This window comes from Solenopsis invicta, chromosome 9 (assembly GCF_016802725.1).
Source record: "Solenopsis invicta isolate M01_SB chromosome 9, UNIL_Sinv_3.0, whole genome shotgun sequence".
Taxonomy (NCBI): domain Eukaryota; kingdom Metazoa; phylum Arthropoda; class Insecta; order Hymenoptera; family Formicidae; genus Solenopsis; species Solenopsis invicta.
The window spans coordinates 16,206,255-17,328,947 of NC_052672.1; the positions used below are offsets into that span (position 1 = coordinate 16,206,255).

General features: G+C 37.7%; 61 protein-coding genes, 1 long non-coding RNA gene, 1 other non-coding gene and 1 pseudogene across 163 annotated transcripts; 27 read left to right on the top strand and 37 right to left on the bottom strand.

Moving 5' to 3' along the window:
• The first annotated feature begins 18,763 nt into the window (after positions 1-18,763).
• On the top strand, positions 18,764-22,245 carry LOC113002655 (annotated as a pseudogene).
• A 914-nt stretch (positions 22,246-23,159) lies between these two features.
• Positions 23,160-189,408, bottom strand: LOC105201908 (protein Shroom2). Of its 2 annotated transcripts, XM_039453302.1 has the most exons (14): positions 187,650-189,408; positions 160,007-160,501; positions 70,700-71,077; positions 69,687-69,999; positions 68,113-68,352; positions 67,831-67,985; positions 66,899-67,750; positions 65,053-66,810; positions 31,581-32,169; positions 30,131-31,142; positions 29,394-29,541; positions 26,920-27,130; positions 26,266-26,532; positions 23,160-26,089 (listed from the first exon to the last, which is right to left on the bottom strand). In XM_039453302.1, the coding sequence occupies exons 1-14, from the start codon at positions 188,231-188,233 to the stop codon at positions 25,838-25,840; spliced, it is 7,254 nt and encodes a 2,417-aa protein (XP_039309236.1). In that variant the 5' UTR covers positions 188,234-189,408; the 3' UTR covers positions 23,160-25,837. The 2 variants fall into 2 exon arrangements, with proteins under 2 accessions (XP_039309236.1, XP_025989068.2); XM_026133283.2 differs by lacking the exons at positions 160,007-160,501; positions 187,650-189,408 and adding an exon at positions 138,641-139,066.
• Positions 150,533-449,807, top strand: LOC105201861 (midnolin homolog). 3 transcript variants are annotated; one of them, XM_039453304.1, is made up of 9 exons: positions 150,533-156,036; positions 156,118-156,313; positions 156,584-156,632; positions 408,283-408,568; positions 429,544-429,646; positions 430,545-430,567; positions 439,719-439,877; positions 440,447-440,795; positions 441,457-449,807. In XM_039453304.1, exons 4-9 carry the CDS (start codon positions 408,343-408,345, stop codon positions 441,881-441,883), a joined length of 1,287 nt encoding a protein of 428 aa, XP_039309238.1. In that variant the 5' UTR covers positions 150,533-156,036; positions 156,118-156,313; positions 156,584-156,632; positions 408,283-408,342; the 3' UTR covers positions 441,884-449,807. The 3 variants fall into 3 exon arrangements, with proteins under 3 accessions (XP_039309238.1, XP_039309239.1, XP_025989070.1); XM_026133285.2 differs by lacking the exons at positions 150,533-156,036; positions 156,118-156,313; positions 156,584-156,632 and adding an exon at positions 364,527-364,589; XM_039453305.1 differs by lacking the exons at positions 150,533-156,036; positions 156,118-156,313; positions 156,584-156,632; positions 439,719-439,877 and adding an exon at positions 363,090-364,589.
• Positions 204,764-253,760, bottom strand: LOC105201856. The gene is made up of 10 exons (XM_026133284.2): positions 253,690-253,760; positions 232,333-232,443; positions 229,455-229,626; positions 226,076-226,205; positions 213,610-213,848; positions 210,828-210,953; positions 210,601-210,708; positions 210,125-210,385; positions 209,623-209,884; positions 204,764-208,831 (listed from the first exon to the last, which is right to left on the bottom strand). Exons 1-10 carry the CDS (start codon positions 253,758-253,760, stop codon positions 207,783-207,785), a joined length of 2,529 nt encoding a protein of 842 aa, XP_025989069.1. The 3' UTR covers positions 204,764-207,782.
• Positions 255,916-259,347, bottom strand: LOC105201857 (L-lactate dehydrogenase B chain). Its single transcript, XM_039453273.1, has 8 exons — positions 259,309-259,347; positions 258,582-258,734; positions 258,177-258,294; positions 257,809-257,982; positions 257,227-257,400; positions 257,019-257,136; positions 256,560-256,683; positions 255,916-256,086 (listed from the first exon to the last, which is right to left on the bottom strand). Exons 1-8 carry the CDS (start codon positions 259,345-259,347, stop codon positions 255,916-255,918), a joined length of 1,071 nt encoding a protein of 356 aa, XP_039309207.1.
• Positions 259,745-264,282, bottom strand: LOC105201858 (L-lactate dehydrogenase). 3 transcript variants are annotated; one of them, XM_011170119.3, is made up of 5 exons: positions 263,968-264,282; positions 262,666-262,794; positions 261,916-262,381; positions 261,413-261,654; positions 259,745-260,151 (listed from the first exon to the last, which is right to left on the bottom strand). In XM_011170119.3, exons 2-5 carry the CDS (start codon positions 262,789-262,791, stop codon positions 259,987-259,989), a joined length of 999 nt encoding a protein of 332 aa, XP_011168421.1. In that variant the 5' UTR covers positions 262,792-262,794; positions 263,968-264,282; the 3' UTR covers positions 259,745-259,986. The 3 variants fall into 3 exon arrangements, with proteins under 3 accessions (XP_011168421.1, XP_011168422.1, XP_039309251.1); XM_011170120.3 differs by lacking the exon at positions 263,968-264,282 and adding an exon at positions 262,977-263,204; XM_039453317.1 differs by lacking the exon at positions 263,968-264,282 and having other exon boundaries at positions 261,916-262,426; positions 262,666-262,796.
• LOC105201860 (L-lactate dehydrogenase B chain) lies at positions 280,429-452,264 on the bottom strand. 5 transcript variants are annotated; one of them, XM_039453309.1, is made up of 14 exons: positions 452,142-452,262; positions 451,892-451,952; positions 451,467-451,529; positions 450,833-450,931; positions 450,242-450,289; positions 404,867-404,952; positions 285,437-285,632; positions 285,233-285,360; positions 284,757-284,906; positions 284,565-284,682; positions 282,685-283,023; positions 281,970-282,087; positions 281,763-281,895; positions 280,429-281,303 (listed from the first exon to the last, which is right to left on the bottom strand). In XM_039453309.1, the coding sequence occupies exons 8-14, from the start codon at positions 285,326-285,328 to the stop codon at positions 281,109-281,111; spliced, it is 1,149 nt and encodes a 382-aa protein (XP_039309243.1). In that variant the 5' UTR covers positions 285,329-285,360; positions 285,437-285,632; positions 404,867-404,952; positions 450,242-450,289; positions 450,833-450,931; positions 451,467-451,529; positions 451,892-451,952; positions 452,142-452,262; the 3' UTR covers positions 280,429-281,108. The 5 variants fall into 5 exon arrangements, with proteins under 5 accessions (XP_039309243.1, XP_039309242.1, XP_039309240.1 ...); XM_039453308.1 differs by lacking the exon at positions 451,467-451,529 and having other exon boundaries at positions 285,503-285,632; XM_039453306.1 differs by lacking the exon at positions 451,467-451,529.
• Positions 452,265-452,284: 20 nt separating this feature from the next.
• LOC105201862 (selenoprotein F) lies at positions 452,285-453,747 on the top strand. Its single transcript, XM_011170126.3, has 5 exons — positions 452,285-452,538; positions 452,644-452,859; positions 453,049-453,167; positions 453,247-453,368; positions 453,473-453,747. The coding sequence occupies exons 2-5, from the start codon at positions 452,815-452,817 to the stop codon at positions 453,652-453,654; spliced, it is 468 nt and encodes a 155-aa protein (XP_011168428.1). The 5' UTR covers positions 452,285-452,538; positions 452,644-452,814; the 3' UTR covers positions 453,655-453,747.
• A 251-nt stretch (positions 453,748-453,998) lies between these two features.
• LOC105201855 (zinc finger protein on ecdysone puffs) lies at positions 453,999-460,644 on the bottom strand. Of its 2 annotated transcripts, none has more exons than XM_039453303.1 (10): positions 460,476-460,644; positions 459,468-459,777; positions 459,246-459,392; positions 458,056-458,285; positions 457,150-457,441; positions 456,910-457,068; positions 456,582-456,822; positions 456,307-456,510; positions 455,976-456,175; positions 453,999-455,892 (listed from the first exon to the last, which is right to left on the bottom strand). In XM_039453303.1, exons 1-10 carry the CDS (start codon positions 460,619-460,621, stop codon positions 455,398-455,400), a joined length of 2,424 nt encoding a protein of 807 aa, XP_039309237.1. In that variant the 5' UTR covers positions 460,622-460,644; the 3' UTR covers positions 453,999-455,397. The 2 variants fall into 2 exon arrangements, with proteins under 2 accessions (XP_039309237.1, XP_011168417.2); XM_011170115.3 differs by having other exon boundaries at positions 455,398-455,892; positions 459,246-459,389.
• Positions 460,645-461,472: 828 nt separating this feature from the next.
• On the bottom strand, positions 461,473-464,109 carry LOC105201853 (inositol polyphosphate 1-phosphatase). Of its 4 annotated transcripts, none has more exons than XM_039453316.1 (5): positions 464,088-464,109; positions 463,206-463,459; positions 462,843-463,113; positions 462,420-462,588; positions 461,473-462,188 (listed from the first exon to the last, which is right to left on the bottom strand). In XM_039453316.1, exons 2-5 carry the CDS (start codon positions 463,416-463,418, stop codon positions 461,732-461,734), a joined length of 1,110 nt encoding a protein of 369 aa, XP_039309250.1. In that variant the 5' UTR covers positions 463,419-463,459; positions 464,088-464,109; the 3' UTR covers positions 461,473-461,731. The 4 variants fall into 4 exon arrangements, with proteins under 4 accessions (XP_039309250.1, XP_011168416.1, XP_025989066.1 ...); XM_011170114.3 differs by lacking the exon at positions 464,088-464,109 and adding an exon at positions 463,949-464,077 and having other exon boundaries at positions 463,206-463,450; XM_026133281.2 differs by lacking the exon at positions 464,088-464,109 and adding an exon at positions 463,949-464,077 and having other exon boundaries at positions 462,420-462,579.
• Positions 464,110-464,344: 235 nt separating this feature from the next.
• On the top strand, positions 464,345-468,803 carry LOC105201851 (pyruvate dehydrogenase phosphatase regulatory subunit, mitochondrial). Of its 3 annotated transcripts, none has more exons than XM_011170104.3 (15): positions 464,346-464,601; positions 464,748-464,957; positions 465,118-465,330; positions 465,398-465,561; positions 465,639-465,802; positions 465,880-466,063; positions 466,194-466,399; positions 466,475-466,790; positions 466,865-467,022; positions 467,116-467,264; positions 467,503-467,710; positions 467,772-467,861; positions 467,960-468,139; positions 468,219-468,419; positions 468,504-468,803. In XM_011170104.3, exons 2-15 carry the CDS (start codon positions 464,884-464,886, stop codon positions 468,711-468,713), a joined length of 2,517 nt encoding a protein of 838 aa, XP_011168406.1. In that variant the 5' UTR covers positions 464,346-464,601; positions 464,748-464,883; the 3' UTR covers positions 468,714-468,803. The 3 variants fall into 3 exon arrangements, with proteins under 3 accessions (XP_011168405.1, XP_011168406.1, XP_011168408.1); XM_011170106.3 differs by having other exon boundaries at positions 464,346-464,538; XM_011170103.3 differs by having other exon boundaries at positions 464,345-464,957.
• Positions 468,804-469,101: 298 nt separating this feature from the next.
• On the bottom strand, positions 469,102-480,658 carry LOC105201852 (CCR4-NOT transcription complex subunit 1). 4 transcript variants are annotated; one of them, XM_026133229.2, is made up of 19 exons: positions 480,487-480,658; positions 479,489-479,701; positions 478,964-479,398; positions 478,578-478,874; positions 477,508-478,451; positions 477,265-477,418; positions 475,408-476,400; positions 474,984-475,316; positions 474,759-474,872; positions 474,429-474,677; positions 474,055-474,348; positions 473,682-473,924; positions 472,933-473,349; positions 472,564-472,830; positions 472,274-472,494; positions 471,997-472,203; positions 471,787-471,892; positions 469,933-471,461; positions 469,102-469,582 (listed from the first exon to the last, which is right to left on the bottom strand). In XM_026133229.2, the coding sequence occupies exons 1-19, from the start codon at positions 480,586-480,588 to the stop codon at positions 469,507-469,509; spliced, it is 7,194 nt and encodes a 2,397-aa protein (XP_025989014.1). In that variant the 5' UTR covers positions 480,589-480,658; the 3' UTR covers positions 469,102-469,506. The 4 variants fall into 4 exon arrangements, with proteins under 4 accessions (XP_025989014.1, XP_025989013.1, XP_025989012.1 ...); XM_026133228.2 differs by having other exon boundaries at positions 471,781-471,892; XM_026133227.2 differs by having other exon boundaries at positions 471,787-471,907.
• A 1,555-nt stretch (positions 480,659-482,213) lies between these two features.
• On the top strand, positions 482,214-483,871 carry LOC105201850 (mitochondrial ribonuclease P protein 1 homolog). Its single transcript, XM_011170102.3, has 3 exons — positions 482,214-482,737; positions 482,848-483,418; positions 483,495-483,871. Exons 1-3 carry the CDS (start codon positions 482,349-482,351, stop codon positions 483,810-483,812), a joined length of 1,278 nt encoding a protein of 425 aa, XP_011168404.1. The 5' UTR covers positions 482,214-482,348; the 3' UTR covers positions 483,813-483,871.
• A 1,882-nt stretch (positions 483,872-485,753) lies between these two features.
• LOC105206207 (prefoldin subunit 4) lies at positions 485,754-486,906 on the top strand. Its single transcript, XM_011175717.3, has 4 exons — positions 485,754-485,941; positions 486,019-486,123; positions 486,248-486,364; positions 486,507-486,906. The coding sequence occupies exons 1-4, from the start codon at positions 485,903-485,905 to the stop codon at positions 486,660-486,662; spliced, it is 417 nt and encodes a 138-aa protein (XP_011174019.1). The 5' UTR covers positions 485,754-485,902; the 3' UTR covers positions 486,663-486,906.
• A 1,049-nt stretch (positions 486,907-487,955) lies between these two features.
• LOC105201848 (SET and MYND domain-containing protein 4) lies at positions 487,956-493,298 on the top strand. 3 transcript variants are annotated; one of them, XM_039453811.1, is made up of 6 exons: positions 487,956-488,563; positions 488,728-488,931; positions 489,022-489,676; positions 490,301-490,587; positions 490,664-490,947; positions 491,025-491,693. In XM_039453811.1, exons 2-6 carry the CDS (start codon positions 488,745-488,747, stop codon positions 491,517-491,519), a joined length of 1,908 nt encoding a protein of 635 aa, XP_039309745.1. In that variant the 5' UTR covers positions 487,956-488,563; positions 488,728-488,744; the 3' UTR covers positions 491,520-491,693. The 3 variants fall into 3 exon arrangements, with proteins under 3 accessions (XP_039309745.1, XP_025989037.1, XP_025989036.1); XM_026133252.2 differs by lacking the exon at positions 487,956-488,563 and adding an exon at positions 491,864-493,298 and having other exon boundaries at positions 488,720-488,931; positions 491,025-491,505; XM_026133251.2 differs by lacking the exon at positions 487,956-488,563 and having other exon boundaries at positions 488,720-488,931.
• Positions 488,656-515,668, bottom strand: LOC105201847 (lethal(2) giant larvae protein homolog 1). 7 transcript variants are annotated; one of them, XM_011170097.3, is made up of 16 exons: positions 515,450-515,668; positions 505,496-505,593; positions 502,374-502,464; positions 500,262-500,503; positions 499,796-499,934; positions 498,947-499,134; positions 498,585-498,873; positions 497,740-498,499; positions 497,331-497,487; positions 497,130-497,269; positions 496,550-497,066; positions 496,193-496,473; positions 495,627-495,762; positions 495,182-495,399; positions 494,701-494,783; positions 493,446-494,384 (listed from the first exon to the last, which is right to left on the bottom strand). In XM_011170097.3, exons 1-16 carry the CDS (start codon positions 515,531-515,533, stop codon positions 494,277-494,279), a joined length of 3,531 nt encoding a protein of 1,176 aa, XP_011168399.1. In that variant the 5' UTR covers positions 515,534-515,668; the 3' UTR covers positions 493,446-494,276. The 7 variants fall into 7 exon arrangements, 6 of the variants coding, with proteins under 6 accessions (XP_025989035.1, XP_011168399.1, XP_011168398.1 ...); XM_011170096.3 differs by having other exon boundaries at positions 495,182-495,381; positions 498,947-499,161; XM_011170095.3 differs by having other exon boundaries at positions 498,947-499,161.
• LOC105201842 (protein C10) lies at positions 515,525-556,143 on the top strand. Of its 8 annotated transcripts, none has more exons than XM_039453820.1 (4): positions 516,702-516,865; positions 554,628-554,673; positions 554,842-555,018; positions 555,095-556,143. In XM_039453820.1, the coding sequence occupies exons 2-4, from the start codon at positions 554,634-554,636 to the stop codon at positions 555,229-555,231; spliced, it is 354 nt and encodes a 117-aa protein (XP_039309754.1). In that variant the 5' UTR covers positions 516,702-516,865; positions 554,628-554,633; the 3' UTR covers positions 555,232-556,143. The 8 variants fall into 8 exon arrangements, 7 of the variants coding, with proteins under 7 accessions (XP_039309754.1, XP_025989004.2, XP_011168384.2 ...); XM_026133219.2 differs by lacking the exon at positions 516,702-516,865 and adding an exon at positions 554,219-554,329; XM_011170082.3 differs by lacking the exon at positions 516,702-516,865 and adding an exon at positions 554,219-554,329 and having other exon boundaries at positions 555,098-556,143.
• Positions 518,271-521,477, bottom strand: LOC105201846 (glutaminyl-peptide cyclotransferase). 2 transcript variants are annotated; one of them, XM_039453817.1, is made up of 6 exons: positions 520,996-521,477; positions 520,388-520,531; positions 519,649-519,912; positions 519,410-519,568; positions 519,043-519,268; positions 518,271-518,965 (listed from the first exon to the last, which is right to left on the bottom strand). In XM_039453817.1, the coding sequence occupies exons 1-6, from the start codon at positions 521,110-521,112 to the stop codon at positions 518,811-518,813; spliced, it is 1,065 nt and encodes a 354-aa protein (XP_039309751.1). In that variant the 5' UTR covers positions 521,113-521,477; the 3' UTR covers positions 518,271-518,810. The 2 variants fall into 2 exon arrangements, with proteins under 2 accessions (XP_039309751.1, XP_039309752.1); XM_039453818.1 differs by lacking the exon at positions 520,996-521,477 and adding an exon at positions 520,721-520,975.
• On the bottom strand, positions 522,409-550,155 carry LOC105201845. Of its 2 annotated transcripts, none has more exons than XM_011170092.3 (7): positions 548,538-550,155; positions 538,074-538,197; positions 529,829-529,939; positions 528,966-529,103; positions 528,584-528,681; positions 527,554-527,719; positions 522,409-524,333 (listed from the first exon to the last, which is right to left on the bottom strand). In XM_011170092.3, the coding sequence occupies exons 1-7, from the start codon at positions 548,661-548,663 to the stop codon at positions 524,230-524,232; spliced, it is 867 nt and encodes a 288-aa protein (XP_011168394.1). In that variant the 5' UTR covers positions 548,664-550,155; the 3' UTR covers positions 522,409-524,229. The 2 variants fall into 2 exon arrangements, with proteins under 2 accessions (XP_011168394.1, XP_011168395.1); XM_011170093.3 differs by lacking the exon at positions 527,554-527,719 and adding an exon at positions 527,836-528,001.
• Positions 550,460-552,704, bottom strand: LOC105201843 (nudC domain-containing protein 3). Of its 4 annotated transcripts, XM_011170086.3 has the most exons (5): positions 552,545-552,704; positions 552,204-552,464; positions 551,550-552,129; positions 551,269-551,457; positions 550,460-551,185 (listed from the first exon to the last, which is right to left on the bottom strand). In XM_011170086.3, the coding sequence occupies exons 2-5, from the start codon at positions 552,299-552,301 to the stop codon at positions 551,093-551,095; spliced, it is 960 nt and encodes a 319-aa protein (XP_011168388.1). In that variant the 5' UTR covers positions 552,302-552,464; positions 552,545-552,704; the 3' UTR covers positions 550,460-551,092. The 4 variants fall into 4 exon arrangements, with proteins under 4 accessions (XP_011168388.1, XP_039309753.1, XP_011168391.1 ...); XM_039453819.1 differs by having other exon boundaries at positions 551,550-552,076; positions 552,204-552,703; XM_011170089.3 differs by having other exon boundaries at positions 551,550-552,124; positions 552,204-552,702.
• On the bottom strand, positions 555,719-566,070 carry LOC105201840 (epsin-1). 14 transcript variants are annotated; one of them, XM_011170081.3, is made up of 16 exons: positions 565,861-566,070; positions 564,267-564,317; positions 563,370-563,486; positions 561,867-561,959; positions 561,435-561,693; positions 561,003-561,202; positions 560,886-560,937; positions 560,570-560,732; positions 560,342-560,471; positions 560,032-560,119; positions 559,905-559,913; positions 559,560-559,717; positions 559,184-559,481; positions 558,914-559,096; positions 558,676-558,696; positions 555,719-558,110 (listed from the first exon to the last, which is right to left on the bottom strand). In XM_011170081.3, exons 3-15 carry the CDS (start codon positions 563,382-563,384, stop codon positions 558,680-558,682), a joined length of 1,665 nt encoding a protein of 554 aa, XP_011168383.1. In that variant the 5' UTR covers positions 563,385-563,486; positions 564,267-564,317; positions 565,861-566,070; the 3' UTR covers positions 555,719-558,110; positions 558,676-558,679. The 14 variants fall into 14 exon arrangements, with proteins under 14 accessions (XP_011168383.1, XP_011168367.1, XP_039309747.1 ...); XM_011170065.3 differs by lacking the exon at positions 558,676-558,696 and having other exon boundaries at positions 563,370-563,424; XM_039453813.1 differs by lacking the exon at positions 558,676-558,696 and having other exon boundaries at positions 563,370-563,481; positions 565,861-566,069.
• A 614-nt stretch (positions 566,071-566,684) lies between these two features.
• Positions 566,685-572,206, bottom strand: LOC105201839 (cell cycle control protein 50A). Of its 2 annotated transcripts, none has more exons than XM_011170062.3 (5): positions 572,030-572,206; positions 571,686-571,816; positions 570,152-570,985; positions 569,776-569,941; positions 566,685-568,439 (listed from the first exon to the last, which is right to left on the bottom strand). In XM_011170062.3, exons 2-5 carry the CDS (start codon positions 571,735-571,737, stop codon positions 568,391-568,393), a joined length of 1,101 nt encoding a protein of 366 aa, XP_011168364.1. In that variant the 5' UTR covers positions 571,738-571,816; positions 572,030-572,206; the 3' UTR covers positions 566,685-568,390. The 2 variants fall into 2 exon arrangements, with proteins under 2 accessions (XP_011168364.1, XP_011168365.1); XM_011170063.3 differs by lacking the exon at positions 572,030-572,206 and adding an exon at positions 569,367-569,424 and having other exon boundaries at positions 571,686-571,979.
• A 2,036-nt stretch (positions 572,207-574,242) lies between these two features.
• Positions 574,243-580,040, top strand: LOC105207111 (transcriptional protein SWT1). 2 transcript variants are annotated; one of them, XM_039453332.1, is made up of 13 exons: positions 574,243-574,359; positions 574,789-575,260; positions 575,824-575,985; positions 576,084-576,334; positions 576,505-576,747; positions 576,834-577,055; positions 577,142-577,375; positions 577,455-577,650; positions 577,730-577,848; positions 577,917-578,074; positions 578,291-578,431; positions 578,541-578,762; positions 579,236-580,040. In XM_039453332.1, exons 2-12 carry the CDS (start codon positions 574,903-574,905, stop codon positions 578,758-578,760), a joined length of 2,304 nt encoding a protein of 767 aa, XP_039309266.1. In that variant the 5' UTR covers positions 574,243-574,359; positions 574,789-574,902; the 3' UTR covers positions 578,761-578,762; positions 579,236-580,040. The 2 variants fall into 2 exon arrangements, with proteins under 2 accessions (XP_039309266.1, XP_039309265.1); XM_039453331.1 differs by having other exon boundaries at positions 574,248-574,678.
• On the bottom strand, positions 578,986-587,090 carry LOC105205010 (phytanoyl-CoA dioxygenase-like). Its single transcript, XM_039453274.1, is given in 8 exon segments — positions 578,986-579,639; positions 579,795-579,945; positions 580,051-580,145; positions 580,148-580,163; positions 580,410-580,553; positions 582,664-582,801; positions 582,882-583,166; positions 586,977-587,090. Coding segments are annotated over 8 exon segments (1,362 nt in total). The 3' UTR covers positions 578,986-579,220.
• Positions 587,091-588,480: 1,390 nt separating this feature from the next.
• On the top strand, positions 588,481-592,032 carry LOC105207321 (transcriptional protein SWT1-like; the record flags this gene model as incomplete). Its single annotated transcript, XM_039453363.1, has 11 exons — positions 588,481-588,634; positions 588,729-588,979; positions 589,150-589,392; positions 589,479-589,700; positions 589,787-590,020; positions 590,100-590,295; positions 590,375-590,493; positions 590,562-590,719; positions 590,948-591,088; positions 591,198-591,419; positions 591,892-592,032. Coding segments are annotated over 10 exons (1,938 nt in total), but the record flags the coding sequence as incomplete, so codon positions are not given.
• On the bottom strand, positions 591,684-723,675 carry LOC105206848 (phytanoyl-CoA dioxygenase). Of its 2 annotated transcripts, XM_039453365.1 has the most exons (7): positions 723,280-723,675; positions 683,685-683,781; positions 641,524-641,568; positions 593,067-593,210; positions 592,707-592,820; positions 592,452-592,602; positions 591,684-592,295 (listed from the first exon to the last, which is right to left on the bottom strand). In XM_039453365.1, exons 2-7 carry the CDS (start codon positions 683,685-683,687, stop codon positions 591,877-591,879), a joined length of 876 nt encoding a protein of 291 aa, XP_039309299.1. In that variant the 5' UTR covers positions 683,688-683,781; positions 723,280-723,675; the 3' UTR covers positions 591,684-591,876. The 2 variants fall into 2 exon arrangements, with proteins under 2 accessions (XP_039309299.1, XP_039309300.1); XM_039453366.1 differs by lacking the exons at positions 641,524-641,568; positions 683,685-683,781; positions 723,280-723,675 and adding an exon at positions 600,360-600,786.
• On the top strand, positions 607,149-614,479 carry LOC105201838. 3 transcript variants are annotated; one of them, XM_039453369.1, is made up of 7 exons: positions 607,210-607,232; positions 607,448-607,644; positions 608,045-608,144; positions 612,015-612,262; positions 612,738-612,947; positions 613,108-613,189; positions 613,450-613,649. In XM_039453369.1, exons 4-7 carry the CDS (start codon positions 612,057-612,059, stop codon positions 613,531-613,533), a joined length of 582 nt encoding a protein of 193 aa, XP_039309303.1. In that variant the 5' UTR covers positions 607,210-607,232; positions 607,448-607,644; positions 608,045-608,144; positions 612,015-612,056; the 3' UTR covers positions 613,534-613,649. The 3 variants fall into 3 exon arrangements, with proteins under 3 accessions (XP_039309302.1, XP_011168361.1, XP_039309303.1); XM_039453368.1 differs by having other exon boundaries at positions 607,149-607,644; XM_011170059.3 differs by lacking the exon at positions 613,450-613,649 and adding an exon at positions 613,984-614,479 and having other exon boundaries at positions 607,151-607,644.
• On the top strand, positions 619,419-638,150 carry LOC105201836. The gene is made up of 9 exons (XM_011170055.3): positions 619,419-619,630; positions 627,505-627,566; positions 632,795-632,997; positions 633,674-633,954; positions 634,517-634,960; positions 635,357-635,560; positions 635,865-636,112; positions 636,201-636,337; positions 636,859-638,150. Exons 1-9 carry the CDS (start codon positions 619,541-619,543, stop codon positions 637,980-637,982), a joined length of 2,793 nt encoding a protein of 930 aa, XP_011168357.1. The 5' UTR covers positions 619,419-619,540; the 3' UTR covers positions 637,983-638,150.
• Positions 667,476-765,892, top strand: LOC120358628. Its single transcript, XR_005575527.1, has 3 exons — positions 667,476-668,300; positions 704,046-704,100; positions 761,161-765,892. It is a non-coding gene; the product is annotated as an uncharacterized LOC120358628 (long non-coding RNA).
• Positions 765,874-832,480, bottom strand: LOC105201834 (ubiquitin-related modifier 1). Of its 5 annotated transcripts, none has more exons than XM_039453371.1 (6): positions 832,108-832,479; positions 831,935-831,999; positions 831,781-831,862; positions 829,014-829,062; positions 825,521-825,603; positions 765,874-767,251 (listed from the first exon to the last, which is right to left on the bottom strand). In XM_039453371.1, the coding sequence occupies exons 1-6, from the start codon at positions 832,143-832,145 to the stop codon at positions 767,248-767,250; spliced, it is 321 nt and encodes a 106-aa protein (XP_039309305.1). In that variant the 5' UTR covers positions 832,146-832,479; the 3' UTR covers positions 765,874-767,247. The 5 variants fall into 5 exon arrangements, with proteins under 5 accessions (XP_039309305.1, XP_025989032.1, XP_039309306.1 ...); XM_026133247.2 differs by having other exon boundaries at positions 825,521-825,592; positions 832,108-832,475; XM_039453372.1 differs by lacking the exon at positions 765,874-767,251 and adding an exon at positions 815,791-816,156.
• LOC105201835 (kinesin-related protein 4) lies at positions 831,629-837,618 on the top strand. Of its 3 annotated transcripts, none has more exons than XM_011170051.3 (6): positions 831,629-831,946; positions 833,058-833,430; positions 833,702-835,983; positions 836,069-836,842; positions 836,924-837,135; positions 837,295-837,618. In XM_011170051.3, exons 2-6 carry the CDS (start codon positions 833,067-833,069, stop codon positions 837,425-837,427), a joined length of 3,765 nt encoding a protein of 1,254 aa, XP_011168353.1. In that variant the 5' UTR covers positions 831,629-831,946; positions 833,058-833,066; the 3' UTR covers positions 837,428-837,618. The 3 variants fall into 3 exon arrangements, with proteins under 3 accessions (XP_011168353.1, XP_025989018.1, XP_011168354.1); XM_026133233.2 differs by lacking the exon at positions 831,629-831,946 and adding an exon at positions 832,503-832,525; XM_011170052.3 differs by lacking the exon at positions 831,629-831,946 and adding an exon at positions 832,548-832,682.
• Positions 837,619-837,812: 194 nt separating this feature from the next.
• Positions 837,813-845,925, bottom strand: LOC105201905. Of its 6 annotated transcripts, none has more exons than XM_026133234.2 (20): positions 844,696-845,513; positions 843,918-844,295; positions 843,569-843,720; positions 843,317-843,480; positions 843,071-843,214; positions 842,799-842,956; positions 842,608-842,712; positions 842,340-842,455; positions 842,093-842,266; positions 841,086-841,417; positions 840,743-840,930; positions 840,138-840,368; positions 839,821-839,880; positions 839,527-839,758; positions 839,292-839,440; positions 839,091-839,192; positions 838,789-838,998; positions 838,497-838,673; positions 838,292-838,441; positions 837,813-838,211 (listed from the first exon to the last, which is right to left on the bottom strand). In XM_026133234.2, exons 1-20 carry the CDS (start codon positions 844,699-844,701, stop codon positions 838,023-838,025), a joined length of 3,417 nt encoding a protein of 1,138 aa, XP_025989019.1. In that variant the 5' UTR covers positions 844,702-845,513; the 3' UTR covers positions 837,813-838,022. The 6 variants fall into 6 exon arrangements, with proteins under 6 accessions (XP_025989019.1, XP_039309291.1, XP_039309292.1 ...); XM_039453357.1 differs by having other exon boundaries at positions 843,071-843,247; XM_039453358.1 differs by having other exon boundaries at positions 843,071-843,480; positions 844,710-845,513.
• An 83-nt stretch (positions 845,926-846,008) lies between these two features.
• On the top strand, positions 846,009-848,229 carry LOC105201832 (E3 ubiquitin-protein ligase RFWD3). Of its 2 annotated transcripts, XM_011170047.3 has the most exons (3): positions 846,009-846,094; positions 846,307-846,450; positions 846,545-848,229. In XM_011170047.3, exons 1-3 carry the CDS (start codon positions 846,085-846,087, stop codon positions 848,023-848,025), a joined length of 1,635 nt encoding a protein of 544 aa, XP_011168349.1. In that variant the 5' UTR covers positions 846,009-846,084; the 3' UTR covers positions 848,026-848,229. The 2 variants fall into 2 exon arrangements, with proteins under 2 accessions (XP_011168349.1, XP_025989021.1); XM_026133236.2 differs by lacking the exon at positions 846,009-846,094 and having other exon boundaries at positions 846,127-846,450; positions 846,526-848,229.
• Positions 848,230-848,920: 691 nt separating this feature from the next.
• LOC105201833 (ubiquitin-conjugating enzyme E2-22 kDa) lies at positions 848,921-853,603 on the bottom strand. Its single transcript, XM_011170049.3, has 5 exons — positions 853,358-853,603; positions 851,699-851,851; positions 851,361-851,443; positions 850,974-851,137; positions 848,921-850,859 (listed from the first exon to the last, which is right to left on the bottom strand). Exons 1-5 carry the CDS (start codon positions 853,418-853,420, stop codon positions 850,720-850,722), a joined length of 603 nt encoding a protein of 200 aa, XP_011168351.1. The 5' UTR covers positions 853,421-853,603; the 3' UTR covers positions 848,921-850,719.
• LOC105193399 (ribose-phosphate pyrophosphokinase 1) lies at positions 852,635-861,955 on the top strand. Of its 7 annotated transcripts, none has more exons than XM_039453364.1 (7): positions 852,635-852,821; positions 854,813-855,020; positions 855,945-856,128; positions 858,952-858,975; positions 860,228-860,451; positions 860,527-860,860; positions 860,975-861,955. In XM_039453364.1, the coding sequence occupies exons 1-7, from the start codon at positions 852,743-852,745 to the stop codon at positions 861,065-861,067; spliced, it is 1,146 nt and encodes a 381-aa protein (XP_039309298.1). In that variant the 5' UTR covers positions 852,635-852,742; the 3' UTR covers positions 861,068-861,955. The 7 variants fall into 7 exon arrangements, with proteins under 7 accessions (XP_039309298.1, XP_025989022.1, XP_025989023.1 ...); XM_026133237.2 differs by lacking the exon at positions 858,952-858,975 and adding an exon at positions 857,409-857,471 and having other exon boundaries at positions 852,636-852,821; XM_026133241.2 differs by lacking the exons at positions 852,635-852,821; positions 858,952-858,975 and adding exons at positions 853,653-853,789; positions 857,409-857,471.
• A 140-nt stretch (positions 861,956-862,095) lies between these two features.
• Positions 862,096-864,486, bottom strand: LOC105201831 (metallophosphoesterase domain-containing protein 1). 2 transcript variants are annotated; one of them, XM_011170045.3, is made up of 5 exons: positions 863,990-864,486; positions 863,634-863,778; positions 863,137-863,413; positions 862,588-862,814; positions 862,096-862,511 (listed from the first exon to the last, which is right to left on the bottom strand). In XM_011170045.3, the coding sequence occupies exons 1-5, from the start codon at positions 864,110-864,112 to the stop codon at positions 862,384-862,386; spliced, it is 900 nt and encodes a 299-aa protein (XP_011168347.1). In that variant the 5' UTR covers positions 864,113-864,486; the 3' UTR covers positions 862,096-862,383. The 2 variants fall into 2 exon arrangements, with proteins under 2 accessions (XP_011168347.1, XP_011168348.1); XM_011170046.3 differs by having other exon boundaries at positions 863,881-864,002.
• Positions 864,487-867,122: 2,636 nt separating this feature from the next.
• On the bottom strand, positions 867,123-869,055 carry LOC105201829 (putative odorant-binding protein A10). The gene is made up of 2 exons (XM_011170044.3): positions 868,811-869,055; positions 867,123-867,472 (listed from the first exon to the last, which is right to left on the bottom strand). The coding sequence occupies exons 1-2, from the start codon at positions 869,007-869,009 to the stop codon at positions 867,312-867,314; spliced, it is 360 nt and encodes a 119-aa protein (XP_011168346.1). The 5' UTR covers positions 869,010-869,055; the 3' UTR covers positions 867,123-867,311.
• A 4,948-nt stretch (positions 869,056-874,003) lies between these two features.
• On the top strand, positions 874,004-878,538 carry LOC105201828 (probable medium-chain specific acyl-CoA dehydrogenase, mitochondrial). Its single transcript, XM_011170043.3, has 10 exons — positions 874,004-874,325; positions 874,527-874,605; positions 876,152-876,319; positions 876,466-876,566; positions 876,758-876,838; positions 876,918-877,048; positions 877,129-877,237; positions 877,575-877,715; positions 877,793-878,068; positions 878,192-878,538. Exons 1-10 carry the CDS (start codon positions 874,311-874,313, stop codon positions 878,342-878,344), a joined length of 1,254 nt encoding a protein of 417 aa, XP_011168345.1. The 5' UTR covers positions 874,004-874,310; the 3' UTR covers positions 878,345-878,538.
• A 1,090-nt stretch (positions 878,539-879,628) lies between these two features.
• Positions 879,629-883,036, top strand: LOC105205968 (UPF0619 GPI-anchored membrane protein C1322.10-like). Its single transcript, XM_011175502.3, has one exon. It carries the CDS (start codon positions 881,268-881,270, stop codon positions 881,682-881,684), a length of 417 nt encoding a protein of 138 aa, XP_011173804.3. The 5' UTR covers positions 879,629-881,267; the 3' UTR covers positions 881,685-883,036.
• A 51,460-nt stretch (positions 883,037-934,496) lies between these two features.
• Positions 934,497-967,515, top strand: LOC105201903 (nuclear hormone receptor FTZ-F1). Its single transcript, XM_039453360.1, has 5 exons — positions 934,497-939,186; positions 963,437-964,263; positions 965,283-965,541; positions 966,031-966,131; positions 966,221-967,515. The coding sequence occupies exons 1-5, from the start codon at positions 937,905-937,907 to the stop codon at positions 966,365-966,367; spliced, it is 2,616 nt and encodes an 871-aa protein (XP_039309294.1). The 5' UTR covers positions 934,497-937,904; the 3' UTR covers positions 966,368-967,515.
• A 3,203-nt stretch (positions 967,516-970,718) lies between these two features.
• Positions 970,719-978,483, bottom strand: LOC105201826 (protein arginine N-methyltransferase 5). Of its 4 annotated transcripts, none has more exons than XR_005575525.1 (13): positions 978,333-978,483; positions 978,019-978,209; positions 977,805-977,923; positions 977,460-977,686; positions 976,836-977,015; positions 976,535-976,744; positions 976,237-976,442; positions 976,052-976,174; positions 975,590-975,765; positions 975,297-975,500; positions 975,048-975,229; positions 972,540-974,967; positions 970,719-971,145 (listed from the first exon to the last, which is right to left on the bottom strand). XR_005575525.1 is itself a non-coding variant. In XM_011170041.3 (13 exons), the coding sequence occupies exons 2-12, from the start codon at positions 978,105-978,107 to the stop codon at positions 974,815-974,817; spliced, it is 1,869 nt and encodes a 622-aa protein (XP_011168343.1). In that variant the 5' UTR covers positions 978,108-978,209; positions 978,333-978,483; the 3' UTR covers positions 971,016-971,145; position 974,814. The 4 variants fall into 4 exon arrangements, 2 of the variants coding, with proteins under 2 accessions (XP_011168343.1, XP_039309295.1); XM_011170041.3 differs by having other exon boundaries at positions 971,016-971,145; positions 974,814-974,967; XM_039453361.1 differs by lacking the exon at positions 970,719-971,145 and adding an exon at positions 971,748-971,885 and having other exon boundaries at positions 974,814-974,967.
• On the bottom strand, positions 970,916-972,684 carry LOC105201827 (glycine cleavage system H protein, mitochondrial). Its single transcript, XM_011170042.2, has 3 exons — positions 972,540-972,684; positions 971,742-971,885; positions 970,916-971,145 (listed from the first exon to the last, which is right to left on the bottom strand). Exons 1-3 carry the CDS (start codon positions 972,682-972,684, stop codon positions 970,916-970,918), a joined length of 519 nt encoding a protein of 172 aa, XP_011168344.1.
• A 227-nt stretch (positions 978,484-978,710) lies between the features above and the next one.
• Positions 978,711-981,852, top strand: LOC105195942 (twinkle protein, mitochondrial). Its single transcript, XM_026133282.2, has 7 exons — positions 978,711-979,554; positions 979,655-979,896; positions 979,984-980,665; positions 980,772-981,016; positions 981,090-981,187; positions 981,256-981,472; positions 981,547-981,852. The coding sequence occupies exons 1-7, from the start codon at positions 979,302-979,304 to the stop codon at positions 981,691-981,693; spliced, it is 1,884 nt and encodes a 627-aa protein (XP_025989067.1). The 5' UTR covers positions 978,711-979,301; the 3' UTR covers positions 981,694-981,852.
• Positions 981,853-981,961: 109 nt separating this feature from the next.
• LOC105201825 (glycosyltransferase 25 family member) lies at positions 981,962-1,005,600 on the top strand. The gene is made up of 10 exons (XM_011170040.3): positions 981,962-982,304; positions 983,388-983,616; positions 983,912-984,254; positions 984,499-984,618; positions 984,871-985,060; positions 1,003,658-1,003,732; positions 1,003,942-1,003,999; positions 1,004,060-1,004,187; positions 1,004,463-1,004,663; positions 1,004,902-1,005,600. The coding sequence occupies exons 1-10, from the start codon at positions 982,090-982,092 to the stop codon at positions 1,005,077-1,005,079; spliced, it is 1,737 nt and encodes a 578-aa protein (XP_011168342.2). The 5' UTR covers positions 981,962-982,089; the 3' UTR covers positions 1,005,080-1,005,600.
• Positions 985,519-1,001,786, bottom strand: LOC105201824 (trace amine-associated receptor 4). Of its 3 annotated transcripts, XM_026133225.2 has the most exons (9): positions 1,000,848-1,001,786; positions 990,243-990,365; positions 989,831-990,079; positions 989,016-989,123; positions 988,524-988,665; positions 988,338-988,451; positions 986,987-987,225; positions 986,644-986,831; positions 985,519-986,174 (listed from the first exon to the last, which is right to left on the bottom strand). In XM_026133225.2, exons 2-9 carry the CDS (start codon positions 990,268-990,270, stop codon positions 985,950-985,952), a joined length of 1,293 nt encoding a protein of 430 aa, XP_025989010.1. In that variant the 5' UTR covers positions 990,271-990,365; positions 1,000,848-1,001,786; the 3' UTR covers positions 985,519-985,949. The 3 variants fall into 3 exon arrangements, with proteins under 3 accessions (XP_025989010.1, XP_011168340.2, XP_039309296.1); XM_011170038.3 differs by lacking the exon at positions 1,000,848-1,001,786 and having other exon boundaries at positions 989,016-989,102; positions 989,831-990,359; XM_039453362.1 differs by lacking the exon at positions 1,000,848-1,001,786 and having other exon boundaries at positions 989,831-990,359.
• A 619-nt stretch (positions 1,005,601-1,006,219) lies between the features above and the next one.
• LOC105201823 (L-xylulose reductase) lies at positions 1,006,220-1,009,987 on the top strand. Its single transcript, XM_011170036.3, has 4 exons — positions 1,006,220-1,006,741; positions 1,007,000-1,007,429; positions 1,007,803-1,007,951; positions 1,009,284-1,009,987. The coding sequence occupies exons 1-4, from the start codon at positions 1,006,690-1,006,692 to the stop codon at positions 1,009,385-1,009,387; spliced, it is 735 nt and encodes a 244-aa protein (XP_011168338.1). The 5' UTR covers positions 1,006,220-1,006,689; the 3' UTR covers positions 1,009,388-1,009,987.
• A 6,452-nt stretch (positions 1,009,988-1,016,439) lies between these two features.
• LOC105201902 (casein kinase I) lies at positions 1,016,440-1,034,604 on the bottom strand. 5 transcript variants are annotated; one of them, XM_039453602.1, is made up of 10 exons: positions 1,034,046-1,034,604; positions 1,032,099-1,032,703; positions 1,031,591-1,031,701; positions 1,030,883-1,031,031; positions 1,029,726-1,029,922; positions 1,029,429-1,029,631; positions 1,027,811-1,028,072; positions 1,027,143-1,027,291; positions 1,020,730-1,020,826; positions 1,016,440-1,017,335 (listed from the first exon to the last, which is right to left on the bottom strand). In XM_039453602.1, exons 2-10 carry the CDS (start codon positions 1,032,172-1,032,174, stop codon positions 1,017,266-1,017,268), a joined length of 1,314 nt encoding a protein of 437 aa, XP_039309536.1. In that variant the 5' UTR covers positions 1,032,175-1,032,703; positions 1,034,046-1,034,604; the 3' UTR covers positions 1,016,440-1,017,265. The 5 variants fall into 5 exon arrangements, with proteins under 5 accessions (XP_039309536.1, XP_039309535.1, XP_039309537.1 ...); XM_039453601.1 differs by having other exon boundaries at positions 1,016,440-1,017,339; XM_039453603.1 differs by lacking the exon at positions 1,016,440-1,017,335 and adding an exon at positions 1,017,434-1,017,566 and having other exon boundaries at positions 1,034,046-1,034,602.
• A 298-nt stretch (positions 1,034,605-1,034,902) lies between these two features.
• Positions 1,034,903-1,039,609, top strand: LOC105201822 (HBS1-like protein). Its single transcript, XM_011170035.3, has 9 exons — positions 1,034,903-1,035,160; positions 1,035,422-1,035,487; positions 1,035,567-1,035,866; positions 1,035,949-1,035,987; positions 1,037,629-1,038,175; positions 1,038,247-1,038,476; positions 1,038,576-1,038,771; positions 1,038,831-1,039,036; positions 1,039,112-1,039,609. Exons 1-9 carry the CDS (start codon positions 1,035,118-1,035,120, stop codon positions 1,039,564-1,039,566), a joined length of 2,082 nt encoding a protein of 693 aa, XP_011168337.1. The 5' UTR covers positions 1,034,903-1,035,117; the 3' UTR covers positions 1,039,567-1,039,609.
• Positions 1,039,610-1,040,200: 591 nt separating this feature from the next.
• Positions 1,040,201-1,041,199, bottom strand: LOC105201821. The gene is made up of 4 exons (XM_011170034.3): positions 1,040,966-1,041,199; positions 1,040,804-1,040,888; positions 1,040,603-1,040,677; positions 1,040,201-1,040,522 (listed from the first exon to the last, which is right to left on the bottom strand). The coding sequence occupies exons 1-4, from the start codon at positions 1,040,982-1,040,984 to the stop codon at positions 1,040,429-1,040,431; spliced, it is 273 nt and encodes a 90-aa protein (XP_011168336.1). The 5' UTR covers positions 1,040,985-1,041,199; the 3' UTR covers positions 1,040,201-1,040,428.
• A 231-nt stretch (positions 1,041,200-1,041,430) lies between these two features.
• LOC105201901 (probable cytochrome P450 4aa1) lies at positions 1,041,431-1,052,531 on the bottom strand. Of its 3 annotated transcripts, none has more exons than XM_026133296.2 (7): positions 1,052,380-1,052,531; positions 1,045,433-1,045,615; positions 1,044,507-1,044,884; positions 1,043,717-1,043,783; positions 1,042,793-1,043,325; positions 1,042,289-1,042,468; positions 1,041,431-1,042,078 (listed from the first exon to the last, which is right to left on the bottom strand). In XM_026133296.2, exons 2-7 carry the CDS (start codon positions 1,045,578-1,045,580, stop codon positions 1,041,912-1,041,914), a joined length of 1,473 nt encoding a protein of 490 aa, XP_025989081.1. In that variant the 5' UTR covers positions 1,045,581-1,045,615; positions 1,052,380-1,052,531; the 3' UTR covers positions 1,041,431-1,041,911. The 3 variants fall into 3 exon arrangements, with proteins under 3 accessions (XP_025989081.1, XP_025989079.1, XP_025989080.1); XM_026133294.2 differs by lacking the exon at positions 1,052,380-1,052,531 and adding an exon at positions 1,048,208-1,048,376; XM_026133295.2 differs by lacking the exon at positions 1,052,380-1,052,531 and adding an exon at positions 1,048,113-1,048,251.
• Positions 1,052,532-1,052,960: 429 nt separating this feature from the next.
• Positions 1,052,961-1,073,718, top strand: LOC105201818 (alpha-tubulin N-acetyltransferase). 3 transcript variants are annotated; one of them, XM_026133302.2, is made up of 9 exons: positions 1,052,961-1,053,347; positions 1,053,592-1,054,130; positions 1,059,381-1,059,530; positions 1,060,446-1,060,617; positions 1,063,470-1,063,611; positions 1,065,368-1,065,470; positions 1,065,571-1,065,658; positions 1,066,510-1,066,556; positions 1,070,634-1,073,718. In XM_026133302.2, the coding sequence occupies exons 2-9, from the start codon at positions 1,054,027-1,054,029 to the stop codon at positions 1,070,926-1,070,928; spliced, it is 1,101 nt and encodes a 366-aa protein (XP_025989087.1). In that variant the 5' UTR covers positions 1,052,961-1,053,347; positions 1,053,592-1,054,026; the 3' UTR covers positions 1,070,929-1,073,718. The 3 variants fall into 3 exon arrangements, with proteins under 3 accessions (XP_025989087.1, XP_039309540.1, XP_039309539.1); XM_039453606.1 differs by having other exon boundaries at positions 1,052,961-1,053,186; XM_039453605.1 differs by lacking the exon at positions 1,052,961-1,053,347 and having other exon boundaries at positions 1,053,382-1,054,130.
• On the bottom strand, positions 1,073,708-1,075,960 carry LOC105201900 (phospholipid phosphatase 6). Its single transcript, XM_039453608.1, has 4 exons — positions 1,075,273-1,075,960; positions 1,074,639-1,074,773; positions 1,074,448-1,074,547; positions 1,073,708-1,074,375 (listed from the first exon to the last, which is right to left on the bottom strand). The coding sequence occupies exons 1-4, from the start codon at positions 1,075,273-1,075,275 to the stop codon at positions 1,073,987-1,073,989; spliced, it is 627 nt and encodes a 208-aa protein (XP_039309542.1). The 5' UTR covers positions 1,075,276-1,075,960; the 3' UTR covers positions 1,073,708-1,073,986.
• Positions 1,075,961-1,077,577: 1,617 nt separating this feature from the next.
• LOC105201819 (chromosome transmission fidelity protein 18 homolog) lies at positions 1,077,578-1,082,019 on the bottom strand. Its single transcript, XM_011170032.3, has 12 exons — positions 1,081,723-1,082,019; positions 1,081,545-1,081,634; positions 1,081,125-1,081,388; positions 1,080,870-1,081,011; positions 1,080,583-1,080,772; positions 1,080,085-1,080,509; positions 1,079,764-1,080,009; positions 1,079,325-1,079,665; positions 1,078,958-1,079,199; positions 1,078,362-1,078,624; positions 1,078,015-1,078,285; positions 1,077,578-1,077,960 (listed from the first exon to the last, which is right to left on the bottom strand). The coding sequence occupies exons 2-12, from the start codon at positions 1,081,624-1,081,626 to the stop codon at positions 1,077,754-1,077,756; spliced, it is 2,673 nt and encodes an 890-aa protein (XP_011168334.2). The 5' UTR covers positions 1,081,627-1,081,634; positions 1,081,723-1,082,019; the 3' UTR covers positions 1,077,578-1,077,753.
• A 1,858-nt stretch (positions 1,082,020-1,083,877) lies between these two features.
• Positions 1,083,878-1,086,122, bottom strand: LOC105201816 (LITAF domain-containing protein). 6 transcript variants are annotated; one of them, XM_011170024.3, is made up of 4 exons: positions 1,085,636-1,086,122; positions 1,084,906-1,085,047; positions 1,084,639-1,084,795; positions 1,083,878-1,084,564 (listed from the first exon to the last, which is right to left on the bottom strand). In XM_011170024.3, exons 1-4 carry the CDS (start codon positions 1,085,705-1,085,707, stop codon positions 1,084,459-1,084,461), a joined length of 477 nt encoding a protein of 158 aa, XP_011168326.1. In that variant the 5' UTR covers positions 1,085,708-1,086,122; the 3' UTR covers positions 1,083,878-1,084,458. The 6 variants fall into 6 exon arrangements, with proteins under 6 accessions (XP_011168326.1, XP_011168327.1, XP_011168328.1 ...); XM_011170025.3 differs by having other exon boundaries at positions 1,084,906-1,085,030; positions 1,085,636-1,086,102; XM_011170026.3 differs by having other exon boundaries at positions 1,084,906-1,085,030; positions 1,085,608-1,085,708.
• Positions 1,086,123-1,086,376: 254 nt separating this feature from the next.
• On the top strand, positions 1,086,377-1,089,618 carry LOC105201814 (cyclin-L1). 3 transcript variants are annotated; one of them, XM_011170021.3, is made up of 5 exons: positions 1,086,381-1,086,776; positions 1,087,603-1,087,744; positions 1,087,837-1,088,021; positions 1,088,132-1,088,716; positions 1,089,079-1,089,618. In XM_011170021.3, the coding sequence occupies exons 2-5, from the start codon at positions 1,087,676-1,087,678 to the stop codon at positions 1,089,335-1,089,337; spliced, it is 1,098 nt and encodes a 365-aa protein (XP_011168323.1). In that variant the 5' UTR covers positions 1,086,381-1,086,776; positions 1,087,603-1,087,675; the 3' UTR covers positions 1,089,338-1,089,618. The 3 variants fall into 3 exon arrangements, with proteins under 3 accessions (XP_011168322.1, XP_011168323.1, XP_025989074.1); XM_011170020.3 differs by lacking the exon at positions 1,087,603-1,087,744 and having other exon boundaries at positions 1,086,377-1,086,776; XM_026133289.2 differs by lacking the exon at positions 1,086,381-1,086,776 and having other exon boundaries at positions 1,087,603-1,087,737.
• A 329-nt stretch (positions 1,089,619-1,089,947) lies between these two features.
• On the bottom strand, positions 1,089,948-1,091,029 carry LOC105201815 (leucine-rich repeat-containing protein 51). Its single transcript, XM_011170022.2, has 2 exons — positions 1,090,762-1,091,029; positions 1,089,948-1,090,575 (listed from the first exon to the last, which is right to left on the bottom strand). Exons 1-2 carry the CDS (start codon positions 1,090,877-1,090,879, stop codon positions 1,090,094-1,090,096), a joined length of 600 nt encoding a protein of 199 aa, XP_011168324.1. The 5' UTR covers positions 1,090,880-1,091,029; the 3' UTR covers positions 1,089,948-1,090,093.
• A 68-nt stretch (positions 1,091,030-1,091,097) lies between these two features.
• On the top strand, positions 1,091,098-1,092,268 carry LOC105201812 (borealin). Its single transcript, XM_011170019.3, has 2 exons — positions 1,091,098-1,091,728; positions 1,091,799-1,092,268. The coding sequence occupies exons 1-2, from the start codon at positions 1,091,240-1,091,242 to the stop codon at positions 1,092,123-1,092,125; spliced, it is 816 nt and encodes a 271-aa protein (XP_011168321.2). The 5' UTR covers positions 1,091,098-1,091,239; the 3' UTR covers positions 1,092,126-1,092,268.
• A 304-nt stretch (positions 1,092,269-1,092,572) lies between these two features.
• On the top strand, positions 1,092,573-1,097,754 carry LOC105201811 (caspase-1). 2 transcript variants are annotated; one of them, XM_026133290.2, is made up of 6 exons: positions 1,092,573-1,093,246; positions 1,094,459-1,094,625; positions 1,094,815-1,095,100; positions 1,095,302-1,095,558; positions 1,096,094-1,096,352; positions 1,096,419-1,097,754. In XM_026133290.2, exons 1-6 carry the CDS (start codon positions 1,093,031-1,093,033, stop codon positions 1,096,533-1,096,535), a joined length of 1,302 nt encoding a protein of 433 aa, XP_025989075.1. In that variant the 5' UTR covers positions 1,092,573-1,093,030; the 3' UTR covers positions 1,096,536-1,097,754. The 2 variants fall into 2 exon arrangements, with proteins under 2 accessions (XP_025989075.1, XP_011168320.1); XM_011170018.3 differs by having other exon boundaries at positions 1,092,584-1,093,168.
• A 266-nt stretch (positions 1,097,755-1,098,020) lies between these two features.
• Positions 1,098,021-1,102,673, bottom strand: LOC105201810 (proteasome activator complex subunit 3). Of its 4 annotated transcripts, none has more exons than XM_011170017.3 (5): positions 1,102,542-1,102,673; positions 1,100,580-1,100,612; positions 1,099,722-1,100,042; positions 1,099,335-1,099,471; positions 1,098,021-1,099,198 (listed from the first exon to the last, which is right to left on the bottom strand). In XM_011170017.3, the coding sequence occupies exons 1-5, from the start codon at positions 1,102,671-1,102,673 to the stop codon at positions 1,098,976-1,098,978; spliced, it is 846 nt and encodes a 281-aa protein (XP_011168319.1). In that variant the 3' UTR covers positions 1,098,021-1,098,975. The 4 variants fall into 4 exon arrangements, with proteins under 4 accessions (XP_011168319.1, XP_011168318.2, XP_039309543.1 ...); XM_011170016.3 differs by having other exon boundaries at positions 1,100,580-1,100,624; positions 1,102,542-1,102,663; XM_039453609.1 differs by lacking the exon at positions 1,102,542-1,102,673 and adding an exon at positions 1,100,882-1,101,064.
• A 756-nt stretch (positions 1,102,674-1,103,429) lies between these two features.
• On the bottom strand, positions 1,103,430-1,106,470 carry LOC105201809 (26S proteasome non-ATPase regulatory subunit 11). The gene is made up of 5 exons (XM_011170015.3): positions 1,106,323-1,106,470; positions 1,105,674-1,106,078; positions 1,104,804-1,105,198; positions 1,104,385-1,104,709; positions 1,103,430-1,104,024 (listed from the first exon to the last, which is right to left on the bottom strand). Exons 2-5 carry the CDS (start codon positions 1,105,992-1,105,994, stop codon positions 1,103,794-1,103,796), a joined length of 1,272 nt encoding a protein of 423 aa, XP_011168317.1. The 5' UTR covers positions 1,105,995-1,106,078; positions 1,106,323-1,106,470; the 3' UTR covers positions 1,103,430-1,103,793.
• A 395-nt stretch (positions 1,106,471-1,106,865) lies between these two features.
• LOC105201808 lies at positions 1,106,866-1,108,494 on the bottom strand. The gene is made up of 5 exons (XM_011170013.3): positions 1,108,237-1,108,494; positions 1,107,982-1,108,103; positions 1,107,544-1,107,885; positions 1,107,206-1,107,473; positions 1,106,866-1,107,127 (listed from the first exon to the last, which is right to left on the bottom strand). Exons 1-5 carry the CDS (start codon positions 1,108,281-1,108,283, stop codon positions 1,107,046-1,107,048), a joined length of 861 nt encoding a protein of 286 aa, XP_011168315.2. The 5' UTR covers positions 1,108,284-1,108,494; the 3' UTR covers positions 1,106,866-1,107,045.
• Positions 1,108,495-1,109,334: 840 nt separating this feature from the next.
• Trnaq-cug lies at positions 1,109,335-1,109,406 on the bottom strand. The gene has a single exon. It is a non-coding gene; the product is annotated as a tRNA-Gln (tRNA).
• A 208-nt stretch (positions 1,109,407-1,109,614) lies between these two features.
• Positions 1,109,615-1,111,617, bottom strand: LOC105201807 (THUMP domain-containing protein 1 homolog). 2 transcript variants are annotated; one of them, XM_026133292.2, is made up of 6 exons: positions 1,111,457-1,111,617; positions 1,111,012-1,111,260; positions 1,110,773-1,110,934; positions 1,110,432-1,110,676; positions 1,110,138-1,110,357; positions 1,109,615-1,109,904 (listed from the first exon to the last, which is right to left on the bottom strand). In XM_026133292.2, exons 2-6 carry the CDS (start codon positions 1,111,219-1,111,221, stop codon positions 1,109,755-1,109,757), a joined length of 987 nt encoding a protein of 328 aa, XP_025989077.1. In that variant the 5' UTR covers positions 1,111,222-1,111,260; positions 1,111,457-1,111,617; the 3' UTR covers positions 1,109,615-1,109,754. The 2 variants fall into 2 exon arrangements, with proteins under 2 accessions (XP_025989077.1, XP_011168314.1); XM_011170012.3 differs by lacking the exon at positions 1,111,457-1,111,617 and having other exon boundaries at positions 1,111,012-1,111,342.
• Positions 1,111,618-1,112,712: 1,095 nt separating this feature from the next.
• On the bottom strand, positions 1,112,713-1,117,631 carry LOC105196268 (hybrid signal transduction histidine kinase L). Its single transcript, XM_026133280.2, has 7 exons — positions 1,117,474-1,117,631; positions 1,116,987-1,117,222; positions 1,114,811-1,115,645; positions 1,114,579-1,114,662; positions 1,114,147-1,114,346; positions 1,113,611-1,114,039; positions 1,112,713-1,113,217 (listed from the first exon to the last, which is right to left on the bottom strand). The coding sequence occupies exons 2-7, from the start codon at positions 1,117,219-1,117,221 to the stop codon at positions 1,113,012-1,113,014; spliced, it is 1,989 nt and encodes a 662-aa protein (XP_025989065.2). The 5' UTR covers position 1,117,222; positions 1,117,474-1,117,631; the 3' UTR covers positions 1,112,713-1,113,011.
• Positions 1,117,632-1,122,693: the final 5,062 nt, after the last annotated feature.

Sequence of the window (1,122,693 nt, forward strand, 5' to 3'; positions counted from 1 at the left end):
GGTACGCATTTGCTGAATGACCTACTGGTAGTACGTGCTAAAAATAACCTGGCGTGTATCGTACAACGTATAGTGCGTGATGACAAATTTCTTTTCTTTTTTCTTTTTTTTGATCACACGATGATATCATCGGTTTCACGATTTATCCGTCGTATTACCATCTTAAATAATTTCCCCTAGCATTGCGTAATTTCAACGATCCATCTAATTGCGTAATTTGAACCTCTATCGCGATATGTGTTTACTGTCAACATTGGAAATAAAGCAAATATTATTGGATAGTTTTTCGAAAATTTCAATTATACACTGCGTGATGCAGGACATATAATTTTCGATAATCTCGTTTCATTGACAGTGCCTCGTATAATTTTTCTTGATGATACCTTACACGTTCTCGTATTCTCAGAAATAATCTGGATGAATGGATATTAGTTCCGAGACGAGAAATGAATGTCTTTATGTAACGCCCCGAGTCATTCCGTTCATAAAAATACTCTTGTAATGGCTATTGCGGCGATGATTCATAACTCGCACAATATCGTATGATCGACATTGATATTTCCGGTGTAAGATGAATCAATCTGCTCGTCATTTCACAAAAGAGATCGGTAAAATGTTAATTTTTGTTATCAATGATTAAACATCGCGTTTACGTTACATGATTGCTATACATGATCCGCATCGTCCCTACTCCCGTAATTGCATATTTCAAAATAATTCCAATTTTAGAGCTATAAATGTTATAATTGGAATTAGCATGGTAAATGAATGGCATGTGATTGTTTACATGGATGCATGTTATTAACTACTAACATGTAATCAACAACGCTTCGAAATTATCATCGTTCTGAGGCATAATTACTAAAATTACATGTAACTCGTAATGATTCAACATTGCAAAAGAATCCAGTAAATCATTCTTTTTTATTACTTTTGCGGATTTTTATGTTTGTGTGAAGTTTGTACTTTGGAAAGAAGAAAAGATCTACATTATGCAATTATGCATTAAAGGTTTCATAATCTCTCTATAAACAACTAAATTCATTCCGTGATATATTAGCGATTTTAAATAAAGCATATCTGACACCTATAAAAAAAACTCAATCACCTTTTCTCACGTTCTCGTTCGATCAAGGATAGATCTATTTAGCGGAAACAAGCGAGTGATAAACATTTTTATGCGATAGACAGTAAAGATAATGTGCGAGACAAGCAAGTTATATAACGATCTGCATGATTATAATTATTTAAAGCGGAATATATTCAAATGGATTAGAAAAGTTTATGCAAATAGACTAAAGCGTTGAGAACAGCTTTATCAATAATGCAGGTAACTTCCAGATATATAAAAGTTCTCTCCGTCATCCTCAGTAGCCAGAAATTCCGCATTGAAAAGGGCAATTTCGCAAATTGTCTCATGTCGTGTCTGACATACATAAACGGCCGTAGTCGCGTATCAAACGCGATACATTTCCATCTGGGTTTCATTGGATTTGTCGCGCGCCGATGCGTCCCCCGGTGCGCTCGACTGCTTATTATACCGTTCCTCCCAGGTGGAGCTCTTTTACGGTCTTCGGGATACGGGCATCGGTAGTCGGTCGGCGGAACAAATGCAATCAAGACTAGGCAACCATTCAGAGACGTGACTCGAGCGCGTTTCAATGGAGTCGACAGTCGTCGGCTACGTGTCGGATGACGGTGATGCCGACGCTGTCGCCGTCGGCCGCCGCGACCGCCGTCGCCGCCGTCGCCGTCGCCGTCGCCGCCACCGCGGGGAAATAAATTCGCGGGACGGACATCGTCGTCTTCCTTCATCATCAATTCCATTTTGTGCGCGCGCGCGCCCGATACCCGCAGTTCCAATCAAGCAAACGCACGTCGTTCATCCGTCGAACGCGTATCCGCGTTTATCGCCGGGACAACTCGACCACGTCGAGGGAAAACCAATTTGCAAATAGGTCCGTTAGGATATGCGTAGGGTTAACCGGCGTCGGATCGGATTCGCGTCCGTCGTGACACGCGGAACCCTATCGCGCAATATAACGGTATCCGGATGAGAATCCACCCGTCGCATCGTTCACGTCGAAGTACTAATTAGCCGTCCGTACGTCGCACCCTTTTCGTGCTCGCGACTGCGATGACGCATGACTTATCGATCGATCGCGAAACTTTAGTAGAATGTTGGAGCATTAATGAATAAATAATATCGGCAATCTTTAAAAACCAGTCGGTATAACTTTGACAATTTTAATTTTTCATATTACATGAAATAATTATAAAATTATATATAGTAATTAGATAATACAAGTAATTTTTATTTAAAAAAGATACTTGGAAAGATATACATTTATTAAATATTTACATACGCGTGTCACAATTCCTTACATTTACAAAAATTTCACATGGAAAAATTGTAATTCTTTTGGTACATTATACGCGCATGAGCGAAATAGAACTCGGTTGTAATTAGGAACGTACAAGTAAGTACGTTTCTATCGTTTAATCGTGAAAAGATGAGGTAACGGCATCCTTTGTCAGTTTATCAACAATAACATCTAGTCTATTATACGGTCGCGACCGGAAGATTATCCGTAATTGCTGAGATGCACGGTCGTGATAAGTAAGCAAACCTACATTTATGTGGTCGCCAACACGTCGATGTTACTGATATTACTCTGATAATTTTTGAGTGTTATTTTTAGTATCGAAATGTGTTTGGTCGGATCGGCATCCGAAGAATTTCTACGTTGTACGTGCTCGCATATTTTTTACACGATTTAACTGGCGAAAGCAATTTCTTATCGTAACTTTGTAGCTGGTGATAAAGCGCTTGAGAGGTATTCGCAATGCGCGTGCAATAAATTAGACGCGTTGGAATACTAATGAGCTTGCGAAAGGCTCGTATTATACCCGTCAGAAAGAAATTGACACGTTTTATCCCGCCCGGTTTATCCGTAGATGGTTTCTTTCGCCGTCTTCTGCCTTCCGTCTCTCTCCGCTGTTAACCAACACCCCTTAATTGCACGACTCGACACACTTCTTACAAATTGCACAACATGCACAATGCTACGGCCGCAGTTTGCATTTACGTAACTGCAGTTTCATTCATGCCTCTTGACCCGGGCACGAACACAGAAAGAAATCCGTGTCTCGTAAATCGACGTAACCGCGGTAGCTACGTGAAGAATTCTCTTAAGGCGGATCTCGCTGTGTCTGTACGAATAGACGAACGAACGAACGAACGAACGAACGAACGTACGAACGAGGAAGGGAATTCGGTTAGTATGTATCGAAGAACGAACGAGCGAATGGGTTCAATTTGGTACACACATTAGTCGTGTTTCCTTCGTTCAGCCATTTGTTCGACGAAATGGTATAGGTCTACCTTCGCATTTGAACTGTACGAATAGTTTTTATTACTCTCGAGCGATATCGCGTTTCGTTTTCAGCCCCTTTATCCGCACGAGCAAAATCACTCGTCCCTTTCGTGCCACATGGATTTCCACACAAATGCGGAAACGCGGTTTCCTCCTCTGGTCAAAGCGATATCGCGATGCGTGTTGACATCTGCATCCGCCCTTGCATACCGCGTTTAAATACATCGTATGACGTAAACATCCACCAGAACTAAATATGAATCGGATGAAACCGTTCTCTTTTTCTGTAATATCTTTCGGTGCATTATATTTAAATATATTACTAGATTTAAAAAGAAACGTCACTTGTGTATATTTTTGAAAACTTGTATAATTCTAATGTATATTGCGATTGAATTTTGCACAACAAATTCTATACTTTTAATTGTAAGTTAAAAAAATATTTATTTTATTTGACATTATGTTATATTTAATTTTAATGTTGTTACTTTGTGTTTTTGTGTGTTTAAATATTACATTTTTATTTTTTCCTTTTTTTCCATTTTGTTTAAATTTCTGTAGAGACTTTAATATTTTATATGAAAAACAATTCATTTCTATTCTACAATATTTTTTGAGCAAAAAGGCGCGCTGAAACATTGGCAAACGTATGACAAACAACAAACAGATTAATGTTTTTGTACATGCATATTTTCTTAATCTTATGCGCAAAAAGGATTGCGGTTTGATCGATTTGTGCAGATCGAACAGCGACGTAGGTTGGCTCGGGTTGCTTCGGTTTCCTCCAGGATGACATAACCGTTGCGAATCAATTATGCTGGGAGCTCGGTGAAATCGCTCCTGGCGTAATACGGTTCAAATCGACTGTGGACATTCGGCGTTCTGACATGAAGGCGCCAAAAGCCGATCGCATAATGCGTACACAAGCATGCGAACCTATCCAACGCATACAAGCGCATTGTGCACACACGCACCATGCACTCGCGTGATATCCTTGAGCCAAGTGGGACCCGGGTATAGTCACCAAATATTTACCGGCATATTTCGGAGATCGTTAATATTGGCTCTTGCATGCCCCGTATTGATCTCGCGTGAATTATGTAACCTAAAGGCCGCCGCCGCTGCCGCCGCGCGCCGTATCACTTGATGGGATTATCGGCAGTCAGAACGAACTGGCGTTATCCCCAAAACTGGGTCGGAAAGAAACGTAACGATCGACTCGATCGAATATTAGATTAGACCGCGCGCGAGGCCCTACTAATGAATTGCGCTATTTACCGTCCATAAACAAATGTTTATTGCAACGATATGATTTCGCGTACTATCTCTGAGCGTTCAATTTACAATCGGCGACATTTCCTTAATTGCCGATGTGGTAATGACGCGATGTAATTAGATCTTTAATAATACACATGATATCGAGGATGGTAAATATTTAGAGGCAGGAAGCGTGCAGTGTATGCAGTGGAAATGGTAGAAGCTCGCAGCGTGCGATAACGATCGAGCGAGAGACGCATTTTTAGATGGGATTGCGGGTCTGAATATTTAAGTGAAGTTAATTAAATACGTTGAAATTGCTTCATTAAACGGGAGTAATCTACGATATAATAATCCACTCCTCTTTTAAGGGGTAGGAGAGCGCAAAACTTTCCGTCACTGCCAAGTCGCTCGTCGGGATTCATCTTGAGAATATCTCCGACGTCGGTCCTCTCAGAATTTAATAACGTTTCCTCAGAAAGTTCTTTAATCGCGCACGCGCGGCATTGAAACGGCGCGATTAGCAATTACGAAGGGATTTTTCTCTCTGTCACGTTTCTCAGCTCCCATGTACTTATTTTTAGTTCCATCTGAGTAAATTTGTTTCGTTGCGCGAATCCTTTGTTTCCAAGTCTTCTTTTTGCCGCTGCTATTCACAATGATACCGTAATGAAAGTTTATTTCCTCCCTTTACATGCTATTTCGAGAGAGGGGTGGGGGTGAGGGGAGAGGAAGTTTGCTATTCGTAATTCAGCATATCAAAAGATATAAATACACCAGCGTTAGAGAATGTTTAAACGCAATTTTTTGCGCATGAATGAAAAAGTTGAGAATCCGTGTTCGCACCTGCAAAGAGCGCTGTTCTTGTTGAGCCGAGGATGCACATGCACGGTCCGGCCACCCAGTTAAGCCACGGAGTGTTTTTAATTAGGAGCACTATGCTAATTGCCCGGAGGACATTAACGGGACCATGCAGACGGTTAACGTGCTACTACGCGCTCGTACCGATCCCGCTACAGTCTTGTAACCGACGCGAAATGAGGAAGAGCGGGACGTGCAGGGTGGAAAAGGGGGATGGAACAAGAAGATGAAACGAGAAACCCCGCATGGCGAACGCGGGGAAACGAGTCCGTGCTTGACGTTGCTTTATCAACGTTAAACCAACATTTATTATTACGAGCATTGGAAAGCTCACAGACAAAAACAGAGAGAATTTGAAAATAAGCAGTGCAAATAATATGAGAGACATCGGCACGGTCTCTGGATTGCAGTTTTGTTTTTTGCGATTTGCAGTTGTGATTTTGCGATACGCTCGAATACAACTCTGTTTCAACTTGAAAATAATCCAGACGTAATTTTAACCCTGTGAATTTGAAAATCTCTCCGAGTTTTCGGCTGGACCTTATCATCCGCGACTTTCCTTAGGCAATAAGAGACAAAACTTCATACAGCTTAGTCTTTTGTTGTGGCCGGCCAAGGATAATTCATTAATGAGTAATCGCGTTGCGCTGTTAAGAGAGCATGCTTGATATATGCGGCTGATTGCAAATTTATGTAGATGTAATTAAACAAATGTCGCAATCACGGGGTATAAAGGTCGACATAAAGCGTCGGCATAAATTACGCAGTGGAGACGCAAAAGTAAAGAAAAAGATGAATTAATGCGGTACGTTAAGTTTGCGCCGCCGTGCCGAACAACGGGCAGAATGCGAGTGTGTGAGCAAATGTATGTGGTACACTTCACGGGGCAGTAACTAACTCGTGACATTTATTTCAGTGGCTGTACAGTAACTTTATCCGTCTTTTTACTGTTCTCGTTCCGCCCCGCTCTTTTCCGTATTCTCCCCCAGGAGTGGGCTCTCATTTTTCGTCGCGCATGGCGCGGCATAAATATTGACAAAAATATGTTCCGTCTCCCCCGAGCATATTTAATTACGTGATAAACACTCGCTAGTGGTCACTTTCTTTGCAGAACATTTGCGCTGTTGACTCGTCCGGTATATGAAAATATTAAGCTTTAATGTAATTGCTGCAAACACCGCGTATATACAGTATACTTCCCTCAACGTAATCTGTCCCTGCTATTTAATTTGGAAGATTAAATACCTATGACACTTGCGACGCTATAATAAAAGCAAAATTCGTACACGGTAGACACATTTGCACTCGCAAAATCTTTGGTAGAATTAATATTTAATGCAGTTTACACACAGTGCATATAGTAAATATATACTTTAAAGTCGCTATACTTTCATTACAATTAAAAATTATTTCTGCAAACGATATTATTATAATCAAATCTTACAAAATCTTAAATTGAAACTTTAAATTCTCTTTTACAAAATATAATTTTATTCACTATGTTCCATATTCTTAACTCACTTTTATCGATAAATGCACTCTTAAGCATAAGATTTACGTTACATATACTACAGAATTTCAAAACTAAATGTCTCATATTTATCGAAAAGTGAACTAAGAAAATGGGCCAATAAATTTACAAATAAATTTATTCATACATTAGACCGAATCATTTGTGCTAATTTTAACCGACAAAAAACGACCGAAACGTCTCATGAATTTTACGATCAAATCGCGCGATAAGCTTATTGCAAAAAAATACGGCTTCAACCGGTTTCACCATTTTATCTTGGCAATCAATAAAAATTAGTATTTTTAAAAATCAGAGTTACACAGATAATATAAAAAGAATGTTGTTCTACCTGCTCCTTCTCATCAAGTTCGTTAATAATCGTCCGCATCCTCTGCCATCCGTCCGATTCGTGTTTCGACAGCCTACATATCCCGCATTCCGACATTTTTTTTTATAATTACGGATTTGCGGGTTTCATAACCCGATTAATACCATTCGTTAGAGATCGTGTCGTGCGGAAAGTGGCGGAAGCTGCATAATGCAGGTAATCGAGTCGGTCTGATGAACGACGGCCACCGAAGTAACTGTACTCATCGGCGTTCGCTAATGACACTCAATCAGCGCGCATAAGTATGCGCCGTCACGAAGTGCGCCTTGATTATTTCCCGCCTATTTGCACGCACCTATCTAGGAAAGCACGGATGTAGTTAGATAAGTAGACACCCTGTACTTTGTCGCGGAGACAGTGCACGCGCGTGTTAATTAATTGCGAACGAATGCACGCGCGAGGACGCGCGTTCGCCGAGTTGTCGCGTGCAGCAGCGACGCATTGTGTACCGCTGGATCTGGTTTCTCCGTAATGAGATGAATCATGGGAACTGCGCGTACTCGCGCGCGTATTTCTACGTAGATATGTAGGATACGTACGTAACTTTGTAATACCCAAAACTGGACAGAATCGCGCGAGTTAGCGGCGGCGGCGGCGGCGGCGGCGGCGGCGGCAGCAATGGCGATGGCAGCGGCAGCAGCAGCAGTAGCAGCAGGTTCTGGCGCGATGCGAATTGTTTCCACAGAACGATTCGACGCGGAAACTCTCCTTTCGCTCCGTAACTTCGTCTCGTTAATTAACGTAATCCAAATCGCTCAAGGCAAGCAGCCACGCTTTAGCCATTTCGCGATACGTGAAGATTGGTATCGCGCTACGAGCAGGCAAAGAACACGGTTCCGGTTCTGCAGCCTTTAATTCCGCGACACAACGGTACGTCAACGCATTTGTCAAGTGACGCGAAATGATATACGTTAAAAGTTGATATTGTAGAGACTTTTCAATTAATCACTAATTAATTGTACGGCGCAGCACATTTAACAATCGCAGCTCCCTAAATTCAAATTAAAGTCCACTTTGATTCGTTATCTATAGACGATATAAAAACGAGTCAAAACAAAGATAAATGATTAGTGTTTATTTCCATCAGTGGAGATTAATTTTAATCTTGGTTTAACTCATTTTTTATCTTTTTCTAATTCTTAGAAACTTTAAAAAATTCTGGCATCTTTAGCGACGCACCGTGTATTTTTAGAATAAGGTAAAACGTACTTTGTCACGCAATTTCGTATTTTTTAAGTAAACTTTAATTTTACTTATATAAGAGGGTAATTTAATCTGTCTTATCTTTTATATAACTTTCTTTTTTCCTTTTGTCTATAAATGAACTAAAAATATAATTTTTTAAGTGACTTTCTTTTAAGATATGATATATGTAATGTAATATAGGAAATAGAATTAGCATCGTGCTGAAAGGTTAAAACTAAAAACAAGCATTTCGAAGAAAGATCTTTGACGCGACGGTATTTTCACGGAATCCTCAAGAGAACGTCGAAGTCTTCTCGTTCAATCAAATTAAATTAATTAAGGAAAGAGTAAGACGAGTAACGCGGTTAATACGAGAACTCCTTTTCCTTTTGCATTCATCTCGGGCAGCCTTGAGCAAGTAACACACTCCGAGTTAGGTAACACGTTCCTCCACTTTCCGAGCATCTCGCTCGTCGGTGTCGTTCTCTTTATCGCGACGGCGCTTTTGCGAAGCGACTGCGCGCGCTTCATTATATCGACGCAGAATGATAGCGGAATAATAACGTAAAGAGCGAAACGCGCGCGGATTTCCGAGTGGCGAAGCCCTGCATGGCGGCCCCGGGGGAAAACGCCGAGACCGATAATTGCTTTAATTCACGCAAATATGCGAACCGTGCATGGCCGCGTCGCCAGCTGACTGCAGCGACCGCCAGGCAAACGGTTGCGCGTGTATAGACGATATTAACTGCATTCTTTTTTCGGTTTATATAGTATAATGTCTCTCTTTCAAATCGACGCGCGACATTTTTGCATCGCAAATTTAAAGCCGACACTAGGATTCTATTATTAATTTTGTTCACCGTGCTTAACGAGTTTAGCTGCTGCAAATGGCTCGCTAAATATGCAATTAGTTCATTCTTTAACTTTCCCTCCTCAATCTGTTTTTTTTTTTTTTTTACATTGAGCTTTTTGCTGAATAAACGTGACTGTATAACAATCCCAAAGATATAACTGATTGTGGCACCGATAAAACAAATTTGTTTCTTTTTTTTTTTTGTAAATTGTTAAATACGTGGATAATTTACTTTTCATTTTTTTACGATTTTGCGAGTGTAATAAATTTATTTATCTGTTGATAACAATTTTTTAACAATTGCGCTATTATATGTTCCATGCGAAAAATGTATCCATGGTTATTTTTTCACGTTATACATAGACATATGTATATTTAGTTTATTATTTCTACATTGATATCGTAAATATCCATAGCAGGAAATTTTAACGCAAACACATAACGATGCATATATTTTAATTATTTTTCGTAATTTTATATAGTTTATTTATCGTTATTCATCCTTAATCTAACTGATATATTATCTCGATTTGTGAAATTCTCAATACGCCAACGCGACAATCCGGCTTTTCTTGATTTTTCATGAATGCAGCGAGACGGTGAGGCAGACCGCCGTGGCACTTGTGATGCTTATTTCCCAGCCACTCTCGCGAACCGTCTCCCGAAGATTCAATCCAAATGCGCATCCCCGAGATTCTCCTCGACTGCTCGCAGGGAATGCCCGCGTTCTACGTGTGCGCGGGCTCGTTCCGGCATGTGCGACCGCAGCCTTCCGGCAGCTGAAGTAGCACCGTACTCTGCATTTTTATGGACGCATTACATTATCCGCGCTGCCCGCCGCGCCGCGATGGTAGAGCGAAACTGTCCCCAAAAGAAACGTACGTGACGCGCGCGCACGTTGAGCTCAGCATCTTAGGAATCCACCGAAAGCGAACCGAAGGAGTGCCTCGAATCTCTTATTGGAAATTTCGCCGATAACCGATGCTCCATTAAGGTACCACCGCGAAGAACGTGCTCGTGCGCGCGAGTACCTGCGTCCCATGCATAAATTAATGGTGCCCTCATGCTTTCTCACGTCTCGCGGATTCGGTCGTCAGATCGCAAGAACGCTGCTCGAGTAACCGACGACGATGAGGGGGAAGTTCATTCGGGCGCATCGTCAACGCGCCTGCTTCGTCTCGAACTGCTGACACGTTTCTTCAGACACGTTACAGCCGAGTGATTAAAGTTTCTTTGACCGAAGACAGCGACGAAGTCCATCGTACGATAATCTCGGTGTATCCGGGAGCGTTCTCATTTATCGCGAGATGACTGCTGAAGTCTAATAAGGGAGCCGCGCGCGGTCTTTGCCGTCGCCAGACCCTTGATGAGCTTTAATTTACTCCCGTAGCTTACGGAATATAATAAATGCCGCTTCCTTTCTGGGAGTAGTTAACTGTGCCAGGTAGATCGCATATACTGCTGGATAGATGTGCATTCTGCAAACGACAGCCATTATCCTTTCATTTTAGAAACTTAATGAGATGGATCCATTCGCAATGCAATTATAGACAAATATAAGACAGTTTGCGTTACAATCAAAATTATTATCGCAGATTAATCGAAGCCACGATACTTTGGATTTTGACAAAGAGTTATAGCAATTGCTTTTTCTTCGCGCAAGAGAATTTTATATGCGTATACAAGCTTATTTAATATCTTGAGTTGTTTTTTTTGCGTTTTTGTAAAATATTATGCAATGCAACGAGCAATTACGGCAATTTTACGTAGTTTGATCAACATACATATGTTAATACTCTGCCGTTGGAAAGTTTCCGGACATCTAAAAATATAGTAAATAAAAATTTTTAATAACAGAATGTTATTTCTATTTCTATTTCTATTTTTATTATGAAATTTTAATCAGAAACGATTTAGTTAAACAGTGCGATCAATTTATTACTTTATGTAACGATGCTCACACAATCGAAAGTCTAAAGTTACTAACGGACTTTTGAAAAGAAAATATAATAACACACTTTGTGTGAATTATTTATTTATAAATTCAACTTTATGTTTGTATACATGAATACCCTTATTTAAATTGTCGGTTTGTATAGATGACCCAGTGAGAATAAATCACTTTCATAGTAAGCTACTTTTGTTAAACTCTTTCATTCTTCATTTTAAACTCCTTCCGTCCGTTTTTCTTTCTTTCTTTTTCCTCTTGCATTCTTTGTTTGAAACTTCTTTTTTCTTTCCTTTTATCTTCGTTTCTTTGTTATTTTATTTCTTTTCTTTTTTGTCAATTTTTTAAATGTTGCACATTGTTGATCGCATATTATGCATATTATTTACTGAAATAGAAAAAGATAATAAAGTTTTGTTAAAGAAATTTTAATTTTGATAACAAAATAATCATTAAAATAAAAGTATTTTATTTTCTTCCGTACTTATTTTCTCGTTTATTTTTTTGTCTTTAAAAATCGTAAAATATCTTTAAATTTTGTAACTTTTTATAAATAGAGTCAGTCTTATCAATAAGCAATACATTACAAAGAGCCTCATACATTTCTTCCATTCTATCACCGATCTTCTTCATTTCAATATGAGATTCGAAATGCTTTCTATCTTAGGCGGCACATAATCTTCCATGCCATAGTTCTTATGTCACATTTGAATAGTTTGGATAACTCATTCACTCAATCTAGTCTTCTCTAGCTATACTACTAACACTTGAAATTCTTAAGAGCTTTGACGTTGTGCACAATGGAATGGAATTCATCATGGTGCATGTACGGTATAGCGTTTTGTACTTTTTATCTTTGTATATATATTTGATCATTATGTTAACACTCACTCGTTTATCGGAATAAGTTTCACAAAGTCTAGCAATTCTTCCTCCACGTTCCTAATAAACAGAAATGCTGTTTGGTATATTGATGTCTAGAACATGATATTCGTTACGATTAGCATATTTACTTCACTATGAGTCCATTTTTGAGTCCATTCACGATGATCAGTAAAGATTTACTTTGGAAGGCTTTGTTTACGGCTTGTTAGAAGTTATCAGATTTGAGTTGGTTGATAAGATCGACGAAATCTAAGGAGGTTCTCATCTTTAGCACGTAGTTGCGAATGAACTTGTCGAAAGGGATTACTTTCGTGATGTCTTGGTAAAGTCCTGTAAGCTCACCGATTTTCTGCATACGAATGAGAAAAAGGTGCGAGTTCAATATCGAGAGCTTTATTAACGTTATTTACTATAAAATAAATATCGCTTTCTTTTTTTTGCACTTAATTATTCATTATTAAGAATATTACAATAATAACACAAAAATATATTACTATAATTATTAATTGTAATTGATTCATTTATGATTAAATTGCAAAGTAAATAATGAAAAAAATTATTATTTAGTTCTGATATGTTGTTATTTATTTTTACTTTATTTAAGATTTTTATTTACTTACTATGACAGCTGTGGATGAGCACACACAGTGACATTTTTATAAATAGTTACTGCAGAATTATATATCTTAAAGCAGTTATTTTGTTCTCTGTCTAGACAAACCAGTCTTATTATAGGATTAGATAAGATAACTTTGATGTTGGAAAAATATAGATTACTTGATAAATCACACAATGAACATAACAGTTGTAATTAAATACTATATTGTTTACTTTGATACATATCATTTTTTACTTAAAAGAGCAGAACGTTTTATAAGATTAATATAATATAAAGTATAAAGAAGTATGAGAGTTATTATTTCTCGGTGAAAACTTGTATGATTTTAAAATGTAGATTAATAAATAAAAATGTCTTACAGTTATTAAATTTAATCATAATCTTAACGAATTACTCATATACCAGTTGTATATCACTTTCACAAATAGTAAATTACGAGTAAATTACGAAATAAAAATAATAATTCATGAACACGTAACAAAAACAATGTTTACAAATAATAGAATTCTAAATGAAGCAAGTATCTAGAAACTTTCCGCTGGTAAGAGTATGTATGTATAAACGGATGCATTATGCACAAAATGTACGACAGAGAAGAGTTAAGAGCGGCTACACAAGAACTTCTTGAGTGCAACGCGATACTTATCGATCGGCCACGATATTTGTGAAATAATTGAAATAACGCCGGAATAACATATGCACTTTTATCCAGCCTCCGTTTACGTTGTCGATACTTATAAAATATGTCGTCGACTTAGCTTGGAATTTTTATAGTTTTGTAAGATGCAAGAAAAGCGCAGACCTTGGGATGTATATAAATTCATGGAGCTCGTAACATGGAGCTCGCCAGATAAGCACGGATACGTAGATTTATTTATCGATCATTTCATTAAGAAAAAATGCCAATCGTTAGTGCCCCGTATTTCTTTAGAATAGTCGAGTAAAAAGTTAGCGGTCATGAATATCAGATGAGAAGTTTTTAAGAGGTGCGCATAGGTATGCCTCATTGCCGCGCGGCAATAATTTTACCGTGAAGATGTAATTTGAGACGTTGTAGTATCCAGTTAAATCCAAGTTCCTTCTGAATCGCGAAGAATAGAAAAAGAAGAGAAGAAATATATGATAGGAAAGAAAGAGAGAGAGAGAGAGAGAGAGATGTGTAAATTCGTTCTCGCGTATACGCTCACGGCTTTTGGCCATATTTCAAAACATGAGCCATCTCATTGAAAGCCACGTAGGATTTCATGAATATCGTATTAGGCGTGCTATCCTATACGTCGTTTTAAAGGCCGACACTTGATTCGAACGCACGATATAGCGAGGCATTACGTCAACTTGGCTTATTTCGGGAACCAAAAGTTACATTTCCACGGAGAATACGGCGTTGAAAGTGGGATAGATCCGGTGAATGTATTCGCAGTTTTGTGTCGGGAAAATCATGCTGTATCCGCTTTATCTTGCCGCGACTTTCAGTCGATTTTCTTTACGTAGAAACGGCGGGGCTGGTAAAGACCGCTACTATCGAACAGCGCGTCGCACCGTCGCGTCGCGCCTAAAACCCGTTATAAAAGCCATGGACCGATTTCATTTTATCGCAACGTTGTCATCGGCGAATTACCGCGTAAACCGCCTGGACAGTGTTCGAGTGGATATTACGTTGGATCTGCAATAACTGTAAGCGTTTCAGGATTTATATTCGGTCTCGAACCACCATATTGGACACAATGTGTGTGCGCGCACGATTTGCTAAACCCCTTAACGCGCCGAGCATTGCGCCGACCAACTCGTTTTTGAAAGTGTTGAGTCGTTGCTTTTTCTGCTTTTATTATAATTTAATTGAAAGTTATTAATTTAGTTTGTACACAAACAATATTCTTGTTTTGAGAATCTATTTGAAGAAAGATGTATTACGTAATAAATCTAGAAAAATTGTATATCGTACAGGAAAAATTTTGTAGTTTTATCAAGAAAAATATATTCTCATTATTTAATATTTTATATCAGTTGAGAGAAAAAATATCGGAAATAGAAAATAACAATATTTTTTATGTTTTATATTTATAAAATAAAGTCGTAAAATAATAACGCTATACAATCTCTTATTAAGTTGTTTCAACTTATTTTGAGATATTTATATTTTAAGCAGTCATTGCGAAATGTCTGAGCTATTCGAACGGAATCGATGCGCTGAATAGTCTCTAATCACTGCATGTTACGTGCGTTTGTATCGGAAACTGTTTGATGATTGCTAGCTGGAGTCGAAAGCACCTATAGTTACGATCGCGCCCAGAAACGAGCATCGCGGACTGTGAAATTGGTAACCGGGCTCATATTCCGGAGATCAGTCGTTGAATCGCGGCCAGAAATCGGAGGGAGAAACTAGATTCGAGAGACGCCTGGTTTTGAATCGCACCAGAGCATTTCGCTCTCCTCTATATTTCTGCTCTTTCTCTCTATCTTTCCTCTATTCCTCCACGTTCACTTCCGCCTCCTCTCACCGACACACACCTCCCCCCTCTTCTCCGTATCATCCCTTTCGTCGCTTCTGTCCGCCTCCTCGCGGAACGATAAATTTTCTAGACTTAAATCCCGGTTTGCGCGCGACCACAACCACGACCCACGACCATCGACCGCTTCCGCTTCTATGGTGCGTATATGTACGTATCGCACGCCAAGCGTGGAAATGCGGCTTGTACCGGCTTCATGCGCCCTTGTTTACCGGTCCGACGACATATTTACGAGGTCTCGGGGCCCCTCGATCCAATCTCGATATTCGGCTCAATTCTCTTCGTCACTCTCGATGTATTCCTCACACGTCTATCTCGCGTCTTGCGTCGTTTCCGTGGGGCGAAACTTATCAGACACTTTCACCATTCCTTCCTTTTCTCTTCTTATTTCCTTATCTCTCGCGTCGCGCGTAGTTTCGTCCGCGTTTCGTACGCTGACGTCGCCGCGTCGCGTCGCGTCGGAGTAAGCGAATTATTAAGAGCGCACGACACTCCGTGAAGCCATTCATTGTTTTCCACGTAGCTGGATTTATCGTCCTGGCGGGCGTCTCGTTTAAACCCCTTCCGTGCCGGCGGCAGACCAGTTTAGGGCGGATCTCTTGGCGTACGCGTTCGTGTACCCGTATTCTGAACGTAAGCACGATACACGTTCCCGAATTAACTCGGTTTAAGCGATAATCGATCGGCTGTGCTCTACAGCTTGGCGTTCAAGGTAAGAAGGTTGAAGTAACGAAGACGCAAAGCTACACGTCGATTCTCCCGTTCTCGCCATCATTATTCGCGTTCCACTAACTCTTGATGCTCTTATGAAAAAACGAATATATCTTTACAAAGAATGGTTCAATTTTAATTCTCGTAAAGTACTTTTCGATTGTGTCGGGATATAAATTACTCTGTTATCTAATAATCAGAATTTTAAGCTCTTTCTCCTAATTAATATTTTAATGAAAACATAATTCTTCAAAGTTAAAAAGTTATGATTTCATTAAGATTATAAAAAGAATTCTATCGCGAATTTCACAAGAGTGATCTGTTTAATAGATTTCGCAGAAGACTGTTTGAATATCGTATATTTATGAAAGAAATTAATATATGCCAATTTCTCGGCATTTTTGTATTCAACTTCGTGTTTCGCGTTTGAACCAAAAAAAGTCACAGCGATCAATAACGAAGAGAGGAAGAGAAAGAAGTAGATGATAAAAAGAAAGAGACCATAATATCTCGCCATCACCGAGAGTGAAAGAAAAAGTTGTGCCATATCGGAACTTTATTATGACGTCATAAAAGGGGTAGGCTGCAAGATCGTCGCCCTTCGTTCGTCATTCGGTTCACGACGCAACGCTGGTCACGAACGTATTCGACCCTCTTCAGATTATACGATAGCGAGGGAGTCAACGTGTCACGTGTCGAATTTACGTATGATTCACATCAAATCTTCTGGCCGCTTTCAAAATTGTCATGCGGGACAGGATTTTAAGATGTGCAGATTGCGCAAAATTACATTTATCTTGTGCACGTGCTTTCCTATCGCGCCTCACTTTCTGCCACAAAGCACCATGTAATTGGTCCTCGGCATTGCAATCAACATTTTAATCAACCCTCTGTGTCTGTCGTATTAATTGTTAATCGAATATATAATTAAAATATTGTTAGCAATCAACGTGTTGTGTGGATCGCAATAACGCGAGCAGATCGGCAAGACTGATACATTGTAATGATATTGAACGTTTGATAGAAAATGCCAAACCGGATAATGATTAGAAGATACGCATTTCTTTCCATAAATAACAAATAAGAGTTTTTAGAGTTTTTATTCATCATGTAGATAGAAAATTTATCAAACTGATAAGTGTTAATGCTGGGGTAAGGACGCAATCGGCCCTCAATTTCTACATAATTCATCGCTGTAATTATGATGGTCGGAACGGCGAAGGTCCGAAATTGACAGGACAATAGACAACGCCGGGGACGTTTCGAAACAACGGAACCGCGATTCAATGATCAAGTCCACATCGCTGCTTCCCAAAATTTCAGGTACGCAATGACAGCACCGACCGCTGGCATTGATCCGGGTACGATCTATTCCTACGTCGGAATATTTCATTATCATACAAAGTGGAGATTATCGGTCACTGATCAAGGAACTCGCATTATGTCTCGCATTACGCTATCGTGTTCACAGAGATTAAACGGTTAATCGACGGCGCAGCAAAGAATTTAATCATGAATCTCACCAACACGAGATTTTTTATTAACTTTCTTAGCACAGATCTGTGCCAGATAGATTTGTCCCCGATTTATGTCTTTTGCGCGAGAGCCGCACAAGCATACTATTTCGATAGAATTCGCGCGATTAGTCACGTCGCAACAACCGTGGATAAAATTTTAACAGTAACGCCGAGATCAAGCGATTTGGCAAGGTTGCTAGCGAGCGCGTAGTTTACCCAATGTATCCGTTGTTTTTGCTCCTGTTTCTGCTCGCAGCTGCGGTATTTCACCATTGTTAGAACAAGGGAAGAAGGATATCGCCGGAACTACCGCCGAAGTCGGTAATGCGCTCGTTTCGGCGCCGCCAAATCGACTCGCTGCTTCGAAATCTACTATCGCTCGTATACGGTCTTGGGATACGGCTAGTCCGCCGTAACAGACCGTGTTTATGATGCTGATAATAGCTGCAACCGCTTCCTTTCAGAGTGGTTGTCTTAGCTGGACTCACGTCCGCCTCCAATTAGGGCTACATCTCGACACAATTTAGTCGACCAACGGTGCGATAAAACCGTATATTTAATCCTGAAATAGAGCATAGCAAAGAAAGAGAGAAAAAGACGAGATTTTATCTTTAGTCTTGGTCTACAATTTAATGTTTTAATTTCTATTTTATAAATATCGAATAAATTATATAATTAAATTTAATAAAATAGTCCTAAAAACAGTTTTTTATTGTAATTCTATATACATATAGAAATTTCTTTGCATCGTTGTGCATATATAATTTCACTTGTTATTAGGATTAAACGAATTGAATACAAATGCAAGAAGAACCTAAACCAACTAAATCATTTCTCAGACACTAAAAGTTTATACGATTCGAGGACTTATCGATGCAATTTGATATGAAGAATTAGTCTCTTACAGTTATCAACAAAAATGATTAAAAATTCGTCTGCAATATAAAGTGAGCTTATTAATTACGTATATAAATGGCGGGAAAAGACCCTTCTGATGTAGGCGTTTAATAAAAGAGGAAAAAATACCTGTGCCGCGTGAAGAATCAGGTCGATCGTACTGACTAAGCACGTTCTTCCTTCATAAGTTTCATCCTGGTGAATGTTTTTCATCCTCGTGCCGTGCTCCATTAATTACACGTTGCGTATTATTACAAGGGCGAAGGGAAATCTTTTTTCCCCAAAGAGATCTTCTTGATGGTTTTCATCAAGATGAAGGAAATTGCGGAAGTTTACTTGGGCACAACCATCACGAACGCTGTGATCACGATGCCCGATGCGCTTAGACGACTCTCAACGTCAAGCTACGAAGGACGCGGGCACTATCATTCTGAACGTTCTGAGGATCATTAATGAGCCGACCGCTGTCGTCATTGCTCGACAAAAAGTCGTGGTGAAAGGAATGTTCTGATCTTCGAACTCAGCGGTGGTATTTTCGACGTATTGATAGTGACTATTGATGGTATATTTGAAGTAAGCTCATGTTTCTAACTCGGGCACATCGAGAAGAAAATAATTCACACTGTAATTCATGTGTATAAGCATATATTTAAAGATGACAATTAAATTATTGTAGCAATCAAAATGGAAAATTTAATTCATGTTATTATTAAATTACATTCAATAATGACACAAACATTGATATTATTTATTTTAAGATTATTAATTTTTGTAAAATAATGTCATTTCTATTGAAAATAATGTAAAAAAGTTTTTAAATATAACGTTTTTAAATAAAAATATTCTAATGAGATGTAATAAAGCTTATTACATTTCATATTTGCCAAGGGTTAAAGCAACATTTGGTGATACTCTTTAGGGTGGAGATTTTGATAACTGTATGGTCACACGTTTCGTGCAAGAATTTGTGAGAAAATACAAGAAGAATCTGATAAAGAGTAAGCGAATTGTTCCTTGGTTGAAAATTGCCTATAAGTACATTGAAAGGACTCTGTCTTCTTCTACGCAAATCAGCCTTGAAATCGATGCTTCGCTAGATGGTATCGATTTTTATACTTTGAACTTACACGCCTATTAAGGAATTAAATCTCTAGGATCTCGTTAAAAGCATTTTCTGAAAGTTGTAGAAGAGACGCTATATGATGCTAAAATGGATAAGGTAAAGATCCAAGATATAGTTTTCGTTGATGGATCAACGAGGATACGGTCCAAAGTTTCTACAAGTTTATATTTAATCTTATGTCATCGCTTTGCTAACTGAGGCGTGTATTTCAAAGACGTGCGGCTGTTAAAACAGCTCGCCCGTTTAATCAAGCAAATTAACATTTGTTGACTTAATTTTCTGTGATAAAAGCCAAGATAATGCTGAGTGTTTACGTTCGGTGACAAAACACATTAAAATGCGATTCAATTTCTACGCACCGCCATTTGCCCCGACGAGAAGGAAAGGTAGGGGTGGTACACGTAAAGAAAACACAAGGGTCGTTCCCAAGTATTTGTTACGGTATTAATGAACTAAATGACAAAATCAACAGACACTCCTGCTACTCCCGTCGTAACTGTAGAAACAGGATATGGATTCCGTGAGAATTTGACAGAACCAATCTTTGGCAATTTTCTTAGGATTACTTCAAAGATGAGGAATTAAATAAGTCTATAAACTTGAATGAGACTATTGCCTCTGGCGCGGCGGTTCCAAGTACCATTTTACACGGCGATAAATCCGTGGCCGTGGAGAATCTGTGCTGTTGCTCTTCTTTCGCTTGAGACGATCGACAAAATGTGATGACTGCTCTCATCAAACGCTCCCAATACGACGAAATCTCGACAAAACAAACGCAAACGTTCACCACATATCACCAACAATCAATCGAACGTGCTGATACAAGTTTACGAAGGGAAAAGGGTGATGGCCACACAAAGACTATAACATTTAGGAAAGTTCAAAATTTTTACTATCCCGTTGATACTACAGATCGAAGAAGAATTTACAAAATATGATAAAATGGAATAAATTAGATAAAATAAAATTTTAAAGAAGCGATCGAGAATCTATTAGATAGAAAAACAGTTCTGTATTAACTTGAGTATTTTTAGGAAAAGCTATTTTTTTATTTAATTTCAAATTTATTGAATTTTTGTGATAAATATTAGTTTTAACGAATCAGAAAAAATAAAGAGATTATTAAATATGTAGATAAATATCTTTAGTTACACACAAACTAGATTAATTTTATATAGAGACACTATTATAAAGTAAGTAAAACTATAAAAATCATATTATATAAAAAAAGTAAACTTCTTTCAATATTTATTTTTGTAAATGGATATTGAATCTTATTGTAATTAATTTATGTTTTATACTATTAATGGTTAATATATAAGTATTGAGAAGTAAAGTTTTAAAGAAAATAAAACAAAGAATGGCTATATACAATATTTAATTAAATGACACTTTAGATGCCATAATTAGTGTTCTCCATTGGCGTCATTTTTTTCCCAAACTTGTTTCACTTTCTTCTCAAGACTCATTACAGCATCTCCTTTACCGCGCTTTAATGATCATCGATCAGTAATTAAATAAAAAGCCTTCAGGGCTTAAATGGTTAATAAATGTTTCCAACAATTGATATAGGAGATAAGAAAACAATCTTACAAGGCAATAGGCCCGAGATTGTACCGAGACGCGAATATTGCAATAAAAAAAAAAGGAAGAATTCTTGAGAGAGAATGGTTAGGTCGGCTCAAAGGATAAGAGCGGAAGCAGAGGGCGATTCTCGCGTCCCGAGATTCTTTTTCTGCTCGTTGCCATCGACGCACGAATCGGAAGGGACTCTATTGGAATTGTCAGACCGTTCGGATAAGCATCCGGATGCTAGTCGGCGCACGGAACAAAATCGCAAAAGAGAATAAAAGAAATTGAAAGCAGACGGTCGGCCCAGTTAAAAGGGGGGGGGGGGAAGCCAAGCGAAAAAGGGCTTGTCGTGTTTTTTTCTTCTATGAAATTTATTTTCGCCTTCAGGTTATATAAGGTTGCGATGTCGACGCCAACGGCATCCTGAATATCTCGAAGAAAAATCAACGAACAAGAAGAACAAAATAATGATTACCAATGACAAGGGACGCTTCAATAGAGAAGACATCGAGCGAATGGTGAACGAAGCGGAAAGATATCACACCGAGAATGAGAAACAAAGGGAAAGGGTCGTAGCTAAGAACAACCTCGAGTCATATTGCTTTAACAATGCTGCTTATGAAAAGTACAGCGGAGGAGAAAGTCAAAGAGAAAATATCGGAAGCTGATCGAAAGAGTATTATTATCAAAAAGAGAGACTGTAACGAGATTATCAAGTGGGCACCAATATTCTAACGGCAGAAAAGGAATCTCAAACAAATCGAGAAAATACTATTGTATTTTTTATTTAGTTCTTATATTTACAATAATGATATAGCCGAACGAAGAGTAGCTAATGCGATATTATGTGTTCTATTACACTTCTTAGCTTTTATTAGAATAAAATTATTTATATTGTGATACAGAACTATTAAAGGCAGTTGAAAGATATATTATGTATATTTAAAAAAAATTATAACTAAATTATTTTTATGATATTGGTAGTCACTATAATAATTAATTTTGAAAATATCGATTTTATTTAATATTCTGCAAACATATAAGTACCCAGAAAATGAAAAAAAGAAAAAATGCAAATATTATTTATATAATAATTTATTAAATAATTTTATATATTTGACACTATAATAAAAAATAAAAATGATTGAAGACATATACATTTTTTCTCAAAAATTTTAATACTTTTTTGAAAATAATTATTTTATTTATTTTTTCTTAATTGTACGATATTTTGGAATAAATTGAGAGACCTCACTTAAATACATCTTGAAATTCTATGTGAATTTTCGTGTGATAATATTTGTCTTGTGTTACCTACCATCACCAAAGAATATTCCGGAGTTTCTACATTCGCCACTATAGATAAGGAAAATAAATCATCAAAATGTTTTAAAGCGTTATTATAAATTTAATGATCCTTAGATATGCAATTCTATGAAAAAAATCTACGAAATGCTTGTACTGCATTAGAATTTCGAAAATACAGCAAGCAAACTGCTGCTGGTAACATTAGCGATCCGACCACCGAAGAAATAGTAGTTTATTACAGAAGCTGGAAGCAGAGTATATCATTGAATGATAACATAATTTAATGATCTCTGTTTAGCAAATATTTTTGGTAATGGTTCTGTTTTGAAATTTATATGTGCAATTTAATATTCACTAAAAATTTTTTTTACTTTATTAATTATAATTGAGTCAAAAATTTGCTCCAATTTTTTCATAAAGAAGCTATAAATTAAATTCATGACAAAAAGAAATAAATGAGCTTTTATAATATTTATTAGATCAATTGTTTTGGCTTATTGCTACTTAGCAAGATCAAACGCATTTTAGCATACAGTAAATTTTTCAAGCAGTAGTTCAAACCTGGAATTAAAATCTTAACTACATAAAAAGCTCGAGATCGGAATATGGTGGATTATTATAAAGAAGTAATCATTTCGTTTGAATTTCAACATGTTATTTATTGCAAGCGAGCTTGAGAAATGTAATAATCGTATTGATTTCGTAGTACATTTATATGGGATAATATTATCAGATTAACAACGACCTAGCGTTGTCGCTTACAAGTGACACGCGAATGTGTATGTATAATTATTATGTTGCCTTCGCATCACATACAATTATATGTGGTAATATGTACACAGCGAGAACGTTAAATATTAATGTCTTTAGCTATAGTGATAGCTTACGAATTAATGGAACGTTTCTTCTCGTAAAAAATAGATATCCAGAGCACCATGATTTCATTAATTTGTTATGTACAACAGCTGCGCCTTATTCATGGCGGAAGGGGAGTACAGATGACAATCGCATTCGATGACATTTCGCCGCCGCGTGATGTCTTGCTGCGCGCAAACACATTATAACGGTGGCTGCTATTTTCGAGATTAAAGGCAAGATTGCAGTACCCATCGCCGCAGCCAATTCGCGAACGTCAAGAAAATAAACGAGGAACAGAAACTGACTATTACGCCGCAAAATTTTATGCCCTGTACTCAGTCTTTCTCACAATCATTATTATCGCGGCCGTCCGGGTCCCGGCTTGTGAGACACGCTTATCTCTGGCGCCGTGCTGTCTGTGATCCGAGTTATACGTCGTCTGAGATCAAACGCGTTTGCTTTGCGAATGGGTGTCGCAAAGAAGATTTGCGTTTAATAACATAATGTACAAAGTTGAACAAGGTCTGACATTTTTTTTGTTTTTTTAGATACGATCTTTCTTTATAAAAATGGATTCCGTCTCGAGATCCATGGGTCCTCAGTAAGTGTTCCATTACCGAGCCCAAAGATTCTCGGAGGTCCCATTTTTCAGTGTAATTTCGCTTGTAGTCTCTTCTCCGCCCTCGGTAGAGTAGCGATGAGCGGGGAGGGAGTATTAATCGGTATAAAAAGAAACGCGTGATTTACAAACGGGGACGTAAAACGGGACAGAGAAAAAAGAACGAAATGAGAATTTGTCGAAATGACCGTGGCATAAAATTTCTCGCTGGACCACCACGGAGGCTCGAATACGACGTGCGCGGTTTTGCGGTACTTTCGAGAGTCCTTGGTGGGATCGTATAGAGTAAATAAGATCACAAGCATCAGAGGCCCACGAGGACCTCCGGGGGTTAGAATAATACGTAAAAATAGTATTCGTTGTTTATGTGTACGTGTATGTATGTACGTGTATACATGAAATATGTATGTCAGAGTGTAAATTATATGCACTTACAATATTATTTATTATTATATACACATGTAAAATGTCGCTTCGGTTGTCTGCGTCGCTTAGTTGTTTGGACGCCGCGCAATTGTTTAGACACAGAACGTGAACTCTTCTTACTCTCATATCACACGTATCGTATATAGGAAGGCACCAATGAATCTTGGATCGAGAATCTATCTGGATTCGCGCGTTCTCGAATCTTCATCGGCATTGCTCGACAATGGATTTTTTCTTTTTTTTTAACGAAGAGTTTTATTAACGTGAAAAATTGTTGGCATCTTCGAGCATCCATTAGTTGCATACGTAGAGGCGAGTACCGTTTCGGATTTATACTGCACGGCGTTACCGACGCATTTCTAAATACAACTCGCGTATGAAAATACACACACACATACATATATCTATGGAATATAGATATATTTAGGAAATATATTAAAATTTTGATTTTTCAATAATTTTCAAATACGTTCCACGCAAAATAATTATTAACGTCGATCGACACGTACACAAAAATAATACATACATATATATATATGATTTACATATATATATATCACTAGCCGTATTACTTCTTACGCAATGTTATCATTTTCAATCGACCATTCTCATTTTTTGCCTATGCACATTCTGGACAAGGTTTTCTTTATTTAAGACTGCGCATTGCTTCTGCTATTTATATGTACAAATGCATTTCTGTAATTGATGATATTGTCCTAGCGCGTATTTTTAATTTTCTTCAAAAAGAAATTTGGGAAATAATATTTATTCTTTTATATCGTCTTGTAACTTTTTTTTAGCATGTCACATGATGTATAAGCGATATATTGTTTTTTCCTCTGTAGATTACCGGCAGAAACATGACAAAATTGATGCAAGCTTAACAAAGACTAGGCACTTAAGGTTTCGGGATCACACCTTGATTGTAAAAACATTAATATCAACTTGTTTTTTTATAAGCCAAGAAAATTTCACGCATTCAATTTTCATAATTATTTCGATCACGTTTTAAATTACTCAAATTGTATTGTTATCTCAAAAATATTTATTTAGATGGAATATGATTTTGTATCCGATTTTGATGCTTTTTAATTAAATTTTAAAAAATGTATGATTAATCCTAAATTATTTTGAAATAATTCAAGAAAAATTAATAAAAAATGTAATTTTTGTATAGTTTTAAACAATATATACAATAATTAAAAATTTATTCATTAAGATATAAAATGTACATATTTCTTTCTATATGCATTTTACTTTTGTGTGTTCCCGTAACTTTTCACCCCTATTAACTTATACTTTCGAGTTAACTTGACTCATTATGCGGAACATACAATTGTTCACGCCTTGAAATGCAGCCATTATTTACGAATCGATTTCATAATAACTTAGCATGTAAGTCCCTCGTTACGACTAGTCAATTGCCTCTTTCAACGCAGTTAATTGCTCCTCGCCAAGCTTCACCTTGTCCTGTATCTCGCGACCGTCCACTATCAGCTTCGCCTTCATGTTGATGAAATGCTGGTAATCAGCAAATTCTTCTTCATTCAGGTACTTTGCTAGGATCGCCGACATATTCACGCTACGTTTATCGATATTACTCTTCAAAATCTTCGCTTCTTCTAATTGATCCATTAGCTTGTCCCGTTTGCTCTCTAAAATTTTCTGCACAGAGAATAACAAAATTAATATAAATGAAAGTTTGCAATAATTACATCGAATGTAAATAACACAAAAAATAAGAATGCGATATACTGTATCTTACATATGATTACTTTTAATTGGCAACGGAAGAGCGTTTATGCCGAGCATGCTCAGAAAACAACGAGTTTCATACTTACTCTCTCCGCATGGTCGGCCGGCATTCCATAAAGGGCATTCTCGGCGCGAGCCAACCTGCCACTAAGGCCGAGAAGAAGGCTCGTAATCTTGCCGACTTCCTCTACGTGATTCCGATACTTGGACGCTTCCGGCGGGCGAGCCACAGCGGAAATGCGAGCGGCGACTCGCGCACCCAGAGTCTCGTTCACCTCACCTTCCTCTTTTACGGCCTCCTGCTCGGCTCTAAGAACCTCCAACTTCCTGTCGAGGCGCATCATTAGTTCCTCCTGAAAAATTATTCATAGTTTTAGAATACGTGGTGTAGTCGGTACGATACTGGAAGCGCCTGTAGTTTTTGCCGCGAGATTCGACAGACCAAGAAAACACGGGGATGTCTAATGATTTGCTATGCGAACAACTAGTTAGGTAACAGTCCAGCCTTAAAGATATATGATAAGTAGAAATTCCAAAGCGCGGTAATTACATTTTACGTAAGACCAGATTTTACTCGAAGGCCAGATGAAACGATACTTATTATCATCTTATCTCCGCGGAATCATTATTATCCCGCCATCTAGCATACCGATCAAATTTTAGTCGCAAGCAACCGTAGAGTTAATTATAGCACATCCAACAAATACGTTTAATTATGCTCCCGATTTGTAGAATAGTACCTTTTTCTGCCTAAGGTCAAGGCTGTTCGTTGGTACAACTGCCGGCGCATCCTCTTGATGTGTTAATCCCTCCGCCGTGACGTCCCGCGAGTATCTCGTCAGGAACCTCGCCTTTCCCTCGGATGTCGTGAAATAAGCCGAAGTGAGGGATAGGGGGCTGGTAGAATCGGCCGACAGTGGTGTGACGGGAGCTGAGGGTATCGTTTCGTGTCTGAAAAGAATTTATTACGATGATTACACCTCCGGTTAGTTAATGCGGACTAAACCGGACCGTCTTTCTCTCTCTATCTCTCTCTCTTGCGGCATTTATGCAGAGATATTCCTATAATTGTCATCGTTGCGAGAGGGCGAGGAATTGCGTCAATGAACGTGAGTCACGATTGAATTAATCTCCACGTTTCCGAGCTGAGGCAAGGGAAACAGAATGATTTGTAAGTGGAGATGCAGAGGAATGTTTTGCGGCGTAGAATTCGCAGTTTATTTTCGTAATCAACGTCCGTGATGAGTAATAAAGTCATGCACGTGATATTGGATAGATTCTCAAGTTATAAATATAGGAAACGCTCAATGGCGGTCCAACGCAATACATAATCCGTTTATGATTGTTATCAATTAAACGAGCATACGCGATCTTATACGACTAGACGTCTACAAAAAGAGGAGAAAGTGATAAAGAAAGGAAAGCGACTTTGTATCAAATCGCGTATTATAAAAAAAAAGAATTGTTCAATTGTGTGCGATTTGCCGAGTGCTTACATTCGAGATAAGTTAAAAACGAAATACCGCGGCTAAGAAGCGGAAGTATAATCCAATATAATTGTCTCTTCAATCATTATTTGCATATATATACCGGCTACGTCCATACGAAATTATCACGACTTTATTATCTAAAATTGCTTTCGAAAGTACAGATTTTTATTTCTTTCCGCCGTAAAATATGGTAGAAAGTTTGCGCGTACGGTTAAAAACTAATTTAACGTAATACGTCGATCTTTCTCTCTTTCTTGTGTGTAATTTTCGACCGATTCTTAAATCATCGGTAGAGATTTTAACACGTCCTTGAATACACTTTATTCACACGTGAAATTTTAATTTACAAGTTGTTGCATAGCCCACGGATTTTCGATGTCACTTAACGCCGACCGCTTTAACGTCTGAACGAAAAGAAAAACGAAAGGCTGCATCTACTTTTCCGGAGGACTCGCTTCCATTTCCCGTTCGAGACTTGTCGCAAGCACACCGAGCACTTTGCTAGTACGATGCGTCACTTTCAGCCATATGTTGGAGACTGGCAAATAATATGATGCGTAGAGAACAAGCAGTGAGTAGTGCTTGACAATATCATTTATGGCGGATTACGCAAGAGCTACGGTGCTTCGGCACTTTCTCTTTGAGGACGGAGGAAGTATTGTCCGTGAATGCGCAAGACAGACCGGATCGACGGAAAAGGGAAGAGCCGCAACGCCATAAAAAATAAATAACAATAGACAGTAACCCCCGTGAGATGCATTGGATACGAATGTATTAAAAAGAACTCGACTGTGTCTATAAATACCGAGTGCGCGAGATACGAGGAGACGTTTTAATTATTTGCGATACGACACTCGTGCGTGAGACATTTGAGTCGACAAAGGAGAAAACGGAAGCAAAAATAAAAGCGGCAACGTTATAAAGTAAAGAAAAAACCATCTGCACTTGTTTGTACAAGACATTCCCGACTGCTGCTGCTATCGATTTGTTAAATTCCGAACGTTTATATCATTAAAAAAGAAAAAACAATTAGATCCAGACGGCAATGGAGGTTCATTAATGACGTCTGTCGGGAATACGCCCACATAAACACCGATCGTCAGATAATAAAGAATCCTTCTACGCGCGTCTGGCTAAACAAGATATTTTTGGACGCGTGCCACCTTTTTTTCGCACGAAATATCGTGTGTACGGCACACACGTACATCTGGCGTCCTTCCAAAAAGATCCGCGCAGGTTTATTTTACCTGCAGTAGCGACCACACAGAGCGCGAATGTGCGATCGAAGAAATTTAAATAACAGTCGGCAAAATTGAGTAAAAGAAGCTTCCACTTGTTTATTAAAATTATACACTGCCTCCTAGACGTACGCGTCGACCAATTAAGTCGAGTAAAGAGAATCGCGAATTTGCACTTGTAATGAACGCCTTCGGATTCCGAGGCATTCGAGTTGATTAATAGCACGTAATCCAATGCTCACGAGTACGTGAAAACTATCAATTATCGCGTTTGGTCTATATTTACGCTGTCTTATCTGCCTCGCTCGTAACAACAATCTTTGCTGACCCTTGCCGATGCAGCCGGATGAAGACAACGCGCGTGATATCGGCGGCGCGGCGTGAGCTGCCTCATAAATACGCCTTAATTAAGTGAACTTCAGCCCCCTCCCAAAAAAAAGAGAAGAAGAAGAAAGAAAAAAAGAAAAGAGAATAAGAAGAGCTCACTTTTTATCGTCCACGTCCGTGTCCTCGTTGCAGGAGGCCGTTGACTCTTCCAGGGAGAGCCGTCGCCTTGTTCGCGGCTGCAAGGTCGCCTCCACCCTGAACAGGCCGGAAACGTAGTCGGTGGGTTTCTTGTGCTCCGGCGCTGGAACTGATAAGAAGCAAAAAAAAGGACATCATCAGGCGTTCTCGGTACGCGCGTTTCCCTCCTCGCACACTTCGTTTCACGCTCCAGGGATCTCCGCGTCTTTATGGAAGCCATAACGCGACAAGGGATTGCATCGAATATCGCGGCGACGGCATATAATTGAATAAGGCAGTGTCGTGTCGTTGATTAAATTAGCGCTTATTAAAACAGAAGGTTATTGCCCTCGAATGCTTGACTCTGCCGTGTCCCAGATGATAATTGCGCGCGCGCGTGCTCACTCGCGACTGTACATATATACATTATTCGTACATTCGAGCGAGGCTAACGTACACACGCGTACGCGAAATGAGCGTGCGACGGCGTAAGCGTAACAGCGACTGGATAGATCGTATATATGTCAGCGTGAGTTCTGCGTTAGCAAACCGTCATTTAAAAATTGAAGAACATATCTAATTGAATCAATTCTATTGGCATGTATTAATGGTAGACGTGGAGCAAATAATAAAATCACCAGATGAACGACGCTCTTCAAAAACCATTACTCACTCAATAGAGACAGAACGATGAAGATAACGATAAAGAAAATACTCACCCATACTACCGAGTATAGGCACCAGCTTGTCGTTAGGGCTGAGTTGACTGGCTAAATCCTTGCTGAGCTCCTCGCACTCGATCTCCTCCGGCAATTTCTTCCTAGATTCCGGAAGCGGCCGCTGAATCTTGCTGACGTCTTGCTCCATGTCTTCCAAGATATCGGTTTGCGAGGCAGCGTCGCTGGTGGCCGCGTTCACCCGGAGCACGACCTCGGTACGTTGTACTAACGTCAGACCCTCTATGCCCGGCTGAGGCGATACGCAGAGCGACGATCTTGGTGACGACTTGTCCTCCTCGACCGGCGAGTTCCTCGGTGAGGAGGAAGAGGATGCTTTGGAAACGCTTGAAATCGAAGACGTGGACGACCTGCCGCCAATCCTAAATTTCGAAGCCGCGAAAATTCTCTCGACTCGCGATTCCGTATCGCTCGTCTGACTCAGCCTGCTCGGCGAGTTGGATCTGTTCCAGGAACCTGTATTATCCGTTTGAGTCGGACTGGAGACTTTTCTGTTGTTAGAGGCATATTCTATCCGAGCTTCGTTCCGCGTGAGAGAGTCGAGAGAACTCTTGGGAGACGATCTGGACAGCAAAGCTCGAGGCGATACGCGAGCGTCTATCGATCTTCCCGAGGAAGAAGTGCTCGAGCAACTTCCCGATCGTCTCGGAACAGCTCCCCGTGGACTTGTAGTCTCGACGTTATTCGGTGATCTCGGCGGTGAACTCGTCGGTGGTGGTGGTCGATCCGAAAAGATGGTAGCTTCTATCGAACTCTGTGTTTCGTGTCTTCTGGCCCAACTATTATCGTAATTTGTAGCTACTGATGACGTTGTGGTGCTGATGGAATACGTGGATATCGTGCTATTTGACGTTGATACACTACTCAATCTCTTCTCATTACGACGATTTAGTAATTCAATATTCTGCGAGGTCATCTCGATCGTAGCGCTTCTCTCGCGGAAGATGTCATCGCCGGCGATTGGAAGCGGTCCATTGATTTCTCGTAACTGTTTCTAGAAGTAAACGTCCGAGGCTGATAAATTATTTCACGGAAATTGCAGAAATAATAATACAGCAACGTAAGGTCTCGCACTAATGAAAACACAATGAATAAAATTAAATTAAATAAAACATTTTTTGTAAATTTTAAATTAAACTTTTTTAAATTTTAATTTAACAAAAAAATTTAATTTAACAAACTTTAGTTTAAAGCACGTAAAACTGGAGAGATGGAAAAATATTAAATTATCAGAATAACGAAATAACGAAATAAATATCGAGGTAAGTGTTGAACACACGCGAGCTCGGCAAGAGATTGAATGCCAGAGAAGCGTAGACTGAAAATTCACGTGTCCTTGATATCTCTATATTTACAAGTGTAAAAATAGGTAGACGCGAAAAAACATGTAAATATCACTATTACGTGCAAGTAAATACGAAGGTAATCTCACCTCTCTATTTTGAGATAGAGGTTCACAGCTCGCTGCCAACTTCCGACGTTCCCGCTCTAGCTGTCTGTTCCTGTCATTAAGGACCTCCACGCTCTGCGGCGATAGTCTTTCTCTACGTTGCTCGTAGTCGTGTCTTTTTTCCGGATGCCTCTTTTCTTGATAATGATGATGATGGTGTTGATGCCGATCCTCGAGATTATCGTTATTGTTGTTTTCATTAGTGCGAGACCTTACGTCGCTAGCCTGGAGTTTTTTGTTGAGATCGTGCGAGAGTTTATTGACCACCTCTGCCGAATGTTGTTGCTGTTGGGGACATCTCTCCTCCAGTCGATGATGAAGAGCGTCCACGCTGTATGACTTGGCGAGATCAGAATGTTGCTGTTGATGATGGTTATTGTGATGATGATGATGCTGTTGTTGTAACGGATGATGCGGTGTGACACGTAAAAGTACGGGATCGTCATGATCCCTAGGAGGCGGCCAATCGTCCATTCGTGAGGTTGGAGACATAGTTCTCTTGTAGCTGCCCTCGCTATCGGGAGCACCACGCTCTCGTCTGTAGGCCAAGTAAGAAGCCTTAGACTGGCTCCTGAAACAAAACAATATTTTTTATGCAGGTGCGTACGCAATTCAAGTGCCTGATAATGCTATGCGTAATTTAAAAAAAAAAATAGAAATCTTATCTGTTTTGATAAGATATTGAAAAGAAAGACTTGATTAGATATTTATCGAATTCTCGAATTTGTCGATAATCTAATTTTGATAAATTATATTTATCATAGTAGACCTATTTATTTTTTGAACCATGTATTAACATGTTCCTGTTTACATATGCTTTTTTATTTTATTATAATCCAAAGTGCATCGACGTATGGTGTTTTCCTAACTAATTCTCATGCACAGCTGCGTCAAGTAGAAACGCATTTAAGCGAAGTAGACACGCGTGTACATGTCACGTGGATGTTAGACAGTCTCACGTACATTTGGATCTTCTCTAAAATGTTAGACACGATATAATGATTCGAGCAAAGCTATTCACTTATGTATTGCCAGAATATTAATTCTTGGATCGAAGGAATAACGACGACCGTTATATCGATCGCTAACAAAATATTAAATACGAGATATTTTGTATCTAACGCGTACCTAACACATTTTCATTAAAATATCATTAATTTAACGCAAAGTCTTTTTGTATATGTATGCCTTGCGATTCAAGATATATAAACGAAGATAAACGAGTTAGAGGCTTAACCAACCATACAAAAAGAATTTCCGAGAGATATCTGACATGAAATCGCTCTATTGTCCGTATAGATTTGTGCAATTATAGCAATACATCCTCAGTGATTAATTGTGCGGTAACGTTGATTAATCGTCGAGCAAAGTCATAAATGTGACTACATTCGAAACTCATAGAACTCGGTGGCGATGAAAACAGTTTAATCGAGACCGGATACGTCTACTATTATGTTACATGAATTTTAATTTCTCAGCATACCTTTACGGTTCTATTAGTTTCTCACGGGCTTCTGTATCTTTCATAAGCAACCGCAAGAATTCTTACTGGAATACCTTGAAACGGTTGCAACGTTGCGTAGAAGCATAACTATTTCAACAAGGCATCCTCGCGTTAATCGTGCGATTTAATCGTAATGATGCTCTTTACACATAAATATTTAAATATGATATTATTTGTATATATGTATATGCGCAAAGAAAAAAATACTGTTGAATCAACAGCATTAGTCATTGTAATTAAAAACATTTTATTAATTCGATAACAGTATTAATGAAACAAAATTTGTTAGATTAAAGACAATAACAAATATATAAGTTGAATCAATTACGTATATTATGGCAGCCCGTGATTTGACGTTTAATTGAATCAAACTACATTTTAATCTATATTATAGCATTTTTTTCTCAATGTACATATATATAAATTAATATATAGATAACTCCAACATACATTGCTTTAGAATCAACTCGGTCATGCCTTGATACGATTTTCTTCAAGGCGCGACAATGCAGTTGTAAAATATGGAATATAAAGAATGCTCTTTCTCTTTCTCACTCTCGAGCGAATCTATTTTCCTGTGCTGCCTTGTGTAAGTAGAAGTTAGCACGCGAGACGCGATCTACCCTGACGAGCATTTTGTTCTTGCTACGGAAGATAGAGATCATCGGAGCGAGACTAACATTCGCGACACTGACATTGCTGAACCGTTCCGACGTTTATCATTTTTGAGCACACGATCGAAGGTCCCCTCGGCTTAATCCGAGGCATGAGCGGTTGTGTGGCACTGATTTTTCTTCTTTAATCGGATCACGACATTGAAATGCCGTCACTGTCGCGATATCGCTCTTACATTCATTGTGCTCGATTTAAGCCCGTCCATATTTATGACAACGTACGTAACACATAATGTCAGATCCCGTCCATGGGACACAACGCTTACAAAGTCGTGTCACTAAAACGTCGAAATTATTATTCTTAACAGACAGCTTTAGGTGTTCTCGATTTGTTGCGCTATCTCGGTCGAAAAGAAAAAAAAAATACTAAATGGTGGAATAATCTTCCATAATGATCGTTGCGCACACACATTAATTTTTTCTCGATCGAGTAGATGGAAGGGCGACACTTAAAGATTTGTGGCACGGAGGAACTCATTCCAACTCGGTCGCCCAACTTTAAAAGCGCCCTGCTTTCAGCCTTGAAGATTGACGTGATGGCTTTTGCACAAATTGCTCCGCCTTACATCGCTTAAATTTTATTCTTTCTTGTCGCGCATGTCTAAGGGGGAAACGAAAGTTTTTACCGTAACGAAAACGGTTAGGAGAGAAAGGCCGAAAGTATAAAAATCATGTTCGAATTCTAATCACGCGGGGAATCCACACCGCAAAATTCTAGCGCATACTCTCGGTGCAATAAAAGAAAAACCGTTTTTACGTCTGTGATAAGACTAATCTGACATGTGTACACATTGTAATTCTTGTATTCATAAAATGGCATACGTGTAATCTATTGATTCAAATAATCGCAACTCGCAAAGTGTAAAGAGAGACGCTTTTACAACGTCAAGATACGAGCAAAATAGGCTTTTATCAACGTTAACTGAGCAATGTAGTTTTTACAATACGTTTGAAATGAATACTACAATGAATGATTATACAAAGGAATATGCATGAATTACACAAATTAGACAATATCATATATTTAATAAAAAAAGCATGAGCAATTGCACAAGATAAAAAACGTTTGAATAAAAATCGTTATTATAAATCTTCCATTATGGTCGTTTGATGCCATAATTTACGGCATTATATATATCCAAATAAATACAAATATTAATGCGATGTTATTCGCGCGATGCTTTTGTGAAATCAATCGAAGAACGTACGTATATCTCAGAAATGCTCGCCTCACCGAATTATATATACCCCGTAATTTTAAGCTGTCGGTAGTAATGAGGCTCATTCGTAAAATAAGTAACGATCCTGTCCGACGAAGAGCAATGAGTAGCGCACGCGAACACGAGACCTTAAAAGTTACATCGAATAACGCCCATATGTAACCATGTACACGCACCGAACGCCCTTCGCGATTTGTGCTTCTCTTTTTCGTGGACGATTGAACACGGAGATAGTCATTGGTCAAAGATAAAATGCGCGCACAAACAACGGAAGAGGAAAATAAAACACGCGCGTCGTGTGTGAATATTGTACTTTACAACTTTCCCGACAATAAAAAATGTACATGTCCCTCCCTTGAGATCGTCGTTGTTCTTCACGTTTTTTATTACCCACTTCGTGGATTGCATCTATGATTCATGTTAACGCACACCTAGATAAATACAATGAGCGATTGCATCAGCGGCAGATTTTGCATTTGACGAGAATACTATGAGTATGCGAATGACAAAAGCACACTTGCACGTCTAACAATTTTTAAAAAAACTAAAAATATTACTGTGATAAATAAAACCCAAGTGACACTAAAATTTTTTCATTTTGTACTGTTTCCTTTTTGATTCTTTAAAATTAAATGTTATTTCTATTAAATTTTTTTTTAATTAAATACATCCACTTGGGTTAGAACAGAAAGATTTTTCAGTGGGAATACAAATATAGTACTTGGGCTTTGTAGAAAATACTATGAGTACGCGAATGATAAAAGCACACTTGCGCGTCTAACGACGGCGCAGCCGCAAGACGAACGTGACGTGAGTAATTTATTATGCTGGGATGAGAGACTATACCGGCTGACCGGTAGCCAGTTTACGTACTAGTATATCACGATAATTAATGGCTGGCGTTGCATTCGTGCTCTAGCACTCCGCGCCGTCTCATATCAATGACTTTGTGCACCGAATAAATGGCAAGGCCAGTTTATCAGTACAGTCACTCGGCTTTCCCGGAGAACTCGATAAGAAGCTCTCGCCCATCTGAATGTTCTTAAAAATAATCCCGCATCTCCAAGTGCCATCGTCTAAGCAGTATATTCGCCAAGGTAATATCGCAAAACGCGATAAGGTTTTTTTCTCTCTTTCGTTTACTATGATTCACAAATAACAGTCTGTTTACCCGTACATTTACGCGTACATCACGATTAAACATTTTGTAACATCGTTCTTCGTTTAGCAATTTCTATAGAAATTTTATATCGGATATATATTTATATTCTTCGGTGCGGAAATCAATTACACCACGTGTTGATATCCTCACAGAAATATGCGTCAATATTTTACGAAGCTCGATAGGAGTGTTTTTCGTCTGCGATATTGATGTGATTCACGCGAGCGTATGGTATGTGCAGCGCTATAACATTTATAGATATGTTCGACGACGTGCATACCGCCACCATAAATAAAACGCTGTACACTTTGTTCGGCATCTTAATTATGTAAATGAATCATGTCGTTTTAATTAGGATCGAGAAACAAGATGCAGGCTTCCCCTCGGTGTCGCACGCGCATAAAAAGGTTCATATTATTTATAGATTTCTAGCTACGCACACGACAGCCACATATCACGGTCGCGAACGGAGCATCATGTTCTTTCCTTTGTCCGACAACTTAATTATGCGACGACTAATGTCGTTGGCTTTCGTTGATATTAAGAAACAAGGCGCCGATCCCCCGTCGATCTCGCGGTACGCGAGCGAGTGTGCACGAGCGTCGTCGTGCTGTATCGCCCGTAAATACACGTCTTTGCTTCGATAGACTACACAGCGAACATCGATACGTCGATACGGTTGCATGCTCGGTGTCTCGTATTCATTACGGGCAGATCTACGATCGGTAGACACCGATCGGTCGGGAAAGGCGATCGGTCATTACGACACCCTGGTAATTAACTCGAGGCCGAGTTCGACTACGCGCACGTATATTCTTGCCCGCCGGTATACGTGCGCGAATTAATCGCGAGGGATAGGGAAGAAAAGGGGGGGGGGAGGGAGGAACGCTACGTGTTCGTAGAAATCGTACAATTTACATATTCGGCCGTATTTATACGGCAATGATAGTTTATTCGCTCGAGCGAATCGTCTCGCGCCCGGCGGAACGAAAGGCAGCCGCTTAAGGCGACCGCGAGCGACGTGTTCGCCGATTCCAACTAATTTTATAGAACGCGCATTTGTACGTCACAACGTCGAAAGATACTTATCGGCGACGATAAATTATAAATTCAGGCGTTTCTTCTGATCGTTCGACTATAACGTTGAAATTAGCGGTGCACCGGAAAAATCAATCCAACATTTGATATTATCTTCGTAATTAAGCGCCACCTTGATTAAACTCCGATTGCGTCGTGCTTGATGTTTAATAATTTCCTTTGGATTAAAAAGAACTTGGTAAGGAGAGCGTCAATTTTGTATCTTAAATCATTGGGCAGAAGAAAGTTGCGACCTACAAAACCGAGGTGCTAGAAGAACTCCAACGCATGATATTTCCCTCCGTCGAACAATTCGCTTTCCGTAACTGAAAATCGCACATAGAATAGTATCATTAGACGGTGTGGTATAATCGATCTCACGTGGTCTATTGTTTTCATACGGCATAGTATTGCGTACAGCGCGGCAGATGTTATGCAAACATATATCGATATCTGTTAGACTGAATCTTGGGCCGCAATTGCACACCTACGCGTGTATCATACATAATATATCCGTACGAGCGCACAGTATGAAACTTACGCTTCTCAAGTTAATGCCAGACTTCTGAAAGGCGTGGGACAGTCGATCCGAGTGTGCATCAAAGTGTGCGAGACACGAAAAGCTAATTAGTCGGCATGGACGAAATTGTTCCACGTGGAAATGTTCGACGTAGATGCGAAAAGTGAAAGCTGTTTCGCTTGTCATTTACATTCATTTGCAGCACTTCGCGATGATACTTCTCCGCGAATAACATTGCTCCTTTTTTTTTTCCTTTTGCATCGGAGTACTCCAAACGCGCAATTTTGTTTTATCCGTGGCGGAGAGGACGTGACGAAACCGTGACTACGGGAAGACACAAGGCTGACGACGCTCTTTTCGAAGACGGGCAAAAAAACGACGTGGTCGCTTCTTGTCGTTTTCTGCCCGTGGCAGAAATGGAACTTTTCCGCTGAATCTATTATAAGTCCATTAAGCAACGTTTGCGGTAGTAACGGAGGTGGCCTAGCGCCGACGTCTGACAACATGCGTCTTTACTCTACTGCAAGAACAAGCACGATTTGCGTAAATACGATGAGCGAAATCTCGTGTCATTCAGTGTGTCGGAGTAACCTTGGTTCACTTGCGATTTCGAAAATCACTTTGTGATCTTATGAATAGCGTGCAAAAGCCGATGAAACATGTATGCATTACCCGTATACATTGTTAAGTTCTTTTAAATGCAAAGTTCAAAGAGGATCGGTGAGAAAACGGCCAGTTGCGTATCTTGAATAATTTTTGGCGAAACGGTGAAGGTTGAAAGAACTCTAACGTATATTTTTCTTTATTAGAAAATTGATTTTCTATCCCTGAAAATCTTATGCGCGCTACCACCCGATACGATACCAAATAACGGACACTTTTTCAAAAATTTTACAAATATATGATAAAATCCGATTTTGACGTAATTTCTTCAAATTCGCAAATCTTGGTCTTACATGGCTAGTTACGGTTTTCAACCTCATCTTTGAACAAACCACTTCTGCGGCCAATGTACCTCCGCCTACTCAACGTCGAAGAATGAAGAGTACTGTTATGAGCGGCCGGTAGCTGCCCAACGGATTGCTATAAGCAGGAACGGTCGAGTATCTCACCATTTTCCCATGGCACTTAACATGCAGCCATTGTAGATGAATCATGATGTAGCCCACGAATTTTAATGCAGTTAAATCCTCCATGGAAATAAAATTACATGACCGCTATTGTGTTTAAGAGACAAATCAACTTTTGCGAATAATACTAATAGCTATTAGCGATAAAATATCTTCTACGCGGTTGCATACTTAAAGAATAGAATATAAAATAGCTGCTAATATTTATGTATGTAAAAATATGTTTATTTTGTGTATGTCCCGAAAGAGATATTTGCATGCGTGCTGTAATTTCAAGCCATAATGTAATTTCAAGACATCTCTGTCTATGTGCTTCCTGTTGACACAAGATTCTCATAACCCACTGCACGCGCACAATCTAAATGACAGTTGCCCTCATCGCGAACGTCACTTACGAAATCAGAATGCGTAGTATGAGTAACGTGTGAGAGCGTAAACACCACCTTCATGGGTATAAGACAGGTGCCTGCCCTCGCGACGGATGAAATTCGGGTCGAGTACTCGATTCCTCAGTCATCCGCGTTTCCTGCCAAGGGAAAACTGGCACTTCTCGGGCAGACAAAACTTTCCTCGCGGTTTAGCGAAGCAAAAAAAAAAAAACGCGCTGTCGCGCGAGAAGAGCGCGGAAGAACTCGTAACGATGATCTCGATGCAAATGAAAGCGTCGAAGAGGAGATGAAGCGTCGAAAGTGGTGAGTTACGTCGCCTTTACAGCACACTCTGGTTTCATTTTAATTACAAATGAACATGTACTATAATATTACTAGGAACAGTACATACGTATAGAGTATATGTACGTTTTACATGATTTACGGACGGTTACATAAAAATTGTTAGAATATATGAATATATGAATAGTTTAAATATATGAATATTACTTCGAATGGATAGGAGAATAATTTCAATTAATTCCGATATAATATATGGTCAGCAATGACATACTTTAACAGGACATTTTGTGAGAGAGCGGATCTATATCAAATCACTGTCAGAATGCTACGGCCAAAGAATGATACTCGAGTGTTTCTCATCAATATTTGTGAACTGTCATGCCCGCAGAGGTATGTCACATTTTCAAGGCTTCGTACGTGGAAGCCGTACTTCGTCAACTTCGTGTTGGAAACCTGTCGAGTCTTCCCTTGTTTTTTTCCAGAACAAAGGACAAACTTCAAGTTGCATAAACGTTTAAATAATGTACCTCAAATGCAAACATATGTTTTTATATTAAAAAAAGATTAATATAATTAATTTTAAAATAGAGACAGTAAGTTGTCAGAAATTAGACTTAGGACTCTCATTGGATTTTAAAAGATTTATTTTTACATTCTAAACATGCAAAGGACAATTATGAAGCATAATTTTAGGCGTAAAAATTTTACTAGATCTTTTTGATTATCTGGGCCAGGCGGATGATAATCGCGCGCGACGCGAAGCGAATAATCGGACCGAGATAGCCGAGATATCCGCGACCGAAATAGAGTCGAAAGCGAAACGTGACGTTTTGCGCTCCGTTGCGATAAATGTCGTGAAATTAATCGCTCGAACTTTGTACCATCGTTTCATATAACGCATTTAGTCATTTTGATGTTTTCCGATAAGTGCACTTGGGTGCATTAGCAAGGAATATTATCGTTTCAAATTAAGATTATCATATTGTATCATTGGCGTTAGATAAAATGGATATACATAAATATCTTTGCAAGTTGAAACACGCCGTAGTATCGGGCAATAGTAATAATCAGAGTTCGTTTACATAATAAATTATGACGTTGCGAAAACATGAATGCACGAACGTATTTCTTCGTTTCGTCTCACAGGCAATTCTCATATGGTGAAAGCAATTTGTAGCGGTAGCATCTAACGCTACGTAAGCGAGCAGCTCGAGATCGTTCTGATTTCTATTAAGATTATAATATCAAGAGCTGTACCGTACGCAGACGGTACAGACGAAATATTGTCGATACTCGAAAACATTGACATTTTTAAATACGTGAGATGTCGACGAAATCGTGTATCGACAAATGGCAATGAGCACATTTTGCTTAACTTTAGTCGTTTTTGTTCCTGCGGAAAATCGCAGGTTGATACAAAATGTCGGTGCGTGGGAAGAGAGGGTCGCTTATCGGTTTATCGTACCCGCATGGCAACGTTAACGCAAGCGTTATCGCGCATACGCACGTTCGCATGGATAATATATTCCTGATGTGCTCGACTATTCACCGTCATCAAGCTCCGTTCACCTGTTTGTTGATTCATAAAAAAATTTAATGAAAGCCGCGATTTTGATTAATGTCCGCGCGAAATCAGGTTTCGACACTTTCTTCGAGTCTTTTCTAGTTGCGGATCACCTCGACATTAAGTGAGCTGCATACTTATGCAGAATATTTAATCTTTCGTTGTGAAAAAGTGAATTCTTCTATCATCATTAATTATAGAAATAAATTTCTGTAATTATTTAATACTTTTATAAAAGGATTATTAAATTATTGCTAAAGAAAACCTACATAAAAGTTAATTATAAGAGGAAATTATACAAAATATGTATTTACATAAAATTTTTTATTAAATAATGGCACCGATGATTAGATCGATTAATCCACTTTTGCGAAACGGAAAAATAACTATTTAAGTTGATGTAATAAAAACAGTCTGATTAACAAAGCAGCGCATGAAACGTAGAAATAAAGCGCGCAATTATTCAGAATTATTATGATTATTATGTCAAATGTTGCGTGACAAACGGCATAGGCAAATAAATTTGTTAGCCATTTTACATAATTTTACGTTTCTTTGGAAAATAAACCGTGACGGGATAAAAGATTTTACGAGCAAAGAATTATCTGTACAATATAGAAGTACGCCAACCTACTTTCACACTTAGCAACGGGCTGTACTCGGAATGGCAATTTAAAAGCGCTCATGTAGTGAAGCTCGACTCGGTCGCTCGTACGTTACTTGAACTCCTTGTGCTAATCGCAGTAGGTTAATCTTGAAAAGAGCGGAAGAAGCGTTTAGAATAACACGCGATTAGAATAATACGTGGTGAAACTATGAAAAATAGACATTACGCTTACAACAAATGAACATTATGGAATAGGTATCATTTATAAATGTAGTAAATAACAATAAGACGGATAAAGAATTGAAGAACATAAACGAACACAATGTAAAAAAATTAAGAAAGAGTTCAAATGCATTATGCAAATCAATTATATATATAAAATTCATTTATGTAGATGTGATCGATTAATAGTTTTTTTATTTTGATATATGTATATAGGCAAAATATTTCTGCGGGAAATCTTGTGACACATTTTTTACGAAATACCTTGCTTCAATGATTTTATAGGTATGTGATTTTATACGTATCAGTCGATAATTCTCGATGTAGCAAGCAATCAAACGTGTAGTACTCTCGAAGAAGATATTATATGAAGACGATGTAATGATGACCCTCTCGAAATTAATAGCATAACTGTATACTCTATTATTTGTATCCATGTATAAGCTCATTCTCAAAGCCGGTAAACACAAAGATGACGTTCGATAGTCTTGCTGAACAAGGTGCGAACGACCGTGAAGAGGTAGCTCTCCAACTTGCGATACGTGCGCTGTTTAAATAATGATATTTGGTGATTCATACTCTTTAATTCTCATCAACCAATCCATCAAACGTCAGTAACGTGCTCGAAAACGTCAATTAATATGTAATCAATTCCGTAAATGGCAAACGACGCCATTATCTTATAAATCGCCAAACATTTTCTCACGGAAGGCTTCTTGTTTTAGGCAACGTTGATTTAATCGTATCGCAAATGGCAACGTATTGTAAGCACGTGAATGACGACACAAAGAATCACGATTTCATTATAATCGTCACGGTGTCTTTGCAATTGTTTGTACTTTAAAAACCTTTACAAAACAATGAGTCACAAATCAGACGAGTTGAGATTAAACATAAATTTTATTTAAAAAAAAATTGATGTGGAAGATAAGTTAAAATATGTTTTAAAAACAATTAGAGGTGTACATTATACAACACATGCAGTTATTGTATGATTGTTTAGTTTGATAATAGCTGATTAATCGCAAATTAAACTCCTGAAAATGTGTGTGCAGGAAATTGCATAACAAAAATGATTTCATCATTAGGTACATCTGTTCAAGAAGAAACAGATTTCTTTTACGTATATTTACAATTCGTCTTTATATACATGTATATATATTAACATATATATGTTGATTATTATATTTCTGGAGATACAGATCTTCTATAGTTGACCAAACAAAATTAAATCGATTACCCTCGTAAAATTTATGCCGTCGTAAATGCTTTCTTAAGAAGGCGGAAAACGTTTAACGCTTTTTAAGTGTCAGCGGGGGAGTAGCAAACCCGCCCGACGCGTATTCACCTCGCGAATCGCCAGACGGAATCACCCACGCGTATCTGCCTCCGGAGGTGAAACAGCAGGAAACCGTTGCAGTGGAATAGCCATCAAAATGAGACGTTGCTCGACATGCACATCGCGTCGACACCCACCGTCGCACTACGCTTTACGCGCGGCATGCGAGCGCATTCATGCGTCGCGCGATTTTGACACGAGGCTTTAGCGGGACGTTTTTGGCGCGGCGTGCTTTCTACTTTTCGCGCACGAGCAATCGGGTCAACACACCTGGTCGATTCTCGACAACGACAATGACTCAGGCGTGATCGCGCGACGGACTCGCTCTGACACTTGCGCTTCACGCGAAAAGACGAAGCGTCGCCGTGTCGGCCGAGGAAATTCAACGTTGCCTAGAAGAACGGAGCGTAGAGAATGCGTAGAAAGTATCTGTCACGGGGCAGGGCACGTAGATACGAATCGCCAGGAGGGCTCCGGCAAGAAGTACTCTCATTTTCCACGCTCCGGTGAACGGCGACAAGGTCTCGAGATGGGGTCCGGGAGATGGAAATGGGCGCGCGTACGGGGGGAAGCGGCCGAGGCGCTAGGACAAAGGGTAAGGATAAGGACGCGTGAACCAGCGGGGGCCGAGGAATGTGATAATAGCGCAGGTAACTAATTGCTGTACAGTAACACACGCCGGGGCCACGAGACACGCGTTAGCGACGCACTCGACGAAACGGCGTTCGCGCCGGAAGAGCACAGCCGCTCGCACTCGCGCTCGTTCCATCTCGGCTGTGCTGCCGCGTTTTCGCCTGGTATGTTGCCGAGAACGTTGCATTTCGTTTCTTTGTTCACATTCCTTGTCACTCGATAATGTGCAAACCTCCCGCGCTATGCGTGTGAAATCGTCATTTTTATGGGATAATGTGCATTGCGAATTTTGCTCGATCAAAATATCAGTTTGAAAAATTAAAATCTTTATTTGATTCTCTGAGATTTGAAATTATTTTAGTAATATAAAAAAATATTGCATTATTTTTTTAAATATTTTTTCAGTATGCTATATAAATTCTATCTAAATGAAAGAATTTGTGTTAAGGTTACATTAATTTTCATAGATTTGTAGAATTTAAACATACTTCATCGATGTATTTATAAAATTATTTTATGAAACGTTGACTTTCTCTTTAGATGTTCTTTTGAAAAATTTTAATGTGTTAGCATTACAAGTAATGAAGGAAAAGAGAATATGTTTAGAAAATTTGAATATAAAAGAGAAAAGAATTTATTAAAAAATATAGAAATCTTTTCTCCCAATCCAACCTTTTTTTTATTATAAAAAAAGCAAATTGGAAAAGAAAGGACTAAGAGCGCCAGTCTTCGTAGGGAAATCGACATCTAAACGATGATAGTCGGCAATTTAGTGACCTCGCATACCAGACATACCCGCGCTTAAAGCAGCGGCGTTCCAGTTTTAGTTTTCTCGCAATTCGTTTTATATCTTGCGACTTCTGCTTCCAATTCCATTCCCATGACTGACTTTGTGCATCGCGATGCGCTGCATGTGCATATGGAATGTTATTTGAAGTAGAGTAGAAATCTTATAGGAAGTAAAATATTAATCGCGAAGGAAGGAGGCACGCAGCTGCGGCAGCAGATGTTTAATCGTCGTCTGACAACAAGATCGGCTACCGACTATATTGCGGCAAACGACAACCAATTCAGTAACGCCATTTCAAACACACGATTGCGGTACACGTCTGTCTAAAAAAAAAAAGAGAAAAGAAAAACAAGCCTCCAGTAAACCTAACGATAAAAATCAGCGCGTTGCGTAATTTACATATTACTGTTAGCAAATACTGTGCTTAAGAGCGATGGAAGGAGATGGGTGCATTATACCACGTAATCACGAGCTTACGCGAGTGGAATAATGGCGGGTTTCGGAGATATACTGCCTTTTAATTAAGTGCGCAAACTACACTCTCTTTTACCGTCTTTGATATTATGTTAATATCGAAAACAGTCCTTATTATCTCAGTCACGGAAGAGTCTCGCGTTTGTCAGAGGTGCAGGCGGAGCGTAAACCTGTAAAGCCGGGGCATACACTACCGCGATATCACGTTAGATCTTAGGTAGATAATAATCTGTTAACGATGTCTGGAAAATTGAAGAAAAGGGGACTGTTACGTTTCCCTGCCCCGGTGTCACGTCGTGAAATTACGACGTCACTTTGAAGTGACGAGCACGAAAAACCGCAGTGAGTCTTTCCAGCACGAAACACTCTGCCGCGCACTCGTTTCGAGAAATTAATGTTGCACTAGATGATGGAGGCTAATTGTAAATGATTCTGCCAATCGTGGGAATCCGTGCTGATTACATCGCAGACGTCCAAGCACAACTTGAAAGATGTAACTGATTAACTCGTGGCCGGCTCGTTATATTAATCATTTCCTTGGAAAGAAATTCTTACGAATCAATGATGATGATCCGAAGAAAAGCAAAGAACCTTATATTCGCTTATAGACGTTTATCACAATTGCCTCATTACGTGCTTAGAGAGAGAGATTCCGTTTAATTTAATAATTCGAGTTCGAAGTTAAAACGATCAGCGTGTACTGAACGACGATACGGTTATTAGTAACTGTCAACAAGTTGTTGAGAATCAGAGATCGCATGGGAGGAAAGAGGAACTCGTGAAACGCTGGAATGTAATGAATGAAAAGATGTGATGATGCTGATAACGCGACGCGCTCGGTTAAAGGAAGATAACTGAATAGACGAAATAGAAAAGAGATTGGAAGGAGGGAGAAAAGAACGGATAGGAGAAAGGGAGAAGGAGGAAGGGGGAGGGGGCTCGCCACGGATAGAAAAGTAATGAAGCAAAATGTAAAAACGCTAAATGGTGGGAACTAAACAGTCATTTCGGAGCGTCGGAAGACAAAGGCTAACGGAAAAGACGATTTGTAAGGTAGCTAATGGAGGCGGTGGAGCGAATATAAAGAAGTCGAAGCGAGCAGTGCCGGACTGGAAAGAGAATCGGTCGCAGTTAACGGTTGTAATACGAAAGGGCACGCTATACCGGCTACCTTAAGAGACCATTTTGCTTATTGCCTTAAGAGACGCTGCCTCACAACGCGGCGACATTATTGGAGGTGTACTCGGAAGCGATCGTTCGCAGAGAGCGGTGTTAGATGTCGATCGTGCGTATACCGGTTGTTCGCAAGCGAGTAACAGAGATCCAACCGCGGAATAAAATACAAGATAGCTTCATTCAATACTCGGAAGGCGGAAAATGAACCAACGCGACGAAGCAGCTGCATAATGATGCAATTCACGGCCTGCGTCCCGGATGCATGCGTCAGTTTAATGTGAGAAACGAGTAAGATCGATCGTTGAGCGGACTGATAATTTTTATTAGCGAATCGATCGCGAAATTGTTCAGTGATAAAAGACACCGAGACATCAGTCAAGTACGCTTTATCGGCTATTCCTTAAATCCAGATATGAAACTGAAACAATACTAATTGATATGGCAGACATGCCACCTCATTACGACAGATAAAAGGGTTCGGCGGTTATATCGTTGACAAGAAAGAGTAAGATAAAAATAGACGGAAGGAATTTGTAAAACATACAAGTGTTACTGTTGTGAAATCGTCAAGTCGCGCCGACTTGACTTCGACTAATTCCGTCTCGTCTAAGAACTCAATTTTGCCGGAGCAATTACCGCGTGGCAAATGATTCCTGTCCCCTTCTCTCCCCGTAACATTCCACGGTAATGACGAGGATACGGGGTGGCGCAGAGAGAGAAGAGCACTCTGGCATCGGTTCAGAACACACAAGAGAGACCGAATTCCCAGAAGACGATAGAGGAGCGTCTCCAAACAAAGAGAGCCTTGTTCTATCGTCTACGCGAATGTGTGTGCTATCACACGCGAGAGAAGAATTTCATGGCGAGCACCTTTGACTTACGATAAGGTTCATGGCAACGTGGCGCCTCCTTTGATAACGGATAATCAGCAAATATTATTAATTTCACTGAAATATGTGCAAGTATGCAAATTTATTAAATATGTGTTGTCTACATTTGCATCAAATTATTTAGACTTAGATAATTGCATTTGTAGATTATTATTACATTACCTACTACTTTAGGTTTTATATTACTAAAAAATTTATACTGAGGGAAAAATTACTAAATTTTAATAAACATTTATTCGAATAGTACTAATGAAATATTTGCTAAATGTAAATGTATATGTTTATTTAGTACAAGAATCACCACTTTAAGTATCATTTTTTATAGAGTAAATATTTATGTACAGTAAGTAAATATTACATTAGTACTATCCTTAAAACAAAACTGATAAAATGTTTCAATAAACTGATTATTATATCAGTAGGTAATGATTATTATTCAGGTAACTGATAAAATATTATCATTTATTGATATAGTAATCAGTTTATTGAAATACTTATCAGTTGTTTTTTTCAATAAATATTTATTAAAATTTAAGAATTTTTTCTTTCAGTATAAGACTTTGAAAATTATCTTGACTTTTTAATACCAGATGTTATTACTCTTAATAATTTTTCTTAAGCTATTTAAGGTGGAGGAATTAATTTTCTGAATGCATTTAAATTTCTTACAAATGAGAAAATAAGTTGTCGACGAATTATGTGTGTTTGTTTATTACCGTTTATTATTTTAAAGAGAAAATTAGAGTAAATATCTCGTGGCCATTAAGAAACATGCGATGTTTACGGAAAAGATCGCCTCGCGTGCAATCGACCATTAAAAATAAAAATGCACGCCCGCGTTAATAGGTGGCCCGCAAACCCGAATCCGGGAGCAGTTTTGTTTTTGTTTTTAAGTTCGGCCGCTCAAGCGTAGGCAACGAGATTAATAAGTCGCTATTAATTAATATTGAAACAAATACTCGACCGAAAATCTGAAAATAACGGGAACTCGCGGCTGTGTGCCGTTATGAAGGCGCACGAAGGCCGTCGTTCACGCCAAAGGACTAATGAATTTCATAATTAATATCATTATAATTAATCACGGAGTCTCATGACGCTCGTCGTTTGTCGACGGTGATGCCTCCTCGGCGCGAGATGGGATTTGACGCGGTCGGGCTTTTCCGGTACAATCGATCTTGGGCGCCGAATCGATTATCTTCTCCCGCTGCGCTGGTTCGCTCATCGCGTACGCTTGCTCGGCCATAAATCAAGCGGCAAGTCGTAGGACCCCGTTGAAACGAGGCCCCGGGCCGTAAATCGCGAAACGTCTCCATCGTTCGTCTCGATCGTTCGCCGCGGCCGCCGCGCTGCAATAATCAGTCCGAGTGCAATATCGCGCGGATCCGCCCGTCGCGGTTTTACTTGACGCGCGTTCCGAGGAGAGAACCCGCGGAAGAATTGCCCACCCAGCGATTCTTCGCGCTGCGCCGCGCCGCGTCGTGCCGTGTTCTTCCATCGTAGCGAAACGTGCCCACGCGTTCCGAGGCGGAACGGCGAACAGAACCCTTGAAACGACATCGAGTCTATGCGTCCGCTCGTCTCGCGTTTTGTTTCGCGCACCTGGATACCTCGGGATAGGCCGTCTCGCAATGTTGGCTCAGATAACGCGATCAGCTGGTTTTGCAACTGTTCCTCCGCGTGTCGTCGATGAACCGTTCTCTCATTGTTGTTGCCTTCACTCGCGCGATTGATCGCTCTAATCCGAATCAGATCGCATATCGAAACGGTTGAACCGTAAACCAGATTTCATGGGCTAATACATCGTAGATGAGCCGATATTGCCAGCGCGTTGAGAACACGGGAAATTAAAATTGACAAGCTGCCTGACTGGCATAGAGAGGTGCCGTAATAGGCGTTAGTGAACGTTAACGCGTTCGAATATTTATTCGCTAAGTCTTATGCTAAGTCTTGTGCACCCACTGTAACTTACTTGGCTAGAATGTACAAAGTGGACATTATCTTGAAAATAGTCCAATGTATCAGTTTACGTATTCTTTGAGATATGTGTGAAAATTACGTCAAGGTTGTATGCAAATATTTCTTAACATTCCAAACGTGTGTAATGAGGTGAATTGATCATTTACATAAAATGCTTATTAATGATGTTAAATTACAATTATTTTAAGATTTGATCAAATAACGTAATATTTGCAAAAGTTTCCGCACAAGTGAATTTGGAGCAGTATTTATACATGCGCTCAAAGAAAGAGAGACATAGCGGTGACATATTGCAACTAAAGGTTAGTTGCAATCGTTAAAAAAATAATTCTACCTACATTAATTTTACATATCAAAACTTGTGTAGTTGTCACTTTTAACTGTCATTATTGTTTTCTTGTTTGAGTGTGTACAACGATTTTTTAATCATTTTAAATGGAGGAATGCAATATGCAAATCTACACAAAGCATTTTCTCATCAAGCCGATCGTTCGAGTAAAATTCTCGGGTCAAAGGTGCGCGCATAAGAACTCAGCTTTGACATGACAGAGAAAACTGCATCGAAGGTCTCGAGTATCGTTAATGATTGAACAACAGTATCGGAAGAACAAGCATCCGTTGGAAGCACTATGTTAAAGCCGCGTAATGAGCCGTCACTCATTTTCTGCGTAGATTATCGTACCGGCTCATTACCCTTCACCCCGGGACCAATCTAAAAGTGTTTGAGTGGTTCGAATATATTTCACAGCTGAGAACTTGATGGCGCTAGCTAGCAAACTTCCAGATCGATCTGCGATCGTATCTGACGCTATTAACGATGTCGTAACAACGACGGCGAGCGGAAAGCATGGCAACGGTACGTCCGAGCGGTGATTCCTAAAGAGAGACAGCGATCACCTAGTGCAATCTAATTGTTATTAATTAGTACGACCGCCGCGACCGTTCGTCTCTCGTTTGAGTGAGACTACATCGATAAGCGGCAACTTATTAACCTGCTACAAGGTGAACACAATTAGAGACCGTGATCTTCTAATTGAGTGTCTATAGTTTAGGTACCCATTCGAGTAACGAAGTAAGCGATCATTGTTAATATTATTGCAGTCGAAAGACTCATAAACGCAGGTAAACGAAACGGACTATGAGCGACGCACTGGAATGCGGGATCTGGAATCGCCGCTTTACGCGTTTCTTCGAGAAAGGAGAAACATACGCGGCCGCGCTGAAGTAATCTGGACCGCGTGTGTTGCAATTTGAGTGGTAAGAAGTTGGCCTGATGCGAACCTCGCCTTAATACATCATCGCCGCGCGCATGATAAGACGAAACCACGAGAGAGGCCGTATAAATTTCTCTTAATTGGCGGTCGCAATCCGATGAACGGATTTAAAAAGGACCGATACAGATCCGCTTAATCCGCGTGGCGTAAATATGCAGGCGCGCGGATGATATGGTGCAGAAGATGCGGGGAAATATGCACGCTATATTTATAATACCGTCACGTAACGCGCGAGCCTTAAATTAACCGGTTAAACGTCCGAGCGCTCCGAAAGTTAAGTAACGACCAGGCACGGCATTATAGATGTTTCGAGCACCGTACCGATGCCCGCCAAGTGCTGACGCTGCATCGGCGAGTAGAGAATGCCGGTGCGTGTCGGGATGCGCTCGCGGCGCGTTCGCGAATCGTCGACTTGACAATGAATTCAAACGTGGTACGATAAGTAGCGAGATGCCCTTGCGGCCCAAAGGGGAATCCGAGCTCACGTTCGCGAGAAAGGGAAGACGAGCGCGGAGCGTATTCGAGGCTCTGGAGGGAGACCCCAGACGGAGAAAGACCCGATCGCTTCGCTTAGCTGTTCTTTCTGCTTCTTACGGCCGTATCGAGCGAATAGTTCCCAGGCTTCGCTCGGTTACTTCTAAGACCAGTCAGACCGATTCCTGTCGAAGTAGTAACCGACTTACACGTTTAAATTCGTGCACGTTATCGCGGATCATTAATTAAGACGAAGTAAAAGGCAAAAATAAATTTACGGATTAGTGCACGCTACTGCGCTCGTTTTAGGATTCAACTCAAAAATTGATTTGAAATGCTAATTTTGCAATGTCGCAATTACGAAATGTTTTCAGATATATTTTAAATATTGACATTAAATATACATGCAGCGAACGAAAACAACAAATTTAATTGCAAAAATAGCATAACGTAACAATACATTTTTTCTTCGTGTCATTTCAAAAATGTAATTTCGAAATGTTGCAAGAATAAATCCGTTTGATCAAATTACTTACGCAACCGCTGTTTGTATCAATGATAGCCATAAAAATTAATTGTTTTTGTCATATCTCAAATATAATCGAAATTGATAAAAATATCGACCGGTATTACTGCGATCATGTTGATATAACAACAGTCTCGATTGTTCTAAACGGATCTTCAAGTTTGCGCGACGCCAATTTTCAAGTCGGACGCTCGTTCGATTGCGGATTACTCTTCAATGAACTGGAACTCGCTTCCTGCGGGGACGCGGCTCCGTTTTATCGTCCAATTCAGAACCGTTTTGAGATTTAATTTTACTACGCTGTGTCACGGCGACATTTCATAAATCCGCGACTGCAGACCGATTTAGTGGTATCGTGGAACAAAGACGCGGATCGTGCGCGTGTAAGGATGAATCGCGAGACATCACAAATGGAGTGTGAAATTTTGGGTTGCCGTGGCGGAACGATCGATTGTCGAGGGGGAGCTCGGTATTATCGATTAGCCATGACGTCGGAACCACTGAAGTGCGTGAAACTCGGAGCGAATTTACAGGCACAAAGCAGGAAATTGCAAATAGTTATTTCGTTATCAATTGATTAAAACCTGATAAATTGATTTCCGTCTCTGCGGCAAAGATTTCTCTCTTTTTCCTATGGCGCACGTGCTTGCAAATAAATTATCTCAAGATTGTTTAGAAATCTTTCTCTTTTTGTCCATCAAGTTTTTTTTATGTTAAATTGCAAATATAAAATAAAATGTATATACCTAAAAGAAATCGGTACAATTGAAATGACTAAATTGAAAATATGTTTACAAATTCGTATTGATAGCAATATATTATTCTGAACGTATATAGTCTTAATATTTGTAAACATATACCAGAAATATATAACGTAAATCTAACAATTTAAATTTAACAACAATAATATTTACAACTCATTAGTTTTTGGCAGTTCGCTATTTCAGATTATCGCGCCTCGCAAATATCGCGTAGAATCGTATCGAGCAACACAGCGTGACGCTTTAAATTTGAAAATCAGCCACGAAAAGCGACTCGTACCTCCGTATCCGAAACTTATTGCTCCCAAAGACCATCGTGCTGATACTGCCCACTAGATTGTAAACACTCAGATTCAACATCTGCCCGATGAGCGAGCCGCGATTCCCCGCCGTAGGAAGCTCAGGTCATTGTACACTGGTTCTGGCAACGGGCGTCTCCTTCGCCCCCGCACTGTCTGGCACTGCGGCGATCGATGCCGAATCACGCATCTGTTGTCATTTCTCGTTCGCATTTATTTCGCCGATGACCATTAATCGCGAGTGACGGAAACAATAAAGGATGCGACGCACTTTTTCGCAGGACTATCGATTGCGCACGTATTTTCCGACAGCTGTCCACGAACGCTGCGGGTGAACGCGAACGACACGGTACGTACTCCGCGAGCGCTGTCAACGGAATGAGTCGGAGCACGGCTCGTGTAGCGTTGGTGGAGGGATGTCAGTAGGGGGAAACCCAAGAGTGGGAGGTTGAACCAGAGAAAGAGAGAGAGAGAGAGAGATAAAGTACTGCATTTACTTCTGTTCTAGGGCGAGCCTCCTAAGGACAGATGTACAAGCACACGATCAGAATTTGCACACGCGACAAACGTGTAGGAAAGCTGAAAGCTGAGGATCGTATATTTCGCGAGTCTTAAAAATAAACTGCGCGCACAACGAGAAAGAACATGATTTCTCATTCTGAGATGCACATGAGCAGCACGAGCACCAAAAGTGACTCGTACGTTTGATCGCAGTGACAGGTTAACGGGTCGCATTGTCGTCCACTGAGGTAGCGCGGATCGTATGCAGATAAAAGCGGCGAATGCTCGTACTCTGAATCATGTTAACGCCGCTGACAGTTTCACCGTATCGCCACTACCGTGCTACGTCGGTGGAACCGATGGCGAGATGCACCTCCCGCGGAAACCGGTTTAATCCGACGGCGACGTCTAGGGCACCGCTAATAGACCTCGCGGGAGTCCACGCGGTTCAGCCGTGTCGGCGATGATTCTAAGAATAATTGGTTTTGTTGTCTCGGATGTGGAGACGTGGCGACAGAGGATTGGCCTTTAAGCCATCGAACGTTTGCCATTTCAGCGATAATGCGTGGCATACGCATAAAGATAAAACGCATATGTCGGCGAAATTGTCGTCCACCTACCACGACGCACACGTTTCCCTCGTCGTCGTCGTCGATCTTGCCGCGACCCGCGCGCTCGCAGGTCGCGAGAAAGAGGATTAATATCCCCGGCGGACGATTCTTTAAGTTAATACACGTTCTTTGACACCGGCGCGGCCGAGCTATGATTCCGCGGCAACATCTGCACAGTCGTAACTCGCTCTTCTAGGAGGACAACGCTCGTAAGTTACGATCGCGGCGGGTGAGCCGCGCGAACGCTGTAATTTATATGTTACAACTGCCGAAGTTACGAAGCGAGACTTTATGGCCGCGGAGACTCCCTCGAAGTGCGCTACGAAGAGTTCGCGGAGACGCGGTAAAACGTCACTCCGCACCGATCCGCTTCAGCTCTGTGATCATCGGCCGCGCGCGCTCAAGAAAGATCCACGATAGCCGGTTGAGAGGAGAAAACGCACAGGTCGCCGATATAAGCTGTAAATTAGCGCGCGAGACAACGACCTCAGGCAGGATATCCCGCGGAAAAACGCGTTTCCCGTGTCGCTCGCGCCGTTAATTCGATTCCCATCGAAGACGTCGCGCGTCGCGAATAATCGATGTCTCCGAGCTTATAACGCGCGTGTAGAAGGCCAGGCACGTATGTGCCATCCTCTCTTCTTCTTCTTCTTCTTCTTCTTCTTCTTCTTCTTCTTCTTCTTCTTCTTCTTCTTCTTCTTCTTCTTCTTCTTCTTCTCCTCACTACGCCGGACAAATGTTTATTAGAAGCGAAGGGCGATCTCGTCGCGGGGATACGGCTCGGACATTTTTAACAGTTTCCTCGATCCGCGAAGAGCTCCGGTCCTCCTTTTTCGCATTCTCGTGTAATAACAGGTCTCCGCTCTCGCTGGGGATCGACCGGGCGGCGCGGCTCGCTCGCTCGTCCCGAGACAGAAAACCGGCACAGCCGCCGGCGATTGTCGTAGGTAAGTGAGTTTGACGTACACCGACATCGTGTACACTGTACCATATGTGTTCCATGGTTCCAAATACCTCTCTGCCTATACTTTCCTCGGACTCTCACTTCACACACAAAATTTATATGCGCTAGTCTTTCCCTTTCTTGACCATCTCTTCGTCCATTTTCGGTCATCCGGCGACTGGCCGCCGATCCCAGGGAGATTTTCGGATATTATTAGGAATGGACGATTAAAATATTCGAAGAAGAAGAGGGGAAAAGAGAGCTATCATTATCGAGACGATCGTGAGATCTCGATTTATGGAAGGAAACGTGACCGTCTTGTAAAACATCTGATTCGAGATCGTGCGCGATCGTTCGTATATGAAACTCGATTGCGCCGAACTTTCGAGTGACAAATAGCATTCACGATTTACCGTGACGTTTACTCATCGATATGCTGACCAGGAATAAAAGCAGGGATACTTTTGATCGTACAGATAAATATGACAATACGATAAATAATGCTCTTAATATCTGAAAATTTTATTATTTCCGTGCGTCTGTGAAAAGTACCATTTGAAATATATTTCAATGGTAGCGTTAGAGAAGTGATGAAACTATATAGAACGACAACGGTCATCGCGAGGTTATTGCCGTTCCGCATCTATTCTTACTTCTCAGGCTTGTCTTTCGAGGAAGAAAGTACGGAAGGCGAGTAAGTTTAGATAGGCAACTTTCCAAAATCTTGACTTACAACGATCAAAAATTCATAGCTTTTGGATTCATCATGGAAATATAAAACAAATAGAATAATATCGTAGCTTTTCAGTAGTAAGCAAAAATTCCAAGACAAAAGTAACATCAAGAAGCTATTCCATTTGATATCTAAATTTTTATGAAAATAAACGGCTATATTAATATCTGATCAATAAAGCAATAATCATTGTCACGATATCGCAAAAAGATGCGTTGGTTGTACATTTACTTTAGTGCATTCAGGATAGTCGATATACTATCGATATAAGCAGATATGCCGATAGGTGTGGCATGAAAAAGTAACGTTGATCATTTCTAAATCTTAATCTAGATATCGTTCGTACAATATAGCCGTCGTTCGATTTATTATCGACGATATATAAAAGCCAGAATATTTTAGCGCCAGAATTTCTAAAAGCAGTTCATCGCTCTGAAGCAACCGAGTTGCGTTGTATTTTATCAACGCGCACCAAGCGCAAGGCGGTTATCAATGCACTTCCGTGGCAAAAAATGAGACAACGCGCACTGTGGAAAGTGCTTTTACACTTCGCTCTCGTTCCTGCGAACGAAATGAGAGATTGCGAAAACGAGGACGACGGTAAGCCTTCGTAGATATTTTTCTTATCGTAATAGCCGAAGCCGCGCTAGGGGGAAAGCCCGTGTTTCGCGAATCGACCACTAATAGATACCCGCACCGTACACTCTGCGGTAAAGAAATGAAAGAATTTTTTAACGCCTCTCTATGAGGCCAGGCGATTAGCTAAGGGTATACTTGGGCAATATTTAGATTAAGCGAGCGGTGGAATGTATACGAACGTGTTTGTCACTCGTTTCAGATATTTGTTTAGCTTTAGTTTCAATCTAGTTCGTATTGGAACTGAATTGATTAGCATTATCAACACGTAGCAGTACTATATCTAGCATCTGCTGTCAAACAAGAATTCGTGTTATAATATCACGTTACAAATATTATATTGTAACGAATATCTGATATGTGTGCTCTTTCCAGTATGCTTGTCCCACTCAACCACGACAAAATTATGCATGCTTCAACATGATTTATATTATTCTTGATTTCTAAACTTATAACTCGTTTTATTGTGAAGTCGTTAAAATAGCCGGTCGCGGTGCGCACGGAACGGTGTAAGGAGTTGTAAAAATAAACAGCTCGCATAATCTTGCGAAACTTTACTTTAAAAGTAAAGCTCTTAGAAATAAGAAAAATAATGATCTAAAGCCTATAAAAAAGTAACTCTATGTTAAAAATTCAGAAAAAGTTTGTAAAATCATATACCTATTTAAAAAAAAAAAATTATACGCAGAAAAATATTTCTTACATTTATTCATATAGAATAGAGTATATTTTATATTAATTTTTGCCGTGAGCAAGAGCATGAAAACTATTTGATGTGTCGATATTCTCGGATCCTTGAAATATAGCGGTTGCAACCTTTTTATAGGCCAAGTTTCCGTAGTGCGAGCGCCAGACCAACGTGGTGATCAGGTCTGCAACGGAACACGCACTTGTACATTAGCTATATGTTTGCACGAGCACCGCTGATGTCATTCGCTATTCCGGTGATCGGTGATGCTTCCGATATATGTATGTATGTATGTACACGCGATCTGCGCGTTGTCCGCTATTCCGGTCGACGCTTGACCCTGGATCGTTTCGCGAGGTTGATTATTCATCCCGTACCAAACGTTCGTACACTTTGAAAGCCTCCATCTTTCGCTACGGCACGCGTGGATAAACAATCGTAAAATAACGGAGCGCTTCAGGATCTCGTTCGCTACTTTGATAGCGTTCCCTTTCGTTGCCCGATAACGCTCAATAAATTCGACGTTCCGCTAGCTTTCAACGCGCGGCTCGTAATTTCGACGATATTAGCCTCCGTGCGTGATCGTTCGACGGTGTCGACGGTATCAAGATATACGATTTACGGTTTCGGTTCGAAACTTTATTAGAGGCGGAATATGTATCTCTCAGTTTTCTAGATTCACCCGCACGCATGCGGCGCGCGGCGCGGCGCCGAAAGTCGATTGCAACACGGATTTTATTGCCATTCACAGTTACGCTCTCGTTCGATCGTAAAAGGAATTTGTGTTAGGATACTCCATCGCCTTATCGGGCGTATTAAGCGGGATCGATCGCGCCCGGATAAAAGTAGGTCGCCGGGCGATTATTTCCCTCGTCTCTCATAAGCCGTCGTGATTTATGACGGTTTTTATCTCGAAATATCTGTTCTATATCTTCCAATTTGGATAAATATCGCGGAACGGCCAGAGCAAACCGGGCGCCCACACGTCGCCTATTTATAACTCCACTGACGGCGATCGCTATATATCTGCACCCGCCGACCGCTGTTTTATTCGTTTAAGAAGAAGAGGATCCGTTGTAGGGTCGCTATCTGCGGTTTGCTGCGTCTACATCGCGTCTTCCTGCAGGTGCGGGAACAGCCACGATTATCCCGGCAAATGTCAGCGACCTCACCAAGCAAACCAGGCGTCAACCAGAGGCGATCGGTATTTCGCTCTTGGCCGAGTGGCGTGTGGCCGCTGACTCGACTCGACTCGAGGAAGTGCAGGAAGTACGCAGCGCGCTCGGCACGGTCGTTCACGTTGGATGGTTCATCGTCGGATCGGCCGTTCTTACGAGCCGTTCGGTTTACGGTAGGAACCGCGAACACGCCGTGCCACGAAACTTTACGAGCACAGCGGAACTTCTTATTGCAGATCACGGCATTGCGCGCAGCCGCATCGCTCGCACGTGACGACCCCCGCGATCGTCCGGTAAACCTTCAGAAAGCACGTGCGAGCATAACGCATCTTTCGCCGTTGCCGCGTCTGCTGCTGATGCTGATGCTGCCGCTGTTCTGAGACCACCCGCCGTAATAATAAAGTCGACTGAGATTGTCTCATATGTGGCTGACATCTGATGTTTCACGTGCGTTTGCTCCGCAATGGCAATCCCATTTGCGAAATTGCGATCGAAGCGCGATAATCAAGCGCGATTTGCTAGTGCCTTTAGAATTTCTCTAATCTGGGTAAAAATAGAAAAATGAAATATAGAATAAAAATTTTTAGTGAATTTTCTAATAAAGTATAATTCCGGGCTATTTGTAAAAATTGGAGTTAACGTTTCATAAGTACTTGTTCGTAATTATTTTTTTTGGGGTCTATCTTTACTTTATTTGAATGAAATTAAATACGCTCTTTCTTGGTTGTGTTTTAGATCTTACGTTAGTTCTTACGTTAATTCTTGATTGTTAATTGCTTTAACAATGCGAGACAAAAAATGCTAAAGATTTTTACCTCCGGTTTGAATTATTGCGCAACTTTGATGTTAATTCGTTGTTAAAGATCCATAATCAAAGATTAGGGGAAAGTACATTGCTACAAGATGACGACCAGGTCTCATGTTAATCTTATAACAGTGAGTAGAAAACTGGCAGCATCCGTTCTACCAGATTGTTGGGCGCGCTTAATTGATCGGAGAGAGCCAATTTGAAACGAAATACCCGATAAAAGATTCTCGACGTGGAAAAGTTGCGCGACGAGTCGAGAGTTACGCGTGCTTGTCCAGGTACAAGTGGGCTAGATCGTTTTCTAACCTGCGGACTGATAATTGTGTCCAATGCTTGCTTGAGAACGTAGGAGAAAGACGAGTAAGACTTGATGGAATTTGACAGAATTCGGACCATCTTGCCGTACCACGCTCTGACACGTACATCCTAACGGTACATCGCTCGGTTAAAATCTAATGCCGGACAATTTAACACAAATTAGACTTTTTTACTCCTGGAAATTTTTACGTTGCGCAATTTTATCGTACGTTCAACTTACTCGTGGAAAAACTTCCGTTATTTCCTTTCTCTGAGACACTAGGTTTAATATTAGTCGAATAGAAAATTCTTAGATAAGAATTGTCTGTATAGTGTCAATATGATAGAAGTTTTATCTAAAAAAATTGATATAAATTCTGAAACATTTCCAAATGCAATTTGTACAAAAATTTTACAACATGAGCTGTCATATATTTGCGTTGCATCATAATTAAAAATAATTAACTTTGAGATGTAATTAAATATTATTTCAAGTTACAGCAAACATGAAAATCAAGAACAGTTTATGAGAATTAAATTTTTTTCTTTTCTTTTATAATAATATAAGTAATATAATTGAAATTTTTCTTTTTTTAAATAATGAAATGTTCATTATGACAGTATGTGTACGAATGAAGTGTAACTCTTACTTACACGAAAGCTTCTTGTAAACTTCTGAACAATTTGTGTTAATCATTTAATCGTAAGGTAGGCCGTCGTCGAGAAGATACCGTTTCTCGAGACGGTTCCGTGACTTCGTGTCCGGTGTCCAGTCCAGTCTCGAGTCGCTGGCTATTGTCTTTGTGGCCGTTTCGTTTGTCGCTCGTCTCTGTCACGTCGTCGTTGCACTTCTATTTCCTTAGTGCGACCGTTTCTCCGATGGAAAGGATTAAGTCACAAGCAGGACGACATGCTTGGTAGCTCGTCGAAGTCGAGCGTAATAAACTTCGTCCGAATGAAAGAACGACAATGTTTAAGTAATTACACATATATTGTCGTAATTTATACATTATCTGCAAATAGTTTTGCGTTTTTAAATAATTTATAATAATTACATCTTTTTTACGTGTGAAACGTATACGCGTAAAAAATAATTTTTTAACGAAACATACGACATAGAACTTCGTCGGCGATTATTCATTGTCTTTCCTAATAATCGGATACTCTCAATAATAAAAGTCTGTGTACTATTACTAAAAAACAGTGTAAATGTCACTAATTGATGTAATTACAAATATCAGTAAGATTTCACTGATTCCGATTTAGACCAAACGTATGAAAAGTAGGTATACGTATTCTCATTCATACACACGTGAACTCTTGTTATGTTTATCACAGTCATTCATTTCTAATACAGAAGAAAGCCTTGTTTTCATTGTAAGTTACGCGGAAGTTTCATTCTGAGATACGAGAGTAAATGTTGCCAAAGTGTTTCACTATTTCAGTGGAGATATTTACAATAACAGTCACAAGAGCTTTCTGAATCGTAACAATATGTAACGGACATTGTAATGCTGCGTATGATTATTTCGTTCTGCGGAATATCTTTCAGTTATAAATTCTACGAAATTGTTTATGCACAATTTATAAATGAAATGTTTCAGTATTTTAAGTCTCTACAAAACCACTCCTTCCTTTCGAATCCCGATCTCGTTAATGTATGTGGATACTACTAGTGTTACCACTATCACTGCTAAACGCGCTTAGAATTAAACTACGATTGCACACCATTAACCCAGTTTTAAACTAGTCATCAAACGGGTCTCGTCGTTGTACGAAGGAGGATGTTACAAAGTATGGAAAGTTTTCTGTCTTAATGCACTTGCGCCTCTTTTATGTTAATGCAGAACAAGAACGTTAGCGTAACTATACTGTTTGCTTATGTTTAATGATAGTAAAATTATCTCGTCGTAATAAACGGATACACGCAGAATGACGTAAGTACGTCGATAATGCGTTATAACGTGTATATCCAATCCACTCTAATTTTATAACATTATGGGAAATTATAGTCTAATAATATTTTCCTTTGCTCTGGCGAAATAATGCAACGGGCGGTCCGCAAAAATTAAGTTTCACTACTTTTATACTCCGAACTGGTGAAACGAAACGATTTATCGCATCCCCGCGATAATTATCCCGATAAACGCAGCGCGAAGTTTTACCGCTTTACTCTCTTATTCCCTTTCCATATCCAAGGAATGATATATTACATAATGTCAAGCGTACATTTTTACGACCACACCTAGGAAAATATCTGCCAGTTGCAGATAAGGGTAATCGATAAAAACGTACAACGCGTGACGTTTCACCAATACTTGTTCTAATGCTCTTATTATTATTTTTCTTTTCACGAGGATACGTTCCCAGTCCTTGAGAGCAACAGCAGCTTGCTCTGAATCGAGTGAAATATCGATGTATTTAATTGAGGCGAGACATTACATTAGTGACTCGAGCTACGACACACGATACGCGCGCACTTTTCTTGACGAGCGCCAGTTTTACTCGATATCATCGGATGCAGGATAGTGGAAGATGTCGACGAACGGCAAGAACGACCGGTGTAAGCGATACTCCACGTGTTGTCATCGCCAGTGTCGACTACGCCGAGGAATTACTGCGCGTATATATAGCTGCAGGAATTGACATGAGATAAAACGAAAGTTACAGTGTGGCGATGACAGATTTAGAACTAGATTTAGAACTTTAGCGATCTTCTCAAGCACAATTTAAAACCATCTCTATAAAATCAGTGAAATTTTGGATACAATGTAATCTATGAACAAAACGGACATTTTTTTAATATGATCTATAATTTATTTTTAAATAAATACTTAATAATACAGATAAAACGGTTTCGCAAACTGAGAGATACTTACTTAGTCAGAGAATGCAATTGTCTTTATTTGCGATAATTTTAACGGTGGCGGCTGAAGAATCGTTAAATGAAAAATGTCGCTTTATTTACGATTTTCGATATATCAAATGACTGGCGAATAAGCGTTTCTCCTTCCTTGCCATTACCCCTTAGCATAACCTTCCGAATCAATTTAATTTTCTGGCGAAGGAAACATCGCGCCGCGGCTACGAGTCCCATAATACTCGAGCAGGAATTCAGGGGCCAATTATCGCGCCGCAGGTGCAATGACGGCCGCGACGCGACGAAAAGTGAAAACGACTCGGCGACTCGTGTTTCGCGTAACGACGATTAGCGATAACGCTGCGGGTAGCCACGTAACTCTCGATCATCGGCCGAAGAACAGAGAGAAAGAGAGGACGTCCGCCTCTCGCATAAATCTGAATCGCAATGAAAGGAACGCGAGAGCGTTTTAACAAGCGACGCATTCCTGTCGACTTTTGTAGACGCGAGCGAAAAAAAGGCATTTATCGTCACTCAGTTTCGTATCAGGCTTACGAATTGCCATCGCGGCGTTCTGCGCAAAGATACGCGTGATTTTGAAACCCTTGTTATGCGGCAAGGCATGCAAAATTTGCGCAATTTGTGAAAATTGCAAGATTTATCATTTAGATGCTAACAATAAATAATGAGATCACTCTCTGTCAGGGTTTGTTATTAATTTATCGTGAGACGTATTTGTGACGCCGCGTCGCCGCACCTCGTCATCTCCACCGTCGCGATGGAGAACATGATCGAGCATCAACGAACAGGCCAACACGCCCGTAGTGGCACACGGTAACCTTTTTTCTGACATTTCTACCTCATAGGTTGGTTTATTCGAAAGGTTAAACCGTTGCGCTCTCGAATATCCTAACGCGGTCGCGAGAGGGAGAAAGAAAGTGCAGCGTAGGAGAAAGAGAGAAACGTCTGCAACGGTTCTGGTACTCTTCTGCCAGATAATCTCCTCTTCCTGTCGAAGGTCGGGCGCAAGTCAAATGCCCGTTCGTCGAACCGTGTCGTGGGTTCGGAACATCTTGGCTGGCGAGTGCGTATCGGGTAGTTGGTCGACCGCTCGTGCGTTGCAGGTAGTCACCCAATCAGAGCGAGAAGAGAACAAAAGAAAGGTGAAAAGAGTTATCGCCCCGTGAGATCGAACCTACATTCTGTATCCCAACTGGAAAAGCGGGCAGAACTTTCGGCCCGGCGTATAATAATTATCAACCGATTGTTTGGACCTCGGTCTCTCTTTTCTCTACTCTTCTGCCGGCGCCAATGTTCCTCCATTCTCCAGCGCGAATCTCATCTCAGATTCTCGATAGTCTCTCTCTCTCTCTCTCTCTCTCTCTCTCTCTCTCTCTCTTTCGCGTGTTTCGTGGCCCGAAAAATCATGGATCGATGAATAAAGAGGTGCCGGGTCACAGAGCGCGCTTCGCCATTATCATCGCTCCTCCGTTGGCTCGCGAAACGTCTTGTACTGCTTTTCATACAATTACTCGCGTCGCGCGAGGTCGTCCTTGCCCGACTTCTCGCCTTTCAAGAACGCGTTCGACGTCGTCGCGCCTGTTGGAATTTAATAACGTATCTTTGCATACATTGATACGCTTAACGAGCGTGATTCTTCTGCGTTTCTATGGGTTTGCGACCTTACCCTGCATAGCACGATTCTCTCCTTCACCGAGATGCCGCGCGCCATCCTCTCGGCGGATCAACATACCGATCCCGCGCGAACTCTGATGGTTATATACAACTTGACAAGTAAATCCTATGCGCGCTCAATGCATGCCTCCACGCCGTTCGGGAGGTATGGAGAGGATTGCTCGTAACGTGTCTCCGTGTCATTTAAGAGCCGCGCTGCACGTAATTCAGGGAAAGTCACACGCTCGTAAATCAGTCTGGATATGGGTACCGTTAGATTTGCAATGATAATCTCATGGTAATGTATGCGATTCGCTCGAGCGAACGAACGAGAAAATAATTAATAACCCCGGGTAATCCGAGTTCGCCGAACTGTCAGTGGCGGATATTGCGATCCTTAGGGGTTTACGAGTTTGCGACACCGGCGGGAGAGCTTACAAAAACGGTCTCTCTTTCGTTCGGTGTCTCGTTAGACTTCTTCCTTTTGATTTTCATACCGGTGATAGACATCGTTTTACAACTCTATGAGAACGTGGATGTGGCTATTAAATTTTCTAATGACATAATTCACGTTGCGATGGCGCTTATGGTTATAAATGTTGTTCAGGATTTTATACGGCTTTGAAATAACTACGAAGCGTGCTTTCGGTTTGTAAGCTAGTCGTATAGTAGAGAAAGAAATTATACTGTAGGAATATAAATGTAATTTCATCGATTCAATTGAAATACTTGGTGCATTAATATACATGGATTAACGCGTTTGCATTGCTCTCTTTGATATAATACTTTGACGTACCGTTCGGCCAATTATATGTCTTGTTTTCATTCGAAAGAAACGGTAATTACGGAAAATTATATGGGATACCTATCTATGTCAAGGAAGCGAGACGAGCCAACGAGTCACAAATTATGTTGGCGATACGAACAATTTCAGATTGTGCGTGGTTGTCGTTGATTGATACGCGTGAGAGACTCTCCACGAGTTTCAGATCAGTTGCGCGCGGTGCGCTTCGAATTTCCGGACGATCTCACAAGCTCGTACCGATCACGCAAAGTAAGGTGTACTTACAGTTACCTCTAATTCAATTGATCGATCGTGGGATAAGCGCGATGTATCACGGGCACATGGTTATAATGATGATACTGTATCTGGCAACGGAGGCGGCTATTTACTATTCAATTACTTAGCAATTACGGGATCGCATGTGCCCGTATTTTAAATTACGCGATGCTATTTCAGCAACAAAAGCTTTAACCCGCTCAAGACCTTTAATAATTGATAATCATAGAATGAGCGACACAGGAAAAAATCATAGGCTCGTGTCTCCAAAGACTAACGAGTTCTGGGAGTAAAAATAAACCTTGACGATACCATTAATGGCGATCGTTATCATTAATGATCTCAAGAAATTAAAATAACGAGAAGTTTCGTTTACCGTTATGCACAACCCACTGCTCATAACTGATTAACTAACCGTGACAATTATCAATGTGACATGTAATTAATTAATAACGATGTTGAGTGAACGCGGAAAGATTATTATATTGCAATCAAACTTACCCTTGGTGCGAGTGCGGAGGTGCGGGTCTCGGTGGAGGCGGCAAGGACTTCCTACCAGACATATTCTGCCGTGGTGCTAAAGGCGGTGGAGGCGAACTAGGAGAATCCGTGCCGTATTTCTCCGCCGGACATTGAGGCTGAGGTTTCTGCTTAGGTATATCCACATATTTCGGTGGCAATGCAAAGTAACCATGCGTCGTCCTCTGCGTTACGTCGCTAGAACGTTGATGGTGATTAGGAACGTATTTCGGAGGTTCGTGATATTTCTGCGGGCTTGACTCCGAGGGGAATAGCTTCGAGCTAGCTTCGTATCCCGTTTTCACTGGGCTGCCGATAGAGAAACCGTGATTTCCGTTCTTCAAGTATTTGGACGGACTCTTCGCGACTTCTGTCACAGACAAATAATTCGGTCTCGAGGATGGACTTATAGTAGTATTCTTATCCGCGTTTTTAGGCACTTGAGGTGACGGTCTCTGACCCGAAGAAGATTCTAATCTCTGGCTGGAATCATTTCGCAGTAAACCAGACGCGTCGACGCGCGTCCCGTCAACTCGCATCGATTCCTGCCGAATGATCCTCGGTTCCACCGGAACTTGCGGCGCGGGTCTCTGATTCCCGGAATCGCTGTATCTTTGCGATATGAGATCAGGCAGTTGCGCCGGAGGTCTGGTTGAAAAAGATCTCTCGTCAGATATTCTTCTTGTTGGCGGTATTCTCCCGTTCACCATAAGTTTCTGAGTAGAAGGATATCTCAAACTGGAACGTCCCGTGACCATTCTATGCGTGGCGAAGCCGGCTGAGACTCCGTTTTCCAGCACCATTTCGGAATCCACGTGTGTCAGCCCCACGGCAGATCTCACAAATTGATGCTGTTCCTGTTCTTGAACGCCTGTTTTCGTCGAATTTGGTGAGGATTTGCCGGAGGGCTTATCGTGATCTCTTTTAGCACTGTGTTTCGATCTTTTCATGGAATGTCTTTCCGACTTGTGTCGTTCGCATGACTTTTCACGACTGTTCTTTGCCGTTTCCTCCGTCTGGTGGTGAATGTTGTTAGATTTACGCTCCGTGAAACAATCGTCGCTGAGCTCGGGTGGTGGGGGCGGCAATGGATCGTCGCAATCATGGACCTCGCTCTCCGTGACCGTCGGTGGCGACGGTGGTGGCAAGTCGGGGCTGGGTATGCGTTCGTTGTAAGCATTTCTCAGATGTGGTTTTTTAGGTGGTCTCTCGGGCACCCAGTCATCTATCGATATGGCTGGTCCGACTATCACGGGACCCAATAAATCCGTGGAGAGACTACTGCAACTGTTGCTGTGTTGATGCTTTGGGGTCGGCAAGTCACCGTTTCCTTGATTCTGAGCTCTGCTAACATTTTCTCTCCACGCACCACTAGCGTAATCCGACGCTGAACTGGCTCTTCGGGATGAGGATGGCCTCGGTCGAGGAGGAGGCTGCGGCGGTGGACTCTGAGGATTCTGAGGACTCTGAGGATTCTGAGGATTCTGAAGATTTTGAGGAGCTAGCGCAGGACCTTGTGCCAACTGAGGCTCTGACCGCCAAGACGCTTGATGATGTCTTTCGTAGAAAGACCACAGCGCTTTCTTTTGAATTGCTTTCAGAGTAGGATCGGACACTCTGTGACGTTTGTCGGGATCCAAATATGTATAACGCATTTGTTGCTGTTGTTGTTGCTTTTCTAATTCGTTGATACGTTCAGCTACTGAAAGCTGCGGTTGTGGCGGTGAATTCACAGTTATTCTGAAAAAAAAATATTGCATATGCAGTTACAATTGAATTTATTAGAAAAATGTACAATAATTGTAGAAAAATGTATTCGTTAATATACCTTGAAGACTGCATGGATTCTTGCGGCTGCGTCGTACTGACTGGATAAAGTTTTCGTTTGCTACGTTCGCGATCCAAATAGAGCACACTTTCCGAATGGTGCCGTTGAGGAGTCTGCACCCTAGCGCTGTGAGCGATCAGTTGCTTGCTACACTGGATTCCATTAGTTTGGCTCACGTCGGACATCGATCCATGTATAGGATTCCAATTTTCGGAACTCTGCGGACTCGCCGCTCCGACTTGCTGGCGCGTGGGGCTTTGTGGCATAGGTTGAGCGTACTTATCGCTTTCGAGTCTGCTCGAGTTGTCCCACTGATTCGCCTGTGGCCTATCGTTTAGCGAATCATCGTCAAGGTTGGATTCCTGCCATTTACCGTCTCGAATCGCCGATGTTTGACAGATATCATTGATCGACGCGGATGTCGTGCAATGGCTGATCACCGCTGGCAAGCTGGGCCTACCTTGACCCTGCTTGTTTCGGTCGTTCATCGAAGACTGCCATTTATCAAGGCTATGCCTTCCTTTTGCCGACGGCGGGCCCATTCCGGACGTACTGACATCGCTCATGGAACTCTGCCACTTCTCGTGACAACCATTGTTCGGTTTTAAAATTCCTCCGTTTACGCTGCTAACGTCCGACATGGATCCATGGTGCCATCGATCCGATGTCACTTGGCGAGGCGGCATACCACTCGATACGCTGACGTCCGACATCGAGCCGTGCCATTTTAAAGTTTCGCTGCTAGAAGCGCTACCACTAGACGTAGTCACCACGCTGTCTCTGCCCTCTCGGGAGGTATCTTCCCAAGATGCCGCGGGCCTTTGTGCTACTGCCTCGCTGTCTCGCCTCAATCTGATAAGAGGAGCAATCTCTCATTACAAAGATATCGTGGTGTTGGATGTTAACAAGACGATGTGTAAAGACAATCTCACCTGTCGAGAAATGGTGTGTTCGTCGTAGAATCCACACTGGATACATAACTGTGATATCCCTCGGATTGGGCATAGCTGGCCTGTTGCGAATGCTGCACTCTCGTGTATTCTTCAAGACCCGCTTGCGTTAAGGTAGTTTCGCGATAGAGGTCCACCTATAAATAAATTCAGACATCACAGTAGGAAGAAATAATATCCGCAGCTATTAAACATTGTTTTTTTCGCGTTGCATTCTCGGGATATTTATTTAGATCGAGATATTATTCGACTGAATCCTCTTACCTGAGGAACCTGAGAATCCTGGTAGCCTCTTACATAAGCTTCCAGATCTACGTGACTCAAAGTCTGAGATTGCTGTTCCCGTTCCGGTGGCGATGGAACCACATATTCCGCATCTCCCAAAGCTTTACCTTCGCGATCCACACGCGGCCACAGTCTCGACTCGTCTTCAACGCTACTTCTGTTGCGTGACTCGTAAGTCTCGGCTGGGATCTTCTCGCAACGCTCCATTACCGTCTTCAACTGCAACATTCAATTTTTGCAGTGTAATAGAAAATCACAAACGTACTCAGAAAATAGCACTTACCAAAGTAATTTCTATTTCAAAGTTTATATTCATAATGTGAATAAAATTAAAAGTGAGATGCCTAATTAAAAAAGTATATTTTTGCGTTAAAAAAATTGAGAAACATTTATGCACTAGCAACGGATATATACGAGTTATACGCTTAACGATTTGCTTTCAGCTAAAGTATTTCGTGACTTGCGATCTTATATGTAATTCGCTGTCGCGTTTCCTCGATGAGAAAAAGAGAAACTGTAATATAAAAAGATCTTGATCTTAAAATACAGCAGGGAGTTAATTGCATGCGTTCTAAAATAGAAATTGCATCAGTCTAATAAAATTCTGCGGTCGGCAATAAAAAGGGCACTTGGATTAACTTTAGCATCGTCCTCTGTTTTTTTTTGTCCACTGTTTTCTGCCTGCCTGACACCGGGAGCTGCTGGTACATACCAAAATTTACGGCGCCGCGGCGAGATGCGGGTCGGGCCATCGAAATACCACGGCCTACTTCTGAGAAAGCCAGTAGCACGCTGGCGATTATGTCACTGAGAGAAAGGAGGGTGCGGGTGTGGGAGATTAATTGCGTATGCCGTTTTAGGGCGCAGCACAATATGGACACCAAGGTCTTGCCCCGAGGTGATCCCGATTCTTAACACGGCATGCTCTCCCGGATAAGTCGCCTTAATTGTTAAACACGTTGATGGTGTCGACGTGAAACTTTGTAATTCGTTTGAAAGCATGAGGAAAGTGTTCCGATAAGCTCCGTTGCCTCGTGACTTGTTTATACCGTCGAGATACTTTGGTGTCATGTAAACGAGATTCGATTTTGCAACCGGCAAGACAATCGAGAATGCCTGACACGGCAAATTCTGAGCTATAGCAGGAAGGATCGATGCAAATAAAGAAATCGGACTGATGCAAATCGCGTGAATGGCAAAAGTTAAAAATATAAATGTAATTTAATCGTTAAGAGCTGTAATAAGACATTTTTATTTATCCATTCGTATTATACGTTATCCGTTCCTATTAATCGTGGTGGTTAATTCTTATATAATAAAACTCATTTTCTTTATAATGCGTAGCAAATGGGTATTAACGTTTAATAATAAAGCCTACAAAAGTAACAGAAATTGAAATCGCGTATACTTGCGTGTGATATCTTTTATGTATCCAATTAATAGTAAATCACGACATTACGTCGCTATGCAAATGCACGTTCTACGTTCAGGTTATACAAGCGATGCGGCGTAACGAGCGTTTTGCGGAAAACGAAGAGGGCTGTACAAGTTACCTGCTGCGTGAACGCGGGATTGGGCCTCTTCGTGTGTGGTCTGGTGTACTGGGCCGGCTTCTCCTTCGGATAGTTGGTGTGATCGGTCCAGGACTTGGAGCGGTGAGAACCGCTGTGCCCCGAGCTGTGGATATCCTCGTCGGAGTGTCGTTCGGGCGCGCTCGGCCACGAAGGATACTTCTCGTGTCCCGGGCCGTAACACACGCCCTTGAGGCTAGAGGCATCCCTAACTGGCGGCGTCGGTGGTGGCGAAGCTTCGTCTCTCTCATTAAGAGGGAGCGTGAAGCTGTTGAATCCGAGGTTCTCGCTGTACCTAATGGGACAGACGGATATGGAAACGTCGCGGTTAAAGTGGCCGGTGCACTCCGCGATAGCCGGGGAGAGTAAAAATAGCACGCGTGACGCAACGTCCTCTCTACGTGGAAACAATTACGCACGGATGCAAAATCGTCTGTTTATTAGCGCCTCGCCCAATGAATCACTCGTAATACGGCACTCTCGACCGCGCGGTGCTTCTACGCGCGGTGTCATTGAACCACTTTATTACCAGGATGTGTGCGGACTGCATAGTTTATGGTACTGTCAACCCGCTCGGCTTAGCTCGCACGGTAATCGGGGTATTTCCCTGATGTTGCGTTCCATGGTTATTTTCTCGACAATATACCGTTCGCGTTGGAAAAACTAAGACACGTCATTCTGCTTCAGCGTACACTGAATCGTTTACATCGAATAATCTTTCGTGACGGAAGTCTTAGCCTATTATTCTATAAGTAATCTTATTATTACAGTACTCGAATCGAATCGCTTTATATCAATAATCTGTTTTATACAGATTGCCGGATAATCATCGCGCGCGATAATTCTCATCGGGAAGGATTGAAAGAGAGAGAGAGAGAGAGAGAGAGAGAGAGAGAGAGAGAGAGAGAAAGCGCACGCAGAAAAAGAAACAGAGAAAGAACGTTGCGTGAGCGAACGCCGAGAAAAGAAGCGAGCACGTAATCGCGAGCACGTACCCGCAGTCGTTCTTATAGCCCGGAGTATTCTTCTTGTGACCGTCGTTGTAACCGGTAACCGCGGCGGCCTTCTTGCCGCCGTTACCACCCTCGTGATCGTTTTCCGCGCTGGACCTCCGCCCGTCGTTTCTGCGACGGTAATATTCGTTAGGAGCCACCGACCGAGGCGGACTCTGCTTAAGGCCATAGCCTTCCTGAGAATACGACGTGGCACTCTTGAAATTGGTAGCCTCGCTCCCGTGGCCGTGGCTCGCGTATTTGTAGGACCCCGGGGGACAGGAAGGTGGGCCTGGGGCCTCATCCTGGACGCGATATCCTGGCGGCGACGGTTGCAACTCCGTCATCGTGTAACCGACGTCCCCGCCATCCGGGATACACCTAAGTGAGCAGAAAATTAAAATCGTGAGCTTCGACGTCCCATGAGATAAACTCTCGTGATTAGAGTAGTCGCATATAGTAGATTAAGCGATTACGCTTAAGTATAACAGAATTGGACGCAGCGTTTTCACATATTTATGAGGTAGCACGCGTGCATGCAAATTAAATGTTACGTGAATATTTTATCAATCGAACGATTTAATCTCCCGTTCTAGTACTAAATCATAATGCGCGCAACGTTTCCTCCTTTTTGATTTCGGAATTTACCTGGATATAGCATTGAGACGCGCGTCTAAATTACAAAACAAAAACGTACAATTATACTTTTGCACAAAATGCAAATGTAATGTGATTAGCGTACGGCAAGACATATTTCTCGGCAGTTAATTGAACTTCATGGAAATTATACCGGTTTCAACCCTTGCTTTGAACGCTCGGAACTTAACGTAAATTTTTTGACATCGTGTAACACATCGTCGTGGATGTTTTCTAACAGCGTAAACGATCGCGATTAACATAGATGTACGAGCAGCGTCATACTAATCTTCACTTTGTTTGCAAGGAAAATTACATTAGTAGGTGTCAAATTAGGTAGAAGAACTGGATGCTAGGTGTATCGGTTACGAGATAAAATCCGAGGAAAATGTCTTACGACTGGTTATTTAACCTTTGGGCGAATTTAGAGACACGTGTACGCGTACGTTAACTCTCTCGGACGACAGAGGAGTAATGAGTCGCGTTAATAGAGGCACACTCAACAGCATGACTGATGAGACTGATAGATAACGCTATTTCCGAGTCAAGGGTCTCCGGAGTGTGTGAATGATGACAGCTTTTAACGAGGAACACGGATGCCAAAAAGTAAAATAGAAACGGTTGCATATCTCCAATGCGGAAGATATCGCCAGGTATAGGTTCGTTTAACTTTTCACTGAGCAGGTTTTATCTGTTCAGAGATTAATTTAAATCGTCGTGGATTAATCATAAATTACGCGCGGAGAGCACTTTGGCTCATTTAAATTGTAAAATGACCCCGTGAGTATCTCTCCCCTGGACGATTGCGATAGCGCTCTGTAAAAACAACGAGTTTGGCAGTGCGCTTTTAAATTAACATAAAAAAAACACGGACGGTTAATATTAATTACCAAAATACTGAAATTTTTTCGTAAACACTTAATAAAACTTAGTGTCATCAATTTGAATCGTTCAAGCGAGATTGTTGATCGAGTAAGAATCTTTCGGAGTCGAAAGACCATGAGTATTGATATTCTCTACGATATAGATAACTCCACTTTCAAAAGATAGATATTAACGATTTTATGCATCACGGAGATTCGAATTCTCGTTGCTTCGTTTCACGATCGAAACATTTCCGCGTCGTTTTTCCTCACGAGAGGTACAAGAAGTGAAGGAAAAAAGATGCGAGTGGCGAGCATGAAAACGGTCTTACGAAGCCGAGAGCGCCATTTCGCAAACGGTAAAATTCTGCAATCTTACGTGCGGCGAGACGTCCTGGAATTGACTGCCCCCGAGGCACTCGGCATTGCCGATTTTTACCCACGCGACCTACGAAATTTCCAACTTCACCCAGTGATGATGCCTAATTGCAAGAAGCCTCAACGGCACGCAACGCGTACTCGGAGCACGCACCACAAACGCTAGGTAGCCCGCTACACCGCCCGCACCTAGACAATCCTGAAATACTCGAGCGATTTCGTAATAAGCGAAAGTACACCGTGATATATGAATAATATCGACATTTCTTTAAATATCTGGCAGGTAGTTGCTAATAAGCGGCGGGGAAATATCGAAATTACGATCGCTCTGAATACAATAGCGCGCAAGTAGCGGATTTATTAACTGCGCTGCACCAACCGTACCCACAATCAGGCACAACGAACCAGAGACGGTTGTAATTCTTGCGCGTAATTCTGCAACTCGAGCCGTATCTCGATATCCGCTTGATGATAATGCATACGTCGCGTAACAGCCTGATTAGCGCGAAATCGATTTTCCCACTAATCAATTGGACGTGGAGCCATCAATAGCCGCGTATTAGGAATTCACGATTAGCTAGCGTGCGTTAAATTGGGTTTGTAACGGCGTGGGCGTGTCGCCGTCGCGATTTTGCATAATGAAACGGGACAGACGCGTGAGAGACAAAGTCGCGATTTTTTAAGACACTCCGAACGCAATCGGCACGATAATGACGTACGACGAACACCACTACTGCAATACTTTCCCGAATCGAAGAGTTTGCGCGAGTACGTTTCTCTCGCAAGGAATTGTAGGCTAGTGTGCCACGTTCGATGTACTGGATTTCATAACAAATGAATCGCGATAGTGACTTCCGCGATAGGAAGCTGCGCGATTCAATTACCACTTCGCCGGAGCAGGGAGTACCGCATCCAATAACCATGCACGCCTACGTCGACTACCTTTTTCTTTACATCCCGTACGAGTTATCGGCTGCTGCCGATGCGCGACTGCCGCATTATTCTTTTCGTGCACGCAACACCGGCGCAGCGTATAATTTCCGACATCGACTGCCAGCGGGAATACGCCGCGTGAGTGATCATTACTGCAAATTGCAACAATGTGGCGAAGGAACGACTCGCCGATTTCGGTGATTCCGCAAATGCTTGCGGACCGAAGGCAAAAAAGAAAAACCATAGAAGAGCATAGACAAAAATGACCGTACAAATTACAAGGATCCTCACGGACCGAGGTGACGTGTCTCTTCAATCCACTTTGATCTTTCGATTTCTTCGAGCTCCAACGCGTCGGTGGACGTACGCCGACGTTCGTTCACGTGCGTCCATTCACTGACGCGCTTACGCGCGTTCTACGCGCCTGTTTTCCGCGGTCGTGAGGCGCATTCGCACGCGCGTCGCGCGATTCGTATAAGCGAACGGAACGAAGGAGGAACAGAGAAACGGAGACGATGGCGCAAGGCGCATGCCAACGCCGCCGCGCTCTCACGTTATGCACGTATAGAAGTCGGATAGAGGCGGGCGCAACTCTCGCGCGTATTAAAGCGTTACGGACCGCGTGCCCCTAAATCACGCCTCGTAAATTGCCGACCGTCCGACGGTATCATCGCGGCGTCGAGTTGCGCCGTGATAAATTTGCTGAAATTCATTTCTCGCGAGCGCGCGAGTAAAGACTGCCGTTTACGGAGGAGGTAAGATTGTCACCTCGATGTTCCCTCTAATTTCTCGCCGACACGCACGAGAGCAAGAGTCTCACGCGTGACAATTACCAGCGAGGAGATCGTAATGTGTTCTTTAAGATTAGCGATGGTCTACGTTCGCGTAGTGGGAACGCATCTCGGGAAACGTTGCAAGATGTAATTCAATAATTACAACTGCAAATTAGAAAGTCAAAATAATTTTCATCTACAATTCTTATTATGCACGTCGTCTCGTAGTTGGAATATGTACAATGTATCAGCTTATAATCTAATTTATTGATGAAATAAATTAATTTAATTAGTTTTTAATTAGAAATAGTTTTATTTAAAATATTAATAAATTTGAAACTATGAGTTCAGAGTAGATAACTTCTTACCCTAAACACACACGTGTTTGATTTTCTCAACATAAATAATTGTGCTCTATCAGCCAGTTATCATGTTACTAGTAGTGAGTAGATACGTATACAGAGTATCTTGTTACTTAACTCGTAATACGTACTTTTATGCTCAGTAAAACTTAATGGCCAGATGCTGTAGTACACAAAGTGTATTATTTGTTGTTTTCATTCTGACGAGTATGCGTGTGTGTGCACGAAAGTATGTTACATTGTAATGTTCCGCTTTGATGACGTTCAATTGCTTATGCGGTCTCGATGAGAAAAAAAAACGAATTGCGGTGTAATGCCAAAATCAAAGGAAGAAGCTGCACTCTCCTGGCTTTCAGCCAAGAATAGAAAGAGAAATATATATATGAGAGTGGATTCACAGTGGGGCAAAAGCGTTGCGTCACGTAATTAATGCGCGTTGAGTTCGTTGACTGGTACCCGAATACACGTAATTCCGCAGACCGATCAGAGCCATACGAGGAAGACTCTTAGAAATCGAGTTGGACCTCATCCAATATGATTCAGAGATGTAAATTTATCACGATGCATTCTGATGATGTGTTACCACGTAACTTCGTCATGAATCATTAATTAACAAAAAATATAAGCATGGAAAATTTTACTTCTTACATGTAAATGCACGTACGTGTATATATGTGTATATATATTTTATCTTTTTCAATATTTAAGGAAGTATGATCAATACAATCTCAGCAAAATGTGATTTATATTATTAAGAACGCAACATTTGTTGAAATTATCATGTATTTGTATTCTATCACATTATATTGATTTTAACGCCGTAAAATGAATGCAATAATATTTTTTTTTTTCATGGGGCTAGATAAATATAATTGATAGACACACTTTTATTTTGTTAGGGTTTAAGAAATCCAATTTATAAAATTTTAGACTATGACAATGTCTGATTTAAAGTACAGAATTTTTAGTAAGAAATTGGCACAAGAAGATTCACGAGAATATCAGTAACGGAAGCTGTGGCCAACGGTCGCTCGAGACAATAAAGGTCAGCAAAACCCGCGTAGGTCGCGTTCTTGATATTTGCTCCAGGAGAAATAAAAAGAAATTGATAGGGAATGCAGAAGAATCTCAAGCGTAGAATGTGGAGGAGACACACGACACTGTGCGTGGCTTATCGCCGAACCGTCTGGTTTTCTCAAGGCAGCTTGAAGCGGTAAATTCAATGCTGGCGGCCTGTGCACACGCGAGCGGACGATCGAGTGCGCGAGACCGGCAAATGGAAGGTGGAAGGCCGGAGGATGTATAAAGGAAGGTAGATGAGGGCAAGGGGACAAGAGAAGGTAGAGCGCGCTACGTGGAAGGTGTGAACCAGGGCGGGACAACAGAAGCGACTCGCCGGCATCTCGTGGGTCGCTCGTGGAAATCCGGACTCGACTTTTTTCCTCCGGCGCGCGGCGCGGGCGAGCAGAATTATGATATGACTCTTGCGTTGGCGGCGAATTCGCATCTCTCGCGTGGGCCCCTCGCTATTCGCCACTCGCCACTCGCCACTCGCCACTCGCCACACGTCGTGTCTCTCTCGCCGTCTCTCGTTTCGAACGGTAGCCATCCAAGCCGGTATCCAAGCCGAGACGTGTCGCGCTGAAAATACAGGCCGTACGGGCGTCTCTTTCTCGGAGCACGCCTTCAGAAGTGGTGCAGCCTCATTGGCGTAGGACGTATGGATGAGAAATCCGCTTCTCATCCCATGGCTGTGCTCGCGCTTTCCACACGTCTCGGCACTAGCAAATCTCTCTTCTTCCTATATTCTCCCCTCCCGATCTCATGATAAATGCCCTAATACTTTATGTGCTGCTTAATTACCGGTCTATGTCTATAGAGTCATAATTTATTTTTGCCAGCTTGAAAGTATGTCGAATATGGATACCCCTTGAGGAGCGTCTGATTTGCGGCCGGTGAGCAAGCGGAGGATGTACGAAATTGATCGTTACGTCGCAGCCTCGTTTAGCGCCGCAGTGTAAATCGTTATTCGTACAACGTTCGCGCGTGTCGTATATCTTCTATTCGATGCCGCGCGGTATCCAAGTACGGCGTTGCATCGCGTGTCATGTATCAGGCTGCTCGCGCCAGTGAATACCCAGACGATGTCCTGCCTCGTGTTCTTCGTGGTAGATGAGTAGGCAGTCGATTGGCCGTAGATGAGGCCACGGTGAAAGAATCCTCGCTACTAATTCACAATCTATATGGCAGCGGAGGACAGATCCAGCTGCGTGAGATATGGCTTATCCTCGCTTTGAGGAATGCCACGGGAATGCCCTCCGGGTAACGGCGGATTTACAAGAAAATTATCCCCGCGAATCTTGATGTATCGGGACTTTCGCGTACACTTGTAGTACTTACTCCCAATGTTGCCGCCGCCTGATACAGATATCAAACCTCGTGTTCGTGGACACGTCGTGGACACGAAAATGTTACATTCTATTCGCTGATGAATATCGATATTAATAACGTCGATAATTGACATTGACATATTACGATTCTTATGGAAGATGATATATATATTCTGCTGATATAGATGCTGATACTCATTACGTGAATTCAATATCGATTCAATGTCAATCGTATGTTCACGGAGATCCCGGATATCACGTGACGTGATAGCGCACGATATAATCGCACGGTAATCGATTATGCTTTTCGTTTTCGTCCCTTCGTTCAATTAATTCAATACTGCTATAGAGTTGGTATTGTCGGTCGTAATACCGCTAACAAAACTAACATAATAATCGGAGAAACATTATTCATTCAAAGAGGTAGGAAAACAACCGTCACGGTACAAGCCTGGCACGCGCTTCGACATGTCTGCGCCAATCAATTTTCCCATCCGTCACATCGTCATTTTATGGTAATGAGGCGAATCCAATTCCCTCTTTCGCTGCAATCATCTTGGCAGTCGATTTGAATTAGCATAACCGAATGCGTTAGCCTATCGCACATTCACGACAGGAGTCAGTCAACGATAGTTGATCTACATGCTAGATTTGATGGGCCAAAAGTCAGTGAAGGAAGTCACTTTCGCTTGTTTTGCGCAACGTGCTATATAGACAGGAGATGGATAAAATTATTTTGAACGAGACTATCGCCTACGGAAAAGTCCGCATCCCGGCGACAATAATGAGAGCCTGCGTCCGTGAGATTCTCCGTTTATAACTTTCTCAAACTTTTTCTCTCTCTCTCACTTTATTTCGAATCTTTGCAATTTAGTAAATTTTGAGATTACCGGTATATGCAGTCATGAAATAAATTGTCCAGACACATATTAGTTTATTTTATTAAAAGTGCATTTTTTATGGGAATGGCAAGAGTTTTCACTTCCAATTGAGTATTTTTTAAAATATCTACTTATAATATTAGCTGAATTTGTAGCATAAAATGAATTTCTACATCCTGTACCTGAATAATTAATTTCATAACTGTACATACATGTTAGATATTATTTATTTATAGAAAATTGTCATGATATTATCAAGTATCAACGTCAATCATCGTATCTGACAATAAAAAGTTGATCGTTGTCACTGATTGATAATCAATAATCCATAAATTGCAAAATTGAGTAACAGTCTTCCGTTGAAATCCATATGACGCAACCGTTAAAAATATCCTTTTCCCATCCGCGTGTAAAAGGCATTCGTCCGAAAAGGGAGAAGGCATAAAGCACGAAGTAGAAAGGCGAGGCATGAGAAAAAGATAAATTGGTGAAATACGGCGGATCACGCACTCGTATCCACAAGCGAAGGGGCTCGTAATTTCCGTCGCTTTAGCCCACGACGCGGTCGAGAGTTCATGTTCCTTTTTGAAAGTGCAGGCCATAACTCGACAGCACGATATGGACGTTACGCGTGAAACATTAAGCCCGTATTACGCCGCCTGATTAACGTGTACTTTCACGTACCTTACAGCCTCGATCGAAGGCAATTAATATCAAACATTGACGGCAACGATCAATCAATCACCCGCCTGTAATTATGCAAGCCCGTTAAAACGTGCGACCGTTAGGATAGCAGAAGTCATCTCCGCGTAGACAATGTGAAATACCTTACACCTTGCGATCGTAAATATCAGTGAAGATCGTGACACTAGAGACGATTCTCTAGGAGTTGGACAGGGTCCTCGATCTTATCAATCGATTTCACGAACCTGTGTAAAACGCTGTGCCCGTGCCCATGCCCGGATTCACCGTGTGAAATGCGATCGGTGTCGATCGTGATTCAATCCCCGCGCGATTTTTGTGCCCGTTTGGATTCCACCGCAGTCGCGCCGTTACCTCTACAGCGGGAGATCAAAAGGTGCGCGCGCGATCGGCGAAAAAGCAAAGACTGGCTAAAAGAACGACGTGCCGTAAATGCGCAATTTATTCTTACCGATTACGGTAGTAATTATCGTGAGTAATCGACAAGTAATACACAACGCAGGCCCCAGCGCAGGTGGGCTATCATGGCTCGCACTTCTATTTGTTGGACTAGAGATTATCTATCTACATATTTCTCTACTCTTTTCTCTCTCTCCTCTCTCTCTCCCCCCCTCCCTCCCTCCCCTGCCCCCTTGAGATGTCGTAGATATTTCAGGAGACCAGCAGGATTCTATATCTCCGGCGCGCGGCGCCCGAAAGAAGAAAAAGGAACATGAGACGCGTTCGCTCGTTGGATCGATCGATACCAAGATAATCCATTGTATTTCTCTAATTCGTTTCTCGAATCACGCCGCCGGTAATCGCGATCTCGTCGGCGAGATCGTTGACCCTGCTCCATGGATGTGGAATCAATAACTTGGAAGGACTTGATTCGTGCGATCGCAACCGAGAGCCTGGCCGGCGCGGCGCGCGCATCATGTTGGCTTTCGTCAGACGCGAATGGCGCAACTTCTATGCTAATGGAGCGGAATCGCACCGTAATTATATCGAACGAATGACGGGAAAGGGGGCACCGGAGAGTGGCTCGATTCGATACGCCGATTCTACGGTATCTGTAAATTTCATTACGACATACGATAGATTGCGGCGGTTCTTTTGGTCTTCGTTACAGTTATATGGAGAGTAGCTCATAGAGGAGACACTGATCTACGCCTTCCGCCCACTGTATGCTAAAAGCGGGGTGAAATACGTGCTCGTGCCCGTGCAGATGCAGAGCACATTATCGTAAAGTAGAAAAAAACGCTATTTAAATACTGTTGCGTTGCGCGCTCTCGCGCACTCTTTGCCTTATCGTTCACGTTCCATTCCACGTGAGTCACCTTCGCATCCGCAGTTCTTTATGCGACTCCACGCGTTAACCCTTGCGGTGTGCAGGCGTTACATAGTAACACTCATTGCATGCGAATTTTATGCGATCGCATAAAATATACGCGAATGACAACTTAACGTGGGAACGTAATATTTGTCTAACGCAAAGAAAAATAATATTAAATAATACAAAATTTATGTGAATTATACTATTTAATATAAACAAGTCGTAGATGTTATCATTCGTACAAGAGAGAAAATCTGATTGCATAAACCTGGTTACAAATCTGATAGGTTTAGAAAAGTGCAAATTGAATTCTTATAGTTTAATCTGTCAAACGTGCTAACTATGAAATATCGAAATAATCACAAATTCAATCGTGATAATCCTACAAATTGATAAGATAGGAATGCATTTTGCATGTACTTCTTATCGTTACGATTGCCAAAACATTTTTCTCAGTACTACAGAGGATAGAAACATCCTCTTGTTAAAAGAGAACTTCTCTTCGTTCATATAATTAACGTAAAATGTAAAACGTGTCGAGTCTGAGACACACGAGACTTGCGTAGGTAAAGGAATCTTTTGTGCAGTTAAAGGATTAAGTAATCCGGCTTTCGCAATGACTACCGCGAGCGGCGCGCGGCGACGCATCCGGAAGAGGTCGGGCCCGCGTGTTGCGACTTGGTCGAAAACGAGCGGCTTGTCGCTCGCGGGATAGGCCGCTCGCAGAAACGTGGAAAGGCTCTCAAGCGGGAAGAATCTCGGCCCGTTCGTTCCTCCCACGGTTGCATCGCGCTCGCCTTATCTGCCCCCTGCGCGCTCGCGAGCGCGCGCACGCCGGAAAGAATCGGCGCAAACACGCTACGGGAGACTCGCGCGCCGCTACGCAGTGTACGTAACGTTTGCGCGTTGCAAATGCGTAGTAACCACATGCGATTTCCTGGAGTAACGGCCCCTGGAGCCGAGGCGCGAGTTCTTCCTGCTCTCGTACCGATAAGAAAACACGAAAAGAATCGAACGATTATCGAGACGGCGAATCGGTTCCGCGCGCGGCTGCGCGACGGCGGAAACATCGAAACGAGTAAACGCATGCACGCGCGCGCGTATAACACACGTCGCGTCGCAATTCGCAACTCCATACTTTTGTGCAACCACCGTAAAAAGATTGAGCGCTGTTAAACTGAAAATATCTTCATCATCGTTTGCCCGCTATGTCAATGTAATTACTGACTTCATCTACATCGGTTAAAACTAACATTAAGCACTGCCTTAATTATTGTGTTTTATCTCTTTCCAATTTTCGTTCTACGACTTTGTAACGTAATAGATCTTAATTTTATGCGGAATGAGAGAAGGAAAAAAAAATTAAATTTGCTTGTATTTATTAAGATACCGAAGGCCGAATATATGCACATATATATTTTCTTATCCAAAATGATACGCGTGTAATGTTAGAGTAGAGGATTTTTTGATAAATCGTGTGAAGAGACAGAACGCTTATTAACGAGCGGGCAAATCGATTTGCCTCTTCTCGAGGAGGAACGTGCATAATACCTGTTCTTGGTCGTCAGTTATCTGCATCGGGCGGTAAATCGTGGCAGGAATAATATCATTATGCCTCAGGCATGCGTCGAGCGTATAAGCCGAGTTACGCCATTGGCAACGCTCCCGGCATATAATCGAGAAACGAGGGGAATTGATTAATTAACGCGGAAAGAAGTCTTCCTGGGAGCACGGCTAGCTCGACCTTGTCGGCATCCGCTTTCCGGCCAGGCGGTTAATAGCTATACCTAAAGAGTATCGCCACGAGGGTGCAACCGCCTAGGCGCAGCGCGGCGCACGGCAGTTCGCTGTTACGATGCATATGAATCGTGAAAAAACGCGTCAGCTGCTTTGCCGAGTTTTTCGCGTCGGAGTATATCGCGGGCGCGCGTTAACATTTCGGTCCGGACTCATTAATCGACACGCAACAACGCGACTCGAGAAATCGATCGACTCCACCGGGCCGCGCCGCACCGCGCCGCGCCGTGGGACTTCCGGACGACTTGAGAAAACTCAGAGTCACGCAACCATACGCGTGTCTAGAGTAAGGTCGCTATTACGCTGCGTCGTCGTCCCGCTGCGCGTCGCGGTTTAAATTACGCCGCGTTCGGCACGAAGAGAAGACACACGCGGAGACGCGTGCGGGGAAGGGATAGGATACGCAGACGCAAGGTGAATTTATTAATTGGAAGTATGGCCTCGCCTCTCCGTCCTCGAGGGATCCTCACTTCCCCATCGAGAGGAAAAGAGAGAGAGAGAGAGAGAGAGAGAGAGAGAGAGACCGAAAGAAAGAGCGAGTTATCGAGGATGACGTATCGACTGATCGGTATCGCCCCGCTGCGTAACTATGGTTGGGAGTTATCGAACCACTTGCGTGCTCCATCGCGTCAAGTCGGACGGGCTTGGGAAAAAAAGGTACGGAAGGGTACCTCCTACGGAGAGCGGGCGCGCTTCTATATGGCGAACGGGGGCAATCAAAGAAAGCCGATTCACCCTGATGCAAGGAGAGTCGCCGCGGGCACGCTCTATCCGGAGGAGTGAATTACGCGATACGTCGGCGATCGCGACGAATCATTTATAAACTATCTCGCGCGGGAGACGATCGGCGCGGGAGAGTCTTATCGCGTCGGGCATCGATTGCCAACGTTCTTTTACCCGCGACACACAGGCTGCTTGCCTTGCAACGCGCGACGGAATTTTCTTTATACTTGGTATTTAACGGTGCATTACGGTTTCCAATCGGCGCAATTAGCTAATTGCGTAAACAAGCTGTATGTAATTAGACGCAGAACTAGTGTGACCTCGACTTCGTCCTAGCTTACTCTCATGTTACCGTAAAAGTCATATGTTTGCAAGAGACCTAATCATTTACTTTTTCTTTCTTTTATTCTTTTATTATTTTTTTATATTCAAGCATTTTTGTTCATAAGCTTATGTAAAAGAGTTTTTTCTTTTTCAAATTCTTACGTGGAATAAAGTCATTTCACGGGGACTCAAATTTTCCATGTCTTAAAGTTACATAGATATTAGTTTTAAATTATTTATTTTGAAAAGAAGAGAGTTGAGATGCTCCATCTTTTTTATCATTGCTGTGGAATTATTCGCGCATTTTATTGTTCTTAGTGAATGCATCTCTTTCTTGGTACCAAATTAAAACGAGTCCTACATTGCAATGTCTCAAGGACATAGAAGTGTTTTTCGCACGACCAATTTAGCGGGCATCTCACGAGCTGCGCGGTAATGAGCATCTCGTGGTGCCTATTCGCAGCAAACCTCTCGAGATCGCCAAGTTAGTTTGCTTGCCCGAGAGGATCAAGCGAACGAGTCGGTGCAGCGGGGCCCAGGGGGCCACGTGAGGCCCCGCGGATCGGGGTCCGATGGGTAGTAGAAGGGACCTCGCACGACCGGAGAGAGAACCGGTCCTTCCTCGGCCCTCGTTCGACTTGACCGCCATTGGCGTAGACGCTCCAAGTGTGGGTGCTAAATCAGTTTACTGAAAACATTCGAGGCCGCGTTGTCTTCTTCAGCGAGCAACTCCTCGTAACGCGAGATCGTCAACTGAATATTAATGTATTATAAATAATAATAAAAAAATTGTTTTATGCGCGACCAAGTTTCTTTGGCCGCCGCAATGCCATTGGCGTGGATAACGCGACGAGAAGAGAGTCACGCCGGCCTGCATTCTGCATTCGGTAGAGAAAGAAACTTTATTGTCGTGATCTTGATATCTAGGAATGCTAACGTAGGTATCTCATTATCGTCGAGCGGCTCCTTCGATTTTACTCTCATCGACAAGAAACAATAATGAAAATATAAGATATATATATATTGTCATTTGATATCCCCAGCGTCGCGAGTTCACGTTCGTACAGAAGTGAAGCAATCCATCTTTACTCGATTGCAATCTGGAGCCGGGTTCCAGGCGGAATACGCCTAATGCATGCATAATCGTGCGCAACAAGTGCAGGTTTGTAAGCGCGGAATCGAGGCACTTTTTCGCCGGTGGCCTTCCTTCCTGTCTCTCCCTCTCCGTCCGGGTCATTAACCTCGAGCTGTTTCGCGGGATATTCCTTGTGTGTGCGACGAAAAAAAAAAAGAAAAAAGGAAAAGAGGAAGTTGTGTGCGGTCCTCGTTCTCCTCCCTGTAAATGTCATTACGTTCGTGCATAGCGAAAGCGCAATCAATACGACACGCGGCACATTTCTTTCGTTTCGGGCTATCAGCCTCTATAAAGCACGAGCCGTTGGAGCGTTGGAGCGTTCGAGCGAGGTTTACAATCGCAGAAATACGCCGTGGAAAAAAGGTCGCGGAACGAGCGCTCGCACAAATTACGGTCCACCCGATTGCATGCGTCTCCGGCTCGGCGCGGCGCGCCGTCTGGCGCACAATGTCGCGAATAAATAAGGCGGTTGCATTTGCATCCGCGCGAAAACAGCGGAACGCGGCATCGCGCGGTACCGTGCCGGTCTCGCGTGTTAACTCGAGTTATCGCGAGTCCGCGATCCAAGTCCGGGGGACCAAGAGTTCAAACGGGTGACCACGGTAATTGAACCCGCCTACACACGCCACGCGGAGGAGATCGCGTCCAAAGTGTTTCTTGAGTAAGATGAACGTTCGCGGACCCAAGTGCCGTTAGGCCGCCACCCCGTCGTCGTTGTCAACGGCTGTCACGCGGCGGCGAACGCGACGGACCGTTCTCGTGCGTGTATGTACAATGTACACACATGTGTACGTAATATACGCACGTGAATACGAGCGACGCGCGCGATCGGCAAGTGAATGCTCGCGCGAGCTCCACGTACACCCACCTGCGCGTCGGCGTCGCGGAGGTGAATCGCTGCTCGCCCTGCTCGTATATAATTCACACGGGGTGGGGGCCGGATACTGTTAACCGTCTGCGTTTGCTGTCAGCCGTTCTCGGGGAAGACACGGGAAAGGCGCGAGGATATGTTCTCTTTTTGTGCTTTTTTAACGCCTAGATTTCATCAGGTCATGTCGGAGACGTCCCGAGACGTCAACGAAGAGTAATTCTCTATGCGAGGAAAATTTTAGGATAGAGATACCGTATATCGTTAGCAACAGAGTCTCTGACGTCTCTTTTCTGACACGGATCGTACACGGATAGTAGGTCATCGATAATCCGCGCCTTCACCGAGTATGCACGTCCCCCGGAGCTGATACGCTGAGGCTCTTGACTTCGCGCTCGCTGCTGCCTTTTCACGGTACGCCCGAATAAATATTCGTAACTGACGTCGTACTCGGAGGTACGTGTCACTTTTCGTCCCATACATCTCGCGCTACATACTGTTTACAGTAAGAGAGATAAACAGCGGTGCTTTTCGCGTCTGTTTATGGGAAGATTGAAATCCGCGAAGGAAGTCCACGACGCGGCGACGCGACGTACCGGAATGCGAGGACGTCGCGCCGCGCGCTGCGCTTTGTTGAATGCGCTTAAAGAAACGTCCGTGGGACAAGCAAGGGCCGTGGCAACCCTTTGTCCATTCGCGAATAAGAGAAAGGGGGCGACCCTTTGTCTCCACGTCGGCGCGAAGGGCAAGAAATTTACCCACGATACGCCGTGAAGCGTTAACGGGCTACTTAGCTGCGAGCAATTAATAACTCGAGAGAACGATAATAAATATCACTTACACTCGTGACAAATTAACGTGCATCCCGAGTCGTTCGAACTCCCGTGGCGTTCGTCGGATTTAAACAGCCAATTACTAATTACAGATATCCAGTGATCCGAGTAACGGTAACGTGGGACCTAGCATTGCCTGTTGTACGTTGTAATTTAATTAACGGCGATTAAATCGCTTAATGCGCTGATTTATACAATTCGCGGTAGAATCGCGGTCGGCGAAATGAGACGCCGCGGCGCCGCGCCGCGCCGCGCCTCGCGGTTCGTTTACACTGTGACGCCTTCCTCACGCATCCGCCACTTTCTCTGCGGGCGTAACGCACCGAGCGCGACGCGCTTAAATCTTCTAGGCCACGACTCTAATCATCATTACTCGCGCGAGCACGTAAGGAAGGCGACAGCGACGACGGTCGCCATGGAGTTATTTCTCTGTGAGGTGGCACGGCATGACACGATACGCACTCTGCGCTGCCAATCAAGGTGTCAACGCTATCTAGTCACTACTTGGAAGAGCATCGCCCTTTGCATCTCTGTCTCTTTTCCTCTCTTGCTCTCGGTGAGCTAAGTAGACGTTGTAAAGAGCGGCGTACCGTGATTCGCAAACGACTACTTCGCGCCCCGAGGTTCGGACGTTAACTGAATAATTTGCATCCCACCTGTCCGCTTCCGGGAGGAACGCAGGTGTGACGACAGGAGGTCAGGGAGAGTCCCGCTCTTTATGCTCCAAGGGAAACTCTAATCTTTTGACCTAAAGCGAAGCAACATAAACAACGCCAAGCCGTATCTCGGAGAGGCAAAGCGGATGTTAAGGTAACCGCATGACTGTAAACAGGACGGGAAAGAAAGGGTAAATTACACCTTTTGCCTTGTAAACCGCTGAAATTCTGTACACGAAACAAACGATCTTGATTGTTGGAACGAGGCAGTAGTTACGTACGCGCGTCTTATCGGTCGCGAATGATCGCTAGTTCCAATCGCCCCCGTAATGATGATGCTTGTGGAAGAGCTTTGACCATTTCTAGGGATGAAATAATCACAAGTACGGTTTATAACAAGTGCCAAATATGAGATCCGCGCGAGATCGACGCGGAACGTGCGCTCGTTGTTCGAGAACCTAGGCAGAAATACCGTCTTGCAGGAATCGAGAAGGACCGGTTATTGCTCGGCATTCCTGGCCGTCCGCCAGATGTCATCGGCTACGGCAGTCTTATGGAAAAAGGCAGAATACGTCGACTTTAATAGGACTGTATCGGTTTTAGCTGCCAAATACCAATTGTTGGTGTACTATCTGTCTATCGGATCTTTCAAACATTTACGATCTGCTTACGAACAAACAATCGACATTGCAAAAAAGAAAAGCTAATCTGGTATGAAAATACTTTGAAAATGAAAATATGAAATGATGAAATATGATAATAAATGATAGAAAGGGTGTAGAAAGATACGATAAAAGTAATAAAATAGTAGTAATTATATTGGATAAACTTTTATATTACAATTGTAATTATTTGTCAAAAATGGATATTTTATGATGCAGAAAATATTTTGAATAACTTTTGACACACATAGAGCTGTTCCGTGTTTGAAATTTGCAATTCATCAATTAGAGGTCAAGTGAATTAAGAAGTGATTTGTAAGTCCAAAAAGCTGCTGTCGCCATGCAGGGACAGGAATGTGATTGTGCGTATATCTCTTTCTCGATTTAGCTCGAAGCCTTTCGGACCTTGTACGGCCAGAACCATCAGAAGAAACAGTCCATCAAAGGGTGGCGACGACGACGACGTTCGGACCGTATGAGGCGGCGACACTTCGTCTCAACAAGATGACACGTGCTGCTCCAGAAATCCAATCCAATCATTATTATTCTCAACATGCACTGTAGAAACGACACTTTCGGTTCAAGTTCAATGATAATATATTTAATAATGATAGATTACTAAATTGTAAAGCCCACACTTTTCAATGATGATAGATGATCAAACATATGCTCGTATAATAATAATTATTATTATTTTAAGATGTGCTTATATATTTTGTCGATATATATATATATATATATATTTAATTCTCGTTAAAATTATCTTTCGTAAATATATTAAAAATAACTAAATAATAATATAGATGATATCATATATAGTGTATAATCAAGTTTAGCATTTGCATGCTCCAGTTTCCAATTATCAGATACGTGGAATTAGTCTGGTTTTTCACGAAGGAACGTGCGCGAATACTTCCACTCTCGTCCGACATCTAGTTCATCCATCGTAACTGGATGCATAGGCAATTGGCGGGCTTCATTAACCGCTATCCGTTTCCGTCCGTCACGAAAATGAAAAAAGCGCGCAGAGAAATCACCACTATCTCTCATTCCGCAAGGGACAAAACGCGTAGAAGAAAGGAATCCATGAGTGATTCGGTTCCTGTCGCGGATGTAAGAGAAACAAGCAGACCAGCGGAATACCTGGACTGCGCACCTGCGCGACGCAGGCTTGGCATAATCGATGCGCGAGAAGCCAGGCCGGTTTTAGTAGCCACCGGTACAACGCGCCGGTCCGATTAATCGAGCGTTTCCATCGTCCTTCCTGCGACAATGAACTTGTACTTTTACCGAAGGCGATCGAGAGCGTGTGTTTGTGTATAATCGGCACGGCAAATTCACGCGCATACGAGAGGATTGCAAATAGGAAGGCGCGAGGGTGCGTAAAAAGTGCCGCATGCCGCATACGTAGCTTATTTGTTGCGGCACAGCGCAAAAACTTGATCTCGATGGATCAAGATGATCGAAGCTTAAACCATGTTCCGTCATAATTTATTTCCGAAGGCTCGTCCCGCGATCGGTCAGTCGATAAGCTCAGACTAATTTGTTTGAGGGGCGCATCCGGCGCATGGAAATTCGTAATTAGGAGATTACCGCCGCGGTAGGGATGGAAGAGGAGGAGGAGGAAGAGGAGGAGAGTTTAGCAGGTCCTCGGCGATGCTAAAATAACGATTAGCGCTTAAAAGAACGCTATCGAGCCCGCGTCCGGGAGCTTTCCATTAAAATCACCGCAAAGAGTCTCTCGCCGTAATTTCACGTCGTTTCTTGCAGCTATCGTCGGATCTACCCGAGTAGTGTGTACGCCACTACTTCAAGGTCCGCGGTGTAAAGGCGGGTTTTGCGCTCCTTTACGACGGTATACGCCATACACTAATAACTCACGGTCGAACTATCAGATACGTATACACTCGCGGTGCGTTTTCTCTCTTTGTTCCCCATTTGTTCCCTCTCCTTTTCCCTATCTTCCCGGGGAAGTTGCCGGGCTCATTGTTGCTCGCTCGACGATTCGCTCGCGCGAGAATGAACGGCGATTTATCGCGGCGATGGGAGCGAGTCTGTGCAGCCCGTAGGACCTTCTTTCTCGCGGCAGGACGCCGACCGAAAGGAGAAATGGGGAGAAAAGAGAGAGAAAGAGAGAGAGAGAGAGAGAGAGAGAGAGAGAGAGGGGGGTGCTTTAGCACGAAGATAAATACTTATTCCTGCGACTTTATCACCGACGGATACGTACGATCGATGGCCGTACGTTCATAGCCGCGTAACGTGCACGACAGCGCGCGGGCATAACTCGCGTTACACCGACGAAGAGAGGGAGAGAGGTGTGGGCTGAGATGCGAGGAGGCATCAGGGTGACCCAGCAGAAATATTTGGCAGAAGGGTTTGACCCGAGGCGAGATCCGTCCAATAAGTCCTCGTCGCAGGATGAATTGGGGTTTGATTGCGTGTAAAGTTACTTTAAACGAAGCGTACGGAATTTTAGCGCGGCCGGACACGAACGACCGTTTATGTTACTGACGAAGCGGGTCATTGGCACGGTGCATGTGCCATTTAATGCTCCGGGTGTTATTGCATTTTGTACTCCGGATACATAAAGGAACTGCCAACATGTACTGTTAATTATGAGGATTGATTCGCCCTGACGAATGAAAAAGGAAAATAACAAGTGGTACATGTTACAAGATTCGCAAATCTTTTTCTCATTCTACCCACGCTTCTATATGGTACATTAATATTACAAGATATTGTTACTTCGCTCTTCTTCTTCTCACCCTTGCACACTTGCGTGTCACGTTTCTCGTAGCTGTGCGACTTATACCGCTTCTTCGTTTGACAACCGGAGAAACTCCGGCTACAGTGCATTCGCGTAGCGCATCGTCGTTAATCGATTAATCGCCCATTCACTAGGCTGCATCAAGATCTGCGTATCGCACTTTCTCTCTGATAGCATTCTGATATATACCATCTCGCAAGTTCGTATTACAAGATTCATCAAAAGTTACGACCAACGACCAAGTTGCAACACGTCGCATATTAATTATATTAACACATAAATGTAACTAATGTGATTAATGTAACATACACGAATGTCGTACAAGTGCTTGGAATTGGTTATTACCCTTATTGATGTAGTGTGACTTTCTTTTATAAGATATACGAAAGAGTCGTTCTCGAGGGTTTTCAGTTGCTTGCTTTAATTATCAGAGAACTACAAGACGATTTATGCAGACATTTACGAGCAGGCGAGATAACTTTTAAAACAGAATAGAAAGTGTAATGCTAATCAAAAGTACTCTGTTCATTCTATAATTTTTAAATTTAAATAACGTGTACATTCGAATAAAGCATTTGAAAAAAATATTACGTAAAACGAGTTAACGAGATCTACAGTAACTAACTGATACAACAAAAAATTCGATAATGGTGGAATAGAGAAGAACTGAACGCGCGCGATATTCCGTAGAACAAGCAGCTGACATTCCTTGGAATGACATCTGTTCTTGGCTGTGTTCCGCGTTCTCTTCACGAGAGAACCGCGGCTCGTTTTGTCTGCGCGCCAGTAATTGCGATCGATACCATCTTGTCCTCGGCTTCGTCTTCGTTGTCGTCTTCGAAATTAAACGACCGAGCGTTTCTTTCATCGAGGACGAGGCAGACCAGTGCAGAGTGTAACTGTAAGGACGTTTGAAAAACCTGGCCCCGGTATGCACGCAGTTTGTGGCATGCAGCGGACGAACCGAATAGCTAAAGATTAACCGTACGTGCAACGAACACAGTACAAGAGCAAGAGCATGGTACATATTATTTCAAGAAACATCGGACATTAGTATTAAAAATATTTCGTTTTTTATCAGCGTCGACAAATTCTTGCAAACAATTAAATTGATACGTCTCTTTCAGTTCAATTGATATCGAAGCGAAATAATTAAGTATATTTTACGTTTTACTGTTTTACAGTTTTTCGATATTGCCAAGTATCTGCAAAGATAGAAAGCCGTTATAATATAAATTGTTATAATAGATTTTCTCTGGTAAATGTACATTCCTAATTTTTAAACGTGAGATATTAACATATAATTTATAGAATCAGATATGTAAAATATCTAACGATAGGGTAAACGTTTTTTTACATTTATTTATTCAGTCTTTTAATAACATTTGATTCTCCGAGTAACGGAAATGCATATTTCTATCTGATATGGTATACAAGGTTCTTAAGACGTCTCCTTCATCTGCCTTGGAGGGAGTCGTGCGACGAAGCTTACAATCACGTAAGCGAACATGGGAACGAACTCGGATATAAACGCGCAGGTGTGGCCAAACATTCACAACGAGTAATCATGTGCTATTAAATGAGTAAAAGAGAGACTACGAGGATACGGCGTTGCATAAAGAAGTTCCGCGGATTTATATTTAGTTCTGTTATTTGCCGGACAAAAATTTGTACGTTCGCATAAAGGATCATCTTTGTCACGGTGTAGGTTTTTGCAAGTTTGCACTGATACAGCACGTTAAAGTCGTTAGAAAACTTGTTGATAATAATCGCGCGTCCAACGTTTGGATTATGACGGAAAATTGGCTATGAAATTTCACGAGTGCGCTCGCATTTACGAAGGCAAGGCAATTTGTCTCGGAAATACGATTTCGTGACGCAATATTCGTAGTTAAGCGAATTAGGTGGGCGTGAAAGCGCACTGCACCGACTGCACGAGATGGTCGGCGCGGAATATTAACAATTCCATCTGTCCCGTTAGTTGGGCACTAATTAGTACGCTGTAAATAAACGCGTGGAGAATGCGCCGGCTGATTGCTGACAAAAATTGCATTCTTCCCATCGAAGTTAGGGGCTTGCCGCGTCCGTCGACTGGCGATTGGCATTGACCTTTAACCATCGCGCTTCCCCCGCGCGTGAGGAGGGAACGATGAATGAAATGATCCCAGCCATTAATCGTCGCGTCGTCGTTTCGCACGGAGGAACGCGCGCCTCGGCGCCGAGTTATGCTGATTTCAATTAATTCCGAGACATTCCCGCGTTTTTCCCTTCGCAGGAGGAGTAGGACGTGCGAGATGAGCGTCAGAATTCGAAGTCGCGTCGGAATCTTTCGCGCGATGAGCCCATCATCTTTATGCAGCGAACGAAGAGCGAGCGAATTAAAGTCTTTACACGATTGATAGCCTCGAGGCGTCGAATCGAGGTTATTCTCGTGTAGTAGCCCCGGGACAATTCGTGATAGAACGGGAGTAGAGAGATAGCGCTATATATAAAACACTTTATAATTAAAGACTTCCACATAGGAGTAATGATAATCGACGTAATAGCCCGAAGAAATATGGTACTGAGATGTGTGCCACGGATTTCTTCGGGCTGTGCGCTCTGCGCTCTGCGCAACATATTAATGCTGCAAGCTGCGTCTGGCTTAATGAGCGATAATTACGCAAACAAGAGAATAAACGTTTATGCTGATAAGAAACTCGAGATCGAGTTAGCGCAGGCGCCGTGGCTTATTAACATTCATCGGGCGTGCTCTTGTAATTGTTGCGGCGATTCAAGCAAGAAGTGTAATGTATGCGAATAAGCGTACGCTTTTCTCGATTCAGTAATATCGGAGGATGAAAACTGTTAAACGAAAAAACCGTTAACCCCCGAGTCATAAACCCGAAGTAGCGGCGGTCTCTTTCAGTAGTTGATTGTAGGGATTACCGATATAACGTACTCGTGAAATTTCATCACGCTGCTCTCACAGAGTATACGCCTCTATGATGGAAAGACGCCGCTAAGTCGGCATATTTCATAAGAAATCATTTTCGAAATTAAGTGGAGCGCGGTTGGAATCTAATCTCCGACGTGCATGGTTTGCAGCATCGTGATTCTCGATTTTATCTCATAAGTGCAATTCCATATTTAGATTCCAGCAATAACCGTTTATCGGTCGTATCGCAGTCTCATGAATCGCTGCGCGATCGAGCGAGAACAATCCCGCATGACTGGAACGAATTATGATTGCACTAAAGACAATTTTGGTTGGTTTGCGATCGCGACAGGTCTCATAAAAATGACGACCGTGTCAAACAATCCGATAGAACAATCCTACGGCTTAAAAATACAGATTCGGATTGCAATTGTGTCGTCGATATCTGAACGTTCGTTTTCAACGTGTATACAACGAGAATAACTTCCGAAGCCCTAAAATATTTATTTCATTGTTCGCTTTTCAGTTCCGATCAAATGAAAACCAGTTGGCTTTGAGCTTTCTAGCGTAGGCGCGTACTCTATGCTGATCGCATGCTCGTCGATACGCCATGTAGGCTCATATTTATGTGACTCAACGGCCAAATGCAATGCATCGGTTTTATTATTTAGTTGGAACTATGATGGCTTGATTCGCTATTCAAGATTCCGCGAATGTAACGCGTAAATCGCCAACATTCCGCGAGAAATATAACGTGAGAGATATTTATAATCGCGAGCTCTTTGTCAAGGCGCTGCGACAGAATCGTATGCTGCAATAACGGCAAAAGCGACTCCCGGCTTTCTGTGTAGGCCTGCGTGTTATCACAAAGAAGAACCTCGGACCCAATCTCTCTTTCTCCTTTCCACGCACGATTGAGGAAAAGAAAAACATCGGCCATAAACTTTCCAGTGGTTGATACAACCTCGATATCTTCTGTCGTTACAAGTACGGCCTATAACTTGTGAACTACGTCGTAATTAAGATGGCAAGGAAATATACTGGCCGGTAAAATGTTAAAGATACAGGGAGGTACCCGTGGAAACGTTATATCGCGCGGAGAGAATCGTACGCGTAAGCAGCGCCTTACTCTTCAGCGGTGTGAAAGATTTAAATGAGAGTCGATTCAATATTTTGCTCATGTAAAAAATCGTCGAAAAAATTCGTTAAGAGCACAAGAAATGACGATTCTTCTATAAATTCTGAATATTAATAATAATGAATAATTAATAATAATGAAAATATTTTAATTCATATTTATGTTATAGTAACGAATATACGCATTTACTAATGAATGTGGCATTTATAGATATATATGCTTTACCATCTCTGTTGCAAAATTAAACACTACATGATGCGTTACGTACAATTTTATACGCGAGAACGCTACATTGCGTTCATTGAAGTCTCCCGGGATGGAGAGTTCAACGAATGGAACGTACTATATTTCCGAGAACTTTCCACGAAATCCCAGGAGATTTCAATGAGCGCAATGTTAATATCCGCATGCAAAATCTATGTAATGTGATGTTTAATTTTGCAATGAAGATAATATATATATATATATATATATGATGATCGAGGACTTATCGCCAATAATGATATTAATCGTAGCATAAAATCGAATATGTTGCAATATTATAAGAGTTCTAAGACATTAATGATGTAACAACGCTGAAAACTAATATAATTATGTTGTCATGACCACGATTACAATCGCGTTTACCGTCACTTATGGATCATATAAGCATACTTCATGAATTTGCATTTAATTTTGTTAATAATATCTTTTCTATTATCTTTTAAAATTCTTTATAAATAATTATAGTTAGGTACCTAATTATAGTAAATAATTATAGTTAGGTACCTAAACCCAGTCTACTTATCTGTCTATCAATCAAGTCACTAATCACCAATATTCAGAACTTCAGAAAGTAATTAAAAAAAACACAGGCTAAAAACACAAGATGTTTTAATAAAATTTTACATTAACAAAGATTATTCTTTGTTACTTGAAAAGTTCTTGAATTGATTTTTTTCTGAAAAAATAAATGGATCCACAGCTGATAGTCAAAATAGTATGCTCGTGTCTTAAATATTTAAGTAGAATTCACATAAACTCGAACGTATTAGTTGAAATAGTAACAAAGCTTGGAAATTTTTCAGGCATATGGGCAGATAGATTGCACAATCAAGTATGTACAATAGAACAATCGAAAATGGTTCATTAATTTTTATGAAAAGACCAAAAGGTTCATGATCATTGATTTTTACAATGGATTTGATTATACATATACAAAATGTTAACCCGCTACACCAAATTTTTTTAGCGGTAACGATAAAATTTTTATGAAGAAAGATTCATCTATCTTTAACAAAAGGAGAAAGGATAGTACATCTAATACAAATAAAGTACATTTATATTACCAAGATTTCGTTGCTGAAAACGTTACTATGAAAGTGGGAAGCCAGCTCCCAGTATTATCTAAAAGAAAGTGAAAATGAAATTCGCCACACAGTTCACTTTCCTTCATTCCGCTTTCTTCTGCACGACTTATGTTTTGTACGCAACTAAAGAATAAAGGAAGATGTTTACATTTTATCTTTGTCATCAAAAGAGAAATGTAGATTATAGGGTCGTGCGGGCGGTAAATGAGCCTCAAGGCCAGTTCCATGAACGCATTCAAATGTTAAGTGTACACTACTCTTTCTTTCTGTGAAGCACAAAAGGAACTGGCACGCGGTGATGATGTTGAAATATTAAAACAAACCGGATCAGACCTTGTCGGCGATTCATTGTACCGGTTTATTCCATCTTAAGCCAGTTTTTAAGGAAGCGCAATGAGAATTAGCTTCTTTGCTACCTAGTGACACCAATTTTACGGCCGTGTTTTTTTAAGGACAGGTGTCGTTTACAACACCATGATCTTCTTAGAATTTCAGAAGAACTAGACTGTGTACTATATGCTTGCAACAAGCGGATAACAGATGACGATACCGTATACCGTACTAAATCCCACGGCAAGAAAACGAAGAGAAACTATAGTTAGAGAGCTAATCTTGCTCGCTAATCTTGATTTTATAATCAGTTCCAGAATTAACGGAGTTTGCTTCATCAATAGAACAGATCCGGCTTGCAAACATAACGATGATAATAATATATGTGATGTAAATATATGAATTCTAATTTCAAATTATGACAAATCAAATTAAAAACGCATAATTTTTATGTAATATTACAATTAAGTGTAGGTCAAAATTGAGACAAAATTATAATTATAATAGATATTTAACAAAGTATTACCTTTTTATTTAATATTTTACATAATATTGCACGTTTTGACATATAACAACGTCGCACAGATATTTTGTTTAAAAAAATCAATTTTTGTAAAAAAAAACATATAGAAATTTATTGTATCACTAGGTGTGTGATGAACGTTGTTTCCACATTCTTTTCACTTTTCCATTCCTCGGCACCGTTGTGTAGACACAGAGAAGCCGCGAAGAGCGCTGTGCAGTTAGCAAATTCCTCGGAGCCTGCAAGTGATATTACCATTGGTCTCACACGCGGAAGCAGAGAATGTGGAACGTCGCGATAAATCGACGCGAAGCGCCAGGGACGTCTACATGCGAGAACTCCTCTTTCCGGGAGGTCAGCGAAACCGTAAAGAAGCCGGAAATGCGGGTTTCTTGCGCGGAACATGGACGTGTACTTATACCCGTTGTGACGGCGGTAGCGGAGGCGGTGGCGGCGACGGCGATGGCACAGGGACGACCAGGGTCGCGTCGACCACCTTCAGAATTGCCGAGTCGGCCGATCAATCGAGCACGATCGTAACGTTCGATCGATTAAGGCATGCCTCGCGTGCTTGAATGCTCGCTGCACGCGACGTTCATTGCTCTTCGGGTTCATTCGGAGCGACGTTCGAAGCATCTTACCGAGTCTCGAGAAAAGACGCGAAGATATCCGGCATATTCCGACCTTTGAGTAACCGCTCGATCTCGGCTCTTAACGATACATCGATGTTCCCCCTGGTGACGTTATGGCACTGATATCTTGCACGCGCCGCCGGGAACGTTCGAGTGAGAAATAATTTAAATAATCTCGTGAAAAGAAAGAGACTTGTGCCGAATGCAGAATTTTTTTTTAATTTTACTTACAACCGGATTATCTTATCCATGATTGTAAAGTAATTATAAGGTTTGCCCTGAAATTTGATATATATAAATTTTGTTTCTTCATGTAAAAAATTATGACTGTTTAAGATTATCAAATTCTTCTCAACGAGAAGATTTTATATTCTTGCTTATATATAAAACATGAATTTGTTGATTTGATACTAATTTTTTTCCTGCGTACTTTGTGCTCGTTTCACACACGTCGCAGTGGTATATTCTTTATGGTGTTTGCCGTTTTGTTATCAAAACTCCGTACTCTAATGAAGATCACTACGTGTGAATCGTGAGGAATCTACGAGTACATCAATGCTAGCCGGGATAGGAATCCGTAGGTACACGGACTCGTAATTGCTATAAACAACCGCGTCCAGTCAGATGTTTTCCACGTTTCTGGAATGCCGGGTTGTGTAGCGCGGGAGATAAGTGAATAGCGTGGAGGCAAGTAAATTAGCTCTCTCATAATGGAGCCACTATGCGTGTACGTTGTGCGCGAGCTCTGGTTAATAATGTATTTGCGTCGCCCTGGGCTGTTCCGATGCTCCGCTTTTCGTAGCACCGCTGCCGGGAAGAAAACCTTTCCCGTTAATTAGTCTGCCGTTAATTTCACTGCCGGAGATTCCGCCCATCCGATAGAGTAGGCGATCGCTCTAATGAACGCCGCTACACCGGATTTCGATTCGTCGTGTTGTACGGCATTCGCGTTTCGTCCAAGTATTATATTTTATAAGCTGCAAAAAAGTTTATATCTGTCTAGTATAATAATATAAAATTATTGTCCAAATTTATCTTTTTTCCTTCTAGCTTCTATTAAAAATAATTTAAGCAATTCAAAATTAAGAAAATTATTTTTTATATTCTTTCAATTTTCAACATTACGACACAAATGACGTACAGGCATGTAACAATGATATTGCCACATAATATTTATGCAACATGTATTTCGAAATAAGATTGAATTAACTATGCATTAATTAGGCAAACAAAGGAGCGCATATGAATACTCTACCCCGGCGATACAACGGAAGGCATGTAACGACTGTGAAATCCTGGAAATCATTGCTACATTCTGTCACGGTAACGTCCGCCGCACAAAGAAACATTAGATGCATCCAAGAACGAGTCTGGCTCGCATCGCTTCGCCTAAGCGTTCCCACGTGTTACTAGGTCACTATACTTTTTAAAAGCTAGTACCGTATATTCACCTCAACGGATAATCTGAAATCTTCTTCGGGACTGCGCGCGGGCACGATAGAGTCGCTAACGTGTTAGCGCCTAGCTTAGTCCTCTTCCGAAGCAAACTGGGAATTAGTAGCGTAACCGGTTGTACGCGGCGAAACGTAACCGGTGGAAAAAGAAGAAAAAAACAAAAAGAAATGCCGCGAAGTTCGAACGCACACTCCGACGAACGCGCTAATCGACAACGGTGAGAGTAATATCCATTAGTAGTCCCCTACAATTCAAAGGCTACCGACAGTCTCTCGACGCTTTTATTCCCGCGAAAAAATTCACGCCTTTACACACCGTGCAATTATCTACTTACGGGCATTACACTTGCAACCGGCAACACTTGCATCTACTTGCCAGATGTAATTACACGGCTGAAAGGCAATTCGCCGCTAAGAGGCGACGCGCAGCAGCGTTTTACGGGTAATTAACATTCGTCTCTCAATCGGGGCGGATTGTGCTCGTCGGTCGTCGGTTGTCGCTCGACGCGAGATGCGAGACTGCAGGCCTCTCATCGAGGCAATGCGTCTCCCGAACGGTGTGGACCCGCAACACCCCGCGATGCTTTGCACTCCGCGTGATTTCTAGGAAACCCATCGCCGCGCTGTTATCGAGGCGAATTGGCGCTCGTAAATCCTGGCACTTACCATTACCGTTACCGCGCTAGAGGAAAGCGCAGAAGCGCGGCTTCACAGCCCGTCTCTGCCCTTGAAGCGCAGAAATAATCGGCGCGGCGGTGGTGTAACCCGTGCGAACCTGGCGCCCGGGATGGCCTAGAAGAGTCCGAGTTTCAGCCATATTCTCGCGGGGGTGGGGAAGAGAAAGAGACGGTCGGCCGACTCTATTACGGTTTAGTTATTCCGCAGGAGTTCATCGGGATTCCTGGCCCACGAAGACATTTGGCGGAACGAGCAAGAATGTGTGCTCTATGTATTGGAACTGACCTCATCGCCGCTCGGACCTAAGCGTCGCCTTCGCGGCGCCTGGCGGAAAACCTTGAGGTACCGGCGAACAAAGGCCGGTGTCTCGTCTGAGCGAATTAAGTCCTTTCCTAATCGCGGAAGATCTACCTTCCCAAGACTAAATGCTATTATTCCTTAATTTTCGCAATGCAATTTTATTTAATTTTTTTTCGTAAACGCCTAAAAACCTTCAGGTAAATATTGAATGAAAGTTAGAGTCGTTTATTTATTCCGTATATTCGTATATTAATTTAGATATAGATAGCAAGATATTTGTAGCTCATCTTTTGCTTGTTGCAATGTTGATTTAAAATTTACTGTTGTAAGATTTGGCGATATTACTTCAATGATAAGTGATAACTTTTTAAATGTTTTTTATTGGTCCATTCGTGTTGATAATGACAGAGATAATGTTATCGAGCAAATATCTTTTACACCAAGAAAACTATTACTCCCATAGTTAACCTGAACAAACCTGATATAGCTGAAAAACAGACACTCGATCGTTCGACGATTTGCGGGCCACCCGTTGCAACATACGAGAGGATCGATCCGTAGACATAATCGAGCAATCATTTTCAAGATGATTTACGATATCATGGCTGCGCCAGGTTGCGGTTGGTTTGCTCAGCAAGCGTGTATTATTCTAGCTCGCATAAGCGAAGTTAAGCAAAGTCTCTTGCCTATGTCTTTTACGCCTTACGCTATAACAAATAGTTTATGAAATGTAACCATCTTGCGCATTCAATTTGTGTAAATATAATTATTTTTTTTAATATATTGCTATCAATTATTTTTATTTTAAAACAATTATTCAAAATTATGATTAAAACACTGTAACAAATTTAATTTCTTTGCGATACAATACTCTTAAAATTGAAAAGGATAATTTTAATAAGACAATAAAAGAAATACAGTTCTCACATCGAAACTATGTCGCCATTGCATAATGAATGACCCAATACTGTTTTACGCAACTTATTGTTACTGTGCATGATGGAATACTGACTATATATGTAATGACTATCTAAATATACGCATAGAGTTATACAACGCATTTCTGATGTATTAAGATTGTATCTCCATGATACGATTAAAGCTATTACGTATTAGCGTTCTCTTTTTGGATCCAGACTACGTTCTAAAGTCGATTCCGGCTGGCCAAAGTATTACTGTCATTATGCAGTCCGCAGGATACATATCATAAAATATAACGGTTGACGGCAGACTGCGATGTTGCATGTAATTTTAGCTCGCGCTGCGTTGTAAATGGTGAGATTCAGTATTACGACTCCGCAAAAAGAAAAAAAAGACAAAGTATCTGAAATTATACTTTTACATGGAAACATAAAAATCTTGGACTTTCACACGTAACTTTGGAGTGCACCGTATCGCAGGACGCAGATAAATAATCGTAGCAATAATCACACCGATGCGAGAGTCGCTGGAATTTACATCGTGACTTGCACTTGTACTTTACGATTTCTAAGTTTTTACTGCACATTGAATGTGAGTATGTGCTAATTTCGCGCGAACGGACGCTCGCTACGCGATGCGTAGGCAGTCGTCGAACGTACTAATTTTTACAATCGCGATGACAACAACGCGGTGCTATAAAATCACGATGTCACAGCGACTTTCTCGACGACGGAGCGCGGACTTTACGAGCGAACGATTTGCCACTGTGGCGATGATGACCGTGACGACGCGGTCGGCGTTAAAAGGTACTCGGTGCGGTGGCGCGTTTTACCCGCTTGAACCCCGTGCGAAAGGTTCAAGGCGACGAGCATCGGAACCTGCTGAACGCACTAACTATGCCGCTCACTCGCCTCACCGCGGGCGGACGATCCTCGAACCGTGTGGAGTTCAGCGCGTACCAATCGCAGGGAAGACGCGTGTGCTGCATACGCGCGTCCCGGTGCTGGAGGTTAGATAACGGTGTAACAGCCAGGTAGCAGACACGAAGACGACCTAACCCGCAGGGCCGAAGAGAGCGGGAGGACGAGAGGACGGCTGAGCGAAGAGATGGAGAGATGGAGAGAAGAGGCGGAAGAATCGCGCGCGATTCCAGAAAGAGAGGGATGCACCAACGTTGTACGTCATCTCAGACGCGCGCACACACATATAATAGCCTGAGAACAAGGATGACACGGAGGTGTAGGAAGGAAAGGGGTGATACTTTGCCAACCTTCCGCATCATCTCCGCCTAGCCCAGATTTCGAATCGTCTTTTCCAGAACTGTCGGCAAAATGCCGGGGCGACGTCGATCGTGACCGGTATCGTGACCGGTCTCGTTTCAACTCAAACTACCAGATTTCTTGTATCTGCGATCATCGATCCTTCGCAAGAGGATCTTGAGAAGGTAAGGGGAGGGAGCATCGCTCCCGAGATAATGCTCCTCTCTGCGAGAAACTCGACGGGAGCTTCTCGTCGTTGAATCGGACCTATCTGGCGGAGAAATGCGGGACATCGATCTTCCTCCAGATTTTCTCCGGTCGCGAGAGGAGGAAGAGAGAAAGCGAAAGCACACCGGGGCAACCCCCGCGCGCCGCGCCGCGCCGTGCCGTCGGAAGTTTCTCGTCGGGGGGAGAATTCCGGAGTGGCAGATGAAATCGAGAGACGGGCGACCCGGGTTAACCCGACGTGACGAAAAGTATCGAGATGTGCAGCTCGTTGTAATCGAGCGTCGAGCGTCGGGCGGACAGGCGCCCAATTAAGTAGAGAAAGACGAACGTGGCACGGCGGGAGATTTTCGCGGAGTCTGGCCACCGGTATCTCGTGCAGGCGTACGTATACTCTCTAATGCTTTTCTAACGACCGTCTGCGTCGTTATGACGGGACCGTGTGTCTGCTGATCTCTACGTGTTCCCTGTAGCGGGGGCCGGGAGATCAGCACAACTCGGCACAAATCCGATTCACGAAGTAACGGGGTACCATCTCACCGGCACCATCTCTCTCTCTCTCTCTCTCTCTCTCTCTCTCTCTCTCTCTCTCTCTCTCTCTCTCTCTCTCTCTCTCTCTCTCTCTCTTTCGCTGCACGACTTTGATGAAACTCGACGCCACGTAGTCGCGTTATTCGACTGGGCCCGGTGCTCGCGCGCGTAAACTTCTTTATTTAATGAAACACGAAGTTGACGTCAAACTCGTACATCGAGATATTCGAGCGGGCGGGTGGCCGGCGTGGATGTACGCTGTAAATCGAGAAGGATCGGTTGTTCGGAACCTTCGAATATGGATTCGTCGTGACTACGGACCACCTGGCAGCCAGAAGTTACGTACATTCCTCGAGATTCCTGCGTCTTTCAAGCAGAAAGATTCCACGCGCAGCTGCCTTCGAGAAACAGAACCGTGCGTGAAAAGAAGCAGCTGTCAAACGTACGATTGCGTGCTATTAATTGCCGTTACAATAATTTCGCACGGTAATGAAACGAATGTCGTAACTCTGCATATAACATTGATACTAATCTTGAGAATTTATTGCCAGGATCCGCAGGTATATAAAAGTAACACGCGTGCACGTGGGTTGCGTTTCAGTATCGAGAATAATTCTCGCCTCGTACCCTCGCGCAAGACATTACACGCGATAATTGTAAAGGCAATCCGAGGTAACGTCCTCGTCACTCGCGATATGATTTATATCGCGTTTACGCTTTAGCGTCGGCGCGGCAACCGACATTTATCGGCCGTAATGGCGAATGCCGGTCGAGGAATGAAATCATCGCTCGAAATTGGACTAGTCCTTTGTTGCCCAACCGAAAAGGGCTGCATTCCCGTCGGTCGGTTCGCTGGAACGCCATTGCCACACCGCGCTGCGCGGGTCGGCAATAAATTATGAAGATTGATGTTTCGCAAATCAAAGCCGGTCTCTCTCGCGAAAGCAGTACTTCAGAAACGGTCGCCGCGTGCACGCGCGCGCGCGCAAGAGACGCGCTTAAGCGACGCAGAATGTCGGGTGATCTCTCAAAGAAATCGTCTCGCCACCTACGACGACCTCACGATTCTCCTCTGGATTCGGATTTACGTACCGCTCCGTTCGCCGGATTCGCCCGCGGATCGACACGGCTCGGCTCCTCGGCGTGCGAGTTTTACGATGTCGTGTCGATTTGCAGATCTCTCGGCGTGGTTGACCCGTTTCTTCAGTCAGTCGGACACGGCGCGGCTAAGCGACTTTTAAGGTCTTCGAAAAGACCGCTTCGCCTTTACGCTCGTATCAAGAGTTTACGGTTCACACGACCCCGACGCCGCCGCCGATCTTAGAGGCCATCACGACGATTTGCATGGTTCTGATGCCGCCTCGCCAGGCGTGTCGTTTCGGTACTACGGCGCGCGGCGGGACCGGTACAGGGTACAGGTATACGCGCGTTTTCCTACCGTTCGTCGACAATCGACGAGAAGCCGAGTAATTGACTCGACGGCAACGTCTCGGAGCCGTTGTTAGCAACGCGAAAAACGGCACACCCCGAGGCTCGTCGCTGTTATGATTGAAAACCGAGAAGCACGGTCGCGCGAATATCTTCCAGCTGTGGCTCGAGCGTCAAGTCGACCCATCGAGATGGATGACATTAAGTACATTTGTGGTACATGGTACCTTTCCCGTTGAGATATCACGTCGAGAGGCGAACTCTGACATTTCTGACATCGCGAGAATTTTGTTTGAGAACGCGCGAGTAAGACTGTTTATTTTATGATTAACAGATCGAGCGATCGCTAATTGCTATGGCACGTAAAGAAAAGGTTACCCGTACAAAAAATCCTGCACAATAAATATTGATTCGATTGTAGGGTAAAAAGATTGCAAGTTAAATCTTAAAAGCGATACAGTCATTAAGGTTTAACTTATGTCCAAGTGTTTCAATAAACATTAATTAAAGTCGATTGAAATCGACGATTTAACTATCACTGCTGATTTGACTGTCTTTCTAGAAATAAAATACTTGAAAAGGTTTGAGAATCAGCTGAACTTTAATTAATTTGATATCTACTAGAACAAATGTGTTGTTACAACAACCGTTGTTGATATGTTCATTTCTGAACACCTCAAAGTGTAAAACTATTATCCAAGATAAAAATAGTAATATGTACACGTTAACAATATTATACAAATTGTAAATGGAAATGTGCAACTGTGATCGCGAAACGGACAAATTCGCGAAAAATAACGGGCAGAAATGTTGAGAATACTTGAAGGGAAAGAAAGGTAAAGATGAAATGGCATAAAGCGAGTCGATCATGAGGTCGATTATCGCTGTAACGGCACTTCTTACAATAATTGACGGATCGTGCAACGTTTCGGCCCAGAGCAAAATTGCCAGGTACATCAGGCTGCGACTACAATATGCGTGCCTTATGCACAGATACGTCCATCATCTTAATTGCGAAAGATACACATCTTAATTCGGATCAAGGACAGTCGCGTCACGGGCTCGCGCCTCGAGCAACTGATACGACAATTTATTGTTTATGGCTGGCCGCGATCGGACCTGTCGCGCGGCAGCACGCGCGTGAACAATAAGCACTTGGAAACTCTACGTCAATTTAACGTACCCCATTGACCCGCGTATAAACGTTAACTGTATCCGCGACGAGTCATTCGAATAATCGTCCGGCTCTCTGACGTCTATCGCCGTAATATCTATCCGAAATAAATTATTTATACGTCGTAACTCATGTAGACTGACAGAACCATAAGCGATCGCTCGTGGTTGCGAATAGCACCTGCGCGCTTAAATTACCCCTTTGCAGGCCGATCTACGCGAGTGGGACGTAACTACGCTACTGTGACATAAGTGGATGCAAGGCAACGACGCACGGCCATCCTCGATATACGATCCCGGGATCAAGCGCGCGCCTTATTTTTCCCACAAAAATCACCGGGTAACTGTAAAACGGCGGGTAGGTAAACGAACGCACGCGGACGCGAGCGTGCTGCGCGGGAGCGCGCCGCACGCCCGAGGGCATCGCCGCGTCGCGCCGCACCGCGCCGCGCAACACACACCCACTCCTCTCGTCCGCTAATGGAATTACCTGTTCGAGTTTACAGAAACCCATAAGCGGAGTTTGTGTGTCCTAAGAACACAGGGCGTGCGAACGTATGTGCCGTGCGCGCGCGCGCGTGCGTGCGTGCGAGCCCAAGCAACGGCCCGCGTACGTGTGCGTACGTACGTATACATAGCGCTCACGTTGAACGCGAGCTTATAGCATCAGTCCGCGCCTGCATACGGGTTCACACGCGTGTAGGTGCACACGCGATGGAGCAGACGCAAGTGGAAATTATCAGCGCCTTTGCCTTCCATCGCCCGCGGCGAGCGACGACCTCCGCGCGATCCTCCCACCTTCCGTGCGCGCGAGCATTTTCCATTCGGACTTGGTGCCGCCTCGCATTGAGACTTCAATTCCATTTAGACGAGTTACACGCGACCGATTTTGTATCGCGCGTGTTACATCATAAAACGAGACGTGTCGAATCGATGTATAATGTATGTGTGTGTGTGTGTGTGTGTGCGGGTGCGCTCGCGTGCCTGTATGATTAGAATATTGTTCCTTCATTGAGAGTTACGCGCCGGAAAGGCGTTCAACCGCGCAAGATTGCGTAACTTCTCATAATAGCTAATTATCGTCGCGCACGTGGAGAAGGCACGTCTAGACGCTGACATTCCTCCTGAGGTGTTGCGGCGTATATTATTAATGATGCCGCGCGAGATACATCCGTACGGCATTCCTACGCTCTTGAGCATCCGAAAACGACCGTTCGCGCTACGTCGCGTCGCGGTCGCATAATTGGACGAAGAGTTCGCACTACGTCCCGTCGGCTCGTAATTACTCGGACAATTACGGCTGCCACAATTACGGCTGCCGCGCCTTTTCGTCGCTAATCGCCGTTTTAAACACAAATCTGCCCAGTTTTATTTATCCGGTCTAGCGGTATACTTCCAAGAGGAAGTGCTCTGTGCGTTGCATGACTGCACAACTTGCCGTATTCGCGATTTCTCGCGGATTCCTCGTCCCAGGTAGCAAATCTCACATCTCCAATCCATTCGATCATGTCCAATCTATTCGATGCGATCTATTCGATCCACGCAAAATCGAATCACGTTGCCACGACTTGTGTCCAAGATTGACGACTAGGCTTTCAGCTTTTTTCATTACGCGCGTCTAATCCCTCTAAACCACAACGGATCAGTAAATGGTGGAAGATACATTTGCATCCACGCTACTCGTGCCTACGCGCGCACGATCATTTGTCAGAGCGTGCGGTTGACCGGAAATGGCCGTATTATCGTCTGTGTAGTTGGACAGAAAACTCGTTTCTATGGGCCGGCACCCTACTACTCCCACACTCTCAGACATTCGGACTGCATCCGACGCGGAAGAGACGGCTGAACGTCAAACAATGGCCGTCGTTCGGTCTGTGTGTATGTATTTTCTTTTGTCGTTTAATGGCGACCGAGAGCAGAAGAGATGAGAACCTGGCGAGAAAGATGTAACACCGTGGGAGCCAACGGCCTCGTTTCACGGTTTCTGCCCCGTGAAAGTGATCCGATATTATAACGAAAACATGCTATTAGATCTCCGCCGCTATCCGAGATTCGCTCGAGATCGTGAACTGATGGATCGCGGTCATTTGTTCGGCACGACCGCGTTGTCCCGCGTTTGTCGCTCGTTCGTTCAGGCCGTTACGCAATCACGTTTCGCGTCACAAAGGTCAATACTTGAAATATTTCATCTTGAAGCTCTGACAAAGGCGCGATCGAAATGTCGCGGAGAAACTTGACAAAGGAAGAGACGCACGTTTCTTTAGTGAGACACGATTAATTGTCGATGTAATTTTTATATTCCTTTGAAAATTTCTTCAACAACTATGCTATGTAACAAAAAGTATTTTAAAAACACATTATTTGTTCCAAATATTCCAAATATTTGCAATATTTTGATCTATTTATTTTTTTTATTTTGGAAAAATTGCTTTATTCTTTAAATCTCATAGAATGAAACTGTCACTGTAAAAGAGTGAGAATTAAGCTTATTTGCAATTTTTGAGTGACTTTTTAAGATTTAATTGATAAAGATGTTACTCAAAACTTTTAGGTTTATTCAAAGAACATACGTGTAAAGAAATAACTCTGGCTAAAAATGATCAAATTGTTAGATATGTCTAACTAATTGTAAGCATATCTACTAACATATACTGCCACTGGATTTAACAGTCAATATACATATTCCACAAGTAATTAAACCTCTTCTTGAAATCAGACGCGCTTGACGGAGCGCGTATCACTCGAGGCATCGCTGGAGGCTCACTGAAGAAAGAAATAATCAATGACGCCGCGCGTCGGTTCGTTGTCATTCAAGACGCCCCGCTTGCCGCGTGCCTTTACCGTTAAATCGCCAAAGCGGTTTTCACAATTTCTCGGCAAATAATCCGATCTGTGCGAGTGACTCGAGCGTAGAAGCGCAAAGTTACGCAGAGCGCAGTCCCCGAGGCGGTGTTCGCGCCAATGGAGCAATGAATCATCTGGTAACGCAGCCTGTCTCGTCATTACTTTCCTCACTGATCGGTTCGCGGTTCGAAGATCGACTCGTTCGTAAGGTCAAAAGCATTTTCGCGTCCGAGACTCGTTATCGAGAGAGTTCCCAGGAACGATGCTCCTTATTCGAGTAATTCAATTAAGAGTACCATTCGGTTTAGCAACGAGCGACGAGCGACCAGCGTATCAGCAACGCTCATCCTCGGTGGTCATCCTCACTGAAGGAGAGCCGCGCGTGTTTCGTTGCGACTCATTTCGCAGTCGGCACGAGATTGTTCTTGGCCGCGCGTTTCAACGGATGACGATGACTTTGCACGAACAATGTGTTGCGAGAGCAGCTGCCCGGTCTGTCCAGTCGCGACCACACACGTACTCTCCCTTTCCATCGTGAAATCAAAGCTATAGAACGTGCTCATTCCGGTGAGATTCCAGCGGGGCACTCTCGCGCGATCACGTAACCCCGCGATTGCTATCGATAGATTCCTCAGGAATCTCGCGGTCGTAACGTACTTCACGAGCGGCGAAACCGGCGCGGCGTGGCGGACGGACCCGATGATGATGTACGTGTGCGTAAAGAATTTGTTCTTTGACATGCGCGTCTTAGAGGTTTGTGAAAGAGACGAGTTTTGTGGTATCGACAACTCGCTCGATTTGCCGGATGTGAGACGACGAGCAAATCGATGTGGTCTGTCGTGTAATGAGAATAGGCTCTGAATAGCGAGCATTCTCAATAGTGAGCATTCCTGAGGCGCATAATCGTGTCGATGAGCACGGGGAATTATAAATTACAATAGTAATTGCGCTTAATTGCCAAAGGATCATTAATCTATGAATGGCACGATAGACTGCAAGAAAGGAAAGGAAATGTGAATGCGCCTAAACCACGTAGGATCGCGCTACGAACAGTGAAATAAATTGTTATAGAGATGCACGTACGTTACCTCTACCCCTGTACAAAGGAAGATTTAATAATCTTGATAGCTTAACGAGCAGTGGTAGATTTAAATGCCTAAATCAATTCCGCGCCTTTGAATAGATATACGCGTATCTACGACGTATCGTAGATACGCGAAATCAGTTATCGCGCGATTCCACCATGTTTCCCTTTCGTCGCGTGCAAAATTTCACGCCTCGTTTATCACGCACGGCGGCATGCGAGATACGACCGATTAATCTTAACGAGGTTTTTTGACAGCTAAACAAACGCTCGCGGTTTCGTCTGAAAGCACAACAAATCTCCCTTCGTGTCTTATTGATATGCAGATCGTCTTCTGCATGCCGTTCTCTGGGCCCGGAACAACTGTCGTTCGCTCAAGACGAGTCGCTGCTCCGAGACGTTCCAAATATTCCAGGATAAAACTCCTTTGGTCGGCGAAAAAAGGAGAGAAAGGGAGAAAAAAGCCCGAGGGCAAGACTCGCAGCCAAGGGCAGCCAAGTGGGTCCGCTAGACACGCCTCTGCGTTTCTCTCGACTCTTTTCTCTCTTCTCCGACAATATCCGAGGCGCTGACAAATAAAGCAGAAATTTCGAAGTGAACGTAAGCGGGCGTGTCCGTCGTTTTACCTGTCCGTAATCGATCGCGCGCGGGAACGCCGCGCGCCGAGCCGCGACTATCTCCGGGTCTCGCACGGTGAGACGTCAGGCGTCCGTGAAGGCATCGCGTAGGGCACGCGACCTGCACGAGTACGTGGACAGGCCCTTTCAAGGTCGGCCGCTGTCCGGGATTATCCCGTGGAATCCTCGATCACGCGCCTGTTGCTACTTAAAGCGTGTCGGAGCAAAACATCTCCCCTCGGCTCTTACCGTGACTGCATCGAGGTCGACCGGATGGACGAGCGAAAGACTTGAGAAGAATTTACGCCGGTTGGCTTGAAATTGGTCTCGTCCACCATTTTCAAATAGATATTATATATCGTGTCGATAATTCGTCTCATCGGCAAAGAGATGGTCGAAACAGGCTGTACCTTCAAGCTCGCCAGATTGGGTCTTTAAAGTTACGTTGCAGCAGACGTAATAGAGAATATCTATTAGCTGTAATCTATAATTATGTCTCGAGTGTTTACGTCGGAACATTCAGCAATTTCATGATCCATCTAGCGACGAAATCATTAAGGATCACCCTCGACGCGTTCCCACTCTCGTCTGCCCGATGAATTTGGATAAATGTTATTAAACGTGTCCGACACGACTCTCTAACTCTTAAACATCGAGTTTGCACGTTGTTGCAATTAATGATTCATCTGGATATATTGCAGAATTATAAAATAAACTCGTTGAATCACGAAACTCGTCAGGTCTGGAAAATGTTGTATACGGGATATGCCGTAGTATCGCCGCGGAACGACGTGCAGTATTGCTATATGCACAGAACGTTGCTGCCAAATAGTGACCGCGACTACTAAAGCAACGCGCTGTAAATTCGACGACGTGGTAATCTTTAGCCTCGAAGGATTTCCGCAAGTGAGTTCTGTGGTACAAGTATAGCATGCCGCGAGCACAAGTGAAACATCGTGCATAATAGGCACGAGCTCGTTGCTCTTGACAAGGCGCGTTCAGAGCGATGCGCAACCCGATGAGTACTTTGTTATTAATCCCGCGGCTCGCGGCGAGGCACGATTCCGCTTTCGAAACTCAAACTTATCCCATAATTAACGACGGCGGCCGCGGTATTACTTTCGACCGCCCGTCAACCGCGTCACGCTTAGCCTCTTCCAACGGCGCTATCCGCGCGGTTTCTCAGGAAGAGACACGGAGCCCAGGGTTAACGAGATCTCCGGGGCCCTCCGACTCTCTCGCCGCCGGCCGCGGTGATTCAGAATCCGCGATTGCTCACTCGGAAGTCGCGAGAGTGTACGGGGCATAATAAGCAGCTATTGTACGCCGAGCGCACGGCGATGCAGCGGGTGTAATACAGGAATGAAACGTGTCTCTTGGGCGGACGAGAGAAAAACGAAAGATGATAACGTTGTCGTCGTCGGCCGTCGTATCTCGCATGCCGGCTGTTAGCGGTAAACCTCACGTACGAAACCTTCGCTCGGCATTGTGTACTTGGCTCGATACCTCCATTTTCTGGCTCGCTCTTCTCCCCGATTGTCGCACGGACGTGTACCGTGACGTCAATCGCGATTTCCTCACGCTCGCACGAAAAGATGAAACAATCTGTTGAGATAAACGCGCAATCGTCGCAAGTCTTTCACTGTAGGCAATAATAAAATTCAGAGATTTGTTTTAAAAAGGTCATCTTTATGCAATTCTAGTAAACGTAGAACGAATTGTAAAAAGCGAAACTTGATCTTCTTATTGCAAGCTGTTTCTTCAATTTGAAGAAAGATAGACGAACAACGAGAAAATGACAGACGGGAAAAGATCTGTCATTATGTCGTTTCGTTTAATCGTCTTCTTTCGTCTTGAAACGGTGCGATTTGATGACAGCGTTTAGAGGCACGTAATCGATAGTTTGGGCAACTTGCTCGGTACTATGTCGAAACGAGAATAAAAAAGGGACAGTAAAGATCCGTCGGACGAAAGAAAGATCAAACCCGCTTTCGCGAAAACGATTTTACCAGGCTTGATGGAGAATCGTCCAGCCGCAGGATAACGAAAGAGAATAAATTGAAGGAGCAAGAGTAGCGGAACGCAAGGCGCATTAATGACGAAATCGTTACTCACGAAAAAAGAATCCGCTCTCGCAATCCGTCATAAACGAATTATCATCTTTATTAACGAGCGACTCGCGAGCTCGCGTTTTATGAAGCGAACCATCGGGGAAGCGATTAATCCGCTTTTATCTGAAAAGACAATGGAGCCGTTCTAAATTCCTGCCTACCCAGGTCCCACACGCTTCGACCGTCGCCGCCGCCGCCGCCGCCGCCGTTGCACCGGGCACGCGCGAGCGGGAGAGAGAATCTCGTTGCCTACACGAACTGAAAACTGTTGCCTAGCCAGACACGTCACCAGACACAACGTCGCTTGTGAAATGTAACCTACATACTCTAGGAGCGCGTTGCACCTAACGCGCGCAATGGCCAGTCGCATAAGCGATATACGATATTGCGCCGTTCAATCGACACATAATGCGCCGATACAATCCGCGACGAGAAGCGATTTGCCAACCTTCGAGAGCCGCATATTTTGAATATAGATATACGTAGCTGCTGAAATTTTCATACAGCTATCAAGTCGCGATCAATTTGAATCGATACACGTAGATTTTATTAGCTAAAGAAATATGGCATCGTAAATAAATGTTCCTTACGTAAAATTCCGAATCGTAAATTTGCCTGAACAACATAAAATTTGGGCCTTAAAATTTCTTTGCCAAAGCACCCTGACGACGTGTTGTTTTTATTCGTAATATTTATGATAGCTCTTACATTTTTTTTATGCGAAACAATTTCGGTACCGAGAATTATCGAGTAGTACAAGAAAAGTGGAATATCACGGAGAACAGAAAAGTCTCCTCGATAAAACTGGTTCTCGCTCTCAAAGCCACGATAGGCGACCTTTCTACGCTCCTCGACGTCGAGGATATTTACGCGTAAGTACGAACCTTCGTTCCGCGGCACGCAATGATAATTAAAGTCCGCGGCGTATCTGTCGCGCGCCTTAATCATGCGGCGCCGCGTATGATAGACGCACCGCGCCGCGTGTTTCCGATACCTAAGTGCATACTTTCACTGCTCGCGCGGCACGTGTTCGCTTAATGCAACCAGCGCGTTTCTACCGGCGCGATTATTACACAGCGCGGACTCGATACTGCGCGCAGCGCACTGCGAAATCAGAGCCATGACGGGTGCATCTGCGCTCTGCAATATGCCCCCTGCAATATGCTGCATTATCCGCTCGTTTGATCCGCGTGTCGCAGGTTCGATAGCCACGTGCGCTCCCGCCGGTTGTGCCACTTTCGCAGGTCGAGCCGGGTGTGTTACGAAATTTTCTATTATACCGCGGTTACTCGTTCCCCATAATAATCGCGAATGTCATCGCCGATTAAGGACTTACGTACGAAGGGGAAACCTTGCCTCGCGCGAGTTCGAATGAGCATTTTGCAAGGCCGACTATAGTGCATGCATTCCAACGAGTTTCGATCCGAATTGACGACGGTCCTCGCGTTATAAAGTTAAAGAGGGACTCGAGCGCGCGTTATCAATATTCGCTCATCTCGCATGCCGAGAGGCCGGCAGCGAATCGGAAATGTCGTTCGACTATTCACACATCGCACACTCTTTCTGCGTAGTAGCCCAAAAGAGAGAGAGAGAGAGAAAGAGAGAGAGAGAGGGCTTGAAATAGTCTATTAACTAGCGGTGGATTCCGAGCTTCGATCGACCGCTGCAAACGGCGCGCTCGCACGCGATTTCTTTATATCCTCTCGCAGTGCGCACTGTAAGAACATGAAAAACGAGCATAGCCAACGGCATCAAAGACGAATAATCGTTTGCGTTAAATGATCCAATATACAGATATGTGTATTGAACTTAACGACGAGGCGCGCGTTAATCTCAGACACGTGTAAAGGCGGACGTGATTTAGAAAGCGAGGAGGAGCAGCTTCTTCAGGTTGAAAAGTTGGCGAAGATGGCTAGTAGATTTTATAGATTAAATAATGCTGGACGCAAGAGAGCCGGTGCCGGTCTAGAGATTCCCCTACGTTTCTCATTTAAATGCACTGTTGCGCCGCGCTTCCGCTTAGGGAGTTTTCCCCCGAGAAAACTGATCGACCGATAGGATATACCGCGAGTATAGCAATTATGAATGCTATTAAGCGCGGCTGAAAACTCCGAGCTAATTGATTCCGCCCATGAACGTAAACTTTACCTGCGATGCGTGCAATCGTCGGAATCTATCGTATGAGCCGCGTATTAGCGCGATACTTTGAAATGGAAATTTATAATTGTAGCCTCGGGCAAAAAGAAAGTACATTCGCAATGAGTTCACCTAACGTAATGCATTCACTTACGGAATATTTCAATTTTTAATGTACGCTTCTTAAGATACGCTAAACGTTACAAACTTTACTTTTAAATATTCTGAAAGAGAAAAAAAAGTACAAGCTGGAAAATCAGGTACAAGCTGCGATTATTTTATCTCTTAAACTTCATAAAGTGTGCGTAAAAGTTTTATTATGTCAGAAACTGCTTAAAATTCAAAATCTTTCCTCATTCTTGCAATATTCATTGACGTACGTATCGATATGTTATCTTTTGATATCCGTTAATGAATTATATCAAATATGTTGTATCAGTCGATATCTTTAGAAATACCAAAGCCGTGACGAGGGATTGCGACAGACGGCTATGCGTCAATTTTGTCACCGCCCGATGATATATTTATCTGGAGCATCGAACGCTGATAGCATTAATTAATCGTAGCATTCATAAATGTTTACGCGAGAACGCGAAAAAGCCGAATGAAAAGAAGAATACGCGATCCGCGCGAAGATAAAGTTAGGATTCTCAGTCAGCGTGACATAAGTGTGAGCACGCAACGGCGGCGGGCAGAAGAGACGCTCGCTCACTCGCGTGCACGCACCATCGTAACGTCGGCAGACACGAGAAAGGGGGAAAAAAACATAACGCACACAAAGTCAGAAAGAAACGTAGAACAGGCTCGAGCAGTGCGAGACGAAGACACGCCTACGGACGTGCGTACACGGACTGCTGCTCGCGTGTCTACAAGCTTCACGTGAGGAGGTGACAGTGAAAGTCCTGAATCACATTCCGATTCCGAGAGAGTACTATTAATAGTCTTGGAGTACGGCGGACTGGTGGAAACTCGATAAGACCGATAGCTTGCGAGTGGTGCACGTATGATTCCCAAAATAATTTGCGCTTCCGGTGCTTTCGTCATCAAAAGTTCCATGTAAGAACGTAGATAGCGATCTATCGAAGAGCTACACTGATAAAATCGTTATAATCGCGCACATTATTTGTTCAATGATTTTATCGTCTACATTATAATTTTATATTTAATTATTTTAAGCTCTAAATATTTAATTTTATATTTCTTTGTTTTTACGTTTTGTAAATAAAATTAAGTGCGCGTGTGATCCTATTTAAAAGACTAATCAGCGTAGATATGTGCATATTGTACGAGGAAATATTTCCACAAGAAAGAATAACTTACGATACTTCGTAGTACCTTTCGCACGCTTCTTTCGCCATTGTTAGTACGTACCTGGAAAAGACAAAATTCAAATAATTAATCGCTCGTATAATACTTAATAAATATTTGAAATTGTAAGCTGTATTAATCTAAAAAACAGTTCCGGGTTAAACATACGCATATGTAAATGCAAGTGATTTATCATATCCGTTAGTAACACGTTCTATAATTTCAGTAGATAGATGCAACTCGTATTAGCAAAAGCTAAACGTTGTGAAAAACGATAGTCCGTTAACTGCCTCGCATGGTTACTGACAATCTTCCATATTACTGCAACTTCTTGCCTGCTTCTGCGAAAGAAGTGTATAGGCACAACGGTAAATGGCAAACGCGAAACAACTTGCGCGTCGGAAATGCGAAATCTGTCAGCTCTATTTAAGAATTAAGTAGCGTTACGTATTTTTCTCAATATTCGAGTCTTTCATAAACGCGGGCAACGAACTCTCCTCGTGGCCAAGCGCGACTAGGCTGGATGACGACCCGGGTAGCGTGAATCGAGAAGAGGCCTTCTTTGTCACCTCGCAACTCGTACACGAGCAAACATTTATGAGATGAACTCGTCTTTCCTGCAACATTCCCGACGGCGGAGATCCCGGTCGTGAGAGTCCGATGGTTATCGAGACGGTAAACTTAAACATACGTAAGTGCCGTAATACCATGCCTAATGACACAGATAGCCACGTTACATGTTTCTATATGCACGATATGCTAGTATATTTCAAAGAACCGAGTATTCTTCGAATTTATTTAATTTTATTTTTGTAGACATTCTGATAATATCTTATAATATAATCGTCTCAATTTTTAATTGTTAAAAACATTATTTAAAATGTTAAATTTAAAAAATGTTTTAACATCAGTTTATATACTTTAATACATATATTTAAATTATGTGTTTCTATATTTATCACGTCTTTCTGAATTTTCACATCATTTATTGTACTGAAAACCGTGACCATGAAATGCATGTTTCTTTGGCGCGCACGACAAGTTGACGCAATAAAATATCTTCGCTTTTGCTGCACGGATTAACCACTGACAGAGGTGAGTGCTGCTTCCCTTGATCGTATGATAAACGCAAGGCGGTTTGCGTGCGAACAAACTACATGATGTGCCACCGTCGACATTAAGCGACGACATAAGTAGAGGCGATAAGAAGGCTAACGACAAAGGTACATCGCGGCTTCGTGAACAATGAGGTGACGACGCCGCCGCGCCAGTAGATGCGGCGAGCGCGCGCGACGCGCGAGCGACAATAAGACCGGCTGCAAGGTCGCACGAAGCCGATGCGTCGCGCGGACTGGATGACTAAACCCTTCTCGAGACATCGCCGTGACCAATGATTCACTAGAGAAGCATTCGAGCAAATCGGAAGTTGCGTTCACGGTTGAATGATCAGCTTCCTTCTCGATCCCCGCGTTACTATAGACCGTAGTAACTCAAAACTTGCTTCTCGATCGGATCGTCAATTTCGCCAATTGGATCACGATGGAACTTCCGTGAACTTTTGACGCATCGCTCGGGCTCTAAATTGAATCGTATACGTGTAACAATCGTGACGTATATTCCTCGGGAAAAGATGCTCGTTATGCATTAGGGTTCTCAGAATCGAAGCGGTGAGAGTCTCGGCAGAAGTGAAACTCTGTACATCGTTTATGATAATATGAACGAAAATGATTGAAATTTTCTAAACATATTCTGATTGTTGTTAATAAAAAATATTAAACTATTCAGAAAAAAATGTTGTTAGGAGAGTTAGGAGCGATTTACATATTATATTACAGAAAATGCATGATATTTGCTTTGATTCAACACAGTGCACTACCGTACTATTAACATAGGGGACTACGGTAACATTTTTCACATTGCGACGAACTAGAGCGAGCAATCAAAGAATTTAAATGCAGGCAGTGCGCTATGTAACAATGACGAGGTCGTCGCTCTGCGCTCGCTCAAAATAACAGTGAAAACGCAACACTAGCACAATTTTCTTTGGTACGTAGCCTCGAGTCCTGACTCGAGTTTGACTCGAAAAGCGAGTCGATCGCGTGGGTCGTCGAGTGAGTTCAGTGTCAGATCCGAGACGAGTACTCTCATCTGGCATGCATAAAATACTTTGGTGGCGCCAACGTGTCGGACAGCTCTTGGTCGGTACCAAGTCGGTATAAGCCTGCACACACGGCTCTCCGGCCATCCTTTCGTCTCCTTTCCTCCCTGATTCTCGATCGTGCCTCCGCATGGCCTAACTCTCTTTCTCTCCGCGACTTTCTCTCTCTTTCTAGCCGCTGCCGATCCGGAGGCAAGCGAACGAGCTGGCAGGTATGTGCATTTTTATGCGCTCATTTATGCCCACGCGTACACTAAAAATAATCCGGTATCGAAGCTGAAGGATAATAAACGCTCGGCTGGCGATGTTGCAGACACCCTTCCTCCTCGACTGATCTCTTTCCATATCCTGATCCACTTTGCGCGTGTATCCTTCTTTCTTCCCGCGGATCTCATTATTTATTATAGAGTTGGCAAGTTGGGCTATTTCTCGAGAGGGCTTATACCTCTCCACGTGTTACAACCGAGAGAATAATAAATAATTAATGATTAGGAGGATTATGATGCAATTTTCCCGCCGGGCTTTCGCAATGTTGTAACATACGAGGGCGAAAAATAAGAGAGATCCTGGCTCTTTGATAAGGGGCTGCCTGCGTTAAGTTGCCGGCATGTAGACTCGTAATTGAAGATTAGATATTAATTGCATCGCTCGCGGCAATTCCGCGATTCCTCGTCCTTCGGATACGACGCGAGAACAATGCACTCCGTGCATAATAGTGGCGAACATGGTGATTATGCCCGAGTATATCATGACTACGTTAGACTCTGTATATCACGTCGAGAATAACGAGTCGATCGGGGTATCGTTCGGCTTTTATCCGCCGGTCTAACGCCGTTTTGATGATCTTACTACAGCGAGCTCTTCATTGTGCCGTGCCGCGAGGCCGTAGGAATCGCGCCGGCTGCGTCTCTGCGCGCGCGAGAGATGCGCGAGATTGCACTTGCGTGCGCGCCGATAATTTAAGAACAAGTCAGCTGCAATTGTGTGGTCGCGACGAGATTGTATCCAGTTCATATTATAATTTTCGATGTTGTAAGATAAAATCCGATAAAAGCGCTCGTGTTAATTCTCCCCTGCCGCGATGGTTGTCCATCCAAGATTACGCGTTTACGCCATACAATTACTAACGTGTACGCATGTGTAAAAGAGAGAGAGAGAGAGAGAGATTTTAATTGGCACCAATTATTCTTCGATTTAATTGACAGCGGTAAATAATTTCGTGCATAAAACATTGCGCCTTTACCTTAGCTCGAATTAAAGTTGCATCCGTGGGCCGGGGAGTGAGTACATATACGCTCACGCCCGTGCGCGCTAATGATCGTTGCGCGATAGCGCGCGAGACATACGTACATAGACAGCCGTAAATAAATGGCGCATCGTGCCCTCCGACTCTCGTATCCATATATGCAGAGGGTCTTGTCGATGCTTTCGCCCACGCAGCGATCGTGCGCGCATCGCGCGGCGAATTCTTCATGGTGATCGCCTCGGCCACCCCGGCCAGCGGCCTTCGACGTGAGGACGATGGATTTTATTGGATGTGGAAAGAGGGGGTTCAGGGGTCGTGGTATGCGGCCGTGTAAAAGGCACGTTACGTAACGTAGCGGTGCGGAGCAAACGATGGCCATCGCCATCGAGCGCGAACTCGGGGAAAACTCGGCGTGGATTGTTCGACGCTACTTCCATTTATCATCGTTCGAAATTCTTTTGTGAATTCATCCGCGTCGCCGCGGAGCAAGCTCGATCGGCTGACGCGACGCGACGCGCGAGAAGAATCGGTGTCGTTGAATAGCTTGTCGCAAGGATACGCGCGCGTGCGTGTCGAGTCAATCAGCATGCATAGAGCAACGTATGTCCGATCGCGGAGTGTGCACTTTGCACACGCGCGCATTATCCGTCTCGGTGCATTGTCTTCGGGAGACGATGCGATTTATCGTAATCGCCCGCGACGCGTGACTGTTTGGTAGGACGTACGTCGATGAATGAACGCGTTGCCACTCCGTTCATCTCGCCGTGAAATTGCCACAGTTATGTACGTAACATTGTTTTATCCGTTGAATCAGAATTAATAACGTGTCGAAGAGAGAGTGTCTCGCATTAAGAGACGAATTACCTCGCGCTCACCTAGCGCCGGGAGAGAAAGAGAAAGAGAAAGAGAGAGATGAGAATGCGCGTCAACGGCCAGGAAGCGGGAGAAAGGAAAGAGGAAAAAGGAACAGGGGGAGGAAAACGAAGCCAAGAACAGGATACTCAAGCGAATAAATAAGAGACTATCGGCGCAAAGTTGCGGGCGAGGGACGACATTCCAATCTCCGGATACCGAGCAGCGCCTTCACCTCCTATTTTCCACATTCTCCTGCCCTCGCATCCTCCTCTCCTTGAACTTAGCACTACCTCAAACTGCATCGGTACTTTTGACGCTATACGCGCGTAGCGTGTACATACGCGCAAACTAGGAAAAATTAGCGCAGTTGGATACGCGAGCAAATTCAAGGACGGAAATTCCATCCCGTTCGCTCGCCGCTAATAATTGTAGAAAGGGGGGACTTGGAATTTCTGCGGATAAGATCCGCGCGAGGAATTAGAAGAGAACTTCTTACGTGGACAGGAGCTCTCGCGTAAGAAGCCACGATTAAATGAGATGCCGATGATGCTTAATTTTACGCGCGGCTATAGTATATATACGCGATATTTAATACGTTACAATAAAACAGTAAACTAGTTCGTTAAACCGTTCGCAAAAATGGCCTGCGCCGCGTAAAGAACCAAGCGATGCTTTCCATATAATTCGAAAGCAATGACGGCGAGGAATGCCGTCAAGGTCCGCGGATATGTAATCAACTCTCGCGTGTATAACGAAGGATAGTGAAAAGGAGGAGACGTAAACTTCCGAAGGCAGGAGAGAGATCCTCTCTTTCTAGCGCGTGGCAATCGGTGGGAACTTTCCTTCTCTCGTTCGCGTTCTCTTTCAACTAGTCGGATTATATCGCTAGAGAGATAACGAATATGACGAGCCTGCGTTCGGCCCCTGCAACGCGGGGACAACGCTCGTCGCGTATTAAGATATGGCAAGTCCGTTTAATTTCAGGCAAGTAACAAAAATATGCGAGGACTGCAAAAGCCTCCTCGGTGGAGAGACTGGAGAGCACGACTCTCCGGACGCGAACGTGATGTTCTTTTCCCTTTTAGAGAGGGATTCCAACCGAAGACCGGCGACATACGAGATTGCGTGCGCGTTTCGTGAAATTCTTAACAAGGAACCGAAAGGGGAAAGCCGAGATCGCCGCAAGAGCGGCGGCCGGGCGACCAAAAGTGCTGCGTCGTCGTCAGCGATGAGATAACCGGCCGGCAGATTAGAGGTCCTCTTACCACGGTGAATTTATCACCGAGATGCGCGTGCAAAAATGCGCTTTGTCGGCGGCACGAACGCGACGAAACGCCGCCAATGCGCCGCAGCGACCAACTTGCGCGGGCAGGTGCTCGCTAGACGTACGAACGTAAAAAAGACTCTTATTGAATTTCGATTGATGAGTAATCGAATCGGTACGGCAGATGGTGGGCTGGCTAATGGAACGTTGATTCGCAAATAGTTAACACAGATTTTATCGTAAATCTCGAATATTTGCGTAACGCGGATATTGGAAAAAGCCAATGTATTTTTTTATCACTTCACAGTCACAAGGACATATTAATCGATGTGATTTTTATGCATTCATATGCTTGCATGGTAAATTTTATGCGAAATCAGTTTTAATCAGGGTTGGGTAGTAATTAGTTAAAAAGATAAAAGTTAATAACTTTTAACTTAAACTTAGTTAATTTTAAATGATTTAATTTTTAACTTTAACTAATTATTTTTTAAACACACACTTTAATTTACTAAGTTAAATTACTAAAAAATTTAAAATTTATTTGTGTAAAAGAAAAAGATTATGACAAGAAACACACTTCCACATAAAAAACAATATTTCTTTGTTATTTCTTATAAACTTAATTTACAAATAAAATATTAAATTTGTTTGATGACTCATTATGCTTTGAGTAATTTAATTTTATGTAAATGTCACAAATTTTTAATTTAATATGAATAATGTTTTTCGAAACTTTTAATTTAACTTAATTTAATCTTACCTTAACTTTTAATTAAGTTAGTTTCTTGTTCATGCAACTTTACACGTAACTAAATTGATTTTATAAGCCATTAACTTTAACTTAATTTAATTTAAAAACTATGTTAACTTAACCAACCCTGGTTTTCGTGTTTATTCGTAAGGAATAGCATAGGGTATTTCAATTTCAGTGTACTTTGTACTACTTTGCAAACAAACACGAAATTAATTATCAAGTCTTATTAAAGATAAAAAAATGAGTAAAATGAAACGAGAGGAAGTTTGAATTGTAAACAATGAGACATTAAACTTGGACTAAAGTGCCATGGGAGAAAAGATATCTCTTTACGAAACCTGATTTTCGCATTTTTTAGTGCTTAACCTTGGAAGTCGTTCTGCCTATATTCACTTACTTACGTAATCGCTGAACATCGAGAATCGACTATAAGAGATCTTCACGCCATCGCTCTTGCTAAAATTCTCGTCAACGTACTTAAAAGAAAGAAAAAAGAAAGAAGCGTCAAGTTTCACTCTATAATGTCATTAACCTGGACACGGTCGATCGATCATCACTGTCGCAAAAAATAAAAAAAAATACTTTACCTAATGCGTAAAATCTAATTATGAACGCATGGTAACAAAAATCGTTACAATCTCTTGCATTTGATAAAATACATCAAGGTTGCGAGATAATTTGGTTTCTGGCGTTAAAAAGAGTTGGAACAATAAAATATATCTAAGATATGCAGTCAATATTTATACAGCAAGTATATATCACGACGCTGATACTGTGCGGAGTATGTTTATCTCTGATACATTCCAGCACTTCACAAACTCAAGTCGGCGGCGTCCTCTCCACGCCGTCAGTGAGTAGGAATATCTAGCGGCATAGATATTTGAGCGGCGATGCTACGACATTGAACGTCAGAAACCATGCTGGGAGCTGGTAGGTGCCAGTCAGTTCACTAACTATCGGATGTCGGTTTTGTCAAGCGAGCGTTGCCGTGTCTGACGTCATGTAGAGACACGAAGCCTTACACTTTGATGCGAGCACCTTGATGTCGAAAACATCAAGAGACACGTGCTTGTAAAAATATATACATAGTGCTACGAAATGCTCGGACCATTTTATGATAATGAAATATAAATACGGATTTATTTAGTATCCTCCTCAACTGCAGTTATCATGGAGATTGTATGTAACAATGTATCATTACGAATAATAAAATACAGTATGCGATTGAAGTGCGAAAGGATTGCCCATGTTAGATGACGCGGAGTTTTCTTGAAACTTTGAATAATATTGAATAAATGTATGCTTTGTTTATTTATTCTTCGCATTCATTATTTGTGGAAAATTCTAACATTTCTCGGGTTCGGCACCTTGCGTAGGCACAAATACTAAGAAATATTTTACTATCTACTTTTGATAGCAAAAATGAAATTCAGTTTGCCCATTCTTATACCCATTCTACTCACAATCACAACAATACTAACACAACGACTTATAATCGTCTCGCGTGAATTCAATGAAAAATGTGATTGAAGAAATATTTTGATTACATTACGATACGAATGTATAAAATTGTTTGAATAATAAGTTGTAATAATCCTTATGGAACTGTATTTTTAAGATTAATAAGATATTCTTGTTTTGTACAAATTTGCATTGCATTCAAACCGATTTCTCAATGGACGACCTACCGTGAGAGGCAAATAGAGAGTCGCACGCGAGAACATTTCGCCCGTCGATCGGGTTGACCTAAAGAGTCATCGCTACGTGACATTGTTACTTCGCAAAGGTTATCGTCGCGAATTATCCGCGCGAGTCGGGAGAGCGCGCGAAATCCTCGTCGCGAGAGCTCGTCATGCCGGAACCGTGCTCGATAACACGGGAGGCACGTTCCCGAGCGTGCGCCCGTCTTTACGGCACTATGTCGCGCAAGTCGTTAACTGCCTGGGGCCCGCGGGGCTCAGGAAACGCGGGACTGCCTCCACGACGAGATCTCCACCTCGTGACCTATGTCATGGAGCGGTATTTACGCTGCCAGTAAATGCCGGCGAGCAGAGAATCGTCTCACGTCACGCTCCGGATGTGTAAAGAGCAAAATGGAGCAAGCATCGACACGACAACGGCGTGTCTTACACGGGAGATGAATTTGACCGATATGCACGTTCCATATTCTAGGTATAGTCGTGGACTATGCCGTGGACTGGAACGTAGCTTCCAGGCAATCGTGGCGCTTTGCACCTAATTACGTGTAATTATACATGCGCTACGTAAAATTGTAAAATACTGAAATATTAAGGAAAAGATTGGAGGGAGTTTCACGCAAGAAGTCAAGATGGATAGCTAGAATAAATCTTGTGAATCGCTTTCTCAGACAGCAAATTTTCTCGTAACAATTTAACGTTATCTAGACGCAAATAAAATTTGCCATTTTGTTTTATTCTATTTATGTATCATGCAACGCGCGGAAAGTCGTGCACATGACATGCTCGTAAACGTCAACATCAACAAGTTTAATAGTAATATCGCGCAACATGTAGCTAGAGTATTTCTAAAGATGGGATCGGATTCTCAATCGTATAACAATCTCTGTCAAGGAGTCATTTTTTTAACCCTTTCGTGCCTGACTTTTTTAGGAATAATTAGCATTAATTTATACCTTACTAGAGGTTTTTAGGATTACTGATTAAAAATCTGTAATTAAAATTTTAAAATTTCTAAGGATGTTGATTTTTTTGCGAAGAGTCTTGTTTTTTATTTTTAAAATAAGTCCAGGAAGAAGTTATCTTCATTTTTGTGAAAAATATAAATTTTTGAAGGTTTTGCACATATATGTGTCACCAGAAAGAGTTAAAGCATAACTGAAATTAAAGTAATACTATGAAGCTTGTAGAACAGTAATTCAAATAACTTCTTCTGTAAATATTATACTTCGGTACGAAGTACAATATTTACAGATGTATAATAGTTAATCATTAAACGCATTACTAAATGAGCTCATATTGTACGAATGACGATAAGGCCAATTATTTGATCCTTACGGGCACGACTTCTATGACGATTATCATCGTAAGGTTTCTCAAATTGCAATCGCAACGATCATGGATTATAATCGAAATTGAAGAAAGAATTCTGATAAGATATACGATCGATTTGCATACGTTTATGTTCATTTGCCGCTCCTCGTAAACGGGCGAAAATAACATCCATACTTGGAGTGACGGAATCGCATCGGCAGCCGTGCTTTAAAGACACTTGGAGCCGAGTCGAGAACGATATCGACGCGCAATCGGCATTTCTCGGCCGAAGTTTATGAACGTGCTCGGGGGGCCGTTGACACCACCGGCCCGATCCAACCCCGGAGGTAAGCGGCACTCGCACCGCGAGAATTCGCATAATTGCTGACGGATGCTAATGCGCCCCGCCGTGCCGCGCCGCTCAGGAAGAAAAACCAGATTCGCAAGTTTCGCAAGCGTGGCCGCGCCGAGAGGTCCTGAGATTATCGGAGTGGACCTTGGAGATGACCACGAAAAGTAGTTTAGGCGGTACCTCGGATACCGGATGACTTCTGGAAATTATTCGACTCTTTTTACCACCACCAACTGCGAGCGGATCGTCGACACGTGTATATCTCCGATTATTTACGGTTTCTACCTGACGGTTGAGTTCGCGACGGGTGTCTACGAGAACGAAATCATTCAATTCGTTGGTATTAATCGTATATTAATGCGCGTTGTCGAAACGAGTAGATATAGTACATCTCATCGAGTGACATCAGCGCGTGGCTACTCGAACGCGATAAACGATTTAATGATATAACGAAGCGCGGTGTGAGTCATAGTATAAATGGAATGAAAGAATCATTCTTTATGTACTGAACCATTATTTTATTGCTGTATCTTAGAACGTGGCGTAGATGCGACAGATGTGCAAGTAATAATTCTGTATCAATTTTTTTAATAATAACCTGCAAGGTTGCGCGGTTATTCCAATTTGCAAGACTGTATTTGCATGATATAACACATATTTTATTTTTTCATAAATCGATATTTACGCTATGGCAAATGCAATCACAAGTCTCGAGTTATAAACACAATATATATGTTTGTAACTGTGCAAATATTCATATCATATAATATTAAGATATCGTATGATTTTTATTTCTGCAATCTTGGCCGCGCGATAATACTGGACAATGTTCAGATATCTGCACCGATACACCGCGATGGATGTAATCTTGATACATCTAATGAATCATTGGATGCATTAAATTGACCGCGATACCCGCGATTCGATGATATTCTTTTTTCCAAGGTTTTTCCAAGGAGCCAGGGATCCAACTTATCCGGCGCGCCTCTACATATAAATACCTTTGTTTACATATTCACATATGTATTAGGTACACGCAAGTTATACATTTACCGCACGTACTTCGAGATATAACTTCTTCGAACATGAAACTACCGTCAGGGGCACACGCTTGGGCATCGTGTACGAATAAAGTGTTCAAACGCGTTTTACGGAGCCAAGAGTATCGTATGTAACAACGACAGGGCAGAGTATTTGCTCGTGCACCAGTCCGCACACCAAGAGCGCAAAACTGTCTGGCGGGTTAGTCGGCTGTGCGTGGATAGGATATATCTATCCGGCATCCGTGCAGACGTGGAATTACACGCGAGCTCTTTGCAGTTCGTCGTAAATGCGCCCGGCATATCCCGGCGTCCCCTTCTTTCTCGCTATGTATCGAGATAAATTGCGGCTTCTGCTTAGCGAACGAGATGTACCCTTTCGTCGAGCATCCGTAGAAACGAGAACGTTGGTCAGCTTGGAAAATACCGCGTTGCGGTGTAACGTGAGAAATTTCTATAGAGATATCATACATGAATCACGGTTTTGCGGCTACCGATCACTTTTTTTGTATCAATTCCTCTTAAAATTATCGTGCCACGCTTACATCCAGCGGAAGATACATATTTTTTTCAACGAGAATTTTTCCCTCATATTTTTTATTTTAGAAAAATTTACAGAATTTTTACCCAAATTTTGTAAAAAAAAAAGAATTCCTGTAATTACTGTTCTTCAATAGAGGTTTTTCTTAAAATCAATTGACAGGATTAAATTCTTCCGTAAAAGTGATTATAATTTTCATGTTTACATCAGACGGCGGAAGCGGAATCTTATTGGTAGAAGGCGGCCTTTTTGAGAGATACTTTTATATGCGCAATACAATATGTACATATGCAATTTGGTCTAAATAATGCTTGGGTTGGAACGGTAAACATCAATATTATTATCGTTGTTGTTGCTGTATTTCGTAGCATGCTGCTATTAACGGGTTCTTTGAAAGCCCACCAAGGGACAGGTAAGGCAGGCCAAACCGCGACAAGAGCCATCAAGACCAAAGTGAGAAAATCAAGAGAGAACTTATCGGTTAGGTGTATTATTATAGCGTTTCCTCAGATCGTCATGGTCACCGAGTCGGTTGGTGGGTCGGCCAATCAACCGTCGTGATCGCGGTGCACAAAAGGAGTTTTCCGTCCCCGAGCTCAAGGCTGGAAGCCATTCGATCCTCGTCGAAAAGAGGCAAAATCAGCTGTAAAAATCGTATCCGGAGATACGGAATTTGTTGGCTTGCGCTCTCTTCTGCAAGAAAACGAATCTTCTTTGGGAACCGAATGATCCGTAATAACTGTCTGCGGCCAGCTGTGTTCCCTCGACTTTACGATATCTTTGCCCGAGGATGTTTACCTCAACTTCTCCTCCGTGTGTATGTCTGTGCTGCTTTTAGCATATTCCACGTATAAAAATATTCAAATTAACATCTGCCGATGCGCCGCATATAAAAATATGTTGCGAACGCGTCTTCTAAAATCAATAACATTACGTAAACCGCGGACGACGAATGCGACGCGACGGAGGAACCGTTGACGCATGTAGAAAGGCTGGAGAATGTCAAAACCGTCGGGAAGCATATCATTATGGGTTTGTAATTACCGTTGCGCGTTAGAGCGACTGCCATCTTCGTGAGGCATGAGGTGCATTGTGTCTTACTTTCACTTCCGTCGCGGTTTCTAATAAAATTACTGCGGTACGGCTGTACGCCAAAAATCATTTGCAGCTCGTGCAGTTGCAAACGATCGCTGCAAGAGCGCAAAAGCGAGGTGGATTCTAAATTACGTTGCACATTGATGTCATCGCTACTCAATACTTGTAAGCCCTCGGGTGGAGGTTATCAGCCGTGCCTACGTCTTCCGGTTACAAATTAATTCTGGAGCTCGCTCGCAAGGCCCTGAACTGTTATGACACCTGAAGGCGGCGAAACGTAGATCCCATTAGGATCTAGACGTGACGTGTAGGTGCTGCACAATATTAATATCCTTTCACGAGACCTATATTCGTGCACGTGCATAAAGTTCGTCCTGCGTAAGCGACGTAAGTCACGTTTCCAACTTGCACCAAAACACCAATTACAATGTGATTCACATCAGCGCTCTTTTACTCACACTCGTTTTCTTCTCTTTCTTCAAGCCGGCTAATTAAATGAATAAGCGGACAGTCGCGAAACACAGCGATTACGACTCGTATAAATTTATTACACATTAGGGGTGAAACGGAACCCGGCGCGCTGCGCGCGCGCGCTCGTGCCATGCGCTCGACTACGAACGATCTTCAGTGCACAAATTCCCCATAATTCGCAGTTCTCCGGCCATATTTTCCTCACACAGTGTACGCTTGAAGAGACCCTGTAATGAGCGGAATAAACCCCCACGTCGCCGCGCATAATACCCGGATCGCAGAAAGCAGCGACGTGTTTCAAGGCAGCATTATCTGCAAATAACAACGCGGGGAACGGAGCCCTTTTCCACGATTCGTCTTCTCTTTCTCTTTTTATATTATATACGCCTCTCGTCAGGATACGCGTGTGCTTAGTGGTTTCGCGCGCCACGCACCGCGACAGTGTAGATATTCCGCTAACCGACATTAGCATTCCAAATGTCAACGCCGATACGCCGAGTGCGTGCGTGCGTGCGTACGCATGCCTGTCGCGGCGGTGCACGGTGTAACGCTGTCGAAGCCAAATCGTACGTATCGAAAGAAAGTTTACGAGCCTCGTGGAGGCGTAGATATATAATGCACGTGAATTGTGTCTGTGAAACTATGACAGTGCTAAATGGTTTTAAGTGCGCTAACAATATGTCGGTTTGATTTTGCCGTTCACCAATCGAACCGTACCCTTCTACAATCTTGCGACGGCTTTAACTATCTACTTACAATCGTATTACATCAATTACGTCAGAAACTTTAGAAAAACTACGAAGAGTATCACGGAAAGAATCAGTGGTGTTGCGACGTTAAGTTAAATAATATATCAAATGACACTTTGTCAGATTATCGAGAAAAGGGAGAAAATTTACTTTCAAATTATACTACACGAGGTTTGCGTTTATAAATTGATAATACATACTTTATGTAACTCTAGAATCGCGCAGACGATAGATCTAAATTACTTTCTTTAAATAAGATGTTCGGAGATGATGACTCGATCCTTTGAATTGAGTAAAAATGCCTTTACATAAAAATGCAGAACGCTTGTTGATAGGCGTCGAGATGATTCATACTTGCTTAGCGGACAATGACAAACTCGCTAAGGGATGCTAATTAAATTACAGCGCAGTTGAACAAGCTCGTACATTGCACCGTCACGATAACACGAAGCATTAAAACGAGTTTGTGCGAGATAGCTAAACCCTACCACAGCAATCCTCGTTGCAACATAAAATGATCCTCAGACTATCTGCCCGATTATATAATATTATATAACAAAACGTGAAAGTATTAATATTTTAATATCTTAGTTATATATTTTTTTAGAAATTTTAAAAGCTACTATTTTTTTTAAACGAAAAATAAATAATGAAAATTTCGTCAGCAGAAAAATGATGTAAGATTTTTAAAAAATGGATTATTACAATTATTATAATTAATTTTCATCACATTATTAATTATATACGATATATTTTTCCAAATTTTTGGAATCGAAGCAATTCGGGCATTTTTATTCGTTAAATAGAAAAGTCGCAAAACGCTTTCGTTTCCTTAGAAATCGAGACCGCCGGGGTGTTCCATCGCGCCAGGAATACCGGTTACCAGTGAATGCAAGTCTGCAAAAAGTTATCGAAGAAACGCAAAGTGCACGCAAAGGTGCGATATGAAAAAAACGAAGTGTCGTATACTTCGAGACGTTCTCCGACATTCTTGCTCGTCGTATTCCTGGCGTCGATATGATTTTCCCGTTTACGACGGCGTAAAATAAAACCGCGTGTCCGCGTCTCCGTTCGTCCATCTGTGTCCGCGTCTCTCACGTCGCCGCACATATGCAATGGAATGCAGTTATATCGCATCTCAACCGACTCGAAAGCGCGACGATCGAGCGGCGCGATGTCGGATAAAGCGTTCCACGTCGGATATCGGCGAGAGGCGTATATCCGTGGCGCATAACTCGACCGGGCTTCGCCGCGGTTTCGCATTCAGATATGAAAAAACGAGAGCGTGAGTAGAGGAACGTCGACGGAATCGTGTTAGGTGCAACACCGTGAAATCAGCTCTCGATTATACGTGGAAGCGCTCGGCTTAAGCGCTCTACACTTAAAGCGTTTTTTTTTTATGGGACGCCTCGACCCGGTTACGTCAGGTAAGGACGAGCACACTTGACGGATGCTACCGTGTACATTATCCTGCGAGAAGGTACCGTTGTACCCCGTTGATATTAGCGGAATAATACGCTCACGCAGACACGTGTGGCATTAACAGAGTGTTGATGCTTTTTTAAACTGGCGAACGTACAGTATTAGCAGATTCATTAAGATGAAAACTGGATTCTCTGGACTTTCATCGGCATTATTAACATAAATTTCTATAAAACAACTTAGAAAATGAAATTTTTAATTGTACGTACTATAATGTATTATATGTATATTAAATTATCATTTCTTTTCAGAGAATTATTATAATGTGACCAAGTTTTTAAAGCACGAAATTAATAGTGACCAAAGTAAAGGGAAAGTTGCACATACGTATTAAAATAAATTATCATTTCTTTTTCGAGGGAAAGAAACGAAAGACGAAGAAACGATGTGACGAAGTGTTTAAAGCACGAAATTAATAATGACCGAAGTAAGAGGAAAGTTGTAGAGAACTGACTTTTGTGAATGAGTTTATATATAAATTACTTGAATTTATATCGATATCGATACCCGCGCGATACAAAGTCACTTCTCCTTTACGAGTGACGTTCGATTTCAACCGGTTTTAACGTTTGCTTTTTTACGATTTTACCCGCGTATTGTCCGCAAAATGCGACGGTAGTTAACGCGGACCGCAAAGATTTTCGGACGTCATAAATGTCGCGAATTATCATAATCGTAAATCGTACTATGCGAAAGCGCGTTCATTCGTGCAGTAATAACCGGCCAACAATATTTGACACTGAGATCGAAATCACGAAACGACTGGCGTGCAGTCCCGCAGTTCCAGCCGCTCTACGTTCCGCGGCCGGCATTTATTTACGCTGCTCTCGATCCTAAGTCAACAATCGTCGAATATACTCGCGGCGATGCAACAATGCCTGCTCCGGTACGCGGACGTTAGGATGCAGCGGAGTAGAAATATTTCTCATGGATGTTTCGTCACTTCTAGCGGGCGTGAATTGGAGGACGCAACCCTTTGAGGAGAGTGCTTTCTTTCATTAAAATTACAATGCAGACGAGATCCAGCGCAAACAAACGGGACCGCACCCCTCCCACCGAAAAAAAGGAAAAATTAGATCCGTTTATATAACGAATTCTAATGGATTATTGTGGCGGCCGTATTGTAACGACGTAGCTTAATGCCTTTACGGTACATCGTGGCATAATGAGACCCGGTAATAAAGCAGCTGAATATAGTGCGTCGCTCTCCAAGTAGTTTTCCCAGCCCATTGTGCTGGCGTATCAAGCTCCGGCCGCGCGACGTTTAACCTGACATTCAAGAAACCGTTTGTGGCGCAGTTTTGCGCAGCTTTGCGCAATTTCTTGGAAAACAGTCGGGAAACTTTGCCTTTCGGTATACGGGTCGATTCCACCGTTTTATTGGTGTTATCAGTCACGGCGATAAGATCGGTAAACGTGACTAGCGTAGATAAATGCCGTATCTTACGATAATGCATCAACAATCAAGTAAGTGTGCAAACAAAAACTTGGCAGTCTGCAAAACGAATGTGTTTCTTGTCGATTCCTAACAATTAACATTCGGCGTCGCTAATGATTGAAACGGAGAGCAAAATGCGGAACGAGTCGATCGTAAGATATTCGAATGAATCGACGCGAAAACAGCTGTTCGATCGTTATCGTTCTTCGAGGCCTTCAACGAAAGCTAGCTCTCAATGAGCCTAATAACAATATAATTGAGAGCATCTGCGAGTCGCATGCTCCGTCAATTACTAATTAGGGTAATAATGAGACAATACTTGAATTGAATAGTGGAATCGACGTAACGGTCTCCACGCATCATCAATCAGTTATGAAATGATCTAGATCTTGTAATGAGAGAGAGAGAGAGAGAGAGAGAGAAGTAAAGCAAAAGGATTACACGCTAAAGGAATAATCGCCTAGAGAGACGAGAAATAGTTTCGAAGCACATGGCGAAGAAATTCAAGGAAAACGAAAAACGTCTGGCCGCATTATTGTGTTGTGTTTATCGAAGATGTATGGCTACGGGTTCTCAATTAATTAGTGCGCGCAGGGTTATTGTGTTGATTAAAACCATGCCTGTCTTAACTGTCAAAGCGACATGACTCTGCTGTGAATAAATAGCGCTTTATCATCCCGGAGGAACCGTTATCTTGAGAAGAGAGTACGGAACTTTGTTACGCAATGGGCAATAAAGGGGGGATTAATTAATAGAAGGTTGCAAACATACAGCTGCTCTCGTCATTAATCCGGTCTTCTTGAAGAAATATAAAAAGATATTTAAATAAATGCGGAAACAAAGACGAGCGCGATGTCGCGAGATAAGAGACGATCGTAAATAATTACGCGAGGATGTAAATCGCGTGCGTTGACGGGACTGTTGGAATTTCGAGATAACGTCGAGTACATTTTTATGTAGATTCGTTTGACTCGAGTTGACCGACGAAAAAAACATAATGCAGGTTAACTAACGTAATGTGTGATCGAAACTCTCTAACACACGGCCTCATTTCAGTCAAGGACTATTAGCTTTTTACGAGATCACTGCAACCGATAGCTCGATTTTCTGCAATGACACCAGTCGGATTTGCTGAACCGAGGAACGAAAGAAAGGAACCGGACTCACAGTGCTAAATATAACGTGAACGCGTGCGCGTGTTATCAAACGTTAGCCTATCATATGAAAATTATGCCGATACAATAATGCATCTGATCGAATATGTATGTGCTGAAAGTATAAAAATAGTGCTGTAAAAAAAAACTCGGTATCCATTTTGTGTTGTACTACAACGTAATACAAACTATACTATAATAAAGGTTGACTGCTTTTTGAGGTCAACCATCTATTTCTGGACTTATGATATTTCTCGATTTATGAGTAACATGATATTTAAAATCTCAACCGGAACGTTAGATGCTACGAATGTTTGCTTTTACTGAATACAAAAATTCTCGATTTGTACGTTCATGCGATTTATATTGTGACATTTTGTTTGATTTGACTTCCATCAATTAATTGTAAGACCAGCTTACAAAATGTAATGAGTTTAAAACGTAAAGTAGTAGAATGAAAACTTCGGTACCATAATTAAATTTCTCTTAGCAGACTTTTTTGACGTCGGCCAAGCTTCAACAAAGTTTCTAGAAACAAATAATTTACCACGATCTAAATATAAACCATACGTTTTTAGATACATAATATTCTTTTAAAGAAAAATGCTTAATTGAATGTTTATAAAAAATATATAAGAATAGAAATATGTTCTTATAAATGTATTCAAGAATTATATTATACTCAAATTCAAATAATAAGTTCCATGTCTTCTTACAACATTTCTGTTAATACCATCGCCTGTCCATTTAAATGGACAGAATGTCAAATGTCATCCTCTACTGCACGAACAAACTCTCGTTTGAAAACTGGAACTTATGTTGCAATCGGAAACGCTGCACGACAAGAGCGTGGCCGCTCGCGCCCGGAACGATAATTTTCCAGCGATCGTTCACGGTTCGCGAGTGTACCGACCGTAATGACCGCTCTGTTCTCTGTGGCGTGTCATCGACATTTGCAGAATCGCTCATTGTCACAAATGACTTGAGTGCCATGGCACGCATCGTGGTCGTTCACGATGCGAAAGGCCACACGCGCGAGTTCATAAAATCTCGGGTCGTGATCGAGCGTTCCTTATTATTAGTGCATTGCGAACCATGTAGTTTAAACTGGTCCTGCGCTGCGAACCATCGACATGACAATCGTTCACTTTCACGCGACAAATATGGTCCTGTTCGCATATTATGCAACATCCATTTCGATGACTAGTAATAAGAGCAGAGCAGTAATCTGCAACGCAAAATTGGATCAGCGTGCTTCTTATCTTATGAAATATGAATTTTATGTGCCGTTGGTGTCGTGTCGCCTTTTTCGAATAATTACGAATAATTTTGAGAAACCCGAGAATATCTATCTACGGTAACCAGAAGAAAGTTACAACCATCGCTATACTGAGATTAGCCTCAAGAGATGTTAACATAAATGTTGCCGGACAGTGAAAAATGCTTGTTTCCAGTAATCTTTTATAGAAAATTGCTCAGAACAAAATTGCTTAGGACAGGTCCTACAAACGAAAGTTCCGTTCCGCAACTCTCTCTCATCCTAGTCATCGCGCTGTACGATAAAATATGGATTAGAGCGTCGATCGCGTGTTCACATTCCGAAACAGATAAATGATCGGATTAGCGAGACATCAGGTAGCTGGTTGATCGGAGATCAGAGAAGGTCAAATGGACGTTATTTGGAACGATATTCGATGTTATTGATCAATGGATTGATCTGGAATTACGGGGATGTGCTTCGGAATTGTACGGTGTAGCTTATGAAGCGCAACGAACAAAAAAAAGAGTAAAACTGGAAGCTCTACTTCCGCGTACGTAATAAATACACCACAGATCCCAGCCTGCTGTCTGATCATCATACGAAAGAATGGCTTTACTCCTGAAATAGCAACTGCGATCCGGTAATAACGCCTTTCCAACATTTACCCCGATCGCTCATTACCGCCGCGAGGTACGTGCGTTTCTCCAGGGATTTACATGCGTCCGCTTTTCACGATTTACAATGTTTAGAGGCGCACGCGGCCGATATCCCGCGGCTGTATGCCGCTTCCATCGTCCTTCCGCTTCTTGAACTCTATGCTCATTCCCCGTTTAACCCCCTCCCCCTTCCCTTGTTGATTCCCAAGATTATGGGCCAATCGTCGATTATGTCCGCTCTGGAAGCTCGCAATTTCAATGCCTATTGCCTGCCAACAGGAATATTAATGCAAAATAGATTACGACGGACCCTTGCTCCCTTTTCACCGCCTCGCGACGCCACCTATTATTCTTTCTCTTTATTCTTTTTCTTTCTTAATCCGAAGGACATCCGGTTGCAATGTCCACCGGCATATTACCACAGTACGCACGAAACAGAAGGAAGAGGGTGATCAGATAGAGCAAAGCGATGGGGAAAATATTCAAGATGCGCGGAGATAAACGGCCTAGACAGTCATTCGCTATTCTCGAATGCATAATGCCAACCGAATCGATTTAATGTGCTGCTTTTTGTCCTAACCCTTCGGAATACAGCGAACGAACGACGTCGAATACCTAATCGATGAATTTTGTTGACTGGGATGGTCGGCAGATGAAATTTCCATACGCGAGTCCTCAATTTAAAAATGTTAGAAAAATATGTTGTTGAAATGTATGTTTCAACGTTTTCTGTTGTTTAGCCGAATGAATGTCACGTGTAACCAAAAGTCATTAGTGCGAACCAATCTATTCACAATTGGTAATCATTTTTCAAAGTAACCTTCTCTCAGCTGGGGCAGAGGCTGCATTATCATCGGGATAGATCACGTTATTCCGCATGGTCGACTTGGAAAGCGACTACTAATCTTCGCAAGGGAAATGGAATGTGTTCCAGCCCAAGTAGTTATTCTATCTAATAATCGAAGAGATGCAACTAGGAGAGCTGAAAGCCTACATTCGTTAAACGCGAATGAGTACGGCAAGTTCACATAATTTGAGGAGCCTCCCGCGGAACGTTCTTGAGCAATACGTGCACGATTTCAAGGCAATTTCAAGCACTTCACCTATGTTCGTTTCGTACATTTCCTTTCACCTCTTTATCCTTCTCCATTTCACACGACGTCGAAATCTTGAAATTTCGTAAGATCATTATAAGATTAGCTGTTGGAAATCTTTGACTACACACGGTGGTTATTTTAAAAATCCTATAAAAATAGCAATCGATTTTGTAAAAAAAGAAAAAACAAATAAATCTCGTCGAAACTGACTTTTCGCAAGAAATGTGTAGCTGGAAAACCTTTTGCCCTTCAAAAGAAACAAAATCAGGTTTAGTTAAGCCGACTAAGCAGGTATAAGGTACTCAAGATGACCCATAAATATCGTAAATCTTGGATTTCCAGATTCTTAAACCTGTATTTTCTACTTTAAAAATTAGTTTATCATAACTAATCAGTTTATAGCGCAACACTAATGAATAGATTGATATTTCAATTCTTGATTCACAATATTCCTTGAAAATTATCGCCATAGAAAATAAAATAATTAAAATTTAATTTAAATGTAACGTGATGATAGTTTTATCAATTATTGCTCCTTTTTACCGTAAAATTAATATAAACTCAATTAATATCGCTATTAGTTGTTTTATTGTGTAATTTTCCGGCTTTATACATAAATCCACGTACGTTACTTCATCGTTCTAAGGTTAATAGTTCCAATGCACCATTACGTAATAGTAATGTGCCCATGGTCAAAGGGCACGATAGCTCGTACGTAGCAACTTTCACTGTAGCCCCTTCACGAGGGATCACGACCGCGATCGAAGCGTATAATGATGGTATTTTAATAAGCGTTACGTTTGGAGGTCTCTTCGGGTGTGTTTGGTATGTGTCGGAACGGCCGGCCAGTCATAATTATTACAGGTAGCTACCCACATCAGTGTCTGACACGCCAAACAATCTATAAGGCAGAATTGTTAAAAATGGCTACATAAAAGTCGCTCCATTCACACACAAGAGCGACGTTTCTATTGTGTTTATGAATACCTGTGAAATATATTTTTACTTTCCGGTATCGGCTCCGTAAAGATTTTTTTGCATGTTGCTAAAAAATCGCTTATCAAAGCTGTACTACATTACTCGACAGGTTTGCTACCAGACGTGCAAACATTACCATTGGCAATTGCGCAATCACTTCTATAATTATCAATTGTCGCGTAAACATGAATAACTGGCTAAAGATATATCGAAAGTGACATTTTCATTTTTGTGTAAAATTTCCTCGAAGTGACTCTTATATGTCGCAGTATGCATAATCGATACATCACCAATATGAGCATCTCAATAAAACTTCATATTTTTATCACTCTTTCTAAATCTGTGTTTTCTAATTCTACGTACAAATTATAAATAAGTTTATTTTTTTTAATGAAATTAACAGTGTTAAATTTAATATTTAATAATGAAATTTAATAATGAATACACAAATCTCTCTTTTATTAATTATATATTTATTATGTAAATCGCGTAATTTAAATTATTCGTAATATGATCTCGTATGCTGAGATTTTCTCTCAAAGATTAACTTAATTAGTTAATTTTTTCTTCGCTCCAATTCGCGACAGAGTGGACTCGTAAACCTAAATAACGAAATTATTGTATCTCAAATTTCGGACTACTTTTAGAATCATTAATATAAAACAAGGATACTTATTGTCATATTTTATCGACAAAAATTATATTTTCGTATTATCAGTATGTTTAACATTTCTAATCTACATTCCTGTGTTTTTAATATAATATAAAAATTATAATTAATCTTTCTTCCCTTCTTGAGTTATAATGAAAACATGCAAATAACCAGAGCCGAAATTTTATTTTACGAGATAAAAACGTACGTCTTAATGTGTGAATTAGCATATAATGGAGTAATACCTCTCCTACCCGATCGCACATTCGCTAAGATCAACTGTCTGCCCGCGACTACTTTCACACAATTATATTCGCACATTGTATTAACACCCGCAATTTAATCCTACAGCGGACGCGCGCACACCTATTCGAATTTAATAAATCCTCTCTCGCTCCGATTCGCGCGGTTGCACGGCGTGGCGCGCTGCTATCACGCTTATCCACGCTATTCGCCGCGCTGAAGAAGCAACTTACGAACACGCCACGGAAAAGGTCAAGGCACCAGCCTTGGTATCGACCTGATGTCAAGGCCATCGCCGCGCTGCAGCGCGCGCGCGCGCAAACAACGCTGGCGTATATGTGTTTTATAAAAAAAAAAATTGACGCGACTCTCGAGAAGAGAGTCCGACGAGTCAACAACCTACTCCTGGCGAAGTGGTGACTCGTTGATGATTATACCTGCGAACATGCAAACTCGCCTTCTCCGGCTGCGAGCGATCGTCTCCTTTGAAAGAAAGTTACGCCGAGGTCGTAGACGAAACAATGAACCTGACCGGAAAATCGGTTGAACGCACCAGGCGGCCGGTGCCGAGGAAGATTCCTTGGGAATGTCGAGGTTCGCCATTAATGGCGGTCCGATACGTCCTCCGTGCGAGAACGTGCACGCTACACGGCGCTGCTTTCCCGTTCAGGATTCGCGATCGCGAGCACCGACAATCGTATCAATGATTTTTGGGAGCGTGTGTATCGCGCGTGGAGAACGAGAATCCGCGAGCCAGAATTCCGGTGTAAGGATCGCTATCTGGAGTTTGCTCAGGTAGAAGAACGCTTTCTTAAAATTCACATCGCCCCGTTTCCCTCTCGCAAAAGAAAAGAAACCGAAAATCGAGGCCGTTATACGCGTTTGGGAAGCTTCCAGTTATCTCGAATGCCCAGAAGATCTCGCACATCGGGCGCGTCGAATTTTAATCGTTGGCATTGAACTCACCGATGTTGGCGTGATATTAAACTTGCAAGCATAACATTCGTCATAATATTCGTACGAACATTACGCACTTCTTTATGCTAAAACTAAATTAAACATGTACGCGCAGGCGAAGATTTAGCGAAGACGGCCAGAGATTTATATACAATTCTCGTTGCGCGCACAGACAATTCTCGTTACGCGAATGGAAAATCAGCTTTACGAATTGAAGCGTAAAACATGGAACAGATGGGGCCAGGTCGCGCGCAAGTATCCGTTATGCAATGATCGCGTCTCAAGCACGTGGTATTGGCTCATCGCGCTTCTAGAAAAACATGGCGAGGAAACCCGTAGCAATGGGCAGGTGCGAATGCGTTTGCGAGCAGCGGGCTTCTTTAAGGTATCGCCTAGAAACCCTTGCAATTAAAGACGACCGTCGAGCCCTCGCCGCCACCTGGCGCGAGGTGCGCAGGTGTCGGCGAGAGAGAGACAGAGGAAGAGAAACGAAGAGACATAGAAGCTGATATTGTAGCCCGCGATCCCCACCTGTTGATGCACGAAGACGGCTGCAGCTCCGCTCCGCTTCGCTCTGCTCCGCTCGATCTCGGCTGGTCGTTGCTATGCCGCTACTGTCGCAGGGAAAGGCCCGTCCTCCAGGTCGATCGCGGCGTCCTTAAGATCCGAGGAAGATGATGACGCGGGAAGAAAACGATGGAATCAGCAATACACCCACTGTACATTAACACCACGTCACACGCTGAAGAACGCTGGCTCTCGCGTGAGAAAGAATTTTTGCCCGATTTACCTTCTCTTTCGCGATTAAATGCCCGGGAGCAATGATTCACCACGTAATGCCGTCGACCGGTGCGTTATCAGTCTACGTCTCTAACGTCTCGCGACGACGTCGACGAAGACACCGTCATTCTATCGGCGTGTTCGTAATAAAAGACACGGCCCGCGATCCATTCCGCGCGAGCGCCGTTGCACGACTGTTGCCGATGTTAACCGACCACAATGCCGCGCGAGGTAACCGAGAATGTCCGACGACGACCGAGGACTCGCGTACGAGACCGAGCGCGGCCGATTCGACTGGATGGAATGCGCGCGGCGGAAACCAGCCGGGATCGGAATCGGGATCGGGCGCTCCGCCGTCGCCGCCGCCGGTGCTCCGCCGCGCCGGTTCGAAGGCAATCCAAGGCAAACGACCGCGCTGCCCGCTCTTCGTTCCTCCGCGCCGTAGAGGCCCTTAAGACTGCTATAATCTATGTCTATTATCCCTCTTCTCCGTTCGCTTCTCGGCCGCGTTATCCCGCCCGTATTTTGCGATACGTGGCGCGCTAAATTCGCGCCGATTCGAATCGAGCCTTAATCGAGCATCGCTCTTAGGTATAATACCTTTCTTAAGTTTACGAATCGGCGATTAGGATTAAGAATTTTTATTCAATTAACAGACATGTACGTCGTATCGAATTCTTGCGTCAGAATTTAATTAAAGAGACTCTCGCGACGTTAAAAATTATCAAACAAGAATTAATTTGTATAAATCAAAATTTGCTAGAGTTATAAATGTAATATGAGAGAGAATAAGTTTTTTGTGCTCACATATATGAAAGATTTACAAAGAAAAAAAAAACGTACAAATTTTGATCTGTATAATAATTTTGATCTGTATATAAAAGCAAGATAATATTTTTCTTCACGGAATTACAAATTCAACATCAATCATAACGAAATCCGTAGAAAGTGATAAAAGCGACATCGTGAATGATTCACAACGCTTACTGGACGTCGGGATACATTATTTAATAGCCAGAGGGCATCTTTAGCTAATACTAAATAATATTTAATTAAACCGCGCATCGAATATTTTGCAGTATTAACATCATTTTCTCCAGATAAATTTTTTAATAATAAAAAGTCTTTTCGGAGTAAACATGTAAGTAACTGTCACAAAATTGAAACATAAAAAATAATTTGAGTGGCGCGATTAACAAAAAATTTTGCACCTTTTGCTTTTAAATCATAAAAGATAATGAAACGCGTTTTTGCTATTTATCGCGATTCCCTAGCTGTGATCGTCGAGAAAATTTGTTGGGTTCCTTAAATTTCTCAAGTTTATTCAAGTACTGCTTGGGAAGAAAGTTATATTACGCTTAACGATAACTGATTATCGTTTCAGCAGAAATTTATGTGGATGCTTATCTATTGCCACACAGCGCCGAACACACGCGCGTTCCTCTTCCTAAAAATTATTCCGGGTTCTTACAGCGCGTGACACCCACGCAGACATCGCCTCGTAAAGTCCTACTAAAATATCGTATTGGTTTACACTTATTACATGCTTATGCAGTACTTACATAATTTCACATTTATGCGTAACGCTGAAATGCGTCGCCATGCAGGATAAACGTTCGTGTAGTGTGCACGCACAGCATGCTTGCGCAACGATCCACGGAGAGTGCGATCACAATGGCATTATTTACAATCGTGGATCGGGAATAATTTTCGCGGGGCGCATAAAGTACCAGTTAATGCGTCCCGACCTTTCTGGGCGGATGTAATATCGAAAATGAAAACGCTGAGGGAAAAAGGAGAGAAAAGGAAAAAGAGGAGCAGGCGAGGCGTTCCGTCCGGTGCGAGAAGTCGCGACAATATCCTCGAGGAAATTCTCGGTCGTCGAGGCACTCAAGGCGCCCGGTATCTTCTTGCTCTTGTTCGCGGCCAGTTCGAAAGAAACGAGATGTTGCCTCGTAAGTTAGATCGTACGGGCACGAATGCACATACCAGCATTGGTGTGCACCGTGAGCCGGATTGCACCGACCAACGTCTTGCCGACCATCTGCCGGTTGTGGCCAAGGACGTCGAGTCCTTCGATGCTGTTGACCCGGAGAGGTGAGGTCGATTCAATTAAAGGCACAATTAAAGCATTCTCGCCGAATGTTTGATAACACCGCTCGCAACGGCGAGCACGTTCGAGCGGAAATGAACGCGTACGAACGTCGCGGCGGCGTCGCTGAAACATTATTGTTTCGCAGCAAGACCGTGATAGTTGCTCTTACGCGTCGACAATTGTATTATATGTATGTACACAGTGTGACGTATCCACATATTCATTTGCGTTTAAGCACGCAAGCATTCATGCGGAGTTTCACGTTTCGACCCAAATGTGTTACCTCGCTGCGCGCTCGCCGATACGTGCGCGGTGACCGCAGTCTCTCGAACGCCGACGTGTTCCAATTAGAGGCTCAGCGACGAAAGAGAACGACGAGGACGACGACATGGTTTCCTCGTTAATCACGATGATTACGCCATTTTCGTGAGCGCAATCAGCCCCGAAAGAAACCGTTGTGTCGCGATAACTGGTTTAAGGAAGGGCAGAACGTCCGACCTTCTTCGTGAGCGGTATCAACGGAATTTTTTCGACAAGTTAGTTCCGTCCGCCGCACGTTGGACGAGACAGCGAAATCGAGTTTTGCAAATGACGATTCCGATAGATTTCCGCTTTATCAGCGTCAGGAGAAATCGAGAGCAAAACTCTCCCAAAAGTCGGAAATCAATTTGTCGCGATTAAAATGTCTAATACGTAACTTGTCATTCTTCTAGAACCATTGAAACAAAACCATTGAGACAAACAGAACTCTTTAAAGATGCGGATAAAATAGGAAAGAGGATGGAGGACAAATGTGCGCGATACGGAGCACGTGTAGACCGAGAGCCACTGATTGCGAGAGACACGCAACAATCGCTGCAATTGACCGCGTAATAGAAACGCGTTATGCAGGCCGCGGCAGGAGCCGGTAGGATACCGGTCGACCTTGAGAATGAACACGATTCCTTAACGTGTGTTTTCCCTTTTATGGAAGGGTTCCGCGTTCGCGTAATTGCCGCGTTACGCTCGACTTTTACAAAATTCGTGAGCGCTCGGAAAGATGGACAGGGTACCTCGTACCGGACAGCAGAAATCACACCTGTCGATTTTTCTGAGCAGAACGACTCGCACTTTGTGAAGGGAGAGGTAGGTTACAATTTATCGTGTAGCCTTTGTAACGTATTTTAGATACAGCATCATATTAATTGCAGACTAAGATTCAGACCGTTATTTTCTTCTTGTAGGCTTTTAGATCTTTCATTATTCGCAACCGGTTTAAATTGAAGGCATCGATCATTTGCTAAACATCGAAACATTCTCTAGTTTGCAATTGTGAGTTTTGAATTGTATCACGAGAATGCATTGCATTATCGAGAAATCGGCATTAATGCGGAAAAATTCACTTAAGTTAATTCGGAGAGAGTAAAGCGCCGTGAGATCGACAGATCGACTTTGGGAAAGGGCGAGGGCGTGTGAGAGACCAACTGCCCGGATCCATTGGGCTTAGATACCTCTAATTTTTTTTTATGGTAACCACATGAGAAAGTCCATAGTAGGGTCGTGTAACAACCGGGGTGTATGCTAAGCAAATGCAAATGTACCCGATCTGCATAATTCGCCAGGAGATTTCTCTTTGTTTTGCACGGTTTCGCCTTGGACCAGCCACTCGGTTTACGCGATACCGATCGAGGTGTCGTTGTTTATTACCCAAGGTGTTGAACTCTGACGCTTGGCGTTTTGATAAAACGAATAAAATGGAAAAAAAATGAGATAACTTTTGTTGTATAATAACGTTTACAAGATATTGCTGCGGATGCAAGATAATATTAAAAGAAGCGAAAATTTTGAAACGGAAATTTATTGAAATCTGTTTTTTACGCAGAAAAATTACTGAATTTCATATATAAACGTTAGTACGAAATTACATAATATTTATTAATAGTTTTTAGTTTTAAGATAGATTTTTTTTAAGGCAAAGAGAGTACAGAAAGAATTAAACAATACGAAATACATTAATTATCATTAATGAAAAAATATAAAGGAGAAAAAGCAAAAAAAAAGAGAAGAATTGGATTTGGACAATGAAAAGTTTAAACTAGAAAAAAGGTAAAAGGAGGAAAAAGATACCACACAGAAAAAGGATAGAAAAATAAAAAGGAGACGCTGGAATTCTCTACAGATAAAGAGCAGTTTTCCGAGGGTATACATTTGACGGGGTTCTCAGACTCGCAGGTAGAAACTCGTACAATCGCAATATGGATTTTGTACCTGACGGTTCTCTACAGAACCGTAAAGGATATAGTCAAACAAGAAGCAGTGAGTTGGGACGAAATTTCTTGAAAAATATTTAGAAATGCAAATTTCTATAGCAGTTCTAAATCGCGGTTCTCTTATTAGCCTTGCAGATATGATTTAAATATACGATCAAAACGTCGAAGCGACTTAGACATTTTGCAAAATATTTGACAACGAGTTTGAGCAACGCGATTAAACTGATCGAACGTTTTGACGATCGAGCAATATCACGATACGATTATCGACATGCATAAATAATCAAATCAAAAACCATTTGAGAAACCGGACATGATTTATCGTACCACGTGTGTATCGTAGCCTCTGTACATAATTTTCCGGTGAATTGTAGGGTAGCTTAATTGACACGTCACCTCTTCTCGTAGTCTACACAGAGCCATTCGTCTTACCTTCGATCCACGTGTCGGCCTTAAATCAATTCCGGGTACGAACAAATTACCAAAAGGGATTAATGGCTTCAACGCCGGCCCTAATTGGTCCCAAATCATGCGAAGGAGCCTCGCCCGATCGTTTGCCTCGCCCTTATGATACGAACAGCGGGAGATACACCCTCGCTTGATGTTATCTTGTCACTGAAGTCAATTCTACGCCTACATGAAATTAATGAACATCCTTTTTCGATCGATTACTCGTGATTCTGGGATCGTGTACGCCCGTATGCGAATATATATATGTACGGATAACCTTTAGTATCTTTTAAATTACACCGTGCCTCGGTGGGTGGATGAATGAATGGAACTACCCACACGCTGACAATGAAACGCATTTGCTAATCTAACGCCATTCCACTAACTCATCCGAGCCTGTAATAAGAATTACGAAACTTTAGCTCGTTTGTGCGATTAGAGACCTGCCTCAAAACCGGTGCGAGAAGTCATGGAATTCGAGGGAAATGGATAGATTGCCTTAATGTAATAATCATTAGGAATCCCTGAACATGTGTCGGGTCTATAAAGAGTAAGGCATTCGTTGTCGACGTTTAAAAAAAAAGATATCTAAAAGATTCAGTCTATTAATCTACTCAGCGGTACACAAAAGTCGTTATTTATTTGTTACAAGTTCCACTTTGTGCTTTGCGCAATTCTCAAGAGAACAATTTAGTAAAAATCTTGATACAAGATGATTACGTAGGAACAGCCGGAAACGAGAGAGAAAAAAAATTGAATGTAGAACGTAGAAAAATCATACGTTCGAGTTAAAGACATTAACTTTTGGTCAATGGTTGATTTTACGGTTATAATGTGTTGCTCGAGTGATTCGTCTCGGTAGATAAAAAAATCTTCGTCAGATGTTATTTTAAATTTATAGCTCGGGACGACTTTCACACATAGAAGAGATAACGAACAGAAAACGAAATCTTTACACGGAAAGAACAGTTTACAGTTTTGTTGAAGTATTTAAAAGTTTAGTTAGATAGAAATCTCAAAACAATTTTCTTGGGCCATTAAAATAATTATAAAGGAAGTTTAAGCATGATGAGCGATGCTGTAAAAAATTTTGACATTCTAGCAATTAGCTTAAACATCTTATATATTTATTTTGATGATCCGACAAAATTATTTTCAGATCTGTAACAAGATAAATTTTTAAATTTTTTAGCAGAAACATTTTTTTCCATACAAGATAGTTATAGGTAGTATAAAATTAATAGCGACAGCCTCGCAAATTTTTTTTCACAATTTCAGAAGTTTAAGACGTTAATCCCGGAAAAATTCATTAGAAAATATAACTGTAATGCAACTGTTCAATTCACTGCCGCACCTATACGCGATGATTTCTAAAATAATATTAATCTGTGTTATTAACATAAAATGTATGTACTTTTTTCTCGAATGTTTGAAATAGTGGAAAAATCACAGAAACTCAAGCGAGACTTTCGCATGTAATTAGCGAGGAAAAAAAAAGCAAGAAGTTGATCGAGAGAATTAATGTTTGCAAGCGTGGTCAATTTATTCCGCCTCGTACGGATTCACTCTATATGCATGGAAAGTTGAGAGAACGCACGTTGGACTTTACACGTATGCACTCGCTCTAATGCAGTAATCGAGTTAAGAACGCACTAACGTCATGCGTGTGACACGAGGCAGACTCAGTGAAAACCTGCATGAAGATTTGTTTCTTTTTTTGTTCGAATTTATAATTAATACATTTCTAACTAACACAGTTGGATCTGCAGCGACAAAAACGTGCCTGTACCGCTCGAATCATACGAATAAATCGTCCAATAATATACGCAACGTATAATCAACGAATCGACATAAAGGCACCCGTAGGCGGATTAACACGATTGGACGAATTAATTTGATTTCGAAAGGTTCGATCGTACGCCGCGCCGTTTAATATAAATCAATTGAATCGACAGTTACACGCTTGCGTTTTGCACGTAGAAAATATTTTTTAAATTACATTCTCTTCTGCCTTAATTTCTACAAACGAACCTATCGTTTTAATTAGTATACCGTTGAATATACCGTAACGTTACAATTACAAGGCCTCTGAATGAATAATGCAAAATCATCATTGCGGAATGACGAGTCTGTCTTAAATCGCGATAACGTAATTGTGATTACGGTGCGAACAGCGATTTGCACGCAACAATGTAAGAAATTTGCGATTGTTCGATCGTGGATAACTCACGCTATCGCTCTATGGTATTCGCTGCTATGATATTAAGCTGTCACACAGAAGGCGATAACGCGAACGACTTATCGCACTCACGTGCAAAGCCGAGTGCAATGGCGTACGTAGGCGTATTTGTGATTTACGTCAGTGCGGTTTGTTTCTCATATAATGTCCGCGCGCGAAATCAATCATTCGGCGATTAATCCGCGAGATTCGCTAATTATCGTACCAGCTGCGCTAGTCTCGACCGGTTGTAAATCTCACTTGGAAAGAACACTGCTTAAAGGTAAAAGGTGCGATGTTTATTTACGTCCGTCAAGTCCCGTACAAATTTTTGCAAATGGTACAGTCGGTAAATAAATCCTCGTGGAAGAGACGTTAGAGAGGAGTTCGTTTATTAGAAACGACCTGGTTTATCCTGCGTCATCGTCGGCATTGCCGATGTCTCGCTGCTCGTCTTCTTTCTCCCGTTCGCAGGGCCGTACTGGTGAATCTCGCGCTTGATTATCTCAATGTCGTTCCTCACGGCGTCCAGCAACTTCATCATCCTCTCCATCTCACGCAGCACCGGTCTGGGTCGATGAACCGTGAATGACATTGACCGAAATCGCTACACACGAAATTAACAGATCTTACGGAGCCATCAGCAGCCCGCCTTCGAACCTCTTCTCCTCGTGAGCCCATCGTAAATCTCTCAGAATTAAATGGAGCTTATTGACATCCTCTCGAACTTTGGCTGTCTGCTCGCGATACTCGTTCAATTCGCGTTCTTCAAACTCGATATCCTCCGCGAGGCATGTCTCCTTCTCCTTGTAATGAGCGACTCCGTTAACCATTTCAGCGATTCTAATTTCGATTTGCCAACAAGCGGTTAATAAAGCCCTTGTTCAGACAGACGGTTAGACAGATACACCAGTAGTAATTCATTCGTCGCCTTAAGTCAAAGATTTTTCATATTAAACCTGCGACACCGTAGATATCTCGTCGGATAGCTCTACGTACGTAAATCAGTAATGCAAACCATGAAATATCGTCAGCGCAAAAGTTAAAGCGCCGAACACGATCTTTATCGGTGATTTCGAAACAACCAAAAGAACATTCAAAAAGCAATTATGCAACCTAAATAACTATGTCAGTATAGCCACAGAGGCAATACCGCTTGTTTTAACGTACTTGTTGCGCAATTTTTCTAATTCTCTGTCACGTTCGTCCAATTTATCTTTATAAAGCGCATGAGCCATGTGTAAAGCCTCGTAATCCATAGTGGTCATTCCTTCCCCGAGAGTTTCCAGATTTCGCAGCTGGATTTTTATCTTTTCGAGACGGTGCTGCAGGAGAATGTAGTCGTAACGAGTGCGAGTGAGAATCTCGCGTCGTGACACCTGGCAATGAAGAAGTTCTCACGTGAGCCCCGCGACTAACGTGTATGCACGTCGGGCGGATTTAATTGGTACGTCGCATAATTGCTGTAATAGACAAGTGATGATTCACGGTCATTAAGTTACACCTGCCGACGGGTTATCTCGTTGACAGCCTTCTCCGTAAGCATTCGTCCGGTCTTCGCGTAAATGAGACCCGTCGCCACTTCCCTCTCGCGAGCCAGGAGTTCGTCGAACACTCGCACGTTTTCGTCGTGCGCCTTTTGCACTCTGTCTTCGTAGCTTTGCATGTCGGCTATTATCTGCGTCTTCCGCTCCGTTATGTCGTCGAGATGCTGCTTATACGTATGCAATGTTTGTCTATAGATCTGTTCCATTTGCTCGGATTCCTTCGTTGTATCCACGGGTGTCGCTTTCTCTTGCATCTGCATGCATAAATGTATCGCTTCGAGAATCATTTCTATTGAAGACAGTGGGTATTTCTAAGCTGCACTTTCACATGCATCAGTTTAGTCGGAATCCAATTGAAACATTAAAAAAGAAGTAAAATAAATAAATAAATAAATAAATAAAACTTGCAGTTAACTGTAGTGCAATATAGAAATTGAATTAGATGTATATATAAAATTTACTGTTGGTTTAAATATCTAACCTTTCTCATATGCTTGATAATCCACACCTCGAGAAGCCTATTTTTCTTTCGTAATTCTGTTTGCTCAGCTAAAAGTTCTTTTAATTTTCTGAGCATTGCCTCGCGACTGGCAAAAATCTGCACTGGCAATCACATAAAATCTCAGTGCAAATAATAGTATTTAACTTATTACGTTCTTTTTAATATCGCTATTCGCATTGCAATTACGATCATTGTAATTTCATGAAAACACGTCAGGATGCTTGGAGAAGCCTTTTATTATTACCATTTCAATCGATCACAATAGCGATGGAACACGTATACAATGCGGAAACACATTTGTGCGGGGGCGCGTGATGAGAAGGGAGACTTAAGTCCTTAGAATATTACGAAGGTCGTGAGGCACAGTAATTCCACGGGCAGAATGACGCAGAATGACAAGTTTATGCGAACCTCGACTGGTATCTCAGCGAGCACGTGATCAGGCCCCACCACATCTTGCTGCACTTCCTCTTCGGGCTTCTCTGCCGTTGAGATTGTCGCAGTATCATCGTATGGTGCCTCTACCTCTTCTTTTGCTTCCTCATCTTCGCGGCTCCGCTCTACGTATCTTTCCTCCTCGTATTCGAATTCCCCCGGTTCCTCGTCCAAAATAAAAAACTCATCCATTTTGTAAATGTCTTCCTCGTCTTCTGCTCGCTCCAGTTGCTCCTCTTTCCTCTCTTCTTCGTACTCTTCATTCTCCAGTGTTAGATTTTCATCATCGTCGCTGACCACAGTATTCAAATATAACCTTTTCCCGTTGTCCTATAAAAGAAATGACGCGTTATCGAATTCCCGGGGACGTCCACAAGTTACCGCAGGCGATACCTCGTCGGCGACTCCGTCCGCGTCGTTCTCCGTCCGCGTCGTTCTCCGCCATTTGCTCCACGTATCGAGACTTGATTTGAATCGATAAATGTAAGCAGTCGCGCCCCGGGACGCGGTACGGAGCAGCGAATGCTATGGGGAAACGGGGCTGGATAACAGCTGCCAGACGATGAAAACAGTCGAACGAATTCACCGCGGTTGGATCGACGTCTTCGCGAGGAGGCCTCGAGCCGCATGCGGTCGACCTTGAAGATCGAAGATGATCTTTTCTCTCGTATATGCTGCCACTGCCGCGTTGGTTTAACCGCGCTCACGCAGACACCGCGCTGGGAGGAAAAGTTCCTCGCAGGACGTCGATTAAACTGCTGCGAGCTACCGGACACCGTTGGTGTGGATGCACGGTGCATCCTGCGGCGCGCAGGGTATGATTTCATCTTCGTGTGCTTTATTCTGCGCTGGCCACTCTTCTCGCTGATGTATGAAAAGTTTATTTATGGGGGACGTGCCTCGTTCGATCACGCGAGAGCCGCATGACGGCAGTAACATAGTGAGTTGAAACCCGAGTATCTTTCGTTTACCGGACGTTAAAGCGAAGGGAATTAACAACGACACGGTATGTACATAATTCGTCAGGACTGGGGAGCGACACAACATAATATTTTGTCCCCTCCTCTCCTCCCCCCTTCGTCTTCTTTTTTTTCGTCGCGATAAAAAGTGCTGCATTTTTATTTTTAATTTATAAACTACAAACATAATTTGAATGTTTGCTGAATGCAAACAATTTAATTTTAACTGTTTTTAGACAAGTTTATATTTTATTTAAAAATTTAGCTAAGTTCAATTAAAAATGTAATAAACATATTTTTGGCTAGGAAATAAAATACATTTACGAAATATATTTATTAATGTAATATACGTTAAAACTGATTGCATCTTTCTGCACAATACGTTTAAAAATATATGTCGTTTTTTATTTAACATCACGATGTATCTAATATTATAATTTAAATATTACTTTCTGAATACTTTATTTGTCCATCGTTAATTTTGGAACGCAGTTATTCAAAAGTCAAGGAAAGTCAGTATTTCAATATTTCTTATTTAATAACGTGTCGCGTTTATTTTTAGGCATCACGTAGCGACGACGCAGAGAGACACGATATATGCCAACGAAGATGACGCTACAGAATGACGAGAACATGCGTGCTGCCGATGGTGCCTCGCACTTTACGCCTGGTCCTACCGGGATTAGATGCCGTGGAGAAACAAAGAAAGAAGTAGGGACAATGTGAGGGTCGGAGAAAAAGAGACGAAGAAGTACTTGAGGCAGCGTGGGCAGCCGCTAGCGCTGCATTCCTGTAGGATCAAGGATCCCTACTTGCTTCGTGTGTGCATTTACATATGCGAACGGAGTGTGAGGAGCTTTGACTTGCGACACGAACGCGTGTTCACGCACATGCGGCCACTGCCAACTACAGACGTAAACGTATCACTCATACATGTGCGGTGACATAAAGCTGTTCGCCTCTCACATCCCGATCGTCAGTATCATATATGTATTTTTTTTTCATTGCGCGAGTTTCATGCGCGCAGAGAACAAAGGGTCGTAGGCTCCACTGGATGTGAACACGAAAATAATCAACTTGCATGAGTAAAATTTTTAAAGTAAGGCAAGTACGCGACGGGGCTTCTTTATCTTTCCTTTTATAATAAAAATACTTTTAAATGTAATTACAGTAGCAAAATATAACATTTTGTATCGAACTTACAGTTTTCTATCAATCTTACGCTTCTTGATCCAAAGGAAATGAAGGAACGGATGTGATTTATTATTCCGCGGCAGAGAGAGGCTGTACGTAAAGCGTTTCCAGACTGTGCAGGGAAAGACATTTGTTCATCACGGTCGCGCCGAGTAAGGAATCAGGATAGCGTAAGAAAGCAGTTTATGCGGCGTGACGAGTGACGAGCCGAAGACAGACGTGTCACGCGGAAGAGCCGAGAGGACGCATCGCGTTCGCGCGAACGTTCGAAGAATTCATCGACAAGGACCAGTGGCCAATGATGTGTTTTTTCATCTGGTTTTACGTATGTACATAGGCACCAATGTTATGTATATGCCGGGCGTGTCCAGGCCGTTCGTTGGCCTTTCCTCGGATTTGATTTCCTTTCGAATCGCCGCGTATATTCCCGACTCGTCCGTGCAGGCTGCAGCGATGGAAACTGGACTGACTGGCTTTAACGGCGCGTCTCAGGCTCGCGTCCGTGATGGCCGTACGTGCGACCGTGCGACCCACGTGAACGTATACGAGAGGCTCCTACATTTGCGACCACTGTCGCACGCTGCGTTCGTGTGCAGCGTGCACACGCACGTACGCCGCGCGCCCGTTCGCGAGAGGGAGAGAATCCCTCGAGAATGCAAGCGCGTTGAATCGTCGTGCGTCAAATAGAACGTGACGAGGAGCGCGGCGGCAGCCTGCAGATACCATTGTGACCGGTTGCATAAACCCGCCATCTTGGTATCCTCAAGGACGCGCATCGAATCCTAAGGTCAACGCACTCGACTCACATCGACCGCCCTCCGCCTCCTCCGCCGCTTCGTCGTTGACTTCTTTTTCTGGACCTTTCCCTCCTACCCCTCCGCTTGCCACATACTTCTTTCTTTCTCGCTTCCATCGTTGCTCGCTGGTATCGCGTTTCTCTTGCTCTTGCTCGCGGGTGAGATGGAGAATCTCATCTGGCCACGAGCGGGATGTCACTGCCATTAATCCCGCCGATACGGCCCTGGCCAGAGTCGGTCGAGCCTCGGGCCGTCTTCCTCATTTTCTTCTTCTCCTTCTCTCTCTCCTACCTCTTTCTCTTTCCAGCTCTTTCTCCACCTTTTGCTTCTTCTTCTTCTCTACTCTTTCGATCTTACGACCTCCGCTTCTCGTACAGAATGATAAACGCAGGATATTCCGCGAGCACCATCGACCGCATCCCCGTATAAAGTACTGGGTCGTTAGAGACGGCATTTAATCTTGCGCAAAAAGCACAACTGTGAACTGAACTGATTAGAGACGCTTCGGTGAGCAGTCTTTCAATCGGCCATACCCTTGTAACTTTCTAACCGAGAGTGTCAGGATCCGACGAGAATCAGATCGATACCGGTAGCACGCGATATCATGATGATAAAGGCAAACGTCTGTTGCGTTTGAGAATGCGGCTAGCCGATGTTATAGCTGTGTTTCGCGTTTAATTATCTATATATATATATAGCGGCGAAAGGGGATCGGGAAATAACCGGGACTTTGCACGAGAATGTCTATTGCTGGCAAAACATTAAAATACGCGAAACACGCTAGGTAGAAACGCGTTCCAGCGTTAAATAATTGCGCGAGGGTACAAACGTGAAAGAATCAAGTCGGTGAACTTCTATCGAGGGAATCGACCTTTCTCACGTAAGATCGATCACAAGAATCAACCAAGAGAGACAAAAGTGTTAAGATCTTTGGAGTAATCGTATGGTGAAGTAAGAGACAAGTAAATCGCCGGTGACCAGAGAGCCGAGGTAAAGCGGAAAGAAAAAGAAGAAGGATCGGGAGCCGAAGAAGAAGCGAAGGAAGCAAAGGGAGAAGAAGAAAAAGAAGGAGGCGAGGCCTGACCCCGGCCATCTTGGCCTGCAGGGTTGTTCTATTTATATCACGAACTTAGCTATATTTAGCTTACAGGGCCCCGCAGGAAAGCGAGCGAAGAAGAGAGTTTAAGGGCGCGGCGGAGTAGAGTGTGGAGGAGAACCGAGAAGGGCTGCAGGTATGTGGTGACGCGAAGGGAGTAGAACGAGACAAGTGGGCCCCGAACGATCGCCCAACGACAGAGGAAGAAGAGGGGCAGAGGTACGCCCAACACGGTCGCCTCGGTAATCCGCCTGACGAATACATTAACACTCTCGAGTCTCGCTATCTCGCGCGATTTCCGCCATACCTGGGCCCACTCAATACCTCGTACTCATACTTTAACCCGTTCTATACATGCGTGTAATGTATTGACTAGCACTTCAAGTTCAGGTCAACGCAGCTTCGATCACTTCTTGAACGCGTGAGAGTTCGATGTTATTCAAAGATCCACGAAGTACCGGATAATCATGCTATGCTTAGTTGCCTATTTGTATTTTCCTAAATGTAAATGCGTTGAAATAGAAATTGAAATAAAAGAGATAGCAACCTTAATTAGCGACAGACCTAAAACTATAATAAATATGAATTCTCGAGAAAAATGACGAAAATGAAGTAACAATTGAATTCCGATATATATATCACTCATTTTTAATAGTTTTTTCATTTGCAATTATATATTGCAAATGAAAAAACGGAGGTTTAGATTGATACAAAATAGGATAATGATACGATGTTCAATGGAATTTGAAAATTTATCGAGTTACGATATCTTCTCGAAACCATAGAAATTACCTTTTTTGTAAACTTAATAGTAACCTTCTGAAATTGCTGCTTCGCTTTGTTCAAGTCTTCATTACGTTCCCCAGAACAATCGCGATATCTCAGAACGTGTAAAATTCATGGCGCGAAAAGGGGGAGTCACGATAGACGCTTCACCGACTTCAGGGCGGCTATATGCTCGTGTCGGCCTATCGAGGTTATCGCGGTCCCCGCCGTAAATTCAAGCCCCAACAACCCCGATTACTCCCGCTCTTCCTCTTTCTTTCTTTCTCTTTCTTTCTTCCTTCCTTCCACCTTACTCTCACTCTTCTTCTTCGAGGCCCGATGAACTCGCGTTGCTATTTCGAGTACGCGAAAAGATCCGTAGCTTCCACCGGGTATGTATTATGAAGAAAGCTATACGAGGAATGAGTACGAAGACAGCCATATATCCCAGTCGTACGTACTGACCACATACCAGACGTGAACACTTACAATCGACATAAGGTCCAAACCTTCGTGCCACGACCGAGCATTCGCGGTTGCTGTCGCGAACTGCCGTGCTAAATCATCCTAGTTGAGGAAGAAGTGGTCTTATACCGAAGAAGTGCCACGTATATCTACGCGAAGGAAGAGAGAAGAGAGCCCTTCCGCTAGAAATTCTCAAGGAGATCGAGCACTGGGAAGTGAAGAAATAAAAGCAAGAAAGAATAATATTCTGATAAGTCATTATACAAACAAGAAGTCTATGACACAACGTTAAATATAATACGTGTAGTAATATATTCAGTTTTTTCATTTATGAGAATGATTACATTCTCATAAATTATTTATTAATGGCGCAAAATTTCGTATATTTTAACAAAACAATATTTTTGGAGAACACACCTTTTGATTTTTATTTAATTATGATGATACGGACTAAATTCATAAGTTGGATATGTTCTTTCGTTTTCCTATGAGGAATTATAAGATAATTTTAAGTTATCTAAACGGACAAACATCCGTCATTGAGAACGCAGAATTTTACGATTTTAACCCTTTCTGAGTATTTCGTGTTCAAAAGATTCTTGTTCGTCCAAATTTCTTGCAAGTTCAATGGATTATTATTTAATTATTTTCTAAAGTAAAGTTTTAACACTTGTTCTAGAAAGTTTTAGAAAGCTGAAAATATGTTACTAAATTTTTATAAATTTTTTGAACCATTTTGAGTAAGTGAAAACAAATGAACAGATTTGAAATACCCAAAATCGTATCGTAAAGGTTAGAATTCTTACCTGCGATTGACCCATCCGCCTCTCGTGACTACGTCCTTCTACACGTTCCAGACTGGGAAGTTCAATTTATCGTGTTGTAATTTTCGCGGAGACGATAATTATTTTCTTCCGCGACGTGCGGATTTGCGTTTCACGTTCTTCGCCGCAAACGACAGTATCGTCCTTTCTGGATTCGAGTGGAGTGACGTGCGAACAGTAATCGAACGATAGCGATTTTTCATTGAGCGTCACCGAGACCGCGCAATTTTCATTGAAACCGACACTGTTTATTAAAGTTTGTGCCAAATTTCTACATTTGATGCGCACTGTGTATTTACCAGTTTAGCTAATGAAATACGCTTGTTTAATTCGAGCAACCAGGGGTAGAGCGGATCCGCGGTAGGCAGTTCCACAACAGGCACACGCGGAGTGAAGTACGCCGCTAATCTGCTCGCTCGAATCTCGAATGTCGCGGGACGCGAGTGATAACACGTTGACTTTGCCGACAGCGCACGTCGCGCGCGCAAGGTTACACGCCCCGTCAGCTGTTATGAAAAGCAACAAAGGGTAGAGTGGATCGTTCGTTCTTTTCGTACGTTTCGCGGAATCACGCATCGTGGCTGTGGCTATAACTGATCGGCGGGGGTATCGTGCGACATAATGCGTAATCGTCTCTCACTCCATCGCTTTCGACAATTGGCATACTTGACGCGTTCCCGCGAGAGTCGCGAGTGCGTACCTAACCAAGAAACGTGAAGTGCCGGACGGACGCTTTACCTCCGAATTACCTAATTGTCGAAGGGGAGTCGTATCACGAGAAGCAGTACCGCGACCGGCATACGCAGAGTGAAGGGCACCCACGCAGTCGCGGGTAATCGCTGGGCGCGAGTGATAACGCGGTGATCTTGTCGGCGGCGTGCCTCGCGTACACAAGCTAGGTTACGCACGCCGTCGTTCGTTCTCTTCGTGTACGTTTCGCGGAATCTCGCGTTGTATACGTGGCTGTAACTAATCGAGGGAAATGTCGTGCGAAGTATCGCGTAATCATCTCTTTCTCCATCATTTTCGATGATTGGCACAACCGATACGTTTCCGCGAACGCCGCGAGTGTGAGCCTAACCCTAACCAAGAATTCTGAAGTACCGGGCGGAGGCTTTAACAATCATCTAATTGTCGAGGGGGAGTCGCGTTATGAGAGGCAGTATCGCAACGGGTAGACGCGGAGTGAAGTACGTCGCAGTCGCGGGTGGTCGCGGGGTGCGAGTGATAGCGCGATGATCTTCCCAACGGCACGCGTCGCGCGCGCAAGGTTACGCGTGCCTTCGATTGCTATCGAGCAAAATGAAGGGCAGAGCGGATCGTTTATGCTTTGCATACGTTTCACGGAATTACACATTCATGTGCGTGGCTATAACTGATCGGCGAAAGTATCATGCAAAGTATCGCGTAATCGTTTCTTCATCATTTTCCACGATTGGCATAACCGACGCTTTCCGCTAATGCCGCGAGTGTGAACCTAACCAAAAAATTTGGAGTGCCGAGCGGAGACCTGGGGAATCGGCGTCAAACGACGGCGGAGCTGCGCCACCAGTGAGTAATTACATGGTATTGTGTCGATTAGCGGCTTCGTTACCTCGTTATATGTTATATTTATTTCGCATTATTTTTCAGGGTAAATATGCCGATAGGCTTCATAAACGCGAGTGTCGTTCAGTATCGCGCGAAAGACATTTAGTGATAATTAATCTGTGCGCGTAATTACCAGCGATGTTTCGCGAGTGTTGTGTAATTTGAGGAAAGGACCTGACAACCTGAGAGGAGGAGGAGGCTTGGGAGAAGCCGCAGGCGCCGGCGGAGCAACATTGCGGTAATTTATTATTTATTAGTTATACATTACTAGTTATTAATCGTTTGCTTAATTTATTTGGATATATAAATAAGAATGGGAGGAAAGACATTTTATAAATAAAATCTTAAGAGAATTTGTATTTAAGAGGTAGAGTTCTCGGAAAAATTGTATAATTGTTTCATTAAATATTTGTTTAAAGAAAGAATATAAAATTCAACAAGCATAATTAATCTTTTAATTATCTTTTAAGCACTGCTATAATTTAAATTTTATATTTGTGTGTTACAGAATCAACGTAGTCATCGTAGCCAATAACTCCGCTGTTGCGCATCAGTCGGTGAGTGATAATTTTTTTACATTAAGGTAACATATCTATGAGAAAAATTAATTACATCTATCTTTAATTACATACATATATATGGACATACACACAATAATATACATCTGGATGTATATTGATCGACCCATTTAATAACAATATAATATTAAAATGAAATATATAACATCTCATAGAATTGTTGCCTTAAAATTCATAGATATGCTGGAACAAATTAGAATGAACATTTAACTCTGGATTATTTGTTGATTTATTGAATATGACGATGTAAATGCAGAAAAGATGTTAGAACTTATTATATTGCTTATCTATTTATTAACATAATTTAATATTTTATATGTTTTATTTATTACTTATTTTTATTCGTATATTTATGTCATTTATTTTTTATCATTTTTTATGTAATTATTCAGATCTTATTACTTGTATCTCATTCTTAACTTTATTCTTGTTTAATTTTGTTAAAAGTAATTAAGACTTGTGGAAGACAAATAATTCAAATAAACCGAAATGTTCTTATTCTCATGTTATCTAATTGAGATATATATATATAGTTTAGTTATTTTTTATCACATTCAAGTATTGCTTATTGATTGACCATTCTCTTATTTTGTTTGGTTTGTATCATACAGATGTTTTATATCATCTGTATGTTTTATATCATACAGATACATTTATGCACTCCATTAGAGGATTTCATAATTAATTAGAAAAAAATCAAACACGGTAAGAAAGGGAATGATCAGTTTATGTACACGTGTAAAACGAACCTCTATTAGAGGTTTGCGTAATCAATTACTAATATTAAATAATATCAGCGTTCTTATTGGATCGCTGACGGAGTGTTTTATTGAGATAAGTGCCACCATCCTAATAAAAGTATACGTCTAGACATTGATAAAATAGGGGGGAGCTGAGAGGAAGTTATAATTTGTTCACATCACGAGTTTACTTCATTATTTGCGAAAGATGGGAAATAAATTGCCGCGTGAAGTGCTGAAGTGCCAAGGGCATTACTTCTTTTTAATTTAGTGCATCCTTCGCGTATGTCGAGGCTCTCTCACCCAGTACGAGCACAACCGAGTGTTCGTGGGTCACGCGTTGCAGTGATAAATCATCCTAGATAATGGGATACCACCATTCCATTTCCAACGTGCTGTCAGCGGATAAGAACCGATACGTATGCGAAGTATTTTCCGCCGAGAATTCGTAGCTCTTACGCGTCCTGTGTCGATGTACTGAATCATTTCAGACAGGTTTACAATTTATTATTCGGAGAGAATAGACGACAGGGACAAACGGTACGAAGACAAGGAAGACGCCTCGCCGGCGCGTGTACGCATAGATAAAAAATACAATTCCATTGAAGAAAACGCATAAACATGAATAGAACAACACTCTTCCGGTTTTCCAAACCCGATCGCCGCGCCGTGCGCCGGTTCTGCATTTATGGATTTCCCCATGTGCGTTCTGCGTTCGTTCGCGAGCCGCACAATAAGGACATATTTATGAACGTGCGTTGCCCGGGCATCGCGTCGTCGTGTTGTACAGTACGGCTATACTTGTAGATCATGCATTGCGTCGCTAAATCATGTCCGAGCGCGAATAAGTAATCGAAGAAAAACGCACCGAAGCGCACGTACGCCGCGCGAGGGAAGAGGTACGAAGGTCTTCCTCACTAGGAATACCCGCGGTGAAAATTGCACAACGCCGAAGTCGCGCGTCCCACGCTGTCGCTATACTGCAACATCGACGTTTGCGACGGGTCCCAAGGGTAAAAGGACGTAATCGAAAGAGAGGGAGAGACGAACGCGTGTACGCGTATCGCGCATTTTATAATTTCGCTGGATGAATCGGCATTAAGCGCTGCTCGTGCGCGCTGAGTGACTTCACGATAAATCAAACGAACGTGAATCAAGAGACGAGCTAACAGCATCGCGAAACAAAGGCGCGGCCTTCTGTGATTCGGCATTTCCCTTCAATCTAAAGAGAGACGTATACGTATACGTATACTACATTTCGCAGTAAATAACTGACGCTAATGGAGATAGCGCGATCTGATTTTCTATTATTACGGAAGTCGTCTATTCAGATATACGTGACTCTCTTCCTCTCTCTCTATCTTCATCGCGAGTAACGATAATGGGCCTCCTCCTACGTGGCTTTCAACGGGGCTTTATGCAATAAATTCGCAGGAAATAATTTAACACATGTAGTTAAGAGAGATTCTCGACATAAATGGAATAGAACGAAACGTATGCCATACATCTGTACCGTGCGCTTCCTCGTATATCTTGCATTCAAATACGATTAACCTTTTGAATTGCATCAGCAATACTGTAATACTGTAAATGTACCTGCACTAATGCGTGGAGAGTTTCCTTGCCACGTAATATATTATGGATATATCATTGCACAAAAGAAATTTTTTATTTACATTTTTCGCTCATTTTACATGTGCAGCATGAAATTAATATAATTTGTATAAAGTTAATGCTTGCTTAAACATATTTAAAACCTTATACTTTTTAAAAATATTGAACAAAAGTTTTGAAAATTACTGCATAAATGAATATATTCATTAATAATAGGTTTTTGTTTCATTAATTTATCAATTTATAACATTGAATTTAATTTCTCTGTAATATATTAATCTAATAATATATTAATGTCTCTCGTTCCTAATAAATTATTAGTTTAGCGATAAATATCTTCAATCGTTTTCATCATCTCACACAAGTGAAAGCGTTTATTGTTTCGTATGTTCAGCATTTCATCGTTGTTATTTCCTACGCAAGGAAACGATATGTTTCCTGCATCGACTTTCTGCGAACTCCTCTCCGACAACTAAGGAGCGCGCGAACAAAAACGGTTCGTTACCCAACCACATTTCGAAAATCAGCGCGAGTTCTCGGCGCGTTGAAATCCCCATTAAGATGGTACCGTAGGAAAAAGACTGTATGCTAGAATACCTAACATTGTTCTCTTTGTCAAAATGCTGACTCAGCTAACCAGAGTTGGGGACAAGCATTTTGCTGCCCCAGGTAGAATGGTAATCTTGGGTATCTCTACTAACAATTGATAAATATATTGACTGAGATATTTTGACGTTTCTTATAAATATGATGAATGGTTTGTTATCTAAGTAAACGAAAAGAAATATGCAAACGTGAAAAAATCTATTAACAAAAATTACTTTTGATACAGACATCGTATCTATTATTTAAGAATAAGCCCACATAAAAAGTTTATAGTATAGAATTTCATATACCGATACATTTAATTGCGCATATGGAGGCAGTTTTATCATTGATGATTCTATACTTAAATCTGCTGAGCAAACACGCCATTATATTTCATAAAACAATTCTTACCTTCTTCGACGGTTACGGCCTTGATCGTGTGTCTCGTAAAGCGAATGTCGACGACGATCGCGATTTCGTTTCTTCAGACTTCTGCCTTCGCTACCGTAGATCGGTCCGCCTCGCGTCAAGGTCCCAAGGTCGCTTGACATGGACTTCTCATGATGGTTCATGCTGTTCGATCGCGGCCGATCGTAACCATGAGACTTCGCGGAATTACCATGGTTGATGATCTTTCGGGGGCCGTTATGCATGTAACGTCCATGTTCTCTCGGTAGACTGCAGTAGAGATTTTGCGACGTGTAAATCGTCTTGCCCAAGGATTTATTGTCACGGCCGTTATCGCCAGTATTTACATTTCCCTTCGAAGAAAACGTGGAGTTGGCGTCGTGACTTCCTTTCGAACCACCACCACCCAGATGTTCGCGCAGCCACTTTCCTATGCCACCACCTCCGCCGCTTCCAGTGTGGTTGTCTTGACCACCGTAAGAATCGCCGGTCTTGCTTCTGTAATAGAAAGGCGAAAACAATATTTTATAATAATACTGCGACTGCTTTAAGAATTTAAACTACGCTCAATTGCTTTTTTTTTTAACAGACACGATCTTTCTTCCCACGCGTGTTCACAAAATACTTAGAGATAGAAAATGGTAATGTGATCGTCACGTGGCAACGATGAAAGAAACCGCAGCGCGTGTTGCAAGAAGAAAAGACAATAGAGTACAATATAATTCAATGAAGAGAGGAAGAAATGGAGCGATTGCGTTTACGGTATTCGAGAAGAGTGGCATAATAGTCACGCCATGACGGTCTCGCTTCAGCGATTTCAATTTCAGTATTCAGACAGATTAATAGAAAGAAATACCATGCATGTAACGAGGTTAAAAAAGATAAAAACTAACAAAAGTACGCGCGGTTAAAAAAGAAGGGTCGGGAGTTAGAAAAGAAAAATGAGACAGAAAGACGAACGAGTGGCGAATGAATGGTACACGCCCACGAAGAAATCAGGGCGAATGTTTTATTGTATAAAGGGCCACGTGGGACAAAACAGAGAGAAGGATGGGGAAAGAAGGGCCGGTAGTTAGGACGTGATGACCTTGGCAAGGTCATCGATACTTCTGGCCATCGCCAGTAGAAGCCGCCACCTCCTCAGCTCGTACCTATGGCTTCGAGGGCTCTTCTTTATCGATAATTCTACACTTCTCAGTAACTGGCACTTTCTCAATGTCAATTAATTCTTCTTACTACATAAGCTCGCACTCGTTACGAGCTGCGATACGCCGCTTATATCGACGCGTTAAACCAACAAACTTTATAACGATGCCATTCCGGCGTGTATCACGGTCGGCATGGCAAACGGCGCGGCAGCGCATCGAATTAACGATCGGCATTATAATTTAAATCAATGCCAAACGCGCGCGATTTATATTTAATCGGAGGGAGCCGAAGGGGACGCCTAAAGACTCAATATGAGTGAGAGTCGCGCTTTGCGATTCGCCGAGATGCACCTAATTAATTGCAACGAAATTAATTAACCGCATAACGCAAGTTACTTAATTGACCGGCAAAGAACGAGTCTTAGACTTCCTGATAAGGGGACAGTCTACCTCGACGAAAGTCTAATCGGCAACGAGATCTCGGGCCCAACATTTAAGGGCGGGGAGAAGGAAGTCGGTAAGGGGAAACCGGGTAGCAGTCTTGATGCAGTTTCGTGATTCTCGGCGTATTATCCGGCGTGTTACGCCACTGTATGAAATTCCGGTTTTGCCGCCCCCTCCGGCCGTTCGGGTACCCGTTCACCCCCCTGTGCTGTTATCTCTTCAGCTTTTTTCGCAATGCTCCTTTTTGCCTACCGCCTCGTGAGCCGCGCCCGAACCCGAAAGCAAACGCATTATCACGGAGCAATCGTCTTCTTCTCGGCCAATCAACGACCTCTTTAGGGATCGCACTTTTGGTGGTAACCGGTTGCATTCTCGAATCAAATAAAAACAGCTCGCATTTCTTCGCTTAAACGGGAAACAATATTGCGAAGAGTATCATGCGGCGTTTCAAACTGAACTCGTGAATATCATTATTAATCGGTACAAATGATTGTGAAAATTTGTTGACATTTTACACATGAAATATCCTGTTTTCTACAGTAATAAAATTATAAAATATATAAATTTAATTATGTTTCAATACATTTGTTATTTTAACGATAACTTTAGTAACAAGCCACGCGGAAAAGGAAACTACTACAATATATTTTAAAAATTCTATTATTTACATAAAGCAAAATTTAAATTATACTTATACGAACATGATATTTTTATCCTAATTTTTACTGAATTATATCAATTTCTTATATTTAATTACAACTTAATGATTCATAGCACCAGCGTCACTCTTGTGATCGTTGAAGCTTGAATTCAGCGTACTAAGCAATGCATTTGTATGCATTCTGCTCGCTCCAGAGGTTCGAGTCCCCTTTTTGTCGCATTCGTTCTCTCAGCCTTGTGCCATTTTATTCGATGACGTTGACTATGACGCAAACCGCGGATGCAGCGTGATTCGTCGATGAAGACCATTGTTTCGAAACGATTGCGCAGCCATAACGAAACGTGTACTAAATTATTTCTTATAACAGTTTTGTCTTTCACTAACAATTATAAAAGCTTCAGTCAATTAAATAAATAAGTAAAAACGGAACAACGTTACATTTAATCGTTTATTATGAGAAATGTAAAATTCTCTTGATTTTAACTATGTAATAGAATCTCTGTTCCAAATCTTAATTATGATTAAGAGCTATAGCAGAGAGATTACTCGAAATAATTTGAAAAATCTAGGACGACAAAAAATTTCTATTAAAAATAAATTAATTAAAGCTTTAAGATTTATTCTTGATCCATCGAACGCATATAATATGTGTAGTGTCAAATATAATTTGAGTTATATATTTCGCAGACAAATCAGAAATGGCGCGATACGTGTTAAGCAAAAACATGCATGCTCGATTTCATGGAACATCCTGCCAACATTCACTCTACACCTTTTCGTACTTGAATGACCTGAACTCGAACTGATTCCCTTCCTTTTTACTCTTCGTTTCGCCAGTTCTTCGGGTTTTGCGCGGCTCGTTTCGCGAGTTGCTCGTTCTCTTTTTATTTTTTCCGCCTTGCTCCTCTCTTTCCCTCCGTTCTGCCGGCGGTTCGTTTCTTCCTTTCATACGCCTTTTTCCTTCCAATAACTTTTCTTCCTTCTTCTCTTTCTTTATTGGTATAAACATTTATTTTTTTCTTGATCGCAATGTATTTCTATTTTATCACTTCGCGTCTGTTATTGCGTAGAGATTCGCGATGATGTTGAAGCTAGCAGCGGATTCGCAGCAGCAGATTCGTCAAAGCAGGGATTCTCATTCAAAATAAAATACATAAGAAACTTTGACATATAAAGGCAAACTAGCAAGTAACTGCACAACATACACTTATACGCTTCTAAATAGATCAGACTATCGAGAACAATTAACAAAAATGCGCAGGTCTACTAAATTGTTTAAATTATATAACGAGTTATTGCAGAAACAAGGGAAGGAAGCCTCGGTCGGGGCTGTAAATTTTTTTAGAACATCATTGTAGGCTTCTAAATAAATCCCGACTAGCAAGAAAAATTAAAAAAAATGCGCACGCCTACGAAAAATTATTTAAACAATATAAAGTTTATTGCAAAAACAGGAAAACGAAGTCGCGGTCGGGGCTGCAAATTTTTTTAGAACATTATTGTAAGCTTCTAAATCAATCCCGACTAGCAAGAAAAATTAAAAAAAATGCGCACGCCTACAAAAAATTATTTAAACAATATAAAGTTTATTGCAAAAACAGGAAAACGAAGTCGCGGTCGGGGCTGCAAATTTTTTTAGAACATTATTGTAGGCTTCTAAATCAATCCCGACTAGCAAGAAAAATTGAAAAAAATGCGCACGCCTACAAAAAATTATTTAAACAATATAAAGTTTATTGCAAAAACAGGAAAACGAAGTCGCGGTCGGGGCTGCAAATTTTTTTAGAACATCATTATAACCTTCTAAATCAATCCCGACTAGCAAGAAAAATTAAAAAAAATGCGCACGCCTACGAAAAATTATTTAAACAATATAAAGTTTATTGCAAAAACAGGAAAACGAAGTCGCGGTCGGGGCTGCAAATTTTTTTAGAACATTATTGTAAGCTTCTAAATCAATCCCGACTAGCAAGAAAAATTAAAAAAAATGCGCACGCCTACGAAAAATTATTTAAACAATATAAAGTTTATTGCAAAAACAGGAAAACGAAGTCGCGGTCGGGGCTGCAAATTTTTTTAGAACATCATTATAACCTTCTAAATCAATCCCGACTAGCAAGAAAAATTAAAAAAAATGCGCACGCCTACGAAAAATTATTTAAACAATATAAAGTTTATTGCAAAAACAGGAAAACGAAGTCGCGGTCGGGGCTGCAAATTTTTTTAGAACATTATTGTAAGCTTCTAAATCAATCCCGACTAGCAAGAAAAATTAAAAAAAATGCGCACGCCTACGAAAAATTATTTAAACAATATAAAGTTTATTGCAAAAACAGGAAAACGAAGTCGCGGTCGGGGCTGCAAATTTTTTTAGAACATCATTATAACCTTCTAAATCAATCCCGACTAGCAAGAAAAATTAAAAAAAATGCGCACGCCTACGAAAAATTATTTAAACAATATAAAGTTTATTGCAAAAACAGGAAAACGAAGTCGCGGTCGGGGCTGCAAATTTTTTTAGAACATCATTATAACCTTCTAAATCAATCCCGACTAGCAAGAAAAATTAAAAAAAATGCGCACGCCTACGAAAAATTATTTAAACAATATAAAGTTTATTGCAAAAACAGGAAAACGAAGTCGCGGTCGGGGCTGCAAATTTTTTTAGAACATCATTGTAGGCTTCTAAATAAATCCCAACTAGCTAGAAAAATTAAAAAAAATGCGCACGCCTACGAAAAATTATTTAAACAATATAAAGTTTATTGCAAAAACAGGAAAACGAAGTCGCGGTCGGGGCTGCAAATTTTTTTAGAACATTATTGTAAGCTTCTAAATCAATCCCGACTAGCAAGAAAAATTAAAAAAAATGCGCACGCCTACGAAAAATTATTTAAACAATATAAAGTTTATTGCAAAAACAGGAAAACGAAGTCGCGGTCGGGGCTGCAAATTTTTTTAGAACATTATTGTAAGCTTCTAAATCAATCCCGACTAGCAAGAAAAATTAAAAAAAATGCGCACGCCTACGAAAAATTATTTAAACAATATAAAGTTTATTGCAAAAACAGGAAAACGAAGTCGCGGTCGGGGCTGCAAATTTTTTAGAACATCATTATAACCTTCTAAATCAATCCCGACTAGCAAGAAAAATTAAAAAAAATGCGCACGCCTACGAAAAATTATTTAAACAATATAAAGTTTATTGCAAAAACAGGAAAACGAAGTCGCGGTCGGGGCTGCAAATTTTTTTAGAACATCATTATAACCTTCTAAATCAATCCCGACTAGCAAGAAAAATTAAAAAAAATGCGCACGCCTACGAAAAATTATTTAAACAATATAAAGTTTATTGCAAAAACAGGAAAACGAAGTCGCGGTCGGGGCTGCAAATTTTTTTAGAACATCATTGTAGGCTTCTAAATAAATCCCAACTAGCAAGAAAAATTAAAAAAAATGCGCACGCCTACGAAAAATTATTTAAACAATATAAAGTTTATTGCAAAAACAGGAAAACGAAGTCGCGGTCGGGGCTGCAAATTTTTTTAGAACATTATTGTAAGCTTCTAAATCAATCCCGACTAGCAAGAAAAATTAAAAAAAATGCGCACGCCTACGAAAAATTATTTAAACAATATAAAGTTTATTGCAAAAACAGGAAAACGAAGTCGCGGTCGGGGCTGCAAATTTTTTTAGAACATTATTGTAAGCTTCTAAATCAATCCCGACTAGCAAGAAAAATTAAAAAAAATGCGCACGCCTATGAAAAATTATTTAAACAATATAAAGTTTATTGCAAAAACAGGAAAACGAAGTCGCGGTCGGGGCTGCAAATTTTTTTAGAACATCATTGTAGGCTTCTAAATCAATCCCGACTAGCAAGAAAAATTAAAAAAAATGCGCACGCCTACAAAAAATTATTTAAACAATGTAAAGTTTATTGCAAAAACAGGAAAACGAAGTCGCGGTCGGGGCTGCAAATTTTTTTAGAACATCATTGTAGGCTTCTAAATAAATCCCGACTAGCAAGAAAAATTAAAAAAAATGCGCACGGCTACTAAATTGTTTTAATTATATAACGAGTTATTGCAGAAACAAGGGCTTGGTCGGCGCTGGAAATTTATTAGCAATCATATTAAGGTTGGCTGCTTGCGCCGTATAGGAATAATATTGTCATTATAGAAAAGAAATAGTATGATTTCCCAATTTTCTACTTTGATGTAAATTATAGATCAGAAATATAATTTGACTGCTAAACATACATATTGTTCTCTCTCTTTGCGCTACCCAAGACCAACCAACGAGGAGGTGGCGAGAATATGGTCTCTTTTTTTGTTATGTTCTTACTGTTTGTGAATGTTAAAATTTTTTTTACTTTTTTATATTAAAATTTATTTGCGTTTTTGGTATTAGAATTTTTTTATTTTTTAGTTTTTGCAATAAATTTTATATTGTTTAAATAATTTTTCATTGCCGTGCGCATTTTTTTAAATTTTTCTTACTAGTCGGGATTGATTTAGAAGCCTACAATAATGTTCTAAAAAAATTTGCAGCCCCGACCGCGACTTCGTTTCCCTGTTTTTGCAATAAACTTTATATTGTTTAAATAATTTTTCGTAGGCGTGCGCATTTTTTTAATTTTTCTTGCTAGTCGGGATTGATTTAGAAGGTTATAATGATGTTCTAAAAAAATTTGCAGCCCCGACCGCGACTTCGTTTTCCTGTTTTTGCAATAAACTTTATATTGTTTAAATAATTTTTCGTAGGCGTGCGCATTTTTTTAATTTTTCTTGCTAGTCGGGATTGATTTAGAAGGTTATAATGATGTTCTAAAAAAATTTGCAGCCCCGACCGCGACTTCGTTTTCCTGTTTTTGCAATAAACTTTATATTGTTTAAATAATTTTTCGTAGGCGTGCGCATTTTTTTTAATTTTTCTTGCTAGTCGGGATTGATTTAGAAGCTTACAATAATGTTCTAAAAAAATTTGCAGCCCCGACCGCGACTTCGTTTTCCTGTTTTTGCAATAAACTTTATATTGTTTAAATAATTTTTCGTAGGCGTGCGCATTTTTTTTAATTTTTCTTGCTAGTCGGGATTTATTTAGAAGCCTACAATGATGTTCTAAAAAAATTTACAGCCCCGACCGAGGCTTCCTTCCCTTGTTTCTGCAATAACTCGTTATATAATTTAAACAATTTAGTAGACCTGCGCATTTTTGTTAATTGTTCTCGATAGTCTGATCTATTTAGAAGCGTATAAGTGTATGTTGTGCAGTTACTTGCTAGTTTGCCTTTATATGTCAAAGTTTCTTATGTATTTTATTTTGAATGAGAATCCCTGCTTTGACGAATCTGCTGCTGCGAATCCGCTGCTAGCTTCAACATCATGAGATTCGCGTTCTGTTCTGTGAATACTCGTGTCTCTTTTAAGACAGCGAATGAATAATTTATCGCGCAGTTAATTAGTAATCCCACGCATAGACGACGTATATATTATACGTTATTAGTGTTTTCTTGTGACTAGAAATACATAACTGTAAAATATGTCATGTGAGAGAGAAATGATGTCCATCACATGTTTAGATCTGATAATATAAAGCGTATCCGCATACTTATTGAAATGGAGATTTTCATAAAAATATCTCGTTTATATAGTAATAATGTAAAATATTGATATTTTAAGTTACAATTTTTATGTGAATTTAAAAGATTTGCTGGATGCATAAAGTTGTAAATGAAATTCTCAGGTACATAATGGAAAAATGTCATATTTCCAAAGATTGTTCATTAAAATATCTACAAACTGCTGCTTCTACCTTGACAGAGAAGCTACATATTGATTACTACTAGATGATGTTGCAGTACTTGTAAGTAGAGATGAACGTTGCAGTACATGGGATTAACATTTAGACGAACGGAATGCTTGCGTCGACTTATGTTGCGCTGTTGCTCCCTGAAGTACAAAGGATTAACATGCCTACAAGCACCCATACGTGTTTTTATGCCGCATCCAACTGAATCATCCTTATACTCATAAACGTCACCGGTTTCTTCCAGCGCGAGGTTTCTTCCAGCGCGAGCCTCTCGACGGAAGTCGGCTTCTCTTGTAGCGAGTTCCGAAACGCGTTGGCCGACTGGTTTCGGCGAAACGATAGCGAAAATCCCCGTCAATATTGATCGTCGTTCTTGTCTCTCGGAGTCAAAGGTCCTTGCGAGACAACGAGCCCCGGAGCAAACGCTGCGCCGCGCTGCGCGGCCGTTCTTCTTGCCGGATCTTTTGCGCGCGCGGCGGACGCCGCGCCGAACGGTCGGAGTGGTCGAACGCGAGAGAGCCAGAGAGCGCGCGAGGAGCGTCGTGAAAAAGCAAACGCGCCGCGCATCGCGAGGGTGCTCAAATACGTGCCGCTCGGTGCCCTCGAAGCATAATGCGCGTATTATACGCCGGCGTGCCTGCTTCGGCTAAATTCATCTACGGTCCGAGGATCGGAGTCGGCGTCTTTGAGCTTGCTGCTGTTGCTGGACGCCGTATCGCGGAAGGGCAAGGTATCTCGCGGGAGGGAGATACGTTTATGCGTGTATAAGCAGGACAACGATCCCGGTTGCGGGAAAGAGGATGCCCCTTTTCCACGTACGGGATACTCCCAATCGTTTCGGACGGTTATCGATCGTGATCGACGCATACACCTTCATGACTCGGCTTTAACGCGCGACGCGCATAACAGCGCGCCACGGAATCGTGCGTGCGATGCAGCACAGCCAGCGCGACCTGCAGGGCCCCGATCGTGCAGTGTCTGTTGCTGAAGATGAGAGAGAGAGAGCGAGGGAGAATAGAAGATCCCTTATCTCTTAAGGTGGAGTCGAGGCTCTGCATCGGCGTTACTAATGTTGTGCCTGTTGTGACAGCCACCGTACGGTGAAACGGCAATTTCAAGCACGACACGCCGGAATGCCTGATGATAATATTAAGTACTCCTCGGATTCGTAATTACGGCGGGGGACGGGTCACGAACTGTCGCTGTAGCCGGGCGGGCCGGGGCCGGGACCGGAGCCGGGAACGGTTTCGATGTCACCCCGCTGATTATCTCCGAGGGTCCGGTCATAGTTTATCGTCGTATACGGGAGCGTTTATTCAATACCGCCGAACGGTATGCTGCGATACCCCAGTGTGTGCGTATAGCGTCACACGTGTGGGGCCGAGTCGCTATCGAGATTGTCGAGGATCTCGGCGTTATTAACCCATTACCGCCCACCGAATACCGCGTCGTGATTGCGGTATGTAATTCACTAAGCAGGGAAATAGTAATGGAATTACGTACATTAATAAGCTTAAATCTTCACAAGGCGGTATCTTATGACGAACTGTTATTGCGCCGTCTGACGATTAATCAAAGCTTATTTTACGTGTCTCTTCTTCACTCATCTTGCTACAACTTTTTACACTCGACCTACTCGACTATTATATGGCATATAAGATGGATCGTGCAACGTAACTCTATTAATAAATAATCAACACAATTTTCTTTTAAATACCTTGAGTAATATTGTCTTTGAGTAGTTTGATGTTGTAATAAAATTAGGTTAAATAAAATAAAACACGATAAAATTTAAAATCAGACATACAAAAAAGCATATTATACTTTGAAGAGAGAAAGAAGTTGGTAAGAAGACGTTTCTAGAATGAGGGCATCCTTGAAAAACAGAAAATCAGTCTAGTCACTCTGTCATCATAATAGAGCTATGTCTCAACCAGTAACGTCCATTCCTCTTCATCATAGATCCTTCACCGTAAGATAAAACGCTTTGAAGAACGACGCGCGGGATTACGATGATTGCGTTCAGTTGGCCGCCGTAGCTACGTTTCTTGCGCTCGCCAAGTCATAGGTCACCGGGCTGGTTCCATAGCGATTCCGTTGTTCTCCAGTCCGCGTCTGCCTTAGTCTAGACTCTGGACAGTAGAACGTAGCGCGCGCGCGCGGTCGCAAAAAACACGTACGATCCGGATGGAAGACGGTTGTGCGACTCGACAAGATCGTCCTCGTCATCGACCGAGTCCCCCGCGATTCTTTCAGGCAAAGGTCACGAGGCAAGGTTTTGTTTAACGGTATCGACCGTTCGTCCACGATGCTAATACCTCTCGCTACACGATCATTACTCCGGCGGTCGAGACACTGATTGGCTCGTTACGTCACACGATCTCACACTAATGATCCCAACAAGGCACCGGATATCTTCGATCGACCGGATCGTTTCGGTGGAATGTGAACGGGCCTGTGTGTGTGTGTGTGTGTGTGTGTGTGCGTGTGTGCGCGCGCGCGCGCGCGTGTGTGTATGCGCGTTATCGATCACTCTCGAACGTGGATTATACGAGAAAATCGATCTGATTCGCGAGCGCAGATATCGATATATTTGGCGCGAAAAACAAGGTGTCTGTGTCAAGTAAAGCGGTGTCTACGGCGATGTCTTAAAGTTATTTATGGATTAGAAGGCAGAGATGATCGGTAGAGATATAATTTTGCCCCGAGTGGATCTAATATAAATCTCGAAATTGATTATAAGGCAGGTTTGCGCAGTGAGTAACTAGTGGCGTCGGTATATCGGCCGTGTCTAGCCTTTCGCTTTGTACGCTCGCGCAGGATTTGCGAGCATCCTAAGAACGTTAAATAAGTTGCTCCCATTTGTCGATCGTAATACACTTACGAAGGGCCGCTTATTTCCCTTTGGAAAAATCAGGTGGCATGGGTCTACATTACGAGGGCAGTTCGCTTTGAGCGAAATGCCACATGCATCGCTCGCGGAGCGAGCGAGCCAGCGAGGAATCTCGCAGACCGGTTTGGTAAAACGAAGAGTCTCGAGCAAGATAAACTCTTATTGCTTGTATAATTACAACAAAGTCCGGCGTACGTTCCGCAATCAAGAGGAGTGACGATTTAAAGAGGCTAATAATTATTTCTCGGCGACATCCCATTAGTCGTGATTAATCATCCATTTTTTTTGAATCATTAGTCATAAAGTCATACACTAAAGATTCCTGAATCCCATGATGGATGGGCGCGGATCGTTAGAAGACATTTTCACGCTGACGATAAAGTACATGAGGTACGTCTTTAAAACGCCGTAACATTCGAAATAATCTTCCAGCCTGTCGTTGCGGTTTTGTATTCGCAATATAAGTGCAGCCCGCGAATCTCATTTAAGGATCGAGCGAGGAGTCCGTCACGAGAATTTGCCGCGTGTCACTGTGCTACTATATTTTATAACAATGAGTAATAAACCTCGGTGATATACGACTGTAGAGCGACCCTTTTTACGTGCGAAAGTCAGTTCGCGAGGAGGACGATGTTCAAGGAGGCGGCGGCGGCAACGAAACGAGAACGAAGAAGGCGGCGGTGCAAGAAGAAGGAGGGTTAATGCAGAAAGGGACGGGGTACTTGTGCGCCTGCGAAGGTGGAAAAAAATGACGGTTGTCCTGCAGCCATGGTAGTCTGCAAAAATGTTTCGCTGTGCAGGCAGCGGCAGCAGCGACGATCGCATTTGAATACCGCCTGTCCTTGGCAAGTATTGTCTGCCTTCCTTCTTTTTCTACTTCTTCTACCGTTCCTTCGCCCTCTACAATCACCCTTCCTCTTCACTCTCCTTTCTCTTACCTCATTACACATATTCACTGCGTAATATGTGTACCTATATAGCACGGCCGCGTCGGACTCACCACGTGCTCGCGCTTACTAAATTGCAACCTAAGACCTTCGTTTTGCACATTAGCGTGGAATGGTCATCTAACCACGGCGCTTGAAGCCGAGATATCCTAGATCCTTTCGTTGAAACGGCGAAAGGATGAAAGGAATTTCAATACTTTGGTGTGATCATATATATCAGCTTGCACGTAACAAAAAATTGGACGTTGAGATCTAACGGGAAGAATAGAATTTCTCAAGAAAAACGTATGTTTAACCATTTTGGATTCTTTCGGAAATCTAAAGGAATCTATTACAATATAAGGACTGATTACGAGTGTATGATATTACCAGAATAGAATTTTTTGGATCTAACTTTTTTCATGATCTTGAAAAATTGTATAGTTTATTATAAATCAGTAAGATAGTCGAAAAAGAAAGAGAGATAGGATAAATCCATCTGACAGATGAGAATAGATGAGATATCTTTGAAATTACGTATCTTTTATGAGCCATAAATATTCGAAATAAAAAAACAAATGACATTTGATATTTATAGGTATATTAATATTTTTCAAATTGTATCTTATTATGAAACAGCTAATAGTATTTAGTTACTCAAGTTTTGAAGATGTTAATAAAAAATTTATTTTTTCATTAATTTTGAATATTAAGTAAGTGCAAAAATTTTGGTTCTTTTTGTAGAGATAATGTTACTCTTGTTGCAATATATCAACAGCAAGAGATACTACGACGAATTTTATATTGGAAAAATGACATCTAGGATTATCTATAAAAAAAAGTTGGTGTTATTGAAGTTATTTATAGCGCTATTTTGTAGCGATAAAAATGAGTCTAAAAAAAATATTTGCATACGTTTATAATACATTAATTTTGAAAAAAAAACAAAATTGATAAATGCTGTAAAAGCATTGGAAATTTCTAAAATACATCACAAATGCTTTCTACAGCATTTACCATTTTTGTTTTCTTTCCTCATATATTAAATATAATTATGCAAAAATATTATTTTTTAAAACTTATTTTCGATACTATAAAACAGCACTGTAAATAACTCAAATGGCACCAACTTTTTGTTACAGACAGTTCTCGACGTTACCTTTCCAATATATAATTTGCTGTAATATCTGTCAGTGTTGACACACTGCAACGCCAGAAAGGGCCAAGACTTTTTAACTGACCTTCCTTATTTAAAAATTAAATGTTCGAAAAATAATGTAATGTGTTACGTAATATAAAAGTTGTGTTAAATGTTAAAAAAAGAAAGGAGCTACGCAAAAAAATGCTGGATTAAAAATGAAAATAATAAAACATCAGTTTCGTATTTATGAAGAAAACGTTTTATTACGTTTGTTACGTCTTGCGTAAAATACGGGAACAATGTCCACTTAACGTTTACAAGTTCAGATTTCTCGCACGCTCTCGACCCTTCAACGTGATGGAGGTCACTCACGGGATTCGCCATGAGACCGCACGATAATTTATGGACGCGCCCGCGAGGACAAAAGTCGCGGCGAGAGAGCGTCACCGCGAGACGGCAACGTGCAATTAGCGCAAATGTAAATAAGAGAACCACAATTTAACACGGGCCGCGCGGATCATCGCGAGTACGCTCTCGGCCTATGCGGTGCTCCTCCTGCTCCTCCTCCTTAACAACTTGGCGCTCGCGAACTTTATGCGGCATTGCGGCCGCGAGTTTTTACGTCGTCCAGTTGTAGGAGGGGCACGCGAGAGATGGGGCAAGGTGGGCGTGCATACATTTACTGTCAAACTATGAATCCGAGGGCCCCTCTTATCGCCGCGTCCTGTAATTACACAGTCGAGGTCGCACTAGTATAAAGCACGAACTTAACGCTTCCGATCTTTCGCGCGCGAGCGCCGTGCACTTTTGAACGATACGACGGGCGTACAAAGCCGGCGAGATTATAGGTACGTGACGTTTCGAAAACCGGCTTGCGAGCCTCCCCAAGATTATGGCCCCCTTATGTGCCAGAGGTTGCGACAATCTCGCGCATAGGAAAGGGTTCATCCGCGGGAGAAGCGAACAAAGTTTCGCTCGAGGCGTTGTGAAATTACGTCGACAGGCAAAAATCGCGTATTAAATAAATTGTCGTAACAGTATCCGTAAGTTCTTACGTTTACGATTCGCGTAATTTTGCAATCAGATTCCGCAAAGTCGGATTGTCTCGGTAATTTTACGCGGGACACATGAACTGTATTATTTACTGAATAGGGGAAAGTAGAATTTTTTTTCCTATTTTTCTTTTATCAAAATGGTAATTGTACAAGTCAGTAATTGTTAATAAACGTTTGACGGAAGTATTAAAGCATGCGTCATTGCGACATAAATTTTAACATTTTACTTCAATAACAATAATTAAACTTCACGACTCTTGAATGTCTGAAAGAAGCTTATTAAAACACGGAAATTTTAAAAATTTCTCTTGGAAAATGTCAGTTCTTACAGTACGATTATCTGTACTTCGCATAATACCTCCTAGTTGCCTTAAAGCACCGCCATCGTTTCATAAAAGCACCGCCATCGGAGTCGCCGCCAGATCCGACGATAATGATAACGACATGCGGCCTATAGTGAAAGCGTAATCGCGCAAATACAATGCTCGCTTATATATATATATATATTAGTAATGATAAAATGAACGAGATCATTCTATGATTTGGGAGCAGCGACAGGAAAATTTATCTACGTGAAAGAGAGGGAAAGAGAGAGAGAATATGGGGTGTATCTCTTTTCTAAAAATAACATTGGTGGCTCTTGTTCGAAGGGATATTCTTTAACAATATACATGCGCATACACAGGTGAGGCAAGTAGGCATTTACAGCAGAGTCTGGACGACTATGTGCGTATATACCGAGATACTACTCTTAAGGAGACCTGGCAACACAACACTGCATCGGACTGCGTATATAAACGTATGTGTCTTATGGCGCTGCAGTTTACTGGCGCTGCATAAGTATATAAGTGCGGGAACACATTCAGACGTGCTTATGAATGTTTTTACAAGATACGCGTATATGAATATATTCATATACATATCTTTATATATGTATGTTTATATATGTATATATATATATATATATATATATATATATATATATATATATATATATATATATATATATATATATATGCACACAATTGCGCACGAAACCCCGCGCGCGGGCGCAACTTGGCCATTGCTGATTGCTGGCCACGTTGCTCCGGGGTAACCGTGGGTAACTCTACGTGGGCTCGTTATGGTTTCTTCAGCTCGATAATGTTCGATTGAAATGATCCCGCCGTAAACCGTGAAATACGTACCAATCATACTCGTGGGGCACATACGGCGGTATATACATCGTGAGGGGGACCTAGGAACGCGTCTACAAGCACGTCGACGGAACCTTACGACGAGGAATTGAGACTTCAGGCGGTCTACGACGAGGTGGAGATATCTCCACGATGATCGCTCCACCGGGCATACAATTTGACGTTTAAGCCTCGCTTACTGGATATAACGCAGCCCTTCCGATTGAGCCTCGCGGAAAGATAAGCCCTTCGTACAGCTGCTACGGGGGAGTAGAGACCCTCCTCCTCACGGAGAACGGAACGTCTTCGTGACTCGGATACGATGCTTATCGTGCCCTTTTGCGATATGCGCTAGGGTAATGTTTAATAACGTACGTTTGCGTTTCTGAAAACATGCTTTCTTTCTAGATGCAAATAGAAATTGCTATTTTAGCTTATTAACCACTTGACACGATTGCAAATAGCATTAAAATGTATTGTTAATCATTAATTTGTCATATTATATATAATACAATAAGAAATTGAAAGATAAAATCAGCTGATTTTATCTTTAAAATAAAAATTGATTTCTAAATTATAAAAACCAATAACAAGTGGCAAATCAGTATGCGCAAACGCAAAGTACCAGTCTACGAGTATAATCTAGAGATACTATTTCTACGCGATTTTCACTGTTTATATCTAAAATTATTATAATTTCAAACATTAGAATTTTTGACTTTAATTATAATTTCTCGAATACGATTAAAATATTGTACGTGATTAAAATAACATGATTATGGGATACCTTATATTTGTAGATTATTAAAAATTTTATTTTAATTTTGAAAAGAGAAAATTACATTCGCGTATTTTAGTAGAGAATTTTCATTAGGTTTCATATTCGTACTTTTCTCCTCTCCTGCTGTAATGTATATTTAGAGAATCTACGAGAGTAACATAGGTTCCGACGTGAATTATTCAAGTGAAAAGAGAGAAACTGTTATTTTTAATCTACCTGAGAGTGAAGTCGGTAAATTGAAATCGCAAATAAAGGGACTTCGTGCCAAGCCAAACTGCTCCCGTCCGAGAAAAGGACTAGTTCCCGTTCCTTATAAAATATTCATTATTCAAGCTCGCTTCCAGGTCACTAGCGCTTAGTGCCCAAGATGTGAGCTACCTACGTCGCGGCTTCACGGCTTCGTCGGCGGATTTCGACCTGGCAGTGGCAGGTTGATTAAGTATATGACAAGTGGGACGTAAAGAAACGGAGACTCACGCCCGGCGCCGTCTTGCCGGAATAACTCGGACTCGGTCGTGATTTCGCATAGATGCGGCAAACACGATTCAGGAAGCGTCGGATTCGGTGTCGGCAAAAACGTTCGAAGGCGCGACACGATCGCAAAGGTGAAATTGCGGTATATACAATGCAAACGCGCTGGATTTTGCGCCTGAAAAGTCAGTCTTCCATGCGAATCTTGGTTGATTCTTCTTGAAACCACCTTCTCGTGATGTGCATCTTACACGAGGTGCTGATAAAAAAATACGCGTGAAAGTGAAGCGACGGACGCGATCGCGTTCTTATCGCGACTGTGAGGTTTCAGCGATTCGAGGTGAGCATCGTGAACGCGCATCTGCTTAAAGGTGACAGGAAGCGACCGATTTTCTGCAGCAACGATACTGAAGAAGACAAAACCGTGATCAGGAAGTGAAACTACGTGCTCAAATAAACACACTGCATGGAATAATGATCTATATACTTCATCGAGATAAATAGCATTTATCGCTCTTTCGCCATAACAACGACATAACTAAAAAATCGTTATTTGTAAATTGCTACAAAAAAATTCTTATAAGAATTCGATACACTGAATGAAGAACTAACGATACTTTCATTCCTCTATCAATCAGTAGATGAAATCGTCACATCAAAATCGCATTAAAAAATGTTATTACAATGTTTTAATAACAATAATTTCAAATTTTGTTTTTTGAAATTATGTTGTTGTAGAAAATGAGCGTTATGTGCATGCGCGTTGAGACGTAAAAAAGAAATCATGGAAAAAAATGGAATGATGAGAGCTATATTTGATTATGAGGCAGTTATCTATTTAATCTGAGAATAGTTACCTGAGGTGTTTTTACACCTCAGCAGCGAGAGAATAAAACTCAGTTTTTGTTGTTGATCTAGCATCCGCACTTATTTTTGTCATTTTTTTTTAGTTTTTTTAAAAGTATTAATTTAAATGCATTAATTCACGTAAATAATGATCTCAAATAAATTATAAAACAGGAAATCGTTTACGCGAAAAAATTAAATGATTAAATCTCGGGTTAAACGGATCGAATCGCTACCGCAATCTCGAGCAAGGATCGAACCAGAAACATAATGAGGTGTGCTATCTATCTTCAAACAACTACCTTCTAATACCGAATCCTTTTATCAAAGCTATACAGACATAACTGACTCTCATCTCTTTCTCAGAAGAAATTTTATTTGCTTCTCATAATGCGTTGTTATATTATATATTTGCAACAGTAAGTCCTCAATAACAGAATAATGGCTTAATTAAGCCAGCGTAATCTACTTCGACAACATGTGTTGCGTGGATTGAGCACTTGGAGGATCATCGCCGTAAGGCGCATACGTCCCGCAAGTCCATTTCGTACCGTGAATCACGTCATAATTGGCTGTGATGTAACATGATTTAAGAGTCACTGCCTTCTCTCGATATATAACTCGGTTAAAGTACATTTATATCAGATGTACAATGTTCATTGGCGGTTTGATTAGTTTTTGCTGGCATGCACATCTCTGGTGTTAAACGAACCAGGTATCTTATGATACGATGCCGTATCAGTTGAGGCGAGTTCACCTAAGTTCAGCATCGATAGAATATAATCGAGTGCTGCTCTATTTCCCGCGCCGGTGGAAGCCGACGGAGACGAAGGGAAAGGAGGCGCGATGGCGGCAAGAGCGTGGAAGAGCTGGAGAAGTAAGAGGAGGAGATGCGAAGGTGGGATCCTTTTACACGAGTCGGCTTGCACGAGTTGTACCGGGTGGTATGGGTGGAGCGAAGTTCACGAGGTCGGGTCGCACGGACAAGCCTAATGCAACGATTATCGGTGCTGAGTTATTAGGCTTAGGCTGAAAGGGGAGTCGGAGAACGGAGTAGAAACGATTCGTCAAGACCTATCGCGTTGTAAAACTGCGTGGGCGATTACAGTGACACGCGATAAGCCGCTCCCCCGCCTTCTACCCCTCCCCGTGATTAGGGGGAGACCTAAAGCAACGTGTCTCAGATCGCAAATCTCTCGCGGTTGCAGCTCTTTTGTTAGCTAATCCCATATACAATTTCACTTTCGCATTCTGAACGCTGCCATACAGAGCTGGCATATACGGTAGCGTGCAATGTCCGGTATCCCGCTGGAAGAAAGGACGAAAAGGAGAAACGTACGCGACTTTATGTACTACGACATTAAACTTATGCCACGAGGTCTGCGTGAATTGGACACGCGGCGCGGATGCGGATGATACCTCGAAGATGTTTAGGTAGGTGGGTGTTAGAAAGTTTCTGAACGTGCCAGCAATTTGTTCTACGCGTAACACTTGAGTTCGAACGCGTCTCGTCTTATTCGCGTTAGACGAATTACCGACGGTCCTTACGTAAGTGTAGACAGTAACACACCTGTGTGTACTGGTTGAAAAAATACACCCACTGCGATTAATTATACTGTACGATCTATAATAGTCGTCGGCTTCCTTCTCACTTCATTTTCGAAAGTATCTAATCAGACACTTCAATCGAATATAAAAATTTGCATTTCTACTGGTATCATTAAGCGTACAAATACGATTTAGTCTAAAATTGTATTAAAAAACATTTGTAGCTAGAAAATTCCTGCTTTTTAGACTTTAAGTTTTTTCTTTTAGATATTTTTAACTTAATTTTAATCTTAGAAAGTTGAGTGTTATTCATCTTATTTTTCTGATTAATAGCGGGATTGTGTCGTACATTTTAAGATTATGCACATTTATATGGATTATTTATATATTGTTTACATTATGTTTACGTGGATCTTCTTCATGTAGACAGGGCTTAATCAAAATTATTAAATCGCAAGTGATCTAGGAATAAAAGAATTTTTTTCCAAAAATCTAATCGGCGATGGGATATGATATATGGAAAAAAAAAGATTAAATAAGTTTATGTAATTATTATTTGCACGCTCTATAATTATTATATGTGTATCGATTTATTTTACTCAATTTTATATTTTAACAGATCCTTATTTTTATTATCAGAAAACTTATCGCAAGGTTTATTCAAAATTGTTGAAATAGCTTTTTTGTAAGAATTTCTCTTTTCATATTCGTTTTTTAATGTATAAAAACAAACTCACGTCTGCGGACGTACTAAGGAAAAGGAGATGGAATTACAAGCTCCTAGCAATTTAATGGCAAATACTTGAATTAACCCATGGGTGAAAATTCACCTACAGTAGCACTCTAGGCTTAATTGAGCTCGTAGAAAAAATGGGCAGTATTAGAGACGATGTGTGCCTGAGAGAGTCGAAAGTCGGACGAAGAATCTAGTAAATAAATTGAGGGAGAAGAAACACGTGGAAGAATTAAGAAAAAAAAACTTGCGCGAGAGAAGATTATTCAGTGAAGGGAAATGTGAAGCATACTTAAGATCCGGCTCATTTGCCTCCCACGCGGTAGACGAGGATTAAATCTGACTTATTTCATCTCCGACTAATTTGAACGTTTTCAAGCGGCGAAGAGAATAAAAACCTCTTTATGTAATCCTCGCAAGGCTGACCAATCAATCCCACGCAATAAAATCGAGGACGTTAGGAACTGTCCTGTCGAGGGGGCCCCAAGACTGTAACCGTGCGATATACCGCGGGATTCGCCACATCAGTCCGAGGATTGGTGTTACGTCAGCGACTTGCACGCTCGTTCGTGCAATTTATAACTCCCACTTGTGCTTTCCGAGAGTACGAGATCAAGACGAATCGCACCTCATCCTCTCCTCCGCTTAACCTCCAGCCGTGGCGCCGCGGTTGACCGTGCTTAATAGTTTCTACTTTGCAAGAGAAAGAAGAAACGAAGAGAAGAAAAGAGAAGAGAAGAGAGAGAGAGAGAGAGAGAGAGAGAGAGAGTTTCTGTCTTGAGGCTAGGCTATAAATCGCATCGCGGAGCTTATCAGAGTGGGATATTTGTCCGGGAGGAAGGAGGGAGGGGGGGAGGGAGTACCGAGCCCCTTCCTCTCCCCTGGGAATAAAAGAAGCACGGCGAAGACGAAAAAAGGAACAGAAGGAAGAAGAAGAAAACGATCGAGAATTCAGACCCGGAGTTTGCCGACCGGAGCGCTCACTGACCCCTGACGGCTCCAACCGAAGCGGACGTCACGAGAAACCTTTACCTTCGTTACCTTGGTAGTATTTAAGGATCTTCCTCAGCGCGCCGTATATACAGCTATGCAGGTACTTAGATCTTTATCCGACATTGCCCGTCATGAAGGGATACTCCACTGAACCTGAAACCTCCTCGAGAGCCATTATCGGTTTGCGAGATACCTCCTCCGTGGCGAATCGCCTGTGAAATTGTACCTTGCGCCCTAAGTATGGCGTAATAGGAGACGAGCCGATATTAGAATATTCGATCCGCCGGTGTGTCCTGCACGCGTCATTGAAAATTCGATTGTCACGCGTTGCGATAATCGCCGGCGCGGCGCGGCGCAGCGGTGCGATCAAATCGTTGAACTTCACGCTCGCTTATTTCCAACCCGACTCTCGGCGATCGTTAAACGCTATTTTGCGTAATAAATACGTGAGTAGATCCGAAGAACCGAAACGACCAGCCGCATTAAATCGATGTCTCGTAACGCTCGAGTGACATTCAAAGGTTCCGAATGCGGCCACGTCGGCAGCGCCGGTTTTAATCGAGATTTCAGTACCGAGAGCTCGTTTACCCGCCATTCGGTCTCGTCACTTTCCTTTAAAGACCACCGAAACCGTAACCGAGAACAGGGGACTGGGGTGGGGATCCTTTCGCGCTGCTATTTATCACGGTGTTCTCTTCCTTGACGTCTCTCGCGATCTCCGATCGGTACTGATAACGGTACATCACGACAGAGCACGCACGTAAAAATACCTGTGCGCATTATTTAAACGCGCGTCGTCGGTGCACTCGCTACATTTACCAGCGGGGCACTTTAGCATACGCGAACTAATTAATTTCTGGAACTGGCAGAAAGTTAATTACGTTATCGGTCATTACTATACATTGTTACGAAACGCGCTCGGAGCGAGCCTCGGGCCTCGGGCCGTAAAAGCCGTTTACAAACGGCCAATGGTGGACGGAGATGATAATTCTAATTGTACAATATAGCATGCAAGTCACGAATATTGTTGCACGATGTCTATTCGTGTTGCACGAGCTTACGAAGCGTTTCCTCGGCATTCTCGCTGACTGGAAAGACATAGCGACGAAATGCTGTCGGTACTGAGTCTTACCCTATTCCTTGGTATCATCAGCAGCTCCATTGTACGTGCCTCACGCACTGATATAGGATATTTCATTGCTAGAGAGAGAATTTTTAGCAGGAGAGAAATATCTCTCGATTAAAGTTTCGTGAGAACACAAAAGAGATGTTACGTCATGTTACTCAGGCTCTCGCTGAGTACACCTAACCACCAACAATTGTCGACGAATCATGGACGGCGCTTTTTAAGAATCCTCTTTCTCTTCTTCTGTGAAGAGGACTAGACAACGATGGAGTAGTTTATTTCAAAATCACGCGAAGCAAAGTGCAAATATTGACGAGTTATGTATAAGTAAAAAATATTAATTATACATGTATACTGAAACAGTAAAATATGACAATTTTAAAGTTACACAGTTATCAAAAATGACTGTAGAATGTTAATTATGTCAAAAAATTCTATCTCTATATTTATTAAGCAACGTAAATGATACAAAACTTTTTTTTTAATATCAGATAAACACTAAGATCTTCAGTTTTTTATTTTAATAGATTTCATATTACTGTGCAAGCTTCTTGAAGAATCTACGATTCAAGATAGCAAATTACAGTTTGATACGTTTTCAATATAAAAGAAATGCGCTATTCCGTACTGTTGTAAATTGGAAGCCGAAGGTTATCAAAGTAACATCAAATTTATCGACGAGTAAAAGGAAGAAGATGATTGATGCGTATATTTCCGCGGTATGTAATATTGCGCAAAGGTATAACTGCAAATTAATTACCAAAGAAACTATAAAAACTTGAGACGAAGAAAGGCGACAAAATTGCGCTATAGTATATCAATAATCTCTGTGGATACAATCATAAATCTGTAAACGGAACAATAGTCTAAAATTTTAGTTTAAATATATTTTAAGTTATTGAAGCAGTACCGACAGAACATTTTTCATAATATTCAATGATAATTCTGTAAATACACTTGTTGGCTTTATACACAATGTAATTGTATAATGTAATATTGTATAATCCTAGCGTAAATTGATTTTTTTCTCACACTGAAGTTGTTGTCTATCACTTGATGTATAGTCAGATCATGAAATGGCTAGTCGTGTAGACTCGTATAGACTTTTCGCGAGGATTTATAACTTGATTACATAAGAGAGCTCGCGATAGACAATATCACACCGTTTATGAATTTTTCGTGCCTTTCGAGATCTCGAAGATGGATAACGAGGTGCCAAGTTTCATAAGCACATCCTTGCTTATCGACTGCCTGCATCATTGACACAATGTGTGTTGGTGTATACATACGGATACGTATACAGGGTAGTACGAATAGCTCACGAGAAACCGTCTAAACGTCTTATCAACCTTCATCGGATAATATCGGTACCTGAACCTGAACGTAATGTTTATGAGTAATGGTTCGAGATCGTGGCAGTAAGGTCGACTCCGGTGAACCGTGTACCGGAGAATTTGAGATTTAGATACAAGAATCGAACTTGCCCCGAACAACCTGTATTGTCGTTACGCATTATGCGCCTGGCCGATTTGGTCTCGTCCGTTATTATTCCGTTTGGTATCGGCTATTCAATTGTCACATTATGCAAATTCTATTTTCTCGACGCAGTACTATTATCTTGTCCAAGCTCTATGTGTATTTTAGGCAAATATATAATCGTTTTAACGTAACCGTTAAGCTTAATAATACTTCAGTGTTATATGTGAAAAATGTTTATTGCTCACATACATTGTTTTCGAACAATGCGACATAGATGTCACATTTAATATCTTGCAAAACTTGATCGCAGATGTAAAAAGCGTCATCGCGATAGCGATGCACATAGAAGAAAATGCAGACTTGACCTGCGATTAATAAATGTGCAAATAAATATGTCATTCTCTAATTAAAACGTTATATTATAAACTCATGCGTTAAATTATCAAGATTATTGTTTCGAGCACAACGTAACGGTTTACGCATCTCTCCTCATCCGTAATTAATAACGCTGCGAGCATTAATTAGTCGCGAGCGTATTACACGTGCGATTGCAAAACGGTCGTGCGAACGTTGGCGTTGATAAAAGTACGATAACATGAGCCTCTTTTATGGCGCAAATATATTCGTCCTACGTGGCGGATAACGTAGAGGATAACGAGTGCATGACACACTATGCAATAAATATCACGGATGAGAGAGGAAAAAGTTGGCATCGGCAGTGAAACCCAGCGATACGCACAGCACGCGCGCGTCGCCCGAGAGAAGAGCGCGAATATTTGTTGGCCGTTTAAATCGGGCGAACGCCGCGCGTCGCGCGCCGGAGCTAGCGGAATTCGCATGCTCGCGGAGCGCACATATAAAATTTTCTCACTTTTGCCCGACGCTATCCTACGTGTGTATCTGCACGCAGGATCTGCATCTCGCGCAGGCATGGAGTCTCGCAATAACGACAGCAGGGTTTATCGAAAGAACAAATAATCTTAATAATCGCGCGCAGAGGTGAGTTCGCCGCGGCCGATCGGGGCCCTGGCGTTGTCGAAAGCCGGTCGAGAGGTGTCGATAAGGTCAGACCTTATCGCGAATTCCAATACGGCCGATAAACGTTCGAGCGCGAGAGGAGCCTGATTGCGAGAGAGGAAACCTGCATCGAAAGGCTCGTACGTGCGGGGATGAGAAGGCGGAGTACCGGGGGAGGGTGGAAGGGCTCGAAGCCAGCGAAGGTGATTCATTAGTCGTACAACACGGAAGTGTTTGGTCCATGGGGATTCTCGACATGCTCCCGCCCGTGTATGTATGTACGCGTGTGCGCGTGTGCGCGTGTGCGTGCCAGGACCTCCGAGGCCAAAGCGGGCTCTCTTCATGGGCCTCCGCGCCTTATTATGCGCGACGGGGGCCTCTCGAACGAGCCGGACGTTTCGGCTCCGATTCACCGTTCCCGGTTTTAAAAGACAGAATATATTGCGATAATTCTTTCCGCGGACCAGCCTCTGCCTTAAAACGCGGAGTTGTTGCTCCTCTTTCCACGACCGGAGTCATCCACCTCTCGCCGCCGCGCCGTGCTACGCCGCGCCAGGCCGCGCGACGAGTTACCCTACAGGTGAAACGGATGTGAGGGGAATAGAATGGTGGAGGCTTCTCTCAATACTATATCGCGACCCGTTACCCCCTGTAGCTAATCTAGAATTTATGTCGCCCGTAAGTTACCGAGGTGCACTTTATTACGTCCGGAGTACGAGAATTTCATCCGAGAATTTCATCTGCCGCGTGACCCTACGACGACGTTGAACGGATAACTTGATACGTCTCGTAACGTAAATTCATGCTCGCCTTAGAATCCCATCCGGTTCCATTAAATTGCTCGCGATATCGAGTTTTACTTTATATTTGCCACTGAATAGCTCGTTAAATTGACGTAAATTTCCCCGTAAACGATTATAATATATTACGAGCTCCTTCTGATAGCAAGTGTCGGAAAAAGAAATTATTTTAACTAAAAGCACAACGGTGTACACAGTAATACAAATTTTAATGGTTCGGTCTAAAGTCAAGGACTTGGTGTACAAGAAAACTAAATTTTTACTTATTCGCACTCATACCTTCTCTTTCTCTTTCTCTTTCTTACATTCTTCCATTAATTTTCTTATCTCGCTCATTCATCCCATTATCTCTTTTTTATTACTCTTCTTTCTTGTCTAGCATATCTTTTACCTTTATTCTAATCTCGTCTTGTACATGTGTTAATATGCGTCCAATTGATTATTTTGCTTTCTCACGTACAGTCACGAAGTTAATTGTCCGCACACAAGATATGGAACCTTATTTTATGCTATAAATTCACTACGAATATTATAATTTTTTAGAAAAAAACTTTTTTGAAAGTGTTGAAACATCTTGCTAGTGATGTTCAGCTTTCTATTAAAACTTTTTTTATATATTTTAAATTTGAAATAAAAACGCGTAAAAACAGAGACAAAGTATAATCGCCTGTTGCAATTTTATTTAAATACATTTCAATCTAATCTTTGTTATTTAAATACGTTTTAATCTAATTTTATTAAATAGAAGAGTAGAGAATTTTTTCGGTTTGAACACAAATTTGCTTTCGATGGAAATGTATCACTGGCAAGGGCTTTTCACTTCTAATCGAGTTTTTCTTAATAAGTAAAAGTTTAAATTTGCAATTGGCAACATTACTGAGAGGCACTTGTATAAAATACGTTCAAGCTCGTTGAGTTGAAATGAAAAGATGATATTATTCGCAATTTTTGCAAACTCATACTTTTAATTGGAAGCATTATAGCGTGCCTGTAGCTATTACTCGCTTCGATATTAATACCGCGAAATTGTTTCTCAAATTGTAAATGATAATTATTTGGCCGGAGTGTGAGCGAAGTCACCGTCGCATTGTTGGCAGAATGGAATAAACCTGTCCGCCTGTAGAGACCACCGTTGTCTCAGATTCAGTCGGAGTGGCTATTACTAATCGCGCGGAGTCTTCTCACGCACCGCAAGGACCGCGAATTCTGCAGATTGCCTCCGCTTCCTGGTTCATCTCGGCTCATTCTCCACTTGCCGATCAAACGGTATTCCGTCGGTATAATCCGGAGAATCCGCCGACCTTCCACTAGCAGATTACGCGATGACGGCGGGTGTAATAGGTCCCCGGGATTATCTTGGCGAGTGAAACATCTTTCGACCGAAGGCATCCACCAGTTTTCATGTCGCGCGGTCCCGTCGTTCGGCGCGACTCGCCGGATAATAATCGGCTGATTAGTCTTATCGCACGCGGAAATATAACTTTGATTTGTAAATAATCTAATTGCTTACATCGTTAGTGAAGCGCGAATAAGTCGTCGATTATTTACGTATATCCTCTATGTACGAATTGACATGCTTTGGCAGCGTTATCATTTCCACCAACGTAAGACGTTTGTGGCGCGTTATCTTTTATTATGCTTGGCGATACCATCGATCGTCAATCATGCTGTCGCGAGTGCTACGCCGCCAATTACGTTCAGGGGACGCTCTCGGGTAGAGGTTTCCTGCGTGTCGATTAATTATAACGATACCCGGCGTAGACGAGTGAAATATCGGCGGTATTAGCGCATTCGTATGCGACGTGTAAAGTCGGATAAAGTCGCGGAGATTATATACGCGGACCTTCGCGCGCCAGCGAACTTGCTGGCAGCGTGACGACTCGCAAGTCATTCAGCATTCCTGTTACGGCGGACGCGCGGACGACGGATGGAGTCGGTTCTCCGCGCGGTCCTTTTAGCCGGCAGCCAGCGTTGGTCCCAAAAGGACCGAAACGCGAAGCCGGTCCCAGCCAGCGTACAGCTCGCGCACAGACGCTCTCACGTACGGCTTGGAGAGCTCGGCCATGAAGAGTAAACGCGAAACGAAATACGGAGAACACGTTCATTCGCGTCACGAAACCAGCAATATCGTGACAGTTATTGCCGCTTGGAACAATGCAAGTAGAAAAACGGCGATATGAAATGCTTTCTGTTCAGCACGTACCGGAGCGAATAGGATAGTAAAAAGAAGCTTGATAGAGCTTTTTTAACTGTTTAACCATTTAGGTTACTCGAAATCTGTTATTACTATTGGTAATGACATGAAACATATATTAGTCTTGTAATACGTTAAATATATAGTCTCCATCACATATAAATTTATTTTTTGAATAGCCTGAGAATGATATAAATATATAATTCTTATGCTGTTTAAAAACTAATTTATTATGTGTAATTAACGATTTTTTTTAAAATTATGATAGAGCAAAATTGCCAATACCGGTACCTCACTTTGTCTTCTTTCTATTAACAATCTACCTTCGTTATCTTTCAAAAACAAGTTTCAATGGATAAAAATGACTAATTGGTCTTATTTGGATAATTGTAATCCCTTACCGATAGCACTGTCGCTTGAGTTCTCGCCGAATGCTGCTACGCGTACGAATGAAGCGCAATGCACCGCTGCCGAGGGAACTCGTTCGTTTCTCCCCCTTGTCGACGGTTGACAACCACTGGTCCGGCTGCAGGCCGTTCTGCACACCGTCATCCATATCTGTCGCACCCTGGATCCGACCGCGTCGGAAGCCTACACCGAGATTGTTCTGCCACGGTCTGCGAGCCTCACGGTCTCTCGGAATTCGCTGCGCCGCATGCGGTATCGCGCGTACCGCCGAGCGCGAAGAAGCATTCGCGTCAGCACCACAACGCAAGGTGATCGTCGTTGACCAGCTACACGACGGTGTGTAGCAGCCTTTAACCTCTAACGGATCGAACCAAGCTTCCCGCGACGTCGTTGATCGTCTCTTCCGATTAAACGCTGCCGCCGCGCCGCGCCGGTTCCTTCTCGAGAAAAGTAAAACGTCGATCGTTGCCGCTTGATAATGTCCTCTTCCCGTTTCACCGCGAGCGTTAATCAATTCATTGCCCCTCTCGAAAAAGCGCCGTATCGGAGCGCCCCTTTCATCAACAATTATACGCATTTAATGGTTCTTTTCGTCGAGATGGGCACGCAGCGTTGCGTACTCGACCGGGATGCGCGGAGCCTCCAGCGCTCTCAGTGTAGCGCACTGCACCGCCGGGAATACCGATGTTCGACGGGAAAACGCTACACACGCACATACACACACTCTCACACACACACACGTTCAAGACATTATCGTAAATACGGAAAAAGAGTGTCCGTTAAACAACCGGTCCTTACATTGTTTACGAGCGCGATCAACTCCACCGTCGATTACATAACGGCCGTCGTCGTACGCGCGCATGCACGCTCCAAGATTCTCGTGAACGTGTGAGTCGAACTGGTCCTCCTCGCTGGTTCCACCGGTTAACTTCGGCCGAGGAGACCTTACCTCCAACGCGTCCTCGCTTCCAATTTCGATGAACCATAGATGGAAAATTAATTTTTCATCGTTCGGAGCCGATTGAACCTTCAGTCCGTTTAAACTACTTTCGCGTTATAAAAAAATTTTTGTTCTTTCGTTTAAACAATCGTCCAACTAAATGCTTATTTAATTTGGAAACTGTAACATTTTTGCATAATTCTTCTCATTTAATTTTTGATTTTTAATGCACTCAAAGTTCAGGTTGGCACTATTTTTGTCACAATCCCGATATAAATTGTTTAATGCGGTTATTTACAAAGAAATGATCGCAAAGTTCTCTCGAGGTTCACAATTTCGCGTCGAGGCGTGCTTCACGGTGTTTTCAATAAACACAGAAGGGTGTCGAGGAGGAAGCTCACGCACTTTCCTGAAACCGGTGCCTCTAGTCAGCCGAGCAACCGGTCCACTTGACGCTCGAGAGCGGGAATTTCGCGCCGATTCTTCATAGTCTTTGTAGTCGTCTCTCTTTCATGTGAAATTCATACACGCGGCACTGTAATATACCCGTCGATTACCACCGTATAATCAAACTGAGATCCCGCTCAAGGATGTTCAAAGTGACGCAACTGGCCGGCTGAAGTCGAGTACCGGCGTCGAAGCGCCGGTTTACCGTTCGCGTACGCGGTACCAGGAGCAAATGTGGCCTCCAGTGGTAGCGCTCTGAAGCGACACCTGTGAAGAGACGCTACCCTCTTCTTCTTCTTCTCGAGCCTTCGTTCGCGGGCGCCCTCCGAGCCGAGCTCGCTTTCTTCCTCCTCCTTTTCTTCTTCTTCTTCTTCTTCCTCCTTCTCCTCCTCCTCCTCCTCCTCCTCCTCCTTCTCCTCTTCTTCTTCCTTCGTCTCGATCCCACTTCTCGTGATAACAATGAGGTTACGAGTACCCTGTCGATATAATGGCGGCGATAGAAGAACACACCGTGCGATTAAGAATATCCGTAAAGGATCGAGTCGAGCGATTAGAGGACGGAAAATTAATAGCACGACTTGTCTTCCCGCAAGTCTTAATTCGCGTCTTGTCCATTTGCCGCAGGTACACTCACGTCGCGCATAAGCGTGTTAATAACAACGATGTAACAAACTCACTGACAATCAGCATCGCCGGGTCTCGGGCCCCGCACCGAAATGTACGTTTCGTTAGTAATTGCATCTTACGTATTTGGAGAGATGTCGTTAAGCCGAGAAGTATTATGAAAAAAAGCACAAAGGGGAAAAAGAAACGTAATGGCTCTGAGTTGGTTCGAGACATCGAGTCACGGCCACGTAATAAAAGCACGTAGGGCCTGTGCGGCGCGCCGAGAGAAACTGCTCGGTATTCTCTCTTCTCTCCGGCTCTCCTAACCGATCTCGGGCTCGAGTCGCTTCGGGTTGGCTTTCTTGTTCTCCGGTCCTCTACCCGTCGCCTCTAGAGTCGCCAGATACCACCGCGGGTTCCTGTACTCTCTCTCTACGTATCCGATGATCACGTCTGCTCGACAATAACAACAACGCAGGTAACGAGCTCTGCTCTCAGTCTCAACTACACATCCTAGACTTCCTCGACTCGAAGCTACAACTCTTTCGACTATCCTAAAGAGTATCTAAAATAAATCCCGGAAGTGTCAAGACGAGCTCTAATTTTTACACTCCAGATATCTTCAATTTGGTTTTGTCAGACCTTTATAATATTCAAATTCTTAAACGCCATTTGTACATCCGGATAACTTGGTCATAATTACTGAAAAATACGGTTTACACTCCTTAGACGACTATAAAAAACAGTTCTTTATTAATTGCCTCGATTATTCATTGATTTCGAAAGAATCGCGCTTATTTATTATTGTTATTTATTGTAACCGATCGTTCCGAGAGGAACGGGAGTGCGCAACATCGATCATTGTACGTTTTATCTGATTTTTGCGCTTTTGTATTATGACGTGGAAGACTTACGGCTGGTTTATATACAATTTGCATCATGATAATATCAACCGAGGGGCCGGAAACGATAATTCGTTGGGCGGATGAGCTACGTCGGCTCGTATCTCTTCGCTCTCGCGCTCACCCGCGTTTTCCTTTTCGACGTGATCCAGCGGGATACACCTGCGTAATTACTAGCCCCGTGGTAATAACATAATGGCAACAATGCAGTGGCAAACAGTGCCAAATCGTAAGTTATGTTAGTGGCTGAAAAGATTCCGCAGCGTTGTGGCACTTTTATGCAAAATTAAATGCAAGTAGAAATATCTCATTGTCATTCGTGATTAATAAGAGTTTATGTTTTTTGCTATCATTACCAAATGATAAAATACCCTGGGCAAATCGTAATCATTTTTTTTATCTAATAGAAGTAGAATAATTATCGATTTCTAGTAATTCATTTTGAGCTGACGTCATCTGCATCAGATTTGACAGTTATTAGTTTCCATTTTCATCTATATTGTCATTATCTCAGCATGCGCACTATTGCGCATTGAAAATGATTGAAACTATCTGAACACGGGAGCAATCTTGGAAATGGTAATCATCTAGTCTGGCTAATCTTCCGTAAAGCCAAAACTGTTTTTCTGCATACCACAAAATAAATTGGAACATAGAGAATAAATTATTCTGTACATACATATATTCGTGCAAGAATATAAATGCAATTCAAGATGCTTCTTCGTTAACGTTAATTTTACTGCATTTGACTGCAATAACGTATCAAGTTGCTTTTTTTAAACTGCATTATTTTTTAATGCATTATTTTTTAATCGCGAACCAAAAGTTAACTTTATCATTTACATGCACATATATTGATAAAATTTTGTTTTGGAAAGTTTGAATTTATTTACAAACGTTACTTGAATCTTGAAATAAAACATTTCACAGAAGGGATAATTAAAGTTTCTTCTCTGGCCGTCTCTTTTATGAATTTTTCCTGAATAAAGGTGCGTCTTTAGCTACGCAGTGTTGTCGTTGCGCGCCTTAGCAATCTCTCACGCGCGAGAAGTAAGAAGCGGCGACCAAAGGGAGAGCGGACGCATTCGACGGTGAAAACGGATGAGTAACGGCCGACAGCCCCCAAGACTGCAAGCACATTGCAAGTCGATCTCTCAGGGCCAGCGAGTGTGGCGAACCACTCGGCGCTGCACACGGATGGATCCCGCGTCCACGGGGATAGGGTCATGGTCACGAGCAAGGTCGTGCTCGCGATTGTGCGCACGATACTTAATGCGTAGTGCTCGTGAACGAGGATAATGGGGCCTACGAATTTCTCGGCGCTGTCTTACCGGGTCTCGCTTCGTTCGCTTCGAAGTGCACACTCCCCGGGGATGCAATTACGCCCGGCTCCACCGCGGTCGGTTGCCTATCGGACGCGAACAAATTGAAAGAAAACATCGTTATCCGGTATTATTTTCATCGGGCAGCGCGCGGCTACCCGGCACAGACGAAGCGATATCGGATATCGCCGCGAAAAATCATCATCGTGATTGCATATGTATATAGAAGCGCCGATCGGAGCGATGCCCAGCTTCGGCTATATAAGGTTCGCCGGGTGAAATTACCTATTTGATGATAATATCAACTAAATAGCTATCGGGGCCTTAGCAGGGCTCGATGTGGGATGGCCGAGCTTTAGTGGTCCCCTTTTCGCGCAAAGTAGCATCGCCGTAGAAAGAAACGATCATTTGTTAAACGGCATCGTACTGTGCTATTAAGTAAGAGCGCGCTGTTATTACCGAACCCGGTATCTCAAAATTCCAACTGTGCTTATCTCTCTCTGGAATAACTATATACTAATAATATAATGGCGAAAGTAATAATGCATTGTGAGCGTAACAGTGTGTTACCTAGTACGGATCCATAATCTCACTGTGCAATCAACGATAAATGTATCAAATTATAAATTTTTATCACAAGGGGATATTTATATATACTTTCAATTTTTATATAAAGAAGACATACACATATTACAGCGAATTCGTAGTGATCGAATTGTGTTAATCAGTTCAAAATTATTTAATGGTATCTGTTATAATGTAAGTAGACTATAGATTTATTTTACATTGTGTATGTTTGAATAAGTGATATAAATTTATATTTGGATGTTTATAGCGGATGTAAGTAAAATGAACTAATTTTTATCTCCCTCCCTCCCGGAGTAGCAAATACAAATTTTTTTTTTATTATTTTTGAGCTATAAAATCTGATTCTAATTTTAAAAAATATTGATTTGTGTGGCAAGTGTTAAAATCATGAAGCTATTAAATATATAAGAAGGTATTATGAGAACGGTATATTAAATAGGATGGGGAGAAGGAAAACTATAGAAAAATAAATAATTAATTGAAAATCAATCAATGTATAAGCAACAAGAATTAATAAGTGACGGTTTATGCAATCAAAGCGGATTAATGATTAAAAATATTTTTTGCACAATTCTTCCAATTTTTAGTAATAAAATATTACAATAGAATAAAATATTCTGGAAGAAAATCTTTGAAAGACGCGAACAACAATGGTCTCAAGTGCCATAATCAAGATTTAAAATCGTTCCTTTTGATGCCATCTTTGGGGCAACTCCGGGGGGGCGGGGGGAGGGGGATAAAAATCGGCCCATTTTACCCCAACATTGCATCCAACATATATGAAATGAGAATACAGAATTGTCAGGTAATATCTCCAAGATCGTTAAAGTGGGATTCTTAACGCAGCGCGGTTATAATATTTTGTTATCTGCTCGCTTCAACGTCACAATGATTATGTCGTCACTCCGCACGTCATTATTTCCGCGAGCATTATAATAGCGGACTCCGTTTACTTTTTGTTACAAAACGACGTGGACGCGAGGAGGATAAGGCCAAGTGCATCGCGCATGCTTTCTCAAGAGAAGACCCGGGTTAAAAAGGGTCGCGCCGGTGCTTTTGTCCGAGAGTGAATCGTCTATATAGCAGCGCGGAGAGCTCAGCTCTAGCTCTGCTCCATTGAATCACCTGGCGTAATTATGCGGAGTCGTGGAGAGAGCGCGTATCGATCACTTGGTGGTGCACGGCTGACAATGGGCGAGCGAGCGGCCCGGCGGTTCATTAACCGTTCGATTAAAGCAGCATGTGCGCGCATCCGCTGTATCCATCCAGATATCCATCGGATGGGAACGGCTGTCATCGAGAATCACTCCCGGTGTACACACGACGGGGCACTTAAATCGATGATCATCGCCAACCTCGCGCGCATTTTTACGTTTCTGCGTTACTGCGCCACGAGAAACGGCCGCGAAAATATATATCGATCAATAGCGAGCACAATGACGATGCAAAAGCTTCCTCCTACTGACGCCTTGTGCGATCCCAGAACAGTTACAATTCATTATCTCTATCCCCCTTACTCTCGTGTCAAAAGATCGATTCGAGTCTATTTGAAAGTCTCACGATGACCTTCGTATTTTTTCCAAATAATTTCTTTAATAAGAAGAGGACACGTCATCGTAGCCAAGAGTAGCCACAATTGGCGCGCGTAATGTCAGACATAACGGACATAAGTCGTGCTGTAGCTATTACGGAGCGCATCATCTCGCGCGCGAGAAACGCAGGTGTGGAAACTCATAACCCAATTATGATTTAGATACGTAAGCGTACACGCCGCGCCGGGGGGTAACTACGATCGACCGGCCAATTGGCCTCGCGAACGCCACTTTCCGGCCGCTGGGAAGTTTAATCTATACGGCATTAGTCGAGTGATTGCGTGCGCTTTCCAAGCCAAGACTTCGCACCGGACGAATCATCGGCGTGAAAGTGTCGATGAGTAGAAAAAGACAGGCAGGGAAGAGATGAAGGAGCTACCGCGCTTTACGCTACCGATGTATCGTGCTCGAGTGGCGTTCACACGATCGCCGTCTTTCAAGTCGAGAGAAGAAGCCCTCTCTCTCTCTCTTATCGTCTTCCTTTAATGCGAGAATACGCGCGCGACGCGCGCCCAGTAAGGGGTATGTAGGTCAGGAGGTCTAATTCGAATGGATGTTGAAGCAGGATAATTTGTATCCTCCGTCGACATTATATCGTGGGTGTGACAATTTTCTCCGATCGTCTAAATCCGTTGTGCGTACGTACAGCGCCTCCTTCTCAAAGAAAAGCGATAGCCGTGACCGCATGCTTCTTCTCTTCGCGTCCCGGGAAATAAATCGCGGTGATATATAACACGTATAAAACGCGCGCGAGGGATAAACGAGAATACAGGGACGCGTAGTAAATTAAAGGTGCGTTTACCGCGTTAAGCGCCGCGCGGTAGATCGCTCCCGCGAGCTCTCGTTCGTAAACCTGTTTTCTTTTCACCCATGTCCATCGATAAGACCGGCGGTATATGAGGTGTGGCGGGTCGCGAAAACATCGAAAGCTTTCATATCGCCTAGTGTGTTGGCGTCTCCTTCCGTACAGTTCGTATTTTATTGCCGTTTGATAAATTTCTTGCTGAAGAGAGTCGGACAGTGCTAGATAGCGCGATATACTTTAGTATGCATCAACGAGTTCTTTAGAGCGAATTCGGTCTTCATTACGTCCGCAGACAAGTTAAACGACACGTGCAACCATTTTCCGTTAATACTAGTCGTCTACGAGACACGATCCTTTGAAGGAAACAGGAGTCGCTAATAAAATACTGACAACTGACATTGTCAGTCGTATTACCAACGCTCCAGCCAGGCGTGAAATGAGATTATTCAATAAGGCGATCCATTTGTTTTTGATTTACACGTCGTGATCCTCTCGCCGATCTTTCCGCTATCGCAGCAGCTTTATCGCGCGACTGCCATTCGCCTATCGCGCCGGTCCTCGCGCATAATTAACAATCGATAGCGCGTGACGAATTATTCTGCCACATTAACTGCGCTGAGAATCATTACGTAGCTCGTGTATTAGTTCCGCTACGTGCGTATGGACTTTTGGCACGCTTTCGCTTTGTTTGACAAAGAAAGACTCGATTGTACACTTCACCATTTAACAAATTTAATAGAAAATTTTCTAGTTTAAATGACGAATTCTAAGCATCGATCCGTTATAAATAGCTGTGATCAATTGCAAACGGGACTCATTCTTTGACAAAGACACGAGTGATTGTATTATTTCACAAGGATTCGTTTTTATCAACAAATAAAAAACTGATCGATTTAGATGCAATGATCATTGTGTAATAATGACGATTTTTATGAGAAAGAATATAATCTCAATAGTTAAATCTTTCGAGAGGTAGTTGCGTCAAAGTAATTCTTGCCCAGTATTGCTTTCAATCTAGCAGTTTCATAAAAATGATGAGCGCATGAACACTGAAATTATTCGAACAACTTTCAATATGCTGATAGATAAAGCAGCGGCTGAGTGGTTTTTAATTTCGATCAACCATCTGCGAAGCTATACAAAACACATCAAATGACATATAAGAGGTAACCGCGCGCTTAAGTGCAGGTAAATAACTTCGAAGAGCCATTAGATGGTACAACGAGAAGGAGCCTCTTCGCGCGTCATTCCAGGGGAATGTGATTTCGAAATAAATGTCCGTCAGCGTGGTCTTCGCCATTGATGCTGCAATAATCCTCGGATGACGAAGTCGTCGCCGTTCGGTCGCACGTGCCTGCATTCACGATCAACTCTTTCACTATTTAGATGATGTTTTCATTTTCCTTTACCGCTATCTTCCGAGGATGGTGTCTGTATGATGGATGATGCGACATCAAATGTAATTGCGTTATGCTAATTAGGTTTATTTAATCCTAGAATATGTGGTAATGTACGTAAATTTTACATACAACTCCCACATATTTTATTCCTTTACTTTAACTTACTCTAATAAGCGCCGTTTTTGAACGCTGAACCATGTCCAGCAATAGCTTCAAGCTGAAATAGAGCAGGGACGGGGAAGCAACGTACATACACAAGAGTTTTGATTATAATCACAATTGTGACATAATATACACATTTGTAAATGTGCATTAAATAATTCTCTCTCTCTTTCTCTTTCTCTCTCTCTCAATATAAATTTTTCTGAGCGTATCTCAAGAAGGAGTGTTAGCTTAGTGCTATTGTTATATCGCTTTACGTGCGATGGATAGGACAAATGCTTTACGTGCATGGGATAGGACAAATCCCATAGAAAACCAGCGTCTGTTATCTGAGTTCCGCGGCAATGGCGACATAGCGGCATCTCGAATCTCTGAATGTGCCTAAAGTCATTCATCAGATTGCATCGGGTCTAATGTGGAAAATATAGATGTAACCGGTAAAAAGCTTAAAAGGATCTGTAAAACCTGTTTCTCTTACGGCGGTACCAGGTGCGACAAGAGTAGGATACATTCCACACACGAGAACACCCCGTAGACCAATACGGTCCCTGATTCTGGTATGCTTGTACGTTCTTGATGGTCGTGGCAATTTTGTGTAAGCGAATCGGCGAAGCCATTCAACTAAACGTGAAACGAAAGGATACATTATTTAAAAGTCACATTCAAAGCTTTGAAGCTAAACTAAAATTAAAAAATTAATATTTTATATACTTTTCAAAATTATGTAAATTGTATATACCTACAAAAATTTCTATCTGCGAAAATTGAAATTCAGTTTCTTTCATAAAAACGCATCGAACATTAATGACTAATAACCTACGATTAGTCCTACAATGTTTAAGTAGACTTTAACAAAACAATTTTAATTTCTCTTAGAATTCAACTCGAATTACATGAGATATCAAAAGCTTTAAATATACATGATTTAAATTTACATAGTACATGATGTACTTCATATGTGTATGCAGCGCAGTGTTGCATGTATATATAATAATATAGGAATCCAATAATATCTTTATCGAGCTTATAGCATTTTTGCATTTATGTAAGATTTAACCTTGGGCGTCCTAGTCCTTGGAAGGAACGACGAACCGTTCGTAAGCTCGCCGTGAGATACATCACACCTTCTTGCATCCAATTCCATTCGTGCGCCACGATGCGTGTCGATTGGCTGATTATGCCCGCCGCCGCGGGATCGCTGAAAATTAGTACACAAGTATTTCTACGCACGTGCGTACGAATAAGGAGTTTCATTTGGTACATCGCGCAGAGACAATTAATTCAGTCGACGATTTGGAAGTATAAAAGAAAGGATGTGATCAAATCGCGAAGAGATAGCTCTGCTGACGTTTCGTTGCGTTGGCTGCGTTTAAACGATAACATTCGCGATATTCTTGTACTTGTATTCACAGGTGCTGTTAGAGTATGAAATCTGCACTGCTCATTCGGCATTTTCTGCCTGATCATTTACTTTTGGCAAATTTTTTAAGAGAAATCTTGACTTCAATCAATTTATTGGATTGTTAAATACATAAATCCATTTGTAGAAATCTAGGTTATAGCATTAAAGCATTTTATTAATAGCGTCGTATCGTAAACTTTTATTACGTCAAGAACCGAACAAAAAACTGGAAATATGTAAATATAAATAAGTAGTAAATATAAAATTTATGCAAGAACCATATAAATAAGTCCACATGTTTTATTTTATTTTTTTTCTTTTAAATGGGTCCTCAAAATATTAATCAAAGCCTATAACTTTATTTTTACATTTATTATGTATCTAGAGAAAAATTATCATATTTATATTATACAATAAACGCGATTTGAAGATGAGACCTTTTTTAGTTTTCTGAAAATTTAATCTTTTGGACTTGTTTGATTTTTGTCAGAAATTCTTCAATTGTGATTGAACTATTGCTTATTCGCACTTTTTAATTCAAGCACGAGTTGTTCGCGGTTCCTAGAAACCGAATGCGATGCGTTTCTTTCGCGTAGTTCTTCAATGAGCGAAATAACACCTTACTCTCATAACATGCGAAACGGGATGGGTACTTGTAAGTCGAACGTACGAGTTACGAGAATTTCGCTTCCAACGTCTTCGCTCCGTGTACCATTGTGAGCGAATGCTCGCTGTCGAAGCAGTTGTACAGCTTTTGCAGATGGAAATAGCGTGGAGGGATGCGTTTCTATCATAATGATTTAAAAGTAGCATGACATAACGCGTCTCTCGCTACATTGTTGCGTTGCTCCGAGGCAAGATTTACGCTGTACGTGGTCGCGACAACGGTCGCCGAATCGGACGTCGTGCTCTATCAGGTTTCTCGAAGGGCAGGATCGAACGCGGTGAATTGCATTCCCGTAATACATGCAGCGGGACTGAAGGGAAACGGAATAACGAAAGGGAGTGGACGTGTCACTAATAAAGGAATGAGATGCGACGAGGTCTTCGAAACCCTCGAAAGCTCCTCGCATAAAGGTCGCGGGAGGAAGGATGTAATATTCGAATACGGGTGAACAATCGCTTTGTTGGCAGTGATTTATGGATCCTTATAGGGGCGACGGCGACGACGACTGTCTAGTGTCACGACGTGTTTCGTATCGTAGTCACTTTACTTCCGGGGTGTCGTGAATCAACGAACACGTCGCGCTTGACGCGACTGTACGAGCTCTGGCACACCGGATTTGTAAAATTGTAGGTGTTCCTTGCGAACTTTATGATGGACATGTATTCGTAAAAAATCTATGCGCCAGAAGCGATATGGCATTCCCAATGTTCTAAAAATGTTTAACACACGATTGGATACGTTTTGCAAGTAAAATTGGCAATATATAAAAGAAATAAGCCATTTGATCTTGTCATCTTTACTCTAAAATGTCTTTCTTCGAATTCAATTTTTTTCTTATTTTTATACATCTCTACATTTTAATCGTCTCATTAACATAAGACATTTATTACTTGATTAGGGTAGAGTTGCCAAACGCGTACCACATTCAAGTTATTTTTTATTATATTTCCTATTTGGCATAACGGTTTGTACACAAATAAATGTTGGAAATTGCAGTTTAATGTTTCGAGTTCTTACTATTACACAATATTTAACCTTTTACTAATAAATTAATTTATTATTAAATCTTTTTTGTAAAACGCTACAAAAGGTACGATTTAGGCAACTTGTCTTCTAAATCACCTTTGAAAACATTAAATTTATAAATTAAAATAATTAAAAATGTAAGAAATCATTAATTAATATTTATTTTATTGGTAACGTATTAAGCAGAAAGATCAATTTCTTAATAATTAATGAATAACAATGAATAAGAATGAAAAGGACATTTTAAAAGTTACATATGTAATATTAGATGTTGACCAAACATATATTTATGAAAACTTTCAGGTATTTTCTTCCTTATTTACCTGGAGACAATCGACTGGAGTCAATAAACAGTGAGAATTTAATCAAATAACCGGTTGTGTAAACTAAACACAGAAAAAAAACCGGTTTGAAACATCTCTTTATAATCACGAAATTCGAAAGAACGTTTCGTTTGTAGGCGACGCGACTGTGACGTGCGAATGTACGTTTTGTCTTGTCACGTTTGTGCCGGGGACTCATCGAAAATAGGGGACGGATTAGGCAGCAGGATAGTTTACGAGTTATCATAATGCGGCTTAAAACGGCCAAACGCGCTTATTGTTAGCTATTACGATACGGATTTATTCCGGCTACCTGCCCGCCAGGCGGCGACCGATTACTTCCACCGTTCATTTCGTCACACGAGACTAGTCCCCGGAATTTCAGCCTCGACCCTTTTACGTTCGCTTCGAAGACTATAAAACTTCAATCGCACCGCCGTCGATCAGTATATCTCGCATTACATTCGCATAGCAAGCGCGCGGGAGACAAATAAAAGCAATCGTTCGCACAACTGCCGATCGGGCAGTGTGCACGTGGGAGGTCGGGAGGCTGAGCTCAAAAGTTGATAGCCGGAAACACCACGGTCTTGTTAGCCGCTGATCTGAGCGATCCAAGTGTGGGCGCTAGATCATAGGCCAGTCAATTCTTCAAAGCGAGTAAATATGGCGAAAGAGAGTATCCGTGATCGCGGGAGCGATAGGCGAAGGCGATAGATCTTTGTTCGATATACTTTTCGCCTCGTCGATTTCCTCATATCGCGATGTACCATTTCTCCCATTTTTCGCGCTGGCACCTCCATACATCCATGGCGCGCGCGAGAGACATTCCACGGATGTATCGCAATGCGACGGACGCAGAAAATTAGAACCGCGTCGGCCGTGGGCGTCGATCGTGCCACGAGCGATCGCACGGCGATCTTCTGGATCAGCCGCTCCAAGACGCGACCTGGAATAGATGAACCGCCGCTCTCCGATGGGGTACGAGGTGGGGTACGTGGAAGCGTGCGCTCACGGTTTCTATTATTCCCACGCCCATCCTCCCCGTCACCGGGACGGGCACGAGACCGCAGAATGGTCCCTAACCGTAGCCGACGCTAACCACTGACATTACGCCTGAAAAAACTGGCCATGAGCCGATTCCATCGTCTTTACCGCGACCTCGAGAATCGCCGGGATCACTCCGACGGCACTAAAGTCCTTCGTTATACGGTGACCTCCGCCAATACGGTGATCTTTGCGCCATCACCATCGAATTCGGAGAATCGGTTTGTGATCGGCCAATGATTTCTGCGCTAGAGTCCCCTCGTGAAAGCGACTCCCCGGCGCATTGTAATTGAAACCGCGCACCGGCAATCTCGGTAGGAGCGTCAGATTATCGGCCGCTCGTGTCGAAGGGAAATGATTTATTCGACAGCGATCGCACGAGCTTGCGTAAACTTGCAATAGCTGTAGGGAGTATCCGCGTGAGAACCCGCCGGCCACTTAACTTGTGCCACGAGATTAAGTCACGCGTGCATCGTGGCGCGCGCTCGCCGTAAAACTTCCGGCTGTATATTCCGCCGGAGTATATAAATGTCTATGTCATAATGATAAGATTATCTTTATTACCTAATACCGCATCGTCGTTTTGCTTACTTTGACGCGCCGTTGACGAGGAACCGTCATCGACATTCACTGGCTTATGTATTCGCTCGTTCCTTCGCGAGAGAAGGCGAGCTGCGAGCTTTAAGCTCACGCTTACTTTGCTTTCTACGTTACACCCACTTGTTTCGCGACATTCTTGTCGAAGCCGAAGCAGCGAGTTTGCCGCTGGTAATCGTTAAGTTGAGGGACCAGCTACAGTCGTCGTCCCACGCACGGAAGACGCGGTGACACGAATCTGGCATACCACGAGACTATCGTTTCGAAATTGGCGAGTCTTCGGATTGTCTTATCAGAATTTACGTCGAAAATGATCGGAGCGAGATTAATTATTAATCTCCTAAATGTCACATTATTTATTGCAGTTTTAGCGCTCTTTCGAATAGAAAATAAATAATTTTTTTTATATGCATAAGTTTTTAGGCTCGAAAAGCATAAATTACATGTGTATAATAATGCTATTAAAAGCTGATATGGGATAAATGTTTATGTAAAAAATTATTAATTAGTTAACAAGAATGTGTTTTACATTGTTAATTAATTAATGAATTTAATAATGCCTTTAAGATTTATAAAAACCGTAATGTACTTAAATATATTTCTTTCTCTTGTAAAATATATAACATAAATACGTAAATTTATAAAATTATGTTATGTTTGTATTAAGTGTGTAAATTAATTCGATGATTTTATATTTGATGTTTATTCAATTTAAAATAAAACATTTTCTTGTCTTCCTGCGGTTTGAAAGTGTGGATCTTTACATTTTAAAACACTATACACTTTGACGAAGTAGACGGTATAACTTCACAAAACCGCAGTGAACACTGTGTAGGCATTCGAAGAGCAACGTTTGAGGTACTACATTTTTCTTTTATTTTATTAAAAAATAGTGCTACTGAAACCACAGAAATGATTTGTTCTACTCGGAATAAAGGTGCTGATGACTCATAAAACGTGCAAAAAAACGATATTAGAGGTTTCGAAGTGGAGATTTTATTCTCGCAGCATGACAAGATTCGGCCACATGCTGCAAAATAAACGAACGATATCGTCTAAGGACTGGAAAATTCTTCTTTAGATGGATTTTTTCCCAGATCTGCCCTGTGGTAATCTGACGTGATAATTATCACCTGCTTCGATTGCATCATCACCTGACTGGTACACATTTTAAGTCAGTGGAAAAAGTTCGGAAAAGTTTTCTAAATTTTATCATCTCAAAATTCTAAGTATTTTTCCGTCAAGATATTTGTCAATTGTTCGATAGTTGGAACAAAGTCATAGAAAATAATGAATATTATTTCAAACGTTAAATCTCTATTTAAATTTTGGTTAATCAGATTTAAATTTTGTGAAAAATGATATCGAATTAATTGCCTAAAAAATAAAACCTAAATTAAGAACCGTCACTGAATTAGCCTATATATAAACATAAATTTATTAACTAATTAACAACAATATAAAACACGTTCATAAACTTATGTATTTTACAAAAGGAAAACATTTTGAAACAGTATATTACAGTTTTGATACATTATGTATGTTGGATTTATCATGTATTAAATCTATATTTTATCTATATGCATTTTACGGAACAAAGATATTTCTTGTTAATAATCGTGATTTAGTGAATTTTAATCGTCAATTAAAACAGATTGTCTCGTTTTATATCTACACTTCCGTCACGTCTCAAATGATAATCTTAATTCTTTATTACTGATAAGTGTTATTACTCTTAGCTAAGCATTACTGTTCGATCTTTTGATTGTGGGATTTCATGATGAGCATTCAGTCGTTATGACATGGTATGATCGCGTCCGTTACGTTTGCACGCGATATCGATCCGTATCAATGCATCTCTGGCGCCGCACCTGTATATCGACGTTGTTATTACCTGCATCATTATCTTTATCAAAACAGTCAATCTTCATTAAAATCTTGTACAATGTTGCTCGAAGCACTGGTGAGGACCAACCGGATCTCGAATCCAGTTCGTCGACTACATTTCGGTGTGAATGTAGTCTACTCTCGTGAACAATTCGATATGTATTCGCATATAGTCGCGTATGATGACAGTTAGATCATTTAGGATGTAACGGAGAATGGAGGCAGAAATTACGTACAAGGAGAAGAATAAAGGAAGAATGGAGTACACGACAGCGCCAGAAAAGTGGATCCATAAAAGCGAAGACTGCTCGGTATTGCTGAGTGCAAACGCATGCTGTTACTGATAAGGCGTCGTCTCGCACTCATCACATAAGCAACCGCGGTCTACCTGATAATCCGTAAAATGCATAATGATTTATTATTACATCGCTTGGCGACGGGAAGCATGCAGATACAACATCTACCTTCGCGACTCCGAAAGTAAATTAGCGCGATAATGGTCGTTGGTACTTGTTTTGTCACAGAAATAAATGAATCGTGTATATATACGTATGTGAAAGTAAACACATTACGGTCTTGAAAAAATGTAAGCGCCTTCGACATTTTATGATCTCCTACATTCGAACAGTTATTACATTGTCTGAAGTGCTTGAGTAAAAGAAGTAATAGCAAGTTAGTATTTGAAAACTAAAAACTGTTGTGCAGAGAAGTATTAGTGCTTGTGTTCAATATAAAAGTGTGTGCCTTTTTAAAAATAATCCTTTTTTTTAATAATAAAGATTTTTAAATTGAGCGAGGAAAATATTGCCTGATGATTTTACATATTATTACTTCACGCTCGATCTATCGTAAATTTAATTAAGCTTAATGTCTGAAGATTAAATAGATAGTTACCTGTTGTAGATAACTCTAATCAATGATGTATCTTTTTATTTTAACTATGTTAGTTTGTATTTGTTATGTTTATAAATTTTTTTATTTACGTTTTTATTCTCTTTTAATTTTTCGATTACCGATTTTACTCTTTATGTAATAGCTTCAAATATTTTTTTAACATATTTTTTAACATATATATATATACATACATACATATAATTATACTATTAAAAGATCTTTTTTTAAATACAATACAGAGAAACTTGATAAATGTTACTTTCAAGTTTTATATTTAATGTTAAATATCAAGTTTACTTTGATATGGAAAGAAAATCTGTTTTTCCTTTATATTATTTTTAAATTCTCTTTTAGTCAGGGATATACTTACAAGATTTGAATTTAATAAGAATTGTTTGCAATTACTATATTTTATTATACATATTATCATATTATATATGATAATTTAAAAATAATTTTGGCAAAGATGTACGAAAAAAAATTAAATAACACTTGCTGTGATATTTTTTCTAAAGTATTTATTCCAACGTGGGTTATAGATAATAAGAGATAATATGAAACGTCGCTAATATAACTAATTATAGTATGTGTGACTGGGCACCGAGAAATTTAAACAAGTCGCTTATGTAGATTCGATTGTTCATGATAATAATTAGAAGTTTAAGAGAGGTAACAAAAGAAGGAAAGAGAGATAAGGATGTATTTATATATACAATTATTCTAAATTAAATATCTTTAAAATGGGTTTTTTTTTCTTGCTTACGTCGCCAAACATAAAGAGTTAAAAACAAGTTATTGCACAAAAAATTGCTCGATTTGATTATAATTGCTAATTAAAATATATTCAATTGTATTATAAATAAGTATTAATATTGGGCGCGCAATATTTTTTTCCTATTCTTTTCTGTTCATCACAGGCCGATATATGCATAAATCGGCTATTAAATAATATATAGTTAATTTATAACTATTATATAACATAAACGTATAATTTATATATATATATATACGTTTTGTCTCTTATTAACACTTGTATGATAATAGTCTTTACAATGGAAGCACAATATACGGTATGTGGAGCCATTTGATCTATGTATCAATTTAATCTCTTAGAACTAACCATTTCATACAATTTGCCAAATTAAAATCAAGATGTAGCTTTTAATTATAATCAAAGACCAAACATTTTAAAAATATCTAAAGACATACTAATAATAATATTACTAATTTTATAACTAAGAGATATATGTATGTGTGTAGTCTCTGATTATAATTACGACTAATATTTTTGATGGATATGCCAATTCAATCAAATTTTATATAATCATTTAATTATACGAAAAATTTAGCAAAATGATTACTGTTCCTGTCATAAAAATTGAGATATAATTTTTACGTATTGTGCAATAAAATAATAATATTTAATCAATATATAATAATATATAATTGCAATACATATAGCACATTGTCATTTACGGGTTAGGTTTATGCACACATTGTCATTGAGCATATTATAATTCGATAAAAATATTAATTTAATAATTGTAAGTTATATACATAAACTTGTCATTCGATGAGATTACGACGCATTTGCTCTTGATACGATTGAGTTAATACATTCGTGATAACAATACACGCTAATTGACATTACTATTAAAAACATCTTGAGCTGTAATACACATCAATCATTGAGGTGTACAAATGAAAAGCGTTTTGTCCTAAACCGTTTCCCACTGATTAAGAATGATAGTAATATTAAAATCTTATAATTTCTTAACAAAATATTTCTTTATATATATTCCATTATAGTCATACTGTCAGTATCAATTGTATTTTGACTAATTAATCAGTTTAACTTATTGATCATTATTAAATAAAATTAAAAATAATGGAATATTAGTGAAATATCGGAAGAAATTAGACAGTGCGATATTACGGAGTCACTACAAAATTCTTGATAAATATTTTAATAACATATCATCAATAATATGTGATATATCTACAAAAATGGCAAATAAAATGTCGATATATGTATGCAAATGCATATTGCCATCAGATACTTAATGTGAAGAACGAACGATATTTCACATGTGCATAGAATCCATGGCAATACGAATTTATAAGTAATTTATAATGTAATAAGAAGGCAAAGGAACTATATACAAAAGCACATGGATATTACGTGACTAATAGCTTTGATTTCTCTCGGCATCTTTAATTCACGATTATCGTAAAGTTACAGATATCCTACAAAACGTCATATTAGATATCTATAAAAAAGTGGTATCACAATATCATGACGTATGCGAACGAACGAATTCGTAACAAAATTAAATTATATAACTGAAAATTACAAATTAACTAGTGTAGCAACAATGTGCAATTTAATATTAATTGGCGCTTTCTTATAGTATTACCTTATTGCACGATGATACAAAAATATTTCCAATATTTCCCATTAAATTGTAAAAGCATTTTGCTTTAAATATTATATTTATATTTTTTTCTTGCAAGTGTAAATAATCGATATAATTGATTGGCAATAAGTTATTTGATTTTTTCCACGTGACCTTTTTTCACGAGAATCAATTTTTACACTCGAATCGAGAGAGACAGAAAATTTATAATTATATACATATAAAAAATATATATTTAAAATATATTCTCCTATGAAATTGATCGTCATATAGTCTTTAATATATAACTTACTATTTACAACATAATGGCAAAAAACCTACTAATCATTCCCCTTCGTTGATCGCTAAAAAATACCCTCGTAAATACGATCAATGCAATTTACAATAAATTGTTTAGGGAGAACATTCTCTCACATCTTTTTATCTTAAGTACAAAATATTTCAATAGATACGTAAAAACAACAAAATTAATATAAATAATAAGACTATAGAAGATAGAAGAGCACGCGCTATCTCTTATATTTATCAAGAGATATTTATAATCGCGCTATTTTTATAGACAATCAAGATATTAATATAATTAATCAGGAATCCTAAAAAAGAGTTCGGGATACTTCATTCCGTGTGAGCAATCGACTTGTAATCCGCGGATTCTCTGGGTTTGATCCCATATAACAGCATACCTCGGTTTCATAAAAGATTAGCGAATAAAAGATTGTAAATAAAAGGAATATGAAGCAAATAGTAATCGCAAATAGTTTTCGAGAATTTATTTTTTGAGAATATTTTACCTGGATAATCGCTCGAAATAAAAATTCTAATTTAAAAAACGTAAGATAAAATAGACTTTTCCTTGTGTTGGTTTGGAAAGATCTGTTAGTGGAAACACGAGATATCTTCAGGGAAATTCGCAGACACTAATAATCTCGCTGATACGAAAAAGAACTAAATAATCGAGGAATGAATATATCCACTATATAAAGTGCATCACAATAACGGACAAAGATGAATCTCAGGATTCTCAGGAAACATCAACAAGATCTTCTAATTAATTGTATCTTCTAATTAATTGAATAAGTAAAGTCCGCGTTATTAATATCCTCCATCAAACATAAACTTCGCCTCTCTTGCTACCGGCGACGGTCGTTGTGGCGGGTACGCTTGTAGATAACGTCGGGGTCGTCGTACCTAAATTACTCGAAAGCGATGTATTTGTGCACGAGGTGCTACTGATTTTTCTCATTGCATCCTGGACCTTTTGACTGGGTCTAGAGAGATCGTGACCAAAACTGCTGGTCCTCGGTCGAACGCTTTGATTGTTGGACACGGTAAGATTGTCCTGTCTATTTGACGTAGAGACTATGCGAGTTTCTCTCGACTGCAATCCTGGAGATTGCGGCAACGACATGCTTCTGTCGTCCTGATCTGGTTGCGCTGGTGGCGGACCGGGCAGCGAGGCTGATCGTCTACCTCGAGCGTCTATCGCCATTGTTCTATTAACTTGAATTCCGGGCACAGCGGCAGTGACCACGTAGCCCAGTTTCTCAGGACTCATTAAGATTGGTGAGCGATCGTTGTAGCCATCGAAAATAGGCGAACTGCCGTTGCTACCTATCGGACTGTTGTTGTTATCGATCAACGGCGTCGAACGATCTTCCTGTCCGGTGATACTTCCGCTCCTACTGCTACCGCTTCCACTACCTTCCTCTTCACTTGTGACCTCCGTCAACGTCGCCTGAACGATCGGGCCCTGATTATTAACATGCGGCATCGTTGTTGTCGCCGTTGTCATTAGACCCAACTGCGTCAGATGGCCCATGGTGACTGGCGTTAAAGTCACCGGAGTCATTAGACCAGCGCTGGTCAATGTTGGTGAAAGCACAGCCTGCGCCAAAGCCGCCGCTCCGGATTTTCCTGAAGCGGGCGTACTTTCAGTTTCTTGTATCGGTGACAACACCACCACCGACAAATCAGTTGGATAATGGCCGTTCGCTGGTATCACGCCCACCACACCTGCACCGATATTCGCCGCATTAGTGGCGGACAAAGCCAACCTCTGTTCACGGTCGATCACTTCCTTCGTCACATCCGGAGTCGGTATGCGTGGCCTGTTCTTCAAAGATACCGGTACCGAGTTCAGCTTTGTCATAGTACCTATAATTAAAAAAGAATTGTCATGACCGTTAGAGTGACGTTAACTCGGTCGACTGATTCCGGATTATTTCGAGGACGTACGCAGAAAATATGAAGTGATGCCGTTTAAACTAACGACTGTAACGTTTCTCGGTGTTCACGCGACGAGCGAGCATGAAAATTAATTTTAGACTATTACTTTGGCGCCAGGAAGCACAATTACACTGACGAGAATATAATTATGCGGATATGATATTTTTGCGCGATACTGTCTTTCTCCTTACGAAAAAGAAAAATGGATAAAAAGAAATACAAGGACTTTAGAGAGTTTTCTCGTTGGATGCGAGAAATAACTACGGAAATTGCAGAGGTCACGCAAGATCAAACATTGCATAATCTTACGTGGAAACAATGAAGGAAAAAGCTTGCAATTCTCTGAGACTTTCTTTCAAATCGAGCTCGTGACTCAGAGGAAAAAATCTTTCGTTAGAAACGCCCAGGTCTTTTCCGAAAACATATTGACGAAACAAAGAACATTTTCATCGTGAAAATAATAATATAGAATAAATTAAAAAGTTTTGCACGCTTAATTTATTTCGAGACAGTTTTGCGCAAGAAAAAGAATAAGTTATTACTTTTGAACGTTTATTTTTATTTATTGGAGAATTTATTTTTATATGCTTTAAAATCCGAGCAAATATACGTAGGAAAGGACAATTTTGCTGAAATACAGATCTGAAGATACTTATGCTAGATTATTAAAATAATTATACTGAATTTAACTTGATTGTAATAGAAAAGTTTCTACGCACCTTGGCGACCCATGCGCTGGCCTCGAATGCTTTTTCGTCCGACGAGACGATCGTAGAACGACATTTTGAGATTAGGATTATTCGTTTGCGGGAGACCACCGGTCTCAGGGCTGCTGTACACGCTGTTGTGACGGTTTCGTGTGAAGAAACCACCGCCGCTGCTGTACGTAGTCGAGGAACTACGTACCGAACCCACTCGGGTAATCTGCCGTTGAAACCAACCATTCTTCTTCCGTTCCACTAACGGTGTGTCCACGCTCTCCTGATGAACATGCGAAATTTAGTATTGAATGCATCACAAAATTGTGACAGGAAACAAATTCGTATTCGTAATTCTCAGATCAGATCAGATCTCTGATCAGACTATTCATAGTTGACAAAGTATAAAAGATTGAAATGCTAAATAATTGTTTTATCGGTAAATCTATGATTGTATAAGAGAGCGTAAATTGAAGTTCATATGAAATAATTACGTTATCGTACTTGTAAACAATTCACTTACGTAATCGGCGTAGACATCATCCTGATGAGCTTTACGATGCTGGCCGTGACTGTGAATCTGTGTGCCCAGCATAACGTTCGCGTAAAGAGCGTCGCTATCTTTCACTTTATAATGCTCCGCAGAACCTTTTGGCTCTTCTTTTCGATATTGTTCGCTGGCGACTGTATACGGCAAGTCCTTAGGCACAACTTCATCCCAGTATTGATCTTTCAAAAGTTCCGGATGCTCTTCGTGCATCTCGTCAACGATCATGTAACCTGCCTGTTATACGATAACGCGTGATGATACGATGAGAAAAAATATATCAACATGTGATTTTAAAAGATTTGAAGTGCGTAGCAAAAGCACATTTTCAAATATTTTGCGAATTTTATTTCTAATATCCACCCGATGTTACGTCGTGTAAGGAAAAACATTTATAAATGATTTGTGGATTTGTTCAAACTATAATTTTCTATAATCTTACTCTCATGTACCTTGATGTGTCTGTCTATCAACCAATTCAACTCGATGTCATCGTCGTCTTCGCCGAAAGGATTAATCAACACCTCGGCGACTTTCAGCCATCCGACGTAGAAACAAAACTACAAGAAAACATCAATTTTATAAAAAAAAGAAAAACAATCTTCAACGTTATGCAGGAAAACTTCTACGCAACATTCCACAGTCAGTGTTTGAAGATAGTATCGTTCATGTTAATCACCTGCAGCACCGTGAAAAACGGGAAATACATGTCCGGCTGCTCATACTTTCCGCTGTTGGCATGTTCGACGAATTGTCTGCCGAGTAAAGCCGAGAAAAAGTAGGCATACAGCGATAAAGTTACCACCTGAAAATATATTAAGAGCTTCGTGACAAAGTTCTTATTATACTATCGCGATAAAAAGAAAAACGTGGCGCGAATAAAAACTTTTAACAGGAAGCTCGCCTTCGTCATAATAGGAAAGATTAGCGTGTGCTATAATTTATGCTGTTTAAAGAGCAGTTGTCTTAAACGTAAAATTGCGACAGAAAATTACTCCCACCGGAAGTTTCGAACTTCGTTAGACTTCGTCTTGTCGCTTCTTTTTCTGTGTCGCGTAAGTACAACAAGCAAACAGGTTTAATGAATGAATATCAAGGTCGTCCGCGCACGCTGCCTTTCTCACTGAAGGTTACCAGGAAATGGTAGTTTACATGTGAAAATATAGCGTGACTTGTGCATAAAAAGGACAACAGATAATTTCGAATATGAACTTTGAACACACACATTTCGGAACCGTCATGAAGATCCGAAAGATTTCTCTTGAATGTGAACGCGAAATCATTACCGAAGGCGTGACGTATCGCAAAAAAATTACTGTTCAACTCTCTTGTCGACCTTGACCATGCAACATGTATCAGCTTCGTGTTTCATGCACGTTTTATTATTCGCGCTGCATCCGTTGGTTAAAGTTTTAAAACGATCAAAGAAATTCCCTTTAATTAAACTTATTGTAATATATATGCACTGCATGCACACATATAAGCTATAATAACCATGCTCTCTCGTAAGCAAGTATTAATATCTCATATTAAAATAAGACGTGCTAAATTACACATTCTTTTAATTTGTATTTTAATCGAGTCTCAATTGCATAAAATAAGTTACATATTTGAAAGTGCATCTTTTAATAATACCACTTTTTTTTCAAATATTTATAAATGCAAGAAATGTATATTACAATATTAAGAAATATTATTTATTAAATATTATATACGTAAAATGGAGATATACGTCGAGTTTGAATTAAGCATTTATTATCGTCATGACGCGTCGCGCATCGTGATAAAGCAACGTCTTAAAATCGTTTGTTACAAGGCTAGGCAAAGACGTTTGCAGTGTAAACGCAGGCGAATGCAATAACAGCGAGCATCCAAAACGGGTATTAATCTTCGACGGATGTATCATTACGCGGTGAATACTCTGCGGTCGTTACGCGTTCTTGCGATTTCACGGAGTCGAATCGCGCTATTATCTTGGTAGAGATTTATATTGTAATTTATACATATGTGTGTATGTGTGTGAGCAGTACTATACAATGCATCGTTGCTTTGCTGGTTTTTTTTTTTCAAATTAATAACAAACTTGGATGATTTTAAATTTTTATATTATTGATTGTTCCTTTGACATATTAACATATTAAATTAGCGTAATTGCTGAAAAAGGAATGAATAAAGAAAAGCGTTTGAAAATTCGAAAGTAATCTAATACGAAACGTTCTACAACACAAAAATTTAAGCTGAGCTTCTTGCATCACGTACGCTCAGATTTGAAAAATAACAGTCTTTAATTCCTTGAAAACAGCTTTTGAAGATGATTAGAAAAATTAGTTGATGAGCAATTACAATTGCCTAACACGTACATGTTAATTGCAAATACGAAATACATCTTTCGAGAAGAGATCTTTTGGGAAGAAATCCACTGTCAACACATGTATTGTCCTAAATCCTAGATAGGAAGGAAAGTTTAACAGATTTGCGATGAAATGAAGAAAAAGATTAATAATTGCTATATAATTAATGCTAATAGTTTAGCGTGTACCGTTATTAATAAGTAGGTCAGAAAAATTGTGCGCTAAAGAGTCATGTTTTCCGGACAATTTAATTGGTTAATAACAGCCACGTTAATAAACAGTTGTGGTATAATTATTGCTAGAATCATGTTCCAATAAATAATTTTGACAATTACACTTCTGTGTTATTAAAAATTTAGACACATAATTAATATTTATCTACCAAATAAAGAAACAATAATATATCTAATTAACATGCATTGCTTTAAAAGGCAGCTTGTTTCAAGTAACGCTGGAAATATTTATGGCTAATATGTAGCAATGACAAACTTTTCTATTTGTCTATGTCTCAGTTTGATGTCACACATTGTAAGTAAAATGTAAATAATGTATTGAATACAGTTGTGTCGAAGAATTACATAATAATGCGTCACGTTCCTGGCGCTTAAAGCATGATAATGGTACGACCACTAGAGAATGATGAAGACATTCACGTAACATATTCGACATCTGCCAATGAGCGATACTATCGACATGTAATTTTTCCACGGCGCCAAGAGTGTACACGTGAGATGAACAGAAAAGCCTTCAAAAATAATGTTATCTTTCCTCCTTCTCTCTTGTATGTGAAAGAGAATGAATAAAACACAAAATGAATAAAACAAAATTACTAATTTCATTATTCTCGTAATCATCAAAATTTATGAGCAACGTTTATGAATATTGTTATCTTATAGATTTATTTCTTTAAATTTACTTGTTGTTTCAATATATTTTACCAATCAGTCAAGTCCTATTAATCAAATATATCCAACAGCTTGATAATTCATTAAATTTATCAATACCTGTTACACATGAATGCTTATAACAAAGCGAGAACTAAAGTGATATCTGAAATATAACTAACGCATTTGATCGTAACGCTTTTCGATTTCACGTGAGAATACTCACCTGAGTGTAGACTAGAGGAACACAGACAGTATCGTAACCAATCAATGCACCAAGCCTCTTTCGGATGTCGCTGAGCTCAACAAGGAGGGTTTGTACTACGTGATCGCTAGTAATCAGAGCCTCTTTCCTTGCCCTATTGATGATATTGGTCGCCCAGACCAGCGGCATCCAATACTTAGACATGGCCGCCTTCTTGTTCATCATTTCAAAGATTTTCTTCTCCGATTCCATCATGAGACCTGAGAAAATTGGCGAGATTAAGCACGAGCTGTTTCGTTGCTTGCCCGACTTAAGCGAAAAACATTTCCGGACGTCCCAGCGAACTATGTAATTACACAGAGAACTTTCCCCACGTGAGACGCTTGAAAAATTTCCTCAACGAGATACAGTGCTTGTATATTGTAAATCGCGATCGATATCACAGGGCAGTAAGTCAGCTAGCTTACACCTCGCAATGTTCTGCGATCCTGCGTTAATTAACAAATCCATCAGCACGGTTCGTTAATCGGCAGCGAATTATCAAGCAATCAGCTTCTCTCTCTTTCGCCGACTTTCGCGTGCGCAAAGTTCTATGTAGAATAGTTATATGTTTGTTTGAACTACGTTGTAGACTTGTGGGTGCGTACAAACTACTAACGTAAAACATGTCCATTGTCTGCATAATAGTTCTCAGTTTCCTCGAAATCAAAGTGAAATCGCTGGTCAGATAAACATTCTATTTCATTTCCTGTTTGCAGAGATGTGCAGTATAGTTATACAGACAATATCCTAAAGTTTTACTAAACGTTGCTATATTTTATACAAATAACCTTTTTTAAATGTCGAAAACTGTGTCTTACATTTTAGCAGATCATATGTACATTATTTTTTTTATAAATCAGTTTTACTTTATGTACCATGAGTAATCTTTTTTATTTTATTATTACAAATTTTATTTATAAATTTAAATATTAAAAAGAGCAGTTATTTACATTACCATATATTTATTTATTAGATTTTATATTGCTGCAACCTGTGACAATGTTGAAAAAAGTGTATCTCCGCGTTACATCACGAAAGAATGCTTTCAGCAAAAAGCGTTGTAAATGATTAATAGAGTTAATAAGAATTGTGCATAGAAAAATTAAATATTTATCTGACAGAATAACAATTGCGTAATCGTTTTTTATAGTAACATGAGTCTGCAAATGTTGGACGTGTGCGATGACACGACGGAGGTGGGAAAGATTGTAAAAAAAATATGAGCATTTAACCAATAAATCACTTATCGATGCTAGATAGATAAGAAGATAGTGACTTTCATGTGTAGATTTACGTTTGAACGAAAATCGAGAGATCATGATCTGTGGAAATTACTTAAACCGAGAGTATATGATGTTATACGGTACGTCCAATTTCTCCCGCACCAAATCTTAACAAGGAATCTTTCGCGAATTACCAGTTGACACATCTTCCTAGTGAAAGTCAGTGTAACAGATTATTTATATGCCTGTTTGTAATTTGTATATCTTTTTATATGCAAATAAATTTTCAAAAAAAATATTTTTACTTATCTATAACTTGGACTAATATTTTATATATATATAAGCATAAAATAATTATCAGAATCATTGAAAATATGGAAATAGTTTTCTTGTTTATTGAGATAAACTAGTTTGTATAATATAATAATTTTCAAAGTCGATAATGTATTTTAAAATTGATACAAGCTCGAAACAAGGAAAGCGTGCGATAATAAAAAAATTCTCTTATCGCAATGGTCACAGTCTTCTGTCATTGCATATTCTATAAATGTAGATCTGCGATCAAACAAGTATAATAGATTAGGCTTCTATCTGGGAATGACCGTACTCGAAACAAAAACTATTTTAAAAGTCACGGCAACCGCAAAGAGCAGCTACTGGCTCGATTGGTTACTCGGATCGAGTAACGGGAATGTTATTTTTCTTGGAGATATCTTTTTATTGTTAGAGCAGAAAGGGTCGCGTTCGCACGAACGTACATCCGTACAGCCGCAAGCTGGAGCGATGGCCGAAAAAATGAGGCAGCCTTGCTGCGGGCTGCTATCGAAATAACTCGCGGCGTCACTCTGACAAGTCGTTGATCGAAGAAACCGTCTGTGCGAGATGAAAGGCAGTGCGGTGGAAACGTGTAGATTACTAATGACGGTACACACACGCTCTTTTATTCAGCAGGTGTACTTGAATCGGATACACACCTTAATAGTAAAAACTGACATAGAAGCAACTGCAGGCATTCAATTTAGCGCTTTACAAGATTTATAAGCCTTAAACGCACAGCATTAAAATCTTTTTTTATTTACGGGATAGATTTTATTCTTCCATTCATCTCTTCTGCGAGATGTACGCTCATATGCATAGCACGTATGTATGCTCGTACGTGCTTAGCATACGTGTTTCACCGTCGTTCCTTTGATACGGTCTGTTTTAAGGACCGCACGTCATCCCGTTTTTCTTTCTTAAACATATGTATACTTGTGTATATAGCGTATCCTTTGATGTACCGTTTTAGCTATTGCATCTTATATTTTTTGGGTATGTAATTTGCATGTATATAAATATATAAATACGTCGATAGAGTCTAATTTCTATAAAACAAACTTAAATAATTCTATCTGTATAAAAGATTCATATAACACTCACAGAAGAAAGAAATATAGAGTACAAAATACAATATTTCAAGAGTTAGTAAATGCAAGTAAAACCTTAGTGTTATTAAAAACTTGAAGTTTCTTAAGTTTTAGATGCAAGATACTATAATAAAAACTGGAGTAGATGATCTTAAAATTTTTATAACTAACTTCTAATTCTTTAATTTTAATGCATGACAAGGCATGTTTTTAATTTGCGGTTTACTAGTCCTAAAAGTGATAGTCAAATAAAATTCGATGTTTCTGATGATCAGATTTGATTTCGAGTGCAACGAGCACACTCACAACTCTCTGCGCTACGATCACCATACAATTAATTCACATAATATTTAACATGGACAAAAATAAAATTAAAACGATTAAAAATTCTTTTATGTGTATGTCGGATTTTTAATAAAAAATCTTGCGTGTACGACACTTTTAATAAATATCAGTAAACATCGTAGAATGTTTGAACTGGAATAATTTCTGAGTGATCGATCGGCTTGATATGCGATCAGTTCGCCCCATTCATCACACGACCTTGCTATACCGATACCGATGTCGCACAATCACATGGTATCGTGCACAATGAGCTCGAGAATTCACAGGCTGCTACTAAAAGTAACGGCCGATAATTCATCGAGTGACTCATTCGATGCCGTGATACATTACTGGTAGTGAAGATCAAATATGTCGAAACAGATATTATCAGGCTTTTGCATAACATATCGTTTATTAAAACAGGATTAAATGGAATAATTAAACAAATTGGAACACGTCGTTTGCAATAATAAAAAAATATTTGATATTTAAATAAAATCATAAAATATGTGTTTCTATTTATGCATACGCGTGTGTGCTTTCACGTATTACACTTAGATTTACGATTTCAGTAAAAAATGCGTGGCGCCATGGCGCCTCAAAAATTTCGAAAGCGCCCGCAGCCATAAAGGTGATTTATATTCACTTTCACGGGTTTCAACAGTCGTACAAATTTGTAAGATGACGTCTGCTTAATTCGCGCGTTGGTGTAAAATTTACCGCTCTAAACGGAACGCCACGTACCCGACGACATAGCGCCGCTATTACTACTGTCTCTAGGAGAAGAAGGAAGAATTACTTAATGCCGTTAGCGTCTATTAATAGAAGCAAATTGATGCTTATTAGGAAAGCGCCCGGTAGTTCTCCGACCCCATAGTTGTTTACATTAAACCGTAGCTCGTAAATCATAATCATCGTATCGAGAACGGTAGAGCAGTTCATGGTGTTCGATATAAAACTCAATGTGCGCGTGTAATGAGTTTAAATCCGTGATCATTAAATCTGGATTAGCAACCAGCTTTCTTCGCCGCACTTATGCTTCGACCAATATAAATAGATGATGCTGTTGTAGAAAATAAAATTAAAATATACTCTGATGCATAATTAAGCAAAAAGAAAAAATAGTCTTGAGAGAGGTCTAAATATAGATAAATATTTATATAATTTTCTAAAAATAGGAAGAATAGAGAAAATGAAAGAGAAATGAAAATAATAAGGAAAAGTAATAGCTCTTACTTAAATATCTAAGAATCAAAAATGCATAATAGATTAAATGCAATTAATTATCTATTATTTCTATATGTTATTATCCATTATCTCTTTCCAACTGTTCACAAAGTGTTTTCTTTATTTTAAAAATAATTCCTAAGTCAATTTAGGAATATAGTCGGCAAGTTATACTGACGCAAAATTTATAGCACAGCATTGCACTTTCGGAATGAGACAAAGAATTTATTTTTCAATGATTACGCGGTGGTGCGAATAGGATCCCAGAAAATTGCATTGGATCACAGTCAACTTTCGCAAGTCTCATCAAATAAAACGATTTCGAGAAGTGGTTTCCTCCCCATCCGTTCCTGGCAGGATGTTTAACTCCCGGGACCCATTGGCTACAGACGTGCAGATGAGCAAGATGAGGTACGAGTACAACAGATCAGGGGAGGAGAATGCACGGTAGGGGTCAACAAACGCAAGGATCCTTGCTCTGCTGACAAGGTCGCGATAAAAAAAAATAAACCGAGCTCCCTCGGTCCGATCCCCCGTTCTTCTCGTATTCTTGCCAGCGCGCCATGACGACGCTGAAAAGCATTCTTCGGAGAAAACCAGTCTGCCGTCCGGTCCGTAACTTCTTAAGCATAGTTTACAACGTACGAGCTGGCGAATGCGGATGTATCGCGTAAAAATATGACATCGCGACACTGGGACATTCAAATTGATATGGTGGTATCTGGGGTTTGTATCGGGCTTTTCTTCGCAGGATAACTATCGGCAGCAGTAAAAGGTCTGGTGCTTTGAAATGAGAAGTCATTTCTGCTATATTATTAATATAGGATTGAAGAAGAGTTGTCAGATGTGTTCTTTAAAATATTTTAATCCATATTATTCAAAAAGTGCTACTTAAAGAGAATAATTGTCTTCAATAACAGAATTGTCTGTCAAGATACCAAAAAGATTGAAGAATAATGTGATCAAAACGAAACATTTGTTAGGAATATTTTTTTATGCTTTTTAATTATAAATTAAATTTAATTCTATTCAAATATTATTTCACGTCGATGCACCTAATATGGTGCAGTCAGAAAGTAAGCTGTAAAAAATATTATCACTAGGTACTAAAGAATAAATTAAATTACCTCTACAGGTATTACAGAATAAATTTTCTCGAATCCCTACAATTTTTATTGTGAAGAAAAATAAAAAGTTAAAGAAAGGGCTAAACCAGTAATTATTAAAATTATCCCAGAAGATACGTCAATATGTTGGAACCTCTTGCGCGTAATAAACTTCTTGTATGTACGTGAATAATAGTACTTTCCGTTGCACCGACGATACCGTGCATGCATATGAGGGAGGTGTAGCCGAGCTCGGCGCTCGCAGACTTGGCGCCGGTGAAAATGCACTGATTAGGAAATATTCTCGCGTAATTAAAGGCAAGCAGCTTTGGAGCCACTCGGCGTGTGCGTTGCGACGGATGCGTGCTGGATGTCAATAGACCGTGTCTGCCAAAGAGAAAATCGACTATGCCCCGAGTTAAGACGCGCGTGCATTATGCGTTCACGTGCATTGCCGATACCCGCAAATCGCACAACACATGACGCGACCATTAACGATTTCACTATCATCTGAACGACAAGCGCTTCCGTCGCTAAGTGTGAAGCTCCTATGCCCGCAGGAGAAATTTATAAGATTTTCCATGGTCAAGCGAATCGTAATACTCAATCTGACATTACTTATACTTTCTGAAATAGAATAGTAATTTATTGATGTAGTGAACCGTTAGGCAAAGCAGTGGTAAATAATTTATTTATAAAAAGAAGAAGAAAAGATATTTTTTAAGCTATTTGATTGCTTATAATTGTTTTCACTTGGTATATAACTTTAGATTTATACATAGATTTATAAAATTATAAAAAATTGTTGTACCGAAGAAATGATTTTGATTCAATATTTTGGCATTGTATTTTATAGAAGATCAAGCACGAAGAATTTCAACTAACTTTTGAATGAAACCTTTTCTAAAAGATTATTTAACAGTAATAAACGTAATTATCTCTGACTAGTAACGCATGTAAATGTTTCAATCTCACTTTCAGAATAGAAAGACTCTCTGTTCGAATCAGTTTAAATTCTATAGATCAGTGACCGAAGTGACTCGCATTTCTAATTATTCTGTTTCATGGAAAACGGAGCTTCTGTGCAAAGCACGTTAATCAAATGTCATGTTCCGATGCCTATGAATTAAGAATGCGAATGAACACTGCATCCGTAATTGTTTGGGTAGATGCAACGACACTGCATAGGAACGTCAAATTAACTGTAAAGTCTATGCAAAAGAATTAATTTTGAACTCGGTAAATATTTATGAACGAAGGAAACTTACTGTCGAACTATCGCTTAACGACATTACAATTACAAATATAAAAAAATTATAAAATAATTATAAATATATGAAACATTTCGTTTAAAGTGAGAGAGTTAAAAAATTTTACCATTTTACCATATCAATACTTTCATTATTTTTACGTTGCAAATAAAATTTAGTAAATGCATTGTCCACGTTTATATATTAAATTCACATAACGTGACATGTACACACGCATACATAACGAGCATCAAACGACTAAGAAATTTTATATTCCGGTAGTCCAGCGCGTTTCTCCTCGTTCTCTCGTTTCCTTCATTTAGGTGAGCACGGTCAAGGACCGACCTTCTCCAAGGCCAATATCTACGTAACGTTACGTCCAGCTAAAGTTCACGGATTTTCCGCTCTTTTGAGGATAGTGACACATTCACGTGACCCAGACGCGCTCTATAACTGTTTCTCGAGGGACTTGAGAATGTCGGAGAGTTCCACGAATAAATCGCGAAGGAATCCGTTATCTGCGAAACGTTAATTACAAGAGTTCGATTGTTTCCTTTCTAAAAGCCCAGTCGCCGGTCTGACGATATCCGCGCGCCGGCGCTGGTGAGAAAACGCCAATTGTGTCGTGCGCATAATCGCGCATAAAGTCGGCCTTATCGCGGGATTAATTAATATCGTAGATTTCCTCCATCTCACCTTGACTACCATGAAATTCCTTTAAAACTCACGACTACTGTGCAATCTTATCTGCCGATCTACGATCCAACAGAGTGTGTGCTCTCGAAGCTGCTATATCCGGACGCAATTATTTTCTTGCGAATCGTGTGCCCGCGCCACCGATCGTCCGGCATAATCGTAGAGAAATTCTACCTGGGACAATAATTTGTGCTAAATATAGGTAGCGCGTGCTGCGCGCACATTGGCATATTACGATCGTTCAGCGATCTTATAGCCGAGGATGGAAGGAGAAAAGGAAGGAGAAGAAAAAAATGGAAGAAACGGAGTTTCTCGAGTTTCTTTCTTTGCTCTCGCTGATGCGGACTTGAAGATGCGACCGATGACGATGATGATGATGATGATGATGATGATAATGATGATGACGACGACGGCTAGCAGTGTGATTCCTGAAGTCTTCTCGCGACTGCCGATGAAGCTGCCGAAGAAGGCGAAACGGCAGCGCACGTATCGCCAGCGTGATACCGAGAAGTCTAACCGATTACCACCTGCAGTCGCGGCGCTAGATTATGGCTCTCATTACCCTGGCTATATTTAACATCTAGTCCCGACTTAACTACAAGGAATCTTACAGATTCCAAGATAACTTCCACAATCACTAGCCCATCTCGCATCATCTCGCGTCCGACGAAATAACACGACGATCGTTCTAAGCGAACCTAATACATTACTTGCCTCGCATGAATTGATGGACGGGCATGTCGGCAGAAGAAAAATTGTAATTCTATCTGAGAGCCATTAATCTGATAGCAAGTGCATTTGGCGTACTCTTGGCCAATGCACAGCCATTAATAAAGCAATGGATCACGGTCTTGAAACGGAAAGAGATTCTGCATTTGAAATAGTTAAGTGATATCTGTGACGGAGCCGGAGGGAAAAGCGTATGACGCGTTAACGGTGAAAATCAATAGATGATTGGAAGGAGGTCTGCGGAAAAGAGAGAAGCAAGGACAGTAGGAAGACCAAGGAACTAATCTCGAGAAAATCGCAAAGACGTGACCGATGATTATCGAGCGACGCACGGCATTAGCGCGTCGAATCGGCCGCAATCGCGGCATCGGGTTATTTCTGTATGCACCAGGAGGAAGGAGCGGCACGCAAGAAGGAGAACAGGACGAGGAGCGTGTGGCAAAGGCAGAAGAAGCCCGCGATGTGTCTGCTCGGCTCAGGGAATAGAAGCGTCGAGATGCTTCTGTGAGCTTGCTCCAGCCGTGCGGCTGTAAAAGAAGAAACCCAACGGGAGAAGGAAAAGGAAAAGGACGAGGAACTGGCGCCGGCGCTCCGCGTTTCTAAGCGGTCTACTCGGCGCGTTCGTTGAAAATTACCCGGACGCACGTGAAAATTGCCTGCCGGCGGCGCGGAGCGCGAGAGGCAGCCGCGACCGACAGTGTAGACGAGCACGACCGCCGTCGCGGCGCCTGACGATTTCCAGATCGTAATTCGCCGGGGGAATCGGGTACACACGGATAATTTCGACTACTTTCAAGACTCGAGTTTCGAGATTTCTTCTCGTCGCACTGTAATCTCGCGCGATCGTTCGCGATCGCAGACATGCAACGGAACGACTTTCTGCTCCTACAGGGATCCTCAGCGGCGCTGAGGTCCGTCTGGTTATTGAGCGCACTCGCGAAACGCTCGTTTCAAATATAATGCGAATATTTGTGAGGCCGTTTGTAGCTCTCGAGTTTCAAAATCAAGATGAGAGTAAAACGACAAGTTTATTTTATTCGGAGTTATTTGACTTTGTTGAAGAAAGAAATGTGGAATGAAATTCGTTCCTTCCCATTTCTTACTGGGATTGAATTTCGAGCTTACGTGATTTCTTGACAAATATACACGTAAATACTGACACGAGTCATAGCGGCAAATTTATCCCGCATCTTTTGCAATAATTCATCGATGTCAACGACCAGTCGTCGGACACGCGCATGCATGAAATCATTTTGAATGACATCCGTTGCAATTGGACATCGGCATATACACGCAAACACCTACGTAAATGTCGTCTTGAAATAGATATCTGTTGAGTGCGGTCAGTTGCCTATGAAGTTTATTAACCGTGACTTTGTCACATTGAATATTGTATTGTGCAGCTTCGGGTATTTACCACGTCTTTTAATTAAAGACGCAATAAGGTAAAAAACGACCGATTAAAATCTTTATTCTTTGTTTGTACGTTTCTACATATGTACAAAGCATATTTTCTAATCTTGAATGCGAGATCTATTTTTCACAATACATGTTTCTCTAATCAAAAATGTAGTGTTTGTTTAGAACTTGACATATGTAGAATTGCATACATATTTATGCAAATGCAAATCAATATACATATAAGCTGGACCAATAATGAGCAATTTAATTTAGGTGTAATATTTATAAATAAAATTGACTATCAACTTACGAAGTAAAGTACATAATGAATGATGTTAATGATGGACTTACTTGTCCTTGTTCAGCATCTATGTTATATTTAATTAATAATAAAACAAACGTGACAGTTCGTAAAAAAATTGTTGAAAGAAGATTGTTGACTCCGAAATTGCAATTATAACTGTAAACAGCTCGATCATGATCACAAAACTTTTGTATACTCGTGACATTTGTTTTATTATTGAATAGATATAACATGGATGCTGAAGGACAAGTATTTTGAAAGGTCCATCATTAACATTATTAATTATGTACTTCACTTTGTAAGTTAATAGTCAATTATATTTATATTATATCTAAGATAAATTGTTTATTATTGATCTGAAAAATATGATATCATGCTCTTCTTCAATATACAGTTGTTTCTCCATGATTTTTAAATCAAATCAGTAATAATTTTTGTAGAAAACATCTTCTTTTTGCTTCATCAAAGTTGCAAAATGTATAATGTGCGAACACCTTTTGCGTGTACTTCCTCATTTTTTCTTCAAAAAAACGACGATTGTAATGTTCTGTTTGCACAACGTAAGAATTGTTACATTTCTAATGCGCGTGCCGTAAAAATTATATCAGCATTCCGTTGACATTCCTTCGGTCATTATTTAGCGATTATTTCATTACACGAACGCGACTGTTTTCTAGTAAAAACGAGATAAAACTGGCATCGCTTTATTTATAGAAATGCAATGCACTTTTCACACATGCATTATTAATGGGACTGCCATACGGAGCACGCTATTGTCGAGCAGATTTTGTTTCCATGATAGTAAAAACCTATTTAGATCCTGTTTGTCTTCTGAGAGCCAAGCTTCTCCGTTGTGCCGGCGCGTTTCTTTCGCGACGTCGCGCCGGTACGAAGTCAGTCGTTTCCACGGAAGAGTGGTTTCTTACCGTAGATTCCATCACTTATTCCCCGATCTAAGGATGAATAGTATCCTCATGTTCATGGAGCATTCGCGGGATCCTCATTGGAGAAATGCGAGCTATTTCTGGAGTAACATCCGCTCTGGCAATCGGATAGTAAAAAGCTGAACATAGATGTGCAGGTTTCTTTGTAGACGATAGAATTACAGGATGCAGCAGAGATAATGTAACAATTGAGAAACTAACTTTCACATCTGGATAATAAAGTTTGATAACTTAAAAGAGAATTGCTTGGATAAGACATCATATTATTTGTTTTATCTTTTTTTACTAGATTATTACTTCTAACGATGAAGTTAATAAATTTCTGTTTATTGAAATTTAATATTCATACTTTGAAAGCCAAATTAATTTACTCGATTAATAATATGATTAACAAATGCAAATTAGTATAAAAACAGTCGGAATATTGTAATATTTTTCATAAAAAATATTCTATTTTAATTGCTTTGTCCCACTAGTCATGTTCATATCTAAAATCGTCAAATTTGATAATTATTTTTAAATCTACATATCGATAAAATCAAGCTAAAAGTGAATTGTCGTCTACGTACTGCAACGGTTAGTAAGTGCGTATTGTTCAACGTTGCGCTGTTGAGTAGTTTAACGCGCTAACTGCTGAAACACACAAGTTGTTTCCGCCGTCATCTATTATTTCGCGTAACGACTAACACGCGAGAAAAACTTCACAGAGAGTTGTCGGGCGTTCAATGGTCACGATACCGGTTGCGATTGCTGGCTCAGTTCGAAGAGCGGCGAAAAAAGTCGGAATTACCAGATTGTCCTTGCGCCGTCACGACACACGCGGCGAAGCTACATTATATTATATGGATGACGTGGTGAACGGCTTTGCCCAGCCGATATACACCGATTAATGGAAAGGTGGCTTGTAACGTGATAAAAGAGCCGTGGGCACCAGCACAAAGAGGAAAGCGACCTCTGCTCAATGCGAGTAGGATATTATCTTCATTCGTTGCATTTGGTTGTAAGAAAATGGCTTGACGAATTAACAAAAGTTTGAGCAACGGTACTATTGTCGATATCGTAATTATTGACGATATTTTTATCCATATTATGGATTATTACAGGCGCTTTAGCAATCGTAAGTAGGAAGAAATATCAATAATAACATTGATTATACCAACGGCAATATTGCGAATATTATTAAAATAATGTCGAAATAATATCGAAAAAGTTTCGAGATCTTTTAAAAACTTTAAATACAATTTCTTTTTGATGTATATCATTTATAAACTGAAGATAATTACAGAGAGAATTTACATCAAAAATTTATACGAATTGATTAAGTTCTGGAGATTAACAAATTGCGTGGAAAAAATATTACGTAAAAAGACTTGACAGTAACGTTTATTGAAAATGCGGATAATAATAGAGATTATAAAAAAGCACTTGATCGCAACGATCCATGGAAGTCAAGGCCAAGAATAATGCCCCTCATCGACAAAATAATAATTCACGATAACGACATATTAGAATCTTTTCAATTACAATTATCTTTGACGAGCTATTTTGCGGGTCCGTTATTATAATCCTATTTAGGAAGGACGAATGTTTCGTCGAGATAATTTCGCTATCCTAAATGAATATCAAAATGACAAATATATTTGATCTGTGTTCTATCTTCATAGATTAAGTACGATCACGGCGATAAACGCTTTTGCGAATATTTCATGAGATCAAATTCGATTTTTATATGCTTCAATTATCGACTAGAAAGCGGGTTTAAGACATCGTCCGTACCGCATTTTGCATGGTAGTTTTACTTAAACATATATATTTCGAAAATGTAACTTACTGACCTACATCCACCATATGCTGAAGAGTCGGGAAACGCCTTTTAACGCGGAGCGAAATCCTTTGCAGCGTAATGACGTACGAGAGCACGGCGTACCTCACGATGTTGCGTCTCATCAATCGCCCCCGTTCATCCTGAAACAGACGAGCAAATACATGTAAATTATACTTCATATGTATTAATATATTAAACATGCTTTTTTTTCTTTTTACATAAACTACAATTTAAAATTATAAATAGAATTCTGTCTTAAATTATAGATCGTGTAAAGCTGACTTAAGCCACCACGTACGCGACTAGATGCCCGCGCTAATAATATAAATTTAAAAACTGTTCGATTCGCCGTAAAATACACAACTTTGATAAAATTTAAGTTTGCGATAAATCGGTAGCGAAAATGGTGCCGACTTTAAAATTTGTTTCGACAAATGCCAGACACGTTTCTACGTCTCGTGCATACTTTCCCTTTGTTCTCTTGGCCTGATATTACGAGCTTTTCCTTGTTCATACTCACTGTTAAATTATTTTTAACTAAAACTATTCTAGTATCAATCGAAGAATACCCGGTGACACCTGCTTTTTCCTTGCTTTCTTGGACATTGATGCGCACTTTTGTAATCGATCGCGGCTTTTGCAATCCGTTGACGGCCGCAACCGCTTGGAGGAATATCAATTTAATCGGAAATGATCGACGATGTCGACATTTAGATTTTCCGTATGCTCGAATTGTCGCAACTTTGAAGAGAGTCAAAGGTTGGAAATATTTGAGATTTTTTTTTTTTTTTAATAAATTTCCAGAGGAAATCTCAAAGTTAGTTCATGTTACTAAAGTATCTTTTCTCTCTTTGTGTCTGTCGATACCTTATATACATCGTACATTAATTAACTTCGCCTCCACGGAGGTTCCTTGCATTCCTTGCGTACAGCGACGATGAGCTATAAACCTTCTCAAGCACGTAGAGTTGTCATAAGAAATAACATGAAGCTCTATTGCTCACCATTACAGCCGCGTTGAAAAATCTTATGAAAAAAAAAGAAAAAAAGAAAGAAAAACGGTAACAGTCTTCTTTTTCTCCCATCTCTTCCATTCTTAAAACGATTCTTTTCTTCTTCCGTATTTCTAGTTTTTTTTTCGGATTGTTCCGACATTCGGTGATGATCACCGTTATCTCTTCGATGGCCTTTCGTCATCTTTCACTCGCACGTACGAAAAACGAGACGGCTCCTTCCTCGGAATTCTGCGACTTACCTGTCGTGCATGTAAAAATGCTCGATTTGGCAGCTTGCGAACGACCCTCCTCGCGGGGAAAGGTAGCAGAGCCGAACACCGATCGTCTCGCGAGGTTTGCATTTCAATTAGATTTCAATGAAAGGCGTAGCTCAGAAGCTCACTGTTGACCACTCTGGTGTCGCTCATTCACAAATCCGACACTCTGTATTATGCGATTACATGACCGCGAGTGTGTGTATATAACCGTGGGTTCGTTCCATGGTTAAGGACCTTGTCCCCTACCTACGTGCAAAAATTCCATCGGAACTCGTTGTTCCTAGAGATCCACTGCACCGTACGGACGCAATTGCATGCACGCTGCGCTTTGAATCGAAAATTCGCGACAGAACCTAACAACTGATTACGGTGATTTCAAATGTAGTTAATACGTTTGAAACACATCTAGTGCAATTTTATTTTTAGTTGAAGTTTCCATCAAAAGGAATTTTAACAGTTCAAAATTGTAATTTACTATTTTATGTTTGATGTAAATGCTTACCTACACACTTTTGTTTTATATAAAGGCAAATGTATTAAACTCTGCTTATAATATAAATGGAATATTTTACATTGCGCAAATTTATTAATGAAGTCGAGATCGTTACCACATTGCAAATTGAAAGACCACAATGAATCATCGGCCAAGAGTTATTGTACATAAATGTGATAGTGCTTCTCGCGCTGGTGGAAGGCAGACAAGTGGAATGCTGCGAAATTTATGCGGTAGCACAGGTACTTGTACCTTTCTTTGATATTGCAATAATAATAAACGTCAGAAAACCAATTAAATCAATGCTCTTTCGTGCGGCGTAACGCGACACCTTGGTTAGCTTTAGGTTTAAAGATCCATAACGATATTTTTAGCAGAAATAACCGTACGCACGGCGGGACATCAAACCGCAATCAAACCGCTTTTTCTCGGAACTTTCTCGAAAATAGTTGCATTCTGGACGTGCGTTTCGTGCGGTTTAATATATGAAATTAGTGCTGCAGCTAAGGCAAAGAGGGCGATTGCATAAGGCAACGATTAAATTGTTTAGTGGCGATCGGTCAGCTCTCGCTCTATTAGTATAATGCCGGTAGCAATCGAGGGTTGCAAGTCGATCGCATGTAGCACAGGTTTAGCACTCGATGACCGACGGACATATATTTTATTAAAAACTGATTGAAGTAACGGTATGTGTAAAGAAGAGAATATATATGTTTAAAAAAAATTTCTCGTTTGCGTTTGTGTCAGGTGCGCATGACGCGCGCGCATAAGTTCGTCCTTCTTTTTCGTTACGGTACGTTGCACTTTCACTCCGACACTGATTATGAGTCATTGACCAGAGGTGGAAGCTTGCACCGAACTCGTCGTCATTGTCTAAATTAAAGCTCTCCGTCTCACGACGGGGATTGTCTCCAAATAATTTAAGAAAATAATTAAGATGCACTCTTAGAAAATTGATTTAGTATCAGTATTTAGGAAAATAATGATCGAAATAGAGACATCGTGGATAATATACACATTTTCACAACATAGCAAAATAAAGAAAATTATTTCTAAATTACGCACAAATTGTGTTTTGATTTAAGGAAGAATAAATTTATTTTTATCGCTAAACGAGCCTACTTATCAAACTAATTACAAATGCGAACGGGATATTTATTTGTGTCAAGGTCCTGGCAAATAATACACCATGTCCCGTTTCTCGCGTTATATTAACTATGTGAAAGAGTAAAAAAGCGAATTTTCCACCAGCTGCGAAATTATAGGATCATCATCCCGTACATTTTTTGCTTCTGGGCGTGGCATGACTGGATAGGTACCTACTTAGGTTAACGACACCAAAACGTGTCACGGCAATTCATTAGCGTAATAAGACCAAACGTAACACGAGCGACTACCCAAAGCAAGGTTGCATCTATTAACACTATCTATCTTCACAGGAAAAGATCATTATTTCGTTAAAAGGATCGCTTAACGTTTCCTCTATACCTATAAAATGGTTTCGTTTCTCGCAATACTTTTACGAATAAAAATAGCATTTGTCCTTCCAAGAAGAACGCTTTGTTACCACTGTATTTTTAATCAGCAAAGGAAACCTTTTCTCGATGGGCAGGTTCTACTTACGTTTCCAGGAATGGCCGCGCTGATGAAGAGGGCCAGATTATCCGGCCAGGGCAAAAGCTTGTACTGCTCCCACCATCTTTTCACAACGAGGCTTACGTAGAATCCCAGAACGAACGACATGGGTATGGAATCGCTTGAGTTGCCGAAGTAATAACGAATTTTTTCAAAAATTCTGAAAGAAAAAATACAAATTTTGATATATAATTTTAAACATAATTATTAGATAATTGCTGAAACTTTCATCTGATACTCTATGTTAAAATAAAATCTCATGTGCGTATATTTTAACTATATAATATTTTATTACATTATTGTTATAATTAATGGGATATGGAAGAGTAAAGAGGACTAATAACCAACGTAATAAGCAGAGACTAAGGACGTCTTAAGGCAAACTTAAAATAAAACATTCTTTGGATAAAGCGTCTGTGCGAGAATATGAATAAAGAAACATTTTGTGAGAGAATGCAGAAGGCAAATCCATATTTGCACTTATTCGAATAAAGTCTATTACACGTTAAATGGAATTTTCTATACGCAAACTTGCGTATAAGCAAGGTTGAGGTGATACTGTCACAGTGCGCTTGAAGACAGGACTATCGGTATCCTACATGCTAATCAGTATTGATAAATGCGAATTCTATTTCATTTTGATTGCAAGCGAAAGCGCAAATCGGCTTTATCGAAAGCATCTTTCAGGCGAGTTTGATTCCTCGCTTCGCTCGTCTATACCGGTTATTGCCTCGCAACGGGTCATTTTAACAAGAGCGCCATCACCACGCATAAAAGTAGCAGTCTTCATTTTTACGACTTCACACATCAATTCTGAACGATTAACGTCGCGATTCCAGGATTTTTCAGTAAGTAGGTTTATGTTGGAATTTCCGTGAATGACTGCGGCACCGCATTCGCACTCTTCAAGTAATATTGACTTACCGTTATCTGAACGTACAATATCATGGCCACAAGAAACCGATATCAAACGTATAATAGTCATTCGAATAACAACTCAGCAGTATTTTTAAAATACTATCTCCAAAATGCAAAACATACTCAAAAATGTAATCTGATAATTTGAAAAAGTTCTTTTTATGAGATCTCGTAAAAAGTATTTTACGTATATCGAGACACGAACGGAATATTTTACATCTTCAAAACACAAAACACGCTTAACAAAATAATCTGATAATTTGAAACAATTCTTTTTACGAGATCGTAAAAAGATATTTTACGTGTATCGAGACATGGAGTATATCTTACATTTGTGTCTAAAAAAAGAAGCTGGTTTTTGGATAAATCTGAGTGCAAAAGAAATCTTGGAATCTTAACGAAGGATGCTTAATCTTGCAAACCACCATATGCAGTCCGCTTAATCTTATACAGTATATATATAATACCGAATCGCTTATTGTATTCTTTATGCTGGATCCCAAATCAGCTTTAAACCATCTCTACAGTTCTAAATTTAGCACGAACGAATCGAAGCGATTTAAAAAAGAAATTTTTTTACATTCTTATGCTTTCTTCTGGCACTTTTTCATCCCCCTTTCTCAACCTACCATAAATAACGGGTTACGTTTTTATGCCCTTTTTTTAATGCCGGACGCTTGTCCAACACATTCCAAGATGTATCGTGATGTAGTCTCTCTTATACGGAACGCATTAAAAGAATCCTGGTAGAAATCGCACCTTGCGATCGATGAATTTAATTACATTGATGTCTAAATGATTTAAACAAATTTTGGAAAAACTATCATATCTATATTTATATTATACATAGTAATAAGTTTTAATTTTTTTAATATAAATATATCACACTATAACAATAATATCACTTGTATGCAAATGTCACGATTTTTTAAGCGTAAGCTTATTGTCATACTACTTGAATATGCGCTGTAATTATACTTGCAGTTAAATAATCATGCATTTGCATCCACTGTAGGAGTTCACTTGTCCTTGAGTACGAGTCACCCACAGCGATTGTTTAATGATTTTGCGATAAAAATACAAATAATGCATGTTGTTTTGCCAAAAATAGAATTCATTATTTAATTTTATAAACAATACAATGAAATAGTTTACAGAATTAATATACTCATAACAACAATGTTTAAAAACTCAGAGACACAATTGCATGCTTTTGATAATATTAGTATTTTTTACTTGTAAATTCTCTCATATTTGCAACCGATTGAACGTCATGAAGGTAAACGAAGGAAAGGTTATCGAGTGTCCTGCGTAGCAAAAATACAACAATGTATAAAGCACTAATAAAAAGAAGATATTGTAAATTCTTCGATGATTCGCGTGACCGTGATCAAAGTGTTGGAACCTTCAGATTTGTTGGCGGGCCAAGGTTGATATTGCGAGTTTATCTACATCCATAAAATGCAGTTATAGCAGGTACGCTCACGCACCAGCTGGGTGATCGTTGGATTCGGCGTTATTCATGATAAGAACGCGACAAACGAATTGATAATCAGCGGAAAATGCGGAATTGAATCGCTGTTTCTCTTGCACGATCAAGAGACAAATATTGTGTGCTTAAATTAGTCGTACGATATATTGAGCTATTTTCCACCCCGCATTACCTATAGTTCAATCCACTCAATTCAGTATTATGCTTCCCGCGTTACCTCCGAGGCGATTGTATTAAAGAAAATTCAAGTTATAGCCGGGAATAATTGTCATTGGATACGAGAAAAAATTTAATAAAAAAATGTGCGCTGTCTCCCTAATATCAATGTACGAGGATGCATTTTATTCTGTATCATTTCTTTTTCTGTTTAAAATTTTTTTGGCCTTTTGCTTTCTCGTAAAGAATGGAATTTAAGGGAATTCTTTTCTTAAATTCTCAGAATATTCCTGTACTCACATCCGCTGGTGTTCATTGAGCACGTATCGATATGTAAAGTTGATGAGGTAGTAGAAGAACAGGTACGCCAGTAATTCCCGCCAGATTAACTTGTAAACGGAACCACGCCATCTGCAAAAAAAAAGCGAAGAACTTACTTTTTATTGAATAAATAAATAAAATAATAATTCTGGCTTAGCTATGAAAACCAAATTTGAATATAAAATCTTTAATTTTTTTTTAAATTATTTTTATGATACTTTGATTGTGATTGAAAATTTACAAATAAAATATTCTATGTCATATAGTACAGTGGTGCATTAGATTTAAAAAAAGTATCTACCTTATTTCTATGCTAAATAAAATAAATATGTATGCTAAAAAGTATCTATTTCTTCGGTTATCTTCCTTTTGCATTATAATAAATCCACATTGAACGCATGACATTACGTTAACTAAAACATAAATATCCATTTAGATGCCTTGTATTCTAAACTAAGAATGAATTATTAATGGTAAATATCCATGATACAGTTTGTTTAATAAGTTATAGTAGTGATGTAAGGATTTTATTTTCGAGCCATAAAAACGAGCAAAATCCATCTTTCATTTCCGAGTATCGTCCGGACTTCCTCATGGTGTGAATGAACTTCGGTCGACCATCATGTGAGCTCTTTTCTCTTTTCAAGCATCCTTTTTAAAACGAGTTTGGGAAATATCAGCGCTTCCTCGACTCTATAATGCTAATGCTTTGAACGTCTCTACACTACACGCATGATCGCTCGCCTGAGAAGTATTGTACAATTTATTAATTTCGAAGTCATGGATATTAATAAATCGATGATGCGTCGTTTTGCACGGAAACGCACGTGAAACAGGTTTTGTTTGAAAGAGAAAAAGGGAAGACCATTATAGTCGAATTATCGCACAATTTCGCTTTCAACGAGTTATTCTCGCTTCGTCAGTTCAATACGATTCAGTACGAGCGTACAATCGGTAACAGCTAGACCACTCTACAAAATCGTAAACGGCATGTGCGCTTCGAAACCGGCTAGGGAATTAGCGAAAAGTGTGTCACGGCTAAATCGATTTTATGAGTTTCGAAGATATGCTACTTGTGCCTTATGTTTCCCGAACATAAATTCACTACGAATATTTTATGGTGAAATGAGATGTCGGTCATTCGCACTACTAATGACGTAATAGGAAACACAAGAAGCGACGTTTATTCCATAATTTTATCTTCTGCACCCTTTCTTTCCAAACGTAAACTCACATTAAAGAAATAAACGATCAAATTAGAATTATTTTAAAATTTTTGACATTTAGGAATAACTTAGCCGTTTCAGAAACAATAACTTTAAAATGAATTTCTACTTATGCAACGGATGCAGTATAAATAGGGTCAGAGAGAAAAGCAGTTTATAGATGTTGTAAAGTGGATATGTCAACCATTGTTTAATAATGGTGCTATGAACTGCGTCATTTATCTCTATTCATATGGAAGATGAATGATTCATTTATTGGAATTTGACGTCGTGATTTACGATAAGGTTTCATGTCACAAGCTACGCTAATATGACAAAACTATGCTTTGCGGGTGTTTATTCGTGTAAAATGTCAATGTACATTCTGATTGTGATGTTTTCAAATATGTCAGTCATTCGAAATAAGACGTTCGATTTTTCACGCATACAACAAATGATACACATGTCACGAACTGTCAACTTACAGAAATAGCATATTGAGTTGGAATGTAAAAATAAAAAAGCACAACAAATATCACGCCTCTCCAGTGGGAGAAAGATATGAAAAGTTGTACCGGACATCCGCCGCATTCAGAGTGACGAACTTGCTGTGCTCACAAGACCGTAACGGTACCGGTGGCGATTGTTGTGTACGATAAATTCACTCGCAGTTGATATGACAAAGATCGAAAGAGTGAAAATCTCGAGAGAGTAATTGAGGTGATGCGTAAGATGAAATAATAAATTGCGTTAACCGCTTAGATCAAATAAATTCATCTCCGACGCGATCTCGGTGATTGTATTCCAATCGCTGGAATTGCGTAAACAAGATTATTTCCTTTCGATAATGATTCTCCTGCTCATCAGCCAATCCGCAATTATGGGAAGCTGCGGCACCGTTGTTAACCATATTTTTTTAACGCGCAGTACATACTAATCGAGCATCATGCTCATACGATTGCAAATTGCTATTTTACGAAAATAACTATAAAATTGACGCACACATGTTTACCTGGGGTACAATTATGCGCTTTCAGCCGACAATTAAACTGTTTGCCTAACATACATTAAACACTTGTTACCGTTGATATTCATTCGACAACTTAACCGGGCTATTATGCGGAAATAAACGTAAATGTGTTTCTTTTTAAATGCTAATAATAAATGTTTTTAAGCTCTTTTGCAAAATAAACTTATATAAAATGCATTTAAATTATTTATCAACTTGCAAGTTAAAAACACAATTTTGTTTTTACTAATCAGATTTTATAAACGTTTATTACCTTCTTGTCATATTCCATCATTGTATTAATAATTGTCGTTTAAGATTTTCTTTTATAGTTACGCGGTTAATAGAGAGACATCTTTTCAGAGAAATATATGTATTACCAAGTCAAATCCAATAACTAAAGGATTGAAAAATTTAGAAATTATAAGTTTCTTAGGTATTTGAACTTTTATAATAAAACTTTTATACTACAAATTCAAAAATTGTTAAGAGCTAATACATTTTTTTTTTAATGTAGTTTACGTACGAAATACATAAAAATTAGATTTGTCCTTTACAAAAATCTAAAAAAATATTGAAATATTCAATCTTTAATAAATATTCAACAATTTGCTTCGAGGAATAAATTGTTTCTTTCTTATGAGTCACCAAACCACGAAGTTATTTTTGCACAATGATAAAATGTTTCCAGAGAACCTATTACAGTTTATTCTTTAAATATAGCTATAAAAGAAGTTTCTAGATTTTAACAAAAGTAAGACAATATCTCATACATTTGTCAATTTATTTCGAATTTTGGCACTCTTTTAAAACGCGTTCCGAAACCACCTAAACAAAATAGACAAATATTAGAAATGGAGTTGGATCTTGACATCGCATTTTTTTTACATTTATCTATTATATAACATTGCAGAGAGACATACGAGATTTCGCTTGCCAGCAAGGAAGGTGCAACTGCACCGATCGCTTTTAGACTTGGGTAATATATGGGTAAATATATGAGGAGGAACCTGTTACAATATATTGAATAACGATGGAAGAGCGTTTGGTTATTTCGCTATTTGTGTGTCAGTGGGTCATGGTAGGAAGCAATGTCCCACGTTTTTCATACGTTTACGACGACACGCCCGCGAATCCTTCCACGTGTCCCATGCGTGCGTATACGCACATGTACGTAGATGGGTAACGTAAGAGCCATTACATCGGCGTGACTGCGATCGAGAGAAGCCATTATTGTATCGTTAATCAATTCACGAAGCTTGTTCGCCAACCTTTGTCTGGTTTATGAATTATTTTCAAGGGTAAAGAACATTAGTATAAAATTAAAAAAACTATCGCTACAACACAGATGTCTCTTTATCGAAATTTCAAATCGCATGCAAAATCATTGAATAAGCAATCAATTGTCAACTTGGCATACGTATATTGCATTTATCGTTGGATGCAACAATATCAATTATTTGTAAATTATCAAAATATCTTAATCAATTTGTAATATACTAATTAAGTTTAACTAATTAAGGATAATTAAATTGTCGATATGTTAGCCTTGCAATAAATTGTGCTGAGAAAGATAATACGTTACTTATTGGCTGTAGTATGAGCATTAGTAATAATTTAATATTGAAAAATATTGAAAAATAAAACGATGAAAAAGTTGGTACAATATTTTGTATACTAAGGAAGTGACATTTAATATTTATTTTTAGATACGAATGTCTTAAAATCCGATAGCAGACTGATGCGATTCCATTTCAAAATCCGTATCCATTTACAAGAGCGAAAGCCGGTTCTCTAAAATGCTAAAGTTGATGAGCCGTGATAGATATTTGCATATAAAATATTTCATTCTTATTCAAATAGCTTAGCGAATCATTTTCGTGACATGACAAGTTACATATCGCTCTCTTCTCTTTTTTATTAAAACAATTCCAAAAAAAAAAGTTTTCAATGATTATTCTGCGTGATAGCTCTCATTCAGTATAAGTGATTGCGAGAAATATCATCAATTTTCAATAGAAAAATCTGTTTTGCTAATGTTAAACAATAATAATGACACTCTGTAGATCTATTTTTACAACAATTTTTTTCAGTAAGAAATTATAGTGCAAACTCATGAGACTCTTTTATTTCGCGCGCTGTCGATCCTTCATTTCGCTGACAATGAGCGACGTAAAGGAGCGTTGGAAAAGAAGCGCATACCAGAGCGTTCTAGCGCGACGGATAACGCTGTCGCTCGTAAAGTATAATGTTTTAAGGATAATAAATTAGCGCATTCTCAACAAGACGCGGCATTTTTTATGATCGATCAGACGTCGTCTCTTCCCAATGCGGAGATGTCGAGGAAGACGTTGACGCGGAACGTAAAGGTTGACGCGCGAGTGAACGTCAATGACGGGCACTCGGCGCGCGGCGCGCGGCGGTCCCCGAGTGAATGGGCGAGCGTTGTGCGATGGCCGCGTGTAGCCAGCCAGATGTCGAGCGTTTATGCAAGATCGTTATAACATAATGCGGCAATTTAACCCCGGTGCAGAAGCGTTTCCATTTTAGTCCTTTCTCCGCGCGTTTCACGGTTTCAGCGCGAAATCGGGCACGTGGATTTATGTGGTCGCTTAGATGCAGCGACCAATTTCTAAGTATTTCTAACTAGTACGTCGCGCGTCGGAGCGTCTGAGTACTGCACGGATAAATGCAATTGCATACAGTTATGCCGAGTGCTCTCCGAGTGACGCTCAAAGACGACTGATGCTGAAAGGAGCGTTTTGTAATCGTTAAGTGATAACATCGCAGACAACACAACTCGTAAAGCCATCGTAAAGACGTCTGTAAAACATTTTAATCTTTTAAACGTGTTTCAAATGCTTTTCAGACGATCTCTTTCCAGAGATATACTGCAACGCATATGGTTCTGTAAACTTTAGGTGTGCGAAACACAAATAAAAATGCTTGCGAAACATAAGAGAATCGTCCAAAAATGGAGATATATCCAGAGATACGTTTTATCTAACGTTCCGAACGTGATACAGGTTTCGCAATACGGACTGAAGAATTATATATAGGAAGTAACTGATTCGCCGCACTCACTTTGGTATCACAAACGGAATGCTAAATATTACTGAAACGTGAGTCATTGCCGCGATGTCTTGCAAACTAGGCAACGATAATCTATGTTCTGTTACGTAGGTATTAAAGGCTTTGCCACTTCGCCTGGATGCAAAGCTGCGCGGAGATATTTTGCGAGATAGAAAATTCTGCAAAGAGTATCACGTTAATTGTAAATGAATGAATAATAATCGCACATGTGTTTTTTTCATGTTTTGCTAATGTTCACTAGAGATTTACAAAATGTTATGAGCGTAGGAGGATAAATTGAAAGAATGTAATATTACTCAATCATTTTATTAGCTATTGTATGTAAAAAATTTAATATTTGTAGTCAGTGACTAAGCGTTTGTTGAAAAATTGAAGATCTGATGTGTTGTGACATAAAATAAAATAATTTCAATCACGCTGACAGAAATAGTATAAAGATACGATATATTGTTGAAAAATTTAAGATATGCAACATAAAATTTAAATTACGTTGAGAGAAATAGTATGAAGAAAGATGTAACGATTATAATTATTAGCTACACGTAATATCACGCTCCTATTAGTCTGCGGTCAAAAGTAGTAATGAACCATCGTAGATTTGTATGAATGAAAACTATTACGCAAGGTGGCTCATAATCGTAATTCACATCGACACATATCGTATTCCAGTCTGCGGAAATAGTATCTGTACTATCTTATCAATCATTAAGGAAAACTTCAAAGACTCTTCTATTTCCTTTTGCGGTATATAACGTAACGCGTTGCGGTTAGCATTTATTTTCCGCTACAAAAGGATTATATTTTCTATGAATAATCAATGCATTATTAAAGAAAGAAGTTAGAAGACGAGTTTATTGAAAATCCGGAATGGATGAGGTGGCCTTACAAACGTAGCTGTATTGGTAAAAGGAAAATAGGGAACCCAAGTCGCTGTGGATAACGTAAAGTAACGGTCCACCGGTCAAGGCTCGCCAAGGCCTTTTATCGCTCTTGCCGGCCAGACAACCGCGCTATGTTGCAATTTTGTTTCTTCAATTCCCACTATGCCCGTCCTTCTCCATTTCTCCGCGCGATTTCAATTTATAGTCACGCTCGATAACCGTACAGTTTCTTTCGACGCTGGCAAAACGTTAAAAAGGTACGAATCGTTTTAAGATAAAGACGGAAGCGACTGTCTTGTAATTTAAAATAATCTATGTAACATATTTTGATGATAACATAACTTTCTTTTCTAGTTTATCTCAAAATAACATATTAACGCCTTGTATTACGTATTTCAATGCAAATGTATAAATGCATATTATTCAGATGACGTACTTCCTTTGTGCTCCAAGATAAATCGCGTGAGTTACGTGCATGCTTTGAAAGATGAGATGAGTTGAATACAAGGTTTTGGGTGGGCTGATATATGAGAACAATGAGACGGATCGGGTGAAAGCGATTGCAAAAAGACACTTTCGAAAATCTCTCGATATAATGCATAGGCGGCGAAGTTACGCATTGCGAAATGACAAAAAAAAAATAATATAGTGCTAATAATCGTAAATTATTGAGATGGATAAAATTTTTATATTTAATATTATATTTCTAATTCTTGTTAAATTTTATTAATGTATTATTTTATTTGTAATTCTTTGTTTTAACTGATGTGCTTCTAAAGAGGTTGTATATTTATTTTACATTTGAGATAAATTGGCAGTAAACTATCTTTATCATCTGTATTCGCTAATTGCATTAGATGCCATGAATAAAGTCCATTAAATAAAGATTTTCCTTCATTATGTACATGATGTTGTCAGCATTGATGGCTTCGCTAGCGATGAGTAACGGTAATTAAGACGTCTGCACAACAAATATCTTTGCTAGATACGCTCGGTGGATATGCTCGTTAATTTTAAATGAATGATCGTGTATTGATCGTATTAGTTTTTTACTAACTACAAAATTGGAGCATTTATTTTCTTTATATGTATGTTTAGGAATGAACAGGAAGAATAGAAAGACATCAAATTGGGTAAGAAATTAACGTAATTTATTAATATGTCATTAATTTTATTTTTTAATACATTATTATTTTTATCACACATTAATGAAACAAAGATTACTTGAAATCAATAAAATATGTTATTAGCACTATTCAAATAACATTTTTATTCTTATCTATTTTTTATTAAAAAAATAAATGTTAAGAATAAAGAATTATATAAATATATTGTGAAAAATCTATTGTAGAAATAGATTACATTTTTGTTAGGGGAAATTGGAGAAGTTTCTTTTATATAGAACGATTTCTTAGGCGATTTTATAATTGCTAAATTTACGCTTACTTTATTCTGACGTCAAATACTGTATTTATTACACAAAACATTCATTATATCTGTAGATTTATTATTTTTTATATTATTATGAATCTTACATGTCCACGTTCATAAGTAATCGATTGAATGAGGAAGACATTAACGGATCGTCATCCGTAAACAGAATGTCTGATGTGACGCATTTGCTTACGTTAGCGCCGTTCTAAGTTCCTAGCCATGCTATCTTCTAGTCATGCGTACTAAGCAGTTCCTGCATCGATGCCTCTGTTCATCGAACTCGACTTATTTATTATCGGCCGATTTTAGCCGATTAGATCGTATTTGGAGATCGACGTAACGACTCCATGATCAAGTCATTGCCAAGGTATATGTGTTTCCTCAGTAGCTACCGTGGTCATGGTCATTGTGCCCAGATGCATTCGATACAGCTTCCATGACTTGAATACGCAAGTACTATAGATGGAATGAAAGAATAGTTTGTCGATGATAGATCTTATTACAGCGATGATTACTTATAATAAATTAATTTGGTATGAAACACATGCAGCATTTTTTATAGATAAGAATTAAAAATAGTATATTTTTAAAATATAAAAAGTCTCGCGCCGCTTTATTGCATATTGCATTAGCTTGATTTCAAACTGCAGTAATTTTTTACGAGTTAAAAATTTTTTACACTAGAAAGTACATAGCATGAAAACGTTATTTTTATATCGATATAAATACAACGGAATCATTAGAACTGTTTTGTTCACCTTTGCTGTGAATTGTAATTTCTGCAATAAACTCTAAAAAAGCTCGCTTTGATTATTTCTTACTAGCAGTATCAAGAGTTAGTTTAGCAGAAAGTCTTAGGTAAGTCCGACAACTAGAAATAACGACTGAGATTCCCATGACGGCGTTTTACGCCGTTCACTATTTTTCTGCGATTTCTTACGTATCCTCTTATATATGATCTGACATTGAAACATTGTTTCCGGATGGAATTGCGTTAGCTGTATTCTCTCGCGTTAGAATGATAATAGCCAGTATATTGATATTTCTCTTTTCTCCTCCGTTTCGTGCCAGGTAAAGGCAGTAATTTCTCGGTACCTTCCTTCGAAGACGTTCTTCGCAAGAAGTACGAAGCTTCGACGAAAAAGAAACGAATGGAAAATAAGACTACACCCTCTCGGGATGAATAGAACTGCCCGTGTAAGGTTTGCGCCGAGAAGGAATGCGATAACTTGAGCCTCGGCGGTGTTCTCTTTTTCGTCTGTCTCTCGTATTGCGACTAAGACAATACGCAGCATAGACCTCGTACGAGTCGTAGCGTACGATAGAGACTTTTCTTCGACTCAATTTATGTGTAATGGCGAAGGCACCAATCCTTTTACCGCGCAAGATCAATACCTTATTCATGGTATGCCCGCCTCGCGCGATAATCGAGCTGAATTCCACAGCGATCGAAGAGAAGAGTCACGTGCGAGCGCAAGAAAGATCCTTTTCTCTACAGTTTATCTCTTCGCATCGTAATATATTACTCGTATATATACCGCACACCGAAAAGATTTGCTAATTGGCGTTACACGATTGCGTCAATATTGATTTGTGGTGAGTAAATAACTGCTAGTATTAAGTCCGCGGTGTTTGCGGTCAATTCGAAGAATCCGTTTCAACTTGTTATCATTGTATTGTGTTTATATCACATCTTACAATTATCGTGTAATATAAAAGATACTTCGTCTAAATTGCTATAAAACATTTTATTTTCTAACTTTCTCAAATTTCGCAATATGCAAATTACACTGACGCTGTAAAAAGCAACTTGGATTCTTTTCTATGGCTGGAGAACCGGGAAGAAAACCAGCGATCATTCACCCACGCGCATAGAGCAACATGCTGGAGGCACATAACATGATCCCACGAATCGCGATAAGCATTGATGCAAGGACGAAATCGAAACAGGTGTTCGAAATGTTAAAGCCGATGTGAAAATACGAAATTTGTTTACGTGGGTTGAATCCGCATTTTTTTTCGGACATTGGCGTTGAACTTCTATGTTTGAGTTGTCTTTAAGATACCAGCACAATTTCGCTAGGATAAAATATGAAATTCTTAAAACATCTTTGTTTTTTAAGCAAAAAATTAAAACTGTTAATCAGTATACATTTTTATAACTTAACGAAATTTTGCAATATACTTTATAAACTTTAATAGCGTGTTTATTGAACGAGTAGGTGTGCATTAAATGCAGAAATTTGGCACGAACTTTAACAATGTCAGTTTTAGTGTTAAACGCACAAGTGATGCACAATGAAAAACGCTATAAGCTTATTGAATAAACCATAAACAAATGTGATTCACAATTAAATTGTGTTGTAACCACGCCTTAAATCTTTTCAACGCGAAGTTAATACAAGAAAGAGTAGCCATGCGTCATTATGCCCTGCAGAATTAATTAAGAAATGTTACTTAAAATTATAAATTGGTTTGCAATAAGAAAGCATGACGTAAAGCTCAATAGAATAATTAATAGAATAATAGAATGTGCATTGTTCGTTTGATTTTACCAAGAAAATGGTAATTAGTACAATAGATGGATGTGTTCTCTAGAAAAGTAGCCGCGTGCGTCAGTTTCGACGATTTTGCCGCTTCCGTACTTCTAAGAACATGGCGATGACTCGCGTCTCGCTGTTACGAAGGGATAGCATCATTCGAGTCATTCGATAATTATCGTGTTCCTGGGCGCAGGATACAATTTGACTGTGTTACAAATTTATTGATTCACGAGAGCTGCAAAATATAAGTAACATTGCCTGCGGCAAATGATACATTTTCTTCTTACGCCATTAGACGCAAGTACGCTACGCACGTACAACCTTAACACTCATTACATCATATATAATATATTATATACTTTACAGATATTATATCATATATTCTTAGATACTGAGATTTCTACACTTGCATGCAGCATTTATTCGCTGTGCTTATGAGATTAGTGCATTTTAAAGCCATTCGTACTTCACACCACTTTCAAACTTATAATAAGAATGCTTAAGCAAAATGTAATGGCCCGTTATTTAACGTACTTAGATTTTTTGTCCTACATGTAATCTGTCGCGTATAGGCTGCTGGGGAATTCCAGGAGAAAAAAAATAAGCGCATTTTTCGTCACGTAGTCGCAAGGCGCGCCGATTAATGGCACGAAAGCGATTCTCGACGCGACTCCACGCGTGGTACGGAAGTGTACGAAACGCCCGAGCGCTACGAGCAAGAGTCAGCTTCCTCCGCGTTTACATAAGGCCAGCGAATGATTAACATCAATCGCGGCCGCTAACGAATTAATTACGCTGCGTGATAGGCCGGCACCCATCTCGGCGCTGAAAATTACACTCGAACGTATAGCAAGGCCGAGCTTCACTCGCAGCTGCGGCAAAAACGTTCGACTGTTTGGATTACTAATGAGTCAATGCTGCGTCAATGATTTTATTATTTTATACCAATTAGTTGAGAAAAATTGACGAGTCTAACGCTACATGATAATATTTAATCGGTAAGGTCACGTGCGTGAATACGAGAAGATTACGGTTATTTAAATCAAACAATCGTCCATGTACGAACATTCGCAGATATTTACACAATTGATATTGATTGTTAAATAAATTGATATTATTGTTATTATTATTAAAATATTATTATTATAAGAAAATAATCGCGTTATTAAAGTTATTTTTTATTTTAGCATTATTTTCTACTTGAAATTTGTTAAAAATGACTTTAGCAGAATATTTACATAACGTTAAGCAAACATACAGGCTCTTTAACATATCTTAAACTCTTGCTATTTTCATTTGCATGACATTTTAATATGATATACGAAATATTGCGATGGACAATCTTTTACAAATAAAGGCATCTTGAAATTACGAGTATAATCGTAAAGCGATGTTCTTTATCGCTTAAAAACATATTTTACCAGGAAGTCTTGATCTTTATCGCCAAGAAATACATATCAAACATATTTTTGTGACATCATTGGTACGCAAACGTTCCCCCGTCGGTTAAGTGGTCGATTAATTGGCAATCGAATCCAGAAACGATGTGGTAAGGTCTTTTTCCCGATCACGGACCCTGAAGATAATTAAGTATCCTGGCACAACAACTACGTTTGGAAAGCGTTATACATACCGATGAGTCTGATTGACAGTGACATAGTTACGGGCAGCCTTGTATTTTAAGTCGCGAAAGAAGTGCGACGATTATGCGTGAACAGTAAACGCTGTTGCGTGTTTCTCACATTGCGTTATCAACTCGCCAAACTGTCCCATTTTTTATGCTATCATTAAACATGCAGCGCAGACATGTTTCAAAGAACGTGTAATAATTCGATCATGTGATCGAGAAGTGATTTCTGTCTGGAAATTTTTATATGCCATAATTTATAAATAAATTTATGTATTTATAAGCTATAAAAAAAGTAATGTAAGTAATAATTCGATCATGTGATTGAGTAGTGAAAACTTTTATATACTATGGCTTATAAACATATATAAACATATATAAATAAGGAATTCTTTTACTTGTGAGATAAAAGGCGAACTCCTCAATATGAATAATTTCAATATTTCGTTACTTGAGAAATTGGCAAAAGATTTAGCCAAGAACAACTAAATTCGTTATTTATTATAGGTATACAATACTTGACAAATTATTGTCGATAAGAAAAGTAAAATGTTATCCATCCAATTTCTCTACTCAAATGTACAATTAATAAGTATAATTTCAAAATTCTATAATTTTAAAATTATAATTACAAAAATTTAAGGAATAAACTTATGTTGATTGAGAAAGTTACTCAACAACTTTCCTTTTCTTTTAAAACATCTAGTAATATCGCAAATATTCTGTAGTATTGAGTAGTAATATCGCAAATATTATGTAGTTATGAGAGTAGCGAGAGAATTTTACAAACATTTACAAAATACTAAAAATAGTTGCCGGCTGATTTATGATTGTACAACACTTAAATTAATTTTAATAGTCGTTGCAGGATATCTTAAAAAATCGCTCATGAATAATAGACGCATCTGCCACGGATTGTGGTTGAACTATGTCAGCGAATAAATCAAGCTGATGATTTTTCAAGTTTGTCTCGTCTCTAGCAAATCGAAAATTTTGCGGCTCTTTCCAAAAGTCGCGATGGCATACCAATTGGCCGGGATCGCCAAGGGTCTTTCTCTTCTTCTTCTCCACCTTTTGGAAAGATATCATCGTCAAGGCAACAAATTGTAATTGATTCTTCGCTCTAAGCAAGATAATACCAATGCGAGCAACAAGGACGCAAGACAACAAAACGTTGCATAACTAACGCCGGTCACGCTTCACGGCGTGAAGCTCCACGTTTGCCCTCTCTTTGGCAGATCTCCGAGACTCTTCCTCGAGAACCATTTTTCCACGGTCATCAAGTTGATGTGCTAAATCGAAGGCTCAGTACGATATCGGAATTCGGGACATTTATAGTTCGACTTTTGGCATATCAGAGAGGATATTATCGGTTCGTCAATGTCAACTGGAAAAACATTGGAAAGTCACGTGCGTGATGTGGCTTCACATTTTAATTAGAAATTGAGTAAAATCAAATGCGCAACACGTCAATCAGACGATTATACGAAACGCCCGCTTCATCGTCGCCTCTTGCGAGATAAGCGTCCCTGTGGCATGCCGTTTAACTCACGTACGGACATTCGCCGGGCCAATCAAGGACTAATGGAAATTTTCAACGAGACTTTACGGAAGAAAGAACAAGTTCCTCTCTGCCCTCGAGAGTAACCGGACGAAGGCATTTTGTGAAATGTAGACACGGAAGCAATTCTCAATGACAAATTTCAAAATGTTTGTTGGAATATTGTCAAAATAATCAAATAAAATTAATTATATTTATTTTATAGCTTGACAATTGAATCGAAAATAATATATATATTTAAAAAAGAATAATTTTGATTATTTCATACAAATCTTGCTTTAATTGCTTTAATCTGAAAATTAAAAGCGATATCTGGATTTGTCTAATTTTGGTCAGATATTTTTTAGAAATTTTATTTTGATAAAACTATTACTCATGATGAATCATCTTAGTCCAATTATTTCAAAACTTTTATTAATTGTAATGCTACTATTAAGCAGTGTTTCCGCTTTATTTATTGGGGTAGATAATATCAAACAATTTAAAATAGAAAAAATACACAATTTGCAATTTTTATAATTATGTGAAAATTATTGCATATATTATCACGAAGGCACTTGTTTGTAAACAATGCTCCCATTACCACGTTAATGATAGCGAACGCGACGCCGACGTTTCGAATTGTTCTAATATGGTTGCCAAGTAGATAAAGACACCGCTTGTCAGCCATGACTAGCGCGATTAAAGCGCATCACGATGAGTCTTACTGTCCTGCGGCGCTTTTATTACTCACATCTATTAAATCATTAAAACCAATTCCTGAACGATATCCTGTTTTGCACATTTTAATTTCATCAAAAATACATGCAAATAATAAATCTATCTTTATTTTTAATGTACGTCACATAATTTCTGAAATTTTTTGATCGATTGTTTCGTTTTACTATATATAAATATTTCTTGCCGCTTTCTACAATATTCTTTCTTAATTAAAAGTTTTATCTATCGGATGAAAAGAGAAAACATTTTTTTTAATCACAATGATCCAAGAACACGTAAGTTCGCGGCAGTGCTAGAATCTGTGCGCATATTGAAGATGATGTCGATGGTGGAAGACACTGGGTCAGTTCTGGTTTCCCCAGACGGTTCAGCAGGCCGAACAACGCGAGGCGTCGTGAAAAGCGTACTCCGATGCGTGCTTATGCGCGAAAGGTCGACGAAAGACAGGTGAGGTGAGCGAAATGTATGTCACGCGATCGAAGTGCAGCGCGCAACGAAGTGCGAACCGTCGCCAACGCTCGCTCGTCTTCTCATTGTCATTCGGCGTGGTGCGAAGCGACCAGCGACGGATGCGAGAGGACGATGCGATAGAACTCGTTCATCGCGACGCATAAGCTGAAACGTGACTAATCGTTGTGCTCGTCTCGATGCGAATAAACCGCAGAAAGTGCTTCGCGGTTTTGATAAGACAAGCGCTGCGCGAGATAAACTCTGGCCTAGTTTTCTGCGGAATTAGAAGAGCGGTATGTAAAGGTAACGATGGAGACACATACTGACGTTGACGCGTCGAGAAAATAATTTGGGAGCTTGAAAAAGAAAATAAAAGCTGTTACTAAAAAAAATGTGTAAAGAAATGCGGGAGTGAAGGATGGTTAGATGAATGAATTAATATGATACGATAAAATAGATAATGATCCATGAAATCATAAATAAAGTACAAAAAATACTAAACATGGACGAAGTACACAAGCGTATCTTGCTTCAAAATAATCGCGATTACGGTCGAATATTTTGAAAAAAAGATAAATGAAACAATAAACAACAGCTGTACCGTAATACAAAAATAGTTATTTTTAACTCCAGGCGATATGGTCAGGTTATTTTAAATCGTCTCAAACACGAGCAATTTTACATGATTAAAATTTGTCAGTCATGATTCAGACTACTAAAAAATTTCATCGATCGTTTTAACCATCAGAGAATCATATATCAAAAGGATGTGATGTGAAGATTTCGACATTCCTTTCACTAAAATGTTATTTCCGTCCCTGAAGTCAAATAAAACAAGTTCTTATCGCTACTTCCTTACATCGAAATCGAGATTATTCATTCAAATATGAGCTTTTACAGAATATGTATTTCTAATTTTGTTAGTATAAAATTAAAACAAAATTAATACTCTACTTTTTTATTCTTTCTCTCTTTTTCCATTAAACTGGTTCTAATATTTTTTTGCAAAAAACTATTTTTCTTTTATTTTACAAAACATTTTTTAATAAATTTCCTAATTAATACAAAAGATAATTCAAAATTATTTACGGCGAGACTAAATAATATATATGCAACGTTTTTATGGCTACAGCTATGAATAATAAATTTTCTAATGGTGTCTGCACTAAAAACGTACAAAATTATATGCACGTAAAAAAAACGCTGACAGTTTTTCTTGTTTCATAATTAATTTTTTGTTTCTCTCTCTCTCTCTCTCTCTCTCTCTTTCTCTCTCTCTTATAACTAAATTTACTTTGCATAATTTACTGCATATGATAAATATAAATATATCAATGATTTTTAAAAATTATAAATTTCTTTCCCATTTTAATAATCATATCAACAATCTGTGTTTGTGCACCAAGAAAAAAAATTTACTAAAATTAAGAAAGGCGTTCACAGTCGTATACAAATACTTTACTAAAGTTAAGAGCAAATTTTTTTTAGCATATTTTTCAATTTTTGTAAATTGAATTTGATTTTAATGAACGGTGTTTGCATACGACTGTGAAGGCATTTTTTAAAATTTCACAAAATTTTTTTTTTGGTGTGGTAATTCCATTCAGCTGCATTTTCCTTGTTTTAGAACGACATTTTCAACACACGCGAGTCTTATTTCGCGTCCTACATAAAGTACGTGACGATTCATCATGATTGGCCTATCGTTCAGCGACACGCGCTTTTTCATTTCACAACGAACTGCTTGTAATTCTGCAAACATCTGCACAAATTTTGCCCGCCTTGCCAGGTCGGCCTTGCGCATCGTCTGCGTGCCCGTTTGAAGGCGACGTTGTTTTGCCAATGTATCGATCCGAAACCGATTTGTCGTCTGCCTCCTCGATAAATCTACGGAGGCAAACGTACGGCAATGCGTACGGCAACTCCACGGCGGCGGCGTGAAACCGTTCTTGCTTTCACGCGTGCGATTCGCCGCCATGGTTCTTCCGTTCATGCGCTGCGAGTATTTCGCGCGCGTGATCGGGGCAGCTGTAACCAGCGCGTATGCAGGCACTTGTTGCAACAAACGTCATGCCTGAGGCGATAATCGTGAAGCATGAAAAATACTTTAGGCCCTTGTTTCGCTTTTGTACATCGCTGACATGTGTCATATTCACGAAGTATTTCCTACATTCCGCATGGTCGTTCATTATGAAATTCTAAGCGGAACCACAGACAGAAATATTTCTTTCGCGTCTAATTACAAAGGTCATAAATATAACTGCCAAATAAGAAAGAAGCCGTTGCATAAGAATATTAGCAATAAGGGAAAGTGATGGAAAAAATATTTAGAGAGCATAAATCGACGATGGGCTTTATGCGTGTGTCGATTTAACCTTTGGAAGTATAATAGTTGAGCGTTTTGGCCCTTAGCCATAAACGTACGTGCACCAGCGTCTCTCCGCGGCAGTGCAGCAGAAATCTCTTCTAACGATCGCATCATTAACCTCGTAACAGATCTGCTCTACGTGTTAGAATTCGCCGGCGCGATCGTTATCAGCGTACTGGAAAATCAGGTAGTAAAGAGGGTTTTCTATTCCTGGATATTAACTATGTATTTATAGTGTGTTCCGGGGACTCTCCCGGGTATTTATAGATCGGCGATTGCGTGCCGATTCCTTTTGCCAGCAGCATCGATAGGCGGATAAGAAAGCTGGTATGGGTCACCGCGGAAGACTTGCAATGAGAAAAAGAAGAGCCACTTAGTGGCTCTTTTACTACGTCTAAAGAAACAAAACGTTGGCAATGTAGCATCTCAAGATTACTTCGTTTTGCACGACTAGCGTGGGCAGTAAATTATTTTTTTCGTGCAAACGGCGCTTATTGCACGCAGCAGCGAATCATCGTTCGCAATTTTTCAGAATCGAAATAACTCGGTCATGTACAGAGGGGATAGGGGAAAGGGGTAATCGAAGTCGAGAACTAGACGATTCTCTAAGAATTGCAGGGAAATATATGAGAGCTAGACATTCCTTTCTTTGTAGATCGTAACGACTAATCATAATTTGTTAGGAGAACCGACTTACAAGGTACGCGCTCTCGTTTGCACGCTACCGCGAAAGATTTTCTATTCCTGGACATTCCTGTGTATTTATAGACTAGCCGCTGTCGTCTTTCCTTTAACTACTGTGGTGTTGTGGTATAACGCACGCATAGGAAAGCGAGATCTTACGTGAAAGCCGTTAAGGCCGTTTCCACCGAGGCGTATGGAGAGAAACTAAGACTAGGGAGCATCCACCAATACCATAGTGTATAAAGGTCGTAGAAATGTCAACAAACGGGCTTGCACAAGGACACCGCGAATGGCAATAGGATGGTGCTATTAGAGATGCATTTTTGTGGCCACTGTAAAACGTGCGCGCGAAATTGCAATGTATCAATCTTTATACACCACTATATCATTTAAATTGACAAACGTTTTTAAAATACATATTTATTAGCTCTGTCGAATTAGCATACCGAAAAAAGTTGATTTGTATAATCGTATAATTTAAAAATCTATCGTTTTTGATTGGCTTTTATTTGTAACAATTATAACCTCATGGCGAATTTTGAGAAGAATGCTTTTTAGCCATATGTATTAAGTATCATTAGTATCATTAGTAATAAAAGTAATTTTGCATAAATTTCCTGCATTTGATTCAGCAATATTAATAAAGGAATAATTTAATTTGTAAGTTTGTTGACACACACGTTTCTCTACGAATTATTCATATAGTCGGCAGTAATTAATGTCATACGAATGACTTGGAACAATTAACACATTCGTTTTATGGTTATTGTCCAGACAAACAAAAGGAAAAGCTGCGTGTATCGCGTGTGTCATGTTCCTCATTTCTTTATTTTAAAGTAATATAACTTTTGTGTGTATGTGTATTTATACTTTTCTTCTTTCTTTCCATTTGTTATTTTAGCAAATACAATGAGACAGGTATTTTGCGTTTTACGTTTCAATTTGCAATTATTTAAAAAAATGATCATATACGTAGCGAGTAATTATTGACGTATCCATGTTATCGAAAGAATTCTATTTAATCAAGTGATTCTGTCTGCCGCTTCTTCGAAATTTTTTTTAGTAATTAATCATTGTATTCATATAGCTCGGATTACTTCCATTTAACATTGTATATTATCACATATTACTTTCATATCTACATCATATTCTTAAAAATTTCCACGTTGCATAACGTTTAATTTCATACGTAATTGTCGACACTGAATCGCATAGACGCTCTCGACAAGCATTGATGTCACCGATTACACCGATTTACGAGAAGGATTATATAACTGCTTAAAACGAATAAAAAAAAAAAAAAAGGAAAAACTTTGAAGTAATGAATTTCATCTACATGCTTAATCGAATGATGTGTTATCCAAATAAAAATAAAATATAAAGTTTTTTCAAAACATTCACTGTTATCACTAATGAAACATGTCGCGGAACGTGTTTAAAAATATTATGTGTCAAAAGAATAATCTAAACTTTATATATTTAATAATTATGAGTAAATACATAATTAGCGATAATATTTAATATCTGTTGCTGTCATTTTTATCATTTTAAGTGGCGTATGTCAGCAGAATACAATGTAAATCTAAAATCATTAATTAATTTTATTTATCGCATTCTCTTTAAATTAAATAAAAACACCTGCGAGAGAGATTTCACAATCCATGTGATCACACTTATTTGGAAGACGAGGCTTCAATGATACCACGCTGTACTCTGAACATACGATAGGTTTACATATGCATACGAGTGGCTCGATTAAACACGTGTCCGGCCGATGTTGTCATGTCAATCCCTCTAGCATAAACATTACCATTGTTATCCATTGCGTGGCAGATAAGCGACGCGCGGGCGTCGGCGCGTGTGGTAGTGCAATAATTTTCATTGGCGATATATTCTGGGCACAGTGATCGTGCGCGCCGTTACGTTTTAAAATCGACGTATCGGCGACCTTATTTCCTTAAAACGCGTGAGCAAGCATTGACCGAGCGCCATTTCTGTGCTAGCGGGTTTTACGTGATTCGCTGTTGTGATTCGAGCGACTCGCGTTTTCTGTACGACTAAAAAATTTGGGACACTTCCGATGTTTCGGTTTAGCTAAAGACGGGCAATGCTAATTCTTCGATGACTTTCAAAACACGATAATTAATTATAGGATTGCGTAGAGCATTCGTGATTAATATTTAAATGTTAATATACTTAACGGTTATCGTTCTATTTGTGGTACGATTTAAAGAATTCTTATTTTAGAAAAGATTCAAAATAGTTAAAATTTAAATATATAATCAATTTGATTACAGATGAGATTGTAAGAATCAATGGAAATTTACAAAGTTATTTTTAGCGCACAGCACATTAAAAATAAAGAAGAAACGAGTTTTGTATCTCACACTACAAATATTATTGAAGGAAATTTCTTCAAGTTGCTAAAATATCCAAAAGTTCCACATTGGAAAAGTTGGCAAAAGTTTGTAAACGTAAGAAAGAATAAAAGTATACATCGTGGTATTGTAAATAAAAAATTTGGTTAGTCTGACAACAATTAGATTTATTCTTGTTGTTTTTAATTAATGATAAAAAATTGAATACCCGGATTTAGCTCTAAATCAGCTGAAAAGAATAAAATAAGGAAAATTTTGATTTACAATAGTTTGTACAGTAAAAATAATAATATTTTGCTGTAAATTGAAGTAGATAACATTTAAGCGAATAAATGGCAAACTGAACTTTTGCATAAATATTTATTAGGTTTTTATGAGTACATATAAAAAAGATGTGATTTAATCCGTAATGCTACTTTTTCATCAGAATTGCAAATAAGTGCTACAAAATAATTTTGCATAAGAATCAAGAGCAAACAAAAAATTAAAAAACTTTTGAACCAATAAGAGAATTATCAAATTTAACAGAGATACTTAAACGTGATAATAGAACAATCTATATAAAATTTTTTAATTTTTTGTATTACTTTGAGATAGGTCACACATGTTCTTAAAATGATGTTAATCAACTGCTTATATACAAAGCCGGAAGAGTAAATGACATTTCTTATTTAAGAATGTTTGGCCTTTCGTTCATAGTGCAAGTTAAATCGAGAGCGTGGCACATTGAGTCGAAAGTTAAACGTTGCACAACGATCAGCCGGTCGTTGTAGCGCAATGTCTTCATCTTACTCGACAATAGTCTAGACCGTCTAATTTTGTGGATCATTTTGCACTGAAAATATGTGACGAAATCGTGATCCTCTGATACATTTCGATGTCCTTGGACAAATTCATATCACGAAACGTTTTGCAATAATCATTTTGCGTAATTGCGATGCTAACAGTCGATCGCATGCGTTCGGATTACAATTTAAAATACTATCATCATAATTTATGCAACTTGGCGAAAGTAAAAGTAGATCTTGCAATCTTTAGGGAGCGATTACAAATGATAAAAAATTTAGGAAAGCAAACCGCTTTTAGCAGCAAATAAAACATTAAGGTATTTCTAAGCTGAATCAATCATGAATAGATTATTGCCTAAAAACGAAATTAATGTATCTGCATTCGACAAACGACTGGAATCGAGAGATACGCGGAAAACTACTCTTGCCAAGGCGCTCCACGCGCCTGTTACCGGTCTCACCTATCAGCTGCCAGCGAGTTGACAGCTCCGATGCCTACGTCAAGCGCAGACCGCAAAAAAAACGCATACATTCAGTTAGCATATTGAAACGAGCTGAAGCTAGGCCTCGCTAAGAACTAAATGACGAGACTCACTTGATCAGAATTCTCCAGAAGCAGCCAAAACTGGAGCCGTTTGGCACTTCGCTTGCGTACGATATGGTCATCTCCTATTTGATTGCGCGCACGCAATCCTTCCTGAGTTGCTACCCTCTTCTTCTTTCTTCAACGCGATCTCTTCTTCTGTAGACAATCTGGTCCCCCGTACCGTATCGATGATGTTTCCGGTAAAGATGCTGCACACTCGCGCACATGCGGCGCGCGAGCCGCTGACGTTCTGTCCAGTGCTCAGATAATTTGATTTGAAGATAATTCGTAGATATCGGTATTTCGGCACTGAGATCTACCTAGTCGCTTGCGGTAAGTTTACCATCAGGAAGATCTAATACGCGAATGGTTAAAACCAGCTGACCAGGCAGATCGACTGTCTACTGACTGAGCTCCACTAAGGCCGGCGGGACCAACGGAGAATGGGGGCCCGGCTGTGCCACCTCCACCTGGGAGCCAGGGATGTGTTCATCACCTGCAGTACCCATTTCGCACTGAAGCTGCTGGTAACAAGTGTTTTGAATAGTGCTAAACTTAAACTGAATATTCTTGCAAAATATTTTGAAGACACTTTTGTTAATAGAATAATTTCGAAATAGCGAAGCATAACTTTGATAATCACGCAATCTTCGAATTTGCATTGAACGCAAGGACATTAGACATCGAGCATATACATGTAACTTCTTAAACTTTCTTTGGTGTTTGCGTTACTTCTCCAAATATTTATCTTTCTAATTTTTCAATTTTTGGAGGGGAATGCACAATGTAAGCATCTAAATTTAATAGTAATACGAGCATTCGAAAAGACGCAAAGAGAGATATTTGAAGTACCGCAGGAAAATCATATGAAATATCATGTAAGATCGACACTTTCTTTATCTTGAAGATTTCGTGATTGATAAATAAGAATAAAATGAAGACTGCATGGATAAACTATCGATTTAACCAGGAATCTTGAGTAATATTAAACACAATTTAGTAAGTAAGCAGTAAACATCAAGTGGCAATTCCATTTCTATGCTTGTACTCATCGAACAGCGCGCCGCCGATCGAATCAGATGCTGGTTTCAGATCAACCTTAGGTCACGTTTGCTGTTCAGAGTCAGCTAGGAATTTATGTAACTCTGTCGCAAACACCTGTGACATATGGTTTACGCGGAATTCCTCTTTCAAAATCAACGACACACCTGGCCTTTCAAGTGGATCTGCGGCGAGTAAAAGGGGAACGGTTCAAAGTGCCGCTCTCGCCTTCTCGACAATATTAATATCGCTAGGAATTTCCACGTTTCATTACACTTTGCGTGCGCTGGCTCTGACTCACCTTTTATCCAATAGGTCCTTTCCTTCATGTCGTCATCGACCGTATCGTTATCATTAACGCACCTAATTATAGTATATCTGACGATAAATCAGGATGTGCGACCATCTCATTACGTTATGCTTCGTCCGTCCGCGCGAGGATAGATCGAACTCTCTTACGGCCCTGCCGCCGTTCAAACGCAAGTGGATACAAGCATATTCGCAGATATCACGCACTTCTAAAACGCCATCTTGCGCATGGTTTTCATATCCTTCTCTCACCTTGCCGTGGCCTAGCCTGCGGCATAATCATGGCCTTCTGATACCATCCACCGGTCACCTTTCGCTCGTTTACGCGTCCAGAAAACGATGACGTGCGCTTTTCTATCGTTTTTTGGAGGTGCCAATAATATTTATGCAACGGGTAAAACCCGAAAATGTATAGCCGCATTTCACCGAAAGGTTTTACTCGGAAGTAATAAGAGATTCAAGTTGCGCAAACATAACGTAGTGTGTGCCAGATATGGTCAGATGTTATAAAATGGGTCATTGACGTCATAAACTCGGTTAGGCCCGATTTCAGAATTTCCTGATCGTTAGCGACAGGATATCGCTATTCCCGAGGACCATTCCATCGACTCAAATTATCATGGAATTCAAGGGGACATGATTCGAAAAATTCATTGGTTAGGTTCTGTCCCGATTTGCATAAATTAGCAATCGGAGCATTCGTGGTTGCCGCGTGTCCCCCTGCACGAGTCGGGAAAGGATTCGATTGTGCGGTAAATGGTTTTGCGGTGGCGATTGTAACGGGACGAAACGCGCGTTAGGACAAGCCACGTATAATTTATTACACTTGCATTTTTTTACAAGAAATTAAACACGTTCGTACGATCCCTTTTCACGAACCACTACTCAAGACCCGACTTTGATGTCCTTCTGCACCTTGTATACGACGTTCGCCGAAGCCTGGAACAGCTTTTTTTCCTGTTCGGTCATGTGCATTCGTATTATCTGAGTAATACCATTTTCGCCAATCGCACAAGGTAAGGACAGGAATATTTCATGGCACACATCGTGATGACCCTAGGAAAATAATCTTGATATAGAACGATATTACAATTCTGCGTACCAATGTAATTTTTTTTAATGTCAACTATTTATAACTTTTTAAATGTCTCAGATTAAGCTTAAGCAAAATCGCGCGAATTACCTTTCATTGCTGACAATATAACAGCAACAGCATAAATTTTGATGATAACGATTTTAAAATTGCCGGCATGTTACTGGCTACATAAAGTTGTGATTTTGTAAAGGTAACAATTTGTTAACAAATGCGGATTTAGTTGCTGCAATTCTGATAGCAGTACGATTGCGAGCAACGTGCCAGCAACAATACAGACAAGTTGTTGTCTGAGATATTTTTTTACTTTTGAAAATACACAAAAAATTTATAATGTTAAATGTTAATTCTACGATACTAAATATGATTCTTTTATCGTGAATAAAACATTTTCGAGATGATTGACAAACGCGATAACACGCATACTAATTTATACCTGCACTAGAGTAGAAACTGGTATAACAGTTTGTGTATTGCGTAATATGGCTATTATGATATCGGCTGCAGAAAGTCCAATGGCTGTATTTGAATATCCTTTTAGACATCGTACCATAGCACCTCTAAAGAAATATAAAAATATTATATTTCTATAAGTTACTAAAAAGAAGTGCTATAAAAATTTATAATAAAATAAAAATACTTGCTTAATTATATTTACAACTATAATTATTTCTTGATTACATCAGAACATAATTTAATTAAATTTAATATTGAATGCTATTAAATTGAATATTATTTTGTAGAATATAAATCCACATAAGTTTAATTTTCACGGGAGAAATTCAAGCTTTTAGAAGTATGCTATCAAATAAATGTACAAGTCAACTGATATTGATATAATATTTTCGCGTAAAGACTAATAATTTCTTTAGTTATTCAAAATTATTAAACTTACAACTTCACTACATGTTTTGATATTTCGTACCACTTTTCATCATCTGTCTCTAGACCGATATTCGGGATAATATCGCGGAACTGTACTCCCGCAACATTCACTCCGGACCAGAGCGGAACTAGGAAACATCGAATGATAAATCGGGCTTAATGCGTAACGTTGCCTTTCTCTCTATGTCAAATATAAAAGATCGATCAATATAGCTCACCCATACTGTCCCCATGTTCACCAATGATGTACGCTCCGACCGAACTCGGCGCTATTCCTAATCGATCAGCAATCATGTAGCGAAATCTTGCGCTATCCAAATGAGTTCCGCTGCCGATCACCTGATGGACCGGAAGTCCGCTTATTTTCCAAGTGATCCATGCTAAGATATCCACTATATAGAGAAATCGTGTTTATATTGCATAAAAAAAATTTCTCCTTCCCGATATAATTTATGCAATATGTTCAATGTTTCATAAGCTAACGACATACTTGGATGAAAAATAGACTAAATTAGAAGAAATTACTAGAATTACAATTATTTATTAAAATAATTATTCCTTTAATAATATTTAATCTAATTTTGAACAACTTTCGTAAATTAAAATGTGAATATCTTAATAATTATCCCTCTTTTTTTCTCTTTAAATAAAGATTAACAAAAAATTTAAATAATAATAAGTTTTTATTGTGTATTCAAGTAAAAAAAATTATTTTAGTTTTTTATTACTAATACATATTATTACATACTTCTATTGTATGTTAATTAATAAAATTGTTCATTAAATTAATTAATTTTAACCTGGATTACTGATGACGATAAATACCGCATTCGGACTGTAATTTACTAGAGGTGGTATTATGAGTTTCAATATTTCTGCATTTCTTTTCACCAAGTCAAGTCGAGTTTCACCCTTTATTGGTCGTACGCCCGCGCAAATAGCTACGACTTTCGAATTACTCGTCACACAAAAATCTACAAAAGAAATATTTTTGCTACTTTAAATGTAAGTAAGAAAATTGTTGCAAATGAGAAAATAATTAGATGTATATATATTCTTGTAAATTATAAAATTACTATTACGATCGCCAATTGGCATACAGCTAATTGTATATGAGCAAATAAATTCATGATTTTTGGAATTAATACATATTCAATGAGTCCATTACCTGTATCATACTCGATCTTTGGATCTCCTATGAATACAGAACTGTGACTATAATCCATTCCTTCACCTTCTAGCTTTTTTGGAAAGACATCTACCATTGCGATGTGCGAAGTGATTCGCTAATATTTAATAAAGCAATAATAAAAATTAATAAAATGTGACAAAGAATTTAAAATTCAATATTTCTATTCTTTATTCAAAACGCACGATGGACTATATATAATATCATTATCTCGAAATAATAATGGTATGATGTTTGTACATTTTTTAACTATTTTGTAGTATAATATACATTTATATAATATAATGCATATTTATAATACACAATTTTTATTTTTATTTAAAATAAATTAAGTTCAGTAAATAATCATAATTTAATTAAAAAGGATTTAAAAAAATAGGTCACCTGAAAAAGAAGTGAATTGGCGAGGGCAACGCCGACCATACCAGCACCGACAATAGTGACTTTATGGCAACAATCTCTAACTGGTTCTGACGTCTTACATAAGAGTTCTTCTCGTAAGCACGGTGAACTAAAATTCGAATAATTCGCTTTCCTCTAGTATTTCGACGAAATATTGCATCGTAATCATTTATAAATTTCTTAGAAGCTATACTTAAATTTATTAACCATTTCAAAAAAGCTTATGACAGTTTCTTCGATAAGTACTATTATTATATTACAAATTAATTATGAAAACAATTTAAATATAAATAAAAATTATAACACTCTACTCTATTTAAAATTACAAATTATCATGTAACAATAAAATTCTTACACGAAATTAACCATTCTTTGTATATCTGAACCAGAAGTTGCATCTTTCCCGAAACTTTTTCCTTTATTATTTCCAAAGATTTTTGTCAAAATTGTTGGCGGTAAAGTGTGAGTATATTGGTTCCTGACAAAGTTTCTTGTTAATGTCACGCGTACAAGATTTTTCAGACATATTGATAGCGATGAATTTGACAGTAGAAGTATAGAGCTTAAAACCATTGCTTCTGTCACTCATCGATTTTGTAAACGTCGCACAGTCGTTTTCACGCCTGTCACATTGCATGAAACCGTTTTTTTCTTTAAAAGAGAGAGTACACTGTAACTATAATCGGTCGACATAACATTCTTGGCATACGGCCATCACGTCAGTTCGCCAATTGTTAAACGCATCCATGGTTACTAAAGTTTATTATAATAGGCGTTCATAAAAACAGATACTTATATGAAAGGAAGTACAAAATTGGAAGTACAAAATTCATAAATAAAAATATATTTTATTATTTGCTTCTCTTTACTTTATTAATTATATATTAAAAATATTTGGTTATATATTAAAAGTAATTTTTGCACTATATTAATTACAGTTTAGATTAATAATATTAAAATTGTTTAATAAAATCACACATTTTTATTCACACACCAATATAAAATCAGCACAGTATACATTTGATATATTCAAAAATAATGACACAAATAGTATTATAATCGCAGAATATAATATCAAAATGAATTATAATGAGAGATATTTCTGTTACGGACAAAATAAATATAATAATAACAAAAATATCGCATGAGAAATATACTTTATATATTTCTAGTTTTTTCACATACATATACATTCACGAGCAATATATTGATTATATATAGTTGCAAATATTAAAAAAAATTATTTTACTAAACTTTTATAAAATTTGTGTATAATACTGCGTTTGAATCGAATACTATATTTAAAGACATATAAATTGTATATGGAATAGCATCGAAAGCACACACATATAAGCTCAAAAATAAAATAAATAAAGATAATATATTCCTAAAATTTGAGGCCTTCTTGCACAGTGTGCATCATCACTGAAGATTTGTGCAATGATGCAAGTTCATCATCTGTTAACTTCTGTTGAACGATGTGCGTGACGCCATCTTCACCCAGTGTGCAAGGTAGAGATAAGAACACTTCTTCGTTAATTCCATGATGACCCTTAAAAATTATTGAATATTATTTTCAAATGATTAAGTTTTTGGCACATCAAATATAAAAATAATTGATATACTTAAATAAAAAAATTAATATGTAATACCTAGGGAGAAATGATAAGCCGGACCGACATCAAATCGACATCATTTTGACGATTGAAATAAGATCAGATCTGTCGTCTACATCGATGTTAAAATATTCGAATTTTAATACGATGTTAATATCGACATCGAATTGTTATCGACTCGGCCTCAATTCTGTTATTTCTCGGGAGTCTTTTAGACTAAAAGGACGGAAAAATCATACCAGAAATTAAAACATTTTATTTAAAAATATATAATGTATACCTTCTTTTAAAAATATAACATATCCTATAATATTTAAATCTGTCTATAATACTTTAACATATTCCTAAAATCAAACCAGTAATATAATACTTTGCAAATTGTACATAATTTATAAATTATTAAAAATTATACAATTTTTGCATATGCGTGTGAATTTTAAACAAACGAGTGAAGTTTCACGATCTACATACTAAAAAAAAATAGAATATAGAATATTTTATGCAGATGATCTTATGTATGGAGGCTTTGCTTTCAAGATTGAGAATTTTTTTTTAAACTTACGTCATAATGTGAAGAGAATATTCCTCAGAGAAAATCACGTTGTGACTTTGTTTTTTGCTTGACTTTTATTTCTATCTTTTTTAAATCCGTTTAAAAAAACACTAACAACTTCGAAAATAACACTCATTTTCCTCAGAGGCAACTTTTAATTAATTTAGCTTTTTGTGCAACTTTTAAATTTTTTATTTAATTACAGAGGTTCATTAATTAAAGCTATTAAAAATTGTAAATGCTATCGACGTCTGATCGACTTCGATCTGATTGATATTTCTCGACTTGGAAAAGTTATCGACGTCGAATCAATGTCAATCCGACTTATCATTTCTCCCTGGGTAATTATTAATATATAACACATTAATTATATTTAAATATATAATAAAATTTTAATAGGTATGTACATAGTTAATGTACATTTTTATTTATTACTAAACTTTTATTACTAAAAAATATAAAATAATTAAAAATTGTATTAAAAGATAAGTATGAATTAAGGAGTTTATTGAAAAGAAAAAAACACACAAAATTTTAATTTTGTTTTGATAATCCCAAGATTAAAGTTATGTTTATTGCAGAATATGTAAAATATATTGTAAGTTCTGTAAGTAATGTAGTAGAAATCGATATTGTCGACTTACAGTAACCATAGTAGACACAGCATGTACTTGGTTGGAATTTCTTAGTATAGCTGACGCAAGTTGCGACACACTGAGACCTATAGCCCATGAGGTATAACCTTTTAGCTTGATTACTTCGTACGCGCTTTGTATCACTTGCTTGTGCAATTCATTCCAATGTTCCTTGTCCTTATCGGTACCCACGTGCTCGTTTAAATCACGTAAACGTACTCCGGCAACATTAACTCCGGACCATACAGGCACTATAAATAAAGAAATAAATATCTTGCATAATTATAATACACTAAAAATTTTTTGTTATATTTTATTAATATATACACGCATTTTTTTATAATGTAACCATTAAATTTTTTGCTAAGAAATGGCTAAAGAAAGCTATATTTTATTTTTTAACTTTTAGACTTTAATTTTTAAGGATATGATTACTAATTATATTTTTACTTTATCTTCTTCATTTGTTATAAAAATATTATAAAAATATTTTAAAAAAGGATGTTACGTACCACTGGTATCGCCATGTTCTCCAATAATCCAGCCGTGACAAGACGTAGGTGCGACATTGAGTTTTTGCGATAACAGAAAGCGGAAGCGGGCAGAATCCAAATTTGTACCGCTGCCAATAACTCTGTTCTTTGGCAAGCCGGAGAGTTTCCACGCCACATAAGTCAAAATGTCCACCGGGTTGGAAACAATGAGCAAGATCGTGTTCGGGCTATATTTGACTAACTGAGGTATAATGCCTTTGAAGATGTCGGTATTACGTTGAACCAGATTCAATCTAGTTTCCCCTTCGCGTTGACGAGCACCCGCTGTCACGATGCAGAGACTCGAGTTTGCAGTCACCGCGTAATCTGTGCTGGCGCTTACTTTTGCATTCTTCAGAAACGCACTGCCATGTTGCAAATCTAACATTTCTCCTTTTAGTTTGTCCGCCATCACATCGACCAATACTACGTCGCTGGAAACATGCTGCAATAATTTATCGAGTGACGTAATTTTGCATATCACGTGTCACTACGATTACGTAAATATAATGTATTATACATATATATACGATTCTTTAAGATGTAAAATTTTATTTTTTATGTTATTATTTGCAAAGAAGCTTTTGCTTTTGTTAGCCTCTGAGGAAAATGAGTGATTGGTCGATATAATGACGGACAAACAAAAATTTGCAAGAAGCACTTTTCATAGTAAGACTCAACTCATACATAAAATATTGTTTTACATTGCTGATAATAAAATCAACTTACGTCCGTTAAAATGCTAAACGCACAGGCCATTCCAACTTGACCGACACCGACCACTGTGATTTTATTTCTACCGGTTGATACCGGTTCTGTCACAGTACTTAAAAGTTGATCCTTCAGTGTTGCCATTTTCTGCAAATATTTATCAGAATAATTTTATGACGCATTAATATCATCACACCTATAAAATCTTAATTTACATTTTAACATATATGTTAACATTTACATTATTTTTTATTACATTTTTTTTTATTAATTACGTATAAAAAAACTAAATTGAAAATAGTAATAATTGATAAAAATTAGTACTAAACCACTGTATCACTGGTCACAGAAAATTTTTAATCTTTTTATCCGTCACCATTTAACAAAATTTCTTCTTTATAACAGTTGTTTTTTTTCGATTGTGATCGTTAACACGTGCTTATAAATCTCTTTAACATCAATTTCAGTTCACATCTACGTATTTTTTTTCAAAAACATTGTGTCGCGTGTCAGCAAATGATTCGAGCAACGCGAGTGTTAGACGTATCATGCAGTCTCTACTTGTTGCACCTGCATGAATGAAACGATTGGTGCATACAGTTGTTAGATGGCAGTACCGGTATAATCCGCGTACCGGTATAATCATGTGTAGCTTTCCTCGAAATATTACCGGCATTTTTCTTTTATCTGACAATGAGTGCAAACGTGTGAATTGTGAAGCGGAAAAACACATGGAGAATATGTTGAAGTTACGTTGAACTACCTACGCATCGGCACGCGGTCAAATCGTTAATCATAGTTCGTTAATGACGCTTAACCGACAAGATATAATCGACGAAAGACTTGTACAGCGTTCTGTATTATTAACTTACTATACTTCGTACAGGAAGTCAGAAAACGATAAATTGCAGTATACCGGTAACGGTACGTAGTGTAACAAGCGCGTGCTTTATCGGCATGCACATGTTTTATCGCAGATAAAACGAGGCATTGGTTGATATAGCGTGTAATGTAATCAAGTAACGGAAATACAACTAGAAACCTGGATTATATTATGTTAAAAAAAATTTCTAAATATTAACGAATTAGCGATTCTGGATAATTAAATCTAATAAATTTATTGAACTGTATGATGAATTAAAATGTAATTTTTCGCTAAACAATCTTAAATTTATTTATGTGTCACACGTAATTAAAGCTAATTACGAAATTTATTTTAAATATGTTTTTATTTAAGCGTTATTATTTTTTCATTAGCATACAATGAGACTAATTAAAAATAATTTTTAATAATATGATTAAGAGATTGTTTTCACTGACCTCAATGAGTATTCTTTCCACAATACTATTCTTCGACACTGTCGAACACAGACTGAACGCGTTACGACTGACTCACTGCTCCTCTAGTGGACTGACAGTTCAGGGATGTGGATTTGTGAAGGTGACCTTGCCCCCACTTTATACAGCTTTCACAAGTATAAAGACAATGACAAAATATATAAAATGACCATGAATAACTGTGCAATAAAGCTCTAAAAATCTTGTATAAATTTTTTTTTAATTCCAACGAAGAATCACGTGGATTCTGATTGAAATGTTGTATCAAATAAAGAATATTTCGAATCGCCTAGCGGTTTCGAAGAAGGAGACGTGACGTTGCGCACGCGTAAAATGGTGCAACTCACGTACGTGACGACGAGCCTCATCATCGATCCAGCTCGATGAGACTTTCTTCTCTTGAAGAATCTACCAGCTACCGCCAATCGTAAGGTACTAGGGAACGTTGAGAGTGGGGCAAAAGTATTTCTGGAAGCAATACCCAAGTCTTGACTCCCTCTGGTTTTATAACATTTTTTATAGCGATCAGCAAAGTTAAATTTGTCACGACAGTTTTGAAGTACATATAGAAAACACTAGCTTTTTTAACATTTTAGTAAAAATGAGCAATTTTAAAGCTTGCAACATTAATTAACATTAAAAATTAAAAAATTGCAATTTTATTTCCTGAATAATAAAAATGTTAATAAGTTTCAGCAGATATTTGAGATAAGTCTCCATTATTCTAATATTTATTAACTACTATAAACAACATTGAAAAACTACAATGTTAAAAAAAACAATTATATTTAATTTTTTTTTCTACTTAAAAGAAATCGATTTCAGTGTTGAACACTGTTATCGAAAAGCGACACATTTGGCAACAGTCTGTATAAAATGTTATCGTTATCTAAAATGATTAACGAGGAGATTAATACGAGTATTTAGGATGATTAAAATAGGAATACAGGTAAAGTTAGACTTTATCGTCGATATGTGATTTATATTAAATACACGACGATTTTTGCGTGAATACTGCGAGTGGAGATGAGTCAGATTGACACCAGTTGCATGCGCTCTGACGCAACCTTCCTCGTACGGCTGTAACGCTGCACGTGAGAGCGGTCATCGATCTATTTCGGGGTTTATAGAGCATATTCAAATGACTCTAATATGACGCACCCTTTTCCTCTTACATCCTGTACATTCTCTGTATCTCATACATATCTCTCTTTTGCTCTGCTCACAATTGTATCCGCTCCCCCACTTCGAAACGGTTGTAGCTATACTTAGCAGAGCGAGTAAAGGCACCTCTTTCATCCAATTTCATTACACAAAACGTTGTGTCGCGTGACATACCAAATTTACAGCCAAGCACGAGACTCAACACTTTATAAATAAGCTCTCACTGTTTAGAAAATAGTTGCGATCGATGTTAAAAGAAAAATTCGCCGAAATGCAAGGACTGTAACAATCTAAATAATTTCAAAGTAGTTTTATAATATAGAATATTTTACTACGGCTTTATTAAAAACATCAGCACTTGAGGTTACTTCCTCGGAAACCATGTTGTTAATCAAGGTCTTTCCTGGTTGCACATTCAATTATTGAATATTGTAAACGGTTATTAACACGTGCGGAATATACGTCGCGGAAATATACAAAAACTTGAATTGCGTGTTTCATTCTTTCACAGTTGTTGAAGGTTGAAGTCGCCAGTTGTATACTCGTGACAATGTCGTTGAGCGATATGACTACGGCACCAATATGAAGATGGCACACACATAATTACAAGTCCGACAGCTCAAAGAATCAACGTTGCGGAATTAGCATAGCTGTATAAACGTATGTACAAGAGGCAACCGACGCGGTCCTTTTTGCCTCACCTGCGCGTACACGTTATGGTTATCACTTCTGCGAAACAAATGACCTGTTCATCGTCGCCGCTATGCCGCGGGGTTCGTCTCCACTAAAGAGAAAGTGGCCGTAAGACTTCAGACATTCGGACATTAGTACTGGGTGATGTAAACGGCATTGTCACTGCAATAATGCGGTTCTAGCATCATTTTAACGAACGCACGGACATCTGCCGTTTGCGCGTATGATGAATTTAACAATGATAACATCTTGTTGCGCACGCACGGACAACGCGTGACGTGTGTAAACTGACAAAGAAATATTATGTTTTACGTGGAAATAGTTTTTTTTTCTTATAATTGCTTTTTCTCGTGCATAGATAATTTTTTAATTAAAAAAAAAAAAATTAATAAGCTAAAATATTTGTATTTTAAAAATAACTAGTTGAAGTTAAAAATTAAATCATTTAAAAATGAACCGAATCAAATTTAAAGTTATTAACTTTTTTACTAATTACTAGCCAATTCTGCTAAAAACAAAATGACATGCCGATATCGGTGATACTTTCCTCTAACTCAACATACATATATAATATATACATGTGCATACATAAACATATATAATAGAAATAATATTAATTTACCTTATTAGAAGTTTGAATGTCTACATCTATCGTTGTACTATATTCATGAACAGATTAAACGTATTTTCAAAAGTGAAATATATATGCTAAAACTTTCCGAGTATAAAATATATATTTCCTTATAATTGTATAATCATATACGTATGTATTATCATGTATTATCACACGCTGTGAAAATCTTTGTCGCAAATGAAACTTCATGAAGATCGGTGCCCGTATTTTTGAGCTAATATTATTTCCTGTTAGCGCAGCATTTTCACGCAGACACGCGCTCATTCTGCATCGCCTGATGATGCAATATCGAGGCGCATCGCGTTCTCCAAATTGTGACCAGTCGACTAAAGAGTGCTATATGTAAAACGGCACAATCATCAGCATAGTAATCATCTTTTAAAATATGCGGAATGAGGCGCATTGCAACGTCCTGCTGCGATTTCCATAAACAACGTGCACAAAGTGCCCGCACGATTTGCTTCGTAGTCGACGAAATCGCGCCGAAGGGAAAGGGTGTGAATCCTTTTTAAAGCCTCGAGTGAGACGGACGAAAGGAGAAAGGGTGGGAAGGACAGGACCTCATAATAGAGCAATTTAATAAATTGTCGAGCGTGGCAATTAGGACGGTGTTAGGGATCAACGAGACCTTGATATGGTAATTACCGCCGGATAATGCATGTGCATTCGTTAGCGACCGCCGTATGGCATGTATGTCTGTACCGTACATTCGGCTACGTTTGTACGTCAGACTTAAGAATATTTTGGTTCTTTTCGCGCGACGTGATTGTAAATTATAGCTCGTAAGAAAACGCGCTCGCCTTCGCTCGCAGGAATCGCTCGCGGACACGAGCGTACGTTAGCCATTGTGTCTCACGTTGAAAAAGACTCGTGAAATTGTCCGAATACCTCGCGCAAATTATCCCGTTCGTTTACGTTTCTGAATAAATTAACAAGTGTTGCAACAGCACCTGCAATCGTGACGTAAGATTACGAGAAGACCAATATTTCTAGAAATAATATTATCAGCGTTTAATGGCACTGTGGGCACGATTGTTACCTAACTTGCATCATACGGTTGAAAGCTTGACAGCAGGAAATTAGAGATGTGCGAATCGTTTTGTGAATCGAATTGAAATGAACCTTTGCTAACGTGTTCGAAATCAAATTGCATTAAATCTGAAATTTTTATGTCTAATCGAATATCGAATCGAATCGAATCTCTTTGATTCTCCATCTTCATAATTTTCCATCAAAATTGTAAGTACTGCAAAACGTGATTTTACATAAGAATCATTAATAAACAAAAAATTAAATAACTTTTAAACCAATAAGTGAATTGTGCTCCAATTTTATACTCAAACGAACGTAATACTAAAATATTCAATAAAATTTTTGATAACGTTTTGAAATATAACTCATATATCTTTAAGAATTTTGGAAAATAATTAAAAAAATGTAATGTGTTAGCTAAAAATTTATAATAAATACTAAAGAATAAATGTGATGGTATTGTCAATTAAGATAAAATTTTGAACATATCTATCTAAAATTTATAATAACTGACGTCTCTCATAAATGTTCGTATTTAAAAGATTTTTTAAAGCTGCAATTCTGCCAGTGCACTGAAATTGTCTGATGCTCGCTGCAGCTGCATTCCCATATCCGATATCGCGGGTGGTCGTCTTCGACAAGTGCGTTAAAAGCGCGCTCACGTGCAGCCGAAGAGGAGGGCCAGAAGAAAGGCCAGAAAGAGAAAGAGAGGAAAGAGAGAGCGAGCGAATGAGCGATTGCAATAAGTAATTCCCCGAAACTATAAATAAACGTCGATACGTTCTGAACGACTTCACTTGCCCGTAAATCTCGATTCGGAGCATAATCGCCAAAGCAATCTGGAATCTGCCGCGGATCACGGCGAATCTCCCAGCGTGTCCGGATCTCTCGCCGGATCTTCCTGGTGAGGCTCGCCGTTGCCTCACGGATGACGGTAAGGTAGAATCTATCCATTCTCATCGGTAACTCAGAATTCTGTTATAAATCAGGCCACGATGTCGATCCCAGACCTGTTTCGCGGCAGCGAAATTATCGTTTCACAATATGCAAGTGCTAAGATTATTATCCCTTCTCGTGACTGTATCCTTGATATGACTCGTACAACCGGAACTAGAAAGTGATGCTTATAAAAAAAATCTTTTTCTTGCAAAAATGCTGTCGCGGTACCTGAAAAGATACAATTCATTTTGACGCTTGTTTTATGGAAGTGGAGCAATGTTACGGTATTTATTTCCGCTTAGTTAATCACGATACTGCATTGTACCACGCGCGCAGTCTATTAGAAGCTATTTGTTATTATCTAGGAAATGTACTCTAAAAAATCTTCAGCTGCAGTCTTTCATTGATTGTCGGATAAATGAAATTGAGATGAGACGGAGTTATTGCGCAATCACGTATCATATTAACAGATTGCAATCACGCTCAAAGTACGTATACACACTTTCGTGATGTATCGCAGCCAGGCTAAATTGTATCTACGATCACGTATATCTGGATTTGATTAACTTTTGCGTATGGTGGGGAAAGTGCGTTTACAGAAACGCTAGGGTTCATTGCTTGTGAAACTTAAAATTAGGATTGCGCGTTTACGTGTAATAATATTATAAATAATTTATATTAGATGTAGTTTATACAACGTAAAATAATCAAAGATTCAGATTTCCAGAAAAAAAGGGATAAATTATAATTATATTATGTTTTTTTTATTTTTAATATTTGTAGTTTATTAAAAGTCAGATATATTAATAATTTTAACTCAATTATTTTCTTTTGTATTATTATCCAATCCTATCTGAAAAAGTGTATTGCATTTGAGTTTTCGAAGTTTATTTTTCACTTTTCCGATGTACTGATTGGTTCTTATTCAGCGCTTACTTTGTGAACGACTGTCATCGCGAAGATCGCGTATTCTGACTATGTGTATTGAAGGATTAACAGTGTAATAATAAATTTGTAATTTGTATAAAATGATGTAATATCAGAAACTCTATAGCGCACACTTGTTTTGTCTAGTTTCTTTATAAAACTCAAGTGACACTATATTTGAGTTCTCATTGAAAAATCTTATTTTAACACAAGTGATATTTACTTAAAAATAAATAATACTTAAAAATTGTGTAATCTAATTCAACCTAAATGATATGTATTTTTCAAAGAAAGAAACGTATGAAACTATTAAATTGTTCCAATTAGAAAGGGAATATGTTGCTGTTAGAAATAACTGCTGTACTACTTTTAATAAATAAAAGTTTAGTAGTGGTATGTTTATTTTTTTAATAAAACTAAAGCGACGTTACTTTAAAGTTTTTTTTTAAATAAGTCCAAGTGATACTATCTTTAGGTTCTCAATGAAAAATCTTTCTGTTCCAAGTGGATGTACTTAATTTAAAAGCGTTTCAATGAAATATATATTGTAGTATTTAATCGCAAAGAATTAAAAGTGAAAATAGAAATAAGAAAATTTTATTGAAATAGCCATATGTAATAAGCATGTAATAAGCATATAATTATATTTATTTTAAATAAGTGTCATTTAAACTGATTTTTGCTTTATTTCAAATTATATCAACTTTTAATCATGCTATAATACTAAATATTTTATTTAAATATCTTATTACGCGAGTAAGTATATCATTTCCTTCCAAAAAAATTCTACAAAAATTGATGAAGATGCGCATCAACTGATATAAAAATTGATGTCAGACAATCTACTGCTAGTGGCGTGATTTCGCGCCATTAATCTTTCCTCGACAATTAATCGACCGTAACGCAGCCGGCGGCTATTAATTGCAATCAAAACGTTATATCACACAACCAACTGATACGGAATTTAATCTCGTACACATTCGGGGGAAGCATTCATCTTTAAAAATCATAACAGAGAACTGCCTATTACTATATAAACAATAAATATATAAATGTATACTGTCGACTCAGTATTAAAAAGAAAAATTGTTAGCATGCATAAAATTTATGCAATCCCACCTATGGACTTGCATATTAAACAGGTTTGGTAAAAGAAAGTAATTAAAGAAATGTGATCATTTATCAAGCATGTCTTCGATCGTGTGTTCTGTCTTTTTCCGGCAGATGCCGGGAATATTCAGTATTTTTCTCATTGAGGTGAAACCAAACATTACGGACACAATCCTCTGATTCCTTTTAATACACTGAGGAAAAAATTACTAAATTTTAATAAACATTTATTTGAATAGTACAAATAAAATATTTACTAAATATAAATATATATTTATTTAATACAAAAAAAACATTAATTTAATTAACATTTTTTCTTACAAAGTAAATATTAATGTACCGTAAGTAAACATTTTATTGGTACTATTTGAATAAATCTTTATTAAAATTTAGGAATTTTTTTTTCAGTGTAGAAAAAAGTAAAATACTAAGCATGGAACTTAATGAATGAGACATAACATGAAGCTAATCTTTTTAACGATATAGAAATATCTAATCAATAGAATTTAATAAATCTTTTATTTAGTTAAATACAGTTGAGACACATTATCGTATAGTAATTGCAAACGTAATAATAAATTGTAATTATTAAAAAGAAATTGAATAAATTAAGCGCTATATCAAATACATATGGAAACAGTATTTTTGAGAAAAGAGGGAGAGAGAAAGAACATGGCAAAAGTTGTGCAGCGCAGCGAACCCGCGGAGAAGAAAGAGAGATCGAAGAAGAACCGCGCCCGTTGATTAGCGGATATCTTAATTACTGATTGGCTGCGCGGACTAATTAAATCGTAACTCAATCAGGAGTCCGACCTGCCTCCTGCGCCATGGCGATTTTACGAGCGTGTACGCGCGGTTTGGGGCCTCCACATACATACGCGGATCGCTGATGGCGTATAGATGACTTTAAAGCTTTGAGTAACGCACTCCAACTACATCCTGCCCCTTTTACATATTCCTTCCACCGATCTTTCTCGCGCGGCAGTGTCTCTTTTTTACTGCACCTTCTCTCTTTGCACGCCTTCCTTTTTTCCATCGGCGACCTCCTCGCTCCAAGGCTGCTTCGACAGCATTATATTCGCCTGGAATAAAAAGTATAAGTAATTAGTAGTACCTACCGCCGCGTCTCCTGTCGGTTGAGCAATGTCCTCCGGTTCCCCATACTTTTCATTTGTATAAACCATTCGGGATATGAATTTTCAATAGCAGATCATGCAGATGCGTTTTCATACTGGTGTAGTAAGTTTATCTTTCATCTCTTTGCAAATGTGTGATGCGGGCCCGTGAATTTTGTAACGTGAGGATCAACAGCCCGTATATTCGTTGTTCTCATTTAACAGCAAAATTTAACAAAATTAATTCTTATTTCATATTTACATTTCTAAATTGCAATATTCTTGTTATAGAGAAATAAATTTTGCTATCAGATGGCCATCTGATAAATACTGGGCATGCGGGTAAGAAATTTTACACACGAGTACAATAACTCATACTTCTTCTTTCCGTAATACTTGAGTAGGATAGCAATTAACTTGTAAGTCAATTATAACTATAATTACGGTGGATCTCAAGAATTATGTTGAATCCGACGGACTTGTGGTGTGTCATATTTTGCACATACGTAAAAATACCTATTACTTAGAAATATTAAAATAATTTAAATTTTCAGACTTAAAATACAGTATGAATAATATGAAGAATAAATTATAAGAAAAGAATGTTTGTAATATAAAATACTTGAGGAGTTTTTAAGGATGTATCATTATTTAACATTTTAAATTACTGTTTGCTTGATTCATGCGATATGAAAAAGTAAAGTAAATTTGGATAAAATTTATTATACGATAAAAAGAATAAAATCATATAATGTATACTTATGAGAACGCTCGATTGTGGAAGAATATTTTTTTATTTCGTGACAAATTGTTGGCGACAATACGACGACAATCAATAACAAAATTATAAATGTCTTAAATTTTTTATTTTTATAAAGAAATTTTATCAGATCAGAAATAAATTCGGTAAGTTGTCTTGAAAAATAAATTTGCATTTTTAACTAACGTTCAACGATTCCTTGACGATTAGTATATACTTATTCTAGTAGATACCCCGTATATATTAGCTATTTATAATCATGCCTAGACGATTACGTAAACTACTTAACACAATTCATCAATATTTTTATTACCAACCGCACTCAAGGCCAGCCATAAAAAAAGGTGTATAATTGACCAATTTCTATAGAATTATAAAAAGTTATAGTTTTTAATTTAAGGATATTATCAACATCACTGCATGCAACAAGAATATACAATACACAAATATTTTGTGAAATAATGGAATTAATGTTTTATATTGTCCAGTTTTTTATTTTTTTCATTAAAACTTATTAAATTTAAGTTGAAATTAAATTTAATAGTAAAAAATATCTCTTGTACGCATAAATTATACAGATACAATAAAAGATATATCATTCTAATGTTTTAAAAATTTAAAGGTAGTAAATGTGAAGAATACTTTAATAAAGTAAAAGTATAGTACTACAGCAGAGAAAGAATATTTACAAGTTTTTTATGATTTAATTTACAGATATTATAAAAAATAAAAAACCGACAACGAAGAAAACACAATTAAAGAAAAAAAATCGTAAAGACAAAAAATTTTCAGTGCAGAAATGCAACTATAAATACGAGCCTAGATCTGGTAAATTCAAAACATTTTGTTACTCCGATATCTGAGCAACAGTAACAGTAACAGTGGGCAGGAAACGAACGTCTTAACTAATGTAAAGGATGGCAGAGACAAAAAGGGTGATATCAGCATATGCGAATTTTGTAACAAATTGGTGGGTATCGTTGACCACTAGAGCCGCCCGAAACCGCCTCTCTTTATATTTATAATAGCGATCGTTTCATCATCCCGATCGCCTTTAGCAGGGCGGTTAACTGCTCCATACACGGAGCAATTAATTACGCGTAGTCTGCATTAATCTTTGCAAATTGGGACCGAAATCTTCAGAGTACGCCCTACAATTTATAGTACTCTCTGCGCATCTGATCACTCAATAAAACCAAATCATCCTATACAACAAATGCAAATTTCTCTTTTTAACTTTCTGACTCGGCTTTATAAGTCCAACGATAGAAAGATAAGATATTTTGTTACAGATTCATTATGTACATATAGTGTTTCAATGTGATTCTTTAACTGATGTATAATTCGCGATAAGAGCCGTGATTTTATTTATACGTTTTTGTAACATATGAAAATAAATAAATACATGTAAATATAAATTTTTGCTTCTCTCAAATATAAAATTAACATACAATTGACTCTTACATTAATTGTTGAGAGTATTTAATATTTTAGATTACAATCGAATAAAGTGATTAGAAAATTGTGACAAATACTTTAATTGCGTTACTTATTTATTCAATCTTGTCGATAATCAATTTTTGCGCTTCATAGATTCTTCGGCAAGATGCCGTTATCAATTCTTGCTCCTTAGATGTATACAACAAACGAATAAAGGACTGTACGCCGTTTCTTCCTACTACACACGGTAATGACATAAAGATATCCTTTTCTAGTCCATGTTGGCAACCCTAAAATATTCGACGTTTATAGTCAACGAAGAACAGGTGCTAGTCACAGAAATATATTTGTAATTTATTATTGTAAATAAAAAAATTAGATATATTTCCATATTCGAATATTTCTTTATATTTATCTTTATATTATTTTTTATTATTTATTATAATCATATAATGCAAGATAAAAGCATTAAACAAAACAGTTTTCAAGGTATATCAGTAGTATTTTCTGACAGAAGTTTGATAGTTATAATAAAACTTATCGATAATAAACCTTCACGAACGTAGAAACAGTAAAACAGGCGCAAGTATTGCGCACGATAGCATCGACAATTTCGCTTGCACAGATTCCGACTCCCCAACTGTGATAGCCTTTCTTGTCGATCAATTCGTTATCAGTATTGACGACTTTTATATGCAAATCCCCCCAAGATTCTGGATCCGTTCTTGTGCCGATCTCTTTGTTTATATCTTTTAAAGGCATGCCCATTACCGCAACGGCAGACCAGACCGGTACTAACATGCATTAAAATAAGGAAAATAAGAGAGGACAGAAATATTAAAGAAGAAATTGACTAGATTAAACAAAAGAAAGGACAGAAATGTTTATTACGATTTATAATACTTTAATAACTAATTACCAGATGCTGGTCCGCTCTCGCCAATGATTAATGCTTGAATTGCGCTTGCTGAAATTCCGAGTTTTTGAGCAATAAAATACTGAAACCTGCAGCTGTCTAGAAAGGTTCCTAGTCCTACAACACGATTCGGTGGAAACCCAGACAGTTTCATAGCAACGTACGACAGAATGTCGACTAAATAAAAAGATTGAAATAATTAATTGAAGCATCATACCGAGTATATATGCAACTTTCAATCACAATTTATCTATTATGAATTATAATGCTTAATTTACATTAATTTAAAAGTTATAAAATGTCTTGGTAGAGAAGCGAGAGATATTATGTATTTGCGATACATCACCATTTGTCAAATGTATCAAATGCCAATTAGAAAAGCCAGATGACATATATGTACGTAATTCTGATATGGCAAACACTTTAAATATATTAATAAGACATGTACCTGGCTTTGAAAGAATGAGAAGAACGCTGTTCGGCGCGTACTTGGAGACGTTCGGAATGACGTCCTTGAAAATTTTCAGATTACGCTCTAGATAATCGGCCGGCTGCTGATCTTCGCGAGACTGGCTTCCAACTGTGATCACGCATACCGCTGCGTCTCTGGCACAAGCATAATCTATCGGAGCGTAATACACGCTGGATGATTTATCGTTTATCACAGGGTTTTATTTGTTTCCACGTTGCTTTTGCACGAGGGATATTTTTGTAAGAAAAATTGCATGAAAAGGATAGATCTATCCGAGAAAAGATAAATCTGTTCTCTCTACTTTCAAAGATCGCGAAAGAAATTAAAATACTTTCTCGCGTTTACCTTATTAATGTTATTATCGTTTATTATCATTATCGCTAATTAATTTCTAGGTATGCGCGTCGCTCGTACGTCACTTATTGCATGTCGTCGAGTGAAATTACCGCGCGGCTTATCTTAATTTTATTAACATCTCAAGATGTCTCAATGCGGGCAATAACGCGCACGAACGTCACCTCTGGCGACCTTATCGCTAATCGCACGATTTACTTATCCGAACGTTAAAGCGCGGTTGTTTTGAGATAATTGCTCGTTACTCGCGGACAGTGTAATGACGGTCTCGCTATTTTGCCGCAGCCTCCTCCCATCATCGGGCTTCACCTTTGGTACCGACAATCCTGGGATTGCCGAGGTACGCGGCCGCATGGCTGATGTCTTCTGCTTCCGCCTTGGCGAGATCCTCGTTTGCATCTATGAGGACGAGCTCGGAGGCGAGACGCTGCGAAAAATCACAGGGGGATGAACGGGGGTAGAATGGGGTAGCAAGATAGAGAGAAGCTATAGTGAGTAATTAACGGCAACCGATCGCTGCCCGCCGGCGGGCAGCGTTATTACGCGCCTCGAATCGTTACGTAACGGGAGCACATCAGCATTCCCTTCCGCCGGGAATCGCATTAAGATACGTGCGAGCGCGCGATCAATCGCCGTTTGTAAAGTCCCCTAATGCGAGGAATCGTTAAGATCCGATCAAGAAGCGCGTTATTTTCGGGAGGATCCGCTACGTCGGGCCGCCTCGCTGCCTCGCCGCTTCGTCGTGGTCGTCGTAGTCGTTGTTGCTGCTGGTACCTGGTGACGCAAACGACATCTTACGCAGAGCAATAACTCATTCACGAATAATTATGGAACCGGTACGGCTTCTTCTCGTCGGTTCCTCTCTTCTCGGAGATTACTACCTTCCGTCCCACCTCCGGCAGCCGCTGCGCTACAAAATTTTCGACCGCAACCCGTTCCACGTAAAATGTCAAACGAGCATGAAGAATGCTTCTACGACCCCCTGTCCGCACGTGCTTCATTTTTCTCCCGCAATCATGGCTTCCTCGTAAATGCTGTCTATTTGTTTCTCCATGAATTTTTTAGTTTCATTAACGTAGCGTATACCGAAGATATCGTAAATATAACGTTATACGAGTCCGTGAAGTGTGGCAAATGGCGCGGCAAACGAGCGGTATAAGGGACCGCTGGTAATCTATATTCGTTTTTGAACGACGGATCATTAAGCTTCGAGCGGTTCTAATTTGTGCAGGCTAATTTGTGGTATAATGAGATATTCGAACAATCATGTAAATCACCCCGTAAAAGTTAATGAGCATTATTCTCCTAGGTTCGTATCGTATACAAACGCGTTTTTGTGGTAACAGCGACGGACACGGTGCGTGCCAAGCGTACCACTTTACCAAGACGCTTGCGTCCGAACAGACAGACGTATTTTCCTCAAACAGATGATGCTTTAACACTTTCACGTTACAAGATAAACGCCGGGCTAAATACAAAATGACTTTTTAATATATTTATGTTACGCTCTCCCGCTTCCGATCTGCTATTGTGTACACCACTCAATTATTATACTTCATCAAGAGAGCATGAATTCCAAACAAGTATCATAGAGTATCATAAGGTACTAATTTTTTACTTAGTTCCATTGTCATGTTTTAATAACGATAGCTTAATTCTCCCTATCATTTTTACTAAATCACTTTTAAACGTATGCAAAATAATTTCTCATTACCTGACATCTCACAATTTCTCCGTAAAAGGATATAATTACTTTCATATTGAGTACCGACGTAGATATAGATGGCCTGGGATATACGAACGACGTATCTTTTGCCGAAGGTTTTGTCGGATGTAATTTGCGCAGCTTGATACGGTCCATTCAACACGGCGTGTCGCAATGGGACAAGAAGCAGACGTAACAAGAAGAAAAAAGAAATCTGGCGCGTATAGTTGTGAAGAATTTGGGTAGGTTCGTAAGGTGGACGGTAGGCCGTAGCGGTTATATTTTCGTACCTCGCGATGATCTCGTTGATGCGATCTGCCATGCTGCGACGCGAGATGCAGCAGCACGACTTGTATCTTTCGCTTCTTGCTCTTCTTCTTCATGCTCTTCTTCCTGTTTTTTTCCGCAACGTCTTCGGCCACCGAACATTTCAGTAATCAAGGGATCTCCGTGATCATGTCGGACAAGTGCCACCGAAATTTCGAGCTCCATACTTAACTTGAAAGAAGTACACATTTTCTAATTTTTATAAAGACTACGGAAGTCATTTGTCACTGTCAAAGAAGCCAACGAAGTGGTTTTGAAAAAATTCGTGGTATTAATTTGAAATGGAACGCTGGTAATTTTCCTCAAAAGCTGTCATCATACGCGGTAACGGATTTCCTAATATCCTTATGCTCGGTACTGTATTAACCTTCTCGATAATATACACGATAAACTTCACTATATATTAGTTTCTCTATATATGCACCGTAGTCCATCGAGAAGTCTATCGTCCGTCAGTAACGCCCTCCGCGTCCCACCACGTGCGCACGCCATTGTTTGCCCTCGTAAATTTGCGGAAACTGAAACCTAGAATTAGTCGCCCACATTTATTATCCTCTACCGGAATGTACTCAGCATATGGATACAACACTGTTGCACCTCGTAACGTCGCAGCCCACAATGTGTTCCGTCTAACTGTTAATTTTCCCTCCTTGATACAACAGATACGGAATTATGCCTAAACAATTCAATGGCAATATGCGGTTTCATTTAGCACGTTACAAACAATTTTATGTTTCTCGTATTTCCCATTATTACACAATTCAGAGCTTGTTAAGACCAAAGGAAGAAAATAAGTGCGTCTATGCGCAACTGTCCCACAAAATTTCTGAGAAGCTTCTAAACGTGTCCTTAATAAAATCTTCAATTGACTACTATTATGTAGTAATACTACCTGCGTGTGTTTCGCGGAGATTTCAGGCGGACCGTATTATAAATTGCAGTCTCTCTCCATAGTTACTAACATAAATCAGCTGGTTAGAGCCGTCCTGCGGGGGCGCATTGGCCGACGTGTAAATGCTCGCGTTACGATCCGATAACGAGCGAAAGGTTCGGCCCACTTCTCTACAGCTTCTATCGTCTTCTTCCTGCCATCTCCCTCCCTCTTTCATCGTCTCGTCCTGCTCCTTCCTACAGCCGAATTCCCTCTTCTGGTCTTCCGTGGATCATTTGCATAATAGCCTTTTTGAGCCGGCACACATGTACACACTAACGAGCCTACATTCAGGATTCGTCTCCGTAAACCTGCACATCTACTCGTGCATAAATCTACACACACGTCGGCCAGAGCATTCCTTGGCCCCGTCGTCCTTTGTTGGGCGCAACTTGAGTATCTCCCAAGGTCCAGCGTGGAACATTATATCTCTGATCCTCGACGAACAAATACGAATTACGTGCTCGAGCCGTGCGGATATCGACGCTATGTCTCATTCACCCATTATCATTGTCGACATGTTTAGATTGACGTATCGAGTACATTATCGTATCATCTGATGGAATGAGGCACAGATCGATTACGCACGCGTGCATTAATCAATGTTGATACACCTTTCTCGATGTATATAAATGTGCATCAATGAAGTATATTAGTATTGACGTTGACTTATACGCATCAAAATTTTTACCAAGTTATCAATAATTTACGAGATGTAATGTTATAGTGTTGCACTATTTAAAAAATAAATAATAAATTGAAAAAGCGTGTACTTAACTTTATTGCGCTGAAAGCAAATTAATTTGTAATTAAATGTTTACACTTGCATAATATTTATCATTATGAAGGTTATAAAAATAATGTAACAATTTTTGTCCATCATCTACTACATGTGCAATAGTTAATAAAAAATATATGTGCTGCTGTAATTTACGTGATAATAAAATAATTTAATCATTATTATAAAAAAATATCACATACGCGCAAAAAAGTTAAAGATCGAAATGACTTGAAAGGTTAGAAACTAGAAAGAAGTGAAAAATACACCAACTTTGAATAGAATCGCTATAGCGACCGCGACACCCTTGGGCGCACTGCCAACAACGACGACCTTGACACGATGGCCATCCACAAGATGTTCTGCCTGTTTGGCCAGTAAAGCAGTTACCGTGTTGCCACAGACCTCAGGTGATTTCCTTCTTCTTTCGGTCATATCCGATACACCGATTTTTTCCCACTTTGCGATATAACATCAAATAATTTAGACAAACCAAAAATCGCTTGACATCGTGAATATCTCTAATTCAAACCACGAAATTTGACGCTCCGTCATTAAAATTTACATAAAATAGGATGCGTCTAGAAAAGCAGACAGTCGAAAAATATATTTTTGACAGGAGGCCAATGAAGTTGACGACAGCTACGTAACAAGTAGATTTACAAATCGATTTGGAACAGCTGCGTAAAATGAAATATGCAATAAGGAAGTTGTACTGATTCCGTATGATCGAACGTGAGAGAAGACCGCTCTCTTCGCCTCTCGTGTCTGACGTGTTTCGTGCACTCATAATGTACTATATGTACCAGATGTGAACCTTGAGTTATCTTGTAGCAGAAGATATACAATCCGATTAACACGTTCGATCACGGACGAAAAGATGCTATCGATAAATTCAATCGCGCCGTACAGAATCAATTATAGTCGGAAAGAATGTTCGATATATACAAAAAGGTAAGCGCTCGCAGCAGATGTAGAGACGATTCGCCAATTGGACGCATCGTTCCTGTAGTTTTTCGTTTTTCTGGGGATAGAAGGTCGTAAAATTGATCGACAGCTGCTGCGAAGCCGCACAGGTGGGATGCGCTCCTAGAGAGATACTGCCAATTTATGTTTTATAGGATATTTGAGAAGGGATCGAGAAGAGATTCTTAGGACTCTTTTATTCCATCCTTATAGACCTACTAATTTAGTACTCACTATTTTTTTTTCTTTTTTCTTATTACAATGGCTGTTTCATCATAACAATCTTTGCATTTTCACTTAAAAAAAAAATATATATATATAATATATACGTGTAACACAACGACTTCGGTACATAACAAGACCTAAGGTTAATATATAAAAGAGTTGTAGTTTAAATTATCCAATCTCCTTTAGCCGCAACCCTCAACCGTATACTCGCTTCGCATGCAATGGAGAGTGCATTTTCTTCCGCCCTTTCACCTTTCCACCGTACATCGCTTGGCTGCGTAAATCAAAATTCGATCGAGCAAAAAAGAAAGGGTAATAAGCTCCGCACGCGTGCAACATTGTAGCGCGAGTTGCATGTACCGTTCGCAGGCAATCTTAGGAGAACGCGGCTGATTTAATTTTCCAGGAAGTCGCGTTTCACTCATATATCGTTTATTACGGCGATCGAATGTACGCACGCGGTAACCGGTTGCCAGGTGCAGCATCGCCTTTATTGATGAAGATGCATTCTAGGATCGTCGCTTCTCCCCCTGTCCCCTTTCTCTTCCCATTCGCCATTTCCGCACCACGTATCCGTTCTCAAGTCCTCTGCGCTTCTCGCTCTCCTCCTTTCCTCGATCCGCCGCCGATCGTCACTCTTCAATGTCGCTCGACTCGCGAAGAATGCCGCACTCACGCAACACATCGCGGATACTGTCGGCGCTCTGTTGTACCGCCGTCTTTTCCTGATCGTTCAGCTTCTGTCGCAACCTGGCGTACACACCCTCCCGGCCGAGAACACAGGGTACCGACATATACACGTCTTTATCGGTTCCGTGGACGCAACTCTGCAAACACAGAAATTCCTCGAGCTTGTTTCCCCCAGTCGCGCCAATCGACATGGCGCGTTTCAACAATGCTTTTGTCTAAAGTACGGATTGTCAGAATAGTTATAAAGTCAACAAGATAAAAAAGAATGGATTGAAATTTGTTATTCTCTTATTATTATTATTGTATGCAAGTTTTAATTTTCTTTCACACTTGATTGCTAATTAATTATCCTACGTTGCAATTGATATAAAAAAAAATAAATATAAATAAAATTAAGTTAAATTAAATTGAAATATTAAAATTAAATTAAAAATTTAATTAATCAATTGAATTTTTATCAAACTCAAATTTGTCTTTAGAATTAAGTTAATACGTTTGGTTTCTTTGACTTTGAAGTAACGTCATCGTTACGACAAGTTATTAAAACCCTAAAGTTATTCAGTAATTTTACAGAACGTTAACTCGATATCTCTCACATGTATGTGCGTCGACACTGGCAATACGGCTTTAGTATTTCTGACGATGGCGTCGATGATTTCAGCGGTGCAGAAGCCGAGTGCCCAACAACTCGGTCCTCTCTCGCCCTTCTTCCGATTAAGCTCCGTGTCGCTGTAAACACAACGCAAAAATTTTATTACTTCCTTAAATTCTCTCGAGAATGTCCCGTGATCTTAACCACTGACGTTTTATTTACAGCTTCGGAAATGTCACGCCACTTCTCGGGATCATCCGCCTCACCCATTCGTGGGTTTATGTCGCGTAACTTTGTACCCGCCACGTGAACGCTCGACCATATGGGAACTGTGTAAAACGGCAGATGTTGGAGGGAAAGAGACGCGGTTAAATGCTAGGTCGTTTCAATTTAACTAAAGTATGTGTGATATTTTTGAGCACGAATTATTTATTTGCAAGAGGTGTGCGAATAATTTAAATTCACATCAAATCGAATCAAATGCCCTCACATTTATTGTCAAATATAAACTTTATTATAAATTCTTACTTAGCACATCATTTTTTAATTTCTTTCTAAAATTTTTGCGATTAATCTTCTTAAAAAATTTAAAATATTATTAAAAATACTTTATTACATTTAAATTAGTGTTTAATGGGAAAATTTAACTTAAATTCAGTTTATAATATATTCGAATTAAAGAGATTTGATTGGTGAAAATTTTAGGTTTGATTCGATTCGATCTTACAAAACTTGATTCGCACATCTTTAGTACTTGCATTTAAAAATTATGCCCGTATATTTACATTGTTTGAAAATATTTTGACAGAATATTAGTGCAGAGGTAGTGTTCGACAAAATCTTATTATTAAATATTATTGCACTAACAAAAAGAGAATGACCGATCGTAAATCTGTGTAAAATTAGTCAGAATGTCAATCAAGTACCAGATGTGTCGCCCTGCGCGCCGATACTCATGCAGTTGATCGATGTGCGCGCCAGTCCCAACTTCCGACTCAGTAAATCCTGAAACCTGCAGCTATCGAGCAAAGTCCCCGTGCCAAGGACTCTGCTTGAGGGAAACTTGGACAACTTCCAGGTGATGTACGACATCACGTCGATCGGTTGAGTTACAACTAGTAACACCGCCTTACAGGCCAACTTTGCAATTGTTGGGACGATCTTCTTGTACACCTCGATGTTGCGCTTCACATTCAACTCCTCCTCGGATTTCTTTTCACAAACCGCGATTACTACTACTGTCGAATCTTTTACCTTGTAGACATCTAAAATATAATCAATTGCTGATCGTAGATTATCGTAGAACGGTGGTTTCTAGGTAAGGATGTATCTTGATGTGTTAGGCACATTTTCCCCTGAGAGAGTTAAGGTATAAATCGTTCCGAATCTTTGGAGAAGACACTTGGATATTCACGCGAAAGAAGTCGTAACGGGAAATAGCTTCGTTAAGAATCAGATATGCCTTTCCGGAGAATCTCTTTCGCCGGGGAATGTCTTATTCAACCGCGCAATCAACAGCCCCTAGGAAGTGCGTGGAATACAAAACGACGAGAGCGGATAAGAAATTTTCTCCCCTTTCGAGAAAGAAAGAGAAAGAGAGAGAGAATCGGAAGAGATGCGCCGATAACGACGGTGAGAGAAGACAATCCGGCGTGGTCGGAAAAATAAAGAGTACAGATCCGTGGCAACACCTTCACAAAATGCTTGTAGTAACACGCAGCGGTACCGCAACTATACGGAAGATACATTTACGACGGAGAGAGATGTTGTTACAGATAACTTGGCAAGCCCGTAAAAAAGTCGTCCCACTTGTTCCAGTAATTGCTACCTCGCACGAGACAAGATCAGGAGGAATCATTCCGCCTATCCTATATAGGTATAAATACGAACGCTACGCGTTGTACGCAACGCCGAGGAAAGTCGAACAAACCGAAATCATTTCCGAGATCAAAGCATGGAGCAACTCGATGAAACTATCCACGAGATCAAGCCGGACCCGTACTACACACTTTCCGTTACTGTCCTTCTGGATTCCCACGAAGGATACGGCGCTTTTACAACCGGCCGACTTGCCGGACGGGGTAACCGCGCGCTGTACGCATGTTGGAAACAGAAACAGAAAACCGCGTCGTGGAGTCGATCACGGCCGAGATAAATAAGAGTGGACGAGATTTACGAGAGTGTTGGTGAAAAGCTCGGGGGAAACGTTCGCTCGGTTCACCGGCGTATAAGCGCTCGGCGATGTAGATGAGAATCGAGATTAAAGGACAGGTCCGAGGGAATTCTGGCCCCCGAAACTCGCCGCTAACTCAAAAGCCTCACCTATGTGAGAGCGTTGTTTCTGAATCGCTGCACGTTGACAGGGGGAGGACCCTTGACGGCTAACCTAACGGATCGTCGATTTTAAATGGGTGTTGATCGGAGCCGATGATCGTGACACAACGGTGACGCTCGGCAGACTCATCACTTCGGACGTATCAATCTGAAATTTCTGGAATTCATGCTGTCGTAAGCTGCCTCGCACCTAACGCGCGGAAGATCCTACACAGATCCGTAGGTGTTCACGACTCGTTGATTCCGTGACTGTGACTAGAGTACGACGACGGGATCGTCCCAAGTGTTAACCGCTGTGACAACTCTAACACTGGCTTTATCTGACACGGATAATGCGACGAGGCTTTTCTCGTAAGAATGATGTATGGTTAGAAAGCAAGAGGGAGAGAAAAGTACAGTTGAATAGGTATATCGTGTAATTGTTATTTTAGTTTTCATTTAGCGTTAAGTATATGTATCGTTAGCAAAATACCTGATGTGCCAATTACCAGCGGGCATCCGAGAAAAATACCGGCTTGCTGAATGTCTTCGGCTTCGGCAGAAGCCTTGTTCGAGTTTTGATCGATCAGACATACCTCGCTTGCTATGCGCTGAAGATTACGTGAAATGAAACGATCAATCAAATGTTGTGAGCTACATATGATTGCTCTATACATATACTGACTCTCATGAGAATTGCGATAGCGCAAGCCATTCCAACTTTTCTTGTACCCACGATCGAAATTTTGACAGGATGCGGATAGGTCTCGCACGGTCCCAGCTGCGTCGTTATTAAAGCGTTCTTTGTCGTTGTCGTGATCGGAGTTTTAGCGATCTATTAAAAACGTTTGTCGATTGACGATTTAAAATTAATTTTGCTGAATTATTAAAATAATTGTATAGAATCCTTAAGAATAATGAGCAAGGCTGTAAAAGATTTTGAGTGTCCTGCGCGATTATTTTGATAATAAAATTATTTTCAGTTGTATATCCTGATAAATTTTTAGGTACTCGAGCAAAAAGATTGTTCTTTCCGTGTAAAAACCTAGATTTGATATTAACAGAGATATCTCTAATATCACACGAGCAAACGTTATTTCTATCTCTAGATTTGAATTCATTTATTCGACGGGATACGAAAGAGCCTTATCTCCGACTTACGTCGTCGCGTTCGATTTCATCTGGCACTTCGCCGTCGACATCGCTGTCCCCTAGGGTATCGCCCTTTTTAGATGTGTCAGATCCTTCATCAGCCATGCTTCAGTCGTTGCTGTTAGCTCACTGAGCAGCTGCATGAGCAGTACATTTAATGAGAACACGATCTCATCCGTCCGTGTACTTAAGTAAATATATGTGTACTCGCACCCTGCTCGTTCGAGACGTATTAACGCTTTAGGTGTATCAGCCGCGTCGTTTCATCATCCTCATTACCTCAGTCGCGTGACTTCCTTTTCCCCGTGTTATTAACTCCGGACGCTCGTCGCGGTGGTCGCAGCTTCTCAGGAAGGGGCTTATAAATGAACAGCGGTCACTGCTTACGCTTATGCAGATCCGGATCGACCTACGCAGAAACGAAAGGCATCGAGGTTTTTGAGGTGAATCGGGTATACCGCCGTTATGAGGAAGAGAAAACGTCCGCGAAGAAGAGGTAACCGCGCGAGGGAAGACTCCGACTGGAAGAATAACGGCGGAACTTATCCGCGCGCTTTGCTGTAAATTAGCCGCAGGTAGTCGTTGCAGAAACGCCAGTTACCCCTCTCGTGCCTCCCGTCGCGGCGTCGCTCCGGTGTTCCGCCGGCTACGCTCCCGCGGCATATATACGCTATACGCTCGCGAATATATACCCACGCGCGCGGTTACGTGTGCGTACACGAGCGTAAAACGCTCGGCTCTGCTGTGCCGAGACCTATTAGTTGATCATGGCGAACGAATATGATTTTAATGACTGTTCCGAATGAAATAATTAACCTCGTGGCACATGTTAAATCATATATGAGCTTTCCCAGCCGTTTCCGCACTAGGAATTTCTATTAAAATCCCGAGATTAAATTTTTCCATGAAATGAAATACTACCGCCGACGGAGACAAATCTTCAATAACTAATAATTGATACGAAAGCTCTGCGTAGTATATTTTATTGTATATATCTAATACACACACGTTAAGTTGCGCGTGAAAATAACCGAAAAATTTTATCTTTTCATCTTTAATTTGCATCGACGTTTAATAACTTCATAATTATGCCTCTCGATGGAAATTTATGTGAAGAAAAAAATTTATACGCACAAGTGGCAAAGTCTCGCCCAAATTAAAAAAAAAGTAATATATCATACGTGTTCAAACGGAAGTTTATTAACGTCACCTTGTTATATTATCTTCGAGACAGCTCTAAAGACTCTCTGGGCAAACCATAGTAAAAAGAAAAGGAAGCACGTGATGCCATATATTCTTCCGAATGCACGCGTTGAAAGTAACTCCTCGTACCTGCGATATAATGTTCGAGCGACAATCTTAACCATCTGAAAAGGGACCAGTTAAAAAAAGTAAAACTTTTCCATTTACTTTGGTGCCCGCAGATAAATCATGCCCGATGCATTTAGGAGTAGCGAACGAGGCGTTCCCGGTAGTTTGGACGCATCGCGAGGTTTTAACACACATTCGAAGATGGATCTGCCTCTCGAGAGAGGTCTCGTTTTTCGCGCGTGGTCCATACTACTGGCCCGATCCGCGCTCACGGACACATTCAATTTTAGCGTTAATAATCGCCGGGAAAAATGACGACCTTAAACGCGGCCATTCATCAGGACCGATCGATATTGCGAATGCACCTTAACGACGGAGAGATACCATCGACCGTCCCGCTACAAACTTATTGAATCGCGTCAAATAATATACGAGCCAATAATGTATGAATAGTCCTGCAATTATGGCCCGCCGATCGTATCTAAGGGCGCGTTGTAATTTAGTAATCGTTCATTCTCACCGCGCCGGGTCGAGAGAGTCGACGAATATCGCTGAATTGGCCGCGGTAGTGCGCGATTATTTTTTTTTGTGTTTTTAACACGATGTCCAAAGTTTTGGCAATTGCTATAATTTGCACACAACCCCAAGCCGATAAAGCGATTCCCACTCTCTAAGATTACGTTTCTCGCTACCTCATCCGATTCTCTCGCAGCGGTTATCTCGCTAGGTTGCCGCAGGTTTGTAATAGGATAATATGTTTCCTATCTTTTTAATGACCCCGTGACACTTGTAACCATTCATAACACCAGTTAAAATCAGTATCTACCAATTAAACGATTTCCTAATAACATCCACGCCGGATCGGGAAGATGGTGGGATCGGAGGTGAGGAAGTAATTTCGAATCTGACATTTATAGTTAAGCGCCGTGAGTGGGAACGAAGTGCGCCCTGCTTCCAGATAATTAATTCTCTACCTTAATTAATCACGTGAATTTTATCAAACGTCGAGGCGGAGAAATCGCCATACGAATCGATAGCGTATCGTTGCAAGAATTTTTTTATATCTATGGCAAAGTCTACCGACTGACGCCAGTATATCTCGTCGATTCTCGCGTCTCCAATCGCTATTGTAATTCAGCGATGGTCAAACGTACGGATGCGAAAGAGGCCCTAGCATGAGGACACGAATCGGGCGCGATAAAGGCGTGATTCGACGATAACGATGTCTCGTGAGGTAAGATTTAGTCGAGTGGACGGTGCAAACGAGCCTCCGCTTACCGCGGAGATAATCCTCGAAGGTTGGTCGTAAGCAACCGATCTTCTGGTACCCAGTCAACCGATCCAGACACCGGCTTGCGCATGCCTTCGATGCACAATGGTAGTATTGCAGCTGATACAAGTATGTTCGCCGTGCAACCGGAATTTTAATTGGCTATTTGTTTGTCCGCTACACTTCGCGGAGCTGCTATTGTCCGCCCTGCCGCAGGAGAACGACCATCACCTTTCCTCTCTCTCTCACTCTCTCTCTCTCTTTCCTTGCCTCGTCCCTTCTTCCATTGCTCGCAGTTGCTTCATCGCCCGGTATTAATCTACTTTTAAGAAAGGAAGCGCTTCGCGTACATACATACATATAACACCATCACAAAGTCGCGCTCCTTTAATAACACACGTGATAGAATTGTTTGATTTCATCCCTGAAATTGGGAATCTTTTTTCGAAACATCAAACCGATGTCAAAAAAAAGAAGATTAAAGACCAATTAAATCAAAGGCTTTTCTAACTTTATGTATTATATGGACTGTGTTTGTGAAACAACTTCTAGCAAGTATCTTATAACGTTATATTAATTGATATATTAGCAGATACAACTGCATTATTTTAATATAATGTATACTTTTTACTAAGATCATTAATGTGACACACACACACACACACATTAGATAAGAAATATTAATTTTATTGCTTTCAGAACACATTCCGAGTAATTTTGTTGGAATAAATTACTAATTCCTTATCTCTTTATATTCATTAAAAATTTTTTAATTGATAAATCATTTATGCTTTTATTTGCATTGTACTATATATTTTGAAACCATCTTATATTTCCATGTTATATTGTTTATTCTAATGATGTTACTTTCATTTTTAATGGAAATTTTTATTTTTCTTGAATGTAGTGGAATCAAGAGGAATAAATTAGCAAGTAACAGATTTGCAATTTAATCGACAAAAAAATACTGTTTAGTTGTTGAAAAACGGAGCAAGAATCGCTCACGGTAGGCTCAAAACTTTGGCACACTCCGTGAGCGCTAAAAGTCATTCCAATTAAAATGCTACCTCTACTTTAAAACCAGACCCGCGTTTGAGATAAAAAGACCGAACGCTGAAGGAGGCTATAAGGCTTCTAAGAGATAGTGCCATCGATACTGTCGGAAACAAAGGTCACGAACGTAAAATCGGCAGCCTGAAAAATATTTTATTGGTTTTTTCTGTGTATCTGTTGCATTGATTAATCGCAACGTTATTTACAAGAGCTTCGAGATTCATTTTCGCCACGGTAATTATGGACCATTTGAATGGGCTCCGCGCGAGGGGGTTTTCCTTTTTGGAGGTGTGCGTGCGCACCAGCGTAATCTCACCAATGATCACGTACGATATTAAAAATTTGCCAGCTCTCGGCTTTTAATCGAACACCGGAGATCTCGGAGCACGGTCGTAGGAGGTCGGGGCTTACGTTACGTACTCGGCCACGTACGTACGACCCCCGTGGCTCGCTGAAATATCGCGCGGACGCCGGTTCATTTCGATATTCTTGGCCCTGGGGCCCCGATGAGGAGAACTTCTCTCGCGGGATCAGGGTGGCGGAGGAGGGCCGGCAAGAGACCTCTCGTTTTATTACATTGCATCGGGAAGGGGCGAGGCTGACGCGCAATTGTTTATGCTCGTGTCCCGCCCTATCGGACGCATCGGACACATTCGAACATACCTACCACGTACACGCCGAGCGTGATGCGTGATGGTGGTGGTGGTGGTGGTGGTGAACAAACGTGGTGCGCGCGAGCTGCGTGCTCGTACCCTCTCCGTCCGCAACTCTTTGCCGCACTCCTCTCCGTGCTCCTCCTCTTTGTTTCTTCGTTCGGGCTAAGATTATTAATGGCCAGACCGAGGTCCGATACCCCGAAGTGTCAGCCTCATGACAATGACGAAGCTCGCACCTCGAATCCACCCTCTCCATCTTCCTCCTTCCACCTCTCTCTTCGTCTGATGACGAGTACTCTGCGTTATCGCGTGTGACTTCGATTGACGTTGTGGGTTATTGTAATGGAAACGGCATAACGACACGATTTGCAACGCGAGATTGTACAATCGACTTTTTGTGCAATATACCTACTTTTTGCTATTGCGAATTCTCTCATAATTTTAATAGTCCTCTTGAAATGTCTTAGATAATAGTGCAATTCTCTAAAGTGTAATAAAATAATTAATAATAGTAAATAGGATTTTTAAATTTGGAAAAACAAGATAGGACAAAAGGTCTGCGGAGAGTCAAACGTGCCAAATAAATTTTTTTATATTATTCATTTATTTGGTGCATCAAGATTTGCATTTGACTTTTATTAACCTTCTGTTATTATTAAGATTATTACTTCTTGCATTTAAAAAAAAAATTATATGAAATTGTCAAATATTGTAAGAAAATTATGTTCGCGAAAATATTTAAATATATTCACTCCAATCAAGGTGCAAACCCAAACAGGAGGAAAAAAAGAATAAAATACGTGTGCCTTTAAATTATAGTTTAGGCAAAACACCCAAAAGAGAGAATGCAAAAAAGGAACTGGCGCGACGATCAGCTAGCAGATGTTCCCAAATGATATCTATATGAGCGAGTAGAGTATTTTGAATGACATCAATGGCAGCAGGTGTTGGCTATCAGATCGGCAAACGGTCCGATTTAAAGCGGATATATAGATCATGTGAATACAAAATTGCTTTATTTTCTCTTCAAACAAGCGAATTTAATCTCGCATGGAATCACATTTCTAGGACCTCCCAGAATACACGTCAGGTGGAAAAAAATACACCTCCGAAATGGCACAAAATTAAGTCCTAACGCATCACCATCTTGCTCAATTAAACGCGAAATAACGTCAAATTTAAAAATTGCTCGGCGACACGAAACAATCAATTCATCTCTAGCGAGGAGAGAAATGCAGACGTCGAACCTGTGGCCTCCGTCCAGCTATAATTAATATCGAAATTTGGCAGTGTACCGCGTACACGGATGGAAGCCCGAAAGAGAAGGTGAGGAGAGAAGGTAAAAAGGTAGTTGGAAGCGACGCCGAGACGAACGATTCGCGCGGGCGACAAAATGGCGCGGACGGAATCGGGGGGGCTCGACGAGCGATAAAATCACACAAGCGGGAAACGTGCTGCGTTATCTCGGCATTCGTGCCGCTGTGCAACGCGACTCCGCAAAACCTGTCTCCTTTCCTCCGAGCAGAATATCGTTCGCTTTCTCTGCCGATCTCTGTCTGCCTCGAGCAGGTCCATTTCTCCGACTCGTTTTCCGTCTCCATCCCGATGTTGGGCCCATTCGAATGAAAGAGAAAGAGAGAGAGAGAGAGAGAGAGAGAGAGAGAGAAAATTAATACTCGCCAAGTGTGCACGCGGTCATAAAGCTTCCCCGCGACGCGGTAATTATGTGGGGGTCCCGCGTGCATTATGCACCCTCGTCCGCACGCCGCACCACGTTTCGTTGTGGCGAAACGCCGCCGTCTGCTTTACGAGCTCCTGCTTGTAATAACAAAGCACCGCTGTATGATGACACGTTAAAAACCGCGTCCGCACCCTCGTAAGTCAAGGCCACACCGGCTTCGTCGAGCAAACCGCTTCTCTTTGCGCTCGGTAGCGTGGGCCTGGTTGACCCACTTTGATCTCATATCGTGTCTTTCTGGTCTGACGTTTCTCTGAAACGCTTCGACGCGTCGTCGAGCTGATGTAGAGAAAAAGATCGTATTGTGTCGACAACCGTGACAATCTCTGATACGATATAGTATTTGGTTTAATTAAATTTTCCATATCTATATTGAGAAAAAAAATTGTAATATGAATTAAAACGTGGTTTGATTTAATTAAACGTCGAATCACGGGCTGTCATTAATATTATGTAGTTGATTCAACTAAATTTTATTCATTCAACTGTATTTATTATTGTCTTTACTTTTAATCTTTTCGTTTCATTAATACTGTTATTGCATCAACAATATATTTCTAATTATATTTGATTCGACAGCATTTTTTTCTCTTCTGTAACTAATAACATAATCAAGGTTTATATTATAATGTTATAAGAAATAGTTAAAAAGTCGTACACGGAAATAATTTTTTTCTTAGCATTTACCCTTAAAATGATAGAACGACATGATACCTAGAAAAATTTTACTATAATTTTAATAAATTTTAATAATTTTAGTAAATTTCAAGTATTTTATATTTTATATTTTGCGATATATTTTAATAATAAATCAGAGCGAATATATAAAATTCTTCGAAATACCACGTTATCTCACGACTATCATGATTTTGTGGGTAAATTCTGTTCGTGTAAAAAGATTTATTGTGTAGATATAAATCTATATGACTTTTTTATCAAAAGACATTTAATAATTGCCCGCAAAAGATTGTAGCAATGATGTATTAGATAGGAAATTTGAAATTAGGCTTGGCCGTCGTAGCAACGGGTGTTAATATTCTACAGTGATCTATCGCCTCGTCTTGGCGTGTCCGAAGAGTTTAAATCGTGATTAGGATATGGATGTGGTGAGGGTTGTAACGGTGTGTGACTTCCTGGCCACTGTTACCAGCCACGTTGAATCACCGTGGAAATGTTTCTTTGTGGACATAGACGAATCGCCTCGGCTCTCCGGTAACGAGGCAACGGCACGCCAACCGTTTTGTAATGTTCGTATGTTAATGACTAAGTATGAATCTCGTTACGGAGTGTGCCTGTGCTGATATAAACCATAATGCATCAGAGAACCGATACTTCACGCGGAGCGCGCATTTCGCCTAAGGATACTTCATGAAGACGTTAACGCGGCTGGAATTTGGCGTATACATGCCCTTGCATATAAATACATTCTTTGAAGTACTCTCGAGTAAGAAGATTACAAGTTGCTATTTTTATTATAACTTTTGTGAACGCTTTCACAAAGAAACAAAAAAAATAAAAAGTCTTCTACATGAAGAAAAATGCATTAGTATATACATAAATGTCTTAATGTATGTATAAAGATGCTTTTCACGAGTAAATAAAATATCCCGTTTGTCATCGCTTCATCTACTTTCAGAGATAATTAGCTCATTCGTACGAACAACTCCGTGAACACTTTTATTTCCGTCCACAAGAAGCACAACGTTTCATTCTGCAATTTGCTTGCGTCGCGCTCAACTATTCCCTAAGCCACTTTGCATTTATATGAGCACACCTCGTCCTCTCTCGGCGCGAATGCGTTCCGTATGACGAGGCGCATATATGGAGAACTGAGCGCACAATTTACCTAGCCAGAAGAAGGGAGAAGAAGAAAGGGAAAGAACGCGAACGGAAGAGGACACGGCAGTGGCGGAAGGAAAGAACACGGCGCATATGCCGGGTGCAACGCAACGGCCACGGCGACGGCGACGCAACGCTGAGCGCAACGTGATCGTAGAAAGTCCCAAGTCCGCGCTGCATTCGCAGAGCAAAGAGAGATGCAGAGAAGGTGCAGACGAAAGAGTCGAGGGAGCCGAGGTGGAACAAGGATGGCGCGGCGCGCCGACAAGAAAGCGAGACCGCGAGAGAACCCGGAGTAGATGAATTATGTTAAACGCCTGTTTAAATACATGTACGCCTAGGGATACACACAGTGCGCGCGAGTCAAGGAGGCACCGCGCGCCATTCGTCTTCTCGATTTATATTAAATCGCCTCTCGAATGACCCGACAACGGCTCCGGCCGAACCCGCGCCAGTTCGGCGTTCGCTCTTTGTCTTCGGTTTCAGAGAGCGCAACAAATATTTAAGGCACAGATGTTTTAGGTCCAATTTAAGCAACGTTTATGCACCGTATCGTTTGAAGCAGCTTCAATAATTCGCGACTGTCGTCGTAAAACGCATATTTACTTGTTACGTCACATTTAAACGACTTTTATTTATGAATTCGATAACAAGATTTTTATTTTTATATTACATATTTATGTAAATTCTCAAATAGATGTAATATATTTGCGAGAATTAATCGTAAATTATTTTGCAGCGAATAATATTTATTAAATGCCCGTAGTAACGCATCGCGGAGATAAAATTAAAAAATATCTGTTTATTTTATATACGTCTGATATATATCTTGAAATATTCTTACTGGAATGTTCTTGCGCGTGTGGGTGTCTACGAACGTTTTAAAGGTTACATTCCTAGTGGACGGCTTGGCCTTCAAGAAAATTGTAGAATGGTTATGTGGCCTTGAGCTCTCATCGTGAACTATGAACCGCTCTTCCAACTCTGGCGAATGCTCTGGCCACAACAACCTTCGTTTCGTAGTTTAAAGCCGCGAGAACGCGACGCGCGATACGCAGTACGCGTAACGTGAACTCTATGTTTTCCAGGGTAACAATAAGGTCGCATCATTATCGCCGCGCAACGAAGACAACGTTAATATCGCGCGAAAGCGAATCTTGATAAAATAGAGCTGATCGTAGAACGATTTCAAGCCGAGCACGTTTCTATTTATTCTCCATTTGGACGATCGCCTATCATTTATCGATAGATCGTAACTCCCGGTTCGATACTGGTATCCTCCTAGCATACCAGTATCGAGAGCCGTGTAGAGGGATCTCGTTGGATCCCTCTAAACGTACCTTATATCGAATCATTCGTTTAGAACTAGCTCGCTCAGGCGGCAACTATCGTCGTATCGTACCTGCCCTGGTCGTAACTGATTTACTTTACGATTCGTGCTGAATAGCTCCAGTATATATAAGTTTCATTCTCATAAGCGGTCACCGCGGCGCGCCGGTGCGGCGATATATACCGTCAGGTGTAAAACGCGCTTTCGCACTCTCTTGGGGCGACCCTCGCGGAAGAGGAAGCCTGAAACGCGATCCCCGCAGAACGGGCTCGCCTATATCCGTCGGTTTCGTGCGCAGGTGCACAACCGTGATAATATGTATTAAAACCGGCTCTTCCGCGCGCGGAAATTGTTGCTTAGCACGGAAATTCTTAATCTAGTTTCATTATAAAGACACTGCACCCGACAACGCTCGAGAACGCCATGCAGAGAATTCGCGTTGAGGCCTAACGTTGCGTATATACGCACGAAACGCGAGAAGGTCACCGCGAATCGGCTTCGCTTCCTGAAACACGCGCGATAAATCAAGATTAAAATCGTAAGTTCGTTTTATATTTCGCGATCGAACCTGAAGCGATACCGGTTCGTGATATCGGGCCGCCATTACCCGTTCTATTAAGCGGGGTATCTCTCTCCCGGCTTTATCTAGATATATGTACGGACATACCTTCCAGGAGATACTAATCAACAGCACTCAGCGATGCCGATTCACGCAATCCGTCTCCGACAAATCAAACGCGGGTGCGGTGAGAGGAGAGGGCGAGCCGTGCCGACCCGGGAGGAGATAATAAATAGACTCTGGTGTTCATGGCGTGGTAAGGTAAGGTTCGCTGCGTATGTAACGGGGTGGCCCATTATCTTCCAGATATCGTTGGCCAGGCAAATAGACGATAAATATTAATTGGAATCGGCGAGATAAAACAAATGAATCCCTTTGCCACCGGTACGAGCGCCGGTCACGCGCCTCGAAGGAGCGACGGAGAGCGCACGAGGGAGCGTGAACGCGCCGAGCATCGTGGGTCGAATCGCGAAGATGAGAGAAGACAGAGAGGAGGGAAGACAACGCGCATGGAGATATACGCGCGGATCCGATGAAGGGAAAGAAGGAGGCGAGAGAGAGAAAAAGAGGAAGCGAGGGGAGACAGAAAAGTGGTCAGGCAGAAACGGCGCGGCGACGGCCCCGGCTGGTGATTTATATAGAATCATATCTCCATCTGAATGTCTTCATTTTTAACGCACGGCCGCGCAATGGTCTCTCCTCTGCGCTGCTCTGGGCGCGCGGCGGCGGCTTCGTTCGTTTCGGCTCCTCATCTTTTGCGCCCTCTCACCAACCTTTCACGTGCTTCTGTCTCGCTCCGTTTCGTCTCCTCTTAAAAGCCGCCTCGTGACGAACGGTACGAACGAAAGCTCGCGCGAATGTCTTTCGAAGACTGTGACGCATTTCTTCGGCGCGTCTCCGGTGGTCCGAAGAATGATTTAATTTCTTCGTGCACGCCGTCCCTTTTCCCACCCTTTGACCCAAAAGATACGCGCTGAATTCCCAGGTCACGTTATACGTAGGTGCGACCACGTTCGAGACGCACGAATGAGGAAACGCCTGCGAGGGCTGAACGCAACCACGATGATCTGGTAATTTTGTATGGAGCGCCGATCGACCGGCGACCGGTCGATACGCTTGCACCGCTCGATTTCGTTCCATTCGCGCGTGCATAATCGAAGAAGCCCGGTTTTCGGCACACCGTTGCGTTCGGTCTGTTGTAAAAGGAAGTCGAGCACTTTCCGATTGTCGCGGTTCATCGAATTTGAAAGTTGAAAAGAAGCGATGTATGATTGTAGACAACGATTACGGACTCAAAATATTTAGCAATAATTCTGTCCAATTTTTTCAATTGATTTCATTATTTTAGTACATAATTTTTACGTGTTAAGTAAAGTTTTTTTTTGTTTTTTTGTTTTTTTACAATATCTTTTTTTCTCAGTGCACCCTTTCGAACGGTAAAAGAAAAGCCAACGGTAGGATCTATCGCGCGACACGTAATTATTCATAGATATCTGCGTGAGCGTTGAGCACAAAGTACGATTACGGAGAGACGCGTACAGGACGTTTCCAGGGGAAATCGCGCTATTATACGCGGCGCGATAACGTAATAGCACGCGTACAAAGAAGAAGACGGAGATGGGCGCACTTAGGAAGCGATTTGTACGCGCCTTGTAAGCGATGATCATTACGAATGGTAATCGTTACGAGAATTCATGGGCCGGCTCGATAGCCGCGCCGCGGCTGGTATGAATAATCCAACTCGATAGCCGCCTATGCGCCGCGTTATTCGCTACCAAACGTCAACCATCCTCTCGACGCGTCGTTGGAGAAGGAAAAGAAAAGTAGCCGGAGCGAAACAATCCATTAGACGGCCGCGAGGTGGTCCGCCTCCGAGTCCTCGAATGGTTAGGTACGATGATGATGACGAAGATGACCAAGTGCCCGACGCCTCAAGGTGACACGGGCTACCAGGGAGAAAGGGTTCACAACACCCGCGCGCCTTTTCATGCCCGTATTATATCCTCCGAGGATGCTTGTAACGGGCCCTGAAACGTCGACGCGTCACGCCGCGCTCCGTGACGACTTCTTTCTCGAGCGATGACCGGCGATTCACCGAGCGCTGACCGTACGCTGACGATCACCTCGGATCCCCATTTCCGACACTCCCTCGCAATCGTTACGGAACGATACGCTTCTCGATGATACTTCTCTGGACCCCGACAAGGAGACGTTGCACCCCGAGGCTGCCGACGATTGAACGTGCCGGAGCAACGGTGCATCGACGCGCTATAGAGAAATATGTCGAAAGAAAAATACCAAGGAGTTCAATTACGTGACGATCGATTTATACGCGACTTACGTGGAATCGTTTTGACGAATGCCCTTTGATGGATGAAATTGACTACGGACAATTGCCTCGATACAAAATTATTTGGGATATATTATTGAAGAAATAAATGATTATATTAGATGAGTACACAAGTTTTAATAAACTTTTAATTTTATTTATAATAGATCGTATTCAGGTATTATGTACCAATAAAGAAAGAACATTGTTAGAAAAGGAATTAGTTAAATTCAAGTAAGCTATGGTGTTTAAATAAAAATGAGAATGAGTGAAAATGTGAAGAAAGACTTAATATATTGTGTATATGTATTTTCAGATATATATTTAGCTGAATTTTTCGATGCTGCAATAAATAATTTCTACACTCACTCAAATACCATAAAATAATCAGGGATGAGAAACAATTTTATCCTTCTCTATAAATAATGTAATAAACATTAACAGTCATGTTTTTCCATCAATTAAAAAGAAATTATCATAACTCTATTATATTTATTAAATGGCACGTCAATTAGATCTTAGATTACATCCATATTAGTCGCGAGCATCGCAATAATATTTTTCTGCGGTTTCATTGCCTATTAAACTTTCTGCGAGTTTTTATTGGCATCGTGCATCGAATGAACGATAAATTTGCCTAGTCAGAGACACGAAGAATTCGCGATATATCATATCTCTAACTAACTCTAACTGACAACGAGAGAATAAAGAGCCTCGTTCAATATGGGTGCACAAGTCGCGGCAGCGTTCGATAATCGATTCGCGTTTTTCACCGGGGCAAGAACAGGTGCAATTAAACTTTGCACCCGAGAAAGGCGAAGGGAATTCGCTCTCGAGCCGCATGCGAACGAAGGATATTCCCCCCTTCCTCCACATAACCCTTAACTCGCTCGCGTCCTCGCGATATCACGTGGCCGGCAATAATGCATCTCGGAACGGGCAACGGTGAGGTGTAGAACTCAGGGCCGTTGACTGGACGAGCTGCAGTTTTGCTTTACGACGAGGTTGAGTGACATTTAATACTGAACAGCGCCCTTTAGCGCCCTTTACCGCCCGTGAGTGCCTCGCTCTCCGGGTCGTACCAGGGACCATCGGGTAATTCTCCGTGAATTTCGCCATAAGTCTTCGGCGCGCATGCATTTCGACATTTCGTCGTTTCGCTCGTCGCGATTGTCTTGCAATCATAATTCCACGAACGAAATCACATGGGAATAGCGTGAAATACTGTTCTTTGAGTTATTCGCTCTGGTCGTCACCGATGTAGTAGTCGGTAATACGATTCCAAATGTTCAAATAAAGTTTTTATGCATAACCAAATTATTTCTTTAATTCTTATAAAAGCAACAATCAAAACATTTCTTCAAATCAAAGAAACTTTTCTTTATCCGTATAGCAATGCACAAATTTCTTTGATTTAAACAACGATTTTTTTAATCGAAGAAACTTTTCTCTGGGCGTATTCTCAATGTATTGTTACTGAAAAACAATGCATATATCACTGATTGATACAGTTATATCACTAAAATCAGACTATTTTTTCAGTAAATAATATTATGCACTGATACCAATTTAGAGATTACGGTCGCGCAAATAATCATTATGGCTAAGAGTATTTTTCTGATTTATCGGCTTCTTTTTTGTATAAAAACACTAACAATGTTAAGATACAGGCTGAATAAAATTGTTGTTTATTTAACGGGATTTTCAAGTGTAAATCACCGTGGCGCAACAAGCGCGAATCAAAATTCTGCACAGAAGTGCGTTAAATTACTTTATGTCTAACAAATCGCGTCAGGAAAGGTCTTACGCTATAGCGATAGAATGATTTCGCCCGTGACATGAAATATAACCACGCCTCTACGTTATACTGCGCGTACGATCATCGTGCGCGATTTCTCGCGCCTCAAGGCTCGCTATTACCGAGTGGCGGCATTTTTGCGCGAAGGGGGCAGCGAGTAGTATCAGGGCGATATCTAAGCGCGCAATAGAGCAGCCCCGCAGCGCGATTAATACGCGAGTGATCGAACGTGAAGAGAAACAATAAACGATTTTGCGAGCGAAACGCTGTCCTTCTGTGCGCGCCTACTGTCCACCGGAAGAAATACCACGCCCGTTTTACCGGACGTTTACGGCGCTATGAACGCAGTGAACATCGACGGGTGTGGTAAACACGACCGACCGACTATGAATTGCCACACTCTCGCGGAATACCGAAGAGTTCCGCTCGCGTTTTACTGTACGTCTCGGGAAGACGTAAATAAGGCAAACCATGAGAAACCAGTTAACCGCCGCGGCACGAAGAATATTTTCCACGTCTGACAGTTTCCCGTAAAGACCCCTTAGCGTGGTTGATTCGACCATGTTTACTAGAGATTAAGGATTATTTATTTGACGATTAAAAGCGCAAAAATACGCGCGCATACGTCGAAGTCGAGAAAATTTATAGAAAAAATCATTTTAGGAAGAGTCTTAAATTACAATTAGAAGGATTACTGTGTCGCGCTTATGCCTATTTCCATCAACATAGATTAACTTTGATCTCAGTTTAATTTACTCTTCATCTTTCTTCAGTTCTAAGAATTAAAGAAAGGTAAGTTAAACTGAGATTAAAGTTAATCTACGTTAATGGAAATGGGCATTAGTGTTCGAAAAATTTTTCAAGCTCAAAAAAGTATTTTGTTGATGTAGACAAAATTATACCGCGATGTCAACCAAAATTTACCGCAATTTTTTTGTACCTGCTAAAATATTCTTTGTTACATATAAAATTTATAGCAGCGACATTTTAGCAATTTTAAAAAATTTAGATCTTATTGCCAATTATATAGTCAAATTTTATAACAATTACGATTGGCTGGCTCTAAAATGAATAGGTGCCACAGAAAAATTTTCTTTCTAAATTTCACAAACAATCTAGATATAAATTCTGTCTGTTATATAGATTGGTTAAGTACCAAACATATGCGATATTATAAAATTTGCTAATTATTTATCTAGCAAAAAATTGTGGTTGTATTTGTAAGATCATTTTTCTGAGTGTAGACAAATAAAGTTGAGAAAAAAAGCCAAATTTTTGCCGTTTTCTTAAAAAAAATTTAAAATCATTGAGGATATTAAAGATGACATTATCTTGAAAAAAAATCAAGGAAAAATTGTTTTTTTTTCCCAAAATTTTCGAGAATTTTTCTGGGCTAAAAACACTAATTGCGTTCTCCAAGAGCATACGCGAGATCGTACACAAATATCCCGTAAACACATACGGAAGCACTTTCCAGTATTAATTCCTTACGTAATTTAAGATTAACAGAAACGTAATTGCACAGCGCAAAAAGGGGCTGTCTTGTGGATTCCGAAGAATCGCTCGCGGCGTCGCGTCGGATCGCGGAATTATTAGAAGCGGTTTACGTAGGATCGGCGGAGATGTCTTGCCCGTTACGAGTTAAACGTCCGTCTCGCGCACAGGAGGTTGTCAGGAGGAGAGCCGGGCCCGACTACAACGCGCTGCCACATCGGACCATCCACTTCCGGACAATTTATACCTAGTCAACTCGATTTCACGGTATGCGCCGCGCGCAACCAGCACAGCTTTTTCCAGTTCTTCTAAGTGCGCGCCAATACGCAAGAAATCGCGCCGTACGAGGTGCACAAGGCGAATACGTCATGGGGTCTTCTCAGCCAATGAATATATTGACCTACGCGAGAGTCGATCTCCCTCCGACGGTCCCCAGACTTTCTTTCGTCGTTTAAATGGCCTCTCACGACGCGCTCATTCGCATTTTCGCGCCCGAAGCGAATGCCATTCCCGTTCTTCTTCCTCGCTCCGCTTTGAAAGTGTAATTGACGAACGTGATGTATTGACTCCCCTCGCGCATTAACGTTTCCGCGCTTTGGCCAGGAATGTATGACCAATGTACGCGCGACCATCCGTGAACTTTTAGTTTTCGACGCTCTCTTCCCCTCGTGACATTGCGCTTTGCGCGTTTTATCGAAGCTACGATCGCACGCCGTAAAGTAATCATAATCGACTTTAATCACGACGACGTCCGTGGCGCTTTAGCCGCACGTTTTCGCGATACCGCACGCTGAATTATCGGACGTTTATGAATGTATCCGTTATTCGATTTCATGCTAGCAACGGGTGGTAATCGCGAATACGATGCTGAAATTTGTTGCCCCGCGTCGCTATCGGTCGTCCCATAACGCCTCGTAGCTAACATTTAAGTGTGTTTTCTGATGTGAAGACAAATATGTTTGCGTCCCATGGTTTGCGATGCGCTACGAGTATCCATGTTACGAGAAAAGCGACTCACATGGTAAAATGAAAATACAGTAAACTGAGTTCGAATCAACAGATGTCGATGTGTAAACATGCTCTCTAAATCGGAATCAGTGTATTATTCACTGAAAGACAGTGAACAGCTTGATTTCAGTCGTATACTTGTAACTATATCAATCAGTGACATATGCAGTTGTCTTTCAGTGATATTACACTGAATCTGATCAGTGAGATGAGTGATAATACATTGATTCCGATCAGAGGGAGTGCTCCCTCCTCTTAAGCGGAATCATCGAAGGACAGTGATTAATCACCGATGATCACAGTTACAAGTATAGCACTGTAAATCAGTAAAACTTCACTGATTCAAACTTAGAGAATAATAATTCAAAATTTACATGACAAAATAACGAGCATGTAGACATGGTTGCATGCATCCACATAAAAACGCGCGTTTATAATATCTTGCGAGTCTAACTCGTTCTAACTCAATCTTCATTTTCTAACGCAGAGTAATTTTATAAAAACATGTTAGAGAAAGAAAAAATTCTTATGCGTGTTATTTGAATATTAGATATCTTATCCGTATTAGACATCTTATCCGTTACGGTATTATAAAGTCCTGAGACTTTCTTATGGTCCGGCGCTCATTAAACTGAAACATCTCTCGGCGGCTGAGCAAATCCGCGTTTCGAGTGACAACGAAATTGTTTCCATGAACACACGATTATACGCCAGGTGTAACGGCCGCGGCCACGCAAACCAACCAGCGATATCGTTCTTGCCAGCGATATGCTAAAAATTACGCTAGACAGTTGAAATGAGCTACTCGAATCGCGATTCTCTCTCTCTCTCTCTCTTTCTCTTTTTCTTTCTTTAACTTTCATCTCGCGGTACGTTCGCGTCGGCGTTTATCGCGGCATATAAGCCTCATCCCGCGGATAACTCATAAAGCAGACTTGTTTATTTTATTAAAGCCCTTTTACCGAGCCGCCTTCTGCTCACGCCGCTTTTGCCTAGACTCCGTTTGCGTTTGCTGAGTAACGACATTTTCGAAATATGTACATCCTCGTCGTTTTTCTGGGCATAACGACGGGAAGAGGAGGAGGGGGGGGTACCACCAGGCCCCGAGGAACGCCGCCGGCGGAGCCTTTTCGAGAGCGCGACGGCGACAGCGGATCGCGAGGAACCCGGTATAGGAGTAGAGCGCACCTGCAGCCCTGACAAGGGAATCCGTGGAATTCCTCGATCGAGCAGCCGATGCGTGTACATCGAGACGATGGATGCAAAGCGAGACTCTTTTATGCGGCGCAACGACACCGCCGAGAAGCGCCGTTCGTTCGGTTCCTCTACAACGCAACTGACATCGCGAGGTAAACGTTTAAACATGCGTTTAAATTGTATTTTAGGAATTAATCAAAATCACAAGAGTTTTTTCACAAAAGTAAAATAAAAAAATAAAAATAGGATTACGCATATGGCCGCATAAAATAACTCTCACGTTGACAAAGTGGTAGTATTTACGATTTCTATCTTAAAGAGATATTTTTTCAATTCAACTCTTCACTTCTGTATACCGGTGACTGTGCGAATAGACATTAATAAAACGACTCGCTGTACAATCCATCTTATCTGCCTATTAAAGAAATGCTTGAAATTCCTTTTCGAGCAATGCTTTGATATGAGAATTCTCTAAATAATTTATTAGACAAAGATATTATTTTTTAATTTCTAATTTATATCTTGTGAATTTAAATGTTTAAAAATATTTCAATAAAAATTACAGCAATGCGATTTTATTTTATTATATTAATACATAAAATAAAATATATTTTTGTCAGAAATTTAATAATATACTCAAATTATATGTTTCAAATGAAATTGATAAAGTGTAATCATCAATATAACGTAAAAGAATCTTTTTTCGATAGAATAAAATATTTTCAAGAAAACAGTATCTTGACGGTAAAATAGATAAATTAAGGTACTACATTGCTTGTTCATTTAGTTTTTACGCTATAACGGAGTTTATAAGTTTAAATAAGCCAAGATGTTGGTGTGGTTTCCGTTTAATACGAATGATCGGATATCGCTGTTTGAAGGGTCGACCACCTTGCAGAACAAGCAGCCGTTCTGTATAGCTAGGGAAATAGTGTCCACCGAGCGTACAAGTTGAATCTCTAAGATAAGATAAAATACGGACCCGGATAATCTAACACGGGCCTTCTCAGATTCCGATGGTTTAATTTCAATCGTGCGTTAGTAATGGGGCTAGTTTATAGCTAAGTAACACTCGAAGTTCATCAACGAGAAATAGTATCCTATAATCTTACGCTTGGACAAGATTGGTTAATCATTAATTAGATAATAGTAGTAGCATAAACTTTTGAAAGTTGATAATAAATAACTTTAACTAGAATTTAAGTTTCGGTAAAAATTTACTTTTATCATATAGTATTAAATAAATTAACGACAGTGTAAGATCACAGCGAATACAAGATACTCTTATAAATTCTTTCAAAATAACTTATAAGATAACAAACATTTGACATGCAATTAAAAAATTGCATAATTTCAAAAGATAAAGATATTAGAGAGAATCGCATTTGAAGACGTAATTGTAAATGTCATTTAGTTAAACCGTTGGTAATTTTGCTTGTGGAGATGTAATTGTAAATGTTTTCAATGTGTAATTTAGTCGAACTATTCGTTGTGAATATAAGTATGCAGACTACTACCTTTCAGATTTATGAGATTACACGTGGGTGGTGTCACGACTGCCACCGATAACATACAATCATAGTAGCGTTACTCACTATACCGTAGTGGCCCATAATAGCCCTAATATAAGGAGTGAATAGACCTCATCGCTTGCGTAACTACACCAAGGCCTTTTCTTCTCCGTACAGATATGCTCCCATAACTCGTTGCTTCACTACCATCTCGAGTTTTGGTCTTCCTCTCATCGTACATACTCAATCCTCGAATTGACCGAGCCATCCAACACTTCATCTCGATCTTCTCTTCCTCCTTGTTCTCTATATCTTTTCTTTCCCTTTCTTTCCTTCTTCTTTTCTCTCTTTCTCTTCTTTCATCTCCTTCGTAGTCTCTCTACACTTTCTCGTCGCACTCCAGCAGTATATATCTTGAGAGAGAGAGAGAGAGAGAGAAAGTGTGTGTGTGTGTATGTTTGTGTGTGTGTGTTTGTGTGTGTGTAGGTGTGTGTGTGGGTGTGTATACATGTAGTTAGGTTGATTGTTCGATGCGGCCGCGGATCGCACCATTGTCGGGTTGCGCATTTTTGTTTCTCGTAATGAACTATTGATCGCGAGCTGGTGATCCTTTCACGCCGCGGCGCGGTGGTTACCATGGCGAGGAGGAGTCGCGATGAGAGCTCCGCCGATGGTTAAGGCCATCGACAACTGCCGTGTGGCCCTTCAATGGCAATGGCAGGAAGGGCAGAAAGAACGCGTATAAGAGTGGACGCACACATTCACGGATCATTACGCGACAGTGACGAATTATAACGACGTGGCCGATAATGCGTCTCCGTGTACCAGCCGCCATCCGTTTTTGCTGCCGAAGGATAGCGGGGATCGATAGGAGATCGAAAGCGGAGGAAGAACGACAGTGGTAAGCAAGGACGATGGAAAGATGGCGAGGGTGGAAGAGAGAAGAGAGAAGGCCGCCACAGTAGTGCATCCTGCCTCGTAAACCTGTTCCTCTTTTCGCCGCCCGGGAACCGCTCTTATTTACGAGGGCTTCGCGTGCCGCCGAATTTCAGATTCACCCGCGGCGTCCGCAAGGCGAAAAATCAGATGGCCGCGTTATTTACTACCGCGATTCTGCGTACGCGATCGACCCAATGTACATCCTTCGCGCTCTCGTTTAAAGCACCCCCGGAAAGTTTCCATATTACGAGTCGATCGTAGTAATTTGCTGCCGGAGAACACGATGAGGCGATAAATATCGACGATGGTGCGATGCGAAGCACGCTTCGTGCGATGATATAGTGGCCAGAGATCGAATCGAACACAATCGGGGAAGATAAGAGGATTGAAAATACGAGGCAATATCGTAATATCCCTGATATTCAGAATACAATACTATTACGTTGTGCGCGGTAGCTAGACCTGTCTGAAGAATTTGTTGTTATATTTCCAATCACGATTCGCGCACATGCGCTATATTCTTAGAGTCTGATATGTCTTGTTGTTTCCTAGTTTCATTGACTCTCTTTTTACGTCGCTCTCCTCCAAGTTGATCCTTTCGATCATAAAGTAAAGCGGCGTTACGTGATCGATAGCACTCGGGGTCGTAGACGGTCATAAATTATCATTGCTTACCCGTTGTGTTCGGCCCTAAGGTTCCCACACGTCGTAATGAGACCTTCCACCCTTCAACAGAGCCGTAATTCTCCCTCCCCCATCCGCCCCCGTTCTCCCCACTGCCTACCTAATTTTTTCTCTCAAGACCACGTTACAAGCGCAACGATTCCATCCTAGACTCGAGCAGCGGTTGCTGAAACGAGCGGTAATATATTACCCCCTGATCCGATCGTTCCTGTCATTTGTGCCAGACGGCTCTGGGATTAATTAGCCTGACCGATACTCGGAGATCTCGTTCGAAACGACTTCCATCGCTCGATACTTTCTTCTTCTTGCACGACCCGCCCCACTGTCACTCCTGCGTCTCTCGCCTTCCTTTCCTTTCCCTTCCCTTCTCCCGTCTTCTCCTCCTCCGCTCCCGCTCCCGTGCTTCTGGCTTTCCTTCTGTTTCTCCTTCTTCCGTTCCTCGCTTCCTCGACACTCGCGTCGTCGTTTCTTTCACGCACGACGAGCTGCTCCGATCTCGTCCGGACATATCGAAACGTCGGCACAGTGGAACGCGCGTGCCTGGTCGTCGTTTAGATCCGCCATCGATCCCCTTCGTCGGCAAGCCACTGCACCATTTCTGCACCGATGACAAAGAGAGGAGTGAAACCGTGGAAACCGAGACGCTCGTAACTCAGTTTACTTGCGATCGTGGCGGCGTGATTTGCGACCGACCGCCAGACCCCAAAGGAACGTGTGTATCGGAGGATCTACGTGGAGAACGATACGCTGCCAATTGTTTGACGCAGCAAGCTTTTCACAAAGTTGAATGACATTTTTTTTTAACGCTCCATCAAGATACCTTTTTTTTGAGATGCTTTTGGAACTTTGTGCACCAAATGGAACTTTGTTATAGAATATATTTTTTTTTTAATTCAACTTCTCTTTTGCAAATCTTTGATTTATACTTGCGGCATAAGACAGATTTTCTATAATCGTTAATACATTATTTAATCTACAGTATATGTATCATTTTTGTAAAAATTTGTTTGCGAGATTTTTTCGTATTCCATTTTTCATATTTCGTACTTTTTGACAATTTATTTCCGATGCCTCCAACGGTGCCGTTTCGACACTACAATCCAATCGCGACGTCGATTCTCACGCCGTCGTTGAATAATCGCGATCTCGTCTGTCGCTCGTACCTTCGGCCTGGAGAAAGCCGCAATTGGTAGAGCTCTGGTATAACGACGGTCCACCCATCCCTTTCGACTGCCAGGATTCGAGGGGGTCTCGGCGACAAACGCGCCGGCTTAAGTTACCGGCTCCCGAGCCGTTAATTCGTCTCGATCGAGTGCCTAGATAAATCGACACGTCCTCTTTGGGATGCGCTCGAGCATGGCGTTGGCCAAGAAGACTGGTCTCTTACTCGCGCTCCTTGGACATTCCGCCGCCTCTTCGCACCTACCCGCACGCCTGTCCGACAAGTCGGCGACCGGCGAATGAGGCGAGCCGTTCCGATGGCGGATAAGCCATCCGATATCCGGCTAATGTCGAAGATAAATAACAATTATTTTATAATTAAGCGACTGAACGTGGGCAGTAAATACACGTCCACCGTCGCCGGAACAGGAACGCTCCTCGACGTAGGCACGGCTACCCGGCAATCTGACACCGCCTCTTACCGCTCATTCATAAGACACGGGGCCGTCATCGATCAACCTCGCGTTGACCGCGTCAGAAATGAGATGCGCATTGGTGAGATCAACTCGAGTGAAATATTGCCGGTATTTCTGCACGTGACTCTAAGTGCTCGAATATCTAAATTGTAGAAGAATGAGATGATGCCTTTCATATAATGAGGCGATGTCAACATAAATTTTTAATTTCAATGTATTTCCGTCATTGAAGATGACTGAAAAATTACTTTGTTCGCCGCCAAAGCGGTAAAAGTATGCAAATGAAGCATTTATCAAATCGAATCAAATCAAATCTTTAATAACATATTCGAAATCAAGTTGAATCGAATCTCTTTAATTTGAATATAAATTTACATTACATGCTAATTTAAATGTAATTTTAATGTATTATAAGTATTTTCAATGATATAACAGATCCTTTTTAGTAGATAAGAAAATTAGTCGCAAAAATTTTAGAAAATAATTTTAAGCAATAATATGTTAAGTAATAATTTATAATAAATACTAGATAATAAATATGATTACACTGATAAATAAGCGTTGAATACATATCATACAAATTAATGTTATCGAAGTGATAGTACTTTGACGTACGTCATTAAGAAAATATAATACAGCGAATTTTCTGTGTTCCAAATTCTATAAAATCATGATACAAATTTGTGAAATATTGAAACAAATTTACAAAGACAATTGTCTGTCGTGTATATAAATTTTTGAATAGTTTATAAAATTTAAAAACAATAGAAAATAATTTTGGAAATCAACAATCAAAATTGTTAAGCACATATAGAATGATCTCGCCGAAGATATAAATCAAAATAGACGATCAACTTGAAATAGAATCATAGAGGATTCAAAATTCTCGAACTATTCGCACACCTCTACAAAGTTGCTATAACAATAAGTAGCTAATATTACTTCGCTTTCAAAGTTTTCAGAGAAGTGACTCTACATAGGTATACATTTATACGATATCTTCACGATCATCCACGGTTACATCTTACACGTTCTTAGGACACTAATAAGAAACTATCAAGAAGATATACATTAGCGGCTGCACATTAAGAGGCTATAATTGTGCATCCAAGTCCTTCGTGACGAGACTCTGCGACTACCTCGCGTACTTTGCAAACACATTTTCGCTCTATGCGGTCAAACCGCGGTAAAGTTCGTGAATAGTAATGACCGAGAATCGATTTGATATGACACATTCTTAAATTTCTCAACGCTTTCTCTTTGGCCCAATAATCGTTTCTCTTTCTTCGAGAATGTCTGCAATGCGCGTTCGCACATAAAATAAGACTCAAGGAGGTCGTAAAGCGGTTCTACTGCCGTAAGTTACGTACGCATAAAGCCATTATATACCTTATACCGACCTGTAATACGCCATAAAATCTCGCGTTATATATCTAGGCGCGATATCATCTGGGTTAGGAGCACCCGTAGAGCTTGGTTAGCCTCCCTGTGCCTTCACCTCGGCGGTCAACATCGCGACGGTAGTGGAATGACCTTCATCGCGCGGGATACATCGTGAAACTACGTTCTTACCGCTGCTGTCTCTTTTAACTCGATCAGACCAGCCATTATTTTCACCATACGCGGTAAGACACTCTCGTGGATGACCGTTCCTCTCAAACGGTTCGTCTAACTACAACGCGAGAGAAGAATACCGTCGTTTTTCTTTCTCGCCGTTTAATATTAATGTCGGGCAAACAGAACGCTGGCGTTTTGCTCACATTTTATTACTGAATAGATTTAAGAATTTATTAGATACAAAATTAAAGGATACACATACGTAGACCAGAATAATATATAATCTTAAGATACACAACTTCGTTGTTAGGTGATTTTAATATTTGTGAACTTTTTTGTCTTTGATACTTGAGAAACAGGAAATGTTTTCAGAAATAAAAATGCCTCCGACTTAATACCCAACGTTTCGTCACTTTAGTCTGTCGCGTTATATATCATTTATGTAAATCCAACAGAGGTAGAACAGAGTAACTCATGGGAATTCATTTACCCAACATAAATTAGACATGAAGAATGGTTGTTGAAAAATATATTAAAATCAATCGAATTACAGTATTCCACCGACTATATTTTTTGTTCATTTGTGGATTTAGTTACTTCTAGAACAGACGTGCATATATATATATATATATATATATATATATATATATATATATATATATATATATATATAATACGGACAATACTTCGAATGATATGGCATATGTATCAGTGCTTCTCTGCCACAATGAGATACGACAGAGTGCAGAGATGGCGAAGGAGGTGTAACATTACAGAACTCCTGTGTGTCGTTGAGTTTACGGGATACGGAAGCCACATAGTTGCTGGCTACTGAAACCTCTCTACGTCTTTTTCCCGTCATTGTGCACGAGGAAATATAAAGCACTTTCCTTATTATCCAAAATCGATGACGCGAGTAAATTATTACGCAAAAATTTGATATATTATTTTATCGCTAAATCGATGCAGCGTAATAGAATTTATTTGTATAAACATTATATTGCTTAGCATCTCCATTATAAATAGAAAAAGACAATATTAAATTATTTTTTCTATAATTTTATATGTATCATAATCAATTTCTTCAATGGCAATTAATTAATTTTACCTTTAAAATCGTGGAACAACATGGACTTTGAAGAATTTTACTACATTTTTAATAAAATTTGGTTAAATTTAATAATGAAAAATAGTTTGGTTAAATTATGAAGTTTGCTAAATTTTATTAAAATTGTAGTAACATTCTTCGAGGTCTATGTTGTCCCACGGCTCCTATGATTTTTGAAAGAGCAAATCTTAAGAGAAACCTCTCTTCGTGTACTCTATAAAACTTTTCACGTGAGATCATCTTTCTGATAATCGACTTTTGGATAACGCGGACGTATTGTGCAGACACGTGTGTGCTTGTGCGGAGTGAGGTGTACGATTACACAGTATAACACGGCTCGATGAGCCTCTCCCAGCGCGTTCAGGTATCACCACGACGTGCAACGCGAAGCGTCGCGCCTTGGCTGTGTTTACACGCGCATTGCCGCGCGCGAATCGCGGACTTTGAATAGGGGTGGATGGTTGATCGCCAACGAGCCGGAGAATACATATATTCTGGTGTACGTGTGTGTTCCTGGGAGACGTGCGGTAATCACTCGTCGGCGGCGTAGACCACCGTGACTCTCGATGTACACGGTGTACATCCCAGAGGAGCCGCGAGTGCCTAGAGGCGATGCAAACCTTATCAGAGAGGAGTACATATGCTGTACGTAACTGTCCGGATATAAGCGGATGGTGTATTAATTTATCGGATTAATGCAGTTCAAATCTGTGATTCCTAAGATGCGTTATTGCGTTAGTAGAATTTATGATTACCGCATATATATGTTATTATACAGCTAGCATCTTCTCACGTTAGACTTAATATTTAATTATAGAGAATTGCATATTGCACTCCTTGCATTTTACAATTGTGTGTGACAAATGTGAGATAATTCCATTAAGAAAGTAGACCCTTTTGTCTGTTTAATATGGGAAAAAAGTATTTGCATTAATTAGAAATCTGTTAGATTTATTTAAAAAGGTAGAAATAAATACTTTTATTGTACACGTTTTTACATTTATCAAACATTTCAAATAAGAAATCCAATAACCAGAATTCCGATTGGTAACACCAAAATGTATTTGAACGAATATCAATCACTGAGAAAAATGTTTTTGCGATAGAACGCTTTTTAATTATCATCACTGAATGATATTTTATAATTGAAAAAATATTTTGTAATTAGAAAGTTTGATAGACTTATTAACTATAAGTATTCGATTAGCATTTTTCAATTTAATCTATAAAAATTTTGGTTGTATTCACTAAAAAAATTAAGTTAACCTAAATAATAAAATTTAATCATTACCAAGAAATTGTAATATTTTTAATGGAAAAGAATTAATCGTGTTCTTCTGGTAATTTCTGAAAGAATTTTGACTCGTTTATTTTCCAAGACATACTGTTTGAATCTTTTCAGTTCGCGCAATTATATTTTTTTCCATTGATTGGAAATAATTGTATTCAAAACGTGACATTTTCCCAAGCAAAAGTTCCCATCGCGGCTAGCGTTAAAAATGAATTCCTTGGCTCGTAGCGACTATTTTGAAAAGTTCAAGTTTCGCATGCGGCAAGCAATTACTATGTTTGCAATTACTATGTTTGCACCGTTGTATCGTTTAATTTGTAATAATGTTGCCATACGTTAAATCCTCCGCGGAGCCAAAGATGTGAATCCGCGAGTGCGCGCATGAAGGTCCGAGTAATTACGGATGACAGTTGTTCATTAACTACTCATTAACAGGCTGCGAAGTGCGTGCACTTTGAAAATATGTAATTACTGCCTTTTCCACGGTTATTACGATCCCGTATGGACTTCTAAAGTGCGCAATGCTGCGCACGTAGTGATGTATGTTTTCAAAGATATTACTGTAGGCGCTAATGTACGATGGTGACCCGTTAGTACGACTTATAATAACTCGTTAGGGTAAGCTTTACATCGCGCCGCTCGTGCACATTCAAAAGTGATGTGGCCACAAATAGAGTCGATAATTTTCTAATGTGATTCAGCATACACGTTACTTCCCATAAAATATACGTAAGCGTTAATAGCAGGATTACATCTTGCAATTTGTACCTATATGGCTAATATTCAAGACTAACGACAAAAAGAATTTTACATTACAAAATCAGCATCGGGAATATCATCATTCTTTTTTTACCTTTACGATCGTAGACTTTCGTGCATATATGCATTTTAATGATCGACGAAATCAACCGACGATTCTCGGATGTACATGTGGATGCATGTGAAAAGTGCGTAAAATATACGTAAAAATATACGTACAGGTATATGCAAAGCGAGATTTTACGTAGAGTTCTCTCACAATATTGCTGATACACGATATCGATCGTATATAAACACATATATTAATCCGATAGTAATAGTTCGGTCCGTACATACGTACGTACTAACGACTCCTATACTCAACAACAGACGGTGGCATGCCGCGACACCAGTCGCGCGCGATCGTTTTATTCGCCGCTACCTCCGCGCGTACGCCGAGTAATAACAATGCACGTGACGTTCCACCGCCGCCGGATTTACATTCGCGCCCCGGCAAATGGAAGGTCAGGGATAGACACGGAATGGTTGATTGCCAACAACCGGAGAACGTATAGTTACATCGCGAATAGTACACGTTGCTGCGGCGTGTAGCGATCGCTCATGGTGGCCGTGGGGACCACCGCGTGTCATGACGAGGGTGCGCGCGCGAGTCCGCGCGAGCCCGCGCGAGCCCGCGCGACCGCGGGCCCCGCGGCCACGACTGTCCGGAATTTCTCGGCCGCGCCGCGCCGCGCCGTCGATGCGTCGCGACGTTTTGCGCGCGCGGACAAATTGCCCGATCTATCATACGCCCGGGCTACAAGGCTAATCCAATTTGTATGCGGCGCGATAGCTCAGCGGGGCATCGTCCATTGACGTGACACTCGTATTGCCGGAACGCGACGTCTCCGTTGACGGATGGAGAAACGTGACTGACTGGAAGCGCATAGAACAGAATAGGGCGGGATACGTTACACGTTTGGGATCCAATATCTCTCCCGTACGCTATACATTTAACATTACAAGTACCAACGTTTCTTCTTCACCGATCTGTATCTATAACATCTCAATTTTTAGATACTTGAGCAAAATTCTTCTTTCTGTGTAGTGTTAAGAAATAATCATACAAGCGGTATATAATCGATTTATATGTACCAAGTCTTTTCTTATAATCACTTATATAAATGAGAAACGAAATAGATACAGGTACATAGGTAGGTGATTTTTTTTAATTTGAAGCAGAAGATTGAACGTCATGGAATCATGTAACTCGTCACGCATGACGACAACACAGTAAAAAGAATTGCTTGGCTTGCGAGAGCTATCGCGATATGTACCGTAAATAACCGAGTAATCCACGCGATATTCGTTATCCTCTTATATCGATTCCTCATCCGTCAGACATACGTTACGTTTGGATAACGTTGCATCGAGTCTCAGCGGGTATTCCAAGACTAGCGGTAGCGTATCGGTAGAAGAATCGATTTACTTATGTTTACCTACGGTGCCGATACGTTCATTACGAACTTCCAACGAGCCAGAATCATTAATATTCATTTGAAGGTCCTTCCTAGGTCAAATTCAACGATTCGCTCGATGCAGAGATTCGATAATCTTCGCGCGAACCGTTAATCCGCCGTGTCAAACATTCTATGTTAACTTATTTAACGAGACTAAGCTTGCATTTGTACATATTTCCCGTTAAAATAATTGTGACGTGAATTTTTTAACTAGTGTATCGTGATGATTTCATGAGCGCGAATTGGACGTGTCCGTAACGAAGAATTAAAAAAAAAAAATATATATATATAACTCAGCGATGTGATACAATAAAGCCACCGTGCGCTGTAACCATCTCGAAACAGAGGAGCCATGTATGGTAAACGATGGTGTAGCAGCCAGGTACTTTGCCTTGGCAAACCCCCCATAGAGAAAGAGAGAATGGCAAAAGAATCCAGGCATCATCGAGGAAGACAGAGAGAAAGAGACAGAAAGAGAGCTTGCGGTGTTGCGACGGACAAAGCAACAATCGAACCTACCTGACGAAAAACATCTGAGTCATCTTCGGCTTAATAGCTAATTATCAATTAATTAAGAGAGCCGACGCTCTGATTCCGGCGCAACACTTGCTCCGCGCCGCAACGCTCCGCGGATTCCTTTTACAGAAAATTTGCATCTCATGAACATTATCGAGTCGTTATAAGGCGGGACGTACGCAACAATATATTACATCAGCGAACAGCCGCCCGTGTACCGTAATGAGTTTTTCGATGCATCCTACGCAATAAAGGAAGATAGATGATACGATCTCCGATCGCGAGACCTTGACATAGGTACTTAATCGTTGCGCAAATGGAATTGTTAAATTGATTCTTCGAATGTGTTAAAGTCGAGATCGTAGGGCTTGGTGTGGAAACGAGGTGAAGCGGATATTACAAGACTCTTTACACAATCATACGCGATTGCTCCAGATTACAACATGATGTTCGCACGCACAGCATGGCCCATATTTGAGACACACATTCATCATCTGCCGTCTTGTTTATGTAAGAGTATATATTGTACATCGATCGCTAGAGTAATGTTCGTGTTTTTAAACGCTCCTTTCGGAGATCATCGATAGAATGTTTGAAAGTATGATCGAATCTATTAAGATAATAATTAAATTAGAGCCTGCTATTTTATCTCTTTTGTACAAAAGCACGTTGCGCATCAAAATTCTCTGAATTCTCACTTTGCATTTTTTTTTATTTCCTAAAGTTTTATCGATTGTTATTAGTTTCTATTGCTCTTTGAAATTTTTTCATGTACTTTTGACAGTATTTTACAAAAAGAAATTTTTTAATATTTTGTTATCGTTACGATCGATATTAAAGACAGAAGCTAAGCATCATAATGTGATAAATATGTTCACTCTGTTAATGATGATAAACGCGAATTCATTGAGCATTTCCCGTATGCTCTCTTCTTGCATTAGATCGCAAATCTCATTATCTTTTTCAAGACATGGAGCAACATCATGGAAATAAATGGATCTACTTCAGTGGATTAAGCGAACATAGCGTGCGCTAACAATGTTATAAGAAAGCGCCGCGGTGATCATTAACGATGTTGATAATTTCGCTCGCGGCGCAGAATTCATTCTGTCTCGAGACTAGAATACGTGACCGGCACCAGAGCAACGATTTGCACAAAGCTGCGGAACGAGGGGCACGCCTTTAATGCATAGGGATACCCCCTCTCGGATCCGAGGCGCGATGTACCGCGCGCTGACTATAATATCGAATATATTGGATAATGATAAAGCCGCGAGCACACACCTATACCAGCCGCACGGGTGATTGGTTATTAGTTTTGGCCGTGCGATACGATCTTAATGGGAATACTTAGGTGGGAGGCTCCGAGACATTGAGGATGATCTATACTGCGGACCGTGTACGCGCATCAGGCCCGACTGGTAGATCGACCGAGCCTATTCGTGGGACCTACCGTACTCCGTATCCCTCCGCAACCCCTCGATCTTCTCCCTCCTCCACATCTCTACCATTACCTAACCTGCGCGTGTGTGTGCGCGTGAACGCACATCATCGCGATATACCCCAACGTACAGCACCCCGGCGACAACACAATGCAGCTAACACGAAGACCCTGATAAGATCGGAACCCAAACTGCTGTGTCGAAGAACGCCTGCTGGGACCCACGCCTTTTTTGCACACGACCATCCGACTCGCAGGGTATACGTGGAGCTGCTTCTTTTTCCTCCCCCCGTCCGCCGCTCATTGTTATTATTAGGATGAACAAGGTCTCCCCTCTACCCTTTATCTACGGAAGAGCGATTCGTGATACCGAGTCGTAGCCAAAGTCACTTCCTACCGGACAGCTGCTCTGCCCCCAATATTTCCTGATGCTTCCCCCCAGGGTTTCGCTAACCCCTTTTTCGCACGCCTCAGAGCACACGGTACAGTCCCGGCTATTAGAATTGGCTGAATGAGACATTAAATGAGGACGGAAAAATTGGTATAGCATTAAAAAATCTTGAAAATATGTATCATATTCATTAGCAATAATGACTAATGTAACGCACACATAATTATTCTGTAGCTTTCTAAATTAATCCTTTGCGATCTAATTTACGTCAGACGGACAATTTTTTCTATTTTACTGATCCAAGATAATTTTTCCCATTTTACCGATCTTGTCTCAATTTCAAACATCAAAAAGAAAAATAAAAACCATTTTGAGTTAGATAATTATACAATCGTAAGTCTAAATATTAAAAGAATATACCAATATTTTTTCAGATTCTTTTAGAGCTTGAAAACACTTTGAAAAATAAAATCGTTTACTAATGATAATAGTCTGACCAAGCATGAAAAATAGGATCGCGTACGAAGGAGTTAATACAATATTTACGTGTAGTTTATTTTATACGTTCATTGTCAAGCTGTAACAATTCGTACATAACTACGTTATGTACGATTTTACTGTGTCTATAATCGTCTTCTTCTTAATAATTATTATGAATTATTTGAAAAAATGTCTATTCCTTGCCCTCTTTTTATAATAAATTAAGGTTTACGCCGAATTTCGGTACGTTTGCGCTATATAGCAAACGCACCGAATCGCATTCCACGCGCGCACTTCTTTCGTATCGTTCTTTCGTATCGTAGCTTCGGGGTACATCGCTCTCCCATAAACGGTGGCCGGCAAACCAGTTACTCTTGCTTTAGTGGTACATTAACTGACGCGCAAGTGACGTGATCATATTTCCGTCAGCAATCAAAAACCAAACGAAACATGATAAAGTATCGATTCGCGCTCTGTACAGTTTTCAAATCTTCGAAGTTTTGTACGTCCGAGAATACCTTTCATCTAATCATTTTTTCCTTCAGGAATATAAATAAGAAACAAGTTTTTTGTTCTGCTCTATTTAAATATATCAAAAACACGTATATAAATCCCTTTCTTATTCTTGTTAGATTAAGTTATATATTACTTCCGCATTTCTTTAAAATGTTTATAGAACCATCAATCAAAAAAATCACGTCTTATAAAATGTATAATATATAATGTATAAATGTATGTGAATGTCCGTATTCAGCTCGGGCTCGCTAAGCCCAAATGACTGTGCGGATTAGTCACCCCTGCGGGAAATCTTAACAGTCTCTCGCGGATAGAATGGAGCGTCACCGTACGTTCACGCGTCACTGTACCAGCACGCGTTTACGATGACGACGTATCTGCGTGCGCGTGTGTACGAGGATTGATATCGCCGTGACGGAGGTCGCCGCAACGTCAGGCTATGCAGATTGACGATTATCATATTTTTCACGGCTGACGTTTATAGTTCGTGAGCGGCTTCAATGTATCATACGTTCGTGTGGATTATCTTCGCCGCTCTACGAGAATTTCTCCGCCACCGCAATCGCCGCCAGCTCGAGAATAATGCACGAACACGATCCACGCGTACGAATGGCTCACCCACGAAGTGCCTTTGCTAAAGGCATTAAAGACGCGTTATGTCTCTCTCTCTTTCTTTCTCTCTGTCTCTTTACGATCCACGGAAGCCTCGCTTGAATCGTCAAATCATCCAGCCGAATGGCTTTATAATTGTACAACTGAAACGAGATATTTGCCGAGATCCTATAAGGCTTCTTCAAAGAGGGTAGAACGTATCTTGGTCATATAAAGCAAAAAGTACCACTACGTGAGCTGAACTTGTTTTTATAGAGACTCTTTTATCATTATATAAATAAAGGACTTTTATCATTATATAAATAAAAAAAAAAGTTGCTATATTTCTAATGAGGATTACACCGTGACATTTGTAAATTCGATAAAATTTGGAACGCAGGACCCTAACTCGTCGAGGAGGTGAAAAAGCAGACGGGATTCAAGGCCGCGGGTAGATTCGCAGAATGAAGCAGGTGGGCGAGAGGAATACGACGGGAAACGAACGGGAAAGAAGAAGGTGATGAATCCTCGCGATTAACACGTCACCGTAGAAGAGCGTGTTTAATCAGTGTGCGGAGAAGACGCTGCGGGGCGTCCGCATTCGGACTGTCGGTCCTGTCGTTGCACCCCTTTTCAAAACGGCCTGAACACCCCGTAATAAATAACGGGGCGTTCTGGAGCCTCCAAGTCACGGGGGGATGACCACGGTGGTAATTGTGAGTTACGCCGGGCCCCGGGGCCCGTATGAGAGCACAGGCCTGCCGGACATGTCCCGAAATTAACGATGATAACGATGATCAGAGAAGTGGCTCCAACGACGAATTCCATCTTCAACTTTTAATCCGCAGAGCAAACTTTACATCTTTTATATAATAGATAATAATTATTTATCGTCGATTGCACTTGTAAATATCTGTAAAATATAATGCTTAGAATAATTATTGTTTTATCGTAAGAAGAAAATTAAGTATCAAGTGTTTAGAAAGTTGTTGTTTTATCCTGATTGTTAATAAGATTGCGTTCAACACATCGAAAATTATAATCGTGGAAGATAAATAGGTAAAAAGTGCATAAAATAAATTAGCGATAAATTACAAGTACCCTTGCTTAAATAGAAATTAACGCTACGTCTATTACGTCGTGAAGATTCAGTGAACATTATCGTTTCTTTTTGGCGCTCGGATCAAGTCAAAAACGGGGAAACAACTACCTGGAACGAAAGGAGAGAAGCGCGAAAGATGGAACGACGGGCGGTGAATCAATCCATGTAATGCGGCTCTTTCGAAAAAAAGAAGAACGTACCGAAAGGAAGACAGAGAGCGATACAGACGAGTCTCGCACTTGTGAAAAAAGCTTAGATGTCGGGCCGGCTGCTGAATCATGAAATAATACCATGAATGAGTTTCCAATCAGCGTGACGTTACACGAGGTAATAACTCTGTAACTCTCATCGTCTTATTGAATTGTTTTTGTCTCGTATTGTCCATCCCTGTTTAACTACAGCTTAAAGTGTTTTTCATTCCAGAAAATACATTATTTTATGCGTCTACATTTTTGCCACTTAATTGTCTGCAAAGCATGATGCGCACGATGCACAGATTTAAATAACTATTTTTTTATAATAATAAACTCTTTAAAAAAAATTAAAATTAGAAAATTTCTATTATGTAAAAAAACACAAAAAATGTAACATTTTGAAAACAAGCATTTTTTTAACAAAATTAACATTTATAATATTTTGACACATTTTATTTACTTATCTTGGAAATAAAGTTTTAAAACTTCCTGTGTATAAATCTACTATTATAAATACACTTATTCTTTGTTTTTATTTGAAAATAAGAAATTGAAAATCGATAAGAACGTGATGCGAGTGTTTTACTGAGCAATATATGAACGGAAATTTAGATTCAGGTAGTTATACGAAAGTTATTTCATCGTCAAGTACTTTCATCGATGCAATATCAACTTGTAATTATTTAACGTCGTGATATTTACTTGATGCGCAATTGAGAGGTTTTCCCATTAAAGGCGTCGCCAATCTCGATGCTACATGCCTCAAACTCATTAATTAATCTCGCGGAATTCTCAATTGCGTAAGAAACGGGATCTACGAGAGCGATGGGAGGGCCAACTAACGGAACGATATCTCGACTCCAATCTCGCGCTGCTCCCCCGCTACCGTTGGGAGGACGAGCCCTCTTCTTGCCAAATGAAAATGGCACCGACATTATTAATTAATCGCGCGTCGCCCGCTTTCTTCTCATCTCCCGTCCTCCCGCGCCGCTCCGCACCGCGCCGCGTCGGGCCGGACCGACCACCACCGATCGACCGGACAATATCTTTTCGATTAAACGCGGTGGCCCTTCGGGACCACCGATCATCTCGGGTCTGGCACCCCTCCACGGCTCCGGGGTCTCACGGCAAAAACCGGACGCTGCGCAACGCCGGGCCCATAAACAGCTTTTTAACCGATGCGTGCACTTGAATATTCAACGAGCGCGAACCGCGCGGGCGAGCGCGGTCGACGCGGCATCGAAACTTCTCTCCTCCGACTCGCCATGAACGCGGCAATTAATATTGATTATATTAAATTCGATTTCTTGCGTGGCACCGCAGCCCCGCCAACTGTCACGTCGCGTCACGCACGGTTCTAACCACGAGCGATTCAGCGCGCCGGCATCCACCAAACATACCATCCAGCATGTTGGCACTGCTTTTTCGGTTATGCCAGATATGGCTCGCACTTGCTCTGATCACGCGAACTCTAGAGCGTTTTAAAATCATTTAAAAAGATTACTTATTGTCAGTATTAGCTATAATCGTGCAATTAATTCAACGCCTAGTTTTACAGAAACTACTTCTTTAACGATTCAACTCGGTTTTGCTTCTCACAATTAGTATTAAAAAATAAAAAATGCTAAAACGCCAGTCAGTTAAATGTTTAAGAGATTGTTAATCGAGCTTCGATTCGACGCAAACAAGATAGCATTAACCGAATAACCAGGCTTTTATTACGTAGTTGTTGTAGCGCCTACATTATCATGATAAAGAACATAACGTGGTGTTTAGAGAGTTATAAATCAACCTCGTTAGTAGGTAGTATCTGACAGTATAGGCGAGGCGCGAACTATCTTACGGACTGACCTAATTATGTTTAAAAAATGGGGAAACTGGACAAGCGGGAATGATCGAAAGTTCTAAATGACATAATAAATCTTTTGTGCCACTTTTACAATCATCATCTATGTTTCGCAATCCGTACTTTCTTTTCTCTTCTTTTTTTCTATATTATAATTCCAGAATGTAAAGATATTAATCTACATTCTCACTATACATATAATAAGTAATGACATAAAATCCAATAGCATAAAATGCTGACATTAAACACAATCGATTATGTTGTTAACCGAAATCAAAAATTAAAAACCGATAATCAGCATTAAGTGACAGAATAGAAACTTGAATTTCTAAAAAATATCATTTGGATAATAAATGAAGATTTATATAGACCTACTGCCAGTGTGAGATGCATATAAAGATGTGATAGAGTCTTCTCATTGTCATCGCCGGTCGCGCGATGGAATTTATTCCGCGATTCAGCCCGACCTCCTTGACGCAAACTGGATGAGAAACCGGAGGGGGTTGGATTAGCTCGAGGGGGGAAAAGGGGTGGATCGGTGCCAGATGCCGTGCTCCCAGTGGGACGCCAGGCGCCCCGGGAGTGAAGACGTTGGAGTAATTGGCCCTCTGCTTCGATTCCGACTGCTGCGGCCGCGGGGCACCCGATTCGGCGGCCTAACCGAACCAGTCCTCTCGTTACAGTGGAAGCGCCCGTCCTGGTGTCGGCGGGGAGCTACTGATTACAGACTCGCCTGCAGGAGCCCTTCTCCGCGTCCTTCCCCGCTCCGTGCCGCGCCGTTCGCTCCACCATCGAGCTTCTCGCGGTCCAGCGACTCGCCATCACCTTGTACTCGGTACACGTGTTGCCTGCCGTGCATAATAAGGCCATCCTCCTGCTCGGACGCCCCCAGGTCCGTCGCCGTCGTCGCCGTCGATACATCGAGTTTCTCGGAAGCTACTGATCGAGTATCCCGTACCCGAACGTTGACAAGTCCTTATTGTGAAACGACAGTGAAGGAAAGTGGCCGTAATGTACGCGCGACAATCGGAAGGTGCAGGTCCTGTATGATCGATGCGATCGCCGCGCGCCGCTTTGAAACACGGGCAAAACGGAAATACACAAGGCAACATTTTTTGCTGTCGACATTTCCGTTTGGACTTTATTAGCTTCTTCCTGTATTATTAGCGTGCCGCTAACAATAAGAGCGTGAGCGTAAGCAAAAAGCGTTTCTCCCCTTTTCTTCCATTTTCGTTCCCGGTATTTGTCAATCGACTACCATGTAGGACACGCGAGATCATTATGCTAGGACGCGAAGCGGATAATGACGAAGTTGGAAGACGAGAAGATTTGGATCTTATCGGCGCTGGCGGCTTTTGGTGAAAGGCACATTGGGGAGAACATGCTAAAATACGTTACTGCAGTTTCACTACCGTCGTTTTGCTCAGCACGCGACGCATGTCACGAGGGAGACGTCTCTGTTTTCGTGTTTGCTATGTTCCTCTATTATGCGTATTTTTAAAAAAAAGGACCCGTTCTGATGAAGAGATTACGACGTTATCTCGAAGCGGCGAACGCAACAAGAAACTAAATCAAGCGCAATCATCTCTGAAGAGAAGCCGGAGAGAAGCGTGGTTAGCGTTAATACCCGCATGCTCTCGAGTGTGTTGTGTCACGCGCACGATCATCGCGCGCGCGCATATATACACTTACACGTTCGCCTTTCGCGTGGTGCACGTCACCCAAATCGAATCGAAATGCCGAGGGATGCGTCGCGTAGGCGGATAGCACTAGGCGCCTTTGTGCCGCTCGTTAGCGTACAATGCAAGGAGATTAGGTACGTAGGTGGAATGACATACTTAAATGTTTTTAGAATAAGCATTTAGTTAATTATCCGGTTACGTTTGTCCCCGTTTCACCGTACGCGCAGACCTGCCTGCCTCGAGGGATGTATAGACTCCATGATTATTCAATAACACACGCCGACGTGAACTTTGATCGCCGATGGTGAGACAGCACCAGGGGAGAATTTCGTCTGTATGTACGACGTTCGACGAATCCTCCCGAAATGATGACGCGTCAAACAATATTCGATTCGACTCTATCACATGCGGCGAAGGAACGTAGATTCTATTGTTGCGTATCGCTCATTATACTCGTTTAATTCTATATTATATCTTGACGTGTGTATTTTTTTTCCCTTCACTTGGAATCTACTTTATTCTCTTGTTACATCTTAATGCTAACATGTATCCCATTCTAGTACATCTTTTCCATTTTCAAAGAAGTTAATGGCGATACACACAAATCTTGGAAACAATAGGCAATAATAGAATCCTGGCGTTGCCAAATCATCTATTGTCTTCGTAAGAATGCATCACACGTTATTTTCTTCCAGTCTCATCACAATACCAACGTAAAATAGCGAAGAAGAAGGTTTTCTCCTCGAAGCGCCAAATATAGTAAGCTTTATAATTATTTACCTATTTTCCTCTCTTACAATAGTGAATGATTAACAAGTGTGTCTTGGTTAAAACGCTCCTTCACGAGTGAGAAAATATACACAACTGTACAATATTATCGCTCGTTTAATCACATTTACGCTTAGCTGACGGTACATCGTCGTAGAATTTTATCGATGCGAGCAATGCATTCTAACGATATGCGAGTTACTTTGTTTCTTTCACACTCTTCTGATCATTTTCTCAGAAGAGACGACGAACGACTCGTTCTGGGCATGCTTCGTTTGGACCTATCGCAAAAAGCGCCTGTCCTTACCGAGATGCTAATTGCCCCGCGTGATTAGCCGGATGCACCGTCGCCGTCACCGTCACTGTCGCATCATGGCCGCTGAACCCGTCGACTGCCGAGGTCGATCGTGCAAGAGGCGGCAAAAGAAGGTAACGTAAATCAATCAACGAGTCTACGACCGTTTCGACGACGAGGTCGGGGGATAATTGGAGCAGCGACAAGTTGATCAGCGAAGCTGGCGCGGCTTCTTTCACGGCGCGGCGCGGAATGGAGCGGACTTGCCCCGACTTCCAATCGTCTACTCGACTATCCAGCGGGCCCCGTCGGAGCCCTTAGTCATCGAGGGCCCCGCATCGCAGGCATGCCTCACGGACGCAACAAGAAGAGGGAATGACGAAGTTCTGCAACCGTAAGGACGTCATTGCTTATTCAGGCGCAATGACCTGATTGTCAGCAGCGTTAATAATCGTGCGTCACTCGATTCCAGAGAATCTCCGGCGCGCGTCATGCACGTCCTCGATCTCGTTTGAGTCTCTCCTACAGGGAGCGTTGGGAAAAATGTCATACGTGCATGACTGAATTCTCCCGAAGCAGCGCGCCGTGAACAGGTCCGACCGATCCTATTGAATACGCGCAATAAGTTGTGAGAATAGATCGCGCGACAATAGATTTTAATATAAGGTATTAATGTATTCTTAATCTTCCATCGACTATAACTCTCTTATCGCATCATCTTACCACATTCTTGCCACATCACAAGAAGCTTTACGAACGAAGAAGTATAAACCTGATAAGACGTATAAAGATCAAAGATTCTCTTTGAAACTTTTTTCCGTCGAATCAACTACTACACTGACGAAGGACATAGAGATACGTTGAGAAAAATCTGTCATTAAGATGCACTCTCGACTTTTACGATAATTCGCTGATGTTGATCTTTAAGAGAAAGAAAATGCATACGCCGGCAAGAATTATGCAAAATTAATCACGCGCATTGTGTCACATTATCAACTTGGGAATTCGAAAAGAGTGTCGTAAGAAGAGACTTAAGTGAAGACAAGGTGGAAAGGATGCCTCTTTCGGTACGTCGACGCTATGGAGGTAATGTTGATTGCGAGGAATCTTGTATCGGCTACTCTCTCCCCTCTTTCCTCGGATTCTTCAGTCATGCGTTTCTTATTGTCACGGTACGTCCTATCACTCGACTTCTTCCGCGTACTCCGCTCTTTGTGCACGCTTATTGCGCGAATTCAATCAGATCTATCGTCGTCTCTTACGATCTCAATTAATTTTACTTCCGTCCTAGATGATTGAAATTATAATATTTTCTCATCTGTATATAACTAAATTCTTAGACATTACAGTAAAATTGTTCCTTCTGTGTGTGAATAAATAAATACGAATAAGAAAAATATAATTGTGATTTTTACATTTACTTCAAATTTTTAAGTAAATATAACAATCATTTTCCAGGTCGTTTCAAGGCGGTTCTGTTCATTCATCGGCTCTGGTGATGCCAACAACGGCAAACTTTTGCCGTTCGCCGTATGGTAGCTGAAGAGCCGCGTGCTATCTTGATGCAGATAACTCTTCCTGCGTGCCCCCTTGTCTCGCTCTTCCTCTTCTGTTACATCACATGTGCACTCTCTGTTACTTTCCTTGTCTCCTGCTCTTTCGCGTATTTCTTCCTTTTTTTTCCTTTCTCCGTAGAACAGCGACCGTTTCGCACACGGCTTTGCCGCGCCTGGACGATTTCGGCGCGATGCACGCGCGTGTGCGCCTGTATTTTATTACCGTGAACCACCGGCATTCTTTCTTTCCGTCCTTCTTTTCTTTCCTGCCGCAGCTCCACGGTTGACCACACTCGGCCGACACGTGCATGATTTTCGTCTTCCTTTAGTCGTGGTCGCTTCCTTCCTTCCTTCACCATATTTTTATTTAGAGTTCGTTTCAGTTGCATAGTTGGAATAATTCCAAGTATTCTAATTAATTCAACAGTTTATCGTTAGAAGTAACAAATTTCTCTTGCAAATTTTTAGAAACAAATCAAGTAATACTCGTGAAATTAGTTTTTAGATATTCAGTTTTTAGATTCATTGTAAAAGTATATCGTGATATTTGGTCAGAAAAACACATCTGCAATTTGTAAGTCGTAAATTGCGAATTTTTTGAATTACGCTGACGTGATAGCGATACAACGCCGAAAGTTACTGCCGCAATCGTGAGAAAGCTGCTTCTTTAATAGCCGGTAGTATCCGACGCATTCAGATCTCTCACGTAGATACTTAAAATCTTCTACGATACGTCCTAGTCCAATGGTGTCGGCGTGAATCGCCGGAAAGCATCGGTGTTCAATGTAGATCAGTATCGATCGTGACGATAATGCGGTGATTGGCCGGAGGTGCGATATCGCGGCTTAACTAGAAGAAGCAGAAAGGATCGCATGCAGGCGAACTCGAAAGACGCGCGGTGTCACGTCGCGTCGGTGAAACCGTGCTGTTTCAGAAAGAGGCGTGCGAAGATAACAGTGCGAAGGAGCAGGCGAAGCGTTTGACGGTTCTCGTTACTCGAACTGATTGCCGACTCGCGAGTAACGAGTCGAGATATCCACGGGGATTCGTATATCTCGAATTACGGATCTTACTGAAGACGGCTGTTGGCTCTCGGTCTGTCTGTCGGGAAAACCCTTTCGTAGTATCCGCGTGGAAGCGGGATGTGAAACCTCCTGTCTCTAACGGGAGGAATACTTGGCAACTGGTGAACGAACAGTCTGAGATGACAAGAAAAGGAGCGTGGCTCTCTTCCGCTCTTCGCCGTGATACAACGCGCGCTCGCACGAGCGTGAACGCGAATCTCGGAACGTATTATACTTAGACATGAAGGCGCGCGCGAGTGCACGTGTATATCTACACGGTGAAGATCGTGGCATGGAGCTAAGAGATTCGATGGGCCAGCGTCTTTGGAGTTCCTCTTGATTCTTCAGCGCCTGGTGGGCCCTGTGAGCAACGGCAGGCTCAACTGCCTTTCCTTTCGCTCTTCCTATTCTTTCTCTCTGCTCCTCTTATGCAAACCGGCTCCTCACCTTCGTGAAAACAAAACGACGAGAGAGGAGAGAGAGAGAGAGAGAGAGAGAGAGAGAGAGAGAGAGAGAGAGCGAGGGAGATAAAACGGGCCTCCGAGCCGCCAGGAAACAATCCTCTTCTTTCCTCTTTCTTCTTCGTTGCCGGTTGTCCTCAGCTTTTTCTTCTTCTTCTTCTTCTCCTTCTTCTTCATCTCTCCTTTCTTTTTGTTTTCCCTTCGCCTTTTCATTTCTGTACGACATTGCAATTTTGTGCAATTTTGACAAAATTGTCGATTTCAATGAGAAATCGAAGTTTCAAATTTATTTGTATGAAAACTTTTCAATCTATTAATTCAAAAGATTATGATATCGATTTTAAAAAGACAAAAATATTCAATTAAAATATTTTCAATAAAAAATTGTCGCACATATTTATAATAAGATTTCTACATCTTAATTGTGTATTTTAATCTAAAGTAGTTTTATTATTAGAGGTTCCACTCTCATTAACTCATTTTACGCAAATAAATCTCGTAATCATCAATTATACCCTTCATTATAGAATAAAAAAATATTTTGATTAACGTGTAATTGCGCTCCAATTTTTTCTTCATTCATAATACGGGGATAACGAAGCGGTTTTCCGCATGAGCATAGAATAAGCGGCCTATTGTGTATTGTACCAAGTCATTAGCCACGCGTGGTTCAATGTGATTATCCACTTTCCGTCGTTTATATTTTTGACCGTTCCGTTATTTGAAAGAAAAAAAAAATGTCGATGGCTAATCTACGGGCACCGCGTAATGACTCTCCGTAAGGCTGACAATTTAATTCCTCGCTCTCGTGCTCGATATCCGGTACCGTGGGCCGAAGTAGTTTATTTAATTAGTCTCGTCGATTAACTTTTACAGATACGGCACGCATACGTGCACGCGCGCACACCAACACACAGGCTCCTACCGTGTTGCCCGTAATATCGTCGCCAGCCGCACGCTTAATCTCGACTGACAGTAATGATTAACGACGCGCGAGCGATTCTGTCCGGCTCACCTGCCTTCCACATTCGTGAGGTTAAGTGGAAAAGCCGCGGCGGCAAGAATGTGGCATTCCGGCAGACCTCGGAGAGAGAGACGCCGAAGATAAATAGACCTAAGACAATGGGGTCCCCGACGAGTGTTTCTCGAGTGCGACGTAGGCCTGGGCGGAACAGCAAGTTCACGTGGCTTGAAATTTGCATTCGTCCCACCCCCCTCGTCCCGATCCGTTTATAAATCACTCGACGGGCTCTCACGGGGTCTCCGCGCCTCCGCGCCTCTGCGCCTCTGCGCCTCTGCGCCTCTGCGCCTCTGTCCACGAACCGCGACGCTACGCTCCGGAGAGGAGCCAGATATTGTCACGGGTATAAGATATATGTGTACTACCGTAGGTGCTCTATTATTCCATGGTCCTCCCGGTCCTTTCAATGGCGAGAGGCAACCAGGACTAATGTCTTCTCCAAATTGCACAAGTTAAAAGATCATGGCGCGCGAACTGTAACTTTCAAAGTTCCCATCTTGCGTCCAACTTTCGTTGTTTCACTTAACCTACATCGCAATAATTTCTACACACACCGTTCTATATTTTTTTCAAGTTCTAATCGGTGTTGGATCGCTCGTCAGTAGCCTTTGTAGTGCGATATTTTTCTTCGACGTTTCAACTCGATGGACATACACATCTATTTTGATAGATTTATTATTCAAGATTCCTACGGGTAGACATTTTGTTGCACGTGCTGACTTTCACTTCGAGCCAGCTTCCTCACTTTTTCACCGCGACATTCCACGGCGACAGTTACACGAGGGAGAACCGCGTAAAATCTGACGCCATGTGTAATCGACTTTCATCCCATATTGTTAAAAAATATCGCTAGAATCTCAAGTGTGTGCCTATGCGGATAGGACGAACATCCTATTCGCGTCCAACAAATATCGTTTATACGTAGCAAGACCAGGGGGGGAAGCTTTACGGCCATAATTTTGATGCAGCAGTTATCGTTACATCATACAGCCTACGCTGTGAGCGCGTCGATATTACTCAGGAAATAGGCGAAATTAAACCGTTTACGATCGACCGCGCGCATTAATAAGAGCATCCTCTTTCGCGTTACCTCGGCATCTCTTCCTTTCCTACTTCCTCGTCTCGAGAGGGCGTTTTAGAAATATTTAAGTGAGACACGCCTCGATGCGTTCGTTGCATTAACGCGAAATGTTAACGTGAACCGCATGCTTGCGGCGCGGCGCGGGAGCGATTGCATTAAAACGCCGAACGATAGAACATCGATGCGCATAGTAGAAAGAGAGAAAAAGAGAGATGCCGGCTACGCCGGACTGTTCTACAATTTTATAGCGTTCACTTTTATCCGCTTCCTAATTAATGGCCCATAAATTACGCGGGCGACGAGTCGTTAATGGCGAGAACGCGCGCGCGCGTGCGACGCGGTTCAGCCTCTTTGCGTACAATCGTATGCAACTCGGTTGCAACGCGGCTCCGCCGCTTATCGCGCGTCCGCCGTGTTCGTTTGTGTTTCACCGTGGTAACAGGCGCGCGCGTTACAGGTGTTTAACGCTCGTAAACAATGCGTCTCTACCGATTTGGTCGCCGGCCACCATTAAAAAGCTCGCTCGGGACGCCACCCGATTTTTCAGCGATACGAGAGACTCGCGTAGATGGTACCGATATCTAACCGCACAATAGGTGATTATTTTCAGGCAGCGACGTTGCATAGAGAAGCACACGCTCGTTTGCGGTGCCGTTCGCTTCTGCATACGGTGTTATATTGTATATCATTATACGTTTCGAAAAAATGTCTAGCACTTGCCCAACGTGAATTTTGTAAGCATATTACGAGACTAAACACATTGATTTTTAATTCTCATTAATTTTAATTTTATCTCATTATCGCGATAACATTTATCTACCGCATACGTTATTACATTGCATATTATTATACGTTTCGAAGAAATGTCTAGCACTTGCCCAACATGAATTTTATAAATATGTTATGAGACTAAATACATTGATTTTTAATTCTCATTAATTTCAATTTTATCTCATTATCGCGATAACATTTATCTGCTGCATACGTTATTACATTGCATATCGTTATACGTTTCGAAAAAATGTCTAGCACTTGTTAAACATGAATTTTATATATTGTTAGACTAAACACGTTGACTTTTAATTCTCATTAATTTTAATTTTATTTCATTGCCGCGATAACATATTTATCGTTTCTCATTATACGCTACATTTTCTAAATGGCTAAAGAGACTAAAGAGACTGAATCATCTCTATGTACCATTAACTAAATAAACGTCGTACATCTTCTGGTATATACCTATTTAGCTCGCAAGAGTATCAGCATGCTTCTAACAACTCACAAATAGCGAAATTAATTTAATTTCTGCAATTGCGCGTGTAACGGTGTTCGATATATCCGACAGCTTTGTATGATGTATTAATATCGCGTGTGCGAGGCAATCGTCATACGAATCTTCGATGGACGGTCCAGAATTCAGCACTGACGACAGCTCAAGTTATCGTAATCGAAAGATCCGAAAAAGATTTCGAAGAAACAAAGTGTACGAACGGTCCAGGCGGACGAGAAACGGGCTCAGATTTACACGAACGTGTACGCGCTCCGATACGTACGTACGTAGAGTACTCTTTTACAAAGAGAGAGGCTCATTGCCGAAGCATGCAGCCTTGTCTTGTACAATTTGCTCGAACATGTCCGTCGCGGTCGGAGCGCTCGTTTGAACCGGTCGCAGCGTTTCCTCTCCTCGCCGAGGAGATGAAGAGGATACACGATGCCGTTCCTCGGTCCCGTGGGATCGAGAGAGGAGCGACGAAATTCACGGTGTGAATTCCCCGAGTCACCTTCTCCTTCCCTTCCCTTCCCTTTCCTTTCCTTTCACTCCTGTCTCCTCTTCTTCTTCTCTTTCTTCCCTCCCTCGTCCCTTGCTCTCGCACCCTCTTTAATCGCGCCCTCGCTCTTCTTTGAGAGCTGCTCCTTCTTTTTACCTTTGAAGAATCGTTGAATGTATGTGCATGTATCTCTCTCTTTTTCTGTTCCTCCCTCTCTCTACGTATGTACGTGTGTGTGTATATATGTGTGCTCAACGGGCCTACCGCGATAAATCTAAGGGGCCTTCCGCCGCAGACTCGAGAACCCAATCGGGACAAGTCCACCAAGCGTAATCCGGTGTCAACGACGGGGATCAGTGCCAGGTCCCGTCGTCGAGCTTTTCGATATCACAGATTAGACCCCGCTTCTTCCTCAAGTCCCTAGGACACCACATACGCTCGCCACGCGCATGTTTACGCTTTTATGTTCATATCTTCCTTTTACACTTTAAGAGTTAATGCATATACACACAGTAAAACGTATGTAAAAATGTTTTACGAAACTCTACCATTCACATTAGTCTTTTTACGAAGACACGTAGTCTAGGTGCTGTTGTCTCACTTTTATTTCATTGCCGCGAAAAAAAATAAATAGAAAAAAAAATAGGAAGGATTGATTTAATCGTAAACGATTTAATCGTAAATGTGACTAGTCTAAAAAAACGAGGTTCTTCCTTGGTCCCACCTGTATTTCTTTCTAGGCACCTTATCGCGTTTTCGTGTTACTATTCGCCGTGTACGCGTGAAGACGAATGCCCGCAGCAAGGTTCACGGAATTGATTACCGCAGTCAATAACACGAGTGTGTATATTGATGAGAGCGCGGAATGAGAGAACGTTAACAGGTCAATGAAATTATACTGTTACAAAGATTGATGCCGTTGTGATTGATGATTGATGATACGCTCGGCACTGAGGTGGCAGAAAGTGGTTTTCACCTGATCACTGACCACTCGCTTGAATTTGTTCGACTATCGTTACGATTTGTATTCTATGTTACATAATGCTGAGACTGCGCACCGCGTGCAGTCGGGTTCTCGCTAAGCGATTATAGATTTCATATATAATCGAAGAAATTCAATTACAGTAATTCCAGCTTCGCGTATGAAAGACTTTATTCTACTTTACCTTTTAGACGCACAAGTCTTTCTACAAATTTTCCTTTGCACAGAGAAAATAAAATATTGTAATTTTTATATTATTTTGCATATCACAAACACATTTAATTTATGTTTTAACTATCGCGAAGAGTCTCTCATTCTCTCAAATATATTAACACTATTAGAAACAGGCTTAATGAGTGCCTACACTCGACGCACAATTAAAATATGTTACTGAGAAAATTAGAATTCCAGCTACTGTTAAAGCATAAAACTTTAATGCTCTCAGCAGGCGGTCTTAAAATAAATTTGAAATTAAAATTTCATTTCTGTTTGTTCACCAAACTTAGCGAAACATAAATCAGCACTGGGAAAAATCGGTGACGTGACCAGTAGGCTGTTAACGGCTCGATAAATTGTTACAACCGAAGTCTGCGAAGATTACATCGACCATTACAGACTCCCGTCGTTTTCCTAAAGATGTTCAACAGTTATCTCGCTAAATATTTAATTACAGTATGCAAATTAACTCCATGAATCGCCGTAGTCGGGTAAAGTAAAGTGGTTTATGGATAGCAGAAATTACACCGTATAGAATCAATTTAGTAATTGAACGTAATTGAAAAAGATAAAACTCAATAAGGGCGGACTCTGCGCTTTAAGGAGATCGCGATACAATCTTGGCGAATCTTGGTGATTTATCCTACTCTAGCTGCACTATCGATAGATAATTCTTCGTAGAGAACCGTGTGACATGAAAAATTTTCCACCGAAAGTTTCCCGCAGTGGAACGAGTTAAAGTGAAATCTAACTGAGAAAAAGAGGCCAGCATCTCGAGTGAATCCATCGGCATTCACTTTGTATGTTTTTGCTCGCACGCGTAAAAGACGGTTCGCGCGATAGTAATAAAAATAATTACGGTATCCGTCGATGCTGGTCGGCGCCCAAATCGAAATCTGATAAGGCCCCTAATAAATGCCGCGGACCGATCGCCTTAACGGTGGAGACAAGCTGTTTCGAGGGCCACCAGATGATCCGAGAGACGATCGTGCTCTCAACGAGCGCCGCTGCGGAATGCGTCGTCTTCGAGCCCTAATGATTCCCGAAGCCGGACCCACCGGGGACCCTGATGATATCTAGGCCGGACGAACGTCGTCCGGACCTGTAGCCGCTGTCTCGTCCTTGCTACTGTCGCTGGTAAGATTGTACCTCCTCCGCGACGTATTCACGGAGGCTGCATTGCATTCTTCGACAGTTAAGTATTAGTAATTTACTAATTGCCTCACGATAGGATTGACATGATCGAACTGTCCGACGTTGATGTCGTGGAGAGTAACGGAGTACTAATTTGATGAATAGCAGAGTGTATAACGTAAGCCGACATAAGATCGATAATATTTTTGGGATGCGTGGAATGTCGAGATAACAGAAGCTCGCTGCTCAATTGCTTCATAAGTCATTGCTGCATAAAACTGACTAATAGGTACACATTGTACGGAAATCAATTTATGATTCCTGCCAACTGCTCGACCAAACATTTGATGAATGGAGCTGAATTCTAAAATATGTCAAAACATCTGTGTCATTTATTCATTGTGAGAGTTTTCATTTTTTATTGTATAAATTAAATATTTATGTATAAAACATTTTTCATGATGTTACGATGAAATTTTAATAATATACTAATTCATCTCAAATTCAAGTTTATAAGCGTTTGACTCTTATTTTTCCATCTTCATTCTCGCGTTATATGGTTAAACGCAATCCCAATCGATCGATCTAAATCTTGAGGAGTAACGGCGAACCAACGTAATCGCGATAGCGGCGAGAAATGGCATCTCTCCTGTCTTAATGCCCTAGGGAGAATAGGTGTTGGCATTTTGCCACGCATTCGACCTCAATATCTTGTGTTCTTCCGCAACGTTATGCACGCCACTTCCTTTTCACGAGTACGTGTGAATGCGCTCTAAGAACAAGCGTGACTCGAGCTTGCTGGTATTGTCGCGGACGGACCCTCGTCGACGACGTCGCCCGTCCTGCTTCCCTCGAATAAGAGACGAATGTTCGAATCTGCTCACCGCATGAATAGCGGAGCGATGTTTGTTTTGAGTACAGGTTCTCGCCTTTTGTCTCAGCGGGGGCCGCAGTCGCCTCCAGTCGATGCCCTTCCTTTTGTCAAATCAGTTTTTCACTCCCTTTTTTCTATCGTTTCTTCTTGTCGCGTTTGTTTCGAACGCAAAAATTTACAAATAATTAAAATTGAAAAATGATTTTAGGATTAATCCTAACACAGAATGCGATAAAATTAGTGGGATAATAAGACAATGAGATGAAAAATGGAATAATATTAATATACGGATAGAAAAAGATCATCAACGGCATGAGAAAAAGAGAAATAAGTGATAATAATAAAAAGTGAAAACCGTGCCTAATGTTACGTCGAATTTTCGTCTCCTTCCTCTTTGACTTCCTTTAGAAGTCGAACGATTCTGATGCGTGAACTCGACAGATTCCGGGCTCGATAAAGACATTAGATGCGCTTCTTGTTCTTGTATACGGCGGCTTTTGTATTTTTCTCGGTTGAAAAAGAACCATCGAGATGGGGGAGGTGAAAGAGTAGCGCGAAGGTGGAATAAAAATCTCAGGCATGACGGCGATTCTGTCACGGTGCAACTGAGTATGGCAGTTTCGGGTGTATATGAGTTGAGAAGAAGTTAAATACTGAAAAGAGAAGACGACAACAGCAGAGGGAATGAATGTAAAAAGTGCAATTGAATCTACAATGTGACTTCTGTATTAATCATCAATCAATTAATCGCCAATCATTGTCGGCAAGATTTGCAATATTTTACTATATTCGCATTCATGCCACATGTAATTACTATATGTTGGAAATTCTATTACTATCTAAATAGTGATGCAATCACTATTTAGAGTATGAAGAGAGAATTGTTCTAAACATACTCTTCTAAACATACATCTTCCGCAAGCACGTATATGACATCAGTTTGTAATTCAATTCACGAGGTAAATACACACAGCGTGATGTGCATTCCTACCTACCAATTGCATTATAAATTTTCGGGACCTTTGTATGCCCATCCATTCACACGTTTATCACATGTTCCGTTCATTCACACGATGTCTCTAATTCGCTCCCGTAAGCAACGCACCGCCTTTCATCTGCTTCCTGTACACGACCCCCAACTTTCGAAGGTGTGGCTATTGTTTATCTTTCATTATACCTTTTACTCATCTAAAATTTATTCCGTTATTTTCTTGCATTCGCTGCTATAAAAAAAATGTTGCGTTAAAAGTCTCTAATCTCCCTTAACGTATCGTCAATCAATAATTAGGACTACGTCTTTTTTTAGAAGAGAAAATAGGAAGATATGAAAGGGAGAAAGAGAAAGAGAGAGAGAGATGAAAAATTTTGAGACAGATGATACTTTTATCTGCTCAAAACACTGTAATAGTTTCTCAATACATAATATATGCAAATATTAAAATATACAATTATATAAAGTTTATGAGTAATATGAAATTGAAATATTTAATAAAATATCATTAGTACATATGCCTAATTTAAAACAAAAATTATACTATATTTTATCTTTTCGATCTACTTAGAATGCAAAAAAAACTTTTCTTTTGTTTTTTTTTTACTTTTTATTTTAAGATTTTTTTTTATTTGTATTTTATCGTAACATTATTTCCTCTATTTAATCTAACACCTATAATTAATTTGACAGCTCTCTAACAGTGTCTTGCATATTATTAAATGATTTCTAATCAAGGCGCAGCTGGTCTTTTCGCTTGGCAGGTGTTTAGGAAACGAGAACAGCTTGGTCAGAAAATTTGCACGTTGAAGAGATTGAATTGTCACAACGTTGCGATCATGCTTTGATAAGGCGCTTAATAAAATCCATAGTTAATAGCAACGTTAATAGTTTCATTCTTAGTATTACGCATAGATGATACTCTCGCTTTATATCGCTTAGTGGATCTATCGTTCTCCACTTTACACGGATATAGCATTGTATTGCGTATTCTGTAGGAAAGTCTTTCAAAGGATCAAAAGGTTTAGGCTAATACCTGAAATGGTGTTGATACATTTCTATGCAAAGTGCTTTAAGCAGTACGAGTTTGTCCGAGCGATTAAGATTTCCGCTTGTCTCTAAGGATTATGTCTGGAGCGAGTATCCGTCGCGCTTAACTGTTTTACGGCGAGCCGTAAAGGAGGCTGGTTGTGCAGGTGCAAGGTCTGGACATTTTTTGCTTATCTCGTTGAAATTGTTACGACTGCGGTAGCGATAGCGCAAAGATTAAGTTAGTTGCTTCCAAGAGCAGGAGCAACTACACAAAATGTATACAACACTTCTAAACAATACACTTTCGAATTATAGATAATACATCCAAAAATTAAATATGAAATAAATTTAAATCAATTTTAAACGAGCACAGGAATTAAAATTTTATACCAAATTAATTTTCTAAAATACAAACAAACACGCAATTTTGTTTCTCAATCAAGCTAATTTCATCGAAAGAAGATTGCATGAATTATATTATTTCGCACACAGAGAAAAGTTAGGTTCTGAAGAGTTTCTCTGTGACTCCCGCTAAGACCTCTTTTCCTTACAGGCTTAATACAGAGTGCCTGCGCCCTTAAGCCTAACACAGCCACCAGATCTTTTTTAGGCTTGACATAGTCCCAAGCTTATGGCCTTGGTTCCTTAGGTCTTAATATAGCCTTAGTCTCATGGGGCTGATATAATATCAAGTTTCCTTAACGTAGCCTTTGGAAAATACATGTAAGATGATATTTGCAAAGGTACTCTCGATGGTTTGTTTTCCATGCGCGAGAAACGTGACAATCAATTTAAAAATCTGATGTGTTCTGAGTGAATACGAATCTGGATCTTTGACACAGAGAGCAGAAGCGCAAAACTCTTTACGTCCTAATCACTACTAAGTATCGATAATTAAGAAACAGATACTCGTGATATGCATGATCTCATCTAAAAATCTAATCAATGTAACGCTACGACGCCGCCGGTCTGCAACAAAAACGCATGCGGAATCTTCATGTAATCTTAAAAACTCAAGCTTAAAAAAGAAAGTAATGTCTCCACACGAGACAGCAATTTTGTTTCTCCTTGTTCCTTGATAGACCGCCCCTCTCGTATATTCGTGAGTAAATGATTCCAGAGCAATATTGGGGATCGCGTTAGTAAAAACTCACTCCGCCGAGAACTAATGACATATCCTTCGTTACAAAGACGGTAATCTGCCTCACAATTTCGCTAATATGGCATCGCCATAATACACGTGAGTTTATAAGAGACACCTGTCAATTCCACGCATTCGGCAAAAAACATTCCGTCACGCTGTATCCACCTGTTCCCAGACTTACTCTTAACATTAGTTCCTAGTGATTAGTGGAATTTAATGCAAAAAGAGATACGGACACAGCTGCTACAAAATGAGAATGAAAAGTAGAGAAACATTCACGAAAATTACCTTTAATAAATATATAAAAATACTTTAGATATGTTTTCTGATAATTATAAATGCACGATATAAATAAAAGGTCTTATTGATAAAATGCATTTAATATCCTGTAATACTGTAAATATTAAGAATATATAACAATTTAAATTTTTAAACGTGTAGATCTCTTTAAAAATTATGTACACATAAAAATGCAATTATTTATTAATCGCATATCGAATTAACATCAAAAACTTTATAATGTTTAAAAAAACAGTATATTCACGAAAATATAAAGCAGCCAGATAAAGTTTGATGTTACGTGAAACTAGTATTAGTGAAATAAACTGTGATCGCGGAAAGAGGCACAAAATGGAGGTAAAAGAAAAATAAATGGCGCGAGGGGATGGTGCTACCTTCAAAGAACTGAAATGAAAGCTGTACACAGACTGGCGTGCAGGAGCACGCGAAAAAACAAACAACGAGCCCGTTGATTGCCCACGTAAGGGAATGAAAATTAACGCGGTTGGGAAACAGGGCGGAAGACCGGGAAAAAAAATAAACGTGCCAGAGGGATGAGGGAGGAGGGGAACGGGAGGCGGAGAGGACGACGGGGGCTCGCGTCGACGTCCTCGGCGGCGTGACATGACGCCGAGCCGCGCGCGGTAAATTACTGGCGTACGCTGAAGAATCCGAGCGCGCCGAGGGTAATTCCTCGGGCGGGCGAGGCGGTATCGGTGGGTCGCATCTCCATGACAAATACTGGCAGGACCTCGCGCGGACGCAGCAGATCCTATCTGGATTTTATCCCCGCAGATAAATGGACCCGCGTATAATGCCGCCTCACGGTGGTTACGTATACACGTGTACGTACGCGCGTGGATGTAAGGCCACCGCGCCCCGATACTCGAGCATTTCTCGCGTGCGAGTGCGGCCGGCGGAAACGCTTCCCTCGCGCTCGCCGACGCGGAAGAGGACCGCCCCCATGATATTATTCTTCGCTTCTAGCACGCGCGGGGTGAGAAAACGCGCTGCGCTGGGGACGATCAAAAGCCAAGGGCTCTTCAAGAATCTACGCACCTCACTTCTAAGATACGTATCGTCTCGAATGATCATATATTTATAACGAATGAAAATAGCATTCCTCCGCTTCTCTATTGTTGATCGCGAATGATCGCGATTTTTACGAAAATATCTTACACATAGTACTTACGTAATAAATAAATAACAAAAGTTTTTAAAGGATTAAATAAATGATAATTAGCTGAAAGATATTATTGACATTCCGCGTTATTTGTAATATATGTTTCTTATGTATTTCACAACATTAAGATAAAATTTATTGAATACTTTAATTTAAAAAGGTTTATAAAAATTTTGCACGCACCCGTGAGCTGTATACGCGTACGCAACACAACGTTGGCTCTCATTATCGCACCCTACAAATGTCAACATCGTCAGTCTCCATAATAGTCTCGAATACCGCCGCGTAATTAAGACATTTGTATCGTGAGTTCGTGTATAGAGCGACTCCTTTCCCTCGGCAATTTAAACTCACTCCCCGTAAACCAGGTCGCGACAGTTAAAAAGAGATACGATCGAGACGGCACCGGGTCTCCCTCCACAATTGAATCGGCGACCAATCCGTTGCCGTGGGCCTTAATTAATTCCGCCTCTTGCCGGAGTCACGGTGGGTCCTTATCGAGGCCCGATTAATACGAAACGCGGCCTTATCGTAAGGAATTAGCTTGTTTGGCGAGAATCGAATGGTTGGTCCGTCGGGTGTGTGTGTGTGTGTGTGTCTGTGTGTGTGTGCGTGCGGCTTATCTCAAGCACGCGTGCTGAGGCAGGCACGCTCGTGTATGTACGTGGGCACGTCGTGAAAAAAATCCGAACAGTGTTGATCAGGAATTTCACGTTATCGTCGAAGATGAGCTACGCACGTCGATTACCGGTCGTACTTAATGATGTTTTGACTATACAGGAGCTAAAAGTTATCGAAATTTAAAAATTGAAGGTAGGTTTGTTCATTTTTAAGATCTTACGTCCTTTAAAATAAGTCTAGAAAAAATTCGCTATCTTAATTTTTGTGGAAGGTACATACATTTTTCACCTTTATCCCATTTTACAAATTGTTTACGAAATACGCAGATCAAAGGGAAGAGGGCGAAGAAAACTCTCTACCAAGGGTGTTGATTTTTTCTGAAGAATTCTATCTTTTATTTTAAAATAAACCTAGGAAGAAGTTGCTATCCTAATTTTTGTTGAAGATATGAATTTTTGGAATATATATGTGCTACAGGACACAAAAGGGTCAAAGTTTTTTTGCAGATTCCAGGCGTACCCTTTTCTTTTCCTCGCGTCTTCCATGTGAAATTACAAGACACTAATTTCAAATGCGAAACCTTCGTAGATTACGCGATAGCATCACGAAAGGATACGATGGAGGGCCGGGCAAAGATCTTAATGAAATCGAAGGAAAAATTATGATGACAGAGTTTTACGGTTTGCGAGACATAAAATGTAATTGCGAGATGCCCCGCAGAGTAAAATCGAAGCAGTAATGTGGTCATTCGAAATATAGCGAGCTATTCGAACACTAAATACAGTCGCGCGACTCGAAATCCGGTTTATAATGTACTCGCGCGGGCGCATTAGGACGATCCCTCGCGTTACTTCGCGCCCACATAAAGTCCATAGAATAACGCAATTAGCTGTCTGAATCAAACGCCCGATCATCGTTATTCGCGCCATCGTCCTCTCGGAATCCTACGCGGTGCCTTTTACACGTTTAACGTCCCGATCGTGTTTTCTTTTTTTGCACGCCGCCGTTAACGCCACGACTTTCTTCCAATAGGAACGATTACATCGTTACGCCGATTACCCATGGCTCCCGGCATGATATTACAAAGTCGGAATACGGAACGTTTTCGTCGATGTGCGCGCTGCCGCTTTGATCGCAAAGAGGATTATATCCATAAAAGTCACCGCGCCGTATTTAACCTTATATAGTATTGGCCAATCATTAATTATGTTTGCGGTCTTGTATTTAAGTTATTAATTATTTTCTTAGATTATTGTGCAAATTATTATACGGGAATACGTTTTCTCTTTTTCTCCCTTTTTTCATCGATTATTGACTGTAAAGTGTTAATAAGCACGTGTAGAATTTTCATATTAATATATTTATATTAACATAAAATATTCAAACAACACAATTCATATTACGTTAAATGCTAAAAACAAGAGTATGCTAAAATTCCACACAGATTTAAACAAGGATAAATTTTAACAAAATGTTTTTTACTGTACGTGAACCGTGCATTGACGTGTAGCATGAACATTCTTGCCTTCTATCCAGTCTAATCTCTCTTTGGGCAAACACGATCTTGATGCGCGTAATCAATCGACGTGCTTCGTGCGATCGCGATTGTAAATTCGGCATTCCTAACGGGTGATTCTTGGCGCGTCGAGAAGACAAATCACGACCGCTGTAATTTCCGACGATCAAGGCCGCGACGCGTCCGTAATATACGATCGAGGGATTGGCGATCTTACCGAGAATCGATTTGAATTAAACATCCGGCTTCGCCGTGTCCTAGAGGCAGCTGGTTCGCGAGGGCCCAATTAGGTCTTATAAGCGGTACAGTGCAGCATAGCGGGGATTTTCAACCGCGGGCACACCGTCACACCGCGAAGGAACACCTGAACCCGGAGGATGCCGAACACGGAGACAAGAGCAGGGCCCTTAGTAAACGTACCGACAATCTACTCACCGACTTCACACGTTATTTATCTGCATCTCTCCCGCGGCGTGCATCCGCGTTGCATCTACCAACATATATGGTGCATCGCGCTGTGGAAATTGAACTACGGCGAGCACGATTCTCGCGTTCCGAACACATTCCTTTATTCGTTGAAAGATTTAACGCGCGAGGATCCATAAAATTTTATCAGCCAATAAAGAATATTGATGAAACAAATAAATCGTGCTATAAACCGACTACAAATTGAATTGGCCGATGCCGCTGATGAATGAATGCTATGGCAATACACGATAGCAAAATGTAAAGAATTTTCAATAAATTCTTTATATGTTTGAAGAGACGATCAAATCTAACGGCTAACGCGTAATAAGGCTAAAGTATTACGTTACAATATTGCGAAAGCACATTCCGACACCTTAGGGAAACATCGGTCGTCGTATTAATAATTATAGCAAGCACGACTGGTGCGGCGCGGCCAGCTGATTGAGAGATATATAATACCATTGCAAAACACGCGCGGTGGACTTCGATTCAATATCTAAGTAGTCGCAAAGGGAGTTGCGTTGTATCACCATCAGCAATTCCAACGCGCGGTTGAGAAAGCAGACATTCCGAGATGGCAGCCTACTCTACATTGAATGAGCGCTCGGCAAATTTCGAGGAGGGAAGCCTCGACTTACGTGTTTCTCTCTCTCTCTCTCTCTCTCTCTCTCTCGGGCCTGCCGGCGCAAGGAATTCGAGCCGTTTCGTGTACGATAACAAACCTATAGTATATATTCTAAGCTAAGCAAATCCGCGTCTCTTTTAAGATCGCCGACGGGAAGAGAGAAAAAGAGAAGCTAGTGAAGAGAATAGCGAGAAAACGGGCCGAACATTTAACGCGACTGTGACATAAATCTGCATGCGATCAATGCACCATATGCAATCGTTTCCACTCTCTTCCTACTTCCTTTGCCGCAAGCACTTCTGCATGTGCGCGTATATTACACACAATCCCGCAGGATACCACGGGGAACAAACGCGATTGCGACAGAGTCCTCGGCTTCTCGAGGGGCGGTAAGCTCATAGTTTAGAAGAGCTAGACGTGTGTATGTGCACTCCGAATGAGGCAGATCTAACATCGAAGTGTGCGTACGTAATTTAGCGCATATTCTACAAATGCACGTGCGCGCACGGTCGCAATCGTAAATATTACCCACAGCCAACGGTACATCAAATAATCATAGGAAATATAAACAGAAGGAGATAAGAATGTGAGATAAAACAGTAATTTTGCGCGTCAAAACGTAATTCTGACATTGATCAGTGAGGAATAAAAATCTCAGATGCGTGTGGTGGGTCTGTATAATTTGTCTTCACGCGTCTCTCTGGAATGTACATAAAAATCAAATTATGGAGATAATAGATTAATGATCATAAAATAAAATGTTTAATTTCATGAATCACGAAGAAAACATAGCGACTACCTCATAATTTTATTTTTTTTTTATCTTTATTTAATGACCAAGATATCTATCTTTATTCGAAAAAATATTTCCTAGATTTGTATTAAAGAATACGGTCTTTCTACAGAGAGAAAAAATGCTGTTGAATCAACGGCACCAGCTTAATTGGAAATATCTCATTAATTCAATGAAACAAAAAAATTTTAAGTAAAGACAGTGACAAATATAGTTGAAATAAAATTTAGTTGAATCAATTACATATTAGTGACAGCACGTTATTCTATGTTTAATTAAATCAAATTACATTTTTATTCATATTACAGCATTTTTTCTCAAAGTACTGTAAATCTGAGAGATCCGATCTTTACTAAGAGAGAACTGTAGGAATTTTAAAAAGATGTAATATATATTTTTGCGTATAACATATTTCAAGATAGCTGCTTCAACTTGATTTGTAATAGCAGTCACGTCGCTACAATAACCGATTTTCTACGATTAATTCGTCGCCACTAGATCGCCGTCGTGTCCGCGGATGTCATCTCGTGGCTGTCGTCGTATCTTACATTTCTCGACGCACATTTCGCGGTGCGAGGCTCTTCAAAGCGTCGTGGGAACGGCATGGGAGGAGACGTTCCGGTGGCGCGCGGGCGCGCGCGATCAAATTTATGAAACGCACCTAAAACCTCCGAAAGATGTTTATCAAACTTCCCGCTTCTTCGCAATAAGACGAGGACAGGGAGCGTGTAAGTTCCCGACAGCCGTATGTATCTTGAAAGTACTCGACTCGGCACAACTACGCCGGTGAACGTCAGGGACGAGATTTAGAGGCAGCGACGGCGGACAATGCACGACACCTGCGGCACCTCGAGAGGGACGAAGAGGCGAACGAGAAGAAGAGAGGAAAATGGAACAAGAGAGAAAGAGGAACAAGTAGACGGAAAGCGAAATAAGGAGAAAAGGAAGCGATGGTGGAGAGGTGGGTTCATCTGGCCGTATATGCCGTAACGTGGTTTATCTAAATATATTACATAGGACGAAAGCGCTTTTGGTAACACAATGGAATGAAACTGTTAAGACATAATCTTGCGAAAATTTATGATGTTAATAATATAGGAAACAGGAATCAATAAGCAATGAATACTCGCTGCATTCTTTTAAACTTTCGTGCTTGATTTACACGATTAAGCATCCTAATTTGTTTCATTAAAGAAATTTTTGTTCTCAGCATATGTGTAACATTTTCGAAAGATGAATTATTATATATATTATATAGATATATGAAAATGAAGTCACACATTATAATAAACTATATTGGTTGCCACTGTGAGACATGCTCTCGCTGGAATATCAATTGCCGGTTGTTCTCGCGATCATTCTGCTCTCGAAACAGTGCATGGAAGGATTTTCGGTAGTTCGAGACCCCTGATGGTGCACGCGGTGAAGGGAGGGAAACGAAGGGAGATGCAGAGGAGGCGACAGCCGCGTCGCGCAACCCGGGGTTTTTTATCGAGATATTAATTGGACAACCAATTATATCTTACGTGGCGAAGCATAAATTCATAACCTTTAAGCTCGCAGTTAAAACGAACCAATTACCGAAGCGGGGGCCGCTGCGTGCCTTTCCAGGCCGCGACCGAAAAGCCGTGTAGCCGGGAGAATATCCGTTCGAGGGTCGAAACTGCCCACAAGAACTCGATGGGACTGAGCAGTACGATTCCATCGCCGTTAACCATCGACATCGCCCACTCGCGAGAATGCCTCTTACAAACTGGCAAATTCATTTCGTTCCTTCGAAGTACTCGCGCACTTAGGTACTTATTACCGAGAGTTAACAAACGACGGAAAGAAAAGATTCCTCGGAAATATCGTTTTTAAAAAAAAAAGAAAATGAGATTCTTTAAATCCGGATGTTGAAACTGCTGACGTGTGACAACAGTTTCGCTGTACACTGTAAGTGTTTCATTATATTTATCATCAAAAGTTTCACATTATTCGCAGAAATTTCTTCCTATTAATTACGCAATTTGACGTGCAAATTCTTACAACATTTTGTAACGTGTAATATATGTTTACGGAATGCTACATGATCGGCGAGATATTGGTATAACAACATACTAGTAACGGATAAAAATATAATTCCATGTATTGTAAATTATTATACCATCTTGCAATGTAGCATCGCGTGTTTCATAGCAGTTAGCGCAATATTGGACACTGGCGCGATAACGTTAATATTAGGATAACGTATTATTGCAACATTGTAGCGGAAATATATTGGTGGAACATCGCGTGCTACATGGACATTAACACTAATTATCGTAGATAACGTTAAGACGTGTTAAAATGCGATTCGTGTAGAACACAATTTTAACAATGCACTTGCTCGTGCAATTAAACATTATATACCTCACACTTAATTAATATTATTGCCGACGATCAATCCGAGAACGAGCTGCAGCTGCTGCTGTTGCGGAATTTGGGTTCCGTGATTCTTTGGGCGATCGCGGTGGTCGTGGAGGGCGCGAATACATAAGTGGAGTACGGAGTCCTTTTGATTCTACCTACTGCAATCCCGGCCTTAAGAATCTCGACGATCAAGTACCGCGCGCGCGCGTCCGTGAGCCTCGTGTGCTTCAACACGTACTTGACGATGTCCTCCAGACTGGCACCTTCCACGAGACGATCCATTCGTCTTCGCGCGGCGACGTGGCAACAACCTATGCGGACACGATCGTTCCATATTTTCACATAACGAAACGCTCGCTTTTAAGTTTATTTACAATAACGTATCGCGGATCGCGGACCGGTATCCCGCGCCTCTCTTCTCTAATTGGACCATAAACGCGATCGGAAAAATGCATATTTCTCGATTAGGTGAGAACGCGTTCGTTATCACGCATTATACGTCGAAGCAGAAGCGACGTTTGTGGCCGTTCCGACATAAACGAACGATCTATTGGCAGGAACGAATCGTGGCAGTATACCGAGCAATTGGATTATGCACTCCCGTCAACGGAATGCGTGCTATGGGAAGAAATTACGAGCGGCGTGAAAGGAAGCGACGAAAGAGCGAATACGAGAAAGGAGGCACAGCGGTATCGCTTTTATGGGTCATATATTAATCCTATAATTGAGATATGGTTCCCGTCGTGCGGCCGAACACGCAACGTTTCTTTACGAAAAAAAAGTCAATCATTACCTAAGATGGACTTCGTAACGACGCGATGAAGAAGCTGCTGCTGAAATGCCGAACAAAATAATTCTAGGAAAAAAGAGAGGCTAATGAAATAATTCTTGAACGCAAGTCTCTCTCCCGAGAGAAACATTGTATACGTGATATTTTAAGAAAAATCGCAATTGAAAAAATGAAGATTGTTTGTAATTTGTATATAATTAAATAGAACTGATGATGCTATTAATATATTTTGAGATGTAAAGGTTTCTTATAAACTCGATAAAAGTTCTAACAATTTTCAGAAATATTTCTGTAATAATTTTAGTTAAAATTTATGTTAATCTAATGTGCATTCAATTACAAAATTACAACTATTTAATTCACGATATATATCTTAAGTATTAAACTCATCTATCCTGACTAACAAATATTTGTTCCTTCTTCGATTATCACGCTTATTATCATGGCGTTGACAAGAGAGACAGACCCAACGGGTACAAAAGCGACTCTACTCAAAGGTAGTGAGTCTGGTCGCATGAGAAGTAGCGCAGTCTTGTGTTACGAATCGAGCTCATGAATTCACGACTGAGGAACGTCACCGGATATGTACCGGTCGATGCGCGCGGCCGTCGAAGAAGAGTTTTTCATCGGTCACTGTGGAAGCAGGTGATTCCGCGGCGCTTAATGGAAGGGCTCAGTGTGCTTCGTGTAACGTATAATTATTGGGTAGAACGAGCTCGAGAATGTGGCAGTTCAAACGAGAATAGAGACATTATTCCACTAGCGTCTCGCCTTTCCTTTTCTCTTCTCGACTTCTCGAAGTGGTTAAAAGGCAGAGACACGGAATAGCTTGCCGCACTTGAGCGACGCCTCTCTGAAACTCGAATCTTCGTCAGGTTTTGTTTTTTTCCTGAACACGGGACGAAAATGCTCGTCGATGCGTTGATGTCTACTTAAAAATCGGTGGCGGTACCTCCGACGTGATTGAGAAGCGGCAAATCTGCAGATGAAACGGATCGTGCGGACAAGAGAACGCGATTAATTGCCGGTCTCGCGATGAAATCGTTATTAATTAGAATGCGTGTCCACTGGAGTGTTCATCGCACTGATTAAATGGTAATACGTCGGAATATTAATTAATATTGTAAGTGATTGGGGCTTGGAGGTTGCTCGTTTTGCATAGTTGCATAAAGCTTCTGCTGGCTTGTGTAATTGATTCACAGTCTTGGAATTCCTTTTTAGCCTTACTTACTTCTCACAATCGCCACCATTCAAGAAGCACTGAAAGAGATTCTTTCCGGTCTATTCTTGGCAAACTACACGTCCACGATCATCTTCTCTCCGCGAGGCACTCAAGGACGTTCTTCGCGAGCGCGGGCGAGATTGCTACAGTTCGTCCGGTTTTCACACCTTTTTTATTCTTCTATGTCCTCGTTAATATCAATCAATCTAGTGCCCGATGGTAGCAAAAAGTTACAGTAAATTTTTTTTATGTGTCACAGTGAAGAAAAGAGGTATGATCGTGAGGTACAAAAACCAAGGACTACGAAAAGATTGTTTCTTTTTATGTTTGCATCGATAATCAATCACTAGATGTAGCTCGTTGTCGATATTTTTATCTGTTATAAAATCAATCAAAAAGCGTTTAAAAGTTCTCAATAAAATTATTGTACATTGTTATTGAAATCGCAAAAGAGTCGGACTTGGTGCATCGCCGAAGGCATATAACGCACCATTAATGTCGGTCAATGTTACAATACGATTAAAAGCGATTGGCGATTTGCGGAGGCGCGGGCACATCGAGATAGGGTCGGAGATAAGATCGTCGATCGTGGGCGGGTGCAGTCACTCGATGAAAGACGGAGAAAAGGCGAGAGGCGCGAGGCGCGAGGCGCGCGTCTCTTTTCTTTTATGCGCCCTTTTTTCGGCTTTGTAACGCGCGAGAGAGACGCGCCAAAGCGTGTCTCTTCTTTCGAGAGGAGAAGAGAACTCGTCGTATCGATCGTGCATTTTATTGGCGGGCGGGCCTTGTACTTTGGAAGCGGCATAATTTTCTTCATCCTACATCGAACGTCGTACACACGCTAACGCTTTTATGTGCACGAAGGAACGCGACGTACACGACCCAGAGTCAGAGCCCGTGCAATCTGACTTTACTTTATATACAAACAGCCCATCGGTTTCTCCGTTACGAATCATGCGTTATGACATTCCTTGCACATTTCGTTCCGTTTCTTTAATAATCCCGTACACGCCTCGAACCCGTACACCCCTATCATCAAGTGTGCAACGAACTTGGAGAGGCCTTAAATACCCGCGTCTTTGATTCTTTTTTTTTCTCTACGCGAACTGCCTAGTCCGCAGGAATCTCTCCATCTCCGAGAGCCGTCACGCGACGAAAACGAGTCCAATTAACTCGTCACCGCCGCTAATTGTAGCAATGTGGAGGAAGTCTGTATTACAGATAACTAGATTATCACGATTATGATGCGCCTTTACAGCTCAATCCAGAAGATTCACGTTCATTCTCACAGATATGTAAATATTATTTATATAAAGTTAACTAATATTAAAACAATCCAAGTGTTTTATTGCTAATCAAAATTCCTCTAATGAGTATTTAACGGGTACTTTGTAAATCAGAACGTAATGTGTCGTTAAATGTCTGAAAAAGGAACGTTAAACCGACACCGCGAAGGTAAGGAAGTAAGAACGGACGCTAAGAAATAGATACTTGTAGAAAAGCAGAACGCACACGACAATTTACCGAAAGCCGCAACGTAAAGCGCACTGGCTATATATCATCTTAACGTTTGGCCGTACGTGCGAAATAATCCATGGCGGAGAAGGGTCGGGCCTCTTGATCCTTACCGAGTACACGATAGTCGCGGTCAACCATATAGTCATGGGCTATTACCGTAGCACCACCGGTTCTTTGTGGCGAGGTCGTCAAGAGGAACGTTCAAGCTTGAGATAGAGTCATTACACTGGATAGATAAGTTCCCACCTGTGCCGTTCAACCTGTCTACGTAGACGTCTGCGTGAACTATTTCAAACCACTATCTCACGTGTTACGAGAATCGAATTAAATGGCGAAAATAGAGCGATGAAACGAAGAGAGTATTCCAGCTTTTCTGGAGAAAAAATGAGACATAGAGAAATATTTAATCGTTCATTTCCAAATCGTTGATATTATTTTAAAATCGTTAAAGAAAGAAAAAATTATTTGACTTTGATTACACTTAACGAAACAGAGAAAAGATAAGAGATCTATTTTATCAAATAAAATTATCCAACTTTTATTAATTATGAAATTATTTCATTAGCACCGTTTCGCAAAATTTTAAATATTTTTAAGACGTACAAGAAATATAAGAAATATAATATGGTGTAAATTATGTATTGCGTAAGTATCTTCAACAGGAGAAATTATCCGTCCTCGATAGGCATGGAAGAAAAGTGGCATTTATGATCTTACCAATTTACGAGATTCGAAGGCCTTTATCACGTCGCACGGCATAATTTTGCTGTCGTGTTGAGTTTTAAGACTCGTAATTACAATCATAAAATACGCGCGAAAGTCGTGAAATTTGGGCCTGGCAATAGGTCCAGAAAGTTTTGTGAGAGACGGCAGATAACCATTACATTGTATTCAGCTAATAAATGTCATCTCGCATGCAGGTGTATGGCTGTTCGGAGCTGAAATAACATTGTACTCGAATTTTTAGGTCCTTAAAACATTAAGTTTTACGATCGAAAAGACAGCCAGTGACTTCTTACTCTGTGTTCTTTAATTCTGTATTTTCCGCGGAGTGAGGAGAAAATGGGAGGGGGGGGGAGCAAATTCACATTGATGATTTGAAGACAATTTTAACGATTTTATCAGTTATATCTATATTTATTTATATGTCGGACGATAATTCTATAAATTAATTACAACTATTATTTTCAAACTTGGTATCTGATGAGTTCGTTATGCAAATGTTATTGTAACGTAATACTTGTAGCATCTTATAATTACACCTCCTTCTCGTATCATGATGCATCAGTTTCTATATCACATCATATTCTATAATCGAACATGGGGAGCTCATAATTACTCTATATAACTATAATTATCGTACGTATTTTCAAAGTTGTTGCTTGAATATAGAACGATTAATATTGTTAAAATGACAGAGTCAAAATAAAAACAAAATTATTTTGTATTTATATTAAATAAATATAAAAAATGTATCTAATTTTGTACTTTATTATATGCATAAGTAATTAAAATATAAAAAAAGTTGAAAATATTAAAATACAAAAAATAAAAAATATATAAATTGTTTCCCTAAAATCTAAAGATATATAAAAGCGTATCAAAATTTCAAAATTTACTTATTTGATGATTTAATTAGAATTTCATTAACTATCTTGAAGACCATTTTATTATTCAGTACTTGTTATGCTGATAGTAGTCGGCATCATCATGCAGCGATAATTGTTTCTGAAATAATTTTTACGACACTCGCGTTTCTCGTGCATTCGCGCAGTTAATACGACGCAGCTATGATTATACTGCAAATTCTTGCAGTTGACGAGATTGCTCTCAAACGCGTACGAGCCAGGCAACCTGGCGCAAGGTAGTGTAATGATCTCACGTTAATGTAACAAGTCGCAAGCCGTCTCGTCGCCACGGAAAGGTCACACTACGGCGACAGGCGAGAGTAATTGGAATAGAGTCATTATGAGAGATGCTCGTAGTCACCGCAGGCGAGTGAAGCACTCGTTTTAAGTTATGGTTATATATAAAGTACGATAAAATGCTGATGAGCGAAAAACTGGATAGTTTGCATTCTTTTTTATATTATTATTTTGTATCTTGTACGATTAGAGTGCTGTAAATTAAAATAAAAGATAATTTAACATATGTAAAAACAGATTTAATTATCATATTCATAAAAGAAAAAGTTTGGATGAGATAGAACCAGAAAAATTTATCTGAGCATTTTATTGAGCTATATAAATTGTCTTTTATCAGATAATAAAAATGAAAAATAAATGGGAATTAATTTTATATGCCTTCGCATTAATTAAGTATTATGGTTATTGGTCTATAAAATTAAGGATATCTAATCTTAAAGCTGCTAATTGCAAAAATTGTGCCACTGAACTAGTGTCACTCGTAAATATGAACAAGAGCCTTGGCGAACCGACCGACGCGATGGCGACGCATGGATCCGATGTTTTTTCATTGCGCCTGAGATCTGCCAGCTTGCGCATACCTATCTCGCCACGTCGGAACCAGTACAAAAATTCGACGTGCGTACACATCTTTACGGAGATTAACGAGGAGGCAAGTAATCTCCGCCTGTGCGTGAAGCTTCTAGCGGCATTGGTGGTAGTATCGATCGCGGTAGGTTTGTTCACGGTGGCCTGAGATTGCCGGATGTCGACGATCGCACGCTCACTTAAAAATTCTCACATTCTCCGGACGTATAAACGTGCGATTAATTGCATCGATTCTCCTTAATACCCTGCAGACGCAGCCGGCAAATGAATCCGGCCGCGTTCCGCAATCGCCGCCTCGCACAAAGACGGCTTTCAAAATCGTCTTTACTCCTGCATCGAGGCGCGTAAAACCAGACGATTTCTTAAGAGCAGAACACGAGAACCTCGAGACACGTGGCGCTTATTGCAATATTCGCAACGTGATACAATTTATACGCAACATGTAGATGACCTGGCTAGCAAGAAAGTATAATTAGATTTGTAAAAAATAAATTATTTGCATAAACAAATAAATAATACAGAGTGCATCGACTAATAATCCTATTTCTATGCAACTCTTTCTGTAAATAAACTAATATAATAACATAACAATAACTAATAATATCTCCAAGAAAACATATTGATTTAATTTATTAATTTATACATAGTTCTCATCTCTAAGCGCTACAACAATATTATTTAATGTTAAATATTGTTCCTGAAATATTATAGCTCGTAAATGTAATAATTAAGTTTATATATTTTATGCATAATAATTTACATTAATTTTTGACATAATAATATTCGTAGAACCTTTTCATCACATTCCGTCATATTCCCGATATTGAAATAATATACCACGAATATTATATAAAAACGGACATGTAACATTAATACAATGTTCCCATAACAGTAAAAATGTTGAATAATTTTCTCGGAATATTATTTTAATTTTTAATAATATTCGTATAATATTTTAATATTGTAGCGCTTATATAAGGTCTTACAGCTTTTAATATTCTGATAAAGATACCTACGGCACGCAAATGTGCCTGGCAAATCGGAAAAGTAGTTAAGACAACTCGCTAAGGGACGGGTTAACGTTTCTCGATGTCGTTGCGCGCCGCTATAGGGAGACGTGTTTTATTAGAGCGTGTAATGACATTAACTGAATTGGGCTGCGCAGCGCGCGGTACGGCATGCTGGTCTCATTACACGGCACGACGCTGCCGCGCCTGCCGCCCGCTTCGCTCTTCCATCCAGCGCGATTGCGAGAGAGAGCCAGGCCGTTCTGGTAATAATTACGCTAGAAGCCGGGACTTTTTGCGTGTGAAACCGGTCCGCGCTTCGCTATACATTAGCCAGCCGTGCGTGCAAAACGTAAAAGGCAGATGCGCGGCCGATAACGCGTATCGGCATCCGCGAATAACACTGTCGACTTATGCGCGACGCGATTACGGGAGGAGGAAGAACAGTGACGCGAGTCACCCGTCGAACGATGGACGACACGCGCGTTCTCGATACAGCCGCAATTATTCCGCAAGGCCGTACAGCCAACCATCACAATTACGCGTCGTGATACTTGCCATCCGATAATTAGCGGGCTTTTACTCGCAAAAATACGACACGAGTTATTATTAACGACACGATTAAATCGCAAAAGGGTTTGCTATCGTGTAAGACGAGCGTACGATAAAGCTTTCTCTCTTTTTTTTTTATTATCAGGGAAGATCAATGTCTTCTTTAAGACGTGCATGTGATTATATCGATTACTAAACGCGAACAGCGACAGTGTAGAACATAATATTATGCATACAGGAGTATAACGGTGGGGAATGAACTAAACACGTAATTTGTAAGTACATATTAATTATAGTCGCGATAAGAATATAGTTATGATGATTACGGAGTTAATTAGATAAACAAGCACGCTCTCCATCCTATAAACGCTAAAATGTTCTTAAAATATTATTCAATATTTTTAATATTATGGGAATATTGTATTAACGTTATATACCTATTTTTATATAATATCCGTGCAATATTATAAAAATATTTTACGAATATTATTTTTATTTAAAAATTTATGTAAATTATTATGCATAAAAAATTCATAAGCTTTATAATTATTACATATAAAAGTTATCATATTTCCGATACTTAAAAATATTAAAGTAAATAATATTATTTACTTCTCATATAATATTCATATAATATTATCAGAAGTGGACATGTAACCACTTTTTATTAATATTAAATAATTTTGTAGCGCTTACAGAGCAGCTTCCGGCCAGCTTCTTGGAAAGATAAGATTCGTAATTGCGGCAAATGCAATCGTTTTTAACACGCTCGTTACCAACGGACAGGAAAGTCACGTCATATTTTTCAGATTAACGCTTGAAAACGCGCGCATTATAGGAAGAGAGTAGCCGAGGCGTTAATCCCATGCTACACTCCGTTATTACCATAATGAAAATCACACGCGAAACCGGACCCGCGCCGTCTCCCACGTCGCGGCGTTCTCCACGATCTCGTCGCTGATAAAGGGATCATTTGAAACCACCGGGGGATGCCTCGCGACGCCGCCACCGCCGCCGCGCACCGTAACGGCTGCCGGCGCACCACGCTATCACCGATATCGCAAAAGTGCAGAAAGGGAGAATATGAGAACGTCCGCGTCGTGGCGAACGTCGTGGTAAGGAGGCAGTGGGACGAGACGGGCGCGCTGCACGGGAAACGCGCGCGCAAAAAGACGGCATAGCCAGGCGTAGCCCCGTAACCGAGAACAGTAAGAAGCAGAACAAGAAAGGAAGGGAGGCCACCCTGCTCGCGAGGATTACCATAAACACTCCGCGCCGCTCGCCCGCGTCGTGCATGCATGTTAGTGCGCCGCTAACAAATACACGTGTAAATCCCGTGTTTCAGGTATTATTCCGCCCTTTGCCTCCTACTCGCGGCCTTCTCTTTCCACCTGATCCCTCACCCTGTTCCTACGGTATGGGATCGAGCCAACTTCTCCTCGTGGCGTTTTCTCTCTCCCGTACCCGTCGCCGCCGGAATCGGCAAAAAGGAGTCTCAGCACCGCAGTCGCGTGACTTTCATGCTCGTCGAGCGTTTCCTCTCTTTCCCTCCTTAACTCTAAAGCTCTTCGATGCATTCGGTCCGCAGTGCCGTACATCGATGCGAGACACACGCTCGAAAATATTAGTCGATTATCCGTTCGTTGTACCGCTGCTTACTTTTGTAATTCAACTCAAAGTAATAGACAAGTCTTGTTCAAAACTAAATATTCGGTAGATTTTCGATTTTTAGTCATTAAATGTAACACACAATGGAGTATCCAAGAAATAAAATGTTTTTAGTACAATGAGAGACAAATTACTAAATTTTAATAAATATTTATTCGAATATTTACTAAATATAAATATTTATTTATTTAGAACAAGAAACATTGATTTAAGTATAATTTTGTCTTATAGAGTAATATTTACATATTGTAAGTAAATATTTTATTAGTATTTGACTAAATATTTATTAATATTTAGGAATTTCTTTTCCCAGTGTATAAGAATGTATAGTCTTCAAATTTTTATAGTAAAAGAATATATTCCATAAATTCTAAACATTAATTGCTGCAAATCTTTATTATTGAATGTTTAATATTAAAGAAGCATAGCTATATATAAATATACTTTGTAAAAGAGAATTAGAAATAAAATATAAAAATTGAAAATACGTATAAATATTAATATTTTCAACAATTTAAAATTTGTAAATTTTGACACCATGTTAAACTTAAATATATTAGATATTTTTGCAATAAAATAACTCATCATTCAAATGCTCTATAATATCTGTTCTCGATATTTTATTAGAGTAGATACGCCACTGTGCGTTACAGTTCTCCGCGGTAGGTTTCCTAGATCTGGAGCAAGCCATCAGTAAGAATGACGCGTTCCACCGCTTAGATGTTCTTGCAGATACGGCGTCTACTTCGCGGAATTCTGTAGAAATATCAAGAGTGAGCAGCGCGTGGCAACGAGAGTAAGATGAAACGCGACGAAAGCTGCAATTAATATGGATCAATTAATATAACGTATCGCCCCGACTTCGATCCCAGGCAATTTATCGTATTTGCCTTCCTAATCGTCGTCTCATTAACACCTCCGTTATCTCGAAGTAATATCATATTGCCGATATTATAGCGAGTCGTTTGTTTGGTCTGTAAATCAACGCGCTTAATCTTACGAGACGTGCTCGCGCTCACCACGAAATCTATGACGTTTATCAAACTATAATCAGAGAAAAGAATGTGCCTATGTTATTTGCTCGCGACTCTCGTTCTCCCGCTTCTCCGAACAGTACGTGCAGCAGACGTATCATCTTACGATTGGAATGCACTGTGCTTTCATCATTATATTACCACCGTATAATTCCACTGCGACCACTTGCAACTATGAAATAATAATTAGAATCTAGGTAGCGTGTTGCGATCAACTGCAAGACCAGCATGCACTGCTTCTACTTCGTGCATTACATGTCTATTTATAAATAACTATATTACTCGGCATAGCTTCGGGAAGTCGTAATCATAATATTGAAATTGTAGTTATATTAAATTTCTAGTTATTTATTATACTTTGGAACGATATGCGTACGTTAATCTACGTGCCCAATGTATCCATTTTTACGAGGGTAAAAAGATTATTTGTTTTTCTTTCTAAGCAGCCTCTTAAATAATTCTGTATTGTGAAAGAAAAAGTCTCCTACAATTTGATTCACCTGAGGCAACACGAAAACATGTCAACCTTTACTTGAAAATTTTCGTTAAATTATTTTTTGAAAATATTATTTGAATTTATGTTAAAAATATCCTTTTCATTTTCTTGCAAATATTAAGTTTTTACTTCAAAATAATAATATGCTTATACTAATCTGCGTGACTAATGTGTCTATTTTTATTAATGTAAATTGACTTTAATCTTAATTTTATTTTTTTTCTAATTCTAAAATTAAAAAACGATAAAGAGTAAATTAAAGAGATTGATGTGCTGCAAAAAATATCTTAAGCCGCACCTATGCGGTTTAAGTTATTTTCCGCGGCAGGTGTTCGCAATCTTAATCGGCCGCAGCAAGAAACGAAATCCACGGAAGCGTGCTAAAAACTAACCCAGTAACCTAATACTCATCTAAGCAAACCAACGTAAGTCGATACACTTTTTCTTTTCCGTTCGTCTGCCCTATTTTCTCCCCCTTGCCCGTTATTCCCGCTCGAGCTTCCTCTCGAATGTAAAAACCTGCTCGTAGACGATAGTGATTTAGTGGCATTAGTCCGCCGTGATTCGTTTCCGTTGTTTATTCTCGCGTTCATAGCCGCAATATATCGTGATAATTAAACACTTTACGGTCATAAACGTCCCCTGGATAAATATGCGCGGTGCTAACGTAATCAAAGTGTGCACTACGTGCGTCTTTTCTTGCGTGCGCAAATAAAATGCTCGTCGAGAGATCGAAACGCTCGGGACGCTTCTCTCCGGTTGCACCCCACTTCTATCTCGTTCTCTCTCTCTCTCTCTGTCTCTCTCTCTCTCTACCCTCGCGCAATCACGGCGGACTAATTAAAGTCAGTGGTCTCGGTATCGAACCCGAAGTCGGGACCTTCGACCACACGTCTGCCCGGGGAGGGGAATAGCATCGACGATAAAGTATTGCGACCATTACCGACCAGCAATGACTTATTGCCGGATAAGAAGTAACGTATGGTTACTTAAGGTAGTAATCATTCGCACATATGTTATAATTATCGTCGCGAGCGCGATTAATCATCAACGATCAACCCGCTCGCTGGCACTTTGTTGCGGCATCGCCCAACCGTGCGCTTCCTCATGAATTTACATGACTCGAGCAAGCGCATTCGAATCTGTAGGAATTGATTCGTATAAGAACCGACCGTCAACGATCGATGCGATTGCCCGTCGCTTTTCTCATTGTTAATTTATACGTCGTCTCAATCGCCGGAACGCGATGCTAATCGCGATCATCTACGGTCTCTAATGTGATCTACGCGAATCGGAGATGCAGATAAACGACCTAGGACGAACTGATAATAAGGACGACGTCGCCATAAATAAACGTCGCGATATCGAGCAGACCACGCATTAATATCCAGCTTCGTTCGTCGCATCAATACACACATCAATACACACGATAATTGCGTTCGTACTTGGCTCATTCGACCGATCGACACCTTCGACATTCCGATCCGCATAATGAGCGCGCGTGTCGCGAAGTCAACTGACCGTTCCGATATAAGAACGTACGTTTAATTATCGCGACGAATGTCACAGTCCGGTTTATCCTGCGATGTGGAAAGGAGAGATGCTGCTCGCCGCCTGATTGCGCAATCATTAGGATTATCATTACCCAATACGACGACGACGTCGCTGCACGAACGTATTTGCATGCCGGCGCTTATTTGGTCCTTGACCCTCGTCGCGCCGATGCCGCGATGCCGGGAATACGATAGAACGGCACACGATCTCCCGAGCTACCATGAAAGCAACGTAGAATGGATGGAGTAACACGAGGCGCAAGGACATCGCCGTCACTAACACACCGTTACGATGCAAACGCGTGCGTGTACGCGAGAGGCAACGAGTAAAATAAAGATAAAGATTATCGAACGTGTCGATACCCGCTCGTACCTCTAGACTTTATGATTTAAACTCGTATGTACAGGTTTCATGCCATCGTCAAGTGTGACAAAAATATCGACGAACGGACGTACACTTGCTATAAGAATCGTATCTTCGAGCTATATTTTTCGCGTTGCAAAGCTGTCCTCTCGAAGTTGTTTACGCGACGGAGATCAATTTCGTGCGTTGGAAATGTAAAACGACGCGACACTCCGGAAGTGAACTTCATCATCACGCACAATGACTGCGACGTCTGCGACGGATGTTCCTTCGTAGGCGTTTAATGACGGTGCCGCGTTAGGCATCACTTGACTCGTGACGTTTGCTTTTCGTGGCGCGTACTAACGATTCGTTGTGACAACAAAGATATAATGTTTTTCACGGTTATTAAACACGTCCGGCGGCTTCGCACCGCAGGCACGCCTATTACATGGCAGTGAGATGGTGCGAGCAGCGCCTTAGGATATATTTTATAGAACCGGTGTTAAAGGAGCGCCGATATAGCCAACTAGCGACCATTCTCTTCCGCATCCTGCTTTTTTTTTATCGTAACCGCTAAAATTACGTGAGAAAAGTGCTGGTAAAAGTTTCGCTCGCCTACCTAGGAAACGATCCGATAATTTAGATTTACTCACGAAAGGATGCGCTTACTCTCTCGCGCTATAATTCTTCCTACCCATATTCAAAGATATCGCGTTTAATCGTCGATCACGTAAAAGATAACTTGATAAAATAGGCTTACTTCCTTATTACTTATTATTAAATGCTAATAAATTATTGTCACGCAATACAGAAAATAATAAATGAATTTTCTACTTGAACGGAATTTTCAATTTTTATTTTACACGGAAAAGTTAAGCGCACATTAATATTTAAGAGAATCTTAAATCGTTTCAAATCTTTTGCTTTCACACATTAAGATAAATCTATCTGTATGTTCGTGAATTTGTGATTGCCTTAGCCCTGTTACCTGAATTAAGCCCTGTTAATTGAATTTAAAAAATAAAATAGTGACTAGTTGGATGGCTGCGCTGTTATATATTTATCTCTTCAAATTGAATAATTGCGAAACGTACAAAAAAATATTTAAAATATAGAATAGATAACAATCGATGTTACAATCGCGCATCTTTCTTTTAACGGTTCTAGGCAAATGTTTCACGATTTATACAAAATGTTGCAACTCATCTTTCGCAATGAGCGAATCACGTTGCTCTAAATCTGCTCTGCAACCGAGAAGAAAAATTATTTCCCCAAGAACATAGGAGAAAAAAATTACATAGAAATGAGATCACTGAGAAATATAGGAATGTCGAACAATAGACGCGTTTCACAATCGTGACGCGATGGTCGCATAATCGATTACGATCCATCGCATCGGACTATCGCAGATTAAACGGTGTGCGCCAAGACATTCGATGGACTAATCGAATGCGAATGCGATGAAAAGTCACGTGTGGAGCTCATACGTTAATCAATGACGATCCTAACTGATAATTTCAATCGTTAGTCTATGCGCGCAGTGAGTTTAATGCGTGCGAGGCGTATAAATCATACGATCGAGCCCAGCTGTTATACGCCAAGGATTTCGTAATGCCGGAGGATAAGCCTACGAGAACAAGAGAGTGAAGGTAATCTAATTTAACATCGGAATCGAAAAGAAATAGAACGTTATGGAATTAGTATTAAATGTAACAATGATGTAAGAACCGTTTCATTATAATAAATTGATTGGTGCAATCTGATTAATAATATTATATATTATACTAAAATAAAAAAGAGAAAGAAGCTAAATGATTGATAATTTATAATTATAATAGGCTTTTGAACTTTCAAATGAAATAATTCGTTAACAATATAGACAGCATAAACAGTAAATCATCAATTTTGCATGACGACATAGCGTGGACTATAAGTTGATATTCGTAGCAAAATGTCATACTGCGACGAATTATAACTTTTGATTAATGCCTGAAACTCTAGACTTTAAACGCGTGCCCGCATAATATAAACAATAAAACTTTTTCGGTTAATCAATTTCTATCATAATGACGCTGCCGTCTCGTTCATCGAACAACATAACGCATTAGTCTCATGTTGCATGCGGGACCGTTGCACCTGCACTCGGTAATATTTGCGGGGAAGATACGAACACCGAGTGCAGCGATCGTTGGTTTTTCTCATGAGTCATCGCGAAACCCCCCATCATATTTTCGAACAACGAGCCGGCGGTGTAAGCGTATACGCATGTAAGCACACTCTTCTCTCTCTCTCTCTTTTTAACTCCCCTCGTCCGTGTTATTTTTTTCTCGCGTTCGCCGTGCGCCGCGTAACGCACGCGGCGGCGGCGGCGGCGGCGGCGGCAGCAATGGTGAACACATCGTGTGCGTACGTATAGGCAACAATAAACGTAACACGACGTGGATGGAGCACCACGCACCACCCTCGCGCCACGCCGACGCAACCTGCGCGGAACTCGAACATTACCGAGCAATGCGATCGTGGTAGACCATGTGCGCCGAGTGTGAGTATACGCCGTATCGTGTGCGTGTACGCGTCGCGTTCTGTATATCGTATATATCGCGTTTCGTGCACATACCGGACACGCACTACACACACACACACACACACATACACACACACATTCATGCGCACACTCGCGCGCGATGCGCGTCGGACGCACCGCGCCGCATGCACCTCCGCAACATTCTCTCGCGATGCACGTGTTGCAGTCGCGTCGCTCGGGCGCTTTCTCCGTCGCGCTTACCGTCGTCCCCCTTCGCGTTCGCCAGAGTCTCGTACGTGCGTACATAAGCAAACCTGTTGTTACCGCTCCTCCCCGGCGTTATCTCTCTCACGCATCGGGCGCCGATTTTTATAGGCGCGGTGATTCACGAGGCAAGTTCATCAAGTCTCCTTCCCTACCCTTCCGCGGGCGCATCATGCGCTTTCACGGGGATTAGAGAGAGGGACGCGGGTGTTCTCCCCTCCTCTTTTACTTCTATCTGTACTTCCTATGTCTGTCAGTGGCGTAAGCGACGGGTGCTCGCACGATTTCGAGCCTCTCTCACCACGACGGCCGTAAATCGCGTCTCGCGAAACCAAGTGGGAAAGCTGGCTTCGACTTTGCTACAAGCAGGACATACTTTAGGTGCATTACACTCCATTCATGTGCGCACTGAACATTATAACTGTATATTTGAGTTCAACTCGAGAGATCCAACAGCTTTACGTTACTCCGCTACTCTTCCTCGATAAAGAAAAGAGCTGAGCGGAGGTTACGCGTAATAGAGATTTAAACGAACAAGAATACTTACGTCGACAAATATACGTGAAAGATTCGACGTTTGACTCGTTGAATCTTTATTTAAACAGTAGAAAATTGCTGCTAAATGTTATCAAATATAAAAACTTTCTTTCGACGATTCTTTCCAAAGTTTCGCGATACAATTTTTAAATGCTATCACAAAATGTATTATTATTGGAAAAATATTGATATAGATTTAAGCAATAAATGCAATGGCCTGTAGCAATTGTCACTTTCACTTTCACGCCGTAAAATCGAAATTTATGAATCACGCCTTCTTAAAACGTGTCTCGTGATTTTGCGGTAGGGCCTGTTCTCTGATTAGCGCTGTTGCTTGACGTATATCCTTGTGCTTGGTTCTCTATCAGTAACCTCATGCGCTACATCAGCAGCGTTTCTACGCGCGCATGTATTTGTGTTCAACGATTTGAACACACATTAGAACTTTGCAGCGCGAATGTACGCTGAAGCAAAAGGACTAGAGGAAAAAGGGATAGAGAGAGAAAGAGAGAGACAGAAGCTGCGTCGTTATCTTTGCGCCTAAATCGAACACGGATGAAATTCCAAGAGTTATACAAATGGATAACACCATAGGGACGTCCACAGCTTCCTGCACTGTCGTTGTTGGCGTTCCGATCAGCGAGGACGATCAGCTGTTACGCGATACACCCACCCACACATTCGCGCGCGCGACAAGATTCTGTCTCTAACATGCTCCAACCGCAACCACGCAAATGGGCGTGTAAGAGGTAATCAGGACAGTTCTTCTTTAGAAGGCAGTGCCGACGAACGTTACGCTTCTTGTGATCTTGATACGCTATTCCAGCTGTGGCGGTATTACTGATGATATCATTTGTCCTTGTTGTCGCCGGAGCACAAAATGTAATTTTACAAACGACATGAGAGAAAAGACTAATGCGTGAAGATTGCGTCAAGAGCATAAACTGACGAATTAAGGCAAAAATAATCAATATGTATAGTCGTTATTTCCTTTTTGCGTCTATTTTACTTCCAAACTGTTATTTGATTAAATTATAATTTTGTATTAGATTAAAGCAAATGTAATTTTTGTAAATATATCATTAATATATTTTTAGGAATTTAAAAAAATTAGTATAAAACTGATTTTTTTTCAAAAGAAGTGATCAGGCTAATAGTAAAATTAAAATTGTAGAATGGTAATGCTTCATAAATAAAAACTGCATTTGATCAAACGACGCGGTAATTCTGTTTGGTTGCGGCTCTAAATATTATGCGATTGTATGCACAATAACAAGATGCGTAACGTGATAAATATCTGAAGACACATCCTTCTGTGGTTATCGTAAAAATAAGATGTAACACGTTCGGTTGTAACTGTGCGAAAACATGGACAGTACTGTTTTCATAATGTTTATGATGACACGAAGCAGTTGGTGCGAATCGAAAAATATGGGTTCCTCTACTCTTGTTTTTAATGAGATAATTTATATGCGCGGAGCTATATGGTGTCGGGGTAGAATTTGAAACTTGAGTATTATCATAAAGACATCGAGTTTTAAAGAGCGACGGAAATAAAATTATAGAGGCCAAGAACCCGCGACCTACTTCTCATATAGCACACTCATAAAATATAACATCTATATTTAACTTTTCGAGCCGTCAAAGTAGTTACGACAAAGAGACTCGGTAAAAGAAGATTACATCTTTAGATAAGAAAGTATCGAACTTTCTCGATCACCATAAATTTTAATGACAAATTTTTTAATAATTCAATCTCTGTCTTTCCCTAATAAATACCATTCAGTAAATATTTTGTTTGTGTAGATAGATTTTTAGGTGTCGCAACAAATATTTTACAACAAGTATGATTGACCTCAACATGAATAGGCGCCATAGAAAAATTTTCTTTCTAAATTTCACAAACAGTTCAGATATATAATTCTGTCTATTATTCACTACCATTTTTAATTTACAATAAAGTCTTACTAAAGATTTTACGATTACAGCAGAACAAACTGATATAACGAATGATTTCTTTCTCTCCTTTTCTGTCTTATCATTCCACAGGCCTACAACGTGAACTAAGTATAAATAAGAGAGAACCGTAATGAAATTAATGTATTATTCTTGCCCGTCCCTAAACCGGTCCGATCCCGATCGGGATCACTAGTCGAATTTATGAAGTACCCCACCCATCTTAATTCCTGCAGCAGCGGAACAACAGAAGCAACGGCAGCAGCGGAGAGAGAGAGAGAGGGGGGGGGCTCATCCATGGTCACCGCGTAATTCACGCGGGGGAAAACGTGTGTGCGCGGCGCGGTGGCGATTCGATCGCATTCGGCGGGCTTTAAAGGCGAAAGGCGAGCGGCGAGCGGAATAAAAAGTCTGTCGGAGTCGAGAGAGCGCACGAGTGAAAAGAATAAGGGCGCCGTGAGCCCTCCGGTAGCATATAAACGTAGCGGAGAAGCATAGGAAGGGTCCGCTGGCTGGGCGTTCTTTGAGATGGTCGATCGGTCCGCGCGGCGCGGAATCAATATTGTTGGATTGCTTCGATAACGCCTCGTAAATATAATAAAGCCCTCCAACCCCTCCCCACGTACCCTTGCCCCACGTAGCGTCTTCTCGCGCAAGGCAGAGAGCTGACCGAGAAGAAGATAATGGTCGGAGCCCAGAGCATCCAGTGGGCCGGTTGGAGGGGCCCCGCGCGCAACAACCCTCTTTCACCCTCGTCTCGCTTTCTCTCTCCTTCTCTTTCTCGTCCGTTTCACTCCCTCTCCGTTTGCCACGCACGTTCCCTCACCACGACGCGTCACGGGCAGGCAGACCTGCCGAGTGCCGAGCACCGCCGCACCGCGAAGAGTCGACTCAGTGAGTTTCAGCCCGAGCCGGCGAACGCTTGACTCTCTCTCCCACGGTCGTCCGCGGTCGGTTGGTCGGTCGGTCGGTCGGTTAGTCGGTTGGTCGCCCATATCGTGTCCGGAGAACGTCCGGAGAACGTCCTCTTGGCGGCTGTGTGTGGTCCCACGGCTTTTTTTTCCTCAGCCGCGGCCGGTGGGTTGTTCGGTGCGGGACGACACGCGAGTCATCTACGAATCTGTCGTTCGGGGCGACGCGCGACGGCTTCTCGAGCGACACAAGTGAATAATCACAGAGCCGGCCAAGTGAACTGACTTTGATTTCGCGTATCGTGATGAAACGCAAGTGACTGCGGCGGATGGATTAAGCTCGGTGTAAAATCCTTTTCGAGTTTGGCCGATAGCCGGACGGTCAACCGGTCCCCCCCGAAAGCGCGTGTGGAGACTTCGACGACCGATACGGAGGATGTCACGCTCCGTGGACCACCCCGGCTGCCGCGGCCGTCGCCGTGGCGCGGTGGCGACGACCCTGCCGGCGATCTTACGGTGAGCATCGCGTGTGCGTGTTCCCTCATTGTGAGTGTCATTGGCGAGTCAATGAGGCTCCAGGGACCTGGAACGACGCTACGTGCTGTCCGTAGCGAGATTGACCGTGATTTCAATCGAGTGATAGTCGCGGAACGAAGAAATCTCGATGTTGTTGTTCTCGTTGAGTCGATCAGCGTGTGTTTACCCGAGGAAGAATACCGCGTGAATATCGCGAGTACGGAGCGCGTTTTCTACGAGTGACACTCTGCGCGTCTTTGGTGTCCGTCGCCTCCCTTTTTTTATCCACGTTCTCGCACAACGCCCATGGAAATTTGTGCCAATCACGGATTAATGCACGTCGGAAATTGCAGCATGGGGGACATAAGCGTGAGTACGACATGTTATCTCTATATTTTGCGTTCGTAAAAGCGGAAACGGGATTTTCAAGTTTCTCTCGACGCTCTCATCCGTCGTGAAAATTAATTGCACAATTCCTTCGGATATGATTCACGGCAGCACCGAGGTTTCACGATACTCGGTGAGTGCCTCTCGGAGTTCTATCAAGTTTCGCAATTTACCGCGAAAACGAGTTGCAAATCGAGCGTCACGCTTCGCTCCAGTCTTTTTCTCCTCAAATATAATTATATATTCAAACTTGTTTCAGCCACTCACACATGGTCGGACGATGCGAATATATTTTTTTTCATTTTCTATTGTCGTTTTATTTTCGGATTATTTCAATAAATTCTTCTTTTTTTATTTACTTGGGTCGATATTCATTGCCGACTCTTAGTATGCAAATATTCAGTTTCTTTATTCTTTAGTTTTATGAAATTTAACATTTCATAAAATAAAATTTAACATAAAATAGGAATAATTGTTAAACTTTTTAAAGAGTATCTTTTTACAAAGTCCATTTGCATTAAAAAAAAATAACATATATATATATATATATATATATATAACATAAATAATCTTAAAACTAAAGAACAATCCTAAATATTTGCACATTAAATAAGAATATGTTGTCCAGCTAGAATGAACAAATGACACCCTGTGCGGCTGTGTGATTGGTTGATGACATCTTGAATACTAGCCATTACGAGGTTTTAACAAAACATTAATTAAGTTTGACTTGAATTCATTTAGAAGACTCGACGGATAGAAAAGAATTAACGTTCGTTCGACGCGCACTCCAAACTCAATGCAAAGTTCTCGCTTGTCGCTCTCGCGCCGAAGGCGCCATTGTAAAAATGGCAAAACAACGAATTGAAGTATGAGAAAACGAGTTGGTCTACTTGGCCAAAAGTATCCCGAGATGGATCACCGTCGACGCGGCTGACAGCCGGTGTATTAAGGCAGCGACAGACAAATTTCCGCCGGCGGAGCGCAAAAAACGGCCTTCTCGCGGAGACGAGGATGGATTCGGTCGCTCCCCGTTGCACCCTGGTCGATTAGTCTCGGGAGACGCGCGATAGCCGGTGCTGCATGGATCGGCCATCGCGTCCGGAGGCTGCGCGTACACACGACGACGCCGCCGCCGCCGCCGCGAGCACGCGTGGTGCATCCTCGCGCGTCTCGGAGCGGGCAAGCTTATTAGTTCGCATTGGCCGGCTCTCACGCGTCTACCACGCGGGACAATGCGCCCGGGGATTGCACATTGTTGTTTATATTTACGCGTCGCGGCATAAATCTTCGTTTAAGTCGCATTCAGCCGGCGTACGCTGAGAGCACGGCCGCGCACACATTCGCACACACCAGCCGGCTGCAAAACGCGAACGCGCACGGTTCGTCACGGATAACGCGCGGTCTTCATTAAACTTAACTTCTTTGCGTGCCGGCCGACCATTAAGGACGGAGGACCGGCCTACGACTAATTTGTACTGTAAATGAGATCTCGAGGATCGTTACCCGCGTGAAACAACGTCATTCTAACGGTCGGAGCCCGCTGCTACGTGATTATCGCTTTTGGCTGACGAATGGGTGAATTGCTAAACACTACTTGACATTTATTTCTATCCTTTCTTCTTTTTGCTACTTGCCTCTGTAATGTATGTGCAGGTGCGAACTAATTGATTTTATCAACTTCCGTCAAATTTATCAACCTACACATGAGATTATATTTCGAGATTGAAATTTCATAACGATATAGAATATATTATTAATTTTTACAAAGAATTGACAACGCATCGTACAATGCGAAATAAATCTTTCAATCAACAACTAATGTGGATTTCTAATTATTTTTCACACACTCAATATTTTATATTTTTCTACAAAAAATTATTTTAACAATTGAACTATTATCTCGGCCAAGATTTGAACCTGAATCTCTCTACATTCTGTAATGAAATTTTAATATCCTGAACAGATAATGTTTTGAACGAATAGCGCATGATCATTATCAATTTAATTCATCCCATCTAGGCAAATTTATTCATCATATTTGTTAGATTTGCAAGGATTAATAATTTATTGCGTAGAAAATAAATAAGCCCTAGGAAAACTAAAAAGTGTTTGATGATTTGAATATTAGCAAACGTTCGTATTCATTCTGTACGTTAAGGTACGATACAGTGAGTTATATTCGATGTAGTATTCAACGTATTAATGAAACGTACGACCACACTTCCGACCGAGACAATGGCTCACCGCTATCTCCGTATCTCCGTATAGCGAATAATGCTTCCGAGATTAAGACATTATTTGCGAGATACACTTACATCGCGTGGCATTCTGTGTATGGTAATGACGGCGTACCCGCTTTCGGAATTGTCTATGCGTGCGCGAAAGAGAGAGAGGGGCTGTGATGACTACCTTCGGTTCGCGCTGAAGCAATTTTCACCGGCTAACTGACCTACCTGCTTATACGTGCCGCGATCAAGACCGCCCATCCGCGGAGCATTTATATCGCCGCGCCGGCCAAGAAGTACGGGTGTACGTAATATTTTGCCTAGGCACGAGCAACACACACCGCTCGGGATATACGGCTATCGGTAAATTATGGCCATTAAATTATGAATATAGCGGCGTGCGCGTTTTACGAGAATTATTTTGCCGTGTAAAGGGGAATTTATTCCCCGCGCGAACATTAATTCTTCGTGCGGGTAATGGTACGGTGAAGTGCCGAGATGCGGCGGGCCTCCTCGCGAATCGATCGCGGATCGAAATCACGCCGCCGTAACGTCAACGGGATACACGTAGACTCGACATTTTTCAATGCGGCTGATAGACACGATTTCAATGCGTTTAATTTACGCCGTTAAATTGGCCCGAGTTGTTGAACGCAGCTATTATTATCATCAATTAGAATATACGCGCCGTCTCCGCGAGACGGAGACACGATCATAATTGCCTCGTTAAAAGTTTACGATTACGTAAGTTTATGGCACATTGAATTAAGAATGTGACAAACGATACACAATAGCGCACGCTGATTATCAACTATTATAATGCCAAATTGTATTGGCATACCGTAGATAGCAATGATGCGATCATAAAATCATACGAAATTCTTTAACAAAATGACAGCGATATAAAAATTCAATATTGTAGCTTTTTCTCCAAAGTATTGTAATATAAATTACGAAACATTAAAATGAAATTCTATCAGTGATATTAAACTACAAATTGAAGGATACGGTTATTAATATATCGTTAAACGGCAGATGCGTTCTCAAACACCGGCACATTTGACCAGATCTATCAATGCTGTGCTTTTAACAGTTAGACGATTCTGCCACAACCGGTTACTCGACTTCATACACCACGTAATCTTCTTGTTTTTTCCGAAGAAAATTGTGGCGTATCGTGTGGCTTCGATTACTCTGCCTGCCTATACAAACACCTAGAGTGTACATACATGAGCCCCTAGGACGATACCCGAAGATGAAGAGTCTACATAGAATCTGATGCAAATGCATAAATTCTTACATTAGCGTTGCTGTACGATATTGTGAATTCGATGATTCCTTTTCTCCCCTGTCTTTTTGGACTAAGAACACTTTTCTGCGCTCACAAACAGCCTTTCACTTTAGTATTTCGAGAATCGGGAATGAAAAACGGAGACTCAACAAAACGGAGATGCCTCTACATACAGTAAAACGCAAATATTAAAAGGAAAAAGACTCTCCAATGTTACGTCTCTTTAAAATTGCACGAAAAAACGATTTTGCTAAAGTATCTAAAATTTTGAAAATAATTACATAGGACATTACATACACTCAAGCACGATGAGTAAAGCCGTACAAAGTTTTGACGCTCTAGCAATCTGCTTTAAGCATCCTACATAATTATTTTGATGGTTCAAAAAAATTATTTTTAGACTCGTATCTAGCTAAATTTTGAAACCATTATTTCCATGTACAATATTTAATATAATGAAATTTTAAAACGTGAATAAATAAACATTTGTATACTGTTAAAAATGAAAATGTTCCTAGATGTATTTTGTTACTCTGGATTCTCTAATTCATATATCTTTCAACACATATTGTCCCCTTTCCTTCACGCTCATGCTGCAGCCTCCTTCTACCTCGTTCGCTCGCCTCACCTCTGTGTCTCGCTACATTCGGAATTCAGACAAGGAGGGGGAGGCCCTCTCACGATTATCAAAGGGGAGGAGTCGGTGGCGCGAGGAAACAGCGTCAGCGGTCTTCGCGCCAGATAAATCTACGTCGCGATCTGCGTTCAAGAACGTCGTTATCTGCGTGTGTATACCGCGCGCGCGCACCTGCAGGCCTCGCATGTGCGTGCCCAGGTTGTACAGGAGCGGGCTATCGTCCATCGCGATGAAGGTTTCCGAGGGTACGTCGGACTTAACGATCAGAAGAGGCGTATGGACCAGCTGTTACTGATATCACCCCAACTCCAAGTTTTCTTTTTCAAACAGCGAAACGAGTTGATGAATTATGACACTGTTTTATAATGTGCACCTAACTCGTTAGATAAAGAGATGGTATTTTAAGATGAATCTAGTGGTCAATATTAACTGGTTCACATTTAACTATTATTACACTGAAATTACATTCAAGCATCATGCAAGTTTTATGCGTTGCCTGCACGAAAAAGATAAAAATAATTTTTCATAATTTACACGGAAAGAACGATTTTGTTAAAGCGTTTAAAAATTTTGATACAGATCTAAAAATAATTTTGTTATATCATTAAGCTATCTAGCTAAATTTTAAAATATTGCAGTAAAATTGTTCTTTCCGTGTACAAACGTATATTATATTATTGTAATTGACTTATCAGAAATTATCGAGTTATCACGTAAAAAGAATAATTATTTTATCGACTTAGGTCGCAGAAGCGAAAGTAGAAATACGAGTAACGCAAAAGTCGCTTTCGTCGAGAGTATCTTTCATAAATAATGCATTTTCTGGCACACACACGTGTAATCGATGCACCTGTGCGCGCGCAAAACTCGTTGCGCGGTTTACCTACTCCTGTCATCCGATTCGATTACCGTAAGAACCGGATTTCTGCATGATTGTCGAGAAATATGTATGTATGCCGACAGGGTGACTTTTGCGTCGAGTTGACACACGAGAATCAACGAGTCGGAAACCCAAGCGCGTACGTATACCCGCTTCCCGTATCCTATCACGGGACGAGTACACGAATCACCTGCTTATCTAATTGCCGTCAAGGCTACGCGAGTACACGTTCGCTCTCGAGCACGCGCATCGCATCTCATTAGGGACGTTGCAGTCTTGTAAATTGCAAAATGGTTTCTCGCGTTAGATCAAGGCAGTCCTTCCCGGATTTTGCTGTTCAAAAATAAAAGCATTGCTCACCGCTTACTTAAAAGCTTATAAAACATACCGAGAAAAAAGTCTATTAGCAAGCAAATGTTACTTGTGACTTTGACATTCATTGTAAAAAAATTTGACTGTGATAACGAAATATACATTTCAGTGAGATGTATCTCATTTTTGTGAAATATATTTTATTTTTCTTGGTTGATTATTTAATAAGAATAAAATTTTATTTCGCCAAATTTAAATAAAGATTTAATTTAGTGAAATAAAATATCTTACGAATGAATCTTTCAAGTATCTTTTTCTTAATGCAGATGTCGTACTTTCTGAATTATAATAATTTGAAATAAAAGAAAAATACAATCGCGCACAATTTCTTTGATCCCTCTGTGACAGCGTTAATCATAAAACTATTCTCATTCGATACTTTTCATACATCTGCTGTTTTCTCCTGGAAACACGATTGAACACCGCGTGTGTTCACATCGAACGGAAGCCTGAGAACCGCAGACACATTTCATCCTCGTGCCGCGCTTGCAAGGGGTTTTTACATTGTCAGCTGTTGCGTTTTCCTGTTAGCAAGCGGAACGAAGTCTAGTTTGGGAAACTATCGACTGCGACGGAGAGACGGAGACAATGAAAAGTGAGTCATCGGTAAAATGTGCGACTCGGGCCGACGAGTACTCAAGTTTCCTCCCTTGGGGACTCCAGCTAATTGGCAGTTACCTTCCATCCGATGTCTACCGGCGTTGGCGTTATACGCAGTAGGCGCGCATGCATATGTATGCATCGCGACGTAGCTTCCCTGGAAATTCTTGGGTGCGCGGATTTACGCGATAGGATGCCCCCGCGACCCTGTGGGTTAGCAACGACAACGACGACGACGACGACGACGACGACGAGAAAGGCGAAGCACGGCGCGAGAGACCTTGTTCTAGGTCCTTAACAGCGGGGCTCTGTTCGACGGGGAGTAAGAACGGCCAAGTATTTACAGTTTACACCCCATTCGTTGCGTAAATGATCGCGCGCGCGCTCAGGTCTTACCGAGGATGAAAATTATCCCGCGTTTAAAGCCGTAAGATCGTGCGGCGTGAAGCATAGAACGTAGAGCGGAGGACATAACGAAGGCATGACGCTCCTAAAATTACTTCCAACCAACGGTCGTAACAGTAACAGAATTATGTTACGATTATACTCCGTTTTGAAGTAACGTGAAGAGACGCGGGGAGACGTCAAGCTTATGCAGAGGGTGAAATATGCCGACGAGAGAGAATTTAAGAAACGTAAAGCGATCCATTGCCCAAACCGTCAGTTCGACGTTCAATATCATTAAATCGAATCGTACGTAACCGATTGCTCGTCGTAACGCGTAAAACTGACGGGATCGTAAACATTAGGCGTGAGCAATAAATTTAGCAAACGCGTTGCATATTCATATCCATCACGCGCAGTAGTACCGTTCGAAATTCTTTCCGCGCGGTTGATGGCGCTGAACACGACTGCTGATCATCGCAAGAAGAATATCCCCTATGAGACGAATCCGGAGGCAAGAAGTCTCATTACCTTCTTCTCGAAATTTATCTTCCTCGTGCGAGACAGCGCGGTCGACGCGGCCGGATCCGCCCGGCGCGGCGTATTACGCGAATACTCATTCGCGTCATTATCGGTACTTAATCATCGGCGGAAAAACAACTGACCGCGCCGCTCGCCGCGCCTTCTGCCCACCTTCGACGACTCGCAGTCGCGACTGACTTTACTGTATTTCGTCGGCTGGGAACGCGCCGTTTATCGCAACTCTCCGAAAAATTCGACGTCGAATGTATCTCTCGTCCCTTAATTAGCGGGATCCACAGATTCGAACGACCCGAGGGAAGAAAGGATCCAAGCGGAAGGACACGATCCAATAGGACTCTGTCTTCTCCCGCAGCTCTCTCATTCTCCCAGGAGGCGAGAAGCGCAGCGAATCATGCATTATGTATAATACGGACGTACACCCGGGTACCGAACGCCTAGGTATATTTCCTCGACTCAAGTAACGCGCAGCGTCGGTACCTGTATTTATAGAGGTACGCAAATTGGCTGCAACCGCCGCGTCGAAGCAGCAAACGCGAATGCCTCGTCGACGCGGAATATGCAAGCCGTCGTCGTGAAATCGTCGAGCGGCTTGCTGTGCGTTCGTTGCGCGTCTCTCCCGCCGCGCGTTTCGACCGAATAATTATAATTGTTAATCGCCGATCGTTGAGAGCGCGTGAACAAGGATCGCAGAAGCGCTAATTTCAACGTTACATTTATAACACTCTCGCCGTGATATCATGCAATTATTAATCATCAGCAAGTTTCGCATTTGGTATTACGAGCTTTCTAATTAGAATAATAATTTCGTATTAACTTATTATTTTATTTTCCGAAAAACGGTACATCTCTTTTTTTCCCTAAAGAAGTCAAAGATACTTGTTTAGAAAAATACTTCTTTAGAAATACTCGATAATTTTGTTGCATCACAATATATTGCGAAGAATTCAAAGTTAACAAATAAACTACATCCAAAGAAAAGTTGTATTTAAATTGATGAAATTGTTTCTTTAATTTTGTTTTTTTTAATTAAAGTGAAAATACCTTTGAGAAAAATAAAAATTTATTTGATTTCAAGAAATGATGTTATTAAAGTAAATTTAAAGTAAATAAATATTATTTCTTTAAATTATTTGTTTAATTTAAACAAATAATATTACTTGATAATTAATTTAATAATACTGACGCTAACAAGCATTTATAAAATTTTCCCTCTCCGAAATTTTCCCTCTATGAAAAATTTATTACGAAAAAAATTATTTCAGTTAGAATTAATAAAAAAATTTTTAAGACTTTACTTATATAATTTCTAGATAAAATTAATAAAAACAACATATATGATACTTTTAAGGAAATTTTACGATAATGAAACTATAAGAATCAAATATATCTTACACGAAATAAACAGATATAAAAATCTGAAAATAATTTTGTTAAACTACAAAAATAATATTATGTAAGACGTTCAAGCTAATTATTAGAACGGTAAAACTATGTTTAGACCAAGTCAGTTTCGAATAGGCAAGATAATAATTAATACTATACGGGTGAGTTAATACCAGCTAATCGAATACATTCTTATCGAATGGATAAATTATTATATTAATTGCCGTACGGTACGATATATGATCATACGTTGCGTGTGTTTTAAAAACTAGCGTTTACATTAAATTTGTACGTAGCATCACGCGAAGTAAAGTCATAACATATCGTGGCGCCAAAGAAATATTAACTGGATTCCAATTTAGGCGAAATGAAACAAGGTTGAATAATTTCGCAACATGTATCGCGTGTTACAATGCAGCAGTGTAGTGCAAAAGGGGAAAAAAGGATGTTCACGTTGCTCGTTTCTTCCGTCAGAAGAATATAGCCATTCGGATACCTGCACGAAAAGTTCTCGTAATCAACACGTCATTTATATTTCAGTCTTCAGTAACGATCCATTTATGGAAATTCTCTCATTCGGCGGCTATGTATGTAATAAAGATAAAGAAAACTTGTACGCATGACATGACATTCTATCTGATACGCAGTTTCGTCATTTAACTGTTCGTGTTTTTTAATGGCAACTCTTCTTACAGCATAAATTCTTTGTATGAATGGATGTATCGAATTCTGTTATGGCGCGTATTGTCAACCCACGAAGTCGCTTTAACGCACCATTGATAGTTAACTGCTTATGGTAAGCGCGAATTATTATCGTGAGCACAAACGGCGATAAATTCACGGAAGATTCGGGAAAAATTGCGAAATAGGACTCCATTGTTATTGTTTCACTGCGGGCTAAACCTACTTCAACCTATTCAGCTAGCAGATCATAATTTCTCACGCATTGAGTAACATCCGTGAATATTCACCGCGCACCTGAGCGTTTCTCACATGGTGATGTTTCATTGTATCTCCGGCAAGAGTACACATACGGAAACGCGCATATATAAACGCATTTGGATGCATCGCGTACGTATTGTATTGTAGATAGTACGATGGCACGAAACGCGAAAGCGAGGCAGAGATTTTCCTATCTAATTATACATATAATAGTAACATGATTTATAACAGCATGAATAGTAATATTATTTTCATTGAGCGTTTTTGTAAAATAATACCTTTGCTACGTAAACAAATTTATAGAAATGAATATCTTTTATTATCGATACAAATATTTTTATTGCAGTTAAGTTTTTATTACAGAGTTAAAAACCTATTAATATACTCTTATAACTTTTATTTTATATTTGAAATTATTAAAATATTTTAATAATTTAATTTTATATTTTACTTTACGCTGATATGATATTGCCATTTCCCCCTGATAAAGTTACGATTGAAGTGACGATTAACTAGCAATCTATCGCGAATCGTACCCTATTTTTGTCGCGGATTCAATTTTCTATCGACAATTCCGCTTCGCTCAATCAAGTCTGCAGCGTGTTCCGGACGTGCACGCACTAGATTGAGTGCACATGCAAGGCGATACTCGTCAAGGTTAAATGTTAATTGACCGTCGCGAGCACGATATGCGATCGGCATCAAAACGACGCGGAATTATTAGCTGTATCGAGTATGGAATTAAGACGTAGAGCTTACTTCTCTTTCCCTCTCCCTTCCTCTCCTTCGCTTTCTCTCTTTCTCTTCCTTTACTGTAATTCTTAGTATGTACATGGGTAACCTTGTATTAGGGCCGTTAGGTGCATAAATTCTCCTTCTCTCTTCCTCTCACAATCGAAATATGACTCGCGAAAGTCGGCAGACCCTGAAGTCACGGTAAGCACGCGGCATAAATAAGAAGTAACTTCTCGCCCCCCTACTTTTAAATTTGCTTACCGCCCTTTCCTCTCGCACACATATGTACACTCATAGATTCGCGAACTTCGTGATTCAACCCTTGGTTCACCATCGTGACGATAAATGCCCTAGCAAAGACCCTGCCCTTTACTTCGTTAACCTCTGATACAAGTATTGACTGATGAGGCGAGCACGTAAGATGCAACGTGAAATAGAGACGATAACTATGTCGTCGACGAAGAATAATATTTCAATATTAGAGTTTTAATTACGTCCTAATACGTATGCGAAGTTACGATATAAATTGATTATAAAATTGATTATAAAACACATCCTACTTTGAATTGTATTGCAGTAAAAAATTATTAATTGTACGTTATTATCAATTGAAAGAGATTTCGAACAGATAACGTGTACGTCAGAAAATTATTGATAAGAAACAGAAACGTATCCTTATGCACTTTACGATCGCGTTTGTACAAGAATACGACTACCCGACTGGTACACCCAGAGCGCCGCTCTCGAGCCGTTGCCCACGAAGCCGGGTTTTCCTCCACCGTAAGTACGTCGTATACGAGAGAGCTTACGTGGCTCGCGGCATCAATCAGGAGAGAAAGAGGAAAACGGCGCAGCATTCCACGGCCGTATCGCGAAGCCGCAGCGTATCGCGAAGCCGCAGCGTCGAGCGCCGAGCGCCGGGCTCTCGACCGACGGCCGTAGGGTGGTCGGTGTTCCTCTCACTCAAGGTAGCCCTTGGACTAGCTTAACTAACGCCTAACTCGACTTAAGTACGAGCCGGCTCGCATAAGTGCAGGCGGGCGTTTGGTTGCGCCTCGCCCCTGACATAAGGAAGTCTTCCGATGATGCCGACGCGTTGTGCTGCTAATCGTTCGCGCGAAGAAATGAGGCGGCCGGTGCAACCGCGCCATTCCGCCTGGTGCCGGGACGCACTGCCGCTAATTTTCCCCTCATTACAGTTCGATGCGTTCTACGCTGGCTCTTGCCGCCGCGCCGCGTTGCGAAACTCGTTAGTGCAATTGCGAGCCGGGTGAATCGCGGGGCTCGCGAGCGCCCCGGGCGGGACGCTCGCCCACGTGCGTAATTGGCCGGCGGAGTCAAGGCTGTGTCAAGTGCAGCTTTAAAAAAGGAGAGAACGGACCGTACTGGCGAGAGTGGAATTTATTGTCGAAGATCGATATACATCGGATACATAGACGAAGATCGGTACGCGAAGTACGGACGCGAGACGAGGTGCCAATCCGCTGGCGCGACTTTACAGCGTTAGCCCTGTAAGCGCGTAATATTATTTTTATATTAAATAATATTCTCGGAATATTATTTGAATTTTTAATAATATTTTGATAATATTCTAGGAATATTGTGAGCTTATAGAGATGTTAGATTGCGGTGAAGACTTAAGCGAGATACTTGCGAGAAACAATTTCAATTTACAACAATATACACGCACAAATAAATTATAATTCAATTAGTGTCTTGGTGAATTAGGCCAAATGCAGATCCACTAATTAAAAGATAGGATCATTGGAATTATTTACCTCAGGTATCTCCGACAAATAATTCCGTTCATCAAAATGATAATTCAAGCATCATGATAGAAATATTACACCGAGGAATTATTTGTACGAGCATTGCACGCTGATACGGACGTCGCGAATCAGCTCTCGCGATGTATTATCAAGCCACGCTAAAGATTATTTAGTAATTACGGCGGATGATTACAGAGTTTTCGGCGGCGGCGGCGGCGGCGGCGGCGGCAGCGACGTGAGTCGCGAGAGAACGGAACGAGTTTATCGTCGAGCTGGCAGCTTGATAAGTAGGGCATTATCTTCGCGTGGAAGACTCACAAAGATTGATGATCGGCCGCTTTTTTACCGCGCACCTCGGTAATGAGTCTCGGACCGCGTTTTAGCGTAGATGACACGCGCGCTCTAATTACATCCATTCTCTATTGCACGCGTTGCGTCCGCATAACGCGCACGTCCGGGGTGTGATTTATGCCGCGGGGACTCTCTCTTTCTCTCTCCCTCTCTCTCCCTCTCCCTCTTTCTCCGCGCCGGAGGATAAGTTAGATGTAATCTGATTTAAGCCTGGTAACGCGCAACCGCACGAGTATTCTCGTACGCACGTGATGGACGACGTTAATATCATTATTTGTTGCAAATTGCGAGAGCGCCTTATTCCGGGGATCGGCTCTGCGGGATTAACGGGCGCGGAATATTTATCAAATTATGCGGAAGAAAAACGGCGAAACGCGGGACAAAAGCGAGAGAGAGCGCGCCCGCCGCGATACGCGAGCTGTCATTACCGATTTTCATGCGCGTTTATCTGCGAATATCCCGGAGGAAAGGTGAAATCGTGTACGCCGACCGGCGATACGCGCGATCTGTAGCTCGAAACAAATATCATACACGCGAATGCGCTGTGAAACTCGACGCGATGCTTGATAAATGCATTATTCTCTTACGCATTTGGCCGAAGCGTCGCGTGACAGAGCTCTGCTTGCGGTAGGAGGGCAAAGATCACATTAAGCGTGGAAATTGGTGGTAATGAAGATAAATAGCGTTTTGCATAGAATTTGTCTAAGACCCGGTCGATTTAAGCCGAGTTCGGCGCAACTTCATGCGCACCGCCAACTTGTACATACCGTTATAAACTCACTTCACATATTATTGACGGGTCACTTGTTAACCTTTGGGCTTTTTTCAGTTTGTGCATTGTCAAGCATGATAATATTTCGCTCGTACAAAGGCATAAACAACTCGCGAGAGAACGCTTTGCAGGGTATTAGGCCACCTCGAATAACTTTAACACAAGAGCGTGACGGAAAAAATAATTCCTGTTCGAATAGCTACCATGAAATATAAGTGCATTGTACGTATAATACGCAAATTCATTAAAGATTTGTCATCAATAAAATGAAGAAGTATGGGAAATTCAAGTCATATGTATTTAATGTAAGTTTTGCTCTGGATTTTATGATGAAAACTAAAAATACTAAACGGAGCAAGAAGGTATCAGTTGTCAGCAACGACACGACGAATTCGCTTAAACCATCTGAACGAATAAGGTTCCATAACGGCTTATCGTGTACTAACTGGGAGTTAAGACGTGCAACAGGGAGGACGGAGGGAGGGGGAGGGGGGTGCAAGCAAAACAAAATACCGGTCCGCGACGTGCGAATCGTGAGAATCGGAATGATTAAGGGGAAGGAAAGCCCGGCGATCGGCAGGCGCGTTATTAAGACGTCGCGGTATCCATTGGCTCCCGATGAAGATGTTCGACGACTAACGAGAACGATGAATACCAGGTTCACCTCGGGCGAGAAGATTGCGGTCGGTGAAGATGGTGGAAGGTGTGCGAAGGGGAGGACGGTTTGGGGGAGGAGAAGGGACCAGGAGGACCACGAAAGCAGAGGGAGGGACGGCCAACAAAGCGCCTGCAATCCACGAGTACCAAAGGCTCAAAATAAATTGCTTGGTGCTTCGTGTCTTGCATGCTCGATCTTCGGGGCAGGAACCATGATACCTGGAGCGAAATCGTGCGGATCGGTAGGCAAATTAGGAGACCGCGCGGACCCCGAAGGCGCGACGGCTTCTAATGGAGACGTTCCAGAGGCGAGGGGAACTGTGGGGAGACGCAGAGAGGGGAGGCAGGTGGACAGAGGGAAGAGAGGACACGAGAAGAGGGGGAGGGAATACAAGGTAGTCCCTCCAGGGCGAGAAGACCGCGGTCGTTTTCCCAAGCGAAGTGGAAGAAGAGGATAAAAGGGACCGCTCGCACAAGACCGATAGAGAGAAGGGTGGTGGGGGCTGATTCATAGGTAATTCGTTTCTCCTTTTCGAACCTGTATTTAGGTTCTCCGACGACGGTGTCCCTCTCGCACTCCCGCGCGGGTTCGCGCTCGCGTGTACTATATATGCGTGGAGGAGCGCGCGTGAGCAAAACGCCGCACGCCGCACGCCGCACACCGCGCGCTCCTCCTCTCTCTTTATCTCTCTTCTCTCGGGAGAAGACTACTCTCTTCTCCCGAGTCCGACTCGATAATCGATCCAGAAAAGGTGCAGAGAGACCTTTTTACGATTTATCGAACGTCGTTAAGGTTCCAACGGACTAACAGCTCACTCTGCGCGGCAAACGGATCGGATTAAACGAGAACGCGAAAAATATCGCTCGAGATTTATTTCTCAAAGTGCGTTCTATCTCATTAATAGAGTATCGTATCTTTGCGTCAGCGATACTAAGTTTCCTAGCGATATATCAGGTAAAATATTTTACGCCAACTCCTTCAAGCTTCTCTTCGCGTACTACGTTCTCACTTCGCGAATCTTTTCGTTTGATCGACACGCACTTTCGCGATCGTTGCTTTCTATTTGTGTTGCTATATGCACCGTAGTTGCTCCTACTTTGAAAATTCTACAACTACAGATGCTACTTCCGCCTTTCTCTCTGAGAAACAATGTAGATATTCTCTTAGGCAGTACATAAATGTTTCTGATTATAAATGCGGACGAGACCTATTGCTAGAAAGTAATGAAAAATTCTCTATTCAATTCAATGTAGGATGTGAATATATCGTTCGCGAATGAGCTCAATTTTCTTGCGTACTATCTCAATGATCGACAACTCGCCAATTACGATCGTTGAATCGATCGACTCTCATGCTTCATTGATCTCATAGCTTAAAAAAGTTAAACTCATAATATTTAATCGAGATCGCAAAATTACTGACATATGTATATATATTTTATGATACTCTGATTTAATATTATGAGTTTAATTTTTTAATTCCATATGACATGAGATATATTAAAAAATTTAACTCAATATTAAATCAGAGTATAAAAAGAAACATCGGTAATTTTCTAATATCGATTTAAAATTAAGAGTTTATTATTTTAAATGTTTTAATATCCCAAACATTTTCATATTATTCCATGAATAATTTTATTATTGCAGAATATCTTTAAATATAATGTATAAAGAGAGGTATTTAAATTGAATTTAGTTCTCTAAGAAGAAATAAAAATTGCAAATAAAAAAAAAATAATATTTTATCAAATTGAAATACAACAATTAAAAGTAACAAAGAAGCAATGTCTCTTTATAAAATTAAACGTGAATTTAAATTCAGAGAAAATAAAATTTAATTATGTTACAAAATTAAATCTGAATTTAAATACCTCTCTCTACATTATAAAGGCACTTGGTAATAATGAAATAAATTATTCATGGAATAATATGAAGATATTTGGGATATTATAACGTTCATGACAACGTACATAATGCATGTGTATGTCTTCGAATTTTTACCGTAGCAAACATCGTCATTTCACTGTTTACATTTACGCCAGCACGAATCCTTTTTTAGACACACGTCATCCGAAAAACATGTGCGAAGAAAGAAGCCAGTTAAGATATCGAAGACAGCTGCCGTAATATAAGCAATGTCCATCATAAGCGCCAACCGCTCATAAAAAGGTCTAACTAATCGCCGTGTCGATTTTATTTTCCACAGATGCACTGACTATTGAATCTTTCAAATAAATACTAAAATATTTTTCAGCGTTGAAATACGCGCATAATAGAGACCTTATCGTTTCTTCGAAGTGATGCGTGTGTTCATGGAGCCGTAAAAAGCACTTTTTAATCCGGAAATGCGCTCGTAAAGTTAATCGAGCCGAAAGGCATCGTAAGATATCTCGTAGTGCCTAGTTAGCGTTATCAACGATGGAGAAAGCTTCCTTTCCACTTATAAAAAACAGATCGAAAGCAACGTGGCTGCTTCCTTGAGTGTCCCAAGCGTTTCTCCAAGTGGAACATGCACCCGACTTCTCTTTTCTGTGCCTCTCCTCGTTCTCCCTTTGCGCGATCCTTAATTCTATAATGAGAATCCTCTCACACGGCGCAGTGCGCTTGTTTTCGTTTCTAATTTCGGGAATCCACCGCGTACGATAACGATCGTAAAAAAAAACGATAAAACAGCAATAAAAAGAACGTTAATCGTCGCGACCACCGCCTTCTTATAGACACCGCGGGACCATAAACGAAATTATCGTTATCCCCCGCAGACGTTGCCGGAGAAGCGCACCAGCGTATATACAAACTTCCCTCGCGGCATCAGCCGGAAGCGAGCAGTTGCGGGACCGCGCGATCATTTAGTTACGCGGATAACGGTGAGCTCGTGCCAGAATGCAACAGCGGGCGCGTCGACGCGCTCCGCAACGCAACGCAGATGCATCCTCCTTTTCTTTCTCCTCGATCGCGCCATGGGATGGATGCTCATACATCCGTAGCATATGGGAATAGAGAATAAAAAAAATCGACGATGATCACGGTGAGAAGAGAGCTCCAAGGGAATGGCGAAGCGGGGGATCTGTTCGCACGATCCGCGCCAAGTCTCGCGCAGCAGCCAGACCGCAATAAATATCCCATTAGGAACGCTGCGTTATAGGTAATATTATGTTAATTGTCCGTGGTCTTGACCGCGGTTGATCGAGTGTTTGTACGTACGTTTGTGTTTGTGTGTACCGCGTGTTACGAGTGTTATATCGGCAATACCTCCGTCGGCAGTAGCAGAAACTTTAGCTGTACCGAGAGCTTAATTAGCATCCACCAACTTCGTCATTATTTTTGGATACCTCTAATTGTGCGAATAATTTAGGCACTCATCGCGATAGAAACCTGCAGATAATTTTTGATGCGGGCTTGCTTTAATCGGTCGATTTAATCGGCGTGATGAAATCATACGAACTATAACTCTTTGAGAAACTTCCGCTTAAAAAAATTATATAGATCTTGAACTATCAATAGTACTATGATGCTAGTCAATTAATGTTGTCGCAATTTTTAAATTCTCTCAGAGACTGTAACGATATGTACTGCAGCGAGAGTTGAAGTTGACTCGTTACTTAACGCACCTCAGTTAATCATATTTCATCGGATTATCCCGCCACAAATTTCTCGCAAAAATTGATGTAGTCGACATTCGGCGATTTGCCGACACCACAAAATGATAAAGATATCCTTATATTCGTCTGGATCCCCGCGTAACAAAACGGAGATTTCGTGGTCGGATAAGAAGACGCTAATTTAAACGTGATGTTAAAGTTTCCCTAAAGTACATAAGATCCCGATCACGTTCTCAAATAAGCCGCGGCGGCGGCGGCATGAGAGTACCCGAGAAAGAGAAGAAGAAAATTGTGGAGAGAAAAGAAGAAGAAGACAGCGCGGGTTTACAGAGAATCCCGTTATCGGCGACATTCGTGGATGGCCGACAACGCACAGGAGACCCCGTCGAGGTCCACGGGGGATTCCTAATTCCCATGCAAATAAGCCAATTTATTTTGGTGAGCCAACTTGGAACGATTAGGCTAATGTCGTATCGCCCCGCAGTGGACGCATTCTGGAGAACGTTCGACGCTCGTAAAGTCGTGTCCCCGACTGCGACTTTAATTCGCGACTCCCCTTCCGACACCGAGTCAGGCGCTGGTGGTCTCATTCTGATTAACAGTCGTTTCGACCGTAAATCGCAGGAAATCTTCGCAATCGCCGCCTGATCACAGGCCGCAAATGTTTTTCGCCTCCGGGAAATCGCCGTGCAATTACTCAAGCAGCAAAGAGCGGTCTTAAGAACTCGATTTTCTCGCGTCTCTCGGACTGGCAAGCACGTATGAAGCCATTTGGCGGGCGTAAATTATTGACGTCGACCGCACGGACTCAACATTACCTCAAGTTATTTAATGGAGTAATTAAATTATTCCAGATTCCTTGAGATAAATGCAAAGAGAACACGGTCATATTCATAACTGTATATCTATATAAATGCAGTTGCATTCTTAATTATCCGAATCGAAAACTTGCATTTTATTAAAATCTAGATAAATAAATATAAAATAGAGACGGACTTAAATATTGTTCAATTAACACGTTATTCGGTTCAACGAAAGAACGTTTTGCTATTATCCCCTATTGGATGGATATATAGACGTTCTTGTAATCTCGGGGCGTTGAATATTTATAATCGCATCCTAATCTAGTTTCACGAACGCTCGTCGTCCGTGCCACCGGCCGACAAAGTCCAAATCATTATGTCCAGCCCACGCATTCTTTCCGCGGCGGTCCTGGCCCCGTCTCAGCTTCTCTTTTTGATCGTGGTGTCGGTCTGAGGCGGGAGATCCCGTAAGAGGAAGGGAGAATGCGCTCGGTGAGAAGAAGAGGCCGAGAAAAAGAGAGAGAGAGAGAGAGAAAACGGTTATACCCCGACTGCACCGGCGCGGCGGTCGAGGTGGTCCAAGCTCTGCTGGTGGCCTGCTCTCGCACTTACACACTCGATCGCATATTCGATCTTGGATCGCGAGTCTCTGCAGAAGAGTCTCGTCTTGGGACCCTTCTCGTCACCGATTACTTGGAAAGGACTGAAAATCCTTGTAAAGGAAATTCTAGAAACGACCTTCTAAGCTCTATTGTAAACAAAGTGTGTGCTTTAATTGTAAGTCAAATTTAAGAATTGATCAAGTCTGATCTACTTCTGTAATAGTTTTGTGTAGACAATTTTAATCCTAAATCTGGCAGTCAATATGTAAAGATAAAATAAATTTCTGCAGACGACAAAAATTACATTCTTTGTAAATTGATTTGTCTTCATTAATTCCAAATTATAATGAAAACGGATACTCCAATATTTCGAGGGAAAACGAAACATTAATATTGATGTCAGATTTAAATCGAATAAAATTATTCTCAAATCTATCTGATAAATTCAAGTAAAAATTCTATGGTCAATTCATTTTACTGGGTACCATAATGAGAAGCGTAGTAAATTATCTGAACAAATATCTGACCTGCACAGAAATAGACACCGGAGCCTAAAAGAAATAAAGAAGTGATGCCGAGGTAACTTGGAATCGTTCAGGATATAGCCGGATGATTCTTACATTCGTTATCTCTCGGTGATATCGAGACAAGAGGAAACGATTAGAACGGTGATATATCGCCACGATCTAGTCAGTACGGCATTTCGTTACGTAAGAACCGAACACTCCCGACGAGATTATAATTACTAAAGAGTCTAATGAGACTGAAGCTCGATCGATGCGATCCACTGTGATTCGGCATCAAAGTTTAAACTGACCGCGGTACGAGTGACGAGGAAGATTGTGATCTCTGAAACTGGGAAAAACGAAAACGCTCGTGGTGTTGGATGACAGGTTCGGCGATGTTCACGCATCGCGGATAGCGATGGACGTAATTTATCCGATGATTTTACCTACCAGTGGCCGTATTGCCCTCTCACCCGCAATGCGGACTTAATAAAGAAACGTTTCCATGCGTGGAAACGAGATTGAGATAACGATGATTGCTATACGATCGTGAGGGAAATCACCGCGCGGTGAGACGAAAGATGGACTCTAGAAAAAAAGAAGAGGTACTCTCGATCGTGATAGCACCTGCGGTTGGTGCTACAAGCTACCGACTTTCAGCTCCGTGTTTCGGCCCGCGTGACTCGTATGTACCGAGGAATTAAGATGCCTCCCATTGATACTCGGTTGGTTAATTAAATAGGAAAATCGCGACGGTTACTCGCGGAGGAACGCGTCCCGATGCCGCCGCCGCCGCCGCCGCTGCCGCCATCAAGCAGTTCCGCCCCGCTGAATGCACAATGTGAATCTCCTCTCGAACACCGCCGCCGCGATAAGAGAAAGAACCGCCGTTCGCGAGATTACGCGCGCGCCCGCGCGCGCAATGATTTACATACACTCGAATCGCTCGTGTGCGAGGGAGCACCGGATGCGTCACTACGGACCACTGGCTTCGGCTGCTTTCGGTCTGCTCGTCTGTAATTAAATCTCGGCTGCCGTACTCCGGACGACTAATTAGTCCTTCCCTTCTTTCGCCCGACGTACCGACGTTTTCGAGTGGCGCGAAGTGTAAGACCTCGCACGCAATTGATATACGAGTCGTTGACAAGCAAAGCGGAAAATGTTAATTAACAGTGATTACATGAGACATGAAGTTTTGCATATCGATAAAAACTACGAGATAGCGTGTACTACATGAAAATTATATTGTGCCGTTCCAAAGATTCGTATCGTTACGCAAATTTCTAGATAATCGATCTTATATCTCAATAAACTGATGTATTTCGATGAGTAGACAGTAATTTTAATTTAAACTCAAAAAATTTATATTGATCGCGCTATAATAAATAGAAAAGTGACGCGACATTATAACATCATACGTAAATACATACTTTAATCATGAGACTTTAAGGCAAAGCGGATTAGTATATCGTCGACCTCTGACACCATCGAAAAGCGTCTCCGTGGTGAAACCACGGAGCATGGAAGCGCCTTTCGTGGTCCATGGTCGGTGGGTTCGCCTCGGGGTATTAGCGACAGATGCATACCCCGAAGAGCCAATTTAACGGTTGCCACAAAAGCGGATCGAGAGCGAGAGAGCGGCACGGTACGTGTAGCGAGCGCGGAGAGATGTGCGAAGCGAGCAAAAGGAGAGAAGAGCGATAGGGGGAGAACGCGTGTTATAGGAAGGGAGGAGGGGGAACGGCATTAAATCTCACCCTCTTCCGACACCGTCGTCCCACCCGACGGACCACGTCGGGTGACGTATATCGAGCTCACAAAGGGCCCCGACCTGATCTGCGACCTACGGAACGGAGAGAGGAAAAAAACAGAGAGAGAGAGAGAGAGAGGCGTCTGCACGCGGCTTGCACTTCGTGCGTGTGCGTGCGTGCGCGTATGTACGCACGCAGGGTGAAAGACGAGAATCCGCTCTCGCAGTTGACCCACCACGGCTCGATCTTTTGTAACGTCGAGGCATCGCGGGACCACTCTTGTCGCCGATGTCTTGCTTCGTGAGCAACATAATAGTACACGGGACGACAATAATTTCGGAGATGTTAAACACGTATCTGTTTCCTGTTCGTCTGAACCTTGACGCAATACAAGATATTTAATACTTCGTATAATGCCCATTTACAAATGTATACGAGAGATGCCAGTGAATTACGATTAACTTAATAAAACGGTGCTTCTTAATTGAAGTTTCTTCCTTCCCTTAGCTCGCAAATCAAGAGATGCAAGTGCATTCCCTCCTGACGACATCCATGCTTACGAAGCAAATTACTTTTTTTACGATCGCAATAAGTCGCGCACGGTTTGTAATTACTAGTAACTCGAGATTGTTTTGCGAAAGCGACTACTGGAATCGGTCGTTTTTGAGAGACGTTCTACATGCACGCGATACACATTCTGGCTGGAGGATGGTGCACGCCTCTTCTGAGATCGGAGACGATCGCGTCGGGCGTCGCACACGTACTAGGTGACAAACAGGAAGAAAAGGATCCCGGTATTATGGCGATGACAAACAGGAGGCAGAGGGTCGCTGGTGTGACGAATGTGAGGTATCAGGAAAAGCCAACAACGCAGCAAGGAAACGAAAAACTGTACCGAGAATGCGGCGAAATCGTGACGACGCATAATAGCGATCGTCATCGCTTAATTTGGGGTGCGTTGTCCGTGTCGAATGTAAAAATGTGTGCTTCCACGCCACAATGATTATACAATTTTTTTTTGACGGCACAAACTTTATCACTTCATAATCAATCCTACAGTGTGACAAAATTTGTCCCCTAAATTAAAAAAAAAAGATTAAAACACCGCGAGGAAGAATTTCAAATCAATTGATATAGTTTTATCTACGTAAAAGTCTTTACTTAAGATTTCTTGATAATTTTATAAATTCTTAACAAATGGCAACAATTACCGCAAATTTGCATTTAAAAAATCTAGCACGAAAGTTTAACCTACGTAATGTTAGTTTCTTGTTAATAAATTATGCGTGTCAGGAAATATTAAGAAGTTACGTGCAAATAATCATGAAAAACCACGTCGCCGAGAGTGCAATAGCACTGATCTTCGGCCAATGACTGATGAAAATTTATGCAAAACGTGGAACGAATAGAGCAAACATAGCGGTGAAAGACCAGTTAGAGAACGTTATTAAACATCTTTTCTTTACAAAAGAATATCATTCTTGCCATCTGCTGTTTGATTTTTTGATTTATAGTTATACAAGAAACGTCCAATCCACATAGTCTGTTTTCAGAAAAATGCAAATAATATTTTAGGTGATTTACAAATGTATAAATAGAAAAAAACTGTTATTTATTAATTTTAGGCACATGAAGAACGTACAGACTATCCAACTGATTACAATAATTTAAAAATAATAATTTTGTGAGTTGAATGTTTCTTGCTATGGCCATTTATAGATTGAAATTCATATTTCTGTGTGTCATTTATTTTCTACATGTTGAAAATGGCGATTTCAGAATGATTAATAAAAAATCGATAGTAATAGGTTGACGAAGTCAGTAGCGAACAATAGTCATTCACTAATACATGTAAGCGGTGAAGAGAGAATTACGTTGGGTGAAAATATTTCTCGGAAGCGAATATTCGTGGTTGGGATATACGTGAGAACCTCGGGATCGTGCGAGCATAGCGGAGAGAGTTCGATTTCTCGAATTTCTTGGTGATGCCGCCGGCAGCCGACGAGCCTACCGCCGATCGAAGCCCGGCGTCCTTCGAGCCACGACGGGCCCGCGTTACGTACGAATTTAAAGGATTTCGCGAAACCCCCTCCGTCCGTCGCGCGCGCGTGTGCACGCGGTCGAGGTGAACAGCGTATACCGGCAGACTTCTCTCTTCGAGCACAGCTTGAGGCAGGATGAAGACGTCCAGAGCTTCGTGGCAGCTCAAGGTCTGCCACTTCTCCCTTCTCTTGAGAACCTTTGAGCTCCCTCCTGCCTCCCTCGCGCGGCGCGGCGTCTTCCTCGCACTCCTTGTACTTCGTTCTTCCTTCATCCTCTTCGCGCGACCTCTTCTGCTTTCCTCTTCGTTTTCCCCCCTCGTGCCTCTGCGCGCCGGCGGCGGTCCGATTTTGGCGAGAGGGAGACCGACAAAGCGTTCAGTCGGAAAGGCAGACAAGGACCAGGCGAATCTCGTAGGAGGTGGTGGAAGGAGGGAGGGATTACCGGCGCGCAAGCGAGAGGGACGCAGAAACCCAACGGGCTGAAATAATAGGTTGCGCCTGCGCGCTCATTAACCTTTATACCCTGCCAGGCTGCGAGTACCACTAATCTTCTTCCTTTCTTCCTACGATGCATCGGTACACTCTGGTAGACGATACGTGTGTTTGCTTTACCATGATCGGGCACACACGAGCCGACCGGCTGATAGAATCGACGGTGGGTGTGTGCGCGCGCGAGTCGTTTTCTTTTATGCGGATTTTATCTGAAATCGGACTTAACAGAACGGAAGAGGGTGCGCGCGCGCGCGCGCGCTTTTATTTGCTCCACGTAAAGGCGACTAGCCGCGGTGAGCGTTTCCATGTGGATAATTTTGGATAATTATTCCCGCACGATCTTCCCGCCGCCCGTATACGTAAATTGTTGTACAATGTGTGCCTACGTTGTACAACACGCTGCTCTCTATAAACGAGTCGCGCAGCTCTTCTCGAAAAACTCTCGTGAACCTCGCGAATGCTCATAAACTAGTCATATTATCTCGCTGAGAGATCAGGTGAAAAGAAATATAGACGGTTGTCAGTGCAGTCGACTGCATGCTACGCGAGCACCAATTAAACATCTAAATGCCGTTTCGCACAAACGCTATTTCGCAATGTTTTTCCTAACACTCTTGTACGATCTCGCGTGTTTTTCTTTACAGAGATCGTCTGATAATTGCTGTTCGAGCACCTGCCGACCGTTTAGATTTCTGTAATCCGTTTCGATCTTGCCGAATCGAGTATTGGCTTGATCTCGACGCGATACGATCGCACGGTACAGAGATGGAGAAACGCGTGTTATGGAGCATACAACCGATGGATTGCATTCGCTTTACTGCAACCGCTACTGCTGCGTTCGCGCAAGAATGTATTCGAATAATCATTCGCGTGATTGTGCTGCTGGATTTAATTTGCGATTAATTATAAAACGAATTTATTGTGGTAAACATGCGGGAATCCCTTTTTTTGCCGAGTCCGAATACTATCACGAAGCGCGGCTTCTTAATCCTTCCATTAATTTCGGGAGCTCGTTCAACATGGCTCTCTTTCTCTCTTTCTTTTCCCCCCGGGCCCTTTCCTCCTCTTACTCGCTCTTTTTCTCTCTCGTCTGGTGAATCCGGGTTAAGTCTCCGTTTCGGAATTTCGATGGCGGCCGCGACGAATGAGATCACCCTGCTGTATACACGTTACGAAATATCTATAGCGTTTATGGGGTTGCTACCGGCGAACATGTGCGTGAAGCCGAAGGCGAGAGATTACCATTGGTTAAAATACCGGCTCATGGCTCGGCCGTCGCCGTTGTCGTCGTCCTCGTTGCCGTCGACCGAACGACGTGTTTACGGATTAAAACATCGAGTCTCTCTTCGCGCAGCGCCGGCCTTCTCTTTGGGGGATTATGAGAATTCTGATGTTATAGTCAGGGCTTCTTATATTGTCCGTTCCTCCCTGACAAACGTCCAATCCCTTTGGATCAGCCGTCGAAGACACCTCCCAGTTCTCGCCGTATAGAGCACCGCCACAAAAAAAAAGAAACGAAAAGAGAGCATCCCCTAAGCTTGTCAACGAGCTTGAAAGCAAATGATCGTGCAGCGAGTTTTCGAAACACAAAGTGACAAATAGTTGGGAAGGAAAAAAGACACCGACAAAAAATGGAGCCTGCGTTAAATGCAATATGAACGTAACACAAGAAGCAATATGCTTGTTTTTCTTTAGCTCTCTCATAATATTCCATGCGTTTCATATACGAAAAGATCGTTTTGCTGAAGAGTATTTAAAAAAATTTACTACACGGAGGATAAAATAATTATGTAAAACAAGTATTATGATAATGTAGAAATATTTAATATTAGTAACTATTTTGAATGTGCAATTTAATTATTTTGACAAAAAATAATTCCAACAAAATTATTTTTAGATCTGTATCTAGCTAATAAATTTTTAGGCATTTCAGTAAAACCGTTTCGAGCGAAAATTGTAATTAATTTCGCATTTACACAATCGCAATCATAGTTATGTATGAAGAAATGGGATTATCGAGCAACTTTTAAGATGTTATTTTTTTACATTTTTTACATTTCTATATACATCTTTATATAAATTTACACTTAATTAACAAACAGCTTGAGTATCCTACATAATTTATTTGATAATCTATCAAAAAATCCGCTTAGATCTGTATATTTTTTAGATATTTCAGCAAAAACGTTTTTTAATGTACGTACATAAACTTATCGTTTCTTTCTTTCATAAAAACAAGTGGCATCTTAACTAATATAGAATATATCTTTATTTGAAAATTCAAAAATGATACTATCGTAATGCTCACATATTGATATGGAATGATCAGCATGCCATCGATCGGTTATCAATCGATCAATCTGCCGATTACTATCGTGGAACGTTCCAGGACGACCGTCCCGCGCGAAGACGCACGTCCGCGGCGCGTTCCACGGTGGCGAAATTCGTAACGGTTTGATCGATTCCCTTTATCTCCGGCAGCGACGAGACAAAAGGAGTCGCGCACGGCTGGAAGCTCCGAGCGGCCCCGGGTTCGGCATAGTCCAACTCCCGCGCCTCCACCTGACAGAGGGCCCACAGATTTATCACCGTGGACCTCTACCCGCACCAGATATCATCTCGCCGCCGCCGATCTCATGTCCCGTCATACGTAATCCCGACGCTCCGACAGCTCATCTATTTATGAACTGGCATTTCTTCCCTCCGGTCTCGCTCTTTCCCTTTCCCTCGCTCGCCCACACCTCGCTCGAACTCGACGCCCCCTGCCAGGAACAACCAGATTTTACATACGAGAAACGCAGGGCGCACCCGTCCGAATTTTTTTCTCGCGACGCTTAGAAAAAATTGTGCTGATGCCAACACACACGCGTGCAGAACGATTACTTTATATACTCGAGCTCTGACGTTGGCATAAAATCAAGCTTGCTTCCTAAGTAAATAATATACGTAAAAAATTGCATATTTCTCCTAATTATTGTGGGTAAAACCCGAGAATTTTATATATACTTAAAATATAATATTACTTAAATGCGACTCAGAAGGACACGGAATGCAAAGATACTTCAATATTTATCACAAATGACTGTTTGTAAAACCAGATTCGACGACAGTGTACTCGGAGAGTGAAATTTGGGTCCACGGAAAACGAGCCGTGTCCCTGTTAATGTGATCATTTTTCAGACAGGTTTATAGAGAGACGGCCTTATTAAGCGGAGGAAAAAATGTTCCATCGAGTGTGGGGGCTTGATGACCGTTCTAATCTTGATCAAACACGAAAATACCTATACGGAGAAGAAAATAATACACATGAGACATTTGAAACCGGATAAGTTTGGCTTGTCTATTCATCCATATCTATTCATCTATTCGGATATGAAATACCGCGGTAGTCTTCAATACGTTTATGAAAATAATGGCCATTGTAATATTCCGGAAACAGGGCAGCAATGACACAATGCTTATAATATCGTAGCGGGGAAAATGATATTCCATCATTTCAAACGGAAAGATTATTAAATCTCATTGTGAGACAATCGTATGATTAAAAAATAATTATTAAATAAAATATGGATTCTTATAGAACACGATGGATGCGTTCACTTTTTATAATAACAATGCTAATTACGCGTCGTTACATAAATCTCTTAGGATCTCTCTTCTGCCTTTTAGTCAAAAGGTTTTCCAACATACATCAATATTTACTTACTAGTACATAAAGATTTTTTCAATAAAAAAATAATAGTTAAATTAGTGGTTCTTGTACTAAATAAATATTTACATTTAGTAAATATTTCATTGCAACTATTCAAATAAATATTTATTAAAATTTAGTAATTTTTTCTTTCACGATCAGTGATACTCAATTGTTACTTTATATGAATGTAAATATATTTATAAATTAATACAAAAGCGCTTAATTATTTTTGTATAGCTTTTTTTCTTTCTCTCTCTCTTTCTCTAAATTAATCATAAAGGCTTTCTTCACTTTACATGATTTTCACTTCATGTTAATCGATCAACGGAACTGTCGATGGTCATCTAAGTCGCGAACTTTCCTTGCCATCTTCCGCATTCGATTCTTTCTGGATACTGCCTGTCTATCAGGTTTCAGGATGTGAATTGCCAGCCGGCAGAGATACGCTCTCTCACATGATGCGCGATCATCGAATGCCAATGAACGGCCAGCGATGATAATCACGCGGATTAAACGTAGCGGATAAGGCGCCAGGTGTTCGCGTTTGAATCTTTCTCAAGACGCATCGGAGAAGATAATAACGCGAAACAATTATTGCTCGTCTCTCTCTCTCTCTCTCTCTCTCTCTCTCTCTCTCTCTCTCTCTCTCTCTCTCTCTCTCTCTCTCTCTGACGTGATTAATACTTATGTAATTATATTAATAAGTTGGCAAGATCTTTTTTAAAACTGTCAGTTAAATATAATTAATTTTATTTCAAGATCAGAAAAATAATGTTTGCTTTTTTATGAAATTTTATGTCGCTCAATTAAATAATAATTAGAGAGTAATGAGAAAAAATTATTTTTACTAACTTCCAAATACGTGTTATATATATTCAACATAAGTAAGTAGTCTTAAAGAGATAATAATCTTTTATAACATAAATCTTCAAGACAGATGAAAGAAAAGTAAACATTTTAAAGTTTTTTGGATCATAAAGTACGAGCATCTCGACCACATAATTTCTCATCCCGGCAGGATTAAATAATCTCCAGTTTAAAGTTGTAAAAAAATCGAGATCCGCTACCCTGTAATTTATTGAAATCCACGGCATTATAGCGGACACTGAAGTTAACGCACGTATTACTTGGCAACTTATGATGATTATGCCAGACACGGGAAGTTCAGATGGCATTCAGCCCATCAGCAACGAGCCAAGCGATGAGCACGGAAACGCAAATCAACAGACAATGATAATCGCGCGAATAAGACGTCTGGGTGTCGGAAGTTTGGCTACGCGAGCAAGCTCACGCGTTCCCTTAAACCTTAAACGAGCGGGGAGCCGCGAGCCGCCGAGGCCGAGAAGAGAGAAAGCCCGTGCCGAGAGACCGCGGTTGGAGAGGATTCGCGGGCCCGAAAAGAGCCGCGCGACGAACGGTGTGTGACAGCGTGTAATCTCGCCTCGACTTCGTGCCCGCCGAAATAACAGGTTCCTCTTTCCCTCGTTCGCGGCTCGAGATCTTCCCTGCTCCGCTCCTTCTTCCTCGCTTCTCGACGCGGCCGCGCGTATGTACACCGTGAGCCCGATACCTCGCTCTTATCCGGTACCCGTCGCACAAAGTTACGGTTTCGCGTCGGGGACATTATTAAGCCGGCACCGACGTCGTCGCACGAAACAGGCTACGGCCGAGAAGGTGGTTCGTCGGATCGAGTGCCGGGAAACCGGATCTTGAAAGTTCTCGCATGCACATGTAAGCGCGCGCGGCGCTCGAGGGGACTCTAACGACGATCGCGTGGAGATACGGCCGGTGCGAGTGAGTTTATAAAAGTTCGCCTGAAAGTTCATAACGCTCGTGTTCACTGGTCAGCCCTCGTGGCGAAACGAACGCATTGTAAACGATGTACGCTCAACTCCAGTTCGATAAACCGACGGATCCCTGCTCGTTTCTGTGAAAATCTTTTTATTAGAAATAGTATATACTTCGTGCTGATATTGCTTAGATTACAGAAGCAGTATTTAATAAGATTTCTGTTTTCTATTTTACTTTATGTATGCAGCTTATTATTTGAAAATTATATCGTCATTTTTAGAAATCTAATTTTGTTACTCTATGTTCTATAATAATAACCAGCTTTTTTTAATCAAAGCAATTTAACATGAGCTACAATTTCTAATAAAAAGATTTTTTTCATATATATAGAAAGTACCTATGAAAACTTAAAAAGTTGCACTGCGTCAGAAAATGGATACCCAAGTAGAACAACGAATCACGATAACGTTAAAATTAACGACGTTAAAATGAATCGTAATTGATCGAATGCAAGCGATGAAGGATGGCAATTAAACAGACGCCGGGGATGCGATTAATATTCGTTTGCGCGGCTTTTAATGCGCCCCCTTGTTTTTTCAGACAATTTCACTCTATGTGCTCTATGCGCTCTAGTCAATAATCAGCCGCTTTCTTGGCATAATGACAGTCACGACTAACGTTATTATTTATCGTTCGCAAACCTGCACGAATAAGGATTGCGCAACTTTTGATTAAGACCGCAAACGCGGTGCTAAATGTTCCACGCGTATTGATCCCATATTTCATGAATCAATTTCTCCATTTAACCGGCGCGATACGAACAGAACCGAGATCGGCCGCTACCACGTCGGCGATCCTCAAGAGAAATCCGGCCGCTTGAAAAATGACGTTTCGCTCGGCTAACTTCGCCGTCGAGGGGCAGACTCAAAACTATCCGGCCGACTGCGACCGGTAGTACATCGGTAGCTTTGAACCGGTTGTGGCCGCCGATTGCGACTCGCCGGAAACTGAAATGACCGAACGCCGCGCCGCGACACCGTATAATATGGACAAATACATGTATCTTGTATGTATATGTGCGTGTGTCATTGCTCTTTCTCTCTTTCTCTCTCTCTCTCTCTCTCTCGCTGTGTCTCTCTTACCAGAACGACGGCGGTTTCACCATGACGACGATGATATCGCGCGCCACGTCGATCCGCATGAATACCGAAGAATCAATCACCGTGCCGATCGGTGGTGCCGATAGGCTGGAGAGCGTTGCACGATCTCGATTTGCATCGGCGGTCCGCGGCATTGAAATCATAATAATAGGCTGGACCATTCTTATCGGGCACCGAATGGGATAAAGATGTCTTTAAGCATTCTTCTGCGCTGGCTCGTTCTCCAGCCGGCACTATAACCTCGGAAACGCGAATCGCTGCATCGTTCTACACGCGTGCACGTGGCTGCGAAGCAATACAGAACGCAAACGGACGAGAATAAAAATATTTTAAAATATTTAAGTACATGCCGTGGATTGCAGTATTAAAACAAAACTATAAATGATAAATTTTTTGTTATTAGTATAAATTCACTTTTTGTGCGTTTCCATTTTTGTGCGTACTTTAATTGTGAAAAAATTTGAAACTCTCTTTATAAAGTCAATTCAAAGGTGTCTTTTAATAATGAAATGTCGATATTTATCTTCAGGAATTCCTTCAAGAATTATACAGATATTATTAGTATTTGATTTTTGTCATGTATAAAATAGCAGATCGATCCATTACAGGAGAAATAAAAAAAATAATAAACAATATTGCGATAAATTCGAAAGTTAAATGGAGGATAATTCTATTATTAAATTCCAATAGAACACCTGGTGCGGAACATCGCCGTTCTCGCGCGCAACCCTAAAAGCTGGCGCTTGACTCGGTTCTGAACCGCATTCTTTGACGCAAGAGTGCAACGTCATCCGGAGCGGTTCACTGTCAACGTCGAAACACCACAATTTCCAACGATGATAGAGAACCAACCACCTGCGCGAGACGGTGTTTGTCCGCGGCTTCAATATCCTACGGTCAATTAAGCGGCCATTGTGCCATTTGAATGCATTCTTGTGTGTGCGACAAATATTAAATTATCTGAAGAGTAAGAGGCTTCTAAAAGATTGGACATGCACACATACATACACGCGCAATTTCCGAAAAATTGATACAATGTGCTCGATCATGTATAGAAATTCTAAACGCTCTATGTATTAGTAGTGATTACAAGGCATGATAATAATGTGGTGTATCAACGCATCTGAACTTTTCGCTCGGGGCGAATTGCTTCTCATTCTACTCGTTGATTCGATCTGAAACGACGGATATCCTTAACTAGTACTCTTTTAATATCTTGATGATAATACATCCTACTTTCTAAATCGGGATCAGTGAAACTTATCTATTTCAACGATACATTTAAAATTTGTATTAATGAGCGATATACACTGAGAAAAAATTCTTAATTTTAATAAATATTTATTCGAATAGTACTAATGAAATATTTATTTATGGTACATAAATATTTATCTATAAGAAAAAAATAATACTTAAATTAGTGATTCTTATACTAAATAAATATATATTTACATTTAGTAAATATTTCATTAGTACTATTCGAATAATTATTAAAATTTCGTAATTTTTCAGGGTATGCACTATCTTTCATTGATAACCCTGATTCCGATTAATACCCTCCTTTTTAATCAAAAGTACTAACGAGTAGCAAAATCTGCATCAGTGAATAGTCTAATAATCACAAATATAAGCCTAGCATTGCAAATCAGTAAATAATACATTGATCCTAAGTTATAGAATATCTTTAAATTCTAAATGTTATAAAACTATATCTGCTGAATGCGAATATCCGAATTGCGATTCCTAGCTGCAATTATTCGCAACTCGGTAGCAATCTCGCGCGCATCTCGGATACGATTGCGACTCCGTATGGTAATCGTTACTCGGATGCCTCGACGCAAATCGTTGGATCGCCGCTCCTAGCTAGGGATATACTGCCGACCTTAACCTCCGCATGATATACACCGCGTCTCTCGGTACGCATGCACGTGTATATTGTATCCTATCTCCCAATCGGGTAGATACCGTAAAGGAAATTAAAATTACGCGGCTCCAGTGAATACGATACATCCTTACATTCCAGTAAAAGCGCCTGTACGTAAATCAATTTGTCACGAGGTACCGCAGAATTCTATCGTTTTCAGCGAAATCGTAGAATACCTCAAAGTACATTTATTCATGTCTGACGCGTAATCCTCCTTCCCTGACCGCGGGTGCGTATTCTTCAAGCCGATTACCGGGGCGAAGCAGCAGGCGCTATAATTGCGAAATATTCCGCCGCTAAACGCGTTTCAGTTTAATGTCTTAATTCGAGCAACCGATCATTTTTAGCGTTCCACTCCGCCTGTCGCAGATAATATAGCCCGCGGTCAATCAGCCACCGATCTTACGCGCCTACTTGACTCGGTCTAGTCATTCGAGGACGTCCGCACCCCGTCGTCCTAGCTCGTCGTCATAGCAGACTTCAGAATCATAAGGTATAATCACGGGAGGGATCGTCCAACGTTATAAACAGCACAGCGTCACGCGAGCGCACGAGTTAACGCCGTTGAAGTTGACTCCGTGAGGGTCGATCACAAAGAAGATGAAGAAGAGGAGGAAGAAGAAGAACAAGAAGACAAAGATAAAGAGTAGTTGGAAGGAGTTTAAAGAATACAGCGGCAAAGGAAACTGTGTAAAGCAGGCGGTCACGAGAAAAACCACAGATCTCTTGTCTTCGGGTTCGCCAGAGACGAACGGACGTATATAATCTTTGCAAGATAAAGGGAGATAGGGTGGCACGGCAGGAGAAGAAGTCGGGGAAGAAAGAGAAAGAGAGATACCTCCTCGCGGTCAGGAGGGTGGGGGCAAGGTGGATCGTGGATTGAGTCATTATGCTTGCTCGGAGGAGACCACAGGCCTTGATGCGAGAACGGCTGCCATCGACTCGTGAAAGGAAACCGACCGGATGATTCAACGCGTACAGATGGACAAAGTAGTCGCAGTGTCTACTATATACCATTCGATATTGTCTCTTCGTTCAAGTTCAACGTTGTTGTTTCCTCTCTTCGCTATTTTTCCTTCTACGAGCTCAGGCTTCGGTCAGATGGACGGAGATAAGTCATAGAACGTACATCAAGCGTTTGATAGCTGGTGCACGCGAGAGAGTTTGAAGCGAAAGACGAAGATAAACGAGATCCCCGATCCCACGTCAACTCATTATCGGCAAATCCTGTGTTTGCTCTCCCAGAAAATTAATTGGACAACGTTCTTCCGGATTCGCATGCGCTATCATTTTTTCCGCTCTTTTACATTTGTACCTATTGTCCCTATTATAATCAATTTTTGCATTTTTTGTTGAAACGCAATTTAATGGTCATCTTAATAGTTGAATAAACACTTTATACGCGGAACAAATAACTTTGTCCAATTTCTATCTTCAAGGATTGTTTCCTTTTACCTCGAGCAACGAAAGCCTACGGCCTAAAAACCTACAGCGATGTGACATCGCTGATTCGTTACCGGACACGTCGGTTTTCAGCTACACCAACATTGTTCACCCGATGAAAGGGAAGTTCTCGCGTCACACGATGCCACTAACATCAGCACGTACCATAATATTATGACATCGGGCCGGTCCACTGACTGGTTTTGTATCGATGCCATTACCGGGGCTAATCCGCCACCGGATTTTATCTCGTTCCCAATACCAATACAAGCCAAATGAGAACAAGGTTTTAACGCGAGCCGTGTTACGAGGAGGAAAGGTGGGAAGCATAAACGAGAAAGAAGAAACAGGTTCGGAAAACTTCAGGTACGTCCCTGCGATAAGTCAACAGAACCCGAAGATCCTGTTGGCCGTTTTAGATCGATCACCCGGTTCTTAGGGAGGACTAAAGTATCTTTTGACAAGTCATTTTTGTGCGTTCGCTTCAATCTTCCTTCGAGGGAAGAAAGCGAACGAAATAGAATTCGACGTTGATCTTGGTTTTACGACGTGATAAAACCAGAAATTAACTTTGAAAATCATACATCAAAATCTAATCTTTCCGAAATGATTAATCGATATACAATATAAAATTTTTTTAAGAATTTAAAAATAAAAATTAAACACAGTCATCACAGCATTCATAAATAAAAAATATACTCTTTAAATCTCAGAGAGTGAATTCTAAAAGAATAAAAATTGAGTCTGTGCAATTTTTCGAGTAATTTGCCACTTTAATAAGAATAAAAATTTGTGTAGAATGAAAATCTTCTCTCTTGTAATATAAAGTAAAATTTTTCGAATGATTGTTCACTCTAGAGAGATTTAAAGGGTGACAAAAAATAAAATAGTTCTTTTTAGTTAACGGGTTTAAAATTGTTTTAATTTCTTTTAATTGATGCAAACACTGACTACGTGTTTATATATGCACTCATAAACGTTTAACTATTTACAATTTATATTAGGAGTAATTAATAAAAGGAAAAAATCTATTCTGTTTTAAACGAATAGGTAACTGTGGTAGATAAATAATTTGGTATGCATCAACTATATAGCTATTACATTCCTGAATGATAATACGTGTCTTCTATTAGCATATCGTGCGTGAATAACTAGGAGAAGGTAAATATGGTGACACTAACATATAATAAAGTCGTTTGATTAAAGAGCCTTTGCGAATCGCGTTTTACCGCCAAGAGAGGAGGATAAACATTAAAGGTCCGCGACGTCTTGGCGTAATCACTAACGTTAATATTCCCCGCGCGTACGTGCGTGCGTGCGTGCGTACGCGCGCGAGTACACCTACGTGTCGGTCTTGAGATTCGGTAAAAAGTCGCTCGGGTGTGAAAATCATCATCGCCGTTGTCGTCGTAACGACGCGGAACGCATCGAAGAAAAATGTCCGGTCGGCTCTGAAATATACTCTGAGAAGTTCATTAGCTTAGTCTTAATGTGCGCGGGTGTTGCGTGCCATTGCGTGGCACGCGTGGAGTCGCCGCGCACGGCGAACAGCGGGAGATGGTAATTTGCGGCGTAATTTAAAGGAGACTTCATATACTTTCACGGGCATTACGAACGCTCCACTTGCAATTCGCGTAACCGCACGTTCCCGTATCGCGACCCTGCTCGCACATGCGAAACTGCGTATATGCAACGCGGAACGGATCTTTATAATCTTGTCGCATTTGTCTGTCCGTTTAAATTGCCCACTCAATTATTGGGCGTGTTAGGCATGTTCGCTAAATCGTAGATAATAACAATGCATGTGCAATGAAAACGTATTACTCCTCGCAAAATTGTACATTGCGCCTGGCGCCGGTTTTGCAAGTGTCCATTACTTGTTCTATATCTTCAGTTCTGTATATAAATTAGAAAGAACTCGAGTAAACTTTATATCTCACTTAACCGTTATCATTATTAGAGCCTCAACTATTTAATGAAGAAATACGCAAATATGCAAAGCTACCACACTTAAGATAGATATCATGATTACATAATTGAATCACATGTAGCGTCCAATTAAATTAATATACGACGTACAAAACAAAACTGTTGTACTATCTACCTACGTTAATGTAACAGAAAAGATGAAAATATGAAAAAAAAACATTGTTAGCTATAAATTATAAAAATTACCATTGTGTTACGTAAATTTTAAATTTTTACGATATTTTAAAAAAAGCCACCTTTTTTTCTTAGTCTTGTATTATTGATTCCGTGTCTGAAATTTTATATGCCTATCTTTTACGATAAAGCGTAGATAAACGTCAAAGTACCCCGCTGGATCGGGCTGCAATTAAGTCGAAATAAGATTGCCCCTCGCATGGAAGAAAGTACCATGTCACGATCGCGTTTGTGCCTTTCCGAACATCGGAATTGAAGAATTTACGAGTCTGTTGAGCGAGCGAGCGTTCGCTCTCCGCTTCCTCCTCGTCGCACATCACGTCTCATGCTCTCTCGCGGTTCCGTTCGGTCGGTCGGCCGAATTTCGTGGCTTCACGTCGCGCCGCCTCTCGTCTCCTTTCGACCGTACATCCATCCGCGCGGATTCAATGTCCATGCAAAGCAAACGGCGGCCTCGGCATGGCTGTCAATTATCCGTTATATACGGCCCTGGCCCTCGAACCCATCCTTAACGACCCCTCAAACTTAGCGGGAGGGGAAGAGAGGAGAGCGAAAGAAAGAGAGAAGAAGGAGAATGATGAGACACGTCTCCCTGCCTTGCGCCAAGAAGCGCCGAAAATTCACGGGGGCCACGAAGATCGCGAGACGACGTCAGCAAACGACGGGAGAGGACGGGAGAGAACGGGATCGAAGACGAAGAGGCGACGCGGGATAAACCAGGAGGATCTTTCCGAGAATCATTTGATATTCCAACGTTCCTGCCACGTAGCTCCCGAAACGCTCTCCTCCTTTTGTCTCGAGGACAGCAGATTCACCCGCGAATAGCGTGCACCGTGTTATGCCTCACCGCCAAATGTGTCAGAATTGCAAATGCGTGCGGTCCAACGAAACAACACGTCGAGAGGCGGCGACGACGCGGCGGCTCGATAGAAACAGGGCGCGAATTCCACGGTGCGAACTCTAAGATACATTTTCGAAGACGACCGACGGAGAGACAGACGAGGAATGTTGGTATATAGGAGGACAACACGAAAGGGAGTCGTAGGGACAATGGTGTGAATCGCAACCGAAACGTCGAAAGAATTTTAGATCCATTTTAAAAATGGAAATTTGGGGGAGGCCCTATAATTTCAGCCGCATTCTGGATGTCAGCCCTTTGAATTCAGCGTTTCTTTTATTTTTATTTATATTTCTACTGCAAAAGTTATGTTTTAATCGTCGTGAGCAATATTCACACAAATATTTTAACGCTATAAATTATAAAATATTTATTAATATCTAATAATATATACTTCAGTGTTATCCAGCCTAATTCTCGAATTGTTCAGCTTTTTATCGAGTTTTGCGTGAGTTTGCGTGAGTTTCAATCAACTAAAAGAGTATTTTCATCAGTTGTGAATGGATACTTACATAATTTGGAAAATATACGATAAACGAAGGATCTGTGAAGTTGGTACGACATTCTGTTAATATGAAAAAAATACATAGAATGACAACACTTTTCATAGTTCCAAAGTTTCTTATAAAAATAATGAAGAGTTTTGCATTTTTTGTTTCAAAGAAACAAAAATGAAAAAATGTGTTAACTTCGCCAATCTAGCACGACACCTCCTCTTCTAAGATACAAGGAAACAATAAATATATTAGTACATTTGACAGAAAATTTCAGTTAGTACTATCAGAGTTCTACTGATGATAACAATTTTTAAAAAATTTACAAAATTAACATTATTTTACACTAACATATGAAACATTATACCACGACATTTGGAAAAAAGTTGTGCTTTCTATTTATCGCAGTTTCAGCGACAGCTCTTGCCAGGTCTGGTAGAGATCTATGCTACACAATCATTTTTAAAAATAGTTCTGGCGATTGCATTTTTTAAAATAATTTTTTAATATAAACCAGTACGACACTTGGACAAAAAGCATCGTGCTGCCTAATATAAGAACATTTAATACTATAATTCAATATTAAAATAAGGAACGGCATATTCCGTTGACGTCTGGTGAAATCCGGCGTAGTCCAATAAAATCCGGTGAAATTCGATGAAGTCCGATGAAATTCAGCGTAGTCCGTAAAGTTCGGTGAAGTCTGATAAAATTCAATAAAGTCCGATAAAGTCCGACATAGTTCAATGAAATCTATGACAGTTCGTGAAGTCCACGATGTCTGATAAAATTCGATAAAACCCAGCGTAGTCAATGGAAGTCCGTGGAATTTGGTGAAATTCAATAAAGTCCGACAACGTTCGACGTAGAAATCCGATAGAGTTCAGCTTAGTCAATGAAGTTCGTGAAATCCGGTAAAATTCAATAAAGTCCGACAAAGTCTGATGTATTCCGAGAAATCCGATCGAATCCAGCATAGTCAATGAAGTCCATGGAATCCGGTGGAATTCAATAAAGTTCAGCGTAGTTCATAAAGTCCGTAAAGTCCGGTAAAATCCAATGAAGTCTGACGTAATCTGTTGAAGTACACGAAATCCGATAAAGTTCAGCGAAATTCGATGAAGTCTGATGAAATCCAACGTAGTCCATAAAGTCCGATAAAGTCTGATAAAATCCAATGAAGTCCGATAAAGTCTGACATAGTTCGATGAAGTCCATGACAATTCGTATAATTTGATAAGATTCAATGAAGTCTAACGTAGTCCATAAAGTCCCTTAATCTGATGAAGTCTTGAAGTCAAAAGTCCGGTGTACATTTATTTTCTGAGTAATTATCTCCTCGAATTAAGTGCTAGAATGTATTTTAAAAACGAAATACTAGAAAGTAAGAATGCTGGAAAGTGAAAATGCTGAAGAGTAAAAATGCTGAAAAGTAAAAATGCTGAAAAGTAAAAATGCTGAAAAGTAAAAATGATGTAAAGTAAAATCATATACAATACGAAAAGTGCTGAACAGTTCAGTATGGGTCATCAGTAACTATACAGTACAATACGTTTTAATTTAAGAAATTAATTTTTAAAGTTCAAGTACTAGTAAAAGATTCGATTTTATGTCAAAAAGTACTTAGAAGTATATTTTGAATATTGCAGGTACTTGTTTGTAAGATTTGAAACTAACTAGTCGGAATCGATTACTTTACAACTACACTGTATAAAATTGAGAAATATTATTTCTTATAAGTTCGATGAAGTCCAGCGTAGTCCATAAAGTCCGATGAAATCCAACGAAATCCAACGAAGACCGAATAAAGTCTGATGAAATCCAATGAAGTTTATGACAGTTCGTGAAATTCGATGAAATCCGATAAAGTCCCGCGTAGTCCATGAAGTATGTGAAATCTGGTGAGATCCAATAAAGTCCGATGAAGTCCATGGCAGTCCGCGAAGTCTGTAAAGTCTGATAGCAGTCCATAAAGTTCACGAAGTCCGATGAAGTGCAGCGTAGTCTATGAAATCCAGTAAAGTCCGGTGAAATTCAATGAAGTCCGACGTAGTCTGTGAAATCCAGTAAAATCCAAAGAAGTCCTACGAAGTCCGGGAAAGTTCGATGAAATCGAATAAAGCCCGACATAGTCCGATGAAGTCCATAACAGTCCGTATAATCCGGTAAAGTCCAGTGAAATCTTGAAGTCAAAAGTGTTGAAATCTTGAAGTCTTGAAGCCAAAGTCTTGAAATCTTGAAGTCTTGAAATCTTAAAATCTTGAAATCTTGAAGTCTTGAAGTATTATTGTAGTCCAGTATGTACCTATTTTCCGAGTAATACACTTGGATAAAAAGTATCATGCTGCCTATTTATTGCAGTGTCCAAATGTGGTAGTTCATATATTTAAAAAAGTATTTTTAAACATGCAATCGCCAGAACTATTTTCAAAAATAACTGTATAGCAGAGAACTGGCAAGAATTATCGCTGGAACTGCGATAAATAAGAAGCATGACTTTTTATCCAAGTGTCGTAATATGTTTAATATTTTAGTGCAAAAAATATGTTAATTTTGTGAATGTTTTTTAAATTGTTATTATTAGTAGAACTCTAATTGTACTAACTACAATTCTTGTCAGATGTACTAACATATTTATTGTTTTTTTGTACCTTAAAGAAGGAGGTATCGTGCTAGATTTGCGAAGTTAGCACATTTTTTTATTTTTGTTTCTTTGGGACAAAAAATGCAAAACTCTTCATTATTTTTATAAGAAACTCTGGAACTATGAAAAATATTACCGAAACCTACGTTTTTTTTTTTTTTTTTTTTTGTTAGCAGAATATCGTGCCAACTTTATAAATCCATAAACGAAAGAAGTTGCTCGCGTTTAAAGCATAAATTCGAATAAATTCGCGATCAGAGCACAAAACTCGAGTTAACAAATCTTTTAACGGGTTGAGTCAGGCTTATTCAGAAACGACAGAGCAGTTGAACAGGATGTTAGAGTTAACAAGTATAAGACTTCATCCTTTTCGCTCGTAAACGCCAACGCCTCGTAATTATAACGAGATGTTTCCTTCGAATATAACGAGCACAGCTGATGAGATTGGAAAGTAATAGTTCGAAGTGTCTAACACCTAACACTTTCGATCGGCCCTTGTTAATTTTATACCACAGTACCGCACATTAATCAAACAATCCCTATTTTTTAATGTTTAATCAGCTAATCCGAACATGTATAATATTTTATATAAAATCATGTAATTACGTCGTTTGTATTATATCGCAATAACGAACCGATTAGTCGTAAACGTGAATATAATTATAGCTCGTGAACAGAAATGTAAATTGTTTCTGGTGTCACTAACCTGAGATATGAAGCGGTCGCAAACCTCGAGCTCTTGACTGCAGTCTTTTCGGTCAGTCGGCTGAGATTCTTCTTTTCACAGTCTACCTGGAGAAAGACAACACACGATACTTAAATTTCGGTCTTGAATATCCAAGCGATTCGACATGTGCAAATGATGCAGTATCACACAAAAAATTTATATCGTTACGATAATGTTAGAAATACAGGGAAGGTTAACGTGGCGTGTCAATCTGCCGATTCTCGATTGTTGTCTCAAGATAGTGTTGTTTAACATACAGGATGATCAAAAATATGATTTATATGTGTGTGTGTGTGTGTGTAATTACCAATAATGCAAGAATAAGCTAAAGATAACTTTATCATAATATATAATAATATAATAATTATGTAAAATAATTAAAAAAATATATGGCGTGAAACATGAGAGGAGCGGGCTATTAAAATTAAAATTGATAAAAGATTTTATGAATAAAATAAAAAAAAAGATAAATACGGAAAGAAATGTAAGGTAAAGTTTCAATATCGTTCGTCATTACGACGCGGTCATAATCCTTCGTCTCTTTTCTCGATATCAAATCGCAATATAGCGGATGTGTTCACTTGAAAAATTGACTCCACCTGGATAGCCCCGCACACGCCGGATGAGATTGCCTTCGTAATTTCTCCACGGGTCTGGCCTCTGCGAGCCGCGCTTCTTTAAAAGCACCACGCGATTGAACGCGCACCTCGCCGATCCACCGAAGGTGCGTCGCCGGCCGGATAATGGCTTATTAACAAAGCGTTGTCGAGAAACGCGCGCGAGCACACACGTGGAGAGGAAGTAACAGAAGGGCCTTGACGAGAATCGTACGAAGGAATCGAGAAGAGAGACGGAGAGAATGCGAGAATCCTGACGCCGGGAGTCGAGTCACGGGTTACTTCGACGCCTTCGTAGAAAGGGTCCCAACACAACGGGGCTTTAATTACGCCGATATCACGGTAATTAAGCCGATCAATGCGTGCCATTGTGCGCCGAGCGGAGGGTCCCAGCGCTTCTCCCGGTTCCTATCCACAATCCCGACCACGAGCCTCCTCCGCAACGCCACAAAAGCCACCCCACCTCTCTTCGCGAGGATACACAAGGACGCATCCTGTGCCTGCGTCGAATCTTCACCTGCGACCACCTCGCCGCCGCCGCCGTCGCCGTGGAAAAGCCACGACAAAGAACGGGGAGGAGAATAAACACAGTGACTCTCTCGATCCCGTCGATGATACGCAAACCGTTGGGGCCTTCTACCGGCGACGCGAACGTCAGACGCGAAGAACCACCGCGAGCAATCGAATGGATCCTTCACGGGGAGATTATTTCGTTCGATCGTTCGACCAGATCCGATGCTGATGATGGAATTCAATGGAGAGGAACGCTCCGCGCGCGGCATTGTTTCTACGCCCCTCGGTCTTTTTAATCCTTTAAAACGTGATGACCGAACACGAATACCGTCAATGTAACGTGTCTATAATAGCGGTTGTTATATTTTATAGAAGGCTCTTGTATTCTTGTATATTCAATTGGTATAATCAATTTTAGTCCAATTATGACACGCAACTTTCCTATTAAACAAAAATAATTCGGATTTATGATTGAGATATTAGCTTCAATTTTAATATTATACTTCCTTACGTTTAAGTGTGACTCATTAGGAAAGTTGCTCGTCCACAGTAATTTGTAAAAGCATACTTAAGGTGCCATAATATTTTCGTTCTATCATGACGATCTACATTTATCTTTAATACTAAAATCACGAGTGCGTCATTAATCTTAAATCTCTTAAATATCCGATTGCGCATCCTAAATTGATACGCGGTTCACATAAAACATGTCGGAATTGCCTCGTGGCAACGGATGGGTAAAGTCATTAGTTACTGGTTGCATGCGATCCGCGTTCGAAGAAATCTCTATGTTTTCAAACAAGTATACCTACTGCAATTACGGTAATCAAATAAAAAAAAGCGATACGTCCATCTAATACCTCTTTAATATTTCTGTGTTTCAATAATTACTGTACGGTCGAAATATCGGCACAGGAGGTATATAAATAATCATTCGCTATCCGTCGGGGATTCTCCATTAAACTCCACCTTATGGAATTTTGACTTACAGAATCATCGTCTTTCGAAGTAATCACTGCTTGTGACGAGCTACGCAGACCTTAAGGTCATAGTGTATATTGCTTCCTGCTACTTAGAAATATGCAACGCGATACACGATAGTATTTCTCGATTTTCTTGTTCAACTCGTACTAATCGCGCGCGACACGTTATGATCTCGGATGTGCACATTTGTTTCTTACATTAAAAAAACCTATAGATAATAGGGTATTTTTGAATCAATAAATATATAACATAAAACAGTTTTCCTGTACATCATATTGAAATAAACTTACTATGTTTATGTGACAGCAGACTACATTTATTAATTTTTTTTATATAAAAATAAAAATATTTTTTATATGTCTCATAGGTGTCTGCTTGTAATTATCATTATTTTCTACATACAATTCGTGGCAGATGTTTCGAAAATAAATTTGAGAAATTTAGATAATTTATTTCTTTAATTGATGCGTGGTTGTCTAGTTGCTATTTATCAAGTCTTTCTTATTCATGAAATTCTTGTACAAGACGTAGAGAGTGATTTAAAAAGCGAGAAAGAAAGAAGGCGCGCGTTTGTTTGCTACCGCCCATACAGTTTTCAGTGTTTGTCGTAAGAGTTAGAACACTGAATGTCTCTTTGCGAAGACCCGCTTCATCCGGTGTTCCCCACTGTTTCAAGCAAGAAAAATGTTCAGAGATGCGCCGACTTTGTTCCTTACTCTTTTTGATTTTAACGTCTGTTTGCCTCGCCATTTCCTGAAACATGTACCAGTAGAGACAGACTGGATGCATTTGATTTTTTTCCATGCATTCACGCAGGGAGATTATGAGGATTCCATTAGTCGTGTTTACTCGGGACTGTCAGAACATTAGGAGACACGTATAGTCTAGCAAAACCGTATTAGTAGATTGCGCTCAGCAATTCCACTTTTATAAAATTAATTATAATAAGTATGAGAAATTTTGTAAAATTTCTAAATTATTTTTAAATATAATTAAAACGGAAAAATATAAATGGGAATAATAGAAATAAACAAAGATGACTTTTTAATCATCCGTTTAATATTATTTGATATAAAAAAACGCGTGATAATTTGTTGTAACACAAATATGTATCTATACAACATACATGAAACTATGTCGTACGCTGTACAATTATAAAATTTTCATGCAATCAAAGATATTTTCTCATTAAACTCGAAAGTCAGGAACGTAATTCACGCATTTCTAAAAATATTTATAATTATTATGTGAATTTACATTGACCAACTGTCTCATTTTTAGGTCACAGTCACCGGTTCAACCACGACCAGTACGAATACAGTCCATCCTAGTGTAAACGATATGGACTGGTTCGCCGGAGTGGCCGAAGAAGAATTATTGTATTATACTGGCGTCGGCAACGACGTCGATTCCCTGTGGGCTGTTATCGGGAGTTTTGTACCGCCGCCACCTAGACCACCTTATCTACCCGAAGAGAGCATCACCACCGATGGGCTCACCACCTGCGATTTGTGTTCGTGGGCATGGAGAAACGATAGGCATTCTTTTTCCCTGGACGGCACCCTTGGTAAGTTTATTTCTCCAATATTGGAATTTTATCACACTTTTTTCTCCATTTAGAAGAAATAAATTTAATTTAACCAACGCATTTTTTATACAAACGTAATTAGAAAACAAAAAAATTAACATCTAATCCGTTCTTATACAAAAGCTAGTATATATAAACATAAGAAATATATAAAATAAAATTATATCTTTAAAAAAAGTCCTGTAAAGATACGTTATCGTTTGATTCGAAGAATCATGAGTAAAAAAATTACAACAAATTCCACTCCTTTTGCAAAATCAAACTGACATTTAAATAAGATTTTAACATTAAGAAAATAAGAACGTTCAATTTATTCGATCCATTCTATCTTATACTATTAGTTTTCAAACACCGGACTTTATTTAATTGTTTTAATTGCTCCATATTAAGTCATTTGAACGCAATTCAAGGAGTTTCTATCACGAGTAAAAGTACTATCGAAATATGTTCGCTTCAAATAATGCGACGTACGTCATTTGCTATGCTCTGTCAGTTTTTCTTGTCATCACTTCAGCTAGTAGTTCTCGAAAGATGACGAGTGGTCTTTTGAGCCATGCATCTGTCCACATCAGGACCGAGGGTTATTCCTCGTACACACACTCAGCCGTGTTTGCAACGTGTTTATTCGTCAAACAGCTTTTCCAGTCTAGTACGTGCTTCAGGATTTGGGGAGATCCCTCTCGAATAAACGTCAACGAAGGTCCATTGTAACGATGCTGTGAAATTCTTACTCTTCTAGGAACTCTCAATATCAAACGCGTCCCACACAGATTCTTTTTTAATTATCGTTGCATCGTACAAGTTATTACTTTATGCTTCATTTCAATATAATTTTATCAAAAAAGAATAAAAATATAAATTAAATGTTTTTTTTATTAAAACGTTATACGTTATTTAGCAACTTGTAGCGTAAAAAAAACACCTACACATGCTACGACTTGGCTTGCGATTTTTTCAGAGATCTTTATTTCTTAGTCCTGCCGCATGCAGGATGCACGAAAATTTTCATTATTCCGAATTGCTCCAAATCAACGGTTGGAGACAGGATGAACGTCCGCACGATGATGGGAGAGATTATTACGATCACACGAGGTGATCGTCTTAAGCACGTTCATTAAACGTAATGATAAGTAATGCAAACGTGGGATACACGATATTACGTGTCGCGTTTTTTGTCACTTTTATCGTTCTTTTTGCTACATCTTATAAGAACACAAAATATACTTAATATAAAGTTTCACATAAAAAATATTACTTTTTTATTTATAGCTAAAAGAAGCAAAAAATGATAATACTGTTATACAAAAGATAGAATCGGAATAAAAATATCAAAAGGCATGGCATAGAAGATTGCCAGCAAAACTACTACAAAATTTATGTTTCATCTGTCTCTTCTTACTCATTCTCTCACTTGTATTAGTTCGCGATTGATATTCTTGCGATAAATATTTTGTTGTATTTTATATCAGAGGCAGGAAGCATTCTGCACCGATCAAATATATATATTTTATTAATTTGACTTTGAAACAAAGGAAGTTGATCAAAATATATTAATGAGTGCATCGCAACGATAAGAATCGTCGATTATAAAATAATTCAAGGGACCTCCCTGCGTTTCCGATCGTAACGTGTAAACTGTAAGGGATAATTCTCGGACGCTTTCCCCCAGCGTAGGCCGACCTTCACATCCGGTTGATGTGGGCCGACCAATCAGAAACACGCCGGTCCCGCTCCCATGGTTCTTCCCTTCAGAATCGGTGTTCGCACGTACGCACGAAACGGTACGCAAGTTTCTGCATCATGACACGCGGTGCTTCCCCACTCCTCCGGTGGGCCTCTTCAAGGGCCTCGCCCCTATCCTCGACCGCCCCGCGGACCCCGGCGTCCGGGCACGCATTATCGCCATTACCATGAATTCCCGCAGTTATTACGCCTCTGTTGCACCGCCACCAAAATGGCGGCTGGGTGCATCCTACCGTGCGAGGAGGACGCACTCCTCGTCTGCTCTTCTTTTTATTGTGGCGCCTGCGCTGCCGGCATGTCGTGCTACGTTATACCGCTCGACAATTAACGTCGAGAATGGCGGCGGTCGACGGTGGGGATAATTGACCCTGTCAGGACTATGACAGCACTTTTACGCTGCTGCGATGATTCGCTGGATCGATCTCCTCTCGTGTTTTATATTTTATATCGGATAGCTGCAGCGATATTTCCGGTCGCGATGAAAGCCGAGGTTTTATATTAGATTCGTATCTAATTCCCCTTACGATCGTTCGAGCCTTTGTTTCCGACGACGATAAAATCGTCGTATGATATCTCTCTCGCGAGTTCAATCGCAATACCACAGATGAGATATTCTCTATGCGTGAATAGAACAGACGTACAACCGTTTATAAACTCTGAATGAAAGCTGTTAGTCATCACGTCATCGTCATACCAATTAAACCTTAATTACTATCACGTTATAACTTGTTCCTCACTCGAGAAAAATTTTCTCGTTCTATTATCTGCACAAATGCACGCGTCATGTACTACACGGCTCATACGAGAAACGTGTTTCGATGTGCGACGCGAAGAGACGCGAAGCGACGCGACGTCCTCCTCGTCGCCAAATCGCCAAAGTATGGCGCACGAGTGGTTACCCGGCGGGGTAAATAAAGAAAATAGAACCGGAGCAAGAGAACGGTGCATCAGGGGCTTCAAGGAGGCTGGCAACGGCGGTAATCATCGCGTCACTTCCCATCCTTCACGACGTAATAATTACGAGATCGCGCCTCTTACTCTCGACGTGATGCAGGCCCGTGCTTGTCGACGAGGAAAGACAACGAGGGAGGCGGGAAGACCAAAGAAAACAGAGGAGAGAGAGAGAGCGGACTTAATACGAGCTTGCGAATATCTTTCGGTCTTTTGCCTCGTGTCGACGTAGGCCGCACGATTCGGCGTGACTTCAACAGCGAGCAATAACTCGTACATTTCGCACTCGGAGAGCCGCGCGAAGGTTCGTTAACGCTCGACGAGGGTGGCATTCATTATGAACGACGAGAAAAATGCTTCACACGGAGAGCCGGTTAGAGATTCGCAAATATAAGAACAAAGGGTGATTAATTATTGCACCCTTGAGAAATATTTCACTTGTAAAAGTGTATCAAAAGTAACTCGAGTACGCAATAGTGAACGTTAAAGTTTAATGCTTATGAGGAGAAACCAAAACAATTCAAGGATATTTTAACTATACGATACAAGTTAAACAAGAAATTAAATTATTTGTAAACTAATAAGTGAATTGTGCTCAAATTTTACACAGATACTCAAATGTAATTTACTAGAATATTCTATGAAATTTTTATAATTATAATACGTCTATAGAATCGTTGATTAATATATCTATAATTTATATAAATAATCATAAAGAAATAATAAATTCTCATATATATTTATAAGAATTTATAATTTTTTTTTTAATTTTTTCGCTGTCTTTTTTATTGTGTTAGAAATCTCGTGTTCCGGAACAATTAATCTCAGCGTTTTGCGTTGGAATCTATTTAATAATATGCGACGCATAACGGCACACGTATGAATCGTTGAACATTAATTGCACCACGACATTAAGCAATGCGAACTATGCTGTACATTGCGACCAGGCTTTATTCCCGAGGAAATAAGAAATAACGCGCACGCATATATAAAGTTGCGTCACGCAAATCAATCACGTCCGAATGCTTACGGCCTATAAGCTACAGCACTAATAATTGTAAGCATTGCATTTCTTGCAAGAGGTAACAATTGGGCTGTTTAAAATAGATTGATATCTTCATTGCTTTATCCAATGCGAGGAGATAGAATAAAAATTCTTTGCAATATAATGCGAATTAAAAGACTTCTATAAATAAACGAAAATCGTGCATCTAATTCACGCTATGTGCCTGCGAGCACGTTTTGCTATTTCCACGGTACGATAACCAGCAGGTAGCCGTACTCTCTCGCGTATATCCGTACTGGATCGATGTTATCTCGTTGCGTATACGCCTGGACCGAGTGTACGTAACGAGGCCTCCCTTAGTCCAACGGTAAGCATCTCCTCCGTCTCCTCCATCTTCTCCTCTTCTTCTTCGCCGTTCGCGTCGTCGTTTCCCTCGCTCCTCTCGACGCCTTCCTTTTTCGACGTGCCACAGTGTCGGGCATTTGCTGCGACGAAAGTAAGCACCTTCGCGCCTGTATATCGCGCGGTGCCGACGAATGCAAACGAGAACGAGTAGCGAGAGGGTCCCGTAAGCGCGAGCGAAAATTTCATGGGGTAACCCTCGAGTCCCACCTTCCCGCCTCTTTATGTGCCCCCGAGCCGTACACTTTTAATCTAAAAGCCGATCTCGTCCAGATTTATTGGCAGGGTCGGCAAGGCGACGTATTCGAGTGGTGCGTAGGCTACCACTTGTGCGTGATTTCCTTCGATTGCGAGCACGTGATTGCATGCGTACGAATTTAATGTTTGTTGTGTTGTTTCATGAAAAATACAATATTTTTTTATCGTATTTTTGGATTCAAAAAGAATCCGAAAACATGATTAAAAAACAGGATGTAATAAATTACGAATAAAATTGTTATTGTTATCGTTGTTATTTTATAATAATGACTTGATAACAACGTTGTACAATTTTTAACGGTAATGAAAGAGCCTGGATTGAAATAATTACTTTTGACAAGTAACTCATGACTTTAACGATACATAATGAGTTAAAGTAATGCATTAATAGATCGTTACTTTTACATAACGAGTTACTTTTTTCAATAATGCATGATAAGAATGAATAAGGAATTACTTGTCAAAAGTGACTATTCCAACTCTGGTGTTATCTTTATGATTATAAAAAAATTGCATCGTCATTATCAAATCATTATTATAAGAAGTAAAAGTGACTTACTCGTGTCGCGATTCTTTCCACAATCTTAATAATAATAATAATGTTTTAAATAAATTTATACGCATCATACGGTATTTTTTTTTTAAATAAAGACTCGTGCATTTGTGCAATAGCGAAGACATTAATAAACGGGACAAATAAAAGAAAATCAGTAATCGTGCGGAAACAAAACGGAATGATACGATACAGAATTTCACTGATAGGATAGGATAACAATGTTTTCGTGAGTAACGCAAGCAGATTTAAACGTCCATAATATTCCTCGATTGTGTCGCCGGTATGAATACACAAGTAAACTTCATTCATCCGATGACGGATATGAAAAATGATTCGCGATCTCGCGGAGAGGCACGTATGAATTATCGCGGGCTCGCTAATGCCATCAGATAGCTGTCATGAAAGCGGAGAAATTACACAGGAAGAGATGCTAAGACTGGTGAGCGTATTAATCGTGCATTTTAGTGGATAATTAATTCAACTTCAAAGAGCCACGAGTTAATTATATGTAAATAAAGATCGCTGGCGTAGATAGGCAAATCATCAATCTTGCGAGAAGCGGACGGCACACCGCTATACTCGCCAGCGCACACGTGAATTATAGAAAACGGTAAATTGGATAATGGTACGTTTATTACCAGAGATAGTGCATTGCACATCGATGCCCACGCGCGCGCGCGCTCATGGCCGCGTCGTGGCGTGTATCGCACGATTTCGCCGCAACGGATAGCGATCGAGCGCGCCGCTAACGATGATTGGTACGGAGTTAATTATCGTGTCCCCTACGTGTTATCTCCCTTTGGCAGCCTGCCCGTACAAATTATCCGAGGATTACGCGCCGAAGTTTACTTTATAATAGCGCGTATTAATCACAGCTAGGAAGCTGTCGTAGTCTACGTAATGCCGCGGCATAATCCCGACGATCGCCAGGACGCAGTAATTAGTGAGTCTCACGGTACGTTGGTGCACCAACGTTTTCATTAGAGTCGCGAGCGAGGTTTATGACATTTCATTTAACCCACGATATTTCACGGACCGCTTGATTACATCTCGTGATTATAACTTTGCGATTCGCGTTGTCGCAACCTCCTTTCGACGCCTCGCGAATAGCGCGTCGATAAAATCTATGTTTGTGGCTCGGCGGGAAGAAATCAAATCGACGCCGCCACGGATTAAAATACCCCTATCAACAGCTCCATTTAGCAGCGACAAATACATTCAATATAAACGCTTATAAACGCGTTTAATTTAATTATATAAAAGTAGTAGACTTAATCAGATGACGTGTATTAATGTCTATTAATTTCTGGTATGAAATATATGAAAGGCACCAGAATTAATCTACCATTAAAATTTTTCATACTTTAAGTAACGAGGAGAAACGCAGAAAAAGACTTTTACTCTTATCCAAGAGTTGTTAAGAGACCTTCTTTCCTCCCGACGCGTCTAGATACAAGCGCGTATATCACACGTTTAAATTTCTGTCCAAGACCTTCCTTTAGATTGAACAACAAGCTCGATCATTGATGCGTTCGTGCCACGCAGTTTCCAACGGCATTTCGGCGTAATTAAGATTACAACCTGAAGCGATTATACGAAGGCGACCGGAGTCGTTCCGGCGGGACTTCCTTATCTGCGGCACTTACCGAGCTATGCCGAACATAGTCGCTTTATCTGGACGACACGAATGTGGCGCGATACCGGAAACATCCGCGTTCCACCTGCCGATAACACCGCGCTCGTTTAGGAATGCTTGTAAAGACGCAGATCGACCGTCAGAAGCAGGCAGTTATTTATCGTCCCTTTTTTCTCAGCTCGCGTTGTTTCACGTGGGAGTGCGGTTAGGAGAGAACGCGAAAGAAGATGTTAACAGCCGTCACGTATCTCTACACTAGACGTCGTAGAAATACCACTGTATCCGTGGCGATCGTCGTGAGTCAGTAGATTCGACGAACCCGGCGGCAACCCGCAGAGACCAACTTTTCCCACCCCGATTGCGGCGAAAGCCGTCGACCTCCTGCGCGGTGCGGCTTGTTCTTCGGGAATTTTATACGAGCCACCCAGAAGTATGGACGTCGAGGAGTCTCGCGTGCACCTCCCTTGCCTCCTCGACCGCGATAATTAACTTCTTATATTCCAATTTTGCTCAATCTGTATTTGGCAAACGTTCCTATAATTTCATTTTCATGATCCCCTATAAGCGCTACACAATATTCCTGGAATATCATTAAATATTAATAATAATATTCCGAGAAAATTACTTAATATTAAATAATATTGTAGCGCTTGTATTGATGCTTCTTATCGAAGCATCTTGTTAACGGTGAAACCATAAACCGTATGCAATATTTGGCAGATGTTATAAACAAATTTTATGTCTCATTTTTTGTTAAATCTTCGTATTGAATACGCGTACTCATGACACGGTAACTCCACAGGCAAAAAGTTCTTCGGGCGACACTCAGACTGTTGAGAAATAGAGTCATCAAATTACGACTCATCGATTATACCGCGGGCTGACCGTAACGTCAAGATCCGTATAATAAACGCGACAATGCCGCCTTTGTTTTCCTCATGGACCTCTTCTCGTATACTATTAACGATAACGCGCATGCCTCTTGAAAGTTTTTAAGACATACACGGATGAGTCGTGAAGAAGTGCTCTTCTCTCTTTCTCGCGCTCCGCGCCTTTCTATTTCGCTTCTTTTTGGCCCGATGCGCGCAGAACGAGCCGCAGAAGAACCTATCCACTCGATTCTATTCTTACACTTTTACCCGACGTAGGTACGAACCTGACGTTGACGTGTACCAAGTGCCTTCGAGCGGGTTTCTCGAGTTCAGGGTTGATGTGGAGTGTATGAGCGAACGATTCCGTTAACTAAGCTCCGTTTGTATAAGCATAGAGCATTTCTCACGAACAGCCACTGGGAATAGCCCCGACTGGTTCTTCAAAGGAAATTTCTTGCTTATTAATGCATGCGCATGCTATTAATATGCCAAAAATTCCGTTCACGAAATTACCTGACACATTATGGAAGGCTATCAGTTGCATAATTTATACATTTACATATTTTAATATATTGTCCAGCATCAATATTGAATAAGTATTGAATCTTATGCATTTCCAGCATCAACATCTTTGAATTTTTACAATATTACCTTTCTCTATATGTATTAATTACACTTTTATTTAAGCCACAACGACATTTTTAAATAATAGAAGATTGTTATCAAAATCTAAGATAATACATTTATTATATTTCTAAAAAAAATTATGGCAGGTACTTGACACTCCCAAAATTAATAAAATTTAAGATATTTTTTGTATATATAAAATTTTAACAAAAATTGAATAGAAAATTGACATATTTACGTTTATATACAGATGCGCTTCAAATAATATAACGCAAAACGTATTTGGTGCATGTAAAAGTAACAAAGATACTTATCTCGATTTTATTGTGATAATTTTATTGAGATATCCTACATAATCATGTAATCACCGGCGGTACATCTGCTATCGCGATTACCATCGTTGTTTCTGATATTATATAATCAACGTGACTATTGTTGGTGTACGGATTGCATCGTGCGGCGTATTGATACCGTTTTACGCCTCCGGGGAAGCGCTCGGCTCTTCCATTGCCGCGGCACCGACGTCTTCGGAAAGCTGCCAATCAAGGCGCGATCGCGTTGCTCTCCTCGAAGGGCAGATTTCAGATCTAAGAGATCGACCGACGTAATCTGAATGCGGCGTTCAATAACCCCGCGGCTAAACGCGACGTTCACTAAGTACGAAGGACAATGTCCAACCGGCGAGATTGTTCAGATAAATGCATCATTACTGAGCTTTGCAAAGCCTGGTGCGATTGAATCTCTTCCGCGTAACTATCCATCTATCTATCTATTTGTATCATTATCTTTTCCCGCCTCGAGCATCTTTACTGCAATTAACGAACTATCTTTTACTTCGACAGACACAAAAAGATAATTTTGCGCGCGTACAAATGACATTTATTTTGCTCCTAGAAATTATTTTTTACTAGAGTAAAAATGTTCTGACTAGCGTTTAAAGCACAAAAATCTAAAATTATATTTTAAAATTTGCGGGCAAAAACTAGTATTTTAAAATTATTTTTAAACTATATGTAAACGTAGATAAGTAAATTCAATTTCTATTAAAATTTCATATACACGACAAATACCTTAAATTTTATTAAAATTTATATTTTAAAACTCGATGTTGCAGTGTTGAATGTTTACTTCAAGATTAGATTTTAAAATTATTATTTAATACGATGCGAACATACTCATCGTGAAATTAAATGAAGACTGCTAATTAAAAGTAAATTATTAGAAAAATGCACAGCCAATGATTAAAGGATGAGAGAACACTATATGATCAATCGGTCCGGCGAGTTCGGCCGTTTCGCTTAAATAAGAGCGATTTATTCCGCGCAGCACGATGACGAGGATGAACTTAAGAACTCTCGCTTCGTAAAGTGTTGATAATTGATATTTGATCGCGTGCCAGGCCGGCAATTAAATGCTTTCAGGAAGCCGCTACGGCGGCCGTACGGTTTTTTATCGCGCACGTCAAGCGAGAGAGAAAGAGAGGATCCGAGATGAAGAGAAGCGCTCGCGCTCGCGCGCGCGTATACACGTGAAAAGACAACCGACTGTCTGACTGTCAGTCCGTCTGTCTCGCCGGCCACACCTTCGCGGACAGACGGACGAAGAGAAAGAGAGACGGACGTGGAGGAGTATCGCGGCTGGTGAACCTAGAGATGGGATGACGGATAACTCCGTTCGATCGATCGTTCACCTGGTGATGGATCTGTTCTCGACTATTCTTTATTCCCGGCATTCTCCCCCGCGCCCGTACCTTATACCTCACCTTACTCAGGGCTCGCTACGTACATCTTACACGCATTTTCAATCACGATCTACGATTCGAACTTGTATGGCTTTATCTCGATTGTAAGTCGCAGGTAATGAGAGAGGCCGAGAGGCGTAAAAAATTCGGTAATGTCGAATTCTATTGAATTCTACCGTTCGTCATATTCGGCTACGTAATGAGGTCATAATAACAGTACACCCCCCTCTTCTCTTCTCTTTTCCTTTCTTTTCTTTCGTCTGGTAGACATTCGTTCGATCTCGTAGACGACGGTATCGATCACGGATCAGAGTGACGTAACGCATGCCCGCAACTAGGACAGCTCATATTTCGCACATCGTCAGACGGATGAATAATTCAGCAGTCTCTTAATTCGAAATGTCATCACACAACCACGCGCGAAGATTCTTGACCGCACCGCGCAAATCCGGACAACATTTCTGAAACGTCGAACATGCTTCGTTGGCACATTTCATATGCACATCCAGCCGAATGTCGATTAGTTAGCACGGCGTAGAACACGGAGAACGCGTGATCTCTTCTCGAAAGGTCATTCATCACGGTGCTCTTTTTTTTTCTTACATCGCGAATTAATTCGTTACTACCGTTAAGTAGATTAATAAAAATGTCCGGGCGGCATTCACACACGTTAGTCGCGCGTTCCCCGAGAATGCGATCGACACGACGAAATGATTTACGTGCCATTATCGAGAAGAGTCAGACCGCTGCGTAGTCCTTCATACACGAGAGTTCGAAAGTCGACGGACGATTAGCGGTGAAAGTCTTGCGGCGTGAATTACGACGTGTCCGGAAGACACATGCATCTAGCACGTAGGGCGTTTACTCAAAGGTATAATCGATTTATCGTCACCACTGTAGGAGGTTACAGCCTACGGCGATGATAAAGCTACCGGTACCGTTCCGGTACCAGAGTTATAAGAATAGAGAGGAGCAAAAATTCTTGTGTAAGATCGATATAAGCTATATAATTATTGAAAAAAAGATTGTAATGAAAGATTAACATTAAAATAGATTACTTTGTAGTTTTAACATCATTTTATTGAAATAAAAAAAGGTTGTATCTATGTACTAATTAAATGTGTCATTTCATATCAGTATTTAAGTATTTTCAGTTAATACAGAGTGTCCGCTCAAAATTTATAAATTCTGAACTATTAATTTAAGCATCATTTTTTTCTTATAGAGCAAAAATTTAAATACGTAAATAAATATTTTTTATAGTACTATTCGAATAAATGATTAAAATTATTAAAATTTAGGAATTTTTTCTCTTGATGTAGTTATAGCAGAGGTAGAGTAACTTTCTGTGGTATAGTTTTCTATGATTTATATATGAACAAATTGATATTATCATTAATAAAGAGTTAATAATTTTTGCAGCAATTTAGATTGATTTCTTTTTTCTTATAATTGAATACGGAAAGAGAAAAAAAGTTACTAATGGAGACAAAAGGATCAATATTGACGAGACGTTTGTTAGTTTGGAATACGATCTGTTTACAGAAGTGCTCAAGAACTAAGCTAACTGGGATTAAATATCTCCTGACATCTGAACAGCCGATTAGCCTGCGCGGAAAGCGCCTCTTTTAACCCTTCCACCATCCTCGAGGTGGGAAGGGTACTTCGACTCGGCCTCTATAAGAAAATCGTAAAGATCAAATAAAAGTGATTTGCGGTTGAGTTCAATTTATCGTATCTGAAACATCGACCATTACTTTTCACTCACATGTTCACCATGCCAGACTTGACGGGCGGCGCGGCGTCGCATGAAACGAACCTGTAAAATTTATTACATTGCCTTTATCTTACGTAGAATACTTTACTTTGTTTAATATTATTCCTGTAACGCGCACGCCCTGCGGATTACCAGTGGAGCATCAATGAAAATAATGACGATTGTTAAATGGTTGATATAATGGCTGAGAGCCCACTGTATTTATGCGCGTTTATGGGGAGATATCTTATCAGGCTTGCTTTATATATCTGTTTTAGTCGGTAGCGGGTGAATGTGGAAAGAGACGTGAATATATAATGAATCCTACGAAGCGCGCCGCAGGTATATTGAGCCATCAGGTAGACGAGACAACCTTCCACAAATGATGCTTTTAAAATCTTTAGTCACCTGAGTTTTATTTACGAGCGTCCGACTAATTATGCAAAATTCGCTGTCACTGTGTATGCTAAGTTTTGCGCGCAACCGAATGCTATAACGCTTAAAATCGATTCGGTGAAGTTGGAAAAATTATTCACGCTAATGTGGAAAATCGCGAAAGATATTGTCGGCTACGGTTTAGACTCTATTTACCCAAGTATCTTCTATCACTTCGGATTTATTAAAATTTTTTATGCAATTAATAATGTGCCCAACATCCAAATTTGGAATAAATCTTCTTCAGCGAAACTAACTAATATTATTTTCTTCACTGACATAAATTTCGTGGACATTATCTCGTGCGATTTTTCTATCTTTATTTTATGGCGGCCATTCTTTCAAGTCAGATACAAAGAGCATGATTAAGAGCAAAAACGCAAATGCAGCTCGTTGAAGAGCAAAGGAGTAACAAGTAATGCGCGTAAAGAACTGCAGAATCAGCAATTGGCAGAAAGTACTGTGGAGTAATAAAGTCGGCAGATAAGGCCCGCATATATGAAATCAGGCCAAGACTCGCCAAGCGTTTCGCCCACGAAGTTCAAAGCATGGCCGATTAAAATTGCGGTGGCGACAACGATGGAGGACGACAGCTCAATTATCACGGCATATACGGTCTCTCAAGTTTTGACTCCTTTCTATATGCGAATTCAACGACCAACTTGGGGAATTGTTCTCTCCTTGCCAGAAGTATTCAGATATAAATTTTGAGGTGTTATGCAATTAAAAAATATTCAAGGTAATTTGCATGAAAGTTACATTTGACATTTTTCGGCCGATTTCAACTCGTCTGTTTAAACAAAATCACAAATGAAGCATCGATATAAAAATATTCTCTCAAAATTAAATTTCAAAACGTTGCAAAAAGTAATATCCTGATTAAATTTTCACTAAACCTACTTCACTAAATCGATTAAGAAACTTATTTATATGTAGGGAAGATGGGGATTGTGGAGCGTCCTGTATATGCACGCACACGATGCCATTCTAGCAAGAAAGACCCCTGGTGCGTCCACCGCCGGTCCTCGGCGTGGAGGATAAATTATTGTTGTTAATGACATATTTATCGGTGGTACCGCGCTGAGGATACCGGGAAGCGAGACATTGAGCCGCTCCGTCCATTTCGTGGTAAACCACCGACTCGCTAATGTCTTTATTCAGCTTGTCCTGACCATTTCGGTTTCCGTTTTTGCCTCTTCCAAGGATGATAAACACGTGATAACTATGTTGCCAACTAGAATTATTTCATTCATACCTATATTTCTTCGGCGAACAAAATCGCACCTACTAAGAATTTCTTTCTCATAAATCGCGCGTTATTAAAAAAAAAATTGAAATGATCGAAATAAATTAGCGATTACATTTCATCATTTATGGTAATTTTTACACGACAGGAAGAGTTCAAAAACACCTTGCTAAATATGCGTTAATAAAATGAAAAATGTTATCGAAGTTTGTCGAATATGTGTTATCTGTCCGCACGTCGTTTCGCATTTCTCATATGAGAAGAATAATTGATTCGAATCCGTTGAGGATTTCGTTAATGGAGAAGATGAGATTCAATGATGGCCATTAACAGCTTAACGTTCGATGCACTCTCGGATTAGCGTTGGCTAGCGGAGATTAAGGTGCCGTAATGAATGGCAACTGTTTTCAAACAAAAACCTGAGAAAAAGTTTCGCGACAATGATTCGCGGGATACGGGATCACAGGCAGCTTTTGGTAAGCTTCATCTGCGTGTGTAAGAAAGATAAGAGAGGAAGCGTACACAATCCCATCATGACGTCTCGCTTTCGCACGCGCGTGTGTCCGTCCTGCGAGGCGCGAAATCTTTTTGCAGCGCCGAATCATTCTTTAATGATGATTAATGAACGGCCCGTATTTCTTTCGACGTTTACGTTACATAAAGTCCGCCTTCGGTAATTAGCTAAACCGGCCGAAATCCGACGGATCGTGGGCGCGGAACGTTGTCGCAATGCCCGACGTCATGCAGTTGTATTAAGCGAGTGCTTAATTATTTTGCCAATTCCGCAATGATAATCGCCGAACCTGTTTTTGTACGCAAAGAACATAGGTATGTGACTCGTAACAATTTGACATTAGGCGGCACAAACAGTGCACGTACGCGTCCAAGTTACGGACAATAATGGGATTTTGAAACGTGGACGTTGACCTCGGCCGATATTTAAAAAAAGTTATTTGATAAGCAATTTTCTAAGAAAAACGAAAAGTTTTGTAATGTGTGTCTCATGATTCGATTCAGTAGAACTAATATACTAAGAGAAATTATAATTTATCTCTGATGATACGTTTGCTCTCTAATTTATTCAGATAATAACATACTGTTTAAAAATATTAGTCAAACAGTTGATTCTGATTAATTCAAATAATGCTCCCATATTGTTCCAATAAATGGGTAGCCGGTTTCTTAATTATTTCGAATATTTTTTTTTCAACTGATTATTATTGAGAATATTGATAATACTTCTGCTTACGTTCGTGAGGAATAGTTTTCCAATGAATAACGGAACAAAAAGATAAATTACTTTTTTTATAAAGAACTTTTTACTCAATCTACAAATCCACGTATATATAAAAAATCTGCTGTTATAACTTGTGTTCACTTTCTCGTGTACTTTAGCTTCCGACGTTTATTGGAACACTATTCCTCACAAACGTAAGCAGGAACTAGTATTATCAAAATTCAATACGCAATAATAATAATTTATAAAAAACGTCGGAACATCGCACCGCCGGAAAAAGGTAATAGCATTCGAAACAAATATTGACGCATTACACGCCTCCAGCGCAATTTTTCAAGACAGTCGAGAAGCGCGCATTTATCGCGGAAAGAAGGTAATTAAGGTAAATCTCTAATTACCTTGACGCGGTCGAAGAGCGTTAGGGCCGCAAGGCGCACAAGAGGAGAGGAAGTTCTGGGGCAAAGATAATGACAACTCGCTGTAATTACGTATATTGAGCCGCACGGCATAATTTCGCAACGGAGGGGGAGTGAAAGAGCATTCTCGCTTAGCATTCAAATTGGCCGTGTCAAATATTCGTTGTGTGTCCACCGGCTTTTATTCCCAGTTCGCACGCCTGTACGCCGTAAATAATGCAGATTGCGGCGGTACCGTTTCAGAGATAGAATTCGTGACAGAAACCGTCGACAGAAACCATCACTTATCTTCCGAATAAGAATGATGATCGAAATAAATTACATCTTGAATTATGCATATATTCTTGAACACTAAATGTATCGATAAGCGATCTAACTTTTCATATAGATATTAATATAAATATAAATTTTGTATTTTTTACATTTTTTGTATTAGACAAAGAGCAAAATGCTTTGTGTCAATAAGTAGACCGTTTAAAAAATCGGATAACTTCTCTAGATAAATTTTGCACAATGTCACATTGATATGTTCATCGTGCAACTTTTTCGAAACAACTCGGGAACATGAAACATCTGCTAGTCGTGCATATCATTGAATCTGCCCTGTTCATCGATCGAGAGCTTCTTAAACGAGCCACGCCACCGGTAATTTTCCATGCATACACCTATGAGCAAGTAATTGCTAATTTGCATAATGACCACATAAAGTGCCATCTTACTTGATGGAACGCACGACCTCCTTTACCAAAGTCCAAACTGGAAACCGTTCTGGGTTATATATTCTAAGTTATTCGTGAATCTTTGCTCGAGAAACAGTAACTATAAAAATCGCGCGGAATGTCGTAATAACGAGCGCCAAACAAACCAACGTGCAAACCAGATTGTCCACAAGATAATCCGAATAAATCACACTTAATAAGTGGCGATAATCGAGATACGAGTAAGTACGAATGTCCACATAACTGCGCGATCAGCTTTTAATAATAGCGACGCGTATCTTACTCCAATTTCGTCGAACGGCTATATTCCGTGTAAAACAAAATCACGCCACAATTTACAATTTACATCAAGCCGACCAACGCGACCAATGCAACGGTCGCAGCGTGATCGTTGCCGGTGGTAGCGAACACGTGTAAAAACGGTGAGACGCATGTTTATGCCTTACATGCTGCGATTCGGCGTTTCATATATCGACCCCCCACGAATCTGTACAAATCGGAAATTAGATCCCAGACTGGGTCGCGAGAGCTTCCCGGGAGCGAGAGAAAGAGAAAGAGAGAGAAAGAGAGGGAGAGGGTGCCCGGTTATTCGCGAGACTCGTAATTGGAGTCCGGAATCCTGAAATACGAGGCGGATTCGGGGCCACCTGTCGAAATGGATCGCGGAACGATCTCGACGGAACAAGGCGGCTGCGAAACCAGTAAAAAGAGAATATCTCGCACGAAATATATACGATATATATACATATACGACGTGAACACCAGGATCGATAAAGAATGTAGGCGTACAACTATCAACGAAATATAGAGAAATATTGTGTACGCCGTGAGGCGGTTATCGACGAAATCTCGACGAGAAGCTTTAACGGTATGAGGGGACCGATCGAGAGGACACCTTAATGGCAGAACAGCGTTGAATTTACTGATCGACAAAGTTTGTCGATTCCATGCATGTATAAACCGTTGGCGTACATTGTTGTCCGAAAAGTATCGTGACGTGAATCGACTTGGCCATTCTCGTTATTAACTCGTTCTGAATAAATATTCGCAGTTTCGCAGCAAGCGAGACACGACCTCACGTAAAAAGGTGCTCACATTATTGCAAATAGTGTGTTATTTTTATGCAAAGATGGCCGAATTACATACAGCAAAATTCTCAAAAATGCAACTTGATACGAAGCGTTGGCGTAAAGTTACGAATCTATTTACATTACTATAATGATAACATATTAGCATTTAAGTTTTCTTAATAAGTTTTTCTCATTCCTTCTTGTCCAAAAACATAATGCCAAAAAAATGTGCCAAAAAACATAATTTAAGTAATTATTGTCAACGAAACGGCGAAAAAGAGTAAAATCGATTTATTTTCATTTTGGGACCATTGTCTTCTCACAAGTGCACAATACGAAATTTTTAAGTATTTATATTTTTTTTCGTTTCTGGAATTCTTTTATATGTGTTATTTCATATTGATTACTGGTATCATACATAAATTTAAAAGATTCTTAAAACAAAGGATAATTCACATTATAATTCCTATTTAAATTCTTCCAATTAAAAATATTTAAAAAATATATATAATGCTTAATGGTTTTAACTAAAGCTGCATACCTCAATTATAATGTCACTTAATGAAATTTCAATCTTCAACAAAAGAAAAATTAATAATCCTTTTTAATAATACGTACTTGTTGCTTTTTATTTTTTATAATTTAAATTTCACGCGTGTGATTTAAATTGCACGAGGCATACAAGTATCCTTCAACCGCGCATTCGCAACGGATCGCAAGAGTACATAGAATCTAACGAGATTAAATGATAGTATCGTCTATGCGAGAAGTTACGACTTCTCAAGCGAGAAGTCTGTCGCTTTGTTCTTATTTTCGTTTATGTCTAACAGCCGATCGGTCTTTGAAACGGTAAAGAGATGTGGTGAGCGTGCACTAAGCCGTCGTCGTACATTAAACCGCGATCGTGGATAGTATGCGGTGAGATAGTATGCGGTGAGAGGTGAAGCAAATGTTGCGGTCAACTAAAACGATTGACCCGATCGCGAAAACAGTGGCGGGTGATCGTACCTCCTTCAAAGGAGAGGAAATGAATTGTGTTTTGTACGATCATAAAAAAAGCGCGATTGTACATATCAATATAGCCATTTGATCAACCGAAATCACTGGCAAATAAAACAGATAAAAATAACAAATTTATGTATTGCTATATAGTTATAACTAAAAGTTTCTTTGATTTAAAGAAATACTTTGGTTGTGCCACGTAAATCTTTGGTTGTGCCATGTAAATCTTTTTTTAAATGAAAGAAATAGATTTTTAAAACGAAATCAGTTAAATTATTTCTTACATTTCTATCAGTGCTTTCTTTGAATTAAATAATTATTTGTTTAAAGTAAACAAATAATTTATTTAAATTTGCTTTAATAGCGTCATTTTTTGAAATCAAATAATTTTTTATTTTTCTCAAAGATATTTTCACTTTAATTTAAAAATACCAAGAAACGATTTAAACGTAACTTTATTCTGGCAGTGAGCAACCGTTTATTATATCGACTACGATATTTTAGATTCGAGTAGAACGCCGTCAATTTTTTTTTAACAATTTTAAAAAATATAGTCTTTTCTAAAATAAAACCTAAAGCATTATGGAAGATGTCATGTTGAACAATTGCGCTTGATTGGCTTAAATGAAAAGTGAAAAAATGCGACGTGTACAGTTAAGTAATAATTTCTACATCATTAAAATTTTAGTTGCTAATGAGATAGAAAAGATTCACAAAAGGTTATTAATTCCGACATACAGGTTGAAGAGACTACCTAACTAGCTCGGTCTGTTCATAGATCAAAACAATTTACCAAGATAACTGTAACAGAGAACTCGCGTACGCTGGCCAACATTAACACGCATTGGTCTAGGTGGTCAATCTCGACGAGATGATTGATAACTCTCTTGTAAGCGTTATCAGCCGCAGCGTGCACGCTGTTATGTTCACGTCAGGGACGTGACGCTGATAGACGGGCTTTACCTTTCCTCCTCTCTTTCCCTCTTTCTCTTCGGCTTTCCAGCCGCAACGTAACTTGTTGTCTTTAATTCAAAGATACATGTCGACGTGTTAAATGCACCCCCCCCCCCTTTATGTATTCTATTCTGATTTTCGATTCCCCTTCATATATTAATACAAAAACGAAATAGTTTTATTTAGAAATATTTATTAGTTTTATGGATTATGTAAAATAAAAAAACTCTAGATATTAACTAATATTAAGAGTAAGCTAAAATAATTTTACCTTTGTCTATATGTTTGAATAATACGTATAGTGAAAAAATTTTTTATGTTTAAGTATATTTATTTCAACATCATTTCCTTGATTAAAAGAATATTTTTAAAGTTTAAAAATAAATTATTTTATACTAGTTAATATTTATTAAAATAAAACATATTTTTTCGCAGTGCAGACAGATAATTCAATTTTTGAAACTCATTCTTAGCCAAATAGTAGAATAACTCTTTGTGCACTGAAATATATCTCTTGTTCTGGATTGTAAATTATGCTAACAAAAAGAGCCCTGTCCTAAAAATACTTTTTTGCTTAATCATGCATAATTACGGACGTTATTCAAAAATTATTAGCTTGAAAAAGTCACCGGGCAGTCGTACATCCCTCTATCGCTACCTGAGCTACCTTACAATCGTGAAGGAGCAGCATTAACCGCACATTCGTATGCAGAGTCGAGTACCAGCTCTCGATCACGGGCGGCTTCTTCTCCCTTGGAAGCCCCTTTTCCAAGATCGCGCCGAGCCCTGAGCGATTGCAGCGTCGACAACTTCAAGTACATATAAACTCACGTATATACGTTGCGTAGGTAGGCCAACGACGCCGCGGTAGGATGGCGACGGCACACCGCGACGAAAAGCCGCGTGACAAGAACGTAATGAATCTACCTCTCCGAACAAGCATACTTAGCATGGTCTTAAGATAGAAGTGCTGCTCGCGGAATTCGAAAACTGCGCGCGATTAATGTCGCCGCGAGAGGAGCAAAGTTGCGAACAAAGTGCGCATTACGGCCGTCCCTTTCGTGGATAATCCCACGATCAGCGGGACCTAATTATCCCGTTTCTCTCATTTGTAATTCTGCGAGCGCCCGTCGCTAATCTCCATTTCAATGTTTAAAGTCACATCGGCCGGGGGGAATCGTCGCGATTAAGACCTTGAGTAAGGACCGATCAGAAACATTCTGTACGGGTTTAAGATATTTCACGATAACGCGACGAACCATAAGACCCGACTAATGAGCGGTGGAGCCGGAGAGAAGGAACCCGCTCGGTGGCGCGCAGTTATCTCACTTGAAGCTCGCGTTTCAGCGAGGAACGACTATGCAAACAACCGAGAACTGGTCGAGGAATCGTTCGGCAAGTGCCTAAGTACTCTTGAGACTTTGGAGGCTGCGAGAAATCACCGGCGGCGCGCCGCGTCGCCGCGTCGCCGATCGCGCCCAAGAGCGATTCTCCAGACTAATCGACCGATCCGCACCGAGAAGCATCTGCTTCCATCGTATGCTCGCTCGCGGCTGCCGCCACCGCCGCCACCGCGCCGCGCCATTTCCTCGCAATAAACCCGCGGTGCGATTCTCTTAATTACGTTCGCACGGACGATAATCTCGGGCCTCGTTAAGTGCGGCGCGCGAGATCGCTGCCGGTGCGCGTCCAAGATGAAACGATTTCAGCGGGGATAAGTGGGATAGGTAAGGGACGCAGAGTGCTTTCGGTAGGTGTGCGGCAGGAATAATAGCGAAGGACGCCTAATAAACCTGCGGGTGTCCCGCTGCGCGGAAACGGGACGCGCCGGATGAGGCTGTGAGCCAATTACGGGGCATCCGCGCATACCGCGTCGAGATCTCGAGAGTCGATTTATATGATGCTCGTGTTGTCTGTATATATGTATATATATATATATATGCTCGGCGAAGGTCCGGACTCGCCTGAAGAAATTACGATAATGCGGCGGGACTAAAACCGAAAACGGCGAAAAGCCGACACATTCTTTAAATGTCAGATTTTTTCGCGACAACAGAGAGATTTATGTACTTATATTTCACACCCATTACCGTTGAAATATAGAAATCTAAAAGTCCTGACTGGCCTTCGCTTTTAATATTTTCCCATACTTCTTGCTACAAGATCGTTTATCTTTGCTTACCTAATTTTCAAGAAACCGTTTTTCATTTATAAATGTAAATTTTTGTAATGTTAATAAAATAAATAATTTACACTATTTCGATACAACAGTTATATGAAATCTCGTAATATTAAATCTGTAACTTTGAATGTTTTTTTTTTTACAGAAGCTCCTGGAGAACTTGGATGGGTGCTGACTCTTGTCATAGTGTCTTTAGTATCAGCCGGTATCGGGGCAGTAGTGATGATGACTCTTCTTCACTGTCGAAGGTTAGTATCATTACATTTTCATAAAAAAAAATTATATTATTTCGTTAATATAAGAGAACAGAGAGGTGATCGAAAATTGCCTTCGTACAACACGGAATTAACTATTTTTTTTCTTGTTAAATTTACTGGATAAAATCAATCAGAGTTAATGGTCGTTTAAATTGAAATCCCATTGCACGCTATCCCGGTGCAATCTTCGCGGAGACGCTTCTCTCGAAGATCCGTTCACGGAGAACAGTGAAGCACTACGGATACGGATCATCGCGCCGACAGATTCGCGAACCGATCGCGGTTTCATCTTACAGCCGCGCGCGGTCGACTCTCTTAAATTACCACCTACCGGCGATACGTAATCGAACGAGTCGATCGACACTAAGAACGAGGATGAAGCGGTCGCTAACTGGATCGATTCGGTACGAATCCGGCGAGTGACAGACTAACGGGGCGTCGAAAGGGCAGAAAGAGAGGAAGGGAATGGGTACACGAGCGCCATTACGAAAGAATCATGACTGCGGTCAGATCTCGATTAGAATTCCTGGGTAGCCAGGAAACGAGGGTTTTCGTGATCGCAATCTCCTCTCCTCGTCCTCCTCTACGTCCTTCTTATAGAAGATGATTTATTAAACTTGATTGCCAACTTGCATGTTTCTTCACTTATAATTTTCGTGAAAGAAAAGATTATATGGAATAATTTAGAGCGCCTTTTTAATAAGGCGTTGGCTATTCTATGTATAGGAATAATCAAAATTGTGTTCAACGAAAGAAATATTCCCAGATGTCTTTATTTAAAAATAATTAACTTTTTATAGAAGTAATATTATTATCATAATTATTATCTTTTAAAATTACAACAATTACTTCTCAGGATTCACCGATATTTCTATTTGATCTGTTACAGGATAAAAAGCGCTGGTGGCAGAGGTAAGCAAAGTTCCATTAAAATGTACACGTTCCTCGCGAAGCTTCGCCACGAATCGTTATATTCTTATCGCTGTACTCTCTTTCGCTCTATATTTTTAACATATCGAATATATATCATAAAGTTTTACGAGATTAATTTTGTTACGCAAACGTGAATCAGTCTACAAAAATCATTCATAAAGGAACTGAGATACGTAGGGTTACGATTAGGTTGATCAAAATAAAGAAAGGATCTGGATTTATTGCCGAGACGCGGACTAGCTTCCCAATTATGTCGAATTAACATACCATGTTAGGCGCGGTGGGTTCGCGGCGGCGCGCGCGCTGACAGGTCAGATTCGAAATAATTCCCAATTATCCGAATCCCTCTTACCTGCTCGCGAGGCCCTTCGCTCATTTCTTCATTATACATTAATATATGACATCCACATTCACAATAATACCGCCTCGGATATACTTTATGAGAGATCCCACAAAAGGTATCTTCAAGAACACGCTCTTCGCTTTGCCACGTCATAAATTTCAAGTGAAAAAATACGAGACAATGGACGAAGGAAAGTGTTCTCAAAAAAATAACATAAATGTAATTCGAAGAGATACGTGATATACAAGATGTCTATGAAGACTGTCCTCCTTATATCTCGGTAATGATTCAAAGTTATGAAAAACCGTAAAATATTACATGTTCGATCATTTCGAGAGCTACTCTTTTAAGAAAGGGTTGGGGGTAGAGTAGCTGCTCAAAATGATCAAACATATATTCGCGATTTTTTGTAATTTTGAAATATATTTGACATTTCTGAAATATATATAGAGAGACAGATTTTATACATATACATCCTATAAAATAAAAAAATTGTTTCGGTGTTGAAATCTTTAAAATAGGCGTTGCCTAGTATCCGACTCTCTCCGGTATACGGTTCCGAAAAAAAAGTAGGGCGACAATCAATCGAATCGATAAACGTGACGCTTCGAGAGCGTGAGACACGCTCTTGAGGTACCGTGTCTCTTATCAGGGGCTAAAACGGATACCTCGTGTTCGTGGAGGCAGACTCACGACTGTCGTCGTCGCCGACTCCGTCGCAACCACGTACATGCCGACGCCACGTCACGGTTTCAACCAGTGAAAGGACTCGGAAAGGAGCAAACCCTATTGCGGAGATCCTACACGACACAATACACGAACGTGCGCGTGCACGGCGGTAGGCTGACGACGTGCGACGATGGGCACGTCGCGTCGCGTCGCGTTGCGTCGTCGCGAAGGGGAAAGAGAGCAACACCATCGTCGTGACATCGAGTGCCAGCATCAATTGGACTTTAATTAGTTCGCATAATGCAAACCGTTTACGGCGGTATAAACCGCGCACCCGTGAGCTACACGTTCTCCGTCGGGTGCTGCTTAAAGAGTATAAGCGGACGATGCGACGCGACGCGACGCGACGAGATGCAACGCGACGCGATACGACCGCGACGGACAGACGGCCGCGTCCAGGCGACATAAAAGACAGCGAAACGCGTCTAATTAACTTTCTGATTTAAAATCAGCCGCGGCACGATACGATCGACGAGCGGACGGCGGCGAACGTAAAAAGACGATGAGCGAGCGGAAAGACGAAAGGGGATTGTGCTACTGCCTGGGATGTAGGGGTCACCCGAATTAATTATCCGACACTCGTTTCGTTGAACCTCTTAAATCACTATCGGGTCTCCGCGGCACGATTTCAACCCTAAGGTCAAAATCTAAAAGTAGCTCGATTAAAATATTAATTTTTAAAAATGTTTATTTTGATATGATGTAAAATATGTAACGCATATTTCAAAAATATATTTCTCGAACTTCAAAGTATAAAAAAAAAAAAAATAAATAAAATTTTTAAAAATTATTAATATTTTTTTATTATCCATAATATTGTGTTTTTTTCTTTATGTCATACACTGAGAGAAAAAAATTCCTTAAAAGAAAAAATTTTACTTAAGAAAAAATGTATTGACTTGATGGGTTTTAATAAGCTTATTTACTTGCAGTCAAGTAAAAAATTTTTTAATTAAAATATTTATATAAATAAAATGAAGAAATAATTTTAAATCAAGTATTTTTTCCTTGCAGTTTTAGAAAATATTTACTTTTAGATTATTTTTTTATTTATAATTAAATTTTTTAATCTAAGAAAATAATTTAATTAAGTTTATATCTAATAATATTACTTATTAGATAATTTGTAAAATCATTACTTAAATGTAAAAAATGTAATAATATGAAATTGTATACTTAAGGTAATATGTCTATTTACTTAAAAGTAAATATTTTTAAACAGAACAAACAAATGCTTGTATCAAAATACATGATTTTAAATAAAATGTATCTTTTCCATTTAAACAAGTTTTACTCTCAGTGCAAAAGTATTTTGAAAAAATATAAACAGAAAAATATTTTAAACATTTTATTTTATAATTAAGTAAAATGAAATAAGATCTTCTGATAATAATAACGTTATCAGTTTCTGTTTCTTTTACAAAACAATCATCCAAGGTGGTCCGCGCAGAGCAATTTGTATTTGCAAGCCGCGTAATTTCGTCGTTCTCGCCGCAGGGGCGAGTTCTCTACTCCGGTTTTAGAACGGATAACCGCTAAGAGAGGCACGAACAACCAAGGTACAATTACACGTTAAGACGCGATGATTTATTGCTACCTCTTGAAACAACAGGGTCTGTTAATCGCGTAAATAATATGTAGACGAGAAAATTTCTCAATGATAAAATGGAATTTTAGTGTTAAAGAGATTTTATCGTTGACTTTGACAACCATATAAACGGCTTACTTACTCTCTAATGACAATAAAATCTGACTAAAATGTTGAATAAAATATACGTGGATAGATATATACACACTCAAATATATTTTATTGATATAAAGAATTTTTCAAAAATCTAACGTTATCATTAGAATAATAGATTTGTACACAGAATATCATACAACTAATATATTTTAATGCGTATTCTAGACAATAAATGTAATTAAAAATTTTTTAATTCTAACGATTAATAATTTCCAAGCTATAAGGATAAAGTACAGCGTATGCGCACTTAATTTCGAGTAAAAATAATAAATGAAATAACAAGTAATAAATTACTTACCCTATCGTTGCTCCGTTGATGCCCGGTGCCTCCCAGGTCGTCTGCTCCTCCTCTCAGATTTCTTCGTTGTACACACAACACTCGCGGAACATGATTAATTATGATCGCGCGTACTTAGTACGACACTCTCGAACTTAACTATATACGCATAATTTGTGAAATATGCGAGAAATTATTATTATTAAACGATCAAATTACGATTATTTAAATCACTCGAATTAGCAAGTCAATGTGCCATTCTTTTAATCCGCGAGTAATGACCAAAAAGTGAATAGAAAATCTAAAGTATCAAACAATTTTTCCACGCGTCTGTTACGTCTTCGAAAACATTATGGCAATAATTCCTAACACACGTAATTTAAGTGAATGAATTGAGGCGACTACTGCATCGATAAACAGATATAAGTTACGATACATTTACAAGTTGTTAATCGTGAGAGCTTTAATTCGAGAGAGTCTCCAGAAATGGGCTCGAGCCTCGTGTACACCAAGGCCGCGTGCCAACCGACTTCTTGTCCGAAATATCTAAATTTGTATGTTGTAAAACAGTCTCCGCGTGTGCCCGTCGCAGTACTGTCTTTCGTAATGGAACTACCCCTCAACAATTAAATAATTCGTACAGCCTCCGCCCGGTACTTCAAGCTTCTTGATTAGGTTCACACTCGCGGCACTCGCGGCACTCGCGGAAACGCGTTGGTTACTCCAATCGTCGAAAACAATAGAGAGACGATTACGCGATACTTCTCGCACGATGCACGATACTCCCGCCGATCATTTATGCCACGCACACGACGCATGACTCCACGAAACGTACGAAAAGAACAAACAATCCGTTCTACCCTTGGTTGCCTGATAAGCTGACGGGGCACGATGTGTGTGATGGGGCGCGTTGTGCGTGACTGCGCGCGCGACGCGCACTGCCGGCAAGGTCAGCGCGTTATCACTCGCGCTCGAGCGAGCACGTAGCGACGCACTTCACCCCGCGACTACAAAATAAACATACGCCGATATTCTATATCTCACAATTCCAATTAAGTATAAATGAACGACATCGCATATGCATTACACATATATACAATATTACATAGCGCGTCTTTCCCGTTCTACTTTAATATCTAATTAATACGAAAGCGACGTGTATTTTCAACTTGGAAACTGTAGATAAATTATATTTAAATCGTGTTTTGAATCTTTATCAATAAAGCCTAATTGATTTTATTTTGTATAAATTCTATTTATGGAGATATTGAAATAAACTAATGATAAGTGAGAATAAAATGTTTATTTCAATTACTCACAAAAATAAAATTATCTTTCATACGGAACATTGGTAAATAAAAAAAAATTTTAACGTGTCTGATATTGGACCTTATTAAATGATTATGTTTCTAAAGAAGTCCAAAAAATAATAAATTAAAAATAACAAAGGAACTAAACATTACTAAACTAAACTATTAAACCTTTAATTAAAAATTTGACCTTATATTTAAAAAAGAGTGTTTAAATTTTTAAAATTGTTTAATTTTAAGATATTAAAATGCTTTACTTTTATCTCCGTTTTTAAATGTGTTTATAATCTGAAATCTTTAACAGCTTTAAACATTTTAGTGCTTTAAATCGAGACATCGCTTAAAATTAAAATATATTTTAAGAAGAGAGATAAAAGAATATTGTAATATCTTATACTAAGATATTTTTTGTCTGTCTGTCTGTCGTTTTTTTTAACGTAAATTAAACGCTTCTTTTTTTAGCGTACATCTACTTTATGAGATTTTCTGTTCATTAGGAATGTTTTAATGTTGCCAATATATCTCTTTCAGATTTAATCTTAGTATTATAAAAACTAATAAATCCGCAATTTGAATCAATAACAGGCCTACGTTCAACCGGAGCTTATGAAACTGAGCATAGCTTAATCATGCCGGCATTTTATGAGATTATAGATAATTGAATATCCTGCTGGGCAAAAAATAAATTAGTGAAAGTTCGTTAATAGTACATTCTTCCATGCATAAGGATTGCTTTAAGTGCCACCGAGCGAGCAGCGCGTTAATGGACGGCTGAAAGAGGCTGCACTCGCAAAAAAGAACGGAGGGTCTCATACACGTTAGATTACCGTGCGATCCTCCGGATACAATGACGATCGGGAACTTCGGGAAGTCGAGTAGAAAAGGTGAATCGAATCCGTTAATCAGTTTATCGTGCGTTGAGTGGAACGATATTTTGGATCAATCGAGGTATTATACATCAAAAAAGCAAGATGCTTGTTATATGCGCCCAACATGTATAATTTTATACATATTAATGCAAAGTTTTTTGTCTTATAAACCGAAATTTTATATCAATATTATTGCAACATTTTATTGAATTATACGATTAGATTAATAAGGCAGGTCTAATTAACTAAACGTAAAAGTCACTTTGACAGTAAATAATTGTACTGTACAAAATACAGTACTTTTATAATTTTTTACTTTTCATTATCATAATTCAAGTAGACTTTATTTCATCAGAATGTAAATTTTAGAGACGTCATTTTATCATAAAGAGTTTTTCAATATTAAATAATAAAAATGTAATGGTCTGTGTTTTAAAATTTATTCCATAAAAGTTGTTTAAAGAATCTCAAATATTCTGAAGAAATATCGTACCATACATACTTTACGTTTATCAGTAGTAACAAATAAAATTATAATTCATTACATTTAAACAAGAAACTAAATATCTATATATCTTGAGCTTCGAACGGCTTTAATCATAATAAATAGTATGAAATTCTTATCGTGCGATATCTCACACGTGACACAACAGCAATGGAAGGCAGGAAATGAGTTCTACGCACGCCCGTAGCTATCTGATCATGACGAAAGAGCGTAACATTTGCCCCCCCGTCGTCACAACATGTTTTCCAACGCGCTACACTTTTTACGTCTCGCACAATTAATATTCCATCTATCTGTCCTGATAATTGATATGCCGCAGGTGATACGGCGCGACGGTCTAGAGGAACGAACGGATTCGATTATCTAAACTCGTTCGGAAGGTGGGAGCTATGTCGTAATCGCGCAGGTGAGATGAACACGTTAAAATCCGTAGTCGCCACATGCTTCGTGCGCGCGAATACGTTTTCGCGGGTTAAGCAAAAGTATTCCGAGTAACTTTTTATGTTACATCACTGCTAATAAAGTTTATGTTATGACAATAATGCGAAGAGTAATAGTTACCTTATGATTAGAAGTTTCTTTTTCATATATATGAGAAACGAAACATTATTTTACACAGATATATTTTTATTTTAGAAAAAATGAGATATCTAAATTTCAGAAATATATTTATAAAAATATAAAACGAAACGTATCATTGTGTGCCAGAGTAAAGTAAAATTAATAGGGAGAAGAGAGAAAATGATTAGAAACTTGCTTGAAGAGATAATAAATATATCACGGTACAATCGCGTAGGAATTTTGTCACACTGGTTAAATCGCATTGCGATAACTGATTCAATACCGTTGCGAAATGACAGGAGAATAAATCGTCGTGTGCCTGATCCGCTTTCGCAATAAGCAGATTAGCAGCGGAATGATAAGTCGCAAGTCATAATCGCGCTCGATATCAGTACACTGTTAATAAGTAAATGCGATTACACCTTTCATTTCGGCATTAATCGATGACATCGAGCAAATCTGGCAGCATTAAGCAGAGTAGTCACGCGTAATTGTAGAGATATAACGGATTTCCCTTATTACTACGACTTTAATCGCGTCAGATCGAAGCAGTAATAAAAGGGTACAAAATATGCTTGTACCGGTTCGAGCTAACGACTTTTTAACGAAGCTACGCACTACGGAAATAGAATATCGAGGACTATGATTAGATATTTTTACAATTAACTGTGAGTGTTCCGTGAATTGATTATTTGACTATTAAATCGTAAATTAATTGTAAATAAAACAGTAAAATTAAAATCTTTAATTTTTTTTTTTAATCGGAAAATAAATATATTTTTGTTTCTCCGCACAGAGAGAAAAATCATGTTTAAATTGATGAAATCGTTTCTTTAATTTGAGTTTTTTAAATCAAAGTGAAAATTTGTTGAAAATAAAAATGTATTTGATTTCAAAAATGACGTCATTTGCATTTTCAAAGTAAATAAATTATTTGTCCAAATTATTTATTTAATTTGAACAAGTAATTATTTAATTCAAAGAAAGTATTAAGAGAAATGTAAGAAATAATTCAGTTATTCTGATTGTAAAGATATATTTCTTTCATTAAAAAAAAAAGATTTGCGTTTGATTCAAACAAATATTTTTTTACTCGAAGAAATTTTTTTCTGGGTGTCAAAGATCGATAGAAAAGCTTTAGCCAGTTAAAGAATAGAGAGAAATTTAGAGAAATTTGATTAATCGGTGAAAACTGAAAAATACCTAATTCCTAAAAATGTTATAAGCGAAGGTAATCACCTGTAGAAATAGTATGGCTATAGGGCAAATAGACCGAGAGAATTATGAGCGTGTCAAGGTTAAAGTTATCAATTACCACATCAGACGTCCATAAAAACGTAAAGCAGCGAAAGCACGCTCGAATCGAGTAATCAACGATTTCTAACACATTCATCAACCACTTTGTCAAGAAGAGCTCGTTGTTACGATCGCTCTCGCGATCAGAACGTCTTCTCGTCAGAAGTAATATAAATAAAACAGCATCCCGCGCATCATTAGCCATAGATTACGTTAAACATTTTAAACGTATACAAGAATCAATCTTTCTATTTCTCAATGAATAACATCAACGCACTTTTTAAAATAGCGAGAACTCTTCGAGATACAATAAGAATTAAAAGTTAGAAGAAGTATGTTAGAAGAAGTATACTGACAATGAGAGAAAAAAATATCTTACAACAAATAAATTTTATTTAACAAGAAATTATTTACTCGGTCAGTCTCAATAGCTTGCAGTGAAGTTAAAATTTTCTTAATTGAAATATTTATGTTAATACAATAAAGAAATCATTTTTATTCAAGTGATTGTTTTTCTTGCAGTTCTAGAAAATATTTACTCACTATTTTTCTATTCAAGGTAATCAAATTTTTTAATCTAAGAAAACAATTAAATTAAGTTTAACAATATTATTAATTTATTTGTAAAACCCTTATTTAAATGTTAAAAAACTGTAAAAATACAAAATTATATACTTAAGATAACATGTCTATCTACTTCAAAGTAAATATTTTTACTTGTATTAAAATATATATGATTTTAAGAAGATGCATTTTTTCATTAAAAAAAAGTTTTTCTCAGTGTAAGATATAGGATCGTCTTTATGGCGTCAGAGAAAACAGAATACGAAAAGGGCATGAGACTCCTATAATCTCGTGTTTTTTACCTCCGCGGCATCCTTGTAAACTCACTCTCCGTGTCGGCGCTTCTGATCCATGAATTTCGAGATCTTTTCTCTTCCATTTCCCGCCTCTCTTCTTTCTCCCTCTCCTATCCCGGTTTACCACCCGCCCAACCCTCTGATACATTTCAACCCTCAGCCCTCAGCGCGATTCTATGAAGGCTCGATGACGGCGCGATGACAGGCTCACAATAAGGCCATACATAAGACAGCCGGTTTTTTTTTCTCTGCACGCGGACGCATGTCATAATGCGGTGATTCGGGTCGCCGTTCTATATATCAGGGTAGTTATTTATATTTGCGCACAGAGTGTATACATGCACGTGGAGCCGTAAACGTATCGGAATTCGGGACCAACCTCACCTGGTAGCTCTTGACGTGCTTCGGCAGACGAGAAACGCGTCCCGCGTCGTGCGGATTCGAGCGGATTCCGTTAACGAAAGAACGAAGGGTCCTCTGCTACCCTGAGAAACGCGAGCTAGGCGAAACTCGAGCCATGCGACTTTCGCGTTGACGCGCCAACGGAATTCTTCCGGAGCAATGAGCAACGTGTGCGTGTACGTGTGTTTGTGTGTGTGTGTGTGCAAGAGCCAACCCTTCACTTTTCTGTTTCAGCGAGTTGCTGCGGCGTCGGTGTGGAGGATTCGAATGTGCCCGAGGCCGGCGGGCCCGCGGGGGCAGGTGGCACCGCCGGCGGGGTGGCCGTCATACCCGATCGGCCGCCTCTCGAATTAGACAAATTACCGCCTTATCACGACGTAGCGCCTAGTCCCGGTGAGTGTTATTACGAGATGCCTGCTGTTCGTAACTCCTCATACATATATGCGTACGCACCGTCGAGCGAGATCGTTGAGAAATGGCCGCTCGTTACTCGCATGTTCCCGTCACGTTACGTGCATTGCGACCGCGAACACGGTAGCACCGTCTCTCACTTGTACGTCTCATTTCGTTCGCCGAAGAAAGTCGAGCTTCTAGAACCGGATCTTGCGGCTTGCTCTTAACGGTGTTTTCAACTAGTCGATAGCGTTGTAAGGTCTTTCACGATGTTATGAAACAAACGTATCTTGCGATAAGATATCGCTAAACAAAATATCGAAAGAAACAATTTTAAAAATACGGAAAAGACGAAAAGGAATATGCTCATATGAGTCAGGTGTATCTGATATAATTGCATTTATCTATACAGCGGAAACTACACTGAGAGAAAAATATATATATATATTTTTTTTTAATGAAAAAGATGCATTTTAGTAAAACTCTTCTTTTAACATTAATATCAAGATACGTTAAGAAAATATACTAATCAGCATGGGTCTCAAGTTGTGGATGAAATCGAACTTTAGGGCACAACGTTTGGTCGTGGTTGGGCTCTCGGCGAGGTGGCGGCACCCCGGGAGTCGTCACGACGCCGCTCTCCCTTCCTCAGCACCGACGGGCGATGAATCTCCCGGTAGAGAATCACTACACCCACATGCAAACCGACGAGGCTCTCTATGCGGAACTAGACTCGCAGGCCGCGAGCTACGCGAGCGATCTACAGTTGCAAATGAGAGGAAGCTCTACGTACGGTACGACTTCCGGCGGCCAGGACGACGAATATCACGAACTGGACGCTGCCAGATTACATCGTCATTACGGAGGTAGCGACGGATCTCTACAGACGGATACGCTTCGTACTCGACACAGTAAAAGGTGAGTCAAGGCTTTCAGTTTTATGAAAGATATTAAGTACGTACAAGTACATGCAAGAAGAGTATTCCGAACAGACTAGCGAAAATATAACAAAATATTGCTACAATGTTCCAGCGTTATTGCAGCAACGATACATAATCAATATTTCTGAAGCGGGCATTTTACCATTGCTGCGATAGCGCTGAAACATTGCAACAATATTTTGCTTTTTGTATGCTGTGCTGTATGGAATGTTTGTCATCTTAAAACAAGATACTTATACATTACATTAGAGACATTATAATGTATTTCAATATTCTAGCGATAAAGAATTAATCATTATATTCGCAAAATTGTTATTGAAAATGTATAAAAATTTTTTTTGATTCGATTAATCAACGATTCATAACGATCACGAAATTGATTGTTACGGAAGCCGATAATCATACGCAATGGTCGATCGTTTCTCGACTTCCTAGATTGGTAACGAGCTCAGTACTGGCTTTGTTCTGGCAACGCCTTCTAAGCGAGCCTAATTGCCCGTTATAACAACGTGCACATCCGACACGCGTCACCGCGTAATCGGCAGTTACGGTCGATACGCCTTGCGTATGTTAATGGTACATTCCAATCGAATAGTCGTCCAGTGATTATCGAGAGCCTCGTTATCGGATGCTTCCAGGATACAAGAGCCGGACTACGAGATGTACGAGAATGGGCCGTCGACGCCGATACCGCCGGGTCAGCATCAGCATCATCATCGCCATCACCATCACCATAACCATCACCATCACCATCAGGAACTGAGGCTCGGTAGTAGGAACAGCGAGCATCATCCCTCGTATCAGAATACAGCGTACACCGGAAGCGACGCCGAACCGGATGGACCGACGCTGAGCAGTGCCCCGAGCAGCGCTTATTACAGCGATCTCAGCTCGAATTCGGCGAATCAGCAGATGCCAGCCATGACGATACCGTCTGCGACGGCGACAACGGCAACGACAACGTCGACAACGACGAGTCTGCACCTGAATCCACAGAATCTCGACACGCCGCAGTACAGACTGGCGGCAATCAATGAGAACACAGTGCCTTCGGATTACATTTAAGAGATAATCTTTTTCGAAACAGGTGACGAGAAGAGTCACCTTTGTAATAGGCAATTGTTCGCTTGTGAACGAGGAGTCTTCGCGTAGTATTTATATAATTTAACTCGTTTCCTGCGAGAACGATAGGAAGGTGTCCTTGTAATAAAAAGTAGGAGTAAGCGGAGGTGAGACCGGAGGAGACACGAAAGACTGTGAAATTTTTCGTCATTGTCGTCGTGACTCGAAAGTTTCTTCAAGACAGTGTTTCACGGTGCTCAGTTTCAAGTTTTACCCGTACAAGAGGAATTGAAATGATCACGTTTGGCAAGAGCGTTGTTTAATCGGCGGATGTATCGGGGACCGGTTCCGGATAAAATCGATTTCTTGCTCGGTAACGCTCCAGTTGCTCCTTTGTCGCCACACTTTGTGGTCCTGTTAAGACAATCGACGGATCAAGCGACGCGAATCGATCGGCATCGCGGCGCGTTCTCCCCTTTGCTTTTACGCGTTAATAAAATACTAGGTATTCAATGTCTCGATACTGATTTTTTTTAACGGTAAAAGACAAGCGGAAGATAAACCGGTTGACAGGTAAGTGACCAGAGAGAATCGTGCCGGCGCGTTGGAATTAATGGAATTAATACACGATTAAGCGCTATTCTCGCCAAGACAAAATCTGCGATCTCGACAAAAATAATTCAAGCTGCTAAGCCGTTAACCGCGCGTCGTAACCGCGCGATCGAACACGCTCGTTAGAATATTGATAAATTCATGTTCACGTTTGCCTAAGATGCATCGTGGCTATGCGAATCTTACGAGTAACTGCGGGACCGCTCAGCGGCTCAGGCGTGACGCTCGATTTCCACTCGGTAAACGCAAAGCAAAAACATAATGATACCGCGCACGAAGAATCGCGCGTTGCGGTTTCCAATCAGTAATAACACGCGGAGATATAAAATTGATGCCGCTCCGACGTTCCCGTGAAAGTCAACCAGCGCTAGGCGAAAAAAAATGGACCGCCATTATTTCTGCCACCGTTTATGTCAATTAGAGAGAGAGAGAAGCGAAATTTCAGACCTACATTACGTGAGCGATCGGCGGCAACGCATAAAACATTGTTCTGTTCAAATTACTGTAGCTGATGTACTGATGGGATAAGATTGCATATAGCAAAAGTAACCTTGCATTAAATTTGATAGTCTATATAAGAAATAAAAATGCGATGCGAATTGTAATAAATTGAAAGTGAAGCAAGAAATTGAAAAATTATGGTAAACATTTTTGCTTGGAAAAAATCAATTTGAAATTGATTTTTTCCAAGAGTTTTCGATCAATAAGTAACGCAGTAGAGAAGTGAAACTGCTGCGAGAAGTAGGCTTGAGAAGTAGTATTTTACGAGATTCTAACGCATTGGAGGGTTAATTCGAAATCCAATCGGATATTTTCACGAGTGTGATTATAGACGAAGAGGAGAATCCACGCGGCAGATTCGAGACGTCTAATATACGATACGAATGAAATGAAGTCGTTTTGAAGAGCAGGTGCCCCGTAATTTGACGTTCGGGGCTGCCAGTCAGCGCCCTCGGCTATCGTCCGTCCGCGTTCTCTAAGCGTCCGCCACGGCGCCGTGGCATTCTCGGCCAGCATCCTTCCATGCCTGCCGTGCGCAAATGAGGTCTCCTTTTCACGTGCGTGCCTCGATTATGGAAAATTGCAGAATTCCGTGCCGCTAAGTCGGATCACGATGCTCAAACGTAGTACGTATACGATAGTCGCACGAAATATCTCTCGGCGAGCATTTTATTATATTATTTTCTGTCTTTCATTTCTGCACGAGATGGACTAGACGGTGCACAATACAGCTACCAATCGCAGTGTAATATTGTTAACGGATAAAAAGGACTGCTCGTTAAGTCTGTTCAACGACTTGGTTGTCTGATTCGTCGAAATTTTGTGCTAAAGTATTCAGGATAACAAAATTGCCTCTCTTTTTTAGCGAGAGAGACGGAAGAGACGTATTACAGCAAACGAATGCAAGCTAATGCGCACAATAAAATTGTCTTCGTGGCCTTGTCGTGCGATACACGGCAACGAATTGTGAGAAATATTTTCTGGTAGCACTGGACGTAATCGTATATGAACTGAACTTGGTTCGAGGAATCGCGTCGAATCGCGTTCACATGTCACGCGAGGCGAGGGATCACCGTTCAAGCACTAAATAGGTTTCAGTCTTGGCAGCGTATCGGTTTCAATCGTTTATCCTCGATTCCCGATCGACGGCGGAATTAATTCGTCTCGCTCGATTCGGCGGGGAATCGTTTAATCGTCGCCGTCATGTTCTCTTAATTACCTTCTCAGGCGAAGCCGATTGTTCCCCTCGTCGGGACACAAACCCAAGAAGAAGACCGCGTTCTCTCGCTTCGCCTCGGGATTCTCCGGTGCGCGTTTCACGTCGTTCACCTTTAACTCACCTGTGCACACGCACGCACACCTACGCGCGCACGTACCCTCTTCGAAACACACGCGAATGCTCGCGCGCTCACTTAAACGCGTCTCGTTGTACATGTATGAAAATAGCCTTAGAGAACCACTTGATCCTCTAAGTTTCTAGTTACCGCGCGCGCTTTGAGGAAAATGCGAATGAGGGAACGCCCGTTATGTTATTACAAGTTGTGTTGCGATCTTCATAAAGAGAAATAAACCTCGCAATCAGGAAGTGTTCAAGTTAGCACGATATGGAATTTACTTAGTCGAAAAGGCGATCGTCGTTTTTCGTGTAATTTCTAACGCGAACACGGCACGCTTTCCTGAATATACTTTGATATTCCTCGCGCTTCTAATGTCGATTCATTAGAAACACATTAAAAACACATCTATAGCTCATTATTTTTCTAATGAATCAGTACTAGAAGTATCGATAGGTTCATTATTCTTTTTTTTTACATTGATATTCTATTTCTTCTGCAAAGGATAGGATTATAAAATTTTCTAAATTTTTTTATAAATTATTTTCTCTATCCCGATGAAAAATATTTGCTTTTTCATCACTTTCTTCATAATAATTCATTCGCTTGGTCCATGTAGTGAATAAAAAGTATTCACTTCTAATGTTAAAGAAAACGTATCGGGTATCACCCTCGAAAACAACTTTTTACTGGCTACTTTTGAAATGATCGAAACACATGAGAATATCGAGATGCACAGCCGCAGGCAAGGTGCAACGCGTGCATTCGAGATACACGGACGCAACAATACGCTCCTTCTGTGGATACGCTATAATTAATTGTGCCCTCGCGGCTACAATGGTGGCAGGGGGATAAGATTCTCGGTGCTACATTATACGTCAAAAACTAAAAAAAAAAAAAAATCTACGACCACGCCAGCATCGCCGCGCCCGGACGGGTAGCCCTTATCATAGCCGTGTTACGCGAAAGAGAGCATATTATGGAATTCGTTTAATTAAAGCCCGTCTCGTTTCCCTTCGCGCGCCTCTACATCCGAGTCGCGCGTCGGAGCTCCTAGGTAGGCTCGCATGTTCACGGATAATTTGGAGTCGCAATTCAAAAGACTGCTACTTGCATCTCTCGTAATCCGCGTCCAAGTAGATTAGCTCGGTCACATCGCTACTTATCGCGGAACATCTCTTAACAACGTTGCTCTTGGTTGTAATAAGAAGACAAATGCGAAGAATCACCGCACGTATTAATCTACCTTACGTGATGTGAAAATATCAAATCTTTCCCCCTCCCCCTATATTTGCACTATTAATGATCTAGACATCACTTTAAACCACATGAACATATAAAACACCTTAAAATGCTTGTACATTATCAAATATTTATTTTTATTTCTGCTTATATAGATTATCATAATCATACTGAAGTTTAGATTAACTCTTTAATGCAAAATCCGTTAATACACTTAAAACTTTGTACAAGCTATTAAAACGATAGAAGCAATTGCTATTTGTTTATGAAACAACGATTCCAAAAACCTGAAAAATTTTTCTACCATTATTAATGACTAATAATAGATGAGATAGTAATTTTAAAAAAACAGCATACAAGAGAGAGTTAGAAAAATAATTTTTTAACGACTTTGTAACCATTATACTCCAAGCATCTTGCAAGTATACCATCAAATTTACATCAAGAAATGTTCGCGAATAAAGATCAGGTTTCACGTCTAGTGCGAAAAATGAAAGTACAAAATAATGATTGCATCCGTCCCGCATAACCGGATTAAGTAAACTCACAGTACTTTTTTTCCTTTCTCGATACTTGAAACAAATAAAGATATCATCTTCAAAATGAGAAATGTCATTTTTCTTTGATTTTTCAAAAAATATTTCTTTTTTATTCCTCATCGCATGACAAGCTACTTCAAGGGTTTTTCCAATTTGTATAGAAACTCGAGATTAATGCGATCTGATTTTAAGTGAAACATTTTTAAAGATGCTTTTGCTTCAAACAACCGGTCAACTTGTGACTTAAAATAAATGTTATTGTTTGAAATTTCACGATCGTTATATAATAACTTTTGGCTTGAACATTAAAAATTTATCGCTGAGATCTGTAATGTTCATTCCTGAACGTTCAACGGAATTACTGAATTCTTTCGATCCAAGCTGTTTAAAATGCATCGTTTTCTTGTGTTTTATTTGCGAAATGAACGTACGTCGTCTCAAAAGCACACACGCAAAATTTCCGAAGAGATTTTCAAACCATCGATCGACGTTGGATCGTGGGAATTCGCGTGACTGAATTCTCGCGAATTTCTCTCGAGCCGGGCGTGCTTTTATAATGCTCTTTCGTACTAGGATGGCTCGCGCGGGATTCGACGAACGTCCCAGAACGATCATAAGAACAGCCCTGGGCCCGCCCTGGTCGGACGCGCTGCATGTTCGTTCGAACCACGGGATATATAAATTATACATGTAAATATACGAGCGGCCGGCTCGAGAGATCGAACTGTGAGATATCGAGATATGTGTTAGCGATTCCCGCACCTTTCCCTCCCTTCATAGGTCCCCCCTTGCCCCTCGAACTCGAGTTCGCACACACATATGTGCATGCAAGAGAGAATTCACGCACTACAATGTCTCTGTCATTCTTCGCGTATCGCGACTATCGCCTTTATCCTACGCACGTTCCATTGGCGGCGTCAACTTCGGTTACGAAATAATTAAAAAAATCTTGAGAATTCTACGAACTTGATACACGTTCCATCTTCTCTCATAAAATTAGCATACAAATTATGTATCGGTGATATAAAAAGTACTTCTTTATCTATTAAAATGAAAAATATTATACATTAATAATAAATTTATTAATGTAACATCCATTCTCGCAAAATATTTGAATTTCATTAAAAACCAAAGGAGCTCAATAGAAAGACTCCTTTTATTTTCAATGAAATTTAAACATTTTGTGAGAATGTATATTGCATTAACAAATTTATTATTAATGTTAAAAGATTTTTAATAAAAACGAGCTTGCTTCATAAAGAAGAAATTCTTGTGAACTTCAATCAGAAAAATAGCATGATGATGAAAATAGTAAATATGAAATTTTATCGTAGAAATTGTAGATTGAACGCGGTCGTTCTTATTAACATCAACCTATGACCTAACCGCTCTAGTTTTATAATTATTCCCCGAGGAGGTATTTTAAAGATCGTGGTAAAACATTGCACTGCAATATTTGCCGATCTTGGCCGCGATTCATTGATCCGTGCTAATAGTTATTAGTTACCGCTAGCAATTCATTCCACGCGTGTGCGTGTACAACGAGTGCCTTATGTCGCAGCAAAGCCTGATTATGCACAATCTAGTTGTACTTTGAACGCAGTCAATGTCAACATATCGAGCGAGTCACTGTGCGTCTTATGTCATAATTGCGAAACTTTAGGTATGAATGATGCGCGAGGGAAGTCGTTGATCACTTTAATTATTTAGTCAGCAAATGAAACGATTTCTCACGCATTGATGTAATGAGTGCATGTATCTTGTTATATAGCTCCTGTAAATTTTACAAAATTCACGTATTGTATATATACATATTGTAAATTAAATGTATTAGACATCCGGCCGTAAGACGGCGCAAACGATTGTATTAATGTATGTATAAAGTGGCGCAACAGATATCGGCCGTACTGAGACCTAATTGTAAAAATGATTAACCACACTGAGAAAAAAATCGAAATATTCAGAAGCAAATGTTACTTATGACATTTCCTTCGATATTCATTAGTTATAAACAAATTTTGTATTTAAATAAAATTTTATTTCAATGAAATAAATTTATATTCCACAAATAAATTTTCAAGTATTTTTTTCTCGGTGAATTAATGAAGAATTTATCATCGCGAAAGCTTACCTACGAAAGCTTGCCGTTTCGATCTCGATTCCATCGCTTATTTATCGATACTATAACGCGAATAAGATATGGTTTTATATTTTAATATACAAATATATCGCAAAAGAAGAACTTTACATATTCATCGGCCGATATATTTTCTGTGCGACATTCAAACGTTCCTGCGATTATTGTACAAATTGCCGACATCGCGTTTTCTGATGTAACGTTTTAAAACATCAACGAGCATCCGAGAAACTAGCGAGAATTAGAAGAATGTTGTTTTATCTTATCTTGTAATTTAAAGTGCGAAAAAAGATGTGTTAGAGTGAAAGTAAAACATTTTGCAACCAGTATGTTAATAGCTGTCATGATACGAAGTGATAGAATTTATCATAGCGGTTATAACCATTATTGCCCACAGGGAATACATATGAAATTTATATAGTACATTCAATGTTATAAGTACGTTTTTATATATACTATTATTTATCCTGATAATATTAATTTCTATTCAATTTTAATTGAAAAATTAAGAATTTTTTTATATTATTAATATTTTCATATTGCATTCAAATTTATTCTTTAAAATAAATTTAATAAAAAAAGTTATAAATTTTTCTTTCAGTTTTATTTCCAATTGATAATAATGTTACAATGAAATTGTAATGAAAATGTGTTGATTTTTTTTATTTCATATGTGATCCCGTTAGTAACATTTAACGTTTCTTGCCTAAGACAAAGTCACAACAAAAATAAAAAATGTAATATTGTAAGAAATTTCATATATTGTGATAAAACTTGCCGAGAGATGCCGCATACGTGATCAGTTTAGTTCACGCATCGGATAATTCAAAAAAGTCAGTATATCAGTGAAAAGTGGAGCAAAATCACTGATAGAAATCTAGTGTTGATGAAAATAAGATACATAGCAGAGATTAAATTGATTTCCTTCTTATTCACATTATATCACCTGTAGCGGGATTCTGTAACTCCTTAGCGACAATTTGATATTGTTACAGCATCGTTGCGCAGATATTATACATAGTAGAAAAGCTGTGCAACGACACGTAACGATATCCCTAGCTGTCGTTAAGAGTTACAGAATCCCGTTACTGAGTTCTAAAATTCGCGGGAGGTAAACTATTCATGATCTTTAGGAGATGAATATAAATGTTTCGATTGCCTATTCATGCTCTGACGAAGGCGCATGCCGACAATCGCCCGTGGGTAAAAGTTTCGAATCAATGTCTCATATACGCATGTATTTAGAACTTTGTTTTGCCTTCGTTAAAATGCCATTTGTCGTACTAATAAAATAAGTTTTTGTTAGAAGAGACATGAGCATGCTGGCCAATCGTTTCCTTACAATTTAATTACGAGCAATAATGCTCATAATGTCCGTTTTCGAAAGTCCGTCCCAATGTAAATTACATATTTAGCACGAATTGTATATAAGATCACAAATTGTAAAGAAACGCACTATTTTATTATTTTATTATTGTATATACTGTAATCTGAAATTATAATCGAAATCTTCGAAACTTGAAATTGTACAGCACTAATAAAAAAATATTTCATGATAGGCATATTTGTTTTCTTTTATAACCTATTTCTCAATCTTTGATCGAATATAATTAATAAACGTAAAATTAAAATTTTAAAAATTTTTGAAAGAAAGACAGATCATGCGCAATGTCATCAAGGAATTAATAAATGTAATAAAGTATTTGTCACTTTATCAATTATTATTTCCTAAAAATATATCTGGTTTTTATTTCTACGAATCAAATATATATACCTCTAAAAATGTAGAAAAGAGATTTAGTTCTCATTGCATAATAAGCTACATATAGAGTGTTTTTAAAGTAACATTTTATAGTAACGAATCCATGAATATTTTACTTATTTCAAATATGTACAATTATAATGATGTTCATACGATATATACATTTATATATCGCACAATTTAATACATTTTTCATAGATTCGTTACCTCATTAAAGTTTTTTTTATTACTCACCGTCCGATGCGCAACAATGAAGTTGTCAGCAACGTAGCTACGATGATTCTGTAACATATAAGTATATTATTTAAATTAAAATAACACTCGAAAGAATCAATGATATAATTTGTATAATAATTCATAATTTTTACACACACACAAGTTTTTAATCGTTTTTTTTAATCTTTTTCAATTAAATGTGTATTAAAATACTAGATAATAAAATAATTATGCAATTAGTTTTATTTTCATAACTTAAAAATAATAAATAATTATTAAAGAAAAAATTTTAATTTAAAACTTTATAAAAATTTTATTTTTATTAGATAATATTTAATAAAAATAAAATTTATAAAAAATTAAATTAAAATTTTTTAATAATTGTTTTTAATAATTATTTATTATTTTTAAATTATCGAAATAAATTATTAATTTTTTATTTTAATGATTTAAAAATAATTAATAGTTATTGAAATAATTATTAAAAAATTTTAATTTAAAATTTTATAAAAATTTTATTTACATTTATAGAAAACTTTGTACAAATAATTCCGGATCTATTACGCAAGATTATAATATAAAATAAACGCAATGTGTGTGTTAATTTACCAGTTAAATGACCCAGTCATGATGCCGTTTATTTTTTGGAGCCAATCTGGTCTGCCACGGATGCCAATTGTTTCCGAGTCGATCTGTTTCTACCGCGTTCTGTAAACGAAACAGGAATAGAATTAAAATGACGAGAGTGACTTCGCCTCCTGCACGACCAATTTCACGCGCCAAGATCGTGTAATAAATCGATCAATCAACATGTTCCGCGCCGCGCGCAGCGACGCTGCATGTTGGATATCCGTGCACGTTATTTGCAATCCGACTATGATCGCGTCGCGTTGTCAATTGTTCGCATAGCGCATTTTCAATCGATTATTATGAAATACGCGTTTTTACGGATATCGTTGATATACGAGCATCAAGCGATTACGCAATATTAGTTTCGTTTACTTATTATTAAACAATTTGCCACTTGCCCCCGCTCTGATCTGCATCGCGTACGTGTTCTGCAATCAGACATGAATATGAGTCAAGATGGCGGAGCCGGCTTCGTTTTCGTGTGCAGTCAACTTTTTACGTGTCAAGCTTGACGCCACGCTCAGCGTCGCGGTCGCGCTACATACGAGCATCGAATCTACGTTATGCGATGATTAAATTGACAATAACTATTAGTTTGCGAGGTTTCGTTCACCTGTTGAACGAGCCGCAATGACGCCTCCGTTCCGGAGCCGATCCGTCCCGCGTCCGTTGCGTTCTGTAAGAGAAACGTGAATGCAACTGAAAATGACGAGAAGCGGCTTCGTCTCCGCGCGGTCAACTTCACGCGACAGGACTGACGCCGCATTCGCGTCACCGTGCCACCGCGGCGACGCTACCATGTTCCACACTCAACTTAATGTTTATACATTTTCCATAATATCTTTTATGACGAGAGTAAGCGTATTAATATTATAAGGAGATATCCGCGCGCAAAAATATGCTCATCGTTTTATCAATTTATTCACACGACACATTTCTCTGGCATTCATGATTATTGCGGAATGCGCGTTGTCGATCGGATCATCGGTACACAAGCATCGAATCTTAATGGGCGGTAAATATTATCGCGAGATTTACCCATTAACGAGCTTGCAACATCACTCGCTCTCGCTTCGATCTGCATCGGGTCCGCCGCCTTCTGTAATCAGATAATCAGACGTGAATACGAGTTAAAATGGTTGGCCGCCTTCGTTTTCGCGCGGTAAACTTTACACGCGTCAAGCTCGACGCCGCGCTCGCGCCGCGACCGCGTAACGTACGAGCATCGAATCTACACGTTACGCGATAATTAAATTGACAATAATTATCAATACGAGGTTTCGTTCACCTGTTAAATGAGCCGCGATGACGCCTCCGTTCCGGAGCACGTCCGTCCCGCGTTCTTTGCGTTCTGAGAAAGAAATGTGAATGTAGCTGAAGACGGGAAGCGGTTTCGTCTCCGCGCGGCTAACTTCACGCGCCAAGATCGATACTACGTCGTATCTCGATCTTAACTTCGCATTTATTTTTTGCATTACAATGCAAATTATTATTATGTTTAAGACATGTGTCAAGTTCTAATTACTTCCAAATAACAATAAAAAGTAAATAAATTAAAATATGAATCAAATTGTTTTCCAACTCGATCAATATCGATTCGATTAATCATTTCTAGCTTGGAAACTATTTCGACTTTCGAGGCGCTATCGTGCTGTGATGGAATACATAACCTAAAAATAGTCCACGTATGTTCGAATTAAGAATGACATTTTAAACTATAAAAATTTGTATAACTACTCATTATAAAATTTGATGGAGAGTCGAATAGCTTAGTAGTTGTCTTTTTTTAGTGGCAATGGCTGAATTAGTTTAAAACCGGGTTGTAATTCTATTCTGTCAGTGTTACATTAGCTACAAAGGATAGGTAACCAAAAACGTCAAGTATTTCTTATAAGATCTTCAGAGGACAAAAATCGCATAGAATATTAGTGCTCATCAATTAAATTCAGACAAAAGACAGAATGAATTACTTATTACATACTGTTTTATTCCTGTTTATCGTTGCGGTAAGTAACAGAAAATAAATGTAGTACACAAACCGTGTATCTAAAATTTCTTCGAAATATTGTATCTCGTGTTTTTCTTCACACGTTTAAAAGTGACAACACAATTACGTACATATAACATGAATCTAAAGAATAAATTACTGATGATATCTATCAGAGTCACTATAATACCAACAATTAATTTTACAGATGGACATTGCCATCGCAGAGTTTTCGGCAGATGATTGCAAGATGCTAGGATTCAATAAAGCTAATGTGCTCTGCTCGACTTGCGAACATTTTACCAAACCTGATCTAGAAAAAATTTAGTACGTAAAAACCCATTCAAATATTTTATGGATCTTTCTCAAGAGTATATTACACAAGTCTTTCCTTACCAATTTGTAGTGCTACATGCAAGGAGTGTTGTCTAAAAGACAACGATTATGATTTATCTGGATCAAAACGCTATCCCAAAGCAGTTCTTGAAGTATGCACATGCAAATTCGGGCAATATCCACAGATACAAGGTATTCATGTGATTAGATGCTTCTAATAAAATTCAAAACCTAATTTATGCAATTTTGCAACATGAGAATTAAGACAAGTTTACAATTAATAACACTTCTTTTAGCCTTTATCAAAAGTGACCGGCCAAAAAAGTATAAGAACCTCAGCATAAAGTATGTAAGAGGTTTAGACCCAATAATTAAATTGTACGACGCAGAAAATAAAGTTGAAGATGTGCTTGATATACACAAGTGGGATACGGACTCTGTAGATGAATTTCTGTCAACTCATCTTTCTAAGGATTAATAAAATTAGGAAATATACATATTGCATTATTACATGATTGTTTCTATTGAATTCTTAATAAACTATTCATTTAATATGAATATTACATATACAGTACATATATATGATTATACCTTATCTCTTAATGTCATATGTGTCCACTCATTTTCCACTCTATTTCAGTTATCACTTTCGTCGTACATTTTGTAACGATTCAAACCTTGATATTATGATGATTATAATATTGTGTTGTGTTTCAATTTTCTTCAAAATTTTTTTATAACATTTTTGAAATTAGATGAAAAAAACAGAACCTTCTATCAAAGTGTATTTTATCCTTATGTAAGAATGCACAGATCAATTAATCTGTTTTTTCATACATAGAAACATTTTTTATTATGAAAATAATTACAACACACATATCATTAAAGTAAGATACAAAATTAAAAATCTGTAATGTTTATCATTCATAGTTTCGTTTTTTTCAATATATAAATGTTAAAAGTGAAAAATTATTATTAATTCCATAATTAACTAGCAATTAGAAAGTCTATGACAATCTAACGCAGTTCTCTTTGCGCGAATTTATCAAAGCGTGTATTTACTCTGTACATTGAGATGCATAATTAATTACATGGTATCAACGTTTTGGCTCTGATTCGAGCCTTTTTCAAGGTGTGATTTTAAGATAGAATAAAAATATCCAATGATTTTGGAAACCAATGTAAGTCTTCTGAATTTTAAAAGTCCCATTTTAAACCATTAAGCAAAGTCCATTAGCACAAGAAAAAATTTGTACAATAAAAAATATAAACTGCACACTGCCTCATCTAATTACAATAACAAAAATGTAAGTACCGATTCAATACAACAATAAACAAGTTGGCATGTAATTATGCGACTCAATGTATGAAGTGGAATACATGTTTTGATAAATTTGTGTAAAAAAAAAACTGTTAGACTCTCATTTTTTTCTCGATTTGTTAGTTAATTGTTTTATATAAAAGAATTTTTAGAATTAAATCAATTTTTGTTTTAAGATTATTACCTCAATGATCTTAAAACAAAATTTGAGGAACTTAAAGGGAACTCACTTATCTTTGTTTAGGAACATAATTGCAACTTTCAAATAGCCTTTTTACTACTTATATCAATGCTTGCCGATACGTGATATCATAAAAATATTCTTATACCTGTATGGAGAGAACAAAGAGACAATAACCTTAATTTCACATTGTGTATTTCGATTACGTATAATCATATTAGATGTGTAATAAGACTGCGATAGAGATACTTTTGTTTACACTTAAAATAATATTCTGTTTCTTGGTGTCGTATACACAATTAATTTCCCCTAATTATATTTAAAATAAGATATAATGTTCAATAATTTTTCAATAATCATTTATAGCGCCAGCAATGGTTTCAAAGTATGAGAGAAAGATTATCATGCCTATAGATAAAAGTTCATCATTTTTACAAAAATTTCTGCATCTCTCACGCACATACTCTTCTAGTACATGGTGCTAATGAAATAGGTCGTTTATTGCTAAGAACTTACTATCATATAGGTTCACACATAATGTTAATGCTATTATGTGCAATATTAATACGTAATATTAATATCACACGCTTCAATGATAAAAACGTGTTTTATTCGTTATAATTAAAACTTATTTGAATACGACACACGCAATTGAACTTCCTTAACATTGACATCTTTCTCGCGTTTACTTTCATATTTTCGTAAATCGCGGTGTTACCTTATCGCCGGGATCTTCTGGCACGTGGACCACCACGACCACGTCCGTATCCACGACCTCGAGGTTGCTTTACTTGAGGACTATGATTTCGTTCTGTCTTCTGCGTAGACTTTTCCTCTTCATGTTCTTTTTCGTCCGTCTCGTCAATCAGATTACCCATTTCGACATCGTTATCATTGTCCATATCCGTCCATATTTCATCAACTGATTCTTTTGCATCCTGCGCGTTAGTAGCATTTCCCGTAGTAGTCTCCTTCGCATTCTCTTCTTCCTCTTCTGCCTCACGATTTTCCTCTTCCTCTGATTCGGCGACATCGGCTTCCAATGGATCATATTTCTCCTCTCCATCCGATTTCTTCGGTGACATATTTTCGTTATCAGTATTATTCTGTTGTTGTTCTGTCAGCTCATCATTATCTTCTTTTTCGTCGCTAATCTTACGACGTTTCCATTGTACATCGCATTCATCCTTATCTTCAACATCTTTCTCATTTTTCTATAAATGCAATATAAGAAGTTAATATATGTTGAAAATGCGCTTTTTTTATAGAGATTTTTTTATGATACATAATTGCTTACATCAGCTTCTTTAGTTTCTTTCGACTCTGTAGTTGGGGTGACTTTGCTAGGGGAGGTCGATGTTAACGATCTCACTTCTGCTACAAAGCTTCGATAATGTGTGATGCTGCGTAAATGAGCGTTCATATCTTCACCTAAGAGCATAAACCTTCGACAACGCTCACAGTAAAATCCTTGGATCTCTTTGACCATAGATTTACCTGAGTAAAGAAAAATTTTTTTATAAAAAAATTTCTTGTACATATACAAAAAAAGCAAATTTTCTTTTTTAACTGTCATTTAAATTACAATTTTTTAAGTTACAACTTTTCCAATTTTATATAATTCATACCAATAAAGATCTGATTTTGACGGCAATATTTGTAAGACGGTATCTTGAATTTCTTATCAATTAGATTTTCTACAATATCTGTGATGTATTCATATTCCCCTGCATTTGTATTATCCTCTTCTTTTTCGTTCTTCGAATCATTACTAACATCTTTCTCCTCGTCTTCCGCAGTACGAACTTCAGCTTCTCCTTTTGCCAGTTTATCTGCAAAGATAACTTTACCAATTAAAAAATCTCTTCAAAATTAATTCGGAAACATTTCTTTTGTTAATTACCTTTCTTTTTATTTTTCCGTTGTTCCTCGCATTGAACTGCATTTTTCATATGAGTGGGTGTTAAACAATGCTCATCGTATTCTATGCGAGATGGGAATTCTTTTAGACAAGGAAAGCATCGGGGATGCAAGAATGTTTTCAGTTGCTGATGCTTTTCGCTCTTCCTATGTGTAGATAAAGTTCCGTAAAAGTTCAGATCGCACATCGTACAATATTCTCTCACGTTGAAATCTACAGAGACCTGCAATCAAGAGTTCAAAAGTAGATTGTTACTATCAAATCTGTATTCAATTCGCAATCTCTTATTTATAGGAGACATGATTCTTACTTTCTTGCCACGGCGTTTCGAGTTGTTCAAACTCAATTCACGCTGCTCCTCGGCAACTCGCAACTCGTGTCTCATCAGATCGACTTTCAATTTGTATGACTCATCTAACTTATCCATCATCAGCTGATGCGCACGTCCACGTAAATGATTCTCGAAGGACTGTAAAAAATAAATAAAAAATTAGTTATTGCTCGGCAATTACACAATGTTTGTTAATTTGGATGTATCGATGATACATACAAATCCGTCCCACATATGCTTATTGCAAATATGACAAAACATATGATTCATCGGAACTTCGGCATAACGACTTTCAGCGTGTCTAGCTTCCGATTTCTTGCCAGTCGTTTTTGTGTTCTCTTTCTCGGTTTTTTCATCTTTCGCCTCTTTCGAAGAATCTTCTGCAGCAGACTTCTCCATCTTTTTCTCGCTATCTTCTGTCTTTTCTTCTTCCGTTTTTTCATCTTTTATTTCTGAGCTTTTCTCATCCTTCCAATCGTGCTTCTTATCCTCTGATTCATCTGCATCATTGCTGTTCATCACAAATAATCTAAGATAAAACTTATGTTCCAAAAAAAATTTCATAATCATTTTAAACTGTTGAACACGTTAAATTTGCTATAAAACTTTAATTTTTTATTATAAATTTAATTATATAATTTTGCGAGTCATAGTATTTACGTAAATTCATACAAAATCTTGTTTAGGAATAAAAAAACTTGTACTTGATATTTATATAAAAGTGCATAGGAAGATGTAATTTATACATCTTACTAGAGTGCAAGATAATATATTATCGCCGATTAGAACACTATACGTCAAAATGTGTTTTGATGAATGTATAGGGGAAGAGATTACGAAAAGCAACAGAAAAATTTTAGCACTTTGGCCAATATTTATGAAATATAAATGAATTGCATTGACGGTGAATAGGATAAATATATAAAAAGAAAAAGATATAGATAAATGAGAAATTTCTGAAACTGATACTACAAAAACATATATAACTGACATTAAGACATATATATATATAAATATATAAAGCATATGTATATGTATATATGTATTTAGGCAAATAGTTCGGAGAGATTGAGACTTACTGAAATTTGAAGAAACTATACCAATCACAGGTAATCGGGAGCTTACCTTTTCGGAACAGGCGGTTCTGCTTTTTCACTATCAGAGGTCTTAACATCCTGCTGTTCCTTTTTGGCAGTCTGATTTTGTTTAGAGGCAGGAATTGGTTTAGAAGATTTATCGTTGCGATGTTGGATTTGGTTTCCATTCATACGTTGACTGCCAGACTGGGGTGCACGAGATTGTTGTGCGGATGGGCCACGTCGCCCAGCGGGGCCATCTCGGGCTCGATTGCCCATCTAGTTAAGTAGTAGATGGTCAAACGACCAAAAGCATCATGAGAAGTATCTGATGTAACTGTGATTCTTCTCAAATCGAGACACTGGTTCTAGAAACCACTTGGGATTTGAGGGAGAGAACAGTTCTACAGACGATAAATGGAAGCACGACGGAGCCGGTGAAATACCCAAGCTCTTTCTTCCATTTCCACACAAAGTATGGAAGGAAAGGGAGAAAACTGTTGAGTGCATCCCGATTTCGAGTTGAAAACACATCGTGTATATATATAGGCACGATCGCAACGATCATAAGATACGATCATAATTATAAAAAGTAGATATAATTTTTTTTACTACTAAAAATATTTGAGTAAAACTCGGTGAATGCTAATGAATGTGAAGAAGAAGTTAAATCAAGTGAAATATGCAACTTGTGTATATAAGTGGTAGTTTTGAATAAAGTGCAACCACGTTGATTTTAATATCACATTAATGGAGAGAAGACTCTGGTTACACAGATTGTAATGTGAGGCAATGTTCAAATGCGTTCCTGCAAAAACCCTTGAGTGAACTTCCAGTAGTAAATTGAAATTTACATTCTGAAATCAACACACGTTTTTCAACAGTGCTCGTTTAATGAAATATTTTTATGGACGATATCTAGAAGCCGTTTCAGACAAAACTGATCCATCAACAAGAATTATTTATGTATTTGTGATTTCGCCGGTTGTGTCTAATCGATATATCCTATTTAATCGATCGGCTCGACAAGGGAAATTTGTAACGTTCGAAATAGTTAAAGACAGTTTGTGTCCATGCGAGGAAGCGTGGACTACAGATTGTCATTTTTTTTTTTCATAACTCCTGTTTACGATGCAGAAGAAGATCGTAAGCAAGTGTTAAAAGAATTGCCTTAAAGAATTACCTCGGTTCGTGAGGGAAAAAAAAATGTGTCGCGTATTCTATCAAAAAGTTACTTACCTTGTTGTACGGCTGAGGACGTTGGTTTTTCAGGGGATGTCGCGCCGGTCGATCGTTAAATCGTCCGGAGGAATAGTTTTGTTGATTGGGATAATTTGGTCCTGGTCCAGAATAATTATTCCCCAAACTCATGAGAGACGGCACCTGCTTGGAGAATGGACTAGATTAAAAGCAAGTTCAGGAAATGGAATTATCAAGTAGAAATGGAAACAATTCTTTTACCTGTGGCTGTGCCTCTTGCTGACTGCGAAGTAGATTTGTCAGAAGGTTGCTGGCGATCGCTAACTGTGCCTGCGGCGACGCTAGAGAGAGGTTGTTGTTTGGTGTAGGCAGGATGCCTCTGCCAGGCATCATGCCACTCTCCCAGGGATTCATTCCACTCATACTGCTCCCACTCATTCCTCCACCCATGTTACCTCCCATGCTGTTATTCCCGACTCTATTACCACCGCTACTGCTCCGATTGAAATTCCCTCGATTCCCAAAGGCATCTCTTTTCACTCCTCGATTAAATGACATTGTACTCCTAATGCTGGACAATATTTAGAAATAATTAATATTATTGTTAGACACCTTTCCTATGGAAGCTATGCAGAATACTCTGCAATGGGTTTTAAAGAATTTACTTCTTTCGTGTTCAGAGATTTTCTTTTTCTTTCCTTTCGATCTTAAAAAACAATAATTTTTAACAAAAAATTTACAAAATATCGCATCTCGAAATATCTTAAAATCCAATTATAAATATATTCCGCAAACACATAACATAAAATTGCATTAAATGAAGTTAGAGGAAATTGGAACTAATCTAAATTGGAACTCGTTCTCGAGTGATAAGACATACGTGTGTGAGCATATATGTGTATTCATATGTGTGTATGCGTATGCGTGTATGCGTATGTGTGTGCGCGTGTGTATGTGTGCGTACGTGCAATGTGTAAAAACGAATTAAACAGAATTTATCTCATTAGAAACCAGAATTATATATAAGTGGAAAGATTTCATGAATAATATGAAAAACGCAATAATAGATAAGCATACGTAATAATATTTCGCCTACGCGAAACGTGGCGGATAATAAACGCTTGTCTGGAGTGTCTCCAAAATTCGAGATCACGAACCGGAGTTTCGTGCACACGATGGCTCGGTAAAATGACGGTGATAAACGAGCTCCAACTTATCGAGATATACATGCGGCTCATGCATTTACGAAGAAGTTTCGAGTTTCCTTACCAAAGCAGCAACGCTAAGCGTGATGGAAAGAAAAGCCGACGTGGAGGATCGCAACGAACGAAACGAAATGCAAATGAATGCAGCGAACGATCGCAAATGGCGGAATACAGCACGAATATTGGCGGAGTCCGTCCGTCGACTATCATGAACTATGTAATCAAGGAAGATTGTAAATCGTAAAGTCTTGTGTCCAGCTGTTAAGGTGCGTTCACATGGGATGTGGAATGGCGGAACTGAAGAACGTTCGTGATTGGTAGCGGCTTTATTCCACCGATTCCGCTCCGCTAAGATGTATTTTCCTCTGTCCCATTAAACGGAAAATGCAGAATGCGCATTTAGCGCTGATCAATCGCAAGAGCCTTCCCGTAGATCACTTATATGAGATCTGCTGGAATATTGTTTGTCATTGGCGTGGGGTGTAACACGATCGGGGTGTGGATTTAACTGATACGATTTTTCAAAACGCCATACGCCATCTATACAACGTAAATATACACTACGATGCCAATGTATATACATACATACAGTCGGTCAATACCTCGGAAAGCACATCAATCGCGTCTGTTGGCACACCTGGCGAAGAGATGAGTGCTAAGAGCGCGTACACAAACTTTAAATTTTTTCTATCCTAACGGCTTATGCGCGATTTATTGAGTTGCAATTTATGCGAACGCAATCAGGACGAAACACAAATATTGAAATGTGGGGACGAATAAACAGTAGATATTCGTACAAATAAATTGACTTACCATTCGCTAATCGCTCCGTCCAACTCCGTCTCGTAGTTTCAGCCGCCGCTGTCAAAGATTCAAGATCCTTCCCTTCTCGATTCATACTTGGCACAAACGCGCGACACCTGAGAGGTGTCATGCCGGATCTTAATAAGAAAAAGGCCGGCATGGCCGCGCGCGCTCTCAGGTTCCTCTCTGATATTACAATTAACAATTAGAGCTACATCAATTAGCAAATAATTCAGTTGTCAAATCAACGAATATAATATTAGTTTATTGAATATATTATCTATATAATAAATACAATATCTTGTACAATTGAATTAAAGTTCACAGATAATATCACAAAATAGTCATAATAAATAGCCACAAAGACATCATTTAGAAGTTTTCACATCAAATTTATAAAGTGACATACGATTTTTATTTATATAATAAAACGTAAATAATATGCAATGTAATTATTGTAAAAATGTTCAAAATACAATGTCAAGTTTTAGCATTAATACATCTTTGTCACACTTATTAGCGAGATGATGATTTACTTAAAATGGATTTAAAAGTTTCCAGAATTTGAGGATCTCTGTATGCTATCAAGCCTGCACGATTGGAGAAATTTGTACCAATAGGTAAATAATTCACGCTCAGATTTTCCGAATCTGGATTTACAATAAACTCTTTGAATTCAATGATACCTCCACCAACCGATGATAGAAGAGCTTGCGGTCCACACGTGTCCCATTTATAAGTGGAACCTTTTGATAAGATGTAGGCAGCGGCTTGTCCAATAGCAACGCTCAGTATCTTGTATCCTGCTCCTGTTGCTTCCACCAATCTGAATCCACTGTTTAACAGCTTCGATTTTACATCTGCGTCTTCGAAGCGACTGAGCAAAATAATTTTATCGACATTGCATGGGTTGCTTATAGAAGACTTGGCGATGCCACTTCCAACAAAACCCCAGTAACATTTTCCTGTCCATCTGTGTCCAATCAATATAAAGTGTAATATAGAGGAGAACACAAAGCTTATAACTTGCTAAATGCAATATTTTCTCAATATCACAAATATGTAATTAATTTTTCAAACAAAGAAACATTACTTTTTACAGATTATATTAACAATATATAAAATATTCAGAATAAAAACCTTATATTTTGTGATTATTTATTAATGGTTTTTATTGCGTGTAATTCATTCTATGTTTACTTACTGGGAATCCACATTGGTAGAAAAAGGTTGATTAACTACACCCAAAACCGGCACTCCAGTACTTTTCTTGTATGCGCCAATTAAGACCGTGACACAACGTAATCCACTCAAATGTAAACTAGTCTGTTCATCCACTGCCTCCGTTGCGCTTATGTAATCTGCTGTTGAATCTACAAAAGTTCCACGAATTGCTCCACAGGTATACATTATCAAACTACAAAACAAACAGAAATTCTTACAAGCGTTGTATCTCAGTTTACAGGCCAATTATGATTCTTAGTAACAAGAGAGATATAGTTTTACCAGAATACTGTCCAACTTTTGTACTTTTTTTTTCAGTCTTGCCCTGAATTAATGTAAATTTACTAAATATCAATCAAATATGTAATCTTGAATTATTATTCTTATCATCTTTTATACCTACCAATTGGATCTATCCAAATACCGAGGTCATCTACATTGATGTCAAAATCAGTAGGGATGTCTAACGTGATTGGCACATCTGAAAGCTGAACATCTTTATGGACCTCAGCAGCGAGTAACTCTGCTGCCACAACATCGTTGCTCATAACTTTTGTCAGTAACTGTGTTGTATCTTTGCTACATGAACAGACTTCAACAATAATGGATTCTCCCATGGTATTGCTGAATACATTGGTTTCCTCACCCTGCACCAACTTAGCCAATTCTGGAAACTGTTTATGGTAATAAGTTTGAAGTTTGACAAATCAGAAATAAATTGATACACTTCACTTTAGTGTTTAATTTAAGATCCCTCTATGCTTACCTCAATTTCTATGTCATGCCTGATAGTTTCCTGAATAAGGACGTCAGCTAATGTTTTGAAATCCTGAAAAAAACGAGGATTCTTCTCTTCTAAGGATTTTTCTTGCACTAATAATTGAAAAAGAGCCTCTTTCTGCCTGCAAGTTCTAGCAATATTTGCTGCCTTCTCTGAGGCTTGTAGGAGAACTTTCAACAATTTGCTGCCGTTTTTCATTCTTTTCCTTTTTTTATGCAACAGTATGTTTGCTAAAAAAACTATAATTATTTTTATATTATTACTGCTCACACATGTAATAAAAAAGAGAGACTATACCTCATGTGACACAAGAAACCTTACAACCTTTATTGGATGTGTATGTATGTGTAAAAATTCAAGATATTGATTTTTTCTATAAATATAGCGTGCATACAACATCCTTGTGCATTAAACAATATCGATAATCATTTCAAAATAACGTCACATTATCTCGGAATATTTATAATAATTTCATTCTGTTACAAGAGATGATCGCGACCGCAGCAAAAACATTAAAACAATTGTGTATGTGGCTGTACTTTGCAAAATGCAAATTAAATTTTTAATTGCAACTGAGAGGACTACACAAAATACAATAAAAATACATGCCTCCGTAAATACTTGTAAATAAAAAAATTATACAAAAGCAGTCTTTTAAAAAAGATTTTGTGTTTTTGTGACTAAAAATTATTAATAAAGTGAGATAAAAAGTAGCGATAAACATTTACCTATGTTTAGTATGTAAACGAGAACGAAAGTGACAGTTTATACGGTTTATACACAGTGCGTATGCACCGCACGACCGCACTACAATTATTTCCTCAATGACATGCGTGGATACAAGAGCACGTCAATCGAAACACTTACCTCATGCACATCCCACTTCCCTTGTTCCGTTCCGTACTTGAACAGTATGCGACGTCCAACGTCGACTTATCAAAACTCGCGGCTATTTGAATGCTCATGCAATGCGAATTTGGCTTTAGGATATGATTTCGTCAAATTATTTAAGAGCGTTGATTGGTTGCAAAATAGAGAAGTTCTAGAGATTTGAGAAATTCTCTATTCTTCAGCCAATCAACGCTCTTGAAAAATTCGTCTGCAAATGAAATATTGGCATAGAGTGCAGTAAGTACGGATGCAGACTGTAACTTGTCGCAATCTGTTTAACCTGCGTTCTAATTTTATTTCACTTTCATGATCATATGTCAATTTGTTGCTAATATGTCAATTTGTTGCAAAAACGAAAGGAATAATATAACACGAAAATAGTCAAAGAAACGGTGTAGATGTAAAGCTGTGCGAGATAACTCTACAGGTTATGAACACTTTATAAAAAAGATATCACCAACCGAACTGAATTGTTGGCTGCGCAAAAAATGTATTTATTGTATTTTTCATTTAAATACAATTTTTAAAAAATTACTTAAAATTAAAAGCTCTAATTATCACATAAATTAGTAGAGACGCTATTTTAAAATCTCACTCAATTAAAATGTGGAAACAATCGAAACTGTTGTACAATAGATGCGCAGTGCAAGGAAGAAAAGCTCTCTCTCACACTTACAAAACAGGAGAACCGGCCACGAAGGTGACCGACGCCGAAAATTCAGAATGTGCACTTCCCAAGGAAGCACGAGTTGTTATATGCGGAGGTGGAGTTATGGGAGGTGCAGTAGCATATCACTTATCTCTCATGGGACTTGGACTTCAAACTATTTTGCTAGAAAGTGGCAGGTACATAAATATCTCTCAAAAATGTATATTATTTTTTTAATTATTAGAAATGTATAAAAATTTTTAAATATTTTAGAATATTGAATTTATTTTTATCCTTATTAATGTATACATATATGACTTTTCTTGTTATACAACAAACATTTTATATATTTGTTAGATTGGGAGGTGGAACAACATGGCATGCATCAGGATTAGTGGGAGCCTTCAAGCCCAGTCTGGCTCAAGTGAAACTTGCGCAGGATAGCATTGCTTTATATAAGGAATTAGAGAAGAAAGGTCTATCAACAGGATGGAAACAGTGTGGTAGCCTCTCCTTAGCACGTACAAGAGATCGCATGACCTCATTCAGGCGAATGAAGGCACAATCTGTGTAAATATTTAATAAACACAGCAATATGCTACAATGAATAATTTTTTTAATTTTATTATTTTTTCAGATCACGTGATGTTGAGTGCCACTTAGTTTCTCCAGAGGAAATTCAAGCTCTCTGTCCATTATTACACATTGAAGATCTAATTGGAGGATTATGGATTCCAGATGATGGTGTTGGTGATTCATATCAGATCTGTTTAACATTGATTCAAGAAGCACAACAAAGAGGTATTGTATAGTTAAAAGAAAATTCAGACTTAATTGTATGAGCTATTCTTAAATTAATTATTTCTCACTATACTCAGGTGTTACAGTATTTGAGAATTGCGCGGTTACGAAAGTAATCAATCAGAACAGCCAGATAGAAGCAGTGGAAACTACACGCGGTACCATCAAATGCCAGCATTTTGTAAACTGTGCTGGATTTTGGGCACGGAATGTGGGTAAACTCAGTGAGCCATATGTTAAGGTTGGTATCTAATACATAGTTTATTAAGCATAAAGAGTTTGGTGGCTGAAAATAATACCTTACTTATTTTCACTCAGGTACCACTCCATCCTGTAGAACATTATTATTTACACACTAAACCAATTGCTAATTTAGATCCAATGACACCAGTTATACGCGACTTAGATGGGTATATCTATTTTCGAGAGAACGAAGGACGGCTGTTAGCCGGTGGTTTCGAACCAATCGCAAAACCAGCGTTTGAAGATGGCATGATTCCAGGTTAGATAAGAATTTTTTAAATATTAAATTATATCAAAATAACCAATCTCATATAGTTTGATGCCACTAATTTACCAACTTGACAAGAATTGTTTACAATATGATTATTAAACATTTTTATTCGATTTAGAAAGTATGGATAAACGATTTTTACCAGAAGATTGGGATCACTTTCATATTTTGCTGGAACAGATGTTGCACAGAATTCCAAGTTTAGGAAATGCAGTTCTGGAGAGACTCTGCAACGGGCCTGAAGCATTCTCCCCTGATTGCAAATGGATCGTGGGGGAGGCGCCGGAAATACGTAACTACTACATCGCCGCCGGAATGAAAACGGTTAGTCAATAAGTTGATTAAATCGTTTAATTATATCGACACTTGAAATTCTTCGATAAATGATGGTTTCTAAAGGTCGGAATATCCGCCGCTGGCGGAGTTGGTCGCGCAACGGCGGAATTGATAGTTAACGGCTCAACTTCGTTAGATATGTACGAGTTGGATGTCTCACGTTTCCTTGGGCTACATAATAATCGTAAATTTCTGCGCGATCGAGTGCGAGAAGTACCCGGGATGCACTACGCCCTGCAGTATCCACATCTCGAGTTCAAGACTGGAAGAAACCTGAGGATGTCGCCGATTTATCCGAAGCTCAGAGATGCGGGCGCCGTTTTTGGCCAGGTCATGGGTTACGAGAGACCGTCCTGGTTTCAATTAGATGATAACTGTGGTAATTTTCATGTATCATGTCTTCCTACAAAACTCAGAATCCATTTCAATATTACAAATATGTATTGTTAACAGATTTGGAGTTTCCCGATGGTTTCCAGAGATATAAAATAGCTTACACGAATACCTTCGGTAAGCCTCCTTGGTTCGACGCAGTCGCGCAAGAATACGCTGCTTGCAGAGAAACAGTCGGTCTGAGTGATTATTCCTCCTTTACCAAAATTGATCTATGGGTAATTATTTAGTAGTACAATTAAAGACTTGTGTATCTGTCTGCTAAACTTGCAATAAAATATAACTTAACATCTTGCGTTTTTGTATTATAGTCGAACGATACGGAAGTCGTGGATTTGCTACAGTATTTGTGCTCAAATGATGTGGATGTACCTGTAGGAAGTATTATTCACACCGGTATGCAAAATCACCGAGGTGGTTACGAGAACGATTGTAGTCTAGCGCGAATTGCACCAAATCAGTAAGTCGCAATATTTTAAATAAATTTACATTGCACGTGATAATAGTTTGTTATTGATAACAATCAAAAAGACGATTCTACCCGAGAAAATAAATAAAAAGTATAAGTTTCTTATATATTTTTTTTTATTTGAAAATTGAAAAATTGATTACGTTTCTGATTGTATCATCAATAACACGGATTACTTTGCACATAATGAAAATAAGTGTATGAATACATCCGAAAACATTATTGTTAGTTACATGATGATTGCTCCAACTATTCAACAAACGCGTTGCAAGAATTGGATCCATCGTCATCTACCAGTGGATGGTTCTGTCGCTGTATCTGATGTCACCTCGGCATACACTGCAATTTGCATAATGGGACCGGCCACTAGAAAATTGCTGACTGAATTGACGGACATAGATTTAAATCCAAAGAATTTTCCATTCTTCACATTCAAAGTAATATAATCGATTACAAAATTTCGAATTCTTTTACTATCCGCTTGCTTTTGTTCATCAGGAATTAGATGTCGGACTTGCCAATGGCATTCGTACGATGAATTTAACGCACACCGGAGAACTTGGCTACGTTCTGTATATTCCAAACGAGGTAGAAGTACTTAACAACTTGAGTAAAACTGCTTTCGAGTTTTCTTTGTTTATAAAGCGTTCCAAGTCCATAGAATTTTTCAAATTTTATAATTTCAGTTTGCTCTACATGTCTATATGAGACTAATAGAGGCCGGAGCGAAATACGGAGTGAAACATGCAGGTTATTATGCAACGAGAGCATTACGTGTTGAAAAGTTTTACGCATTTTGGGGACAAGATCTAGATACTTTCACTACTCCCCTAGAATGCGGAAGATCGTGGAGAGTAAAATTTGATGTAAATTACAACTTTACTTTAAAGATTGACATTTTAGAGAAGTTGTTAAGTAAATTTATATAAAACCTTCATTTCGCAGAAAGAAGTCGACTTTATAGGTAGAGATGCTCTTTTGAGGCAGCGTGAGCAAGGAGTCAAGCGCAAATATGTACAATTATTGTTGAACGATCACGACCTCGAATTCGACACTTGGTGCTGGGGTGGCGAGCCTATTTATCGAAATGGAAAATACTGCGGAATGACAACGACCACGGGTTACGGTTTTACGTTCAAAAAACAGGTAAATTTGGTTTCACATTTTTTTTCTGTAAAACCAATATTTTTGTTTTCTTTTCGAAGTAACTTATTGAATGATGATCTGCAGGTATGTCTCGGATTTGTGCAAAATTTCGATTCGAAGGGTCAACCGCAAGAGGTGACAAATGAGTACATATTGTCGGGTGATTACGAAGTGAACGTCGCGGGTATCATGTATCCTGCAAAGTGTCACTTGCACAGTCCTAATTTACCGACCAAATTTCCCGATAAAGAGAGAGATGCTTATCACGCTACGCGCGATCAACAATCTTTGTAATCTCTCTCTTAGAAATAACGCTTCAAATCTGTACAAACGATGTATATAGTAAAAAATTGAATAAATCGTTTAATAAGTATCACTCAAAAATTGCTACATCAAAAAATCTAAAAGTCGCAGTAGAAATTCTCCAGGCCAAAGAATCGTGTAAATAAATTACATTGGGCCTTTGATCTTTCATATTACGTAACTACTTTCTCTTAAAAAATCATATCTATATATAGTAGTATCCTACGCACTATGTCACAGATTTCAAAACGTATACTTAAATAATTTCTAAAGCTTATATCTCTCTACAAATATCTCGCATTGTACAACATATCTCATGTCTATATACGTTCTTTCGGGAAATTACAGATAAATCGTACACGAGAAACATTCGTCATAATTGCATTTGTTGAACACCATTTGTTATTTTTTTGTGAACTCTTGTTCAACCACGATACACTTTATTATGTATATACTGACATTTGTGTCATGTGTACAATGCCGTTTATATATAATACACAGTGTGAAATACATTGTCCGAAAGACACGTTTAGTGAGGTGTATGAGGTTTTGCTCCCCTTAATCAATGTTCCTTCTTATTAAAATATTAACGCAATAAGTCTCACTTACACATTATATAAATCGATACACACTTATTTACGATTACTCGATATTTACCCTTCTCAAAAATTTAAACGTAATAGTACATTTATCCCTACAATAACAACTTTTTACACGCAATACTCAGTCATTAAACTTTCATTTTACTGTACACATAGCGACAGTTGAGAAGTAAAACGTTCTATCACTCTGGAATCTCCGTCTCCGTTGAGGGAACCTGCTTCTGTACCATACACGATCTAGCTACGGATTCGAACAATCTGAAACAATAATGTCAAATTTGAAGAAAGAAGAATGAATCATTCAAGTCGATTGTATGCTAGAAAGTTTTCGAGTTTACACCTCACACTGTGTAAAATACGGCCGATTCTAAGTTATTTCTCTTATCAAGTATTTTATCAAATCGAACAAGCATTTATCCTGTTGAGGATTAAATAGTTGCAACTAAATTTTCTTCCATTTTTATTATATGCAACAAAATCCAGAAATTGAAATTGATATCAAAATTAAAAATTCTAATTTCAATTTTATTTTAGAACACATACTATATTCTCCCAATATAAAATTAAAATTTTCTCACACGTTTAATCTTTTAGAAAGTAAGACTTACTTCTCAATTTCCGGCGCACAATGTACAAATTCGTGTGACCAGAATTTATAATTCGGATTCTTGATCAGTTCGATGAAAGTGATGAGAAGACCCCATGGATGTGGTCTGTTGACAATCAGTCTTTCCAAAAGGACCCTCGTAATTTGCTCCTGTATCGCTTCCGTATTCGCTTCAGCGAATAGGTAAAGAATCGTACAACTGAAGTAATGCGTGTGACTATTAGGATACCGCAACTGATTCGCAATGGCGTTTAGGAACAAATACCGGCCTTCGGTATCCAGATCGACAGCCAAATTCTGGAAGATGTCCATGTGTGCGGAGTGTGCAATGGTAGACATATTAGGAGCATGGCCTTTATTGCGAATATGTGCAATAGCCTGCGTGCCTACGTAAAGCACTAGAGCATTCATCAGTTGAATATTATAACGCACACCAGCCTCTTGTGACACTTGCAAATTGCTGCGAAGTTCAGATAAAAAGGTAACCGGCGCACGAGCCTTTAAATAAGAGTCGAGTTCTTTCTTGAATGTCAACGGTTGTATTGTGGACGCAAAATTGGTGAGAACACGCGGGGCGTGAGCAATCTCCTGTAGCATATCGACCTTTAGATTTGGCGTAAATGGATCCGGCAGTCGCATGTTTCTCGGAAACGCACTCAGAATCAGATTTCTCATTTGTATGCAATTTGGTGGTATCACATCGCAAAATCCATAATGATAATCACAAAGGAACTCTGGGAAGTCATGAAGCAATACAAGTAACACACGTAGCGTCCCTTTGTACAGACTCGTTACAGGCTTCGCTAGCTCCGCATTTCGAAGATACGGTGCGAGGTACTTAAACAAATCGATGAGAAGCTGCGCATACATTCCCCAGCACTTTTGCTGCGGCGTGATAGCTAGCATACGGCCGATGAAGACTCGGTGTGAAACTAACTCCAGCCAAGCGTAACAGAAGCCTGATGCTTTCGCTGGTCGTAAGATGTGTAAGGTATGGCAGAAGGCAGTCAGAACTTGGAAATTCACGGCTTCTAGTACCGGTTCAGGCGCGCATAATTCCAAGAAAAGCATGATGAAGATTCTATGGTACGGCAATTGTTGGAAATCGGAGCCGCGTATTTCGTGGTCTTGTAACAGCACTCCGGCTACAATACCAAGCACTTTATTTAAGAGATTAATCTTGGTATGAGTGTTAGTAGCATCGCCTGAGTGCTTCACCAGAAGTGCCACGAGACGTACAAACGCATCCAATGAGTGGAAGCATTTCGCACGTATGATCGAGGGAGCTAAGCCAGTTTCTGATAGTGTTCGGTAGCAAAGCTCGACGCACATCTGAGTACTCAATTTGAAAAATCTCGTGATGAGATCGTCGGTCTTCAGGATGCCGTGAATGTTCATTTGATGAACAAATATGCTAAACGCCTTCGTCGGATCTCGTGCGTACTGTGGATTATGATGCATTTGTACCCATTCACGTAACAAATACTCCGTTTTATCCATCAATCCAGGTGGATCGTCAAAATCGCGAGCCTATAAAACATAAACACAACATATGTTAATCATTTAGGATTTGCAAGATACCGTGAATCGTATATCGTACTTTGTTAGTAACGTTCGTCGGTATTGTATGAATTATTAAAAAATATTCTTTATAATCATAAAGACTGATTGAAGAATAAATAAAAATTGCAGCATTTATGGCAGCAATTATTATTATTATATTTATATATTTTTTAAATAATCATGATACCGACAAATATTAATAAATACTTTGTACTGCATTAAAACGCAGTACAAAATATTGTTGGATTAATCTACTTGGATTGAATAATTTGAACAATCTACTTACTCTCACCTGCAGGATTCCGGAATGAATGTGGGCTGTAGGTCCTGCTGGAGCTCGGTCTACCAAGATACCAGAATCGACATTGGCACGCAGTGATTCTACTAGACTCGTCAGTCTGTAGAGCGAAATTCTGAAGTAATATGAGATATTTATACATGCTTTTGAATAAATAAAAGCACAGTATAACTACAATTTAATAAATATTATATCCATTCTCACCCTTCTGGTGGTGTTCGATGATGCGACATTCGAGCCAATATCTCAATCGTATGGAATAAGTCAGTTTCGGTAACATGAGTCGCTTGCCTCTCGTCAATCAAATAAAGTTGAACCAATTGCATAGCAAATACTGTTGCCAAGGCATTTCCCGCCTCTACAGCTTGCGCTACAGCTATGTCATATTGTGGAAGACTAATCAAATGAGATCTACGAAATAATACATAGTTAGCAATGTCTTCCATACATTCCCTTAGAAACATGGTTACCAATATTGTACCTTATAAGATAGTCTACAGCTTCGAAATTATATCGGTAATCTTCCCGGCATTCGATTAGACAACGAGTCACGTGTTTGTTGGTCCATTGCATACCATATGCACGTGGGTCTTGAAGACACTTCAAGATCCGTAAGTGCAGTTCTCTGTAGCGCTGTATTAGATTTTCAGACTCGATGACGCCACTGTTTAAGATGGGTCCATCTAGCAAACCTTCGACTGCCTGAAATAATTATCACTTGTCAATTGTCTATAATTTTGCAATTTTGATTGAATTACTCGCGTAACTTACCTTCTTTAATAATGCCATAGCTGCATTGGCATCTCTTGATCTTCTCGTGAGTACAATAGATTCTAGAAGACTATGAAGGATAGCGTGTTGCGGTGGAGGTGCCGCAGGTACCATAGCAGCTAACAAGACTTCAACTTCTGTTGCAAGTTTTTCCAACATTGCACCCACTTCGTCGTTGCTAACTGCTACAGTTGCATAGGCTGCTACTTGTTGTGCTGTAGCGACTGCCACCGCAGAGTTGGGTGTGAATGCAGTAAGAGGAGCCTCCTTTAGGACATAATAATAAAAAAAAAAAAGAAAAAAATAAACCAAATGAAAGATCGCAAACCTTTCAAATATATTAATATAAAACACAAAAATGATACTTACCGAAATAGGTTTCGGTATAAAGAGTGTTTGTGTATCCCGTTCAGAGAGAGGAAGAAATCCCGGAATATTTCTTGCAAACTCTTCGTATACAGCCATTTGCTGAGGCGTTACGCCACCGACTTTCAACCTTATCTGCTCTGGCATTCTCTCAGCTTGATATTTAGCAAGAGGATCACAATATCTTCTTCCTTCTTGCCGAGCGATTTTTCGCAACTCAATTTCGTTTAGTAACCGTTTATCCATTTCAGGTATTGCTTTCTCAATAGCAGTTTTTTGTACGAACGCACATGCCAATTCCATGTTATCAGCAGCAACTACACTTGCTGCTTGTTCAACAAGTTCCTTCTGCTGTGGAGTTGTACCAATCAACGCTGTGAGAAAGGCTTGTTTCAAATTCGTACTAATTGATGCCAAAATCTATATGCAAACAGGTAAGAAATTAATATACAGTTCAACGACATTATAACTTTTTTTTATCTAAATGTTAATATGCAATTATATATCGTTATCGAAGATATGAAAACTTTGAAAACCTTATACCCCCCCCCAAAAAAAAATGATATATTAACAACACATGAAAATCTAATTAAGAATAATCTTGTTAACTCAATAATAATAAAATAAATACTCTTAGAGTATTCTTATTATACTCTTATAATAAAATATTGCTTTATTAGTATATACTATTATGTGACTAATAATTATTTTTAGACTGCTGTTTTTTTCTGTTTATTATATTATAGGCTTACCTGATCACGACATGTGATCATAGCCATGCCAGCGGTTAAGTTACGCGCCATATGACGCGCTGCTGTACGCATTCGTACTTCCTCTGGATCCAAAGCAAAATCTTTCCTCACAATTTGCTCGCTGGTTGTAAGAGCAATTTTAATAGACCGATCTACCACAGGATGGATCCATTCCTGAATTGCTCTTTCAACCGCTGGGCGTATAAACTGTTTCAAATGAGGATGCGTTTGGAATAACGGTAACTGAAATTCATTTTACATACCCATAAAATGTGCATTGCGTTATATATAATTTAATCTAACTATACTTCTACTTCTAATATTTGTTTGATAAAAATAAGAAAATTCCATATAGAAAAATAATTTTCCATACTTGATTGTTAATAGTAATGTGTTGAGATATATTAGCAATGCCCGTTACAGATATATCCATGTAATTAAATCGTGGTTCTGGTGGACCAGCCGGTAACGAAGGTGTTGTGTTTACTGGTGGCGCAGTTTGAGGATTGATGGTGCCGCTCGTTGTCGGACCAACTAACTCCTCTATAGGCCCCTGAGGTTGCTGTTGATTATTAGTCGTCTCTGATTTCTTATTCGGATGTGATAACTGATACTCTAGATTGCGCAATTTTTCGGGATCTTTCAAGTAAATGACCGGTTTTAGTTCCTATGTACAAACAAAAATATTTAATTTTAATAAATAACAAGTTACAAGTAATTAAAATAAAAAACACATAGTACACTTACTCCAACATCAATGCTTAGATTCTTGCAAAGTACTTCTATTTCAAATTTTAAATTCAGCTTCAAATCAGGTTCTTGATGTAATTCGGCTAAAACGTTCATAATTGCCATGGTCCATGGATTGGGTGGTCGAAAAACACGACTTTTCGCACAACTCTCAAGTACTTTTGCAACAAAAGGTACTACATAAAGAAGTTCTTGTTGCCCTTTGTGATATGCTTCAACAAGTAAGCTTTTCAAATCTATGTCTATCTGTAATTTTAATTAAAATGTGACAAAATTTATACAATAGTATTATAATAAAGTAACAATATATTTGTCATAATCATATACCTGTAAAATAGGCTTATTCCTGCCAAGTGTCAACATTCCGAGCCAGTGTCCTAAATTTTTCAACAACGATCGATCAGAGAAATTAGCTATTCCTTTATCACTTCGTAAGAGAACCTTAAAAGATAAAATAAATTTATATAAAAATTTTAAAGAATTGTGAAAGATAATTTCTTTCTTTATAAAGAACTGTGGAAGATAATTTACAAAATTCTTCATTACACTCACTTTAATATTTCGGAATGTTTCTCTTGTGACCATTTTATTCACTTCAGGTAATTTTATGCAATCTAGAAAATTCGAGTATAAAGCATGAAAGTTCAATTCTATGCTGGCACGTTTCATCACTAAATACTGTGCCATCCACGGCCAGTATTCTTCCGTGACAATTTCGCGGATCTCGTCACATTTTTGCTGCAAATTCAATTGGCTGAGATTATTGAAAATAAAAGCAGTTTTGTCCTGCAAAGCTTCCGGTGGCGTCGTAATTTTTTCTTCTTTATCTGTTGCCACAAGCAATGTATCGATATTAGTTGCATTTGCGACAGATGGCATAGAGGGCTGTGAAAATAAATGCATTGTATTACACAAGTATGGAATGAAATTTCAAAGCAAGCATTCCAAATCTAAAATTTTTTATTATTGAACTTACTCTGGCCGAGAGAGACGTAGTTGGAGTCGTAGATGGTTTTGCTTGCGTGGTGCTAGTTGTGATGGTAGTCGTAGTCATAGTTTTGTACGGGGTTGTAACTGGAGCTAACATTGCTGCTAAAGTTTTTGGACCCTGCGGTCTCGACGGTGGTTCTTGCCCTTGTAATCCATACTCTATATATTCCACTAGGTGAGGTGGAAATTCAGCGAAATGCGAAATCGTTCTAACATGTTCGCAGTATGTTTGATATTCCTTCAAACGACTCTTAAATCGATCCAAAGCTGTTATGCCAAAATAATACATCTTGCTGCCTTCTGGTTTTTTAAGCGCATCAAGGACGAATCGCAACGCTAATCCAAGTGTCACGTAACTGTTAACAAGACCTCTCTCAATAATCCCACCAAACAATTGTGCCGTTATTTGCAATTCTTTTTCTGGATATTGTGGGAAAAATCTGTATTCTTCAAATAAATTTCGTAACATACAGTTGAACACCTCTCTTTCCCGTCTAATACCAGAATCTTGAAATTTTTTCAACATATCAAGCACTTCATCAATCGATAAAGTCGGATGCGGTGGATGATTGTATATACGTTGAAAATAGCTATTAGCTTCGTCCTCGACCTCTTTAGATACATTTTGTCCCATATCTGGAAACAAATTGGAGGTTTCCGGTATTCTTGCTTTTTCAATACCGGCTGGTGGTCCGAGACGCCCTAATCCACCTATCGTACCACTAGGGAGCACAGAGGGTCCCTGAGTACCAACTGGACCTGAGTGTAATTGTGAGGATAATGGCAACATAGTAGGAAATGGACTTGGAGAAGGTCCCATGAGTCGTGAGGGAGAGCCAGGCGCCGAAACCAGGGGACCTAGCGCGCCAGGTAAATTAAATGCGGAGCTACTTGGAGGCCCAAGACCTGTTCCAAGACCCATGGAAGCAAGACTTGTATTAAGATTTCCAAGAGGATCCACTTGCTTTGAAGAAAATAGCTGTAGAAAATAACAATAATGTAAACAGTCACATACATTTACAATGCATGATTTTAAATAAAACTTACAAGGGACATGTCACGGGTGTCCGGCGTCAATTTGATTCTCCTTGAAATATATTGTTAAACATGAAAATCTAAGAGACCTGTATTTTTTTATATCAGCGGAATCTTATGTTTAGAGGGTGAAACGCTCCTTTGGGGGGAAAAAAAAAACGATATTTCTCTTTCGAAGTGAATATCGTCAAAAGTAAAACAGAAAAAAATTTTTTAACAAAAGTTGTATGGTTTAAAGTTGTAAAAAATTTTTTTTGTTTTGTTTAACAAAATACTCCACCACTCAAAGTTTTTCAAATTTTTTTTCAGCCAAATTAAAGGTATTTTTTTCCAAATTCAACCATATATAATAAAATTTGAACAATTTGAAAAAACTTTGGGTGATGAGGGTATTTTGTAAAACAAAATAAAAATTTTTTTTTTCTTTACAACTTTAAAGTACTCTTTAAATCGTACTTTTGTTAAAAAAAAATTTTTTCTGTCTCCTACTTTCGACGATATTCGTCCGGAAAGAGAAATACCGTTTTTTTTTCCAAAAGGTGTTTCACCCCCTAAACATGAGATTCCGCCAATATAAAAAAATACGGGTCTCTTAGATTTTCGTGTTTAGCAACATATTTCAAGAAGAATCAAATCTGCGTCAGACATCTGTGGCATGTCCCTTCTTAGTAATAAATGGAAAATTTATTTAATCTAATAAAAAACAAGTTAGAAAAAGCTATAAATTCAGAGATAATTAAACTACGTAATATTCATATCTATTAAGAAAAGAATAAATACATGATCAAAAAAAGATCAACGATCATACTTGGCTTCCTAAAGTTGCTGGATTAAATGGTTCTAATCCTCGATGTCTCAGAACTCCTGGCGGTGGAGGTCTGTTCATGGTGCTCTTACTTAGCATTAGACTGCAATTCTGCACCATCGTCATTATTAATTCCGAAAGTTCTTGTGAGACACTTCTATGATATATAAAAACAGAAAAATCAGATGAATGCTTATAAACGGTTAAATGTCTATGTGTATATATAAATTTCTTAAGAAAACGTACCCGGCACAAACTTGCAAGCAAGCTAAGATTGTTGTGAGTGTTTCTTGTGGCAGTTGGCTTGCCTTGGGAACCGTAGGATCTTCTTTGATACCAGGACCCATAACTTGAGGACATCGTCGTTGTAGAAACTTCACACATGCAGCAACAAAAACTTCTCCATGATCTCTAATCTTGTCTGTTAACCATTTTTCAAGTTTCAGATACTCTCGTCGAGAAGCTAAACAGGCAAGATCAATGACGAATGGAAATGACTGCGAATTAAGTAAAGCAGAGAGTGCTTTCAAATCCTGGGCGACATCTAAGATTCGCGATAATCTTGTTTGATCGTGATCACCGCGTGTATACCAATCTGCCATAGCATGCATTATAAGTGTCTTTATCTTGGGATTATTAGCATGCCACGCATGATGCAGTATCACAGCAGAATTTGGATGATTGCCAAGAAAGATTGGCAACAGCGTGGTGAACAATTCCTGTCTCAGTAACGTGAAAGGTGGATTTATCTGCAATAAAGCCAAGATGAGCACATCTGGGCAATGCTGAAGTGGCCATTTGAAGATTTCCTGCACAGGGTTGTACAAGCCTCTTTCGGCCATGTGCAAAAGCAACTCGACTATGTTCAACGATCGCCACGTTTGCCCTTCCTTGCTATCGCCCTCAGGTGCCGCTTTCAATACATCGACTGTCACGGAATGGTACGGATAGTCAGCGAAGCAAAATATATCCGGGCATTTGAGAATTTGCTGAATTAAAGAAAATTGGCCTTCTACATTTTCCCAGTGTCGATACAAGAGTTCAACGGGAAACATGTCAGGTGGATATCCCTGTTGCTGCAGGCCTAGCTTGAGACCCGTAATCAGTAAATTTAAACCTTGCCTATCCTTGATAATAAATTCTGGATGATCTAATTTTATGATGACTTCATTCCAAGACAATGTAGATTGCTGGAATAAAAAGAAAATATTGATCGCAGTTGTTTATGTAACGTATAATCTGAATATCAGTATATAGCATTAAAAGATAAATTTTATAATATTTTAAAGTAATTATAAAAATGTGAACAAACTTACTATTTCTTTCAACGTGAGAACGAATATTTCAACGTTCCATGTTGTAGGAATGGTACTATCCGCTGGTTTTTCTTTATTCGAGTCCTGTGAGGCGGTCGAATTGCCCCAAAACGCTTGTAGGCCTCCAGCATCATCGAGGTTGCTGCAGCTACGTGCCATTTGTGACAATACACGAGCAACACATGCTGGGGATATCTCCCTGGCACCTAAGCCCGTTAATGCCGATCGACATTCGTCTATGCTAGTAGTAAAACTATATCCTAATTCCATAATCAACTCTACAAGAGTGTTACTATCCTGAAATGAAGAAATGTATTGCAGCTTGTATTAGTGACTTAATGCCATCAATAAATAATTTTATAATACATAATATACAATAATTTTACCATTTGAGTGACGGCCATGTTTAATTCGATTTTGAATTGCAGAGGTTCCTCGTCTCCTGGATACAGAAATGGTGCTAACACCACTGGTACCAATTCACGAGGAAAGTCGCGTCTCAAATGTTTGCGAAACTTTTCTTTCGTTTCCGTAGGTAGATTGTATGGATTGGCAGTATTAAAAGCCTGGATAAGTATCAAATGAAGGACTTGAGGCAAAGAATCGTGCAAACCACCCTCGTGATGTTTGTTGCTCGTCTCAGAGTTTATATAATTCTTTATTAACTCAAGTAGCTGCTTTTGAGTATGCTCTAAGGCTAAAGCACGAATTTCCGCGTTTTCCGATTGCTGTAACGCAATCGCAAATGCGACCTCCTGTACCAAGGTCAGGCCAAGTGTTTTTTTCAAATTGACAAAAAACTTGGGAGTAGGATTCAATGACTAAAAAATATACAGTATTAGTGTACATTCGATCTATAAATAAATTATATGATTTATTTGTGACAATAATACATAATTTTTCATAAATACCTTTTGATGGTGTAAAGGATTATCTATGGCAAAGCACAAAGTAGATGTAAAAGAAGGTTTGCTCAATAAGCTATTGCACTCCTGTTTTAGTAACTTTGCTTGGAAATAATCTTTCCCACTCGAATCTGATGGTTCGCCCTTCGAAAAGTCAACGCACGAGATCAGACAGCGTAACAAGTGTCGGTCCACCTCTAGACCATGCCACTGCACATACTGTAAAAAAAATCAGAATTAGTTCACAATTGCTCTGCACTTGACCTTTGATGACTTTGACAATATACAAAACATCAATGTATGTATGTATGTGTGTGTGTGTGTGTGTGTACACACACACACACACACACACACATTTGTAATCTATAATTGATGTAATATTTAATTTACATTTTAATAAACTTTATAAAGAGAGATTAAAAGATATCTTTGTAATAAAGAAAGTAATGAAAGAAAAATACAAAATGTAGTTTTGAAGAATATAGAATGTCGAAGCAGAGGAATAAAGAGATCCCGTTTATGAGGCTAAGATAGAATGGAAGTAAACACTAGACTGGTAGATATACACATAAAAAAGGTAATCCCACAATTCGAAAGCGTACGTTAGGAGACAAGTAGATAGACGATTCAGGCATATTAGAAAATACCTTTGACATGGAAGTGTCTCAATAACGCGCGAGCTACGCGGTACACATGGACGTGTACCATGTGCAATTTCCACGTTGCTCCGTAGGCACGTATATCTACGTTCGCGCCGTGTACTGTGATGGAAGATCGACGGTGAACGAGGCCAAAGGCACGCGAACTCGTCGCTTCCTGTGTTTTTCGAAGTCTACGACTTCGGTGAAGAGTGGGGGAGGTAAAGCTCGCGGGGAACTTTTAAAAGATGCGCAGGACGGTATAGAGGGAAACGGGAAAGGACAAAGATGAGGAAGGAAAACAAGTGGCGATTTGTTGAAAGCATTTAGGCGGAAACGAGTTCCGAGATCGGAGCAGATACTCACGCCCGATATGCGCCGACAGCTGTCCTCGAAATTTTTCTTACTCAAATTCGCAACCAAATAACTGATTTGTGACAAAGTAAAAGACAACGAGTCCAGGTTCATAGTTCCATGAATACGACCTCGAAAGCTTCAAACGCGTTTGAAGCTTTCTTCGGTATCCACGAGTTGCCGCCGCCGCCGTCGCTGCCGACGTCGCCGCTGCTGCCGCTGTCGTCGTCGCTGCCGTCGCCGCCGCCGCCGCCGCCGCCCAGAGTTCTCTTCGCCGCGTTAAAAGCACGAAAGTTACATTGGCGCAATCCTATGGCCAACATCGGGATTGATATTATTGGGATACGGATTTCACAGCAACGTCATGGCGAGCGCGATACGGACGGGGGGGGAAGCTCACGACGACGCACAAACACACGTAAACCAACCGCTCGCACAGATCACACGAATCTTGCTTTCTCTCTCTCTCTCTCTCTCTTTGTTCTCGTCACCGCTAACGCGAATCGCGCGATCCACAATATCCGTTGTGCCAATTCGTACACTACGCGGAGAGCGATTTGGAGCAACTGTGCTGAATCCGAATCGTTCACACTACACTTGCATATTGTCGCCACCGGCGTGCCGCGATCTCCTCGCGATCAGATTCGTCCATGATGATGTAAAAAAAACGGCGAGATAAGGGATGTACAGTCCCCGTACGGGTTATCCACAGCAGTTCGTCCGAGTTTGTCCGAGGCGATCTAGGTAGTAATGACGCGCTGCTGTTGCAGCTGCTCTCTTTCTCTCACCTATCGGGACCCGAATGCTGAAACGCAATATGGCACCCAATTTTAGTACATATGCAATATAACCGTTCGCCGTGACGAACGGAAGTCGCGCGAGCAGCCGTGTGTTATCCCTCCCGATGCGACTGCGACATATCTCCACGTAGCATATCGCTTTTCTTATTTGGGCGTAACGAGATCCCGCTTTCACTTGAAACTGATGATATCTCACCTTTATCCACGAAATCGGTCGTCTGCACCATCCAGCACTGTCTACACCAACCCGTGGCGATGCACTGTGAACTAAAGGCCGTTGTACATGAAGATGAAGTTGCACGAGCGCGTCACATCAATTCATCGCGAATTTCGATTGGCTGTTGATAGCGTTTTCGACTGCAGTGGATTTTAACCCACGATCGTCCGTTCTAATTGGACGATTCCGGCAAATAGCGACAAACCTGGGTTAAAACCCACTGCAGTGGAAAACGCTATCAGGGTTATTTTTTCGTTTGCCATATGACCATGTTTTCAAGATTATTGATTGGCTACAGGATAAAAGACTCTCGAGTTCTCGAGTCTGCAAAAATTCTCTATTAATGTGGTTGATTGGATCTAAAGATAAGAACCAATCACATTTAATTGTTACTTTGCCTCTCGGTGAGCGATCATAAGTTAGTTTATAATAGCTGTTACCGTAAGAAATTCACCAATCATAGTCAACTATTCTTCTATAAATCGATCCTGATTGGCCAATTTCTTACGGCAACGGCTATTATAAACCAACCCTAATACTGCGGGCCTCTTTCACATCTCGGTTAGAGCTAACCGAGAGGTTAGTCCATTGGAATTGATCAATTGCATCGCCTATTGTGTGAAATAACAAATGCTATTGGTCAATTCCAATGGACTAACCAATCGGTTAGATTAGTGAAAGAGGCCTTGAATGCATCCATTGGATGCGGTATGAACCGTGTAAAATGTCCGAAAATCATGTGCACTTCTATTGTTGATCAAACTGCTTAGGTTAAGTTTAGAGAGTCATTGGCGCAGTTTATAACATCGTGACGATTTTTGCTACAAAAAATCGTAATAATTAAATAAAATTACAGAATGTTTAATAACATGAAGAAATGTTTGACAGTCTCAATTAGGATTTCTAGGAAACTTTTAGCGTCATCGTTCCACGAAAGTGTCTTGATACCTGAATTTCTCTCTTGTGCAAACATTCGGTATTTGAATAATATGGCTCGTAAACAGTTTTACTGTCATTCTACTATCAAAGATCAAAATGTAACAAGTGCCGAGTTAAAAGCTCAACAACAAAAGTTAGATCAGCAGGAACTTGAAAAGTTGCTCTCCGATCCCGAGAATAACAAGCGCTTTCAAATATTGGAGTTAGAAGTGGATGTCATGCGACACAATGCTGAAAGGGTTCCTACCAATATTGAGCCGAAAGATTGGTTGACGCTGTTAAACACAGCAACCAAGACAAGAAGAAAGTCAGTATATTATTTCCTATTTTTCTTTTTCTTTATCAGAAAATATTTTTGATTGATTGTTTAATGAAATTTGGTTGATTTTGTTTGAAGCACATTTTTTTGTTGTACAGAAGGTATCTTGAATTTTTGTGGAAAAATGAGAGATCACGTGAAAATGTTAAGCTAAAACAAGAGATGAGAAAATCTGAAATGCTAGATAAAAAGGAAAAAGAAAAGCAAGTTGAGGACACTGGTGAAATAAAATATGGACTTTTGCATAATACACTATTTATGCGTATATATGACACAACTATAAATCACTTCTACAATGGTAAAATGATCCAAAGTATGATGTTTGAACCAAAGATAGTGTTTGACTGTGGTTATGATAATGAAATGAACCAACGAGAGATACATAATTGCGCCAAGCAACTATCTCTGGCATTTGCAAGCAATCGCAACCACGTTAATCCCATGTTTATGTACTTCTGTAATTTTAACAAAGATGGATTACTTAGACGTAATCTTCAACAAAACATACCTACTTTGTTGGACGACGATTTTCCAGTGGTAGTAACATCGCAATCTTATTTAGATATATTTCCTAAGAATGAGTTAGTGTATCTCACTCCACATTGTAGGGTAAATCTAACCCAATTCGATCCAGATGCAGTTTATATTATAGGTGCACTAGTAGACAAGGTAAGCTGACAAGATTTTATGTTGTAAATACACTACTTATCTTTCTTTATTGAATTGGATTTTCATTTATTTGTAGAGTGATTCGCAACCATTGTCTTTGGCAAAAGCTAAGAAGGAAGGTATCCGCATGGCTAAATTTCCCATAGATCAATATCTTGAGTGGGGTGCTAGCTCTTCTAAGAATCTTACACTTGACCAGTCGTTGAAAATAATGTTGGACCTGAGACACACAGGAGACTGGAAAGAGGCATTAAAACATGTGCCAAACAGAAAATTAAGACCTGCTAGAGAAAAGATGTTGCAAAACAAAATACGAAGGTCTATGTCCATGAATACACCAGAGACTAAGGAATCCAAATTAATCTTTACATTTGAAAATAGGAAAAGAAATTAATGTTCTTTAATTGTAAACATTAGACTACAACAAATTATATAAAAGATTAATATCAAAAAGGAGATTGTTAATTATTTTGCTCTATATTGTAGAATTATTCCTAAGATAACAATTTATCTTAAAACTTAATATAAAATTTTATTTTGTAATATATACATATATGATGCTTTATCTTCTCTTTTACGTCATTAAAATAGATTAAAAAATATCATTAAATATGAAAGCATCATCCTCACTTCTATTCTACAAATATGAAATTTCTCCATTTTCAATTCATCTAATTGCGTTTTTGACTGCAGTGAGTTTTAATCCAGGTTCGTCGCCGTTTACCGGAATTGTCCAATTAGAACGGACGATTTCGGCAAATGACGAACCGGGGTTAAAATCCACTGCAGTCAAAAACACTATAATTGTAAAAAATAAAATGATAATCAATTACACATCATTAAAAATTTATAATTTTTGATATATATATATACAACATTTATCATTGGGATCATTACTGAAATCTTTTGCTTGCTATTGCTACATTAATGAGTCTATCATATATTAACAATGAAAATATAGAAAAATTAGCAAATGCTTCTACACAAAATTTCATTGTAAAATAACATTAAATTGTTGTTAAAATCTTTTGTTTTATTAAACTTAAATTCTCAAAAGTTCTTTTCAATGTTACGTAAGACAAGTTAGTTTAATTTTTCAATAAAGATTATTTTTATTATACATATTGCAAGAAAAATTAAGTTAAATTAAAAATAATTAATTATGTGTTCTTCAGGATTGCTTCAAAAATCGGTAAAAGTTGTTAGAAGATATGTCGATAAATAAGGTAGGCTAGAATTGGGTCTTGCAGCATTCAAAATACCGAAAAATATTGTTTGAAGTATCAGGAAAGCAGAATAAGCAAGGAAGTTGCCGAAAGTACGCTGCATGAGTCTCTATCGACGCGCTGATTGGTCAGGATTTTCGAACAAGGGCCGTCTCTATCCCTCACGTATCGACGCGCTGATTGGTTAATGTTTTCGAGGCGGGGGTGTCTATCACTCGCGTACCGACGCGTTGAATTGGCCGGCGCCGGGAAGCCATCATTGTAGGTTTAGCCAATTACTGCGTAGGCTTTCTGCCTATGGAGTGGGGATTATTCTACCTCTAAATCCAGTAAACCTACTCGCTAATTCTGTACTCCTAATAACTCTGACGATTTTTCGAGCTGTTTAATCAGACGAACGTTGCCATTTCTCCGATATTACCTACTTCCTCCTGTCGTAATTTACTTTCCTAATAACTTTGATGAATTTTTGAAGCTTTGAGAGGCACATGTGCAACATATGTTTTAATAAAGAAACCTTTACATTTAACATTTAATATTACATTAAAAAAAATGTTTAATGCATTTAAACTTTTTTGTATTATTAATATAAAATCATCCTTAATTTCTTGTCTTTAATTTTGTTATTTTATTTGTGTATAAAAATTATGTAAAATTAAGATTAAAATTAATATTTTTTTAAAACTAAATTGAATTGAATTTAATGTCCTATAAAACGAATTTATTAAAATTAATTTAAGTCGCAAAACCATGTGGAACAGAACAATACATTTCATAAAATTATTGCTAAAGTTTCGTCTTACTAAACTGATAAGTATATTATACATATATAAAACATGTTAAATTAAAGCAGACAACAAATGTCTGCTTTACAACAAAATTAATTTTTACTAAGTTTTCTTTTTTAGTATATGTATAGACTTCTAAATTTTATATAAAATAATTATATTTAAAATATGATAATATTGAAATCTTACTAAATTTTTGAATTTATTATATATATATATATATATATATATATATATATATATATATATATATATATATATATATATTATAAAACTTAATAAAAATTGGAGACACATGAGAATCCGTTATATTATTTTCAGTTTGACAAAAAAACTCCAGATAACATCACTGGGTGTCACTAGCGCCTATGGTTTTACGCAAGGTTTCGAATTCAACCAATTCAACTTCCCACACATTTTAAACAATTATTTTAATGTAATAATTAAACTGACTATAGAAAAACATAAATATGGCAGGTGGGAAAAATAGTCAAACTGGATTTCAGCCGGTAAAATAATGTAGAAAATAGAAATTAGCATGGCAGTATAGTTTCATATATTTGTAACCTAACCTATATTTTGCAAGGATTCTGATGTTCATATTACCTACGAGGAGCAACAGAAGATTAATAAATTTGCCAGGCAAAATGCAAAATTGGAAGATTATAAAGAAGAACTTAGAGTAAAGCAGGTAATTTGTTCGAAAGAATTAAAGATTGATCCTTAAGACATTATTGACCTTATTTGGTCACGCACAGTCATGCATATTTTTGCGCGCATTATATGAGCAATAATTGATTGTTTGTAATTAACAGAACGAATTGAAGAATTTGGAGGATGCTTCCGATGAATTAGCTCTTATGGACGACGATGCAAAAATACCATATTTTATTGGAGAAGTGTTTATCTATCATAGCCTTGAGAAGACGCAGGTGATTAAACAATTATTACAATTATCATGATTCATGACATTATCTATATTAGAATGTCTCAGATAAATGTTTAAATTTATGCAACAACATATTTTTATCTTTTTACATTCTGATTAATCAGTTTTAATAACTTTTATTTTAGAATTCTTTGGAAGATGCTAAAAGTAAGAAAAAAGAGGATATTGCGAGATTAGAAAGTAAATGCGCAGATTTGAAGACTATCATGACTGAGTTAAAAACACAATTATATGCCAAGTTTGGTAGTCGTATCAATTTAGAATCCGAAGAATCGGATTAATATTTCTCTTTATGCATTTATTATTATCATTTACCATATTTAATATTGAAAGTACTTCAGCATTAATATTAATATTCACCAATGCAATTCTATTCATTTGAATTTATAAGCAATTTAATTTATAAACAATTATGTATTTACGTTGCTACATTTCTATGACGCAATTTCTCTTAATGTAATATAAAATAAAATTTATTGAATACTTTCTGGAAATATATAATAATAAATCTTTTTTAAAGAGTTATTTAAATGCTTTTTATTTAAGAATTTCCATGTTCTAAAGTTATAGTAACTCACATTTTATCTTAAATTTGAAAGGATTTTATATAGATTATAATGACTTATAGATTTTGAAAAATTCTTTTTACAGATATTTTTTTAATAGCTGTTGAGGTTTTTCCCTCTTGACATTCTTGATTTTATAAAGTCAAGATTGTCAAGTAATTTTTTAAAAATTTACACAATTTTTTAGTAAGCAATTCTATTGAAAATTTACCCATTTAATATATACAAAGTGACAAGATCAAAAATTTAAATTTTTGTTTGCCAGATTATTTTGTTTGCCAGCCATTTGTGTGTATGTTATGTGAAATATATATATATATAATATATATATATATATATATATATATATATAATATAAATTCTTACAATAGAAATGATAAAAATCTAATGAAATAAAACTTTCCGATTTGTAATTAAAGCTAATTCTTTCTTTGTTAAGTTATCAATTATTTGTGTTAAAAGTAAAAATAAATAACAAGTTTTATAAATACTGATTAGTAACAGAACATAGAATAGATCATAGGAAGGCCAAAGCTAATTAACTAAAATTATCAGTGGAACTGAGCCTAAAGCTTAAGTAACACAGACTAAATATTGCATAGGATGGAACTAAAATTTGGATATTTGCCAGTTTGCTCTCATTAGCAGTACGAAAACGATTGAGAACGCGTTCAGTAATTTCTGTTTTATTTCATTTTCTATAAATAAATTTATAAATTTTTTGTAATTATGTACATTATTCTTTGTTACATATTATGTATAAATACAATTATTTATTAATTAAAATATTATAATAGTTATTACAGCTCTAATTTTACGATAACAGTATACTGTACTATATATATATATATATATATATATATATATATATATATATATATATATATATATATATGTAAATGCGATATCATAAGATTCCAAAATTTTAATTGAAAAGAAAATTTAAAATTGAATGAAATTAATAATCACGTAGTATATATCAATATTTATACTATAATTAAAATATTAATATAAGTACTTGTTAAACACTAATTCCAAAATTCTAAAAACTAATAAATTCTTTTCGTCTTAATCGAAATAACACAAATATTTTTTTGTATAATTAAGTTAGTAAAATAAACTCAAATATACAATGGCAAGTAAATGTAGTAATACACTTGTATGTACATCTATAATGCTGACTTATATGAAAACATTTTACCTACGTTTTTACTTTTGGTTAGTCGTTCACATACAATGAGTGCTCAAGTAATTCCTGCACTGTGTCTTTTTCTGTCATCGGGCTTGAGGTAAATTTAGTTTCACTGGCTTCAATGTTCTCAGTACATGTTCTACCATGGCTTATTCAGTTACTGTCTAAGGTCAACTTTGAATATTGTGATTCAAAAAATAATTATTATTGTGTTTACATAAAATACGCCTTATGATTTTCATTTATCAAACATAAAAAAAGGCTTTTAAACATAAAAATAAAATCTCAGTAATAAATAGAAAAAATTGAGCGTCACATAAACTCGCGCTGTGCGTTCATTTGGCGCGAGATACTACTGTCTTTTGATAAAAATCACGAATAAGTTTTATAAAAAAAGGAAGTTTAACTTTTTCTTTATTATCTGGTACTTATTAAAATTTTGATTGTTATGTGTGTATGTGTTATGTATTGTACTCATTAAGAAGTAAATCTAAGATATAAAAAAAAGACTCCTAATAGTTTTTAAGTATATTATATTTATTATTTTTACTATATTAAATTATGTATATAATAAATACGGTATCTAAGGATAATCTGCACAAAAAATGGAGATAGCGAAGGAACTTGTATTAACTCTCAAACAAAATAATAAATCGCATGTTGGATATGGATTGCAAAAGGAGTGCGAAGCTCTCGTTGGTCATATCTTGCAAAATATGGTCAGATCCCAAATGCCTCCTCTGCTCGCTGTAACGAAAAATAAGGAAGACTCTATTAGATATAGAGAAGAAGGTGCGTATTTCATTTGGGAATATATGTTCAATATATCATAATATACGTACTACAATATGTTTGTCACAATTCTAACGAACAAATTTTCAGGCAATCAACATTTTGTAATGGGCGACGACTTAGAAGCTATCGAGTGTTATACTTTGAGCTTGGCATATGCCGACAGCGATGAACTCATGTCATATGCACATGCGAACCGATCCGCCGCTTTATACAGAAAGCAATTGTATAAGGAATGCTTAATAGATATTGACACGGCTTTGTCTCATGGATATCCAAAAGAAAAACAGAGAAACTTGAAAGACAGAGGAGATAAAGCGATAACGGAAATAAAAAGATTGCTTCAATTAGAATCAAAGGATGTTGATCATCAGAGAACTATGAGTGAATCCTATTTATGCGACAACATTGAAAAATCTATTACAAAGTCAGAAGACATCGAGTGTATGGGAAATGGGACAATAAAGGATGGTCAAGAGTTTTTGAAGAAACAAGACGCGACAATTAACGAAGATTATCTTCATTATGCATCGAAAATTTCTCCGTCGAAACCGAGATATTTGCAGGACGAGGATTTTTCCAAATTAACATATGGTTCGAGCCAAGAAGTTCCTGCTGTCAGTGACGGTGTTGCGATATCTTTCTCTGAGAGATATGGTAGACACTACGTGGCGACACGGGAATTTAAACCTGGTGATATAGTCAGCATCGAAGATCCATATGCACATGTTATCTACGAAGAACGGTGAGTCACTAATCATCGCATTTACTTTTCACTATGTTTGTACATTAAAAAAATTCTTGCAATATCTTTTTCATATTTTAATTTATGAAGAATTAAATAAACCTCCATAATCTTCATAAATCTTCCAATTAAAAAAATATCTTAAACTTCTTCAAGTTTTATAAGTTTTTTTGGAAAATTATATGAAAAATCTTATAAGATTTCAGAATTTACATGTATAAAAACATTGTGAAAGAAATATAGACTTTCTCAGCATCTATAAAAAATTTTTCAATTTGTGTAAACAATTTGAAAATTTTTTTAAATGTTAAAATTGTATAGAGAAATTGTAAAAAAAAGTTTTAAAAAATTATATAAAGAATTCTAAGAAAAATTTTTATTAAGATTTGACTACTATATTATGATTACCTGTGTAATATATGAATTTGAAAACCAGAAGATATTTGTTTGACAATTTTATTTATCTGATTATATAGAATAATAAAAAAAAAATAATTCAAATAATGTTGACTTATGAAAAAAAAAAAATATATAAAAATACGTAATTTCGTCTCTATAATTTCATAATTGTATTTTCTCCCTTAATGCTCGAAGTAAAGCTTCGTTCTTAAACGATGTTTACAGGTATTATACACATTGCCACTATTGTCTATCCAGAAGCTACAATTTAATACCGTGCACAGAATGTCCGATAGCTCAGTATTGTTCTGAGAATTGCAGAAAGCTAGCGTGGAAAACATGTCACGAGATAGAATGTCCAATTCTAAAACTGTTAACGAACTTGCTTAATGTAGACAAGGATAAGATAAGAATGATTTCGAAGATCATTCGATTACTGATCGTAGTAACCGAAAATGGAACCAAACTTAAAGAACTGCAACAAGATATGAAAACTGCGGAATCTAATTCAGGTAGACGTATTCAAAATGTTAATTGGATCATTTATAATCTTATGTAATGATTTTTTGATAATTCTTTCTATTGCAGACAACAGAACAGCAGGATTTACAGATACTGCGATATTAGACAGTTTTAGCGCCCGGTCTGCACTGAGCTTAGCAACTAATATGACTACAAGACCGTTGATCGGAATCAGTGCATTTGCTTGTATCTCTGCCCTCGCAGTAATTCTTTTAGCTACACAGACAAAATTTTTTCCTAAGAAATATGAAATTGATGATTTGAAGGATATCACCAAATTTTCTGAGCTTAAATTTTGCGCCAGTATAATGTTTCGTGCTTGCGTGATAATGTCTTCTAATTGCTTTTCAGTGAGTTTTCTTTTTAATTCTAATTTTATTATTGATATTATTCTCTTTCTCTCAAGATACAATTATATTTATCTTAGATACAACAAGAACCAGGAATTGTATCGGGTTCAGGTTTGTACGTGGCTCACAGCTTGTATAATCATTCTTGCGCGCCGAACACTTTTCGGCATTTTGAGGGACTGACAATGATCACGCGTGCTTTGACACCTATACATCCCGGAGATCAAATATTCACAAGCTATGGCGGCGTTTACGCGCACATGTCACGAGCCGAGAGGAAGCAAAAAATATTGCAGGATTATTTTCTCGATTGCGATTGTCCAGCGTGCGAGAACAACTGGCCAACATATAATGAGATCCGGCGAGATCATGTTGGATCAATCTCCAAGAATAAGCAACTTGTAGAAAAACTGAGGCCTTTCAGGGAGAGATTACTCGTAAATATGTACGACATCGAAGCGGTGAAGGTTGTTCTCGATATATTATACAGAGAAGTTAATAAACATCCATGCGAGGAGATACTTCACGCAGAACAGTATTTGAAGAGCTACTATTTGGGTAAATTTAAATAAACGTTAATTAATGCTTCATGCTTCAGTGCAGCCTTTGTACATGTCTAGTTTCGCTTATTGCTTTTTGCTTTGATAATTCCTTACTTATTATTCCCATGATTAATGTCTGCAGCTTGATGTAATCACGCATTTAATGTATTTTGTTTTCTCATCGCAAGCAATAAAACTTTTAGCAAAAAAAATACCGATATAATTTTTCATATAAAACTTTTAACAAAAAAACATCGATATAATTTTCTGTTTTAATTTGCTTATTGCTTTTTAAAACGCTAGAATACGCTATAAAATGCTATCACAATTATGGTATTACGTGCAATTGATACAAAACATCTTCTGGATTTCAGATCCATGAACTTTTTGTCAACAAATATCGATGGTAAGATGGTAACATATTTTTTGAAGAAATATTCTTTTCTTTAGAATATTATAATATCTAAATTGCATATATAAAATGTTTTATACATTAACTTACATTTAAAGCAATTTGCAACACGATTTCACTTACATGACATGGAATGTATGTACATAAAAGCATAAACTTAAAACTAAATTTTTATCAGCAAATGTTGCAAAACTTCAACAATTATTATAAACATTGGATAATGCTTAGATATAAAACAATTTATTTGTATCTTTAAAATAATATTCTATCATAAATCATAGGCTGTCAAGCGCGTAAAAGAAAGATATTAAAAACTACAAAGATGATCTAGGAGAATAAACAATGTAACACGATTTGAAATAGAAAATACATTAATAATTACTTATATATTTCATCGTAATAGGCATTCAATATACGACCTGTTACAATCGGTATTTAACAGTGTTGGATAAGAAAAAGTTTCAGGGGCAGTGTTTCGATTTCATTCTGTGTACACTATACATTACTTTATCAAAGTAAAAAATAATTTACAATGTTATGAATGCGCGTACTTCAGCAAGCTCGGCGTCGATTTGATAAAATGAAGAATTCATTAATAGCACTTTACGTTTAGCTTTAGATTAAAAATTAAATTTTTTTTTAACATGTAAATACACCATTTTTCTCTTCAAGCATAGACACACACATGTGCGAAACGTGACAATATATTATGCTTCATAGATAAAAATAAATTCAATATAGTTAATTAAATTCATTGATAAAATTGCAAAAAAATTTAAAGAATATTAAAAACTTATCTAAAAAGATAAAAACTTATCACACTAAAAATAAAAATAATGTTACTGTTGGTATATATTTAAAGTTAAATTATTCATCAATTCAAATTTTGATCTTTTGTATTATCTATATAAAAGTAAGTTAATGCAAAAATGTGATTGGTAGGAGAGCACATTTCTATTAATCTGTCTTACACTCTTTAGATTCATTTTTGTATAACTTTGTAAGAGTATCGGCGCATGTGTGTGGTTAAAAAAGTACAGTTTTCGGAATACGAATTATTCCCATGACAATTCTACTGAGATCAAAATTATAAAATATTTAATCGGTGCTCTCGCAAAAAGACAAGCTAAGAAATATATCAATTTGTCGCGAAAAAAGCTATTATGTATATATGACATGTTTCTAAAACTTAATCAAGTATCAAGAACGCATTTTGCAACAATAGTCCGTCTCTAAGACTATCTATGCGATTATTTCGTCTAAAAAAACTGCGGATAAATGCAACAATAAAATAACTATGGTGGCATTATGTAGTACGTTAAGCGCTCCCGAATATTCGAGGATTCTCTCAAAAATTCGGTGACACACGCTCTTCGGTAACGCGAAGAGAGAGAAAACTTAACGATTAAGCAACATTGATAAAAAATATACTTTTTAACGCGTTGAAACTTCCTACGTCACGGCCATCGATAGATATTCCTTCTCGAATTTGCTTAATCTCCTCGCTTGTTCGTCAAATATATAACTCTACTTAAGTAGCTACATTTTTGTTTTTTTTTGTTTGAAGCATCTTTATATCGTATCACACTTCTGCTCGTGAAAAACTACAAGACGCTCGAAACGTTTCAAATACTGTAGATACTGCGGATATCGCATGTTTTCAATAATTAAAAATATATAAAATAACAGTATACATTTAAGGCTGCCATAATTCATGGTTTGTGATGTTTCATCATTCTTCCTATCTCTCAATAAACTAATCCTTTTTAAAAGTCTATGACTACACTGATCATATAACATGCATCAGATTCGTTATTAAAATAATGGACAAGTTAAAATCGGCCGTGCAAAACGATAGACGATAATTCTCGTGTCAAAAATCTTTTAAATTTATTCTAATTGGATATTTTGATACGATATTCTTTCATAAAATCGTCTTATGTCGGTTTATCATTTAATATAATTTTTTTTTTAATTTTTTTTGTAAAGAAAAGCATAAGAATTTATATTTCTTATACCGTATGATAAATAAAACATTTTTTAGGCCTATTTTCGTTAAAAATCATTGATTCCCTAATTCCAAAAGTTATCCATTTGGAACACTTTCAAATAGAGTACAATGATGTAGATGTTAATAAAATGCATAAAGTTCGTATTAAAAATTGATCACTCATCGCTCGCGTGGCGCGAGTGATTATCGCTGAAATGCTGCGTAGAAATCTAAATATTTCTTAAAAAATCTACGATATATAAATCCTATCTATATCGCCACTGTGTACAAGTTTATTCAATAAGAGTAACTAATTATTGATGGCTCTGTAAATGGAGCGCAAAATCGATGCTTGGTCAGCATGGAGAAACGATATGGAACAGGCCTACGATCCGACTTCCTCTGGTCTTGCCAACGGCGCCTTCGACCTTTCTGTAGTAGTGGTCACTGTAGTCGTAGTGACCTCCAGATTGGCCAAATCCGCAGCATTAATCTGTAATATTTAAACATTTATTTATTACTCGATAGATATTTTTTTAGTAGAAAATAGTAAAATCTATTCAGTTAGTAATTAAAAGCTTCACATTTATTTTAATGTTATAAGTCAGTTTGTTAATGAATATCGCATGAAGGGAGGAGCGAGGAATAAATTAACAGAAATCAATGGAAAGCTGGTGCATTTAGTAATGGAAGGTCAATTGACTAATGTGTGTAGCGTACAACAAGGTACTAAAGCGTCAACATGAGATAATATCGAGGTAACGGCCGACACCAATTAATTATAATTATATTCAGTGCCGTTTGCTGACCTCGACGTTCGGGGGCAGAGTGATGGTAGCATGTGTTGTTGTTGTCTCGATACCGCTGCGTATCTCTCGCTCTACTGTAGTGCCTGCGCAATAAAACAAATACCACAAACAAAAAATGATAAAATGATAAAAATAAAAAAAAAAATATAATGAATACAAATAACGTGCAGAAAAAAAACAAAACAAAAATTATTTGGAAGCGTCGGAAGACAAAAACGAAATGTAAATTAATTGTAAGTTAACATGTGAATCGTAATCCGTCGAGTCTGTCGATTAGTGATTCTGCAAAATCAGTAAAAAATACTTTGGGCTAGTAAATTCGATTACTCACGCATTAAAAAATTTTAAGAAATTATTACAAGTGTACTCAAAGATCAATCTTTTTACGAATCGTCAATTTGACAGTCCAATGATCAGATGATAGATCTAAATTGCATAATAAGTCACTTCACAGATCTAGATTGATTGCGATTTCACTCACTGTTTACATGTTGCGTTTCGTTTGCCTGACTCGTCTCGACTTCGCCATTAGCGGTCGTACTATTCGTGGTTTGCGTAACCACAGTGGTCGTTTTCACCACTAGCGATTGATTTTGAGTGGCTATCTCGGAAGTTCGTGAAGTCACCTCCATCTTAAGTCCTGCCAAACGATTGTGAAGCTCTTCGGAAGACGTCGCGTTTCTGAAAAGTGGACTGTTACTGCCAAAAAAATGGCGAGTACATCGAATGCTAGTATTAATTAATACAGCGACGAAATAAATTATCAAGCCATATAGTACGTTCAATATGTTTGTATAAATTAAATGTACATGAAGTGATATTAAATAAAATTATAATCCACTAAACTCACAATTAAAATAAAATTTATCGTACGTAAGCAAATAATAAATCAAGATAAAATATCTGATAATGTCAACTGAACTTACAGCAAATGATCTTTAACACTGTCGATTGTAATATCTCCGATAGAACTTAAATCCTGACGGTCATCTTCCCCGTTTACATCTATACTACTCGTAGCTGGTCGCAGCGACGGTTCCTTTGGAGATTCTTCTCCTTCAGCTAAAAGACATGCGTTCACATCGACACTAAACGGCACTAATACAAATAAGGACATTCCCTACTGTCTCGTTAATCGACACAAATGGTAGTAATGGTTCAGTTGTGATTAGGATCAAAACACGTGGAAAGTACACATGTATATATGGGTTATGCAAAATATGCCAAGCGGTTACACATATACGCAATCGCGTTTGCACATAAGCCGATGGTATATTTTATTGCGATGTGTTAAAAAAATGTATTTGTCTCTTTAGATAAATGGTTAGATCTAGTTACAACGTTCGGCTCAATTTTTAGTCCCTGTTCCTCTTTGCCATTCGCGTCTTAAAGACTCGAGAAACTCTCTGTTTCAGAAGCGGTCGAAAGTTCTAACTAAATCCGATCATTATTTTATTATTCAAGTAATGATATGCTAATTTTTAATACTCACTGGTACCCACTACGCCATTTTCCGTGATAACTCTGCTCGCTGCCGTTGGTGGTTGACTTCCCTGCGTCTCTCCTTCGGTTTCAGGTGCACCCTCGATAACACCTTGCTCTTGCGCGACTTCGTTAGTGTTTTCAGTAAACGATCTAGCATGCGGTGGTAAATTGAGCGCGCAATGCGCTTTCGTCATCTTTGCGGCTGACAAAGAAATTCGTTGAAGTTCCGAACTCGAATGAAGATATAGCGCTTCTCCGGCTTTTGTAAATATTAAGGAAGAAATACCACTAAAAGAGGAAAGATATACATCAATTTGCAAACGTTTACTATTAAAAGACGAGATACAAAAATAGATATACTAACTTAATGTCTTCTCTCTTGATCGCAGCGGCATTTAACTGTCTTCTTAATTCCGGGATACTCAGCACCAGACAATCACCAAGATTCGTTAGACAAAGCAAGCAAGTTTCTTCATGAGTCCCCGCGGGTTCGACTTGGCACGAGAACTTGGCGAAACCTGTTTTTCGCACCCTGGAACCTTCGTGAGCGGTCAATTTGTACTTGCAATACGGCTTCAGGGACGGAAGATTGAAAATCTTGAATTGTTCTTCGCTGGCAATTACGACTCTGTGCGTGGAAGTCATGTCAGGTCCGGGCGTCACGCCTTTTTCGGCCTCATAAGGTTCCGGCAACGGCACGCTGGATCCATCGAGGATCGTGATCGCGATTACGGGTGCTCGATGCTTTAATTGTATCTCTTTGCCCAGTGTACAATTGACGTCTTCTTCCGTTCTCCTCACACCGGCGGGTACAGCCAATGTAAAAACGTAAACAGTGCCGTTGTTGGTGCCCGCCCAAAGTGTGGGTGTTGTATTTTGTACTACAAATATTTTAGGTCAGTTTTGCGGTTGCTAACATTACACTTACAAAAAAAAATACTAACGGCTAATAATATAACTTCTGGCGAAGTACAAGCACCGAACCATAGAGCCTAGAGCGTCGTCGACGGGCCTCGCTTCTACTTGTCTTTCCACCGGTTTTAAATCTGCCTGTGATAGATCGCCACTCGGTGAAGAAGCAACGCTGGATTAAAATTTAATAATTACATATTGCTTCCGTATTTTGACCTAATGATTAAACATACCTGTCTTTCTTTTTCTCCGGTGCAGTATTTCGTGTAGGACTATTAGCGTTTGTCCGACGTTGCGAACGTCCCTTTCTCAATCTCCTGAAAGATTCTCTAAGAGATTTTTTGAAAGACTTCCGTCGAGAGATAGGAGTGTCGCCTGCACCGGAAAGATCTGTAAAACATTAAATAATCATTTTGTTTACACTATTATTAATATAAAAAGCAAAACAACTTTAAGTAAAAGTTTCAGATATCCATATAAATATTTAAACTTTTACTCTCTCTAGATTATATTCTCAACTTTATGAAACTGTATAAAGAAAGCTACTATAATTTAAATAAAACTTGTGAAAAATTCCTAATTAATAATTTAAAGTTGCATTGACTGTTGAAAAAGTTGCGTTTTATTGCAGTATTCACGTACCATTTGGATTAAGTGTGCATTTGACACTGACAGCTTTCGATCTGGTGTAATCGAAGACCGCGAGTCCATGTGCTGTGCCAGCAGCGAGTAATCCCCATTCGCTGTGCAACGCTAAAGCCGTAACGGCGGCCGGTGGATATAATTGTAAAAGGCTCTGCGGTTGAAATCCGACCGCAAACGATATACTCGTTGTTCTTGGTGGTAGATGATCGTGACCCTTCCACACGAATCCATCACGATCATTGACAATGTTCATTGTTATGGCCTTTATCTCCTTGTTGATCGGTTCCGAGGAGATGACAGCAGTGATAATGTGTCCAGCTGTACCGGCGATAACCAATGTCGAAGATAATGGGCAGAGGAGAACTTTCTTTACAGCAAGTCGTGGATCATCGGAGTACGGATCGAAGATTCCCACTTTCTTGAAAGGTGGCCACTCATCCTCATCGTCTTCCGGGGGTTGTTCGAGAACGTCTAAGTGCTCACCAGTGAATAGAATCGACGAGTTGTACTTGTAGAGAGGGGTCAGAGCTACGTCGGATGCGTTCCAGAATCTGACAGTACCATCCTCATGTCCGGTAAGCAATAATTCTTTGTTTTTAGACTTATCAGGGTTTGCCGGTTTTTGGCAGAGGATATTGCCGCCATCAATAGGCCACAGTTTATCGGAATAAAGATGCTCTGTCTGCGCTTTACCGGCCGCTACAATCGCCTCCCAAAGTTCCTCAGGCACGTTAGGCACATGTTGGGAGCAAGTCACCTGTAATATAAGAGAATTATAAAGAGTTTGTGTATCGTATATGTATCTACTACAATTTTGCTACTTTTAATTTTAGAATACTCACCGAGCTTGCGTGAAGAGATACTAGGTAAGGCAGAGCCATCATCTTCCATTCAGGATTGGTCAAATCGATAGCTACCAATTCTTCCTCAGCCAATACTATAAGCGCTTCTGGACCGGCAAGATTTTCATTGTTCCCTTCCTCCTCTTTAGGGAAGACAGTGAAAAAATCAATAATTTTAGATGTAAAATCAAAAACTAAATGTTTCTCCTTGGCCATGACAGTGATCGTATGTCGGTCTCCATAACTGGCGCGTTGCATACCACCTGAGAATAGTACGAGCTCGCCGTGTCTACGGAAAAGCTTAGTTAAATTCGTGAAGAAATAGAGAAAGGAAGAAATTATACAATCTCGAAGTAACTTACTCCGCGGTAGGATACACGAGAATTTTGGTGACGGCCTTGCACGGGAACGGCCCGTAAAGTGTCGTAGGCTCCGGCACAGCATCGCTACCAGGACTCCAAAATGCATAGGAACCGTCGTTGTGTGACGAGACAAAGCGATTCTCAGAGATCCAGTGAACCGATTCCAGCTGTTGCGTGGAGACGAATGTCTGCGCACGCGAAAACAAACCCATCAGCTGCGCGTACACGTTCCACCAAAGACCACCAAAGACACAAACGACAATCAGAACGAGCGATACCATCTCACAATTCGTTCTTAACCCTGCTGCTTCATTCGATTCCATTTTAATCAATCATTCAATTATTATTTTTTAAGATCCTGCAGCTTTATAATAAAGCGATAAAAGTTATTAAAGGCTGATAACATTCTCAATTTCTTTGGATATGAAACTTTCCAAAGTAAAAAAATATATTTATATATTAAAGATATTAATATAAAATTCTATATTTAAAAAATAAATACATAGTCTTTAATTTTCGTTTTTAGCTGCAACAATCTTTATTAACATTTTTAATTTCAACACATAACTTTTTTGAATTCAGTTTTCTATTTTTAAATACGTATTTATAAAATGAGATAAAGATACATCTTTTTCATTTGACAACCATATTAAGAAATGTATAAAAATTGTTTTAAACTCGATTGAATGTGTATCAGAAATGAATGGGCTAGCAGGGTTAAACATTGACCCACACTGTGTATTGTTTTGCGAAAAGCATGTAAGCGTTACAGAGTGTGACTATTGCATTTGCCAAAGTGTATACGTACAGATATAACGAGTAAATAATGTGAATATATATAAAGTTTACCTGCTGAGCTCCTGGAGTGGCTTTGTTCCACAATACCATCAAGCCTCGATTGTAGCCAATCAGGATGTTATCCGGATGTCCTGGCTGCTCGGCTATGGCTTCGACCGCTCCTGGATTTTTCTTGTAGTCTTCCGGGACACTATACGATAAAAACAGTTTAATCATCTTATATAGAGTAATTCCTTTCTTGAATAATTTTCAGTTCAGTATATAAAGTTATTATATATATATTTTTTTTAATATAATAATTTTTCCAACTGTTTTTACTTTTATAATAAATCTAATTAGAGTAATTAACTTGTATAGTTTAGCAATTTAACCTGTTAAATTGCGACTATAAAATCTTCTCTTCAAGATTGATAACAACCAAAACTTTTCTCTTTTCGTAATCTTGTTGGTATTTAGGTTGAAAGATATAGAAGATAACAAAAATTTAGGTCAGATTATGATAGATTTAATAATTTACTTTTGCATCACAACATCTTGGTAGATAATATTTTCCGGGGTGACGAAACTCTTCAAGTTTAGCAAATAGATGTTGCCTCCTTCCGTTCCTAACAAGAGATGTTCCCCACTAGATTCGAGACACATCGCGGAGATCTTCTTTAATTTTCCTTCCAATGACAACGTTTTCGTTTCCACCACGGAGCTTTCATTAATCTCCCATAAATGTAATGAATTATCGTCGCACAAGGACACCACGCGTCCCTGTAAATTACAATATCAAATTGATCAAAAAATATCTGTCAGAAATAAAATAGAATTATATTCCATAAAACAAATCCTCAGAAATATTTTTTCTTTGACTCTTAAAAACATTTTTTAATAAGATAATTATAAACTTTCTACTATATCACCATTCCTTTTCATGCATACTTCTCTTTAATATTTTATTCGACAGAAAGTTTTAACAACAGTTTTTATCTTAGAAAGTCAGTGTATTCCTGATATAACGGAAGTAATAAAACGCCTCGCAATAAGTCAACGACGGCTGCTAGCCTCTCCTATCACTATTATTACGCAGAGAAAATACTCGCATAATTTCGCAATTTCTCACGACTCCTCAATTCTGGTACCTTTGTTATCTTGCAACTATCGCACGCGAACACAAAAGCGAAAAGTCACAGCAAACGCAAAATCAAACAAAATTTATTTTGCAATCAGTTTTTGAATTTATACTTAGTTATCAAGAATTTAATTGTAGAAAACAACATCTAGAGTAAAGAATATTGAATTGGTTTACCAGATACCAAATAACAGATTTATGTTACTTTTTTAGCAAATATTTCATAAATTAAATACTTGAAATTTTGATTAAGCATCTATAAAAAACAAAGACTTTAATTTTTTAAGTCTTAAATAAATTCTGATACAAAAAAATTATTTTCCAGCTTTTTATATTAATAAATACTTTCCTATTCGTCAATTAAGCTTTTCGAATACATTGTGTGTTTTTTTTATCTTAATATAAATTATATATTATAATTTAATAACTTATTTTAGTCCAATAAATTCATGAAATTGAGATTACTTTTTCTTCTAAGAGCATTTCCTTTATGTTTAATATAAAAATTCTTTATTATTGCATACAAAAATAATTCGAAAATACTTATAAAAAACTTGCCAAAATAAATAGAAAGTTGAATTTAAAATTGAATAAAAAGTATTATTAGATCTTTATCATAGACAAGCCGCTATCTTATCGGACTCGAGATTTACTTGAAACCGCTTATCGTGATAACGAACGTTCATGCTTATGTCGCTGTGCGTCGTAAAATCAAAAGCTCGATTCAAGAGTCACAACTAATTCGGACAGTATTATAAAAAATTAAATTGTAAGTTATCAATTTTAAATGAATTTTACAAAATTATATCCATAAAATATCGTATATAATTAATTCAATGAAGTTAACATCTTTCATAAGAAACCTTTTAAATATTTTTGAAAAATAATTAGAGACACATTAAGATTTTATTAACACTACCATATTAGCTAAAAGTTTACCCGCGTATTTGCTGATAAAAGAATAATTGAACACTCGGAAGCACGAAGAAAATCTTTTTCCTACATTTTACATCGTAGCTTTAATTGCATTCCGCATTAATTGCGACGCGTCGCAATGTCGTTGCACCCGTGTATTATTTATCAGTATACGCGTGCGTGAGCACATTGTACATACGGTGTCGCATGGGATTATGCAATCCGTAGGCAACTGCATAAGCGGAACATGGTGTCGCATTACTATCGGTGCAATGCGTATAACTTTAATAGAACTACCGCAAAAATTAGCACTATATAAATCACGGAACAACGCGGCCATGTAAAATAATTTCATATGTAAGATATAAATATGTAAAAGATGCACGTGATATACGATGCATACAGCATAAGCAGTAATAAGAGAATATTAGAAATTAATGAACAAAGTATCATACGCGTTCAATTTTTTTACAACCATTTAATATAAACTATTAATATTTAATTCTTGATATAAATAAACGATAGTTCGTGATTATGCGATAAAGAACCACTAAAAATCTAATGTAAATGCAATCATAATTAATGCATCAATCTTACCTCATTGGGCAGCGCAACGATCTTCGTGACGGCATTCTCGCCGCTTTCAACGGAATGTTGTCCATAGAATTCTACGCCTGGCCTTCCGAAACTGATGCTTGAGTTAAGGAATTCCAAAAGAAGAAGATATTATATAATATTGTATAAATATGTGTCATGAGTTCGAGAAAACAGATTCACTACCTAACACGGATTTGGAAATGACCGATTTAACATGCTGACTATAAGGTTCATCATTCGAAAAAAAGACAGTTGCTAAACATACGTAAGCGAAAACATTATCGCACACTTAGCAAATTCCGTAATGAACAATGCAAAATTATGCCATTGGGTTATAATTAATACATAGTTGCGTAAATTACTTCAATCGCAAATTACTTCGAATAACTCTGAAAGAAAATTAGATTTTTTTATTGAATATCCCTTTTTTTATAAAGATCAATTATTTTAGAAGGTTCAACAATGATTCAAATCATTTTTTTAAAAACTTATAAAAATTAATATTTAAAAAGCAAAAACGTTAAATTTATATAAATTTTCTTTATTTTTTAAATAAGATTGATTAAACTTTGGTTACACGATGTTAAACTCTTCAATCTTTATCAACAAGATATTTGTGTAATATATTATTTTAAATACCGGTTGTACATTTATATCAAAATTAAAAAAATATATATAAACTAAAATAATAAAATAATATATAAAAATGTAAATAATATAATAAAAGAAATATACATAGTTTAAATAAAGAGAAAATAAATCTGCACAATTCGATAAAATTTTAATCAAAAATGATCTTTCCAATTCTAATTTTTGTACAATTATTCATGAAAATTTTTCGTTCTACTTAAAATTTTAGCATTGTGCAGCATTCACTATTTTAGCACAAGGTGTCACCTACTTTTTACTTTCGATCAATATTTTCTGCGACCGCAATGATGTAATTTACAAATACGATGTGCTTTTCTAACGAAAATAATTTCACGTCCATTTTTTTTTAAATCTATCCATTACAGCAAAGTAATCTGCTAGTTCGTAGAAAATCATCGAGTCTAAAAACGGAAACTAGATAAAGTATCATCATTCGAGTTGCTTCAAGTTACGGAAAGAGTTCAAGAGGCTCGTGATTAGGTTCAAATATAGTTGTACGGGTGCTTATAAAACGCGTACGCCCGAAGGTTTCACCGACGATGAGGTGTGCCGCACAGATAATCGTGTATACGTATATCTATTGCGAAATAATAACGATTATCTGGTGATTACGTAGTCCTTGAAAGCATCTGCCGACGATGTGTACGCGGTTATGGTATTAAACTGGCATTAAATTCCCAACTCGCTGACGTGTTGATTATTTCGCCACGATCTAACATCTCATTTAATAACATCTATAAACGAAATAAAAAGTACGTAAATTTTCTCGAATCGACAGGCTAATTCTCCAATCACATATAGTTCTTTTCACGTTGCTTTTTTTGCTTACTGTTGCATTAATTCCATAAACAACTTCAATTGTTTATGGAATTAGTGCAAACAAACTTTCAATTATGCTATGCATCGCACGTATTGGGTTGGAACAAAAGTTTTTTAGTAACGTTTTTTTTTAGCGAAATTTCAAGTGAAATGTTTAGATGTTTGTACTTAGATTTATTCAACCATGTATGTGCCACTACGAACTACTTTTGTTCCAGCCCTTTTTTAGAAAATCAATTTTCTAAAATATAAATTTGTAACGTATAAATTTATAATATATAATATATAGAGTGTTGACAACAAGATTACTATAAAAAGTAAAACTCCTAAATTATTCAGAAATAAACATATAATTTCTTATTGAGATACAAAAATTTTTTCTGATTTAAAAACTGTAAACTACAGATAAAACAAATCTAAATTAAGCACAAGACCATTTACGTTAAATTATTTAAATTGCGTATCTCTGTACAAAAGTAAAAAAAAATTTTAATTTGTTATTTAATATAATTAATCTAGAAATAAACAATATCAATATTTATATTTGCTTCATTTATAATATTTTGAAAATTTACAAATCGACGATAAAATCTCCATGTGGCTTAATGTAATTTTTAATTAATGGATTTTGTGCGATAATTCCTGTGTGCACAAGTATGTAAATTAAGCAAACGTTGACATGGTCGGGAAACGAAAGCAACAAAGTATTGCAAAACCAAATTCGCGCTTAATATTATGAATTGTTGAAAACTTTAATCTTTCGACAGTCAGCGACCTTCTTAAAATGATTACGAAATATTCGTGCTTCGACTAAACACATAATACAATTGGTCAGCAGTTCTCTTTCAAAGTCGAACATTTCGATCAAACGTTGCACGTGCATTTTAGCGAACAATCGATATCTCCGATTGAATCCTGCATTATGCAAATGTGGTTGCTTTTAATCGATGAGTTCAATGCGACAGTTGTCTTACCCGGTTCTCCCGGTTATCCTTGATAAAATTAGAATTGAGAGATGTAAACTTGAGCCGATGTTCCTTAAGCTGTTAAAGAAAGTAAGTTAAAAAACTTCCATTGAATTCTTCAATTAAAAACAAATGTATTCACATAGTGCGAGATTGTTATACGCGAACACTATCGTGGGTTCTAAGTGTGATTTAATGTTTCTTCAATAATGCCCTGCTCTAAACAGAGCGCGGGTTTATAAAACATACCGCAAGTGATTTATGGAGTCTTTGTTAAGCAATCGCTCGCGGCACCACGAAACAGATTTTCCTATTGCGGCAATAAAAAAGTCATAACAAGTATTTAAAATCAACTTAATATTTATGACAATAATAACTTTCCATTTCATGGAGAATGTTTAGTGAGTTATAATTAAAGATTTAAACCGTTCCTTTAAATAAAATCAAATTAAATGCAACGCGTTTAATGCAAGAATTTCTCTAAAGTTTTTATATAACAAATAATATGTGCTATTGGAAGTTTTTGTACTTTTTCTCTTGCTGAGAAACGAAGCCTCTCAAGGATTAATAGATCGATACGCGCGTCATCGAGTCCTGGCAGTTGCGCCTCGGGACCAGATTATAAATACCAAACGGGAAGAAAGCTAGGTAGACGGAGGCGAAGAAGCAATGAAAGCAAAAGGATACACCTTGATGGCGCCGGATGCCGTGCCGATGATCATCAGCCGCAGACTCGGATCCCATGCGAGAGCGGTTGGCTTGTTCGGGAAACCATGCTGCACCGTCTGCAACGAATAAGAGCGGATCCATTAGCGACGCTGATTTCGATCAATTTCCTAACATCGTAAACAAAATTATGTTCCTCTCTCTCTCTCTTTCTCTCTCTCTCTCTCTCTCTGTCTTCGTTGATACTTATTGCGTTGACCATTTAAGATTAAAGCCATTTGAGATCAGAACAATTTAAAAGATCAAAACAATTTTATCGTATAAAAAATTTACGTTCAATTTACTTCAAGAAATTTCATGTTAAATATAATAGTGTATATAATTTTGTTAACAAGAAAAGTTGCAAAAATATTAAAACTTGTAATTATTTAACAGACATTACAAAAGCATAAAAAATGAAGATTGTTATCAATTACAAAGCATGTATTATGAAATTTCGAAATAGATTTCAATCGGAATTGTTCAATTATTCTCTAGATTTCTATTGTGTTTTCTAAAGAAAAATAATATCGGAATAATTTTAGATGGAATCTATTGTATTCTGAACAGTTTTGTAATGAAAATCAGTGAATACATGCATTGCATGACATGTATATTTATCGTTAATATATATTGTAAATTATTTTATTATCTTTATTTATTATATTATTATATAGATATTCAAATCAAAATATATTAAAAACATTAACTAAGTACATAGTATGTTTTAAATCATAACAACGTGTATCAAATATAAATTAAGCAAGATAAATCATTACAGAGTAAAATAAAGTAATTCCAAAAAAAAGATAATTGCTCATATTAAACGTATGAATACTAATTTAAAGTCAATAGTCATTTCCACATTCGATATAATTTTCTAATTAATGCTCATTATCATATTATCGCTTCGAAAAATTCCCGTTTTCTCCAAAAATTTCAAGAATATTCGCGTGTATTCAGTCACCTCCATTCCCCCTTTCGATCATTCAGCAGTCTTAGGAGCATAATTAGGAACGGTATTGAAGAGTTTTGGCACGAATATTAATGGTCGATTTAGGTGAAAGTTGCGAGCTAGTTGGTGCGACTCTCGCGATGAGTCAGATTTTGACAGTGCCCGTTAATCGAGCGTGGCTTATCGTACCCGTTCATACCTACACGCGCTTGTGTACATACATCAGCATATGACGCGATATATGTTTCGGGCTGCGGTGAACGTGTCTACGAAAAGCAGCCAGAGGTTAATAAAGACCTGCACGAGTGATGAAATATTGTTGTTGCGCGGTTACCGGTAAATTCCACATGGACCACGTTCATTTATTTCCGTCTCTTCCCATGGCCAATTATAACACCCGCGAGAGAAAATCACGGGGTACACAAGTACGTCCCAGAAACCTAAAATCTTTATACATTCTCTCTAAAATTTAAATGTGCAGAGATACTCAAAATGATTCTTAAAATTAAATCGAGAGCCTTCAGGGCAGTAATTTTTCCTTATTCGAAATTATCTTTGTTCCTTCGAGAGATAAGTAATTCTATATTGAATCATTAGGATCGATATACACTGAATGAATTAGCGATGCAGAGAAATCTCCTTGGATAGAAAAAAAATTACGTTTCAAAGCTATATATCAAGCATTTAACAGCTGTAAACGATAGAAGATAAGATTTTCCGTGAATTGAATGTGCAAATGTAATTAAACTTGTTAGTCATTTAAATGTATTCTATTTTCTGAAGATTTTAATTAAAAATAAAGTATTTAATATTATTTGTTGTAGAAAATTGTAACGATACAATTTTAGTTTTGAAAAGAAAAGAATTGCAACCAAAAAAAGATTTTTTATAAAAAAGTATTTGTTAAAAAAATAATAGAATTAAAAAAATTAAAATTAAGATCAAAATAAACAAAGTTTATATTTTATTTGGAATTTTCATTATAGAAACTTTCATCATAATATTTCTGTACAACATTACACATTTATTACAGGAAAAAACACAATTTTACAAATCAAAATAACAGAAATTTATTAAAATGTATAAACCATCTGCAGAAATGTATAAACCAGAAATAAGTATGTCTTCGAGGCAATAGTTTTTTTTTCAAACTTGAGATTGTGATAGAAAACTTGCGTCATTACTCGCATCACAACCGCGAATTATTTCAACCGACTATCATCAAAATTCCTGTAATCCATTTGATAAATAATCAATCAGGAAAAATGTACAATAAGGAAAGATTTCTCTGCATAGAACCGATAAGTTTTTGATAAAAAAAAAAAAAAATCTTGGCAACGCAGATTTCATCGAGAGTTTTGTTCTCGCTGATAGATATATCGACCTGAACCGTCACGATTAGAAAAACCGGTGGTCCCGCACCTTGGCTCCATTTCCATGAGAAAAGGTGTCACTACCTGCAAGTTGTGTTAAACACGATCCTTACGAAAGATACATCCTTAAAGGGAGTTAAAGCAAGACTCTACGCTAGCATTCTGTGCAACAAAGAAGCGCGTGTCTCTCCCCGCTTCTTTCAAGTTAAATTCGTAATGAAACTCGCGAGCAAGTAAACGAAGCAAGTAAAAAAGGCTTGATTTTGAAAACATGATTGAATTAATTTTGTCTTATAGTCAGTACTTAACAGTAACTACAGTTAAAGGATTTATCGTAACAGTAATTTACTTATTTTTTTTCTAAAGTCTTTCTCTCTCTCTGCAGAAAGTTAACTCAAATTTTTTTATCACGACTTCACGATTACGTAAATTACGTTTTGGCGTTTCGATATATGTATAAACGGTTAAAAATCGATTTTTCATATTTAAATATAAATGAAAATGTAAAGGTAACTTTGTACTGGTCGCAAAGTATTGATGAGAGTTCTTTACGAACCTTAAACGTGGAATGGGGCTACGGTTTACGATCACATCTACAGCGCGCGAGATACACAAATTGGCAAATGCTTCTTCTTCTTCTTCGCGAAACGAGGTATGACACCTCTTCTTTTTATTTACTACGCCTTTCTATGCCGGTTTCTCCCTTCTTTCTGTCTCTTCAAATAACGCGAGCGTGCACCGATGAATGGAAAACTATTCGCGTGTCGCTATTTTCGAACTGTTCGAGTCATTTGCATACCGGAGAGAAAAAATTTTCCAGAAAAATATCAAGGTGATTAAACCGCATTTGCTTCGCGACAGTACTGAATCGTTAAATTCATCATTAATGTCAAATTTAAATTGAAGAATTTATTCTAACCTTTTTCCATCAGATTTCAATTACAAAAAAAACATAAATTTATCTAAATCAGAAAAAATTACATGTTTGAGATTGGACTTTTCCGATCAATAAAGTTATCATAAGACAAGTATAATCGATTCAATGATGCAGTTAAGAGAACGCACCCAAGCAAATACGAAAAAAGGGAAGGTCCCGAGGATCTTATCATATTTTGTTTGCACGTAATGCTGATATCATCATCTGCTATCTGCGATATATATATATTGAAGTTTTTCGTTCGGCGACGAGCTATCGAGGAATTAAGCATAAGATATACCGAGTACTCCAAGAATCATGTCACGTTAAGTTGTTAAATAAGACTGATTAGTGTATGATGTGTAACGATATTTCGGATTGCTTTTTCGTAATTAAAAATATTGTATATATATATATATATATATATATATATATATATGTTAATAATAAACCAAATATATTCAATGTTCAAATATAGAAGAATAAATTTCTCTCTAAAAATTTATATAAAGTTTGGAAAGGATTACTCGATCAAATTACTCAGGAATTATCAAATCAATAATATAATTTTAAAAGATATTGTAAAATCTTAAATAATCAAGAAAAAAATGAGATATTTTTTCTTATTAATAAAAAATAAAAACACTTCAATCTTAACTGATCTTTTTTCATCTCAACATTTATAGAATAATGTATGAGCTGTGATCAATATTCTAAGAATATCAAATTTTAATACATCAATCAGGTTAAAGAGTGCAAAATGAGAAAATTAACAAGAAAAATTTTCCGAGAAATAAAGTATTTTATCATTAAAAAATGAATACACAATGTTGGAGCAACTGATTTAGTGTTATTTAATTGGATAATCATGTTTGGGATTAAGTTTACTATCGCTGCTAGAGAATTTGAGTCTTGCACACATTCTTTCCGCACTTCGTGGAACTTCTTCGAGAATCCACAGCGCAGGGAATTAAATCGCTATAGGGTTTCGCGATAATGCATACGATGCACTTAACGGCGTCAGCGTGTCGGTGCATATGCGTATAGAATATTCTTATGGTGTTATAAAAAGCATCAATAATTCTCTACCGCTCGTTTAAATATATCGATTATCATTTACATTAGCAAACAATAATTTAAAAGCAATTTTATATCTATTCTCTGGAAATTTAATTTGTAAATAATTTAAACATTCTTTCGAAATCGTAGCTCTAGTTATCTTGCGTTTGTTTTTCATTTCATAAAATTATATATTGCACAACAATTAGAAAACATCGCATATCTACCTACAATTAAATTTCAATAATTTCCTTATTGGTAAAAATAATTAAATTTGAAGCACTTCGGACTTCAAATCTCTAATGCAATAATAGTATTTTTATGTCTTTTTCTAGAGCAGGTGCAATATTGACATGTTGATTTCCGCGTAATTCACTCGAAAAAGCTGTTCCCAGTCACTTGTACGACTGATAAGAGGTTTCGACGTTTCCTGCAGATTGGATAGACCCAACAGCAGGAAATTATCTGCTGTGGGGGCTTTCGTGCATGCGTGCACCTTGTAAAACGCGTTCATTCTTTCAAACAATTGTTTGATCGCGCGTCTAATGAAGCATAATGAAAAATGTAATGCCGCATTCAACAAAGACTGCGGTTTCGTAATACTTGAACAGTTATTGTCAGCCAAATGCCGCCTGTTTCATCGTTAACCAACTTGTTGAGTAATAGCCGTTTCTGCGCCGCTTCTGCAGAATATCTTATCCGCAAGTAGCATACCAAGTAGAAGAGCAAATTCCTAACCGAATTTTTTACTAAGTCTCTTGAAAAATTCGATGTTTCTTATTAAACTAACTTTCACGACGTTAACGATTTCATGGAACTCTGGTCCAGAGGTTGGTGCCATATGGCGATTATAATTTTCCCGATTTTTAATTATACTCCAATTTAATTAAAAATGAGAGGAAATTCTAGCATTTTAAAAAATATTTAATTTTTAATTTTTAGATAAATTAGAAATTCATGAAATTTATTACTTATTTTTAATTAATAAAAAAAAACATTTAAAGAACAATACAATCTGTTCTCGCATTATTATATCAAATACATCATTATCTTGACAAAAAAGAGTAAGATTTCTTGACCAAAATTTGTGCCACAAATTTTGTCAATGGAAATTTAATGTACGAAAATTTAATTAAATGACCGCATCTTTGATGTCTAAAACTAAATTAAATAGCAATAAAATTAAAGGATGTAATTATAAAAGCAAACATAAGCGACAAACACGGCTATTAAGAATCAAGATAAAATATTATATAAGTAAAAAGTGTATCAAGATAGGTGAGCCATCGTTTTAAATTCTTGTTACCAAGGTCGATCAAGTTCTGAACACGCCTGATTTCTGCAAACATCAAAATTCTTCATGCACGCAGCCACATAAAGTGGCCGTCTCTTATACCTTTGTAACGAGGTAAAGAGAAAAATGTGCGACAAAGTTATTTTAACAATTATAATGTTGTGCCTCTTTCCTTGATGCCTTTCAAATCGCATTCTTGCCATGGAAATTCATGGCATTTCGTAAGCAAACACGTTCTGATACATCGGATAATATGTTGTCGGCTTTGAAGCCCCCCACTGAATATGCAGCCGTTTACGATCGATGCATGGAATACCTGTGGTCGAATGAAATCGTGCGATGTGTTCGCGAATAAATAACGCGAATTAACAAGCCAGTGCAGCGTCTGGTCTTATTGGAGTAACGGCGTTTCGCAAATACACTCCTGCGTGTTGCTCACAAAATATTGAATTTCGAACGTCCGACGATTTATCTCGACGAAATAATCGATAGTGGGATGACACAAGATATATTTTCGACGAGATAACAGGATGTGTGTATACAGTTTAAGCGTAAGACGCCTTTTTTTACATAATGTTACCTTTACATAATATCACCGACGTAAAGTGGAATTGTTTCGTGCAAAAAATGCAGTGTCTTTGATGAACGAATCTTTCGCTTCGTGGGAAACAAAATATTGTACATATGCACATATGTGTAATATTTAATATATATACGGAAAGAAAATAATTTTGCTTCAGTATATAAAAATTAGGTGAGATATAGATTTTAAATTAGTTATGTTGGATCATTCAAATAATTACTTATATAAAACACTCAAAAATGATAATACTGTAAAGAGTTTTAATATTCTAGGAACAATAGCTTGAGCGTTCGATATAATTCTTTAGATGGGCCAACATAATTATTTTCAGATTTATATCCGACTAAATTTTTAAATACTTTAGCAAGACTTCTTTCTGTGAATAGATTATCTTGCTTCCCCCTTTAACACATGAAAGATTTGTTCATCAAAGTGCTATATTTTTTACTCGAAGCACAATGTGCAGAAAGATTTTACAAAATAAAAAAAAAGAAACAGGCACTTTCGTAAAAAATGAGCCGTGTGTACTATGTCATAGAAAAAAAAATGTAGCGTGTATTTGACTAATGCCAGATTTCGATCCGCAATCCGTCAACAAGCAACGTAATAAGACGGACGTAATGATACAGATGCGGAATAAGCCCATTACGCGCTATGAGACAATCGGTAGCAAATCGGTGTATACAAATGTATTATGCGGCACGGAATATTTCAGAATTGACGGAAAATTAACTTCTAACGTTATCCTCCGTGAAATTCAGAGTCAATTTCTGTTAGCGAAACGTGAAGCATCGGAAAATCCAGATAACATTATATATCTTCAGATTTGCAGCAAAGATTTTGTTTGAATCAAATTTTTAATTTAGACTCGATTATTAAGTTATTAAATATCATAATATAAACAAATGTAGATTATGCTTCATGTCTTAAGAGAGAATTAAACAAAAATGTGAATCTATGATTTTTTCAATACTCTATGGAATGCATTTTGTGTTTTCTAATTACGTCAGTTGTGACACTGCAATTGCCGATAAACAAATAAGATAAATTTCCCGGTTTATCGATTGATCATTCACATTATATGCAAACGCAACTTGGCTCTGTAAAAAAATTAATCGATGAGTCGATGAAAAAACTCGACTATATTTTACGACAGGAGCTTAAAGATTCGGTCTCAATCGCGGAAATATTTTAAGAGAATTAACCCTTTCCCTATTATCCTGGGTATTTCGTGTCCGATCGATACTTCATACCTAAACTGAAAAACTTTTGTCATTTTTTTACATTCATTGTAGAAAGTTACAATTTTTTAAGTCAAATTTTAATTTTTACCCAATTTACAATTACTTCGATTATTAAATTATACACTACAATTCATTATTTTCTCAAGTTTCAACATTTGTTCTAAAAAGCTGAAAGTATGTGAATTTTTAGAAATTTTTTTAACCATTTTAAATAGGCGAAAAATAAACAGATTCGAAATACCCAGAATGCTAGAAATGATGAACCGTTTTGAGCATGATATCACAAGGGATAGAAGAGAAGATACATATCTATAAAGCAATTGCGAAAAACGACAGCGAGTGCATCTTTTCGTTAGTCGCATACTCGTGTAAAAATTATTATTGCGCCGCAGTTGCAGCAGATGAATAAATAAACCACGTTGTAGCGCGTGCATGGACAACGAGCAGGGGAAAAGATGAGAATATACAGGCAAACGATAAAAAGATACCATTGGTACAGACGGTAACTTGATATACCCGGCGAAACGAATCGCTCAAACCTGTCTGCACGAAGAGCAGGCCAGAAACTGCAAAATTTCCGCGACGCGGACGCTTTGATTCATCACGATTCTTGTTGAAAGAGTAACCTTATTCTCTCTCTTTTCCCACATATGTTTATAATCGTGTTTCTAAAACCGCGTTGGGAAAGTAAAGTGCTTGAGCAAGTCCCATAGGCGTGCGGGATGACAATCGGGAAGTTGTTGAAGCTAAATAACTGTTATTTTGTAAGGAGTAGACAGAATGAAATGAACATGTATGTGCTGTTAAAGAGACTCGTCGTTTTTTGTTAACACATGGTGCAAAAAAATGTACATGCGTTAATTTGGAAAAACAAATGTTATGAAGAAGATCCAATAGTTCACCTCTGATTGCACGATATTATATTTTCTTTATACAAGTTTTTATTTCAAATGGTGACTTCCCGGATTTGCGCAGTATCTAATCTAGGTACTTTTGAAAAACTATCATATACACTTTCTAACGTTAATAACTGTAACTGTGAAGTGTACCTTCGAAGAATTCCAGGTAAATTCCTTTCATTGAAATGGCCGACCGTATCAAGATATTCTGAACATGTATCACTGGCAATGAGTCACACGTACAACTAACCAAATTTGCAATCTTTTTAGCTTTTCATGTGTGTAAAAAAATTTATATTTTTTACACACACTTTTTTATGAATTATTAAATATGACGGATTTCTTGTATGAAATAACGTTCAATTCATTTTATATTGTCTATTAATTACAAAGAAACATAGGAAAATGAATACTTCTTTGCACACATTTCATGCATTAATAAAAATAACGGTTATCTTGTATAGAACAACGTTCAATTTATTTTCTTTTAGTTTCACTTAATTTTATTTTGTTTATTAATTACAAAGTATAATAGCTATCTAATTTTAGAAACTTTCCAGTTGTCATGTAGTTTTGTTTTGTAATTTTGACCTAACTTTCGGACAATGCACACAAAATTCAATAACTTTCGATTAGAAAAATGCAGATATGCACAGAAAGAAATTTTGTTTATGTTAGCAAATTAGGTCTGTTTAAGATTATTAAATTCTTCCAAGAAGATTTTATATTTTAGCTTATATACAAAACAATGAATTGTCTATACTAATTTTTTTCTGTGTAGGTACAGAAAAAGTCATGATATATTGTATAATAAATATATAAATTGGAATTTAATTACAGTCTAAGAAAAATCTTTAATCTATTAATATTGAGAATAGTTATTTGGTTTCTTTGAGTAAATGATTACGTCTGAAGCTTTTTCATATTCCAATTAAGAACCCCTGTTAATAATAATATATATTATATATTATTAATTGTTCTACAATTTATTAGTAATTAAAATCACGTGCACAGATTTACCTAATATTTTCTGAAGAAAAGTAAGAAGAGAAATAAAAAAATAGCTGAATTTGAATAAAGAAACCTATTGTGACTGACAACGAGCTTCATTTTCTCGCTACTGAGATGCAAAAATTACAAGCAGACTTCCTGGGTTAAAAGATAAAAAAGAAATATTTTTGACTGACAGATGTTGAATTTATCATTAGGTGAGGGAACAAGGTCCTCATTCACGTCGCATCTTAAACGGATTGAAAATCGTCTTCGATTGAGGGAGCGGAAAAGATTTCGCCGGTTAAAAATCGAAAATGGGTTTTCCATATACGCAACGTGTGTTTGGACGCACGTGTTTCCCACGCCTGCCGATAGGATTTCCAAACAATATGCTTTTCCAAGGCACGAAAAGCCGGGGTTCAAGTGATTCATTTAACGCCCCTCTTTCGGACGACAAAGTTGAATCATTTTGATCAGATCAACGTCTGGCAACATCGCCCCCAGACGTTCGTTTCAGCGCCCATTCGCGACGTGTTTCGCACCGGGTGTGGGCGCGAGAGCCTTATCCTCGCCAGGTACGAGTGTACCCGTCTCTCACACTCTCTCTTTCTTTCGCTTACCTTTCGAAAAGCGAAGAGGTCCTTCTGCAGCTTCTGCCGCTCGGCCGTGGGCTGCTGGCCCTTCCCCCTGATGAACTTGAGCATCTCGATTCGCCGTTAGCCCAGCGTTGTATGCTCTTTTCTTCTCTCTCTCTCTCTCTCTCTCTCTCCTGCTGTCTCGTCCTCGCTCGCTCGTTCGCTCTCTCTTCTTCTTTCCCGCAACACCACACGAGGGAATCGTCCGTCGCACGTCACACGCAGGTACCGGATTGCACGCACGTTAACCGCCGGTCGCGCGTAATTAACGCATTCTTGAATGAACGTCGCGCTGGATCACGTCCGCGCGCGCGGTTACGAGACGCCGCCACCGCCGCCGCTGCCGCGTTATTTACCGTCCGATTCGGCGCTGTGTTCACGGTGAACGCGCGCGACCGCGCGAGCTCCGATATAACACCGCCCGCGCGCACACGTCAGTGTCCCTTTCTCTTTCAGTATTATCCACCCGCGTCCGGTCTGGTTTCCCGCCCCGCGCGTCGCCGCAACGTCCGTCGCTCCTCTTTTTTCTTCTCCCTCGCGCGCGCGCGCGCACGCGTGTGCACGTTTGCGACAGCGACAGCGACACTCTCGTGGCGACCGGAGCTCGTTGCGCTCGAGGAATCGCGCGATGTGTCAGCTCGCCGCGCGACACCGATCCAAGTTGCTCTATGCGAATACGGCACCGAAGCACACCCTCCGCCGCTGGGGGGACGCTCGTGGACGAGGATCGTAGTCCGAATACGACGGGGCGGCGCCCAGGTGTTTCACGACGGAGCGCCGGGCGAAAAAACGTGCAACGATGCGCGGCGCAACGGAACGCAGAACCATCGAAACGCACACACCACGGGACAACCAGGAGGCGTGCGTGCGCGCGCGATCACTCCACGTCGCTTGCTACTCCGCGTCTCTCTCTCTCTCTCCCGCCTGCTCCCGCCGTCGGCGCGTATACTCGACCGCTCGCATCGGCGTCGTCGACTTTCCCACCGCGCCACCCGCCGCGAGTCGCTCCTGGTCTGTCCTGGTCGCGCCACTCCAAACTCCAAGTCGCTCTCTGAGTCCGAGCAAGTCCGAGTTTCCGCCGACTTCGAGCGTGTTCCTTCGGCCTCGCTCGGCCGCGCTCGGCTACCCCCGGTCGCGCTCGTCGCTTTGCCGGCGGGTGCGCCCGAACGAACAATGACCTCGATCCATCGACGACGCCATCGCGCGTCGGCCATTACTAATCATCTTCCTAGCCGACGAAATCGTCTGATCGTCGCGTTGGATTCGTTTCGATCTTCTCGTCGTCGTCGTCGATTGGACTTCGTTTTGATCTAGCGTACCACGCTTTGCGTGTGCAACATCCCGATGATATCGATCTCATGCACAGCCGACGAAATACGTGACGTATAAAGAGTCACTCTGGTAGGTGGACGCGTTTTTTTAACCTCGCCGCGCTTGCATATGTTTTTTTGTCGCTGCGAATATGTCGTATATATTTCGACAATCGACAATACTTTTGCGACTGGACGATCGAGGCGTCCGTCGTACGTCGAATGTTTGCGATCGGAAAAACTGTCCTGCGTGATTTTCGATTCTTATTTGCATACAAATTCGTACGCGCGCTTCGTCGAAGCGTTCGACTATCAACGACTTCGTCGGTACCGGCGACTCTCCCGCCATAATTCCAGTTTTTTTTTCTCTCTCCTAATCGTTTTTCTCCTCGATATTGGTTGCCGCGATTGTAACAAATATACTGGAGTTCCCCGGACTCCATATGAAATATACGATCTGATGATACTCCGGTAACAGCTTCAGATTTTAAAAATACTTATCAAACGGACCGTTATAAGAATACTTATCAATGCTTTCGACACTTGAACGTTCGTGTTAAGACTATGGCATATAAAAAAAGTTAAATAGTAAAATTTAAGTAGTAAGCGAATCATTGTAATCAAGAACTTAAGACTTAAGCGATAGCAAATCCAAACTGTTGATTCTCTGCTCAAGTTTTTTTGTGTGTCATGGCCCTTAACGATGTAGACACACGTGAAACGTATGCTCATATTATATGTATTCCGAACATGTAACAGGACGTCACGCGACGTTTAGTCTCCATGATTTCCTGCTGGACGTTCACATCGCGCCTCAATATTATGATCATTGTGATGAGTACGCGTACGATGCTAAATTTTTTTATATTTTTTTTTTGTCCGAAAGAGGTAAATTTTTACCAAGTTCGTGGAAATTTCATAACAACACGACCTGATAAAAAAAAATATATTTTATTTTCTCATGAATATCTTTCTATGTTTATGTACAGAGTATAATCGCAGATCTGTTAATTTACAAAAAATATAGAATTTTTGTCTTATCTATAATAATATATATACTAGGTGAGTAAAAAGTATTGGTAAAATATTTCGAAAACAAGACATTAGAATTATGTTTTACATAATGTTTCACCAATTATTCTTAATTGAAAAATCAGTAACTACGAGATATTTATATTATATTTTATGTCGAAACATGCAATAATAAAGTATAAATTATCTCGTAAATATTAAAATTTGCTTAAATATAATATTAAAATCAAGAATCAATTGCATTTATTTAAATAAGAATATCTCTCGGATTGCAAATCAAGCCTGAATTTTAAAATGATAAGTAACCAGTAATATCAATATTTATTCTTATAGCAAGTAAAATGATAAAATCAGTATTTAAAAAATAAGAGATTTGCTGTAATTTATTAGCAATAATATTATGATATTGATTTTTCGATAACTCTATTTTAATGCTTTTATAGGCAGAATAATTAGAGGAATCATATTGTGTTAAAAAATCATATATAATTTTATTTTAAAAAAGGCGATAATCTTAAAAAATTAATTTTTTAAAATTAATTTTTATCATTATTTGTTGCCCTTCAGACTGTACAACTTTTGTATGAAACTTTAGTTCAAATGGTTTTGAGATATTTTACCGATCCTACACTTTTTACTCATTCTGTATAATATTATAGCTGCGTCTACATAATAAATTAATTACGTATATAAAATTAATTACGTATATTACAAATATCACGTTTTTCATAAGAAAAGAGACGTCTTGCTAGATGTTTTTGCAAACGGCAAAAGATTTCGAAAAAGCTGTGTGCAGCTCAATGTAAAGAATTCTATAAATATTGTGGTGTCCGGAATTTCTTATTTGTTCGATAGATATGTAATATTTCGTAAATTTAGCGTTATGCAGACTTTAGACATTTCCCCTGATATTGTTTGTACATATATGTATATCTTCGGATTGACAAATAGAAGCACACTTGTTAATTATTTCTCCAGGATACGTGTAACACTTTTCAATGTCATTAGACAATCGACAATTGTAAATAAGAAGCGACGAATACCCTGAGTATCTTGTTGATATTCTCTGTAGTCTTCAAGTCAATGTTGTGTCGATTGTCGCCAGATTTGTGCCAAAAGGGCGGAAATGGGGTGGGTATTATATGCAAAATAGGCACGTCTAAAAAAAGGAAAATGCAATGTACAGTGGGAATGTGCATGAAACAACCTTCTCACGAATAATTCATGAATACTTACCTTTCTTCATAAAGGGGATATGATCGTCTTCGATATGCGCCTCGAACGAGTACGGTTGAAAATATTTCTGTTCCGGTCTGCCATATGAATACGATTCAAATTTCCTCATTTGAGCTAATTCCTTTTCAATACTGACTAGCAAAGAGTACCATTTTTCGGTGTTTTTAAAGTAATTGTAAAACGTCGGATCAGGAGCGCCTATCAAGTCAAGAAGGACCAATACGTCCTGTAAAAAATGTCACATAAATATTAAACAATTACTATAATGATTACATGATTCTAATATAAATTTAAAATATATTATGATGTGTTATATAATATTTCTAATGAAATATTTGTATTGATAATGTAAACACGCGATATATACCATTCTATCTAATTCAGAGAAATTTTCTCCGCCGTAAACATTTTTTTTATTGTGCCATTGTTTAGCTAAGTGTTTAGCACCATAAATCGAATCGTGCGGACCCCATTCCTCGAAAGCTTCTTCTCCATCAAAAAAAATTAACATCAAACTAACGTCTTGCTGAAAAATATAAATGATACATACAAATTTTCCAAAGTTTTGTATGAATTGTCGATTTCATAATATTCTGTATGACTTACTTGTTTATTCAAGTATTTATTCATGATAGTTGCCAAATTAATTAGTTGAGCACATGGCACAGCACTGTCTGTAGCTCCAATAAAGTCTCGTTCTCTCGTATACTTTGAATCGAAGTGGCAAGCCAGCGCTAGATATCTTTTTGCATTAGGATTTAACTTTGCTATTATGTTTTCAAACTGCAGCTTGCCAAATACAGGCGTGTCAGCTTGGAATAGATCCGATTCAACTGTCCAACCCAGGCTTTCCATTGACCTTTTGATATACTGCAAAAAAAAATACATTTTTGCTAATGTTACAGATAAGACGCTGTTACAACATTGCAACATTTATAATTACGTAGACATTTACAGTTATCGTCTTTTCAAAACAAAATTTCTTATAACAGTGATATTCATTATAAACCGAATCATTATATTATAAATTCAATTTATGGCATGATTATTCAAATATATGAATGAGTGAAATAGAAGCTTATTTTATAATTTGATGGTAGCTAAATATTTAGCTTTCAGCATCAAGTCTTTCGGTTTGCTGTTTCGAATTTAAATAATTTCTATTCACATTATTTATAAAAGTTTTCACATTTCCACAAATTAAAAGTTTATGTTGCGTATTATTCCGCGGAAGAGATGTCCCGCGGAAAATCCAAACGATTTTCATTCGTCCATTAACATTCTTTCAGATTCGATTTCGTGAAAATCGGATATTCTTATGCGCTTCTTCCTATTCACTCCTTACCTTCTTCACCTTCGCGTGCTCAACGGTTCCTACGATCCTCACGACACATATGTTATCCAATACCTCATTCGTATGAGTTACGTTCGTGAGATCGGACAACGTAGCGATCTGTTTATTCGTCAGCGATCCAGGCACGTGATAGTACTGGAAATCACGTAATAATATTGACACTTGTCAGAAAAGGCATCAACCGGTGGTGTACGATAGACTAGAGAAGGAAAGAGAATGATGATGATGAGTGATGAAAATAATGAGGGGGAGTTTTCTTCTCCTCCGCAAGGAAAATGGGCGTGTAACGATGAAAAAAGCGGTGTTTGTTTGTGCGTTACATACTTTCTGCCTCGTGAGTGGTATCGCTCTCGAGCCATCTCTCTCGGTCGCATGCGGTGATACGACGACAAGCAGGAAGAAGACGCATAACGCTAACATATCCGTGCTTCGTGGCAGCCGCGCATCGACTGAGACTGAGGACTGAGCCGCTCAACGCGATGTAAAAGGACGAGAGCTCCGTCAGCTCCGTTCCTCGCGGCTGAGCTGGGCTGAGCTCTCTGTACTTTCCATGCTTCCTCTTTCTCTCACTGCGACGCTTTGCCATATGCCTGTCTTACCTCGAGAAGGGATAACTGCATGTTCCGAACATCGTCCTGCGCAATGGACGGTCGATGGAGTATCCCACACGACCCACACACCACATGCCAAAAGAGAAGCGATACGATCGCTAACATCGCGTTGTGTTCGACGGGAGAAGTACAAGGCTTTAGTACTGCACTGCCGACTGCGTCAAAGATTCTGCTGATCTTTCCTCACAGACATTAGATGAATTGTGCTTTATGACGCCAAGTGTCTGTTGCTTATGAGCGACGTATCAAGACAGTATCAGTAGCAACGAATGCCGTAATGAATAATGTAATAATTGCTGATTGCAAAGAATGATGACTAAGGACATAGATAATTGGATAAAATATTGTGACAGAGTAATTGATCATTGAGCATTATGAGATAAATAGAAGCTGGCTAAAAAGAGACTACATAAAAACAAGTGACGCAAAAGAGAAGGGTAACATACATTGCAAAAGACACATATAGAGAAAAAGTAAAACGAAATTAATGTCGAATATCAGTTTTTCCATTTCAATCTCAAAATATGATAGAAATTAATTTAAGAGCTCACAATCAAACACAAACATAGTTAGCTAACACTTGAACTTAAATAATTTAAAAAAGTTTAATTTTACAATTTTTTGTCACTTTTAAATGTTCAATTTTCACATTTTTTTCTGTAATTACTAATTTCAATTTTACATTTTATATACTCCATTCTTTTTTAATTCTTGCATTTGGAGACTTTTTTTTTAATTGGGGTGCTATCTTTATGTGCAATAAGAAAGAGAGAGAAAGAGAACTTGTAAAACAAATTATAAAATTTTTAATAAAAATTGTGTTGTGATTGCATATTAAAATTTCAACTTCCATCGCAATTCAATCAATAAGATTGAAACCGACTGTTGGTCAAGTAACAGTCATCACTGTGAAATAGTGATGTGCTTAGTTTTCAATCTGATACAGTTGTAACGGTGTCTATGAATTGAGGCCAATGATTTTTTATCGCGGTAATTTCGGGTTTAACGATCTGATACATTCTAAAAATTAATTTCTGCATATTTTACGAAACTATTTCCTGATTTTAAAGTCTTAACAATTATTATTACGTTACAGCACACAATTAATTAAAGAATCCGTACGTAACCTCCTTTCATAAAATATTGTAATTTATAGCTGAATTATGATATTTAATTATACCGTATAGTATAACACCCATAGTGCGAGAATTGTTCGAGATAGAGGACAATAGAGGATGCCAGATACGAATGCTAATTATATTTAATATATTGTTATTTATTCTATTATCTAAGTATAAATTTTAGTTTTCCTTTTTATTTTCTTATTGCGTTCATTTTTAAATCTTACTTAGCTTTATCACGCAATTACATAACTATATTTAATTTAGTTACATTAAAAAATTTTTCATATTTTTATAATAATCAATGACATAATTTATATTCTTTTACAAAATATTGCGGTTCGCTCGCTTACAAGGAGCTAATAAAAAATAAACTACAACGAGAGATAAATTAAAGAGAAAGTTGAGTAAGCGCGCGCGCGCGCGCGTGTGTGTGTGTGTATGTGTGTATATGTGCGTTTGTGTTGTATGTGGAGCAATCTATTTGCATATGGAAATGAATTATGTATAGAGGAAAAGAGAGCAATTTCAATTTAGTTTTATTTGCTAAAAAATATAAAATAATTAAAATATTTTTTTTACTTCCTAAACATCTTACATAGAGAGATATCGATGTAATGAACCTTACAAAAATCAACATTATCAAAAGAGCTATTTATTAAATGAACTTCGCGAATTGTTATCGAGTAACGATCCTAGTAGCACCACATATTATATAAATGCTTACGTTTTATGTTACGTTAGATCGTATACGCCCGAGAAAGTAGTTTTGACCTTTTCAAGCCAAATTTTTAATTTATTTAATTGATTCTTGCATCGTGCAAGCACATCAATGACTGGGACGGTAGATTTTCATTGAAAGTACAATTAATATAAAGTGACTGAGGAAATAAAAAAATATCATGATTTCCTTTCAAATCACTCTTATATTCTAATTAATTATCGTATTTCGATACGTTCAATTAAAATCTATCGTTCCGCCAGGCTCAAAAGTATTAAAACCAAGTTCGCGGTGCATACAAATATTTTCGCAAAATCGCTACGCTTGCTCTCACAATCAGAATATTTATTTAATATTTGGTACTACCAAGGAGGCGAGAGCGTTCATGAGCGTGATGCCGTTTTTTTTTCTGCTGTACTCGCGCGACTCGACGACGATCCTCTCCTCTCGAGAGAGATTTGAGCTTCGATCGCGTTAAATAAATAATAGTAAACGCGAGCTAAGCTTCGCAGATTTAAATTCGATCAACGTGGTCGATCGAATCAATTACACGACTCGCGATTGTTTTTACCGAGTTTCGTCGAGGCGAGTAACGGCCGTTAAATCCACGACGGTGATCGCCCGACTGCATTTTATGTCGGGGGGACCCTCTCTTTTTGACCGTGATGAATGCATCGTTGATGTAACGCTCGTTATTGGGAATTCGAGAAAGCTCGGTGAAACCGATCGTCGGAGTCCAGTGGAAACGACGTACGCGTATCTCTCACGAGCGCGAGTTTGCGCCCTTGCGATCAGCACGCGCGGGAAAGATGCGTGAGGGATAACCGATATCTTACTTAGCGAACTGAAAAAAAAAAGATACAAAGTAATCTCGTCTAAAGTGTAAGTACACGTATTTTGAGCAACCGTCTCGCGCAAGTGGAGCTTCCCGGGCAACGCAAACGTTCAAGAGACGTAGGAAAAGACGTTCCTTCACTCGTCGGACTCCTTCTGGACTTCTTTCGCACGTCTTCCGGATCTTCGTGTTGCCTGGGTTCTTGCTTCCGGTCGGATGGAGTTAAACGATCGGTCTATCGCGGGAAGAAAAGAGCTTGTATTTTGTGGGATTTCGTGGCGTGTTTACATCTCTCACGTAATATCCAGAGCCACGAAATTTGAATTGGGGATAAATTTACACTTGAGGTCGGCGGTACGCGATCTTTTCGAATCGATAGATCTGCCTCCGCGTCACGACTCGACCTCGGCGAGTCTCTCGGATTTCATGTCGAATGTTTTTGGTCCTCGTTCTGCTAAGTGACGCAAATTGTTTTCGATGTTAGCGACGAGCATTGATGCGCTCGGGATACTTTCTTTCCACCGATGCCGACCGGCCGAGTTCCTTCAATAGTTGTAGGGCCCGTACTGGGAACCGTGATAATACGGTCCCGGGTACGCCGCCGGCGCCGGATATCCGGCGTATGCGTACTGCTGTTTCTGCGGATACACTGTAAAAATAAAAAAGAACATTAGGTTTCATTTCGCACGCGCTTTTCTGTTAAAGGGAAAAGGTTCGGTTATCAAGTGACACATGATCGCACAGAATATTGCAAAAGAATATTTCAAAAATATTCTAGTCACATTCCAACATTGCAGAAATATTGTGCAATGTTCTGTGCTGTAGAATGCATGTTCTATGGCATGAACTAAACTCTGCTATGGTTAGATTTATTAAAGGATGAAATACGTTCTCGCTACCTTATAAATGATACCAAATAAAGCGATGTTTCACTCTTTTATTTCTTAGACCAAAATGTTTGCCAAAGTGTATGTACGTCATATGTAATCATTAACAATGTCTGTTTAATATATCAAATGTCAGATCTAATTTCGCTTGTTTCTTCGATGATGTCAGAATAAAATTTTCACTGTTAGATCTATTTTTGAAATATTAACGAATATACACTTTAGATTTTTTTAAAAATATATTTATATGTACGATGTAAAGCGTTGTAGGACAAAGTCGATATTGATTTTACTGAGGAAGTAATTTAATTACTTTCTTATTTTTTGTTTTTACATTTCTTTTAATTGCTTTTGCCATATATTCGGTTTATTAATTCGAGAAATGCATTTATTGGTTCCGTAAATTTCTGAGCAATCGACTTGAAGAAAGACTCTATCCGAAAGACACTGTGAAATGAGACACATTTGTTTCTCGTCTTGCGTGTAAATTGAATTTTCGGTATCGATCAATCAGTGTATGGGACTGAATGCGAAAACACGGAAATTCTTTTACAGCAAGAGGTCGATGGGTGTACGAGACGGAAAATTAGGCAAGTGTGTCGCTTTCGAGCGTCTACTTCTAGATATCACTGGTTTTTCCGTTCTTTTAGTTGAAGAAAAGAACAATTATCTCACACGAACGTTTATTTCCGCGTGACCAATTTTCTAAAGTTACTTGTCGGATGATGTGTGTATGACTAAGGACTACATTACAGAGATTATATCTAAAATTATTTTTACACAAAAAAAAAACGATAGAAAGTCATTATTTAAAAAGAAATTTTATTGTCGATTAAATTTATTTTTCCGTATGTTTATTTTTTAAATAAAGTTTGTGGAAAAAGTACGCAAAAAGTTTTGAAATCTCTCACATTCAATAGTAATAAATCGCAATATTTCTATTATTACGAATGTTATAAATCTTGCAAAATAAAACTTAGATTGATCTTTTCGATTATGAATAATAGAAAACAGAGAAACGCTTTTATTGAAAGCAATTTTTACAATGTGCAAGTTTATCTAACAGAAGAAAAATGTATCGATGAAAATCACGCGACTCAATGTTGCATTTTCTTTTTAAAAATTTTGAAATGCATTTTTCCGACAATGAGTAAGTGCATTTTACAATCCGGTCGATCATCCGGAGGAGAACTAGAAAGTTTCTTCCAGGATTAGAGCGTGACAGTGCTCCGATCCGTGGCGGAAACAGAGCGTGAGACGAACAAGTAAAAGTCTCGCGAGAATGAATATTAGTCGTTAGCTTCCATTCGATTATTCAGAGCAATTTGATAACCGTCTTACCTAAATCTGTTTAGATCAGAGTCGATCTCAATCGTTTTCGAATTATAATCACTTATCGTTAATGTAGCACGATAAACGGTATTCATCGTTCTTCAAAGCACGTACTCGTTTCTGATCTAATTTCAATAAAAATACGACCTTGACAATATTTAGACATCGAGAGCAAAGAGACAAATTTAAATACTCGGTCGACCAGTAATTTTCCGCGCGGCTTTGCTTTTTCAATCTATTCGGTTGAGAAAATTGTATAAAAAATTAAATCTAGAATCTCGTGTAGTTTGCTGCGATTTCAAGTTAATATTTATCGAACTAGTTTCGCGTGGCCTCGACTTTCTCATATTCAAACAAATTTGCAGGAAACTTGGTGTTTTCGAAACTCCGCAAACTCTCAACGGTAGGATTAATATTACATTACTTAAACGATATGTAAAGACAGAAAGAGAGAGGAATCAAGATCTTTTTATATACAAGGCGTTATTGGAATCGAATCTTTCTATTTGATTGTGTTATGATTAAACGAGCAATTAGATTAATCTCTGTATGTGTCATCATTCAATTAATTCACAAAATTTTCTTTAATTTTGGATATATATTACAACTGCTTACTAATATATATATATATATATATATATAGATTTTCAATATCGAATAAACTAAATCATGAAATAATGGTTATTACCAATACACAGAAAAAAATTACTATTAAATCAACTATCATATTCTCATGCATAGAAAAAGTATAAAATCTTGAAAGAATTTGATAAACTTAAACAGACATAAGTTGCTAACATGAAGAAACAAATTTCTTTACGTATATATGTAAATTATGTCTGTTTAAGATTATCAACTTCTTCCAAGAAGATTTTATACCCTTGCTTATATGTGATTGTTGATTTAATAATAATCTTTTCTGTGTATTATTCATAAGTAAACTTATAAAATAATATACCTGATCGTGCTAACAATAATTGTTATGCGTTAATACGGAAGCACTCGAGATAAACCGTGTAATATATTATTAGATATTTACAAAAAGTAAGACTAGGATAACCGTTTAACGACATCATCTGCTTCCGTGTTGACGCTTCTCCTTCTAGTGAATCCAGTTAGTATAATGACGAGATGATCGTTATCCTCGTATCAAGGAACATGTTCCTTGCGATCAAGCCCGATGATCATAAACTAAAGTTAGTAGAACACTCGGTGCACGCGGAATTCGACGCGCGCGGTATCATGGGCGATTTCTTCCGAGGAAATTGATTGGCATCTATTACCATTTTAACTACAACTATAAAATTGTGCGAAAAACAATCTTAACGTTCTATCGAACATTTTTAACGATATCGTTGATATTATTAAGACCAAAACTGAAATTATCGATTTCGCGTTAGCTTAAATATTTTTTTTTATAATCTTATAGATAAAAACATCAATATTATAGTTTACTAATAATATATATTATATCGTATTAATATAATAGAGATTACTGCATAATGCATCTAACTAATATGTGAATAGAGATCGGATCGTTAGACTTTTCAAAGTATAAGGAGACGCTTTGAAGAAATCGCCAGATATTACGCCAATCGAATATCATCGCGTGCGCGTAGTGTGCAAAAGCAATAGGTGTTAAATATGTACCAGGCATGAGGTACTGCATGTTCATCGCCTCTTCGCGCATTCTCTCGCCCCTCAAGCAAATCGCCGCGGCGCTAAACAAGATCGCGCTGACCAACGACCAACCGACGCCGACCCAAGCGACCACGTACGACCAGTCGTACGAGATTAGCGAGTTGTCTTTCAGGACCTAGACAGTTTTGCCCCCACGTGCCGTGCCGTGCCGTGCCGCGCCGGGCGTATATAACAAACAAAAGAAGAGATACGGGACGAGTTAGTTTGGCCGTTTCATGATTATCGTGTCACCTGGCATGATGTACTGAATGTTCTGGGCCTGCTCGCGGGCACGCTCCCTTCTCAGGCAGGATGCCGCGATCAGGAATAGCGTCATTGTGCCCAAACACGTAGCTACCCCCAACCAGGCGAGGTAAAACGACCAATCGTACCACTGCGCCGCGTTGTCCCTTAAAACCTGTAGGTCAAAATTCAATCAAAATCCGCTGCATACGGTTACGCCTGCCACCTCGGTCACGTGAAGATACTCGATGCGATCAGATGCCTGGAAGAATCTCTTCGTAAAGCAAAATAAGCGAAATTTTTGTCTTTACGTCTATTGAATTTACAATGATTACTGTTTTATAAGATTACTAGCACACAATCGGCTCATTATGCCATTCAAAAACTTTTCACTCTTTATACAGAAAAAAATGTACCTGATATTGATTTTGAATAGAGAATTAAGAAAATAATATTAAATTTTTTTTAATATTTTTAAAAATTTCTGCATTTTGCTTATTTTGTCTAGCAATGGCGTGTACACCAAACACTAATCAGTTGCAATTGACATTTAGAAAACTGTGCAAATAATTTAGGGAAACAAAGTAAAATCAAGCTGAAATAATTTGTAAGTAAACAATGTTAACATACCATGTAGATTCCTAGTCTTCTGATTGATATGACAGTCAATAACAGTGAGTTTTAACATTTTGTAGAGATACAAATATTTTGATCTCATTAGTGTTAGAATTTTGGAAAAATAAAATTGAATACTTACATTACTCCATTGCTGGTAATATTCCTCCCCGACGATTTTTTCTTTTTCATAATATTCAACGCCATGCCAAAGACCCATACCGCCAGCACTCAATAGACCTGCAAGATTGAATAGATATATTACATTAAAGAATTTCCAGAATTTTTACGAATACTATAAATTACAAATACTAAATCTACGATTTAGTTTTTTTGAACGATCATTGTCTATAAAGTCCATAGATTTTCATTTGAATCACTTATTTGTTTCTAAAAACAAATTCTCACTTTTTTCATAGATAAACTTTTGTATTTACTCGAGATTATTCTTCAGAAATATTTAATTCGCGAAAAATAAAACGTAAGGGAGAAACTATTGGGTATATCCCAAGAGGTATACTGACAGGCGAATAACATTAAAATTGCCGTGGCCGTGATGTTCCCTGGGGATCTTCTCCAGCAGCCCACTACTCCTGTCCAGAATGCCGAAAATATCGCGAGGAAGCCAACCATGAATAGAGCTATCACGGATCTTCCCATGTCTGCGACAATGATAAATTCAAACGTATTATATTACTTGGGCATTACGATAAAAAAAACTGCGTCTTTTATTTCCATACTGACGATAAATTTATTATAAACATTTTTATGAAGCTGTATATTTTTTTCCAAGTCGTTTGCTATTATACATGCGTTCGCTGCCACATCAGTGAACTTTCCATTCCCGCCGCATCGGATAGTAAAGCGTGACCGAATTCTAAAGCATCTACAATATCATTTATATCTGTATAAGAGATATAATTGTACTGTTTCACGTACGATTAACTCTTGCGATCTCTTGTCTTTCGGTATAATATGAATGATATTATCACGAATGATGGTATAAATATATGAAATTTATATCAACGTTCTATAAGTATTCTATATAGAATATATTTTAATTTTTTATAAGAGTGAGCTTAAGAATTTTTTGAATAATGTACGCCAAATAATTTACAAACTTTTAACAGCACAAGATTTTATTTATAAATCTATTTTATACATTTTATTTCAAACAGAATTTATATTATCAATAGGATCATGTTGCCTTCACGGTATCAGAAAAATTAATAAATGGAAGAAATGAAGAAATAAGCTATAAATTTACTATACATTCGATCTTAGAAAAATGATTAAATGTAAATTCTTTCAAGTGAAAAGTGTGACGGATTGCTGATTTCCTATTAATGCGCTGAAAGATGAAATTGTTTGATCGTGCTATACTTACGTAATCGTGCCATCGCATCGTCAGAGAAACCTCTCGTTTGATTTTCTTCATCGGGAATGAAATAGTCGATATTCATGCAATGCGTCTCCACGGGGCTCAAATAAGTCTCGACTGCAATCATAAAAAAGCATAGTCGTGACAATAATATAAGAATTTAATATAAACGCACGTTGCAAGCGAAATAAAATGAATTGTAAGCTACGAATAATTTTTTTGTTTGTTTGTTTGAAACTTTTATATTTTTCTATAATGACAAGAAAACTTGTGCTCTTCATTTTTATTATTGTTGCGAAAAACTTGTTGATACTCTTGAAAAAAAAGTTGATAAACTTGTTTCAATAAACTGATTACTGATCAGTAACTGATTATATTTCGTCAGTTAACTGATAAAATATCAGTTACTGATTAGTAATCAGTTTATTGAAACAAGTTTATCAATTTTTTTTTCATTATCTTTATTAATTATATTTAATAATACATTTTTTTATCCAAAACATTATGAATTCGCGAATTGCCTTTGCCAATTACGAGAAGTACGAAGAATTTTACCAAGAAGTGTATATTCTACGCTTAATTGGCTAATCATCACCGACGTTCTCATTTCACCGACCGCGAGACGTGCGAATGAACGTTCATCTAATGGCTGATTACGACATCCAGAATCGAGGTGCACTGCATTCTAAGCGAGGCAAATGCAAAACCTTGGTGAACCACGAAATACATTTTATATCTCCGAAAACGTGACAACATTTTTAATTTATATTACATATCGGAAAAATTCGTTCCACATTGAAGAGGCTCTCGGTTGAGCACGAAATGTTACTTATTGTGATTGGTTACTCAATCAGAGAATAAAAAAGTAACAAGAAAATGAATTGGCATGAGAGAATTCGACACAAGATATTTTTTTAATCAATCTGAGAATTTTTGCAGTGCCCTTTTGTTTCGTCAACTTGTTTCACAAATATAAATACCTTTGAAAGATATTTTCAGAATATCCACGTACACGGAATATCTTAAGAATCTCCCAGTACAATTTCCTATAGATATGCATATGAGCAGCCAGCGCTGATAATCGTATCCGTTTATTCTTTGATCGCACGCGAAAGAGACGCGGAGAATCCTTGAAGACGCGTCCATTAGATATCTTTGATACGAGTATCTCCCTTGCTTGAGAGATCGTGTTCCGTGGGGAATTTACTACTGGGATTTATCAATGCTTCGTGATCCCACAGCCCCGGCCGCGTCAACAAGCGCGCGCCTCGAGAAGCATGCGACCCAGAATGCAGCGAGTGCGAAGTGTGCGGTAGGCTTTTACCTGTGTATCCCGCAGGGGGAACTCGCGCGCTCGGTCTTTCGGCTCTTTTGCAACGGTACTCCCTCAGCGAATCCTAATTCACGAAACGCCACCTTAGCACGTAGGAAAAAGGTATAAAAGCAACTTTTACGATTTTTTGCGAATGCTCTTTTTTAGCGCACGCTGTGTCCGAGGAACTGAGACAATCGCGATGTCATTGCCGAAAAATACATTAGCTCGGACAAAAGCATTCGTGAGCCTTCAATCAATCGAATCATTGTCGCTAATGAGATTCAGGCAGGACCACCTAGAAACAAATTTTCGAAACTGCTTGAGAATTTGAGATGAAAATTTTGCAGTAATTTTGGGATAAATAATATTTAATAATATAATTTTTTGTCAGTTATACTAGATTCATTTCTCTCATTTTTTTTTCTTCGATAGATCTTTCATTCTGTAGTTGTAACCGAGTGAAAATTTCTCGTTGAAAAAAAAAACTACCGAAGATAACGAAATAGAACGAGCAATGACGTCTTCGGCTCTAATTTGAATTCTTTTAATAATGATTTCGCTCATATCACCTTCAATCACTTAATAATGCTCCATTATTTATATTTTTGCAAAAAGTTTTACGTTTTTAAAAACTTTCAGTACCGCTTTTAACGTTACTATTAACAAACGTTAACAAACGTATTAACGTTCTCATTAACAAAAATGATCTCCAAACTTCATAAAGATATAAATTCTTCATCCAAGCATATCTGTATACACATAAGATATATCGATTGCTAGAATTATTCTATCAATTCGTAACGCAAAATTTTCGTGTACGAATTTTCCGGAAATGAGTTTTTTTTCCGGAAGAAGCCCGAACTTCGTGGTGACGTACCGTTCGAGATACTTGAGATTCAGGCGACGCGATGGACGAGGATACCGCACGGCCGTTTCCTCGACCCTCTTCGAATCTAGTTTCGTCTAAACGAAACAAGGCGCCATGCCAAGATCGTTGACTCGCGCCTAACTGTACACGCGTTACACTCCTCGCCATTCCGGAAGAGAAGTCGTCGGCGACGGTGGCGATGCCGAGCGACCGCGGTCGGTCGGCCCTCCTCATACTTTTCATCGCGCATCGTCGCGCGGTACGAATGATACCAGAAGGTAGATAAAAGCCACCGGACCGGTCGTTGACTGGTTTCTTCGAATTTTTCACGTGTGCACTCGCGACTGTACGCGCTGACCTCGATTTTCGGCGCTGGTCGACGCGACACCGGTCATGGTGTACAAGAGCATCGTACAAAGTCATCTGAAATCTCACATAATGAGATATTATCCGGTAGATATCGAGCGAGTATACCCCCGAAGAAGAAAAAGGTATCTTAAAGTTTGTACTTGATCCGAACATTACAGTAGAGTAGAGGTGGAGGGCAAATGGAAGATACTTTGAAGACACTCTGAACAAGAAAGTTATTAAATTTTAATATTTTTAATTTGTTTGAATACTTGAAATGAAATATTTACTTACGGTACATGAGTATTTACTCAATGAAAAAATGATAGGTAAATTGGCTGTTCTTGTACTAAATAAATATTTATTTATTATATACATATAGTAAATATTTCATTGCAAGTATTTAAACAATGATTTATTAAAATTTAATAATTTTTTTCTTTTAATGCAAGAATATGCTTAGTATGATCTATTATTCATTAAACTTCAATATAAAATCGGCAATTATTTAATCGATTAAATAATTAATCAATACAGAAAGGAAAAATATTTTTCTAGATAACTTTTTTTCGTATCACTTTACGAAATATTGGCTATTTTTCCTTCTTACCAAAATTGACTTAAAAACATATACACATTTATGCATTAAAAAAACTAAAATAAAATTTTATACGATCTTTCTTCACTTTGTTTGTTTAATAAAAAAGGCATATTTGCTTTTCCCGAAGAAAAATAACACACGCGAATAAATTTTTTATGGCAATTCAGGATTGAAAGTATCCTAAATGCATACAAAATATAAATGGATACGTTTAATACCAAAAAATTGAAAAATACAATTTTTTAATTCTTCACTGCACGTTTGTCGAGATCGCGAGGTCGAATGCGGATTAGTTTCGATGCAAAGGTCAAGCCCAATCACGCGGCCCTCATAAATCGAAGCCGCCGGAAGCGGGTTGCCGGAAGAAAACGGTGTGCCGAAACCGATAAGGTATCGTCCTCGGCGAATACGGTCGGCAAACGGTACCGCGATATACGAGCGATGCATCGATCATTTCGATTGTTTTCCGGCCGAGCGACAAGAACAAACGCGCGCTCTCGCCCGGCGATTTCTTCGCTCTCTTCGAACAGACCAGAACAGACCGCCGCGGATCGGCCGCCGGTCGATAGAATCGATTCTCACCGATCCGGCCTCGATACGCTCGCCTTTCCTCGCTGTTTCTTCTGGTGGTCCCACGATACCTGCCGTCCCTGCCGAACAGGTAGAACGCATACCGGCGCGGTGCGGCGCGAGCGTATTTTCGTTCGCGTAGCCGATGAGAAAGCATATTTGTTTTCAGTGTCCACATTGTCAGATCGCTCGCGTTTTATCCAAGTCGAATCGTCTGACTTGATCGTTAACCCTGTCATCTACTGCGATTATTAATCTGAAATCTGAGACTGGGATTAGTTTGACTCTCTCGAGGACACGCGACACACAGACACCGGCGTTATGTAGGGTAATGAGGGAGATTACTCTTGTTGTCCAACTAATGGAGACGAGGAGACATATCACTTTATCAAGACTGGTACACGTGTAAGAAAACCGTTGGTTGCGATCCTTGACATCCTGACCGTCGAGATTTCGGGACGGCAATTTCACCTGCCGTCCGCAATTTTTAGCAGAAAAGTTTTGCGTATGTAAAATATTCATCGTAAAAAGCTGTATGTGTTTAACGTTTTGTTTATCAACGAATGTTGTCCAACGGTACTTCGATGTTTGTCAAATATTATCTCTTTCTTGTCATTTCGACATCTCTTAATTTCTATAATTAATTTCTTAATTCTTAATCCCACGTTTGCCAATAATATTGATTTCATTAAATCGCTCGCCACGCTAGATCACTCTTCGATCAATCCACCCAGTTTTTTTGATTATTATCTTTCTTTTCAAGTCTTATTCAAGCGCGACGGAAGCCTTAGTCTCGGTAATTGCTTCATTCATTTTTAACCGATCATATCTCGAGAAATCTCGTCCGTAACATGTGACATCGACACACTTTCTTCGCGTTCACCTCAAAATTTTACCGAGCGCTAACCACCGCTTCCACCCCACGGCGATTCGCTATTGTGCGAACAACAATGGATTTTATTTGAGCTCCCTAATGTATGCACGGCCCGCATCCACGCGGCTAGCCATGGGTACGTTTTCACTTCGTAGCGCACGACGCGTTTTCCCTTCCCGTTCGAAGAATGCGCAACCTGAAACTTCCGGGAGAACTGGAATCACCTGTATCGCGTACCGGACTCGCGCGAAAAGTATATTCGCACGTATATCTCATTCTTCTTTCTTTTTCTCTTTTCTCTTTTCTCTTTTCTCTTTTCTCCTCTTTTCTTCTTTTAATCCCTCGATCTCGAAAATTAAATGTGACTCCGCTTGCGCAACGTCTTATGCTCATTTCCACCAATGTAGATTAACTTTGATCTCAGTATAACTTACTCTTTATCTTTTTCCAATTCTTAGAACTAAAGAAAGATAAAGAGTAAGTTAAACTGAGATTAAAGTTAATCTGCGTTGGTGGGAATAGGCATTAGAAAATCTAATTTCAAATCTCAATTTCGCGGGTAATCGCCTGCCTTATCAGACGGATACGCATTGCGAGTGTAATATGGGAGATTTAAAAAGCCAATCTTAGAACGTACATGGTTCTAAAAACAGAAGTTACTTCAGATGGCTTGCACAACTTCTAGGACAGAAGAGCGAAATATGCCGCATTGCATTCAAGGTTATACATTTTTTTTTATTAGAGCGTGATATAAAAAAATTGGGTCTTATTACGTCACGTACAATGTCACGTTACATCTTTTATTTCTCGTTCATTGCGTAATACGGCGCGTAAGCACGACGGATCATTTATTTACGATATCTTTTTTTCGTTTAGCCAAATCGATTACAGCACAATTCGATCGTACGCCATACACGTTTCCGTTGACGTTGACGGTGGCATAGTAATCTTCGATTATTTCACGTCGTGGAATGAACATTGCGTGATCATTGAGGCATGTAAAAGTCGATTTCACGAATTGTATGACGCAAAAAATAAAATGACGCGTGTGTTACATTGTTCTAATCCATTTTTAATATTTTCGTGCACGTGCATTCTCTGCAGAAGATAAGGTGCATTCCTCGATAATTTTTTTAAATCTGAAATGTCACTGTAATTATGTGAACTTTCAAATTAGAGTTTGATTTGTCCGGTGCTGATTGACTTTAATCGCAGTTCAATCTTTCACTCATTTAATCTTTCTTTGTTTAAAGACAGAATTTGAAAGGCAAAGTTGAACTATAATTAAATTTAATGGCAGAAACTGATCCTCAGAAATCAATTTAAATAGCCTTAATATCTTAATTTATACTTCGTGACCTAAATTTGTATCGGAATTCACTTAATCGGCACATACTTCCTGCGATAAACATCTGAACCATTACATGAGATTAAGACCATAATCGGGTTCATTGCGTTGATTACGAATTTAATTACATTGACTCTGTAATTTTTAATTATGTATCATCGCGTTTGATTATGTATGATTGCACTTACGTATCATTGCAATTATGTATCTTATTTCAAATTGATTTAATTGTCTACAAAGACACAAACATTATCAAGTTTCTTTATTTATTAGTCTAAAAATACGACGATACTTCGCTGAACATTAGTATACGACATATACCATGCGTCATTACCGTAGAAAGTTTCTAATTGGAAAGGCGTTCCAAGCCATAGAGCGTTATACACGATGCGAAATTACGCACGGGGAGTAGAATTTGATCACATCCTTGTGCGTAACACACGTACTTTTATTCCGGGTTTAAACGCTGAGTTTAAAACGCCAAATTAATCGCGTTTTCTTTTTTAAAAGCGACGTTACTCCGCTCTTCTTTTTTTTTTCGTGTTTTATAATTTCAAAATATTTAAACTTTTATCTACTTGCATAAACTTTAAGAAATAGCCTTTTCTCTAGGAAAAGAGAATGATTAAAAATACTACAAAAATAAATTTGCATTCGTATTCGACTAATTTCGAGGAAACCTTATCTTCTTTGCTCACAGTCAACCGAAGCTCAGACGCGGCTTGTATTTCCGAGGCATCAACACGCGAGCGATCGGCCGATCGATCGGCACGTCTTCGCGTCGGCTGTTTCGCAACGACCGCGATCGCAACGGTCCACTTACGATGTGCGTTCCGAAAGAAAAAAAGACTATCAGTCTTCGAGCCCGGCGAGTCTTATCGTCCATTAAGTAATTTAAGACGAGGATTCCCGCGGTCGATACCGACTATAAAAACTTGGCGCAAGTTGATTCTGTTTGAAGGCAGAACTCCGTATTTCCGTCATTACTTAGGCATTTCATTCGAAATGGTGTCTGGAAAGCCACGGCGCGGTCATTCACATGACATTTTATTGTCGTGTTGTAAATAGCTAGCGGATGTACAGATGCGTTGCACTGAATTGGTTTTTTTTTAATTCACATTCCTATTCATTATAAATTTTTTTGATGACATTGCATCATAAATATTTGGCCGGGGAATTTATCTAACACTCTGTACACACAATTTTGTCCTGCAAATTTATTTTCTTTGAAAAAACTAGGAGCAAAGGAGTAATTAGTTGTAGCATTTATATACAATTTTTAAAATAAACAATTATACAAATATTTTCTAAAGTTGTTGAAGTAAGAAGAATTATTGAAGAATTTTCTATAATACTTTTTTATATACTAAAACTAATGAAAAGGAACTTGAGAGTGTCGTGATCCAACGTGTGTAGAGAAAGGGTGCCGAAAAACAACGTGTGTACAGAGTGTTAATAATTTAAACTACAAGGCAAACGCTTTAACTTTAAAGACAGGCAAATGCTTCAATATCTTGATTTTTTTCCGAGATATTCGTTTCTCAGTAAACAAGAAAGAAAGCGTTGGTTGTGTATTTATGATCAATTATATTAATATTTTTCATACGAAAACATAACGCTCGGCTATGCGCGACGATGAATCCTGGGATGAGAAAGCGCCGCGATACACCAGATGCATCAGAGCTATCCGGTGAAAATGCACCTTTCTCCAAAGATTTGTGCACGTCTGTGCGGCCGATTACAAACTGTTAACCTATTACGTGGGATCGGATAACCTACGACATTACGAGATCGTAATGTAGAAAGTTTCCTAAAGGCCGCGTAAGGGGTGTCGTTGAACGAGGAACTCGGGAGGATTTGTCGAGCACAGATTGCGATTATCGCGGATGTTGACTGTAGATGGATAAGACGCCAGCCCAATTCTTTCCATTTAATTCTAAATCTATCCGTAATTATATACCTAACATGTGTATTATAAAAATAATCACGATAAAAAGAACCATGTAATTAAATAATTATACATTACTGGCAATTTCAAAACTTTTCCGCAATAAATTCGTGACATCGAAGATTGGATGGTAAAATGCCAGAAATGATTGATTTTAATGGCAAATAGTTGAATGCTTGACGAAGATAAAATAATAGCTAATTCAAAAATAATTTACGGGAATAATTGAACTACAAACCTTTAAATCTCGTGTGAGGCCTCTAAATCTTTTTAGAATAATGCCAAGTTTCTCATAATTTTTATTAAATTATTTTATTAAAAGATATTTAACAAAAAGATATTTAAGTATTAAACGTCAATTTTATCTGAGAATTCTTACCTGTTGGTGGTCTCTCTTTGGGATAACATATCCTAAACAGACCCTGAGTTCTCGTGTAATAATAGTATTTCGTGTTCATTTGCTCCACCAAATGACTTTGCTCGGCATGCTTGCTCGCATATTGCTGTAACAGATAGAAAAAAATTCATTAAGCGTCAAACGTCAAGTTTTAATATTCAACGAAAGTTGCAACGCACATTATTAACGATGATGAAGTGAAAGGGCAAGAACAAAGTCACAGCGAATAATTCGTCTCAACGGAGAGAGCTACCGGACGTGTGTTTTCGAATGCAGATGAAGGATACGCGCTCTTCTTTTCGCGAAAATCGTTATTATCGTTAGAAAGTAAGAATACCGCATTTCTGCGATATAACATCTGTCAGAATCTCTCCCTCTCGCGTCTTCAATGAGATACCGCCAACGACTTTGCTTCTCGTCTTAAGATTTCCTTCTAAATTCTTGGTTTATCAGTTTACGCGAAACTATCTTGAAACTATCTTGGTAATGAAAATCTAGAGCGCGGAAAATTAATGATTTAAAACGGATCGACGATAGAAAAGTTTGTGTAATAATGTACGTGCTCTTCCTTTCGTGGAAATTTCCTTTCGTTATTATTGTTCAAGAAGAATACCACTTTCTTACGATAGAATATCTGTTAGAATCTTTCCCTCTGGCATTTTTAAATGAAAGAGACCGCGAATAACTTTGCCTTTTCTCAAGATTTATTCGAAAAATTCTAGTTTACCATACACGCAGCACAGAACAATATGTTTTGCAATGTTTATGAAATATTTTGTAATATTTTATGCCGTGCGAATTATTGGTTTGCATAAGGCTATTTTGAAATTTAATTCTAAAAATCCAGAACGCTGAAAATTGAAAACGAATTGGCGATGCAAAAAGTCTGTGCAATCATAGCACGACATTGGTGCAAAGTTTCACAGTAATGTTAAGGAACTGGCGATGGATGAAATTACGAGGAGAGAAAACGACGTCCGTTTTATTTCACGTCGTATCGATATTCCGCGAAGAACCCGCCCATAAGAACCCATAGAGAGCGTTTACTCGTGCATATCGACAGACAAGTTCCGCACTTTCTTGCGTTCGAGGATGCGTACCTCGCGCAATCGTCCTCGAAATTTAATGCAATTTCAGATAGTGCGGTAGGCGTGCATCGATCTCGTCCCCGTCGGCGGCGGTGGCGGCGGTGGCGATTCCCCATCGTTGATAATCTCACCGATCCGGGACTCGTCCTCGGCAAACAGGCATCAGTGCCCGCTTGGATCGTTACGATCTATTTTCTAGAAAGTTCGTCTTCGATTTCCCGATTCCATGTCTGGTAGAAAGTATAATGATACACCGCGCTATATACGCGGGAAATCTTAACGCATGAATCGCGACCGTCGGCGACGGAAAGAAACATTTCCGCGCGGCGAAAACACGCGTGCTCGTTCTCTTTGCGTACACGAGTCGCTTCCCACGAGGCATTTCGCTCGATCCGTTGTCCGCCGATCGTTGATAAAACGTACCGCTGTTTCGCGCGAAAGCGTTTCTTTCAACACTCCACTCGTTTTCGTAAACGAGTATCAACAACTCTACGCGATTGTTTAACTCTCATTTCGGAAGACCAACCAATTTACAATCAGATCTTTTTATTCCTCTAGTTCTTTAAAGACTGTTAAAACCTAGATTATTTTTTGCAGAGGGAATATCAACCCTCGAATTAATTAGATCGTTAAACGTCGAAAGCGATGATATTTATTAATTCAGTTCATACAACTTGTTTTTTATTAAAATACTAAGCATTTAACATTAACGTAAAATACCTTTGTAATTACTTTGTTTTATATATTGAAAGAAAAAATTACTAAATTTTGATAATGTAGATAAATATTTATTTAGAAGAAACCACAAATTTAATTTAACCATTATTCTTTTTATTGAGCAAATATTTATGTACAAGTAAATATTGCATTGCAACTATTCAAACAATTATTTATTAAAATTGAGTAATTTGTTCTCTCAGTATAGTAATGATGGAAAGTATCATCTGAGAGAAACGTTAACCGGAGTTTTATCGCCCCCAGCTATTTCAGTTTGCACGATGGACACGTGGCTTTATACAGAAGTCAGAAACACGTTTGCGTTGCGTCTGTCAACAATTACAACGTGGCGATTGGTGGTGTTTCTGAAATTCCACGGCCTACGTTCCTCCTCGATTACCAACCGATAATCATACGAGCGTGACGTACCGCTGATGCAAGCTTCGATTCAACCTTGACGAACACCCATGCGTTCCGAGCAATTCTCTCGAAAGAACGCGCAAGGTGAATGATGCACAGAATAGTTTTATTTTGTTGTCTTATACGCAAGTAACTTTGTGCTACAATACAATATATAAATCAGGTCACAAAAATTCTATTGCGCTGCCATCGAATATTTAAAAAATACCGTCACATTGACAAAGATCTTTAGACATAAAATCATATGAGAAAGAGAAGGGAGGTTCGCAGTTGTCAATTTTATTGCTACTGGCAAAAATATTGTATTTAAAAAGAATATGTTCTTCGCGCGAAAGTTTCCGTGAGCAACAGGTGTTATTTGTAAATGCGACAACGCGAATCCTCTCGTGGCGGTACATACTACATATCGCTTACGCAGAATTATCGCCATTCGTGGTTGGCGAGAAAAGGAAGAAAGGGGGACTTGAACGAATCCCGGTCTCGTCTAGGCTACGCCATTCTGCTTTCACGTTGTTATTTCGCCATTGCTCGTCTCAAGCGCGGGAATATCGTTGAGCCCGGCTGATTTCTTTGACATAGAAAGGAAAACCTGCCACGAGACGCTCACAATGATAATATAATTATATTATCAAATGTAAAAAATTCCATCTCCCATGCATCCTTCGAGAGGCATTTCCGAATCCCGTGGCATTTTGTCGGAGATCGATTTCGCGAGATCCGCTGTGCGGATTTTTTATATCTTTGTCACGATTCTATTATAACTGACACCACGATCGATATGAGTAATTTATACATGTACATATTTCCAACTCGTGTATTTTAACGTTGCACATTTTTCAGTTTCATGCGCGGAGAGAAGCGTGATAATTATTCACAGCAACTATAAGAGGCGATTATGCAAAATATTTGCGCACGCTCGCGGAAATGGACAGAGGATAGCTTTCACTAAGTCATGTCGTTCCCATCCTCGTTCCCAGTCGGACAAATCGTTATCGGCTCTGCTTGTATTGGTGTAAATTGTCGGTGCGTTATCGATTCAATTGCGAATTCGCGTTAAAAAGATCGAAGGAGGCCCGTTCACCTCGTACGCGAGATTTTTAGCTAACGAGCCGCGTTATGTTGTACACGGCAACTTTCATTTAAATTTTTCCTTGCTGCCGGTTAGCTAGCTCATTGGCCGATCGTGTCGCGATCGTTTTTCCGACTCTGCGCGACTTGCGATTGCATAACTTCTGAATAATCTACTGTCGTGCATCGATTATTTGAAGAGACCAATTGTGAACGACAAAGGCACGGGCATCGCTCCGATTTGAATGACAATTGACGTGATTTACCCCATTTCCGGAAGCATCTAAGGGTTTCTTGCATTAATCTGTCACGCCGAATGGCGAAACGATGCGATCGAATTGTTCAGTCAATCACAAATGTAATTTCGCGTATTCGCAACATCGAGCAGTCCATAATTGAGAGGGTTCTCTTCACTTATAAATTATTTTTGTTGCTAAATGTTATTGTTAAATGATAAACATTAAATTAATTGTATTTACTTAATTAAATAGTAATTAAATTAATTAACTAAACTGAGCAATAGATTTTTACATTTTACATGGAACATTTAATAAGAACACAATCATTTTCTTTACTTAATTCAAAAGTTATTTTATCGATTCTTCATTTTTTATCGGTCATACTTATTAACGAATAATGATGGTAAGTCCTTCCATTTATAGTTTATAAAAACTAGATTGATTTGTAAAATTAATAAACGTAATAAATAAACTTTGCTTTTGCACACACGTGTAAATTACCAATTACACTTGTATTTCTTTATGTAAGCAAGTAATGTTTGTTTAAGATTATCAAATGTTTGTTTAAGATTATCAAATTCTTTCAAGATTTTACATATTCATATACGAAACAATGAATTGTTGATTAAAAGTTCAGAGATAAATAAAAGTTAAAATATCTTAAAAAAATATTTAATAAATAAGAAAACTAATATATATTGTGATAAGACTTAACTAAACCTCTTTTTTCTCATAATGTTGTATTTAGAAATGCAACATTTGTTAATTATTTCGACAACAATGCAATAAAATTTTGTTCCTATAGAAAAAATCGCTGCATCAAAATGTATGCTTCATTAATGTGAATGTATATTATATATGTTAGGTTTATATCAAAGCATACATATTACTCAATATACAAGTACCGCTTAACGCGACTTTTGCACAACTTGTCTCTGCTAAATATGATCAACGTGACATATAGGCTTCTATATTGGCTGAATCGTTTCTGCTTTCTACATATAACTTCTTATATAAACACATGTAGCGTGTCGCTATATAATCGCAATAAAAGTCGAACGCTTCTCTCAGATGTCGAAAGAAAATTTGCGTGTCATAATAGACTGATAAAAGGAATTACATCGCGTATTTGCGAAACGTTGTATCAGGAAACGAAATTCGTGGAGTCGCGGACGTTGCATTTTCGAACGACGAAAGACGCGTCGTGGGGGGCACACGTTCATCGGGGGCATCCTCGTCGACGCATTTGGTCAGGACAGGAAGGATATTCGTGCAATACTCGAGTTTCTCCGGATCGTTTCGCGCACGAAGCCGCGTTACGCCATTCAACGTCTTTAAAAAGCGCCGCGAGTCGCGACCTTGAAGAGCCATCGTCATCTCTGCGCGATTCGACGACGATCCTCTCAGTTTATCGATTGATTACGGTCATGTCTCAATTTCTCGTTGAGAAACAAATGACTCTCGTTTGCGAGTATCACGTTTGCGAAATAACTGTTAATATTGATAATTTTCTTTCACATCTCAACATCTCTAACCGCGCTGCATTTACGTGAGTTTGCGTTTAAATGGCCGAGCTATCGGAACGTATTCCCCCGAGAGCGGACCGCATTCTCCTGAAATATTATCCGCGAGAGCTGTTTCTCCGCTTGTCTCGATGTCGGACGGGAATATCGCGGCGAATTCAGGTGCGCGCATTCCTTTCTTCGCGCGCCCAGCTCGCCACGTCACCGCGGTTCTCGAATGAAAGTACAGTGACTATACTTGACGAATATAATGCCGCGTAATGCGCTACCGTGCACACGCGGGATAAGTGTTAAACGAACGCCTTTATATCGGCGAGCAAACGGGGAACGATGTAATCAGCCCGTGCAACGGCAACTGCAACGAGCCATCCTGGCCGGCAGGATAATGCACGCATCGCGCATAAAACACGCGCGAGAACTCATTAAACTCATTATTAAAGCGCGAGCGGCAAGGTGAAAATTACTTCACGCAGTCGTAGGTGTAGCATTGGTTTTGTACAAAGCAAAGAAGAAAATACAATATCTCGTACGTGTAAGATTTAAAAAGTATAACAAAGCGAGCTCCCAAGTTCGCTTTTCTCCTACGACGTAATAATGCAACGTGGAACCAATTCGTAGAACCGGTTTTTTTTTATCTTGCAACCTGTAGAAGCTAGCTAGAAATAGCGTTTCAATTAAAATTCTCGAATGCTAGTTCTATCAATTAGTGACCTTCTGAATATCCTTGTTCTTTCCTACTTTCAAATACCAAGAAGAAATGTCAAAATATCGGGGAATTCACTTTCTTCGCAATACCTTATTCTCGAGTAGGCGATGTCTGGAATTTATTTTCCGCTGCGCGCGATTCAACGCGGATAGGATGTGCATAGCGAAACCGTTAAGGCAATTTACAAGTCGTTATCCATTTCGACGAGATCCGTCCTTCGGAAAATCGTCGTCTTTATGTCGTTTAGAATTAAATATCGCCGCTTGTCATCGAGACTCGTTTCGTTAATGTCGGGAATTTACGCGCGGATCGTCATCCCGTTAATCGACGACTACCTCGCGTGTTGACGCCGAGGTCGCATCTCGCGAGGGACGCGAGGGAATTATCACCTCGCGTGCGTGCCGCTCGCGCCTACTCTCGTCTACCTCGTCGGGATGCGCCGCGCCGCGCTGCGCGGGCGCGGGCGCGCGGGCGACATAACTGTATGCGGCGGTTCTCCCGACGCCTCCTCGCCAAGTCGCCACCCGTGCGAGGAGGCGAGGTAGCCAACCGTCGTCGTCCAGGTCCGAGAATCAGGCGGATCTTTCCTTTTGACGCGCAAAAGAAAATAACAGAGCGTCACGCTGTGTTACGCGCCGCGACGCGGTGCATCGCGTCGCAGCGCGACGCGAGATCCTTTCGAATCCATCTCCGACGAGAAGTAGATTAGTGGGTAATTCATCGGTCGATCTCGAAACGATCCAGACGAGAGAATCGATGCGTAAAATTTGAATGGAAGCTCGCCCGTCGTAATAGCGAAAAAAGAGCCAAAGTCTGATTTAATGGAACTGTACTCGCGGGATCTATAGATCCTGTCTCAAAAGTCCATGTCCGGAATTTCGATGGAATGTCAAATAAGTTTAAGAACGGAAAAATATTAAAATTGCTTCAATAAATATATTGCAGCTTTCGGATTTGAGATGTGATCGGTTTGAAAGAAAATGATAAAATCTCACATCTCGCGACTGTCGCGACATATGGGCGAATCGCGAATGGTTGTCGCGCCCGACTGCAGTCTTACAATTAGAGAGGAGCTTGCGTGTGGATCCCGTGACGAACGGAAGCTCATTTCTCGATTCTCGCACAAAAGAACATACGCGTCGAGCCGCGCGCGCGATCGGTGCACCGAACAAAACTCGTTGAGTCAACGCGCTGAGAATGGGCGCGGCTCGGAATGTCGATCGTTCCAAAGGCACACGGGACACGGGACGGAGATGTCGGGAGATCGAGAGGAGAGTCGCTTCGGCTCCGGTCGAGAGAAAGAGAAAAGCGCAAAGAGGAACGGGATACCCGCGAAATGAGATTCCGCTTAACGACGAGCTAATCTGATTTAATCGCCGACAGGCTCCAGCTGCTTGGAATAACGATCTCGGTACTAATGTCAAACACGAGGGACGATAAAGAAAAAGGAAACACGCAGGATGTTCAATCATCCTTCATCGCGAAGCACTCCGACGAATTTCTTGTACAATGATCGTACGTTGAATGGATATGGCGGCACCTACGCTGTGTACGCTGGATGACGCGTGGAACGTCTGCACGCCTGTTATTTAATAATTCCTATTCTTACGTACGTCCGTATGATTTTTGCGTTGCGCAGGAAATTACATCAACGTCGGAATATTTCGCGTGCGTCGCAGGACTGCACCTGCGTTTTGCCGTGGCGTAACTCGCGACGCCAACGAATCGATTTATAACGTCATACGAAGCTTCTTATTAAAAACTTTTTCAAGTTTTAATAAAATTAAAAATTGTCACGCTGTAAAAAAGAAAATCTAGATCGGTCTCTGACAGAACGTTGAGAAAAATCTCAAACTTCTGATTTCTATCTTTAGAATCGATTCTTATTTATTGCCTGAAAAAATTGCTTGAATATATTAAAGAGGCATGTAGTCACTTACATAAACAAAGATTAAGTTAACTGAACGAATACGATGTAGCAATAGGTTTTGTTACATTCATGGCTTTAATCAACGACTTATGATCAATTGCATTGATTATTTAAAACGCTTTTTCTTTTTTTTAAGACAACGGATTGGTTTCCTTATTTAAATTTGCTTAGCATTGACTTCAGTTTTCGAAAAGTCTGACATGATCAAATTAACCAAAATTTCTTGTGAAAAGAATTAAACAAAAGCATCCTTCGCTAGTATTCCTTAATAATTACTACCGCTGACATCTTCTCGATTCTACGAAGAACTCGTGAGAACAACGTCCGACTTTCCAACGACCCTAGAGGGTAAACTTGACCTTCGACCCGTACATTCACCCGCAAGAAGGACGGCGGAAGTCGCAGGGAGCTCTACTTCCTATCTTCCCCTTCTCGAGGAAGAATGCATTTCTCTTGAACTTTTAATAGAGATTACGCAATCTCCCTCCCCGCTAATTAATGCTACTTTTCGCTAGCTTCGCTAATTAATTGTGATTTCCATTGATTCTCTTTCTAATTATTCAATCGTAATATGTATTAACTAAGAAAATTTATCGTGTGGAATAGCTTTTTCTTTCTTCCTGCGTTACGAATTACTAATGTTTCGAAAAAGCAAAGAAATTACGGGTATTAGTTTGTTTTCGTAACGTTTATTTCACCCATTGGACACGAAAATTATTCTAATTTTTTTTTTCTTTTAATCGTTGAAGTTGTTTTATCGTAAAAATGAACAAAGCCATATGAATCCTCTAATATGAAATGTTAAATTAATTGAAGTAATATTATCTAGTCTTTACTGTATTTAAGTAATTGCATACTTTAACGCACGCATTTATTTTAAATATAGTTCGTCGTTTAAATGGATTGCTTGTGGTTACTCAAAAGTACGATGTAATAGTAACGATAATACGTAATTATAGAAATTACTATAATGAATCGTCGACTCGCTATATATGAACAAGTACCTGTTGTGTCCGATTAGAAATGATGTGATTATAATGTCGGAAATTATACCCATTAATGCGATACAATTACGTGTCACTACGTGAACGCAAAAACTACGAAATTGTGATTATCAATGAAAATAAGTGGAAGAACTGTGTGTCTGTGCAGCGAACGAAGCCCAAGGATCACAGCTGCGCCGCAGAGTTTCTTTATAGCATACTCGCATCTTTAAGGATGCGGAGGAAGTAGAAGAAATTAGATTCACGAGCACGAGCGGCTGATGACAGCTTCGACCGCCAGAAGTAATGAGAGCCGGATGCGATCCAACTTCTGGCAGGAAGATGTCCATTTTCATAAATGATCGAAGTACCCGTTCAGCGCGGAGACTGTAGTCCGTGGCAGTTTCATCAGAATTTGCATAAGGACCGAGAGCACAGACTGGAGAGGAGCGCATCCGCGGCCAAACTGAATTAGCTTCAACAATAACGACGCTGATGATGCTCCGCGATGGCAAGGTCGCGTAATATCGCGAAAATCCATCATCCCATGCTTTTATAATCCACTTTGATTTTTTTCTCTCAATGCCTCAGATTGCATGCATTAATGCAACGCGAGTCCTTGGAAATGGACGAACAATTTCCATTGTGATGCGTTCTCACAGAGAGATTCTTTAAAGCGCACGTACATAGAACCAGGAATCACGCGTTTTATCTATTCCTTGTCGAAATCTCTCGGCGTAAATTTCATTGGACACGCTATAGTCTTACAGTTCTTTCTATGAATTATCCCGAGATTGAAACCTCTTTCTTCCCTTGTGTGCAGGAATATATTTATCTTTCAAATGCACAGGTGGCGCGGAAAAGATGTGATTGAAAGAAATAAATCTTATCTCTTAAAACTTCTGGCTAGTACAAATGCAGATAAATTTCAGGCTACTGAACTGGCGTACACTCAGAAAAGGTCAACAAATATTTGTTTGACTCAAAGAAACTTGTACGTTGCTTAAAGAAAAGATTTTTTTATTTGAAGAAATTTTTTACTTGTTCCTTTTATCAGAATTAAAAAAGTAGTTTGGTTGTGCAAAACCAAACGCAAACCTTTTTTTAAATGAAAGAAATATATTTTTAAAACCAAAACAACCAAATTATTTCTTACATTTTTATCAGTACTTTTTTTGAATGAAATAATTATTTGTTTAAATTAAACAAATAATTTATTTATTTTTAAAAAGTCTAATAACGTCATTTCTTGAAATTAAATAAATTTATATTTTTCGCAAAGGTACTTTTACTTTAACTTAAAAGTCAAGTTAAAAAAACGATTTCATCAATTTAATTTTTCTCTGGGTGTAGCTTTTTGAGTTTTTAGAAATTTGATTTTGATGTTTCCTCTATCGATATCTTCTTTTTATTAAAATAATTCCAAAGTAACTGTTATATTTTGTATTTAAGTCCATACTGACAAAACTTAAAGTTAAGCGGTGTTTAAATAATATATTCATTATCTATTTTGCATCTAACAATTAAAAAAACGAATCGAATTCAATTTATCTAATATTTACCGAGATATTTAGAAAATATCTCTGAAATTAGCGAGAAAAAACACTTGAACTTCGAATGTATCTATCATCTTTATTATGTATTCCTTTACTATAAATAAAAATGTTCACATTATCGTGTTCTTTTACTTTTGTATCTCTCTCATTGTGAGACAACAAGCGCAATCTCAGCAGGCAGAATCGCTTCTCTCAATATCAGAATCGGATACGAACCTGGATCTGAGCGCGCTTGACCTCGGTGTAGAGCCAGTTGTCCGTGGAGAAGGCGATCGCCAGGAGGGCAGTGGCGATTATACCGGTTATGGTGGCAAGGGACAGCGTCACTGCGGAGCACGGCATCTTGATATTTTATCTTCAGTATCTTCTCTCTCGCTCTCTTACTCTCTTCTTCGTCGCCGCGTGCCCTCGGTCTCTCTTTCTCTCTTTTTCTCCCGTCTCTTCCGTTAGCTTCACCTCGCACTCACCGCGATTACGTGGTGGTTATTGCTACCGACTGTACGTGTGAGCATCAGCGCGCACGAGGAAGAGGAGGCGAAGCGCACTGCAAAGAAGAGAGCTGGACCACGCTTCGGCGGATTTTGGAGAACGCGGGCGCGCGGCTCTCTCGATTCCGCGAGAGCACCGGGGAACGAAAAAAAAAGGGGGATCGGCGACGGAGAGCCGAGGGTTCGACTAGCCTCCGTGCGTAATATCCGCGTACTTCGCCGTCCTTCAGGATGCGCGCTCCACCGCGATGCACATCACACCACCATTCCTGTCGCAACGGCAACGATACTAACGGCTCGACTCCCGACTCACCTCGAAGGAAAGCCAGCCGGAGAGCCGGCCGAGAGAGCAAGGAGAGAGAACCGGACCTCAGGTGGGGATGGACTCGTAGCCTCGGGCAGGTATATTACCTGTGTTTTACCCGCAGCGGTGCTCAACACGCCTGACCTGCCGCCTGTTGCACCTGGCGCCGAAACGATGCGAGAGAGAAGGACCATTGAGTTTTGTCGCAGAGATTTTCGACGAAGGATGTCATGAATCGCTCAGCATTGCCGCAGAGACACATGTGTCTTATCTAGCACGTTTAAGATGAATACAATCGCAACGTGTTCCAACTTTGATGTCCTGAAAACGATCGCTTCTCGATAGCGATGGAAACGATGCTCGATGCAAAGTAGATTTCTAGTAGATATAGGAGATTGGATTCTTCAAGATTACTTGTCCCGAGTCTTGTTATCATATTCCGTCGTTGAAATTCTAATCGAGTCATTATTAGCTTTATTAAGTTTTATAAGATTTTTTATGAAATATATGTATTTATATAAAATATGTATTTCTGCGTAGTTTTTTTTTCTTTTTTCTTTAGATAACAGTAGCTGTCAAAGCAATACGGATTTCATGAGTCAATATAGAAATATACATTTACACGCTTGATCGTCGCTACATAAAAATCTGGAATCGGTCGAGGTAAAAGCGTAAGAAAGTTGCGAGCACGCTCAATGAAATGAGAACAGTCTCTACCAGGCTGTGTACCTGCCGTCCACGAACCGCTCCTGCCTCGTCTCTGTGGCGAACGATCCCACCACTATTGTGATATAAAGTCGGCGTAAACGCCAGGGAAAAGCGTAGGGATTCCGAGCATTCTATGAACTCTCGGATCGCTCATGATTTCACAGGGAGTCGCCGCCAAGATCTAGAAGCGTCAGATCTTTGCTTTCGCAGACGTTTATTTCTTAAAAGGAAATGTGCAGATTCATCACAGCCATCAAGCAGGAAAATACATTGTGAAGTTACATTGCAGATAAAAAAATGAGCATATCTTCCGTCGTCCATAATTAAATTCTACAACTTGAAGCAAAATTTTTTTCAAATATTTCCACATGCGTTCGAAGATACTATAGATTTAGAGATGCATCGGGAAAAAATTGCAATTTAACCTTTCGAAAATAAATTGGCGAGGTTTAATTAGATAAAATCACTATTAATAAACCTCAATCTATATTATCATAGTATATTTCTTAACAAGTAATTAAATGGAAATTTATAAATATTTATCTTTGCTCTGAGGATTTTTGCGTTTTATTATCTAATATCTTTTTAGGTTGAAATTTTTCTCAAAGCATAATATTTCCTAGTACAAAAATGCAATATTAATTTGGATTATTTTATTTAAAGATACTTAAACATTATTCTTCATTGTTTTCGTTCTCTTCATAATTTTTATAATATTAAATACATAGAATATGTAAGGCAAAATATCGAAGATATCAAAACAAGATTTCTAGGCAATAAAATTGTAGCATATATTATACACACACGCACGCACGCACACGCACACACACACACGCACGCACACACACACACACACACACACACACACACACACACACACACACACACACACATTATAAAATTATTACAATATAAATAGTTTAATGTAAGCTATTTAATATAAACATAATCTGATTTTTATCCTGGAATGCTATTCTAGGTGAATTTTCAATTTCACCTATGTGTTAATTCAAGTTTAATATAGTTTTTGTATTAAATTTTGATAGCTTAAAATAACAATATATTTAACAATACCTTTTTACAATAAAATAGCATTATTTAATTATTCTAACTCCTTGCTCAACCCATAAAATAGAAAAAAGTATTAAAAAATTTTTAATTACGTGAGTTTTTACTCAAAATAGTATTAATGTAAGAAAAATATGAGTAGCATTCCAGAATTAATATCTGACACATAAACATTATAATTTCATAAAATATATTAAAATACATTAATTGTACTTTAAAATGGAAGGATCGTAAGGCATACCCTGAAAAGGAGATCCTTTAGCATTCCACGCTTGTTTCAAAGTGGCCTCCATCTTCTGTAAATGCAATATAATTTATAAATTTTAGAAATAAATATTTCGCGTTACGTACATGTTAACTGAAAGACATAAACAATTACAATTTGTTCAGATGTAGGTTTGCCCAAGATCTTCTGTTGATGATTCCACATCAATTCTTGTACTTTCATTTGTTCTTCCTGTGCCATGTCATCAAAATGCTTTGTACAGTCAATTTTATTTAAGTCAATTTTTGGTTCATCAATTACTAAGGATTCCCACCATCTTTCCATAGCTTTTTCAAGATGAATCTGTAAGTACAAATACATAAATAGGCATTAAAATATACATTTGACAATGTTCAAAAAAGTTAAAATAAATATAATCTTATAAATAAACGCACACTAATTTGTTTTCCAGCTTCAATGCTCCATGTAGATTCATCTCTGCGGATTTTAAAATTAAGTTTGCCACTGAAAATGTTTTCCCATTCAGAATTTACTGAAGAGACAGAAGGTTTTCCATCAATTTTGATCTCATTGGCGCTTATGTTGACTGTAATTGTATCTTTGGATGCTTTTATGTGTTCTGGTATTTTTACAAGTACATCCAAATCACTCAGAGTTTGGGTCCAAATATAATTTTCTCTTACAGCTCCATTGTAACTATCTGATATATGGTCTGTCTTCAACGATTGCTTAGAGAATGATTTAATATCATTTGATTTGTTACACGAATCAATTTCAATCTCTTGTGCCATAGGTGGAGGTAGTTCTACAGTTTGACAGTTTTCATTTTGCATCAAAACAAATTGATCTGAAGTACCACTTCTGTTTGTGTTATCATTCACAGACAATGGTGTCTTTTGCAAAGACAATGCTGAGTTTTTCCATTTGTACATAGTATTTAATACGAGTTTCTCTGCTATTCCTGGTGGAAAACCCAATTTTTGTTGCGAGTTTGTTTCAACATAAAAATCTGTGCTGATATATTGCAAAATGGTTATTATGTAAAATGGAATTGTATTATTCGAAACATTGACATCTTTAACACTTACCATCTATATAAAAATCCAAAAAAGGCGTCCAAGAAATTACTAATGTTTTTTTCCTCACGAAGTACATGCAAAAATGTTTGATCGTGATTAGATCCCATGATATTGTACAGATATTTCTATGAAGTCCTACAGATATTTATCGTGTTCTGCTTAGTTATCGAATATAAGGAAAGAGCAACGTGTTCAATTATTCTTTTTCTGTCACTCAAAAAATTTTAATTGCCTCAAATACTCTCGCGTTTCTGGAACCAGTCAAAGTTTCTAAAAATGTTTAAAATAACCTATATACTTTAACAATTTGTTGTATGCAGAGAATGATAAAAGTATCACATGTCGCATACACTTGATAAAAATATAGTAAATTTTTTCTAAATTCAACTATTATGTGTTATTTGTGTCGCACAATTCAAATTTTACTCTTATTTATTTTTTAAAATACTTCAAGAACGTAGAACAAATGACAACATAAAACGTTGTAGAGCATGCTTCTTGTAGCTGTACAGCTGCACTACGCTTCCTGCACTTAAATGAGAAGTGCAAAAGACTCAATTATAAAGAACGAACCTAAAGCATACACTAAACTATGCATCTAAAAACTTATAAATTTTGTGTAAAATAACTATATTTAAAATATAATGTTGAACTCTCGCCTTACTAAATTTATGAATCTATCACATACTAAAAAAAGAAAACTTGGTAAAAATTAATTTTGTTGTGAAGCAGATATCTGTTGCCTGTTTAAAAATTTAACGTGTTTATACTTATCAGTTTAGTAAGACGAAAGATTTTAGCAATAATTTTATGAAATGTATTGTTCTGTTCCACATAGATTTATAAATTTGTTTTATAGGCTATTAACTTCAATTTAATTTAATTTAAAAAATATTAATTTTAATCCTGATTTTACACAATTCCAAATTTTTGTACACAAATAAAATAACAAAATTAAAGAGGACAAAGGATGATTTCATATTAATAATAAAAAAAGTTTAAACGCATTAAATAATTTTTTTAATGTAGTATTAAATGTCAAATGAAAAGGTTCCTTTATGAGAACATGTTGCATATGCCTCTCAAAGCTTTGAAAATTTTGTCAAAGTTATTAGGAAAGTAAATTACGATAGGAGGAAGTAGGTAACATCGAAGAAATGACGCTGTCCGTTCGATTAAACAGCTCGAAAAATCGTCAGAATTATTAGGAGTACAGAATTAGCGAGTAGGTTTACTGGATTTAGAGGTAGAATAATCCCCACTCCATAGGCAGAAAGGCTACATGGTAATTGGCTAAACTTACAATGATGGCTTCCCGGTGCTGGCCAATCCAGCGCGTTGATACGCGAGTGATAGGGACGCCCCTGCCTCGAAGACGTTAACCAATCAGCGCATCGGTACGTGAGAGATAGGACGCCCCCACCTTGAAGACGCTGACCAATCAGCGCGCCGATACGAGATTCATGCCGCGTACTTTCAGCAACTTCCTTGCCTATTCTACTTTCCTAATGATTCCTGATATTTCAGACACAATATTTTTCAGTACTTTGAACGCTGCAAGACCCAATTCTCGCCTACCTTATTTATCGACACATCTTCTGACAACTTTTATTGATTTTTTAAGCGATCTTAAAAAACGTATAATTAAATTATTATTTAATAATTAAATCAATTAATAATTAAATTATAATTTAATTATTAATTAGTTTTTCTTGCAATATGTATAATAAAAATAATTTTTATTGAAACATTATCTTGTCCTACGTAACATTGAAAGAAACGTTTGAAAATTTAAGTTTAGTAAGGCAAAAGATTTTAACAATAATTTAATGAAATGTTATTTTACAATGAAATTTTATGTAGAAGCCTTTGCTAATTTTTATGTTTTCAATGTTAGTATACGATAGACTCATGAATGTAGCAATATCAAGAGAAAGATTAATTCAATGATGAGTCCAATGATAAATGAATATATCTATTAAATCGTTTATAATTAAATAACAATAAAGTAAAATAATAATCTATCTACATTAATAGAAATGTACATTAAATTTCTTTCTACTCCTCTCGAGCAAGATGGCGCGCTTAGCACTTGCCATCTAATGCTCCAGAAATTGATGTCAAATGCAACTTCTGTAAGTGCTGCAGATAGTTGTTATTTACATTTATTGATAAACGTAAACAAACCAAAATATTACAGTTCTGTGATGAGTAGTATTGTGAAAGAAATAATCATCAGTTATGACTGAATAAAATCGTGAACAAATTTCAGGAAAAGAAGTAATGTACTTACTGGTCGACATTCTATATATAAAATTTTTGCTTATAAAGTATTTGTCAATTTAACTATACAAAATACTAAGTAGAGGTCTGCAATATACCACACGTATAATAGAGCAATAACGTCATTAAAAACATAACCTTTTTTTCTAGTACATAATGGCAAGTGTTCCTGGTTTTACATTGGAAACTGCAAAAGGTATGAAACAATCTAAAAGAAAATATTTGGAAGTTATACTTCATTAAAATTCAATGCCCTTACAATATAACTTTATCAATATAAATATAATTGTTCCATATAAATTGTCAATTACATTTTACATAAATATATAAATGTAAATATACAGTAAAATATAATTTTTTTCAGCTATATTGACAGAAATTCTGGCAGCATTGAATACATCCGACAACTTACAAAAACTTGCAGAGGCGAAGGAGAGTTCCGGCAACGAGATGTTGAAAATGATGCAATTCGTGTTCCCACTAGTAACACAGATTCAAATGGACGTTATAAAAAATTATGGATTTCCAGAAGGAAGAGAAGGTGCGTAAATTAAGAGCACAGTAATTTAATCTAATGAAAATTGAATTGAAAAATTAATTACTGTGTGTACACAAAGCAGGTACTGTACAATTTGCACAGCTCATTAGAGCTTTAGAGAGAGAGGATGCTGAAATAGCACAGCTACATAGTCAGATCCGTTCGTACTTTCTTCCACCAATTACAATAAACTCTTCAACTGAAGCATCTCTTTAAATTGAAACAGATTCACATACGAACTCTAATAAAACTTACATCTGGTAATTTTATTCATATATGATTTTTATCTAAAGACTGTATTAATTTAAATAAGGATAACTTGTGCGCAAATAAAAAAAAATATTCTCATGCATTTTTATGAAATAAATAATAGATTTATATTATTTTTGTTTACTTTTTTAATTTAAATATCTAAATCACTTATCTAAAATTTACTTATAATATTTTAATGGAAATATTTGTATAGTGATAAACAATATCTTTTTTATTGAAGTATTAATGAAAATATCATGACTTTCTTTTTATCTTTTTATATAATAATTATTAAATGTATAGATTTCAATTAGTATAATCAAATACATATATATACACGCACAAATTCTCTAGAAAAAAGTACCAAAGGAATTTTAAATGTTAAATTTGAGAAAACTTAAAAATTTTTATATTTATTTGTATAATTATTAATAAGTATATCATTATAATCTACTAAAATATATAATATTTATTTATATAAATGTTCTTTGAATTCTTTTTCCTGCAATTACATCAGCTCTAAAAGCTAAACAAAAATATTCCACTGTTCGCACAGGGATGAAGCTGTGTACATCATGATTTATATATTAGTTGCTTAAATAAAACAGGTAAAAAAGATGCAGATCTACATAAACAAAACCAAAGTATACAGGATGCTGTAATATGTCATCCTATATTCAACAGGTACAATGGCTAGTAGAATTGTTTATATTTTTAAATCGTTAAAGACAATGATTGTATAATTAAATCTCTACACGTTATACGTATCATACATTTTAACTTCATGTCCTGGCGAACATCTGGATAAATACATATTAAATATACAATTTCACTCATATAAGCAAGTATGTTAAAATTGCATAAAGTCAACAAAAATTATAGATTTAATGATAAATAATACATTGGAATTATTTGCTCGACGTTTACTTGAATAGAATAGCTTAAATCGTGCAACTCCTGATTTATTCAGATAAGAGCCAAGCTAATATAGTTCCCCTTTGTCAATGCTGTATACTGATAAATATTTTTTTTGTGTAAAACTGTAAAGTGCGGTAAAATTATTTTATTTGAAAAAAAAAAAGATACTGAAATCATGCAACATTTCAAGGATATTAAAAAATTTTTGCTTGTCTATACCAGAACAATTTATAAACGGATATATATTGTAAAATAAATAATATCATTTAATATCAGAGTACAGTGATACAAGCAAGAATAGTAAATCTAATAAAAAGATTTATAAAAAACTCAGTAAATTTTTCTACAAATACAGAACACGATAATGACGAGTATAGCTTTTAATTAACCAGTAAAAAGTTTCTGCATTAGTATTTTGTATATGCACTACAAACATTTGACAAACGAGGGAACGATATGCTTTAATATATGTACATTTTTTATATAAATTAAAATATGTACGTATTTGTTTCGTATGTTAAAGAAATCTGATTCGTGTTTTTATCATGCAAATTTATAAAATATGGATAGGAAAAAACCTTCCTTGTAGACTTGTTATAAATTTATCCTATGAGCGATCGGGCTCTTACGCAACTTTGGACGTTGACGCAAATGTTAAATTGAAAATGGATTAGAAATAACACATTGTTATTTCGATTTAATTAAATATCAATAACTCGAATACGATAGACACAGTTCTTATCGCTCTTGAATTTGATTCTTCAGCTATGCCAGATCTGTATATAAATGTGCACACGGTCGATTGAAATCGAGACTTTGAGTAGTAAAAACAATATGGATTATTTTCTTAATGTTCGTATCATTTAGCGTGGATGCTACTTTCACAGTTGCATTTTTTTCGTTTAGAAGTGCCTTAGTGTGCCATAGGTCGCAGTATGTCATTCGTGAATGACCGGCTATACAGCTATGTAAGAAATTCGTGTACACTTTGCAACACAATAGCTGCCCTTATTACGGATTCTGTATTAGAAAGCAAGCCACAACATTGAATTTTTTTTTACAGACCATAATCGACACATCTTAAGCGTATAACAGCGAACGGAACTCTGTTCATTATAACAATGTTTCTGCAAATCACGATTACAGTCTCACGATCTCATTTTTCCCCTTTTTTTTTACTATAGAAAATGTGTATACAAAAACGCATAAACTGATTTCAATGCCAGCGGTTACTTTACATTCTTCCCCAGCAGTGAAGCGGTATATTGCTGAGCAATCTTTCCCTGAATTGATTCATACATAGAAAATAGATCATATAGAGAAAGGAGTGTATATAAAATCTAATCGTACCTTGGGATCATTTAAGCGTTCAAAGTTAAAACATGATTTGTATTATTATGTTGTACCTTTAACCATCCAACCATCACTTAATTACAAATATGCCACACTTCCACTAGTTAATTATTTAGGTGATTATTCCACAATAAACTTTAAGAAGCGAGTAGTACATGCAAAGAAAACTAAAAAAAAAGAAAAAAGAGACTTGTACAATAAGCATAAGTGCGCTGCAATATAATTCATCAAAAAGTAATGCTTTAAGCTATCAATAAAATTTCATTGATGGGGATGTTTTCTCCGCCCTCTTATTGATCTTATTCACTTCTGTCCCTACCCACATAATTGCTATAAGTAAAATCATATTTTTTTTACCGTGAACCGATTTATACCGTAATAGTATATGTAGAACTGCGGATCACGTTTCGCAGTAATTACGAAGTTTTCGATTGATCGATCAGGCTACGAGAGGAACGGATTAGCCGTAGTAGTTGTATTCGCTGTCCATGGATCCTGTCGAATCTGATTGATTGTAGGACGGGGTGGTGGCGTCACAGTTGCAAATGGATTTGCTGAATATGACATGGTTGCTGTAATTATCATTCACATATGTTTATTTGTTAGTAAAATAACTCTTATTGCTTATGAAGACAGTTCAATCAGTTTAAAGCCTTTCAGTATAAATATCTGAGATTTATATCAATATCTTGAATAAAACAATAAAAAAGATGTTAATCTATGACCTAGAAATAGAAAAAGATTACTATAAAATGTACGTTTCCCGTTTTTGCTTTCATTTAATAAAATTAATTGTTCTTATTTCAAGATATTAATTAAAATTTTCAGTTTTTAAGATTGTTTGATATATAATTTGACATTTGTTGATTCATTCCACATAAACAAATGCATATTACAAAAAAAGGAATAAAAATTAAAAATATTCAAAAAGGATAATTTGACTAGAAAAAAAATGTATGTATTTCATACTAGAATACTGTAAGATATATATTCGAAGAAAGATACAAATCACAGTACTCTTAAGTAAAAAAATAACACCTGACATAACATGAAAGACATGTAATAAGCATAATTACACTGCACATAATAGTCATCATGCATTCATGCCATATTCTTAATCATGTTATTGATACTCACGAACTTATTTCCAATGAAACGCTATTTTGTAGACATAGAGCATGTTATAGCGTAAAATGTATTACTTTTTTCATATTTGAATTATTGTTTATTATTATATTAATTGGATTTTATCTTTAATGAATTATTGTTCATATAATAAAAGATATATTAAGCAACATATGTGAACGAGAGATACTCGAATACTGGACTCTTCTTTCTCGATATTTATACCTTCTAATTGTAAATAAAAACTTACCCGCTGGCGCAGGAGCCGATGGTTTAATCGCCGAAGCACTGACAAGATTATCCAAATTGACGAGCGCAGAATTTTCTCCTAAAAAGGATTGTGGTGTCTTTTTCACAGCGCCTGTACTGGCAGGAAGGGTTTCAGCCATACCACCTAGATCAAAGGGATCTCCTCCTGATGATGCTGTACCACCTATTTTAAAATCATGTAACTTTATTATATAATTTCGACATACGTTAATGCCGCATTTCACGAAAAAATTTTGCATGACTCAAATACCGTTGTTCACTGTCTGCGGACTAGCTCCGAGTTTTCCTCTGTTAGTAATCACATCAAATTCATCTAAATCGCTCAGGGGACTTGTCGCAGCGGCGTTACCATTATTTTGAGTAGAAAAATTGTTAAAACTCGGCCCCGTGCCAGTGAAACCATTGCTAGTACTAAAGGTGTTAGTGGCCGAAGATGCTGGCGACAAATTGAAACCTATATTCGGCGACGATACCGCGAAGCCGATGTTAGGTGTCAAATTAGAATTGTTGAAAGATGGTGACGAGGATGTTATGCCATCTTGAGCCGTCTGTAACAAGCAAATTTCAGCTCAACACATTATAAATTATTACAATTATAAAACTTGAACAAGTCTGTTCTTCCTTACCTGCAGTTTGTTCGTTTCCGATTCGGTAGTAGTAGTAGTAGTCGTAGTAGTAGTAGTAGCAGCAGCTGGAACCGGTGACCAAGGGTCATTGGTACGAGGAGGAGATATAACCGTAGCCGGAGATGGGGCAGGAGCACGCCATGGATCGATAGTGGCAGCTATAATGGAATTATAATTTAATTCTTGTCAAATTATTCATCAAATATTACAATAAAAACAGAAAAATTTAGGACACTGTTGTCATTAATATTACAATAAAAACAGTAAGCTTATTCTTGATAAGGATTCAGATATAGGACTTTAATAAATTATGAGGAAAATAGTAAAAAAATTAACTGATTGTACCTGATGGATCTGAGAATTATTGGAAATCATCAAAGACGTAAGAACATGCAAAAAGAATACGAACATAGGAATTAAATAAACATGTAATTATGTAAAGAGTAAGAATTATCGTAATAATAAAACTCACTTGGTCTTTGCGGAGGAACAGGCGTCCATGGGTCTACCGCGGGTGATGTGGTACTCGTTGTTGGAACACTCCACGGATCGTTTTGTGGCTGTAAAACGAGAACAATCTTATTTTTCCACTATTTTATTAATTACTCCACCAAACATTCTACGCCTATATGCCTAAATATATATTAAATAATGTCTTCTAATATTCATTGGGCATACCTTATGCACATAAAATTCAGATAAATCCAAAAACTGCATCATGCAAAACGATACAATTTCATGTTATCATGCAAAATATGATTGACGGCATAATTAGCAAATACCTGTGGTCTTGGCGGTGGTCCTGTTATTGGGATGCCCCAAGGATCAGTTTGTACAGAGGAGCCACTTGCTTCTCCCAAATGTACGTCGAGTAAATCTAGCATATGGCTTTGCTTCTCAGATTGCGGAGTTCTAAAATTCATATAAAATTCATGGCATTGCCCCGTAAATGCAAAGTCAGGCATTTTTTTCACATTGAGTTACTAGATTGGATTCTGCCGATTACTCACTTAAAATCTTGCTGACTTTGACTGAGGGCTAATTGCAATCTAACGTCATCGCTGCGTCTTCTTTGCTCCTCTTGTTCAGCTTCCTCTCTAGACATAGCCAAGGCCAGTTGTAATTGTAATTCTTCTTCGCCTACCGTTTGCGGTCTTGCAGCTTCTAATTCCGCTGAAAAATTTATGACAAAAAATAAATGAGATATGATAAGAGAATTTAGATCAAACGTAAAAATTATCTCGTTTCAGTTAAAATAATCTTAATCTTGAAAGATCTTGATCAAACAAGACTATAAAAGTGCTTGTGTTATAAAGAGAAACTTACTTGCACGTCTAGCCGTTGATTCGGATAAATGACAAGGTTCCCAATCTTGAAACTGAAATAAGATAATAACACATAAGTTAACAGTTTTTAATCATTGATTGATAATACACTACTTACATCACTGCTAACAGGTGACATTGTATCCAAACCGTCGCTTCCAAAACCACTAACCGATTGCGCAAATCTCTCTTTTGCTTTCAATGCTCTAGCTCGCTCATTTCTCAATCTCTCGTCATCTTTTAATAAGGCCACTAATTGTTTTGCTTTTTCCCGCACGTTAATTCCTTGATCTTTATGCCCATCCATGTATTGAAAATCTATAAAATTATAATACGATACTGTTAATAAAAAAACTTGCAGGAATCTCTAGAGATTTGGTCTATATTACAAATGCAATTAAATTTATAAACTACATTTCTGTATTTCATCAATAATCAATAAATATCAATTTCATCAAAAAATAAAGTTTCAAGTTTTTAATTAAAATATCGCACACATAGATATTTATTTACTCTTATATATTATAAAGTAAAATTTCACGTTTGTTACCTTTTAAAGTTTGGATGGCGAAAATATTCTCTTTGCACTGTTGTGCTACTTTTTCACTTCCCGTCTTGATAAGATAATCTAAGAGAACTAAGGCTTTGTATACATGTCGCCAGTTTTTCCCATGATCATTCAATCTTTTCCATAACATTTGCATAATTTCCGTAAACGCTACAACATTGTATGTTAAATCGGCGATTTCTGCCATAAGTGTACTACTTGGACCCCAAGGATCATTGCTGGTAGCTTTTCGTACGGCTTTCTATAGAAAATAATAGCAATTATCTCATATTGACATTCAAAATTTTTACATGTTTAATTTCTTTTCCTTTTTCTCATTTAATACAGCTATTTTTACAAATTCTATTATTATATTTTTACATTATTATTGATGAAAAATAACATTCGATAATATAAAAAGATTTTACTAATCACCTGAGCATTGCTGTAGTTATGGGCAAGATTCATAATATCTCGCCTAATACCTGCTAGGTTCACCTGCATGACGTCTTGCCCTTGTCTTCTCATCTAAAATATCATTACTATATGTTACTCAAGTGTAGTATTATAAATCTTGGATTTAAAGACCCATATTTAATATTGTATCTATTTTAATGCAAGAGAAAAAACATTATTAGATGTTCAGTTTTTTTACAGGATTAACAGGAATTATATTCTATGAATATTTATGATTCTTCAAAAATCTATAAATCATTCAACCTTGACCTTAATCTTTAATGTACATAGCCTATAATTGCTATAATGTAAAAATAATAGCAGGTCAATTATGACGCAAATAGCGTCTGATAATAAATATGGGTGTTTTGTTTATATGAAAACCATGCAGCAATAAGTATGCATTATTACAAACCTAGTAATATTAGCACCAAATTTCAGTAAAATATAATTTTAAGTCAATTAATAGCAGGAAGTTTAGAGCTAAAATCAAGGCATGCAAATTAATCAAATTACTTGTAATAAAAAAATAATAAAAAGAAATATAAATTGCGGACAAAGATTATTATATACAGTACATTAAAATAAAAATTAATAAATAAAAACGAATATATATATATAATTTTTATAAGTACTAATATGAATTATTCTCTTAAATATATCGCAAAAATATTCAAATATGTATATTTTACAAGTAAATTTTACAAGTAAATAAAATTACCACATTAAGTGAATAAAATAAAATAGAAGTTATGTTTACCATATAATATTTTATTTTGAAATCTGTACTTTAACAGAATTCACTTAATTAATTATTCAGTATAAAAATATGTGAAATAATGTAAAAATATTACATTATTTCATATATTTTTACATAAGAATAAAAAAAAAATTGAGAGAAAAAATGTGCCTATATTTTTTTAAATATCATATAAAATCTGATTTGAGATGTGCCTATATATATTATGATTAATATTATCTCTCCGTCTCTCTTTCTCTTTATCTTATCTTTGAGATAAGTATTATTTATAGGGTTACATAGAGTAGTAAAATTTAAAACATATCAAGTCCAGATAGTCATACAATATTTAATGCAATACTGACTTGCATAATGTACATTTGTCATTATCAATTTCATTACATATTATTATCATGTTATTATGTTGGTACGCAAACTAATAAAGGTGCATCATAACAAAAAAACTAGAAAATCAAAATAAAGTCGTGTGTATATATTGTATATGTATATATATATATATATATATATATATATATATATATATACACATATCTCACATAACACACATAACAATAACTCCTTGTGAAAAATATCAAACTATCTTTATAAAGACTGATAGAGAGATATTATATTTACTTTAAAACACAGAAATCTTCTAGCAATACACTCTGACATCAAATCTTATGTTATTATGAGTGAGTACAGTTGTTAATTCAACAATTGTGAATATTATTGGCATTTACCTTCTGCATCGCCATTCTTGATTAATGAAATATCGCTGGCGTTGTGGATGAAGCTCTAGGTTTTGCCCAGAAATATAGAAAACTTCCAAATACTCCAAATCACAACAAAAGCCTAAACTATCAGATGATACGATAAATAACTACTATATAATAAATTTATCACACCTTAAATGCATGATCACATCATTCTGCATGTGGATGATAATGACACATTAATCTGTTAATTATTATGATATTATGCAAATGAATATTACATGAAATTTCTTGTAAGTTATCAGAATTTCAAATGGATTCTGTAAGATTGTGCATGTGCGCGAAAAAAATAACAAAAAGTAATGCACATATGTTTAATACATTTGTGAATACGTTAGCATGACAAAACTCATAGCAACAACGGCACTGTTAAAAAAAAAATCAAATACATTGTATCTTTTAATAGGCACAACTCATATATTCCCTAAACTCCTTTTCTTAAATAACGTGATATATCGCACGATATATTGCTACATATGAAAATCTTGTTTCAATAACAGCTCACACATATTTTATGGAGAAAATGTAAAGAATAATTTATACACGTACACACGCTAATCAAATATTGATTTAAATTCAATGTATACATTGATCGCTATAATCTTTCATCATTTAAAAAAGATCTCAAATATCCATGACATCGCATACAATTGAAAAGTATGAAGAAAATCACAATTTGTACTCCCTATGTGCTCCCGTCTCTTATAAGATTTTCGACAAACAAACCGCTAAATTAGGAAGAATAAAAACTGCAATTTAATTTGGGTAAATGTTCGAGACTTACAGGGAAGAGACCTACTGTTAAGATTACCCTATTTACAGATGACAAAGCATGCAGAAAGCTCACTGAAAGAGATCACTTACACTGATGGAGGTAAAGATGTGGAGCTTCCTTTAATGAACTGTACTGCTCTTCTGGAAACAGAAAAAGTGAGGAGAGCATTATCGTCTGTAGTGTGTTTCTGTTGTGTGTTCTTCGCTTATCTTATCGTAGCAGTACAATTTTATTCTTCATCAACGCAATATTATCAATTCACTTAATGATGATTAATAAACAAAAAAAAAAGATTCTTATATTTATCACTCAAATAGCGATGCCTTGAGATTTTGAAACTTAAGGATTCTGAACTTTTCTAGAATGTCTTTCAAAATCATTATTGTTCCCCTTTTTTAGATGATAATCTAAGATCTTCAATCCATTGTGTTGACTCAACAAATGATATCAACATTGTTATTTAGAAATATTTTATACACTCGCTTTCACAATGTTAATATCTTCCTCTTGCTATCGAGAATGGCTATGCAAATATCGCTCACAATTGTTTGCAGAAAGTAAAGAGTATAAACACAAGCAACAAAGAACTGGAGGGATTTATCTATTACACGAAACTATAGCAAGCTGAAATCCTTTGTAAGGTTTCCTTCCATTGTGCATTAACAGTATTATACATATAATTGACCATGAGAGTATTGATCATTGTCCTCTCTGTCCTTTGGACTGCTGGATTGACTTTTTATTCCCCGTGTAATAATTAAAGTGTTCACGTGTCAAGCCTGTTGCGACAGCAATACCGTAGTTGAAAAACAGGAACGACAACAAACAATGAACAGTTTGCGAGGAATTAACGTGCATACTTAAAAAAAATCTTGCAAAATAATCACACTTGAAAATTATATGACATCTCAAGGCATCACGTTTCAGAAAGTTTTGAAACACTTGCGCGCGTTATCTCGAAATCACCGTTGAGATCCTGGTTAACATGTCAAGCGCGAAAACGCGACGCGCGTGAAGGAGAGAGGCGGCAGGGGAGGGAGGCGTAGGCAGGAAATTATTGCTATTGTACAATTGCTGTTAAATCCAGAGGTCGATTCCACCTCGCTGCGCATACGTTCGGGTGAATGCTCCTCGCATTGGTTGGCTTTTCACAGCTCGCGCACACGCTCACGTCGGGACGGGGACGGGGACGGGGATGACTACGACTACGACGACGACGTCGACGTCGACGACGGGCGAGAGAGGCAGACGAACGCGCACCGTTCCACTCTGACCGAGACTGGCGGAGCGCGCTGTCGCGGGTACCCGCCCACCGAGGAATCCTCGCGAGTAGACCCGAATAGATGTATATGTACGTGACACGTCAATCTCTGCGGGATATCGCCGTCACGGCCGAGGCCAAGCTCAGGAGAGGCTGCTACGACGACGACGACAACGACTGGGGTGCGGCCTCCCGTTTTTCTAGTCTCGAAAAAACTTGGGACCCCGAAGGATAAATTATGTCTACGACCTCGTCGCACAAGATGCTTCGCGGATCCTCGCGTTGCGCGTCCACTCGACTCGACCGAATGACGATGACGATGACAGTGGCGGCGACGATGACGATGACGATGACGACCACGACGACCACGACGACGACGACAACGACGACGACGATGACAGCGGTGGGATCTTCGTACTCACCTTGCGTATGCGGGCGATACCACTCGGGAATTTGGAAACGCGAGGCTCTCGAGAGCGAAACGAGGAACGGGGACAGAGAGGCGAAATAATAAGTAAGACACTTATGACAAGTCCATTCACAGGCACTGACGAATTGTACGGTTGCGGAGCAAGATGGCGCTCGAAAATATTTCCGCCCGCTGCGCCCGCGCACGAGGCGACGCATTCTGCTCCGAATAGTACGAATACTACGAATCGTTCTTGACAGTTCTTGAATCGTGCGTTTACGATACTTCACGAGTCACGATCCTTTGGATTTAGAAGGAGGGGATGAGTTCGAACTCTGATCACTTGATCAGTGATTAATTAACCGAGATTCATTTGAGAAGAGACGAGATTTCTAACTACACGATTCGCCAATTTATTTCCCAAGTTAATTGTTGATTAAGTTGATCGAAATTTAAACTAATCATCGAAGGCTTTCAAATATGATTTTTTTATCAAGCCAAGTTCGAGCCAGGTTCGAGTTAGAATTTTCTTTTTTACAAAGCTCTCGAAAAATAGAACCTGAAAAATTATGGTTTAGAAATAAATTTCCATCTTTAATTGAAAGCGTAATTACAAATTCTTATTCATTAATCGTTAATTAACAATTTGAATTAATGTTTCATAGATTTGTTTTACGAATCTGTGTTTGAAAATCTTTATTTAATCTTAATATCGTTATTATTAAAAAATATCTATCTAATTTCTAAGTATTTATTGTATTATTATCTATAATTTTAGATAATTATAAACAATTATAATCGTATGTGCTTGAAAAAATATTAGAAAAAAAGGATATTGTTTCTGATTTTTTAATCATTTCCCTTTATTATGTTCACAGTAGACTAGATTGATTTTACATTGTAATCTGACCTCAGTAATCCGTTTCTACACTGTTATAAAGTAATTGTAATTATAATACACTGTCTTAATTATGTCGCTCAATATACATACATATCTAGTTAAGGCACAATAAATCAAAATTGCACTCAGAAAAAATTCTGAGGGCAACACTGTTTCTCTCAAATTAATTAAAAATTTATACAGATACGTAATTCAAGATTATTATTCAAATGCTATTATTTAAAAACGCATCGCCAATTTAAATACCTTTATAAACCATTATACACAGAGCATCAATATTGGTTGATTAATAATTAATTTCAATAGTATCAGTCATTTTAATAAATCATTTGTTAAAAAAACATTGAAAACATGCATATTTATATATGTATAGTTATTAACTATTTTGTAACGCAATTAATTTCCGTGAACACAATATTCTATATCTCCTACAAGTATACCTCATATTTTCAAGACATTTAGAAATTACAAGTGCTTGATAGACACAAGTTTGCAGAATATATAATTTTTTACGCAATAAATATTAATCTTCAAGTAACAGCATTAATAATGGTTTCCTTCATAAAATACAACAATCTAAAGAGGATTTTGCTCGTGTGCATTTTGAAGATATTTTTCTCAATGATATTAAATAAATTACATTAAAGTTACTTTTGCATTGGTATGTCAAAATTAAACGAATAAAACTCCACAAAAGAGAAAAGCAACTTTATGACTGTTGAATCATACGAAGCCACTGTGAGGAAACATTTAATTTATATTTAATTTCTATATCTTTATAACTTCAAGATTTAAAATAGAAAGTTTAGTTCTAAATCAACAACTGTAAGATAAGTGCATCAACAAATGCAACAAACGCATTGTTTAATTCAAAAGATTATTTTACGAAAAATTCACTATCTATAAATGAAATATTTTAAAACATTTGGTTTCAGCATTGTGTAATCATTTATATAATACTTTCGTCCACTTTGCTGATATATAGCATTTCATAACAGGATATTCACAACTTAATTAAATATTGACAGCAACAGCTACTTACTTGTCAATTAAGACTGAAATAATTAATTAGAGAGACTCCATTTGAAGGTTACGATATAAGTCTAAGAATATATAATTCAATTATGAAAATCTTATTATGCATGCTATACATATAACAATACTAAAACTTAATTAAAAATGTTTTTTAACTCGAAAATAGTATCTAATTTTTTTGCGTAAACAATCACCTAGAGTAATTTTTCACCTTTTTCTTATCATTATTATTAGTTGCATTTGTACATTATTGATTATTTTACAATTGAATATTTGAGATCATTATATACATTTATTAAATATCTTCTAAAAAAAAGTAAGTAGAAATAAAAATATAGGTATGGATATTCGATCAGTAAACCAAACTATTAATTCATATATTTTTATCAATATTATTTTTTTGTTACTGGAGTGTAAAAATCTCTCCGGGTGATTATTCTCGAGTTAAAAGATAACCATCTTTTAAATAAGAAATTTTTGATTGATTTGTTACTTTACTGCATTAATCATATCTTCGTTTATGATTGACAAACGAAAATCAATATTATCAAAAAATTCATTCGTCCTACGGTAATCTATAATCATGTTCATTTCAAACGAATCGTTCCTAATGATGATATTCCGTAGTTGGAGTCACATTGATCATGTCGGCGGTGCTAAAAAAAGATATATGCATGTGATAAATGTGAAAAAAATGTACGCACGACTTTTCAATTTACTAATCAAATTAAATTTAACAATGAAATAAAACGAAGCATAGAAAAAATTAAAATGCTTTGAAATGTAATGATACGCGTAAATTAAAAATATACTCATTGTCAACTTTCGATAAATGTTTTCTTTTCTTTTTTCAAGACATGCGACATGCTTTTTATAATATACATCTAAGTTAAAATTGAATCAAACTTAGTTTCTTATCAATAAATTCGTTACGAATTTCTATAATAATTTTGTTAATTTTTTGAGATATTGAAAGTATTTAAATTTTTACTTAATTCTGTGCCAATACACAAACACACAAACAAGTGCATTTAAATTTAATTTTTAAAAATGTGCATTCAAACATATATCAGACATGAAAACACAAAACAAGCACATAATGAAATTACTTGGACAAACAGTTATAATTAGTATTTTTCAATTTTACATTTATATATATATATATATATATAAATGTAAAATTGAATATATATCATTATTTTTAAACAATTATATCATATAATTATATAATAAAATTCAATAGCGTTATATAGAAATTATTTTTATCTATTGTTTAATATAAAAAAGAAATTGCATACGATAGCATTCTAAAAACAAATATTCCATTCTTCTGAGAAACAACAGAAAAAATGCACACACATTCTGACAAAGCATACAATATACCAAATATGACCAGTCGAACTAATTATTAGTTTTCTTTTCGTAATAAAATATTGGTGATATATTTTATACAATTTTTTTATTTTATACTAAGTTACAAATTATAAGGACAAAACATTGTCCGATTGGTCATATTTTATTAAGACAACCTTTTAAATGTCAATTGTAAAGGATAGACATAACACAGTATCACAAACACTTACAAGAACATACATGGGTGCCCTAAGAATACTTTCTTGTAGTCGTCTTTACATTAGTTTGCTGTATAACACATACATGTATCAGATATTATATTATCAACTGTTATAAAGTTAAATATGTGTCTCTGTGTCAACCTGACTTGAGAGATTGTTTAATATGTAAAACACAAGTGATTATATTGTTTAAGATTGACACACATTAATCGTGCATCATTAATATTGCATATAATTTAAGTACATTTGTAAACATTAAAGATATTAACATATATCTTAGTTTTATATGATTATGTTCAATAATTCATGTAGATGGTTCCTTCACCACATAGAAGATGTTATTAAATAGAATATTTTATATGTTTATTGTTTATATAGATAGATAAGAGTGAGAGATATATATGAGTATATCAGTTACCTTTTAGAACATTTAATATGTATAATGAGTAGTGCTACACCTAGCAATAAGCACAAGCTCCCCACGACAATATAAGCATAACCAAGGAAGGGATTCTTTCCTCCCAAAAGAGAAGTTGTACTTAAGATCATCTTTTTCTTTCCATAGAAGGAGGTAACAGAAAATGCTGAAAAAATTCCAAAACATTATTTAAGTTTTCTCATTATGTTTGTTTCAATAACATACAAGTGAAAAATATCAAATATATGAAAGAATCTTTAATTCATTTTTCATTTTCAAATACCAATCAGTAAATCTTGATTTTATTTATTATTTTAATTTTTTTAGATTATTCTTAATCTTTTAATTCATGTTTCATTTTACTTAAATTACTTACAATATGTAACTCTAAGAGAGTAATTTCCTGCAAGTAGACCATTTTTAAAGCCCTCTTGAGAATGATCGATTCTACGATAGAGTTTTCGGAAAGTAGGCAATGCTGCAGTTCTCATCCATACAATTAAATCCTCATTCTGGAATCCATTGTTATCATCATTAAAGGGATCCAAGTCCCAAATGTTTTTACTCCAGTTCTTAGGGCTTTCAAAATCCTTGAATGCTTCCTTCAGATTGCCCTTAGTGTGTTCTGGATTTCTAAATTTGATATTTTTATCAGATGGCCAAGCTATACCGGTTCTTAGTAATGGTACAAAATCTTTATGAGTAAAGGACCACAGTGTCAGGTTATCATTAAAAAGTGAATTTGCAATAGCACCACATGGGGCAATGGGTTTTGTTGTGCCATTTACTTCTTTGTAGGCAAAAGGTTCGCAGTCATTTGAGACTAACAAATTCTCATGATCTAATTTTCCCAATAGTTGATTGTCATCTCGAGATTTCACATATCTACGGTGATTTTGATAGAAGTTTGTCAGGCCATAATACATGTAAACCTTGCCCTCAAAATCCGTAGGTAATTGGAAATCTATTTTGCATTCACAGGTATTGTTTGGATCCTCTGCAATCACATCTGCACACCTCTTAGATCCTGGATTGCTAGAGATGCAGTTAGTGTAATCTATAATGTGTTCTTTAACCTCGTCAGAAAAGTAAAGTAATCCTATGCCCACTGGTATAAATGCAATTCCTATCACAAAAAACGTCGGCAGAACTGTACCAGCTGTGAGTATTGGTTGCCAGGCTGGTAGTCGTTGTTGCTTGAATGCGCTATCTGTGTATGGCAAAATTAAATCATATGTATTACAAATATATTTCTAAAAATATATAACATATAAAGTAATTTCATATTTTTCTTTGTATATGATTTTTTCTCATTGCATATTGTACTAGTATTTCTTGGTAATAGAAAATAATGATAAGATATATAGAAGAGAATTAAATTTATTCACATAATAAGCAAACATGTGTTCATAATTTTTTATCTATAAATATTCTTGTATGACCTCTTAAGCTTTTCTATTACTTTCTATAATAAAATATTTTAATTTTGTTTAGATGGAAAAATAATTATTAAATAAAAGTACTAAAATGTGCATACAAAAACTAAGAAATTTTATAAACTGTGCATAGGACCTTGTTCATAAAAACTAATTGATATCAATTGATATGTGATCTTGTAACTAAATCTCCTTTCTAATTTTTGACTTGAAAAACAGATAAAAGACCAACTAAGCTTTACTCAATTTTACCAGAAATAAGTAACTAACCAAGAAGAAAAGGTTTGCAACATATTATGTAAATAAGCATAAATTCAGAAAAATGCGCAAAATTATCCCGATATCATCAATCAGTCATCAAGCAAAATCGTCGATATTGTCGGAGGTATAATACTACGAAAACTCGTCGATAGTTACATCAGGACCTTTCAGTCTTTTGCTTTATGATTTTTTAATAACCGTTGTAATGCTCACCCGACGGTTTTTTTGTTTTAGGCACCGTATCGACCTCGCTGATAGACGTCATAATTTCACGACACGACTTTTTCTTCTTAGCTTGGCCTTTGGATTTTCGTTTTCAGAGTACTTGACAAGTCTCGGTAACTCTAGTACCAAAACGATAAATATGTCATACGTCATTTACTGCGAATCCATTCGTTAGTAACTGTTTTCATTAGACGAAAAAGTAAAGGTTGCTACACATCCAATAAAATAAACTTTCCACACATAAAATGAAATAAATAAATAAATAAACGCGAGAAAAAAGAAAATACGAAAAGTGTAAAAAATTGGATAATTATCCAGAATACGCCCACTACCTTCGATTTTTACGAAATTTTAGGCTCATTCGACGCGTTTTCGCACGAAACGAACGTATCTGGCAGGAAAAAGTATTGCTCTGCCCCGCAAACGAGATATTAAGCATTAAAGTTGACGATTATTGAGGTTAAGAAACTTGTCATCTTCTTTGGGGGGCCTTGAATATCAGACTACGAAGGAGTCTCAAAACTTGTCATCACCGACGTAATGTAAGGAACTAATTAGAACTGATCATGCGCTATGACCCAAATGTGTATACAAAAAGTGCACGAATTTGAAATGTACGAATAAATATTCTTCAATTACACAAATTCTCTGCTTTAAAATACAAATTTTCTTTTATAATTGTTGTGTTCTTGATTTGTGTTTTTATAGTAGAGTATAGATTATTATTTAATTATTTTAATTTATTGTTATTTAATTATAAACGATTTAATAGATATATTCATTTATCATTGGACTCGTTATTGAAATCTTTCGCTGGTAAAAATGAGCAAAGGCTTCTACACAAAGTTTCATTGTAAAATAACATTTTATTAAATTGTTGCTAAAATCTTTTATTTTACTAAACTTAAATTTTTAAACGTTTCTTTCAATGTTACGTAGGACGAGATAATAATTTTTTAATAAAAATTATTTTTATTATACATATTGCAAGAAAAATAAATTATAACTAAATTTAATTATAATTTAATTATTAATTGATTTAATTATTAAATTATAATTTAATAATTAAATATGCATTTTTTAAGATCGCTTAAAAAAATCAATAAAAGTTGTTAGAAGATGTGTCGATAAATATGGTAGACGAGAATTAGGTCTTGCAGTGTTCGAAGTACTGGAAAATATTGTGTCTGAAATATTAGGGATCATTAGGAAAGCAGAATAGGCAAGGAAGTTGCCCAAAGTACGTGGTATGAATCTCATATCGGTGCGCTGATTGGTCAGCGTCATTAAGACGGGGGCGTCTCTATCCCTTATATACCGACGTGCTGATTGGTTAACGTCTTCGAGACAGGGGCATCCCTATCACTCCCATACCAACGCGCTGGATTGGTCGGCGCCGGGAAGCCATCATTGTAGGTTTAGCCAATACCGCGTAGCCTTTCTGTCTATGGAGTGGGGATTATTCTACCTCTAAATCCAGTAAACCTACTCGCTAATTCTGTACTCCTAATAACTCTGACGATTTTTCGAGCTGTTTAATCGGACGGACGACGCCATTTCTCCGATGTTAGAGCTGGTTTATGCAGGCCGTAACTGTAATTGGCCAATCATAGTCGATTATTCTTCTATAAATCGACTATGATTGGCCAATTCTTACGATTACGACCTGCATAAACCAGGCTTTACTTCCTCTTGTCGTAATTTACTTTCCTAATAACTTTGATGAATTTTCGAAGCTTTGAGAGGCACATGCAACATGTTCTAATAAAGGGATCTTTTTATTTGACATTTAATACTATATTGAAAAAATTGTTTAATTACGTTTAAACTTTTTTTTTATTATTATTATGAAATCATTCTTTGTCCTCTTTAATTTTGTTATTTTATTTGTGTAAAGAAATTTGAAATTGTATAAAATCAGGATTAAAGTTAATATTTTTTTAAACTAAATTAAACTGAAGTTAATAGCCTACAAAACTAGTTAATAGCCTACAAATTAATTTGAGTTTTATAAAGAAATTAAGAATACTACACCACTTGCGTTGAATGATCAATTAAGCATAGAATAAATTTATATTTTATTGTACTTAGACGTTTAGCAACGCCAAGTTTTTGTACTTTACAAATTTGCAATGGTCGGATTTTTGCAATTTAATAACAGAAAAAATATAAAACATTTATAGAAAAAATCATGAAAGACATTACCGACGAGAAATATGGACATTGGCTACATAGTTCAATGTTCATACTTTATAGACATCAATATAAGAAACGCTTCGAAATAAAGTTGTACCTAAAATCGTGTCCGCTCTTAGGTTTGCCTTTGTTTATACATTCAGGTATTAAAAACAAAATCAAAGATTCATACACATGGTATGTATGTACACCCAAGGACTTTGATTCTGTCCATGGGGAAATTTTCCAAACTGAGAAGTCACCACTTTCTACATACTTGCAGTTCATGATTAATAAAATGACTAGAGCTTATTGGTCGTTACGTTAATCATGAAGTGTAAGTATGTAGAAAGTGGTGACTTCTCAGTTTGGAAAATTTCCCCATGGACAGAATCAAAGTCCTTGGGTGTACATACACAGATGTAAAATTGTTTTGTGTGAACGCATTCAATGATGCAGGTCACGTGTGCATCTAACACAGTTATATGTATGCACACATATATATACATACATACATAATCGTGTCACGCGTCAAGTCGTAAAGGTTCTTTCCATAGAATTTTGTTTTGGTCGTTCTTCATTCATATCATCGAAGGACAATTGAGTATCGTGTGACGTACTTGGTATGGTTTTCGTACCAAATTTTTCGCTATAAAACGCTATATCTTTTCAATATGCTAAAGCATAAATTACCAAATGATTGGATAACTGTCAACTCTAAAACTCATCCAGATAGAATATATTACTTCAATGTAAAAACAAATCAATCTTCGTGGAAAGAACCGACGTTGGACGAGACTGATAAAGTATTTTACTTTCTATTTAATTTATTTTTTTGGGAGGAATATTAAGTTTTTGCTTTGTATCATTATTCCAATTTTTAAAGTCTTAATTCTGTGAAATGTTTGTTGTATAGATTTCTTCAGTTAAACGCACAATTCACGAAAAAGGAAAACATCGCGATGTAGTGACAGCCAAGCATAATATTGAGGAACAAGACACCTGTCAACAAGGTTCACATAATAAAATTATGGACATCTCAAAAATGAAAGCTGTTGGTACAAAAGCGTTGCAGAGATTAGGTTCTGGGAATAAATCTTCGATATCAGAAGCTCCATATACGAGACCAGTAGGAAATATAAATAAGATTTCTTCTCCAAGAGTCTCTGCCTTAAAGAATAACAAGAATGATAAATCAATTACACCTCGGAATAAAAGTAGTAAAGTAACGTTCACACCACAAATGAGTGTCCATCGTGATAAACGAGAGCAGAGAAATTCAATATCTAGTAAAACTAAAACGCTAAAGGAAGATTCTAAAAATAAGCAGCAAGATTTGAATATGTCAAATCAGAAGCCAAAACAAAAGAAAAATCAAAATGTTTCAAGTAAGTGCAATTGTATAGATTTATATTTAAGTAATAGACTTATATATCATTATTGTGTGTAGAGAATAAGAATTAATTTTGTTAAAGCACAAATATTAATCGAAAAGCCTTGCAGGTCATAGATTTTAACACTGATATTTATTGTGTGATTTTATATGTATTTTAAGTTCACAAAACTGTACACCAAATAACTTTTTGGTCTTAAAACACAGTTCTAAGTTGAACAAATAATAACATTATGATATTAAATTGAAACTCATTGCCAGTTTAATAATAAGTGACACTAACAAGCATCTAAATGTAAGAACCTTTTCCTACTCTCAAAAACTGTACAGACTTTGAATATAAACAAATAATAGGTTATGTAAAGTAACCCATTATATATTTAATTTGTTGAGAAAAATAATACCTCAATCACTGAAGCATGTGAAAATGTATATAAAATCACACAATAAATATTAGCATCAAGATCTAGCTGTGATCTATAAGGCTTGTATTTAATATTTGTGTTTTCACATATAAGTTAATGCTTTTTATTTCACATGAATTAATTTTATGTTTAGGAGAAAAACAAGGAAAATCGTTTAAAAAAAACTTGGCAAAAGAACGTATGGAAAAATTAAGGAAAAATTTAAGTATTGATAAAGAAAAATTTAAGGAAATGTGTCAGACCAATTTAGTTAACAAGAAAGTTCCACAAAAGTCCAACAGATTACCAGTTTCCAGTAGGCATACGAATTTTTTACATTTTATGCTTTCAATGAAGTTTTGAGATATTTGTTCATACTTTCTAGTAATTTTATACATTGCTTTACATTTGCAGGTAGCTTAGGATCGACATGTGTTTATAAAAATGCTGATGTACGACTTAAGAAATTACATAACAGAATCATAAAAGATGTAATATATGAAAAAAATATTACATTAAATAATGATAAATCACAAAGTCAACCTAGTAATGAACCAGTTATCGAAATTATGACAGATGATAAATTAATAGAAAAGGCTAAGCAAGAAGTTTTGTACGAAGAAATGGATTGGGAACCAATGAAAGATGAAGAAATTGCACTAGAGGTATTAGTTTAATTGAAACCTATTAAATAATTGTATAGGTAAAATTTACCATATGAATATGGTCACTATAATCATGTATCTTCAACGCTGAATATTTTTTTTTTATGTAAAAGTTATGAAAAATATAATTTCTTGATACATTTCGTATTTTTATATTTTGTTTTATATAGGTGGAAGTTGTCAGAACACAAATTGATAGAGAAAATTATATGGCTAAAACAAACTGTATATCAGAAAATATTGCAGAATTGACACAACTTAATGAAATGAAGTCGCATGAAAAAGGTCCACTTTACATTGTTGTCGATACAAATGTATTTCTATCAAATCTCGAGATTATTGAAGAAGCAAAAGATGCGACATTTAAAAATTATCCACGTCCATTTATCGTAATTCCTTGGACAGTAATATGCGTAAGTATAATGTATAGTATAATGAAAATTCTGCTGTATCTGTGAAAGTTTTAACATGTTTTTTATCTGAACACTTTTTATAACAGGAATTAGATTATTTTAAAGACAACAAATCGAAATATGAATTATCGATTAAAGCTAGAAAAGCGATTTCTTTCATCCATAATCAATTTTCTTCTAAACACCCACGTGTAATAGGACAAACACGAGATCAGGCAAAGAAAAACAAAGAAGATTTTTCTATTGATTGTCCAGATGATGAGATTCTCCAATGTTGTTTACAGATTCATCAATTACAAAAATCAGTAGTAAGTTGTCTTTTTGTTGTATGATATGTATGTATATGTCATTAATGAATAAAACTACTACACTTGTTTTTATTTTGCATATGTAGATCTTGTTATCTTATGACAAAAATCTATGCACTAAAGCGATGATATATAATATACGGATATTGGGACGTAACGATCCTCTTGAAAATATAGATGATTTAAATACGAATAGTTATAGGGTAATCAACCATTTGAATGAAGTTTCTGTTGAAAATTCTGTTTTCAACGAAGAATTACATTTCTCGGATGATTTTTTTGAGAATATAAAGTTGATTTTAACCAACTTTTTATCAACGGTATGCATCATATCAATCATATATTGGATTACGAGTTCTCAATTTTCATGAGCTTATATATCAAATAATTTTATTTCAGATCATCACGAAACAAATGTCAGAGATTTATGGGGAAACGGAATGGAAGATATATGTTATTATAAAGCCACCATGGACTGCTGTAACTGCATTAAAGTGTGCTGTAAAACATTGGATTGCCGCTATTAACGAATCGTTCCAAAGATGTGCTGAACGTATTTTAAAAGAATTACTTGACGCTTTTGTACATGTACCAGGTATATTTACACACATGTAATATAAAATTACATGTAAGTACATTTTATAACTTTAACTTACTCTCGATGCTTCTTTCAGTTGGTGGCAGAAAATTACGAGATGTAGAATATATTTTAGAAAAAAGCAGCGATTTAGTACAAGCGGTCAATATGGATAAACATTATGATCTCATGACAGAAACCTTCAATGCTATTACAGTAATATTTTTTTACGTATTGAATACATTATTATTGTAGGATAGAAAAGTAAAAATTGATACTTTTAGGAACTCAAACAAAAATGTACGAAATGTATCACTAATATAGACAAGAAAAAATTACATGAAAAAATAGGCATTGCTAAAAACATTCAAGAACAAGAAATGAGAGCAGAGAAAGTATTTCAGTGCTTTCATCAGATCTATGATTATGCGCGTAACATTTGGTAAGATTTTAAATACATAACATCTCTCTCTCTCTCTCTCTCTCTCTCTCTCTCTCTGTATATATATATATATATATATATATATGAAATTTTACATGCATAAACAAAGTGTATTATTACTGTCATGCAATGTAATGCAAATGTGATATGCATATTAATAAGAATACTGTCATTTTTTTGTAATCTTTACATTCTTAAATATTATTTTTATGATAGTGGTTTAGCATGTAACAGTGCGGGAATGGCATATTCTTTTACCTTCAAATCTGTAAATCTACCTACATCACCAACATATTTACAAGGTTTGAAATCAGAAATTACCAGAAAAGTGACTGATTTAACACAGAATCTAAATAAGTAAGTTATAATCGTGCCAATCTACTTTGATAATATATATTGACTGATTTAACTATGTCAAACTATTTTCTCTTATATTACATATATTTATACAATTTTTTTGTGATAGGTTACTCATGCAAGATGACAATTCTATAAAACATCAGATGTTACTTAATTTACAGCAAAATTTAAATACATTTTTGCCTGATTCAGAGAGAGTAACATTTGATGTAACAGCTTTGGATGTATATTATTGTGTCAAATTAAAAGAAGAATCATTAAAGACTGGATTGAGACAACTACAAGAATTAACTTCGAATTTCTCCGCGCTAGCTACTCATACATAATTGTTTGTATTTTGTAATTTATATTTATAATATTTAACAAAATTTAAGTTATTACAAAGATGTAGATACATTTATTATATTAAATAATATTTATGTGAAAATATAAAAATTTTAATTTTATAAGGGTAAAAATTTAATGAAAATTGTGTGATGAAATTGTGATTTTTAGTAAAAAAATATTTTATAACTACATTTTGGCATTTTCATTTGAGAAAAAAATATCTATGCATTTTGTATACATATATTAATAAATTTAATACAAGTTTCCCAAAAATTTGGCATATTTAATGTTTTCATTGATGCTATCATTATACTTTTGTAGCTATACAAATTGTGAACTTGTTTATTTTTTCTAAACTGTATATAGATTAATGTCATTTTTTTTTATACAGTGAAAAAAGAAAAATATGAAGAATAAAATTATGAAATAAACGATAAATCTTATCATAATACAATATACCTAATTTTTATACAGATTCGGAAAACCTTCGGCAGGTGGTTGAAGCCAATTTTCCTTCGAGTAAGATACATGTTTCGACTCAATCACGTGAAAAGTGTAAGCGTGTCTCGATGTTTTACTCTTGTTTGGATAAGAAAAGTGGACTACTTGGCCGTGGATAAGAATGCAAGTTCCTTTGCGTACTGGCACCGATCTAAAATTACTTAATGGATAGCAAGGCGCCGCTCTGTCGAAGATTAATAACTCTTGAGAATTTGGATCTTTATTTCTCATATAACGCCTATGCACTCCGCTCTGATGAGAACCTGGAGCAATCCATAAGCATCCGTTGTCTAGCGTTGCATCTTCTAGTGCGATCCAGAAACCAACCAGTTTCACCGGCTCGACATGTAAATATGATACATCCTGATTCATTGTAACTGTAAGAAAATAACAATGTGTTCGGGCATAATGCAGTAGTTGTGTTCTATATGCGTACTTGTTATATCATATAAACTTTTATGTATAATGAGTTATATTTATGTAACTTCAGAGTTATAACTCAAGAGTCATAACCCAAAAATTATTTAAGTACCTTCCGAGCCTATTCCAGGATTTTTGTAAATGTACATTGACTGACATACCACTGGTTCCTCGTACTTTAATTGGAAAGCAATTTCTTTGACTCTTTCGTCAAACGTGTATTTTTTGAAAGTAGAGTGTAACCAATGAAGAGCATGGCCTACCTGAAAATTATAGAATTGTTATAAAATAATTGAAATTATTTCAAAATGTATGTTTGCAGGAATTAATTTAATTTAAAAAAACGGCTTTTTTTAAAGATAGTTTACTTTGTTTAACTATACTCTTGGATGAACCTTCAGTTTCCCATCTTCTGCCAGAGCTTCAGACTCGAAAAAGACACTTATTTTATTAGCACTATCCAAAAATACTTGTCCTTATTCTGAAACAAGGTATAATCATTATTTTCGTTAACGAATTAGTATCGAGTCTCATTTATATAAATACATTCCTGAAAGATATCAAAATTAGTAAAAATATTGTAGTTCTATTTTTATTTTTTTCTGATAAAAGTCATCTTCAAGTATTTACAAGAAACATCACCATTGGCTGATTTAAAATCAATGAATATTACGCTTTACGATTTTAAGTCTCATAATTGCTTATATTCCTGTACATGTCATATTACCTGTTGTAATTGTATCGTATCGAATATTTTTCGTTCTGACTCAGGTGGCAATTTATTTGTAAATTCTTCTCCGCAAGCTTTCAATTCTTCAATTTCCTCCGGTCGGAAGAAGTCCTCCAAAACGACATAGCCATTTCTATGAAACTTAATTTAATTGCATAATTAATGTATTGATGATATTCTCATATATATATATGTATATAATTAAGCAAGAAAAAAAGAGTTTTAAATCATTGGTATCCTGCACATCCTTTCTTTTGTCTTTCCTTTGAAATATGTTATTTACTATTACTAGCTATAATTTTTCTAAACATTTTTGTTTAATAAACAACCATACAAATATTTTCTAGAGACATTAAAAAGTATATGTAAGAGTCACGATGTTGTACACTCATATTGTGTAATAAAGATCCGGAAAAAAGATCTGTATTAAGCGTTAACGTTATTACGATCGGTATCGTGTAGTAAAATTTGAATGAATCTTCCAGGAATCCGAATCATTTATTCGATTTATTGCCGGGATAAGATAAGGATAACCGAAGGCCGCTGGTTCAAAGTTCAGGGAAATTTTCTTTCCGGTCATCTGATCATCTGACCGATCAGTCGTAGTTTCATCACACCGTGATTTTTGCAATAGACTAACTATATAAATAGATTGTGGCCGATAAAGACACCTAAAAATAATTACGGGCATTGCCTGCTTCAAACGGCAAACGAACGCTTCGAGTTCGTTCTGCATTTTTTCCGTTTACGCCCATTGCATTCCGTGATTCGCGCCTTAGCGTCGATCATGCAATCAGATTGCGACGTGTATATATCATCCTTTAAGAAAGCGGCAAATTGTTTTATTAGCCGTTTATTAAGTCCGACACGCTTTACACTTTATGTTAGACGTAAGATTCAGGTTAATCCTCAATGTAAAGAAAAACACATTTATGTCTTTAAATCTAATATATATATTCGTGAAGAAAAATCTACATTTTTCTTAATTATTTGTTCCTTAGTGACTTTGTTTTTTTTTTTATTTGACGCTATTAAGTACCATGTGTGCTTTTAAAGATATATTTTTCTGAATAATTATAATCGGAGATGTTATTTTATTTTCTCAATTGATGCGGATAATTTGTCCAATTTCCAGAAATTTGTTTTTATTACTATCGGTATCATGATATCATTAATGCTTGTAGTTTAAATAAATATGGATAAATAAAATGTTTGCGCAACGCAGAGTATCGTGTATATCGCAGTTTTGTGATTCACGTATCGATATATATATATATATATATATATAAAATCCCACATGTTAGCTGGTAAGTTTTCAAAAATTTCAAGTTCTATCTGATGGTAATTTTCTTCCAAAATATTCAAAATATATTAAAATCTTCTGTTACTATTCATATTAAAGATATTTGTGGAGAATTATTTAAAGAATTGTCACTATTTATTTAAATTAAATAAACCTTCTTATATGATAAAACACGCTGTTTTCCATGTATCAAAAATGAGAGAATTGAAAAACAAGTATGCTTTTTTTTTTTACTAAAACAGTTAATTTTTTCTGTTGTTACATAAAACATATAATAGAGCACTAACATGCCCCTTAAGATTATTAAGACAGGCCGTCTTCAAGGGAGCTATTAAAAGAAAATCATCTAGATATAATACCGATTCAAAACCTTTAGCGCGAAGAAGAGTTACAACTGGGCGCAAAATCTTTGTGACGATGTACGGGGCAGTAGCGAGGCCGAAGAGAAGTGCTGCAAACTCGAAGGTAATCCCCTGGAACTGAAATCTCAGATATTTTCTATGAGAAGGGTGAATCGGCACCGACAAGTATGCGTCCTCTAGGTCTAGCGAGGCCATCTCTACATTAGGGAGCATCAAACGCACCACGGTTCGCCAGTCCTCTAGTTTGAAATGAGGGGGGGGGGAGGATATGAGTATTTAGCTTCTTCAAATTTAGGATAAATCGCATGCCTCCAGACTGTTTTTCAATCAAGAAGTAAGAAGAAAAAAATTGATCCCCTGACGGTTGGACGAAGTAAATGGCTCCTTTCTCTAAGAGCCTTTCAATTTCTATTTTGCAGTACGTATTAACTTTAGACGAAAAACGTGGCTTACTAAGGTGAAAACGCGAAGGTGGTGTTGATGTGAAAGGGATTCTATATCCCCGGATTGTGCTCAAAATTTCTGGATCCGATGTTAGATCTTTCCAGTTAAGAAAATATTCTGCAAGACGGCCTGCAGTTCTTACCAAGTCTAGCGGCAGCGTGAGCAGGAGCGTGAGGTCGATCTCCTGGAGCGACTCTTTATATAGCGAGCCCCTGTCCTGCGAATTGGTTGGTTCGATTGACGAACAGGGGCCTTCGCATTTCCCGACGTCGTCTGCTTCCTAGTCGGCTGATTGTGAGCAGATTGCAGAGAAGCGCCCTTGGAAGCTGTTGGAATGGTTCTAACAAGGCCTTGGGCTACCTTTTCGCACGTCTGCGCGTCCTTGATTTCCTCAACAAACGACGCGCCGAAAAGCCAATCGTCGATTGGCGCGACATCAGCTGTTGACTTACCCAGCAGGTTTAATGCCGGTTTTATGAATGCCCTTCTCGCCAAGGACAGTCTGTACTGTAGGTCAGCTATTAATTGGATCCCTCCGGCCAGTTGACTGTCAAAATCGACTCTTGAAACTTTACTTCCTGGACGTTTGTTACGAATGGCAGAGTGTCTGACTGACCGTAAGCGCTGAATAAAGAGGACATCAAGCTGAAAATGAAACGGGCTTACAAGCAAAAGCTTACGAAATGAGGAAAGAACCGTATAGACAACGCTACATTTATTATATCTGGATTATTATACCATAGAAACTGTCTACTTTGCATAATTGGATTCGCAAATAGTGCCCAGAATATATATTTATATTACATACAAAAATTTTATAATATATGTACATTACACGTGTATAATTAAAATTCAAAGAAGGAATAATGTGAAAGCACATTATTGCTTTAATCATTAGTTATCTTATTTTAATAATTTATTACGTGATTAGGTCCTACGTCATCTTGTCTTAATAATATTGATAAATTTTATCTATTTAACATATTAATAAATAAAACCACTAATTAATAATTAAGAAACAAAGTTAAAAAAATCTTCCTTTTTTTCACAGTATCTTCGTAAAGTTCGGAAGTCACTTCGAGATTAATTTGGATTTGATTCGTGAACGTAGTATCGGCAGAAATGATGTGTGACGAATAATTAACTTAACGTTAATTAGCTTTACTTCTTAACATATAATTATTTTCTTGCGCGACAGTGCAATATCTTTGTGAGGAAACTACACAGTAATCTGAACGATCGCGAATAAATACATGAGATATAAATGTTTGTAACGCTAATCGCTTCACCGAGAATCCCTTGTCCTCTCGTCAGGTAATTGTTTCTCGAATTCTCGGATCATTGGAAAATCAAAAATGTGAGTGTTTCTTCTCGTCGGAAATCCGACGGGACGACACGATTCTCGCCTCGCTCGTCTCGCACAAGCCAGAGCCGCCGGCTCCACTCGGACTTCGCATATCTACGGGCTCACATAGTCATTTGGTGCCATAGACATAGGATCTATAGACCGAGCATTCGAGGAATGGGGGTAAAGTTCTCGCGTGAAAAACTAGAAAGAGATAGCCTGCTTTGGACCACTATTTTGTCTTTGTCTAATGACGCGCGTGGGGGTACAGTAAAGGTAACGAAACTCTCGGTAAGGTTAGCGAAAAAGAAAAGGAAAATGTAAGTGAATGTGAAAAAAGAATGAAGGGGAATTGAAAAGCATTGGAAAAAGTGCCAAAATATAAAATTATATATAATGTAAAATTGTGTATTAAAATTTAAACAATAAAGTATTGAATAAACATTTAAAGCACCTGGCATAATAGTAATAAAAAAATTAACTCTGCTGATCTTTATATATATCTATATATATAATATATGTTATTGATTTTTAAATAAAATGAGTTTTGTGAATTTAGATCTTATTTGTCTAATTTTGTTATTCTTAGAAGCAGCATAATGATGTATACAAAGAGTGAAAAACTTTTCTAAGAGAATACAAATCAGTTGATTTCTATGATCCATCAATGGAGCTTGATTAAAAGCATGTTTCTTTTCAGTAAATAAATCATTTATTCTTAGTTTTACTAATGTTAAATTTATCATTCTTTATTACGTTTGTAGACGTCAAAATATAAAAAAAAAAAACAAGTGAAGATTCCCCACGCGCGTCATTAGACAAAGACAGAATAGTGGTCCAAAGCTTGCTATCTCTTCCACTCCTCGAATGCTCGGTCTATAGATCCTATGTCTATGTTTGGTGCGAGCACCGCGGACGTGTTCAGCGTACAGGTTTAAGATCGCGGGATATTGCCGCCATAACACACAATGAAGGACATTCGCTCACAGGTGAGTCCCACGTAGATATGAGTATTCATGAAAACTACTTTTACATATAGTCTTCCTATACCTTGGAGGAAGATTCAAGGTTGATATGTGAACGATGATTTGATTGATGATGCTGATGACCAAAATCGATTGAAAGTATCATTCCTTGTCAAGATTATTGATTGACTCGTAACATAATAAATTTTTCTTTGTCGGGACGATGAATGCTTTAAACATAGATTTATTATTTTAATATTTATAAAGAATGAAAATTAACGTACAAATATTTTTTGTGATGTTATTGATTAATTTTTTAAACTGCTTTAAATGAGAGAGAGAGAAGAGAGAGAGAGAGAGAGAGAGAGGAGAGAGAGAGAGAGAGAGAGAGAGAGAGAGAGAGAGAAAAGACAGAGAAATATTAATAACAATAATAATGAAATATCCACAAAACATGAAGTGGGAATCTTCATTGAAGTGAAAATACAAACATTAAACTTTTTAATTTATTTACAATAAAATTAGAGAGATATTTTTGATTATTTTGATGATATATTGCAATTACTTTTTATAAAATTCAAATTATTTAACATTACGTTCAGAATGTATATTTTTAAATTTACTACTTGTATTTTTTTTTCTTCAAAAATATTTGAAACATTAAAAAGTTTTGACGTTTCTGTTATATTTTTTTTATCGTTTTATCTATTAATTTAATATATAAATTTTATAGTTCTCTCTCTTTTTCTTTTTCAGTTCTAATATTACATTTACTCAATTAATTTATATAAAATATTTAGAATATATTATATATATATAAATTTATATAGAAAAATTTTGTGCAAACAAAAATCCTCTACGAGACTATTAATGCCACGTAGCAAGGAACATATTCATAACGTTCCTTTAAAAAGAACGAGATGTAGACTCTAATTTTTTTCTCTGCAAGTGATATTCTTAAAGAGAGTTGCAAACTCTCGATTGAAATTCTCGATGATATAACGAGCCCCTATATACCGTTACATCAACAAACCAAGAAACAAGGATACACAATGTAGTCGTTTAATAACGTCACTGGGGTTCATGCCATACGACTGTCATAATCGACCGGATTTCTCAGTTCGGAGGTCAGTCAAGTAATCTATCGTTCCATCGAACGTAATAGCATCAACTCTCGCTGACGACTTAAAATTTCTGTCTTTTGATCTTGTCACATATTTACGAATATATTTTCATGTTTGTTTTATAAAATTTATATCATATATATTTAAATTAATATCTTTAAATTCAATCTCTCTCTACCTTTTTTCTCTTTCTTTCTCAGTTCTTTTGCAACAACGAGAAATAATGTTTCAATAATTTATGACATTAAAAAGATGAAATCGGTACAATCGGTATTTTTTAATATCTAGAATCCAGATATTTTCAAGCAAATTTCTTAAATTATTGCTTTCTAACAAATTTCAATTTATAATTTTAACTCTTTGAATTTTATATATTATAAAGGCTTTCTATTTACAATAAACTGTATACATCTAAAAACAAGATATATAAATATATGTATCTAGTAAAATAAAAATATTAAAAAACATGAATTATTTTTCGTGAAAATTATATATTTTTTCTTACGCCAAAATTGCAACATAAAAATAAAAGAAAATAGTTAAATATTAAATAATTATGCATCTATGTATCATTGCGAAATAATAAGTTATTCTTTTCACGATATATAATTGTTACTTATATAATTATTCTGAAAAATTTTGTATTTAGAAATTAATTGCCTTTGTGGGGCATTTTTATTAATCGTAATTGTAAAATTTTATATAAACGGTGAAGCTAAGGTTTTGTGAAAAAATGTTATCGGATTATATCACTTGACCATTATGATCCGAAGGATATCTTTCTCTCTCTTGACGTTATGAAAATTTGGAAGCTGTTTTTAAATCTCGACAAAGGTGATCAAAGGGCAACGTATCACTGTATAACCTTTATTCTTCTTCCCCGGATTTTGCGCAAAATTATCAATTGGGGCGGAAGGGGTTGTGATCGTTCCGTGGTGGCCATCACAACCTTGGTTCCCTCTTTTTAATCGTTTATTATTTACAGAACCAATTATTCTAAATCCGGCAGACAACTTATTACCTTCTTCTTATAGGAAACATCACCCAGCATCCAGATCTCTTTCCCTGGGGGCAGGGAGGTTATCAGGCAAGCATTTGAAATCAGAGGCGTCCCGCAGCCCGCCATAGATACCATCTTAGCGTCTCTTGCTCAGTCAACGATACGGCAATACTCAGGTCTTTTGCGCGCTTGGTGGGACTTCTGCCACCAGCATGGCTGCACGCTCTTTGCCCCAGAAACCAAAGACGTCCTGCACTTTCTATCGGTTTTATTACATTCAGCTGGATCTTATTTGTCCCTCAACTCAACCAGGTCCGCGGTTTCGCTAATCTCGGAAAACGCAATCGGCAACGACGCCCTTGTGAAACGTTTTTGCAAAGGCGTGATTGAAACTATCTCGTCCAAGATACGATCACATATGGGATCCCTCGCCAGTAATAGCAAAACTCGCCGTCTTTTTTCCACATGAAACCCTCTCGCTTGAAACGCTTACCAAGAAGCTAGTTATGCTGCTAGCACTAGCATCAGGTCAGCGTTGCCAGACCCTGGCAGCTATCCGCGTTTCTCAAATATCTCTTACTGCAGACAGAATTCTTATTCGAATCCCAGATCGCCTGAAGACTTCAGCTCCAGGTCGATCGCAGCCTCTGCTATCTTTTCTCCGTTTCAAAGATCATAATAGCCTATGTATCGTGGAGTTAATTTCCCATTTCTTACAGAGAACTCGCGATATTCGCCCAATGTTTTGTGACTATCTCTTTATCGCTCTTAAACATCCGCACGAAGCGGTGGGAGCACAGAAGATTAGTCGGTGGATTAAAATGACTCTGGTAAACTGCAGAATCAACGATATTTTCTCCGCCCACAGTACGAGACATACCTCGACTTCGTTAGCAACAAAAAAGGGGTTTCAATAAACTTGATAAATCGTGTCCGCTCTTAGGATTGTCTTTGTTTATACATTCAGGTATTAAGAACAAAAATCAAAGATTCATACACATGGTACATACACAGATGTAAAATTGTTTTGTGTGAACGGATTCAATGATGCAGGTCACGTGTGCATCATTGATGTACTAACACAGATATATGTATGCACACATATATACACGTACATACATAAATCGTGTCACGCGTCAAGTCGTAAAATTTCTTTCCATAGAATTTTGTTTTGGTCGTTCTTCATTCATATCATCGAAGGACAATTGAGTATCGTGTGACGTACTTGGTATGGTTTTCGTACCAAATTTTTCGCTATAAAACATATCTTTTCAATATGCTAAAGCATAAATTACCAAATGATTAGATTACTGTCAACTCAAGAACTCATCCAGACAGAATATATTGTTAAAAAAAATAATACCTCAATCACTGAGGCATGTGAAAATGTATATAAAGTCACACAATAAATATTAACATCAAGATCTAGCTATGATCTATAAGGCTTGTATTTAATATTTGTGTTTTCACATATAAGTTAATGCTTTTTATTTCATATGAATTAATTTTATGTTTAGGAGAAAAACAAGGAAAAATGTTTAAAAAAAACTTGGCAAAAGAACGTATAGAAAAATTAAGAAAAAATTTAAGTATTGATAAAAAAAAATTTAAGGAAATGAGTCAGGCCAATTTAGTTAACAAGAAAGTTCCACAAAAGTCCAACAGATTACCAGTTTCCAGTAGGCGAATTTTTTACATTTTATGCTTTCAATGAAGTTTTGAGATATTTGTTCATACTTTCTAGTAATTTTATACATTGCTTTACATTTGCAGGTAGCTTAGGATCGACATGTGTTTATAAAAATGCTGATGTACGACTTAAGAAATTACATAACAGAATCATAAAAGATGTAATATATGAAAAAAATATTACATTAAATAATGATAAATCACAAAGTCAACCTAGTAATGAACCAGTTATCGAAATTATGACAGATGATAAATTAATAGAAAAGGCTAAGCAAGAAGTTTTGTACGAAGAAATGGATTGGGAACCAATGAAAGATGAAGAAATTGCACTAGAGGTATTAGTTTAATTGAAACCTATTAAATAATTGTATAGGTAAAATTTACTATATGAATATGGTCACTATAATCATGTATCTTCAACGCTGAATATTTTTTTTTTATGTAAAAGTTATGAAAAATATAATTTCTTGATACATTTCGTATTTTTATATTTTGTTTTATATAGGTGGAAGTTGTCAGAACACAAATTGATAGAGAAAATTATATGGCTAAAACAAACTGTATATCAGAAAATATTGCAGAATTGACACAACTTAATGAAATGAAGTCGCATGAAAAAGGTCCACTTTACATTGTTGTCGATACAAATGTATTTCTATCAAATCTCGAGATTATTGAAGAAGCAAAAGATGCGACATTTAAAAATTATCCACGTCCATTTATCGTAATTCCTTGGACAGTAATATGCGTAAGTATAATGTATAGTATAATGAAAATTCTGCTGTATCTGTGAAAGTTTTAACATGTTTTTTATCTGAACACTTTTTATAACAGGAATTAGATTATTTTAAAAACAACAAATCGAAATATGAATTATCGATTAAAGCTAGAAAAGCGATTTCTTTCATCCATAATCAATTTTCTTCTAAACACCCACGTGTAATAGGACAAACACGAGATCAGGCAAAGAAAAACAAAGAAGATTTTTCTATTGATTGTCCAGATGATGAGATTCTGCAATGTTGTTTACAGATTCATCAATTACAAATATCAGTAGTAAGTTGTCTTTTTGTTGTATGATATGTATGTATATGTCATTAGTGAATAAAACTACTACACTTGTTTTTATTTTGCATATGTAGATCTTGTTATCTTATGACAAAAATCTATGCACTAAAGCGATGATATATAATATACGGGCATTGGGACGTAACGATCCTCTTGAAAATATAGATGATTTAAATACGAATAGTTATAGGGTAATCAACCGTTTGAATGAAGTTTCTGTTGAAAATTCTGTCTTCAACGAAGAATTACATTTCTCGGATGATTTTTTTGAGAATATAAAGTTGATTTTAACCAACTTTTTATCAACGGTATGCATCATATCAATCATATATTGGATTACGAGTTCTCAATTTTCATGAGCTTATATATCAAATAATTTTATTTCAGATCATCACGAAACAAATGTCAGAGATTTATGGGGAAACGGAATGGAAGATATATGTTGTTATAAAGCCACCTTGGACTGCTGTAACTGCATTAAAGTGTGCTGTAAAACATTGGATTGCCGCTATTAACGAATCGTTCCAAAGATGTGCTGAACGTATTTTAAAAGAATTACTTGACGCTTTTGTACATGTACCAGGTATATTTACACACATGTAATATAAAATTACATGTAAGTACATTTTATAACTTTAACTTACTCTCGATGCTTCTTTCAGTTGGTGGCAGAAAATTACGAGATGTAGAATATATTTTAGAAAAAAGCAGCGATTTAGTACAAGCGGTCAATATGGATAAACATTATGATCTCATGACAGAAACCTTCAATGCTATTACAGTAATATTTTTTTACGTATTGAATATATTATTATTGTAGGATAGAAAAGTAAAAATTGATACTTTTAGGAACTCAAACAAAAATGTACGAAATGTATCACTAATATAGACAAGAAAAAATTACATGAAAAAATAGGCATTGCTAAAAATATTCAAGAACAAGAAATGAGAGCAGAGAAAGTATTCCAGTGCTTTCATCAGATCTATGATTATGCGCGTAACATTTGGTAAGATTTTAAATACACCTCTCTCTCTCTCTCTCTCTCTCTCTCTCTGTATTTTATATATATATATATATATATATATATATATATATATATATATAAAATTTTACATGCATAAACAAAGTGTATTATTACTGTCATGCAATGTAATGCAAATGTGATACGCATATTAACAAGAATACTGTCATTTTTTTATAATTTTTACATTCTTAAATATTATTTTTATAATAGTGGTTTAGCATGTAACAGTGCGGGAATGGCATATTCTTTTACCTTCAAATCTGTAAATCTACCAATGTCACCAACATATTTACAAGGTTTGAAATCAGAAATTACCAGAAAAGTGACTGATTTAACACAGAATCTAAATAAGTAAGTTATAATCGTGCCAATCTACTTTGATAATATATATTGACTGATTTAACTATGTCAAACTATTTTCTCTTATATTACATATATTTATACAATTTTTTTGTGATAGGTTACTCATGCAAGATGACAATTCTATAAAACATCAGATGTTACTTAATTTACAGCAAAATTTAAATACATTTTTGCTTGATTCAGAGAGAGTAACATTTGATGTAACAGCTTTGGATGTATATTATTGTGTTAAATTAAAAGAAGAATCATTAAAGACTGGATTGAGACAACTACAAGAATTAACTTCGCATTTCTCCGCACTAGCTACTCATACATAATTGTTTGTATTTTGTAATTTATATTTATAATATTTAACAAAATATAAGTTATTACAAAGATGTAGATACATTTATTATATTAAATAATATTTATATGAAAATATAAAAATCTTAATTTTATAAGGGTAAAAATTTAATGAAAATTGTGTGATGAAATTGTGATTTTTAGTAAAAAAATATTTTATAACTATATTTTGGCATTTTCATTTGAGAAAAAAATATCCATGCATTTTGTATACATATATTAATAAATTTAATACAAGTTTCCCAAAAATTTGGCATATTTAATGTTTTCATTGATGCTATCATTATACTTTTGTAGCTATACAAGTTGTGAACTTGTTTATTTGTTCTAAAGTGTATATAGATTAATGTCATTTTTTTTATACAGTGAAAAAAGAAAAATATGAAGAATAAAATTATGAAATAAACGATAAATCTTATCATAATACAATATACCTAATTTTTATATAGATTCGGAAAACCTTCGGCAGGTGGTTGAAGCCAATTTTCCTTCGAGTAAGATACATGTTTCGACTCAATCACGTGAAAAGTGTAAGCGTGTCTCGATGTTTTACTCTTGTTTGGATAAGAAAAGTGGACTACTTGGCCGTGGATAAGAATGCAAGTTTCTTTGCGTACTGGCACCGATCTAAAATTACTTAATGGATAGCAAGGCGCCGCTCTGTCGAAGATTAATAACTCTTGAGAATTTGGATCTTTATTTCTCATATAACGCCTATGCACTCCGCTCTGATGAGAACCTGGAGCGATCCATAGGCATCCGTTGTTTAGCGTTGCATCTTCCAGTGCGATCCAGAAACCAACGAGTTTCACCGGCTCGACATGTAAATACGATACATCCTGATGCATTGTAACTGTAAGAAAATAACAATTGTGTTCAAGCATAGTACAGTAGTTGTGTTCTATATGCGTTCTTGTTATATCATATGAACTTTTGTGTATAATGAGTTATATTTATGTAACTTCAGAGTTGTAACCGAAGAGTCATAACTCAAAAATTATTTAATTACCTTCCGAGCCTATTCCAGGATTTTTGTAAATGTACATTGACTGACATACCACTGGTTCCTCGTACTCTAATTGGAAAGCAACTTCTTTGACTCTTTCGTCAAACGTGTATTTTTTGAAAATAGGGTGTAACCAATGAAGAGCATGGCCTACCTGAAAATTATAGAGTTGTTATAAAATAATTGAAATTATTTCAAAATGTATGTTCGCAGGAATTAATTTAATTAAAAAAAACAGCTTTTTTTAAGATAGTTTACTTTGTTTAACGATACTCTTGGATGAACCTTCAGTTTCCCGTCTTCTGCCAGAGCTTCAGACTCGAAAAAGACACTTATTTTATTAGCACTATCCAAAAAATACTTGTCCTTATTCTGAAACAAGATATAATCATTACTTACGTTAACGAATTAGTATCGAGTCTCATTTACATAAATACATTCCTAAAAGATATCAAAATTATTAAAAATATTGTAGTTTTATTTTTATTTTTTTCTGATAAAAGTCGTCTTCAAGTATTTACAAGAAACATCACCATTGGCTGATTTTAAATCAATGAATATTACGCTTTACGATTTTAAGTTTCACAGTTGCTTATATTCCTGTATATGTCATATTACCTGTTGTAATTGTATCGTATCGAATATTTGTCGTTCTGACTCAGGTGGCAATTTATTTGTAAATTCTTCTCCGCAAGCTTTCAATTCTTCAATTTCCTCCGATCGGAAGAAGTCCTCCAAAACGACATAGCCATTTGTATGAAACTTAATTTAATTGCATAATTAATGTATTGATGACATTCTCATACATATATGTATATAATTAAGCAAGAAAAAAGAGTTTTAAATCATTGGTGTCCTGCACATCCTTTTCTTTTGCGCGTCTTTCCTTTGAAATATGTTACCTACTATTACTATACTTAGCTATAATTTTTATAAACAATTTTTTTTAATAAACAACCATACAAATATTTTCTTGAGATATTAAAAAATATATGTAAGAGTCACGATGTTGTACACTCATATTGTGTAATAAAGATCCGGAAAAAAGATCTGTATTAAGCGTTAACGTTATTACGATTGGTATCATGTAGTAAAATTTGAATGAATCTTCCAGGAATACCGAATCATTTATTCGATTTATTGCCGGGATAAGATAAGGATAACCGAAGGCCGCTGGTTCAAAGTTCAAGGAAATTTTCTTTCCGGTCATCTGATCATCTGACCGATCAGTCGTAGTTTCATCACACCGTGACGTTTCCAATAGACTAACTATATAAATAGATTGTGGCCGATAAAGACACCTAAAAATAATTACGGGCATTGCCTGCTTCAAAGGGCAAACGAACGCTTCGAGTTCGTTCTGCATTTTTTCCGTTTACGCCCATTGCATTCCGTGATTCGCGCCTTAGCGTCGATCACGCAATCAGATTGCGACGTGTATACATCATCCTTTAAGAAAGCGGCAAATTGTTTTATTAGCCGTTTATTAAATCCGACACACTTTGCACTTTATGTTAGACGTAAGATTCAGGTTAATCCTCAATGTGAAGAAAAATACATTTATGTATTTAAATCTATTATAATATATATATTCGTGAACAAAAATCTATGTTTCTCTTAATTATTTGTTCCTTAGTAACTTTGTTTTTTTTTTTTTATTTGACGCTATTTATGTACCATGTGTGCTTTTAAGGATATATTTTTTTGAATAATTATAATCGGAGATGTTATTTTATTTTCTTAATTGATGCGGATAATTTGTCCAATTTCCAGAAATTTGTTTTCATTAGTATCGGTATCATGTGCGCACAACGATATCATTAATGCTTGTAGTTTAAATAAATATGGATAAATAAAATGTTTGCGCAACGCAGAGTATCGTGTATATCGCAGTTTTGTGATTCACGTATCGATATATATATATATATATCGATACGTGAATTACATATTATATATATATAAAATCCCACAAGTTAGCTGGCAAGCTTCCTTGTGTTATATCATATGCAAGTGCAATACGTGCCGAAACGGACGTTCCGGAATTATAAACCGCCGTTAATAAACGGAACGTCACTTCGAGCGGCATATAATTCACGGAACAATTTTACGAGGAGAGCAATTCTCTGAGGACGCCGGGACATACGTCAGTACAAATCTTCTTGGCGCATATTCGCTAATCGCTTGATTTACGATCGCTTTGAGGGACCGATAGCCGCAAAAAAAAAGGAAAGCTGCATCCGCAAAAATCTCAAAAATTCGCATACCGAAACAAAACATCTCCGGTATGTTACACATACGGCAGTCGGAAAAAGGTGCGCCGAGCGCGCGGTATTTTTAGTGTTCGAAATAGCGAGCGGGATATTGGCGTTCGACGCGGTCGTAAACATCGCCGAAAGTCATGTCTCGCGATCATGGGAAGTCCCGCGCTCGTCATTCGATCGAAAACTACGGCGTCTTCCTTGTACGGTGACGGGTCGGAAACGCTTTACAATAAAGACGCCACTGCGCGAAGAACGCTCGTGGATCACGCACCGTCCCCGCTAGGAGTATTTTCGAAAAATCGCAATTTATGTGCGCAATTTTTACGTTTCGATTGCGACGAAACGCATTGCACTGCCGCAATAATGCATTTCCTGCGATAAAGGAGAAATACTGCTCGGCGCAGTAGCGATTTTATTTTATTTAAGACAATGATATCTGCAATCTTCTCTTCTGCTTTGTGTAATGCCCTCTCTGGCCTTCGAAATGTTACAATCGTTCGAACACAAAGAGAGATTTCATATTGATCTTTTTAATGGCAGTCATATATTAATCACTTTTTTTCTCGAGATGATAGTTAATAATGAAGATGCGAGAGAAACGATAGATTTATAGTATATTTCCATTTTCGTGATTGAGATAATTCCTCGCGTTATACTCAACGTTTTGCAAATAGATTAGGAATTAATATATAATTTTTCGCTAACGTGTTTGAAATTCTTCTGAAGCTCTATGTTAAATGTTTATTAAAATTCAGTACTAACGTAAGAAAAAATAATTTTAATTAAAATGATCTTAGTATTTGAGAAAAATTTTGGGACACATTTTAAAATAGAAAAAAGTAACGAGTTGATTTTATTTTATAAGTTTGTTGAGTCATGTTTGTGAATTTCTTTCAATCTGTTTCTATTAAAATCATGACTCTTATCTGCAATATAGAATAAATTAGATTTCATAGCGAAGGCTATTATTGCAGAGCGGAATAGAACATTTATGGAATAGAACATTATGTATTGATTTCACTTATTTAATTTTTATCCAACATTGTCTTCATTGTCTTCATTCCAACTGATATTTGATGGAAAGTGATGATTAAAAAATTGCACAGGTGTGCCTATGTTTGTTTTATATCTTTCTTAAATGCCAAATAAGTATAAAGATACGTGCACAACAAGCAACAACTCTAGCACGTGCCTTATATTGACAATAAACATGCAATACTTGCTGTTAGTACGTAAATACAAAAAGATATGGAACAAATATAGGTACGCCTGTACAATTTTTTAATCATCACATTTTATCAAGTAATATCAGTTGGAGATAGTAAATATGAAAACGATGTTGAGATGAAGATTAAATAAGTGAGCAAAAATATATAAAACGTATATATAATGCTAATATATCAAATGTATGCATATATAAGTGTAAAATATATGTGTATAGGCAAGTTTTTTAATTCATCGATTGATCAATCGCATTATGCGCAAATGCAGCTTTTACAAAGCAAAGTTGCGTCTGCGCATAAAGCGATTGATCCATCGATGAATTAAAAAACTTGCTTTATCTATGATTGAAAGTATACACACCTCTTTTTCACTCAATTGTACTTGTTGAATCCGAAAATGACTCCAATGTAGCTTTCAAGCCCTAAGAAAGGATGAGAGCTTAGGTAACATTAAAATATAGAAAACATAGAAAAATATATAATTATAGCTAAATCCGTAATCTCTGTTAAAAAAAAGTATAAGAGACATTCGTTTTTAGCTCCTATTAATTCAATATATGGTATTACCATTCATAAATACTCTACAATATTAGCCTTCATTACGAAATCTTATTTATTCTACACTGCAAGCAAGAGTCATGATTTTAGTAAAAATAGTTTTAGAAAAATTCGTAAACATGACTCGATAAAGTAATAAAGTAGTAATCAACTGTTGCTTTGTTCTGTTTCAAAAACTAAATTTATTTTAACTATAATTTTCTGAATCAACAAGTGCAATTGAGTAAAAAAAAGATGAATCCAACGGCCTCTGCGTGTTCATCCCCAAATCGCCTGAAAGGTATAGATATATTTTTTAATAGGGATTATAAAATCGCGATTACGTTTTACAATTCATTTATTCCATATCGTTAGATAATGTAAATTTTATTTGTCGTAACACATATAATTAATTGATTTTTGCGGTAACGATTTTTTTGTATCGATTACTTGCGAGCATAGGAATTTTAAGGTCGTACGTAAGCATGTCACGAACGATCCGAATTTGATAGCCAAACTCGCGCGGAAATACCGCGTACATTAACGCAAAGTTATGCGTGCGCGCGAAGTGCATCCCGAAAATAGCGTGTGGCTAGCGGTCGTCGACAGGTGGGTGGTTGGGCTACGCAATTCTCTGCCTCTCCGCCCCTCTCTTGTAGACGTCGCTTTTTCTGGAATTTTGTCTGTATATATGAATGACTCAAGTCGCCCGCGAAAGCGCTGAATCGCGTGGATAGGAATAGAATAGGAACGAGCGTTCGTGGGCTTGTGAGCGCTCATTATCCGTCGCTCGTTCTCGTCTCGCAGCACGAAGGATCAAGGACGCCCTCGTTATTTCGGCTTAATTTGAGTGTGTCGGGTCCGAAGAGCAAAACTAAAGGCCCTTCGATTCCGCTATTTCCTTCTGACGTTTTGGTTGTACCGATGAAAAAGACAAAGGGGTTTTTTTTTTATAATACTGGGGAGTAAAATACTAATGCCCATTTCCACCAATGTAGATTAGTTTTGATCTCTCATTGTCAATTTAACTTATTCTTTATCTTTCTTCAATTCTTAGAACTAAAGAACGATAAAGAGTAAGTTAAACTGAGATCAAAGTTAATCTGCGTTGATGAAAATAGGCATAATTCTGCGAAATATGAGGATTGCGTCAACTCTTAAAAACGGTAATTATCGGGCAATGTAATTACCATCTGTCCTATAAACAACGCTCGATTAGACACTACGAAAATAACGTCGGAAATGATGAATGACATAGATTAATGCAGGTCATAGATCAGACCTGGATGTAGGATGCTTCACGCGATAAATTATCACTAGGCGATGGATTTGACTGTAAACACATTTCTTCCTTTGTCTAAAATTAAAACGCTTTCGTGCGACTCCTTGAAAACTTACTAAAATCGATTCCTATAAATCACGATTTCTGGAAAAATATCGCTACGATAAAAAAAAACCATCTTTAGGCTTTCGGATTCTCCATTCTACTTATAGAGAGAATGTTACAACTGACAGCATAAAGATAAAGACTTTGCGATATCTTAACAAACATTTATTTTTGTTCCTAATTATGCGAATATCATCAAATTCATATAACGAGGCACGATGAAGTCTACAGAATGTTAGATAATCTCGTTTCATTAATTTTACATTTTCTTAGAAGACGTTTATTATTTTTTCCCTTTATTATTTTGAGCTATGTTTTATTTTAAAATGTTTTAAAAAATTTCAAGTTCTATCTGATGGTAGTCTTCTTCCAAAATATTCAAAATGTATTAAAATCTTCTTCTACTATTCATGTTAAAGATATTTGTGGAAAATTATTTAAAAAATTGTCACTATTTAATTAAATTAAATAAACCTTCTTATATGATAAAACACGCTGTTTATCATGTATCAAAAATGAGAGAATTGAAAAACAAGTATGCTTTTTTTTTACTAAAACAGTTAATTTTTTCTGTTGTTACATAAAACATACAGTGATACGTTGCCCTTTGATCACCTTTGTCGAGATTTAAAAACAGCTCCCAAATTTTCATAACATCAAGAGAGAGAAAGATATCCTTCGGATCATAATGGTCAAGTGATATAATCCGATAACATTTTTTCACAAAACCTTAGCTTCACCGATTATATAAAATTTCACAATTACGATTAATAAAAATGCCCCACAAAGGCAATTAATTTCTAAATACAAAATTTTTCAGAATAATTATATAAGTAACAATTATATATCGTGAAAAGAATAACTTATTATTATTTCGCAATGATACATAGATGCATAATTATTTAATGTTTAACTATTTTCTTTTATTTTTATGTTGCAATTTTGGCGTAAGAAAAAATATATAATTTTCACGAAAAATAATTCATGTTTTTTAATATTTTTATTTTACTAGATACATATATTTATATATCTTGTTTTTAGATGTATACAGTTTATTGTAAATAGAAAGCCTTTATAATATATAAAATTCAAAGAGTTAAAATTATAAATTGAAATTTGTTAGAAAGCAATAATTTAAGAAATTTGCTTGAAAATATCTGGATTCTAGATATTAAAAAATACCGATTGTACCGATTTCATCTTTTTATTGTCATAAATTATTGAAACATTATTTCTCGTTGTTGCAAAAGAACTGAGAGAGAAAGAGAAAAAAGGTAGAGAGAGATTAAATTTAAAGATATTAATTTAAATATATATGATATAAATTTTATAAAACAAACACGAAAATATATTCGTAAATATGTGACAAGATCAAAAGACAGAAATTTTAAGTCGTCAGCGAGAGTTGATGCTATTACGTTCGATGGAACGATAGATTACTTGACTGACCTCCGAACTGAGAAATCCGGTCGATTATGACAGTCGTATGGCATGAACCCCAGTGACGTTGTTAAACGACTACATTGTGTATCCTTGTTTCTTGGTTTGTTGATGTAACGGTATATAGGGGCTCGTTATATCATCGAGAATTTCAATCGAGAGTTTGCAACTCTCTTTAAGAATATCACTTGCAGAGAAAAAAATTAGAGTCTACATCTCGTTCTTTTTAAAGGAACGTTATGAATATGTTCCTTGCTACGTGGCATTAATAGTCTCGTAGAGGATTTTTGTTTGCACAAAATTTTTCTATATAAATTTATATATATATAATATATTCTAAATATTTTATATAAATTAATTGAGTAAATGTAATATTACAACTGAAAAAGAAAAAGAGAGAGAACTATAAAATTTATATATTAAATTAATAGATAAAACGATAAAAAAAATATAACAGAAACGTCAAAACTTTTTAATGTTTCAAATATTTTTGAAGAAAAAAAAATACTAGTAGTAAATTTAAAAATATACATTCTGAACGTAATGTTAAATAATTTGAATTTTATAAAAAGTAATTGCAATATATCATCAAAATAATCAAAAATATCTCTCTAATTTTATTGTAAATAAATTAAAAAGTTTAATGTTTGTATTTTCACTTCAATGAAGATTCCCACTTCATGTTTTGTGGATATTTCATTATTATTGTTATTAATATTTCTCTGTCTTTTCTCTCTCTCTCTCTCTTCTCTCTCATTTAAAGCAGTTTAAAAAATTAATCAATAACATCACAAAAAATATTTGTACGTTAATTTTCATTCTTTATAAATATTAAAATAATAAATCTATGTTTAAAGCATTCATCGTCCCGACAAAGAAAAATTTATTATGTTACGAGTCAATCAGTAATCTTGACAAGGAATGATACTTTCAATCGATTTTGGTCATTAGCATCATCAATCAAATCATCGTTCACATATCGACCTTGAATCTTCCTCCAATGTATAGGAAGACGATATGTAAAAGTAGTTTTCATGAATACTCATATCTACGTGGGACTCACCTGTGAGCGAATGTCCTTCATCGTGTGTTATGGCGGCAATATCCCGCGATCTTAAACCTGTACGCTGAACACGAGACAGAGAGGAGGTCGGAACACGTCCGCGGCCGAGTGCTCGCACCAAATGACTAGGTGAGCCCGTAGATATGCGAAGTCCGAGTGGAGCCGGCGGCTCTGGCTTGTGCGAGACGAGCGAGGCGAGAATCGTGTCGTCCCGTCGGATTTCCGACGAGAAGAAACACTCACATTTTTGATTTTCCAATGATCCGAGAATTCGAGAAACAATTACCTGACGAGAGGACAAGGGATTCTCGGTGAAGCGATTAGCGTTACAAACATTTATATGTCATGTATTTATTCGCGATCGTTCAGATTACTGTGTAGTTTCTTCACAAAGATATTGCACTGTCGCGCAAGAAAATAATTATATGCTAAGAAGTAAAGCTAATTAACGTTAAGTTAATTATTCGTCACACATCATTTCTGCCGATACTACGTTCACGAATCAAATCCAAATTAATCTCGAAGTGACTTCCGAACTTTACGAAGATACTGTGAAAAAAAGGAAGATTTTTTTAACTTTGTTTCTTAATTATTAATTAGTGGTTTTATTTATTAATATGTTAAATAGATAAAATTTATCAATATTATTAAGACGAGATGACGTAGGACCTAATCACGTAATAAATTATTAAAATAAGATAACTAATGATTAAAGCAGTAATGTGCTTTCACATTATTCCTTCTTTGAATTTTAATTATATACACGTGTAATGTACATATATTATAAAATTTTTGTACGTAATATAAATATATATTCTGGGCACTATTTGCGAATCCAATTATGCAAAGTAGACAGTTTCTATGGTATAATAATCCAGATATAATAAACGTAGCGTTGTCTATACGGTTCTTTGCTCATTTCGTAAGCTTTTGCTTGTAAGCCCGTTTCATTTTCAGCTTGATGTCCTCTTTATTCAGCGCTTACGGTCAGTCAGACACTCGGCCATTCGTAACAAACGTCCAGGAAGTAAAGTTTCAAGAGTCAATTTTTACAGGTTGCTTCAAAATTATCGCAATTTAAAAATGCATTTCTTAGAAATAAACAAAGTAAATTAGTCACAGAATAAATAAATATTTTATTTTTCTTAATTAATCAAGTTACATTGAAAGATGAATAAAAGAGCAAAGAAAGAAAGAGAAAGAATTTTATTTATATACGTATACTTACATCGAGTACAAGAAATATTTTGTATGTGTGTGTTTTTACATTCATTAAATATGTATACAACTAAATAATAAATACTATATGTTAATCAAACACCAAATTATAGAAGAAGTTAATTTATTATTTAATGTATGACATTAAATATATAACGTATATTAATAGTGCATAAAATTGAATAAAAAGGTAATTATATTATATCGAATATATATCTGCCATTGACATATATTATGATTTTCACTTGTTAATATAAAAATGAAAAGATAAAACTATTATATTTTTAGACTAATTTCCCTTATCATTTAATACACTTATACTTATCATATTAATAATAATGAAGTCATCGGCGTGATAATTCATGTGTCGGCCATATTTTGTCTACGTTTGAACAATCCTGTAGAAACACCAAACTAACAGCGAATAATTCCGCGCACTTCGCTTGCGTGGACTCGCTAATTTACACGAGCAGACGACGCGGATTTATTAAAGCCGAATTTCTCTAAATTCCGAAGAAAATTTTCTTTCCGGTGGAAAGCGCAGAAATTTACGTTTCTATTCTCGCGCGTGTCTAGCCTTAATAAATAATATACATCTAAGTTTACACAAATTGGCCTTGTGCTTTTGATTTGTCTACAAACAGTTCTGTTTTCGTCTTTCATTTCTCTATTTTAAAAAAAGAACTGATAAAATGTTTCAATAAACTGATTACTATATCAGTAACTGATGATATTTCATCAATTAACTGAATAGTAATCATCGGTTACTGATATAGTAATCAGTTCATTGAAACACTTATCAGTTCTTTTTTTCCAGGGCTTTTTCTCTAATCTCATCTAAAAAAAAATTCATAAACGACATAAGCGTAGCTTTTCAATATAGATATTAATATATTAACATCTTTTTCGTTCAAAAAATTATGACTTTCCAAAGCACAAAGTATAAAAATTTTGTTAGCAAATTTTAAGTTGATGAGTTGGCTAATTGAAGATAATTATTTGATTAGATGCATATACTTTTATAAAAGATACACAACAAAATGATAATACAAATAAATTTGCACAAAAGTGAGTAAATTATTTCTAATAAATTTTCTATTAAACTAGAACAATTGAAAAAAAGATGCGCACCTAAAAAGCATAGTTTTTAGTTACGTTATAACTCCTATAATTGTTTTTGTGATTCGTGTCTGAATTGGAAAGATCGCTGTCTACGTTATTATTGTCGACAGTTGATTGAATTATTTTTTAACAGCCCGATGCCATCTACGAGACCTGGTAGCAATGAAATAACGTGTAAATCGACTTATTCGTAAGCTTTCTGCTTTACGATCGGGAGAAACGATCGTACTTCGTCTGAGATTAAAAAGTCCATCGTCAACTGGGATAAAGTCCGGTGGATATTCAGGAGTACAAGGCGAGAGTGCCATTTGACTATGAGCCAAGCTGGTTCTGTTGACTCGGTTTCTTTTTATATCGTACGGTTTAGCTATGGCATTATTGTACTATTACTGCCGGGTGTTGGGCATTGTTGGAGCAGTTCAGCGGGGAGGGAAAAGGTAACTCCGGCAAATGAGACCGTTGTCCACCGGTCTGCTATACGGTAACTTGGTCCGCTCGGATGAAAATCCGGATAACTTCGTCGTGTATACACGTTTGTGCAGTATAACATCTTGGTTCGCTGCCAGGTATGTACTCTTTGCAGCCTTAACTCGACTCGAATTAATTGTAGTCGCCGCTTCGCGTCGTAAACATTTGCCGTCGAGAGTAGCGGAGTATGGCATTAATTGTTCATATGTTCATGTATGTTCGTAGTATAGCGAATTGCATTACACGTGCTCACCAATCACATACGACAGACGAAAGCGGAAGATGGACGTTTAAATACGTGGCAATGTTAAGGGGTTGAGATAAGCATCGTTGGAATCAGAGGCATCGTCGTTTTGAACCTGTCCGATCGATCCGCAGACAATTTTTATACTTTTTATTATTAGAAGTAATTAAAATAAATTGTATTCTCTTAGAAAAAAAATGTGTACTTATACGCTTATTCATTTCTTATCACACTTGTATTGTTATACTTTGATAATATCTGATAAACTGGTTTAAATTCTTAGTTTCTTTAAATTCTCAAAAACTACTGTTTGAAATAAAAATTTACATGTAACTATTTTATTTAATTTCTCGAGAACTTGCTATAATATTTTGATTTATAAATTTCCAGACACTTTATACATCGAAATATAATTAAATATATTTCAAGTAACACTATGACAAAGTATAACAATTCTATTTAATGTTTTTACGTGCGCCTATGGGAAGGTCACCATACAGACATTCGTGTATTAAACTGTCGGAGAAGAATTATTTACAGGCGCAAAAATTATTTCTTAGCCGTGACAATAACCGACAATCTTTTCATGTATAAATTTTAAGTATCAGTCCAACATTTCATCTACCGTATTAAAAATCTTTGTTTATTTCATTGCGTTTATTTTATTTAAATAATGATCGAATTTTTTCATTTTTTACCTTTAAAAGATTACGATTACGTTTTCGTTTTCTAACTTGCAAACGCGTCTTACGCATCAATTTTTCTTTCTTACTAATTTCAGAAAAAATATATACGTTAAATATTTTTTTAATAATAATTAATGTACAAATTTATATTAAGCTGTAAATAAAGATTGAAAGTGAACGAAAGAAAACGGAGAAGAAAGCATCAAAATAATTATAAAGTAAATTTAACAATAAAAATAAAAAATATTAGCATGAAAGATGATGACACAGTTAAATTATTATGTAAGAAGCATGTGACTGATTATAAATTTAGATAAACTCGAGTTTATTTGTGGCATTTTGGGTTAGCTAATTTATTTGTGTTTTAATTTGTTCCTGCGTATGTCTTTTTTGCGTTCTATCATTCCCCGAAGCCACTGATTATCTCTCATACAGTCTTATTATAGTTCTTTATTCGATAAATTTTATCTAAAATATTCTACTTGTGGCTTAGTTTTTTCTTGGAATCCCACGTTTTTTTCGACACACGCGCTTCAATTTATTTGAACGTTTTATCTTAAGCCTACTCTTCGGTCACATGAGTCGAATGTTACGAGGTTATTATATACGAAAATTACGACAATAGTCCGATTACGGTGATTTGTCATCATGTTTGATAATAAATATGTATGACAAATAAAGTAATTTTTCTTGTCAAAAACTAAAATAATTATCCTCTAATAAAATAATTCTTAAATTATGATGCAATGAAAAAAAAGGTAATTCTATGATAGATTGAAACACATTTAATTGCATATGTTATCTATGTGTAAAATAAAAAATATATTACTTTGTTCAGATTTGTATTAAAAAAATTTTTACTTATATTTTTGTAAAAAATATAAGTAAACTTTTTAATTTACTTAGAATTAATGTTCTCTAAATTGTTCAAATTGTTAAATCATTTTTGTGTTTTCCAAAAAAGAAATATATTGAATTATATCTTTCTCTCGTGTTGCTTTTTTTATCAAAATCCATCGATCCGAATTTCACATCTCCTACTAAAAACACCCAACTAAAAGAAAGTTATTATCGAGTTCGTCTCACCATTAATCTGAGTGAAAGAGACTTGATAACAATTTTTACGTTCTTACACAGAAAACTTTCTAGAATCTAATTGGGACTTTCTAGGTTCAATAAAGATTCAATTGGACACCAATATTATTCATCATGAAAAAAGATTGGAATCTATGAAAATTCGGATTAGTGACTTAATGAATATCTCTTGGTACACATTTTGTTACCAAATTTAATAAACTTCTGTTTACCAAATTCATTGGAAATGTTCAATCCATAATTAAAAAAACATCATAGACAATGATTGGAATATTTATAAAAGTTATTCAAATTAATAAATATTTTGTTTTTGTAAACAACTTGTCGAAGAAACGATGAGTTCTCACGGCGGTCGATTGCAGATGCGATTATGCGACGATGACTGTTAGTTTTCGGATCACGCGTATCGCATGGTAATCAATTTTCCATCATCGAGATACAGTCGCAAACATGCACCTTCGTTGGAAGCTTTAAGCTAAAAATTAGGCAAAATGTGCATTTTTTTGCCGAACTCTGATGTACGTGGAGAATGTCTCATCGCATTGGCGTACAATTAAAAGCGAAATTAATTGTTTGTTACTTGTCCGGTTAAATTACCGATACGTATTGGGCTCGGCATTATCTTCACCTGACATCCTCGCGAGATTCGCGTGCGTAGAAGTCCGGGTCTCCGATCGGTTATTGTGCTTTATTCGAACGACAATTACGATGTGCAATTGATTGCCGGTGTGCGTGACTAGCATGTCGCGGAAAATGACTTGATCAATCGATGCTGCATGTCGACTTTTCACGCGATTATTTAATACTTTCGACGCACGTGCTTCAATTTAATTTAATATTACGATTGTTTATTTGAAAAATGCATTCGTTTTATATCTCATTAATATTTCTTCTTTCTCTTTCTCTTTGTTCTCATCATTAATTATCCAGTGAAAACCACTTGTGCCATGTAATTATCTTAATGTTTTCACTATGACTTTTATGATTTCACCATGACTTACTCTTTTATTTCTATAAATCTTACAGACCATAAACACTTGGTAATAAAATAAAATCATAATAAAATCGTATTGAAATAAACGTGATTACATTTTGATATATTGTTACTTGGGTACATGTATTGCAACTTGAAAAAAAATTAATTTTAAAAGATTATATTGCTATTACTATGCTGTAAGCTTTTAAAAAAATATAATCTCAAAATAGTAATCAATTCAGAATTGAATTAAATTCAATCGTAATTAATCTCGTTGATTCACTAACTGAAATTTTAAAATTTTTGTTAAACTTCTTTTATACAAAAATATACAAATTTTATACAAATATTGGCTATTAACCTGGTAGAAGAGGCTCTTTTATGATGATACTAAATTGATATGTTTCGTTGAAATTTTGAGCATTTAAAATATAAAAAAAAGGTGAATATCGTCTTTTTCTGGGTTTTACGGAAATTCTTCTTATGAAAATTTTATAACAAACTAAAGATTAAAGTCCCTTCCGTCATTATCTGCGAAGACACGGCGCAGTACCTGCAGAATCAAATCTCGATCACGCATTGTTTAGAGGCAAAGGATGAACACTCGTTGATATTACAGTATAGCACTGCCTGACCTCAAGATTAAAATCAACGTTCGTCAGTACGAATAACCTCGGGGTTACTTAACGTGATAGGAAAGAACACATGGAATTCATTTTTAATGTTATTATTTTTATAACTCTTAATTTGCAATTTGGTAAAAATTCTGTTATGTAACGATAGCCATGTCGAGCTCAGTTACTTTAGGTGGATTTATAAAAAATCGCTTATTACCTTAAAATCAACGAGAGAAGCTTGATTAAATTCTAAGTAAATCCAAGTTGACGCAACTGTGTCATATCTAAGTCGAACTAATCTAATTAAAAAGCAAAATATGTAAATACAAAGCTATATTACTTGGCTGATAAATTTCACCAATCGTTATATTTGTCCAGTTTCTTCGCAATGTTTCCAGAAGAACGCATCGTTTCGAAGTCAGCTGATACCGAAGATACTCATCTAAGGTCCATCGTTTTACCGTTTTTTTCAAACGTGTTGATTAAACATACGTTTTGCCACATTTCCCCTTTGATCTGCGATAATAACGCCATAATCGTGCGAGAAGACATAGTGATCGTAATTTATTTGCGTTTCTCCCACTAACGTGCATCTTGTTGCCTATATATAATCGCGCACTGTCTGTATAAAAATCGCGTAATTGTACGTTCCAATTGTAAAGACGTCGCAGTTGCGAGAGCATTTCGGGCCACTTGACCCGACACGGCGCAGGACGGCGGTTCCCCGTGTTTTTTTGACAAACACCCCCGGCGACAACGACGACAACGACGACGACGCAGGTCAATTTCTCGAAGCGACGTCGATTCCTCGCTGATCGTGACGTAGCTGTGGCACAAGAAGAGCGGAGAGAACTTTGTGGTAGGGACCTAAAACTAGTTGTTTTGATCTCTTTCGACGGACATATCGCGGACTTCTCCTGTCGTAGTAACACGGCCGACGTCAACGTGGACGCTCTACGTGCCTCCCGTCTCCTTCGGCCACTCGAGTCTCCCACGTCCATCCGAATCTCTTCGCTTCTTCCCGTCGCGGAGACACTCACCACGCCGCATCTGTCACTCCTTTGATCCCGTTACCAGAAATATTCCGCCGAGCGGAAAACCGATATTCAAAACTGTACCTCTGAAAATCTTTTGCACTTTCTGCGAAAGATTCAGGGCTTCCTTGTCACCAACGGGACGATTTGCAGTAGTTTAAGACAGTAGTGAAATTTGAGAGAATATTTGGTCCTGCCAAAATGTTACTTTAATAAAATTTGCAGAAGACGATCATCGCGCGAGGAGCTCTCACAAGTGAGGAAGCCGCCGCGAGGATAGACGAGAAGCATCCCTTCTTCGAAGAGAAATTCGTAGATTCACGAGGTGAGTTTCGTTCATTTCTATCAGATTACATTTCGAAGTGCCGCGCGAAAATTATCACTTTTTTTACATTTCTGAAAAAATCTGTGTTTCTTTTTTAGTAGAATTTTAACACATTGACTGTCAGAATTATAAATAAATTCTCACAGAAAGATCTTACATTAATAAACGATGTCAAATAACAAAAAAATTTTAATTAAAATATTAGTAAAAAAATTATGGATCAAATAGATTTAAACAGAGTAACAGAGTTAATATGTCTGTTTAATTATATTTATTCTTCATTAAAACTTTAAAATTTTTATGTTTTATTAAAAAAAAAATTAAATCGACGAATAATTCGCTTCCATTTATAGATCGCCAACTACAAGTTAAATCGTATTTGGCACTCGGAGTATTAAATTGCTCAAAAACGATACTGATAACGAATAAATACATCGCGCGATCACGCAACGAAACTATAATGGATTCAATATTTCATCATCCGCGCTTGTAGAAAAATTATTCGACCCTCTCGCAAATACAGGGCTACATCTTCTTTTATACTTTAATTGAGAGAAGTTTCGCAAAGACTGAATTTCAGTACTTGAAACACTCATCGGTAAATTCGAGTAGTGATTTTTAAGAAAATTAATAAGCGAGAATCACGGATGTATTTTAATGAGCGCGTCGGAGGTGAACTTATAAGTAGTGTAGCAAACAGTAATAATCCGCCTCGTACACCTCTTATCTTGCAAGACTAACCTGGTCTTCTTCCATTATTTTATTATTATACATAGCTAATCTTCCCATATCTAATTCTCTTTTTACCATTATTCATATATTTTTATCATATTATATATTTTTTATCTTATAAATAGAGACAACTGAGAACGTCAAATAAAAGAATTACTTTTTTGAATGAAATATATAGGTATACAAGTGTCTCGTTTAAAGGTATCAGAAGATCAATATAAAAAAATCTTAATATCAAAATATCGAGGTTATAATAGTTCTTAAATGAGAAGAATTTCAAGTTGACAGATTAAATTGTCCAAAATTTGCACGCTTTGATATGGTACACCGTACAGTAATGAAGATGTTTTTGAATATAATTCTTATCTTTTTCACATGAACGCGCAAATGTCAGTTTGATTTATTAATTTTACTCCTTTCTCATTTAAAAACTATCGTGATCTCAACATTTTGATATTAGAATTTTCATCTCGAAATGATTTCAGGGGAATCTATCTTCTTATTACGATCTTTATGGAATATCTTGCATACATACACGCGCGCGCGTGATATTCATTTATCTCATGAGTATTTTATTCGGCCAATTTATAAAAGCCAAAATTCACATTAAAGGTTATCAGTATACGATAAAAAAATTTACACGTGCGACGGATGTGAAATTTGGACACGACATAATCTTCAGACTAAGATAAACATTTATTGTTAGTTACGAAACCTCACTGACTATGGTTTACATTCGATAGTGAGAAATATCATTATATATTATATACATATTCTTAGTCCCACCCTATCTGCCACTTTCAACGGTGACAAGTATATAAGTGATCCGTTGGTGAGGCGAAAGCCTCGCGCATTTCCACTGTGAAATTTCTGAGCATAGGTAAGTGCACGAACATGTGTACCTATGCGTGATTGTGTGTATACGTAGTATGGAGTGACGAATTGCTGTCAGATGTTAGCGGGATTAAACGCTGACAATACCTCGCGGCGTACGCGGAAGCACATTTCGAATCTATCGCGACGATGATGAGATTGTTATTCTCATTCTCGCTCAAATTAAGCCGGAGGAGCCGACGCCGACGCCAACGCCGACGCCGACGCCGACGCCGATGCCGATGCCGACGAGACACCGGCGCGTCATCCCGTGCGAGACGTTCGCAATTCTCATTCGGTCGAGTTTGTCGAGAGGTTTACCTAGCGCGACCGACCGCAGCGAGTCCTGTTGATTTTGCGTGTCAGAAGCAGCGTATCAACGACAACGTTGCCGCTCGCGACTTTATGGCATTTCTTCCATTTCTTTCTAACGACGCGATAACGCGTTACAGTGTCATAAAATTTTCCCTCCGTGTAAAACGATTTTCCATATAAACACGAGATTCTTCGAAGAACATCCCCGGAACAGAAATGAGCGTAGTTCGTAAACGAGATGTAGAGCAATTGTTACCATTGATTTTTGCACGTTTCTAGATTCACGACAGTTGTTTCCAAAAAATATCCACTCCAATTGGAGAACAATCGGATGGAGAGCGTAGCGTTTAACGCCAATCGAGCTTTTTGCGTCGGTCGCATGCCAATCGAAACGCGTGATCTGTCATTTCGTTGCCTACAAGTAGCAACGAAAGAGAGAAAGAGAGAAAGTGAGGGAGAAAGAAACCGTGAATGACCGTGGTGCGAGATAGGTCCCTTAAAATGAAAAATCTCAGTGATATTATCGTGATTGAAGAATTCATGCGAATGACGCATGCGACGCAACGCTCGGAAATAGGAAGCAAGGGCTGTAAAATTGCGCTGGGTCGACTAGATATACATATAAATAAAACGATTATGCCACCTGAAATTGCACGATAACAATGATGCCGTTAGTAATTTCATTTCGCAATAATTACTCCATTTTCACTGCAGGTGAAACTTATTTTTGTGACATCTCGATACTTTCCAACATATCGACATTACGTCCATTGGCATTATACGTATCGTTACCAAGAAGTTTTTTGACAACAAAGTTAGGAAACAAATATAAGACAGACAAAACCCATTATTTTAATGATCGAAAAATCTTGATTTAAATAACAATTAATTTTTATTGCGTTTAAAAAAACACAGACTTACGAACAATTCTATAACATTTTACATTGAAATAAAATTCCTTCTATAATAAAATTTATTTCAATATCTATGTTAATATAGCATTAATGATTCCATGAAAAATATTTGCGATAAAAAACATCAAATTTTCAATTCTTTCAATTTAATTAATGTCAATTTCCAAGAATATAAATAAATTTAGTCAGAGTCGTTTAACGATCTGCACGAGTGAACTACACCATTTGCTTAAAGATAAGTTTAATGCTATTACGAAACTAAGGCATCCTAATGCGCTCCTTTAATGCTCCTGAAGAGGACCAGAGCAATTTTCTGGTCTGCATAATTGCAATCTTCATTTAGTCGCGCAGGCATTATCTTCCTCTACAGTTTGCAATAATAATTTCTACATTACAGTAAAAACGACAGGATGCGTAAATGAAAGGATAAGGTACGCATATAAAATGGATATAATATAATGAAAATGACGAAGAGAATTACCTATCCCTTTTCGTAAAATTCTCAAGTCATCAAAGAATCAAATGATCACTTTGTTTTACGTGTACTTTCATCGTTTTCAACTCTCGCGTATAAATTTGCGCACAATAAACCGCAGTTATCGTTGTTAAGAGTTCTATTTCTATTCTACCCCAGCTTCATTGTTATCGTATTATATTATTCGAACAAGCGCGCGTTACTCAGCGATGCCTTTATTTAACCGGAACACGATGCGTCGGCGTTTAATTACTGGAATTAATAATTCATTACAATGCAGTATTTATACCTGACGAGTTACGTGACACACAATTTTGTCCGCTGGCAAACGGATTTGAGATGGATTTCACATTTCTCTTCGACATTCATCTTTTTATAATGAACAGGGATTGCATACTGAAGGTAGCAACAACTATGCAAATTAACTGGAAATACTACGGATCGCTTATTATGGGATATGATTTAATTTAATGATATCGATATCAAATCCCTTCCTGCAAAATTTAAATTACAAAAACATTAATAATCATGATGGAATATTTGTTTACATAATTTTTTCAGCATTGCAAGGTGTATTTGTGCGGCTAAAAACTTCTGATAATCATGTGGAGCGCTTTATTGAAATCGTTTTTATTTCTCTTTACCTTGAAATTATTCATCGTTGTGGGAAATGCGTATCCCACTACTGATTCAAACATAGAGACTACAAGCAATTATGACAAAATGACTGCCATAACCGACACAGCCGCACCAGATTTGCTTTATGAATGCGTTTATATACCACCAAATTTAGATTTTTGTAAATTCGGGTAAGTCACAAAAAGATAGAAGATTCATTATGATTCATACTTTCTAATTTTTACAAAAAAAAAATTTTTTTTTAATTTTATCTTTTTATTACTGCAAAATCTTTATTCAAAAAAACATGAATAATTAAATTTCTCTAAATTAAATTTAAGATTTCTCTAAATTAAAAGGAAAGAATATAATTAAATACATAAAAATAAAATTAGATCTCATGTATCATTAACTGTGAATATGCTTTGCTTTAAGCAAAATTAGGAGATTATTTATAAATATTATAACACCAAAATGTATCATAACATTAAAAGATAATATTAATGTAAAAAATTAATAAGTCTCGACAAACAATGGTCTTTCATTTATTCCTCATTTAAAAAACTATTATAAATTTATTTAAAATTTTATTATTGGAAAAATTGCATATCTTTTGGTATGATAATATATTGGTATGATAAATACAGAAAAAATTTTTTATTTCAGTTTTAAAGAAAATCTCTGGAACTCTCTAAATTTCCCAGATAATCTCCAAAAACTGTCAGAAAATACACAGCTCAAACTAATGGAAAGTAGAATAAATAAAATATTCTTCACGTTATATCCATTGATGCGTGTTCCAGGAACGAAAACAGTTCAAAAGAAAACATACCTGCAAACTAATATATATAAACTACAATCTTGTATCCCAAAAAGGTAAGAATAACGAATGCAACAAATGAGTCTTTATAGAATAATTATGTGTCTTAATGATAACACAAAAAATAGGTTTAGTAATGTAATCAATTTACGTAGCACTAATGCGAGAAAGCGCAAAAAATAAATTACATTGGTAAAAAAATATTTTATTTTGCAGATTGCCATTTGTTTATCCTTGGTGCACCGATAAGGATTTCTCCGATAAAAATAGTGTGGTATATCCGATTACATCTAATAAGGTAGTTAGCTCAACAAAATCATTTTATGACATTTCTAAGTACAAGATTTTTAAAAACCCTTGAATGGTATCAAAATCATAATTTAATGTAGATTGGTTGTAGAGATTAATTGATGAATTTAAATATTAGTGTCTATAAAGTTTGGTAACATTACTCAGTTTTATAATTTCTTACTTTTATTGGCGATAATTCGACTAATAAATTCACTGCATGGATAAATTAAAAAGAAAATATATAATGCAAACATTACAAAATTACAGTATATAAGAATTAAAGAGCATATATCTCGCAAAGATAAACAATTCTTTGGCTTTAAACGAGTCTTCAACAGTAAACTGCAATAAGTAACGAGAGTGATACGATAATGTGATCGTTGGTTCTACCATTGTTCTACCATGTAACATAACAATACTTTTGACAGCAATATTAATAAAAATAATAAATCAATATTGTCTATCAAGTTTTATAATAAAATGATTTATTAGTACTTCCCTAATGTAAAATCAATTATTCTAAATTATTATTATATTTAAAAAAAATGGGTAAGTATAGATAAATTTTATCTTTTAATTTCATAACATTACCAACAATAACTAACCGGCAAAGAAACAAATGCGCAATGTGCATTTAAAAGTAATATTAGAATACAAGGAGATATCAAAAACTCTATGAGAAACAGTGTAGAGGGAGGCAGACCGACTGTGGAATTTGCGGTGATCTCTGCGGAGCACTATGATCAGGAAAGAACATACATCGGATAGTTTTGAAAAATATAAGGCCATTTACGTTCACAGGAGAGTCGATGAAGGCGAGAATGACCAATGATGCGCAATAAAGGAAACGTGAGATATCTTATGGTGCATCCCTGATTCGAGCACGAGCAGCGCCGTTATAAATGACATACGTGCTAAGAAAATTGCCGTTACATAAAGCACCGAACGTGGTAGGAATTTTGGCTATTGCAGCAAAAAAATATTGCTATTCATTCGAACTAGTTTCCAGTTATTGTATATAACTAAATTAATATGTAATAATTAGATTAATCGGATTTACAATCGCAGTGCTACAAGAGATTTTGTAGTTAATCAAAAATTTAATTTTAAATTTATATTCTCATTTACACTTTGGATATCTTCAGGTATTGTGTTGCGAAAACAGACAACTAGTGTATTAAATTAAAAGAGATACATTGTAACAAGTTAAATTATTTATACATTATTATGATAATTTTGCATATTGTTTTATGTCATATACTTTGCATGTAACTCAATAAATGTCAGATTTCTTTAATTATATGTTTTAATTGATAATAAATGGTTTCATGAAAAATTTTGATAGGCGACTGAGTAACTCGACTTCTGAACTTTTGGCGAACGACTGAAGTGTTATATTTTATATTAAGATTAATATGTTTTGAAGTTTAAACTTCTCTGTCAAACTTATGTTATCTGACAAAGATAACGTAAACAGAGTTAATTAGCAAATTGCAAAACTCCAATTAAATTGAGAAATCCCAATTAAAACTAAACTTGACCTTTTATCTGACATGTATCACCCATTTAACTATAACTAAATTATCTTATAAGATCTTAATAATAAATAATAAAAATAATAAAAACGCCTCATTTCGCTTGAACAAAAATTTAGAATTATTTTCATTATCTAAAAATTTTAATTATGGTTACGTTAATCGTAATATAGAATTTCGCAAAAAATATTAATTACAAAATAATTAGTGCAATTTTAGAAAAATAAGTCTAAAATAAATAGTAAAAAGTTTTAATCAATTACATGCAGTTATATCGCAATTTTAATTTTTACGTTTTGTTTTTTTTTTACTGTAAAATTTGACTTTCACTTATAGTTTATTGAAAGTAGGATCTTCTATTTCGTATAGAATATTCGCTAATCTAGATGTCTCAAAGATTTTCGTTGCTTGAAGTGTTATCATGGTAGTCAGATGTAGTTTATGGAATTTTCGGAACGTTCAAATTATTTTTCAACGCCAAATGGTATTCATTTCCAATTAATCTGATCTCCTGATCGGCCATGGAATTTTAGGTCTGCAACCGTTGCTCGGTATTGACTTCTCGACGTTGAAGACTGCGAATCTAACTAAAAGGTATGAAGTCTTCGACCAAAGATCTTATGAGCAATTTTGTACTTATTAAGCGTTTTCGAATATTCAACATGTATTACAATGTAAAATATCAACTGAGATGGTCTGTAATACATGCATCTATTAACTTATAGAAATGTGTTTACAAATAAAAAATTAATAAGATCACGCAATGTATTTAACTTGTTAAAAGTGAAACAGATTTGATACAAACTAGCATATAGCATATCAGTTACAGAACATTGTTAATGATCTACAGTTAGTTCAATGATATTGATCACAAATTTGTGGCCTTTGATTGGTTCAGTGATATTAATCTCAAATTTGCAATCTTGGGTTGATTCAGTGGTATTGGTGAATTTGTGATCTTCCATTGGTTTAGTGGTATTGATTTCGAATTTATGGTCTTCGGCTGATTAAGTGCTATTAATTTCGAATTTGTGATCCACCTGAAAAGTGGGAACAGTACTTTCGATAAATAATTGTTTTTGTTAAATGGAACTATTTTCGATTTAGAATTTTCCAGAGAGAGAGAGAGAGAGAGAGAGAGAGAGAATGCCTACATTTTAATAGTCAAGATCTTTGATCTTCGGTTTGTTGTAAATTAATTTGTCTTTTTCCGTCTTAATGGTCTCCGAAAGGCTCGATTGATAATCTGCGCACAAAGAAAAACCAATTGTCAGGCAAACATCTATGCGTTGCCAGAAAAGTGTTCATTGACAAGTTAGATGTCATTTTCATGACGGATATTTGCAGTAGCAGTTTCGCAATGATAGAATAGGTTTCTGTGTTAATTCGATGAAAAATTCGCTCTGTCTGGTAAATTGCTGTTCGACATCTATCTTCAGCGTTTTCGAGAGCAACTCCGGAGTCTGTCAATTCTTCGTTGTCGTCGATTATCAATTCTGAGAATTCCAACGGACGAACAAAATCGTTATAGATTGTCTTTTTGCTAAAGATTTCGTCTCGGAGAACGGCATCGCTCGAATTAGTATCGTTTGGTCCTGATTTGGTCCGTTGAACCTCTTTATGCTCGAATGCGTGTATACAACATGGATTTTTTCCTGAGAAAAACACGACAGATTCTCTTTTTCAGGCATCATACAGATCGGCTGACGTTATTTCACGAACATGCGCGACTTCGGAAGACCATTGCTTCTTTTTGTCGAAAAGTAACGAACTTCCCATATACAGTCAATATTATTATTAGGAATAATACTAGCAATAAGTACTTGTTCATTACTTCCTGATGAAGAAAAAATAACGTTATTCTTTCAATCTCTCAATTAAAACAATCTCTAAACTACAGTGAAATATGCGGAATACTAACAACATATTAATAGATTTTATCAATAATAAACTATTTTATTAATAACAATAGAATGTAATAAAAAATATTCCTTGAATACGTTTTATGTGTTATTGTAGTCGCTTTTCCGCGATACCGATTGGTTTTCTCGCTGCGCTAACTTCCAGAGCAGCTGTCATCGCGAAGATTGCGTATTTTGACTATATGTATTGAGGGGTTAATAATGTAATATTAAATTTGTAATTTGTATAAAATTATGTAATATTAAAAGCTTTGTACGTGCTTGTTTTGCCTAGGTTCTTATAAATTCAGCATAATCAAAAGCACCTATAAGAATGCAACCACGAATGTAGTTAGGCATTGAAGTAGCATATACTTGGGTAATAGTGTATATGTATTATATAGACTGTACTTTTATATCATACACTTACAAGAACAAAAAATATATTCAACAATCATGTATCTTTTTCAACAATAAATTTGATAAAATTCATGTATTTTTATGAAATTTCTCATAGTACGCAATTAACGTATCATATGCTAACTCCGAGCGCTAATTTTCTTTGCTTTCATGAGACTTTTCACCGATTAGAACAACCTGTTGAATAATTTACAATAGATTCTCGTATTTCCCCGAGAAATTCATAGAATTGATTAACATAGAAATACCTATATAAAATTACGTGCGGTAAAAGCAGATAATCCTCAACGTATCAAGTTAGCGTGTTAAGTTTCCCGAGAATGCGTTCTCGAAAGGTGAAACGAGGAGCGAGGAGCGAGGAGCGAGGAGGCGAGGAGACGCGACGACGAGAACGAGAGAAACACAATGTCCCGGAGCGGGACAAAGAATGGGCGCACGCGGGGGAGGAGACGGCCGATTGTCGAGAGGGTATCACGAGACAGAGGAACAAGAGGAGGAAAAGGAAACCGTGGAATCCCGGGTACACCTGACGGTAGTACGCGGAGAAAGAAATCGCGAGAGAGAATAGGAGGTCGGATTCCCGGCAGAGAGAAGGTGTCTATCGGACGCGGGCCGGAGGAGAGGTGAGGCGGATGAGAGGCCGAGAGCCGAGAGGTGTGTACTATACATACGTGTGTGGACCGACGCGACGACGAGCGCGAAGGACGAGGAAGGTAGAGGAGGAACGACTCGACTCCACCGCACCGATCTCCTCGCGGGGAGCGATGGGCCGGGGCCCGTCTCGCGAGAGCGGAGGCTGCGGTTAGAAAGCGTTCGTCGTCTCGCGCCTCTGCCTCTGCCTCTGCCTCTGCATGCCATCTCCGTTCGCGCGTGCGGTGCGCGAGAGGTGTGTACGCGTGTGTGCGTGCGTGGACCGTCGTGCGATTGTCCAGAATACGGTTTCCGAAGTCCGGTATTGCGAGTGGTGCTGCGAGTCTGACCGACCGGTACCAGTTAACTGGCGTGGTACCACTTGCCGCACGGTCGCAGTCGCAATCGCGCTGCGCTGCGCTGCGCTTCGCTCCGTCACCATTAAAACTCCTCGTCGCTCGTGTTCGCGCGCGCGTTCGTGGATTCACCGCTGATCCGTCGCAGCCGCTAATGCTCGAGATTGCTTCGGATTTCCCAAAGAGACGTGCGCATGTGAATAAATCACGGTGCTGACACACGACTGCGAGAAGAATAGGTACGTTGAAACAATCGCACCCCAACTCGGCTGGTGGAAAGGATGACCCGACGCTTAAAAAGCGTCGGCGAAACATTCGAAATCGATTTAATCGATATCTTTTAGACGTCATTCGGACGGATTTTCATCTCGTGTCGGAGGGCACGCGGACCGTTTTATTGAAACTCTCTCCCGTACTTCGTATCTCGCGCGATTCAGAGACGAATCGCGCTCGATCGTGATTGCTTGAACAGGTGCACGTATCGCGCGTCATCGGCTGCAGTTTAGAAAGTGCAACGAACCGTTTCCCACTTTTTCGTGGTTTCCGTGTGGCACTTAACGCGCATACTCGCGCACGAGGACGTGCGAAGGCGAGCGCAGATACGTGTGTACTCGTGCGTATACGCGAGAGTTTCAAGCGCACATGACGCATCGTAAGAAGGCGGTCCGTGTGACCGTGTCGCCAGCCTCAATGCCAACGCGACTCGTACGTCCATTCATGGAAAGAGTAAGATGCGCGTATCTCATCTATCGTGAATCCGATTTCGAAAATCAACGCTATAATACAACGACAATGTAATTTACTTTTCTTATAAATTATATTAATAAATAATTCCGAGTTTAATTTTGCCAAAAATACACGTGGATCTACTAAAATGACGAATAAATCTTCTTCATAATTTATTATTAACAAAATCGATACGGAAATATCGAACGAGATTAATATCAATCACGCGGCGCGCAGTTTGAATAAATTATAAAAAGAGATTGTAAAAAATTAAAACTTATTATTCCGCACTGAAAACCGCTGTGATTGATATAGGTCTGCTAATCACTTGTTTTCAATTTTTATTACGTTTCCCAGAGATTATTGCATTTTCATTGAACTGTACGAAAGAATTAGCATGCCTTCGACATTTGCTGCCTGAATTGAAATGCCCGAGCGATATATAATTACAAGTGGAGATTACATCTTGCGAAACGAACGGAATAGATGAACGGGATATTTCGTTCTTCCAGACCGGCAAGAGGAGGTCACGCATCGGGTGGACGACGCACGATCTCAGCGCCTTCTTTTCATTTCCCTCGAGGGGCCACGCCGACCTCTCTTTTACGTCCGACGATTCAGACGAGATTCGAACGCAGGAAACACACGCCGCGCCGGTTACGGCAGGTCGCGAGGAACGGGTCTGAAGATGGCCTACATCACCTGGTCTTATCGATGAAAGGAAGCACTCTGGCCGCCTACGAGCGACTCGACTAGAAAAGAAGAGAACCGGAAAATTCATAGGGAAAAAATGGGTCAAGCGTGGTGCAAGGAAAAAACTTCCAAGGCCCAAGATTCCAAGTCACCGTTGGATCGAGTCTTCGTACGATGCGCCCATCGGGTATGTACGCAAACGTGTTTTACTTCTTGTTCGAGCAGTCGTTAATCGATAATTAATCGTGTTTGTGATCGATGACGCGCGAGTGATTCGCTAACAAGCTTTGCGCGTGCGAATGTAATTTATGTAAACGCTCGCGATGAAATCTCATGAATATTTTGCTCCAATTCGCATTCCAGAGAATCGCCCGCCCTTTATTGTTTTATTTTGCGAATTGGATTTTACGTCAAATATCACTTCCTTCGATAATATTTATTTTATAATTCAAATTTACATACTCTGTACGTACACATAAACACGTATCAAAAATAATCGTCCAAACTTTATACCGATCCGTTTAAAATCAAAGTATAAACGTTAATCGAATCAGGACAATTGAATCTTTTAACTTTTGCTATTAAGTTCTGAACGGAATAGTTCGACTTCCATGACGAATGTAACTCGTGTGACTATGCGATGACTATCGTATTCGTAGCGTGTCACGAGAAACATCTGTTTGCCATATAATTTTGCACGATCGTTACGCCGGCCGGTCGTCACCGGTGTAAGCGATGAGAAGAGCGCGAGAGACGGTATATGAAAATAAAAAGAGCATACGCGGAGGAGTTGGTTTCCACGTGCACTTGAAACGGATACGGAGGAGACTCGCGTCCTCGTTATTATATAACGCGGATGTACACACGCAAGCAAACACATGGCGCTCTCCGTGCACGGATTGCACGAATCTGCGAACGCGTGCTAGGCGTGCGTGCTACGCTAATTTGGAATCTCGGCTATGCGGATGCGATCGCAATTACGACTCTCTGCTTTTACTCGCGATAGCATAAAAACGATCAATTACGTTAAAGAGACTGATACACGCATTTTCCCAATTGAGAATCGCTGTGATTTGAGATTACCTTTCGCGAGACGATCCGGAGAAGTCTTGAATCGCCAAGTCTACGACTGATATATAAATCTAATATTTTTCTGAATAAAAAAAATAATTTACACGTTTTATGCTATATTATAGCTTCCATCCGTCTTGCTCGCGTTTCGATACGCGATCTCGTATTTACTTAAGAATTTACTCCAATGATGTTTCGCTTCCGTTCAAGGGCGAACGGCAATATATTTGGCGCGTTAAAAAGCGATCGTTTTAGAACAGCGCAGATGGTCATCGGTAGATCGCATTCGCGAGAGAGGCGCGTACGACTCATGCATACGACTCACGAGCCAATTAGATGCGGCGTGATAAGTTTGGTGTTAAACGAGAAAACGCAGCGCGCGCGCGCGTCAAGGATTTCTTGTGTAAGAAATGGCACGGAGAGGAAAAATCGGGTTGCGAGGTCGTCGCTGGATCACTTCTTCTTATACTTTTTTGCTTTATTCATTCGCGGCAAAATAAAGAAAAATTCGCGTGATGTAAACGCGAGTGTTATTCCTCTACACGAATATTCGTGTTTCTTCTGCCCGCTCAAATATTCATACAGCGTTACTTTTTATTTTTTTTTTTACCAAAAAATTATGTAAATTACAGAGATTGCACACAGTAACGTAACAGTCGTTCGATAATTGTGCGTCTCCTGTACACACGCTAACATGTTTTTCTTCCTTATTCGCCCACGCTCTAAATTGCCGATTGACAATCACCTCGCTTACACCGCCTGGAGCCGAATCGCAAATCATCGAGATATTTTCAGACTCGGCTAAATTATACCTTCGTATGATGACATCGCGAATGCGCATATTCATCATATGATGTAGTAACTGTGTATACCTCGTCGCATGCGATATTCCGGGTTCGCGTCATGTACGTCGTATTCGGGCGTAAAATCGCGGGAATGATATGATATCTGTATTTGTACAATTGCGTTGTTCCTGCAGCACGTATACGTACGTCGTAGTGGCGACTTAGAAACTGGGACTCGAAACCGATACATACGCAAAACACCTTGTGCTTTTCAAGATTAGAATAACTCCGGTATTTACGTCGCTCGAAGTTTACGCAGAAGTAAAAAAAAAAAATAAAAAAATAAAAAAGAATAAAATAAAATAAAAAAGAGCGTGTGAATGTAATTTGCTCGCTCTGTTATATGCCTTTACGTTACATTAGTATTGTATTATGATTTCAATTCTTTACTGTTAATAGCAATGAAACTATCGTGAGTTGAATCAATTTGTCAATGTTGTGAGTACTGCAGCGATGTGTATTGTATTGCAACCTACGTAAAATGATTACTCTCTCTCTGTAGGGAGTATAAAAGATTTAATGATTATGCCAAGATACATAAGTGTGGAGGGATTGTAAAGAAAGGAGTACATATATCAAAATACAAGTGCTTCACTCTTGTATTCTTTGTTCAACTTGATTATCCTACTTATGAGTAACCGTATGTTTTGATATACGGTAAGAATGCCACGATTTCTAAGAGTTCCTTCTTTAAATATAAGAAAAAAATATTTCGTTAAAAAATATGTGTATAGCAGCAGATAATATAAAGTTCTTATCGATATAGTTTATTTATTTTAAGAACAGTAAATAATACACGATAAATCAAGTTTTTTGATAGATGTGGGATATAAATGTGGGATACCGGAGTTACCCTATCTAAACACGAAGCTTCAACAACGCGGCAATTTAGACCGATAAGTATTTGCTGCAATGGAACTTTGTCTCGACCACTTTTAGTTCTCTGTTATCTTTATCGAGGGTGAATTAAGATTACTGGGGAAACATGATTACTGACCGTTCCAGGATGGGTCGGGCCAACTTTAGTTTCCGGTCTTTACCACCTTATCGCACTCGACACTTCTACCTTGCGGGCATGACTTAAAAATATGCTTTGCTGAGTCATATGCATGTCCAGCCATATGCGTATCTAGAGAGAATGGTAGGTGCAATCTTGAAACAACAAAGAAAGAAAGATACAATTTTATACTAACATTCTGTTTTTAAACAACCGTTTTGTTTTAAAGAATTTTTAACTAAGAATATATAAATATTTTATCAATTGTTGTCTCTTTTGGTAGCATTATTTAACAAAATTCAACAAACGCGGAATTTTCAAGATTGAAATAATATATTTACCATATAACAAATTTGTTGTTTAATTAAATAATTAAATTTTTTCAAATTTTTGACACAAAATTTGCTTTCCAACAAAAATAATTTAATTGTAGTTTTCTACACCGATTACTGCAAACTTATTTTTAAAATTACATTTACGTCAGATTTAATAGATATATCGGCTTAAAGAGCCTCGATGAATCGACCTACTTTGAATAGTTAATGATATGCTACTACTAATATCACTGTTATGCACGAGCTCGTCGAAATGGAAAACGCAACGTCCTTAGCGATGCTTGCGCAGAGTTGTGTTTGTATGCGTACACCATATATGCGAGAGCTCATAGAACCATGTGAATACAATTACGTTCGCGTGATATACACTATGTACTTGTAATTGAAGCTCCGGTACCTAGTACTGATCTAGCAGCAGAATAAAGATTACGTAAAACGTGGAACCGTATCTTTGTGGCAGTCAATGTTTTTTTTTTGTACGCTAGCAAAACAAGTGTTATTTGCATAACAGTCGATTTTTTTGACGGTTTCTTATGAATTCGTATGAATAATCAGTAGATTATAATTCAAAATATTTCTTTCAGAAATAAACGCATTACACTTCTCAGTGACACACAAAGTTGGCTGAAATATAGCGATAAAATTTATGAATTTTTATGCATAGGTTTTAATCAAATTATTATAAAACATCCTGCATAATATGCTGCTTAATTAGCAAAAAGTTCATACTGAAGGCTATAAATCTTCTTATATAAATTTACACGTGACAAGAAAGTATGTAAACATTTGCAACATTAATTCTGATAAAACGCTAGGTTGATGCAAATAAAGCTGCCATTTTTAATTTGGCACTTTCAACTAAAAAATTTTGATTGTTGAAATGTTCGATAACAGATAATTGTTTACATTACGCAACAAAGCAAGTTACATAATGTACAACCAATTTTATTTCTTGCATTATTTTTGTAAAATATATATACAAGTTTTTGCTTTTATATTATATAAAAAATATAATATTATACAAATATTATATAATATTATAATATTAATAATACTGCATAAGCTGCATTATAGCGCTAAATTATAATTGAAGTAAATTCGTTACATGGTAAATATACTCCAATCTGGAAAATTCCGCGTTCGTCGAATTTCGTTAGATAATCCTATTACCGAAAAAGACAATCACGCCTCGGCAATGCAATCGCAGTTTCACGGAGGTAGACGTTAGCCGATCGACCTACGCTACTGTATTATTAATAGATAGTGAAAGTTACATTAGATATTTGCGCAGGTACCCAGAAAATTGCCCACTGTCACGAAGATATAATAAAACTGTGTAACAACCGGTGCCGTAATGCGCGCAGATTTTACGCCAGGTCTCAACTTCTCTCTCGTCGCATTGACATTTGCCGAAACAACCGGCATGCGAAATGCATTTGCAAGCGGTAGAGGATCTCTCTTTTGCTAGACTCACTTTGTGTTAGATTCACTTTGTTTCACAGGAAATCCACACTTTTTTTGCATGCACGAATCAATTTCTAAAAGTTACGCAAGAGCTCTCGTTAAATTTTTACGAGAAATCTTTTACAATCAAACATTTGATGTACAAAATTATTTTGCAACAACAATGAGTCTAACGAATAATGATAAGACAACAAATTGGATAATGATTGCAATTTCTTACATGGAAAAAAAATGTTTTTGCTGACGTGTCTAAAAATTTAATTAGATTTGAAAATAAGTTTGTCGGATTATCAAGAGAATTATATGAAGAACGTTCCAGCATGATTAGCAATGCTACAAAAAATACTGACATTTTAATAAGCAGTTTAAGCGTCCTACATAATTTTTTATGATTTAACAAAAAATTATTTTCAGGTTTAGTTAAATTTGTAGAAATTTAAATCGGTGAAACCTTTCCGTCCTTTCCGTGCAACAAAATATAAAAACAAGTTTTGATTCCTAACATTGTTTCATTTATATAAAATTTGACATTATCCATATCATCGACCACACTTTTTTGCAAGTAGTCGTACAAAAGTCCTGGGCAAATGCGTTTGGCGAACACAATATTTCGCCGAAACAATGCTCCCGGACAGTGGCGACCCGGGTCCTGGTTCGGGGGTAACTTAATCGGCAAAATAACTTTTGCCCGTCGACTCGTCGGGCAACGTGTCGCGCGCGAGAAGTTTCCCAACAAATTTGCAATGTAAACCGCGCCCGGAGGAACGGCAGTGCGACATGTGTACGATTTCCAAAGGGCTGTTCAGCATACACGATGCATATACGGTGGAAGGTAGAAAGGTAACATAGCCGTCTCACCGTGCCGCGCGAGATCGATGCAAGGACGCTCCTCTCATCCCGTTTAATCTCGTTAACGCCCTATTATTTGCCGCGGCACTTACAACGTATCTATATTACGCCGAAGCTATATCGCTCCTCCCTCCCTGGCTCCCTGCCTCGTTTACTCGCGATTAACCTGTCATGGACCGAGTTTTAATTCGTTGCTCAAGTCTATCGTACGGCAGAAGGCTCGCTTTCATGCAACCCTCTAATTTATGAATTGCGTACGATAAATTCCAAATTGTACAATTGAACTGGACGAAAGTGAGAAAAAAGCTTTTTTCGACTTTTTTTGTTAATAATCTTTCGTACAGTTTACAAAAAGAATTTATTCTTTTTTTTTCAGAGAAATAAAAACCTTGTCACAATTTGTTATGAGCTGTAAATAAAAAGAAAAAAGTCATACGCATACGCTCGCTCTTCGTTCTCGCGAACAAACAGAATTGGCGAAAAATGACGTTTGGCTGGAGTTCGTCTGACGCGTTCGAATTGCCAAAATCATCGTGGCGTGAAGCGAACGACCTTCCCCGCTACGCACCGATTCCGATCGATGTTTTATCTGCTCGTTTTTTTCCCCCTCGCGGATAAATCGAACAAATTGGTCTGACGTTCGAAATGTCATTATCCTATCTATGCCCAATCGAAATAATATAACTCGATATTTTTTTTCAGTAACTCCGTGAGTTGTTAAAAAGACTGAACATCACGTAGAAATGTTGTTTGAAGAAAGATATCTTATTCGTGTAGCGCTAAGTGTACATTCGCGCGAGCGTCATATATCGTTGATTAAGTACAGGAAATAATTGTTCCATGTGCTAAGAACGTCTGGGCGAGTCACATGGGCGAGTCATATAGGATATCTCGTAGCCGAAGGCCGATCGTAAAGACAGTGAAACGGTATTGAGCTCGCCGGTGCTTACTCACACCTCTCGCACGCCATCGTGTTTTCGCGTCTCGCGAGGATACAAAGAGTGTTATGCAACGCGACTCGCACAGGATGGCCGCCGATTGTGTAATCCTTCGACAAGAGTGTCAGGGACCAAATCGTGTTTCCGTTAAGCTTATTGCTCGTGTCGTCTTCCCAGGACATTCCACTAAATTGAAAGATAACGCGGGCGTTTGGAAACCATCATCTTGTTGCAAATCTCTTAACGAGTTCGCAATACGTATTGTAAAATATAAAATTCAAGTAATTCATTTAAAAACGGATGCTTCTAATTTCGTTAACGCTTATTATGCTTCTAATTTCGTTAATAGTTGCTAATTCCATTGAGAAATAGCTACAGCGAGCTAATTGAATACACTAACTGAATATAGGGAACGCTAATTGCGGACTAATTGCGCTCAATATTAATTCTAATTTTCAAGCTGCATGCATATGCGTCATTGAGAGATATTTATAAAATTGCGCTCATCTAAAATTTCTTAAAGAAATACCTTTTCCTTTTAAGCAAGTTGTAAGCAATATTTTAATGAAAATACTATTTTTCAAAGTAAATCTCTTTTAAGCAATATCTTGCAACGAGGAATTCTGTTTGCTCCGAAAGAATTATGATAGTCATCCCGCACAACATTTTAGAGTGCCGAGATTTCTGAATAAGAGTAAGCTGAGAGAAAAAAATTGATGCAGCTACTTTATCTACAAGATTTACGGGCGATCTTTAATCCGCTAGTTGCAAAAATGGATTTTTTGTGGTCGCAAACTTTTCAAAAGTATTTCTGGGGCACAATCGATTGCGTCTATGGTCGAATAAACGAGTCGATGAGCCAGGTAATGCGAATTAGCTTAATCGACTCCCCACGCGATCGATTTGACGATCCTTCATCTACCTCGCGTCTCAACGCCTGTCTAGAGAATTGCCCTCGCATTCTCCCAATCTAAGGGCACGTCAAAGTAATTATGCTGTTAATGACTTATTAATTCTCGATGGTACTACCTATAAGCTATCGATTAAATAAAATCAATAGAATCAATCTTGCTTTATTTCATGCAATTATTTCATGCTTTATCGTTATTGATATTATAAATTATTATTTTTTGCTTCGAAATCATTGTAATAGCATCCAAAATTTAAATAAACGATGTTTTTCATTTTCAAGGTAAACTCATCGTCAAAGTGTTGCTTGATTGCAATCAAAATAACAAAGAGTTTTTTTTTACAGTAAAATGTAGTGACTTTGTGAAATAGTATAAATGCAATCACTTCATGAAGATATAGTGTACCACGTTCTTTTCAGATTTATTTAAAACTCATGAATTTATCAAATTATTTTGTTACGCAGATTACTTTTCCTCGTAAGAATACTTTATACACATATTTCTATTTTTCTCACATGTTCTAGATTTATTATTTAATGAGAGTATATATCCATATTTTACAATGATATACAAACGGTATTTTTCTCTTCATCTAAACTTTCCTAGAATGTAGAACTGCAAGTATAACATTTATGCTTCCTTCTGTTGCAGATTTATCCCGGTTTAAAGGAGGAAGGCTCAGTTTTAGGAGGCGCCACGCAGAGAGTTACGAGGTACACATCCGTTCATTTCTTTTTTTTTCCTCTTTTTCACAAGTTATACTCGTGCAATTCACGATTACGAATCGTGGAAAACAGCACGCAAACTTTATCGGACACGATATAACAGGATTTCAGTGTCGCCTTTAAGAGTCACCTCGCTCCGTAATTTCGCTGACGGTTATTGCCAAGAGCGCGCATCATCGTTGTTGTTAATTGCACGAGAACGTGGGTCGGAGATAATCACTTAGAAGCGGTCGGGAAATATAATTTGTGTGACCATATTAATTCCGGGGAGCTATCTGAATTGATAGAAAGTGACGCGGTGAGATTCGCTCTTTCCTGGTGATCCACGAAAAATTGTGTTATACCGTTAATGCGATTAACGCCGTCGTACGTGCCGCCATTGCACAGTGCACACACATACAGGAAGTACGTTACAAAAGAATGTATGAAAGGAGGTCCGCTAATTCGACTTGGACAATGGACTTGATGGCTTATTGGCGTAATGGACAAGTAATCGCGTTACACGTCCACTTTCCGCCAATCTTGAAACGTTCGATACGAAAGCTATATTATGGATACAATTGGACATCATCGAACGCGTTACGAAGCGTATATCAGGCAATTAATTCCCTCAAGCTATAAACGACAATATGACATCAAAGAAATGTTGTGCGGACTCAGTAAATATCTTACAATTAAAATAAACGATCTTACTATGTTTCCGACACGCAATAGAAGCACGCGTTATCACGATTATTATCATCCGACGATCGCGCAATAAATCGCGATATATTGCACGTAAGAAGGGAAGAACGCAATTTCCTGATGGGACGGCAAGAGCTTGGAAGTGAAATCTAAACGATTCAGCGCGTAAGCGTCATCGTCGAAGATGAACCCAACTTTACAATGAATTGAGAGAAGTGGCAGGTTCGACCTTAAATGGTCACACTCTCGTGTCACGGAATGGCGAACGTTGCGTCGCACCCGATAACGCAATTTTTTTTTATTTCTACCTCGCCACTTTTCATAATTGAATCACATACGGTGCTCGCAAGCACTACAATTGGTTCGTTGATCTTGAGAGAAATCAAAGTAACTAATATTTAGACACTTGACGATTTTTTTTAAGACCGCGAAGCTGGATTGTTTTTATTTCGGATTTTTGTATATTAGTTTACAATTTGAAATAAAGAAAAAATAAATTATGGTTAAATAAATGGATTAATTTGAATTTAATTTTTTTCGACTAACCACAAAAAGACTTTTTTTTTCTTTTCAAATGTTCTTTTCTATCATGTAAAATGTTCTACAATAGACACGCTACAGTTAAAATATTCTATAACAATATCATATTGTATTGTAGTAGCATAAAATGAAATCATATTAGCAGAATACTTAAAATGATAAAAAAAACTATGAGGAATAATTTTGTATATATCTTAGCCTCCCGCTATAATTGATCTTATTTCTTTATAAACGGTGTATTTACAAAAAGTTGCTAATACGCGATACTCGGTATTTTGGCTGAATTTGGAATTATCGTAACGTGTCGATTGCGAGAGGAGAGGAATCGAATTTCGATAGAGGAATATTTTTAGAGCCCGGACACGTTACATGTAAAATGTGTGGCGCGTTGCGGGCAGGACGGTGGTCCCCTGGTTCTCTCGTTACCGTGGAAAAGGATCTACGCCGTGTGACAGGTTTATCCTATATTCAGACAGCTTTTAGGCCGTGTGACAGTGAATCCACACGGCGATGATCGAGCGTGGGTTAGCCACGTTTTAACTTGCTCCCATCCTACGCCTCATTCTACCGATTCCTTTTTAGGGTCACTAGAACATTCCTGGACCCGCTCGCAGGCGCGAAAGTCTAAAAACTATTGCGTATTTGTCGAACTAGTCGCAAAGTCCAATATTCATTTGATATATTTATGTCATTGTAAACTGAAAGATAAACTGTAGAAGTTGCAAAATGAAGTGAACCAAATTGAAGCTTACAATGATGAAAATGGATCTGTAATTTTAAATATAAAATCTATTTACGTGAACAAGCAGTCTGTTCTAATTTGAGATTTTTATTCATTTTTGTTCATTTACGCATTTAAATAGTATAAATTTACAAGACACGAAATGTGATTTCAATATAGATAGTCGTAATGCGCAGTAATAATTTAAAAAATTCTGCAATCACAAATATCATACGTTAATCTTAATCTATCTAAAAATATAAATGAGAACGTGCGGCAAGTGGCCTGCTCGTTATGCATTTTTTATTAGAACTGTATTACTACACTAAACTTTACTACTGCTTAATTATACCTGTTCAAAGGAATCTACTTTCTCCTCGATCTTTTTCTTTCTTGAGCGTGTAGTGTACACGCGGCTAGATCAATTAAATTTTTTGTCTTGCTGATTAAATTGATCAATAACTTTGCCGCGATAGTAACGATCAGGTGATTGGCTCGGTACCTTGCAGTCGGCGAGTTAATATTTCTGTAATTTATTGTCGTCAAACATATCACGTAGTTAAACAAGCGTTTCTCTCGTATCATTACGATTTATAAATGTATAGAGTATTTGTTTACTCACATAAGTGTACTCCGAGCAAAGACAAGCTTATCAAAGATTTTAGATTTACTTCTTACAGATTTTAGACAGATATATAGACTTTCACGCCTTTTCGCAATTCATTCAACATTTTTCCAATGTTGAACGATTTTATTCATTAAAATATTTTAGCTTCGATCGGTACATTTGATCTATACTTCATTTTGCCACTATTAATAAACTATGTCTTTTATCGACGTAAATAAAAATATTTCAATGAATTAATATATTACAGTGTTTCAGCTTGGCATATTTATTCACAACGTTTTGGTTATATCTCGAGAACGATGCATTATTTATAAAAATGTAATTTTTAGGGGATCAAAGAAACACACATATCCTGAAAAATTAGAGATAATATATGTAACAGCTTTTAAGTAAAAAATATTTTTCAAACTTACACGTAGTGTGCGTAGCATGACGATATTAATTGTCAGTTTCAATCTGCGCGAGTTATCGATGGCGAAAGTTTATTTCACCGATAAAATTAGTTAATATAACGAGTGAAACGAGTATACGTTGCAAAATTACGCAATAATTTTGTAACTGGCAAAATATTCTTCATAGCGACCCGTTAGGATGCCCGACGCTGAACCAGTGTTTATCATCAGACCGTAATTAACGCCGTAGATAGTACTGTTTATTTTCACATTAAAGCCGGCAGAGGTGAAATTAAGCAATGAAAAACTTCGTGTTTAACATAATAACATTTTATCGTTGATCACTCCGCCAATTATGAGTATCCTACTAATAAGTGTTCTATTAATAAGTATCTTATTAAGAATAAATTGCATCCGACAAATTCCTGCAAACCAACGATGCAAACCAAATTTTAAAAATTGCGGATTGAAATGTACATTGATAATAATCAGTTGCTTGTAATTCGCATATTTTGTGAATCTACTCTGATAAAACACATGCGTAACGGAGACATGCTTATAATAATCCGCTCGTCGACACGAATTGTTTCAACAGTGTGAATTTTAATTCACTTGAGCCCGCAAGAACAACGAGGATGATCATTTCGCGTAAATTATTCGTGCACGCCGAGGCATAAATTACGATGCACCGGCTCGTATATATGTGCGCGGGTTAACATAGTAAATAAACTACACGTGTCACACGCTGTTACGACCCCTCGCTGGTACAGAACGAGCAATCGTGCCCACATATATTGATATCCATTAAGTGTAGGATAAAACATCGATCAATCGGTTATTCGTGCTATCTCCTGACTGTTAAAATAGAAACAAAATTTTATTTTTTATTTTCATCTCGTTCTATCTTGTTTTAAGCGGTAATATCATTTGTCCTCGTAAACATGATTTATTACTTCTGGCATAATGAGGAGACCTGGTAAATAAAAAGCATCGCTTTTCTTTAAAATAAATATAGAAAAAAGTTCTAATCTTTTAACGAAGGTAGTTTTAATATTGCTTTTACGTCATTGTTTTAATATCTTTTCGTTTTATATATAATCGTTTATTATTAGTTTCTTTTTCTAAAAAAAAAATTTTTTGTTTTAACTCATTTAACAAATGCTGAAAGAATTTAATATTTTATCACGTTACTCCATTGATGCTTAGTTTAATGTAAGTAAATCACTGATAAAAGATACTCTGGTGAGACGAAGGAAATTCTTTCTTCTTTGTAGATATTTTGAAATCGTCCGCGTGCACCGGGGGTATTTTGTGCGAAGTTGAAAGGCACTCTCGTGTACACGAGCAGGAGACTGTATGAGAGAAATTCCGGTAATGTTTCGCGTCCCGAAAGAGTTATAGCTCAAGGGACGCGAAGAAACACGGAATGCATTTGCGATAAACCATATAAGCTACGTAGCACCGTAGCGATTCCGAATTATTTCGGCGCACCGAGCTGCAGTTTTTGATGGACACAAATTGTTTCGAAAGTGGCACAGAGTTAACAGTCGACTGCCTGCGCATCCGTGACATTAACGAAAGAATGCGCGTTTATCTCATACCGCCTTTTTCTCCTCCGCAGATTCTTTTGTTTCGCAATAGGTTACAGCTGAAATTTGAATAAGCCTCTAAATGATGCAGAACAATTCAATTTGTACGTCATTTCAATAAAAATATAACTGTAAAAAAAATTTCATTAAAAAAAATGTAGATTTAAATTTTTCAATGGAGAAATGTTATCTCACATCTATGTTAATTGATGAACGATTATCGATATGAAAATACATTTCTTTTTCAAAAACCATTTTTTTTAAATTAATCACGTTTTATGCGTTTTTTGTTCTAATTTTTAATTGGAAATTTTTGTGATGTCTTGATAATTTTATTTAAAAAAAGCCACTTTGTTTCTCAATAAAGATTACTGCCACATACGCAATTAAAGCAGAGTTATCGAATATCTTACGCATAAACATCTCTGAAAATCGGATTTCTCTTTTCAATTACTCGTGTCTATGTACCGTTCTATATCGATAAGAGTTTAAGTAGCCACGTGTGCATCGCGCGATGGATTCTTTCCACGCAAACTTAACGCAATATACTTGCAGGATGATCGATTACACGTATCAAATTCGTTTGTGGCTGTCATATATTTACATTTGGAAGTATAGAGCAGGGAAGTATATAGCGGATCAACTTAATCTTTTCTGCGTAGCTCCGAAATAGGATACGCCGGTTCACCACCGAGGGAAGTGCTCACGAGGGGACGGAGCATAGACTCGGTGGACAGGCCCTTTCATCCTAGCGACTGGGTGGACGTCAATCTCGAAGTGCCCAGCCCGCCTAGAGCGAGCTCGACTCTCCCGAACTCGATTGTCGGCGCTAGTCCGCGTCCCGTTGCCGCACCTACGTTCAGCTGTAAGCTCACGATTTATCGTCAGATTGTACAGCAATTGCGCGGTGGATCGTTATCGTACGAGTCGTACGAGGCGAGAGTGCGTGATCCGGACCGAAACGAAATGAAATTATAGCGCGCGCGGCGCGCAGCGAAATCTAAAACGTATTAAGAAAGATGAAAGGTATCTAATTAAAATTTTGTAATAAATTTTCTACGCGACTCGTGAAAATAGCGCAGTTAAGAGAATTGGAGCCATGGCACGATGAAATTGAATGTACAGAAATTACGTCGCGATGTCACGTAAAATTGCAGCGAGTATCGCTACCTTTCCGTCCGTCGTCTCGTATGCAACGTAATTTCAAGTACCCGGTTATGAAGCCGTAACAGAGGTGCGCGCCGCATAAGCAGAACTGGCTTTCGCAAATTTAAGCGTGCGGCGGCTCTCTCTTCCGTTTCTTGTCCGAGCGCGTAAGCCATAAGCCCGCATAATTTATCGCGCTACACTACGTAGATCTTTAACGATTCGAGTCGCGTTAACGCTACGACGATGACGCGGCTAACGGCCACCGATATTGTTGGGCATTATTAAAATTGTTAAAGCCGTTCAATCTGCATGCTACAAGCGTCGTTATATCGGATAGAGTAGATACATCGAACGCCTGATAACCATTTATTCGGATAAGTGTATCGACGCAGGTTCCAATCTGAAGGACATCACTCCTGTGCCACCTCCGAGACGAAAAAAAAGGAACAGGAGCAGACCCTTGCCACCGAAACCGGACGAGATTCCTGAGAACGTGACCAATAATTTGAAACGCGGCGATACGAGCGAGGAACCGTTATATTTGTCGGTCAGATCGCCGAAGACGAGTAGCAACGACCAGAACGGTGATGTCGAGACGCGAGGAACGGGAAAGACCTGCACGGAAGACTCGAAGCATGACGGTCGAAGGACGAAAGAGATTTACGAACATAAGGCGAGTTGGTTCATCGTAATTGACGTATCTTCAAATTTATTCGCCAAATCCGCCGAATCAATACTACACCTCATCGTTTTGATATATTCATTATTTCTTTTTTATTTTAAACTGCCAAGTTTAAAATATAAAAATTGCCTCGTTCTCGTCTTTCCTAATTTATTTCAATGTAAACCATTTGCTTTCCATACAATCACAGAACAGAACATTATCGATTGTATGAAACGATCTGTATCTTTAGTGAAACTTGCCCGTCCAGTTTTAATTGGCACAGAATTCGTAGAATCAATTTAACACGGATGTGTAACATCTTCTTTTTTTCTCTTTCTTTTAGAGTTTAAAAGCTATTGAATGTTACATTGAAACTAAAATACATTGTGTAAATTAAGCTTGCAAATTGAACAAAATAATCAAAAATTATTCAAGTTATCAAATTTATCAATTATGCAAGGAAAATAAGTGGATAATATTTGCAGCGTAATATTAGAAATTATACTAATCTCAAATTTTTCATTCTACTCGTCTTCGATAACGAAAGTAATCGAAAGACTTCCTTCGACAGGTTAATGGTACCGGAAGGATAATATCCAGTGAGGTGGTTTCCGGCAAGAGGACGCCCGCCGACAAGAAAACTTGGAGGATTTCGGAGTCGGGCCACCATCACCGGAAAGTTCCCGAGAACGAGGAATACGAGAGATTCGCGCGAAATCAGTCGATTAAGGACTCTTCGACTCCTAATCGCCAGGACAGACGGAAGTCGAAGGAGCTCGAGAGGCGGATCAGGGATTCCTCGAGGGATGACGACAGACCGGAAGCAAATACGAGGACGAAGAACTACAGCACCGTTAGCTTGCCGAATTACGATGAGCTAGACGTGTCTAGGCATCCTACGAAAAGCACGACGAACGACGAAGAAAGTGTAGGAGAGAAAATAAAGTTTAAGAGACCCGTCAGATGCAGCACTGTCTCGCTTCCGGCCGAATCTTTCCTGTCGCCCTTTTCTGAGGTTCCCTACAATCATTCTTCACCATTTTATTTCACTGATCAATCGCGGAAATTTTGAAACCTTTAGAAGTTTTAAAATCGATTAAAAAAAAAAAAAAAAAACGTAACGACTGAGTGAAGACCATTATCGTCACATAATTACATTTTTTACATTATTATATAATTATTATCGTATTAAACAATCATTCAATTTTCTTTCAACTGAGAATGTATATGAAGTTTCTCGTGACGTTTCATTATTTCATGAAAAAGATATCTTGATGAAAGTCACGTTTTCTATCTGCTTCTTCAATTTTTTCTCGTCATCTTTTTAATGTAATTTGTTTCACTGCGTTGGCGTATAAGAGACTTATAGAACAAAGGCGAAAATTACACTCGTGTTATTTCTTGATTGTAGAAAACCAGTGTATGTCTGGAGGACTATATCCCGCGACGTGGCAGCATCGAGCACCTGTCAGTGTATCAGGTGCTGGGAAGATTGGGCTCTAGCGAGAATGAGGTCGTCGACGGCGAATTCATGAAGTACGATCCGAGTAAATTGGAGGATTGGGACCTCAGTGACACCAGTAATTGCGACTCGAGCCAACGTTTCTCTGTCGAGGTACGTTTACAAAGCGTTGAAATCGATATTAAGTAGACGTCTAAGAAACTAATCGCATTAAGAAACGTATTTTATTCGCTTTCGAGGAAAAGATTAAGAATACCCGCGAATTTATATTCATCACTGAACATCGCGTCGTTCTAATTAGGAAGTAATTAATTTTTCTACTGTGCATCTTCTAGCCGCATCAATCTCATTTCTGCGCTAGATAATATTACTGAAATGTTTCCATAATATAAATTTAAAAAAGGCGTATTAATTTATACATTTGCACTAATTTGTATATTTTAAATGTGGATTATAGAATACGCCGCGGATTGAAATCTATAACGATAAATCTGTGGAAAGTGGACTTTCCGAGGGTATAGATGTTGTCGACCACTCGCGAAATACCGAAGCCGGGAAAGCTGAGTCGGCTGAGATGAAAATCTCGTGCGTTCAAGATATGAAATCGTCATTGCAGAAACCCGAATCTTTTGGCAAGGCAGCATCGCCGTTAATCGATTCTGATAGAGAATCGAAGTATCCCGACGATTTAACGGATGAAAATAGGTATTGAAATCAATACCTCTCCCGTGCAAATTGTGTATTAAAGCATAATGATTAATACATAGCGTAACGAGCAATCAATTAATTTCAGATCGTTGTTAAAGTATTTCGATCCTCCCAAGATGTCGGAAATTTGTCAAGCATCACCGATTTGCGAATTAGCGTCCTCGCCAGGTCGTAGAGAGCCATTTTTTCTAAACGAGGAACTTCATCGTTCTTCGGCTTTTGGTAAATATTTACGATACATATAAAAATACTACGGGTCTGTGACAACATGAACGTTATAAAATATCCCAATTATAATATATGAAAGATCCATAACGCGCTGACTCGAAATTAACGTTAAAAATTGATTTGTAATTTAATATTTTGCAAATTTGCGTGATACAGTTAAATAGGTTAATTCTAATGTTTAGTCGATAAATGTCTTTTATCATAAATTCTCTTAACTTTTCAACATTTTACCGCAATCTTTTCGATCCGAGATTTCATAGAGAAAACGATTCCAAATAAATCTCAGCCCGGGAAAAAGTGACGATGAGTGAAATTCTTCTCCCTATTTACAAGAAATCGTCGGCTATGTAAACCAAATATATATATCCGACCGCAACTTCCGCGCCCTTACCCATCCCATGCACTTATTCGCTCTTGGATTCTATCCCGGTCGGTCGGGTAATCGTCTGGAGTGTAGAAGGTACCCAACTATTCGCGTACGTGACTAGTTAAACCGCGGACGTTCCATTTGGCAGATACGATCGAAGAGTCCTGCAGGAACGGCGCCATCATTCGGGAATCCGATCGATCCGACCAATCGAGGCTGATCTTCGGCCGTAGCCTGTCAAACGAGAGCGAGCCATACGACGATCCGTACGAATCGAAGGAGTTGCGTGCACATTCCGACGTAACGAACAAGTTAATCAGAACGATATCGGAGGAGTCGTTGCCACAGGAAATGCTGGAGGAAGTCGACGAGGAGATTGTCGACTTTTTCGACGAGAAGCTAGCCAAGGACGCGACAAACAAATTGAAGAAGGATTGCCAGGATCAGCTGGTAAAGACACCACCACCGAGTCCGGAGCCAAAGATCAAAGCTCAGATCCTGGACAACGATCATTCGACCTTGCTCAAGGTCCTGAATGACGAGGCGACTGACGGAAGTAATCTCAGCTCGATGACGCCGAGCCTCACCGAGCTGGAGGCCGCGCTTTCGGATATGTTGGAGAAGGAGGATCAACCAGACGAAATTATGAAGCGAGAGCATACGAGCGAGGAATGCAAACAGACTTCTGTGGAGAAGCTTCTCGAGCCGGAAATCGTACCTGTAGAAAAGCAGAACGCAGTCGACAGAACTGTGTCTGATCAATGTCGTTCAATTAACGATGACATTCTAGTCGATAGTACGCTTGAGAATAAGACAGATCGGTTGTCCGTGTCTTTGGAAGAGCTCCTCGGAGACTCGGCGACACCGAAGAAAAGAAAAGTGTCTTTTTGTACCTGGGAAGAGAAGATCATGATGGACGTTGATTTGAAAAATGACGAGAAATCCTCACATGACGAAAAGTCACAAAATTTTAATCAAGTGATCAATCCTGATTTCAACGATTCTATTATTAAATCGGAATTAAAATCAAGCTCTGACATTTTAGACGAAGATATCAAAGCCGATTCAAAAGATAGCGCAAGCTCTGTGGAAGAAGCGCCCGAGAAACCTGATAGGTTGTTTCAAGATTTGGAAGATGTAGCGGAGAATTTGCAAATTCCTACGCCGCCACGAAGGAAAAACAAAAGTTTAGGTGTTACGAAGGAGTCAGTCAGGACTATAGACAATTATCACGAAGATCCTGATTCTGGTCCCAATGACAGACTCATTTAATAATTTCAGATTGCGTGATCTCGTAATCTTTCCGTTGTTATGTGATCGTGTGCGATAATATGATCCTACAATTTTTGTGCCACATGAATTGTTAATATGTTTAATACATTAATTCATAATCGCTATAAACTAATAACTATGTAATTAATAATAAAAAATAAAGAAAAAAAGTAACATATACATAGCTATTTATGTCAAATGTTTTTCATACGTTTAACGAAAATATCACCACCGATGCATTATAGTTATACAAATATTAGACAAGCTGTTACAAAATTATAGATTATAAAAATTTCATGTTTTTTGATTACGTTAAAATAAACATAATAGATTTAATCACTTTTCTTTTAAATTGCTAAATCAATAAACTTTACACGCTATTTGCGCGCAATAACTTTTATGAAGACTGAATAGCAAATCTTCATTTTTTTTATTTAATATTTAAAGAACTTTATTTAAAGAGAATTTTAACAATATCAATTATTCATGGTTTAATATTAATATAGAACATTAACAAAATATAAAAGAGAAAGTTCTTAATTTAACACTTTTTGCTAAAGAAGCTTTAAATTCATTTTAAAATGAAAATAAAATTTATAATTATAATTTTATGAAATTTTAAAATTTAATATTTTTTAACATACAAAAATTATGTGTACAGTGAGATAAAAGTAAATTAGGTTCTGAAAACAAGCACATACTCTATCAAATATAAAAATCAAGAATAATAATAAATAAGATACAAGATTTTTCTCACTGATGATAAGCAATGTTTTTATTTTTCCTCTGGTGTTATGTAGAAAAACTTGGATTTGAAAAATATTTTCTATGCAGCGCAAAAGAAAACGAGTTGTTCCGTTAGATCATATGGAGAAGCAAATATTTTCTATACGAACATAACAGAGAGAACAAATAACCAAATTTCCGCTATTATTTAGAATAGAGTATTTAGATTTTAAAACACTTTTCTGAAAATCGACTATGACTATTTTTTTAGCAAAACAAAATTATATATATTTTTGTCCTTTTATTTTTAGGTTAACTGTTTAAATTTTAATTTTAATTTTGTAATTTTAAATGTATTCAAATTTTCATATCGCGTTCTTTCTCAATGATACTAACGAAACACAGCACGTAAATCGTTTATTGTTAAAGAAATAAAAAAAAATGTTTTATTAACAACATTCCTACAAAAAAGAACGTTTATCGGAACACCATTATAATTCGACAAAAAAGTTGTAAGTTTTTAATCTTTACGGTCGGCATGCAGGGCATGATCCGTAAGAAAGAGTTACTAAAGAAGAAAAAACAAGAAAATGCGGTTTGCGGAAGAAGTGAAAGACGAAGTTTCTCATTATGGAAAAGCTTTGTGCGAAGACTTCACTCGTAATCTCGTTCACGTTCGAGGAATTAAGTTCTTGTAATATACTGTACGTATAACGGGCTATATTGCTATATTCCGCTACAGGGTATTGTATCTAATCATTGTCATCGTATAAACGCTGTGAGTAAATTTAAACATTAATAAAAATAAAATGAAAAAACTACACAATCATTTTCATTATAAACTTATTTTTCTTCACATATTGATAAAAAAAATAATTAAAACACTTATTTAAATAATGTATAGTTATACTTTTGTATATTTGTTTTGTCATATTTTATTATAAAGTTAATGTGTGATTGTAAAAGTATATATTTATCAATAAAATATGCAGTCAACGCGCTATCATATCACTTCGAAGAACGTTCAAAGGTTTCAAAATTTCATTTTTGAACCTGTCGTACATTTCATTGTGCTTCAGTTGTTATTAGTATTATTGCACTACTGATACAAGTTAACACCCGATGGTTCGAACTTTCTTCAGTATCGAAGAAATTCTATCTGCAAAGAAGATTGATTTTTCGTCTGCGTCATTATTTTATCGGTTCCCTGTCGAATCATGTTTAAGGCGTACCGTTCTCCTTTTCGCTACGAGCAGATATCCGCTTACTCATTACCTTTTTAATTATCTCTGGCCGACGGAGCCCTTCTATCGTAGTGCGTTTAACGGACCGTTCTTAATCGTTTTAAGTGTGCGCGCGCGCGCATAATGTTACCAAGAACCAAGGAAAAGCTCTTCAGATCATGATACAAGATTGTGTACATGCGTAATATACAGTTTTATAAAGTTAAACAACAGTTTTTGATGATGTCATTTGTATACGCTATCGATCGGTAATTCATGAATACTTAGTAAAAATTGTGATAAAGGAGATAATTTGCATATGTCGATTCTTCAGGATCTTCAAATAAATTTTCTTAATTATTAACGTATATTTTCAAATATTCGTTCAACATATACAAAAAATTGATTCCTCGTAAAATTTTCGATACATTAAAAATTATTATATATTACGTACTATAATAAAAAATAAGAAAAGTAGATAAAAATAAGATATATGATTGCGAATCGTTAAAGATAAGTCGAGGTAAAAGTCGAGACGTCCTAATCTGTACTTTTAGGAATTCCGTGCCACGAGTTCCATGAGTGGTTTGAAAAGTTTAAAGCTTTCGAGAGACGACAAATCTGGGAAAACTGTGGTCCGATCGCTCTTCGTGTTCCCGAGTATTCTCGATGCGGTTTGAAATTAGCACGAACGGATTATAAGACCCGACTCTGTTCGTGACACTTCTATTAGTGGCGTGGAAAGAAGAAAATTCAACTCTCTCTCTCTCTCTCTCTCTCTCATACCCCTTCTTCTTTCATCACAAAATCAGTACGCGTACGGCCCGGCCTGACGTGATGCGTCTTGCGAGGACTTATTTTCGTTGAGCTTCTCTAGATTTTGCTCTCTGAGATAATAACAAGCCAACTAATCCAAATTTGTTTATACTTTTTACATTTAGAACGAGTAAAAAAAAACACAAATCACGGCAGTAAAAACTTCTAATGATAGACTATTTGAAACTAATAAAAAATATTTGCAAACTAAAACATTATCCCGTGTTCGAGATCAATGATAATTGACTAAAAAATAACAACCATTCGATTGAGTTTTATGCAAATGGCTTATCGAGAAACCTGCTCTCGGGATACAGTTTGGAAGCCGTCGTAAAGTATTTTTTGCAACGGCTTACGGCAAACGCACAGCCAACACGATACGCGCCAAAGTCAATTGCCACGATAAGGACGAGACAATGTGACACTTAGTCAGAAGGACTTAAGTTTAATCTTCAATGAGGTAAGTCCGTCTTAGAATGTACTTAGAGTAAGGTGCGTAGTGGTCCAACCAAGAGACTCTCCGAATAGATATCTCTTCCAAGGTATCGCGACGCTTTCCTATGCAATAGCCTATGTTTCTGAATACGCCAGAATAATAGTAGATGGCCATAAAATTTGCAGTTTTTAATCTTTGGCATATGATTCATAAGAAGAAGTTTAGTTTGTTTGAAAATAGGTTTTGGATCGTCTATTGGGTCGAAAACTAGTAGACGATCTCAAATAATCCGAAACGTCTTAAATATTTAAATATAATATAATAAAATTAATTTACTCACCCAGTTGTTACTGTTGCTGCCGCTGTATTTCTTTTCCTGTTGATTCTGAAAATAAAAATAAATTATATAAATATAAAGAATACATATTCATAAATATAAAAAATTTGCGTAATAATTGTTTACAGAATGACATATATAAATATTGTATATTATATTATATCAATGTTATCAAACGTATTATAGATATACAAATGCTTTTTATTATTTTCAATTCAACTATGAAAATATAATTGCAAGAAGCATGTAAAGAGATACGTTAATAAAATAATACACTCACTCCCTCGAAGTGCTGTACAAATATCGTCTTTTCGCTGAAATTCTGTTGACGTTTCGTTTTGCTGCTCTTCTCATTAACAGCACATTAATAAAACCAACCGATACTTTTATTCAACACTCTCTTCATTACGGGGAACAGGGTTATTACATTTGTTGTACAAATTTTTGACTATAAAATAGAAGATTTTAGCAGAATTTACGGTGAATGGCGACGAATGCCGAGCGACCGAATCGTCGCGACCCCTGTTTACGACGAGAGTGGGAAGGCGGCCCAGACAGCGCGCACGTGCACGAGAACCTCGCGTAAGGCGAATGACCGAGCGGCCGGCGAAGTGGGGAGGTCGAGACGGCGAGCACGTGTATATCGGGGGCCTCGCGTAACGTGAATGACTGAGCGGTCGGCGGAGTGGGGAGGCCGAGACAACGCGCGGCGTGGTGTTTTCTTACGGGACGTTGACCTTGCGCGGTGGGACTTCAACCGACGACGTTTACTTACGTGCGTTCGGCTAATGCGGAGTCTCTTTAACTGCACGTTTACTACTACCGCGTCTGTCAACGACTTTTAAGGAAATCTACATTCATCGCACTGCATTACAAACTCTCGTAATTCATTTGCCAACCATTCGGGGTTGAGTAATTAAAAAATTAAAAGGCCAATAATAAAATTAATAACTTTTAACTTAGTTAATTTTAAATGATTTAATTTTTAACTTTAACTAGTTATTTTTGAAATACATGAACTTTAATTTATTAACTTTTTATCTCAAAATTAAAAATTTATTTATACAAAAAAACATAAAAGAAAAAATTTTAAAAGAAAAACAAAGAAAAAAGTTTAAAATAAAAAATAAAAGAAAAAGCGAATAAAAGAGTGAATGTATACAAAAAATGATACAATTTTTTAATAATCGATTAGGTGTAATATTTTAAAATTTTGATATAGAAAAATAAAAATTTATTTAATAAAACATTTTCTTTTCTGTCTTTTAGTAAAAATCACATGTAATAGACGGATAGATATTATAAAACATTGGATATAAAAAAGAAAAGAAATAAAATAATGAAAAAAGGAAGAAAGGAGTTTTAAAATACGAAAAAAAAGATAAAGAGAAGGAAAGAACCTAAAAGAGTAAAGAGTTCAAAATAAAAGATGGAAGAGACAAAAAGTAGTACGATCATAAGCAGGTTGAAAGAATTTTTTAATAATTATAATCATTGGATATTCCGTGATATTACGACATTCTAATATCATAAATTAAATAAAAAAAGGTAAGAGTGAAACAACAACAAAAAAATTTTTATTATCTACTGGTTTTATTTATTAGTGGAAGAGACAAAATGCAATGTCAGTAATTTTCACTTTTGCCAACTGCATTACTTTTACTGGCAGTAACCAACTTATTTTCGAACAAAGGGATTGTGAAAGAAGAAAAAACAAATACAAATCAGCAAAAGAAATGAAAGACAAAATTTTTGTCATTCAAAAACTTTGTGTGACTTTACTTGCATCCAAATTTCATTTATTTTTAAGAAATTAAGTTTTTGCAATATACTGTACAGCAAGCATCATTACATTTTATCACAAGTTTAATAATTATCATCGTAAAATGTTGCACACACTCAAACTTCAAGAAAAAATTTACGTAATGACTCTTATTCAAGTCCAACAATCTAAAGACGTCAAATCCATTCTTTTTATATTCGTAAAAAATATTAAAAACACTTGTTTTAAATAATATATAATTTAGTTTTTTCTATTAGTTTTATGTTGTATTTCAAACTAAAAATATCAGAATGTGACAAAGACTGTTTCTGCTATGCAAAGTTTCAAAACAAGGAATTTGTAAGCAAAAGAAGCTCTAAAAAAAATAATATAAAGAAAATGTGGCAGAACGTTGAGTTCAGATTTAGCCATCAAGATAAGACATTTAAGAAGAGACATAATTCCACATTTTAGACAAATAATTGTATCGGAGGATTGCACCGTCGATCATGTATCGGAAATCACTTATTAAAATCAATAACATTTTTGAACTGGAGCCAGATTCGATATAATCAAGCACGGGTTTAAGGTATTAAAACTTGGCGAACAGGAATCTTGAGAATACTGCCTGAGCGGATGTTTCTCCCTCCTTCCGGTTATCACGACGTGCTCGATAGGACTTCGAATCTTCGTGCGGCATCCTGCCGAGGTATACGTACGTTGCGCATAAAAGGGGTTAAGCGAGTAGCACGAGTCAGCTTTAAGCAGTCGGATTTATGGACTCCAACAACTATTTAGATAGGTAGAATGAAGACAGGGGGAACTCCGACGATCTCGGTTTTTGTCTCAGTGGTAGGCGTCGGTGATTCTCCTACTTGGCGCGTATACTTTGTGCACGAAGCAGCCACCGAGATGGACGGGGATATCCGTGGCCTCGGAAAATATTCGGCACGGAAGGCGACGGAATCCGTTGGATTCGGGGCTTCGGCGCAACGTCGGTGCGGTATTTCGGCTTAATTAGTTTTTCGCCCGTGGATAATCCGAGGCCGCGGCGATTTGTCATCCGGGCCCCGAAGTTTACGCTCACAGAGAATTAAGACACCACAATCAGGAGAAGGGAGAAGAAAGAGTAAGAGAGAGGAGGTGGTGTTCCGGCCAACGAGATTAGGACGATATTTAAACGAGGAGGAGTAGTCCCGGCACCCCCGAGGCTTCTGTTGTAAGACCCGACTCAAGGGAAGTTCGCGGAGGATTCGTTTTATCGTTCGCCGTATAATTTGAGGATGTCGCCGGCCAAGAAACTACTGAAGTGGCTTAAATCTTTAGACCGCGCGTTGGATCCCCGATAAGGAAACTTTCGGGTTCCTGTTTACCGGTCACTCCAGAATGTTACTTTGTTTACTTATCCCGTGATATATTCCCGTACAAATGCAATTTAGAGAGACAAAGCAGCCATTCGATTAATCTCCAACTAAATGACGATCCCGCGGTAATCCATTGAATAACATAATTTGGATGTAATTACAATCGCTGTGATTATACGCGCGCAATTGCTATTATAATTGCCAATTATCGAAATTTACAATAGATTAAAGATGCTATATTACGAAAGATCCGTTATATGTATAGTATTATCCGTTTTGCTCATAGTTTATTGAGCAAATAGCTAGGATTCTACAACCAAACTATTTTAATAAGCATTTGATGATATAATACAAATCGTGTACAAAGTCTCGATATAAGTTTGTAGTCGCTTACATATCGATAGCAGAGAAAAGGAAAAGCGCGAATACGCCTTTAGTATCTTCCAAGTATTAAACTGCTCGTAAAAGAGCTTTTACGCGATCAGACTTTCGCAATGAAACTTTGGGTCTCGGAATCGATCGAGCCACATCGCTGTAAAGGGTCCTCGTAAAGTTTTCTCCAAATAATTTCGTAAAATACTGGATCCCCTTTTTTTCATAAGCGAATCTCGTTTATAAAATTGTAAAGAGCTTGACGAAAGACAAAGTTTATTTCGAAATATCACTCGACATTTTATAAAAGCTTTTTTACATAATTCTCAAATAGCAATAACCATATTACTTTTTGACTTTGCCTTTACTCTGCGTTGATCAAAATATAAATAATATCATTTCATTTTAAGAAGAGAGCACGTTAAAAAAAAGAGGAATATATGTATAATAAAATGCGCTTACATTATTATGCTTTTTAATAAGATTGCATTGCAGCAGAAGCATTAAAATGTATGATATTTAATAAGTGAATATATGAGAACTATCTTAAAATTAAAATAGACCATTGTACGTATCGATCGTCATAAGTAACATCTTGTGAGCGAATCGGTTGATTCTGAATCTCATAAGCAGGCAATTTACATAAATGTGGGTGTATAATAAATTTAAAAGGCAACAGCGAGAGAGAGAGAGAGAGAAAGAGGAGGGGAGGAAGAGGGGAGAGGAAGGAAAGCAACGTATACTTTACTTAACGGAGCATTGCAGAAAAGTCTGGAAAGCTCAACGATGACAGAGAGCTTTGGAAAAATCTAACCCGGGGAGGCGAAGAAAGAGCGGAGCAGAAAAAGGGAGAGGGAAACGAAAGGAGTTGGAAGAGGAGGCAGCAAGCGGAACGAGCTGCCGTGAACCAAGGCAGTTATGACTTTTTTCTTAAGTCGACCCTCGCCACGGCAGCCACCCTCTCTCCTCTCCGGGGTTTCCTCTTATGCGAATACCGCATTAAGGGACGCACTCAAACTTTTATGGTGACTCGTGGTGACTGACTTCCCGATATACGCCCGGCAATGTCGCCTCTTGCGTTTTACCTACTTCTCTTTCTCGCTCCTTCTTTCGCGATTACGAGCGACGCTTTAATTGGACAATATCCACCCCGCGAGAAAGTGGCTCACTCGCGGCACTCGAAGAAATAACGAGTAACCCGCGTTAATTAGGACATTACTTTAATTTCGTGGACGACGGATAGGCGACGAGTTTTCGTAACACGAGGGACGACTACGTAAAGGGAGAAACACATTTACGTATAATAACGTATTCTGTGTACTTTTATGACATGGACATCTAATTACGTTTATTTGCAATTCAATTCTTTCTCTTTTACTAGATATCGTATGGAGTATTCGATAAAATATATACTTAATGTGTACAAATAAAAACTAAAATTATTTTTCATAAAAATATCGAGATATAAATTGTTGAGATCAATTTAAAAAATTTGTTAATATATTACATTTTACAAGAATAAATGATAAAATGTTATTCTTTGGCTAATTTTATAACGCCTTTTATTTGGGCACAAAATATTTATTTGAAATGCAATAGTATTATGAAAAATAATATAAAATTTGAAGAATTAAAAATCAAAGCAAGAATAGTGTCCAATTAAATTTTGGTAGAGAAAAGATATTTGAAATTTCCACAAAGAGTATTTTGTCCCGTTCGCCACAAATGTGTTTATTATCAAACAATCTATGCTTCTGTACAATATTTCATTAGCATTATGAGTCTACTGGTGCAATATGTTTTTGTTCGCTATTAAAGCACAGTGTTTAAATGCCAAATTAAATAGTCGCATGTTTTGCTGATGCAACATTTCGATCAAAAGTTTTGCGGCTTCCTTCAATGTATTCCGCGACTCGTATTCAGCAATATATCGCATTTTATCAAGTTTCGCTTAAATTAACACGCCTCGGATCGCATTCCCATGTTATCGCGTTACATCGAAAGAACCTCTCCACCTCATCGGCAATTCAATGCTGAAATAATCCTCGCGCTTTCCTAATCATCGTAATGAACGAACAAAGCGAGAGTATCGCGTCAGCTTTCAATGTTTTCAGGCTATTGATTTAAATGTAGAAAATTGTTAGTCCGGGGCCAGCACGTTCCTCCCGGGCTACGTGCCGAATGGGTGACGAGGGAGATACGGGGGCGTGACACAAGTGTCAAATTAATCACCTCGTAATACGCACTTAATACCGGCACGATCGATCGAAACGGATGAAAAGTGGGACAAGAACCCTATTCCCCGCGAGCTCCTGTCAATCGGCAAACACTATAGCTAGTATTAAATCAACCCCTGATATCAAAGCTGGCGCAGAAACCGTCACGATTCCGTACCGTGTCACCTCACTCGTATCTCTCTCTCTCTCTTTTCTCTCTCTCTCTCTCTCTCTCTCTCTCTATACACTCTCGTTTATTAAATTTATTGAATCATCACGGTAGATTTAATTGCACAACTTCGTTTCCACTTTCAACGGGCGTATAAAGAATTTTCTTTGCACCGTCTCATTTTACAACATTATTATAATTTGCGATCATCTTCGAATACTTTGAATATTTCGTTCGATAATAACCGTTGCAATTTCTCTTGCCTGCGTATCTACCACTCCGCCGCCGCGCCGTATCGCTTTGCGATGAAACAATATTTGTGGATGTTGTCTACGACGTATTAATATTACGGCGGAGCGCGGCCGTTGCATTAATCGATAAATAGCTGCCGAAATGACGTGCTCGTAAGCCGTGGCGAGATTGCGAAGCGATTCTAATTTCGTGGCGTGTCGATCAATTTACACGTGTATGAGTATTCCACTCGGCTGTAAAATAGCACAATAAACATCACGATAAATTTAAATGCGGCGTATATTTCTCTATTCAAGCGGCTCGTAAATTTATTTTCTCGGCACACGACGCAAATTCGGATATTTAAACGCCGTTTAAATATGCTTTATGAACACGGGCGCGGCCGGCCGGTCGGCCGCGGATTTTATCTCCGCGTTGCGAGAAAGTGCGCGCCACGGGCTTTCGCCGTAATTGCAGAAAATTTTCTGCTGTTACCGGTGCAAAACGATAAAATGGTATCGCGCGGAATAAAGTTCGCGCGCGGCGTCTGGCGGTGACATTACAAACGTATGTCCGCGTTGCCTTGTAAACACACGCAGTTATCCGGCGTATTTTATTTCGCGTATGCATTATGCGTTCATCGAGCCCTCTTCAATTTCTGCACTTTTCCTACGCAAAATCACAACCGAAGGACAATCACACTGCAATTAATTATATTTGTACACCAACGATTCTGCTTTCGTTCTTTTGCTTTTCTCATAAAATAACGGTCAACAATTAAAAAAATTCAGTTTGCCTGACACGACTCATTGCTATAAATTCCATATAAACCAAGTAATTATGAAATTTTGGTTTGCCAGAAGAGCAAATATTCACGCTCTGTCGCGTTTTACTTCGAGGGAACGTGTAGTTTTCGAAAGGATTCATTAAAACGAGGTATTGATTCTGAGCTGAAAATGCAAAATATTAAGCGAGTTCTCCTTCCTCGCGGGATCTCTAAAATTCCGTGGCACGTTCTCAACCTCTTCTCTTTCCTCTTTAACAGCCCACCTTTTTGTTCCGTTATTCGCTATCCATAATGCATTATTCAATACTCAATGCTTGTTTCACGGTGCTGCAGTTTCTGTGGCCGATCTCGCGATCTGTCTAAATTATTGCGCCGTTAAGTCGTCCCGGATCAATTAGAGATTAATAATCAATACCTTCATTTGTTTTTATTACAACTTTTTTTGCAAATTTCGAGAATTAATCCGATCACGTATAAAGTATGAATGCAAAGTATGAATTCAAATGTTGTGCATCGTTTGCGCCGAGAAAGAGCTCGCCACATGGTAATATCGTGCACTATTTTTACGATTTAACGATGGTTCAAAGCCACTTTGTTATGCTGCCGTAGCTTGGTACTTATCTGAGGTGAATCAGATAAAAGAGATAATAGAGATGTGTTCGGGATAGGCTGGCAACATTTCTGAATAGCAGCTAGGCTCTTAATTTTGCTGCTCCAGTTAATCGTCGAGCAAAACGAAAAGGAAAGGGAGAGGAATATAATGTGCAAGGAACTGAGAGAAAAGAGACATTAATGGTGGACAAAGAGACACCACAATGAGAAAGTGAGAGAGAGAGAGAGAGAGAGAGAGAGAGAGAGAGAGAGAGAGAGAGAGAAAGAAGAATGACACCAAGGAGTGTTAGCAGTTATCCGGCAGAAGTGCATTAGCTTTTGTTTGTCGCCCGAAAGAGACCGACCGTGAGTAGACTGGAACTGGATCTCGTGTGTCGTGAATGGGTTGTCCTTGCTCCCTTTTGCCGTCTACCCTTATCCATTTTATCCTTCGCTCCCCGTCGCGCTGTTGATTCTCGAAAGCGAACGGAGATGTATCTATATAACCTGTCGCCTAGATCTTGTTCCTCTCAGCTTTGCTCTACACACCGATATTACATAATCGTCGATAAGTTTTCGTTACGTTTCTCGAGGAGCTTATTATTCGTTTTAAAACGTTGTCGACTCGTTAATAGTCCGTTATTATTCTTTCGGATTCGTAACGAGTAAATTCCAACGTAGTGGAATTTTAATTCGAGATTTAATTATAAAAGTACGGCAAAAAAACTGTAATTAAAAAATACTACGGAACGGAGGATTGAATGCAATAATTTTTATACACACGTCCTTCAATCGCAGCAGGCGTTTTAAAATATCGCATCATTTACATCGTTTTAATTCACGGTTTTTTTTTATCGCGTTCTTGCATCGTATTAACATTTTCCAACATATTCATGCATCGTTTTGATTGTAAAACGAATCACCATGGAATCTCCGCTATGGAGCTACGGCCGAATAATTAGCTTTCGTTGTTGTCTATGAGCACGTGGTTACGAGCAACACGCACGCATGCAACACGTTCGCCGGTCGCAGACATCGCGCCCCTGTCGCCGTTGTGTTCGGGCGAGCAGGAAGAGCGTAGGGGACCAGAGAACTTTGGAATTCCGTATCCTCCGTCGCATACTTGGTCCTAAGTTATGCCCTCATAAACTCGCGCACGGACATACCTATGCGTCTCCAACAGTTCTCGTGTGCCTCACCGAGTCGTATCTGTTGCAGTCCACGCGAAACCTACGAGCACGTTATATAGGTTACGAAGAAGCTGTAGATGCATCTATCGCAAAACTGTGTGTGTGTATCTAGACGCAAAATATATGCTACTTATGCACCGAAACGGTGCCGTACAAGTCCGCTCGATACGCTTGCAATATAATCCGTTTAACGTCATGAATACGCTATCGACACAGGCGTGTACACAGGGACTCTGTATAAATCTAATTTTTATCTCATATGAGATAAATATTAACACACCGAGGAAAATGCCTGATTGCTCAGATAAGTTTATGAGTAACTGTAAAAAAATCAATTTTATAAGCTCTTCCTATTTTCAAAGTTAAATAATCTCATCGCTTCTTTTCTTAAGAGATTACAAAATTTGAAGTATTAAGATTTAATCAACAGACATAAAAACGATACAGATTAGAAAATTTATTACTTGTCGAATACATAAATTAATTAAATGTAAAATTTTTGTGCGGATTAGATATCACGTTTTCACATTCTTCGACGGAAAAGAAAATTAATTCATTTCGCGTATATTGCATGGTGCAAAAGCATAAAGGAATTTATTATGCGACGAATGCTAATGTAAAATTAGCGAATTAGCCGAGAGTTGTGCGTTTTCTGCATATATTTAAAATATAATTATACAATTCCGCGCCGGTATAAACACGATTCGTTTACGGAGTAGCGTGCTTTATTCACCTAACCGCGTAAGTACATCCGTTTACGCGAATGCGAGAGATTTGTGAGACACAAAGACCTATTTCCAGTGAGAATTTTTATCGTGGGAACGTAGGCGTTACTTTGCCATATGGCTGCAAACCCTGTACATTTCTTGTCACTTTAGCGAGGAAGAAGGGTGGATATCTTCTTTATGGCGGAAGTATATGTATTTTTCCGCACGAACTCGATGCCCCACAGCGCTTAAGGAATATTATCAACGCATAAAGAGAAGGGAGACATCATACATCCGCAATACAATTCGCATGTTCATTTTAATTCTAAAACTTTTTTAACTTATAAAATATTACTGGATGTAAATCTTAAGATATTTTTTTTTTTTAATATGTAAGAAAAAATATCGAATTGCAAAGACTATAATATGCAAAAGTGCCATCTAAACATAACTTTTGCAAATAAAAAGCGTGTTCAACATTTTGTATAATAAATTAAATAAAAAATATGTATATATTATATACTGTATTATATTATTTTGTACATGTGATGAAAAGTGAATTGGCATCAATAATTATTTATCATTATACAAATTTCCAATATTTTTAAAACTTATTAATATATTTCAACAATTTATAGAAGAAACTTAAATTGAGATTAAAGAATTTATAAGAAGGGAGGAGGGAAAACATGTAAAATAAAGCCTACAGAACTCTTGCGTGATAGAATAAAAACAACGTATAAAAAAAGAAACAAGAATAATTTTGTCTCGTTAGACTTTATATCGCACCGCGGAAGAACCTTCAAGAGGTGGAAGAGTCTCTCGACTTTCCCATGGAGAAACGTGGCGTTCCAGAGAATTGTTGGACTATCAGAGAGTTAATACGCAATTATTACAGCTGCGTATCTACTCGAGCGGCGGTCTCAAGACTAGCATCCCTTGACAGTAGGCAATAAGTATCTCCCTTTTTTTCGCTGTGCAATCCTATCCTTTTTTTTTTTCTTCTTGCCCAGCCCCTCGAGAAAACGTCGGCGAGAGAATACTTCCCCCGGAGAGAGCGTTACGCCAGGAATGCGGAATATTTCCCCGCGTTCGCGCCGCGCGGAGCACGCCGAGTCAGTCAGGTGGAGGAAGGTAGGAAATTATTGGCACGGTCTGGAGTTGACTGGATGTTAATTACTCTATCACTCCACCCACGATCCGCCGGTCTGGCTCCCTCCCCCGGGGTCGACTTCCCGCCATCCCGGCGATCCCTTTCCTCCCCGCCCCCGTCCCCCCCCCGCCGCCCGTTGGTCGCAGTAACTTCTCTCTTCTCGGTTCCGTGTGCCGCGCGCTCATAATTATGACGGCCTTACCTCATAATAAGGTAATTTAAACGCATGACTTAGGAGGCAGAGCGCGGATATCGGTTTGACGTGTTTCTACCGGTAGTTTCGTCTGTTTCGCAGAAGCAGGAGTTCGCACTCTTTATGGTCTGCAATTATTACGATAGCTCGCTAACGTCGGCCACGAATTTATTCTCCTTGAAATTACCGTCTTTGTACGCATGCACTAGTTAGCAGCGACGATTGTATGCATAAGCCATAACGCAAAAAAGAAAATCATTGTATGACTAAAAATGTGATGATAGCGAGCTACGGTTTTCAAATTACCTTAATGTTTAATATTAAAAATGTTTCATTTAATAAAGGAGAAATAAATTATCTTAATAAGATACATATATCGTCTCGTTCACTAAATATGTACATTTTTTTATGTTCTGCATATATATATATAAATACTTAATAATAAATATTATTCAATATTATTTCTATAATGAGAGAAAGAGAGAAAGAGAGAAAGAAATAAAGAAAAAATATATAAATTATATATTATGGAACATATATAATGGCGATATTGTCGCGATCGATCGTGGTGTTTCTGTCGTACCTTAAATCGTACCTGGAAAATTCTCAGGTCTCCAGACGAAAGAAAAATATTTAGTTTGCCTAATGATTAAACTCACTCGACGCAAATGCCGGTAATGGTAATCAATTAATTGCGCGAATGTAAAAACTATTACAGAAATATCAACGTTGGGTTAACGTCTAACATTCCGCTTCCAACGATCCAATTTTTCCAAAGTATTTGTGCAGAAACTAAGTGCCAGTGGACAGGTCAGGTATCTGAAGATATGTCATACTGTGGCGAGTAAGTGCAATAAAATCAATGAGAAATTTTTTTGACATTTAGAGGAACAGGTAGGAAAAATACGGCATTCAAAGCAGAAACAAATTAACATCTTGAAATTTAAAAAATATTATTCATCTTTCACATTACCGTCTCTGTTACAATTACTGTTGTTTTTTCATCGCTAATGACTAGATTTAATTATATTGCTAATTATTTATATAATTATTTATAATAAGAAGAGTTGACTCTTATCATTTACATAACGTTGGTTTTTGCTTTCGCCTTAAAAATTCAACCTTCCATGATTATTCACAAGTTAATGATCCACATTATACATTTGTATAATATTGCACACGTCGAGCAGAGGGGGTTTTAAACTTGAGAGACTCGTTCGTCGCGGCGTTTTTTCGGGTAGCTTCTAAATAACGAGCAAAGTCGACAATTCCGCGTTATCCGAGCGTGGCCGCGTACAGGAAAGAAATAGGAGGAGAAGAGCACGAAGAAGAGAAGTGTACACGGGGACGTGGAAAGGCGCTTTTTCCTTTGCGCGAAAAACGCACCTCGGTCCCGCGGAGAGTCACTCCGGAAATTGTGAAACGAGCGGTCGGTCCCTCCGTCCTTCGTTCATCTCACATCTCGATCCCCCCCCCCCCCCCCCCCCCTTATCGTCCTTCGCCACCCTGCTTCCCCTTCGTTCGCGCACTCGTTTTCTCTCTTCCTCGTCGCTTCCGTCTATCATCTGACGCTCGTTGCACGTGCAGTTTGGCGCTCTTTACGATCAATTACGAGGCCGTAGATTCTCAGACACCTAGCTAAGTGTATAGGGACGATATTTCGAAATGGAAGGGAAACGTCGAGATTGCCGGCTACGGGCTCTTTCGTTTTATACTATCTTTCACTGCGAATACCCTGGACGCCCACCTCCGCCTCCGCCTCCGCCGCCTTCGCCGTCGTTCTGCCTCGCGTCTCGCTTCACGACGTTCACTCTTTATCTCCTTCCTTCCCTTTTTCTCCTCCTATCCTCCCATGGGTATACTCTTTACGAGAAGACGTGTGCACGATGAGAAAAGGAAGGTTCGAACGGAACGTATATTAGAACGGGCCGATCGATCGATCGGTTATCGGCGAAAAATATTGCGGATCGACGGCGCGGCGATGGCCCGGTGGTCGTGTCTCTGTTACCGAATCGACATTCGCGCTATAATTCGCGAACGCGGAATCGCTCGGGTAATCGCTTTCTTGTTTTCATCCCTCCCTTTCACGTCACTCTTGGAATGTAATTTTCGGCGCTTACGGATCGACGATGAGGATTCGCGTGCGAACGATTTCGAATGGAGACGATGACGCGTGTGAACGAGCGAGAGCGTGTAATTTCAATTTACACCGGTTCTTCTCGTCACATCCGAAATAGATTGGAAGGAGACTGCTCAAATAGTAGTTTGAATAGTGATAGAAGCGGAACAGAGAACGCTCACCGCGAAATGTTCGCACGCGATCGTTACCGATCGGTTTCAGCTCGTTCCATCGGTCTTAATTACACAGCCGCAAATATGCCGCGATACGACATCCGCGACGACGACGGCGACGGCGACGGCGACGGCGACGGCGACGGCGACGGCGACGTCTTCTTAGAGGGAAACGATTCGAGGAACATTTTACATTACTGCGTTCGACAAGTTTCATTAACGAGCTCCGACTCTATTGCTCCGCTATCCTCCACACATCTCGCACATCTTTGCACCAAAGTTGCAGAGCGGTTACGTAACTCCGTTTAGTAATTAACGTAGCGATGCACCGAACGAATTATCATACGCGAGATCGGTACTGAAGCATGAATAATCGCTCGAGAGGTGAGTAATTGCGAGCACACTTCAATTAACTCCCCGTGACTTCCATTAAAGGTATCTAACCGCTCTATTAGAAACGCACGCCGCGCCGCGCCGCGCCGGCCTCGACCTCGACATCGACATCGACCCACGAGGCATCAAAGTGCTTCAAGCATCGGAAATTACCAGATCACCGCACCATGTCCGGTAAATTATGAATGATACACACGATACGTTGTGTAGGAAAACGGTCGACGGAAAGTCTCCCAACTTTTTACACGTAGACTCGTGCAATTTATATTTCTTTTCCTTCAGTTGGCGTTAACAGAACGAGTCAAGCGAGAGCACGTTACTTTTATCGGCTACCTCGCAAAATCTGAGCGTATCTCCGGTATTCGTGGCACTTCTTAGATACATGAGCGGCGAGAAGTAAACCGTCGCACATCCCGAGAAGATAAAGTCGGTCATTTTTTTTCTCGCCCGCTGGCGCTTTTCCTCTGCGAAGCGGCGCGCCGCGCGGGAACGATTGGGGTCGATGTAGCGCGGCGCGGCGCAAGCAGGAAGGAAAGTGGACCGCCGTTGTTGGTCAAACTAATAAAAGACAGCTTACCGCTCCGCGAAACTGGCCATCCCGCACAGCTTGCGGGAACCTGCGACTTTTGCCCCCAGGGTCGAAGACAAAAGGAGGAACGAGGGAGGAGCACTGCCGCTTGAGCGAAGAAGGTCATACGGGGGCTACGATGCGGTGCTGTTGCTAAGGATGGACACGAGAGAAAAGTCGCCCTGAGAATACTCGAAAAGAGATCACGTGCATCGACCAGATGCACTGATGCACGTCACGACAAGCGGCAAGCGACAGACTGAAAATTACTTTTCGCGATGAATCAAGCGACACTCTACGTTTAAATAGTCGAAACGCTCCAATTATTGTTAATCAAATTCTTCATCGCCGTAAATAGATAGGCGCAAAAGTGCTTTTTGTCGCAATGCTTAAAGATGGTTAAAACGGTCGCACACTAATACTTATTTACGGTGGCAAAGAGATAACTACCGTATATTGCGAATGTCATATGCAAATGTCGCAAGGAGTCGGACGTAGGAAAAGGGTCGCGCGCGATTCGTTTATCGGATGCAATTGCCGTTATTTATGTTTGTAAAGGTAATTAACTTATCTGAATGTTCACTACCGCATATGCCGGATATATCGCGCGAGTTATGGCTCTATTGTCGACTGGTTTTTTCTTTTTTTTTTTGGCTTTTTGTAATGCTCAATTCGCAGATATTCGTAGCTGTAGCATTATCACGTGTGTTACGCTTTACGGCGAATATATGTGTGAATACAAGTGTCCGCCAAGACAATTTTAAAACCGTTGTTCACTAAATTTTCATTAAACACTGTTTTATGTTTACATTTTGTTTTAATAACAGACTTCCTTCAAATTAATAACTAATTACAAACTTTAACTTTCAAGTTGATAAAAATACAGTATAATGATAAATTTTACAAAACGTTAAGGTAAAATAAAATCATAAAAAAGAATCATGGCACGTTAAAAATAATAACCTCATAATAAATACACATTAGTGAACATTACGTAAACAGGGATCTTTCAATAATGAAGATATAAATTGCGCGAAATATTCTGTTAGTTTTTATCTCCTATGATTATATACTTCCGGCAGATGATGGTTAAACTTTAGAGGACGGAAAAGTATCCAGGAAAATAGCCTGCTGTTACGGCCGACACCGGAGTTAACAGGCTGGCATAACTTAGTGGGCTTTAACAACGCACAACCGGCGGACACACCGCTGAATCTAATAAAAGTTGGTCAGCGTGAAACCGCGGCTTTAACGAGAGTCAGGGATCTTCCTGTGCGTCCACTGAAGGCGACCGGTTCCAACTTATTAAAAGCAAAACGGCTTTAATAAACAAGCGAGGAAAAGTCGACCGTCAGTCGAAACTGACTTTGGCTATCCTCCTCGTCCGCTTTACTTCGGAACGAGCGCAAAAAGCATTCAATAACGCGTCGACAATTATTCAACTCTACCCACTTTAGGTACACCTCTTTTGACGCTATAGGATTAACGTCGATCAACAAATTGACGATAAAGCAGCTGGAATGTGACCAAAGTTCGTTTACTAATTTCATAAGCGTGAGATTTACAGTAACGACGCGTTTCGTCGTTGCGATTCCACAATCTGACGCGCATGATTGAAAAAGTAAAACGTATCAACGAACGCGATGGAAAAACCAATTCGTTCAATCATTCAACGTTATTACTCTGTTAGCTCGGCGACAGAAAAGGTAATATCTTCTTATAGTATTTTACGCTGGCTCCAGTCCAGCTTGTTGATAAATCAGAACAAATCGACGCGGAGAAGTGCAGGTAGCAATTTTATCCGTACATAAAATTCTCTCCGGAGCGGTCGCTTTTTCCGGAGAACCCTCGCAAGAATTCGCATCCGAAGCACATAATTCCTCGAGAGCAGATTCGCCCTCGCACGGCAATAGAAGCCATCCGCAAAGTCCGTCTATATCCGCGTGTTGGTTAGATATTATTTTTTCGCCGGCGGCAAGGCGAGATAATAGTGGCTACTGAAGCGAACGAAAGCATAACTCTGCCCGATAAAAAGCTTTTATTACCGGCAATTAGGATAAGCTCGCAGATACACCCGCTTGTTCCCCTAGCGACGTCACTACACTTTTCCCCTCGTTCTTTTTTCGTCAACCTTCTTTTCAGATCTAAGAAAGCCGGAAGCCTAGATCATTTTTCAAACGTTATGTAATGCCGTTTTTCCAAATAGCCAAATAAATTAATAACTATACATGATAATAATGAAAGTTACTAATTATAAGTAAGAATAGATACACATGAAAATGAGATATTGAAAAAAGTGTTGGTTTTACAAAAAAAAATATATTTTCTATAAAAATTGATAGCATTACAGTCCGCGTCATTCAATTCGAGAGGCACTTTCATTATAGCTTAATAAAAGATCTGACATCTTTAATGGTATGAAGCTTGTTAGAAAGTATTATCTTCGTTTCCTTTCATTCCTTTCAGCACCCGAATCCAAATGAGAGGTCGGTTGGCTCGGCTCAGCCACTAATACTAAATTTCCGTTGGCCCGTTAATCTGCGAAGTGCAGTCATATTATAATCGATCCGCGAAATAGCTACGTCTCATCTCGTACGGTTAACCGTAAACCGTTGTGGACAAGGTGCTCGAAGACGGCGTCTTCCCATTTGCGTCTCTCATTCTCCGCGACAGTCTCGCTATGTTGCACAGAGTGCATTACGAAGCGTCGCCCTCGAAACGCCGCCGCGCCGTTCGCCATACGCGATCCGCAATAATACTTTTGGCACTGTTCCCGTGTGGGCTGCGCAAACTGCTATCCACGACGAGCTGTCCTGGCGATACTTGCTCCTTTCGTTTGTTGTATAGGTTGTATGGGAATACGAAGCCGCTTCACAGAAGGTGGTTGAGATTGGAAATTTTATCGTAGTTTCCCTAAGCAGGCCTTACCCCCGACTAATTACGAGGCGACGGGTAATAGTACATGTAATAGTTCTGTAGTGGGTTACACCGAGGCTGTGCCGTGATAATAATCCGTAGAATTTTGGCATTTACGTGGATTATGTGATCTTGAGCAATATCTTTAACTTTATCCAGATTTTAATGAAAATGTTAGATATTAGTTCTAGTTTATTCAATCTGCTATGCTAATAATATTGTTGTTAAGAAATGTTTTCCTACAAGTTGACTACGATTGTTCATTACGTATACAGATCGATTAGCAAGGAAGTAAAAGTAAAAATATTCAAGACTTAAGAGCGCCAAATTATACCTTGGCGATCCCCTGTTAAAAATCTACCTCAATAAGCCTGATTGCACGTTCTCTTCCGCTAAACGATCGAGAACGGCAAGTTCGTTGAAAATTCGGTAGATCTGCTCATCTGATAAGCAACGTGCTAATTTCGCCTCTGTGGAAATTAAACGAGATTCTCGGATGACGAGGACGAGCGTAGTTTGAAACAAATCTCTACAAATGACACTTTCCACCTCACCGTACGTTCTTCCAGTCTTATTACGCATCTCTTCGTCTCTCGTTAGCTGTTTCAGCTTCGAGAGCGTCGAGAGGTCTAGCTGCCTAGAGGGAGTGAGTCGCAGTTATCGTTTGGCAAGGGCGCCAACCGCATCACCACTTTGACGCGATGGCTACGTGCAGGCCTAATGGCTAGGTGAGTATGATAGCGGCGGGTCGGCGTTAGTCGAGGGTTGCAACACGAGGGGATGAAACACGACCGCGAAACGGAAGATCCTTCCAGAATCCGCGTATCGCGGGAAGGCGAGGGCACTCCGTCCCGCGCAATCTCGTCTTTTAGAAAATGCGAGTAATCCTCGACTTGCCCTCTTTTGCATATCGCGACTTGTGTAACGCTACGAGCAGGGGGGGGGGAAACCCTTTCCCCGAGGAAGACAGGCTTGTAAACCGCCGACAATGTCGGGATGCTTAAGTACATCTAATAGCGCGGGAAATTGTCGTACCTCGAAACGCGGGAGACGGTTATTCGCCGCGGTAGTTGACGACGTTCCCGGCCATTTTCGGCACACATTCGGCTAGAAGTTTTCGAGTAAACGCGTTTCAAACTGTCAGATATGAACGTGAGACTAGAGTCTCCTTTTTCAGACTATCTCTGCGATAGAGAAAAATGAATACTTACACTTTATTCTTATGGACTTGCTTCATGTCAAGTTCATACGGAGCAATTTTTGTCTTAAACGTTGAAAACGAGCTTCTTTTAATTTAAAATAAAAATCTTCGTAAAATAATATTTAAAAAAGTCATTATATTTATTGCAACTTTTTAATTTTCAACTTTTGTATTAATATAAATAAGCTCGGAATTAAAATTCCATTAAAATGAAGTCTACTCCAAATTGAATAAAAAATAAAGGAAACCGTTTGGTTTCTCGTTTGTATATCTTGAAGTTTAATTCAAAGGGGGAAATGTTGATTTTTTTTAACAGCTCGTTGTTAGAAAGCTATTCACATCTCAGCAATCGCTATCGACGAGGCGCGCGGTCAAAGCTTAGCTTGAAGAAGCTCTCAAAGAAGAATCTCAGAGTTTTCAGTCTTCTCTACTCGTGTCTATTAGAAAGCATTAATGACGATTAATTTATTCGCAAACGTTCGTTTTATGGCAAACAGTCGAGTAATAGTGGCACGCACGCGAGAAGTAGCCAGATCCACTTTCGGCAAAAGGGGTTTTCGTCGCATTCGAGATGGGCTTAATGCGGATATGAGCGAGTAAACGACGCAAAGGTATTCGTATAGCGAACGGTACGGACCCAAGCAAACCGCAACCTCGTAACTTCATTTGCCCCCGTAATACCGTGGTCACCGTTGTAACTCCTGCAACCCGTGATGGCCGAATATATTCGCGCCCGCACGTATCTTAAGCTGGTTTAGAGAGGTAGCTAAGCTATTCATGCATTGTTCCTGCTGATGGTTTATTGATATTACGCGTAGCGTGCAGGCGATTATGCAGAGAGGGGGATTAAGAAGCGGAGGATTCGTTCGCGCAACGTGTTAATCAGACACTCGTGAAATTAGTTCTCGTTAACAGCTCAGCACCGGTCGGTGAGCCGTTGACTGAAAGTAAGACTAAAGGCAAGAGTTTGCGAGCAATCTGCTAAAATATATAACCTGATGCGAGCAACGGTAGCACTGGTAGCGACGCAGTCTTCGGGCATTTGTTGGCAAACTCAATATATTAATCCTGAAAACTCCCTGTGACGCAAAGAGGTAGCGATCCATCTCCTAGGAGTTAAATTTCGATAACGCGAGGAGATTTCAGATTACTTTATCCGGATTCCAAGCATCTGCTCGGAATTAGGACACGTTCGGGTTCGGAGCTGAAGCGTGATTTATTTCTCCGTCCAAGATTCTTCTGGAGAGCGTCGTTCTGTCCGCATTACGTTGCCGCGACAACGCGTTTAAAGGGGACATATTTTGCAGAGAACCGTACTTGCGACTAGAGGTTAACCGTTTTTCTAAAATGGAAAGATATCGTCGAGATCTGATCTCGCCGAATTGATACGTATCTTCCACAAATTCGCCAGCGACATCTTTGTACGATCACTCCACTTTCTCAGACTCTAAAAAGCATGCAGGTTGGCTTGAATTCATTTCGATAATAAAGTGAGCAAGTCATTTAATAGCTGCTTGGTTATAAAAAGAATCGAGTATATATACACTGGAATAAATAAAAATAAATAAAAAATATTTACAGTGAGGCGTTTCATTGAGAATTATTTCCAACATTTGAAAAACCAGCTTGCGTCTAAATAAAATTTAAAACATAAGTTGATGACATTAATTGTCTTCCTCAAAATTAATTCAAGCTAATTATACTGCAAAAATATTGTTTTTTGTAATATTATTTTGAAACAAACTCGGTATACTTAATTAATCTTTTTTTAATAACAAAAATGCAATATTGGTAAAGAATTGTTCTTGATGAATATGATTCAATTAATAGGTAAATATAATAAAATTATTATACAATGGATATCCTATACAAAGCAAGAAAACCAACTCTATGTTTTTTTAAAGAAAAATAAAGAGACACGCCGCGAAGGTGAGACAGGGGCACCAAGTTAAGGATAAAGTAATACGATAGCTCGCTACCGCGCAATCAAACTGTTTGCGAAACGAAACACTACTCTAGCGCTATGAAGCCGAAGGTACACTTTCCATGTGTCGGAGAATTTATACTCAAACTTGGGTTCGTTCCTATCCTATCTGTTCCCGTGTTGCGCTGTTCGTTTACAGTTTCCAGTCGGACACTAAATCTATCCGCACAGTTGAATTCCGTTGGGCGCATGAAGAACAGTTTGTTACGGATTCTATGCAATTGTAGTGAGATGCTATCATAGTGTTCTTCGCAGAAATAATTTAATCCTTACGCTGTGTGTGAACAGAACGTTACTGGATTGTAACAAAATAGAAAATAAAACAGAGCAATCGCTTTTGATTCTATTTATAAAAGTAATTTCAAGAGGTTCTAAAGCAACGAAACTTACAATTAGAAAAGATAAAAAGCAATTACTGCATTTAAATACTGAATCAAATGAGAAAAGAGCAGCAAAATTAATCGAGTTATTGCCAAAAATACATTTACTTACTTTCATCAAATCGTTTGGTTACGAGGAAAAAAAGATTACATGCATCGATCGATAATTATCAAACGTGTAATACGAGAGCGTCGAAGCAACGTCGAGAACGAGATGTCATCGGCTTTTGCCGTTTTTGAAATGAATTTTTGATGAAAACGTATTAAAATCCTGGGTGGCCAGTCAACGATCGCGCGAATACTTCGATTGCCGCGGCTTTCTGTCGGTTTCATTCCACGCACCATGCTACTCCATGAAAAATCCTTTGAAACAATCGGCGCGTAAAAAATCCGTGGCAGCGCTCTCCCAATGGCTCGTGAAAACGAAGTGACCATACGACTGAATAGTCGTTCAAACGGATTGAAAAAATGTCAAAAGAACTGAAAACTCCTTAATGAAGATTTATCCCGCGGCACTGAACGCATTATTTAATACCGCATTATCATTTTATTTGCATTACCATCTTGCGAAAGAGGTAGAGAAGGAGAGAGAGAAAGAGAACAAGCGATGTAAAATCCGATTTGAAGTATATAATTAAAAATAATCTGATAACACGGATAATAACGGATTGCAAACATATCGCCACGATACTTAAATCGATCGGCGATTATAATCGCGCGAGTGAAATAATCATTATAAACGTAAAGTCGGTCGTTTCGTTACCAAGTGATATTCCTAAACATATTTGCTATGTACACACTGGTGGTATCAATTACGTTACGATCGCTAGAGAGGTTGACGAGAGGCGAAAGAAGAGTGACGAGGGGAGAGGGGGCAGAATTTTATTAATTCGGCATCGGCCTCGTTAATTACGCCGTAATAAACGACGACGATGAAACGAAATGTAGACAATCAATTTATTCTGACCGCTTCGCCGTTTACTGTGTCCGAAGGATCGTTACCGTTAACGTATTACACGGATAATAGGTACGTTTCGCTGGATACCGATGTATGTGCAAACGACATCTGCACGTGTGTCTCGTATTATTGGAAATTGATTAAGTGGACACCGCGATATTATGTTATTATTCTTTATAATCCGCGTTAAGAAAATTTATTATTTTTAGATAATAAAAAAGAAGGAAGGTTCTACTCTGTATCCGTAAATGTTTAAAACTCAAACTATAAATTAACGAAAAAGCATACCAAAATATTTTGTAGACGCTAAAAAATCTCAGGAGAGCCCGCAGATAAAAAAAAAACAGTGCGGTATTTAACATTTATCTAAATATTTTTATTACTCGTGGACGATTTAAAAGTCTGACAAGCACGAACGTGTCTAAATCCGATCTGGAGTATTCGTGCATATGCGAATCGCTACGCATTATGTACGACACAATTAATCACTTCTTCTTTCGAGCCGAGCGCTCGAAAAAGTCGCGGATGCAAAATTAAAATTTTATAATCCGCCAACGTCATGCGCGTTGACGACTGTGCATTAGGTGGTTACGCCGAGTACCTGTCGCGTTGCGAGCTGCAACGAGCATGCATTGCAATTTATGCAATTGTGTTCTATCCACGGTCCACGGTTTCTGCCATTGAACGCAAGCGTTTTAAATTTCAAACGGTTTAACTCCGAGGGGACGGAGAAGAGAAGAAAAAATGGACAACGCGCAGCGCTTAGCATGAAAAATTAAATAAATTTAGCCGCAATCGTTCCGCCAAGCTTTTATGATTCTAATTACCATATTGACATTACGTGCGATCACGTAGTATCGGAAAGAAATAGCGTTGGCTGTTATATCGCGGGAGAAACGATACATTACGGTTTAGACCAGACGAGATTAATGCCCATCATCACAATAGAATGTAAAATTTACTATTCACGCCAAAGTATCGTCAAACTCTGAATAATTTGCATACGGCCGTGCTAGATCCCGCGCGATAGGTCAAAAAAATGGAAGTGCCACGACATTAGTTTTCATTTTCTCGCAAAAAGTGAGATTGCAGATAACTGTGTGTGCTCTTCAATTAAACGGCGGCATATAACAACGCATCGAATACGTCCGGGAAAACCTTTTATCCGCATTAAAGTTGCGTCGGAACGTTTTGAAAAGAGAGAAAAGAGAGAGAGAGAGAGAGAGAGAGAGGAAGAGAGAGAGAGAACATAAAAAAAGAGAAGTCTGCCTTTCGCGCGCAAATGCGGATGACGTCGAAATAAAAATTTCAAGTGTCTTTATCCCTCAATTAATTATGTCTTCTCCAGGGTTATTAAAAAAACACAATAATTCTGTTAATTCCGTTTGAAAATGCGACGGGACGTGTCGAAAATAATTCATCTTTCCTTCTCTGCCCCACTCGCTTCTTTTCGTCCGTCGGCCCGATACTTTACGAGATACGTTCGTCGTATACCTCTCTCTACTGCACATATTTATCGTTGTAAACGTCCTTAACCCTTACCCGGACAGCCTATTTCCCAAACTTAAACGCGTCGGTGTCGGCTCTCTATCGAGAACGATCGTGCCGCAAAAGAATATTGCACATAGCTCGACATATTTTCCTACTTGTGGTAAGAAAATTGTAGAAATATATACGCGATATAAGTGAGATACATTTATGTGAAAAGTACCATTTTCTATTTTAGTGAGAAAAAAAGTTGTGCCGTATCTTAATAAAAAATCTTAATGAACACGTATCTAGCAGTAACAATAAAAAAATTTCAATGTTTAAAAAACTTTTCTAAAACTTTCTACATGTACGCTCTTTTACGTTCTCGTGCTCGCTATTATTAAATTCTGAAGTAGTTTTCCGCATTATACGCTACACAGAGCAATGATACATTGTAACATTCATAGATTCTTTAACGTAGAATTCATGTTACATGAATAAAATCTACATTTATATTACTACATATATAACTACATATTTATATACAGAATTGTATGAATTATGTCTAGCCTGAAGTCTGATGGAATAAAAAGCAATATTTCCATTTTCCCCCATTTGTTTTTAAACAATATATCAGCGTGTAGGTCGCGAACGGTTGCGGAATCGCCGGAAAGCCGCGGAAAGATTAAACGTAAAACAGTCTACGCAAAGTTCGGCGGGATCCCATCCTCGCTCCTCAATTAATTACCGAGCGGGGAATCGAAAATGCAGAAAGCCAGATCGTTTGCTCGGCTTCATCCGTCAAACGTTCCGAAAGTTTTATTATCAAGACCGTAGTTAATGCAGTTTAAACCTCGCTCGCTCCACCGGGGTGCCGCGAAAGTTTCACCATCAAGCTAACTATTACAAGCTAGAAAACGAGATCCTCCGAGGAGCCGCCGTCGCCGCTGCCGTCGTCGCTGCCGTCGCCGCTGCCGTCGCTCGTGGTAGATGGAAGGGAGGGCAGGGATAAAGCACCGTCGTTGTTGATTCCTTTACTTAGGAGGAGGACTTTTATCACACCCGCGACGACTCGAATCGCGAACAATTATATTAAAGCCCTCGTTTACGGACGTGCAATTTGCGCGGATGGGAGAGAAAAGGGATTTGCGCTTCGTAGATTTACTAAAACGGGCTCGTCTTGCTTACGCGTTTAGCAACGTTCCGGGTAGAACGGAGATTACTTTCCGTTCGCGCTTAAGTCAAGGAAGCCGGATATACCGCGGTTCTTATCTACGCCGCCCGCGATATTTGTGTCGCCGATGCGCCCCTAAATCAATATCGCATTGCCAGGCGAATGTTATATACTGAATGATAATATCACGGTACGTCAATCAAATTACTTGTGGATCGTGTTACGCGAGCCAATCGAGCGGAGACTGCATAGCATCGAAATTATCGCGTCGCCGCCCGCGGATTTATCGAAATTTGTTGCACCGGCTGCGCTTTATTAATTTCGTTTTCGATGTTGAAGCGTGCCGGCTTGCGAGTGCGGAATTACGCTTCCTTGTTCACTTTTTTTTGCGCTTTGTGAATCGTTGGTTATTTCTATTAAAATCATGATGGAAATGAAAATCAAACAGGCGAAAAGCTGAAACCGGATATACGTGTAGGCAGTTAGTAAATTTTCCCGCCTACCTTACATTTTTCCAGCTAATTGCTCTTCTAGTAGTAACTGTATTGTAATTGTTAGCGACGTGGTATCTGGCTTTTAAAGCGAAAAGCTCTTCCATCTTGGCACCAAGAGCTACAACTACAGGAAGAAACTAAAGTAGAATAAAATATTGATCGTATCAATATCATTCGTTATACATGTGTAGTTAAAAGATAAATTATAAGTCTATTAAAAAAATAAAGAGAAACCCACTTTAAGTATCAATCTAGCGATTATGAGTCTTAATTACACGATGATTAAATTATGGTCAATTGTGACCTTTTTTGCTACATTCGCACGGCGGTGGTATCAGCTTAAAAAAAATAAATAAATAAATAAAAAAAAATAAAAACTTATTTATAAAAAAATCAATTTATGATAAATATCTAGGTAGGTAAATGAACGAGGCGAATGAGAATATACAAAGGTTGCTATCGCGTCAACTGTCAGAAGTAACGTGTCAAGCCAACTCGACTTAATCATTAAGTAAATAAGCTTAGCGTTTAGCGCGTGAACTTGGCGCCAACTTTACTTAATAAATTAGAGTCTGCGTTCTAGATACGGAGGCGTGAAGTTTCCATGCGAGACACTCTCACAAGTAGTAGTTACTTCATCAAAGACAGTAAGTAGATTTATGATTGGGCCAAGTCCGCTCGTAAACAAGGAATATACCCGACGACGCGCAACGATTCGTCTAGTCTGTCGGAGGCAAAATTGCAACCCCGTGTCCGAACATCATCAATGTTACATTCGTCCGATCAGAGGCGAAAACGTTCGAGGAACGAGAGAAATCGCAGGGAAAAATGCAACCGAGTACGCGATGAACCCATACCTTGGTCCACTCGATTTTTATTTCCGCCGTCGTCGTCGTCGTCGCCCTCGTCGGCGCGCACGCATCCTCGAGCGGCGATTTATCGCACGCGTGTTTACCTTCGAAGCGTCCACACCCTCACTAATACGCGCGCGCACGCAAGCGCACGCACGCGTAAACGCGTGTCTATGCACGTCCGTGTCGCCAACCGCGCTCTCACGTGTGGACACGCGGCGCACGCACATCCACCCACCCACCCACCCGACCACCCATCCGTGCACGCTTCCACGATTTTCGAGTGGTGGAACGTACATATATAAGTATACACACACATGTATATGTATGTGTGTGTATGTGTATATGTGTGTGTGTGTGTGTGTGTGTGTGTGTGTGTGCGCGCGCGCGCGTGCGTGCGCGTGTGTGTGTGTGTGTGTGGATATATAGATATATACATGTATATACACAAGGCAACGCGGAGATAGGCAACGGCGAGGGTGGACTTCCTGCGGGCATGCGTACAACTCGCGGAATGACGGCAGTAGGGTGGAAATCGCGGACGTTCGAGGGTACGAACGAGGGTGACACCCTGCAGTCTGACGCGGGACTTCGACCCCCGTGCTTCGACGGGGATTAAGTGGCGACTCTCTCAATCTCTCGGACCCGCAATCTCGCCGGAGAGCAGCCGCTCGTCGGATTCGCGATCGCGGAATACGGTGCGCGAGTTCGCGTCGCGAACTATGGAAATTCGGGAGAAGATTCGTGGCGAATGCAAACACCTTGATTATCCCTCGCACATTTTCGTTGGATTAATTACGATCGATATCGATTAGGATGCACTTGATAAAGAACGTTTCGAAAAGGAAGACGACGAACCTTTGTGACCAATTTTATTTCCGCAGCAAGCTAGAAAAAACTCACGTGTAATGCGATTTTTCGCGTGGGAAAAAATAGTTTACGAATTGGCTCCGGCAGTTGAAATACGGTTTCATTTCCTTTTTCTCACTTTATGATCCTCCCGAGTTATCGAATATTCACGAGAGAGAAAGAGAGAGATAGAGATAAAGCTAAATAAAGAAAATAAAAGCAAGGCAACGCTCGAAAAGTCACCGCATTTCTTTCCATTCGATTACGAGATGTACGAAATTTCATTTGCGGAGGAGGGCATTGGAGCGGAAAGACCTGCTGTTCGCCTGTCGATCGCATACATCGGGATTGTCAAAATATAAATTGGAGTACGTTGATCTCGGAAAGTGGTCATCGCCTCTGTCGCGAGTGTTTCGTTAATTAACATGGGAACCGATGCAAGGGGAGGCAAGAGACCGATACAGGAATGTCGCGGAAGGAGGAGTCGGCGGGGGGAAAAGGCAGAGTCAGTCACGGTAAGTCGATTACTTCGTGGTCGATGATCAAACGTCGCTTTCATTAGCCACGGTCTCGGTTGCTGCGGTTAAACATTCCCGACACTCTCGTCGACCAACCTTGAATCAAAGATTCCATTACACGGCAGAATTAAACGTTCGTTCACACGAGTTTGCTTTTTATCTTTTAATTATCCTGTAATGCTGTAAACGAATATAAACGTCTCTTGGAATTCCATAACGTGATGTCGTTACTGGAAGCCGAAACTTTGATTCAATGACATTTTAACATTTTAGAACGCAGTATAAAAAAAAATTCTTTTTAAAATTTATTTTTTTTAAAGAGAGAGAGAGTGAGAGAGAGAGAGATTGCGATATTGGGAAATAAACAAATCGATATACAAAATCGGTTTTTGTCGCAACTGTTAAGTAATTGCACGGAGCGAGGCATTCTTCGATGCACTTTTTTGTACTTATTTAAGCCGCAATATTGCGCCAGAAACGTAGAAATCGGTTACTAAAGTCCGGAGCAGGGAATCTTGCTGAACTCGAAAGACGTCGCCACATCGTTTCGTACTACGCTATTGATTTAACGTGTAACATCGCATAGTTTCCCAGGATTGCAACTGAAATCGTTCGATCATTCGTCGTCTCGAATACCTCTCGGCAAATATAACGGCGCGGTGGCGGCGGCGGCAGCGGCGACAGTGAAACGCGGGGCGGAATCCAGTCGACTCTCCGACGCCCATCGTCGGCGTCGAGGCGACTCATATCGACTTTCACCCTAGAGAAAGAAAGCGCGCGCGTCCTTTCTCTATCTGCAACTTCCTCTATCTCTCCCGCTGGCACTTTATTCGGGATCAAAGCCTTCTATCCGACGATTGCGAGCGCCAGGGCGGGTGTAACTTTACGTCTCACCGAGCTTTCGTCGTGCACCGAGTCCCAAACGTAATTTCGGTCGTCTTACGGCGCACGAACTATATCTCGATCCGTATTACGTAACGACTCTTAATGCGCCGTAACTTGCGACTAACGCGTAGGATTCCAGCGAGGATTTATGGAAGCTGGAACTTCAAGCTAATTTGTAACATTACGTGCGAGTATACGAGTTGCGTGCTCCGCTTGGTAATCTTGATTTGCGCGTCCAGATTACTCTTTTTACACCTATAGATAAATTTAAGCAAAATTTATTATAAAATAATTACTCGTCCATAAAGTTCGAAAAACAGTAATGCGTTTTAATACGAATTACGAGTAACGCAAAAGTATGGAACAGCTCGCGTAACACACTGAACACATTCGTAACTTGAACCTAACTCTGCGCGGAACAATAAATATAAATTCAAAGAAAAATTTATTTTATACACGCAAAGGTTATAAAAAGGTACGTCGTTTTTATAGTTGCGCGCATTCCATTTTTTCGCAAACAAAATGTTTTACTTGTTTAAAAATATCTTCGATATCTGTTATAAATAATAAAGTCAACATATCATGTTTTTCGGGAAAAGTGAAAACAAATTGAATTTGTAACTGTGTAACTGTAAGCTGGGATATATTATTAAATATTGGTCAGATGTAGCAGAGATAATAAATCATTTATATCAAAATAAAAAGTAATGTATTAATACCATAATATGATATACAATATACGTATGTAATATTGAAATATATAAATATATCATATTAACAAATAACATACATCTATTTAGTTCATAATTGCAACAAACGTAAGAATAAACTTTTTTACCAAACAGCCACAAGATGTGTTATAAAATAACTTTTAATACAATCTCACGTCTAACTAACGCGAGCCACAACTTCGCTGCAGGCGATAGTTTGGTGAAATTTGTGACTGTTACGAAGTTGTACAAGCCGCTCGGTCAAAAGCTTAATTTGATTCTCGCGGCTCGAAGAACCTGTTCTCCGCGAGATGCGCCTCCCTTTGCCCTTTGCTCGTCGATCGATTCACGGAGAGAACGTCTTCGTCGGCTCTTTGTCGTCGTCCATCTCCCAGTGGCGAAACGCCCGCGGAAGCGCTTTCTCGCGCCATCGGATTTCGAAGACTACGATTTACGACAGTAATTCCGATCACTACGTGCGCGTCGCGTAATAACTTCGCGTCTTGATGTAATATCGCAGGTGAACAGTTTCATCTCGAGATTTGTAAAACCGTTGTTAGCTATCTGTACAAATACATTTTACGATTGCGATTGAATTTCATCAAAGTTATCCTATATATCTCTTTATCCGATTTATCTCGAGTTTTTTTTTTACTAGTTGCTAATAATCTGAAAAATATTTCTAAATAATAATTGACGAGGATAGGCCCCTTTATATTTCTTTAATAGTCTTAAGATATTCCTCTTTTGCATATTATGCGATTTAAATTTCTCGAAATAATTTTCTTTCGTTCTGATTTATGCAATTCTTCACTACGGAACGATGCATTCCATGATTAATTGCGACGCATTAACGTTTTACGACCGATTTCACCAAGTTTTTCGTTAAGGACTCGATATCACAACCTTCGATCTGCCTGGCAAAGTAGCTGGGATGCGACTTCACGCCTCAACGGGCTTCCAGCCCCGGCGCGAAAATCGTCAAGCGCAATTTCACTTGATGAAAGTCGCTGCTAAATGCGTGGCAGAAGGTAATTTTTAACGCGAGGAAGTCATTACTACGAGCGATTTTGTTTCGTAACGTAAAGTCCCCGTTTGACAGGGATACTATTTCGTTGGAAATTTTATTCGCACGCGCCTATAAAACAAGAGAAAAACTCTTTGACTATGTTTTATATACAAAGTAATAAAATAACTAAAAAAATTTTTTAAACCAAAAATGAATTAAGATGCAAATTTGCGAATTTCAAATGTTATACACTGAATGCTCAGAGATTAAGTTTCTTCTCTTCATCAACATTTTGTTTGCAATAATGTATTATTAATAAAAGAGGATATTCTGAATTAAAGACAATCTATTTTCATAAAAATCTTCATTAAAATAGATCACCATACGATATATCCATATTTATGAGTTCCTGTAATTTTTCCTCTTTTATCGCTAATATAAATAAACGGTATGTTACTGCTTGAAAACTAACTGTGTGCGTGTTTCTTCAGCACAAAGTATTATTACTTCCATGATAAATTTCTGCCAATACAAAAAAATAAGAAATAAAGGGACAACATAATTTGTACATAAATTATAAGTCTGATAAAGATGTAAAATTACCATGTGGACTATAATGATGATTTCACAAGAAGTACGTACCGTACGCTTTAATGTGTATTCTACATTCAAGGTATGGTAAAAAATATTTAATGTCGCGAAGCTAAAGTTAGAACGTTAATTACAATCGTCCACGAGTAGTTGCTATCTACTTTAGACTTTAGACGCACAAATTTGGTTAGTTCACCGCAAAATGGTTAAATTCCTCGCTTAAAAGTCTCTCGTGCACATTTCCTTGCTGCTTGGCTGTTAGGCAAAGGGTTGTTATCGTACCCTCTCGATCTACCCTGCAAAACTAGCTGCGGATGTAACTTCGCGCTTCATCGAACTTCCTCCAAAGGGCACAAATCCCCGACGTAATTTCAGCCGGAAACGACCACATCTTAATACGTATTATATAGTGACTTTTAACGCTAGCGAAACGTACAACCACGACAGAAAGTTTTAGTCAATATGTAAAGTGGTACCGGTACAGGAAACTACGATCTGTGTAACCAAGAAGTTAAATTGAACTACATCACGGTACATTATAGGAAAAATTGCTTATTTTTTCATTTTCGGACTTAATTTCTAACAAAAAGAAAAACGCATTTTAGATTCGTATGATTTTGATTATTGAAATGCAATCTAGATCACGTTGGTTATTAATAAAATATTTTTAAAATTAATATTTTTGCAATTTTGCTTTTATAAATTCAAACTATGCAATTCCTCGATGTATATTTGCGTGAAAAATTGATCAATAAATTAGCGCAAAAATAGAACTAATAAATTTGAAAAATTTCGTATACTTTCTGTGTTTTATGCCAATAAAATTAAACGATAAAAAGCGATAAAACTTTTGAAATTACGAGTAGCCTTAATTAGAACATTATCGTACAGTTGGGAAATATATACAGACAAATATGTAAATGACGAATGGCTAATTTAACATGGTCGAAATACTAACTGTTTCAAACGTCGAATTTAACTTGCACATCATAAACATTCATAAATGTCTAATATTCTGTTATAGTATCAGTGTCAGTTAATTACCGTATTTTAACTATGTAATTTCGCTTTTATTTTTTTTTGTTGTTTTTCTTTAAAGTTTTCCGCGTTTTATTTAATGTACGATATGAGATGCATTTGCACGTACAAGGACGCAGAGACTTCATGCAACTTCGTACTTCAGCAAAGTCAGTTTGACATACTAGTATAACGACAGAAACATGAGAGATGAGACAAGAATCGAAGTTTCGCATATTTCGATACTTTGAATATAAAATTTTAAAAGCGCTCTTAAATCTTACATTGTCTAAAATGAGTACGAGAGATACAATACAAATTTGCTTGCCTAATATATAAAGATATTTATGATATGGATGTGTCAACGGTGTTTATGCAAAATATCGTACTTTAGCTCCTTTGAAAATTGCATAATAGAAATAATGGATCAAAAACTTAAAATTATTCCTTGGACATTGAACAACGTAATGCGACTGACTTCACAAAGCCATTATTCAGGAATAAGAACTCCGCCAAGTACAAACTTCGTCCACACAATACTTCTTAAGAAGCGTCACGAAATTTATTCTTCAAAATCCACAGCTAGTAGACTATACGACGGCTGATTCCAACAGTTTAATATAGATCGTTGGCCCACTTTTTACCTTCGTTCAAGACTTGGTGCGCGTGGCGAATCAAAGGTTGCGATAAAAGCCAAGTTTCGTGACTTCTTGTTTGTGTAATTTATATATTCGTATATGTTCGCAATTTTATCTGAGAAAGTTTTCGCGGAGCACGAAGGGCAGATCCGCTAAAGTCCGGAATGCAGTTAATGGAAGGAGAATGAAGGATTCCGCAAAATTTCTTCTCGCATATCACACACCGGTTTCGTAACGAGTATTCCGTGAGTTTTTCAAGTTAAAAGTTGTTAATTTGAAACGTAATTAGTCTTTACTTTGTTACAAGTCGATTATTCCATTCTACATTTCGCCAGTATTCGCAGGAACTTCACAATCCGAATGTTATATTGATTTTATCAGACAACTCACAATCGGACGTTCCATAAGAAAATATTTTCATAGTACAATTCGTTTCAAATTAGCAATGTAAACTAGAACGTTTTGTGGTGCTCGTCGCAGAGGTGTATTCCTTATAATCACAGCTTCAAGAGAAATTGCGTGTCACTTTGGAAAAAGGAGAGCCACATCTTTTCTAAACCTTTGCACAATGCGGAGTGCGAAGGGTTAAAAAGATGCAGTTCTCCTGCGTTATCATATTTCTCCACGGATATTATTTGTTGCACGAGCCGCGTGTATGCGACGCGGTCTCATAAAATATGTGTGACACGCTAAAATAACGACTGCACTCTTGCAGGTCATTGTGCGAGCGCTTATGTACGACCGGCTGACGCGAATACTTTTTGTCCGCGGATGTTTTATATGTTGTACTCATTGCACATCCCTATCAGGCGACGGATTCATACGACTCGTTAAATTGCAATCTACGTTTACAAAAAACAGCATACTCGTACTGTTACACCAAATCCTTATTTCCGTGTTATTTCCGAAAACTTTATAGGCGGTATAAGTAAACGGCAAATTCCCTTTTCGGCAAATTTCCTTTTGCAAAGAAGTGAAAAATCCTCTTAAATATCTGCTGTCTATTGTAAATGAAACAAAACGCACAAAATTGCAAATATTGTACTTTAGATATTAGTGAAAGTATACGTCTTTGAACTTTTCAACTTCTTCTATTCTAATCTACATCCTTATCATTTAATAAATATTTAAGTAGTTTTAGGCATTAATGTCTTTGAAAATAATATCAACTGCATATTTCAAAAATGTCAAAATCCTTTCACGTAATACTCTCGCGATGAAAGAAGATTGATAGAATTTCGAATCTCTATTCTATACGAACAAGGAATAGCACTTATCGTTTATTTTCAGCATTTTGAACGCTTTCTTAGTAATCTCGATAAGATGCAGAAAGGGATCGATTTATCAAAGTCAGTAATGAGATAATTGCGGCGAATTCATCGTAACTAAGCACGGAGATGGACGAACGAGCAACGCTGTCGAATCGCACTTGACCCGCGAAATTTGATTTTCGTAAATTCGCTCCATAGTATCTAGCAAACATAGAGATACCTGACATGGAAGAACCCACGAAATTCGATTTTCGGGATTTGTGTACAGGTCATCCGAGCTAAAAGCGTGAACTGCCGAGTTAGCGAATAAGCGCTCGAAAGGAAAGGCAATTGGGAGGGATATCTCTCAATGTAAATCCTACCTATCATCACCTAGACAAGAACAAATATGTATTTACTGAAACTGTGCTGCCATAGAGCTTTTCAAACCGAGAGCCAATAAGTTAAAGTACACAATAAACTGTTGGAAATTGTTCTAACGCATAAATATTCCTTAATAACAGCAAATTTATTTATTATTCACTAGTTTGTTAGTTACGTGTAATTTGCATTTAAATAATTGTATTTAAATTCAAACTTTACGTAATAAAGAATTGTTCTTAAAATATGTTTAACTATAATAAAATAATACGAAATATTGTAATGTACATACGTATGTGTGTGTTTTTGTGAGTTAAATAATATATATTTGGTAATTGCTTTTGAATGAAAATTCAACACCTGAATGGTTTGCGTTTGAAACCAAAGTTATCGTTTAATCTAAAATAAATATTATATCACCTTGCCGAAAGTTCGCAACTCACTTTAAACTGTAATTTTCAAACTGGGAGACATTGTAGCGTAAACTATACGTGACATACGTTGCAGCTACGGTTAATACCTGAAATTAAATACGAATTTGCTAGGAGTTTAATTATGCGAACTACTAAACACTCTATGTCGAGCCATCGTGCTCGTGCACACGTCACTAAATTGTCGGCCATACGAAGCATATTAATTTACGTGGGGATCGACCGCATGATTCTGATCCAACAATTACGTAGATTCATCTCGTCACTCGTACGTCGCGGCGCGGACGATTCGCATCGTCGACTCCCGGGAATCGTTATAACCACTCCGAAACTACAAGTATATGCAAAATTCAACCGTACTCTCTTAGTATTTTCTCTCCCCGTTCATTTTCTCTTTTCCACAGAAATTCTTGTCGAGGCTCTCGAGGATGCTCGACTCTACCGCTGAAAAATAGGCCAATTAAGGTAGAATGGGAATAGAAAGGATTGTATGCCATTAGCGTATAATATCCTTCAGAATTTACCGCGTTAATGAAGCACAGTTTTATTCGTAATTTATGTCCGATTACGTTTATGGAAGTCAACTTGCTTCGAGAGCCAGAGAGAGAGAGAGAGAGAGAGAGAGAGAGAGAGAGAGAGACAAAGAGCTTTTTAAACGAATAATGATAATTAGTAAGTCGTGATATAAATTAAAACTGACGCAGAAATTAAAGTTAAAATTAACGGCTGCAGCAGTCCTCCAGTGTAAAGTTTCAGGAGAAATTTTCATTTAAAAAACACACAAAGATATCAGGAAATATCATACCGCAACGATTACGAAGCAGAGGTGTAAATAAAAAGCAAATACGGCGATGCGGCTAGCGAAATCCAATCGACAGAGTCCCTTGTCGATTCCAATAATTCGATTTGCTACCGCGCACATATCCTCATATGTATATCGTTCCATGATACGATTGCCAAAATCCATGTTATATATGTTAATATGTAACTGCTACATAAATTTTCCCACTCGCGTTACCTGTATGTTGATGCTAATTCTACGAGATAATTTAAAAACATTGTATAGCGCCAATAACTTTACAGATGTATTTAAAATTTAAGTTAAATACAATATTAAAAATTTCAGCGTTAACAGAAAATACATGTACAATAGGAATTATTCACAAAAAATCCTCTTGAAACTAAGGTATAAAGATATTTTGCAGTCTCACGGATATAATTACTTTCTTGTGATATTTCATCTATAGTGTTACATAGTTTGATATCCGATATTGATCAGGTATACTCAAATATCTGATCATCATATGATGTAAAAGTATTAAAATTCCATTAATGTGTCAGATAAAATGAGAAATCACACCTACATCATTATCCATTAATTAACATATTAATGCAATCAGAAACCTTTACGTGACTACACATTCGTTATAAAATAATATTAGCTTCTCTTGAAAAGGATTAAATGACGATAGCCTTTATACATAACAAAGGATACATATTTTTTTGCAGTATTTCTAACATAATAAAGTTTTCTTATACATCTAAATTGTAATTTTGTTCTTTTTTTCTTTCTTATTTCTCTCTCTTCCTCCGTGTAATTTAAATTACCTTTAACTTTTTTGTTTTTCTTCATTGCATATCGTTGCATATCATTCGTTAAAAAATACGTGTACGTGTGTATTTATTTAATTATCAAGGCATTATCAAAAAGTTAGTAACCAATTTTCAATTTGTCTCAATACGTGCAAATAACGTGCATGCGTATCAGGCTGTATCAAATAGTTCTTTTTATTTGGGAGGACTATCAAAAGTAAGGAACAGTTTAGAAGTGGTGCGAGCTCGCGCAATCGATCACGACAGCCTCAGCACTTTGGAGAATTAAATTCCGTCACACAGAAGCGGAGACGTACATAAGCGTCTCGTACGAATACTAAACTTTTCCTTCCTGTCCTGTGAGGCGAAAAGAAACTCGTCCTTGGTATCGACATCTTTCAACGATAAATCACCGTGGATACAAAGAACACTTAATGCGCCCCAGCATTTCGAACGCAATTTTATTCTCATTAATATGGACGGTTGTTTATAATCTTTTAAATTGATACTCAATAAAAACTGCACAGTGAAATACTAATAATTTGAGAATTTCAAAACTCTCATATATCAAAATTTGTTTAAATTTGAAAAACCCTGCCCTTGTTATTACTCGCTTAATTAAATCCTAAATTAAATATATTAATACTATTATAAATAAAATGTATAAAATTGATCAAAAATTTTGCAACTGCATTTAAAAACACCATCAATTTTATAATTTTTTACTAAAAAAAAAATTATCTTGACCTATTAAAAAAGTTACAACTAAAAAAAAAGTTGTAGCCGTGAATAAAAGATAAATATTTCAAACAATTGGCAATTGCAGATAAATGATAAAAATAATTTAGTTCGTGGAATTTTTATGCGTGATTTATTACATTTTCTATTATCGACGATCTATCGCTGACAGCGAGATTTGATAAATGAAAGTGCCCACTTTAGGGCGCTAATTACCGGCACAATTACTCGGTAGGTACCGTTAATCAGATCACATTGCAAAAGGCGAGACAAAAATATAATTTTTCTTTGCGAACGATAATGAACGTTAATTATGCAATTTGATACATTTTGCGCTAACAATTATTTAGCCAAAATTGTTAAAATCAGAAAGTTTCTAGAATATATAAAATAATAAACATTCTAATATATACTTGTAAAAACCTGAAATTACATAATATATTACGACAGCTTTTTTTAAATGTAAAATTTACTTTGATTAAAATTAAATCTGGAAAATTATTCTAGAAAGATATTAACAGATTTATTTTATAGATATATAAACTTTATATATAATTTGATATGTCAGCCAATGTTTTAATAAAATTTTATTTCTATTTCTCCTTTTATTAATAATGTTAATATAAAAAAAGTAACTTTTGGACTTGATTCTACATTATATAACCACGTGTTTAATTACGTACCTCTCTTTAAAATAATCCTGCGATATACGTATAAAATGGAGAAAAAATTCGCGTTTATTAAACAAACACGTCACATCACGAGACTCTCACGATATCATCGCAACTTGAAACTCTGACCAATGGAAATCGTGTATTCCGCATGTTTCCTCGAATCTCCGTTTTGATACGACATCTCCCGTATACCCGTATGATTATGGTTACGAGTTTTTTTTCCAGAATACCAAATAGTCACATACAGGCAAATAGCAATTTCCTGTAGCGGTATAGCGCAACATGGCCAACCACTTTCAAGCGCACGTATTCAGAACGCAAAAAAAGCCCCTTTCTGCCTTTCGTATGCACCTAATTTCGCAGACCATGATTCTGATCTGGTTTGTTGTAACGCTGTAATTACGTAACCGTGGTAAAGAATTTTCCTCGGGGCGTTCTCTCGCCTGTTATATCGTTGCAGAAAAGTGTACGTGCGGGATTTAACAATTATCGTTGTAATATCACAGTCGTAAAGTACGTATGTACGTGCGATAGTCTGCGAAACTGGGTCGTGAAAGAAGCGTGCGAGACGTGAAATCAATGTCGAATGGTTCTTCCCGCGCGAGAGCGTTGCTTTCGAGTAGCACAGGCCTCTCGATTATCGTAGAGATAAAACCTGGCCTTTCTTATGCACCTCCTCCTCATACACGCGATTTATCGAACCTCGCAAATTTCCCGCATTTTCCTCCTCCAACGCCATGTTTTTGCCGTTCGCGATTATGCATATAGCTTTTTCTTCGACGGATTATCGTCCAACTACGGTATGCACGGTCACGTATCCGACGCAACAAGATCAACTGAAACGAGCTTGGAAAGAGCTTTACAAGAGAAGCGCATAATGCTTGAACGGAATGAGTTTCGAAGAAACGTGCCGGAGTCGAAAGATCGATCGAAACCGAAGGCACTCGGGGGAAATCATTAATACGTTTATCTCGCTTAAATTTAACACGTGATTCTCGCGTATCTAGCGGTAGCCGCGGTCGCAAGGTGAAACGGACCTCAAGTTGATCGACTTTACAACCAAATAGTAGTTTCGACACAGCGTGTTGTAAAACGTTAACTATACGACCCCGATAACCGCGTTTATCCGTGATTGTCACTCAGCTATGGTAGTCACGTACGTATGCGGAACCACGTATAGCAATTTTGCATGGGGACCCGACGGAACAAGATCAACGGAAATGAGTTTCCAAAGCGCTTTATAGCGGAAAGTCGATGATGCTCGAACGAAAGAAGAAAGGGAGAGAGGGGAAAAGAAAGAGAGAGAGAGGCGCGAAAATCCAGTTTGAAACTAGCGACAAGAGCCGATAGCGATGCTCTGCAAAGGGAGATAGAGTTTTTATGTCGAAACGAGTATGGCGTCGCAGATACGAGCGTTGGAAAGAAGTGGTATTTACCCGCGGTAGATGTACAAGTGAAGCTGTAAATAACGATGGTTTCTTCCTCCTTGTATCTCATTCCTCTTCTCTCCTTTCCTTCCATCCCCCCCCCTCTCTCTCTCTCACACTCCTATGTATTCTTGTTTTTCTTGCCTAACACGCACACATCGCCAGAGATTATGTTTCATTGCGTGAGTGGGTCGTTGAAAAAAGCGCAAAGAGAAGATATTTTATCACTGACAATTATGACGCCTTTTGCGAGATTTCTTCGCGCACGATACTACCATATGTCTATAGTAATTAAAGAACTGAAGATATATTTTCATTCAAAAAAAGCTTTGGAATGCAAGAAAGAACAATCGATATTTACTTGAGAGAAACGAGGTCATTTGTAAATGTCACCGGATTGAGAATTGAAATCAATGTATTCCCATCTAATTTGATACCAAAAATATCTTTATGTTAATGTAATCTTTTTAAATTTTATTATTACCCCATATATATATAAACGTGGACACATTTAGATATGTAGAAATGTTGTTAAGTAGTATAATTAAAAACGCATGTTCTTATTAAGATTAAGTGGCATATATAAAATCAAAATCCAATAATATTTTTCGACAAAATAATATATTTTCAGTAAAATTATTCTCTATTTAAAGCATATGTAATTGTATTCTCTTTAATTAAACGTATAATGTACATCTTTATTCGGTTAATAATCCAATTTTCTTAATTTCTTTCGCTCGCGCGGCGCAATCTTCATTCCGTCGTAAACCGTGGTCACGGACGATATTAGCTGGATTAACGGTTAATGGTAATGTCAGCTTCGTTAATATATCACTTTAATGGCACAAAAATAAGAAAGCATCTCGGGGTCAGAGAAGCAAAAGCTAATCCTCTCGATGCGGTCGCGCGAGGTAAGGTCGCACGAGTTGGAAGTAAATCACAAACGCAAATTACAAGGCGGAAAATAGCGGCGGGGCAGAAGGCGCCAGTGTTACGCTTTCGTCGACTATCATCCGCCAACGGGCGACATTAACAGAGAGAAATGGTGAGTGACGTGATCGTTGGTACGTGCGCGACGAGGTTGACGTTATCGCACCACCGAATCGGAATGCCTTTCGCATGATCTATTTAACGCGTTGGTGAGCACGCGCGCTCGTCGGAGAATCTTCTCGACGCGACGCGCGACGGCCACGTGGAGCCGTCAACTCGCGGCGCGGAGGAAAATGTCCTGGATGCTATTTTCGCAGGGCGCACGATGAATATTCTTACGCGCGCCGCGCCCTTCCAACCGAAACTGAGCTCGGCTGCGGAACAAATATCCACCCGCTCAAACGTCGTCGTCGTCGTCGTCGTCGTCGTCAAGGAGGGCGCAACGGCGACGGCGACGGCGACGGCGACGGCGACGGCGACAGAGACGAGGGTGCGAACGATAAGTGCGAGCAACGAGAGGGGACGACGCGGCGCGCGGCGCGGCGGTGGCTTCATATTGTACGGCACGAGGTGCCGACAGATATATACCAACACGTGTACCGTAAATGTAATTACAGCTTAAAGGGAAGTTCCATCCTAAGCGATCCTTCGCGGTCGAAGTGGGTTCTGCATTAATTAGAAGCCAACTTAATTAATACGCGCTTGTATGCCGGGCATACCCTGTCCCGGGAATCTTGCTTGCACGGAGGAAGGAAACGCTCCTTCTTGCCAACACTTTAGGCAGCGTAGTCCCTCGGCCGCCCTCGCGAGTCGGTGTACGTAAAGCGACTTCGCAATATCGTTGCTTTTTACCGGCGTTCGCGGCACGTCGGATTTTCATAAAGAATTTGCATTTAGGTAGTCGCGCGCGCGAGCAGTAAGCTCGAAAGATTCAAGTGTAGCATACTCTTCTCATTACTGCGGAATCTCTGCTTACGAACTCTCGAGGAACGAACAATTCGCAATTACGTGCCTCGCGCGGGTTAATAGAACGCGATCCCCAGATTATTTATTAAGAAACGCGCCCGGTCCTGATCAATATTTTCCTGCGCGATTCAATAACCTGTTAATAAATTCACGATTTACAGCCGACCGTCCGTCGCCGCGTCGCGCGTCGTAAACCGATGGGAGGAATGAGTCTACGCACGTAATATAGATTCGCTAACGCACAAACAATGATACTTTCCGTGAGCGATAGTGACAACATTTTTCTCGGACATTTTTATGTACGCTTCGGGCATATTCCCCGTCCCGCTGCAACGTCGTCCCATACAAGTGTGCACGTTGCGGCGCGGAAAGGTCGGGAAATATTATGCTAGCAACACGAGAGAGTATGAATTATTTAAGCGCGCGGTGGAGGTAGAAGCGTAGAAACTATACCGAAGGCATTGCATCGTTTTGTAATTTCTGTCAGCGGTTGGAATTTTATGGTTACGATCTCACCACGTTCGCGCTACGCGCGCAAATAGGTTGCGCATGTGTCATTTCTTCGGATTAAATTATAATTTTAATCGCACATAGAATTAACCGCACATTCATACTTGATATGTCATACGGTTCAAAAACGGTGTCTTTCGATGTTACGTGTACCATGTTCTCCAATTTTTTCAATAATTTCTCCCTTTTATGTTTATATAATAAATCTATACCTAATACATCTTATAAAATTTTTGAAAAAGCTTTCAAAGGTTAATAGAAAAAGCATTCAAAGGTTAATAGAAAATTATAATTGACTAAAAAAAAAAAAAATTGTAATTCTTAACACTTTACGAATTTATCAAGCCTGTTGTTTCTTAATGATTTTTTTGTTGATTTCTATAGAATTACAGACGCTATTCTTTTGCTATTATTTATGGAAAATTTTCAAAAAGTTGAAAAAAAGGCACATAAATCTAGAGATTTGTTAATCTCTTGAGACCCAAAAGAGCAATTGTCACGGTAGCGGTACCCCATGGATGCATAGATAACTCACGTATTTCCGTAAATTATGTCTCGCCGTGGCACTATGATAGTGCAGTCTCGATCTAGTGATATATTCCGTCAATTAAGGGTGTTCGATAACCGGAAATTTGTCGACCATGCCGGAAAATGGATTTAGATTGGATGGCTTTCCTAGAGGGATGTTGCATAAGCCAAAATATGGAATAGATCGTTTTGCTGTCGTTGACTCGTGATTTATATTAATTAGATTAAAAGTTGACAACTTCAATACACATATTGTATAATTGCAATTGCTAATAAAATAATGACACATGCAATATTTGCAAAGATTGTTAAAATTCTATTTTTTTTTCTTTTTGAAACTTGATTATAAATTAGATAAAAAGTTTGTTATTAAATATCGCTTATTTCAAACTGTTTGTACTTTTTAACAAAGTGAAATTAGAATATAAAATTATTAAAAAGTTATTTGTATAATTATCAAGTAGATAATTCTGGCAATCAATTTTTTTCGAGTTCTGTGATCAATTTCTCATATTTGTTTATATATTTGTTTATATATTGTATATGTATATAATAGAACACGTATGCGCATCTAACATACACAATGTATGCATTTATTTTCTAAAGCATATATATTTTATAAAATATAAACTTTTATAATTCGATTAACTGCCACACATTTGTTAATAATTCAGCGCAATATTTAAACGAGTACATAAATATTGAGAGTGAGTAAATATCCATAATAATAAATATAAGCAGTCATTATAAATGCATAGATTTATTTGCTTTTATGTTATGCATCATAATTCATTCGTGGTTTATTTTAAATGAGTTACATTTGTGTACATACATTGTACGGTTAAAATAACTCTTCCTTTTCTGTTAAATAATAATTTATAAATGTTTCTAGACGTGTAGATGCGCAAAAGAATTGAAAAGATATTAATATAATAATGTGACTAGAATTTTAATAATCTTTGCAAAATTTTCTGATAGAAATAATTGTATCTATTAGTTGTTTGTTGACAGTGATAATTAAACTTATTTTTCATGTAATTTTTTTCTACTATAATTAAAATTATAGGATAGAATTTAGCTTTATTAATACATCATTCACTCACCATATCCACTGCTATTTGTCCATCCCTCACTGTGCAGCGCTCCCTTTTTCCTCCGTATTTGTGGTGGCGGTATGCTCATCGAACCATATTTTCATTCCTGTCACAACATAAACCGATTCATTCAAGCACCCTTCCACTTCATCATCCACATGAGAGTCGTTATAGTCAATTCGTACGACGTAGATTACTATATAATACCTATGATTTTACGCCTACATCATGACTTTCAGCCAGAAAACACGTAATGATACAATTGTACAGAGCGTTCGATAAATATACGGTTATGCGTTTTCTAAAAAAAAAATATTAAAATAACGTTTACTTAAAAATATCAAAATGTCAGCTTATCTTCAACCATCACAAAAATTCTCACGCGAGTTCTCGATAAGAAATGTTATTTAAATTTGTTTCTCAATCATCAGATATGGAATAAATCAGATATAGAATATTCAAAAATATGCAACTATAAAATTTTCAAGTGCAATAAATAACGATTTATTAGCGTTTAAGCAAAGTCATGAAAAAGTATGAGATGGAAATGTAGAGTTCCCAATTTTATCTCTCTCGAAATTCAACTGTAACGCCAATTCCCACGCCCTTCGCGATCAGTCTTTCCAGATGGCGTCCCAAAAATGTAATTACTTTCGTATGCGCGGCTATAGGTGTAATCGATTTGGTCGATTTGGATGAAAATTGAAACGACCGAAAAAATTTTCCAAAAATACCTCAGTATCGAGTCACGCGATTTCCATTTTGCACAAATCGAGTTATGATAAAAATCACGTGTAAAATCTCTCGCGGAAAGAGATCGTCATTATTGGTTCAGCTTGAAATAAAAGTGGTGACGTTTAATCGTATTGCCGAAAGTTACAGACTTTCAATGAATTTCAACGTGTGCAACAATTATCAAAATATGCAGGCAGATGAATAGCTTGCGCTTCAAGTAATCTGTATTCAGCAAATCTCCTCATATTTCTTCATAACAATGTTTTATTTTAACCGTGGATGTATCACACAGAATGTATTAGGATTTTAAACAAATTCTCATTTTTTTTTGACAAATAAAGATTTATTTAAAAAGTTGATACTTTTATGTTGGCAACAATGATATACGTGTAAAAGAAAAAACTAATTGCTTATCTCTTTTCTCTTTCTCCTGTCTTTTCCTGAACGATAATGTTTTTCTATGTATCTTAAATCATATTTCTTTACAGATATCTCATTAAATTATATTAATCGATAAATTATATATATATCATATAGAAATAAATACATATTATACGCATACAACGTGTAATATTTGTAAATTAGCATGCAATTAGCTATATAATCCTGTTAGTACTAGAACAGTTGACAAGTTAACATGATATAATTCGGCAATGGTCCCTTTTAAATCATAAAATCGTATTACATTCGCTCTTTTACATTCAACGCGCACGGCACGTTGCGTACAATATTGCGCGTTTACGTTTAAAGTCTCTCCTCTCCTTTCCCTCTCCCCGTAGGCTAATGGGAAAACTAGCGTTGCGCGCGACTTTTTACCGTTAGATTAAAATATGCAAATAATCCGGGACCGACGCTCGGCACTCGTAACTTGGTAGCCACCCTCCTCGAGCGTGCGGCGTGGCGCGGCGCGACGTGTCGCGTAACGGCGCCAACCCTCCCGACCACTCACGAATCCGCAAGCCGTCCCACAAGCCACCCGCTCGCTCGCATCTCACCCCTAGGCCCACCAACACCTCCCGCACTGGCGCAGAAACCCCGCGTGATGTACGTATTCGCCGTCGCGACACCCGGGGATGTTCGCGGAGATTACGAGGGTGCAACGCGGGGAGTACGGAATTACATTTTAATTTCATCGGTAGCACGCTCCTATTACGAGTCCCTTCACCGCACCCGTACAGCGCGCGACATAAACTATCGGCGATTGAAACAGCCTTTACCTTCGTAAAACGGAACGCCGCGCCGGCCGGTAGACCGCGTGATAATTTTACACGTTTATTTGGACTGCTATCAGATTACTTTCAATATAAATAATAACTTTTCAAATAAAATCGTTTCATTTCTCTCTCTCTCTCTCTCTCTCTCTATCTGAGCAAATAATTATGACAATAAATATTTCTAATTTTATTATGCTGCTAAAGGTATTATTTATTATAACTAATAAAATAATAAAATAATAAAAATTGTAATGTTTAAAATCTTATCACATTTGGTATTTTAACCGTAAAATATAAATAACAAATATACAGATATAAATAATATTTTTAAACTATCATTTATATTTAAAGATAGAATATATATTGTATATATGATTGTTATTAAATATGATAAATTTGTGTTATCATAAACAAATTGTATTGCATTCGTAATTTAGCAACACAGTACGTATCCTATTGTAATAATTTTCTACATCTCTCGCAAGATTACACACGTTTAAAATTAAAATGAGGATGTTAGGTGAACCGTTCTGCAGAAACGTGTAACGGGCAGACGTAAAACATGTATACATTGCGTTCACACCATGACATAAACCGTCGCTAAACCGAGGTACGGACCCAAGGGTTTATACGTAAACGTACAATAGCCAAAAGCATTTTCCATATGCGGATAGATAGTGTGTTGGAGTACTCACGCGCCATGTACGCGTTTTTGCTCGTGTGGCGGTACATACGCGTACCATTTCTACTTGCTCGTGAATACGATCCGCTACGCCATGCCGGGGTCCTCTTTAACAACTAGTTCGCTTGCTCGCTCTCCCTCTCTCTCTCTCTTTCTCTCTCTTTTTCCCGCCTACTCTAACGAACAACGTTGTAATTTCTACAACGTGCACCTGTTGTAATCTAGCGCCGAGAATTTTCACCATACGACGCGATTCATTCGAGCACTCGGCGCGAGAAACGTCGCGGCCTTTATTAAGTTTTTGTCGTTGTAAATTCTTTCAATAAACGTCGAGCGTAGGAAGGCGTGAAAATCATAACGCTCGCTTTACGCGCGATGAGATCTCGCGTTGTAACTATCGCGCGGCTGGGATAACGCGTGCGCTATGCCTTCTCTTATTTTCTTTTTCTTTTTTTTTTTTTACGTTCCCGCAAACGCGACCGACTTCGCTCCGCATCATAATGCGTGTCGTAAAAGTTTTACAGTACCACCCGTCGCGATTTCCAAGAGGAAATTCTACAAAGTTGCGCGATTCGTTCGAGCGTTTGCAGATTTTTGTCGGAGCATCGGAAATTTCTGGCAAGATTTCGTCTCAGTCGACGGAAATTTGTTTGACATCGTAAAAAAAGTACGCTGTCGTTGTCGGAGAAATTTTTGGCAGGTAATAATGTCACGCACCTCGACGCAAGATGGATGCATAAAACGCAACTATAAAAAGCGCGGTAGAAAGAACGACGTTTGTTTATTGTTCCTACGTCTCCTTTTTATTAAGTACAGAGCAAGAAACTTTTATCCCGCGAAATGAGGGCTAGCTAGCAGAACGGCCAAAACTTGCGCGCCTAATCTTGACACGTCGAAACTTGCTCGCGACGCCGCGACGTTCGCCGCACTAACGAATCTCAAATTTTCATCACGTACCGAGAGGCGCGTTCATTTAAAGCGCGGTAAAGTTGGATCCATAGGATTCGTACAATCCTGCTGAATGTAGTCGCGCGACTCAGCCTGCTTAAATTATCATCTCTGCAAGAAGCAGAAGATACAAGCGTCATCGCCGCAACGCAAACATCTCTGAAAACTTCGCAATTTGGAATATCTCCAACTTGATCGATTACTCGACGAAACGGATAATAATGACGCGGGCAAAGTGAGAAACAACGAGGAAAATCAAATATTTGCGATCTGACGAGGTAACTAAGAATAAACGTTGTTGAATAAGCTCCTCGTATTAATCGCTACGTGTGATGTTATCCGTATAATAGCCGAGAGAGAGAGAGAGAGAGAGAGAGGGGAGGGGGGGGGAGAGCACAGAATTGTCCCAAAAAGTTCCGCACGCAGAAGACTCCCCTTTCGTCCGAGTTTCATTGGTATTTCGCTGCATCAGAGGGTTCATACCCAGTGTGTTCGCAGGCCGTATTTTCGCCGTCTCTCTCGTACTCCCTGCTACCTCGTGTCCCTTTCTCCCTCTCTCATTTCCCGGTTGGCTGCTACTGTCGGGTTTCCAGCCCTTCTCTCATTAAATCATTTGTTCTCCGACGTGGACGCCGCGCCGCGCCGTCGCGCTCGCCATTCCCGTTGGCGGTGCAGCGCAAAATATCCGGGCGAATATTTCGAGAATAAACGTCGACTCGTCTTTTCTTCTTGTGCGAGCACACCCCCACGTCAAATTCATATCAAGGTGTAAGCATAATTCATTATGATTTTCGCGCCACGCGTCGTCCGATTTATTCCCGTGGAATATTTCTATGATGAATAATGTATGCGTATTCACCCGCCTATAGCACGTTGTATTTTAAGGAAAAGTTATCCGTATCCCGTTAACATCGTTATGCTATATTTGCAAAAATCAAATAATATTCGCCATGTTTAAAACTCTTATTCCGTCCTTCTGTTATTCGTTGTTATATAATTTAGACGCATATATTATACTTCAATATTTAAAAACACACGAATTTGAAAAAGACTGCATGAATCGTTTAATTCTTTGCACAATTTAAAAGAAATTCTTGTGGAAATCGATGGCAGAATGCAACAGCAGACTATAGCAAAAACTGTTATTCGCAAGTACGACAAACGTGCTAATTTCACATGTTGGTGGAAATAACACGTTACAACATCGGATAATTGCATGTAATAACACAAGTGCATTTACGCATATACTTATTTTCATATGCAGTTGTTTTTCCACAAAACCACGACTTTCATCGGTGACGGTGAGCGATCTCAATTGACGATGCTAGGATACGCATAGTCCACCCGGATTATGATGACCCATCTACCACGGTCAGCTCGTTCAGTTTCGATTTATGGGTAACCGATAACCGGATTCGTTCGCCCCCGTGCTCTTTCTCGTGCAATTCTTTCAGCCACTATGTCAGTCCACCGCCTGTGTGCTTTTTATGAGAATGTGCGATAACATCGTGGAGCTACGTCAACAAATTTTTCTCGAATATTGTTCTCCTCGCCGGGAAAGTTAGACGGCTACGAGTTGATCTTAAAATGCTCTCGATATTTTTTTTTACAAAAAATTAGTTTACGATTATATAATTAATTTGTTTAGTTTTATTGCAATAATATCACACAAAAATTTCATTATTAATTAAATTAATTCTAATTATAGTATACTTTTCTTTTGTCTTTTGTGATTTTATCACAACGGATATAATAATTTGTTAGTAAAGTGTAATAATAAGTAATCAAAGTTAAATTTGCACTTAAAAATTTGATGAAAGTATCGTTTTTCAAAAAGAAGATTAATTATGAAAAAGAGAAAAGAGAGAGAGAAAGAGAAAAGAAATTCAACTAATCTGTTATTGATGTTTAATAAAACAAAAAGTACTTAAATATACGAACAATCGCTATCTTCCTACAGCTTCATTAAAAAAGAATATCGATGATCAAGCGATCGGCGAAGCATCAACCCTTCCGCGTTGCTCTTACCGTCGACCCATTTAGAAAGCTAGGCCGACCTTCGTGCGCCGTTTTGTCACACTCCGATATAAAGGAGGGCATCAAAATGCCCAATGTCCACGCCGCGCGTCGGTGTGAATATGTCGATGAATGTGGCGAGCGGGAACGAGTAAAATATAGGCAGCCGAGTGAGAGAGGTATCAGCGCAGTATTGCTCTAACGCTTTAAAGCGCGGATTATCCTCGCGGCTTAAATTCCCTTCCTCCGGTCTCGCCGACGTCAGTGAGATGGTATAGCCAGTATAGTCGTCGCTGCATTCGTTTCTCCTCGTGGCTGCCACTGGAGACTCGAGCGTTCTTTTTTTCTCTTTCTTTTTCCCTTTTTTTTTTTTATTGCCATAAAACGACGCGCGCGAGAGCTGCAGCGAGATTACAACGGACAACGGACGGCGTTTCGCGCTAATGTTATTAAAAAGCATTCCGAGTGGAAATCCCAACGCTCGTGAAACCACGTGCCGTTACTATAGCGCCACTACTGCGGCTTAGAATTCTCGTCTGAGATCGAATTTCATGATACGTATTAGATTATCAAACGTGAAAAATGGGATTGGCCAAGTCTAAAAATCCAATTGTGATCGTCGCTCAAATAGACTATAAAAGAATCCGTAAGATTTCTTGTTATATAAATTAATAAAATGTTATATGAATTAATTGACTTAATATCTAATATAGTTAATTACTCAACGACAGAGAGAAAGGGACAGGTCTATATTTAAACACGTGCCAAACTGTTGAGCACGCAAACCGCAGTGTCCTCACACGCATCCCCGTCAGGGAATGAAGCTTTTTTTAATCAACGCCGACCAGTGGTCATTACGACGTCCTTTTAAAATCCTATAACGTATCGCGGCGCGGCGGCGCGCGGCGTGGCCATCGAATCGTGGCTGAAACGCGGGGTGTGCGGGCGAACGAAACGACGAAAGCGAAAATATCGCCGCCACCACCCGCGGCCCCTCGAAAAGAGTCCCTTCGTTATGGGCGACCGTATTTCACGTCGTTAACGAGCGCCGCCGCGTTTTGTCGCCGATAAACTCGCGACAGCCACGACAGATACGAGGATGAATGCCATGCTCCATGCGGATTGATGGGGGACATCAAGCGCCGGTCAACGATTACCATATTCTGAGTGACGACGTTTGCTCGTTGAAAATCGGAGTAAAAAGTCTCCGTCACCTCCGGCCAGTTTTCCGACCGCGGATAGATCGAGGAAAAAGAGTCTAAAATATCGTTTATAAGCGTGCACGCTTGTTTCACACCCCCCCCCCCCTGCTGAATTGCCCACGACAAAGACAAATAATTTTCTAAGAAGATTATGTTGCATGCATTAAAACAATTTGTCTCACTACTTTGCTTGCAACTTTGTAACCGTAAAATAAAAAAAAATGGAATGTTAATATAAGTAGGACAAGATAAAAATAAGATAGAGATAATATGCTTTAAATATGATATTTTATACATCTTGAATTTGCAATTTGTAAACGTATTCGAAATAACTTTTGCTCGTATGCGTATCTACGTATTTAGATCTAGAATATTAAAACTAATAAAAAAATTTTTTAAACTAAATACAGGAAACTTTAAACTTAAATAGATTTTAAAATCAAGATGACTCAAAATTTCGTTTACCGAACCTTGAAATTAATACTTTATAATAAAAATGAAGATTACTACATTATTATCCGATGTTTAACAACTATGCATAAATGTCGTCTGACCATTAAGAATACTTAACGTGATTAATAACACAGTCTTACAAAGTAAAACAGCGTACATAAATCATAGCGTTATACAGTTGAATATAACTCATTCTAGGTGGACACATTTAATGCAGTCTGTCTTGCAGAAGGCATCGCGCTATACAATATGGTCGTACGACTCAATCGATGAGAATTATCACGCGACGATGGTTATTGTATTCTAGATAATTTGAATAATGAACATTTTCCCAGTTGGTAACTCTAACTCGTTTATCCATTTCTCAGAAACGTTGCTGCATTAAAAGCGTTCGGGGACTGCGAGACCTTTTTTTCCTCGAGACATAATATAAAGAATATTGCGAGACCAAATAGTTGAACCGTCAATATCTTTCCTAATTACACTTCTTCGTGCACGGACTGCTCCAAGTTTTTCCCTACTAAATAAAAAGTCACGCTCGATTTACGACACTCTATTCCCTGAAGAACTTGCACCTATATTACCGAAGTAGCACGTTTGCGTCTACTTTCCCTATTTGCATAAAAAATAAAGTTGACAAAGAACAGTTTTTATTTTTTTATTTTTTTCAGCTCTTTTTTTAAAAATAATGCTATTATATGCCAACATATATAATAATATAATAAAATTTTATATACTCTAATCATATTTTATTAAGCATCACAATTTGTAACATAAATCTTTATGCAACATGTAGATAATTACTTTGACCTCTCACATTTGAATTCATAGGATAAATTGCCTTAGCTGATAAAGTTCACACAGAAATGTAACTCAGAGAGAAGTTTCAGTAATTTGGATAGTATTGAGAGAGAGAGAGAGAGAGAGAGAGAGAGAGAGAGAGAGAGAAGTTAGGAAGGATAGGTGAAGACGTGGTGCGAATCGGTAAATCAGAAGTGCTTTCCAATTAGTATTGAATTCTCCTAGCTCACAAGGTTTACGTAATCTATCTAAAATCAGTAAAGATACAATCACTTTCCTCGTTTATTAATTACATGGAACTTGTGCGAATCTCCTATCGTCGAAATCAGAAATGATATGAAAAAAGAAATCTCTGCGTAAACTTTTGCTTTAATATATTTTCCACCATCTATCGTCAAGAATATTTTTTTAAGTCTTGAACTTTGCTAATAAATAACGCAGTGAACGGTAAACGCAATCATCGAGTTTAAGCATACTGTGACGGAGACAGCTTGAAGCGTACGTTAAGAAGATTGCAGAACTTATTGAGACCTGTCGATATCTGAGATGCTTTTAAAGCGATTTACGTTAAAATAATAAATGGAAAATATTCATATTGACTTTTTAACATTTGTCTAATTTATCGTAACGTGACTTATTTAAAACAAATAATAATAATTTATTATTCCTTAAACTTTAAAAATTGAATTATTTTGTATCAACATTTTGTGGCTTAACTAAAATAGAAATAATTAACTATTACTTATGAGCGTTGTTGAAAAAAAAGATATTTAAAAAATTTATATAAATTGAATAGATATCAAAAAGTAAAATTAAGATTTTAATTTTAATTTTATTCTAATTACACAATCCCAAGTGTATAAAAATATCTGTCTTTATCTGAATATTTTGTCGGAATTCTAGTGATTCCGCCGCAGCGCATCCTAATGTAACGAAGCTTTCGGAAGAGATTTTGTCCCAAAAGGGACGGTCGGGTATTATCTCGCATAGCCCTCGCTTACTCCCGAAGGTAACCTTCGAGACTTTCCTACATTAACTCGTTTCAGCGACGCAAACAATTCCGAGCCGGTCGTTAAGGATCCGTTACTACTAGTCGCTTGAGAAGTGAGTGCTCTCACTCATTGGCCACTTAGTTCTCGACTTGTGTCGCTGATAGTTTAATTAAAAACTGTAAACTTTCATGATATCGCGGCAGACAAGAGTATAAATTTAAGAAACATTGAAAATTATATTAACCATTCACAAGACTAACAATAAGATGTATAAAATAATTTTATCTTCTTGGATTATTATCGCAGAGAGTTAGCATGATGTTCAAAAATAATCCTTATCATCCTTTGTGTGTTTTAAGTTTTTAAATGTACAATAGAGATATAGCAACGGAACTTGTTGAAAACAAAAGTCAGACTTCGGATAAATAATGGCATTTTCGACTCTCTAATTAAATTCTTCTCGCTTTACAATCATGTAAACAACATGGCAAACTCATTAAGAACTTTTTAATTGCTTCTCATTGTTAGAATGTCTCAGACTAGACGTAATGAGCGTCACCACAATTTTAAACAAGAGGGCCAACTTAGCTTCAAGGTAGAATTTTGCGGATTTATGTAACTTGGTAGGATTCAATTGCAAACGCGTTACATACGCTTTAGCAGGGAGCTTAGACGAGGTTAAATGGGACGCTTAACGCACAGCGTCAGAAACGTAATGGCGTGTGTAGTAATAGTAGAAACGGATTTGGCCACGGCCACGATGATATATTCGTTTCATTAGCCAAGCTTAGTGTCCCGGAGTACCCTACCATTCGCAATCCTTCCGTCGAAGAAGATCTCTGCCTATATATTTACGGTACCCAATCTTCCGCAAGCAGTACATTCCTGACGAAATTTATCTATCGCACTTGCAGCAACGGCTACTTCATGAAAAAAAAAAGAAGCGCCAAGAATTATCGTGCCAATTTACACATTTCATAGGTAGCCGAAGTGCCTTTGATTCAGCGATTAAAAGTATCCTCTTGCCTTCCGTACAAGAAGACTTTAGAGGGAGACGCACGTTAAATGAGAACAGATTGAAGGATTAGAGGATACACATCCGGTGCCCTTGTCACGATTAGAGAACGTGATCAATTACGCTTAATTACAGAAATTACATTATAGGATTTCGTGCAAACTCTAGAACGGTCGCAAACACGTGATCGCAAGTATGCAAATGCGCAAGATTCTTGCGAGGCCTTAAATCGCAACGAGGTTGCATACTGATCTTAAAACAATTATTGGACAATGAAGTAAAAGATTTAGCTTGCCAGTTCCAAAATAAGATAACGGAAATTGAATACGGGTTAGGTGGACGTGAATTCGAACGTGAAGCGAGGGGGAACAATAGACATTTGACATTTCTCCCTAGATTTACGACAATTGATTATTCGGATCGCATTAAAATACGTATCTCATTTATCCATCCATCGATTTTATTTATGACGTGTTCCGAAATTACACAATAGTCTGCAATTCACGCGATTAATAGTTTTAACAAGATCCAAAATAATCGTCAAAACGCCATCAATCATATTGCAACATTGTAAAAATAAATGATAAAATTTGTCGAATCTACTCGTAAATTTTTGTAAATTTAAATAAGAAACTCAATTTTATCATCATTTTCAGTTTTGCATTTTGCTTTTATACACGTTCATTGATATTTCTCGTAATCAAAATCCAATAAATTTGATGTTCAATGTATTTTAATACTGAACTAAAGCCTCAACGTTATACACTATTTTGACGCATCATTCGGATTTAGACAAACCGGTTATTTACAGCTAACATTAATCTAGTAAACAATCGCGTCGTGATTTGTGAAGAAGTCCTATATCCCGACGCTATTCACCGATCCTGAAGCTCGAGGATCGCGGTAAGCTGTTTCTACCCTTTGTCGTGTTATCCGGAAACTACGGACTCGCGCGGATTATCCGAAGAAGGTTCTCTCGTCCCTCAGGTTGGATGGGGTCGACCGCAGGTTTACGTCAGATTGAGACGAACCGGAGCGAGCTGGACGAACGCGGAGGAACAGCAGCAGGGAGGGAGGGAGGGAGAGACAAGAGCGGAAAAGCCGCGGAAACGACGACGCGGAAGTGGAAAAGCTTCCACTGGGAGAAGCGAGAAGGGGTAGGGCAAGAACAGGCAAGCGGAAGACAAATAAAGCGAAGTGACGGGATTTGACGATGTGGAGAAGGAGAAAAAGGACGAGAAAGGAGGAGACGATCGCGGATGAAACGCAGAAGCGAAACTGTGCGAGCATTAGGGAAATTGAAACGGTTTTCTTTATCTTTCAAAGTCCTAGCTAGAGATAAGGGCTCGCGACATACAAAGCGTACGCGTCTCGTTTTCGACTTCGATGGCGGTCAATGGTCTTCTATCTCTCCGACAGACAAATCTCGCATGCACCGACTTTATATCAATATGCACGCTACGTTGCATTCTCTTTTTCTCAATCACATAATCGACAGATGTTTAGCAGCATCGAGCGCGAAACGAGATTGCAAACGTGTCGAGAGTTGCGTAAGTGAATTAATAATTTGATAATTAGTATTCTGTAGAATTTTCGCGAGGATAATGATAAATACCGGTGTGATATTGACGGGGTGTGTGTTCCGGTCATTATAGTTATTAATTAAACGGTGTGCAATTCATATTAATATTATATCATTACTAAAGTGCTTGATTCGTGTTGGAATTGTAATCTAATTGTGTGTACCGTAGCGTATCAAATGTCAGTGTTAAATTGCATTCCTCTCAGACAATCGCTCAATTTTCCGGTATTCATAATTATTGTGCATTTCGATAACTATATTTTTAAGCGGGGGCATTCAGAGTATAAAAAATTCGCGCACTTAAATCGTATAATTTTTACCTTATTACATTTTAATTGCAGCCGCATTTCCGATTTCACAAAAATACGCTTTACCGAAATAATTAAATTCCTTCTCGCTCTTGACGTATATTTTTATTAGTCAAGGATACCTCGCGATAGCTGTTCTGGATTAAACGAGAATTTTATTATGCAACACTCGCGCAAGAGCTACCCCAAGGTACTACTGCAGATCCTGAACATTCGCCGTTTCCGGGAACGTGGTGTTCGGTACAGTGAGTCACAGGGAACCCTGAATATGGCCGCGCATTTCCACACACGTTCGTAATCTCACGCGCACACATACACAAATATATGGCCTCTATCTCGGTATTTACGATACCGCTGGAGCACGCACGTGCGTATGATGTACGGACCTCGGTAAATCTCGCAACAGCCACAGCAACGTGCACTCTCCCTCTCTTCCCCCCGGGTCCCCGGGTCCTCGGGTCTCTGGCTCGAAGGGTTGGCGGGGGGATGCTCCGACGGGGGCGAGGGCGTCACATTGGACCTACCTACCAACCCCGCTTTTGGTATTCATGCTGACAGGTCGCCTTTATTGACTGTGGATAAACCGCGCGAGAGCGACTGCCGTCCGGATAGCCGTGCGCGTGTCTCGACGGACGCGCATACACGTGTGCGAAACACGCACGCGAACGCGGAGTACGCGGAGTACGAACAGCGGCGGCGGGTGAAGAGAAGAGAAGAGAAGAGAAGAGAAGAGAAAGAGAAGAGAGCATCATCGGTGGGTAGGCAGAAGCCGCGGTGGCCGCATTCGTATGCCGGCGGCACGTTTGGCAAATACGTGAAGGGCTTTGGTTTTCCACCGCGAGAATCAAACGATGCTGTCGTATTCCGAGCTCGCCGGACAACCACCGCCTTCCTTAGTCCCTCGCCTTTCTCTTCGTCCCTCCACCTTTGCTAACCCCCATAATTTTATCTTTAATATGGGCAATCAACTATGAATCATTACCAAATCTAAAAATATAGAATTCTTTCTCAACAACTGTGTCGACGTTACATACAGCGACGTTTAATATTTTTATTATTTTAATTTACCCTAATTTCCTTTGCACGTGATTAGTTTTAAATTTAATTACTAAAATTAGGATGTGATAATTCTACAAGTTTTAATTAATATTTTCATATCGTGATTTGTTAGATATTGAAAGAAAAATTCACACTTCTCGCATTTCAAATTACAGATGCAGAAAGTTTTATTTTTTCTACGATATTGTAAATATCAATTGTAATTCTGTACGTGTGTATAAACTAATAAAAAAGATTACTTGATTTAAATAAATATGTTATTGGTACTATTTAAATAACTTATTTAAATCAAAGTGAATATTACTTGCTTGTAACAAATATTATTGTGATTTTATATAAAGTAATAATTTGAATAGTACGAATAACATAATTATTTAAATCAAATAGTGTTTTCTCTCAATACGAAATTGGATTTCTCGTTATTTATTATCATAGATGAAAGATTATAAAATTTGTAAGCGATTGCAAAGCATATTTGCAAATGAACGTTGCAAAATGTGAAGAACATGTTTTGCTGTAAAAGCAAGATTACTCATATGAAACGTGGGACACGCTTTCGCCCTTATTTTAAACTACACGCTTTTGCTTCTACCTTCGCGTAAAAGCATTTACTTCTATGCGTGTTACCATTAACCTATGCCTGGTATGCAAAAATAGTTGTCCTAAATTGCAAATAAAAAGAAGCTTTTATCTTTTTTTTTTTAATTAACAGATGGTCCGTAAAATTAAAAAAATATGAAGGATACCATTGATGCGTAAAACACGTGAAACGTTTGTTAGGTGATTCCGCGCTTTAATTCGCGTAAGCAAACTGAAATTGTTTCGCATGCCCTTTGAGGTTTCCACACTAGTACTCGCCATGCGGCTCATAGATTCCACCTAAAGCGTAAGTCTCCGCTTTAAGCTCATTCTCAGTGGCTCTTGTGTATAACCCACGCCTCTTCGGGGATACTCGATGTGTTGCGAGTTTGATATTACGGCTCAACCGAACCTACGGGGCATACCTACGCCCCCTTGCCTGGTCGTTGACCCACCGCGGCGTTTTCCGCTATTCCACGCCGCCGCGCCTCCGTGTCTCCGCGTTATTCCACTATTCCACGCCGCACTGACCGTTTCGATGCATCGGCATCGAATGCGGATCATTGTACGATGACATTTGGGACATGCAAATGTCAGAACTCGTTATTACTGCCAATTTTAACTACGAGAGTAGGAAAAACGCAAAAAAATTAGTACAAACGGTTGCGGATCGATAGAGAGAGAGAGAGAGAGAGAGAGAGAGAGAGAGAGAGAGAGAGAGAGAGAGAGACTTGTTTTGGTGCAGTACAGTTTGTGAAAAATGTACATATTATTATTATTATTATTTTTTTTTATTAAGTTACATCGCGAGTTTATAAAACTACGTTTGTATGGCGCGTCACGAGCGAGCAATTCTTGGCGTTAACGTAAATATTAACGTTAAACATTTAAACGATGTCCTGCCGTTGCTGTAATATAACGCGCGCATAAATTACAGCATAGGATTTAATACAGAAAGCGGATTAAGCAATTAAGGCAAGAGGGTACGCCGCGTATAGCAATTTTTGCGAGGAAATCGCGCGTCGAGCGGCTTGATATAAATATTTATGTGTTTGTACCTCTTCTTCCGCACAGTGCGACCGGCTTTGTGCATAAATATTCATGCGCATAATATGGGTCCCGATGTGCAGTTTGGCCGGTATTTTAGATTCCGGGGGCGGGCTGAAGGACGTTTCTAACTGACATTTTCTGCATCCGCAAAGTTAATTACCGCTGTAACATGCGTGAATTTTACGCCCTTGTTCTGTGAAAAAGACGCCATCAAATATCTAGATCCATGTGAAAATTATATTTGTGTTACTCCGCGAAGCAAATACACGGCGGCGCATGTTAACGCGACACATGTTAACGCATTGCTAACGTTTGTCGACTGATTTTCGTTAATGAACTCTGAGCGGAATTTCTTCTCCGAGCTTACGCTTTTCTATCGCAAATATCTCTATACCTTTACACCTCGCAAATGTAAAGCGCGCATAAATTTTCTCAACGTACATGCGTATGTACGTAACACGCGCGCTCTAGGTACAGATCCCACCCACATAATTAAGTGAAATGCCGTGATTTTCGGCCGAAAATAACGTTTTAATGAGGCGTTTACCCCGCAACGGTTTTCGCTTTACATTTCCAGTCGGTGCATAATTGCGACGTGCTACGCAAACTATCGACGGATATCCAATGCTATAACAAGATTAAAGCTAATTGCGATAGTGCTTTTATATAACGTTTTCACCGTGAGTACAACAACGAACACGAATCGCGCGCACCGCTTGCACATGCATTATTTATAGTGGACCAGAAAATAGTCTACACTAAAACTCTTGGAATAAATTCACATCATGAATAACATGTACATGCATGCGTGTAGAACAGATGTATAATTATTAGCATTTATACCCCTAAAAGTATTACAAAGCAGTTTTTTCATACTTTCAATATCAAAGTGCACGTATAACTAATTAAATTCCAGAGTTTTGTATAAAACAGAAATAAAAAATTTAATAAATGTATAATCGTCCCGTTTTGCGTCCCTGTGTTAGAATATTATCAACTTATTACAGTCCAATAAAACATGATGAAAAAAAAGATAAATTAGCACAAATACTTGTTAAATTGTAAATAAATTCAACTAGATTTCTGCTGAGCAAATATCAAAAAGTAACGCAATATCGGTGCAACATAATATGTAAAGATATGTATAATAAAATTTAATATCAAACCAATACATAGAGTGTCAGTTATTTAACTGATTATATATTTCTGTATAATTTGAAAAAAAGTGTAGACAAAAGTGGAAGAATTAAATGGCAAATACGAACAACAAACAAGTGTTTTAGATAAATTAAATTAATGGAACAAGTGTATTAGATGAACAGAGAAAGAATATTATCGCGTATTTCGCTCTGTACTCGTATATTGCGCATGTAGCGAGCGTTTTTTGTCCGATTTTTTCCAGCGATCGTAACCGCCCGTTAAATTACGCGTGCTCGGAATAGAGGCATTTAATCGGCGCAGGCCGCGTACCAAAATCACCTAATTTTATATTATAATTGCAAACCGAGCTGACGCTAACGCCCACCCCGACCATGACGGACGACCGTTTGAAATAATTAGGCCCCAATTACGTCGTATCGTATTCTCTAATTGAGCCCGCCTGCACGTGTCGCGCGCGAGCGTGCGAAATGCCACGCGATGCCCGCTTGTTGGAAGCGATGTCGGCGGTTAGCGCGTTAAGTGGCTGCAATGAAATGTAAAATATGCTTGTTAACACGATAACTCCCCTCCGGGGACTTAAAAACGGGACGGCGCGGCTTGGCGCGGAGTGCGCGTGCGAGGAAAAGAGAAGAGAAAGAGAGAGAGAAAGAGAGAGAGCTGTAGTTTGTAACCTTTGCGGGAGAGGAGGAGACAAAGGGAAGGCGGCGAACTTGCGAAAAGGGCGGCGGCCGTCGGTGAAAAGGCAGGATGGAAAGTATGCAGGCAGACTCTGCCACTTTTATTAGAAGCCCGTGTACTTTTTCCTCGCCCTCTTATGTCTACATATGTATTTCTATGTAAATAGCGGTTAAGTCCTCCCCCTTCTTTCTCTCTCTCTCTCTTTCTCTGCATCATGCTAAAAGGTTTATCGCAAAATTCAAAAGTTCCAGTGTATAATAACTATTATTTGCTGTGACTACTGTTTGTGACAGTGCGCGGTACGCGTATGTACAAATGTAAATTTGGGCGGTATCAAGGTATATGATTGTACCTTCTTGTAATTGGATGCAGAAAGTTTCACGAGCGGAATACATTTTAGGCTAATTAATTTCTTGGAATGTCGCGTCGGTATTATTGCAGTAGTCTAGAAATTTTATTGGATTTTACTCGGATAAATTAATGTTTCTTTGTTTCCATCGTAATTACTTTGAATTATGCATCTTCTGTGAATAAAAATTATCAATCTCTCTATTGCGAAAATCGTACAAAAGGAGTTAATTTAATCTTTAGTTATTATACAACTCGGCCCTCTCTATTAACTCATGAATATTTGTGATTACAGGATGTTTGGTCATGCATAAATCATATCGTTATTTAAATATTAAATCATTCTCTCTATAAGTCATTATCAATGTATAAATATTAAATCATTCTATAATCAAATTTTATTCCAACTAATCCAGATCGACATTATCTCATCGAAGACTGGCAAAGTTTTCACGATGAAAATACCTTGAATTAAAAATGTACGAATAAAAGGCGTAGAAGCTCACATACATGTAGCAAACGTTACATCGCCATAAATTTTAACGAGATAAAAATAAAGATGCTACGACTAACTTCGGGATATACTTCTCGGCCGTACGAACGTGTACAACTGTTCTCATGTACCAAACTTCTCATCAACATTTTCGTGTACAATAATACTCGTGTACCGCACGTGTACGAACGCTCGCCGACGAAAGTGCACCGGTAATGTTCGTCGGTGGTGCTAACTGCCGCGCGCGATGTGAAATATGACCGGTCGTATCTCTCGTACGGCAGGCTCGTTTTACATGCAATTACGATTTGTATCGGGGCGTAATTTTCCTCCGGGGCGAACGAAAGATCGGTGCGATGGTTCTCTCTCTCTCTCTCTGTCTTTCTCCCTCTCTCTTTCCGACTACCTCGGCAGTCTGCGCACGACATGCCCGCAGGAGTTACACAGAACGAAATGAAGGTCCTCGGCAAATTCGATTCCTATCCGTGAAAGCGCTCTTCCTCTCCCTTTCGCCTTTTCTCTCTTTTTCCCCTTCACCCCTTTTTGTCCTTTCGCGCCTTTCGTACATTTCCCGATCTCGCGCGGCCCTTGACATTTCGCCCACACACACACACACACGTCTGCCATCTTTTCCTATTGGCGCGCGTACGTAATTCGCAGCCGTGTCACCTGCATCCTATTTTGCGGTAATTGGCGGCTACCTTTGTCTTGGAGAATGCCGATACGCCAAGTCGGAAGAAGGACGCGAATCGATGGCGCTTCCGCTCGGCGAAGCTTATATCCTGTTAGGGATTGTGCGGCTATCCAAGTATCGATTTGACGGTACAGACGCGTTAAAAGCGATTTGCGCGAGAGAAGTCTGAACTAGTACATCGACTGTTAAAGGTTCTACCACGCTTCACATCGTCCCTGTATCCTTCTTACACGAATTGAACTTGCACAACTCTCTTTGAAACGATTGCGACCGGCTCTATTGAAAACTATAACTTTGAGTGAGTGAGAGAGAGAGAGAGAGAGAGAGAGAGAGAGAGAGTCAATATTCCATCAATTATACCAAAATTCTGAAAAGCAAAGTGTTAACTTGATAAAAGTGAATGAAACGACGAGAAATAACATCCCATTTGCCGCATTCAAAGTTCTCTTGTCTTTTCAATGCGAGAATATCTAATAGAAGGAAAAGTAGGATTGACCTGCTGGTAAGAACGCGTCTCTGCGAGAATGCAAGTAGAATCGATTGATTGTTTACGCTAACAGTTTGAAAGGGGATCAGGTAGACGCCTAACCAGACTTTCGTCCCGCATTATCTTTAACGAGTTACCGGAAAGTTTCTGTAAGAGAACCCCTGGGAGCTCGAGTGTGGCGAGAGGGGAAGGCGGAAGAAGAGAGGTGACTCGGAAACGACGCGGACGAGAGGAGGGTGAGAGCGAAGGAGCTTCCTGCAAAGAATATAAACAATGCGTTTTAATTAGAGCCCCTCGCCCCGATGAATGCACAATTGTTGCCCCCGGGGGGCTTTACACTACGCCTCGACGCCACCGTCCTCCATGTTTCCATCTCTGCTTCCGGTAGGTAACGCTGCGTGCCGTGTATATCAGATGCCCCTGACGTGGATAAAACTAATTTCTCCCTTCACCTCGGCGGGGATGCGGTTCATTTTTACTGCATACTAATAGCGCGGCTACGCGCCATATTACGACAATATGCAATCTCTATTCAATGGACATTCAAATAAACTCATATAAATCCAAATACATTGTAGAAAAGATTCTTTATCATACAACATTCATCGTACGATAAAAATGGATAAATAATACTGTTATTTCTATCAGTTGCGAAAGATGATTCGTCTCATTCTTTAAATTATATTTGTTAGTAGAAAATATAATATATAATATATAGGGCGTTCCAATGTAAAATATTATTTAAATATACCTTGAATGTAATTAAGAAATTTTAGAAAAGATTTTAGACAAACTTTTAAAAATATTTTAAAAGATTTTTTTCTATTAATAGTTAATATTATCAATAAGCCTTTGGCAGCGGAAAATGTACCTTTTCATGTCAAAGAAAAAGAGAAAAGCGCGAAAAATATGAATAAATCTGTTAAAAGTTTTTAAAGATAATATACATTCCAATAATGTATATTCCAAATTATTTTACGTTTAATGCATGTGCTGCGAACGTTATCTTTTTGGAACAATTTTAAAATGTGTTCTGCTTCGCTTTTCTCTCAATAAAATTAAATCCCAGTGAATTTCTAGAGAAAGAGAAAGAAAAAGCGCGATTTTTCTCTGTCACTTGAAATTTTTTATGTTACTTTTTATACATTTGGCTGAGTTCTATCAGCGTTTCTCCGTCAGAAGGTATATGAGGACGCGCGCGAAATTCTGCAACAACCGACGGTAAACGTGTCTTTTACTTGAACACGTGACAATAATTCCGCTTGGGAGAATCGCAAGTTTGTGTCCTCGTGTCGCGTTAAAGCCAGCACATGCATACGTGCGTGAGCGCGAAGGTCCTAGAAGCTGTAGCGTGCGACACACGTGACCGGCTTGCATAACGCAGCGCCTATTGTAATGCGCAATGACAACGTCGTGTGTTAGCTTGGGTTCGATCATGCTGGTGTTGTTATTGCGGCTGCCCGTTGTCGTCGGGTCTCGCTGGAATTTTGCGATAAGGCAATTTATATCGAATCAGAGAACGAATCGTGTCGTTCGCTACAATCGACCTCTGAAATATTGTTTAATCTTAAAAAAAATTTACATATTGAATTCCAATGAATTTCATACTCTATTCCTTTCTAAAACGATGCAAAATATATCTCGTGTATTCCTCGTCACGAAATTTTTTTAATACCTGTCAGATCAAAGAGCTTTTTCACTAAAACGGACTAAACTGAAATATATTTTAGTTGTGATATAAGAAAGGTACATTTTGACGAATAGAACTGGATGAATCTTTGAGCACGATTTAATTGATATGATATGATAAGTTTAGAAATTAATACAATAAATTAAAAAAATAAATTCTTAGAAATTTTAAATATTGTTACAGGTATAGGAATACAAGCGGAAGAAAAAATGGAGCTTGGAATTCGACAAAAAACCAGGTATACAACAGAATTTTATCCTTTTAAAAAATCTATGTCTTTGATTTAAAAAAAAATTACTTTAAACAATTTTCGCATTTGATAGCGCGAGTAAATCGCGCAAGCGAATCAGACAGTCATTCGCTCAATTACTTTTAATCTTTCGTACGAACGACGCGACGTCTATACTTCCGCTGGATAATATCGCGTTATAGATACGTACGTACGTGATGCCGGGGGTTATTATTCTCGTAAGAAACGACGACGATGAAGCATGAAAACTTAACTGGACCATAAAGGACCGGCGCGCGGTTGGTAACGGCACTTTACGAGCTTCTCTATTCGCGAATCGTCGCGCTTCACAGACTGCTTTTCATGAGCAGCGAACGAACGGCTCGCGATCCACTGACCACAAACGAAAACGGTATTCTCCTTCGGCCGCACTACGGTTAGCGATAAACCCCAAGGATGCGCGTGGCGCGAGGTATACAGTCGAATAGTCCGCGATGAGAGCCACGCGAAATGCCGGCCGACAATATCGAGAACGAACTGCTGTTTCGGCATCAAAACAACGTTGCACGCGATCGTCGCAACACGCGCCATCGCACCCTCTCTCCTCCCCGTGTAGTAATAATAACGGCGACATCGTTGCCAGTGCAGTTTTGTAAGCAACACGACCGATCAAAGTATCTCGTATTCACCCTAACATTTTTCTCGATAACTCAATTACGTCCTTGCAAAATAATATTGTAATGAAAAGATTCTTACATCAAAGACGAAAATTTTCACTTCATTAACACACTAATAAATAACGTAAGGTTATCAAATCTGCACGTTTTAATGACATTTTGACGTTGACGAAAATGAACCAGTGAGAGAGAACCCACTGAGAAAAATTGATTATTTTTTTAATATCTTAAATTGCATTCTTTCCGCTCCATAAAAATGCACATAAAAGCGTTTTAAAAATGACATTTATGCTGCGGGCACGTTACATCCTTTCGTTCTATGTCTCGTTTAAAGTGCAAGTGCTATAACGAATTAAGCATTTTAATCGATTTTCCTCAGCATCGACAGAAGATATAATATCTTTCGTCTGTGCCAGCATCTCTTTGTTGTACCAGTAGATTTCTTAGTCTCTTACGCGAACGAGAATTGAATTGTTGCCGCGTTATTGTACATATTGCGCGGCGTTATAGCCTTTGGAATTGGGTCAAACAGTTAACGATCGGTATCCAGGCTACGAGTCAAGCCCACCTACGCGAATGCAGGCGTCGTTCTATCAACACGAAAGATAATCGCTTTTGGCGGAAGATTCCCGGGCGCATCATCGATTATCAATATTTTCCACGTTCCAACGCAAAAGAAAATAATTAACTTTATAAACCACAAGATGTCGAATATTATGGGATTTAATTCAAAGAACATTTGGCCATAATAACATGTTCTTGAAACGCTTATAAGAGCGTTATTCCCAGAAAAGCGGTAAAATTTATTCTGTCATCGTGTAAATAATCACGATAAACTTTTAAGAATCCTGTAATATACGAGTACAATATATCTCTCTCGCAGCTATAAAATTTTCAGTTACGGAAATATTCATTTTTCGTACATAATCGTGGTACAAAAAATATTTCAATATTTTTTTTCAATATCCATTTCTAGTTTATCGTTTCGCATAAAGTACAACGAAGGAAGAGATACAATTTTTAATAAATAAATACAAAAAATTTCCACTTATCGATATAACTTCCAAAACAATTGGCGTTTAATTTATCTAGCGAAATTCAGAGATACGTGTCGAGAGTTGAAATTTCTATTCGACGACGAAGGCTGTAGGTAAATGGCGGAGGTTGAGACAAATCGGATGGTTATCAGAGATGGTAGAAAGAGAATGAGACGAGGAGAGTGTTATACCTGGGGCGTCGACGCCGCGACGGCTATACGAACGCGACCGCGACGGTTGGAGAAATTAATATAAATCTCATTTCCTCGGTACGGATACCACCAAGTATTGTCTTACGTGTTTCATTCTTCCTGCTCCAGTGTTCTCCTTCTTAACCCTGTGCAATTCAAATATCTACCTCACGATTTCGTAAGATCAAGGAAAAGGATTTACGATTAAATTATGCTGATTTAAAATGAACCAACTTAGATAAAATTTGCAAATTAATTTGAAATTGTAGTACATTGATAAAGTCATAAACTCTTGGTAGCATACATTTTAGCGCAATATTTTTTTAATAATGCGGATTGATTTATAGACGCGCGGGCCTGACGGTAGGCGAGGGAATGCGCAACGCGATTAAATCAAAATCACAAATACAACAAAACGATACTTTTGATTAACTACTCATCGATTACGGCAGAATCGTATGTCGTGTGCCGTGTGCCGTGTGCCATATGGGGAGCGATAGGAGGAGACTGCTGATAAGAGCGGTGGCGACGCGCGACACGGTAAATAAACGTACGATTAATTAACAACAACATACGCCGCCGCGCCGTGGTCCGCCGTCGGTGCCACGGTAAATCAGCGGCGACGAGAATATAATAATTGAGAATCGACGCGTAGAACACACTTGCACCTAATTGATATATCGTCAAGTTTTTGTCGATCGTCGTGATTTATCGTGGATGTTTCCACGGGAGAATGTACTGTGTACCGTTTACGCGCGTTCATCGGTCGTTTACGCTACTAGAATGGATTCGTTTTCCCTGTTTCCCCTCGGTACAGGGAAATGGTATTTTTCCGAGGGCTGCAGCCCGATCACCGCGTCTCTCGCTTTATAAATCACTTTCTACGCGAAACGCGAAATTGTTTCGCGCGGAAATCTACACGCTCCTATTGTAGATTGATTCCACGAGACAAGCGCTTAATTAGCGTTTCGCAATTAATTCAACGCATATTGCATCCCTCATCCGCCAACTATGCGATAAAGTGTGATTAACGCCAACGCGTGATGTAATAGCCAATTAAATCGGCGATCAAACTGCTTTTTAAATGAAATCTCATTTCGTTTCATTTCAACGTTTCACACGTTTCTTTGTACCTCGTCTAACCGGTCTAACTGTGTTGTCACAAGGTATTTTCTTGTAGAAATTTAGTTATTGTATTATACTCGTACATTAATTTCATTTAGAACCTGATGTAGAAAGGAACTTTATTCACGTATGTCATTGAATGAATATCCGCGGAGATATACAAGTAAATGCGGCGGCGGCAGCGGCGGCGGCGCACTTGCGAACAAAATACTGTAAATGCATTGAGAGTAAATGCACAACGGCACAAATATAGGTCTTACCACGGTAGGAGATATAGGGAAAGCATGGAGCTTGCGTTTTCCACAACCCCCAGGTGCATCAATGGTCCTGTGGCAATGCCGGTGGAAGCAGATGAGCCAGAGGAATCAGAGGAACTGAGAGAAGTGGCGAGAGGAGGAGGGTGGATGGTAATATAACGCGAGGAATAGAACTCGGTAGACTCGGTTAATTAACGAAACCCACATGGGACAGGCCCGTGCTATGTCCAGGCTGCCATAGCCGCCGCCGCCACCACCACCGCCTCCTCCTCCTCCTCCTTCTCCTCCTCCTTCTCCTCCTCCTCCTCCACCACTTCCTCTTGCTCTTTCACCATCCTCTTGCGTCCTATCCTCTCGCCATCTCTTCTATTTGGTGTCATCCCTTCTCTCTGTTGCCCCCTATTTCCACCCGTTGCTACGAATGTACTTGTAGGGTTGTACGTAAATAACTGCACACCCCTATTCGCCTTATTCGCCCTTAAATACGACGACAATGGGTGAACGGGAGTGACGGAGGAGATTAAGTATAAAAATTCCGGCGAAAAAGGAGAAGAGATCTGTCCGGTCTCTCGTAATCTCGTAATAAAAAATATTCTCGTTTACTCCCAGTTATTATTTTCAAAACCACGCGATCCACTTTGCGTTCTCCGTACCATGTTATCCAGATATGGAATGCGGATAATTTGTGCCGGACAGAAGTCCGGGGGTCGTGCCCGAGAATTTCTGATGAGCGCTTAGGCACGCGATATAACGTGCACGGTATGATAGTTCCGGCGACGATCGGGATGTGACTAAGTGAAAATGGATAAGCGGATACTGTAGGTTAAATAGAAGCGCGATACCATCTTTTCCTACCTCTCGCGCTTGAAATTTTCTACAATCAAAATAGAAACCATATCGAATTCTAAATGTTGCAATTAATATTCATCAAGTTACTACGTCTATTGTTTGCGCGTATAAAAACGTTCAAATAAAATTATCACGTATATATATATATATAATAGGTTTTACCTCTCAAATATTGAGATATAGTATATATATATATATATAATAGGTTTTACCTCTCAAATTTGAGAAATTGTTTTATGACAATTATCATGTACAAAAAATTTTTAAATTAAGATAATTCATCTATTACAATTTGCGGATATAAAATATGCGATAATTTTTTTTAAGAATTGTTAAAAATTTGTGTTTACAGCGTGCAGAATGTTAAACTAAATACTAGAAAGACACACGCTAAGATTAATTCTGTCAAAATGTTAATAAAATTGACATATTTTATATCTGATAAAATTCGATATTTTAGATATCTGAAACAAACTCGTATTCACTTGATAGAATTAAGAATCGATGAATGTATCACGATGAACGAAACAATTATTTTTTATACTACTCTTTCTGAATCAGTGACTACTACTTCACATTTACTTTCGCGCCCTTCCTCAATCGAAATTTAATTCCCTACAGGTCGAATTAAACGAAACGTCAGTGAAGCGTCTATGTAACGTTCCACGTGGTCGAGGACGACACAGAATTGTTACCCCATTCTAGCAATTGCGAGAGAGAGAGAGAGAGAGAGAGAGAGAGAGAGAGAGAGAGAGACAAAAGTAATAGCAGATGGGTACAAAATAAACAGCGAAACATTCGTACGGGACAGTCGAACGGATAGATGGGCAAACCGACGGGGTCATGTGGAACAGGATAGCGTCGCTACTGTCTGAAAGACGAACGTCCTTCAATTATCCGTACGCAGTACCGCACATACTCGCCGTAACGAGCCCTTGCAGTAAAACATGTCCGTACTAAACGTTTCTCGTGATGTGCTGTTTAAATTGTGCGCGCAATATAAATTTCCAGAATAGAGAACCGTTCCATCGTGCTTTTAAAACATAGCATCGTACTATATTTATGTTTTTCATTTATAATTTTGTTATTTTGCTAAAGCCGTCAAAATATTTTTACACACAAATATTTATGCGAAGATAAATGTCATTGAGAATAGATACGTAAAAAACAAAATATTTAATACAAATGCTCTTTTATACAATAATTTTTTTCTTCTTCTACGATATATCCCTCTGTATGCCACGTTAAAGTAATAAATTATTTTGAAAAACTCGGGTTTTGTTACGCAGATTTTTATTGCCCAGAAAACACTTGAATATATTTTTTCATTGTAGGTGGGTATATTACTCTTACGAGCGATAAACCCTAGCGTCATTTCACCAGAGAACGAAACGGTCAAGGAGACATGAATTATGAGGTCACGCAGTGTACTATGTTATACCTATAAATCGTCATTTTCGGATTTTGTAAGTCGCGATCCCATAAATAAATCCATAGTACTCTTGGCAACTCGCTGGTTTTTTTTTTTCAGCGACAGATTTGCGGAAAAACACAATACATGTTACATATTTGTTTAACATATTGTAAATCATTTGAATTTTTACTCGTCTCACTTGCATAGTCACATATTTCTCTTATCCAAATTCTTATCTGCATTGCGCTTTTGTCATGTAGATTTCCGACTGCATTGGCGATCGTTGCCAAATCTTGTCATCACCCAAATCTACCATGTCTATAATTTAAAATATCAAAAATTATACATGGAAAGAATTGTTTTTTACAAATTAAAGTTACATACGTAATTGTACTGGTTCCTTTCCAATTGTATTTTTCCTACTCGCTACTTTTTAATTGGATTAATACAAAAAACAAATCATGATGTAATAATAACGGATACAATTTTTAATCCAATCCATTCAATAATTTAACGAATAAATTATGAAGAAAAATGTTTAAACTTTTAATTAGGCAATATAGTATAGAAAAATAAAGATATAAACTATATAATTTTATATTATTTTCCTAGATTGTGAGCTATTCTATCTCCTAACTTCCAACTTGCATACATATATTAAAAACATTGGGGCAATAGATGTGTGTCACGGTATTCAAATAAAATGGACTAGTTAGACGTGTATAGCACGAAATTTGTGTATAGCAAACGTACTAACATTGTCGCGTACATCAACGTGTATCACACGCAGGTAGAAGGAGTCTAGGGAAGCTCAAGAAGTAACACGAACGTGTGGCGAATAGAAAGACAATGGAGAATGACAGACGCGCGACGTGGAGAAGACCGAGCGAGACCTGACGGGGATTCACGAGGCACGTTTCACCTTTGGAGTTTGCAGGTATACGCCGAGCCTCTTGAAAGCACCGTCGAGTTCGCTCCGAGGCTCCCTCCGCTCTGGTCGAGGGTTGAGCTTCACTTCGGAGAGCTTAAACCGAAAACATAATCAAATCTCGCTGAGAGCTGCCGCGGTGCAAAGTTACTAATTGCTTAATTTCCCTCGCTCTAGTCTTCTTGTCTTCCAGCATGCTTCTTCGATACTCTACCTCTTTCCGTTCTTCGTCTTGGACTTGTCTTATTCTCTCGAGCTCGTCTCTATTTTTTTCATCCTTTTCCATATTAAAATATAAAGAAGGATTGATTTTGATATCGCGGTTTTATTTTTATTTTTTTTTTTATGTACTTTTTTGTTTCCTAATCTTTGTTCTCCGTTTTTTGTTTTATCTATCTCTGCGAGTAAACCCTGCGCTCAATAGAGATATATTAAATATAGGAATAGAGGAATTAAAACTTTAAAATCAGTTTCCTCAATAAACACTATAAATAAATTACGTTGTAAATTGTACAACACATTTATGTTTTACATCTTATTCGTATCAATTGTGCGTTACGTTTAATATTCATTAAAAAAACTAATTCTAAAATTTTAATTCCTATTTCTAATATCTAATATTTCTTTATTGCGCTTTATAGGACCTTATATTGTTTGTAATACTAATATACTAAATTTAATTATTAATTTTTATTTTAATTTAGATTTTAAGTTTATAAAATGTATAATTCACACTAATACACTTTATTCAAAGTATCTAATAAAATGCTAAAAATTTCTTATTGTAAACAATTGTTTTTACGCGTAAATTGATACAGCTTTCTATGGAATATATATCACCGAGAGATAAGACAAGTTGCAGAAAGATCGCCAGAGGCAACGCGTGGTAGTTTCCTCTGTCTGTAGGAGGGAAATTGCATGTGAGGAAGAACGTTGTCGCCTGTCGCCAAGTGTTATTCTATCTCTCCTACTCCGGTTTCTCATCCCTGTTCATTCTCTATTCTATTTTGCGCAAGTTTCTTGTTGTACCACAAGGCAATTCTTAAACAGCGGAAAAATAAACGGATTACATTACTCCATTCGTAATACAATGTAAATGTAATTTTAAATTACGATAAACAAATCATTTATATAACGATATATGTATAAGTAATGTAAGTTATCTCAAATTTTTATGCATCTCAAAAAAAAATAATTGACTAATTTTTAAATTGTAAATCTGGTCAACAAAATTTTATTTAAAGCAAGGAAGTAATTTTATCATACGTTTACAAAAGTTTAATTTCCAAAAAATCTTTGATGTACTCATTCATTATTTCAATTTTTGAAAATTACAAATTTATGTTTATAAAACAGATTTAAATGCGCGTTGGCGCATTCTCTCGGTGCACAATGTTCTTTGAATGTCACAAATACTGTCGCGATACTTATATCTTTGCGTCATTATAATAAACAACCTAAAGACTCAATGGAAATACTTCCTGCATACTAAATCGTTACCAAGCTTACGGTACATGAAGTCCAGGCAATCGATCTGCTGAAGGGCAACGAATCGTGCAAACGCGATTTCATGCGAAACGAGCTTCGAAACTACCCGTCACGTTTCACGCAGAGAAATTCACATCCTCACCTCACTGTTCGCTATTCACGAAACAAGGAAAATTTTTAAGTCAATCTCCGATTTGTGTTAAACAGTCAGCTGCAGACAAATATTGAATTTTCATTTTTAATTGAGATCAACGATTATTCAGCATTTTCATCAGGCACATCTAAAAACTTCTGCAGTGATGTGCCTAACAAAGTGCAATAAACAGTGAAGAAAATAAGGGCGCAAGCAAATACATGCTTTAGCAAACGTCTACTGAATTAAAGTAAAATATGTGACACAAATGTTCGCAGCGTTGTTATAAAGCGTCCAAAGACGTACAAATTACAATGCGGTTTTCCGAGGCGTTTATTAACGGCGTGGCGTGAGCACCTTCCCACTTACGAGCAGGCAGCCGTAACGTTCCACGGCGAGGGGGGAGGCATGGGGGAGTTAACGCAAATTTCCCACCTTAACGTTTGTCTTAAGAAGCACCTTGCGTTTCTTTCGTCGCGAAGGTACTACCGCGCCATCGAATAAATTTCAAAATGCCGCGGTAGAAAGTATAGACGCGAACTTGCCCGCTCCGTAACGGTAATACTATCTCGGAATATACGAGGCAAAGCAGAACGTGAATTTTACTGCCGAGCTTTTCCTTAAAGCCTCGTTATATTTCTTTTCGTAAAGCAAAAAAATAAAGGAAATGAGGAGAGAAGAAACAGGCAAGATGGACAAAGCAAAATACAAGAAGAGAAGAGAGAGGAAGAGAGAGAGAAAGAAACAGAGAGAATTGACGAAGTAATAGCTACAGACCTCGTATTCGTGTACCATCCCGCCCTCGATATACACGTTTCGAGCCACCAGAGTAATCGATCTGTCGGACGATACTCGTGCCAATGAATCGCTCGAGCGCGATTTCACGCGAAACGAGCTCCGAGACCACCCATCACTTCCCGACAGAGAAGGGAACCTTCGACCGTGCAGGTCACCTTCGGTGAAGGATGGTCCGTTCGATCGCGATAAAATGATCCCTCCACCCAGCTTTTGGCCGATTTAACAAATCGTCCCGATCCGGCGCGAGACCTTGCTACGAGCTTCTGGCTCGCCTCTCGTTCTTCGCCGAGAAAACGAAAGAAAAGAAAGCTGAATCGAGGATACTGAGTTTCAACTGTATATAGTATATCGGCACATGCGAATTTCGAACGAATATTCACACACTTTTTACCATTTGCGCATTGCGTCATCCGTCTTGATTTTACAACTTTTACTTTTGCATGATTTCCGATCTGAGGAAATATCAATTTTATATAAGACTGAAAATTCAAAATGTATATCGTATTCGGAGTAACGCTTTCGATTAAGAAAATTTGCATTTTTCAGCACGAACGGTTTGCTAAACAACGCTCAATTGATTCTTCCAGATTATTAACTCTGTAAAAAATGGATGGTAAGTCTCTGGAGAAACGACGACCATATGTACATACCATTGGACAAAAATGTAATAAAGAAGAAGACACTTGAATGAAATAACTCTTCGATCTTTCCCTTTCACGACACTCGAGCCTCTTTTGTAATAAAGAAAAAAAAGGGAAAGGACGACGCAATGGTCCAAATTCACGTCCAAATGTGAAACACTCGCAAAAAATCTTTTCCAAGAAAACTTGAATCGACATCGCCGAAATTTAAAAATACTATTATTCCTTTTATTTGTTCCGTTTGTTGCGTAAGCAAAATAAAGTCGAGGTCCTCAGAGAGAGAGAGAGACACAAAAGCTTTTTAAAAGTTCGGGGTTTAATAAAAAGAAAAACTAAAGTACTTTTGAATATGTTAAGTTAATACCAAACGATATATTTTTTTGCTTTACAATACGCGTGGAGGAAATAAAATAATATAATAAATAAAGAGTCAAAAATCTAAATGGTTTTTTTCTGCACAGTCTCTTTGAAATAAAAAGTATTTTAAGATACGTAATATCCAAATTATTTTGCATATCTCGTAAAAAATTAAGACAAGTTTTTATACTAATGTAATTTGCTTTTGCCAAAATAAATATTGTGATTTTAATTATTATATCTCGCACATACAAAGATATCTCGCACATACAAAGATATCACATAGCAATAAACTAATAATACATTCTGCATTAGTTTACGCATAATATACTTATATAATACACATGTACATAATAAAATAAAATTATATTTTTTAAAATTGATTGAAAAAAGCACAGTTATTATATCTTCATTTTCTAATAGTTTCCAAAACTTGTATGCATGTATTTCGACGCACAGTATTATAGTAATTGAAGTAGAAAGTGCTACAGGATAACTATCGGCAAAGATGTCTCTACTTTTAGCTGCATTTTCGTTCTCCCCGTCACTTTCAGTTAAAAATTCACAAGAATCCATTTAGCCATAGAAATTAAAAAGTATTCTTATCTAGCCCCTTTTGTAATACTACATTCGTATTATCATAATAAGATAAAACTTGATCATTTTTAAATAGTAAGAGAACTTTGTATAAAAAGTTGTACGAAATTCTGCAAAATTAAAACCTGAACTGTATTAAAAAATCTTTTATTTGTAAGTATAAAACCCAATTTTATGAATTTTCTATTAATAAGAATAAAAAATTTATCTCTTTCATAAGAAGAGAAAAAAGAGAGAATCATAAATGAGTAAATTACATTTATACAATTTTAATTTTTATAATAATTAACTGTTGCATACCAATTTCATAGTTGGATAAAAATTTGTTTGCAATAGCACTGTAAACAACAATATATTTTGTGTAACCAATAAAGCTATTACTTTTACATCTTTTTTTTTAATGTGTAATACTACTGCATCTATTTTACATAGTATATGATAATTGGCAAAATAATAATTAGTTTGACGGTCTTTTCGCGTCTGACAAACCGCGTCTCATGACTATAATCATAAGGCGTCTTATCGGACCGGCTTAGGTATTATAACTAGAGGTAATATCGTTAGTGGATGATGCTTTCGGACATACGAAAAAGTCTCCTCAAGAGATATAGAAACGAAAAGAAGAAAGCAAGTTTTCAAGTGGCCGTTAGCTTCTACTACTACACTCGGCACTTAACTCTTCGATGTAATCGGCCATTGAAGACGGCGATTTATATCTCGTTATGCTCTACCGCGAGCAAGGAACACCCCTTTGTTCGGCCCATAGGGAAAAGTGGCCTCCTAAGATACATTTTGTGCTCCCTAATCTGCGTACTACGGGTCCTTTCTTATCTCACGGTCCTTTTCTACATTCCTCACTCCGCCTTCTCGCGGTCTTTGGCCGTCTTACTCTTATTTCGCGTCTTTCTGTTTCTACGGCCGTTTCCCGAAAGGATCGTCGAGAGACTCGAGGAATCCGCCTCTCGTTTCATGGCGAGAGAAACAAACGAAACGGGGAAATCGTCTTTGCTATAGCATCGCGCCTCCCCTTCGCCTTCCGCCGTTTGCCACGCTCCTACGGTTTCTATGCGGCGAATTCGTTTTCCGCGAGGATGAAAGAGAAGCTCCCCGAGACGACCAGTACCGAAATGAGAAAATTTCTTTACAAATGTATGTCTTTTGGGCTTACTTTCTATCTATGAGAGATAGAGAATCTCTCCCGTTATATAAACGTGATGAGAAGATACTTTTGCGTGCAACATATAGCACGATGCACGAATCTTAATAGAGAATAAATAAATATACATATAACTTCATTAAAACAGATTATATTGAATATAACGTTTGAAATTTATCAAAGCATATTGTAAAATAAATTTTATAATATGCAATTTTTATAATATACATTTCTGTGTATGCGTATTTTTTTATTAAATATTTATTACATTCAATATTATTTATATCGATAAAATTAATTTTATTCCTCGAGTGAATTAGTTGGTATTTCCTGCTGTTTCATTTCCCTCCCTCGTTGCAAGTAGAATACCATGAAACACACTACATTCGGGTAGCGGTAACGACCGCGGCGGTGGCGGCGGTAGCGGCGGCAGTCGTGAATGAAGACAGGGAAGAAAAGGAACCCCTTGTTTATACGACTACGAGCCACGACGAGCTCGCCCTCGAAGAAAACTCGATATCCCTCCACACGCCTCGATTCCGATCTCCTTTGACCGTTCGCTTTTACGTACGTACGACTTCCGCGCGGGCGGCCTCGCTGCAAACGAGTTTTCGAGTTCCTCCCTTGTGGGTAAAGGGGATCGAGAAATTCCACAGGTTGTCCCTTCCACGGCAAATGCCTGTGTTTGTTCCTTTCGTTTGGTCCGGCGCTTATCGGCCGTATCGTTGGCTCGAGGCAATGCTTGTTCGAAAAGATCAAGAAACCGGTCGTACGCTCGCGAAAATCCCATTTTCTTGACCGGCTCTTTGAATCCGAACTTAGTGAACCGTGAAGCTCTTCCACTCTCTCCTGTATTTAAGGTCATTACGATCGTTGACCCGACAGCTTAATTTCGTCATTAGCAATGAATCGCTATACCTGCTTTCTTTTTTATAACTTGCGTTATGATTTCTTTCAAGTCTCACTTGAAAAATGTCGTTTCTTTACTATTTTACTTTAGAAATGTTGATTTCAACGCAATGTTTTTTAGAAACAAGCTATCGCGCGTAAGACACCAAAATGGTAAAAATCTCAACATAACAATATACAATAATATATTTATTCAAAGTGGCAAGAGAAGGAAAAGAGGTTATCTGCCATAAAATACTCCGTAGGTGCCCCGAAGAACTGGTTAAACGCGGCGCTGACTTTATATTCAGTGAATTCTTGCGACAACCACGGTACATATGTACTCGCGCGCGCGGGCGGCTCAGTTCAATTCGGCTCGGTCGTTTCTGGAAGCGCGTTAAGTGCACGTAAGCAAATGCTTCCCCCTTCTCGAGAACGTCGTAAGGTTTACGTTTCGGCTCCTCCGTTTGCATTCCGCCGCGTGGCTGAATATTCCACGAAAGAACCCATCCCAATCTACCGTCCTGCTCAGTCCCCGTCGCACCTCGCGGACGTTCCTCGGAAGCTGCTGTGAGAAGGGAGGATCTTCAGAGACGTTTGAGAAGCCGCGGCGAGGGTTGGGCGCGTGCATAATTCAGTGGTAATGTTGTGAGTACGCTCCGACCGCCGCCGGCTGCGGAGCCGCGCGGTGTTACGTTGCGTTACATCGCGTTGCTTTGCGTTGCGTACTACACGACGAACCGTCCGAGTTCCGTCGGTCCGGAACTATTATTGCCACTATTATTACTATTTACTCGCTCGCACGGACGATGGCACTTTGATGACGGTTAGCAAAAACATTTCGCCACAGTTCGGGCGGCAAAGCGCTCAAAAGGCAGAATTACGAATTTGTCAAACATATCGCAGTTTTCCCCATAGTATTACGTAATTGATATTAATTAATGCAGATTGTATCTGAAGGGACGATGCATTGAATCGAGAACAGCAAGCAAGAGCTCGACAATCGACAAAAGAGCCCAGGGATGGCGCGCAACCTGTCTCCTAAATAAGAGACTAGGATCCCGGCTGGAGAGAGAGAAAGGTACTCGACGGAAAATAGAAAGCTACTACTTGCAAGCCGATAGCCGAACGAGCTTGTGAAGCGGGCTCGTAGCGGACCATTGAGATGCAACCCGATGTGAATCGTTAATTTAAGAGAAGAGAACTAGTTTGACTTAAATATTGACTCGACTGAGTTAACGCGGGACTGGCTTAGAGGCAGTACGGTCGCGTATGTACTTAGCCTTGCATGGGCGGCGAGACCCTCTACCGTGCAAAGAGGAACCTCGCTGCCGTGCGCGAGAGGAAATGAACGAGGAAAGCTGAAACACGAGAGGGAGAGAGACGGTCGACGTGTACGATTCGAAGAGAGAGAGAGAGAGAGAGAGAGAGAGAGAGAGAGAGAGAAAAGCGCGAGCAACGGAAATGGAGGATGTTGCGAGCAAGCTGTCGTAGACACGTAAAGTAGAACCCGTAGCTGCAGTCTGACAGGCCGACTGCACTGCAAACATTTAGCTGCCAAAGCTGCCTCGAGGAGACTTTCATATTGTTGTTACTACTTAACCGCTACTTGTTACCGTTACTTACGGCTCCGTAGCTTCGTTAGCACGCGAAGGACTGTTTCCCCAATTAAAGCATGCGAACGCGCAACTGCTGCTTAGATGCGAAAATTATGTTAACGTTTAAGGAAATAATATATTTCGTCGGTCTATTATTGCGTACGCTTATGCAGCGTCGCCACCAACTCGGCTGCATATCGAAGAAAAGTTTATGTCGAATGTTATTAAAAGTCGGATGTCAGGTAAGTCTAAACTAACGTTAAGGACTAAAAAAAACAGAAATGTTTCTTTAAGAAACTCCTATCTATCTCGTTATCGCTAAAGTTTTTAATGAAAAAGACTACATGTAATCGAACGCAAAGTTACACACAATTCGTCGTATTATCGTATTCCCAAGTTAAATGAGTTAATTTCGTTATTCTGAGCAAAAAACAACGTCACATAGCAACAAAACAGGCCAAGTTAAAGTTTATAACGACTATCAAAACTTGGATATCTCTCTGCCTCTCGCTCTCTACGATTCTTCGATTCCAGCAGAATCGCAGAAACTAATCTACACATCTAATGAATCGCCGTGCCATCTGCTCGCCTAGGATCATCCTAGAACATTTCCCAAGAGGAGCCACAGGCTTATATATGTATGTATAATTGCATGCCGCAATAACGCACGCGGTACGAGGTTTGCGGCGCGGCTTATTCTAATAATCGCACCTGTTTGAAATTTAAGTCCGGGTTGTAATTAACGTCACGTCGCGCGGTCACGGACGGCGGAATATATATATATATATATATCATATATACGCGGATAATCGCCATAAAATTACGGTAAGTTTACGCAAGAGCGACGTGGAGTGGGAGGTTGCCAAAGGACAGCAAAATGTACGGAGTAGAAAGGCTCGCGCACCGAGTGACCGAGGGTGAAAGGACGGAGGCGGCTGAATTTAATAAGTCGTAATGCCGGCGCGCCATTCTTTCGCGTACGCCTTCTGCCGAGGATAATGCGCTTGCTTTTCCTCCTCCGGTCGTTCTCTCGCGACTTTACGGCATGGAAATTCTGTGTGGATGGGGACACGTTACTCCAGTTCCCCGGAACAAACGCGTGACCTAATTCGACGTACGAGTCGGGAATTATCTATGTGGTGCAAAGTAATTCGTGAAACGATGCAGAAACGACAATGGCGACACACACGATGGTGAAACAATACAAAGCCGTTAAAACTGCTGTCAGCACGAAAATTGCACTGCAACTATTCCTCGCCACAAAAAAAAGAGAGAGAAAAAAAAGACGAAAAAGTCCGACCATGTAGCTAATTCAGAAAAATCAAGAGTAAAGTTAAATAAATTATTCAAATCCATAACAGAGTATTATTTTGTTTGTTTTATCTGACTAACATTAATGCCTCTCCATATTATAAAATTAATAACTGTTTTTAATTTTTTTAATAATATCCCGTAAATTTTGCGTGGTAAACTTGTGTTCAAATGTTTCATCATTTAAGGTTTTTCTCCCCCCGAAAAGAGGGAGAAAGAGAAAGAGAGAATGCAGCATGCAATCTCTGAGAAAGTTTTGTGTTTTATCAATAGTTAGAAAATCAGATTACCGTAACGACAGTTTTCAGTTCTACCGCATTGTTCTCATGATAACACGTAATCTCTGTGCCTAAGATAACGAAAAATCACGTAGGTGGAAGCAAAATAATCGAAATTCGATCGATGCGTAAGTCAGCAGTGCGGAAAGTTGAGATACAGAGCGAAACAAGAAAAAAGAAACGTCATACCCAAGACCATGTTTCACTCATTGCTAATCTATTTGTAATTGTACGTGGATATATAAAAGTAACGAGAAAAAAAACAAAAGTTTTTTTCGTACCAAGTACATTACGATAATTTTCTAGTTAAAATAAATAACAAGATTATTTTGCACATTTCCCCTGACCCAATTTTACAGTAAGTCGCGATTCATCAAAAACTGCAAAAGTTCCTGAGAGGAAATAAAGTATGCGCGGTGATACGAAAAATTATTACGCGGAGGAAACTTTGCAAGAGGAAATATACGTCGAGATCTTTGAATAGTACGTGTCACCTAAATTTTCCTCTTTTGCGAGAATCTGATTAATTCCATGATACATCTAGTTCCATACACACAATTTAACATCCGTATTAATTTAATTACGTCGACACGTGTAAATTGCGGATGCAAATATAACTTCAATTTTTTATTTCGTAGCAACGCGACAACGTGTGTATATGTATATAATAATCTAAAATTAACGTTTCTTTTTAAATTTCTAAAAATTAAGAGTCTCTTAATTTTCCATGTGCAGCAATGTATGCACATATCACAATTTCATATAGTATAAAATAAGTTGGTTCGCTTTCGTTTATTTTGTTAAATGAAAATTTATTTTGTCGCGTATTGTTGCAAGCAATCATTTAAAAACAACAAAATGCAAACACGTTTTCAAAAATTATTATACAAAAAGATTACTATAAACGATAAAGTACGGTTTATTGCTATTTTTTCACTGAAACATTTTTCTACTGAATTACAAAAATTTTTCTATAGAAATATGTTGATGTGCTGATTAATTAACATAAACCTATGGCTTACGAACGACACCGACGCCTGAGATGATAAGATAAACATTCAAATTCGAAGGGTTGATCCTCTCCGATTTATAACGTATTCGATAGAGGAAATTGTGAAAAATACAATACCTACGTATGCAAATTAAATATCAGTGAATCGTAAATCTGCCACGAGCAAATAGATTGACGTATAATTTTCATTGCTCCGAAAAACTCGTGCACTCACGCAGCATACGGATCTGTGTGCACTTTGACATATTTTATTTAAACATCCACCTACACATATGCAGATGCGTACTCTAAATGAATTGATGCGAATGTCGATAATATACGTGAATAAGCATTACTATACATTTCAATATTATTATCTTTTCCCTAACTAATATTTTAACATTAGCCTCAGGGATTTACGTGATTCGTCATAATAATTAAAATCTCCAAATGTATCCGACATTTTAATGTAACGGATCGCGATTTCTTTCTTTAACTCCTCCAAGAAATCACTGGAGACACTCTTAGCTTTTTGATTCTCTATTCGATACGAGAGCTCTATTTTACCATGACAACGCAACGGCGAAACAGATATCAATTTTGACTACGAATGCGCCACTCAACGACGATAAACTTCAACCAATTTAGCCGCAAAAGTTATTGCTTATGCAACGTGTATACGTGTATGCCACTTACTTGGAATAAAAGCACGGAAGCGTCGAATGATAAAACTATCAATCTAGAGAAACTTTATACGATCCGATCGTGAGCTTATGATTTTCCTTTCTTCTTTCCTCTTTTCTCGCTTCCTCTGTTACACTTAAGAGAGAAAGCGTGATGGCAATGTGAAAACACGCGTGATAAAAACACACGAATCGTTCAAAGTATAAAAATAAAGACCGAATAATTTTAGAGCTGCTATTTTTCATATAGAAAAAATATAGGTATATATAATATTCAGATTGTTTCTCGCAACAAAAATGTTGTAAATATCTTAAAAATCAAATAAATGGTCACGTTTATACATTCATTTTTTTTTATCTACTTTACTTTTTCTGATCGTAGAAAAAATTTTCTTTAACGCCTTTTTGTAACACATCCTGCTTTGCGAGTAGATTATTTTCATGAAAAAATAGTAATTTTCTTGTATAAGAAAAAATAATGATATTAACCCTTAATGGTTATTGAAGGTCTATGTGACCTAAAGGTGTCAAAATCGGGTCCCAAAATCGGGTCCCAAAATCGGGTCTGGACTCAAAATCGAAACGGAATCCCAAAATTTTGTAAATTTCGAGTACTCGGACCTAAAGTCGGATCAAGTAGTGGTCAGAAATCTAGATACTTTATACACTGATGTGAGAAAAAATTACTAAATTTACGTAAAGCATTTTGTTTATATTAAATTACTAAATTTGAATACTGCCAATGAAATATTTACTTACAGTACATAAGTATTTACTCAATAAAAATGATAATTAAATTAGTGATCACTCCTTGTACTAAATAAATATATGTTTACGTTTGGAAAAAATTTTATTGCGGCAATATTCAAACAAATAATTATTAAAATTTTTTTCTCACATCAGTGTATAAGGTATTTAGAACTATCGCTTCTTGAGCCGATTTTATGTTCAAGTACTCAAAATTTACAAAATTTTGGAATTTTGTCTCGATTTCGGGTACCTGTAAGTTTCGGGTACCCGAACTTTACAAACTTTTGGGTCCCGACCCGATCCTGAAAAAAAAATCCCGACCCAAAACTCGGGTGCCTGCACACTCCTAATGTGACCTTAACGAAAAGTCTCTTTCAACTCTTTTGTCTACGTTATTTCTTTTGAATCAGTAATTTTTTTTGCCATCCGTGGTAAAATTTTTTCTTAGAATTTGACAAATAATTTTTCAGAATTCTACAGAATTTCTATATTATTTTATAACTTTCTCACATTTTTTTATTCGAATTAAAACACTTTTCAGAAATACTCGGAAAGTCTACATCTTTTCTCAGAATTTTTCATATAAATTAATTACAAAATATTTCAAGATTTCTAAGACTTTTTGTTCTATAATTTCTGATGAAATATAAAAAGATTTTTAGATAAAATCTAAAAAAGTTAAAAGTATTTTTGAGAACTTGTGGAATGCGAAATCTCAGAATATTTCACATGTATGAAAAATTCCAAGAGATGTTGACTTTCTGAGTATTTCTAAAAAAAAATATTATAATAAAAATAAAAATTATGAAAACATTTTTCTTCAGCGAGACGTTTGAATTAAAATTTAACATAACACAAAGTTTATTCATATTTTACACTCGAGGAATGTTCAGTAATTTTTGTACTTAAAACAATCAATAATTTGAACGTGACAATCATTCAAAGTGATTGGAGTAATTCTAACCTCAACGTGATCGTTAAGGATTAAAAGGAGAATAAATAGAACAGAAAGATAGTAAAGTAACAGCAAATACGACTCACCGAATAGCGTAGGCGTAGAAAAAGTTAGCAAAAGCATCCTTCTCTCTGGCTCGATCCGTAACGACGATTCCTGGACACTTCTCGATGCACTCGTGCCATGGTGAGCTTACGCTGCTTGATCACAACACTGAACACTCACGCGAGTAACGCGAAACGCGCGGGATAATGCGATACGCGTGTCAACACGTAGTCCCGATGGATCGCGAGCGACGCGGCGACGCGACGTGTGGAAAAAGAGCTGGATTGATAGATTAAAACGACCATGTACAATTCGTTCGACGTTCGACGCTCAATCACGGCGCTCGATCGCGCGATCGCGCGATGCAAAACAATGCGTGTGTTGACAAACGAGCTCCTCGGACGGACGACGCAGGACGACGCAGGACGACGCAGGACGACGCAGGGCGACGAGCCGGAGCGAGGGGGAGTTACGTACGGAGCGAACGTACGTAGTTAAGTTACTCGTCGCAACTCGGGTCGTGCGCGACGTGCGCGATAATTCCGAAAAATTGGCGCGCGGCGTGTAAACATGGCGGACGAAGTAACGCCTGGACGGGACAAAGGCATGGGTCGGGAGACGCCGCGAGCCGCGAGCCACGAAAGAGCTTGTCCCCGATTGATTCCACCTTTTGACGGTCCGCGACTCGCTAGATGACGAATTTGCGACGAATAGACGCTGCGAAATATCTCAGACGTGTTCACAATGTGTGAATCACACAGGAATCACGCAAGTCTTTTCGGAGCCGGCCGTCAGCTACGAATCGTCGGCGCTTGCCCGGATCGCGCAGATCGATCAACGCATTGATCAGCACCGACACTCGATCACTCGACACTTGATTTCGCATTACGAATTCGCGTGCAGCGACACTCGTTTCGCGACATTCGCCCGGGCTGAGTGGAAAAACGCGGAGCGAGCGCGACTCCTGCCGCTCAACGACGTCGCGCGGAGCGAAGTGAAGTGACCAGCGAGTGACGTCACGCGCTACGTCACGAGACGTGCCTAACTTCACGCGTTAAGCGGGACGTTTTAAAAACGATTTAAAATTAACAATAAGAAAGATTTTGGACCCAAGAGAGATCTTCTCCTCGACGTTAGAGGTAAGTTTTAGAAAAACTATAAATAATATAGGAAACGTTCTAAATGCAAAAAATATAGGTTCGATTTCTTACAAAGAAAGAGAAAACGTAGGGATCAATGCGTAATAGGTCTGTTTGGTTGGTCGGACTAAGAACATCCTAAAAATTTTGAAAAAGATCAAACAACAGAAAAAGGGTAAACGATTTATTGCTTTATTGAGATACATGTTGCGCGTGTAACATGTGCACGTCACATGGGTAATTCCCGAAAATTCCTTAAGGATGTGAGACATTTCTCAAAACGTTAAAAAAATTATGAAAATAGATATAAATTATTTTATATTGCATTTAAACATGGCAGAAAAAATTTGGCGGTGATTTTTTATCCAAAAAAAAAATTATTTCAATAAGAAGTAGACATATACTCTAAAGAAAATATAATTAAGAAAGAAATAATAAAATAATAAATAATGCTAAAATCAGAATTTTCCATTTAAGTACTTTAAATATTTAAGATGATTATGTAAAGTTTTATTGCAATGTAGAAATTGGTTCTGTAAAATAAACAAAATTTATTTACTTATTTATTTACAAAATAATTAAACAATCATAATAAAACTTTGTATAAATCATTTGGAATACTTAAAGTATTTAGAGTACTTACATAAAAAATCAAGATGTTTTTTAATGTTGTAAAAAAAATTTAATTTTTAATAGCAAGTAAACTATAAAAATATATTATTAAATAAAAATATAATGTTATTCACACAATTTTCATACGTATATAATTAATTTAAAGTGTTAATATTAAACACATATCCAAATTTTATTTAATTTGCAAAGATTGTATGTCCGATACATCCTTAACGATATCCTAATGAGATATCAACGTAGATAAAATGGAGATAATTGGAGTATATAAAAAAAGGATGTTAAATAAATGCACTAATGTACTAATGAGATCATGAAACAAATATTAAATTGATATTCATTATCGTGGATTATTTTTAATCTGTGATTTTATAAGAAAATAATTAAGTATACTCGTCAAATCATTATTAATTTACTCGAATTCGTATTTCACGTGCTTCTGTTTCACCAATTACCTTTTAAATCTAATTTAAAAAATTAACGATATCGATTAAACTGTTGGCACAACAGTATTTGTCACTATTTGTATTATTTATGTATTATTGCGTCATTTATAATAATTAACAATGTACGTTAACAATAATTTCCTTGATAACAAATACCAGTATAAAATATTAACATTCCAATAATTTTTGTCACTTTTGACTTATGCGGAAAATAAATTCGCGCATGATGGGACATTGAGCAAAAAAAAAAAAAAAAAAATTGAAACCATTCCATCGGCTATGCGTATCGGGACGATGCGTGAAAGGCCCTTATCCGCCAGTAAAAGCATAATGAAACCATATATATCGGGCTCGCTGCACGTGAAACAGCATTAAGCAATAACCGATAGGCCGTGCAGCTATCGCGTGCACGTCAAACGTCACCCCCTGCGTAAAACGGGTCGTCGGCCACCCCCACGCCACGCTGCTCGTCAGGAGGTTCGATTCCACATACCGCTGATTTGCGCTAAAAATGCGCCGCCGCTGGCGTTCACGATTGATCGGATAACGCGGTCCCCAATTACGGCCTCGCTTGTGGCTGTGACGCGGAACATAATCGGCTTGACGTTTGCAGCGCGATGCAAAATGCTCGCAACCTCCGTGACGGCTAATGACGAGCTCATCTTCGCAGGACCGAAACTTATTTCGCGCGCGATCGTATCGTGTAATTATGCGCGCCTATCATCTCGATCTTTACGGACGCGCTTTTCATTATCGCCCATCGCGGAAATTGTTATTGCTAACGCCGCACAGAAAAATTACTTTATCGCGAGAATTTTATCATCATTGCTCAGAGATGAAAGACTTATGAGTTACACGTACTAAAAAAATTCAAAGCTTTCTTTTAAAACAACATTCAGCACTGAGAAAAGAGTTTGGTTACTACATACTGAATATTTAGAAAAATAAAATTATTTTCAGTTTATATTATTTCACTCAGCATTTGGTAGATATTATCTAGTGAAGGATGCAAATTATGTACCAAAACTTTATATAATGTGTACAGTCCGTAGTCTTGAAAGTTAATTAATGTTTACAGTTGACTGACACAATGCAGAAAATATAATTTGAATTTTTATTTCTTCTCCCTGGATATCAACTTGCTTCGACAGTGTAACGAGACGATCGAACCTACTGTTGCGTGAAACAATGTTAAGCAATAATCGATTTACTGTACGAAAGCGTCGTGTAAACATCAAATGTCTATTGTCTCGATCCTTGCGATATATCTCTCGCATATATACACGTACATATACACGTTGATACCGATCAAACATAAATTTTCTGAAACAAAACAAATTGCAATTAATATTTAAAGTAACAAAACCAGAAATAAATCCGGATCCTGGGTATGAATGTCGATCGTTAGACGTTGAACGAAATGAAATGAAATTTTAGTACACAAAAGCTCTTGTAAGATGCGTAGCGAGAAGAACTTGCTCTTAAAGGTATCAATGAACTAGAGAAGTAACGAAAAAAAAAAAAAAGAAAAGAAATCGAAAGGGCAGCGAAGATGGTTGCGAATCGAAAAGGGAGAAGCTCCAGTCTGGTTGAAGTTGCACAAACACGCGAAAGAAACGCGTTTGATAGAGGAGGACGATCCTGATGCGTACTCCCGAATGTAGTTGGGTCGGAGAGCTTTCATCAGTCACCTGTCACTACCCTTAGCCACCATCTTCAACCCTTTTCAACCGTGCTCCCGTCAACCTCATGCCCGCGCCCCGTTCCACAAATATAAAACAGCTTAGAAAACGCTGTGCAAGTTCGAAAAGCATCGATATTCCCTTGGCAACTCAATTTACAGTTATCGCAAAGAGAAGGAAACATCAATCGAATGTCAGTAGCGTAAATAGCGCGCTGCAGAAAATAGTTTATTCAGAATACTCGGTGTGTAATCTTATAACGTCGACCAAAATTACTACTCTCGTTTCTTAATCTCACATTTATCAAATTATTTGTTTATTATTGCAAAAAGATGTAAATATTATTTATCAAAATAATAATTTTTAGTTGATTGAGAACTATGCGAGTACTATATCGAGTACCTTGTTACAGCAATATTTATTTTTATTTGGAACAGATGTTTGGTTAGAAATGAGAAAATAAACGATAAGCAATACAGCACTGCACTACAATGGAAAAAGACGATGTATCGAGTATTTACGTAAAAAAGCATTTACGAGTCTTTTGATTACTCGACCGTTTCAGTGTTTACTGCAGTTCTGCCTTTCTATCTCGAAATCCTATAGCGAATGTATTGATGCGCAACTTATTGTCGAAAATATCATCATAGGATAAATATCATCTATCATAAAAGTTTATAGTAAAGGACAGTTTTTTTTATAAACAAAAAAAATAATTTGTATGAGTAACCAAAGGATGCATAGAGAGGGGGAGGGGAGGAGAAAGGACAAACTAGAACCCTCGCGGTAAAAAAGACAAGTTTCAGATTAAAAGTATCAAGATAAGCCATTGTCTTCGTTACGCACATCGCGTCTGCATTGGATTTAACGATATATATATATATATATATATATATATATATATATATGTATGTATGCTGATCGGTCCTTTTTTTCCGTCTCTTATTCCGTCACGACTCGGCGATCGATCGGCTTCGGAATTTTCTGGCTGCACTTCCTACGGAGGGAGATTCGCGCAATTCCAGTTAATGAAAAATATTTCTCAAAGCCGCTTGCATGGATATTAATTCACTCCTATTTTAGAATATTACTTTCAATCTTTTCATTAAAAATTCGACTAAATTTTTGTCAAAGAAAAATTTTACATTACCGTTTTTAACATTTAATAGAAACAAATGAAAAACTTAAAAATGAGAAATGAGAAATTAAAGATTTAAAGATGACAGTTTCAAAATAAAATCAATATAATAAACTTGTGCTCTCAAAATTATCAGAGAAAATGTCTGTCATAAATCTGAAAAAAAAACTAAAAAAATAAAAATGTTGGAATGCAATATCAAACTTTAAAGAGCTATTATTTATATTGTTGTTAATACTGCAACGCGTATTGTAGTATTATTAAAAGAGATCGTTCTAAATTACAATGATAAAATCACAGTAACAATTTCTATAATTCAATATGTAATATATTGATAAATAATAAATTTCGTTATTCGTCGTTCTCAATTATTGTAAACTATTGTTAAATTATAAAACTGACTGTGTCGTACTACAAACGCTTTAACGATTTAATCCGTAACGAATCCTTTGACACAGTATATTGCAGTATTAACGATAATTAAAGATATTTGAATTAGGAAACAATTTTTATTAGGAAACAATTTCATAGTTATTTTAACGAACGTAATTACGCCCACATTTTTATTTTAAGACAAGTTAATATTAAAAAATACGAAAAAAATGTTATATGTAAAAATAAAAATAGAACTCCAAAAATGTTGCTAAAAACGCTGCACACATTTAAAAAATGAGCCAAACAAAAATCTTTTAATCTTCTTAATTAAATAAGGGGAAACTTTAAAGTCTCCTTTTTTTTTAATTCTGCAATTATGAAAGAAAATGTTAATAATTTTTTGTAATTTTGAAAAACAATTAGAATCTCAACGTAGTTCACGTAAATTGTCTAATAAAAATCTTACTTTCGCAGACTCGAACGGCTAAAACGAAATTTGGCTACCTGCCGACGAGAGACGAGAGGAGGTAGGAAAAGAGGCTCGCGTACGCGAAAAAGCGGGTGTGAATATTTAAAGCGACAAACGATTCGTTTTACTCCCGTCGCACGGTGCTTAAATGCCGTCGTCGCCGAAAAGCTCGACGAGAGCGGTGCCGGGTGCCGGGTGCCGTGCGCACAGCTTCGGACTGCGTCGCATCGCAAATACTCGCCGCGCGGAGCGAGCGCATTCGGGCACACAGTGCACCGCAATTCGTTAGGGGGAATTGGCGCATCAAACTTTCCTTTTTATTTTTTAATTCGCTGCCTCACCCCGACTGGCGCGGCAGTGTGGTGGGCAGAACCCCACGCTCTCTCATCCCTCGCCACGTCCAGCGTGGTAGCCGCGCGCTCTTTTCATTTCGTTTCGCGATTTATGGGCTACGCGCTCGTTGGGCTGGCTGACCTCGCTGGCTCGCTGCTGCTGCGGCAACGAGCGTGATTTACAAGCGAATCATAATCGACGAGAAATCGATACGATTTATCGCGAAATAACGAAACGAGAAATAACTCGTCCACCCACATCCCCCCTTCCCCCTCCCCCCTGCCGCTGCTCTCGCAGCTTGCGGCACACGCTTGACACGCTCTCGCGGCTCGTTTCCGCTTCCTTTGTGCGACTGTCTGCCGAAAATCCATTATACGGCACTAGTGCCATACTACGCCACTCTCGACGAGACACTCGACTGTCGCGCAAATATCGAAAAGGCAAGGTCCGTGCTTCTACTTTGCTGAAAGTTAAGTATCCGGCCGGCTGTATTACGTTGCTCGTTGCTCGTTGCTCGTTGCTCGTTGCTCGTTGCTCGTGCCGCGTCAGCATGATATTCGTGAACCAAGTTGTATGATGTTGTGAACTGATGAATATGAAATTTAGAGCATGCGGTAACGTACGAAATTATCATCGGTTTTACCTACGTAAATTTATTATGTACCTAAGGTCGGAAACTAATGAATAAACTTCAGCTTTTTCACTCAACAGCAGAAAATAGAGAAAAGAGAATTTAACGATTTTCAACTATAAACTCGGCTTTAAACAACTTGAATTACGAGTACAACTTTGTTCACACAATATCTACCGAGTAAACGCGTTTGTATTCATTTACTAAAAAGCACCCGTATACATTCATTTAATTAATTAATTAATTATTAATAAATTTATTTTTTTATAAATATTAAACAATTTATCCCTCTTTATCAACGAGAAAATATTCATCATCAAATTTCATAAAGTTCTTTCAACTACAAAAAATTTTTTTATTAAAAATAATCATATCGCAAAATAACAGTTTGACTATTAATTCGACTACAATTAAGATACCGGTACGTCAAAAATTGGATCGATTTAGTGTCAAAATTAATTTTTTTATAATTAATTATATTATAACTAATCTAAAATAACGTATATTATGTAAGTGCAAGGATATATTGATAATATAGTATTACTTTTTTTTTAGTTTTAATTTTCGCTATTCTGCTTCATTTATATCAAGCTTATCTTAACCTTCTTAAATTAAGTGGATTGTATCTTATTTTTATTTTTTCTTACATATATATCTATCATACTTACTACCGCTCAAAAAAACATAAATATACTTGATATCTAAGATATATTATAGTAAATAATTTCACAAAATAACTACTATCTTTAAAAATCATTCCTTAGCGAATAACAATTTTACATAAATTTCACATACTAGTACTAATATAAGTGGATGTATGCAAGAAAAAAGACTCGTAAAAATAATTTCCTCTCTTACGCCCATAAAAAATGATAAAAATATAATTACAACCGGAATATATTCTCTAAATTATTAGCAATACCTAAATGCATAATCGTCATTTCATTACTCGCATTTCGCTATCAGCAATAATTAAAGAAACCTTTTAGTGCAATTTCGCAAAGCGAAAACCGATGCGGAGTGTAGCTTTACGAGCTCAATTGCGCATAAAAATTTACTAATTGCTTTATTCCGTTTCCAAGCGTGTAATACAGCAAGAATTCGAAAAATTGAGACGTTCGAACGTATGCGTAACATTATTTTATTAAAAACTATTAAAATGTAGAGCGCACCGACCGAGTGTCTTTAACAAGCGTTACTCGTCTAAAGCTGAATTAACGGCGCACCTGCCTATCCTGATAATCGCAAGTCCATTTATGATAATCGACGGCTTGCTAAAATTTCATTCGCTCTTCCATTTAACCGCGCAGTTAAACGAGATAATTAACTTGTAATCGCCTCGGGGCCCAGGCTCGATTCGCGTCTATCGCGCTTCTTAATTGGACGAAATCTCTCTATACTTTTTTAATAAATTCCCGTGATTGGCGTATCGATCGCTCATGCAAATACCGGGTGGCCATTGAATTTCTAATATTCGCTCTCTAGAAGCAGTACTTGCTTCGCTGGTTGGCCCCGCTGATCGTACAATTTGAATAAGCGGTTTTCTCCACCATCTCCTCGACCGCGACTCTGTCTCTTTTTTCTCCCCCCCCCTCCTCTCTCTCTTTCTCTTTGCCCCTTCAACTTTCCGTCCAGCCATGCTCCCTACCGTCGTTTCCACTGCCAAATACCGTTCACACTTTTACACTTTTATCCTCCCTCTTACTCTTACTCTCGCGAAACACGTTGTACGCGCGCTCGTTTCAGATGTTAACGGAGGTCGATTCGAGACTAACGAGCAGACGATCCAATTATAGAATTTTCATCTGAACACATTTGCCAGGCGTCGAAGCCTGCTCGCTTTTTGTACGGTTAAAGCGAATACTTTCGCACACTGCACTTGACCGGGTATTAGCGATCGGGATATGGTCGGCAGGGCAGGTTTAACCGAACCGGTAGCTAACCAGCAAGATGATGGTGCGCGCAAAAATTACAGGGCGACACGTACATCGGCAGATTACGGCGCGCGGCGATCGCCGATGATGTTGATGTGTAACTCCGGAATTTCAACATTTGCACCAAAATACGATTTATTTTTAATTCCACGGAACGCGCCTCTCTGCGGCGAACGTATTCAGTTTTAGTTTGGATCGCATCAATATTTGTAAAAAATATTTTGCAGCGGAATAAAATCAAACGAAACAACGTGAGTTAATAACTCAACGCGCTGGGCGGATCGAGAGATGCCCTCCGCCCTTTGTGATTTGTACGCATGCGACGCTGTTGTCGTTTGTCATTATCAAACAATGAATAATAAAAAAAAATGCTTCGTGTCCGGATAACTGTGTTAAAAAAAAAAATAAAATAAAATATGCCATAGCCCGGCCCACATTATTTAGTTTGCTGCAAGTTCTCCGCAATAAACTCCAGATTAAACTTGGAACGACGACACGTCGACTTTCCTATCGGATTTTCTCTTGAATATCATAGGGGATATGGTTAGCATAGAGAATCAGATACTTGAAAGGCGCTGACCTCGTCGATATTCAATTTGCATTTAAATATCTACCAGCTGAAATTTTCCGACGAGGGCGAGGGTAACTTTTACCGGATTGCGAATATGGATTTTCAAATAATCGAGGTGTATTGTTATACTGTTATACAGTTAACCATAACCATATAGTTGTATGGTTAAATCACAAGTAATATCGATATGTTCAAACACACTCACACATATTGAAAAGAAAAGAATCGCTAATCTCCATTCCTCTTGGCATCGCATTAGTGGCGAAACTCGGACGCCGACGAAAACGCGATTTCGCCAAGTCTAAAATGAAATTTTCCTTCTTCGAAGGAACGTTACAGATTTCGTTTTCGAAAATAGTACGTGGCCGATTAAACGCGCGTTTAGGGCGAATCCACTTACAAAACACTTCTCGAGAACCGCCTCCAGGTTTCGTAACACCTACGAGATTAAACCTTCGAATGCAGCACACTAATTCCGGAAAGTGAGAAGCTTACTTCGTAAATGGAAATTCTCCGCGTAGAGAGTTCGAAGAAAGGCCTCGAAGACTGTTTTACTGCGTTTCACTCGGCCTTCACAAATTTTAGCTTTAACGTGTGAATTCTCGACCGTGCTAAAAGCCACGACCGAATACAACAAACGCGGCGTTCGTCGTATTCAAGTTATTTAATCAATTTCGAACAAAGAGTTGTTGCGAAAAATTTGTTATGCGTAAAATTTACATATTTGATTTCTCGCGCCTTGAAATCGCGCTGCAGCGAGTCAATGCAATCAGCCAGGATAATTTCTCTCACGCGGGCATTTATCCCGAGAGCGCTCTGCAATTTCGTCAACCGCTATCTAAAGATAAAGTCACAACAAATAACTCGTTGCTGATCAATAGCGATGGTATAGTCGATATCGGGCACTAATTCCCGCTTGAAAAAACCTCATTTTTTTGCTGGGTGACGCGACGCGGTTTATCGGCGCATTCTGGGCTTTGCCGGAATGACGAACGCGCCTGAATTTACAAATTTGACCAGTCCGAGTAACGCGTGCGATCCAATCAAAAAATCAAATTGCGATCGTCATCGTTTATCTCTTGAACAAACGAAACATGTTTGCGATAGGTAGCTCGTCGCTGATCACGGAAAAATATTGTATATTCGTTATAGGATCGTGCTTCGACGCGACGGCAATAGCGAAACTTTAAAGACGAATAGTTTCCATTAATCAAAACGATATTTGCTCCAATGATAAAAATTAAATAAAGCGTCTCATAATTGGAAACTTGACGTAACGCCAAGAAATATTTAATAGCGATATGTCGCGTGTCAACAATGTAATGGATGTGTTGGATGTAAGTACATACGTCTCATATCGTTTCTTCCCTCTGCGACGCCGCGAAAACGTAGCGAAAATATTCAGGCGAGTTATGTTAAAGAGGAACATTTTACGTGCCGATAAACTTCAATTCGTACTTCGGATAGCAAGTAAACGATCGCTATCGAGCAAAGCATCGTGTCTCGTAGAAAATAGTAGTACCTCTGTGCACCATCAACGTTCACAATAATAGTTCCGCCAGGACAGAAATTCGCGAAATTCGGATGCAGCCGCTTAATAACGTGGCGTTCCGAAATCGGGGAAATAATTTCAGAGTTAGGTTCAACAATTTGTACTCGCGGTTTATCGGTTCGATATGTAAATAAAGGAACGAATGCCAGCGATTCCAAACTCTCACTTTTACTTGAGAGAACAAGTAAATAAATTGTCGTAATATTTATAAATAAAAAAGCGCATTGAAAGCGAATTATCGAGATATTTCGAGACACGAGGATTCAGCATTGTCGCGATAATGTACAATAGTACAGATTACGGCAACTATTTCAGCATGAGATAAAATCGCGAAAGGGCAGCAAAGTGACGTTGGCGGGCGCATGGAGGGCATGGAGGGTAGTTGTAACAGGATTCCGGTATCGGAGGGTAATTTCACGGTTCGACGCGCAGTCGACTAACCGGCCGACCACTGGACACACATTTGTACCAATCGTGTACATATATATCCTCCATGTGGTTATGTTCCGGCACATGGTTCTCCAGGTGCGGGTGCACGACGGCGACGCAATCGGAGGCCGTTTAGTCGGTGGAACCTAGCCCCTTTGCGTTTAATATCGACGCGACGCGACGCGACGCGACGTCGTGCTCGCAGGACCACGTTTACGTAGTTCACGAAGCCGCGAAACCGTAAAGTTCCCGGACGGACGCGGATTGCAAAACGCTTCCTCGCTCCACGAAGTGCAGCGGATTAGACTTTCAATCAACCACACTGTTGCAGCATTATTAACGGAGGGCCGAAGCGAGGAGGAACAAGGAGTTAATAGAGTTTACCATCTTATCGATTGGCATGCAAATAATGAATAAGCGAGCGTTCAACTATTACTCGTTGCACTATTCGATCATTGATGGTGGTTGGTGTTGATTTATTATTATGTTAACCGCCGCAACTCTATTATTAGTTTGCTAAATTCTGATGAAACTGATGTAACTGTGTAATTCTGATGTAGATCGGAGTATTCGTACTTCACATTTAACGTTAAATTAACCATGTCACATTCACCACGAGATAAATTATGCGATCATACATGAAATAGCATTCAAATCAAATGAGTAAATCGAGCGTTAAATGTAAGTTGCCTATAAATTTTGAAATATATATGAATCTAATTTTCATTCGTATTACTTTAGAAACATAAAAGCGTGTTGCGTATTAACATGCTATTAATATGTACGTATATCAATTTTTATCATTTTTATCATTAAACAATGTCCAAATATGCGCAAGTATAAATATGCTGACGTAGAAAGATTTTATTCCCAAGTAATGAAAATTTAACGTTTTAACGTGTAAAAAAGTTAAAACTTTTAGAGGTTTCTATAAATGTATGTGAGCAGAAGCTCACATAAAATATAATACGTGGTAAAGTTATATCGAATATTACATTTTCATAAATATGTTGCGTGGGAAATAATATTTTTCAATTAATTAATAGAGGAACTCTGTACAAACGTTACAAGCGTATAATCAATTACGGATATCGTGAGACATAGAATATCGCATATATTACGCGCGTACTATGATCGTACATTTGCACGTGCACATGCAATGCTAAAGCCACGAAGCCATAAAGCTTCGCGATAAATCGGTGAGGCTCTGAACCGAGAATATCGGGTCTCTCGGGAAAAGGGAAGAGATAAAATCAAAATACCTACATGCCATCGACGATAATCGATCAACAAACCAATCCTCTTTGATTTTTACTTTTAGGCAACATCGAATGTATGTACCATGTATCCAGATAATAGAGATTGAGATATATCGTACAATTATTTTTTCTATACTTTTGTATGCTGTAATTATAAATGCTACACGTGATACTTGTTTTATTTAAAAAAGTTGTACACATATTAATTAATTTTCATAATTAGATTATTTTAGATTAGATTAGAAATATTTACGCTACGTAATTACGTCTAATTGCGCTTTATATATCTCGACAAGCAATCTGCATATCTTTTTTATTAGAGAAATCTTTCATCCAGAAATGTGACGTTTTTAAAATTGAAAGTCGAGATTCGTCCGCATCTTTCTTGCTGACGATACACCGCGCGCGAGGCGCAGCCCTGAAGCCATAAAATCGCGGTGTAAATCGAGTGGACCCTGCGGGTTTGCGCAGTCAGAACAGCGCGTATAAAGTCTCGCGGGAAAGAGATTCGATAAAACTAAAATACCCGGACGCCGCTGGCGCTAGGCGAGATTTTTGCTTGTGATACATGATCCAACTCCGAGGTGGAGTGTTATTTCTGCCCGATGCTCTGACCCGATGACACACACACACACACACACACACACACACACACAAACATACATACAGTTGTTTCCAGATTCACTCCCAATGTAACCAACTCGGCGCCACTCGCAGAATAATAAAAATACAAATGAAATATTTGTAATACTTTTCGTTACAACTCGACGAATACGTATATAACTCTAAACGAGAGGGCAATTGCACGATAGGTCAGATAAGCAGACGCGATCGGCAAGCGTAGGCAATGCTGCAACACGCTGATCCAACCAATTGATTTTGGGATGCGAGTAATGGGCCAATTGAAGGCTCGAACCCGATGAACGACGAACGATGTTCCGAAACCTGATTATAAAGCATGATCCGCGCGCGCGCGCGCGCGCCTACATTCATCCATCATCCACTCGAAGCGAGACTCGTCGCGATATCGTAAAACGAATGCCGAGCGAGGAAGGGGATATCGGGTCAGAAAGAGAAATGCTCGCGTGGATGGGGATTTGAATTCTACGCTGCCATTACCCCCGTTAGATTGTACCTACGTCGTGCGGATACGAGCTTTAGGAGTACCTCGCATTATATGACTTATGGCGCGCGCGATGCGGATGAGAGGGAAAGAGAGCGAAGCTGATCCGTGGATGTTTGTGTACGCCTCTATTCATCTGGAAACGGAAAACGATCGCAATGCCGCGCCGCCCGTCTACACGGTGCTACACACCCGCCTCGGTATCGTGCTGCGCTAAAATTAATCGCGGAATGATGCGTCCAGCACCAGGCGAAATGTCATCGGAAACCATGATGGCTTCCCTCGTGTATGTATATGTATGCATACGCGCTCGGCGCTCAGCGCTCGCGCGCCTGCCATGCCGCCTCGACATCGACGTTCTGTTTTCGCAATTATTTCGCAGCTCTTTATTGCTTCGCGATACAAAATTACCGGTTCTGCGTTTATACATTTTATTTGTTTCAAATTAACGCGGCATTTATCGTTCTTGCAGTACACTAATGAATGTACGAAACTCAAAACAATATATATTTTTATTTATAAATACCATGAGTGGTTATACATCGTAATAAAACTACGTATAAAAATTTTAATTAATAATATTAAAACAGGAATAAATCGACAAATAAAGAAAAACAATAAAAAGAGACATTCGATATTTACGCTTCGTTAATTCGAGAAGAATCATTTTTCTGTTTATTTAATTCTTGTACACTCTACGGGTCTTTCCATTTAGCGATACACCTGTCGTTTTGTCTTTATTATATCATTGAATGCCAAAAAAAAAAAACAGTAATTTTAATCTCACAGGGTTCAAGTCACCATCTGTCGCTAACTGACAAGCTATCTCACAATGAACTTAGAAACAGCTGAACGTTGTAAACGTTACATATTATATTTCTCTTTTATGAGTTAAAACACAGTAATTTTATTACGCGCAAGCTAGACGGTAGGAAATCACTGGAACGACACAGCTAGTTAATTACGCTAATTAGATGCGGGCCACTTCGTTCAGTGTACAGTTATAGTTATCGACGCGCTATTGTTTAACGCGTAATTTCAGCCTCGGTGCGCCGTGATTCATCGCGCGAACACAAATTATTTCGCGCCAAAGCTTTCGATTTGCCTGTCATGCGCCGCGCCGCGCCGTTTTGTTCGCAGCTCGTTACGGCGAATATCGCGGATCGCGCTGCTTTTATTACCTATAGTCTCCCTCGTCAACGCAAGATCAATATCTAATCAAGTGTCGGTAGTTAGAACGGACGACTGGAATTCAGTTTGGTCACGATAAAAACTTTGCATCCGACAAAAATGTGAAACAACGGCGACATTATCAAATATTTTTTATGTAAATTTAAATATAAATTGCTTCAATTTTTACAATTTGAATATAAATCGCTACGATTTTTGCAATTTAAATGTCCAGTTATCTATCCGGATGTAAACATGAAATACTTACTATTTGCGATATCGATTCTTATAAATGCGCGTTTAATTTTTATTGCGTTTATCAAATACAGATCTGTATCAGATATTAACATATATTTTTTTCTCGTTTTATTAATGCGTAAGTTTCTAAAAAATAATCTTACAAGTTAATTAGTTTAATACTGCAAATTGATAGGTTGAATATACATATAGTGCATTTTAAATACATAAAATATATTAGCATTGTCAAAACGTGACATAGAGATTAACTTTAAATTTTTTCATAAGAGAAATTGCGACGTCACATAAATAAAAGTGAAAATGTTATATTACAAGAAAAATACAATTAGACATAAAAATAAGAATTTTTCATTTTTTGTATAAATTGCAGAGAAAATATAAAAATGGTTGATATTTGTATGGACAATTCAGTTACGCAACCGCGTCAACGGGAGACTGATAGGGTATCTCGTACGCATCCTTAGAGAAATCGATATCCCTGCAACTTTAAGGTACGAAGCCTATTTTCTCCGCCGCGAAAATGGAAGCTCACCTTTCGTTCCTCGTAAATCCCGGCGAGATCTTACGAGCCACCAGGAGAAGAACGAAGGAAGCATCGCGTGCACATACAGCATTGTCGAGGGACGCTATCGAACACATATACGCGCTCGGTGGCGTGTATCGATGCACAAAGAAAGAGAAGGAATAAAAAGAAATGAAGAAAGCGACGCCGCTGAATGATGGACGAAACGCATTCTCGTTCCGGTGAACAAAAAGGGAGTGAAATCCTTCGCGGTTTCGTGGAAAAGTAAACGAAGCGGAGAAACGGACTGGATCGTGTTTCGTCGACCATCGATTTTTGCGAAAACTGGAGGAGTTTTCCAGGTCTAGGAATAGCTTCGTTCATTTACGGTACAAAGTGCAAGATGCACGTGTCTCTCGTGCGCTCGTGGAAGATCAAGAGTGCTTTCATACAGCATGATATCCATAAACCATCTGGAATGTCGTCATTCTCGATGTCTTTCGTAAGAACGGAAGTGAGCATGGTCGAGTAACCTTCCTTTTCCTATTTGCGATCAAACGATCGAACCCATATCCCCAACTATATATGATCCGAGCGCGACCAAGAGCAAACGATGTGCTAACGATATGGCACGGCGTCGTTCTAGATAACAGTGTGGAAACCAGCTAAAATGAAGGCTTATATTGCGGTAAAGATTATGTTTATAAAAGGTACGGTAAGGAGAGAATTTGCGCAAAGTTGGTGAAGCGAAAATAATTCTTTTTTATACAAACATAGTCTCTTTTAAATTTTACCAGCGATTAACTGTTCTGTTTCTTAAATTCTTAAAACAAATCTCTAAATGTTAACTTGGAATAATTCAAAAGATATTTAAAAGTTGGAAAAGAATAGATATATAAAAAAGAAACGTTGCGTGAAAATAAAAAACGGTCATATAAAAATGATAAAAAATTGCAAAAATTAAATAAATTACATTGAAAATCTAAATTGAAAATTGAAAAAAGATCAAGTAAATTTCTTAAATTTATTTTTTAAGATTTAACAAGGAAAATACAATTAGACTTACACAAAACTATTTTTCGATCAGCAAGAAAATTAGGAAAACAAATTAACGTCGGTGAAAATAACAAGTTAAAGAGATTTTATAATTAAACATCTAATTCATTCTTCAACCTCGTTCATTCATCATTACCGCATTTATGATTATTCGTATTATGTATGAGTGTATATATTGTTTATATATTGTACAATTTTATGAAAATTGCTGAACAGGCAGGAATAAAATTAATGAGTTTCTGTTATCAGTTAAATCGATTTGAAAAGTCTCGTTCGTCTTATTACTAAATTCGAGTAAGACTTTGCTTTTAGTGGTCTATACGAATGTTGCACATCAGCCTGTATGTGGGATTGCAGCACGTACACGTAACCATAATTGCGTCAATCAATAAAATCCGAGTGTAAGACCTTCCCTCGCGCCTCGCATGGACGCGCCTCGCATGGAAGCTACCCGCGTGTCGAGTTAATATCAGGGGTACTCCACTTGGCAGGGATGACAAACGCGGACGGAACGGTCAAGTAGCAAGCGTCAGTACCACTTCCTCCGTTCGATCGATCGATCTTGCCCACATTCACAGTGGAACGAGGGAAGGAGGGCTCCAGGAGGAAACGGGCGATGTCACGGGACGCGCGACGCGCAAATGTCACGGCGGCGGCGGCGGTGGCGGAGAACTCGAAACGGACGTGCGTGCGGCCATCACGAGCGGAAGCGAGTATGCGTGCGTGAAACGCACCGGGCGAATTCCCGAGACAGTTTGATGGATTAATATAGCTTTGTGTCCTTGTTGCGTGCGCGCGTAACGCACGAGCCGTAAGTTGAATGCCGCGGTCTAGCCACGGGAGAGATTTACACTCTCGCGCCAAGATACCACCCTACACGTGTTAATACCGTGCGTACGGCTGGCCGTGTACCTGCATCCACAATGGGCGAAGAAATTGCTAGGATGGTATAAATATTTGCGGATAAACGCGTCGAGATAAACGCGCGTCCGCACCCGCCCACACGATCCAGTTTGCGTCGACGCTCGGCGCGGCATTTTCGAGAATAATAAATCTCATTCCGACGGCTCCAACTCGCAGTGCGCCCGAGGAAATCAGCCTCTATAAAAGGGGTGCCCGGTGAGGGCGACCAGTTTTCTATTGAATATTCATCGAACAAAAACTGTGCCAAATGGAACAAGGCGATTCTTTAGCAAGGCCTACATATATGTATGTACATGTATATGTAGGCCTTGCTAAATGAGAACTATAGCTTGACGGAGATTTACTCTTACCAACTCGTTTGCATTTTATCTCTTCTTCGGTGCAATCGGTGCTTAATCACTTAATTTGTGACATAGTTATGGCGACTCTCGCATTAAAAATTAAACGCTCTCGATAAATATGCAGATTTAACTGTACGAGTCTTATCTTTCGATTAACGTGGTATGAAATGTGTTTAATGTTCAATAGGAAAACTTACTTTTCGGATGGAATAACAAAATAATGAAATTATGTACCGATTACAAATTAATTAAGTACTTTTGCTCAAACATTGACTTAGGCTGTCAACGTTATCACATCATTCTATCTTTATCGTTCATTAGATGAAAGTAAAGATAACATAACGTAATAACGTTAATAGCCTTTTTCGTCGTTATTTCGAGTTCTTCTTTTATTCTTTACATCGGTTTTTAAGTTGACATCGCAATTGCGTAAACATAAAAAGACAATTATATTTGATTATTTCTGTCTATTTAACATTTCAATTATTAGCTTGCAACTGTTGAATTACGAGTTGAATGAAATGTGTGATGTTGATAGAAAATACGATTACAACTTTTTTCCTGGTTCAATGTTAAGTACAACAGTAGCATTTTCCTTTTCAAAGACAGTTCCTTCATCTCTCGTTTATTACGAAACGTATTACTTTCGTGGGTCACAATAGTTTCCCTTCGTATAAAATGTCCGTCTTGCGGTAATAAGGAGGAAACCGATAAGCCTGGCACCGCAATCATTATCGTTTCGAGCAAGCTCTCGCGATCTTTGTACATTCTTCGGGCGGGACGGGTTGGAGGAACATAAAGAATAGAGATAGGGCCGTAACGAGTCGAGATTTCGACGATGACCCGCCGTGGCACGTAAAGGAAAACGCAGCCGGATGAAATAGTCGGTGGCTTTTTAGCCGCGGGACGCGGACAGGGTAAAAGGCAAAGCTACCAAAAGCCGGGGCTTTATTGCCTACGAGGCCAGGATCTCGTGCGCGGGATGCGAGATTGTTTAGATCCCTCGCCCATAGACCCGGGGATCGTAAGAAGACCGGGGAGCCTATCTAGGATCGTATACCGGCCCGCCCCTTGGATTATGGCCGCGAAACGGTTCACGTCGTCCGTTTTCGTGGCTCGTAAGCGCGACGCTTATTGTAAACTTGCACGGGACCGTACAAAGTCCTCTCTCTTTTTCTCTCTCTCTCTCTCTCTCTCGCTGGCGTTTTGTCGTACTTACGAGGATCGTACTTTTTCGGATGATCTGTCTGAAGATTGTACGACATAGCTCTTATCTTCCGCGTGCGCACGCGTGCCAGGATGATGTCTAAGTGTGCTCGCTGCACTTTTCAAACGAAATGCAAATATAGATACGCGAATATCTCTCTCTTTATTCAGGGCAACCCCGTAGAGCTTTTATTAAAATAGTCTCACGAATAGTCGGAGAGAAAATTGCTCGTAAAATATTTTGTATCTTTTACGATATAATAACAGCATGCAGATGAAATAAACGGAGCTTAAGCGAAACATTTTAATGTTTCACTTTTATCCGTGAAAAACGTAAAGAGAAAATTATGCGAATATTTTTAAAAAAATGCCTTTTAAACTTAATACGTTGTTATTTTTCATTTCATATGTGTAGTACACTTTTATTTTCTCATATTTGTCATAATCTCAATTTTGTATGTGCATATATTTTCACGTCATGTTTATATTCATCAAGAAAATTGGCAGATATTCTAATCATTTTATGCATTCTCCTCGTGCGTCGCGATAAAATCGGCAGACGTCTCTCCACTGCTAAGTCACTTTAGTCGGTTGCGTCTGGCGCCGCACGCATAGGTATAGCGTATACAAAACGAATAAATAATAAAAGTCTGACACGTATCTCATTCTGATAGAGTCGCTGGATATTCCACAGAGTTGCCCAATTTCACTCCTTTCCTGCACGGTTATACGTTTATATATTTTCGTTTTTCTCGGGCTCGATGGAGCCATTACGAAGCTAAATCGTCTGCAGAATCGAAGATACCGGAGCGCACGGAAGTGGGTATCGACCTCATTTCCAAGATCGCTGCAGTATTTTCGCATCGACACGACCGCGTTCTCCGCCGCCGCGCCGCTGCTCCTTCCTTCCTTCCTTCTTTCCCGTTTGCCTTTCTCTCGTTCCATCTCAACCGAAAGAGAGAGAGAGAGAGAGAGAGAGAGAGAGAGAGAGAGAGGGAGAGAGAGAGCGAGAACCGTTGCTGTCGATGTAGCAAAAGGCAAAGTCGAGAAAGGAAACGAAGAGGAGAGTCGGCGAGAACACGTCGGTCGTCGCACCGCTGGTGTCGATCGACTCTCTGGAGAGTCGCTTAGAAAGCGCCGCGCCGCACCGCCGAGAGATCGAGATTAGAGATCGAATTTGCCCGTGCCCGGATCGAAATCGGGCCTGGAAGGAGCATTTACCTAAAGCGAAGAATCGGCAGAAAGTTCTTTGACAGCCTCGCCCCCTTATCCCAAATCGCGGCATTCAAATCGGCTCGATGCGCGAAATATTCTTCTTCCCCTCGCCCCCTTATCGTTGGCGACGGGGTGTCTGCTCGCGAGAGTTCCGAATCGGCCACTTATCAAAAGTACCCTTGCCCTCTCGCCGTCCCGTATCCGTCGAAAGCACTTCCGAGAAAGTACTTGGAGGAAATATCTGAAAATATCCGCGACGGTCGCAGGCACCGAGCAAAAACAGGATGCATCGATATTCGCCCAGAACTTGCGCCGCACCGCGTTCGTTGTAAAGATCGAGTCGCTCTCTCGCGACGGCTAAAGTTTGCAGCAAGAATCGTTCTAAGCTAAATTCCCCGGTAGCCGAGAAGTATACGCGAAAGGAGCGCGCGGGGGTTGGCAGGGGTGAGGGGGAAAAGAAAATGCCAAAGGGAGAGACAGGAAGAGGCGGCCGGCGCAGGATAGGATTCTGTGGCGCAGCATTAAAAGTTGCCAAGTGCAAAGTTTCTTGCGGGATGATCCCGGTAACGGGCGTGCAGTAGCACTCTTAATCCCGTTACCTGCAGCCAATTTTTCTCCGTCCCTTCTTTTTTTCGTTTCCTGATCCTCTCCAGACGCGCCGCGCCGCCACGAGCCGCGCCGCCACGCGCCGCGCCGCGCCGCGCTGTCCCCTTGTCACCCCAAGATCTCTATGTCGTCTTACACACGCGAACTGCTCTCTATATCGTTCCTTCAGCCTTTCTTATCCGCGCTCTCTTGCATAATGCCTTACCTTATTGTTATCCTTTTCCTTTTCTGAGCCTTATAGCCATATACCTTTGTACGTTCGCTTCGATACGCGAAAAAATGCCCAATATTTTTATTTCATTGCACACGCGCATATAATACATATTAACGAAGGCAAGACAGGTTTTTGAATAACCGTTTGCAAGTACGCTTTCGAAGTCTACGATTTTTCTAATGAATAGACAATCTAATAATATTTTAAATTGTGATAAAACTATAATTTTATTTTAAATTCACTACGGTCTTGTACACTTCCCAAACATTATTATCTAATTTTGTTTAATAGCTGTCATTAACATATTGTGCACACTGTATTTTTCGGTACACACGTTGCATCCGTGAAATTGTTCTTTTCGTGTATAAAAAATTTTTCACATATACTTTAATATGTTCAGAAAGTATTCGTATGATTGTTTATTAGAAAAAAGTATTGTATATAAACATTATGACTAATTACAGTGCTTGTATTTCAAAGAAAAGAAATTCAAACTTGTCGAATCGTATAGTGATAACAAACTAGATTGTAATTTCGTATTTTCACATGAAATTTCGCGAATAATGAAAAATTATCTTCTAGATTTTATAAATATATTATATTCTATTCTTTGCATCGAGATATGTACAGCGTAAGAGAAATTTCTCTCAATAAAATGAGGATTCCGCCATAAATATAACGGAATGTAATCAAGCTTCGTGGTTTCCGTGATCCTTGAAACCAACTACGAGGCACGTTTCACACCAGGAAATATAAGCCACTCATCCAAAGCAAATAACAACGGATCACACCGGGTGATATTGAAATAAACATTTAGCGTCACGCGTATTCGTCCTGCATTCTGCTTTTATTTTCTTCGAGTAAAACGGGACGCTTAACGAACGCTATTATATACGCTCAAACACATCGGAAAAAAACATGAATAATTAAAAACCGCAGTACCGTTGAAATAGGTAATCTAACGTAAAAATACCGTGAAGCTGCATTATGAAAAGCGTCGCAAAGTAGTCGAAAACAGGATATTTGTCCGGATATTAAGATATTTTCTTAACGCTGAATTGACAAACAACACGGCAATTATTTTGGCGAAACTAAGAGAAAATCCGTTTTAATTAAACATTCTAAGTCAATTAAAGACAATTAGTGTCGGACAAACAATTTATTGCGAGACTGATTTAATTTCCTAGATGTGACAGAAAGATATCGCGCCGAGTTGTTCCACAGATAACAAGACTTTAATTAACACAACATTTTGGATTATAATTATATTTACTTATTCCATTGTTGATTGCTGCAACAATTATGAAAAAGCTAAATTAATTATTGAGTCTATATAAAGTTTTGAAAAAAATCTTATCTTTTCAAATAATATGTTGGTGTATCATAATCATGGCAAGATTAAAGAATAGCAAATTCGTATCTCTCGTCTAATGGCAATCCAGTCTTCTATCGTTTTAACCTTACGATCGCGTTGGAGCCAGCGGTTTTAAACTCGCAAGTGATGTCTGACACAGCTTCCCCATCGGTGGCGGTTCACTTATCTGATTCCACCTTTTCCGCCATCGTGGGATAAAAGTATCGGGCTAGCCGGCTACGTAAAAGACGTAGGAAACGGGTACTTGAAATCGAACAAAGGCTTTCACCGTAAATGGCACCGTGCGTCTATATCCTTGCTTGAAAAACCCTTCCTTAGGCTATCCTTCCGATTACGCGCCGTTCGGAAACTTCTTTACGACGGATCGAGGACGACGACGCCCGGAACTCGCTCCGAAACGACGACTTCCCAGTCACGAAATTGGTCAAGTAACGTTGAGAAAGCGCATTCGCACGAGACTCTTTCAACAAACGTGAAAACGCTCTGTGGATTTGAGTGTTATAGCTTCGCAATGTTCAACAAATTCAGATAGATAGAACGTCAAGTCAGCACATCACTTATTTCAAATAAAAACCTTATTTCAGCTTTCACAATAGCGCAGCTTTCAAGTTCGCTCAATAATCTCGAACACAAAGAGGTTCTGGTGATTAAGCCTCAGAGATAAAACGATCAAAATGTAGTTTCAAATGGGTTTACGTATTAACAGAACTGTAATCTTGAGGCTTACTCGAGAAGAGGAAGCTAACGTTGACAATCAACAGATTGCCGAAGAAGATGCTTGTGTAATTATGTAGATGATAAAGAAAATTATATACATCCACGCGGACAAAAGAGAAAGAGAATCTAAGAAATCAAAAAAACAAGGAATAAAATATCATCTGGAGTAAAACTCAGTCCTTGAGGAAAATCGTTTAAATAAAATTTAAGTACGACAGACAAATCTCACGCGCACATTCGCGAGACATGGCAACAACATGGCATAAGAATCTGCGAGCTTATGGTACAGTCTCGCACGATTTATGATTTTTCCTCGACAGCGGAAAATCCCTTCTACAGGTCAAAATATGATTCTACTAGTGCGCGTGTCGTTGCATTAATACATGATTCTCTATTTTTCCGAGCGTCTTCCGAGAACGCATGTGGGTGTTTTAAAAAATATTTTATTCTTTGTGTGTACGACTGGAAAGAAAACGAAATATATAGGTGCAGTGTCACGTGGGTGTCGTGCGCACGTACTATATGTCACAACGACGTCGCAGGTTCTTAATTCAAAGCGAATAAATTAGATTAACGATATTTGGTACATAATAATTATTGCCTCCGCAACGCATCGTCGAGCAAATTACCCAGGCAGGAAGACCGGGAAGGAAGTTGGCGCGTCTGGCAGAGGAAGACAGGAGATAAGGAAAATGAGAGAAAGACGAGGCTGATCAGCGCGTTGTAATTTAAAAAGTTCCTTCGTCTTCGTGAAATTGATAAATCGCGCGAGGCGACTCTTGCCTTCTCGTGCCTCTCCTGATCTCCTCCTCCTCTCTCCTCTTCATGACGGGTCTTCGGGCGGGCGCAATCAGGGATAATCTGCCTCTAGGAGTAATAAGTTGAAAAGTCCATTTTTCTACGGTTCCCGTCTTTTGCGCTGTGACCTCGCGCATTAATCCCCGCGCGATTGCAACATCTGCGATTTCTTTAATTTCATGGAACGAAGCTTAAATGATTCTTCAAAAGGTTTCTCTCTTTCCTACGCAGCATCGCTATCCCAATTACACGATTGCAACATGTACTGAATAAAACCTATGAGCATCAATACGTAATGTATTTAAAAGTAAGTAAGTAACGCATTTAAAAGTAGCGGAATGTAAACGCAACGACTTGTATATAGTACTTCTTTTAAAGGCGCGTAAAAGCAAAACCATTCAGTTCAGAGAAAGAATAAATATATTCAAGTTGAAACTTTGAGTGTGAAATAATATGAAAGTTTTTCTTGGGCAAGTTTTGTTAAAAATACGAGTTGAAACAACTGTAGTTAGAACTTTCACTTTATGCTGCAATTCGTATAGCTTGTTTTCCAGATTACGTATACGTTCCAGGTGTATATATATATATAAAATCAATAATTTAGTTTTTCCTTGCGTATATGTACATAAGAACTTATATTGCGTATCATGTTTGCGTATCAAATCCAAAAATCGGTTCGTGTTTTCTTCAAATGGTGCACTCCCTCTAATGCAGAGTACAGGGCGCTCTATCGATAAAGGTACCACGAAGACGTTTCCTCGTGGGTATTAGCGTCATCCCTTTGCCGAAGATTGATGGAGGCGGCCTGACAGAATCACCCTCCGGTCTTCTCTGTTTGCTCGTACCCCGCCGCCCTGTCGCACCATCCCTCTCTTGCATGAAAAAAAAATCACCCTCCTTCTCAATCGCTCCTCTTCGTGGCCAACGTCCTTTACTATAAATGGTTGTAGTTCGTGTCGATATTTATTACGGAATTGATCGGGATAGGCGGAAGATACTAAAAGATATTAGACGTAAGTTAAGGTAGCTGGCGAAGTGTTTGATATAGCGAAAGAAATTGCAAAGGGTGTAGATCGTCAAATATAAAACATCGAACGTAATATATCGCGGAAAAAAAATAAAAGACACGTCGTATAGAGCAAAAGAATGGAGGAAGGATCTCGAGACTCGAGTATTAAACTTGATAGCGCTCCCGTCCTAACGTTGGTGTCATCATTCTTTCACGGATGACACAATGCCATCGCCCATTTGGCTGGCTCAAAACCGAATTCCAGTCTTTAGAATAAACGTTTATATCGCGAATAAAAATATTCGACGTCACGCAAAATTCCAGCGCAAAATTTATCCTATTCTACGCGTACTCGCATACTTATTACTACACTTTACCATAACAATACAGCTATGTAGCAAGCTGTACGATGAAACGTGGCAGGATCGCATCGCGCGGTGCAACGTACCGTGAATCAGAATATACGTCTGACTTATTGAACGCAAACTTGTTATGAGAATAACTTTAGTGCGTGATACGGATTCGTGCAATCCTATACACGTTAGCCATATCTATAAATATATCAGGCACATTCGTCGAATTTATAGCGGGACCGTTTGCGGAATTTCAAAAGTCAGATTTCCAGCGGCGCGATACATTTCCGTCTTCCTGACGCGTGAAAAGTGGATTTGTCGTCTCACAGGGGCTCACTAAATTTTCCAGAAACTTACCATCCCGCGGAATATACAGACGCGCGAAGAACTTTGCACGCTTCCACACGCCGGAATGTACGTATCGATGGTATAAAGAGGTATATGGTAACCATCTCTCGCGAGGAATATCGATTGGACGGTGAGCATTATACGGACCTAGTTGCGTTCGGAATACGGTATTAGTACGGACACGGTATCAAGATAAAGATTGAGCCGATGCTTTCATTTTTCTTCGTTAGAACGTACATCAATTGTGTGCCACGCACACTGACTGACAATTATTTATTATACCAAGAACAATCTTCTACCAAGGATAAAACTTTAAAGACCATTTCGGAAGATACGAAGATATCAAGAATTCAAAAATTTATTTAAAAAAATAAAAGCTCCGGAAAGAAGCGTTTATTATATACGCACAATTAATATTTAAATATTAAAACTTCATTTAATATACATAAATGATGAAAACAACTCCATTCTCTCGGTATTAACTAACCTTACAAAATAATGATTAAGAATTGTACACGAACATCGTTCGTTTAAAGCATTTACAATTATTTATTCAAAAACGAGGAAAATTGTATTGTTTCCCCAAGTTATTCTCGCACAAGAGAGATTTTATTGCTTCTTGAGTATTCAACAAATATATGTACGTTTTACGCGAGTCTAATAAAGCCGAGCCGCGATGTACGAGTATACGCGATATACGAGAACGAGCGAGTGTCCGGCTTAATATAATAGGTTCGCAGCAATAGCATGTAGCTAAGCGTGGCACGTATTCGACGAGTGCGAATTCAGGTACATATCGGTGACGTAAAGTGCCTGAGCAAACAGGGAGCAAATGGGTTAATGGGTTTTCCGAAAACGACCGGCTATAGGAAATTCCACGTTCCAATAGTTGGACGTTCATCGCGTTCCTTCCTCCATTCTCGCTCTAGAGCTCAGCTTGTGTGCCTTAATCTTTTCTCTCTTCTCTCTTATCTCGTATTCTCCCAATTATCTGCTTTCGCTTCCGTCTTCCCGTCGCGTGTGTACACATAACTATACGTATATTCGCTAATCGATCCAAATGGGAACCTCCAGCCCATTCTCTGTTTATTTCCGCAAGTTCCGACTGTTCCTTCGAGGACCGTGCCTCGTTTAACCTCGATCCGCCTATCGGGCTAGAGCATCCCGCCGATTAAACTCGTCGAACAAGCCGACCGGAGAAGGCCGAAGTTTCGGCAGTTTGCGTATATCTTCCGTAGGAGTACTAAAGCGAAGCTTCTTTCTTGGCTAAGCGGATGTTCGTGAATCTGTCGGAAGTATGGTACGTACTGTACGTAGTAGTTGCGAGCGTAGTTTTGGTCGCGAAGAAACACTCTCGTTATATGAAAAATTCAGTTTTACAAGAATAGAATTAAAAGTGCAAGTAATTGCGGCACGCGAATAAACGATACGGAGAATCATCGAACTCTCATAAAGATACTAATCACATTTGCTCTGAAGAACAAGAAAAACTTGAAATATAACGTATTATTCCATGACAATAGTGGCTGCACAGAGGCGTAATAGAAGCGAAGAAACGCAGTTACGAAGGCAGCAATCTAGTCAATCGAGTCAATTGAGCGAACGAGCTTAACCGCGCTGGAAACACGAAGTGGTTGCCGGCGCGACGGAAGGATGCAGGGCGGAGAAGCGGAGAGATGGAGAGGCGGAGGAAAGGAACGACGACGGGACGCAAGGCAGGGCAGACGGGCCAGGAATTTATCATTTCGTAGTTGAAGTGCCGTAGTGGCGACAAGGCTGAAATTGCAGTATTTGGGAGTCGAGTGGAGGCTCGAGAGGAGAGGAATGGAGTGGAGATTGGGGAAAAGAGCGACAGGGAATAGAGGACAAGAAGGAGGCAGGCTTACGTAGGAAGTATCTGGACGTGGAAAGAGATGAGAATGGAAAAGGAGAAGTGGGGCTGAAGAGTGCAATGGAAGCATGGAGCGCTAAAGAGCGCGAGAAAGAGACAAGGATAGAATTGTTGGAAAGTGCCATGGAACGCCGTTGCAGAGAGAGAGAGAGAGAGAGAGAGAGAAAGGATTCGACGGAAACAAGCTGCGATCGTAAGCGACGATTCTCTGGTAGCCACTCTCCCGCATCTCCGTCAACCACCCCCTTTCGATGTTCCTCTCTTTCGCTCTTTCCGCCCTTTCCTGCTGACGGTAGTCGCGTCCCGTTACTAGTCAGCCTGGCCGCGCGCAACTGCCTGACTACACCTCTGTCTACATCACTACCGCAGTGCGACAATTTGATAGCTCGATTGGAGACTGTGTGGCATAACCTCGCGGTTTTTTTTTCTAACTCTATTTTCTATACCTCCTCCTTCGTTTTCCATTACTCCCCGTCTGTTCAGTTTCACGTACCAATTCAACAAAATTGTTGCACTTGCATTATTCAGCCGCCGCTATGCGCTATGCGCTATTGGCAGAGAAATTTTCCCTTTTTGATGCTGAAGGATAGCAAGAAGAGTAAAAAGAGTAAGCAAAAGGACGCGAGAGAGAGAGAGAGAGAAAGTACAATGGCATAAACGATGAATTGTGATGGCATTGAGTTATTTACGATCCATCCATGTGTCGAATGTGACAGGTTGTTAGAGCAGAAAAATATGCTACGAATAGCATTACGTTTCTTGACATAGTTCTAATTATCTCGATATTCTTCAAATATTTGTGAGACATACAAAACTGTAGAGGCCAAATTAGAACATTGCCTATATAAAAAATTGTTTTAAATAACTCTAAATTTTCAATGATTAAAATCGCACTTGCAAAAGTGTATTTGTAATTATTCTAGAATGAACAAGTTTTTAAAACACTTTTTCATATTCTGAAATACAGAATATGAGAATCAGAGCAATGTTACTTTGCGAAAGGAACAATGTCCGCTTGTGTCGAAGGGTTAACACTTGACCGAATGGAATTAGGGAACGATAGAAATTCTTATTCACGATCGAATATATATCTGCACCCGTCATCTTCCAAGGATCCCAAGTTGAAGATATGTGCGCGATATATATGCTACCTCACATCATGATGCGGGAGAGAAGGGGGGAAGCGTCAATAACCCGGCCGTTTCACAAAGGGACGCGACGACAGGATGAATCGTCGAAGAGGCACGACGCCGATGCCTCTACCGAAGCAAGGCACCTCGAGGCAGTACTCCTTCCCGGCCACGCCCCGGATGCCTTTGCCTACCTCGTGTCAAGGGGGACGGGGCCTTATTAGAATCGACGGTAATTCGACGACGGGGAAGTTTGTTGATGAGGATTCTAGCTACAGGCAGTCATTCGAAGCCGACGTGGCGACGTCGAAGCTGTGAAAGGGAATGATGGCACCCTCACACGAGAAATCATTTTACATCTATTAAAAAATTAAACATCTATTAAAAAAACCTATATTGAAAAAAGAATTTGGGGTAATATCTGTCAAATGTTGAGTGAAATAATTAAAAAACAAAATATTTAGTTAATCGACAGACGAATTACTATCGTTCGTTTAAAAATCTTCAACAGAATATATTATATATTTTTTTATTTGATATTTTTATTTATCACTAAAAATATTTAGTCATATCTTTACTTATTACCGTTGTTATATTTCAATAAATCTGCCAATTGTTCAACTATCAAAAAAAAGTACATTTATTGTATTTACAATCGATCGCGCAAATTATCATATGCGTCAATTTGCGTTAGTTGAAAATTCTTGTGAATTTAAAAGAAAAATTGAAATCCTTGAGGAGGAATGCTAGAGCACGAAGCTTCGAAAACTCGTCGAGTTTGGGTACATAGGCGCAACATACTGCGTTTCCCTAACTTTGGACAAACTCTGATTGCTACGCGCGCTTTTCCTGATGTGCAGGACGTGCCTGTCGCTTTTCCTACGATACTTGCGAATTTCTGCACGTCAACTGACTGTAAAGTTTCGGTAATAAGTCGAAAGATTAATCGACATAGTTCCGCAGCATCAAGATATTTTTGTATGCGTTTAAATTAACGATGCTTTCAACAGCGGCTTTTATTAGGCTTATTAGACTTCTAAAAAACTTGTTGACGTTGTTAGCGACACATGTTCATTACGATGCACAAGTGAAAAAAAAATGTTATAAAGAAAATCTGAAAGAAGGACACCGACAACGCCGCTTATCTTTGAGACATTCTGACGGTCTCATTAATTTTACGAGGACCCCACAAGAATCTCGCAGAAGCTTCCGTTGTTTCCTCGGCTATCACAACACTCTGTCACCCCTTCACACTAGATTCCCCCATTATTAACGTCACTGCGCGGTCCGCCAGAGTGAAGTACACAAAACGCGGGCAACCTGAAGCCCAGTGACAGGATCCATTAGAAGCGGTTTACTTAGGTCCTTCAAGATTAGCCTGCCGCCCCCACTTGCGGCTTCTCGGCTCTCTCTTTATCTTTCGCGATACTTAACACTACGATCCTAGCACTTATAGCACAATTGATGATATTTGCGAAACGAAAGACGATACAAAGTTAAGAAACTTACTTGACTTATTTTCTAAAGTGCTCAAGTTGAAAACGAGTCAATTTCAAATCGTAGCTTATTACAATGTCACGAAAATATTTTTTCTCTGTTAATTTCTTGTTTCCTTACGAAATTCATATTCTTTCGATGACGCGCCTTGACGTGATATCTTCGATTGTTACGGAATTTCAAACTCGGCGACACGTGGCAGGTAATTTAGTATCGCATAATAATGAAGCAAAGGAGAGCTCGGCAAAGCCGCATCTCTCCTCGTACCTCCGCAGTTGCGTTGCGACGTAGAATCCCCGGTTACAATGAGACGCTTTAATTAAAAGATTACGTTCCACGCCTCAAGGTAACGTTGTTCCTACTAATTCTGATGCATGTAGTTAATTCCTCTCGTTTTTCATTAAAACAACTTTTTTTACTCTTTTTTTTTACTCGTTCGTCCTCCTGCAATCCGTTGTTGCAATAAACAACAAATGTGTTTCCTATCTTTTTTTATCCAACTTTTATGTCCACGATAAATCGCCCGTGTTCGAACGATAATTATGATCCTACCCTCGTGACGGATCTCGAAACGCCGCGCTGCGCGCCCCGTACCTTCAGGAAAAGCGTTTTACGCAGCGCGAACGCGTTAAAAAACCTTCCGGTCTGCCATGAAGATTGATGATCGAGTCCGCAGCCGACGGTTCCGAAGATTCGCTTGGCAAACTTTTTTTTATTCCTCCCCTCTTTAATAGGTTACGTCACTCGGGGAACGAAAACGCCCTGGGTAGCACCCTGCACGGCACAGTTGGTCCCAACGACAAAAGAAAAGGACGGCGGAGGATAGTGCCCTTTGGTGCTTACCGCGTTTTTTCCTCATTACCCGTCGTCGTTACCGAGAGGATAAGATCGTTGTATGTGAGTCGAGTTAACCACGTAAATTGGCTTAAGGGATTTGCGTCTCGGTGCGCTTAATAGTGCGTGTCGTACTCGACGTCATGCCAACGGTCAGGAATCTGTGTCTGGTTCGATATTGTATGCGCACGTCCTTGTTAATCTTTGCCAGTCAAATCTCTTGAGCAACAATTTATCGTAATTTAATGGAAAATTGGCTATTTCAATGTATCTAATATTCGCATCGCATAACAAAATTTGACATTTTTATAAACCTCTTCTGAACACGAGTCACAGTATTTTAGCAAAACATTATTTATTTTTTTTTTTTTAGTACCTCCCCTTGTCTAATGCAAATTCTCTTTCTCTCTGTCTCTCTCAAATCGATCCTTCATAACTGAACTTTGTGATTTCCATTTGACGCATGCTTAAACATACTCCATGGACTATCTTAGCAAAACTCTTAGTACTCTCGATGGCTTCTTGCCATTGCTTTTATCGACGTACATGGAAATAAAAATCATGATGTTTAATTTGATCAATACATAAATGATTGTGTTGTTAAGATTAAATCGTTGCGCCCATAAGAAGAGCAAACTCGCAAATGCGTCATTTCATCGATCGGCCTGTTGGCGCGGTGCGGGTGGAAGATTGAGATATTTATAAAGGCAATCCCTGTGGACGCAGCATGGGGAAGAGGATATAAGCCCCGGTGGATGAGGATTAAGGGTGCGTTTAAGGGCTGTTTACGGTTTTGCGGACGCCACGATATCAGCCTGCGCGTATAAGCCGCGATGCTGCGGAATTTCGGATCGTGGTTTATGGATAGCTTGAAATAGGAACGGGGAGCCTAACCGGCGGCAGGATAAGCCTTCATCGCTGCTCTTGTAGATTGCGCAAGAGCAATCGATGCATCTATAATAACGTTAATTCGTAATGAGATATTAATGCATAATTCCTGCAAAAACATAATTCGGTAGATAACTCTGAAAGCAAACCTTCACAAAAGGTTTTAAAATCAATCAAATAGTCAAAATCATTTAAGAATTATAAAATAAATACGGCAGAGTCTTATATTTTCAGTTATACTGCTCGAATTTCTTGTGTAAGTTTGAATCTTACATTATGGTGCTAAAGAGTTTTTATAATAGTTGAAATTTTGTTTCTTCTCAAAAACGAAACGATATCGTCGACGTTACAATTTTATTAAAATTTAAAATTCAAGTAGTTCCGAGCAGAGTAACATAATTCATCGCTATAATTTTCGTTATACAATTTTGCCTGAAACAGTCTCGTAATATTTTCTGATATGGCCACATTCAAAAATATGTGGAGAGTCATTCTAAACTAACATTTATCCTATCCATTATATTTATCATGAAACAATTTGTCGCGTTATTTTTCATTCTACAAACTGTGACACGCATGCTGCAGTAATTCACAAAATATTAAATACATAATGCTCTCAAGCAGTATAAAAAGTATCTTCCAACATGCAATAATCATTTCAAAATTCAACAAACTTAAAATTAATGTTTCTTTAACAACAATCTAATTAGAATAATTTTTGAAATTGTATTAATTTGTTTAGAAATATAGAATTTGTTTTGACACGCGTTCATCATCTCATAACATTCTTTCTGATAAGATAAAAAAAATATTATAGTTACACTTTATCTCATACTCCGCAAGGAAAGTATATTGGATACAAGGAACGCAATCTTATTAATTTTATTCTCTCTTAATGCCGAGTTAATTTCATTCTGCAAAGTTTCTTTCAGAAAATAAGTTTAACAAATATGCTAAATCGATATCGTGCGCATCCGAGTCTGTACCGTTGCAACCTGTCAACTGTCGTGTTAAACAACATATTACAAGGCAAACCTGCGACTAACTACAATCTCTTCTGGGGTCGACATGGCATCCTGCGCAACCCAACTTTCTCATAATTCGTGTTGACAGCAATCTATTTATCCAGTGACTGACGACTCTTCGAGCCTCTGCAATTTTCAAACCGCACTATTGATCGTAATTTGTAAACCCGAATCTAATCGCGAAACGGCGAACAAAGTAACGAAGATTAATCGAGCGTATTGCACACGATGCAATGCTGTATCAATTAAAAAGGATTAAATTAAATATTAAAAATTAATATTCGTCATATTTCTTTTCTCGAATCTCTGAATTAACAAGTAATTTAAAAATTGTAACCATTATATTAAATGTTAAAAGAAAATAATTTGACACAATACTCGTTACCTCGATACATATGTGAAAAGTATCGCAATTCCTTTGACTGATACAGTACTGCTCAGTATTTAGCAGCTTAGTATTTATTCTCTCTATAGCTTTCTCCGCTCTGTCTAAAATCTCTCAAACATGTCCTACTGTAATCTCCATTGGACACCTGTACACACAGCTCAGGGCTACGTGCGTCCGCGTCTACAAACGCGCACACCGATCCGTTAAGGCGCTACCGTATATGCAGATGCACCCGGGATATTTGCGTTGATACGCTCTGTCACATGGGCTTTAATACTAGCAACAGAGAGCGTGTTTCGAAAGGGAATGGGTCGTCGGGTTCTTGAGATTGAGTTAGGTTAAGGATGGGCTGGTATTCAGTGAACAGTATCCCGGCACGTGTCGCGAGACACGCTTAGCGACTGTAAACACGATCATAATGATTTAAGCCGTTTGCCATTTTCGTACACCTCTCCATTTCCTCTCTCTCTCTTTCTCTCTCTCTCTCTCTCTCTCTCTCTCTCTCTCTCTCTCTCTCTCTCTCTTTCTCAATCTCTTCTCTCTCTCTCTTCGTAAGAACGTCCTTACTCTAATCTTTTTTCCTTCTTCATTTATCACAGTCGCTGTTAATCCATGAAGCTGCTGCACGTGTTTCTAGAATTCCCAACGCGATAATTGAAACATTTCTAGCCCGATTAAACAACGTTCTGTATTATCCGGATTGCGGTATTGTTATGTGAAGTATAGCAATGCAGGTGATACCGCATGAGAGTGAAATTCTACATTATTACAGATAGTTGGCCGCAAATTTGTTCAAGTTTCATTTTGAATTGTAAAATGAGAGAACTATGAGAAGAAACATTGAAATAAAAGCAAAGAAAAATTTGATGTATAATTTAGAAGAAGAAAAAGTCTGAAAAGTGTAAGCAGTAGCAATAAAAACAAGAAACTTTGTAAGACCCTGCTTATACGTGTATCCTTAAGGTAGAATAGTATCAAGAATATCGGGCAGTTTCACTCGAATATCCGGATATTCGAGCGTCATTTTACTGGAATCAAAATATTCGACAGTTGGTCGCAACTTTTATTTTCTCTTTACTTTTATTCGAGATCGATTTGCACGGCGCACGGCGCAATCCCGCGCGTGTATTCGTGCAAAATATTCTGCTGACTTTGCCGGCCATCGTGTCCCAGTCACGTGAATCACCCCAAGGCCGATGGTCGGATGAAGATGGATCAGTGGACGAGCAACAGCCAGCACCAGTCGACGTTGCAAAGTAAAGCGCGTGCACCGAAGTGCGGAGCCACGTGCCGAACGTATTTCGATCTGACTGGCAAAGAGGGAAGAGAATAGGATGAGAGCGAAGGCGTCGCGACGACGGGCAACACAACCACACCCTACGGACCCGCTAGATCGATAGTCACAACCCTGCTAGAGCCTGCTAGAGCAGGCAGAGCGAGAGAGAGAGAGAGAGAGAGAACGGGTCGCTCGAGAGAAAAAGAGGGGGTGAGACAAATTGCCAAGAGATCTCACCACACTACCTCCGTCGCGTTTCTTTCTTCCCTTACGCGTTTTTCCTCTCTCCCCCCTAAATTCTCTTCCTCTCTTCTTCTTCTTCTTCTTCTTCTTCTTCTTCTTCTTCTTCTTCTTCTTCTATCCCGATCGGTTACCTGCCGTCTACGAGCAATGTCGCGCCAAGCTTTTCCGATGTCTCTCGACGCATAATCCGACGCACGACTCTCGTCGTCGTTTGTCGTCTCGATGATTTCGTGAGAACGGAATTTATGATACTCGGCGCGCGCGTGATCGTTAATGGATTCGCGATCAATGCGATGCTGTTATCGGTTTTATATCGAGCTGATAATCTTGTCTGCTGTTTTATAGGCGACGAACAATTTCCACCTTGGCGAGAGCAATCGTTTGCTCGGCAGCAATTTGCGTAATTGGAATTTATATAATTACATTGCAATAATGCGATTGCTTCTTCCCCTCTGTGCACGCGGATTAAGTTATCATAAAATGTTACACCGAATTTCCTACCTCGAGTATACTTTCCAATTACGCAATGCGATTACGCTCTACCGTAATAAGAACTTCCCCGTCCCTCGCAAACAATCGTTTTCAGGGGTTTACCTTTTTTCCATGCTGCGCGAAAACTTCCCTGACAACACAATCTCTAAACGACTATCCGTTTATCTTTCTCCTGCCTTTTATATCTCATCTTTCTTTATTTTTGCATTAACATCTTTTTATTCTTCAAACAACAATTATGTGTCAAAATAATACTGTATTACTTTTAATGCAGTCTATTATTGAAAACAGACCTACTTACGATAGTTATCGTAATTATTTCTACTACTGACGTAGTCTGTAACATTTTAAATTTTCCATCTTGGATAATTTGATTTTCATTTTTTCTGGTTGCGAATTCGGTGATTCTACCAATAATTTTATTTTTATCAATTTCTATAAAAGATTTCCTTGCAACAAGGAAATTTACGATCTAAATTACGATATACGCCTTTATGGGTCAACACTGCCTTATCTTTACATTTACATATTTATCTGTACAATAGTCATCACACAGTGTTTCTACGGTATAGTCTTGCAGCCTAATTGTTGCAAGAATGACAATTCATGCTTGGAACTTGTGCTCAGTTAGTCACGCTCGCAGAAACGACAGAGCGGAATAGTTTGGTGAAATGCAAATTAGAGGTAGTTAAACTGTGATCCCCCTCTGCTTGTGGGAGATTCGAGATGATAGCAAGCATCTTATTAATACGGCACGATTAGATCAAGCGTGGATATGGACGGATGAATGCGACGATTTAATATAATATCAACTATCACATGTATACGGATGTATCAATATGTGCTTAGAGTAGAATGGAAGCTCGGTGAAAAGAGCTTTCATAGCGGGACATGACAGGGTGGAATAACACGCGCGTTTATCGCATTGAATGAATTTCGGCGGTTAAATTGTATGTCGACTATATGTAATACTCACAAAAAGAAATTACGTAAGCTATTACGCATTCAAATTAAATTGAAAAAAAATCTGCCTGCGTGACATTTTTGTTGGGGATGACATGTTTCATGTACGAGTACATTTTTTTACTTTGAAACGAACAAAAGGCAAATTCCGATTCATCCGCTAGAAAAGATTGGTCGGCCGAGCAGTTAACGAATTGTCGTTACCGATATCTCACAAGAACAATTTACGAATATATTTCTGAAAAGTCATTTACGTAAATGTTATACAAGCTCCCGGTGTGAATACAAAATAGAAATTACGTGACGCAGCGCAAACAGTAACGACTCGGTTCGCATACGAGGCATGGCGACTTTAGTTTCTCAGGATAAAATCCCAGGGGGGTAACCTTCCGTAATAGAATATCACGCGGATAGTTGGAACAGGACGATCTCTTTAAAACTGAATAATATATCAACAACGCTGAGAGAACTGTTTACGACTAGTATCTCACTTGTCTCCAAGGATTTTCCTATCGCCGGAATTGCGCACGCATAATCCTGAAAGCCGCGCCGCGCGCTGTTCTAAACTTTCGACAATATTAAATTTTAACAAAAGTGATTATTTCAACGTTTGAAGCTCCTCTGAGCTGCAATTTAATCTGTGCAAAAATAAACAACGATAAATTGTATCGGAAAAGCCCGGCACAGTCGAACAATATTTAGCATATTTAGCATATACTCCTGCGTGTAATGTTACGAGGATAATTTTTCTTTTAAATGTAATAATAAAATATAAATTCCCTTCACACACACACACACACACACACACACACACACACACACACACACACACACATTTAATAAATTTAACTGATAAAAATTTACAAGTTAAAACTGATCGAGTTAAGTTATTTGAAGAAAATTAATTGATCGCTTCCAACGCAGCGAAATTCGCGGTAGAAAGATTATCCAGAAAATCCACTTTCCACGATCCTTCCCCCGTCGATCGTCGTAAATTAAAATTGATCGCCGAATCACAGCGCATCATCCTGATCAATATTTTTGCACGTGTTCTATCTCGGAGCGATACTCGCTGTAATTAAAGATACACACGTTCCTTCCGGACGCGACGTTCACGTACGCTCGGCATCCCATTGCTCCCACAAGCGGCGTAACTTCGCGGATATGTCCCCGGGGATAAATCCCGTGTAGCCCGTGTTCTAACCCACGTACTACCGTACTGTGCTATACTACGGGAATGTGTTTATTCCCGCCCTTCCACTGTTCTCCGCAAAATCGCTGTTGTTTTCCGACTTGCGCGCAAACCGAAAGTGCACGCGTCGTCGAGTATCGGTCGCACATAATGCAACGCTCGGTATCGGTATCGGTTTCAGTTTCGTCGTAAGTAGCATATGCTCGCAATTCTGCGGAACAATATCGCGCTTTATAGCTTTAGATTCAGCTTTCCGCTGTCGTAAAAACATCATTGAATTGCGATTTTCCCTGATTTCAGAACGAGCCACCGAGACGAGTCGAGATCTGCGAAATATCCCGAGTTGCAGTAGAGATTCGAGAAGGCGAGTCTAATCGTCCTAAGCACTCGTACGTTTTAATCAGATTGTTCGAAAAGATTTGAAAAGCTTTTTCTATCTGCAATGACCGACATTTTCCTATTTACAACGACCGATTCAATTAGAAATATGTAGAAATCAATTGTGCGTTGCACATTTTTTGCCAACCAAAGTTTCAATCATTTTTTTTTGACATTGGCATCAGGATTTTTTTCTTTCTTGTTTTTTTTTTGTTGCTTAATTTAATTCGCCGGCAGTTTTGCTTTTAATGCTCGCAGCGGTAAATTAAAAAGTCGAAAACGCTTTGACAACCCAAACTAACAAAAGAGGATTAACCACGATGGCGAATACGATGGCAAGCAACGGCGATGACGGTGGTAGCGTCGGCAACTTTTTTTCGATATAAATATGTATGCCAACACAACTTTGCTAGCACAAACCACACCGTAATCCGTGGCGCCGCTAATGAAGAAAGATCGATGACAGAAACGAAGGGAAAAAAAAGACAGCGCCGGCACAAAGGGTGATTCGTTTCATTTTCATGGGGGAGACGAACGTTTCGTAACTCGCTAGCAATTTGCAGGCGTTTTGTCGTCGTGACGACGACGACGACGGAAGCGATCTGTGCCACTCCCGTCGCCGCGCCGCGCTGCGCTGCCGTCGCACCACCGGGATATCTCGCGATCTCCCGATGGGATAAAACAGCGTGAGTAGGGTGAAAAGGGGCCAGGATGAGAATTAGGGGGCGCGTCGGCCGACCAGCTGGAGGTAGGAAAAATCGAAGAAACGAAGGGTCAAATGCCACGTGATGGATAGCCCGCCATAGGAGGTCCAAGCGTATGAAATTGATCAGCCAGCCAGAATCATTCGATTCTACTTCCTACTCGTCCTTTTCCTTTCCCCTAATGTTGTCCAATCCTCCTCCTTCTCTCTCTCTCTCTCTCTCTCTCTCTCTCTCTCTCTCTCTCTCTCTCTCTCTCTCTCTCTCTCTCTCTCTCTCTCTCTCTCGCCCGCTCTCGTTCGCGCTTGTCGAAACTCTCGCTCCTCCACCCTTTGTTTCTTTCGTACCATTCATTTTCCTTCCGCGTCGTACGACGTCGATAACTCTGATTCTCTCGGATCCCGGACCACCTTCGCCTTGGCGGTGTTTTATTTTCACGGTCCCGACCAATGGCCGCAGTCCACGGCCGATTGCCGATGGCAATGCTCTCGAGGAAATTCATGTAGCATGTAAGAAAAATTACGATTCCTCCGCTTTTGCGCCGAACAGCCGGCTGCTTAACGAGGAAGAGAGACGTCGGCAAATATCGCGGCTTCTACATGGTTTCCTTCGGAAAAGGAAAAAAAAATGAAACACAAACTCGTTCTTTATGCAATCTCGTCTGAATCCACGGTCCGATGGTGGGTGCCGCGCACGCGAGAATAAATCTTACGTTTTAATTCGAGAACACTCCCGAAGTCGATTTAAATCACGAATAAAATTCATACGAAATTTTCCAAGTAATTTCCCAGCACGGTCCAAAAGCCAGTCTCAAATACAGACTCGATTTATAAGTGCGAATAAACTTTCTCGAGATTATAACGCCGTCTGCCGATAATAATCTAGCGGTACTCTGAGTGAAATCAATTTCACGTTTCGAAGCGTCCGCGAGCTTCTGTTCCAAGTTGTGGCAAATGCTCGAACGATCGCGGAAATGGGGACACCCTGTACACAACGAGGCGATAACAGTTCGCGAGAGTTATAGAGGGAGCGAAGTTAGTAAGCTCCGACCAGGGAACACAGAGGTTGATATATAAGATAGAGTTAAATAGACAAGAGGGAGGGTAAGGGAAAAGAGAATGCAATGACGAGTGAAACGAGAAGAGAGAGGTCTGTTTGAAAGCGCGGATGTAACGAGAAGACGAAGGAAGACGTAGCGAGATCGCGGGTCGTCTGATAGCGATAAATACCTATCAATTCCAGACACAGAATTGCGACAAAGTTGCCTTTCTTCGTCGCCTTCTCGCTAATAAAGCAGGATCGATACGACGATTGGAGAAGATACGCTCTCTTAAATATTCTGTCGTATTTTGTAGCGAGCTTACATAGGAGGCGTTCGCAACTTGTGCGTAAAGTACGATACATTCGGTAAGCAATAGATGGGATTCGTGAGCTACTTCTGACTTATTGTTAGCTACAGAATCAGTAAGAACAAGTAGCGCGTCGTAAAGCTGCGTTAGGCCCGGATACAAAGGAGGACAACAAATAAAAGTGCTTTATGTGTAACGCAAGGTGCGTACCCCCTTCCTCCCCCCCTCCTCCTTCCCCCGTTCAACTACTCGCTCGAGATATACTCCTCAGAAGAAGGAAAAAAGAGACAGGAAGCTTCGAAAGTTTGGCCAAGAAAGTTTGCAAAAGCACACTGCTGCCACCAAACGACCTTCGTCCTGCACACAGCTTCGAATTTCATTTTGGAACGTTGAATCTTATTAAGAAGTAAAGTCGTTTCGGAGAAAGTTGGCGAATATTGTGGACGGGGTTTCCTTATAAATCCGTGGCTCAGCGCGATATTTCTCGTTGGCCCCGAAAGCCTGCCTCGAAAACTCCAATTTCGGATGGAAGTGATTACAAGGATATTGTCACCCGGAAAACTCTTACTGAGAGAAGTACTTACGTTATTCCCTTGCTTAACTTAACGCTTTACGATTCGTAATAAGTGTCCGCTTGTTCTCGACGACGCGGCGATTAATAATGATCAAACCGGGAGCAAACTTTATTGCCGCCTTCTGTTCATCATGCTTTGACCCCTTGACGAGACTTTTTTCATTACTTTCTGTACTTTCATTAAGTGCAATGTTCACCAAAGAGTATACTGCGAGGAGCATCGCGCGCATAAAAATCGTTTATCGAGTAAACTTTTCAATGACTCGTGAAATACTTTATTGACGATTGCCGATACTTTGGACGCGATGTACGCTACTAAACTTTCATCAGTTTTTCCACTATCCCAGCGATTATTAGCAAACTTGGTGAACTCAAACAAATCTCTATACAATACGCGCTTATTGTGAACAAATCCAAAGTATTTCAACATAAACGAATGCGTAAAATGTCATTTTAAACTAGTCGATTTAAACTAAACGAAATTGAGAAAAGGAATAGAATACAAAAGAAATTTGAAGAATTCTGAAAAAGGTCTAAATTCTAAAGCAAACCAAAATTTCATAAAAGATATATACATACTCATCTGATATATACATGCTCTCTTTTATCTAAGATTTAATTACACTGTTTTTTATATGCGTCAAATGGGAATTTGAAATTTTATCATTCTTAGTGTAAATGAGGATATAGATATCCTCATTTTTCAAGTCTAATAATCTTTAAAAAAAATTCAAAATAAGATTATAGAAATGTTTTTATAATAGGGATCTATTGAATTTTTCTTTGTCCGATCGCACAATAACTATGACATATATTCGATTAAGTACTCTATTTACGATAAAAGAGGTTTTCTCTAAATTTACTTTTATACTCTACGCCAGGTCCAAGAAGATTTCAAATCGCCGGAAAATAATCCGTAAGTTACCAAATTTGATAAAGAGCACATGAAAAATATTTTCAAGCTAAAATCACTTGAGCTTAACGAGATAAAAGCAAGTAATTGATTGCGTTTGATCATAATGAGTGCTGCGACGAGTGATCTCCGTCCCACTGTGAGAAACCTAAGGGTAAAACAAAGACTGTTCTTTTGTATTTTTAACCAACTCCTAACAAAAGCTAGGAGTAGTTGTTATTGGCTCTCCAGGACACACCGAGTTTCTTAACCAAGAGCCCGTTCTCTCTCTTTTCATCTTTATCATCCTTTCTTTCTATCCTCTCCATTCCCCCTATCGTATCCCTATCGAGCTCTATCTTCCACTTTCGCTCTCTCGATGATGGAGATTGAACGTAATTTATTTGCTATTTTCTCATCCCTTCGTTCTGCGTGGCAGGAATTTAATTTTCTGAGCGCTATCTGCGCCCGTACGATGAATCTTTGTATAATACAAAACTCGCAAATTTGCTCTACGACATAGAGAAACTATGACGTAAGAACTGCATGTGTATAATAATGTATACAAAATGGAAGTTGATAAGTAAAAAGCAATGAAATAAAAATAACGGTGTATCCTACACGAAATAATGTATAACACAAGTAAAATATCTCTAACAATATAAACATCCATTTAGTCTGTCAAGATGTATGTATATGTGCAAAATTGTTATTAAATATTAAACAACCTTTTTTTTGTATATAGAAGATATACACATGCATAATTTAAAAAAATAAAAAAATTACTTACTGAAAGATCAAATGAAATATTTGAATATACATTTGATCGCTTCCGACTAAATCGCAGTTATAGTTATCGATTTAATCACATAATTCACGAGAGAGAATAAAACAATAGAGCAAACAAAATCTAAAGGCATAATGCACGCTAATAAAATTGCGTTTTGATGATTAAAGGATAAGAAAAATACTTTCCTTAAATACGCTGCAGATAGAGGAATAGGTAGAGGATGCGTCTAGCGTTTATGGGGATTGCCTATAGCAGTAAAGCGTACGATTTGATAGGAACCAATACATTTGAGCTTATCACCTTATCGCCAATGGCTATACCGCGCTAGTAACACTCAAAGCGCGCGGGCTAGAGGGGGGGGGGGGAGGAAAAGGGGGAGTCAGCCATAAAATACAGAATGAACCCCCTGTCAGGTCGACCGGTATCACTTCACCCTCCCTTGCCACCTCTCCCTCCGCTCACCAGAACTCATCCCTGGACATTTCGTTCCAACGGGCTCATCCCTCACGGTCTGTCTACGTCTATGCCGCATCGCAATCGATTTTCACGAACACGTTCATGTACGTGTCCATACGTGTATACACGTGTCTACGAATACTTATACACGTACAATTTTACACCTAATCAATAAATATTAAATGTCCCATCTCTGCCAAATTATATTTAATAAAAGATTTTTTATCGGTTTATCGCCGAGTTCGGCATCCTTGGTACTTAATAAAATTAATAAAGACAGATATCGAGTAATAAGATTTTTATTTTAAGATACGGATCAATCAAAGAAAGGGCACACATCTTTGCATTTAAATATTGATGCTCGTTTTAGACGAATTAGCTATCATGGAAATATTGATGCAGCAAACATTTTGGGTAAATTATTTGGGATGATTCATGCACACACATTTACCTTGTGTAACATAGTAATACCTTGAAATTGAAACGACCAATATTATTCCCAATGGCTTTGATCTAGAGGAAATGTTATATCATATGTCATCTGCTGCTCTGGTTTCAAGACATTGATATATCCAAGTTCAACAAATTATGACATTGTACAAATGAAATGTGTTTATGTATCAACCATTTGTATAATTTTATCTTTTTATATCTATTTTATCAATTATTTTGAATGTCTTTTTTCCATGTGTAATAAAATTAGTATTAGCAAATATGTGCAAATAACATTGAAACCAAAACTTGAAATTTTATATCATCGGCATAAAAAATTTTGGAATTTAATTATTATCATAAAGTTCTATACATTTGCTTGAAACTATATGTAATATACAGAGTAATTGTACCAAGCAATAATTAGGAATTAAAACGATGCTTTGTTTAGTACGTATTTTGGAATTCTCGAATTGTAACAAAGCTAGAACTTTCTTATTCCGTACGTGATTTTCACGCATTTTCACGCCGCAAACACGTAACGTAGAAAAGCTGTGTACTATCAGGCATTTAACACGCGTTTCGATGAATGATGAAATGGACAGCCACTATTCGCAATCAGCGACGGATGTAAATATTTAACGCGGTTATATGCAGACGCGAATAAAATTCGCTTAATTTATTACCTGGCGGTTGGCAAATTGTGAAACATTGATTATTGGTCGAGGTGTTCCCTCGCAACTTCCCTTTTTCTGTCTATCCCTTCGTTCATACCGTGCCTTCGTAAATCTCGAAGAACGATTTCCGCAAAATACTCACCTGAAACGCAAAAAAAAGAGCTTTTAGCTGGAAGATGAATGATTGCATCGTTCTGAATTAAATCTAGTCCCTTGATATTCCATGCAAAAAATATGCGTTGGTAGACTCGATTTTTCCGATCGATATGGTGAAACGACAATGATGTCGCATCAAATAGTATATAATTATTTGATTGGACCACAAATCTAATTTCTATGCTTAATTAAAATTTATCAAATAATTTTCCGTCAACCATTTGCCAAATCAAAAATCAATAAATTATATTTGTATTGTGCAAATAAAGATTTTAATGCGATTGTAATACAATTAAAAAGATTGATATACACGCAAATAAAGAATTAGTTTAACGATATCAATCGTAAAAAATTAAATTAAATATTAATAATAAATGTATATAATTTAAACATGCGTATTATTAATATCCGTTAAATATTAATAATACGCATATTTAATAAATACTTGTTGTTTTATATATGCCCACTATTACGTATGTCACACGCGTATCTAATCGCGCGATCTAATCTGTTCTGAAATTACAATCTCAAGAATTCATGCAATTCATTATTTTCAAAGTTGAAAACTATCGACGAACAACTTGAATCTCAGAACGTATAGTAATCCCCACGGAACATATCTAAAATTCAAACAGCAGAACGAATATCAATATAGAAAAAAGATTTCCCGCGATTTATTTCATCCACGAGCGCACATGACTGGTCAATGGCTCGCTTCAAAATGTTATTAACATATATGTATAACAAGAATGATAAAAAATGTGTACAAGTAAAAATATAATTATGCAGGTTCTTAAAAAAATATTATATTTTTTCTTTAAATATTAATTAATTAAATATTAAATAAATCTATTTTTTATTCAATATAATAAACAGAATCTGAACTTGCTTATTCTATTACATTGCTAATATGCAATTAAAATTTCTTTTAGCACTTGTTATTGAGAGAGAAAATGTATCAGAATTATTTTTAATTATACTTGTTATTGGACATATTGCTATTAAAAATTGGTTAATTTATTAATATCGTTATTAATATTGTTATTAAAAATAAGTCATCGATATCAATTGATTATTGAAATATATATAAAATCTAAATCGAAAAGCAAAATTAACCGAGTAGCGAAAATCGATATCACTTTAGCCAGGAAAATTAATAATAGATGACAGATTGCGTAGTCTTGAACGCATAAATTCTGCGCAATCCCATTAGCCAACTTTGATCGTTTACAACTTGAAATATATTATGATGTCGACATTCTCATTTAGGATTTTCAACTCAAATTAATCTCTAAAATAGGCTCTTAAAGTATTGTATGTACGCGGTAACTATGAGACATCTTTTATTACAAATACACATGCACATGCACAACATTTTTAATGGGACACACTTGGAATTTTACTGCGATAAAATAACCATCGCGTAAAAGATATAAGAAAAATGGTCAAAGTTGATTTTCCCAATTATCATGCCTCGCTTCCAGCCGGATTATCATAATTATTTCCCGGGCGACGCAAAAGTTACCTCGTAGGACATTATTCCGCGCGTGCCGAGAATCTATGTTGTAAAATTTGGAGAAGTTAATCGCGAGTAGAAGTTGGCGTTCTTGCCGCCGTACTTGCGATTTTCCTGGGGCCCCAGCGAAAGAAAAACATCGACATTCAGCCGTGCGACTTCATTGTCCGTGAAATTCGACGCCGAAACTCAAGACGTGGGAAAATACTACGCCCCTTTCACGGCTCTCTGCGCGAGAAAAAACGGCGCAGCCGACTGGAGACTGCTGGAGACTAGCCCAAGTCTCATCGTCATCGATTGACAGAGCGTTGAGTGTCTCCTGTGTTTACATGTCCCCGGGGGCAGTCGAGGTATCACGGGCCATCCCTCTCCCTCCCCCCCCCCTCTCTCTCATCCCGCTTCTGTGCGTTCACCCTCGGTCGTTTTCGTGCATATTGAGAATATAACACGTTTTCCTCCTTCCGCTCCTTTCCAGTTTGCCTCCAACGCAGGTGGCATCCAGTTTCGCAGCGGGTATCTCCAAGATATTGTTTTAAAGCAGAAATCTGTCCCTCGCGAGCTGTAAATTGAGAGGAGATCCCACGCTACGTAAGATGACTTGGTTCGTTCACCCTCGCGACGCGGACGTGTTAAGGAAAAGTGAAACGGAACCCGAGTTTATGGAAAGTACCCACCGGATTTTTATCCATCTAACGTCGAGAATTTATTTATCGGGGAACTCTCCTCCTCGTGTGTTACCCGCTCGCTCCCCAGACGATCGAGCATCTAAAAATGGAAAACTGTCCGATGCACTTAAGAAGGATTATGGACGTGACGCGCGCTAGCGGTCATGTCCTGATGGTCACGCGAGAACGCTCTCTCTCTCTCTCTCTCTCTCTCTCTCTCTCCTCTCGCAGAATAATCGACGCGCGCGGTTCTCTATCTCTATCCCAAGCGTCTCGTTCCCCTCCGGCGCGTCGCAACCGCCTCGCATCGTAGCGTGTTGCCCTTCGTTGCGCTTCGCTGCGGCTTTTCCGGAAATGACCGCATTAGGTATCGCGTCTTGGACTGATAGTCCGTATAAACGAGCGTCGTCGTCGCACGGCGACACTCACGTGTGGGGGATTCCCAGCGCGCTCTCTCCGCAGGAACTATCGTATTCTCGCGGCCGTGTCGCCACGACACGTATGTCACTGCAGACGTCTCTCGTATTCCTCGGAAAACCTGAGGGAAATCTCCCGCATCGCGGGATACGGCGGCTGCGGCGGCCCCATTTATCCTTCGACGACTTTCTCGCTCTCGACCGTCGACTGCTCTCCACGCGCGACCAAGTAGGAGCCCTGCGCGCACCGTTATTGCGTATAATTCCGACCGGTGCGGCGGCGGCGCCGCGACGCGGTGGCGCGATGGCGTGATTTCGGAAAAGCCTTATCACACGCGGTAACACGCGGGCGTTCCAATGAGATCGACCTACTTTCCTTTCCACTGTCGAGGAGAAAATTGAATCTTTTTCCCGATGGAGACAATCTCGTTGATCAACTTTCGTCGTGCATATAAATAGCCGCGCTAACGTAATTTAACATAGCGGGATGCACTTGATTAGATCGAGAATTCATATCCCATTGTTTACCACGTTCATAATACACGCACACATTATCTGGATTTGAACGTATAGTTGAAGATTTATTTAGTAGCGGATGCCCCATAAATATTCCCGTGTTCTGGAAACTGCGGGGGGTGAAAGTAGTTATTCATCGCACAGGATTCACCTCGCGGAAGGATAACACGAGCGGATTACAGAAATTTATGCGCACGTCGATCCTGGCGTTAGATTGCACGAACAGCAGTCAGATTTTGAGAAATATCCGTTGTAAGGAAGATCACGTACCTTCCTCTAGACAAGAAAAGTCATAGGTAAGAAGAAAAGCCGATATTCAAGCCTGCCTTGGGACGAGTCGCTCCTTTATTTCGCCGTAATAGAGAATCAAGGACCTCCTCGATTATCCATTATTCTCAGAAGAGTCCGACCTTTGTCTCCGTAGAATAAAGTGACTTTGAAAAACTTCCGTCTCCCGTTCGCGATTCTTCGCGACGTCTCTTAGAAAAGTGAGAGAGAGAGAGAGAGGGGGGGGGGAGGGGGAATCTCTTTCGCTTCTACTCAACCGCTGCCATATCTTCTCAATTATCGCGCGGCGGTGGGACATATAAAACGCAAATTTGAAATCTCATATAAATTGTCTATGCTATTAATTTTCGTACATTTTCAATTTGCTAAACCAAATTAATCACGCATCGCAGATGTATTGCACCACAAATTTTCCAACGCGATATAGAGTGTATGTACCAAAATTCATTTATTTCGAATTTCCCTAGCAACACAATTTGATTAAAATCTGGCAGATGAAATAAAACTCCAATACGACGATTAATTCGACCTACGGTCGGCTTTCGACGGCTATCGCTTCTACAATAATGCTCAATATTTTCGTAAAAGTGTGTAATATGCGACAGATACCACACTTGCTTTGACGCGTTTGCTGACGCTGATAGAAATGTAGCGCAACAAGAGAGGGAAGAAATAACTGAGAGCCAACTGTCGCGCGTCGAACTATACAAAAGAAAGAAATTGTGTCTTCTTGTGCGAGAGGACCTTTCTGCAACGCGCAGAGAATGAGCAGCCGAGGAAGGATAAAAGAAAATGGAAAATAATGCGCAAACCGTGCTGTCGTTCGTTGCTACGGCAGGAGCGGCTGCAGAGAGCGGCAAGAAAGGGAAAACGGAATAAAAACAGAAAACGATAAAGAGAAGGAAAAGGATGGAGAAGCGCGTGAAGTCACGACTTTAGCTGAGACTTTTCGAGACTTTTCAGGCGAGCAGGCGGGCAAGCGGACAGGCGGACAGGCGGGGGCGGGCCGTTAAAAACGCTCGCAAAACAACGCTTCGTTATAAACCTCCTGGAATGCTTCTCATCTTCTTCCTCCTGCTCTTACTTCCTCATCTCTCTCTCTCTCTCTCTCTTTCTTTCTACTCCGTTACACTTTTTTCTTCGTCTCTCCTCCAAGTTGTAAGTGCAATAATAATAAATGGAAAGAAGCAGCTTTTACGATGCCACTAATAACTTTTTACTTATCATAACGAGAAAACCGTATAAAAGTATTCAGAATTTTCCTAAGTATAAAGACCGCGTTTACAGTTTCCTTCCAAGGATATCTACAGAAATGACACTATTACGGATAGTAAATGCTCTAATGTAGAAATGCTCTCCGTACCATTTGTTTTGCCAATAATATTTCTACTTATGAGACGCAGCAAGTATCGCGCGAATCAAATTGCCAACGTCGCGTCGCCCGCGCCTTGACGAATACAAAGATCGAGACGGAGCTACGAAGAAAAAAATGTAAAGACGAAGAATCAGAGTCGCGCCGGCGCGCGGCGCAGCGAAGCGAGTCAGCCGAGTCCGATCACGTAGATTCATCTCGGTCATAAAACAAACCCGTTCCATCTCACCGTTTCGTACGAGCCATCCGAGAAAATGTATAGCCACGTACTCGTAGATTGTCTAAGCAGGTAACGACGTGCTGCATGTGAAAATACGTGAAAACGTACGTCTTACAACGGGCGTAGGAACCGTAGGAACCGGATGAAGAAGACGACGGTGTGTAGTAGCACCTTTTTACGTAGCGCGGCAGAGTGCTCTTTCGACTCGTCCGTTTCCGGATTGAAAGTGTAACATTATTTGTTTAAGTGCAACGGGCGCGCGTGCGCCTATCGTTTACTACTCGCAGCGTCGCTCGTCGTCGCCGCGTCGCCTCGTATCGGGACTCACAAAGCAAATGTCGCGAATGAGAAATGTGAGGAGAGAACGTAGCGCTCTGTGTTCCGTGCGCGACTAGGCGAGCGTTTGGCAGAGACAGCTGAAAAACTGGCATTCTCCTCACTTTGTGCACGGTCGCGAAACGTGTTATCGTGTAACGAAATGCGCTCCGACGGCCGTTCATATCTGTTCATAATACGCCTGGATGCAGACACCGACCGAGTTAATTTTGCGCGGACGCTTTTGTTCGCTGTTCCTGCATAATGCCACGCTGTAGGCTGTGCATTATGAGGTAGCTTTGACACAGCGATAATAGAGTGCAAATAAAACAGAGATATTTTATGCGAAATTGTAGAAAGAAAGCTTTATATTAACATCGAGTAATTGTTTTATGTACGTAACGCGTACGTAAATACTATTTTTTTTTACCGTGGTAAAATGCAAATGAACTTTATGCATAAATTCTATTGTGGCATTATAATAACCTAATGCAATTTTTAAATTCGTACACAGATAATTATTCGTAGCAGGAGCACAAAATACGAGTATAACGCGTTTAACGCGGCGATCCAAGGGAACATTTTTTTCCGCCACGTTCTTTTCAAAGCAGTAATACCGCAAGGATTCGATCGATGTTCCCTCGCGAGATACAGACTATGAAGAATGACTACCATTAATCGAAGAAAAAGGTCTGCTGGTCTCCGAGCTTAACGTATCTGCGAGAATAGGCGATAGGACAAGAGTGAAATATGAATATCACGGTTACGAGGGTAAAGGGAAATTCTAGATTTCTTACATATAGAAAAAATTTATTTAAGAGAGTCACATCTCGTGAAACGATCCGGTCTCATCCGTGATGCGTAAGACTTTTTCTCGTTATTCTTTTTCTCCGGATAAAGGTTTGACGGTCGATTAAATACGAATGTACGTCGTGGTGAAAATTTGTACGATCGCGAGTGGTAGACATTTATACTTGTGAGACGCAACGCGCGCGTTCCGTCCGCCGCGTTCTCTCCGAAATAATCCCAATTCCTTTTCGGCGAGTGCACCGACCTGGCGTGCCGCGAGACTATGCGCGTGCAAGCGATATGCAAATATAATAAATAAAATCTGTGGCGGTGAGCGGAATACAAAATCGCGTGACACCGGCATAATGGAGCGGCGAGGGTAGGACAGGGACGAAATATGGGTCTCGCGGCCATGGGGGTAGGAAGACGACGCGCGCGCGATGGCACAAGTTGCTCGAGCAAACTGTCGCGGCGTGCTAGAACGTCGAGCGTATAAATCCGGCTGCTTCTCCCTCTCGTCGAGACGTAACTGCGCTACAAGGCACCCGGAGCCCGGAGCCCACGGAGCCGACGGAGGCGACATTAAAGGAGCACCGTAAGCCACGGTGAGACACTTTGGTATTTAAATGCCGGCAGAGTCCACGCTAGGCGGACAGGATAAATGAAATTGGGGGATGGGAGGGCCGAAGAAGCCTGGCAAGGATGCACGAAGAACGTATAAAGGGATAGACGTGAACGCGCGCGAGTGGCGAGGGAGGGTTTCACCGTCAAAGGGGGGAGGGGGGAAGGGGGGGGAGGAGGTAGGTAAAGGACCACTCGGTGCCGGCAGCGGTAATTTAGGCGACACAACGGAACTCGCGGAGACAATTGCCGGCACAGTGTAAAGGAGTACCACCCTCGTCGTCTCGCTTCCCGCTTCCCCCGCTTCCCCCGCTTCTCCCGATCCCTCGTCAGCCCCGCGTGTCTCCGCCCGCGTATCTCCGATGCGCCAGAACACCGACGACGCCGCCGCGACGCTTAAATCTAAGACGAACGGTCTTAGAACGCATTTCTGCACGCTATACGTGACAACCCCTTTATTCGCGCCTTATTTGCAAACCAATTTCACGTGCAACGTCGCGTAGCACGGAAGTTATGTCGCAGATATGCATCACGGTGCGACTCGTGCCGCCGCCGCCACCGCCGCCGGCAACCGTCTGGCCAAAGTGACGTATCGCCCTGCGAGTAGCGAGCTTACAGTCATGTCAGACACGAACGGCAATACGCTTACCGACGATCTTATAGAGATATTTCAGCTCGCATATTAAAATATTTCACCTACGCATCGTGCGTTATCGTATTACGTTCAGCTTATTAGAACTATTCTATATATTCACTGATTAGAAAGAGACGAAAAGTTTGCATTCAAGTCTTCCCTGCAACAATTTTATCGTATTTTCAATTTCTTTATTTTCAGTATTAGAATTTTAGTAATTAAAATTAAAATCTTGTCACAATTTAGTTAAAGTTAACTAAAAATAACTAATTAGCAGCTTTGAAAAATGTAAAAATGTCTTTTTCAATTTCTAATAAGTTCGACGCTCGAGTGCTTTTATGGAATTTTAACAATTTTTGTAAAACGACTCAAAATTGGGCAAAAATGCCATAGTTAAAAGGAAGCGTAGCTGTTCCGAAATACTATATATGTAGATAATGGATAACGGATCAAATGTGACGTGTCAATTTAGCGAGCAGCCGAAACGCGTCGCGAAGGGCGCGGATGAATCACGACTCGCGATACGCGACCGCGGAATATCCACAATATTCGCAGATTGAAAGCAAACAGGTAATATTTGCGGGCGCTCCGATAAAACGCGCGTGTTTACGAATTTTTACACGGCGGTGAGTAAACAACGGCGTTTCCACGAGGTCGCGTTACACCTCGAGCCGCTCTAGCTGCCGGCTGATGACATTTTCTCGGTTTCCAGATATTTTCCATTCGGTCTCTCCGCTTTATTCCCGCACGATAAATCCGCGACCGTCCGTGTTTGCGGGACCGCTCGTCATCGATCATCGTACGTACATAATCACCGCGTACGATCCATCGTCCGTTATTCCGCAGACCGGCGAACGATGCAGAAACAACGGGTCGTTCTGGCGTACGACAATGTCGTCACACCTATAAAATTTCCGGGATGGATGCGTGTCACTGTTTCCCATTCGGATAGTGCCGCGAAATAGTCAGTTAACGTCCGATTAACGAGTCACCGCGCCGTTGTTTTCAATGCTGATACTTAAAAATAAATATTGGATTAAACGATTCATTAAAAAATAACTCCTTATAAAAATAATATCCGCCAACTTTATTTTTATCAACGACCTAAAATTTATTACATTTTATTTTTATTTTTTGGTAATTGATTATTCACTGATTAGCGTGACTGAGATAACTAAATGATTCATATCTAAATGGATATTAGAATATTTTAATTGATAAAGAAAAATAAAAAAAATATACAAATCCTTTTTCTAACATTTAATTATTACTTCTATTCATTGCAGGATTATACGTAAAACAATTAGAGATTATCTATTTAGACCAAAAGTTATTCTTATTTTTTAAGTGTAAATATTTTATACAAAATTTTTTTTTTTTAGAATTAGGTAATTTATTATAAGTAAAAAAATTATTATTTCAAGTTTAAAAAATAGTTTTTTTTTTAATTTCACCACTTTCATTTACAATTTTTATCCAGTTTTCGAGCTAGTCGCTGCTATAAACGAGTCGCTTGTCACAGACATTCCTTATGGAATTCATCCTTCGTGTCACTATAGCATCCGATATGAGCATCATTGAGATGAGAAAAAGAAGAGAGCGAGAAAGCATCCGACGAAGAGGCTGGACGTACAGTTGACGAGAAAGAGAAAAGTGTACGTGCTTGTGCACGCGACAGGAAATACGTGTACGCATATTCACGCCATATAGTATACACGCTTAATTTATCGATACAATGTCATCTAGGCTTTTTGTGCGCGATCCGTTGCAAATTTTTATTAAAAATCGGAATCTTTCAATTTTGCAAGAATATATAGATTGCAAGTTATACACACGATATGTTACGAATATAATGAGAACGTTAATTGAAAGCGCCGATCGAGCTTTTCCCTACGATGCAACAATCGGATTAATGAGAAGGTGTTAAGAACCATCGATATTCGTAAAGCCTCTCCGTGCATACGTTCTATAAATTAAGCAGATTTGTGGCAGAATTCGGTGAAATTTAACGGTGGCCATACTCTGAGATTATATCAGATGCGAGAAGTTCGGGATTCGAGAGTCAAGTTCGGCAGACCGAGAGCGTCACGCTTAAAATCGGATTTCGCCTCGTATCCATGCAAACCGCAACCGTCCCGAAATTGGTAGCAGCTTTTGCGACAATAGCTGGCGAGTCCGTGGCAAGAGCGACATTCCGTTTCAACTTTTTTCACTTGGAATCCATTTCGAGCCGTGCGTTCACCGTTCTCTTTGGCTAATGGTCGACTGGACACTCGTAAAAATGCTTTTTACTTTCACGCTTAATCGACGAGCACGCGAGCGTTATTCGCGTGAGGCACGAAAGCATGGAATATTCATTCCGTGAATTTGTCTGTGCGGTCAAGGTTAATTAAACTTAAACTTAAAACACGCGCTAATACCTGGCCTTATTGCGGAAGCATGCGTTGATGCAAATCATGAGCATTACGTACTTAAGATTAAGTGAAAGTGTTGAGCAAGCAAAGTTATAATTTATGTAAAGACTTCAGTGAATACTCGCGATTCGATTCGTAGTTCCTTAACAAGTTTCACGTGGCAATGTATTTATCTATGTAAAAAAAAAAGAGATTTTTTCTTAGACTAAAATCAGGAACGTTGTTAAACATCACTCAAATTACCGGAATAAAATTTTAAGTATTTCGTAAGAATACGTCCATCGCAGTCTCATGAAATAATAAATCGCAGTAAATGTTTCTCTGATTCAGCTGTCAACTTTTTTAGACTTGAGTTTAGAATAAACGTCATAACATGAAAAAGTCTTTCCATTCCGTTGCGATGTACGTTTCTCGAGAATGGCGGAAAGACCGATAATGGTCGTTGAATAGGCTCGATGGTGCCGTTTTCTCGTTCGTTGAACCCGTAAAAAGAAACCTAAGAGAGGAGAGGATAAGATAGACACCAGTGGACGGTGGGCGCGATTTCCGAGTGACCGAAAGCGACGACGATTTACTGGAGAACGCGCTACGCATTTTTTTTTTTCCCCCTCCCAATTCGCTCGCGGAGAAAGCGCGAATAAGAGGAAACCGCGAATCGACGGACCAAGGATAACCCGCATGCGGCATGGCGTGTCTCCGCGTATTTTCAAGCATTGTCGACAAACAATGAAACGGTTACGGGACGCGTTAACGGCGGCCATTGTCTCGCACCCGTGACAGGGGCAAAATGTTGGCGCACAATGGCTTCCTCATACGTCTGACTACGCGCATCCCGCTGTTCCTGGTACCAGGGGGACAACACTCCACATCTCTCTTTCGGCCTCTCTCTCCCGCGCTCTCGCTCCTCTTTCCCCTTTGGCCCTATTCCTCCCTCTCCCGTTTTTACCCAATCCCCATTTTCATCGGACAAAACAGCATTGGCGCGTACGAGTTTGAGATAACGATGATTATCACGAGCTCCGCGATCGTGCATTCGGCATTCTTGCATGACGCGCGGATACGCTCGCTATTGTCGGAAAATTCAGACGCGGGGTTTACATAAACAGTCTTGTGCATTGGACTATTGGCAACTAGTGCAATACACAAGCGCGCACATCAGCAACGAACGTACAAATGTAATTTTTATGAACGCTGCATATCGAAAACATCAAAAGAAAAATTTTTAATAAACGAATGACTAACTCAAATTCCTTCTGTTGTTCAATTTTCAAACGACTTGCTTCTATATAATAAAGAACGTTTCTTTATAATATACATACATTTTTTTCCCAAATTGTTAGTATCCATTGATTGCTTTGTCACATTTTGCATTTTAAATTTTATGAAGCTTACATCGATTACAAGCTTTCGATTGAATTAAGTAAGCTTAAAAAATTTTTAAAAGAATTGTTATGTATTTCCTCTTCAATTTACGTTTTGTACAATATTATATATAGCATAGAGATATACGGTTCTTTCATACATTGCTATTATATTACGATACTATTGTTATCGGAGATCAGATCCCTATACATATCTCACGTTACGCGATATGTTTCTCGAGGTATATTATTCCTGTCTACCCAATATTTGGAAAAACTACTTTGATTTAGTAGAGAAAGAGAGAGGGAGAGAAGAGTCACGCGAGCGAAAAATTCGCGCGGAACGTATATGAGCATTTGGAATCCCACTCTCGCGTGCGCTAATGCGAATTTCTGGCATTACGGACATGAAACATGGCTATGCCACGCCTGATTCGGGCAGGTCCGCAAGTACAACTCGGCGTGCTGCCGGCAGGGACACGCGGATTTAACGAGAACCGTATCGGGTGCATCAGACGCAGCCGGACGGCATAAACACATTGAGCCTATCGATCGGATTCCCACTTCCCACTCGCGAGAGCAAAGAGCAATGTGAGAAATTACAGGTGGCTCTCCTGCGTGGGGCCCGCTCTCTCTCTCTCTCTCTCTCTCTCTCTATCTATCTATCTCTCTCCCTCCTGGTATTAATAATGCATTTAAAATCCCGGCGAAAAACGTGACAAGCCGACCTGCGTAACAGCAGCGCCGAAATTTCAGGCGATTCACTGTATTACGCGATAATAAAATGCACAATGTAAAAATCACGATACCCGCGGGACGCGCATAAAATTTCCCAGGAAATTTCAATAACATTTTGGAAATGAGATGTTCGCGCGCGAGCGTTGAACAACGTTCATTGGATTCTCCCATTAGTATCATTTTTGGAAGCGACATGGAAGTCATTGAAATCTCGTAATGAGATGAATATTTCGCGGACATTTGCAGCGATTATACGCTCAATGAAACATTATTGATCTTTCAATTAAAGATTTCGTTGCGTTATGTTTCAATCAAGGGTACGTGCGGTAACTCAACATTATGAATATTAATGTAGAAATTCAACATTTTCATTTTACAACTATTAATTAGAATTTACTTTCTCTGTTTATAATCATAAAGTGTTTGCAATGCAATAAAATAAGGAATACATTTTGCTGTAATTGTTTGTAGACTTGAAAAATAAAGTTGGAAACGAAAGGAGACAATTGCGTCCGAAGTTACACCGCAAACACAAAATTTCCTCGTCTAGCAGCACGATTAACTGTATGTACATCCGTAAGGCGCGAGTTGAGAATTTTTCTCGTTGCTTTTCCACTCGTGTGCAGCGGCAGTCCAAGAGACTTCGTTAAAGCCGACACCGTGTAAAAATTAGGAAATCGTTCTCTGGAGAGAACGCGAAAGTGCGACAAGCTCCGGCAAGTAAATAATACCGTCTCAACAAGAGTCACGTAATTGCTTATTGTCGCCAAGTCGAGTGGCACGAGCATTTCTCGCGGAGGTCATAAGATTTCCTGGAAAATACGGAAATGAAGTCGCTTAGACGCAACTCCGCCGCGCCGCGCCGCGTCGCACCGCACCGCCACCCCTACGGCTATCGTCGTCACGAAGATCTCGACTCTCGTTCCCTTGATTTCCCTTTTCGCTCCATGACCGATCGCGCTCCTACGCTTCGCAAATTGCTTCGTTGCTCACGAACAAATCCTACGTTAATTGATACCGACTGCCTTTCAGGGTGTTCACGCTGATCCTGAAATGGCAAAGTTGTCGCCGATACGACAGAAAGCCACGGAATAAAGATTAAACTGTGATCGTACATAAAAATTTTCGTACTTTCGCAAATTGTTACGATAAGTGCTTTCGAGTTGTTCGCAGGTCAGTGATTTTGGCGTACAAATCTTGTAATATGTATTATTTCTAAATACGGTTGCAGTCAATCGAGCATCTCAAATCCGAGAGAAATTAATTTATTCATAACATATTGCAAATATTAACTAGAGACAACTTTGAATAGAAATTTTACGTTTCAAATGCTTCAATTTAACGTCTATTTCGTGGTCCATTTATGTTATCTAATGTAAAACGGTTTTAAAGCTACAAAAGTCTCTTTCCATTTTCTTCTCTTCTCCTACGAGCCATTGCGACGACGAGGAAACGTATCCATCTCTAAAGTCGTTTACGTAGCATTTCAAGGTGCAATATTTTTTTATGCTTTACCAATTTTACTATAGACTGCGTTGTAAATGTAGTTATATTGGTAATTAAAAATCATTATATTTAACTCCATCTTAAACTTACATTAATTTCTTTACTATCTCGCGCGAATTCATTCAAACACGATAAATAAGATTAGGCGTTTTCGCATTTTTGTTACTAGAGAATTTTGTCAGTCCGCTTTACCCACGGACGAGTCGTAATCAAACAAATGTGGAACTTCCCTGGAGTGAGCACGTAATGCTCGAATTTTATTACAACAGTAATAACTTGGACCTGTTGCAGATGTATGTACGTGTTCATCTTCCAAAAACAAAACTGATCAATGTTCCTACTATCCTGAATGACACGTTTGAATTTTATCTCATTCGATTTATTATCACGTTACAAAGCATCGACAGCAACTGTACTATATTTGTTTATACATGTGTCTGCTGACACATGTATTTGTTATACATATCATATGTAATATATACACATCTATTTTACATATCAGCCAACACACGTAACAATATGTTCGCGTATACGTTGTGTATTTAAGTATATACATACATATATATATATATATATATTTATATATGTATGTATGTATATGTATATGTATATGTATGTATGTATGTATGTATGTATGTATGTATGTATAAATATAAATATATATTCTGTGTGTATATACAATATATGTATGGTATATGGATGGTCCTGCGTTATTGGGAAGCAGTTGGTAGAATCGGCGGGATAGGAAACGAAATATATTGACGGCGTGGCAGGTATAGGCATGGCTGGCCTCGATCTGTCACACAAATCATCCGCTTTGGGTCGCTGCCATGACGTACCTTCACCAGACGCTTTGTGGCACCTCGTCCCTACTTTTGCCCTTTGCCCACGCAAATGTACTAGTTTTCCAGAAAATAATGTAGTTGTATATCGTAAATAATCGGTGACACGTCTTATCACGATTACTGCACAATTTACCCAGCTTGATTGTGCAGAACAAATTTCTAATATCGTAACTTTTGTAAGAACAGCATATATATGGCATTTTTGCTATAAGTATCAAAAGTTAAAGTTAATAAAAATTCTATTACTAAATTCGATTACAAATTTCATTGAGAGAAATAACCGATTTTTATTGGAACAAAAGGCGATTACCGTTCTTCGAAGGTGCCATTAGTAATCTAACGATTGCAAGAAAACGAGCTACGTAGACGATCAAGGACCATTGTATGCCCTTATTTCACACCGTTATACTCTGGCAACCTCCGTTGGGGCTATAATAAACATCAACAGCAATGCCGAGCAATGCCGAGCGATATCAAGCCAATGGCAATTATTTTTCTTGGTTGTATTACAGCGCGTCCTGATAAATAGCCGGTCGTTTCCGCGGTATTTTACATTTCCAAGTAAGGTGCGATATTTCCCAGATCCATTGCACAACTTTTATCGCCGACGCGAATATTAGATCTTATTCCGCTCCTATATACCTCCTCTTGCCTTCATAAAAGCAATAACACACAATTCACAGAGCTAACAGTTTGGCTCCGTGTGAGATAAGCGAGTGCCAAGCTGGCACAGTTCGTGCCTATATTCTTCAAACCTTCATCAAAAACGCCATTTAACTTGAGTATTAGTAAACTTTTTTAATTTTTCTATAAAAGACCTATATTTTCTCTATTACTTCCAATTTTTGCGTATAAAAGCAAATAAGTGTATAAAAAATATTGGATTGAAAAATATACGATTTAACAAATATTTGATTAATAAAATATCTGTGAGAATTGACGCCACGCGCCATGTGTCTGTGAAAAATCCATTAGTTTTCTATGCAAAATATTGATTTGCAATTGTAGTTAACACACATATTACGTGTGTGTGTGTGTGTACACACAAAAAAAATAAATTCTTAATTCACGTATATTTTTACTCTTCAATACTATTAAATTTGTTTTTATTTAAATATGAAATGCTCTCTTCAATTACAACTGTTCACTTGCATCAATAATAAATATATCTGTGCAAAGTATATTTTATTCTTAAGATCGTATTCTTGTTTCTAATATCATATTATTCTCATAACAAGCTCAATCACATTATTTGAAAGGTATTTATTCTTGGATTGAGAATTACATATTTGAAAGTACGCTCGACTTATACTCGACGACTTATGCTCACTTGTTTCGCGTTCACGGGTAACAGTGTGTACGACAACCAAGTGGATCCCAGTACAAGACGAATCAAACAAGACGATTCACTGTTCGAAAATAAGTTTAGTTATTGCTAGTAAAAATAATGTAGTTGGAAGAAGTAAAAATTACTAGCGTTGCGTTTTATTTCTTCCACCAGTAAAACCAGTAGACGATTTCAAATAGTCTGAAACGTCGTAAAGATTTTCAGGTTTAAAATTACGGACATTTCAACGTTACCGCAAGCCAGTAGTAACATTGTAGAAATCTTTTGTAACTTTCATACAATATTACAATTCAATTTCAATGTTTCAATGTAAGATTTATGCAACATTTCTTTAATCTTTCAATACGCGTGCACGCCGTCTCTGTTAAAGCCCCACTCGGGTCGTTGACCGCTCGCGGTCCCGCAGACAGGCGCACGTGCTTGCCGTCTGGGCCGCCTCCCCACTCTCCGTCGGCCGATGGAGAGTGGGGAGGCGGCCCAGACGGCAAGCACGTGCGCCTGTCTGCGGGACCGCGAGCGGTCAATGACTCGAGTGGAGGGGCTTTAAACAGCGTACACGCGCGCTTTGGGCAAGCGGAGTCTCTTTCGCTGCGCGAAACTAGCGCAACGACTTTGAGAGAGATCTTCTTGCATTTCACCGCGTTGTAAAAACTCTCGTAACTCATTTACAGGGCTGAGTAATTAAAAAATTAAAAGTTAAATAATAAAGTTAATAACTTTTAATTTAACTTATTTAATTTTAAATGATTTAATTTTTAACTTTGTTATTTTTTAAACACATAAACTTTAATTTATTAACTTTTCACCAAAGTTAAAAATTTATTTATATAAAAAAAATTTATAAAAGAAAAAAATTGTTATTTTGACTAATAATAACAACTAAACCCATTTTTAGACAGACTATCAATAATTATAAAATAAGTGAGGATAGTTTTGTAAGTATTATATTCACAGAGCATACCTCTAAAATGTGATTCAAACTTTCGAAGATAAATAAAATGTTCAGCTCGTCCTACCTAACTTATGTCCATAATTAACAAACGGTCGACTTTGTCACAGCGATAGAGAAAGACGCCAGTTGCCTGTACACACACGCGGATCTGCCGCAACAAATCGGCTACCCATAAACAACATGAGTGAGATGGGCAATGAATCCGCCACAGCAGACCCGCCCGCATTGAAGAAAAAATAATCTTAATATAAGCATATTTAATGTTAAACAGGTGCAATTTTATTCTTTAAATAAAGTAAAATTTGTTTTCAATTAAGAATATCTTTTTGCTTCGTTTTAAGAATAATTTATTTTTAATCGAAGATTATTTATTCTTGGCGCTATTCTAAACATAAAATATTCTTAGATTAAAGCATTTATTCATTTAAGAATTCATTTTTTTGGTGTGTAAGTATGCGTTGACTACAATTACAAAATAATGTTATATAATAATATATAATAATAGTGTGTATACAAACACACACACACACACACGCGCGCGCGCGCGTGCGCAGATATACATAACGGAAATTGCAAACGCACAATCGGCTGTCAAAGGTGAGGACGCTACTCAAAACTTACTTATCGAACGCCCGCCCGCGCCGCAAAAACGAATCGTCTAAAAACGGGGATGCCTGTTTCCGCGTGATGAGTCGTGAAAGAAATAAAATTCGCCGGAATGAATGTCGCGCAGCGAAGAAAGGGCCGTTGCGACTGAAATGTCAAATTTGACGTGTTGAAAAAGATGACGGCAAGGAACGAAGAATACCAGACGCAAAAGGAAAGAAACGCATGGAGAAGGGCAGACCGGAGACCAGGTCACCCGGCACAAAGAACGATGATGAATCGCGGCTTGATGATTGTAAGAAACTGCAACGCACAAGTCCGGAGGTCTCTGGTGGAGTCTCGAATGCACCTTACCTGTCGACCTAGCGTATCGACGAACTCGGCAAACACTTTGAAGAAAAACAATAAAAGAGCACGATGGTCTAGCACGCAACTCCCTCACATACGACATCTCCTCTCTTCTAATTATAACAAAAATTCTATTTTCAGAAAATTCTATTTTCGAAAATAAGTACAATATAAAGAGCAAAAAGTGTAAACTAATGATACACGTGCATGCATTTTATTGCGATTCTTAATATTACGATTTATAATTCAACGTAAAGATAAAAATGTAGGAAAATGTAGTATTTTTGAAAAAAATTCATGACGTAAAAAAAATCTCGTGTTAGTTACATCTTGAAAGTTTTATTATATTCTTTAGTCACGTATCACAAAAAGTATCGTATATTTTCCAAATACCTCCGAATATTGGATGGTGACAAGTGTCGTCACTCTCTTCGCATCATTTCTGCAAAATCAGATCTCGTTAAACGTTTCTCCACCGTACGAATCTATTCTGTAACCCTGATTCACGTGCTCCCTTCTGATCCTTAACAATTTGTACGAATTGTCTACTTCGTGCTCCATCGGCGATCCCTGATGTCCGATATTGTCAAGCATCTCAAGTGGAAGTGACATCGTTCGCGGCCCTGTGCGAAATTCCACTTGAACTCGCGTCGACGTTCCCGATAACGAAGAAGAAGACATCTTTCGGTGTATAGACGCGGGGATAGAGTAGAGAAATGCGTACATGAGTTACGGGGAGTTACGGAAAGCGGCGAAGTAATGGTGGGGGAGGGAGGGGACGATCGGAAGAAAGAAAGAAACGATGCGAGAGAAACGAGAGATCGATCGATCGAGGAAAACGAGAGAAGGATAGAGTGAGGCAAAAGAAGGAAAAGAGGCGGGAATCGTTTCTGGTCGATTTTTCAGAGCGAAGAGGAGGCGTCATCTTCCTCTTTTGAAACGTCATATAACCGGAAGTGAGAACGCTGCGGCAGCGGCGGCGGTCCTGGCAAGCCGCGGTATGCCGGTCGGTAGAGAAGGACGTGAGAAAAGAGAAGGAGAGGAATGAGCGACGCGACGGGGTGAAAGGGATGGAGATCGGGGTCGCGCCGAAGGTGCTGGAAAACGAAGGAGACGGGAGAATTGAAGCGTGGCTATGGAGGCTCGCTCGTGGAAAGGGAAATACTTTATAATTGAAAAGCTTCGCTTAAATGGGAACGTTTCTCTCTTTACGCCTCGACGTCATATAAAAGTGAGAGCCCGCCGTCGACCGGATAGAGGGGGATAAACGAATTTATTACGGACAGGTCCCTCTGTTTGGACGCGTATGTGCGCGTTTAACTTCTCACGAGTGCGGAAACGATTATTCCGGTGGAACGGTTTTCCGTGTAATTAAAATTTCCGCGTTTAATCTCCGGTATTGAACAAAACGGGCGCGCAAACGGGCCGTCGGTAACGATCGCCATCTACGCCCGTAATAATAACAAACTGCGAAATGCAAAAATGCAGATTATAAATTTCTATACGGCCGTAAACCGATCGAATTGCTTCTGGGATCTCGTTATGCTAATTTCCTTGCCTAGTAAATAAAAGCGCTACTTTCAATTTCTCCTCCCTCTTATAAATCCTTTCGAGTGATGTGTACAAAGTTTCAAGAGCCGCATATTAGCACCAGAACTTTTTTTCTTCAACTAATTTACATTCACTGCTTTCTTAGCAAAAATTTAAGCTAAAGCTTGATTATCCAGTTATCCAACATCAAAAACTTAAGACTTTTAAATTAAGTTTCTCAAGAATAAAAGGATAAACCTCATTTTTCCGTTCATTGGGGCTAGAGATATTTTCCTACAAAGATTTAATTTAGACCGTAATTACCAAGTTATCTCGAGTATAAAATAAACCATAGAGTTCCCAGATTTAATTTCTATTAACGACAAGTACACGCTATATTTCTTTAAGAATATACTCCCCACCACCCTGTAAACTATATATTTCTTTTTCATATATCTATAATATTGTATATTGCAATTTATTATGATGATTGATTATTTACATTTGTGTGAGTCAATCAAAAGCGTTTTCTGTGTATTCGTATAGCTGTCGAATTTTGTAATCAATAATACTCTTTTTTTTTCTTTGCTCTGCTTTCTTTCTTCACCCACTTATAAAAATGCTTTCCTTTAAAAAATTTTTATATTTTTCTTACGGATTTATTTGTTTAAATAAACTCGCCATTTAGTATCAATTCACTGTTCAAACTCTTCTCGATTTGGCATTGAATGAAAATGTGTTATAACCACACACCATTTATTACATTACAATAACGTTATTTTCATTCTTTAAATGAACTCTGCACATGTATATATCTCTTATTACATATTATTTTTATAATACACAACATATTTTTTAGTAAAAGCACACATTTTTCAAAAGCAACATACGGTGCCGCGCAATTATATTCCAACAGAATCCAAATTAGCTTCCTGTAATTTGCGTTTGTAAAAACCGCTAACGATCGCTTTCAACCGGGATGAAATTACCCTAATCAAGTTCAGGGAGAGCAATTCAAGCCACCACCATCGGCCACGTGTCTACCGACAAATACAACTATTTTTATGTCTTCCCGACCAAGAAGCTCTCTTGGTCGTAAGAATTTTTCCATGAACCTAGTACCATCAGAGACGTGCCATCATCGATGTAGTAGTAGTCAATGTCGTCGTCGTCGTCGTCGTCGTCGTCGCCTTCCTTGTGAAAGGAAACGATGAAGTGAAATTGATTGAACCGGTGACCTCAGAACTTACACCATCTTTGAACTAGCATCATCTTTGACCGGAATAAGGTGCAAGCGTATGAGTGTTATATAATATGTAACTGAGGCTGAAGTAGATATTTTTGTGCGATATAGATAACTTTATGTGATAATTTCTTTATACATGCCCACATTGCCCACATATATATAAGAAGCACGGAATTATTCTGTCTCGTGAGAATTTAAATTTCTACCGTTATTCGAGTTTCCTTCTTTTAATATTCGTAATGATTCGTGTTGCATTTTATTCCGTTCCATTTAACAAAGATATCAAATATGTTGAAATTAATACAAAGTTACTTTACCTTACTCTGTATATAGGAGGAGGTGAGAGGTGATGGCAGATGTAAAGGGATGGGTAAAGGGTAGCTGGGTTTTGTCTGTTCATTTGGTGAGTAACGAAGTTAGAGCCGAGGCGGCTAATCCAATCATTCGACCACCACTCTCTCTTTCTCTTTCTCTCTTTTCTATCCTCCCTTCTTTAACGTTACATCTTTCTCTACCCACTTTCCTATCTATCTATTTATTATCAATCTATCCATCTCGATCTCGTTACGTCGATGCAGCGTCCTATTTATATCTTTTTGTTCCAATTCTGCAAAATCAACTAAAATCCTTGCATTTGTTATTCTTTTACTTTTTTTATTTTATTCGAATTTCCTATTATTTTCAATCTGTTGAAGAAAATAAAGCGTAATAATTTGTACAAAGCAAATGTATGTATTATCCAATGTATTCGCAATATAAAATCTCCCAAGACTAAAAGGATTGGATGTAGAAAGTATAAGAAAGAGATAATTTTCAACTAACTTGTAGGATTATATGAAATTATTCTACTTTGAAATCCATGATGCAGACAATATCAAAACATATTTTAGCAAGAGCATAAAATATTGGAATTATTAAATGCTCTTTACAGTTGTCCAACATAATTAAACTAACATATAATTTAGTGTCAATAGACATTGTTAAATGTTCAGTATTATATGTCATCTAATGAAAATGAGCTCTATATCGATTGATTAAATTTTGCTAGATGAACCAACGCTGATTCAATAAAACACAAAATTCGCGTAATATTTTGCAAGTCTTTTCTAATGTAACCAATTACTTTTTATAAGCATATATGACAGCAATATGTCATTGTCAAGATATATTTGTAAAACGACACATTCTGTCAAGTTGTCTATCAGGAGAAAATGACGAGGGACGATAATCGAAAAGACGATAGATCCTTTGACGCAGTTCTTCCTTCTCCCCTAATTTACTCTGAATAGCGGTTGATTGATCAAGATTGAATAAGGCGATGTAATATAATTACGTATTGCGGAAATATTGATATTAGGTGACGGATATAGGGCAACTTTTCAATGTGTCGATTTAATCCCATAATTTACAATTACTCACGATGCCGATCAATAAGTTATATACACGTAGTTGGAAAGTAAATTGCTTCGACAATGATACACTGAAAACAAATTAAGATAGTAATTTAAGAAAGTAATTTAATTAATATTTTTAACATACTGAAATAGGATCCAATAATGAAGTAAGTACATAATAACTACAATATATTGATGCACATATTGCATTTTTAACCGTAATAATGCTTTTCTTAATATGGAAAAAATTTTTCAGAATCCACCCTGGTGAATAAAAAGTATTCGTTTCATTTTCTGGACGTTCAGCGACGTAAATGGCAGTGAAACAGTCGAATGTCTCAGGCTATGATTGTCCAAACGCAATTCTTGTCTGCACGATACGAAATCAAGAATTGTGTGGGGACATCAGCGCTCGGGGCGCGGATCAACTAAACAGTTCAAAAGGAGATATTTATTATATATCGTATTATATTATAGCGTTTATTATATAAACTATATTATTATCAAATAAACTATAAAAAAAGTTATATTGTAAATTATTCTATCAATTTTTCTATCTATTTGCAGCAATATTATTGTTATAAAATATAATCCTAAACAATAATCATAAAATGTTACAATGAAATTATGAACACAGTATGTGCATAAAACGTCAAATAAAAACATTAACATTTTATAAAATAAACATTTTTTTATAAATTTATATTTTTTATTATATCTATTTATTTTCTTTTTTTTTAGTAAATCTCTAAAAACAAATTTTTAATTTTTTATATAGATCCTTTCTATGTGACTGATAGGATAAAAAAGTGTTGTTGATGAAAAAGTTTGATCAGTTTTAATCTGTTATGAAACAAAACTATATTTGCTAACACCAGGTTTGAAAAAGTTAAGTATTAAATCAGAGTAGCTGTAGTAATATAGAATATTAATATAATGGATATATATTACTCAAATAGACGGAATAACAGAAATCAAATGTTTGCATTAACGTGATACATTTGTTCCAGTTAAAAGAGAAACTGGGAAACGGAAAGAAATGATCTCACTGTGAGAAACTGTCGTGGACATCAACTGCAAGTATATAGGTTTGCACATACGAGCACACTTACACATAGTAGTTACGAGGGATGGACAAATGGCGTCGTCAGCACCTCCGTTTTCAGCAGGAACAGAATCAGAACCTATTCTTCGACCAAGGCTATTCTCTTTCCCTTTCATGCACAGTGGTGTAATGTCTCGACGAAAACAAATGGACGAAAAAATCCACCACAGACAATATCGATTTTCGGTTATGACAATAGAAGAATCGCACCAACAATACGGCCATGTGGCCGTATTGTCAATTTCTCCCCCCCGTTTTCTCAATAAGAGAAAAAGGAAAAGGCCGATTATGGTGTGACGGGCTTATTGGAGTACGGGTTAATTTCGTCAGAATTTATATTGATAGTTACAAATATATTCGAACTGTTTCGTAACATGTGTGTTTCATAACTTTAGGAATTTATTTAAGACGCAAAAATGAGACAAAAAATACATTATAGGTGAATTCAGTTATCGCGATATATTACAGATAATTTTATTAATATTGTGACATGCGAGAAATACTTGACATTTCTAAATTTTATTAGAGAATTTTATTAATTTATAATTATATCGGGTGAATATTATTTCCCTAATTAGATTATTTGTTCAAAATGTCCATTTTCTGCTTGTAAACATGCCACTGCACTTTGTATTTGCTCTTTAGAATACCGTCAATTAATTTGCCCAAGTTCAATAAAATTTTGAATAAACAATATAATTAGGAAAATGATATTCACCTGATAAAATAATAAAATAAAAAAAATTGTCCTTAATAAAAGTTATAAATATCTGATATTTTTTATCTGTTATAACATTAATATAATTATTGCAAAGTTATTTCACTTTTGTTTTAAATCTTTCAATATACGCTTATACGGTAATAAATATAAATAACATGTTGATGGCACGATATTACACATCTCTCTCGCTTGCCAGCTACACGAGATAATCGCGATCATACGAAACAAGTTCGTACGTTCACAAATGTTGTAGAAAGTCATGCATTCCCATGAGATAACTTTGGGCAAACGTGACGTATTCGAATGCGCCGAGTGATTTGTAGGTACGAAGAGGGAAATGAGGAGAAGATAAGCGAAGAGATGCGCAACGTCTCGGTGAAAGTAAGAAGATGTTAGGCAAGCAAAAATGCATCTGTGCATTAACTGCAAAGTGTAGTAGACATTCCCATTATAAGAGTACGCACGCACGCACACCGGTGCATCACCAAGCGCATAACTATGCGCCTACTAGCGGATGTCGGAGCACGATATGTATGAACACGTAGGAATAAGTGTACGTGACGGTGGTTGGCACAGATACACTGGATACATTATGCATCGCGGATTTTACCCCGTATAATGCACTTGTTACCTATGCATATAACGGACGCGGCAGGATGAAGTGTCGAGGGGTGGAAAAAGAATGGGAGGATGCCATAGCGGACAGATTACTTTTTCGAGGAAAATAACCCACCTCGCGAGTCGTCTCCGCATGTTTATTCGCGCCTAAGTAAAAACAGAATTCATCTCGGCTGCGGTAAATTATGCCGTAATAAGAAAGCTTTATGCTATTAAACACTCCAATAAAAAGGGTGTGTGTATTGTGGCATTGTTAAGCTCTTATTCTGGATATACTCTTTATTTGTAAGCTGATAATCTGATCTGGTTTTATAAAGAAAGATAATTGTGCAAGGGGTTTGGTAAAACTTAAGTCTTTAACGCCGATATGATACTATTCGAGATTGTTCAAGCTTGATTAAATTTTTGCGAAATTAATTACGAGCTACATTTTGCTAGAAAGTGTCTGGGATAAAAAAAATCGTACGTGCGTATCGATAGAAAAAAGAAAAAAAATTTAATCAAAAGTCAGATACAATTAATGTAAATAAAAAGATTACATTTTCTTTATTCATGTAAAAAAAATGTTAATTATTCTTGAAATGCACGGATCCTTTTTGATTCTACGAATTTAATCAAGTTACAAAAAAAATATTTAAACGTTAGAAGTCTCAAAACCTTTCTCCCTTTTTCCAATCATATTTTTATCGGATTTTCTATTATAGAATATAATAATCCCTGCGACTGAGTAAAAATATAGGTTAATATGCACGTACACGCACATCCACACACGCGCGTGCGCGTGCATATGCGTATAATATATATTTTTTTTATTTACTTATTTGTTTATTTGTCACATTAGCGACACTTTGTTTTAACAATGATATTATTTCAGGTGCGTATAAGTGTATATTTGTGCGCGTGCGCGCACATGTGTAAATATGGATTTTGGTAATTCTAAACTAACAAACCCAATGGAAAGCATATGAGTTATGCATGAATCTGACTATCTATTAGGCAGCACAATCATCGTTTATTGATACACACATATGGCACGGAATAGCTCAAGATAAACGGCATCGGACATATCCAACAAAACACCATTAATTGGAGAATACGCGGTCTGACGATTATGTAACGTCACGTGTCCTCTAGACAAGCGCTCGATGAACAGATTTAACAACGGCGAATCAATAGAGCTAAACAATAGTAGCAATTAGTCACAAGGCCACGACGGTATATCGTTCGACGGTTAATAATGTCTTTGACAGCCAACGAATGCAATAAATATTGAAATATAATAATCTTACGTGAATATCTTCCGACGGCGACGTTGATATTTTCAATGTCAATATCTTTCGATATTTATTAAATTGATTGATCTAAAATATTTGTTGGCGTTGCCACAAGCATCATTATCGAAAAATTAGAATGAAGGCAAGATCCAAGGCAATAGGTGAAATCGCTAAGGTCGGGAGAGCTGCAACAATGAAATCACAGTACAAATGGGAAATAACTCGGGCCATAAATTCCTACTAATGAATCCCCCAAGACACCGTAACACGTCGTGGTAAAGTACAATGTATGGCATAGGAAGAAACGCGAACGAAGACCTCCTCGTGGAAGTCGAAAGGGGGAGCGTAATTGTGTTTCGAAGAGTGGACGGGCGTCGGCTTTTCCGGCTCAACACGTACGTTATGGAGAAAGGGAGCGGGGGTAAGCGCGCGCGTGGGCGGGCGGCTCTTCTCCATGGAATTTTAATCAGCGTCAATTACTCGCGGGAGTGGCACGTTCTCCTTACGTTCGCACTTTCCTTGAGACGTAGCGGCAGAATTCAATTTTGCCGTCCTTTAGCCCGCTCAGCCGTTCCTTTCTCCCGCGAACCGACCTGGCTCGCCGCGCGAATCTCGTCGTCTCGTCGTCGCGTCGTCGCTGTTGCGAGAGGAGCGAGTAATAGGCAGGTATTACCTCGAGATGCGAGAAGGTTAATCCTATCCCCAAAAGCGTACCCTTGCCCAGCATCCTGGTTGCTACTGTTGCTGCTACAGGAGTACTCCGGTACTCTTTCTCGTGAAAATGTGTAAAGCCGAGATCGCTGCCTCCTCTCACGCAACAGTGCGACTTGACAATCGCGTCCTCTCTAACTCCCTCCACAGCAATTGTGCTTCTCTCCTTGTATCAGCGAATTTCCCAAATTTTTGATTAATATAATTAACCTCTCTATTATCTCATCTCACGATAAGATTACAATAATTGAATTACGTAATAGCTCGTAATAATTAGTGTTGCGGCCAAATCTCCCACTACCAAATGCGCAATGTACCGAAGCACGAGAGGCATCCCTTTAATCCTCCGTCGACTATCGTCCCTTTTCAATTCGCTCTAATAGTAATTCGCATTGTTATAATCTATAATCAAATCTTCTCTCTCGCAAATAACGCGCAACGTCACATTTAATTTACTCGTTCTCTCTTTCTCCGAAATAGCGTTATATATTTTACACTATTCATTCACGCTTTTGTATTTGAAATCTACGTGCTTTTTCCTACGAATTTAGTTATGACATTAAATTAAAAAAAGAAAAGAAAAAAAAGAAAAAAAGAAATAATAACACAGAAGGATGTTCATCGAATATGTCGAAAGAAGGTACAAAGGCCAAACAAGGCCGGAGACAAGCGCAAAGTGGAGGGCCCGTGATAAAACCTGGTCGAATCCGGAATAAAAGGATCTCGGTACGGAGGTCGATTCGAGGCACTTAGAGGCGCCCGTTTCTCGTCGGACACGGTGATGATGTATGGCTCTCAACGATAGAAAATGTTATGGCGGAAGGACTCGACGGTACGACCTCGTTTCCCCGTTGGAAGCCCCGGGGCCCTTGCCGAGGTGACGGCAAGAACGGAAGAAGGAAGGAAGGAAGCAAGGGCGGACGGCGTGGCGCGGCGCGGCGGGTGAGGAAGGAAGGATATCTAAAGATGGCCGTCGCCTCATAACTCCTCGGGATATACGTTCTTTTGCCAGCGTAGAGAGAAGGAGGAGGAGGAGGAGCAGGAGGAGAAGGAGGAGAACGGGAAGAGAGAACGCCACGGGTCCGTCCGTGTGCGCGAATCTCGCGCACGTGCAGCGCACGTACTAACGCAAAGTATATACGCCATGCCCGTAATCCATAGATATCGGCTCGCCGTCGCTGCCTTCGTGTTATTGCACGAGGTTTATCGGATAACTCTACCTCTTCATCCCTCTGGCCCGTTCTTCCGCGCGTCCCCTTTCGCCGGCCCCGACGACGACGACGACGACGACGACGATGCTGCAACAGTGCGGCAGAGAAACGCGAGAGCGGGACAAACTAACCGATGATTGGTACCTTATGAAAATTTGTTTGCCCGTGGGGCGAAAGATCCGCGATGAATTGGCTGCGCGATATATAAAAGACGTCGTCTCGTCCTACGGAACCACGTACACACGCACGCAGCGGACGTGTGTGTGTGTGTGTGTGTGTGTGTGTGTGTGTGTGCGCGCGCGCGCGCGCGCGCCGACGTAAAACCGGCGACATCAAACGTGCGTTTTACATGCAATAAGCCAAGTTAATTGGAAAAAAAATACACGCGCGCGCGCGCTGTATAATAAAAAAGAATATCGGCGAAATAAATTAGTTCGTTTCCAGAACATCGGGGGAAAATTACACGAGCGGTACCGATAAAACGCGTTCGCGTCCGCGCGCCTTGCGCGTGAGCGTACGCGTGTGCGCGGACGCCTACGTAAATTCGCTAAGAACACGCTACGTCGCATTATTGGATTTCTCTTCGATTCCTACCATTCCACCGAGGCTTCTCGCGTATTTGTGTCCCCCATCCCTCCCCAAAAGGGTACTTTTTATCCCATGATTCCCTCCCTTTTTCTGCAAGGACCCGGAGAAAAGCGATTAAATCTCGGCCGACAGCGGGTAGACTCCCCCACGTATTCTCCAGCTTGCGATAAAGACAGACTTGTCTTACAATTTTTCCATCTCCGCTTTCGTTACAATTGTACAATCGACGCAATGCTTGGGAGCATGCTCGCGATCGCGGTCGCGATTCTTCGAAAATGAGCTTGAAGAAAAGAATTGAGGTTGAAGAAAAAGAAAAAGAAAGATCGAGGTTGCTTAAAGCAAATCTTTTGCCAAATCTTTCATCCCTATCTTCGCTATCTCGCGAAATTTATTGTACAATTCCGAGACGACGAAAAAGGCATCGTGGACATCGTTTCCCTAGCTTTTCCACTTCTTTGCGCATTACGACGTTTACGTACACATATGTATACATTCGACTCCGCTAGCTTCGCTAGCACCGCTAGCACTCCGGTGCAAACACGAAATCATAGATAAGCCAGTGCACGTGGAAGAAGCAACGGAAAGCAACGTTTCTCCCGCTTTTCTTCGCTCTTCCCTCCAGAAATACCAGACGTACCGGGTTGCCGACGTTACCATCGACGGCATCGACATCCCCGTCGTAGAAGACACACATGCCGGAAATGGCTCGGGCGGAATACGACGTGTGCGGAGAACGAAATAAGCAAATAATACGCAGAACGTATCCAGAAAGAGCCGGACCGAAGCCGGAAGATGTAGAGCGGAGGGTTTCGCCATCGAATTGTCCGAAAATGCCGCCACTACGCGGCCGATCGTGAATAGGATCGGATCGAACATTGGCCCCGTGCCAAATAAACTCCAACTCGGAGGTGAGTGTCGCGTGTGCGGCGGCCCACACAGCCCGGCAACCCGTACCCCGTATTTCATTGTTCCGCATTCAAGGCGATCGTTGAAATTAAATCCAGAGATCGCAAATCTTTGTTCGAAGCTACCCTGCCGGTACCTTCGAGGTTGGCTGTGACATTCGTTAAATATTGTTTCACCGTTGCGAGTATTACGCCAATTTCCGAGTAATAATTCTTCAACGACCATCTAGACTCGAGTTGTGAATTTTACTTGGCCTCACGCAACTTTCTACGAGCTAATTGGCCCAATTTTCAGCGAAGCATGTTCGTTGGAACGCTAAAAGCTCGTCGAGTCAAAGAAAGATATCGAATTCAAAAGTAGAAGAGTCTAAGATATTGACTCGCGACACATTAGAAAGCATTTGTTGAACATACATAACGTGACACCCTCGAGCAGCTTCGCGAATCTGTACGCGCCTAGTATCCTTTCGAAACAACGTAACACATTTGCGGAACAAATTCTTCGTTAAAGTCTATTCTTTGGCGAACTCTCTTTCGCTTTGTACTTTTTAACAGAAATCGCGTATTTCAACTCAAATATCTGCACTGCGAGAGACTGCACCATTGCCCGCGGATATTACACGCGCTCGATGAATGCCGGATAGAAACGGGAGCCATAGGATCGGTTAGGACGGGACAAAACGGAATAGGATAAGCGAGCGTGGAGAATACGATTGGACGGCGATATCTAGCATGATTCCAGAATGGTCCCCTATTTCTGGCCCGTTCTGCCATCCGCCTCAATGATAGTATATACGCGACCTGCATTACCTAACGCTTCCAACGGAGAAACGTCCTGCAGATAGAAATAAGATTGGCCAATTTCAACAATTCATCCTTTACGTGATTGTATCACAATCAGTAATAGACAATATTAACGAAAATTATTGCTAAGATTTACCTATATACGCTATCGTCAACAATATCCTCGTGCTTATATCGAGCTCTTTATGCTAAAACAGATTATCCTTCGACTCGGGAGATATTTTGACTCAATTTATGAGAAATCTCGCATTTATCTCAGTCTTGCTTTTTCTACTTAAAATATATATATATATATATATATATATATATATAAGCTTTTCATTAAAGAAATTAACAACTATTTTTATTTAATTTAGTAAAAAACTACAACAGATGTTGGATTTTTTTAAACTCTTAAAAGTTCTAAATCTCAATTAAAAATTCCATAAAACAAAATGTATAAAAATTTGATAACATATTTTTATGTATTTAATTTATATATTTTTGGGAATTTATGATATAAAAAGACATCTAAAATAGATCGTACAAAAGAGCATACTTAAACTCAGAGCAAAGAGTACGTTCAAGTAACTTAAATATTCCATATTGCAGTAAGAACATGCTTTGCGTTTTCTTAAAATGCATAAATATGACTTCTGATAACGATAGAAATACTGAACATATACTATACAAATATAATACGTAATGTTGAGTTTCTAAACCTGCGTATTCCACTTTTCTCTTAAAAAATAGATAAAAATTTAATTTCATTAATATTTTCATGCAACATGTTTCTCATTACAATGTAATAAAGAATAAATTATTGTAAATATTGAAAAAATAATAGTTACTTAATATAACATAATAATAATAGTTTATGTCCAGTTATAAAGTATGTATTTTCCAGCAAGTTGCAGTAGTTTCCTAATAATCAGTCAGAAAATTAAAAATAAATATTGCTTTACAACGTATATTTCTTGCATTACAATTGCCACTTGGTTTGTTTCATTATCAATGAAATTAAATTAAAATCGAAATATTATATTTTTTCGGCGAGTATTATTGCCGACACTTAACAAAAAGTTTTCTATAGCCGTGTAGAAAGAAAAGAGAAAATACTTCAACAGAAAAATGTTACTTTTCTTAAAATAGATAAAAATTCGTTTTTTTTTAAGATGTAACCTCTCTGTTTCCAAAAAAAGCTAACCCGGAAAATCAGATTTGGTCCAAGCTGACGCAAAATCTTTAAAAGTATTACGGGTACGTCACAGCTGCAAGGTTATCGCACCCCGGGGTTAAAACGTTACACAAAGAATATGCTCACCGAGAACTTTCTTATCGCGAGATACAAACGGCGTTATATTTGAGAGAAAAATCGAGCGAGTAGCGTTCTGTCGATTCAATATATAAAAGCAAGGATATTAACGGTGCTCGCCGTCGCAACGCATTGAATCGAGCGTGCATCGAAATGTAATAGGAACGGGATTTTCCACGGCGCTGCGAAAAGGAAAAATCGCAAACGCTCCGCCCGTCCTAAGGACATTAATACACTTCGCTGATGTAACGCGTCGAGCGGCATGCCAAACGTAACAACAGTAACGTCCTCTCTCCACACGCGTCGAGGTGAAAACTGGGAAAAGGAACGTTTCTCGTTCTCGGAAAAGGTATAAACGTTTACATAAGCTGAGCTTGTGAAAACGGACACGTCGCGGCTGGCAGTTCGAGAAACAACGATTTTTCTTATTCAAACACTACGGCACGGCGTAGTACGAATCTAGAATTTTTTCTCGTTTATTCCATTATTGAAGATTGATTTTCTTAATGATTCACAATTAAGACTAATTGTAAATGCATTCTGAATTTTGTTACTATTCTTATGAAAAATATAAATATTAAAAGAAAGAAAAGAAAAAAACAACATTAATAAGCGATAAACTTAAGAAACGCAACTTGCACTATCGTCTGCTATTCTCCTTAAAAAATAAAAGTGCAATGAATAAAAAGAAGACGTTATTACGAGCTACGATCGTGTTAAGCGCCGGTATAGAAGGCGTGACAGGTTGCGATAATAACGCGATTTCTTCGGAGAGGAGCATCGAGAGAGGGGAAAAAAAAAATCCAAGAGGCTGCAGTGCCGCCGAGTGCCTCAAGTTTTCTGCCGAGGTAGCCAGGTGTCGAGACACGGACTGTAAGCGATATAGATTGTCAAAGTTCGAGGAAACTGTTAGCCGCAGAAGTGGTGGAGTTTCGGAGGGTAACTTTCACCCTCCTCGTCTATTCCTTCCCAGGCTGCCGAGCGTAGCTACCCGTTCCTCCACCCATCTCGGGAAACTCGCGACAGCGGCCGCCAGTTATCGGTGCGACATTCGTTGCATCCGAACTTCATTTCCACTGAATTCGAAGCCGCCCCTGCGAAGACACTCCTCTCCGGTCGATCCAGCAATTCCACAGGCAATTTAACGATGCCTAAAGTCGTGCCTGGCGATAAAGTCCGCAGCGCGCAGCGTTGCGGCTACGTTTGTCAGATCCAATTAAGATGAACTCTCTTTTTATGAGCATTTATCGAATCATTTATTTTAAAAGCTTGAGTCCCGTTTCACAATTGGAATATAGGTCTCTCGATTAACAAGCGTAAAGGACCATTTCTTATTTTTAGATAAATTGACAATATGAGCAATACATTGTTACTCAACATAAATAAAATTTCATTGAAAAAGATGTAATAAAAATAAAAATAGATTGAAATAAAACGTTTATTTTAATAAAGATACAATTTCACGAGCTGCTCGAACCGATCGTTCGAGTGATCAAAATGATCACGTGATGATTTTGTCGCAGAATTATTCCAGCGACAATTGTTGCACAGAAAATGGAACAAAAAGCAGTAAACAATTGTTGAAACTACAAAATTTCAGCCGCTGCATTGGCTGCTTTCTACTTATAAATTGTGTCAAAAAATCTGCGACGTGTAACGATCAAGTACAAGTGATCGCGATACATAAAATGATGGAAAAACTAGCTGTTCAATCGTTCAACAGGTCGCTTAAAAATTCAACTCGACAAAAATATGGGTGATAAAATCGTGTATGTTATTGTCATGTTATCAATCGTGTCATTTAGCGGCAATGAAGAGTGAAACGCGCGAAACACGCGCGAAACACGCGCGCCTCGTTTCTATTTTACGAATGCCGCGCCGATGCCGCGCGCCGATGTCCTGGATTGAAGTTTCAATCGGAAGAATTTACGACGTGACGGCGCGAGAATGAAAATGTGTAAAAAAACAGTCGCAAGTTTGGTACGTGTCGGGATTCTATCGTGAGGCGTCGGGTCGCATCGCGCAACCAGATTTCCACCGTAGGGCGGAAGTCCTTCTTTCCACCTTAGCCGTAAGAAAAGCAGATAAACTGGCGACATACGAGCGAGCGTAAAAGGACGTACATGTAGAGCCGCGCGGCACGTATGTTTACGCGGGCGGGGCGGGCCGTAGTAAATTCAACGCACGGCGACCGCGCAACACGGCACAAAGTAAACGTTATTTAACGACTACGCGACGACCGAACGATTTATCAAAATTCATCTCTTCTCGAAAGAGCCAACTCGGTTCCCCCACCGGGGAAAGGAGGAGAGGGATAAAGGTCGCGGCCATCCGTAAGAGCGGAAACGGATATAGGGGGATATCGCATAGTTTACACAACGATAAAAATTCCCATAAAAGTACCGTAAATTTCAGGACCCCCTCAGTATTGCCGGGACGTTATGGCTTTATAGGTTACAAAAAGAATGAGCGTACGAGCTCATACGAGTGTACGAGCGATGCGACTAAAAGTTAAGTAGTGACTGTGAATCACACGTTTGCGCTAATTAAAAGAAATTTTTAATTCCGCGTATGCGAAATATATTTCAGTGACAAACGCAAGTTTGTAATTGCGTATACTCATTATTTCTTCTACTCAATAAATAGTTATAAAGCGATAAAAGTTAGTAACAAAAGTGCTAAATTATTTGATTGAACTTGAAAGACTAAAAGAATCCGCTAAAACAAATTCAGTGTACAATTAGAAAAATATTGATCTCCATAATTCGATAAAATATTTATATAAATAATAAAATAATGAAAATGTTGGTAAAATTTTGAAATTAAGAAGGATTCGTTCGTCGTAACGATAAACTCGCAAAATATGCGAAGAGACCGTCTTCGATTATGCAAAATAGAGAAATCAAGCCAAGAGAAAGAAGGAGTTGGAAAGGCCAACAGGGATGATTTGATAAAGGTCGCGTACCGAGTAAAGTAATTGAAAGGGCTCTTGTTAGCATAGAAATGGCACTTTCCCGATCCCTGGGATGAAATGGCTTTAAAGTTATCCTAAATCTTCCAGGACACTTCCGCCGTGCGCCGTACGAAGAATTGTGCGAAACCGCAGGAGGACCTCTTCTTACCGCTCTGCTCTCGTTCAAGAAACGTGAGACTACGGTAAAATAAATATCGACAAAGAAGAAAGCGCACGTGTCGCCGGTGACAGGCAAAGGTCCTCGGTCCTCGGTCCTCTCACGCCAATACCGAAGAAAAACATTTCCTGTCCTCCCTCGTTCGTGACATATAACGAAAAGAAGCCAAGCGCAGAGAATGTATCGCATTATTTTTGGAGCGTCCGCCCTTTAGAAGCTATACGAGATGTCGCGAAGAAGATGTATGCAAGTAGCCCAACTTTATTCGTCCAACGCGACATACTAAAAAACGACTAAAAAACTCAATTTTTTAACCATCAGAAATCGCTGACTCGAAAAATTCCTTTCCGCAAAGGCGAAACTCGAATTTTCGAATAAACGTTGGTCGTTTTAGTTTTCGCATCGTGTTATCGGTACAGATTACTCCTATATAAAATCTCCTATTTACTTGTAGCGATTTTCCAGTTGCCAGATGTTACCCCCGTCTACTCTCATCAGGTATTGGAATGTAGCCCGACAAATTTTGTCGCGTCATCTTGTGCAAATGCGCTCCATCCATGAGCGAAATATTGTATCGAGGAGAGGAAAAACATCGTATCAAAAAGTGATACAGGACGGCGACAGCTCGATGACGACGGAAAAATGTGCGATCGCTCGCTTAACTTCCGCGAAGCAAGTTGCCGCGAGAATCTCCCCGTTATCCTTTATTATGGCTATAGTGTTTCTTATTCCATACACCGCGCTGTCTCACACCTTTGCATTTCCGCATTTGCTAAACGCGAACGCGGCGCGATGACGACGCATTGGGTGAAAAGCATGAAAGAAAATGATCGTGGAGAAGAAAGCGAGAGGCAGAGGTTCCGGCCCATTTCTGGCGAATGGACATCTAGGATCTAATAAAGAAACTTGGAACGCCCAGTGCCTTTCTCTACGCTCTACGTCGCACATTTTTCCACCACCGCCGCAAGCTCCGCGCTAGTTCGGGGATAGCCAAGGGTTGCTTGTCCTCTGGGAAGGGTATAAGGACCAACCCGACGAAGAAACAGCTTGGCGTACACACACACAAGTATATTTCATCCGACGAAGCGGTATAGAGAACGAAAAAAAAACTCTCGTATAGCAAAGTGCCGAGGTGCAGCACATCTTGAAAGATCTAACTCCCTATCAAGTTTCGATGTTTCCACGCAGTATCTACACGTGAAGCACTTTGGCACGTTGTGTCGTCGAAAATGGAGTGATACCACGGAACAGAAGACGGTTCTCTCGAAGAACGAAAAGGAAGAACCTCGCGAAAACGATACGGTCAGAAACACGTGCTTATTGAAATCGGAGCTCGGCAAAACTAGATTCGAAGAGCGCTCTATTATTTCTCCAAATGCCACAGTTGCTCAAAAACTTGAGTATTGGCATACAAAAAAAAAAAAAAAAAAAATTCTTAGCAAAGAAAATTAAAATTTTAGACGTCTATAAATCACTAGCAATCTAAATAAAGTAATTAATATATGTCTTATTTGTTCCACTCACATCAATTTCTTTTTTGTATAAAGATACGTTTATTACGAATCGAATATATTGCATATTTTAAAATAAAAAATCATAGAGCCGCAAGTATTAATTTTTAATAATTTTAATATTTAAGTAATTTTTAATAATTTTAATGTTTAATTCAAAGTTATACTTGTCAAATCTACATTTTTCCTGCTTAAATAAGATATTAGAAATTGAGTTTGCGCATTATTTACAACAGGCATTAGTCATTCAGATACAATGGCATTTGTTACAAAATAGAAGGTGTGTAGTTACACACACACACACACACATAAAAAATAATAGAAAGTTTCCTCGAATAAAATTGCTTCATACTATATCGTTGCAATGTATCTCTGATATGGCCTTTTTAAATTCGTCGGCTACTTCTTGACGCTATTACAGTTTCTGTAGTAGTACGCTATTTCATTTCTCTGCCTCCGACTTTGACATTTCACGTTGGAGAATCTTTGAAGCCGTTATTCGCGAGACATAATTTCTTAGAGTGTACTAAAATTCTGATGCTATAGACACAAATGCCAACGCGATGCTCTAAAAGATGAAAACGACAATTTCAGAAACTTTAGGCGCTAGATACGGAAGTGTAAAATATAAAATGAAAGTAAAGAACGAGATGAATGAGAGACCAAAAGTTGTGCGAAACATGAAAAGACGGAAGATAGAGCTCATCTTGCAACAGTAATGACAAATTTGTAAGGATAACACGAACGAGGAATATAATTATGACACTATATTATACCTAGAAAGTAAGAGAAGAATTCAAGGAAACTGACGTGAAAGCATTCATCGAAGACGAACGAAAGGAAGAATAAAGCAGTCCCGGGAAAACCAAAAATTATATAGAAAGCTTGATGATTAACTGACTCGCTGGCAGAAAATTGCGACAATTTCAATGCGGCATTGCAATGTATGTTAAGTCAACAAATAAAAGAAGCAAAAACACGGTCGTTTCTCGTCCCGTTGTACGTGCAGTATATGTTTGCTTGTACGAACATATTTCGGCGATGCACACACGGCTGTGTGCGTGTGTGTGTGTGTGTGTGAAAGAGAATATACGCGTATAAAGCGGGATGCAATCTGTGTGTCCTGGAAAAGTGCATGAAAAAAAGGAAAGTGCCAGGAAAAAACGCGATAGGTCTGAAGCAGGACACGGGTAGGGTGATGCGTGGAAAATAACGTCGAGCACGGACGCATGCGACAGAGAACGTGTTGGAAAATGATACGCCAAGTGATACATACGAACAATGTACATACGTAAATAGATAGTGCACTTTCGCGCTCAGTCGCGGCCTGTCATCCGATATTAACTGTGAAAATACGAAAGAAAAGAAGGCGGAAAATGGAATTTGATGGCAGCTTAATAAAGAGCAATCCTTGCACGCCAGACGTACACGCGTGTTGATGCACAAGCCAACGATATTGCCAACTTGAACACTAACTGCTACGAGATTTGTGACTGACCAATTTAATTTCACTTGTTATATGCGACTTTAACACATCCGACGAAAATCCTGAGATATTTTAAAATATATCTTTCAATTTCAAATATATTAAGTATCTTTTTTTGTAACTGTGAAATGTAAAATCTTGAATTGTCTTGGATATGAAAATTGCAAAAAATTGTAAATTATAAAAATAAAATATCTATACTTGATAAATATTTTGTGAGTATTTAAACGCGTAAATTTAAACACGATTTACATATACAAAATACATAAAATAAAAAAAATTTACTAAAAAATTTAAATAAAAAATTCTCTTTTATAAATCGTCAATAAATTTAAATTGTATTCTACTATCGAAATAGACATTATATAATCGATGTAATTGTAGTACAATTTATATAATAGCATTTATTTAAAAATATAAACACGTAGAAATGTGTATTCTTATATATTATTTTACTCAAATAATTATTGTTTTATTTAAAATATATATTTGATCATAGTAAAAGTACCTAAATTATTCCATGTTTCTCCATCCTAGAAAAAATTGCACTTTTAATCGTCAATCGTGTAAAATCTTATGATCATTCAATCATAAACTACACGAAATAAAATATGATGTAAATCGCGAAATGCCATCGACTAGGAGATCAAGCGATGATCGCCATCGGACCTGTCGAAGAGACGTGCCTCGCTCATAAATCGGTGCCCGATATAGAAACAAATGTAAGACCAATACTTTCAGATATTGCCACGCCGGAGTGATTGATGGTCCGAGATATTCAATATCTGCAAAAGTTCGCGGCGGCGAACCCCGCTGTGCCTGCTGCCCGTCGCCGGCACTCTCTTCCGCTCTCGACTATCCTGACGCGACTTACTCGTCATCCCCCTTCCATCTCCTTTCCCAATAGAAGCTTCGGACTCTACCGTTTTCTCTTATTCCGTATACCCTAGCCGGAATGCATGACTCGGAATCCCGGACCAGCGGAAACTTATTCTAGAAAATTCAGTGTCATCCCCGATCACGTTCCTTCCGAGGCTGAGAAAAGAATAAACTACAATGAACGAGCGCCGGAATCTTTGGAAACGACTCGTATTTGTCCCTTCTCGCTTTATTGACATTGTGTGAATCCATTCTTAGATTATTACACAATGCAAATAAATGTGATGTAAATACAAATTTACTAATAGACAAACATCAAATTACACAACACGATACGTTCGCAGAAGATAAAAACTGTCGCACCTTAGTTAACGAGTTGTCATTAGTCATTTGACATCAAAATGACGATACCGTCCAATAGTTTTGGGATAAAAGTGTCGCAATAATATGCGACAGGTGTTTCAAGTTATATCAATGTTACGCTAAATGGATGTACACGTTTCTATATGTGCGAGATTTATAAGGAATATCACATTTATAGAGCCTGAATAGGAGACGTGACCAACATCGCAAAAGATTCATAAAAAGAAAAGAAAGAACTTGAGGTGGCAGAGTACATTAGAGAAGAATCGCTGACCGATTCCACGGCTACGTACAGATTTGGCAACTGGAATTGTTTTTTCATCCAACTGTCGCGTCCCCTGCAGAGCCATTAGACCGAGTTTTGCACCACCCATTCTCATGACATCGGAAAAGGAGAGAAGAGGATGGACGGCGAGCGACGGAGATGAGCGAATATTCGAGGAAACGCGGTTGGGACGGACCGCAATGACGAAAGAGCCGAAAGGGGACACCGAATCCCCTTACGATGATTGCTGTAGGCTTTCCAGGCGTCCCTTTTCCTCAATTCTCCCATCTTCCCCTTTTACACCACGAATCTTATCGTCCTTCTACGGTACGCGTTTCGTCCAACGATTATGTCGACCTACCGGCTGGCGGCGGAAAACCGCAGATAAGCCAGAAACTAGATGGTACGTATCTTTTCTTGTAATTATAAACTATAAACGATTGTTCTCGCATCAAAATTTTATCAATGCATGCAATTATCAAGTTCGAAAATGTATTTATATGTATATACTACATATTTAATAAATATGTATAATCCTTTAATTTATCATTTTTGTACAATAATTCAACGTACAATATAATTATTATAAAAATGAGAAATTATTTTATGAAAATAATCCTAAAATTCTCGAGTTTTTGGATGCGCAAGACGGCTAACACGCTTCGATTCTAAAATCTAAAGCGTTAATAATAAATTAATACACAAATTATAAAATTGATTGCTCTTTCAAGAAGAAACTCTTGTCTTCACTGTTATATTTCGTTTTAGTACGATTATTTGCAAACGTAAAGAGCAAATTCCATTTGTCTTTCGTCGCGTCAGTCTCAGGCAAAAAGGATCGAAACGATCGAAAGTGACGCCACATACGACAAGAAACAACATTTTTCGATTCGAAGCCAAAGATACTAGGCATTTTCTATATTTAAAAGCCAAGAACAGAATTTATGCTCCAAGTTACCGTCTCAATGGACGGACAATGAAGGCTTAATGTGAATTTTCTTTGCCACGGCACGATCGAATCTACTTACACTCGCGAGCGGAATAATGTAACGTCGGCAAGACTGAAAGATGGAATATCGCGATGTTGAACGTTCATCAGTTTATACGCAGCCCCTCGTGCAAGCCTTGACGTTTTCCGGTCGAAATCGCCGCCGGCCCAAGGACGACCGATAAGAACGAGTAGAGAAGTGGCTGCCGTGCGGTCGCCCGCCACCGCGCCGCGCCGCGCCGCTCCGCGCGAGTCTCGACGCTATAACAATATTGATTCTTCTAATGAACAAATTAATTAATTTTCCAACTCTCACTCCGGAACTGCGGCCGGCGTCCTCGAAATTGCTGAAACACTCGCGCCATTCCGCGCGAGCGACATTTCTGGCAGTCTTCTTCAACCCTCAAGGCCTTCGCCTCGAACGCTGAACCAAGTACAACGTCGCCGCTGTGCCAGATGAAGTCGTTAACTCGAGTATGTACCCACTCGAATGGAAAGAGAAGAGTACCGGGGAAAATTGGAAGGTGCCAGGTGAAAATGAAAATTGAACCGATACATACGGACGTACCGATCTGAAATGGCCTTCTTTACCTTCGACCGTCTCCTTCGCTTCTTTTCAGCGGAAAACGCAATCGTTAAAAGGGAAGTTCATTCCGCGGTAGCGGCAGCGCCGGCGGTCGGACTGAATTCCAGAGACCAATCATCGCGCGACACTTTTCTTTCCTCGATTATTTTAGACGCTAGGATACGCACACGAGGTCTTCGTATCGCGACAGTCACGTCGAAAAGCCCCGGAACCCGACGCTCGTTCTCGTTACGAAAACAAATTTGTCGTATGGACGTGTAACGTAATTAAGGCGCGCCTCGCGCGAACGCGATGGAGTATGGAGTACCGTACGTATAACGGCGCAATATCGGTTAATTTTCATCGTTATTCGGTAAATCGCTCATCGTTGCCAGAAACTCACCGGAAAACGCGACTTGCTCCGAGGTAACAGGTTGTTTTAATGCAACCGCAACGTCGAAACAAGAGGGACCGGCGCGCGGCGTAACGGATCGCGGGTGTATCTAACGGGATGCCATGCCGCCTGGTAGAAGGTCTACTGCCGGTTATCCTTACTAAAACCAGAACTGTGTTTAACACCAGCGACCGCGCGCTGACCAGCCATTAATGGAAGCTTACGTCGTTTATTTTCCAGCGTACTACCCTCTGGAAACGATATACACGTATACCGTCCAAAATTCAATTCTCTTTGTATCTCGTAATTTGTGCGTCTTACGTGAAATCAAGTCGTAAAGTGTCAAGAAACTTTTTAAATATCATTTTCAATATAGGAATATAAAAATAATGAAAATTAAACGTAAAAATTATTCTAATTGGAGTCACGAATTTCCAAAAAGTTTCATTACAAAAATATTGATTTGGATCATTGGTTAACGAGTGTTTAATCAACTTTATTATAATTTACTTGACTAATTGAATTTTTAGTCAATAGCACGCCGCGCCGGTTGTAAGTCTGAAAATTTCCAAGTTAAAGCAGTATTGTCGTAGGTATTATAAAACAATAAATGTATATCAAAACTATTAAACGTTATATTTTCTGAAAATAAAGATAAAGATACTTTTGCTAAAGTATATGATAACCTGTCATTAATTAATTAATGTACGTCATTATCTGTTTATTTTATTCGCAAAGTCGAATACTACGAGGGACGCAGACTAAAATTATTTTGCCGCTGAATAGATGGGGCGGCAAATGAAAGTGATAGGAAAGAGAACAAGAAGAAAATTAAGATGTTTAAAATCGTCAACGTGAAAAAGAGAAGCGGAACATTTGAGGTACACCGCACGTTGAACCTTAGTACTCCTCGAACGTACGCATTGAACCTGGTCGCCTACTACCTTCGACTCTCATCAACGGAAGCAAGGTAGTAACCTAGCAACACCCCCGATACCACTTCAACCTCTTCTGCCGACACCTCCTTAGGTTTCAATTCGCCTTATCTTCGGCAACTTCCTTATGCCTTCACCTTTCCCGTCCGCCATGCAATCCGAGCGAGCAAGATATTCCAATAAAATACGCGGCAAGTGGAAACGTTAAGACTCCTATTCGAGTAAAGAAGTTTTAGATGGTACATAGGATTTCGGGGATAGATCGTACATTGGATTTTCGAAAACTTTACGTACCAACTTTAAGTTTCATCCGTATTTAACCCATATCGTAAAGTCAAATCTAAACTTTATTCGTGTATACCCAAATTGTGCTAGCTAACAAGATATTTCACGATCGCGCGATACGTAATGATTAATTCTTAAGCGACAGTTAGCCGCAAAGTTAGTTAGAAGCTAAAAAAGAAACAAACAAAAAAAAACAACGCGCTATTTAATAGGTAATATGATAGATTTTGCAAAAATAAATTACTCTCGCATTTTATCTCGTAAACTATACGAGGCAAAACGGGACTACAGCAGCAGCGCGATGTAGCAGGAGAGAAGCGGGTGGTTGGTTAGAAAAAGTAAAGCGAGAGGCAACAGGACGCTTGGTCTACTGGCTTCATAATGAAGTTTAAATATTGTTCCGACAGAGATTGCCTCTTCTACCGTGTCTGTTGCCTTCTACCGCTTCTTTCGTCACCTTAAGCAAGTTAATATCTCAGATTAGCATTATTTTATTATTTCTCTCCAAGTTACTCGCAGCTCGTCTATTATTGCTCGATATCTTCCTTCCTATAAGAATGCTCAACATAGTTGCACGAGTCCCTTATAACTTTTTAACAATTTTCAGTCCTTTGCAGTTAGATGGCAGCGTAAGTTTTTAATTCAAATACAATATTAAGAACAGCAAGACTTTACTGCAGCGTAATACTCGGAGTAAAGTTCGTTTGCTGACAGCGTCGCTGTTATTATTGCTCCTACAGCAAAAGTTCTCATAGCTTCGTCTTTAGAACAGTATTTCATTGTAAGCGCAATAGCTTAACACCTTTAAGAAAAGAAAGTCTTTCTCAAAGCGCAATTTGGCTTGGTACCCAATACTTTCCCAATACTTTTATCCAGAAAATCTTTTCGTTTCTCAAAATGAAGAAAATGTGGCTTACAAGTTGCGTCATTGCACGGAGGAAAAAGTGCACGTTGCAATTTTTCTCTTACTATTCTTTTGTATAAATATAGAATTCAATAACGCGATGAATCCAATTCGTCGATTCGACAGGCTCGCGCTCGCGCTCGCGCTGATGAAAAATACGTGAAAAAAGAGGAATATGAAGACAATCTACTGCCGCAAACCGTTTGTTCGCGTAAGTCATGTCGCCCCAACGCGGTTTATTATAATGAGGCCACAGGGTAGCTTTACAAGGGTCTCTGGCACCAAGCCTGGCGATATAACTACTTCTCGTTTCAAGCCATGCACCTCGTATCTCTTTCCTCGTTCCTCAAGTACAGCTGGTATGTACGAGTATACACACATACGCACATGTATACATAGACGCATTGCGTATACGTACATGGCGAGAAACGAGACAATTATCTTCAGCTAGTACCATTCGCTTCTGCGGTGCGGCGGAGAAAATTTTTCATATGGCTATTCTCTTGTTTCTATTCTTTTTCTCACATTCGTGAAATTTGGCAGAATTTCCAAAATCAAAGAATCTTTGATATTTCACGAAAACTGGCGAAAAATTTGTCGTAAATTGAGATACATGCTATGCGATGTTGGAAATTATATAAAGGAGTTAATGTAATATGAAACAATAAATATCATAGAAAATATTTCAATATAAATAAATGCAATTATGTAAAAATAGAGGTAAATCGTTAATCATACGAGCCTATAATTTCCAATATCACATAAAATCAAATTCGTGAATAATAATATTAATAAAAATATTATTATTCAATAATATGTACCGATAATTCTTGCTTGACTTTCATTGTTTCGTATTTAATTCGCGTCGACTTTTTTATGAATATCTGTTTAACAACAACAGCGTAATCGACACCATGTCCAAAATATACAAGTTATTTAAAAGTAAAATAGCATCGCGTATACATCGCCGTGTATCACGCGGAGATTAATCTTAATTCTGTTCGTTTAAATATCTATTGAATAAATTCAGGTATAAATTTGCTTATAATTTCTCTCTCTTCCTTTTTGTTTTAATCAGGTGAACCTCTAATAATGTTCGGCACAAGCTTGATCGACAGTATAACGCGTGTAGCGTAACGTGACACGATATGGTGGTAAGTCCCTACCTTTACTCTTCATCGAATACAATAGACAATGTAGGATCGATACAACAATCGGGAGATCGTCATCAAATACGAGCACGAGCGTGTTTGCAAACAAGATAGGTTTGCTCGCGTAAAAATCTAACTTTCTCTAGCGCTTTTATTCTCTCTAAACCTACAAAACACGATAGACGCGAATAAACTCGAACCGTAATCTTCGTCAATAGCGTATCCCGACGAATGTGTACCGTAACTTCTTTCTGTACCGTGACATATTCGCGTGTCAAGTAATCATCGCGCACGACATCGCGAACGCGCTCGTAACTCTGTACAATGTGTTGGTTCGTTTGAAGGAGAGTTTCGGGAAATTTTTCGCGGCAATCGTGACGGCACTACGAATGGGTGGTAACATGAACGGCGGCGATAGATAATGCATATTCACGCAACATCGGACCGCGCGATTTCGAACGTGCCCGATGTATGTCACATTAATTAAAGTTCGAATTTAACTTTCAGCACGCGGCTTCGGACGTACGTATCGCTACGTATCGCTGCCAAAAGTATTACGGTAACTTTGTGATTTGTACGTTTACATTTCGAAAACGAATCGAAGGTAGAGGAGGATCGAATCACGTCGACGTCTATGTGAGTGTCGCGAATCGACGTTATGTGTCCCCCACGTGCGCGGGAATACGCCGTACGCATAATAGCTAGTGAACACTTGAGTTATAAGATTGCCGTGGACACTTGCCAAGGTAATATCAAACTTTAAGCTCCGCCCCAGGACCATCCACCCAACCACGCACGTGCGCCACGCTGCGAACATGTACATACGTACATCGCACACGCAGGCACAACGATCACGATGGTAAGCTTCGTTATCACGCACGTCCACGTGTGAGCCGATATGCCGCGGCTTAGCTCCTTTATACCCCCTTGACCGGCCGGCAACTCCCTTCAACGACATGATCCTGGTTATGGATTGCCCCGAGACAAATTAACGACCGGCGCCACGAGTAAGCGCCCACCGCTCTTTGAATAGCGTATTTTTGCCCATCTCAGAAAATATTATCTCTTCTCTTAAAATAATAATAAACTAATAAATTAATAGGCCGAATAATAACGAAAGAAAAATAATAAAAAAAGACTCGTATTCTCCAATGTCTTTTTATGCCAACTTACAAACGCAACGTTGCGTTACCTAATATAATAGACTATATCTCATTTCTCGCACGCATACGCATTATTTCCAGTTGAAAGTAACAATAGTGACGTAACATTTAGTACATCTAATTAAATTTCGAGATAACGGGCGATTTACACAAGCTATTCACACGCGAAACTTTATCGCGAATCTTACAAGACGATAGCTGATACGCGAATTGAGGGGAGTAGTACGCGTTTACTGACGTAAGACGTAACAACAACAGTCGACTCTTCATTGATAAGATCTTAACAAAGGGCGTTTTAGTAAGGAGTGACGCGGATCTGAAAGTAACTCCTCAACTAGTTACCTCACGAAGAGGTCGACCTTGTTCGTTGAAAACGTGCGCGGTGCGCAAATAAAATTGGAGGGAAGAGTCGTCCCGCTCGAGGAAACGCGTGATTACGATAATTCGATCAAGGATCCTCGGTCCTGTCGTTGAAACACTAGCCGCGCGTCGTCGACGACGCGGCGACGCGGCGACGGTCGTCAACGGAGAAAGAGACTTATAAGGGATAGTTTGTTTATTCCAGTCACAATGTGAGTCACTGCCAACCCTCCGTTCCTTCGACGTTGCACCCGACGACGTTGTGACGCTAATGCATATTCAATGTTACGCCCATGCCCGGAATTTCTAACGGTAACTCTACTGAAGCGAGTCTTCTCGAAGAACGATGTCTCGCACTTATCGATTTATTCAAGAGCATTCATTAGTATGAAGTGTACGTAAGTTTGTTGCGCATGTATATTGATGAATAGCTCTAGTCGTAGTTGGTCACAGATTTATGAATAAAAGAAATTAGGATTCACATTCTTTTCGCATGATTACAGACTTTTTTTCTTTAGGTACTCGATTAGAGGTACACGGAGTACTGATTACTGATAATTCACCAAACTTTTTGCAGGTGTATTCGTTCGGCAAAACTCATTTCTTTGGCAAAAATTTCATTTGATGCCACTTTTTCACAGCTTCTTAAGCTTTTCGATATATAAATATCTTAGTAATTAAATTTCAAATTAAAACTCTGTTGAAATGAATCACACTTGCATTCAAATAAGAAATAAGAAATTTGTTTTATTTATTTTCTTTCACCCTTATTAATTTTCGCGAAAATAATTTGTTGATTCTTTATAAATTATATTGGTATTTTCTAAAAGAGTAACTCCAAATCAAAAAATATACTTGCAAAGTTTTGTTAATGTATTTTAATTTTATAATTATATATGACTATAAAATCCCACATTTACTATATAAACAACATGTAAATAAAATTATTATTATTATTATTAATATTATATACAATTTATTTCACCAACACTTTTCAGCTTTCAATAAAGGAATTGTTTGCATTTTCTCGATTCTATTATGGCTGCGTATGGAAGCTGTATAAAAGGGTTCTTTTAGCGAGTATTCTCACACATGTATGCACATTCAATCACTTTCATACGCGTTTATTTCTTATTTCTTGATATCCCTGCGACGTGATGTTGTATAAGCAATTCAGTAGGTATGATAAGCGCTTCATACAAGTCCACATCTTCTGATCTTTGCATTATGCGCTCTATATCAAATCTCTTGACACAATCCTCAAATGCACTGCAGTTGCGCGCTTTCAATTTTTTGTCACAACTTGTAACAAAAGACCGATATAAATTTGCTGAATAAAAAAGCCATCAGTTACATTACGCGCATCTAATATCTTAGATATCTAATGTAATATCTCAGATTGAGAATACACAATAGCGTTCTGTCTAGAACACTAAAGAAAATAGATACCTGTGACATATGCTATTCATATGCTCGCAGTTGCAGAAAAAAGAAATCAAAGACTCAACATTATTGTGTATAGTAAATGTATATATTTGTGTACAAAAGCAACGTTGAAAATTATTATTACTGTAACGTCTATTATCGATGTAGTGTTGACTCAATTTGAAAAATATATTGGCGCGCAAATTGTTGTTAGCTTTTCAAAGATAACTCCCTGTTCTCGAAGCAATTTTATTCGTAAGTGGCTATATCGCGTCGTATTACTTGAAACGAGCAAATCGTAACTTGTCGAATAAACATCGTCGAAAAATAAATAAAGAGGCAATAAAGGTAATAAAGATCTATGACGTAAACCTGCAGCCGTTCGAGCGGATGCAGTTAAGCGTTAAACCTTTAGCATGTGCCAGAAATTGACAATTTCGTCTGCCATCGTAAGTGTCGTAACTGATCACATTTCTGTTCTACTATTTTTTAATGTTTTTGAACTAACTTTTTCTTCACATCTTTTTTTCTACTGATAATTCAATGATAATAAGTGTTTTGAAAAAGTATACAAAAGAATTTTTAAAAAATTTAAGAATCTTTAAATAATTCGTTATATTAAACAATATAATATAGATACTTTTGACGCTTTTAAATTTAATATTTAATCAGGGTCAAACATAATAATTATCATTCACATAATAATCGTGACATCACTTTTATCATAAAAAATTGATAACGTTGTATCATGTATAGCTTACTTCATTTATTTCATTGAAAAAATGAAATAGTTAAATTATAATTTTCAAGATAATATAATAATACATTAGTCATTAATTTAAAAAAAAACAAAGAAAACAAAAAAATGGTGGATTCCTTATGATTCCTTATCAATTAATTAATATCAATTTATCAATTCAATCTAAACTCTTCAATACAATGAATAATTGATTTATTGTCACGTGTCTACGTAGCATTTAAAGATTGAACGCGAGTACAGTGTCTTAATGAAAAATCATCCGAGATCACTCAAGAGTGACTTGAGCCTTGCAGCTAGTATCCTTAGACTGAAGAGGAAGCGCAGACCTTTGGCAGAAGCGTTTCTTCGCTGGCCGGCTTATGTGGTGTAGAATAACGTTCTACAATCACGCGATGGCTCTCCACCTTTTAACCCTCGGGCTAAGTACGTCTTAGTTACAGCGTAGTGAGAGCTATCTCTTTTCTTTCTTTCTCTCGTCCACTCTCATTCTTTCTCTTTTTCTCACTTCACGTGGTAATTCTTCGCGCTCGTACATCTTCATTCGCTTCGTCATCTCTCTTAAACATTTTAGATTTTATCACGAAGTGCACCCGCTTGCACATCCAAGACACTGTTTATAATCAACGAGCTTTCGTCGCGCCACGTAAAAGCGTGTCGGTATAAAATAAACCATCTCTTCACTTTTACTACGCTTTTTACGGACCGATGTTCCTAAAATAGAATTTTCTGGCAGCAAGAAGCAACGCGTTACGGAAATAAAAGATTTCTTACGATATAAGACCAACTATTGCAATTCCTAGAAAACTGAATAAAAATAACGATTACTACGACATATTTTCAGTTTCATCTTTTAACCGAACAATTTCGCAAGAAAAAGACTAAGAATGAGTCTATTATCGCAACAAAAAAATCATAAATATCTTTTTATGATTAAGTCAAGAAAGATTAATTACGGTTTTATTAAAGTTGATTTTTTGGAAAAATATGGTATAAAATGCAGAAGAAAAGAAATATCTGTATTCTATTCATAATATTATTAATTTTCGTAATAAAACATCAAGTAGTGTCACGATTATTACATAAATGACAATTACCATGTTTGATCCGCATTAAATTTAAAAGCATCAAAAGTATCTGCTATGTTGTTTAAAGATTCTTAAATATTCTTAGAGTAAAATAATATACAACTAAGTAATTGCCATAATGTTGTTAAAAGTGCATCATTTGTCAAGTATTAAAATATAAAAGACTTTTATTATAATAAGACAAGTTTACGTAATTCCTCTCTTTAAAACATTATCAGAAATAAAATATAGTACGTAAACTTTAATCAGCGTACGATGGACTAAAATAGCATTGAGCCCGGAAAGAATTATCACTGCGGAGCACGTTACAAAGTTCCAACTTCGTGGGAGAAACAGCCACTTCTCTCCCATGGCGCGGTGTCCCTCTCATCTATAAATTATAATATGTAAATTGTGCGTGGCGGTAAGCGAAGGGAAAGGGGAGGAGAAGGGGCGGAGTACTCGATATGCATTTACGGTGGTAGATAGGTGGTCTGGCAATTACAGCGGCTTACTGTACATACAAATTGCGTTCTCTCTTTAGTACCATTTACCACCCTCTCTGGCACGATCGCACCAGCCCCGCGCACCAAAATTCACCGTACCGAAAGTCGCAGTTATATGAAACCAGGCACTACCGAGGAATTACCAAAGTAAGAAGTCGCCTTGATAGTCTGGCGCACAAAATTTTCTTTTTTCCCATCTCCGTGCCAACCAGACCCATCGTTTAAAATCCTCGCGTTTGTCCTTATAGAAGAAATTATTCTTCAGCATCGAGCCGAGGAATTTTCCAACTAAACAAGATGCAACTATCGAATAAAAGATTTTCATGTGCATAAAAAGCTTATTTTCATTATAACTTGTACTCAAGTTATAAATCTAGAAAATTATTTTATATCGTTTGCGTGTCGTAAGTCATCTTTACAATTTTTATATAAACTTTATATTACATATTATATGCGGAATTCAGGATAATTTATTCTAAAATTGCTACATATGTATATTATATTATTATTATTATATTGTAGATTTTTAACTAGTACCATATTTTATCGATTTGTTTATTTCATCTTGATTTTGTAACTGTTGTAATTTTTCGTTATAATTGTAAAAAAATTATTAAAATGAAACGTATTATTACAATATTACAAAAGAATTCCACATAATAATATAACACGATATATAATTAAAAAATTAGATTTTATGCAAAATAAAAACTCTTTGCTTAAAAAAAAATTACTTTATCAGCATTAGTCATTTAGGTCGTAACTGCAACAATATATACTTCAGTCCTTCACGGTTCGAGTACCGTGCATTGTTTTCGAGAGAAATAGCGAAAATCGGAATTGATCGGCCGATAAATGCGTTAAACGAAAGTACGAATAAAGCCATAGAACAGCATAACACATTTAGTACGCAGCAAGCGCATTACCTAGTTTATGAATTCCATTCTATCGTTATCATATTTTTACGACACCGACGTTGTGTCGTTTCATAAATTTTGAAACATGAAATTACTAAACGGAATATGTTCCGTAAACTAATTGATTTTTATCTACAAATGGAATTTTTAACATACTTTCGAAGCGTCCCATATAAAGTTGTCCAATACACACATTCTCTCTTTTTTCTTTCTCCTCTCTCTTTCTCTCTTTCTTCCTTTACGCAAATATATATCATTCAACAGCGAATGTATTATTCAATACTTTCTATATGATTTTGGTCCCGTATTGATACAAAACTAGCAAGATATCTCTGCAGGGAGGTACGAGAGACTCGCGTGATACTGGAAATATAGAGTGATGTCGAAAATTGATAGTCTAAATGTACCCCGAATTTCACGTGTACTCGTTTTGGCAATTATTCACGATCGCTTAGAGCATATGAAAATGTATATACGCTAAGAGAAATGTATGAACAGCCGCATGTATCAATCAACAATCGTCAATATAGACATTTTATTTTACTCAAGAAAAATTTGATGTAGTAAAGCTGTACTCATAATTACGATTAGTTGTATATATTACGTAAGAAAAAATGCATACACGCAAACATGTTTGTTTTATTTCAAAGATGAAACGTATGGCTTGTAACAAGAACTTTTCGCGATTACAAATTTCAAAAAGAATAAAGAATGTAAAGTTTCGGTTAATATCTCTTCCATTTGTGAAAGAAATATATTTCTGCACAAAAACAAGAAAAAGACTGCTTAAAAACACGAACATTATCTAACAGCCGCATGTTCAATCATTGGTACGTACGTATTTACTGCACAATTACGCAATTGACGCACATTAGCCAGAGTCATGTACCCGTTACGAGTAAAGGACTAAAGTAGACACAGAGGTATCTAGTTGAGATTCGGGTCAGCGGCGCAAGCTTGTCCCTTGCTTCTCTCGAGCATCGACGAAACGTCGACGAAGGAGCGGAAGAAAGAGCAGAAGGGGTGACGGAAGGGACGCTGGACAAATTATCTGCCATCCCCGTCCCCGTCCCCGTCCTCGTTCCTCGACCGTTCTACGCGTCGTCGGGCTATCCTGCCATCCTGCGGAGAAAATCCCTCCGCGAAAACCCCGCGCCCTAATAGCCGCCCGTGGGGACGCGACGGGACTTCCGATGGACCGGACGAAATCTCGTGCATTGTGCAATCCACCGTCATCCGCCTCATCCCCCACTCTGCGATCCGCTCTTTTAACATACACCCCGGACCGTCGTGCCCGCGAGGGGCAGGGTGCACACGCTCCTTCCAATTTGCCAGAGTTGTGCATTCGACGGGAGATCGGAAGATATTAGGGAAAGAAAATTTCTTCTCTTCTACTTCGCTCTCCTCCGCCTCCGCCTCCACCTCCGCCTCCGCCTCCGCCTCCTCTCTTTCTCATTCTCTCTCTATTATCCTATCTTTTCTTCCGTCGTCTACCTTTTAAAGTGCACAGGTGCGCCGGATCTCTCTGCACTGCGCGCTCTTTCTACCCCCTGTACCGCTGTGAAATATGTGTACAATACATGTGCAATTGGGAGTAAAAATAGTGCTCAGTGCACATGCACTGAAACAACTGATTGTTGCGTTCGTCTTACGTCGTGTGTCTTCGCATAGCACAATATTCTTCGTGACGCAATTGTCGAAAACAACGTATACGATACAAATTAACAAAGCTCAATTTATGTAGCGTTCGTGAATAATTTAATATTCTTGTATTTGAAAAAAGCATGCACACATAAGAATGTAAATTTTACGAGTAAAGCAAAACAAGTGGATTTTATTTTGTGTTGTCATAGTGAAAAAAAAAAGAAAAAGAACAAACTCTTTTGCAAACTATACAAATTAAAATTACTTTTGCGTACAAGTTTTTTAATTGCGGGTGATGAATGAAATTTAACGGAATGTGCATGGGTCTAATGACTGAGACGTGTAAAGCATATGTGAACGAAAGGAAAAACGAGCGTTAGTCGTACTAGTCTTGACAAAGGCGGTTCCCTTTATAGAACGAATTAAGTCGGTTTTACGAGCTATATGTCAAGACTTTTTATGGACGGCTACTCCCGTAACCTACTGGTCAAATCATTCTAGAGATATTGTACTTTTAACCACGCCTTTTTTTCTAAAACATGTCACATTCATTTGTACTTGTAAATCGATACTAAATATATTACACAACATTTCAAACACATTATTGCTGAAAGATGTAACCTCTTTAAAATCTCCTCTCTATATATATTGTATATTACTGCCTAAGTGTCTTCAAAATTAAAATAAAATACGTGAAAAGAGTTTAAAAAGTAAATTTTAAAATGATTTAAGAATATAACTTCTCAAGGAGACAATCTCTTACAAAAATGTTTATCATATCAAATTCTTTCATAATTATTGAATTTTTAATTCTTTGGTTAAATCCACATTTAAATGCGCAGAAAAAAATATGTATCTCTTATATTAAGCCACTGTGCAACTATGCTGAGCTCATTACTGTTGAAGAGGGCATTTGCAAACGTTCCTTTGTAAGAAAACGTTTTCCCTAGATCTCGAGAATAAGAAAAAGGTAGCTTAGCAAAAAAAAGGCGCCGTGGAAAGAGCCACCGTTGAGATCCTTAACGCGGTCGGTCGGGGTAAGTCTGCGATGATCAGCAGCAGAAATCGCGAAGCGAGGAACAGTGCGGGCGTCTCGCTTGAAGAAAATGTAACGTGATAGCGTCTACTTGGCTACGGCTCATAAAACTACTCAGTTTATGCTGATGGTCTGCGTCTTGGAGACATTTTTATATATATAACAAAAAAAAGAGGCGGAAAGGCCAGTAACAGCACTGGCGAACGATGTGTAGGTGAACAGGCGTCGAGCCTAAAGAAAAGAGAATGCGAAAATGAGAAGGGGAGGCCAGTTGGAGATAGGATTCGATTCTGTCGAAATGATTTTGGGCTCGTAGCCAAGCCTAAGTCGGCAGGTGTTATTTCTGCAAGATTATTCCTTCTTCCGAGCGGATCCTGATCGATCTATCATGGTGACCTACTACCGCGTGACTCTTTGCCTTGTCCCCAATCGAGAGGAAAGCACGATCCTTCAACGGCGAGTTTGAAATTTTCAAATAGTTATTTTGATCGCAAAAATGCAAATACTTGTGTGAAAGATAACATAGTACTTGGAAAAACATTTGAGCAAAATTAAAGATAAATTCGCCAAAAATGGCCATAATAAAAAACGTCATTATTCAAAATATATTAATTTGACAAAATTGTCTTAATAATGATAATAATAATGATAATGTTTAATTGCGCTCAATAAAGTTATTATTATTAATACACAAAATGTAACGCTATAATTATAACAAGACAACGAAAGTAATACGATCCTCTTTCCTTTTCTATGAACTCATTATACATTGCAGTTTTTAGTTGAGAAAACATATTTCGGTATTTCGCTGTATTTATAATGTAGTACTTAATCGTGGTGTACGTACAGGAATCGAAATACAAAAGCCGCGTACCGGCGCGCCAGATAGGAAGCAACTAAGAGGATTAGTAGCCAAATTGTTGGGTGGCGGTAAACTGAAATAAATATAGTAGAACTTGCAAGGGGGTGCCGTAGGTTAAACGTAATTATACGACACTAAGTACTGCGTAATTACCGGCGAGAAAAGAAAGAGATATTCAGCAAGCTCTGGATATTGTTTTAATTCCGATAGTTAAAAGGGATTTTGATGTATCTCCGCTTAAAAGCTCCAAGTGATCGGCGGCACTAGATTCGGCTGCTTAAATAGCAAGAAATAGCGAAAAGGACACAAAATACGAGGGTAAGCTGTTAAAAGTTGAAGACGCGTTAGCGCCAAACTGTTTCGACATAATGGCCAAAGTTCCCACCCGCGCCGCCGCCGACGCCGCCGACGCCGCCGACGCCGCGCGCCGTCCCGTCTCGTTTTCGTCGTCGTACCCCTTTATTATTTTATATTTCGCGGCATCGCGCGCGCCAGTTGGAGATAACAGAAATTATACCTGCGTTTAAAAGTGGAACAACTGTTAGAGACGTCGCGAAACTTTAATACTATGGCAATGCCGGGCCGATTTCATCTTCGCGAGAATCCAGACCTTTCGCCTTCGAGTCTAATTCGAGTTCCCTGCGAACATGTGCATGTGCCTGCCGTGTCTGCCGCTTCCGATGACTCCGCTGCACACGGAGTCACGTAAACGTTTAAACTCGATGTAAGATGTGTCGATTTAAATTCCACATGGAAAATACTTTGAATAGTTTTAGAAACAAAACTCGAAATTATTTGTTAAGAATGTCGAAACTTTCTTATTACTTCTCGAGATAATTATTAGATAGACATGCAAGTTTTATTCACGACTATCGTAAGAAAGCGTCTGAAAGCAGATGTTTCGTTCACGTTTGAAACAATAGTTCTATAGAACAGAAGAATATACTTGAAGGAGTTTTGCCACATACAATGCCGTATGCTTTTTAACTTTAAGATAAGCTTAAAATTATACGCATACATCGTCAAGTCTAAATGAATAAAAGTTATCCACGTTCCCTGAAAGCTTAATTCGCGAAAAGATTTTTCTTTTCCATTACGCGTAACATGGAAATATTTTTCCATAAAGATTTTCGTTTCACATTTAAATAAGGAATTCCCCTCCGTTTCACACGCGACTCACGAATCGGACCGGAAGTACGGAGCCGTGCGTACAGATTATGGACTAAAATACGTGCGTGGGGATTGAGCTGCGAACATCTACGCAGGCGACGCGCGGCGCGGGTAAATACAAAAAGCCCGTGACATTCGCGATATTCGCAGAAACGAGCGAACGGGACCCGTTGCATCAGCGAGACGTTTCTTCGCACGCGTCATCTGGGGGTAGGAGATGTACCTTGCATTTGTGGATTAGCGGCAGATTAGCCGGACGTTTCTACCATCATCCCTCCCTGTCGCGACCGACTCAGGCTTATAGGCACGTACAAGCGCGCCAAGCGCTTCCTCGAGCATCCGGCAAACACGCACGGATACACCGTCGCGACGCGACGCGGCGCGCCGCACGTACGTAACGCGCAATCCGCCCGCTACACGCACGTATAACCGTATATAATATAGTGGATCCGCAGCGTCCGTAATGTAATCACGAGTGACACAATTAATCACCGGACCATCCAAGCCCGCCAGGCCATTAGCGATTGCGACACACTCAGGCTCCCGTTGATAGGCGGATGCGTTTCGCATACTCGCGCACACGTGCACGCGCGCGCACACGCGAGCGCCAAAGGATCGGAAAGTACGCTAGAGCGAGAGAGATCGATGCTCGTTAGGATCTTTCCCTTTCCCTCTCCCTCTCCCTCTCCCTCTCCCTCTCCTACTCCTCTCTCTTGCCGATTTTCCGCGTGGCTCATGCGCGTGATTAATTGGTGCCATTGTATATCGCTAGATTATTATACGGTATAGTGGTGGATCCCATCGATCCGCGTCGGCGATTGATTGGTTCCGGTGTCGCGAAATCTATTTCATAGATGCGTCAACTGACTACCAGTTCGATACATACTAACGAGGCGCAGCCTTTCCCCGCTCCCCCTCTCATCCGCTTTAATTAGAAGCCACTTGCCTTCATCATTCGAGATTTGCAAAATTCAACAAGATTTGACGAATATATCCGTGTTTAAAAAAAGATGCTTTATACTCTTATAAATTATATAGAAATACATAGAATACACGTAGAAGATTAACTTGTTTGTGTAACGTTTGTGTAACTGAATAAAGAGTTTAATTAATGGATTAACATATGCATATTGATTCTTTTAAAAAAGATAAAAACCTACAAGAATATCAAGCTTTCTAGTTAAAAGTAATACATAAGATAACTTTTGCTGATAGATATTGTTAAAGAAAAACATGATTTTTAATTATACTAGTTTACAAAACAATTTTAATTATTTTCAACCAGATAAAGTGTTTCTTATATAGATTTTTAGATTGAAAACGACGCCGCAAGTCAATTTTCATAAATACGCAACATTTCCTAGATAATTGAGGTTCAGTGTGTAAAAAATGACTTTTGCACTATTTAAAATTTTTTTTGTAAAAATAGTTAACATTATCTTGAAATTTTGATCAAAAAATCAAAAAAAAGACAAACGTATCAAAATTTAAAAAATGTATTTTACAGGGAATAAATAATACACTCAAACCTTTTTCACAAAAAAATTTCAAACATAGAAAAAAAAACTTTTTGGCACATTAAATCTCAATTATTTCAGAAACCTAACGTGCTAATAAAATTTGATTTGCGGCATCATTTCCAACAGCCAAAAATCTATAAAAAATACTTCATCTTAAAATAATTTCTTTACGCTGTAATTATCTCTTTTAAGCTCTCAATTACATGCAATACAGATATCGCTCTACTAGACTTTACATTTCGAGTCTTCAATTGTAAATCAAATTAATCGCGAGTCGAATAACAATATATAGCATTAAACACTGCTGTTATGTATTTATACACATCATTTATATTTACTATACATATTATTTCATCTAAGCAAAACATTATTCATACAAAATAATTATTTTATAAGTAGAAATAATTATAAATTTCTATTTTTTAAATGACAAAACAAAATTGTTTTTTCTCAACCATATTATTCTTAATATAATATTGGTCTTATAACATAAATATTTATTTGAAACGCTTGTTTAATTTCAAGTGATAAAAAGTAAAATTACCTCAATTACGCATGCCAATTGTAAGTCAAAAAATTCGTAAATTGAAATAGTCGTAAGTAGAGGAATACCTGTATATAAAATTAAAACAAAATGAAAGTATGTTGTGGTAAGACAGATGTGCATTCTACATTTTAAATTATAGTTATATAGAAAATTACAGAACAATTTTGATATTTGTCTGAAATTTTTATAGATATCAAATGTATTTTTGCCAATATAAAACACAATTTAACAATTTCCCAATCCTTGTGACAAAACTTTTCTATCGATTTTCCGTCACTCAACTCTTTCCTTTCAATAAAAGAGAAACACGTGTTACCTCGCGTTATGCATTTTCAACGCAATATATGTAAAGCTATTCAAGCCTGTAATGTGCGTAAAAGGTACGCATTGCTGTCAAATTGCGCTTGCAGTTAGTAGACTAGGAAAAGGATGAGTGATTTCGAAGGACAAAGTGTGACAATAGTACTGCAGATTGGAATGTCAGTAAAATGCCAGTAAAAGGATTAAATGTTGATTGAAAAATAATTTCACAGTTTACTTTATTATGTAATATAAAGTAAGTATCTAAAGAAATTCTTTATTTATCTACAGATATTTCAATTTATCAAAAACATTTTTTTTAAACTTTAACAGTTTCTGCTTTTAATTAAATACCCGTCGAATTGCATCACATGCGTTTCTGATAAACGTGATATTCGATGAATATCCCACTTTGCGTTACATTAAAAAAAAAATGGTAACGCAAAACCAACAAGGGAAACATACAATTCACGCGTGACTATAAAATAAAGTCGAATTATATACACGAACACTGATTGACGTAATTTAAAACTTTTTCAGTTAACTCGCGCAAAACGTGATAACTTATTATTCACGGACCACGTAATAGTTTCTGAATTAACACGTAACTGAATAGTATCTAATAATAAGCCAAATTTCAAAAATATAAATTATTGAATGGCCAAATCTGATAACATTGAAACACGAATGCTGATCTCATTGCATAAATTATTGCAAAACAATTGCAAACAATCACTTTTTACAATCTAATATAAATTATGGAATGCTGAAAATTGCTTTTTCCATATAAAACTTTTCTTCTCGTTTTTGCTAAATTTCAAAAATATATACTTATTTTTCTTTAAAAACAGAGAATGTTTAGCTTTAAATCCACAAAAAAAAAAAAACAACTAGTATCGTCTTTCCAAGCAAAGTTTCCAAATAACAACAATAATCAATAATTTTATAAGACAAACGGCCTTTCAGAATAAAGATTGGGCAAGAAATTTACATTCCCTTCCCATAAAATTTGCAATGATAATAAAATCAATTTAGAAAGCTCCCAAAACTGTGATGCGATAAAACAATCTCATAATTATTATTTGAAACTGAATATACTTAGTAAAAAAAAACATTTTATTTCCTCATGTGTCCAATTTAAAATGCAACAATACTGAAGTATCAAATATTTGACATGTACATGAAAAAACTTTACAATGTTTGGATAGATCACACTTATTCTAGTCGAGATTTTCGGTATTGGAAATTCGTACCTTTTATCCTCCATGCAGCGTCGAGATGAAGAGCACCTTGTCTCGCGGGCAGAGTTTATAATCGCCTTCACCCTGAAATTATACTTCTCTGTCACTTATATCTCTGATCAGTCGAGCGACGCGAAATGAGGTTGAAAGTTCAAACCGTACATAAAACTATATTATTACAGTTATAACGACAATAAATGAATAAGAAAATATTTTATCTCACGTACATCGATACGTACTCTTTAATAAATTTAAAGTCAACTTTATCTCAATCAAAATTAAATATTTGAAACAAGTAAATGTCAAGCGATAATTTTCAACAATATTTTATTTCTAAATTAAAAGCATATTACAACTTTTGGTGAAATTTATTTAAAATTAAGATTTTATTATTTGCATTCCGAAAGTTTAAGTTAAGAAAATTTTTATAGACTCATCATTTATAAGTTAAATAATATTTGCGTCTCCGATAGGTCCGAAATGAAGGAAACATCTAAATTGGTGAAAGAACCTATAGATAAAAGTTGAAAGAATCTGGGAAGCTTTATATACGCGTCCGCTATGAAATGAAGACAGACTTTGACTCTTTAGGAAGATTTCATCTTTAACTTGGCGTTCGTGCCTTCCAACATCCTTCAGCATCACCTATCGATAGCAAGGATATCCATTACACCGACATGCAAGATTCGAAAAAGTTGGGCTAGACTTTCACGAGCGCGACTGTATTATGGGAAGAAAGGAAAGCGGACGACGACGACGACGACGACGACGACGACGACGACGACACGTATAGAGTGTATGTGCGCCGCCTTGAGAAGAGAAGAGAAGAGAAGAGAAGAGAAGAGAAGCTCGCCGAGCGAAAAGATGCGGAAACGCAAAAGCCGAAGCCGCGCGCGGAGAAGCTTCGCCAAGGAGCGGCGGTATTATCATAATAATGGCCACAGCCATCATCTTTTCCCTCGTTCCGACGCGGCAACGCTCCCCGACGTTGCAGCATCTTCCTGCTTCAAGCGTTATACCCCGCCCCGTCGAGAAGCACCGAGAAGCACCGAGTCTCTCCTCCTAATAGCCGCGGCGTGTACATTTACAAATTTAAAATGATAATTCTCTCCGTGGGTGTGGCAAACCGAGGTCATTTGCGCCCTTTCAGCGTCCGGAGTCCCGGAGTCGCTCCGTTATCCCGCACCCTATATCGCGCGCGCGCCCGCGCGAGCTACGAAGGCGACGCGGCGACGGTAGCCGACAGGCCGATTATGCCGTTTGTAAAAACCGGTCACGGGGTATCCCGTTTGTCAGACGCCAGAAACAGCCGTGCGTCACCGCGGGAGTTGGCGACGCGGGAAAAGAAATATCGCGCGACGAGGGCTACATCGTTCGCCTCCTCCGCGCGCGGCGCTTCAGATTAATATTTTAAACCGTCGCGCGCGTTGTCGTTGTCGTCGCCGTTGTCGTCGCCGTCGCCGTCGCCGTCGCCGTCGCCGTTGCTCGGCAATCTTTCGGCACCCGCGCACAAATCGACTTCTTCGTTTTATTTATCCTAAAGTGCACAAACGTGCCTTTTAACACCCTTTCCCTTCCCTTTCGCTTCCCTTAATGGGATATTCGTATTCCGTTCAGGATGTTTGATATATTTTCCTTACTAAACGTAACATTACTATACGATATTTCAAAATCATGTATCGATGCTTATGAATAGTACAGTTACCGTATCGCGGGAACAGCATTCCTTAATAATAATAAATTTGCAATACTACCTTAGAAATTTAACTATCGGTCTCGATCGTCTCGACGCGACGCGAGGTCTACGTGACCCATGCAACCTGAATGGAAAATTATTGAAAAACAAGCCGACATTGTTGCGTTTGTACGTAAAATCTCAGAGCCAATTTATTCGTGATTCGCTTGTCTTTTAATACTTTTCGTCCAATCCAACTTCCAAAAAGACTTGAAATCGTTATTCTTTCTGATTATAATTTCTCTCCGAAATTCATCGTTACGAGATGTATCCTAAACATGCGCGTAAGTACGCGAGAGGAAGATCTCGAGATTGGTATAAAAAATTATACATAGAATACGTAAATATTGAAATAGCTTAATCACATAGAGAACTTGTATAAACTTTAGGAGAATTTTAACCACCGTTGCACAAGAAGAATAGTCATTTTTATCGAATATTTAAATTCGTATTTAAATGTCCCTCTTATTAAACATTAATAAATGTTTAATAATTGTAGAAAGGTCTGAGAATATAAATTTCATATTTAAAGAATTTGTTCGTCGAACACAGTGCATTAACTTCTCATATCAGCGTGACGACTCGAGAATCGCGTAGCTAAGTAATCCATTCAATCCTTTTCGAATTTAAATCCGTCTGCCATTCTCGTTGCGCGTTTAAATCTATATTTAAAAGATTTTCCTCAAGAATAAAGTTTTAATAATTCTAATATATCTTTAAGACGTACATATAAAAAATTTATTTTAAAGGAAAATTTAATGGAAAAAGTAGAACAGCAAAAATCAAATATATGAATTTAATCTTATAAATGCTATAGTAGATTTAAGAATTTTACAATTACCACAAAATTGTAATAAATGAATAATTTTAAATTTATTTTATACTTATTCGTTTACACACTATCGATATTATTTTAAAATTATCCGTGACTTTACATTGGAAAATTTGACGATTCTATATAAAAAATTTGATAACTTTATTTTGCTCGTAAGAAATGGTATTAGAAAATTAATTAAATAGATATAAATAGTAATATAAATAAAAATAATAAAATAATATTCTTCGATTTTTTGACCAAAAATAACAAAACTATCATTTTGTTTATACTTTTATATTCATGTAATAACTTAAATACTATGGCTTCGATATTTTTATTGCAAAGAATCGTCGGTTTCAGAGATTTCGAATGTGTATTTAAAAAAAATAATTTTTAAAAATCTTATACTTCACGTTTCTTTCATCGAGAGAACACTTTTGATTTTTTCATTCACCCATAACAAACATTCAAATACACTGAGAGAAAAAAATGATTACAATTACTATAATTCATAATATATTCATTATAATTGTAATTGCATTTATCATCTAAAATTGTTTATTTTATTTTTATCAACGATATCTTATTATTTTATTGTATTTGAAATTATTATTATTAAAAAATTTATAATAAATTTTTTTCATAGTTAACAGAATTATATATACAAAATTATTGTTACTAACACTAATAATTATAAAATTGGAGCACTTAATCATAATCGTTTGATTATGCAATTATAAAAAGGAAGAAAAAAACCTGTACTATATGTATAACCATAAGGATCGGTTGAAGACACATTACAATCTCTTTAAACGAAAAAAAACCATCCCTTTAAAAAAAAACCATACAATTATAACCAAATACCAAACATTTCTCTCAGTGTGAGTCTACCCATGTAATATTTAAAGTAGAAGTGAATAATAAATGAAACAGATGCTATGTGCAAAACTCACCAGCAATTCCCAGTCGGCGTCGTTTACCATAACCAGAATGCCCGGTCTCCTAGACAAACAAGATAAACTTTTAAAATCGAGTTTTGCTCCTGCGAAGCGGCGTACTGTGCGCTAAAAACTTACAGATCTCGCGTTAACACGTTTTTCATCAATTACGGAAAGTTGGCATAACAATCGCGAAACGAACGCGAGACAACGAACGAACGAACGAACGAACGAACGAAAAGTTGTCGCGATCATTTGATGCGCAAAACCGTCATTGACAACGACAAGAATTGCAAAATGAACGCATCACCGATCGCGACGCCCGCGCCGCATTGTTTAACCGAGTGATTGATACCATTCAAATTGAATAGCCTACAGAAAGGACTAATCGACACGATCGCGACTTTCGTAGCCAACTCTATTACGCCAGCTTTCGTCGCATTCTTGGTGGAAAAAATTCTACAAAATTCTACACAAACTTAAGAGATTAAGACACAATTTTTAATTTTTGTATTTTTGTAATGCGTCGTTTCTGCGATTTTTACAAATTTTCAATGAAACTACGTCAAATTACAATAAGCTACAACTTTCTACACATTTCCAAGTAGCTTACTCTGGCGGAAAACATTTCTATAAATGAATACAAAATTCTATTAAAATAGAAATTTGTAAAAATTAATTTTGCGTAGAAGTAATTTATATTTATTTAATTATTAAAATTAGCAAAAGTGTTCAAATTTCAGCATTTTTTGGTAGCATTTCTTAAATTTTCGTAGAATCTTTTCCATCGCGGATATGCCATTTGCAGGCATTCGTGGATATGAAAATTACAATTGATTTTTATTGTTAACATTTTTTTGTGTCGATCAAAATGTAAAGCATGCGGTGTGCTGAACGAGCCGCAGAACAAAGTCAAGAAAAATGTAAGTGAGTGACACAATTAGCGGTCATTTTACATGGCGTAAAAATAATGGTCGAAAAATACCTCGCAAATCTAATCATCTCAATTATTATAGCTTTTTTCAGTAATTGACACAAATCGACGTAAAAGTCATTCTACCTTGTTCGATATTCAATGAAACAAAGACAGTGATTGTTATGTCGATTTGTGTCACTTATTATGTCATTAACGCGCAAAGCAGGCACTGTATTAACCGGTATGCAACAAACGGCCGTGTTAACACACGATATCAATCCGATAAGTCGTACAATTTCCGCGACGTTAGCGAAATTGCATTTGCAACGAATGTACAGTGACGAGATGTAATTCGGTTCCTCCTCTACGATCGCTGACTTGTCAACACTTGTCAACACTGATTCAAACGCCGAAATAAAATACGCTGGATCGATAACAGATGATGATCGAATTAATTCCCGTCACTACGTTTACGTATCATAAAAGTTCTTACCACGCAATGTTTTGCTACAAAAGGGAAGACTAGCAAAGAAATCGCTCGATGCATGACAATTCCGTATTTAACGCGAGACATCTAATTTGCAATCCGAAAGACAATATTACATTCCTTATGACGAGATGCGCGCGCGATGCCACAGTTGCCACACTGCTGACCTGTCTCTAGGCCTAGCAGAGCCATCTGGTCCTCTGTTGTAGTAGACAGAGAGAGTGGCCAAGCCATAATTTAGCTGATACGACGCCATCTCTACAACGTGGACATATACTACGATGCCAATATGTGTATGTATGTACAAACGGTTAATACCTCCAAAAGCACGTCGTCCAACTACTGGCACGCCTGACAAAAGGAGCGCCGACAGCGCGTACCAAACTAAAAATTTTTTTTATCCTAACGGCTTTCGCGCGATTCGTTGATTCGTCTTGTCACGATTTATGCGAGCGCAATCGAAACAAGGCGCAAACACTGAAACGAGGGAGGCGAACAGTAGATATACAAATGAATTGACTCACCGTTCGTCACTGCACTTGCAGTCGCTTCGTCTCGACCGCAGCTCTCGAACGCTCGTGTCGACTTGTGTCGGAGATACGATGCATGGAGCGAAGTCGTGTGTCACGTTTAACCGTGTTTCGCATCTTCTCCGTTGCTTCGTATTCCGAGTTTTCGACGCACGTAAGTACCGGGAGTGTTTCGAGAGTGCCCGAAACGAAGGGTCGCTTGCTCGTGCCAAGTGTGAATCGAGACGAGGATCCTCCTCATCATGAGGAAGATCTTTGATCTCTAACGTACATACGCATATACGTTCGACAGCTGCGACCAAGACAGAGTTGAACGGAACGATCAACGGCGAACGGTGAGTCAATTTGTACTTGTATTCGCCCGTACAAAATTCGGTATTCGACGAGACGAATATTCGATAAATCAGTCGCGCGAAAACGGTTAGGAACGACTGAAGTTGATACAATTCGCGTACGCGCGCTCGACGTTTTCTTCGCCAGGTGTGCCAACATACATTGGCGCACCTAGTGTGTGTGTTATAGAGATGGCGTTGACGTCTCGAAAAATCGTAGGTGCATGGCCACACTCGGCGTCGTCTCTCTCTAGTTATAAGGTTTTTAAAACGCAGATGCTGACCTCTAGTGCGTCACTACTGCGACCGGCGCGCGACATACGACATACGACCGCCATCTTCGTTTATATATTTGTCGTTGGTCGCAGTTGGTCGATCCCATTCATTTAAGGATTGCGAAGCGATTAGACACGGAATAAACCTACACTTTATTTAACACAGCGCAACAGCGCAAAGCTCCGACACGGAGTAACGCGCGCGCACGCGCGCGCGATCGAGGTAAACAATTGACACTTACACCGTGTCACCCTGCATAAAGAGTTCAGGCCGCTCCGTCAGGAGGTTATCCCGCAGCCAGTGCAGCAGTTGTTTCAACGTCCCTGTGGAATCGTTTGATTATTATTAGTGAGGGAGTACTCGGATCGATACAAAAGTATTCTCAACGTACTTACATTCCACGCCGGGTAAGTCCACCTCGTGTAGTTTTTTCCCATCGAACAGGAATTCCGCCCCACCCCTGTGAACATTCGACGAATACGGCACGGCATTAATATTTATTTGCGCGAGATGATGGTTGGTCGATAATTGCGTCGCGTAACAAAATTCCGCTTTTCTCGAATCTTACCCGAACTCGATGGTGAGAGGGAGTCCATTCGCAGACATCTCGCTTCGAAATCGAAATTGAAGGACACCTCGCTTTTTCTCTCTCTCTCTCTCGCTCGCTCGCTCGCTGTAACGAGGTTAGAATCGAATTTCCGCGTGCGCGTTTACGCCACGCGGCGCATTCCCGGCTCGTAGGCGCGAAACGCCAGCGTTTCTCTGCACGCGGAAAAGAGAAGAGAGAGGAGAGGGTATTCGTTCTGCAAATTTTTGATTGTATGCGCTAAAGCCCAGGATCGATTGCCGTGATAAAACAAATTAGATGAGCTTCGTGCGTGTGCACGTATGCAAGTATTGCAAGTTTCCCTACGAAACTCGCGTGGAGGGCGCATGCGCGAGAGTGGCGTTAACCTCGGCATTTACGGCGGTGTGTTTGTATGCGGGTACGAAGTGCTTTTCTGTAAATCTGAACCACGATTTCGTTCGATTGACCTTCGGAACGAATCCAATCTTCGATTACTCCGTGAACACGTCAACGAGCTCGCTGGAGAAAGAGAGAGAGAGACACAAGACTGACTCCCACGCGGCTCTCGCTAGCGTGTACGTACGATCTTGCATCGTGTGCAGGTCATTAATCTTGCGAGAATAATATGGCTTGGTATTGAGAGTTCGTTTAATAGCCGATTGTCTGTTCCCCGTTTCCAAATGATTCGCGTTGCCAAACGTAGGACACGAATTATTCGCGACGACGTGCAAAGAATGAACAATACGGTGCGATAATATTGCGAGATATCGTCCAAAGTGCAGCCCGTAATGGCGGCTGATGAAAAAGTGTTTTCCATCGCGCGCCACTTACGTTCGCTGGCCCGGCAAGCGCCTGGAAATCCAAGATAAATCCGAAGCGAATCGTCGCGTCGCCCTTTCACACCTTCAGTCGCAAGTCGATAGTAATCCGTGATTCCCTTTCGCCCATAGCTTTCCACGATGTCGGAAAACAACGAGCATTCGACCGACGACACCGAAACGGAGACAAAGGCTATGGAAGATCCACCTAACGATTCATCCAAGAGCGAAGCAAAATTAATGAATCAGATGAGCGCGGCTCTGCTCGAGGACGAAGAAATGCCAACGTTTATCAGCGTATCGAGTACAACAAAACTCGATGACTCGGACATTGTTAAACAACCTGAGAACGAGGCGCAAGAGATGGAGGAGGATCGCAGTCCGAGTCCCTATCCCAGCGATGATCAAGCAGCGAGTAGCGTATACGTTTTGTCGTCTGAAGAGGAAACCGATCAACATCCTTATAATGATGAGGATGACGAAGATGAATTTGCAGACAGCGATGGTAAGTTGAAATGTATAGATAAAGAGCAAATTAGATTAGCTCGGCTTGGAATATATTATCTCAAGTAGGATAGCTTTACACTTGTTGTGTTGATATATTACTATATTTTATCAAGATATATATATTAAATTACATATTGAGATTTATTTGGAATTTAACTCCAAGAAGAAATAAAGAAGAAAAAACTAATCTCTCAAATTTAGTCAACTTTAATCAAATTCCAATCCAATCTCAATTTCTAGTCTAATTATAGTTTTATATTATGTTATAGATATGGAAAATTTAGAATATAATTCAGAACGTTCAAGTAACATGAAGCATTTGATGGATGATGAGGAGGATGATGATGAAGATGATGAAGATGACGAAGACGATGAAGACAGTCCTAGACAAATGCATAACTATGATGATGGTATCGATGATAATTACGAGATAGATTGTTACGATATGGATGGAAGGTCTGACGATTTTATCTTTAATAGAAGATTGAAAAATCGAGACAAAGAAAAAAGCCTTTCTCTTCAAGACTTGAATATGTATAAGAATAATATGAAAGCTGACTATTTTAAAAGAAGACAAGTTTTAAGGCCAAATTATCCAAACATTCCAGAACATGCTGTTATGTATTCCATGAACCAGAGAAAGCAGCCAATGCCAGGAAAATATCATTATGTACAAAGCAAAGTCAAACATTATATAAAAGATATAAAAGATCAAAATAGGCGTTCCATGGAAAAACGTGTAAAACAGTTTCAAGAAGATCCACTCTACGATAAAAGAAACACCGATCATAAAAATAATGATACAGAAAAGACAAAATCTACAGTGACTAATAAGACAATAAAAGATTATGCGGAAAGAACGATTAAAGAGTTGGAAATCGCAGAGACATGCGACAGTAGCATGAACAGTAAAATGGCCTACAACGCTACTATACCAATAATATTAAATGGACAAGATAATAAAAACTGTTTGGAATCAATACAAGAAGGATCCATTCAGAATGAAATTGAAATACATTCTGTACCATTTGAATCGACACAGAATGAAAGAGATTGTGTAAGCACTGATAATAAAATGAAACAAAAACAGAATGGGACGATTGAAGTTAAACAATTAAACTTCAATTATCCTGATAAAGAGATCCCGCATTTCGGAGATGCTGTGCAACCATCTCTTACCCAAAATGGTCATCAAGAAGTACCAACAGTACTTTACAACTTGCGAACTTTAAGTTATGAAGAGTATATGCATGGTACTTCTGATTCTAGTCAAAAAATTGATTCAAACAAAAATGCACATGTCGTTGAACAAGAACATGTTCAACCTGAAGAATATAATAATGCAGAATTAATGGACATATCTACAGATAATGACGAAGATACTTGTCCATTAAGGATTGAAAATATAAAAAGCATCGAGACAATGTCAGATGAAACGAAAAATAATAATGAGAAAATGACTTTTAATAAAACAAATGAAGAGTTCAATAAAACGACTTCGGATACTTCAGAAGTTGCCACTTTGAGAAAGAAATTAACACAGGAAACTATAAAATACAATAGTTTGCTTGATACATATCAAAAACAATTTATGGAGAATTTGAAAATGAAACAAGATTTAGAGGAATTGAGAAAAACTTTAGCAAAATACGAAAAAGAAAAACCTGTGGAACTGAGGGTTGCATCAGTTCAGACAGATATAGATTCTGTACCTAATCAACATCAAGATCAAACGGAATCTGCAAATGTCGGGCAGTCTAACAATAAAACATCGGGTAATAGCATCGCTTCGACGCTAAGCTCTATAGATCAGTGGAGTTCCAGTGCTTGTAATTTTTCAGTATCCATGAAACCACCTGAAGTAAGCAAAACATCACATTCTGACGATAGTATAGTATTGACTGATAGTACACCAGGGAAAACGGCACGTTCAATATCACGCGAATTTATTACTTCCTCCCGAATTTTTCAAACGCTTTCGAGTCTTACACAAGGAAAAACAAAGTCAGAAAGTCCTTTGATACAAAATTCGAAAAAAAGATTAAATGAAAATAAAGTGACGGATTTACAAAATGACGATAACAGCTATCAATGCCAACCATCTAGCTCCAAGAAAAGAAAAATTACAGACGTTCTTGGACAATCTAATTTTGTACAATCCTTTAACACTAGTGCAGAATCACATTCAAAGTTGAATGAAACGTCTAATGCAGAATCCCAATTTAAAAATTTATGTGATTTGATAATTAAGAATGGGGATTTGCAAGCAAGTACATCTAATGCTAATACAAGTCAATTAGGAACTGCTTCATCTAGAATGGAAAACAAAGCGGAAATTGCTGATGATCCGGAAGATAATGTAAAATGCTTTGTTTATCGCGAAGACGAAAACAGTAAAGATCGTAGTTTTCTAATCCTGGCAGAAGTGCCTGAAAGCGACAAGACTAATAATGATAAAGGACGTCTGCGAGAATGCGGTCCATACTTAATTGGTAACGTAGAAGTAAGAATGTCTGAAATAAACGGGACACTCAACATTTGGGGCAAAGAGGTAAATAATTTTATACGTATTATAATTTTTAAAAATATATGTATTTCACAGTTCTGTTATATTTAAATTAAAATGTATTTTTCAGCTTAGTGACGACTCCACTGCTGAGATTGAAAATGAGACAGAGACATCTGCTAGAATGAAAGATAAAAGTTATCATCAATGGCAAAAAACACCGCATACCAAATTTAATGGCAGTAATGTAGTATGTTCAACAAGTAAAAAATCAAAAAATCCTCCTAAATTTGAACTGTCTTCAGCTGCATCTAATTTTTCATGTCTGCATTCACCTTCGTTTAATGCAGCAAAAGCATCTTGTTCTACAGATAATGCGCATGCAGATAAACTGTATAGTCCAAATGCGTGTGTTTCCTCTTGTGAAGACTGTGATTTCTCAAAACATAAAGAATGGTCAAGATACAAACGAATGCTTCCTCAAGAAAAATTACATTCCTGCTGCATTCATAGCATAGATGCGTCAGAGCAAAAGTGCAATTGTTCTTTACGCAAAGAAAAACAAAAGTTCGAAGATAGTTTTAATTATAGCAAAGAAAAGTTTAGCCCTCAAGAACATCGACGAAGTTTTTCGAGAAATCTAGAGCCTAACAAGCATTTACATGAAAATATTGCCTCAGAAGACAGTGAACACATTTGTAAAAATTGCACAGCGTGTCATTCACCACACAATCAAGATCATTATCAAGAAAATCACAAATGCTGTAACATGTTAAAAGAAACTTGTGAATCATTAGCGATGAATATAGATCGAGAACATAATCAGTCATGTAATCATTCTTCCCATAATATACATGAAGAAGAGCCATTAATAACGCTGAAACAGTATAATGAAACACCAGAGGTGAGTTTATTGATAATTTTATAAATATTACATAAAAGTTATCATAACTGTGATTATTATAACTATCTATTTTCTCTTTAGACGAGACGACGAAGATTAACTGGCAAAAAGGTACGAGGAATTTTAATGGATCTTATACGAGGATGCGGAGATTGCTATAATCCCAATGTATCTACTAATAGCAAGAGCTGTATGCACAAGAAAGAATCCTATTTAAGAAGTTCTCCACAAATCAAAATTTCGCCATGTGCATCTCCAGAACCATCGTGTTCAAATCCAGGACAACCTGGAAGGTGGGCTATTGAATATTTTTTACAAAAAAAAATTTTATAATTACTCCAGAATTATAGTGATATATCAGTGGAAAAAAAGAAAATCTTAGATTTCAACAAATATTTACTCTAAATTAGATACACAATTCAATATTAAAATTGTGTTTTATTCGTTCATAGATGCTGTCATGCTTATGCACAGCGAATTGAATCTCAACTGGAAGAATTTCGAATGGAAATGGAAAGGATGCGATCGCGTTCCGATGCTATTCTTAATATGCTCAATATGCTTCATTCGGTGGATACAAATTAAAGGAATCAACTTTAATACCAATTATTTGTTTTCCATATGTACATATATCATATTTTTATTGTTTTAATTTTTTTCTTAGCTACTATGGAACCATCGTATTCCTCGTCCTACTTCATTGCTTATAAAAGAAGTATAATCCATTTGTTAAATAAAATATATAAATATATATAACGAAAAAGAGTTTACCGATATATGCATATCAGTGATACATGCCACTTTTTTTGTTAAAGTTTTTGATGAGATAGCTCTATGTACCTATAGTCATAATATATTTTCCATGTGAAGAAATAAGTCTGTATGAAATAAGTATACGATAAGTATTACAGTTAAGCCATATGTTAAGAATAATGAAATAGGTGATCGCTATAAAGATGCATAACTCTTCTAATTTTATTTTTTTATATTTCAAATGTGTCATTTACAGTTTTTACATACTTATAAAAAGGATGACAGTATAATAATTATTTATCAATCAAAATGTCATTATTTTAAGTATAAATTCACAATAAGGCTTTATGTATGACGTTGAATAGTATATTTTAATTTCGCGATGTTGAACAAAAATGTATAGCATTATTATTGAGAAATTATGCATTCAATAGTTGCAATCGCAGGAATCGTCTACTGGTAAAACGCTTGTCGGTGTTTCTCCTTGACCGAGAAAAATATTGCTGTAGGAAGTCTTGAGGTAATTTACATGACCTTGTAACGATTTTATACGGCCTTGCGCGTGTTTAAATGCGTCATTCAAGTTATTTATTTGACTCTGCATCTTTTGCCTGATCTACATATCATTAACGAGAACCGTGTCGTAAATATGCAATCCCGTTCATTTATATTTTCACGTCTATTTATAATTGTTACCTCGTCTCTATCCCGTTGAGCGGCACTTGCCGTTGCTCTACACTGTGCTAAATGTCTTTCCATTTCGGCGATTTGACCTTGCATCGATCTACGCATGTTTTCGCATCGCTCCTTTGTTCTCGCTACTTGTCGAGCGGAATCCTCTCTTATCTTAAACAGAAAAACTTTTTAATATAAATCTTTTTATTACTAAAATGACACGTACTTGTTCTAACATCGATGACAGTTGCGTATTTTCGTGCATTTTCTCGTCAATGCGCTTTTGCAATTGCGCTTTATGTTCCTCAAATCGTGCCAAAGTATTTTTTATTCTTTCGTTTTCGTTTCGCAACTCACTGCATTTCTTTTCCATCTCTTCAGATTTGCCAGATCCTTTTTCATCCTATATATATATATATATATATATGTATATGCAATTAACTTTTTAATTAAAGACAATAAGGTTTCTATGAAGTTATGCGATAAATTACAATACAAGTTATATAACAAATTGCAACCTGAAGTGTTTGATGCTCGGTGCGCAACACTTCCAACTGATCTTGCAAGGTTTGAATTTTATCCTTGCATCCTAGTAATTCTCGCGACAGATCCTCACAGCTACGTTCGGCAACTAAGCGCATTTGTTGCGCTTCCTGAATCTTTATTTGCATTTGTTTCAAGATATCGGGCAATGGTGCAAGTTCGGCTAATTTCTCTTGAAATTGATTCTAATTCAATTGTATTGTAACAAATACAGAATGAGAACATAGCTTTACGTAATCTGAATAACAAATTATAATAGAACTAGTGTTTGATATACTTTAACACGGCCAATTTCCAAAGTAACGTTCTCATTCATTCGCGCATTATCCATTTCCATAAGATCTAGTTGTCTACGCTGTTCTTCAACTTGTTGCTGAGCCTAAAATCATATTGATTTTATTTTTATAATCGCATTTACACTTAAGAATAAATGTCGAATAAAATTTATTCAAATTTTGCTCCCAACGTTGACACCAACTTGCAAATATTTGTTGCGATAATCTTCCAATTGAATAGCTTGATCTTGAATCAGAGAACGAAGCTCCTCTAACTCATCTTGCGCTTCTCGAAAACGTTGCTTTGCCACCATCAGAGCCTGTTCCTGTTCGATGAGATGTTCCTTATGACCTGTCTCAAAGTAAATATGCGTGCATTTTGTTATATATATTAAATTAGAGATTTATGTGCAATTTTTCTATAGTGAAAGAAATCACCCTCGAATTTTCCCTTTTCCGCTTCTAGAAATTTCAATCGTTCTTGAACATCTATCAGTTTTATTTCCATTCGTTCCTTCTCTTCTTTTGCTTCGCGAGTATCTTGTTTAAGCTTTTCGGCTTCTGTTCTCATACACGATACCTCGCACAACTTGCTTTTATAGTCATCTTGAAGTCTGGCATATTGTTCACGAAGATCGCGTAATTGCTGTTGAACGCAAGCACTGCTGCCCTTCGGTCATAACGTTATTATGATTATTCAAAGCATGCAATTAAATTTGCTTATAGTCTTACCATGGCTGCGTTTGTGCAAGAACCAGTGCACATCAAAGGTGCAGCCTGCGTTAGAGTCATCTATATTTAATAAAAAATATATTACTCTTTACCCGTCGTCTATTAATTTTATATAATAACGAAGAAAATATATGATAAAATATCGCAACTTAATTGCGAGAAACACAATTCATTATAACATATAAATGATAAAAATATATTAAATATTAAAAAGTGATACATACGTAAAAATTCATAGTATTTGAAATGTAAATTGCTTGAAAAATTTCGATAAAATATATACAATGTACTATATAAAATATAAACTGTATAGATACCTGGGGTAGAGGCACCGCGGATATAGCAGGTACTTTAGACGTTATCGGAATTCCTGACGTGGATGTCACACAGGTCGAAGTCGGAGGTGGGCAACAAGCACACGGTGCACAAGGTCCTGTGCATTTGAGTAATTTACGTTGTTGCTCCAGTTGCTTCCGCTCCCGTGTCACATTTGCTAATTCCATTTGCATATTACGCACCTCAGTCTCCATACTACCTAATTGTTGCTCCTGAAAAGGTCGTAAAATAAATCAATATTGCATTTTATAGATTTAATAAATTAATTTTTGATGAATTTTTCACAGAATATCAGAATTTAGAATTTATTGATTTGCCATCTCGCATATAACTGATACATGAACAATATTAGATAAAAAAATTATTTCAAAATAGAAAATATGTATGTATAAAATATATATAAGAATTGTGTCTTTTTATTAGTTGTATTGCGGTTTATCAAATACTATATATATATAAATATGTAAAAGCTGCTTCCTTAAAAAAGATTTTTTTTTAATTATTTTTTGTTTTTCTTTTTTAATATGTTCTCGGCTTTTATTACTGTAAAGGATTAAACTAATTTCTAATAGTTCTTAAAATTTACCAAGTGTTTAGTACTAGTGCCAAAGGTAGCAAATTTATTTTCCAATTCTATAGGACATGCTCCGCGAGGAAGCAATGACTTAGCAACAGTTGGACCTCGAGAACACATCTCCACGTTTTGCAAATCGCTGCTGTCTACTGGATAACGATCCTCTGTTGGCGATCCACCTCCCGTAAGTCTCGGAGAATCTACAATATTAAACGATCTTCTTTTACTAAAAAAAAAAAAAATTCATCGTTTCCGTAAACTTTTCTTTTAACGAATATATAATATGCAGAGCATCTCGCTTCCATCGTTATTTCTTCACGGTCAGACTACGTGTTTTCATAATTATTCGTCTTACTGCAGGCGGTTTCCGTAGTTGGCGATAAGGTGTCAGTGATCGGTGATTGTAAACAGCATTTGCATCGGCAGTAAATGTCGTCTCGAGGTTGCGCGTTGACATGCGGACGCGAAGATAACGTTGGTGACGTCGACGGAGGAGACGGATTAACACCTGGGCAGGTGTAACAGCAAGTAGGTCTAATCACTAGCTGATTTAGAGTAGCCAATTGACGGCTCAACTCCATATTCTCTTTGACAATCATACGCATTTCTCTTTGCAGGCCGCATACCTTCCTCTGTAAACTCTCGAGAGCTGTATCTTTTTCTAGCAAAGCTTCTTCTAACTTGAACCTGTTTGCACGACAACGCAACTTTCCAACCTTGATTTTTCGCTTTTTTTTATATTAAAAATACTTTAATATTTTTATCTTCCGTTATATTTAAAATCTAAACATATAGCTGAGACGATAAAAAGATTATTTAACCAAAATTAAGTTGTAAAACTTTTAAAAATAAAATGGTCATTAACGTGCACATTTAATTCATCGCTATGAAATCGGTATATCGGTTATATATAAGCGACATGTATAACTGTCATGCTTCAATGCTGAAAACATCGTGAAATCGTCACCGAGGGAACCATACAATTTTCTAGAACTTTATTTGATCTTCTATTATTTCTCATATAAATAACTATCGAGATTCTTTTGCATATTGGGTGTCCTGAAAAAGTCGACCGATACAACTGTTTTTGTTTATTTTATTCAAAAATATAACTATTTCAATTTAACTTGAAAGAAATTTAAATTTATACGTTCCCAAATACATATTACACCTATATACATATATCCGAAGCAAATCTAAATTTAAATTTTGTTTTGTGCTATTTTCAAATTTACATGTATTCAAATAATCATATGATTCTTATAAATTTTTTATACGTAAATATAATCTTCATATAAAATTTAATCCGTTTACTTTATATACATTTGTTTATGATTTATATTATGTAAGAGATGAGCATACTTTCCACCTTCCAGTTGAGCATTTTCTTTAACCAATTTTTCCTGCATTGTTAAAGACTCCGTTAGTTTGCCAGTTAAGTTTTCAAAACATTTTTCTCTCCCTTTTCGTTCAGTATCCGCTACCACAAGTTTGGGAAGCATGTCTGTGTAGCCGCAAACAATTACTCTTGGAAGCCTATATTAAGAATATATGATTGATAACATATTGATTAGCTACAAGTATTTTACACAAATAAAATAAAACTTACTTATCTTCGGGATACTGTATTTGTGGTATCTCAAAGTGGTCTTCTTCCAAAATTTTTTTGACTGGTTCTTTTTTCTCAACTTCTTCCACTTCATCGAGTCGTTCTACTTCTCGCGCCTGCAATATATTTATCGCCTTTTTAATAATTATTGCATTATTTTATTAATACACGTTATTGTAGAATTCCATATCAAGTTTTTATCATAAAGATACGATTACGTGTAAAATAATTGAGACAAATTTGTATTTAATACATCTTTTTATAATACTTTTTGAAATTGTTGCGTCAATTGCTCCAGTTCGGCTACTTTTGCCGTGATAACATCTTGTTTTTCTCGAATCATTAGCGTATCTTCTTCTGTTAATTCGGGTTTCTACAGATTAAACAAAACAATTATGAATTATTACAATGATCATGTTACTGAAGTTAGAAAAACACAAAATAAGAATGAAACATTACCTCTGATAACTCAGAAACTTCACGCTTTAATTGCTGGATTTCATCTGTTAATAGAATGCATCTTTCATTCATTATTTTTAATTCAATAATTATATCATTGGTTAAAAGAGGTGAACTTATCGTAGGTTTTACAAATTCCTCAGATTTTGGTACTTCATCTGCAATTTTAAAATGTACTCATAATAACACCAGAGAGAAATTGAAAGAAAGAAAAAAAATAGCCATGACTAGATGTTATTAATGTATATTTCAAGTAATTATTTAAAGTATACCTTTCACATCGGATGGGATAGAATAGGATAAAGGTTTTTCTAGTAAATCACTTTCAACTTCTTTTGTTTCCATTTCGTTTGTATCATTAGTTTCGTTTTTCTCATCAGTAGTATCTTCTCCAACTTTTTCTTTATTTTTCTCAACTATATATTTGTCATCAGTTTTAGTATCTTTAACTTTGTCATCAATTTTACTTTCCTCAACTTTATTTTTGTTATCAGTTTTATTTTTATCTTTATCCTTACCTTCGTTTTCATCTTTATTCTTTTTTTCTGTTTCTATTTGATCTTCCTTAAGATCTTCTTTCGTAGCAGCAGACTTTTCATCTACGACAGTGTCTTCAATTATTATTTCTTCTTTTTTCTCTTCTAGTGTTTCTTCATCCGGTATTTTGTTTTCAGCCATATTTCTACATGAATATATATTTTATAATGTTAATAGACATGAATATATATATATATATATATATATATATAATAGAAACAAAAAATTATTACATTGAGCGATTTCGTTGATTGCGAATTAAATCGTTTTGTTGCAATTCCACCGATTTCGATACTTCCAGCAGGAATTCGTTTTTCTTATTTGCTTTTATTGAAGTCTGATTTATTGCATCTTGTTCAATTTTTACTCTGTCATATTTTTCATACTAAAAAAAATTTTTTATTTTATTATTATTATGACGTAGGCAAATGTAGTATTTTAGCCTTATCATTTTTATTTTTTAACAACAGATTTTATTTTGAATATAAAATTAATTCTTGCGAAATAGAGATGAGTAACCAATCGAATAATTGATACGAGTGAAAGCAAATATAATACAATATAATACAATAGTATAATTACCGCCTTGAAAACGTGTGACTCAAGATTTGTTTGCGGCAAAAAGCGTGGCGATTGCAAAAATAGCGTTTCTACAAGTGGTTCTGATCTCGTGGCATTGGATGTTTTGACTAATTTTTGTTTATAATAATAGAATGCTAAAGGAAATACATCCTGTAAATTTAACGGTTTCTTCAAATCAAAGAGAGATTCCAACGAACTAAACGTGTCTTTCTTTAAGCCTGTTGTATCACAATATCCATCGTTTAACTGAAGCTTAGAATAACTTTGTTTAAAGGTTCGTCCTTTTGAATCATAAGTGCTCTTCGCTTTAGTCGGAAAACGTTCGTGTGTATGAGAATATTTTTGCAGAGAACAATTTTTTGCACGTGGCCGTCGTTTCTACACAATAAAAATAACTTTTGTACATAAATATTTTTATTATATTTTACAATAATTGCAATCTTTTGTATTAAATAAATAACTAAATTCTATTAGAATTATATATACATGAATTAAAATATCTTAATGAACTAGTATCAGCTAGATATATATAAACATAATTATATTATACATACTATTTAAATAATTTATGATATTTTAATGTTATAATCAAATATTTATTTAATATCATTATTTAATAACAAAAATTTTTTATCCTTACAAGGATATGTAAATATAAACTTTTTATATTAAAAAAAAAAAAAGGGTTGTAATATCACATGCGGTTTCCTAAGATTATTAATCATAAAGTTTGTACGCAAAGAAAAAATAATATTTTATCTATAAATATTAATTTTACCTTCATATTTTTACCTTCAAAAATCACAGCACCTTTCTTTGCTGAATCTAACAAAATATAATGATGTATGCGTAGCGTAACCTATAATTTTTTCGTTACTTTCTGAGACAAATATGGTCAAATTGCAGGTGGCAATTTGAATGTAATGAATAAAATATTTTTATGTGATTAATCGGAAAAGTTGTATATATAAAATGTGATGCATAATAGATATTATGAAAAGAAATTAAATCTCTTGTAATGTCACTTATTGAATATTTGACTCATTTCAAAATATTTCCTTCTTTCTTTTTACACAATACGTATGTCAATTATTTTTATTTTATTAACGTATGTATATATGTACTGTATGTATGTACAACATACCTTTCTCTCATTGGATGCTTTTCATTTGATAACACACAAGTCGACACAAACATTATTCTATCTTTTTTTGGTATTCAATGAGTAACAAAGATAGATGGAACAATGCTTGTGTCTTGTGTTGACCTATTGTGTTACTAAATGGAAATAAAGTACCCTGTATTTTTCTGTTTGTTTTATTTGCCTGAATTTATATGTAGGTAATAATAATACACAAATTTTGCTCACAATTTACAAAAAATAAATAAATAGAATAAAGGGCAAAGACAAAAAAAATGTAATTTAAATTTTGAAAAAGCATGAATAAAGAAAAATCAAAATTATATAGCTTTTATTGAAAAATTAGCTATATTTTTAAAATAAAAAAATATCGAATAATACTTTAATGAAAGTGCAACTTGACTTATTTTCTTTTATCTGTCGTATTTGTATATGCATAACTCGTACGTAATTCAGTTTTAATAGTAAATTCTAAAAAAAAAAAATTAAATTAAATTAATTTATCTTATAATCTAAGTATTTTCTTTTAATTTGCTTTACTCGCACTAATACTATTCGATTAATTACTCTTTTTCATGTTTTTATTTATTTTCAAGAATTATTAATTTGGCACTATTTAATTGAGCCACTTTTTAAATAGAAAAAGTCGAATGTAAGTTACCTAGCTATAACATTTATATGTATGAGGTGCCGTTTTTTTTCATTGTAAAAGTTAAATAGAAATTATTTGTTTTCCCAACGATCTCCATGATTCAATAGTCTTTCTTGCCGTTTTCATAACTAAGCAGCTTTTCGGTGAAATCGTAATTTATCAAGTATAAAAAGAGAGGAAGATGAATTTCACTGATTAATTTTACATCTCAATCTAGAATATAAATATTTAAGTAAAAAGAAGAAGGAAGAGATCACGTTCTTTGTTTATGTATTGAAAAACAGGCTTCTGTTTCAAGATCCCGATGCCAGTCCATGCCAACCTTAACCTAAAAAAGAAGAAACTCGATACTGGAATAAAAGTTAAAGGACGTTATGGAAGGCAGTAAGTACAATAAATATATTAATATACATTTTTTAAAGAAACTAAAAGAGTATACAATTCATCTTTTTGCGAGTAATTAGTCGTACAAATGGGACGTAATATAATTAACAATCAAGTAATTTTATAATAAAGAATATCTAGGTTATATTTGTTTACAATCAGATTTTAATCAAACTAGTCTAACACTTGGCAATGTTATTTTCACGTTACAGACGAAAATGTAGTAGTAGAAGCAATAGATGTAGAAGTAGGAGGGCAAATGCAAGTGGACGAGCAAGATGTGGAAGATCAACAAGATGAAAACGCTTTTCCAAATAATGAAGAGAATGATATACCAACTGAAAATTCACAACAAAGTATTATATTAGAATAGAGTCACGACGTAAAACTTTCAAAATATCTATAAATGTGTTTATATATTGTGACTAAAGAAAATTAAATCTTTCACAGCAAATGTAGCAAGCACAAATTTAGATGTTTCGGATGTGGACTCTGATCAAGCATGCCCAATATGCATGGACCAATGGACCACTTCGGGAGAACATCGTTTATGTTGCTTACGCTGTGGACATCTGTTTGGGCATAGTTGCATTCTGAGATGGTTACAACATTCTTGCAACAGTACAAATCGCCGTTGTCCACAGTGCAATAAGAAAGCTGCTGTGAAACATATTAGGATGTTATACGCGAAAAAACTAACAGCAATTGATTCTACCGAATATGACAAACTGAAGAGGGACTTGATTAATGTGTCAACTGAAAAGAATCATTTGCGGATAGAATTATCGCAGGCCAGCACTCGTATAAAAGTATACGAAGATCAAATGAATAGCATGAAGAAACGTATTACTGAATTGGAAAGTTATAATTCAAAAATCAATATTGATACTGGTCAAAATACTTCAGGTCTCTCTACTTCAAGAAAATTTCATTTAGAACAATCTGTAGAAATTTGCAAAGATGGTGGCTGTCGCGTCCTGGATTACAATCCATGGTACAAATTTCTGGCTATTTCTCAGAAATCAACAAGTACCCTATTCAATGGGTATGGCATAAGAAAGATGGATTGTGAATGCTTCAGTTTACGGCAATTTATTTTCTTACACACTGATGCTATAAGAGATATGACTTTCCATTATACCCAACAAACAATTCTTCTCAGTGTTGGTTTTGATAAATGTGCAAAGCTAATGGACATCCAAAACAATATAACAGTGCATACTTATCAAACAGAATATCCACTTTGGAGTTGTTGTTGGTCAGGTGACAATCCAAATGTTTTCCTAACTGGCGCGCAAAATGGTACTATTACTCAGTTTGATATTAGACAAACTTCTTGTGCTGTTAATGTCTTAGAGGGTAATGGTGATAGGTCACCAGTTGTATCAATGGCAACAGTACCGCCGAATCCTGGCAGTGGTATTAGTAGAGGTGGATTCATAGCATGTCATTTGAATACATGTTGTGCATATGAAATTAAAGATACCACCTATCTTTCTAAACAGATGTTTATAGAAGGTCCTTTTGTCTCAGTGCGCTATGATGAAAAAAGTCATCACTGTCTCATATCGTCTCGTCCTAATTCTAGACAACCATATGCTAGACACACAGTATGTACTATCGAAAGAGATACTTCTAATGAAGAGACAGCTATATTTAATGCGGTGCACACATTCCAGGCTGGTAATTCCCAACAACTTTTGTCTCGACCATGTTATTTATCTGTGGAAGATGACACATTGGTGTCAGCATTTATAGAATCAAATAATAGTATATCAATATGGAGTGTAGCGAGTGGCCAAAAGTTTCAAAATATTCCAATATCAGATCCTATTATGGATTTGTGTTCATTTAATATTAACGATAACTTATTTTTAACAAGTCTTTCTGCAAAGAAACTTAGGCTATATAATTATGGACAATTAAAATAAATGTAAAGTACAAATGTGCAAAATGATACACACTCTGCCTCGCCACTTATTGTGAAGTTTGGTACATCTGGATACTGTAGTGTCCATTGATGCTGAATTTTTATACATGACAGACTGACTCTTAAACTATACTTCTTTTCTTTGTGATTGTAATGTTATACATATAAAGTTTGATGTAAAAAGAAATATATCTAAAATTTATTTACAATAATTTTTTAATCTTCTATAATTTTTATTTTTACTTCTTTTGTACTTGAAATATTACAATATACTCATAGATGTATGTGTGTGTGTATCTTCGAGAGTTGATTAAAATTTTCTCAAAAGTGAATTGTAAAATATTTTTTTCACAAATTTTAATTAGGTTCAAATGACAAATTTCATTCATAAATTTTTTTTTCTTTTTTAACAAGAAAATGCAATTGAAAAGTCTAAAAAGCATATATCTAATACGTTCGTTATTAATCATAATTAGTGAATTCAATGATATTGCTATAAACTACTAATTTATTATATGTTTGTATACAATATTGAATTGTATATGTATATAATTTGTAATTAAATTTAATATATTTTAGCAAGAAAGATATTTTCTCAGTAACTTATGACAATAAATGTAGATCAATTTTACACAGAAATATTTTTATATATTGCTTTTATATATATGCTATGTACAAATTTAACGAGAAAATTATATCTCTAGCTCTGGAATGATTTATATACTTTAGTATTGAATGACAATAGAAATTCTGTATTAAATACTTATTAACAAAAAAAAAGTATTAATAATATAAAAATTTATATACTGAGATTATGTAGTAGGAAATAAAATAATGCTCTATTTTTGACAAAATTACATGATAAGGAAAAAATCTGTGTAAAGATCAGAATCCAATTAGAACAATGAAAAAAGAACTATTTATTTTTTTATGATATTAAACATTACAGCAATTAAAACATCAAAAAGGATGTTGGAACCGTAACCACATCCATAAACAAACCCATATGTAGGATAATACATCGTGAGCTAAATATTAAAAAAAAATAAAGCAAAAAAAAACAATTTTTACAATCGACTGATCTAGCTATCACTTTTTTTACATGATTTGAGAAAATTATTACTACAAAATGAATCCATGAATAAATTTTCGTTTTTTCATTGTATAATGCATACGATTTAACATTTGATTGTACAAAAAGCTATGTGCATTTTTGCATCATATACATTATTATACAAATAATAATTCATTTTCATCTTCATTTTTTTTAACTGTGCTGTATCATGATTTTACAAGATTGTTACTAAAATAAACTTAAATTTAATTCACTTTTATCCTTTTTCTCCAATCACATATTTTTAAGTAATGCAGAATTTAAATGACGCCGCTAAATAAATGCCATTTACACCTGAGTCTGGAATGTACACGGCATGATACAAATACAAAAACAGAATGATGAGATATATTTGTAAAGATACATATCTGTGATGTGATAGATAGTTTTACCATCTCATGTAAGCCAACACTAAAAATGTACAATTCTAAAACATTAACGTCGAAGCGAACAAGTTTATGAATCTTTTTACAGGTCATATCTTACTTTTAATAATATACAAGCGGATTTGCTCAATTTATATTTGTTCTACCTCAAATAAAAGGAATTTTTTTTACACAGACGCATATGATATATTGCTTTAATATTATCATAAATCAGTGATGACCAAATTACACTTAGTAATTTTAACAGATTTCAATATTGGTGCAAGAAAATTATTTTTGTCAATTAAAAACAACAGATTTAAATATAATAAAAAGTTAACTAAGACATTTAAAATGTTTTCATGCTTTAAAAGCTTAAACTCAATATTGTTATCTCTTTTTTATAAAGAGTAGATAGATTTATGCAACACTGTAAAAAAACTGATGAGTTATAATAACAAAATATACATTTTATATTTAAAAAAAAACACATTCTTGTAACATGTACTTTCCATTAAGAATGTTACGATATAGTAATAATATATCGATGTATAACTCACCAAGAAAATTTGTGCATCACTGATATAAAATATAAATCATGAATTATAGAACTTGCAAACGGGATCTAATTACACTTGAAAGATATAGTATTATGAATATACGTATTAAATTTTACTGAAAATTTAATATTCCTAATATAAGTTTCAAATCTGTAATGCAATGGAAAGCATCAATGGTCAATGAAATAATAAAAATTTGATTGATATGCAAAGCTATAAAGGATAATATCTATTTATATTAAATTTGATATACTGAATCATTACGTATAACGTAAACAATCAAAAATATATTAATATTTAAATTTTGTTATGAGATTGTTATTTCTTAATCAATAATGTAGAATTTGAACAGAACGTAGTACAGAACAATATATTCTTCATAGAATTTAGCTAATTGATTTATACTAGCCATTTTTTTATAATTATTTCTCTCTCACGCTTATGTTACAAATTAAATAAATGACTATTGGTAGATATTGAACAGATTTTCTGGTAATGTTTTTTTTTATCATCCAGATATTGTCATTATAGGTGTGGAATTCCAATTGTAAAATCACGAATGATATCAATATTTAAACATGGTAAAGAAATTTTTAGCACAAAATGAATGAATGTGACAAATGCTTGGATGCGACAAATTAACTATGTAGTTATCACTAACTAAAGAGGCAGTGCTCGGTGGCGCGTTCCAAATCCCAATTATATGAGGATAGAGCGACTCTTGCGTTATGTTCCTCAATTCCCATATCTGTTAATCTTCTGATTTTGTCATCTAAATCAGGCATCTTCGCTGGCCCTAAAGAATCGACATGAAACATATATTCTAACACGAAGTACATATGTATGTACATATATGTGTATGTGTAAGTACATAAACGCAAGTGTGTAAATCTTCATGTGTATTACGTACCACCTGCATATACAAATGTCCAATGTGTGGCAGTTTGACGAAACAATTCAGGATGTTCTTTATATTGTTTAGCGACTACTGCATCTTGAGGATCATCAGGCTCTGCTGCAGATAACAATGCTTGTAGTGATAACAATACTGTGCGCAGAGTCATTGCGGCAGCCCTTAAATATGAAAGAAAAAATTATTCTGTAAATGCATAAACTATGTTATTAATACAAAGTTGTACACATTAAAACATCAAATTAAGAAATGTATGAATATGATAAAAATAAAATTATATTCTGTCAATAGTAGAAATTTTAAAATAAGTTGGACAAAAGTTTACAATTATTAATAATTAATAAATTTAATTAAATATACTAAATTTATAATAAAAATACATGCCATTGATCTTTCAAGATATCCAAACATATGGCACCAGTGACGGAAGATATATTGGGATGCCATATTTTTGTTATAAAACGTACCTGCAAAAAATAAAAATTTTTATAAAAACTTTTGACAATTTATTTGTACAAATATTTTGATGTTATGATAAAGTAAAATATAAAAATTGGAAACGATATATTAATGATATATGTATGTTATTAATTTTTAAAAGTCCAAAATGAGAAATTAAAACATTCATGTGTTGATCTTGTATTGTATAGTATAAAAAAATATTATTGCAAACTATGGAAATGTTACACAAATATTTACATTCTCAGAAAATATCAACTTACTTTAGGAGGATTGAATGGATATGTCTCGGGAACTTTTATCTCGAGCACAAAATTTCCACCTTCGTATGGTGTGTCCGGTGGACCAGCAATCTCTCCCTTTAATTCGGTGAGACTATCATTGACCAACTCGACTTTAATCGCACATTTTGCTATCTATTACAAATAAATAAAGTGTTAGATAATGAAGTTCCTGACTTATCATTGATATAAATATTTATCGCAAGTTTACAACGTATGATATCATGTAATAATTTAGATCTATCCAATTTATATAAATATCAAAATTCTCAATATGTGAGTAGGCATAAATGGAAATAACTTGTAAGGTATTACATCGTAAAAGCAATGAATTTGCAATTTATACATAAAGATTTCTTAAATTCAAATTAACAAATAAATATTAATTTATTACAAATGAAGGAATTATTAAACATTTATAGTAAAAAAAAAAAATATTTTATACAATTTTATTTATACATATATATACATGTGAAAGACACAAAGATTGTAGAATATGGTAATTGTGAAAATTGTAATTTCAAAGCATTTAGAAGCAGACGATGACGAATGATGCATCGACGCGAAAGATTAGAAAAGCAAAAACAAAACATTTAAAATATCTAAAAACAACTGAGCGTTTAGAAGGTTTCAAATCATAGACATCATAGTAGCAATATTTCGGGCAGCTTTAATACACGCGACACTTGTTTTCCAGTGAAAAAACATTCCAGTTACGTTATCATAGATAAGAGGATACAGAGAAGCATCGAAAACACATTGCTAAATTATGCTGCGTCGTAAGATCCGTAAAATTCGTGTGTGGTACTACGTCAGACTCGCGATACAATTATCAAAATAAACATGTAATCATAACCTATGACATCCGAGGTACGATAAGAGAAATCTCGAGCGTTCCACGGCAAATAATAATTCATAAAACTGTTATGGTACGGGCTTAGTCGCGACGCCTCAGCGTAATTCAGCCGTCTGAAGGCACGTGGAGGCATTATTGGGGAGACGGACGCGTCAAATGCGAGGGCAGAAATGAGCAATCTGAAAAAGTGTAAAGCCACCCAGGGATCTCAGTGCAGCCGAGATCCCGGAGCCGCACACGCGCATCGTGGTGAGTACACGGCGCCGTTATCTATCTATATATCCACGCGAGTTTCATTAGATTCATTCGATGTTGACGTGGGGTACAGGGAGATAGAGATGCTAATTATCGCGTTGCATGCGAAATCACGCACGTCATCGTCCGCAAACACACGTCGCTACGCGAGACGCGATTTCGAGCAGACGTGGGACGTCGTGGTTCACACGATCAGAAATTTAAACGTGGGACAGGAACGCGTAAAGAACTCCCTTTCCGATTCTTGGAGCGGAAAAGCGGAAAAGCGGAAAAGAAAGAGCGACAGTCGACTGGGCGACGCGCAACAGGCTCTCCCGTGTGCCGCTATTGCCTTTCGACTCGTTGCGGCGACGGCGGCGGCGGCGGCGGTTGGTCGCGTGCGGGAATATATTGCGTAATCGAGGCGCGCGATACGCTGGATACGCGCTTCAACCGCACGAGAACGACCCCGGACGCGTCGTCCGTCGATTGCCGTCCTCGCCGTTAGCGCCGTTGACGTGACGACGATGCTCGCTCGCTCTCTCACTCACCTCCTCGCTCTTTATAACCTCTTTGAATTCTCGTTTGATTCGTTGCGCCGCGATGTTCGCCATGGCTTCCGAATCTCGCCTAGAACGGTTAGCACGTTGTCATTGTCGGTCGGACGAACGAGAGCCTGCTCGAGCCCTGTGACCTGTGACGACGCGTATCACGTATCACGTAGCGCACATACGTCGTCGACGACGACGACGACGACGACGACACGGTAACGGCGGCGTCGTCGCGTTGCGTTGCGTAGCGTCGCGCCGCGCCGTCTCGCGTCGCGTCGCGTCGCACGTAGAGCAAATTCCCTCGTGCACCTGCACTCGAATCTCGTCCTTTCGCCGTCGTTGGTTCGGAATCCGGAGACAGTCTCGCGTGGTCTCGCCGCGTCTCGTCTTGGCGCGCGCGTGGCAGGGCCCCTCGTCCCTAACCCGATGGTGGTAGGTGGTGATGGTGGCCTGGTGGTCGTGTCCAGAGACTCACACGCGACTTATCGCGCTGCTCGCTTGATGGACTCGGCGCGCCGCCGCCGCCACATCGATGATGGCCAAAAGTTGACTATCACCACCCGTGTGCGTGGTGCGTGGTGCGTGGTGCTCGCGCGCGCCCGCCCCTTTTGAATTTCGTCTAGATTCACGTCGCTCGCGTCCAGCTCGTCTCGTCGTTCCTCGTTCCGTCACTCGCCCGCTCGCCGCCGCACGTCGCACGATTTGCACCAATTGCGCACATTGCGCCCCGATTGCGCATCGCTGCGCGCTCACTGCGCAGAGCGCGGCCAAGAGAATAGAGGTTCGCCATCGAGGGCGGTTTATTAGACGGCACGTGGCCACGTGGGCAACCAGATCGAGATATCCGGATTACACGACCGCGTCACGTAAAAGTACGTTATCAGAGGCTCGAGAGGACGAAAAGGACGAGAGAGCGTGATCTACATTTTGTCGCGCGAGATCAGTGGTAGTTAGGGCGAGAGACACACGGCATCTTGCGCGTCGCTGAGTAAAAACGACTAAAAATTCGATAGGGAAAAATTGGTAAGAGAGAAGTAAGAGATACGCTGTATCGATCATCGACGAGACGACAACAACAACAACAGCGGTCGTCCCTACACGCGCGAGAAACCGGAACCGGAGACGGCGCGCGCGCACGCGCGCTTGAGATTTACGCATCTCTCGGCTCTCGGTATTATACATAATAAGGTAGCCGAGCGAGCGCGCGCGCGCACACACGCACGCACGCTTATATCGGAGATCGTTATTTCTCGCGAGCGCGAGGGAAAAAGGGGGGCCGCGGGCTCCAACTGCTCCAAGCGGGCGATAAGGGAGCGCTCCGCGCTTATTCGTTTTACATGCCTATAGCTTGAGATAGCCCCGCGCGCGTAGGCGGAGCGTGCTCCACGAGCGACGTCACGTCCGGTACGCGCGCGATCGCCGATTGGCCGACCGCCCCGGTGATTTCTGTTGTAGTGATGCCCGTGTCGCAGCCAGTACGTGCCAAGAGTTTGTTACGCGCAAACTTGGAAAGCTCACGCGTTCGAGTCTTGCAGAGCAGAATGCCCAACATCAAGGTCTTCAGCGGGACCTCGCATCCGGATCTCGCCCAACGGATCGTGGACCGCCTCGGTATCGACATCGGCAAGGTTGTCACCAAGAAATTCAGCAACCTCGAGACATGGTAATGGTCGCTACCGCTACCGCTGCCTTTGCCGCCGCCGCCGCAACCACGCGCCGCGCCGCACCGTGACCCATCGTGACCCATCGTGACCACGCTTTCATTCATTGTCAGTCGAGCGTAGAGCAGCGTAGAGTAGACGGCCGTGTGCGTGGCTGCAACCACGTGTCGTTGCGCGTGGGCCGCGTGATTCCCGGCACCGACAAGTTTTTCTTCGTCTTTCGCCCGCGTCTTTCCTCCACGTGCGTTAACGCTCCGCGTGCGTTCTCTCGATCTCGAGATTAAAAGTTTCACGCGACGCGCGGAACTGCCTGCTCGCCGCGATTCTATACTCGGAGCAAACGCTCGCCGCCCGAGACACGGAGATGGCGCGAACGCCACGAATAATGAATTGGGAAAACCCTCGCCATCCTCTTTTCCACGTGCTACGCACAATCGTATCGTGGCATTGTGTTCTAGAAAACACGATCGATATCCCGAAATTAATTCGGATTTTGTTCTAACCGTTCGTTCATACGATGCTGATAACGTTAACTCTTTCAGTTTGTATTTTCTCTTTACTCCAACCGAGAATCGCGTTTATATTCTATCGTTCTCGTCGAGTAGGCCTGCGCCTGGCTCGCGAACCGTTCTTCTCCAGGAATACGTTTGCATTCTCTGTGGAGTTTCCCTCAGGTGTTATTTTATTCTTATTGTTTACTAAATGTTTGACAAGGATAAAATATGGGGAACACTTAGAAGGCAGTTTAAACGTACACCTGGAGAAGAACAGCTCACGAACCACCATTTGTCAGGTGTGTTGTAGAAAATTCTTGCAAGAAATAACGCATCATTTAATTTAATAATGTTATGCTATTTGATTTATGATGACTAATAATGATTATGATAATTATGATGTTAATAACCGTTATGATAATTAATATTTAGCGTGGAGATAGGAGAATCTGTACGTGGAGAAGATGTGTACATCGTGCAAAGCGGAAGTGGTGAGGTGAACGATAATCTCATGGAGCTTCTCATCATGATCAACGCTTGCAAAATTGCTTCTGCATCTCGAGTAACAGCAGTTATTCCATGTTTTCCTTACGCAAGACAGGATAAGAAAGATAAGGTAAGTGAAATTGTAATAGAATAATCCATTATCCACTCCTATACGTTTCTATTTATAAATAGTTTAGCTAGACATACTTAATGCCAATTTAATTATCCTGTAAATCAATTATTTCAATTTCATGTTCCTAGGTATAAGTATACATTCCAATATTCTGTTCAGCATCCTATTGAAACATTCCTTGTAATATTTTAATTAGACTATATTACTTGCAACAGCATCAAGAACACATAACAGAAGCGAGTAATATGCAATCTTTTTATCAAAATTGCATCAGCGATATATAATGAGCTATCTGCAATTTTTATAATATGATATACGAGATTGATGCATTTAGAAAAATTGTGATTTTATTAGAAAAATTTTTAAAGATTATATATTTTTATTACTAACTTTTAATACAAACTTTTATTACAAAAATAATTACTGTTTTTAAATTATATCTTATTAAACACTAGACACAATGTACATATATAGCACAGTTTTGTATTTTATTTTAAAATCTTATTCATGACTTATAGTTGCAAAACGTTGTGATATGGTCTAATAATTGAGACTTCAATCTAGGCAACTTACATAATCATTGCACAGTATATATCTGTATATTATGTGTGTATGTATATTGTATACACACACATCAACATAAAACTGTATGTATTATAGCTGCAATGATTTGTTTTTTTCTTTAATTACTACTAATGCGTTTGAGAGTTAACATAATTACAATTTATTTTTATAAATATATATACATAAATAAATACTTGTAAATATTAATCTTTCCTCTTATATAATACTTTGGCAGCATGGCTTTCAAAAACATGTAAAACGCGACGTATAAACTTATGACAATTTTTTCAACAGGATTGAAGCGTGTCTCGTAGATACAATTAATATACCCAATGAGAATTTTTCATCTATTTTATGCAATCGATATGACCTGGTCTGACAAAATATTTTCAATTATTGCAATTTATTAATTTGATAAGAAGCACGCTCTTTTTAAATTTTATTTGAGTGTGGTTAACTTTTTTTACTTAGCAGATTTTTCTTAAATTATAAACTGTTTTTTGTTGTGTATTTAAAAATATTTATTACTTAAGCAATTATTTTATTTGTATTATAATATGCAAATACACAAATGTTATTATATTTTGCAATATATATTTCTGTTTCACATATTATCTCTTGAAATTTTAATAGTTTAAACAACAATCGTGATAATGGAGGACGCGTTATTTTGAAGAAGCTTTATATTTCTTTAATATACTATATCTTCACAGGGCGGTGATGGTGGAGACTCTAAAAATCAGATTGTCATGAAGTCGAACGAGTGGAAATTCAGGGTAACTTGCGGCGGTCTTTTTATCTTTTATATTTTTAATTTTGTCATAGCTTTGCAACAGACCAGTGGAATAATATCATTTCTGGAACGCAAAACTTGATCTCATCGTCTCATACGAAATACGCTTGTACTCTGCCAGCTTTATGTTATTGGGCTGCACCAAATAATACACTTAGATTACAGGATCTTCACCATTCGCTGATTACTGCAATTTTTTTCACATATTACTATTAAGCGAAATCAAAATTAATATGAATATTAATTTATAATAGCTGGGATTATATTGGCTGATTATTCCATTTATGACTTCAAATAACTGTATATGTATATGTGTGTGTATATATATATATATATATATATATATATATATATATTTACATATAATTAGTATGGAGAGATACTTTTTATATAAATGATATATGACTTAGAAATTTAATCGTAAATATACAAAATATAATATAAAAAATACTTTTTTAATTTAACATACTGTGTGAAGCAAATGGTGAAACTAGTGTACGGTTCAAGTATGTATATAGGGGAAATATTAATTATACAGGGATAATATAATTTAAAATATGCAAGCAATGCATGAATTATAAATAAAACTTGTAATAACATTTTATATTTTATTTGTAGAAATTACATCACGATTATAAATTAATTATATCATTTATATAATCATTTAAATCTTGTAAAAAAAAATCAAGCATGAGTTAAGCTTTTACAAGTTTCATTATTCAATCAAATTTATGTTAATATCAAAGTTTTATTTTGAACTCATTGCTTTTGGAATCAGTATATGCGTATCATCTTGAAATACAGATGAGAGTATATGTAATTATAATATTACACGTAGAGTTATAATTTTTGTACAATATTTTATCACTTGACGTAATTGAGATGTTTGTAATGAGACAAATAGCAAATATTTTAGAATGTTAAGCGTACGTTTCAAGCATGTTATTCATAACGTAAGGTTATCAGAAGTTGGATAACCCAAACAGTTATTGCAAAACTCGTGCTAGATTTCTCCGAGGGAGTTCTCCTGCACATTTTTGTTGCCATGATGATAATAATTACATAATCAACCAATTTCTACTTTATTTCATTAATTTTTTTATTATACAATTAATTATATTGTTAATAAAATTTATTATATTTTTTATTTTGTTGGCGCGCGTTTCATGTATTTATTTTAAATAAAAGATTGCAATACCAACGTGACATTGCATTATGGTTTATATACAACAAAAATGAGCACCTCTTAATAATTAATTGGGTACTGCATGAAAGTAATATAAGATTAAAAATTTGACAATTTTATATCTTCTCTCGTGAAATAGTTATTAGCTCTATCGTTTGTCATATCTTTAGATTATATTGCAAAAAGAAAAGGGATTAGAAAAAAATCATTATGTTTGCTAGGAACAAAGTTATAATTTTATTCTTTTGTAAGTTTCTGAATAGTTGGGTATTTTCAGGATTTTCTGCCCGACCTGTCTACAGTGAGTATAATAGCAACGAGATTGTCGAGTGCAGCGTTTGTAATTGATAACTCGGTGAACCATTCGATTTGTAATATTATTTATGAATTCAGACAAGAATTTTCTTTGTAGGACTAACCAAACTTATAATATCGTTGCTATACAACACAGTGGTATCCCCATGAATGAGTGAATGAATGAGATATTTGGTCAAAGCATATTGATATCCGAATGAGAGGGCAAAATATTAATATAATAGCAATACATTGTTAGTAATTAGTATAGTGGGGTACGCACATGTATGTTTCATTGGGTACTAATTGAAGCTTTAAATCAGTGTTATTGTCCAAGTGCACTAATCAAGTATTGCCTATCCTATTAATGCTTAAATAGCATAGGAATGTCAATGTGTTATCTTGGTGATAACTTGTCTTGTTGATACAATAATTGTGGGTAATATGTTGAGTTATTAATATTTCTTCTAAACCTTATTACTCATTACAACTACTATGGTTTACTAAATATATTCCATCCACTTGCACAATGCATTTCTCTGTGTCAGGAAGACAATGTACTAATACGGATATATTTTAATTTGCAGACTAGAAATTCTCTTTTATGTAATTTTGCACAGACAATATTAGAAATGCATTCAATATCGACACATTTGTTTGTTAGAGTATATCTTTACATTTGTGATACTTATCCGTATATTACGTCTCACACACAATGTTTGCCCTCTTGTTCATCTCATATTATCCTTTGCTATATAAGGGCAAGGGACTGAGATGCATTGTGTTTCGTTTTGCGTTCATAATTTTAAATATTTTGCTTCACTTATGATAGTTGTTGAGAGTCTAACTGGGGTGCATTTGCAACGTTGTTTCCCTGTCAAAATGTTTTTTATGAATATATTTATACCCTCTGGTGAATAATATTTTAGTACATGGCCATATATTCATATTTTGTCCCCTCTGAAAAAATTAGTTTTTTTCGGCAATCTATCGTCAGTATTTAGTAAATCATGTTGTATCTTCCAAAAAGCCAACGCAGGCAGCCGAGATAAATTAATATATTTTTTTAAATTGTTATTTAGCTTAAAAGGCAGCAAAAGAAACTGATTTTTAATTTTTTTTCGATTTCTCAGATGTTTTCATGCTTTTAAGGGACTTTAATAGCAATTTCTTTAAATTGCAGGATATTTCCAGTTGCAAATGGACTTGAAGGACTCTGATAAATTCTTGAAATTGATCTATCGAAATATATTTTACAGAGCCGCGCACCAATTTCTGCAAAGCTAGTTGCAAATATGCTTTCTGTGGCGGGTGCTGATCATATTATCACAATGGACTTGCATGCTAGTCAAATACAAGGATTCTTTGACATCCCAGTAGACAACTTATTTGCCGAACCAGCTGTTCTCAAATGGATCAAGGAGAATATCGTTGAATGGCGAAACAGCATTATTGTCTCTCCCGACGCTGGCGGTGCCAAAAGGTAAATAATCAGAAAAAAGAAAACAATTTTTATCGAAGAGGTACATGAAAAGATTATTTATTTTTTACTTTACAGAGTCACATCCATCGCAGACCGATTAAATGTTGAATTTGCGCTCATACATAAAGAACGGAAAAAGGCGAATGAAGTCGCGAGTATGGTATTGGTTGGAGATGTCAAAGACAGAGTTGCTATCCTTGTAGATGACATGGCCGACACTTGCGGTACCATTTGTCACGCAGCAGAAAAGCTATTAGAAGCTGGTGCCACAAAGGTTTATGCGATACTTACGCATGGTATCTTCAGTGGGCCAGCTATTAGTAGAATTAACAATGCTTGTTTCGAGGCTGTGGTAGTCACCAATACTATTCCTCAAGATGGTCACATGAAAGATTGCCCAAAGATTCAGGTACCTGTTTCTTACGCTAAAAAAATTCCAACATGAACTTCTTATCGCGATAACGGTGACAGCAGTATTATATAGATTAATCGTAATATAGACTAATTATCTTTTATCTTTCAGTGCATTGATGTCTCGATGATGTTTGCCGAAGCAGTGAGGCGGACACACAACGGTGAATCTGTATCGTACCTGTTTTCGAATGTACCGTATTAGACAACAATCTTCCGTAATCTACTTTAAACAATGTAAGAAGAACATACTCTCTTTTTACATTTGTTTATTGTTATTGTTAGTTGAAAACTACTCCGTCTACCTGCTAGTTAGATGCATATTCTGTGTCCTAATTCCAAATTGAAATTATACTTGTTCTATTTTTTCATGAATTTTTAATAGCAAATATAAGGATGAATCGGTACAGACCATTAAATGATGAATTTTAGAACATCGGAGATTTAGATACGTAAGATGTTTTTTTTTTCTTTTTTTTTTTAACTTAGTTCTACGAATTTCTCCTAACAGTAAATATGTAATAATTAGAATTTTGTGATCGAAGAGTTATCACTTCAACTCAATATAACTTATGACGTAGTATCCTTTTTAACGGTCTCAATTTAAAATGAAATGATAAAAGAATCCATTTGTTGTAATAATTTAATGGATTGTAAGATTTGTAAACTATGATTAAAATGTGTCTTCAATGCACATGTAAGCATAATTTGCGAATATCAGAAGTTTGAATCAATTTTAGATCTGCGATACCTATTATATAAAAAATTTTCATATTACATTGAAAAAAGATATTGCTTAAATTTTCGTAGTTTAGTTAAAATGTGTCCAACACATTGCGGTTATAATGTACATGATAGAATAATGGCACTGATCGTGTGTTTTAATACAAATATAATAATCTCTATTGATTATATTACAATCAAAACCATTTACAACACTCGAAAGCGCGACTTCTGATTTTATTCAGTAAAATAGCCTTCGATCAACATGCGAATTTAGCTCGATATGATGATCGGAATTTTTGTTTGTTTAATAAAAAAGTGCCATTTGTTACTCGAGTGGGTATTATAATAAACGTATAAAAATTAAAAATGATTTTTTTTACTGACAATTGCTTAAGGCAATGTTTATATCCCCACATTTTTAATAAAAATTTTTTTATTAATTCCATTATTTAACAATACTGAAAAGTTAATCTTGAAAAAGTCAATGTTAAAAATAAACAACAAAAATTTATCAAGAAAAATGGGCAATATATAATTCATTTTATTTATAAGAGATTACAAATCGGATTGTATATTTTTTAATACAGTTGAGATTTTTATAAATCGTGTGAAAAAGAAGACGAATTAATATTTATACTATGCTTGTACATACATCATAATTTTAAAAATAAGGCAAGAAATGACTAATTTTATGTTGATCACATAATTATTTTCTTAAGCTCGTAAGAAAGATCTGAAATATTTCTGATGCAGCATTATGCAATGAAATACACACTGATCTCGTTCTTTGAAGATTTATGATTTTTCAATACCGGAAGGTAGTGTTATATCAAATACTATTGGTGAATTACTTGGCAGATAATTTAGATCGCATGTTGATGCATTAATATATATTATCTTGCCATCTGAAGATATGCCATATCCTGTAAGATAAAATTACACCAAATGGATAAAATATTCTTATAAGTAAATATAAACATGTATTGATATTGATCATACCTTCGTGTATGTGACCAAATACATGATATTTGGGCTTTACGCGATTCTGCACTGTCGACAATAATTCGACGCATCCAGCTCGTACTCCAGTGCAAGCGAGGTCTCCGTGACCTACAGGAGGAGTATGCGTTACGAGGATGTCTGTATCAGATGGAATCATTTCCCATTTTGAGAGGCACGCTTCTCCACGCGGCACGTTAAATGCCCACTTACAAAACTCTGGTTGCCTAAAGTTTCAACGAAATGTCCCTCAGAAATAAGAATCTCTTATACCTGAAATTATTTTCTACAAATATTTCGCATAGTGTATTTGAAAGAAGCAAACCCCAATCTTTTGATACAGCAATGATTAAACTTATCTTGGCAATGAAATTTCATGAGTGTATGCTTGTTTACATAATTCTAGAATACTTAAACATGAAAAATGCTCTTGTAAATGCAAGCTTAGCATTCTTAATTCTTCTATAAATCTTTAATACGTTACATGTGTATTTTTCACATTTATTTGCCAAATTATACAGTACTGTATAATTGATATGACATATTTACCACGGAGTACCATATATCTTGATTCCATGCACTGTAGTCTCAGAATCTTCAAGATATGTACAATTTGTCAAATAATCTTTAACATTTGTAGTTTTAATAGCTTCCGCGAGAGTATCCTTGGACATACCCAAAGTAGGTATGTCGTCGAGTATGCTGGTTCCCGTATGTTTCTGATGATCCCCACTGGTGTGTACAGAAAAAGGATGCGTAAACGTGGGATCGAAGCTAAGTTCATGGTTTCCAGCTATAACTATTTTATGTTTGTGTGGCAAGTTACCTAGAATTGCGAGATACATCATTCAACATGTGTACTTGTCGTCAATAGGCCTGTTCGTGTTGCTGCCCTTTTTGAATTAATTTCTTTGTCGTCTCTTTCTTACGATCGAATATATATTTATCTCATCTCGAGTGCAAAAATTTTTGGGAATTTCAAGCAACTCAAACAGACCTATTGTGTATAGCAGTATGAATGTCAATTAGTACACATGATAATTTACCTATCCAATTATTAAATTCTATGACCTCTTGCAAGCTACCGCATTTCGTAAAATCTCCCGCGTGGATAAAGACGTCTCCCGCGGGGATGTCAAACTTTATATACGGCGTGAGCGAGTGCGTGTCGCTCATGCATACCACGCGTAACTGAAACAGGAAAATCGTCGTTAAACCGGCGCATGTCTCAGATTAAACGTTCACATTGACGATTGAAATGGAAAATTGAAATTTTATCTATAAAATGTATACAATTAACGACGTCCAACGAGTATAGGACGAGTAAAGGTGACTTTTGAGGTTAACGCAAATACATGTCTCCGCGTAGAAAGATCAGGATGTTAAAAGTCGTCGAACATACTTTGTTGCTCGGTGCCTCGGTCGTCGGTAATTTAGCATTTATTTTAATAACTTTCTGGTGCTGGGATAATTCGCGCCAGGCTGCCGTGGGATCAGCTGTCAATGGATGAATAGCTATCTTCATGCTGAACCGGTAAATGTGACAGATACGTCGCAGGCGTCAGTAGGCGTCGCTGGGCGTCGCTACGTCGTTACGTCCTTACTGTATGTATACAAAATACGTTCATTGTTAAATTGTGTGGTTTTTTTGTTTTTTTTTTTGTTTTTTTTTTACACTTTTTGTACGTTAAACGAATCACTAACCGTTAAATATAAAACGGAAAAATAAAAATATTCTTAACGACAGCTCCGAAAATAGTCAATTGCAAAACAGATTATGCAAAATGTCGGCTACAAATTTTGTTGATGCAAAAATGCCCCCCAGCAAAAATATAATACACAATAGAAAATATTTTGTACTTACATTAAAATCAATCCTTAAAATTTTTATGTTGAATTCTTAACATCCAAATGTTAATTTAACGTAATGATTGTGTCATTTAAATATATTTTTTGTGTTAAATTGAGAACCGTAAATGTAGTTTTGAAAAAAAATTCCAAGATAAAATTTTACGATAAATAAATAAAAATGTAAACGTGTCAATATATTATTAATGTTAATTTTACTAAAGAAATATACATTTTTTGCAGTGTTTCCAAATTGTGTCAAAGTTTTCATTTTATGCGTTAATTTTTTTTATGTTAAATTGCTTTATATTTGTCTTGGATTAAATTAATAGAAAAATTTGAATGGACCAAATTTAAATTTGAGATATGAGATACATAATATTATTTATATTAAACTTAACAGAAATTTTTCAAAATTGCTTAAAATCTGACAAAATAATGGCAAATTGAACATGCAGAAACTGAGAAGGATTTATCATTTCTAATAATATTTAAATGATACCTTATAAACTAAAAACTATCCGCAATGCTGTATTCGATCAGAAATTGCTAGCATATTGACATCTACTCAAATTCGTGTTTCAATAGAAAATGCTAACATAACATGATAGTAAATTGGCAACAGAAATCGAGCGAAATCTGTCAATAATCTCAGATTCAGCTCCATTTATGCTTATGCTGTTACTCTACCCCAATTAGCACACAATATTTAAAAAATGTTTTTAAAAACATTTAAAAAACATTTTTAAAAACATTTATAAAAATATTAAAAATAATGGGTTAAGTGCCTTTTTTTCATTAAAAAAATGTTTATTTTAACATTAAAAAAAATGTTTTTCAAATATTATAAAAACGTTTTTAAAACATTTAAAGAAAACATTTATTAAACGTTAAAGAAACGTTTTTTTTAACGAAGTATAAATGAGCAAAACAATATTTAAAAAAAAGCTTTTGCAATAAAAAAATTTTTCAAAAACGTTAAAATTAGTGGATTTACATCCCTTTTTACATTAAACAATTTTTTTAAATATTGAGGTTTTTTTCTTAAGAATTTTTTTCTCGAAAATTTCCACGCGGTCACCCATATAAGTTGCGACTCCAGTGAACGTTGCTTGACTTTTATGATCGCTGCGAACTGATCCCTTGTGATGATCTGTAAACACTTTGTGTGTATGCTTGTACATCACTGATAGATCAGATCAATATGTAATCGAAAAGACAAAATATATATAATTAAAGTATATTATTTATTTAAATATATATAAGTTAATTTTTTACTGATTTTCATAGATGTTATTGAAACATTTTTTAAACAAATTTTAAATTTAATAATAATTGAAAAATAAAGAGCTTAAATGTTAAATAAATAATAAATAAACATAATTTTATAGATGAAAAATAAGTAAAAAAATTAATATTAAATAAACATTAAATAAATATTAAATAAACATTTAAAAAATGCTTACTAAAATCATTTTTTCAATTAAATAATTCATGAAAAATAAATACTTAAACAATAATAATAATATTAAATAAATAGTTAAAAAATGTTTATTAAAAAAAATAAATAATAATTATTAAATTAATATTCAATAAATGTAAAATGAATGTTTTTGAAATTGTTGTTTCAAATAAAAAATAAATATAAAATGAATATTAAATAAATGTTAAGTAAATGTTAAATTAATGTTTTTATAAACGGTTTTTTTAAATAAAAAATTAATGTAAAATAAATATTAAATTAATGTTGAATAAATTAATGTTTTTAAAACATGTTTATTCAAATGAAAAATTAATGTGAAATAAATATTAAATTAATGTTGAATAAATGTTAAATTAATGTTTTTAAAAAATGTTTTTTCAAATAAAAAATTAAAGTAAAATAAATATTAAATTAAAATTAAATAAATGTTAAATTAATATTAAAAAAAAATTTTTTTTTAAATAAAAATGTAATGTGAAATAAATATTAAATTAAAATTGAATAAATGTTAAGTTAATGTTTTTAAAAAATGTTTTTTTAAATAAAAAATTAATGTGATATAAATATTAAATTAATGTTTAATAAATGTTAAATTAATGTTTTTAGAAAATGTTTTTTAAATAAAAAATTAATGTGAAATAAATATTAAATAAAGGTTAAATAAATGTTAAATAAACATTTTCCCAAATCATTATTTTAAATATTGAGTTAATGTTAAATAAATGTTAAATAAACGTTAAATAAATTTTAAATAAATATTTTTTCTAAATCATTATTTTAAATATTTAATTAATGTTGAATAAATATTTAATAAATATTTTTGTTATAATGAATTGTACAATGAAAAATTAATATTAAATAAATATTAAAAAAACATTTAAAAAATATTGTGTGCTGATTGGGACATAATCTACATTAAAGTAACAAAGTATGTCAAAATGTTTACTTGATTTCTATTATAAATCCGCCATCACATTGTAATCCAGATAGAACTAAAACTGTAACTGTTATAATATATAATACTCGTTATATAACAGTTATATTGTTAATGGAAATTTATAATTAACAATTTTATAACTTGGTGTTTGCTGAGATTTCATTCCTATTTCTTTTAATTTAACTTGTGCTTACAAATTAAATAAGAATACCGCAATTAGACACTATAAAAGTTGATACTAAAGTATGTAATAAAGAGAATAAAAAATTGAATTTATTTAATATATTTATTCTAATAATGTAACATTATACATATACTACACTACGCAATATCGCAAAATACAGCTTTAATTTCTTTTCATCTGATTGATATTAAGATTTTTCAGATGTAAAAGATAATTTTTTAGATGATTAACTATTGAAGTTTTCTTTGTCGTCAATAGGTCAAGTCTTTCATTTAACCTTTTTTCTGTAGTGTATCCTCTAGAGTCTTCCTAATGAAGGCTTCCCATTGTTCAGGCGCATTCTGCGTATACCAATCGGCCATGCGGTTTAAAAGAACTTTTTGTTTTTCAGTACACCTTCTGCATTGAGTTTGCATAGCTTCACTTATGACCTCTGAAACCACAATGAGAAATCTTGATACTTATCCATTTTGTAAAACATTCAAAATATACAGTACACACATTAAAAAATATACAATAAAAGTTATGCAGATTTCACAAAAACAGAAAAAATATTGAGAAAATCGGTATTTTTAAATGTTAATATTTTTCATCATTACTGCAAATTATATCTTATTGCAATAATATAACTCAAAAACCTGCTTTTAACTAAAAAAATAAATTTGAATGTTTTGAATCATTACAATCTTATAACACTTTTAAATGCAAATTTGGTGTAATAACTGTAATTGTAGAAAAATAAAAGTATCAACTCTTCATTCAATGTATTGAAACTTAGGAGATCTATCTCTATTAAGTTAGTAACCTAATCTAATCTTTATATATTTTGTCACGTTACTTATTACGTTTTGCAGAACAGCATAAGGTATTTGTATAAATCAACAAAAAATGTTACATTAGCGTGCTTCTAGGAATCTTCATATACATTAACTTGTAAGCAATACATGTATGTATACACAGATGACTCAGGTTAAAAGAAAAAAAAAGGAAAATGTAGCATTATTACATATTATGTCGATTTTGAGACTTAATTACTTTTCCTGCTTAAAAAGTCTGTATAAGAAATGATAGAAATTTGATAAAAATCCTATTTTTATTCGATTTTATCCGAACCTATATAGGTTTTTATATCAAATTTTAGATTTATCATTTCTAATATATCAGACTTTTTAAGCACAGGATTGTCAGACGCTCATTTTTGTTTTTCTAACGAAAAACGCAACTATTGTAAAATTTGATACGATATTATAAAAACTGTTATATGTTCTGAGAGTAGACACTTTTTAGTTTATATTTATATTTCCAAAGTTTTATGTTTAGTTTTGGTTTAAGAAGTATAATCCAAAAATAAAATGTTGATATTGGCAACTTTTCTCTATATCTATATACATATATCTATATATAATATCTAATATATAATACAAGAAAATAAGAAAATTCTATTTTTAAATAGCAAATCTTTTTTAATAGTTTAAAATCGAATTTTTTTCTGGTTACAATTAATGCAAATTCAGAGTAGCCTGTTAATGCAAATTTAATAATTCTTTTCCGTTTTTAAATTTATTTCATCTCTATGATCAGAAAAGGTTTCTTGAATTAAAATAGCGTGAAACTTTCATTAAATAAAAAGTATTATTTTCAATTATGATATAGGTTTTTGTTTACGACTCGATGCAGATCATTAAAAAAAATTAAAATTAATTTTAAAGTGATAAAAAAAAACAGCAAAAAAAGAAATAATATACAATAAATGTAAGATATAAAATAATACCATGAAAGAATTTCGCATCTGCGGTTCTGCACGGTTCGGTGTCCATGAAGCAGTTGTAATATTGCAATCGCAGTTTTTTATTCTCAAGAATTCTATCGATATCGATATCATCGTACCGATTCGAATACAACTCTTCTTCCGCGAGTACGCATGCCAGTGCAACGGCGATGATCGTCACAATGAAGCTTAGTCGAGCCATCGTCTTTTCGATCTTTCTACTAACTCTGTAATAAAAATACTAAGTAACTAATCAGCGGCACAGTCCATTTATAGAGATCGAGCATCGTAAAAAACTGTTATGTCGCGGTAAACATAGTACACTTGATTGTTTTCTTATTCTGATGAAGCCATATTTATAATTATAATGAAAGGAAGAACAAGAAAAACCAGAATTTGCCAACGTAGAGAGCATTCAGTAATGTGCTTTATGCGTGACTTATAATTAAAAAAAATATATATGTTCTTTTTAATTATGCATATATTAATATATATGTAGATTCTTTAGTTTCGTTTAGCCTTTTTAGTTCCTTGAAAAAAAGTAATACATTTTTATCTTCTGTGTTGGCATATTTGCATGTTATTGCAATCAATATTCAAAAAAACACGAGAGAGAGATAAAAATAAGATAAAACTTAATTTTTAGCAAAAGTGTAAGTAATTTGTCATATAAATTAATTCCAAATTTGATACAACTTTCCTCATAAGCAATTTTTATCGCGTTCGAGTTTCACATACGAACAAATTATACATATCTACGTATAATGTATAATTAGTGCAAATTTTAAGTACATGCAATTTTAATAACGCTTTCCCATTATTAAGTTCATTATCTTTATGGTCAAAAAAGATTTTCCGAATTAAAATGTATAAACTACGAAGCTCACATTAACTGAAGACTATTATTTTCGATTGCAATATGTGTTTCTAACTTGATTCATAAACTTGATTATAAAAAAAATTATTCTTAAATCTGTTAAAAAACAACAAAAAAAAACAACAATAGATAATACTTATCGTATTATATTAAAAACATTGGAATAGTATAAGAAACTTGTTATAAAAGTTGCGCTAGTAACTATCAATAATTATTGCTACGACATTGTAAAAAAGAAAAAAAAACCATTTATCACAAATGATGTATAGTCATAAGTATCCCGAGTAAAATGCAAAGTACATCAAAGATTCTAAGAATCGTGATTAATGAGAAGAAACCTGTTTCTATTGCAATTATCGTCAAAACAGATAAATCTTCTTGCTATTTTTCACTACTGTGAAATAAATCAATTTTTTATCTTTTATGTCTTAAATATGTACTGCCTAAAATTTTACGAAAAATTTTGTCTTCTTATAAACTCGATATAATGAATAACATACGAAGAGAGAAGGCCAAAAAATAAATTTATTTTGATGTATAAATAAAAAAAAATTCCTTTCTCGTTTTTTTATACATTAAGGTTTAATGGGAAAAAATCCAACGAGAATTTTAAATTATAATTGTATCCTTATAGCGACAAAAGGACCTATCGAATCGACATTAAAATGATATCAGTGTGATGATTTCAATGTCAAATCAATGTCGATTTGATATCGATTTCATTTTTCTCTAAGTATTAACAGTATTATTTATGTTTGTCCAGGATGTGTTTAGAACTTGAAATTGAAATGTAGGTGTAATGTTCACTTCTATTGTTTTCTTCCTCATCTCAAACTTATTTTCTTGTAACACATGACACTCATTCTCAAAAACGAGACTAATCTAAGATTGTTAAACATTTTTAACGTGTATTACTTACTGCTTAAAAGTATTATTATTAATATTACAAAAAATTACTATTCTTATAATACGCATAATTATAAAAACTAAGTATCTGACAATGAGCCAAATAAGACTCAGTATCAAATAAAACCGACTTTCAAATTTATTATTTAAAAATGCACTTTACACCTATAGAGTATATGCTTAAAAAATGTTGTTTCAAGTATGTAAAGAGGGATTGGAAAATTAGTATCGGCATCAACAACGCGTCTGTCAGATACCTAACATGTATAAAAGTTCAATTTTATATGTACGTATATTTTACGTATATTTTACGTACATAATATAATAGTAGCTATTGTATAAATTTATTATAATTATAATGTAACAAAGCAATATATATAATTAATAGTATTATCTAATCTTCTAATAATTTTCCTTATTATTCAGCAGAGAGATTATGAATAATACTCGGAAAATGTTTAACGATCTTAGACTAGTCTTGTCCTTTTCTCTATATAACTGTTTTCTTAGTACGTGACACTCGTTTTCAAGGACAAGACTAGTTTAAGATTATTAAACATTTTGCAGATATGTCATTCATACTCTTATGCGGAATAACATAAGAAACTACTATTGACAGATTAGATATTATTAATTATATATATTTTGATTTCTTATATTATAGATATAATAAATTTATTGTTTATATATATTAAAAATAATATTTTATAATAATAATAATAACAAAATGTAGAGGACAAGCTTGCTTATTTATAAATGTAATTAGAAAATGATAAAACGACTTTATACTAGCGGATATTAAATTTCAGATGTTATATGATTATATTAATTCTTTATTCAAGCGATATTCTTAAATCTGGAACGCTTACAATAATAATAATATAATGTTTTTAAATAGTAAATGATACACGTCAAAAATTTTTAATGATCTCAGACTAGTCTGATCTCTAAGGATAAGTGTTATGCGTTACGAGAAAATAAGTTTAAAATGAGGAAAAAGAATGGCAATAAAAAACCGACACATTTCAATTTTAAGCACAAAACTAGTATTCCGTGCGGATATCTTCTCAATTCTACTTATCAATTTGTCAGTCCAAATCTTACTGTTGTTCATAATACAGTGAAAAAAAAGATACCCTTATATCAAAGTTGTGTTTATCACAATACTCGACATATTATAAGTCGAGGGATGTATTTTTTCAGGTGTAATATGTTTATTGACATGCACCTGAAAAAATATATTCTCCTAATATACATTGGTTATTACGTTATTAAATATGCATCACCACATGCATCAGTCAAATTGATAAGATACCCATAAGATCCAGGTTCGAATCATTTAAATCAGTTCAATCGTCAGATTCGATAAGTTTTGTGTAGAGCAACACCCAAAATTTAGCTTACAATTAGTGTGGAAATCCACATCCAAGAAATCTAAGAATTAAATTTAAAAGAATTAATTTTAAATTGAGACTGTGAAAGGTCTTGTTCATGAGTTTGCGAAATTAATTTGATTAATACTGACGATCCCATTCTCATCGTGTACAGTGGAGCGTTTCTTTTCTGTGTAAAAATTAAAACTGACTGCGGGCATGTATGACGTAAATGCGATTGAACAACTTGGTATGCGGATTTAGCGAAGGACATTGATGACAAATTGGTAAATGGATAAATTGGTGAATAAATTTGTAAGCGGGAATTAATAAAGAAGGCCTCTAGGCCTTGCAAATAAAATTACAAATAATTAACAATAAATAATAAAAGGCCGAGAACGAGCTATTCTTTAGTTTTTCAAATTACAAATTATTTTAATCTTAACAACCAAGATACAGTTAGCGAAACGTTTCGGACGTACTTGTCCTTCTTCAGCTGCATTAATTTACATTTCTAATGTCGAATTGCTATACTTAAACATAAATTTCTACATGAGCGCATAATTATGCTGATTTTTGTCCGTTATACAAAAATCAGCATAGTTTTATTCGTCGATGTAACGCGAGAACAGTTTGAATCCATGGTCCACTAATTTGTAATTCAAAAAACCAAAGAATAGCTCGTTCTCGACCTTTTTATCGACAAATAATTAAACTAGTAAAAAAAATATGTATTTTATAATTTCATCGGCTACTCGCCCGCCCCTTATCCTTCAGTCATCAAAAATTTCCACACGAAAATTCGATCGCTTGTGTATGATGAAACTTCGGAATGGATTTCGATCGAAATTATCCAATTATTTTTTAAATTAATTTTTAGACAATCGAATAATTCCGGTCAGAATTCCAAACAGTTCCAAACAATTTCCTAAAATATGCAACAGGATTATTTAAAGAAATTTGAAAAAAAAACAGGAAAAAAATTTATTGTAAAAGTTCGATAGCTGAAAATTTAAATATTCAATCTCTTATCCAAAAATATTTGTTGCTATGCACAAATCTTTTGAAATATTTTTTATTGCTTAATGCTTATCATACTTTATAAATTATATTATTATAATATAGTTTTACTGTATAAATAAAATACGAGCATATTTTCTTGCACATTATATATTGAAAAGAATAAATAAAAATATTAGTTGTTATTTTAAAGCAGCTTAAAATTTGTAATAAAATATTTTAATTTTATTACAAAATATACACATTAGGATATAATATTAAACAATATATTGGAATACAATCCCTTATTTACTTATTTATCTTTAAATAAATTTTGTACATACAATATCTATATTTTAATTTGTATACATATTTTATTATTTTAATTATACATAATCAAAATTTTCCTTTTTATGGATGTTTGTAGGTCAACTGACCATACAGTCAGTTGATCAATCAGATCTTCATGAAACAGTATACTGATTCGTTGGATCCAGAAGATTTGCGTCAATCACAGACGATTAATGATTAATTGTGCTTCAAAGTAGCTCCAAGTTCCATCGTTAAGTGTTTTTACTGTAACGTAAATAATATGTAAATAATCTATTTAGACATAAGTCCGGTTTTTCATTTTCTAGTTAACTTGTAGTTAAATTCATCCTTGTTTTATTCAATGAACTTCATCTATGTAGCATCATCATGAGTGAAGTTTATTGGGTAAAACATCTGGTTAAATTTAACCATAAATTAAGTTAATCGGATAAGGAAAAATCTGGTTATTATCTTGTAATTTCTAACACAATTTTGCTTATGATTACAGCATGGAAGTGAACCATAAAATCATGCACATTACCTACGGATTTTACAGATATAGACCATGTAGTTCAATGTTCACATGTATGGGCATAGATGTATCAGTCACAGCTAAATTGGAGGAATTGCAGCTACGGTCGCTCACGTTCTTTCTGGCTAGTAATTTATATATGGAATCATCGTAATCATAGGTGATTCCAGGTGATTCGCCATCAAAGATATTTATTCAAAATCACGTGCGCCATCGATATATCTTACTTTAAGGGGGAATTAATAAAAGATACGTCTTTCACTTTTGTCATTGCAGCTGATTGTAGCCTGAACTTGATGATCTACTTGTCCCTACCTTTCTCCCGTTGAACTTTGTACTTTAAACCTGTATTACGCAAATATTTATAATCGTACCAAGCCATACATTACTTTCGTTCAACATCTCTTGATACGACAGTTTTCGCACAGTCATCTGTTCTTGCTACATCAAAAAACACGTTCGTACATATCGCTGTTTTCCGTCTAAAAAAAATATCGATACACAATGATGCTCAGAAAGGTAAGTAACAAATAAAAAAACACTTGTTATTCAGTTCACTCGTTTTTGAAATTGCAAATTATAAAGATTATTCTAACGTAATTAAAATAATTTTTATAATTTGCAATTATGAAGATTATTCTAACTATATAGTCCTATATACATTGTGACGAGTTAATTATTCATATGTTGAAACATATGTCTTAAAATTGATTTTTGCAGGCATTTCACCCAAGGATGTGCCAAAAAGTGGCACGATCTTTCTCAGCAGCTGCCGAATCTACGCAAGGGTATTCTTTTGGTTGGTATATTTATCATATCTCAATAAATATAGAATATGTCAATTTCGATAAATACAGACATATTTCCATAAATTATCAGGATATAAGTAAAAATTTTTAAGGAATCAAATAGATTCGTACATTTATGAATGTACATACAATTACAGAAATATTTACTTATAAAACTACAATTATAAATAATTATGTAAGTCGTAACTTTGAAGATAAGATTAATTAAATATGTCAGAAAAGCACAATTTTATTTGTTAACATCTGTTTTACTTTGTTTTTTTAATTTTTAGACAAGATTATTTAACATACAATTTCAAATAAGAAGGCCTACTCAGTCATAGCTAGATCTTAGTGCTTTATATATACGTGTGATTTTATATACTTTCTCAGACTCAACCAAATTATTTAAAGTATTTAATTTTTTGAGTAAGATAGAACATTTAAATCCCTAACAGCATATAATATCGTATAAATATCCTAAAATTTTATACTATTAGGGTATATAATTTTATATATATTACATTTATTTGTTTAGCCTTTACATATGAGAACATTAATTCTATCTTTATTGGCATAAGTACATTGGATAAGAAATATCTATAAATTTATATTTAGAACCAACTGATAAAGATGTTAGCATACCTACTAAACATTTTGGTCATAAAATTGCAGAAACATCATGCTAATATCTCGGCAACAGCTAATGTCTCTCTTCTACAATGTTTCAGCAGAATGTTTTCTTTGTAACGTTATTGCAATGTACAGATAACGTAGCAATCAATTTTACGTTACTTGTGCGTTGCAATAACGTTACAAAGAAAACATTTTGTTGAAACATTTTAGAAGAGGGACATTAGCTGTTGTCGAGATGTTAGTATAACATTTCTGCAACATAAGGACCAAAATGTTTAGTGGGTACTTTTCGTAATCCTTTCTATTATTGGTTTATATCTAATAAACAATAATGATAGAATGACAAATGCATGCTAACATCTTTACAAATTTGTTTGGAGTGTAGGCCATATTATTTATTTACACACACACACTCACAATATTATATTATATTATATATATATAATTATTATAAAGTTTTATTTCATATTTGGGTTCAAAATATATTTCTGCATATATATTAAAAAGTTCTGAGATAGCAACATATATCTAAAGGATTTCTTTTAAATATGTGTATTATTTAGGTTAATATATACATATACATAAAGGTTTGCATAAAGATGGGTCAATCTCACGTTATGCATATTTTGCATAAGACACTGCTGTCTTTTGAGACACTACTGTGTATTGGTGATATTGTAGTCACAAATATTAAAATATGTTGAAATACTTGGGAACGTTTTATTAATTTAAATATGATACTTTTGTAATTATTTGTAAAAATAACTGTTGTTCTTGTTTAATATCAAATAAATGTGCTTGTATCATAATAAAATATATTTTAATTATTTTTTGTATATTGATAGATTATGTACATACATCTTGCAAAAAGGTGAAATTTTTGTAAGAAATATATATATATATCACATTGAATTGTTTTAGAACTATCCGATATTCAAAAGGAAATGCAAGAAGTAGCACGAAAATTTACCAGAGAGGAAATTGTTCCAGTAGCTGCAGAATATGATAGAAGTGGAAAATATCCATGGGATATTGTTAAAAAGGCATGGAGTGTTGGTCTTCTAAATAAACATATTCCACAACATTGTGGTATGTTTAAATTGTGCAATATATTAAAATTTATTATATAGTATATATACAAATTATAGTATAATCTTTCTAAAATTGAGAATAATATTACTAATGCAAAAATAAAATTATATTTATAATAATTATAAATTATAAAATTATTTTAGGTGGTACGGAAACTAGTATTTTTGATTCATGCTTGATTACTGAAGAATTGGCTTACGGATGTACAGGAATAGCAACTGCAATAGAAGCCACAGGTCTTGGGGTAAATTTTATCATGAACAGTATCTCTCTCATTTTTATCCCACATAAAATTCTAACAATAGTTTTTTTTAACAAGTTAAAAATTAATTTTTCTTCAATTTTATTAATTTTTAATTCTTTTGAGATTATTTTTATTTATTTATTTAACATAATAATCATAATATATATATAAATTCTTTTACACTTATTTAGCAAACTCCAGTTATCATAGCTGGAACAAAGGAGCAACAGAAGAAATACCTTGGAAGACTTATAGAAGAGCCACATGTTGTGGTAAATTCAAAATTAATACATAAAAAATTTATAGTGTACGTACATAAAGTTAATATAATATAAATAAAATAATTTGTAGGCATATTGTGTTACTGAACCTGGCGCAGGATCTGATGTAGCAGGAATTAAGTTAAAAGCTGAGAAAAAAGGAAAAGAGTGGATTCTTAATGGCACTAAGATGTGGATCACTAATGGTGGTGTTGCCAATTGGTACAATGACATGCTTCGATATTTATTATTTCTAAAGAGAGTATCATTTACATTTTTTAATAAAATTTCTTATTACATAGGTATTTTGTTCTGGCGAGAACAAATCCAGATCCAAAAGCTCCAGCTAATAAGGCTTTTACTGGCTTTATTGTAGAACGTGAAAGTGATGGCTTAACTCCCGGTCGTAAGGTAATTCCTGATGATAGATGAGTACTTTGTTGATATTTTAATGAATGTTGACTCATCCTTTCTTGCCATAACCATAACCTGCTTAACTATCCCATTCGCCTATTTTCACTTTATTCCTACACCATTCCTTCACGTCTATCATCCCTTACATTTGCTTACCTTTTTTGTATTCTCTTCTACCTATTTTTTATTCACACGCTCTTCCTGTCTTTTCTTGTCAAAATTATGTATTGCAATTTTGCATTCTCTCACGCATTCACACGCCACCGCTCCGCCTAACCAAGTCTTTAATACATGTTAACTCGGATTTACATTACTCATTTTTTTACTTCTTAAGGAAATAAATATGGGACAAAGAGCAAGCGACACACGAATGATAACATTTGAAGACGTTCGTGTTCCTGAAGAGAATGTACTGATTGGAGAAGGACAAGGTTTTAAGATAGCTATGAAAACGTTTACTAGGACACGATCACCGGTAATATTTCTATTAATTAGATACCAAATAAATTTAATATAAGTTTGTGCGAGCGTATCTTCACATTTATATTGAAGGTTGCAGCATCATCTACTGGTTTGGCTCAGAGAGCTCTGGATGAAGCAACAAAATATGCAATGGAACGCAAAACGTTTGGTAGACCGATAGCAGAACATCAATCGATAGCTTTTATGTTAGCTGACATGGGTATTGGTGTTGAGACTTCTAGACTGGCATGGATGAAGGCAGCCTGGGCTACTGATCAAAACTTACCGAATGCTACATTGCTCGCTAGTATCGCAAAATGCCATGGTGCTGATGTAGCTAACAAATGTGCTACAGATGCTGTGCAGGTGATGTACAATACAATAATTGACATCAATGAATTTTCTGTTATGCTATATACAGTTTGTAGCAGGATCGAGTGTACAATTCTTTTTACAATTTGTTTAAAACATACGACAATTTTTTTATAGGTTTTCGGTGGTGCGGGTTTCAATTCCGAGTATCCAGTAGAGAAGCTTATGCGTGATGCCAAAATTTATCAGATATATGAAGGTACTTCGCAGATTCAAAGATTGATTATATCTCGTGCTCTCTTCGAAGAAGCCTTACAAAAGAGCAACTAAATGCTCATATGTCGAATTGAGTTGTATGATAAAATTTATTTTCATATTGAAGTATTTTTATATAGTATTTTTTTAAGCTACGAAAGAAGATAAATTTCTATATATCTAACAATCATATATGCAAATTTTGTACTTTTAGAATAATATATATTATACATTAATATAATATAAAAATTAAAATTTTTACACTTTAATGATGTTTTAAATATATGTGTAAATAAATAAAAAAATATCAGCTAGATATATCAAATGTGAATTGCATTCGCATGTTGTACATGAATATTCTATATGAGAATCATGATGTTTCACGAGAAAAAGAATTGTAATATTTCATGAAATCATAATTATTTTTATGTAATTAACAAAAAAGGACAAAAATGATTTCAATTGAAAACGTAAATATAAACATTAACGAAGGATCGACAGAAAAACGAATTTAAAGTACAAAACGTTAGAAAGTTATAGTTAAACATTTTCACATCCGATATTTACTTCTTTACGTGTTTACATTTTTATATCCTTCAATTTACAAAGAAGCATTAATTTTTAATATATATCTAAAGAGTAAAGCCTTCGAAGAAATCGCAACTTATGCAATAGCCTTTCATATTCGAAATCTTAACGTGAATTTTGAATGTGCACAGATTTCATCACGTTTATATATAAGTCGAAAAAAATGACGAAAAGAAATGAAAAAAAAAAAAAGAAACGCAAACAGAAAGCTAGTCGCGCAACGTGAAAGGATTCGATACGTTCGATACAGACCGGCGCCGATGGCGCGCGTTTCAGTGAGCGAGCATGGAGTTTTGAAACGGGCGCGCTTTCGCGACAGATGGCGCTAGCCGTACCGCGAGCGGAGTGCGTTAGTCAAGTGCATTGTTCATTGAAAACGTATTACGGCCGCATTATGTCCGTCGAGCCGTAGCCTTTTTCACGCGGTTTTACTCGGTGAAGTCGCGCGTGACGAGTTATGCAACGTGCGCCACGTAAGGGCGGCCCGCGCCGGGCGATCGGACACCGCGGCAGCTGACCTACTTAGAGCTCGGCCTATCATCGTCGTAGCCCCCGCGACGCGGCGGCGAACCGCGCGCGAGAGGAGAGGTTCGTGGCGAATCCCCGCGACGCCGGAGCCGGACGCTGGACGCCGGCCGCCGGCGGTGGGTCGGGAGAACGACCAAAAAAGCCGGCGTGCAGGTAGCGGGCTGACCGGGCATCGGGCATCGGGCACCGAGTCCGCCCTGTGGAACCGCGATCGCGACACGACGGAGGGGGAGGGGAGGGTGGGAGGGGACCGCCGACACCTTTTGGAAATTGCGTCTTTCCGCTCGCGAGAGCTCGCGCCGATGGGTGCAGGGCCGTAATCGGCGCGTGACGGCGCCCGAAACACGAGGCATTTGTTATCGAGCTTCTCTCTCTCTCTCTCTTTCTCTTTCTCTTTTTCTCTCTCTTATCTCTTTTTTATTTCTGTCGTTTTTGTATCACGGAAGCCAAGACAGTCGTCTCCGGCAACGAGCGAGAAAGCGAGCGCGCCGCCGGGCGCGGAATCGCGATTACGGTTTTCCCTTTCGTTCGACCACTGCCCGTACGCGCGCGACATAACGAGAGGCGGCGCGCGCGGAAGCGAGAAGGAGAGAACGCGATCCGAATTGGAGCGCGAGGACGCGCGCGCGCACTCGTTCATACACACACACACACACACCTATATTTGTAGTTTCATCGTTTCACGCCGTCGAGGATCGTCGCGCTCACTGGCTCACACGATGATGACCCCGACCTTCGAGTTTTGTCGCCAATGACGCGATCTTTGGAATCATTTTTGCCTTCGACTTAACCTCTCGATTGTCGCACGCGGCGGAGCAAGGAGCCGCGACTCGTCGCCCCGTAGCATCGCGCTAATCTAAATTTCAAGCCGCGACGTTGACGTTCGTTGACCTGACGGCGGGCGCGAGTCGTCGTCGATTCCGTTTGTCCTAAGGAAGAAAGAAAGAAAGACATGTGGCGGGCGGCGGCGTGGCCGCTACGGTCCTGGCGCGGCTCTCGTGCTGTCAGTGCGCGACAGTGCGCCGGACGCTCGCTTGACTCAGGGAGTGCCCGTGTGCCGATGCAAAGTGTAAGTGAGAGAGAAGTGGCCTACAGACCTACATTTGTCTAACGTTCCATTTTTTCGCGGGTCGACGGGAACGAGAGGTTAACGAATATCGCGCGCGCGTTTACCTCCGCGCTACCTTTCCACGGCATAAAGCGTGGCGTGTGCATGTGCCTGCGATGCCGTCGTCCCGTGATATACCGACGTTCGGCTGACGAGAGACGGACGGCAAAGAGAAAGAGAGAGAGACGGACGAGGTGGACGAAGACGGAGCGAGCGAACGAAGCGAGCGTGTTAACCGTGGCGGTGGTGCACAGTTTCGGTACGCTCTCGGACACGGCGCTCTGACCGGCGGCGTGCGCCCCGCGCCTACTCGTGAACGGAGACAGAGACAGACAGAGAGAGAGAGAGAGGGAGAGGGAGACCACGACGACGACTCTCGAGAGCGTGCGCGAGAGTGAGAGAGAGAGTGAGGGAACGAGAGGGAAAGCGAGTCAACGACGGCAGGCAGGCAAGCAAGCAGGCTGCAGGGAGAGAGGGAAATAGAGAGAGAGAGAGAGAGAGAGAGAGAGAGAAAAAAAGAGAGTGAGTGTAAGCTTGGAAAAAGAGGTGCGGAAACGAAGCGCGCGCTACCGCGGGACGGAATCGCGAGGAGAGAAAGAGAGATAGATAGATAAAGAGAGAGAGAAACCGAAAGGGAGCACGTAAAAGAGTGTAGGTGTTCTTCCGAGGAGAAGTGCGCTCGCGGAAACAACGTGCGGGAGAGGTGGAGGGAATCCTGTCTGTCCGTTCGTCCGTCTGTCCATCTATTCGCCGGGACACGCGACGAGGCCTGGAATGGCTGCGAGGGCAGGGGAGGGCGGGGGTGAGACCTCCTCGGTGACGGTTCTCGACGACAATGCCGGTATCGTGACGAGAGCAGCGGCAGCGGCGGCGGCGGCGGCGGGCCCCCTCGCGGAATCGTCCACGTCGTCTTCGTCCTCTTCCTCCTCCTCCTCCTCCGCCGTCGCCGCCTCCACCATCGCTTCCACCATCGCCGCGATGCCAACGGTGATCCTGACGGAGAGTACCGCTACGAGCGCCGGTAGCCTGCCCTTGACGGCGTCTCAACAACAGAGCAACCTGCAGCATCAGGTGCATCAACAGCAACAACAGTCGCGTCAAAGGCTCAACCTCATCACCGATGTAGTCGTCAATGATGTCGCAGGTAACCTCAATGACTCCTCTCGTTTTTGGGGCCTTTGTTGTCGCTAATGTGCCGCTTGCCAACCCCTTTTCCTTCCTCCTCCTCCTCCTCCTCTCTCTCTCTCTCTCTCTCTCTCTCTCTCTCTCCCGACTTTGTGCTTTCGTCTTCCTTTCTCTCTACCGGATGCTCTTTTCGTCTCTCTCCTCCTCCCTCTCTTCCTCGTGCCTCGAATCCTCTGTCGTCTGTTGCATTGTGTGTGCGCGCGCGCGCATAAATCCGCATTTCGAGCCACTTCCAAATTTCTCAAGACTCTTCGTTGACATGGAATAAACCGCGAAGAACGCGATAAATGAAGAGAATTTAAAATATCCGGAAGAGACGAAACTTGGGACGAGCTGTAACGGCTTGGATGTAAATTGGCAATTAAATGCAATTTGCTTAATGTGCTCGCACGTGATTCGATTCCCGCCGAAGTGCATCCCAGTCGCGGTCACGTGGACCACGCTCGCGAGACAACGGCCCCGCCGCAACCGCGCCGCCGCGTTCCTGATTTAGTGTCGGCTCGCGTAGCGATGTTGTAGTGGCGCAACAGGCGTTTCGGAACCGAAATTCCGTAGCCGAATCGCTTCTCCGTTCGTCCGTCATCGTCTCGAATTTAGAACAGACAGCCTTCGGCCGGCTTCTTTGTATGAATGCCACTGGTTACGCGCGGCATATTCCAACCCTTCGCGGACAAAATAGCGGTTCGTCGAAACGAGATTCGCGCCACCCGCCTTTATTTACATCGACGCTCCCCCCCCCTCCTCTCCTCTCCTCTCCTCTCCTCTCCCCGCCGCCTTTTCCATTTCTCGTACTTTCCCTTTCCTCTGCCGCGACGCGAGAAATTGCGAGACGAGTTTTTCTCGAGCTACAACTGCGATTAACTTTCCGCAGACGACTCCCATCCTCTCTCTTTCTCTCTTTCCCTTTCTGCCTTTCTTTTTCGTTTTACTTTTCCCCTTTTTCTTTCCATGGCTCTCGACTGCAACTTCTCCTGCACCATCGCTTCTTCTGTTTCTGAATTTATTCGAGTCGAGCCGGTATTCGCACGTTTCTACTCACCGACGATGACTCCACTAAATCATTTTAAACAAAGTAGATTGGGGCAAGTGGCAAGCCGTGGTTCCATTTAATTCGAAATACAGGTGCTAAGTAAAACGATGAGCGTGAAGTGAAACCGAGTCGATTATCTTTCTACAAAAAATGATCGAAAGTATATTTCTAATAAAAAAAAAAAAAATACTTTTGAAATTTTGGATCATGTTTTTATCGAATCCATGAAATGATGAATAAATTTGCCAAACGAAGCTTTTGTTTTAATATTTGCCCCGTTCTTCCACTTGTCCCAGTTTATCCGTCCATTCGTCTAGTCACCTCAAACCCCTGCTCCACTTGAGTGGAATCGAATTAATAAGTTGCGTGTTCTTGGCCACTCTTACTTCGCTGCTGCACTGTGCGCTTCTTAAAAGAGCTTGCTACACGTTTTATTACGTAATGGAAGTAAATTTTTTTTTCTTTGCGTTAATCTTCTCTGTCACTAATACGTTTTATACCGTGTGCGATCGCGCAACGCGAGTTATAACTCTGGACAGACAGATGCGTAAACGAAAGAATCCCGATCCGTGAGGTAAGAGGCGATTCTCGCGCCATTCTCACGCCGCGAGTATCGCTACATTTAAATGTTGAACGAAATCAACTGACTCGCGAAGACGTACGACAACCCGTGGTTAAATCTGCTCGCATAAAATTTACATGCGATTTCGACATATGAATTAAAGTGGATAATTAGTGTCACGGAGGCGTCGGACGAGCGGCCTGCTCCACTTTTCGCGCAGTCTGTCTGTTTCCGTTTTTGGCGACCACCGCCGAACGCAAATCCTCCGCTTTCGTTTTCGAATTGTCAATTTTCATCAATTTGATGAAATTTGGTATTCGTCTGTACATAAATCCCTTTGTACAATGTCGACGTAACACTTTGTTAAAGAAAACAGCTCAGTCAAAGATTAAGCATAAAATTACCCCGATAGGCACATTGTGCGAATATTGCACAATAATTGCGCAATATTCGCATGCAATTGACAAAAATTTTGCAATAATTGCGCTAAGATGGCACGTCGTAACGCAAGAAATTTTATCGACATTTTCTAAATAATATTTGTAAAAAATTAAACAAAAATTTTTAATTATATATTTTACAATTGTTAAAAAAAATTTGTTTGAATCTTTATTTAAAATGTTACCATGTTGAATGCGTAATATTTTATGCTGTATTATTTTTACATTATAATTTAGGAATAATTAAGCACTTTTCTAGACATGCACACTCAGGGAAAATTACTAAATTTTAATAATATTTATTCGAAAACTAATAAAATATTTACTAAATTTAAATATATATTTATTTAATACAAGAAACATTAATTTAATTTAAATATTTTTTTTTATAGAATAAATATTTATTAAAATTTAGGAATTTTTTCTTTAAATGTGTTTATAGATTATATTTCTTCTAAATGTTTTATACATAATACAGCTAAAATATTTTTTCAGTTAAACAATCTTTAAATTTAATTTTACAAATACACCATTAAGATAAATCGGCGTATCGTCATAATTTTGCCGAAATACTATTGTATTTTGAAATTATATGCGTAATTATCAATATTTTATAAAAAGTCAATACTTTTATATCTAATATTTTTGTAAATGTACCATAATTGCAAATTATAATTTATATGCAAGATTTCGTCATATAATTTAATAAGTGTTGTTCTCTATCGGGATTTGTGCTTATCCACTTTAAATTCAAAATACATTAAACTATTTTACATTTTGACATTTTTGTCGTTTTTCAAAACTTATTTCCTTAGACGAAAAATAATTCTTTTTTTACAAAAACAATTCTTTCTTGTGGCATGTTCATAAACATCCGCGAGAATAGCTACTGAAGTATCGTGTCTGGAAAATTACGTCGAAATCAATCATTGGAATATTTCCGATTGTTTCGCACGCAACTGGCGCAAAATTTGTCGAAATGCTTTTATACAATCGTCGTAATTTATCGAGCAGACATCTCGGTACTCACGACGCCCTATTATCGGGTCCGCAACGCATAACAAAGACGGTTAACGCTTAAGTTTCTGTTACGGTGCGTCGCCGAAGTAATTTATTACAGGAGAGGAATTGTATGTCTCTCACGTGGCTGACAATGACGTGACACTTGCCGCCATGATCGCCGAACCATACCCGGAATTGTTGGCACGCGAGATCACCACGCGTTTCCGGTAACGATAGTAAACATGCCGCAAAAAAACGACAAATATATCCAAGCACTTTGTGTCTGCTTGTTGAGATAATTTCACAAAATTTCGTAAATGAGCCTTTATTTTCCTAATCAAAATCTCATGACGAAAATTACACATATAAATTACATATAATCACATTTATATATTTTTCTAATGATAGAAATTTGTTTTGTTTTTATTCACTTATAAAAATTAATCAAAATTAGTGAAATTTGATTATTCGCTTAAAGAAAAAAATGGTTGTTATCATACGAATATTATACTTGATAATCTCGTGATTTTCTTATCGAGTAACTTTGAATGCAAGATGCATTCTTTTTCGGATGTTTACGTTGTGAAACACAATCGTCGTCCATCATTCGACGCGAACACCAACGAGTGTGGCTGCCGCGAAACGGGTATCGCGATAGATAACGTAGGAAGTGACATAAAATTATCAACAGGAAGTATCGCGCACAGCTTCGCTCCTGCCAATTTGATAATGACACGCGTGAGATTCCGCCATCGGGAATATTCCGATCGCAATTTTGCAATTGCCTCACACTTATGTGATGGCTTAATTTTGATACCGTCAGCCTAACGCGAGCGCAATTTCTCCGTTATTGTTGAATGACTGAATAAAGATTATACAAGATTATACATCTCACTCTTCGTGAAATCGTACAAAGTCGATAATGACTAAATGGAAATAAAACTAAAATGCAAGGTAAAGAAATTATGCATGTCGGCTTGTCAATATAGAAATTCTACTTTTATGATAATCTAGAATTATATATAAATTCAAGTGTAGCTTATAAACTGCAAGATTTGAAAATTTAAGAGCACGCGAGTTATCTCTAATTTTCATGATGGTCGTGATTATATATTGTCCGCGAAACTACACTTGAAAAAGTTGATGCTAGTCTAGATAAATGAAATTACTTAATACATGTACTCGTATATGTCGAATCGAACGAATTAAACAATTGAGCAAATTATCAATTGATTTCATATTTAGAATGCGCGCAAAAATGAAAGCAATTGTATCGACAAATTTTATTGTTGCATTTCCAACCTCGTGTTCGCGAATACAATAAGGATTTTCCTATGAGATAAATGGAACCAAGTTCGATTAGCTTGAAGTGTAATGCCAATTATGAGTGATCTTCTCCAGTTAGTTCTGTAAACTTATAATTTCTTCAATATTATGTCATGAGTACGATGCTCATTGGACACGAGTTTCCATTGAAAAGTTTTTGCTCATTCAAACAGCTTCTTTTTCTATTTTTGGGAATAATTTATATGTTGGTATCACATTGTCGCATTTCTTTTCGGTCTTTTATAGTTATTGCGGCGATTGCTCCATTATGTTCCCGAGCTTTATATTTTGTTTGCGATTGTTTTCGGCTTCGTGAAATATAAGACAGACGCACGTCGGATTTGGTTTTTATTGCTATACTACGACAAAGAAAGGAGGAAAGAAAAAAGAAGATCCCACAGCGTGGGATCCATCGTGCGATTTGGCACGTGGCACAACAAAATTTCGGCATCGATTACGACTACGACACACAAATTTATGGACGAAAGAGATGTGCACAGGTATTGTACGATGTAAATGTAAGGGTGCATTAGCATCTGTGCCGCGCCAGAGGGGTACACTTGTTGCACATCTTGCTCGCACTAGGCCAGGCGAACGACACACGCTTCGCACGCGATAAATCACGATTATGCACGCTCGGTCAGGGGTAGGAAAGCATTCTTTACTCGAGGCACGGTAGGTGGGCGGCAAGCGAGGGAGGAAGAGAAGAAGCGAGTCCAGCTCCAAACGAGGAAAACGACTTGACGTGTTTTGCCCGATGAGGGTAAATTGCTTGTGAAAATATCGGATGTTGCGTGCGCACGCATAGAGCGACGACGGTCGCGCTTTCACTTTGTTATTGCGTAACAGCGGGGATGAAAGATTTGGTTACGATCGTGTAACAACGTGAGATTGCCCAATTGTCTCTCAAACATTTTCTATCGCTGAAATGCCTATTACGATAACGATCGCCTTGTCTTTCGTCGCGCAGCGAATCACTAGACAAACATAATTTTATCGCGTCACTCAAGTTGCAAAATGCAGTGTGTGTGTATAACTGGCAAGAGATAGAATGATGCTTTTTACAGATTTTACAGCGCGTTTTTATCACACTCTGTGTCTCACTGTATTCAGATGTTCTACGTGCATCCGTCTTTCTTTCTCTTCTCCTTCGTCGTAATAAAGAGTCGTCGTCGATGCCAGAGAGAGAGAGAGAATTTCTAAATTTTATTGTGCCACGCGCCAAATTTCACGACGAAAGCACGGCGGGATCTTTTCTTTCGTTGTAAAGTAAAACCTAAATAAAAGCCCGAAACCCTGGCGAAGATTCAAAGAATTTTACCGCAGGCACGCGACGATAATTGGAAAGTCCGTAAATAACCTGTTGATGTGAAAGTTGTGCCGTAACTAATGTAAGTCTTGACATTTTTCGTTTGAACGTCCACACAGGAAAGTACTCAATTTTGTCTTCGGCATGCCTTCGGGGAAACAAAAATGAAAACACGTATCCGAAGTGTACAAGGGTTAGCTACGCGTTTCTCAAACTCTATAAAAGACGTTTATGTTCGCGTGTTGCATTTTAACATATGGAAAGAAATGCACTGTCGTATTGTTTAACGAAAGGTACTCGAACAAACTTGACAATAAGACAATACCACGGATAGAACGTACCGTTCCTTTTCTTCGGAGATTTTGGAAGTGATAGTGTGACAATGGACCCTCTTCACCCTTCTGTTTTTGTCTGTCAATCCTTTCTCATTTCAGTTTCATTATTTATTCCATTCCGTAGTTCCGGTTCCCAACTTTTCACGATTCGACTGCTCGCCTTTGATGTAACATCAGTCGTCAAAAAACACCACAGGTAGGTTATTTTCTTTCGAAATACCATTCCGTTTCGTCAAGGATACTACGGAAAAAATATCTGTATAATAGAATTTCGTTCTTTTCGCAATTGCAACTGATGTTGCTTCGAGTCTCACTAGGGGATGGCAAAGACCACCCGACATGTCGGATGATTTATGTGGATCAATATTTCATATCTGTCGTAGATATTAGCTGAGGACACGTACGTTGCTCGAATATCTGGGACGGGTTATTATTTCATTCACAGAGAGTTCTAGGTTGCTTCTTAAACATCTTTTTTTTTAGTCAGTTTAAAAGCTTCTTTAAAATTGCGCAATTGCTATAAGCATCTCCTACTATGAAATTTGTATACTACAATTTCAGTGAAATAATTTATGGACTAATTGGGGTAGAGCGCATCATGAAAAATATTCTAAACGAAATTTAGAAAAAATCAAAAAGGAAAAAAATAAAAGTGAGTTTAGAAAATATTACGAAAGAAAATAAAAATTTGAACATTCAGATCGGATTCATGTTTATTTAACTTGTCTACTCCGCCCAACACTGTTTCTAGGAGCTTTTAGGAATTGATGCTAAAAAATGATCGGTCTTATCCAATTAAGTCGTAAAAAAAAGAATGAAGGAAACGGTTAGATCGGTTATAATCCGCCTTCTTTCTACCATTTTGCGTAGGTGTAATTGGGAAGATAAAGCAATCGTGTCTTAATTCACTTGCACGTACGCGATTAAAAGAAATGGACTAACGTGTGCGTCGCGACGGGACGTTTCCAGCGATTTTGACGCGCGAAAGGATCGATCTTCCCTGTTCTCTGCCGAGCTCTGTTCATAAGCGCAAATACCCCCGGAACGGTGTACAAGCGGCGCGGCGCGGCGCGTAAATGACTCCTACGTACGTGGTTTTTATGGTACCGCACACACACGTCCACCACCCACGTCGTTAAAGACGATGAGGCCGTTTCTCCTCCGTTGCGGCCGCTATTGAATCGCTTGACCCACTTTGATAAACTCGCATCGGAATAACTCAATAGTAGTACCGTGTCGCGAGCCGACAACAGTAATTATTATTCAACGTCTCTCGGGCTGCGTCGCGCTACTCCGCGCTGCGGTCGTTCCGACTTGCAGGAGCGCGCGCGGTACACACGCCTTATCGATATACGCGCATCAATTTATCTAGATAGATGCCCGCGTGTCTGGGCTGTACTTGACACGACTCTCGCTGGAGCCTCGCGAAATTAAACACCATCGCGCGTAGCTGACGCTATTATTTTTCGCAACGATACGAAACACGCCGCGATATGCGCGGGATTGCGTCGCGGCGGAAGCTTTGTATAAGAGACAAGATAATACATCGCAGGAAAACGACGGAAAATGCCTTTTAAACATTTTATCTCTTTCTTTCAATTTCAATTTAACTCGAGTCTTCCATCATTAATCTTTCAGAGACGATGTACTCAGCATAGCCATCCAATCACTTGAGGCATTTTTTGTAACATTTTTTACAACTCGCTAAAAAATCACTATCGTTCAAAATGAGGCACTGTATTCCCCCCCCCCTTTTTTTGTTTACTAGACGCTGGACCAGTATTTCAGCATCTAATTACTCTGCACCCCGCGAATCGAACACTAGAAGAGCAGCGCGGTTGATATAAAACCAATCTCGTTGCGAAACAAAAAAACGCAAGATGAAAACAACTCGCTAAACGTATTGGAAATCAGCTCGATGATGCAGTTTTTTTTTTTGCTTTTTATTACTTGACATTCCGTACTGGACTTTTAATTTCATTTCTCGCGATTCGCAGCAAAATTTGCGGTCGGTTATGCTGACAAAATTCCATCCGCCGTCGCGTGGCGCCCTCGCGTTGTTATCAATAACTAACATCTCGCTCTGATATCTGATACGGGACCGATATTTATGCAAGCATATATGCACGTTACGATAGACTTGGGTGCGTGTCAACCGCGCGAGATTCTCTTTATTTTCAAAAAAGTCTATCGACTCTCATCGATCGGTATGTGATATCGTTCGACTATTCCATATTTTGGAGTACGTTGAATTACGCGTAACTTAACAAACATGCATCTAACAAACGGAAGGAGGCGATGTTAAAAAGAGGCGAGTGTTAAAAGGTTTAGCACGTGGACACGTTCGATTTGCTCAACCATGCGTACTTAGAATGTGGAGCGATCGGTGGTAGAACGGAACGCAAGTGAGAAATGCAGTGATAGATTACGATACAATAGATGTTTTTACATAACTATTCTAATTTTTTTTTTATTTATATATATATATATATGTATGACATTTTGTGCTTTTGAATGATAAGTATATCACAAAAGCATATTACTTTCAAAGAATAATTCTCTTCGTACTTACGTATTATACGTATACGTACAAATTCCTAATGAACTTTAGGAATCGCAAAACTTTGAGTCTTTTCATTTAACAAGGTAACTGAGATTTTATATAAGAAATATAATCGCAGATTTAATTGAATTTTATTTTCTGCAAAAGTAATTTATGGAGATGCATTAAAGAAGAAATTTGCTGTACATTTGTTTTCTTTTTACAATATGATCGTGAAAAGATTAAGATGCACAGAAAAAAATAATGTATCAACAGCTAATAAGGTATAATAAGGAATAATTTTATAAATTTAATATTAACCTTTAAGCGAGTAGATGGGGTGACCACAGCACTCCAGACATAATTTTATTAAATATTTTATTTAATTTGGATTAGAAACAGAGCTCATCTATTTATACATTTATATTATATATCTTTTTATTGCTCTTAAAGTTCATTATTTTTCTATTTTTTTTTCTTATAATAATATAACTAATATAAATTCAATTGTAACGTAATATGCTAATAGACTATTGACTTAAAGATTAATGAAACAAATAACATTTAGTTAAAATAAGAGCATAACGTATTTGTTATATTTTTTTCATTAATACCGTTATTGAATTGAAATTATTTTCAATTAGATTGCCGTTAGCTAATGTAATGTAGCTGCTTCGTAATGTAAAAAATTTTTGCGTAGAAATTATAAATACTTGACTAAACAAACCAAACAAAGCTCCTTTGCTAAACGTAAAAATTCTAAATACCACCAAAATCGCAAATCATAATTCATCGCAACGACAAAAGGCCGCGTTTGTGAACCGACGAAATTGATTTTGATAATTGCGATTATTCTGTTCAAATACGATTCTACGTCGTTTGTGATATATACGTTGCATTCACGAGCAGTTTCTAAATACAACGCTCGATCGGCCTTGTTGCACGAAGAACCAAGGTCGCGTCCCAGATTTTCACGAAAATTAATCACGAACTCCCGTCGATGCCGCGGAGATTTTGAAAAACAATCGAGCGCGCAATTGATTCGCGTGCACGCGCAGCTTCCGACACGCGCTTACCTTCGATCATCACCACCCCCGACAGTGCTGCTCGCCTTTGCGTCATCAGGATCAAAATTATATAGAACACTCGGTAATAAGGTCATCCATTACAAGCGAAGCGATACGCTCCGTCGAGAAGTGAAGAGATCTTTCAACGAAATTTAATCGGATCAAGTTTCTTTGCAAGTTTATCAACAATTCAAATAATTAAATCAATATTTATGTAATTTATATAACTTAATGCTTAATTTTTAATAACTATCTTTTTCAATAAGAGATTTCGTTAACGTTTAAGTAAACGTCTAGAGAAGGAAAGGGGAACGTTTATTTCTCTCGTTCTTCGAAACGATGGAAATGAAAGCAAGAAGAGTGATGTAACTTAATTTGAATTTGTATTATATAGAAATGAATGATTATTTGGATAAAATGGTTTGTCGCCAGGGCACACGTCCATTCAAGTCATTCCGTTAAGCTCCGCGCCAGCCGCCAAGGCGCTGATGATCGCGTTGATCGCGCCTTACGTCGCGAAACGTGATCCATCTCGGCTCTGAGCCGCTATATCCGTTCGATCCGCGCCGATCCGCGCTCATACGTACGTTTCTCGTGCCAGTTATGATGAATTCGATTGGGTAATACCGGCACGGCGCGGCTTGGAGCGGAGCGGCGCGGCGCGGCGAGGCGAGGCACAAGAAATGACGCCATGGGACACGGTCTGTGGTTTTTAATACGCGTCCTACTTTCCGCTATCTCTTCACGGGCATGGGGTAGCGCGGGCGGAGCGGAGTGGAACGGAGCGGAGCGGACAGCCGGTTGAGCGAACGAGCGAGCGAGCGAGCGAGCGAAGTATCGCCTTCTCTTCTGCGTCTCCTCCTCCCCTGCGTCGCGACTCGCCGCGCTTCTCTAGTTACGCTCGCGCGTGAAGAAGCGTGACGCGGATTGGCGCGTGTCGGTAGCTCAGCCTCTATCCCTCTACCATTCCAGTGTGACTTTGCGTTACTATCTCTTTCCCTTTCACCATAGCTATTTCCCTCTCTTTGTCGTACGCGCGTCACCATGCCTTCGCCAGTAGCGATCGAGATAGACCGAACGCGAGAGTCGCAGAGTACAGGAGGGAAGACGCGGACGCGGACGGAGAGGAAAGTGGTGAGGAGGACGAGAGCGCGAGATAACGAGGCGCGCGCGGCGCGCGGCGCGTGTTATATATGGCTAGAAGGACTGAAATTGAAAGTGCTCGTCCCACTGGCCCACTGACCTGATTACCCACTGACAATGACATGAATCTTTGCCTCCCACTGCACTCTCCCGCGCTTCCCCTCCCGCGACCTCTCCTCCTCCTCCTCCTCCTCCTTCTCCTCTCTCCCTCTGTCCTTTCTCAGCGCGCGTATGTGGACGCGCGGGCGCCTTCTATCGCATCTATCTATCGTTAGCCCCGACGACGTCGATGACGACGACGACGACGACGACACGGTGGCGGTGGCGCAGGCGTCGTCCACGTCCGCCACGAGGACGCGCGACGCAGGTAATGCTTTTTTATCTCGATATCCATAAATCGCCGCCACCGCCGCGGCCGCGCGTTGCGTCGCGCCGCACCGCGCAAATGGAGGTCGCGATGCACCAAGGCCACGAGGGACGCAACAAGTGCATTTCCGAAATGACGCGGGTCGCCTAAAAAGGGAGCAACCCTGGTTTGATTCCCGGGACGGGGCCAAACGCGGCGCGAAAGAATTCGGGGTCGCGGAATGACGCATTTCATCCTCGGTCTGGCATGGCTAAAATTACATTTTTTTCATCAAATTTATCAAGGACAAGACTTTGAATATTGATAATCGTGGGGTGGCTAGCGCGACCCAGTTTCGGTAGGACGATTCCACAATCGCACGTGGTATCCCTCCTATACACGACCCGTATTCATATTTAAACGACCCACTTTGGGAATTAGAGATCTAGTCATGTATTGTTGAAAGTGTTCGCTAGAGGCGAACAGTTTTTCGAGAAGCGGGGCGAATGAAACTTTGCTTTGGCATCGTACCAAGAGAGTAAAATCGCTAAATCGCAATCCAGTCTAAAACGCTCCGCGTAGGGAGCTTATTGCCAAGACCGCCAAAACCGACTCTACAGCTATTAACGATACGCGATCCGTTTTAATATATTATCTCACGAATGCGCGTTAATCGTCGCTCCGGAATTTCCGGATATACTCGTATAGCCGAGCGATCGACTGGTGAGGCGTGTAAGATCGAGCGTATCGCTTCTCAGTGGAACGAAACGCTTTGGAAACGGTCGTGTGCACTGGTGTGCACGCTCGTGGGAAGCACGTGGACGATAAATCTTGACGGATGGCACTTTCTCGAGAGGATCGAGACCAAATCGAATTACATAAACGTTTCAAGAACGGTCGACCGATATTTTCATTATATATATATATATACATACATACTGACTTTACTCTTGCGTAGAAATGGCGGTTTCCTTTTTGTCGCGCGCGCCAGCTTAAACCCCGCTTATTGAAACACTCTCGCGAGGCCTTTTTACCGTCGTGCCCATCGACGAAATCCCGTCTTACATTTTAATTAGCTCGCTACGTGAGGTAATCCTTGCGGCACCGTGTCTTTTTTTAGAAAGGGCTTTGGGCCCAAATGTGTCGTAAACGCGCCTACCAAATAGGAAAGATCGTAATTGTTAATGTACTTTCAAAAAAACCGAGAAACGAAATCGAATATTCTAATAGCTATTCTTAAAATGATTTTTTCTTTTTTAAAAAGATTTTGTAGTATATTTTTAATTGTAACTTGTGTAAATAATATTCTAATTTATAATATACGTGTTTTCTCTCTTTCTCTCTCTCTCTCTCTCTCTCTCTCTCTCTCTCATAAACACACCACACACATACACACATTATGTCCGACGATAAGAGAAAAATAATTTCCAAAATAACCTGGAGAAAAATACAAAGAAAAAGTCACAATTACTCTAGTAGAAATTTCACGCTTTTTTGAATAGTTGCTAGACAGTTTTATTACTTCTGTCTAGTAACTGACAAGTAAACTACTCAATAGGGATCCCAATAGAGATATAACGCTTTACCTGCAGTTACTGCGCACAAAAGATGCATAAAATCTGAACTCATTTTACTGAACAAAGACGAAACAATAAGTGAACCATTCAATTGATTAATAAGCAAGCCTAAAAATCTATAATATTAATACTAGATAATAACTGAACAGATGTCTATACTTTTACCATAAAAACTCTTTCAACCACTAAATAAAATTCTATCAAATTCTCATCCATTTTCTACGCAATGTTGTTACAACTAAAGAGAATACAGTAACACTAGACAGTAACTGGATCGGTGTCTAGAAAAATTGCATACATTTTGACCTGGGTAGGAAATTATTTTTACGTAAGTAAATTGGAAGAAGTTTGAAAATCCAATACAAAGGTCGAATAATGCGAAACGATTGACGCGCTTGATTACCGGAGACTATGTTAGGCGCTTCTTTCACTCGTAGTTAAGTAATATTGACAAGTGACATTTCGGCCCTTCTCAGGCAGATCGATACTATAAGTATGTATACTTTATTTGAACATCCGTACAAGAGAGCAGGATGCGGGCACTTGTTCTTGTCTACTTATCGCCCGTACTGAAATGTTCTATTATTCTTCTCAGAGTTAATGAAACGCGGTGTCGTTTATGCAAAAGCATTTCTTCGCAGCGCTTCCACAATGATTTCCGTGTATTCGCGAGACAGCGCATTCGAAATAGAACGTTTTACCTTATTGACTTGCGCGCCAGTTGAATGTCGAAGTCATTATCACTTGGTCATGGCCTGGCACTAACATAGCCCGTGACAATTTCCCGGTAATCATTTCCACCGTCTATAAACAACGTATAATACTGAGTACTCGGGTATGCGGCGTTACCAGTATCGGGATACAGTGTTGCTACGTTAATTTCCTGATAATTGCACATTGCTTTTACGAGTAATTCTCCATCTGCGTTTACGCTTTGCAATTCAGTGTGCTCTCGAAGTAATTATAGACGAAAATTACATATATGTAGGGTACGGTACATTAAAGAAATTATTCTAGAAAACTAGTTATGGCTCACGCTTACGCACGTATTATATTTTTTATTGTTTCGTAATGCGCATAGAATTCGAAGAAAAAAATTGCCTCGTAAGACTAATATAAAGACATATAATTTAACTAAAGTAAGATAGAAACCGATACCGATTCTTTACTTGAGCCTGGAAAAGGGAAAAAATTGAAAAAAAAAAGTTACCCAATTTATATACAAAGTACAATTTTTATTTCAAGTTTTAAAGGGAAGGCCAAAAAGATCGATCGAATTTTCCACTTGAAATTTGGTGCGTCGATATCGTATCGCGGGCTCAATATGTGCAATGGTCCCTCGGGGCCTCTTCACTCTCGCTTTCGGCGCAAAGGAGGTGCTCTTTCAGTGGAATTTCGTAATCCTTTTTCCAACCTGGGCGAGCCGCGACCGGCCCGCGAAACGCACACACGCACGCGTTTCCATGTACCTTCCTTCTCCCGGCTCCCGGCTCCCGGCGACTATGTGTCGCGAGAGCTATCTGTACGTGCCTTTGTGTATATACACATATATATGTACGTATGTACGTGGCCAAACGCGGTTCTCGGGCGTCCGCCTACTTTCGCTAGTTTGCGTAAGAAATATACGTTGAAGAAACCGAATACTCGTTTTCGGTTAACGATAATACATCCAGGATGACGCGGTCTTTAACCGACAAATAATATATCTTCTTTTCCATTATTTCTTAAATATTTATTTCTCACAAAATCCAAATTTATTCAACCAAATTCTTCCAGATAGATGATTGAATATCTGCAACTGAATATCTTGTGTGATAGGGAAAGATGAAATTAAAATTTGAACAAAGTGACAGTGTATCGGCTATTTCATGTGTAAATCAATTTAATAAGATAACCTCATTTAATATTAATTGTTAAATGATCTTTTATTATTTTAATTCGCGTTTCTCGAAATGATTATGAAATTGCAAACTGCCAAACTTTCTCATCTCAAAAGTTTTTGCGTCGAAATCGCTGGTTGATTTTTCGGTACAGTCTAAGAACGAAAGTGAAATTGTACACACTTTCCCTTTGTATTGCAATCAGCTCTTGTGGTTTCTCGTCCGTTATATATATCTCTCCCTTAAACGATTTACATTTTTATAATCGGTACTGCGAAAAGTGTTACGCAAAAAATGATGCCATCAATAATAAATTATTAAATTAAAAAGATATAGATATTTAAATAGTTTTTAAATTGTTTCCAGAAATGGAACAATTTTTATTACATATCATTTATTTATTTTTTTTTTTGTTTTTTGTAATTCTTATGCATTATATATTTTTGTTTTATATCTATTGTGGCATTATTTGACATAGTATGATTTTGATACAATTATTTATTATTCTACATATCCAAGAAATACGCTCTTTTTTTTATCGAAACATTGAATCACTGAAAAATCATGAAAAAATAATGTACAATACAATAATATAATGTAAAAAGTTATATGGTGACAATTTCGTCTGACTCGTGTGCGCATTTTTCGATTTGTCATTTTGAAAAAAAGTTACACACAGATCGTAAAAGTCGTCTTCTTCAATTTCTAAGATATCAATGTATTCTCATTTGTTAAATGCACGCTGCATCGCGGGACCTTGCAGTCACCCGTCGCGGCTGCATAAATCTGAACGCGTGTCTGACTCGGGCGAGCAAAGGTCTTCCCGTATGAAAATCGAAGGACTCGGCGTTCGGCCTCGCGCTTTCCGCGCGTATTGCGTGCGATGCGGCGCGGCGCGGTTCGACGACGCTCGAAATACATGAAAAAAAAAAAAGAGGAACGCGCGCTACGCACTATCACCCCATCCACGCCATTTCGATGGAGGTCACCCGGTGAGTTAAGTGGGTCTCGACCACTTGGTTAGTATGTCATGGCGTACTCGTTGCTGAATAAACTTAATCTCAATAGCGCAGTTAATAAGCCAATCGTGGCAGGTTCACGCGAGCTTCTTCTTTCGTCTCTTTTTCTGTTTTTCTCTCTCTCTCTCTCTCTCTCTCTCTCTCCCTCTTTCTCTCTCTTTTGCATTTTCTTATTTTCTATTCTGCACATGGACCGCATTTTTCTCGAATGCGTTTTTCTCAGGGATGTCGGGCTATCATGGTCGAGAAGATGATGAGTTATTTTAAACCGAAGATTCGTCGAGGGTTTCTCGCGAAAATAATTGTACGACGGTTTCGTTTGCTTCCAAAGTATAAAGTTCAACTATAAACGAAACTTAATTTTTCTATTAAATTTTACTGAATTTTGCTTTATAAAATGTAAGAAGAGATCTAATTACTAAAATATATAAAATGGAAAAGCTAAAAAAAATTCAACCACTTTTACTTAAAAAAAGTTTATTTCGTTCTTACCAAAGAATTATCGTTGATTTCTGTATATTATTTATGCATTTAATAATTCAAAAGTAATTCAAAATTTTTTATTGTGAGAAAAAATGAGAAGTGTTACAAGTCACAAAGTTACATAGAAAAATATAAAATTAGCTACGCTTTTACTTTATTCGTAAGTATGTCGCCTTTTTCCGATAAAGTATGCAATAAGTTCTACATGAATTTAAAAACAATTTTCCAACAATATTGAGGGGAAATTCAGTCTTCTGTTCTGTGACACGCAAAGCTCCTTAGTGTCCGTACACCTGAGCTCTTAGTCAGAAATTAAGCTTCTCGACGTTCCTATAATAATATGATGCAGACACGCAATGGACAATGTGTCTTACGTCTGTTTCCAGAAGCACAATCGAGTTGCAACCAGATATTTACCAAACGCACCTGATACACGTTATATGCTGTTTAAGTTAAATTCGTCGTTTGTTATTTATTAAACTAAACATTAAAATATATTATTTTTTTACGTCCGTAATATATATTTATATTACAGATGTGTGTATGTATATATATATATAAGAAAAGAAAATATAGAGGTCCCAGTGGCAATTAATCACATAACATGAATCGAATTGAGTCGATCGGGAATTGAAACTTCAGCCTTGTATCAGAGATATTAAAAAAAAAAAAATTAAGTATTTCGCGTCGATTGCGTCATACTGGTAATGCGATCGTTAGCGACCATTTAAGCGATTGCGAATGTTTCGCAAAATCTATTTATTCGGGTTTCATAAAATTCAGGCGTCCTGCAGCTCTTATCGCCGTATCCCATCCATTCGGATTGCCCGTCCACCCTGGTGACCCCGTTTCGCCCACCGGCAGTCGATTTCGTGAGCTCGTAATTTCTGTAACTCGCGCGCATGGCTATCGATTATGGAACTTGAGGTTGATTGTTCACAAGAGACGCGCGCGAGCAGACTTGTAACTACAATATAATTTGAGACCGGCGTGAGTAAAATCGAGGCATATTGTTCTTTTTTTTTTAACCAACATATTATATTATATATATTATATATATATTATAGTATACCTGATTTGTGATGAAACAACGATGCTCGAGTCTGTGTAAAATAATGTTGCATTACCTTGGTTATATTTAGTAGTGCGAATTTATGTCCCCTTGGGGTTGATATTGTTTCTGGCATAAGATTCGTGAAAACAAACATGCCTAACTAGAACTCGTTGTTAAATTGCAATGCAAAGATCTATTTTTCTAAATGAATAAATAAGGGAAACGGAGATAACATGACTTGTTAACATATCGAAAATATATTTTTAAACATAAATTATCGATGAATATTATGAATAAATATTTATTTATTATAAAAACCATTAATTTAACTATCACTTTTTTTATTGAGCAAATATTTATGTATCGTAAATATTTTATTGCGACTATTAAAACAAATATTTGTTAAAATTTATAAAAATTTAGTAATTCTTTCTCTCAGTGTGTACTCATATATGTATATTTTATATCGAGTTATGTTTATGCACTTGTTTGAATTATAATTCACAAATGATACGCAATAGTTTAAAGCATTAGTTTCTTTCGATGGCATTTTTATGGGGAAATTCTCGATACGTAAAGGATTAATAATAGACGTGACGTTCGCGCCGTGGCGCGCTAATGATTATAACTGTCAGTTTTGTTGGAGAACCACGACCCAGGGTAAGAAAAAAGAATTATCCGTAGCCACACTTCGTCGTGGCGTGCTGGTTCGCAGCAGGTCGCTTCAATTTCGTGCCGCTGGCTGATCCGAGGCCCTGAAAAGCTGGGAGATCGGGGAGACGCAGACGGATAGGTGGAGAGTCGGTACCTCGAGTACATCGAGATGATTTCGCGACAGCCCCAAATCCACCATGGCGTTTCGAAGGCAGACCGAGAATGACCTTGGGCCCGATTTTGCTTCGATTCGTTTTGGCGGTATTACGACGCTTCTCGATCGCCTGCGGCTGTCGCAAAAAAAAACGCAAGTCAATGTAATCAAATGTCCAACGTACAGTCGCGCAAAGCGTGCCGCGATGGTTTGAAATTATCGTTCGCCAGACATGGACACTCTTCTTAAGACACTCTCGTTATACTATGTGTTGGTGCGGGAATCGAATACGATTCATATCGTATTATCATAAAAATAAATACGCATTTGATTAAATTTGTCAATCGAGTACCGAATGACGAATTCTTGACCAATGGCTAACTGCCATAGAGCGGCTAAACGTTGGCTCTATTGTAATGTCTAGCTATCTTGTGTGTATAAATAGAAGTGCGATATAACATTCTTCAAAGAGCCTCGGTATATTAATTTGAATGGATGATATTTTTAGAAATACAGCAATACACACGTACAAGCGTAGAAAAAATCAGTATTGACGTTGCGATGAACGACTATCTCTTCCGATATTCTTGATAAGAAATAACGGAATCTTTATATCGATCAACGATTCTATCGTCAGAGATAAAAAGTAACAGAACAGAAATTTTCTATTTACGAACCAATAAATTTATATCTCTTTCTTAGAACATTTGCACTTAAAAAGTCTCCAGAGCGGTAAAATGTACGTTTGAATAATTTGGAGTTTGCGTTTTTGGCAGTTGCGTCTCTTCACGCTGCATTAACTTTACGGAAATTTTATTACCCGAGGATCGCGTATCTGGTACATGGTCGTATTATCCTTTATTGAATTGTTGTGGCCGAAAGTAGGACGTCGCCAGGAAACTCCGTATTCAGTCAGTCTGATAATGAAATATTCACTAAGATTTTTCTTGCTGCCGTTTCATAGGGAAACGTTGTAATTGATCGACGTCTATTTCAGACCGTGACTTTAGCCTACCGCATAGAAATATAAAACTGCATAAGAATATTTACGCGCTCCACGGCTCATTTGAAATTTTAAGACTTAACAGAAGCCAATTAGAAATAATGCCTCTCGATCCCTCCGCGGTTCGTTCAACGTATCACCGCGAACGTTCATTCAAAAAAAGTTACTGACCGTTCTATTTTTTTTATTTTTTATTTTTTTTATGAACATGAGACTTCTCGTGAAAGCGCGCAATATTCTTTTTAAACTTTTTTGTTATCAAGACATTTCCGTTCATTCGAAAATTATAATGGAACACTTGCAGATTTGGCATTTTGAAAAAGAACGCCGACGGTACGCATGAGAGTTCACATTTAGCAAATTGTCACAAAAATTTTGAGCTTAATAACATGTGCTTAAACTGGAAAAGTCGTTACAAGTTGAGCAAAATAGCGAATGCGAGAAAGAGAAAGAGGACGAATCGTCGCTGGATAAGAATGTGTGTCTAGTTTAGTGGGCAAGTAGGTCGCGAGGGAAACCAACGGCGACGTGAGTTACGCAACGTAGTTCCAGTGTTATACAACTATTGACTCACCGGATTAACAAGCAGGCTGGGTGAAAACGAAAGCTGAGTGCCCGTCAGGCTGCCTTCGCCCTCCTCGCCTCGCCTCACCTCACCTCACCTCACCTCGCCTCGCTTCGTCTGATCGCTTCGCGCCGCGTCGCGTCTCGCCTCGCCTCGCTTTTGCTCGCGAGAAGCGACTACGTAGGCACGCGCGGAGGTATGTATGTCTTTACGTGAGACAGATTACGAGCGAAGAGCGATCAAGCTTTGTACAAACGACGTAGGTAATTAGACACATCGTTTAGCAATCAGCTTGTTCGCGGATTTGCTTCGGGAACTTTATTTGCGCGCTAAATAAAACTATGATAGAGGCGCGTTACGCTAAATATAAATACATGTAATTAACTAGAGAATTAATATTAAAACAAATTATAATGAAATAGAGAAATATTGTAGAATTAAATGAAAGCGCCTATATAATGTTAAATAGCTGTAATAAAAAAAAATTATTTGGAAAGCAAACTTTAGCTTACTTCGTTTCGCGTCTTCGTTTTTCTCAGTAGGTGACGACCCCAATTTTAGCACTTTTAATTGGCTGGCCTTTAGATTCTCGGTTATCTCGATGCCTTGGGAAAATAGCTCGGTAGAACCGTAGATACAAATCGATCCGCATATTTTTTGACGAGCGTCGTAAAAAGGAATCAGGCCACTCGCGCGGCGCGGCGCCTTGTGGATTTCTTTCGCACGCGACGAGGCAAGCTATGCAAATTGCAGCACAGAAATCATCAACCGTCGTAATTCGATCTCAATGTACCTCTCGTTCCAAAAGTATAACTTGATAATAATAATAATAATAAGCATTGATGCATCATCTCTTTTTTTCTTTTTTTATTTGTTGCGGCTTGTGTATCACAAAACATCCCACGTAAAAAGATCCTCGATCAGCTCGAGTGCTTTCCCATGCTTATGGCTCGCGCAGCGAGTGAGTCGATTCTTACCTCGATCGAGAACGAAGTAGCAAAGGCGACGTTGCGTAAGGCAGTCGGCTTTTGCTTAACCGATTTCAACCCAAACGGCTGAGAACCCAGACCGCGTCTCGAGTACTCGGAACGAGGTTCATCTGACCGAGTCTCTTTTTTTTTCCCCCTCTCGATCTCTATCGCGCTCCATGTAATTTGCACCACGAGATTCGAGTCTGCTCCGAGAAGATTGTCGTTCATTTCGCGGCATGAGTTTTACAAAATAACCAAGCGTCAAAAGAGAGACACGGGGTTACCGCTATTTCCACGTATTTACCCCGTCGCGATAGCGTGTAAACTTGAACAACCGTTTTCTGCTCGAGATCATGATCGCGCGTCTTGACGTTTATAGCTGTTTGCCTTGAGCCCTTGATTACACTGATTATATATAATGAGTTACGTCAATGTAATGTAAGAGCTGAAAAGTGAAATTTGGCTCTGCGCTGTGCACGAATAAACGTCTTGGTCACCGACAGGATGATCGAAAGGAAAAACGGTACTCTTTTAAATTCGGAAGAAAGAATATAAGAGAAAGAGACTAAAACGATATGAATATTGAAACAAAAATTCCTCTCAATTGCTCGTCGATATGACTTTATTGCATATTTACTATTATTTTTTATTGGCAAGTTAGATTATTATCTCTGTTCAATATTATGGCGTTTGACTGCAACATCATTTTCGGGGGAGATTTCTTCCCTTGACCTACATAGACAAGACCACGTAACGCTTCAAAATTACATCATTTACTATCAGTGGTATCGAATAACTTTACGTAAAAGCGTTACTACTCTCGCGTTATTCCGGATTGTACGGATCAACGCACAACAGATCGACAAAGTTACACTCGATGATCAATAATTATCTCATCCATTCACAAATGCGAAACCGCGAAACCGTCATAATAGTCTCGTGCTACCAAGAATTACCCTGGCACGCTCTCAAAATTACCTTGCGGCGAAAATTACTATATTTTGTTGTACTTTTAAATATAATCTATAAACGAGTAAATTTAACTGAATTTTCCCCATCAACTCTGCAAATAATAAGTAATGCAAAATTTTATGCGCGATTTTATGTAAAAATAAAAAGTAAGCAAAAAATTGAATAATTTTTAAACCAATGAGTGAATTGTGCTCGCATTTTACACAGACGCTCAAATGTCATTCTAGAATATTGTATGACATTTTTATATTTTTGGTAATGTTTTAAGATATGAGCCATACATCCTTAAATTAAGGTGTGGACCGAAATGGGAGCCAGAAATAGCATGATTATCTTAAACCGGATCCAGACTATGTAAGTGAACGAACGCGAACGAACGCGAACGAACGCGAACGAAACGAAGCTCGCTACAATGAGCTACGGCGAGCTACCGTTCGTTCGCGTTCATTCGCGTTCATTCGCGCTCGTTCACTTACATAGTCTGGATCCGGTTTAAGATAAAATAACCATGCGCGTTGCTATTTTTGGCTCGGCACGGATGGAGTCACTTTCGATTCTTTCGATGCGTTCGGCCGCTCATCCAAACCAGTTTCTCTCTCTCTCTCTCTCTCTCTCTCTCTCTCTCTCTCTGTCTGTCTTTCCTTATTCGAATTAGCGGCTGCGGCGGCGGCGATCGTATTCACACCACGGCACGGGAGGAACCGCCTCCTATCTGTCACCGAGCCGCTCGCTGTCTTATCGAGCAGCCGGATCGACGAAGGTAAAGCAGGTCGCATCGCGATACATACGTCTCTCGTTTTCCCACTGACATTACCGACCTGCCTTAAATTGCGCGCCAGGCGCAATCTTCACCGCGAATAACAACAATCTGTATCGAACCACGATCCACTCGATGGTTTTTTCATTCCCCTGAAAAATCGGGATTTTGCGAGCTTTTTTTTAACACTGCATTCAAACAGAGTGGATTTTTGCCTTTTCATAAAGTTGGCGCCAAACTCAATCATTTATAATTTGAGATTCTTTTCGACGAGATCAAAGAGCATGAATCACAACAAATCAGTCAATTTGCATTGATTTGTGTCTATACAGTTGTGCTATACAATGAACTACGAACCACGTGAAAAGTCCATACCAATAAATAACGAATTTTTACGAATGGCGAATGGCGAATGGCGAATTCAGAATCACGAGTCGCGCATGGTCTGACGCCATCAGCGCTTTTCGATTGTTAGTTGAAGGAGAGAAAGTGACCCGGAAATGATATTCAAGTAACACGCGAAGAATTTGATTCACGAAACATGGAGAACTTGCGCGACAGTCTATCGGTACGTCGCGTCGCGCGTCACGTAACAAAAGTATAAAAAAAAAGGATAAGAGTCCCAATGAAATACTTTCGATGTTTCTTTCTGCTTTTTCCTGTAGTAATTTCGATCTCTTTCGTAACGTTTGGATTTTTTGTCATTCCCTTAACATAACTTCTTTCGAAAAATAAAATGTTAATTGCACGAGCTATTTTACATCGCGGTTTCGCAATAGTTCTCTGATTGAGTATGGAAATGTATTTGACACCGAAAAGAACCGGTTTGCGCGCTCGATCGCGCGCTCCAGCTAATCTTGTACGCGATGCCACATGCTTAGGCGTACGACGACGATACGCGTAATAGAAATTGACGCTACGCTAGTTGTTAACGTTGTAGATGATCGGCGGAACGATTTAGTAATCGCGGGAGCCGGCCGGTATACTTACCTTTCGTGCGACGAGTTATCTTTTTCCGTGTGGCGTAAGACGAGAGGACGGATGTACATAGTACATTAACGCCATGCCACACGGCGTTTCTCAATTTTCTGATTTCGAATCTGGCAGCCCTTAATTACGACACGTCCGAGAATGCGGTGCATTTCAAAAGAGGCTCGATTTAGTCGTAGTAATCTAAGGTGATTCTTTGAAACTCCGTGAGTTACCAAAGACCTCCCCGTTCCCTCGAGCCGAAATAGTGAAATCGGCCCCAAAAGCCCGTTACGCAACGAGGAAACGTTAGGCCCGGTCGAGAGGGACCTGTTGACCAACGTCGGAAACGTTACGTACCGTATTACATTCATTAGAGTAGTATTATCCGCAACACGGCTCGGAAGTGAAAGAAAGATTGCGAATAACCTGATAAAATTTCCTACAAACTTTCAACTGTTCTACAAGAACGTCGTGCATTAATGAGCAATTATCACTGAGCTAAATTAAGCGTCAAATTACAGATTTAAAACAATCGACGCGCAAGACACGCTAAATACATAAAGAAAAGTAACTTAAATATCAAAATACAATACTTTGAATTGTTCTCTCTCTCTCTCTCTCTTTGAAATTCTCTTTGAAATGTATCTCTGCGGATTAGAAACTGAGCTCATGTTTGACAATGCCGAAGACTAAACATATTCGAGAAAGTTGTGAAAAATGAGACTCGTCATCTCGAATGAAGGGAGGAAGAGGAACGGAGCGATGGGTCGCGTCTTTTATCTCTCTCCTTCCATCTGTCTGTTTCTCGCGTGAATGGTGATTGTCGATAGCAGTCGAGAGGTCGAGAGAATGCTATAATATAATTCCGTGGCCTAATAGAGAGAGAGAGAGAGAGAGAGAGAGAGAGAGAGAGAGAGAGAGATTATTCATTTTTTAGGCGCGAACGCGTTCTTGTACCATGGCCGGTTAGGCAAGAGAGCGAAGGGGGTAGAGAAGAGACGACAAATGAAAATAAACTATTGCAACAGTTTGTCCGTTCTCTCCCCTCTTCTTCCCCCCGAGCCCCAGCGCGAACCACCTTCGCCCCACAGCCAGCGATAAGTGCTGCCGCAAGGGGTTGTGGGTGGATGACTGTGATCAATAAGCGGTGACATACTTACCGAGTAAACCTGGCCCAGTTTCAGCGCGACCTCATTCCATCGTTCCTCCCTTCCCCTTCTTCTCCTCCGCCATTCGCCATCCACTTCTGCTTCGACCCCCGTCGCGTCGCGCGCGCGCGCTTCCTCTCCACCCTCTCTCTCGCCAGTTTTTCCTATACCCGCCGCTTCTAACCCTTTGACGCACTATGCATTTTTCACCTTGATAAAGTAACGTTGTAAACTGTCCATGTTAGGTCAGAAATTGTCTCTTTAACCTCAAAACTCTCTTTCAATTATTATTATTGTTATTATTATTATTATCACTATCATGTTACGTAATATAAACACTTTTGCATATCGCTGGCACGATTTATTATAACTTATGAAATATGAAATAAGAGTTTCGATAAGGTAAACACAGTTTTGTAATTAAAGTGATATTAAATTACGCTTTTGCTCGTGGGCGTTTATATCAGATCCAGCTCTCAGTTAAGCTAACATTATAGAGTAATACAAGTAATTGATGAAAAATATATCGTAGGATTAAATGGTAGGATCGCCTAGCTCGTGGACTCGATGTACAACGAATCGATTTGTCACATAGCTGTCGCTGATATTTCGCCACGCGAGAGTATTACTTAAATTATAAGATTCACACCGGAGATTGTCGTTTACGTAAACACAACCGTTCGTTGCGACATGGGATTTACTTGGTAAATTAGATCGGGATCTTTAGACGCGGAACTGTGCCTAGCGAAATCCGAGTTGCGTAGTCTGACCTAATTACTATTCGTATCACATTCGGAAGCTTCCATTTGCATAACATGTAAGCGCTTTATCAATATGTATATTTTTTTTCATCCTTTTGGTCCGATAATAAGTTTCGCTCTATTTATACGCCAAAAAGATACATGGAGGGGGAGGAGTAAAATATGCGATGACCTAAAAACATCATTCTAACGCTATAATTACAAAAGCTTGGCTTTACAGTTCGCCGGGATTTATTCCGACTGCAAGTTTTTACAGAAAAAAATGTCATTAACGCAAATCGCTCAAAGAGAATCTGTTATTAGTGCTAGCGGATACCGCGCAGGATCTTCGATCGTACGCTACGTGGAAAGAGTCTGACCTTTAAATCCGTGACACGGTTAAACCTTCCGTTGCAATGAGCGAGTGTGCGCTCTTAATTCCGAGAAAAGTAAATTTATTTATATTGTCATGACACAGAACGTGCACGCGAGACATTTGTTTATTATTATATCGAATTACTTATAACCACTGCAAATATCTTTGGTCCAGTTCGCTACTTATCTCTCTGCTTACATGTCATTGCTATGTAATGGAAACATATCTCGTTACATCTCTACGTCATGTTTTTACGTCGTGTAGTACTTTTGGACGAAAAATTGTTGCATTATACATAAATCGGTCATTACGCGCGCGGTGTAAAAGGAGTGTTATATAAAAGTACGAATACGTTTATTAAACTTTCTGTACCATTTAATGTTACGATGTAAGCATCGAAGTTTACAAAAGTTAAGTAAGACAATCGCTAAATAAGACGCTGAAACGCGTCGAGTCCAATCATAATTTTGGGCTTTATTGGAGAAAAAATAAGGTAATCGCGAGCAATAGCGCAAAATGAAAATTGTTGATATATAAAAGGCGGAACGCGTCGTACGAGTCGGCTCGAGTTTCGGCTAAGAAACACACAATGACGTCCCGTTCTTCCGATCTCGTCCATCTCAAGATGGTGTTTTCGGTAATGAAGATAAGTCCAGCCGTAATTACGCCGATCATTAAGCAAGTCGGACGAGCCGTCGTTACTCAGAATAATTATGCATTCATTAGGTGCCGACCGACCCGCGCCCTCCTCTCGCATCTCCACCGGCTGTTTATCAGATATTGCGAAACGACGGCGGCGCGGGGCTCGCCTGTCTCGACGTAGGAAATGACGTAGGGTGAAAAACGTAATTGGCGACGTTATCGCGTTAATTTGACGATACGGTCGCGCCGTGACGCACCGGACCGCGAATAGTTTCGTAATCGGTTAAATTTCGGTCATCGTTGATCCGTACGGCGCGTATTGTATTTCTCGTGGACGCGAATAATGCATAAAACGCGGCGGGCGCGGCGGTCGATGATTTTCATCGGTCGACAGTCGATGGATAAACGACGCGAGTCGACACATGGCGAGGCGCGCAATCGGCGCAATCGGCGCAACCGGCGCAACTCGTCCTCCCCGTGACGAAACGCTCGGCTGCGCTAAAGGCTGACCTTGAATGTACTTATCTACCGATGGGAAAGACCGCTCGCGACTGGTTGCTACGCGTCTTACTCGGCTTGTTCTGAATAATTTCACAGCTTGTGTGTATATCGTACGCACGGCTGCCGTATCGCGTGAGCCTCCTCAACGAGCCTCCCGACGAGCTTGACTCTTCCGCTCGACCTCTACATCCGAATACAGGCAGAAATGCTATTTGTCTTTTACTGTTCTAACACCGATCGACCATCGGTACATGTATCTTACATGTTTACTGTGATGCGTAGTTCATCTGAAATTGAGAATAGCATTATGTGTTACAAATAAATCGATAAATCTATCGATCTCTTTAGTCGTTCGTTCTTTCGAGGGCCACGCATTTCTCGGATTCGTCGCGACGATCTAGATTAATATCTAATGGTAACGGTCCAAGTCCAAACCGAACTGGCCGAACTGGCCGGAACCGAGTTGGCCAGATTTGGTCCCGTTCCGTGGCGAGGCAATCATCTCGCGATTGTGTCTCTGTCTCTATATTTCATCGTGACCCGGCTCTTAGCCGAAAATCCGTTGCGAGAGAAACCGCAAACTCGCCGCAACTCGCGTGGCGCGTACGGACGCATGCATATGCAGACGCACAGGGAAAGGCGCCCTCGCGCGCGCCTCGCTTCTCGCTTCTCGCCTCTCGCCTCTCGCCTCTCGCCTCTCGCCTCGACTCGGTCCGGTCCGCGTGAGCTTGTCTAACAGCAAGAACGCGCTCCTCTCCTGCGAGCGCGCACGCGGACAACTGTGTCAAGGGCAGAGGCGATGGGGCGGCGGCAGCGGCGGCGGCGGCGGCGAAGCCGAAACGAGACGGAGGGAAATGAAACGAGAGTTTTACCTGCCTCTGGTCTACCGCCCGCGAATCCCGAAATCTCTTTTCTCTCTCTCTCTTCCCCCCCCCTCCCTCCTTCATCCGCTTACCGTTCTCCGTCATTTCCACGAATCGCATCAAGATCGTCGGCGCGGCGAGTCCTTTTGCACACGTCATTGGAAGAAATGAGAATTATTAATCACATGTCGACCGCACGCCCGCCAGTCAGCCAGCCAGCCAGCCCATCGCGTCGATGGGATACGTGGAAATTAAGGATGGCCATTGCTCTGATACAGTGGAAGAAGGATAGCGATTTGAAATAAGATTAAATTGCTACACTATAAATGTTGGCGTAACGATTAATATACAGCTATAAAACGCGAATAATATAACATGAATCGATTCAGATGGAGTCCTCAGGCGAGAGGCGAGAGGACAACTTTGAGATTAGAGCGAAAAAACTACAAGAGTGAATTCGCAATGATACCGTGCGCGCGCTATCACCTTTGTTCCCTTTCGTCTGCGTATACATTAAAATCAGATCGCGAACCTCCGCTCGACCTCCGACCCTCCGGGTTGGAATTTGGATCAAGGAGGGCTCTTTGCTCAGCGAGCGTGACGCCTTTATGGAGCTTACACACGTAACGACCAACACCCGCACTCGAAGACTAGTCGAGTCAATCGCGCCAACGGGATCGATTATCGCTCGTTATATATATAATACTCGTACGTATATCGGTTTCGTCAACGTAATTCGAATCGTCATTTATGATTGATCCGCGTCTCTCTCCAGTTTCCTCGAAAGAGTAGAAAGGAAGCTCAAGGAGAAAATTATTTTCTTATAGTAAATAAAAGAGAAACACTTAATTCAGAAAGATGTTTACAAAAATACATTTTGAGAACAGTAACAAGAATAAGAGTATCAAGTTAAACTGGCTAGGTTACCAAATCGCCGCCGACGAGTCATAATGAATATTATTTTCTATGAGTCACTCTTGCGTTTCTAGGGTATTGGTGATCAGTTAATAGCTTACAGCAATAACGGCGATAAAATTACATAAATACTGACTGACGTGTATTTTATTTATGACCGTATAATCTTTGATTCCTATCGGGATTACGCGTTTAGCATCGAATGTATCATTCTGATTCTTAATTTCGTCGTCAAATTCATAACTATCGTATAATTACGTAGCACTGTAAACGCTAAAACGACGTCGGTAATTGATAAATTAATAAAAGTGGAAAAATCAACCGGAAATTAGTCTATGGGTTCCTCTCTCTCTCTCTCTCTCTCTCTCTCTCTCTCTCTCTCTCTCTTTTTTTTTTTTTTTAGCGGACACGCACACACGAGACCGAACGCAGAGATGCACGCGTACAACGTGCGTACGCATTTATAAATCGCATTTTGTTCTCTATTAATCCATCAAATGGCAACTCACCGCATCTCCGACAAATTCCAGTCTCGATTAGATCTTTCGAAATTTGAAGGGCAACGTAATTGGGAGAAAGCGTGAGACGGCTCTCTTCAATGAGCGTTCAGTAGGCTTTGAACCATGAAGGGTATCGTACGAATCCCTCGATTTCGACTTTGTCTTTACTCGCCGTACAATCTTATTTTTTTCTATTTATAAACACACTGCACGAGATATCTCTCGAGTCACATGGTGTAACGAAGAGGGAGAAAAATCATTTATGTTTTTTAAAATGTATTTCGGCCAAACGAATCGCGTGAAAGTGAAGGTATAGCTATCACAAAAAGTTGTATCGGTTGAACTTTGATTGAGGCGCGATGCTTTTGATATTTAGATATTCCGTTATATAGCAGCTATGTGTAGATACGTCTAACGTTATTGACTACGATGGGCGCGAGAGAGCCACGCTTGTCCGAGCCGCATGACAAAGTAAATCGAAATCGAGTGACACAATACCAGGGGGAATTGGGACAACGACGATATATACGACCGCGCAGAGGTTTTGTTGCGGTACGCCTTTTTTCGCTCGGCGAGCGCGCGGATCTCTCGGTGCGAGCGAGCGAGCGACAGAGAAGGAGAAACGGACACAAAGGTGGCTGAGTGCATCGAAGCGAAACGCACGCACGTCTCGACACCGCGTTTCATCGTATGTATGCCGCCCGGCGTATACACATCTCTTCTCGGTCACGCCGCGACTCGGTGGCGTGGATTCCGTCTCGAAGGGACAAAGAAATCCCCGCGCGCGCGCGCGCGCGATTTCTTCCGGAAGATGAACGTACTCCTGTGCCCTTCACGCTCGCGTCCGCTAATGAAAACGCGCGACTCCTCCACAAAATTTTGTGTCCAACTTTTGTTGGACACTCGGCAGACGAATACATTTGGATGCGACAGCGACTTCGATCACCGTGGAAAGCGACAATTTACTTATGGCACACGGAGTTACGCTGTTAACACTACGGCGATTACGACGACAATCTTCTTTTTTTTTTGTCACCGATATTAAAATTTAGATTCTCGGTTGATGTTTGCGATTGCAATATTGTTAAACGTTGAAAATTGAACGGCTTTAACGAATATAATTAAATCTTGCTTGTTTTGAAGTAAACTCTAATTTTAGCGATTTTTCATTTGAGGTTTAGTTAGCAAGATGTTCGATATCGAAAATCCATAAGTTGTGAAAAAAAACTAGTGTTTGATAGAGTTTTCGTTAAGAAATAAAGTTGCAACGGATAATGCCAACAATAGCAGAGCATTTTTTTTTTTTTTTTTTTTTTTAACGGGCGCTTGCGTGCGAAGGGATGTTACGTATAACGGGTCTTAAAATTGCTGCGATTTTCAGTTAAATAGCAGCCTTATTTTGTTTTCTTTGTGTCGCGCGACGAGAGCCGGAGAGCAGCACATGGGGAAGCCAGAATTAGGACAGCGGGTGCAATTATTACGAAGGGTCTCGCGCGTTGGCGAGCCTTTTTGCCTCTCTTCACAAGCCACGGGAACGTGGAGGAGCGCATCGGAGTGGAACGTACCGCGTCTCGACACTCTCGGTACTTATATTCAGTCTACGCGTACGCAAGAGAAAAAGAAAGAAACTGGAAACTCGCGCGCGACTCAATGCCGTGTACTAAATCTCAATTGGAGTCGCATCCGCTTTCTGCGTCTTTTATCGTCTATTACATATGCTATACTGATAACAGCAATTTCTATCTGCAATTAGAATTATCATGTCATTTCGTCTGTTTTTGTTAACTCTCTATCGTTTATAGTTTATAATAAGAGAAAAATAAGGTTTGTTTCGCGTAAAAAGAACGATCCTGAAAATTTTGATCAAAATAATTTTCTCGCTTAACTTTTCTCAATCAATTGAAAAGAAATCTTTATTGATACGATATAAGAAAAATATTAATTTTTTTTATATATTGAGCTTTCATTAAATGTAACGAGGCATTTTATTATTAATTGATAAATTCTAAACTATCGTGACGCATTACATTGAAATGAAAATTATTCCGAATTATGTAAAAATGTTTATCTTTTTAATTTATTCCCAAGTGGCCGCAAGTGTCGGCGTTGAGAACGAGTGGGTAAACAAATGCGAATGCTCGTCTGAAACGTTCATATACAGCCTTTCACACGGGGCATGGACATGCGTAGCCTATGAATAACCGCCTGTGTCTGAGATGTTTTGCGTATATTCGCGCGACGATATATATTTTCGTCTCTGGCTCGTTCGTTCGCTGGAAAAATATTTTTTCACGCGGAAAGGAACAAGTCGCGAAAGGCGAAGCGCTCTTTTGCGCCACTGTCTTTTTACGAGTTTCGCGGTAAAGTGAAGTGCGCGCGCGCGCGTTTAAGTCTCTACCTGTTATATTCCGTGGCGTGTCAGCCTATTTATATCGGCCTAGATTCCGCTTTTACATCGCGAGCCACAGGTACGCGCCCCGAGGAACACCGGCGCGGTGCGCCGCGCCGCACCGTGTGATTCTCTCTCACGATAAGAGCGCAATTAATTTTTGCGAAACTGCACCCTCGCTCCCGACAAGCACGTTTCATGCGTGCACGCGCACGTCCCTCCTCCTATGCAATGTTACGTCGTTACGTCGTTTACTAGTTGACGTGGTGCGTGTAAAACGAGACGTTGCGTTTACATAAAGGAGCGATCGTGATTTCGCCCCATCTACAGAACGATTTTACTAAAATATCTAAAAATTTACTTACTGTTGGATGCAGAGCTGATATTTTAATAATTTTGTTAGATTATTAAAATAAATACTTGAGGAAAACCGTTCTTTCCGTGTATCTACGGCTATTTAAATAGCCAGCAAAAACGTCTAAACGATACACTATTATTAGATGACCGTCGTTACAGTAATTATTGGAAATAGCCAGCGAGTGTATCGTAGGTAATGAAATACACATAGGATCGAGTGATATTAGCTCCAAGAGTCGCCAATAGTTGCCAATTAGTTGAAAGATTCGAAAGAATTTATTTTTCTTACACGTGTTCCATCTTTGTTTATATATTTGAGTTTATCCCTTTTAATCAGATTACTTATCGTAATTTTGGTTAAGTATATGATTATTTAATCCTGTTAACTTGATTGAACGAATTAACCTAACCATTTTCATTAGCTTCCCCGTTTACATCAGTTTAATTTTAAACCCAGTTTAAGAATTAAAAAAAAGATCGAATTTATAATCAATTAACGTTAATATAAGCAGGCCCTGTGTGTTAAATATAATTTATGATTATTCAGCAATATTAATTATACGTATAAACAACTATATATAAATGGTCGATCACATTGTGAAAAATATTGTAGTGAGCTGAAACTTAGGAAGTAAATGATGAGTCATTCCAAAAAGTAGAAGAAGAAAGATATCTCTATAAAATTTTTTTGAGGATATTTTTTCTATAAACTTTCACTCGTGCTTTTACAGCTGACTGTACCACGAGATTTAAAGAATCGTGTCGTGGACTGGGTTCGTTGCCCTCCGTTGCTTTTTATCAGTGCACGACAAAGGGTCTAAAGTGTGCTAGTGTGCTATATACCTCTGCGACGATTTAGAGTTCTCGATGGAGAGCTTACACACCGCACCGCGGCTTGCTTTAGAGCGAGTCATTGCCGATTACTTTATCACGCCGCTTACGAGTTCGGTAATCGGAAGATACGTAAAACAATGGCCGATCTCCCTCTCGGTGCAGGCCGCAAGTGCGATTTCCTAGTAGGTTGAGGTTCCCGCTCCGCGAACGACGACCGAAGAACGACGCTCTCGCATGCTGCTCGGAAAATGTTATATTTTCTCACGTCAGCATCCATCGAGCACGGCCTACTTGGCGCCGCGTAAAAAGGGCTCGGCTCTAAATCGGGAGCAAGTTTACACGGCGACCATCTCTCCGCTCTAGCTTTACAGATTATTCCCCAATGCCGACGAGTGAGCCCAGCCCAGCCCGGCTCGGTCCGGCCCGGCCCGGCGCAGCGCGGCGCGGCGCCGCGGCGTCCCGATTCCGCGGACGCGCACCTAAAAATTCCCTGCGTCCAATTGCGTTCAATGTGATTAGATCTAACATCCACTTTATTTACTACACTGTCACGTCGGTCGAGCGATGGCCAGAGTTGGCATCGCCTAGAGTTATTGATATATCGCGTCTCGCCGCGAAACATTTTTCTAAATTTCTTGCGTCTCTTGAAGGTGCAAAGAAAAAAGTTACCTTGAGAATATTCTTATCTCCTTAAGCTAATTATGATTTATGTTAAGGATAATGCATAAAAAAAAACAAGATTTTGGCCCTTTGAAAATATAAATATCTAATCGCGAAACATTTGAATTCCCAATAACCGAATCTTATAAACGATGAAACGCCACGACGAATCGGATTTGCGAGATACCGTGGAATTCCGGAAACTCGTAAAGCGGGTCCGTGTAAAAAATCTAAATGTTTTCGTAATTATTTTCACGGTGTATATATATATTCACATCGAACTACGCCGGCGTAATTTTTATGACATCGTAGCACAAAATGCCGAATTGAATTCATCGCATTTAACTCTACAACACGCACGCGGAGCGATTTTTTTCGAGTCGGGGTCTCGGCGTCTCGGCGGGGTTCTCTCGACGCGTGAGTTGCAGCGTGCAGCGTGCAGCGTGCAGCGTGCAGCCAGGCGTGCGGTGCGGGGGCTTTCGTGCGTGGAATAGGCTCAAGGCCTGCGCCGCACCGGTGTAACGCCAGAGTAATCGACTACTTACGGCATACTCTGCCTACTGTTCACTGCCGGTATATACAAGCCCCGAGGAGAGCTACCTGCTCTCCCGATCGGCGATCGATCTGAGATCGAGAACTCGTGAAAAGACGCACGCGCGGCCCGTAAAACGGCGAGCCGTACGCGTTCATCTTCGCGATGCTTGCAACGACGATCTTTGCGTGCAGGCACGTCCGGTAAAACATCATCTCATAAAACTTGTGCAATTACTTTTATATGTACAATACCAACATATTAATTTATTTACGTATTGCGACATGAATATTATTAATTCACATTTCTTCTTTACTCTCTTATTAAGGTTAATTTTTGGAGTCAAGTGATACCGCTGAAAAAAATTTGTACACGCAAACAATAGATGTTCTCTTTATATTGTTTGAAAATATTGATTGAGTTTTGTACTAATCGACAATTAATTGAAAATGTTTTTTGTCATCGAAAGAAAAACTCTTACATAATTGTGATTCTTATATAGTATCATGTTAAAAGTCAAATATATTATAAAAATATAATTCTCGATATTTTAACGAGAACATTTTATTCAACTCCGTTTAACAAAAAAAATACACATATATCTTTTTTCTAGTTCTTAATTAACTATTACTAAATAAAAAAATATACGTAGCGAATCATATCAATAGGATATTTTTTACACAATACGCGTACTGTCTAAAAAAACAGATGTTCATTATATACGCGTTACTATTACATGCCGAAAACGAGTTGTGAATTTTTTTATTCGACATAGTGTCTTAATTTTTTTGTAGATAAACTACAAAATGTATCTATTAATAAGAAACACTTACCAATAGAAGATTAAATCCAAATGTTCCAAGCGATATTGCAAAATTAATCGCGAGTTTACCCATAATTACAATTTTCTAGCTTCGGCTCCTAATGACTGCATCATTATTTGAGACATATAGACTATATATATGTATATTACAGCAGTGCTATAAATATTTTACAAAAGAGAGATTGCGTTTGACCTTAGAGATAAACCTCGAGCTGTGTTGTGCTTATTATAACCGGTTCTGATCGTAATAATAAAAAATTATATCTGAAAATAAACGGAATTCCGGACACGATAATTTTTATATTTGTTTGTACATACGTCATAAATTTTATTCTGATTTAAAGCATCTTTGTACGCAAGTGCGAGTGCGTAGCATATTTCTTGCTGTTCGATGTGCATTAATTGGACGGTAAGACCGAGTACGTTCCCCGCGCACAAGCGGAATTCCAGTCTAGTAACCATACGTGCGATTGCTGGTTTAAACCCTTTAAAATATTTCCACGACATGATAATACGGACGAGCATGCACCGAGCATTTTTCTGTCATCAGATTTGTATCAACTATATCTATAAAGACTATAAAGTCTTTGTCATCTCAAGTCTTGGAACTTACGATTGTGAGACTTATGGCTATGAGTTTTCTTTTTTTAATATTTTGGTTAAAAAACAAACTACTTTTTTTGTAAAAAAACTAGGTTTTTTTTTTAATTTTGAAGTCATAAATACTTGTTTTTTTTATCTCTAACCATTAAACAGATTATTAATTTATATACATAAGAAAAAAAGTTTTTTTCTACAATCATGAATTTAATAAAACAATGGACTCTCGAAATTTAAACACTATGAAATTAATCAGGACTAATGAAAGTACGGCAGTTATTAATTTATGTATAATAAATTTTGAAAATGCTTATAATTTAATTTACGCATTAATAACTGTGTCCTTATTAGCTCTGCCTAATTTTTGTAACGTTTTTTGATTACCTTCATAAAATCATCAATTAATCGATTGTTCCATAATGAATTACTTTTTACTTGTGATCTTTATTTGAGCAAAATTATAAAAGTTTATGAATAATTATTGAGGAAGAAAAAATAACGAGTACATTTGAAATAAAAAAAATAAGTTAAATTAAGTTAGACAATTAAATTATGTAGTTTATTATGATTAAGAAAGTTTCAGTTCAAAGATAAATGCATAGAAATAAAGTAATAGAAATAAAAAAAGAAAATTTTAGTTAACTATTGCAGCAGTTTTTTTCCTTTAGAGAATTGTATAATAGAAGATTCCGGAAATTTTCTTTGTTTTGTAACATAACTACACCATCTGTGATTTTATAGAAAGTGAGAATTGTGACAAATTTAGTTGTACGAAAGGAAGTACGTTGCATAGGATTCGAAAAATGCCGGATTAAAGCAATCATCTAGATTACATGGCATTGTGAAAACGAAACGATCCCTCGTGATTGGAGGATCGCCGGGCACAGATAAACGACGCACAGATTTGAATCATACGCTCATTCATCCATGATTTTTTGCCGGAAAAGATCCGCACGGATCGCCGCGGTATTTCTTTGCTCTCGTTTACACAAAGTCGGAAAAGTATCAGAGAATTTCCTGTATGACGTACGGCGACATACACGGCGAGTAATTATATTGTATCAACGGGGAAGATTTCGCGGATTCGTGAGAAAGATTTTGGGATCATTCACGAAAGCCAGTTAGTTTGGTAGTGATTTATGTAAGTTACTTAAAAATATTATGAATCTCAATAACAAATGTAAACTGAAGCGATACATCATTTTTGATATTATCCTCCTAACAATTGGATCGGTATGTCAAAATAAAGGATTTTACAACTTGAGAGTTAGTAATTGAGTTAATAATCGATTTAATGTATCCGAAAAAAACAATATCCAAGTTTTATAATTTCGTTTGTACGAAAGGAGAGAAGGAGGCTCATTGTTTTATCGTCTCTAACAATAAGTGAGAAATGGTCGTAAAACTTTGTTCGACCGTGGTGTAAAGTTAGCTCGATCAATCAAATTTTGTTCTATTCTACGACAGCTAGATTAACAACATTTCCAAGTAAAATGTGATCGCTACATTATGGATTATTTCGTAAAAAGAATATTTTGTTAAGCAATCTTGCAGAAGCTTACCCGTAGTTATATGATATTTCTAATAACATTATTTTCAATAGGAAGCAACATAGATATCGATGCGACCTGCGGTTTGTTTTGCAGTATTATTTTATGAGATAACCGATAAAGTACGCGCTTGACCTTTGTTCGCTCCACTTGGAAGTCAGCAATTTGCTACCGATAGACACCTATCGCAAATTCCCTTAGTACCCTCGGACATATTTTAGCAGCAATTTGTGATCGACATACGTATACGCGCGATCAAATACGTTTGCTTCAATATTCAAATTACCAGCCTGCGTATTAATCGAAATGTCAAGTCGGTCGTTCTATCAAATTTCGTTAGCAAATAGAGGCTCGGCGCTGGTGGAGCGTATGGGCGTCGCGACGGCGCGCGGCGCGTCGCGGCGCGTCGCGGCGCGTCGTGAGGGAATTGGCGAGAGGGCGAAAGAGAGAAGAGGGACGAGCGAAATAACGAAGAACCACACCCTTCTAAAGAAGATTGTTAGAATGAGGATAATGCGCACAGGTATTGTCGCGCAAAATCTTAACTCGCAATTGAAATTGTGAGACTGCAGTTTATTCAAGAATTTAATGCGCGCGATACCGACGTATAGTCGCGCAAACACAGAGACTCGTAACACGTAACCTCCAACGATATCATCGCGCTCCTTCCCTCCGCATCAACAGCGGCCAATCGATCATCCGGATTTTAATATCGTTATGTAGAATTTTATAAAATTTCAGCATTTATGTCTCTGTAATGATATAAATGTATATCTTGTGACTTGGCAATCTCATCGATTGTTCGAATGTTTTTTGGCGAGGAACAAACGAAACGTGACACCCTCTAGAACGAACGTATTATAATATTATCGCGGAGAGATATCGCACATCGAAACATTACGACGACGATGGCACTCGAATCTCACGTGAACGGTACTTAAGGGAGGATGAAAGCAAGCGAGAAAAGGAAGAAGAGAGGAGAGTAAAGGGAAAGGGAAAGGGACGCAATCTGACCTACAGAGAATGTATTAGCGATCGGGCAAGCGGCGAGCCCTCTGTGTGTGACGCTCAGTTAGTGGGGACGGACAAGGGTGAACTGCATACATATATCGACGACACAATGCGATAACGCGGTGGCGGTGGCGGTGGCGGCAGCGTTGTTGCGCCCAGACGAAGAGAGCGAGAAAGAGCGAGGGGAGACTGGACGAGTAGAGAAGGGTAGCTACGGAAGGGCGCGGTAGTGGGAAGGGACGGTAGTGGAGTGCGGTCAAGTGTACTGGGTAACTAGGTCAATGAGAAAATCGAGAAAGAACGTTGTTGTCGTGGGAGCGCAAGCGCAATCGCAATCGCAATCCCGCGTCCGCGTCCGCGTCCTTTCTTCTCCCTTTCTTCATCCCCCGTCCACTCTACCTCTCTTCCGAAAGTCCTTCCCGGAAGGTATCCGTCTCTACATAGTGGAACGATTCAAATCCTCGTCTTTGTCAGAAGACACGCCGAATCGTTCGTTTCCTTCGCCGAGCAAGACTGACAATGAGCGAGAGGAGCGAGATGAATGAAAATTTCTAAATATCGCTCTCTTGTTTATGGGAACGCGCGAGAAAAAAATGCCTCAAAGAAAAAGTTTGTGATGGGATAAACTCACATTTGTTACCACAAATATGGGTAAACTTTCTTTCGACGTTTTTTCATTCAAATCTTAAATAGCGAGAAGATATTTGTTTTATTGAAATACTATCTAGCGTTATAAAGAATTCTCTTTTTGCAAATGTATTTATAACACGTATATGATGGATATTTCATTCATTTAATAATTTTACGTGTTTTTTAAGTAGGCGATGAGGAGTTTTATATTACGTTTTGTAGAGTATTGAACTTTATTTTTTCTTTAATTTTTGTTTATACATTTATATGCCTGTTTTCTATCTCTTTGTATTTTATCTTTTATCTTATACTCTTTCTCTCTCTCTCTCTTGGTTGTTTATAAATTGTAATCATTTGATCATTCTATATTTAAAAATGTCACTATTTAGCCTATCCTAATGTAGTTTGCTTTGAAACAAGAAGCTATCTCTTTTTTTCTTCTGTCTTCCTCTCGCTACTAGTCTACTACTCACACAAGACCAACTGCTCTGGAACTGCCGTCGCGTCGGTCCAAAGTTCCGTTCTTCCAAGCATCCTTTGTACCAGCTACTTCGCGGTAATTTACAAGTTTATTCGGTAACGATAATCGTAGTTGAACCGTTCACCTTCCTCTCATCGAATAGATATCATCGTATCATCGGTCACTGTTGCTTCTTTGAACTTGAACACCCTTCGTTTATCCTACATGCCGGTAACAAAATTTTTAGACGCGACAGTTTGCAAAAAGCTTGAATTTTTTGCGGTGCTTTGGACGATTCGGACGATTTTGTAAATATACTCGGAGAAAGCAAAGTTGAATAATAACTCCAATACTAATTAAATATTCGATTAATATAATGAAAAATAATTTTACTTTTCTATAAATATTTAGAAAATACAAGTATCATCAATAATTGGTTACAATATTAACTAAATATATAGAGAAGTAAAATTATTTTTTATTATATTAACCAAATATATTTACTTGGCATTATTTCACTCAACATTACTTTTTTTTTTTTTTATGTCGGACATGGATATATTGCACGAATTCTGAGCGACCTCGATTATTGGCGCGATACACCAAGAACGTAAATGGCTGTTGCCAATTACTGAAATTATGATTACGAAACGTGACGTGATCTCCAGTCATACACACACACACACACACATACATTTAAGAAAGAAAAGAAAACATTTATACAAAACGATTTAAAGCAAAGAGTTTGCTATTTGTCGTAATATTTAACCGTAAAAAAAAAGAATCTGAGCCAGCAGACTAATCGCTTCATAGTAAAATACATATCGATCGATGGCGAAGTTATCCGTTGTCGCAACAAGTGTATGAATAATGTGCATCCTCGTCGCTAAACACACCGCCGATGCCAATTCGCTTTTGCCGACGTTATCGTTAATACAAAGACAAACCGATTCGCTCGCAGACAACATTGAGCTGCATTGCCGTCATCGAATTTCCTATCGTTATACACCGCGCTTTATCGCGCGTACTCGAATATATATTCATCGCCTACCTATCTATCTATCTATCTATCTCCCTCCCTCTTAAAAAATATTTTAGTGTCATTAAATCTTTGTGCATGTTGTTGCCCATCTTCTGTTTCGAATGGACAACGTAACAACCCCCTTTCACAACGTGCCATTCCAAGTTGTCGCGTTGCTCGGAATAAAATGCTGCGTCGGGATTTGCGCACGCGCCAATTTCGTCTGTGTAAGTGCGGGCCGACACTCAACACATGTGCAACGCACACACGTATGGGGATCAACCCGAGCGTCGAGCAGTACAAGGTGGTCCAAGTGCATCGGGTAAATGGGTCAAGCGAATTAATTCACGCTGGCTGGCAAGCCGCACTTCGTGTCTCTCGCTACGCACAACAAAAACAATATAGAGCGCGCCAGGGTTACAAAGTAACAGCTAAGCGAGACACGCACGAAATATAGTTCACGGAAAGCGTATATAACGTAAACATGAAAATCGCATTAACGGACGCTACTCTCGTACCTCGTCTTAGGGAGGAAAAAAAATGAGAGAACCGAGAGATGCTTTTGCTATCTCGACGGCTTTTGCAACTTAAATTCGCGACGAAATAAATTGCATTCTGCCATCTCGCGATTTGTATGTGTTGTTACATATACCATTGTGTAGATACTTGTGTAGATTTTTCTGATGATAAACTAATCTGATTTTAGATATCATTTATCTAAACGAAACTATTGTCCTCGTAAATATACATATTGGAGACAGAAATGTTTTAATTTTTTTTCTACGCAAAAACTACAATACTTTTGGAATTCAGAGTATGGTTCTTCTTGTCAATTTTTAAATTATCAGCAAGAAATACAAAGAAAATACAATGTGTCAAGTGAAATTTTGCGACTTTGTAATTTATTACAATACAAAAGAAAATTAACGTTCATTTTTTTGACATTCACGTCTTTGAGCGAAGATTTATCTAGTATTACAAATACTTGTTATCATAACTTTGCTTAGTTATCATCGATGGCTCTCAAAACGTCTTCCGGCAAGAACGCAACGGAAACTTATGCGTGCGATTGCCTTATCGTGTACAACAAATATTGCAGTCACAATGTTGCATGAGCGCGAGGCGTATTTATTTCCGCGCCAATTACCAAATTGATGTCGTAATATTCTATTCGCGCAGTGTCGTGGGGAGGAATGATGACCCGGACTCTCTCAATGTGCGTTGCATATTACAATATAGTAGTTGTCATGTATAGCATGAATAAAAAATAATATTAGAAATTTAAAATAATATAATTGAAGCAGTATCGTGGCGAAACCTGATTTACGCATCGCGAAATATTCGTAACATTTAAAGGGTCGGTACATCATACGTCATTTGATATCGAGAAGATATCGATTTTATTTCAGATGTAGTAGTTTGAAGCACTTGAAAGAATCTTCACGTAATATTAAATAAATAGTGGATCAAATATGCTTATGCGTATATCGAGAATACAATAAACGTAGTTGTTTTTTCGACTTTAATACGCTTCTTTCCCTAATTAAGTTTACTAAAAGAAAAACTTTATTTAAATATAAATTATATATAGCGATTCGTTGAATGCAAAAGCTCAAGATACATTGTTTCGTATACGTGACAGGATTCATAGAAGACCTTATTTCGTAATGCAGACGGTTTGCGATTGAAATATGGCGAACGGAAACTTGATTGTATTGCCAGCATACCTCTCTGTCGCAGGTTGTATCGACTTTGACGTACTTCGATCCACACACCTGAGAGTATTGAGATAAAGCATTGCGTGTCCACATGAAATTGGCTCTTATACCGAGTGCCCCTAAATTTTCGCATCAATTCATTGTAATTCATTCTTCCGTAGAAAATCGATGGAATTTCTTTTTACCAAGAACTTAAAACTCAACATCTTTTTCTTTTAATTTTTTTAGATTGAATGTTTATAAGAAATACAATTCTGATAAAATTTGTATAACATTAATAAAAAAAAAAGAAAATTTTTACTATATTACTTAACTTTCAAAAGCTTAAATTAAAAAATTTATTTTATCATAAGAATTGAAAACTCAAAAATGTCACAGCAAAAGATTTCGCAGGTGTGTAGAATTTAAGAATTGTTAAAATCTTTGGTGCAATAAAAACAAATTTTTTTGAGAAATTCTTTTTTCGAAGAGAGCACGAAAAGCTTGAAACTTTATTCTTGTCACACAAAAGTATTATAAAAAATGTTTATAAGCAATTAGTTGCGCTTGCTATCTTTGCGTCGAAGAAAAAGTAGCTCGATTTTTCACAGTGGCACCCTGTAGCGAAGTCATAAAGTTGACACATGGGTGGGCCCCATTTTAGAGAGCTACATGAAACGCATATAGATCTTAACGAGTACTTGGGTACTCAGTCAGAATTATGCTCGACGAGTGCAGAAATATACATACAAAGAGACGCGTAGCAGCGTCGGCGGCGACGGCGACGGCGGCGGCGGCGGCGACACGCATGCGGATCCGCTGGTAACATTGGTGCCAGCCAGAAATCAGGTCACTCGTATCAAACTGACCTACATACCGTTATCATCTGTATTATCGCCTTTGATAAAGCGTTTATTAACTGCACGATTATACTTATTAGTGAAAGATCCATAAAGGACGTTTTTATCCCCTTCTCTTTCTTTTCTCTACAGCTCACAACTTCCTTCGTGATATTGCGTGTTCGTAGTACATTGAGTCGTCAGTTTCCTGTTGCTGTGCGTAACTCCCTCAGCCCTTTGGAAAGAGCAATATCTCTTAATCTCAGGCCAAAATAGATTTTCCCAACTCTTTTCTTATCTTTTTCCCTTTCCACCCACACACTCTCGCTCTCGTTTTATTTTCTCTCCATTTTTCTCGTTGTCTACCTTCCCGCTAAATTGTTCGACACTTATCGATTTGATATCTTTTCACTTGTCCCTCGCCACCCGCCTTTGCTCTGACGGCCGCGATGGTAATAATAATTGAGGGTAAAAACACCTCTCTCGCGACGTCGCGCTAAAAATAACAGGCAACAAACGACGCGGTTGACCTCGTCCTGGCCACCGTCCTTCCTCAACGCTCCGAACTCTTCAACTTGATCTAATATTGCATATCTGCCCCCGCAAACTTTCGAGCGAGATCGCGTCTATGCGAGAAACGGTCGATCATCCTCGATATTCGTCTAATGTACAACGCGTACGACGCTCTTCCGAGAGCGTGAGAGAAATTCCGAGAAAGTTAAATGAAGGATACCTCACTTTATTACCTGACATATTTGCGGGTGGACAAATTAAATATCGTCAAGTCTCTCTAGTGAGAAAAGATAATTCAACATTTCACAGTGCTACATTGTCAGAACGTGGATATAATTCTGAATTGATTATTAATTTACCTGTAATTGTTGTTTTTTTTGTTTTTTTTTTTGTTTTTTTTTCGAGTTGTGCTGTCATTTAAACCGTTAGAAGATAACTTTTCAACATGTATATACATATTTACTTCGTTCGAATCGATTATACATTTTCTTGGAAAGTTAAAGATTATTTTCTAATCAAACGTATTAGGTTTGACTCAGCGATGATACGTTTTTTCCTTATTATTATGTCATTATTGTTATGTATCACTGCTCATTAACTTATCTTTGTCAATAAATTACAATTTTTTGTGTAATTTATTGACGGACATTCGCATGCGCATTCAAACGAAATAAACACAGAGTGAAATGCGTTGCGAATTTTCCGTCGGTTCAAACTTTAGCGAAAAATATATTTATATACGAGTATTTTCGCAAAATATTTCGCCGAATTCGCGAATAAAATTAAAAATGGAAAAATTCTGAAATTGGTCAAACCACTAAGAAATCAAACGTTACATTGAACGTCGCGATTTCAGTGATACCCTTGACCTAGAAATAACCGCGGAGGGAGCAGTTTACACCCCAGCGACCCAAAATAGAACAGACATTTTCCTTGAACCGTTCGACTTTGTTAGAATTATCGATAAAAATCTCCCTTCATAGTTAATCTGAGAGAGAACTTGTATTATTATCGATATTTTATTTATATATACAAAAGTATAAGTAAAAAATGCATCAAATTAAGGAAGGTAATTAAGCATTAATTAAGATGGACTAGTTGAAATTAGGCTTCATCGAATGACACCGTCACCTTTTTCCTAATCTGACGCTCAAATTATTCAGGTCTGATTAATTTCCCTTAATATGCGCATGTATAAAAAGGTGAACGAGGAATTATTTGGTGTAATTTAATTTCTTTAAAATAAAATAAAATGTAATATCCCACGGCATTTTAGAGTCGAGGTAATTTTATTCTATTATTTATAATTTTTATTATAATTTAGTGAAAAAAAATTGTATTATTGTTAAGTTCTCGAATGATACGTCGAGAACTTAAATATTTGAGCAATTTAGAAAATAGAGCGCAAGATGGTCGTGAAAAATGATTCACGTTCGATGATAGGGAGAGACGGAGAGAAAAGTAAAATCTGGCATTGTAAACGGCAGGCGACGCATTCTCTCGTGCAAGCGAAAGTGCAAGTAAGAATGTCGAGAGTAATCGCGACGCGACAGGGAGAGGGAGAGAGTGAGCAGCGGCTTACCTCACTCACGGTGAGGCGCGGCGATTTGCTCTCTCGAGTCGAGTCTCGTCGAGAGTGAGCGCTTGCATCTTCGACGCGTAACCGCTCGACGTAACGGGCGTAACTAGTACCATTGCCAATGAAAGTCGGCATCGCGGAAAGTAAAAGCGGATGAGCCAGTTTTCGCGCGCGCGTCTGCTTTCCGACGAGAGAGAGAGAGAGAGAGAGAGAGAGAGAGAGAGAGAGAGGAGGGCGAAATCACGACGATAGCGTGCAAAGACCGGCCGGCGAACGAGAGCGAAAGACTTTCGCTCATTCATGGCGCGCGGCGAGTCTCTCCGAGTCGGCTTAGAGAGATGGTTTTATATCTGTTGCGCTGCCTAGAGCTCTATATTTAGAAAGACGGAGAAAGAGAGAAAGAGTGACGCTCGACTCGCGAGGGGAATTTGATTAATGCGTGACGCATTCTTTGATACGTCATTGCGCTTACTTTCGATGAATACGCATTTCTTTCTTTAAATTGTTCAATGCGATATAATTAGTATACAGCGATTTATTAACGAATTTGTTTCATTTTTTACAGAGTCTGATCTTTTTATCTAATAAATTTAAAATATCATTTTAAGACAAAAGTCATATTTGTATAATGTACTTGGAATTTCTGTAATTTTCTCGATTCGAGATTATTAATTCTCACTCGCGAAAATATTTATGTTTAATCTATTCGGTATCGATTAGAATTGCAAATAAACTACGTATAACTATAGCCATTATGGCGCTATCGCCTCACAAGTTCAATTTACGCACGAGATGTCTTTTCTGGTTGTAAGGCAGATGTCAAGATCATTAACGTCTTCAATTTATTCGTCTAAAAATAGTTTCTTGTATATTATTATATTTATTATATCGATTGCGCACCGGCTTTTCAAATCGTGACTAAAACTCGTTTTCACGTAGGACGCAATGTTGGACGATGACACGTGCGTTCGTTAATACGTAACGCCGATGCAATTAATGAACGATACGCAGGCGTCACGTCATCTCACAAAATCGTCAGACATTTGCGTCATGTGCCATGGGAACAAACTTATTTGGCACGTGCCATCTTAGGTGCGTTTTGCGTACGGTTGATATTGTTTCATTCTGAATTCAATACAATAACATTCGCAATTATTTAAAATCAATCAAACCTCGATATATCGATTGATGCATATTTTGAATTCGATGAAATTTTATCCCCCCCCCCTCCCCCTCCTTCTCTCTCTCTCTCTGATTTTGGTTTTATATTAAAAGAGATGAGAAAGAAAAAAAGAAGATAAAAACTCGCGTTTAGAAATCGAAGATGAAACTTTTGTAACAATAAAATAGATTTATAAGATAGGAGATTACGATGATAAATTCAAAATAGTAAGTGCGTAATTTATTTTTAAATGTTAATATTATAAATATTTGAAAAAAATTGAAAAAACTTTAAACGATCAGAATTGGCGTAAATCAACATGGATTTTTATGTCAATTATATAGGTGCGCGATTAAAGTAACAAACTCACATTCTTTTTTATCGACATATCTTTTTATCGCGAAGCGTTCGCTCTCTCGACGTACCGCATATCGCACAAATCTTGCCTGCGTTGAAATTATGGCTGTCGTGCGATTCAGAGAGTTCCACATGTAGGTATGTGCACGTACTCGTTGCGCGTCCAGGCTCAACCGGAATTATTTCTCAGGGAAATTACCGGTCATTACGGTCGCCGATCATTATCATCGGCCTTACCTTTTGTAGCGTCGAGCTTCATGTATCCGATTCTCCCTTCAACCTTGAAAATCATCCCGCTCGCGATTCCCGCGTGAAAAGAAACGAACCACATTCCAATCGAGGGATATTTACCTCTTGTAATCGTAAATAATTTTTCGGTCAAGGTCGAGGTCGGCCATAGCATTTTCCAATCTCGATATTTGATAAAAAAAAGAACGGATTTACAAGGCGTGCCGTAAATGTTTGTTATAATTGTCGGATGTTGCGTGCACGTTACACATGCCGAAATTACGCACATCGAATACACGAATTTGCATCTGTTACATATAAAAGAGTGCATAAATTTTGCGGAACGGTACTACTCGAAACTGAATACTCAAGTTTCTCTGTTGAATTTAAAAATGTATTATAAATTAACTTAGCATTTCTAAATTATTAATATGATACAAATTGCGTTAAATTTTTGAATATTCAACATTTTTTATAAAATATTTGTAAAATTAAGCTTTTCGAATTAGTTAATGTCAGTTTGACATTTTTCCATTGTTATTCGTACAATAAATAATGCACTAAAGCCACAATTCAGGCAGTAAAATTTGAAACTGAAGTTTAAGCTTGAATTATGGTCATAAAAATTTCGATGCTTCCAAAAGGCAACATTATGTGATGGAAGTCTTAAAAGAAGAATTAAAATGTTATAGAGAAAGGCACCAAGATTATTGCGCCAGGTATACAGGGTACAGGGTCTGTAAGTTTATAGGTGACTGTCTTTTTCATCTCTTAACTTTTTTTTTCACTTTCTAAGGACAGAATGGTGCGTAGCACGTAAAAAACCCAAGTTTTTAATAATTGCCTCGTTCCGGTTATATTGTATATCCTCTTTTCTCAATTAAGCAAGCCTTAACCTTTTGGAAGCCAATTTGTTTATTTTTCCTTTGATAACTATTTTGGACAATTTTTACTCATTGACGTAAAACGGGAATTGTATGGCATATGGTATACGGTATCTTGGATCTTACTTGAGGGAACATATACGAGTATATCCCGTTGAGTTCCAAAGAATCAATTATATTGTACAATAATTCTCTAGGTAATTCAAAATAAACTCAATATAGCCTGCAGTTGATGGATAATATCGTGCAATATGCAAATATTGTGTAATAATATTGAGTCTGCAGGGAGCCCTTTAGACTCGTTTTAAAATCGCTATCGTATGACACTCTATTCGATTCTGCGTTAACGCGGCGAAGTAGAACGACTTAATTCTAGATCCGGCACGCCCACTTTTTACATCATTGTTATTAAAACGGCATTAAAACTTATCTCAACATTTTTCTGCTGCTTTTGGGATTGATTACTGAATAACTTTTTCAGTATGCATCAATCGATATAAATTTTAAGACGCGTGTGTAGTGAGAGAGAGAGAGAGAGAGAGAGAGAGAGAGAGAGAGAGAGAGAGAGAGAGAGAGAGAGAGAGTAGTTTCTTGTCAGGTCTTCTTTGAATCTATATATTCGCGAAAAGAAGAGAAGCAAAACTGTAAAAGAAGGTCAAATAATAGCACGTGTAATTTAAAATTAGATTAGACTCGAGATTCTATTCTTTTTTAGATCCATCGACAGGAAAACGATAAAACAATACGCTCTTTGCGCGAGTAGTTTTTGCACTACGTACGCGCATCCACGCAGCCAATCGAGGCTAATGCGCAACAACACCTTCACATTCCGACCGTAACTCAAAAACCACTGATGCGTTATTTCTCGACGGTACTATCGTCGAGGAAAAAGTCATAATTTGGCCGGGAATTGAAAAAGAAAAAAAAGAAGACGGCTCGTGGATGAAAGAAGTGGCGATAATTCATTTTTCGAACGATCTCTGTATACAATCTCTGTATACTATCTTTCTCTTTCATTACTCTTTTTTTCTCACCGGTACGTAATAACGTGCGCGCGTGTACAAATGCGCGCACGCGCAACTCGCAATATTGCAACAATACGTTCGTCGATGCGTCGCGCGCGCACGCATGCACGTACACGCGGAGGTGCACATAGGCATAGATACGTCACGAGCACACCAGCACGTGGTCTCGCGGTACCCCATGTGGGTAAATGTGTCAAGGACGTGCGAACTGGCCTGCAAAACGACGATTCGCGTTTCGTGGATGAAACATTGCTATCTCACTCTCTCTCTCTCTCTCTCCCTCTCCTTTCCTTCTCTTCCTTCTCCTCCTCCTCCTCCTCCTCCTCCTCTTTCGCTCTTTTGCTCTCACCATCGTTTTGCGAGACAAAGCGAGCGGCGATTTTTGCGAAATCTTTATTGCAAGAACATGGATACGGGGATTGGACTTGAGAAATGGGTCACGCGCCGAGGTTCAAGCTTTTTTTTTTTTCGAAAACGCTGACGGAAATTCTCACAATCTTCCGCCGGCGCCAGGATAAAATCGATTTTATTTAAACGGTTTGACGAACGGATTCTACCTATGAATCACGTTACTCGCATTATTTCGTTATTGTCACTCGAATTGACAAAAAATTGCCACTTTGTCTCAGGTAAACTTGTCTACTAGAAGCGAGGAAAATCTGGGTTAAACAAATATCGCTCCAGGTCACTCCATCGTGCGAACGGCACGCGAGGCGTAAATAATCGGTGACAGCAAAAAAGAACAACTTACGTTGGTATTTGTTTCCCTTGGAAGATCTCTTTGTAATACTGTATGGAAGTAATACTATTGGAATGCCTCTGAACGCACGATTTAGATACTCTGAATTTTCGTAAGCGTAACACAAAGGAGGATCTTTTCCCTCCTCTCCCCTCCCCCGACAGAAATATTCATTACGTTAATATACGACGTGCAACCACACCACAATCGGTTAGATTTTACTTTTAGTTTCGAAAATGGGATTGCGGAGTGGGGGTGGGCCTTGGCACACTTTGCACACCGAGACACACCGTTGGTGGCGAGAGAGAGAGAGAGAGAGAGAGAGAGAGAGAGAGAGAGAGAGAGAGACCCTACACACCGACACGCTCGTATTCCCCGCGACGAATATTACAAGCTATGATTCCGCAGCATGAGAATAATCGCATCCCGAGACACGGTGTGTATTCGAGAAATGGGCGCTCTTATCAGAATCATTCTTCCCGTTCCTTATTAATAACGTATATCCTCTCTCGATGCTCATTGACTCAGCTGCGATAAGCATTATCCTGTCCGAGTAAGTTACACCTCAGGGAGTTCCAATTTAAAGGATAAGTTGTTTAAAAGGAAAAACGACGATACTCTCTCGCGTTTCGAAAAAAGTGTTGACTGAAACTTTGTCAAATTAAATTGTTGGCTCGAAATGCTAAAGATTCATCGAATCTTGTAGCCGTTTTCATACTTGTGTATGCGCGCTATACTTAATTGTTATGTGCACACAACATAGTTTTATCGATTTATTAGTATTTTGTCCTCAAAAGACTAGCGGCACATTTTTTCCAATACTCCGATGGGTAGTAGATATTACGATGTTCTCCATGACCTAAATTACCTCAATTCAAAACAAGTTATCTGAGTTTCTGAATCTGGTTCACTTCTTTTTTTATCTTTTATTATGCATCTCATAATCAGTCCAACTGCAATTTGCATTGTCTTGGTTCAGTAAATTATTTCAGTGCCCTACTTTTAAGTGCAACTTGACGCTTCCTTTTTTTTCTTTAAAGAAAGGCCACACTCGATCTTATCAGATATTATTGCATCTATGCCATTATCATTATTTTACTTATGACTTTTCTTAATAAAAGACAAATAATCTTTCTAGTACTCATAGATCAGTATTAGATATCGCGATCTTTCTCATCGAGTTATTTATCCTATATCTATGTTCAATAAAAATATTTCGTTAAATAAAAATGATTTTTTCAAAGAAATCCACATTTTACTTTTCGCTATTGATAACTAGGTCAAGATTCCACGAGTTGGAGCGTGTTCCTTGGCAAGTTTCGAACTTTTGTTACAGGGCTTCTCGAAATGCGCGAAATATTGTCGCGTCACGTCCGCGTTCGCGCCGCGACGATCCGCGATAGACGATCCCCGATCTATTCGGCCAGGCCGAGCGCTTAAAGGATCACTGCGATGCTAATTGACCCAGAAATCAAGCGTAATGCTTGATAATGCCGATAATGGTCGCATAATTTCAGTCTATACGGGTAAAGGACTGCCACGAGTGTTACGGTACACCGTGGCGCAGGCCTTGTCGTTACTGTCGTCGTTATCGTGTCGCGTTGAGTCCTAAGCTCGTGTAACGAGTTTACGCCGAGTTGCGGAATATATGTGTATATGGTATGTACGAGCGTAGGGTGTAATATAAATACGAGACAGACGAAAAGTGCAATGGCGAGTAGGCCGCGTCGCGTCACTCGCCGCATCGCGTTGCGACGATACTCTCTCGCCGCTTATTATTTCATGCCACTTCATCTGTAATTATTTTCTCTCCCTTTTGCGTGTTATTAATCGTTCGTGATAACGAGCCGACGAGTGGACTCGCTAACAAATCGCATCGCATCGCGTCGGTGACGGTCGACGCGCGCGGCCACGTGCTAGCTCATTCTGTCGGTGATACGCTAAACGATATTATCATTAATTGGAGCGTTGCAATTGGACCGTGTTACGCAACGCGGAGACACAAAGTGTCACATTTTTTACAAATCGACGAAACTTATTTGAATAAAAAGAACAGGACGTTTCTCTCTCTTTTTTCCTTTCCCCTCCCCCCCCCGTTTTTTTTTATCAACTTACAACCGATCCGGTGCAATTGCACCCGGTGCCGTAATACGCAACGGCGCATTGCGTAACGCGGTGCAACCGTGCGCCGAAAACGCGACACTCGAAAGTGAAACCGATTTCCTCCGATTCTCTGCTGTGACGCGTTGCAACTAATTATCTGCGCCGCCCCGTTCTCGGAGCGCACGCAATTTTAACGCAATCGCAATATCGTTGTAATAAAAAAAAAAAGGGAAGAAAAAAAGAATCGGAGGGAATCTCCAGCTCGTGGACGCGAACGTGCCCGTATGTGTGGCGACTGCCGAACGCGGCATTGCGCCGTCGATTTTACACTTTGAAAGTTTCTGGGTCGCGGCGTGCGGATGGGCTTTCACTTTCCTCCGTTCCTTCTTCCGTTCCGTTCTTTCGAGCGCGTTCCGTGCTGGCCGCGCCGCGCTGGAGCCCTTTTCGCTTTCGTTTGACCCTTTTTCCACTCGTGACAATTCTTATTCCACCTGCGTCGCCGGTTACATTGGCAGTAACGCTTCATCCGGGACCTCTTTCCCGTAGACACCTATCCGGTCGATAGCTATCCGGTAAAAAATAATGCGTGAGCGAGCGAGCGTGCGTGCGTGCGTGCGTGCGTGCGTGCATACGTGCGTTTGAACGTAGCTTGCTCACGCAGGTACTCACTTCCGATCCGCACCGGTTCAAACAAAAGACATAGACCGCCGTTTAGAAGCATGGCGGTACAATGAAGAACGGAAGTTCGATCGATCGTATTTTTTTAGTGGAATTCGAGTCACGGCCCTCGTTTGCGTATACCGCTTCAAATTGTCGTTATAAACTTTTCACAGTCTGGTATATTTAAATAAAATAGTCTTATAGTATACCGCTATTCTCAAGTACATAGAATATTAACGTAACATCGTCACGGCACAGCACTTCGCAATTCATTATACATAAAAAAGTTTTAGCATTTATTATTAAAAAACATGGAATATACGATATTACGAAAGTTTCTTAACGTTTTGAACGCGATGAATACTCAAGTGAATATCAACGAAATAAACGATATTCGCTTTGTGCAGAGAGAGTATGTGATGGCTTTTGGAAAATTTCCTATTGACGAAATTGATGAAATTATGTTTATCGTTTTTGTAATGTTTTCCGGAAAGAACGTTTCTTCTGCTGTGGACGAGCTTTTTAACGAGCTTCTTTTCTGGAATTAATATAATTCTTTTCAATCACGTTACGCTTTATCCTTTACCCTCGCTTCTCCGAGTACCGCTAACGACCCCTCTACGCAATAAGCTCCTTATCGAGCTTTCTACACGCTTTCGTGCTGCTTTCGTGTTGTTGTGGCTTGGGAAGGCGGAGGGCGAGCGCAGAGGCCCAAATTAGGTATGCTTTGAGCGCTCGATAGTTGTAAAAATAGTCTTATGTTATTATTACGGAATTTATGTGTCTCGATGTAAATGTATATATCGGGGTTTTCTGGAATCATTTGTCTCCTAGTATTTCTGTGGACGCGTTATTACGTATTCTCGGATGCTGCCGAAGGCGACGATCTCGTAATTTTTTTTTGTTCTCCTTTTTCGACGACACGATAATTCTAGGACCAGTCTACGATGTACAAACGCGGCGTACGCTTAATCTCGAAACCTGGTGCACCCGATGCGATGACAACGATGATGACAACACGCTTGCGATACTCCGCAAGGCGTGCATTCATCTATGCACGCGCGCGCGCGTGCGTGTGTGTGTGTGTGTGTGTGTGTGTGTGTGTGTGTGTGTGTGTGTGCGTGTGTGTGTGTGTGTGTGCGCGCTGTTACAACAGAACGCTCGCTCGGTCACTCGTACGGGAAAGAGTGCGAGAGTCGGCGAGTTAATAAAGGAGTCGGGTGCGGGAGCGGGAGAAGGGAAGAATGGGGAGGGGCGTGCGAGGAAGAGAGAAAGTGAGAGTGAGCGCGGCGCGTCGGGAGGGAGGAGGGACTAGCCAGAAAGAGAGAAAGAGGCATCGCGGCTTTCCACGCTGAAGGTATAGAGTACGCCTGTACTACACGAGGTTAGGAATAAGGCGGAGGCGTCAAGGGGGGAAGACGCGAAAGAAAGACGCACGCACGTTGGCGGAGGAAGACGTAACGCGCGCGGGGTGAGATAGATAAGGATAGGGTCTATCCGCGCGCGCGCGCGAGAGAGAGAGAGAGAGAGAGAGAGAGAGCGCAACGGATTAACGAGAGAGAGAGAGAGGAAGCGAAACCTCTCGTACGCGGGTGGCAGGAGGGTGACTGAGACGGAGCGTGATGTACGTAACGAGAGGGAGCGAGTCGCGGCTGCGTCATGTTCTCAACGAACTGGGTCAGTAGGTCTCCCCACCGCGCACCGCGTCGCACATCCACTGCTCGTATACACGTACGCGCGCGGATAGACCCTGTGTACGTATCCGTACACATACACACAGGCGTGGGGCGCGCTGGTGCTTGTCTCTCTCGGGGAGTGCCAACGGCGTTGCTGTTGACCCAGCCGCCGCCAGCAGCGGCCTATACGTGTCTCGTGCGCCCGCGAACGCTTCTACCTGACGACGATGTACCCGCGTCGCGCTTGCTTCGAAAGCAAAAGTCGCTCCTCTCCGCGCAACCGCGCGCGCGCGCGCGCGCGCAAACACGCACGCCTTGTCTCGAGACACGCATCGAAAAAAGATTCGGTCCTATCCGTGACGTTCGCGGAATGAGTCTTACGTCATTCGCAGGACCGGTCGCTTTCTCAGTTTTGCCGGTGAGAGAGTTCATTTCTTCTCGTTTGCACATATAACACCCCACGATCATTTTATACTACGCGTTTCAAAAATTCATCTTTGCGACGCGTGCGCGGTGCAAAAATACGACTCCGATCCCGGGAGACCGGATACGACGAGACGCGCGGCGTGCGTTCGTCGCGCGTAACGAAGCTTTGACGAGAACCGGAGGAGAGTCGAGCGACGGTGACGGGGAGGAGAGGAGAGGTTCGCGTTCGTCGGACAATATTTCTCCGGCCGACATAGACCTGGTTCCGTAAGTAGGTCATCCCCCGCCACAGGTCGCGCAACCTCCTTCTCGTCGTTCCTCTCCGCGCTCCCCTCCACCGCGCGGTACCTTCGACCGCGGCAATCCTGCCCCCTCTTTGCCGCGACCGCGTGCTACTCGCGCCTCCCCCCTCTCTCTCCCGCCGTCCGTACGGGCCTCTCAGGCGGCACCTCCACACACACACACGCGCGCACACACACACAGCGCGCGCGCGCGCCGCGTCGGATACCTGGCCGCGCGCGGTGGCATGCGCTGCTGAATCACTTTCACTTATGCCGTGCGCTGTGTTGGTTATACTCCGCGCGCGCGTCTCGCTCGCTCCATTCGTTAACTCTCTCTCTCTCTCGTTTCCTCCTTCTCGCGTCGCCTCTCGGCGTCTCGCCGCTGCCCGTCGGTAAAGGGACACGCGCGCCTTCTCTCCTCTATACCCACCGAAACGCCAAAGGAGCCTGTCAGTAGTGCGCGCCTCGGCACCGTTCTCCGTGGCACAGTTTCGCTCAATTTTCCGACCGTCCGCGCGCGGTTATCGTTGTCGATCCCGTCGTTGTCACGACCAACGCTCGCGTCAAGCTTCGCTTTTCGGAAGTGCGCCCGTTGACAGTTGACGTGTAATTGGCCGTGCGTTATCATGGAGACGAGAGAGTGATCGCGCGGCGTGAGAAGCCGATAATAGCAGCAGCAATAGCAGCAATAGCAGTAGCGTTGTCGTCGTCGTTACTATCATCATAATCATCATCATCATCATTATCAATCCGGCGTCCTACTCGGACAATTCGGTGCCGCGGGGAAAACGACGTAGGCCGTCGTCGTCGTCGTCGTCGTCGTCGTCGTCGTCGTTGTCGTCGTTGTCGTCGTCGTCGTCGTCGTCGTCGTCGCCGCCGCCGCCGCCGTCGTCGTTGACGACGTTGTTACCACCGCGCGCTCGCGGCGATACGTCACGTATGCCGTGTCTCGCAAAGGCGGCCTCCCCGGCGCGGCGGTCTCTACCTACCTACCTACTCCATGTGCCGACGGTAGGGCAGCGGAGGGGAGGGGGCGGGCCCTTCGGGAAAGCAACGAGCCGAGAGGACAACTAGTCGTACGCAGATAGGCGGGCTGTCACGTTACTACTCTGTGGTCCGCTCCGGTCCCACAGAGTCCCTCGTTGGTCGCGCACTCGCTCGCCGGTTATTAGTCATCCGAATTAACGACGAGTAGTTGGTCTCGCGCTCTCCTTCGCGCCTACCTCCGTGTGCTGCTACAATACGATCGCGATTACGCCCCATACGTAAACGCGTAAACGCCCGCGGCGTGTTTGTTGACAGTCTCGCGCGCGCACATTCGCTCCTAGCGCGTCTGTCTTGTCTTTGGCTGCTGCTGTCTCCGTGGTGCACGGTATGCGGATAGATGTAACATTCGTCGCACGGCGCGAGTCTCGTCGTTCGCATCGTTCGCATCGTTCGTATCGTCGTGCTCGGTGATAAGTTGGATTACAGTGCGGACACAGAAGAGGAAAAACGAAAGGGGGCACCTTGGTGGTGCGCGTTTGCCGCTCGGCTGCTCCGCGTGCGGCGTGTTTTCGACGTACAGTGTACCCTGCGCCAATGTTGACGCGCGACCATTCGCTATCATGCCATGTCGGACGTAGCCTCGTCGACGATCCCGACGACTTTGTGTATTCGCGGTATACGTTTGGTGGTGTGCGATGGTTTTTCTCGGTAAACCTGTGTAACTCGTGAAAGAGAGAAAGAGAGCGTGACTGGTGATCGATATTCTTATATTATTCTATTCGTGCCACCCGGGGAACCAAAATCGAGTGTACGTGTGTGTGTGTTTCCTCTTTCCTCTTACACGCGCGCGGATCGAGGAATTCTTTTCCTCTCTACTCCACACGACGAATTGTGTCGCGGCACAATTTTTTTTTTTTTTTTGTGTGTGTCGACGTCGTCCTCGAAGACAACGTCAGCCGGGAGAAGGTGCGCCAGGTTTCGTTTTGCGAAACGTTAAACGACCGACAACCGAGAACCGACGCGTCGTTGTCCTCTCGCCGTGGAGATCACGCGATCTCTCCAAACGGATCGAGAGCGATGTCCCGCGAACGTGACGAACCGAACGAAACAGATAGACAGATATATACACGGACACGTACAAAAGTACTGTATTAACATCCCGGAGAGAAAGACACCTAGCCCCTGATCAGCGGACGCGATACTATAAATCGTCGGTCGCTTTCAAGAGGAAACCTCGAAAAGACTAAGGTTCCCGAACGGTCGCATCCGAGCGCATCCGAGCGCGCGGGGAGGGCCCGTCTCATATATGTGCCCATACGCGAGCACGTCTGTCCGTTGTGCGGTGCTTCTCGCGCATGGGTGATATGTTATTGGAGATGGAGCAACATTCGGGCTTGATATCCCTGAGCATGTCGCCGTTCCACCTGAGTCCGCAGGGCAGTCCGCAAGCCGCCGGGCAGCAACCCCCGCAGCAACAGCCGCAGCCGCACTATGGCTCGTCGGCTTATAGCAGTTGCGCGCAAAGCTCGCCATCGCCCATGTGCCATCAGCCGCAGTCTCAATCGCAGCAACAGCAACAGCAACAACAACAGCAGCAACAACAAATGTCCGCTCACAACCAGGCGGCACAGTCGCAGAGTATGTCGAGTTTCGAGGCCGCCTTTTTCGATTCTCCTCTCGATGATCATCGAGTCTTGTGTCCTATGTGCGGTCACAAAAATCGGATAACGGACATGTCTGGTTATCAGTGTAGTCTGCAAGGCTTGCTCACGTGCGAAAACTGCAAGAATTTCTTCAAGCGCAACGGCTCTCCCTGTAGCAATAAAAAGATTTACACGTGTCTTTTTTCTCAAACGGGTGGCAGTGGCGGTGGCAATGGCGGTGGCGGTAACAATGGTAATGGGGGTGGCGGCGGCGGCGGCGGCGGCGGTGGTGGTGGTGGTGGTGGTAGTGGTGGTGGCGGCGGCGGCGGCGGTGGTAGTAATTGCGGCACATCTTCGGGACTTGAGATCTGCATCAACAACAAGAAGGTGTACACGTGTCTGTTCCCGCCAACAGGAGCCGGAAGCGGTAACGGAGCCTGCGGCGGTACGTCTACCAATCTAGAAGGTAACGGCGGCGGCGGCGGCGGCGGCGGCGGCGGCGGAGGCGGCGGCGGTGGTGGTGGTGGTTACACCGGTAGCAGCGGTGGCGGCAATGGCAGCGGTGGCACTACCGCCGGAGGTGGTGGTGGTCCAGGCACGACCAACGCCACGGTCAGCGGTGGACCGGCTGTCGCGGGAAGTGGCAATGTCGCCGCCGGTGGAGTTCCGACCGGCGGCGGTGGTACCCTCTGTCACCCGGGATTAGGCCAGGTCGGCATCGTCACCGGCTCGATACCGTGCCCGTCCGACTTCCCGGACACCAAGGACATCGTCATCGAGGAGCTGTGTCCCGTATGCGGTGACAAGGTGTCCGGTTATCATTACGGTTTACTCACATGTGAGTCCTGCAAAGGATTCTTCAAGCGCACCGTCCAGAACAAGAAGGTCTACACGTGCGTCGCTGAGAGGTCTTGTCACATCGACAAGACGCAGCGAAAACGGTGTCCCTACTGCCGCTTTCAAAAGTGCCTCGAGGTTGGCATGAAGCTTGAAGGTGAGTCTTTTTCTTTCAGTCTACTTAGCGAATTATTAGGGACATATTGTTCGCAAATATTCAGACAATGTTGGGAATAAGGGAAGAGGATTGAGTAGCAAAATATTGTCAAGATTATTTTGTTTACAACTTTTTTTGACGTTCTCACTCGCGAACGAATAAGACGTCGACGCAAATATTTTGTTGGCATTCTGTTTATTCGCTTGGCGAATATTCACTTTTCTCAATATGGAAGTGCGAGCTGATGAAAGCGCGGTAATTTTGAGTAAATTGTTACGATAATGGCAACATTGGTAAAGCTTTGTTACCAGAATATTTACTTTAAATACTTTGTTTCCGTCATCTCTTTCGCTTTATTAAATTATGTAATTTAGGAAAAAAAATTGCGTAAATTTTATTTTTTTATTTTAATGAATTTAAGTTTTATTAATTTATGTAAAATTTTCTTATCTTGATTTACTTTTTAACTTTTTAATATAATTTATATGAATATGCATATACGTATAATATCAAAAGCTCTGTAGCGCGTGCTTGTTTTATTTTAGTATATATAAAAAAAGTACCATAATTAATAATTATGTTACAATATGAAAAAAAGGAACAACAGAACGATGAAACTAGGAGCAATAAAACAATCATGTAAATATTTTGAAGACAAACGGAATATTTATGGCATTTAGCATTTTTAGCATTTCTATTATGCTAGTGATAAGCTTCGCTCGATGTTATCCGCGATATATAATTTGCGAAATATCTACGATAATCTTTAAGTTTATGTCAAGTATATATTCCGTATAATTAGGATCAGAGACGTAAATCAAAATTATCGCAAAAAACTGTATATAAGTTTTGTGCGTAAAAAGTGATTCCAGAGAAAAACTCAAACGCGAAAGGAAAAAAAGATGAATTTTTTTTTCAAGTTTTTTTGTGGAACAAATTCGACTTTAATCAAAAAGTTCTGAAAAGAACAAGATTAACGAAGTAACTATATATTTTGCCAAATATAAAGTAAATAGCAATCGCACATAGAAAAATATCAGTTCTACTGCTGAGAAAAATAATTACTTAATTTACTTTTTTTTTTAGTAATGATTATATGTATATATAATGACAAAGAATTTTTATTTACAATTGTCTTGAAATATACTTATTACAATATTTAAAAAAGCTTGTTATCATACATGTAAAAACAGAATTTATACTTTTTAAAGAATATTATAAAATTGTATCAAAGAAAAGTCAGAATAATAAATCAAATTTTTGTTTTATTTTAATATTCTTGATTGAAGTATTAAATTATTAGGATTTAGAAAATATTTTGAATAAATTTGATGCTTATGATAAACTTACGATAGATTTGCGGATGTATGAAATTATAAAATATCTGTATGAAATAAGTAAGATTTATTTAATTCACAGTAATTTATAGTATGTATTTTTCTGTGTATACTAAAAATTATTTTAAGTAAATATTTGTTATCTCATGTAAATGATGAGTGTATTTTAAGACTGTTATCAAGAAAATATTCTTTAAAAATAATTGTTACTTAAAAGAAGAAAATAAAAATTGTGTAATTATTTTTTTTAACATGAAAATGATATTTTTCTGCATACAGTAACTAATTATAATATTACCAATCCATATTTTGTGTAATATTTAAATAAACGTAAAGTATCTAAATAAACAAACAAAAATTTTTTAAAACTAAATCGATTTATTCAATTGCACGAAAAGTAAACATAGATTTTATAATTTGTTACGTAGATAACATCTTACGAGAAGATTTTCTCGACGGATGTCCGTGATAAAAAATAATTTGATGTTTTACGTGTATATGTGCAATTGACGAAATCTAAAATCGATATGAAAAATACGCGAAGAATATGTCAATTTTCTCATTTTTACATTTAATATAACGTATGATAAAAGCAGGCAAAAAAATACGATAGCTTTAATTTTGATCAGTAAATTGGATTCGATAACAGCGTAACATTTAATGTGTCTTACATATAACTGATAACACGCTAATAATAGGTGTAACAATACACATTGATTTAACGTTATTGGACTATAAAAAAAGTTGCTGTAAAACTAGAGGAAAGTCTCATTCTAGAGAACGTTTATTAAACGTAAATCTACGTATACTTGTATATATCAAAATTCACGCCTATTTCCGTGTGTCGAGTGTAGTTTTATACTGGACACTCAGGCACAAGTATTGTTTTTTTTCTGGTCGTTATGAAGAATCTATATATGAATATCAATTCCGCAGCGAGTATGTAATCGCGCGCAACGTATCGATCGCGCATTACGCGTCGCGTCATTTTAATAATTTCTCATTTTACTTTCACCGGGCGTGAGCCAGTCACGTTTTCCCGCCAATAGTGGTTTGGTGTCACCGGTGTTATTATCATGTTTTGTGTTATCTCTCGTCGAATATCTCCGCGTGCGCACGCGCGCGCGCTCGTACCGCTAACCGCACGTCAAAAGCCGTTTATACACGTGTCATCGTCATCGCTGTCGTTGTCGTTGTTGGTGTCGGTGTCGGTGTCGTTGTCGTTGTCGTTGTCGTTGTTGTCGTCGTCGTCGTCGTCGTCGTCGTCATCGTCGTCATCGTCGTCGTCGTCGTCGTCGTCGTCGTCGTCGTCGTCGTCGTCGTCGTCGTCGTCGTCGTCGTCGTCGGTCAAACTCGGCCCTCGTCAACGCGACGCGCTCGGGCGTTTCCGCACCACGCTCGTACGAACTTAACCTTATTACACACCGTGGAAGCGATTAACCGAGTCTCTTACACCGCGTGCTCCCTTTCGCCGTTTTAAAGCTCGGGAATGCGCGCGCGACGGCAAACGATGGCAACCTACCTCTTATAACCGCGAATCGATCGCGCGCGCGCCTCTTCCTCGCGATATTCGAGTTGGAGCGAAGAAGCGGTCGTTACTACACGCTGGACAAACGAAATTACGTCACGACACAGCACTAGTAACACAATTATGCGCCATTATCTACGCGCTTACGTTCGACCTCGTTTAAACTCCTGCGTCAACAATTTCTTTTTAATTAACAGGCTTTGTGAACTTGGGTAGTGTATAGGCAATATATGTATAAATTATGCCGTGATAATTTTACCTAGGCAAGAAACTGTTCAACGAGACTCTCTCTCTCTCTCTCTCTCTCTCTCCCCTTCTGTATAATTAAATTAATAACTAGCGGACGAACCACTCGATATCATTTCTTCGTTTCTTATTATGTCTTAATTCAAGATAAATTTATTAATACGAAATCGATCACACATACATATATATATAAGTATATGCATATAGGAAGGTGCGCACGTTGTACGACATATAATAAAATTAAATTGAATCAAGTTATAAACAGGCTAGTTGGATCGATGCTCCAATTTCGGTGCTTTCCGCCGCTCGCGATTGCGTCGCATTCGTCAATATACGCCGCCGAGGTTCAGAAATGCCGAGAAACAGAGTTTGGTCGTAGCATCTAATGCAATCCGAGTAACTGGGTCTAGGCCCTCAAGGCCCAACGATTAAGCGAATCTCGAAACAGCGTCTGTTGCAATTGCCGTCTTTACACACCGTTTCCACGCCGCGCCGCGTTCGTACGACGGCAAACGGGGGAGATTGCTTAACGCGGAAAGTTTCCAGAGTGCTTGCGAATGTTTACGAAAGGAAGGGGTTTCTTTTACTTGCGCGTTGCGCGTCTCTTACTTCAAGTTTACAAAGAAAGAGAAAAAAATTCTGCCTCAACGAAAACTGCACGGGAATGACGCCTAATATACCTACGTTCCGATAATATGCGGAAAAACTTGGTGCGGCCGCACCTATCTACGAAAAGTAATTGAGCTGAATTGTGAATGAGAGAGAGAGAGAGAAGGCCTCGATAAGATCAATTCGATAATTCGACACGAAATGGATCATTAAGTGATAATATCCATCATAATCGTGGCTAGACACTGCCATTTCGTCGCTGTAAAATATAAGGGGCACAAAGTAACACAGTCGCTCGTCTGACTTTTCCTTCTGTCCTTTCCTTCGTCGTTGTACGACGTTTTTGACGTTTCACTCTATCGCATTGTTCGCATTGGCATTAACAATTTATTTTCATACGGAATAAAATGCTTTTGCTAAAATATTGCGAAAAATTTAGCTGGATATGCATTCAACTAATTTTGAAAGATGTTCGAGCGTAATGAGCAATGCTGCAAACAAGTTTTGCTATTCTCTCTCTAGCAATCAGCTTGAGCGCTTTACATTATATTATCATCTTATCATAGTCTAACAAAATTATTTTCAAATCTGTATTCAGCTATAACTCCAGCTAACAAAATTGTTCTTTTCCTAAAAGTGCTTGTCGCATCGAAAGTGGCATTGTTCAATGCTGTTCGATTAATCATTCTTTTCATTTGCGTACGAACACACTTTCTCGAATAATTTACGACGAAATCGTAGCTCGTGGTTCGTCCGCCGCGCCGATTTATCTACCTGTCGCCTTATGCGAAAGAAAGAAACGCGATGAGGCGCGAAAAGAGCTGGCGAGTACACTTGTGGTAATCGTGCGATAACACCTGTCAAAGATTCACGGCGAGCTGGCCATTTTCAACGACGCGTGAATAAAACTCGTTTGCTATAAAACGAGCAGTTCCGCGCCTACGGTTTTGTACACAATTTTAAAAAGTATTTTGTCAGCAATACCCGTCGAACGAGATGCTTACGAAGTTTCTGGGACACGTTAAAAGAAATATTTGTATTCAGCATTTATTATTAATTATGTATTTATTAGTGTTTATAGAAATTAATTAACTCTGTATAATGGCTTATTAATTTTTTTTTTTTTTTATGTTTTGATACAAATATTACTTAATATAAGCGATAGTTGAATAAATATTTTATTAACATAAAGTTAATTTTTTTTTAAGTACAATTGATTTAAAAATGATGAAATCTTAATTGTTTTTATTCTTATTCTGCGTTTAATATTAAATAAATTAAAATTGCTCATCTCTAATTAAATTTGATAACAACTTGATGATGTTGATGATTTGATAATACAAAAACCTTAAATTTTATTACCGCGAAAAAAATTAATATGTTTTAAATAAGGAGCTTATAAAAATTTTATAAATTTATATAAAATCGATATTCTTTGATGGGCTTATTAAATCCAATTTATATAATTTAATTAAATTTTAAGTTTCTAATATAAGTTGAGAATTTAATACATAGTCGTAATACAGTAGGGCTAAACAGTTATTTTTACTATTTAGTTATAACCGTTACTGTTATTTCAAAATAACTGGTTATTTTAACAGTTATTTGGTTAAATGATTACTAGTATTTAACCACATTATAATTTACAAGAATATACCTATGTTAGAAAATCTTAACTAATTATCTGTCATATTAATTAAGCTCAATTTTATACTAAAAGAAATATTAATATAATTTAGGTAAAATATTGTTATTAAGGGGGTATCTTAATTTAGGACATTGGAAAAAGTTATTTTTATAATTTTTTTTTAAGGGAAAAATAATGTTAAATGATTTTAAACTTTTTGCACGTTGTAGTATAACTATTGTAGAATACGAAAAAAACTTTTTATTTAAAAAACCATTGTTATTTGTAAAGAAACAAATCTTGAATCGGAGACGTCGCCGATGTTTGTATACATTCCCAGATTTTTTATTCTTGTCTGAAACAAAAAAGCAACAAACATTTATAATTTTCATATAGTTTAATTTTATATGAACTAAAAAAAATTAAAAAAATATATTAAAATTTTGTGCGATTTTGAAAAAAAAATTTTGATTTTCACTAAGTAACGTTCATCATTTTATGCAAAAAAATTGTTATGGTTGATTTTTTTTTTAACGTTTTTAGTTCAAATAGAGTAGTTAACTATTAGCTAACTAATGAGCTTTGTACGAAGTTGATCGGTGAAATAGTTTTTTTTTAATCGTGTACACAAAATTGAAGAAAATGCAAAAAACTGATTTCGAGAAAAACGCGTTTAAAGTTTTCGGTGTAAAAAAAACTTGTAGTTATTGAATACTCACAATGCTTGGAGATTAATCAGCTATTCCAGGGGCATATAGTAACCCCTCAGCTTCCTCATTGAAGTCATTTTCAATGATTTGGTCTAGCCTACGAACTGTTCGGGCTTCTTGAATGGAACTCTGCTGTCGATGCTTCTGCCTTGAAAGTCGTAGCGTATTATATATATGTGCGTAATTCTTGCACTCTGGTCCAATGACGATGTCCAATGCATTCATTGTTTTTAAGACAGCAGAATAGCCTTCATTAAAAATCCCGGCGGCAAGAAAAGCGGCGATTTGAACAATTTTAACACTGGAATTGAGGTGCTTTGGAGCCCGTTTTTTCATACGGTGGAATTAAAACTCTCATTTGCGTTCTGGGTATGTCCACCCAGACATCGCGTTAAAAAATCTTCATTTGACAAGTCCGAATAAATTAAAACTAGATATTTAGATAGAATAGAAGCAAACGACCACAAACGATAAATTGTAAGAGGAGTAAGAGGCGTAAGAGGCATAGCGTGCTCCGAACCTTGCTCGCTACCTGCGCGCCGCGCTCCGGTTATAAGCGCTGCATCTACCGAAGGACTTCGAATTTCGCTTTGAAATTTTAAGAACATATTCTCGAAGAGTTGTACTATTGTTTTATGAAAAAAAAAATCGATTTTTTTGACCCTGTAAATCAGGATATCCCCTTGAAGGAAGAAACAGAAAAATATTATTTTTGAAATTTTTATTTTTTTAGTACATATTTTATTTTTAAAATATGTAAACAAAATTATGTAATTTAAACTTTTTTTTAAATATGAAAATAACATATTAATAAACAAAATAAAATTTAACATGAAATACAGAAAGAAATTGTTGAATTCTATGGCATATAATAATCATAATAAAATGTATTGGAATTTTAACTATGGCCGCCTCAATATGGATATTTACACTACACACTTATATTTGAGTGTTGATTGGCAGCAAAGTAGAAGCTTTCTAAAGACTCAAGAATTTCTTTATTCTACAATCAATCGACATGTTTAAAATATTTATTGTACGACAAATGTAATATCGATCTTATTATGCTTGTAAAATTGTAATTTGTTAAAAATAACTGTTTAGTCCAATAACCCCGTTATTTAATAACGGTTATTGAAGTTATGATTTTTTAATAACGGTTACTCAGTAACAGGTAACGAAATAACGGTCCATCACTATAATAAGGTCTCAATTAATAAGAGTTGATAACATTTTTCTTATATACGTATACAGAAAAAGAAAAGTATAATTAAGTTAACTAATATGACAAAATTATCTATTAAGTTACAGTTTCTGTGCGAAACAATACAACATTTAAAATATTGTTCAAGTAATATTTTGTTATATGATCACATTAAGATACATAAAAATCTTATTAATACAAAATATGGATAGACTTAAAAATAATTTTATATAAATACATTTAATATAGAAATCTTATATAATTTAATATGGATGTTTGATTTAGTGTATAGAAAACATTTAAAGTATTGTACTATGTACAACTTAGGGATGTTCGATTCCGATTCGATTCTTTACAAGATCGATTTTTTTGGTTTAAAAATCGATTTTTTAAATCGGATTTCTGGTATTCGATTTTTTTGCAAATCGATTATTTATCCTAAGAATCGAAAAACCGATTCTTATTTTTAAAAATTATTTTTTTTTCTTTACCTATTGCCCTTAAAGCGTCGTCTACAATAGAGACTGAAATTGAGGTTACGTATGATATTCTGGACGTGGCCATGCTGTTATTTCTGAATTCAGTGTCCATTAAAGATTAGTAATTATAAAAATATTATATAATTTTATATTACAAATAAAAGATATAAAAGTACATAAAAGGAACGTATGTAAACAAAAAATGATATGAAAGCAACCTATATTTTAACAATTTTTTTTTTTTTTTTTTTTCAAAAACTTAATGCTTAATTACATAATTACCTGTTTTATTTATTGGTTAAAGTTTTAAAAATTAAAATCTTAGAACTAATAATAGTTAATTTAAAATTGATAAAACGCGAGGGGGAATTCACAACCCAAAATTTTGTACACCAATGCCGATTTTTGGCATTGCTGTAAAACACTGCCGACATTTTTGTACACTGCCGACAATGCTTATTGTTAGTCAATGCCTACAATGCCGTCAATCCTATATTAAAATTAAGGCAATGCCATGCAATTATGAACACTACCGCGTGCCCATTATCATGCCAATGCCTGCACAAGAATTCTAAAGCTTTCCCGAAGTATTCAAAAATTTTTGTGCTCAACCCCATGATCGAAAAACCGACTCTGAAGTGAGCTCACCACTCCCCAACCACTGACGACAATGCCGTCAATATTATAGGTCACTGCTTACTTTTTTCGGCAGTCCACTGCCGAAATTTTGTACACCAATGCCGGCTGTGAATTTCCCCTCGATAAAACGTTAATAATTAATTAAATAATAATGTACGTTTTAAATATATATATAAATTTTTAGATCGATTTTTTAGATCGATTTTAGCAAGATCGATTCTTTGATTCCAATTTTTTTGCAGAATCGATTTTTATGATTCGATGCAAAATCGATTTAAGAATCGATTTTTATAAGAGAATCGAACATTCCTAGTACAACTTAATTTAGTTCTTTATGTGGTTTAAGTTAAACTTTCGTAAGGTTTTAATAAATCAGAAACCTTTATTAACATGTTATTAGTACTTTATTAAGTTTTAATAAAACACGTATTAAATTATAATATTATATTAAATCTTTATTAAATTTTTTTCACGGGTTTTATCGCTCAATGAAGATATTATATTATTTAATTGGTATTGTGATTAGGATTCATATAATTACGATTAAATTATATTTGTCACTTTATCGTACACACATGTCGAAAATTCTTAAATGCGATAAACGAGGACGAAATTCCCTGATCTTAATGTTATTCAATGTGTCGCAAAATGTAGCACGGTTTTGCGCAATTTACAAGCATGATCATATGTATGCGCAATAAAGTGTCAACGCTCAAGTTTCAGTTTCGCAGGTGCACTCTAAATCGGAATCGATGTATTATTCACTGCATAACAGTGAATAATGCTGATTTTAGTGCTATACTTACAACTGTATCAATCAGTGATATATGCACTGTTTTTCAATGATAGTACACCGATTCCGGTCAATGAGAACATTCCTCTTTTAATTGGAATCACTGAACGGTTATTGATGATAACAGGTATAAATACAAAGATTGGTAAGATTTTTCACTGATTCAGACTTAGAGAATGTGAACAACTTGCCCGACGATTAATGAGCTTATCAATGCCAATTCCGCTTTACTTTTGGAGAGATAGTTGGTATAAATTTCCATATGCAGACTCTCTAACGCGTGTCTATTATGTCATTTAAATCTTTTTCGAATTTTGGCAATGAATAGTCTTTGCCGATTACGCAAACAAAAGTCTGGAGAATACGTTCGTTACGATATGTATTTATTATGAATGCATAATGGCTCGTCTTTTAATGAAACCGGCATTAAATATGTATTTAATACCGGTATTAAATAATGGAACCGGTAGAATCTATTCCAGCACGTGTGATATACGTATAATATATACGAGTATGTATGTATGTATGCGCAACTAATATAGATATATGTGATAAGCTTAACGCGCAACAAAACAGACGTATAGGCTCTCCTTATCAAAATTACGTTCAAATAGCAACGCGACGTAAAGAAAAAAATTTTTCTTTTGACAGAGCCTTATTATTGTTTTACGTTGTTGGTATAACTTTAAAAGTGCTCATATTTTTTTACTCATATTTTTTAATACTACTTTAAATAGAAATTTTATTACACTTTTAGATTTTTTTACTCTATAGATTGCAAGGTATTAGAATAACTAAGCTAACACTATTTTTAGGATGAAAAGAATCTTATTAAATATTTTTAACTATCAAAATATTACTAACAAATTTAAATACTAAATTTGAATTAGCACCTCATTGAAAATTTACCCATAGTAGCATTTTAAGTATATTTTACGCAAAAGAGCACTAAATTCAAAGATCATTGAATTTTAGAAACATAAGATTTTGTAGATTTATCGGATGTTGCAATAGAATATTGTCTATAATGATATAAAAAAAATACAAAAGTTGATAGAATTAATATCTAGCAGGAATATAATAGCAATAAAATTACTGTAAAATCGCTTCCATTTCTTTCTTGTTAGAAACGAATAACGTTCTCTCTTTTCTTCGTCTCCCCCCCCCTCTCTCTCTCTCTCTCTCTCTCTCCTTCAGAGAGAAAAATTTACCGATCGTTTCTGCCAACGATACGTTTAGCATTACAATTTATCGTTACTAGTTTCATTATTATCGGAGTAATTTTGGTATAATGACTGATATTTAAAACGATAATAATAATTATCTTTATAAATATACGTCGATATGCCCAATGCCGGAAGAGAAGCATGCGTAGTCAAGTACGCACGTCAAGAAATTACACGTCGTTTTTATCGCGGGGAGTCTTAAAGCGGGATAGTATTTCATGACCATCGTTTCGCAGCCACGGAAACGCCTTTCCCGTACCCGTGTAGTACGACGTGTGCAACACGTTCGAGCGAGACTCGTTAATCTTTTGGTAGCGTAATAAGCGTATATATGTACATATATACGGACAGAAAATTTATCTCGGAGATCAGTATAGGAGGAAAAAAACTGTAATTTCCGTTCGCGACTCAAAAAAAAAAAGAAAAAGAATCAAGTTTTCTTCCGTCTCGAGTCCGAGTTGCCGAGTTCATCTTTCGCGACCAAGTTGTTGTTACGAAGAGTTATTACATTATTAAAACACCGCTAGAATGAGAGCCTCTCGAGAATCTAGACTCCTCTTTGTTTACGATTGGCTGTCGCGTGCAAAGGGAACCTCATCGTAGTCGGCAACTACGAGTGCACGTGCATGTCGAGGCGCAGCCGGGAACATGTCGCGATTTCGCTCAGTGGCAACAATTTTATTCCCTGGTTCATACTAACGTGTCTATATATAGAAGACGAGGAGGTCAAAACTTCCTTAGCGGCTCGGCGAGCGTCCATGAAAACTTTTCAACCTTGGTTCTCGATAAAAAAAAAACTTAAACGTAGACTTGAAAGCGACTTTGGCATAAGATTTTGATTTTGAATAGAAAGTTTTTTTTTCTTGATTTAAGAGAAAAGTGCTTCAACTGCTCCTATAATTTAACACATTCTTTATCGTAACAAGTAACATCTTTTTCACCGTTGTATCTTATACTTTGACTTTTCTTAGTTATCTAATTACGTTGCATTTATAAAAATGTATGTATACGTATGTTATGTACAAATGCATGTGTCTATGAGTTGGCAAAGTCTAACATAAATGATTGTGCGAATTAATCGCTTCTACGAACCTGAATTGAATGTGTTATGATCACAAGTAAATTTCATGCTCACAACGCATCATCTCTTAAATTTTAACACAAGTTTTTCTATGACAAACAAAAGTAATTTTTACTTGTTTACTTCTTTCCGTTGATATTTCAGTTTTGAAACATTACAAAGTTTCCTAGTTTCTATAACAGATTGAAAGTTATCAACAAAAGTTTCATAAAAGTTTTATGACTTTATGTAAACGTATAATAAAAAAACGAAGAAGCTTATAAATCATCATTTCTAGTTTTCGATACGATATTTAGTTCTTGTAAGGATGCATGTATTTTTGAATCTAAACTACGGAAACAACGAAACACAAAATTATTTTTCTCGTGTTTTACAAACCTAGCAAGTTTGTTGATTGAAAATTTTAAAATATTTCTTGTTACTTGAGATTATATTTTAAAATATTCTTTGTGAAACTCATGTGTTGCCGGAAATAGATGACAATAGGAAAAAATATGTCGATTCTTAGCATTAAGGCTCCTGACTCCTCAGCCGAGAACTCCACATTGACGGTAGCGACATTCCGTCGCGGACAAAATTAGAACTAATACACGTGAAACGTAACAGATTGACAATGAGATGTTGTCATGCATGTCATTTTATTATTATGTGTTTTATTGTGAAAATATGACTTGTCTCGTATTTATCAAATTCGTAAAAATCGCGGACCGCGAGTAAAGTTTCTTTGAATTTTATACATAAAAGTACATTTTTCATTCCTTTCAATAGCTATCCGTGTGTTTTCCTGTCTGAATAGGCGTCACTTTACGTACTTTTTTACGACTATTTACTGACTGCTAGGCGAAAAAAGGAAGTCGTGACCGATATTTAGAAGTGTATTAAAGCCATCTGCTTAGTCTGTTTTATCGAAATTGGTTTTATTTACAAATGGCATGTTTGACAAAATTATGTGTTATTTCACGCAATTTCTCGTTTCTGACGTCACGACTTCAATATGGCCGCGGTGAGTACTCAGGAGCCTTAATGTATCTTACGATACAAAAGTATTTTTTCTCAATACATTGGCTCTATCTTCCGGAAACGAACAAGACGCAACGTTCACGCTTCTACTAGGGACAGAGGAAAATTTATCTTGACAATATCCTTATTAGAATTTTGGGCTCGTAATCACTCGCTTCACGCGGTCCACATTGCGTAATTAGAGTTTAGAAATTTGAGGTAGGACGCACTTTCTTACATGTCTACGTAATGCCAACGGGTGAAAGCCTTTTAGCCGAATCTGACGGTGTTTGTTAGAGCGCCAAAATACAAATATATTTTCTCTGACAGCAATGTGCAGACAAATTAGAAATTACACGCATGCTTTCGTTTCTTTAAAGAAGATGATGCGCTCGTGAACATTTAAACGAAAAATGCTTGTTAAATAATTCTTTACAAATTCGTTATAACCGATAAATGATTTACGAAAGATAAAAGTGTCGAGGATTTGACACAATTATGAAATGTAGTAGACTTTTCTTAAATTCTCTATATAAATTCTGGCTATCCATTATTCGAATGCTTTACTAGCGTAACATCGCGTTATGCGAACAAGGACATCTTTTATTAGGATATTCTTTGTTCTGTTCGTGGTTCGTAAAAGGGAAAAAATTTATTTTTACTTTGACGCACCGGTAACATTGAGCACTTTGAAACGTCTTGGGTGGTTACTGGTTTAAAAGCATTATTATTTTTTAACGGAAACTCTGAAATGCAATAATTTATCCTCCCCTTATCTCCGTGAGAAGAAAAATTTTTGTTAAAATTGAACTTGTTTATAGAACTTTTCGTTTAGCAACAACATTGGGAATCTAAAGCGCCTGGACGAAATTACGCACGATCTGTGTTAATCCTTTTTGATGCGGAGGTTTCGTGTCCCACGAGCACAAGGCTTTTTAAAAGAGCAGCGTGGTGGGTCTTAATGAATGTTAATAAGTACGGAGGGTTGAAGGAACGAGCTCGCGCCTCGCCTCGTCATTTCGTGCGCGCGAGTGGCGAGCGCGTGAAAAAACGTCATCGTCGTCGTCGTCGTCGCCGCCGCTAATTTCGCATATCAGATGGAATCTGCACATAGGTGCACCGGCCTTTTATTTATAACCGCACGGATCTCGCACCTCGCAATGGAACGATCGGTCGGTTGCTCGCGGCGCGGCGCATCGAAACCAGTTTGGTGAATACAAAAACGGTTCTTTTTCATCACCGAACTGCGAGTATCTTCTACATTTCTGTGTTCAAGGCCGTGCAACCATTCACGTTCAAGGTCGCCTCAAACAACGACGCGGTTGTACGCAAGTTATTTCACGATCGGTTACTTTTTCAATTTGTCACACCTGAACTTCTGGCGCGAGGTCGAACGATTTTCTTCCGGAAATTATGGCCGCTTTTGTGCTTTTTAACCGGATGATCATTGAGCATCATCGATCCTCGGATAACGTGCGGCGATACTTATTGCTCCCATTTTACTCTCATCAACGCTCAAATTGTATACGAGTCCGAAAATCTAAATTGTGCGAGGAGAAAGTTTCCTCTACAATTCCTGTTGTGGAACGTTTAAAAATACTCCACGTTGATATTAATGTTTTTGGGAAGAATTAAATTATTTTTCTCTTTTATCTTTATTTTATATCTCTATAAGTCTTTCATTTTTCAATAGAATTAGAAAAAAATGTTACAAATTTGATATCGCTGCTGCACGTTTTTTGTCTTTACAGGCATAATTATCAGTTTGTCCTTTGAATGTCACATATTGCATCAAAATTTTTTATCCCTTCCCTTTTGACGTTTTTCGTCTTTTTTCATTGTGTATAGTTACTATTGTATAATAGTTAAAAAAAACAACAAAGAAAAATTAGGACTGTTGTTTATTCGTTTATTCGTTTCGTACTGTCCTATGTACGCTTGTTAGCCGCGTGGGCGAAACGGCGTTCATTAAACGCGTGAAAATAGATTTCGGCAATTTAATTAGTGGGGGGGGGAGAGAGAGAGAGAGAGAGGAGAATCGTATTGTTGGCCGTAAAATAGACGTAAGAACGCAACTCGATTTGGCGATTCGGGTCGGAGTTGAGCAGCAGCGACATCGATCACAGCTCTCCGCGAGAGAGTCATAGAGTAATGAAGGTGGCGCAATCCTTTCGCGTGTGACTAGGACAGTAGGGAAAAAACTAGGACGACGAAGCGCGCGTGGAACGCGTCCATCTCTTTAATCGTGTATCATAAATATCAGATTGTCGTAAAAAGTGGGACGGATTTCGTAAAGCCGGACGATGGGCGTCCGAGAGGAAACTTGCTCGAGAAAAGAGGACACGTGGTCCACAACAAGTTGTGAAGAAACGAATCGTTCCTGGTCATTCCTGGGAAATCGGCTGTCGATGGCGTCGGCGGCGGCGGCGGCGGCGGCGGCAGCGGCAGCGCGGCGGTGGGACGAGACAACGGAAACCGTACGCAGTATGCGCGCCTTCGTTTAGAAACTCACGAATTTCATAATTATTGTATTATGTTGTAAGACGATGCCTGTGTACCCGTTCGTTCGTTCGTCCGTCCGTTCGTCTGTTCGTCCATTCGTCCGTCCGTTCGACTCCTACCTCCGCGGCTACGGGCACGACGTGCCGCGCCGCGCCGCGCTACGCTGGTGGGAGAGAAAGGTTAGGTTGAGGCGGGGAATTGTGTAATCCCCTCGTTGAGCGAAGTCTCATCTTTTCTCCGAAGCTTTTACTTCTTTCTTGGCTCGCGCGGCCGCTCACGAATACGCGCAAACGCACGTCGCGAATTCGCATAAAACGGCGCGGCTCGGCGGAGGGCTCGGAGGACCCGGTGGTGCGTCTCTGCTCGCGGTCGCGCGTATTACGCAAGTATTATTTCGTCGCGATAACAGCCGGTCACGCGTATTAGCGTGTCATTAATTGAAATGCCCAATGTCCGGGGAGCGGGCAGGTGCGCGCATGCGTTATCGCCTTCGCTTTGCTGCGCGCGGTCGCGTTTCGAATTTCTGTTCAGCTGCGCCGCGCCATTCGATTTCACGCCTTCGCATCGCACTCTGAACTTTACAATACGTCTCTTTTAGGGTAAACGTGCAGGCATGAATACACAAGCTGGCTTCTGTTTAATAATCTTATTCAATCTTTCAACACTTTGATCTGAATTTGATTAACACAGCAAGGACACACTTGGGATTATCTCAATTGTTACATATCGTTACGCTTTCAAATCGAATATCTTTGGGCTTTTCGTGATTTTCAATCTTAATATATAAGGTTTCAATCTTCTCTGACTTTTGGTTATTGCTATTTAATTTACTCTCGATAACGATGTAGCACGTTGAAGCGGATTTTTAAGATCCTAAAATATCGGTGAGCGTATTTATTCGTTGGCTCAGTGCGAGCGGTTGCCCTCTTTGTCTCCTACCAAGTATTTCCGACGAATCTTTTCCTGAGCATGGTTCCTTTTTTTCGCGCTCTTTTGCAACACGCGCGCGCGCGCGACGACTTCGCTAATGTCGCGTCGCGGCCGAGTATGTCGCCGTGTCACTCGGAGGGATCCCGAGCTCGGCGATTGGCCCGACCGTGGGCGAACGCGGTCACGTGGTCGCTCGTTAATTTTTATGGGGAGAATCTGACGTCACGCCGGACCCGTGGACCAGATTCGCCGAGTGGGTTTCCCTTTCTTTTCTAATGTGCACGCGCGCGCACGCGTCCGAGCGTTGTACCCTCTCATCCTGGGTTCGGCGCACCAAGACTAGACTATTTATCAATGCGAACCTAGTAGGCACCTAGGCACGAACCTAGACGCAAACCGGATATAGATCGCATTCTCCGGGAGGCTCGCGCCGCCGCGCACCAGCCACACGCTCGAATCGACTCGTTTGACGCAAACGACCTACGAATACTTGAATGGACGACGTAAATAGGTCCGCGATACTCTGTCACCGATGTTATCTGTTATGTGTATGTACGTAAATAGAGCGAGAGATGAAACCAATAGACCATATGGTTATACCCGCAAGATATTGTTTTACTGTACATTATTGCGCTCCAGTTTAAAAATCTAGCCTACGTGTGTTCGATTATCCCGCCATCCTTAAGAAAATTAAGATGCACAGCGCAGAAGAGGAATTACTATTTTTAAATAATTCATTGTCTAAATCTTGCTTTTCAAAAAATATAATTTGTTCGCTATTCAATATTTTTTTGCGTTTAGTTGTTTTACGTCAGTAAAGTGATTTCCACTTACTGCTCTTTGTCTCTCGTTGTAGCCTATGGTCAAACCATTTTTTTGCGTACATATATACATTGTAATATATCGTATATAATTTTCTTTTTCCTTGAATAAAATTAAATCGCCATTTCTTTAAGTACGCAAAAATAGGTATACTCAAGTATCTAAAAATAAGTTGAATCTGAAAATAATTTTGTTAGACGATCAAAATAATTATGCAGGACGCTCGAGCTGGTTGCTAGAATGTTAAAGCATTGTTCATCGTGCTTGAACAGTCTTTACAATTATTTTAATGGTTTAACAGAATTATTTTCAGATCTGTATCCAGCTGTTTAGATATAATACTTAAACAAAATCGTTCTTTCCGTGTAGACATAATCAGTAAATCATTTAGATTTTTTTACAAATTTTATGTATATTTGTATTATATCTAAATTCGTGAATATTTTATCGCAAACGAGAGAGGAGATTCAACTAGCCGGTCAGTAATGCTGCGAAAATGGAACTTTTCCGGTAGGTGTGCGTTGTAAAGTTGCGTAATAAACGGGATGCGAAAATCGCGTGCCCCGTTTCTCTAATGATCGAATCGATAGAAATGCGTCTTTGAATCGTATATTTATTAACTTGGCATGACTGATTATTTAAACCTTTCTTTTGCCGTATTTGTTGTATCACGTTAATTTTAAATGAAATGCAGACTGTTTGCATTGTCCACTTTATAGATTCCTCGTTAAAAAGAAGCAATATAAACTATAATGCGTTCATACTTTTCACATAATCACATAAAGAATACATATAGTCGTATCATCACATACGAGTAGTTGTTCATAGTTGGCTTTGCGCCTAAGGAATGTTAAGCATTCGTAATTAATTACAATAAATGCCTGTTGTATTTAATTAGTCTTAGACCTAAGCTAACGTACGTGTAAAACTTTGATAACTGTATAAACGTGTTTATGGTAATAAGCACAGACAGTCACAAATAAATATAAAATCTTTGCCTTGACGGATTTAAATTTAATTTGAAAATTTAATGAATATGATTTTATATATATATATATATATATATATATATATATATATATATATATATATAACCATTCAAATTAAATGTATTTACGCGACAAAATAAAATTTATCCAGAGAAAAATTATATAAAATGTGTAGAAAAAAAAAACAGATGTAGCTCGTCGTACATTGAGATGCAAGTCCATAAATTTCTTGGTCATTGATTTGATTGAAGATAATGATGCGTTATTGATTCTATAATTTAGATAGATAAATTTAGAAAAAGTTCTATAATTTCGAGAAGAGTATATGCGAATTTTAGAATCTTGATGTAGATCGAGGTACAAATTGATGTAGATCGAGGTACAAATTTGGAGCAAGAGTCGTTTTCTCTTCGCTTCGCAGCTGTTGCGGAAATTTATCAGCCACGATAAATTTGGCGTGTAAAAAGAAGAGGGGAGACAAGCCAAGCACAATCGCGCGAAACTTCCGGATTCGCGATATCCGGACGCAGAGCGAAGAAACGCGGTATTGGTCGCGATAGCGATTCTCGTTTGCCTTCCCATGATCAGCAATTGGAACGTAAATTCCATCAGTGTCACAGTTCGGCCATGCATATTAGCCGATCGAATCGCCCCGAACATCTATACGTTAGGATCCATAGTCGCCCACGCGTTACTATCCACTTGGTGGCCACCGAGAACCGCTGCGCCGCGCCGTTGAATCGCGCTTTTTAACCCTTTGAGCAATGGCGTAATCCGGAGCACTCTCTCTCTCTTTCTCTACCTCTGTAGAAATCAAAACTGTAAGATGTACAAAAAAAAAAGACCAAGAAGAAAACGCAAATTAGAATAATTAATATTTTACTTGTATTTATACGAGGACAACTTTCTGAAATGTATCCATTAAAGAAGAGAATTTAAAAATGCACATTTGTCTGGCCCGTCCAAGTTTATCTCTTTTCTCCATTTTGCACCCGCATAATACATACTCGTTTGCATATCTCTGTTGCAACGAATTGCACTTATTCAATTGATGCAATGTATTTTTTTAATACTTTCTATGGTGATTTATTTCGTAACCGATCGCGTGTGTGTGCGCGCGCGCGCGCACACAATTCTTATGTAAAAATCGTCCAAATTTCCTTAAAAACTCAAATTCTCTTTTTATCAATAAGTTGTAAGTTGAATTTTCCAAAATAATAGAAATGCAAGAATTTTTCAGTAAAATTTTTAAGCTTACGAGTTTCGAACAACGATTTATAGTTGTTTTTTGAGATTTGAGATTTGAGATTTGAGACCATTGTGTGATTTGTAACGCTTTATTTTTGATCCAAGATGAGGCAAGGAAAAATGCGACGTATTATCGGGACGATGGTCGTCCTATTTGAAAGCGAGAACGATTCAGAAGGTTGAAAGGGAAACAAGAACATTGCACGCACGTGCAACAGCGTGATCCGCGTGCTAAGCTACGCGTGCGAGGCACGTTGCTTTGCCAATGCGTGATCCTCGAATTGGGTTATTTCGAAAGTGTGTAAACATTCCAACATAAACAGCGTGAAGAATCATTGCGATACCAATAAGAATAAAACAATCGCCGATGCTAAAACTCCGGCACTCGCGAATGAAATTTCGCTGATTTCGTTTCGTTGTTGTAATTCGTTAACAATATGCAGGACGGTTTGTTGTATTAACGCGCGCAGCAAATTGCTTAATTTTGAACAAGAGTTATTTAATCTCACGTGTGTCGTACAATCGTAATCTTGCGAAATTAACGATGGAGCAAGGACAATGTGCCAATACGAAGAAATGTATGTCAGTAATCTTCTTTTAAATGAGTTTAGATAAAACGATGTAATATCTGGCGTCCAATGTTTACAAGTGTAATATAGATTTGCAATTTTGAGATTTGTGTTGCTAAAATTATGACTCTTATTTGAAATAAGCTTGTCTATAATTTCAATTTATATTATAGCTATACGTGTGTAGTTCCGTGTGTGACAACGATGATTATAAGTAATGCACTTATATACAAGTTAGTTGTATCGTAAGCTGACATTTACTGCACTTGGAGTAAACATTTTTTTCGATGCAAACACCGATCGAAAACATTAAATTATTTATAGAAAACAAGCAGTTTAGAAATCTATAAGAAAATATTAGTGCCAGCTGGATCTCAAGGGTCAAAAGCGTAAATCAGATCCGTGTCGCGCAGGGTCTACCGTCGGTCGTCGTCGTCGTCGTCGTCGTCGTCGTCGTCGTCGTCGCTGCAGCCGCGTCACGAAGGTCCGTGTCACAAAACGGAATAAGAGAGAGAGAGAGAGAGAGAGAGCAGGAGAGCCGCAAAAATAAATACATACATAGATGTATGTACGCTGAGGGAAGAAAGGTGCGAGTGGCGCGCCTTCGGCCGTCCGAAAGAAAATCGCGGGACCGCAGGATGATGGTATGGCTGCGTTGTGCGCTTGACTCCACGCGCGTATATCGATAGTATCGTGGAGTCGACCTGGAACGCGCGGCGGGACGCGGGAGCGCGAGAGAGTCGTGAGAGCGAGAGAGGGTACACAGGGTGGCGGAGGCGGTAATGTGGAGCGAGTGAAGGAGCGACAGAGGGGTTACGCGCGGCAGTAGTGTACCGTGTGCTCGGGAGGGACAGGAAGAAGGGGGTAGGAGACGGGAGGGCTATACGCCATCAGCGTGTAGGGCGGCACAGGCAGAAGTGGACGGGCAAGAGCGATTCAACCTCCTTTCACTTTCAACGAGCGCATTCGCTCGCTCGCTCGCTCGCTCGCTGCTTCGTTTCGTTCGCTCACGCTCTTTCGTCGTTTCATGCGGCCGGCGGCAGCGACATCGAGCACTCCGCGCTCCGCGTACGAAAATAGGCAACGCCGCTGTTTTCGCCAACGAGCGACGACCGACGATCGACCTAGGGCCCTCTCGGTGCCCCGCGAAAGAGTTCAGAGGCAACGAGCACGGCCGCGACCCCCGAATCCCCCTACCCCGTATTCCCTGCTCCTGCCCCTGCCCCATCATTCGCGAGGGGGTGGTGTCGCGTCGTGACGCTGTCTCGTGGCGCTTCGTTTTACGCTACAGGAGGAATAGAGAGAGAGAGAAAGAGACAAAGAAAAATATAAATAAGAAGATGAGTGAACCTAACTCGTGAGGAAGCTCCTTAGATAACGAGATGGCTTCGGTAGCTTCGTTAGATTTGAAATGTCGTCGGAAGCGACGAGGGGGAGGGTCGACCTGGCAAAAGGGGGCTTTTTAATATCGAGATCGCACGCGCACGCGGCATATTAAGATTCGTCTCTGTTCTGTATTTCTCGTTTCTCGATATCGATTTTTAGTTACGAAAGGGTAATGATAATTAGATGTAGCTTCAAAAATAAGAAACACCTACATGATTCGGGGCTGTTTGCTTTAATGTACGAATAATTCCAAAGAAATTAGAAAGGTTGCGCGATATATACTTCAGGGTTTACACTATTGCACGCAGAGGCGTATTAATACCCCTGTAAAATAGGTGTGGGATATTTCTGTAACCATAAAAATTGTGACATTTAGCACATTTCTTCTGAAATAAGTAATTTTTCTCGTGACGCGCGTTTTCGCGATGTGAACTTTCTAAAAGTTTTCCAACAATGTTTTCCAATAATTGTTTTTAAACAATTTCGAACGCGTTTGAAAATTCAATTTTCAGGAGCACGCGGTAAACCATAGCTAGAAGCGAGCGCGAAAGGATATAATATTTGTTTTCAAATACAAGACATTTATTTCAAAATTTCATTTACCAACTGTAATTATTCAGTTAATAATCAGAGTTAATATTTATGATTGTGAAATTTTACGATAAAAGGCTCATATAATTTCATATGTGATATTATGTACTTTTTAAAATAATTCTAGCGTTAAGATTAATAATAACAAGCGTTATTTATCAAAATATTATAAAATTATAACATAACGCATATACATACAAGATTATAATTTCAATTAAATTTAAAGAAATATTACGAGTTAATGAAAATTCTGCAAGGTGTTGAAAAAGGGTCCTTCAAAAAATAATGATTTGCTCTCATGGCACAATTTTAACGTCCAGTGTGAATGTAATGTAATTACAATTGGGTAGAAACATAAATACAAATCTTAATTTGTGCAGCATACATCAATTATCATTGTGATATCATTGTGTTTAGAAAATTAAAATAATTTTTTAGTATATTTATCTGTCGCTATAATTAATATTAATAATTTCAATTAAAAAATAAAAGAAATTATTGCTTAGAAAAATTTAGAAAAGAATAGAAGTTTTTTTTTTTCGTGAATTTGTATTTTTAAATATTTAGTACGTACGAAAGAGGAGATACTATCGCGTTTCTTGACTGCGATTTGCAAATACAAATCCGTGCGAAAATCTCTTTGAAAACTAATCGCTTCGCAGTTGTGTCAATGCTTCCCGGGTCATGTTTCTTTACAGGAAGTACCGATTGCGCGGCGGATCGTTCGACGTGAGTAAAAAGCGTAAAAAAATGTGCTCACGGGAGAGCTCCCTGCACTCTAATCGACAATTACGGATTACGCGAGCGACCATTACGACGCCTATTTTCTTCGCGCCGTTGACGATTATAGAAGACTAGGTGTATGCTGTTTAAGTTGTATGTACATGCGTCGCTTCAGTTCTGACCAGCTGTTCTTCGTCAAACGTTTGCGGTTCAAACCAAGTCATAGCATTTATAGAAACATTTAAATGATATCGTCCACGATATGGATTTTAAATTGTGCTTTTCTCGAATGATTCGAAAGGCGTATCAATCAAGCAAGCGATACGCAATTGTAATTTGATCTCATAAATTTGTTGGGGAATCTGTGATATTCTTTAATTAAATCGAGAGTAATCACTTGGGGTACTTTTTCAACATCTCAACAGCGAGAAAAGGAAGCTTAGTGTAGTAATTTTTGTTATTAATTGAGAATCCGTACTTATTTTTATCATTCCTGCTTTTTAAAAAAAATATATCAAATATAAGTACCCTAACAGCACAAGATATCATATGAGTATTCTAGAATATTCATAATATCATACGAATCATATTCGTACAATATCATAATAGCATACATATATCCGATATCATAATATTTATACGATATCATGTGCTGTTAGAGTATTGAGTATAAATTTATATACATACATATTAAAGTCAAATAAATTATAGAATGTTATCGATCGATTACGCGAAAAAAACTAAATGACTATTCTGAGCTCAACTTGGATTTTTCGATATTCGAGCTTAGCGTTTTTAATTAATATCTACATTTCAAAATTCCATGAGACTAAAATCATTACATTTAAATGACGAACAATCGCATACTTATTTATCGAAAATTTATATTCTCTAAGTAACATATAATTCAGGAGCTACTGGCAAAACATCTTGATGTATTCGTCAAAGAAAAATCGACTCCGCGATTATGGCTGGGAATTCATAAAATTCAAATTTACGTCACGTTAAATCTACTTATATACATACGTGTGTGTGTGTGTGTGTGTGTGTGTGTGTGTTTTTACACAAGAGTATTCGAAACAACCCAACGACGAAATTCGATCAATCTCGCGCGGCAGATGGCTCGTTATCAGCAGTTAGTTTGAAGAAGCCGGCTTTAGACGCATTTATTCGCGATAGCGTAGCGCAGAACGTAGAAACGCGCGGGATATGTCGAATACAATGATTTGCGGAGCGCACATGCACGCGCGCGTGTATGCGTGTAATAGAAATAGCAGGCGGTGCATTCTCACGTTTTTGTCCTACTTATCCGACGATTAGTCGTGACTTCCGCTTTTGTTCGACTCGAAAGACCGCGCTTCTTCAAGGTTATTGATTCGTTTGATCGCGCGCGCAGATTTTTCTCGGGATCCGAATAACGCGATCCACCGATCGTTTTAAGGTCGCTTTTCGTATTCAAAATTGAGGGTTGATCGCAGATAATCGAAAAATTTTAAGTTTTTCGATTATCTGCGATCTTGAATTTTCTGTTTATTTTCGAAACTCGTGTAAAATTGTCTAGATATTTACTCAAATTCTGAGATGTGAAATTAAATCTTCACTAGGGAGGAAGATATTTTTTGTTATTAAATAGAATGATATGTTTCAAATCATTCGAAATCATAAAATTTGCTGTAAGTCTACAACGCGTAGGAGATAAATAAAAATATAATAAACTTTCCATTGAAATTAGCAATATCTCGTAAGACTGAGAAAAAAATCAATTTTTTCATTTGACATCTAAATATGTTTCACATTTGCTACATTCTCTAAAAAATTAGATGCAACTCGGCTTTCGGATGATAACGAACAGTTAAGAAACGAAGAATTTATTTAAAAATAAAAAAAAACCGGTAGGCGCTACGCGACTTTTAAGGATTAATTAAAAGTTTAAGAATATATAATACTCTCGATCGCTAAACGTGACGTGTGTACGCGCCAGGCTGAATAAGCAATTGTTCCTATTGTTCCAGCTGTGCGGGCGGACAGAATGCGAGGCGGTAGAAACAAATTCGGGCCCATGTACAAGAGGGATAGGGCGCGGAAGCTGCAGCTGATACGACAACGGCAACTGGCGATCCAGACGATTCGCGGCAGCCTTGGCGATCCGACCAGCTATTCGTCCGCAGTCGCACCCTTGATGCACATCAAGCAGGAGATCCAAATACCTCAGGTCTCGAGTCTGACCTCGTCGCCGGACTCAAGCCCGTCCCCCGCGACCGTGGCCGCGGGTCTGGTCACGACGCAAGCCGGCGGCAGTGGGGCCGGCCAGCACCAGCTGATCGCACCATCCAGTCAGCCCATCATCGGGACCAGCGGTGGTGGTGGTGGTGGTGCTGGTGGTGCTGGTGCTGGTGGTGGTGGCGGTGGCGGCGGCGGCGGCGGCAGCGGCGGCGGTGGTGGCAGCGGCGGTGGCGGAGGCGGCGGTGGCGGCAGTCACAATCACTTGCACAACCTCAACCCGGGTCTGGACAGCAAACTCTGGGCCGCCAACTCCACCACCCCCGGCACGAAGGTCTTCAACTTCGGCGAGCAATCTGCGCAGCCACACGGCGGCGGGATGCCGAGCTACGCGCCCAACCCTCCCGTCGCCCTCAAGACACTTAGCCCAATTATAAGGGAATTTATGTTGTCGATCGATGACCGCGAGTGGCAGACGTCTCTCTTCTCTTTGTTGCAAAATCAAACGTATAATCAGTGTGAAGTGGACTTGTTCGAATTAATGTGCAAAGTGCTCGATCAGAATTTGTTTTCGCAGGTAGACTGGGCTAGAAATTCGACGTTCTTCAAAGATCTCAAGGTAAGCATCTCGGACATTTTAGATCGCCGTTGATCTTTTCTAGAATGACACGTCAATTGTAATCCTTTTTTCTTTCTTTTTTCTTTTTTTTCCCCATTTCTTCGTCATCATCGCAAATTTGAGATTATTGCTCTTTTTCGCCCATATTTTGATTTAATGTAAAGATAATCGTGAAAAATGTGAAAATGTATAATGACGTACGCGCATGTTAAAGGTAAGCGCAACAATTTTGTCGAGAATCTCCTCGACGAGAAAAGTTGGTTCTTACCGATAAATAACTCGTTGCTTGGCCTGCTTGGTGCCATGAGCGGGGATGTGAGGTAACCAGCGGCATTGCACAATCACTGAATGATTTCAAGCATCGCCTCATATCTAGGTCATAACAAGATACGTTTCTGGGTTATGGCGGTTGCCCCAAAGCAGGACCGCGTTAATTATAAATTGCATACTTCAACCGGTTGTAATAACTTTTTATTTTTGCACTTTTTATTTCAACACGGCGGATTTGTTAACGACGATACAAAACAGACTGAGGCCATTTTGTTGAAACTTTTCATCGACAATATGGTACATTGCCGACTGATCTTCACTACAGTCCTCTTAAAATCGTGTTGCGCTTCTAAAAGATTTTTTTTAATGCGTTTCTTTCTCAATTTTTGTAAAATGATTTATATAATATAAATCGTCACATATATTTTCTATTTAAAAAAAAAAGAACATTTTTTGGTTTAACAAAAACGAACCATTTGAGATACAATTAATATTTATCAAATATTTTTAAATTGCAAGTAAAATTATTTGTATTTAATTTATACATACAAATAATTTTTCCATTTTAGAAATTTTTCCATTTATCACTCGTTTTTTAATTCAATTAATTTTGAAATCATTTTATTGTTATGATTTTTACCTCAAATATTAAATTTGGGATAGAATATAATTATCCTATATCCATATTTCTCTGTATAAATATACAGATTTATTATATCTAACATTTGTACGGTAATGTTATTTGTTAGGTGGATGATCAAATGAAGTTATTACAACACTCTTGGTCGGACATGCTAGTGCTGGATCATCTTCATCACAGGTTACACAATAATCTGCCTGATGAGACGACACTTCACAATGGCCAAAAATTTGATCTTCTTTGCCTCGGCCTACTTGGAGTTCCTTCCTTGGCCGAAACCTTCAGGGAACTATCCAAGACACTTCAGGAACTAAAATTCGATGTCCCCGAATATATATGCATGAAATTCTTAATGCTATTGAATCACGGTAAGTCAAATTATATATATATGTGTGTACACACACACACACACACACACACACACACACACACACACACACACACACACACACGCACGCACGCACGCACGCACGCACGCACGCACACACACACATACATACATACATACATACATACATACATACATACTTATATACATACATACATACATACATACATACATACACATATAAACACTTGTGTTCGTTTCATAAGTGATGAGCTTTGAGAGACAATAGATGATAGTTAAATTGGTAAGATACATGTTGTCACGTTTTATTTTGTAGCTTTGTAAAATTGTAACAAAGCAAAGATCGCATCGCATAGAGTTTTCGCATCACTTACGTGAAATTCATTACACGATGTAACTTAACTTGCTTTTTTAACTTCAAATAAATACCTTATTCCAGTATCTTGTAATGCTCAAGTCAAACTTATACATATCTTTTGCATAAATGCATATATTTAATTTCTTACAGAGGTTCGTGGACTAATAAATAAGAAACATGTGCAAGAAAGTCATGAACAGGTTCAACAGGCGCTTATGGAATACACAGTAAATAATCACCCATCTGTACTGGTATGTTTTATTGCGAAATGTTCCCCGATATACTTTACCTAAAACGACTTAATTAGATATTTAATTGTCCTTATTTTCTATCTATTTAGGATAAATTTAACAAGCTGCTGGCAGTATTACCGGATATTCACGAGGTGGCAACTAAGGGAGAAGAGCATCTTTATCAGAAACATTGTAACGGAGGCGCGCCAACGCAAACGCTTCTCATGGAGATGCTTCACGCCAAGAGAAAATGAAACGATCAGTTTTACTTGGTAATCTTTGCCATCGAATAAGATAAAAAGTCCGTTATTACACATATGTGTGTATATACATATACCAGATATATGTATATATATATATATACATATATCAAAAGTCTTGTTAATGCCCCTAATCGTGAGACAGAGTGGACCTCAAAGTACCTATTAAGAGCTAAAACGCTGCTAAGGTATCGGACCAAATAAAGGGGCCCTGGTTCATGAAATACCTATGCATACAAATCAAGTATAGACGTACATACTTTACACATAATATATATATATATATATATATATATATATATATATATATATATATACATAGTATATGTATTATAAAGTGTATCTAAATATATAAACACAATGACATATATTTTCTATATTTGATGTTGAAGTTTTAGAGATGTATCCATGGAGAATTACCTGTTAATTACCTGTTAATGGGTATAAGCGCAGGGAAACAGTAAGCAAGATGCCTTGAAAACAGTACAAAGGGTGGTTAACACAAAATATTGGTCAAAGGGCAGGCAACTTTTGTCTAAATAAGTAAAGCTATTTTTCTAATACTTATAGAGGCGAATTTTTTTATTTTTAAGCATACCACACTGAAGCCTTGCTCTCACTCGAATGAAATATTATCGTATTGCTAAAAGAGAATTAAATTCTCTCTCCAGATCAATTGTGCTTCTGCAAGGGATTCAATGGGCATATTTGAATGACAATGAACTTGCATGTGATATACATATGTGTTTGTCGCACGGCCACCTGGGCATCCTTAGGATTTCCTATAAAGAAAAAAAATCTGCATTTTTGTCACACTTGCACACAGCGGGGCTACTATATTGTAAATACTAGTTAACACATTCCAATTATGTTGTAAAGTACAGATCATGTTAAATATGTAATTACAATATTTTGTGTATAGTTGAATAATGAAATGAAATAAATATATTTCTGTTGCTCTTGAGGAAAATCATTAGCTACTTAATGTCTTCACTAATTTTAGGATCTTATTCATGTATTTTTCTTTATTACTTCTCAAATAGGTGGCGGAAAGGAATAACTACAAATTGCGATATTTTACTATTGTATGTTGTATCATAATAAAGATTCTGTTTAAGAAATAAAAGAATCATTGGAGCAAGGTTTATGTGGTCCTATATTGTCTAACGATTAATTCTAAATGCATAAGATAATATTAATCGTATCGCAGTTGTTAAATAAAAGAAAATATTTAGTAAATGTTAAGCTAGCGATCGAAAGTGTAGTAATTTTTCACTAATAGATTATTATTATTATTAATTATTACTATTATTATTGTTTAGCCAATAGTCAGAAATTCTTCAGTGCTGTGAAGGCTGTCTTTTCGACGCCTGTGGTATTTGAAGCCATTGGAAATTACATATTGTGTCAGATGCAAAGTTTAAACATGACAATAGAGACAGAAATCTTTCCTTGTACTAATAGATTGGTAATATTATCCGTTGCGACTCCTCTTGTTTTTATTCACGTATCAAACACGTACCTGTTGCAGAAAAGGCTATTTTATTACTTTCACTTTTTCCACCGATCTTTCAATACATTTAACTAGGTGTAAAGCGTTGGTAAGCGTGAAACTTGATGTCTCATCATAGATTAAGACTCGAGTGTTAAATCAAATCAAGAGGAACGGTGACGAGTATTATTATCACGTAATTAAATATTTTCGCGGGAGCAACGCATGTACTTATTGCGCGAGTAAAGATTTGTGTCCACTTGTCAGATTTGATCTTATATGATATAGAATATACTAATGTTCCCAAATTTTCAAATCGTCCTGTTTTCCATGTTAAACACGAAACTGAAAGCAGCCTAGGCTTATCACTGTTCTCATTTACAATAACGCTTCTTGAAAAGAAAGAAAAATATTATTTTTATTTAACTCACGACACGAATGACTACCTCTTCATATCTGTATTAAGTTTTTATATTTTTACATTTTTAGTAACCACATACCTCAGAATAGACACCCAGATAGCAATTTGAATGGAATGAATGAATGTAACATGCATAAATATTTTTAATTCGTGTAGTGTGTATAATTACACGTTAAGAAGCTACGATGTAATACAACTTATTAAAAGTATCGTACCCATTGTATGTCCACACGTTATTAGATCTTAGTTAACTATTAATATTGTATTTTCTGCAAATTAGTTCATAATTCTGTCGTTTATCATGTATTAGTTACTACTGTCTCACATTTGAGAAATTTCGCTTTAAATCATACATTGCTGTTTGGGTAAGACAAGTTCATGCTACCGTTTATTTATTGTATCGTCTTTTTTTCATCTCTGAAACATTCTGCTGAACGTGTCGGTCTGATAATTTTGGAACAAGTCGTACTAATCGCAAATATCATATGTTAATGAGAAAAAATTCTTCAAAAAAAAAAAAGAAAAGGAAAAAGATAGCTCTAAATTAATATATTCTGTATATACATGTTTGTATGTAGAATAAGGCATATAAAGCATGACATGTTAATCTCCTTTAAACTTTAATTTTAGGAAAAGACGTTTTTTTCTGTAAATATTGTAGAACTTTGAAGAGAATATTTAACGGCGATAATAGTTTTATCAGAGACGTGCCATTTTTGTGCAAATGATAAAAATGTTTCTTTTTTTTTCGTGTGAAACATTATTATTTTTCCTAATGAATTAGAGCAAGTCAATTCATAGTATGATCCTTTTAACATTAATATAAGTTAGCTACAGCATCTAAAAGCTCTCTGTAATTGGGCATTAAATAACGTGTAAGTTTATGAAGAATACACGTATAAAATACCAATTACAGATAGAGCATTTGCGAGGATATTTCTATTAATACAAAAATTCTGTAAGCGTGCTTAAAACTTACGCATGAATGTTAAAAAGAATTATACTATTGGAAAAAAAACGATCATTGTTACTCTACCAAGATAGCATCAAGTATATAGACGCTATACGTTCTCTTGAAATCCTTTTTAATTTTTACAATTTTTACTTTTTAAACGGTCTTTCTTCTAAAATTGTGGTATTTTCCTAAAATATTAATATGTCATGTTCCAAATGCTTCATTCTGTATACACATCATTCCCGATTAACGACTCGATCTATTACAACACGTTTATTAACCATTGTAATTAGTGAATACAATTATAGCGTTGTGTACATTTTTTATGTTAAATATGTACAGTTACCAATTATGATTGGCAAATAATCTAATTTAATATCTACGTGATTCTTTGATCCAATAAATCGTTGAAATAAAGTTTAAAAGGGAAAACTATTATGCGTTGTTAACACTGCCATTAACAGTTGGCAATTGTAAATTATGTAGAAAAATTAATTGACTGTAAATATATCTTTATTATTAACAGATAATTGTTCCTTTCTAGAGAGCTAACAATACTATTTTTTATATATTGTATTGGTTGAAACCCATAGTGATATTACTTCCCTCATTTTGGAACTTTAGGATGGCTATCCGGTAACGAAATATTTAAAAAAAAAATTAAAAATAATCTAAAATCAGTCAGTATCCCTTTTGTGAAATTCGAGAATAATATCTGGCGATCATACATTCTTATTAGGATATACAATTATTACAAAATTTTAAAATCTTTGTGCGCTCAAAAAAAAGAATTGTATCATAATTCGTAACTCGAATGCTGTTATTCATGTATTATCAAACAATGTGTGTATGTGTACACACACACACACATATACACACACATACATACATATACATACATATATATATATATATATATATATATATATATCTCACAAGATTTGTTTGCTTTGTATAAATACAAATTGAAGAACAGTGACTAATAAAAATATTGCAACTATCGCAATCAATATCAATGTTGACTTGTGCTGAAACACAACATCTTTACGTGTTAAAATCTCTATATTGAATTATATTTTTATGTGTGTGTATGTGTTTGTGTGTATGTGTGTGTGTGTGTGTAATACGTCACATACAACTTCATTTAATTTTGCAGTAAATAATTTTCGATATCATTCTAACATGAATTAATTAAGATCATATATGACATTGGAAAAACATTAAATGCTTGCTTGCTCGATGCACTAATTTCTTTCATTAACATTTCTATTATAAAATTACTGGAGTAATAGATGTATAACTCCAGCTGTAACCAAGGTGCAAATACAACCTTATTTTTCGTAAAACACATCATATATTTAAAATGAATACTTAGCATATTTTGAATTTTGTATGAATTGTACAAATTGATACAAATAGTAAGACAAAGGTATGTCATTCTACATCTCTATGTAGTTTACATCAAATTGCACACGCATTAATTTTTGGATAAGTTTTAATTAAATCGTACGTGAACATATTGTACGAACAATTATAGTAAAAATGTCTTTCAAGTGTTTCAATAAGATCATTGAAATCTCGAGTGGTGTCTTTAAACAGAACATACAATTTTTGATATTACTGATTTGATTCAAATTCTACGTTAGAGAAAAATTTTCTAGCGTAAGTATAAATTTAATGTGCATCTGATTTTAAAAACGAATTATAATCCTCCTCATTCATTAGACTCTTGAGCTCGTCTGGATCGCTTAACTCTACTTTGAATAGCCAACCATCTTTGTAACAAGATTTATTAATTAATGCGGGTTTATTTTCCACCGCCTCATTTTTCTCCGTAACTTTTCCGCTGACCGGACTTATTAGTTCCGAAGCTGCCTTCACTGATTCCAGAGCTCCGCATTCCTCTATAAAAAAATAACACAGTTACATAAAATCTGCGAAACACATTTCAAATTTTTATTTTAAATTTAAAAATTAGGCTGATGCACAAATTAAAAAAAGGGATAAGACAACGCTTAAACCGATAATAATTAAGGCCTTGTGCACAAAGATTGAAGGAATATTAAATATTAGGAATAAGAGTAAAAATTTTAGAATTAACTTCTTTAATAAATATTAAATGAAAAGCATAATATCAACGCAAAATATAATACATGAATATATTATATGAAAAACAACATAACTTATTATTTATCATTAGTGTTTATTGAGGAAATTGACTCTAAAACTCCAATTCTTATTCCTAATATTTAATGTTCCATGCACAGAATCCAAGTTTCTTGTGTCTTACCAACAGCTTTGGTTTTTATTATGTACTTTTCCTTTATTATTTGTATATATCTTAAAGCTTCATTATAAATTGTAAGAAATAAGAAAAAAAAATGTTATACATAAAATAGTAATTTTTTTCAACAAGACATTCTAGTATGTGTTTCTAGAGACAATGCTTTTAATTTCTGAAATTTAGTCACGCTAGGTAAGAAAGCGTCGTATCAGCTACCATCTTTTTTGATTATAGATCCTACGTCGGGAAGCTGCGCGTACACCACATCCCCGAGCGCATCCTGCGCGTAATCCGATATACCGACTGTGCCGATTTTGCCGTCTACTGTTATCCATTCGTGCTTATCGGTGTATAATCGTTCTGAAAAATCACGCATTTATCTCACAACTGCGACTCGATAATAACGCAACGTTTGTTTAAGCAAAATTGCATCATTAGAGATACAAATTTAGATACACAATATTAAATATTCGTACAGCGACAATGGAAAAATGTGACGACATACAGTTCGACTAACTTGATCGGCTGAATTATTTTTGTTAGCACAAATAAAATTATTTATTTTTTGTCGTTCAATATATAGAAAAAGTTAAATTAAAAACAAGAAGTTGAATTAGAAATTTCGCATTTCTCAACAATTCTGCCGGCCAAAATTATCATTAGTTGAATTCGTCATTATTTTAACTGAAGAACCGTTTTGTATGTATATATTATTACATAATACTTATATTATTGATTTATTATGTAATAACATTTACATATACGTACATACAGTTTATATATGCGCGCGCACGTGTGAATAATCAATATTATTTGTTCGCGATCAATGATCAATGATTGACAGTTTAAATTTTAAAGAAAGCGAACAAAATTCGCGATAGACGATACTTGGCGACCGAATCGTTTCCTCGTGTCACAAATAGTCTTTGCAAACACGTATTGGCGCTGTTGAAAAAGTCAAGACAGCGATCTCGAGTCGATGATTCTCGCTTCGCGTGTACGGCGTATACTCACCATCTCGCAAGCACCGAGTTGTGGTTATGGATCGCGCCATGGCGAGAGGTATTTTCGATTTTGCGGCTGTGCCGAGCAAACCGCTATGCGAGACCGCGAGCGTCTTTACCGCACATTTGCTGATCTGAACGATCAATCTTGCCATTTTTCCTTCGTTGTCGCGATCACCGTGCGAGATCGTACACGAGATAACCTAACCTCACTCTGAATGCCACGCGCGAATGTACGACGTGCGACGTACGACGTGCGACCCGCGGCGAGAGTAAAACGGAGCGAATAATGAGACAAAGTTACGATCTAGCGAGCACGTTTCGACCGTTATCGGGTTACCCTCTCTTATCGCGTCTCGGAAATATGATCCAACTATGACGAGTTTTTTTTTTTTTTTAATTCAATGGTTGATCAACCACATTATACGCAAATGTAACTTTGCTCTGTAAAAGCTACACAATGCGATTGATCAATCGATGAATTAAAAAACTTGCTTTTATTTAAACCAGGTGTACCAGGAACTTCATCAGGAATAGTGAAAATAAATTTTTTTTCCAATTTTAGCCTCTTTTCCTTAGCTTGAAATACAAATGTTAATTGCGTACAAGCATAGAACAATCGCAAGTACAATTACCAAGCGACCTCCGATCTTTAAGCAATCAAGTTAGTTTTATATTTCTGTTATCAGCCAGTATCGTTAGCAACAATTGACATTTAGATATACATTACTTGTTAAATTATAATCTTGAGAATATTTTCAGACTGTGAGAGTAGACATAAATTATAATTTACAATTTTGTAATGAAATAAGGAATGATGTATACAAATTTTACATTAGAGATCAGCAGACTCAATTTTTAAATATGATTTGCTCCAATTGAACATGATTAAATAATGCAAAAATAACTTGAAAAGTTGCACATACAATGTTTTTACTTATAGACAAAAATACAAATATAATCCATTTCTGATAATATAGAAGCAATTGTTGCATTACGTTTTTAATGTAGCTAAACTTTGTTATATTACATCACATTCTCATACATTTTACAATAATGAAGATATTAAATTGCTTGATTAATTCCATTAATTTTTGCATAATTACTTTCAATTTACATTGAGTTTCATTTTATTTCACAGATTTTGTTACCTAAAACTTTATTATTTGATTAATTCTCTTTTACTATTTAAAGTTATTTATAATTAAAATGTTCCCTGGATCTACATAGGTTAAATGAGAAGAAATATAAGAATTTCTTATAAGTGGTAATGCTTTCTTTTAGTATCTTCTATATTGATCCCATGAATCATTAGCAATAAAATTACATCTATAAATATTACATGTATCTCTTGTTTTTTCTTGTGCTTTAGTTATACAATGAAATCTAAGATAACTTTTGCTTCATACAAAATGATTTGATAGGACAATTTTTTTAGGCTTGTTTTATTAAATAAATTGGAAGCATTTATGTAAAAGATTTCAAGTCATTTGTAAAAAAATTAATATGCAAAAATTCATTGCAAAGTGTACATATATATGTATATATATTTGTGTATTGTAGCATTATTTTCCTTATCAATGCTAATCTTATAACATGTAGAAATTACACAATGTTTTTCGAATCACGTGAGTTTAAGAGGACAGTAACAGCACGTTTCGAGAACATCTCGTAACACATGTTATCAGAATTCTACCATATCAGTGACCTCATTGAATATCAGTGACCTGAGACATCAGCTTCATAATAAGAGATCCACAGTTGTATTATATAAAAAACCGTTTGCAAGGAAATATTCACATATCATATCTTTAATACAACTACAAGTACACTTTCCTTTATTAATCATTTTGCATTATCAATGATTACCTGATACTGAATAAATAGCGGGTAACAAAAAGTACACGTTTGAGTACGTACCTTTGAAGCCTAAGTGAAACAAATATTTCAATAACATTTTGAAATAAACAATTGTTTTAAAAATACTTGTTGCGTTATATATGTAAATAAAAAATTCGTATTTTACGTTACGTCAAGTTTTATATCAAATTGAAGCTTTTAATCGCGCTAGTTAGTGTTAATGTCATAAAATAAATCTCGTAAATTTGAAATAAAATTAATATTAAAAATATTCGGATATAGAATACTGTTTGGATATTCAAAAAATATGTTATTAAGTATCTAGTTAAAAAATTCAACTAAATACTTAATAACTTAATTACGTCATCGCATACGTTTAGCGAGAAATTCTTGAATAAACAAGAAATAATCACAAAATCATTACATTATAATCCGATAGTGGAAAAACGTCCAGTTGAATTGTGAATTGAGACGGGAATGGGTTTGCTGAGACACCATTCATACCACACTTTTTTAGAGTCACATCTGCGCCAAAAATGAACCACTATTTCATCTCCTGCTTTTAATTGTACAGGCTCCTGCATCAAAATATTTTTGTCTTATTAAAAATTATATTTCACAAGTATACCTTAAAAGAAAAAAATTATTTTAAATATACCTTAAGTGGAAAAAAGATTGGAAACCAACTGAACATATCTGGACTATAAGTACTAGGTTCTATGCTTAATGTAATATGTTCATATAAAATTGCTGAGAAGTATCCTGAAAATCCATGTAATATGCAGTTCTGATCTACTTGAAAAGTTTTGGTTTCATATCTCGAATTATCAATAACAGCATCTAAAAGAAAATATAAATATGTAAAGAAAATAAAATAACTAAAATATAATTGATACTTTATACGAACCTATATTTGGATGTTTGAATGTAAAAAGTGGTTTTGGGTTTGCTATATCATATTTATTTTGAAGATGTACTACGTATGGAGTCTCAAAATGAGCTAATGGATGTTTATCTTTATCTCTGAGCTGTCTCACTTCGTTGTATAATTTAGAGGATTGCATAGGAGCTATGTATGAAGTATATGACTGTGGTATGTTAATTCCATCTTCTAATAAAAATTCCAAACATATCAAAATAGTTAGAAAAAAAATTAATATTATTAATGTAAATTTAGAAAATACAGCATGCACTGCAAACCTTTTAAGAACTTAAGGACATTATCTAAACATTCTGGAGACAATTCATTATCGCCAAAAGACCCAAGTAATTCAGAGATGATAATATCAGCTTTTTCTGGAGGATTCCATTCTCTCATATCACATGATACCACTGTAACTTTTTCTTTCCAGATCTTTCTTTGAAGGGTCTGTAAACTGTAAATATAGATGATGAAATGATGAACATGCGTATCTAATTTAGGGTTATATAAAATATGAATATATACATATAATGTTGACAAATAGTTTTCTACTTTGTTTTATTTCAGAAGAAATTAAAAATAATCTTTTTTTTCAACTACTTTTTGTCATTTTTAAATGGCTTTATTTTTCTTTTGATCTTTCTAGTATAGTTATATTATACTTAATAAAAACCACTTGGAAAACTATTGAAAAAATGAAAAGACTTCAATTAAACATAATTATTTGAAAATAATCTCACGTTATCACGGCATGAGGATTCTTCTCCACTGCGTATATCTTCACTTCCTGATGCGCCATTTCTGCGGCGTTTAAAGATGCGGTTACAAGCGGACCTCTTCCAGCACCAACGACCATAATAACTCTAAAAATTTGCAATTCTTATTCCTTTATGCATTATTACTTTGACTTTATGATTTGACTTACATTGTTCGTTTTTCCTCCATCTTTGATATTATTGCTTTAATAGCTTTATATGTAGCACTCTGATATTCTCGATATTTTACAGGATCCTTCTCAAATATTTCATAAGTTTGTGACTCAAGATTATCCACGAGTGGTTGTAATGGACATTGCAAATAGTCCTCATATCCTCGAGCAAATTTTTCCACTGTTCCATTACTTTGACATTTCTAAAAGAATAAAGATGTTATTTTTTACATTTTATAAAATTGTTATAAAAGTATTCATCTTTTAAAAATTTTATATAATTTCTTCAGTTTACCTTCCACAGATAATCAAGATAACTATAATAATAGCTAATGGTTTCGTAACGTGATGCGCCTGTTACAATAAATTGTACTTCTAAGGCAGCAAATCTTTTTACTAATTCTTGATGTGCCTTACAGAGTACTGGATATCCCTTTTTATTTGTTACAAATAACGTTGTCGGCATAATCAAACATCTCACTGGTTCTCCGAGCCATCTATTAATCTGGAAAAATTTTAATTCATATTAAGTTTATACATATTGCATTCATAATTTTACACTATTTTAATTTTAAAGTTTAATCTGCATACTATACCTCATCCTCATCAGGCAAGTCAAGACTGACAATTAATGCAATTCCCAATCTTTTATTATAATCACATATTACTCTAAAAGAATTCCACCATTCCCATGGATTTTCTTCTTCTGGACAATCCTCTGTTCTATAAGAATAGGCTTGTTTAATTGGATTCTCCATAGGAACTTGTATCCATACCTGTAATAATAAACACAATAAATTTCAACAATTTAAAAAACTATCAATTTATTTTATTCTATAGTTGTAAATAAAAAGTCAAAGATTTTATAGCGGTAAATATATTTCTTTGTTTTCAAACATAAATATTATTTTTAAAATTTTTTTTCCAAGTGCATATTTTCTATTACTTTAGTTACTTTTTACTCATCTTTTAATTTACAAAAATTACAAAATTATAACTGCTGCATTGTGTGAGTGTGTATATATAAATATATGTGTATATATAAATATATATTTCTTTGTTTTCAAACATAAATATTATTTAAAAAATTTTTTTTCCAAGTGCATATTTTCTATTACTTTAGTTACTTTTTATTCATCTTTTAATTTACAAAAATTACAAAATTATAACTGCTGTATTGTGTGAATGTGTATATATAAATATATGTGTGTGTGTGTTACCTGGAAAGTACAATTGTTATTTGTTATTTTATCAGAAATAACCCTTGCAAGATTCACATTTTTGTTTATTCCACATCTTAATTTAAAAGTCACACCTGATAAACCAAAATGGTTAGCTAAGCCTAATTCCTGATTCAAGGCTTCTTCGCTATTTTTCCTAACAATGGGATTAGTCGAATCAACATTGATAAATGGAGAAAACTTTCCAATTATTAAATTATTCCAATCTACAAAACACAAATATATATTTAATTGTAAAATTTTATTTTATAAATTGACTTACTTATTTAAAGTATAAATGTAATTAATATTATATGTATGTACATATAATTATATTTCATTTACCTGAACTATCTAAAATTAAGTCAGGCCTAGTAAATGGTCCTGCACGATTTTTGGCAGGACCCGAGATAAATTCTCTTTTAAATAAAGGATGAACCAAAGGGGCACAAATAAAATCATATCTAAAACCATGAATAAAAGTACAAATATGATATGTATGGATTGCATCACATAAATACATGCAATTTATTATAAACAGGCACAATTAACAACTTACTGTGAATCATGCGCATAAACTAAACAGTCCTTTAAATTTGCAGCACAGCAGAAATCTAACCCACAAGAAACTGGTCGCTGATTTGTCATTGTAATATATATAATTAAGTGATATACTTTCCGTTTTGGAAATATTTATAGATTAAGTAATAAATGTGATTTCAATTCCTTTTACACATCATATTAAATGACCTATAAAAATAAAAATGTAACTTAAAAAGTTTACTTCGTTACATATAAATTAAATTAAATAATAACCAATAAATTGTCAAAAATACTGATATTGATTTAATAATATTTTTGCTTTATACGTACCATGATTTAATGCTCAATGTAGTTCGATTAATAAATAAAATTGCACGTGCACAATGTGCATAAGGTTATGTTTCACGCAATGGATGCGTCTCAGGCTGCGGTCCACTTAGCGCTTCAAACGTTACAGAGTAGAGTCCTATATAAAGAGAGAAGCGACATCGAACCCCCACCACAACCTTCAGTATCCAATTGAGTCCTCCACCGCCATTTTGGGACCGCTCTAACGTTATCAAACACCATTCGTATCATTCTGCAACAGCTGTGTTCACAATATGGCTGCTCGCTTAGCCAATCAAGTATCAATCAGATTACCAATCAGAGCTTCGGACATCAATGTCGCTTCTCTCTTTATATAGGACTCTACGCTGAACACGGCAGGAAGCGACGCGACAGCCAATCAACGGGCAAGCTCGTTAGAGAGAGAGATATATAGATAGATAGAAAGAGAGACACACACAAAAGACTGATGCAACAAGTTTAATTAAAAAGAACAGACCTTATTTTATTTTGTACAACAGCCTTTAACTGTTTAACTGTGCATACAATATAAACCGTGACCATGTGCTCCGCGTCTGAATGTGTGCCGGTTTTTCATTATTACGAATGTTACGAATCGACAATATCAATAAAGCAAATGTAAATATCGTGGAGACGACAGTAAGGATATCGAGTTTGAAGTACATTAAGTAATCATTTGTTTTTAAGTCCTATCCTCTGTCTCGTGTGTAATCGTTATTGTACCCGACGAACGTAACATAAACAATGACCCTCCTATAAGAGACTTACAATTATTTGCTGAATAATAAACTTTGAAGTATGAATTGTATTGTAACAATGTTCAAAAATCTGAATCATGAAACAAAATTATCTACAGCTGGATAAAACATCAATTTTTATTATTGATCGAAACAATTTCAATGCTATCAAACTTAATTTCAATGTTGAAACTCCAGTTAGATAAGGAAAAAAATGTCTTTAAAATTATTGATGCGTGCTTTGACTGCGGAAAAATATGATAAATTTCGGATGTTTTATCATCGTTTGTATTCTACTAGTAACATAAATAATCCAATACCTGGGATATCTTTATTTCAAATAAAACAAATTTTGAAACAAAAGCATATTGCCACTGTTGAAGGACATGCATGTATAGTTATCGAGTGTCCTATATGTGATTCTGAAAAATCTAAAAAGGCAAAAGTTTATGTTAATAAGACAACAGGTAAAGAAAAATATCACATAAAATGTATAACAAAATATTTGATATAAAGAATGCAAGCAGATAAAACTAAAATAACTTTGTAAAAACTTGTTTTCTCCAGGATACTTTATATGTGATAAATGCAATTCTAAAGGAGAATGGAATATATTGGAGAAATTTTTATCATTAATAAAATCAAACAAAACGAATAGTGTACAAGAAGAATTGGAAACTTTGAGGAATATTATAAAAGTTCATGACAATTATGCTTTAAAATGGAATAATATAATAGAATCTAATCAGCAAATTGGAGATTTATCATCAGAGTCGTATGAAAGAATTTTGAATATATTTTCTCTTCCAGTAAGATAATTAAGTTAACATAAATCTTTCAGTGTTTCTATATATATATATATATTTGTAAGTATTACACATTAATAAAAATTACAGAGAATTTCACAAGAGGACATCTTGCAGTTAAATGGTGTATATGCAGCTACACCAGCATTATTATATTTCCCATTAATTGCTTTTGGTAATGTTATGGGTTATAAAACTCTTTCTAGTAAATCAGAATTAGAACAAACTGAACCTATTAACAATGTTGGTGGATTTATAATTTATAAGCAAAAAGGTACTAGAAGTGATGGGTCTGTGGTGGTTGTGCCAACGATACATGATTTATTAGCAGTAGCATCTCAAAAGGCAGCAAGTATGATTGTCTGTTTGCCATATAATTTACAGAATTTACCACAGCAGTTGTTGCCAAATTTTGAAAATTTTAAAAAATTAATTCTATGGTTTGGAAATGATGAACCTAGCTGGTATACAGCCAGACAATTTGCTAAAAAATTAAATGAGAAGAGATGTTACTTTGTGAGACCAATTGACACGCAACCTAGACCAAAACTAGCTGCTGACAGAGGCTATGATCTTAAAAGTATTTTGATGAATGCACAACCAATCTGGCACAAAAGTATTACTATCTTTGACGATTTGAGGCAAGATGTGTTATGTGATTTACAAAATATAGATAGAGTTCAAGGTGTAAAGTGGAAGAGATATCCTGCTCTAAATCGAATTTTAAAAGGACACAGAAGAGGAGAGTTAACGATCCTAACTGGTCCAACTGGTAAAATAATAAATCAACTAACAACTGAAATAAGAAGATAAATTATTTGTGTCCGAGAATGCTGCTTATAAAATTGTATTTTTCATGCATATTGATGGACTTTTAGGCAGTGGCAAAACTACATTCATGAGCGAATATTCACTGGATTTAGCAATGCAAGGTGTCAATACATTATGGGGTAGTTTTGAAATTAGAAATGCTCGACTAGCTAGAACTATGCTACAACAAATGGCAGAGGTGTCTTTGGAAGAAAACTTGGATAAATTCAACTCATATGCAGATGCTTTCAACAAATTACCAATTTACTTTATGACTTTTCATGGTCAGCAGAACATCAAAGTTGTTATGGATGTATGACAGTATACATTATTTATAAGTGAAAGATTTATGATATTATGTATAATTTTTCACTTTTTTATTTCAGGCAGTTGAACATGCAACGTACGTGCATGACATAGCTCATGTGATAATCGATAATGTGCAGTTTATGATGGGTATGTCGGAAGACATAACCAGTGACAGGTGAGACAAATGTTTTTACTCCTTTTTTGAAAAATTGATCTTGATATTTATATGGCGCTATATTTTAGATTTTGGAAACAGGATAAGATCATAGCAGAGTTTAGAAATTTTGCTACTAAGCATAATTGCCACGTTACTTTGGTTATACATCCAAGAAAGGAACGAAATGAAGAATTGACAACTTTGTCTATTTTTGGCAGTGCCAAAGCGAGTCAAGAAGCTGATAATGTATTAATTATACAAGATAAAAGACTTACTAGCATAAAAGGAAAGAAATATTTGCAGGTATATATTTGTAATTGTAGACAGTATGTTTTTTAGTCATCAACATGACAAGTTCTTGTATTTTGTATCATTAGGTTGCAAAAAATAGATATAGCGGAGATTTGGGTATAATGATCCTAGAATTTGACAAAACAAAACTTAGTTATGTTCAAAAGAAAAAAGTAAAATCAGAAGAAGTAAATAAAACAACAGAAACCCATATTTCTTTGATAAAAAATTGAATTTAAACTATAGTCAAAATATGGCCAAAGTGAAGAAGATATGCTAATCTAATTGATGTATATTTCAATAGTAAGTATAGATGTGTATATATTTCTGATGTATTTTTTCTATGAAAATTTTGTAAGAAACAAGGAAAGAGAATTTATATATATATATATATTGTAAAAAAATGAACATAAAAACAAATTTATAAAATAATTGTCTTACGATTAATATTGCGTATTATTAATTTCCTGCTTTACCGATCGCGTGCACCCACGCACTTGTGATAATGGGCAAGGGATAAGAAGATTGAGAGATCATGTCGTCGAGTAATCTATTTGCGTAATTTCCATTTCTCTTTATCTAGATTTTTTTAATGGGCCACACGAAAAGATACGTGCGTGAACGGAATAATGTACCGATTTTGTATTCGCCTCATAATGATCCTCCGAGATTATCTAATTGTTTATTCTGTCGTTGGTTTTGCGTGGTTGTCTACGTGCGATACGATCTCGAAAGAACCGACCTTACTAATCGGTGTTCTAGTCAGAAATAAAGCGCATACTTTGCCATACTTTCTGAGTCTGCTGGAAAGACAAGATTATCCGAAGAAACGAATAAGTTTTTGGTGAGTGACAAGACATAACCTCACTTCTTCGTTCGGCAGCAACATCGTAAAACTCGCGTATAAGCATCTAAATTCGTCAGCGTACGTAACGAATGTGAATGTTGATGGGACTTGGAATTAAAAAAATCAATTAGCGTGCTTTTCGATTTAGATGTTAAAATAACGTGAGAATTCATGCGTCTATCGTTGCTTGTAAAAGTCGAAGATTGTCCCGTATTATACGGTAATCATGATTGTTGGGTGAAATTAAATGCCCTTAATTATAAGTGAATATGAGGAAATTAATTAGAGATATCTCGAAACAATGACTTTCATCAAGATTTATTGTCAGCGCGCATTTGCACTTTTGCATTCGCTCTTAGTCGAGATTTCAAATTTATTTATAAACTTGAAGTTGCCCGCCAATCGATGCGGCGCGTGTGCGACAACGCGTCGATTTACAAACGCGCGATACAGGTGTGATTGAAGCGAGTGCTGTGAAAATGTCCGAATGTTTGTTTGAAAAACAAGACGCTTGAGTGAATATTGTTTAATAATATTTCGCTAAATATTGAAGAAAATAAAACAATTTAGAATTTTTTTACTTTTTTTACACCAATAATGTTACGTGGACGAAATTTATGAGATATACCTTGCTTTAGGTATTGCTCTTTTAATTCTTTTGAATGAATTCTCTCTATCGGCTCTTCTTTTAATTTATAAATCGATATTTGATTGTAACGTAAAAGAAAACGAATGCTCGTTAAAATTAGAGTTCTTAGTCAAGAAAAATGTTCGGAAATTTTTGAAAAAAAAAAAAGTTGTTCCTAGTTTTCTTATTGCTTTATTTTTCCAAGTTTTTTTTTTTAAGTTAATATCACTTTTTAGTATTTTTATCACCTATATGTCAATGATTTTAATGTTTCTTTCTTTTATATTTAAAAGCATTGGAAAATTAAAAACATTGGTTAAAACTATCATAATGTTTGGGTGTCGATTTGAGCACTCGTCGATGTAATTTAATTATTTACGGACATATTTGTTTACAAGAAATAGTCATGTACGTTAAGTCGAAACGCAAAAATTTGACGTTAATCGTTTCAGGATACGCAGCGATAACAATGTCGATAACTCGATTGAAATACTAAACAAGTGGATCAGTTCGAGAAGCGAGTTATATCATTCGCTGAATGTTCATTTAAACGCATCGTCGACGGGTTTCGAGGACGAAAGATCGATTGCTGATTGGTCGTCTCGCAGATTTACACACGTGATAGATTTGCGCGAGCAGGCGCTCGATTACGCCAGGAAAATATGGGCAGATTTCATTTTGGTGAGTTAATTTTATTTTGTTATCTTACGTTATGTCCATTTCTGCCAGTGTACGCACGTTAACTTAATCAGTCATTGATTCAATTGACGAAATTGCTGCAATTAAGACACACATCAGCATTATTTTGTTGTTAGTAACAAAAGACAGATGCAATGTATCTATTAATAAATTGAACTGAAATTAGACAATTTTGCGCAAAACTTTAGTGAATTAGTGATTCACGTGGTTATAAAAAAAATAAATTATTTCTCTCAGATATATTTCGTAATTACTTGAGGAAAGAGAATTCTTGCAGATGCTGGATGCCGACGTTTTTTTAACCAGTCCAAGTGCAATTCGCAATTTGATAGACAAGGGACATACCGTCGTGGCGCCTTTATTAAGATCGGACGGTATGTATAGCAATTTTTGGGCGGGAATGACAGCGGAGCATTACTATTTGCGAACGGAGCTCTACGAGCCAATTCTATTTCGCGAAAAAATGGGATGCCACAACGTGCCCATGATCCACAGCGCGGTTCTCATAGATTTGAGAAGGCGCTATTCCGATCGTCTCACCTATAAAGCTGAAAAGCTGACCGATTACGATGGACCGGTGGACGATATCATAACTTTCGCCGTGGGAGCAAATAAATCAGGTAAATACTCAAGGTTATATTATCTATACATATATTAAATTTGTTACATGTATAATTATATTATTTAATCTTACGAACTATGAATAATATCATGAGGAAAGCACCGATCGAATGTTGATTTTTCCAAGTTTTTGCTTTCGTCATGCGCCTTGATTTAATCTTTAATTTTTCTTCAAAAAATTTGATTTTAATCATAAAAACTTTTTATTTTAAGTACATGCAAAATATTGTGTTTGTATCACAGATGTGCCATTGTTTGTGTGTAACGATGACGTCTACGGTTTTGTCATGGTGCCTTTGGAGAATGATGAAACTATCGCGGAAGATATGCAACGGTTGACTAATACCAAGGTGGAAATATTAGGTAAGTTTTTTTCCGTAATAGAGAAGCAGAATATATAAATAAGGAAAATAAATATAATAAATAAATAAAATAAGTAATTTTAAATGAGTGAGAGAATAAAATAAATGGAAGCTAATTCTAGAAACCAAAAAATATCTTGCAATAAATATTACTTTTTCATTTGTATGGTATATAATATCTAATCATTGCACACAAGTATACAATATTGACGACGGTAATTGATATCATTAGTTACGATTGCTTTTCTTACAGCATTTAACGACTATTTGGCATTGTCAGATGATTTGAAAGAATTTGTGGTGTATCCGAAGAAGGACACTCTCGGTCTAGATCACATCTACATGATAAATTTATTAAGGAGACCGGAGAGACGTAAAAGGATGCAGAATCTTTTCAAAGAACTCGGTATAAAAGCAGAAATTATTGACGCCGTGGATGGTAGGTAAGTTATATACGATGATAAAGTATATTTCTTATAAGCATGGAAAATCGAGATTCACGGGAGCATCTCGGGGTAATTGAGTTATTAACTTTAAATAAAGTTAACCCTGCTGTTTCTGATTTACTTTGAGCAATCTTTATTTAAAAAAGAGTAACTCTGACTAAATTCCAAGTATTTTTAAGTTTTAGCTTATTTTTTTTACTTTTAAATAAACATTTAAAAGTACAAAAATATAAATACTAAAGAATAAATTATAAACAGAGATCCTTTTAAAAACTATAGATTAAAATAAGTTGAGAACAACTTTGCTGTACAATATATACATATATATTCTCTTTTTTTCATATTTATTTATTTAAAGATCTTTTTTTTGATAAATTTCGAACATGAATGAAATACTGACGTTGTTAATGCAGCATGCAGTTGAGAGAAAAGATTCCACGAGATAAAATTACTCATCGAGTCATAAAACATTTATAATATATTTGATTTAAATGGTATAGACATACATATAAAAATCCATTTGACTTTAAATACACGGTAAATATACTAGTAAGATTCACAAAAGATGTTATTTTCAAGTTGCCTACAAAGTGTCATCATAACGAAGTAACTCTATCGTAAAACACGTATAATTTTTATAGACATTCATACAAATATGAAAAATGGGGCTACAATAACGTATGGACTTGGAACAGCTATATTACAATCACATTAAAGTAGAAGAAGAGAGAGTGAGGAAGAGGAAAGAAATAATACTTTTTCAATATGCTATTAAAATATTGTTGCAGGCTACTATTTTCGCTCGTTTAGCTTGTATTTACATGATTCTTCGCCGCCGAAGTACGCGGAAAAATATTTTTGCATCACGTCTTGCATATCGCACGCTCTACACGGGCGTGTTACCGTATTCGTGTATATTGTAACCTGCACATGTATACGTGCTCCCGTTTCGTGCTTTCCGAACGCTCATATTGTGAAATAATCGACTAGTCTTCGATTGCGAATGCCTGCTCTCCTCGCTGCTGTATATTCTATTAATTCCACGATCGGTAGTAAAATGAGTAAGCTTTGACCATCCACAACAGGCATCGTGCATTCGCCTCGTAGCGAGCTGGAAAAAACCCATTTTCTCCAATTTTAAATTTGCACTTGTGGAAAATTCTGAACACAAACTCTCCATAAGAGATATGATATTATCTACTTTATAAAAAATTCTAATCAATTGTAGTCCTCATTTTATTATGTTTAATGGAGACTAATATTTAAAAAAATATTAGTCCTTGAAAAAAATTGTGTAGTGCTTCTAATTAACTTTTAAAAAAAAACAACATTAATATATGTTTCAAGTAATCATACAACATGCAAAATAATTCTTAATACTTTCATCATCATATCGCAATTTTGTGACAAACAAGTACATAATCAATAAAATTTTATTCTAATTTTATACATAATTTTATACAAAATTTGATTTGACAAAGTTGTAGTATTCTCGTTATTAAGGTATTTTAATGACGAGAAACAATTGTAATTAATGATATTACACTAACCCCACAAGTATCATGTAACAAACGACTCACCTTAATCTCGTGCATTCGGGCGGCGTATATAATGGGATTTACCAAAGTTTTCAGGATAATGAGACCATTAATTATGGCGTAAATGAAGAATACGACACGCGGCGACACCCCATTTAATTGTAATACGCAGTCGTTACAAACCAGCATGTACATTATTACTCCGGGCATCCATCCGATCACGAAGCTTCCTTAGAAATTGCGCGAACGGGGGAATATAAATTTTGCAAAAAGTGAAAACAAATTAAATATTTTAAATTTCATCTGTGTTGCTATAAAACTTGATATAACTATTGGTATCTCTGTTTTTTTACAGCTGCGCAACTTTCTCATTGCGCTGTCTTACCAAGTATGTATAAAGTTGTGTGGATAGCTTTAACATTACGTGCCATTTGTCTAGAATTGCTACGTAATGCTTCCGACACTCTTGCACGAGTGGAAGAGCCCGCTCTACGAAAGCGGAGTCTCGTGGCTTGATGTTTCTTCACTATGCAAAATATGTGAACGTAAATGCAAACCATTAAGACGAAAGGCCCGAAAAAGAGGCTACTAAACAACATTCGAAATTGCTTGTGAAATAGGAACCTGAAAATTAAGATATTTATTCAGTAGATACACAGTAGATACATACATACATACATACATACATACATACATACATACATACATACATACATACATACATACATACATACATACATACATACATACATACATACATACATACATACATACATACATACATACATACATACATACATACATACATACATACATACATACATACATACATACATACATACATACATACATACATACATACATACATACATACATACATACATACATACATACATACATACATACATACATACATACATACATACATACATACATACATACATACATACATACATACATACATACATACATACATACATACATACATACATACATACATACATACATACATACATACATACATACATACATACATACATACATACATACATACATACATACATACATACATACATACATACATACATACATACATACATACATACATACATACATACATACATACATACATACATACATACATACATACATACATACATACATACATACATACATACATACATACATACATACATACATACATACATACATACATACATACATACATACATACATACATACATACATACATACATACATACATACATACATACATACATACATACATACATACATACATACATACATACATACATACATACATACATACATACATACATACATACATACATACATACATACATACATACATACATACATACATACATACATACATATATATATATATATATATATATATTTATTTATTTATTTAGTTATCAATAAATTAACTTATTTTTTGCAACGTCAAAAATATTCTTTGTAAAGAATATTGAAGTATATCATACGTACGAATAAATTTACATGAGTGAATATAGATAATAACACGTACAAGAGAATCTTTATTTTATATTTTTCATTCATATTGCAATTTTACGAGTAAACAAATATGTAACACAAAACTTTTTTATTTAAAGTTACATAAAATTTAATTTGAAAAAATATTACTATTCTCTGATTCTCTCGTTATCAAAACATTTATTGATAACAGTTATAATTGACGGTATTACACTTACACGTTGTTTTTGCATTCTTCAGACTGAAAACCATCGTTCTCAATTAGATTAAAGTACAGTGCGAAGAAAGAGATAGGTAACACCCACAGTAGAACTAATAAAATTGTGGTATTTCTTGAAAGAAAAATAAAAATACAGTTGTACTGTTCATGGAGATTCTTTCAATAAGGAGATAAATTGTATTACCTATATGTCAGGATCGAAAGGTAGTGAAGGGGTCTGAGAATGCCCAGATAATGATTGACAGCCAAAGCCATTAAGTGAAATACTGTAATTATCACACCTCCCAGTCTCACAACTTCAAGAGCCAGTAAAAAACAGTCCATGCCTAAAAACAACATGATCGAGTATTCTTTGATTTGTTTTTTATATTCATAAAACGTTCTTTATCGTACGCTGTCTAATCTTAAAACTCTAAAACAGCTCATTCTACAATGTATCGAGAAGTGAATAGAAAAGTTTTCTCTATATAATAAAAAAAAATATATATATATATTAATCGCAACTTTTTGAAAGTTTTTTTTTAAATTAGCTTTTTGTTATTGTTTGCTAAATTTTTAAGAACCAGTTACTTAAGAATTTATTGGATTGAAAATGAATTGAGAAATTACATAAAACATATATTTAATGAATTAATATACATATATAACAAAAACGATCCATTTAACAAGATGTTACCTTTCAATTTGATTCCGAGACCAATAGGTATAAAACTATTTAAGATTAGTCCTATACCCAGAACACTGCTAGAAAAAGCATCTGCGCCTAAAATTATTTCCTGTGGTTCTGTTAAAAAGTTTTTTTTTTGTTGTGGGTGCGTACTTATTTCATATATAACGAATATACATGTATAAATAATATTAATTGTGATGGATTCAACCGTACTGCTTCAATTTATTGATTATAGAGCAATCGCTCTTTCAAAAATCTTAAATATCAATAAAGGTCGAACGACACATTGTTTTAAAGGTATTTTTTCTCTTTATAAAATGCCTTTTTTTTTAGACGAGTATACTTATTTGCATTTAGAAATTTTAGAAGTCAAAAATAAAAAATTGGAAATACATTTGAATGAGTAAAGTCATCTAATAGTCTTCATTAAAGTTTTTTCTTTAAGAATTTGACAAGTAAAATTTATGTCACAACGAATTCGATATAAGATTTATGTTAAAGGATAAGACAATATGTTATAGTGGATGAGTAACGTAAAATGATGCCGGAAATGTGTCAAATTATCTGCGACAACAATGAACAAAGACTTTTATGGAGATTGATAGAGATTGATATTTCGAATATTTATTAAAGTAAATTTTTTGTGTAAACTGCGAGGTTTCAATCTATTAATGCCTAAAACTTGCAAATGCAATTTCTCAAGAGACACTTAGCCAAATTAAAACGACAAGACACAGTTGTGAAGAGAATTAAAAGATCTTTAAAACAATAAACGATTGAAAAATTTTCAAATAAACAGTCGGTATATATTATTACTATACCTGCCAGACTCAAACTGATATATAACGTTGGACTGAGTGGACGTCTAATCCAAAACACACACATCAGAACTTTGATATTTATGACTATTGAAATGAGACAGAAGAGGATCAACGGTGGTGCTCCATACAAATACAGTATTCTATCAACGTTTATGATTTGGCTCGATATATTCACGCTCTGCATCACCGAATCATTAATCATTGTCATGTTTGTAGTATCTATCGACATGCTCGTAGATTCTATCGATCCTTCGAATACAGAATTATTAATTATAACGATCTCAGAATTTGATAAATTTAATGTTCTATATGCATGTTGTGTCGTGACAGTTTCCATGGATAATGTCAGTCTGCATAATGTCGTAATAATATTCATTTTCATATTCTTCTCTTTTATTATTGAAATATTTACCTTTGTCTTCCTGAGAGTGAATATTCATAAATCGTTTACCTCGAATTATGTATTTTATGAAGTTGAGTATTCTAAGTAACAGCTTCAGTAACAGCTGGTTACTTCCCCTGCTCAAAGTTTTATCTGAAAGTATAATTTATATTGATTGAAGAAATTAAGGTTCTGCGATTATAGATGAATTGAAAACGGAAAATAAGAGCGTAGCCAATAAATTTTCATAATAAATTTATTATGAGATTAAAATATTTTCTTTTTAAATGTTATATTTCTTACACAAAATATTATTTTATACTTGGTACTTTCCGAGATATGATATAAAATGAAATCGTGATCTCTCTCTCACTCATATTCTTCTTAGAACATGAATTTTTCGTTTAATTGAAAATCTACAGATATTTTATTTTGATAAACTTAGATAATGAATGTGTGCTAAATTATCAACTATAATAAGATTATAGTTTATTAAGGTCGAAATTGAAAAACATTTTGTTTAGTATGTATTATCTATACACTTGATGTATTCTTATGTTAAAATTAAATATAAATGATAGGCAATATTTATCTATGGACAAGCTAGAGCGTGGGTGAGAGAATTTCCGAAGAACTACACGATTCCAATAATTCTCTCGTCTGTCTGCTCTTTCCCTCAACCGATCCGACAGCTTTTTTTTTTATCAAAGATTCGAAATTCCAACCATTCCAGCTGGCAATAAAAACGCGACAATACAACATTTTCGTCCCCTCGTGTTTTTTATTTCACACTTCTCTCTTGATACGATGGTAGCAAAAACATTCGAAAAATCAATCGTTACATTTGGTAGTTTTACGAGAAAAACCTCGTGCGTCAAATCCTAGCGCGCACGCGAGGCGACGTGCCGAAAATGTTCTATTTCGGTCATCGTTAATATTCAGACGTGATAACCACTTTGGTTGCTCTGGGACGGATTATAATTTATGAGAAAGCAAGTCGCGCGAGAGGACGAATATAAGGAACAAGTCTAATCTGCAAAAAGCTAAGTGCCGCGTTCTCTCGGGACGAAAGCTATCGTCTCCATCGAGTTGGAAGTTTCCGTATTTATTTTGTTAAACTTTTGCGCAGTTTTTTGATAATTTTTATCGATAGCAGAGGATTATAAATCAGTATTTCAGAAAATTTACAGAGAGAGTAGTTATTTCTTCAAAACAGATATTTTACGTACATAGTACGTCATTGCGCTATTATACATTCTGGTGATTAATGCTCACGATTGTAATTAAGAATAATTAATTATTATTATTCAGCATGTTATTTTATTATTTTCTTTCTTTTTTTCTTAAATATTATTTAAATAAATAATATTTGACGATTAGAATAGCTTCCACTTGTAATTGCGTTGAAGATGATGATTAAAATAATTTTTTTCTTTTTGTAATTTCGCTGAAGAGGGCTCCAAAGAGAGCCGAAATGTTCGATACTTCTAATTCATTATGAATAAATAACTATTTGAACACTGATTGTGTTTTGCGCTCTTATACCCGCGCTGACTCTCACTAGCCTGTTTTAGCTGTTTAATTTGTGTTAAATCTTGAGAGTCTCTGAATACTTTGTTTATTTAAATAAAATTTGAAATCTCGTTTTTTACCTTTTCAAACATTTATATATCTAGAGTTAAATATTACATAAACTAATATAAAAAAATTCAATGATTTTCTTAATATGTGTTACAAGTTTATATATAAATAAAAAAACAATTTTATAACGCGGTGATCTTATCCAAGAGCATTTATTACGTATCTAGAAGCGTTTTGGATTTTCTATTTTTTATTATTTGACTTATTACAAACATTTGGATTGTATTCAAAACGATTGGAAAGTTTTCGACATATCACGAGAGAATGGAGGGTCTATTTTGATTGGTCAATTGTATCATGAGTTGCACATTAAAAAATGATCTAAGATTATTACATCAGTAAATTGAGATTCAATTATATATCATGCTTGCATGGTATTTAATTAGTGTTATTACACTATACAATTAAAATTAAAATTTAATTTTTTATTGATTGTTTTTGCTTAATTTAAATTAAGCTGATTTTATTCATATCCCAATAAGATTCATAATGGCTCAAAAGAGAGGATTGAAATTCGCGATAGGAAACTCGTGAATCGGAAATTCGCAATGCGCAAAATAGTAGCATAACAAGCGGTCAGAGCATAATACTTGCGGTTCCGTTTGAAATTGCGAATTTCCGATTCACGAGTTTCCAATTGCAATTCCGTTCGCATCTTTAGGTTATTATAGATCTTGTGCGAATAGAATCGGCTTTCTGCGCGATTCTAATCGCTAAGTAAATGAAACGAACAGAATGTGTAAAATAGATTATTTTGATCAATGACGATACGTATTATAAAAACAATTCAAACTTCAAACAATTTAAAGAAAAATGTACTTTTGAGTTAAACCTTCGAGAAAATAAGATGAAAATCCAGAATCTGAAATTAACTTTAAATGCGCTATACTTCAACAGAATTTTAATCTGGAGCTTAGTGGCAAAAATATATACAATATTAAAGATTGAAAAGATTGGAATATTCATTGAACTTTCTTGACATTTTGTTTTTCTTTTTTTTTATGAAAAGGTCAGTTTTGAAAAAAAAAAAAAAAAACCGTAATATCTTACAATAAAATGTAAATTCTACTGATAAGCAAACACAATTAATTTTTTTTTTTTTAATAATTTCTGCTTAATAAAAGACAAATTTTAAAGATAAAAAAACATTGTGTAACTTCATCAAGTGTTATAATCTTCCAGATTAGCACTGATTATAATCGTCTTCTTTTCTTACATTAATCCGTGTGACGAGAGATGTATAATCTAAAACGGCATAAATCTTAGTCGATCCAAAGTATGTATGTAGTCTCGAAAGCACGTAAAGTGGAGAGTGATGTCTCGAGAGAAAGAGAAATGAGATAATAACGTTATTAGGTTGATGAATAGACAACGGGAGGAAGTAAGAAGGAAATAAGAGGAAACGATGAGCCACTAAATTATCTCTTAATGCGCGGGGTGCAGAAAGAAATCGATACTCTGCGACTTGAATTTTTCGCAGAGCGAAGTTGTTATAAAAGTTGTCGTGAATATTTTAGATTGAAGCTGAGATAATGAATAAAGCTTTTTGAGCAAGGATAAATTGAAATATTCGCCATGCCAGCGTTTATCACGTACCACGTTACAAAACTCTACCAGCTGTTATTACTTATGTTTCCCTTTTGTTTCACTTTGAAAAGTTCCGAGTTGCTCGCATTTCTTTTATTCAACGAACCAACGTACGCATATGGAATGTAGAATATGGAATGTGAATTCGTTTATAAAGAAAAAATTATTTATACTGTTTTTATTTTCTTTAGAAACGAATCCACTTTCCACATGCGTACATTGGTACATTCAGGAATATGAAGAATATCATAAATAAAATTTTATGAGCGAGAATAGCTACAAGATTATTCACTCTCCGTATAATTTTATTTTAGTACATGTTTAATTTGTATAAATTTAACTTTAATTTAGCACAATTTTATGTTTTATTTTTAAAGACTTGCTAAGGTAGAAGTGTGTAGAAAAATAATGTTGAGGCAAATTTTTGCTAAATGTAAGAAATACTAGCTCAATTAAATTCAAAACATTTCCAATACTTGTAATACTTTGTATAAAAAAGTGATAAATTGTTAAAATGTTATTTTTTATTTTTATTTCCTATTCTCAAAATTTAATTGAAGGGAAAATATTTATTTCACATTTTTAAAATCTCGAGATTGCCGATAATATTGCAAAAATAAAAATTTTATTTCCGACATTTAATTTTGAATTTCTACTTATTTCTCATTAATTAATTAGGATATCAATATAAAAAATTAAATTCGAAGTTAACAAAATTTGCTTAGTCAACTTTTTAACAATTAATCTTCCAAACTTACTATCATATCAGTTTTTGCGCGCTAATTTGTTTGCAAATTTCTAATATTATAATTAAATATATATTTTTACAAGAATTAACATAGAGTTACTATTTGCGTGTTATAGACATTTCCAATAAGAGTTCCATAATAACTTTTCTTTGAACGAAAAAGTTGCGTTTCTAGAAAAACTGCGAACAAACTCTCGCATTCTTGATTTCATTCACGTTGAACTAGAAGTGAGCAAAACAACAAGAAAGATTGATTGTTAGTGATTCTTCACGTATCTCCATACAAAATAACACAAGGTTTTCTAGTAACATTTGATACATAGGTTGATATTTCTTATCGGAAACTAACTCGACATAAAATTTTTTCTCTTGGCATATAGAGAGAGGTATGAAATTCCTAGTTTTGCAAATATATAATGTATTCATATTGATTCTACTATTCTGTTTCTTGACTCGAGTATTCAAATTTTTTATTAAAAAATATAATTTATAAAAATGCATATACAATTATGTTTAAATATACTCGATCGCCTAATTAAAAGGTTTCACAATTATCATAAAAATATTGTATATTTATATATTTAATCTTAAAAAAGATATTTTTTATTACGCAGTACGCACAAGGGAAAGCTAACGTGTACATATAAAAACTTGCGTATTTGAAATCTTCACGCTACATATTTTTTTTAATATATTAATATAAGCACTTTATTAATACACAACATGTAGTGTGTAACTTTGTTTAATTTCCGTCTCGCGACATAATAAAGTTAAAAATATATGAATAATAATAGGTTTAATTAGCTGTTAATAATTGAGGGCTCGTGTAAAAAGTTTCATGTTAGATGTAAGCATATGTGTAGTTAAGCTGAAGAAAAGTGAACATTGTAATAAAGACAATATGGTTGTGGCATTTATATTTTTTTCTGCTCAGATAATTGGAAAAGAAACTAAGACAGTCACAAATTTCTAAAATAGGAATAGAACAACGCGCAAATAATAGTTTATTAATCTTATACTACCTTAGGTATGTATTTAATTACTAAAATGCTAAATAGAAAGATTATTATTTTGATGAATAATCAAATAGTTTTCCCTTTGAATATTATTTATTGACTATATTAATTTTATTTGACATATTGATAGAATTGAATAAAAAAGTTTATATTATAATCATATTAAGATCGTATTTATTTTCAAAGATTGACCATGTATAATATTTTTGCGATATTTATGAAATATTTTACTTATGCAATTGAGTACTCTTGCGTACAGTTTTACATTCTGTCGATAAGCTATGCTTTTTTCACCAAGAAATTTTTAATACGGAGTCAATGAAAAAAATTTGATGTATTCAAGAATTTCTTGTTTATTTTTAACGCGTTAGAATCAGGAATTGTATATTCGAATTTATTCGAAAAAGAAATCTGGATATTTACAGTTCCAAGGAGTCACGTTTGAGTTGCTAAATCGTATTAAATTTCTGAAAGCTCGCTGGTGTCGTTTGGTGTCAAGGGCCGCCGCTGAGGAACCCGCAGACCCTTTTTATTCTTTCTTATCCCATTGAAACAGCGCACGTCTCACGAGTGATAAATATCCCTTTGAAGATAACGATACACAATTTGCACGAGAAAGGAATCAATAGACTTGTTTCCCTCTAACGCGTAAAATGCGTACATCGTAGTACGATTCAGATAAGCGCGGAATAATGACGTGATGCTTCTAGACTATATTAAAAAAAATCGCTTTTAATCTCTTGCTGCCACTCGGATATACGCTAATCACTCGAGAGGAAGTTCGATCGGTGGCATTAATTCCTCATTAGCGAGAGAATCGAGTTCCAGGTGCGATGTACTGATATAATTCAATCGTCCGAATGTGATTATTATAAATACGATTTTATTTGCTGTGAAACATAATATTATATTATTCTACACTTTCGAAGATTCTTTTTCTAATAATTCAACGAATCGTCGCTGTCCTTCTTTTGTTGAACATTTTTACTTTAATTATTATACCTTTTTATATTAGTAACATTATTTAGCGTTATCTTGTTATGTATATATGTTTAATTTTTTTTTTATAATTCCTGTTATTTCTAGATCGATCTCTAATTTTCTTTTATCTCTCCAAGGATCTGTAGTAATTTTGATAAAATAAAGAATATATTATAAAGAGATCGACTGCTAATGCCAGCTCGATAGAGGTATTCTTGATATCAATTTCTCTCAGTAAAGAGATAAACTTATAAAAGTAAAGAGTTTATCTCTTTATGGAAATAAATTGCCGAAATTGTCGGTTCGAATAATTTTATGTATTTTAGAATATTCCAAAGCCGAATGCTTCTGCTTATTGGAGGTAGAATCAAAAGGGAAATAAGTTATAAATGAGTGTCCCTTTTTCAGATAATCACGGATCATGATTGATTGAAATTATGCCATTCGCGATGATGTTATTTGTCGCCCACGAACGTCCGTTGACTTGTACAAGTTAAATTAAATTTAAGGACATCGTGCAATACCGTAATGAACGATCGAAGAGACTATTCGGAATACAACCTCCCACGTGGGCATTTATATAAATTGCTTTGACAATATTGATGTGGAAAAATTATTTTAATCATTTCTGCGAATCAAGAGGAAACACGTTTTAAGTTCGAGTTATATTCGAATTTATGTTACATGTTTCTTATATTGTCATATAAATCATTACTATTTATGTTTCGAATGTGCTTTATTCACTTGTCTGTAACAATTATTGACTAAAGCTGGAATTCATGGTCGTAAATAATTTTTAATTCTTGAGAGCGGAATTAATTGGATTTACAGATCATAGATTGTTATTCAACTATTTAGATTATGAGTTTTCGTAAAAATGAAATGTAGGATTATGTACAGTGAAAACTGTTAGATATGATTTTGGTTGTACGAATTTATCTTAAAAAATATTCTTTAGATATATATTCTTTCGATACATTTCTCTCTCTCTCTCTCTCTCTCTCTCTCTCTCTCTCATGTAGGACATCTCAGACATATGTATAGTGATATTAAAATTCCTGTGTATAATGATATGAAAATTCCTCGACAAAATCGCATGGATTTTTTTTTCATTGAATGATATTCCCTAATTAGTTATTTATAACATAAATAGAAGGTTGAAAATTATGCGCTTTCTGAAATAAAATATAAAAATTTTACATAATCATTTTCTTTCAAATCAATGTATTTTCTCATATACTATTTCTGTGGATATTTAATTAGCTTCTGTCATTAGAATATATTTACGTTTTTTTGCAGTAAGTTTGCATAATAAAAAATATTGATAAACGATTTACTGGGAAATTTTAATAGTTGGCAAGATGCTTTTTTTATTTACCATTATATTTCCGTACGAACATAGACACGTGTGACGCGTAATATCACCTACACGTGTTGCGTTCCGTATGATCAACGAAACTTGAAGAAAGATCGATCTTTTCTCACATCCTTCGTCCTCCGATAAAATTAGGGTGTCATTCATCACGTGCGTATATAAGAACTTACGTTGCAAGTGCGATATGAAAAAAAATTTGTGGCAAAACCTATATCAGTTCGTTTAACGATCTTTCGCTCGCACGTGCGGATATACGATCAATGACCTGACATTTCTTACATATCGCGATACACGCGTATAAAAACATTTTTGTCGAATTATTTTATCAATAAAACTTACAATTAGTTTTATTTCGACCACAGTGTCAAAAATGTGAACAAATCGTTCTCCTGTCGGAAGTTTCCACATTTGGCTATTTCGGTTTCTTTATCAAATTATCATTAACAATCGATCTTTTGTTCAACTTAGAATTAATTATTTTTTTATTTAGATTAACAATTCTTGCGTAATTAAAGAAATAAACTAAAAATTTTTCTATTGCAATCTGAGATATAATAAAATTATATTAAGTTTCCTCTAATAATATAAAATAAACTTAATTTTAACTGAATTCTTATTTGTGTATAATTACAAGAATATACAATATCGAAGACACCAGGAAAGATTAAATAATGACGGTTCTATGTTTTTAAAAAAGAAAATGGATTACTATTTAATTCAAAGTTTATTATTAATATGTACTCAAAAGATGTAAATTTTAAAAAAACCCATGTAAATATAAAGAACCTACAGGGAAAATATTAATAAAAATAAAGTTCATGAATTTCCAACGTAGTACATTCATCTAATATCTTATATTCTTACTTTATGTTTCTCTCTTGAAACAAAAGCTTTCGTTTTCTGCTCTTTTTATATATAAAAGCGTTTATTTCATTCAAATGTCTCATTTAAATGCACCTACTTATTGAATCCATCTGAAGCAAACATATTTTGATGGGAATTAGACCAGTGCCTGTTTTCGTGAAGGGATACGAACAGTTGCAACTCTTTATTGCTTGTACACAAAAATGTATCTATAATTTAGCTACCAATTTAATTTCTTAGGAAATTAAGTAAGCTTTTTTGGAACATTTATGTTATATTTACATATAAGAAAATACTTTTGGAAAATTATCCAATTTTGTACATTAGTATTCTGTTTTATTAGTATTCTCATTTTATGCAAAAAGAAAGAAACGTTCATAATTTTTTTTTAGAAATTCAACACATTGCTTATGATCATTATAATTAACATTTTTATAATAATTGGTTATTATAATGTTACATAAAATTCTGTGTATATAATTTATTCTATTATCATAAATTATGTAGGGAAAGATCTTGAATACAGAGGCGAAAAATACTATTTCATTTGTATTATTTGAAATATTACATGAGAGAGAGAGAGAGAGAACTCTTCTTTTTACAATATTCAACAAGATTAGAATAGTAATTTTTTTATGTTTATTGAAATTTATTTATTAAAAGACAATAAAATTTTATTTATAAAATTTTATATGTTATATATATTTATTAAATTTTATTAACATTTCTTACAAAACTTTATTCCGATCTGTTTTATATTGTAAGGAGGGATTACTTTATAAAATGAAATAAATGAAAAAAATAAATCTATATCAAATTATTCGTAATTGAAATTTTGCATTATAAAGTATGTTCTAATAGAATCAAATAATAATTTATATAATTTTGAAATTATAAAATTATAAAATTTACTTTACTGATAATAAAATTATATATTTTAAAATATTTAATAATATATTTAATATATTTAATAATAACTTTTTAATAATTTTTAAATATATTTAAATAATTTATTAAAAATAATAATCAATAAGGAAAACAGTAAAATACCAAAAATTACCTCTATTGTAGTAAAATAGGTAGAAATACATGAATTAAATTTGATATATAGTATAATAAAAAATATATATATATTCTAACAATACATGATATCGTATGAACATACGATAGATATTATTAAAGATATATACATATATTAATAAAAAATAAGCAAAGAAATATGAAAATTTTTGAACATTAACAAATATATAATTATTTATATATGAATTTTTTTTAAATTAATTAGTAATTTAAATTATATATAGGTGTATGTATGTGTGTATGTATGTGTGTGTATGTGTGTGTGTGTGTATATATGTTGCAATTTAATATTTGGAGTTTATTTCAAGGATTCAGCAGTCGGAAAGTAATATAAAAAGTTCACATATGTTTGATTCGATCTTTCCGAGTTTTAGCAAGTTTTTTTTTATATACTTTCATAAGTATACAGTTAATTTCTCAATACATTAAAGTTCATATATCAAGCATATCTGGAATTTCTTGACTAGAATAAATCATTCTCAGTTTAAATGCTTTATTATAAACTTTTAACTCGCGATATTCTTATCAAAAACTTCGCAGATTTTATGAAGTTTGTAGAATAAACTTGAATGATACATTATGAGATTTTGTTTCTAGGATCAGTACAATGTAAGATGCATGTGTTATAACATTATTTGAATAGTCACATGGATAGACATTAAATATATTATTTTATAAAATAAGTTACGTACATATACACACACTGAAAACACATAAAACTCGAAAACAGAATTGAATCGGAATACATCTATACATGAACTTTTTTGATTGTTATTTAATGTTGAAGCCAATCTGTGAGTGATGTCTACATATTATATTACATTTTATAAAATATTAAAACTATTAGTTATTGTTCTTGTTAAAGTCTCGATTTCATATTATATGCGTATTTATTTTATATTGTGTTTTTTTCTCTAATAATATATATTTGTTAAACAAAGAATAGTGCAGTGTTTATAATTAACGATAATGCATGTGTGTGTGTGTATGTGTGTTATTATTGTGCAAATTTTTTTGAAGATTTTAATATTGTGAAAAGGAAAATACTATTTGCAAACTTGTAAATAGTTAATTATTAAATTTGAGATCCAATAATTGCACAATGCAATAATTGCAATGTTATATGTATATTACTGTATAATTTATTAATTGATCGATAGATGGATGCAATATATCATGCAAATGATGCCTGATGACAAACGCAATGCTTATATAAATTTTGAAACAAATATAATATTACTCTCTTTATAAAAGTACTATAAAAGTACTATAAAAGAATAATTGACATATATATATATATAGTTTACATACGTATATAATGTATGTAACATAAAAATGCATACCTGCTCAAAGTTTTTTCGAAGATTTATACAAGTATTTTAAATTTGATCTTAGTTCCCATTTTGCGTAATCGTTGTCACGTGATGTTACGATCTCTTTCAACCGTGCGATGCAATGTCGATGAGACGATAGTCGGTGACGGACTGAAAGATTTTCGCGCACTGTCGAGTCTGAGTCCTTTTGAAATTTACCACGCGCAGGCTCACGGTGTCAGGCGCAGAACGCACGTTGATGTCCCGCGCTGGAGAGAACTCTGACGTGCACGAAAGAAGAAGAAAAAAAAAGAAAGACCGATAACGTATCTTTAACATCGATACGCACGTAAATGATGCGGAGATTAAAATATACCTCTATCGCGCATTCGTTTGCGTCAGGCTCGAGGATGTCTGAACTTCAAACAATATCGATCGCTTTTATCGTCTTTCTCTAAATTTGCCCTGTATACGTATAAACTCCATCGTATTTTTCTTTTCAAATAGCAATTCTTCTCTCGAAGAAAAGTACTAATCAAGTATATAGTGACGAAAATACTTGCCCGCTTAAAATATTTAAAAATATAATTGTACGTGACTCGTTGACTTTAACGATTTGAGAGAAACTTTGAAGGTCCGCGACGAACGACGAACGGTTTGATCGAAGAAAAGTTCCGACCATTTCTTTTTTTATTATAACGGCATCGTATTGAAAGCCCTAGGCTTAACGTTGGTTAATTCCATTCGCAGAGAGGTAGGAAGGAATTGTCGCGTGACTTTGCACTAATGATTGGGTTTAAGCTCGGACTGACCGAGTGAAGAACGAGATAACTTCTTCACTTCTGTGTGTATGTACCTTTCCTCTCTATCCATTTCCTGATAAACCTCGGAAAACGTTGGCGAAACTGACGAAACTTGGCGAGTTAGTTTAACAATAACTTCCACTAATCGACATGTTGAATTTTTTAGTAGCTTTATTTTATAACAATACAATTGATACTCAATTATGCTGCTTATAAAAACTACTTGGTATAGTAAACACATGAATTTGATTCTTAACTTATATATCTACGTTTGATCTTAGGTAACTTTTACATTTAATATATAAAATATTATCATGTTATAGAATCTTAATAAAAATTTTTGTACAGCGGATCACTTATGACCTGATAAAATATTTTTTTTTTCTTCTTTCAAACATATTGGTATCATATGAAAGTGAGCTAACAATATCAAAAAATCCAACATGTTTTTTGTAAAATGAAAGAAAAAGTTTACACTATTATAATTAATTTTGGGACGAAATTTTTATCTCTCTCTGTTTTGTTTTTCCAGTTACCGGTATGGATTTCATTATTTCTTTTCATTGTGTTGGGACGTGGGTCGGGGGGTAGGGCATCATTTTTCAAATTAAAAACCTCGAGATTACATAAAATCTTACCGTGACACTCTTCAAGATTAAGACTTTGTTAGGAATGGACAAGAGAAATAGTCGAAATGCCACTTTTCGGTAACGCAAGATTAATACTAATGATACAATGAAATTGGCGGCGAGTGCGTAAAGTAAGCATGATAAGAGGACGCGGCGTGGCGCGGCGTAAAACTTAATCAAAGGCTACGATAGTGCCTCTGGGGATAGAATTTTTCCTCTCGGAAGTAAGATTGGGGATAAGGGAGTCCAATGGCGTATGTAATCCGTATTGTCCGAGGACGAGTGTAATTTACGTCATCACTATGCTTAGCGTTGTTCCTTCCTTCATTCACGTTATCTATACTTGTATATTTTACCTTCATATTCCATTGCGTTTTCCGCTAACGTGGATATCGCTGACGTAGGTAGTGGTGATTATTCGCTATCTTTTTTTTGCTATGGCATGAAATCACGTAAACACTTTAAACACAAAATTTATATTTTATTATTTGTTTCTATACATATGTAATTTGATTCGATTTGACTTGAAAATCGTAACGTGTTATACAAATTTTTCTATTCTTTATACCTTTTTGTTGCTTTATTGGGATCTGAGAATACGCGGGAAAAAATCCGGAAAAATTCCAATATAATGTTGTTATCAAAGAAACATATATCGCTTCAACGAGATGTATAATAATCTATCATTATCACAGCAGACATTTGGTTTGCTTTATGAAAGAGTCTGCAAAATGAATGCTTCTAAGATTTAATGAAAAGTACTTGAAGCGCAATATGCGTCGTAATGTGTTTGCCAATGCGTTATTTGTAACGAGACATCAAATCGACTAAAAATCGACGCTAATAGTATACGCAACAATAGTATACTCATATGCCACTCCAACCGTTTGTTTCAAGGCTTTGAATTTTAAAACTCTAGCATTCCAGCTTGGCATGCTAGAGTTGGGGTTTCATATTGGTACTCTTGATTTTACAATCCCTTTTATCGAGAGTTAGAATCATATCGATCAGATCGGCGCAAAATACTTTATCCAAACAAATTGGCGTGACTATTTTGAAATACTTCGTATATCAGTTTCTAATAACATTTATTCCCTTCAGAAAGTTGTGACGATATAAGTTAAGTATATGAAAAAATATACAGTTAAAGAATTTTGCAAAAGAAAAAATATTTTTCAAATATTAAATATTAAAGTAATACATCATTATTTTATTGTTTTTGTATGTACATATTATATAGTCGTGAAGGTATCAATGCATTGACTTTTCCAGTATGTTTCATTGATTATTAATGACACATTGTCTCAATAAGCTTACTTTTTGAAAGAGAAAATTACTGGCAGTTACTGCATACATTTTTTGCTAATTTATTTAATCTTATGTCGTTATTTTGTCTTATCTATTCCAGGACTTTGAACGAGAGTTTCCTAAAGAAATGGGGCGTGACACCGATGACAGAATATTCCGATCCTTATCACAAAAGGTAATTAGCGCGCAAAAAATTTAATTTATTTAATTAAATTTAAATGTTAAAGAAATTTAAAAAATTTTAGACGGAGTCAGATTGTTCATTAATAATATAAATCTGATCTATAAGATTTGCTTCAAGTACAAAATTGTGCGCTATACTTTTCTCTATGCTTTTCGGAGGAAACTGTCTTCTTATAATATTTTATTTTCCTTTGCGCATAGACCGATGACAATGGGAGAAATTGGCTGTTTTCTCAGTCATTACGTCGTATGGCAGAAGGTAATAAGACACTTTATTGTGAAAAAAAAACTCGTTGATTACTCATGAAATATGTATTAGGTATTAAAGCACGGTTACAAAAGCGTTATGGTATTGGAGGATGATGTCCGTTTCGAGCCATTTTTTCGACAGAAAGTCAATTACGTCTTGGCAGAGTTGACTGATCTTGGAATCAAGTGGGATTTGGTGTAAGTTCTCTGAGAGAATTCATTATTTTCCAATCATGTTGTCACGTGTTTTATAATTCGATTGTCTTTCGATCAGTTTTCTTGCAATTTATATTTTATTTAAAGCCGAAGTGCACAAGTTATATAACAGATGAAGTGATAAAAAGATTAAAGTAAGAAAATTAAAGCTTTATTGATTGCAGTAAAACTGATTTAATTATTTTGATTTTGATTCTTTTGAATTTGGTCAGGCCTAAATAATTGACACGTTACATATTTTACAATCTTATGTTTAGATATATGGGAAGGAAAAGATTGGTGAAATCGGAGAGTCTAGTGGAAGGATCAAAGTTTCTGGTTTGGGCGGGATACAGTTACTGGACTCTCGGTTACATTTTATCGCAGACGGGAGCGGAGAAACTGATCGGTGCTATGCCTCTCGGGAAATTAATTCCCGTTGACGAATTCCTTCCCATTCTTTCAAACACGCATCCTGAGTATGAGTGAAATAATTCATAATTTTAGAAATAAATAGACATCCCTCATGTCTTGCGAATAAGTCAATGTCCGCGTTCGAATCGGAAAGATTCGAGATTTACATCTCGGAAAGTAGACTCATAATAATTATCCTGTAAAATCCGATCGAACGCTTTCGCTTTTACATTATGTAACTTATTCTTTAAGAATAGCTTGAACGGATCTTAATATTCATTTGGTGCTGTGTTATTTCGACAGGGAACGGTGGGCGGTTCAATTTCCTACTCGGGATTTGATTATCTTGTCAACAAATCCACTTTTAGTTTATCCAACGCATTATACGGGCGAAGATGGACACATCAGCGATACGGAAGACTCGAAACTCGTGCATGATGCTCCCCTACTTACCGACTTGGAAAATCGAGAGGAACTATAATCAAATCAGACACTGTCGGAAAAGAAAAAGAAATAGCAATCTAGTCGAAGAATCAACTGCCAATAATCTATGAATTTAATAGCAAATTTTAAAAAATTTTTAACGTAAGATATATCTGCAAATTTATATTGCCAATATATTGCCATGTACTATTAATTTGTGTTTGTAATTAATCGAATATAATTATAAACATATAAACAGCACGTATGATATACAGAGTGTCCAAAATGTGTGAAAACCCCTTAATATTTTGGAAACTAAGCATTTTCGACAGAAATGCTTCAGACAAAAATTAAAGGGGTTAAAAAGGTCTATATAATCTTCGTTCAGAAATTTTCAAAAGAAATTTCTAACGATAATACAATACGATTTGATAAGTTTTGTGAATCTACTATACACATACCTTTTATAACTTTCATAAATAACGTATGATATATGTATTATATACTTTTATACTTGTACTTTTTTTAGAAAAAAAGTTGCCATAATTTTGCCATAGATTTCAGATTTCCTTAAAGAAATATGTATATATAAATATGCTATTCGAATATAAATATAAACTTTTATTTGATATTGATTTTTATAGACATGCGAGAATAAATCGTAACACAAATCATCGCCGAACATGAAAGGTGTCTTTTTTATATATTTATATGCACTGTATTAACATAGTAAAAAATATGTGAAAAATATTCATGTCATACGTAAATATGCCATTATTAATACATACATTTTAATAACATTATTTTTATTGTTTATTTTTATACATATTTTACTACAGTTTATTATTTGAAATTTACAGAATTAAAAAAATTCAGATAAATTCTTCAAATATTCCATCAGTCACTAATATATGTGTACAAAGACATTATCTCCATTGAAGAAATAGTGGAAAACAGTGATATCGCGGAGATTAAATGCTGTGTGATAAAAATATGGCAGTTACACTCGATCATGTCAAATGATACATTTTGAACACGCAGATAATGTACGTATATAACGACCATGAATCGACTAACGCGAATAAAACATTGATATTCTAATCGTTTTTTCTACAATACGTAAGCTATTTAATAAGGTAAAGATATTGAATGGATTTTCTCTCGCTTCTGTATTTATACACATAAATGATATTTCTTGTCAGTACAAATAATCCCAAGTGAGACTTAATTAATGTAACGAACTAACGGCGGAAAACAAACAGGTATTTCTAACTCATAACGTTTCTCCGAAGAAAATATTATGGATCGAGAGAATAATTGGGAATAACGGCAGATAAGTTGTAGCCAATCCAAGGAGCGTAGATACGCACCGTGACAGACTACATTGCCAAGCGATTAAAGTTTTAATTACATTGCTAAAATTCTCTTAACTGTTTTTTCGACACATCGCATTATCTCAACCCGCGTAAAAAAAAATAAAAAAAAAAAAACTTTAACTGTTGAGTCTTTCTTTTAATACGCGCGCATTGGCGCTCTCGTGAGTTTCACTCCCATACGTTCACCGGAAGGAGAATTGGAGAGAGGAGGCAAACGTACGAGACATCGTGTGTGGGATCAAGGCATATATCGCTGTATAAGTTCGCACGAGTTAGTGGTCGACTGATAACCATGAACATCAGTTTTGAAGGAAAACGCATTCTCGTAACCGGCGCTGGTCAAGGTACATCTCTTTGCAAATTCTTATAATTTTATGAATTTAATCAATAAATTGTTCCGTGTCAATTTTTTACAAAAAGTATTAAAAAAAAAAAAATGAATACAACGATTTTTCTTAAATGTATTGCGTCGCGAGTCTGCAGCTTGATTAAATTCACATTGGGCTCAATGAGATTGAGAGTCGCAGCTATGTTAAGTTTTTTTTTTTTTATGGAAAGATATTTGAGTTTAGTGATAAACTTATCATCATGAATATGTGCAGGAATCGGCAGGGAATTAGCTCTTCGTCTCTCGAAATACAAGGGACAAGTGTTCGCGCTGTCGAAAACGAAAAAGCACTTGGATAGCTTGGTGGCAATTGATCCGAAGATTCAGTCTATCTGCGTGAATCTTCGCGACTGGGATGCGACTAAAACGGCCGTGCAAAGTGTTCTGCCGATCGATCTATTGGTCAACAATGCTGCTGTCGCGGTCCTTACGCCGTTCTTGGACGCCACGCCCGAGGGATTTGACCTGACTTTCGATGTCAATGTGAAGGCTGTATTGAACGTGTCCCAGGTTGTAGCCAAGAGCATGATCGAGCGCAAAAGCGGCGGCAGCATTGTAAATATATCATCGCAAGCCGGTCAGGCGGCATTGAAGGATCACGCGGTTTATTGCTCGTCGAAGGGGGCCCTCGACATGTTGTCAAAGTAAGATAATTAATACCGCCGTGATCTGTAAAACGAAAGCTTGATGCATAAAAAATGCGGGACGTTGAAGAGAGGCCAGGAGAAAATGTAAAAGAAAAGAAAGTAAACAAAGGTGTTTCTATCTACGAATTTTCCATTGACATTTTTTACTTTACAAAGTTTGATCCAACTAAAATTTTTGTTAAACAAAATTAATAGAATTAGGCTTCTTATCTTTATCTATAAAGTTTCTTTTGATCCTAAATTTTTATTTTTACTCCTTAATAATTTAATTGTATTGTGTACTCTTGCACTACTTTTGAAGAAAAATCGAGTTTTGCTTCATAAAGTAAACAGTCTTTGAATTTCCAAACATCTTTTGTGATATTTTCAGAGCAATGGCCCTCGAACTAGGTCCGCATAACATAAGAGTCAATAATGTTGGCCCTACAGTCGTAATGACGGAAATGGGAAAATTGGGTTGGAGTGATCCGCAGAAAGCACAAAGCATGATCAGTAAAATTCCGCTAGGTCGATTTGCTGGTACGTGACAAGCATGAATATTTTTTATTCGAAAAGATTTAATTTATTAGTTTTTTCGTCGTATCAATATTTTTAAATAAATTTCTTTTGTACGAATAATTTACAACTCGTAAAATTATATAAATTTAGACATTAATTTACAATTTGTTAGTCGCTTGTAATTTAGGCAGCAAATAACACACACTAATCTTCCGAATTGAAACAGATCATTTATTAATCCCGTGATCGTCTCATGACATGATAACGTTTACTTATGTAATATTTTACGTCACGAATGTTGTATCATTCGCTATATTGTATAAATGGATTTTTTGTATCAACGTAACTTGCTGACATACATATATACTGACATATGACCGATCGGTAGTAAAAAGAATAGGTAAACTGTTGACAACTTATAGTATCCGATACATATTATTTCTGATAAAAATAGAAATATTCAAATGGATTCTCGTAGAAAATTTATTAAAGAAAAATCAATTTACGGATATTAATAAAATCGCGTGGTATAAAACTCTAAAGCGTCATCATATTTAAGTTTAATTTATGGAATCAAAAACAGAGTTCAATTAAACTAATCTTAACGGCTATAATTGGCTTTTTGCGAAAAATTTTGTATCTATTAATTCTTATAATTTTTTTAAAATTTTTTATTTATTACATATTTTTTTATAATTTTTATTTATAATCTAACATTAGATTTTAAATATAATACTATGTCGCAGTCAAAATCCGACATTCACCAAAACCAAGCTAACTAAATAAAATTAATTCTAACAACTCTTTTATTAAATCTCTCAACTAAATTCATAATTAAGTGATTAACATAATTGTAGATTTAATTAGTCGTTCAAACTAATATTATAACTAGATTTGTGAAAGAGTCTTGAAATAATTTCAATTAAATTGGATTTTGACTGCAACTTGTATGTTTCAAACTCTGCTATTTTTAATCCCTTGACTGTTTCATGAAAAATTCTGACATATTGTGATTATATCAGTACATGATTTTTCATTTTTTTACAATTATGTAAAATAATGCTGCTTTAAAAAAAATGTGTATAATGAATAACAATATGTTTATGTATTTGGTGTATACATTAGATACATAAATATCTTTTCATTAGTATTGATTGATATTCATAGCACACATTTTTATTGTAACATTTATTTGCTCTAACAATTTTTTGTAGGAGATACTATATTTCATTTTTTTTGTTAGTATAAAGAAATTTAGATTATTTATACTATTGTATCTCTAACATTGCTTTTTTCTTTATGAACGTTGTCAGAGAAAGTAGATTATGAACGACTCAAAATATCGTGTTGTAGAAGTGGACGAGGTAGTGGATCCTGTTATATATTTATTGAGCGACCGAAGTTCCATGATCAATGGCGCCTGCTTGCCCATCGACGGTGGTTTCTTAGCTGGATAAGCAAAAATTCAGGATCACATCCTCTTTATATAAGCAAGAAAAAGGAACATTCTCTTTATTACCATTTATTTTTATTCTTAAGAATCAATCTTATCAAAAAATCTTACAACAGTTAGAAAACTACTTTTTCTGCTAAACTCAGCCATTATTTTATTATGAATAAGATAATGCATGTTTTGTTTTGCGCATAAAAGATTCAATAAAGATTATTGTGATGTAATTGTAATGAGTTTAATTGATGTAAAGTTTCACGGGATTATCATGGGCAGGATAAAGAAATTGAAAAACTCAAATTTTGTTTGTTTCAGTTTAATTTAAAAAAATGCTTCGTTTCTTCTTTTCTTTTCATCGTCAACTAGGTTCGACAAACAGGCGGCGACAGAGAAAGCCGTGAACGGACGAGACGACTACTCACGTCGGCGAGTGTGTGTCTCTTTCCCACGCAAGTATCTTCGAAAATATTCTACCCCAATACTAACGCACGTATAATTATATAATTTGCGAGCTTTCCTCTGCCGTGGCTGCATTCAAACTAAAGAACGCTTTTTTTTCGACTCCTAATTTGCTCCTACGGTGAACGTAACGCGGTGGAGAAACTGAGAATATGCACGTTGAATAAAACAATGCAAATCGAATGCGTCTCTTGACCCGCCGCTTTAACATTTTTCCACATATCAAAACGTGTTCTCAAATCTCAAATTTATCGGGTGTCCGAAAAAAATGTATATATTATATGTATCGTGTCGTTTATCGTATGCTATTAAATTTCGAATTTCACAAAAAGTTTAATTGAATGTAGACTCAATATATTGTTTAGATTAATATATGCATTTAAACTGAGACGTCACAGATGAAAAAAATGAAAAATGATGAACATAAATAAATTGTAATTTACTTCCACGTATAAACTTTTCAACACAAAATCGTTTGCGATTTCGATTGAGTTACATTTACATAGCGGTACAATTTTCAATGTTGGCTTAATGAATCATGAAACAAAATAAGAATAAATGTAGTATCTTATATAAGTTAGGTACGATATTCAGAATTATTTTTATATATGTAATATATAATATTAAATTTATAATAGAGTTTGTGTCATACTTCGCAACATTACATTTAAAAAAAAAGGAGAGAGTTTTATCAAAAGACTACGGCAAATTCGTCGACGACGATAAATCATTTACATGAACGTAAATTGTAAGATCTTTTTCATTTTTAGCGTCTTTAATTTTAAAAATCAAAATGTTATATAGATACGCTAATTAAAAATTATAAATTAAATGATTGCAGCTCTTCCCAAGTAAAACTTGAGCGAAAAATTGAGTCGGAAATTCTTTTAAAGCTCTACGATCTTTTACAACCAGGCCATTTTACCAATTCGGACCTGCGTACAGATAAAATTGGTACGAATCAACTAGCAAATGAAAAACGAGCTTAATTAGTACATGTAACATCCGTATGTTGTCTAACTGCGAGACACGTTTAAACGATTCGGACGCCCGATATATTTCTAAAAGTAAATTTACATATATACGCTACCGCCAAAACACATTTTACTCGTAATCACTATTAATCAGGCTTTACCAGGTGAAACTTAAACGAGTAACAATATTGCGTTTCGTTATTTCACCAGACATTTTTCGCTCATTTTAATTATGCTTTCACCCAGAATAACAGGAGATCAAATTTCCTAAGAACGCACTCTTTTCTTCTAACAACGTTAACGTTGCTAGTTTTAATTTATATTAATTTCGCAAATTATTATAGACTAACGAGCAGAGACTAACAAGTTCTTTCGTTATCTCTCGCTTTCTTTTGTCGCAAACGTGATAAAGTAATAACTTTATTACCAAATAAGTATGTATTGACAAATTTTCTTAAAGTTTATTTTTGGATAAAAATTTAATAATTTATCATATATATATATATATATATATATATATATATATATATATATATATAGTATATATTTTTATGAAAAAAATAACTAAAATGATAATTATCTAATTTTGGTAGTTTACGTAATCTTTATTTGTTCAGCAAGAGCAAGAGACAACAAAAGAAAAGCGTTTTCTGCTGTCCAACGAAGATGTGCAGAGATTAACCCATTTACATCGAGCGTATCCGTAATATCTCGTACCTACCAATTACAAGAGATTTACTATTCAAGTTATATCACGATATCTGCACAGAATAATCAAAAAATGTTTTGTCACAAATCAGGATGAATAATTAAAATTATTAGGATCAAATAATTTAAAGATTTTTTTCCAGCTTAATACACAATACCTTTAGTAAAAAATTTAATTATAATTTAAGGATAGAAAGAAAATTACTTTTGAAAAAAATTTGACCTCGATTCTCGACCATTTTAAACAAAGTCGAAGGGAAAAAAAAGAAAGAAAAGAATTTGCGATGTACATGGGTCAACATTTTTATCATTCGATTACTGATTTATCTCCAATACTTTCCCGCAAAAACGAAACGAAGTACAAATGCAAAAGTATATCAAGAAACAGGATTTTACACCTTTGTATCGAACAGACTACATCTTTCCACTCACTTTCACTCTCTCACTCACTCACTCACTCTCTCTCTCTCTCTCTCTCTCGCACTGATCAAAACGTTTAACTATAGGTATGGTTGTTGTCGATTTTTTTGTCATATAGTACACAAAAACAGTTTTACAGTATTTATTATTTGTTATCGTCTCGGTGTTGCTGCTCTTTTCATCACTTTCGGACATTTTATCTAATCTCTCTTTCTTTTTCTCATTTTCACACTCGCTTTTTCTCAAGCACACTTGCACATATTATCATAATGCTCTTCTTGTCTCAATATTAATTATAATAATAATTGTATATATACAAACCATTCGCCTCGATACACAGTTCGATTAATACACTTAAAATACATTGATCGGGAATTTATCGACACTTGCCAGAGTCGCCGTGCATCTTATCATCGAGGGAGGCCATTGGAGTCATCATTTGATTTGAGACCCTCTGAACGCTCTCTCACATCTATTCGCACATATTCGCATAAAACTCCCCTAGGCCGGCCAAACAAGCGCATACGATTCGTAACCATAATCCACAATTATGCAATAAAACACACATACACACAATCTTTCGGTAATTATAGTTTTCACTCGCACGACAGTTTGCATGCCTTTTCGTATCCGAAGCCACAGGTCCAATCACAGAATACAGAAAACGGAAATTTATCTATTGCCAGGATCGTTAGAAATATACTAAATAGAAAAAAAATAGATGACAAATTTTAATCCATTGTTATGAAGATGTATGTTACATTTAATGAAATTATATGATTGTATATATAATCCAAGTTTGTAATTTAATTATATTTTCCGTCATTTCTCGGTTGAACCTCGCGTTCGTGCAAACCGCGCAAATTAAAATAAAAAAGAAGTAAAAGAAACGCGGGGAGGAATTATCGCTGCTCCTCGTCGCGATGGCATCGATCACCTCGAGAGGATTTTCTTAGCAAATTCGCAAAGATTCGACGAAGCAACGGATCTGAATCATCGCCGCACGTGTCTTTAGTCAGTCGAAAATAGAAAAACGCAAGAACTTTCGCTCGCGCTGGCAGTGGTTTCTTTTTTCTCTCCAAAGAATCTTCCCTTCATTGACTAAAAAATTAAATAATCATATTTATTGTAATTGTGTTTGAAATTTCATGTTTATTAGCAACAGAAATATTATTACTTGGAGACACAATAGCGAAATTCACCTCGCTTCATCGCTCATCAAAATCGCCTTTGCAATAATGAATATGTAATTAATAATTATAGATAAGACGATTTCTGGCCGATTGACACATGGAGAAAGGTGATTGTACAACAAGCACGCGTAAAAAGCAATAATTTATATCTTTGAGTTTGTTGAAACAATAAATGATGGAGAGAGGATGCAGAAATTTTCCTCTCAGTACAAGGAGATGAGTTTGATAACTTACGTAACGTTGTTGCCTCAGGAAAACTTTGCCTGGGCGATAAATGAAATTTGTTCGAGTGAGAAAGACGACTCGAGGTGGAAAATATTAAGCTTGGGACTCGATTAACGACGGCATGATTATTATGTAAAGTGAAAAGGTCTCCCCCGTGGAGAGATTTTCGCGATTATAAATATCATTAAACTAGTCAGTGTTTTAAAATCTTTGAAAAGATAAAAAATGTATTACGTTTCATTCTTTAGACACACAGCATTAAGAAATTGATTGGTAAAGAGCTTTTAATAGCAAAATTATATTTATCATGGATCTTTTATCTTTGATTTCTTACAAATAATTAAAACTAATGCAAATCTAAATTGAAATGTTTCACGGTTCTTGTAAAATTTCAGCATTTCAAATCTTTATTGTTACATCCGCCTCGCTTCGTTCTTCTCAATTTTGAAGTGACAATATCGAAATATTCTGACGTGAAACGAGAGAGATTTTTCGATTGAAAATCTGAGTTTTTTCAAACGATTAATTTATTCACGATATCGTACTCGGTACTCTGTGCGAAAGAAAATACAGAGATTCATAAATTAATCAGGATATGCGATTATACACGGCGCGGCGCTGGGGTTGCTTCGTCTTCATTCTTTATATTTGTCGAGCGGATCGCTTAGTCCCGAGTAGATCGTTGCGATGCAGGATTCGACTATTCGATATGCAACATAACAATTAGCAATAGCATCAGCAGTAGTTGTAACGGTAATAGTCGTAGTAGTAATAGTAATAGTAATAATATGATAAGTAGTAATAATAGTCATACTCTATATGAAAAAAGAAAAAAAAGATACATAGAAAAACACGGTGTCAGTATAATATATCTATATGCGTAACTTTTTATCACGTTTTCTCCACTTTTTTTGCATATGTAACGCACCTCGCATGATATATCATACAAGACGTAACGTTAGGAAGAGAATCGAAACGAGCGAAGGGCAAAGGGCGATGGATAGGAAAGAACAAGGATGACGAGGCGGGATCGGATAAACTTGGTTGAAATCTTAACCCGGTAACACGAACGCTCTCCTTCTCCCTCTCTCTCTCTCTCTCTCTTCAAGCCCCTTAGTCGACCAGTATTTGTACTCTACTCTTTCGTACGCGTCACGTAATCGTTTGAGATTCATATACGCGATCTTCGTATATAAATGCGGGTCACGAATACGGGAGCTCTCGAGATAAACGCGACGCGCTTTTTCTCTTTTTCATTCGAGCACGTTCGCGCGCACGCATGTACCTTTCCCATCTATCATCGATCTTCCTCTCCGTGTAGTACGCGCGCAAAATTTCGTACATGATCGACGATACACAAGCACACAAATGCACACCATGCATACACCTGTTATAAACACGGAACATACATACGTTAGTAAGAACAAAGCCTCGGCAATGCTCACCGACGTTTCGCTTTCTTTACGATGCGCGATGCGCGGATTCGCCACGCCGCGAGGTTCGACGAAGGAAAAGAAAATAATAGGGAGAGTAAACGATGAGGCCGGTGAGCAAAAGCGAGCGCGCGAGTTAAATCATTCGTTCTTGCATTCTCGGCTAATATTTGTTACCGTACAAAAGGAAAGGGCACGAGAGTTTGTCGCGGGGCGAGGAGAGGTCACGTCGATTATTAGACGGCGAGTTTATTTCCGGACTTGGTTTGTACAACGATACCTCTCATTCTAGTTGGAATGCACGATTACGGTAACGGTAACCGCGGCGGCAACATGTATATCCGATATCGAATCCGTCATACGCGCGAGACACTCCACTCCACTCAACTCCACTTGTACAGTACGCCCGATCGATGCCAATGAGATAGAAACGCTCTTCGGAAACTCGCAATCGTGCTTCTTCTTCGTCTCTTATCATCTAACACAACCGAACGACGAACGAATTGTCCCTAAAAGCTAGACGTACTCCCCGCCTCCTGCTTATGCGCCCATTGTACTACGTTCTGTATGATCGTTTACCTAGAGCTTTTTTGTATAACGAAATAATCGTGATTTGGTGTCCTATTGTCGTGCCATAAATCGATGCGAAATCGCTTCAGCGAGAGCAAAAAAGAGCGTCTCTCCAGTAAAATTTTCTCAGAAAATAATTCGTAAATTTTAACATTAATGCTTTGCAATTTTTTTCCTAAAGTCTGTTTTTTTTGTTTTTTTTTTTCATCGGCTCGGCTGGAGCAACGACACCCCGAGTTTAGGACACGAGTTACATCGTGTTTCAGCGATGTGCCAAATACGTGAAACTTTAATCGCGACTGTACTTATTGGCTTTTCTTTGCGATTGCGCTTGATCCTCTCGACACTAACACGGAGCTATGCATTTTTTGAAAAGAATTCTTTTTCTTTATTTTGTGCAAAAATTTCTGATGGCTTTATACACGTTAGTTTTTCGATTATCGATGCATCTGGTATATATACATATGTTGCGATTTATACAAAAAAAATATTCTACATTTATACAAACGTATTCGGCTCAATGGAGCAGGATACGATAATAATAACACGGAATCACATTAGCTGCTTTGTGAAAATTGAACGATAATCGCAAAGTCAATTTCATTAACAGATGTTTACACAAGTCACCGAGAGATCGACTTACGCAATATTAAACAAATTTAAGCTTTTATAGACGTCGTAGGACACACGTGAATTTACAAATAGAATACATATATACATATACATATACATACATACATACATACATACATACATACATACATACATATATATATATATATATATATATATATATATATATATACATACATACATACACATATACATATACATGTATACACGAATCAAGAAAAAATTGTGTGTGTGTGTGTATGTATGTATGTATGTATGTATGTATGTATATATATGTATGTATATATGTGTGTGTGTATATATATGTGTATATATATATATATATATATATATATATATATATATATATATATATGACACACGGAATACTACGATTCTTGATATATTGTCGCAGTCTTCCGTTACAACGTGCGCTTTACGCTTTGTTACTATCTGACAAAAGCCGCTGCCGTTTAGAAACGATTTACAAATTATAATCACGCTACTCAACTTTGATGAAAATACGTTTGCTTTTATCAAAGTGCTTTGTCTTGTTTATACTTGCGAATGGTATTTATGCGGTTTGAATTTCGGAGGAAGCAAAGCTGACTCGACTCGTGTTATAAAAACTGTGAATATTCCTCCAAGTATGTGCTCACGTCGTTATGTATATTATGAACATTATGAACAACTGCGAGAATCCATCATCGAAACCGCGTACTGTACATTTGCGATTCGCTATGAAAGGAAAGAAAACAGAAAAAACCAATCGCGTTTCGTCATTCTACGCGCAAAGGACGCGAGGGGTTCGGCAATCTTTGAGCGTCGTTACCCTTCTCAACGTCGCCGTTGAGAGGTGATGACCAGTCAGGATCGCGAGAGAGAAGTTCCAGCAGAATCGACTCGCGTGATTGCCGAGTCTCCTGAGAATCCTGCGCATCGCAATAAGGAACCGCTTCATTTTCGGCATGTACCATGAAGATGACGACGCATTTCTCCCTCCTTATCCTTTCGTCCACTGAGTATGAAACAGATGCGGTTGTTTCCATCGCCACACGAAACGATCTTATCACTGACGATCTTCATGACGTCGTGATACGGAAAAGTCGATTACCGTTCGCCGGAAGGTCGGCGCGCGCGATACCATGCACAAATTCGTTTCCGGTTCGTGGTAATACGTGAGAAAGCGAAGCGTCGTGCAGATTGTACCGGCGGTAAACGACAGTCGTCGCTTCTGATGAACGACGTTGTTAGTTGTTACGATGACGATAAGTCCCCTATTGCTGCTGATTCACTTGTTGTGTGGCACGCTTGCCCGTCTGACCATCAGGGTGGATGGGGCGATTGCCGTCGCATTGGCGCTTCCAAAACAAAAGACACACAAAATAGCGACATTAGCGCGCCACCGTCTTCATCACATAAATGAGCTAAATGTTCTCCTGTCTTTCTTCTCTCTCTCTCTCTCTCTCTCTCTCTTTTCTTTTCCGGCGCTCCTTCTCTCGTTTGTTACATCTAGCCTCCCCAGTTTCGCTCTTAATCGGCTCTCTTTGTTTATGAATTTTCGTAATGTGAGATCGATTAATCAACTGGCGCTGGAACGAGATAATGGTGTAATATGCAAACTGAATAAAATGCAATGTAGTTTTGATGAGAATATAAATGTTCATAGCAAATCTCTGAAGAAACATATTCGATTAGAATATTGTTGTTCTACCTCTCAACATGTCCCTCCTCTTTGAAGACATGCTTAATGTTTTCGAGAATATTTACAGTTGACACATTATCGAATGAAGAAGCAAGAATCACTTCTGTTCTTCATTTGCCACACATTTGCTAAATTATAATAATACCATATAAAGTTCTCTCATTCACGCAAAATTCTTAATGACGTGAATAAATCGATGATACCGACAAGCTTGTGAGGAGGAATGAACTCGGAGAGAAGGCTCGCACGATGAAAGTTTTCCCCATGATCAGAGTTTTTCATGATCGGCGTCCTCTACCGTGGCACAGCAAAGAATTTCGTTCCCTCTTTGTCTACTTTTGTCATTTAGAATTAGTGCGATAGCTTTCGGTTACCTGAAAAAAGTCAACGAAAGAACATAAAGCGGAATTTTGGTGAATTTCGATACCGAATACTTTTTGCGTATCTATGCTTTAATTAGATTTGCAAAAATGGATGTATCGGATACTCGAAAAAAATTTCAAGTTTTAAAATGTGCATGTTTACACGTACAATTATTCAAAAAAATGCCCTCACACAGCACGTACTAAATTAACGTTAATTAAAATATAAAAGTGTATTTGTTTCATCAAAAGATATCGCTGATATTAGTCAACGTGAAAAATAAATATCTGACTCTTGAGATCTAACTTTTGCGATGGATGTCGAATTTGTACTTTGCTCGTAAAATGTGTAAAATTAAACTTTAGCATCTAATGTTCATTAGTCACTCGTACATAATTATAGAAAATTGTTTAAAAAGCAAAATATTCATAATTACATAAATCTGATAACTTTAGAAACAAACGTGTACGAAATTGATTTATATTATGATATTTTCAAGTGGAACATGTACTTATTATTAACGAGAATATAACGACAATGTTGATCGTTAGTTCTATAAATCCAGCCTACGGTCTCGAGACATTCAAAAGTGGATTAACCAGTTACCAAGCAGAGTTGTGCAATAGCCAGCTGGGTCGTCCGGGACTATTCTCCGTGTCGTTACGCTCTTATTGCTACGACTTAGCCTTACATATCTTGAAAGGTAAATGTGAAAGTCTTCTCCACACGGAGAAATATACAGCACGTCCTAGAAAATATTCCGCTTCTTTCTTTATAAATTTCTTTATCAATTTTGTTAAAGACCATTTAATTTAAATCTTGAGTTTCATATTTAATACTTTTTTTAACAAATAAAAATAGACAAAAAAATTCTATAATCCTATTATTAGTTCCATAACACTAATATAATGGAATATTATACATTTTTTTAACAAAATGTATTGAAATTTACAAAAAATTTTATTTACTATTAAAAAAAATGTCTTCTTTTTACGTATTCTACATGAAAAAGTAATATCAGAAATTATCTTCTTTTTTTGTACGATATCTGTGTTTGGGCATCCCAATAACATCAAGTACAAATCAAACTTAAATCTAACGATCAAGAAAATTATTAAAAAATTATTGGTTTGTTAAAATCACATGCGATATTTTCAAAATTATCCGATCAGGCTAACGCAAACCACAGGCAATTAGAGATATATTCTCCAATATAGAAATTATATCTTGCGTTTGCATATTTTGTAATATTAGAGATGTTGTGTGTTAATTATATTCTATATAATTTAATTTACTAAAAATTATAATTATATTGTGAGAGTGCAGTCGACAACAAGCAATAGTAACTTCTGATTTTCATTTGGAGAGAATACTTGTATGTAATTCACTGTTTAGATATAGATATATTCTTGATGTTTTTTTACCTATTACACAATATTTATGTATTATTGTGTGTAGCATACATAGTTTTCGCTGTGTTATTGACATATTCTGATAATCTCGAAAACAATATCCTTTGAAGCAAAAATATTATGAAATAATATTCCTTGGAGGTCGTTTATAAATTAGTTATTATTACTCATTCGAAGAAATATATTATTAAAGAATAAATAATGTGACAATACATCCTGTATATGAAATGTGTACATTGAGAATTCTTTCCAAATGACAAAATGTGTCCCTCTATTTTCTCCGATCTTCATTTATCTTCAATTAATATAATTAATTAATTATAGTACCATGCCACGGTATTGCGACACCACCTTCCTACCAAAATTAAGCGCTTCTATTCAACTAACCGATACATAGAACATGATCTAGCGTTTGCACAAGCATTACACAAATTGCAATCTTAAAATCGACTTTATCACGCACCAATAGTGAATTTTGGTGAGAGCTGTGAAAATGTGATAACATTGGAAAATAGAACTTACACCATCATTAATATATTCCACAAATTTTCATATTTAGTATCATAGCCACTACAGCTCGATATACAAATATAAATAGAATCGAAAACAGGCTGAGAATGCAATTTTCCTCCAAAATATACAAGATTCATGCAACCAAAAACGAGGGTGTAACAAGTTCTGAATTTTTACCAATACAAAGAATTCTGTCAAGTAATTTTAGAATAGATCGCTAAAAAATTGCAGCATACTTGCTAATTCTAAATAAATATTTCTTTCTTCTTTATAAACTTTTCATTGTTCAATTGATCTCCAAACATACTAAAAATTAAATTAATAAACTTATAAAATAAGTAACAAAGATGAAAATCTATAAAATTTATTTAAAAAAAAATAAAGAGAGAAAATACTCAAATTTTATTTGTATTTCTACTTAAAACTTGCAATTGCAAGAGTACCGATAATTTGACATTTTCAATGAGAAAAACTCAAATCCAAATTGATTGAAAAAAGATTGCAAAACTCAGTAATTTACTTTAGCATCATTTCAAGTATATAATGAAGACAAAGAAAGACTTGCGTGTTAACTGTTCTAACATCAAAAATTTTCCTTTTATCTCTATTACACAATACAAGTACAACCAAAATAACTAATGTTGGAAACAGCTAATAGTTATGTACAAACTCTTACATATTTTTCATAAACGTCCGCAAATTTCAATAGAGCAAGTTACACCCATTTAGCAGATTTAGTGGTTTTATTATATAGTAACTCACTTGGACTTGGGCTGCATTTCTCCTGCAGCGGCTAATAGCGTATCCCTACGATGCAACCGCATGCTGACCCTTCGCTCTTGTCCACCTGCACCCGATGCTGAAAGAGAGCATCAGAAAAAACATAATGCATGAAAAATCGCAAAAGAAATACAGCCAACATTCCTACGTATATTGTTTCGTATCGTCAACTCGCTGCCATCGTGCTCGTTTCGTAAAACTCTTCTATGGTTTAACGCTTTTATGGTTTCTGCGCGCACGCGCGCGCGCGTTTGTGCGCACACAGATACATAAATATGTTTATGTATATGTACAATTACTTTATGTACATAAAATGTGTGTGTGTGTGTGTGTGTGTGTTGTGCGTGTGTGTACACACACACCCCCACACACATACGCACGCACGCACGCACGCACGCACGCACGCACGCACACACACAAACACGAAAGCTTCCTACCGCCTCTCGGTACACACAGCAGAATTTCAAAGTTTATACACAAATCCAAAAGCAGACATAAGGGAGTAGCAATGTTTGTTCAAAACGGTTTCTTAACAGAATTTCAAAACTCGGCTCTCTTATAAACTTGCCGACATTTCAGTCAGTACATTCAATCGTGCAAGTAATTGATCGCCGAAGAGAAAAACAGGAGGTAGGAAAAAGAAAATAGTCGTAGATAGAAAAGAGCACTCGTTACATTGCAAAGCACACGTTTTTCATAGTATGTATTGTATATTATACCCACCATGAGTAAATCTGCAATCTAAAACTATTTTCAAGTGACGACATAATTTATATTCAAAAATCGTAACAGCGATCTAAACAAGTGTGCACTTAAGCTCGAAATATCGTCGCATTACAAAATTTCAATCGTATTCAATTTTATTACATCAATTTAAGTATACGATATTTCTATCGGTATTTACACAAAATTTTAAATACACTCGATGTAAATAATGATAGTAATGACAATGATATGTATAATTTAAATTTTAAAAATTAAAATACTATTCTATATAAATTTACGTAGGCTAACGTAATTATCCAACATACTTATAATAATCAATAAACTTAAACATTGTTAAGTGATTTGGCTAATATTTTAAGTATATATTCAATTGTAAAATTTTGACGTAATTGTATAAAATTTTACAATTCTTTGCTTTTCTAAAATTTTTTATGTTACTTTGTTTAAATATAAATAGATTATTTTAAATTTTATTAAATCTTATCGTCACTTCTCTTAGCTACTGTTGTAATAATAATAATAAAATAAAAAAAAATGTAAATAAAGGTAAATTTCAAGGATCGAGTCTTATTTTTAATCGTATGTAGGATATACTTATCAGATTGATGCATCATATTCATGTATTTCAAAAATATCTTACGATTAAAAAAAATGACTCGACATTAATTGGGTGACTCGGGAAACAATGGATAATTTTTCACTCTTGGCAATTGAAATGGAAAAATTAATCATTTTAACAAAAAAAAAAAAAAAAAAAAAAAAAAAAAAAGAACAAATGTGAACGTCAATGTTTAAAAAAATAAACCAAAATAAGAAAATGACACGCTTTCGTGATAGATGATGCGACAAATTTAAAAGTTAGACGAAAAGATTTTTCTCTTCTCTTTTGTCGATGTATTTCTAAAATCGTCGAGCTCTTCAAATTATTCACGCTTCGGTTTTTCCATTCAAGCCAAGTGAGAAATAATTTTGATAAGGATAATCGACAATGTCGTGTGGTGAGATAAATAAAGAGACCAGTCCTTGAATGGAAAAACATTTATTTGCTACTTTTTCTTCATTATCATTATCATCATCATCATCACCATTATCAATAAAAAACAGGCTGAATACAGATAAATATACGATATGAAGACATGCTAAATAAGTAAAGAAAAACAGGAAGAATGGATAATTAAGATGACGTCCGTCTTGATCTAGTGCGTAGGAAGAAGTTGGCAGTGTCTTTACGAGATATTAATAACAATAAATCTCATTTGATTGTTACGCCTAATAAGAACCAGAGTTTCCCTTGAAATTACAAAGATCATGGATAAGTAGCAAAGTAGACTTTATCTTTCCTATCTAAGCTTTGGTAACTTTTTTACGTCTATAGACGCTGCCTTGTGGCATATAGTGTATATATATATATATATATATATATATATATATATATATGAATGTGTGTGTGTGTGTGTGTGTGTGTGTGTGTGTGTGTGGGGGACATTTAATTAAACAAAAAAATCAAGCTACTGAATTGTACAAGTTTGATTTGTAGCTCGATTTGTCAATCGGACTACTTCTTCCATTTCACCGGAACGTATTGTTAAACGTATTAAAAACTAATACGTACGCTTAATTAATTATGGAGTATGCAAGTTGATCGAAGCTTCACAATCGTTACAGAATACAATTGATCAAATGATGAAAATGTCAATGACTAAAATAAAGGAACACAGCATTGTTTTCTTTTTAAATATTAAATATAATTAACAACGCGTTTAATGCGATTAAAACAAATAACTTGACGATTTTTGTTTACGATATCGAACGTAGTACGTTTCATGCTTATTCTTCTACAAATGTGATGGGGAATATTTAACGCCATATTTGAAATTTGATAATCAATAATAGCAACAAATCGGAAAGATTTAATTTTGGATATAATAACAAAAATCAGTCATAAGACTTCTAATCAAGTACGGAAAAAAAACAAAACAAAAAAAATCAACAGTCTTTAGATCATTTTTTTATTGCTTAATAGTGAGGTTGCATATGTGTTTGTGTATATGTATGTGTGTGTGTGTGTATCATTCATTGATATTCTTAACATAATATACAAAATGGCTATAAAATGAATTAGTTAATAAACATTTGGTTTTTACTGTTATGTGCTTTTAAAACAATGTAACTAATCAATGCAAGAACGTAAATCAGTCGACAAAGTATCAATTAATTAATCTCATATCTTTTAATCTTATAAGTATATAAAAAGGGAAGGACATAATCTAATCAAAACTTGAAAGGAACTGTAAAAGTTAGTTGATTTTTACCTCTTGATCAGTACAATATCGTAGTTTTGTGGCAAGATACGTGTAATTACTTACACAGAAAGTGATATGCGATTCATGTTAGAATTTACGTTGGAATTCGAATGTCACTTTGTATAAATAGAAAAGCAGATATTCTGCACGAACATTAATTTTTTTTAACTGTAATAGTGATGGAACGGTATTGTAAAATTTTATATAAAATAAAAAAAAAAGTTTAGAGAGCGATTCAAATATTATGAAAATGGTCATTTACGACACTGCGAACAAATTTTCAATGATAAATGTTATCAGTCTATTAACTTTCGGTCAGTCTAAATGATAAAAAAGTGTAAGAATAAATAAGTTACGAAAAATTATTAAAGCCATATATCCCTATTTTAACATCAATCTTAGTTTATAAACTGCGCTGCGCATAATCTGTTTCATTTTGCTAAACTGCTTTTAAAATCGAATCAGTTTCGCTAGATAACAAGCGATGATCCGAAAATACACGAAGAAAATCCAAAAAGAATAAGATGCAAAGAAACGTTACACGGCAATAAAATTTACAGACATTTCTATTCATAATAAAAAAAGCATTTATGTGTACCGCAGCAAAAAAAAAACGTATCGTAAAAGAAATCTACTATAAAAAAAACATCTTAGATGCGTAATGATTGTTAAAAATAATTTTAAATAAAATAATTTGAATATTTTTGTAAAAATTATATTCTTATGTTTAATTTTTTCTCATTTTATATCTTGATTTCATCATATCGTTACTGCAATTGCGTCTGTGATTATCCACAAAAAAAATGTATTTATGTTCTGAAATTATAGTTTCGGTTGTATTAATATATATATATATATATATATATATATATATATATATATATATATATATATATATTAATTATTGTAATTTGGTATATAGATGCTTATGAATCGTTATCGTAGAAAACCTTAAATAATAAAAAAAAAAAAAAAAAAAAAAAAAAATAAAAAAATCAATTTTGTCACTATAATATCATATATGCGGCAAGAATACGCGTAGCAAAATATGATGCACTTCTCAACAGTTCACAAGCGCATCGATCCTGTGTGAGACCGCAAGAATATAAAATTATCAAGTCTAATATATGCTTACACGTAGATTATATATGTATGGTAAAAAAAAAACTCGTATTTGCTCGAGATATTTCGTGTCGGCTGTTACGATCCGATCTAATTAATTTCACTCTTATGTGGGGTTTTAAGGCAATTTTGTTCGAAAGTGACCAAGATTTCAATATACATATTTGCATTAATAATTCGACAATATAGATGATACAAAGAATACAAATGCATCTGTTATGAATATCATATAATATTGTATAAAAAATATGTGTGTGTATATATAACTTGTGCAAAATACCCAGTATGAAAATTACTATCTCTTTCGTAGAAAATATTTTTACTTCTAGAGAGAAACTATCGAAATCTTGGCATAATTTTACGCACGAAAATATATGAGAGATCGCTCAGTACGTGATGTATGAGGATGCATTTATCCCTTTTTTTTTTTTGAAGATTTTTTGAAGATCGTAAGGTATATCCGTTTTTAAATGCAAATACCAACGAAAATGTCGAGGAGAATTCCCTTAAGAATGTCCAGGTTACCCTGCGGTTTACCATGAGCCAAAGAATCACTGGAATTCGTGCCGTGGCTCAATGCGTCCAAATCGTCTCTGGTTATCCATTCTATATAGCGTTCACGTTTCTCCGCTTCAGTGTTCTCTAGAGATTGCAAACCATCCGTACAACCTACCTGCTGCAGATTCTGTAAGTACAATCTGCCAAGTTGGCTAATAGAGTATCCGATCTCTAAGCTATCTTTATTGCCGCTTACGGTTTCCTGCGTGGCGATACTCGCTACAGGATCGAGGAGTCTAGATTGCACCAGTTCGGCAGCATTGATAAGACTATCGGATCGCAGTGACGATTCGCTCGCACCTAAATTATTCCGTCTTATATTTCTTTCTGCAGTATTCGTGTATAAAAGATTATCCGAATCTGTTGTCACACGAAACGTACTCTCCTCGAGCTGGGCGTCTTTAGGATGACCGACGGAATTTTGTATGGTAACGTTTGCTTCATCGAAAGAACCAACTGAACTGGACTGGACGGGAGCACGATCAATTGGCACGGTTGATGCGCGCTCAAAAAAATCAACGTCCTTCCGATGCCTCTGTAAAAAATACTCGCACTTCTCCCGATCGGTCTGAGGATATTGGCTGTTAATCGGGTGATTCTCCCGTTTCAAGAGATCCTGACGTTTCTCGCGCTCCCTGGGTAAAAAATGTAGACTTCTACCAACTCGTTGAAAGAAACTGGGTCGTTTGCGTGTTTTATTCAGCACCATTAAATCGACGGACTTTTTCGTCGACTTTTGCGACGAATCGAGACTTCTCTGTTTACCATGGAAAAAAGTTTTTTGTCGCTCTTCCGGTAGAAGGTCCAGACTCTTACAATCAGCGGTGGGTGGTAGATAATCGATGCTTCTTTCGAGTGATTCTAAACTTCTATGCGTTTTTTCCTTGTTACGGAAAGAGAAATTTCTACGTTTGTTTGTGGATGCCTCCTGCAATAATTCGCTACTGCTCTTCTTAAAAATCTCACCCTCCTTCTCGAGGAACTCGACGTTTCCCGAATCGCGACGCGTGTCGTAAGCGGTAGTAAGACGTCGTGCACCGCTCACCGTGGGACCCTTGAGCTTTTTGTCAACGTCGTAATCAGCATAATCTTTCTCTTTATCCGGGCCACCAAAGCAATTCATCGAGCCACCTGAGATCATCGCGGCCTCATTCCTGTCATCCATCACCCGTCGAATGCAATTTGAACCACCTGTCCCTAGATCCTCAAACATCACGACCTCGCGATCTACGTCTTTCTCAGTTTTATGCCCATGAAAAAAATAACTCTGCTTATCGAGTTGGCGAGACGCAGCGTTCGGACTTCTCTCACGCGTTCTACTCATCATCGGCTGATAATAGTGGCCAGACGTGGTCGCGGGATTTAAATCAGCGGTACGATTGGGACCTAATTCCCGACTACGTCCTAAATTGAGATTGGTCAGATCTAGAGAAGTCGCTACGTCTGGCGGCGGCGGCGGCGGCGGTGGCGGCGGCGCCGCTTTACTACCCGGCGTGGTTGACTTGAATGTACTGAACTGACATGGATTTGCCACGCGTGTCGCAGCGACGGCAGCAGCGACGGTCTCATTGCAGCCAGGCGCGGGCTGTTGCGAGTGTTCGACTGTCACATTACGTTGCGTTTTTCGTTCGGCAATAGCGAAATTCTGTTGGTTTGCGCAGAATTGTTGGTAGAATTGTATTTTACCTTGAAGATCACTCTTGTCCTGATTGTCCTGGTCGCCACGAGTCTCCATCTCGCGTTTCTGCCGGATCGCTCGCAGACTAGCGTTCGGTCCAAGCGTCGGGCCTACCGTCGCTACAGACGCGTTCGGCAAACATTGCCGCGTGTAGGGTCTGAAATCGGAAAGAAATCTAAAATAACATATTTTACAATAAACAAGTAATGCAAAATCGCAAAAAATCAAATGTACTGTGCATTATTTTAAGAAAACTATATAACATTAAATGAAGTATATCAATAGAGTGGAAAATTATATTTTGCAAGATTTGAAAAGCTGTAATTTTTTTGTCATTTCTGAAAAGGACTGTCTTCTACATTCAACAAATTTGCCTTAAATGTGAAAATAAATGTACGTTGAATTGAAATTTGTAAGTAAAAAATTAAATATTAATGAAAAAAATTTCTGCAAAATATATTTCTCGTGTTGCTCGAAGCAGCCATTTCTCGATACATTGCCCCAGACGCCAAAAATAGAGTACGCTTGAGAGCAATGAAATGACCATGCTATTTATAGACATGAAAAGGCGGCATAGTGTAAAGGTGCCATCGCTAACGGGCCGCCAGTTTAATACCTAAAAATTTTTCATAAAAGTGGACGTCCTTTAACGACTTAAAAATAACCATTGGCTGACCTTGATCGATGTTCCTGATCATTGTTGGTCCCAGAAGGCAGCACCGCATTAGATGGTTGCGAATGCATGGGTGCTTGCTGCGCAGAGGGTAACGTCGGTTGTCTCGCGTTACCAAATTTTAGCATATTCCAGTCGAAAACATAGTCGTAGGTAAAGCCTTGACCATGAAACAATGTCCGGAAAAGTTGTCGGAGATGCGAATAATCTGGTCTCTCCTCAAAGCGTAAGTCTCGACAGTACCTTAAATACGACGCAAACTCCACTGGAATTATTAATAAAATGTTTACTATGAAGTCAAGAAGTGTAATAGATCAAAATTCTATATAAAATGTTTATAGTATTATTATTGCAACGACAAATTTTGTGATTTAGAGCCAATTTGTGTGTGTGTGTGTGTGTGTGTGTATGTGTGATAAACAATCAAAATATTAATAATTTTCAAATTATAAATTTCAATTATACATTTCAAATTATAAACAATTAAAAACCAATTTTTACAAACCAAATTATCAAACCAAACGGATCATAAAATTATATTATTCTTGAAAGTTTAAATAAAGTTTAAAATATTTTATTTTAAAATATAGTTAATTAGTTACAGATATAACAAAAAAATAAAGCTAAACTTTCTCAACATTTTCACTAAGAACATAAATTCTAAAATTCTAAGCAAGTTATTAAAAACATTAATCTAGAGATCCTAAATTATTTTGTGTGTGTGTGTGTGTGTGTGTGTGTGTGTGTGTAGTTTCACAATAAGTATAAAATTTGAATTGCGCGGAATTTTTCTATCGCGTGATTTTTGTTGTTCAACTTTTATTTATAAATTAATAAAATTTATTATGGAGCACTACATAATTGTAGAACGCATACATTTCGTGAATTTCATGAAAATGGCGATACTAATTTTTGCAAAAAAAAATTATGTTTAGTAACAAAGGGCATTTTCATTTAAACGGCTATGTTAATAAGCAAAATTAGGGCTAGGGCTTCCAAAATTTACATGTGATTTAGGAGAAATCAATGCATTCGAAATGACTAATGTAGATTTTAATCAAATGTCATTGAATCATACTTTTTTGAAAACAATATTGGAAGAACTGTTATGGTGAATGAAGTGTGTTATAGAAGTATATTGACTAAGTTTTTATGACCTGAACTGAATAACACAACGAATCTTTGTTTTCAACAAGATAGAGTCACATGTCATATAAATGGCGAAACAATCGCTTTGTTGCGCTTCAAGTTCTCTAGTTCATTAATTTCATGAAATGATGATACCTATTGGCTACCCAAATCATACGATTTAATGTCGTTAGATTTCTTTCTTTAGAATTATGTTAAAAGAAAAGTGTGCCAATAATCCATAAACGATTAACGTTGTCAAAGCAAACACTGTCGCTATTGTTGAAATACAATCGTATCTTTGCGAAACAGTGATCGTAATTCAAGAAAAAAAGGTCATTTAGATGATGTAATATTCCACACATAATTTATGTCTGTCTTTATAAAGAAATCTTGATTATCGCAATTCTTTGTTGTTCTATTTAATAAACAAATCTTACATCTCTTGTTGAAACATTACACAATGCGTGCTAGTATTTATAAAAAGACTTACCAGGATAACCCTTGCAAAGTTCTTCAACAGGAGTGGACATTTTTTTTTCGGAAATGCGTTCATACTTTTGTCTCTTGGTTGCCGCTTTTAATCCCTGCCAAGGTAAACTTCCCCTATTAAAGTACATGAGGACATAGCCTAGAGATTCAAGATCGTCCCGTCGTGACTGTTCGATTCCCAAGTGTGTATTTATACTCGCGTATCTGTCATCATAATGAATGAATTAATCAACATATTATATATAAATGTGTGTGTGTGTGTGTGTGTGTGTGTTGTACAGTTACTATTATAACCGACCTAGCAGTTCCTGTCAGATTCTTGTTTTCTCGATAGGGTATGTGCTTGTGTGTGCGCCCATCACGATACTTTTTAGCCAATCCGAAATCTATAATGTAGACAAGGTTTCCTTTCTTTCCCAGACCCATCAGAAAATTGTCTGGCTTAATATCACGATGAATGAAGTTGCGACTGTGAATGTAATCTGTTCTACTTATCTGTAGAATAGAAAAGTTAAAGCACTGTTATTATAACTGTACACTGTGTTTCATGCACATGCTTCATGCTTCAAAGATTATATCCAAAGATATAAATAAACTATTTATTCAATGTTTAGCTCATTATTGTGTGGACACAATACTTGCTATAGATTATTGGTATTATTTCTGTTGTGAAATAGAAATATTTTTTCTAAGTCTACAAGAGTGCAAGATTTTACAAGATGAGACTAACTAATCCATGTATTGCTAATTTTTAATCAATATTTTTAGTATTAAAAATATATTTACAAATAAATATATAAGTATATATAAAATTATATATTGCCATTTATAAACACACATTTAAAAGTATGGTTGAAAAAAAAATACATATATGTATATATATATATATATATATGTATGTGTATGTGTACCTATATAGATAAAATTAATACAAAACATAGTTCAAATCTTTTAAGAAAAAATATATTTCTTAAGAATATAAACAATTCTTTTTAAGAATGCATACAATGATACATTTTTCTGCAAAATGAAGTAATAAATGCTTGAATACAATCACATTATGAACTTTGAGCGAGGCATTTGGCACTCTGTATATATACATTGAACATTCATATAAGAAGATGAAAGTTATCTGTTTAGCCTTTTATCTCAGAGTGCAACCATGGATGCAACATAAATAGAATCTTGTCTTGCAATGTATAATAATGGAATAATTACGTGAAACTGAGATTTTAATAAAATAAAATGTAATTTTTCTTATCAATTAAAATGTCTATTGAATGAATTGTGTAAAAAAAATAGAGATTTTAAAAATGTTTAAGAATCATATCTAGAAACATGGAATATTGCTCTAACAGAAAAGTATTTTATTTTGGCACAAAAAATAATCATTGATTTATTTTTATTCATACAGCATCTAGACAAATTTTTGTAATATAAAGAATATTTATTTACCAATTGATCGGCAAGGAGCAGGACCGTTTTCAGAGAAAAACGTCTTGAACAAAAATTAAATAAGTCTTCTAGAGATGGTCCAAGTAACTCCATCACCATCACATTATAGTCACCTTCCGAACCACACCATTTTATAGTTGGTATTCCAACTAGAATATTAAGAATAAGATTATACTAATATACTAATATCCTAATAATAAATTAAAAATATAATTTTCAATTAAATTTAAAAGATTACAATTAAAATATAAATTAATTATATTAAGATATCACATTTTCTTTCCTCTTTTCCAAAAAGATTATAAATTTATATTACTAGTGAAATAATTATAGCAGAAATGTTATTTAACTAACACAATAAAAATTATATAATATACATTATAAAACTTAATAATTATACATGTCAAATTAGTATATTTCTTCATACAATCTTTTTTTAAAAGTTACCACTAATTTTCACTCAATTCATCAATTGTTAGAATAATTAAATATTTATCTTTCTATTAAAAATTCTATTTCAAGTTTGTAATTTTTTTGTCAATATGCTAACATTAGGATGAAATATATAGACAAGCAGAACTTAGAGATACAGTCATAGTGGTAAAAGAGAAATGATATTGAATCAGTTGATAAATAAAGAATGCAAATACAGCTCTCAGTACAAAATAAACAATTAATTGATATGTAAAGAAATATTGATTTACTTACCACCTCCTTGCATCATCTTGTAAAACTTTGATTCTATATGTAGCTGTGGATGTCGTGTTTTTATACATTCTAACTTGATAGCGACTTCCTCACCCGTAGAAATATTGGTACCTGCGAATAAAGGAATAAATCCAGAAGGCTCGTTTCCGCACTCACATATACATCCACACGGTGCGACGTAAAGAAGACAAAGAAGACGAGAGTGGAGGAATGGAAGATGGGAATAACGGAATGAGAAGAGAAAGAGAGAAAAGGGGGAATAACATACGAGTTGGCGCGCGGTTTCACGCTCTCCTGCGTGGAATACACGAAATCCACTGTATACACGAATGATGAGAGGAGACGGGAGGGGGTGAAGAGGGGAGGGGCAGACGGCATCGAATGGCGAGCTTGACGAGAAACGAGGAACTCGCGCGGGCATGCGGCTGACGAACGGCAGAGAGAGATGAGGGGGATGAAGGGAATGAAAGGGGGAGGAGAGGAGGAGGAGGAGGAGGGGGGTGCTTACCTAGGTAAATGTCGCCAAAGGAGCCGCTCCCGATTTTCCGTCCTAGCCGGTACTTATTACCGACACGTAGCTCCATCGTACACAAGTCTGCACGGCGCACCTCGATGGAAGTATCACGATCGCGGTTACGGTCACGGTGGCGGCGGCGGCGGCGAGACGATTAATGTACACACACCAACGATCCAGCGTAAGATAGGCAGCGCGATGCAGCAACAGCAGCAGCTGACCCGATGTGTGAGCGTGGTGGAGCGATGCGCCGTTCGCTCTCGCGCGAACGGAGACGGACGGCGCGTGCTGGGTACGGTACGCTGGCTCGCTCGCGTTACTGGCTCGATGGCGATAATACCTCCATACTCGTCGCACAATAACCCGAATTGATCGATCTCGAACCTACGGGCATCTCTTCGTGGCTAGTTGCGACGAACAGAACAGAACAGAACACAGCGCACCTCGTTGCGATGGCGGTCGCGCTGACGAAGGCGGCGCTACGCTCGCGCGCTGCTCTCCTCGCACTCTCTTCTCCGTCCGTCGCTTTCGCTTCGCCGTGAGCCGTCCGTGTCCCGTGCAGTCTCTGCAGTCCCCCGTGTGTCCCGTTGACGGCGGCGCTGCCGATCATGGTGGAAGTATTACATGGTGTGTGCAAAATCCGCAAACCACGCCCCTTTTTCGCTTCGGATACCGCTCAGACCCCAGGTGTACCAACTTCGAAAAATTAAATGTTTGATAATATCAGGTTACTACAACTGTTATGATTGCATCTTTGTCCCACTCTGCTATATGTTCGTTGTGTCCTTTTCTCTGAAAGAATTGCAGTTTGTACCGTTTGTAGTACGCGTGATTTCGAAAGACGTAATTCGAGAGATTTTATGTGAAATATACCGTTTGTTTTCTGTTCCTGAACTCCCTGAATTAGTGTACACTTAAAATAAAATGGATATATATTTGAAAGTTAGTGAAAGCAAGAAAGAATGTTCCAGTGTAGTCTAGTGCAGGAATAGAAAACAAGCCTTTAGTGAAGATGGTGCGTCGGTGCATTGTAAAATAAATAAGAAGCAATACTTAAAAAATGATGAAAGGAGAAAAAATAAAAAAATGAAAAAATTATTTCCGCAACAAAAACATAATTTTTGCAACAAAAAATAAACATAGACCAACTTTTGGTGACTTAGTCAACGATTTGCGAAAATTTTTAAAGAAAGACTGATTCTGCTTCCTTTAGAGTGTTATTATCTCAACAAGACTGCATCGACTTTCGTGGTAGATGAGCAACCTATACAAGTCAAACTTCCACAAAAATTAATCAAAGTTTGTAAAATATCAATTTTACATTTACTCGCGGCATTTTGTGCAGATCGAGTAAAACGATCGCGGCTTTTCAAGCGGAACGATCTTAAGAATTTTATACATTACTCGCGGCATTTTATGCGGATTGAGTAAAAAAATCGCGACTTTTCAAACGGAGCGATCTAGAAAAAGCACTATATATAGTGCAGTTTGCGGCCTTATGGCGGATCGAACTAATTTGGGAGATAATTAACTGAGAATTCTTTAAAATTAAATTTTTGTATTTGTTTTTTCTTTTTATATATTGAAAGAGACCTTCAAAGAGTCATTTTATTGCATTTTATGTAATTTTATTTGAAGCCTTTCCAGTTTAATTTATGTTAATATATGAACAAACTTCTTCAATTATTGTAAAATATTAAGAAATATTACTTACATGCAAATCACACTCTTCCTTCTGTTCGAGGCTCTCGTACGATATTCACGTATGCGATAAAAAAAGACCGAGAGAATACAACATGATGTGCGTGCAACGAAGACAACTACATTCAGTTGTAACAACTTTGTGGAGTTAAATAAGATTGGTACACCTGGGGTCTGAACGGTCAGAAAACAAGCGAGAGGGCAAAGAATCAGAGAGAGATGCTTGCAAACTGCACACACCATGTTACTTCCACCATGCTGCCGATAGGCAGGGCGAGTGGGGCGAGCGGACGGGGACACAGGGGACACACTCGATACGCTCGACACTCGACTCCCTACGGCGGGTGATCGACCGGTCGCGCGGCGTAACACCGATCGATGTATCGCGCGCGAAAACCTCGTTGACGGGTTCGACGGCGCGACCGCGACGACGACGGGACGGAGTAAAAGATCGAATCTTGTGGTAAACGTCGATCCGATTGCACGAGCGCGCCTGACGACCAATGAGAGCGCGCGTTCGCGTCTCGGTGGGGCATCTGCGCCCTGCGCCCGCTTTGCCCACGGCCCGCGGCGTCCAAGCGGACGATCGGTGACGATCAAGCACGATCGAAGATGCACCAATCGCGACAGCGCCCTCGCCCTCGCGACATTACGTGCACCCGTGACACGCGTGAACGTAAACGTTCTTCTCTCACCTCTCGCGAGACGCCCACCACACACACTGAAGGAAGGGAAGGAGGAAAGAAAGAAAGGAGTGAGATGATGATTGCGCGAAAGAAGCGCCCTCCTTTCGAGTTTGCTATGCATCCATACACCCTGCACTCTACACAACAACACACACACCCACCCACCCACCCAAGTCCGTGAGCACGCACATTCGAAGACGATAGTGGCGCGCTCTATAAACGTTTTATTTATAGCGCGGCGGGCGGGTGCACGCTTAAATTGGACAAAAATTGACTTGTCCACTTATCAATCATATTGGAATATGATTGGATAGATCCACGAGATAAGATCCAATCATATTGAATCTCGCTTTGTTTTGCAGTTTTCACATGCGCAATGGCAAGCAACGGCTTGCGCTCTGTGTTCTTATCATGGTTCATGGTTCCCAGTTGTTCCATGCGTTGTGCAGTTGGAACTCTCGAATGCTGATTGCGGTCATGTTATAAGTGATAACCAGCTGTTAGCCGACAAACGTCGCAATTGCGATCGTCCACGGTTTGTGACTCGATCGCGCTTATTCGAAAGTACATATGGAAGTACGCAAGTAATCTTTTATCGCTGCTAAATTCCATGTTATATGTGAAACATGTCGCGACATCGAGACGTCCGCTCTATGAATTACTCCGACGGTAAGTGACTACCGCATGTATTGTGAGTCGCTTTATATCCTGCTAAAAATTGTTTTAATTCTTATGAAGGATCTCACAACTTTAACGATAAACTTTATGATGGTTTTTCTTTTTTGTGATTATTCTCTTTAGAGATATAAAAAATGACAATGTGGTTTTAAATCTGTTTTTTAGATAGGAAATAATTATTTTTGACTAATCATCACAGTGTTTTTTTATGTGTTAAAATAAAAACGTTTATTTTTTTTTATATATATATAGAGTACGATGGTTATGATGATGTTTATGGACATTCAGTAGAGGACGATTATTGTGTGTCACCTAGTGGTATGTGTTTCACACAATTTCTTTGCTATTTCTTATGAAATGTAATCATTTAATAATTGCAAATATGTGCTGTATACAGTGGAGCAGTTTTTATTCGATCGAAGCAAACAACAGAATATTGCTTCGTTCATCACAGAACCAGATATAGTGGAGGACAATGAAGATATCGATGAGCCTTCACTAGCAACCAATGAAGAGAAACATAACCTTTCGGAATTGGAAAGGGCAAAGTTAATATCTTGTTTGGAAACAATTAGAAATGTTATAGGGGAGACAGTATCTGATTCTAAATTAAAGGAGAAGATTATTCTGTCAAATTTTGATGCAAACACAGCACTTGACGCTATTTTGAAGGAGTCGTCGCCGAAAAAAGACACTGGTACATTTATTATGTTATAATATGTATTAAAATTCAAATATTAAAATAATATTAAAAAAAGTATCTTAAAATATATTTATAGATCCAGTGGGGAATAAGAAACAATTGGAGAGGCATCCAGGTATATATTGCATAAGATTTTACATTTTATATATTTTTAATTTTATATTGTAACATTGAAAATATTTAGGATTATACATTAGAATTCCTTAATGACCTTGCTTTTTTTTTCATGTTTCTTCTTGTACTGGACTTCATCGGTAAGGTAAGGTGTTTCAGTTGATAAATCTATATTCACAATACCTAGATTTTCTTTCAAGAAAGAACATAATTTATCTAAAGATTCTACGTGGACTATACATCAACCAAATAATATAGATAACTCAAAAGATACAAATTATTCTCTCGAAAATTTTTCATCATTAGCTGGGCTCATTTCCCATCATACAGAGTCCATGAATTCAGATACAACAAAAATATCTTCACAGAATAATACACATACGCAGCCTTTCAGTTCTTTAGCAGCTTTAACTGCAGATTATTTGCAAAAATCAAATTCAATTAATAATATAGACTCTGGAGAAAAACATCAAAAGCCAATCTTGCAATTTGTTATTCCAAAACTATCAATTAAGAAAAAGGAGTGTGAAGAAACGAGCAATATACATTTACCAAAATTTCATAACATTGATAATAAAAAAAGACAGTCGGTATCTACAAATATTTTGGGCAATAAAATTGACTTGCTCCAGAAAGATTTTTCAAATATGGATATCTTCTCAAAAAGCAATACTGTAAGAGATGTGAAGTTAAAAGAACAATGTAAAATTCCAAATAGTATTTTAAATGAGATTTGCACTTCATCATCTGATGATTGGGTAGACTTGAGTATTGCTTTAAAGAAAGCAGAATTGTTAACTGACGACACTTTTTGCAACGTTAACTTGACTACTTCAAGAAAGTTGTATCATGATATGCATAAATTAGAAATATGCCTTGAAGATAATAGGGTAACATCAAGAGTGCTACCTGTCACTTTAAATTTATGTGCTTTGAGATATGTTAAACTTCCATATAAAAAAGAGAATGTGTCGGTGTTTGGAAAAACTTTATGTAAAAAGTGGAAGATAAAAAGACCAGTTCTTAAAACTATTGTACAATATTCTAACACAGTTAAACCTTTTGATTTTTCTACTCCATATTCAAATCGATCTTAACAACAAGATATATTTAAAAATAAATAGGTGAAACAGAATCCAAAATACGCAACATTTATACAAGTATATATTTTTTTTAGAGTGCTAGAACTTTTTTGAAAAATGTAGAAAGAGGAAAGCATAATAGGAATAATTATATTTTAATTATGTACTTTTACATCTTTAGCATTATAATTATACATCTTTTATCCTATTGTATTTATGATAGAGACTTGAGGAAGGTATAACCGAAATGTTTTTAAATGAACAAATGTATTATTGTATATATACAATATATGTATAGTATAAAGATGTCCACATAAAAAATTATATACATATATATATATATATTTATATATATATATATATATAAATTATTATAAAATGTAGCAATATATGTAATAGTATTATTTGTAGTGTATTTACATTACACTACAGTAATTGTGTGTGGCTTTTGCATTTTACATATGTATAACTTCTATAATTTTATATTAACAATATAGTAACGTATGATTCTAATTTCTTCTCATATAATGTAGCATAGCTGAGAATAAATTTTATGATAGGTAGCAAATCATCATCAAAACCTGCGTTGCAAGTTACAACACCGTCTACCGTAAAGGTCGTACCGACTGGGACAAAACCTGTTGTGAAAGGTTTTGATTTAAGTGGTGTAGAAAATACAGATTTACTGAGTCCACGTTGTGGAAGTCCGTCTTCCAACCGAAATAGTCCTGAGATCAAACGCAAAGAAGATATCGTACAAAAGGAGAAAAGAGCAATCTCATCCAAAACAAATAGTCCAAGATGTCAGTCACCAGTATCAGGCCATGTAACACCGGAATTAGATTCCAAAGTAAAATCTAATACATCTGAGGATAAAGCGGATATCGAAGCGATATACAAGAGTAAAAGAGGCGACAGCAAAGAACAGCTTCACTTGGTGGTTGTGGGACACGTTGACGCTGGAAAAAGCACATTGCTTGGACGACTGCTCTGTGATTTGGGTCAAGTGTCACAGAGACTTATCCATAAATATCAACAAGAAAGCAAGAAGATAGGAAAGCAGTCGTTTGCTTATGCTTGGGTACTCGATGAGACTGGTGAAGAAAGGTGATTATGCAACGCATCATATTATAAAATCATCGCAAGAAAATATACCAGTTATAATGCGTCTTTAATAGAGAGCGAGGAATAACAATGGACATAGGCCACTCCAAGTTTGAAACAGACACAAAATCTATCACTCTCCTAGATGCACCTGGCCACAAGGATTTTATTCCGAATATGATAACCGGCGCTACGCAAGCAGATGTAGCTTTATTGGTAGTCGATGCAACCAGAGGCGAGTTTGAAACTGGATTTGATAGTGGAGGTCAGACGCGCGAACATGCCCTGTTATTACGATCTTTAGGTAGTTCTCTCCTATTTTGTGATTTTTTTTAATTATTAAAAAATTAATGTGTATCTATTTCGATGTATTTAAAATTCGAAATTTTTATTGAATGTTTAGGAGTATCGCAATTAGCGGTAGTTGTCAATAAACTAGATACTGTAAATTGGTCTAAAGACAGATTCAATGAGATAGTAGACAAAATGAGTGTATTCCTGAAGCAAGCTGGCTTCAAAGATACTGTCACTTTTGTACCTTGTAGCGGTTTATCTGGAGAGAACATTGTAACGAAACCAAAGGAGCAGCTCTCTAATTGGTAACATTTCATATTTCGCATTTTTATTTTTATCTATCTCTTACGAAATAATTTCACAGGTATACCGGACCTACTCTAGTCAATGTTATCGATAATTTCAAATGCCCAGAGCGACCTATAAATAAACCATTCCGTTTTTCGGTAAACGATATATTTAAAGGTACTGGATCTGGATTCTGTGTATCTGGTCACGTTGAAACTGGTATGGTATCCTTGGGTGATAAAGTTTTAATACTACCTCAAAATGAGATTGCAGTTGTTAAAGGTTTGTAAATTAAGCTTCTATGCAATAGTGGTTCATAGTAGTAGAAATCATGTACACCTTTTAAATATATTTTAGGTCTCCAGTCGGACGAAGTTTCGATGACAAACGCGTTCGCCGGTGATCACGTCGCGTTGACATTAGCGGGAATCGAGCAGCAAAATGTGGGTATCGGCGACATTATTTGTAATCCGCAAAATCCGGTACCCGTAACGACCTGTTTTCAAGCGCACGTTGTTATATTCGCGATAGCGAAACCGATCACGAAAGGGCTTCCAGTTGTGATGCATCAGCAATCTTTGGTACAGCCGGCGGTTATCACGAAATTAATAGCGCAACTTCATCGAAGTACTGGTGACGTGATCAAGAAGAAGCCGCGTTGCTTACCGAAGAATTCTAGTGCGATTATTGAGGTCGTAACGCAGACACCAGTCTGTATGGAATTGTATAAGGATATTAAACAGCTAGGTAGAGCTATGTTACGTTTAGAAGGTACCACCATCGCAGCTGGTTTGATTACAAAGATTTTGTAATTCTGATGAGATATAAATAGAATCTCGAGTAACGTAGTTTGTATTCATTAGAAAAATTTTACTTAGATCTAATACATACACATATATATATTTATATATATTACTATCATAAATACTAATATGATAAATATACATTACACAAAATAACTATGTAAGCTCTATAGGTTGTTGGTTTATGTACAACAGTACAGAAAACTTTACTCAATTACTCAAGACTTTTTTTCTTAGTTAATATATAAGATATATATATGTATATATGCTACAGTATATTTATAATTGTTTATATCTTCATTGAATAAGTTGTGAAATTAATTTGGCTATTTAATAAAAATATGATTACATTATTTTTGTCAATAATTTATGGCTGTGTTCCACTGTTCACTGTCAATGTTGAAAATCTATAGCATATGTCATATGCATATACATAGATCTTCAGTATTGGCAGTGACTATTGGCGGAATGTAACAGTTATTTTTTACATTATTATCTATTGATTAAACCAATTTTGTAGTCATATCATTATCAAAAAAATAATCCAAGTTGTCAAGGTTTTTTTCTATATATTTTCATGTGTCTATATTTTAGAAAAGCTACAAAAATTTCTGTAACACAAGAGTTATAATAATCATAATAATTTTAGACAAATTAAATATATTAACACATTTTTTCATAACAAAAAATATTAGACGTTTGTACAAATATATAGTTACATATCTATCTCTCAACGATATTTATTATGACTAATACTAGTAATTTTTAGTTTTTCTTATATTAAAATGGATAAACAATCGACAATATCATATTAACTTATATTAACATATATTTGACATAAATATATAAAATATTTTTTGTTTTAATTTTTTCATCTCGCACAACTGCTACAACCTCCAAAAAATGGAATGTCAACATTGTTTCCTGTATTTGGTCTACCGAGTCTACGTGTTGGAGGACGTGGTCTGCATACAATAAACAATTATAAAAGTTATTATCTTATACGTTTACCATTTGACATGGATGTCTCAAGAAAAAATCATACCCAGAACCTGGACGATAATCCTTTGAATATTGACTTCCTGATCCATTCATGCCAGGACTGAACAATGTCTGGAAACTATTTCCAGCATTATATTACAATTACATGTAATGTATAAAGAACCAATGCAGTTAATTAGTCAAAAAAAGTCACGACTTATCAGATAGCGTTAGAGAAGACCATTATACAGAATTATATACTTACAACATGATGATCATATAAATTATTCCCGTAAAGAACCCAAAAATTCTTTTCAGTCCCCATGGAATGGATTTTACCACGTTCCCCTCTACAAGCAGATTATTATGTATGAATTCTATTGTCTTTTGCGCTGCAATAGATTAGTTAGGTTATATGGTATATTACCATCCGTTACGTAAACCATATTCGAAGCAATACGTTCGTCGAAAATTGATTTAGATACAAAGTTTATTTTCAATTCTTCAATCTTTGCGACGTACAATTCTGCACGCGATTATTACGCATAACTCGCAAATCTCGCAATATCTTGTAACACGTCAGACAACCACAAAACAAGAGACAGATTCTTTTAACTGGAATGGACGCAACGCAACAAGCCACTTCGTAGCGATCGAACATGATTGGCTCTTACTTTCAGAACCAATAAATCAACGACGAGATTCAGCGGAAAACTAATAAATATCTTGATATTAGAATTTGTTACTCGAGGTAGTATTACTTATATATGTATAATTGAGACACATGTTTTTTGCAGTTTACATCTATAGTTACGTAAAAAACTTAACAAACAATTAAAAAAAATTATATTATATACATATATATAGTTTAACGATACAATATTCTCGTTGCTTCAGTCATCTACTCGTCCTTCAACTCAGGAAAATGATAGTTGAAAGGCGACGATTTTATTTATGGCATGTATCGAAGTACAATTGTTTTCTTTCATTTTTTGTTTGTACAAAGAAAGGATTCTCATAAGACTTATTAGATGTCTAATATAGTACAACAGTGCGATGACATATTTTTATAATTAATTCCTAAAAAATTTTGCAAATTTTCTTAATTTTGCATCAGACATTTTGTTTAAACGATATACGAAGAAATTTAAATATCTTAGATAATTTAAACTGTATAGTGTCAAAGTACTCACTTAACCTAATTATATAAAGTATTAAATACATTGACAAATTTCATTTTTCTTCAATATTGAAGTGACACAAAAATAGCTGTTTATTTCAATTAAATTATTATTATTAATCTTCAAGATATTATTATAATAGTTATTTGCAAGAATGAGAACACTTTATTAATCCAATTACTTCGATTCGTATTATTGTTTATCGCGCGCTCTCACTTTAACCCAAAGTCCACCATGTGCTCTAATCGTCATTCGAAATTTGGCTATCACTTTCTCTTTGCCGAGAATCGGTTCTAACTGATATTTCCTCAGAATAGCGCTAATGACTGATTTAATCTCGAGCGTGGCAAACTTGTATCCTAAAAAAAGATACAAAACAGAAACTATAATATATCTCTATTTTAGAAACAAATTAAAATTTATCCAATTATATTGAAAAAAATTTTAATACCTATAAGAATGTAAACGGATCTATAATATCATTATTCTTCATTATGAAACATTTTCCGCGTACCTATTTATGTATCTCGTATGTCTATTGTATATTTAAATAATTTTGTTTTTCTCACCAATACAGTTGCGAGGTCCGGCGCTAAACGGTATGTAAGCATATGGATGTCTTTCTTCCGAGTTTTCAGGGCTGAAACGCTCCGGTTTAAAATCATGAGGATCAGGAAAATGATGAGGCAAGCGGTGCGTACAGTATGGTACTATAAATACATCACAACCGGCCGGTACTACGTGCTCTCCTGCGTAATACAAAGATATAATAGTATTTCTTCTAATTTGCAATTATAATTATTTTTAATTATTTTGAAAATGATTGGGAGCAATTTTTTTTGTATATAATGTAATTGTTATATTTTTATTAACACATACCTTCTCGTATTTATTGAATATTCACGAATAACATGTTAATTAACTGTGTTAGTCACATATTTAAAAAAAATTTATTTTATTCTTATTAAAAAATAATTATACATAATAAATAATTAAGTGACGACAACTACAAACTTGAAAAAAATGCAAGTAGAGTGAAATAATTATTATGTAAATTTTTCTTTAGATCTCACCTAGTTTCACATCCTCTCCGAGTGTTCTGGCGAACACTGGCACGCTAGGATACAATCTCAAGGATTCCTTGATGCACATATCCAAACATTTCATCTCCGTAAGATCCTGGATAGTTGGTGATCTTTTATCTTTACCAAAAATTTCGTTAAATTCCTTGACACATCTCTCCTGCCATTTAGGATTATTGGCTAAAAGAAAAAGTGTCATCGCGGTGGCGGTGCCTACAGAGTCCTGGCCGGCCAACATAAAAGTGCAACATTCTTCAATGATATCTCGCTTGGTGAATTGAGGATTCTTCTTGTTGATCTCAATCATGTATTCAAGTAGAGATATTTTTCTAGTTGCACTGTTATTAGATATAAGAGAGCCGTTCTTTTGTAGAAATTCGCGCATTTCCTCCATTTTTCTGAAGCAAAAGTCGAATAAATTCTTTTGCTGTTGTTCTTCCGATTTCCCAGCTGCTGTCAATCGATAAATCCAGTCGATCAGTAACCACGGTCGTGCAAATCTGTACGGCACCATAACTTGGCCCCTGTTTCCAAAACACATTAATAATTATTAATAATTGTTTACGTAGTATACATATAGCACATATAATTTTCTAGAAAAAGAACTGACGCGCATCATTTCTCGACAGAGATAAATAAAATTGTTTAATAACTATTTCATTAATATTATATATTTATAAAGATACTGGTGCAAATTAAACAAAAACAGGTTTCTTAATTTAACTTGTCAGCTATAAATAATTCTATAAAAATTAAAATATGAAAAAAGATTATCCAAATGATATTTCCCTAGAATGGAAAATATGATAATTTTAGATATAATTTTTTAAAAATAATTTTTCATTTTTTTTAAATATTTTAAACAAACAAAAGATTTGTTAATTTGATGTCGATTACATTTTAACTTTTACTTACTTTCTAAATGGCGTATCATCCTCGTCGTCGTTGTATCTTTGACTTGCCGGCATGCCCAAAATCGTCTCTAAAATAAGCAATGTACGTGTCAGATGGTTAATATTTAACATAGGGATAAGTATTATAACATTTACAAAATGTCGAAACATATGATGATGAGAGAAGTTCCGAGATAGAACTCTTTAGCGATATGCAAATATTGAAAATCAACAAAAAAAGAGACATAGTATACGAGCATGTGCTACTGCTTCGACAAGTCCCAACGTGGATTTTCGTGTTAATTATTAATCACACTTGCTACCACATGCTTATATGCTATTTATAGAAAGATGAGAATACACCGATCTTTCACGGTATGTATTTAATTTCTATGAGCATAAACGTCACGATGTATTATCAATACGGTACGTTCTATACTTTTATTACGTGACGCATTCGTCTTTATTATTACATTGAAGCATACATCCCGATTTGTATTATCGTATTATCGTATACTACAGCTCTTGTTCTTTTTCATATCAAAATGCTCATATCAAAATGCTTTCTCTCGAAAATGGGAAAAGAATGGAAAGTTTAATTTCATATGTTTACATTTGTAGTATTTTTGTCATATATTGTTCCAAGTATTTTGCAAATGAAAAGTAGAAAAATGTCCTATACTTACGTAAATATTTCTTCAACGGCTTTGAATAATATACATATATCGTAGGAAAAAAAATTCTCAAGTAATAAAACACGAGTTTTTTTTTCTATTTATCACCGTTAAAATGTGGTAATTTATAACACGTACCTCTTAATATATCATAGACCGAGTTGTTAACGAACATGGTGACGTTTATATCCTCTCCGTCCTTCTCGAGCAATTTGTCAACCAGACGATCGGCGCACTCGCTGAACGTTCCGATGAATCTTTCTAACATGTGGCGATGGAAGGCCGGTTGCAAGATTCTTCGATGTACCTTCCATTTGTCGACATTTCGCGTAATCAAACCTTTACCCAGAAAATTGTTGAGCAGCTTGTAAAAGGACGTCTTTTCTGTGTGTTTCATATTACTAAGTACTATCTGGATATCCTCCGGTTCGATGAGCACAACGTATGGCAGAAATGTCATCCATATCCGGATAACGCGACCATAATTCTGCGCCTCGTCTGTCATTCTTTGAATCACTAGAAAATTTAAGTTTTACAGACAATTAAGATTACGAACAATTTATCATTTTTAATAAGATAATTTAGAAACTTGGAAAATTTGATTTACAGGCTGATATAACGTTTATAGTATCTGGTAAAAATTGTATGTTTATGAGATATTTGATGATTATCTAAGCGTTGAGTAAATGTTTAATTGCAATTTTCACACATTTATTGAAGTGCAATGTTTATGAGATGGAAATTTAAACATGGAATTTATGATATGTTAAAAGGATGTTTTTTAAAACATTCTTTGAACGTTTGCAACACACACACACACACACACACACACACACACACACACACACACATTCTGAAAACATTAAACACTTTTAATAAAGCATTCCCCAAATATTTGTAACATTTCGAACAGTTGATCAAACAATCGTGGACATCTCATAAATAATTTCACGTATTTAAATTTCCATCTAATAAACATAGAAAAGTACATGGTAAAGATCGATTTTTGATAATTAACAATTAATTAACAATATAATACAACAATTGTAATTTATTGAACTCACGATTTCCTTCGAGAAGGGTGTTTATATTGCCAAGAATGGGTACTGTCTTCGGTCCATCGAGAGTGAAAATAAATCTGAGGATTCTGACGTAATTCTTCAATGCGTATATAACATAGATAACAGCTAGAAAGGCAAAGTAGGCCCACATCTCTCCTGATGTGTATGATGCGATGTGTGATTTAACTAATTACAAATAAATGAAAAATATAATTTCCATGTCAGTATCACATATTATAGATAACGAATCATAGCAAAAACAATAATAGAAAAATTTCTGCCTAATAACAATCATTCGGTTCATTTTTTCAATGTATTTTTTTAAATGATAAGAACATTACAATAAAATTTCATCTTTTGCTACTTAAACTAAACACTCTAAAAGAATGTAGAAATGGAAAAATTGGAATAATTTGTGACTATGTGCTCCAACTTGTACGCGGATTTTGTATTGCTGTTGTCTGCAATACTTTAATCCATTAAGTATTTTTAACACGTAAAAATACTTTTTTTATTCAATACTGTTCTTTTGTTATATCTATTATTGCTGTTTCTAAAGCCAGGTATAAAAAAAATTAATTTTCAATTATTTCATACTTATCACGATACGTTTAGCTCGAAACAAATTATTCACTTATCTCAGTCTTAATTGCAGATTATTAATGCAGTAATTCAAATCAAATAACACATAAATAATAATTGAATGCGTCTTAATATTTTTTTCGCTATATTATGTTATTTCATATTTGTAGCCTTTTATATTCATGACATATTTATGCACTTATATAACGTATAACGCATCGTGTAGGAATTATCAGTTAAATCAAATTTAAATCAAATTTAACTGATAATTCCTACACGATGCGTTATACGTTATATAAGTGCATAAATATGTCATGAATATAAAAGGCTACAAATATGAAATAACATAATATAGCGAAAAAAATATTAAGACGCAAATAAATTCTCGGTTCTCTCGTATATATCGAGCTTTTATACGATACAGCATAAAAACGATGCAAGATATTTTTTACAGAATTTAAATGTAAGTATGTAGACAATTAAAATACACTCACATAGAAGGACATGCGATACATTCTGTTTAATTAAATATATAATATATCATGTTACTCTTCCATTTAAATTTTCTTGAAAATGCTTTAATATTTAAATGTTATTTTTTAGTATGATATTTGATGATTAGTAATATATTATACTTTCAAAGATTCAGGTATAGAGGATAAAGCGGAGGTCAATCTAAAATACTTGGCTGAAGGATACAATTATTCTAGAGAAAATATGCTGGTTTTTCTATCACGTTTTTATTATAAAAAATCCGATATCCTACATCGTTGATTTGCTAATTTGATATAAAATTTTCCGATTGATGGTATACACTAGAATGTAGCTTCTAAGCAGTATGTCCGGCTGATTTATAAAGTGGATGTGTGCTCTCACACTATATGTTAACGGGGCCCTCCAAATCATTTTCTTGCCCAAGAAGTAGATTACTTTAGTAATTATATAGGTTCTTATTCTTATCGTCATCGTGAAAAATTTTTCTCAATCCATTAATAAGTAGTGGATTTGTATTTCGAAAGTTCTTATATCTTTAGAGATTTATCCATTTGATGTAAAAGTGAAGATACTTTTATTGTTAAAAGTATACACGAATTGATGTAAAAACAGCAAAAGGACATTTTTCTTTTTTCGATACATGCTGATCCATCTTCTTGATCGTCTATCTCTTTACGCAAGCAAGTTTGATTCAGTTGTTTCTCAAGGAGGTAAGCTACTTACAATTTGGAGAAAGTTATAATGAAACATACTGCTTCGAATTCAATGTGCACACTTACGTACATAAATTATACAATGTGTTTAGTGAAAGTTATCAATATGGCATCTATCAACCAACTCGCGTTCAATCTTATATTTAATCTTATGGTGTCTGCATACTTATAGACTCGCGAAGACATGCAAAACGTTCGAAAAAACCGACAAGTTCTCATATCCGTCGCTTTGATGATTTCCTATGTTATATTTCTTTAATTACACTTTATGCAATACACGCGCATACGATATTTAATCAAATTGAACAATAAATTATGAGAAAATTAGACTTCTTCTTGCTTCATGGTAATATTTATCGATATTATTTCGACGATCTTTCGTATATCAGTATAATAACAAAACCATTCGGAATTGATAAGATTTTACGAAATTACCGTTGTTATGATCAAAATATCGCGAGGTTACGATTCACGTGTCCTTGATCGATTCAGGAAGAAAGAATTTGATTCTACGCAATATATGTAAAACGATGCGTGCATACACTCTTAAGCATATATCTTCAATAGTGGCCGAGACATACGCGTTGAAATAAAAACCCTGGCCACCGTAATTACGAAGGACATAAATATACTCATAATATATTTTTTTATTAGAAAATGTTTTTAATGGGCTTTAGGACTCCTTAAGCATATAATTTTGTATTGCCAAAAATTGGAGATAAAAAAACTTTTATTTCAATGTGTATATCAATATTTCTCAATTTGTAGCAATAATAAATGCTTAAGAGTATACTTACGTTGTTCGTAATTAGGAAACGATAGGATTTTTATTTCAACTGTGTACTTGCAATTTTTGTGATACGTATACATATATATATTTAAGAGTGTAGAACCTTTTTTTATTTGGTCCTACAGGCAATTCGATTTTTATCAATTATCAATGCGACGATAGATCAGTTAACACCTAATTAGTGCGTGGTATCCTCACCAGCTACGCAATAAAACCGTTCGTCACAACCCCTTGAGTAAGACCGATTACCGCAGTTGAGAAAAACACTAGCACAAGATCCACGAGAGATCCACATTCGCGATTGAAACGATCAACTGACTAAATCTTATCGTTCGCTCGTCGCCGTAGCTTATATATACGGAAGATCGAAGATCGAACTGACCTATAGTTAAGCTCATAGTCTATCTCATCGCTAAAATCGGCAATTAACGCCTCGATCACGTATTGCACGATGCGCACGTGCAGACGTGCCTCGCGATCCAAGTAGCACACAATATATTTATAAAATATGTTTTTTAAATGTTTGTTTTTCACTGATTTTAGTTAACACTTTTTAAATTTACACGTTTATTTAACGTTTAAATATTTTAAATTTAATGACGTTCTATAAATTATTAATATTTATTTGTCATTAATAATTTATTTGAGAAAACAATTTTACAAAACATTTTTTTAACGTTTATTTAATATAATATTATGTAAGCATTTATTTGCCATTAACTATACGACTACATAACTATTAGAAAAAATGATTTTAGTAAATATTTATATAATGTTTATTTAATATTTTTTAAATATTTAGTCTTCATTAATTACTCACTTAACGAAATAATTTCAGTTAACATTTTATTAATCTTTGTTTAACGTTATGCAAACATTTATTTGCCATTAATTTTTTATTGAACAAAATAATTTTAGTAAACATTTGCATAATGTTTATTTAATATCTTTTCAAGACTTCGTTTTTTTAATATTTGCTATTAGCAAAACAAGCGTCCGCTACACAACTTTCGATATTATGTAATTTTTAAATTATAAATTACTATTAACCTTTGATACATATAACTATCAAAATGCGATCTCCGCAATGACAGTTAATTAGCTCACGAAGTAAGCACAGCGGGAGAACCAATCAGCCTTACGGAAAAGCGTCAACAATAAACATCAAAAGATACGATTATCGATTTACAATATGCACTTTTTCAGATAGACAAAGAAAGAAAAAAGAGATAAGAAAAATATTTTTTAAGTATTTACTTTTCATAAATTATTCATTTCAAAAAATGATTTTATTTAACATTTTTTAATGTTTGTTTAACATTTTGTTAATATTTATTTGTTATTCATTAAAAAATTAACTTTAGACAATATTTTTTAAACGTTTATTTAACGTTTGTGTAAATATTTAATCTTTATTAATTATTGATTTAACAAATAGATTTTAAAATAAATGATAATTAAAAAATAAATAGTTTAAATGTTAAATAACCATTAAGTAAACATATGTTTTTAAATAAAAAATAAATAAAATTAACATAAAATAAAAATTAAATACGCATTTAAAAAATGTTTACTGAAATAATTTTTTCATATGAAAACATTGCAGTATTTTATTGTCCTTTGGACAATTTTCTAAACTGAAAAGTCGCTATCTTTTTACATACTTACAGTTTATGATTAACGTAACGATCAATAAGCTCTAGTCGTTACATTGATCATGAAATGCGAGTATGAGAAAAATGGTGACTTATTCTCAGTTTGGAAAATTTTCTAAGAGACAGAATCAATTACCGTGGATGTACTTCATAAAAAATAAACCTTTAAAAAATATTAAAGAAATATTAAAGAAATATTAACCATACGTTATATAAATGTTTCCTGAAATCATTTTTTCAATTGAATAATTAATAGCAAATAAATATTTACATAATGTTAAATAAACTTTAAAAAATGTTTCCTATAGTTATTTTCTCAAATTAATAATTAATGACAAATAAGTATTTACAGAATGTGAAATAAATGTTTAAAACATGTTTACTTAAATTATTTTCTTAATTAAATAATTTGTAAAGAATACATACTTCAATAATATTAAATTAACATTTAACAAACGTTTTTATAAAATCATTATTTTAAATGAACGTTTAATGAAAAATAAATGTTAAATAAATATTGTTTTCCGAGTTGAGAAAATAAATTTTAATGAAAAACAAACATTTAAAAAACATTACTGTTTGGGAATTAATCAACGTATGGTGTCAATCTTTAAAAAAACGTTTTTAAAACATTTAAAAAACATTTTCTTTAAGTTAAAATAAACACTTTTTTTAATGAAAAAAGGGGAACTATACCCATTATTTTAACGTTTTTGAAAACGTTTTTAAAAACGTTTTTAAATGATTTTAAAAACATTAAAAATTTTTTTTTTTCTGATTGTTTTAACATTTAAAAAACATTTTCTGTAAACCTTATAAAAAAGTTTCTTTACCGTTTAATAAATATTTTCTTCAAATCTTTAACAAATGTTTTTGTAACATTTAAAAAACATTTTTTTAAGTTAAAATAAACGTATTTTTTTAATAACAAAAAGGAGACTATATCTATTATTTTAACGTTTTTGAAAACGCTTTTAAAAACGTTTTTTTAATGATTTTAAAAAGATTTTTTTAATGTTTTTTTTCTGCTTGGTGAGTGGCGCGGCGCCAGCGGCGCGAGACGCAAGGGTGTCTCGGCTCGTCTTGTCTCGTCCCGGGAGCCTGCAGGAGACGAAACTAGGCGAGGCGAGACAAAGTGATAAAGAGGATGCTTCACGGTCGTCGTAGGGCAAGGCGGAAAACTCAAGGAAACAACCTCAAGGCGAAATGACCGCTTATGACCACCGATCGCTTCAACAAATCGCGCGCGTTGCATAATTCAATCTGGCGGCGCGCCGCGCGTTTCTCGCTAATCTCGCTCCGTCTTCGTATGTCAATAAAATTGATATTCACCGATTTTCAAGATTGGTCCATGCATGCGCAAGTTCATCAAATATCTGCGAACGCACATTTTCAAATTTTATGTAAATCAAATATCTCAGAATCAGTAAACGTTTTTTATCGACATCTGATTTCTTTAACGGAAATAAAAAATTTGAATTCGTTTTAAATCGCGCGTAATAATTTCTAAATGACAAGTGGATCGAATTTTATATGCTCCGCAAATTTCTATGATAAGTCAGCGAAACTAAACAATATTGTAGTACAGAGATAAACAGAATCTTTTTGACGAATCATCGAAATTTGGTGTCAGCTTTTTTTCTCGGAAGCAAAGATTAAATACCGATAATTAAGCAAAGTTTATTCTTAAATACCAAATATATGCGATAACAATCTCTTCTCTTTACACTTATTCTTTACACTCATATATGTATTTTGACGGAAAAATTTTTTTGCACTTATAAATCTTGTTTTCAAATATGATATTGATTTTTTTATTTAGAAGCGATATACAAACAGCAATCTTATACATATGAAAGATCTGTCTGTAAAAATTTTTCTCAGAATTTTTATGCGAATTAAAACACTTTTCAGAAATATTAAAGAAATAAGTTTACATCATTTCTTAGAATTTTTCATATGTTTAAATTTAGAAATATTTTATAAGATTTTATTATTTTGTAATTTCTAAAAAATATTTAATTACAATTTTTTTTTTAATTTTATAAGATTTTATCAGAAATTCATTGAATAAGAAATCTTAGAAATTTTAGGATCTTTTAGATCCTAAAATTCAAATTATACATTCTATAAAACATTTAAACTTTTTCAATATTTCTGAATTTTGTGTTGTAATTCATACAAAAATATCTGAGAAATTTCTTAAAACGATATAAAATTAATATACAAAAATTTTTAAAAATTTTGAAATTTACATTAAAAAATTCTAAATATTATATAAAAAATTTCAAAAAAAGGTTGTTACAAGTGTGAGAGAAAACGTGACAGAAGACAAAAACAGATTTACGTGTAATATAATATAATATAATAATTAAAAATATTAAACCGTTTGTTTTCTTTTAAAATTAATACGTTAGCAAGTGTCGATAATAAAGACAATAATTATGACAACTTCTGTGAATAAAAAGTTAGCGAAGAGATAAACAGATCCATAGCGTCATCTAGCTGTTAATCAAGTAACAAAACTCTCAATGATCGGCTGAGAGATGATTCCTGCAGTCAGGATTTGGCATTTGGATTCAAATTTATACACATCTCGCACTTTCGTTTCATATAATATAATATATTACAGAAAAATAAGATTATTGTATATTATACAATAATCTTATTTTTCTGTATCTTTCAATAATAACAGAGGATCAAAAAGAAGCTTACCAACATATTTTATTCGATAACTCGAAGCTGCTCGCACGTAAACGCATCCACGGCTGCGTTCAGAAACGTGAAAGATATCATTTTATTTTAAGATTAAACAGGGATGAAATGATATCTGTGGGCGATGTTTCTGAACAGAGCCCATTGCAGCCCATTGCAGCCCATTGCAGCCCATTGCAGCCCATTACGCACCATTCGAAAGCGGTATGCGCGACTCGCATATATATGACTTTTACGAAAAAGATATTAAATGTGTCGCGCTTCGAAACGAAGCTCGCGGCGGCGCATCAGCTGACATCAGCTGACATTTCGTGATTTCGCTAGAGACGAAAAACTTGAAATGCGGCGACGGCGGCGGTGACTGTAAATGGCGTGCTTTCTCCACTTTCTTCCTGCGATTATTTATCATCTCGATGATCTCGAATTCGAATATGTCTCGAATTTTTCTCGATAGTGTCGATCGATTTTCCATCCGTCGTTCGTGCGACCGCGACGTTCGATTCTAGAATCGCTTTCACCGCAAGATGTCGACAGCATCGACAGGCGGCGCGCGACATAACAGCGCGACACGGCGCGACACGGCGCGACACGGCGCGGCGTCCGTTCGATATTCAAAAGAACGTTATGTACGCCGCGCCGCGCCGGTTTCGCTCTCTCGCGAAGGAGGGAGGATGCGGAGGACGCGGAGGTCGCATCGTATCCTCGTGCTCCGCAGTCCGCACGATCCGCACCACCTCGCCAGCGCAACACGCGCGCGAAACGCGGCGCGATGGCTGTCAGTCGGCCGCCGTAAGCCGTCGAGTGAGCGTGAGTTCGTGCGGGCTTTGCCTTTGCGCCGTCGACATTGCAACCATCGAGAAGCGATCGATTCCACGCGCGGAGCTGCGCTCTCTCGCTTCGCGTCTCGCGCCTTTTTCTCGCGTCTCCCCGGGCGGACGATGTAGATTTGTAGACGTACGGCGCAAGAGGTGCGGATCGATCTTTCTCCCTTTCTCTCTCTCTCTCTCTCTCTCTCTCTCTCTCTCTCTCTCTCTCTCTCTCTCTCTCGTTTTGCTGAGAAACGCGCAGTTCAAATCAAGTTTGTAGAAATGTAACAAGATTGGGAGATAGATAGATAGAGAGAGAGAGAGAGAGAGAGAGAGAGAGAGAGAAGAGAAGAGAACGTACGGGACGGACGGTAGCTGATGTGTGTGGCCCACGTGATGATTGCAGGAGGTGCCGCGCGAAGGTGTCGATATTTTCGATACGAAGTGAGAGCGAGATTCTGCGTCAGTGACAGGAGCTTGCCGTAGAGGAGCGCGCGCGAGAGACAGGGAGAGAGAGAGAGAGAGAGACAGAAAGGGACCGATCGATGTTCACGTGTCAACAACGCAAAGTGAAGTTGCCCGCGAAAGGGTGCGCGAACAACGGCCATATTCAAGGCGAGCCCTGTCGCGCCCCGTGCCGTGTCGTCGTCGTCGTCGTCGTCGTCGTCGTCATCGTCGTCGTCGTCCCCCCGTGCATCGCCCCTGATAGACGCAGGCTCGCGAAAACAGCGCTCGCGCGATCGTCCCGTCCACAGATCGTCTGGAGGAACGTAGGAAACGTAAAAGAGGACGGAACGACGTGAACGCGTCGAGTGTGACAACGGTCCGTCGTCTCGTCGAGATGGAGTTCAAGTTCAACGTAAATAAACTCTTGCCCAGAAAGATCAACAAGGTCACGCATAACCTACTGCCGGAAGACTTCAAAGGTGATCGGCGCGAGCTCAAGTGAGTATGCTCCTCGGGCTCGAGATTCTAAAATAGCTCACTCCAACTATTAATCGCACCACGCAATGTCCATTTATACATCGAAACTCGAATCGCGCCTGTCCTGTCATTTTATTCGCGCAACTTTTTATATTTATTTACCAAATCGTTACCTTTTATAAATATAGCCGGATAAAACGTATATTGTGATGTACATGCATCTAAGATTTATTTCCATGTAAATTTATAAATACGGACAAATGCGCATACTAGGATAAAATATACGTACACGTGTGTGTGTGTGTGTGTGTGTGTGTGTGTGTGTGTGTGTGTGTGTGTGCGCGCGCGCGCGCAAAAATAAAATACGTATATTGTACAAAATCTTTTAAAAATAATTTGTTGTATATAATAATTTATATTGCAACTTTGCGCGACACTCGGTAACATATTTTTCGGATTGCAACATAATAAGTACAAGTACTTATGTGACTGTTTGAATTGTGAAAATAATTGAAATCTTTCTTTTTCCAGCTTTCAATTCGATTATAATTCGCTTAATTATAATTAAAGGCTAATTTTATGGAACTTATCAAAATAATAATTCTCAATCGTAAAAGATCGTTATTAATTCTTGAGAGACTTTGTGGAAAGAGGTATCTTTTTGGTATTATCACAAATATCTTCCCATCGTTTTCTCATCTATTTAAACTAATTGAAATAATCTTCAAAATTTATAAACACGTTTTTAAGTTTTTAGGACAAATATTTGTTTTAGTAAAAATTTTCGTAAAAAATAAAATGTAATATAATTTCTTTTGAAATTTCGAAAAATTTTTATGGTTAAAAAGTTGGTGGAACAGCGAATACCTCTATTATGGTATCTTAGAGCGAGATTAAAGTAAACTGAATTACCAACTTTTCAGTTTCATAAACTATTTAATAAATTAAGTCTTGCTACGTTCTTCATTAACTTAAGACCAAGTGTGTGTATATTATTATTATTATTAAAAAAAAAAAAAAAAAAACGAAAACAAAAAAGACAGAAAAGAACGCAATACGTGAAAATATTGTGTAGTATCGGCCAGTATCGTCAAGGTTACATCGGTGATTATAATACATAATAGATATATGTACAGACTTTGACTGCATATTAATGACATAGCAAATCGATCGTACAGAGGAAATTTCGACATTCTGTGTAAATTTCTGCAATGTCTCGTTATTAAAATAAATCTTTATTACTTTATTGCTTTTAATCTATGTTACCGTATATTTTTCTCATAACTCGTGTCATTTCTTTGCTATTATTATCTTATCATTTTTTTTCTTTTTTATAATTTATTGATTCAGTTATATTATACTTAATAAGCAATTTGCTCATGAGATAATGCGATATTGATTCATTAATTGATTTATTTTATTATCAATTTAATTGGAAATTTTTTATTGCAAGTTCCATATAATTTTGTAATGAGAAATATATCCTATTTTATTAATTGTAAAATAATACAATGTTTCCAATATATCACGTAGAGAATGTTACAAATATGTAGACAAATCTTGCAGTTTAACAAATTATAGAGACAAAATCTGTAAATTTATTCACGAACTCATAATGAATATTCTTGTTCGCTTATGCAATAAGTCCCGTCTCGTTATGGTTTGTGACGCATCAATTACTACTTTCCAAGCGTAATACATATCGAACAACACTAAATCTTATTAGCATATTGCGTCAAGATCTATTATTGATTCGTAAAATGTTTAGTAATCTAGAAGGAATGGTTAATATTTTAATACCGGACGATTACAAATTTTGTTATAAATTTTATAAATTATAAAACTCAGTTATTCTCCGCAAATATATATAATCAGCTTGATTGCACAATTACATAGAATCGGAATCCGAATAAAAATTAGACTTTGAGAATTTACATAGAATTTAAAACTTGAATTTCTATAATTGAAAGTGAATTGGTATAAAAGCATAAATAATGTGTAAAACACTACTCTTTAGTTAAACTTATTTGTACAATTTCAAATTAATTATGTCCCATAAAATGTAATTTTAATTTTCCACCGTCATTGCTCCTGTAAAATCTTATTCTTCTTTTAACATTTCTTTATAACTTACGATTATACGTTGTTAACGAAATATAGATTGCATTATATGTGACTGTTGAACAATTCAATGTTGACATTTTCAAATCTACCATCGTAGCTAATGATTGCGGAACGTTAATTGAAAGTCAGTGCGGAATACTTGGATGCCGCAAAGACTACTGTAATTTTATGTCATTCCGTTAATTAAGATTACGTAGATCACAATGTAAGCGATACCCACGATAAAGTCTAGATAAAACTCCACGTTCCAACATTTAATTGTTCAATTCATTCGTTAGAAATTTATCATTGTACAATACGCACATTACCGTGACTTTCGCTTGTGTATAAATTACATCATATTCAGAGCTATGGTATTTATTTTACAGTTTGAATAATAGAATAGATCATTTTATCGGTAATCTACAATTATACATATTTCAGATCAGCCATTGCCTCATTAAACGACAATTAATGCGCGATACATTTCCATATGAAAAACAGACGACGAGATGATTCTCCGATCTTTGATAATTTTTTGTCACGAAGTAAACTTTTCGAACGTTAAAGTCAGATTGAACAGGCGGAGGCGGCTTTCTGTTGTCTATAGATTCTCGTAGATTCTCGTAGTTCAAGGAACTCGGTTCGCTTGCAACAACCTCCGTCGAATTCTTGGGCAGTGACTCGCGACGCTCGCGGAAGTCTATGACGAAATGGCAGAGAAGTAGTTTCTCACCGCGAGAGATTTGTCCCTTGTTATCGGGTTGTTATATGTACGGAAACTCCAGTCTCCGGCTGTCTGTCCTCCTTCTCGACAGAAGCATTTAACGCAATGATCACACACAATGGTGATTATGTGCTGCAAAATCGCTCGTTATCTCGATATTAGATATTAGAGAGATTATTGCGCTCTTTCGCAATTTTGTAATTTTGTAATTTATACTTTTCTACTGAAAATAATCGTCTTGAGATTACGTTACCTTGTTAATTACATGCGTTGAGATGCAAACGTAAACAACAACACGTAAATGCATCTAAGAAGATTTATATCAGTATATCTGCTATATCAGTTGCAATTTACTTACCTTGTTAAAGTATAATTGACTATCTTCGAAACAACATCTCTTCTATCTCTTCTACTAATACTTTTCACATGTATGAAAAATTGCTGTTGTTAAACATGATTAATAGTTTCTTCAATGGTAAAATTTAATATACATGTATAACGAAATTATTTCCTTGTTCGGTCAATAATTTCAAATATAGCCACATAAAATTACCGGAGCAAGAAGCGCGAATAATCTTCCGTTCTTTCGATGTGCGAGGACGATCGATATATCTCATTTTCTTGATCACCTTGATCCTTCGTTTTTATAGAAGCGGCGTGTAATGTTTCCGGCATCAATAACATTCATCAGATATGACTATTTGGAATAATGTTACTGATGGGAAAGTAATCTAATTAGCCGACATTATATATGATTAAATAATGATGATAAATTATTCATTTAATTAAACTACAAATATCAGTCTTTTTTGAGACATTCTTTTTTTTGTATTACAGATCATACATCTTTAAAAGTGTTCAAATCAGTTCACGTTCTATACATGAAACTTGTTAATTTTTAAATGGATATTTGACTAAAAGGTTTTGGAATATTTATTACATAATATATCTATTATATTAAATATTGTGGAGAAAAATATATTTTTTTAATTACAACAATATTTCTTTAAATAATTCTTTAAATTGAATATATTTCTATAAAATAATAAATTATTAAATGTTATATATGTATTATAATTAGTATCTGTCAGGTAACTGTATATTTATCTTGAAAGAAAAAGTTTTGATATACACAACAATTCTCGTGTAAAATTTGTACAAGCTAAATAAACAGGCGAATTAAACAATCCGTTGTCAAAATTAAGCAAACGTCTTACGTAAGATGCTCCGCGAAATTTCATGTCTTCGAGAACTATAGATTTCGCAATGCAGCTTTCCACACTCGGTGATTACTCACGTCATCGCCATACCATCCATCACACTTTGCGCCTGTAGCATAATGGCCATAAGAGAAAATATAATACCGATAGAATAAATTAACTCGGATCTATATCGCAAAAGCGGATTGGCGCGCGTCCAAAACTTGAATCAGGTCATCTTTCTAATCAAATGATGCGAGAGGAATCTTTTTTATTAGAGCGGCGCGCGGTGCAAATAATTGCATCCCTCTATGTAATTTAATTCTAACGTGTAATTTCTTCGTATAGGCGAAAAGTGATCAAATACCACAAATACCAAACTGTACGTTGTTCTACGATACTCAATACTGCTTGTTATAGAAACCGTAAAACATTTTCCGTCTTATGAATCACTTTATTGCTATTCAATAAATAATTTACAGCATTATTTAGAATGATCATTTCACTTTTATGCAGCATTATTAGCATTAGCACTTGAAAATTATGATCGGTATTTAAAAGTAAAGTTTTTTTTCCATCCAATGTAAAAGGAATTAATATATTAACATAAAAATTTATCTGGATGTTTTTTCCTAATAAATGCACAACTTTCTACTTTTTTTTTACTTACTTTTTATTTAACTATTCTTCTTTCCGCTAGCTTTTAAAAGCTAGGTTTATCCTAAATACTTGACACAAAAACATCAGATTAGATTTTTTAATTTGCCGTTCAGAATTGATTTAGCATAGATCTGTGAGAAAAATGCTTGTGCCATAAAATGTGAAAACGAAGCAGGAAAAGTAGAACATATAGCTGCTTCGTGCTATTTCAGCGATAAATTACTATCTATGTAGTTGCGGCGTGGCATTAAAATACAGCGATGCTCGATTGAGACAGAAATTAAATTTTCAACATCTACTCAATTTTTTTTTTACTTACTTTTTTGCTTTTATTTATTCTTATTTTTTTGTAATTATGTTTACAGAATGTTTATAGAATATTATTGTAATTTCTAATTGTGTTAATTAGATTGCAGTTTTTCAACTAATTTAAATGTAATAAATATCTACATACAAGACATCTCATACATGAACGCATATAGCTAAATCTGCTAATTATTCTGTATATGAATATGTTGGAATTATAATATATACATGCATGTGTTCATTACAATGTAGATAAGAAATATTTTCTTTTTTCAGCGAATGTCAGAGACTATTGAGTAGAATACTAGACGATATGGGCGAGGCATCGGCGAGGGCTCAAGGACTCAACAAGCCTATCACTAGCGCCCTTAAACTTCGAGACACGGACCATACAATTTATTTGCTCGTAGATAACGAGGCAAACAAGTAAGCTTTTCTTTTCATTTATTGTTAGATAGATGATTCACACTTGAGATATACTTGACTATTAACTGTTTACTCTTGAAATCTGTGTTATCGCTTATGTGTTAACAATATCATGTTTAAAATTTTGATACTTGGATAATACACATGCATGTACAATCTGATTGATCTCTTTGACTCTCTTCCTTAATAAACAACCTTCTACAAGTTTACAAAATTTTTCTTACAATTAATATTCAAAATCATAGAAAAATAAAAGAGTTTTTACATCTCGATCGCAATCATTCTCGACACTCGACGAATATTCTTTGAAATCGTTGATACACGAGTTTTAATTATATTTCTATCTATACAATATGCAATTTGCCGTTCTTAAAAGACTGTCTAATTAAGGTGCAATATAATACAATTTTTATAATGTACAAAGACTACAATGTATTCTCGAATTAAAGATACATTCTTTGTCAACAGATACTTATTAGTCAATTTCGCATTGATTGACTAATCAACTTTAGTTAAAATATAATATTAAGAAAGATAAACGTTTCCATTACAGCTTTTCACAAATTATTGCAACGTTACATTCTGTTCTAGCTTAAAATGATTTGTATTATGATGATTTGTATCGATCTGTACGATAAAATGTAAATCTATATCTGCGATCTATTTTCTCTTGCAGAGTTAAATGTTGAAAACCCCTATATATAATCGTATGTTATGTTTTTCAATTAATGTTCCTCCGATGGAAACGGAGATTTAAAGATATGAGATCCCGCGTCAGGCCATATATGTACAGATATTACGCATCACTTGTGGCGATCATAAAAATACCATGACGTAACATAGTGTTCTCCAAATTCGTCTCGCGGGAGATTAAGTGATTCATTCGCATAAACTCGCATATGATTGATTTTGCAGAGGTCTCGGTAGTGTGGTGGGATTACTGAAAACGGGATCGAAAAATCTGTTTCTGTTCGACGAAACGGGGGAACATTATCAACTTCAGGCAAGATGCATCCTGGATTTCTACGTGCACGAGTCGCGACAACGTATGGGTCTGGGCAATATTCTTTATCAGCACATGTTATCTGTAAGTTTAGCGTACGTTTATTTTCGAATCTTAAATTACACCTTTTTAACCAATTTGATTAAATATATCCTTCGCCAATGAAGAAATTCCTACGAATGATAAATTTAAATCGACATACGGAATTAACTGCTTTTGCCAGTTCATTCTGATCAGTTATAATCGTAGTTAATAAAAACAAACAAATTAAAAATTACCAAATATAAAATGTACATTTTTGATTTTTCTTTTGCGATTATCTAGAGAAAAAGTATGCACCTCTCTCTTATTACAAATCTGAATGATATTTCACGCAAGGAAGTGTTAATGAATAATTAAATACAGGAGGAGCAATTCAGGATTTTTAATTATCGTACAGGACTACTGTAACATCTTATCTTTACATTGTTGCGTTGTGATTCATTGTTTTATTACGTAAAATATAATGAAATATTGCCATTATTGCAGTTTTTAAGATGCGTTTGCTGGTAGTGACCGATTTAATTGATGTAGCATTCTCTCTCGATAATTGTATGTTAACGAGACCGCGAGAAACGGGCCGTTCTCACGTGAAGAGAGAGTTTCCGCTACATGATATCCGAACTTCCCCCCGCTCGAAGACAAATCTTCGATGCGCCAGTACAAGGCATAATTACTTCCTGCACGGGAGCAGAAGGCGTCGCGGACGCGATCACGATTAAGCCTCTGTGCGAAACGAAAGCTTGACCGCTGCAATCGCAATTACGCAGTGAAAAAAATAATGAATACCAAGAGAAAAGAACAAATGATACTTACATCATATATAAATATAAATAATAAATAAGTAAATAAATAAACCGTGTATTAATATATTTTAAGTATTCTTCCTTAATTTTCTATTAATGTACGCTTTAAATATAGATTGTAATTAGTCGATTTATATTTTTTAAGAAAATGAGGCAAAATGTTCCTATACAAATTGATAAATGAAATTAATTTGCAAAATTTAAGATAAATAACTATTGTACTTTGAAGAGAAAATTTTTCAGTAAGAAATAATTTTTTTCTCAAGGTAAAGTATACTTATATATACGCGCGTAACAAAGAGAAAAACGGAGAATTCTGTAAACCACTTTTCGTTCCGCTCGAAGACGCGTAACCCTGAAATCAGTGTCACGTGAGGACAAGTGCAGAAAGCTGTAACGAAAGAAGACGGTTATTCTTTATTATTTTTTTTTTTTTTTTGCTCGATACAATCTTGTCTACAATACCAGATTTTTTCATGCGTAATATGTAAGATTCGCTAAGATAAATTTAAATGAAGAATGAAATTTAATTTTCAAATAATATGCTTTTCGAGATTACAATTTAAAATCGAGTTTTGTCTAAGTAAGTAAAGAATTTAAAAAAATAATCCAGTTATTTTTCTCACGTTGAAAAAATTTCACAACTCTGTTAAAAAATTAATTATAGATAAGCAGTATGTGTATTGTATTAATATATTTCACGATCTCGGAGCAAGATTTCAAATTAAGTTAGTTAAAAGTTTTACGGTTGCGAGTTTTACGGTTTTTGCCTGCAAATAAAAATTAATTAATACTATGACGAAAACATTTTGAAAATGCGTACAGTCGCAAAGCGAGCTCGCGTCATGCTCAACTGTGCTCGAAAAGTACTCGTAGCTAGAATTTCACTAGAAATAACGACGTGAATCGAACGGAACAGCCGAACGGAATAAAACCTGAAACTCTACTAAACTCGCGTCCGTTATACATGCATGCTTATATCCCTTCACTCACACCTCACACTGATTGTGAGTGAGTCATTCGAAAGTACGACGTCATAATTATTTGCGTATCCAACGTTATATATGTATGTCATCACGGTGCGAGATACATACGGATAACGTCCTCGATCGCTTCTAGTTTTTCTACAAAAGTATACGTTGATAAGATTTTTATGATTATCGCGGTGACTTGTACTTGGTATATGAAAGACGATAATACAATTTTTGAATCAAAGTCAGAAACACGCGGTATTATTCTTATAGCATCAACGTCGATCCGCCATCTAAAACTTGGTGAAACGCTTTCTCATCTTTCCCCGTAGTTACAATTTTATAATTTTAAACGTACTATACGAGTACAACGATCACCGCCACACGACTCTCTCTCGCAAGTCGCCGCGCGGTCAGATATCCAAGATATCGCGCGATAAAACGTGACTGATCTTAAATAGACGCGTGACAAAAGGTCATTATATCGTGCACAACAGAGGGAGGCGGTGTTACGCTCGAAGGTAACTCGCAAGGTGACTGAACTCGTCCAGCCCGTTTGTTTCGGCACGGTTCGTCGGTTTGTATTTAGTGTTTAGTGTGGTACACTTGACGGGCGTTTTCTCCTAATCATGCTCCTTTTACGTGAAACAGCTAATATTAGAAACTTGCAATTAGTTTCGCATCAAACGCGATTAATCGCGTGTGCGCGAGGCGCAGCATTATTGCAGCCTGACCTAAGAAAATTAAGTATGCTTGTACGCTGCTGCATTCATCCACGATTCCATACATATACATATTCTATCACCCAATAACAAATTTGAGCGTATTTTTTTTTAATCTCGCGAAATGTCATTGCGAGTTGTACTAATAATATTAAGAGAGTAGGGTGCACATAAACATATTACCAAATTTTTTAACTTTTCTTTCTCTTTACTCTCAAAAGTAGATAATATATCTATCTCGTGCAACGTTCTTTTACTTAAGATTGGAATAACGCAAATATTTTTTTTCAGACGATTTTTTATCCCTCTATTTGCTCATTTTATAACAAGTATACTGAGATTTTTATTTTAATACACTTGTTACATTTATACTATTTCTGATAAAAAATATTTTGTAGGAGGAGAACATTAGGCCAGTGAAATTGGCGATCGATCGACCGTCGGAGAAATTTTTAGCTTTTCTACGCAAATACTATGGACTGTTGAAGATTATTCCGCAAAACAATAAATTTGTCGTTTTTGAAGGATTCTTCGATGACGGTACGTATTTATAATTTTTGCACGCGTTTTTATTGAAATTACAAATGTGTGACAAATAAAAAAAAAGAAAAATACGTATGTGAGAATAATAATTTATATTGCTTTACATTATTGATTTGTAATCATCTTCTCTTTACGTTATAAATATCTTACGTTATAAAAAATCTTGGAAAAAAATAATGAAACAATTATAATATTTTTGTTTGTGATAAAATATAATTTTCTACGTTTCTACATCTATAATGATTCTCGTGATTACGAATAATCAAAAATACTAGCATAGAACGTGGTACAAGCAAAAGAAAGAGCCTTCTGGGTGCGAATTGGAGGGATTCTATCCTTGGCTATCATTAATCTTTATTTCTTCGACAAGAATTATTGTATAATATATGGCATGGAAAAACGCTTTGCTTTCGATCTCTTATAGTAAAGCGATAATGAGGCAGTATTTTTCGATAAAAGATAAATGGCAGTGATACACGCGACTATAAAGATAAAAGTCTTATTTGTTTCTAAGATTCCATCGCGAAAACTACATTACTTTTTTCGCCAAAACTCATTATCAGTGAGACGTGCGTGATAAGCGTCATTGAGATTAAATTCGTACAGCACGGAAACAAAATTATTCTGGGACGTCGCGTCGCGCCGAGTGTAATATAACGATGATTGAAAGATATATAAAATATAAAAATAAGCGATCGCGATATTCTTTTCTTTCCTTTAAAAACTTACAAGTTTTTACTTTTTGTGATTCATACATATATGCTCTCTCCTCTCGAAATAATCGCGATTCAATTCTTTCTTCTCTGATACGGTCGAAACGATTCTCGCGACGTTTTTCTCGCTGATCTTCAAGGTACCTGTTCTGTTGATTTATACGGATGCAAGGTCAGACATCGTCGATCTGGTTTCGAAGGTCAAATCGCCCTATACGAGACGAGTTACCTCGTATTGAATTTCTCGCGTCCTAAATCGCACGATCGCGATCGGGGAGGGTCAAAATCGCGGCCAATGCCGTGCTAAGGACGATTCGTGCATGCCTCGATTATATCTACGCGATCGATCAACCTCCGTCCTTATAGGCGCCAAGTTACTGTTTGAGTCACATTTATGCTAATTATGTACAATCCGCTCTATTTTCTTAATAGTACTTCTCGAGAAATCGATAAACGTTTTATATACTAGAAAATGGAACATGAAACGGATATATGAAAAGGAAAATAGCGATCGCAAGCAGATAATGAGTGGCACCACGATGCAGCGATAAACGACATATCTAACAGATTTTGTCAAGTGTAAAGCTATACGTAAAGATTGATAAGAGATAATCCTGATGTTACATACATATATCTGTAAAATTATACGTACAATAGAGATCAAGATGAAGACAGTAAGTGTAGTACATACGCGAAAACAAATTTTTATAACTTGTATTAATATATAATGTATGATGTACTCGTATTGTGTATTAGACAGATAATGAACCATTTTTTTAACATTTTCGAAATACTTGATTAATTTTTATAGCTTAAATCAATTGACTTAAAAATAAAATGATAAATATTGTTTGTCTATGAGTTGCCGAAAGAATCTCTCCTCTCCACTAGATATACTCGTACTCGTATTCAGATCACTAGATACATTCACCTGAACTTTGAGAATATTGAATATAGAATTAAATTACAAGTAAATTTGTTTAAGAAAACTTTAATTTTCGCGTTTGCGCAAACTTTGCACATGTAATTCTCATTTACAGAGAGTCGAGACGTGAGGAGCAACAGATACAGCCTACCTCCAAGAATGAGTTTGGATGATGGTGTACCGAGCAATAACGATAATAACGGGAGGAACGGTGCTAGGTAGGTGCGTCAAGTTGAACATCGTACGACTACGGAGCGACAGATGCGAGTCGTAAACAGTTTGCGGTTATACAGAAGAAAATGATATATCGCTTTTCAGTCTCAACGGGGTACCGTACGTGGCATCCGTTCCGCGTAGCTCGTTCGGTAGATATGCCGCGGCGCGACCGCCCTGCTCCATGGCAAATGTGAGTACAACAACATGAAAGAGAAGAAAACTTTTTCCAAATAACTTTATGTCATGTTTTATTCATCAGTTTTATCGCGTGCATCGTAGTAGTTGTTGCTTTAATGTGTATATTTAAGTTAAATTGTTATGTATATGTATTTTAGAAGAGAGAAAGAGAGAGAGAGAGAAAGAACAAATTGTGAGCATCTGCAACAATATCAATAAAACCACCGAATTTTAATCCTTAATTATGGTATTATGGAGTCACTATTAAATGACTCTCTAGTTTGTATAATTTTGGTATTTTTTTTTCAACATCAGCATTACTTTATTCAACTACAACTATTTTTCTTATTTTAAACAAAATATTATTTCAATCTTTTAAAATTACTTGAATATAATATAACGAAAGAAAATTTAAAGTTTACATTTACTTTAGCCTAAAACAAATTGGGATCACTAATGATACTCCATGATATCTTCTATACAATGAAAGGATTAATACTCGTTAATTTAACAAAGCTTAAACATTTATCTCTAAATGTGGAATAGAAAAAAAAGCATTATTTCTTAATTAAAAAAAAAATAATTAAAAATTTTTAATCGTTATTAAAAATATACATGATGTGGTCCTACACAGACAATATATATTATATTCAATTGCTGTCAAATAAAATCAAGCATAAAAAAATTTTTATTGGGAAAACAATATTTGTGCAGAAATTTTCCTCTTCGTTTAAGAATCTAATATTAATGCTTAAAAATTAATCATATAATTTTGATTATCTCTCTTAGGCTTTCAATATTTCTCTTAACTTCGTAACACACGGCGTAACACGACTAATCATACATATTGACGCTTTCTTTTAGATAATCCATAACACAGCGATGCTTGGTCAATCAGCCGAGCATACCGGGTGAGTAAAATTCACGCAATGATCGTTGAGGTGATCCAATCCGAGCCTGCAAACTGTGCTTGCCTCATATAATTTTCCTTAATATTTAATTGAAGATTATTATGCATAATAATAGCATTGCACAGGAAAAATTTTGTTATGTGCAATAATATTCTTTTGGTTGTGATATCTTGATAGGCATTCTCTCATGGTTACACAAGTAGAATAAAACATTAAAAGTTTTAAGAAACTCTGAAAGAAATTTTCAACTGTAAAGAACAAAATGGTAGCAAAATGATACTCAGTGCAGGACATAACGCACTTTAAATAGCAAAACTGTGAGAGAAAATTTATGAAAATATGTGTTGCCTGCATTTATATTTATTTTCGTATTGTTGCACTGAAAACGAACGTTTTCCCTTTTACCAGAGAGAGAGAGAGAGAGAGAGAGAGAGAGAGAGAGAGAGAGAGAGAGAGAGAGAGAGAGAGAGAGAGAGAGAGAGAGTCACTACTAAAGCTTTAATTAATTTTACTAAGAGTGTGTGCTCAATACATCTAAAACATTTTAAATAATCCAAAATGCTTCAAATAATTCATTGTGATAATGCCTTGCGTTAATGATAATAATATCAACTTAATTTTATTATCTACAATTTTGAAAAATCTATTTTTGTTCGATAAATTAAGTAGATGATATGGCGATAATGCTCAATTGACTTAAGGAAGGTTAGCGAACCCGGAAATTTAAAAAAAATCTGAAATTTGGTGTACACATAGAGGAGTCCATCCGTAACACAAAAATATTTTTTGTTTGTGCTCAATTTCAGTTTAAGAGGGTGAAACACCCTTTTGAAAAAAATCGTTTTTCTTTGTAAGTGAATATTGTTGAAACTATAAGAGATAAAAAAAAATGTTCTGAATAAAAGTTGAATAGTTTGAAGAGTATTTTACAACAATAATTTAAAAAAATTTTTTTGTTATTGTTTAACAAAATACCCCCACTACCCAACGTTTTTTTTTTTAATTAAAAAAATTTTTTCAGCCAAATTAAAGCTTATTTTTATACAAATCCAACCATATATAATAAAGTGTCATTCCTTTGTATCATTCTTGAAAAATAATAAACTCCTTATATATGCACGCTATACGCACCTTGTTCGTGCACTCGATTTTTCCCGCATATCGCGTATTACGCAAAAGAATGTTAAAGACAAATGAGTATAGTACAAAAAATATTAAAATAAGAGTTTTTTAATAATAATAATAATTGAAATAATAAAATAATAATGAGTTTTTTGAACTCGACTGCTAAAATCAGTCAAATATCTTTGGCGATGTCAAAGTATGTACGTAATACTTTGTACAATTAAAAACAAGTTATGAATAGAGAAATTATTATTTTTGCAAAATATCGTTTATTTAATTTTGACTGTAGAACAGTTGATTTCAATGGTCAATGTATTTTATTGACGAATGTTAGGCAACCCGAAAATTCAGTAAACTTTTAAAAATATTGTGTGGAAGTAGAATAGTTCACAAAATTATTTTTTGCTTTTACCAAATTACATCTTTAAGGGATGAAATCACTTTAATCACACAACGGTGAGCGGGAAAAATCGAGCGCACGGACAGGGTGCGTATAGCGTGCATATATAAAGAGTTTATTATTTTTCAAGAATGATACATAGAAATGACACTTTATTATATATTGGATTCGTATAAAAATAAGCTTTAATTTGGCTAAAAAAAATTTTTTTTAATTAAAAAAAAACGTTGGGTAGTGGGGGTATTTTGTTAAACAATAACAAAAAAAATTTTTTTTAATCGTTGTAAAACACTCTTTGAACCATTCAACTTTTATTCAGAACATTTTTTTCTATCTCTTATAGTTTCGACAATATTCACTTGGAAAGAAAAAAACCGATTTTTTTCAAAAGGATGTTTTATCCCCTTAAACTGAAATCGGGCACGAACAAAAAATATTTTTGTATTACGGATGGACTCCTCTATGTGTACACCAAATTTTAGATTTTTTTGAATTTCCGGGTTCGCAAACCTTCCTTGTTAGAAAAAGAGAGAAAGAAAGAGACAACTTGCCAGAATACTACTTTTATACTGAATCCATAAGTGCTACCTCTTGCCGGGACACATCTAAACTGATAAATATTTCCGAGTTATCTCGATTATCCAACTATCAACTAGATTTCAGTCCGCGTAAATTTGAAATGGAACTGTCGATTAATCTGTTTTATGTGGAAAAAATGTAAATAGTATGAAATATGTGTATATATGAATATAATTCATAGACATCGCCAAATAAATACATTAGGAATATATTTTCATCTCGATGTTATGCAGTCCAATAATACAAAAATGATGTGTTTATTATTTTCTAATGTATGAAATTCAGAAACATCTTTTTAACTCGTGACGATAACTGATGATGCTCGCGTATTTAAAACCCTTACAAATTTCATTAAAATTGTTTGATTTTCTTTAAAGAAATTATTTTCACTATACACATTTCTACTTGTGCATAAAATGTAACTAAATTGATTGAGTTAATCAAATCTGTTGACTTACGTACATTAATATTATAGATATTATACGTAATATCTCGCGTTTAATTATTATCTAATAATAACAATAGAGTGATGATGTACAAGAAAACAGTAGAAAGACAAAATACTAGAGAATTTTTATATTGCGAATATTTGTAATATCGTAAAATGTAAATATATAAATTGGTTCCACTTATACGAAGAGAAATGCAAGATATAATGGAGTATAGATAATTTCAAGAGAAATGTGTTCAAATCACTTTTTTTTACATGCTTAAAAGCCGAGATTTGTTTACGCACGCATGCACATTCCAGCTTAATTTATATAATTTATGTGTGTGAAAATGTGTACATTATATTTATTTCACGTGCTCTATGTAAATTGTAGTTTATAAGTTTGTGTATGTAATTATTAGCACCTATATATGAGTTAATAAAATTTTATTTGCTAATTTGCTGCGCACATATAGTCACGTTTACTTTTCCTTTGACCGAAAAGTTGTAAAATTAAATAGGAATCTGGATGTCTTCCAACTTTCGTACACGCAAAAGTTCGAGTTTCTTCTTGAACTTTATTCGACGCGTTATTTATAACCTGAAAATCTAAAGCCTCAGTGCAAGATGCAATCCTAAATATACAATAAACTAGCAAATGCTTTTCTTGTATTATTTATTTAGATAAGTATAAAAATAATTACGCATTTACGAAAGAATAACTTTTGGCTTTGCAAAACTGGTTATTTATTTGAATAAAAGAATACAAATTTTATTTGTTTGATCTGTTTATGTAATTTTTTTCTAATATAGATAATATTTTATAATTAGTTCTTACATGGGGGGGAGGGGAAGAACATTGTACTTTGATGTAATTTATGTTTGCACAAAAAAATTATGCTGTTTTTTAATGTTTTATGGTTCGTTAGTATGAGCGAAGCATGTTTATTGTTAACTGCGCATATTACAATTGTATGAAATCAAGTGTTGTATACATTATTGTATATAAGAATTGCTACTCTAAAATTGCGTTGATATATGCTCATAAGATTTCGATAAATTACTGTCAATCTTAAGGAATGTTTAAAGCAAACTTAATTTAATCTTGTGCTTAATTTTGCGTTGCTATATTAAATTGTTATATATACGTAATTTCTGCTTCAAAATTCTTTAGAGTTAAAATAATTTTATTTTTAAAAATTGATTTTTGGATTTAAGAAAAAGTAAAATGTAATTTGACCACTTTTTTCATGGTTGATAATCTATTTTTTCTTGATCTCTTAATCGTCTCTTTTAATGTATAACTAATAGAAAATATTTGAACGCTTTGTCTCATATTCACAAATTCCTCTTCAAATTAACTTTGCATCGAGCGAATCCAGTTTTCAATAATAGACGAGACGAAATCTTTTTGCCGAGAGTATGCGACAGATCCGCGAGAACTCAAGACTGACAAGATAAATGAGAGAAAGACACATAGTGATTGCGTATCGCTTGCAATTGCGTCACTTGTCACGACTTGACGGGCAAGTTGATTTTTCAGCAACGGTAACAGTGTGTCGCCGCCTCCAACGCAAGAGGAAAACAAGAAATTGGAGCGGCCGCGTTCCCTCAGCCTCTACTCCGAGGAGGAGCAGAAGCAACGTAGCCTCGAGATGAACACCGTCCCGACGCCCATCGTACCGGATAATCAAACCAAACCCTTCGTCCCTGTCCTGCTAGATGCCGAGAAAACGGAGAAGAATGTGAAACCACCGTCGTGCAGCCAGGAAGTGGCTACCGGTACCAATCAACACGGTCATTTGGATCTCAAGTTTTATCATTCACCCTTGTGGTGAAACGATCTGGCTGATATGTAGTTATCTTCCTCCTTGTTTTTTCGAGGAATTTAAGATGGAGCGGATCAATCTAAGTTAATGTTAAACTTGATTTTTCTTCTCTATCTCTTCTATATTACATAGATGTAACAAGCTATTTTACTTTTTAATAATATAACAGAAATGTTCTCTAATATTAATGTTTTAAGAAATAACTGTCTCAAAAAAATTATGAGTTTAAATGATTAATTAAAATTATGTCCAGACATCATAATAATTCCACGAATTAAAATTATGAATACAATATAATAGAAATATGGAATTATTTTTATGTCGATAAATAATTTTAATTTATGGCATTATTATTACGTCGCGACATAATTTTAATTCGTTGAATTATTATTATGCCTTAACATAATTTCAATTCATCGAATTATTATTATGGCGCGACGTAACGATAATTCTGAATTTCTATTATGTTTAGACATATATAATTTTAATTCATCGTATTATTATTATGCCAAGACATAATTTTAATTCATCGAATTATTATTATACCGCGCGCGATGTAATAATAATTCTGAATTTCTATTATATTTTGGCATAATTTTAATTCACCGAATTATTATTATGTTTCAACACAATTTAAATTCGATATGGAGGAATTTCTCAATACAGAATTAAAATTATGTCGAAACATAATAAAAATGCAGAATTATTACTATGTCGTGGCATAATGATAATTCAATGAATTAAAATTATGTCAACGCATAATAATAATTCGACGAATTATTATGATGTCTAATTTTAATTATTGATTTAAACTCATAATTTTATTGAAACAATTATTTCTTAAAACATTAATATTAGAGAACATTTCTGTTATGCTATTAAAAAGTGAAATGGCTTGTCATAATTGAAAAGTAAAATGGCTATGTAGAAAAAATTAAAAATTTAGAAGGGAAAAGTACATAATACACTAACTCACAGTTGAACTCACTGCGATTCATTGATTTTACAACTTTGTTTCTATTTTTTGATATCTGTAATATAAGTAGTAGAAGGGTTTTATCAATTTTTTTTTATTACAAGATTATAGCGACGCCGACGTATCGTAAATTGTGCGAGCGAAATTTGACACAATCTGACAAAAGTAAGCGACATTATTATTTATATTAAAGAATCGTGTTATTTCATTTCTTATTTTGTCGTTTTATTACTTTGAAAATAGCTCATCTGTCTTGCAGAAAAAGAATTTAAAGAAATTAAAAATAAAGCTATTAGAGAAAAAATCCTACATTTTATGATTTACATCCAAAAATTTAAAAAATTGTGTTTCTTTAAAATAAATAATCCATATTTTTCTTTAATTCATTTATATAGGTATCAGAATTTAATATATGTAACGAACGAATTGTATACGTATATATTCATATCCCCTGTTCAAGAATTGAATTAACAGATATTGTGCGCACGTAATAAAAAATTTACCGAACTGATTAACTATATTTTGTCTCACAAAAATAAAACGAAATTTCAAAGAGTTTTATAAAATATATTCTATCATCAAACGATTTCAATATGCAGCTTTTTGAAGTGAAATAAACAATAATAATCATGAACTTTTTTATTGAATGTAGGAATTATACGAAGCTAGGTAAACAAACTACATAAATGAACCTGCGCATTTGCGCAGGAAAAATCAAGCTGCATCTATCTACGTGTAATCATTTATTTATATGTATGTGTTTATTAACAAAAAGAGTATGTGTGCAATATATAAAAGAAAAACGCGTCACAACGTAATAATTATAGATATGAAAATATAAGTAATACGACATTAAGAAATTTTCTATGGATCATTTTGGATCACAAGTCCTGTTGTAAAACTTGACAACTGCATTTTCTTATTGTATGCGCGTGTTGTGTACGTATGTGTGTGTTGTGTGTTTGTATTGTGTTTTCCCGCAATCTTAATATAATATATAATTTTTCGCATCCAGTAATAATCTTTTATAAGTTGCGTATTAATATAATTTATCTGTATTTAGTATAATGAGAAAAAAAAAACAAAAACGCACAACTTTTCCCATAGTACTTCGCTTCGAATTTAATGACCGATTGAAATAATACATGCACGTAACGCATAGAAATAAAAAAAAAATCGCTTGTACGTCTATACGTGAATTCATGTAAACACTAGGTCTATAAACGCATGACAATTAGTTTAGGTATCACATATTGGAAATGTATAAGTAGACTTGAAATAGGACTATAGCGTATTGGCAAATATGTTTGTATTATATTAGTTGAAGACTGTTCATGTGAAATCGTATCAATATCATTATAGTTTATCATGTAGATTTATAGACATCAAGATACTCATTAACATTTCAGGATGTACAATTCAAGTAGCGGAACATTCTACAGAGATTATAAGGACTATAGTTAAAAAGAGGCAGAAATGGATCGATATTAATAACCTATACCAATAAATTATTCGCTCTGGGCTATCATTCAGCGCTGAACGTTATCGGAACTCGCGAGTCGTTACACTGCACGTAATGCAATGTAGTCACTGACTAATATGTAAAGTGATGTAGCACGAGCTTGGGAAAAATTGAATATTCACATCTGCCATTTCAACTACAAGAATTTTATATAATTCATTCACAGAGAATCATATATGTAAAACGTGCTTGTAATAAGGTAAAAAAAAAAAGAAACAAAGATTAGATACATGAAAATTGAGAATATGACGATGTGCTGAGTTTTGTTAATCAAGAAGAAAATAAACAAATAGTTACAAAATATTTATTTTAAAAAACAATTTTGCTATATTATAAAAATATTTATAGCAACTTCCTTTTATACATCAACTTTTACTTTTTCGTGTTTATCACTTGCTTTTAGGCATTATTTAATCTATATTATGTATACATAATTGTGTATCACTTAAAAATATTTTGATGAAAATACCAATTATCTAATTTAGCATTCGTATAATTGTACATACTTAATCGAGATATCAATAAAAAAAGAAACAAAGTAGATTATTTTCTTGCATAGAACAATATAATCAAACATCATATTCGGCTCCAGATATTTTTTCATCTGTAATCCACCAAACTAACCTGGTGCAAGTGTCTTGCTCTAGATATATGTATCCTTGTAGCAAACCTTGCAACATACCAAGAGCTATTCCTGCCAAAACATCAGCTATATAATGTTTTCTCGTCAAAAGTCTGGACATGCATACTGAAAAGGACCATGCTAACAAGAATGGTATGCATATGAAAGATACAGGCCATAGATAAAGAAAAAAATATGTAATAAATGCTGCGTTTGTTGAATGGCCAGATGGAAAGGAATCTTTTTCAAGAGCAAAACTGTCACTGGTCGTTATAGGCCGTCTCCTTCTTGTTGCTGCTTTTAGAAAAGCAACTAAAATAATGGTGAGCGTCAAACCTGAAACAATATTTTTGTCTTTTAATATAATTGTTTAAAGCGACAATGTCATTAACTTTATTTTGAATATACCTATTATAAGATTAACTTGTATTTGATATAAATTTGAATTGTTCAAAACCCAGATAAGCATGAGATTAGTTATCAGCCATATTAAGTTATGACATGATATCTAAAAAAAAGAGAATAGTAAGTGGAAAAAAATGTACAAATTTATATACTTTATTTTTTATTTAATCAACAAAATAAATAATCAATCTTACGTCTAAAACTTTGTGATATGTTTTCAATTGTCTTAAAAATAAAACTTGCTCTGCCCAGTTAACGAAAGCATTAGTTAAATAAGCATCAACTGCTAAAAGTTGTCTTAGTGTAAATGGTACTTCTCTTTTCTCCTCCTGAATATAAAACAATCTTTCATTTATCACAAATTTGAAAAAGATAAGTCAATGATATAATTGTTTAAACAGAAAAAAGAATTTTTTGAAATTTATATATAAATATAGAAATACGAAGATATGAATGCAATATAATTAAGCAATAAACAAAATAAATGTACGAAGTGCAATGAAGCAGCAGAAGTCGATTCAGACTTTGAACGCGTTTCTAATGATGTTAGAGCGTGATTCTTAATCGTTTTATTATTCATTTTTTCTTAGTCTAGCTTTATTATTCATTAGACGAAAGACAAAGATAAAATGACAAAAAAAAACATTGCTAAATCCGGCCAAAACATAGACATGATAGGTTAGGTTATAACTGATATACACTATCGTATCAAGGCTGTGTTCCGTTTTTACTGGCAGTACTGAAAATTTATAGTTCACGTCACATATACTATACATTTTCAGTACTGGCAGTTAATATCGGAACATAGCCCAAATTGAATCGATGTACCATTATATGTTGCTTTTGTAGGGTTGTCAGGAGGATTTGAACGAGGCGCCTGGAAGAGGAAAGTCTGGACGACACTTCAGAGGCTATGCCTGGATCAAGAGGGGAGGGAGGAAGGCGGAAACACTGGGCATCACCGCGAGGTGTGGAATGAGCCAAGAGACACGTTTAACGTTAACACAACGGTTTAATATCAGAAGGCGCGTTACATTGATACGCAAGATGTCGGACAGGCCCGACTGTACACGCGAACGGCGACTAAGAGACACGAGTCCGTTACACACACGCACGCTTGCTTGCCCGCACGAGTTCCCTCTCGAAAGCACGGGTGCGCGGTAATCGCCCGTCGCAGCCAATCCGGGGCTCAGGCTGACGCTGAGCCAATACCTACACAGTATCAGTATGACGTTGCAATATGGCGCTGCACTAGCGCCCCTAGCGGTGGACGCTTGAACTAACAGAGGAGGTTAGCGGAGACAGCCGCTAACTTACAATATAATATACTGTGCTGACATCATTGAACTATACTCTAACTGGAATCAACTGGAATGGGCACTGCCATACCTGCCATATAACGTCCGTAAGCGGAAAACGTGATAGAAATAACATGATGCGAGAGGCCACCCCTCTTTTTCTAAGCGTCCTCTGCGCATGCGTCAGCATTCACATTTCTACTCAAAAGTTAAATTTCTTCTTTGTTTTCATGTTGATACAGCATGTAACGGAATTCGTGGAAACAAGGAAGAAATTAACTTTTACTTAAAAAGTTACTTAAATACTTAAAAAAATACAATACAATTTTGCTTTTGTTTTATTTATGTATGTCACTCAAGTCGCTCGTTTATCTATTTTTATGTGCCGGTACTGCAAAACTTTCTAACGTGACTGTACTGACAAAGAGAGGTGGCCCTTCGAAATGGCTCTCTCTAGAGTCCCTAGAAGTAGAGTCTGGACATCTGCCGCTAAAATGTCGGTGATGAATATGTCAGTGTATGTACGTGAGCTTTATGTGTGTGAATGTTTATCATTGTGTGCACTTGAACGTGTTGTATGCTGTTATCGCATTGGCTAAAGAAGATTAAACAGGGATCCGTATTGGTGCTGCCATTTTAGGTGCACAATCACGTGCATCCAATCACATGGAACCCCGAGATGTCCAGACTCTCTACTTCTAGGGACTCTAACTCTCTCTCGTCACGTTTTCTGGCGGCTAGTGCCCATTCCAGTTAGAGTATAGTTCAATGGCTGACATATTATCCTTTATTTATATAAATATATAAATATAAATAAATAAATATAAATAAATATATATATATATATATATATATGGCTTGTTTTCTATTCCTGCACTACACTGCACTGGGACGTTCCTTCTTGCTTTCGCTAACTTTCAAACATATATCTATTTCATTTTAAGTGCACACTAATACAGGTGGTTCAGGAACAGAAAACAGTGGAAAAGCCAGCCACAAACACACATACATGCACATACGCCATCACAAACAAAACATCATCAAACATCTTATTGCATCTTATCATATCACTTACTATTATAAATTTGTATAGACAAAACAAAATCTATTAGATTCTGTTGGATTTTCTAAATAAATTTTCTATTAAGGGGATGCTAAAGTCGTCCTTTTTTACCGACCGAATGTTAATTTTCGGGCATGCCGTTCTTCTAATTGCATTTGCAGATTTAAAAATCCTTTTCCACAATTAAAGTATAGACAGTAATGTATAATGGACGCTATATAAGGATAATGAAAACAAAAAAAATTGGAAAATTATTCTCAATTTTTTTTGTTTTCCTTAGCCTTATATAGCGTCCATTATACATTACTGTCTATACTTTAATTGTGGAAAAGGATTTTTAAATCTGCAAATGCAATTAGAAGAACGGCATGCCCGAAAATTAACGTTCGGTCGGTAAAAAAGGCTTTAGCATCACCTTAAATTGTATTTCTGTTATATTGTGATTTATTAAATAGTTGTTCGTGTTAAAAAGATTAATTTAAAATAAATAACTTTTTTCATGAAATATGCTTTCTAGTTACAAATATATCATTTATATATGGAAATGATAAATATAAATATATATACATATACATGTGTATATATATGTATGTATGTATGTATGTATGTATGTATGTATGTATGTATGTATGTATGTATGTATGTATGTATGTATGTATGTATGTATGTATGTATGTATGTATGTATGTATGTATGTATGTATGTATGTATGTATGTATGTATGTATGTATGTATGTATGTATGTATGTATGTATGTATGTATGTATGTATGTATGTATGTATGTATGTATGTATGTATGTATGTATGTATGTTGTATGTATGTATGTATGTATGTATGTTGTATGTATGTACGTATGTATGTATATGTATAAAGAGCATGGTTCATATTTTCTTAAAAGCAATAAAGACACAAGAACACAGTCGTACTTGCAGTTAATTAAATTAATCTATAAAAGTTTCTCCATGAATACACTTCGGCGAACAGCATTGTTGCAACCTTCTTTATATTTGTACCATATTCCATGTTTCGTTAAAATGTTCTGCATCAGAGAATATTTTTTCTGTGTTTTTGGAGATATACGATTCATTTTATTCTGCTTCTGAGTATTTTCATGTTCATTTGTAATAATATTTCCAAAAAAGTCTTTGTATACCTGAAATCAAATATAATGAGATTGATGATAAAAAGAGAAACGCTGAAGACTTACAATTTCTTTCAATGATGTCAAGTTTTTTCCAGGTTGTTTTGTATTTTTTGCAAGATTAGAAGATTTGTTTTGAACAATTTCTGTAATTTCGGACACTTTTTGTTTTTCTGAATTTGTTGTGTTTTTCGAGCCAACTCCATCGAATCCAGCTAAGATACTCGCATGCTTCAAACGTTCGACCTCCAATTCTTGTGCGATTATTTGCTGTACCGCGTATGCGAGACTTCGATGCATATTACAATCAGGAAAAACGCCAACTTCCAAAATATTACTAAAAAAGAATATGTATGTGCCATTTTAAATAGAACATTAAACGTGCGTTATTAGCTATCGTTATTACAACATACGGATCTAAATTATAGATGTAACCTCCCTGAGGGCTTTTCTCTTGCACAAACGATAAACCAAATTCAAGCATCAAGTTTACTATTCTGGAAAGATCAGTCTTTTCTTTCGGCGAATACAAATGAGAAGGAACTGTACGCAATCTAGGCGCTAGAATGTCCGGCAAAAAACCAGCGATATCCGTAATTAAAGTGAAAACATCCCGTCCGCACACTCTTCGTATCGCCGTTAAAATACCTGTATTCTTCGCCGATTTTTGAAATACCTAAAAGAATGATAAGAATTAAAATATTTAGAAAATTTGTTGGAATACCGTACAAAGTCAACTGCGCGGAAAAAGAAATCAATTTTAATATTTATAAAAAATATATGTATATATAATGATTCTTAATTACATGTCAATACTTTAAGAAGTGATTTAAGTCCTAGATTCACTCCTTAAAATATATACTTATGAACTGTAAAGAGGCTTCCTCTGACAATTGTTCCTCGATTTTCGAGAGAATTATAGAAAAAAATCATTAAAAAGAAATGTGCGCAAATTTTTAACCAAATATATTTTTTGAATTAAAATTTCCTTCTAATGTGCAATACTTACTTCGCTGATAACAGTAGGATATGATAATTTCGTTTTCTGTGTACGTGCAAAATACAAGTGCCATGCAATAAATCCATAATTTGTATAGGGCATAAGTGACCAAATCTGCTTGTGTGCAATGAGCGACGTTACTAAATCGTAAAATTGAAACCATTCCAGAGACAGAGATACATTATCAAGTTTCCGATCACAGACTTCAGGATAATTATGAAATATTCCTTGTGCCAACTTTTCCATTTCACCTAAATAAATAAATACTTAAAGAAACGTCTATATGTTGATATTTTTAATCCACAGAAATTTTGTTAAATTGCACACTGGTATATTAAAATAAATTACTGTTAAAAAATTGATTTTACAAGATTACCATTTTGCACAATTGTCAAAATATTCTGGATTCTTTCAGGAATAGGAAGAATCCCTCCTTTGTTCATGGGAATCGTTAGTATACTTCTCCACGAATCAAACAAATTCTTACGAGTGTCTTTTAGATTTAGAGATAAATTATCTTTCAAATTGGCGCTACCCATATATTGTAATGCCCCTATGCAAGCTCGAACATCACAGCAGGATCTTTCTGCCATTTTTACTAGATCACCAAAGTCTACATTTAACTTTTCTTTCCTCGCCAAATCCATTAGACGTTCTGCTAATCTTAAAGGGCTTACTTCCGGTACTGGAATTATTACAGCAGCAGCTCTTAACGCTCTATAAATGCAAAATTTAAAACGTTATTACATCTATTCTTTTAATTAAGGCATTATATTGATTTTTTTTCTACATATTTTGCTTTTAATTAAAATTACCTTAACGATGGAGTATATGGTTCATTACAAATGCATACTACAGGGCGTGTACAGCCATCGGTTGATGTTTTTTCTGATTGTCCCTTTCTCTTTTTACTTTTCAATAACAATTTACCTTGAATAAACTTTAATAAAAGCTCGATAGATGCAGCCGGTGCACCATCGATCTCATCAAAAATTAAACAATTCGGGCGGGGATCAGCGCCCATCACAGCTTTCATTTCTGTTGATGCAAGAAGAATCTGTCTAAACAAAAATATAATGCAAACGTTTATGAGTTTTATTAACACATTATATGAGTTTTGTACATTACCAAATTACCTAAACGTCTCTGGAGACCTTTCATCACTCGCATTAATTTCTACGACATTATAACCAGCATGTTTGGCTGCTATATGTGCTAGAGTCGTTTTTCCCAATCCAGGTGGACCGCTGAGTAAGGCTATCCTTTTTATTGGATATCCTTTGCTATCCACTTCCTCGATACTATTTTCATTGTCATTATTTCTTTTTCCAAACATAGGCGCCTGTTTTCTCTTTGGCTTTGTAATATTTCGATTAAATACTATTTTATCCCAAAGTTTCAACCAATGTAAAAATTGTCTGTTGACAGTTTCGTCTGACAATAATTCTAAATATGATCGAGGTCGATATTTATCGACCCACAATTCATCGTTAATTATATTCTTTGTACTACATAGATCAGATGACAATGATTGTTTTGATAACTCCTGTTTTCTTGCCAACTATAACATGACTTCATGTTAGTATTATAGCATAAAATGCAATATAAAAAAAAAATTTAAGAAATAGACACACAATTTCTTTAGCCTGAGTTTTCAATTGTTTATAAGGTGTCGAAAACAGATTAGCAATTGGCCTTGTGGACTGCTTAACATCATTCTGTGGATTTCTGACTCTGATGTATAAGCGTTGAGAATCATATGATCTCGTGACAGCCACAAAATTCCACTCGAGTGGAACTCGTAAAGAAATTGAATTTTTCTTACTGTAGTAGACACAGAAATATTGAATACAACAAATTAAATATATTGTAATTAATATAATAATATGCAAATCATATTACTAATTGCTAATTCACTTACTCATTGCTACTTATCTTCTGTGATGTATTTCCATTATATTCCAGCAGCAACTGTCTTGCATCCAATATTTTCTTAATGACATCTTCAGGTTGATCCCATCGAACCTTTTTTTCTCTTGGTTCCTCCACAATATTGGTATCAACTAAAAATAAATTGAAAATGGTAGGAGTGTTCTGGATAATTATCCAAAAACTTTCTGACAATAACCTCACAAGTAATAGACATCTTATCAATTAATTGATTATTAATCTATACCTGAGATATCTTTCTCTAAGAAATCAGAGATATCACCAAACAATTCTTCATAACTGCGTTTCTTACTACAACTAGGTACAGCATCACCATATAATTCTTCATAACTTCGTTTCTTATTATTGCTTGTTGCATTATTGACTTTATCAACATTAACAAACACAGGATTTTCAACATCTGCTTGATGTTTATTTCCACTTGGAGATATTCTGCTATTATTAGAACTAGGGCCAGGTTGTGACAATTGTCTCTTTTCGAACAATTCACCTTTAGACAAATATAGCCAATTATTACTAGATCAACAAAATGCAATGGAAATAATAAGATAAGAAAAATATTTAAATAAAATTTCAAATATCAGTTTAATCGTAACTTAATTGTTTCAATTGCGGTTGAGAAACATGCATTAGTTATATTATTTACCCTCCAATTCTCTCAAAGCTTCATAGTCCGCTTGATGGATACAGTCAAATTCCTCATCCAAATCTGGAAATTCGTTTGCCATCGCGTCATCTAAAATAGAATAATCATGCGATATACAAATTAACTAAACGATTAAAAACGATGCTTCGCAGCACAACTTTCGCAACATATGACTGACATCACTGGAAATGACTGAAAATCACCACACCATGCAGCTTTCTTCCCGCCTTTTATCCTGTAAAGTTAGGAGATACTCGCACATGCGCAGTAAGTCACAAAATCAGTATATATCGGGGTATATATTTCTTTGCATACATGTGCAATACATACATGCATACATACATTGTACATATGTCATGCATATAGAAGTACTTAATAAGCATTAATAAGCGCGGTATCGTTAGGCCCCTCGTGGAAAAGAGATCAAGGAATAATAAAAATAATAAATATACATATAGAAAATTTATACATGTCTTTATAAAATAAATATTAGACTTTATAGATAAAAACAATTAAACTTATTTATTAATTTGTAGCCAATTTATAGAAATTTATAGAAATAGCAAGATTTAATAGAAAATTAAGAAAAACTATACAAAATCTTACTAGTATTACAATAGAGATATATATAATCATAATTCTAAATACTTCATAAATATAAATCGAATAAGTATATTAAATCATTTATAGAGTATATAACTTTTTTATATACAGAAATCAATACTTAAAATTATATATTAATTATACACATATACTATTAGATATACATATATTTATAAGAAAATATTTTACATACAAGTGATAATAAAAAATAAATTATTTATGTAAATTTCAAGATAAACTGTGAGTAGAATTAACCAGAGAGTACAAGTCTATATTATTACGACACAGGACAAAATAAAATGATATTTCAGAGTAAAATAATTTTATTATTGCACATATTAAAACATTTTAAAAGTGTACAATATTTTCAAGTTTTTATTTTTCCTTTTAAATATAACGCAAATATTACATATATCAAAGATAAAATGTGCAACAAGATATATCAAATATGTGAGCGTACAATCTAATATTTACCTATTGTTCATATTGTTTTACATGGATAACAAAATACAAGTTATTTTGTAATAAGAGCACACAAGGTCTAAAAGTCTTGATCAATTTGAGGCACTTACAAAATGAACATAGCCAATTCTCGATTACTTGACATCATTTGTGTATGCTATATATAAACATTATTCTATAATTATGTTATCTTATGAAGCTATTAGCACAAATTCTTCTCTCAAAATAATATTGAATTTATCTTATCAAGCGGCATTTCAAATTCATTATTTGCGCGCAATAAGATTATGATTAATGTTTACAGTCACTTTTTTATAAGATAAATAAAATTAGAAAATACGCGCGCGCGCGTGTGCGTGTGTGTAAACTTTTTTTTCTTTAAAACAAGAGCATGAAATTTCTAAACTTCCAAGATCCCTAGAAATGTAATATCAGCTGTCATCTGTTCAATAATATAAAAACATGAATTATATTATGAATTTTTGCTAGACTCATATTTTCATGATACAAACATATAAGATAGATTTTTAAGGACTTTTCAAGATCGTGATATGCAGTCATTAATCGTATTTCAATAATAAACTACGCTAAAATATTGCAAATGGTCTCCATTTATATCAGATCTCCAATTTAAATTTATAGAAAAAATTTATCAATGTACAATATAATTATTATTGCTTTACGATTTTAGATTTGGATGACTCATGAATGACTAAACTAGCTGCATATATTGCTACCTATCAATCTTACAATCAATCTAAAACATTTTATTTCAAACATAAACATTAAGACTCCTGAGTACTCGCCGCGGCCATATTGAAGTCGTGACGTCAGAAGCGAGAAATTGCGTGAAATTACACGTAATTTTGTCAAACATACCATTTGTAAATAAAACCAATTTGGATAAAACAGACTAATCAGATGGCTTTAAAATACTTCTAAATATCGGTCACGACTATCCTTTTTTCGCCTAGCAGTCAGTAAATAGTCGTAAAAAAGCACGTAAAGTGACGCCTATTCAGACAGGAAAACACACGGATAGCTATTGAAAGGAGTGAAAAATGTACTTTTATGTATAAAATTCAAAGAAACTTTACTCGTGGTCCATTTTTACGAATTTGGTAAATACGAGAAAAGTCATATTTTCACAATGAAACACATAATAACAAAATGACATGCACGATAACATCTCATTGTCAATCTGTTACGTTTCACATATATTAGTTCTAATTTTGTCCGCGACGGAATGTCACTACCGTCAACACGGAGTTCTCGGCTAAGGAGTCAGGAGCCTTAACGTCTGAATCAAAAATTGGCATAAATCATGATTAATAACAAAGTAAAAATCAATGCTGCAGATAGTCTACGATACATATTTACGTTAGTAATAAGGATGTAGATCTATCAATATTGTGGAAGCACAATCTATTGATATGGAAGTGTCTTTTCATGAGCATACAAATGTTTTGAAGTGACACGTTTTCTGCTACTAAAAATCTTGCACACTATTTTATCAGCTTCATGAAAAATAAAAAATATCTTTATAAAAACTATGCAAGAGATTATAACAAATTGTGTGCAATAAAGTTATTGTATAGAGGTTAAAAAATTACATAGAATTGTATAATTATTTAGATGATGTGCATTCTTCGTTATAAAGATTTAATTGAATCGATATAATTGAAGCTGCTACATCTTTCGTCACATCTCTCTTATAAAGAGCCATCTTCCAAAATGTTTCAAGTCAAAATCAAATTCAACATATTCATTGGAATCGCGTTTGAACTACGTAGTATCGTAGATGTTTCAACATTCAAATGCAACACGTGGATGTACTAATACAATCCACTTATCTTCTATGACGTCCCAAATAAGCTTTACAATTTGGACAGGTATGATGAACATCCATACATTCATCGATGCAACAGGGAATCAAGCAGCAACCAAACCAACATCTAATCAGCAGAAGAAAAATCACATTATATAATGTACATCTATATACCATATTCTAAATGTTACTTATAATTACCCCAGCAGTGCTATGATGACACCTGAGATATAAGCAATCATGCCAGGTTCAGTTTTTGTCGTTGTATCTATTTCAGCATGACAATGTGGACAAATTGTATGAGTAGGTTGAGGCCCAAGTGGTACAATAGTTGTGACTATAGTGGGACCATTTGCATCTGCAAAACAGAGCAAAAAAAAGACCATTAAAAACACACAACCTTTTCTTTTACCAATTATATTAATATACAAAATTTATTAATATAAATTTAATGCCTTTTCAACTTACAAGTTTGCGCTGGTGTAAATGGACTAGCTGGAGGAACGCCTCCTACATTCTGAGAGTAAGCGGGTGGTGCATAAGGTGGTGGTTCGTAAGGAGGTGGTGGTCCATTCTTATGCATGGTGTCGTACCTGTCAACATCACAAATCTAATATAATGTAATGAGAAATGTTCAAGGACTCTCATATTCTATTAATTTAGCAGTCTGCAAAAAATGCATGTAAATCTAACAATCAGACGAGGATGTTTGCATTTCAATTTGCATAATTATGCAAAATGTGAAAGACCATATTAGATAACAAAGTGATCCAGTGTTGCCTATCCTTACATTTGAGGGATGACGCGCGATACTAAAAATAGAAATCATCGCAAGATACCAAAAAATTAGAGGGAGATAATAACGAGATCTATTTAAAGTCGGCTATTACTTGAAAGTTGCAGCTTTCGGTCGTAGAATTTCGTGCAAAAGAAAACAAGCTATTTAAACAACAGAGATCAGCTCATGCTGATCCAAACAGTGACTGACAGTGACGGATGTGCGTCGCGATGAAACGAGCAGTGCGTCTCGCACGTTGAAGGCCGTTGTCCGAATAAGTCATGTGTAAATGCCAATTACGAAATTTGACGCTCAACTCGAGCCATTTCCAGCGACATCTTGCCCTCTTTTGATTTGCGAAAAAGTATGTCACGTCGTAATTACATACATACCTATTCTCGATCAAGTGATAAAACCAACCTTTCGTTTGCTTCGAATCCTCGACGAGCGTTTCCGTTTCTGATCCTTAAAGCACACGTTCTCAGTTCTCATACATACAACACCGAATCACCTGTGGCCTATGGTGGCTTCGCGTAAACAACGGAATGTAGATTCGTGTGCATATATGTATATACATACATATGCGGTTGTATGCATGTGTTACATACGAAGCTATCAGATTTCGTTAGTTTTTGCTATTTTCACGAAACATTCGTGGAAGTTGGAAGTAATTCCAGTTTATATCAGAGATTTAAAGCTGTGTTCCAAAATTTACTGTCAGCACTGAAAATCTATAGTGCACGTGACATAAACTATAAATTTTTAACGCTGGCAGCGAATTTTTGGAATACAGAATAAATCAATATTATGAATAAATGCCGTAAGAGCCAACACAAGATGTTCGTGTGAGAATTAATTTAATTTAATTGACAAACAATTATTAAATAATTAGACGTTTCGATCCTCTGGGTTTGGATCATTGGATCATACATACAGTCAGAATAGTTGCGATATTTTTTTCCGATAGATTTTGGAACACAGCTTTGCTCCTCGAATTTCAATACTGGCAGTGAATTTCGGAACGCAGCCTTGGATCTAGCCAATCTGCTTACCGAGCGATAGAACACGATTGGTTCTTGGATCGTGTAGATCTTCAACCAATCATATTTAAGTGATTGATAAGCTAGGCTAGTTGGCTAGCTGCTTTGCCGGCAAACGCTATGGTCGCCATGACGTCAGCTTGGACTTGGCCATTTTTCTCCATTTTTCTCGTTGGCGTTGTTACTGGTTGTTACATCTCGCATTTAAAGGTTACATCTTGTCATAAATTTTGTGACTGCGATTTGTCTTTATTTCTATGAATTAACTGAGCGTTTTCGAGATGAACGCGAAGGAGAATTCTACGGCGTCGACGACGAAGAGTACGAACGCGGCGAATGCACCGAACGCGAAACCCTACGGCAAGATCGTGTTGACGTTACAAAACTGTCTCCTGCCCGAGGACAAGTTCAACTGCACCCCGTCGCATTTGGATGGTCTTGATGCGGAAACCGAAACGGACTTGCGGATACTGGGATGCGAACTTATACAGACGGCCGGTATACTGCTCAAGTTACCGCAGGTAGGTTTTCGCGTGCCAATATCTGATGAAACCCAACTCCTAACCCCTAACTTGAATCTTCCTAACCTCAATGTCTCTACACTCTACATGATGCGTCATATAGTTTAATTTCTTCAGAGGAAGTTCAGAACGCATATTAAAAAAAAAAATTCTTATCTAATTGAGTATGCTCTACCTTTTTTAAATCATGTGTCTTGTATGCCTTTAATATCTAAATCAATCGTTATTCCAATTTTATCTATTTAATTTTACTCGAATGTACATACGATTATCATATTGATTCTTTCAATTTATATTGCAAAATGCAAATTTAATGTATGGTTTACATATATAAATTTTTGATAAGGTAAAACTTAACAAAATTTAATGTTATTGAAATGATATGCGCCTTTTATATTAAAAAAGATATTTAAATTGTAGATCTTGTAAAATTTTGTAAATGATCTAGAATTCTTATTTATTTATATATTTTATTTTCTCGATAAGGCGTTTAAGCATTAAATCAATTTTATTTTAAAGTGCACTTTTTTTTTATCTGTATTACTGTACTTTGATTTTTTATGTAAAATGTTTGCGATTATTGTATATTGTTGTTACTTTAACCTTACTTTAACCCTTTGTGGACAGAACTTACAACTGTGATTATGTTCTGAAATTTACTGCCAGTACTAAAAAAACTATAGTATACGTAACGTGAACTATAGATTTTTAATACTGATAATTTATATCAGAATACAGCTTGTATATTGTTCACTTAGTATATATAAAACAGCTCACAAGAACAAGACAACTGACAAAAACAGCTCAAGGTGTATGTACTTTCCAGAATCTCGATTTCCAGAGTGGCTAATGTATACAAATGATGGTGGGGCGATGGTATACGCTGGATCTTAGTCGACATGTGTCGCACAGCAAAATCGAAGTTTGGCAATGGAAATATCACTGCTCGTGTCCCTAAAGGGTTAAACGTTGTTGCTCAAAAATCAAAATCAAATCAACATCAAAAATAATGTTACAGAATAGTGTAATCTAACTGTCATATTTTTCTTTATTTGCGTAGGTTGCAATGGCTACGGGGCAAGTAATATTCCAACGATTTTATTATAGCAAATCTTTAGTTAGACACAACATGGAAACAACTGCAATGGGTTGCATCTGCTTAGCCAGCAAAATCGAGGAGGCACCTAGGCGTATCAGGGACGTGATCAACGTTTTTAATCACGTAAAGCAAGTATCCAGCCAAAGGTAAGTTACTTTATTACTTTTATTTTATAATACAAATAATTAAAAATATAAAATATGAAAAACAGGAAAAATTAAAAACATCTATCTTTATTATTATATATTTATTTTAGGTCGATTCAACCTGTGATTCTCGATCAGAATTACGTAGGTCTGAAGAATCAGGTGATTAAATCAGAGAGAAGAGTGTTGAAGGAATTGGGTTTTTGCGTTCATGTAAAGCATCCTCACAAAATTATAGTCATGTATTTACAAGTGTTGGGATTCGAGAAGAATCGCACGCTGATGCAGCAAAGCTGGAATTATATGAACGACTCGTTGCGCTCCGACGTATTCTTGCGTTATCAGCCAGAAACAGTGGCATGTGCGTGCATTTATCTGGCCGCTCGTCAATTGCAGCTACCTCTACCAACACAGCCTGCTTGGTTCTCACTATTCAAAGTCAGCGAATCGGCAATCAGAGACGTGTGTCGACGTATACTGCGTCTTTACTCGCGATTGCGCGTGAAACCCGAGCAGTTGGAAAAACGGGTCGAGGAATTGCGACGTCAGTACGAGGAAGCTAGAACCAAGGCCCGTGGCGGAGACGTCGATGGACATACGCCGAGTCCACCATTGCCGAAACATCACAACGCTTGGGGTGGATTTATCAGTCGCAGCGGCACACATGCAGCTCCCGAAAGAACGAAATCGCCTAGGTATGTAATAACGTCTTTACGCAAGTAAGACGTTATTAATCGCAAATGAGAATGGACACGCGTACTATTACATATAAAGATTTTGCTGTATAATTGTGTTTCATTAAAAATAAATAGCGCTAGAATAATTATGCCGATATTCATATTTAATATATCTAATACTTATTTCATATAATACATTTCAATAAGAGTTATAGATTGCAATAAGAGAATTTTGAACACATTTTTTTATTTGATTTATAAAAATCAATCAGCATTCGTAAAATTTTATGTTGAACTTTACAGTATAGAAATTTATGAATAAGAAAAACTTTCTTATTGATACATACATATGTTCTCAAATATCACTTGATGTATTTCAGACGTTCAAAATCTCCAAGCACTTCGCCATCACGAGGAGAAGAAATAAAATATTCTGGTAAGCGAAAAAGACATAGCAGAAGTAGATCTCGAAGTCACAGTCATAGTAGATCCAGCAAATCCAAAAAGACCCAACGAAGACGATCGGGTAGCCATAAATCGTCACGAAGATCGCGTAGTTACAGATCACGAAGTCGATCTCGGGACAGAGATTTGGAGAAATCGAGCAAACGTAGTAAGCGCAGTAGACGACTACATTAAATACTGATGTGTCTAGCCAGAAATTTTTTTTATGCGAGAATATCATGAATAAAATGATTATAATTAATTTGTGATACGACAAACGGAGCGAGACTTTGCACACAATTCATCTTTATTTTGAAATTAATACTCAAGTTTTTGAGATTACCTTGATGAATTTCACACAGTTGCTACCAGTAATACGACATTGCATTCTCACAATGTTGTAGCGTTTTCATAGTTTACAAATTTATTATATTTAAAGGTGTAATTTTTATATTAAAAATTATGAGACAGACAAATGTTGTAATTTTTTTAAATACTGAATTTAACTGAATGTAAAGCGATTTTATGTGAGTTTACAGAAATTTTTCTGAAAAAGGACAAAACATACCTAATTCTAGATATGTAACATTATAAACTTTTCTAATTCTGACAGATTTATCGATAAGCTGCTAATTTATTAAGTAGTACATAACAACGGTACAGTGTATATAATTTTACTTATAAAAATTACAAGTATCTTCGTTATTATCTTAATTGTCTATCAATTAATGTAAAATTAAATTTCAACAATCAGATGTGTGTTGTTCTTAGACATCTAAGCTAAGAATATTATTTTGATGGGCAATTGCGTTTTGTAAAGCCGTCATACCTCAAGTAATGAGTAATATGGTATAATGTTAAAAGGAAGGTGTGTGTACGCGGAAATAAAAACATTAAGGAAAATTGTATATTAAAAGAAGCATGCAACGATATAAGAATAAAATTTTATATTCATATCCCAGGTTGTATCATCTTAAAAAATCCTACGGGCAGAGCTTTTTTCTTTTCAGCGGCAATCACCGGCGAAAAATCCAAGACGAGTAACTGTGGGAGAAGATGTACGATGTAACCCCTGTAGCAAGGAACGTCTTCAATCGGATTACCGTGTAACGTCAGCGATCTGAGATTCTGTAATTTCCTAAGCTTCAGAGAGTCCGCGATATTTGTGATCTTATTGCCATGCAAGTAGAGAATTTTCAAGTTTGTAAATTTCTCTACGTCTTCCCCAATCTCTTTTATCTCGTTGAAAGACAAATCCAACCAACTGAGATACGCAGGATCATCGAGAACTCTCTCCGCGAGACGTTGGAGACCTTCCATCGAACTCAGTAGATTGTTGCTTAGCCACAACGTACTAGTTACATAACGATCCTTTAACGTTCTTACTGGAGCTTTTCCAGTGCGTATTACTTGCCCACGTTTCTCCATCAATTCTGTGAGAGAAAACGAAACGGAGATACATTTTTCATGTTTGCAAAACAAGAATCTATTTATTTATTTATTTAACTCATATTGTTGCAGCTAGGTGCTTCATTTGCAATAAACAAATTATGGATATGCATCTTAACTCGCAAAACAATAAGTTAAAAAATAGCTAAACATTTCTTCAATTTATATACCGTCCAGAGTAGTGGCCTTTTTAAAGGATAAGTCTAATGGTGGGGCGATTAACATTTCTTGTCGTTCGTTTCGTTTGTAATCCGAAGTATAATTTTGCGGAGAATAATTAGCGTTCATCGTGGACAATTGAACTTGAACGGTCGGCAACCTCTATTTAAATCTCGAGAAACATTCGAAGTTCATATCTCGCGGCTTACCCCCCGGAAGTGCGGCATTTTGACTCGCCACGGCCACCTTCGGACGGCTCACGAGCGGTGGCGCTAAAATTGCTGAAAATATAGAGAAGAGATTGGACGGATTGGACTCGCGCGCATTCACGCTAGAGTCCCATAGAGTCCCTACCAGTCCCTACGCAGACGTCCATGCGTCCCTCTAGTAAACGACGACGAATTGAATTTGGTAACGGTTTTGAACGGTGGTGGCGGGTGGCGGTTTCTTCAACGTTATCAATCGCAACGCGCTCGATCGCTCGTCAAAATGCCGCGGACTAAGCGTAACAGAGCGGCGAACAAAGTCGAGGAACCCGACGCAGCAGTGAAAACATTCGAGAAGCACGCACAGCTCCGTCTCGCCAAAATAGAACGCGACGCCCAGGCAGACCTCAAGACTTTCGAGACGTACGTCGAGGTTATGGTTTCTCGTTTGCCGGAGGAAATTCGTCGTTTGACGTTGGGCGAATTAATTGACTGGCAAAATCATGACGATCGGAAAGAGAATTGCAACGAGGTGAGCTCGTCGGTCAAGGATCTTCATATGCAACCACCCGCTGCCCCTAAATCGAGAAAATTGACGAAAACTGCTAAACGTCCCACCACCGCTGCGTCCGATGACGGTTACGCGACCGAAGGCACCAGTGTGGGCAGTACGTCACAGACACAAGCTAAGACACAAGCTCGAGGAACATCGACCATGAGGACGCGCAGTTTCACGAGCAGAGCCAATCTCAGTGAGATCAGTCAGAAAATGGTAACGTTCAAGCTCAAAAACGGAGCATGAACATTCGAATGAATCTTTATTGAAGTTGAATCATTTTCAGACACCAGCGATATGCCGATTGAAACCTATGGACAGCGTATACAATGTGGTTACACCGAAAGTCAAACCTAATACACCATTAAACGTGTTGAGACGTCCACGTCAAGGAGAAATGGTCCTCAGCATGCAGGGCAGTCCACTGTTGGTCTCTGCTGTTGTTGAAGAAAAGACTGCTAATATTAATGTACCTTTGGCTAATGGCAATGTAATGTCCTTGTTGCCTCAAGAGGGATTGCGCATGTCAAATATTCCTCCACTGGATCCTGAGACAATGCAGCAGTTAAAAACTCTTAAAAATCACATTGAGAAAGTTATTTCATTAAAATAGTTAATACAAACGTTAATAAATCTAGAGTACTCTATAATGTAAGATAATGAATTATATATACATATATCGTAAAATAGTTTTATACTTTTATATATTTATACTTGTACACGTGAAAAACATGGAATGTGCCTTTTTTGTTGAAATCTTGTGATAAATATCTTTCGCTCGTAATAAATATTAAACGTTCAAAGATATTTTATTAGATACTTTTTTACCATTTTTTGCTAATATTGCCTTGTCAAGATGATTCATTAAGATTGTAAATATTGGTAATGATTGCATTTTAATATAATATTTAACAACTTGATGTCTATTCTTTTGTACGAGTATAAACATTTTTAATAAACGCGATAACGTAATATGATTTTGTGCAGGAAAAATAATAGAAATTATAGTTTGTTTGAAATTTTATTTTTAGTTTCCTCTCATTTAGTATTTGAATGGATAGATTCTATATAATGTTATCCAATTTATAATAATTTACATTGTTTGCATTGTTTATAAAAAAGATTCATACAAATATAACGTGAACAATGCGTGATTTGTAGTGTAGGCGTAATCTTGAAATACTCGTAGAGATACAAACTCCACTTATCGCTAGTGAAGACTCTAACCTCACTAACTTACAATTAGCAGAGAAGAGACCCAAACTCTATCTGTTCTTTGTAGCTGTACTAGTGCACACTTGTACTTAAAATGAAATAGACGTATTTGGAGAAAGTGAGAGATGGAAAGTTTTAGTTAATTTTAGTGCAGTTCAGTGACTTCAGTGCAGCTGCAGCCTGCAGCGACATAGGCGATAAAGAACGGGCTTATTAAAACAGTTCAATGCGATCTGTGCTGTCTGTGCTTCTGCAAATACGAATTTCTTGGAAGTGAATGTTTCACCGTGATTCATCTTTAAAATGGATCGAAGAAATCGCGAACAAATAGAACGTTGTTGCGAAAGCGTTGTGCCCAAAATTGATATGACAAAACTATTTCCAAAGTTATTAGAAAACAAAGTTTACAATAGAGATGACGTAAATATCCCACGGTGGATGGTGAGTTCATTGCTCATAAGATATTACGCAGTTAACTGTGATGTATCAGACTGTATCGGACTCGCATTTTCAGCAATTGTAATTGTCATTAATTTCTAATATCTTATGTATAATTTTCTCTTTTATGTTAATATTTATGAAATAACATACATCTTGCTTATTCTTCTTAAATAAAAATAATTATTTGAAAAATAAAATGCCTAATTAGTTTTTTTTATAGTTCTTCATGCCGATATTTCTTGTGATTTTATATGTATATATAATAATTTTCAAGTTCTCAAACTGTACGATGAATAAATTTTCGCTCCTGAGATACAGTTCTAATAAGTTTGAACAAGAACCTCACAATTTTTAAATAGAAGTTATTATAGTTTAATAATAATGATTAACGAGCATTTGATGTAGCAGTGATACCAATAGGAATCCTTTTCAAATACTGTAAAAAATTTGTTGCAAAAATAACACCTTAGTCAAGGATCAATCTGGCTCTCATGTTTAGTTATGTTTTCACATATTACTCCTACTATTATTTTATTTTCTTAATATTGTAGAAACGAACTGAATTGAATTTATCTACAAATATTTACATGTTTATAATTTTTTATAATGTTAAAATTATATTTTAAGGATATAATTATAATTTATAAAATAGGATTAACTATAATATTACATATTTTATATTAGCTGCCTATAATTACAATATAAAACTCTGTACACAGCTATAATATAAAAAGTTGTGAGAATTATTACACTCTCTTTACATTAGATGTAGAAGTGATAGAAGTTAGAAATGGAAAAAAGTAATTATTTTAAAATATATATAACTATATAATAAAATAAAATAACTATTTATTATAGATTTATTTATTTATTTTAATAACGCTGAAGCCAGCAGCTGGACTTGGCAGTCGAACGCTGGAACCCAGATTTTTTACTCATTTATTAGGAACTTATCTAGGCAAGCTGTAAAAAAAGTTTCAACGTTTGGCCACGTTTTAAATTTTTAAAAAAATTGACATTTTGAAAAACGGGTCTCAATTATTCATCTATAATTAATAAAGTGACCAAATGCTGAAACTTTTTTACATCTTGCCTAGATGTGTTCCTAATGAATTAGTAAAAAATCTGGGTTCCAGCGTTCGACTGCCAAGTCCGGCTGCTGGCTTCAGCCTCGTTTTATTTTAATTTTTATTGTTTATTAGAAATAACACAAGGATAGAACAATTTGTTAGCATGGATAATATATTCTTTGAATGCATTTACATGATATTGTATTGTCTTTGATTACAGAACAATTTTAAAACACAAGATACAATCAAAGATATATGGTTAACAATTAAAACACGAGGACCAAATGCATTTAAAAATTTGATTCTTAGTCTAAAACAATCCGATCATGAAAACATAGCAAATATATTGGAAGGAAGATGTGACACAGGCAATGCAAGTAATATTAAGTATGTGAGAATTTATTCTTCTTTTTTATATAAGTTTAATGTAAATTCTCGTGTATGTGTGTTTGTGTTTGTGAATTTATTCAGAAGATTTAGAATTTTCTGAAATATTTAGAAATTACAAATTGTAAGTTCTTTAAAAAATTTTTTAAATCTTATTTAAATTTGCACAATACTTGATTTAAATTTTAGGCAAGAAGATCCGTTGGATCACTATAATTGGTCATCGTTTGGTGATGAACCTTTAGAAATTAAAGTACGCAAAGCTACAAAATTTATAGATCGTGATTACGAAAACATTGAGCGATATCCTATGCGAAGTAAACCTCGTGGATTGGTTTTGATAATCACGAATATTTATTACGAATCGTCATATGAAAAACACAGATTTTCGGCGAAACATGATTGTGATAATTTAAAGAAATTGTTTGAGGAAATGGGTTTTACAGTCATTTCATATGGAAATCTAACGGGGCAGGTACATATGTATTCAACTTGTAATGTGCACATTCTTCATTTTTCATATGTAATTTTACATATATATGTATGTATAATTGGATTAATCCAAGGCTATAGTCCATTTGATTCTACAAAATGTTTCCAAGTATTTGTAATATCAAATGGATCATAGTCAAAGAGACGGTTATTAACATCAAATTATCTTTTTCATTTTTATTAGGAAATAAAAAATAAAATTAAGGAATTTTCAAAGAACAAAGATTTGAAATTTGTCGATTCATGTTTCGTGATCATTACAAGTCACGGTACGGAAGACGAAGACAACAATACAGAGATCCAGGGTATTGATTACCATAATGCAAGCAGGCAAGCAAACTATGAAAAAGTTTTGTGCACAGAAATCTGCGATTACTTCACTGCAGAAGCTTGTGAGCAACTCGCGGGAAAACCAAAAATATTTATTTTTCAACTTTGCAGGTATATATGTATATATATATTGTATTTTAATATTATTTTATGAAGCTCTAATTCTCATTTGTATATGAATTAATAAATTTTGGTAAACCTTTACAAAAGGAGAGCAGCTTCTGACGACCTTGACCTTGATACATATTATCAAGGAGAGGATACTGAACAACTTTTCGGATGGAGCCCCCCCCCTCCCAAGTATCTACTTTTCACGCAAAACTATTGAAAATTAAAAACAATTATTTTATAACAGATTTTTTACTATAACGACTAAAGTATTACAACTAGGTGAAATATGTATATAACCTTTTTTATAGAGCTTATTACGAGCTTCATTTTTGTTTGACACATTTTTTTATAAAATAAATATTTTCTGAAATAATTCAGAAAAAACTGTTTTTTTCTTTCTCTAAGTATATTTCGAAAACTGTACGAGAGCACCGATTAATTTATGAGGAAAAATTGTTCAGTATCCTTGCTTCTATAACATATGCCAAGGTCAAGGTTTACCTAAATTTTCTGTATTCTTTATTTTTTTCCACAGAGGAAAGAAAAAACAGAAAAGTGTAGCTCACTACAGAATCACTACGGACACCAGTGTATCTGTGAAACCAGAAGCCAGCCTAGAAATACCTCATATTCAAACAACAAGAAATTATTCAGACATGCTCGTAGTTCAATCTACTTTGCCTTCACACGTTTCTTATAGAGACTCCGTAACTGGCAGTTGGTTCATACAGATCCTTTGCGAAGTATTCATGAAGCATGCTTGCACGAATCACGTTGAAGATTTGTTTAGAATGGTAAGTATGAAATATTCAAGTAATGATGGTAGCAGTACAAAGATTTACAATTATTGTGATTTGCAGATTGATTCCCAATTGAAACAGCTTAGAACAATAAATAACGAATGTCAGACTTCGTGTGTCCAGTCAATAGGATTTAATAAACATTGTTATATTCATCCCGGCCTATTCGAATCGTGATAAAAAAGGCAAAAAATGTCTTATTATATAAATGAATACACGCAATACATATTTATACATATTCATACTTGATCACGAATATTTTGATGCATTTAATTATTTAAGTGCCATTTTACATAAACGATATATGGCAGGGTTGAAAACGTTATTTTGTAAAAGTAACACGTTACCGTTACCATTACTTTTGGAAAAAGTAATAGTAACTCTTTATTCGTAATTTGAAAAAGTAACGCATTATCGTCATTTTGAAAGTAATACGATTTGTTAGTCTTTTCGTTGCTTTTGTAATGCTAACAAATAAGAGATTTTTAAATTAGATTATTTAATAATTATATATAATCAATATAAAATTTACAACTTGAAATTTGTTTCTATATTCTAATCTTATCTAATTTTTTATATTAATATCTTTATTTTATATTTATAGATTATATACATTTAATTTGGAAACACAAATTTTATTTAAAAATTGTTTTCTTTATACAGTTTTTATAGTTTTTAAGAATGCATTCCGATATTCATTGTATTGAATATTTATAATTTCCGTTATTGTAGACTTTCAGAGAGAGTACTGGCAATGTGAGTGGGCTATCAAAATGCAACTAAAATAAAGTATAAAAATTTTTTTCCAATATTTAAACTGTTATAAAATATAAAATAAAACTTATAAATTGTATTTATTGTACATAACTTTTGAAATTATTAAATAAAGGTAATAAGGAGCTAAAGTAAAGAAAGTGGAGAGCTCAAATTAATAACGATAAAAATAACGATCGAACTCATCGTTATTGTAAAAAAAAAATGTAGTGTTACTGTGACGTTTACCATTACGGTCAATAAAACAATGACGATAATGACGTTATAAGCAATGCACTAGTTCCCAATGTTGATATTTAGTCCATATAGTCAAAAACAGTACTCTAATTTTGATCAGACAAATTGTAATTAGACAAATGTTCATAGTAATATTCTCCTATTATTGTAAATTTATTATATAATCATATGAAACTAAAAATGAAAAAATGAACCAGCATGTAGAATAAATTAACATACGCAATAACATTGTCATTCCACAAATATGTAATTAAAATAAAAATTGAGATTGAGGAGAAATTTCACAGTGACATTCAATTGTAGAATACTATTTGTAGAATTTTATACTATAAATGACAAATGATACGATTGTATAAATTTTTATATAAACTATACAGAAATGAATCATGTCTCTTACCTGCTCTTCCCTTCCCTGATATATGTGTAATTATTTTGCTAAGAAACGTAAACAATATTTCTTTATACTTTGTATCAGAAAAAAAACGATAGTTTTTACTTTTATTTGTGCATTTTGCAAACTTAGAGCACAATTTCAGCATCAGATAATGCTATATTTCATGTAATCTCGTGTGTTTAGCTTATACTTACGATTTACCGCGACAAAGCATAAACATTTACAAAAAAAGGCAGGACTATTTATAATTCACACTATTCAATAACTTGGTTTTTATCTTCTAATCTCCTTACAGATATAAATTACAAATGACGCATTTTACTATACTAAATCCACTTTGACTACTTGTTTATATTCCTTTTATAAGTGCCCCAGTTATATAATTGGCAAAATTACATGTGCAAGCTCGCTAAACTGCACAATTTTAACAAATTGATGCATAGAAATTTATATATATATGTACTGCTTAAATATCGTAATTTTACGGCGATAAAATTTGACGAATAATAGTGTAATTCAGTTGGACACACCAGTACGCACTGGTGCATATTAAAACTATTGTACATTGATCTAATTTCAATGTAAAAGTTAAATGTAAATATTTCGAATGATGTAATATACAATACATATTTTTTCAAACTATATAAAATGTATTGAGAATCTTTTGGCTTAATCCATTTATATATTTACATTAAACACATCGATTTGTATATACACGATGGCTTTAATGTGCACGATAGTGCGCACTAGTGTGCGTCCAATTCGCTACTACGATTTCAAGAGAAAATTGCAAGGTTTCTACTGAAAAAAAATTGAAAAAGTTCTCGATCTTTGTTCTTAAAAATCTAATAGATATACTTTTCATAGATATACTTTTCACACATATATATATATATATATATATATGTGTGTGTGTGTGTGTGTGTGTGTGTGTGTGTGTGTGTGCGTGCGTGCGTGTGTGATGAAAGAAGCCAGTTATACGAACTTAAATGTACGAATAAGTTAAGTATAATCTACATAATACAATTTCGTAGTATAAGTGTAGCTATTGGTTTTATTTATAGTGCCATAATTGATAGAATGAATGATTAATGTCAAGGCAGTTGAGTCGTGTCAATGGGATAAGGGGAGATGAATTTTATATTGTTATATTTCCGAATTGTTTGCATTGAATTATTCCGTAAGTAGATACAGCGCGTAAAACCATGCCTACTAATACAGGGATTGCGCGTTGGAGGAACGTGGCCGTTTGATCTTTTCCAGATTCTTGATCACGAGGTCGTGTAGTGAACAATAACGATTACGAACTTCACACATGACGAGCCATAAGCTCACATATTCCTTCTCATCTAACTCTTGGATCGCTCTTCTATAATCAATGATGTGTGGATATTTTGCGACTTTACTAACGATCTTTCCTCTAGAGATGAAATATCTATAAAACCAAGAATTAAAAAAAAATGTTATCCCGCCTGTGTGTGGATTTTAACTTAGGCATCATTAGTATACAAATGTGTGTAGTTGTCCACACATGTAGATATACATCCATATACCATTATTTTTTACATTACCTAGAAATTTGATCGAAAAATGCAGCGGCTTCACTTTCAACTGACTGAATTTCGGATAATGTATCCTCTTGAATAGATACACCGAAGTTGTTCCCGTCCTCAATTTTTGGGATTAAAAAAGAAATCCACATTTTTAGCTAAAAAATAAAAATGAATGATAATTAAAAAATTAATAAATAATAAAAATGCTTGAAAAATTATGGTACTAACAAAAAAAAAAATTAAAATTTTCTACTATTATTATAAAGCTGGAAAAAATCAGTCTTATTGACTTTTATTAATAAAATTTCAAGCAATATATACACATATTATTATATTTATAAAGTGATTGCTATAGAAAAATAAAGACCTATTTTACATACAAATCTTAGTATACTTAATACTCACCAAATTAGAATCCTCCAAAAGTTGTCTAATGTAGGGTTTAACTATGTGAATCAAGTCGCACAACTTTTTATTGCATGGTACAGGACCACTTGGAAGTGCCATAACTTTGGTTCCACTGGTCTCTTCTCCATTATTGTCCAATTTAAGTTTTTTATTAGCAGGGGCATCTTCGAAATGATTAAGAACTATAGGGTCTGGAATGGGTACATTTAAATCTTGATGTACATCCGACAGCTTTCGATTACAAAACTCAGGAGTCTCCAATAATTCATTTAATTTAACTATTTTTTCTGGAAATCCTTTCACCAACAACTCTTCTGCCTAAATAAACATACATAAATATACGTAATAAATACTATAATCTGTCTGTAATGTAACTTTATACATATATGGTAGATCACTTAAGTCATTATCCCTAAAACTATATGTCATAGCAAAAATGTTCCAGATAAAAATTACATAGTCTGAATGAGGACAAACAATTGTAAAATCAATTTTTGAAAAAAATTAAAATTTTCAAAATTACATGAAGATTATCGCCATTTTTTTTATGGAATTATATAATTGCTTTACGTAATACAAATATATATTTCAAAATAAAGTATAAAATATCTATTCATTTGAATTATTAATTTATTGATAATTCTATCTTAATACTTTTACATAATAATTAAAGAAATCATGTTATTCAAGAAAAAATTATACAATTCCACAACTTTTGTCTGCAACATTTTTGCTATGACATACTTTCAAGGATAATAAATTGTTCTATTATAAGTGGACCACCCTGTATGTATCATTCAGTAATACTTGATGAATAAGAAATTATAAGTTTATTAACCAAGAGAGAAAAGTTACCTTGGTTTTAAGAGAATCCTTATATTCCTGAACCTGTAAGATAAACTCAAAAAATACATCACTTTGATAAGATAATTATACAAAAAAAAAGCAAGTCTATTTTTACCCTAATTTAACTCTTTTTCTTCTAATATAATATAAATTTCACATATAAATGTATAAATAATGTTGCAACAAATATAAATAAATAATATAAAAGTCTACATTTACAGCAAAAATATCTATAGTAACTATAATATCAATATTCAAATAATAAATACTTGTTATAATATGCAAATAGTGTTTATTATAACTGTATCTACCTCATTTTTTGTGTAACCACTTGATAATACATTAATTGATTCATTCCTTGGATTATTTAGATTACTAGAGAATGTGGAAAACATTTACACAAAAGTTGATAAACAGCGGTCAAATAATATATAGAAGAGATCTGACAAAAGTTTAGGAACTTTTAAGCAAGAATTTCTATAAATATCAACTGATTTCTATAAATATCAAATGATTCTATGTAACTTGATATAATTTTAATAGGTTATGACAGATTATTCAGTTGTTTGCATAATTGTTTGTCACATAAATAACCTTTTTGCAAAAAATTTTAATGAACAATTATAATCTGTATAAGTTTTTATATTATTAAGAATAATATATAAATAAAAAAAGTTGGTTCTTATATCATAATAGATCAGTACATAATAGTACACTTGTACATAAAAAATAGCAATGATTTAAAAAAAAAAATATACACACACACACACACACACACATTTATATTATTATTTCTAGTTTATTGTTTCATAAAATATGAAAAATATAAAATATATCTTGTTACTGTATTATTAAAAAAAAAAAGTATTTAATAATAGAACTTGATAACTGCAGAATATAGTGTAACATTTGCTAAGTTTTAAACCAATACTCTTGATAATATTACATAACATTCCAATAAACTTATTCATAAATATCGATAAAATATCATTATCTTTGCATTAATTTTATTTGAGCAAACGCATTTAAAACTTAATTTATAAAATTAAAAAATTTAGCTATAACATCCAAAATTGGACAACTCGTTTTATGATAAAACTTCATTAGATAAATAGTTTACAGTCATTTATTTCCTACATATATCTTTAAAAGGTAATAAATAACAGTCGGTCAATGGGTGCTACAAAAGAAACGAAGAGTTTCATCGATATAAAAAACATTACTTTTTTTTAGAAACCATGTTATATCATAACTTAAAAAGGTTATTGTCACGTTATACCTTGCCATGTATGTGAAATCGCTATGCAAATGGCTATTGTGGCAATGTATATAGTTAAACCCCCCCCCCAAATATACCAAAATCGAAGCTAACGTTACTAATATCAGCATCTTTATTACAGAGGTGTTTGTGAGAAAGAAAAAAAGAGAGAGAGCACGAGAAATCGTCAACATACACAAACAAGCGTCAACATGACTCGGAAGTGACCTTCGATATTACCGATCGTTCGAATCTACTCGTTAAACCACCATTAATGCATCATTAAAAGAAGATTCGACGATGGATAACGAGTGGATCACGCCTTGCGTGAAAAATGAGTGAGAGAAGCGCGTGTGCAAAGGAAACAGAAACACAACGTTCGCAATAAAGAGGTTAAATGAGCATACGTCTTTCAGAGGTGTTTTTCTCACGGTACTCGATACGCGCGGTACGCGAGCGTATGCGATGGATAAGATTGACAAAGTGAAATAGAGAGAGATCGGAAGGATCGCACGGCGATGCCGATTTCGGTGATAAAAGTTGAAGCGTCGTAACGAACAGACGCCACGCAACAGTCACTCGTTCGCGTAAATACCGGTGGCTTAACCTAAACGGAACGTCATTATCCTCGTTCACGCCGGACTCGGCCGCTCGTTTCCTCGTTCTCTTGCGTCGGTGACGCGACGATCAACGATATAATCGAGATGTTTTACCTTTTCCACCGTAGCATCCTCCATCATACTTTTCGTAAGGAAAAAGTGCTTTCTAAACCCAAGCACTGTGTGTGTGTATCCCTTTGTTAAAACGTGCGACTTGAAGCAGGAAGTCGCTAGTGTCGCTACCATAGGGCTCTTCCGTTACTACGTTGTTAAGCAAGAGTCTCTATACTTCGTGAATCTCCATTCGTCTTTAGCTGTACTTCCGGTGCTCCTATTCCGCATTTTAAATCTGTTGGATAATATATTTTACCTTTTCCAGGAAAGCGGAAGGGAGAAGAGAAAGTAGCAGGAAGTAAAAGTACCGCAAGCACCTTCAATGTCAATAGTCGATGGTCGACGGTCGATGGTCGATGGTCGATGTAGAAATTGCAGAAGCACGATCGATCTTTCAAACGTGAATCACGCGAAAAAAAAAAACACGTTATCGATTGCGAAAGGATGATTCAGCTACTCGACGATAATGGCAACCCCAAATTGTGGGAAAACAAACTTGTCACATATTAATAGTCTTTGGCATCATTACAGTCGATACATCTCACAAGGGCGAAAAGATCATAACAGTGAAAAACAATTGTTAAAAATTGTCCTTGAGGAAAGATTATTGGACAGCAGCCCATCTTGATATTGAAGCCTTCAAACGTGATGATTGTGGCAATCAGTCTTGTCACTTGATAAAACAGTCGTGTATCTTGAAATCACATTCAAATAATCGGAAAAAAAACTCATATGTCTAGTTACTCGAAATCATACCATACTACGAAAATTTAAATCGAACATTAGTCGTCTGAACGTACCTCCATTTTAAAACACTTTAATTAATCGATAGAACTCTCTTTACAAAAGGCGTAGTCTGTTGTATAGGGCAAATAAGTAAATAAACAGTTCTTTTACCTTTTTTTTATATTTGATGTTTTTCTGTGTTATGACATTTTTTTTCTTCACTTCCTCGATTATTTACGAAAAATAATTTTAAAGACGCGGAATTAGAAGGGCTTGTTGATTAGATCTCAAGCAAATCGATTATTTCATATTTATCACCTTTTAAACAATTTCTACAATTAATAAAAGCGATCCTATACGAACGTATCGATAAATGAGCACTTTTGTTCGCGACACTTGTGTGTCGTTCACGTTAATTACGAAAAAAAATACAGTTAATCGACAGTATTTAATGAGAGTAACTAATTATTAATGGTTATAATAATTGCGATAGATTTTTTCTTGTATAAATACATATTAAATAGGGCTAGGTGAGTTTCTTAGCTTTCTGGTAAAGTGTATCGACGACTTTTCCCATGCTGTGTATCGTGTCTAGTGCGATTTCGTAGGTTTTATCGCGTGGGGTATCTTCGAAAACGATTAAAACACCTTCTCCTTGGTCGAGAACTCCTCGCAGCTTCTTGTCCAAAATCATTTGCGACAGTTTTTTTTCTACTTGCGCCAAAGGCAAAGATATGCACGAGGCAATATGACTCACCTTAAAAAAAATCCATGTATCAGAGTAAAAATTATTTCATTAAATATTATTTTGAAATTTATTTTTAAATTCCTTAACAATTTAAAAATTGATTTCTTCTCAAGTTTAATCTCGTCGGTATTTGTTACTGTAAGCATCTAAACAATTACAATTCAGATTTCTATTCAAATGACTTAAATTTTAAAAAAGTAAGCACCGTTGCGCTGTAAATTTTTTAATTTTGAATAATCGACAAGTCTGAGCAAACACATTATTACATCTTTTTTATACGTTTATATTTTTCCAGAGAAGAACTCAATTGGCCAAATAATTTATAACTAAAAAGAAATAAAAGTTTCGATGCAATATATAAATACATACCTGAACTCGTGAATAAGGTTCGACTAAACGACATAAATTTTGCTCTAGCATAGCATCATAGAGAGAACCAAGATGCGCGCGTACAATTACGTCATCTTCCAATTCCTGTCGGTATTGCTTAACTGCCTTCTGAAAATCTGCTAGTGATCGTCGATGACTAGCTTCGGCTACCGCACGCATTGCGTCTAGATCCAGTCCTGCATATTTTACCGCCAATTTACCAGACATAATAGCCTGAACGTCTTCTGGCGTGCGCAACATAATTTTAGACAGTAACATGTATTTAAGCGCCGTCAGAGCCTTGGGACTTTCAACACTGTCATACCTAAGAATAGAAAATAAAAATATCTTTGTACACCCCTTTTGTAAGATACAAAACTGGACTATACATATGTGGTTCGAGATATTGATTACAATACCCTTCAAAAGCTTCATAAAAGTAGGAGTAAGCAGTCTTGAAGTCTCGTTCGTCAGCAGCGTGTAGTATTCCCGATTGTAGATCCAGAGCCGCTTGCATTTTAGGTGGACAGTAAATCGCATTAGCAGTCGTCCTGGCACTGGTAAGTGCTGCTCTCGCTTTTGCTAAATTACTCAATGCGTGATATGTCTTGCTCTCTAATAATTGAACCTCTACTAATAGCTGTTTGTCATCCAGTTTTTTGAGTTCTTTGAGAAGAGCAGATCCCAATTGTAACGCTTCGCTAAACATGCCCGTATCAAAGTAAAGGGCTATTAAGCGGGCTTCTAACGATTGCCTTAAAAACGTTCTGCGTTCTTCTTTTGCCCATTCTATGCATTCTTTACATAATTGCACCTAAATAATAATGTATATAAGTACATTTCATTAATTTTTTATACAAGTTTATTTAACAATTCTTATATGATTTAATGAAAAGACTCGTGTGAAATTTTTTTAACAAATCAAATTTATATCATGTATATGCAGTTTTATACACATGTTTATATTTTAAATAATAATTACAAGTTTTTAATTATCTAAAAAATTAACTTTTATTGTAACAAGCCAAAATTAATGCATTATTCTACATTATTTGTTTTTATCTGTAATGGAGATAAAACAAGAATGTATATCAAAAGTATATCATAAATTTTGGTTAGTTTTTCAGTTTCAGTATCAAGCACTTGACACATTTGTTTGAATAAAGTAACAAATATCTTGACAAGCGCATGTCTTTAACTGACATTTTTCATCGATTGGAGCAGAACTGTCATATCATAACCTAAGCTATTCTATTCTCCATGTTGATTACAAGAAGAAACGTTATTACCTCGATACCAATACCAGCCTCGAGATCCAGGAAGAAGTCAACTAAGGACCGCACGAGCTTGGCAGCCTTTGCTTTACTAATGAGGCTAAGGAACGGTCTGGTGGCTTTGATCAATTCGGCCAGTTCTTTCGCTTTGCCCTCTTTCTTGTAGAGCTCGCCCAAATGCAGAATACCCTGCTCCTTGACACGAATGTTGTCCTCGTCATCGTCGGCGACGCCGATACTCGGGTCCGAGACGATCTCGTTTAACAAGGAGATACCCTCGCTGCGGTTTGTCACCGAGACTGCCTGAGCCCGCTCAATCAACATTGCACCGGCCATCTCGAGCGATTGGCACCGTGTGGGGCTTCCTCGTGTGGAAACGCTAATCTTCTCGTACACGTTACACTCGACTCGCTGGCGCGGCTGCAAGAAAAAAGGAATATGTCGCGGGTCTCGAGTCTCTCGAGCGAAATGTGCCAGTCAACGAGAATCCGATCCGATCCGATCTGTGCTGTGCTCTGTGCTGCGCTGTGCTGTGTCTGTGTAGCGATCTAAACTGCGCGCGCAGCTACGATCTCTGGATCGCACGCTCCAACAATTTTCACACTTTTTCGCGTGCACGCGTAATGTGTACGTTCACTCGCGCTCGCCCTCCGCTCGCGCTTACCAGCTTGTCACTCTTCACCGCGCTTGCCAGATTTCCGACACCGCAAAACTCGTGTCATGCTGCTACGTGAGTCAAGCCAACCACCGTCTCACACCCTTCGCCATCGCCCGCATCCCACTCCATCCCGCTCACACATCCTTCCGCAACCCTACGCTTTTGCGCCAGAGTCTGCCCGAGACTGAACTCCCCCCCCCCTCAACTCCCCAAAACACTCGATGGACAAATCACAAAAAGACATATGTGTCTTTCCTTCTGATTAGTTTCGGAACGCACGTGATATCCAATAGGAAAATTTCTTTTCTAGAAATCACTAAAAAAAAAATTAAAAAAAAATACAAAGTTTATTGAATGGCGGTCATCTCAAAATTGAACCGATAAATCTGATTGGCTACGCCATCTTAGCTTAAAAACCAAATTTAAAAGAAAATTAAATAAAATCTCGCTTGCTCCTGATACAAGCTCAAGATTTTATCATAAAAATGGACCCCTTTATCTTTATCAATTATCTCTTTTACTTGATAGAACGAAAATAATTTGATACAATTTTGCAAAAAATATATAAAATATATTTTCAATTAAGTTTCATTTTTTTTTTAATTTTTACAATATACAATGCACTTTACACAACACTTGTACAGAAAAGTTCCGAATTCAATCTTATACTTTGTAATATTATTCAATACTATTGTTCTACACAGTAACTTATTCATAACACACCTCCGTTTACTCAGTTTCATTACACGTTAATGAGAGTGAAGCATTCTTTAATATCAATACTTGTAAATTACATAAGGCTTCTTCCAATCTGAAAAAAATTGTACATTTTAATAAACATTGATTCAAAATAAATCCATCAGAAAAGATAAAATTATGTGCAACGCACTTCTTTTGAACATTTTCTATTTTATCATATATTTCAGCAAAATTCTTCAGTTCAGCATTAACTGTACAATACGTTTCGCCTTTTGATTGAATTAGATTTGTGATGTCCTTTAAAACATTTGAACATTTTTGTAACACTTCTAGAGCCTCCTGCCATTCTTCCTGCGTTTTAGGAAGTATTATGCCATTACATCGCAATACATCCAGAGGTTCTAAGAGAGATAATAATTTGGATAACACATCTTTTACAATTTTAAATGTTTCGTCTCCTGTAAAAAAAAAGTATCAATGTAAATGTAACAAATAGCTTAAAATAATTATAAATAGCTAAAATCTTACTAGTGCATTTTGTTATTGCAGTCACTTGAGCATCTGTCTCTTTTTGAGCTAAACTTAAATTTATTATATCGCGTTCCCTTGTTTTAATTTTAATCAATTTTTTCGTATCTTGATCAATCTCTTGTGCCACAGTGGCTAATTGTGTAATCAATAGACATTTCTTCTCTTCCGTTTTCTTCTTCATTATAAGATCCAGCATTATAGTTTGTAAATATGCATCATAAAGAAGTCCAAGTTCTATTTCTTTAGATTCAGTATCTATTTTCCTTTGTGTTGTATCCAACGACAACTGCGATGGTATAATTGATTGCTTGCCTACAGTGTTCTTCTTCTTCTCTATTTCTATAAATAATGGAATAATATTAAGAACGTATAGCAACAGTAAATAAAGAAGTCATTGTAAAATTTAGTAAAAAAAGATTTTTGTAAATCTCTTACTTCGCGACTGTGCAATATCACTTGGCATCATAGTTACTCTGCTACGAGAGGTGACTTTGGAAACATTGGATGAGGTATCCAATTGAGTTCTTGTAATAATTGGCGTACTGGCATTACGGATTCTACAAAAATATGTGCTATGTTACATTAAAAATCTCACACTACAGAACTTTTTCATCGAATTGAAATATATATAGTTATGCGTATAAAACTTTCACATGCAGATAAAATTTTCACAATTAAACGATATTTTACTTTCGAATAGCTCCTAATTTCGAAGTGTTCTTTGGTTCTTCCTGCATTGTTCGCTGCTATATCAGACTTCACTTGAATATTTCTATTATTACAAGTATGTTCATTTTGAGTTTTCTATCCTTTGTTTCGTTTCTGTTACTTCTCTTCTGTTTATTTTCTTTTCTTTCTTTTCAACATATCTGTTTTGTACCGGTTTTCTCACACACTCTGAACCCCTCCCCCCCCCACACACACACACACACACACACACACACACACACACACACACACACACACACACACACACACACACACACACACACACACACACACTATGACTGCGTTCCGAATTTAACTGTCAATACTGAAAATCTATAGTTTACGTGACGTAAACTATAAATTTTCAGTACTGGCAGTGAATTTTGGAACGCAGCCAATGGCAATCAGTAAAAATAATTCATGTTGGCAATCTTGATCAAATAAAAGAAATCTACAGTTGCTCTTTTTCTTTTAAAATCTTTAAAAAATTTAATAAGTAAAATTAATTCAAAAACAATAAAAATTAGCAACCAAAATAAAAATTAAACTGTAGCAATTTTATTGGTTAGAACCAGAAACAAAAGCTGCGCGTATTAAGTGCTTGGTGTAAAGACCAATAAGATTTGCGCGAAAATCACGCACATTTTTTTTCGCAGAGTATTCCTACCATGATTAGATATTTAAGAATTAAACACACGTCATACTTAAATATTTGTACATACAATATATAAAATTATTGAAAGTGTATAAAAGTTTAAATGGATAATGACACAATTAATCGATAGAAATGTAATTTTAAATTGTTCAGCTAACAGTCACGATACATGAATATCTAGTTACGATGCAATACGTGTAAAGTCAAACCGGAAGTGTTTCATTTCAGAACTGTAAAGGAGCAACAGCACTGAATTATTTCTTTTCGATTTTATTTTTAATTGTTCAGTTAGACTAAAAAAAAATATATATATATATATACGTATATATATATATATAAAATAGTAATGGGTTAAATACACTAATAAATTTTTCTATTTTAACAAGAACAAAAAATGAAAATAATATATAGGTTGTAAAATAACAAGGTCCCACCGAGATTTGAACTCGGATCGCTGGATTCAGAGTCCAGAGTGCTAACCATTACACCATGAGACCTTGAGCTAAAGAGTTTTTATGCTAGATATTACTCTAAATCTAACAATATATATCTTTTATCATTTCATAAAAATAAGTTTCAACCATTTTTATACTCTAAATAATTGTATAATTTTATACCACTATAAAATTTTCATATATTTAAAATTATATGTTACTAACAATTCTAGCACAAGTATATTAACAAAAAACGTATAAAACATAAAAATTATTTCACATCATACGTACGTGACATTTATTCGTACTTTGTATTTTTATAAAATATAAAATAATCAATTCGTAAAATAACATTTTACAATACATATATTAATAATTATTAATATAATAAATCTATCTGAAGCAGTGAGCTTAAATAATCAATTCTGTTTCTTCAATTTGTGCATCCAAATTGTCATTATTATCGATATATTCTTCTTGTTTTTCTGATGATATTTTAACTGAATCTTTTTCATAGTTTTCTTCATTTGTTGGCTCTGCTATTTCTTTTTTAGGAGTTATCTAAGAATATTTTAAATTTATATATTATTTTGGAAATATTAGATTTGTTATTAATAGTATTTAAAATATAAAATAACAGTAAATAGTAATTGTTATATGTGTAGTCTTTATGCATATATAATATGCTACAATGTTTTCACATGAGGCATCAAACACTTCTTGTTGAAACAGTCTTAATAGTAACTTCCAGCATACACAAGAAGTTTGCACTACTTTTATAAAAATAGTCTTACCTTATTTTTTGTACTGTTGCATATCTCGAGAAGATTATATTTTTTAAATTTGTAATATTTTGGAGCGATAGAGAGTAAGCAAATGTTACGTATCACTTCAACAATCACAGCTATGTCTGGATTTTTCAAATCTGCTTTATTACCTGGATTTTTCTTTAATATTATTTCTGCCAAATCTTCAATAATTTCATCCCTTTTAATACTGTTATTGCTGCGATGACTAAAATGTTAATTTTTTAAATAAAGTACAAAGATTATTAACTTGATTGTACAAAATACATCCCGTTAACTTACTTAAATACAATGCTGAATGTCTTAGGTTCTTGAGCAAAATATTTTTCAAACAATTCACTTGCTTTTGTCTTAATATTGTCCATATACGCTTTGCATACAACTTCAATTGGAAGTAATCTTAATAAGTATCTGGTACATTGCTCTTTGGTTGTGTCTAACTTAGTGACAATTTTCATAACCAACTCTAATGGATTAGGTAAAGTACTTGCTATAAAAATCATATTTTTAACACCTGTGTCTACTTCCTATGAAAAATGATTATATCGATAATTGTAAATGTTGTGTCAAAGAAAATAATTTCATTAATGCAATGTTAACCAATAGTTATAGCACAAGTGTACTTGAAATTTTCGAGAAAACAATGGCATCTTGCTTTCTGTTCTGAGTTCATCAATTTCTTTTTCTAAAGCAGTTGATATATCTTCATCTTCAGCATCACAATTCTCTAATAATTTATCAACTTCCTTTTTAGCGAGTACGTTTGTTGTGCTTGGTACAGACTCCTTAAAATAATTAAAATACATGTATTAATAAACAGTAAACATCTTGTATATTTTTTTACGAATATAACTGTAAGTACCTTATTCATATCTGATGCAGTTTTCTCATCTGCAAACAGATTGAGCAATCTGTAAGCTTCAGTAACACAGCCTCTTTCTTGATAGTTGCACGTGCATAGAAATCCCATCATACCAGGTTGCAACATAAATTTACGCTTCTTATAATCATTACGATTCGCGATATATCTGTTATTCCTTTTCCGTGTATTTGTTGTACTTTTCGTCTCCATTTCTTTATTTAATTTCTTCTTCTAATTTGTTATTTCTACCTTGAATTAGAACAATAATGTCACGTATTTTGGTTCACGTTACTGGTTAAGAGCCTCGATGGTCTGTTCTTTTTAGTTACAAAAGAAGAGATAAAATGTGGAAGAAATTAAGTTAAAAAGAACAGACTCGGAGTTGGATTGAGTCAACAAATTAAATTTACTATTAATTGGTTAATCAAAGTTGCAGTCCACTTACGTTACAAAATGCTTCGAAGCATTCATAGCATCAAGTAGGATCGTAGCCCAAATCGTAAATCCCAAAACTGTTGAATTTTGGACGAGCAACAAGCTTCGTTGATTGGCTGTTGCTCGATTGACTGCTTATCGTTTGCTGCGCGGGCAGTCTGAATTATCACTACACAGAGAACAAGTTAGAATCCATACAAAATTAGATTCTTATCACATGTAAAATGTAATATAAATTTTATAAACAGTAGTTTAAATTTGTAAATTTTATTATTTAAATTTTATATATCATATAAATTTTGTATCGATATTACTAAATTTTATATGTATTGCATAAGGGAATACACGAAAAATACAAGAAAATTTATTACACACGATAAAGTCAGGACAATTCTTTAAACACAATATATTTTAGATATAGTACATAATTGAGAAGCATTAAATTGAGAAGCATAAAATTTACACCTCTTCACTTCAGATATACAAATTTACGCGGTATAGTCAAGTAATATTAACAAAGTCTAAAATATATCTATCAACATAAGGAAAGTTTGTTTGTAATTCATTCATATCAATTGCATTAGACGCAAATGCACCTTTCCTCTGTGAAAGTTCTGCATTTGTGCATAATGTAACTGATCAATTAATGAATTAAATAACTCGCCTTTGTTACACACGCCTACTTAAAGAAATATATTATCAGTTCTATAATAAAATTTTATACAAATGTAAACTTATATAACTTTTAATAATTAAAAAAGGGAAAATTTAAAAACAAACATTAATTATTATTATCTACCTAATTATTTAAATTATTCTAAATTTTTTATCAGAGAAACGATCGTTAGGGATAATTTTAGAATATTTTATAATATAGGAACATAAAGAAATTCAAATAATTTTCATACATTAAAAAGAGGGCACATCTTTAATTATATACTGCATATATATATATATATATATATATATATATATATATATATATATATATATATATATATATATATATATATATTTATCGAACATTTATCATTCTAAGTTGTATAAAAACTGATTTTTACATAAAAATATATACGAGAAAAATAAAAGTAATTCTGCTTTGAACAAAAATATTCCGTGCGTATAATATGCACATCGCCTAATAACACACATCCAAGCATTTGTGCGCAATGCAAAATATATGTATGAAAACTATCTCTGATAAATTACATGCAATGAGATTGTTAAAGCATATATAGTATGCTTTATTAATTATTTAAACACACAACTATTTAGAGAAGTATATTATCAACGATACATACACATAGGCAGTAACAATAATTATGTGAATATTCGAATCATAATTGTTGTGCTCTTATAGTTACTATAAACTTTTTATCTTGAATTTATCATTTTACACGGTTAATATACAATGTACTAAAATATTATGTTTGCAATGCTGCTTCTACCATCTCCTTTTTTTTGACTGCGTTTTTTCGCGATTGTATATTTAGTACGGAATAAAATGGGAAAAGTATAAAGAATCCTAAAACTTATAAGATCTTATAATAGAATTCGTGTGGCCGTTAAAATCTACCGATATTGGAAAAAGCAGCGAATAACGGTGTTCCGGTGGTTGTTGCAGGTGGTGGTTGTTGATCGCCGATGTTTTTCAATAGATTACCTTGCAAAAGACTGTCAAGAGCTTTCTGAACTGTCGGATCATTTAGGAGAGGCGAAGGTGAAACTCCTGTAGAAGGGGTTGTTGTGGATGATGTAGCCGCGTTTGATGCTACGACATAATACAATAAACATTTATGAAATTTATAGTTTCACGAGCTATACAAGTAATTATAAATTGCGCACAAAATCACAGGGACAAATTTTCCAAAGTTTATCTGCATTATGCTAAGCAACAAAGCTAATTTAATATTCAAATTTATATATAATTGCAGATAAGATTTCTTACTCAGTATTGCAAATTTATGTTTATTAAGTACAACCTTGACAACTTTGGAATTAAAATTTTAATTTGCACAAAGATTTTAATATTTGAAAAATTTAAATTTTAAGATATCTCATATATATAAATATTAATATATTATTAATTTGATTATGAATAAGTAATTTATATTTATACTTAAATAATTCTTGTCAATGCAGTTGTACGATTTATAATTTTTACCTGTTCCCCAATTAGCTGGTGGTACAGGGGCTGGTGCCGAAGTCGGTGGTGGCACTGGACTGGGCTCTGCTGCTGTTGATGCACTTTTACTATTATTTAGAATATTCAATATTCTCGTTTGTAATTCGGCCTGTTTCGGGTCGTTGACTGGCGTAATTGGTGTTTTTACCGGCAAATCTTTTGCATCGCCTAATTCAACTTGTACCTGTTCCTCGCGTTTCATGTCAAGATATTTTATGACGCGATCATATTGCAGAACCGTTAGTTGACGATTGTCAGCCAGCATATTAAGAAGAACTTGTATAGCGTCCGGATGACGCTCATTTGTAAGAGGTGTATTCAAGGGAACTGAACGGCCGCCAGCTTTATAATTTGCGAAATCTCGTGAAATCAAACTTATAGCATCTTCAACAGGCATGTTTCTGTGTTCTACAATATAACAATGTAGTGTCAATTAATTAATGCCACTGAATGTTGTATATTGAATATTGAGGTATATTCAATAAATGTTAATATTATAATTATTGAAATTTTACCTTGTGGCAAACCATGTAAAATATTGAGTGTTAAGGAATGATGCTCGAGGTTGACAGGAGTAACAACTACGGCATAAAGACAACCACGACTCGCTATATTTCCCAAAACACGGCCTAAAGGAACATCCTCATTTGGAAACAGCAAATCTACCATTAAACCAACTTGTTTCAAACGTAACTCAATATCTTCTGCATATTTCCTGTATATTTAAATAAATAATATATATTATTTAAATGTAATTTAGTCAAATTGTATTTTATAAAACCTTATGTTCATTATGCTAAAAATCGTTCTAAGATCTCGAATGGAGAGAAAATTGACAAATCGCATTTGGTCATTTGGCCAAATTGTTTAAATGCGATTTGTCAATCTTTTCTCCAAACAAGATTTCGGAGCGTCGTGAACACAAGGCTTAAGAATAGATATCTCACGTCAATGCTTTGTTAACGACAATAATTTCACAGTCATTCTTTTCAGCTGCAATGGTAAGATAATCGGATGATCCACTGGTATTCCTATAACACAAACAAACGTTTTATTATTTATATCCGGGCAAATTAAACTAGCAGTAATCTCATTATGCTAAAATCTCATTAAAATCGCCATTGTTTGCACATTATTTAAAACGGAACTTATTAATTACTATAAAAATGATTAATTTACCCAAAATTCGTATTTGTCTCTCTAGTACCAGAAGTCTTGAAATCATCGTATCGATTTCCACTGTCATTAAATGAATCTCTGGCAAAATTATTGTTACGTAATCTATCTCCTTGTTTAAGATCCCAGTCTCTATTTGTTTTATCTTCCATTCGATTCCTATTAATTGGACTTCGATCTCTAAAATTATTTATATTTGGATTGTTCGGATTGTTCTGATTATTTTTATTTCTATTCTTTCCACCTCTCGTTCCGCGAGGTCTATGAACAGGACCACCAGGACCCATTGCTCCACCACTAGCATTTTGGTTTTGGTTATTACCCTGATTAGTTTGATTTCTATTTGGAATTCCTCCGGGTCTGTTCTGATTTCCCATTTGGTTGTTATTTCCAAACTGATTATTAGGGCCTCTGTTTTGATTACTGAGACCGGTAACAAATTGATCGTTTACGCGATTTGGATTATTCATGTTAAATTGATTATTTCCACGATTTTGTGTAGGATTATTAAAATCATTTCCATTATTATTATGTTTTCCATTAAATTGATCATCTTTACTTCCAACTTGATTTCCATCATCAAAATGGATATTTCCACCGCTTCTAGCTTGAGCATTCAAATCTTTTTGGTTGTTGCCAAAGGTATTATCAGTCCCAAAATTCTGATTCATTCCACCACTATAATTTGGTTTATTCACACCAAACGGTTCATTTGCATTACTGAATTGATTATTCATGGAATTAAACTGATTATTTGATCCACCCATTTGTTTTGCATTTGAATTTCCTGCATTTCCACCACTGCTAGATTGATTATCTTTCTTTGCTGGTCTGACATCTATAAATTAAAAAAAAAAAAAAAAAAAAAATAATAATAAAGATTGAATCATCTCTTGATATTTTCTCTTTCAAGATAAAGAACATTGATTATTTACAGTAGAAACTCTTAATCCTTTGAGTGTCAAACCTCAAAATGTAAAGTGGGTCTAGAATGTGCAGGCTTTGTATATAAATTCAGATGATAATTTATGAGTTTTTGAGGTCATTGAGTACAAATTTAATGTTAGAATTTCAAATTTCAAAATAGCAGATTCAATATGGCGCAAAATTCGTAATAAAATTGATTTTATTAATTATTATTTCATGCATCTTAATAATACTTCTGAGGTTGCTAAATAGAAATTTTATATTAATATAATATGTAAATTTTGAGATGATAATACAATATGGTGGAAAATTTCATAAAATTCTCTACATAAATTGATGTTTATTAAATTTGTTTTTAAATCAATGTATTATAATTTTAATAACAAATTCAAGTTTGAATTGCAAATTTTAAAATATCATTTTAAATACAACAAAAAATTTTGTACAATAATAATATATATTAATTTGTATTGCATATTTCTTGTGTAAAACATAGATTTCAAGTCCACTATTGGATGTTCAATAATTTAGGAATTTTAAATGTATAATTGTATCTCTTTGTAATTATTTAAAAAAATTTATCACATCTGTTTCACAAAAACAGAATGAATTTGAAAATATGTGACTTTTAAAGCTGCCATTTTTAATTTGCATTAATAAATTTTAAAAATTTACCTAACAATTTGAAATCATTGATCTTAAAAAGCCCTAATGCCCATTTCCATCAATGTAGATTAACTTTAATCTCGATTTAACTTAATCTTTATCTTTTTCCAATTGGAACTAAAGAAAGATAAAAAGTAAGTTAAACTGAGATCAAAATTAATCTGTGTTGGTGGAAATAAGCATAAGATAGTCAGTTTTAATATTTATAGATAATATTAAGAAAAACGATTATTTTATGCATCTATAGATGCTGTTGACACTCTGGACCTACTTAGTTTACGCGTCTGTATATGCACTTGGTAAAAATTAATTAACCCTTTAGCTACTATGTGCCATTATAGGCTCTTTTACATTTCTGTTTTATTTCTAAACAAATGTATAATAAAACCACAAAATATAAAAAAAATTCCCTTTTCTTCCCCTTTTAATTTTTAATTGCGTATAGCACATAGCTTTACGTAGCCAAGCTATGTGTACAATGGCACAGTTGTGTTTAATTCATCTGTAGCTAAAGAGTTAAATAAAGAAAAGAACAGTATGAGAAAAAAATATCATAACTGCGCCTAGTTGCATTTCTATAAAATACCTATACGTCTGCCTTTAAACATTGCACCATCTTCATTTTGAATAGCTTTCTGTGCAGACTGCTCCTCTTCAAATTGTACAAATCCGAAGCCCCTGTTTATTATTGACGCTATAACAGTGCCATATTTGGCAAAATGCTCTTCCAGCTCCAGTTTCGTAACATCGTCAGTTTGTAAATGGCCTACAAATATACGGCTGGACGCGGTAGCTGGATCTTTCAGAAGTCTGGCGCTCATTCTAATTTTACACAAAGAATCATTGTAAAGTTATCGAGAAACAATCAAGAGAAATCGAAATAGATGCACTATGTAAAATAATAAATTTGTCGCGTAATAACTGAAACGTCTATAATATCATTTGATATAACGTCAAAATATATTTAATTATATGTAACATTTGACATGAAACTAATGCCTACACGAGTCGTGAACACATATTGAATCAATATGAAAAGTCGATGAGAAATTATGTGTCATACTAAAACTTACTTCAGACAGCTTTTTCACGAAACTTGATCACCATACGAATCCTCCTCAATCACTATTTGTATGTTTTGGAAAATATCGTCGCGAGTCGAGATTCACAACAGACATCTTGACGAAACAAATCAGCGGTACCAACCTTTAACCACAAATCGCGACACACACACAAACTTCTGAGTAAATTGGCATAGAAATATTACATATAGAGTAGAGGAGCCATAAACAGATCTGTAAGTGGTGATGTCCCCCCGTTAGAAAAAGAGAGAAGATAGGACCTATATTCTTGTCTTTGTTGTACTAGCGCCATTAAGAGAGAGATAGACTAAAGCTCCCATTTTCTGTCTCTTTCTATCAATGGGTCACTTTTGAAGCTGGCTTCTCTACTCTATGGGTGCTTTCCAACAAGAGATACAGGCGACACTGTGTAACACAATAGGCCTGTTCGTGTTGCTGCCCTTTTTGAATTAATTTCTTTGTCGTCTCTCTTTTTTTTACGATCGAATATATATTTATCTCATCTCAAGTGCAAAAATTTTTGGGGATTTCAAGCAACTCGAACAGACCTAATAGTGCCAACACATCGGGCAAATAAATTATTTTTTCAAGCGTGGTACTGCTACATTTTAGTCATGTTCAGTTATGTTTTGTTGCCTTAGGGCCAATTTCACAACCTTCAGTTAACTTAATCGGCTGATTCTTCTATCGGAATTGACCAATTGCATTTGTCGTTAAGTAAAATTGACCAAAAATAACCAATCACGATTGACTTTTAACCGGTTAGTTAAGTTAACCGTAGGTTGTGAAACTGGCCCTTAACATACAAAATTAAAATTATAGTTTGAACTTTTCGTTTCTTTACATACTACATTTTTAAATTAGCACAATGGACTTATATTTTTACTAAAAATGTTTCGTGTTCGAAAATAACGTACCAGACTCAGAATTCTTAGATGGTAATCAATATTCATTATTTTTATTTAAAGAATTGTAAGCCTAAGAAACAATGCATTCGTTGATTATTCATTATTCATGCGTATTTCAAAGCTTATTGTATAAAGGCCGCAGATTGGTCCGTTAGCACATGCATAAGGAAATGGACCAATCAATTTCCTTATGCAGCTATGCAAAAGCCTGTGCCGCGGCCTTTAATAGGCTTGTTTTCTATTCCTGCACTAGACTGCACTGGAACGTTCCTTCTTGCTTTCGCTAACTTTGAAACATCTATCTATTTCATTTTAAGTGTACACTTATTTAGAGAGTTCAGGAACAGAAAACAAACGGATTGTTTACTTCACTATCGAGTCTTTCACGAGCGTAAAATTTTTTTGTTTTTACGAACACGCAGCGAGTTTCGAGAAATTACCCAAGGGTGTTTACGATAACTAATCGGATCTCGGATTGGATTGAACAATGGTACTCAAGGCTGCGTTCAGATTCCCCACCCGAGTGCACCCAGGCACCTAAAGAGCGTTCAGATTCCTTTAGGGTGCAGTCCCATGGAGCGTATCAGGCGTATCGCGGATTGCGCGTATCGAAAATCTGACCAATCGCGAACGTTCCGCTGCTTTCAGTACGTGAACGTTTTGTTCCTACGGTCCCATGAAGCGGAATTTGCGTAAGCGTATTAAGCGGATGCTCAATCACGAAACGAATTTTGTTATTTCTCTCATCCAAACAGTCTTGTGATTGGTGAACCGCTGATCCGCTTACGCGAATTCCGCTTCATGGGACCGTAGGAACAAAAGCAGACGGAAGAATAGTAGAATATTCACAGTATATATAAAGTGAATTTTATTTAATTTATTAATTTATTTAGTATAAGTAAATAAAACATTTGACTTTTAACAGGTGCAGAATGAAATCGAAAACAATATTGCTTTCAATTGCTTTATTAATAAAACGTTTAAAACGAATAAATTACGATGTTTTTACCAGGCATGAAATACATCGTAAAATTATTAATCTTTATGCGCTTTATTATTAAGCATTAAAAAACGAGAGAAAAATTGCGAATAAAGGAAAACGGAAATATTGGGTCAGACCAATATTTGTAATTTGCAATTTGTAATTTGCAATTCATAATACAATATTTATATCCGTATTTATATTAAACTGAAATAATCAGTGTAGACTAATCAAAAATATGCTTCGTCAAATTCTAAACTAACCTTAAAATATTATAATTAATAAGTATTACAAAAATAATATTTTAAATTGCTATATGCTACTCACAGGACTTATATTTCCTTTGTTCATAATTGTTTTAATTGTATCAATTACAAGAAACTGCTATTTTTCTTTATGTTAACCTCAATCCGCTCTGATCCGCTCGATTGAATACGCTAAAGAATAACTTCGGCGGAACGGCAGCGAACCAAGAACAGCGGAAGCAGCGGAACGTTCGCGATTGGTCAGATTTTCGATACGCGCAATCCGCGATACGCCTGATACGCTCCATGGGACTGCACCCTTAGAGTGCCCCTACCGGACATTAGGTGGGTCGTTCACTTTATCACTCTGTCTATCCCGAGAGAGTGGAAAAACCACATTGGTCCTTGAGCCGGGTGAAACGGGTGGGTGACGTAAAGGTGCGTTCCAAAATGTATCGCTATAAAAATTTCTATATATTTGTGATAAAGCTCGTATATTTAAAACAAATTTAAAATAAAAAAATAAATTTAATTTAAAATATTATAGTAAATAAAAATTAAAATATATAAATATAATAAAGAAAAACGTTAATAACCAAGTAAAGTTTAAACGTTTTGTTTATTATTCTGTTTATGTAATTACAGATTAATAAATATTAATCTTTTATTCTATTAATGTAAGGTTTCTTGGTCTACAGTCTCACAAAACCGTTATATAAATATTTATATTTGAGGTTAGTATGTTAAAGATTTTTAGTATTATTAAATATTTTCTGATACTAATAAAATATACTGTTTGTTTTCTGTTCCTGAACTCCAATAATTAGTGCGCACTTAAAGTGAAATAGATATATATTTGAAAGTTAGTGAAAACAAGAAGGAACGTTCCAGTGCAGTCTAGTGCAGGAATAGAAAACAAGCCTATACATATAATAGATGATATGCGCAATATATATCTTCATCTAATTTGTTAAAATAAAAATTTATTTTCATTGTTTAAATTGATTCGTCCTATTCTACTAACATTTAATTTTCATCTACTTTAGCTATATTGATAAAAATATTCATAGTAAAATATTTATGTATTATCTTTATCGTTTATCTTAATTTATTATGTAATTTATTCTGAATCTGAGATATTTATGTTACTATTTCTCAGCGTTATTTGCTAAACACACCCAATGTTTGAGAGTGCGTTCAGATTCCATAAACCACTAGGGAGCTTTTCATTAGCTCCGCCCATTTACCCAGTCACCCAGAGATCACTCACCGGGTGGAGAATCTGAACGCAGCCAACGTAGGTATAGAAAATTTCCCTAGGCTAATCGGATTGACGATTGCTGTCTCAAATGTAATCCGATTGATGACGAAAGCGTGAAGACCGAGAAGCATGCTTGAAAAGTAAGTCTCTTTATTTTTTTAAATAATAACACAAAAAATCAAAGATTAAGTTAAAAAGAATGATTTGAATTTAGATTTATTGTAATTTTTTTGTCTAAACACTGGATTTCGTTTAAATTTCTGTTTGTAAAAATTAATTAATCTATTCTAAAGTTTGTGGTTATATCGGAAACAAATCAAAATTAATAAAACAATTATTAATTATTAGGTACATATTAAAGCATATAATATTTCAAGCATATCATATAGAATTCCTGTTTATTATAAACTCAGTAAACATAACTTTGAAATTATTCAACTACATTATACATTAATCAATATTAATTTATATGTTAAAAATCAATAATGTTTCTAAAAATGTTCTTTTTATTCTTTTCCAGATCGTAAATAAACTTCAATTCTATGAATAAATAAAAATTACTGGAAAATGGATTTATATGAAGAGGGCATTATTGAACAATATATCAATTTGTGCTAACTTGAAATTTGTAAAATCTACTTTTCTTTATTAGTTGTTTATTAGAGAGTAATAATATAAAAATGTAATATACGCATCATATATGCATACAATTATTTTAATTTTATTTATGTATATTCCGTTCTTATATTATTACTCTCTAATGAACAACTAACAAAGAATAGCAGATTTTACAAAAATTTAAGTTAGCACAAATTGATAATGTTCAATAATGCCCTTTCAATCCATTTTCCAGTAATTTTTATTTATTCTTGGAGTTGAAGTTTATTTACGATCTGGAAAAGAATAAAAAAAACATTTTCAGATACATTATTGATTTTTAACATATAAATTAATATTGATTAATGTATAATGTAGTTGAATAATTTCAAAGTTATTTTTACTGAGTTTATAATAAACAGGAATTCTATATGATATGCTTGAAATATTATATGCTTTAATATGTACCTAATAATTAATAATTGTTTTATTAATTTTGATTTGTTTCCGATATAACCACAAACTTTAGAATAGATTAATTAATTTTTACAAACAGAAATTTAAACGAAATCCAGTGTTTAGACAAAAAAATTACAATAAATCTAAATTCAAATCATTCTTTTTAACTTAATCTTTGATTTTTTGTGTTATTATTTAAAAAAATAAAGAGACTTTTCAAGCATGCTTCTCGGTCTTCACGCTTTCGTCATCAATCGGATTACATTTGAGACAGCAATCGTCAATCCGATTAGCCTAGGGAACTTTTCTATACCTACGATGAGTACCATTGTTCAATCCAATCCGAGATCCGATTAGTTATCGTAAACATCCACTGAAAGCAGTGGCGCTGCAGTATTAAACCTCGGTTATCTACCTTAAACGCCCGAATTTCGCCGTTCAACTTTAACCGCAGTTTAACAACGTTAACCGAGGTTTAAGACAGTTGTGGGACACAATATTTACCGTAAACCAAGTTTAAAGGTTTAAACTCCGGTTAAATTAAGTTGTAAAACTGGCCCTTATAAGATTAAATTGTGTTTTTTGAACCTGCATTTTCTAGTAAAACAATAAAGGGCCTCGCACATGAAATGCATAACAGAGCATAAGCGTAGCATAAGGCCTCTGGACCAATGGGAATCTTATGTAAATCAATATGGCGACTTTATGCTGGATACTCATTGGTCTATCGGTTTTATGTTGTGCTTATGTTATGTTATG

What these genes read in the sequence shown, in the direction of transcription:
- LOC105201839 (XM_011170062.3), bottom strand. Translation starts at nt 571,737, where the DNA reads ATGACGTCTATCAGCGAGGTCGATACGGTGCCTAAAACAAAAAAACCG. An exon ending in CTCTCTTAGAGTTACATATT is followed by an intron (nt 569,942 to 570,151) that starts GTAAGTAATTTA and finishes GAATTTTTTCAG; the next exon opens with CATTTTCTGTTACCTCCTTC. An exon ending in CATATTAAATGTTCTAAAAG is followed by an intron (nt 568,440 to 569,775) that starts GTAACTGATATA and finishes ATCTTTTTTTAG; the next exon opens with CACCGCCGACATGATCAATG.
- LOC105201832 (XM_011170047.3), top strand. An exon ending in AACTGAAAATTCACAACAAA is followed by an intron (nt 846,451 to 846,544) that starts GTATTATATTAG and finishes AATCTTTCACAG; the next exon opens with CAAATGTAGCAAGCACAAAT.
- LOC105201826 (XM_011170041.3), bottom strand. Translation starts at nt 978,107, where the DNA reads ATGACAAATCAGCGACCAGTTTCTTGTGGGTTAGATTTCTGCTGTGCT. An exon ending in ATCTTGATTATCTGTGGAAG is followed by an intron (nt 976,443 to 976,534) that starts GTAAACTGAAGA and finishes TTATTCTTTTAG; the next exon opens with AAATGTCAAAGTAATGGAAC. An exon ending in CAATCTTTTTTCCACTTAAG is followed by an intron (nt 974,968 to 975,047) that starts GTATATTTAAAA and finishes ATTTTGATGCAG; the next exon opens with GAGCCTGTACAATTAAAAGC.
- LOC105201862 (XM_011170126.3), top strand. Translation starts at nt 452,815, where the DNA reads ATGAATTACTTATTACATACTGTTTTATTCCTGTTTATCGTTGCG. An exon ending in TATTCCTGTTTATCGTTGCG is followed by an intron (nt 452,860 to 453,048) that starts GTAAGTAACAGA and finishes TTAATTTTACAG; the next exon opens with ATGGACATTGCCATCGCAGA. An exon ending in CCTGATCTAGAAAAAATTTA is followed by an intron (nt 453,168 to 453,246) that starts GTACGTAAAAAC and finishes ACCAATTTGTAG; the next exon opens with TGCTACATGCAAGGAGTGTT.
- LOC105201843 (XM_011170086.3), bottom strand. Translation starts at nt 552,301, where the DNA reads ATGGGATCTAATCACGATCAAACATTTTTGCATGTACTTCGTGAGGAA. An exon ending in TTTGGATTTTTATATAGATG is followed by an intron (nt 552,130 to 552,203) that starts GTAAGTGTTAAA and finishes GCAATATATCAG; the next exon opens with CACAGATTTTTATGTTGAAA. An exon ending in AACCTACATCTGAACAAATT is followed by an intron (nt 551,186 to 551,268) that starts GTAATTGTTTAT and finishes TTGCATTTACAG; the next exon opens with AAGATGGAGGCCACTTTGAA.
- LOC105201851 (XM_011170103.3), top strand. Translation starts at nt 464,716, where the DNA reads ATGTGGAAACAATCGAAACTGTTGTACAATAGATGCGCAGTGCAAGGA. An exon ending in GCGCGAATTGCACCAAATCA is followed by an intron (nt 467,265 to 467,502) that starts GTAAGTCGCAAT and finishes CATTATTGTTAG; the next exon opens with TTACATGATGATTGCTCCAA. An exon ending in CGTGGAGAGTAAAATTTGAT is followed by an intron (nt 468,140 to 468,218) that starts GTAAATTACAAC and finishes TTCATTTCGCAG; the next exon opens with AAAGAAGTCGACTTTATAGG.
- LOC105193399 (XM_026133237.2), top strand. Translation starts at nt 852,743, where the DNA reads ATGAGCAATCTGAAAAAGTGTAAAGCCACCCAGGGATCTCAGTGCAGC. An exon ending in GACAGGATAAGAAAGATAAG is followed by an intron (nt 856,129 to 857,408) that starts GTAAGTGAAATT and finishes ATATCTTCACAG; the next exon opens with GGCGGTGATGGTGGAGACTC. An exon ending in AAGATTGCCCAAAGATTCAG is followed by an intron (nt 860,861 to 860,974) that starts GTACCTGTTTCT and finishes TTTATCTTTCAG; the next exon opens with TGCATTGATGTCTCGATGAT.
- LOC105201816 (XM_011170024.3), bottom strand. Translation starts at nt 1,085,707, where the DNA reads ATGAGAACTGAGAACGTGTGCTTTAAGGATCAGAAACGGAAACGCTCG. An exon ending in GGATTCGAAGCAAACGAAAG is followed by an intron (nt 1,085,048 to 1,085,635) that starts GTTGGTTTTATC and finishes ACATTATATTAG; the next exon opens with ATTTGTGATGTTGACAGGTA. An exon ending in GTCATCATAGCACTGCTGGG is followed by an intron (nt 1,084,565 to 1,084,638) that starts GTAATTATAAGT and finishes TCTGCTGATTAG; the next exon opens with ATGTTGGTTTGGTTGCTGCT.
- LOC105201855 (XM_039453303.1), bottom strand. Translation starts at nt 460,621, where the DNA reads ATGATAGTCGACGGACGGACTCCGCCAATATTCGTGCTGTATTCCGCC. An exon ending in CGCTTAGCGTTGCTGCTTTG is followed by an intron (nt 459,778 to 460,475) that starts GTAAGGAAACTC and finishes AATATTGTCCAG; the next exon opens with CATTAGGAGTACAATGTCAT. An exon ending in AGCATATGTGGGACGGATTT is followed by an intron (nt 457,069 to 457,149) that starts GTATGTATCATC and finishes TATTTTTTACAG; the next exon opens with TCCTTCGAGAATCATTTACG.
- LOC105201908 (XM_039453302.1), bottom strand. Translation starts at nt 188,233, where the DNA reads ATGCGTATAATTGTTGATGAAAGGGGCGCTCCGATACGGCGCTTTTTC. An exon ending in AGGATTCTCAGGTTCCTCAG is followed by an intron (nt 67,986 to 68,112) that starts GTAAGAGGATTC and finishes ATTTATTTATAG; the next exon opens with GTGGACCTCTATCGCGAAAC. An exon ending in GCCTATACTCGGTAGTATGG is followed by an intron (nt 29,542 to 30,130) that starts GTGAGTATTTTC and finishes GCTTCTTATCAG; the next exon opens with TTCCAGCGCCGGAGCACAAG.
- LOC105201852 (XM_011170107.3), bottom strand. Translation starts at nt 480,588, where the DNA reads ATGAACCTGGACTCGTTGTCTTTTACTTTGTCACAAATCAGTTATTTG. An exon ending in ACATTACTATTAACAATCAA is followed by an intron (nt 473,925 to 474,054) that starts GTATGGAAAATT and finishes AATGAATTTCAG; the next exon opens with TTACCGTTATTCCAAACGCA. An exon ending in CCGGAATCCTGCAGGTGAGA is followed by an intron (nt 471,462 to 471,780) that starts GTAAGTAGATTG and finishes TATGTTTTATAG; the next exon opens with GCTCGCGATTTTGACGATCC.
- LOC105206848 (XM_039453365.1), bottom strand. An exon ending in ATACGATACAATTACAACAG is followed by an intron (nt 592,821 to 593,066) that starts GTAATATGACAT and finishes ATCTTGTTTCAG; the next exon opens with AATAAGGACAAGTATTTTTT. An exon ending in TCCTGGAATAGGCTCGGAAG is followed by an intron (nt 592,296 to 592,451) that starts GTAATTAAATAA and finishes ATTTTCTTACAG; the next exon opens with TTACAATGCATCAGGATGTA.
- LOC105201861 (XM_026133285.2), top strand. Translation starts at nt 364,527, where the DNA reads ATGGAAATTTGTGCCAATCACGGATTAATGCACGTCGGAAATTGCAGC. An exon ending in GCAGCATGGGGGACATAAGC is followed by an intron (nt 364,590 to 408,282) that starts GTGAGTACGACA and finishes TCTCATTTTTAG; the next exon opens with GTCACAGTCACCGGTTCAAC. An exon ending in ACTCTTCTTCACTGTCGAAG is followed by an intron (nt 429,647 to 430,544) that starts GTTAGTATCATT and finishes GATCTGTTACAG; the next exon opens with GATAAAAAGCGCTGGTGGCA.
- LOC105201814 (XM_011170020.3), top strand. Translation starts at nt 1,086,537, where the DNA reads ATGAACGCGAAGGAGAATTCTACGGCGTCGACGACGAAGAGTACGAAC. An exon ending in AAGCAAGTATCCAGCCAAAG is followed by an intron (nt 1,088,022 to 1,088,131) that starts GTAAGTTACTTT and finishes TATTTATTTTAG; the next exon opens with GTCGATTCAACCTGTGATTC. An exon ending in GAAAGAACGAAATCGCCTAG is followed by an intron (nt 1,088,717 to 1,089,078) that starts GTATGTAATAAC and finishes GATGTATTTCAG; the next exon opens with ACGTTCAAAATCTCCAAGCA.
- LOC105201819 (XM_011170032.3), bottom strand. Translation starts at nt 1,081,626, where the DNA reads ATGGCAAACGAATTTCCAGATTTGGATGAGGAATTTGACTGTATCCAT. An exon ending in CTTAGAGAAAGATATCTCAG is followed by an intron (nt 1,081,012 to 1,081,124) that starts GTATAGATTAAT and finishes ATTTATTTTTAG; the next exon opens with TTGATACCAATATTGTGGAG. An exon ending in ATCCTACTGTTATCAGCGAA is followed by an intron (nt 1,078,625 to 1,078,957) that starts GTAAGTATTGCA and finishes TCATTCTTTTAG; the next exon opens with GTATTTCAAAAATCGGCGAA.
- LOC105201810 (XM_011170017.3), bottom strand. Translation starts at nt 1,102,673, where the DNA reads ATGGTAGCGACACTAGCGACTTCCTGCTTCAAGTCGCACGTTTTAACA. An exon ending in AGGATTCTCTTAAAACCAAG is followed by an intron (nt 1,100,043 to 1,100,579) that starts GTAACTTTTCTC and finishes ATGTTTATTTAG; the next exon opens with GCAGAAGAGTTGTTGGTGAA. An exon ending in TTTTTCGATCAAATTTCTAG is followed by an intron (nt 1,099,199 to 1,099,334) that starts GTAATGTAAAAA and finishes TTGGTTTTATAG; the next exon opens with ATATTTCATCTCTAGAGGAA.
- LOC105201836 (XM_011170055.3), top strand. Translation starts at nt 619,541, where the DNA reads ATGGGTCAAGCGTGGTGCAAGGAAAAAACTTCCAAGGCCCAAGATTCC. An exon ending in TCCTGTCGCCCTTTTCTGAG is followed by an intron (nt 634,961 to 635,356) that starts GTTCCCTACAAT and finishes TCTTGATTGTAG; the next exon opens with AAAACCAGTGTATGTCTGGA. An exon ending in GATTTAACGGATGAAAATAG is followed by an intron (nt 636,113 to 636,200) that starts GTATTGAAATCA and finishes AATTAATTTCAG; the next exon opens with ATCGTTGTTAAAGTATTTCG.
- LOC105206207 (XM_011175717.3), top strand. Translation starts at nt 485,903, where the DNA reads ATGGCAGGTGGGAAAAATAGTCAAACTGGATTTCAGCCG. An exon ending in GTCAAACTGGATTTCAGCCG is followed by an intron (nt 485,942 to 486,018) that starts GTAAAATAATGT and finishes ATATTTTGCAAG; the next exon opens with GATTCTGATGTTCATATTAC. An exon ending in ATAGCCTTGAGAAGACGCAG is followed by an intron (nt 486,365 to 486,506) that starts GTGATTAAACAA and finishes CTTTTATTTTAG; the next exon opens with AATTCTTTGGAAGATGCTAA.
- LOC105201905 (XM_039453355.1), bottom strand. An exon ending in ATACAGTATCCCGAAGATAA is followed by an intron (nt 842,267 to 842,339) that starts GTAAGTTTTATT and finishes TTCTTAATATAG; the next exon opens with GCTTCCAAGAGTAATTGTTT. An exon ending in CCGAGCATCAAACACTTCAG is followed by an intron (nt 838,674 to 838,788) that starts GTTGCAATTTGT and finishes ATATATATATAG; the next exon opens with GATGAAAAAGGATCTGGCAA.
- LOC105201818 (XM_026133302.2), top strand. Translation starts at nt 1,054,027, where the DNA reads ATGGAGTTCAAGTTCAACGTAAATAAACTCTTGCCCAGAAAGATCAAC. An exon ending in TGAAGGATTCTTCGATGACG is followed by an intron (nt 1,063,612 to 1,065,367) that starts GTACGTATTTAT and finishes TCTCATTTACAG; the next exon opens with AGAGTCGAGACGTGAGGAGC. An exon ending in CGCCCTGCTCCATGGCAAAT is followed by an intron (nt 1,065,659 to 1,066,509) that starts GTGAGTACAACA and finishes GCTTTCTTTTAG; the next exon opens with ATAATCCATAACACAGCGAT.
- LOC105201835 (XM_026133233.2), top strand. An exon ending in TGAATTTGCAGACAGCGATG is followed by an intron (nt 833,431 to 833,701) that starts GTAAGTTGAAAT and finishes ATTATGTTATAG; the next exon opens with ATATGGAAAATTTAGAATAT. An exon ending in TCAACATTTGGGGCAAAGAG is followed by an intron (nt 835,984 to 836,068) that starts GTAAATAATTTT and finishes TGTATTTTTCAG; the next exon opens with CTTAGTGACGACTCCACTGC.
- LOC105201845 (XM_011170092.3), bottom strand. Translation starts at nt 548,663, where the DNA reads ATGCCGTGCTCCGCAGTGACGCTGTCCCTTGCCACCATAACCGGTATA. An exon ending in TCAAGCGCGCTCAGATCCAG is followed by an intron (nt 538,198 to 548,537) that starts GTTCGTATCCGA and finishes TATCTGTTACAG; the next exon opens with CAATATGCGAGCAAGCATGC. An exon ending in AATTTTAATGTTATTCGCCT is followed by an intron (nt 528,682 to 528,965) that starts GTCAGTATACCT and finishes TCAATCTTGCAG; the next exon opens with GTCTATTGAGTGCTGGCGGT.
- LOC105201850 (XM_011170102.3), top strand. Translation starts at nt 482,349, where the DNA reads ATGTTTAATAACATGAAGAAATGTTTGACAGTCTCAATTAGGATTTCT. An exon ending in GCAACCAAGACAAGAAGAAA is followed by an intron (nt 482,738 to 482,847) that starts GTCAGTATATTA and finishes TTTGTTGTACAG; the next exon opens with AAGGTATCTTGAATTTTTGT. An exon ending in TAGGTGCACTAGTAGACAAG is followed by an intron (nt 483,419 to 483,494) that starts GTAAGCTGACAA and finishes ATTTATTTGTAG; the next exon opens with AGTGATTCGCAACCATTGTC.
- LOC105201828 (XM_011170043.3), top strand. An exon ending in GCTTAACTCCCGGTCGTAAG is followed by an intron (nt 877,238 to 877,574) that starts GTAATTCCTGAT and finishes TTACTTCTTAAG; the next exon opens with GAAATAAATATGGGACAAAG. An exon ending in GTGCTACAGATGCTGTGCAG is followed by an intron (nt 878,069 to 878,191) that starts GTGATGTACAAT and finishes ATTTTTTTATAG; the next exon opens with GTTTTCGGTGGTGCGGGTTT.
- LOC105201829 (XM_011170044.3), bottom strand. Translation starts at nt 869,009, where the DNA reads ATGGCTCGACTAAGCTTCATTGTGACGATCATCGCCGTTGCACTGGCA. An exon ending in AGATGCGAAATTCTTTCATG is followed by an intron (nt 867,473 to 868,810) that starts GTATTATTTTAT and finishes TTGTGGTTTCAG; the next exon opens with AGGTCATAAGTGAAGCTATG.
- LOC105196268 (XM_026133280.2), bottom strand. Translation starts at nt 1,117,221, where the DNA reads ATGAGCGCCAGACTTCTGAAAGATCCAGCTACCGCGTCCAGCCGTATA. An exon ending in GAGACAAATACGAATTTTGG is followed by an intron (nt 1,114,663 to 1,114,810) that starts GTAAATTAATCA and finishes TTTGTGTTATAG; the next exon opens with GAATACCAGTGGATCATCCG. An exon ending in GTCGTTAACAAAGCATTGAC is followed by an intron (nt 1,114,347 to 1,114,578) that starts GTGAGATATCTA and finishes TTAAATATACAG; the next exon opens with GAAATATGCAGAAGATATTG.
- LOC105201824 (XM_039453362.1), bottom strand. Translation starts at nt 990,212, where the DNA reads ATGAAAATGAATATTATTACGACATTATGCAGACTGACATTATCCATG. An exon ending in CTTTCGATCCTGACATATAG is followed by an intron (nt 988,452 to 988,523) that starts GTAATACAATTT and finishes TTTTCTTTCAAG; the next exon opens with AAATACCACAATTTTATTAG. An exon ending in CACAACTTTATACATACTTG is followed by an intron (nt 986,832 to 986,986) that starts GTAAGACAGCGC and finishes GCAATTTCTAAG; the next exon opens with GAAGCTTCGTGATCGGATGG.
- LOC105201900 (XM_039453608.1), bottom strand. An exon ending in CATATCACAAAGTTTTAGAC is followed by an intron (nt 1,074,548 to 1,074,638) that starts GTAAGATTGATT and finishes TCTTTTTTTTAG; the next exon opens with ATATCATGTCATAACTTAAT. An exon ending in ACAAGTTAATCTTATAATAG is followed by an intron (nt 1,074,376 to 1,074,447) that starts GTATATTCAAAA and finishes ATATTGTTTCAG; the next exon opens with GTTTGACGCTCACCATTATT.
- LOC105201825 (XM_011170040.3), top strand. Translation starts at nt 982,090, where the DNA reads ATGTACCGATTTTGTATTCGCCTCATAATGATCCTCCGAGATTATCTA. An exon ending in TATGGGCAGATTTCATTTTG is followed by an intron (nt 983,617 to 983,911) that starts GTGAGTTAATTT and finishes GAATTCTTGCAG; the next exon opens with ATGCTGGATGCCGACGTTTT. An exon ending in CGTGGGAGCAAATAAATCAG is followed by an intron (nt 984,255 to 984,498) that starts GTAAATACTCAA and finishes TTTGTATCACAG; the next exon opens with ATGTGCCATTGTTTGTGTGT.
- LOC105201901 (XM_026133294.2), bottom strand. Translation starts at nt 1,048,304, where the DNA reads ATGTGGATCTCTCGTGGATCTTGTGCTAGTGTTTTTCTCAACTGCGGT. An exon ending in ACGGTTTTATTGCGTAGCTG is followed by an intron (nt 1,045,616 to 1,048,207) that starts GTGAGGATACCA and finishes ATTTGTAATTAG; the next exon opens with TTAAATCACACATCGCATCA. An exon ending in CGGACCTCGCAACTGTATTG is followed by an intron (nt 1,042,079 to 1,042,288) that starts GTGAGAAAAACA and finishes ATCTTTTTTTAG; the next exon opens with GATACAAGTTTGCCACGCTC.
- LOC105201827 (XM_011170042.2), bottom strand. Translation starts at nt 972,684, where the DNA reads ATGGCAAGATTGATCGTTCAGATCAGCAAATGTGCGGTAAAGACGCTC. An exon ending in AACTCGGTGCTTGCGAGATG is followed by an intron (nt 971,886 to 972,539) that starts GTGAGTATACGC and finishes GTGATTTTTCAG; the next exon opens with AACGATTATACACCGATAAG. An exon ending in ATCTATAATCAAAAAAGATG is followed by an intron (nt 971,146 to 971,741) that starts GTAGCTGATACG and finishes ATTTTTTTATAG; the next exon opens with AGGAATGCGGAGCTCTGGAA.
- LOC105201846 (XM_039453817.1), bottom strand. Translation starts at nt 521,112, where the DNA reads ATGTTAGCGATCGTATCGCTTCTCTTTTGGCATGTGGTGTGTGGGTCG. An exon ending in TCTCTGAATTAGATAGAATG is followed by an intron (nt 519,269 to 519,409) that starts GTATATATCGCG and finishes CATTTTTTACAG; the next exon opens with GACGTATTGGTCCTTCTTGA. An exon ending in TATCCCCTTTATGAAGAAAG is followed by an intron (nt 518,966 to 519,042) that starts GTAAGTATTCAT and finishes TCCTTTTTTTAG; the next exon opens with ACGTGCCTATTTTGCATATA.
- LOC105201831 (XM_011170045.3), bottom strand. Translation starts at nt 864,112, where the DNA reads ATGAAGATAGCTATTCATCCATTGACAGCTGATCCCACGGCAGCCTGG. An exon ending in AGAATTTAATAATTGGATAG is followed by an intron (nt 863,414 to 863,633) that starts GTAAATTATCAT and finishes TCGCAATTCTAG; the next exon opens with GTAACTTGCCACACAAACAT. An exon ending in ATTTGGTCACATACACGAAG is followed by an intron (nt 862,512 to 862,587) that starts GTATGATCAATA and finishes TTTATCTTACAG; the next exon opens with GATATGGCATATCTTCAGAT.
- LOC105201847 (XM_011170095.3), bottom strand. Translation starts at nt 515,533, where the DNA reads ATGCTCAAGTTCATCAGGGGGAAGGGCCAGCAGCCCACGGCCGAGCGG. An exon ending in CAAGATGTTGTGATGCAAAA is followed by an intron (nt 499,935 to 500,261) that starts GTAAATTATTAA and finishes TTTATCGTATAG; the next exon opens with TGTCCCGGAAGACTACAAGA. An exon ending in CTCTGCCCCCGAACGTCGAG is followed by an intron (nt 494,385 to 494,700) that starts GTCAGCAAACGG and finishes TAAATATTACAG; the next exon opens with ATTAATGCTGCGGATTTGGC.
- LOC105201858 (XM_011170119.3), bottom strand. Translation starts at nt 262,791, where the DNA reads ATGGCAACACTGAAGGATCAACTTTTAAGTACTGTGACAGAACCGGTA. An exon ending in CGTTTAGCATTTTAACGGAC is followed by an intron (nt 262,382 to 262,665) that starts GTAAGTTGATTT and finishes AAATTATTGCAG; the next exon opens with CATGTTTCCAGCGACGTAGT. An exon ending in AGAACATGGCGATACCAGTG is followed by an intron (nt 261,655 to 261,915) that starts GTACGTAACATC and finishes CTTTATTTATAG; the next exon opens with TGCCTGTATGGTCCGGAGTT.
- LOC105205968 (XM_011175502.3), top strand. Translation starts at nt 881,268, where the DNA reads ATGGCTGCGAGGGCAGGGGAGGGCGGGGGTGAGACCTCCTCGGTGACG.
- LOC105201807 (XM_026133292.2), bottom strand. Translation starts at nt 1,111,221, where the DNA reads ATGGAGACGAAAAGTACAACAAATACACGGAAAAGGAATAACAGATAT. An exon ending in CTGCATCAGATATGAATAAG is followed by an intron (nt 1,110,935 to 1,111,011) that starts GTACTTACAGTT and finishes AATTATTTTAAG; the next exon opens with GAGTCTGTACCAAGCACAAC. An exon ending in ACATTCAGCATTGTATTTAA is followed by an intron (nt 1,110,358 to 1,110,431) that starts GTAAGTTAACGG and finishes TTAACATTTTAG; the next exon opens with TCATCGCAGCAATAACAGTA.
- LOC105201842 (XM_026133219.2), top strand. Translation starts at nt 554,234, where the DNA reads ATGTACATTAAATTTCTTTCTACTCCTCTCGAGCAAGATGGCGCGCTT. An exon ending in TACATTGGAAACTGCAAAAG is followed by an intron (nt 554,674 to 554,841) that starts GTATGAAACAAT and finishes AATTTTTTTCAG; the next exon opens with CTATATTGACAGAAATTCTG. An exon ending in ATTTCCAGAAGGAAGAGAAG is followed by an intron (nt 555,019 to 555,094) that starts GTGCGTAAATTA and finishes GTGTACACAAAG; the next exon opens with CAGGTACTGTACAATTTGCA.
- LOC105201808 (XM_011170013.3), bottom strand. Translation starts at nt 1,108,283, where the DNA reads ATGCAGGAAGAACCAAAGAACACTTCGAAATTAGGAGCTATTCGAAA. An exon ending in AAATTAGGAGCTATTCGAAA is followed by an intron (nt 1,108,104 to 1,108,236) that starts GTAAAATATCGT and finishes ATATTTTTGTAG; the next exon opens with AATCCGTAATGCCAGTACGC. An exon ending in ATAGAAAATGTTCAAAAGAA is followed by an intron (nt 1,107,128 to 1,107,205) that starts GTGCGTTGCACA and finishes AATTTTTTTCAG; the next exon opens with ATTGGAAGAAGCCTTATGTA.
- LOC105195942 (XM_026133282.2), top strand. Translation starts at nt 979,302, where the DNA reads ATGTCTTTAAAATTATTGATGCGTGCTTTGACTGCGGAAAAATATGAT. An exon ending in GAAGACATAACCAGTGACAG is followed by an intron (nt 981,188 to 981,255) that starts GTGAGACAAATG and finishes GCTATATTTTAG; the next exon opens with ATTTTGGAAACAGGATAAGA. An exon ending in AAGGAAAGAAATATTTGCAG is followed by an intron (nt 981,473 to 981,546) that starts GTATATATTTGT and finishes TTGTATCATTAG; the next exon opens with GTTGCAAAAAATAGATATAG.
- LOC105201838 (XM_039453368.1), top strand. Translation starts at nt 612,057, where the DNA reads ATGTGGAGCGCTTTATTGAAATCGTTTTTATTTCTCTTTACCTTGAAA. An exon ending in CAATCTTGTATCCCAAAAAG is followed by an intron (nt 612,948 to 613,107) that starts GTAAGAATAACG and finishes TTTATTTTGCAG; the next exon opens with ATTGCCATTTGTTTATCCTT. An exon ending in ATCCGATTACATCTAATAAG is followed by an intron (nt 613,190 to 613,449) that starts GTAGTTAGCTCA and finishes ACAAAATTACAG; the next exon opens with TATATAAGAATTAAAGAGCA.
- LOC105201822 (XM_011170035.3), top strand. Translation starts at nt 1,035,118, where the DNA reads ATGTCGCGACATCGAGACGTCCGCTCTATGAATTACTCCGACG. An exon ending in CTCTATGAATTACTCCGACG is followed by an intron (nt 1,035,161 to 1,035,421) that starts GTAAGTGACTAC and finishes ATATATATATAG; the next exon opens with AGTACGATGGTTATGATGAT. An exon ending in CCTGTTATTACGATCTTTAG is followed by an intron (nt 1,038,477 to 1,038,575) that starts GTAGTTCTCTCC and finishes TTGAATGTTTAG; the next exon opens with GAGTATCGCAATTAGCGGTA.
- LOC105201853 (XM_039453316.1), bottom strand. Translation starts at nt 463,418, where the DNA reads ATGAAAAACGGCAGCAAATTGTTGAAAGTTCTCCTACAAGCCTCAGAG. An exon ending in GGCATGACATAGAAATTGAG is followed by an intron (nt 463,114 to 463,205) that starts GTAAGCATAGAG and finishes TACCATAAACAG; the next exon opens with TTTCCAGAATTGGCTAAGTT. An exon ending in TCTACCAATGTGGATTCCCA is followed by an intron (nt 462,189 to 462,419) that starts GTAAGTAAACAT and finishes GATTGGACACAG; the next exon opens with ATGGACAGGAAAATGTTACT.
- LOC105201834 (XM_039453370.1), bottom strand. Translation starts at nt 832,145, where the DNA reads ATGTCTGCGAATGGACTCCCTCTCACCATCGAGTTCGG. An exon ending in CCTCTCACCATCGAGTTCGG is followed by an intron (nt 832,000 to 832,107) that starts GTAAGATTCGAG and finishes GAATGTTCACAG; the next exon opens with GGGTGGGGCGGAATTCCTGT. An exon ending in TTTATGCAGGGTGACACGGT is followed by an intron (nt 829,063 to 831,780) that starts GTAAGTGTCAAT and finishes TTGTTTGTCTAG; the next exon opens with GAGACCGGGCATTCTGGTTA.
- LOC105201903 (XM_039453360.1), top strand. Translation starts at nt 937,905, where the DNA reads ATGGGTGATATGTTATTGGAGATGGAGCAACATTCGGGCTTGATATCC. An exon ending in GGTTGGCATGAAGCTTGAAG is followed by an intron (nt 939,187 to 963,436) that starts GTGAGTCTTTTT and finishes CTATTGTTCCAG; the next exon opens with CTGTGCGGGCGGACAGAATG. An exon ending in CGTTCTTCAAAGATCTCAAG is followed by an intron (nt 964,264 to 965,282) that starts GTAAGCATCTCG and finishes GTTATTTGTTAG; the next exon opens with GTGGATGATCAAATGAAGTT.
- LOC105201809 (XM_011170015.3), bottom strand. Translation starts at nt 1,105,994, where the DNA reads ATGGCCGGTGCAATGTTGATTGAGCGGGCTCAGGCAGTCTCGGTGACA. An exon ending in TTTTATGAAGCTTTTGAAGG is followed by an intron (nt 1,104,710 to 1,104,803) that starts GTATTGTAATCA and finishes TTCTATTCTTAG; the next exon opens with GTATGACAGTGTTGAAAGTC. An exon ending in AACCTTATTCACGAGTTCAG is followed by an intron (nt 1,104,025 to 1,104,384) that starts GTATGTATTTAT and finishes ATTTTTTTTAAG; the next exon opens with GTGAGTCATATTGCCTCGTG.
- LOC105201811 (XM_026133290.2), top strand. Translation starts at nt 1,093,031, where the DNA reads ATGGATCGAAGAAATCGCGAACAAATAGAACGTTGTTGCGAAAGCGTT. An exon ending in GACTCGCATTTTCAGCAATT is followed by an intron (nt 1,093,247 to 1,094,458) that starts GTAATTGTCATT and finishes CTTTGATTACAG; the next exon opens with AACAATTTTAAAACACAAGA. An exon ending in TTTATTTTTCAACTTTGCAG is followed by an intron (nt 1,095,559 to 1,096,093) that starts GTATATATGTAT and finishes TTTTTTCCACAG; the next exon opens with AGGAAAGAAAAAACAGAAAA.
- LOC105201856 (XM_026133284.2), bottom strand. Translation starts at nt 253,760, where the DNA reads ATGACCATATCGTACGCAAGCGAAGTGCCAAACGGCTCCAGTTTTGGC. An exon ending in TTCTGGAGAATTCTGATCAA is followed by an intron (nt 232,444 to 253,689) that starts GTGAGTCTCGTC and finishes TTTTTTTTGCAG; the next exon opens with ATGGCGTGGTTCCGTTTACA. An exon ending in TGATAGACAGACACATCAAG is followed by an intron (nt 210,386 to 210,600) that starts GTACATGAGAGT and finishes ATCGTATAACAG; the next exon opens with GCAGGTTACATGATCGTTGA.
- LOC105201815 (XM_011170022.2), bottom strand. Translation starts at nt 1,090,879, where the DNA reads ATGAACGCTAATTATTCTCCGCAAAATTATACTTCGGATTACAAACGA. An exon ending in AAAGGCCACTACTCTGGACG is followed by an intron (nt 1,090,576 to 1,090,761) that starts GTATATAAATTG and finishes TTTCTCTCACAG; the next exon opens with AATTGATGGAGAAACGTGGG.
- LOC105201857 (XM_039453273.1), bottom strand. Translation starts at nt 259,347, where the DNA reads ATGGATGCGTTTAACAATTGGCGAACTGACGTGATGGCC. An exon ending in CCAATTCACTTCTTTTTCAG is followed by an intron (nt 258,295 to 258,581) that starts GTGACCTATTTT and finishes ATTAAATATTAG; the next exon opens with CGAATCACTTCGCACATCGC. An exon ending in AAAGATCGAGTATGATACAG is followed by an intron (nt 257,983 to 258,176) that starts GTAATGGACTCA and finishes TTTCTTTTGTAG; the next exon opens with ATTTTTGTGTGACGAGTAAT.
- LOC105201848 (XM_039453811.1), top strand. Translation starts at nt 488,745, where the DNA reads ATGGAGATAGCGAAGGAACTTGTATTAACTCTCAAACAAAATAATAAA. An exon ending in TATTAGATATAGAGAAGAAG is followed by an intron (nt 488,932 to 489,021) that starts GTGCGTATTTCA and finishes ACAAATTTTCAG; the next exon opens with GCAATCAACATTTTGTAATG. An exon ending in AACTGCGGAATCTAATTCAG is followed by an intron (nt 490,588 to 490,663) that starts GTAGACGTATTC and finishes TTTCTATTGCAG; the next exon opens with ACAACAGAACAGCAGGATTT.
- LOC105201860 (XM_039453308.1), bottom strand. Translation starts at nt 285,328, where the DNA reads ATGGCTGATGAAGGATCTGACACATCTAAAAAGGGCGATACCCTAGGG. An exon ending in GCTGGTAATTGGCACATCAG is followed by an intron (nt 283,024 to 284,564) that starts GTATTTTGCTAA and finishes ATTATATTTTAG; the next exon opens with ATGTCTACAAGGTAAAAGAT. An exon ending in CGCGCAGGGCGACACATCTG is followed by an intron (nt 282,088 to 282,684) that starts GTACTTGATTGA and finishes CGTTTTACACAG; the next exon opens with TTCCCATATGGTCGAGCGTT.
- LOC105201902 (XM_039453600.1), bottom strand. Translation starts at nt 1,032,174, where the DNA reads ATGGAGCTACGTGTCGGTAATAAGTACCGGCTAGGACGGAAAATCGGG. An exon ending in ACTTTGCAAGGGTTATCCTG is followed by an intron (nt 1,028,073 to 1,029,428) that starts GTAAGTCTTTTT and finishes TAATAATTCCAG; the next exon opens with TGGAGTTTGCGTCGTATTTA. An exon ending in GATCAGGAACATCGATCAAG is followed by an intron (nt 1,027,292 to 1,027,810) that starts GTCAGCCAATGG and finishes TTCCGATTTCAG; the next exon opens with ACCCTACACGCGGCAATGTT.
- LOC105207111 (XM_039453331.1), top strand. Translation starts at nt 574,547, where the DNA reads ATGCTAAAGCATAAATTACCAAATGATTGGATAACTGTCAACTCTAAA. An exon ending in GAAAAATCAAAATGTTTCAA is followed by an intron (nt 575,261 to 575,823) that starts GTAAGTGCAATT and finishes TTTTATGTTTAG; the next exon opens with GAGAAAAACAAGGAAAATCG. An exon ending in AAACCTTCAATGCTATTACA is followed by an intron (nt 577,849 to 577,916) that starts GTAATATTTTTT and finishes TGATACTTTTAG; the next exon opens with GAACTCAAACAAAAATGTAC.
- LOC105201840 (XM_011170065.3), bottom strand. An exon ending in TGTCACCTGTTAGCAGTGAT is followed by an intron (nt 560,938 to 561,002) that starts GTAAGTAGTGTA and finishes ATCTTATTTCAG; the next exon opens with TTTCAAGATTGGGAACCTTG. An exon ending in CAAAGTCAGCAAGATTTTAA is followed by an intron (nt 560,472 to 560,569) that starts GTGAGTAATCGG and finishes TATGAATTTTAG; the next exon opens with AACTCCGCAATCTGAGAAGC.
- LOC105201812 (XM_011170019.3), top strand. Translation starts at nt 1,091,240, where the DNA reads ATGCCGCGGACTAAGCGTAACAGAGCGGCGAACAAAGTCGAGGAACCC. An exon ending in GTGAGATCAGTCAGAAAATG is followed by an intron (nt 1,091,729 to 1,091,798) that starts GTAACGTTCAAG and finishes AATCATTTTCAG; the next exon opens with ACACCAGCGATATGCCGATT.
- LOC105201821 (XM_011170034.3), bottom strand. An exon ending in ATTTATATGATCATCATGTT is followed by an intron (nt 1,040,678 to 1,040,803) that starts GTAAGTATATAA and finishes TGCTGGAAATAG; the next exon opens with TTTCCAGACATTGTTCAGTC. An exon ending in GATTATCGTCCAGGTTCTGG is followed by an intron (nt 1,040,523 to 1,040,602) that starts GTATGATTTTTT and finishes TATTGTATGCAG; the next exon opens with ACCACGTCCTCCAACACGTA.
- LOC105201833 (XM_011170049.3), bottom strand. Translation starts at nt 853,420, where the DNA reads ATGGCGAACATCGCGGCGCAACGAATCAAACGAGAATTCAAAGAGGTT. An exon ending in AGGTTATAAAGAGCGAGGAG is followed by an intron (nt 851,852 to 853,357) that starts GTGAGTGAGAGA and finishes TATTTGTAATAG; the next exon opens with ATAGCAAAATGTGCGATTAA. An exon ending in ATCCATTCAATCCTCCTAAA is followed by an intron (nt 851,444 to 851,698) that starts GTAAGTTGATAT and finishes TATTTTTTGCAG; the next exon opens with GTACGTTTTATAACAAAAAT.
- LOC105201823 (XM_011170036.3), top strand. Translation starts at nt 1,006,690, where the DNA reads ATGAACATCAGTTTTGAAGGAAAACGCATTCTCGTAACCGGCGCTGGT. An exon ending in GCCCTCGACATGTTGTCAAA is followed by an intron (nt 1,007,430 to 1,007,802) that starts GTAAGATAATTA and finishes TGATATTTTCAG; the next exon opens with AGCAATGGCCCTCGAACTAG. An exon ending in TCCGCTAGGTCGATTTGCTG is followed by an intron (nt 1,007,952 to 1,009,283) that starts GTACGTGACAAG and finishes ATCGTGTTGTAG; the next exon opens with AAGTGGACGAGGTAGTGGAT.